Source organism: Xenopus tropicalis, chromosome 3, assembly GCF_000004195.4.
Source record: "Xenopus tropicalis strain Nigerian chromosome 3, UCB_Xtro_10.0, whole genome shotgun sequence".
NCBI classification, from domain to species: Eukaryota; Metazoa; Chordata; class Amphibia; order Anura; family Pipidae; genus Xenopus; species Xenopus tropicalis.
Genome location: NC_030679.2, coordinates 33601956 through 34713406, shown reverse-complemented (window position 1 = coordinate 34713406; position 1111451 = coordinate 33601956). Strand labels below are relative to the sequence as shown.

Here is a 1111451-nt window from a genome sequence, read left to right as displayed (position 1 = left end):
TATTGTACAGGTATAGGGTCTGTTATCCAGAATGCTCGGGACTTGGTGTTTTCCAGATAAAGGATCTATCCTTAATTTGGATTACCAGACCTTAGTTAAACATTAAATAAACCACATAGAGATATGTTGCCACCAACATGGATTTTTGCAGCTTAGTTGGGATCATATATAACGTACTGTTTTATCATTACAGAGAAAAAGGAAATTACTTTTAAAAACTAAAATTATTTGCCAAATTACAAGCCTTCCTGTAATTTGGAGCTTTCTGGATAAAAGGTTTCCAGATAACAGATCCTATACCTGTATTATATTATTTATGTCCAATGCTGCTGCACTATATGTTAGCAAAACATAACACTTCATTCCTTTACAACTGCATTGAATTTTAGGTTGCAGAAAAATCCTTTGCCTGTGTAATACAAGTGTATTAATAAATGCAAGGAAATGCAGCTAGGGCAGAGACAGGGAATCTCTCTAGCTGAGCAGTAAAACTCTGTATTTTGCCCTGTGTTTCTGTCAACTTAATCAGTCAGATTTTTTTAAGCATAAAGAACATTTGTACTTTATACTCCCTATTGATTTCACCCATAAAAAAAGTTTATTCTGAAAGGAAATTCTTCTTTGTGCAAAAAGCTCCTTTTCCTGTTCATCCCCTTTGTACATATGTTCAATGTAGATGAATCAATATTGTGTGTGCGAGAAACAAAAGGGTCACGGCTTCTGTTTGTTATTACGGTGTGTCTCAGGTTAGCCAAACAGAAGGATATTGTTTTAACAAAGAGATCATTCTGGCGGTTGGCGGAACTACCTGCGGTTATAGCAGCAGGCCACTGAGTTTTGTAAACTGAAATATTGTTTCTCACTTTCTCTGTTTTTAAGAAAATTACATTCTGATGAAGGGAATAAAACAAAGGGGAGACAATCTAAGCAGTCACAAGGGCCCGTTTATGACCGCAACTGCAGTTGCAGTCGCACAGCATGCAGTAAAGCAGCCATAGCATGCATTAATGCTATTCATTTAAGGTGCAGGTGTGGGATCCATTATGCAGAATATACCTGTATTTGCTCTAAAGATACTCTTTGCACTTCCTTAGAGATGCATTTGGTAGCAGTGCATCTATCGAGCCTCCTTTTACAAGTTTTGGGCAAGGGCACCCATTATATTTATTGTATTTATGTGAGTTTATAGTATGCTATGTAGAATATTTTAGTTTTTAAGATATAGACTGTTGTTATCACACATTCCATTACTATAAATTGTTTACAAGCTTGCCTGATTGACAAGCATACAATACTAGTCAGGTATGTAAATATATTAATATTTAGGGTATTTAAACTTATATCTGTTGCATCTAAGTGTGCAGAAGAACGGGCTATAGTTATACACTTATACTTATCACAAAAGTACTAAAAAACATTTTTTCCTCTAGTATTGCCTAGAGCATTAAACTGCTGCTTTAGAAACATATATTTTTCTTGCCCCATGTTCACTTCTGCTACTTTTGTAGGAGAGGGAACAGCAGGAACATGCGTAAGCCTGTGACTTGTGCATTCTGCTGCCTTTCAGAGCATTATATCCATTTTCTGTTATTAGTGGGCTTGGCACTAAATAAAACAAAAATAAAACAAAAAAAAAGAAAAGCAACTCACTGCCACCTTCACTCTTTTCTTTCCCTTGTGCATAGTGTAGGTAGTGCTACCAGAGTATATAACTAACAACACAAAAAGGGAAAGCACTCGAGCACTCAAATAAAGCACTACACTATAATAATATTATCTAGTAAAACAAGACAGGATTAAGGGAATGTGTATTTCAGATAAATACAGTTATATAATTATATATATATAGGAATGGAGTGATAAAACAATACAAGGTGAAAAGCTTATAAAGTATTTTTTATATCTCCAATCAGATTATTTTTAATTCTCAGACAATGAAGAAAAAGGCTAGTGTATAGTAAATTCTGTTCTAGTTTGCTGTCATTTAGAATATATTGCCTACATTACTTGGGGGTATAGTTTTTGTTATCATCTTTTTAATTAGTTGGTATGTTGAAGAATAAGCAATTGATCATTTATCAACATTAAAGTATTAGATGAGTGACAGCAAATTTAATCTAGAAAAAGGGGGAAACAAACATTTTTAGCTATCAATTATGTTATTGGCAATTTGGCAAGACTAAAATAATACAGATGTAGACCCTATTATTTTGCCATATGACACTAAAAAGCATGCCAGAACAGATTTGATATGCCTTCATTTGCTGCTCTTCCTTTTTTATATGAATACAAAGCCAGTGTTATTCGACTTTCATTAAAAAGTACAAACACACATTGTAAATCAGATTTGTTTTTTAATTTATGAGGAGTCAAACTCTGTATTTACAAGAACATATTTCAGTGCTTCAAAGTATATAGTACAATGTACTAAAATGAATAATCGCAGACCACATTATTCAAAATAATGATCTGGTATTCCGTTTTCTCCATTACACCTATAAATTGTTTTAAATGTGTGTTTTCCGGGTAGCTTTCCCCTTATTTCAATAAACTAAGGCACAATAAGGCATTAAATATAGAACATGGTATCATTATGCCACACTTAAGCAGGGTAACATAGTAACATAGTAACATAGTAACATAGTAAGTTGGGTTGAAAAAAGACATACGTCCATCAAGTTCAACCATAATGCCTATATATAACCTGCCTAACTACTAGTTGATCCAGAGGAAGGCAAAAAACCCCATCTGAAGCCTCTCTAATTTGCCACAGAGGGGAAAAAATTCCTTCCTGACTCCAAGATGGCAATCGGACCAGTCCCTGGATCAACTTGTACTAAGAGCTATCTCCCATAACCCTGTATTCCCTCACTTGTACTGAGAGCTATCTCCCCTACCCCTGTATTCCCTCACTTGTACTGAGAGCTATCTCCCATACCCCTGTATTCCCTCACTTGTACTGAGAGCTATCTCCCATAACCCTGTATTCCCTCACTTGTACTGAGAGCTATCTCCCATACCCCTGTATTCCCTCACTTGCTAAGAATCCATCCAGCCCCTTCTTAAAGTTATATAATGTATCAGCCAGCACGACTGATTCGGGGAGGGAATTCCAGAACCTCACAGCTCTCACTGTAAAAAATCCTTTCCGAATGTTTAAATGGAACCTCCCTTCTTCTAAACGGAGTGGGTGCCCTCGTGTCCGTTGGAAGGACCTACTGGTAAATAAAACATTAGAAAGGTTATTATATGATCCCTTTATATATTTATACATAGTTATCATGTCACCTCTTAAGCGCCTCTTCTCCAGTGTAAACAGACCCAACTTGGCCAGTCTTTCTTCATAACTGAAACTTTCCATACCCTTTACCAGCTTAGTTGCCCTTCTCTGGACCCTCTCTAACTCAGTAATGTCCCGTTTGAGCACTGGAGACCAAAACTGAACAGCATATTCTAGATGGGGCCTTACCAGCGCTCTGTAAAGGGGAAGAATAACCCCCTCCTCCCGTGAATCTATACCCCTTTTAATACAGCTCAAAACCTTTTTTGCCCTTGCAGCTGCTGCCTGGCATTGCTTGCTACAGCCAAGTTTATTATCTACAAGGACTCCAAGGTCCTTCTCCATTATGGATTTGCCTAGTGCAGTCCCATTAAGGGTATACAGGGCTTGCATATTTTTACATCCCAGGTGCATGACCTTACATTTATCCACATTGAATCTCATCTGCCACTTAGCTGCCCAGATTGCCAGTTGGTCAAGATCCTGCTGCAGGGATGTCACATCCTGGATAGAATTGACTGGTCTGCAGAGTTTTGTGTCATCTGCAAACACTGATACATTACTCATAATACCCTCCCCTAAGTCATTTATGAACAAATTAAACAAAAGTGGACCCAGTACAGAACCCTGAGGGACCCCACTGAGGACCTTATTCCAAGTAGAGAATGTACCATTAACAACCACCCTCTGTACCCGATCCTGTAGCCAGTTTTCTATCCATGTGCAAACGGCTTCACTAAGACCAATATACCTTAGCTTAGAAAGCAGTCGTTTGTGGGGAACGGTATCAAATGCTTTTGCAAAATCCAAATAGATAATATCTACTGCATCCCCACTGTCCAGCTTCTTACTTACCTCATCATAAAAAGCAATTAAATTGGTCTGACATGACCTGTCCTTCATAAAGCCATGCTGATTACTGCTCATAATGGCATTATCCACTACATAATTTTGAATGTGATCCCTTAACAAGCCTTCAAATAACTTGCCCACCACGGATGTCAAACTTACAGGCCTATAATTGCCAGGCTGAGATCTTACTCCCTTTTTAAATATGGGAATGACATTCGCTTTCTTCCAATCCCTAGGTACCATACCTGATGAAAGAGAGTCTGAGAATATCAGAAACAAGGGCCACTGCAATTCTGCCCCTAGCTCTCTCAGTACCCGAGGGTGTATTCCATCTGGCCCAGGTGCCTTGTTTACATTTATCGTGTGTAACCCTTTAAGCACCATATCCTGTGCCAACCACTGTGTAGTTGGAGCTGAGGCAACAGTGCGGCTATTGGGTGGGACTTGTCCCACTGGCTCCTCTACTGTATACACAGAAGAAAAGAACTGGTTAAGCACATCTGCCTTTTCTGTATCCGCTGTAACCATATTGTTATTATAACTCAATGGGGCCACACCCTCAACCTGCATCTTTTTACTATTGGGTATATACAGGGCCAGATTGGTCACCCTGCAATCTGCATATCAGGTGTTTATAGGGCAGATTTTTTAATCTTCTGCTTTTTGTGGTTTTAAAAGTATTTAAAACTAGTGATGACCGAATCTGTTCTGTTTCACTTCGCCGAAAAATTCACGAATCTTTCAAAAGATCAGCGAAACGGCGATAAATTCCTGAAACAGCGAAAAATTTTTGCGACAAAAAAAATTGTCGCCCGCAACAATTTATTTGTCACCCACGGCTATTATTTTGTCGCACGGCTATTGTTTCGTTGCCCGCGGCTATTATTTTGTCGCGCAGCTATTATTTCGTCACCCGCGGCTATTGTTTAGTCGCCTGCGGCTATTATTTTGTTGCACGGCTATTGTTTCGTCGCCCGCGGCTATTGTTTCGTCGCCCGTGGCTATTATTTAGTCGGGCGCAGCTATTATTTAGTCGCATAGCTATTCTTTTGTCGCCCGCGGCTATTATTACGTTGCGCGGCTATTCTTTTGACGCTCGCGACTATTCTTTTTGGAATCCGGCGACAATTTTTGGACGTTCGGTGAATTTATGCCTGGCAAAACATTTCGCCCATCACTATTTAAAACCATGAATTAAGGTGGCCATACACGGGCCGATCCTAGCTGCCGATATCGGTCCCTTAGACCGATTCTAAGGGACGACAGGCCTGTCCGACCGATATCTGGCCTGAAATCGGTCAGATATGGATCGGGCAGGTTAAAAAATGTAGTCGAATCGGGGACCGCAACGGCTCATTGATGTGGTCCCCGATCCGATTTCGGCTATACCTGTTGTTTTAATTTGATCATTTGGCCCCAGGGCCAAACGACCGAATTAGCCTGGATTCACCTGATATCGCCCCCCCCCCCCCCCCCGTAGGATATGAAGGTGAGCGAGCAGATCTGAAGGTGTATGGCCACCTTAAACCTATTTCCACTAAAACTACGAATGTCTAGTCATGTATTAAAAAAAACATGAACAAATAAACATGAGTAAAAAACATGAAAAAAGTAAATTGTTCGTTTTGTTGCACAAATGCAAGTTCTAAAAAATAGAACCATTACTACATGTGCCCCTAAGTGTGGAACATGTCTTTATGATTTTTATTACAAATTTTTCTTTATATATTAAGCAATTCATTGGATAGTTTCCTCACACTAAGTTCTTTTTTCTGGCTACAAGCAACACCCTCAGCCAATTATAGCAGGTAAATGCAGTATGTGATTTACAACATGGAGTGTTATTTGCCACTAGAATAAATTGTTGGGTTGACAATTTAATAAATAAATAAATTCAAATATAAACAGCTGTAAGAAAAAAATAATAAAAGGGTTGTTAAACAGAACACTTTAATAGATTAACGTGAATACTTCATAGTAACGCAATTCATACTGTAATCAACAAAAGCAGTAAAGAAGGTTGATTAGGGGTAAAGATAAGGGATAAAAGGATTAGGAAACAGAGAGGAAGGGTAGTGGGGGAAGGTCAGGAGAGGAGGTTGGAATCATCTTTCTCATCACAATATAGACAGTTGTTTTAACCAACAGGTTCAAAGGCTAGTCATACCTTGTAAATGTTCCCTTTTGTTTCAGAGAGCTGATACAGTTTTGTCAGATATACACTAATTGTTTATATGAATTTTTCCCTTTAGAAACGTATTTTATGGTTCATGTTACTGTTCAGATTTTGGTGGGTTGTGATCAAACTTAGACCATATTTAGCTTTGGCTCTGTGTTCACTTCAGCTAGATTAGCCCTTATTTTCAATAAATACATATTGGCTACATTTATCTATTACTTTTCTCCCCTATTACTAACTCTTTTAACCCAAGTTAAGGCCTTTAGTGCACACCAAATAGCTTATAATGATATCCCCTGAAAATGTCCCCTGTGATTGTGACACTGAAAAGGAATATTTACCATTGTTTTAACAGAAATTTAGCATACTGGTATCAGACCCCTTATCCAGAAACCTGTTATCCAGAAAGTTCCGAATTATGGAAAGGCCATCTCCCATAGACTACATTTTAATCAAATAATTTACATTTTTAAAAATGATTTTCTTTTTTCTGTAATAATAAAATAGTACCTTGTACTTGATCCCAACTAAGATATAAATTAAAATATATATATATATATATATATATATTAAAAAAACAATACTACTAGGTTTAAACACCGTTTAAATTATTTTTTTTACTAGATTTAGGGGCACATTTACTAATCCACGAACGTCCGAAAAGTGTCCGAATGCGTTTTTTCATAATGATCGGTATTTTGCGATTTTTTCGTAAATTGTCGCGACTTTTTCGTAGCCATTCCGACTGTTTCGCAAAATGTCATGACTTTTTCGTAGCATTACGACTTGCGCGAATTGTCGCAACTTTTTCGTAGCCTTCGCGCCGAGTACGAAAGTTTCGGATTCATTCAAGCTTCAGTATCGTGACTTTTCTTGGGCCAGATTGAAGCTGCAGAGTGCCATTGAGTCCTATGGGAGGCTTTCCTTGGGCCGGGTTGGAGCTGCAGAGTGCCATTGAGCCCTATGGGAGACTTTCCTTGGTCCGGGTTGGAGCTGTAGAGTGCCATTGAGTCCTATGGGAGACTTTCCTTGGGCCGGGTTGGAGCTGCAGAGTGCCATTGAGCCCTATGGGAGACTTTCCTTGGGCCGGGTTGGAGCTGCAGAGTGCCATTGAGCCCTATGGGAGACTTTCCTTGGGCCAGGTTGGAGCTGCAGAGTGCCATTGAGCCCTATGGGAGACTTTCCTTGGGCCGGGTTGGAGCTGCAGAGTGCCATTGAGTCCTATGGGAGACTTTCCTTGGGCCGGGTTGGGGCTGCAGAGTGCCATTGAGCCCTATGGGAGACTTTCCTTGGGCCAGGTTGGAGCTGCAGAGTGCCATTGAGCCCTATGGGAGACTTTCCTTGGGCCAGGTTGGAGCTGCAGAGTGCCATTGAGCCCTATGGGAGACTTTTCTTGGGCCAGGTTGGAGCTGCAGAGTGCCATTGAGCCCTATGGGAGACTTTCCTTGGGCCGGGTTGGAGCTGCAGGGTGCCATTGAGTCCTATGGGAGACTTTCCTTGGGCCGGGTTGGAGCTGCAGAGTGCCATTGAGCCCTATGGGAGACTTTCCTTGGGCCGGGTTGGAGCTGCAGAGTGCCATTGAGCCCTATGGGAGACTTTCCTTGGGCCGGGTTGGAGCTGAAGAGTGCCATTGAGCCCTATGGGAGACTTTCCTTGGGCCAGGTTGGAGCTGCAGAGTGCCATTGAGTCCTATGGGAGGCTTCCAAAATCATGCTAAGTCTGAAAGTTCTGCCCACAGTTTACGAGCGCTCAATACGAAAAAGTTGCGACAAGATACAAGCAAATCGTAATGGCTACGAAAAAGTCGCGACTTTACACGCAAGTCGTAATGGTTACGAAAAGTCGTAAAGCCGACGAAAAAATCACAAAAAATACGAAAAAGTCGCAAAATGTTCGTTTTCCAATCGGAATTTTTCCAATTCGGATTCGTGGGTTAGTAAATCAGCCCCCTAGGGTAGGAAATTTAAATTGCCAAAAGACCCCTTATCCAGAAAACCACAGGTCCCCAGCATTCTGGATAATGGGTCCTATACCTGTACTACTAGCCTCCCAAATTGAATGGTATTGAGGATATTTTTGTGGCTGCTTTTTGTTCAGACTTTTAACCCTTTAACTTCTAAAACAACACTTTTCCTTATTCATTTGAATGGGATGAGAAAACAGGGAATCTATGATGTTGCTACTCTTAACCTTTTCCCCAGCAAAATATATATTCTATGCTGCTGGAAGTTGAAGGGTTAATTAAAAAATGTGTAGGCACTGATCCAGGCCTTTTAGGGGCAGCTCTGTTTTACCCCATGTACAATCCGAATACTGAAAGGTGAAGGGGAGAGAAGTTGTTTGGTGTGCACCTCAGCATTGCAGATGTACTTTACGTATATGAAAATCAGTTCTTTCAATAGCTACCTGGATTGTCACTGATATAAAGGAAAGAAAATATCTGAATTTTTTTTTGATTGTTTTTCAGCAATGGAATAATAATTATAGTCAGGCACTTTAACCTAACAATGTTAAATCAAGCCGTGTGGTTTAAATGCCAATCTCTACCGAGTACAGTTTTGAAGACAAATCATTTCCAGCCCTCAATTTACAACTGATTTTATTTTTTCCCTCCACAAGTGCCTTCCAGTTATAAGAAATGCAACAATTTGCAGTCCATAGAAAAGTGCAACAATGTGCTGAATTCAATACGCGTTGCATCGCTCTGTTGTAATTCTCCTATATATGCCTAGGGCACAAAAGTGATTCAAAATAGGGAAATTGCTTCAAACCAATAAATGAGATACATTAACTCCGTCAGATCGCCCTACCTGCTTTATGGGAAATCTCAGGGCGCGTTTTACATGTTCTAATAATACTTTATTTCCTTTGCATAAACGAATTGTTCATTTGCAAATACCAAACACCAGGCACACTCTCTAAAAACCTATTTGAAGTTCAGGAAAACTTCACTGCTTCTTGCTGCTGGACTCTCATAGGAGCGAAACATACATGACAAACCCCTCGGAAATATCTGTTCAAAAGACTTGATGTAGAAATGAAATCCAAGAAATTCTCGATCAAAAGAAAAAGCGACTTTTAAAAACCTTTAACTTGAGCAAGTGATAAAATATTCTGGAGGTATTAAGAAGATGTGCAGAGCTTCATGCGGGAATTGACGAAGAAACTTGGCAGTCATTTTGAAATTATTGTAGGCACAGAGGCAGTGTGTGGAGGTTTATTAGCAAGTTTCAAAAGCAACAATTGACCTGTCAGACAAAGAAAAAGCTACAACAATTTAAAGGGATACTGTCTTCATTTTTATGGTGTAATTTTTTTTTTCTAAATTACTCTTCACATAGCAAATAATTCACTCTACCATTCAAAATTTTATTCTTGGACCAATAGATGTATTTTTTTTAGCTGTAATATTGGTGCGTAGACACAATCTCAGTGCATTGTGCCTGAGTCTGAGCTTTCAGAAGGAGCCAGCGCTGCACATTAGAACTGCTTACAGGTAACCTTTTGTTTCTCTTACTTCCATGTAACTAGGAGAGTCCCAAGCCAGACTTGGATTTCTTACTATTGAGTGCTATTCTGATATCTACTGGGAGCTGCTATCTTGCTACGTTCCGATTTTTCTGCTCATCAGCTGCTGCGAGAGGGGATATCATGCCAGTTTGCAGCTCAGCAGTAAAGTGTGACTGAAGTTTATCAGAGCACAGGTCACATGACTGTAGCACCCTGGGAAATGAAGAATATGGCTAGCCCCATTTGAAAGTTCAAAATTAAAAATCTGTTTCTGTTTTTGAAAAACATATTTCAATGCAGGATTCTGCCAGAGAAGCTCTATAGAAACATGTTTTCCCATTACAGTATTTCTTTAATCTCCCCGTTTGTATTTATTTAAAACCGGTTTCTTTTTTTATTGAAATTTGGATTGTTTGGGTGGTTTGGGATTTTTTGCATTTTAAATGCTCTATTGTTTTTCTTCCAGAAAATATAATGCAACATGTCTTTGAATTTTTATAGCAGCGTAGATAATTATACACCAATGGCAAAACATTTTTCTGTAGCTTTAGGGTTTACAAGCAAACTAAACAGAAGCTGGTTATGTGCCATTGGTAAGGTATAGTAGGCTGTGGGGCAAGGCAATGTGTTGATAACCTCTTGATTTTGAAATGACACTGACATATTTCTGTAAAACTTTGGAACAGGCAAATATCACAATAAAAGATCACTAAAACTGGCTCCGCTTTCAGAATCATGGGAGTGTGGTGGATTTAAGCATAAGTAAAGTCAAATTAAAGAGATATGTGATAACATTTCCTGTCCAGAGAGTGTTAGGATGGGTTCTTTGTTTTTGTCCAGATCATTTTTGTGAAATATAATTATTCAATCCTACCTTGTTTATACTGAGTATATATGCCATCTTCTTCACCTCCTTTTGCAGCCGCCCAAATGGCTTAGATTTAATTTCTTCAAGTGATTTATTTCCTTAATTGAGAGACCATATTAATGCAACATTCACTTTAAAGTTCATTTGCTTTATAGTTTAATATACTGTCTAATAATTTGCAACTATATTCCGGCAGTACTCAATTCATAAGGACCATTGCCAAGCTACAATGATTTATAGACGCATCCAGGAATTTTATACCATATTATGTTTAGGTTAAGAAAATAATTCAGACAATCTTACCGAAGAAATTGTGGCTCCCCAAATGTGTGAGTGTACAACATGTGTATATATATATATATAGCGACACACATTAATTAAAATGTGTATATATATAAAAAAGGGAAAGTTGTGCTCAGCACTAAATTCAAACCATTAGGCAGGGGTGCAATATATACAATATTGCATAAATTATTTTGTACACCCACCTAATAGATAATTTAGTGGCGGCACAACTTTCCCTTGTTTGCTATAGTACACACAGAAGCAGTGGCCAGCTACATGTTGTAGCTTCTACCCTTCCGAGCTACAGTCACATATATAGTGATTAACAGAACCGGATTTGTGGGTAGGCCACAAAGGCCCAGGCCTAGGGGTTGATAATTTTTAAATCTGGTAAATAACGTACCCCCTATTGTGAAATGTAAGGATATTATAAGTCACCAGGTGCTCAGTGTGAGCAGCAATGTATTATGTTTATGCTAGTACAGTTTATCATCTTATGCTTGAAGAATAAACTTTAATTTTATTTTCAACCCTTGTGTCACCCTGTGAGCTGAAGTGCGGTATGCAATAGAAGACACTTACTGTAAGTGTTTAGTTACAGGTAAAAAATATGTGTTAATATTTTTTATCCTAGAAAATCCAGAGTCCTTGAAAGTTTTGATACTTCTTTTTTAACAAGCATAAACATGTATTGAAGTTGTTGTATGTGAGCTTTCAGCGGCACTTATGTGCTTTCTGTAGCTGTAAAGGTCATGTGATTATTGGAACTTTCACATCTAAAAATGGTTCCCTTAGGTCTTAAAAACTGACAAAGAGCAGTATCTATGGCTCACATAAAATACATTGCAATTTTCAAAGAAAGCAGGCGTTCTGAAAATGTTTATGGGTTGTAACCAGAATGCAAGTCATTTCATCCTTTGCAGATAAAACTATGACTTAAAACATGTCTTTTTTTCTCAAAGCCAATCCTAAATAAACCTGAGATTGTTGCTGGCTTAATATTAGTGTGATGTATCTAAGAACCTTAAAATGTTAAGTAGCTGTCAGGGCTTATCAGTTCAACAGACAAATGATCTCCCAAAATTGAGGCACTGAGATATGATTTTATAGCTGACTTGAAGGACTTGGATGTGTTTGATTGTTACCCTTGTTACCTGTATTATATAGCATACCATATTCATATACGTCCTTTACAGTCTAATAAGTGAAATTTCATCTTTCATATACTGTGTAAAAAATGAAGACTGGGCAGCTGTGAACATAGTAAGGAGAAGTAGTAGAATGTTGAATTTCCTTGAGAGACTGTTGAGAACCCTTAGAACAGGAGGTGTGTGTTCTTCAAGAAACTCCTTTGCTCTACTCCCAGGCCATTTGGTTAACACAAATCTGTGGTTTCTTTTAACTTGCTAAGCCAGCATTATGCAGGGTTTGGGTCAGCAAGTCAGCCATTCCCCTTTTCTTTGTTCAGAGGGGGGATAAGGATAGAAAAGAAAAATATATTTCTGATGTACTTGCCACAGCACGAAAGTAATAATGATGTTTGAATGTAGCCTCTTATAGAGCATCAAACTCTGGCACAGAAAAAGTCCAACTTAACTTGCAGCTAACTGGCATGTGTTTTAGCACCTTAGTATTTGAATGAAAAAAAACAGCATTAAAAAAAATCAAAGTATCTACTTGCAATATACTATGCTACTACTGTACAATTACTGTTTATCGACTACATTGTTCTTAAGTTGGATAATAACAAGTCTCGATCTGTGGTGATGATAGAGGCATAACCTATCTTTGGTAATTAGTACTCAATGCAATTATCAAGTCATCAAGTATAAACGTGTCTGAATTATTGTTTATATACTGAAAAAGATATGCTTGCAGTATGACATTTGCATTGGAAAATGCCATATGGTCATATGGTAGGAAATGTGAAATTAAAAAAATGTCCGGGAATATGCAGACTACCTCTTTATTGATAACTATGCATCCAAAGTGCTGGTGCAGATGCAGTCTTATAGGGTCATAAATCTAAACTTGCAGACAGTCAGTTTCAATCTTTTCAGATCTCATCAATGCAAGATATTGGAACATGGCTTCTGAGGGGTAGGACCTCAAGAGCAACCTAATGAAAAACCATCAAGGTTAGGGTGATAAGGTCCAGTGATTTCATGTCTATATATATATATATATGTGTGTTGCACAAGGAATTTGAATATCTTTTATGTTTTGAAGGCTTTTTATCACCTCTAGAGAAATAGCAAAGTAGTACATGCTGATACATTTTGCAATTTTCAACCAGAAACACACAGATAAACAAGACTGCATCTCTGCAGCAGAGAAACAGAGACAGGTCAGAGGTGGAGAAGCAAAGAGAGAAAATGAGGAAACAATAAGGAGAGATGCATTTGACAGTTCTTTCTATGTACCATAATACAGTGTACCATCCAATGAACTCACATAAAGAGTCAAATAGTATTGAACTGAGAACCTAACAACATAACCTAATAGAAAGGACAACACAGACTCATCATGTGATAGTGTAGTAAAAACTTGGGTCTCAAATTGCAGTAGCTCTGTGCAGTTCAACAGCACAAATCAAACCCAGGGCTTTATTGTAGAAAATATTTAGGAAAATATCATAGTTGTGAGCTCAGTGGTCCATCTATTTTATAAACACAGTAAAACTTTAGTGTTGCTTCAGAAAGACTACTATAAGGGCAGCCATTCAAACTGAAAAAGGAAAAAGGCACAGGCTACAGAGCAGATAACATATAAGCTCTGTAGAATACAATGGGATTGGTTTGTCGTTTGTAAATGTATTTATTTGTAGATTCTGAATCAACAAAGACAACATTTACATGTAAAAAAAAGATATGTCTAAGAAGATTCACATTCTTCGAGGTCATGTACAGTGCAATTCTCACTCCAGAGCCACCCTAAAGTGGCTCCTGTGATTCTGCCTCCCCCCAGTGCTTACCTACTGTATAAGAGGAGGTCTAGGGGGGGCTGTATCACTAATGCAGAGAACACAATTGTACTTTCTGCATTAACAGAGACAAATTCCTGTTTAAAACAGGAGGTACTTTTTGCAAGCGTTGCCGCCTCTGGCGAGTTTCTCAGCTCACCTCGTGGCAGCGGCACCCTCGACAGTGTCAAATTAAGTCTAAAGCAATTGGACTGCGTTTTCACATCCAATGGTTGTCTTCATTTCAACTGAGTGGTAGAGAATTTCCCAGCATTTAAACCCTTAAGGGTAATACAGTCACCAGTATCCAATCGCAATGGTTCCACAGGGGTGTGAAAGTGTCATCCTGTCAAAATGGTACTATGATTCTCATTGAGGCAGGTGTTAATTTTTTAATACACATGACTGTAAGTATGTTTTCAAGAAAACTCAAAGTTCATTAGAGTTAGACTTGATTCTTCTAAATGCTGCAAAATGTTTTTACTTTTTGATGTTTTGGTCCTGTAACCACAGTACAGGCTGTAACCAATTGGAGCTACAGTTTTGTAACTATCTCCAGCCATATTGTCTGATGTTCTTCCCATGTTATAGACAAATAACATATTGTAATTGTACATATGCTCATAGGAATAGATCTCACCCGTAGTATAGGTGGGCCCAGGTGCTCATGCCCCAGACCTTCAGCCAAAGGGAGCCATCATGGATACATCTCTGATATAGTACGCGTTTCGTACCTCCTGGTACTTAATCATAGGCTATGATTAAGTACCAGGAGGTACGAAACGCGTAAGGCTCTCTGTATCATGTGTTAAATAAAAGGTTTTTGATTTTACTTTTACCTCTCATGAACAATTGCTATTCATTTTTTAATTATACCGGAGTGCCTGCCTTCGTTCTATATCCGAGATGTATCCATGATGGCTCTTCCCATGTTAGCTGTATTTTCATGACCCTATAAATTGGCTCTTTATTAGAATATGTTAATGTAAATTTTTGTTTAGTGATGAGTAAATCTGTCTATTTTGCTTTGACGAATAAAGTTTGCAAAACGCAAGTCAATGGGTATTTTTTCGCGGCTACCACAGAGCCACCACTTTTTTTTTTAACCACATGACTTTTTTTTTCAACCATTGGAGTCTATAGTACTCTGGAAAAAGATTTTTCTCATCACTACTTGCTGTTATTGTGTCCTGTGGAGGACAGATTTGGATTTTACTCCAATTGCAAACTTAATTGCATACAGACTTTCCCTTGTATTAATCTGACTATAACTGATTGGCCAGAAGTGCTAGATAGGTTCTCTGGGTTATAAATCTGGAGCCAATTAACATCAAATGTGTGTCCTTTTAATCATTTACGAATAGTGCTTTTACAAATAAAACAGCATTTCAAATTGCTAAACCAAAATAATACGTTATTTAAAAAGAGAGATACATTGACGCAAATAGCCATTTTTTTGTGCTGATATTCCATCAGTTGCTTTATAAAAGCATTTTCGTTCTAGAGATGGACATTTTTTTCAAGCCAGAATTGCCTTTTTTATTATAAATATTAACCACAAAGTCAACTTTTGCTTTTTAAGTGTGTTTCAAATTCATAAAGAAAAAGAGAAGGTATTTTCGAATGTGCTTTTAGCTTTTAAGGGGTAAGATGAGATGCAGCCTGAAGTTAAAGCAGGTAACAGTCCTACTGCGGTGATGACATTTTTGCTAATGAATGAAATGCTTTACCGACATGTTTAAGGATGTGCAAATAGGATGCGAAGAGAAATGAAGCAGAAGTAATCTTTCTTAGGCACAGGGAATTACTGGAGAATATGATGATGATTTCCATTGCAATAATTACGACAAGGAAAGTTGTTGATTTCATGAAAATGTAAAGGAGCAGTTCCATTTGCATAAATGTTTCGTACACAGCAGCATTATCACAAAAAGACATTGAACTTATTCTTTCTGAATTACGTGATTTCTTCCAGGCTATGGTGCAGAGGCGCATACTATATCAAACTCCCACTATTTGCTTTATACATGAAAACAATGTTGGAGGATTCAATGTAGCGTTGAACCGAAAACTATACCTGCACATATCTATAGCATTATATTATTTTTAAAGGAGGTCTAAACCCTAAAAACAAATACAGGTATGGGATGCCTTATCCGGAAACCCATTATCCAGAAAGCTCCGAATTATGGAAAACCTGTCTCCCATAGACTACATTTGAATCAAATAATTCAAAATTTTAAAAGTGATTTCCTTTTTCTCTGTAATAATAAAACAGTACCTGTACTTGATCCCAACTAAGATATAAATAATTCTTATTGGATGCAAAACAATCCTATTGGGTTTAATTAATGGTTTATTGATTTTTTAGTAGACTTAAGGTATGGAGATCCAAATTACGGAAAGACGTATCTGGAATACCCTTGATCCGGAGCATTCTGGATAATGGTTCCTATACCTGTATCTTTATAAATAACATATTTTGTGTACTGAGATAACTGCACCAATCTAAAGGTTCAGCATCTCTATATTAACAATGATCCAGGCCTTCAAAGTTGTAACAGGAGCTTTCCATCTCGGATTTTGTTAGGAGTGTCAGTTACACTGCACATGCTCAGGGTGCTCTGGGCAGCTTTTCAGAAGCTAAGCTTAGGGGTCATCATGAATTGTTAAGCAATGAGGTTTGTCTGTTATATAAGCTGATTATTCAATTCTGGCACTGGTTTCAGAGCTGTGAAAATGTGAATTAATTACTAAGCCTTCTATTGTGACATTTATATTTTGTACATATTGCATATATTACTGTATATTAGTCCCTAAGCTCAGTAATTGACAGCATCTACAGAAAAGATCAAGGGGCTACTAAGACTTCTTCAGAGGAACAGATCTTCCCTACTATAGGTTTGCGGTGGCCTTGGGCTGTAAAAAAACCCAAAACATAATCAGCCTACACTTTGTAAGCTTTAGTTCTCCTTAAAAATCTTTGGCTTGTACTTTGTATTTATGTAGCAATGCCAGTTTGATATACATTTTAGTTCTATATATTGAGGTATTATGTAGCTGTATGGAGAAGGTTGCTTGAGTTCAGTACCCAATTAAGCATATAAGCCAATATCTATCTTTTTTTAAGCTTAGTGTTAATTTGCTAATCTTCCCTTTTTATCAAATCCTATCCAGAGAGGCAATACGTGTGTAGCTAAGATTTGAACAAAAACTTGTTACAAGCTCCTACAAGCTTGAATTCTAAGTTGTGGTAAGAGCATACTCAACAGTAGAGGTAATAACTTCTGGTTCAATAAATATAAAGATGCATTTCATGATGGGATTATATGCTTTTTATGTATGGATATTTTTAATTACATAGTATTTCATATGTGTGTAGCACTGTACAGTAGAACAATAACTACAATAAAACAAATAATAGATACAAAAGGAAGGACATCCCTGTCACATAAAGCTTTCAATCTATAGCATGTGAAGTTCCTCTTAGACAGTATGTTGCTCTGGTAGACTGGTTTGCTGGCCATTAACTAGATGGTTGTGGGGCTTGCATATCTGGTTTTTAAAAATATATTCTGAATATATAAGTTGTTCTTGACTTCATCGTATATACAGAATTGCCTGGCAGGATTGCTAGTTTCTTTAACTGCTTTTGTGATATGGCATGCATAATAGAATCATAATAGAGCAATTACTTCTTATTGTTTTTGATAATGTTGTTAATTTTTGGATTAATTATTTTATCACAGAAAAAACACTGCCTGGTATCTTAGTTAAAGAAAGTGCTATCAAAAACAAGTTTCTTCCCACCATAGAGACAGATGGCCTGTCTGTTTGACAGAAAATATCCCAAATTCTTTATCTTTCATAATAGGACAGCCTGAATCAACTTGGAAAGCAAACCTATGAGCCATATGCTCATTACTCTTTCTTCTAAAAAATTAGAAATGTAATTTGCACATTTTCATTTCTAGTGTGCAACATAAACATATAGGGGATCTGTTATCCAGAAAGTCATAAATACAGCTATGCCATTTCCCTTAGCATCCTACTTAATGAAACAATTCAATTTTTACTCTGTAATATTCAAAAGACATGGCTTATTTGTGACCAATAAACAGTTAGTATACCACCACTTAAAAATGATTGATTGTTTGCTATTGGCAATTGCAGTAATGCAAATTAGCCCCCTATTTATAAATCTGCCCCAATACTAATGTTAATTACATAGGATAAATTCATGTTGATGGCATGAAAAGATTTTTTAATTTTAAAATTTTCATAAGCCTTAAAATAGTAGTTAACCTTTACAATTACTATAAGTATGTAAGTCCTATTCTATTCAACTTTTCAATTGGCTTTCTTTTTTTTTTTGCCACAACTTTCTGCCTTTTTCCAGATGAGGACATGATCCTTGCAGCCATAAAAGAAAAATACTTATCATTCCTAATTATCCAGTATCTATTAGAAACTACTGTCTGGTTGGATGGCTAAAGTGGACCCTAAAAACTGCTGAATTCCAATTTGGACTTTTACACTGCATATGTTTTGAAGCTTTATTATCTTTTTCTATTACATACATAGTTACATGCATAGTTATATAGGGTTGAAAAAAGACCAAAGTCCATCAAGTTCAACCCTTCCAAGTAAACCCAGCACATACAGACCCATACTGACCTATCTATACACTCACATACAGACCCATACTTACCTATCTATATACTCACATACAGACCCATACTGACCTATATATCCCCTCACATACAGACCCATACTGACCCTATCTATATACTCACATACAGACCCATACTGACCTATATATCCCCTCACATACAGACCCATACTGACCTATCTATACACTCACATACAGACCCATACTGACCTATCTATACACTCACATACAGACCCATACTGATCTATCTATACACTCACATACAGACCCATACTGACCTATCTATACACTCACATACAGACCCATACTGACCTATCTATACACTCACATACAGACCCATACTGACCTATCTATCCACTCACATACAGACCCATACTGACCTATCTATCCACTCACATACAGACCCATACTGACCTATCTATCCACTCACATACAGACCCATACTGACCTATCTATGCACTCACATACAGACCCATACTGACCTATCTATATACTCACATACAGACCCATACTGACCTATATATACACTCACATACAGACCCATACTGACCTATATATACACTCACATACAGACCCATACTGACCTATCTATACACTCACATACAGACCCATACTGACCTATCCATACACTCACATACAGACCCATACTGACCTATTTATCCACTCACATGCAGACCCATACTGACCTATCTATCCACTCACATACAGACCCATACTGACCTATCTATGCACTCACATACATAAACCCATACTGACCTATCTATACACTCACATACAGACCTATACCGACCTATCTATACACTCACATACAGACCCATACCGACCTATCTATACACTCGCATACAGACCCATACCGATCTATCTATACACTCACATACAGACCCATACCGACCTATTTATACACTCACATACAGACCCACACTGACCTATCTATACACTCACATACAGACCCATACTGACCTATCTATCCACTCACATACAGACCCACACTGACCTATCTATCCACTCACATACAGACCCATACTGACCTATACACTCACATACAGACCCACACTGACCTATCTATACACTCACATACAGACCCATACTGACCTATCTATAGACTCACATACATAAACCATATATACCAACATCAATACTAACTGTAGATTTTAGTATCACAATAGCCTTGGATATTCTGATTGTTCAAGAAATAATCCAGGCCCCTCTTAAAGACAGAATCTGCCATCACAACATCACTAGGAAACACATTCCCCAACCTCACTGCCCCCAGTGTGAAAAACCACCTACGCTGCTTCAAATGGAAGCTATGTTCCTCTAATCTAAAGGGGGGGGGGCCTCTGGTGCGCTGATTGTTTTTATGGGAAAAAAGAACATCCCCTATCTGCCTATAATCCCCTCTAATGTAATGTACCAAAAAAAAAAAAACCCAACCTTGACAGTCTAACCTCATAGTTTAACCCTTCCACCTCCTTTACCAGTTTATTTGCACGTCTGTGCACTCTCTCCAGCTCATTAATATCCTTCTTAAGGACTGGAGCCCAAAACTGCACTGCATACTCAAGGTGAGGCCTTACCAGGGACCTATAAAGGGACAAAATTATGTTTTCATCAATGTCAATTCCCTTTTTTTATACAAGACAGCAGTTTATTTGCTTTAGTAGCCACAGAATGACATTGTCTAGAATTAGACAACTTGTTATCTACAAAAATCCCCAGATCCTTCTTCATTATGGATCTCCCAACACACTACCATTTTGTGTATAACTTGCATTTATATTATTCCTACCAAAGTGCATAACTTTGTCAACATTGAACCTCATTTTCCAATTTGCTTCTCAGTTTTCAAATGTTCTCAACTCTCTCTGCAAAGTGGCAGCATCTTGCATGGAACTTATAGTTTTGTATAATTATAATCATCAGCAAATATAGAAGCAGTACTTTCTATGCCCACCTCCAGGTCATAAATCAACAAGTTAGTATAGAAAATAAAACAAAATAGACCCTGGAATTTCAAGTAAGCAGAGGCCCAAACAACCCCCCACCAATCCAATAAATAATAACTGTCTATCGTATCTTGCATTTGCCAGAATCCACCTGCTACCCATAATACATAAAATGAAAAATATATTGATTTCTATACGTATGAAATACATTTAGGTAATTTCCATGCCAGATCCATAAGGTTAGTAGTCTCTGCATGCTTTCATTTAAATTTTTAACATGCATTAGTCATTTTGCACCTGTACTGTACTCTACATGTGAATATTAAATGTGTTGCTCCTCAAATCTTTTAACCACCAACTGTTTCATCTCCCAAAGGGCAATGAAAATAAAAATGTAAAGCATATGTTAGGCATAGTGCAAAATGGTATGATTTGCCATCATTTAAAATCATAAAACTTTCATTACTTGCCTAATATATAACCATCAAAATAAGAGCGTGCAATTCTAAATTTACGAGGCTCAGCTTAACACTGCATATGAAATAAGATCCAATTGATCTCTGCATTGGATGGTTTAAAAACACATTAGGTGGCATAACTTCTGGATAGTACATTGATTTAAACATAAACTCCTCAGTATTCAATACTTTGCCACCCAACATCTCTTAATAATGAACAAAGCAGTTGTTTATTGATGAAGGTAAAATATTTTCTGCATTATATCTCAGTGTTTGAAAAGAGTTGAGATTTATAATCTGGAACCAGCATCTAAGAGATCCTGTTTTATTTAACAGTTTATTTTAGCGCTGCTAGATATTTGCATTAAAGGTAAGATTCATGATCTCATTTTTAAGGAGAATAGCTTATCATTATTTATAATATTCTTGTTTGTGAAAATTTGCAAAACAAAAGGGAAAATATCAAGGGCGAACCTTTGAAGAATGGCATTTTTATTATAACGAAAGCAGGAGCTTGTCTCCGGACCTTTAAAAGATATTAATGTTGTCAATTTTAGCTACCATGTATTTATACTTTAGTTTTGGGGATCATCTTTGAATATAAAAAATATGTTGAAATATTAAAAAATGTACCACTTAATTATTACTTGTTGCATGCTGCAAGTGTAAAATACTTAAGATTTAACGTTTACAACATTTCCAAAATACCAAATACATTTATGACTTTTTTAAATACTGTTGTTTTATTGTATGTGTCTTGTAATGTAACATAATAGTGATCTTGTCGTCCTTAGTCACTTTGAGAGAGTAAAGCAAAAGGGATCAATTGATTATACAGTATATGAAAAATAGTGATGAGCACATTTTTTCGCCAGACATGGATTCACAGTGAATTTAGGCATTTCGCCATTGGCTGCAGAAAAATTCAGTGTATATAAAAAAAAGTTGCGTCAAATTGGACATGGGCAAGTCAAAATAGGCATGGTTGTGGCAAAATAGACATGATTGCATCAAAATGGGTGCAGTTGCATAAAAATGGGCACAATTGCAGCAAAAAAAGTCCCATGATAAACACGTTTCGCAGATTTTCCGCCTTTTCACGAATTTTTTGCCTTTTCGCAAATTTTCCTGTCATTTTGTGAATTTTCCAGCAAAGCAAAACGGAGCAGATTCGCTCATCACTAATGAAAAATCCTGTATCCCTTTATATGTCAATAGCTTTTTTTTTGCTTCCTATTTTTACTTGTGATTAATTAGCTCTTTGTAGTTAGAATTCTCATCATTTCCATTATTTTGGATATTTTTCTTTCAATTGCAGGCAAATTACTTTAAACCAAATTATAGGCCATACTAATTCCAACAAATTATTTTTTTACTAAGCACCTCTTATTTTAGGAGTACCGTGGAACAAAAAACAATTTCCTTATGAAGAATCATTTGCAGTCTGCAAATAGAACATCTGCTGTATTGTCGAAAATGTGAGATAAACATTAGACAATCTGGTGCAGGTTTCTAACTTTTTTTTTTTTTAAGATCCTAAAACATATTATATTTAAGAACTCCAGTAATAATGATTAGTGTTGAGGCTTTGTTTTTAATTATGCACTGTTCCAAATTTGAGTGCCCACAAACTAAGTCACAAACAAATCTTGATTTGTCTCAGCTGCAGCCCACATTTTGTTATGTTCTCTAAAATAATTATACAGAGCCAAATATAAGTTCCCCCATTGTCTTGGAACTTTGTGCTTAAAGGAGAAGGAAAGTCATTTTGGCATTTTACTGCCAATAGATTTGCCACATTAGTGCCACCATACCTGAGTAAAGAGCCCTAGAAACTTTCTCTCTGTTTTCAACTGCCATTTGGTCTTGGTAGCTTCCTACTGTATAGCTCTAGCTGTTATAGCTCAGATCACACTTTCCTAAGGGAGGGGGGAGTGAGTTTTATGAATTATATGGGAGGGGGGGGGCAGGAGAGGGGAGAGAGGAGAGAACTTCACAGACTCTGGCCCCAGGAATGAAGGATTTTTCTGAGAGAGGAAGTCAGGTACCCTAAGAACATGTTTACAAAAAAGGGGACAAGAAATCCTGTGTTTCTTTTGATAGAGGACTTAGCGCAGCATTACTGTAAATGCTTATGGCTGTATTTACATAGACCTTTCTGTTAAAGCTTTCTTGGTTTTTACCTTTCCTTCTTCTTTAATATTCTTAAAAGGGAAATATTTGTGGATTCACTTTTTTCACATCTGTGTTACTTATACATGTTACTTATCTCTCAGGCTTTTGCCAAAAGAGTGAGGGTGCATTTCTCAAGAAGCCTTAATTGACTGAATTAGTAGAAAAATATTTAAAGCCCTAGTTTTAAAAGAATAAAGAAAATAATTACTAATTATACCTCAGGTAAGGCCTAACCTTCAGGTTGCACTGAGGTTTTAGAGAAGCAGGAATGATTGTCAAGGACTCACATTTGTGTTGTTTTTGGAAGAAACTTTTCAGCTGAAACAATATTATTTTTGCTTGAATATTCCAGCATAGCTTGTATTATTGCCACACAATTTAACTAACATTTAAAACATATACAAGAAATCAAAATATCTGAAAAATGTTTTAGTAAACAAAGAGACTTCTCATATCCTTGACAACAGACAGTACCTGGCAACATAATAGAATTAAAAATGTCAAACTTCAAATTTTAGAATGTAAAAATTCAGGGTGACACACACACACACACAACATTTTTGTGATATAATAATGACTATTAGAACTCTATGGTCTGTGCAATTGCTAGATCTATTATAGGTTTTTGACTGTTTGCTGGTTGCAGAGTGTAACTGAAGAGAAGAATGATGAATCTAGACAGCACTCACCACAAACCAAGGTAAGCCATGTGTAAGTCAAGGAGGTGCTCATGTCAGACCACCTTTACCAGAGAGAGATTGCCAAACTTTTACCATTTTTAGTTGGGATTAATGATGAGCAAATCTGTCACTTTTAACTTTGCTAAAAATTTCATGAATCTTTTAAAAGATGCACAAAAACGGGAAAAATATTGGGCCTAAAAAAAAATAATTGTTGCATGCGTCATTTTTTTTTTTTTTTTTTGCTGACTTTATTGTTTATGTGCATAATTTGTTTTACGCATGAGACAATTTTTTTGTTTTGACGCAGAAGAAAACTTTTTTATGCAGCGAATCCATGCCTAGCGAATTATTTCGCCCATCAATAGTTGGGTTAAATTTTGATACCATAATTTACAGAAGTATCATGCAGCTATCATCATTCTATAATATTCAGTAAACATTCAGTAAATATCTATTCAGTAAACTCAGCAATTGCTACATTTAGGCTTGTTTTTTCAAATATTTGGCATTGTTTTGGCAGATCCCAAGAGATATAGTTTGTAATTTATTACAGCTGTTATAGATATGACTTATTAATGTATTTAAGTTTTCATACATGGATTTTAAGTTCTGAGAGAATGTTCTTCTAACGTTTCTTTTGTATGTGTCCATATACTAAAAATTAGCATTGCATGTGATATTTTCATTACAACTGTATTTTCTATTTGGTATCGATTACCTGCAGAAGACAATATGGATTTCTTGGAAAAACCAGAGTAGCTTTTAAAGGAAAAGTAAAGTTATTTTTGCATTTTACTGGCAATAGATTCATCTCATTAATGCCACTTACAAACATTATATTTATTCTGCAGAAAGCTATATTATACCTGAGTAATGAGCCCTAGAAGCTTACGCTGTTTGTTTAAGATAGCAGCTGCCATTTTAGCTTGATTTTCCTAGCTTCCTGCTGTAGGCTGGTAGCTCTTGTATATCTTGCACGACAATTTCTTAGCTTTCCCAAAAATTTTGTACCGTGCGTCAAAATTTGTGGGACAAAATCGGATTGTTGCGCCGAGTACAAAAGATTCAGATTCATTCAAGCTTCATTATCATGACTTTCCTTGGGCCAGGTTGGAGCTGCAGAGTGCCATTGAGCCCTATGGGAGACTTTCCTTGGGCCAGGTTGGAGCTGCAGAGTGCCATTGAGCCCTATGGGAGACTTTCCTTGGGCCGGGTTGGAGCTGCAGAGTGCCATTGAGCCCTATGGGAGACTTTCCTTGGGCCGGGTTGGAGCTGCAGAGTGCCATTGAGCCCTATGGGAGACTTTCCTTGGGCCGGGTTGGAGTTGCAGAGTGCCATTGAGCCCTATGGGAGACTTTCCTTGGGCCAGGTTGGAGCTGCAGAGTGCCATTGAGCCCTATGGGAGACTTTCCTTGGGCCAGGTTGGAGCTGCAGAGTGCCATTGAGTCCTATGGGAGGTTTCCAAAATCGTGCACAGAAGGATCAGTTGGAAAGGTTTTCCCGCTGTTTACAATCGTTCGGTACGAACATTTCGGATCGCCAATATAATATTATCGTGACTAATACGATTTTCTCATAAGCAGTTTCGTGATATTTGCGATCATTAGAAATTATCGTATCCAATCCAGATTTTTCCCATTCGGAATTCGAACTCGTGATTTCATGAATGAAGCCCTTAATGTATCATAACCTGATAAACAGATATGCTGATATACAAGGTGCATCATAATAATTTCCAGTATATTTAAATATTAAGCAATAAATAAAATCTAATAGAAATTAGCATCTTTTTAAAAATGTTTTTGAAAACTCTTGGACATGAACAACATGTTTTTCTTTTTACTTTATAAAACAAAATAACTGTAACTGCCAGTCAGCTGTAGGTGTCCTGGATACATGTGAAGCACAATTTTAAGATTAGAAAACACCATACAGAGACCTGTGATAACACAACTCTGCGTTTCACTCCTTGCAAGCTTCTTTTTGCAAATGGACATGCATGTACTTGAATCAGTGTAAACAAATCTAATCCTCCATACCAGCAGGAAACAAGAAAAAAAGTTCTCAGAAACAAAAGATCTAGGTGAGTTGAATGAGGTTTACGTTTACTATTACTCAAAAGGACAGTGCACTTTGTGGCTAGAAATTACATTTAAATTAGTAAGCAATGTAATGCCCCTTTTAAAAGTGCACCAAAATCTATCCATGGTATGTTGATTACTTTCCTGGTATTTGCTTCTAAAAGCAATTATCAGGGAAATAAAAATTAACCGAAACAGCACAGAAGTCTTTGCCTGGGTTGTAAAATGGATTATCTAAATCTCAGCCAGCTTAAAAAAAAGGGGGTAGAGGGAGGGAATAGAGGGTTGTAGGATTTTTGTATAGGTGTAGATACTATAAATAAAAAAAACAAAAAAACACAACACAGAATGTTTTCTTACCAGCAAGCTACTTTGCAGTGTTGATTCATTTTTAATCTCCCTGATAACTGCTCTTAAATGCAATTACTAGGAAACTGGTTAGCATTACAAATTTAAATGATGCATACTTATTTCAAGTGTAAATCAAAGCAAAGGGGAGCACTCACCAGGATAGCTAACTGTACAAAGCTTGTCCGTGCTACCACGCTTCGTGCCACCCCCGATAAGGCCAAAAACTTCCAGCAAAAATTGTAAATAGAAAGCGGAGCACAGGAAAACTTGTTAATAAGAACATGTATTTATTTCCATCATCTAAAAACAGATCAAAGCATCCTCACCTTCTGCCTTTACGCGTTTCGTGGCTATATGTCATTTCCTCAGAAGCCAAATCAGTGACCCCCCCCCCTTGGATATTTAAATAGATACAGCACACACACCTAACCAATTGGCAATCAACCATTAACCCCATAAATGAAACCAAAAAATGTGTATATAAATACATGAAAGGAACCATATAGACATACAAATTCATATAGAAACCTAAATCCCCCATAGCCATAACTATGGTTAAGTCATCAAGGAGAGGATCCAAAACAGGAACAGAAAACATAAAATAAGTCAATTGTTACAACAATAATCATACTGATACAAAACCATTTGACACAACATATTATAAAAATGAATCATTCAGAATTGTTCCAAAGTTACAAATATGGCCATCATACCGTAGTGCCCAGCCAGAACCTAAATGCACATAAGCTCAAACTGGAAACATTCCATCGATATCAACAGTAACATGATACCTCCCACTCTCTGTTAAAGGTACAGTAACACTAAAAAATGAAAGAGCTTTAAAGTAATACAAATATAATGTACTGTTGCCCTGCACTGGTAAAACTGGTGTGTTTGCTACAGACACTCTACTATAATTTATATAATAAGCTGCTGTGTAGCCATGGGGGCAGCCATTCAAGCTGGAAAAAAGGAGAAAAGGCACAGGTTACATAGCAGGTAACAGATAACCTCTGTGGAATACAATAGTGTTTTATCTGTTATCTGCTATGTGCCTGTGCCTTTTCTCCTTTAAATGGCTGCCTCCATGGCTACATAGCAGCTTATTTATATCAATTATAGTAGACTTTTTAAAGTAAACACACAACTTTTAACAGTGCAGGGCAGCAGCACATTATATTTAAGTTACTTTAATACACTTTCATTTTTTGGTGTTACTGTTCCTTTAAGACCCCCATGTTGCTCGGTTGTCTTCAACTGGTAAATCTCTCTGAGAGCCTTTTGTCTATGTCACCTCCCCTGATACTTATTTCAAGTGTTAGGTATTGATGAGCAAATCTGTCCCGTTTCGCTTTGCAGAAAAATTTGTGAAACTACTGACAAATTCACGAAATGGCAAAAAAATCTGTGAATCGTGCATGACTATTTTGACTCGACTTTTTTTTTTTATGAGTGACAAATTTTTGCACAGCTATTTTTCGTAGAAGTTTCGCAAAACATTTCACCAATGCCAAAATGCAGAAATTCGCTGCGAATCTATGGTTGGGAAAAGATTCTCTCATCACTAGTGTTGGGGTCAAATTTAACCTAATATCTACAAAAGTGATTTTTAAAATGTTCTTATTAGAATCATATAAAAGCCTAATGTTGAAAACATGACTGGAGGAGATCTATAAAACTATTAAATATACACCAAAGTTATCATCATTGCATTGGTAGGATACCTGATGCTGTGCTGTTCCTTTCAATTCTACTATTAAATGTAAACATCCGCTATATTTAAGTAGAGTTTTCTTGGATTAGTGTATCATTACTCCTGTTAATTATAATGCAAAGCAATTTCAGACAACTGGTATTTTTTCTTGGGGAAAACCCTAAAGACAAAACAGCATCAGTTTCATTGCATGAACATTTCTTTAGTGTCATTCTACATATCTTTAAAAACGCATTAGCAAAAGATTGGTGTTCACAATCTTGTTAAGTTTTAAATTCATTTATTCTGTATTTCTCTGAGAAAATATACTGCAATTAGATGCAAGCAAATAGATTTGTACAAACCATGGCAATTTAAAATTCATCTGCTCTGATTTATTGATACAAGACAACATATATCAGCCCAAATTCATGGGAATTGTACATCACAAATTGAATAGAAAATTCAATTAACAATTTGCTCATGTCATACCACAACATTTTTCAAAGCTTTTATGAATTAGTGGGAAGTTGTAAAAAAAAGATATGAAGCCAAAAGAAAGACGGTTATTTATATCTAGACAACAGTACATTTTAAACCAGTGCATATGGTCTTAAAAACACAATACTTAGAACATCACAGTCAGGTTGGTGTGAATGTTTCTCTAACATAAAAACCCTTGCATTCCTTCGAGTACATGAAGGAGAATAATTTGCTAATACCTTTATTCCATTGACTTTGTCTGTAGCAACCATCCATTCCTTCCCCCACTCTTCAAGATGGTGATTTGGCTGGATGTTTTAGAAAACTCATTTAGACCTTGTTACACTATTACTTCAATTTTATCAGGGATTTTAAATGGTTTCACTTGAAAAAAAAGTCAACATGCAATTGCAATGGATGTCTATAAACTGCAGAAGTATGTCTTGGTATGCTATGACATAGATATGTTATTTGCCCAAACTGTAAATATGCTTAGGTATGTGAGTATATCTTTAGCTTTCCCTATGGCCAGTGGTTCCCAAACTATGTTACTTTTGCTTTTGGGAACCCAAAGCGGTGGCTGGAGGGATCTCAGTCTGAAAGCTAAAAAGGGTGAATTTGGGGGAAATACATATTCCCTGGAAATCCAGCATGAGTGGTTGGTTGGAGAAACCAACAATAAAAAGAAAATGCTAGGCTATGTTCTGAGAGTATATGTATGGAAAAGGGACCCTGTAAATGAGGATAAAATGAGTAGTCGATCAAGACACTGGTTAATTTGCCATCTGGAAATCAGGAAGGATTTTATGCTTTTGAGATTTGAGATTATTCTAGATGGTTTCTCTGAATCAACTAGCATTTAGGAAAGTTTCATTTAGACAAAGCAGTTTGGCAGCTCTTATTTAGATGGTTGTCTTTTTCAAGCCTAAATGACTGTTACTGTGTTGCTAGATTTAATAGCTGTCTCTATGTCTTTTTTTGCCCTGCAACGTTCACCTTAATATGTATGTAGGGTGCTGAGGAAATAGTACATTAATTAATTGTCTTTACCTTTATCTGTATTTTGGGGGATTTACCGGCATATGATTAGTGATGAGCAAATTTTTTCACCAGGCATGGATTTGCAGCGAAGCTCCGCATTTCACTTTTGGTGAATTGTTTCACAAAACTTCAGCAAAAATCCGCCGTGGCAAAATTTGCTGCGCGGACGCGGCAAGAAAAAAATAAAACATGCGCGACAAAAATTTAGCACGGCAAATGTATATCACAGATTTTTTTGCTGTTTCGTATATTTTCATAGCATTTAGCTAATTTTTTTCGTCAAAGCAAAAAGGGACAGATTTGGTCATCACTACATATGAGCAAATTACGTAATATGCAGGTCACATTTGGTACTACTATTTGTGCAAGCACCTATGTAAATTAACCCAAATATATTATACATATTTTTTAATTGCATAAATTCTGGATTTTAGAAAGTCACAAAGATCTAAGCACTAATGTGAATTTGAAAACCAAACTATTTGTTATGCATCACAGCATTATTACAGATAAAATGAAATACAGGACATTATTCAATACACAGTATGAGACACATTTTTTATTAGTAAATCATAAGAGCAAATTAATTGTAGCTTCTTAATGAACAACAACACACAGATGTTATTTGTGTTCTGATGTATTTTCTGTAAGTGATATATGTGGAGGTTACATATGTACATGTTGTAGTAAGTAGAAGTACTGGCTTCAGTGCTCTGCGGCTCTACTGATATAATTTGCAATGTGAGAGCCTCTTGCATCTATTCCTGAATCTATTATTAGTTGATTAAATTAACTTGTTGGATGAGTACAGTGAGAAGAGACGCAGTAATGATATTATAGAATTAGTAAGCTATGATGAATTGTCAAGAAAAGTAACACTGACAGCCCTGTGGCTATATGCACTTAGCTGTGCAATTTACAGTCATTTGAAAAGCCAAGGACTTTTCAGTTTTGGTTAGGAAATGTATTTCTGCTTTTTGACAGAAGTTGAGGGATATGGAGCGATATGAGGAAAATCGGTTTATATTGCCAGTGTGAAAAGAAATCAAAAGATTCTGTCTTTGAACTTTGTTATCTAGGTGAGTTTCTGTGAACTTCCAGCACAAAGAACGCCTTTATTGTAGTTGTGCCATTGCATGATAGCACATCAGAATTCCTCTATGGCCTGAGCCGATAATGTTACTCTGGATAAGATAAAAGTAAATGTAATCTTGTATCTCAATTTTCTTCCTTACAGAGCTCTGCATTTTGCAGCATTGTCTGTCTGTGTTGTTCAAGCATAACACAAAACAGAAAAAAGGCATTTGTGTGGAGTTTATTTTTATTGCTCTTTTGCTTGGTTGGCTGCATACCATTTCATAGTCATTTTAATGGAAAACAGAAAAGCAGTGTGCGTGTGTGCATGTGTATGCGCGTGTGTGTAGTTGAAAAAAAACACAAGTCCATTAGGTATAACTATGTTAAAAAAAATCCTATATAGCTTTAAGCTGATCCAGGAGAAGAAAAAACATCATCTGAACCTGTCTTAAAAAAGGGAAAACAATGCCTTCTCGAGTTCAAATGAATGATAATGTCTCTTAACCAAACTGCTTTTTTAGTGGAACTACTTACCTGGCTCTACATATGCTGCTCAGAAAGCCCTGCATTGCACTGAAGTGTGAAACTGGTCTGCATTTGGACATTGAAATGTACTTCCCTGGCTATGCTTTAAAATACAGTAGGTGAGGCTTAGTCTGTAGGGTATTCCATGTAGATGGAAATTTTAGAAGCTATCCTGGGTTTCCTTGATAGAATTCCTTCTGCTTCTAAATAAGCAATCAGGCTATTGATGTCCTTTTATAATAAAATCAGTAAGAAAATTATTATTAGTAACCTTGTATTTTCTTGTTTCCTGCTAAAAAGCATAAACAACAAAAACAAATAAAACCCAACCTTTTCTTGAAGGCTCATGTCAATTCTACTCCAAGGAAATAATTTGCAGCTTTCAGTGCCATAAAACTTTTGAAACCTGAAGATCAAACCTTTCTTTTAATCTCAAGGCATGCCCTTGTGTCCTCAGATCTACCCATGATTAAGGCAGAAGGCTTTTTCATCTTTCACCCCTTATACATTTAATCATAGAAACCATAATCCCCCTTAGGCCGCTCTCCTCCAATGTAGGCAATACCAACTTGACCAATCTTCATCTTCAAAACTAATATCTTCTATTCTCTTATCAATTATCAAAATAATTGTTCTTCTCTAGACACCTTTCTAACATAAGGCATTACTTTTATTTAGAAAAATGTGTAACTTTTCACCCCAATGCAATTTATATGTTGTGCTCTTAGATGCTCCTTATTTTCTTCTAGAATGGAGGGGCTGGAAGTAGGCATTAAATGGGCATGGGGATTACCCCTAACTCATGCATTGTTCAGAACACACACAAGCTGGTGATACTGGAGGGATTCAAGGTGCTGGAAAGCCTTGTAGTTATAGCTTATACAGTAGTAAGCATTACAAAAAGATCCCTTGTTCCTAAAAGTTCTACATTTAATGGGGTTTGTATACCCCATTGTTCAACATTAGTTCATTAATTAGGGCTTGTGCCTAACTGTGCCTTACTGTTTTAATCAAGGTCCATGTTTTTGTCATTTATTGAGCTAATTGGGAATTTAAATCACTCCAATTTGGTATTTGTGAGGTAGATAATTAGATTGCAATATGCAACTCTGTCCCTTCCTTCTTTATTTTTACTCTTTTGTTATCAGGAGTCCATTGTGCAGGGGGCTTATTTATGCACTGTAAATCTAATTATCTGCACTGCAAGGACCAAACATAAAGTAGCTTCAATTGATATATTTATCTACAGTATATATCTAATCTAAGTATATTATAGTATATATGAAAAATAGTAAACTCTTTCTCTGGACATTTTTTTAAATGATCAGATTTACTAATCCACGAACGGACCGAAAGCGTCCGAACGCGTTTTTTCGTAACAATCGGTATTTTTGCGACTTTTTCATCGTCGCCGCAACGTTTTCGTATGTCCCGCAATTTTTTAGCCGCCGTCGTGACTTTTTCATATATTTGCCGCGACTTTTTCATCGAAATAATCACGCAAAATACGATAAAGTCGTGACGGCGCCAAAAAAGTTGCGACAAATACGTAAAATCGCGAGGCCGACGAAAAAGTCGCAAAATTTTCGTTTCCAATACGATTTTTTCCCTTTCGGGATTCGGATTCGTGGATTAGTAAATCTGCCCCTTAGAGTAGTTAGTGAGTCAATAGTTAGTCAATATGTGTGTGTGTGTGTGAAGAGATTAGTGAAATTTTTAACAATGTTTGTATTTGTTGCAATATTACACATTTCATCATCAGCTCATATTAAAAAAAAATATTAGAAAAATATGGCAACAAAATGCCCATGTTAAATGTAAACAAATATCACAGCCCACTGACTTCAATGCAATTTGCTCTTCACTGCTTGTGTGAAAATCCCTTACATTGCTTCAACAAAATGCTGATCACTTTTCAAACTGCACTTGTGGTTTAATACTTACAACAATACTAATGATCTTAGGAATACAGTATTTCTGTGTGTATTTTCTCTGAAGAAAGAAAAACCCCACAGATGCAAAAAATTGGTGTGGATGCCTTTATACTATAATAGGTTCTCTGAGAATAACACCATATTTCAAAAGTAGCACACACATATCCATGCACCCTTTCCCCAGTGAAATATAGGTTTATTCATATTTTTAACATATTTTTAACATAGTTTGCACTGTGTGAGCCAGATGCAAAAATAGTTTGGATCCATCTATGTTTTTTTTAACAACAATCAAATTTATCTAAACACTACATACTGTATGCTGTTGGATTGGTGAAAATTGCTAAAATTACGGTGTTAAACAGACAAAAAGAAGTAGGTCCCTGCCCTATAGAGCTTACAATATAAATTGTAGTTCTAAAGCAGGGGTGTCAAACTCAATCACATAAAGGGGCAGAAATCTTAAACACAGGCTAAGTCGGGGACCAAATTTTTTTTAAGATACTTAGGGGCCAATTCACAAAAGGTTGTTAACACTTAACGCATAGGGGCTGATTTACTAAGACACGAATTCCGACCGAATTGGAAAAATTCCGATTGGAAAACGAACATTTTGCGACTTTTTCGTATTTTTTGCGATTTTTTCGGCGCCTTTACGATTTTTCGGAAATTATCGCGACTTTTTTGTTACCAATACGATTTGCGCGAAAAAGCGCGAGTTTTTCGTAGCCATTCCGAAAGTTGCGATTTTTTCGTAGCGTTAAAACTTAAAAGGCGCGACGTTTTGCGCTAGTTTTAACGCTACGAAAAAATCGCAACTTTCGGAATGGCTACGAAAAACTCGCGTTTTTCAGCAAAAATCGTATTGGTAACGAAAAAGTTGCAATAATTTTCCGAAAAAATCGCAAAATACCGATCATTACGAAAAAAACGCAATCGGACGCATTCGGCCCGTTCGTGAGTAAGTAAATGGGCCCCATAGTTTTATGAATGATTGTTAATTAAGTAACGATTCACCAAAGTCATTCCGCATGTGTTACTACTCACATCGCATGTAAAAATCTCAATTATCGTAAAGCGCTATGTCCATCGCATTGTGGTAATTATGTAATAGAAATAATACTAACGCATACTTCACAGACATATTTTAAGTGCTAAAAGCATGAAATATTGCGATCATTTGTGCTAATATTAACACCTACTAGGAGTGGGCGTTGCTAAAAAAAAATTGCGGTTTGTGAGCATTTATGAAGAGAAGATGGAGTTTGCAGTCTGATTTTTGTTAGATTGTGAAGAAGAGAATCAAATATTTGATCGTCCTAGAGTGATGCATGCTCAAGTTTTCAGGGAACCTGTCATTTTTGGTTACGTTACGTGCGTAATAGCAAGTGCTAATATCGCGTGCTATGAAATAACTCATAAATATGTTGCATGCTTTAAAATATCACTTCAAAATATGTCATTGCAAGATAAATAATGACAATAAAATCGCTTTTTAATTCAGACAAGTGTCCTTTTTGTGAATCAACCGTTAATTAAAAGTGATAATATTTTTAACGCATGCTAAAACTAACACTTGTTTTTTCGACCTTTTGTGAATCAGCCCCTTAGTTTTAGTTACTTTGTGAAGAAAATGGAAATAAATTACGCTGGACGGTCAACCACACTCACCAAGGGCCACATAAAACAGCCAGGTGGGCCTGATTCAGCCCATGGGCCTTGTGTTTGACATATGAGTTCTAAAGCTTTGCAATAAATGTTGGCATAAGTGTAGTTTTGTGAAAAATTCCAGCATAAATGAGCTGTAAGCTTGGAAAATGCTGTGCTGGGGTGATTATCATTTCTTTTTTGCCAGTATTTACATGTTAATTTCTAAGTGAAATTGTTCTATTGATTAAATTTGTTATGCTAGGTCTAAAGTTTAAAATAATGGCTTATAAGAAAATAATCAGCCTCGTAAATATCTTAATTAACATTTGTATTAGATTAATTCATTCTGAAATTGTGATGCATGTAGTTAAATTTAACATTAAAAATGGACATGTTTTTTTTAAATATGCTGTTTGACACTATTTAATTTTTCAAGGGAAAATCATTTTTATATATAAATGCCACCAACATTACTCCAACTAAATATTAGTATCAGGAACGCCCACTAAAAGATAACAAGAAAATGTCTTTGGTAACACAACACTTGTGTGGTAATTTTGTAGGGAAAAGAATGCTATTATTTTAACACAACAATCTACATAGATCACACCTTACTTGTACTGGACTTGATGGCAGGTTACATTTTGCCATGAATTCAGCAGAATGGAACTCCTGAGTAGAGATGAGTTTTAATTCCAAAATTGCATGAAACTGAAAAAAATGTAACACACTACCTGCCAATGTATTGTACAATTGACTCTATTGACTAGTACCAAATATTAAGTAAATAAAATACTGGTGTGAATCATGTGATTTCAATACCATATGAAAAAGGAATTGCTTCGGTGTGAATCAAATCCATTGCCGTGCATTCATATAATTTGTAGATTGTAATGTTTAGCAATTCTCAAATTCTATGCTTAAAGCCAATTCTAATATGTAATATGTCATTTATGATCTCATGTATTATTTCCAATTGTTTTTAAATGCATACAATGATTATTTCATCTGTGTGTCCTATGATTGTATTTCTTTTATTATGTTTTTTTACAGTAAATACAAAATATTATTTTACTAAACTGATTTACTTTTGCAATGTATATATACATATGTATATATATATATACATATACATTTTTGTTATATTAAAATTTGATTTGTAATAGCTCAAATCTTGGTCCCTGTTAAAATAAATCAAACATTTTTCAACAGCTATTTACTGTCCTTTACTCACTTCATACTCCTACCTCCCTCCATCACTCTCCATCACTCACCAACATTAAGCTAATTACTAAGAAAACAAATACATTTCACAAATGATTTCAGTAAACTATAAAATCAACTTCCCAGTATCAACAATAAATCTTATAAGTAATCTTCATAATTTAACCCATAACACTAAAACATCTACATCTTCATAACAGTTAAGACATTTAATTACACATTTGCAGCATGTCATCATTCCATTGTTTACTTTAACATTTGGTTTCACATTTTTACCTGCATATGTGCAACGTCATTAAATATTGCAATGAAACTGATTTATTTCCATATTATAGACAATGCATGCACTCAGCTTGCTCATTTACTAGCTCTCATAGAGGTTATAACATTTTATTTGTTTATGCTTCTCTTTCACGTTCTGCTTTAAACTCCATTATGAAATACATAATATGCAACTTGCTTGTCAACCATCAGATGGCCACAAATATGGTAAAATGAAATTTTAAAAATTTGGAGAAAAAAATATAGTATATAAAATGTGTAAAATAGTATTCCCATTTATTTTGATTATATGAAAAAAATAATCAACTGAATTATGAGACTTTCTTAAAGACTGAAATATGAATACATTTACCACAATGTTACATTCTTGTATGGTATTTCATCTTGGTTGACTATGGGGCAGATTTACTAATCCACGAACGGACCGAAAGGGTCCGAATGCGTAATGATCGGTATTTTTGCAACATTTTTGTCGCCGTCGCGACTTGTTCGTATGTCCCGTGATTTTTCGTCGCCGTTACGACTTTATCGTATTTTTTTTCGCGACTTTTTCGTCGCTGTCGCGAAAAAATCTGATTGGTTTTTCCGCCGTTTACAATTGCTCAATACGAAAAAATCGCAACGGCGACGAAAAAGTCGCGCAAAATACGATAAAGTCATGACGGTGACAAAAAATTTGCGCAAAATACGAAAAAAAAGCAACGGGGACGAAAAAGTCGCAAAATTTTCGTTTCCATTCTAATCTTTTCCCATTCGGGATTCGGATTCGTGGATTAGTAAATGTGCCCCTATGACTTGGAAGTTTTGGGCCCATGTGATAAGATGGTTTTCACATGCACAAACCTGGATAATACGTTTCAGTATACTGGTAAAAAAAAAATTAAAATTCAAAAAGATTTTTAGGATTCAGCTATATTTTTCCAGTTGATAAGATTTTGAGGGATTCAAAAAAAGTCACGAGTGTGTTTTGCAAATTTTTTGCTGTTTTGTGAATCTTTTTAAAGATTCACAAATTTTTCAGCAAAGCCAAACTAGACAAATTTGCTCATCACTATGTTACAAGAAATGGTCTCTAGATGCAGAGCACTTTATGTCTTCTTTAATGCAAAAACCCGCAAAAACCCTAATAAAAATGATTGATTATTCCATAGGAAGCACTATTTTGAACATGAATATTGCATTTTGCAAGGTACTCAGACCTCAGATGTACAATACGCCTATGGAAAACAAATGAAAGCATATTATGTACACCCCACTTATTGCAGCAAGCAAAATTATCTGGCAAAATGTCATTGTTTATTCTGTCATGGGTGTTGGGGGGGGTGTTATTTATACCAACTAAATTCTAAACACCAACTCAGTGCAACTTAGTGCAACTCAGTAAAATAATCTCCCAAACATATAAATTATAAAAATAGACTATATTAACTTCTATAAAAGGTTATCACCCATTCTTTTAATTATCCTGATACTTAAGCACTGCCTATAGCAGATCCAAATCTTTTTTTTTTATTATTAAAATAAATGAAAAAAATATCAACTTTAGCTTTATTATAGTGACACTGTGAGCATTCATATTTTACATAAAATTTCTGTACACCATCGTTTGCATAAAATAATTTAGAATTTGCCTACAGAAACTCAGTTGAGACCTTGGAACTAATGAGATCGGTTTTCTATTTATTTTACAAATTTATTTCAGCACCATGGAGAGCAGATTATATAGTTTCTGTTTCTAAGAAATATATTTCTTGTCTGACTCAATCATTATGCAGGTTTAATTTATGTTGTCTTCTTATATTGTATCTTAGGATATGTCTTCAGGTTTTATTCATCTGTAAAGCAAAGGACGCGCATTTCTATGTATTAAAATACCCAAGGTGATCATGGATTATTTATCATTCTGGAAGCCCTTTTCCAAAATGCCAAGCATTTTCATCAAATAATTAGAAAGTTTCCGTGAAGGCAAATCAGTATACTAATGAGATTAGCTAGTTAGATTAGTAAAACAAGCAAACAAAGGCTTAATATTAGCAATTCAACACAGACAGTAAATAATTTATGCTCACAAGTTTTTAGATGCATCTCTATATGATCAGGAACTTTCCAAAATGTATTTAATTGTTAAAGATTCCCACGCTGATTAAATAATATGTTTGATATTGTCTAGTTTTTTAATCACTCTGGCAAAAAAGTATTTAAACTTTTTATGATGTCGACAATAACTTTAAAAAAAAAGTTATAGTCACCTTTATGATCACATGGGTAATCATTATTCTCAAAAGTCCCAATTTAAAATGGAGTGGATAGACTAGCAGTAGCCAAGGTAGGATGAAAGATTCTCTTTTTCTTAGCAAAGTTAAAGAAGAATATTTAGAAAGTTAAAGAAGAATATTTAGTGGAATTAAGTCAGTCAGTCTTCGCCAAGAGGTTAGGTAATAAGCATCTTAACTAAATGGTCTTCTATTTTCACATCATTTAAATAATGTTAATATTAACTATAATTATTGTTGCTTTCTTTAGATTGTTTTGATAAGGGAGTTAGTGATGAGTGAATTTTTCGCCAGGCATCGATTCGCAGCAAATTTACGCATTTGCCATTGGCAAATAGTTTCGCAAAACTTTGGCAAAAATTCACAGTGAAAAAAGAACTGTTGTGTCAAAATGGACGCTGTCGCGGCAAAAAAAAAGATGTGGGCAACAAAAAAAAAGATGCGGGCAGCATTTTTTGGCGGATTTTACACTGTTTTGTGAATTTTCTTGTCTTTCTGTGAATTTTTCATGACAGATTCACTCATTCACTTATGGGAATTCATTTTTTACCAACTGTTTATCTTGAACACAGTAGTAGACAGGACAAAGCCTTGCTTTTCGTTTGTTTTTTTTTCCCTGCAGTGACTTTTATTCGTGATTTACTTTTTTATATACAATTCAGCACTCTGAGGAGGTTATGTTGTATCCCTGATCCATGAATTTGGTAATGTATCAAAAGAATGAATACTTAAGACCTCTATTTCAAGTTCACCTATGATATACTGTCAAGGTTTTGAAGCATTTCTTAGAATTGCTCGTAAGAGACCCAGGGAGCTCAGTAAATCAGTGAAGGTTGTTAGTTAAAAGAGGATCTGAATTGGAAGAGTAAAAAAAAAAATCCCAGTGTCTTGTGAGAAACGGGTGGAAAGCTCCAGTACTTATCCTTACAACATTCACATAAATTATACCTTTTTGTTGGTTATCCAATAATTACAGCCTTACTTATCCTCTTTACTTTCCTGATCAAACACTTCTATTCACTCAAAAAGCAATGCTTACCAGAAAGTATTGATGTTCCTTAAGGAGAAGGTGATCTCTGTGCCATTCATTTTATCCTTTAACCATAGAAAGACATGAATGTTAACATTACAACCTAACATCAGTTTTGCTCTAGAATCAACACCAAAATGTAGCTTACATAAAATGCCTTTAATATATGCTCTAGTTGGAGCATATTTTAATGTAAATATTAAAATATGACAACATCTCTGCATGTTACTGTTGTCTAGTTTGTTTACACATGTACACGTCATATATTTTATAAATTAGAATCATTGACCCTTACTAGTTATGTCTGATATGAGTGCTTTTGTGTGTTTAAAATAAAGGTTTAGTAACATGTTAAGAAAATGAGTGCTTTTGGTTTTTTATTTGCACATGAATATTACTTGCATGAATACTTCAAAACAACAACAGTTTTATTAAAAAATACACTTCGAACTGTTCATCTTCATAAGCCCTCTAGCAGCTTTTAGTGAAGAGCGAATCTGTCCCATTTCACTTCGCCGGAAAATTTGCAAATCTTTTTTTGATGCTCGTCAACAGTTTTACTTGATGTGGGAGGCAGTTTTCCCGGCAGTTTTGCGAAATAATCCACCAATGGCCAAATGCAGAAATTTGAAATCCGTGAATACCAAATTATTTCTCCCATCACTAGTAGTATTTTTTGTACGTGCAGCGTTTTTTTGACACCCGCAACCATTTTTTTGTGTGGGCGTCAATTTTTGGTCGCAAAGTGACCCTTTGCGCAAAAAAATCCAGCAATTGCGAAATGCAGAAAATCGCCACAAATCCATGCCTGCCAACAAAATTTCACCAATCACTAGTAGCAACCTGATCATTTCAAACATTTAACTTTTTTTCCATAAATGGTATGGAACTACCTTCTGTATTATGTAAACTATGTTTAAAATTAAATACCTATAAATAAAAGTAAGAGTCTCACCCCTAAACCAGTGAGTCATGAGCCGCCTTCTTTGTTGTGGTCAGTTTGGATGCAGGTTAGGTAACAATAACTGACTCATTCAAGGACTCGTAACTGTCCTCCTTCAGTGGGGTATAGGCTTAACGTTTTGTATTGTTAAAGTCTTTAGGCACTTTAGGTACTTACAGAGGAAGAAACACAAGGAACAAGGCTTAGATCATTAATCCACTGTATGGAGAATCATCACCTTCAAATTTTCTTTTCTTTTTTCTTTTTATAGTTTTTTAATTATTTGCCTTCTTCTTCCAACTCTTTCCAGCTTTGTTTTTAAAAACAAACAGAAAACCTATTGCTCTGTGAGGCAAAACTAAATGATTCAAAAACCACACAATATAAAGTGATACTGACATGAAATGACTTTTCAAATTATGAATCTACATAAAAAGTTACCTACAGGTCACGTTGATCTTTTTTCACTTTTAGAGCTGGTTTTGTATGTAATTGTTACTTGAAGTTCCTAAACCTGACTGTTTTGCCAACCTGACTGTCTCTTCTCAACCTGTCAGTTATAGCTTCTAATGCTAACGGCCTACTGCTGCACAAAAATGGCCGCCCCCTCATAGAAGAACATGGGGGATCAGATAAGGAATGGAAAAGCATCAGGAAATACTTTTTTGGCAAAATTCTAAAACTCATGCAAAGACAATGTTATGATAGATGTAAAAAAGGTTTCATTTCTGGTGTCAGTATCTCTTAAAATATGAAGACTAATTACGCATTTTCTTAGAAATCTACATCATACTAAAAGTTAATTTAAAGGTGAACAACCCCTTTTAAGCAGCCGGTAATAGCAAACAAGACAATTGTAATAATTATGGCATGTCTGGTTCCTAGGCTTACTGCACATGTGCAGCCACTGCAAATAACCATGTGTAATTCATTTGTTGCTGTGATCTAGTTATCCATAGTAGTATTTAGCATTGATCAGTATATTAACAAGTAGTGATGGGTGAAATAATTCATCCGGCATGGATTCATGGCGAATTTCTGCGTTTCGCCATTGGCTGATTATTTCGTGAAACGGGCAACAAAATTTGTCACATAAAAATTTCCTGCGTTATAATTTCTTTTTTTGACATGCAACATTTTCACCGTTTTGTGGATTTTTCACCATTTCCCAAATCTTCGGCAAATCGAGACGGGACAGATTTGCTGATCACTACTAACAACAATAAAATTTAACATCCAGCCAGTTACAAGGGGTACTGTCCTTCAAAATAATTTGCCATGTTACTATATAGCTTTATCTATCAAAATGATACACATATATATGGCAATTGCGTTCTTTTCATAAAACAGTAAACATGAACAAGTTTAAAACTAATGCAACAGCTTGATACTTCTGGAAATACCACATCTACCACCAGCTCCTATCAGAAATGCCAAAAAAATAAAAATGTTAGGTTATGTGAAATGGAATGTGGTGTTCAATTACATTCAGTCAAACCTGAAACGTCTCATACAACTAAACATTAAAATAATTTACTCCCATAGAAAATATGTCAGGAGTACATGTTTTTCTAATTGTTCAAGTCTTTTCTCTGTTTCTCTTTCACCTTTCTCTATTTAAACAAAATATTATTCTCTAAAAATATTTAGAAGAAAATGTGTGTTCTTACTTCAATAAGTATTTATATAAATGCCTTCATAGTGCATTGGGCTACAACTTTCTGTCAGAGGAAGAGCTTTCTTGTTTTTTTCCAGTCTTGATCCAGAATGTGACATATGTTTTCGACTTGGTTGAGCTCATGAGTGGAATAGCTGTGGCATATATGGTTACATCATTTTAATGGGCATTAGAACATTGTTTTGTCTTGTGTACGGTACCCTTTATTGCTTTCCTTCCTTCAGGATACAAATGCTCCCGCATAGGGAGGTAATCATTCAGTTGTGTGTAATGGATTTTACTTTGTCCTCTAAAGTGGCAAGGTGATTTAAAAATAAAGCCTACATTGGGATAACTGGAAAAATGCTTCAATGTATAACTTGAGACTGTAATCTTCTTAAGCAACCTGTAAACTTCTCTGCTAGTTGAATGTTGTACAGTAGTGTTTTTCAGTCATCTACACGAGTGCTATTTTACACCTAAAAAATATATATGCAGATATCCCTGCACTCTTGTAACACCCCCATGGGTTACCTGACTAGTTTATCAGTACCCTATGCCAACAACACTATGGGGCTGATTTACTAATCCACGAATGTCCAAAAAGCGTCCAAATGCGTTTTTTCGTAATGATCGGTATTTTGCAATTTCGCTAAAAAATCGGAAAGGTTTGCCCGCTGTTTACTAGCGGTCAATACGAAAAAGTCGCGACAATTCGCGCAAGTCGTAACAGCTACGAAAAAGTCACGACAATTCGCACAAGTCGTAACGGCTACGAAAAAGTCGCGACGGCAACGAAAAAAATCGCAAAAAATACAAAAAAGTCGCAAAATGTTCGTTTCCAACTCGATTTTTTCCCATTCGGAATTCGGATTCGTGGATTAGTAAATCAGCCCCTAAGAATGCTAAATAAGCCTTTGCATCTTCATGTTAGCTCTGTATCATGCACCAGAGGAAGAATAGAGAAGAAAGGGTACAGTATAGGGCTATACTAAGATTAGTTAAAACATTGTTATATTAAAAATATTATTTTTTATTCAATAATATTCTATAAGACAATAATATAAAACAAAACATTGCATATATTTCTATTGAAAATATTTTCCCCAGATAACAGTGCCTTTTTAAAACAACACCAAAGATATGTAGCAATAAACATACTGTATGTAACTAATACTATGAAGCAAAACCTTAATAATGCGTATCATTATGATGAAATACATTTTGTGTGTTTAGAAGACTAAGAAGGCCATTTACTAACCATCAGATTTTTTTCTTCTGATCTTGATTTTTATATCTAAAGAAAAAAAAGTTGCAACTTTTCCAAGATTTACTATGTGTCCAAACGGCTAAAATTTCTAATCCAACAATTAGCTGGCTAAAACTTGCCGAGATTATGTAGATGGCCCTTTTCTTCTCTGGAGATCCTTCTCAAAACTTTAGAGGTTTTAGATTTTTGACGCTGGGTTGTATTTGTACGACAATTAGAAAAAGTCACAGCTTTTATGTGACTAGTCAGAAGATTTTGAATTTTTGTGACTTTTCTGGGATTTTTCCCACATGAAATTTTCCATTTTGGATTTTTTAGTACATGTAAGACATTGAGAAATGACTTTATTTGAATTTTAAAATTAAAATATGAGAAATGTTAAAGTTTTAGAAAATCTGCCTCTACATATTAAAATGATTTGTATTAGCATATGCATTTATGTATATTGGGAAATAATGGAATTTGTGTTCCGATAGCTATAGTATATTTAAGCCTTTGATGTCTCATCTTTGACAATAAATGTAGTTAGTGGTTAAATGTTGATATGTTCTGCCACTGAGCAATCAAAATGATTTCATGTTCATCTTTCTACTTCCTCCGTAAGGTTTTCACACTAAGAGCAATGGAAAAGGAATGCCTTACTCAACAGGGAGCCAGATAGATTTGTTCAACTGAAATGAGCTTATAATAAGGCTTTCATCCAAAGATAAGTAAGAACAACATCTTGCAGATCTCTGCGGTCTAAATATGAAATGAGACCATTTTTGCAGGGCTTTATTGTAGATAAAAAATTAGCAAAAGGTTTATCAAAAATATATTTTTTTTTATCAAACATTGGAAGTAAATTATATGTAGTTCATCAATTTATTTTACACTGATGTGGATTGATCACACCATAATTATTAAAGGAAACCCTAGAAACAGTACAGTGTTTTATTTTTTTTGTATCAAACCTTTTCTTTCTAAATTTTTTTAGATACTTATACTATGGGGCCGAGTTCGAATCCCGAATGGGAAAAATCCAGATTGGATACGATAATTTCTGAAGATCGCAAATATCCCGAAAATGCTTCAGAAAAAATCGTATTAGTCACGATAATATCGTATTGGCGATCCGAAAGTCACAAAATTTTCGGACCGAACGATTGTAAACAGTGGCAGTACCTTTCTGAATTTTTTGCGCAAGCGTATGAAAAAGTCACGCGGACATACGAAAAAGTTGCGTAAGTGCGAAAAAAACTGTGAAAATGCGCTTGGACCGTTCATGTCTTAATAAATCTCCCCCTATGGCTAATTTTATGATAGTATTGCTGAATAATGTTGATTTGTTGATGTTCTGAGCTATTACTTAAGTATTGTTCACATTGTCATCTGGATTGTTTCACATTTCTTCCATACAGCCAGTAAGCTTGTGAATATTTACGGAGTTGTCAATAAGAAGGTCACAATTAGAAGCTCCATAATAATGTAGGTAAGGAGATGTAAAGAAAATAATTTGCCCAATTTTTGTAGTTACTTTGTCAATATATTATTATATATTAATTATTACATACAGCATGCGTGTATAGAACTCCATATGATGCAGGCTAGTGGCTAGATATGGGATTTTGACTCTTTTTCCCATCCAGATGAATGACCCTACTTAAAGCTACATCATAAGAAATATGTTCAAATGGATCGGATTCATGTAATGTTAGTTTTGGGGGCCGGAGAAAATCAATTTGTCCGAAGCTATAGTATAATCAGTGTCTCCAGACTATGATATTAATTTTCCAACACCCCAAACAAAAATTACTAAATTATTAAAACCGAAACTGAGGAATTCCCAGCAGAATTTTTTTACAGTTAAAACAGTAATAAAAATTCTCATTCTTATATCCGGCTTTACATTTTAATGTCTGCATTTAACTTTAACACCCAATTAATTTTGTACGTCTCTAAAAGAGAATGAGAACTGTATTAATTTTAACACAGTGCTCATCGATAGAAACTTATTTTATTGTTATAAATAGTTTTATGTGTTAGTAATTAATGAAGCAACGTAGTAAAGTACTGGCAATAGAGGTGGAAAATAATTGTAAAGCATAACCAGTTTGCATTTTCTTATTATTGCTTGAAAAACAATTAAAACAGACAGTGGTAATTAATATCCCTAGAATTACCAATTCCTCTCGCAAATCTGTACTACTTGAACAGCACATTATATTGCTGTCCCTTGCTTGGACTAACTGGTGTTTCTTGCTACAGCTAAGTTTACTTTCTACACATACCTCTAGAAAATTCTGCATGATGCAATTTCCTATATCAGCTAGTTATTTACTTATATACATATAATCCCACCAACGTCAAAAGACCTCAGTTTAGAAACATTTAAGTAGCAGTGTTTGTGAACTATAATTGGAAGTAGTAGGACTGAAGGTCTTGTACCAAGTACCACATTGATAAATAATATTGAGAAGAGCCTCTGGTATTTTTGAGACTATGGGGCACATTTACTTACTCACGAACGGGCCAAATGCGTCCGATTGCGTTTTTTTTCGTAATGATCGGTTTTTGGCGATTTTTCAGGAAATTGTCGCAACTTTTTTGTTGCCATTCCGAATGTTGCGCAAAATCTGGCGATTTTTTCGTAGCGTTACTACTTGCGCGAAAAGTCGCGACTTTTTCGTAGCCTTTGCGCCGAGTACGAAAGATTCGGATTCATTCAAGCTTCAGTATGGTGACTTTTCTTGGGCCAGGTTGGAGCTGCAGGGTGCCATTGAGTCCTATGGGAGGCTTCCAAGATCATGCTAAGTCTGAAAGTTTCGCCCGCCGCTTACAAGCGCTCAATACGAAAAAGTCGCGACAAGATACGAGCGCATCGTAATGGCTACGAAAAACTTGCGTTTTTTCGTGCAAATCGTATTGGTAACGAAAAAGTCGCGACAATTTCCGAAAAGTCGTAAAGGCGCCGAAAAAAACGCAAAAAATATGAAAAAGTCGCAAAATGTTCGTTTTCCAATCGGAATTTTTCCAATTCGGATTCGGATTCGTGGGTTAGTAAATGTGCCCCTATGTATTAATGAAAGCAGTGACAAGACAGAAAATTTAAACATTTTTCTTTAAAACAGTGGATAAAGCATTTAGTGAAGCCTTCCTTTTCATAGACCCGACTAAAGTAAATTATGTATTGATGGCTGTTAACTCAGGACGAAGTTCAGAGGCTTGAACTTGTCAAAGTAAACAAAGGTCTTGGATCTGATGGTTTTCACCCCAGGGTCTTAAAAGAGCTGAGCTTGTGACTGACAAACCACTTCACTTAATCTTTCATTCTTTGTTGTCTAGCATGGTGCTGAAAGATGGTGAATTGCTAATGTGGCATCATTATTTTAAAAAAGATCCTGTATTCAGCCTTAGAACTATAGACCTGTTCACTTGAAATCTGCGAAGAGAAAGATTATGCAGTGAGATACTGGAATAAATTACAGATTACTATATTATTCATTATTAAGTCTGTGCTAGCATGATTTTACATTCAATACATTTTGTCAGTCACATGCCATAAATTACCATTTATGAAGAGGTGAGCAGAAACCTAGATGTCATTGGGATGGCAGTGGATGTGGTCTACTTAGACTTTGGTAAAACAAATTACAATGTACTACGCACAAGGTTAATAACTAAATTAAGGATGAGTGGCATTGAACATATTTGTAGTTGGATAGAGAACCAGAAAATAGATTACAAAGAGTGGTGGTAAATAGTACATCTTCTAGCTGAGCCAGTGTTATTAGTGCAATTAGTACAAAGAACCAAGGATACACCCTTGCAGTACACTGCTAATAAATAATCTTGATTTTGGGATGGTAAGTGTTGTATCCATTTTTTGATGATTACACTTCATTCAAAACTATAACTTCTCTGCTGGATGTTGCCACTACACAGAGAGAATTGCCTAAACTGAAGAGCCTGGCAGCAAATTGACAAATTCAGTTGAAATAGATTAAACATTTGTGGTGACAATATTTTCTGGCTTAGGGCATATGAAATAGAATCATGCAAAAATAAAGATAAAAGGTTCACAGCTTAGTGTAATTTTTATTGGGAAATATCTGACAAAAATACATTGAAAATGACCCAATACTGCTTGATAAATTGCCAGAGTATATCCGCTGCAGTCAGTTTTCAAGGTCATTTTGCCTTGTCCATCTGTAGCGCAAAGTCATGTTATTTATCAATAAAAATATTTAAAAAACAACCAATTGCAAAAATAGCCAGTTGTAAAATAGTAAAATATTCAGGCAAGATCTTCTGTTGTTTGTACTAGTGGGAGAAATTACTTGATTAAATAACTGTACCAACCACAAATCAGCTGTTTAAGTGTATGGAATGCATGCTGTGGTTTAACCAGGTGGAAACCAGAACTATACACACACATGTTGTGATCAGACAATTGAAAAAACACTTGTGTATCAAATGGTTGGAGAGGTGACACATTGGCAAACAAGTCATTGATCCTATAATTTTGTTTTGATACAAAGTGACACCTCTGTAAATGTGCACACGAGTTACTTTTTTGTGGTTCGTTTTTGCTTTATCAAGTTTAGAGGCATATTAAATCTAGACATGAGCAATCCAAAGAAATTTCCAGCATTTCAAAATGTTTCCCAGTTAAAACTTTCCTAAGGGATGTTAGAACTCAGAAGCAGCCCTACAAAATGTTAATCCCTGATGTGAATTGCATATAGGAATTGTTATGATTTGGGTAATGTCGGCGTTGCAGTGTTTAATATTCTTTACCCAGTTGTAATGATGGTAACTGCTTAGTAAAAAAAAAACAATTCAAATGTCTGAATATTGGGCTCTTAATCTTTTTTTGTATTTGTTAAATATTTGTCAGGGTATAACTGTATCGGAATAGTTAAAGCTTTCTATGTTCTAACTTTGTCAGCCATAGCAGAATCCTCCTGTAAATAAAGAGTCTGTTTCTATTGTCTTCTGTGACTGTGATCTGGTGAAAGGTCTTCTTAAATACCTTGTTTACAGTTTTCCAGCAACTGCGATTTAAATGATGGATAGTTTTGCATATAGATGTCACCCAGTAAAAGGATTTACACAAGTAAATACAACTTGCATGAGATTCTGACAAGAAAATTACTGTTATTATGCTTTGAAAGTTCATATATCAAAGCGATCCAAACTTCTGTCAGCAAAGGCAAAGACAATGTGAAATAACCCTTTGCCCTAAAGTTTTCTTCCGTGAATGACACGTAGGAGATCATTTTTAGTAAGAGAAGTATTTTATTTTGCATGTTATCCCACTGTTCTTTGCCTGAGGCTCCGTTCTATAGGCTGTATGATTGCCACCTATGTGGGCCTTGCACTCTCTTAGATTAAAGTAACTGGGAAAACTGAAAGGTAGAAATTGTAATAAAAGCAGTAGTTTTCTGATTACACAGCCCATTATTATTTAATTATATGTCTGCTCCACTGCTGCTTCTAAGGTTTGTTGCCTGTATATATGTAATTGCTTGGCATGTTTATTCCAAAAAACAGGTACTTATAGATTTTCAATGAACATATAAACTGTCATTGTCATAAAGAACAGGGTCATAATTACATTTTATAGCATTAAATCAACTGTTGATTGCTTGGGAGGATAATATAAAAAGTGTACATGCCTAAGATATATGGGAAGGCTTAAAATGAAGAATGAAGAAGAATGAAGAAAATGCAATTCTACAAATAAACTCATTGCAACTAACAGCAGGTTATTATATTTACTATTGTTTCCTGAAATGATAATTATGGATGACAACTGCTGATGCAAACAGAATGCATACATCATAACATGCAGCACGTCTTTTAATTCCGTTAATCAGTGTTGATAGTAAGTGTGTTATACATTGTTCAGCTGCCGATATCAGGCCCGTAAGAGCAGCCCGTGCCAGCAATTCACAATCAGAACTGACATAATCAACAATCTATATAAATTCATCGATCGACAGAGTGAATGCAGCCATCTCAATTCTGCAGCACAGACAACATCAGCAATAATGTCTAAGCTAGTATACAAACACAGCATGATGTGTCTTGTAATTAGATCTTTGGGTTCTTCTGCATCCTGAATATATATTTTTTGATACTAGGGGCTTATTATACACTGTGTGCTCTGATTCCTTTGTACATTATCTACCTTGTATTTGCTGTGTGCATTTGTGTTTTTTTTTTTTTTTATTTATTTTACTTTGTGTCTGTATTATAATGTATACCTTTTGGAGCACATTTGGTACCTAAATGGCAATCCAAAGGATAGGACAGCAACGCTAACTTCAAGTAAGTAATGCCCTGTGTTTTATTCACAACAGAGTTTTTTTTCTCACAAATTCATTTTCAGTGGCACATAACATATGTTCACAAAATTTTCTCTGAAACCAGAACAGATTGGTTCACTGGAAATCTGCATGTATAGGAAACATGCATCTTAATCAGTCACTATTATGTCAAAGTAAGCCATGAAAATAATATATCTTTACTGACACTTGTTTTTTCTTGGTTCTTCCAATCAATGCACAATCTCCTTTACTTTATTGACAGAGCTCACTTCTTGCCCCACCCCCTTTACACAGCTTTTGATTTTTCAAAGCCAACACTATTCCTGGCTTTTCCAGTCCCAGTAAACAGTGCCCCTTTCTGCACATTTGCTCTGTCAAAGTCAAAGAAAGTCCACAGCCTCTTCTCTAGAGGAAGAAACCCTACGTTGCTTTAGGGTAAGCACTGATTTAAATCATTATTCAAATTAAAAGAATCAATGTTTGCTCCATAAATGTATACATTTTTTTTCATATACTGTATGAATTATGAACCAGAACTATATTTTTTTTAATGCTGGACCTGATGTCTTCTCCTGGGAAAAAACCCTGAGGCATGCTCGTTTCTGGGAATTTGCTTGCTTTTATTCATAGGCAAATAATATCTCTAACAAGGTCCAGACTCATCTCATGCCTGCTTAATTATGCCACAAGCCAGTGCAGATATTGTGTTCTTTTAGGCCGTACATCGAACATAAAGTAAATGCTATTTATTTTACTTGTGGTTTGTCTGAAACTTCTCAGTTGTTGCTGTATTCCTCCCAGGAAAGTGGGCCCTATTAATCTTTTACCAGCATAGCAGCCAGATATCAGTTTAAATATCAAGAGGTCCACATGAACAAAAAAATTAAATAAAAATTAAAGACTAATTGCAAACATTTTTTTTATACCCAGGCCTGTTATAGCAGAATAAACATCCAAGCATCGCCCTTTGAAAGCATCAACTAGACATTGTCTGCACAAGTGGCAATGGACATTACTGTTGCAGAGTTAACCCTAGCTAGCCCAGGATGCACTTTAAAAGGACCCTTACATCTCCAATTATGCTAACGGTCATCATCATTTCTTTATTATTATAGTTATATTATACATATTGTAAACTAGCGGGATCCAGGACAGACACTTTCTTGGCTTTAAGGCAGTTTATTTTCACAGGGGTGCCCATTTCAGCATACAAAACAAATCATAAAAATAAATCCTGCCCTCTGGCGCTACCTTCACACATTAGATTAGTCCCCTCACTAACGTGGGCCCCTTGTGGACTACCAGTGGGAAAACACAAATGTTGGGGTCACCCCTGTACTCACAACACTTCTGGGGGATTAGCTCAGCCTCCTGGCTTTCCTTTTTAGCTCAGCCTCCCGGCTTTCTCCAGTCTGGTCTCCCTCTGCTTCTGGCAGTGGCAGGCAGCCCCCCAGCCCCTCTGGGAGTCCTAACACAGAGAGGTATCCTTCCTGCTCTGAGAGACTGTCTCACACCTTTCTCTACCATTAAATACCTTTCCACAGGACAGCCTTCCTGTGGAAAGTAAGCTCCAATAGGTGAGCTGGACTACTGGAATGGATCACCTGATCCGCTTGTTCCTTCCAGAACCCTATAGCTTTCAGGGCCAGACAGCACAACCTTTTAAACAGAGCAAACCTTCTCTGTTTATCAACCTCTCCCAAAAAGGTTACATCTCCCACTATGGAGAACTTGAAGGGAAAGCTCACCCTTTCTCTCATTTGTTGGGCCCTTCTACCACAATATATATACAGTATATATATATATATATATATATATATATATATATATATATATGTTATACATATAGTTATGTTATAGTTATTATAGTTACATATGTTTTACCTTTAAATATTTGTCTAGACAGGGGCGGGCCCAGCCGACCGGGCGCCCTAGGCAACCCAGTCGGCTACCTCGCCCCTGCACCTACATCGCGCACACCCCGGCCCCCAACTCCTGTGTGTTTTGACGCGCATGCGCAGTCCAGACGGGGGGGGGTGCGGTGCGTGGTGCGGTGTGCGCTGCAAAGCGGCGCAACGCATTACTGATCGCATACTAGGGGTAGGCAGGAGAGGCTCCTGCCTGGCGCCCCCCAATCATTGTGCCCTAGGCAGCTGCCTCTTCTGCCTACCCCTAGTTCCGGCCCTGTGTCTAGAGCCTTACATTTATTTTACTATGTACTTCACACCTATCCGTAAGAACAAAATAATTACATAAATATATGCTACTTTTTTTTGAAGTTTGAATGCCTTTTTGTTGACAATTAAACTATTTATACCCCCCACCCCAGGGTAAAAATGATGCCTCTTTTCCATTGCAATAAATCCTTATTTCTCAGATGACCAGAAGCAGCAGGATGCTCATATATTTTCCTGCAGCAGTTGATTTCCAAACTTACTGCATAATGAGTGCTGCTGCTTTTCCTAAGTAAAACAGATTTTTCTCCTTCGTGTTCGGTTAACATTAAAACACATTTTTTGTGATGTTTCCAACAAATGCAATAAAAACCTTGACAAGAAACTACATCAGTGGAAAGTAAATAAGAAAGCAACAGAAAATTGTGTAGCCTAGTGTCATTCCAGATTATACCCGTACATATTTCATCGCTTTTATCTCTGTTTTGCATATACATCATTTTGTGTTAACGCCTTAATCTATTACATTTAATTTTCCCATCTTAAATATATAATCAGTTGGTTTAAAGGTTCCCTGTCAGAAAATGTACCACAATTTGTCATTGCCACAGTGTAAACCTTTTTTGTCCATAATTAAAAAACCATTTCAGATGCACATATTTACATCTACAATGCAGCTCGCACAAGTGTTTTCTAAGATATTTTCTAAGTAGTGATGAGCAAAATGGCGAAACACATTTGCTGTGCAATTTTTTTGTCACCCGCATCTTTTTGGTCGCCCGCAGCTATTGATTTGTCGCCCGCATCTATTTTTTGTCACTGTGGCTAATTTTTTGTCGCCCACGCTTTTTTTGCCGTAACTGCGCCCTTATTTTGACACGACCGCGCCCAAATTTACGTGCAACAAAAAAATTCCGCTTGACAAGTTTTTTCACAGCGAATTTTCACGGAAGTTTTGCGAAACAATTCACCAATGGCAACATGCGGAAATTCGCTGAGAATCCATGCCTCGCGAAAAAATTCGCTCATCACTATTTATAAGACAAACTATTGCAGGGAGGTAGTGCTGTGCAGCAGTGCCATATAGTGGAGTAGGAACTAAGCCTGTGTCTTCTTGGGGAAGCCAACGTGTCTGTTGTCAGCAGCTGCCTAGCAACCAGCTGAATAGCAATCTCAGGGCTGCATAAAGTTGCAAAGTAGCCTGGGAGCAATCAGAAGGAAGAGGATTGGAGTGTGGCAGAGGAAGCCAAGAGGAGGAGAAAGAAGGTTCCAGAGATAAGGGAGCTTCATGTTGGCCCAGAGCTTGAAGGCCCCACCAGAAGCAATCCTTTGGAACATGCTTGTATAGGGAAGACATATTCTGTGCATGGAAAGATACTGTTAGAAGTCCTGACTGGAGAAGCAACCACCTACATGGGGATCCCCATCTAAGAGTCTAAAGGGGCTTGTAGTAGCATTGCATATCTCCCCTGAAGATTCAATGAGTGTGTATTACCTTTTAAAATGACAATGTATTAAATGAGTGTTTGAAGACTTTGTTAAAGGACTTTTCACTTTTAGTTTAGTGCTTTTACTGACAAAGTTAGATGGTGAGGCCCTTATAGCCATTTTGCTAGGAGCATTTCATGCATCAGTTTCCCCTTTCATTTTAGATAAAAAGTTTATCAAATACTGTATGTTATTATTGTTCCTATTGGGGACAGCATTTGGTGCACTGCCAGATCCCACTAAGTGGAGGAAATGTGCCCCGTCTCATTACCATTGCAGAGTTATTCAGGTTTGCTTTGTACCATTAGGTAAGCACCACACATGGGGGCACATTAACTAATCCACGAACGTCCGAAAAGCATCCGAATGCGGTTTTTCCGTAATGATCGGTATTTTTGCATTTTTTTCGTCGCCGTCGCGACTTTTCACGAATTGTTGCGACTTTTCCGTCGCCGTCATGAAAAAATCGGATTGGTTTTTCCGCCGTTTACAATTGCTCAATACAAAAAAATCGCGACGGCGATGAAAAAGTTGCGCAAAATACGATAAAGTCATGACGGCGATGAAAAAATCGTGCAAAATATGAAAAAAATGCTACGCCGAGAAAAAAGTCGCAACATTTTCGTTTCCAATCTGATTTTTTCCCATTCGGGATTCGGATTCGTGGATTAGTAAATGTGCCCCATAGAGTGTAATACTCTCAGAAGTGCCAGAAGTGGTGTAGCTAGAGTTACACACTTTACACAACACATGAATGTAAAATATTGTATTGATTCTTTCTCTATGGCTTTTTGTACTGCACGTGATTATGAAAGAAAGTTCATATAGGATACAGGCAACATTAGACATTTCTATTGCTAGAGCCAGTGCAACATAACGATTTGTAGAAATGTTACAGTATTGTAGATGCTACTCATGAGATGCAAAAAAGATCTTATAACAACAAGTATTCCTTTTACCACAATTGATGTAAAGGCAGTATCTTTAATAACTGCCTGCCGTGATAAACAAATTGACAAAGGAACTGGAATGTTTTGAATACTCATAGTTATCATCTTACTGAGCTAATAATGACACTTGACGCCGGGGAGCCTTGACAAAGCTAAGAATGCTAGCGGAGTGCAGCATGAAGGTGAACCCTTCTTTTAATCTGCATTCCATCTTAATAGAAACATAATATGAAATTAAAATACCATGCTTAAAAAAACACAAAAACATAACATAATATTTGGTATTCTAATCAGCATTATTATATTAACTTGCAATATACTTCTCTACAAATTAAGCTTAAGAATTTTCTCAAAAACAACACAATTTTCACCGGATACTAACTTTTTAACCTCATTAAAGGAGAAGGAAAGTCATTATGGCATTTTACTGGCAATATATTTGCTGCATTATTGCCATCTAGAATGCTATATTTATTCTGCAGAAAGCTTTATCATACCTGAGTAAAGAGCCCTAGAAACTTCTTCTGTTTGTTTAAGATTGCAGCTGCCATCATAGCTTCCTGCTTGCAGTCTAGCTGTTATAGTTTAGATTACACATTCCTAAGGGTGGGGGAGTGAGTTTTATAAATTCATATGGGAGGGGGGAGCAGGAGAGGGGAAAGAGGAGAGAACTGCGCAGACTCTGTCTTCTGAATTGAAGGATTTTTCTGAGAGAGGGAGTCAGATAGCCTAAGAAGATGTTTACAAAAAAGGAGACAAGAAATCCTGTGTTTCTTTTGATAGAGGACTCAATTAAGCTTTTCTGTGAGTGCTTATGGCTGTATTTACATAGATCTTTCTGATAAAGCTTACTTAGTTTTTACCTTTGCTTCTCCTTTAAACCGAGAGCCCCATTTTGTGGGTAGGGCTTTAAGGACAATTCATAAATGTGTATTAAACTCCACTCTGGATGAGAGCTGAGTATAGCAAAGTTTATACCAACCACTTCAACTTAGAAGACAAGATTCTATGTAAAAGATCTTTCTCTACTAATACTAACATTTGTTCTTTGCATCTCAATATACAGTACACCAACCATACTGTATGTTTTATGGGGTTATACAAATGTTTTCCTTATGTTCTTATTTCTGTTTTATTAGATATTAAAAAAAACTATTTTATGTTATAAACATTTTTCTACATTTTCGAAATACAAATGTTGCACTTAATAAAAAATATATTTATTCACATACAGGTATGGGACCTGTCATCTGGAATGCTTGGGACATGGGGTTTTCCAGATAGGAGATCTTTCTATAATTTGGATCTCCACACCTTAAAGGAACAGTAACACCAAAAAATGAAAGTGTATACAACTAACTAAAATATAATGTGCTGCTGCCCTGCACTCAGGCCCGGATTTGTGGCGAGGCCACAAAGGCCCGGGCCTAGGGCGGCAAATACACAGGGGCGGCATGCCGCAAGCAAATGTTAACATTTTGCTCCCATACGGAGCAATGGGGACATCTCCCACTGCTCCGTATGGGAGTTCTAAGTTAGGCGCTTGCGCATGCGCATTAGCGATAGGGGTTGTTCGCGCATGCGCAAGTTAGGCGCATGCGCATTCGCGTTTACGCGGCGGGGGTGGGGGGGCGCCGAATGGGGGCGGCCTTGGGGCGCCCCAAGTAGAAATCCGGCCCTGCCTGCACTGGTAAAAGTTGGGTGTTTACTTCAGAAAGTCTACTATAATTTATATAAATAAGCTGCTATATAGCCATGGGGGCAGCCATTCAAAGGAGAAAAGGCACAGGCACATAGCAGATAACAGATAAAACACTATTGTATTCTACAGAACTTATCTGTTATCTGCTATGTAACCTGTGCCTTTTCTCCTTTTTTCCAGCTTGCATGGCTGCCCCTGTGGCTACACAGCAGCTTATTATATAAATTATAGTAGTGTTACTGTAGCAAACACACCAGTTTTACCAGTGCAGGGCAACAGTGCATTATATTTTTATTACTTTAAAGCTCTTTCATTTTTTGGTGTTACTGTTCCTTTAAGCCTGTTAAAAGAAGAATGTTTTGCCACCAATATGGATTCATGCAGCTTACTTGGGATTGCACAAGCTACTATTTTATTATTACAGAGAAAAAAGAAATGTATATAAAAAGTGTAATTACTTGCTTTAGATGGCCTTCCCATAATTCAAAACCTTCTGGATATCAGGTTATAGATAAAATGTGCCATACCTGTGCAAGATAAAGAAAATTGCATGCAGAATTAAATGAATAATACATTTTCATTGTTCATGTGACTGGTCTTTTAAGTGTAAAATGTGATAATGTTATCGCCATTAGGTTGTATCATAATACTACTGTTTCAATAACATGGAGGTTTAGTTATGGCATTAGTCTAATTAAGACTTCTCTAAAGTTGCATATTTTCATTTTGAAAATAAATGTAAAGTCACAATTATTTCAGCTGCCAGAAAAATGCCATTTGTTATTGTTTCATTTCTCTCAGGATTAATTGAATTTTTGTAATAAAACACAGAAAAGGAATTCTGAGTAAAAGTCAGACAACCCTTCTACAAGAACAATAAAAAAAAATAAAAAAAAAATAGAATCCATTAACAGCAGGTAACTCTTCACGTTTGCCAGCAGAGTGGATTTATGAGATATTGATTGGCTACCAAGTCAATTTTAATACAGATTAAATATTGTGGCTTTATTCCAGAGCCCCTGCCAAGTCTTCTTATAATATTGAAACTTTACTAATTGGTTCAATTAATTTTGGAGCTTTGAAAGCAACAAAGCCAGCATCGCTGGATGGAGATTATTTGTCTCTGTGTTACGCTGCAAGTGTCTCAGATAGGCAATTTTGTTTTGCTCTCTAATCTCATGGTTGATTCCTTACAAACAAAACAAAAACAATTCTCTGAGAATTGTATCTTCAAAGCTATGCAATTGGAATAAGTAAGGATTATCCACAGGGAATTTCCATCTCAGTCATCAAACATAAGCCTTGTCAAAACCGAGTTCTGTATCATTTCTAAAGCTTGTGGGTTTGTAAAGCACACCCACCGCATAAGTTCTACAGGTGAGCATGTTCAAAGCTTAACTTGAAAAAGTATAAGAGTTATAGACGAAAGCTATTGCTCTCTCTTTCTCTTTATTTCCCAAGAGAGGAAAACTTGGCAATGCCAAATATAGTAATAGGAGTCTTTAGTGCTGGGAACAAATATTCAACATCCGAAACACAGCTTTTCAAAAGTGATCCTTTTAAACTCTGTTTTAGTTATCTCTGTCTGTCAAAGGCTAACCCGCATATCTAAGTCTGGAAAAAAGAGTTTCTTGGCCATAAAAGTGTCAGTAAATGGCTTATATGCCACAAAATACAAGGCCAATGAAAACACCCTAGAAATTACTACTGCCCTAAAGGGGTTGTTCAACCATAAAACTTCTACTTTGATGTAGAGATAGCTACTTCAATTGGTCTTCATTTTTTAAATTGTGTTTTTGGATTATGTATCTTTTTGTTCAGCAGCTATCTGGTTGCGTGGTCCACTTTATCCTGTGGTTTGAATTAGAGACTGGTAGTGATGAGCAATTTTTTAAGCAAGCATTAATGTGTTAAAATTCCTCGTTTCACCATTGGCCAATCTTTTAGCAAAACTGCAGTATTCGCCCATTCATTTCAATACATTTGGAGTGAGAAAAAGCTTGAGAAAAAACTTTACTTTACTTTAATGCATTTGGAGTGAGAGAAAAAAACTCTTAATGACTTCAATGCATTTTGTGAATTTTTTTTACGGAGTTGAAAAGGGACAGTCCAGTCTCACTAGAGACTGGAATATAAATAGCAGAGGGTCTGAATATTTAATACAAAGTAACAATACCAATAAAAAAGGAGCATCCCAGAGCAATAGTTGTTTTTCTTTTCAGAATAGGAAAGCCATAGGAATATATAAAACCCTGCTTCATCTAAATAAACAATTTTCATAAAAATGTACTTTTTTAGTACAGATATGGGATCTGTTTTCCAGAATGCTGGGGACCTGGGGTCTTCCGGATAAGGGATCTTTACATAGTTTGGATCTTTGACTTTACTGATCATTTAAACATTAAATAAACCTAATAGGATTGTTTTCTATCCAATAAGGATTAATTATATCTTAGCTGGGATCAAGTACAAGGTACTGTTTTATTATTACTGAGAAAAAGGAAATTATTTCTAAAAGTTAGAATCATTTGTTTAAAATGGAGTCTATGGGATATGGCCTATAATGGATTTCCGGATAAGGGATCCCATATATATAGTATGTAAATTGCAATTTAAACAATTAAGGGCTGCCTCCTGGGATTATAGGAGCACACAGCCCATCACTAAATGGCAGCTCAAGGGAAAGGATTTAAAATGGCAATATTTACTGATATATATATTCCAGTTTGGCGAGATTCTTTATAGGTCACTTAACATATCATAAACTATCTGTTGGTTAAGTATTTATTTTGGGGGTATAGTTTTCTTTTGACACACTGGGGATGGACCAGATCATGTGACAGTATTCACAGGTGGGATAAATATTCTCCCCTGATGTATTCTATGATATCCTTCTTATTATTCCTTTAACCTTTAGCTAGCCAGAAATATTTCGTAAAGATTAGTGATGAGATAATCGAAATGGCAAAAAATTCACGAAACGCATTTGCCGCCCTCGTCTTTTTTTGTCGCCCGCGTCTTTTTTTTTTGTTGCCCGCACATATTTCGGTTGCACCCAAACTTTGACAAGACAGCGCCCGATTTGCCCTTTTTTGACGTGCAGCAAATTTTCACTGAAGTTTCGCAAAACTAATGGCGAATTGCGGAAATTCGCTGCGAATCCATGCCTGGCGAAAAAAATCCACTCATCACTAGTAAAGATTCAAATGCAAAAATTTATACAAGTAAATAGTCTGCTATTTTCTTTGATTTATCTTCCAAAATGTATTCTAATTACAAGGTTGTATAGGTAGCTTTGTCTATTTCTCAAATATTTCCCATGGGCTATATGGGCACTGATGGTTTTAGTCTTTAACTATACAAAATTCAATCAGAATTCATTTAGAGCTATGAATTTTTAACAAATGCTACCTTGTTTTTCCCTCAATAAGCTGACACTCCCAAAATTAAAATGATACAAAACTATAGATATATTTAGAAACTGAGGATGAGATATTTAGCAGGACAAATTCATGCCCTTTGTCTTTAAAGGACAGCTCAGACAAAACAAGCTGTATGACCTCAACACTCGTGGTAATGCAAATAACTAAAGGGATAAAAAATTGCATGTTCATGCATTTTAAGAGCAAGTCTCAACCCCTGCATTTTCTTGTCTTATACATTTATCTCTCCATCATTTTACAAAGTTTTGCCTCAACAGTGAAAATCAGGTAAAGTTTCTAAATTAAAATCTTTATAAATAGAAATCTAGATACAATAAGATTAAAGTACTCACTAGCCCATAAATAAAGCAATCACTGCCAGCTGTGTTCATTTTAGAAAAGGGACAAAAGTCCTATTCCAGGGGAGACAATCTAATAGATGTTACCGGTACATTCATACTTGAAATAAATAATATTTTTTATTATTCCATTTGAAATCAACATTTCAGTCTCCTTGAAAATATTCTAATGTCTCCAATGCCTTCAAAAACTGTCCAAGGAGAATGATATGTAAATGCCACAGTGTTGTGCATTATAATAATTCGATTTTCTAGCAATACGTGGAGGTGAATCAGCCTACACAAGGGCTAGGGCATTTTGGTTTAAAGGCTCGAACAAAAATGATCTGAACCAAGAAGTATATACCTTTCATTAAAGTGTAAATGTGTTATTGTCCTAAAATATTCCTAAATTGTAAAATTTTAGCTTACTATATGATATAGCGATTTAGGATCTGATTCCATCGATTTCATTTTGTAGCCCAAATAATATAATAAAGAAAGTGTGCAAAGAAACATTGGCAGGTAGTGAATATCAAAATAGAAACAATAATTATTTTATTATTATTTTATTATTTTAATATTGATATAATATAACTATGGGATTTTGGACTGATTAGTTTATTAACAGGTCAGGGAGGGGCCCTCTTCCTTATAGGTGTCTGTTCTGTTTTTAAATTATTGTAATCTTTTTCATTTTTCTTGCATGGTGGTAAATAAATATTGTAAACCACATATAGCAGCTGGAACAGACGGGAGGAGGGGCAGCATGACCCAGGTCCAACCGTACGATGGAGCCCATTAAATGTATGGTTAAGGGGAGGGGGCTATAGCTGTGGGAGAGGAGGAGCAGATGCCATTTTAGGCTCAGGTTAGGCATTGAGAGCCACCATTTTAGAAATATAGCAGGAAAGGAATGGTTTTGTACTATCTGTAATTCTTCAATAAAGCTGGGCCATTATCGTCCAATGATATTGCCACCCATTTCATTGAGTAATTAGGCAAGCGTGAGATTGTAGTGGGGGGTGCCGGGGTCATGCCTTTTATTGATATATCTGTAAGATTGATTCTGGTTTGAATCTCTTTATAGGTTTTTGCGTGTTTATTTAGCTTATAGGAAAAAGGACACCCCTGATCATACAGTGTTGGTATTTCACTGTAGGTTTACTCAGTGCCCAGTAGGCAGGGAGTGGGCATCCCCAGCACACTGTTCTCATAATTTAGAACATTCAGGAACAGTTCATAAAAAGAGGATTGAACATAAAGGGTTACTCTTCACCTGTCTTAGCCATGTTATCTACCTTGTAAATGATTTATTTTAATTCAGCAGAAGTCACAAAGAGATATTTTCAGGTGCCATTGGTACAAAAGCAGGCAAGTATTCTGTGTAGAACAATCACAATTATTTGCTTAAAATGGGAGATGTCCTTGTCATAATTCAAAGCTTTCTGGATAAGGGATACCTGCACTGCTAAACTGTCCTAATACTGAAAATCCTACTGCACAACTGTTATAATAATAACTGAGGGAAATATCATTCATTTGATTTGAAATCTATCTTTCATTCATCAAAATCATACAATTTGTGTAGACCTAGGTCAGGGGTCTGCAACCTGCGGCTCGCGAGCCACATGTGGCTCTTTGGATGTGAAGCTGCGGCTCTTTAGTTCCATACATAAATATTATTTATTTTATAAAAAAAAAACATTTAAAAATCGTTCTGAATTGATTAACGAGGATTAGGCACCGACTCTCTTTCTCAGCCACTTGTACTCGCTTTTCACCACACCCCTCCCCCGTGACACGCGTCGTCACTGTCGTCAGTCCATCGGAAGATTCGTAGCTTCCGACGCCGTTGGCTGGCCAATTTAAGGGAGCGCTCAGGCTCTGCACACGGAATGCAAGTGAGGGGGTGGGTGTTGGTACGGACCATGCACAGTTGGTAGTGGCGGCGCGGTATTAGGAGCGCTGATTTGTGAGTAAGCGCCTCTATAGTAATATTGACACACTTGATGTATGGTATATACTTGATGTTAAGAGTGCCGCTGAGGACGCTGTGACCAGATCGCTACACGTAACCCTCGATTTACCTTGCTAAAATGATTAATTGATTTTGCCTGGTTTGCAATATTATTGGCAGAGAACACAGGATAATTTGAGAGCTTAAGTCAGTGTATTTATCATAAATAATACACAGGGCATCCACACTAAGGAATTTGATTCCCATGAATGACCGAATAAAGGTGATAGTTGGATTATTGATGTATGGTCATTAATAGTCCTTGTTCCCCTGATTGCTGTTCTCTCTCCTTCCCCCTCTCTCCCCTCTACATGTCCACCAATTTTACTATTTTTTACGCTGTCTCTTTGAATTGAGACATGTGTAATGATTGGTTCCACTATGCCCGTGTGTGGACAAGTGGTTTTTAAGTAATATATTGATCATTGATGAAGAAAAAATTTGTGGCTCTTTAAAAATTTGAAATTTAGTAAAATGTAATTTTTGGCTCTTCCGACCCAAAAGGTTGCAGACCCCTGACCTAGGTAAAATCCTTCTTGAAGGTTTTATGTGAAATGCAAAATAATATATACATAACAACTACTAGAGATGCTCTTTTGCAAGATACTCTTCATGACAGGCTCACAATTAAAGAGGTCCATGGCAATTTAGCTTTTCGAGCAGGAGTGTTAACATACACAAATTGGAATGACATATGTTTTTCCATATGGAGATTTATTCTTGTGCTAGCCAGTTTGAATTTACTTATGTCTGCAGTACATTACTCATCAGAAAGCAAAATAAAATGACTCAGCGTGCAGTTAATATTTTCAGCAGTTCAGCTGAGGAAATAAAACTCTTTTCAACGCTAATAAAAGATTATATGTTTATGTTTCTTTAAATTAAAATATATATATCAAACAAAAACAACTGGATGTTTTGCTGTTAATTCTCAAATGGAAATAGGAAATATTATATATTGTTGACTAGATAATGCATCCGTTTTATTTGTTAACTAAACAAGTATTAACTTGAAATTACTCTTATTGTTTTCTTTTATATAAGCGTAATACCCTTTCCACAGTGAGAAAACAAAATTAAAATTGTTTCACTTTTAATCACCGGGCAAAAAAAAAGTTTTATACATTGGCCCATTGGTTATAACACTTTTATGGGGTTATGTAATAAAATGGGACTACATTAGCCCAGAAGCAGTAACCCATAGCAACCAATCAGCAGGTATTATTTACTGGCCACCTGTTTACAAGCAAATATCTTATTGGTTGCTATGGGTTACTGCTCTTGGGCAAACTAAGTGCTTTTATTACATATGGGGGTAGTCATTAAAATCAGTGGGCGAAGTACCTTTAGAATAATATAACAATTGTTGACAAAAACGCAATGTCTTAATAATTTTGCCAAGGAGAATCGACACACCCTAATAAATATGGCCCATATGATTTGTGGTTTTGACGCAATGGTCTACAAAATGGCATCAACACAGTTTTGGAATATTTGTAAACTGAAAGCATAAATTGGTACAGCACGCCTCTTAGTGGTGAAAAGTTTTTTTGTGTTGTGGTAATGCAGTGTAATTCTAAGCAAAGAACACCCAATGACTGAGGGGAGGGAGAGCGCAGGGTTTAGGGGTGGGTTAGTAGCCCCCCAAACTTGATAATAACTAATGTAAAAGCTCTTGAATAATTGTTTGGTAATAAATGTGTTTTTGTTCTTTTTTTGTTTTTGCTTTTCCTTTAATCATTCTTTCATTCTGAACTTCACTGACGAACTGTAAGTTATTCTTCTGATTAATAGATGATAGAGGAGTTGCTTGGGAGACCAAACTTGAACTTGCAACTAACACTTTTTTTCTGTCCCTAGTACAGTAATAAAAACAAATACATTTAAAAAGATTGTTAAAGAAATTCTTTAGGGACAACTACAGGTATGTCTGTGAATGTGATAATAACAAATTGACATATATCTAGATAGTCATGTATCTAGGCTAATTTACTAATATACATATAATTTGCACCAGTGTGTTTGCCTCTAGCAACATAAAAGACATTTGTTTTAATCGCTCATCTACAAGCGAAAATGAAAGCAGAGATCTGATTGGCTGCTAGGGGTGCAGTGGGCTCATTGTGCACTTTATAAATTAGCCCTATAAAGTGTAATTGGTTTGGCTTCAAAAAAAAGAAGGCAGAAATGTCAAAGCACTGCTATATCTGTTACCTTCCTTAGAGCTGGCTTTTCCTGTTCTATTGTGCAACTAATTCTCAAGGGCCAAGAACTACTATTTTTGACATTGTAAAAGGGTAAATAGAGGTCTATCCAGAATAGGCATACCAAAGCAGCTATTATTTCTTGAAATCGATTTCCATGTTATAATAATAAAGAACCCTTTACTGTGTGCCGGAGTAACCGCATTCTCGCAAGTTGATGTCACTCTTTAATATAGGGAAATTTTATATTTGATATCAAGGGTCCCCAACCTTTTTTACCCGTGAGCAACATTTAAATATAAATAAGTTGGGGAGCAATGCAAGCATAAAAAAAGTTCCTAGGGGTGATTATTGAGGACTGTGAGTGGTTATTTGGTAGCCCCATGTGGAACAACAGCCTATAGGAAGCTCTGTTTGGCAATCCACATGATCTTTATGTCTCCAAAACTTGCCTCCAAGTTAGAAATTCAAAAATAATCACCTGCTTTGAGGCCACTGAAAGCAACATCCAAGGGGTTGGTGAGCAGCATATTGCTCACGAGCCATTGATTGGGGATCACTGTTTTATATATATTATGACCAAGAAAAACAAATAAGAACAACAAACAAATGTATTTCTGATATGAAATAAACTACATCTGCTTAGAACTTTTTTTAAACATTTTTTTCCCTGCTGTAGCAGTACTGTATGAAGCAAAACAGTGCTCCAAACAATAATACAGAATAAGAACATGATCTTATATGAAGAAGCTCAGTCATGAGCCAATAATGACTGCACAGCACTTGCTGCATGGTTTCAATTACAGCTTTATATGAGGAGACAGCATGGGGCCAGTAGAGAACAATTGTAACAGTTCAAATGGTTCTCTTCTTCATGGTTCAGGTACCCAAGAATTTGCTTTGTGATTCCCTATTAATGTTTGTTTTATTTTGTTCTTGGTCTTGTGTTTGAAGGTAAGCAATTTAGCATTTGAATCCAGGAAAAAGAAAACCCTTTAAAGCATGTCCTGTAATAACCTGACATTTTCCAGTCATAAACCATATTAAAATTCATTTTCTTTCTTGTAATCTAAACTAAAGTGAAAGTTGTTTTGGAAAGTGGAATAATTCACCCCTTTGAAAGGAAAGGGAAGAGACAAACTCAAGGAGACAAAATCACATTTGCTGCTTTTGAAAAGTTTAGATGAAAGCTGAAAACCAGGGGGAAAGGCAAAATGATTGAATTATCTGTTCTTCAAAGAAACCAGGATCACCTCTCCCCAGATGTAAAACACACGACTAGCAGTTGTGTTCATTCTCTCTATAAAACCTACTAATGACAAAGTAGGCCATAACCCTTAGTTATGGAAAAGGATAAGGGAGGTTTTTGGGATTCCATGTTATGGGTGTTAGGGCATATTCATTAAGAAGTGGAAAGTTTCCCTTTAGAAAAATATGCTCCTTTATCAGTGTTAAGTTGCAAACGAGAGAATGTTGCTGCAGACGGTTTTGCTTCTCTTCTCTGAAATAAACGAAAGCAACCCTAAAACAAATGACATTGCTAAAATGTTTACATTATTCTTTAGGATGCTTATCTACTGGAGCTTGCTGAAAAAATGTAAATCCGAATGGGACATGTAAATCTGAAATTCTACCCATTTGTACCAGATGAATATAAATAAAACCAATGTCCCAGGGTAGCTTTAAATGATTTATCATACTATCCAGAGAATGAGGGTGAAACCCATTAAAAGGTTTTGATGTCTATGGGTAAGGTAATATATGGTGGGTTAATCTTTGCTACTCGTAGTAGTCTGTACCAACTATTGCCTAGGTGCAAGTACGCTATGCTTGAGCACAGAAACTCACATATGCAATATTACAAAATGAATGGCTTCAACAGAACAGAGCCAGACGATTGGGGGATGCCAGACAGGAGCCTCTCCTGCCTACCCCTAGTCCGCGCTTCTAAAAAAAACGCTTACCTTTACACCAATCGGCGACGGGTCCTGCGCTGCCCTTTCTTTGCTTCAGTGCGTGATGACGTCATCACTCACACGTCGGTTCTCAGGAACAGAGACAGTCGGGTTTGTCTCAGTCGTGTCCAGGATCTTAAGAAGCGATTATTTAGAAAACAAGTGCTTTCTGGAGAAAACGGTCAACATGAGTAATAGGTGTTTTTGGAGGTAGAATCATATAATCAAAAGTAATATTTTGCTGTCAGTATCACTTTAAAGTTTTGATTTATTAATATCATCTTCCTCCTTACTCGCTCACTCATTGATTTTCTGCTTGGTTGCACAAAGTCCTGTTTTATACCCTGTTACCCCCTTTATGCCTTGTTCTTTTACTGGAAACCACACTTTAAAATTTTACTCTATTTTTAGAATTGCTGATGGCAATGCAATTTACTTTTCTGATGCTCATGTCTCCCAGGAAACCCTATATTTAATGGTATATCTCAAGGTTAAGTCAGTTATATGTGTAGTTGATGATTAATAAAAGGGCTGTATTTACTCTTTTTAATTACTGCATTTATTCTTTATAGACTGAAGTGAACTGTGCTGTAATTATGCTGTTCAGGGGTAGGCCCCACAATATATGCAAGGACAAAATGCATTGGGCCCTTTTTAAATGTACTTTAATTTTTTTTTATAAATTTCATTCTAATATGTAATTTCCATATTTGGCTATTGGTGGTCAGTATTATTACACCACCCCCCAGTCATCCGGCTATTTTATTTTTCCTTAATGTAACTGCTAGTAAAAAAAAAGAACCTTGTTGATGTGATGCTGGGTATACTTGACAACAAGTGCCCATGGTGTACCAGCAGAAGTAGATGGCGTTGTGAAGATGAATGCATTCAAGAAACAAGCAAGCATTAAGGCTCCAGGAGAGGAGGATCAGAGCAAGGGCCAGGAGAGTGCAGTGACAAGTGGCAGTGGCAAGAGAGCCCAGACTATAGGGGTAGGCAGAGGAGGTACCTGCTCAGCACCCCAAGTGCTGCGCCGTAGACGGTACCTCTTCTGCCTACCCCTAGTTCCAGCCCTGGATCAGAGAGATTAAAAGCAAGCTGTTTATTACTTACACTACCCCTGTCAGTAGTCATTTGGCTTTTTAAAAATTAAAAAAAAAATAAGATGCACACTATACTTTATACACACTATTATGCCCTTTTCCTTTGAGGTGTACAACAAAGTTTGGGAGATAGCTTTACTAACAGATATGTGATAGAGTGAAAAAACTAACCATGAGAAGAATTTTAAAAGGGGAAGAAAATGACTCTACTCCAGAGGTCTTGATACATTAAAGGTAGGAAAAAAATCTGATGTACTCTGAAGATTGCCATAAACTGTGCACTGAACCTTTGTGTCAGAATATAGTTTAGAAGGTAGAGGGCTGGTTTTGGCAAATGTAAGCTGCACAGTTAGACATTTAGAAACGTTATGACAGAAAAAATTGCGAAACGGCAAAATCCAGCAAAAATTTTTGCTTCTCACTATTAGACATTATTAGCTGGCCGTGAGCATTTGTGCAAGTCTGTTTAATTTTCCTTCATTATGCAGCCACCACTCATAGCTCTGTGCTTTATGTTGGACCATTGGCCAGTTATTGGGATAAACCATAAGTAGCTCTCTGTGCATTGTGCTAATTTATAGGATTTTGCTTTGTAAAAAGCACAGTGTGCAACAAATGGAGTAAGTTGTTACAAATCTATTTTGAGATAGCCAATGAAAAGGTTACTTTGACATTTAATCAACATTTAACATCTTTATCATGTGCGGTGCACTTAATTGCCTGTCTGAATAATTAAAAGACCTTGGGAAAGGCCTTTGGTTAATCACATAAAGCTTATAATAGATCATTTTTGTTTTTACCAGGGAAATTGCTCACTTTCTGTTTTGTACTCATGGTTTGTACATTTTGTACTCATTGCCATTTCTCAAAATGTTGCATATTTTTGCAACTTTATCCTTTTGGATATTGGTGATGTGATCTTATTACTACTATTGTGCAAAGATAATTCCTTTACAAAAGAAAAGTGTTAATATCATATTAATTAGCCATTTTAAATTATAGTAAACATTGCAATGCTGTATGTATCCACATCAAACAGTGCCTTATTCATTTTACAGTTTTGACATTTAATGTTTTGAAGCAATTATTTATGCTAATAAATGATTAGTCACAAGCAAAATTTTTCGGCAGGCATGAATTTTCAGTGAATCTCTTGCCATTGGCCATTTTTTTAATGAAAAGGGAACAAATATTGGGGTCATCATACACTCTGTAGCAGGATGTTGTTTCATTTTGGAAATGATGCATATTGGTTAGCTATGATGCCTCGCAGCCCTGCAGTCTATTCAGTTCCTATTTGCAAGGAATTTGCATTATCTCCCCATACTTGCAAAGGTTTCTTCCTGGTACTCCGGTTGCCTCCCATACTACAAATTATACAAATGATATGGGCAGGTTATAAGGCACAGATGACATTTGCCCTAATGTGTGTAATGTGATAGGGACCTTAGACTGTAAGTAGTGATGGGCGAAATGTTTCGCCAGGCATGGATTTGCAGCAAATTTCCACGTTTCACCATTGGCGGATTGTTTCGCGAAACGGATGAAAAAATTAGAAGTGGAAAAATTTGCCGCGTGTCTCCCGCATCAAAAGAATAGCCGCGGGCGACAAAAGAATAGCCGCGGGTGACAAAAGAATAGCCATGCGGCAAAAGAATAGCCACAGGTGACAAAAGAATAGCCGCGGGCAACAAAAAAATAGCTGGGCGACAAAAGAATAGTTGCGGGCAACATTTTTCGCGAATTTTTTGCTGTTTCGCGAACCTTTTAGAAGATTTGCAAATTTTACGGCGAAGCGAAACGGGACAGATTTGCTCATCACTAATTGTAAGCTCCACTGGCCCAGGGGCGGATGTTAATGATAAATAATCTCTGTAAAAGTGATGCCGAATATGTAAGATTTATATAAATAAAGGTTAATACAATATATCACAAAGTGGTCACTATTACAAAGATGATATTGTAGCCCAAATGATTAAGTTTCCATGTGAGTCAGGGGACTGAAAAAAAGGTAAAAACGGAAGTAGAAACAGAAAAATCAACAAGAATGATTAAATATATATGATTTCAAATGAGTTAAGGGCAGTGCCATAGCTTTAATTAGAGTTGAGAATATCTAGGAGGTGTGGGTGACCTCAAGTGACAAAAGCTGTAAAGAGATGGGAAAAAATGAGTAGGGTAACTTTTTAGTGTTGCTAAGAAAAGATTAATAAACATTTTTAAAAAATAGATTTAATGGGGGGATGCTGTATACACAGGCTTTAGACAGTACTTTAAGCAGAAAGGCAAAAAGAAGAGGTACCTTCATTAGTAGACCTGGGAAAACAAGGTAGGGTTTTTGACCAAAGGATGAATTCTTTTGAAAGAGAATAATACAATTCTGGAAGGAAAGGTTGAATAGCTGAGTAAGAGCAGGGTCAAGGGAGCAGTCTATGGGGTTAGAGTAGAGAAAAAAGGTGCTTCCTACATAGGAAAGATGAAGAGCAGATGCAGTATATATGGGCTGATTGGTACACTGAATGTAATGTTGTGTAATGCAATAGTGAGTAATATTGTCTCAAGAGGAATTATGTTTGCAGCAGAGAAAGTGCCTGATGGGGAAGCACTTGAGACAAAGTAAAAAATACATGCTTGGGATCAGAAGACAAAAAGAAAATAAGAAAGATACAGTTGTAAAACCTGTTTTCTGTTGTAGCAGAAAAGCATTAATTTGAAATGTAGGACCTCAGAATCACTCCATGACTTCCTCCACTGGTGTTCAGCTATTTGGAAACAACTTTGGAGGTCCAGCATACATTTTTATATCCAGAAACGTAGGATAAAGGTGTCATTCTAAACAAAAATAAAAATGTATCAAACTAAACAAAAAGTGTGAATGAATTCTTAAAGTAGGAAGCACAGTTCATTTCTGATGGCAATCATTGTCCTAATTGTCTAATTTTAATATGTACAGAAGAATAAAGCAACCAAGAGGCCCTAGTGCTAATGTATATATTAAAAAAAAAGAAATATATCATTGAGGGACAAAATAATGAAGGCAAAGTCTTACAAAATGGCAGTTCACCAGATACCAGATGGGCTTATAATTTTCTAAAGATCACAAGAGCAAAGTTATATATAGAAGCCATGGGTGCAGCTCACTATAGATAACACATGGTCAGCAGGACTAACACACTTGCATGGTGAATAAAAATGTTTATTTATTCATATATTGTTTGTGTTGAAGATCAAGGATCTTGATAAGATTGTGAGAGTCATATTGGTTGCTATGTACTGCACCTGAGTTTGTATTTTGTATTTTGTGAGTAAAAAAAACACACAAAAGCTCCTGCTCTGAGTTTCAACTGCGGGTCCCAATTAAATACACTTTAATTTGTCTTTAAAGTAATTCATCGCTAGTCATCGAAAATAACTAGCGATGGGCGAAAAATTTTGCCAGGATGCCATAGATTCACAACAAATTTCTGCAATTTGCCATTGGCAGATTTTTTCTAGCCAAACAGGTGACAAAATTTGTGGCTGAAAAATTTGCTGCACATCCAAAAATTGTCACCTGCTTCAAAAGAATTGTCTCACTTGTCAAAAGAATTGGCGCGTGTCAAAAAGAATTGTCTCTCGTCAAAAAGAATTGTCTCGTGTGTCAAAAGAATTGTCTTTCGAGTAAAAAAAAATTGTCTTGCCTGACTTTTTTTTTATTATGTGTGACATTTTCACAAATTTTTCACTTTTGAAAGATTAGGACATTTTTCTCCAAAGCTAATCATTAAAAATAACTTGTCAGTATCACAATAATAATTCATTTAGACAAAATGTAAATAAAGTTATTATAGGCATTTATGGGTTTCAGTGTGGGTATGTATGCAAAGAAGCAAGTCATGCTTTGAACACTATCTAGGAATCTGCTGCTAGATAAATGATTGTGATTGTATATTAACAACATTTTAGTGCAAATATAATGAAATGAAATCTGCTTACAATGTGCCAGAAAGTACTGAAGCATTATTCATGTGAAACAAATGGAACAGAAGGCGCTAAGGCCCAATGGTACCAGCACTGACTCCAGTTTTGGCCTTGATTAATTGAGGATTGTCATTCATAGCAAGTAATCCTATTCCCTTGCTATTCTGTGAAACCTAGTTAACAGTCTAAAAATGTCTCACCCGATAACATAAAAAACCTTTTAGAAATATCCCCTTTTCTGGTTGGAATTTCTTTTTAACCATGTGATACATTTATTCTGAACAATGGAAGTTTGATTCATATGTAATTTAATTGTGACCTCGGGCAAGCAACTTCATCTCTCAGTGCCTCAAGCACCGAAACCAAAATTGCAAGTGCCACAGGGCAAGAATGCGTTTATAAGAACAAGTTCAGATGTAGCCATCATTTTCTTGTACCTACCTTTGTTGATTGTGACAAAACAACAGCCAGGTGAGCCGAGTAATCCCATGTAAGTACTATAGACAGAGGTTACAGTGTGCAGTGTCAGTTCTAGCCAAAGAGATATTTAACCGAAGGGATGGAACACTATCTTTATAATACAAAAGTGAAACACATTTCAGTGTTTTTATTATAGTAGCTCCTTAAAACAGTAATTGATGATCCTAGCAATATACCTAATTAGCACTCATTAAACCCACTCCGACTAACCTAATAGTCAATGCACATACAGTATAAAGAAGAGTCTTTTTGAATGGTATGAAATGTATGCTGTAGAATCCTAATTGACTGCCTGGACTCACACCACTGTTTATCAGGCAAGATTATATCATCCTAATGGAGGAAAAATCTATTCATTTAATAGACATAGTTCTACCTTCATTGAAAAAAAAAGAAAGGTATTTTGTGAACATCCTTTTTTAAACCATCTTCATAAAGTACTTGCTGACTGGCTAAAAAGTGTTGCATTTGACCTTAGCCTTCAGTGTACAACCCATTCAACCTAATGGCTAAACAGGCTGATCATTGCAAGTTTTACAGTTACACAAATGTTTTGATTAGATGGGTGACTCCAAAGGCAGGTTAATCAACATTTGAATTTGACTTGTTTCGTGGCAAAAGTCACAAATATGAATTTTAGTTTGTGAAACTCAAGTTTTTGATATTTACCAAGCACAAAAAATGCAAACTCAAAAATAGGCATCTATATGTCACTGAGAGTTGTATTAGCATAATTCAAGTCATTTTTTCAGTTGGAGTGTTTGAAATTTTGCAAATGAAGTGGAAACAATGGATAGAATGTAATTTTACAGTGTTTGAGCTATTTTTTCAAGTTTTTAAGCAATCAATAGTAAAGAGTGAATCTGTCCCACTTTGCTTCACTGAAAAATTCACAAAACAGGAAAATTAGCAAAATGGTGAAAATCTGTGAAAGCGTTTGTCACGCACGCATCTTTTTTACATGACCACATTTTTTGATGCGTGACAAATTTTTCCACAGCAAATTTTCACAAAGCAATTTGCCAGTGGAGACATACATAAATGTGCTGCAAATCCATGTCTGTCGAAAAATCTCATCACTAGCAATCAAGTTTATGAAATTCAATTTTTTTTTTATTGGGAAAAACTCAATTTTAATTTTTTTCATACTTACCCTCTTTTAGTCATTGGTCTTACATACATACCAATACAGATCTATGAGTAAAATAGCTCATTCCTTCTAAATGGCATTTGAGGAGGTTGGTGCCATATTGGCCAGGTTGGAAAGCATGTTTGCGTATCTTTAGCCAGCTCTATTGTTTGTCCTTCCTTTCAGATCTTTTTTTTATTGCCAAAAAGGTTTGCTACACAGTGAAATGCATTTTAGTATAAGGTATACGTAAAGTAATAGGCAATATCACACATAATGATTTATTTAATCTGTTACAGTATTGATTACAATTCTAAACTTGCCAAACATTGCAGGAAGGCCCTGGAGAAATGTCAAGCTCCCTGTCTGCAGTGCTGAAAATAGGAGTAGACAAGTGTTTGGTGGTGCATATTTAGTCTCTAGGCTAAAGTATTGATCCTCCCCCATATTGTACTTAACTACTCAGTGGAGTCAGAGAGGGTTACTTCAGGAGTGTTTCTGAATAAAGCAAGGTTTCAGTAAATAAATAAATTAACCTTTCTAGTTCTTATCAGAAAGGACTAATAAGCCTTAATAGGCCTTAATATATAATATACAATATCTAATATTATATCATTCTTGCCCATAAAACAAATTGTAATGAATTAGTCATGGGCATTAAATAAGGCATAGTTTTATTTACAGTACAATATCTTCATCCATTCTGCTTTTAAATGGTGTTAGATTCCTCCATTTAAAACCATAGATCCTTTTCACATATGACATCTCTGCAGACCTGATTTAAAGGCAATATAAGGATTAGCAAGAATAGAAAGTAAGCAACATTTTATAATGTATTTCATTAACACTTCTGCATATTACACAGCAGTGTAATACTTCCTGGTAGTGATGAGCGAATCTGTCACGAAACGGCGAAAATTATCGCTCGCGACTATTCTTTTGACGCACTACTATTCTTTTGACGCCTGCGACTATTGTTTTGACGCCTACAACTATTCTTGCGTCAATTTGGCCCCCGCGACTATTCTTTTGACACCTACGACTATTTTTGCTACAATTTTTGGATGTGCGACTATTCTTGCAACAATTTTTGGACACACGGCAAATTTTTCGCCGCAAATCCATGCCTGGTGAAACATTTCGCCCATCACTACTTCCTGGTGAAGCAAGTATCTGTGCCACATGATGCAAAGGTATCTACTTCAAAAAATGTATGTAAAACTAGATTATTCCCATTCTAAAGCAAATAAAATACAGCCTCAGAGGGAGTCTTGCAACTTCCTTCAATCGGCTTATGTATTGAGTTGTATTGTATATGTATTAAGGTATGCATTGAGTATTGTGTAAAAGGTTGAAGAAAAATAAATGGATACATTCTTTTAAACCTCGGATCTTACATAATTATATATTATCTACAAAAAAATGTATTATTAAACTTGATGACAGTTATGTTTTAATCACTAGAATATTAATAAAATGATGATATTGCATTAAGTCCGTATTAAGTCCACAATCCAATGAAATCTTTATGATGGCCATTGGGGACCAACAAGGGGGTTATAGCGCAGGTTTTGTTGGTATTTTTTCTAACCCAACATGCCTTATTGCAAAACAAGACTCTGAGAGAAAGTTCTCTCAGAAAGACTGAGTTATTTATTAGTCCAACAAAATACAATTCATGTGGAAGCAGTCTCTGTAGCACACCAACCGAAGCAACAGCATGTGATACGAGAGACTTAAAACAATACAATAATGGACTCTCCTTTTATAAGCTTTCATACATGACGGTTTCCATCAGAAGCACAATATTCTAACAGTTATTTCCATATAAGACAAATAATAGGCAAACTTGTTAGTTACAAAAACACATCTGTTATTATGAGCATACAACCATGTTCCTGTAAAAAAAGAACTAGATGCATGGTTTATTATCACTAAGGGGTGCAGGGCTGTTTGCTCGACATCGCATAGCCTCAAATCTTCCAACTATGACCTTAAAATATGTATTAACCCATTACTGCCTTTTGCCATTCCTCTGTCTTCACCGTGCCTTAGGCCCATCTATATTGGGGACACAAACTGGGTCCATCTTTGGGGTGAAAGTCTTTTTAATTATCAACAGTCTATGGCTACTAGTCAGAGAAGGATGACATTGAAATGCCAGTGTCTTTTTTGCCTGCTGGATAAAGGTCAGATACAGTGTCAATGTCTGGCTGATTTTTAGGAGGCCCACATGCACCAGGCCAATAAGCTTCCAATTTAGTCTGGAGGGGCTGAATTGGCAGATTGTATAGGTCCAAGTATGGTCAGCTTAAGAAATGGTCAGTTTTTTTGGTGAATTCATTTTAACAGAAGTGGTTAACTTTTTTCTTCTATAAATAATGAGAAGTACTTAGTAGTTTACTACATAAGATAATTATTTGTTTTGTTTATTGTGTGTGTCTGTTTATTGCCTTTCTGTGTGTGTACATGCTGCAATTAAGATACGTTGTCAGTTTAGCTAATATTTTTTTTAAGTTCCATTAGATTTGATTTCAGGTTCATGATTTTAAATGTCTACATTTGAAAAAATGAGATGCACTGAAAACGATTTTTTCCTTTGCTACTGGATACATCTTATCTTGAATGCTATTCAGGACTTGACTTCTACTTTGAGAACATTATATGCAAATAAGGGCTGCAAAAACCTGCATTGAAAGCACTGCTTGATAGCTTACTTATCCATGTTTGCCCTGGGCATAGTATCATAATCCAACCGTACTTTACATGGCGAGTTTAGAATAGTGTTTGCATGGTAATAATAATATTGCACCAACAAGCAGTTGAATCAAGAAACTAAGTTGTAAACCTTTAATGTGAACTGTTTTACTGGCATTGCAATTTGTATGAACTTACTGATAGGTCATTTTTATGTTAAAAAAAAAAAAAAACTTATGTCTACGCATTTCATTATGGCACTGTGAAAAACTGCCAAGAACTGCTGGACCCTCACAAAGTCAATATCCCAGTTTTATACACCAGCCACAATAATTAAACAAGCAAAATGGATGATATTTTCAAAAAAGGGGAGCTCAGTCCAGGTTTCAAGAATATAATTGTATTTTCACACTCAAAATGGCATCGTGTCATTGATTCTGCACAAAGCTGTAGTAAATTGCAGGTGGACACATTTCCCACCTTGTTCTAAACAATTCAACTGAGTTTCAGATTAGAAGAAATGCTTTTAAAATACGTGTCTGTGATATTTATAGTTTTTTTAATATTCCTTCATATTGTATGTCTTAAACATGAATGTCTATATCCCATCCCAGTATATTAAATGTCTATATTACATCCCAATACATTAAATGTAACTGTCTATCACATGAGAACAGTTTCAAACCAATTTCTGTCTATCCCCAACATCAAATAGCTTTTTAAAATTTTGTGTTTAACTATTTTTCATTTCTAGCTTTAGGCTATTTTATACAATACGATGTATATTCTGTGTTTTCAAGATGATATTGATTTTTTTTTTATCTTGGAAACCTGTGTAAGACATCTAAAGCCATTCTTTACCTGGCAGACTTTTTTACACTGAATATTTAATACACAGGTTTCCACCAAAGCATTCAATTATTTGCTTGAAGCAATAAAAGGAAATTAAACAAACCTTTTCTTACTTTATATTCCAGAGCTGGCAGCCCATACATAAACCAGGATTCTCATTTAGTCATTTGTATCCTAACTGGATGATCACTAATCAATGCGTAGCGTCTAGCGATGAGCAAATTTTTTCGCCAGGTGAAATTACCCATTTCGTCAAAAAATTGTTGCGGTTGCATCAAAAAAGTCTTGCAGTAGCCGCATTTCGCAAATTTCTAGTTCTTTCATGAAAGCTTCAGCAGTTTTGCAAATTTTTTGGAAATGGGTAATAAGACAGATGACACATGTTCAAAACAGAAACACTTGTTGGACAATGACCCTCCTGGATCACTGCTTTAAGCGTGACCTAGTGGTAAGGTTAGACAAGGAGACATGGCTTGAAGACACCGAGTGAGTGGTTAGTTAAAAGTTGATCAAAGAGATTAAAATCAGAAAAAGGTAATATAATTCCCTTTATCAATCACAACCCGGTAAGAAAATGTCTTTAAATACCAAGATGCTGCAATTTGATATGTTATTTTTCTTTTCAGTATGTTCTCTAGAACTGTATAAAGATGGAGAAATATGTTGAAGCCATTCGTCATAGTGTTTCCTATAAATGGACTAAGAGAGAATAAATAAATGATCGAAGGTGAATAAAAAAGAAGCAGTAAAATTATTTTATGATAGCGAAGCTTTGAGGGATTGAACTTGCGATTTGATGAAAGAACCAGCCTGCTGTGAAATACTAAAACTTTTAGATGTGTAAATGTCAGTATGTGATGTGGTTTAGAGGCAGCGGACAACTAGTTACTGGCCATGTTTTGCTCTGATGTTTGTGAACACTGTATACAGGAGTCTGTAAATGTTTTAAGACAGTGGAATAAACACTTGATAGAAACACAGAATTAAGGTCTTATCTATCCCATTTAGGATTTTGGCAACTGGTAAATTCCAATCCATGTTTGACATAATGAAATTTCCCAACTATTAAATCACCTTTCCTTCACAACTCTCTTAATTGCTTCACTAATACATTTAGTTATTTTTTTTTCCTGTCCTGCATCCAATACAATCAAACTCATGGTTTCTGTACTATTATATACTCAGGGGCAGATTTTTCAAAGTCCATAGCCTCCAGGGATTTCTTATGTCAAAACGTATTTTCTAAGGCTAATGTTACACCTGGTATTTCTTCTACTGGCAAAGAAAATACTCAATTGCATTTCTGCAGCAGGGACAGTCCGTTTGTTTGGACATTTTCTCAACCATTATTTTCCCAGTGTGACATGAGCCTAAGATTTCAATTTCTATTAAAGGCTATGGAAAAATGTTTTTGTTTTATCTTTTTCCAGTGCATTCGACCAGTATCAGTATATCTCCGTCTCAGTATGACTCAATCGTACTTTCCTTGATAATCAATTAGAATTAGATAAAGACATTTGGTTTTACTCATTCTGAATCAAATCCAGCAACTCTTGCTCTTGTCCTTAGTATCCTATCTTACTGTTGCTATAATAAAGTGAGGCAGGACAAAACTCCTTTACAACCTTGTCTTTTCTGAATAATGAATAAGCAGGGATAGCGATACCCCAAGTATAAGTTGCATTGCACAATAAATCCATAGCACCTTAATGCAATTCTTCTTAGACATGGCTGAGGAACCTTATCTGTAATTTGTATTGCTTTTGTTAAGAAAGTACCTTAAAGGAGAAGGAAAGGTAAAAACTAAGTAAGCTTTATCTGAAAGGTCTGTATGTAAATACAACCATAAGCACTCACAGAAACACTGCAGTGAGTACTCTGTCAAGAGATTTGTTGTCTCTTTGTTTTCCTGGCCAGAGACATGCAGCTCTCTCCCCTCTCCTGCTCCCCCCTTCAGGGCAGCTGCTGGCCAAATGGGTGCCCTAAGCAGAAATTTACTTTTGTGCCCCCTCCCCCAAATATTACGGAAGCAAAAATAAAATAAAAAAAAAACACCTACTATAGGGGCCCCACACACAGTGCCCCTAATTGCCCCCATAGACAATGCCCCCAATAGCCCCCATAGATTGATTGAACTATCCGGGACAGTGGGATTCACTATAAAAACCGGTGGGACAGTGTTGGGGGGTATGTTATTATATAGGAAAAAAAATTTTTTTTGGAGCAGCTGGGATGGTGCCCCCCTGGGAGTTGGTGCCCTATGCAGACTGAGTACTCTGCTTATAGGGAGCGGCGGCCTTGCCCCCCTTCCTCAAGAATTCTAAGAACTCACTCCCCCCCTTAGGACTGTGGATCTGAGCCAATCAGCAGGAAGCTTCCTCATAGTCTTACACACTGAGCATGTACAGCGTACTTGGTGCAGGAGCGAGGCATTATGGGAACTTTCTTTACAGAGCTTAGCTTCTGCTAATCTGAACGGGAGAAATATGGGGAGACTTAAGGGCACTATTGAGACAACTGAAGGTATGCCTGCATTTTGAGATTAACTCTTTACTAGCCTTTCCTTCTCCTTTCAACCTTTCTAATACAATGTGTTTATATAACAAAAATGATAAACTGTTTGGCTTATGGGCATCCATCATTACAGAGGCATTAATGACTGCCTCAAAGAATATTTAATGTATTAACATCGAAATATTGTAACTTTTATATTGGGTGACAAATGCTGCCTTAGTATTTTGGGGTGGTATTCAAAAATAAATGTTAGTTTTAATTATGGTACCACACACATAAAAGTGCTCCTATATTTTTACTGGTAAATCTATAACACATGCAGTCATGCAAAGCCAATGTAACTTTACATTAAATTATGTTTCCTCTATTTATTAAACAAAATATGTACATTTTACAAGCTTGGGGTAAAACTAATGTTTTTAATTAAGTAATATGTTGCCCTTTAATATGAGTTAAGTTTCAAAATAACATTGCCATACAACACTGGGGAAAAGTGTTAATGGGACAAGTTGGATGTAGTATGGAGATTATAAAAGGATTATTATAAAAAAAAAACAAATGGGATAAGGGATTATGAGAAATGACAACTGGCAACTAGAAATAAACATGTTTATCTGAAATCTCTGTAACAAAACAGATGGCAGTAAGTGGACATTTCCTTAATGGCCTGATCGGCAGTCAACAGGATGACATAAGAGATCTTCTCAGTCAGTCTGGCCGTTCTCAGATGCATATTTTAATTGAAGCAATAAGGTTCCTAATTCCACTTGGTTTCTTACTAAACGATAAAGCTGGTAAATATTCTCTAGTCAAATGTACTTTAATTAGAGCTGAAAAACGAAACATCACATTCACAGGTTATTACGCTGTCATGTGATTAGCAAAATCCTTGTGAGTGTATTTTATGTGACAAAGGAATCTATAAATGTAGAGCAAATGAAGCAGAAAAGGCTATGGCTTTGATGTAAACATAAACCTTATTGTGAGCAAATTAAATTATTGTAACATCCAAATTATCCCTGGTAACGCAGTATTGATAATGTGAATGGCCAGATTCTATTATCAGAGGCAGCAAGTATGCCAGAGTAAGTATGTTTACTTATTAAGGTAAGTTTTATTATGATTTTCCTTGAACGTAATCAATATTTTAACAACAGTACTGTTAGGAGTATTTGCACAGTGGATGCTCACATAAAAGACTTTCAATTATCTCATTCTCCCTACAATGAGAGGGAAAACAATAGCAACATCTCATTTTCCCTGCATAACTACTGTTATAAAACATGGCCCTTTTCCAAGCACACTTTAAAAAAGACCATTGCCTATATAAACATGCATACTGTATTTAGTCTCTTTATCACAAATATATTTAGTTTATAAGTCACTGGGACAGCAAGTTGCATGTATAGGTATAATAGCTCTGCAACATGATTGGGGCAAGAGAAAAAATGAGGGGGTCACACTGTTTAAGTTTGTTTCACAATAAAGACCAGAGGGCTGAAATGTATCAAATGTGCTGCTCTTGAAATTAGGATCTATTTTCTATCATACCCCTATCATACCCACTTCTAATGATCCTTAGCAGTAAAGTCCACTGGAGGAACCCTTTGTAAATCAGAAAAAAACATAGTAACATAGTAAGTTAGGTTGAAGAAGACGTACGTCCATCATGTTCAACTACAGTATAATGCCTATATATAACCTGCCTAACTTCTAGTTGATCCAGAGGAAGGCAAAAAACCCCACCTGAAGCCTCTCTAATTTGCTGCAGAGGGGAAAATTCCTTCCTGACTCCAAGATGGCAATCGGACCAGTCCCTGGATCAACTTGTACTAAGAGCTATCTCCCATAACCCTGTATTCCCTCACTTGTACTGAGAGCTATCTCCCATACCCCTGTATTCCCTCACTTGTACTGAGAGCTATCTCCCATAACCCTGTATTCCCTCACTTGTACTGAGAGCTATCTCCCATACCCCTGTATTCCCTCACTTGTACTAAGAACTATCTCCCATAACCCTGTATTCGCTCACTTGTACTGAGAGCTATCTCCCATACCCCTGTATTCCCTCACTTGTACTGAGAGCTATCTCCCATAACCCTGTATTCCCTCACTTGTACTAAGAACTATCTCCCATATCCCTGTATTCCCTCACTTGTACTAAGAACTATCTCCCATAACTCTGTATTCCCTCACTTGTACTGAGAGCTATCTCCCCTACCCCTGTATTCCCTCACTTGTACTGAGAGCTATCTCCCCTACCCCTGTATTCCCTCACTTGTACTGAGAGCTATCTCCCCTACCCCTGTATTCCCTCGCTTGTACTGAGAGCTATCTCCCATAACCCTGTATTCCCTCACTTGTACTGAGAGCTATCTCCCATAACCCTGTATTCCCTCACTTGTACTGAGAGCTATCTCCCATAACCCTGTATTCCCTCACTTGTACTGAGAGCTATCTCCCATAACCCTGTATTCCCTCACTTGTACTGAGAGCTATCTCCCATAACCCTGTATTCCCTCGCTTGTACTAAGAGCTATCTCCCATAACCCTGTATTCCCTCGCTTGTACTGAGAGCTATCTCCCATAACCCTGTATTCCCTCACTTGCTAAGAATCCATCCAGCCCCTTCTAAAAGCTATATAATGTATCAGCCAGTACGACTGATTCGGGGAGGGAATTTCACAACATAAATCTAAAGGCTCAAAACACTGGACTAGCTGTTCATAAATAGCAATTATTAAATACACAGTGGTCAAAAGTAGCAAATGTAATACCATGTTTATTCAGTAAGTACAACTGTCAAATGCACAGGTAAATATTTCTTTTCGGTAACAATGAATGAACTTCTATTAGGTTGCAAAATGAAGTTACACTATAACTGCACTATTAATAAGAATTGGGTGCTTAGGAACAATTCATTCTCTGAAGAGGAAGGTTGTCCCTTTTCAAATTTAGGTTCCTTAATTTCTCTAAAGAAATGGTCACCAGGCCCGGATTTGTGGCGAGGCCACAAAGGCCCGGGCCTAGGGCGGCATGCCGCACCGACGTTCTGCTCCCATACGGAGCAGCGGGGACCTCTCCCCGCTGCTCCGTATGTGTTCATATCGGTGCCCGCACAAATGCGCATACGTGTGCTGGGGGGGGTGTTAGGTGGTGAGTTGCGCATGCGTGCGCTGGGTGAGTTGCAAACGCGCATGCGCAGGGGGCGGCTGAGCGGGGCTGAAACAGATTTCCAGTCTGTAAATAATTTAAATGGATAATTTACCTTTAACCTTTATCACTGTAGGTAGTGATATTCCAATACTGGTATAGGACCCATTATCCAGAATCCAAGGGTATTTTGGATAAAGGGGTTTTCCGTCATTTTCCGATTAATTAAAAAAATCAATAAAATATTAATTTAACCCAATAGGATTGTTTTGGCTCCAATAAGGATTATTTATATCTTAGTTGGTTGGGATCAATTACAAGGTACTGTTTTATTATTACAGAGAAAAAGGAAATTGGTTTTTAAATTCTGAATTATTTGATTAAAATGGAGTCTATGGGAGACGGGCTTTCCGTAATTCGGAGCTTTCAGGATAATGGGTTTCCGGATAAGGGATCCTATACTTGTATTGGTCTCATTTTTTTTTTTTTTTTTTGTGGTTTGGTTATTTCAGTTTTTGTTCAGCAGCTCTCCAGTTTTGGATTTCAGCAGCTATCCCCAGCTATGGTTCCTAGGGTCCAGTTTACAATAGCAACTATGCAGTGGTTTGAATGAGAGACTTGTAAGATGAATAGGAGGGACCTGAATAGTAAGATATAAAAAATAACTAACAGTAAAACTGTAGCCTCATGGAGCAATAGCTTTTTGGCTTCTGAAAGTTGGAAAGAAGTAGAAAAGAAAGGCAAATAAGAAAAAAAAACTATAAGAAATAATAAATGAAGACCAATTTAAAAGTTGCTGGGAATAGTCCATTCTACAACATACTAAAGGGCAGGTAAACTCTTCATATTTTTTGTGAAGCAGTTTAATGATTAGGCAGTGTACATACCTGACTGCTGAAGACCTGGAAAAGAAATGCAAGGCTCTTTAAAACCAGAATTTATTAAGGGGCAAGGATCTTATCCAGGTATAGGACCCGTTATCCAGAATGCTCAGGACCAAGGGCATTCCGGATAAGGAGTCTTTCTGTAATTTGGATCTCAATACCTTAAGTCTACTAAAAAATCAATAAAACATTAATTAAACCCAATAGGATACCGATACCTACCTCACTATTGTGCCTTTATATGAAAACTTTTTTTCAGAACTGCATTGATTGCAACCTATGTACAGTATATAAATCATTGATACAATATAGTATTTCAACTTGTACCAGGTTACACATATTGGCATTTTACCCATATTAATGCTGTATACTTTAAGCCCTACTTGTTGCGCATATAGTACATAGAAAGTTTTTTCTAAAAATAAGAAAATTCTAAGTCCACTTCAGCTCCCATCCCAAAAACTTGAGCTGCATACAAATGTCTCTTTATTTCCATTTGGTGACAAAAAAGAAAATTCTACTTCAGTAAATCCATGTTGACGTTACAAAAGTCTGAAAAGAATGAAATTGCCAGTGACATTAGAGAAATGAAAGGTCGTCCTATATATTAAAATATAATGTGCTGTAACTGTGGTTGTAAAAACAAAATTCATATGATTCAGCAGCACTAATAACATTTATAAAGTATGCTCCTTTGTAGGAGTAAAGGCAGCCTTTAAGGTTTCGGTAGGGCAGACTTTTCATTGCAGATAACATAAAAGCTATTTGTAAAACAAAAAATCAAACCAATTTACTCAATAAACTGTAAAATGGAAATTAAATATACAGGATTAAATTAAATATACAGGATGCAGGATTTGGTTCTGGATTCAGCCTTTTTCAGCAGGATTCAGATTCGCCCGAATCCAAGCATCTAACCGAATCCGAATCCTTACAATCACATGACTTTTGGTTACAGGAACACGGAATTAAAAAAAAATGTAAGCTTCTATTTAACCCTTCCATAGCCTTATTTTCATATGCGGGTTCGTTGGTTCGGCCAAACCCAAAAATAATGGATTTGATGCATCCCTAAAAAACAAAGATGTCTTTTATTCATAAGTCCAGTATTTATTTTTTCAGCCAGAATTATGAACAGTTCACTTGGATGATAAACAATTTGGTAGAAACTATACAGAAGGGATTTAAATAAATATACCCTTTTGGGTTTTTTTGAGAAACGGAAGAAATAAAGCTAATTTTATCAGTAAGATTAAAAAATGTCTCATAATATTATATTCTGCACTTCAAGCAATGCGCTAGTGAGGTTACCGGGTCATATGGAAAAATCAGGGCCACGTCTATGTAGAAGTGCTGTATAACAAGTTGCATTTATTAGAGGTGTCTGATTTTTCAACTAATAGAATAACCTTAGTTCCCAAAGTTCATAAGAGAAATGTGGCTAATGAAAGGAAAATGCAGCACAATGCTGTTTTTATTGCTTCTATGCCATAAAGAAACTTAATCTGTAAGCAATGAATACATTTTTGCACTTGCACTAAATTCTCAGATTTTGCCGGGTATAGTCATTGCTTCCTTGATTTCCCATATAAATTGGATATTATTGCTATAAAGATGACACTAAGGGGCTGATTTACTAACCCACGAATCCGACCCGAATTGGAAAAGTTCCGACTTGAAAACGAACATTTTGCGACTTTTTCGTATGTTTTGCGATTTTTTCGGATTCTGTACGAATTTTTCGTTACCAATACGATTTTTGCGTAAAAACGCGAGTTTTTCGTATCCATTACGAAAGTTGCGTAAAAAGTTGCGCATTTTGCGTAGCGTTAAAACTTACGCGAAAAGTTGCGCATTTTTCGTAGCGTTAAAACTTAACGCTACGAAAAATGCGCAACTTTTCGCGTAAGTTTTAACGCTACGCAAAATGCGCAACTTTTTACGCAACTTTCGTAAAGGATAGGAAAACTCGCGTTTTTACGCAAAAATCGTATTGGATCCGAAAAATTCGTAAAGAATCCGAAAAAATCGCAAAACATACGAAAAAATCGCAAAGTACCGATCATTACGAAAAAAACGCAATCGGACTCCATTCGACCCGTTCGTGGGTAAGTAAATCAGCCCCTAAAACTGGACAGTAGGGGTTGCATTTTTAATTATTCCAAATTAAGTATGTTGCAATGTCCTGTAACTGAAATTCATTGCTCTAACTGTATTTCCTCAGCACATAATGCGGTTCACTTAAATTATAATCTTGGTTTTAAGCGCAACCAATACTGCAGGCAAGTTTTAAAATTACAACCATTTAGACATATTATTAGCTTTATTGTATGCTTTCACAAAGTAATAAGAAAGGAAAGCCAAATAATGTGAGCACTACTGAGAACTTGAACTCATCGAATCCGTGACCTACAGCATCCTATATCATGAAGTGCTTGCAAAAACAGTCATCTGTTCTTTATTCTGTTCTATAAAAACCCTGCACTACTCAGGGTCGGACTGGGCCACCGGGAAAAAACCCAGTGGGCCCTTGCAGCCAAGACCTAACCCCTGTCGGCGCTCGCCCTTCAGCAGGTGTCCCTCCCCTGACGTGTTTCACTTACCCGTGATCAGGGGAGGACGTCAGGCAGTGGCTGGGGCTCCTGTTTGGGGTGAGGGTTAGGGGTCGGGGCCCTCTGCGGTACACGCGGCCGGCGGCTGCACCTTGGGGGGTGCGGAGCCCCTCGGGCAGCAGCCCTGGTGGGTCCTTCACCCCCCAGTCCAACCCTGCCTCTACTAAGATAAATTGGGGGGAAGATTGCCATTTTGACTAGTGATGGCCGAAATAATTCACCAGGCATGGATTCGCAACGAATTTCTGCATTTTGGCATTGGCGGATTTTTTTTCGCTAAAATGGGTGAAAAATAATGGTCGCTCACGTCAAAAAAATTGTCGGTCGTGTCAAAATAAAAGTTGTGCGCGACAATTGTTTTTTGATGCGCGACATTTTAGCAGGTTTTCAAAGATTTGCATTTTTTTGGCGTAGTGAAAAAAATAACTAATTTTGACGTATGGATTCCATTCCCGGTGGAAATATGGAGCTTGGTGTTATTTATTAGCAGATCATAAAGTACATTAATTTAATAAATATATTGATACTTACAGAACATAGGCATTGCCGTAATACTCATATGAATAAAAACAAATATAATATAGCTGTTCATATACATAACCAAAATATTCTTATTTTCCATATTCTTATATTTTCTCTGGCCAAAATCCACTAAGCCAACAGGTGGCCCTTTAGGTGGATCTAAGCTCTACTATGCATTTTTATAATGATTTGCCACTATAGAAAGGTTTAGCCATGAAATTTCCTGCGATGGAGCAACTGCGCAAACTGCATTTTTTTAGAAATGCCGCTGACGTTTCTCCCAGGTGATCTAGTAACCTCATTGTATAAAGATAACAATCTATGTGGGATGATGGATGACTTGTGACATCTGTCTCATGCTTGGCTGCAGCATCCGGTATAAAAATATAAAAAATGTGCTCTTGTATATTACTTGTAATTACTGTCAGTACACATCTTGACTGTCCACCTAAATGTTTTTTTTAGTGTTTAGCAAGTGATTTAGTTTTTAAATATATTCAATACATAAAAGAGAGCATCCATGTTAGGTAAAGATGCTGCTGAACAGATGACCTTTGAAATATTTTCTCTTTTGGATCAAGTTTACAAAGGCAGTAGCAGCAACATTGCTTCTAAACTTTTAATCCCCACTTGGTTGGTTTTTGTGGGTACATGCTGTGTCACCTCTTTGCATCCTTGAACATGGAGAGGATCCTGCTGTGTCCTTTGTCTAGCTTTCCAAAGACAGTGGTATGTCTTCTTGTGCTAAAATAATATCAACATGAGCAGGGAATAAAATAATCTATAGGGAGCAAAGTAAGATTCATGAAATTATGAACTATGAGAGAGGAGAGGTACCATAGGGCACAGTTATGACCACAAATGCAATATGCAAAGTGTAGTTTTTTTCTCCCACAATGCAGAGTTATTACTACAATAGAGGTACCTCCAGAGTTCTCCTGTGTCAATGGGTTGTGCCTATCTATCTATCTGATCCACCATCACTGAATGGTACAAGTCAGACACCAAGTAACTTTCTAATAGGGGCCCTGTGACAAAATCTATTCAACTACAATTGCTATCCCGTCTGACCAGAATGAAGGGAAGCTGCCTGCTCCATCTTTATTTAGGTAACACGACTGCAAGGAACCTCTACTTACCCTATTAGTAAGAGCCAATGCCTCTTTTAAGAGAAACACTACTTCTAAACTACAAGCCCCATAACTCTCAAACATAGTCCCCAGTGCCCCGCGATTATGCCTAGGCTTTCCCTATTCAATATGTATTGTTTCCTATGATACTAGGTGTAGGGACCCATGGGGTTAAGCTCCCTATGGTGTTATTCCCTATCCTTATCTAATCTGTGCTGTTATAGGGCAGAGCCCTCTACACTCAGATTACAGTTCTTAGGCTACCCCCTATAGGTTTAGCCAGGTTGACCACTCCCCTTGGCAGACTACATAGTGTCTTGCACAAGGAAGTGTCTTCCTCTTTGGCTGCTGTTGTCTCAAGGCTTCACGTCACTGAGCCTGAGGCATTCGGCCCCAGTAAGGAGAACCTGCCATTTTGTAAGTCGAGGACAGGGCCCCGTGAATGAGATCAAGCCAGCACAGTCAGTTATATATAATAGCACCCTCTAGGAGAGGTGAGCATAGTCAGCTTATTTAGTAAGGGCAGCACTAGCCCCATCAAAGGAGACTGTAAGGGTTTAGTATAACCCAGGCTTTGTATGCCTTGCTGTAGGGACCACAGTTAAGACGCAGGATTCAGGCAGTTCCTTACCCTGAACCATAGTTGGCTGGAGGGGATCCGTTCCAGTAAAGGGCATCCATTCCTGGGCTCACAACTAATACTCTGCATATCCTTCAAGTGGGTTATACGGTTCCTTAAGTGTCACATCTGCTGTTATTCTCTGTGAACATTACATCTGCTGTGTCTGTGAGTATAATCCCTGCTGCACTATTAAGTTGTGCCTTGTCCAATAAGCTTGTACTATAGTTCGAGAGCAAGAACCTTTCTGGCGTCCATTATTCTATCTGCACCACACAAGCTTATCTAGTTGTAGTTCAACTACACCCTCGGCTCCATTATTACCTCCCATATAGCGGAGGCCCACTCCTGTGTATTAAGGTCGCATGTAACACATGCTCTATACCTATCACTAGCCTGGGTTTTGGCCATATCCTAGCCAAACAAGTGTTACATAGGGTTAGCAGATCATTTAAACATTTAGAGACACATCTAATACATGCATGTTGCAAGGCTACAGTGATTAAATTCAAGATATTGCAGCCCTTCTAGGTGAAATTTCTAGATGTGTTCCTGATTGTTTTAAAAAAATCTAGTAACCCTATATATACCCTTTAACGATTAATATTACAGTTATGGATGTATTTCGGAAAGGGGGCTTGCTGTAATTTGGACATTTGTACCTTGTCTACTACATTTTAACATTAAATTAACCAAGTAAAGGACCAGTTACAAAAGCTTTTTCGATTAACATAATCTACATATATACTGCTTTAATAATACATCAAGCTGTCCCTTCATGTTTTCAATCTCTTTGCCAAAATGACACTTACAAAGGAAGTTTCTAACTCTGGCACCATGTTGTCTGAACACATCTGCATTCTCACCCCTGCTGTAATCTGTAAGAACTGAATGTAGGACCCCAGCTCCGCCAGGCAGCAATGCTAACCACTGCGCCGCCCACAGCGAGTATCTTACTTGTGGAAATGCAAAGCATTAGAAACACTGCCAGAATTATAAAGGAAGCAATCGAATCCACATCGGACAAAAATACACATTGGTCTGTATAATTGTCATTCGAGCAAACCTACTGATCTAAAAATCATTATTGGCATTGCTCTGTCTAGAATTTTGACAAAAAACAATTTGCTTAATTAATAGAAACCTTTGCGCTGACTTCATTTATTTATATTCCGACTGTGTCCATTAAAAGCATATTGATGCAGAAAATGTCCACAGCTAAGCCACGCTGTGAAATAATTCCGAACACTTAGGAGGAGATAAGCTGGCAATTGTAGAATGGTTCTGTTTGGGGAACTTCTGGGAAGCTGTTTAATTTGCTCAATAAAATATCCTTGTTTCTCTCTGCCTTGCTGCTTGTTATTTAAACTGTTTTAAATGAATTGTAAAAAAAAAAATAAACACTATTATAAAGTTTAATATTGCAAAGATGAATACTGACATAATAAAGCTTTATGCCTAATGCTCACTAAGATCATGCTTAATATAAATTGCTTTTTAATGAAGGTGCACACTTTCAGAAATGTACATTGTTCATGAAAAATCATACTGCTCCGTGTCTTTTCTACCTTTTCATACAGGCCCCACCAGAGTTGCGGAAAATATATTTATTTTCAGTGACTTGCCTCTCTTAACTGCTTTTTGTTTCCCGGGAACAAATCTGAAAACAAAATTGGTGAGGCAGACCAAAGAGTAAATTGCAGTAATTTGTGAATACAGCTCTTGTGCAGAAATGTAGAAATATGAAATGCTATGAGTGCTTGAATCCTTTGCTGCACACTCTGATTTCTTCTTGCAGAAAATCTATGGTAGCCATGGAAAGCCAGGAAGCAACAGGGTGGAGACGATGTCTTTATTGGCTGACCGAGAGGCTTTATAATGCACAGTAAGCTTTCAACGCCACTTAGGCCTCTTCCCCAGGCATGTTAGAAAATAAAAGTTGAAGTATCTCATACATTTATAAAGACATCTGTTCAGACAAGCTGTACTCCCTTCTCTTGCTCAGCATCTTTGTATAATTATTATGATAAATAAAATGTAATTGTAGAGGCCATCATATTTTACAGAATGAGGCGGTTATAAGTAGGGCACATACAAACAGGATATACAGCATAAAAAAATAAGAAAAGGATTGCAGCTCTAGAAGGATAAATAGAAACATAAAAAGTGCAGTGTTTGTGATATTAAGGTAAAATAAGTATTGTATATTTTTGCTTCAAAAGATACATTTAGTGAATTAAAGACAAGCATTTTTTAAGGGGTCAGTTCAGTGTAAAAATAAAATGGGCAAATAGAGAGGATGTACAAAATAAAAAATGATTCTAATATAGTAAGTTAGTAAAAAATGTAATCTATAAAGGGTGGAGTGAGCAGATGTCTAACATAATGGCCAGAACACTACTTTCTCCTTTCAGCTCTCTAACAACATAATTAGTAAGCAACTTAAGGGGGGGGGTGGGGGCACATAACTGTTCAGTTACTTTGCTTTTGATCCTTAGAATGCAGGTCAGATTCAAAAGCAAACTAACTAAACAGCTATGTCCCATATGGCCCCCCTCAAATCACTGATTGGTTACTGACAGCTAGAAGTTTAGAGAGATGCAAAGAAGGAATTAATGTTCTGGCTATTATGTGAGACATCCATTCACACCAGCCTTTATAAATTACATTTTTGTCTAACTAACTATATTGTTTATTTTGCCAAGCCTACCTATTACCTAGTCTCATTTTTTTTCATGAAACAATTCCATCATGTACAATTCTGTTGTGGTTTAGTTATCCTACTAGGTCCTTTGCTTTCTAGAAAAATGGGCATTATACCCTGCCCACTACTCTCCCTTTAGAACTACCTTTCTAAAAGAAATTTCCATTAAGCTGTAGACATACTGCCTAATAGAAACAGTGCACCAGTGCACTTGCCCATTGCAACACATTGAAATCAGCATTGAGACCCAAGAGTTGGTTATTCCCCCTTATTTTTTTCATTTCTAGTTAAGCTGGAACTTTATTAAGGTGACTCATGGAGACCCACAAGGAACAGCATAGGGATTCAGTTGTCGATACAGACATATAGATTAAGAATCAGTGGTATTAGTAAAGCAGTCCAAGAGTGCCATAAAAAATAAAAAATAATGAATACTGCATTCTTATTTGATAGAATAATCTTGTATTTATGGTGCTGATGTGTAGGTGCTGTAACAAAAATAGCTTTCACGTCACAAGGCTTTACTAAAATAAATGACATCTCAGAACTAATATACTGCATTGAACCAATATAAGGAAAAATAGCATATGCTATCAACTGCAGTTCTTTTAGCTCACTGGTTTGATTGTTGTGACTCCTCTAAATAGGATTAATCCAATTGAGGATCTGTTTATAGTATGAAATGTACCAAACATCATAATTTTGAGACTACAGAAAATCATGCCTTAAAATGCTGGGTAGTAGAGATACAAGGAGCCAAACACCAGGGTAAAGAAGTCTCATTATATGAGAGTAGCAAGGAGCTACATATATGGCAAAGAGATATTCAGGAATGGTGCTAGCAAGAAACCTTTTCCTTTCCCAAAATTTAAAACTTTTTACAGGAAGCCAGCAGAAGAAAGCATCCCAACCTCCTCTCCCTGATCTTGTTTTTTTTTATTGTCAAATATTAACACATTTTAAGGCAGGGGTGCAACTGCCAGCGCCTGAAAAGTTATCAAGGGTGGAAACAAGCCACTCCTGGTAACTTTAAGAGCTAGAATTTTAAATTTTTCAATAAAAATTTCAGCTCTTCTAGTAAAGACGCTGTTATTGCACTCTCTGCACTTGCAATGTGTCCCCCCAATGCAAAAAAACAGAGTGAAGGGGTGAGGGATTCAGCATTCCCTAGTTTGTAGCTTAGTTATAGATTAAGACTTCTAAATAGAGTCTACGAAATGTTTTTGGTTTTTTTACAATTTATATTTAGTTATGAGCAAATCTGTCCCGTTTCACTTCGCCTTGAAATTTCGTGACAAAATTTTCCGCTGCAAATTTTCACAGAAGTTTCGCAAAACAATTCACTGCAATGCGGAAATTCGCTGCAAATCCATGCCTGCTGAAAAAACTCTCTCATCACTATTTATATTCTATTTTGTAATAGTTAAATGTGTTTGTGTATAACCAAACTTATTGGGTTATATATATGTTCATATATATATATATATCTTAATAATCTTGTTATATGATTCATAATAAAGCATAAACCCTTTGCTATGACAATCTGGTGGTCCTTTTTTACTCGACTATAGGAAGAGTATGAATAAGCCATTTATAGCATGCCCAAGAATGGTCTTTTTAGAAATACTTCATATCTAATTTTGAGAAGTTGACAGGGGTGCAGCTAACATACATGCACAGGGTTATTAGTTAAACATAAATGTCTATCAATTCATTAAAAGCTAGAATATTGAGTTTAAGTGTCTGCTGCTCCATGGAGATCAGTAGCCTCTTAAAGGTACTCCTCTCTAACTTGGTGCTAAAATGATGACTCTGACAGTTACTCAGCTAGTCTGACATATTTACTAGTTTCAAATGGAAGGATTTGCATTCAGTTTTACAGATAATAGTAGGGGTATAGATTTGTCACTCTGACAGTTCCTTTTTTTTTTTAGCTGAGTTATTTTCAGTACCGTTTGTATACCTAAGTCTCAGGGATGAGAAATGGGAAAAGCAATGTTTAAAACTCTGCAAACTGGGGCAAACATTTCACTTGGTCTTAAAAAAAATGCAGAATTTAAACAATATTTGTATACAGTAACCTTCCACTTCATAAAAATAAACTTGATATTGCTATTTAACTGTTATGAGTTTCCTTTGAATGATGGCATTAATATTTGGAGAGCCAGTAATATCTTAAATAAAAAATGTATATACATTAATACATGATAAAGTTTTGGAGCATATTTATATGTTTAAAAGGCAATTAAATACAAATAATACTCCCAATATAATACGGTATGCGATCCATTATCTGCAAACCCATTATCCAGAACTCATAAAGGCCATCTCCCATTGACTACATTTTAATCAAATAAATCAAATTGTAAAAAATGTCCTTCTCTGTACAGGTATGGGACCCATTATCCAGAATGCTCGGGACCTGGGGTTTTCTGGATAAGGTGGTCTTTCCGTAATTTGGATCCCTTACCTTAAGTCTGCTAATAAAATTATTTAAACAGTAATAAAACTCAATAGGATTGTTTTGCCTCCAATAAGGATTAAATATATCTAAGTTGGAATAAAGTACAAGATACTGTTTTATTATTAAAGAGAAAAAGGGAATCATTTTTAAAAATTTGAATTGTTTGGTTAAAATGGAGTCTATGGGAGATGGCCTTTCCGTAATTCGGAACTTTCTGGATAATGGATTTCCGGAAAAGGGGTCCGATACCTGTAATAATAAAAAAGTAGCTTGTATTTGATCCCAACCAAGGTACAGTTTATCCTTAATGGATTCAAACCAATCCTATTGGGTTTAAATAATGTTTAACTAATTTTTAGTAGACTTAAGTGATCCAATTTACAGAAAGATCCCATTATACGGAAACTCCAGGTCCCAGCATTTTGGATAACAAGTTCCTTGCCTGTACTAATTCTATATATATTATATTTGCTGTATATTTGATTTCACAACAATTGCAAAGCAGTTATAACATGTGTACAGCTAATTCCCTTGTACAGGTATAGGATCCAGTATCTAAAAACCCACTACCCCATAAGCTCAGATTTTACAGGATAGCCATCTCCTATAGACTCTTGCTTTTGCTCTTTAATAGTAAAACAGTACCTTTACTTGATACCAACTAAGATATAATGAATCCTTATGGGAGGCAAAACGATCTGGCTCCTAAACCAAAATTTGAGAACCCCAAACACAGAAACCTAATATACCTATTATAATCTGTTCCATCAAACAGTATGAATAAATACCACTTTTATATGCCGAAATCTAGCTGCAAAACAGTTCTTCTCTTTTTGCATCATTTGAAATCCTGGTGGGAAGGAGGGACTAAAACATTGATGTTACAAATTCTAACAACTTCTCCGCAGTTTACGGACAGCATGCAGAAACTCACAGTGCATTGCGCTGTGATGTTCCTTTCCTTACTGACATCACGTGTGCAGGGAATTGTGGGATTGGGAGGATACAGGCTGAAGGCAGGCTGAGGACAGTCGACTACTGTTATATTTTTGTCAGTCTCAAAGTAGTCAGCCAGATCAGCATGAGAACAGGGGGCTGGGCTTAGGGTAACTGTTCCAAACCCTATTATTACATTACAAATCTTGAAAAGGCTGCATATTTTTTAATTGATGTATGAGGCAAAATTGCTTGAAATTATGTTTACTTTTCAAAAAGCTTCAGTTGTGTTTGGGTGGCATTCCCATTTAATGTTTAAATGATTTTTAGTAGACTTAAGGTATGGAGATCAAGATTATGAGATTATGATATCTGAAAAACTTCAGGTCCCAAGCATTATGGATAACAGGTACCACACCTTTATGAGGTTTTGAAGTATCGAAGTAGCGATTTACCATGAACTCAGTTTGCTTACTTATTTACAAAAGAAAAAGCATGTTTCTGTTATTTCCCTCCAGATGGCAATACAGTATTGGAGATTCCTCCTGTTTATTCAAATAACCCTGCATCTGCTGAGAAACAGGTAGATATCAGCAGCATAAAACCTCTATTATCTTTAAACCATTAAAATAGAATGAGAACATCAATATCTATGAGTACTATTCAGTGGACATTAATTGCTCACTCCAAAAAAACAAACTTTATATTTCCTTTGGACTTATTGTACAGCGCTGCGGAATATTTGGCGCTTTATAAATAAATGTTAATAATAATAATAATAATAAGAAAGATTCCTGCTATAATGTTACTTTAAACCAACTATATTCTTGTAAATCTGGAAAACAGGGCGTTAAAATCACAGCAATCACCGGCAGTCATTTCTGTTCTTTTGAATAGACAATGCAGGGTTCGGTGGCCACAGGATTGTCATTTACTTTTCAGTTTTTATTTAGTTTTACTTCTAACCCTGTCAACATATAATCATATTGCTCTTTAAATTCAGTAAGTTTTCTATAAGTGCAGCTTTGTAGTTCAGCAAGCTTCAGAATCCCACAAATTGGTGGTTATTTGCTCCTGGCAGACAACTAGCACAAACAGGGCCCAAAGCCTCACATTTCAATTGATTTAATAGATTTCAGTTTCTGTATCATTGCCATGATATGGCTGTGAATGTATTGTGATAAATTACTAAGCATTTTATGTTGATTCCAGCAAGAATTATAAAGCCCTGACTGTGTAATCTCCAGCTGGCAGATACACTCACTTAAAATGGGAAGCAGTGTCCTTACCTCAGCCATTTTAGTATCTTGAGGATGCCCATTGCACAGACTTTTATTACCAGACAATAAAATAAAAAGTTAGTAACTGAAGTAACAGTTAACGTATATGCACTAATAAAACTGCAACTTCAAACCAACATGAATATTATATGCATACATTTGCTTTAAAATGCTCGCCAACTTAAAATCATTAGACAGCTTCCTGCCATGACAGCCATGGAGATGCAGGTATGGGATCCGTTATCTGCAAGGCTGTTCTCCAGTAAGTTCTGAATTGCGGGAGGGCCATCTCCCATAGACTCCCATTGGTTCTAAATCAACATTTTAAACAGATTTCTTTTTTCTCTGTAATAATAAAACAGTACCTTGTACTTGATCCCATCTAAGATATAATGAATCCCCTGGATTATTTAATGTTTAAATGATTTCTTAGTAGACCTACAGTAAGGTATGGAGATCCAGATTATTAAGACACCTTATCCGGAAAACCCCAGGTGCTCTGGATAACAGGTCCCATACCTGTACCACCCACCATTGGCACCCATGTGAAAAAACTGGAATCTAATACTGGTACCCCTGTTTGGGTTTATGCCTTGTAAAGTTCTGCTTACACCTGTGGTGCTATATTTGTAAGGTTTCTTATGGGAAATACTCACATTTTGGCACCTCAACCAAGAAGCATTTAATTCATCTCTCTGTTATAATTTACATAGGATTCCCCATAAGTCTGCCAAAGACTTGCACTATTAATAAAAACCAAAAAAACTACAGGGGTTTCATATTTTATTTTTCTTCACAATTCATATTTCTTTGCCTAAAATACAATTTTTCACATAAAAAAAGTTTTGTTTCCACCATTATTATGTGTCAAAACTGTGACAAATAGCGATGAGCAAATTTTTTGGCCAGCCATGGATTTGCAGTGAATTTCCACATTTTGCCATTGGCGAATTGCCTTGCAAAACTTTAGCAAAAATCAGGTGCAAAAAAATTTGCGTGTCAAAAAAAGTCATGGTTGCGTCAAAATGGGCATGGTTGTGGCAACAAGAAATCATGATCGGATCCGACGCCATTTCGCAAATTTTCCTGCCATTTCGTTCATTTTTCCCCAAAGCAAAATGGGACAAATTTGCTCATCATTAGTGACAAATAAAGTAAAAATAGACCATCTTAAAGCTTTCGATGTCATGTAGAAGTCAATAGCGACTGGAAGATCTTTATTTGATTTATGGTTTTTGAGATTTTCAGGGTTTTTTGATGCTTTCATTTGTGCAACCAAACGAAAAATTTGATTGTTGATAAAATGGGCCTCTATATCAGTAGTTTTTCATTTTCTTTCAAACTGAGTTATAAATGGGTATTCTCCATTTTCTTTTTTCATTTGTGTGTTTTTGTATCAGTTTGCTGTTGATATCTATTTTAACTGACAGCAATACCAATGCCTATATCAGTAGGGTTCTAATATAACAATTTTGCACTAATTCACAGCTGTAATTTTAGATCACTAGTAGAAATACAGATTAAATCCATTTCTTTAATTACATTTCTCCTAACCCGAGTCATTAGGTACATTTTGTTCCCAGTGACATTTTTCAGTGTACAGTATATGATTGTGCATACTGTGAGTTGAAAACCAAAAGCAATTTATACTGTTCAGAATTTGTACGTTTCTAGATCTTCTGTTTTTGCTAAGTAACTGTCACAAAATATAACATCCTTCCTAAGTACTTTTAAGAAAAGAACCAAAATATATGATCGTTTTTAGATAAAAGATTTTTTTTTTTTCTTTCTTGAGCGTTCCATTTCAGGATCTTGACAGTTCAGTGTATTGTGATGAGTTATCCTCGGAAAGCGTTCAGCCACAGGTGTGTCCCCTTGATCATTTCACTGTCCTTTCATTTTTTTTTGTCTGTGAAGATTGATTTTTGTTCTTCGTTTGTCGCACCAACACAGCATTTATCTTTGCATCTCTTGTACTGTATGATATGTACTTTGTTGGGGGGGAAAAAAAAGAATCTTGGATGGAACATTTTTCTTGGATGAGTGACAGTTGACGCTGGAAACAGTTTGCAGCATTAAGATAAAAACATCACTGACATTATTGAAGTTTAGTATTGGAGGATCCTAAGTAATAATAGAGAAAAGGCAGGGGTAGAAAAAAAGGTTAAATTCAAGAGGATGATTCAGATAAAACAGAATTCATTTGAAGAACATAATGGTTGTACTGTTGCGGCCAGTACCATGTAGGTTCTGACACTGTTACCCATTACATGTGCCTTCGTATAAATCATTGGCTGCCAGTGGTATGGGTTGAGGATAATATCTGCCAGTTAGTGATGAGACAAAATTTGCGTAAAGGCGAAAATGTTGTGCATCAAAAAAAATTGTTGTGCGACAATTCTTTTGACGCAAGAGAATTCTTTTGACGAGAGAGACAATTCATTTGACGAGAGAAAATTCGTTTGATGAGAGACAATTCTTTTTGGCGTGATACAATTCTTTTGATGCTCACGACAATCCTTTTGATGTAGGCGTAAATTTTTGGACGCATGGTGAGTTTTTCTGCTCAGAATTTTGTTGCCTGTTTCGCGAAAAAATCCACCAATGTCAAAATGTGGAAATTCGCTGTGAATCCATGCCTGGTGAATTTTTTTGCTCATCCCTACTGCTAGTTCCTAAAGCACAGTGTGTGCAGCATGGGCCTGTGAATACATTTCACGTGTTTCATGTCATAGTAACATAATACTCTTACATGTCTAGCAGTCTTACATTTTGATTGTATAGCAAGTGTCTGCCATTAACACCTTTTCTCCTAAAGAGAGAATGATAATTTTTTGTGTAGTTTTCCTAAAAACACGGAAGCCATCAAAGTTCTTCTATTTCATGTTGTTTATTAAACATTTATTTCTTTGTATAAAGCTCCATGTACTATCTTATATCAATCACTGTATGTTTACATTTCTAATAACTAATAAACTAATAAAATTGAATAAAATAGAAAAAAAAATACCTGGTATTGTCCCATAATGCCTTTCTGATAGACAGCTGTTACTAGTGAAATGCTGGTGCAGTTATACTAAGGACTGAAGGATGAATCTCTCTCTTGGGGTCTCGATTTGCCTTTCATTTTTAAGATGTTGTAAGGCTATTTCCCTGTAATCATACACATCATATTTTTGTGGACCCATCATTTCAACATGCTATTTGCCTCTCAAACTTGGCATGACCCATATTTCCCCAAATCTATGAAGAAAGCACTGACCTCCCCTTTATGGTAGGTTGAGATAAAAAAAAACTTGTAACAAATAAGAAAGTTTAACAGTTTCCCAGGGGCACTTTTCTGCAAAACATATGTGGGGAATGAGGATATTCTATTTGTTGGATCATTTTTATCTACATAGATAAAAGGAGGAGACTCATCCTATAGACTATTACTTTTGACCTCACTCATTCCAAAATTATTTTAATGGTCAACACAAACATCTTTTTTAATTTTCATTTTTATACTACTATACATAAAATTGTTATTTAAATATATAATATTTTATTTACTCATGAAATATTGTTTCAAAGAGAGGAAATAAATTGCCTGATTCTAAGATTGTAAAATTTATATAATATATTGCCTGATTCTAAGGGGCACATTTACTGATCCACGAACTTCCGAAAAGCGTAATGATCTGTATTTTGTGACTTTTTCGTAGCCGTTACGACTTTTTCGGAAATTGTCGCGACTTTTTTGTAGCGTTACGGCTTGCGCGAATTGTCGCGACTTTTTCGTAGCCGTCACGCAGAGTACGAAAGTTTCGGATTCATTCAAGCTTCAGTATTGTGACTTTCCTTGGGCCAGGTTGGAGCTGCCATTGAGTCCTATGGGAGACTTCCAAAATCATGCAAAGTCTGAAATTTTTGCCCACCGTTTCCGAGCACTTAATCCGAAAAAGTAGCGGCAATATACGAGCAAATCGTAACGACTACGAAAAAGTTGCGACAATTCGCGCAAGTCGTAACGGCTACGAAAAAGTCGCAACAATTTACGAAGAAGTCGTAACGGCGACGAAAAAAATCGCAAAAAATACGAAAAAGACGCAAAATGTTCGTTTCCAATCTGAATTTTTCTTATTCAGATTCGTGGATTAGTAAATGGATTGTAAAAGCAGTTGGTTTGAGAAATGATGATGATTATAATTCTTAGGACACATAATGCTTAGCACTGATAGCAGATAGTAATGAATGAGCTTCTGTCTCAAAGTGGCTTAACAAAATTACTATTTCCATTAGTAATGTTAATATAAAAACTTTCATCAAAACCATTACAGCACAGGTATGGGATCTGTTATCTGGAAACCAATGATCCAGAAAGTTACAAACTATGGGAGGGCCATCTTCTATAGATTCCATTTTAGTCAAATTATTAACATTTAAAATGCTCTTTTTCTCTTTAATAATTAAACACTGCCTTGCACTCAATCCCAATTAACATATAATTAAACTTTATGGGTGGCAACACAGTCCCATTGGGTTTAATTAATATTTGAATAATGTTTTAGTAGTCTTAAGATATGGCGATCCAACTTTTGGAAAGATCCAGAAATCCCCAGGTCCCAATCATTCTGGATTACAGGTCCCATACCTGTAGAACAAATTTAGCCCACTTTCTACCCTTTATTCTTGCAGACCTCTAGCTCATTTGGTAAAAACTATGCATACATATTTCATATTAATTGCTGTCCATTATGGGAATCAGCTTTCAGAACTAATAGGAAAATCGTCTAATTGCAAGTGCAACATGTTTAATGTAGGATACATTAGCATTATATTCTCTCTTTCTGGTTTCTAATACAGGCTAAACTCTTACTGGCTCATAAAATGCTGGCTCTCTGTACGTATAAGAAAAAAAAAAGATTTATATTTGTTGTGCTAATGAACTCACATTAATTCTTAATAGACAACATTGTAGCATGTACCACTTGTGAAAATATATAAGACATTTTAGGAAAAGTATAACATGGAAAAAAAATAAAGAACTGATGCCATCGTGCAAAATTATTGAATTTCTGGGGTTCACGCAATGACAGTAAAAAAAATATATGGTTACAAATAAAACCGATATTTTAAGTCATACTGTTATTGTCTGACAACATGAGAGTTTTCCAAAGTGATTTAATTTATGAATGCACCAATTTCTTAATGCTTGGGCATCTCTGAATACTATTTTCTCTAAAATGTTTAAAGTGATGTCTATCTTTAGGCTCAGTTAAATATTAATATGTTTGTAAGAGATGGGGCTAAAATTTCAGCAATGTTTTACATTGTTCAGATCCCATTGGTGAATATTTAAGACCTAATAAACCGAATCTTAATACATTTTGTTATTTGACCCAATCTATTTTTAGAAACAGATTGTGGTCTACCCTATTAGTTGTTTTTTTGAGACGGCCACCCATGAATTTTTGGTGGTGGTTCAGATTGAAAAGAATCTCCACTACTGAAGGTTTCTGCCGATTGTCCTTAATCCACCTTAACCTCTGTATTTGTTTTGCTTGGTTGATGTCCAAGTCCTATTCCTCAGAAGCCACATCTTAAGATCTTGCACTGATGAAATCTAAAGAGATAGAAAGACTGTCTGCAAGTTTGGATTTATGGCTCTAAATTTTAAGGATGCACCTGTGCTAGAAAACCAGTGATTTTGGATTCACAGTTGGCTAAAGGGACATAAAGGAATACTTAGCATGTCTCCTGCCATTATTCCTTAGGTTAGGGCTTTTATTTCTGGTTTTAAGGCAGCACTATGGATATTGCATGAGGCACATGAATATCTCCCATTTTCCGAAGGCTTTCTTTTGTATTGCTTACCTTAGTAGGGACTTTTCAGCTCCTTTTGGCCCTTCTCACTATCCTTGTTTAATGGGTGAATTACAAAAATATTCATTGCTTGATTAGTTTTCTCTTAAGATCCCCTACTGCATTTTGTCTTCTTCCAGTCTACACCTCAAGGCACATAGGAATCCCATCCCCTGACTTGCACATCCACATCAATTGCATATTCAGACTTAGAGCGTGGCAGAGAACACAGGCCACAATGGGACAATGTACTTACCACCTACATTTTTTTCATCTGTGCTTTTTCTCCTTACTCTTTACACTTACTCTTACATTATACTTTCCAATTTGTGCAATGACTGCACCATCACGCCAACTCACTAGCCCCTGGTAAAAAGGGCAAACAGACAGGTGGTTAGCTGACTCTCTACAGATTTGGTTCCCAAGGGGAGATGGATTATTGGTTGTCTGCTCTACGTGCTTATCCAATGGAGCCGAGTAGTGTGGCTGGCACTGCAGGTAGCCTATAGCTACCAAGCATTTCTGGGGTGTGTTGGGTAATTTTTAAGTTAATTAGTTAGTTTAAATGTTTGTTACAAATCAAGTTAATATTTACGTAAATTATTTGTACACTTGAGTGTGACAGGGAACCGGACTCCTTGATGATGGACCAGTTAGGGGAAATGACAACCCTTGCTAAGCTCAAGATGAAATTCTTAGTGTACTTGTGTGTCTGTTTTTTTTTTTTTTTTAAGTTTAACAGTAAGTGCTAGAAAAACTAAAATCTTCTGTATGTTTGTGTCAAGATGTTTTGATAACCGATTAAGTGTGTTTTTGTTTCATCAAGACATGCATTATCCAATGGAGAGTTAAAAGCAACTATAAAAGTGACTCATACCAAGCATTTAAGCCATATTTTCAAAACACTCTTCTTTACTTGCTGTAGAGCTATAGAAGTCAAGGTTTACTAAATCTTTTGCAGTGTAATGGAGCCCTTCACCTCTAAAAGCTATTGGTATATGCTCATAATACTGACAGCCATATTTACTTCACAGAGATGTTCTACATGCTCAGATTTAGTTTATTAAATAGCCCACTTTATGTACTGTTCAAGGGAATGATCTGGGTGTCCTCTGCCAGGGTGTCTTAGAGAAACAAGCTGCTTAGAAGTGATAGCTCTGTACGTCCCATTAACTTTATGGAGGGCTGAATATGTTTTCTGACATGGAAGATGTATCATGGTGAAACCCTCTTAATACGCATGGCCTTACATTTCAATAATATAATGTATAAAGTCTGAAATTGTTAAACAATTAAGAATTCTAAAAACTGTTATAAGAGGGAAGTAATACGTTACAGTTACAAAGAAAGAGTCCAATGATAAAACAAATATATTAGCACTATTTATTGTTAAGCATTTTATAATAAAAATATTTTTTTACTAACCATATTTGTTAATTGTGCAGTACATCTTATCTACACCAAGAGGTCTTTCAAAACATAAATAAATGAATAAATAAATACATAAAGATAGATAGATAGTAAGGCAAAATATGTCCTAAAAAAATTAAATTTCATGGCTAGTAAATACCAACCATGTCAAAATACTGTATAGGGTTCATTTATGTTCCACAAAAGCAGTGTGCAAAGGGCAATAGTTTTATCTACAATGTTGCATTTTTCCCATAATGCCAGTGTTATTGTAGTCTCTGGGGTTGGGTTGTGTAACGCAGTTGTGGCCAATGTGTCCTAATTTATACATTTGCACTCATACTTTATTAGAAATTGGACACAATTACATTACAAGTTTTTAAAGTCAAGTTGCCATCGCTTTTGCTGCTCGCCATCAAAATGATTTGGGTGCCTGATTCTTTAGGGCAGTATAACTCAATTGCAACTCTATATGAACTATGCTTAATTGACAGCAGTCTAGCTGGGTGCTATCTGGATCCTGATTGGCCAGTTTTGACCCAGCAATGTAACCCATAGTACAGTAACTAAACAGGCATTTTGTGTCATTATTCAGACCTTTGGTACAACTGGCTGATTGGGGTCCAGAATTAGAAATCCACTTTTTTCTTAAAATGGAATTATTTACTAATCTTCTAGAAACTTTTAGAAAAACTAATGTTAACTAGGCATTTATTGGTCTTGTATTTCTTGTATAACTTACCAAATGGCTACCGAACATTAATCCAGGGAAATACATCATTCTATTAGTTAATCCCATCCAGTACCTCTTATCGGAAAGTTAAAATTATTTTACAGTCTGTATAGGACTATCTCCCACACTTTGGGGATTTTTTGAACACAGCAGCATAATAATATTGTGCATCAATCAGAAACCATACTGAGTCTTATACACAACTGGGGTTGTTTTCTATTTTTATACTCCTCTGCACTTTTATTATTATGGAGTTCAGCTGTCTTTCCCTGTAGCCTGCACTTTAATTAAACAACGTTGTACATTGAAATTCCATCTACATGTTTCATAGTATTTAAAACAGGAGAGGGTAACTTATTTTAAACATAAACCACTCTGCGTTTTATCCACCCAAGGTACAAGATAGCGTTTTATTGTAGATATATACTGTAGCATGGCACTTGAGCTATTATTCAGATAAATCAGAGGACAAGAACCAGCAAGAGCTACAACACAAAGCAGATTCAGCAATATAAAAATCGTTTGAATTACATCCGATTCGGAGGTAGCGCGGAATATTTTACGTTTCTTCAAACATATCATTTAAACAGCGAGTACTTTCTCTATATGTCCACAGTAACTTAACCCTCATTATCCTTGAGCAGATAGACTATTTTTCTATCGAGGCATCTTAGATTTAACAGTGTTATGATCGGTGTGTAGTTTATTTGTACTTAAAACACCATCTGTGGCCTTGTCCCATTAAGTTAATTGCAAATGTGAAGCAACCATGATTTTTGCAATCATCCCGATCTTGGATCATGAAAACTGTAAGTGGGACATCTTGAAATTTATATGAGATCTGATTATAATTTCTTTTTGTTCCACTGCTAACATTGCTATAAATAAAAGTGAACTTCATATTCATGAACACCATCAATCTGGGAATTTGCATATTTTTAAAGGTGGAAGCTCAGGCAAAAAATATGACTTTTGCATGTTAGTGAACAAAATGTGAGGGAAAGAAGGGAAAGGAAACTAGCAAAGCAAATATGATAGGTGCTAGTGAAAATGTTCAGTGGAACAAAGCATCTTTACACACAGAGGGTTTTATGAAATTAAAAAAAATTATTGTTTTTATTTTAGAATTTGATATTGAGAGATAAGATTTCAAAGAAATGAGAATAATGAGAAATAACAAATCATGGTCAGGGGATGGTGAAGTAATAGGAGCTGGCTATGGCAGAGTGAGTTAATTTGATTAGAAGTCTAAAGGAAGATATAAAAAGACGTTTAAGTGGTGACGGAGTGGGAGAAGGAGGGATAGCCAGGTAACAAAGAAAGAGGGAAGGGAAGGTGAAAAGTTTTTCAGGGTGAGGGGGGATAGAACGCAGTGGGAAGAAAGGGGATTGCAGTAAAGAAGAATGAAAAAGGTGTTTCTCAGGCGGGCTGGGGGAAGGGGAGTTACATGTTCATTAATTATAATAATTAACTATTCAGACATTTACCTACTGGCAGGTATAATGCAATTTATAATTTCTTTTAATTTTGCACACTGCCTTTTATCCTTGTTGAATTACGACAGATGTCTCAGCTCTCTCTCTCTCCAGCTACCCCCATGAATAGAGTACTGCCTACATCCGGCTTTTAGGAGTCACAACCCTTAGCTGTTGCCTTGTTTGTCATTGAGACAGGTAAGTTAGGGAGTGACAGTGAATGCAGGCCACAATAGAGCTCTGTACTGAGCCCTGCCCTATGGCAGACAATAAGGACAAGGTTGGTTTGTGTCTGCAAACACTGCATTCGGCATCTTATACCAGTTTTTTATCCAGCACTAGTGATGAGAGAATCTGTCCCGTTTTGCCGAAAAATTCGCAAATCTTTCAAAAGATTTGCAAAACGGTGAAAATTTTGCACATAAAAAAAATTGCCGCCCGCGACTATTTTTTTGTCGCCCATGGCTATTTTTTTTGTCACAAGGCTATTCTTTTGTTGTGCGCAGCTATTCTTTTGTTGTGCGCAGCTATTCTTTTGTTGTGCGCAGCTATTCTTTTGTTGTGCGCAGCTATTCTTTTGTTGTGCGCAGCTATTCTTTTGTTGTGCGCAGCTATTCTTTTGTCGCAGGCGACAATTTTTGGACGCTGTGAATTTTTTCATCTGTTTCACGAAACAATCCGCCAATGGCGAAGCACGGAAATTCGCCACGAATCCATGCCTGGCGAAACATTTCACCCATCACTATCCAGCACTACTTGTAGGGTACATCCAGTGCTTTGGGCAGAAGCGCTCTGTGCATGAGTACTGAGAGGCACCTTTTAGTGTGTTTTAACTTGTATAGCAAGTAGTGTGATAGCTTGATGTGCAGGGATGGGCTTTTAAAAGTACAATTTGCTTGGTTAGGCTTCTGTTACTTTTTCAGCGCATCAATGACTGATAACATATTTAAAGGGACAGAACACAAAGCATGCTGCCTCCCTCCTGGTCCAAAGTGTACTTCACAAATGTACTGTCACTTTTGAATTAGGTGGTATCAGAAGAATCATGCACACACCTCACCCTCCTACCAACTGACCCTAATAAATATTTTTACACAAATATTTGCTATGGCCACCTATCTATTCCCTCATGATCCATGAGGGGTCTCAGATTTATGGGGTTATATAGTTTCAGGAGCAAGGTTTGCTACACTTTTCCCCCTATAGCAACCAATCAGCAGGCAGCATTTACTAGTAACCTGTTTTAATGTAAGCATCCTATTGGTTGCGCTCCTAGGCAAACTTTTGCCTTTTATTACATTATTATGGGGGTCAGTCTCTTACATAAGTGGTGACTCAGGTCTGGGGACATCACATTAATGAGTTTAAATAATACAGTCTTTTAAAGTAAAGTAAAATGCTGATAATAAAAAATATCATATGTTAAAAAATACTGCAAAATGCAGAAATGCAAAAGAGATAATACAAAGGTGCAATTACATGGTGCTTAAGGCGTGTGTAGCTCTGCAATAGCATATACATTGCCATGTTGCTTTTATCTTCCGAACATGGGACCTGGCCAGCTCCATAGATAGACAGGGGAAAGGCTGGGGGGGTCTCCATGACATCTGCCTTTTTTTCTGCTCATCACTATTGATCACCCACAGAAATAAGGACTGTTTTCATTCACTACTATTATCTTCTTATCTCCTCATAGGATTATCCCCAACTGCCCTGGGGGTACTTGAAATTACATTACAACCTGGGTATTCATTTTTTCTGAGTTTTACACTCTATATTTTACCTTATTTTATTTAACTTTATATTTTTGAAAATATTCTGTGAGTGCGTTTGATTGCTGCTGTATTGACTGCATGGGGCTAAATTCCTTCTTTTGAGAAGAACAGCTGGTCTATATACTTGTTGAGTTTAAGGCTTTGCTCTAAAAGTGTCTGTTATTTTTATGACGTAGCATCTTATTTTTAGTTAATATTGTTTTATAAATGGATTAGGCAATTTTGGAAAGAGACCAGGTAGCACTGATAAATGTGTAATAAATGGAGGCTTTCATATTCTGAGGGATTTTCCAAGCAGAACTGGGCATGGAGCCTTAGGTGACTAAAAAGGACACTTGATAACAACTACTGCATATTAAGAGAGCAAATTCATTTCATTTAATCTGTGAGTTCAACAAAAGGTGCTTCAATCTATTAGCCTCACCAGCCCCTCTATTTCAGTGCTGCGCATATTTACAGGTCTGAGAAGTTTTAATCTTAGGTTTTAAGACTGTATGAGCTGCTTCACCTGGTGTGAAAGTAAATAAAAAAATCTGATTAAATGGTCTGTATAAGGCTAGAGGCACACTAGGCCTATAGGCACACTGCCTGTCACCACTTATACGGATAGATTTTGGGCCAAAAAAGTGCACTCGAGTATTTTTAGGCTTAAATCTGCCAGCACAAGCGGTGACAGCAGGCTGTTTTTCAAGACAATAGCAGTCAGCATTGGTGGTTTCAGACATATCTCTGCCAGCGGAGACAGAGCCTCGTGTGCCATTAGTCAAAGCAGCTGATTTATTAAATATCAGCACATGTTCCAGACACTTCAGGATTTAACAATTAATTTTCCATGCTGGAACAAAAATAATCGTCCGATTCTTTTCTCCCTGCATCACTATATTGCCTACTTTGCTTTATTTAGATCTACGTATCAACTGTTTACTAGTAAAAACTAAATGCCGGGTGTGTGTGTAAAACAGGCCCAATAGCTTGCAACCTGACTTCATTTAACATGATTAAATCACTTGTAGAACAAGTAGGAATGCTTATTGCGATTATCCTACATCCTTTTTTGACTTTCAGCAGCTCTTCTCTGGGCATTTTCCTTCGGAGGCAAGACTGCAGGAACTGTCAGAAGGCTAACTTTTAATCACTGACAGTTACGAGTTTACAACCTGAGAGCTATGACTTCTACTCAGTAATTAGAGGCGAGCTTGTGTTCGTCTATGGTAAATGTGTGTAATTAGATTTCTTCTGCCAGCTTTCCATTGCCAATATCTTAAAACCACCCACCAATACACTGTAGGATACAAGGTTTTCTCTCATTTGATAATAATGGGATAGCTATTTTTAAATAAAAGTACCTTGTTTTTTCTTTTTTTTTTGTAGGACCTTGTAATGCTTAAATGAGACACTTTGCTTATTGAATTATAAATGTTCATTTACATTTGCTATATTTTCACAATTTATGTCTGTCTAAGGACAACATTAGGCAGGTTATTATATTCCTCTAAATGTACAGTGGCAGCTTATGTCACATGAAAGTCATTATAGTGCAAAAAACACTTTTTTTGCATAATAGTCTAATTCATATGCCATAAGCTAGGGGCCTACTATTGATGACTAGGGAAGTCTTTTTTTTATAATTATATGTCAAGCAAATGTGAATACATATTTAGAAGCACCTGAGCTCACTGTTTAATTTCCTGTATGCTAGGGTCAACCAAGTGTGTGTGGAAAACTTGTGAACAGAAAAAGGGACTTGTTGTTATGTTATGCTGCCTACTAATTGATTGTCAGGGTTAACTAGAACTGGAGAAAATAGTGCTTTACAGCAGTTCCACTAAAAAACATTGTAAAGCAGTAGCATATCACTACTAGCAGTGCTTAACAACATACGATGATTAAATAAAATAATTTCCATTGAATTGTCTATGAAGATTCCCATTAATCCAGGTCTACAGCAGGGATCCCCAACCTTTTATACTCGTGAGCCCCATTTAAATGAAAAAAGTGTTGGGGAGCAACACAAGCATGAAAAATGTTCCTGGAGGTGCCAATAAGAGCTGTAATTGGGTATTTGATAGCCCCAATGTTGACTGGCAGCCTACAGGAGGATCTGTTTGGCAATTACACTGGGTTTTTATGCAATTAAATTTGCCTACTAACTAGAAATTAAAAAATAAGCCCCTGCTTTGAGGCCATGGGGTGCAACATTGAAAGGGTTGGCGAGCAACATGTTGTTCACAAGCCACTGGTTGGGGAACACTGATCTACAGTATCTATTAAAATTAAGTCTAAATCAACTGGATTTTTTTTGAGTTTTTTCCTTGAAAACGTTTCACCACTCATCCGAGTGGCTTCTTCAGTTCTAATGACTGGTAGGGAATTCTCCAGGATTTAAATACTTGAGGGTAGTGCATCAATGAGAATCATGGTACCATTGTGACTGGATCATACCTTCTTACCCCTGTCAGTTTCAGCTAACACCTAACTGAATAAACTCAATGGAACCACTATGATTGGATGTCTGTGACTGTACTACCCTCAAGGGTTTAAATGCCGGGGAATTCCCTACCAGTCATTTGAACTGAAGAAGCCACTCGGATGAGTGGTAAAACATTTTCAAGAAAAAACTCCAGTTGTTTTAGACTTAATTCTACTAGATACTTTCTATTGAATACTTTACTACTGGAAGCAGTCAAGTGTAACCACATAGCATCTCTTAAAATAGGTTAATGAACAGCTGGAAGTATCTCATCAGTTTATGATATCCATCACTTTACTGCGAGGGCTGTAAACTTTGTTTATTATTACAAGTATGGGATCTGTTATCCGGAAACCCATTATCCAGAAAGATCCGAATAACTGAAAGCCTGTCTCCCTGTCTGACTTCATTTTAATCAAATAATTCAGAATTTTAAAATGGATTTCCTTTTTCTCTGTAATAATAAAACAGAACATTGTATTTGATCCCAACTGAGATATAATTAATCCTTATTGGATGCAAATAATCCTATTGGGTTTAATTAATGTTTTATTGAGTTTTTAGTAGACTTAAGGTATGGAGATACAAATTATGGAAAGACCCCTTATCCGGAATACCCCTGGTCCCGAGCATTCTGGATAACAGGTCCTATACCTGTAGTACTAACCATTTCTAGTGATAAGCAAATTTTTTTGCCAGGCATATTTTCGCAGCGAATTTCCACATTTCGCCAAACTTCAGTGAAAATTTGGCGCAGAAAAATTTGTCACTCAGAATTTGTTTTTTGTGTGCATCAAATTGGGCGCAGTCAGGTCAAATCAGGCGCAGTCTCATAAAAAAGGTGCAGTCGCATCAAAGAAGCACGGGCGGTAAAAAAATAGATGCGGGCGACAAAAAAGACGTGGGCGACAAAAAAAAATGGATTTTGAGAATTTTTCAGGACAGATTCGCTCATTGCTAACCATTTCTATAAGCAGGACTTAAAACGAAATATTCTTATGTATTAATATCAACACCCCTGTGTGGAAAAAACGGTAGTAATGGCATCTGAGCCATTAGTCTATGTACTAAAAGATTAGAGACCCATAAAGTTTAGAATTTAGACCTCCATATGCTCAATGACAACACTGAAATTTACTGAAAATACTGGGAAACAAAAAAATGAGTCAGTTCCTGGAAACCATAAAATCCAGGGATATAAAATTAAGGTTCTCTTATTAGTGATGAGCGGAATTTTTTTTTTGGCAGGTATGGATTTGCTGCAAAATCCCACATTTTCGCAAGACTGTTGCAAAAATGTGGTGCAAAAAAAAATTCCCTGAGTGAGAAGTTGCGGTTGCATCACATAAGTCGCGGTCACATCAAAAAAGTTGCACGGGTCTGAGAAGTCGCACAGTAGCTGCATTTCCCAAAATTTTCGCTGAAGCAAAACGGGGCAGATCATCACTATCTCTTATACATTACATAAAGAAGGAAACAAATATATTAGGAATTAGCCTATTCTAAAACACCCAGGCAGTGCTTATATCATTATTGACAAGGCTTAAACCCATTATAGATGTTCAGCCTCAAGCTTATGAATTACTATACTGACTTTTGAATTGTATCTATTGCCTTAAAGGAACAGTAACATCAAAAAAATAAAGTGTTTTAAAGTAATTAAAATATAATGTGCTGTTGCTCTGCAAAAAACCTGGTGTTTTTGCTACAGAAAAGCTACTATATAAATAAGCTGCTGTGTAGCCATGGGGGCAGCCATTCAATCTGGAAAAAAGGAGAAAAGGCACAGGTTACATAGCAGATAACTAGCAGATAAGCCCCATATAATGGGGGTTTATCTGTTATCTGCTAAGTAACCTGTGCTTTTTCTCCTTTGAATGACTGCCCCCATGGCTACACAGCAGCTTACTTATATAAACTATAGTAGTCTTTCTGAGGCAAACACACCAGTTTCAATGCAGGGCAACAGTACATTATATTGTTATTACTTTTATACACTTTCATTTTTTGGTGTTACTGTTCCTTTAAATAGGCAAAATAATAATGATGTAAATAATGCCATTCATTGAACATAACGGAGAAATATATATATATATATATATATATATATATATATATATATATATATATATATATATATATATATATACGACTAGTGGATGATTTTAGGGAATACGCTGTGTCAAGCACAAGGATAATTTCAATACACTGCTTATAAATATGTCACTTATATTTCACTGCTGTCTTTGCCATTTATTTCCAGTGTAAATCATTTTAAAAAGCCCATATTTGTCAGTATGTTAATCATTGTAAGAGTTTCTGTGGGCCGCTATGATAATCAGCCTGTGTATGTGTCGGTATGGAAATCAGCATGAATGTGTCTTTGGGCCAGTATGCTAATGTGTCCGTATTCTAATCTGTGTAATTCCCCATGTGTCAGTGTACTAATCTCTATAAGTATCTTTGTGTATTGGAACGTTGACCTGCATCTGTGGGAATTTCTGTGTTTTATAATGCTTGCAGTTTCAGTAAGACGGTATGTATATATATTTATATTTTCTTCATAAAATTATCAAATGTATACTTCAAAACCAATTCAATATTCAAAGTCTTTAGTATGTTCTTTGGAGAATTGACGTCTGCTCTTACTGCCTCCTTCACTGTATTTATCAGTAATATGTGTGGATTTGTCTGTATTCATCTGGGTGAGTTTGTGGGAGCATTACTTTGTATCTGTGAGTCAGTGTGTGGATAATGTGCCTCGTGAGCTGTCTGACTTTGTCTAATAACCTGCGCGAGTCAGTAAAGTAACAGTATAGGTATCACTATACAGATTATGCAAGTCTACATTTCAGTAGCATCTGTATCTATCAACCCACCGTGCAGTCACAGGAGAGAACCTCCTTTCTCCCTCTGCTAAAATTACTTGTGCAGTACAGGGAAGGTCCTACCGCTGCTGTGACAAATAAAACTTAAAATCCGTTATCATATATCCACTGTTTTGATCCAGAGGAAGGCAAAAAACCCAACCTAAAGCCAGTGCCAATTATGCCTCAAGAGGGAAAAAAATTCTTCCTGACCCCCATGGCAATCAGAAACATTCCCTGGATCAAGCAATCGTAGTTAACATGAATTAAAAACAATGCTGGCTCTCAAATTTATACCGTATAAAGATACAAAAGCATAATATAACAATACATTCAACAAAACATCCACATTCCGTTAGTAATAGATAATATGAGAACATATAAAAGAAAACTCCTGACATTTTTTCAAAGTATGCAAAAAGGGGGAGTGTGGGATGTTTCTACCTGCTTAGAAGATAAGGAAGTGGGTGCTTCTTTTCCTGACATCACATCCCACTTTTTCTCTGCCCCCAAGCCCAGCTTACTCCTGCCTTAATTCTTTCCTTCTCCTTGAATTTTTTTGTTCCAATTCAGATATTTAGCAGAAAATTCACAGAAAAAAAGTTGTGACTTTTCCAAGATGAACTATATGTGAAAATGGCTAAAAATCCAAATCCAGCAGTCCACTAGCTCAAAATTACCGAGATCATGTAGAAGTCAATGCTGATGTCCTTTCCTTAGAGGATCCTTCTTTCACTTCAAAACTTTAGAGGTTCTGGATTTCTGATGCTGTTTTTGTTTGACAAGTTGAAATATTAAAAACGTTCATGATTTTTTCCCAGGTGGACTTTCCTGTTCAGAATTTTTAATAAATATAAGACTTTAGTGGAAATGAGTTTATTTCAATTTTAAAATACAGAAAAAAAATAAGAAATGTTAGAGTTTTAGTAAAGTCTTTCAAGTAAAGACTTGGAAATGAGAGGATTGGCTTGATTATCATCCAAAAAAACCTGACTGCAATTTGGTGCTGATTTCTATATATATATATATATATATATATATATATATTATATAAAAAGAAAAAAGAACAAGCCGGCACTCACGTTTCAATAGGGTCACAGATGCCTGGGTGCAGTATGCAAAATACAAAATAGAGCAAGAGGAAGAATGGATGCCGCACTCACAGGTCTTAGTAAAAATAAAGAAAATTTTATTGTGTCAGACTAACGTTTCGGCTGAGTCCACAGCCTTTCTCAAAGTGAATGAAACAATACAACAAACCTACTTTAAACCTAAAATGGCGCCAAAATTCTGTAAATGACGTCATGTGCAGTGTAATTCGTGATTCCCCACCCCCTAAGTGCAAAAAATAAAAGTAACCTTAAACTTAAATCAACTATTAATTTAGACCTCGTATTAGCAACACAAGAACCAAGGTGTACAGTGAGAAGTAGAAATCTAAGCCTAGAATTAATAGAAAAGGAGAAAGAGAGAGAAAACCACCTGTCAACGCTGAACTGCAACTCTCACTCGCACGCCGTATGGATGTACATAAAGTAACTATTAACCGTCTATGGCAAGTCATGTTTATGTTTGATCAATAAAAGTGGTACTGGGGTCAAGTTGCAAGACCGTATGTAGTCCATTCCTCTGCCTCAAACTCAATGACAATGTGCGCGATCATACGGTGGAGTTCAAGGATCAGAGTATGCGCGTTGTCATGGTAACCGCAGCGTGCTTAGCGACTACACGAATTTAGTGAGGTAGGGAGAAGTAAAGTAGTGTGCGCCCAACCTGGGGAACTAAGGGAGTGTGTTGGGGGCACATATCACTAAAACTAGCGCTATATGCAGGTAAGTAGCTTAGCGCTAATGGCAATAGAGCACAAGTGTGGTTCCCCAATGAGGAGAGGTATATTAAAGAATAAAGGTTATAAAAATGCATATAGTCAATGTGTGGCTCTATGTCAAGAGGGTCTTGTGGCACAAGCTAGACAAAATGGAGGGGCCGTGGTGCATGATATTACCACGCTCGGTGGCTCAGCATATAGCTTATCATGTGTCCCGCATTAGGGATAGACGTGCCAGGGTGTACAAGTGGAGGTACTTCTGCATCACTATATCTGCCATTATCCATAGCAGTATATAATATACAGGGTATGATTATCAACATAACGGGCAGCACTGCCATTTATCATAGCAGTCTGCCTGAAGTCGACATTCGCCTCAATCTCCTGGAGTTTGTTAACCACGGCCCTTCTAGTACCAGCACCCTCACACGGAGTCAGATTGTCTGTTTAGAGGATATTGGGTATGGAGACGGATACTAAGGAACATATTACAGATATGAATGGACAAAAGCTTGGGGACAGAGATATTCGTGACTATAGTAGTTCTCCCAAACAGGCGGTTGTGTCTGTTGCCTACAGCTCAGGTGGATTAGAATAGCAAAGAGACATAGACAAACGATAAGGATAAGAAAAGGTGGACACATAGTATCATATTAATACATGCTATCCCAGAAGGTGTGCAATGTAACGAAAAATTAAAGTTTATCTTCAAACAATTAGGCACTGTGTCAATTCATATGAAAAGAGATAGTGTTACTCAATTTCTACCATGTTGGCTCACTGGGCCAAATTCAATAAATAACTGAAAAAAATCTCAGTATGTTCATATCCACGATATCACACACTATTGACAATAGAGGTGTCCTGGTGCTTGATGTATGGAATTTCCCTGGGGATATTGACAGAAACGCAGGTAAGTGTATTGAACAATATCAGACCAACCCTATCACACACATGATGGAAAAAATTTTTTATAAATAAAAGGCTGAATAGGAAACAAGTTCATTGAGTCCATTCGGGCTGATTGTATTTAGTCTATGCATCCACCTCAATTCCTTCTGTAGAAGTAGTTTTTCACGATTTCCTCCCCGGACCAAGGGGGGTATGTGATCAATGATCATACACCTCAAACTTGCTAGAGAGTGTTTGTGTGTCAAGAAGTGTGCCGCCACTGGGGTGTTTGCTTCCCCTGTTGTTAGTGCCGCACGTATTGCGGATCTGTGATTTGCCATGCGATCCCTAAATGTGGTGATGGTTTTACCTATGTATAATAGGCCGCATGGACACTTGATAAAGTAGATAATAAATTTAGATGTACAGGTAAGTCTGTGCTGTATATAAATCAATCGTCCTGTGTGAGGATGGTTAAACGATGCTCCCGATATCAATGCACTACATGTGGTGCAGCTCGGACACTTGTAGCACCCCAGTTTTGTGGAGGATAGCCAGGTGGAGGGGTTGGCAGATTGGTAGCAGTGACTCGGGTCAGTTTTTACAAGGATATCCCTTAGGCTACGTCCCCTCCTGTAGGCAATCCGTGGAGGACGTCGAAAGGCTGATGGTAGTGTCCTGTCCTTCGCTAGGACTGACCAATGATAAGACACTGCATTGATTAGGGGTTGCTTATCCGGAGTAAAAGTCGTGATGAATGTCAGTCTTTCATTGGTAGTTGCTGTAGGTTGAGTCTGTTTTGCTTGCAAGGCAATGGATTGTGTTAAAGATGCTGTTTTCAGTCTAGAAGATTCAAGTAGTCGTGGTGTGTAACCTCTCTGTTTGAAGCGTATTTCAAGTTCATCAAGTTGGTTTTGAAGCTTGGTGGGATCTGAGTTATTTCTGATGGTACGTACCATTTGTGAGTAAGGGATACTTTGTAGCGTGTGTGGGGGATGACATGATGAGTAATGTAACAAAGTATTACGGTCAGTAGCTTTTCTAAATGTCGTTGTCTCCAAGGTTGATCCTGTTATTGTTAAGGACAGGTCTAAGAAAGGAATTGAAGTCTTGTCAAGATGGGCCGTGAATCTAATCGTGGTTGGTAGTGCATTGAGTTCATTCACCATTGTCCAGAATTGGTCCATGGTCCCCGTCCACAGTAAAAGCAGATCGTCGATGAAACGAAACATCTTATAAATGTATTTACCATATATGGGAAAAATATATGAATGTTCATAGTAAGCCATGTATAAGTTGGCAAATGATGGAGCAACGTTAGATCCCATACTGGTCCCACTCGTCTGTAAATAGTATGCGTGTTCAAATTTAAAATAGTTCAATGTTAAGCAGTGAGTAAGAAGTTCAATCAAAAATTCTGTGGGAGGTCTGCTCTTGTCAGGGTGTATAACAAGATGTTCCTTAACATTTCTTATGCCTTCATTGGTTGGAATCACTGTGTAAAGTGATGACACATCTAGTGTTGCAAGTAAAGTCCCTGGTGGCAGAGGGTAAAGAGCTTGTAGTTTTAATAAGAGATCCCCTGTGTCTCTAATGTATGTTTGTGTTCCTTTAACTAAGGGTTGAAGAAAAAAATCTACGTATACAGACAAAGGTTGTAATAGGGAATCCCTTGCACTCACAATCGGTCGCCCAGGAGGGCATGTCGGGTTTTTATGGATTTTGGGTAGGGTATACAGTATGGGGCAAACCGGATATTCCTTCGTGAGAAAATTGAACACATCTGTGTCAATAAAGCCATTCGCTAATCCCAAGAGTAAAGAGGAATCAATCTGTTTCTTAAACGTATATGTAGGGTCCTTGTCAAGTTTTCTATAGGTGGTCATGTCAGAGAGTTGGTTTAGAATCTCCTGTCTGTAGTCAGAATAGTTAAGTATGACTACTCCACCCCCCTTGTCTGCCGGTCTGATGATTATGTTTGGATTTTGTGCCAAACTTTTCATTGCCTCCCTTTCAGGTCTGGTGAGGTTAGGGTAACCCTGGGGTTGTGTGTGTTTCTGGGTTTCATCTATCAACAGTCTGGTGTAGGCTTCTATAGATTTTGGCGTATTAGGTGGTTCGAATTTACTTGGGGGTTTAAATGTGCTTGGTTTTGTAAGTGGGGTTCTAAAGTGATCTTTAAGTTTCATTGTACGTTGGAATCGGTGCAGATCAATCATGATGTCTAGGGCTCGTGTTCTGGTGGTGGGGACAAATGACAAGCCTTTAGCTAGTAGGTTGCTTTCTGGAATAGTGAGTGTATGGGAGCTTAGATTGAAGACTACCTGTTCCACTGTTTTTTGCTTCTTGTGGAACGGGTGTTTACACCCCCCCCTTCTCTTGTTGGGGCGCCGCCTGCGCGGGGTCCTAAAAAAAGTGGAGGTGTGGACCCAGAAGAAAGTGTAGTGGGGGTGCTATTAGTGGTGTGGAAAGGTCTCCCTCTTCTGTAGCCCCGTCCTCTGGTTGGGGTGTCAGAGTCAGTGGAGGAGGTGTAGGGTGAGGAATCGATGCGGTCAGATCTGAATCTGGAAGAAAAGTGCACACTTCTACCCCCCGTCCTAGTTTCACCCCCCGTCAACCACCTGTAGACCCTCCTATTCTGATAGTCACCAGTCACTGTGTTGACTTTTAGTTTTTTAAATTTATGTAGTTCTGTGGTGTATTGAGTCAGTTGTTCTTGCAATTTTTCTACCCACTTATGTTCTTTATCACGGGTCAGTGTTTGTAAGTGTGCAGTCTCAAAAGCTGAAATATCAGTGTGTATCACTTTTAGATTTTTGCTCACCTCCTCTATTACCAACAGCATCAAGTCCATTGAACACTTGTTGAGGATTTGGCACCACTTTTTACAGAAATCGATATTATTACGGCCAATGGTGGGGATGTTTCGTATCCTGAAACCTCTGGGGATATGTTGTCTTTTGTAGAAATCCGATAAGTATATACCATGCAGTTTAAGGTCGACCTCACGTTCCTTTAGTCTCAGTAGGTGTTGATATAGATCCGTATTAGAAGATATTGGGATAACATCATCTGCTGTTTCTTCAAAAAGAATATCCGCAGCTTCCGCATCAGAGAATTGAAGTCCGGTTAGTGGAATCTCAATCACATCATGAGTAGCAGTAGATGCCATATTCAGGTTTCTTATGTAGGTGGTTACATCAGGAATATGCAAAGAGTCAAAAAAATGCTCGGGTGCACTGCTTATAAAGTGTAATAGATCAAAAGAAAAAAGAACAAGCCGGCACTCACGTTTCAATAGGGTCACAGATGCCTGGGTGCAGTATGCAAAATACAAAATAGAGCAAGAGGAAGAATGGATGCCGCACTCACAGGTCTTAGTAAAAATAAAGAAAATTTTATTGTGTCAGACTAACGTTTCGGCTGAGTCCACAGCCTTTCTCAAAGTGAATGAAACAATACAACAAACCTACTTTAAACCTAAAATGGCGCCAAAATTCTGTAAATGACGTCATGTGCAGTGTTATCCCAATATCTTCTAATACGGATCTATATCAACACCTACTGAGACTAAAGGAACGTGAGGTCGACCTTAAACTGCATGGTATATACTTATCGGATTTCTACAAAAGACAACATATCCCCAGAGGTTTCAGGATACGAAACATCCCCACCATTGGCCGTAATAATATCGATTTCTGTAAAAAGTGGTGCCAAATCCTCAACAAGTGTTCAATGGACTTGATGCTGTTGGTAATAGAGGAGGTGAGCAAAAATCTAAAAGTGATACACACTGATATTTCAGCTTTTGAGACTGCACACTTACAAACACTGACCCGTGATAAAGAACATAAGTGGGTAGAAAAATTGCAAGAACAACTGACTCAATACACCACAGAACTACATAAATTTAAAAAACTAAAAGTCAACACAGTGACTGGTGACTATCAGAATAGGAGGGTCTACAGGTGGTTGACGGGGGGTGAAACTAGGACGGGGGGTAGAAGTGTGCACTTTTCTTCCAGATTCAGATCTGACCGCATCGATTCCTCACCCTACACCTCCTCCACTGACTCTGACACCCCAACCAGAGGACGGGGCTACAGAAGAGGGAGACCTTTCCACACCACTAATAGCACCCCCACTACACTTTCTTCTGGGTCCACACCTCCACTTTTTTTAGGACCCCGCGCAGGCGGCGCCCCAACAAGAGAAGGGGGGGGTGTAAACACCCGTTCCACAAGAAGCAAAAAACAGTGGAACAGGTAGTCTTCAATCTAAGCTCCCATACACTCACTATTCCAGAAAGCAACCTACTAGCTAAAGGCTTGTCATTTGTCCCCACCACCAGAACACGAGCCCTAGACATCATGATTGATCTGCACCGATTCCAACGTACAATGAAACTTAAAGATCACTTTAGAACCCCACTTACAAAACCAAGCACATTTAAACCCCCAAGTAAATTCGAACCACCTAATACGCCAAAATCTATAGAAGCCTACACCAGACTGTTGATAGATGAAACCCAGAAACACACACAACCCCAGGGTTACCCTAACCTCACCAGACCTGAAAGGGAGGCAATGAAAAGTTTGGCACAAAATCCAAACATAATCATCAGACCGGCAGACAAGGGGGGTGGAGTAGTCATACTTAACTATTCTGACTACAGACAGGAGATTCTAAACCAACTCTCTGACATGACCACCTATAGAAAACTTGACAAGGACCCTACATATACGTTTAAGAAACAGATTGATTCCTCTTTACTCTTGGGATTAGCGAATGGCTTTATTGACACAGATGTGTTCAATTTTCTCACGAAGGAATATCCGGTTTGCCCCATACTGTATACCCTACCCAAAATCCATAAAAACCCGACATGCCCTCCTGGGCGACCGATTGTGAGTGCAAGGGATTCCCTATTACAACCTTTGTCTGTATACGTAGATTTTTTTCTTCAACCCTTAGTTAAAGGAACACAAACATACATTAGAGACACAGGGGATCTCTTATTAAAACTACAAGCTCTTTACCCTCTGCCACCAGGGACTTTACTTGCAACACTAGATGTGTCATCACTTTACACAGTGATTCCAACCAATGAAGGCATAAGAAATGTTAAGGAACATCTTGTTATACACCCTGACAAGAGCAGACCTCCCACAGAATTTTTGATTGAACTTCTTACTCACTGCTTAACATTGAACTATTTTAAATTTGAACACGCATACTATTTACAGACGAGTGGGACCAGTATGGGATCTAACGTTGCTCCATCATTTGCCAACTTATACATGGCTTACTATGAACATTCATATATTTTTCCCATATATGGTAAATACATTTATAAGATGTTTCGTTTCATCGACGATCTGCTTTTACTGTGGACGGGGACCATGGACCAATTCTGGACAATGGTGAATGAACTCAATGCACTACCAACCACGATTAGATTCACGGCCCATCTTGACAAGACTTCAATTCCTTTCTTAGACCTGTCCTTAACAATAACAGGATCAACCTTGGAGACAACGACATTTAGAAAAGCTACTGACCGTAATACTTTGTTACATTACTCATCATGTCATCCCCCACACACGCTACAAAGTATCCCTTACTCACAAATGGTACGTACCATCAGAAATAACTCAGATCCCACCAAGCTTCAAAACCAACTTGATGAACTTGAAATACGCTTCAAACAGAGAGGTTACACACCACGACTACTTGAATCTTCTAGACTGAAAACAGCATCTTTAACACAATCCATTGCCTTGCAAGCAAAACAGACTCAACCTACAGCAACTACCAATGAAAGACTGACATTCATCACGACTTTTACTCCGGATAAGCAACCCCTAATCAATGCAGTGTCTTATCATTGGTCAGTCCTAGCGAAGGACAGGACACTACCATCAGCCTTTCGACGTCCTCCACGGATTGCCTACAGGAGGGGACGTAGCCTAAGGGATATCCTTGTAAAAACTGACCCGAGTCACTGCTACCAATCTGCCAACCCCTCCACCTGGCTATCCTCCACAAAACTGGGGTGCTACAAGTGTCCGAGCTGCACCACATGTAGTGCATTGATATCGGGAGCATCGTTTAACCATCCTCACACAGGACGATTGATTTATATACAGCACAGACTTACCTGTACATCTAAATTTATTATCTACTTTATCAAGTGTCCATGCGGCCTATTATACATAGGTAAAACCATCACCACATTTAGGGATCGCATGGCAAATCACAGATCCGCAATACGTGCGGCACTAACAACAGGGGAAGCAAACACCCCAGTGGCGGCACACTTCTTGACACACAAACACTCTCTAGCAAGTTTGAGGTGTATGATCATTGATCACATACCCCCCTTGGTCCGGGGAGGAAATCGTGAAAAACTACTTCTACAGAAGGAATTGAGGTGGATGCATAGACTAAATACAATCAGCCCGAATGGACTCAATGAACTTGTTTCCTATTCAGCCTTTTATTTATAAAAAATTTTTTCCATCATGTGTGTGATAGGGTTGGTCTGATATTGTTCAATACACTTACCTGCGTTTCTGTCAATATCCCCAGGGAAATTCCATACATCAAGCACCAGGACACCTCTATTGTCAATAGTGTGTGATATCGTGGATATGAACATACTGAGATTTTTTTCAGTTATTTATTGAATTTGGCCCAGTGAGCCAACATGGTAGAAATTGAGTAACACTATCTCTTTTCATATGAATTGACACAGTGCCTAATTGTTTGAAGATAAACTTTAATTTTTCGTTACATTGCACACCTTCTGGGATAGCATGTATTAATATGATACTATGTGTCCACCTTTTCTTATCCTTATCGTTTGTCTATGTCTCTTTGCTATTCTAATCCACCTGAGCTGTAGGCAACAGACACAACCGCCTGTTTGGGAGAACTACTATAGTCACGAATATCTCTGTCCCCAAGCTTTTGTCCATTCATATCTGTAATATGTTCCTTAGTATCCGTCTCCATACCCAATATCCTCTAAACAGACAATCTGACTCCGTGTGAGGGTGCTGGTACTAGAAGGGCCGTGGTTAACAAACTCCAGGAGATTGAGGCGAATGTCGACTTCAGGCAGACTGCTATGATAAATGGCAGTGCTGCCCGTTATGTTGATAATCATACCCTGTATATTATATACTGCTATGGATAATGGCAGATATAGTGATGCAGAAGTACCTCCACTTGTACACCCTGGCACGTCTATCCCTAATGCGGGACACATGATAAGCTATATGCTGAGCCACCGAGCGTGGTAATATCATGCACCACGGCCCCTCCATTTTGTCTAGCTTGTGCCACAAGACCCTCTTGACATAGAGCCACACATTGACTATATGCATTTTTATAACCTTTATTCTTTAATATACCTCTCCTCATTGGGGAACCACACTTGTGCTCTATTGCCATTAGCGCTAAGCTACTTACCTGCATATAGCGCTAGTTTTAGTGATATGTGCCCCCAACACACTCCCTTAGTTCCCCAGGTTGGGCGCACACTACTTTACTTCTCCCTACCTCACTAAATTCGTGTAGTCGCTAAGCACGCTGCGGTTACCATGACAACGCGCATACTCTGATCCTTGAACTCCACCGTATGATCGCGCACATTGTCATTGAGTTTGAGGCAGAGGAATGGACTACATACGGTCTTGCAACTTGACCCCAGTACCACTTTTATTGATCAAACATAAACATGACTTGCCATAGACGGTTAATAGTTACTTTATGTACATCCATACGGCGTGCGAGTGAGAGTTGCAGTTCAGCGTTGACAGGTGGTTTTCTCTCTCTTTCTCCTTTTCTATTAATTCTAGGCTTAGATTTCTACTTCTCACTGTACACCTTGGTTCTTGTGTTGCTAATACGAGGTCTAAATTAATAGTTGATTTAAGTTTAAGGTTACTTTTATTTTTTGCACTTAGGGGGTGGGGAATCACGAATTACACTGCACATGACGTCATTTACAGAATTTTGGCGCCATTTTAGGTTTAAAGTAGGTTTGTTGTATTGTTTCATTCACTTTGAGAAAGGCTGTGGACTCAGCCGAAACGTTAGTCTGACACAATAAAATTTTCTTTATTTTTACTAAGACCTGTGAGTGCGGCATCCATTCTTCCTCTTGCTCTATATATATATATATATATATATATATATATATATATATATATATATACACACACACACACAAGAGCAAACGGAGCACACCCTTTAGAGAATCAAATGCCCTGGTTTGCTGGCAAGTGATGAGCGAATTTTTTCGCCAGGCATGGATTCACAGCAAATTTCCACATTTTGCCATTGGCGAATTGTTTCGTGAAACTTCTGTGAAAATTCACAAATTCACAAATTAGTCACAGGGATTTTTCTGTTGCGCGTCAAATTTGGCACGGTCACGGCAAAAAAAGGGCATGGGCGTGTCAAATTGGTTGTGGTCACATGAAAAAAGGACGCGGTAGCGTCAAAAAAGCGTGGGCGACAAAAAAATAAACGCAGGTGAAAAAACAGATGTGGGTGACAAAAAAAATCTTGTGACAAATGCGTTTCGCAAATTTTTTGCCGTTTCACGAATTTTCTTGCCGTTTCGCAAATGTTATGGCAAAGCATAATGGGACAGATTCACTCATCACTAGTGCTGGCCAAAAATAACAATAAAGAAACAGTATTGCACACAGTATATATTGAAAAAGATCCAACGTTTCGAGCACTAACGGTGCTCTTCCTCACGGGACAAACCAACACAAAATCGTTGGATGTCTTTCAATAAATATTTTTTATATTTCCCAAAGTTCCTGTGTGTGTGGTACTCTGTTTCTAATATATATATATGTATATTCAAGCAAAACTCTAGGCTGCTACACACACTTCCAATGTAGACATGTGCCTAGGTTCTACTAGGATATCATTAATACAAATAAACAGAAGCTGGTCACAATGGGACGTTTCAGTTGTCACTTACAAACAACATTTTTAGAGTACATCACATCCAGTCCCACCTCCAAAAACATTATGGAAGGATAGGAAAAAAGTGAGAAATAAAAGAAATCAAAAAGTAGAAAATCTTTTTCAGAGAATAATCCAACGTTAAAATGCAAGTTTGTAAATATGTCACAAAAAATGGATAGCACTTTTAGATCTAGAAATGGCACAAATGAACAGTATTCATTTAAATCACGTTGGTCTATTGAATCCAAAGTTCTAATCCAAAATGTCTGCATGAACATATGGCCCAATCACCCTCTCTCCATGCCTCATGCACAAGATCGATTCTCCTAAATCTTTAGTTTGGTAATCTGTGTCCCATAAAAAAAATAGATTAAAAAAAAAGTTTGCCTATTGGTGAATCTAATTTAATTGTGTAAAAAACTTTCTTTAGAGAGGATTTAGGTTACTCATTTGCTTAAGCAGTGTGTTCTGAGTTTTACAAAGTGCATGAAACAACATGGACAGGTGATCATATAAATAACACGTGTAGATGTACAGTAATGCAGTGTTCAATAGTACTGGTCTGTATGGGGATAATTGGATGCAGTGCCTATTATCATATGACAAGTGGTGCAACCTGCACGCTTAAAACAACCTTTCTTAAGGGTGGTCATGACCCTACGAATACTCTATTAATATATATCTATCTACAGTATCTATCTAAATCTATCTATCAATCTATCTATCTATCTATCAATCTATCTATCTATCTATCATCTATCTATCTATCATCTATCTATCTATCTATCATCTATCTATCTATCTATCTATCTATCTATCATCTATCTATCTATCATCTATCTATCTATCTATCATCTATCTATCTATCATCTATCTATCTATCATCTATCTATCTATCTATCATCTATCTATCATCTATCTATCATCTATCTATCATCTATCTATCATCTATCTATCATCTATCTATCATCTATCTATCATCTATCTATCATCTATCTATCATCTATCTATCATCTATCTATCATCTATCTATCTATCATCTATCTATCTATCATCTATCTATCTATCTATCATCTATCTATCTATCTATCATCTATCTATCTATCTATCTATCATCTATCTATCTATCTATCTATCTATCATCTATCTATCTATCTATCTATCATCTATCTATCATCTATCTATCATCTATCTATCATCTATCTATCATCTATCTATCATCTATCTATCATCTATCTATCATCTATCTATCATCTATCTATCATCTATCTATCATCTATCTATCATCTATCTATCATCTATCTATCATCTATCTATCATCTATCTATCATCTATCTATCATCTATCTATCTATCATCTATCTATCATCTATCTATCATCTATCTATCTATCATCTATCTATCATCTATCTATCATCTATCTATCATCTATCTATCATCTATCTATCATCTATCTATCATCTATCTATCATCTATCTATCTATCTATCTATCTATCATCTATCTATCATCTATCTATCATCTATCTATCATCTATCTATCATCTATCTATCTATCATCTATCTATCATCTATCTATCTATCATCTATCTATCTATCTATCTATCATCTATCTATCATCTATCTATCATCTATCTATCATCTATCTATCATCTATCTATCATCTATCTATCTATCTATCTATCATCTATCTATCTATCTATCTATCTATCTATCTATCTATCTATCATCTATCTATCATCTATCTATCATCTATCTATCATCTATCTATCATCTATCTATCATCTATCTATCATCTATCTATCATCTATCTATCTATCTATCTATCTATCTATCATCTATCTATCTATCTATCTATCTATCTATCTATCTATCTATCTATCATCTATCTATCATCTATCTATCATCTATCTATCATCTATCTATCATCTATCTATCTATCTATCATCTATCTATCATCTATCTATCATCTATCTATCATCTATCTATCATCTATCTATCATCTATCTATCATCTATCTATCTATCAATAATAGGAGCACTCATGCGGTGCAAAATTATTTGAGCTGTCTCCTTTTTCTGCCCTAACACTGGGTTGGTACCAAAGAATTATGCTGGCCATACACGGGCAGATTTAGGCTGCTGCTAAGGCCACTTTAGAGTCGGCAGTCTGCCTGTGTCAATTGCCTGAGCCAATTTCTACCCTCATTTACTTTTTCATTATTATTTAACTAAACATATTACAAGTAAAGTCTTAATCGAAAAACTATATAGTCAAATCCTTATTCGTAGTGTCTCTTCTATCTTTTTCACTTCCTATAATAACATAAGCTACAAATTTAACTGCAATGTCATTGCTACCGTCATTTACATTTCTGGTCTTTAGAACATTGTGCATCTGCCTGAATCGACCAATTTGGTGATAATTATAGGAAAGCTTGAGTGTTACTTTTATGTAAGTTAAGTTGCACAAACAATTCTTATCAAGAATTTTTATTAATGCTTGAATTTATACATTGATGAGATTTTCAATATGGTTGGTATTACCTCAGGCAAACCTTCCAAGTATATAGGAAAGCCGTGGAGCTATAAATGCAGGGACTGCATGACAAGGGATCTGAATGACCAGCAGCCATTCAGAATCAGATGCAGCTATGATTGGGTGAGAAGCAATGAGTCAAGGTGGGGGAAAGTTGGGCTGGGGTGGAGAAAGATAGGGATGTGATGTCACAAGAGAAGCCGTTTACCTCCTATCTTCTGAGCAGGTAGAAGCATCCCATCCTCTCACCCCTCTTTTTTACATATTTTGTAAAATGCTAGGAGATTCTCTTCTTAATGCTCTCATATTTATTAACAACAACATTTGGATGTTGTCTTGTATGCACTGTTATATTGTGGTTGTTTTAGAAGAAGGAGGTTCTCTCCTGTGGCTGCACTGTGGGTTGATTGATACAGACCCTACTACTGCTTGTGCTAGGTGACAGCCTGCTTGGATTTCCTATCATAGAGACACTGCAGAGCTGCTGAACTTTTCTCATGGTGGGAGATGCAGCTCCTGCTGGTAGCAGAGTTTGGGGCCATCCTATCTGTAGGTAGAGGCAGTCTAATACTCAGTGGCAAATATAATGACAGTGCTGATCTCAAGTGCTGTAAGGAACAGCAGAGCATATGGAATTCTGCCTTTGAATATTGCCTTGGGTTAGGCTGGCAAGGTCCTATTTATTTGATAAATGTGTCCCTTTTACCCATTTATGGTTCCTAGTGTTTCATTAAGGTATGTAACAATGGGGTTCAGAGGGATAGGTGAAAGTGAAGGGTCAATTGAGGAGTCCCCTTGTCATGTGTTTATGGTACACCTCAGCTGCTACTTGGGGGTTAACAAATGAACCTGTATATAATGTGTGATGGGTATATTGGTACTGAGCAAAGCTCACTGACCTAAGCTACTGTATATGTCTCTTTCGACTTGAGTAGTTGTCTTACACAAGGGCAAAAATAATCTTTGTTTTTGTATGCTCTCTGTATCTATATAATAATGAAAATGTTAAAAAATCTAAGAGAAAGTGTTTTTGAGAAAATTTTTAGCCTAAACATTCTAATTTTAGTTGTGTACATACTCAGTCTACACATATACTGTATGTATGTGTGTGGCATGTGTATATATATTTATATATAATACACAAGAGCTAGCTCAGTGTAGTCTGTAAATTATTTCCTTATAAACAGTGCTAAAGGATGTTATCATATATAAAAATAACGTACTCCCTGTTGTACAATATGAGGATATATAGTTCCATAACCTGTATAAAAGCACTTGGCCTTCTGCCTTTCTATGGTCATAGAGCATCTCTGTGACTTATAACATCCTTATACTTTACAATAGGGTGTACATATATTTATATGTATATATATATATATATATGCACACACAGTTCCAATACAGACTAGTCAGTTTAAAGTTGAAAAAAACATTGTTGTTCAAATCAAACAATATATTCATTTTAGCCAATTTATCTTTAAATGCCAGCTGATTAAGTACTATGCCTATCGGCTTTTGTGCTGTGATTTCTATTTGTAATTGTAGGCAAGGGAAAGAAATATATAAATATTTTTTTGGCATTAAGTGCTTCATATCATGCTGTCTTATGTATAAAATTGTAAAGTAATTTACAGATATAATTGCAAATTTCTGTGCCATTTGTAGTTTGCAAAATGCACCTCATAACAAGCATGGGAAGCTTAGCAGGATTTTTTCTGGTCAACGGAATGATCTTTTGTTTGATATTATAATGGGTTACATTTCTAAATGCAGATCAAACTCTGAAATTTAAAGTGTGTTTTATTCCCGTCCATTGTTAAAAGAGTAGCTACCGACTGCCCAGTTTTTGTATATCTTCCTGGGAGATGGTGGTGAATATCTCCTACCTAAATCAAAAGAAAAGTGAGCTTTATGAGTCATTATTCTAGGAAGAAAAGAATGCTGGCATTCTTACAAATTGTACATTAATTAACAGTGGGGATTCCTATATCTTATTCTAAACACAAATATTTGGATTATCTTGCTAAAATGAACCATGTATATTGAGAATATTTTCCATCTTATTAGCATTTATGCATCCTGAGTCCTGCCAGGTGTATAAAAGCAAGGATGGCTAAATTGCATCTATAGGGAAAAAATATATATCATATCAGTATTCTATTTATGTGAGCACTTCCATTCTTTAGGCATATCTGGAGCCGAGTGTTGAGATAAAAACTGCTTAAAGAAATGCTATTTCTTATTACTGGCTCCCACAATCTAATACATATATTAAGCTACTAAAAGAGCAGAGTCACCAAGCACAGTTCCTTGTTTCTATATGGAAAATCAGAATAACTTGGTATCTATCTGTATACAGTCTTACTAGGTTTTAGGTAAAATAAACAGGCACTATTGTTTTTAAGTGTGGATGGTATGCTTTAATGGGTCTGGGAGTAAAATACAGAACTTTGCCCATTAACGGACTGATGTGGCCTAATATATATGTGGGCCCTTGGTTTGTTTGTGTGCATTGTAAATCATATGATCATTAGTATTTAAAATGACAATTTTATATTTAAGATTATCCAATGGCACAGACTACTAAAAAAGTTTTTTTTAATGAGCACAGTTTATTTGTATGAAGTACTATTTCACATGTGAACTGTTTTATGTAATATAGTATTAAAGAGACCTACAGTATGTTGTTCAGGGGTAAAGGTTCCTTTTTTAATATACAGTATTACAATACATTTGTATACAGGTACAATAGAAGGACAATTTCAGCTTGCCCCAAAAGTTGCTTAAACTGTTGCTTTTAATATAAAGATAGACTGAGATAATGTCTTCAAATTGAACCAGACACCCAAAAGAGTGTGGACTATAAGTTGCTTTTAACTCAGTAGATCTTTCGGCATTAACTGTAAGAATTTAGCTTATTCAATGAGACTTGTATTCATGGGTTTGCAAATTATAAAGGCCCACACAGCTTGCCTCATTTGCAGCCCTATCACCAAACCATGTGAAATAAGTCAAATAATATACTATTAATAAGAGGAAAAAAATACATAATCACAAAATCAAAACCACTATGTGCAACACTAACACATTATCCTAATTTATCAGCAATGACCATAGCCCACTGACCATGTGCGTAATTGTAAGTAAATAATTATTATGTGCATCCAGCATAGCCCACATAGCATTACACATACTGCCTGTGAAGGAGTGAATTAAGCTAAAACATTTTTGTTTGTTTGTTTGTCTTTAAATGTTAATTTTACTGGCCAGTAATTCATTAATTCAGTAATTTATTATTTGTGTAAATAACTATGTGTATAATCTGTATATATATGTGGTATATATGTGTGAAAAGTACAAACTGTGCAACAGCATTAGCTTTGGGTTACAAACTGAGGCCTACTTTGTTTGGAACATGTGCCTCAGCTGTGCTGGAAGTATGTTTTAAATGGTGCTGAAACTACTGCTTATAGAAAGCTAGGTTTACCATAAGTGTATATAAAAGTGAGCGCATAAAACTACTTTGTTTCTATACATAACATTGCAATTGCATGTATAAAGTAAAGTTAAATAAAGCACTTACCTGGAGCTCTCAGAGAAGCCACTTCCTAAAGGGGTGGGCAGCCTCTCTGAATGAATATTTATAGAGTAGATGCTGACCACCGGGGGCAGCATAGAGCAGTTTGGAGGCTATAAAAGCTGCAGACTGGTTTCTTTTGGGAGTCTGTGTTAAGCCTTTGTAAGAGGTAGTTATAGAGCGCCAGGAGTGTGCTTGACCCCCTGCTGGTACAAGTTGGTATTGCACCATTGAAAAAACTGTTTTTTTTCTGCATGTGATAAAAAAATAAAGCACAATTTCCACTCTAGATCTGTCTGGCTACTGAACCTGCACACGCCCAGTGACACTGCCCATGTTCTGTAATGACAGTCTGTGTATCGTGACATTACATGTCTGGTTGCCAACTCCTTTGGAGTTCGCCAATATCCTTAAAACTTCTGTAGGCTAAACGAAATGTAGTTCCCATCCATATAATTAATACTAAACAAATTAATAATTATAATATATTTTTCACAAACACATCCTCAGATCTGGTGCAATATTTTACGTGTTCTACCATCTTTGTGTCCATTATGGGTTCTGTTTTACATGATTATTTAGCAGGGTCTAATATCACCTAATTGCTCAAGAATGCCCAGTCTAAATTCACACCATTCTTCATTGTCCATTTATATAACATTACATATATTATTTCAGATGTTTTATAATTATTGTACTTTTTGTTTTCAAATAATGTTAATTTAGCCTGTTCTTTTTATATAGAACAGGATACACATCTAAACCATTCTTTCTTTACACTATAACTATATTGTCTGATACTTACACTCTCTAGTGTAAAGGGTATTTTTCCTGAACTAGTCCACTTTGAGGAGGTATGAGTTACATGTTCTTCCTCCTTTGGGCATTTTCAGACACTTTTGATATTTTTTTATATTTATTGTTACAGAAGAAAAGTCCAAAAGAGCAACAATGCTGATAAAAATATATTGAGGGTCCTAATAGAGAAAAATGATTGGCTAAGTTGATAAACAGTAGCTTGGGTGGAAATATGGTCTATATGTATAAATATATAAAGAAAAGATAAACTTTGGTGTCTGTTGCATTTCTTTCGAGTAGACATTTCGCACTAGGAAAATCATATGGAATATGTATAAAATTGAAGTGTAGTCCCATCTTAATAACCTTGACATTAAAAATAGAATGATGTACATGGATGACCAGATGGAATTAGTGATTATTATAGATAGATCAGTCACTAAATGAAGGACTGCCTAATGCACATGCTTTGTGCCATCTGTGCCAATGGAAATAAATTAGGCAGGGGCAGTAGACAGCTCTTTGCCTGGATTTCTAGGCAAAGGAGAAGGAAGGCTCAGTATAATTACGGGGGGGGGGGGGTGGCGCTTCATGTTAGATAAGGAGATGACTAGTGGTGAGCGAATCTGTCCTGTTTCACTTCATCGAAAAATTTGTGAATCTTTCAAAAGATTTGCGAAACAACAAAAGATTTGCAAAACGGCAAAATTGTTGCACGTCAAAAAAAATTATTTTGACGCAAGACAATTCTTTTGACGTGGGCAACAATTCTTTTGAAGTGGTTGACAATTTTTGGATGTGCAGTGAATATTTTATCTGTTTTACAAAAAAAATCCGCCAATGGCGAAACGCCATTCCGTCCATCACTAGAGATTACTCATTTCTGCAGCATGGTTCAGTTTCTGTATAGAAAAGCACATCAAACTCAATCTTAGAAGAGAGGTACAATGCATTTTGGGGGCTGTTTAGAGTTGTTTTAGGGATTTTAAAATAAAAAGTCTTGCATATCCTTTGAGGCAATGCAGAGTTCCCTTGCAGATTTATGCCCCCCCCACTTCAGTGGTCAGTGCAGTTCTAATGCAGTTTCAAGTTGCCCGTGAAGGACTTTATGAAATGGTTTTAAAGTTACCCTTCATTCCTGCAGCACTGGTGCGGTTCTTTTCAATTACTATGTATTGTTCTATTGCTGTGGAGCCATATCTGAGTGTTTTCCCCCCAAAGGTAGCTCCTTGTCCTTTCTCAAGGCATTGTGTGTACTCCTACATTTCACTCTCTATACTCCCTTTTACATAGCTTTGGTATAACGTGCTTTTGTAGAAGGGTATAAAAACCCTCCCAATCCTTTGTTCTGGGTTCTGACTAATTGAGTGCAGAACTCACGCAGTTTATGCAAAATAAACTTTATCTTTCTACCTCAAGTGATCTCTTGTTCCTGAATTTCCACAACAAATGAGACATGTGAATACCTTCTGATTCCAGCTTTACACTGCAATACACCTTTATTTAATGCTAACACACGTATGGGATCTATTATCTCAAAACCTGTTATCCAGAAAGCTCTGACATACAGTAATGCTTTTTCCCATAATGTCTTTTGGAAATATCCATTACTTGAATGTAATTAATAATATAATATAATAATAATATAATATAACAAAGCAAATATATGCAGATATATTCTATTAAGGTTTAATTTTCATAGCACATTAAATCATTTTTTAGACCCATTTTTAAAATTCCGTGTTATCTGGAAAATAATTGAATCGTATTTGTACAAGTAAAAAAATAGATGTTGCACTGCAAGCATTTTTCTTTGCCACCCAACGAAATCATTTCCATTGATTTTACTTGTGAAGCAGGTATTTCTAACGGTTCCCTTGCCAAACAGCAGCAATACTGGCATTCCACTAATTTCATGAAAAAATATAATTTAAACTTACAATTTTCTAATGGAAGACCAATGGCAAATAATTTGTCTCGGTGTATAATACAAGAAACAGCAAGTGAATACTTTTTATTCTTTTCCTCAAATTTGTGTTTAGTCATAATGAACTTATATATAACAGAATAAAAAATGTTCTTCAGTAGAAATACCCCATTCAATATTGCATGTCATTAGTTTTATTTTCCAATATGGCACACAAGGATGCCTCTAGCAATAAATGCAATTATAAATATATTCACTAATAGCTCTGTATTTCTTTTCCTTGTGGTTTAGATTTGCATGATTGCTATATTTTATACAGTTATATTATTACCACTTATAAATTAGATTCTTCACATTTGTCACTACTGGCTGACATGCTGATTCAGAAAGGCTTCAAACTGAAGATAATATTGTGAAGAAAATTCTCCATTTTGTCTTTGGCTGCTAAACTACTATGAGATTTCCCCACCCTATACTAAACTTGATGTAACCAAAAATTGTCACAAGAATAGTCACAGGCGTCAAAAGAATAGTCGCACGTCCAAAAATTGTCACAAGAATAGTCGCAGGCGTCAAAAGAATAGTTGCGCTTCCAAAAATTGTCACAAGAATAGTCGCAGGCGTCAAAAGAATAGTTGCGCTTCCAAAAATTGTCGCAAGAATAGTCGCAGGCGTCAAAAGAATAGTTGCGCTTCCAAAAATTGTCGCAAGAATAGTCGCAGGCGTCAAAAGAATAGTTGCGCTTCCAAAAATTGTCGCAAGAATAGTCGCAGGCGTCAAAAGAATAGTTGCGCTTCCAAAAATTGTCGCAAGAATAGTCGCAGGCGTCAAAAGAATAGTTGCGCTTCCAAAAATTGTCGCAAGAATAGTCGCAGGCGTCAAAAGAATAGTTGCGCTTCCAAAAATTGTCGCAAGAATAGTCGCAGGCGTCAAAAGAATAGTTGCGCTTCCAAAAATTGTCACAAGAATAGTCACAGGCATCAAAAGAATAGTTGCACTTCCAAAAATTGTCACAAGAATAGTCGCAGGCGTCAAAAGAATAGTCACGAGTCAAAAGAATAATCGCAGCTGACAATTTTTTTGCTGCGCAACAATTTTTGCAGTTTCGCAAATTCTTCGCCGTTTCGGCAAAGCGAAATGGGACAGATAATGTTATCACTAATTATGATAGGTAGGCTCATCGAAATACAATGAATTCCATACACAATTGCCAAACTTATTAAGATATTCCTGAGACTAGTCATAATTAAATTCCATGATACAATCTTTGTAGCACGAACATTCTCCTGTGGGACTTGAAGAGCTTTATGACAATGAGAAGCAATATACACTAACAATAAATAAGAGGTAATAAGTTTTTTTGTTTTCCTTATAATTACCCTACAGGGTACAAATAAAGCGCTGTGCCCATACCCATTCAGTTGCAACAGTTATAGCTATGTGTATTTTTTTATTATTTATTCATTGTTACTAGTCTGTGGCTGATGTAACACATGGCATTTTCTCTAAAGGGGGAAATCTGCTGTGGGCATCTAATCTTCTCAAAATGCTCCACATTAATGTAATTTGCCAGTGAGAAAACCTGTATTGTAGGCCAATGTTGCCTTGCGAAGCACAGGCGACGTGTATGTTTTCCCACCAGCGACTTATATTAATGCCAGTGGGAAAGCATTTTCAGATAATTATTCACCTGCAGTAGACATTTACTGTGGCCAACTAATGTGTGAAATGTTTCACCAGGCATGGATTTGCTGTGAACCTACCTTTTTCGCCATTGGTGGATTTTTTTGCAAAACGGGCACAAAAATGCAGCTCAGTAAAAACCGACAAAAATATGTGGCAAAAAAAATGACGCACATTAAAAATAATTTTCCAAAAATTGCAGCGCGTGTCAAAAATATTTTTTTTGACAGGTGCGACAATTTTTTTTTTGACGTGCGTCATTTCAAACATACACAAATTTTTGGATGAAACGGGACAGATTCATTCTTCACTAAATTCCATGTTTAATATAAACAGATAATGCTGTGTGTGGTGGATGCCGACAATCCACTCCTACACTTCAATCAATGTTCTTCTGTGTCTGCACCCAGATCCACTGCCCCACCTGGGTGCAGGATATAGAGGGGATTTCAGCACAAAATGTACCCACAGGCTGAGAATTCTCCACGTGTGTAATAAGCCTAAGGTCTGCTACTTCCGTATGAAGTATAAATCAGAATTGCCTGGCACTGTGCACAAAGGGTGGATTTCAGTCGGAATATGCACACCCATCACCTGCGAGGAAAATTCTATCAGAAAAACATTGAGCGTTACATTAGTCTGCAAGGTTTCTGGCTGAAATCTGCCCCATGTGTGCAGTGACAGGCAGATCCCATTCCCTATTACATAACCCAAAAGACTGTTGCAAGTGGCATATATATGAAAGGCAAAACACTTAAATCTTTAAGGTGCTTATAGCCCACTAAAAGCTATAGATACAACAATTAAACAAATCTATCCATGAATTATTTTTGAAGACATTTGAGATTACTTTTAATTAATGTCTTTATTTTGAGAATATTTTAATCTCACTCCTTTTTTAATTAACTATTAAAATGAAACACACAATTCTATATAAATGTTTGGACCAGTTAATTTGGGAACTAGAAATTAGACTGGTGTTGGGACTGAATTGTTTATCCAGTTATTCTGACTAATGAATCCTGTGAATACATTCTATTTTCAGAAGGCTTTCACCGCATGTCATGCATTGTGAAGTGCTCTTTGGCTCCTTCTAGAACCTTCTCATCCTAAACTTGATGGCTTATTTAACTTGGTTGTGTGCCAAACACCACCCCTTAGAACCATTAGATATTGTCATCCCGTTTTCTAAAAAAAAAAAAAAATAGGCCAACTGCATTTTTTTTACACTTTCATTACTTACTAAAAAGATACAGGGATTCTGGCATTCCCACATTCCTATTTTTGAATGTTTTTGTTTTATTTGTGTTTAGTCCAATTTAAAGAAGAACTAAAGCTTAACAAAAAATGATAGAAATGTTGCACATTATGGTTAAGGCTTCTGTTCCAGCCCAAGGCAACCACAGCCCTTTAGCAGGGAAGATCTATTCCCCCAAAGATGCCCCAGTAGCTCCCCATCTTCTTTCTGCTGATTCCCGGCACATGTTTTGTGCTGCTGTCAGTTACTGAGCCTAGGAACCCACTCACAATATACTGTGCATATAGAATATAAATGTCAAAATATAAGGCTGATTTCTAATTAATTCAGATTCTCATTACACGGCAGATAAATTAACAGCCCTGTAGTTTCAGATTCTATGCCAGACGAACGTAATTTTCTGCTTGGTGATTTGCGGCGACCCCTAAGCTCAGCTTCTCAACAGCTGCTCGGAGCTCACTGAGCATGTGCATGTCACTGACACTCCTAACAAAATCCAAGATGGGGAGCTCCTGTGACAAGTGTGAAGGCCTGAATCATTACTACTATAGAGATGCTGAACCTTTAGGCTGGTGCATGAAGCTCAGTATATAAAATATGCCATTTCTAGCCATATTTGTTTTTAAGGTTTAGTTCGCTTTTAATGCTGAATATTTCTCAGGAATAAAATAAATGCAAGTTAAAACTTTCTTACCTCCATCACTCTGATAATACTGTCTAATTTCACAATGGATTGCAGGCAAAAGATATGCTTTCTGCCTCGAGTTGTGTTCCACTGACATCCTGTACAGACCAAAATCTCATTAATCCAAGGTTAAGGGCATATAGAAGTAACAAAATACCTAATTTGATATAAGCCTAAAGGACTACTAATGCAGAAGAGTCACAGTGAGTTCTAATTTAGAAGGGTGAAAAGGTGATAAAGTTTGATATTTTAGACATAATTGTAACTAACTAGTGTTAATTTTGGTTGCCCAGTAAGTGCATTGGTGCGTGCCACCAGGCCTTGGTCCTCCACATTCACAGTCCAGCTTTAAATGCTGTTTTTCAGCAGGATATGGGATCTTTGTACTCTACTTTACTCACCTTCTTCTTACTATTAGGGGGAAATTTATCAACATTCGAGTTGATAAATTCAAATTTCTTTTTTATTTTCACGATTCAAGTATTTGTGCCAAAAAAAATCAAATTATGGTTCAAAAACTTGTATGTCTGGTATTTATTAAGTGCAAAAAACCCCCAACACTCGAATGTAAAACTTCTATAGAAGTCAATCCTAGGCAAAGTCAAGACATATTTTCAATTCGAGATATTCAAGTTTGCAAGTTTTTTTTTGAGTTTGTAAAGGTATTTTTATTCGGACATGTTTTCCTTTTTAATAAATAAGCAAGCATTCAATATGCAAATTTTGTTGACTTAGAAAAACAAACTCAAATTCACAAACTCAAAAATTGACAAATAAGCCCATTAGTGTTACTGCCTCTTTATAATGTGCTGTATTCCATTAAGGAACATTTCTAACAGTTAAATGATTGAATCCATATACCATTAACCTGCATTCCAAGATGAAATGCTGTGTGCTTAAAGGTTACATTGACTCTTGGAAATGTGGTTACTATATTTTGGCTATATATTTCCTAGGTGATCCAACTCTCCGCATCCTCCGACTGATTAGATATGCCGGTAGTTGTATTCAGTAAGGAATGGAAGGTAGTAGGCTTCATACTATTGCCCAGAGCCTTTATCTGAAGCTTAATTGTACTCTGTAGGAGGTTGGTGTAGCTAACCGTATTATTTTTGCCACAGGGGATGGGTAATACAATGCATTAGTTAATTGCTTTTCATGATAGAACTTGCTGTTATACTCTTACAATAAATAAGTACAAAAAATAAAGACCTTTCTTTATCAGTTGTCCTTAAAGAAGTCTAATATGAATGTTTCAGCTTTATGTGAACAAAGCTAGTCATCCTTTTGTGTTGGCACCTTCGTTAATATTCTGTGCTACACATCATCTGACTCACACTTGATAATCTATCAGAACACCTGTTTTCTTTACAATGGCCACAAGGCAGCTCAAAACACTGTGGTATTTAGCATTTAATAATGAGCACAAGATATACAATTTTGACACTTCAAAATTTCTTTACAAAAGCAAACGGGAAAGCCACATTTGAATATGTTTCATAAACTTTAACATTTACATTCCGCACCTTGAAAGTTGAATTTCTCAGATTTCACCGGCGCTCTGTGTAACACGAATCAATAGCTTCGCTGACCCAAAAAGTCGGGTTAAAAAACATCTTAAATATTCAAAGAAGAGCTTAGCAGAGATATTGCGCACTAGCGGTATTTGAAAAACCACAAAGGCTTGAATTTTTTATGGCCGTGTTTGACTTGCCTCCTAAAAAATATAATAAAATATTATGTAATGCAGAACTTAATGTAACCGGATAGTTATTTCCGGAATGCTAAACTGAAATGTTTAAAGTTATGGTTTGTGCTTAATACTGAAAGCAGCTATTTATTCTATCCTTTCACAGTTTAAAAAAAGAACGAAAACGAAAAAGCAAAGCACCATGGGAAAAATAAAGCACCATTGGAAAATGTTGATTTCTCCAAAGGTTTTGGAAACAGTTGATAGCATAACAAAATTTTTTGTAAAGGTACATTTATATAACAGGGATAAACGGGGAGATTGAAAATTGCACAGATATGTTCCCAATTTATATAGCAAGAAGCTATCAATATATATTCTTATATACAGGTATACTGTTATCCAGAATGGTCAGGGCCTGGGGTTTTCCAGATAAAGGGTATTTCCTTAATTAGGGCAAACTTGTATACCTGTATGTGTAAACATATATGTTTGTATATCAAATTGCCAACTGATCCTCATAACTCGTATCAGTAACAAGTGGTACTTAAACCCTGATTGTCATGTGAACTACTTGAAAATCTTTTAAAATATTTATAAGATCAATATAAGCTTGCTCCAGCCATTGGGTGATGAACCCTTAATCTGTTAGCTGTCTACCAGAAGTAGTAATCAATAATAATCACCTCGGACTTTAAAACATAACCTGGTGGTCCTGTTGCATGACCACCACACAAGTGCAAGTGTTGAAAAGGCATTTAACACATATTGAAATCAATCAGTATACAGGTATAGGATCCATTATCTGGAAACCCATTATCCAGAAAGCTCTGAATTACTGGAAGGCCATCTCCCATAGACTCCATTTTAATCAAATAATGCAATTTTTTTAACATTAGTTCCCTTTTCTCTGTAATAATAAAACAGTACCTTGTACAAGTATGGGATCCCTTATCAGGAAACCTGTTATCCTGAAAGTTCCGAATTACAGAAAGGCCATCTCCCATAGACTCCGTTACAAGCTAATAATTCTAATTTTTAAAAATGGTTCCCTTTTTCTCTGTAATAATAAAACAGTACCTTGTACTTGATCCCAACTAAGATATAATTAATTCTTATTGAAGGCAAAACAATCCTATTGGGTTTATTCAATATTGATTTCAAAATCAATGATTTTTAGAAGACTTATGGTATGGAGATCCAAATTACGGAAATATCCCTTATCTTGAATCCCCAGGTCCCGAGCATTCTTGATAACAGGTCCCATACCTGTACTTCATCCCAACTAAGATATAATTATTCCTTATTGGAGGCAAAACAATCCTATTGGGTTTATTTAATTGAAATGATTTTAGAAGACAAAGTAAAGTGATCCAAATTAGAGAAAGATCCCTTATCTGGAAAACCCCAGGTCCAGAGCATTCTAGATAACAGGTCCTACGCCTATACTGTCGTTTGGATACTGTAGGGCACAGGACTAGTTGCTGGAAGTGCTTTAAATTGTACTGTAAAACCACTCCCATGCAGATCAGTACAAGAGCCATAGTCAGTGTACAGATCACTTCAGACTCATAAATGCACATGAAAATTTATCTCTATATAACCCACAGCATAAGGTGCCAAACTTTTCCATACAAGTGTATTTCCACACCTTGCTGTGAGTTTTATGGCTAAACAGAAAATGGTTCTGAGACAGAAATGTTTGATCCTGCAGTTTTGAACATAATACTATGAATGCTTTTATGACTGTTTGTTATCGCCCCATTTAACTCAAATGTCAGATACTAACTATTACTTGTAATTTTCTCAAGATACCACTTGATTTCCTTTGCTTCAACGTCTCTCAGATCAGTGAAGTGGGTTTAATAATTTACCTTATGCTTTGCCACCCTTTAGTGAATAGGCTTCTCAGTGGTTTCTTGACTAGATCCTCAGGCATTTTAATTGACAGGGAAGGGAAACCATACTGTAGAATTTGTGATGCCATTTGAGAAACAAGTGTCCTCTAAAGCTTTAGACCAGCAAAGCCTAGCATACAGTAAAGCCTGCATTATTCATTCCCCTGGCAGGAGAGTTCCTGAGGATTCTGCTGGCATTTCAGCATAATGCAAAGTACATATGGATCACCAGGCGATCCATAAATAGACAAGCAATGCACCTGGTAGCAAAACAGATTTTTGCCACTGTTTGCTCCTCCTTTAAAGGGATACTGTCACCGATGTTTAGTTTTAACGTTGTAGTTCTGTATATGCTTTAAGTGTTCCTGGCACTTTAACTCCTGCATGGGAATATCTATTACTGGTATCTACCTGACTAATTCTATTGCCTTTCTGGTAAACAGCAGAAGCCTAACTTGCTTTATGGCTTGGACTTTAGAAACAATCCTAGGATCAGAACCACTGTCCCTCAAGACAAAGCATATTCAATTACCTTTTATCTGACTGGCTCATAAACATTTACTACACTGCTGCTTGGAATGCCTGGACTAGATTAAAGGAATACTGTCAAGGGGAAACATGTTTTTTTTCAAAACACATTAGCTAAAAGTGCTCCTCCAGTAGAATTCTGAATTGAAATCTGTTTTTTAAAAGCACAAACATATCTTTTAATATCTAATTTAAAAATGTCACATGGGTTGAGCCATATTCTGCATTTCCCAGGGTGCTACAGCCATGTGACTTGTGCTCTGATAAACTTCAGTTACTCTTTACTGCTGTGCTGCAAGTTGGAGTGATATCATCCCCTCCCTTTCCCCCCCGCAGCCGATCAGCAGAACAACTGGAAGACAGCAAGATAGCAACTGAAGATAGCACTCAATAGTAAGAAATCTAAAGGTGGCCATACACCTTCAGATCCGCTCCGCCACCTACGGGTGGGTGATATCAGACGAATCCAGGCTAATTTGGTTGTTTGGCCCTGGGGCCAAAAGATCAAATTTTAATGACGGGTATAGGGAAAGTCGGTTCGGGACCACATCAATAAGCCGATGTGGTCCCCGATCCGACTAAGGGACCGATATCGGCAGCTAGAATCGGCCTGTGTATGGCCACCTTAAGTCTGGCTTGGGACTCCTCCAGTTACATGGAAGTAGGAGAAACAATAGGTTACCTTAAAGCAGTTCTAATGTGTAGCGCTGTCTCCTTCTGAAAGCTCAGACTCAGGCACAATGCACTGAGATGGCGACTACACCCCAATATTACAACTAAAATAAAATAGGTAGGGTTAAGAACAACATATTAAATGGTAGAGTGAATTATTTGCTATGTAAACAGTGTAATTAAGAAATACAAATTACACCATAAAAATCATGACAAAATCCCTTTACCAATTAGGGTGAAAGATATAAGCAGGCTTATAAACAGCAGCGTTGCATTTATAAAAGATATAGACACATGAGATCTGGACTGCTCATATAACAAAAGTAACAAAATAATAAAGTGAAAGTCAAAAAGAAAATGGTATTAATATAAAGGGGGAAGTTATGTGATGACAGTATTATTCTAAAGATTAGTAAAACCAAGAAATGGGTAGGGGCAGAGGAAGGATGTCTACGGACCTCGCCCAACCAGTCCCTCCTGGATTGAGGCTGCCTAATGCAGACAGTACTTTATTCAGACTGCAGAGACTTATTTCGTCCCTTCCTACCTTGCCCCAATCGATACACTCGACTAACAAAGAAACACATGGAAACCGTTAAGTGGGGTGGAGTTCGGCCACAGCTTTATTATATGATATATCATTGATAGTCCTTGCCATGTATTTCACCTTTACCAAACATTTAACAAACTGCATAGTGGTTTTATAACTCCAATGCCAGTCACTGCGAATGCAGTTGGCATGTAGAAGACATCAAATAACACCACTGATTAAATGGCCATTGGCTGTGTCAAATATTTCCACTTTTTTTTAATTTTTTTATTTTATACTATAAGAAAAAATAGTACTTTACTGAACTTCATATATTTACCTAACTGAACCTAAATGTTGTAAGACAAGAGTGTCTGAAACAGGGAGGGAGGGAGGGAGATGCAGCTCTGGACACGCCAGGCAGAAGGAGGGTGAGCGCAGCGCGGGGAATGCCGGGAAGAGGAAGGGTGAACAAGGTGGCTGTTTACGTGGGAAAATGAGCTGGGTGAGTAAACCCTATTGTGCATGCAGGGAATTAGGCAGTTAGTTGGCTCCACAGTCCCTCCGCACTTTAATTAAGCATTTCAGCACTTCTAAGGGGAAGGTCTCTGTGCTCCAAAATGCAATGCAGAGGCCTGCGGCAAATTGGCCAATTGCAGCCTTTGTTTTGCACTGTGCATGGTAGGTAAATGCCCTCTACAGTGCTTTGGCTTCTGAGGCTCAAACATAGCTTAGATAAATAAGCTGCTGTTTAGCACATGTTCAGATAGCAAACAGATAAGCTTTGCAGCATGCAGTGGTTTTATGACTTATCTAGAGGAATACATAATAATAATAACATATTTGTAGGTGCTGGATTAGCAAATAAAAGTATTTATACAAATAATTTCATGTATTGGTGTAACTGGCCCTTTATGCAATTTCAATCCTTCGCTTTTTATGCTGTTGAAGCAGTTTAGGATCATTTTCTGAGGTCTCGATTACACTATTTTCCTCGCACCTTATTCCCCTGCTTTAATTCATGCATAGCAATTATTGCTGTATTGGGATAATGAGATTAGCTTCATTGGTTTATAATCCTATCTTCAGTACTAATACAGTACATCAGCGTTATTATTGTTCCGTTTTCTGTATTTGCGCTGCTATGCAGATGACGTACCACAGCTTGTTTCTCCTCTCCTTGGCTTTCATCGATAAGCAAATGGCATTTATCTTGGAGCAGCTATTTCCTTTTTGCCTTGTACCGACACACCATTGTACATGGTGCTTATAAAAAGTAAAGGGGACGTGTACTTTAAAATGTACCTTTTATTATGATGTAGAAAGTAATATTTTGAAATAATGTTAAATATGATGACTCTTCATTTTTATTGTTTTATTCTTTCTTTAAATGATAACCTCAGATCTTTAAGAGTAAATCTGAGGCAAGAAGCAACATTCTAAAAATTGACAGAAATAATTTTGTATGTTGCCCTATTGAGATAAGCTGGTTGTGCCCTGAGGCTCAACTGTTTGTGCTAGTGCTACTTAGAAAAGGTGTATAGCACTTGTGTGTCAATGAAAGAAATACAGTTACAAGAGACCACTTGAGAGGTCGGGCTGATAAGCATCTATTGATCATGAGTTGTATGGATCCTATATACAGAAGGAGTTAGAGCCCAGAACAAAGAAACCAAAAGGCTTATAAAGTGTGCTTACAGTTAAGAGAATATACAGAATGGTGCTATCATTTCTCAGCTACTCCCTTGTTTTGTTATCAAGGTCAAGAAGTAATTTTATTAAAAGAAAATCTAACTTCCCTACAATATTAGTCTTTAGTGAAGCACCCTTCATGGGCTTCATGTTATATTGAAAGATTGGTACTTGTTACTTGTGTTATTGAAACCGATTTCTAACTGTCTATAACCAGCGCCATTTTACTCCGTTTCTCTTGCTTTCAGTATTAAACATTGATCATTGTCATATTTCTTTAAAAATTCCTCCAGTATAGAAGGCACCCGTCAGCCCAATCACACTCCTCTTGTTGTTCCCCTTGAGTCAAAGGCTTGAGTAGTCCATTTATTTCATACTAAGTTCATCAGTTTGACTTCCCCAGCCTAAGAATTTAAAGGCTGTAAATCCCATTTCTATTGCACAGAGAAAAGATATTCTTGCAGTTTAATCCTTACAAAATCTTTCAATTCTCTTGCTAAGATCACTAATGAAAGGCAACTTTTTCTGCATTCTCAGCTCTAGTATTTTTTTTATTGCAGTTCTGCTTAGCTTTATTTTTAACTCTTTATCAGCCCTCTGCTGCCATTTAGTCCATACGTTAAAACACTGACTATGGAAGTGCTATTCACAAAGTGGTCTGTTTCTATGCACATTCCTTGCAGTTTGTGCCTAGTGTGCTCATTCTCTGCATCATCCTCCTTAAATGGAGAACTATAACCTAACTAAAGAAGTAGGCTATCCTGTAAATGTTGCACATTATGTTTTGGGCTTCTGTACCAGCCCAAGGCACCCACAGCCCTTTAGCAGGGAAGATCTGTGCCCCCAAATATGCCCCAGTAGCCCCCCATCTTTTCTGCTGATTCCCTGCCCATGCTCTGTGCCGCTGTCACTTATCTGAGCTTAGGGACTAACATATACAATATATATGGCACTGCCTTAACCTGGTTTTCATCTTATCTCTCAGATCGATCCTTCAGCGTCTCTTACAATGGAGCATCGTCTTCTCCCCTGCCTCTTTCTGTCGGGGTTCCTCAAGGCTCTGTGCTGGGCCCCTTACTATTTTCTCTCTATACCTCCTCACTTGGCAAATTAATCAATTCTTTTGGCTTTCAGTACCACCTCTATGCTGATGATACTCAGATCTATCTTTCCTGTCCTGATCTCAACCCAGAGCTTCTAACTCGTGTCTCTTCCTGCCTGTCCGCTAACTCCACTTGGATATCCCAACTTTACCTTAAATTAAACCTCTCTAAGACTGAACTGGTTCTCTGTCCCCCATCCAACGCCCACATTGTTCCCGAGGTATCTATACAGGTTAACAATTCTACCATCCCCCCATCTTCCCCGCCCGGTGCCTTTGGGTTATCCTTGATTCTGCCCTGTCCTTCGCTCATCATATCCAAAAATATCTCCAAAACACAATCATTTATCACCCAAGATGATGCCAAAATTCTTATTTACTCTCGCCTGGACTACTGTAACGCCCTTTATTTGGCCTTTCCCTCCAAAGACTCTCCCCTCTCCAGTACATAAAGAATACTGCTGCCAGGCTCATACACCTCTCCAACCGCTCCTCCTCTTCCTTGCCACTCTGCCAATACCTGCACTGGCTTCCCCTACCATCCAGGATAAAATTCAAACTAATGACTCTCACATTCAAAGCAGTTCATAACTCTGCCCCACCCTACATCTCTGAACTCATCTCTAGGTACCATCCAACCCGCTTGTTACGCTCCTCTACTGACCTGCTCCTCAACTCCTCTCTCATTCCCTCCTCACACACACGCCTTCAAGATTTTGCAAGGGCTGCCCCCCTTCTCTGGAATTTGCTCCCACAATCTGTCAGACTTTCTCCCAATCTTTCTGCCTTAAAGCAATAACCTGTGCCACACCTTTCACAACTCTGGTCAAGCCCATTCCCATACTTTGTGTCTCAAGCGTTTCTCCTTGTAGATTGTAAGCTCTTTTGGGCAGGGCTCTCTTCACCTCTTGTATCGGTTATTGATTGCTTTATTGTTACTCTGTATGTCCAATATATGTAACCCACCTATTGTACAGCACTGTGGAATATGTTGGCGCTTTATAAATAAATGTTAATAATATATATATATTATAAATTTCAAAATATATGGAATTGCATGCAGTAGCACCTAGGCCACAAAATAATGGGCACATGGATGCAGAGGAATCACAGAAGAAATCTCTCCCTTGAGATGGTGTTACTTGCAGGGAACCTTTTGAGTGTTGTACCTTTACACATACAGTACATACAGTAGTGTCTTTTAGGAGAAAGGAATATTATATAGACTAACATATTAACTGGTGACTAACAATTTAATTAAACCATTAATTGGTGTTCTTCACTTTCTGTTCCACAGACAAAGTGGCAATGACAAGCGAGGGTCCAGACAAAAATTAAACAAGCCCTATCAGCATTCCCAGTGTTTCAAAATATGCAACAATATCATAAAGTAGATTAGCACTATATACATCTTTGTCAGGACTAGCCGGGCGCGTCACTGGAAGAACTCGTAGAGGAAGGACCTCTCCTACACCTCCCACTAAGGATCACAGCAACTGAGGATGAAACAGGACTTGAACCAATTGAAGGAGTGGCAGGAGTGCCGAACCGGAACGTCAGAGCAAAATCGGCAGGCAAAAGCGAGGTCGGACAGGCGGGAAGTCGGTACAGGCAGCAGGTTTCAAGATCGAGAGTCAGGCCGGGTCAGAGAATCAAATAGGCAATCACAGGAAACAAGCTTGGCGTCTTTCACAAGGAAACGATCACTTCGCAATGCTGGTAGGCCTTTGGCGTCCTTTTGAGCGCAATGCGCATGCGCCGGCGTCAATACGTGCGCGAGCGACGGGGCGCGCGTGGCCGTCGGAACGTGCGCTGGCGATCAGGCGCGCGCCTACCTTAGGCGAACGACCAGGTACCTGACAATCTTAGGGTCACTGTATAACCTGAGGAAGTCTATGCAAGGACTATGTAGATAAAAGAGACTTAGATTTTGTGTCAGCTAGGCTTCAGCCTAGGCAAATGCACCCCTTGAGGTTATAGATCAGAATGACTAACATATTGCTTTGGTGAGTAGGTAGAGCGCACTTCCAAAATAAAAGATGTTACTTATTTGGAGATTGTTCATCACTGGACATTTTTACAAGGTTCTATAGGAGGTTCATAAGAGGTAATGTATGTATTAGGTTGCTTTGGATCTTCTGTTCAAAGAGAGAGAAAGAGAGAGTAAAGTTCGTGAAAATAAGTAAGTCTTATGTTATGGTCTATGTTGCTAAAAATGATCTGGCTACAGATGGCATTACAACACTACAGAGTACATTTTGTAAGATACGAGATCTTGGGCTAGTAACATCATCTGTTTCACCTTCAAAGGCTTTTCCTGGATATAGTAATGACAATGATTGACTATATTGTACAACTGAATTTAGCAAAGGTTTAAAGCAAACCAATATACTCATTGTTTCAACTAGGGCTTAACTATAATACTACTTTCAACCAAACAGCCAAACCATCCTTGTGTGTGAGCACCTTGGAAGGCAGTTGTTTGACAGACTCATACTGCCCAGCTGGAACGTAACAGTTATAACCAGACTGAAAATCTTATATTGTGATCAGTCCAATCAATGCACATGGGAACCTCCTACCTCTTTTCATCGTAATTCAGTTGATCAGTCCCAATAAAATGTCACTGCAAATTGGTTATTTCCCTTTCAAAGCTTGTCATTAAGGAGACAACTAGCACTAACAAAAATATTACAGGCTGCTTAACATTTCCAACCCCTCTCTCTGTTATAATACAAGATATATGTTTACTTAGGGGGTTTTATTGACAGAATGACTATACTATACAGATAATTAAATAAACAAAAGAAAATATGTTGTCCAGGCATATTTATGGACACTTAATTTGTAGAAAAGCACCACCTACACACCCTGCTTCCACCTACTCACTAAATCCTGATTCCTGGCCTTCATACACAGCCACAAATGCAGTCTGCCTAAAACATATAACAGGCACTGTGTGTCTCAGTAGATTATTATAATGCAATTAACGATTTCTAATTTAATTAAATCAATGTAAATATTTTTTCTAAAGCACAGAGAATATTTAATGGACACTATTATACTATTATATTCACTGATCATGTCTCTATATGCTAGAGATGTTTATTCATTTATATATTCTTAATACAGCCCATGCCCTATAAATATTAACCCATTTGCACGGGTGAGCAAGAAGAGAGCACTTCTAAAATAAAAGACATTACTTCTTCAAGTGTGGTTGGTCACAGGTAACTTATAGGAGGATCTATTGCAAGAGGGGGGATGATTTATGGATTGGAGAAAGATGAAACATTAGGTTCCTTCTTGGATCTATTACTCAAAGAGATACAAGAAATAGTAAATAATAAATAAAAACATGGTAAGTTCCATGTTGCTAATGGCTACTGAGGACATTCTAAATCTGTAGAGAGAATTGTGTAAGTTCAGAGATATTGGGTTTGTAGCATCATCTAGTTCATGTTTAAAGTGGTTGCCTGTATATAGTATTAAAAAAGGTTGAATGTATGGAAAGGGATGGTGCATTTTGCTAGGGTAGGTTGGAGCAATAGGTTATTGATTTGCAAAATGTTTGAGATGGATTGCATCTATGTTATATATAACCAAGGTGATAAAAAATATAAGATGCCACATAATTAAATATTTAAACAACTCCCAAAGGTAGTAAAATACATCAACTACTGCCCCAAAGCCATAGGGTGTGAGTAAAACAAATAAAAAAGTCTAAAGGAACAGCAAATGTAGTAGTAAGTATTTATAAAATAATGGACTGGCACTGTGCACTGGTAAAAATGTTGTGTTTGCTTCAGTTTGCTTTTATATAAATTAGCTGCTGTGTACTTTGTTCTGTATAACTAGAGACCACATATCTGGGTCTTTAGTGGCCTTTCATCAAAATGGGAAAATCTATGCACGTGTAGTTGGCTTTAGGTTTTTAATCTTCATGGGGCAGGATTTTCTTTTCCTAAAATGATGGCAACATTTTGCTAATAATTAATGGTGCTGTTAAAGATAAAAACCATGGTAAAATAAACTCATTAAACAATGTCAGTAGGCAATGTACAAAGTCAAAAGCTAATAATAATTAATGGCATGTATAACTGAAATGTCAACACAACTCTTTTTAGATTGCAAGCTCAGGGCCCTTTTGTATCAGTTAAGTATTTTTGTAGGTATGTGTTTTCATATGTAATATATCCGATCGCTGTATACACAGTTCAGTTGTACAGTGTTGGGGAATATGTTGGAGCTTTGTAAAGGTTTAAATAATGATAATAATAATAACACCCCACAGTACATTGACAGAAGGATGTGTTTGCAGCGTATTGTGTAAATCAGTTTTACAAAATCACTGTTAAATAAAATGATGCTGTCATAGCTGAGTGCTTAGCATGTATGTATATTAAAGAAACCCAATCCATCACTTTAGTGTTTCAGATTTATTCTTATGCCTTGACTTAGAACAAATATACAATGTCTAATAGGAATTTTCTAGATGACATGGAAGGGAGCACTTCTCCTGATTAGAATTATACATTTAAATACCTATGTATTTTCATTTTACAATAAGTGATTACTTTTATTAGATCGTGATAAGTACATATCTTCCATCATTTTGTAAACTGGGTGTACAGTTCGTAACAAGTTCCAAAGGCTATTTAGAATCCTTGAGGAGTAACCATTAGGATAACCAATGAATAATCCATTCAGTGTTACTTTTGCTGATAGACGTGAAACTTGAAAAATCTTGTGCTCACAGACTTAGGAGACTAACCATAATCATTGCTTTTGCACAGGCAGAGTGACAAATAAAAGTTTGTTGTCATTGGGGTGTTTTGCTGATTTCTATGCAGAATACCACCATTTTGAAACTATCATTCCTAATTCTGTGGAGGCCTAGTTGTATAAAAAAAAAAAACACAGCAGGACTGCGGTCTACATACGTCTGTGTCCAAATCCCAAACTAAGTTGTGTGTCATAGTAGCCGGTAGAATCATTAGTAGAAACATTTCAGTATTGGGATCTCTGATGGAAATAGTAAGGCTCTGTTTATCTTTGTTATTGCACATCTCTGTTGGCTTCATATAGGGCAGAATTATATCCACTACATTTCACCAACATTGTCTCTTATAGAGCCTGATGGTCCCCAGTAGATGGACCTGGTAATAAGAGATATATAGGCATACTGAGGCAAAATAGGAAAGTCATTGTAAGGTCATTCTCTGTCATAGATCACACTAGACGTGATAGATAGTTTGTGAGCAGCCTAAGCTCCATCATGGAGATTTATACAGGTGCACTATCCAAGAGTAGGAATCTGAATGTACAGACCTCAGGGTAAAAGTTGTCCTGCCTAAGTTCCACCTCAGAAGCCTTAAAGCTTGGGGGTGACTATTGCAAGTCAATTATCTATTGTGTTGTTTGTGACCCCCTAAGGGACATTTACTCCTCAGAAGTGTTTGCCAGTATGTAATAGGTAAATATTGTGCTACTTCATTTGTGTGACCTGCCAAAGAGTTACCCCCATATGTAATAAAAGGTACTAGGTTTGGCCAAGTGCAGTAACCCAGAGCAACTAATTAGCAGGTAACATTTCTTAGTGCAATTTTTAAAAGCAAACATCTTATTGGTTGCTATGGGTTACTACCACTGGGCAAACTTAGTGCCTTTTATTGCATATGGGGGTTATATTTTTACTGTCTCTACCAAAGAGATTTAGTTCCTCAACCCCCTGCCTAAAATATACACAAGGGCCTGCTCCTGATGATAAAGAGTCACGTGCATAAATTACTGGTAAAGCTGATAGTCCCTGGAGCAGTAAGTACCTCCAATTAAATACTGCCTTAAAACTTTAAAAAAAATGACCTATTTATTGGAGCCCTCCCCCCCATGCTGTTATGGTCCTTGTCTGTGTTTCAAATAGGATGTAGGTATGGTCTAATAGTCCCTGCCAGAAACACAGTAGGAGGGGGATAGCCAATCATGGCTCCCATGCACAGCCTAGGAAGGAGGCAGCAGGAAGTGGAACAGATGGGTGGGTCTAGTAGCGTGGCTTGATCAATAGTGTTTTATCTGTTATCTGCTATGTGCCTGTGCCTTTTCTCCTTTGAATGGCTGCCTCCATGGCTACATAGCAGCTTATTTATATAAATTATAGTAGTGTTACTGTAGCAAACACACCAGTTTTACCAGTGCAGGGCAACAGTGCATTATATTTTAGTTACTTTTATACACTTTAATTTTTTGGTGTTACTATTCCTTTAAAGAATAAGTAAACCTTTTTTTTTGAGTAAAATTGCTCTAAACAGCCTCCAGAATTACCAACCTTTGTCCCAGAATTCTCTCTTACCTGGTTCCTCAGTCAGAAGGTGTTTGTTTTTCTTTGCTCCTTGTGCAGAGTGAAGCCCCGCCCCCACTTCCTGTTCAGGTCTCTCATCCAAAAAAAAAACCCCTGCTAATGTACAGATTGCTCCTGCTGCCTCCAGGCATGTGCAGAAGGCTCTCCACTACCACAACAGGGAACTGAACAGGAAGTGGGGGTGGGAAAAGAAAAAGAACACTTTCTGACTGAGGAACCAGGTCAGAGGGAATGCTGGGACAAAGGTAGGTAATTCTGGAGGCTGTTTAGAGTAATTTTACTCATAGAAAAAAAAAAAGGTTTACTTATTCTTCAAGCAGTGAAAAGTTAGAGCCCAAACATGGCTTAGTTTGTTGCCAGAAAAGTGAAACAGATTAAATCATAACAGATACCATTTAAATGGTGCAGACATAATAAAAAAAAAATAACCAGGGACATAGCCCCTCTGTAGTAGCAACTAAAGTGTTTTGCTTTTCTACCCCCCTCCACCAAAGATGATATTATGAAACCATGTTTAAATGCACTTCTAAAATGTATTTATTTATGAATTACGGTGTAACCCTTCCATTCATCTGGGGCCGGGAGAAAGATTTATTATATTTAAAAAATCTGAATGGTATAATAATCACATAAACCTTAATTAAAGTAAAGAGAAAGAGAATGCTAAGCCAAACACTAGAAGGTAATAAAGAAAATATTTTCAGTGAGAATTAGTAGCGTTTGAATTGAAATGATCAGCTGCAAATCACTTTCATACTCGCTTGGGTAATATCATTATACAAAGTTTATTATATTATATAGCATTTGGAATGGTGAAACAAGCAGAGAGACGTTTGACTAACAAGGGTGCTAAATATTATTCTTCACTTGCAAAAATTGCTTGAATGAAAATGCAAGATGGGAAATTTTACACCAAAAATTGTTATTTAGTCCCAAATTAATAACATAATTATGAAGTTTAGACATTGGAAATGTTACACTTCAACAGATGTAGCTTAATTTGTTAATGAGTAACAAAGCCAGGTAAGTCTTGTAAATATCTGTAGAAAATGGCCTAGTTAGTTAAATTGTTGCAATTTGTCCAATTTTGCTAACTACACTAACTCCTATACAAATAGTGAGATGTGTGGTAGTGAAGAGCGAATCTGTTCCGTTTTGCTTCGGTGGAAGATTCAATAAACGCGCTTTTCGCAAGATTTTTTGACTTTTTTTGTACATGGTAAGGTCACCAAATGAGTGGATGTTTAATTGATATGGCCACCTTGAGGTAGGCACTATCAAGTTATCCCAATTAACTCCATGCATTTAAAGTGGCATTAGCATCCAATTAGCTAGAAGCAAGTTAGCTAAGAAACTGTGGGAACTCTGGACTTAGCACCACGTCCAGAGATGCGGTAGCTCCAGTGTTTTCTAGAGTCAATAGTAAAAGTAGGTAAAGTTGTGCTCACCGCTAAATTTTGAACCATAAGGCAATGGTGCAATTCCTACAAATCAAAACAAAACAAGAGGTCCTCTGCACTCGCCCATTATCAGTATAGGACATTATGACATTCTGTGCATTAAAGGGCAAGGAAAGGCAAAGTCACTTGGGGGTGCCAAAATGTTAGGCACCCCCAAGTGACTTTAATCGCTTACCCAGTCCGGGGTACCTGGAGCGTAGCAATTCCTCCTTCCGCCTGCATTTTGGAATGACTAAAGACAGGCGCATGCGCAGTAGAGTGAAAAGCCGACTTTTCTGTTAAAGTTCGGCTTTTCACTCTACTGCGCATGCGTGTGCGACCCAAGACGGAAGAAGTAAGGAAGTCGCTTGGGGGTGCCTAACATTTTGGCACCCCCAAGGGACTTTGCCTTTCCTTCTCCTTTAAGCTACCAAGAAATGCCCTCCCCTTTAGGCAAAACAGGGATTGTTTGTCCATATATTGCAATGTATTCAAGCTGGCCAACTACGTCAAAGTCATTTCTGGTCTGGCCAGTCCTTCACTCTCTTTCATCTGAATCATTAAGAATTCTACTGCTTCAATATACAGTTTTCACAGGAAAGTTTTACCTGTAACTTGCTTGCTTTCCCAAATGGTTACCCTTTTTTTTTTAATTGGCCACAACCAGGATCCCCTGACTGTATAGTCAATAGGAGCACTTGTGGATGATTTATCAGTAGGGGAATAATTGTAGCACTGGTGCTCAGAGCAACTATGTGGACGTACACAGAGCAAGTTTGGCCTCAATACCTTGAACTTATAGCTTTAACATGGGTATCCATTTTAGGGCTGCACACTCATTTCCATTCATAAATGACACTTTAGATGTGCCTTGTTTCCATGACCTCTATTTGGACATGGTCCAGAGATTCTTATTATGCTGGAGCTTCAGCTTGGCTACAGCATTAAGGGGAACAGAAGCATGTCCATTACTCCAAAGACTTGCACCTAGGGACTGGCTGTACTTTGCACCACTGAAAATCTGGTGCTAAGTGCAGAGCTCAGTGTATGCTTAACTCTAGCCTTACTGCCTGCCATAGTTAAACTAGAGGATGGATAGGAAGCAGGAAGGGGACAGCTACATGTATAACCTGTCCCACCCCTCATGAATACAGTGCTGCACAGTGGGGCACACACACATCTCTGTGCTTTATTTTAAGAACTCAGAAAAATGCATCCGGAGCTGCACTTTGTTAATGACCTGTCTTGTGTTTAGATAGACATGAATGATTAACTTAAAGCAATAATGAAGTAGCATGTCTCTTTTCTATAGGCCAGGTAATGCAGGCTTTTTGACATCCATCTCACAGGGTGCTGATCTTTAATGTCACTGGGAACATTGCATGACAGTTCATGCCAAATGTCAAAAAAAATTCAACTCCATATCCTTTTCTATAAATCTAAATTGAATTATAACTACATTAGGTATAATTGCAACTAGTTGGATTATTCTGACCATAGAAATAAGTGCAAGAAATATGGCTGTAATGTTTTGTGGTCCATTTCTAAATGAGCCCCTTATTCATTTCTGTAATGCAATACTGTATATGAGATATAATATAAAGTTCATGCTCAATAAGCTTTAGAAGACCGTGGGAGTACATAATAATGACAAAAGATCCCTTCTAGGAAAATGCAAATACATAAGCCGATGCTTCTAAATGCATGTCTGTTCTAATACTGTTTAATCTCACGGGAGTATAATACTGTATTTTGTTGTCTTTCAACATTAATAGATTGTGTTTAGGATAGAGTAAAATATGGAAATGATGTCTGCAGAAAAATGTGTAGAGCAGACATTGAGACTTCTGCGCAAGCTGTTTACAGAGAAGATAGAAGTACTGTTCAGCTAGCAAGGGGGCAGCATTATATAAAGAAAGAAAGAACTGATGATGTATAAAATCTGATTAGAAGTGTGATTTACTTCACTGGCATTAAGCAATACAGGAGCACTGCTGTGTTTTACCAGTGGGTTACGGCTGGGAAGATTTAATGAGGCAACATCAGTGAATTGTGGCAGGAAGAACCTGGTCAAAAGCAGATAATAGGCAGCTATTATGTGGGGAAGCCACTAGGTCTGGGCCCATGGTCGGCACACTGAGGAAGGAAATAAGGGTAGTACATGTCTGAGAATTTGCAAACGCTGATAAGAGAATGTATGTACTGTATGTCCGTATGTACATAGGTGTATGGATGGATTTAGTTCTGTAGTAGAGACAACCTTTTGTTTCATTACTGCAACCAATAAAATACATTAAAGGCCACTTTAACTGTTGTGTTGTATATAGGGGTACACAGTGTGTTTTCACTGATTAACTTATATCATGTAATACCTTCAAAAAGTAACCCTGGGAAATGTAGTTTGTACATAGATGTGCCAGAGCTGGTAGAGTTGGTGAAATAAATAGTTTCTGGTTTACTGCTACCAACTTCACAGATATATATATCGATTTCTTGAAAGCTTTATAGGGCATTCCTCTCCGCTCTCTGCTGACTTATAAATGAATTTCAATATCATGCATTGCAACTTTAGCAGATGATTTTAGAGGGATTAGCAAGCATAGTAATAATAAATAATTTTGTTGTTACTATGATATGGATAAAAATTTCTATATTCAATAGCTTAATGTATGTTATGCAAAATGAGCACAAAGTGGTCATTTACTTTTGGGAAGGCAGATTGCCCAGTGTTTGTACTTTGAACATTGCCTTACTTTGTCCCTCAATTTAGCAGCTTTATATTCATAAATGTTGGGGGTGGGGGGGCACACATCGAGATTTAGGGATCAGTAGATAATGAGATGAAGGCTGCAATGGGGTCATGGACTTTCCATCTGCCCTAGATGAATTTTTAGTGAATTCAGTTTTGATACATCATAGTATGTCTGTAGGAACTTATTCAAAGCTATCTGATGAAATGATTTGGCTTTTCTATTTTTTTGTGCTATATGACTTATTCATTATTCCAACTGGGAATCCCTTATATTACCGAACTGAAGGCAGAACAGAGTGGATTAATATTCAGGGTAGCTGGGTCACTTTTTGGGGTATATGTTGCTGGTTATAGCAAATACTGGGAGTTTTATTAGTTATAACTATTTAACTATTGCTAATAAACTCAAGTGACTGTTTCTCTACCCAAAATATGTTAATGAAAAAAAATATAATTCTGAGAACCTTTCCATTCTGTTGCCTGGTTCTGACTCTAATGTAATGTAACAAATGTCAGTCTCCTCCAGGTCTGTTAATCAACTGTTTTTGATACATTTTTTCAGGAGCAAGAGGGGCAAAAAATCTAATAAAAATGCTAAAAACGTTTAAATTCTAATTGCATTCTAAACACCTTACATCCATTGGTGCTCCCAAATTTGTGCATCTGAATTACAATAGGGGGCATCTAAGGGGTTGCCCACTGACTGTCCACAGTCCTGCTGAAAACAGGGTATTCATTTGGGAGGCACAGGTTTTTGCTTTCCGTTCCGCAGTATAGAGACCTAAAGGAACATAATATTTGCAAAGGCAGGCAAACTAATGTGGTTAATGTGGTGCAATATGATGTGGTGGTGCATCAGCATAACTAAACAGCTACAAGGAGAACCTACACTTTAAGGTACCAGTGGGCCGAGCAGGGCCGGATTTAACTTCTGGGTGCCCTGAGGCCGCCCCCGCCCCCCACGAGTGTGCATGCGCAATCGCACATTTAAACTCCCATATGGAGCAGTGGGGAGAGGTCCCGACTGCTCCGTATGGGAGCCAAATTTAAAAATTCTGTTGCGGCGGGGTGGCATGCCGCCCCTAAACTTGTGCCACCCTAGGCCCGGGCCTTTGTGGCCTTTCCACAAATCCGGGCCTGGGGCCGAGGGCAAATAATTTATTGGTGGGCCCCAACTGCTGCCCCAAGATATTTCTAAAAGGACTACCCTTAAGCAGGAGGGTAGAAAGGAAAAAAAATAGTCTATACTTAGTGAAGTAAACATTATATCCAATCATGCTGCCCAGGACCAACAGCATTGTAATAGATACCAGCCTTTTATTTAAAAAAAAAATCCCTTTGGAAAGTTAAATGGTTATGTTGGGCTCTTCTGCCTAATTAAAATGTGTGGGTCTGCCATTTCTAGGGGATGTTTCAGTCAAAACTTCTAGCAGGTTTGAGGGTGGACCCCCTGGCCTGGTGAGCCCTGGGTAATTGCCATGGGCAATCCGTTTGGGTTTTTGAAAAATAGATTTCAATGCAGAAAAATAAACATGTTTTCCCATGACAGTATTCCATTAACTCAAGTGTAATGAGCAAAGTGCAACTGTGGATGCTAGTCGCCATGTTTGTAAGACAGAATGTGGTTTGACTCTCAGGATTGCATAATTTCCAGGATTTGGCATCAAAATTACATTTGCACATAATTCTTTAGGGCAGTGTTCCTCAACCAGTGGCTCATGAGCAACATGTTGCTCCCCAAGCCCTTGGATGTTGCTCCCAGTAGCCTCAAAGCAGGGGCTTATTTTTCAATTTCTGGTACGGAGACAAGTTTTAGTTGCATAAAAAACAAATATAATGCCAAATAGAACCTTCTGTAGGCTGCCAATCCACATAGGGGCTATTAAGTAGCCAATTAAAGCTCTTATTGGCACCCCCAGGAACATTTTTCATGCTTGTGTAGTTTTCCAACACTTTTTCAATTTAAATGTGGCTCACTGATATAAAAGGTTGGGGATCCCTGCTTTAGGGGAAAGTCTGTTGCACCTATTGACGCTGTCAAATTAGTGTCAGTTTAATGGTGACGGCAGATACAGGGTTCCCCAGGGTCTGTGGGGGCAATAGTGTGTGAACCAGAAGAGGACAGACTCAATGGGGCTGAGCGAAACTAGGCAGGGATAGATAGATTCTTTATCATTCGGAAATATGTAGCTGAAATTCACCTCTTTAAATCTAAAATCTTAAATCTAATATTTTACTCCCAAACCAATAAGAGACAGCATTAAATGTGGAAATGTTCCTTTTCACCGTTGCGCGGCGAATATGCAAAACCTGTAATACATTTTCCCTTCTTAATTTTTAGAAATCTTGAGGGGGATGAGAGCGCACAATGAAACCAAGATTGCTGTTGCTTTTCATGCAAATGTCCGCGCGTGTGTGTGCATTTTATTCGATTTGATTGCATCTTTACACGGTTTGACAAATAAGAGATTGCCTGCGTCCATGTTATGCAAATGAAGGTAGATTTTCCGTGTTAATGCTGTTTCTTTAATACTCTAATAGAGGACATACTGCAACTTGATTATTGTAATCCTACTGAGTTATCTCATCACTGAGTGGATTAAGGGAGTTCTTTCTGCTTGAGGGGTCTGAATAAACATTTCCATTTACTCCCGCTGTGTCATTGACAAATAGAGCCTTTATCAGTGGATGTTTAGGCAGAAAGTAAACAAACTATGGAATTTCACCAGTCTTGACTCTCTTTGCCATCAGTCAGGTTATAATGTACGTGCACTTTTGAGACATTTCGATTTCAATTGAACTTTATCGCCATTAATAACTGGGCAAAAATAATGGGCAAAATGAGGAATAGCACACCCGTTTCTGTATGTCTGTATTATTATTGTTGTAACTGGTATGCCAAGTTCAGAATTATCGAAAGGCCATCTCACATAGACTCCATTTTAATAAAATAATTCACATTTTTAAAAATGATTCCCTTTTTCTCTGTGATAATAAAACAGTACCTTGTACTTGAGCCCAACTAAGATATAATGAATCCTTATTGGCACACACAGACAGCATAGAGCAGGCAGAGTATAGCACACACTGACAGCATAGGGCAGGCAGAGTATGGCACACACACAGGCAGCATAGAGCAGGCAGAGTATAACACACACTGGCAGCATAGGACAGGCAGAGTATGGCACAAACAGGCAGCATAGGGCAGGCAGAGTATGGAACACACAGGCAGCATAGAGCAGGCAGAGTAAGGCACATACAGGCAGAATAGGGCAGGCAGAGTATGGAACACACAGGCAGCATAGGTTAGGCAGAGCATGGCACACACAGGCAGGATAGGTCAGGCAGAGTATGGCACACACAGGCAGCATAGGGCAGGCAGAGTATGGCACACACAGGCAGCATAGTTCAGGCAGAGTATGGCACACACTAGCAGCATAGGGCAGGCAGAGCATGGCACACACAGGCAGCATAGGGCAAGCAGAGTAGGGCACACACAGGCAGCATAGAGCAGGAAGAGTATGGCACACACAGGCAGGGGGCTGTGGGCCACCAGTTGGACAGCACTGTCCTAGCACATTCTCCTCAGTCCCCATAAACAGAGTACTTAAATTCATTCCACTGACAGATGCAAGCTGTTTTATACCATGAACTGAATTCAAAATTAAGATCTAATGTGCTTTTCCACTTCCAGCTTCTAATGTAGATTAGAGAAGTAGGCTTAGAGAAATAAATGGTAAATAACAAAAAAGTGACTAACAATAATACTCATTGCCCAAGTTTTAGAACAACCTCTTTTTTTCTCCTGTGGTTATATACGGTTCATGTAACACAATTATGTACCCTCTATAGCAAGCATGCCATTCCCTAATTGTATCTTAGATCCAAAATGAAACTTCCATTATGTCACCTTGGTAAAGTATGTTTCCATGTGTAATATCAATTAGCTTAATCCTATTGATTTGTAAAGCGTCCCTATACCATTGTCTTGGTATTCATGATTAATGAGACTCCCATTATGGAAAAGAATGTTATTCAACACAAGCCACTGCACATTTTATATTTCTGGTGCAGGGAGATTTTGTGAAATATATAGCCTATGGCAGAAATTATTTATTCTTTTATCAAGGTCTTAATTAGAAAAAGTTTTTATTAAAAAAAATATATAATTGGTGCACAAAATACAAAGTACAGTAATTGAGGAGCTATAAGAAACCTATGGCCTTGTAATCTAAGTAAATCAATGTTAACATTACAAATTGGAAATGTACGTTTGTATTAAGAGCTACTTACATTATGATGCTTTGAATGCACAGTTTGCTGTGCACAGATAAATGAATGTATACAATATCAGATTTTGATTTGGTATCTTGGTAAATCGATGCAGTCAAAAATCTTTTATATTGCAACATTGTCTGTCAAAGGGTGCAAGACCAGATCTGGGGCTTAAATAAACAATGAAGTTCACTGCATGTATGGCCAGCCATAGGCCATTTGGTCCTTGCCTATAAGGGCCCCATACCATATTTGAAAGAACCAGTTGAGAGCAACAGAAAGATGGTAACATATTTGTAGATTGTAAGCTCTTTTGGGCAGGGCCCTCTTCACCTTTTGTATCAGTTATTGATTGCTTTATATGTTACTCTGTATGTCCAATGTATGTAACCCACTTATTGTACAGCACTGCGGAATATGTTGGTGCTTTATAAATAAATGTTAATAATAATAATAATAATAATAATACTTCAAGTGTAAGAACGAAGCATGTCTTACACTCTGCTTTGAAAGGACTGAGGGACTAAAGGTTAAGGCAATGGAGCATGGAAAGAGTATCAGAGATGGTAAGAATGGCACATAGGAATTGGGACTGGCACATTTTTTCCTCCTATTCTTGTTGCAAGGGGCTGTGTTGTCACAAAATGCTTGGGGGTCAGTATGCCATAAATGCTTAGGGGTCACAGTGTGCTATAAAAGGGGGGGGGGGGGGTCACACTGTGCCACAAAGTGCTTGGGGGTCATGTTGTGCCATAAAGAGGCAGGCATCATTTGCCCACCCAGGCCCCACAGCTGTTGTGCCATAGAGAGGCAGGCATCATTTGCCCATCCAGGCCCCACAGCTGTTGTGCCATAGAGAGGCAGGCATCATTTGCCCATCCAGGCCCCACAGCTGTTGTGCCATAGAGAGGCAGGCATCATTTGTCCACCCAGGCCCCACAGCTGTTGTGCCATAGAGAGGCAGGCATCATTTGTCCACCCAGGCCCCACAGCTGTTGTGCCATAGAGAGGCAGGCATCATTTGTCCACCCAGGCCCCACAGCTGTTGTTTAAGTTTTTCTAAGCCTTTTACCAACCATGTATCAGTGACACCAATTTCACTTTTATATTTGATAAAAATAATTATCTTACGTTCAGAAAAATATTAACATTTCCCCTGAAAGTAAATGAAAGGTCAGTTTAAAGTAACTGTTTTATTACGTTACATTTAAACACTGTATAAAACTGATGTATTACCATATCCCTTTAAGGCAAAATGTAAGTTAGGGGCTATTACCCAATTTAAGTTTAATTCATTTTTAATTAGGTGTAGGACATTTCACTGGAAATATTAATTCTGTCCAATATAATTTTACCATTTCACTGGGCGATTTGTGATTTAAGCTGCTTCGCTTGTGTCAGCTATGGATCGGAGTACAATTAAGCGGCTATGGCTAACATTTCTCCTAGGGAAAAATCATCAATGCAGATTGTAGCGCATCGAAGATGAGAAATATCACTGCTGCTGCTGCTGTTAGTTTGGAAAGGTTTAGGTCAGGAAATAGGAAATAAGACTGGCTAGTTATGTCATTCACGTATTTCTAATTTGAACCAAAATTAATTCAATTAGATCATATGTTTTTGAACAGCTTTAACATCTATGAAGGCAGTCTTATCTCTCTTTTCTCTACAACTTTACATGATGCCAGTACGTGCAGGGCCGGATTTGAGAACAGGGTGCCCCGAGGCCGCTCCCTTTCACCGCCCACCTACTTCATACCGGTCCAACCTCCCCCCCCCCCCCAGAATGTGCGCTGCTTCAGTCACATACAGAACAGTGGGGCCCCTAAATTTCTGCCGCCCTGGGCCCGGGCCTTTGTGGCCTTGCCACAAATATGGGTATGTCTACTTGGAAAAATCTACTGACTCCCAGTTTCTTAAAACCTTATAAACGAAGAAGTAGGGAGCAGAAATTCCTTAGGGCATGGCTGGGTCTTTGTTTTTAATAAACATGTTTCAGTAGCATAGAGTATGATGCTTGCTATCTTTACATACATTTATCTAACATTTATTCTCATATTTGTTTTTGGGGTAACTTATTTATAGTGCAGCCATGCACATTTTTCTTCAGACGGATTGCATCAATAGATCTCTCTAAAGTTGGGTTCATAGAGGTCAGTCTGTCCATTCAGCCTGGCAAAATCATATATTTATTCATTCATTGCCTTACTGATGCACTTACTAGCAGCCTTTACCTGCAACTAGCTATTTCTGTCTTATATTCCCATATTGATATAAATATAAATCCACACTAGGGCTGCTGCTCTAAACACACAGATGGATTTTTTTTTAACTTACATCAGCAAATTTTCAGCCTGTCTTGATGTTAGAGCAACGGTCTTAGATGCCCTTGGGTATCCTAATCTGTCTTCACCTTACATCTATAGATTTGCTAACATTTATTGTATTTTGTAAACTTCTTATTTTGTTAATATTTAAACACTTAAATGAAGGGAAACAATATAGAGCTATGCCTCCTTTTCTGACTGCTGCTTTATAAACTGTATATTCAAAGAAGAAGAAACGGCACCAAATTGAAACTTTGTTTTAGGCAAAAATAAGTAAAATAAGGTATGATGTACAGTATATAAGTATAATTACAGTTATGTCAAAGATAAGCCATTGAAGTTCTCTATCTTCTGGATCAAAAGTAGACTTTGGGAAGGGTCTCTTGGTATTTTATTTTAGTGATGTGCAGATTAGGAAAAACTCAACCCACACAGATCTTAACCTGCAAAAACCTTAACCCACACCTGTCCCAAACTTGCAAAATGTTGCTACAGTAGGGCCCACACTAAATTCATATGCTACTTCTACATGCCCTCCAAGAGAGGGAATCTTTGAAGGTTATTGTGATACTATAACTTTGGGCTACTTTGCAAAGAGATATGTATGTTTCCCCACTGGTGATTCCCATTATTGCTGGTGGGAAAACATACCCAAGAGATTAGTTGCCCGTGGTAGAGGATAGGTGACTAATCACCTACGTGTGTCATTACACTAAATGGCACAATGTGGCGATAGTATGCAGGGCATCCACCCAGCACACCCTTACCTCCTCCAACAATTCTTACTTGGTGCACAGCACAGGGAGTCAGCACTCCCAGCACAGTCCAGCAAAAAATAGTTGACAACGAGTGTAATGCAAGTGGGGCTTAGCCCCTGCGTGTTTATTAAAAAAAATAGCAACAACGTTGTGGGGGCTTACCCCTTCATCAGGCATGCCGAAGGAATGCCTGACTAAGGGGTACGCCCCTGAAACATTGCTGCTATTTGCTATTTTTTGAATAAACACGTGGGGGCTAAGCCCCACTTGCATTATACTTGTTGTGCCGGTCAACTATTTTTTGCTGGACTGTGCTGGGAGTGCCGACCGAGTGCACCGAGTAAGAATTGTTGGAGGATGTGCTGGGTGAACTTTCTTTGCTGCATACAATTGCCTCATTGTGCCGATAATTTCTTTGTAAGCAAAGAATCGGCAAGGGTGCCCTCCCCCATAATAACTGAGCACTGGGTGGAAATAGGAGAGGTCTGGCTGTGCATGTGAGGAAATTTCTACTATTACCCTAAATGGCACATGTGGCATAGCAGATGACAGATAAGTTCTGTTATATATCATTGTTTTCTACAGAGCTTATCTGTTATCTGTTGTGTAGCCTTTTTCTTTCTTTTTACCATTATTATTGGGCAATTTTAATACATCTTCATAGAACATGTCAGTTTACCAATGATTTAGGGCCCTAAATTGAATTTACTGTGGGGGCCAGTAACAAGTTATGCCACTGCAGAGCAGCTTTTTTTTTTATATAAACTATAGTAGTGTTTCTGAATAATACACCAAACTTTTACTAGTGAAAGGCATCAGTACATTGTATTTTAGTTAGTTTAAAACGCTTTAATTTTTTTGGTGTTACTGTTCCTTTAAAAATATGTCATCTTATGTTCCAGAAAGCATTTCCTAGTGAAGTTATTACCAGACTTGAGCGTCTTACACTTGCTTTGTATACAAAATTAAATCTTATTGAATAGGAACACACACAAAGATTTCTTAATAACACTAATGCAAATTACACATCTGGAGTCCTTTGTTATTTTAACAATTACAACACAATGGGGTGATTTAAAATGTTTATTCTGTAAATGTCTTCATGTAACCATTAAACGGAAAATGCACGGCCGTTAATTTCACAGCGCTGGGTGAAATTCCAGGCAATATGGCACTGTTTGCAAACGGCATGACATTTTAAATGGGATATATGGCTAAAATATATGAAACCCCATTTAAAAAAATGTCAGCAGTGATCTGAAACATGCATTTGCCATTACAGAAATACGACGCATAGGATACAGGGACATGAAACACATTAAATGGAACGGGTTCCCAGGGTTGAAAACAGGTTGGGTAAAGGGATACTTTATATAATTTTTTTTTTTTTTTTTGTTTTTTTAAATAATTTAATAATCAAATATTTACATATCTTGGACTGAAGTACTGCATCCATCTTTAAGCACTAGGACCCTAGTGATAATATTGATATTATGACAATTAATCTTTAGATACTATAAGGGCGAGGCCAGACAAAGCATAAATCTGCTTCTCTCAGGCCTGCGCTTTTCTGCCTGGCTGAGAGAAGCGGATCTGCTTCTGTACGCCGCTCTGTGCTCCCCTGTATTGTTCACAATTGTAAGCCCCTGCATTGTTCATACAGGTATCGGACCCCTTATCCAGTAACCCATTATCCAGAAAGTTCCTAATTACAGAAAGGCCATCTCCCATAGACTCCATTTTAATCAAATAATTCACATTTTTAAAAATGATTTCCTTTTTCTCTGTAATAATAAAACAGTACCTTGTACTTGATCCCAACTAAGATATAATTACCCCTTATTGGGGGCAGAACAGCCCTATTGGGTTTATTTAATGGTTAAATGATTCCCTTTTCTCTGTAATAATAAAACAGTACCTGTACTTGATCCCAACTAAGATATAATTACCCCTTATTGGGGGCAGAACTATCCTATTGGGTTTATTTAATGGTTAAGTGATTCCCTTTTCTCTGTAATAATAAAACAGTACCTGTACTTGATCCCAACTAAGATATAATTACCCCTTATTGGGGCAGAACAGTCCTATTGGGTTTATTTAATGGTTAAATGATTCCCTTTTCTCTGTAATAATAAAACAGTACCTGTACTTGATCCCAACTAAGATATAATTACCCCTTATTGGGGCAGAACAGCCCTATTGGGTTTATTTAATGGTTAAATGATTCCTTTTTCTCTGTAATAATAAAACAGTACCTTGTACTTGATCCCAACTAAGATATAATCGATCCTTATTGGAGGCAAAGCAATCCTGTTGGGTTTCATTACTATTTAAATAATGTTTTTAGAAAACGTTAGGTAGGAGATCTGAATTACAGAAAGACCCCTTATGCGGAAAACCCCAGATCCTGAGCATTCTGGATAATGGTTCCCATACCTGTACAGATATGGGACCTGTTATCCAGAATGCTCGGGACCAAGGGTATTCCGGATAAGGGGACTTTCCGTAATTTGGATCTCCATACCTTAAGTCTTCTAAGAAATCAATAAAACATTAATAAAACCCAATAGGATTATTTTACATCCAGTAAGGATTAATTATATCTTAGTTGGAATCAAATACAAAGCACTGTTTTATTTTTACAGAGAATAAGGAAATCAATTTTAAAGATCTGAGTTATTTGATTAAAATGGGGTCTATGGAAGACAGACTTTCTGTAATTCGGAGCTTTCTGGATATCGGGCTTCCGGATAAGGGATCCCATACCTTTACCTGTAAACTCTGTTCTGGGAGTTTGTTAGCATTTGGAAATAGTTGTTAGGGGGTCCCTAAGGTGTGTAATTATGTTGCTGGGGGTTGCTGTGCTATCCACAGGGGAGGAGGAGCCATATGGATTTAAGGGTATGTCTTAATATGACATAATAAACTTCTTTCCCATATAAGTGATGAGTGATATCCTTGCAGTGAGCACCAATTATTTTATGTTTTTGGTATGCTACCGCCATTAATTATGGTCTAAAAAAATCTTGTGATTACATGGGTGGGGTTTAAAAAAGGGAGAGGTCAAAACTGGCTTCCATTATCAGCCCTCTACCATATAGTCAGAACAGTTGGACAGCACTGCACTGGATGAAATGGATCTGCCCATTCATGTGGCCAATGTGTCAAATAGAAAAAGAAAAAATATCCAGTGTTTGATTGATTTATGGTGTTGGAAATATTTTGCTGGTTAATTATAATGGAGCAAAAAATGACAACAAACATTATTCAATATGCAGTTGGCAATTAATATATCTTCACAATAAGACTGCAAACAACAAGTTCTTCATTTGATATAAAACATTATGTTATGTTTTCATGGTTCTACAAATCTTGTGATTGTTTTACAATGGTGCCAACATTTCTGGACATAGGGGAAACAGTTTGGGGTTCTTTTAGTAACAGCTTTTGCCTTAGTTATTGCGTGAATCTGCCCCATTCAAGGCAACCATATAGTTGCATTTGACAGCATTGTCTCTGTTCAGCTTCTTGTCCTGAACTGAGTACCACATTTGTTGTGGGGCAGATTCACACAATCACTGTAGCAAAAGTGGCAGTAGCTCCAGGCTTTACACAAAGGCCTACACCAATAGACCCAGCATATTTTTGTCTTAAGAATTGGACAATACTGATGAGTGAATCTGTCCCATTCACCGAATTATTTGAGAAACACATTGAAGCCAATGGGCATATTTTTGTGTTGAAATTTGGTGAAAATTTTCACTCATCACTATTGGATGCACCTTTCATCTTGAACTTTTCACACTGAATAGCAATTGTGTCAGGCACAATGCCACCTTGAAGCCACAATTAGCTGGAATTATGAGAAAAACACTGTATTATGGGGAAAAAAACATGGTGACACACTCTAAATTGTATTTTGTACATTGCACTTATGTTCAAAATTAGAAGGGGTCCTGGGGGATACACCCTATATTTCAGTGCTTTTCACTTCATTCCCAGTGTTTGCTGCTGCAGGCAGTCAGCCAATAAAATAACATTTTTCATTACATTCCATTTAATTGATTATTATTGCCCTTGTCAGGCAGAACTGAATTGTGTTTTGGTGTTTGGAAGAAATTAGAAAATGCACAACGTTTCCAACATAGTGTTATTTCTTTATGGTTTGTATGTTCTCCCAGATTTAGCTCTAAACAGTCCCTGATTATATTTTTGTGTCAGTGATATCATGTCCAGCTGTAGTGATGAGCGAATCTGTCCGTTATGCTTTTCTAAAAAATTTGCAAAACACATTGCAGTCAATGGACGTTTTTTCCCTGCAACTTTTTTTTGCAACCATTGGAATCTATGGGTATTTTTCATGGTAAAACCTGGCAAAAAAAAATCACTAATCACTATCCAGCTCACTAGAAACTTATTTTTGAGTAGCCTGTACTATAGGTATATTATCTAACTATTACCCCAGAAGCCAAACATGAAAGAAGGGAAAATAACAACTATCTAAAGTTATTAATGAATAATTTGTCAGGTTAATCTGTTTTGTTTAACCTTTTTTTGTTTTATCTCTAAATTTTTCATCAGTTTGGCTTATGCTACATTACTTATGCATGACCATTAAACCCTTGTGAGCCATTCAACCCCCGTCACATCCATGTGTTTGCCCATGTTTAGCAAGAAACCCTTCACTAAACAATAACAGTTAAAGCTAGAAATATTGTCTATTTCTACACCTTTATCATCTTTATCTTATTTATTAGTAGCACCGACATCATCTTAAATAAAACTTACACATTTGTATAGAATAAATTAGTATAGAGAATTATTTGATGCAAAACAATATAGAAAAATAGTTCTTGCTTTTCCAAATGCATCAAAAGCACCCAGATATATGTCTGATATCCTTTACTATATGCGCTCTAGTAACATATACTTGTGACAGCCAATTTCAGCTGCAGATAGAAAATGGAGGGTGTTGAACCCTAGGGAAGCCAAATGATTGACGAGACAGCTACGACTTCTGAAATTAAAGCAGTTACCCCCTACTGCTGGTTGTATATCTGTATGTATGTTTTATGCATGGAAAAGATCCACATATTGAATAGGCCATCTTCTTGTGTCTTCTGTCATACTATTTTTGGTTTCAGCAGCTTTTTTTCTCCTCAAAAAAAGTCGAATCATTGTCAGTGTTGAGATGCGTTTAGACTTGAGATTGTTATAGAGGATTGAAATTTGAACAGAGAGAAAAGGAATGAGAGAGGAAGGGGGTAGGAAGAACATTTCTAAGCTATTCATCTAATATGGTCACACATATGAAATGCAAATAGCATTTTAGTGCCAACGTAATAAGAAGAGTAGCCCACTAAATTCTGTTCCGTTGCTGCCTTTCGAAAAATCATGTATCCTTACTAGATGTCTCTTTCAATAAGTCAAGTGCATAAAGATCTGGGACTATCCCTCATGATATTCCTGTTGGGGGTTCTAGCAGGTGATTTTGATGCAGCACTGTGTAGCTTTAAGTAATATATGTCAGTCAGTTGACAGGGCCTGGCACTGATTCCCATTGACTTTGAAAGGGGACGATATCAAGAGCTTTGTCCACCTTCCATGGAGCTTCAAAACATGCAGACAACAACACAATGGGGCACATTTATCAAAGTACGACAGGTCCGAAATACAAACATTTTTTATTTTTTTTTTAAAGGTTACAACTTTTGCATTTTTTCTGCGACTTTTTCGTACTTTGCGACAAAAAGCGTGACCAAATCATATTTGTCGCAACAAGTACGAAAGTTTCGGATTCATTCAAGCTTCGGTATAGTGACTTTCCTTGGGCCAGGTTGGAGCTGCAGAGTGCCATTGAGCCCTATGGGAGACTTTCCTTGGGCCGGGTTGGAGCTGCAGAGTGCCATTGAGTCCTATGGGAGACTTTCCTTGGGCCGGGTTGGAGCTGCAGAGTGCCATTGAGCCCTATGGGAGACTTTCCTTGGGCCGGGTTGGAGCTGCAGAGTGCCATTGAGCCCTATGGGAGACTTTCCTTTGGCCAGGTTGGAGCTGCAGAGTGCCATTGAGCCCTATGGGAGACTTTCCTTGGGCCGGGTTGGAGCTGCAGAGTTCCATTGAGCCCTGTGGGAGACTTTCCTTGGGCCAGGTTGGAGCTGCAGAGTGCCATTGAGCCCTATGGGTGACTTTCCTTGGGCCGGGTTGGAGCTGCAGAGTGCCATTGAGCCCTATGGGAGACTTTCCTTGGGCCGGGTTGGAGCTGCAGAGTGCCATTGAGCCCTATGGGAGACTTTCCTTGGGCCAGGTTGGAGCTGCAGAGTTCCATTGAGCCCTATGGGAGGCTTTCCTTGGGCCAGGTTGGAGCTACAGAGTGCCATTGAGCCCTATGGGAGACTTTCCTTGGGCCGGGTTGGAGCTGCAGAGTGCCATTGAGCCCTATGGGAGACTTTCCTTGGGCCAGGTTGGAGCTACAGAGTGCCATTGAGCCCTATGGGAGACTTTCCTTGGGCCGGGTTGGAGCTGCAGAGTGCCATTGATTCCTATGGGAGGCTTCCAAAATCATGCACAGAAGGATCAAAGTCAGAAAGGTTTTCACTGCGTTTACGATCGTTCGGATAGGAAAATTTTGTGACTTTCGGATCGCCAATATGATATTATCGTGACTAATACAATTTTTTGTAAGCATTTTCGTGATATTTGCGATCAACGGAAATTATCGTATATGCCCCAATGTGTCCATGATTTATCTCTTCCAGTGCAGGTCACAAAACATCAGAAAATACATTTCCATTGGTGCCTTGAAAACATTTGAATGATGAAAGTATCAGAAATTGCCTTCCCCTGCAGTTATTGTAGTCACTTACCTGATACCCCAGGCTGGTGTTCCTGTTAGCAGAAAGCTATTACTCTTAGCAAGCACCACAGTAGCAATCCACTCCTTCCACTCTGTTTTTCCTCGCTACCCTGGATTTGCACCCGTGCAAAGAAAGAAGAAGAAAGAAAAGGATTCCGACCATGGTGCTCTTTAAAGTACCCCAGGCCAGGGCAGTTTTCTAACAAGAGCACCAGCCTGGGGTATCAGGTAAGTGAATACATCCACTGGGGAGTGCCTAACCTTTGATTCCCCCCCAAGAGATTTCAAGCTTTTCTTTAAGAAATTCAAATGGTCAGCAATTTTCCAATATGTAAATTGCTAGATACCTAAAATAAACTAGAACTGCCTTTGTCGGATGCTCATAAAGTTTCATAAAGTTTCCTATTTTGTGTTTGTTAAACCTGATGAAGTTGCCAATATTACTGTGAGTTCTACTTGTTACCATCCTTTCCTTTCCAACATTGATCAAATCTATAACAAATGTATCCGGCAGTTCCAGGTCTATAATTCACTTCTCATTTTCTCTATTAAACCAATATTAAAAAAACCCTCATCAATACTACTTGATGTTTTTCAGGAATTTTTACCGCTGTCAGTAGAAAGGCAAGTTTGAGATGCTATTTCCTAAGGGATATAAAAAAAAAAGTCTTTTAGACAAAACTGACAAAACAGTCAAACAAGTGAAGGAGAGAGATTTAATTTTCTATCTCGGATTTGCATCAAGAGAAAAAAAAAATCTTGAAAATGATATTACTTTCTTTACATGCATAAATGATGCATATATTATTTATGCTATTCAATTTGTGTATATTATGGAAATTGACGGCACTGGGGTTTCGTTTCCAGCGCACAGTGAAGAGCGTCTGAATGCTTGGCATTCGTCAAGTAGAACATTAGCGCGCTATAGCATCACTTTCCTTTGTGTTGACACTAACGTTCTCATATAAGAAGCAGTCAAGTAAATATTGTCACAAATCAAAGCACCGTATTCCACAAAAGCAGCAGCATAATGCGGAGATTCATTTGCAAGGATTTAGCTTACATTCATAAATACAGAAAACAATTTATGAAATGCGCGGTATATACAGAGCATGAAGCCATATATAATAATAAAATAGATGTAGTGTATAGTGATAACAATTAAACATGTCTTAAGACTCATCCTCTTATTTCCACTGATTTTCATGCAGTGATGGAGACACACAGAAACACAAGCTTTTCCCTAAATGCATTTGCACTGCTCACAATCTTAAGTCTCCGGCTAGCTTTATGCCCTCTACTCATAAAACTCATTTCTGAATGTAATTACTGCCTCTGCAAGGTCATGCATACATACAAACATACCATGGAAATGATTATCTTGCTTGTAATCAAGTAATTGCCCACACTTAATTGACAAATTTAAATGACGAGTCTCAAGAGTCAACAAAAAATGACCAGAAATATTCTTTTTATGCCATAGTTATTGCCAAATCATTGCAGCTTTATGTTCTGGAAAAATGGAAGCTATGTAGATGTTATTTTATACTGCTACTTAAAAGCATCAAAATTCTTATAAATATGAAAGGAGAAACATGCTTCTTATTTTGTATTTATGTAGGTTCTGTGTTTGAAGCAGGTCTGTTCCCACAAACTGAAACACAACACAATGAAGCAAATATTTTAAACATCAATAGTTTCTTTCCCTTCTAGAAATCAGTTTCCACCAGGAAAGCAAGTTTAATTGAGTGATAATTTGCCGCACCACCTAGTGGTTCCTTTGCTAATAGGAAGGTTTTAACGCTGAAGCCAAAATGACAAAAAAAAAAAAAAAAAAAAAAGGACGAACTAGTATTTGTAACATCCTGCCTGGAATTGAAACAATGACCTGCAAATTGCTGTGCGGTATCTTTTACCACCACTCTATTTGAGCAGACAGTTAGGGTCCTGGTTCCATGCTATGTTACCCTTGTATATACATGTAGGTATGGTTAGTTTCACCTGTTGTTAATCTGGTCACAGGTGCTGTGTGTTAACAATCAACCTGCCTATATAAGGCTAAGGCTGATGCCACACGAGGCGTAGGGCTGAAATTTTATATCGGCTACATGTGCTTGCACCCGAGCGTATTCCATTCATTCGGGTGCAGGCACAAGTACCAGGCGTAGGGCTGAATTTTCGGCAAGCGTTTTTCCGCTTGCCGAAAATTTCAGCCCTACGCCTCGTGTGGTATTAGCCTAATGCCAGATGAGGCGTAGGGCGGATATTTTCGGCAAGCGGAAAAGTGCTTGCTGAAAATACCACCCTACGCCGCACCTGAATGAATGAGATATGCTCGGGTGCAGGCAATGCTAAGACTCGCAGTGTATTCCATTCATTTAGGTGCAGGCACATGTAGGAGGCCTAGGGCGGTATTTTCAGCAAGTGCTTTTTCTGGTGCAGGAACAGGTAGGAGGCGGTATTTTGGGCAAGCGTTTTTCCTCTTGCCGAAAATATACGCCATATGCCACATCTGACATCAGCCTAGCCCTCTGCACTCAGTCATGGCCTGTTATAGGTCTTTCTAGCAAAGTTCCTGGGTGTGCCGTGATTTTGTGTATTTGGTTCTGATCCTTGCCTGTATCCCGACTTTGAGTGAACTCTGCCTGGACTGACCCCTTGCCTGTTTGACTTCTCTTTTGGATCCTGATTCTGTACTGCGCTTCTGTTCTGGTTTTGACCTGGCCTGCCTGACTTTGACTCTAGTAAGCTCCTTCAGTCCTCTTAAAATGATCTGGTTCCCTTTGCCTTGGTCCTCTCACTGTAAGACCTGGCAGCATCTGAGTGCTCCACCCGAAGCAAAACGTGGCTGTTATAGGCTGTGACCAGGACCATGGCAGTTTCTGCTTCTTTACTGTATGGAGACTTCTAAGAGAAATATTTACGCATAAATATAGCATGTATTCACAGAATTTGTTTGGTTTTAGAGTTTTTTTGAAACCACGACTAAACTCATTTCCACCAAAACGTCTAAAAATGTTGTCATTTATCAAAAGATCCAAATTGAAGTCTGAATTAAAAAAAGATAAAGAAAAAAATGTGAAAACTGGGACTTTTTCGTAGGCGCACAAATTGAAAACCTCTAAAACCATGAAGCAAAGAAAGATCTTCCAGTTGTAAAAAGGACACCTGTTATTGTCTACAATCTACATGATCTCAACAGCTTTTGCATATTGCGTATTTTTTCTTTAAAAAATTGCAAATTTTTTTTTTTTTTTTCCATGACTAAATTGTTTTTTTGGCACAGGAACAAAAAAGGAAAAAAGGGGGCCACTCTGAAAATCCAAAAGACAGGCCATTTGTTTTTTGGCGCAAGAAAAATACAAATCATGAAAAAAAACTGAATATAATTTTAAGAGTTGCATTTCTGTCTTTTACAATGGAAATTCAGCTCTTATAGTGCAGCGTATGCAATAGTACTCTCTGCATCAATAATGCAGTTCCCCCATGACCACCTCCAATGCCAAAGAGATAAGCACAGAGTGGGTGGGTGAAATGCAAATGGCTGTGCTATATAGAGGGCAGCATGTTGGCAGCTTATGCGGATCTACAGGCACACCTATTAGTAGGGAACCAATCCAAACTATGCTATGACACAGCCTGTATCTCCCAAAAGTCTCCTATGTTACCCTGTGTTTTTTTGTCTGCCAAGACAAAATACAGCAACATTTTAGTGTGGATACACAACATTTTCGCAGCTGGTAAAAACACTAATTTCACTGCAAAACTGTATGAAAACATTCTCTCATCCCTATTCATGCACAGTCTATCAGAAACTGAAATGATATATATGCTAATTGGCAGGTATATTACTATTTATTACATTGCACTTGGGGGTACTGGATAATAAGCAAATTCAGGACATTTCTCATCAGATTTGCTCTGCCTGTGAGTGTGTGAGATGGCAAATTCTTTTGTTATTTCTTTTGACAGCCAGGGCAAGCAGGAGATACAATCCAACTGTGTCATCTGCTTACCTTGTCTGTCATTTTAGTGGGCACTAAAAATTCCCAGAGATAAAACACCCATTGACTTTATAGTATTTGGTGTGAGAAAAAAGTTGCTTCCGTAAAAATTATCACAAGGACATAAAAAAGGTAGTGATGAGCGAACTTTTTCGGCAGGCATGGATTCACGGCATTCTGCATTTTGCCATTTGCGAATTGTTTCGCAAAACTTCTGCGAAAATTTGCAGTGAAAAAATTTGTTGTGCGTCAAAATAAGTCACAGCTGTGTCAAAAAGACGCGGGTGGAAAAAAAGTTGCGAGACAACTGCATTTCGTGGATTTCTCGCTGTTCTGCAAATTTTCTTGAAATTTACAGCGAAATGGGACAGATTTGCTCATCACTTACAAATTTTTTGCCATTTTGAGAATTTTTCAGCAGTTTCACAAATTTTCGGCAAAGCGAAACGGGACAGATCAGGGTCGAACTGGGGGGTTCAGAGCTCACCGGGGCTGCTGCCCCAGGGGCCCCGCACTCCCCAAGGTGCCTCCTCCAGCCACGTACCCCACAGGGGCTCCTGCCGTGCACCCCTAAACCCCCCAGCAGGGGCCCCTGTCCAATGTCCTCCCCTGAACGCGTATGTGAAATGCATCAGGGGAGGACATCGGAGGCCAGAGGAAGTAGCAATAGGGTTGGGTCTGGCCTGGGGCCCACCGTGTATTTTCCCGGGGTTCCGGCTGCCTAGTCTGACTCTGGGACAGATTTACTCTGCACTACCCACAGAGTTTGATCTCGACTCCTGCTTCCGCTGGCTGTCATTTCTGTCTGCAATGCCTATACAGAGCAGGAGATCACACTGCCCAAGCATTGCTGCTATTTTTGACCTCAATACCTGTGCCAAGCAGTAGCACAGGCTTTAGGGACAGAAATGGCAGTCAGTGCAAGCATGAGATGTGATCCTAATTGCTTCTCCTGGTTGCACTCCCTAGGCGAATACTTGCAAATTCGCAAAAAGACCTTTTTGACAGGCGAATTAACAAATTTAGCTGCAAATTTGCCAGTAGTGAAGTTTCTTGCTTTTCTAAAGACATTTCATAAGAACCTGAACAGAAATTTTCATTAGATAATTCTTTATGGCATTCATGGTCCAGTCTGGTGTATTCCATGAGCAAATCTCTTCTATTAAATAGAATTTGTTATACCCTGGTAAATGCTGTACTTAAAGGCCCACTTATCAACGTTCTCATTTTCGTAGTTTTTGAGACCAAGAATAAACTCTTTTTCACAAATGTCAGTCATTTATCAAAAGATGCAAATTGAAAAAGCAGAAATGAAAAAACATGCAGAAAATGCGAAAACTGCAAGTTTTTCATATTGTCGCACAAAAGCATGAAGCAAAGGAAGTTGTACAGGACAGTTGTAGAAGACATCTGACTTCTAAATGATCTCAACAGGTTTAAGATGGTGTTTGCTATCAGAATTCTATAATATCTAGGCTGCTTGTTATTTGCTTATACAGGTATGGGATCCCTTATCCGGAAACCCGTTATCCAGAAAGTTCCGAATTATGAAAGTCCGTCTCCCATAGACTCCATTTTAAACAAATACTATAGAATTTTAAAACTGATTTCCTTTTCCTGTAGTAATAAAACAGTACCTTGTAATTGATCCCAACTAAGATATAAATAATCCTTATTGGATGGAAAACAATCCTATGGGGTTTAATTAATGTTTTATTGATTTTTTAATAGACTTAAGGTATGGAGATCCAAATTATGGAAAGACCCCTTATCCGGAATACCCTTGGTCCCGAGCATTCTGGATAACGGGTCCTATACCTGTACTGAAGACAAGCGAACTTTAGTTTTGCCTGTATGATGGCACACTGTGAATAAAACACATGCACATTAAAAGTGGAACTTTGGTCCCTGTCTTTTGTCTATGGCAAAGGCGAGACTTTAACTACTAACAGAGTGATTCCCCCACCATATATATGTAAGGACCCTCAAATTTAGTTCCCCTTTAGACAGTTTATTGGAATCTTGGCCAGCTAAGTGGACCTTAATTTAGAGTAGACACCTAAGGTGGTCCTAAACCCTACAGGTGAGAAACACTTCTTAATTCTTTGCAAAACTAATTGATTGGTAGTCTTAGAAATGCCCACTACGTGGCAGTATGTTAGTGTATGAAAGCTTGTTTGTGCTCAGGGTCTTCCCTAGGACTTCATCTCACTGAGAGGTGGCTACAGGATGTATCATAGGATAGTTAGCTGCGGTTAGCATTTGTTATAGCCACACTAGGAGCGGGTAGTAAGATAGGGTTATCTAGACAGGCAGTACTAGACCCCACCAATGGAATTTGACCGCAGTCTTCAGGGACCTCAGAGTGAAAGCTTAGGGTAGATAGGAAGCAGCAGGAAGGAGTCACCCTGGGTAAAGGAGTACAGACATCTGAGACCTGAGATCTATTTTGAGATTATTCACCAATGTGGATGAATGACAATTGTTTAGAGTTCAATAAATTAAGTTCATATTTGCAAGAGCTCCACGTGATCCCAATTATTTTTTACCACAACTGCTAGTGACTAATGCCCAATTGCTGATTCCCTCTTACTGTCAAACTGGAGCCTGCGAGGCACAGGAGTAAAGGTAACGCATGTGTAGAGAGATAGGAAGTTGCACACTTACTTTGCTCCTTCAGGGGCCTACACAATCTATATACAGCTCAAATACACACACACACTCATCTCGCAAAATGCTTACATTTATTTATATCATTTGCAACAAACATTTAGCTGTCCATCTGTTATATTAATCTAAGCAATAGCAGCAGGTAGTCTGAATAGAATAGAGGTGCCTTCCTCAAGATAATGTCCATGCAGGTGTGGGAACATTCTAGTTTTTTTAGGACTTCTGGTTTATGAGCAATAGTGTGTAAAAATCTAAATATATATCCAACAGTAGTTAGTGAAGTATTAATATCCCATCTGAGTCTGTGTGAAACCACCCCTGTATCTGGGTTGAGGTTATGCCGATGCCTGATTTCCCAGAAGGCTCCCAGGTAAAAATCCTAAAGGGTTCCCAATGCATTCTTGTGAGGCTGCTATCCATGATGTTACATAAGTGACCTAATTTATATTACATGTAAGGGAATGTGGCATTGTACCTACGATGTAGACTAAAATCATAAATGCAAATCTCGCAATACAAGCACACATATAAATGTAGCAAAAAACAGAATGCAGAATGTGCTTTTTATTATGCCTAACAAATGCTTAATATAGCAAATCAAACTCCCATACTGTATGAGAGACAAGAATATTGTCTGAGAAAAATGTAAGTCTATTTATAACCAGATTTTCTGCCCAATAGATATAAAATTCCTTTACTTACCTTTAAAGTCCTCTACTTCCCGTCATCTAGGTATGTAGTAAGCCTATCACACCCTATGAGATCAATAGTCATGTAAGGGGCTCCTTTTTCTTCAAAAAATGTTACATCCTTATCTCTGGAACCCCACTCTTTAAATAACGTATTGTAATCTGAAAGTACAGCTAATTCGGTTTCTGCATAAAGGTGCCTTTGAATAATACTGCAAACTACTTTCCCGCCAGTGTATCCATATATGCTTATACTCCCAGTGACTTTTGTTCAGCCATACTACACATTAGTCTATAAAATATTTTTGGAATGGATATCCTTTTTTCTTTATGGTATATTTCTTATTCGGTAACTGTGCATTTCATATATTCTATAGGGGTCAGTTACTAACACCCTGGGCAAGATAACTAAGGGGAGCATGAGTCCCAGGTCCATTCAGAATAAAAGGGAGTACACCTATATATCACCCTTCATGACTGCCACACTGCCAAACCCAGACAGTGTGGCTGCAGGTCTCTGCACTCAGAAATGGCTAGTAGGCAGGGTGCAAAGTGCAAAATATGGCAGACTAAATCTAGTATAAGGCACTTGAGGGCGCTGGCTAGGGCGGCAGCGCATGTAGTTTCTTTTTTCAAGTGTAGCCTGCCCTGCTGGCTTTATAGGTAAAAATGGTGGCAGACCGGGGGAGGTGGTGGAGTTTGCGCAAGCAAAATTCTATTCCCCGATTTATTTAATTATTTATTTATTTTTTTAGTATTATTTGTTTCACAGTGCTGGAATGTCAAATAAAAAACGTCAGGGGATCGCAGCATTAGTGGTTAGATGGGCAGCTTTGGGCAGTAAATTCTTACCTGTTGTTTCTCTCTCCTGGCAAAGGCCTGAGCTACAGGACATCTGTCCCTCGTCTCCTGTAAAAGACAGAGAAGGACGTACAGGTGTACACAGGCATGTAGCACCAGTCTGAGCCGGGAGAAGGAAGCAATCACCCACTGAGCCACTGATGCTGCACCAAAGTTAAGCTGCTAAGCTGTATATTTTTTAAAGGGAGAAACTGACACAACTGCAGTAAATTGAAATTTATGGTGTGGGAGGTCTGTCTGATCTTTGAACTTTCTAGGAATGTTACAGGACAGGAGAGGCTGCCAAATTAATGGAGGTGATTAGTTCAGAGCTGGGGTAAGGGTATCATAACCATTATAAATCTGGGGCAGACAGGAGAGAAGAGAATATAAGTGTCAGGACAGAAAGAATAAGGGAAGAGATAGAGAGAGGCACAGCAATTATTGCCACTGTGTCATCCTGCTATGCGTTCTGGGGGTATTATACATAAAATTGCCACTGCGTTCATTTATATATTTGAAGTATTATTGGGGGCATGTCTCTCAAGTGCCGCGGTGCGCTTCACCACAGTTCTTTTCCCCAACAATCCCCAGTTTTCACTCTGGTGACCTTACTGTAGGTTCATAGCAAATAACAATGTCAAACCTGAGAGGCTGGGGGCGTAGGGCAGCACAAACTGTAAATACAGCCCTGCCTTCCATTTGTAAATGACCTCTTGTGGTTTAAAATGTGCTTATGAACAGTAAAATATGTTTTTTTTTTTTAAAATAATGTCACTCTTGTTACAGCTTTTATTTTGAAGTCTCTGTTTTTTACAGAGAAATGATGTTTGGTTCTTCTGATGAGATCAGCTTTATGCCTAAATAAAACTTCTCAGTGAATATTGTGGTGCAAACCAGAGGCTTATGGAATCACACGTGAATCAGAAAGCTTTTTTAAAGCCATATTTACATTTATCTGTATAATCAGGAGGAGCCATAATGGTGCTCTGACATAAATAAGCAGAAACTCTATATGGGATTGTTTTTCTTTCCAATACATGGCTGCTTTTAAAAAGCATGTAATTTTTAGTTCTATAACTTCATATTTTCTTCACTTTTCTTTATTAGCTGTACAGTGATTTATTTTTCCTGAAAATGTAGTTTTTATCATTTTTTGCTTAGTCGACTGATAGGTGGAATTCCATCAGTGTCTAAAGTACTATGCATGAACCAAAAACTATACAGCATATAGAAATAGTGAAATTTTTTTCTTAATTTTTGAAAAGTTATTATTTTAATATGCTGGGAAACCCAACCTTAAGTTAGATGAGAAATAATTCAAATAATCATTGATCCAAGTTAACTTAAAGTGGACCTGTCACCTAGGCATAAAAAGCTCTATAATAAAAGCCCATTTTAAATTAAATATGTAACCCAAACTCATTTTTTTATTAACACATCCATACCCATTATAAACACATTTAAAAAATCCCAGCTGTCAATCATATATTGCCTGCCCTATGCCTTAGGTAAATTCCAAGACTGAAGAACATAAGATTAAACTAATTTATATGGAGAAGTGAAGTTTATTTTGCTTGACAAACACAATTGAAAACAATCTGGAATTATTTCTTAGGGTAACAGGTCCCCTTTAAAGTATAGGTGCAAAGCTATTAAGCAAAAGTAGCTGATGACAGGGTGGAGTAGAGCAGGCAGAAAAAGGGTTGAGCAACAAGGGAAAGCATCAGAGGTGGAGCATAAGAGGACTTTAGCATGAGGAAGGTAGCCATTTTGAAGAGAAGAGCAGTAACACCCGCCCAGTGCTGTCAAGAGTATGGCCTGAGGGTTGAGGGATATGGTTCAGGGGGATCTGGGTTCTTGGGGTTGGCATGTCACAGTGAATATGAGTCCCTGGCAGTGGATTTGATGGAAAAGATGTTGTTTTGGTAGGACCAAAGTGGGACCTTTTGCTGAGACCTCACTAAGTTTAGGCAGTCACTGGGAGGTAATGGTTTAATTTTAGTTAGTGGGCAGCCCAGCGAATCCCCTAGCCGATTATTTGTCGGCTAGTGGTATTTTGTACAGTCATACTGCAATTTAAAATAATTTTGGGTCACTGCCAGGGACTTGGTTGTACTTTTCAGGTTAGAAATAATGTCAAATGTAAATTGAGAGTAAATTGTATTTAAATAAAGCTGTGGCCAAACATTTTCATTGCTTCCTGATATGATTGTATTGAGTGCAGTTATCTGAAGAGGGTGTATGAGGGGGCTGCTTCCATTCTTGCCCAGTAAGTTGATTTCAGCATAGTTTGAGATTTGTTCTCCAATGAATGATGGACTATAAAAAACATAAAACTATAAACTATACAATATACATCAACATTTGTCTGATGTCTTTATTAAAATCCCAACGTATAATGAGAGAAGGTTTCATATTTATTTAATGGAGTGGGTGCATATTAATAAATACATATAGAGTGATATAAATAAAGAGAAATAGCAATAGATTCAGAGGTAAATATATTTGTTCGTATTAGTTCTCATTTAAGACTAGCTGGATGCAACTTTTCTAATTTGAGCAGAAGGCTAGAAACTGGAGTAATTCCCAAACTTCCTAGTGTCTGGAGGCCAGCCAGCCAAGTGCAGCTGCGGTAGCGAACAATTTGCTTGAAACTCCTCCGCAATGTTACTGCTAAGCAGAACTAAACTATTTGTAAGAATAGACCAACTCCATATGTAGACCAATTAGTGCCACCAAGTCTATTTAGGATGATGAAAGGGTTGTTGTCTCATTTTTTTGTTTCAAAAGAAAGCGGTAGAATATAATGTCACAGTGAAGAAGATGTTCAGGACATTTAGGGCAGGGATTCTTAAATATGTCCTTGAGGGCAGAGAACTGCAAAGACTTAATCATATATCTTTTTAAAAATAGGTCAGTGAATTAGAAGATGCTCTCACCAGATTGTCTGACCTAAGACCAGGCATTCTAGGCATAGCCAGCTGCAGCTCCCAGCATCCTCAAGCAGCAGTTGCTCAGTACAGTATCTTTTAATCTAAAGAAAGTTTCAGTTTGCATTGGATTCATTCTTGTGTTGTGTGATTGGTATAGCCAACATGAAAATATTGGGTGGGAAGAAGAAAGAAACAGAGAGAGGGAAGCAATAGAGTTCCATTTTTCCAGGCCCTTCTGGCTTTAAAGACTACACCTATATGTGCTCACTATGATACATTTTTTGTAAAAGAAACAGGGTAATTTGTCTATGAAGATTTTCATTCATCCAGGTCATGGTATATCTAGTATAAATAAATCTAAAGCAACTGGACTTGTTAAGAAATCATTGAAGACGTTTCACTACTCATCCGAGCAGCTTCTTCAGTTGAACTGAAGAAGCTGCTCGGATGAGTAGTGAAACGTCTTCAATGATTTCTTAACAAGTCCAGTTGTTTTAGATTTATTTATACTAGATAAACAGGGTAATTGGTAATTTATAATGTTAAAAATATATCACCAGCAACAGATTATCACCTCACAGAAAATAATACCTAGACATCAAAGCCAGTGAACACATTACATTGCTAAATGCTTTCAGGACTGCAATTTACAAAGATCTCTGAGCTCCCAACCCAATACATTAAAATATGCAGCACAACAATTCAGTCTCCCAAATAAGAGCCCTGTTTTACAGGACCCTGAGTGAAAATTTGGTTCCTCAAAGTACACTTCATAGTATGGACTATGGAGACAATATTTGGGCAAGCATAAAATAACTGACTGTCCTGTTGCATATTAAAGGAGAAGGCGAGGTAAAAACTAAGTAAGCTTTATCAGAAAGGTCTATGTAAATACAGCTATAAGCACTCACAGAAAAGCTGCACTGAGTCCTCTATCAAAAGAAACACAGGATTTATTTTCTCCTTTTTTGTAAACATGTTCTTAGGGTATCTGACTTCCAAGAGTCTGCGCAGTTCTCTTCCCTCTCCAGCTCCCCCCTCACATAAGAATTCATAAAACTCACTCCCCCCACCCTAAGGAATGTGTAATCTGAGCTATAAGGGCTAGAGCTGCAAGCAGGAAGCTATGGTGATCAAGCTAAAATGGCAGCTGCAATCTTAAACAAACAAAGAAAGCTTCTAGGGCTCTTTATTCAGGTATGGTAAAGCTTCTCTCTGCAGAATAAATGTTCTAGGTGGCACAAATGTGGCAAATCTATTGGCAGTAAAATGCCAAAATGACTTTCCTTCTCCTTTAATATAGGTAATTAGCAGGGATTTATTATTTGAATGCAGACAGAGGGGCCATATTGTTGCAGCACATTTATTGCATTTTAAAAATGTTTAGTGGTGAATATGAAATTCCCCATGCTATTTACACCATTACAAAGACTCAGAGGGCAGTTCAGAGAATGTTATTCACACCATAAATATACTGTAAAACAAAAAAGTTATAATGATGAAACAATTAAAAGCAAGTTGAATACTGTCTAGGCCAAGGATGACTTATTATGTTAACTTAATATAGTTTTATGTCCTATAGCCATCACTGTTTTGTATAAAGTGGGGGATACTTGTAGTGTGTTTTTGCACAAAATGTATTTGTTCTCACATAAATTAATTTAAATGAGTGTGGAGCATCAGGCATACCTTTGAAAAAGGTCAAACAAGGTATTTGTGTGCCTTTGTGAGATCATTTGTCTTGTCAGGTACAGCCTTCCTTGGTGGCAACACAATATATGAATGTTATAGTGCCGCTGCCACCATCAGATATCCTCCACCTACTGCTGTCCTCTATTTTGCTTTTGTTTGTCCTCTTCTGTACCTGTTCTTTCTCTTCCCCTCCCAAATTCTATTCTTTCCCCCAAATTCCTTTTTTCAGTTTTGCAAGCTTGGTGTTTCCCCCCCCCATTCTACTTTTCCGTGTGTTTCTCCATTGTGTTAAAAGCGTACTCCACTCAAAAACTGATTTTCCACAATGAAAGATGTAACTCTAAGGAACATATAAATGTTTTTAAAGTTATTTGTAAATCTAATTGCTATTGAAAGCAGCATCTGTCTGGCTGCATTCTCTGCACTCCCAGCTCTGAATTCTAAATCAATGTTCCAAGCCAAGATGAATACTATATCTAAAGGAGATCTGACACCTATTACATTGTTTTAAGAATCTACAGGTGGCCATACATTGCAGATCCAAATCACTTACCCTCGAGCCAACAACTGGAAGGGCTATGGTGGCCTGTCAGATGATAACCACATAAATGCATTAATGTATTCCTTGTTCAATTGGATTTTAAAACCTTTCCAATTGGTATCTGACAAATTTTTGGTTAAATATCCACTGGGAAGGCACGTCAGTGGGCCCCATACATGGGCCAATAAGTTGCCAACCTGGCCCTTCCTTGACCTGTGTATGGCCACTTTTACAGAGGGAAGAAAAAATGGATAAACAAATACTGTTATCAGTTTTGCATTAACAAATAAGATGAAGGTTACTGGAACTTTGTAATTAATGTATATTGGAAAATTGCTTAGAATTATACTTTATACAGTCCCTGTTCTCCTCCGTTTAATATGTACAGCTTATGTATTTTCAGCTTTTCCTGTAATTAACCTTATCCTTTGCTCTCCACCTTCCCATTTGATTTCATCCTTCATTTGTCTCTTTCCCATTCTACACAGCAATACTCCATTCTTATTTTTAACCCTCTTTGTATCTGGTTCTGTTTGGCACTGCCACATATTAGTGTTGGTCCCCTTTCCACTAACACCTCCTCAACCTTGTTATTTCCCTCTTCCTTAGCAAAAGCGTATTTTTTAACCGGACTATAGACAGAGGTGTATGGCAGCTATTTAAAACTAAACATGACAGTTACCCCCAGAACTACTTATTTTATTTATTTATTTTTAATTATTATTTTTGGTTTTGCCAAGGACATTTAGTAGTAGAGCAAAAGAATATCACGTATGAGTTCAAGTTGCATTCTTCCTTTTCATATTACCAGTGATCTGTTTTAGCTGTTATAAACCTTTAAAATGCTCTTCATAAAATGGTCTGAGCTTTATCTTTCTGCAAATGAGCCATAATTTTGTGCAATTTCATTGTATTGGTTTATGCCATCATCATTAATACAGTTCTTTTGTACTTTGGTATTGATTAGCAATGCAGAGAGTTTTATTACAAATAATGTGTGCACAAGCGCTAAAAAATGATCATGCAAACACATTATGATTAAGACTGCAGCCCTGAACATAGTCAAACATTTAAATCAGAATTGCAGTCTGTTTTTATTTCCTAATCAATCATGATAAAAGCTTTCTACTTTCAGGTCAGCGCTTTCCTTTTTTTTTTTCTTTCCTTTATTCTCTAGGGCTGTAGTAAACTCAGCAGTATTACATCCTTGGGGTAGTGAAATACATATCATAAAAAGCTGGAAGTCCTCTGGTTGTGTCATTAAAGTCATCAGTATATAATGAGGTGCATTCTAGAAACAAAGCATTAAAGGGGACATATTGGATAAATGGGAAAACCCTAATTTTGTAGGCAATTATGAATAATATACGGTGCTGGTTTCACTTTGTGCTAAAAATTAATCCTATCTGTAAAAAAGCTCCCTTTAGATCCTCTCACTTCTCTGTACAAGTTTGAAGTGGAGAGTGGGCGTGTCCTAACGGTTTCTGCCAGAAGCACAGTAGGAGGGGGATAGCCAATCACAGCCCTGCACTCCCACAAGCAAAAACAGGCTTCAGTTCCCTATAAGGTCAGCCTAGCTGCTGATTGGTTCCTATCCTACAGTGCAGTGTATGGAGGGCCACCGGCTCCCCAGCTCATCCAGAGAATTCAGCCAGCAGGAAATGTAACTGATGGGCGGGACTAGTGGAGTTTTGGTGGAATTTCTCAATAAATCAGTCTGAAATACAACTTTTTTAAGCACATTCCTTCTATATCTAGAGGAGTATAATTCTCTGGTAAATTCTTAATTTTTTTAGGATACGTCTCCTTTAAGCATTTTTTTTGGCAGGCATGGATTCGCAGCGAATTTCCGCATTTCGCCATTGGCGAATTGTTTAGCGAAACTTATGTGAAAATTCAGTGCGGAAAAATTTGTTGTGCGGAAATTTTTTTGTTGCGCGTCAAAGAAGGGCACGGACGCATCAAAAAAAGCGCGGTCCCGTAAAAAAAACACGTGACTGCATCAAAAAAAACGCAGGTGACAAAAAATAGACGTGGGTGACAAAAAAAATAGACGCGGGCAACAAAAAAATGGATGCGGGCGACAAAAAAATAGAAGCGAGCAACAAAAAAATTGCACGACAAATGCGTTTCGCTAAATTTTTGCCATTTTGCAAATTTTCTTGCCGTTTTGCAAATTTTATGGCGAAGCAAAATGGGACAGATTTGCTCATCACTAGTTTTTATATATACATACAGGTCCTTTTCAAAAAATTAGCATATTGTGATAAAGTTCATTATTTTCTGTAATGTACTGATAAACATTAGACTTTCATATATTTTAGATTCATTACACACAACTGAAGTAGTCCAAGCCTTTTCTTGTTTTAATATTGATGATTGTGGCATACAGCTCATGAAAACCCAAAATTCCTATCTCAAAAAATTAGCATATTTCATCCGACCAATAAAAGAAAAGTGTTTTTAATACAAAAAAAGTCAACCTTCAAATAATTATGTTCAGTTATGCACTCAATACTTGGTCGGGAATCCTTTTGCAGAAATGACTGCTTCAATGTGGCGTGGCATGGAGGCAATCAGCCTGTGGCACTGCTCAGGTGTTATGGAGGCCCAGGATGCTTCAATAGCGGCCTTAAACTCATCCAGAGTGTTGGGTCTTGTGTCTCTCAACTTTCTCTTCACAATATCCCACAGATTCTCTATGGGGTTCAGGTCAGGAGAGTTGGCAGGCCAATTGAGCACAGTAATACCATGGTCAGTAAACCATTTACCAGTGGTTTTGGCACTGTGAGCAGGTGCCAGGTTGTGCTGAAAAATGAAATCTTCATCTCCATAAAGCTTTTCAGCAGATGGAAGCATGAAGTGCTCCAAAATCTCCTGATAGCTAGCTGCATTGACCCTGCCCTTGATAAAACACAGTGGACCAACACCAGCAGCTGACATGGCACCCCAGACCATCACTGACTGTGGGTACTTGACACTGGACTTCAGGCATTTTGGTATTTCCCTCTCCCCAGTCTTCCTCCAGACTCTGGCACCTTGATTTCCGAATGACATACTTTGGACCACTGAGCAACAGTCCAGTGCTGCTTCTCTGTAGCCCAGGTCAGGCACTTCTGCCGCTCTTTCTGGTTCAAAAGTGGCTTGACCTGGGGAATGCAGCACCTGTAGCCCATTTCCTGCACACGCCTGTACACGGTGGCTCTGGATGTTTCTACTCCAGACTCAGTCCACTGCTTCCGCAGGTCCCCCAAGGTCAGGAATCGGTCCTTCTCCACAATCTTCCTCAGGGCCCGGTCACCTCTTCTCGTTGTGCAGCGTTTTCTGCCACACTTTTTCCTTCCCACAGACTTCCCACTGAGGTGCCTTGATACAGCACTCTGGGAACAGCCTATTCGTTCAGAAATTTCTTTCTGTGTCTTACCCTCTTGCTTGAGGGTGTCAATGATGGCCTTCTGGACAGCAGTCAGGTTGGCAGTCTTACCCATGATTGCGGTTTTGAGTAATGAACCAGGCTGGGAGTTTCTAAATACCTCAGGAATCTTTTTAAGGTTTTTAGAGTTAATTAGTTGATTCAGATGATTAGGTTAATAGCTCGTTTGGAGAACCTTTTCATGATATGCTAATTTTTTGAGATAGGAATTTTGGGTTTTCATGAGCTGTATGCCACAATCATCAATATTAAAACAAGAAAAGGCTTGGACTACTTCAGTTGTGTGTAATGAATCTAAAATATATGAAAGTCTAATGTTTATCAGTACATTACAGAAAATAATGAACTTTATCACAATATGCTAATTTTTTGAAAAGGACCTGTATATATATATATATATATTCCTTTTTTTCTAACTAGACCACTTCACATAAAGTATTGCTTTCAAAAACAAATAAAATGTGTTCCAAATTATCCTTGAAAGCAAGCAAAGCAAAAGAAGGGCAGGATGGAACATTCTCTGAATGCAGTTTATATTTTTATTTTATGTAGGGCTGGGGGTCCTAGAGCAATTACACCTCAGCTGGAGAGCCACAAATGGGGGCAGTTTGAAAGTGAACTTTGCAAAGGCTCTGAAACCATTGGTTGAAGTAATGACTAAATGCCAAGCTGTTGTAACCATGTCATTAGTAGTCTGGGGTTAAATATTTTTTTCAAGTTTTGTTGACACGGAGTGACATGCTGCATCTTTAATGTCATGTCAATATGTGACATTCATATTTTGCAATTTTCTCAAAGCAGAATTCAGGATCATGCCAAGTGAGACTATTTGACAACACGGCATGCTCTGCAATCTGTAGCACGGTGTTAATTGTGTCAGCTTGCAAATGGCAAATGCTTTCTTGATTCTAACATTTATCAGTAGCGTTTGACTTTACATTTAGTTTGAAACAAGCCAGTCAAATTCACACAACTATGCCTGGTTTTTTAACTTCTCAAACTGGTTCAATACTCGGTGGCCATATTTTGACAAATTGCTCTCATTGCAATCAGTTATAGCACAATATTTTCTTATTCTTGAATACAATGTGTAAGAGAACATATGGCAAGAATAATAGCACCAAGAGGATGAAAGGACAAAGTCATTTATTAAGCATACAGTCACAAAGTCACAGATTGATGACTCTCTCTAGTCTTGATGCATGGTTCCTATGAACAACTACATTGGTGCAGTTTGCCTCCTATATTATTAAATCAGCCACACAGAGTATGAATAACTTAGTATGATTTTATCCATTTAAAATAAAGGAAAAATATTGTGGGGGGGGGTGGTCAAAAAATTGCCAACTTGCCCAGCAGGTAATGAAATTGCCGCATGTCTCTGTTTCAAAATGGAGCAAAGAGACCTGCATTCACCCAATTAGTGCTGCCTGTGTTTGCCAGTACTGTATTAATGAGGGATGAGCTGGAGAAAACATGCCCCCCTCCCTTACTTTCTTATTATTGCAATGGCACTGGATTTTCTATTCAGTGCAAGGTACAGAGGTGGCTTATCCTCCCCTTAATGCTCTTTAACTTGTGTCTGGACTCTCAGTAAATAATCACCAGTATGTTTCCATTATATTGGAGTATATTCCAAAACTAGATATTCTGCATAAATGAAATGCTTCCTCGATAGCGGATCTGGCAAGGAAAAAAAGTAATAAATTGGATCAGGAAGCTAGAACTTGTACTTACAGGCAGGCCACCATCAGGGCGAAGAGGGGGTACAGTTGTGCCAGGCCCTGTGAAATCTTGTTTCGTAAATGGGGCCAGGTTGCATCACAAAAGTTCCGCAAATTGCATAAGTTATACATAAAGTTACTCCAAAACATATTTGCTCTTTTAGGTACTCCTGGAAACCCACATTTGAAAGTCTATTAGGGCTAGACTTGGGGTAACCACTTAAACTAAAAATAAAAAGATAAGAATATAAGAGTCAGTTTCTAAAGTTCTCATGTCCAGGGGCGGGCCCAGCCGACCAGGCGCCCTAGGCAACCCAGTCGGCTACCTCGCCCCTGCACCTACATCGCGCACACCCCGGCCCCCAACCCCTGTGTGTTTTGACGCGCATGCGCAGTCTGAACGGGGGGGGGGGGTGCGTGGTGCGGTGTACGCTGCAAAGCGGCGCAGCGCATTACTGATCGCGTACTAGGGGTAGGCAGGAGAGGCTCCTGCCTGGTGCCCCCCAATCGTTGCGCCCTAGGCAGCTGCCTCTTCTGCCTACCCCTAGTTCCGGCCCTGCTCATGTCTTTTTTGTAAGGTCTTAATTTTCAAAAGGTAAAGATATTTATAATTAGATAACTAAACATAACTAAACATGCTTGCATGTCCTCATACCTCCCTTAATTTAAAGGAGAATGAAAGTCATTTTGGCCCTAGAAAGAGCCCTAGAAGCTTCCTCTGTTTGTTTAAGAATACAGCTGCCATTTTAGCTTGGTCTTCATAGCTTCCTGCTGTAGGCTGGGGGAGCAAGAGAAGGGACAGAGGTGAGAACTGCGCAGACTCTGGCCCCGGGAATGAATGATTCTTCTGAGAGAGGAAGTCAGATACCCAAGATCATGTTTATAAAAAAGGAGACAAGAAATCTTGTGTTTCTTTTGATAGAGGACTCAGTGCAGATATTCTGTGAGTGCTTATGGCTGTATTTACATAGACCTTTCTGATAAAGCTTACTTAGCTTTTACCTTTCCTTCTCCTTTAACTTAAGACACTCTCCAAAGACCAAAAAGTAAAAGACTATGGGTCACATTTACTAATCCACGAACGCTCCGAATGCGTCCGAACACGTTTTTTTCGTAATGAGCATATTTTCCACAACTTTTTCGTACCTTGCACGTCTTTTTCGACATTTGCGCGACTTTTTCGACGCTTGCACGACTTTTTCATATTTTAACAGGAAAAATCGGATCAGTTTTGCCACTGTTTACAATCGTTTGCTACGAAATTTTTTTGACTTTCGGATCGCCAATACAATATTATCATGACTAATATTATTTTTTCGGAAGCATTTTCGTGATATTTGCGATCTTCAGAAATTTTCGTTTCCAATCCGAATTTTTCCCATTCAGGATTTGAACTCATGTTTTGATAAATCTGCCCCTATATATAAGACTATATAGATTTGGTTATTGCTTTGCAGTTTGTTGAGACAAACATGGTAGTTCATACATTTCCTATTAGCCCATCAGGTTATAGCATGGAGTATAAAGTGTAACACCTGCCTATGGAAGTTTGTTACGTTCATGTTAGGCAATTCCTTCTTATAAATGTGTATTTTCTCTTTAAAATGGTTCTGTATACAGCAGCATAAACTCAGCCACACTTTGCTATTGTCTTCTTGACAATTACACTAGATTCAGTAATTGCAGCTAATGCATTCCCTCCATATCAGACCCTATTAAACTTTTTCCTGTACTGTTTTATTTTTTAGCGTGTACTTTACCTTCTACAATGGTTTAATTATTTTGATCAGCGTTATTATAATCATGAAATGCCATCTTGAGAAAATGATAATCTAATCATTATTATATTCAATGTCACCTTTGTCAACTCATGCTTAACTTTCATTAAACGCACTTTCATCATTTCAGTAATTGGACATAATTTGTGATATGACCAGCAATTCTCTGTAAGTAGTTTGCCCAAAAGGCTTGAGTGTTGTTTTCCAGACAGATTATTTTCAAAGCTACTAACCCACTGGTAAATTGCTATAAATTTACTGTACAGATTGTGGGCTTAAACAGGCATGTGTCTTGCATATGCCATTCATATAAGAAAAAGTTGAAACTATTAAAATTCAATTAAATTACATTTAAATAAAATCCATCCATCTTCCTAGGAAGGCATGTATTTTATCTTCTGTTCAAAAGCTTTTTTTGGTCTTGCTATGCAAGTAGAGCCTACTTAATTGCATTATACCAGAACCTACAGGAAAGTACCTACAAAAAACAATGTGCAGAAAATGCTTTGGATCAACACATGCACTTTGTAGCAGTGCAAACGAGGAAGATTTGTGGTATCCTATTCATCCTTTTATTTAAACATGGATTTTCTCTATCAGTGGTTTTTTTCATTAATTCATTAGTGAAGCCCCTCTTTGAGGTCAAACATTGGGTCAGGACCCTTCTTAACTCATAACAAGGTGAAAGATATGTCCACCCTTTTTTTACTTGAGCATTTGTTTAATGAATATCTTTGGCAGTGATCCCCAACCAGCGGCTCATGAACAACATGTTGCTCACCAACCCCTTGGCTATTGCTCCCAATATCCCCAAAGTTGGTGTTTATTTTTGAACTCCTGACTTGGGTCAAGTTTTGGTTGCATAAAAAACAGTTGCACCATCAAACAGAGCCTCCTGTAGGCTGCCAGTCCACACAGAAGCTACCAAATAGCCAATTGCAGCCCTTATTTGGCACCTCTATTATTTTTTTATGCATGTGTGCATGCTCCCTAACTCTTTTTAGATTTGGAAGTGGCTCATGGGTGTTAGGGACCACCAGGTAAGTGTTCACCCCAAATCTTACCATAACTTTATGAGTAAAGTTCTACAGTTTAAGAAACTCTGCTGCTATTATTAATAGTGATGAGCAAATCTGGCTCATTTTGCTTCGCTGAAAAATTCACAAAACAGTGGAAAAATTCTGGACACGGCGAAAAATGCGGGTACCGTGCCCTTTTTTACATGACTGTGGCAGGCCCGTGAATTTTTCGTTTTTTGCCAAAGTTTCGCAAAACATTTTGCCAATGCCAAAATGCAGAATTTTGCTTCAAATCCATCCCTGTTAAAATATTTGCTCATCAATTGTAAATGCATACGGTGAAATTTTATTCTCACCAAATGAAACGTAAAATTGCTTACTTTTCAACCCTCAGTACTGTCAATCAAGTTTTACATCTAAATCTCTATCACCACCCAGTGTATCCCAAAGTAGTGATGAACAGACAAAACCAGAAATGGCACAAAGCACGTGGTGAATTCTCATTGTAAAAGGACACCAATCCTAAGCCACGGAAGCTACAAGATATATGGTCAGAATCAGCATTTAATTCAGAGCTCAACACGTTTCGCAAAAAAAGATTTGTGCTTCCTCAGGCTAAAATCAGTTAAAGTAAATTACACTTAAAAAGTGCATACATCTACCAAGAAAGCCATATATTTAATCTGTTTATGGTTTTCCGGTGGGTATTTATTATATGCTTTTTACATAGTGAGTCTACATTTGCTGCATTTTAATTCATGACTAAATGCTAGTTTAATAATTAAAATCTATTTCTTTATCCTTACTTTTTATAGAATGTTTGGTTGTAAAATAGTTCGCTGTGCATATACTGAGGTCAGCTTTGTATCAGGTGGTTCAGGCTGCATTGGTGCAAGTGATATGTGGAAACTTTTAGGATGCTAGTATCATTTATTTTCAAATTGTGAACATTTGTCACAAGCTTAACCTTTATTAGGGCTAAACTATACAGGAGGTTTTCATCCGACAACTGCATTTGTGCACCTTATTTGTAAATCATTCACAATATCTTTATATGCTGTTTCTTAACTTAACAATTTTACCAGTAGTGACATCTTTTTCCTTTTATTCTTACACATTAAACATTCGCACTTGAGAGATGTTATACTTTTGCCTCCCTTTTTAGAGTGCTCCAAAAGAGCATTACAATTTATTGTGTAAAGATTGTATTAATAAGTAAGAGGCAGTAAAGGGGAGTGTCTCCAAATGAAGAAGATAAATACAGAAGAGGATTTTAAAATACATGGCTGATTTAAACTTGAGAATAGTTTAAACTTCAGCTTTCATTATTTTTGTATTATATTATCATTCCGTGTTATCAAAGACTAAAATGGCTACTACAACCCGTAATTATATGCATTTTATCCCAAATGTTTTATTTATGTGTAATCCACAACGATTCCATTAAGTCTTTTACTTGCCATGCAAATTACATTTAAGTCGAGATCCGTTTAATCAAAAGAAAAACAGAAATAACTAAGGATGTTGATTTGATACTGCATTCTCATTTCCAAAATGATACACAATAATTACAAAGTGGCGCGGTATAGGCGGCGAAGAAATGATGCAAGAATCCTGACAGCCCACTAGAATTTTTTCTTTTAGACCGTCTTGAAAGAAAGTCAAAATGTTGACAATGTTTTATCATCAGACAAAAGGCCCAGCCGGAATGGATAGATTCAAAGAGCCGGTGATATAATGTGACCTTATTAATATTTATTCAATATGATAATATGACAAGAAGTGGGATACATTTTGTGTGTTTGTAAACCTGATTCACTTCAGCACTAAAATGTTTTTCAATCTGCACATCATACTCTAATTAGCAAATATCTAATTAGTGTGAGAAGATTAATTGCTCAGGGGGTTATTGAGGCTTTGAGTTTTCATTGCAATGACGAATTGTGGCCTTTTAGTTAAATTTACCAAGTTACGATAATTTCCCCCCCCCCCAAAAAAAAAAAAAATCCTTAATTGATTTGTTCTTAGGACATTATTTTTTAGGACTGTTTTATTGTTTTTACTGCAAAAATGTACAGCAATATGTTTGAGTGATTTGATGTAGCTGTTTCAGGTTAGGAGCTAGCTGGTTGGGTGGAGGAAGTGAAAAAAATGGTGAGTTCTATTGATGTTATTGCAAATATCTCAGTAATGCTGAAAGCAATTGGATCCAACACAAAGCACTATGGGAAAATGCTCCTGTGATATCTCTGCGGTAATAGCCAGGCCAGCATTGTACATCTAGAGCAGGGATCCCCAACCTTTTTTATTTGTGAGCCACACTCAGATGTAAAAAGTGTTGGTGGGCCAAGATGAATGAAGTTCTTTGGTGAAGCCAAATAAAGACTGTGATTAATTATGTGGTAGCCCCACGTTTACTGCTGGCCTGTGGGAGGCTCTGCTTGGAGAAAAATGTGTCTCTGTTTCCCAAACTTGCCTCCAAGACAATTAAAAAATGGGCACCTACTTTGAGGCCATTGGGAGCAACATCATAGGGGGTGGTGAGCAACATTACTCATACGCCACTGGTTGGGGATCACTGATCTAGAGTATTTCTAAGGGAACTAGTGGAAGCTGAAACCTGTGATTACATTTGCCCATCAGAAAGGGCAGGTTAAGAAAAACCCAATGCTTAAGCACTATATAAACTATTTCAGGGTAGCTACAAGTCATCAACCACTAATCTCCTGCTGTGTCATAGGACTTACAGGCAAATTAAAGATTGCATTAATGTTACCATCACCACAGAGAGAACATGTCAGCAGTCCATCAGCTCTTTTTTGAAGACAGACATTTTCATCTTTCATCAGCAGCTGAAGACTATCAAAAGAAGCTGTCTTTACATGAGCCTAATGCAAATGAATCATTTTTTTTCCACTTATAACTGTTCTTAAGAAAATACAGCAGATTACTACTTGTGATCCTGTCCACTACTATGGTTTATAATGAATCCTCATTAGAAGATAATCACTTGGCCAATGTATACCATCACTCACTGACAATGCAGTACTATTACACTTAGTTTCATCCAACGATTAATGTGTACTGGTGTTTGATGTAAGCCTTAGCTGAAGCAGGTAGTTTTCATCTATAATACAAGTATTGATAAATTATCAAACAACAAAGGGAAAGGTTATGTTCTTGCTTGTATATACTATTATATATGTTCCCATAGAGGTCATAATTCAGCCTTGGTACAGGAATGTGGTTCCAGATTGATTGGGCAAAGTTTTTTGTAGGCATCTGTTTGCACAATAATGCTCAGTTTCTTGAGAAAAGACAGTTAATTGGAAAATAACCAATCTTACTTTTATTATGACTTCAACGGAAGCAAGAGTTAAAACATTTCTGTAAACAGTCCATTGCCTATTTTTAGCTATTGAAAACAAAATAAACCATGAATTGATTTTTTTACTTTGCAATATGCATATATTTGTGTATAAGAGAGGTTTTGTTTAAAAATGATTTGATCGGGTCCAGATAGAGGGAAAACGTGTGGATGGAATTGTGGCTGTTGGCGTGCAGCCCCTGAACCTTCCAACTCATGTAATGTGTCATTTTGTGCAGTGTAAAACAGTAGGCACTTGGTCACAGTGGGCCACCTGGCACCAGCAGTACTGTGCTAGATTAGTTTGCTTTTAAAAGTAACTAACCATCAGCAATGAAGCAGGAAGAGGCAATGGTGGACTGGCTGACCCAGACCCCCTCTTCTGCTGCAGGCAGGTTCGCAGATAGGTGGCAGTAGAGACAGCAAAAGCAGAGATGGCCCGGGTAACTTAAGTTTTGGAGGTCCCTGCTACTTTTTGAGCAGAAGTCGATGCAAGCCTCGAAGATCTGGAACATGAGGTGGACCTGGGACCAGGTACTCAGGATCTTCTTTAGGAGCAGACATGGGGGCATTGCGGCCTGAGAAAGAGGAGAATGTGGCATGCCCCAGCACAAACAGTAGGTGCTGGGCATGCCCCAGCAGTAGGTGATGTCCTTTAGGGTCCTTTAATGGAAGGGCAGAAGGCTACTGGTCTAGAGATGTAGGAAAGCATACTGGGTATAGGCACCACTTGTGATGTAGGCTCTGATTTAGGGGAGGAGGAAGATAATAATGATGATGATGATGATGATGATTATGACGACAGCAGGGCACACTTCAGCAGTGGCAATTTTCCCATGGCAGTCAGAAGACTCAAAATTCAGAATATCCTCTTTCCACTGATATATATATGGTATCTTGGTAGATCTGCGCTGTCAAAATGTTTTGATCATGTTTGTTGTGTTTTTAACCTCCAAAAACCATGTCATATACTGTACAAATAAATGAAAAGTATTTGCTAAACTTCTAAAGACTAGCTCAAAACAGCTGAGCATGAACTACCAGAATTAAATGCATTTTTTTTTTGAATATTACAATAGAAAATATGAAAAACAATAATGATGGGAAGGGGAATGTTTAAATGCATATTAACATTCTATCCATCTAGCTTTCTAATGGTTTAGGAGATAATGAAGAAGGCCTAAATACCACCAAAGCTCCCAAACTCATCCACAAATGATTACATTTTGATCAGTGTTGAAAGGTAATAGAAGAAAGTCAGCTCCTGTTTCAAAATCATCTGAAGATATAAGGGATTATTTATGAAGTGTAGCCATGCTAAGATGGACACAAATGTTGCGCTTATTGATGCCATTCTTTCTCAATTCTCCTCCTTGCACTTCAATATACAGTATTTGTACAAACACCATTGTATCCATCATGCCTCTTCTGCTAGATCATCCCGGCGCAAAACGGGACAGATTCGCTCATCACTTATAATTACAAATACCAGCCTTTTATTACAAAATTAAAAGTTAAAGTGTTATGTTGAGCTCCTCAGCTGCCATTTCTAAGGGGATGCTTCAGTCAAAAGTTATAGCAGTTGAAAGGTTTGATGGTGGGCCCCTACTTCTGGTGGGCCCTGGGCAATTGCCCCATTTTTGCCCACTTATTATTACAGCCCTGTACACTTATCTAAAAGGCATAGCTCTTTGTGCTCTGACCTAGGAGAGCAGAAAGCTACACTACAGATGAAGATGTGGGGCATATGCAAAGGGAAAAAACAGAAGTACAAATAGTGCTTTGAGAGAATGACAAGAATGACATCGTTTAAAAAAATAGATAAATATTTTCTGGTGATTCTGACTATTGAAAAAGCCATAATTTATAAATATAGATATTTAAGAGAGCAGGGGGCCATTTACTAATCAGGTTTGAAGGAATATCTAAAGTAATATTCATTGGTTCAGCAGCAGTTCTTGTTAGATATTTCCCATGCCAAATAGTTTTGTTTCCCAACCTCCCCGAGTAGGATTTTCTCTACTTGGTGTAACAATAATGAGAGTTCTGAAGGATCCTACTGTGTCTACACATCAAAACAAAGATCTTGCATGGGCAAGTATACCGTGTAGGTTAAATATCTTGCATATTTCCTGTTAAAAGACAATGTTCATTACCATGCAGCTTATGAATTGAGTTCTTTGATTTCTGAACTCCACAGGTTGCTAGGAAATAGGCTGACAAATCTTAAACTGCACCCCTTGTGGTTATTTCGACTGAAGAGGCCTTTATTGCTTTTCAAGGGAGCAGGAAAATCATGGCTATCTCTGTTCTTCCCCATTAGGGAATACTGTATTTTATATCGTTAAGCAGTGTGCATACAACCCAGCATGAATAAGGATAAAGCAATATAATCATTTGTAATTTATAAGCCTTTAGCAACTCCCACAGACAACCATGTCAGAATATGACACATACAGTCACTTGCTTCAACCTGCGCTAGAGAAGATGCTAAATTATTGAATCGTTGTATGCCCTATGAAATATAAAACTGTTCTAATACACAGTCATTGAAAAACACATTGCATACATAGTTTACAAATTACTGTTTTTCGGAGGGAATTATTGAATAGTGTACCCATGGATACATTCTAATTATGCCTTTTCAAGGTGCAATTGTGCAAATTTGGCTCCTGTGATAGCAGAGTCTGCAACTGAGCTAGATATCGAAACATGTTGCGTAAATGACTAGCAAACTGACTGTGTACTTATCAGATCATATATATTGCCTCCAGTTAAATCAGACACACCATGGAGGTTTTGAACAGCTGGGCCGCCTTTTACAGTACCCAAGTCTCACATCTTCAACCATTAGGCAGGGAAGAAAGGCAGCTAGATACATTCCTCTTCAGGAGCACCATGGATGAAGTAATTATATTAGCCGTCTGCTGTGAGATTCACTTCAATATTGCATGCTTTTTGTCTTTGTGCGAATACACTGTAACATCCTTCTTGCTCAGTGTGGATAAAAGTTCCCCACCTCCTATTTCATGATGACCATAAAAAAAGGATGAAAATTAAGCAAGAGATTAAAAAAAATATCTAACTTTAGGCTATTATGATATTGTTAATACCATGCAAGTATCGGTGTCAGTGGAGCACTGATGAAGGAGGCTGAATAGTTATAAGATGAATGAGTACACTGGATCAAGCCTCATTTGCACTGCATTAAACCTAAACCAAAAGCAGTGAGATTTCTTATACACAATACAGGATTGATTCAAATACATTATCAACAATTACTTAAAGACATATTTGCCCCTTTAAATTGAATAACTCAAAAGAAAGCTGCTGGCAGGATAACAGGAAAAATGAACATGCCCATAATGATTTTATAAACTGAACTTATTGCACTGGCTGAAAAGTTCAGCATCTCTATAGTAGTAATGACCCAGGCCTTCAAAATTGTCACAGGAACTCCCCATCTTGGGTTTTGTTAGGAGTGTCAGTGACACTGCACATGCTCAGTGGGCTCTGGGCAGCTGGTGAGAAGCTGAGCTTAGGGGTCATAGCAAATTATCAAGTGAGGTTGGCCTCTCATAGAAGCTGATGCTACAGGGTTGATTATTACATTTTGATGCTAATTGCACTGGCTTTAGAGTTGCCATGTACTTAATCTGTATTTCTTACTAATCAGCCTTATTTTGTGACATTTATAGTGATGGGCGAAAATGTTCGCCAGGCATGGATTCGCGGCGAATTTCCGCATTTCGCCATTGGCGGATTGTTTCGCGAAACGGATGAAAAAATTCGCCGCACGTCCAAAAATTGTCGCCGGCGTCAAAAAAAAGAATAGTCGCGGGCGACAAAATAATAGCCGCGGGCGACGAAACAATAGCGCGCGACAAAATAATAGCCGCGGGCGACAAAACAAGAGCCGCGCGACGAAACAAGAGCCGCGCGACGAAACAAGAGCCGCAGGCGACGAAACAAGAGCCGCGCGCGACGAAACAATAGCCGTGCGACAAAATAATAGCTGCGGGCGACGAAATAATAGCCGCGCGACAAAACAATAGCCGCGGGCGACGAAACAAGAGCCGCGCGCGACGAAACAAGAGCCGCGCGCGACGAAATAATAGCCGCGCAACGAAACAATAGCCGCGGGAGAAAAAACAATAGCCGCGCGACAAAATAATAGCCGTGGGCGACAATTTTTTTTGTCGCACAACATTTTCGCCTGTTTCGCGAATTTTTCGCCGTTTCGCGGATCTTTTCAAAGATTCGCGAATTTTTCGGCGAAGTGAAACGGAACAGATTCGCTCATCACTAGACATTTATATTGTATGTATACCATAAATATGACAGCAGCACAGAGCATGTGCTGAGGGCATCTTTGGAGGCACAGATCAAAAGGGCTGGTACAGAAGCCCAAAACATAATATGCAACATTTCTGCCCAGCTTCTTTAGTTAAGCTTTACTTCTCCTTTAAATACAACTGCACACACATAAATATCCTGTAGCTTCTTTGGCAGATGCAAACTTGACATATAACAACATTTCAGCTGTTAGCGAATGGCAGAAAGACCAGTTATGACTACGGATGAGCAGATGTTTTCTGATGCAGATTTATAACCAAATGTGTGGTTTTTGTGATTATGTGGTGAAAATGTTTTAAATCTGTGCAAGAATTTTCAATGCGTTATGTTTTTTGGAAAAAAAAAATCACAATTTTTTTTTCATGCAGGGAAAAAAAAAGTGAGGAAAAATTTGTAGATGCCAATGCATTTGGTGTGAGAAACCCCCCTGGTTTACCCCAATGCATTTGGTGCAAGAAAAATGTAGGAAAAAAAATACTCTGTATGAAAAATTTCTGTGGTTGACAAATTAAATTGGCTATAGATTAGACTAAACATGTTCTAAATGTTCAAAATAAGCTTCCATTACATTTTATTGGAACCAATAGTATTGGAAAGAGCATGTATTTGGATTTTTTGTTTGTTTTTGGAAGGGTGAACTTATAATGGGAAGTCATCATCCTGCTATCATTTACCCAACAAGGAAGAAAGCATTAAACCCACTATCCAGAAAGTTCCAAATTACAGAAAGGCCATCTCTCATAGACTCCATTTTAATCAAATAATTCACATTTTTAAAAAGGGTCTCCTTTTTCTCTGTAATACAGGGATCCCCAACCTTTTTTACCTGTGAGCCACATTCAAGTGGAAAAAGTGTTGGGGAGCAACATAAGCATAAAAAAACTTACTGGGGGTGCAAATAACTGGCTATTTGGTAGCCCCCTATGTGGACTGGCAGCCTATAGGAGGCTCTGTTTGGCTTTACACTGGGTTTTATGCAACCAAAACTTGCCTCCAAGCCAGAAATTCATAAATGGGCACCTACTTTGAGGCCACTGGGAGCAACATTCAAGGGGTTGGGGATCACTGCTGTAATAATAAAACAGTACCTTGTACTAGATCCCAACTAAGATATAATTAATGCTTATTGGAACAATCCTATTGGGGTTAATTACTGTTTAAATATTTTTTTTTAGCAAACTTAAGGTAGGAGATCAGAATTACGGAAAGACCACTTATCCAGGATCCAAGCATTCTGGATAATGGGTCCCATACCTGTAATTTATTTCTATATACTATTCTGTAATTAATAAGTAATAAAGAATGAAAAGAGCCCCTGAACCCCTGCATGCATACAGTGGGAGCCAAACATGTATGTTACACAAGCTTAAAGGCCAAGTTATTCTTGAAGACAGAATTAAGTCATTTAATGCAATTTCCAAACCAATCTTTAAGCCTGAGCAGAAAAGTAAAGATGAGCAGACCTTTCAAAGAGCAATTCTAACATCAGGACCTTTAAATCTTGATAAAGCTGAGAGGGGATCTCGAGTCAGAACTTCACCATTGTAAAAACAAAATTCAGTTGTTACGCTTGTCAAAAAACAGGACATTTTGCAACAGTGTCAAAATAAATCCTCACAAAATTATCCGGAAATAGAATCCCCAGATAAAGTCACAGTTAATAATATGACAGCATTACAGGTGATCCTTCTGATCATTTTTCAATTTCCCCGCTTAATGCAGTGGCACCGGCCTTAAAAATTGGGAATTTATACTTGAAACAAGAACTGTCATTGCTATAAACGTCAACCAAAATTCAACTGGATAGTTTTAAAAAAATATTTTTCAGAATTGTTTATTTTTTTTATTATTATTATGTTTACTTCATCGTTATGGTTTGTTTGTCTTCTCCAATTAACATTTTTGCCGCTTGACACCCAGGCATTCCAAAACCCTAAAATGAGCTCAAATCAGCTCGTTAGACCTGGTGAAATCTGTCAGTGATACACAGCATGGGTGAGGAAAAATATTATCTTGTAGGGACTCATTAAAGGACCCCCCCCCCCCTTTTTGCAGAATCATTGGCATCATATCCCTCTTCTGAACCTCTATATTTTTTTTCTTTGTATGACTTATTTTAATTTCAATTAGGCATTTGGCATTTGAAAAGATTCCACGTTGAGTAGCTTCTGGTTGGCTGGTTGTTTCTCTATGTGTCATCGATGTCGTCACTAATCTAGTTTTACACATACAGTATGTCTCTGTCTCCCAATCACTAATGATGAGTGTGCTGCCCACGTGATGTACGGATCACAATTCTATCCGGCAGTGCTGATATAACTTGGGACATTACTTCTGTGCATGTGTTTAGCCTTGGTCTGAAGCTTTGGAACTGGAGTTATGAGGACATGATGTATCTCAAGCTCTTGGAATCAGCTTCTTGCTTATTGAGCTTCTGCTGAGCATACAATTTGTGAGAGCCTTTACTGCCATTTACCATTACTTTTAATATACCCTTTTATGTGAACATTATTTATTTTTGGTATTTCCTTGTCCTTTATCATTTAATATCTAAATAACTGTTAAAAAAATATTTATGAAACCAAAGTTCTCCCTCTTACCTTCTTTTCTCCAGGGAAAGTGCAAAGTAAAGTCATTTCGTTTGAGGGTCAATTCCAGTTGCTACAACACCGAAACAGGAGGATGAGTTGATGGAGAGGCAGCACTTGGTTGCTCCACATGTCTGCTGATGAGTGGATCCTCCCCCCATGCTTTTTGTAGATGCAAAAAGTGGATGGGGATCTCCAGTACCTCTGCACCTGGAAGTGCTTTATATCCAGTGTCGGACTGGCCCACCAGGATACCAGGAAAACTCCTGGTGGGCCCAAGTGTAAGTGGGCCCTCCTGCTCCTGCCCATTTGGCCTGTTTCATGGTCATTTCCCATTTCTGAATGGGAAGAATGAATAGAAGAATAGATGTTAGAGACTAGAAGAATAAAGATATTGGGTTAGGAAAGGAGGAAAAATAGTTTGGAAAGCGGGCCTAAGGTTTTCTAGTGGACCCCTGGGTTCCCAGTCTGACACTGTTTATATCATATAATCTATGATCTGTTGCACTTCATTCTCTTCATCACAAATGAATCAAACATAAATACTAGAGTTAAACATTAATTTAAATGTAAAATTATTACTGGAAGGCCTTCTCCTATTTTAAGCAAATAATTCTAATTTTTAATAATTTGTAATAATAAAACTTGTTCTTGAGCTGCATGAATCCATATTGGTGGCAAAACAATCATATAGGGTTCATTTATTGTTTCATTGTTTCAATGTTTTTTAGCAGAATAAACCCTCATATGTAATAAGGCACTATGTTTACCCTGGAGCAGTAACGCATAACAACCAATAAGATAGTTGCTTTCCAACAGGTGACCATTAAATGCTACCTGCTGATAGGTTGCTATGGGTTATTGCTCCAGGTCAAATTTAATGCCTTATTACATAACCCTATTAAGGTATGGTGATCCAAATTAAATAAGGACCCTTATCTGGAACACCCCAGGTCCCAAGCATTCCTGATAATAGATTCTAAAACTGTACATAGCCTCAAGTCAGATTTAACTCCAGGTGACTACATTGATGGTATTATAGTAAGATCCCTTATCTGGAAAACCCAGGTCCTAGTGATGGGAGAATTTGTCCCATTTCATTTGACTTAAGAATTTGTGAAATGAACTGAAGGCAATAGTTGCTTTTTCACTGTGCAACTTTTTTTTTACAATACATTGGAGTCTATGGGCAAACAATTTTGCTAATCACTAATTCTTTCTGGTAATTTGTGCAGTATATCAGTAAAAACTGTCGATTCAGCAACTCATTACTACCTGGAAAAATGGCTGTAAAGTGCCCTGGAAGATAGGAGCGCAGGTTAACCCTTGTCTGTACTATGTTGAGACCTAACACTGTATCCAGGTTCCCCCTGGTGGTCTGAAGAAGAAAGTTCTGGGTATCCAAAAGGGCATTGGTGAAGACCGGTTTTGGCAGGGCACTCCTGTTTACTAAAGAGTAAGATCTTTCAGCAGTGCCCAGGGTTCCTGCCACACAAATCATGACAATGGCACAAATTCTGAAACCAAAATTAGGCTGGATATGGGTTTTGTGAAGGCTTTCAGTAAAAACTGTTTACAGGTGAATATCTTTTTGTGAGGTGCATCAAAAAGGCAGCAACAAGAATTTGATGTGCATGGACTGATGTGTAAGAATTCAATAAACTATCCTTCTCCTCAATTTCTTATTATTCTATTGGATGTTAGGGAGGGGGTCAAAGAGTTTTTTTAAATTTTAGGAATAGGGCAAAACACAGATGGTGGGCTAAGTAGCATAGAAGAGAGAAGATTTCAGCAACTCATATTCTTCATAATCTAAGCTACACGTTTGGAAGGAAACAAGGAGTATATCATATCTTTATCAAATAATTACAGTTGTAACCAGTAGCAATTACTAAACAATGATAAGTACAGTCCATTGTTATTGCAAAGTTCTAGAATCAGCCAGTTAGAGCAGCCGAAATGTCTCAGGGACTCGCAGCGACATTGTCTTGGTGGCAGTCAGAAGGAAATCTCATATACATTCCTATATATAAACAACAATATTTGTGAAGTAGATTTATTGAATATCCACTAAAGTTTAGCAATTTTGTTTTCAGTTGTGTTGTTCCCTTTTAACTGGTGCTCCAATTTTATGAAGAAGATATATATATTTTTTTAACATTACAGTGCAAGGGCTCTTTATTTGTATAATTTACAGCCCCATACTTGGATCGCTTTTGTATACTTTATTGATATAGGCCTTTTTCCAGAAGGCTAAGTATTTGGTTAAATTTAGTAAACCAATTATTTTCTCCATAAAACATAAAGCACACTTGTTAAATATTTCACATTTTAATAGGATGTTTTAATGTCTTAAATAAATGGGGTTTTCATCGATGCATTGATTTTTAATGCTTTATAGTTAGTTTGCCTTTGAGCTGATATATATATACTATATATATAATATTCTGTTTTGGGGTGAACCAATTAACATCAGTGAAGCTGTATAACTGGGTAATCATCATATTTCTGACACTTTCACATCTACCTGCCTTATTCTAGCTCACAGGCAGCGGCACAAATGCTCTACAATAATTGTAAAACTCTCTGAAAGCAAAATGTATTATACCGTTACAAGAAAGTATCATTATTTTCCCAATCTTTTTCTTTTTTTTTCCAGACACTGCTCTGCCTTCTAAAGCACCAATAAGCGTAAATCAGATTACAGTTTTGCCTGATCATAAAAATAGCACATTTTAGTTAAGGCAGAAGTATTTTTCTTAAATCACTAGATATTGTAGCAAGGATCAAGAACACATCCTTTAAGTAACAATGCCACAGTGTAATTGGATATTAGTGTACAGAGAGGAGTTGTTACTGTCGCTCTTGTTTTTGTAGCCATGCAACACGTTACCTTGAAACTTTCTTAGATAAAAGCAAATGTATTTTTTCATCGTCACTTGTGATTTTAATAGTCTAAAGCCTATTTCTTTTATGCTGCCCTATAACATCAACTACAATGCTGCGCATTATTCTTCCCTTGAAAGATCTGCTGCACAGTTTAGAATAATGCAGGTCTACTAAATGCCTGATGAGAGTTTCAATGACACATGAGAAAGCTATCCAACAGAAGGAAAAAATTAAACTGCCCTTAAACCACCACTGATTCAGGAATCATGGGATTCTTACCATATCCAAACCAGAGATGGGGAAAAAAAAGATGCAAGACTTGGAACTGAAGAATAAAAAAAAGCTATGATAAGATCAGCAGGTGTCTTTTTGATGGAAATTCAGCTTATGTTGGTTTTTCTATAAAGCCTTTGCCCCTCTCTGTGATTTTTATCTTTCATTTCCTTGCATGGGACTCCGTATTTTCAAACATAGCCTTCTCTAATACACTGAGCTTCACTTAACAAGTTCATTCATGTCCCTCCTAGCTTGCGTGTATGCATGTGTATTCATAAAAAAAATCACAGGGGGGATAGATTTTGTTGGGGGCCTTGTGAGTTCAGAAGTGAGAGAACTGTGGATTATTGGTTTATTGATCACTTCCACTTCCTTTCTTTGCTTTTCTCTTCAAAAGTTAATGCCGTACTTATGTGCTATGGATACGATTAGATCACACAATCAAGAGTCCATAGAGTGATCAGGCTTGCATTACAGTTACCTTCTGTTAAATTATATCCACTCATGTCATCAGTGGTTTTGGGTTGCATTTGCACTTGAAGAAGCATTATGTAGGAGCAAACAGGCCCAAGGCTAAAACATATTGATATTTACCGACCAACGGCTAAATAGATCAGATATTTGATTTGTGGAGGAAAAGAGTTATTTTCATTACAGTACCCTGCAGTTAACTTTTTAATGTGTGTATATACACCAGCAACAGGCTTTAAAAACTACTTCCCTGGGTAAATCAATATGGATTTTGCTGTTAGAGGTGATTGATAGATACCACCACTACCCGCTTTTGCTGGAATCCGCAACATGTGTTCGCTTGATTTAGGAATCACTATAGTAAAATAAAATCACTCATTTTTCAGCTTTATGGGCTGTTGACTCGTTCCTTTATATGATCATGGAACTCTTCTGTACCTTCTAATAACTTGGGATATATTACAGTAAGGGCTACATATATACATAAAGAAATGTTAATAAGCATCAGCTGTAATTGAAGACCACTAGGAACCAATAATGACATTACATTTTTTCAGGTTATTCATGTGTATTGTAAAAACATGATCCCAGAATAACATGAGCTGAGCAATGGTCCGGTCTAATGTGTACATGTATGCTTACTATGTATATAGATATAAATATGTATGAGTGTTTCACAGCCAACTCAGATTATTGGTTTGTTGTAAACATCAACCAAAGAGATTTCTCTGCAAGATTCAAGATTTTTTTTTTTTTTCTGTAAAACATTACCAAAATGATTGTTTTACAAGTCAATTTTCCACCCTTTGCATATGTGACATGAACAAATTATCTTCCATTTGTACAACAAGCAGTACTTTCACAATCTATTCATTTATCAAGGAAGTAGACCAAAGTCTACCAAAGTAGACTCTAAATGGTAGATATATCTCTCCCAGAATGCTCGGCGTAAATGTTGAGAATAATGGGTCGTGTTGATATACTTTTTTATTGTTTTAGAAAAATCTATGGTTATTGCTAATTAATTAACAAGTTAATCGGTGAAACAAACAACCATTTATTGGCTCAATTTAGGAGGGCGGAGTAAGGGTACCATGAGGCACTGGGAGATACCTGTTTGTCGTTTGGTATAGTATGTTTGTAATTTTTTTTAAATGTCTTATTATAAATTGAGCCAATAAATGGTTGTTTGTTTCACTGATTAACTTGTTAATTAATTATATATATATATATATATATATATTCAGGACCTATCAGTGGGATATAACTTTAGATTCTCTTTCTCTGTCTAACAATAATTTTGGTTATTTCTAGAGCTAATCAGGACAAACAGAGAAACAGAAGCTACTCCATGCTTGGTCCTTGTAAGGCAGATAATGAGATTAACATTATTCAGGTATCGGACCTATTATCCAGAATGCTCGGGACCAGGGGTTTTCCGGATAAGGGGTCTTTCTGTAATTTGGACAGTAATTAAACCCAATCGGCTTGTTTTGTCTCCAATAAGGATGAATTATATCTTAGTTGGGATCAAGTACAAGCTACTGTCTTAATATAAAAGAGAAAAAGGAAATCATTTTTAAAAATGTGAATTATTTAATTAAAATGGAGTCTATGGAGCATGGCCTTTCCGTAATTGGGTACTTTCTGGATAATGGGTTTCCGGATAACGGGTCCCATGCCTGTACAATTCCCCCTTTGTTGTTAGCAGGACTCCATTATATAGTAGCATCATCTGTGCTAAGTATGCAAGGACCAAACATGGAGTAGGGTTAATCTCCCTGTTTACCCTTTTTTTCAAGGACTACTGTAATTATTAATTGGTTAAGGCTATGTGCAAAAAAAAAAACAAATTGAGAGATCCATCTATATAATGTATTGGCTATAATGGCTATGGTTTTGTTTGGGGCAGTAGCCAAAAAGGAGCAGATTGGGAATAACTGTGAGAAAATACAGTGATTCCGCTTACTCATATTTCATAGTGGTAAAAAGAATTTGAGTTTCTTTTATTTTGGCCTTTTTTCCTTTTATATTTTCCTCATTTTTTTAACTTTGCTGCGTTTTACCGCTTTATTAAATAACTGTAACTATAACTATACAGCACCTGCACATTGTTCTGTCATTACAATTCTCTTCTGATAACAAGTGTGGATGTAAAATGGGAATAAAATGTAAAACCATTGATGTCTGCAAGAGGAAATACTGTGGACAGGTACAATAGTTTAACTGATCATTACAGTAATAGGAGGACATGCTGAAAGAGCTATTGTGAGGAATCTAAAGAGCAGTACAACTACTGAAGCACAGGCACACATTTGGCTATTTTGACTTCCTGCAAACATATTCAGAGAAGTATCATGTAGAATAATAGGCAGAAATTTGAGCTGGGGGGGATTTAAACTAGGAGAAATGCTTAATTCAGGTGTATTATGTATTTCTGCAACATGCCCTCCCTATGGGATTCTAATTGATCTCAGAAGATACATAGCTATTGTCTGTTCTGTAGTCCCAAGATACTTCTTTTGCTGCCATGTTTAAATAGACAAACATTAATAAGCCAACAGAATTGCACACAAACAGATCTATTCTTCATATGCGCTGCATGGTTCACCTGTGTTATTGATTCCAGTGACAAATATTGGCAGTGAACAGGGCTAGAAGGATAATGTTAGGTATCAGATAAGATTATTATATGAATGATATTTTATTTTCAAATCCCTATTATTTCTTTTAGGAAGAAAAATACTTCCATTCAGCTATGCAACTGATTTCTCTTGGTTTCCATATTTTGTAAATCTTGAATGTCTCTTTGGAGTTCTTAATAATGACCTTGAGTGTAAAAAGTATATGCTTATACATAGGCCACATTGTTGGACTCTAAAACATGAAAGAACCGATAAAAAACATTGCAATTCATGACACCTCTTCGTATTGATTGACATTGAATTTATGACCAAACTTCATCAGTTTATTACAAGCAGTGCAATTAACTACTTTGTTAGTAACACACTTTGCTTTGCGTTCATTATTCTTTCTGCTCTGGACAACCGTTCACTATTTTGTTTATTTATTTGCTTATTTTATGGGATCAAAAAGATTAACCTAAAGCATACCATATACGGTGTGTGTGTATACATACATGTAAATATCAATGTGTTTTTATGATTGTGTATGAGTGTTCCCCATATGAGTGTACATGCAATCACTTAAGTGTTATTGGTTTTCATTTGTTCTGTCTGCCCTGAATACAAAACTGTTGCTATAATAAATCATGATAAACATATCAGTTAGGTAGGCAGTGTTGCATGTGTGCCAGTTTTTTACACTTTGCATACTGCCTTGGAGGTCATAAATGACCTCTATAAAGTTAAAGGTGCCCATACATGCAATCTGTCAAATCCATCAAATTATTGTAAGGTTAGTGAGCACTGAACGATCCTACATCTAGCGATCTTCTTGTAAATCGCACTGATTTCTCCACACTCAAATTTGTAATGTTTTTTCCACACAATTTAAAATACTTTCTTCTCAGTTTGTGAAAAATCACAAGGAACAACACAAAGATTAGAGCAGAAAGTAATTTTTTATCTTATGTTGTCTCTTTCTCAGACTGGTACCCACAATTTGAAGGCATGCATTAACCTGTATTTTATAGAGATGCAATGAAATAACTAATTTCCACATTAGCCGGTGCACTCATTTAATGTGTACATTACCCAAAACCATAATAAGAGCAGTGCGTTAGACATTAAAAAAAGATTACTAATTATGAAAAAATGTAATTTGAAAAAATCTCCTGAATAAATCATGCTCAGTAATATTTAGTTCACCATTTCATGTTTGGGGCTCCAAGATAATCTAGATAAACAGTTCTCCCAAACTTATTAATCACAAATGCCAATTGAATATGCCCTAAAGAAGGTGTTTTGGCATTTTTAAGCAGTGTGGAGAATTTCCATGGCAGCTCTATTTGGGTGATGGAAAACGAGCAGGACAGCTTTTGACCCTGGTAGACCAGGTGATGCTATATGTCCACCAAGATAAGTAATGATAATATATGAGTGGACGATACTTTGGGCATGGTGCTTAGAGAACATTCAGTAGCCTAAAAACACAACAAGAATTTAAGATTGTATTCTAGGCACAGGTCAGTTCAGGCAGAAAAACAGCAGGGTCAGAAACAAACCAAAGGGTCAGGAAACAGCAAAGCAGTCAAAATAAGGAATTTTACAGTGCACCAAGGAGTTTACAAAGAAATCCTTTGTTCAGACATTGAACCCGGGTCTTTATTTATAGTGGTTGTATTTATAGTTTATGTATGTGAGTGTATAGATTGGTAGGTGTGGGTTAGGTGTGCTGTGTTTACGTGGATGGGTTGAACTTGATGGACACTGGTCTTTTTTCAACCCTATGTAACTATGTAACTTTAGTATCTATTTATTTTAAATTTTCACACCAAGACAAGATGACGTTATGGGGCATAATGCGTAAACATGTGAATGAAGTGGTGTGCTCCTGACAATCAGCTTGTCCAGCCAGAATCACATGTGTGAAGGAAGAAGGCCCACAAGTGTGTTACACTGGCTGAAAGTGAAGTCAGCAGATCTGGGTTAGGGCAGGCAGTAGAGTATCAGGGTGTCACGGCCAGGAAGACAAGTCGATGTAAGCAAGCCCACAAATGTCCCACACTACTGGAGGCTTGCCTGAGGATGGGAACAGGAAGCACGGAAGTGGAGAGAGGCCGGAGAGCCAAGCGAGGTACAACAGGATCAGGTGAGAGAATAGTCAGTCAGGTCCAGGTTGAGGCGGGCAGAACAGGTTCAGAAGCGAAGGTTCAAAAATGAAAAAACAGGTTCAGGATAAACGCCAGGCACAAAAGTAAACTTGATAACCAAGCAAAGATGGTGAGTTCTAGGCGACTATTTAAACTATCTAAAACAGGATGGCACTAATACACGAGGACCCACGCTGAACTGCGTCACTTGCGTGCGGACGCACGTTGCCGAACTTTCATTGCACAACAAACGTTCTTTTGTGCGCAAGTGTGCTGATCGAGCCTATGCGGATGGCGAACACCCTTACTTACATTCAGGTAGAAGTTATGACCAGGAGTCAAGGTAGCAGGAATCAGAGCCAGGAGACCAAAGGAACTTGATAACCAAGCAGCGAATGGTTATTCACAATGTCCTTTTAAAGGCCAGAAGCAGAGGAGTGCATGCAACAAGAGTGGTGCTCCGGCATCTAAACCCACGTTTAGATGCAGGTGTCCTTTTTAGAGTTAGATCTTTCTTTGCGTCGTGATTTTAGAGGTTTTCCCCACTTGTTCTTTCATTCATGCGTACACCATTCAGAGTGTTCTCCATTCCGTATACAAGAAAGAACATCTTCTCATTGTTATAAGGTTCTCAGAAATAGGTATAATGAAACTAACCATATAAAAAAATTAAATCTTCTATCCATGTTGTTGCACAGTTCTCATGTTGGCGGTATAGCACATGGAAGGGTGCACTATGTCACTGTCTGATGTTTGTCTTGTACCTCACCTCCTGCTTCACTTTCTTAGCAGTTTTTCTTCACTCTTATTGAGAAAGTTATTGATTGGTAGCATACGAAATTGCTTATTGGGCTTGTTCATAGGTTAAGACAAGGATTGATTTTGCGACTAAATAATTCACCATTTTAAGTATGTTACGTTACATGGGCAATATCCGTCTTCATCATACAAGGAGAGGTTCTGTGCTCAGCAGATTTAGTCAGAGGTGGCACTCTTTCACTTAACATTGATTGAACTGTCTTCTCGGCTTTCATTACTCAACCTGTTAGGAACGTTAATCGGAAAATAAGTCAGTTCACTTTTTTCCATAGTTGGAAATAGTACGGCACACATGCACTTTTTTTTAAGAGGTATTTATAGATACAAATTTTTATATTTGTACAGGCAGCATTCTGATAGTGTCAATTGCTTCTTCTCTTTTCAATATCCCTTCCATACAGCAACATTTCGTAATGATGGGCAGCCTGGTGTGTTTCTTTTTGAAGAAAGAGCTGTGACAGCACAGAAAGTTAGAAAATGCATTTCCCATGAGTAATAGGAGGCTATGAATTATCCTTCAGACACAACATACTTATTCTCCTGGGAAACAAATAAAATGTTACTCAAATAGAACTGTATCCTTCGGAGATTTCTAAAGTCTCAACATCATTTTAATTTTTTTTTTTAAGGAAGAACAATTCCAGCGTTTTTCAATTTTATTTATAAGGGATTCCTTTATATTTTGCTGCTTAAATACTAAGAATGATTATGCCAACTTTTTTTTTTCCACTTTGAATGAATAATGCATCTTTGAAACTGGCTAGGGAATATCAGCGTATTATATAAGATGTTGCATTTTCATTCATATTTGACTAACTAAGACTAAAGATTCCAGCTTTCAGTATATTTGCATTCAAGCATTGCTGGTGACCTGCTTAGAAGAGAGGTTGCTATGCAATAACTCCATCCAATTGAATTTTTAATGGCTACATTTAACACACAGCCAGTTTTATGTGTATGTGCTTTGAAATATAATAATTGCATATATTAATTGTAATAAAAAATCATGCATCATGCTATGTATGTTAATACCCTTCATATTCCAATCAAAAGCAGAAATACTTTGCAGATACAGCATTCACATTGGTGCAACAGTTGTGGTAGCACCTCTGTTATGTATTTATTGTAAGTTAGGTATTTCCCCAATACACATCATGTTATTCTTATCTGTTATATAAGGATGTTCCATTACATGTTGCCATTTTTTACATGTTGTATTACAGTTGAATGATATCTGTTTTGTGGTTTCCCTTTTTTATAATATTACTGTGATAATTACAAGCAATTCTGTGTATAATATACATATACTGCATATAGTGAAAAAGACGCCTCTATCATGAAAGATTTTCTTAACTATATAATGCACAAGGCTGCAGACTGTGTGTGTACACTCTGAATATCAAATGCCCTAATATATTCTTATGGGGTTACTTAAGACATGTTTTACGTCATGTGACACAAGTGGCATCCCTAAGAAGTATCTATAACTAATTACATCACTAAACCCTGTAAGTATATATTTTATGAAGTATATTTCTCTATACTAGCATGTTTGAATCTAGGCAAGAATAGATATAAAGGTTGAAAAATTGCTTTCGCTGCCCTAAAACCAAAACGTGATTTTCTGACCAAAAGGTGAGATGTCCCTTCTAGATCATGGAATGTCCCTTTTCATTCCACCCTTTTCAGTTCCACATATTTAAATAATTTGCACTATACCTTGTATACCATGCATATAAAAATTCAGAACTGATAATATCATGCCCATATTCATGTAATGATGACTTTGTCGCCACTCTGAATGGAACAGGTTGATACAAATGTCACAAAACATACTATGATACTATAATGTCATGCAGATTTACTTAACTTAATTTAAGTAAAACAGATTTTACTTAACTTAATAGTTATAGCATGAAACAGTACTCATATTGTAGTTACAGCCAAAGCATACCAGGCTCTTTCAGTGGAATTGTTGAGTTTACATGCTTGAGTAGAGATGTAGCGAACTGTTCGCCGGCGAACAAATTCGCGCGAACATCGGGTGTTCGCGAATGCGTATTTTCGTGAACTTTCAGCGTATGTTCGCAGTTTGGGTTCGCGCGGCGTTTTCCGCTGCGTTTTTTATTGGCGCAAAAGTATTATACAATACGCCGCACAAGTCACACATGGCGTTTTTCCGCAAAAGTTCGCGAATATTCGCGGGTTTTGGCGTAATTTCTTGAACATGTTCGCGAACTTTTTTTTTTAGGTTCGCTACATCCCTATGCTTGAGTTCCAAAACTGGCACATAGTTTTCCCCCAGGGCTCTCTCTTGACTGGTGCCATCCCTACAGCAGACACTCTGCACCATCACCTATACTTAATAATGGAACCACACATAAACTAATGTGCTAACTACCCTATCTTAGAAACTAGTACTGTACCAGTGGGAACCTCTCTACTACCCATTCCCAGGACATTCTTACACCTAAAAGGTTTTATTCCTCTCCATATCCATGCTTAAATTGACCAGTACTACATCTAAGGCCATTAAAGTGACACAATGCCCCTTTGTTTAACACAGGTTCCATGAATATACAGGGAAATTGAAGATACTCCATGTTTGGTCCTTGCAAAGCAGTTGATTAAATTACCAGTGAACAGGGAATCTGGACTCCTGTTTATCTGTGTTCTGGTAAGATAATTATCTACCTCACTGTAACCAAACATGCAGTAGCCTCAATTTCCCAGTTTGGCTTGTTTAGCACAAGAAATAATGGAAACCATAGATTTTATGTAACTAAAACAATAAGCAAAAACAGTGATACACATAACTGCAACCAGATGCCACCAACATGCCCACTGTTCCTAAAACAAAAAGAGAGTGAAACTGGAAAACACGACAGAACACATGCAATAGAAGAACAACAAACTCCAGGGGATAAATATAAAAAAACAAACTAAGGAGACATTCTCACGGATGAGTGCACAATCCTATAACACTGTATAATCTACTTCATAATTGTAACCCCCAACCTATGTGACTATACACGCCGTTTCCAAAGTACTACCCCAACAACCAGCTCTTTTTCCATACTACCTACCCCTATCACCTTTCTATATCCTATCTGCCCCCAACCTATCAGTTTCTTCTTTTAATACCTATCTGTCCTTTACCGTTACAACTTAATTTTGATTTCATGAACATGTAACTGAAACATCAATAAAAAGCATATTTAGTACAAGTACTTTGAATAGATCTCTTGTGGCCATTAGCTTGATGTAAGCCCAAGATTCAAGGATACATGTTTCACATAGGTACAGGATGTATGCATTGTGCACTGTACAGGGGCTTATTTATGATTACTGGGCAAATTTACACCCGGACAGCAACTCATGGCAACCGATTTAATGTTTGATTTTATTGTTCTACTTTCAGCTGGTTGAAAAAGGCTTATTGCTGATTGGCTGCTATGGGTTACTGCCCAGGTGCAAATTTGCCCGGTGTGTTTATAAATGAGCTCCAAGTATAATCTTCAAACACAAACTGTACCCTCACAGTGCAAGTTGTGACTAGCATTTTCAGAATTAGAATTGCATGATTTCCAGGCACAGCACTAAAACAACATCATGTTATTCTTTTGGAATAAATCTGCTGTACCTATTGATGCAACCAGCTGTGGGAACCCTGCAATAAAAGCCATGTTCCAGGTTCTGATAGCTCCAGGTGCTCCACCACCATTAGGCACAATAAGGCAAGCCCGAAAAACTGCACTTAGTGCAACTATGTGACAGGGCAAGGATCCTGTATAGACACAAGAACTTTTAATGAATGTTGATAAAATGTTGATAAATGTCAATAAGTGCAGCATTTGCATCCATTTTAGCACAACCTTAGTTTGTAAATGCCCCTTTGTTTCTTAGCTGAAACTGTGCAGTAGCAAAAATAAAAGGAGAGCAGAGAGAGACTGATAGAAAATAGTGTGAGAATAAATTCAGGGTCATTTTCTGAGCTCCACAGAATTTTTATGGGAACCCAAGGTTGCATTATGCTACACTTATATCTTGTTCCTCGTTAAAACGAGAGCTATTAGCATCCCTTCAATTCCTATAAAAATGAATTGCAAAATTAGCTATATTTGCAAGAATGGTTCCATCGATTATTAGTTCCATCTATTTCTATTAACCATTTCATTTTTATAAATTGTCATATTCATGGTTTTCAATTACGGCATACAAGAGGACCTTGACTGCGAGAAATTGAAAGAATTATATACAGAATAGGAAACATAGTTTCCTGCTTAACATCTAGTTAAACCATTCGTAATTGGTATCTGTGCTTGTGGAATATTTCAGAATCCTTATCTCCCGACGCCCCTTTTTCTTACCTTCTTAGACTGATCTCGTACAACAAATGGCTTAAATTGATTTAACATTGAACAAGACTCGGAGGAGGGTGCTATTTGTCAATGTATGATTTAAACCGAGAGAAGAACATGTCGTGTAGCTTTCCTGTCTCTGATTGCTGCAAACCCATGCTGAGAGCCAGAGGGTACCTGAAGAAAGGCCTGAGGGCCTGAAACGCTGTAATTGAGGTCAGCATGCTGCACTTTGTTGCATAACATTAGGCCTTTCTTTTGACCACATAGTGTGTTTTTTATTATCTTCTCTTTGTACCATTCCCATGTACCAAAGTGGCACATAAATTGCCAACACACATATCGCCAAATCTTAACAATAAGTACAATATTATATAAAGACAAGTCTGTACCATGTTCATGGAATTAAATGTGCAATATTTTTCATTGAAAGTGCTTATCCTAATTCTTTTTTTAAAGGTTTTTTTTTCCTTTGAAGCAGAGCACTGAACCTTGTAGCATATTAATGAAACATTTTTAGAAAACTGCAACTTATAGTACAGTAGACTAAAAAGTACATAAAACTCAGACCCTAGACTTATCATGCCCAGATAGTTTTCCACCGAAAAGGGCATTTCATATTTTCATATTTAAAATCCTCAGTGCATGCAATTTGCAGTTTTGATTGCCAGCTTAAAGGGGTCGAGTGCTGCCATTGCTGAGCTTCAATACCCCTTTGAGCAGAATGGAGTTTGGCTGCTCAAAACAACTGACAGTTAGTCTGGGTTATCTCACTTGTCTCCAGTCTCCAGGGATCTGTGTCCCCACCTGTCTCAGTAATCTGGAGTGTCCCGTTGCTATTCCAACCAGGCCTTTTCCTACTGGTAGACTTCTGGCCCAAAGCCAGTCAACCCCTCTCACTAGCCTATCTTGTCCACTTGGGTACTTATCTAGTGTATGATTCAGTGGGAAACTGTCCCCACTACTAAGTAGCCAGTGCTAAATAACTTATCTTAGTGATGATTGAATTTTTTCGCCAGGCATGGATTCGCAGCGGAAGCATTTCGCCATTGGCAAATTGTTTTCTGTGGAATTCGCTGCTGAAAAATTTGTTGCGCAGATTTTTTTGTTGTGCGTCAAATTGGGCGCGGTCGCATCAAAATTGGGCGGGTGACAAAAAATAGATGTGGGTGACAAAAAAGACGCAGGCAACAAAAAAAACGCGGGACAAATGCGTTTCGCAAATTTTTAGTCGTTTCGCAAATTTAGGACAGATTCGGACAGATTCGCTCACCACTACTTATCTTACCTATCCTAGCCTACTTCTACACCATATCATGTGGTCTTCTTCTCCTTCTCCAAACTGGTCCATGGTTGTCCCCTCCTATAAAGACCCTGAGCTTGGGTGTGGCTCCCCTTTTTATATCCTTTTTAGACCCAGTGACTGAAGTTCAGTATGACATCTAACCTATTTACTAACTACACTGCCACCCATTGGTTAAATGGGAAAAAAAGCTTTCCTAACATGGGTTCTACTGCCACCTTTTGGCCATTTAAAGAAAAACATTAGATATTAACAGAACATACAATTATCATTTTTCACAGGACAGGCTTAGGTAACTGTTCCAAACCATCTTATTAGTTTACTTTTCCAAAAGATTAAGTTGTGTTTGAGTGGCATTCCCCTTTAAAGAAGTCATATATTGCTTAATGTGTTTTGCTGCTATTAAAAGGTATTAAGAGAATACATTTTGTCCAGTGTTTCTTTGTATTGTTGTCAGCGCTCAGTGGTATATGGAGTTATGATTCTCTTAATATTTGGAACAGACAGAATCTTTTGTGCTAAGCAAGTAGCTATGACCTATTAGCACAGCCTGAATATTCCTTAAATCAGGTATCGTTCCTCCTCCCCATCTCTGGGGAGAACTTCTACTTTCCCGCAACAGAATACAAATCCTCCATTTGGTAGGGTCAGACGGCAATCGCTTTTCTGCATCAGCAAATGGAATGTCAGCTATGAACATTTATTTCAAAACCAATATGTCTGTTTCCTTTAGCGACTTTGAAATTCATGCATCTCATATTCTGTTGTGGCACCCAAAAAACCTGAAGGTCGCAATGAAGAAATTACATGTGCAACTTGGTCTATGGAATAATAAATTGCTATAAGGAGCCAAGCGCTTGGGTATCGTTTGATACCATTTATTTAGTACTTTGCAGGAATATCTAATGATTCAGGGAGGTGATAGCTATTGTTGGTAAGGTTAAAAGCGTGCTTTCATTAGAGAAGAAAAATCACAGAAAAAGAAATGGAAAATGCTATTTTAACATGCCGAAGCTTAAAAAGTTCTCTAACTTCTTGCTGAAATGGTAAATGTTTAGCTCTGGTAATAATGACAGGAACTTTTTTGCCACATTAGAAGGGATACTATCAAAACTGTGTTTTTTATGGTTTTCAAGAATGAAGCATCGGAGACAGCAGGCCCAGAAATAGAGAGACTGCAGTGGGGATCCTGACTGTATAGTAAACTAAATATACAGGTACCAGACCCCTTATGCGGAAACCCGTTATCCAGAAAGTTCCAAATTACAGAAAGGCCATCTCCCATAGACTCCATTTTAATCAAATAATTAGCATTTTTAAAACTGATTTCCTTTTTCTCTGTAATAATAAAACAGTGCCTGTACTTGATCCCAACTAAGATATAATTAATCCTTATTGGGGCAGAAAAGTCCTATTGGGTTTATTTCATGTTTAAATTATTCCCTTTTCTCTGTAATAATAAAACAGTTCCTGGACTTAATCCCAACTAAGATATAATTAGTAGGGATTGGTGAAATGATTTGCGCGCCGAAAAAATTCGCCGTGACACATGCATAGTTTTTTTACCCATCCATCATTCCATTAACACGCGCGCTAAAAGCTGAAATGCGTGTCATAGAAAGCGACTGCCACATCAAATTACGCGATGCGCTGCAAATTTTTTTACCCATCCCTAATAATTAGTCCTTACAGGAGCAAAACATTAGGGATGTAGCGAACATCACCAAAAATGTTCGCGGACCCGTTCGCGGACTTTCGGCAAAACTCGCGAATATTCGCGAACTTTGGGAACCCCATAGACTTCAATGGGAAGGCGAACTTTAAAACCTAGAAAAGCCATTTCTGGCCAGAAAACTGATTTTAAAGTTGTTTAAAGGGTGCCACGACCTGGACAGTGACATGCAGGAGGGGGATCAAGCAAAAATTTCTCTGAAAAATACTTTGTAAAAAAAACGCCAAAAAAAAAAATCGCAAAAAAAAAACGCCAAAAAATAACGCCAAAAAAACCCGCAAGCTATTCCTATGTATATGCATAGGCGATAAAACGCAGCGGAAAAACGCGGCAGAAAAACCAAGGCGAAAAAACGCGGCGCCAAAAAAAAACGCGGCGAACCCAAAGTGGCGAACATCGACAAAAGTCAGCGAATTTGCGCGAACGCGAACACCCGATGTTCGCGCGAATTAGTTCGCCGGCGAACAGTTCGCTACATCTCTACAAAACATTCCTATTTTAATTTTAATTTTTAATTTAATTACTGTTTAAATCATTTTTAGCAGACTTAAGGTAGGAGATCCCAATTACGGAAAGACTCCTTTCCCGTAAAACCCCAGGTCCCAAGCTTTCTAGGTAACAGGTGCCATACCTGTATAGGCACAATACAGAAGCTCTCCCCCAGGCATTGGGGACCCTAAAACAAATTTGTTGTGAGGCCCTCTGAGGGGTTTGATTTGAAACAAATGTATTTGCTATAAAGCTAGATTGACATTAGACCACTCTTTGGATTTCAAATTAGAAGACTAATGCTAATGTATCGTGCATAATTGATAACATATATTGTATTTCAGAAACTGTGTATGCGCTGCAGCTCAGCAGAGCACTGTAATGCAGTACTGTGTAATGTCAGTCAATACCGTCACACTACAATAGCTGGGAGAGGATTATAAGGTTTAGAGGTCCGTAACAGCTATAGATCCAAAGGTTTATCTAGTTAAAAGCTATTTAATAGTGAGATACAATTGTGCTGTGTAACACTTACCAACCTTTTCTGCAATGGTCATTCCAAACTAGGCTTAATATACAGCTTTTGGTTTTAAGGGGGCAGGGCTGGGGGGGGTAATAAAAACTGATTAAGGGTGAAGGCACACAGGGCTACTAGTAGCAGCTGCTTGTTATGGCTACTAAAATAGACAATGCTGACAAAGTAGGTGGAGACCTATGAGTGTTTTAGCAGAGGCAATTATCAGTAAATGGCAGAGTATTTGACAGTGCAGTGTCAATTCCGCAGGCTTCCTTACCTTAGCTCCTTCCCCCACCCCCGGTACCTCAGAGAAAATGATGATGTTTAGAATGGGATATAAAAGGCCACAGCTTTATTAAACATAGAATATGTATATAGATAAATACAAAAGTAATTTATAAAATGATCAACATTTTATCAATAACAATAACCATCCATGTTATGCCCATTGGAATGCTTGCCAACTCCAAACCACCAACCATGGCTGCCTGCTGTGCCAGCCAACTTCTGCAGATGGGCAAGTGAGAGCAGGCAACCAGAACCCACTACTCTCCTGGGACCCTTGTCCGAGGAAGTTACCCTCCACCTTCTGGCACCCATGTGCCAACGCTGGGGCTTAGCCCCTACCTTCCAGCAAGCATTCCTACCGCAAGCTGTAACAGCATAAACAAACCCCTCCCCAGCATAAGGCAAAAGCGTAGTCGGGCAGGCGAGAGGGTCAGTCCAGGCAGCAGGAAAACAGGATCAGAAATCAGGCTAGGTCAGGTACATGGAAAATCAGACAGGAAAACAATGCTCAGTGTCAGTTGCAGGCGACAGTGACTAGGCCACAGCATCCTTTAATTCCCAATGCGCATGCATGCAGCGTCATTCCGCAATGCATCTGTGCATGGCACAAATTTGGACAGGCTTCCGTGTTGGCGCATTCGATGCATCAACATTGATGTGCCTCCAAATGGACGCATGCACGCCATGACGCTGATCGCCACGCCAACGTGGGCCGCGGAGCAAGCAAGCCTGACAGTGTATGTGTATGTCTGTGTCTCTCTCTGTCATTATACACACAACATTTTTTGTGTACTCTTGGAACTGATAGATGATAGATAGATAGATAGATAGATAGATAGATAGATGATAGATGATAGATAGATAGATAGATAGATGATAGATAGATAGATAGATAGATAGATAGATAGATAGATAGATAGATGATAGATAGATAGATAGATAGATAGATAGATAGATAGATAGATAGATAGATAAAGAGGGAGGGGATGTTTTGAGTTACTTAAAGATCTACATTTTATAAACAAGCCACAGGTGCATACATGGGTGGCCACTAATATTTAACCCCAGTCTGAATTTAAAAAGCCCATGTCAGAAAAAAAAACTTTTTTGTAAATTATCTTTATAATTTAAAATATTTAGTTTTGAAGCTTCAGACCAGGATCAGAATGTTTTTTTTGTGACAGGGGCTCTTCAAATTCAGACTGTCTGTATTGTCTGAAGGAACACATCCCCTTTACATCCTGGGTTTCTATCCATCTGTGGCCCTGTATTCTGCATCTTTTTTTTGTGCAACAGCATACATAGAATAAAAGCAGGCTGACCCCATAGAGTAATTGTTCTACTGTATAAGCTTTGGGTATAGCCACAAGTACCTTTGTTAATATTAGTTAGATATTAGTGATGAGTGAATTTTTTCGCCAGGCATGGATTTGCAGCGAATTTCCGCATTTCACCATTGGCGAATTGTTTCGCAAAATTCAGTGAAAATTTGGCGCGGAAAAATTCGGCGCGGAAAAATTCATTGCGCAGATTCTTTTTTGTCACGCATCAAATTGGGCGCAGTCGCTGCGAAAAGGGCGCGGTCATGGGACAAGGGGCGTGGGCAACAAAAAAATAGCCACGGGTGGCCAAAAATGGACGGGGGCGACAAAAAAAAAATCACGCGACAAATGCATTTTGCAAATTTTTTGCCGTTTAGCAAATTTTCTTGCCGTTTTGCGAATTTTATGGTGAAGCGAAACGGGACAAATTCTCTCATCACTAGTTAATATTATTTAATCTTGCACAAATTTGTTTGTGATTTGTGCTTGCATTTTGGAAATAAGCCCCCTGGTCTTCATATACTGATGATTATTCATAATGGGGCAGGCTGTGTAGAAACCTGTACTGTATGAATCATAAATCTCCTGATTACTAATTACATGTGCAGCTTATAAATGTTATCTATAAATGGTATTAAAGTGATGAGGTGGTAACCCTATAAAGAACATGCGACAGAGAAAATGTTGAGCTTTCAAGCTTATCCGATAATCTAACAGTTGGTATTCAGGGCCCAAATGGATTTTAAATTTTTTTCCTGAGGTCATCTCTTTAATTATTCTCTAATCAGTAGATGAAATTTTAGTTAGCTGTATGTAACTAAGAATATCTGTCCTGGCAATAGACTGTGCTGTTTAATCCTTTTTACTATATATGAGATAAAGCGGCTCCCACAAGCATATATATTATCAGAACAGTACAGTAATGTTCACAATAGGCTTCATCCTTAACAGTAATGGTCTTTGAAATAACTCATAAGAGAACTATTTTGTTGAAACAGTAATTGGCAATGCTTGCCTAATGGTTATTTTATCAACTTGACCTTTAGCAGGTCACCTGGGAATAACTGCAATGATGGAAGCAGGCAAGAGATCACTGAGAGAAACATGTAAGTAAACACTTCAGCGGGGTAAGCCAGTCTAAAAGTCCAATCAACCAGTTGGGGAATCGGTAATTTGATATTAAACATTATTCTGGCAGTCTGTTGAGAATTTGTTTCCTGTTCATTAGAAAACAAACCTTCTAATTACATAGTATGTAATGCAAAAGTGAAGCATAGTATTCTAAAACTGCAAAAATGTCAAAACATGAGGATTGTTATTTAATCTGAGTGCTCTCTTATTATCTGAATGGAAGTTATTAATAAATAATAGCTTGGTGGGCTATGCAATAAGTTATATTTGGAATTTAGATTCAATGCTTCACTAGGGTAACAAAGTTTTCCTTATATCCTCTTTATAAGATATTAGCGAAGGAATATTTGTACCATTTGTACCCATTACTGTTGATTCTGAATTTCTTTCATCTACCTGGAGCTAAAGAACATAAGCAAAGAGTATTTAGTATCAGAACTCTAATAAAAAGTCATTGCCTCAGTTCAGTAAAGTTGAGGAAATTCAGTTGAAAATTCTATGGCCAAAAATCAAGTCTCCTGCAGCTAAATGATCCTTCTCCCCAACATCCCTCTCAAGGTAGCCACCTTAATAACATTAGTTTGCATTACTTTCTTGGACCCAGTCTTGGACCCTCTCAGGGCCGTGGCAGAGTGGGAGATTAGTCGCCCACGACAAATCTCCCTTTTCACGGGCGACTAATCTCCCCGATATGCCATCCCACCGGTGGAAGTTGCCTTGAGAGGTAACTTCCACGATTTCGGGAAATCACAGCACCGCATATGCCATCCCACCGGCAATTTACATTCAAGCCGGTGGGATGGCATATCGGGGAGATTTGCTGCCCACAACAAGGGAGATTTGTCGCGGGCAACTAATCTCCCTGTCTGCCACAGCCCTCAAGATAGCCGTCTTATTAACATTAGTTTGCATTACTATCTTGGACCCGGTCTTGGACCCTCTCATGGTAGCCACCTTATTAACATTAGTTTGCATTACTATCTTGGACCCTCTCAATTTAGGCAAAATTGATAATCATGGGGCAGCAGATTCAAACTTTTTCCACCCATATAGCTATATTAACTATTTATGTTGGGTTGAAAAACTCAACATACTGTTCTTATTCTTCCGCTTTTTCTTATTAATTTTCTTAGCGTCCCCCATTTTCTAAACGCTACTCTTCCTACAGTTTTAGGGGTACAACACCCAAACTCCCCACACATCTTCGCCCTAGCAGGTTGATTGTGCTTTTCTAAGTGATCCCACCCCCCGTCTTTTTGTAGCGCCGCTCCGAACTCCCCAATTTTCCCATTGACTTTGACAGGGAAGATATTCAAACTGCTGCCACACTTACAGCTTTGAAGCTACACCCCCCAAACTTGAATAACATAATCATGGGGTCACCCCGAATGAAACAGCGACATTTCTTGCATGACACAAAGTGGGAGGGACCAACAATAGCCAATCAAATTTCACCCATTGACTTAAATGGGGAAATTGAAACTGCTGCCAGTCTTACAGCTTTGAGGCTACACTCCCCAAACTTGAATCACATAGTCATGGGGTCAGCCTGAATGAAAATATGATGATTGTTGGATGCCCAAAAGGAGGTAGAGATGTGAACAGCCAATCAGATTTTAAATCCAACCTGCTGCCTTTCTCACAGTAATAACACCAGGGTCCTCAAACTTTGCAGATTTAGGCACCAGGTAACTGCGGTTCACGGTTAGAAAGTGGGCAGAACCACCAACAGCCAATCAGATTTTACCTATTGAAATTCTTACAGTATTAACACCAGGGTCCCCAAACTTTGCACAGTCAGTAACTGGCTGACTACGTATTCAGAGTTAGAAAAAGTGAGCAGAGCCACCAACAGCCAATCCATTTCCACCCATTAAATTTCATTGGTTTATATTTAAACCAATGCCATTATTTAAATATTAATTCCAGGGTTGGTAAACTTTCCAAAGTTCATCACTGGGTATTTGCTGCTCAAAGTTAGAAAGAGTGGGCCGAGCCACCAACAGCCAATCACATTTCACCTATTTACTTTCAATGGTGAAGTATAAAATCCTGTTAGTTCCACAATTTTTTTGCCTAAGTCCCCAAACTTTGCCAAGTTGGTCACTGGGGAACTGCAGTTCAAAAATAGGAAAAGTGGGTTGGGCCACTAAAAGCCAATCAGATTTCATCCATTGAATTTTATTGGTTTAAATTTAAAATGCAGTTATTCTCACACTATTTATGCCAGGGTGCCCACTGTTTGTCACTGGGTGACTTTGACTCAAGCTTAGAAAAAGTGGGCACACCCACCAACCACCAATCACAATTTACCTATTGACTTTTATTGGTTTGAAATAAACTGCTGCTGTTCTTTAATTATTAACGTTAGGGTCCCTAAACTTTGCAGAGTTAGTCACTGGGTAACTGCAGTTCCAGGTTAGAAAAAGTGGCCGGAGCCACCAACCGCCAGTCAGATGTCACTAGTTGACTTTCATTCAGGAAATTTAAATTGCTGCCATTCAGACACTATTAAAACCAGGGTCCCCAAACTTTGCACAGTGGTTTTTACTGTATATCTGTGGTTCAAGGTTAGAAAAAGTGCACGGAGTAAAAAAAGCTTCACTCATCACTAGTAATAGTCTTTTGTTGGTTCTTTTATTGCAGATATTAATTGTGCACTTGAAGGTGGTGTATGTTTTTTTTTAGTATAAGGTCAGTAAGGCAGCTATCAGTATAATACAGGTATCCGAGTCAGTAAGAATTGCTTTGCACAATATAAAAATACTGCCCCCTAATAAACAGGGTATATTTTGAACTGGGATTTCTCTTTCTGTTTTCCAGCATTTATGCAACAGTTTGTGGGATTCTGTAATGAAGAGGCTGGTAATCAAAATGTTAGTGTGTCTATAGTACAGGTTATTCACACTGTTGCCTTCCAGTACCAGCCATAATCGAGTACCAAAAGCCTAAGCTGAATAAGAGAGAGGAGCTTTGGGAAATCAGTCAGAGAGTAGAAGCAGGTGACAGCAGTTACATACAGTAATGTCTTATTTCTCTCCTCACTGCCCACAAATTATTGAGACCTGGCTGCATTGTAAAAGAGAGAGAGAGAAAAAAAAATCAGGATGTGATATTTCTCTTTTAAACACAATGTCTGTCCTGCACCTACAGTAAGCTGCTAGCATATTTGTTAAACCTTCAGCACTACTATTAATCACTAGTGGGCCTTGTGCAGGAAATAGCAGCTCCTCTTAATGCTGATTTCTTTAAAAGGTATCATTGAAATGCATGTAAACCTAGGAACAAACGTTTTGCACAATTCTGCATCATTTTAAGTATCTATCTATCTATGCCACAAACTTACAAAAAACATGAAAAAATGTATAAAGCAAATTTTTACGCAAAATGCATTGGCCAGTTGGCTTTTTTTCTAGTACAGTCTATTAAAATCAATGGGAATTTTTTTCTCACTGCAAATTTTTTTCCTTGGTCCATGCCTGTCTGTCTATCTATCATATTTCTGGCTGTTTATCTCTCCATCATCTGTCTGTCTATCTTTCTTTCTTCATTCCTAATAACAGCAGGATCTATCTATTTATTTATCTATCTATCTATCATCATCATCTATCATCTATCTATCATCTATCTATCTATCATCTATCTATCTATCTCTGTCTATATCTATCTATCCATCTATCTATCATCTATCTATCTATCATCTATCTATCTATCATCTATCTGTCTATCTATCTATCTATCTATCTATCTATCTATCTATCTATCTATCTATCTATCTATCTATTTATCGATCATCTGTCTGTTTGTCTATCTCTCCATCATCTGCCTGTCTATCTTTCTTCATTCCTAATAACAGCAGTATATATCTATCTATCTATCTATCTATTTATCTATCTATTATCTATTATTTTAGATTCCTAAAGACAACAGTCTCTGTCTGTTCCTTGCTCCTATGGTTTATCCCCCTTGCCTATTAAGGAAGGGTATTGGTTGAGATTTTTCTTTTGGTAACCAAATAGGGTTGTTTTCACACTTGTTTTTTTTGTATTAGTCTAAAAGAAATACAAAAACATGAAGCTGTATTGATATTTTTCTACTCAGAACATTCCCTTGCTTTCTATAAAGGTAATGGCATACGGGATGTTAGTTAACTGTCATTGTTTCAAGGAAACATTATGACACCCAAAACACCTGCAGTACCTTTATGGTATAAACACTGTTTTGCACTATTTAAAGAGCATTTATTTGAAGACATTCATTCCTTTTAATCATAGTACTCAAAGTTGTATACACAGTGATGTAAAAAACCACACAAGTGCAATATTCTACAAGCAGTGTAGTTGCATGTATTGTTAGTCCAAGGATCTGGGCACCTGTTATCCTTTTAATCATAAGATGTTTCTTTTTACGATATAAGCCATTATATAAAGCAAAAGCAAGCTTCAATAGCAAACAGTATTCTCTCCTCTTGTATCGCAGTGTAACAATGGAAGCTGTAGGCGAGCGCGTGGATGTGTTTGATCATAATATTGTTCTGAAGATTAAACAATTGAGTTGCTTAAAATCGATGTTACTAATATCTGAAGAGCAGAGGTGTCAAAAAGTTCCCTGGTTGCTTTAGTACATCAGATTGCTTAACTGACTGGAAAAAATAAAACACATCTCAATAAATCTCATTTCAATATGCCTCGGTTATTTCTCTGGATAAAACAGAGAAAATCTATAGTCGGTATGAATTTATGGAACAAAAACACAAAACAAAATATCTATTTGTTTCCGTTTTCTCAGCCTACTCATATATTAATAATATGCTATAGCTCAGAATGCTTCTAGCCAGCTGTATGAGTGTGCAGTCTTGCTCTGAATAGAACAGGCTTCAAAGGACAAGAAAAATCATGTTCACTGGGGGGGAAGTACATTTCTTAAAGTCCCCATACACGGGCCGACTATAGCTGCCGATATCGGTCCCTTGGACCGATTCGGCAACTAATCGGCCCGTGTATGGGCAGAACAGAGCGGCCTGGCCGACCGATAATTGGCCAGAAATTGGCCAGATCTCGATCGGCCAGGTTAGAAAATCCGGTCGGATCGGGGACCGCATCGGCTCGTTGATGCGGTCCCCGAACCGACTGCCCCATGGCCGCAAATGTAATCCGATCGTTTGGCCCCAGGGCCAAACGATCTGATTATTTTTTTTTTAAGGTACTTGCTGCCCGATATCGCCCACCCGTAGGTGGGGATATTGGGTGAAGATCCGCTCACTTGGCGACATCGCCAAGCGAGCGGATCTTATAGTGTATGGGCACCTTTAGACAACCATCAAGGAATAGAATTGCTAACTTGGGACCATGGGCTGGTGCTTCTGGCCCTGGTTATCTTCTATAGGTGCTTCTGCGCCAATATATTTAACCAATTTACGAATAGTTCTTGCCTGAGCAGGTCTGGGTGAAGCCTCTCATAAGAATTCTGCACACAACAGAATATATAAGTAATCATAAAAACAAAACATTGAAAACTTAATACATTTGCTGTTTATTTGATTCAAGAAACTCTTTTATATGCTTGGAGGAAAAAAAGATCTTATCAATAAGTATTTATTGGAGAATGTGCTAAGAGCCGGGCTCCTCCACAAATAAAATCTTTAGGGCTTCGAAACCCCCACCCACTTAACCAATCACCTCCCCTCACCTGCCCAGTCGCATTCCCCTGTCTACCTGGTTGCTTTCATGGAGGAGATAGGACAGGGAGGAGGGATGTCTCTAGAGCTAGAGAGGAACTGACTAAGGGCGAAGACACATGGGGCAACATGTGGCACACCACAAATTGACTAATTGCCCCATATGTATTCACCCAAAGGTAAAACAATACTGAGAATTGCCTCTGCTAAACCACATGTAGAGACAATTATCAGTAAACAATCAGCATTGCCCATTTTAGTAGCCATGACAAGTAGCTGCTACTAGTAGCTCTGTGTGTCTTCACCCTAAGGGCAGTGACACAAGGGGAGATTATACATGCCGTGACAAATCTCCGTGATTGTGGGCGACTAATCTCCCTGTGATTCCATCCCACCAGCTAAAATGTAAATGTACGCGCCACAATTTGCCATAGTTGCCGAAGTTTCCTCTCACGGCAACTTCGCCAAATCACGGCACCGCGTATGCCATCCCACCAGCAATTTACATTCTAGCCAGTGGGATGGCATCCCGGGGAGATTAGTCGCCCGCAACTACAGAGATTTGTCGCGGCGCGACTGCCTGGGTCACTGCCCTCAGAGTTTAATAAACTTATAAACAACAGCACAAGATACAGAATCAATGAAATGCTTTTGAAAATAATGACTCAGTCAAAGAATTATAGGATTATGGGAAATAAAAGCGTACTGCACTTTCCACTGTCCCATAAGTAAAATTAGCTGGTGCAAAAATTAATATGAACAGTTGATTATATACAAGCATTTATGGGACTGGAACCAAATAGTTGTTATTAATGCTAGCCCATGTCTTATTAGTTTCCCTCGTAGTCACACTTGCACACTGTGCATAAAACCCAGATGTCTAGACAAAGCTCATTATAATTGCTAACTCAAGGACTACCGAGAAGATGTTTTTGGAACAGAATTCGAAATCAAGTCCAAAAAGGTTTCTCACTATTGTAGGTTTGACTTTTTTTCCTAATTTATTTTTAAATAACACATACACTGTCCAACAAAATGTGCTTCCAGGTTTCCTCATCAACCAGCAGAATCATTGTTACTAATTATGATGGCTAAATCTTGGACCACATATTAAGCTTGAATCTATATGTGGGTAAAGTGCTAAATTTGCTACTTGTCTAATCACCTATAGCAGCCAATCAGTAGGTTGCATTTACTGGTCACCAATTTTATTGGTTGGCATGGGTTACAAGATCAGGGCAAACTTTTGTTTATTTTTAAGCTTTTTTTTTACATAAACATTTCTTATTACATATGGTTAAAAGTGTTTTAAAACTCAAATGTTTTTATATCTGTATTTTATATACATATATAGATATGCATGTATAAAGGAAAAAGATGTTAAACTTGGTGACTGCGGTGTATGCAGATTTACTTATATTGCTTCTCCACTATCAATTTGATATTTCTCCTCTATACTGTATGGTCTTAATTAGAGACTTTAGTACAAACTATGTTTTAAGATGGATTCATACACCCATCTGATAGATCAGTGAAGTAAAGCAATGTAACTAAATCTAATCTAAGACCAGAAATATCAGTTTGTGCCCATTTTTGCACTTTGCCCCTTTTTGTAAATTTACTTTATACCTGTTATTTGACTTCTAAAACCTAGACCACAATGACCTGTGAGAAATATTAATCCAAGATACAATACTTGTACCCGACAAAATAGAATATGCTAATACATAATAGTACTGAGGGAGAGGTAGTTGCATTTATAGGATGAACTGATCTGAGCACATGGGACATGATTATAACATGTACAATATAGTGTTTTTTTCACAAATCTATTATGATAAAACATGGTATCATCAATGTACATATAATTAACCTTTTGTTTTCACACCAGCTTATATTCTTTTGACATCATAAAGTATCATAAATCAGCAAGAGCAACCTTTGGCATTTTGAGTAATTGCCATAAAACAGCAGTAATCATCTTACCCAGATGCAAATGCAAGCCTAAAGACAGATCTAATACATATCTAGCAATGACCTTCATGCCAAGGTGATCTTCTCGGGAGAATATTCAAGAGCATCCTCTAAATAATAAACAACGAAGGGTCTCTTGATAATGCTGTCAGCTATTCTGACCAGTGGGTTTTATTTTCCACCTACAAATGTTCTTTACGTAAGACTATGTTTCTATATAGGACAATACAATGTAATTTACTTAGCATATTGTTATGAATGGGCTCAAAGTGGAATGCATCAGGCAGATAAGCATCTCATAGAACACTGAATTGGTTCAAGTGCTATCACCTAATAACCCATATGGGGTGCTCCATCACCAACAGCATATATGAGATGGATTTGGGTACCTTTGTATTGCAAGCCTGTCCAGGAAATCATATTATCAGTCTAACAAACAAGCTGTTAAAGGGGGTAGGGAACTCCCTTGATAAACTCAGGTTCAGCGAATAGGGCTTGTGTTGAACATATTTACTGCCTGTTGATTTTATTAAAATTTTTTTTTTTGCATATCTTGCACTAAATTGTGGAACATATATGTATACAGGTATGGGAGTATGCTTAGGCCTGGGATTTTACAAATAAGGGGTCTTTCCGTAATTCGGATCTCTTACCTTAAGGCTGCTAAAAAAAAATTATTTAAACAGTATTTAAACCCAATAGGATTGTTTTACCTCCAATAAGGATTAATTATATCTTAGTTGGGATCAAGTACAGGTACTGTGTAATTATTACAGAGAAAAAGGGAATCATTTCAATGGTAAAATCTATGGTAAATGGCCTTTCTGTAATTCGGAACTTATCGGATAATGGGTTTCCAGATATATATATATATAGTTAGTCACATTGCCAGTTTACAGTTAAGCCAACATCTCCTTATCTGAAAACAGCAGACACAGACTGCAGTTGGCAGGGTTTGTTTATACAAAGTTCATTATCTGTATTTAAACAATCTGTACACAAAAGTATAGACAGAATACTGCACAAGTTCTATTTAGGGGTGGCCTTACTTATACATAACAGGGTCTATATAGTATGGAATGGAACATGTGATTTCATACATGCAGGAAAACGTAAGTCATACTAACCTGGTACTTATATCTCAAAGTTGACAATACAGTTACAACATTATATAAATACAGTTATTTCAGATGTGGTCTGATACATTCTCCACTTCCTACTGTAGTACATAAAAAGACAATTAAGAAGTTGACTCCCGTCTCCCACATTCATTCAGTCATTTGAGCTGTTTAAGTATAGAGTCTGCAGTGGATAATAACTAGTTATGGGTAGGCTTTCTAAAAGAATAATTACTGATAGAACGTGCTTTGGACTTTGATGGTCTACCATATGCCACTGCCCAACTGCTATACTTCTGCATGTGTACAGTGTAATTCCTGATGCCGAGATTGCTTTTTGGCTTGAAGAAGAACTACACAAAGATTCACACACATGCACACATATGAATGCCCTAAGCAATGAATGTTCAGCTGCAAAGCAGATATAGAAATATGCATTGTGCATGTCACATGGCCTTTGAAATAGGAGACATAATTGGAGAATTTATTCTTTGTTTGTTGTCTGGCAAGAACTGTGTCAGGGATGTAACTTCTGTACTGTTCATGCCACCTAATTTGCACTCACTATAAACAGCACAGCAAACTTCTCCATGAAGCATGGCCAAATGTTTCACTTGAAGTACTTTTATATCCTAGCTTAGAATGCCATCAAACACAACACTCTGAGGTTGAAGATATACAATTAGATTTTATAGATTTAATTAAGTATGGCTGCCATTGTGAATTTTATCCAAGAGGTGCCCTGTATTAGTTTACTGCATTGCAGAATTTTTCCTGAGCACCTAATTACCCTCCTTGGAAAGCCATGTGCAGTATATTTTATGCATTATTTGTTGCTGTGCTGTACAGATTACTTTATCTCCTTATTCCTGCTCTAGCTGAGGCATCATTCTATACATTTTATTTTATTGGGCTACTTTTCCCCCACAAGAGATTTATCACAATATATATATATTAAGATTTTTTTTAAAAACAAATTTTACACACAGTGACCTCTTCGGCTTTTACCTTTATCCCAATGGAGTGGAAAAAATGCATAAATGCATCTCAAGTCATCACAATATAGTTTTCAGTGTGCCAGATCCATTCATTTTCTCTGTCTTGTTCTGATCCCTATCTCACCTGAATTTTATTTAAAAAAAATGAATAAAACACGTGAACATTCTGTTGCAATATAGATAATATTCAAGGAAGTACGTAGTTCCTTGTTTCTATCAAGGTCACAATATTTTGATATGACTTCTATTAGACTTTTACTATGGTGTATCTTACCTTTTATTATCTGAAGGGTTAATTTACTATTGGAGGTAGGGTATCTCTTATCCAGATTCCCATTATTCAGAAAGATCCAAATTACAGAAAGGCTATCTCATATAGAGTCCATTTTAAGCAAATAAGCAAATAAATAAATAGCAGTGCCTTGTACTTGACCCTAACTAAGATATAAATATTCTGCATTGATGGCAAAACAATCCTATTTGGTTTACTTAATGTTAAAATTGTTTTTTTTTGTAGAAAGTCCCCTTATCTAGGTCCCAAGCATTCCAGATAATACAGTAAGTCTATAAAGGGATGCAAAAGCATCAGCAGGCACAGGCCAGCCTTGTCTAAATAATATGCAAGGAGACTGTTAGGAGGAGGGAGGCCTGTATTTGGTGGGGTGGCCCACAAATAAACCCCATCTCTGGCCAGTTCCAATATGACTTCTGATAAGTTCCTTCCTCTACAGTCCCTTAATTCCCAGCATCAAGGTCCCAGAGTACACCCTGGACATTAAACAAGTCTTCCCAGTCATCACCTTCTAACGTACAATTCCCAGTATGAGCCTCTATCCCCTGCTTCACTATAAGTTTAACTGCTGCTTTTGCAGCCCCCCTTCATCAGTAACACCTGATTAACTTCTTCTTTAACCGTCTTTAATATATTTGACAACACCTAGCTACTTTGCCAGCCTCGCCCAAGGCAATATTCAAAGCCAGAATTCCGTAAGAGATCACTACTATGCTCTGCCATTCCTTAGTGAAGACTTGAGATCAGCACTATGTCATTATATCCACCACTGAGTATTAGGCTGCTTCTACCTACAGAGAGGATGGCCCCAAACTCTGCTACCAGCAGGAGCTGCATCTCCCACCATGAGAGAAGTTCTGAATCTTCAGTGTCTCGATGATAGGAAATCCAAGCAGGCTGTCACCTAGCACAAGCAGTAGTAGCATCTGTATATAACAACCCACCGTGCAGTCACAGGAGAGAACCACCTTTCTCCCTCTGCTTAAATTTCTTGTGCAGTACTCTAGCAAGGTCCTACCACTGCTGTGGCAAATAAACTTAAAGTACATTATAATATATCGACTGTCTTGATCCAGATGAGTGCAAAAAACACAGCCTAAAGCCAGTGCCAATTATGCCTCAAGAGGGAAAACATTCCTTCCTGACCCCAATGGCAATCAGAAACATTTCCAGGATCAAGCATTTGAAATTCATTTAACATGAATGATACCATTTAGGCTCTCACATTTATGCTGTATAATGTTACCAAAACCACAGTATAACAGTGCATACAGGAAAACATCCACTTTCGGTTATTAATAACTAATATGAGAACATAAAAGAGAGAAACTCGTGACATTTCACAAACTATGCAAAAATAGGGGACGGTGCATGGGATGTTTCTACCTGCTCAGAACATAAGGAAGTGAGTCTGCTTCCCCTGACATCACATGCCTCTTTTTCTCCACCCCAGCCCAGCTTTCCCCCACATTAACAAATTGCTTCTCACCCAATCACAGCTACATCTGATTCAGCCAATCTTTAAACATAAACCAGTGTAATGTAGCTGCTGGTCATTTGGATCCCTTGCCATACAGCCCCTGCACTTATTCAGTAGCTCCAGGGCTTTCCATTCATCATGTCAACACCTCCTCTAATGCTTCTTACTAACCAACCCATTTTTACTTCCATTGCCTGCTCCACTTCCTAGCCCAGCCAAGGCTCCTTCCCCCAGCCTTGCATGTCTAGTTGAAGTCCATTATAAAACTCAGTGAAAAACAATTATTTTTTGGTGGCATAAAACTTGTGCATACTTTGATAAACATAATTTGCAAGCCAGTAACACTTGCATACAAAGTTGGAATGTTATACATTATATCTACTTTATATACTTTAAAGCCCTGCAGGTAACACATTTCCATATTAAAGGGCAATTCAACCCAAACACAACTATACCATACACGGGCCGATTGTAGCTGCCGATATCGGTCCCTTAGACCGATTCAGCAGCTTATTGGCCCATGTAGGGGCAGGAACGAGGGGCCTGCCCGACCGACATCTGGCCTGAAATTGGCCAGATATCAATCCGGCAGGTTAAAAGATTTAGTCGGATCGGGGTCCACATTGGCTTGTTGATGCGGTTCCCGAACTGATTGCCCCATTGCCACCATTATAATTCGATTGTTTGGCCTTAGAGCCAAATGATCAAATTAGCCTACATTTTCCCCAATATCACTCACCCGTAGGTGGGGATATCGGGAGAAGATCCACCCGCTTGGCGACCTCGCCAAGCGAGCGGATCTTCACGTCTATGGCCACCTTTAGATGTGGATAAGTTGTTACAATTTGTAACAATGGTGTTTTAGTCCCTCCTCCCCTGCCAGAATTTCAAATAATGCCAAAAGAGAAGAACTTTTGCAGCTGGATTTCAGCAAATAAAAATGGCATTTATTCATATTTTTTTGAATTAATAGATTACAGGGATAGGTATATTAGGGGTTTCTGTGTTGTGTTGGTGTCTGCCTATGAAACATTAGAAAGAATTGTTTTGCAAATGGATAGCTTTAGACCAGCACTGATAGTTACCTGTTTTTAGATAAGCTATTATAAGTTTATATATCCTGTGTCAATTAAAAATAAATGCATTCCACTCACTGAGTCCCACTGATCTACCCTACTCACAAATGAATCTTCTCCTGACAGCAAATTCCTTAATGTCATTGATGGGAGTACTAAAACTAGTTTCTTGCATTTAAACTTTATTTGCAGTTAAGTCACTGCTATTATTAGTCATGAAACTTGTTTTTATTGTTTGTAATTTTAAGTGATCGTATACCCCATGACTCCCTGGAGCAGCCTAGCTTCATGGCGATTGGACCCAGTAGACTTCAATGTGATGTGTGTGCGCCCATTAAAAAATGCATACGACAGGTCTACATTAGGAAGTGCAGACCTGCAAGTGAGTATTTTTATATGCATCCTGTGCTAAAAGCTGATCTGGTCATTTTTCCCATCTTAAAGCTTCTGCAATATTTATGAATATTGTCTGTAAAAAAAAAAAGTACTTTAGCAATATAACTTCATTGTAAACCAAGAAAATGCATCGGGATGCAGAAACAAAACTATTGTTTTTTTTTTTTATATTTTACATAAAATACAAATGTGAGGGAGGGAAAAAGCATTCACCAAACAGCAAGCAGTGCTAGGGAGCCACGGGCTTCACACATTTCATTTTAAATGTAATTAAAAGAAGTAACAAGCAAAGCAGCAGCCTTTTTAGGTGTGAACTAAAATCCTTAGCCTGCGGCACATATCTCAATGTGGAGATTGTCTCACCAATATAATACTCATCAATCATTTTTAAGCAGTGATATCACTAGATTGATAGTAATCATGTACTGCCCCCCCCCCCACCTTTGTTACTCTAATGCTAGATAAAGCTACCCATAATTAGCCCTTTAGCACAAAAATTGCCTGATTAGCAGAGAATTAAATGTATAACTGAAGTACAATTCCCAGAACTCTGTGCTGTGCAAAGGACAGGGGGCATGTATACAAGGAGAAGGTGGTACTTCCAACGTCTCCTTAGCACACTCCATGTGACCAGTAAATGCTACCTGCTGATTGGTTGCTATGGGTTAGTGCTCATGGGCAAACGTAGTGCCTTTTATTACATACCCCCACATATACATAGATGTTAGGTAGATCTTAATGATCAGTAACAAATACATACAATACTTCCATTGAGTGGTGCAGGTGTAGACCATTTCATTAGGAATTTTCAACAGCAATACTGTGAGTTTCCCCCTTCTCTGTAATAAAAACAATGCATTTTTTATGCATGTGTTTTTTTAATCCAATACTGCAGCAAAAAGCTCATCATGAAATGTAAAATAATAAGACATAAGCTGACTTTATGTCAGGGACCATTCAAAGACAGGTGCTGTTCAGTGTAAACCAAGAAAGTCAGCATCCAATCAGTAGTTTTTGCATTGTCAACATTTTCTCTCACTGGAGAAAGACACAGAGGATCAGTTTGGGATTAATTCAGCCATATCATTTTCTTGATATACACATGGGGGCTAATTTAGCAATGTACGAATTTAGATTGTTTGAAAGTAAGATTTTCGAAAATTCGTATGCAGGTATAGGACACATTATCCAAAATGCTCGGGACCAAGGGTTTTCTGGATAAGTGGTCTTTCTCTAATTCGGATCTTTATACCTTAAGTCTATTAAAAAAATCATTAAAATATTAATTAAACCCAATAGGATTATTTTGCCTCCAATTAGGATTAATTATATCTTAGTTGGAATCAAATACATGGCACTGTTTTATTATTACAGAGAAAAAGGAAATCAATTTTAAAAATCTGAACTGTTTGATTAAAATGGAGTCTATGGAAGACAGGCTTTCCGTAATTCAGAGCTTTCTGGATAATGGATTTCTGGATAACGGATCCCATACCTGTAGCTAACAATAATTTCCGATGTGCGGAAATGTTACGATCCGAAAATTACGAAATTTTCGCAACCAAATGACATGAAAAACTTTCAAGGTTCAAAGGAACTTTGAACCTTCTGTGCATGATTTTGGAAGCCTCCCATAGGACTCAATGGCACTCTGCAGCTCCAACCTGGCCCAATGAAAGTCTCCCATAGGGCTCAATGGCACTCTGCAGCTCCAACCTGGCCCAAGGAAAGTCTCCCATAGGGCTCAATGGCACTCTGCAGCTCCAACCTGGCCCAAGGAAAGTCTCCCATAGGGCTCAATGGCACTCTGCAGCTCCAACCTGGCCCAAGGAAAGTCTCCCATAGGGCTCAATGGCACTCTGCAGCTCCAACCTGGCCCAAGGAAAGTCTCCCATAGGGCTCAATGGCACTCTGCAGCTCCAACCTGGCCCAAGGAAAGTCTCCCATAGGGCTCAATGGCACTCTGCAGCTCCAACCTGGCCCAAGGAAAGTCTTCCATAGGACTCAATGGCACTCTGCAGCTCCAACCTGGCCCAAGGAAAGTCTCCCATAGGGCTCAATGGCACTCTGCAGCTCCAACCCGGCCCAAGGAAAGCCTCCCATAGGGCTCAATGGCACTCTGCAGCTCCAACCTGGCCCAAGGAAAGCCTCCCATAGGACTCAATGGCACTATGCAGCTCCAACCTGGCCCAAGGAAAGTCTCCCATAGGACTCAATGGCACTCTGCAGCTCCAACCTGGCCCAAGGAAAGTCTCCCATAGGGCTCAATGGCACTCTGCAGCTCCAACCTGGCCCAAGGAAAGTCTCCCATAGGGCTCAATGGCACTCTGCAGCTCCAACCTGGCCCAAGGAAAGTCTCCCATAGGGCTCAATGGAACTCTGCAGCTCCAACCTGGCCCAAGGAAAGTCTCCCATAGGGCTCAATGGCACTCTGCAGCTCCAACCCGGCCCAAGGAAAGTTTCCCATAGGACTCAATGGCACTCTGCAGCTCCAACCCGGCCCAAGGAAAGTCTCCCATAAGACTCAATAGCACTTTGCAGCTCCAACCTGGTCCAAGGAAAGTCACAATAGCGAAGCCTGAATGAATTACGAAACTTTCGTACTTGTTGCGACAAATACGATTTTGTTGCACAAATTATCGCAAAGTATGAAAAAGTTGTGCAAATTAACGAAAATATCGGAGAAAATACGCAAAAGTTCTAAACTTCAGAAAAAAATACAAATTTTTAGTAATCAAATCTGTCATACTTTAATGAATGTGCCCCTTGGTGTGAAAGAGCCCCTGATCACCCTCTGATGGTGTTTATGAAATCCATATCAAAATGCTAGTACAACCATTTTTAGGTAATTTCCTGATAAAAGCAACAAAGCACCCACAGTCACCCTATGTGCAGTTCCATACACTTTGCATATGAAACAGTTTGGAAATTAAGGAAATACAATGAATGAAAACATTATTCAAACAGCAGTGCCTGTCATTTTGGTTAAGTGACCTGCTAGAAGCATTTGGCTTGCTTGGAACTGACAAAATGCATTTGCCATGCAAAAGCCTCAAAACTCAATGTAGGTGCTGAAAGCTTGGCAGGCTGTATAATGCTGAAACCCATCAATCTTATTATGGGGTCTATATGTTATGTCTATATATTATGTCTATATTATTGGGCACTTAAATATCTACATGTCTAAATGTTACACTCTGTACCAAAATCCAATAATAAAGCTCGGTCTTAAAAAGTAATAGCTGCAGCATTTAGTCTGTAGCTCCCTTCATACACAGTTAAAAAACAAATGTCCATGGGTTCTATATCCAGCTTTGCCTTCTCAATAAGTTGGTCACACTCACAAATAAATAAAATAAAAGGGCCAGACACCCATTGTGTAAAATTCAAAAAACAAATGTATTTAAAATGAAAGTATTGCACTTGAAGCCCAACAGATATACAGCCCAACATGTTTCATCAAGTTGCAGACTTTCTTCTTGTTTCATTGGGTGTATTGTTAATGGGGGGGGGGAGAGAATGGTTATATAACCCTATATATATATTTATGCAAACATAATAAGAGACTGCACAGTGTAAAGGCTGAGTCATTTCTCTTGGCTCTAGTTAGAATGGCACAACACCTACACTCTCCACAGTGCTGAGACTGCCTTGGAACAAGAGCACAAATCTCTAGTGTTTTTATTGAGCAATAACTGGAGGATGTTTGTAATTTTTCCTAGTGTGCATTGTAGTATAGAAGTATCTACTTGGGTTTTATACATATATATTGAATGATTGTTATGAAATAATGGGATGTGGAGGTTGTCGAGCTCTTTAAACTTTGCAGGCCTACATCAATAGACACATGTGCTACTGACACCAGTGCTTGAGTAAAGAGCTAGGAAGATTATTTAGATAATTTATATCAATGTTTTTTTCCATGTTACATGGAGATGTGCTAATGAATTTAGTTGCATAATATGTGTTTATGTGATATTTTTTCTCCCCACCTCATTTTATAGTTGCTAATAGTGTTTAATAAGCTGCACTGAAAAAAATGATCAGCAAAATATGTACAGGTATGGGATCCTTTATCCGGAAACCCGTTATCCAGAAAGCTCTGAATTACGGAAAGCCTGTCTCCCATAGACTCCATTTTAATCAAATAATTAAGAATATTTTAAATTGATTTCCTTTTTCTCTGTAATAGTAAAACTGTACCTTGTACTTGATCCCAACTAAAATATAATCAATCCTTATTGGATGCAAAACAATCCTATTGGGTTTAATTAATGTTTTATCGATTTTTTTAGTAGACTTAAAGACTGGAGATCCAAATTACAGAAAGACCCCTTATCCTGAATAACCCGAGCATTCTGGATAATGGGTCCTATACCTGTATTGTATATTAGAAGATGCTGAATCACACCAGGAATTCAACAAAAATGTACTTACTTATTGCATCAGGATTTTGGTCCTTACCTGGGACCCAGGTGAGGTATTTCCCATTTAAACTACCCCTTAGTATGTTATAGAATATTCTATTCCTCGCGATTTTTAATTGGTCTTTATTATTTTTTATTTCTAATAGTTTTGATGTATTTGCTTTTTCTTCTCCTTCTTTCATGCTTTTAGGTGATTATTAGCGCCGGCAGTCAATAAACTATTGCTTTTTTAAATCTTCAATGTTATTGTTACTTTTTATGACTTATCTTTCTATTCAGCCCCACCCCTATTTATATGCCAGTCTCTAATATAAACCTCTGCTTTGTGGCTATGTTAAATGGGCCTCTGGCAACCAGATAGTTGTTGAAATTCAAATCCAGGAGTGCTGAACATAAATATAATATATTTAACATAAATATAATTAATTATTATTTCCTTTCCTTTTATCAAACAAAGACCAGTTGTGAATCGTTACTGTTACTGAGACAATTTATTATCTATTAAGTCAATCCAGAGAACACAGTATTATTTTGCATTGCTGCCCATGCCATTTGATTCCTTGGTTGTAATGTAAATTGTCCTGTTTATTACAATAAACCTCAGCTTAATTCATGACTATGCATAAATTGTATAGATCAGTGCTGTCCAACAGCTGGCATGCGGCCCGCGACCCCCCTCTGTGTGGCCCCCCACCTGTCTGGCTGCTTTGATGGCTTACTCTTGTGTAAGTTTTAAATGGTATCAGTACTGTGATTAACTGCCCCCCCTGCATGGTTCTCACCTCAGATTCAGGCTGTAATCAGGCTGTATTGTTTAAATATGTAATCCCCTGTGTTGTTCACACCTGTTAATCTCTGCATTGTTCACCCCCTGCAGTGTTCACACCTCAGGCTCAGGCTGTAATCATCCACATTGTTCCCCTGTTCACACCTCAGGAGCAGTAGAAACCCACAAATAATCCCTGCATACTACAAAAAGAACATATACTGAGGTGGTACTGCAATTAAAAAGTTTTTTAATATATAGTTATTGTGCAGACTGTAGGAGCAGTGCCAGCATTGTGTCACTGTAGGCTGCCTGTGTGTGCCATACACACAGGCATCATAGGGCAAGCAGAGTATGGCACACACAGGCAGGGTAGAGAAGGCAGAGTATGGCACACACAGGCAGAGTATGGCACACACAGGCAGAGTATGGCACACACAGGCCAAGTATGGCACAAACCATCCAAGAATGGCAAACACAGTGAAAGTATGGCACACCCAGGCAGGGTAGGGAAGGCAGAGTATGGCACACACAGGCAGGGTAGGGCAGGCAGAGTATGGCACACACAGGCAGGGTAGGGTAGGGCAGGCAGAGTATGGCACACACAGGCCAAGTATGGCACAAACTAGCCAAGTATGACACACAGGCAGGGTAGGGAAGGCAGAGTATGGCACACACAGGCAGGGTAGGGAAGGCAGAGTCTGGCACACGCAGGCAGGGTAGGGCAGGCAGAGTATGGCAGGTTTTTGCTGTACTACAACCATTAATATGGGTATGGTCATGTGATAACATGGGTGTGGTTTCAAGTGGGTGCGGTTTCAAAAAGGGGAGTGGTCAAAACTGGCTTCCATTATCGGCCCTCCACCACGTAGGTCGGAAAAATTCCGGCCCTCGGTACAACAGAAGTTGGACAGCACTGGTATAGATCTATTAACCAGGTAGCATTTACTTATCAGCATGAATCTGTTTGGTTGTACCTACCTACAGTAGGTATAACTATAAATAGGGGTACCTCCAACCAGGGTAAGAATAGACTATGCTGTAATACCCCTCCCTGGGAACCTCTCAGAATCACAACTTTTAGCAGAAGGTAAAGAGGTTTATCTGCAAGAAATTTGTAAACATTTTACATAGAGCCAGCCAGCAAATTGAGTGTTTGGAGACATTAGTGAGGAATTGTCCTTTTGCCTTTTTGATATATACCCCAAGGGCAATGGTTGGTGCAGTAAGTGGTAACATTATCATCCGTGGTAACACTAACAATCCGTTCTTTGAAGACAGGCTAGAGGTAGGGAACTCAGTGGCATATAGTTTTGATAGTAAAGCTTGTGAGTAATACTGGATAGAAAAGTACCACACTCACAGGAACTTCTCAAACAGAAAAGTGTTTTTATAAAAATTCCAATGTTTCGAGCACCAGCTGTGCTCTTCCACAGGGACAAACCAGGAAGAGCACAGCTGGTGCTCAAAATGTTAGGATTTTTGTAAATAAACTTTGAGAAGTTACCTTCACCTTGGCCAGTTGGCCTTACAATTAAGAGTAGATGTCCAGGTTCTTATTTTATATAGCCATTTAATTTATGAGCCATTGCTTGTACATTTTACCTCATATGACTTTTGTTGCTCTTAGGAGTCTCCTGCTTAGATGCTCAAATCATGGTGCAATAAGTGGCTAGATTTGGCCTGGCAGTTTTTTCACCATTTTGACCATAATTCTGGTTACACATGGCACCTTTGTAGGGATTCACATTGGACAGACTGCCCTGCTATCCTTTCAGATTAACGTCAGTCCACCAAACTAAATGTTTAACCTGCAGGGTGGGTAAATATATGACAGGAATTGGATGAGGCTCCTACTCGCTGTCTGCTGCTAATGACAATATTTGACCTCTGCCAAGTAACTAAACAAACTTAGATCTTTATTCTAGGCACTGCTGAGCAGACTTTCTTGGGATGTGGCCATAACTACCCCAGTTCACTTTGCTGAAAAATTAGCAAAATGGCCTTGGAGTCAATGGACACTTTTACTCCACATTTTTCTTGTGCCAAATGTATTGTCAGTGGGTGTCTTTTCCTGCCCCAAAGGCATTAGAGTAGGTGAGCAGTTTTTTTTTACCAAACCATGTAAAACAAAATGCATGTCAAAATTCTAAGGCAGATTTTTAAAAATTATTAATCGGTATAAATATATAAGTTTTATTGAATATATTTAAGTAAGGAGACTAATAATGGATTAAAGAATTTGCAGTCAAACAAAGCAGGTGATGTATCAATGATCAATTGTTTTTATCAATCAGTAGTAATAACGAATTGTCAATAATTAATAAATACATGTAAGCATTCAGACACTTTCATTTTCAGAGGCATGTTAGTGCTCAATGCTGCTGCTGATCTGCACTGAATATTAACACCCCGTTACAAATGAATGTGTTCTGATTAAACCGCTCAGTGCAGCTGAACAGATTCAGATGACTGGACACAAGTATCAGCTTTGATAAATGTGTCAGCACATTACCAATTCTATTGACAGGTGGGGATAAAAACATGACTCTAACATTGGAGTGCTGTTGTATAGCGAATATTACCTTTGCTGTTAGTAAATATTAAACTCTTGCATATGAAGCCAAGTGTATTTTTATGCTAGTGTGATTTATGAAATAGTTCCAGAGCACTTTATTAAATAGACAGCAGGATTTTTTTTTCCCCTCTGTGTTTTAATTCCCTTTGCGCAGTTTGATTTTCAACCGATTAACATACCTGGAAAAGAGAAACCTCATTTGACCTGAAATATACATTGCAAAATGCAGAAGGCAGGATTTGGAGCCAGTAGGGTTTTTAAACTGTGCAAGCATTAATGTTGTATTGAAAACCAGTAGCAATGATTTGAAAACTCTAGCTATATTCAGTGGCCTTAATGCTTAAACAGCTGTAAGCTACTTGCTAAGATGGACTGTTACAAACAACCCTGTGTCTCTTCTAGGGACACTGGTATAAGTATGTATCAGCTAACCTGTTTGTTTAGAAACCTACCTTCCTGCCCAGAATGATGGCTATTGGAAAAATAAGTGGTCATTTGCAGTGAGCAAAGTGCAATTTCAAGTCAAGTTAGGGTTGCCATCTTTTTAAAAGAAAGTTACCGACCAGTAACAAAGAGGGATGGTCTGTGATGTCAAAGGGGGTGGGTTGATGACAAAAGGGCAGAGCTATGATGTCACATTTGACTCCAAGTAGGTATTTGCCAGATTCTGGGTGGATCAAGTGCTTAAAGGGGGGAGGGCAAGGTGCTGAACTTAAGCATATTACAAATTTACTAGATATTATATTGCTGGTAAATTTGTAATACCGGTGCCAGCCTTCGCAGGTATTTTACCAGCTAGGTCAGTAACATACTGGCTGGGTGGCAACCCTAAGCACAATCACCAAGTTTTGCAGTGTTTTTTCACAGTCAGCAGAGACTGATGAAGGATGCTCAGTAGAACTGCCACCAAGCAGAACTGTAAGGATGTGCAAGAGGTTCTTTTTGAAGCAACTTCCTTTAATTATTATTATTTTTTTTTTACACTGAGGGGAAATTTGTACTACCACAACTGCATTAGCAATCATATATAGGCTATAGCCCTATAGGCTGTAAAAGTTCCTCCCCTCTCCCCCAGGGAGATCTACTCCTGGGACCCCAGCAAAGTTATCATCTTCTGCTTGGTTTTATATTGATAGATAATACTGGGAGAGCTTCAGAACTACTCCATCTAATGTCACCGGTCAATTAAAGGACAAGGTAAACCCCACACTCTAAGATGTAATCAGTGAACAGTCTCTTTCAGTACCTGCCACTCTTGTTGTCCAGAGGTTAATAGTAAGGCTGCAGCATCCTCACTATATAATCATATATATATAATCACTTATATTTCCTTCTCCTCCTGTAACCCTCTCAGCCCCCTCCCTCAGGATTTTACTTGGCTGTTGGCTCCTGGGCATGCTCAGTTTTTCTCAGTTCAGATTACAAAAAAACACACCCTCCATTATAGCAGTCAATGAAGAATGCAATTAGTGGTTCCCATAGACACTGCTCCTATTTTTTTCTCCTAACCTCCCCTCCTGAGCTCAGCTTAACCATAACAGTGCTCTAACAAAGCAGAACTTTTTGTCAAAGAGAGTTCTGCCTGTGTAAGCCTGCATTCTTGATTACTTGTTTAAGGAAAATGTGATGGTGCTAGCAAAGAGTGGAGATATATGCAGTACACATAATGCAATTTGGGGGGGAGATGTGCCCAACTGATATACGTTGTAGGAAAATGTAGGCTTAAACAGAGCAAGATCTATTACAAGTAATACAGTCTACAGAACAAAAGAAGAAAGGCGGAAGAGGGAATATACTAAAGGAGGCAGAACTGGGATGAATTAAGCATCTGTTCTGACTTTATTCAGCTAAAAAATATTCATACAAAACGTCTTTCATTTTAAGCTTCAGTTCAGTATTGTGGGTTCAGTGTGCCTTCCCATTCTCTCCTGCTGACATAAACAATTTATTTCAAAATTCAATAAAAACAACAACATTTGCATCAGGTATTGATTGTTTCCAAAGAGCTTGCAATCTAAACTCCCCTAGGATGCAGCCTGCTTATTGCTGCAATGAGTTGCAGTTATGGGTAACAAGATATCATGTCCTGGAACTAGAAAAAGAAGAACAGGAAGAAAAAGAGGTGGGTAGCAGCCATGACAAAAAAAAGGGCAAATGCCCACACTGTGCTGCCACCTACAGGAAGATGTTGGAAAGATAGAATACATAATAATAGGATACATAATAATATCCAAATAATATCCTTCAAAATCATAAATAAGAATATTTATGATAAATTAGAGTATTTTGCAATACAATCACAATAATTATGTTTATTTACCAATGAATGGCCATACAGAGTTTCTAGAGTTTAGTGGCTAACTTGCTATTATTTCCATTATCCTCCTACAGCCAATGATGTAAAACCTTGAACATTTTGGACTGCCATGAAGCAACAGCAAATGACCTGATGTTGCTATTCTACTTGTATTATTAATATTATTATATATTTATAAAGCACCAAACATATTATGCAGCACGGTACAACAGAAGAGTGTCTACATTAAGCATACTTATACTGATTGACAGGAGAAAAAGAGGGCCCTGCATATTTTATTTTACCAGACCAGAAAGAAATAACTATTCATCAGTCTTTTTCATCTTTAGTCTTCTTGCAGAACATGTAAAATGCGTGTATTAACATTGTTGACGGAAAGACATACATTATTTCCCTTTAGATAAGTGATTTACCCCCATATGTAATAAAAGGCTCTAAGTTTGCCCAGGAGCAGTAACCAATAGCAACCAATAAGATTTGGGTTTGCTTTTAAACAGGTGACCAGTAAATGCTTTCTGCTGATTGGTTGCTATGGGTTGCTGTTACTGGGCAAACTTAGTGTCTCTTATTACATAACCCCAATAGTATCATGGCTCAAATTGTTTGCCTAATTATTGTTATAAATGGGAATGAGCAAACTTTGTTTTGTCTGATTCAGATTTGAGGTGAGATTCACATTATCGCAAATGGGGAAACGGTTTCCAAATCTGCACTAGAATTTTACCATGTGCTTTGTTTTACTAAAAAGAAAATCAAGAAAAAATGTCCTTTGGTTCCAGTGTATTTGGCACAACAGAAAATGCAGAGGAAAAAAATCCCATTTCCAATGCATTTGACTAGTGATGATTGAATTTTTTTGCCAGGCATGGATTCACAGCGAATTTCCGCATTTCGCCATTGGCGAATTGTTTCGCAAAACTGCTGTGGAAATTTGCCGCGAAAAATTTGGTGCATCAAAAAAAGGTCACAAATTGGGCACGGCCGCATCAAAAAAGGACGTGGGTGACAAAAAAGTTGTGCGACAAATGCGTTTGTGGAATTTTAACCGTTTTCGCAAATTTTATTGTTGTTTCTCAAATTTTATAGCGAAGTGAAATGGGACAGATTTGCTCATCACTACATTTGACACAAGAAGAACAGTTTCACAAATATTCCTCATTAGTTATAAATTGAGGAATTGCAAAAATACAGTGCTTTGGCAGAGATTAGTTTCAACATCCCATGTAGAGAGGTAGAAAAGACTTGCAATCTGGATATAAGAAGTTTAATACTTTTATCATTTTGAAGAAACGAAGCCTCTGCTGACAAAAGCAACATGGCAGTTCCAGCCCATAGCGTTTATACTAATGTAATATGCAGCAAAGGCATTTCATGTGTAAATATCAATCTATGGGTATGAGCTAACATAACCCCTTAAGTCATGCACTTGTCTATGCCCATAGAAGTGCAGATGCCAGCGCACACAATAAACCAATAAACTGTGTTACTAACTGTTTAGACCCACTGACCCTCTCTTCTTTATACAGTGTTTTCAAAGGCTCTCAATAGACATTATTTTATACACACAGCCAGAAGGAATCTAGAAGGAATTTCCATTGTTTCTGAAGGGATCCATAGTCCTTGAAATAAAAAACATTTTGTTGCATTCAGTACCTTAAAGGAGAATGCTAGTCAAAATTTAAAAAGCATACTGCCCAATAGTCCTCCTATTGTTTAGTAAAAACGCCACACTTTTGGCTCACCTAATCAAATATTTACTCAGTCACACTTACTTCACATTTTCTAGAACAGGCAGCCATCTCTAAAAAGGTATTCTCCCTTCCTTTCCCTCCTTGCTTCATACTGCACAGTGTTTCATTTCCTCCCCCCCCCTCCCCTCTGGCAGATCCGCTTCTGATTGGCTGGTGGGCATGTGTAGCTCAGAACAGGAGACAGGATCAAGTTACACACATGCTCAGAGAATAGGAAGGCTGCCGCTGGCACCTACAGGAAGGGGAGAGAGATTTCAGTGATGTCACTGTAGGCTTCACACTGCTGTAGGCTGCCAGCACCATATCTCAGAGAAGCAAGCAGGGATCTGGGAATTTAGATATGCAGTAAGTACTTAAAAAGAATGCCTTCAGACTTACTTTTAATTTATATTAACCTTTCATTGTCCTTTAACTGAAAGGACCATGTTAGTCCCTTTCCAGGGCACAGCAGATGCACCCATGAGCATGTACATAAATCGGTATATTACAAGTACACAAATGGGTATATTACAAAGGTGTGTAAAATGTTCTAAATTAATTGCACCAATATTTTACCCTGCACTACATCTGGAATAACCTATTGAAGTCACTGGGAGAAATTCAAGAAAAAACCCACATTTCTGGCATCAAAATTAGATTGAAATATATCAAAGCCTTTTCCTATTTCCCTTGACTTTGTTTGTAAGCCAACATTTTACAATTTTACACTCGGCTACACGCTCCCATAAAATCATTACACAGCTCTGTAAAGTAGCTTGGCTTTTTTATGGGCTACCATTGAAGCGCTGATGTAAATTGTATTCTAATGCTACTTTTTTTACACCGTTTCATAAATATACCCCTATGTATTCTGTACCCTAAGGCAGTGTGCTGCACAATCTATCAGCCCAAGATATGGAGGAGGAGGAGGGCTGTTCTACTTGCCAACAAAGGAGGGATATCATCTATAGCACAGGACTGCTGGCATTGAATGGTGGCACATATGAGGAATTCAGATTTGTGTGTGTTTTATTTAGTAACATTATGGCATTATTCCAGGTGTTCTCCTATTTTTTTTTCCCTTATGTCAAACAAATGCCTGTATGTAAACCTAGCAGGATCTGCTGATCAAAAACGATTAAATGTCTACACAATTCTATGAATTTATTGCAATATCATCTTCACCTTTAAAGTCTACCAGGTAGTGTTGCAACTGTGTGTTATTGGATGTCTCCATTCTCCAAGAACTGAGTACAACATGTAAACATTTGTAGTGGAGAATGACAGCTTTGAATGTGACCTGAAAAAAGGTCACTTCAGGCTCCCTTGCTTATTGCCCATCATGCTCAGCTTTCTACTGAGGGTATACACTGAAGTTTCAAAAATGGAACAGCTACCTGACCCATTTCTGTCTCCCCCAAAAGAGTTGAGGAATGTTCTCTTGACCAAATGCAGGTCAACGCAGGACTACTGCCATGAGTTCTGCGAGTTCTGCAATATGATCATCAGGTTGGCATTTGGTTGGGTTCTTCCAACTGCCTCTGATAAAATGACACATCTCCTTTCCTCTAAAACTGTGCTAATGCTGTGCTGTGCTGTGCTGTGCATTTGGGAAAATAAAAAAAAGAGCAGAAGCCTTTCTGATCCCTCATTTCATTTTGCACACTTGACAGGCTTGGATTTCCAAAGACAAACCTCATAATGAATATGTTTTACATAAAATAATTTAATCCGATGGTACACCATTGTGATTTTGCTTCAAAGCCAAACTGAAATATGCATGCAGCTTTTATACCACGTCTGACAGGCATTGGGTGCTGCGCATCCCTGCCCATTCTCTTTTTTTTTCCCCATGTCTTGGGTTTTTAATGAGTCTCTGACAATCTTGAGTGCCGTTAAGTGAATGTTTGACTAAATAGATACAAATCAGATGGAAAGAAAGACAAAAAACTATATGGTTAAATGAGTCAGGAGTAACAACTTATCAGTAGTCACCAAAACATAACATTGGTGGAGAGTGTTACTGCCTGAGCTGGCAAAGGCTCTTTTGTCTTGCAAGAGATATCTTGGGAACATGCTGGCATCATGGGCACTGTGCCACACAGCGTATAGGAATTATATTTACTGATTATAATACACACATATTGCAGTGCAGTAATACAATATACCAACACAATTATAAATCTTTAGCATTCACTTATTCATGATTTATTCTACTCTTTAATTAATATGCTTAAATGAAAACATCCCAAGACAATTAGAATAAAAAAAAAGCACAAGCCTCCAATATTCTGATTGTCAACATAAAACCCTGATTTCTTTCCCATTTTATTCCCAACAACTTTCTGTCACTCCGATTACACTGACTGCCCAGACTGGCAAACGTATTGATATATTTTGTCTGTCTGAATGAAAATGTGATCTCGATTGCAGATAAACACATCCCAAAACAACCACTGATACTCTCTGCTGCACATTAAAATGTCAGTCAAGAAAAAAAAAACAGAAAAGGGGGGGGGGGAGGAAAAATGATATTATGATTATCTGTCTTTTAAAACACTGAGCACTTAAGACTGGTTTGCAAGATTAGAGAAAAAAAATCAAGGGTAATTGTGAGCTAGGGGAATGAACAGTTATGGAATAAAAGAACCAGCTTTTGTTCTTTTGCTGTAAATCTATTCTCTCTTTCTGTATTGGTGTTTTTTTTTTCTCCCTCCTCCATTCTCCACCTCTTCTGTGCTTGTGTGACTTTCCTTTCTGTACCTATCTCTGGCGTTGCATTCTGTCTTTTGATTCACATATGTTGTCACATTCCATTGACTCGTCCCTCTCCTCTTCTCTTGTACTCACGCCTAGTAGTGCTGTAGCCAAGAGATTGCAGCCTCTCCGGCGAGTTTTAATCATGTGTGAAGCTCAGTTGGATTCAGAGCCTCTCCGCTGCCTTTTCACTCTTGCACAAGATTGAGCTGGTGTCACATCGCTCCCCTTCACCCTCCCGTAGAGGGGACTAAAAAAGGAAAAAGAACCTTTAAAAAAAAAAAAAAAAAAATAGAAAGGAAAGAAAAGGCACTTTCGTTTCTTGCAAGCATAAGGACTTACAGTAGCTGTGCTGAGCCTAACGGATAGTGGATAGAGGGATAGCCCGAGATGCTTCAGTCTGCTAACAAGGGTAGGAAGCCTACAGCTGAGACAGGTGAGTGTTTCTATCTAAGCTATACGCCGTATGAAGTGCTTGCCTCCTTTTCTCTACATTTCTCCACACCGATCGTTGTCTTTTTTTTTTCCCACTGAAAAATCTAGCCTGCAGCCAAGGGGAAAGCCACAATATTTATTTAAGATATGATAGGATAATTCTTTCAAATCTGCCTCACATCTATCCGGCAGCCTATTTCATGCTTATCTGCTTCTCGCCTAGTTGCACAAGCTACAGCAGGCATTTGTATTGGGAGATAATACTAAAGCTGCATATTTTGTATACTTGGCAAACAGTTGCCTAGGAAGCACTGCAAAAAAAATATACATTCTGGCTTCCCTGCCTGCAGATATGCAACGTTATTATTTTGATTGAATGCCTTGCCACACTGGAATTTCTCATTTACTTAAGCCACATAGCAATATTTGGTATGTATATGTGTGTATGTGTGTGTGTATGTGTATGTATATATGTATGGTGTGTGCTCATACAAATATATATATAATGATAGAAGAAGCAGGCGTGTAAATGGAAAGCACCACATTAACATCTTAACCGTGTGTTATGGCAGTATAATGGGGGCAGCAGGTTAATGTTGATTGTACAATGAAGTTTACTCTGGAAGTGGCATTTGGGCATACCGAGGTCTTTTTAATGATTGCATGTGTTCTGTAATGGAAATTAAAAAGTTGATCGAATAAACTTAGACTGGCGCATAACAGGTGCCATAGGAATTTGGCTGGGGAGCCAATGATCTTTGCAAGGGATGTCATTTTTTTTTTATTGAGTAAAGGTTGCCAACACTGAAATTTCCATACCAAAAAAGTAAGGGGGAAAAAAGGCTAGCTTTATTCTGTATGCACAGGACATAAGAGGCAGCTGGATATACATAGCAAGCTTGGCGCATGGAAGAATGTGATGATAAATTAGTTGACCTAGTGTAGCACTATGCACAAAAAGTATCTTGATTACCACGATCTCAAGGCATCCATTGATTTTTTATTTCGGTGCTCCCTGAATATCCAGCATTGTCCTTTTCATCCCATCAGCCTTTAGAAAAACTTGTGATATGATTAGACTCTCATTATGTCCCACTGTGTGCAAGTCACTTCATAAATGCGTGCCCTTCTGCAAGTTTTAAATAGATGGTTTTTAAAATGCTGCAAAGATTTATTGTCCTGTTTGTGCTGTTGTAATATCCAGTCAACATTTTTTTTTTTAAACAAGCCCACTCAGCTTTTTTTTAAGAGGCCTACAATAAAAAAAAGCAGTAGGTTGCCGGACACTTCGGCACTGAATGTTTATAGACAATCCAGTTCCTGATTATTAGATTTTCTTATAGCTCTCGTGCCAAATGGCATCCCAGATGGTCGGAAGCGAAACTGCGTTTCTGTGGTTTGCTTTCCATGAAACACCAAGGTGCTTTATTTTCTGATGGAACAGGTAAAAGCCCGCGAGGGTAAACACATTGAAGTAAACTGGTGCACTGGGATTCCTTTTAATGTTAAAAAAAGGGATTTTTTTGGAGCTAAACTGGATGATGAAAAAAATATACAGCTCTCTGCCAACCTGGGGTTTAAAATGTGTTATAGCCCAGTCACCTAATCAGCAATGTGTATTACTGTCCTCTTGTCTAATTACATGTCATGTTTACATGTTTGTGTATATGTTAATTGGATAGATACTGTAAGTGGATAAATGAATGGATGGATAGAAGGAACATTACTTATATTTAGCCATGGTATATACTGTATTTCTGTATATATATATATATACACACGTGCACACTTATTGTTTGTGATCACTATATTTTTCACATGTTCATCCTTTGATTTTGTCATTGCTTGTTCCCGGGGAGACTTAGGATGCAACATTATAATACTTTTAGCAAGTGTATACATTTATAGGATTTGTTAGTAAGGGTTTCTCATTTTTGAATTCCTAAAAAGTTCAGCATTGTATTGTCCTGGATACAGTTAACACGATATCTATGGCTAGAGAAGATTTTATCTGTTGGAATTATCATTACAGTGCTACATATTTACATATTAATACTCCAGCATTGGATATGTTGTCTGTGATGGAACACCTGCCCGTGTGTAGAAGCTTTTTATAGGTTTTCCAGTAGATGATGCTAGAGTGCAAAGAAAGGCATAGCAATGCAGGAATGCCGGTGTTTGGCACTGGAAAGGGAAAAGCAAAACCGAACAGGACTTGCTGTTTTCTTCTAAACTGAGTAGGATTCATAGACTGGAATGTGACAAACTCTCTAGTTTGTGTAAATGAGAAGGAAAGTTGTAAGCCCGTCTTCTTCCTATAGCGTTGGCTCTGGCTAAAAACGGTAAACGGGACTATAGACCACTCAGGAAAGCCCTACAAATCCTGCAAAATCTGGTCAAGTCTAACAGACTTTGGGATTAATTGAAATGTAATGTACTTAAAATATAATCGGTCTTAACTAAGCAAAGTCTATAAGAAGTGAATGAGCTTAAAATGGCGAGGAAGTGATTTGCATCAGATCCCAAATTAATAGGCTTATCAGGAGCAGTACGATTCAAAATATTAATCGGAAAGGCCTACAATATTCTCATCCAGCTTAAAGCTAAGTTATATATTGCCCCTATATGCAGCAATCTATGCTCCAAAGACTTCTGGCAGATACGAAGAAGGCTTTTGTAAGTCCAAAGGGAAGGTTAAAAATAGAGGAAAGTAAATGTGAATTCTGCCAGTAACCTGAAAACCAGAAGCACTTCTTGATATGAAGCAGTTATGATAGGAGTCTTTGTGGTAAAATGAGAAATTTGTCCCAGGGGGCTTGAATCGCAGCGCATAGATGGATATTTTAGTGATGCAATTTCAAGTAAGAGCTGACCTCTGTCTACACAAGTGTTTATTTATTGGGCTATAGCATTAACTGACTTATATTGTGCATATACCTATATTGTGCATCCCCCCCAATATAGGTACTCTCCATCAGCAATACCTGGGAATCATTGCATTATTCATGTGTTTGTTTTTGTCTATGTTTCATCATAAACACAGTCTTTGGATATGCTATAAAAATGCACCTTAGGCCTTATATCTTGTCATATATATTTTTCTCTACACAGCAACTGCTCTACAATGTTTGAATAGTTGCTTGTAATTCTGTTGACCCATCTACCAGTCCATCTCTCTATCTCCAAAGCTAGGGATGATTGACCTATGGGTGCATATAAAGTGAGTTTACCAAGATAATGAAATAAAAATAAACCTGATTACTTCTGTGGCTGCATTAAAAACCATATCTGCAATGTAGTGTAGCTTTTATTTGAAGCCTTATGGAGCCAAGCAACTTTAAAATAAACAACAAACATTTGTGATGAGTGTGTGTGTGGGTGTCTAACTATGTGTGTGTGTATTTCAGCATGCAATATGTGCACTATCTTTTTACCTTGAATTCAGTATGGGAAAAGCTGAAGGTCATTGTTATTGCATATAAATGAAGCACGTCGGTCAGAACTTATTGTGCAAGATATTAGTATCACAATATCACAAGCATTACCACAATATATTGATAGCTGAATGTATGGTATATAATTGTAAAGCATATATAATTGTGTGTATGTGTATACAGTATGTTTGGGTGTAGTTAGATTTACTGCTTGGAGATCTATTAAAAAAAAAAAAACTATAGATTGTAGTTTCCTATAGCATCCTATTGCAATAAATAGTGTCTGCAATAATAAAGTGATAGATAGATGATAGATAGATAGATAATAAATAGATATAGATCGATAGATAGATAGATAATATATAGATAGATAGATAGATAGATAGAGACAGAGAGAAAGATAAATAAGCCCGTCAAGTATGAAAGTTTACGTAGTGGAAGAGTTTAATTAGGAACATAACACACATGAACAAAGCTTATCTGATCATCTGTTGGGGAAATGAGTAAATGTGTAATTTTGACATATGTACAGGTTTAGGATACGTTAGCCAGAAACCCGTTAAACAGAGAGCTCCGAATTACGGGAATAACATTACATTTTACTTGATCCCAACTAAAATATTATTAACCCTTATTGGAGACAAAATAATCCTATTGGGTGTATTTAATGTTTAAATTAATTTTTTTTAGACTCAAAGTATGGTGGTTCAAATTACAGAAAGAGGTCTTATTCAGAAAACCCCTGTTCCCGAGTATTCTGGATAACAAGTCCCATACCTGTGGTAGCAATCATTTGGTAAAATGAACAAATGTTTAAATAGAATGGTTGCACATGAAAACTTAAGAAACCCTTTAGGCGAGAGTATTTACTAAATAATGACAGTATTTGATGCATTCAAGCACGTCTTAAATGTACAATAAAGCACTTTTTTTAAAGGATAACTTGGAAAGTTAGTCCAGTCGTGAAGTTATTTAGTAACATAAGAATGGGTCTACATGGTCTAATGGCATCAAGAGCCCTAACAGGGTCACTGGGTTAGACCCTTAAGAAAAGGGAAGAGTATAGAACTGTGCATTAACAATATTGTCTAATCTTCACGTGTATGCCAGAACGTTGTAGATAATTGAGATGGTATTTGACTAGAAGGCATACCATTAACTGTCCTTTTTGTATCCATTCCCAAATAAATGGATGTCTTTTAAAATATATGGGAAATGTTTACACTCTATTAAATGAAAGTGCTTGATCAGAGAGTAATTCTCAAATCAGGATATTATTGTCATTATTCTTAACCAAATAATGACTGCACTATCTAATCGTATTTTTGCAATAAAGTAGATGGGATTTATAAAACCGAGATACCCTGTAAAAATGTGTGTGTTCTCCCCATGTCTGTGTAGGTTCCCTCTGCTTTCCTCCCACACTCCAAAAACATACAGGCAGGTTTCTATCCATCCTGGGCAGGGATTAATGTGAATGATATATAATCTCTGTAAAGCACTGTGGAATAGAAACAAAGTATATATAATACTGTAATGCTAATGTTGTATCAGGCAACTCTGTCCTTCAGTTATTGTAAGGAGTTATATTTCCAAAACAACTAGAGAACCACAGATTTGACATACATAGTTAAGAAAAAAGCCCTACAACATATGCATTTCAAAACGCACAAAACTGGAAAAGGCAGCAGTCTGCACCCAGTCCTCTAAAGGCTTCCTCAGTAAAGGCAGTTGCCTGTTGGGAAGGGTAGCTGAATAAGACTTGGGTACAAAGCAACGTGTGTTATGCTGGTATCACTTTCTCATCCTGTATATTCAGACTGGTCTCTCAGTGCCTCAGCATTGAGCAGCCTCATTTACATTTACAATTTACAGTGTCTCAGAGCAGGTGTAAATGACAACAATCAGAAATTACAGATACCAAAAAAATGTGTTGGATTAGAGAAATGCTTTTTTTTTTTTTATGGATTTTTCACAGTTGTTAAGTGATGAAATAAAAAAAAATTGTGTTTAATAACAATAACTTGAGGTTTCAGGAGATGTGAGGTGAAATTGCCGAATGTGGAAAAAAGGAAAAGTATGGGTTATAACATGGAATTGTTGGCACTAAGGCTAGGAACCTCTAGCAACCAATCAGATATTATCGTTCACACAAATGACCAGTAAATTCTGCATGCTGACTGGTTGCTATGGGTTACTAGACCTAAAGCAACTTAAATTTTGTGATTTATTAGCTGCAATGCATTTTCCCATAGATATTATCTACTAGTGACCCTTTGGGTTGCTTGTTATTCTTGTGAATAGAAGATGTTTGGGTTTCCCCTCAATAAGTAATATAATTTTTTCACAGCCACGTGCCCGTACTCTTCCCCAGACCTACCTTCTTATGAGGCATTTTTCAAGATGGCAAGACTAAAAGTGGCATATATATTTAATATTTCAGCACTTTGCCATTCCATAATACCTAACTTTTAAATGCTATCTAGGATTAGTGTCCCTGTAATTATTATTGTTGTTATATTTTTTATCTTTCTAATCAGACCTCTTATATTTATCCTTTACAATAACCATTAACTTGTTGAATGACCCTATCAATGGCAACTGGAGAGATACATGGGAAACTGCAGATTTAACTCTCTGTACCCTCATTTCTCAGTTGAATGGGTCAATGGATAAAATGATAGTTATCGCGAAGGACTTCATATAGTTTCCTTTTATCCATCTGAAACAAATTAACCCCTAGGAATGGAGCTTAAAATATCCCAGTATCTCAAGACATCATCTAGGAGAGCCAGTGCTTCATATGTAGATGGTAATAAAAAGGGAACAGTAGTTGTACTGTAAGGAATTCAGCCACCATGAAAATGAACATAAAATATTGGTTTGTATTACCATCTTTAGGAAGTAAATCTGGTATTGGCCATAAATATCTGGATTAATGTATTTATAGTGAATGAAAAAAAGGGTTGAATGATATTAAGGGTTTACTTCTCGTCACCCATTGGTGCTTCTCTTTGCATTTTCAGAATGGAACTCAAAAAGTTGAGGTTCTCAGTAATAGAGTTGTCTGTCTCTGATATAGAAGGAGAGCATCTTTAACTTGCATGTCTTTTGAATTGAACAAATCAGGCACAAGGAAACCATTTAGACCTCCTTTTTGTGGATTTACAGTGGAGTGCAAGGTGCAAAATCATAAAATAAAACAAATTGAGTAACCTGCTCAAATGTGGCATATTTTAGGTGCAAAAATAATAACTGATTCAGCAAGTAGTTTTATTACATACACTGTACATTGATATAGACTAGAAATGTGCAGTCTTTTCTCCAGCAGTGCATGGGTTGATAAATACTTCAGCGGGTTAGCAAAAGCTCTATTACATTCAAAGGGAAATCTGTTTGCATTACCCCTAATATTTACCATGAAGTCATTTTAAGGCATTGTACCTTAAGAGTGCTTTGTCATATTTCCCTTTACTCACTTATGCACGTCACTGAACGCTGCTCATATATAAAATGAGAGTGTCAATACATATGTATTATCTAAAGTTTCCTTGTGAGTTATGGATCCAAGCCTGAACAAGAATGTGTTTAGACCACACTAACAAGCCGTTAAGCAAACACAGTGAACAGAAGTAACTACAGGTATGGGATCCGTTACCTGGAAACCCTTTATCCAGAGAGCCCTGAATTATGGGAAGGCCATCTCCCATAGACTCCATTTTAATCAAATAATTCACATTTTTTAAAATGATTTCCTTTTTCTCTGTAATAATAAAACAGTACCTTGTATTCGATCCCAACTAAATATAATTAATCCTTATTGGAGGCAAAACAGTCCTATTGGGTTTATTTAACGTTAACCCTTATCCTGAAAGCATTCTAGACAACAGATCCCATACATGTAGTATATACATTAAAGTCATTTAATATCCTCAGGTGAGCTATTGTTTAACCAAGGCATAAGAGCCATATGTGCATTTATAGTGAATTCATAAATATGGAAAAATGCTTGTAATGAAAAGCACTGGGGTCATTTAATAACACAGGGCAAATATAACCTAGTACAGTAACCCATAGCAAACAACCATATATGTGCTTACATTAGCCTGCTGTAGAGCTTTGTTGCTATGGGTCACTACGCCTGTAGTTAGATTTTCTAAAGCTGATTATTAGTTGTAAGCATATAACCTCCTTAATAGAAATGTATCTCCTTTTCGTCAGTATTACATCATAGAAATGGTATATTATTTAATATATTTATTTTTTAGCGTTTTTGAGGGGTGGTAAGTGTGCTATATCACTATAATCTGGCCATCAAACAGAAAACACCGGCACAAATATGAGTCAATAATGGTAAAAATCAAAGTGCTAAGTAAAGTGATTTGTCACTGCCATTCATCTTAAATGTATGGCTTAGGATTTTTTTTTTTATTATTATAGCTTTAATTCCTCCAATAAACACATTCATCTCATCGCACACTGGCACAGAACCTCTCCAGTAAATATATGTTGTGTGGTTCCGTAAGGCTCAATCTATTCTTTTCCCAGCTAAAGTGCTTCTAGTGTTCTGTGCAAATGTATGTCTCCCAGCAGTACCCATAACAACCTGGCTAGTTTCTTTTTTAAGGTGCCCACCTCTTTTTAATACATTTTTGTTGTCGCAGTCATTTTATTCGAAATTCATTGTTAGAAATAGGTGCCATTTTTGAAAAAGCAGATCTTCCCATAAAGCCTCTTTTAATGCGAATAAAACGCAAAATGTGGAGGTAATTTCCCGAGTATTTTAACAGATGTAGGTAGTAAAACAGCAAGTAAATGAGATTTTTTTTCAGCAATGAATGTGAGAGCATCATGGCGGTTCTTTTAGATTCATTTTGCCTTTGTGACCTGTCTTTGAAAGCAAGGAACATCTGTTTATAAAATTCCAAATAAAACATAAAGGGCTCATTTACCACTCAGAATGCAAAGGACAACTGTGAGAGCCTCAAGGTTCAATTTAAGCCTGTAACACAGTATAGGTATGGGATCTGTTATCTGGAAACCCTTTATCCAGAAGGCTCCGATTAATGGGAAGGCCATCTCTCATAGACTCCATTTTAATTAACTAATTCTAATTTTAAAAAAAAATGATTGCCTTTTTCTCTGTAATAATTAAATAGTACTTTGTCCTTGAACTCAACTAAGATATACATAATCTTTATTAGAGGCAAAACAGTCTTAAGTAATAATTTTAAATCTCTATAATTATAGCCCCCTAAATAATAAATCATTCTCCCTGCATTCAGATTTATTCTATTTCTCTATTACAGCCAGTTCAACTACAGCTCTTTTACTGACTTCCTTGTCTAGCATGAAGCTCCTTTTACCTTCTGGGCCCTCCTTCTCTCTTCAACTATGATGACCTCAAAGAGGTGCCTACTGCGCATGCATGATTGATTGGAGCAGAGGCTGTAGGCACCTCATTGAGGCCTTCATAGGGAAAGAAACGGAGGGCTTAGAAATCAAAGGGGGCGAAGCTTCATGCTTGTATGTTATTGTATGTTATTCTGGGGGCCAGGGCCGGAACTAGGGATAGGCAGAAGAGGCAGTGGCCTAGGGCGCAACCATTGGGGGGTTGCCATGCAGGAGCCTCTCCTGCCTACCCCTAGTCCGCGTTCCTTTGTCATTGCCCCCACCGCTTGTCATGAGGGGTACTTAATAAGATAAGTAAGCCTTTTATAATAAGTCTACTTAAGACTGTTAAGGAATATAACAACAACAATAATAATAATAATACAGGGAGACTAACCACAGATGATATGGAAGGTAGAAGGTAAGGAAATACAAATTACAGAAAGATTCCTTATCCAGAAATCCGCATGTTCCAGTCCAATACCTGTATTTTTTTTTACTTTGTACCTTGTTGTCACAGATTAGCACCAGAATGGAATATACAAGTTGCACCTTTCAGGAGGGTTAGGACATGGGAGGCACACTGACATGCTCTGGCAGGATTGTAGCTTCTGTGCCATTCCAGATGTTCAAGTCATGAGTCCCAGAGGGACAAAGGCGCAAGGGCATTTTGTGCTTAATTTCTGTAAGGAGTGAGCACTGAGCCTTATACCTAATAGTGTAATCTGAAAGGCCTTTGTGCTTTGCGTATGGAGTCTTGGGGCACTTATATTTAAGTTATTGTTAAGTTATTTTTTAGTAGACAGAAAGAACCCTTATCTGGAAAACATCAGGTCCTGAGTATTCTGGATAATACCTGTACTAGAGTTTTGATTTTCCTCCTCTGCAGCCTTTATCCTTCATCTCTGCCATTGCAGCGCAGCTTCTGTCTGCTCGGTTTGTTAAGGACTTTTTGGCATACCACTTTAGTTCCTCCAATTTGCTCATGGTAGGGGCAGACACATAGCCTGTACTGCTGATTCTTCTACACATGGACACACCCCATAAAAATATTTTCTTTCTTGATTCATTTTTGACAATAACAATTATTTATTTTTTTGCTTTTCAACCTTTACACAGAACGCAATGCCAAGACAGACATGAAATTGTTCTCTGCATCTCTCTTATGCTACATGCTGGCTTCATATGCGTACGTGGCTGTCACAAAGCATTACGGCGAGGCAGAAAGCAGAGCCTTGTCTTCTCTTTCGTCCCCATGAAGCTGTGTGTCAGTTGTGTACAGCGGTCTCACACAAAGCTGGGAAACAATCATGGTGTGTGTGTGGGGGGGGGGGTGTTGAGAGTGCATTGCTCTCTATTTCTATAGCTAAAGTGGGGGTGTGGGAGTGTCTAGAGTGGCTGCAGAAAGGACAGGGACTGCACTATTGACACTGGCTTGGCACACACAATGCTGCTGCCGCCAGAGCCATACTGTCTCTTTCCCTGACCCCCCTTCCTTCATCTTCATAGCCAGTGAGTAAATGAATCCACCCCTGAGAAGGATATTATCAGGCAAGAAGGAGGTTGAGAGCCTAAAGCAATTTGTAAATTTGCTAGCATATAGAGAACAGTAAGGGCCAAATGAGGCAAAAAAATTAAAACATGTTTTGAAGACTCAATCATATGTTCTTTTGGAAAAATGATAGACTATGACAAATATGGATTTGCATTCTGCTACTAATAAGCAAAACTCTTGGTGGGCCAGTCACCACCAGATGCTTCCTGGTGAAATGTAATGGCGGAGCTGGGGGGGGGGTTGAAGGTTCCCACGACTACGTGCGCATGTTACCGAAAGCATGTGCCTATGGCAAAACTATGGGGGGGGGGGCACTTTCTTCACTTACCCCTAGTCTGAGCCCTCATTCCCCCACTGCCACTTGTCAGCACTGCACCAGTGTGCACTCCTGCCGCCCCCCTTCAGCATCACCACGCATTCACTGGGAGGCCGGCTGGGTTGCCTAGGGCACCTGGCTGGCTAGGACCGGTTCCAGTAGAGGAATTGACATCATGCGCAACCAAGTGCATGATGTCACATCCACAACCTAGAGGTGTAGTTAGGTCCAGTGCCTAGGATACAGCCCTGTCCCCATTTTTATATGAGAAAAAGAGAAGAAAAAAAAAAAGAAAGGATGGATGATAATGTGAAAGGAGAAGTGATTAAGAGAAGAAAGAAACTAAGTGAAAAGAAAAAATAGTTTACAGAGTGGTCTGTGAAGTTTTCTGGTGGTCCACTGGCACCCCAGTCTGACACCCGTCATGAACAAATAGTTTTCCAGCTCTATTGTTGGTAAAAGCATGGATCGCGAATTACAGTTGTACCCAAGCCTTTTTTTCTGCTAAAAAAGTGTTTTGAGAGTTTTCTGTAGACTGCAATGGATAGCTCAGCAAATATACATCTGTCTTCCTCATCCTCAGCAAGCATCCTGCTGAATCATTATGCAGTTCTTTATGTTATTACACCCACTGGACTTTAGTAAGAGGGTGTGCCAGCTTTTAGATGGCGCAGTGTAAATTTTATAGTACACTTGGTTTACATAAAAGATTACGCTAGTGTAGTGTTTAGCCCTGGTGCAGTCTTGTTTGGAACACCTATGGGAAAAGCTTATATGCAGAAGAGCTTTATAGAAATGTATTTCTTATATGTAAAATACTAATATTTAGAATCAGTTTCTTGAAATGTACATATATATAATATATATAATGTATATAAATGGCTGAAGAGATGCCATCTCAAATCAGAAACCATCCTATTTGCTATGATCGGGCAAATTTATTAACTAGGAGAAGACCATTAAATGTTAAGACCCCAACCCACCCTTTTTTGCTCCAGTTAAGCTTGCTTTCTCTGTACCACTGTTTTTAATGGTTTTAATAAAGGCCATTTTCATCCCTTCTCTGTAAAAAAACAAAACAAGTTTTTCTAATATCTTAGCCCCATAAAAAATCCATTTATTCTCACAAAATAACTATTTTCTTGATAGTGCAGAATAAATCAAAGGACCAAACTACTAGCACAGGGAACCGATGGTGAATAACCTAAAATGGGTGGAAAAAACACACCCATAAATTTTGTTTTCCTTTGTGTCTAGGTACTCACTAGACATCATCATCATTATCAACAACAATGGAGATTGTTGTATGAAGATGCTCTCTTGTAGTACAGGTATAGGGTCCCTGATCCAGAAACCCATTATCCAGAAAGCTCCCATAGAATCAATTTTAAGCAGAATTTTCTGTTTGTAATTATTTTCTTTTTGCTCTATATTAATGAAACACTACCTTGTACTTGATGGTAACTAAGCTGCATGAAGCCATATTGGTTGCAAAACTTTTATAACCACACCACACACACAGTCAACACCATCATGCACTGGGAAGTGAGCTTTTTCAGATCACTTGCCTTACCCTTGCTGGGGGATTAACACCCTATTGCATTCTTTATTATATTAAAGCATAACTCAATTAGTTGTTTTCCTTTTACTTAGCGTTTTATGCAAATCTTTGAGGGCGATATATCTGGACAAAAAAGTAGAAGTGTCTTTTTCTTCCAGAACTGGATTTCTAAGACCATTTATGCTGTTTATCACTTGGCTGTATCCCCATGATACCTGCCCAGTATGCCTACTCAAGGTCTCTTAATCACCCCAAATTCCCTGTATCCCCTGTGACCTATTGCAAAGTCAATTTAAGACTTCTGCATATCACTGTGTTTCTATCTTGCAAAACTCATCCTTGACCAACTATTCTATTGTAACTATAGAAGGGAGAGAAATGGCACAGATTCACTTATCACTAATATTCTGTAACTTTTAGCCAGCTCAAGCCCACTGATCTGTAGATCTTAACCAACTCAAGTCCTCTGTATCACCTGTAGCTTACTGAAATATCACTTACGGCTTATTCCTTTATTTTGTGTCCCTAGAATATCACTGTGTCCTCATCTTTCAAAGCACATTCTAAACCAATTATTGTATTGTACCTATAGATCTGTAGATCTTAACCAGCTCAAGTCCCCTGTATCCCTTGTGGCCTATTGCAAAGCCAATTTAAGGCTTCTGCATATCACTGTGTTCCCATCTTCCAAAACATATCCTTGACCAACTATTCTATTGTACCTATAGATGAGAAGGGAAACAGCACAGATTCACTTATCATTCATATTCTGAAGCTTTTAACCAGCCCAAGCCCACTGATATGTAGATCTTAACCAGCTCAAGCCCCCTATATCACTTGTGACCTACTCTAAAATCCCTTCAGACTTCTTCCTTTTCTTTGTATCCCCAAAATATTACTGTGTCCTCACCTTTCAAAACACATCCTAGACAAACTATTGTATTTTACCTATAGATCTGTTGATGTAAAACTGTGCATACAATATGGCTCTGTGTGTATAACCTGTTATACAGCTAATGCTGATCTGTATTTTAAATAGCTGGCAACATCAGATCACAAAGATCACAATCACTTTCAGTCCTAGTGTGCCTACACACACATATATATATATATATATATATATATATATATATATATATAAATACAGAATAAAAAATAAAATATATATACAATATATGTCATTGCTACTCTATATTTTAGTTTCCAAAGGGCCCAAATCAGGTGACCAGAAAGAGTTGCCCAATCTTGGGACTGTATTGTTGGAATTTCACAGATAAGTTGATATCTTTATGCAAGAGATTCCAGTATGTGATAGCTTTAAAAGAAAATTATTTTTTCATAAACGTCAGCCCCGGTTTTACAGTTCTTTTGCTAGGGGATTAACATTTCAATTACTTACCAGCTGAGTAAGCGTATTACTTCCACAGCTGCATGCAAGTGGCAATCCAGTATCTGTGACCAGATGTCTGTTTCCTCCTGTTGTGCTCTGTACAGAAAAGAGGTGTTCAGCCATTGAAAACCATATCACCAAATCGCCAAGAAACACACATACCATCTGCATTGCACAAAACATTTACAGCTCTATTTCTCACTGAATAATAATGTGTCTGTATATTATGTATTGCTGCTAGCAAGGGCTGAATAAGGGGGAAAGAAGGCAGGCAGCATGCAAATCCTTCAAGGGAAATAAAAAATACAAGCAGCAACAATATTACAGGATTGCTGTAACATTTGCCAACATTTGATTAAAAATGCCTTTATTCTGCCTAAAATTCAAGGGATAGTGCTTTGTTTTAAAAGTTTGTTTTCTTTTAAAATGACAGTGAACTAAGGGGTACGACTGTCAGCGCCTACGGGCATGTATTACATAGCATATTGTGTGCACATAGTATTCCTTTTCTACGGGACTCCACAGTCAGTGTAGATTATATCAAATGTGCCATAATGCCCCTTGCATGGCAAGGCACTTGCTGGCTAAATGAATGAACGCTCTCGGCAATTGCCTGTCAAAGAGAATCTCCCACTGGTGTAAATGCTGGTTATTAATCAAAAAGTTTAATTAACAAACCCAACTGCCTAGGTACATATTGGGAACTATTTATCAAAATTTGAATTTGAAGATTTTTGCAAACTCGAATCTCAAAACTCAATTGCTTAAATACGTGGAAGAAAAAATTGAACGCAGCACAATAGCATTCTGCTCCTCAGCAGTCAACTTTCGAAAACACTCAAACGACTCTAATGGAAAAAATCACTTGAATTATGCTAGGACAGCTCTTATTATTCTATATAAACACCCATCTTTTAGAAGGTACATTTTTACATTCAAGTTTTCTCAAAGTTTCAGAAACTTCAATTTGTGAGTAGTGTTGGGCAAAATAATTTGACAGGCACGGATTTGCTGCAAATTTCCGTGTTTCGCCATTGGCGCATTATTTTGCAAAACGGCAACACAATTCACAGCGGAAAAATTTGCCATGCGTCAAAAAAAATTTCGTTTGTGTAAAAGAATTGTCGCCCGTGCTAAAAAATTTGTTGCTGTGCAAAAAAAAAAGTCACTTGCGTAATTTTTTTGACATCTGTACATTTTGCGGTTTCACAAATCTTTTCAAAGATTCGCAAATTTTTGGGCCATTGGTGCATTTTTTTTGCAAAATGGGCAACAAAATTCACAGCTGAAAAATTTGCCGTGCGTTAAAAAATTGTCGCCCGCATCAAAAAAAAAATTGTCAACTGTATAAAAGAATTGTTGCCCACGTCAAAAAATTTGTCCCATGTCCAAAAAAAAGTCACGTTTCACCGTTTCACAAATATTTTCAAGGATTCACAAATTTCTGGGCGAAGCAAAATGGGACAGATTCGCTTATCACTATTTGTGAGTTGTAATGCAAAAACAAAACTTGAATAAACAATAAATCGTATATATATAAACTAAAAAATAAATCTTTTTTTGCGCTGATCTGAGGGACACAGCTCAGTTGATGGTGTCAATGTGACCACACAGGAGAATCCCATACTCATTACTGACATCAAATTTAGTGACTACATTATTTCTCATTGATGGCACTATAGGAATGAATGATAGTGATTATATTTGATTACTTGATCAAATATAATTGATTACCATGGTAGATGAAACACATTTCAGAATCCAGCACAGGTGATTAAAAGGGGTCTGAGAAAACAAGGAAACTGTCAGTAAGGACTGTGTAAGTGTCAGTGGATCCAACTTTAAAATAAATCCCAGTAAAAATGTAATTTACAAAATGTAATCTAAACATGTTCATAAGAATTAATATGAAGTATGATTTGAGAGATCTGTGGTTTAAAAAACAGTATCCATCCTGCCTTTTGTTCAAGCAAAATTGATTAGTTATATAATAAATCTTGGCACGCCCCCATTTGGTTCCAAATATACAAGCTGAGTTGAGGCAGCAGTATTTTTTGTGCTGTATATGTTATGGCTGTTGAAGACATCATGGGTCAGCAGAATGTGATGTGTAGAAGTGTTAAGGGAAGTGATGACATATGTGGAAGCTTCACAAAGATGGAAACGTTTATAACTCTGCAGGATAGAAGAGTATCTGATATTGGGACCTACACAAAAGCGGAGGTTTAAAATAATAAGTATATATACTAAGCCCTGTGAATGGAACCAATGGGCAGGTCAGGAGACAATTATCCCAACAAATGCAGCCATGCAAGGAGGCGCAAAGCTATGGAAAATAGGCAAATAGATACACAATATGGAGTTTACCATGACATGGTGAGGTGGCTTGTCAATTTTCTGATCATAACTTTGTAACTAAAAAACCCCTGTTGTTGAAAGTATATGGACTTGTATAGATACAAAATTACTAGTAAACAGGGAACCAGGGAATGCAAATTAATCCATCAACCTCTCTTTCTCTCTTTTGTATGCTTAATGTTGTGAAGTAATGAATTTCACAGGGAAGGAGCTGCTCTGGTGGAGTTCTGTAGGCATGCACATGGAGGTTACTAAGGCAGAAGAAAGCTAAGTTGCAAAGGAATTGAATAAAGAGGGCAGATGGTTGGGTGTGAGGTAGAGAGAAGTGACTCTATCTCTTCCTCTTTGACCGGTTAGATGTGTGACAGTGTGGCATGGAGCTGGTAGTTTTGGTGTGACAAATATTATATTAGGTGCTGGCCTATGTGTGACTGGGGCGATGTTTGCTGCAGGCATCTCATTCTTAATAGGGTCTGTTTTATCTTGAAAGTATATGACAAGATCCTAGCTATTCAATAATATGCTAGCTAAATCCTAGCTATAAGATGAGGAGGATCAGGCAGAGGTGGGCCAAGGAGGGAGTCAAAAATTGGCTAGTACAGTTTTGCAGTGATTTAGAAAATCCATGCTAAAAGTTTCCCATGTGTTCTGTTCCACCAGAACAAAAAAAAATTACAGTCTGTTGCATTAAGTTAGGACAATGTATATGCTATTGCTGAGCTAAAAATGCTGTGAATTCAATTTAATTTGGCCCTTCCATTGACTCCAATGTGTTTCAGCAGAATTTGGCCACTACAGTATATCACTAACTGTGAAGATATTAGTACGGTAAAATATATTTGTTGGACTAGAGTGAGGGCAGTATTGCAAGATAAAAACATGAATCTGTAATGTAGGAAGTCTACCTTTGTGTGTGATATTCTACAGTGAAACCCTGCAGTGCGGGAACACCTCTGGAGATATAGAAGCTGGCGTGTTCCAGGGCTATTTTGCTTGGTGCTATTTAGTCAAGTGTGTTGGATAGTGTTGTGTTATAATGTTTCTTATTTATGCAGGAATGGGAGACATTGTGATGAAGATAGAGAAGCACTGAGATTAAGATTGTAGTTATGTCTTACACTTAATTTAAAATAACCCATCCCTACTTGTACATCCTTTAATACAAAGGACTCCCACATGCATATGATACTGCTGCCAAACGCTTCCCACAACCATAATATGAACATTATGACTGATTTGTACAAACTCTCATTTATTCAGGATGTTATAGCTGAAAAGTCATTTTTCCTACATTGTTGGCATATTGAACTTAAATCATTTCTTAAGCAAGCAGAAAATAATCCTACATTGTCTGACATGTATGTATAGTTATCTGTTGGCAAGGGTTTAATTAGGGATTGCTGCTTGGTTGCTGTACAAAAGTCCTTTTGGCTGCAAATAAAAAGAAACAGATCAAATTCCTCTTTCAAATTTAAGGAACCCTGTTAAGCAGTTTAAAAAGACAATTGAGCCTAATTAACATAGAAACTTTTACCATTACCATAATGTTTTTTATTTATTTATTAATGTATGAGTAGATAATAGAATTGAATATTGTATTTTAATGACATTAGTGGTCATTTATAACTGCAAGTGCTGTGAACAAGTGCAATTTTGAGTGCAATTGTCATGTTATATTTACAGACAATGCAGCATTTTTACACAATTCCAGCATTACTGTGGTTGCTTGGGAGATGCGCTTGATACAGTTGTGGTTGATGCATTAAAATCGATGCAGTTGTGCTTGCACTTTGGACACGATTAAGCTAAAAGTCTTGTTTGCATAAGTTCTAGTGTTACACCAAAAAAGGTAGGACACACGTCACTCTCATGTGGAACTGCAGTGTCGGACTGTCCCACCAGGATACTAGGAAAACTCCCGATGGGCCCAGGTGTCTATGGGCCCTCCTGCTCACCCAGCCATTTTCCTTGTATGCTTTTATTATGGTCATTCCTAAATCCTATATGAGAACAAAGAAAATAAATAGTAGGAAGAATAAATAATAATATGTATGGGGAAGTGATTAAGAGAATAAATAATGTGAGTGAAGTTTTCTGGTGGGCCCCTGGCATCCGAGTCCGACACTATGCTACTGAGATGGAACCCTTGAGCTACTGCCTGGTTTGGTTAGTTGCAACTGCCCCAAACTAAAAACAGAAATCAGGAGGATCCATTAAATTTTTCATGACTGACTGTGGCCAATTTAGTGACCCAAAAACAGCAATGGCAGTTGTAAATGACCCCTCTTTACTTAAACCTTCAGCCATACTTGTGTATATATATTCACTTTTGAATATGGGCTTATGGATGCACTAACATTATAGTAACAAAGGCACACAGCTCACAGGTGGAACATTCTTCTGCACTAATGGATAAATCACTGCCCCCAATAGTTTGCCAATCACAAGGGCAAATGTGTGTAACATACACAGGGAACCCTGGAAAAACTGTGCAAATGGTGGAATGTAATAAAAGTAATTAAATCCAGAACTGTTTCTGTCAAGTATCTCGACCCTAAAAGAAAGAAACGCTCATTTACTAAATTTGGTATCTTGCTAGTGATAAGCTAATCTGTCCCGTTTTTCACTTCGCTGAAAAATTTGTGAATCTTGTGAAAATATTCGCAAAACGACAAAAATGAGGGGCGTCAAAAAATTGAATTTTTTTTGACACACTGCATTTTCGCAATTTCACAGATTTTTCGCTGTTTGAAGCGAATCTACGCCTGGAAAAAAATTTTGCCCTCAAAAAAAATTTTGCACAAATCTTGACTTTTTCCAAAAATAGAACCAACTAGCTGGGTATTGAGGTTAATTTTTAACTTATGTATTTTGTCAAAGTGAGTTAGACCAGCAGGAGTGGATTACATTTAGTTATTCTTCAGTCAATATCACACATCAGCGTCTTGGCGATCTAAATAGCTCAAGCAAATGGCAAACCGTATGGCAATTAATCACATTTATGCATTTCTGCTGATACTGGTAACGTGTGTCATCGTGTACTGACTCACTTGGAGAAACCAACTTGAGAACCTTCTAATGAGGATTTGTTGACCTTGTCTTAGTTTCTGATTGCACTTTTTCAAGTAATGAGGGGAACGCTTCCAGTAATAATCTGCAATATCTGTTATTTGATGCACGAAACTGTCAGTACAGACTTTAACAACATGACATTACTGGTTGCCTCTGAGTTATAAATCAGTCTTGAGTAAAATCATTCTTACATTTACCTGTATATTACATTATCCCTACTAGTGCAGTCAACTCATGTACTGTACAACACTTGATTTTCTGCTATTTAGAGAAATAGACTCTTTTGTTGTTTATATTTTTTTCCTAATGAGAGTTGAGATGAGCTTATACATGCATATCAGGACCAAGTGAAAAAAAAAATAGACCTGAACGAATGCTTGTTTCACTGTTACCTAGATGCAAACCTTTATTGATTGCTTGATGGTAACATTTAGCTTAAATGTATGTTGATATGCTAAAAATATACTAAAGAAATGAAAGAAAATAATGTTGTTAGTTGTATGCGAGATGAAGAGGCGGCTAATAAATCGAAACTGTAAATAAATGTGCCTTGAGTCTCAAACATTTTTACAGGAACTTAATGTACAGGTATTGGACCCCTTATCCGGAAACCCATTATCCAAACAGTTCCGAATTACGGAAAGGCCATCTCCCATAGCCTCCATTTTAATAATAAATAAATCAATCATTCACATTTTTAAAACTGATTTCCTTTTTCTCTGTAATAATAAAACAGTACCTTGTACCTGATCCCAATTAAGATATAATTAATCCTTATTGGAGGCAAAACAATCCAACTGGGTTTAATTACTGTTTAAATAATGTTTTTAGCAGACTTTAAGTAGGAGATCCAAATTACGGAAAGACCCCTTATCTAAAAAAAAACCCAGGTTCCGAGCATTCTGGATAATGGGTCCCATACCTGTACTAAAAATAGAAATGTAGAAATGTAATGTATTTGGGTTTGCTCTAAGTCAAGGCTCCCCAACCTTTCTCAGTCATGAGCCACAGTCAAATGTAAAAAGACTTGAGGAGCAACACAAGCACCATAAAAGTTCATGGAGGTGCCAAATAAGGGCTGTGATTGGCTATTAGGCAGCCTCTATGCACACTATCAGCTTACAGGAGGCTTTATTTGGTAGGAAATCTTGTTTTTATTCAACCAAAACTTGCCCCCAAGTCAGGAATTCAAAAATAACTACCTGGTTTGGGGGCAAAAATTGCCAAAGAGCCACTGGTTGGGGATCACAGCCCTGAATGCTGGTGTGGTACATCTGTAAATACCATGCTACAGATTTATAGTTCTAGGGGGCATGGAATGGTATCATTTCTATGCCATGTGATGAGAAGACAAACTTTTTTAACAATAAAATATACCCTGCTGAGTTGGAATCCTTTATAGCTGCATAGAATTGTAGCCTTTGTCTGATTATTCTTAATAAGAACAAGTAACCTCATTTTTATTTTACAGTTCTAAACCAAGAACAGTTGTCTACACCGAGCTAACCTTGCTTGTCCAAATATTTGTCAGACTTGTGTTAATAAACGCAGTCTTTTAAAAGCACATTTTGAAATTGCCATTGTTACGGCACAGTCACTTATCTCCACAATATGTAAGCATTTGTTGATACATCCTGTGTGACATTTGAAATGCTTTTTGATGCTCAAGATTAGATACACTTGGCTTTGTAGAACGTGTTACACAGCGTGCTCTTGCATAATTTTCCTTGAAACTATTCATATTATGCCAATACTAATGAAAACGAAAAAATAAAAATGCCAGTCTTTAAATGCTATAAATAAAATTGATTGTCTGATGAGAATTTGGCAATTTGAGAAAGAATGCAGAATCTTAAGCAAGACCTTATTAAACTGTTAAATATGGATTGCTTTTACCCTAATGGCCTCTGAATCTTATTACCATCCCATTAGACAATGTGAGATTTTAGTAATTCTGTTGTTGTTTCTACTGGGCAGTGATTATAATAAAAAAGAGCAGAGGTTAATGTAATTCATCTGCTGTAACACTTGTAACTCACAATATCTTATCTGTAGTCACTGGATCGTGTACTGTTTGGACAAGCCTCTTGGGAAGGTTTAACATATGTTCAGGATAGATATTTTTGATATAGTGGCTGAATATTAAGTAGATAGTATAGCAAATATATGATTATAGTATATAGTATGAACAACTTATATCACCTAGCAAAGCAGAACGCTTGATAGCCTCTGTTCTTTGGGGCTGTCACATAAGGACTGTGATTGGCTATTTGGAAGCCCTACATGGACTGCTGGCTGCTAGAAGTTCTGCTTGGAGTAATACTGTGTCTCTGTGCTCCAAAACCTGCCAGAGATTTACAAATGGGCACCTACTTTGAGGCCACTGGGAGCAACTTCAGCAGTGGTGGTGAGCAACATGTTGCCTACAAGCCAGTGGTTAGGGATTTCTGCTCTAGTCCAATTGGAAATATTTCAAAATATGTAGTAATATCAACAGCACACAAGCTAATGAAATGCCAACTTCCATTCCATCTAGAATTTCAGCATTATTTGAGGAGAAACTATTATCTAAAGTGTCATACATGTCATCTGGATGATGAAAGAAATTTGATTAGACCTATATATTAGAGAATTAGGCATTCTTGTAAATGGATATTGCTTGTGGTATTTGTTGAAGGGCAACAAATAGAGTTGGGTTATCAAAACAATGCAGAATGAATTGGCTGTTTCAACGGTATAGAAAATCTTGTAAAGAGAGCTGTGCATGCATTTCCTCTGGCCAGTCATCCAGATACTTTATTTATTCATACTGATAACTTCCTCTCACCTTCCCATTGTCTAGAATAACTGCTCAGTCATGAACAACCTGAAGTCTAGATAGGGGCTTTTCTCATACCCAGATTCAGATTTACAATACACCCCAGTAATTTAAACATTAAGGTCAAAACAGCTGTTGGCAGTGGTGATCTATATTAGCCTAGGCAGCAGTCTGCAAATACTTAGGGGTATTATGACAATAGGTGCAAGATGCCAAAATTTTAGAAATGCCTAATTAATAAAGCACAAACTGCTGAGAACATTTGAATATTTTTCTATTGTCCTTTGTTTTATTGCCAGAAATTGCAATTAATGATGCATTATCTGTTAGTTGTATTCAGTACTGGCATTTGTTCTTTGTTTCAAAAATGATGTCCGAGAACAAGAACGCTTCCAAACTTTTAAATTTGTGGTTCTTTGTTCTGCAAAATGAAAAAAAATAAATAAAATAGTTTCAGATATAAAAATATTTTTTTTATACAGAAGAGCTTACTTATTTTTTTTGTATTACAAATAGGCTCAATAGAACAATATTATTGGTAATTAAGTTGCACTTAAACTGTTCACTTACTTTGAAGAAATCCCTACCCCATTGTGAACATTAAAGGAGAATAGTAGGTAATAAACATAAATATTAAGACAAATACACTTATAAAGAGGGGGGGTAAAGTTGGCAAAGGAAGTCTACATGGGAGGACCAGAGCATTGTTGTTAACAGCAACTAGGGCTGGAAGTAGGGGTAGGCAGAATAGGAATGTGCCTAGGGTGCAACAGGTGGTTGGGACTACACTTTAGACATATGACTCTGCTGCCTTTTCTCCTGCACTGTTAAACTGCATACCCGGTGCATTCTGTATCTGAACAGGTGATCAAGGACAGCAAGGGGTAAGAGAGGAGGACGAGTGACTGTGCGTCATCAATTGTGTCGGCTTTTTCTTTTAACCTGAAAGGGTTCCCAATCTACCTTTGCCAACCAACCCCCCCCCCCCCAGGAGGAAATAAGGACAACCAGGTTGGGATATAAACAGCCCACAACTTTATTAACAAATTACTGTTAAGATTTTACAATAAGAATCAACATTGTATCAACATTATATGAACATTATATCCCCACCCAGAATGCTTGCCCACCGGAAGACCACCCCCAACTGGGCTACCTGCCATGCCAGCCACCTGTCACAGGAGCAACAGGTGGGCAAGTGGGAGCAGGTAACCATAAAACCACCGTCCTGGGACCCTTTTCCGAGAAAACCACATCCACCTTGGCACACTTGTGCCTAAAACTGGGGCATAAGCCCCCACCCCTGGCAAGCATTCCTCTGCAGCTGTGACAATAAGGCATACGTATTCAATTACAATGCCCCTACCTGTAAACTTACCACAAAAAACCCCCATTGTCTCCTCCTTCTGCCTGCTAACTTCCTATTGCCATCCAGCAGTTAACCCTATACTGCCCTTCCCCCATCTCTATCCCTTGCACGTGCCTGACCTTCCTCACCCAGTCAAGGCCCTTCCTTTTAATAAGTCTGAATCCCAGGAAAGTGAGTGGTTTACTGGTGAGCAGGTCACGGCAGGGGGTTGCATAGTAGTGTTGTTGTCAAGCACACACAGGCAGAATAGGGCAGGCAGAGTATGGCCCACACAGGCAGCATAGGGCAGGGAGAGTATAGCACGCACAGGAAGCATAGGGCAGGCAGAATATGGCACACACAGGCTGGGTAGGGCAGGCAGTTGATTAAAGGATAATTACAATGATCAGGAAAGTAAAGCCAGATGGATATATTGCTTTATGATTATTAAAATGTGTAGACTAAAAGGGTTAAGATGCTTGGGACTGACAGGGTAGAAGCTGTAACATGGAATGCTTACATAGTGTGAAAGAGGTGAGTTAGAGAATGAAATGTTTACAAATGGAAAGCTAAATAGGCATGGGAAGTCCCTTTACAGAATACCGTATATACTCGAGTATAAGCCGATCCGAGTATAAGCCGAGGTACCTAATTTTACCTAAAAAAACTGGAAAAACTTATTGACTCGAGTATAAGCCTAGGGTGGGAAATGCAGCCGCTACTGCTAAGTTTCAATAATCAAAATAAATACCAATAAAATTACATTAATTGAGGCATCAGTGGGGTATATGTTTTTAAATATTTATTTCAAAGAAAAACAGTAAACTAGCTCTGTAAGAGGAGAAGAGAGTCAACAAAAACAATAGGCACTGGAGGGTTTGGTTGCGGGGGGCCTAATTTGTACACAAAGGACAGAGGGTGCAAGTCTGAGGGGACCCATGGCACCCAACTCGAGTATAAGCTGAGGGTGACTTTTTCAGCGCATTTTGGGTGCTGAAAAACTAGGCTTATACTCGAGTAAATACAGTATATGGTATCAAGCACAATTTAAGCAGTGCCATCTGAGCAGTTCCTGTAATTTTCACTGACTAGCCAATGAGAACTAATTATAAAATAAATATTGAGAAAACCTATACACAGATTTTCTTGCATTAGATAATTTTAGATGCAGTCAGATTTATATGTGTTTGGGTACGTAAATACATTTGTTTTCCTATACTCACGCAGTAAAGCAAATGAATAAAACAGGGAATACTTTATAACAGACCCATTTCCCCTGTGTAGAATTCTGCGGGGATCTAAAAACGATGCAATGCCAAACAGAGCTGGCACATTTTTCTTATTTCCATGGCAATCTTCAGTTTTCCTGAAATCCCATTGGGCTTCCTTGATAGTTTCAGTCCATGCAGAATGTCAGTAATTGCTAAAGTTTGATAGACTAATCCTTGCAAGTTTTGCCAGCGATGAAAAATAATAGCTGAAAAAGGAAAAAAAAATGGAATTGTGTTTTATTGCAAATCATGTTTAGATGTTAAATTCATGGCCAGTTAGATCAGTATAATGCTGATTATACACAGACTATTACCCGTATAGGACAAAACATCAAAGTCTTTGACTGATCTGTTGAGGGATTGGCCAGATATCAATCAGTTTTGGAAATGCTGTCATATACAGACTGCTTCAGGCAATGATGTAACTCTTCCCAGCATGCATGCAGTGGCCTCTATTGTGATCCCATAGTTGGCCAGGGTGGGGTCCTAATTGGACAAAGATCTGCTCATTTGGCAAACTTATCTAGTCTGAAGCAGCCTATCACATGAATCCACATAACACAGATGCCAGTAAATATCTAAGATAATCTCTAAGTCTTTGTTCAGCACAATGCCGAAAGGATGTATGGGAAATAATTGCAAATGATACAATCAACTGTTTATGTAGAAACTTTCAGTACTGCATCAAATATCTAAAGGGGAAATATAGTGTACTTTTATTAAATAATCATATTAAGTACCTAAAATTGCATTAACGTAATGTTTTAAAATAGCTTAAACCTTTTTTGCTGCTGCCTTATTGTATTTACAGTAGTAGTATTACCTCTCCCACTCTGCTAAATTGCTCAAGTAATGTGCTTCCCTTCCAATGTTAATTTATACAATAGTAGGTTGGTGCTTTCTTATAAATATCCATTGACTGTCTCTCTGTGGGAGAATCTCTGCCATAAAACACAATAGCGGTGCTATTTTTGTACAGCAGTAGTCGATTAGCAGAAAGTAAGCGCCAAGAGAAAGGCAACAGGAAATTATTTAATAGCTCCAACATATTATGCATTTTTATCACTGAAATGAGTTCCTCCCCCTAACATCCTTGCTAGTGACACATCTAAACACACTAGGATCAGTATTATAGTAGTAGGTTCAGTTAATTCAATACTGAGCAAAGGATAATGATTGAGCCAGGCGCCGACTGGCAAATGCCAGAGGGGCTGCTCTAAAATGCCATGGACTGTCACTATTTATTGGGCCTGTGGGGGGGAAGGTGCCGTTTGTGACTCGTTGTACTCGAAATTCCAGCCTATTTTGTTTCCCATACAGGTTTCTAAATAAACAAAGCCACAAACATTAGTGCTCATATAGGAAGCAAGTAGGGTTGCTGGGTCCCCCTGCGATACTCACTTATTTGCACTCAGAACTGCTATTCATAAGCAGCGCCTCTCCTCCCAACTTTGATCCGCCTATACCCTGCCCCAATCTGCCCATACCCTGCCCCCAATCTACATATGTCCCACCCCTAATTGGCCCATCCCCGCTTCTATTATGACCGCTGGCCTCCCTGGACTCAAGAAACAAGGTGGCAACCCTAGAAGCAACTACTAAGTGCAACATTCTGCCACATAATTATTTATAAAGCAATAGGCACTGGTAATTCCGGTGGTTCCTGAATTATTCAGGAGGTGTACTGATCCCAAAAATATTTCTAAATAATAGTTCAAAATATAGATACTAAAGTGGGAACATATCAGGCACACAAATACCAATGTATTTTATAGGAAAATGTCTATTTATTTATGCAATAGGCTTGGCAAATATCTCCCACTATATTGCATATGCACCCAATATCATACAGAACATTGTTAAAAACCACAGGAGTGTCCTCCCCATAACGACATCTACAATAAAAATAAACACAAAAAGAAGTAAAAAAAAAAAGGAGGGTAAAAACTGGTAAACAGGCAAGGATGCTTGCACACAAAAACAGTTTAACAAAGCAAAAATAGAATGAACAAAGCAGAGCAAATTGTAGGCACAGGTAAAGGTAGGGTAAACAAAAATCAGCAGGCTTACTGGCTTGGCAGGAATAAATATAAGGGTAAACATAGTCCAGAGTCAGGCAAGGGTTTGCAGAGCTCAAGGCAGACAGGTACGGGAATCAGGTTTAGGAGACAGGTTCAGGTCCAAAGGGTTGACCAGCAGGTCAGTAGACCTAAAAACTGGCAACTGCTAATGCAAGAACAGGGCATATATAAAGGGTCTCTGTTGGGAGGTATCTAGGGATTGGCTGCAATGGTCATTTCACACAAAGCAGGTGCGAGTGATTGACAGAACTAAAGATACAGATTGACAAAGGAACCTCAGTACAGGAAAAGCCCATACCACTAGTCTGCCTGAATAGAGTAGGGGCAAAGGAAATGGCCAGAAATGGGACAATTTATCACACAGTACCTTGAGGAATAGTGTCAAAATGTCCACAATAGCATCAATCTGAGCACTTGCTTTTGTAAAAAGTTCTCTTTAAAAGCCTTATATTGCATGCCCAATGATAACTAAAGCCCAGTAGCAGTAATATTAGTAGTACTATATCCTGCTTTAAAATAAAGATTTAGTTGTCACTAAGGGGCACATTTACTAACCCACGAACGGACCGAATGCGTCCGATTGCGTTTTTTTTGTAATGATCGGTATTTTGCGATTTTTTCGTATTTTTTTCGATTTTTTCGGCGTCTTTACGATTTTTGCGAAAAAACTCGAGTTTTTCGTAGCCATTACGAAAGTTGCGCAAAGTCGCGATTTTTTCATAGCGTTAAAACTTGCGCGAAACGTCGCACCGTTTAAGTTTTAACGCTACGAAAAAGGCGCGACTTTGCGCGCAAGTGTTAACGCTACGAAAAAATCGCGACTTTGTGCAACTTTCGTAATGGCTACGAAAAACTCGCGTTTTTTCGCAAAAATCCTAAAGACGCCGAAAAAAATCGCAAAAATACGAAAAAGTTGCAAAATGTTCGTTTCCAATCGGAATTTTTCCAATTCGGATTCGAAATCGTGTCTTAGTAAATCAGCCCCTAAGTAGTCTTATATCATAAATCCACTGTAACTTCTAGTATCCTTTTATTTTATAATATGGGGTACACTATTCTTATATTTCCACTTTAACCAATTACATATTACACAGAGGCACTAACAGATAATTACCAGTTTCTGTCCAATTACTGCACTGAATGAACATAGATTTAAACCAAATCATCACACAAAGCAAGATTAAAGCTTGGTGTCTTTGCAGGCTCCAGCTTTCCTGTAAAACTGATTTCCAGTTTCATCTAAACGAAAGACATCTTGAATTAAAGCTGACAGAGGGAGTCTTTGAGGCGCCCTTAGCAGAAGTAGAGTGCTAGCTTGCTGCTGTACATGAAATATTTTTTTTTTTCACAATATGATGCCAACAGAATCATCAGAGGAGTCAACTGAAGCAGACAGCACAAAGGCAAGAACAGGGTGGTATTACAGGTGCCAGAAACCCTTTGACTATCCTTTGGTTTATAGGCTTTGCTTTTATCATTTACAGAAAATATTGAACATTTTGTGAAAAAACGATGTGTACTTCCCCACTTTTAAATATTGTTTGCTTCTTACTGTAGCAGACATTTTTAAGATTCAGGCCTTGTGAAAGAACAAATGAGATTTTACTCACATTGTGATTATGCCAAGCTGTCTTAAATATTGGAATTGTTTTGCCACATTATTCTGGCAAATGTAGTTTATAAATAGACATAGGCTTTTATCTATACCTATAGGCCTTATTCTGTGCCTTTTAGAGGCTTTACCTGTGGATAATGCATTATATTATATTATATTATATTATATATATATATATATATATATATATATAGACTGCTGCACACACATCAAAAGCGAAACAGCCCTGGTGCCAACAGAAAATGTATATACAAATGTAAAGAAAGAGCTGTTGCACTCAGTTACTCAATACTATATAACATCATATGAGTCTGCACTCACAGGTCTTGCAAAGTGAAAAAAATGGCAGTTTATAGAACTGATGTTTTGGTCTCAGCAGAGACCTTTCTCAAGGTTATAGGACAGGAACAAAAGCAGACATAAATAACCCCCCACCAAGAACTGCCACAAAAAAGTCTGTGTTGGTTGCCATAGCATTGGCAACCAAGTCAGGGGTAAACAAAGATACACTCTATGCAAGGTCAATGGCTTGCTTTTTTGGTGTTAAAAGTGTATGGAAAATATCAAGTGGTGCCTTACTCACAGTCTCAGAAGGTTCAAGAGCTTCAAATAGGAGCTTGTCAATGTCTTCAGTTGGGGATTGGTATTCTAGGTATCAATGGTGGCAGGAATTCCTGTTTGGGATTCTTTCATTCTCTCTCATATGCCAGTCTAAAGGGAAGCAGAGGTACAGGAATATTGATGGTAGAGGATGAATAAAAGCCAAAATTGATGATCAGAAAGGGTGCAAGCTAGAATCCTCTAAGACTTTACTCCACTTATACACAGCATGATAAATATACCCCTAAGTGTCTTATATTAACCCCTGTTCCATGGAGAACAAACAAGCTTAAAAATACCCTTGCTATTAAGACTCCAGTTTGGTTCCCTTAAAGCGGACCTGTCACCCTAAGAAATAAGTCCAAATTATTTTCTATATTGCAAAATAAACTTTACTTACTCTATATAAATAATATAAATCTTGTTTCCTTCCGTCTTGGAATTACTCAATCACAGCAAGCAGGCAGGCGCCATTTTGTGGGCACTGTTATTAAAGCAAGCTTTGTATCATGCCAAAATCTTGTTTATGTGATAGAATGGGGGGACCTGATGCCCAGGCCCATGTACTGGCTGCACAGTTAGATGAGGAGGAGGGGGGGGGGAAGTGAGATGTGCAGTGACATCTACGTAGTGCTGAATGGAAAGCTAAAGTTACTGTCTGCCCCGGCTCTATGCCTAAGGCATAGAGGCGGGAAAAGCAATATATGATTGACAGCTGTGATTTTAAAATGCCTTTATAATGGGTTTGGGTGTGTTAATATAAAAATGAATTTGGGTTTCATGTTTAATTTGAACAGGACTTTTATTATACAGATCTTCATGTCTGGGTGACAGGTCCACTTTAATGTATTTTTTGTCTATTCTTGATCTTAATAGACACTGAGACTTTTACTTTCCTTTTGTGCTGTATCTCTTACGATCTGTCCTATCTATGCCAGTATAATTTTGCATAATGCATATGGCTTTTTGATCTATGCTGTGTTTTTAAACTGTGACTATCACACTTTATGTAACCTTTTTCTATAGTAAATATCTATATTTTCACATTATTACACTCACAGTTTTCCGATATGCTAACAACAGCAAACTGATTACTTGCTCGCATATGGTTTCTTAGCAACTAATGACACACTTTTTGGCCCCATTTTCTGGGGGAGGGTAAAAGGTTTGGAGGTTTTCACTCTGTGGTTAACATGACAGAGGTCTCAAGAAAGACCGAAACGTTGGAATAATAAATAAACTTTATTTCTTTTAAGTTCTGTAAGTGCCCTGCTTTATATGACATCTATATTTACTCCTTTGTGGTGTGCATCCAGGCTATTTTTGCAATATATATATATATATATATATATATATATATATATATATATATAAATACATATAAATAAACCAAAATGTTGGATTCAGCATAATATGCAATAACCCAGAGTAAAAAAAAATATATCTATACAGCACATGATTGAAGTGCTGGTCCTTCCTATGCATTTAATAAATCAATTGTGACCCTGCATCGATCAGTTAATTTTGTTTAAGTGCGAACAATTGGACATACACTGTTATAGTGTACATACATTTGAAAACCTATGTAAAAAGTCGACAATTTATAAACATGGGATCTCTCTCTTTCTCTATGTACAGTATAAATACCATAATATTATGTATATGTATAATATATATAAAATTACCTTAACGGTTAAAAAATTTAATAGGAATCTTTAGCCTAGATATGATCTGATGTACGAGAGGTTGCTTTTTAAAAGGAGCAGCTTTATAATAACACGATAATTACATAGCATTTACCTAGTCCTTTTTATTGCATCTTAAAATATGGGTTAAAGTACTTATGTGTGTCATTCATCAGCAGCCTGATGATTTTATTCTAATTATCATAATGAGATGAGAACATTGTGGGGTAAAATAAAGTCTCTGGGGACTGTTATATGAAATGTGATTCTTCCAACATGAAGACATCTGTAGTATAAGCAACACGCAACATCAGATGCTGTACATCCATGAATGATTTGCATGCTTTCAATTAAACATGTTTTTTGTATCGGGCCAGCCTAACATAGATCTTTACAGACTGCCTCTGGAAGGAAGAGGAAATACATTGAGTGTGAAATAATTCAATGATGGGCTTGTATTATTCCCTATTAACAGTATTTTGACACCAATGCCCCTGACAGTATTGTAATGTAATTCAAATCCCACTGAACGTGAGCAAATATTGCATAATCTGTATAGGTCATTAAAATACCAAATAGAGAGCTCCATGTTGAGCATTAAGGCAGTCCTGGCTGCAGTCAGCCATTCATTGTATTGTTTTACTCTTTAATGTAGGACAGTTTGTACAAAGTTTTCCCCCTGTGTTTACAAAGCTGAAGGAGAAACCTACAACCTATCACAAAGAATTTTACAGGCTAGGAGCAACTACAATGTTAAAGGAACAGTAACACCAAAAAATGAAAGTGTATAAACGTAACTAAAATATAATGCGCTGCCGCCCTGCACTGGTAAAAGTTGTGTGTTTACTTCAGAAAGTCTACTATAATTTATATAAATAAGCTGCTATGTAGCCATGGAGGCAGCCATTCAAAGTAGAAAAGGCACAGGCACCTAGCAGATAACAGATAAAACACTATTGTATTCTACAGAACTTATCTGTTATCTGCTATGTAACCTGTGCCTTTTCTCCTTTTTTCCAGCTTGAATGGCTGCCCCCATGGCTACACAGCAGCTTATTATATAAATTATAGTAGTGTTACTGTAGCAAACACACCAGTTTTACCAGTGCAGGGCAACTTTATTACTTTAAAGCTCTTTCATTTTTTGGAGTTACTGTTCCTTTAACTAACTTCTTATAAAAGCACTATTATCTGGGACATGCTCATTTTTTACAAAGCTTCATGGATTTATTATACTCAACACCTAGGGGTGTATTTATTATGCTGTGTAAAACTAACTCGCCCAAAAAAAGGTGTAAAAAGCTGTGTAAAATAAATGGGAAAGATCCCCATCTGAATGCCGGATATTACGCCGTTATTTTCCGTAAAATATGTGTAAAAAATTACGCTGCCAAAGTGTGCCGAATTTTCTTGGCGTTTTTTACACAGCATAATAAATATGCCCCTTAGACACTATCTGTTGTCCGGAAAACTGTTACCCAGAAAGCTCCAAATTATGGGTAGGGCATCTTCTATAGACTCCAGGTAAATCAAGTACAGGTATGGGACCTGTTATCCAGAATGCTCGGGACCTGTGGTCCTTCAGATAAGGGATCTTTCCATAATTTGAATCTCCATAACTTAAGTCTGTTAAAAATAATTTTAATATTGAATAAACCCAATAGGCTTGTTTTGCCTCCAATAAGGTTTAACTATATCTTAGTTGGGATCAAGTACAGGGTAATGTTTTATTATTACAGAGAAAAAGGAAATCATTTGTAAAAATTAGAATTATTTGCTTAGAATGGAGTCTATGGGAGATGGCCTTTCCGTAATTCAGAACTTTCTGGATAACAGGTTTCCGGATAAGGGATTGCACACCTGTAATTGAAATTTTTAAACTTGATTTTTTCTCTGTAATAATAGAATAGTACTTTGTCCCACCTAGGATATCAAAAAAGTGAAACAAACTGCATTAGTTGTTTTTTTTCCCCTGTGTATTATTGTGTGTAATTTAAAGATTCTTTAGGATAATTTTATGGCTGATTGAATGTTTCACATTAATTTTAAATACTTAAAAAATAGTAATTTACAATTGGATTTGTAAGTAGTGCCATTACGATAACACAATAAATGCGAATTCTGTAATAAATACACAGTTTACTAGGTTGTTAGGCATTAATTCAATTTTCTTTGGGGTTTTACAGGAACTGTAATGAACTTAACTACTGATGAATAGTGATGGCGTCTAGTATGGGAACGCTAAGACACAATCTTAAGTCGTAAAATAACCATTAAATACATGCAATGTAAATTAAGTTGATAAAGAAAATCTAACTTACTGTAGGGCTGTGTGGAAACTATCTTAAAGGGGAACTGTCATTGAAGAAAAACTTCATCAATGTAAGGCCCTATATATAATATGGCACATCAAAACACAGGTTTATTATTATTATTATTATTATTAACATTTATTTATAAAGCGCCAACATATTCCGCAGCGCTGTACAATAAGTGGGTTTCATACATTGGACATACAGAGTAACATATAAAGCAATCAATAATCGATACAAGAGGTGAAGAGGGCCCTGCCCAAAAGAGCTTACAATCTACAAGGAGCAAGGGTTGAGACACAAGGTGTGGAAATGGGCATGACCAGAGTTGTGAGAGGTGTGGCACAGGGTATTGCTAACAGGTTTGGGATCTATTATCCAGCAACATGTTATCCAGAAGCCTCTAAATTATGGGAATATTGCAACAAAGGGCAAGTTGTGCTTACCACTAAATTTGAAACCATTGGGGGGTGCAATGAGGCTGTGACCACAAAATTCACATAGACTGAGACAAGCACTTCCAATTTTTTGCTATATTATACAGGAACAGTGGCCAAATCTTTGTTGTAGCTCCCACCGTTCCCAGCTACAGTCAGGTGATCCCAATGGGGCCAATAAATGGGCAACCATATGGGGGTTTTAGCCTTGACAGCAAGTAAGTTGCAGATAAAACTCAGTCCCTGTGTAAATGCATAATGAAGCAGTAGAAATCTTAATGAATCAAGTGAGTGTAGGACTGGCCAGACTGGGGATGTCTTTGACGTAGTCATATCTTGGTAGCTTAATGCACAGAATGTCTTAATGTCCTATATATATATTGGTAATGGGTGAGTGCAGAGGACTTCTTGTTGCTGTCTATATGAATTATGAGAATGGCTACCTCCCATAGAGCCCTTTATAAGCAAAACATTCTGATTATTTTAAACTGATTTCCATTTTCTCTGTAATAATAAAACATTAGCTTGTATTGATGCTAACTAAGCTGAATGAATTCATGTTGGTGGCAAAACAATACTATTGGGTTTATTTAATGTATAAATTATATTTAGCAGACTTTAGGTATGGTATTTAAATTAGGGAAGGACCCTTTGTCTGGAAAGCCCCAGTTCCCAAGCATTCCAGATAATAGATCCAATGCCTAATAGCAGACTTCATACCTTGCTGTGCTTTACAAGCAATGTTTCCCCATGCAAAATGCTTATCTTATGAATCCCATGGGCGCTGTAGCAGCTCACTTCCCCTCCCTTCTGTGCTATGTGATCAGCGATAAGTAGCAATAGTTATAAGTAGCAGGAGTTGGAAAAGCTGTGCATGCTGGAAGGAAAGGTTTCGAAATGTGTGCACACACAGCAGGTTAAGATGAGGAGAGCTGTAAAGGGCAAGTATCACTACTAGAAGTACAGAGTTGCAAAATGGAAACTGGGCAGATCATGCCAGGAGCTGGATTTTTTAAATTTCATTTTCTAATAATTTTTTCTATTACAATGTATCATATTTTTCTTTAGTTTTTAGAGATATGGATGGTTCGTTAGAGTGTTTTCTCAACCTGGAATTTTTTTTTTCTACTGGCAACAGTTAAACCATGCTTGTTGTCATTAATGCATTGCAGATTGCAGACTCACACTGGAATTAAGCTGTTCCAATATTATCAGATGTATAGGCTGATGATATCATCATCCATAGAAATAACTTGAAAAGACTCGAAGGAAACCACACTATGCGTAAATACGCTAGAAAACGCCTTACCAGGGATTTTTCAAGCGTTTGCTGAAATACGCCGTTATTTGCACAGCAAGCTATTCCTATGTATACACAAAGGCAGCTGCCAGACCTTGCGGAAATACGCTGCGTTTTTACTATTTCGCACTATTAGCACCATGGAAACGGGATTTCTACGTCACCAGTACTAGGCTGAAAAACGCCATAGTCAGGGGCTGTGTGGCTTGTGCGGTGTTTTTAGGCTAAGAAAATGCGCAGCGTAAAAATGCCACATGTGGCATTAGCCATAAGAGAGAATTTTCGTAAAGAATACAGGCTAGGCATTATTGTACTTACAGCTCTCCCAAAATTGGGATCTTTTCTTTATATATGTACTTTTATTATCAATGCAGTAATGGTTTCAACTTACTTATTTATAAAGTGTGCAGCTGCATTTGCGCATTACTGTCCTTTACTGCGAATGAAGCTATAGGATGGGTTGAGTTTCATTAAGATTAATCTCTGTGTTCTTGGCCATTACAGTATAAAATATTGTGTTGCCGGACTTAATAAAATCATTTTAGATAACAAAAGCCTTGGGTAGAAACAACTATTAATCATTGTATGGACAGATAGGTAATAAGAGTGCATCACAGCCACAAAAAAAGGGAAAAGATTAGTATCAAAATGTATTTTAGTCTATCACAATGAATCAACTATTTTCTATATTGTTTGAGAGTAATGCTTGCACACACCATCACAATATATCATAGCAACAAAGTCAGCGATACAGGTCACATCTGTCTCTTGATTGGTTCGTTGTGTTTCAGAACCTTGGAATTGAGTCACGCTTGAATGATTCAGAAAAAAGACACTCATATAAAGAAAGCTTTCATACGGCGAAAGCAATGGTAATTGCTTCAGTCCAGCGAATCTGAACCAAAGGTATCAACAATCTGACATTTTGGGGAGGTTTAGGCAAGATGTTTGTTTAAGCAATAACAATTATATTTTCTAAATATATTTTGCAATCAGTGTTATATAAAATATTGTATTAACATCCATCCGCTCCTTGAGGAGCCTTAATAACCCTATGACTGGTAATGATATGTTTGCAAAAAATCTTGTTGAAACCTTCGGCACTTAAAAAGTAAATTACTACTATCAATTACTGCTGTAACAATACAGTACAGAGGCATATTATTTTAGAACTAGAACTTAAAATACAGGCTTGGGCCTAGGTTAAGGTTTTTATCAGCCCAATGTATGCATGACAAATGATACTTGTTGATGGCAGTTACATCCTAGCATGCAGTGCACAAGAAGGATGGCATAAAACATTAACAAAATCAAGCTTTTAATTACATAGACCCCCCCCCCCCATTAGAAATAAAGGTTAGACATATGACAAACCTGCTTACAACTTGATTTCAGAGAGAGGCACTTTTCCACATTTCCTTTTTGTCCATTATGAACATAATAAGATTTATTGGTTAATCCCGATTTGTGATATTCCACATCACTTATCCACCTAGCTGTTAAGGAGACCAAAATAATTGACACCCCTGTGAAAGCACGGAGCTTTGCAGATCAAAGTAATCATAGCAACAGCATTTTCTAGGGTCAGTGACCCTGGGAAGCAGATGGATTAATTGCAAGTGATTACAACTCATCTTTACATTTAGGCCCTCCATTTTCATTATGACATTTAGGAATCAGCTGGGTCATTAAGGCCAGCAAGCTTGACATCTAGATAGCGGTTTAGATTCCAAACTGAAGCTCTACAGAATAAAACATTAAATCATTAAAAAAAATAAAATGAACAGTTCCACACGTTATGAATTCTATAGCAAACATCTGATGTTTGGAGTGGAATAAAGTGCCATTGAAGCATTTCCTAGAAATCTTAGTCTTCATAGTTAAGTATATTTTGATTTTTTAGCAAGAATGGATGTGATAGCCTATACTGTATGTGCTGTTGCTGAGTAGTTATGCAAAACTGGCTTCTAAAAATTGGGCTCTTTTTGCAAATAGAAAGAAAAAACGAGTGCTGTTGAGTTCTGCAGGCTTTTATCTCTTTGATGTCCTAATGAGCTGGGCATGTTAGCAATGTAAATGAATCTGCAGTTGTTTAAAGTTTCAGTGCACATTCAAGCCTTAACAGCTATTGAAAATCACTAGATTAATAAGTAGATTCTGAAACATAATATTTTCATCTTCAAACTCTATAGGGTATACATATCAAGGAACAAGAGAAGCAACAGGACATGCATCTTAAGCAACCGGCACTATCATAACTGGAATTCATCCATTCCTTGCACCAACCAATATCAATAAATAGGTGTTATATATTGCACGCTTCATGCAACCTACTGTTTTATTTATATCCATTTAGGAGGGGAGCAAATATATAAAATTCACATTACTTTTGAATAAATGCTCTGTACAGTCATTTTGAATTTTATTTTCCTTTCATAAGATTCACATGCAAATTCTGATCTGCATGTAAACCTTTATTCGGTGACCCTCTGGTTTTTAGTCATAGTGAATCAGTTCAGAAAGAAAAAAAAATAAAATGGCAGGCTAGCTTGACATATGGGAACATAGGGGCTCATTTACTAAATGAGCAAAATTGGTTCAGTGCAGTTACCCATAAGCAACCAGTCCAATGTTACTTTCAGACTGATCAAAGCTTACTGCTGACTGGTTGCTATGGCTTATGAAAATGTTGACCTGAATTAGTTAATGAGTTACACTAGGTGGAATTTACTCTTTAGAGCAGTTATGTTTACCAACCATTTTTTATCCATGTAAGTACATAAACCCATTTAAACTCACCCATTGGATGCATCGGATTACTTGTAAGGATAAATATATTCCAACCATTTATTTATTCCATGTATTCTTTCTTACTTGGACAAAAACTATCTACAGTAAATGAGGATAAAGTTTATTGTGTGCATATAAATTGAATCTCAATATGTGCATGTGTGTACATATGAATGGAAGCTGCTATGTTTAATGCCTTGGCTGTACAAACTGCTACAAAACAGCAACTCTATATCTATATAACCAACTCTGATACTATAGTCATATATAGGACAGTTGCAAGCTTCCCTCCACCAAAGCAAGAATCATGACAGCTTTTACTTAATCTTTATAAAGTAAATCCAGAAAGAAATATTATGTGTATAATAACCTATGCTTTCATGTTACTCAATATTTTAAAGAATTAAATAAAAAAATGTGGCCTTTTTTTGTAACATATTTTTATTGTAGAATTAACAAGAACAAAGTAGCAATCAATTTAAAGGCTCTCAAGGTGGTATTGCTTACAAAGATTCAACATCATATAAGTAAAATGGGTACCAAGATCGGTCACCGAGTCAGTTTGCCATTTCTATATAAATTTAGTTTGAAGTGTTTCTAACATATGTGAGGGTAAACTCAGTTTTGGTTATAAGTTTGTATCCCGACAAAATGGAGTACTGGCTGAGAAGTCCGTGCAGGGGTGGGTGGAAGACCAGGGGATTACTTAATGTCAGCAGCACATTGTCTGCGAACAATGCTATTTTGAAGCATTTTATAGAATGTGGTCATTTTTTATATGAAGGGTATATTTCATTCAAATTTTATATCTAATGTATGATGGCCCCTACACACTGGGGCTTTTACCTTCAACAAGTCCATGCTCATAAGGCTACTCTAAAATCTTTAAAATGTGTTGCTTTATATTTGTTTAAGGAGGATGGAGAGTTTTGTTTCACCCTATGTTAGTGGCAGTTTCAACTTCGCAGGGCACTTAATAATTTGCTGGCTTTTTTGTCTACATGAAGAACTGTGTGCAGTCTAAACACTCTTCCCAGACTGCAACAGTCCCTGTACAAATAAATAGAATACACCTGCCAATTAACTGGGGACACCTGATTTTATGTTACCAAACAATCCCAGATGGCATCGAACACTGCTGTCGGCAGATAATTCCATTGATTGGTGAGGACTGCAAGCAGGCATGGGACCAAGACCTGATATAGGTCTGGAGTAAATAGATAAAATGATCAGTAGTGGAAAGCTCCAGGCATAGCAACAGCAAGGCCCTCTGTTTATAAAAACAATACTGTAAAAAAATATTAAACCATTCCCTGTATCCAACTCAGCAAGAAAATGTTATATACGTCCCTAAAAGTTTGTGAAGATTCTCATTCATCCAGGCCATGGTATAACTGTAGTAATACGCCAAATAAACTGGACTTGCTGTGTTTTTTCTTGAAGATGTTTCGCCAATCATCCAACTGGCTTTCTCAATTCAGGATGAGAAAATTGAGAAAGCCATTTGGATGACTTGATTTGACTTATTATTACAGGTAAGTCCCTAAAACACTATTTTCAATGCTTTTTTTTCCAATTGCTCGGAAACATTTTTTTACAATTCCATTTCTACATATTCTCATCTCCTCTAACAATCAGAATCCTGATAATGATGGTCTTTCTCTGATGCACAATGTTGAGAACCTTAGTGGAAAGTTTAACTTTATAATACTTTGTGTTACTATATGGATATTATAAAATGACATGCAATGGGATTTCTTTATGTTGTAAAAATGGTGGTCAGGGTAGCAAATTTGCTCTTTGTTGTTTTTCATGTTGCTACACTTAACCCCGACATGCAGTTTTGCAGCATCTTTACCACCTGTGGAAGAAATTATTCTTTTTCTAAGAAACCAAAACATACATTGGAAAATGGTTTCCACTCAACTGTAAAATCGTTACAACAACAGTAATCTTGTGCACAAGACTATACTAATTACTGTATAGCTTGACTCCTTAGTTCTGTATATATACCAGTGGCTTCACTTTGGAACAGTACCGCTATAGTCGTAATTTTATTGTCACTGTCTCACATGCTGAGTTTATCTATGCTGTTAAGCAATTTTACTTTGTTGTTTTATTTCTACAAATGCAGTGATCATGCTGATCAGATGGTAAAGCTTTTTTTTCTGATGCTGTTGTTTTCATCTTCAACTGACGCATATTAATACTATTCCATTTTACTCCTGTGCAGGATCAGTGGGTATCGTTTTTTTTCTAAATGCTACATTTTTAAACTTTTGCTGTTTTTTCGCATTCCCAACTTGAAACTTGCTTTTCAACTTCCAGTTTGTGCCCAACCTGACCAGCTGCAGTAAAAACTGAATAGCTTCCTTGAACAGCTATAATTTGTGTATGTCAGTCCCCTGGAGTGTTTGCTCACTGTGCTGCCAGCCCTCTTTGTTTTTATTGATGATGAGAAAACAAAAGAAAAAGAGTCCAGTTAATAGGATTTTTCGAAAGGGCCAAACTCTTAGATGTGTCACTTGAAGGTGAAAAACTGCTTTGCAACATAAAGCAAAAAGTTTGCCTTGCATTTAATCCCCATACTGTTAAAAGAAAACACAGATGTGACTAAGACACAATTCTTTGTGTTGATTAGAAGTTTCCAAATGTGGAAATGACTCTTGCAAAATATAACCATTTGTTTTAATGGGATTTTTACTGCCAAATTATATTTATACAGTATATTTGTGCACACCCCTCCTACCGCAAAAGTCTAGTTGTAGATGAACATTATCTTGAATCCTCTGTTATAAAGTTGAGTCAATTGTAAACATTAATTCCTAGTCAATAAAGAAATTTTATTTGCATTATATAGCTATATAGTTTACTTACCAATAAATAGCAATAATTAACTACTGGACAATATTTCTTTTACTTTTAGGCAATATTGTTAATTGCCATAAATATTGCAGAAACAGGACTAAATCAATTAATGCATGTAGGGGTATGGGATTTGTTTTCGGAAACCCGTTATCCAGAAAGTTCCGAATAAGGGGAAGGCCATCTCCCATAGACTCCATTATAAGCAAATAATTTAAATTTTTAAATATGATTTCCTTTTACTCTGTAATAATAAAACAGTACCTTGTATTTGATTCCAACTAAGATATAATTAATCCTTATTGGAGGCAAAATAATCCTATTGGGTTTAATTAACCTTTAAATTATTTTTAGTAGACTTAAGGTATGGAGATCCAAATTGCAAAAAGATCCCTTATCTGGAAAACCCCAGGTCCCAAGCAGTCTGAATAACAGATCCCATACGTGTATATACCTGAGCAACTGTCCATAGCAGGTTGAATATTCTTATACTGAAGTCCTTTTTTTCAAAAATAGTCACTCTGACCTTTATGATTACATGACTTGGTTTAGGTAATAGCCCCAAATTTAAAGTTATGTTATATACTTAAATATGACATCCAGAACAAAATCTGCTCATTAATACACTTAAAATATTTATTTTAGAACTTTGGTGTATCAAGTTCTGCTTGAATAGCAATAATGGACAATAAAAATAATGCTTTTATTCTCCGGTATCTGATCACAGATTAGTCATATATTGATCAGGCCATACAAAAAAATCTTATAGAATGAGAACCACATGAATGCAGTCCTTGGCTAAACATGTTTGCAGGGTTCCCCTGTGCGATTTGATTATTGGTCCAGGGGCTGATTAGAGTGACCAAATATCTTTATACATCTATATTCTGAATGCAGCAGCTTCAGCAGTGTTCTAGCCTTACAATTTCAGGCAAATTAAGTTTAAATATCTTCAGCTACTGTTGGATGGGAGACATATAACAAAATATTTATGCTCAAATCCTTCCTCAAATATTGGCTAGTGTATATGGTATGTGTTTGCACATGGTTCTTCATGTAGAAATATGCAATAAATGCTGGCAATGCAATCCAATGCCACAAACTCTTGCTTATTTTACTATAACTATGGTGATGGCCAAACAATACCTGCAACACCTAAATAAAGAACACAGAAATAAAGCAGATGATAAAAGTTGATGCCTAAGGGCAACACGGGGCGATTCAGTTATAAATCAGGACAGGAACTTATTCATACAAATGCTACTAATACTACAATGATAGTATCTAATATCTCAATAACTAAATGTATCCAGGTTCTTCCTGGTACCTATCTTGCACACCCATGATTACAGTTTTTAATGGAATCTAATATAACTTAAGAGAAGCCACATGATATGCCTAGCTTAGCATGTAATAGATTGATTAAAAAGATTTTTAAGTCTTTCAGACTGCTCATTAATCAGTAGCCTGTGCTAGAGCAGTTCTTACATAGAACATATGACCAGATATCTAAAATGTACCTACGTGTTGGAGTTAATTGTATACCTACATTATTATTATTACATATACATTGCATGTGTATAATAATAATAATAATAATAATAATAATAATAATAATAGGGTTTTCTTGTGTTTGTGTATATCATAATAAGCTATATATATTTCGGTGCAAAAATGAAGCAAACAAAAAGTCAATATATTAAAGGGCATAGCTATGAATAATCTACTAATTATCCAGGAAAATACAAAATCAACATGTGCGCTACCCTATGGTCAATTCTTATTATTCACCACTGAGTTATATTTTAAAACCAAATGGCTTCCTGCAGATGGTTACTTAACCAGTTAATTTGGAATAGTTTAATATAGTTGGTGATTGTTCTCATTTTCCCCCCCTTGATTCATAATAGTTATTTAGGTTCAGCAATTGCCGGTGACTAATAATTCTAATTATCACATATCAATATTCAAATGCCCATATATTAACATAAATAATACAATTAAGCATTTGGGAAAATATAAATAGATCACATCTGCTGTGTGCCTGGAAAAAGCTCTACAGCCGAATTGATACTTGGAATTGAATGTAATAAACGTATGACGAAAGATTGGGAACATATATCAGATTTACTTATTCCTGGCTACTATTAGACATGCAAACTATCCATTTGATTCATTTAGGGGGGATTTACTAAAATTTTATTTTTTTTAACTGAGAAAAAGCACGAACGTAAAAAGTTGTGGGGAAAAGTTGCAAAATGGTGACTTTTCAACTTTCTGCATGATTAGCGCAACTTTTTCATATTATCGCACAAAAGTCAGCATTAACCCCCCCCCCCGAAAACCTCTACAAAGCAAAGAAAGATCTTTCTGTCATTGACTACATGATCTTGACAGATTTTACATGGCATATTTTCACACTGGTTTCAGTTTTGTCAAATAATAAATCGTAGAAAAGTCACAGGCTTTTTTTCCACGACAAAGTCAGGTTTTCTGTGTCAAAAACCTGAACCGAGAAAAAACAAGCTTTAGCAAATCCCCCCCTTATTATATGTACTACAGAGTAGTATAAAATACATCAGGAAACACTAAGGGGCACACTTACTAATCCACGAACGTCCTAAAAGTGTCCGAATGTGTTTTTTTCGTAACGATCGGTATTTTGCGACTTTTTCGCGAATTGTCGCAAATTTTTCAAGCACAATACGAAAAAGTCACGTCAATTCTCGAAAGTCGTAATGGCTATGAAAAAGTCGTGACAATTCACGAAAGTCATAATGGCTATGAAAAAGTCTCGACAATTCACAAAAGTCATAATGGCTATGAAAAAGTCGCGACAATTCACGAAATTTGTAATGGCTATGAAAAAGTCGCGACAATTCGCGCAAGTTGTAATGGCTACGAAAAAGTTGCGATGGTGACGAAAAAAATCGCAAAAAAATACGAAAAAGTCGCAAAATGTTCGTTTCCAATCCGATTTTTTTCCATTCGGGATTCGGATTCGTGGATTAGTAAATCAGCCCCTAAGGGGCAGATTTATTAAGACACGACGCCCGCGCAACTTTTCCGTACGCTTGCCCGGAAAAATCGGAAAGATTTTCCCGCTTTTTACAATCATTTGGTAAGAAAATTTTGTGACTTTCGGATCTCCAATACAATATTATCGTGACTAATACGATTTTTTTTCGTAAGCATTTTCGTGATATTTGCGATCTTCAGAAATTTTTGTATCCAATCCGAATTTGTCCCATTCGGGATTCAAACTTGCGTTTTCATGAATGTGCCCCTAACTGTTATATTATTTCCATACTTTAAAAACAATGTTATATTTCAATTTCTTCATTAAATGTAATGCCTAATGTATAAGACGTTCTCATGATTAATGCTGGATTCATTAAGTGTACATTTTTATCACTTTATTTGTTATAAAGTCATGTTAGGTCAGGCAAGAAATGCGTGGGGTCAATAGGAATTTAAGGCACTGTAGCTTAATAAATAATGTCTCAGAAGCAGAGAGGGCAACACCCACAAACTAGAAGCGCTGAGATGGGAATTGTGTTGGTAAAACACCCAGGAGATTTACTGTACAATGCAGCTTCTAACAACTGATACATTCTGGATCCATACAAGCAGAACAGTTTTTATATTCTTTTTAGATGTATTAAGGGACATTTACCAAGTTACATTTTCCAGAACAAATCACCCAATGTTATCAGTAAGTCAAAATGAACCCTGTAGTGCATGAGCATTTTTGTTAATCAGGTGCAATTTGTAGTGAACATTTTTTAGAGTAGTTTTTGTGTTACTTTTGGTGTGCACGTGGTATTAATTAAAGCATTAATTTATGATTCTTTGGCACTTACTCAACACACTGTAGGAACCCTGGAACTTTCACCACGCCAGGTAAATGTATGGAGCATTTTTGGGAGCAAGTACCAAAGAATACTTTCAATGATCGCATAACTTGGCATCCATTTAGTAAGCCACCCTTCAGTTGTGTTCATAAAAACCCATTTGGTGATTGTGTTACAAGACAAAAAATCTCAGATAGTAAGATGCTTATTAACTTTTGCAGCTAACTGGTAGTTTTACAGGATTTTATTAGGGCTGTGTATGAAAAGAGGGGTACTGAGTGAAGGTGACTAAAGTTTATTGGTTAAGTTATACTTGTACTTGAATAGTTTAAAAGGATAAAGAGGATTTCACATGCACGCACACACGTGATAGGTGTGTATGTGCTCAATGCATACACTAATTAGTACAATGATAAAGAATGGAAGAGTGAAACATGCAATATTTACATTTAGAAGTAATGGTTCCCATTTTGATTATTTTGAACAATCAGTAGCTTTTTAACAAACACAGGTATAGGATCTATTATCCAGGATATTTGGAAACTGTGGATTTCCAGGGATTTCCAGATATGGGATCTTTTGTGCAATTTGATGACCATAACTTGATGAAATAACCCCAACAGGATTATTTTACCACCAATATGGATTCATGCAGCTTAGTTACTATCAAGTAATATGTTTGGTTTTCTTACAGGGAAAAGGAAATCATTTTTAAAAATAAGAATTACTTGTTAGTTGTCTCTATAGGAGATGGCCTTCCCATGATTTGATGCTTTCTGGATAACGGGATTCCATACCTGTATAGTATTTTGATTATACACCATCATGCTTTTGGCCTACAGAGTATGAAAGTTATACATTTGTGTGTAAAATTAACATCAATTAATTTCACATCTTTATAAATATATAGGGCAAATGCCAAGCTTGCTGGTGTTCTTGCCTTTTTCCTTACAGTAGTGTGGGCAATCCAGAGAGATTTCTATATTCCTATATACGTTATATGCAATAACAATGAGGTGTCATAGGGGCGAATGTGGGTGCTTTTTGGCGCATTGCTACTGGAACATTTTCCTCATCAATCTTATTCATCTAACGAGTTACTGTTATAGTCTTGGTAGATGTTCTATATTTTATGTGCAAGTTTCTATGCTGAACCATTCATTTAATAACTACTTATCGTGCTTTATAAGAGGTTCTGTGAGGATACAATATTTTGCATGTAATGCACGTTTAAGATTTCTCCTCAAAAGCAGTTTATTTTTAGATATGTTTTTTTTTTCATAACTGGCTGCTAAGAGAAAGCAGATGAATTCCACAACCAGACCACTCACATTAGCAATAAACAGGAACATTTCAAAGGAGATTCCTCTTCTACCTGCCAAAGTGACCTTGGAAGGTGGGGAAATGACAGAGTGTTTTCCATGTTCTGCCTGACAGCACTGCGATCGCAGCACATTTGACAAATCGCTCGCATTAAATCGGGGGGCACTTTCGGCAGCATTGCCATCCCTATCTATCAGTCCTGATTACTACACAAACGTCAGCTATGGCACAGAGCACATTTGTCAGAGACAGTAAAAAGCAGTTGTTAGGAAGAAAACTGCCTGTCATACTAATGGACTAAAGTATGTTGCTTTATGTCTTGCAGGAGCAAATAGATTTGCAAATGCTTATTATGAGCAGCCATGCCTCAAAAGCTGCTGTTTTATTTGAAGCTATGTTGGATAGTTCAAGGTACAAATGTGAAATTCCACTGGCAGCCAGCATTGCATTCAAGGCTATTTAACCATTTCCTACAAAACATTCAAGGTTTGCCTGGAGGGAGTGTTATTGCCTGTGCCTTCCGTAACAGCAGGGTCCACATACGCAAAAACAGTAACAGTAATCACAGTAAAAAAAATAAATTTACATCAGAGCATACAAACTCTGCAGACCATAGCCTTATGCGTTTTATCCCTTAACAGCACTTATTTATAAGCACAAAAACATTAAAACCCTCCCAATAATCAACATAAAACCAATTTCATATCATTTCATCATTATTTAGATCCAGGCGCCTTATATAAACATTATATAATAAATGAATATGTAGAATAATGGTCAATGCAGATCTATGCTGTAAAAATATAGGGGCACATTTATGAATGCTCAAGCCTTCGTATCAGAAAACCACGTTTCCAAAATCTTGCATGGTTTTTTCATCCAAATAGCCTGATAACTGCGAATTGGGTTTTTCTTTTCCCCAACCAAAAAATAAAAAGCTTGGCAACTAAAACCTGCCCAGCATTTTAGTTTTTGGTCAGGGAATAGAAAAACCCAATTCACACAAATTGGCCTATTCGGAAGAAGAAACGACATGAGAGATAGGGAACTCTTGTCACACTCTCGTGTGAATTTTTCGGCAAAGTGGGACAGATTCACTCATCACTACCTTAAACTAAAAAATACATTACATCGCTCCCATTACACTCGACTTTAGGACTTCTAATCTGTCTTTAATGCTCTGTCATTCTTTCTTTTAAGATTTCATAGCCCATAAACCACTTCTGTACTGTTGCAGTTAACATATTCCTTAATCTGGCAGTTCTTGCCTGTAATAGTGGAATTCTCAAGAGATGCTTACAAGTACTTCATTTGTGACTACCACACCTCATCCATGGGTTGCTGCGGTTGTATTTCCTTTTTACTATGCAATGTACTAGACCCTAATTTACTCACTTCTATATTATCTTAGATAAGACCCCATAACCACACACATGCTTTCTTGCCATAATAGCAGACAGATAAGTATATAAAAGTACCCACAAATGTAATATGTTTCTGTTTCTGGCCAGTTATTCTGTCTTCTGAAGTGTGATAGGTCCTTTCCAGGACAGAGGGCGAATGAGGTCCATACAAGTCATATTATTGGGTCTTAGCTCTTAAATGTTAGTGCCTGGCTGCAATAGAGATGAAATACTGAATAGGACATACTTATGTTATTTTTAGTTTGCTATATATTCATTTTTATCCTCTTTTTATTTGATTGAAAACGTGTTATGATATGCATAGAGCGAATCAAATATTTTTTCTTCTGGTATAATAAAATACATGTCTTCCTGTATAGTATGCACAATTATAACCAGCATGAGAGCCGGTGAGCTTCTTTTTCTAATGATGGATGTGACAAACTGCCACCAGGGGAAGGATAAATAGCCCTCTATGTTATTATTGTTTAACGCGCTTAGGAATAAGTAGCCCACGCTTGAGTTAGCTCCTTCTCACTTCCAATTACTTTACTTTTGTGCTACTTTTTAAAAGTAAGTTCTGTCTCCATCAAACCAAAACTGCAGTGCTGTCCATTGTTTATCTGTACCCTTGGGCTTGCAACAGATATTTAGCACAACCTATTTTTTCTATCCTTTCATCAATGCAGTGCCTCTAGGTACATAGCTAGAACGTAGAGACTGTACAGAGATTAAATACTATGCAGGAAATAAGGAGACGATTAACAATAAAGGTGAATAAATACAAAATGGAAAGAACATGTCTTTCTTTACTTTAGACTTCACAGACAGCTACCATCTAGTTAAGGGAATAGAGAAGTAAAAGAAATAGCAATAGTGTGTTTTTATGCTCTAAAAAGACTGTTCTGGACCAAAAGAAAGTTTTCAGATGATATTTAAAGTAACTTTTAAAGCATTTCTCTACACAAAGGAGCTCAAGGTACAGTGAAAAGCTCAAAACTGCACCCCTTAAATGACGTACTTTTATATATATATACACTTTTCTCTAAATAAGTACATATGTACTTTGCACTAAAATGCCAGTTCTGCCTGCTTTGCTGCATAAGGTGCAAGGTACAAAATACAGAAGATACAAGGGAGTCATTGCATTAACATCTGCCTTGAGGAGATGCTACCTCCAGGGCCCCCTTTGTATGTTCCACCTACACAAGCACTTGGCTTGCACATAATATACATCCACAAATGCAATTGTGGTCCCTGCAATATCCATGCAGTCAGTTGCTCCTTGCACTTCCATATATTTGTGCTTGGCACCACTCAGTCCTTCCAGCCTTCTGTTCTGAATTGTGCACTGCTGTGTTTCTATTGACACAAGGGAACCCTTAAACCCGGTGCTACCGCCACTTCCTGGCCAAATGGTAGCTCCAGGGTTCCCTTTGCTCCCAGTGTCTATAGGTGCAGCATATATATGGGTTGCAAAAGTCACTTGCACACCAAAAAGACACCATATGGACTTCCATGCAATTGTATCTGATTTTCAACAAAATGCGCATGCAGTTGCTGTATTTTTGCTGAATCAGACACAATTGTAGTAGACACAGCACAAGTATTGCCCCTTTGCAACCTAAATGAGGCCGGAATTCTGGGGCATTGTAGGTAAACAATATGACGTCCGTCCTCACTTGTGGACATGCAAGCCCTAGTAGCACACCAATATCATTTTTGTCATTATGTATTCATTGCATGCCAGTAATTATGTCGTTTACTCCTACATTATTTCAGCTAAGCACAAAAAAATGAATCTGACGCAATCTGATGCAAGTGCAGTTGACAATAGCAAACAATTATCAGTTAGTTTTTTACTACTACTAAAAGCTACTTGATTGGTTACTAGTGACAATTCCACTTGTACAATTTAGCACCTATGTTATATAAACACTGTTGTGTTGCAGAGAGTAGATAAAATCTTGTGCTGCTTCCAAAACAGAGCTGCAACCTGCATCCATATTGGTAAATAGTGCACAAGTCATGATATACTATAATGTGGTGTCTATTATTATTACTTTATGGGTAAAAAAACATATATTTAAAAAGATGTATTAACAAGCTGTAATTTTCTTCTTAATGAGACCTCAAATGTTTTTTGTAGCTACATTTACCCCATATAGAATGACTACACACAGCTTTGCTTGTATATAAACACAACATTATAAACATCATCTTCTAAGAAGCCTTTTTATAAAACCAATGAGGTATTTGGTTATGATGATAAAGATTTGTTATCTGAACTAGCATAGTGGCTTTCGTTTTTCTAAGAACTTTGGCTTGGCAATGCTTCTTTTCCCCACACGAACAGTTGTTTGTGGGTAATGGAGCGTTCTTTTCCTTTGGTTGCTAGAATGTACAATGTCTGGGGAACTTTTATTGCACTGGACTAACCTAAAATCATGGACTACACAAATTTGCTGGACCATTAGGCAACCTCATTGTACAAAAGGGAAGATAGCCGATGCAGATGACAGGACAGCTAGTGTTAGATGGTTGGATCCTTGTCAAGTTTCCAGCCTTTTGGGTGTAGTGTCTGCTTTCTATTTCCTCTGATTAGTTATACCTGTGTTCACAGCTACTACAGCCGTAATGTTCAGCCAGACTTATCACTTAACTATTTTTAAAGAAAATCACCATAACAAAAATCCAATCATTCTGTTTACAAATGTAACAAATAGACAAATTTCACTACTAGATATATATATAGATATATATTTGAAATAACACCAACAATTAGGGGGACATTTATTAATCCATGAACGCTCCAAGTGTTCGTTCAAATGCTGCGTGTGTATTTTCTGTGACAATTTCGTAGCTTGTGCGAAAATTTCGTACCTTGCAACAAAATTTGTGCCGAGTACGAAAGTTTCGGATTCATTCAAGCTTTGTTATCGTGACTTTCCTTGGGCTAGGTTGGAGCTGCAGAGTGCCATTGAGTCCTATGGGAGACTTTCCTTGGGCCAGGTTGGAGCTGCAGAGTGCCATTGAGTCCTATGGGAGACTTTCCTTGGGCCAGGTTGGAGCTGCAGAGTGCCATTGAGCCCTATGGGAGACTTTCCTTGGGCCAGGTTGGAACTGCAGAGTGCCATTGAGCCCTATGGGAGACTTTCCTTGGGCCAGGTTGGAGCTGCAGAGTGCCATTGAGTCCTATGGGAGACTTTCCTTGGGCCAGGTTGGAACTGCAGAGTGCCATTGAGCCCTATGGGAGACTTTCCTTGGGCCGGATTGGAGCTGCAGAGTGCCATTGAGCCCTATGGGAGACTTTCCTTGGGCCAGGTTGGAGCTGCAGAGTGCCATTGAGCCCTATGGGAGACTTTCCTTGGGCCGGGTTGGAGCTGCAGAGTGCCATTGAGCCCTATGGGAGACTTTCCTTGGGCCAGGTTGGAGCTGCAGAGTGCCATTGAGTTCTATGGGAGACTTTCCTTGGGCCGGGTTGGAGCTGCAGAATGCCATTGAGCCCTATGGGAGACTTTCCTTGGGCCAGGTTGGAGCTGCAGAGTGCCATTGAGCCCTATGGGAGACTTTCCTTGGGCCAGGTTGGAGCTGCAGAGTGCCATTGAGCCCTATGGGAGACTTTCCTTGGGCCAGGTTGGAGCTGCAGAGTGCCATTAAGCCCTATGGGAGACTTTCCTTGGGCCGGGTTGGAGCTGCAGAGTGCCATTGAGCCCTATGGGAGACTTTCCTTGGGCCGGGTTGGAGCTGCAGAGTGCCATTGAGCCCTATGGGAGACTTTCCTTGGGCCGGTCGGAAAGGTTTTCCCGCTGTTTACAATCGCTCGGTACGAAAATTTCTGATCGCGAATACGATATTATCGTGACTAATACAATTTTTTTCGGAAGCATTTTCGTGATATTTGCAGTCATTAGAAATTATCGTATCCAATCCGAATTTTTCCCATTCGGAATTCGAACTTGTGATTGAACTCATGAATGAAGCCCTTAGTCTAGACATAACAGCATTTAAATGGACAATAGATTTAATACACAACATTGTATACAGCACATTTTCCCCTTATAATTCATTCATTATACTTTTAGGCTACTAAAAAATAATTTACGGATTAATTATATCTTAGTTGGGATCAAGTACAAGTTACTGTTTTATCATTACAGAAGAAAAGGAAATATTTTTTTAAAATTTGAATGATAAGATTAATATGGAGTCTATGGGAGATGGCCTTCCTGTAATTCTGAACTTTCTGTATAATGGGTTTCCAGATAACAGATCCTATACCTATTATTGTTATTATCATATGCATTTTATAAAGTGACAATATACTAGATTTTCCCTGTATCCTAACTTTTTAGAATACCTCCTTCACACAAAAATGTATTTATTCTGTAAGGAGCATTTAGCACTTTGAATCTGGTGCAATAGACCTCTGGGTTGAAACACGGATCTAGGGGGGGTGGGATGTGAGACCATTACTATCCTACTCCCCTAAAACCTGGCCCAACCATGGGCACAAATGTTGTTGGGATGTATTTGTAAGGCCATTGTTTTATCCTGACCCTTTGATAAATCTTCTGACTGGAGTTGGGATCAAGTAATTATAGATAAAAAGGAAATTATTTTTAAAAATGTAAATTAATGGCTTTAAATGGCATCTATGGGAAAAGGCTCCATTGGGTGCAGTCCCTTTGGCTTGTCTGCTTCCATGTGTGAAGCGACATATATTTAGATTTTCAAAATGTAATATATTTTCATTTCAACGTTTAAGTTCTTTACAGCCAAGTTAGCTAGAATTTTTGACATATATTTATAGATGTAGAAATGATGTCAAGATCACTTTTATATGTTTCTCCTATGCACTCTACAGTTGTTGCCATAGAAATAAATATAAACTGTAAGAGAGTAGCCATCTCTCTACAAAGCGACTGAAAGCCCCCTAAGGACTACTTGAAGTTAAGATAAAGTGCTGAGACTATGGTGATCACAAAAAAAATGTAAATACAATTGCGTCGGCATTGATCTATGGAGGAAAATAACTAACGAAATTAGCCTGCAAATAGACACGTATAATTTTGCTCCTATCCCAGGGTCAAACAAAGGAAACTGCTATTTATCAATGGACCAGTACTACAGCACTTATTGAAATGTAATGTTTTAGGGGATAGATTTCCGTGTCTAGTTTGTCCATAATGTCCCTAGCAATTAAGAAGGTGTATAGCAGAATTTTAGTTGTTTACTAAAGTAATTTTTCAATCCATTATACGCTGAAAGGGTTTGTAGCCATTCACATGAGAGAACAGAACAAAGGCTTCTGAGACTATAGGCACAAGCACCAATTTTTCTTTTGTTATAAATTGCAGGTAAATACAAAAGAATAGATGCAACATTACTCTTGTGCCTGATCCCCGATGACCTCGCAGTTTAATAGCTTCTTCACATTCACAGAGGGAAAAAAAAAAAAAAGACAAACCTTTTCAGTGGATCCTCGGCAGGCCTTTGAATATCAAAAGGTTTTCTTACCATTAGAAATAGATAAGTGCATTAATTACAAGACAATTAGATGGAGTTTTTGTTTAGTTATACAATAAAGGTTGGTATGCTAAAAGCTAAAATTAAATTACAGTTCTCTCTGGAAGTCCGAATGTCTTTTGGCACATGGCATTAGACAAGATAATTACTCCAAATATTAAATGAACACGTAATAGCCCCATTGATTGGCAGCCAAAATCATTTTTATAACCTCCTCATATTCATGCCTCAAAATTACTTTAGAACTACACCCCACTCATGAAATTACCTTACGTATCTACCTTCAGCTGTCAAACTTCTAAAGTTCTTGAGAAGCCTCATAAAACGACTATATAAAAGTATGTGCAGCATGCATACTGTACCCGGGAACTTAGGATTTATGTTTGAAAACCTGTTTGCATTGAGTATTATTAACTGCTATTGATATGTGAAGAAATTACTTGATGCCCACAACTAACACTCTTAACCCCATATGTAATAAAATGCACTAAGTTTGCCCAGGAGCAGTAACCCATAGCAACCAATAAGATTATTGCTTTTAAACAGGTAACCAGTACATTCTTCCTGCTCATTGGTTGCTATGGGTTACTGATCCTGGGCAAACTTGTGCTTTTTATTACATAACCCGATTAAAGTAAATTGTCCCCTTTGTCTGGCATATTCCATGCCCCAGTGATCCTAGATCACCAATGTTCCAAGTCACATTGCACTGCAGGAATTGGTGTATTAATTGGTGTATTATCTTAATTCGGTCCAATCTGGTGCCACAATTTAAAGCCTGAGTGATAAAAATGTACTATATGCATGTACTGCTTTAGTACACGTATAGGATCCATTATATGGAAACCTGATATCCAGAAAGCTCCGAAATTACAGGAAGACCATCTCCCATAGACTCCATTTTAATCAAATATGAATTAACAAAAAATATTTTCCTTTTCCCTGTAATAATAAAACAATACCTTGTACTTGATCCCAACTAAGGTATAATTATTCCTTATTGGAGGCAAAACAACCCTATTGGGTAATGTGTAAATTATTGTTGGTAGACTGAAGGTATGGTAATCCAAAATACAGAAAGATCCCTTATCTGGAAAGCCCCAGTTCTGGAGCATTCTGGATAACAGGTCCCACACCTGTTTATAGTGCAGAATGAATAACCCACACTGCATGCTAATCTGGAATCCTGTCAGGGAAAAAGATTTAGAAAAACAAATTAAAAAATATCTTTGTATAGTATAAATTGTTAAAGTTGTTGCTTTGTTGTAATAAAATATGAACGTAGAATGAAAAGATGTATATATGAAAGTATGGGTGATAAGTAGTGTGCAGTATTGCAGACTACAGTATTTAGCACCAGTAGTAAATCAGATGAAGGTGTTTCTGTGTATTTCATGGCCAGGTCTATATGTTAGGATTCAGCAGTGCAGCATTAATTACCATACACTGTAGTCTTAGGTTTGTCTTCGCACTCTATTGGCACAAACAGCAGCTGAGAAAGAGCCACAGTAGCTAACAATGAGCTAACCTCCCCAGGGAAACTTGTGCTGGATTGGAAGATAAATTGCAATAACTTGCACTCCATCTGTAACAGTCATATTTGCATAAAATGTCTGAAGAGCCAAATTGTGAGAGCATATTAAGACATATCATTTTAAGAGGGTCAGTTACGCGAGAATCCACACAAAAACAATTTGGAAATGCCCAGTTCCACTATCCAGTGCCTGTCTATGAACAGTACTGGGCATGAAAAGGGTCATTTATGACTGCAAGTGCAAATTTGAATCCAGCGCCGCTGCTTTCACCATGGGCAGTTGTGCCCAATGCAAACTGGGAAATTAATTTTATAAACAGCTCTTTAAATACCTGCCACTCCGGTTGTTCAAAGTTTAAGGGCTCTGGTACAAATCTCCCTTGTTGCAGGCGACTAATCTCCCCGATATGACATCCTACCGGCGAAAATGTAAATCGCGGGTGACTAATCTCCCCTTGTACCAGAGCCCTAATAGTAAGGCTGTAGTATCCCCTTAATCACTTAGGATTTGTTCTCCTCCCCTAACCTACTTGGCCCCCTCCCTTGCAAATTTACTTTGGATATTGAGCATGCTCAGTTCTTCTCAGCTCAGATTAATAAACACTCCCTCCAGTCTAGCAGCCAATAAAGATAGCATTGATGGTTCCCATTGAAACTCTGCTCTAGCTGTTTGCTCCTATTTTTTTCTCCAAACCTCGTCTCCTGTGCACAACAGAACCATTACAGTGCTCAATCCAAGCTGAACTTTATGTAAGTTCTGCCTGTGTAAGCTTGCATTTTTCATTGCATGAACTTTACAGCACACACTTTATGTTTACAGATGTAAATGTCACTAATGATGTGTCACAGGGAAATTGGCCACCGGGCGAAAGCTGCTATTTGTTCTAGGAAATGTGATGGTACTGGCAAATGAAGGGGATACATGCGGCAAAAATGATGCAATGTGGGTGGGGGAGATTAGTCCAACCTATATACAATGTAGAAAAATGTAGGCTATTCATGTCTTTTAAGTCGCAAGTATGCTGATTTGGAGGTGGTGGTAGCTCCAAAGTTTCCCTGTGTTTACTGAAGCTGAAGCACTGGATTTGCAACAGGAAACAGGAGGAAGGCAGTAGCTATGAAGTGCACAAAGTGCATTTTGACACAAGTACCTTTAATAAATTGGTTTTACACACAAGTGACAGAAGGGAAATTTGCCCTAATGCAATACACTGGTGATTGTGAATGACCCCAAAAGTGTTATAGCACAGCAATTGACTCTTCAGCAAATAACTCAAAACCCACAAGGTATTTCCTCTACTACCTCAGTGCCCAGACATAGTTGTCATATACTGTACCTCCTAACCAGAGACTGCTGCATAAAATAGGGCCACTACATGCAGGCCTAGATTAAAATGAAGACTATCAGTCAAGGAAAAGAATGCCATTTTTTAATGAGGCAAAGTTTTAGCATTTATCTATTTATCTCACCCCAAGCAAAAGCATTACACCAAAAATGCTAGGGCATGAAAATATTTATTGTGTGTTCATTGTGAGGGGCATTACAAAGATAGCAGTGACCTTAATTTAATAGAAGGTTAATGAAATTCTAATGAATATAAGATTAAAATCAAATCATTCATAATTACACATTAATAACATGAATAACATTTCGTAAACGTATAGTCCTACATATGATGTTCTGTCTTGTTGTCTATTAAAGTCATTGTTTCTTATGGCAAACGTCTTTTTTTTTGCCTTTTCCCACCTTAAACTTTGAATCTGTTGGTGTTTCATGTTACCAGTTGCATCAAGTAGTTTGGCAGGTAGTTTTCAATTCTGATTCTGTGCCCACAGGTTATATTTTCAATATCGACAAATTCAGATAATCTCCCTGTAGATACGTATTATTTGCAAAATGACGGCTTATTTAACGTCTGCAGTGGATAGCAGATTGTCATGTGTGTGCCGGATAGACTACAATTTTGTCTTTAAAGGCTTTGAATGTATTAATGCCTAAGCATCATATAATTTGATACCAGCAAGCAGATATTAGATTCCAAGATGCAGCTAAAAGTACATGCTTTCAGAACCCGAACAACCTCTCCCAGAGCCGTTAAAATTACCCATCTCCAGTGTTTTTGCCATGCTTGTAAACGTATTTCCTAGTATTATGTTTCCATTTTCTAAAACTCACTTGTTGTTAGGCTTGATCAAGCAATCACAAACTATCTACACAATAAAAACTCCCAGCAATTAACTCATCCTTCTGCTTTGTTTTTCCTGTGGGATTCATCCCAGCAAACACAAGCACGCTGAAATAGTTCATAGTATTATTACTATATTAGCTAATTAGAGCATCGTCATCTATTATTAGCACCTTAAAAAAAGCAGACTTAAATTAGATATCACTCATTTAGAAACAATTGAAATGGCTTTTGAAATTGCAAAGAGATGGATATTGCTTTTTGCATTTAAAAAATGAAGTGTATTCCGTCTGAACATCAATCTCCACATAAATGTTTTAGTATGGTCCCGAGCTAATATCTTTCTTTTTTTCACTTCATTTGTTTGAGAGCCTCGTTTACTCTGTTTGTGTATGCGTGTGTGTTTGGTACTCGGGCCTAAAAGAACACAATAAAAAAAAATACTATTTGGAATTTCAGTTTTTTCAAGCAAAAGTTCTTTGTTTTCTTTATGTGTTTGCATAAATAAATATGTATTATTATTATTATTATTAACATTTATTTATAAAGCGCCAACATATTCCGCAGCGCTGTACAATAAGTGGGTTTCATACATTGGATATACAGAGTAACATATAAAGCAATCAATAACCGATACAAGAGGTGAAGAGAGCATGTATGTATGTATATATATATATAGTCCCTGCTATGAAAGATACTTATATGCTAAGACTAATGTTACATTGGCAACAGTCTAGTAGCAATAATATTTAAGTAAGATCATAATATTGTACATTGGGTTCTAAAGTACAAAGGTCTAGAGTGTCAGCCATAGCAGGGATATGTTTAAGCTGTTGTTACGTATCTTCCTGACTGCACTCACATATCTCCAATAAAATTGCCTATGAAATCTGCCTTGCAGAAAACAGTCTTAGATGAACACATTAGTTATTCACTAAGGATGAAAAATCTTGCTCAATGAGCCAGACAAAGCGTCATAAGTTACATCTTTAAGTCCAACAGATGAGACTTCAGGATGATACGACTGAAGCAGTGTTTGTTTTCCCTTTACCTGAAAGCTTTCTACAGGGCTGAAAGCCAAGCACCAATTTGTGCCTAACCAGAATAAATCAGTGCTGTAAACCAAACAAAATTTAACTCACAGCATTCAGTATATACATATCATAGGGTGTATTTTCTAAAAATCCATTATTCAAAAAGCTCCAAAATAAATCAATATTATTTCCTACTGAATCCTATTTAAACAAACTTAATGGTGTACTCATTTGCATGGTCTGTGATAATAAGACACTGTCTTAAGGAAATAAAAGTTCTTCTTATTGTAAAAGGGACATCTGCCATTGTCTTCTACATGATTTTGAAGGGTTTTAGCTGGTTTATTTTATGATTCAGAAATTGTTGTGGTTTTTGCGCATAAGAAAGCTTGGAAAAGTCGGGTTTTTGGGGGGTTTTGGCAACAAAAAGCCTGACCTAAAAAAGTTAGTTTAGTATATGTTTCTGTAGGACTTTTTTAGTGACCACGTGGGTTTTCTTGTAGCCCTCTCCAATAAACATGTCAATTGTTTCCTGCTAAAATTGGTTATGTGTATGTTGGGGAGGAGGTGAGAAACACAGTAATGCAATGTGTAATATATTGTTATAAATATACTATATGCAATGCAAACTATATTTATCCTTGTAAAATGTAATAAGCTGAAATATATATTTGAAAAAACGTCTCTTTATAAACATTCCTTCAGGTATGAAAAAAAGATCAAGGCAATAGAATACAGTTTTGACCTCTATTACAGCTATTAAACACCCACTGAAAATCCAGTGTACAAGTTGATTCCAGAACAACTCCCCCTGGAGAAGACTTATTTTTAGCATTTTCCTTTTAAGCTGGAATAATTTATATATGAGAATTCAACAGACTTGAGTAATTACAGTCAATAATTGATGAGGGTAATTATGGGTGTCAGTACTTCACAGCAACATTCTGCTCTGGTCTCCGTTACATTCTTGATCTTTATTTGCCTATCTACACTTAATTCAAGCAGCTGACATCGTATAGGCATACATTAGATGCTTTGTTGATAATACACTAATTATATCTAGAGAATATTGTTCTCTCTCTTTATAAGCTACACCTTAGAATTTTTAAAGATTTTTTTTTAAAAGGTATTTTTAAAGATGATCACACGTCGATAGATTTGATTAGGTCATGACTATTTTTTATTGTATTGCCCAACTATGTATGGTCAACTATGGAGGTAATTTTGGAGTGATCAGAGTGGGGGGCAGATGAAAAAAAGAAGCTAGTCTTCTCAATTACAATTTCAGATTGTTGACCTCCTGGCTTGGAAAGGGAGTAAGAGAAATCTACAGTTATTTGATCATCTATAGGCATAGATATATTGGACTATATTTGAATGTTCAGTCCAAGAGATACAAATAGTTAAGTGACTCCAAAGACAGCCTGTTTATACCTTGCATACATGTCTTTACACAGCCTGCATACCTGTGTTCGCAAAAGCATATAGTCAGTCAAGTAATTGGCAGCTTGATATCATGTTGTAGCAGCTACAAGTACTCCTTCTACGTTTGCCAGGAGTGTCAGAAGTAAGACACCTCGGCATTTTATGGGACCATATCTCACATTATAGAATAATATGTGATTACTTGTTCCTAGTCAGTGATATATCCTATAACAATTTGGAGTTGTGTTACATTAGACAAGCTGTGACTAGGTCATGAAGTTTGTACATGATTATAAAGGCATACATTTGACTTTCCTATAAACAAAAAGTTGCAGTGGTCTACCTTCAGTTGTTTAAACGCAACTCTTTATAACTTGTGACTTTGTTAATCCAATATTATCCCGTAATTAATTGTGTACAACAAATCCACTTTTTTCCTTAGTCTATCAGGTTTCAGTTTAGGGAACCAAATGCCTGTTGACAGACAGTTTTATACACAATCCCATTTTTATAGACATGCTTAAAATCAGATTTACTCTATATCAGCACATATTATATTACTACCATTAGTACTTGAGTGAGTCAGCGCGGCAGAAGTATCACTTTATACTATTCGTGTTTGTGCAGTAGCTGAAACATAAATCAAATAGTGCGAAGGACATTCAAACTTGCTGATTATAGTCCCTCTATAAAATGGCACTTTGTTCATTATTTATCTTGCTCGTAAACTTTCTGCAGAAAACTCATATTAAGAACTCTACTTTGCATTCCACTTACTGAAACATCGTTTGTGTTCTTCTATATTCAGAAATAGTTAGTCTTTATATTTGCAAATCCATTGAATAACAAGAAGAGTTCTGTAGTTACATGTTAATATTAATTGTAAAATTTACAAAAACACTACACAAACACCCCTGTGGAAGGGATAAGAAACTAGAGAACCTTTGGATGCTTTCTGTTCAGTTTTTTACCCTATGCTATCTGTCATGATCTCTGTGATATGCGTGATCTCTAACATGTATCAGCCTTAAGTTATTAAGAGAATAATGGAAAATTATAAGGACACAATGGAGATAGACTTGTTCCAACCTTATTTAGTGTTATAATAATACTCTGTTAGTCTGTTGACCACTTTATTCAATTATCAGTAAGAGCCACACAAGGGTATGCACTGTATAAAGCAAGAACAAATGTCCATGGTGTCCATAGTATTTTAAGAATAAACCTTTTTTAAGGATAAACCTGAATGGAGGTGTCTAGTCATGAGCTTGCATACAAATATACTGGAAAAGTGTAGTTTACAAGTAACTTGTAGTATGATGTAGAGAGCGCTATTCTGAGGCAATTTGTAATTGGTCTTAATTTTGTATTGTTTGCAGTTTTTTTAGTTATTTATTCTTTTGTTCAGCAGCTATCTGGTTGCTAGGCTGCAATTTATCCTAGCAACGTGGCAGTGATTTGAAAGAGAGACAGGAATTTGAATAGAGGAAGGCCTGAATAAAAAGATAGGTAATAAAAGGAACAATAACAATAAGATTGTAGCCCCACGGAGCAGTCGTTTTTGGCTTCTGGGATCAGTGGCCCCACCTGAAATCTGGAGAGAATCATAAGAAGAAGGAAAATAATTTAAAAAGCATAAAAAATGAAGACCAACTGAAAAGAGTAGGACATTCTATAATATACTAAAAGTTAAGCTGAAGGTGAACGACCCCTTTAATATATAGCCAATGTTGTCCGTATTATTTCAAATAATTGCTAACACCCTAGACTGGTTCAGACATAACCATTAAAGGTATTTATTTATTACCCCAGTTGCCATCTGTGTATGTCATCATCATGCCATCATTTTGTTACACTACACATTCAAGAGCTGAATTATAATATAAAGTGTGCCCACTACACAAAAGTTGTGCAGAACTATCATATACTGATTAATAAAAGCAACTGCTTCAGAGTTGAATATGTTTTGAGCACTCCTCTACATGTGCTGATAAATCACCCCTTTCAATAGGCTCTATTCTCCTAAATGCAGCTGGCAAAATAAGTTATGGCAGCACGTTTTCTTAATGTCTAAACATTTCTAGGATGTTAGTAGCTTAATTAATTTAGGAATCACATTAGTGCTGGGGGGGGGGGGGGGTATCATGTATCCAGTATGTTTTGTATCCCTTGGGATCTTCTGTTTACTTTATTTTGATTGCTACTATTATTATGGTATGGAAAACTGTCTTTATACTCCATTCAGTATTCTATACTCCTGCAAGTATAATGTTGCTACTTTTATACTTCTGCAAGTTTAGTGTTGCTACTTTTGCTACAGTACTTGTATGCATTTTACCCTCAGGAAAAAAAAGATGGCAACCAATATGCACTCTCCTGATCCTGGCTTTCACCTTCACAAGTCAGCTAGCTTGAGAACCCTACAGGGCATCACAGAACAGCCATAAATACAATTTGTTTGCATGGAGTTTGGTTTTGATCACAACCATTCTCCCTTAGAACACCAAAGTAATCCAAATATTCCATCTGGTTACCCATAACCTTACTTTGGTTATTTTTAAGAGATGTATGGCTTCTTTGCAACTGTATAGTAAACGTTATAGAGGGTATATATAACGACCCCAAGCAAAAGTGCAAGAGCACACCCCCTAGTGCTCATGCAGAAAGTCTTGGGTCTGGCTGTGCAATGCTCTTTGCACTGGATAGAAAATATGCACTGCAACATGCAGGGGGCCTCATTTATAAACACTGGGCAAATTTGCACCTGGGCAGTATCCCATAGCAACCAATCAGTGATTATTTTTTTTTTCAGTCAGCTGCTGTTAGAACAGTGAAAGCAAACATCTGGTTGGTTACCATACGATATTGCTCAGATGAAAATTTGCCCAAGCTTTATAAATGACCCCAGCACTCACCTACATAGGCGCTATTAAAATGGAGGTGGATAATTGAGAAACTAATTATCAAATGTGAGCAATTTTTTTTCAAACCTGTTTAGAAAATGTGACAGCTTGCTCATCATTATTTAAGCAAGATTTCTGTAATGACAGCCATGTGGTGGGTCTGATGCAAGGTTAGACCAGACTGGTACAGAATACATATTAGAAAGAATTTGAGAAAAAGACTTACAAGACCCAATTATACTTATACCCAGATGTACCTAGAGAGTTGGTTGGTGCATCTGGAATACTACAGATTTCTCATCAACTTACATGTCAGTGGTAATCCTGGCTAATTCCCAAGTATCCTTATTAGACCAGTTTGTCATATTTCAACCATATATTTGCAGAGGAAATTACAGGTGTATAAACCCTGCAGAATATTCGATGTGCCTTTTTTTGACCTGCTAGTAATCAACTGTCAAAATAAAAAGAACAATGGTGTAGCTTTAAGATGCTTTCACGGACATATGTGTATTTATAAATTAGCCCTGGGATATTTTGTTTAACAAATCTCAGATGGATATTAACAGTTTCAGTGAGTCCAAAGTTCCAGGGAACTTAAATGCAGTTTAATGAATGAGTCTCAATGACACAATGTTATTAAAGGGTGTATTTTATTTAATACAGGTATGGGACCTGTTATCCAGAATGCTCGGGACCTGGGGTTTTCCGGATAAGGGATCTTTCTGTAGTTTGGATCTCCACAATTTAAGTCTGATAAAAATCATTTAAATACGGAATGAACCCAATAGGATTGTTTTGCTTCCAATAAGGATTAATTATATCTTAGTTGGGATCAAGTACAAGGTTCTATTTTATTATTACAGAAAAAAGGAAATCATTTTTAAAAATTAGAATTATTTGATTATAATGGGGTCTATGGGAGATGTCCTTTCCGTAATTCGGAACTTTCTGGATAACGGGTTTCTGGATAAGGGATCCCATACCTGTACCAAAATCAAGTTAAAAAGAAGTGTACTTTTTGGTTTAATGGAACCTACTGTACATCAATTTCTGAGTGCGTTTTACTAGACTTGTCTTGAATTCTACACTTTTTTTTCATAACACATTAGAACTTTGCCGACAAACTGTAGAGCAGTTATATATGATACAGAAAATAGAAGCATACATGCAAGAGTCTGTTTCATCTCAAGGAACCTGAAAGTATTTCCATGACAACTGTTGCTAGGGTATGTCTAATTGCAATAGGTTTCATTTTAATTACACTGATATTTCGTTCTACTTTCTTTCTTTTTTTTTTTTTTTATATTAAGGCAATTGGGAATTTGTCAGGAAATACCAGGAGAGAATGAGAAAAATAGCTTTTTGCACTGCTGAAAATACAGTAGGTCCCCTGGTCCCCCAGCATTTTTAGTGTTGATAATCACAGCTAAGAAAGACAAAATCCTTTAAATACTAATCTCTGGGTGATAATATTACATAAATGTTGTTCTTTTTATTTTTTATATCAAATCATCTATTTAATAAAACATACAGGTTGGTATTTTCATTTATCTATTTGTAGAGATAAAAACAAATTATAGAAATATATTTCTTTATTGCTGGTTAGTTTCCCTCTAACCAGTACATCTAAGGGATCATTTACTACCTGCCGGGTGGTGTGCAAAGGGCAAAAAATGGCCACACTTTGGATTTGTCACACCTTTGTGTGTATTATGAACATAGACAAGTTCCATTGCCCTGCTTTGCAATTTTTTATAATGTAATATGATTTATATGGTAATTATTTATTGTTCTGTGCTACTGTATTTCTAATTTGTTACCCCAGCAAGATCGCTCCATCCAGGACATATTCAAAGCAACCACTTCTTCTGATTATTCCTGGAGCCTAATGTATATATGGAATACAAAATACGGCATCCTCAGCACACCAATAAACAGAATCAGAAAGCATTCATCCTTTATTCAAGCAGAAGTAAAATCATAAGCCCATGATTAAGGACCGGATTGAACTGAAAGGCATTTCCCTATGCCCTGTGCCATGACATAACTTTGATAGACTCGACTACTAACCCCCTCCCCCAACCCTTCCAAATCCTCTCAGTTACTATCACATAGATCAAATTGGGTGGAAAGGTTGCTGCTTGATTTATGTTACGTTAACATAACATAAATGCACTTAAATAAGATAGAATCAGTATGTTCCCAACACTGGTATTATATAAATAATTATCAGTTAGCTGCTGAAGTTTGGCCACAGTAGATTAAATCCACATAACATAAAAAATGAACATCCTTATCTGAAACACCCTTTGCCAAGCCTTAGAATAATTCTCCATCTTCCAGATCTTTTCAGTGCACTGAAATACTGAGACTCCCTGCTAATCCTAGCCTTGGTATTCTCCCTTTTCTGGCTACTGCCATGGCAGCCCCAGCATACCAACCATTGTGGCTAAACTTGCTACCTCCCCACAACACCTGCAAGTCTGTCCCTAAGGGTGGGTGGGAGGGAAGGTGTTCTCACTGCACTGGGATGGCAACTGTACACTGACTGTAACCCCTCCTTAAAAAAACCTCTAATACCGTGCCCTATGCAACATCTCCAATATACAATGCCCATAATAACTGGCCTATTGTCCACTAAAAGTGTCCTAATTCATCCTCAATTCATGGCCCCTGTGCCTCCTCCTGTATGTCCTGGCATACTCTATAAGGACTCCTTGACTTTACTTCTGCTTAAATAAAATATATGTTATGGTTTTAAGTTTTGTAAAAGCAAACAAAAGGAATTCTGGGAATGAAGTAGTCTCCTCAACCTAATTTATAAGTTTTGTAAAAGCAACTTCATTTTGTCTATGAAGATTTTCATTCATCCAGGTCATGGTATATCTAGTATAAATAAATTTGAAGCAACTGGACTTGTTTAGTAATCAGTAATCAAACGTCTTCAATGATTACTAAACAAGTCCAGTTGCTTCACATTTATTTATACTAGATACAACTTCATTTTCTTTCATTTCTGTAGTTAGTAGTGCAGACTTAGGAGCCCATTCATGAAAGCACTTTTTTCCCCCCAAAAAAATGTATTTTTTCTAATTTATAGAACTTTTTGTAATGACCACAATAATATTGTTAAAAAACACAATTTATTCAAGGTTTTCGCCAACTTCACGAAAAAGTCGTATTTCTCGCAAAGACTACGACCATTTCAGAATTCATTCAAGCTTTGGTATCGTGACTATCATTTGGCCAAGTTGGATCTGTAGAGTGCCATTGGAAGGCTTCAAAAATCATATATTTAAGTTTCAAAGCCAGAAATGTTTTTGCGCTGTTTACGATAGTTTGGATCTGAAAATTTCATGACATTCAGATCGCAACCACAATATTTTCGTACGACCAAGAAAATAAATTTTGTGACATTTTCGCACATCAGAAATTATTGTGGTTACTCTGAATTTTTTCCAGTCATGATTTTAACCACACAAAATTTGTGCTTTCATGAATAGGCCCCTTAGGGGCTGATTTACTAAGACACGAATTTGAAACCGAATTGGAAAAATTCCGATTGGAAAACGAACATTTTGCGACTTTTTCGTATTTTTTGCGATTTTTTCGGCGCCTTTACGACTTTTCGGAAATTGTCGCGACTTTTTCGTTACCAATACGATTTGCGCGAAAAAACGCGACTTTTTCATAGCCATTACGATTCGCTCGTATCTTGTCGCGACTTTTTCGTATTGAGCGCTCATAAGCGGCGGGCAAAACTTTCAGACTTAGCATGATTTTGGAAGCCTCCCATAGGACTCAATGGCACCCTGCAGCTCCAACCTGGCCCAAGAAAAGTCACCATACTGAAGCTTGAATGAATCCGAACGCTACGAAAAAATCGCAACATTTTGCGCAACTTTCGGAATGGCTACGAAAAAGGCGCGACTTTTCGCGCAAGTTTTAACGCTGCGAAAAAATCGCCAGATTTTGCGCAACTTTCGGTATGACTACGAAAAAGTCGTGACAATTTTCTGAAAAATCGCAAAATATTGATCATTACGAAAAAAACGCAATCAGTTCGTGGGTTAGTAAATGTGCCCCCTAGTATATGCAGTTCATGCCTTTCATGCATATAAACTCTAACAGTCACAAAGGGGCTTTTCAGTAATGTCCAATGAGGCCAATTTGCACTGAGTGTGTGTAATAATCAATCTTTACTACTTTGTGTTATTTTGCTAGCACGCACTAAAAGGTCCCTGTAAGAAACCAAAAGAATAAATAGAAATGATGTAACAAAAACAAGTGCTGCCCCTATTTAAATTACTTGTTCAGTCCAACTGATGTATTTGAGCACTAAAAAGGTGCTTAGCTCAGTTCTTATGACAAACTTGTAGCTCCATTGTCTACTTTTATCAGAAACTGATACCAAGCAAAGAGAAAGGATGTACAGGTTAGCTAACCCAATGCGGAGAAAGTGAAAGGAAGCTTTATGTGTGCCATACGTGGGTTGTAAGGGAAATTTGTTCTCTAGTGTTTTATTGGGGCAGTGATTGGAATGACTGTAATGATGTAGATATTTTTGATAAGGTCCATTTGAAAGATCAATTAAGAATTGTTTATGGTGCTTGAAAGAGAACTGGTAAAGCAACATAAATGTTCAGAGGGAAGTGTGGGTTTCCAAAAACAATAAAAAGAAGATTAAAAACAGATTAGTTAGCAATAAATTAAGCAGCAAAAGACTTAACAGACTTTCATACGCTATAGATTGTCTTTGTAATGAAGAACTTTAAATAATGTATTTCAACTTGAATTTGAAGGTGCAGAAAGTTATTAATGAGCTCATAGAGAAATCTCGCATTCTCTTCCATCACCTGTAATACTAGAAACATCTTTATCTTTTACATTTTGAAACTAATATCTGGATCTCTTAAAATCTGTCATTTGCTTATATTTCCTTTTTAAAAATAATGCAAAGGTGTAAAGCAGAAAGATCAGTCTTGTTCTGTGCGATTATTGAACCACAACTCTCAGAAATCCTGAAGAATGCCAACATTTTTAGAAACATGTGGACAGTACAGTTCATAAATAGTGAAGAGCGAATCTGTCCTGTTTCGGGTTCGGCTAAAAATGAGCAAAACGACAGAAAAATCCACAAACAGCGACAAATTTGCACCGGTGACTTTTTTTGACACGCGCTAATTTTTCCGTTGCAAATCTTCGCGGAAGGTATGCAAAACAATTCACCAATGGCGAAATTCAATGGGAAATTTGTTGCAAAACCATGCCTGGCAAAAAATTTGACCATTACTATTCATAACCCTGCAGGTTCGTAGTTGTTGTATATATTTATGTAGCACTGGTTTATTTACTATATTTTTTGCAGCATTGTACATTTCTAAAATACAAAGAAGGGAAGACAAACATTGCAATAAATACATATAAAAAATGCATTGTTACGTGGCCAAGAGGATGTAGGTCCCTGCCTCATAAAGCTTACAATTTAAGTGGGAGGGTAACTTACAGACACAAATAGGTGGATCACTATTGCTGCTATTAACAGTGGTTTAGGGCATTGGCCCATAAATACCAAGATTATCACTCAAGAGAACTTCAAAGCGCAGGACCTTAGGACCAGGAGGTAGGTTTTGAAAAAATTGAGAAAGGGTTCCTTAAGGAAGAATTAATTCCTTTTCCCAAATGTGAATTTATTGTGTGCTGTATTAATTGCCAACATCTCGGTTCTGGTCTTTGCCATATTCCAAAGGTCCTCAATCTTTCCTTAAGAGCTCTCCAGTCAGCATTGTTGCTTTCAAGTTTAAGTTAAGCTTCATTCTATATGTAACACAGATTTTTCAGTAATTGACTTTGTGAGAATGGAAGAAACAAGAACAGAACACATACATTATATTCTCGCAGTGCCTTTTTTTTAAGAATGTATCAACACCATCACATGTAAAGTTCTTTGCCCTATTTATGGATTACAAGGGTACTTAAAAGGACAGTGATTGGAATGACTGGAACGATGCAGATATTTCTGGCAAGACCCATTTTAAAGATCAATAATGGATTGTTTACGGTGCTTGAAAGAGAACTAATAAATCAACGTAAATGTTCCAAGAAAGGTATAGATTTCCAAAAACAATAAAAAGATGAAAAGCAGTTTAATTTGCAGTAGAAGACTCATGCTTTAAAAATGCACTCTCAAGGAACATGGCAGCTTCACTTCACAATTGAAAATAAATAGAGGTTTTGGGCTCTCACTTGTCACATGAATGTACTTGACATGACCTCAACTTAACCCACTGCTGTATTTCTGGGATTCTACAGTAAACCATAAGCTACAAGCTAGTCCTTTGGCGTTATTGTCATTTGAATACCTTATTATACTATGTCTAATTCATCTTAGCATTTTCTGTTCTTTGGCTAATTTAGTGTGTGTTTTTACAATACTTAACTGGAAAGATGTCAATATTTATAGCAACAATTATTCCATTCCATATATCAAACTACACATTAAAAAAATATAAAAGAACAGTCTCTGTGTGCGAGATGAAAGTTTATAGGTTGCAGAGATATATTTTGTATATATCTGATGGGACGAAGTATTCACAGCTTGAAAGGAGCCTCTTTCTGCTTGTTGGATATTCAATTATTCATAAAGCTCCTGCACACATAGTGTTCTGTGTTAAAAAAATGATGTTGGTACAAGGCATCCTACTACTAAGAGCATAGGACATCAGTCAGTATTTGCAGTATAGAGGAAAAACTAAAGACATACTGCAGGAGAAGGGCTTTGTTGGTGAAACTATGTTATAGCACTGGCTACTGGATGCAAAAAGCTTGGATTTAAGTAGTCTGTCAGTGACTTATTAAGTTTGATTGAAGATGAGGCACTAGATTGTAATACAAGTCTGTCAAAACTCTGTGTCTGTTGCATAGTTCGACTCCCAGCATTTAGAAATGGTGAGGAGTCATGGGATCTGCAGCCCATTAAGAGTTTGCAGAAGGAATTCACTGGGTTGGTTTCAGTGTGAAACTGAATTACCCAGTGAGGCTCAATCTTAACTTAATCTAGTAAGAGGGAAACCTTAAGGGTGAAGACACATGGAGCTACTAAGTAGCAGCTACTTGTCATGGCTACTAAACACCAGAAAATACCCTGCCATAGGCAATAGGGAGAATTGCCTCTGCTAAAACACACACACAGAGACGATTATCAGTAAATGATCAGCATTGTCTATTTTAGTAGCCATGACAAGTAGCTGCTACTAGTAGCTCCGTGTGTCTTCACCCTAAGCGCTTGCGTTGCTCAGGCTATGTTTGGGTGTTGCAAAATAGCAGAGAGTCAGTCAGCACACCAGCAGTAATTCACCCTGCCAATATTTAATTAGTAGGTAAAGGATCTTGAGAAAGGCAGTGGACCAAAACATTCATGGGTGCAGAGTGCTTCAAATTTGATAAGTCCCTTTTTTTTTTTTTTTTTCAAATTTGAAAAAATTCTAAACTTTAAAATCTCAAATGGGTGCGGACTTGTTAAAAAAAAAAACTTGGAAACTTGATCACTATAAAACATTAAAATACAACTGGAATGCAGTGAAATCACATGCAATTTTCAAGCTAATCTCGACTATTCAGATTCAGATTTATGCCATTAAAAACTGGAGTCATGCTAAACCATGAGTTTCTTTCGCCCTTAAGGCTGGTCACTTCTATCCACTGTAACCCCTAAAGTGTCCACTTTAATTTCCGTAACTACAGAAGAAGCATTACACCCATGAAAATTTTGTCAGGTACAACTCCTGCAACATGGCCAGTTCTTTTAAGGTAGAAGAAATGCCATGTGTCTCATATTGGTGGAATGGGATGAATGTAAATTGTAGATACATGTTACTCATGTTAGTGCACATTCACCTTTAATTATGTAGAATTGTTTAAATGTGGATCAAGAATCTCTTAAACATAGGAATATGCACTTTAGGTCATTATAATGGATCTTACATCTCTTTGTGTTCAGAGTTATTTCAGGACTTGGAACTAACATCTCATAAATAAGAAGAAAGCTAATTATTATGGTATGAATGAGACCTTATGACCATACATTGAAATGAGTGAATGGCTTCTGAATAATTCTGACAAAACATTCTCTGATCCCGTGGGGATTATTTGTGGCTATTTTGCAGTTTAACCTTTTCATTAAAAATGGCTGTTACACTGGTAGGACAAATCTTTAATCTTTAACTCAAAAGTGAACAGGAATACAGCCTTAAGTTTAACCAAATATTATACAGTTTCTCAATTTAATAGGATATATGCTGAACTGCTGCAGAAAATAGAAAATATTTATTATGTATTTAATATTTAATTGTGTTTACCTATCACAATTTGTATATTGCATAGTTGAAATGAAAGCACAATAATTGATGTATAATTCAATGGTTCCTTTCCCATAGACAACTAGCCTTGTGTTTCACTCTATAATTATCATTAAAATCTAAGAACATGGTATAAGTCCCTACATTCTGTATTTTTTATTGCAATTTGCAGAGCCTTTTTCTCCATAACAGTGATGTCACTCACCTCTCTTTGCTAAATATATGTGACAACTCTTCTCCAAATTTTCCCAAAAAAATTGTTGTATTTTCACATTTTCACCCATGTAATGCCCAAAGTATGTAATTAAATATGTTAGTATACTCCCTTACTTCCCATCATCTACCTAAAGGTTCTGATCCTCAGCTATGTTACTAAATTCAACTCATGAAGCCTTAGGTGGAATGACTTCACAGCTAACAGATCTTTTCCCTTACTTCCCATTTGTAAATTGTGCAATGGGTATATAGAGAAGTTAAATAGTATTGTCTTAATATTGTGATGTGTTAATAAGACTGGCTGATATGGTAACAGAGATTGCATTAGTGGTTTTTCTAAGTATTTTATTTTAGTTCTATATCACCTATCTAATATTACTTGGGTATTTTTTTTGTTCGGAGGTGTTAGATTTTTATCCAGTGGTCGCCTAATCTCAGAGACACAACATTTTTAAGGCAAGCTGCAAAAAATCAGAAAGAAAAAGGATAGCTGACACATTTATCAGAAAGAAATAAGAGATTATTTGTTAACTATTCAATAGTGAGAAACTGATAAGATGGTGTATACCAGCTCAGCTTAGTTTTATTGTATCTGAGTCAGCAGAAGCCATTTAATAGTTTGTTTGGTTTACAATGCAGCCAAAGAGTAAGCAGTTGGAATATATAAATACCAATAACAGGAACGCCAATTGCATATGAGTGCAATTAGACATATATCAAACAGCATCTAAATGACAGTTATGACACCTCATTTATTCTCAAGGCACTGCCTCGCTCATTTATCCTCAAGTGCCTAGCAACTAATAAATCTGTGTTAGCTTTTGGAATGTTGTGCGTAAACACTGCAAAATCCATTATTTATTAACACATTAGGCACTGAGGTGAGTGTTGATTTTACACGGTCATCTTAGGTTGCATAAGTAGAACCTACAAAGGGCATATTACTGAGAATTTCAAAATAATACATTTGTGTTATGGTTTTCTTACTGTGTGAAAAAAAGGTTTTATCATGTGTGATAGATGCTTTAGATTGATTGAAATGAATTAAGCAAAAATGATTACTGCTATAGGCTGCCCTGAGGGACAGCCTTTGGTACTGCTGCCTTGCATTTCTACTACCAAAGGCACTATGTACAGTATGTGTTGGCCTCCTACCAATCCCCTACTCTTCTTTTTCCCCATTGCTTATATGGTCTTCCTCTGAAGTTTAAAAACACTGGTTGGCTTCTGAGATTCTGTTGAGCTGCCCAGATTAACTTGCGTGGGAAATAAGATTTTTGTCTCTGTTGGGCCCAGTATTGACGTAAATGACTAAAGCATTCTCTTTAATGTCCTGCGTGCTATGCTGGTATCATATAAATAAAGGATAGGAATTCTACATTTTTACTGATGATTCTGCCACAGGGGCACAATATTTTCTTGTACCCCATGAAATAATGTGAAATGGCAGATTCTATAAAATATTTGTTTATAAATATGAACAGCCAATTAGAATGGTGTAAAGGTGGCCACTGAAAGATAAAGGTCGCTGCTGAGTGGATCTTGATCCCTGATATGCCTATCTTGAGGTGGGTGATATTGTATTGATCAGATAGTTTGGCCCTGGGGCCAAATGATTGGATCACATTGCCAGAATTGAGGCCGTCAGGATGAGAACTGTCTCAACATGCTGATGTGCTCCTCATCCTGATGGGATTTTTGAACCTGCCCAATAGACATATGCATGATTTCTGCCAGATATTGGTAGGTTACATCTGTCTGAGGGCCCCATACACAGGCCTGCTGACTCAAACTGTTAGCAGATATTTTGACCCATGTGTGGCCACCTTAAATTGTGTTTATTGGGTATACAGTAGTTTCCAAATATGTATACACAAGTAGATAACTGTCTGCTCAGGACTGGAGTCTCCCTGAATGGGCTAAACACATAGATCTATAATAGAATTTCAAGATTCAATTTCCATGTTCACTTTCTTATCAGTAGGCCCCCTACCTGTGCCTGCACCGGAATGAATGGAATACGCTCGGGTGCAGGCACATGTAGCTGAAATACGCATAAAAACGCAAGACTTTTTTTTGCATTCTCTCGCGTTTTTATGCGTATCTCAGCTTCATGTGCCTGCACCCGAGTGTATTCTATTCTTTCCGGTGCATGCACAGGTAGGGGGCATAATTTTGCTTATGGCACATATTTTCGGCAAGTGTATATGCCATACACCTGGTGTGGCATCAGCCTAAGGCCAGTCCAGACTGACAGCAGAGGGCTGCTTTATGAGGCCACAGACAGTTCCTATTTATTAGACAGGTGTAGGATATTTGTGACACTGTAGATTTATAATACTAAGGCCCATTTTGAATATTTTGAATTAGTCCTGACCTGGACTCAAGTGTTCCTTTCAGTTCTTACCCATCGTCAGTGAGTGTCCCCAACATGAACCTTGCATTTAATATCTAAATGTTAAGAAAGTGAACATGGAAATATAATCTTGAAATTCTATTATAGAGCTACGTGTTTTGCATTGAGGTGCCTTGAAAATTGGAGAATTAATGTAAGCAATGCTGCACATAAATGAAACAACTGTTTGTTGAAATGTATTTAAATGAAAATTATCCATCAAGGTATCTGAGAACACTGTAAATGACTATTTGGTATTGTTCCATTAGTGTGCAGTTACAGTTCATACACACTGAGGTTGCATGTCAGCCTGCTATAGCCCGCAGTCTTAAATAGAGTCTTGAAAACTCTTTGGTGTAAGGTTTATTTTAATTGGATAGTTTAAAAGTGTCCTCACATTGCTTTAAGCATGGACTTTATACAGCACGAGGAAACTTATAGCTCTTCTTTAGAACAGAAGTTTACAAAGGGTATATCTATTTTTTTTTTTCTAAATTCTAGCTCTCCAGGCTTGTCTTCGGCAATAATGGGAATTTTTATAGGTGTGCCCTTTCGGCTTTGACATGTCTAGTAATGCACAAATCTACACTTGTGGCTTCAGACAAGAGGAAGGTCAGTATACTTGTCAGACAACCCCTTCAGTCTTGAATCCCAATCACACAGGCAGTGAAACATGATTTTTTTTTTTTCTTTTTGTGCTACGGGCTGGCATACCGTGTGTATCCCGCTTAAGTTGAAATTGAATTCAATTTGAGGGTTAGAAGGAGCAATAGCCTTCAAAACAGGGCATCTTTGTCAGCTCCGTTATTATAACAGGGATCACTTAGACTTGGAACAAAGGAAGTTACTAAATGCATGTTTTTAATTGTAAGGACAGTTCTTTAGCCATGAATGAATGATAGAAAGCCCAAAGTTTTTTTGTTAAGGAAGCAGCATCTGATATTCTTGGCGGTTTAATAAGGTCCATAGTCACTATCCCTGCCCTAGTAGGTAAATGTTTGTGTGATGATACTGAGTACATAACTGAGAAAAACATCTGGGAGCCTGCACAGAAAATCATTTGCCATCTTGCTGAGAAACCAATTTTATCCAAGGCTTCTTTGAATTTTTCCTTTAAACAATGATTACTGCTGACTGCTACACAAATCCCCTCACAGTGTGCCTGTTATGATTGATTCTAAATGCATGTTTGAATATGCCATCAGCCTTTGCTTATCTCAGTTAAATATTCTCATAATCTGAGCCAGAGTCCCACAATGAAACTCTCCAGAGACTATATGATTTTAGCAGGACAAAATGTTAATGTCATACAGCTTCAAACAAAACATTAGCAAGAGGAAACAAATATACCATTACATCCATTCTAATTTCTAAATTTTCTCTAGAAACAGGGAAGCTCGGTATTTTCCTTTGGCAGAACTTGTAACTGTGGCAAGTTATTTGAAAATCTGTTTGATGTGTGTCTCTAGTGGTTAACTGCATGTGACTGCTCACTCTCTGAAGTCAGATAGATGGCTATCCTAGAAAGACGGAGGGAAAAAAAAAAACAGCACATCATCAGCTTTGATCTGTGTATTCACTCCCCTTGGGACTATCCACCTTTTCAAGTTGGGGATCAGTTAATTATTAGATGAAATTGGTTTGGGGACCTGAAATCATTTTGAAGACTTGCACTAGTTCTCCCGGTGATGCCGTATGCTCTTTGATCTACAGAGCTGCGTTTTTTGAAGACAGTAAAAGCAGCGTAACCCGTAGGTTGAAGATCCCGGAAATGTAAATGGGTAGCATTCTTCACAAGCTATTTCTGTTTCATCCCTTTTTCTTACATGTCAGCTCTCTCCACCGAGTTCATTTCCCTCGTGGCTTATTTAGGTCCTGCAGAAAAGTCTGACATTGCTCCCTTACATAGCGACCTACAGTTCCTTTCAAAGGTGATTTTAACTTCAGTTAGATAGCACAGATGTGAAGGAAGACTGTGCAGGTAGTGGCTCTGACAACTGAAATTAAGAGAAGGTACTTTGATCTTCTTCCAGTATGTTTAATAAGGGTCAACTTAAAGAGCAATCCCTCTTGGCAACATGATTCGAATTTGCAATAAATTAAAAGCAGTTGACTCCATATAAAAATGCTCTTTCTCCTATAACTTTCTCCCATAGTCGCTTAAATTATATTTTCAAGAAACTTTAATGTGAACAGAAGTGTTAAACATGGCTTGAAGTTAAATTTAGGGAGGGCGGGATGTCTGAAAATTCCCAGTTAGCATTTTGTAATTATAGAGGAATCACTCCAGCAGACATGTTTCCCATAATCTTTCATTCCTATTTAGCATTGTCACTTGAGACTCCCAATTAAGGTTTAACTGGGAAAAAAAGGGAATTTGCATTTTCCGAATCATGTGATTCTGTTGAATTGTGCATGTTAAAGGAACAGTTCACCTTGAAATAAACTTGTAGTATACTGAAGACAGTGGCATTCTAAAACAATGCGTGGTTGGTCTTTATTATATAATCTTGAGTGTGTTTTTTTGTTTTTTTTTGTTAAATAATTAGATTTTCTTTTCTTCTGCAGCTCTCAAGTTTAAAAATCAAACTATTTGGTTGCTGCTGTCTTATTTACCATTAGATCCAGGTTTGAATAGGAGGCTGGGGATTAAGGGAGAGGGTCCTTATATAAATATAAGTGTTGTTAAATCACTCAAAGCAAGACAAATATATTGTAGTTGAAAAGTCACAGAATAAAGAAGACTAATTTAAAATATGTGGCGCCTTGCAAAAGTATTCAGAAACTTGACCAGTTTTGTCAATGAATTCCACGAAAAGCAATGACACTAAAATATGATAATTCTTTGATTTTATAAAGTATATACCAGATTTGTACACTGTGTACATTGTGATTTATCAACATTGGAATGTCATTTTTTTGTAAGTTATGGTTCAAAAACTTGAATGTCTGTTACGGTATTTATTAAGTGCAAAAACCCTGATAACTCAAATGTAACAATTTGGCATCTAAAAGCTTGTGAGTTCATGTAGAAGTTAATGGGAGTTGTCCAAGTCAAGCTATTCAAGACATTCAAGTTTGTTTTATTTGAACAAGATTACTATATTAATAAATAAGCAAGTATTTGATTGATAAATAAGCCCATTAGAGTGTGATTTTGTTCCATTTTTCTAGGTAGACATGTTGTTCTGTTTAGACAGAAGCCACTTGCTTCAACTAGTCCCACAGAGTTTAAACTGGATAGAGATTAGGTTTTGCATGGGGCCATTGTTTGGCATTTACATTTTTGTAATGGAGTCACTGCAATTTTTACTTTTGCCACTGGATCCCAAACAGTGGGTACAGTTGGTACATATTTACCCCAAATATATTAAAGCTGTCAGTAGTGCAAAGGGTTACTCTATAACCATGTCCATAACTACAATATTTTACAAATGGTGGGAGATTGCTTAGACAACACTAGCATCTTAAGACTACTTTGTTACAAAGCGTTATGTATTCTGTTTAAATGAAGGCATGTGTACACATACAAAATATACCCTCCCTACCCTCCTTCCAGTTTTCTTTCCTTTATGTTGTCATCTGGCTCATCTTGTTGCCATAAAAAGTCAACAAAACAATAAAATAAAATAAAAAAAACAATAAAAAACAGCAAATTTTGGTTCTATTCTAAAAAACAAACTGAGAAAAAGGTTTTGAGTGTTTTGTTCAAAGGCAGTCTTTTAAATGGTTAATTTAGCAGGAAAACTACAATCCCTAGGGGGTGAATAATGTTAGACACCCCAATACATGTAATTTATCTGATGCCCTGGCGAAAAACTGCACCAGTCAGGGTTTTTTTTTTGGAGAGCGATCCTTTTCCTGCTTCTTTCTTCTTCACTTGGGTGTGCATGCTCAGTAAAGTGAAAATTTAAACTTAAAAAAAAAAAGCTGTTTTCTTCATTCTAATGCACTTGTGCTGGCCCTGGGATTTTGAAGAAAAAAGAAGAAGAAGAAGACGACTGCTTTGTGGTCATAGGCGGAGGGTGACTTTTTTTGTTTGGGGAGGCTAAAGATGGGCCATACATAGACTGACCTAAAACTAATGTGAGACTTAGTGGATTCACTGCTGGTGTAAAAAATGAACATCCCAACTACCTCTTGCAGTTCCCACTGACTTCCATGGATACTGCGCAAAAGTGCAGGTGGGAGTTATTTTTTTTTCCCCTAAAATGCTTAGGATGTAAAAGTATTTATACATGCACTTCTGTGAGGGGTTCTCCATCCATTTGTGTTTGTGATCAGTTATCTTAAAGGGGTAGTTCACCTTTATATTAACTTTTAATATGATGTAGACATTTTAGAGACGATTTGCAATTGGTCCTCTTTTACTTTTAATAGTTTTTCAGTTATTTAGCTTTTTGTTCAGTGGCTCTCCATTTAGTAGTTCAGTAACTATCTGGTTGCTAGGGTCTTATTTACCATAGCAACCAGGTAGTAGTTTAAACAAGAGATGGGAATATGAATAGTTAAGGGGCCCTGCGTAGAAAAATAAGAAAATAATAAAAATTACAATAATAATAAAATTGTAGCCTTGCAGAGCAATACTTTTTGGCTGCCTTGGTCAGTGACCCCCCATTTGAAAGCTGGAAAGAGGCAGAAGAGAAAGGCAAATTATTCAAGAACTATTAGGAAAATCAATTGCAAAGTTTCTAGGAATAGGCCATCCTATAACATACTAAAAGTTAACTTAAAAGTGAACCACCCCTTTAGATGTGTTTAATTTAGTTTTATAGAGAGAGAGGCAGTGGGTACTGACACCCCTGACACATTATATACAGTGAGGCACAGTCTGTAGTCACAAAGCCAGCACATTATATGCAGTGAGAAGCAGTGGGTACAGACGACAGATATTCAGGCCCTGGCACTATAACACTGGCACTGATACACAGCACTGGCTCCATTGTAACTAGAAATGAACAAAACAATGACAACAGTAAAAAAACAAAGTGCAAAAAACAACAACAACAAATATATAAAAGCACAATGAGCTTTTTCAGGGGGAAAGAGTTTACTTACTATCCATATGTTAGGGTAGGTGATAGGGATATTATAGATGTGCACCATCCCAGGGTAAGTGATTATTATTATTTGGCTCCCCCAGTGATCAAAGTTTTCCTTTTCCTTTAATATATATATAGTAATGTACAAATTGTAAGGAATTTGGGAGGATATGTATCAAACATACACAAACTTTCTGCTGCGTTGAAAGTGCGAAGACACACAAAGCTACATAGTAGCAGCTACTTGTCACGGCTACTAAACGCCAGAAAATACCCTGCCATAGACAATACTGAGAATTTCCTCTGCTAAAACACATGTAGAGACAATTATCAGTAAATGATCAGCCTTGTCTGTTTCTACAGCCGTGACAAGGAGCTGCTACTAGTAGCTCCATGTGTCTTCACCCTAGCTCTTTAGAGTTCCTGTAAATGGTGTAGGTGTTACTATGTAACTCCAAATCTCTTACCTTATATGTATTGTAACAGATAAGCACATTATTTTTACTTATACAGCTTTTGTTTTTACTTCCTAAAAGTCCAATTGCAATAGTATATTTTTTTATCATCACCCATAAATGCATGGAGATAATAATAAGCACTATTAAAAAATATATATTTTACTCTTTCTGAACTCTCTTGCTGTATTTATTGTGTTTTACTCCTCTCACACTAGTGACAGTTTATGTGCTTATTACCATATCTGAGTTGACACAGAATAATTGTATACTATAATGAGCATCTGGTATATCCTGCCAGAGTGACATGACTTCCTTCTATTATCATTAGAAAAGAAAACTATATATTTTATCAAGAGATAGTAGATGCTACTAACAATATCCAACTTATGTCTCATTTAAGCAGGTCAGGTAATTTTTAAAAATCTGATCTGTGACTAAAGGCTCTACAGTATACATAGGCAGTAAATTTGATTGCTGGAGATAAAAATTAAATATAAAAAAACAGTATAAAAAACTAGAACAGAAAAAGAACAAAACAGAAAAAGGACAGCCTTTGTATGGTTCGGCTTAATGAGCTATTCAGCACACAAGGATTTTATGAGCGTACTCCACATTGTAGTAAGATATTCAATACAATTTTCCTGATCTGGAATTAGATTATTAAACACATATGCTTGCTTATGCTGCAAGATCTCTAGGTAACAGAAATGAAATTTCCTTTTATTATAGGCATTATTTTATTTGTACATTTCTTACTTGATTTTATTACAAGACATGTCAACAGTTCTTCTGCGTTAGTTTAGTTCATTAGCTGTTGTTCTCTTTTAATTTAGCTTGAGCTGGCCATTCTGCATATTTGTATGTGTAGGGATGTTTAGACAGTCCCGTTTTAGATTTTTTTTCAACACTAGGAAATGTTCATGCTGCTAAAGTGAGGGGGAATGGCTTATGTTCTCTTTAACGTATTTATTTCTTTTTCATTTCTGAATACCACCCTTTTATCCAACATTTTCTCATTTTTCCTTTTGTTCAAGAATTTTATGTTAGGAAACAGGTCATCCTGCTGGCATGATTGTGGCCAATGTTCTTTCCCAGTATCAAATATGGAACTATGGTAGCACCAACATCATTAAAAATTATGGAATAGTGATAATACAGCAAATTTAAAAGACTGATTTACTGATCTCTTCCCTTTACTTAAAGGAGAAGGAAATACATTTTGGCATTTTAATGCCAATAGATTCGCCACATTAGTGGCACTTAGAATGCTATATTTATTCTGCAGAAAGCATTACCATACCTGCGTAAAGAAACCTAGAATCTTTCTCTGTTTGTTTAACATTGCAGCTGCCATTTTAGCTTGGTCTTCATAGCTTCCTGCTTGCAGCTCTAGCCATTATAGCTCAGTACACATTCCTAAGGGTGGCGGGAGTGAGTTTTATGAATTATTAAGGGGGAGCAGGAGAGGGGAGAGAGGAGAGAGCTGCACAGATTCTGGCGCTGGGAATGAAGACTTTTTCTGAGAAAGGAAGTCAGATACCCTAAGAACACGTTCCCAAAAAAGGAGACAAAAAATCCTGTGTTTCTTTTGATAGAGGATGTTTCTGTGAGTGCTTATGGCTGTATTTACATAGACCATTCTGATAAAGCTTACTTAGTTTTTACTTTTCCTTCTCCTTTAATTTTACACTTTGATAAATATGCCCTATAATATGCAGAGGAGTAGGAACCTATTTATTGGATGGAGGCAAATTTGCAGACCTGTTGCATTTAAATGCATTTAAATATTTTTGCTATCAACTTAATGTGTGCTATTTTATTGTTGTTTAATCACCTTGTTGAAATTTCTACCACTGTATAATTGTATTACAGGTATAGACCTGTTATCCAGAATGGTCGGGGCCAAGGGTATTCCAGATAAGGGGTCCTTCCATAATTTGGATCTCCATACTAAAAAATCAATAAAACATTAATTAAACCCAATAGGATTGTTTTGCATCCAGTAAGAATAATTGATATCTTAGTTGGGATCAATTACAAGGTACTGTTTTATTATTACAGAGAAAAAGGAAATCAGTTTTAAAATTCTGAATTATCTGATTAAAATGAGGTCTATGGGAGACAGGCTTTCCGTAATTCTGAGCTTTCTGGATAACGGGTTTCCGGATAGGGGGTCCAATGCCTGTACTATCCTAGTATCCTGTACTATATTATTCTGCATAAGAATAATAATTTATCATGTCATGCTTTATGATATAAATGGCAATAAACTTGACTGGACTAGTTAAAATAAGTCTAAAAATTAGAAAGCCAGAATGTATGTAACATCTATTCTGAACATAAACAAATGTATTTGTTTTTGAAGGGTTAATGAAATAAAAAAAAAAACATAAACAAAATCTGCCTTACTCTGAATATCGATCCACAGAAATATAGATTTCTTGGCTGATCAATACTTGGCTCCAAATGCCCAGTTTCAGATTGATTAGCATTTGTTCGTTTGGATTGATGCTGCTTGCAGCACTTTCGCACCCACATTTGTCAAATTCTTGATCAACATTGTGTTAATCCTCCACTGATTCAATAAGAAATGTGACTTGCAGTGCTAAAGCTCTGTAGTTTAACTTGCTAAAGCCACAGCTACTGGAATGAAGGGAAAAGCAGCCTTTTCTGTGGATCAGGATACACAGCAAGCTCGTGTTTTTTGGGGAAACATGAACATTATCTAATATAACTGTACTTTATGAAGATATTTTGCAATGGCATTATGTCCCAGTTTTACCACTGTTACACGATGAATAGAAGAATATGTTATTAATGATGAGCAAATCTGTCCTTTTTTACTTTGCCACAAAATTAGCAAAACTGCTGGAAATTTTGCAAAAAAACCCAAAACATTGCGAAATGCGTTTGTTGCAGTTACCACGCAACTTTATATTTTACACCTGTGCAACTTTTTTACGCCTGTGTGACTTTTTTCTAACTCCTAATACATTAAAGTCAATAGGCAGTAAACTTTTGCTGCAGTTACGCAAAAAAATCGCCAATGGTGAAATGCAAAATTTTTGTGTCGATCTATGCCTGCCGAAAAAATTTGCTCATCACTGTATGTTATATTTCTAGAAAAAATAAGTGTGGGTACAAATCCATTAGGGAACATAGATATTGCTTGGCATACATACTGCTGGAGGCCTGGCATACTGCTTGTACATACATATCCACTTTTGGAGAGGGGAACAGGGATATTGCTTGGCATACATACTGCTGGAGGGCTGGCATACTGCCTGTACATGCATATCCACTTTTGGAGAAGGGAATATATTAGTGGAAACAATTGCAGAAATACTAAGTGCCATGTTAACCAGCCTCCCAAGCAATAAACATGAATCCTGCACTTTATCCAAAGCACTTAAATTAAGTACAGTAGGGTATACAGGTATGGGACCTATTATCCAGAATGCTCAGGACCTGGGGTTTTACGGATAAAGGATCTTTCCATAATTTGGATCTCCAAACCTTACGTCTGCTAAAAAATCATTTAAATATTGAATAAACCTAATAAGGCCTCCAATAATTTGCTTTTAATGGAGTTTATGGGAGATGGCCATTCCGTAAGTTGGAACAGGTTTCCAGATAACGGATCCCATACCTGTACTACACTCCTAGAGGACGAGCCTTCTCTCTGTGCATTGCACCAGCAACAAGAGATTCTAATAGTAAAATAAGTCCCTAAGCTTCTCTGCTGGCCATGGGAATGTGCATTTGCACCCAGTGTGTGCATTTGCTTTTTGCTAGGCAAGCACATCATTTTAAAACCAGAATCTTGTTATTAGGAAAAGACTCACTGCTGATTTTTACCAAATGTGTTGGTTTATCCCTTGCTCAGGGACTTACATTTCCCATTTTTCCTGAATGATGTCCTTGTGGCAAACATACTCTGTTTGAGTACATTTTCTGTCTGACTGCAGCTTAAAGGCTAGTGATAATCAGGGATCTACGTACAAAAATGAAGCTCCCCTTTTTTTCCCTTAAAAGCACTTTTTTGAGTGTTTAAAAGACGAAGATATATGTTTAATTGCCTTGCTCATTTCTACATACCAATTGATTTACCATTGAGGTGTCAGATGTGACAAATTACCAACCCTGTAAAGGGCCTTGTCTCCTCAGTATGCACTCAGGGCATTGATGATATGATACCTTGGACAGAATATGTGGCAAAGGTTTCAGTTACACAAGCTTTCAAAGCTGCATGGATTTTTCATTTGCATTAGAGTGCTCAGTAACTGCCCATCAGCAAGAGTGGCAGATTGTCTTTCTAACTAGTTACAATACATTTTCTCCACAATTATGGAAATAACTGAGTGTGTTCGGGCAATTCTATCTGTAGTTTTATATTCAAATGCCTTGTATCAAAAGAGCGTCTCACCATGGCTCTTATATTAAAGAAAATAATGAAAAGAAAAGGAGCAAATATTGTTACTGAAGATTAGAGATGTAGCGAACTGTTCGTGGCCGCGTTTTTTCACCTTGGTTTTTCCACCGCGTTTTTCCGCCGCGTTTTATCGCCTATGCATATACATAGGAATAGCTTGCGGTTTTTTTTTGGCGTTATTTTTTGGCGGGTTTTTTGGCGGGTTTTTTTTTTTGGTGTTATTTTTTGGCGGTTTTTTTTTGCGGTTTTTTTACAAAGTATTTTTCAGAGAAATTTTTGCTCGATCCCCCTCCTGCATGCCACTGTCCAGGTCGTGGCACCCTTTAAACAACTTTAAAATCAGTTTTCTGGCCAGAAATGGCTTTTCTAGGTTTTAAAGTTCGCCTTCCCATTGAAGTCTATGGGGTTCGCAAAGTTCGCGAATATTCGCGAGTTTTGGCGAAAGTCCGCAAACGGGTTCGCAAACATTTTCGGCGATGTTCGCTACATCACTACTGAAGATTGCTTACTAAACAATTATTGTGATACTAAAATCTACAGTTAGTATCAATGTAGTATGTGAGTATACAGATAGGTCAGTATAGGTTTGTGCATTTTGGGTTTACTTGGAAGGGTTAAACTTAATGGACAATTTTTTATTTTTCAACCCAATGTAACTATGTAACATTTTAAATGGCAGAGTGAATTATTTGCAATGTACAGTGTAATTTAGTAATACAAACGACACCATAAAAACCATGACAGAATCCCTTTAAGCAAACATGCAGCACTGCAACCAATAAGCAGTTAATTTAGATCTATGGTTTATTGGCAGGCCACCCCCTTCCCACTCCTATGCCAACACCAAGGGGCACATTTACTAATCCACGAATCCGAATCCGAATTGGAAAAATTCCGATTGGAAAACGAACATTTTGCGACTTTTTCGTATTTTTTGCGTTTTTTTCGGCGCCTTTACAACTTTTCGGAAATTGACGCGACTTTTTCGTTACCAATACGATTTGCGTGAAAAAACGAGAGTTTTTCGTAGCCATTACGATGCGCTCGTATCTTGTCGCGACTTTTTCGTATTGAGCGCTCGTAAGCGGCGGGCGAAACTTTCAGACTTAGCATGATTTTGGAAACCTCCCATAGGACTCAATGGCACCCTGCAGCTCCAACCTGGCCCAAGGAAAGTCTCCCATAGGGCTCAATGGCACTCTGCAGCTCCAACCTGGCCCAAGGAAAGTCTCCCATAGGGCTCAATGGCACTCTGCAGCTCCAACCCGGCACATGGAAAGTCTCCCATAGGGCTCAATGGCACTCTGCAGCTCCAACCTGGCCCAAGGAAAGTCTCCCATAGGGCTCAATGGCACTCTGCAGCTCCAACCTGGCCCAAGGAAAGTCTCCCATAGGGCTCAATGGCACTCTGCAGCTCCAACCCGGCCCAAGGAAAGTCTCCCATAGGGCTCAATGGCACTCTGCAGCTCCAACCTGGCCCAAGGAAAGTCTCCCATAGGGCTCAATGGCACTCTGCAGCTCCAACCTGGCCCAAGGAAAGTCTCCCATAGGGCTCAATGGCACTCTGCAGCTCCAACCTGGCCCAAGGAAAGTCTCCCATAGGGCTCAATGGCACTCTGCAGCTCCAACCCGGCCCAAGGAAAGCCTCCCATAGGGCTCAATGGCACTCTGCAGCTCCAACCGGGCCCAAGGAAAGTCTCCCATAGGGCTCAATGGCACTCTGCAGCTCCAACCCGGCCCAAGGAAAGTCTCCCATAGGGCTGAATGGCACTCTGCAGCTCCAACCTGGCCCAAGGAAAGCCTCCCATAGGGCTCAATGGCACTCTGCAGCTCCAACCTGGCCCAAGGAAAGTCTCCCATAGGGCTCAATGGCACTCTGCAGCTCCAACCCGGCCCAAGGAAAGTCTCCCATAGGGCTCAATGGCACTCTGCAGCTCCAACCCAGCCCAAGGAAAGTCTCCCATAGGGCTCAATGGCACTCTGCAGCTCCAACCTGGCCCAAGGAAAGTCTCCCATAGGACTCAATGGCACCCTGCAGCTCCAACCTGGCCCAAGAAAAGTCACCATACTGAAGCTTGAATGAATCCGAATCTTTCGTACTCGGCGCGAAGGCTACGAAAAAGTCGCGCAAGTAGTAACGCTACGAAAAAATCGCCAGATTTTGTGCAACATTCGAAATGGCAACGAAAAAGTTGCGACAATTTTCCGAAAAATCGCCAAATACCGATCATTATGAAAAAAACGCAATCGGACGCATTCGGCCCGTTCGTGAGTAAGTAAATGTGCCCCCAAATGATGGTTGCTCCTTACATAACTCATGTAAAAAAGTTTTTGAGAGTTTTGATGCATTGATGATTTGGTTGCTAAGTATCATTTTTTCATGTTATATGCATTTACATTTTATGAAAGGAGAAAAATATTGTTTTTAGTTACATCCTATGAACATGATTATAATGTTATCTAAGAAAAAGATTTCTATCCTTCACTAATAATATTAATAATGCACTGGTAAGTAGAAATAAGAGAATGTCTTTTAATTCAATAGACACAAAGCAATTTTTTTAGCAGCAGAAAATTCTGAAGATTTGGGTGTAAAAAAATAGCTGGTTCCTTGTCTAAATTTTCCATTTCGGATGTGATATCCTTTAGTAGGAAAAGAGAAGAGTAACATGATTAATTACTTCCTTTTATTGTGGCACTTATTGGAAAACAGGAAATTAATAGCATGCAGCAAAATGTAGGATAAAAGATCCTATACCTTTAATAGCAGAGTTAATAGCTGATAACCACTTGATGTTATAATATGAAATGCTTGATATTTTGGCTGCTGAGGCTGATTGATGGATAATTATACATTGTAATTGGGAGGTATTGTAACCAGTAATTCTGCTGTTCTTGCCATTATGATCCAGGTCACCCATGACACAGAGTTCAGTTCAGCTCAGAGACTTTTATGCAGTTATATAAAACTTGATTGACTGCGGAAAAATGATCTACTTAATTGGAAAGTTTCAGTTTTATTCCACTAATGCTATTAATTTATGTTACAAAGTTGGAAAGCGGACATTTTGAGTGGTTTAGTTGGTGAAAACCATTAGAGGCAGACAGGAAATTATAAAAGAAAAAAAAAATCATTATAAGAAGTTTGAGAATTGTTTTGAGCATATTTAAACTGTGAGTCTTGAATGTTGGGAGCAAGGAGGGATATATTTGTAATAACAACCTTACACTTGAACCCTTGTTGATATTGGACTATATTTCCTATCATGGTTTAATGCTTGATTGTATATTAACCCCATTAAATAAGGGGACTGTTATAGTGCTTCAGTATTTCTGCAAATGTTGCAGTGTCGGAGGGTTCCTGTCCTTTATTTTAGACTCTTGTTTTCTTTTGTGGGGTATTAAACTTCCAACTCTCCAGCCATTGCAGAGCACAACTATCTTCATTCTGAAGTGCCCTGTGGTTAAAATAGTCATTAACCATTATAGTCGTTGACTATGTGACATTCTACTCGAACAGTTCTTGCACTGTATATTAGTTTTAAAGTTACATTGGCCTCAGTGTCAATGCCATCTTTGTTAATGACAATGGTGATTTTGTCTAACAGGATTATTGTGTTCTATCCAAGGCAACACATGTATTAAACAACATCACACCATTGTATTATTCAGGGTTTACAGTGTTCCTTTAGCCTATACCGAACATGACATTACTGTATATTGAAAAAGCCATTGTTCTTGTCCTTATGCTTGCAGTTCATTCAGGAAATCCTTTCACATCTCCAGGTAAAGCATAAGGATATATTTTAAAGGTTATAAACAACTTCCGCAGTGTATATATACAGTATTGTTGTATCTCAAGGCGTATATAGGTACCCTGGTGTTGACATGGAAGCCCATCTATAAAACCAAGACCCACTCTTTGATATTTTACTTTCCTATTACATTTTATCCTAGGGCTTTATTACCCGCTCCAGTTTTAGACACAAGTGATTTGTTTTATTAAAAAAAAAACACACACACACAAGCCCTTCTTTTAACATTGACTGTATTTTCGTATAATAAAAAAGTTAAACCCTGCTCTTTGTTAATTGTTTTGCCCTGTAGTCATTAATTATAAGTCAGCCAGTGAAAAGCAAGTTTGATAAAAGCTAACAGAATAAAAGCTGAATAACTGGGAACTGTTTGGTATCTCTCTTAATTAGGAATGTTTTACTGCGCTGTCAAAAAAATTCCATAATTGTACGGTGCTGGTATAATGTTTCGGAATGTGGCATACTCATCATGTTCAAAATCAATATTATAGGCTGCCATTATATATATAAACTACATTGTAATTATGGAAAAAGGTTGCCTTGACTGACATGTATTTTCCCAGTTAACCCAGTCATAGGCAGGTTGTTTTGGTACACACACTTGGCCAATACAGTCCTCTAATGTGACTGGCTGGCAATTGCCCAAATAATTAGTTCAGACAGAAAGCTATTAACTCTTTGATTGCCATTAAAAAACAGAACCTGTGGTAACCACATAGAAAGACCATAGTGCCAGCCCTGTATATTTTATGATTTCTTTTGGCTCGTATATCTATACAGCATTTTAACCTTCATGGTAGACTTGCTAGCTGAGCTCAGGTATGTCCATATTATGATGATTTAGAGTGGAACTCATGTTATGTGGACCCACATTTTTGGAAAAACTGCTGCATTGTGGGAACAAATGGTAATTGCCTTTGAAATTTATTTACTGCACTTACAGACATACATGAGATGTATTTCTACCAGCACGCAATACAGTGATTTGGGCAGCTTCTGTCCCATGTGTATTAGTAGCTGTCTTGAGTAAGATGTGCCCTCAAACAGGGTGAATTTTAGTAAAAAAAACCCAAAAATCTTTTCCATGTGTGCAGATCACATTCAAACCAGATACTGCACCCATGGCACAGAAGCTGCCCGAATCAACATGTGTAGCAGTGCCTAAGGCCTGTTCGTTTAGAACACAGTATAGTTATAGGAACTTAATCATTACAAAATAGTTGATTGGAAATATACAGAGACCAGGAGCAAAACACATTAAGGGAAGTGAACAATTTAAATGGAAGGCTGTGAACAACTAACTTTAGTTCTTTCTTTTATCTTGTTGGCATTTAGTACATCAAACATCAAAAACTATTTCATGCAACAAGTATATATATATATATATATATATATATATATATATATTACTGGTAACTAAGGCATTATGTAAATATATGAATACAATTGTTACTGGAAAGGTTAATTTTTATCCTTCAACAATAAAACGTTATTGGGTTTTTTTTACACTGTTAGTTCAGCTGCCATTCACTTCCTTTTGAATCATTTTTCTAACACAATAAAAATATTTTATAACTGTGAGTTTTTATTAAACAGAACTTAGTACTATGAATACCTTTTGGCTAATTTACATTTCAACTGAGAATTTTGGTCTGTCAACAGAGAAGTCACTTATGTTGACCAATCCACTATACTGAAACAGGCAAGAATAAATTATACAGTATTTGTCTTTCTTCCCCTGTAGTAAAAGCAATTTCAGACAAAGTTAACAGCCTGCTCTATATCACTTCAGTGGATCAGTTCTGTGTGCTTTGTCGAATTTTTGCTACAACAATTATGATAAGAGAAGCAAACATGAATGAGCTCCAGATGCTGCTCTTGTTGCTGGGAGCTGGTCTATCAAGAGTCTGGCAGCAGTACGCTACAAAGTCTTCCCTTTTTTAGAGATAGATTGTGTTTCCACATCTGATGCGTGTCATTTAAACAATACAGAGATAAAATGGACATTGGTTTGGGAAGTGTGAACAGTTATGTATTATGTATACCCTGTGTTATGTTTTATAAAGTTAGATGTTTTAAAGGATGTCAGAATGTTGCAGCCTTGGGAAATAGTGGGAGGAGACTGGGAAGTAGTGATGAGCGAATCAGTAAACTGTTCATATGTAAAACTCTGCTTCATCATAAATAAGCTATTTTTTTTATAAAAATATACTTCTTAGTAGTTCTTGGCTACTCGTAAGTAGAAAATTACCATTTTAAGTACTAATGTCCACCCCCTGGGATTTTATGATTCACAGTGCACACAAACTAAGGGCACACATATTAATGTTAGATCACATGAGCAATTACTAAATACCAATTAATAGAATAAATTATGTCTTTTACTCCCACACTTCTTCCAGTTACAGCTAGAGCTGCATTATTTTCTGCCAAGGGAGTACACAGATCTTCCCCTAAAAAATGGTGGCTCAAGGTTAAAGATATAAATGGGCAATATATACTAGTGTATATATATATATATATATATATATATATATATACACACAAAGGATGGCACACCGCTACATAACATACCTTCGGGTGCTCGGTAAAGGGTTCCAATAGTATAAAAAAGACCAGCAACTCCAGGATTTCTTGTGAAAAATCAAAACATATATTCAAAGTAGCATAAACAGCCGACGTAACGTTTCGGTCCCCATCGGGACCTTTCTCCCGATGGGGACCGAAACGTTACGTCGGCTGTTTATGCTACTTTGAATATATGTTTTAAGGTTTTCAGTTTTTTTCTGAAGTTTGCATTTGTGCAATAATATGAAAAACTTGAAGTATTCATGTTTTTTCAACTTTTTTTTATTCATTCTTTTTTAGTTCAGATCTTTTAATAAATGGTTAGAAGGTGGTTTAAAAAAAAACTCTAAAACCACAAATATCAAAATGTTGGTAAATGTCCCTTTAAATGTCAGGCAGCCTCATAGGACTTCATGAATACACTCCAAAAATGCTTTGAAACTGATAATATTTTTTTTTTGCTAAACTTTTATGTGTTTAATTAATAACATCAAGAATGTAAATGGATACAAGTAAACCTGAGGTTGGAATTCATGCAATTTCCCAAAGCACTAGAAAGGGGGCTGCTTGTAATGTGAAATGAAATTATACAATAACAAATGAGGCCGATGTAAAATGACCTTTTAGCAGAAGTGCCGTTTTCTACCGATCTCGTAATCTAGTGAAACATGAATTAGTCATAAACATTACGTTCTTCTACTGGTAATGTAAGCTTAGTGTCAGCACTTGTGTGTCTTTTCGTAGAGAAACTAATGTGTTTAATATTACTAGCAGCAAAAGACTTGGGAAGCCCTTTAAAAAGAGAACTTTAACCTAAGTTTTTTTTTTTTTGCATAATCAAAGAAGATTTAATTTCAAGCTATCTTTCTAATATACACTAATTAAAAATCTTCTGTGGTTTTACATTTGTGTGCCAATTTAATTGCTGTCTCTGACTCTTAAAACAATCAGAAGCCAGATCTCCTCTAGCCAAGATGACACTTACCTCAATGCCAAGCAATACTTTTTTTCCCACAGCTCTTTTGATCAGCTGACTACTGCTACATTATTTCAAGAGTCAGAGCAAACAGCTTATAAGTAAAAAAGCTGACAATCTTAACTGTTTTCTTTTTAACAGCTGTTCTATAAAAATCAGCAGTAGTAATGAGCGAATTTTTTTGCCAGGCATGGATTTGTAGCAAATTTTGTTCGCAATTGTTTTGCGAAAATTCCGTAAAAATTTGCAGTGGAAAAATTTGTTGCGCAGAAATTTTTTTTTGTTTTGCGACCCACATTGCCCGTGCTCGCATCAAATTGGGCGCGTTTGCGTCAAAAAAAGCGCGGGCGACAAAAATAGACATGGGCGACAAAAAAATAGATGCAGGCGACAAAAAAGACACGGGAGGCAAATGCATTTCATGAATTTTCTTGCCGTTTCGCAAATTTTATGGCGAAGCGAAACGGGACAGATTCGTTCATCACTACTCAGCAGCAGCTTTAATAACCATGGAAAAGTACACAGGACTCTGTATTTTTTAGGCTAATGTCCCTCGGGGAGACATAAGCGATTTGAAGTAGTTTTGTCGGTTTAGGTACTGCCGATTTAAATTCTTCTCTATGTAGAGACAAAATAAGCGACTTGTCGCTGGAACACGCTTTTTAAAAATCGCAGAAATTAAATCTCCTGGTGGGACATCAGCCTTATTCTGAAGATGAACACATTGCTCATTTCTGAGATCTTTAACTAAAAAATGGAAAAGCATTTCAATTGTTCCCCCCCACACACTATTACACATTTGTCACTGATCTCTCATGTGCATCAGCAGCCCACCTGATTTTCTTTTTTGGTTGATTTATTCTTCTCTGTCATTCTGTGGCCATACAGAAATTTGTCAAATGGTTTAGCCTGATCCTACTGTCGGCTTGACAAGCTTAACTACATTATACAGATCCTAATTATGTATTTTAGATTTCATTTTATTCCTTATGGCCTCATTTGCACCATGTTAGTGTATGATTTCCAGTCTGGCATTATTTAATTGTCCCTATGTCTCCATAATGGATTTAATTTTTGTGGTTCCATGAACATCTCTTTCATATAAACAAAGTTATTTTTGTTTAGAGACTAGGCATTATTTAATTTGTGGGGTGCCTCCCCCCAAAAAAAGGCACAATAAAGCCACATCATATATTTAATTATCATTCAAGAGCAGGATGAGTTACCGCCTGCATTTCTATATCTATTGACTCACAAACAAATCATTAGGGTTGAGAAGACTGCTTCATACAGATACAAATATACAAAAGAAATTCTGGAGATGAATTCCAAAGAGCTCCAAGAAAATACCATTTACATACTATAGGTTTATCCTATAGACTAAAGTTCACCCACTGGGTTGTTAAAGCAGAAATCAGGATAATAGCTGATCAGATTCCCAACTAGAGACCGGTTTCGCACTTCTTGGGGCTCATCAGTGTGGTGCAGGATTTTCTGATCAGCTTATTTTGTAAAATAGGCAATCAGCTCATACCATCTTTGAAAGGCTTATTTATCAGTTTTCCAATCTGTAAATTTTAGAGTTCTTTCAAATCAAATAAACATGAACTTTTACAAAATTCAAACGTTTGCTTATTTATTAAAAATCTTGAGTATAAAAAAAAAATAAATTCAATTAAACTGTTAACAAAAAGTAACTGGAATGCATCAAATTCATATTCTACCCATAATTTTCAATCAAAAAATATCAAACTCTCATTGACTTCAACATGAACTTTTGCAGATGTTGTGTGCTTAATAAATATCAAACATTCGAGTTTCTGAAGCCATAATTTGAATTTATTAATTTTAGCACCAAAAAAATTTGAATCCTGGCAAACATTTGTGTGTTGATAAATTATCCCCTATGGGTCAGTGTTGCTCATCCCATCTATAAGAATCCGTGATGCTTTGATGATGTTGCATCCAATGAATAAAATAGGATGGTTGGAAAAACTTGTTTGTGAAAATATTAATATCGCAATCATTTTTAATGAAACCCTCTAACCAATATCTCAGATAACTAGTGGCTTATAGAGCCCTAGTAGTCTTAATTATAAAACTTATTCTTTGATTTGAAAATAACTTCCCTTGTTGCCAGTTTGCTATTAATTAGATGAACATCCAAGCTTCATTATCTGGAAACGGAAAGAGATGTTTGTAATGAGAATGCTATTGCGCGAGTTTGTAAATTACTGACAGAAGTGGTGCATGATTGCAGGACCGAAATAAATATGGTTAACTAAAATATAGCTAAAATATATATAGATTATATACATTATAAGTGTCCACACTCAATCTGCTATTATGCTAGGTCAAATTATTGTAAAAATGTTCGCATAGACGAGCACTCTATTTCTTGTGAATAAGTACTTGTTATTCAGCATACTTGTGTATCTAATGTTACAATAATAAAGTATTGTATTTCAGCCCATCTGGCCAATGAGAATGAACATCTATTATTATTTTCCTTTGTAAATCTTGTAAAGCTGTGTTTTTAAGGGCTAGTAATATACCCTAAAATATTTTAGCCAAATTGTGCTTAGTACAGTGGAAAACATATGTTAACAAAGACTTAAGGGTGTTTAATTTATTAAGATTAGGGAGAAACATCACAGTGATGTTGCCCATATCAACCTATCAGCAGTTAGATTTAAATGGTCACCTACAAGTTAGAAATGAATAGAAAAAATCTGATTGGTTGCTCTGGGCAACATCAACTGTGATGTTTGTCCGTAATCTTAATAAATACTTCCCTAGAGTTTGTTTTAGTACATGATGTAAGGACCTAAAGCAGTTTCATGTTTTGTCTTGTTTGGCTGTACATACTGTTGATGCCTCCATACAAGGTCTCTTAACTGTCATGCCAATAACCTTATACCTTGCTCCCTTCACACCACACCCTATTCATGACTTGGTTAAGGCTGGTGGCATACGGGGAGATTAGTTGCCTGTGATAAATCTTTGCTACCCCGGGTGACTAATATCCCCAAAACGCCTCCCCACTGGCAAGAATGTGAATTGCCTTTGGGATAGCATATGCATTGATGGAAAGGCATACACCTTGTGAGGCAACTTTGGAAAACTAAAGCAACACATATGCCATCCCACTGGCCACTCACATTCATACTGGTGGGAAGTCATTTTGGAGAAATTAGTCTTTATCACAAGTAACTAATCCCCCATATTCCACCGGCCCTAAGGGAACCATGAGTATAATCAGAGCTCTTTGACAGTCTGCATTGAGACAATAGCTGCTGAGATAATAGTAAACCTGCATAATAAGACAATAATATTCTCACAGAATCTTGGGAGAAACAAAGCAAATACAAAAAAAAAAAATATTTATTTATAGAATAAATAATATTTTAAGGAGCAGAAATAAGTATATTTTTTTTAATTTGACGTCTATGTTAACAATGGTATCCTATTAGTCACCAAATTACCAACAGAATATACAGACAACATGTCAATAAAATGTGCTGAATAGAAGGTGTTAACATATTCAGGAATTGCCTTTAACATGTGATTAGACAGTATTTTATGCCTAATGATAGCAGTGGGAGCAAGAAAGCAATATGTTATGGAATACTAATAGCAGAAGTGATAATTGAAGCAGTGTTACATTTGATTATGGACTGTGTGTGGTCCAAAGGTAGTTAACGTGCTTTCTAATTATTGGACATATGTGAAATGACATTTAAGTTATTGATTTCTTATGAATGGGAGCATATTTTAATGTAACAGCACAATTCATCAATTACGCCTAGAAATCTTTAGTGTTCTTTTAATTCCCATATTATACAGGTATAGGACCCATTATCCAGAATGCTCGGGACCAAGAGTATTCCGGATAAGGGGTTTTTCTGTAATTTGGATCTCCATACCTTTAGGGGCTGATTTACTAACCCACGAATCCGACCCGAATTGGAAAAGTTCCGACTTGAAAACGAACATTTTGCGACTTTTTCGTATTTGTTGCGATTTTTTCGGCTTCTTTACGAATTTTTCGTTACCAATACTATTTTTGCGTAAAAACGCAAGTTTTTCGTAGCCATTACGAAAGTTGCGTAAAAAGTTGCGCTTTTTTCGTAGCGTTAAAACTTACGCGAAAAGTTGCGCATTTTTCGTAGCGTTAAAACTTAAAAGGTGCAAAGTTTCGCGTAAGTTTTAACGCTACGAAAAAAGCGCAACTTTTTGCGCAAGTTTTAACGCTACGAAAAATCGCCAGATTTTACGCAACTTTCGTAATGGCTACGAAAAACTCGCGTTTTTACGCAAAAATCGTATTGGTAACGAAAAATTCGTAAAGAAGCCGAAAAAATTGCAAAAAATACGAAAAAATCGCAAAATACCGATCATTACGAAAAAAACGCAATCGGACTCATTTCGACCCGTTCGTGGGTAAGTAAATCAGCCCCTAAGTCTACTAAAAAATCAATAAAACATTAATTAAACCCAATAGGATTGTTTTGCATCCAATACGGAGTATTTGTATCTTAGTTGGGATCAAGTACAAGGTACTGTTTTATTACTACAGAGAAAAAGGGAATCATTTTTAAAAATCTGAATTATTTGATTAAAATGGAGTCTATGGGAAACGGGCTTTCCGTAATTCGGAGCTTTCTGGATAACGGGTTTCCAGATAAGGGATCCCATACCTGTAGTTAATAATTCCAGTTTATTATTAATGGCTATTATAAAATGTAGGATTTTTTAGAATATAAAAATAAAAACACATGTTTTTTTTTTGAAGAATGGCTTAAATGACAATATAGAGATTCTAAACCGTAACCCCCCACAAGGGGAAACACACATGCAGGATCTGTACCTAATCTGGTAACAGAACACTAGCAAATGAAATTACAAATGATTGAGGTCGCACTGTGCCTGGGATGACCATTTAGGGTATGGATGGGAATTAGAAGTGCCAGCATTTTTATGACTGTAACACTGATGAGCAAGTTTGCTGTTAATCCTTGTCTGATGAATATGTAGGATCAGCACACAAAAGGAGTGAAAGGCCAAGCCCGTCTTATAATGAGAAAGCTCATAATACTCCGTACTCTGGCAAAATATTATTGATGAACCTTTTTAAATTAACCTCAGATTTATTTCGCTTTCCTCTCCAAAAAAAAATGCACTGGGCTATGATGGTATATAGACACAGACGAAAGCTTGCATTTAAATAATTTAATTGAAGGTACCTTAAAATATGATTAAATTAGGCAACGTGGGATGCTCAGACTTATCATATGAAATATAATAGGGCAGAAAGGAGAGATAGAAGAAGCAAAGGACTGAAGTGAGTGAAGATTCCAGTGCAATGGAATTGCTGCAGGGCACAGGAATATCCGCTCCTATGAAATTCTGGCCCCATGCACAAAGATCCAGCAATTTGACCTTATTGCTGAACAGCATTCAGACAAATGACTAAATTACCTAAGGGTACTACCAGCTGATGGCAAGTTCAATAAAAGGTCTTCTCACCCCTAATGAATTTAGATAAAATATTGCCTTATATTTGGCATGCAGTATGATCCATGTGGAGCCACATTGGTCAAAAAATGACCAAATTGGCAAACATAATTGTTCTACCTTCATCTATAAATATTACAGCAGTTACTAAGTTTATTTTCTCTGCCTGACAGATATATATATATATATATATATATATATTGAATACAGATAGAATATATCCATTATGGGAGAGTGGCTGTTGTGCCACAGTTACTGGAATTGCACATTGGGAGGGGGGGGGGTGCATTGGGAATGGTACAAAATGGATAGCTGTAATAGTGCACCATGTATGCCTTTTTGTTATGTACACAACAGCCCTGTACTTAAAGCTAGGTATACTATTACAGGGCACTGCTAAGGTCACTGAATCTCATATAATCCCAGAGTATTGTCATATTAAGCTTATATATAGGTATATAGTGTTGGTCTACAGTAACATGGATATGTTTTCCTCAATTTGTTATCTCGTCACTACCTATAATGCAGTGACTTTTCTCATAATCCCAGGGCCATTTTTATGTCCAGCATTCTGTGTTAAAATGCTGTTAGAATGTGATTCTTCTGGCTTAAGTCTGCTGCACCTATTGATGCAACCTGCTGTGGGGACCCTGGCATTATCACCATGTTTCAGGCAGCAGTAGCTCCAAGGTTGCATAGCATTAATAGGAAGATTTGCACACAATTTCCAAGAAGAGGCAGAATGGATACAATGCCAGTTGATGCAACCATGCAAAGTGCAAGGAGCACGTAGGGATGTCTGTCCCTTTGGTCCATGTTAGCATGGCTGCACTTGTGTAAAGTCCTTAAGCATTAGTAACACTCTGTGTAACCCAGACATCCATATGTACTGTAACATATCATTCCAATTTCCTAGTTTTTATCCGAAAGGTACCATTTGCATCACAATGTCCCAACAGAGTGCATTTTTGCTATAGAGAGCCGATTTCTGCATTAAAACGGCAATTGTTTGTATTTTATTTATATTTTTGAATTATGTGCTGTTGACTTGGCAACATTCTGTAGGGAAAAACAGTCTAAACATTTAAATGATTGAGCAGAAAATGTAATATATCTGAAATTAGTAATTATTAATAATTCATGTTCAGCTATTAGCAGCACACATTTTATCAAAGTAGTGCTCTACTAAATTGAATTTGGCTGCAGTTCTAAGAGGATAGCAGATAAAATTTGAATGCTGGGGTTTATTTTCCCAACTTTAAATTTTAAACCGGCTTCTCAAGCACTCACTAGCACATTTGTACTGTGTCTGTATTTTCCATTATGTGACCATGAAGGGATAGATTTGATGGGATACATATATCTGATATAATCCGACACAACCATTACACCATATATTGATTGGTTAGGGCACTTGCTTAAGGGTGTTTGGATTGCCAACAATTGCAAATTGTTCTTTCCCTGTGTAAATTGCATTTCTAGTTTTTATCATTAATAAATCACAACTATTATTATATTTAGGCTAATTTTTTTCTCTACCTTAAGGGATATAAAAAGTCACAGAGAACATATGAGACATAAAAAAGGCTCAAGGCCAAATGTTTTGACTCTATGGTCATGGTACTGAAAGGTGACATCTAATATCCTATATTTCATTAGGACAATATCCATTATAAAATAGTAGCGAACGCAGTAAACACTCTTGTTGGACTTATGTCCTATGTATAAAGGCACTTTGAAGGCAGCACTATATGTTTCTACAGATCATCTTTTATTTATCAGGGTTTTCCAGTTTATGGCTCTCCAGCAACACTACAGGGGACAGTAATTATAAGAAGCTTTGTTTTCAGTGGTATAATAACAGGGGAAGCAGACTCAGCGGCTGCTGGGGGCCCAGGAGTATAACATGCACTGTGAGAGGTCCTAACTACTGCATTATGTTTTTGAGAAAGTGGTTGTTTTTCTCAAGGTCAAGGAACGCCCTTTTTATATTTTTGCCTGGAGCCCAGGTACCTCTAGCTATTCTTCATTTATGTGGTCAAAGTTAGCCGGAGCTCCCTAACCTTTAGACAACAATGACTGGATACAGTGGCATTAGAATCATTGATACAAGCATCTGATTTTTGTTGTTGTGGATTACAGGAGCAGGGCATGCATTGACCGTGCTTGTGCATAATCCAGTGCCTCAGTCTAACAGATATATTATAGAGATGTATGACCGCCTCGATTTCTATTTCCTCACAGCAGTGTTTTTCTTATTTTCAAACACGCAGTCCATTTCTCTAGTCTACATCAAACTGCACGGTAACTGCAAGATATTTGTGCCTGAAAGGGTAAAACGAAAATAAAGTAATTTAGCTCTTCTAATAGCTAAAAGTGATTTTCTCTCTGCATAGCTCAGAAACACTTGAAACCAGCATGCAGCTATTAAAAATTCAGAGGCATTGACCATAAATATAATTAACGACTAGCTTTTAGTAGACAATGCGATCGTTTTGATCCCTCAGCATTGAAAAATCCAGGGACGTCAAGTTAAATAACACCTTCTTGGATAAAGATAATTTGTTGTTAGATTCCTGTATTTTGAAGGACAAAAGTGATATTTCAGTCACCTGTGCAAGTCAGTTTCCGCATAGTGGTGCTGTGAAAATAAATGGATAGAGAATATTTTATGTATGTTTCATAAAAAGTAACTATTAAAATTGATCTTTATCCCATTTACATTGTATCCATAATTGATCATGCAGTCTATTATCTATACAGTATGCATGCAGGAATAGCTTTGTGCATATAGAGCTACTTCTATGAGCAATGCTGTACATCCTATTATACATTAATAGAACTGATGAAAAAAAATAGAATAATAAAACATAAATCTATTTGAGATATATATATATATATATATATATATATATATATATATATATTGTGGGGGTTCACTCGCTGGTAGGCTGCAAATGAGGCAACTTCACACACCAAGACCGGTGTAAGGGCTTCCTGCCCGCGTTTATTTTTCAGTGGCTGCAGAAGTTTCCCCTCGCAGGGGGTATAAAACAACAGTTCAAACAGAAATATCAAGCCTCCTGGCTAACACAAAAATAAATGCTTCTCTTTCTCCTGAAGCTGAGCAAAATCCAGCAGCGTGTCTCTCTCTCACACACACACTGAGAACTTAAAATTCTGAAGAGATAAGAACCACCTGGTGACCCTGGCATTCTTTTCCCTATTTTGGGCCATCCATTTAAGTGGGGCATGGTCGGTGATAAGTTTGAACTGCCTCCCTAAGAGATAATATCTCAGGCTCTCCAATGCCCACTTGATGGCCAGACACTCCCTCTCAACAATGGCATACCTGCATTCAGCGGGGGTTAGTTTCCTACTTAGGTATGCCACCGGGTGTTCTTCCCCATTCACCACTTGTGACAGAACAGCCCCTAACCCAACCTCAGAGGCATCAGTCTGTACAAGGAACTCTTTTTTGAAATTAGGAGCTATTAGCACCGGGTATCTGCACAAGGATGCCTTCAGGTTTAGAAAGGCTTCCTCTGCCTCTGGGGTCCATGTAACTGCTCCAGTTTTACTCCCTTTTGTGAGGTCAGTAAGTGGGGATGCTAGGGAGGCAAAATTGGGGACAAATCTCCTGTAATACCCCACTATCCCAAGAAAAGCCCTCACTTGCTTCTTGGAATTGGGCCGGGGCCACTGCTGAATTCCCTCAATTTTGGACACCTGGGGCTTGACTACCCCTCTTCCAATAACATACCCCAAATAGCGGGCCTCTTCTAACCCCATGGCACACTTTTTGGGGTTTGCTGTCAGACCAGCCTTCCAGATAGAGTCAAGGACCGCTTGTACCCGAGGCAAATGACTTTCCCAGTCCGGGCTAAAGATAACCACATCATCCAGGTAGGCTGAAGCATACCCTCTGTGTGGTTTGAGAATGCGATCCATCATTCTCTGAAACGTAGCTGGGGCCCCATGTAAGCCAAACGGTAAGCGTTTATATTGCCACTGCCCCTCAGGAGTGGAAAAGACCGTCTTCTCTTTCGCCCCTTCGGTGAGGGGTACCTGCCAATACCCCTTGGTAAGATCTAGAGTGGTGATGTATCGGGCCTGTCCTAGCCTTTCAATCAATTCATCTACCCGGGGCATAGGATATGCATCAAACTTGCTGACCTCATTTAACTTTCTGAAGTCATTGCAAAATCGGATGCTACCATCCGGTTTTGGGACAAGGACAATGGGGCTGGACCATTCACTATGGGACTCCTCAATTACGTCCAGCTCCAACATCCTTTTAATCTCCCCTGCAACTGCCTGGCGTCGGGCCTCGGGTATCCTATAAGGTCTGACATTGACTTTAACCCCAGGTCCAGTTATAATGTCATGTTTTATCATCTCAGTAAGCCCAGGCTGGTCTGAGAATATTTGTCTATTCCTGATCAGGAATTCTCTCATTTCCTGCTTCTGACTGTTAGTGAGGGTCTCAGCCACTTTTACCTCAGGCACATGAGGGATTTCTACCTCTACAGCTGTAGAATAGGCTGACAGGGTTTCCCTATCTTTCCAGGGCTTAATTAGGTTCACATGATAGAGCTGCTCCTTCTTACGCCTGTCTGGTTGGGACACCTTATAATTAACTTCCCCTATACGCTCTATAATCTCGTAAGGGCCCTGCCACTTGGCCAGGAACTTACTTTCTACTGTAGGAACCAAGACTAACACCCTGTCCCCAGGCTGGAAAGTTCGGACACGGGCCGATCTATTATATATCCGGCTTTGAGCTTCCTGGGCCTGAAGCATATGCTCTTTCACAAGGGGCATGACCATTGCAAGACGGTCTTGCATGTCTGCAATATGCTCTACCACACTTTTGTATGGGGTGGATTCAGATTCCCATGTCTCCTTTGCCACGTCCAACAGCCCTCGTGGGTGGCGCCCATATAACAACTCGAAGGGAGAAAACCCCGTAGAGGCCTGTGGGACTTCTCTAATGGCAAACATAAGATAGGGAAGTAAACAATCCCAATTCCTCCCATCTTTATCAACCACTTTTTTTAACATCCCCTTGAGGGTCTTGTTGAACCTTTCTACCAACCCGTCAGTTTGGGGATGATAAACAGATGTGCGTAACTGTTTGATTTGGAGAAACTTGCACAACTCCTTCATTACTCTAGACATGAAGGGAGTCCCCTGATCTGTAAGTATCTCTTTTGGAATTCCCGTACGGGTGAACATGTGGAACAGCTCTCGGGCAATGGTTTTTGAGGAGGTGTTCCTTAAGGGAACAGCCTCTGGATACCGAGTGGCATAGTCCATGACTACCAAAATGTACTGATGCCCCCTAGCAGATTTTATTAGTGGCCCTACCAAGTCCATTGCAATACGCTCAAATGGAATTTCAATTACTGGCAATGGGACTAACGGGCTGCGAAAATGGGGCATTGGAGCAGATTTCTGACACTCTGGGCAGGATTCACAATGGCTCTTTATATCTGCATATACCCCCGGCCAAAAGAACCGCTGTAACACTCGGTCTTTGGTTTTCTCATATGCTAGGTGGCCACCTAGTGGATGAGAATGGGCCAGATTGAGAACCGTTCTCCTATATGGCTGGGGAACCACTAGCTGTTCCACAATCTCCTCTCGAATCTTATCCACATAGTAAAGCAAGTCATTTTGTACAACAAGGTGAGGAAATACACAATCTACACCAGGATTTTCTGTGTTCTCATTATTAATGGTGACATTTTCCCAAGCTTTAGTAAGTGTTGGGTCCCTTAGCTGGGCGGTTCCAAAGTTATCGCGGGAGACCTCTAGCTCAGGCATGCTAGGTTCCTCAACAGTCTCCGCAGTTGCTTCAGATTCGCCAACTAATACAGCTAAGGGAAACAACTCATTTTCTTCTGACCCCTCATCAGTACCATTTACAATAACATCTGAGACGAGTGGTCCCACTTTCTCTCCCCCAGACATTGTACTGTCCTTAACAGTCCCTGTAGAAGGATCCAGTTCAATTGGGTGGAGTCTCCCCTCCCCATGCTCAGTCTCCGGAACCTGTTCCTGGCACAGTTCTCGAAATAAGGGGAAGTCTCTGCCCAAAATTACACTGTGCAGGAGTATGGGAGACACTGCCACTTCATGGCACACAGTCCCTGCGGGGGTCACAAAAGTCACTAGGGCCGTGGGGTATTTCTTACAGTCCCCATGTACACACACCACTCCCACTTGACGCTGGGTTAAAGGACAGTCTTTCAGGAGCTGTGTGTTTACCAGTGTGACTAAGCTACCTGTGTCTAACAGTGCATTCACAGTGCGCTTACCAATCTGGACGACACAAGTAGGTACCTCAGGATCTGCAACAAGACCTGGTCGAGCGAACAGAGACAACTTCCTCTCTGTTCCACACTCCATGGGTTCTGGATCAGCTGGGCAGTTGGGGGCAATATGTCCCCACTCTCGGCACCTCCAGCACTGGGGAGCTCTGCGGGTCTGGCGTGGGCTGTCTCCGCGAGATCTTCCTCTTGTTGACTCTGAACCTGGGTTCCCGGGGTCCTCTGCGCTGGGCTTCTCCACTGTAGCCGACTTCTTGGGTAGGACAACTGCAGACAGCCTCTTCGGGGTGGACACCGCCCGGGTAGTGAAGTCCTCAGCAGCGAGGTATCGCTCCACCAGTTCCACCAACTGGTCTGCTGTATTTGGGTCAGATTGGCTCACCCACCGCCGTAATTCTGTGGGAAGGGCTCTCAGGTATCGGTCCATTGTGACCCTTTCCACTACCTGAGGTCCGGAAAGCAAGTCTGGCTGCAGCCAACGTTTCACTAGGTTAATGAGATCATACATCTGGGAACGCGGTGAACCCTTAACCTTAAAGTCCCAACTGTGGACCCGCTGGGCCCTCACAGAGGTGGTTACCCCCAGTCTCCGCAGGATTTCAGACTTCAACTTGTCATAGTCCTTAGCGTCCTCGGAGGACAGATCATAAAAAGCTTTCTGGGCATCCCCCACTAGTAGTGGTGCAACAATCATCGCCCACTGCTCCCTCGACCAGGCTTGCTGCTCTGCCGTCCTCTCAAAGGTACAGAGGAAAGCCTCCACATCATCCTGCCCAGTCATTCTCTGCAGGAGGTTGCTGCCTGGGATGGAGCGATGTACTCCAGGGGCCACAGCAGCATCCCCAGAGACCTTGGCTGTCAGCTGTTTTACCAGCTCACTTTGCAACTGCCGATCTTTCTCTGCAGCCTGTGCCAGTGCTGTAATCTGGGCTTCCAACAAACGATTTGCCTCCTGCTGGTTGGCGTTAGACTGCTGCTGTAGCACCAGGCTCTCCTGGTGGGCCCTCTGTAAGGTAGCCGTGCTCTCCTGGTGGGCCCTTTGTAAGGTAGCCGTGCTCTCCTGGTGGGCCCTTTGTAAGGCAACCGTGGATTGCAGCAAGGCCTTGAGGACATCCTCCATATTATAACTTTTATGTGCAGTGTCCCTTTAAATATCACTTATACGATATACAGTCCACACAATACCCACAGGAGACTTACTGTGGTCAGGCGACTCCCGCGTGTGGCAATCGTTGCCCGCATCCGAAACACCAATTGTGGGGGTTCACTCGCTGGTAGGCTGCAAATGAGGCAACTTCACACACCAAGACCGGTGTAAGGGCTTCCTGCCCGCGTTTATTTTTCAGTGGCTGCAGAAGTTTCCCCTCGCAGGGGGTATAAAACAACAGTTCAAACAGAAATATCAAGCCTCCTGGCTAACACAAAAATAAATGCTTCTCTTTCTCCTGAAGCTGAGCAAAATCCAGCAGCGTGTCTCTCTCTCACACACACACAGGCTCATCAGCCCCCTGCACAGCTTCAGGTGTACTACAAATAGGCCTAGGGCCTCCTGAAAACCTGGCCTATGGATTTGGGAATCCACCCACCCTGCTCTTGCGGATTCCCAGTAAGACCAGCCCCGGATCAACAATTTAAAAAACTGCAGAGAAACAAAGTGTTTCTATGCCCCAAAACACTGCTGGTCTCACCTCAGTAAAAATGTCTGAGAATCCGTGGCCCAACATACCTGTTGTCAATCACTTTTCCCCAGGAAACCTGGGACCTTTTTGTCACCATACCACAATATATATATATATATATATATATATATATATATATATATATTCTAAGGGGCAGATTGATCAAAATGTGAGTTTAAAAATCCTATAGTAATAAATAGAATGTGGGTGAATTAAGCTCTAAACTCACATTTTGATAAATCTGCCCCGCTTAGGGGTATATTTATCAAAATGTAAGTTTAGATCTTAATGCATAAAAACTCACCCATGTTCTATTCATTCTTATTGGATTTTTACAAGTGATTTATCAATGAGTTCACCAATTGATAAATACGTTTCTAAAAATCCCATAGGAATAAATAGAACATGGGTGAGTTTTTATGCATTAAGCTGTAAACTCACATTTCGATTAATCTGCCACTTAGGGATATATGCTTATAGAAAAAAAACTGTTCTGTGTACACTAATATGTGCCCTGCATTTTAAAGGGAAAATAATTGTTTATTTTCCTTGGTCAGCCTGTATGTTATTGATCCAAATCAACAGTTGATGCACTCTAATTAACATGATGCAGGAGGCAAACTGTGTTGTTATTTGAAGCTAGTATCATCAAATGAGGAGCTAATCAGCTACACTCTGGTTGCTACTGATTGTTGTAGCCTCAATGGAAAGAGGAATCAAAATAGCCTAGTGTGACAAAGCAGTGTTATTATTAACAGATATTTATAACATATTCCTACTGGCTCATATACATTATGAGACAAACATTAACACATTTAGTCTAAAAGGAGCAGGGGGTAGGAGACACAAGGCTTGCAGTATAGATAGAAGCCAGCCAGATAAGAGATGTTGCATTACACTTTTTGCACTTAACAGGTGGATAGGACTTATAGTTTATGCTGGAGAAAGAAATCCTAAGGTGGGTAATGAGGGTAAGGATGAGCTAAAGGAATGTTTTGTAAGAGATTGGACAAAAAAAGTCCTGAACGTGGGAAGGAACTCCAGAGAGAGCTCCAGTGATGTCTTCAAAACATTATAAGAAGAGGCAATGAATATAATGATGTAATGAAGCATTGACAATATATTGATCTGATCAAACTTTGCAAACCTAAACCCCTGCACTTACACTGTAGTTCACAGCAGGTGAAAGACCCTAAATAAGATTGTGTATAGTCAAGGATCTTCATTGTTTTAGCTGTTCATTCCCTGTCCCTTTAATAAAGCTGTTGCGGGTCCTATATTCTGTGACAGGAGGCAGAAGGGTTAAATCATTAAGGATCAAAGTAACATAAACTGCAATTTGTTAAAAAGATCCCTTTCTGTGCCTTCTCAATAATATGACATGCCTGTAATTAATTTCAACGAGTTCCATTGAGATATTGGCTGTGCTTGAACTTACAGAAGCATTCTTTCATGTCAAGCCTGTCTTAGTTATTTCAATATTTTTGCAACGCTCTTTAAAAAATGTTTATGTGCTTAAGAAAGTAGTTTCTTTGAATTAAAGAGAAATAAAAAATGTAATTATGAATTCTGTGCAGGAAAGTAATGTATCCTAAGTACTGCTGTAACAGAGAGCATCAAGAACAAGCAGCAAGCCTTTTCTTGAGTTTAATTGGCATGGAAAAAATAGTTTAGAGAAATAGAAAGGAATAAGTGTCTGTCATCCTCATTCTAAACATTACAGATGATCAAAGAATAAATTACATTAAAAACAGGGCGAAAACAGAGTTCAGTAAGTAATGGCGTTTTTTCAAAGAAAATGGAGACAGCCATATGGATAGACTTCTTTATTAGACAATCTGATTAAATGAAAAGTTTGTGCTGTTTTTTTAGGTGGGGAGGAAGGAAGGGGAAGCAAGATGAGCAGCTGTTATCAATAAAAGAAATGTCTGTGTATTGCTGCTGAACTGGGATTATTCCATCTCTCTAATAGCTGGAAGGTTATGTATATGGATTCTTTAGTTGTTCTCCTAGTATGTGTTATGATTCTGTTGGGGATAAAACCCAATATGGATGGCTAGCTGGAGGCCAGAGTTATAGGTAGGCAGCAGAAGCAGCACTATACGACATGAAGTGGGTCAGCAAAGGAGAGGTTCTGGTTTGCAAACAATTAGGTGTCCTTGTCATAGGTACCTGTACCTCTTGTCTTGGCCTAGAAATAAATGGAATTGGTGTATTCTTACTATTTCCACTAAACAGGGAAACCCCTGCAAACATTTGTCTTTAATTATGCCCTTTTCAGGCTCAGAAGGTCTACAGTGGTGTAAACAGAGAACCACTTAAATATCAAACAGAAGAAAGAATGTAGATAACAAGGGTCAGGCAAAACTGGGCTTACATTTAGGTTAAATGACAAAACCAGAGGAACCCTATTTTGGCTGATACTAGGCAATGTCCAGCTAGATGGTACAGAGCATGGGGTACATGTGACTCTAAAACACAGGTTGGGCCTTTGCTATAGGGAAAAGCATAAATTAGAGTTGTTGCGGAAATACACTTCTCCACTGTCAGAGGTAGTAAAAATAAGAATAGGATGCCGGAGGTTCTTTGCAAACAGCTGGATCTTGAATTATTTGTCCAAGACAAAGCAAATGCAGGATGAATACTCACAGCAATAAGGGAGTGCAGGAAATAGTGCCATTGAGTCCTATGGGAGGCTTCCAAAATCATGCTAAGTCTGAAAGTTTTGCCCGCAGTTTACGAGCGCTCAATACGAAAAAGTCGCGACAAGATACGAGCAAATCGTAACAGCTACGAAAAAGTCGCGACAATTCGCACAAGTCGTAATGGTTACGAAAAAGTTGCGACAATTTACGAAAAAGTCGTAACAGCGACAAAAAAATCACAAAAAATACAAAAAAGTCGCAAAATGTTCATTTTCCAATCGGAATTTTTCCCATTCGGATTCGGATTCGTGGGTTAGTAAATCAGCCCCAAAGAGTAATGCAATTTTACCTCCAAAACAATATTGATACATAGAGTCATAACACATGCCCCATGGCATTAAAACATACGGTGCACTTGAATACATGTGTGCATTTGAATACATGTGTGCACTTGAGTTGACTTGCATTGGACAGGCATGTCTGACAGAAGAAAAAAACGTGTTGGCCTAAGTGCTTAATGGTCCAAGATATTCCTCCCATGATAATAAAATAGTTTCTATGCCATAACAGCTAGGTAAACTAAGGATTGCCTTTAGTCAGACTATGGCCTTTTTTGCACTTTTCGCACTGGGTTCTGCATTGTGAATGAACCCTTATGTCTAAGTAGATTGGATTCAGTCTGTAGTGTGTCTATAAAAACAATGGGCCTGATTCACTAAAGGGCGATAAAAATTATCGCACGCTTTTTCGCGTTAAAAAACGCAAAATAACTTGCGCGCGATTCACCATAGTATTATCGCGTGCGAAAAATCGCCATTTTCGCATGGGGTATTTCTCGCACTAGTTTTACCGTTTTGCGTTAATTTCCGCGCTGAAAAGAATACGATCGCATGATTCACTATAACTTTTGCGCGCTAAATATCGCATTCGGCTATACGAAAATTAACACCTACTACAGGCAGGCGAAAAATTATACAAAAGTACAGTAAATGATTTTTTGCAATAAAATATGGACTTACAGTGTTATTTATTCAAGTATGTGTTTCCCCCAGAGTGACGCAGCCGCCAGTTTGCAGCGAAATGTTCATTTTTAATACAGTAATTTTCCGCAAGTATTGGCGTGTATGGCTAACATGGCGTGCGTTCATTTGCGCAACTATTTCTATTTGGCTACAAGTGATGAAATGTTTTGCCAGGCATGGATTCGCAGCGAATTTTTGGACGTGCGTTGAATTTTTTCGCGGTGTATTTTTTCATGCGTTTCGCAAAACAATCCGCCAATGGCAAAACGCATGAAAAAATTCGCCACGCAAAAATTCACCGCACATCCAAAAATTGATACAAGTGTCAAAAAATAATAGTCACGGGCAACAATTTTTTTGCCCGCACAACATTTTTGCCGTTTCGGGGATCTTTCGAAAGATTTGCTAATTTTTCACTAAAGAAACCAGAACACATTTGCTCATCACTAGTGGCTACTATTTATAAGCATCTACTATTTATATGTGGCTAATATTTATATACACCATTTATATGCTTCGACAATTTTTATACACTATTTCTATGCTACCATTCATATTCGGCGATTATTCGCGTAATTTAGCGCATGTACAGGCAAATACCGCATTGAAATAGTCTTTCGCGAGTTAAATAACGCTTGCAATATCGCGCGTAAAAAAGCGCGAGTATGCTTATAGTGAATCGTGCGAAAAATAGCCAAAATTAAGCGGCGGTAAAAATTTTAGCGCACAATAAGAATAGCGCACGTTTTATCGCCCTTTAGTGAATCAGGCCCAATGAATTTTAAGTTTTGTTGCTTTAAACAAAAAAAAGTAAACAGCATTTCAGTGTCAGTTGTATTATAAAGTAATATAAGAGATGTGGTCAAGAGTCTGAATCCTTTTGCAAGGTGCTGTGTATACCATAAATGTTCCTTGTTAAATAGACACATTAAGTAATGTAAAAAATCCATTTTCTCTGTTTATTCACTCATTATGGTAATAGAAAAATCTGCATTTGTCTATTTATTTATGCTAGTGGCAGCCTGATTATCTGTAGCATGTAGATTTGTTTATTTTGTTAATTTATGCTCGCTTCAACAGATTTTTTATGCATTAATTTATTACTACATTGCCCTTCATTGAGGAGTATGCAGAAGTGAGGTTTCATGCTAACAAGAGAGGTGAGGAATTATGGACTGAGATGCTATGCCAAGAAAAGAGTTAATACTTCTCCAGAGTTACAGTTCCTTAGTGCAGAATAAGGACAGACTGCGGGGCTGTGCTATACCAAAGGCTGGTGTGTTGTTCTGATAACAGAGGCTTTGTAGGTTGTAGTATGGGATTTTTCCATACTAAACTAAGGCACTGTAAAAAGAATGCAGAGACTTTGCTACAGACTCTACGTTTAAGTTCTATAATAAGGGCATATTTTCTAGATTGACAGATAGATGATAGATAGAAGATAGATAGATAGATAGATAGATGATAGATAGATAGATAGATAGATAGATAGATAGATAGATAGTTAGATAGATAGATAGATAGATAGATAGATAGATAGATAGATAGATAGATAGATATACCTACTGCAGTTCTGGCTATGTACATCTGGAGCCAAACTGCCCAAAATATGAGTTCAGATATTGAGAGCAAGCTAGCTAGCTATATAACTAAGTTTTCTTTGACAGCTTTGTTTATAAAATACCTAGTATTTCAAATCATTATGTGAAGGATTTTTACTCTAATATCAAACTGAAGAAAGTTTTGCTCTCTGCTGGGTATACTATAACCTTGTTGGCAAGTCTCAAATCAGGAATCATTAAGCAGTTTCAGGAACAAACGATGGTGAATTTAATCCTCAGGCCTTTTTTTGCACTAAGGAAAAGGGCATTGCTAAATCTTCAAAGTGTCCATCCAATTAGCTGTGAACCCAAGATTAGATCTTTCAGTACATTTCATTTTCTTCATGCTACAAGCTAAATCATTTGCCTTCTGTCCTTGTTAGTGATTTTTGTTAGCAATTTAATCCGTAATCACTGTAAATGAATGTATACAAATTAAATATTTTGGGGAATGTTAAATCAATAAATTGCTGCTGCTAATTCCATATGCCCCCTTCATCCTAGTTTATTTAGAGATGAATTAGGTTTGGTTATTTAAAGGAGACATTTTATATAAAGTTCATAGTCAGTTATAATATTTATCCTCCCTCAAAATGTGAAATGATGCAGAAAGATGTTTTGAAAGCATTTTACCTCCTAAAACTGCCATTATATGAGAGCTGCAGAGACAACCACTCAAGTCTAAAGCCAGAGCAAAATGAGACATGGGAGTGTCCTTCAGTCTCCCACAGGAAGTGTTCACAACATGACTGACAGCTTTACTCAGCAGCAGCAGCAGGGAAACCCCTCCCTCCTTCTGTGTCTCTGCTTGTGCTGCTGCCAGGGGAGGGGAGGAGCAAGAGCAGGAACAGACTGTCTATGAGCTCGATAAGCCCCGCCCACTCTATGAATATTCACTTCACTTTAAGTAGGTGAGGAGGGAGTCATAGAAGTCTATGAGGGCCCAGGCTCTGAGCTGTTATACTGAAGAGTCTAAACCGGAAGCTGGCATAAGGTCTGGGTAGAACACAGTTTTCAAGCACTTCCTTCTATTTTACAATTTTTTACATGGCTTAGTGCATTGTAAAAATTTATGCTATATATCCCCTTTAACAACTGCTCATTGCCTTTAAGAACTATCATATAAAAGACAGTAGAGCCAATAAAGCTGTCGACCTCTGGGTCATAGGTTCTAAGCAAAAAATACCAAGGTATAAAAAATGGTCTAAAAATAAATAGCATATTTGTCCTTATTCTTACATTAAGGATGTGCATTGCAATCCCAGAAATCATCCATTTCAAGAGCTCACTATCTATAAGGAGCCATTTTTGACTCGAGACTATAAAGACATTTGTATATATACCATTTTTTCTATTGTACCATCTCTTTTTAGAGCAGAATTTGAAACTCAGCTATCATTAGATAGTATTATACCTGATACATGATGTATCTTGGCAAATGTTGGTGTATACTGCCCTACTTTTACACACTTTCTTTTTAAAAATGCCATTTTGTGTTGTACGGTATAGAAAATACCGTCAATATTCTGGACCGGACCAATGATGATTAGGTTGTCAATAAATAAAATTTAGGAATACCTAAATCATAGTAAATAAAGTCATAGTGTATAAACTAGGGATATATCGAATCCAGGATTCAGGCTTTTTCAGCAGGATTTGGATTTGAATACGAATACACACTCTTGACTGAACCGAATCCTAATCCTTAAAATCACATGAATTTTGGCACATAAACGTGGAAGTTGAAAGTTGCCTTGCGCGTAGCATTATTTAACCCTTCCATATCCTAATTTGCCATATGCAATGTGCACATGCATTTCTTATTCATATTCCATTCTCACAAAACACTGCCCAGTTGTTAGAGCAGTTTGGATCCTAGCAACCAGATAGCTGCCAAAATTCCGAACTGCAAACCCGCTGACCAAAAAGCTAAATAGTTTAAAAATCCACAAAAAATGAAGATCAATTGCAAATTTTCTGAGAATATTAATCTCTACATCACACTAAAAATTAATTTTAAGATCAACAATCCATTTAATTAAAAAAAAAAAAAAGATCTTGCTTGAAGAAAAACAAATCACTCCGTGCCAGAAAATGACAACTGTTTTCTGGCATCATTCGTCCTAAACCTGAAAGTCAGTAGAATTCAAAATGGGGTTGAGCTACAGTTTCTTAATTGTACCATATGCCTTAAATGGTACCCAAATGCCATTTTTTTTTGCAAATAAAATTATTTTAGGTTTCCAAACTTTGTATTGTATATTTATAAAGGGGAACACTGGCTTCCAAACCAAACTTTGCCCCACACGACACAGAAATCGCTACTATACCTATCACTGTAATCTGTTCTTTCAAAAAAATATGGATAAATACCATTTTATATGATGAAATCCAGCTGCAAAACAGTTCTTCTCTTTCTGCATCATTTAAAGTCCTGGCAGAGGAGGAGGGACTAAAACATTGATATCTGTTTCAGCTTACAGACAGCATGCAGGAACTACATAACCTACAATGCATTGCACTGTGATGTTCCTTTTCTTATTGACATCAAATGTACAGGGGATTGTGGGATTTGAAGGATGCAGGCTGATTGGCGGTCCAAAGACAGTCCACTCTTATTCTATTAAGTCTTAGCCAGATCAGCAGGAAAACAGGGGTCCAATTAGGTAACTGTTGCAAACCATATTATTACATTAAAATCATGAAAAGGCTGTATATTTCAAAGTTGCTTGAAATTATGTTTACTTTTTAAGATACTCAAGTTGTGTTTGGGTGGAGTTCCCCTTTAACTAATAATACATTTTGTATTTAAAAGCAAGCAATCGATAATGTTAACGGTTTAATTCAAACTGTAATGTTCTCCCATACAATGGAAAAGACTTGTATTTGGATGCTGAAATGTGCAAATTTTAAGAGGAATGAAGCATTGTGTTGATAAGGATGGCTGACCACAGAAGCATTTAAGAGATTTGAGAAACCAATTTCTGTTTCTGTTATGTGAAATGTGTTAGTTGAAGTTGATGATTTTTTTTTTCCCAAGCCATGTAGATTTTGTTATTCTGAATCACTGGTCCAAATCTAAAATCAGCACAAACGGCTTGGCTGCAGTTGGATTGAAAGCATGTTTATGCCGATTAAAAAGAAAAATATATCTGATTATTGCAATAGATGCATTATCCTGGAATTTGAAAGGCAAAGCCTCTAGGATAAGCTTTCTTTTCTCTTTTATTCCATATGACTGCGTCTGCTGTTCTTAAACTGAGAGCTTTTATAGGGCTTATTTCTGTGGTGATGGGTCATTTAGACCCATGGAGATGGCACAAAATGCACTGGCAAGACTAAAAGGCCACAAATCACTACATGAAACCTGGTATACACCATTGCTATCAACTCATGCAGCGAAGAAATTCTCCTGTTAATGGTACTATAAAGAGGTTTGTAATAGGTGTCAGTGCTAAATGCCAATCATCTAAATACTGTAGCTACACTCAAATGCAGTTACATCCTGCTGAAACAGTTTAGTAACCAATGATTTAGAGGGTCAATACTCCCCGGGAATGTTTGCCTACTCCTCTGGTGTGAACAGGCCCACCTGCCATGCTGGCCAAACTTCTACCTCCCGGGACTACAGTATTACCCAAGGAGGTTAAACCAAACACCATTACACCAGGGGGTATAAGCCCGTTCCCACTCTGGCAATCCTTTCTCTGCCAACCCCCAAGCTGTGACTTACCCAAAACCCTACCAGGACAAGCCAAACTCCCAAACACCACACAATTCCCTTTCAATCATGCCGAACCATTTTAGGGTGGGTGGCGTGCCGTTCTCCACACTGACAATCGTGCACTGACCCGATCCTGCTGTGGTCTCCTTGCAACCCAATGTACTTATTCCTCCTCCTCCCTACCATGACCTTAGTCTGATCCTTCTGCCTTCCTAGCCCTTCTTTAAACCCTTCGGGACTAGACCACATAGCAGACTGAAAAAGATGATAATGTGAAGTAGAAAATTGGAAAAGGGGAATGGAGTAGAAAAAAGTGAAGGGATAAAGTATGAGGGGAATATCAACATGTTTTTCTTTTCTTCCTTTAAATTAACAAGATGGTATTGGAAAGGTTGACCTTGCTGGTCAGTGCCTGAGCAAACAGGAACTGCTGAGTGCAAAGGTTCAACTGGCAGCATTCGAGAAGGAAAATGGGCTATTACGTCCGCTTACAAAAATTTGAACATTTCCCATTTACAAGAAAATAACCGCATTACTGTATAAATGTTCCCTTTCAATAAATTCTTGAGCATCAAAATATGGTGAATCCTTTTTACTTCTAGTTAAACTGACAATATTAGCTAAAGGCAACACTGGATTCCTGACAGAATAATACCTCAAGGTTTTGCATTTAGTTTTTATTGAGCTGACACATCTGTATGTAGAGTCTGTTTTGGTTCTGTAGTGTTTCAGGGGTGTGGGACTTCCTCTGTTGCACAGGCTGTGGTTTTGACAGATAGCAGGAGGTGCCTGCAGGTCAAATACTTATCATAGCAGTGTCGGACTGGCCCACAGGGATGCCAGGAAAATTCCCGTTGGGCCCAGGTGTCAGTGGGCCCTCCTGCTTCTAGCCATTTGGCCTAATTAGCGGTCATTACTTATTTTTCTATGGGAACAAAGTAACTAAATGTATAGAAGAATAGATTATAGTATGTAAAGATAAAAAAAAGATGAAAATATAGAGAATGAGTAAGAAATGGATGACAAATTGTTTGGAGAGTGGGCCCATGGTTTAAGGTATTCTGGTGGGCCCCTGGCACCCAGTCCGACGCTGTATCATAGTAATGTATGCACATGACAATGGTTTATTTAGATGAAGCAGGGTTTTACATATGACCTGGTTTATGCAATATATTTTTTACCAATATTGTTCGGTGGTACGGTTTGCCTTTAAGAACTTTCAAATGAAATAATTTCCAACTTTTTATTTATGGATTCTATTGAGTGGAAATCATTAATCCGTATAATAATATACACACAAACTTTAATCAGCGCCTACATGTTGCTTCTCCTTTCCCAGACAGATATCATTTAGTCCATTCATTGAATGTGTCCACTTACATTAGCTCTGGCTCTGACTGAAAAGGTTTTAATCTGTTCCTATTAATTTCCCGTGGGTATTTACAGCTCTAAACTCTTGCCCTCTAAGCTGACAGTTGCACATCACATTTAACTTAGATGAAAGATAATTCCATCCTGTCTGGCACTGCAGCAGGTGACATGACTGACCACTTTATTCCACATCTCGCAGGAGGTGTTGCATATTTTGCTCTTTTCAAAGCAATTTAGAGTTTATATTAATAAATCCACTTGCCTATTTCTAGCATTTAGTATCTGATAAACTGCAACCGTAAATACAGTAGATGTTTAGAGTAGATGCTCTATAGTAATAGTCATTTATTGTTATTATTATGAGTTTTTTTTAGCAACACATGCTGACATTTCTACTGGATATAGCTTTCTGTATTCTCCCTTGCTTAAAACACATCCAAACCTTTCTTGTATCTATAAGTACAGCTGTTTAATGAAGAGAATTAAAAATATTCACAGTTCTTTCTGTAAAAACCCTAAGCGAATGTGAACACATGAACCATGTTATCTGATAATTTCAAGTGATCCTTTGAAATGTTTTACTGATGAATAAAAGACCTAAGAGTTTTAGGTGTGATCTCTTTATATATTTAAACATAGTGGTCATATCACCCTTAATCCCTTCTTCTCTTAATGTACTCAACTTGGCCAGTCTTTCTTTAAAATGGATATCTTCCTTGTCTTTGGACTTGCTGTGCTTTGAGTATGGGAGACCTAACTGCATTGTGTATTTCAGTTGGGACCCTATCAGTTTTGTAAAGAGGAAGAGTTAACTACTTTTTTTCTATAGATAAGTATACCCTTTATAGGAATAAGATGATTTTCTTGATGGAGTCAGACCTTGTAGATTATAAACTAATCTGTAGCAAGCGGGCCAAGGGCTCTACAAATTCTATATATATATATATAACAAGTAAATGTACCTGTAGATATCTACCAATAGAACAGTTAACATGGACCTTATTTTAATTAATAGAAGCTTCAGTGGTGGGTTTCAGAAGGCAATTACACAATGCACTATGAGCATTGCAAGTAGTGGTATGACCCACAACAAGTTTTAAAAGAAAAAGGTGTAATAATGATCTATTTCAATGAATACCAATAGCAAGACATGTTTATCAACCTGAGCCCAATGGCTCAAATTTTGCTCCATTTCTAAATTCTCCTTTCATTTTGAACTTACTGGGCCTCATTGGGCAAATTTAAACACGGCAGTAATCCATAGCAACCAATCAATGATTAATTGTTTTCAGCCAGCTGCAGGTTCAACAACTAAAGCAAATATTTGATTGGTTGCCATGGGTTACAGTTCCAGGGCAAATTTGTGTTTACAAAAGTGACTGTTCTTATTAAATGAGGTTGCCTGTAGCTGAAAAAAGACATAGATCCTAAAGATGAGAATACAAACATTAAATATGCCCATATGGAAAGGAGAGCAACATTGGGCACAGTTAAATCGTTATCAATTAATTAAGATGCTTGGTGAAAACAAGACTATAAAATAACAAGGGGCATACATTTAAAATGTTTTCTTTGAACCATATTTGGTGCCATAGAGGTTACCAGTGCATGGAAATGTTCTGAATATGGGGCCATGGGATTAGTACGGGATGAGCTATGGCTGCCTGTTTGTAGAAAGGGATCCCATTCAATTCTAGTAATACTAGTAATGCTGAACTCTACTTATTGCCCTAACTGTTCATTTTAAAGTTACAGAAACACACTAATTGATAAATTCTACTAAATAATGCTCATTAAAGAATAGAAAATGTTACAGTGTTAACAGATATATCCCATATTTATTACATGTATGCAAGAGGGCAATTTCTCATCTTCTGCAAATTATAGTAAATTAAATTAAAAGCAATTATCTTTTCTGTTACTATGTAGATTACATTTCACAAGTATAATTATTTTAGTTTGCTAGGTGGTTTAGATGGTTAGACTTTAGTGGGATTATTTTTGCAGGTCCTTAGATTTTATTTTTTTTTTTTTGTCGGAGAATGGACAAACAAATCCATATTAGAAATTCTATCTAAAAAGATATAGATCACATTACCTGATAGTATCAAATGGTGTAGCGTCTATTGATGGCTAGATATGAGTGATATGACTTGTCAGGTTTCAACATTTCCAGAATTCTAGCATATCAGAGCTTCTCAATCAATTTATGACTTACCTGTGTTATTCTACCTGTCACCACACTAGAACTCCCACAATCCTCATTATATTACATAAATTACATTAATAATGTTTCATATATTTATATTTTGTGATATGAAAGGCAGTCAGGTGATTTATTGGTAGCTTTCACTTTCATTGGACACATATTGGTTTACACAGAAAAGCTGTCTGTCTTTTTACTTCATTATATATTTTTTCCCAAATTGTTTATCTTTTTTTCGCCATTGGTAATATGAGACAAAACACAAATCAATACACGTATAAGTGCATATCAAATTGATTTTGCCATTATGTGAATATTATTGTGTTATATGTTAGATTAATGAGTATGTGTTACTTGGTGTGCTGGTTCAGTAGGGCGTTTAGAAAAATAGGGGTATTTTAAAGTTCAATATATTGGTATATACTATATATATATTGGTACTTTTTAAACATTTTATTTTCATTTGTTTATAAGTTAAAGGCTTGGTTGATTGACTCCAGGTGATTTGCCCAGTGCCCTGGTTGTCACCAACCAATGTGCAAGAATGCAAGAATGCAACAATTCACCCTGAGAACTGAAGATAATGCAGACAGGTGCTTTCTTTGAGGCCCGGACTGGGATTCAAAATAGACCCTGGCATTTCAAGTATACAGAGGTCCAAAGAGCCCCTCAACAGCCCAATAAATAGTGACTGTCTATGGCATCTTACCATGACATCCCTTCTGCCATTGTTTTAAATAGCCATGGAATTATGACTGCATATTTGTATAATAATAATAATAATAATAATAAGAAGAAGAAGAAGAAGAAGAAGAAGAAGAAGTTGAATAACAGCATGATTATTATTATTATTATTATTATTATTAGTATCCATCGTTTTATTATTTCTATACTCTATGGGCTAATTTATATGTATATTTTTTATTTGCTTACTTTATCAAGCTTCTGCAAAAGTATTACTGCTTGAGACTTCAGATTCAGCCATGTTCTTTTTTGTGTGAATATTATTATTATTATTATTATTATTATTATTATTATTATTATTATTATTATTATTATTATTATTATTATTATTATTATTATTATTATTATTATTATTATTATTATTATTATTATTATTATTAATAATAATAATAATAATAATAATAATAATAATAATAATAATACAGCTTATATTATAAACTTATTATTATTATTATTATTATTATTATTATTATTATTATTATTATTATTATTATTATTATTAATAATAATAATAATAATAATAATAATAATAATAATAATAATAATAATAATAATAATAATAATAATAATAATAATAAATATTCACACAAACAAGAACATGCCTGAATCTGAAGTCTCAACCAGTAATACTTTTGCAGAAGCTTGATAAAGTAAGCAAATAAAAAATATACATATAAATTAGCCCATAGAGTATAGAAATAATAAAACGATGGAATATTAACCCATTAGATACAGTACGCTAACTGCTGATATGAGAGGAACAGGGGTTTGATTATTAGTCCTGCTGCCTTCTACCACTGAAGTCCTGAGGTTGATTCCAACCAGGATACAATTTACAAGGCTTTTGTATGTTCCCTTCATGTCTGCATGGGATTCCTCTGAGTACCCAGTTTCCTTCGATGCAGGTTAGGCAGCTCATGATAAAAACTTTGAATGCAAACTCCGCTGGTGCAGAGACTGATGTGACTGATAAACAATCACTGTATAGTGCAGTATAAACAAGTTAGTACTACATAAAGTATAATAAATAATAATAAAGAATGTCAAAAGAACCACTGTGAGACACTTCCAATTCCTTGTGAATGGGAAAAACCACTGTCTACGAGAAACACCGCAGGCCCCACTCAGGAACACATCAGTCAGCATTCCGAAGCAATCCCCCTTGCCGGCAGTAGAGTCTGCTGGAGACATTGCATTTCCCATTCACATGAATATGAAGCAGCTGTCAGCAGGCAGGGGTGTTCTGATCACAACAGTTTTGCCAGGGAGGGCCATGCTGATGTAAAATGCTGTAGGCCTAAGGGTAATCCCTTATGTTGCATTAGAGGATATGATTTTTAATACACGCAGCAATAAACAGGAAATTCCTTCTAATCTAGTTCAAACATCATCTTTGAATTGTAAAATGGGCATTGAATAGATTCATTAAAGCTGCAATCTGAAATGGGGCATATTACATTCAGTTTCATTAACACTGCATGCTACGTACCAATTAAATACAACGTTACTTGTTGTATTGAATCAACAGTTGTAATTGGTATCCAGAGAACCTCATGAGTTACTGTTTGCATAAGAATATGACTTCCTCCCCTAACGAAGCTTGTCCTGTTCCTTCTTTTGCATTATAAAGGCATTTCTTGCAGTTTAGCTGTTAAGCAAATGTCTTTAGAAATTAGTTCGCCGTGTGATATTTCCATTCTGATTCCAATCACTTTCTCTCCTTGGCCTAGCAGAGCACAAAGGACATTTTTTATTAAGCAATTTTACATCCTGGTCTCTAGCATTGATTTGCAGGATGCAGATTTTCATTGGCGGCAAGTCACTTGACTCAAAGGACTGCAAAACCGCTATATGTTAATTAGAAAAAACAAATATTCCTTAGATACCAAAAGGATTATTAAATACTCTGTAGGAGGCAATGCCAAATGTGCTTTGATTTGTTAAAATGCTGCTGAACGTTTGTAATCTAGAGCATCCAGGAATTCATCATTAATAAAAAGAAACAACTGAAAGTATATTAGAGAGGAAAAACTTTAAACATTATGTTGACATTAGCTTAATTTTTCAGGAAGAATCTTGGGGGGGCACTCAGTTTAACTCTATTCTCAGCTAACTGGCGACATAATCCTGGTCACACTGGGGACTTCCATAAGGGCCCATTCACAGGCTATTTTCATTTACCCACAAGAGAAGCAGAGTGTAGGTACCCAAGTCTTCAACCCTTGGCCCAACTGGTAATGTATGGGAGAGAGATGTTCATCTGTATATACCTTCTTGGCCTCCTAGTTGGTTTATGTTAGTGCTCTGTCATGGGCCCTTTGCAATGACTATTTTTCATCCAATTAGTGCATCAAATCCTTGTGAGATCACCAGCAGGACATGATAGTGGCAAACATTACCAGTTAAGTTGCCCATGGCAACCAATCAAGTTAGAAAAGAAAGGCAAAGATCTGATTGGTTGCTATGGGCAAAATCACCAGTGTTGTTTGCCACCAATGTTAATAAATACACTCCATAGAGTACATTGTTACAGAGTGGCATCATTTGAAGAGCTTTCTAGTAAATATATAGATGGTAAGAATTTCTTATTTGTATTGCTGACCTTATTAAGGTCAGTAATACTTCTAGCACTGGATCCTGTGCTAGAACTTCTAGCACTGGATCCTGTGACATTAGACTGGTTATCTTTGTTGCCTTGCAGGCCTGGGTTCAGTTCTGTGTAAGGCGATATATATATCTTGTTCATCATGTACTAATTCTCCTTGTACCCTGCTTTGCTCCAGTGGGACAAAAAAACAAGCTGTGTGGTAGGGGCCTTAATTCCAGTGGGGTAGGTCAAATGCAAATAATAAATAATCTTTAAACAAATTAGTCCCATTTTTTCAGTCTTGCTTAAAAAAAACCATAATGCAATAGTGCAGATGAACACTGCACTGTTAAGAAGAGGCTTTGGTCAATACCCTGTGGCATTTGTAGTAATTGAAATAGAGAAAACTGCATATTTCCCCTTTGCTTGCATACTGGACTTTCTGAATGTTTACATTTTTTTTTAGAAATAGTTCTACAAATCGCAGTCGACTTATATGGACAACCCCAGGTCTCAAGCATTCCAGATAATAGATGCCATGCCTGTTGTAGAAACAAAAATACCAGGCAATAAAACAAAGCTGTTATACGGTATATCAGTACACCTAGAAAACAGAATAATTGATGAAAGCACCATGCGTCTCCTGTTTTTCAATATACATTGTATTACACCCACAAAAGCTTAAAAACTAAAGAAATAACTGTTCCCGTTTAGCATAATAGTGGCAATTGATCAAGTAAATTGTTGATTTCAATAGCAGTCTTTAAATAATGCTTTCCAAACCTTAGTGAGGTGGTAGGAATTTTATAACACAAATAGTGACAAAATAAACACTGTCTGTTAAATCGACTTCTGCCACATTCTTGTGCCAATTGATTTTTCCAAGTGTTTTCTGCAGAAAAATAAGAAAGGCACAGCTGTTGAGTGTAGGTGCATTTTGGCAAATAAAAGTTTAGACAATACGCTCCAGAAAGCACTTTACTTGCTAAACATATCAAGGAGCTGCTGAGACACCTAATGGAATGGTTTGATTTTTTAAATATGAGACAGTAATTTGTATATTTAAAGACTTGTTCTTGCAGGGCTATTTATCAGACCAGCTGCAAAAATGATGCAAGAATTACTGGGGGAAAAATACAGCTTCAAATTCGGCTGTAGAACAAAACATTACAAGTGATCTATAATTTTCGTTTATTTCATGGAGGCAGCAATGCATATAATTAATTCCATTGTGACACATAGTGCAATACTGTTCTGAAATGTACCGTAAAGAGATCAGGTTATCTTACCTAGCTTTTTTGAGTTTCTTCATTTTTCTGTTTAGTCACTTCAAGTTAAATAGAGATAGATGCATATTTACCTTTTAAGTCATCATTTTGTGCTTTAGGATTTATGGGTTTGCCATATAATACATGCTCTTGGATTCCATAAATTAAAAGGACTTGCTAAGTTTAGACTCTCTTCCACAGAATATATATAGCAAATAACCTCAGCCTTTACAGACTATGACTAATAGTATAGTTCCATTATACCAATTCCATTATATGCAATTATTATTTTTAGGAGCAGCCTCTGGTTTTTAGAATTATCCCAAAGTGGCCACTGCTACTTGGCTATGATTGATATTTATGCCTTCCTTGGATTCAAGATTGCAGATTTCAGGCGTACACTGTAATAATATACCAGCAGGTCCATCAATTTTATTGCAGGCTATTGCTGCTATAATTCTGCAGTTGTGATCATCACTACACTATATACAGTATTTTGATATCTGTCCACAAAATAGTACAAAATAGTAATTTTGTATAATGTCATTCTGGAACTATTGGTGCGAGATGTATCAGTAAAGTCTACTCTATTCTATATCTTATGTGTGCTTGTAGCTAATTTGGCTAGCTCAGTTGCATTTCTGTTCTTATATAATTTTACTTAGACTTGGAATGCTCCCACATTCCCCCTTTTTGTGCAATTTAGTATTTTTAGCCCGTGTTATTTTTGCACAAATAATGCCCAAAATTCCATGTGGTTGTAGCTTTCCCATGACTTTTATTGTGCCCATATGCCTTTGAAATGGGGGTAGTTCTTGGCAGTTTTGGCAGCAAATTGTACCTTGTGTGGAGACAATGGGAAGTTCAGAAGACATTTTCCCCAATAAATGCTACCATGCAGGTTCCAAAGAAAATACATTGGGGCGGGGAAGGGGTATGCCCCGAAATGTTACACTTGCACTTAATAAACACGCAGGTTTCCCCCACTTTGAATTGCCCAACGCATTTTTTTTGGAACTGCATTTGCGTACTGAGCACTGGGCTACAACTTTCTAGAAAGGCCAGGGTGTGCGGGTGAGTATTCTTCTATAAACCATTTATCTTGCTACATTGAAATTTGAGCCTTTTCATGTCAGAGGAAATATTGTTATATTTACGGTCTGACTGCGACCAAATTTCCAACCTTCAAAAATGTTAAAAAAAAAAAAAAAATAAACACATTTTTATTGGAAAAAAATTGTTTCTCGTAAGGCGCAATCAAATTTAAAGCATGTTGCAATAATCAACAACAATTAATTTGGTTCTTTAATGTGTAAATACCTTCCAATTGCCTGATTAATGGGAGATAAAGCTTTAATAAGAACACAATGTAAAGATAGCACAAATTAAACAACACATCTGTTTGCCCCTCTGGTATATCATCCATGATGTGTGAAAACAAGTTCAGTGCTGAAGTGTGAATCCTCAAGTGAAAATCACTCTACGTTTGTAAGATAATACAAAAAAATATTTATACTTGGTTTATTTTTAACATCTTGAAATTACACTGTACAGTACACCATACAGTGAATTTTCTTTGTAGTAGGTTATTTTTGCAGAGACATGCAAAACTCAATATCTGACAGCACTGCAGTAGTACAATATTTTATACCTTTAGTGTGGATACACAAGGCACTTATGTCAGCTTGTTAATTGCATTCAGCCCATGTGTAGTTAAACGTATTTTGAGCAATAACCAAGTGCAGCTATACCTATAATGAAAAACAGATATTGGTTCAATTTAAGACTGAATCACAATTCCGCACCAGTGTCAGATGCATATGGGCACATCTAGTAATATCCACGTCTGTTTATTGCAGGGTTATGCCTGGGTCTACACCAAGCATGACCTCTTCTCTACATTGTGCGGATATACAGAAGCACCACATTCAGGGTGCACTCAAGAGTGTATGCATTAAGTTCGCCAGTCAGTGGTTAATCAGGAAACTGGATATTGTAGTTCAGCAACAACTAAAGAACTGTAGTACATGAAACAGTGGTGCAGCTATTGGGCAAATCCACTAGACACCCCTAGTAATTTATATTTGAGATGAATGTGTATTCCTTTCTAAGGTCTATCCACTTCTTTTTCTACTGAACATTTACCTTGCCCTAGAGAGCAATATTGCATAACGTATTTGCTTTATGATCCTTTTTATCCTCTCCTAAAATCTTTCTGTCAGTCTTTGTTTGACTTCCCAGGAGTCAACTGGTTTTGGTGCATTGCTGATGAACAGGGGCCAAGGCCTGGTATTAACGGAGATACAGGCCAATAAAAACAGCACCCAGCAGAAAGGCAGATACATCCCTTTATAATTTTTAAATCATTTAGAGCAGTGCTGTCCCTTCTGTGGTACCGAGGGACAGAATTTTTGTGGCCTACATGGTGGAGCGGCGATAATGGAAGTCACTTTTGGACACTCTGTTTTTTGAAATTGGTGTTTACTCATATGTAAAAAGGTTTAAGTCATATTAAGCCATGCCATTAAATCTATGTGACTCCTCCTCTCCTGTGGGTAGCACAGCAGCCCCCGACACATAATTACAAACCTTAGGGACCCCCTAACAACTATTTTCATATACAGGTATGGGATCCCTTATCCGGAAACCCGTTATCCAGAAAGTTTTGAATTACGGGAAGGCCATCTCCCATAGACTCCATTATAAGCAAATAATTCTAATTTTTAAAAATGATTTCCTTTTTCTCTGTAATAATAAAACAGTACCTTGTACTTGATCCCAACTAAGGTATAATTATTCCTTATTGGAGCCATAACAATCCTATTGGGTTTATTCAATATTTAAATGATTTTTAGCAGACTTAAGTTATGGAGATCCAAATTACAGAAAGATCCCTTATCTGGAAAACCCCAGGTCCCGAGCATTCTGGATAACAGGTCCCAGAACAACCCCCTGCCAGTTTTACCTCCTAAAAAAAAACAAGAATAACACTGCAAAGATGGTGGGTTATGTCCAAAGGGGGAGGCTTATGGTTTTCTGAACACATAACTCAAGGGGCCAGTCTCTACGTATGGTACTGCCTCTACTTTTTAACTAATTCTTTGTTACCTATTTGTTTTCCTCTATGGCACTATCTCACTTTTATCTCTTAAACCTGAGGCTCATGTGGCACTGTACATATTTCAGCTGCCATTAATCTCCTATGAGTATCCCTATATAAATTAAATTAGATACGCTTTACATTTGATGGACATCACAGTAACTGGTAGTTCTTGGCCCAAAAATGCTTTAAAGTATGGTTTTAGGTAAAACCAGTACTTTCACTAGACAGTATAGGAGGTAATAGTATGTTGGGATTACAGTTCAGGATCTGAATCAGAGGCAGAGCCAGGCTGGGCCATAACCAGTGAAACAGATTGAAAGCCAGGTCAGGGAGAAGCCGAGTCCTATACAGGAGTTCATAAAAGCAACAAGGGGATATTCAGATTCTTAGTCAAACAGGCAGGCCGAGGTCATACACAGAGAACTTGATCATTTTAACACAAACTACTACACAGAATTTTCACATGAACACCAAGAAAACCGTTGTCTCAGGCAACCAGACTGAGGGGGGGGGCAGGGTCAATAAAAGGCTTCTGCCTTCCTGTGATTGGCTGGTTGGATTACAAGCATTAACCTCTATCAGTGCTGGATAAAAACCCTAACAGAGTAGCATTGTGGGATGCTTCTCTGCCATGTAGGTACGAGTTAATAACAAACTAATGGATGTACTTAACCAACAGATGTTGCATGGCTTTTGATTGTATTTTCTTTAATGGCAGAAATTAGGGGGTAATATAAAAACAGACTTAAAGTTGACTCCACTTCTAGTAACCTAGAGCAGCCATTGTTATTGCTTTCCAATATTGTTATTAGAATTAGAATTACTATGGTTACTAGAACTTGAGCAAATTGGTGCAAATTGGTAGATAAGCAGATTATATAATGCTGAACACTGACTATCCCTGTATTAAATACACTATACATACAATACTGCATCCAAGCAACTGCTACAATGTTTCATTTTTGCATACAATTTAGGCTTATTTACTTAAAGTGCAAAAAAGAACCTAGCTTTTTTCCTGGCACCCACCTTTATATGCTCCTACTTTCAAAGGCACAAAAAGTTGTTCTTGGTGATAAAGTGCAAGCACATGTTAGTGCTGCATTGTAAAGGGGGCACAAGGGCATAAGGCTCAGTGGCAGTGTCCTAGTTAAGTACATGGCTCCGCTGAAGCCAAGACTATTGCACTGTGATGGGTCTACTGATGGGCACTATTTTGCCCCCATTACCATTACTGTTGTTCCTAACCCTATATAAATAAGTCCCAATGTATTTTTGTTGCCCAGCACTTTCTTTTAATCTGTTATACTAAAACCACTGAGCAAACTCCAATCTTAAGTAATTATACTTCAATATATTCCTAATAATTAAGCTGACTTACATTTATAAAGCAAAGGTCACCATAAAAATGCAGTGCAAACTTAGCTGGGAGACATATTTTTAATGAAGGAATGTAAGCATAATAGTTATTTTGATTTAATAGAAAGCACCGCACACATTAAAATTGTCTTTTAATGAAAAGATTTTCAGGAAGGTTAATTACTGACTGAGAGAGAGGGAAAGGGAGGAGGAAATATATCTGAGTTTTTTAAAAATTGATTTCAATGGCTCTCTTAGGAAGTTTTCCCCAGTACGAAAAGGTTAGATAAGCAAAAATAGCTTCCAATGCAGCTGAAATGTAAGAAGTATTTTGCTGACTTGGAACACCAGATCGTGAGCTTATTCCACTGCTGTGACATTTGCAAAACTGTTAAAGTTCATTAACTCATGGTGAATGACGTCACAATACTGGAGAGATATGTATAAGGTAACCAAGTATGCATTAGCACGGTGCTTTTTAAAGAAACAGCCACAATAAAATATAAGTTGTCACTCAAATTACATCATAGCTGAATTTCAAACATAGTTAACTTTTTAATATTCCCGAGAAAGGGGGAAACAACCCTCTGAAAATGTGTATGTTTTGCTATAGTTGATTCTCTAGGCACAAGGGTGCTGCGCCTATTGACGCTGGGTGTGAAGGGAACCCTGGAGCTGCAGCCTGGTCAGAAGATGGCAGTAGTTCCAGGGTTCCCCTGCAATGGGTGCAGCAGCGCTCAATTGTGTTGGACAGAATTGCATCAGGTGCTTCTTTTCTTTGTATAGGGAAAAATATGGCATTGTGGGTAAAAACATAGTGACTCACATCCAAATGCACTTTAAAATGCACTTGTGGTCATAAATGAGCTGCAGGCACATTGATTAAAGGAGACGGAAAGGCTAGTAAAGAGTTAAAGGAACAGTAACACCAAAAAATGAAAGTGTTTTAAAGTAATTAAAATATAATGTACAGTTGCCCTGCGCTGGTAAAACTGGTAAGTTTGCAACAAAAACGCTACTATAGTTTATATAAATGAGCTGCTATGTCAACACGGGGGGCAGCCATTGAAGCTGGGAAAAAGGAGAAAAGGCACAGGCACATAGCAGATAACAGATAAGCTTTGTAGAATATAATGGGGCTTTATCTGTTATCTGCTAATTAACCTGTGCCTTTTCTCCTGCAAATGGCTGCCCCCATGGCTACACAGAAGCTTTATTTATATAAACTATAGTAGTCTATCTAAGGAAAACACACCAGTTGTACCAGTACAGGGCAGCATTACATTATATAGTAATTACTTTTATACACTTTCATTTTTTGGTGTTACTGTCCCTTTAATCTCAAAATGCAGGCATGCCTTCAGTTGTCTCAATAGTGCCCTTAAGTCTCCCCATATTTCAATCGTTCAGATGATCAGAAGCCAAACAGGAAAAAAAAACGCTGAGCTGGGTAGAGAAAATTCCCATAATGCAACGCTCCTGCACAGACCCTGTGACCAGTTCCTTAGTAAGCACATGCGCAGTAGCAGGAGCGCTCCCCATAGTGTCTGGTTGCGATGGTGACGCCTTCATAAGCAGTGGCGAGCTGAGGCCATAAAAAGAGGACGCCGGCTGGGGGGGGCGGAGCGGCCGGGGGGGTTGGGCACCTTGTCACTGCAGGAAGAGGTGCCCCAGGTTCTGGGGGGGAGCGGAGCGGCCGGTGGGGGGTGGTGGTGGTGATCGGTTGCAGCACCTTGTCACTGCATGAAGAGGCGCCCCAGGTGCTGGGGGGGAGTGGAGCGGCCGGGGGGGGGGGTGATCGGGTGCAGCACCTGCATGAAGAGGCGCCACATCATTAGCCTAGTTCTCATACAGATCTGCTAGCTCTGGCTATGAGTGGCAGTAAAACTTTGTTTCCACAGTCATCCCTCTGTTATTTCTCCTATCCGGCAATGTTGCCTCAGTGCCATTATGCCAATATTATTTGACAACAGTGTTTTCAACTACTTGATCTTTTAAAGGAGAAGGAAAAGCTAATAAAGAGTTAATCCCAAGCTGCAGGCATGCCGTCAGTTCTCTCAATAGTGCCCTTAAGTAACCCCATATTTCCCCTGTTCAGATGATCAGAAGCATCATAGGAAAAAACCCCACTGAGCTCTGTAAAGAAAATTCCCATAATGCCTCACTCCTGCACCAAGTTCCTGCTGATTGGCTCAGATTCACATTTCTAAGGGGGCGAAGGGAGTACTTAGCATTCTTGAGGGAGGGGGGAGCAGGAGAGAGGAGAGAGCTGCGCAAACCAGGGTTGCCAGGTTGGCGTTTTTTCCGCCAAATTTCCCATGTTTTCCCATATATACTTTTATTTTTTTAGAATTTTTTTTTGTGGCTATTTTTGAACTTTTACAGTGGCTTTTGGCTTGTTTTGGGATGGTTTTTGAACTGACTTTGGCTGGCACACTCTGGCACAGGAAGACAAGAGACAAGAAATCCTGTGTTTCTTTTGACAGAGAACTCAGTGCAGCGTTTCTGTGAGTGCTTATGGCTGTATTTACATAGACCTTTCTGACAAAGCTTACTTATTTTTTACCTTTCCTTCTCCTTTAAAGAGGCCGTGATACCCCCTTCTTCAACAGGAGTGCAGTAAATAGTGCTTGTGATGAACATTTTTTAGCCATTTTTTTAATCCCAAAAATCAATGTGTTTTTGTTCTTGTGAGGTAGATAATTATATTCCCAGACAGGGTTGCCACCTGGCCAGTATTTAACTGGCTTAGCTTGTAAATCACCAGCTAGGGCCAGCACAGGTATTATAAGTTTACTGGCAATGTACTTGCCGGTAAATTTGAAATGGCTTATAAAACCATTCCTTTCCTGACCGTCTCTCTACTGCTGATCATCCTTTATAACTATGGGCCCACCTCTGCTCCACCTAGAACCCTGTCCAGTCTGCCTATTTACTGGCCCCATCCACCTTTCCCCCGGCCAGACCACCAATTTTCTTACAATATACTGTAGCCTTGCCCCAGTTGACGTTACATCCCACCCCATCCTACCCCCCAACCAAAAGGGTGGTAGTAGTCACAGAATAGAGTACAAATAATCCCCCTGCAGAATGGACTTCTTATCTGTAAGCCAAAGAGTTACAGTGCAGGGTAAAATAGATGTGGGGGTGTACTGTCAATCTAATTATCTATCTCACAAGAGGAGGAGTTTCAGTTTCTCTGTTTGCCTTGTTTCTCTCAAGCAATAACAACAACAATAGATTTTTTGGTGAATTAAATCAATAGGTAAAGAGAGTGAAATCATTTAAATTATGTTCAACAAGAGGTATACTGCCCCTTTAAGTGCTGTAGCTCATAAAATGAAAGTTGTTGGCTCTAATGTACCATAGTGCTAGCACAGATTTTACATTTCTGGTTTGCAAAAGGGTTAGACGATGAAATATACTGATAGTGTCAGTGATGCCATTTTCATGAAAGCCAATAGCAATGGGCATGCCTATCTTTAGGACATCTCTGAATTAATCAAGCAGCAGCTTCTCTTTTCTATGTGCACAAATCATCCCTTACATTCAAATTGACATTAATTAGTATCCTATAAATTTAACAATTAAAACTGCATTAGAATGAAAGAAGGCACACCAGACCTAGATATGAATAGTGTATTCTGTGTCAACTCTGAATAAATCTTGGCTACTGACATTCTATTGTGTTTTATAGGTTTATGCCAAAGTTATAACTAAAATGTGACATATCTGAGGGTACTAAAAGGTGGGAATGCCCAGTGGCAATGATAAACACATTTATCATTGTTATAATGTAATACTGTGACTAGTAAAGGAGGAATAGCAATAAGGAAAGTTGGTAATTGTAATTCACAACATCCTAAATAAAGCAAGAAGAACAAAAACTTGGATGATCATTGTTAATATCACTGCGCATCTCACAAGCCCAAACGTGGACTGAACCATACATTAAGGGACACATTCATTAAAGTATGACAAGTCCGATTAGAAAAACTTCTTATTTTTTCTAAAGTTCACAACTTTTGCATATTTTCTGCGATATTTTCGTTTATTTGCGTAGCTTTTTTGTACTTTGTGACAATTTGTGCGACAAAATCGTATTTGATGTATAAAAGTTTCAGATTCATTCAAGCTTCTGTATCGTGACTTTCCTTGGGCCAGGTTGGAGCTGCAGAGTGCCATTGAGCCCTATGGTAGACTTTCCTTGGGCCAGGTTGGAGCTGCAGAGTGCCATTGAGCCCTATGGGAGACTTTCCTTGGGCCGGGTTGGAGCTGCAGAGTGCCATTGAGCCCTATGGGAGACTTTCCTTGGGCCGGGTTGGAGCTGCAGAGTGCCATTGAGCCCTATGGGAGACTTTCCTTGGGCCAGGTTGGAGCTGCAGAGTGCCATTGAGCCCTATGGGAGACTTTCCTTGGGCCGGGTTGGAGCTGCAGAGTGCCATTTAGCCCTATGGGAGACATTTCTTGGGCCGGGTTGGAGCTGCAGAGTGCCATTGAGCCCTATGGGAGACATTCCTTGGGCCGGGTTGGAGCTGCAGAGTGCCATTGAGCCCTATGGGAGACATTCCTTGGGCCGGGTTGGAGCTGCAGAGTGCCATTGAGCCCTATGGGAGACATTTCTTGGGCCGGGTTGGAGCTGCAGAGTGCCATTGAGCCCTATGGGAGACATTCCTTGGGCCGGGTTGGAGCTGCAGAGTGCCATTGAGCCCTATGGGAGACTTTCCTTGGGCCGGGTTGGAGCTGCAGAGTGCCATTGAGCCCTATGGGAGACTTTCCTTGGGCCGGGTTGGAGCTGCAGAGTGCCATTGAGTCCTATGGGAGACTTTCCTTGGGCCAGGTTGGAGCTGCAGAGTGCCATTGAGCCCTATGGGAGACTTTCCTTGGGCCAGGTTGGAGCTGCAGAGTGCCATTGAGCCCTATGGGAGACTTTCCTTGGGCCGGGTTGGAGCTGCAGAGTGCCATTGAGCCCTATGGGAGACTTTCCTTGGGCCGGGTTGGAGCTGCAGAGTGCCATTGAGCCCTATGGGAGACTTTCATTGGGCCGGGTTGGAGCTGCAGAGTGCCATTGAGCCCTATGGGAGACTTTCCTTGGGCCGGGTTGGAGATGCAGAGTGCCATTGAGCCCTATGGGAGACTTTCCTTGGGCCAGGTTGGAGCTGCAGAGTGCCATTGAGCCCTATGGGAGACTTTCCTTGGGCCAGGTTGGAACTGCAAAGTGCCAGTGAGTCCTATGGGAGGCTTCCAAAATCATGCACAGAAGGATCAAAGTCAGAAACGTTTTCATTGCATTTATGATCGTTCAGATGAGAAAATTTTGTAACTTTCAGATCGTACCACAATATTTTTGTCCAAACACGACAGAACTTTTCACAAACTTAAGGCACATCAGAAATATTCGTATTTAATGCAAATTTGTTACAAATTGTACTCGTAATTCGTACATTAATGAATCTATGTATTTGATGTTTGCTCTGGCCATTAATGGCAGATGCGGTACCCTAGTTAAAGTTAAACAGCCCAAAGACCCCACTTTGGGTTCCTGCTTTTATTTATTGCTTGTCTCTTTTCTGAACTCTCTCTTTTTTCGTATCATAACAAGAAAATAATTTTTTTTTAAATTGCCTAACCTTAAAAAAGGCAGGATCACAAAAACGTGGCTTTTAGTTATGCCACTTGAAAATTTCTTGTTTAAAGAAAATCTCTGTTGATCAATGGCAATATCATGCTGCACATCAGAAGCTTAATAAACAACTCCAAGCAAATGTTCTGAAAGTGGGGCCGCCAAACATTAAATTACCTACTTGATGTCTCTTGTTGCCATGTAAACATCTTGATGGAACAACAGCCATGCCATCTAAAGCAGATTGCACAGGATATGATGTTCCACATGAAGTAATAAAGAAGAAGAAGAAATAAATATGTTTACATCAATTGACTGATACAAATCTAATAAAATCTATATAAAATTCTATATATCTATATAAAAATTGTGAAATAACGTATATATATATATATATATATATATATATATATATATATATACACACTTTAAAGTGTGTGCTGTCCATTCTTGAACTTATTTCATATTTATATACTGGAACAAGGGCAGGACTCCTAGGATTTAAAGAATTGTGAGCAAAATGTAAATGTAAAAATAGAAAGGTTTATTGCTTGACCTTTCGGTCTCACACAGAAACCTTCACTGGAGTGATAAACAAACTCCAGATGAAGGTTTCTGTGTGAGACCGAAACGTAGAGTAATAAACCTTTCTATTTTTACATTTACATTTTGCTCACAATTCTTTAAATCTTACTAGCACCCAGGGTTTGTTGCTGCAAATGGTGTGAACCCTATGGACTATTTTATATATATATATATATATATATATATATATATATATATATATATATATATATATATATATATATATATATATATATATATATATATATATATAGCCTGAAAAGTTCAAGCACACCAAACAAAAAAGCAAGAAAGCATTAAACCTGGGTGCTATCCAAACTCAGCAATACACAAAATCAAAAATATAGATGCACACCAGGTATTTTTAGTAAGAAAAAAACGTAACTTTTAATTAGCATCATTAAAAAGAAAACAAGCCAACGTTTCGGTCCCCATCTCGGACCTTTCTCAAGAAATATATGTATGTATATATATATATATATATATATATATATATATATATATATATTCATTAGCAACACTTGGCCATGTACTGCACTGTTCAGATTTATATATGTGTTAATCTGCTTGTGTTACAAGGCAGGCCACACTGAAAAACATGCTACCCTAGAGTGAAGCGTTTGTGGCCTTCAAACAACTCTAGGCTTGCTTGGTCTTTAACCTAATGCACATGCATTTTCCCGTGGTAAGTGGGACATTTTACAAATGTGCTGTAATTTATACTAGGTTCAAAGTAGAGTATAGAGGGGAGAATCTCAGACATGCAGGTGACCGAGGATGCTCAGCAGTGCAGTAAGTTTGAAAAGTGTATTTTAATGAGACCTTTTAGCTATGGGTATGTTATGTTTTACCATTCCTTGTCCTTTAAATAAATGTGTGTTTTTAATCTGAGCAGATGCAAAGGACAATAGAAGTATATACAGAGTTTGTTCAGGCATTTCAGGGATATAGAAGTATCCGCAATGCTCAGGATTTGGAGTTTTCCGGAAAAGGGAAAACTCCGTAATATGGATCCATACTTTAAGTCTACTAACAAAATGATTAAACATAAAGTAATAGGAATGTGTGGCATCCAGTAAGAATTACCGTATATACTCGAGTATAAGCCGATCCGAATATAAGCTGAGGTACCTAATTTTACCTAAGAAAACTGGAAAAACTTATTGACTCGAGTATAAGCCTAGGGTGGGAAATGCAGCAGCTACTGATAAGTTTTAACAATCAAAATAAATACCAATAAAATTACATTAATTGAGGCATCAGTGGGGTATATGTTTTTCAATATTTATTTCAAAGAAAAACAGTAAACTAGCTCTGTAAGCGGAGAAGAGGGTCAATAAACACAATATGAGTACTACCCCACGCTCATTGCACATTTGCAAACTGGCAGCAGACCAAGTCCCGGAGGAGATGTAAGGGGAAATAAGTATTGCTAGTGGGAGCCTAGGCGAGGGCACTGGAGGGTCTGGTTGCAGGTGGCCTAATTTGCACACAAAGGAGAGAGGGTGCTAGTCTGGAGGGACCCATGGCACCCGACTCGAGTTTAAGCCGAGTGACTTTTTCAGCACATTTTGGGTGCTGAAAAACTAGGCTTATACTCGAGTATATACAGTAATTATATCTTAGTACAAGGTTCTGTTTTATTTTTACAGAGAAAAAGGAAATCATATTTAGAAATTTGAATTATATAATGAAAATAGGGCCTACGGGTAATGACCTTTCCATAATGTTTCCGGATAATGGATCCCATACGTGGAATTGCAAGAATAACAATCTGCTACTTCTGTGCTTTGTTAGTGAGAATCTCATGGTGCATTCTAGAGATTCTTTTCTTTTGTGTTCTTTGCATCAGTCTGTATAAGCATGTAATGTTGTGCTTGCAAAGCAAATACAAATTTACGCATTGATTGATGGAAAAGAAAATTATATTTTAGTGTTACTTTTTACCACCTTTATAAATACAGGCCTCTATGTTGTGGATATTAAGCAGAGAAACCACTGAGCATTTTGTATGTTTGAATTTCAGCAGTTAAAAAATTCATAACTTGCTCTTTACACTACTTGATATAAAGCTGGCAAGAAGGACATTTCAGAAATCCAAATTCCAAAAGACATTGTTCCCTTCTAGTTAAATACAAGGTTTTTTTTTTTACGAGGAAGCCATTTTCGATTTGGATTGCATGAAGAAATAAAACCGCTTTAGTGTTGTATAAATAATTTAGTTCTGGAGTGCAGACATTATGCATTGTAAACAAAATGAAAATGAATTGTACAAGGGTTTAATACCCTTTTCCGAAATAAAACTTTTCAAAGACATATACATTGCCCACAGTACAATAAAGGTGCCATTGTAATGGCACATTTTCTATAACAGCAGGAAAGGAGATTTGCCAAGGATTTATGCACTCTCAGTGTTTTCTTCTCTCTAGCACAAATCCAAGGATCAGTCTTAGAAGATGGTATTATATCTCTTTGCAGATGAATGGTTTTCTGACACTGGATATATTTTTCATGCATGTTTCAAGTACAAATGCCTGTTGTGAAGAAATTCTGTCTTAGCAATTTATAGATTCTCTGTTGTCTTAGTAAAGGTACAGAAAGAAAACTAAAAAGTTGCCCAGTTCAGATAAAATTGTTGGCGCTGTAATGTATAGTTACTTTTTATAAAAGAAGATATTTGTTCTTTATTTAGAATATTCATATATATCTTATAGTAACTTCAAAATAACCTACTGTATGTTGGTCTGGCTTTCTACTCAGAAGCTACTTGTAAATAGTCTTCTATAATCTAGAAATGTCATCAGCAGTAGATGGTCAGTTGCAAGATTTCAGTATTTCTGCATAGGGTGTACACAGAGAATGAATGTGCTATAAATCAAATAGTTGATGCTATCTTAGGTAAATAACTAAAATACTGCTTAGTATTAACTTAAGGTTTGCTTCTCATTGTCTGATGTGACCCACCAGTTACTGCTTGCTGTTTAGGGATACTCAGAATTATAGTTTAATATGTTTCCCTGTTACTGAAGAATTTTGCAAATTATTTAGGGTTCATGAAGGTGGCTGAATAAGTAGAGGTGTAACATTCTAGAAAATTTACTGGCATAATCTGTAAATTTCCAAGAATCAATGCAATAAAGTAAAAAGAATAATAATGTTGTTGCCTCAGGTCATTTTTATAATTATATATCTACACTTTGATGTGCAGAGGGGTACAGTGGTTATGAATGCCACCTTATATTACAGGTGTGGGACCTGTTATTCATCATCTTTCCGTAATTTGGATCTCCAATATTTAGACATGAAATAAACCCAATAGGATTGTTTTGCCTCCAATAAGGATTAATTATATCTTAGTTGGGATCAAGTACAAGGTACTGTTTTATTATTACAGAGAAAAAGGAAATATTTTTGAAAACTGTGAATTATTGTCTTGGTGTCTATGGGCAATGGCCTTTACGTAATTCGGAACTTTCTGGATAACGGGTCTGATACTGTACTAGGGAGATGGAGATTGATTCTAATTAGGGCACTATATAGAAGGAGTTTGTATGTTCTGCACTATTAATGTGGATTTACTATAGGTACTTTACCTGCCCCCCCTCATTCTAATTAACATACCGGCAGATTGATTTGCTCTCTGACAATGATCGGAGAGAGACTCTAATAGGGACACTAAATTGCAGATTGTGGGGGCAGACATGGATTATGAGCAGTCACAGTTTAACAGGTTATTAATTAAGGAACAAAGGATAGAATCACAGTAATAACAAATGGGAAAATCTAACCCTTGCAAAATCACAATGTTAAATGAATACTTTGCCTCCACCAAACCAAAAAACAATGACTTTTTTATATTCATTCTATTTTGTATGTTTTTAGCATTTTTCTAAAATGTATGTTTTTAAAATTGTAGGAGCTCAGCATTGATGAAAAATACCAGCATTCTACCAATATTATATTGAATTGTAATTGGTGTTTGCCAACTATGTTGTTAAATGTCATTGTTAAATGGCATGAAAAGGGCAAGGGAAATTGTAAAAAGAGTACCAAAATTTTATTTCTGTGCAAATCCAAATAATAAAAAATAAAATAAAATATATTTATACAGGTACAGGACCCATTATCCAGAATGCTCGGGACCAAGGGTATTCCAGATAAGGGGTCTTTCTGTAATTTGGATCTCCATACCTTAAGTCTACTAAAAAATCAATAAAACATTAATTAAACCCAATAGGATTGTTTTGCATCCAATAAGGATCAATTATACCTTAGTTGGTAAGAAATACAATGTACAGTTTTATTATTACAGAGAAAAAGGTAATACATTTTAAAAATCTGAATTATTTGATTAAATTGGAGTCTATGGGAGTCAGGCTTTCTGTAATTTGGAGCTTTCTGGATAACGGGTTTCCGGATAAAATATCTATATATATATATAACCCTTGCACCCTACCATTGTGTTTAGAACAGTTGCTGAATTATGTCATAACTTTACATATTTATAAAAAAATATATAGATAAAGGATATGGATGAAAAACAAGTGAAGTGTGAGCCCTAAGACTATATGCTTGTACTTAAAGTGTTGGGACAGTCTGTCCATGTCTAAATGTTCTTCTAGTGTAGCATAATATTCTGCTGCATAACCTTACAGAAAGATCTGGGGAACTGACATCTGCAGTCTCTGTATGATTCATGGCGGAACACATTTTAGATTGTTAGGTTGATCCATTAAAAGTATCTCCTTCTGTAAATAGCGTTACTTAAGCCTGAACCAGGCCACCTCTACTTAAATTGATTAAGATATAGTGTACATGAGGTTGTTTGTATTGTAGGAAACTGGTATTCATCTCTATGTAGAGCAAGTTGTGTCAGTCTGGAAATAAATGTCAGAGTAGATGCTATCACACATTTAATAATTTATTTTTCCAGACCTCTGTCAATGCCTGCTACTTTTATTATAAAATATTGAAGCAAAGCAATCTACTGAATAAGCAAAGCGCAGGAAGAGCTACAGAAATCCCATAATTTGAAAGATAATGACTTTCAAATCTCTCAGTTTAAAGAGCAATAATATATTACTTTTAGTAATTAAAAATTGTTTACTATTCGCTGTGGTGCAACCTTCAGTGAATGCGTTGAGTTATGGTGCTGTGAGGCTGTTTGGACAATAATTATTCATGTTTTTTCATGCTAATAAAATAACAGAAACTTTATTTTATTTATCTTGCTACGTTATATGAACAATGTCATCCCTGCATGTTAATTTGTTTATGGAGACGTAAACATGTACTGTGAAATATATTGCATTTTGTATTTTGCATTTTCATGTGCATTGATGAGTGATCTTTCATTCTGGCACTATATTGTAGCTCATTTTATGCTTAAATTCTCATATTGGACTGCTGTATTTGATAGGATGCACCACAAAAGGCACTGAATACATCCCTAATTGTGTAGAATCAGTCTGACACCTGTCTACCACCTTAAACATTAGCTCCTTTTATATACCAACCACCCCCCTTGTACCTGTAGCCCCACCCAGGAGACACTGAGGATATTCAGGTTGGAATGAAATAGGCCATGACTTTTAATTATAAACAAGAAATCATATATAAAACAAGTAAACATAACATAAATTATATATCCAATCTTTGGAATGCTTGCCAATCCACAATAGGCTACTCAACATGCTGCCATCTTCTGCAACAGCATTAGATGGGCAAGTGAAAGTGCCAACCATAATAGCTCCCTAAAGGCATAAGCCCCCCCCCCAAACCATGGCAAGCATTCCTCCAAGCTGTGACATTAAAAAAGAAGCCCCAAACAAGCCTATGCTCACCAATCCAATTAAAGGGTTGCCCTGCTTCCTAGCCCAGTTAAGGCTCCTTCCTTTCACTCTGTTATTCCTGTCCTAGCGCCATTCCACATGCACTCACAGTTCCCATATCCATTTCCTTTCTATGATGTGCCCTTTGCTTTCCTACATTTCAAAAACTCTGCAAATGCAATACTGGCTTCAGTTGCCAGAAGTTAATACAAAGTGTGCACAAAAAACAGGTTGTAATGTCCACCTACTGTGTTTGATAAGATGTGCCCTGGGCAATGAAACCCCACTTCCACATACATTTACAGTTCGCATATCAGTTCCCATTTTGTGCCATGGTCTTTGGTTTCTTGCTCTTAGCTAAGGCCTGTGGTGGTTACACATGGAGGGAACTCTGCATAAGCAATATTGGCTGCATCTGCTAAGAGTTAAAACCAAGCAGGCACAAAATAAAGTTGTAATGTCCTGCTAAGTAGGGAAAATGTAAATTAATATATTCTGTTTTGAAGAGCTAGATGCATTAGGACATTTAAAAAATTCAAATTAATGAATCTTATCTTGATTTTGCTTATACTTTCCTGTGATTTAGACAAATCAGTAATTCTTGGGAAGGGAGCCCTGCAGAGCAAATGATATAGGGCGATTTTACAGTAAAAATCGTTTGCCTGTTTAATCCTGCATAAAATGGATCAACTGGAAAATACTTTGTTTAGGAAGCCTATAATCTATTTACACTCAGTAGGTTTCTGTGGGAATGGAGTAAAATGATATCACAATGGGTCTCTGGTCACCACATTAAACCATAAACAGAAATGAACTCTCCATGAAGAGTGTGTTATTCCAATAAAATATTAACAGATGGATTGTGTTTCGGGCACCAAAGGCAATGATGTAAAATAATATCATGGAGCTCCACTTGGATTTCTAAGAAGGAACATTAAGTAATATAATAATAATAATACTAATACTACTACTAATAATAATAATAATAACCACAATAATAATATATTATTATTAGTAGTAGTATTATTATTAGTATTAGTAGTAGTATTAGTATTAGTAGTATTATTAGTATTATTAGTAGTATTATTATTATTATTATTATTATTATTATTATTATTATTTCATAGCACGTTAAATAGATTTAAAATAATTCACATCAGTCCCTGCCCCAGTAAAGCTTACAATCTAAGGTCCCTGTCACATTCACATACACTATGGTCAATCTTATTAGGAACCAATTAACCTAATATTTTATCTATCTATCTATCTATCATCTATCTATCTATCTATCTATCTATCTATCTATCTATCTATCTATCTATCTGTCTATCTGTATATCAATCATATATCTCCATCATCTTTCTTTCTTCATTCCTAATAACAGCATTATCTATCATCTATCAATCAATCATCAATATCTATCTATTTATCTATCAATCAATCAATCAATCAATCATATTTTTGTCTGTCTGTCTGTCTATCTCTCCATCATCTGTCTGTCTATCTTTCTTTCTTCATTCCTAATAACAGCAGTATCTATCTATCTATCTATCTATCTATCTATCTATCTATCTATCTATCTATCTATCAATCATATTTTTGTCTGTCTGTCTATCTCTCCATCATCTGTCTGTCTATCTTTCTTTTTTTTATTCCTAATAACAGCAGGTTCTATCTATCTATTATCTATCTATCTGTCTATATCTATCTATCTGTGTGTCTGTCTGTCTGTCTGTTGTCTAGGTTTCATTTTCTGGATATTTCTAGGGGCATTAGGGGTGTGAGTTTTTTTAAATGGGGAAAGAGTATCATTCCAAAAAAGTTAGTATGAATGCTTGCATGGTCACAATACAGAGAGAGCAAATACTCTACTACCTCCAGCATGCTGTCAGTATAAAATCTCATAAATACAGTACACCTTCCTAAGTTAGTGCTGCCATAAGGAAACAGCATGTGATATGCATGCTAATGTGTGAGGCAGACATGTGTCCAACTGAGTACCATCTGGATGACTTTTTTTTCCCAAGCACCAAGACCTACATTCCCCCAGACACCTTGCAGTGCCATGACATATAATTGGTCTTCTTATCTGAATTGGCTAAGTATTTATGCCATCCTTCTTATGCGTATATCAAGGTTGTAAGAACATTATTTCAAGGAGATAAATAGTTTGCAGAGGACAGCCATAATGAAGCAATGAGCTCTAGGGCTGAGATTTATTGATGTTTTAGTCAGATTTGTGTTAGACGTTATCGACATGTGCTGTTTTGATTGTGACTGTACTATTTTAAATGTTAAACGGTGACATATGTCAGGTTTCAAAGACTCTGTTCTTATTAGCAGTATGAACAGAATTTGCTTCATCTAAAAGATATCAGAGATGCAAAGAAATCTGTTCATCCAGTCACACGTATAAGTTTATGGCATCATATCATTGGGGAATTATTTAGTATAATGTAGGCATGTACTTTTGTTTTTGTTCTGATTCTTACATTATTGGAGATATTTTAATTATTCAACTTTCTGTTCTACTTTTTTATCTAGTTACCTTGGTTATTGACTTCTGTTAGTCCAAAAGTGAATTCATGCTATATTTTTTCCTCTCTGTATGATAAAGCTAAATAAAACCTAAAACAATCTAACAATTTAGTTTCTGCCTGCAATAATCATTCCAGGATGGAAAATATTGTCTAAATATTTTCATCTCACATGCAGTTGGCATTGAGGAGTTAGGATACAGGTGATAGTGCTAAGCTCAGTATAGAGAACTACAACTCCATAGGGCAGAATGGCATTCAACTTCTCTAATCAGTCAAACACACTGACAAACTGACATGAGATGAGTATCAGGTTTGAAAAATGTGGCAGATCATTAAAAAGTGTTCTTGATAGTCAGGATTTTTTTTTTTGCCCATTTGATAAAAATAGTATTGTCTCCAGTTGCATTGATAACAAATTGGCATGTAATTAAAACCATTTAAGGGGTATGTACCTTTAAATCATTGGGACTCATTTATAAACTTTGCGCAGTGCAGAATGATTTACACATTAAATATATTTGCCCTGCCCATGTTTATATTTATAAAGCTGGGCTAGATTAGTGTATTTCATGTGCAAACATAATTGCAAATGTTGTATTCACACGATGGTATTTCTTTAAGAACTTTTTAAATATGGCATAACAGCAAATTGCAACTATTTATGCACATGCTCTTCCATGTGACTTTGGTAAAAATATTTGCTAAAGGGTTTTCCTTTTAATTGCATATTTATTTTTGCAATATGAAAATTGGTGCTATATTCACGCACAACGAACATGCACAAAAGCCATGCTTACCCAAATAACAATCTCATTTGGAAGCCATTTGTGCATATTTGTGCACAATGCACATTTTACTGCAATTTGCAAGAAAAGGAAATTTGCAGTGTAATATTTAAGCATTTGGGGAAAATGTGAGCAAAACAACCATATGCAAAAAAAATTGCATTGATAGAAATAGAGACATAATTAGGGTGACGAACAGGGCTTCTGTAAGGGTATGGGTTTTGAATTATGGGCATTGTAGTTTGCATGGAAGGTAAATAAGAAGTGGGGCAAGAGAGGTTCAAAAAGAATTGACAGCAGCATTTTACCTTGGCATCTAGCCAAGGTAAAGGAGCAGACAGTTTCTAGTAAAGGAGCAGACAGTTTCTCTCCATCCTGCCTGTGGGTTACAATGTAGGTTGAGGTTTTAGGACATAGGCTTTCTGGCCATTTTGTTGCAGGAGAGGCCTGGTGGGCTTCCAAAAGTCAGGGGAAAGACATTGTAGGTACTAGGAAGGGATGTGTGTAAGTAAGTGTGTAGAATAAGCCTAGGACTAGGTTCTAGTTAGATTCCCACAGTATGTGGGTGTATTAGGAAGGTTATGTGGCAAAGGCCTGACTTCAGGTTTAAGAAAATCTGGTGAAGTTGTTATATATGGCTATATGCAGCTGGCACAGCTTATGTACATGTTTATTATTCTATTAACCTAAAGTTAAAAAAATTATCATTGTGGGTTGTTAATAATATGTTTGTTGGTTGTTGTTATTTACAGTAAATAATAAATCAAGCTGCAGCCTTTCCACCCAAAGTAATTGGAAGTCAGGGCAAAGGCGAAAGGTGGGATGGGCAGCGTGGGGAGAGGTCCCCATTGCTCTGTATGGGAGCAAAATATCAAAATTTTGTTGCGGTGGGGCGGCATGCCGCACCCTAAATTTGCACCGCCCTAGGTTTGGGCTTTTGTGGGCTCTCCACAAATCCGGGCCTGGGGATGGGGGTCCATATATTGAAGCTCCACAAGTAAATTTAAACATTTACACATTTTAATAAAATAGAATGTAATTTTATTGTTTTAAGAATATTTTAAACATGTCTGAAGATCTTCTGTAGTCTTGCATGGAACTTCTGCAGATCTGTAGGCTTGCATAGAACTTCTAAAGATCTTCTATAGGCTTGCAAAAAACTTTTTAAGAACTTCTCTAGGCTTGCATAGAACGTCTGAAGATCTTCTGCTCTCTTGCATGGAACTTCTGCAGATCTGTAGGCTTGCATAGAACTTCTAAAGATCTTCTATAGGCTTGCAAAAAACTTTTTAAGAACTTTTCTAGGCTTGCATAGAACGTCTGAAGATCTTCTGTTCTCTTGCATGGAACTTCTGCAGATCTGTAGGCTTGCATAGAACTTCTAAAGATCTTCTATAGGCTTGCAAAAAACTTTTTAAGAACTTCTCTAGGCTTGCATAGAACGTCTGAAGATCTTCTGCTCTCTTGCATGGAACTTCTGCAGATCTGTAGGCTTGCATAGAACTTCTAAAGATCTTCTATAGGCTTGCAAAAAACTTTTTAAGAACTTTTCTAGGCTTGCATAGAACGTCTGAAGATCTTCTGTTCTCTTGCATGGAACTTCTGCAGATCTGTAGGCTTGCATAGAACTTCTAAAGATCTTCTATAGGCTTGCAAAAAACTTTTTAAGAACTTCTCTAGGCTTGCATAGAACGTCTGAAGATCTTCTGCTCTCTTGCATGGAACTTCTGCAGATCTGTAGGCTTGCATAGAACTTCTAAAGATCTTCTATAGGCTTGCAAAAAACTTTTTAAGAACTTTTCTAGGCTTGCATAGAACGTCTGAAGATCTTCTGTTCTCTTGCATGGAACTTCTGCAGATCTGTAGGCTTGCATAGAACTTCTAAAGATCTTCTATAGGCTTGCAAAAAACTTTTTAAGAACTTCTCTAGGCTTGCATAGAACGTCTGAAGATCTTCTGCTCTCTTGCATGGAACTTCTGCAGATCTGTAGGCTTGCATAGAACTTCTAAAGATCTTCTATAGGCTTGCAAAAAACTTTTTAAGAACTTCTCTAGGCTTGCATAGAACGTCTGAAGATCTTCTGCTCTCTTGCATGGAACTTCTGCAGATCTGTAGGCTTGCATAGAACTTCTAAAGATCTTCTATAGGCTTGCAAAAAAAACTTTTGAAGATCTTCTGTAGGCTTGCAAAGAAGTCATTTGGCTTGAAAAGCACTTCTGACCAAACGTCAAAAGTCACTGCTTGACCTATTTCCAATAAAGTGTAGCATCAATAAAAGTCCAGCAGCATCCACAAGTCCACCTTAATTCAATAAATGTCCTCCAAAGGTACACGGCTACTTCTGAGTTTGCTTTATCAAGCTAGCTTTTTTGGAAATGTTCTGGTTGTGGATATTTTGTAGTAGGTTTGGTAGGACGTTTACGCAGTTTCATAGTGAATCCTTGTTGTTTTTCTACACTGCTGCTTTTGTCTCTTTTTTGCCTTTTCCTTGGTTCCTCACTCACACACTCATCATCGGTGGTATTGGGCAATGGTCGTTTTAAGCTCTTTTTAGGTGTATCCTTTATCTCTTCATTTCTGTCTGATTTCTTCTGTTTCTTTTGTTTTCAGGGAAAAAAAGGTGTTAGTAGCATATACACTGTATTTATTATCATATTTAGCAAACACCCAGTTATAACCAATCACTCTTATTATTATTATTATTATTATTATTATTATTATTGGCCTTGCCCCTTTTCCACATCTATGCCGTGAAAATAGGGCCAGATATTGAGGTTACAGTAAAGGCAAATGATATATGTTCTAGGCCCATGCAACAGCATTATAATATGGCTAATAATTACATTTTTATGCATTCAGACTTTAATAAGGACATTCATTTTTGTTTTCTGTACTAGTGCAACTGTACAATGACACACATCATATCATATAACACTGACTAGGAATATTAGGCTTATTTGCGTAGAATTTAAATTGTACTCCTTACTTTGCATGGTGGCTGGACTGGTGGCAAAGTCTCGCTTCTTGATCTCTTGGTCCTAGCAGATGGACTGGGATCATTGATGCTACAGGATTCTGTTCTGCTCTCAGTTCTAAATATGAAGCAAAAACCTATTAATATACCTTAAATCACCAAAACAGCATTTACTATATGTACTGAAGTTTTTATTTTATTTTTTTGCAATCAAAGACTGTGTACAGCAACCCTTTATACTTGTGCATAGTGCAATAGTAGTTTTAACTTAAAACTACGGCACAAAACTGCATGGATAATGTAAAGATGTCTCTGTGGCTTTTCCCATAGTGAGAATCTAGACAGAATAGCAAACCATACCTGATGTAGAACAGCAGGTAGGCCTGCTGATCCAGCACTGTCTTCATATTTACTTTAGTCACAGTATCGTCATTCATTTTATACCACTCCCCATTGGGAGCCTAAAATAAAGGAAGAAAAGTCATGAGCTTACATAGAAAAAGCAGGTAGTATGTTTCTCTTTAGTTGATATGAAGCATCTGGATACATACCTTAACATAGCAATAATAATGTCCGCAGTTACATGATTTCCCGACATGGACAAGCACTGCATAGAGTGAATAAGTAGCTGGATTTCCATTTGGATTTGAGGTGTAAGGTTGGACATTTATAAAGTCAGGATACTGTATTTTCTACATAATTGGAAAAAATACAAAGAAAAATGTTAAAACCGCAATACTTAATAATGAAATATGTATCAGACTACAATTAATTAAAAATAAATGTGTATACAAAAAAACAATTACTCTTTCCTATAAACATACATTACCATAAAAGATCCACACATGCATGTTAAGTTTACAGTATGTTTGTCTGCTGACATGCATTTTACATAAAGCCTATAACTTGGCCAAGTACTCACCTTAGAAATCTTGTTAGTGCTGAAAATGTCAAATCTCTTAAGGGACAAGGTCAGCACATTAGGCATCTGATGAATGGAGTATGCCTTAACAGCAGATGACATTTGATTGCAGCTATAAAAATAAACAATGAGCAATTAATTTATGGGTTTAAATCACACCATCTCTATGTATAAACAGAACTGGGCCCAATATTAGGGCAAGATATTGGGGTTACATAGATTTTGATAGCACTGACAAAAAATCAGACTGTAGCCAGAAACATAAAGGTTTTGGCAAATCTTACCTGCTGCATTTGTAGCAATTTTCTCCTCCTAAATCTTCAGGCTCTATAAATTGTTTCAGGGACTGGTCAATACTCTTGGCTTTCTGAAGTAAAGAAAACAAAAAAAACATTCTAACAACTGATAGAACAATTTACTGGAGCTTAAACTATATTTAGCAGATAGAGTTGCCTTACCTTAATCTCTAGCTGAATGCACATACACTGTTCATATGTGTCAGACACAGCATTGCAATTCAGACATTTGACTGCAATAGAACACAGACAGAAACTGAATCACTCCTTGAGCCATTTTTAATAAAACAGTAACCAAATGGTCACCATTAAAAAAGTTGAATTGATATGCTAAAATTCTGTATACGTACCACTAGAACGAAGGCATCCACCAAAGATCTGATGGACAATGTTATTGGACTCTCTGGATGCGCTGAAGTTAAAAGGAAAATAAACAAATGAATAAATATTATTCATTTCATATAGACTTACCAGTCTATTGAACCAGTATTTCCAGTAAACTGGTCTTACCTGCATGAGCTTTGCATCCCTTCTAATACATACAGGAGAAATTCTTGGGCATCCTCTTGGGTACCCTTATTGAAGTGGCTCACAATCCCTAAAAATATTGGTAAATAAATTATAGGGCTGTCTATTTTGCAGTAACTCTTTAATATTACATAAAACTTGATTGCAAACTGGAATTCCATCCAGCAATCGTTAACCCTTTGTTTTACTACTCTGTTATAGGCTGAATATACTGGCTATGAGGGAAATGTATTAAGATACAGTAGTTGCTATATTATAGGAGCCCAGCTCTTGTTTTTTTATTTCATTAGACTATTTTAATCACAATAAAATAAAGTAGTTTTGCACCATATATAAGCATTTATCCAACTGTACTACAGTATTTTGTAAGCTACAATGCTTAACATTGTTCTATCATATATGATTAAGACACGGAAATCTACTCACTCTTTAGGTTAGAAACAAAAGCTTTTGGAGCAACAACTTCATTTCTGATGTCCAGTACCGCAGATACATGTTTTTTCATAAGGCACATCAAGCAAAATTTATTACGGGTGCCTAAAAGAAAAGTGGTAAATGTTATATCCTGCTTGGGTGTGCCTCCTAGTAACATTTAAACTATTATTAGCTGTTAGTACAGGTCTCTGTGCGGCTTATTAATTAACATTGGGCATATGTGCTCCTAGGCAGTAAATAAGCCCCAGTACGTTTTTAACTATTGCTGACTGACACCTACCAGTAATAAAACACACAGTATAATAAGTATAAATGGTGCTATACTTACATGTTAAATTGTGCTCCTCGGTTTCAAGATAATTAGTAAGTGGCGCAGTATAAGTTAAACACTGTAACACTGAGTTCATGTAACAGGTGTTAGTCAAATTTTGTAGACCAGCTCCAATTTTCTGCTGCCGCTTCCAATTCAGGTAAATTTTTTTAGTAGGAATATTTGGTTTATTGTTTGAATTAGTCATGATGTAATACTGCAAAAAAATCAGAACTACAATATTAACAGAAATATCAGCAGTATCAATACTATAACCAAACACCTAGGGGCACATTTACTAATCCACGAATCCGAATAGGAAAAATTCGGATTGGAAATGAACATTTTGCGACTTTTTTGTATTTTTTGCGATTTTTTCGTCGCCGTTGCAACTTTTTCGTAAATTGTCGCAACTTTTTCATAGCCGTTACGACTTGCTCGTATATTGTCGCGACTTTTTCGTATTGAGCGCTCGTAAACGGCGGGCAAACTTTTCAGACTTTGCATGATTTTGGAAGCCTCCCATAGGACTCAATGGCACTCTGCAGCTCCAACCTGGCCCAAGGAAAGTCTCCCATAGGGCTCAATGGCACTCTGCAGCTCCAACCTGGCCCAAGGAAAGTCTCCCCTAGGGCTCAATGGCACTCTGCAGCTCCAACCCGGCCCAAGGAAAGTCTCCCATAGGGCTCAATGGCACTCTGCAGCTCCAACCCGGCCCAAGGAAAGTCTCCCATAGGACTCAATGGCACTCTGCAGCTCCAACCCGGCCCAAGGAAAGTCTCCCATAGGGCTCAATGGCACTCTGCAGCTCCAACCCGGCCCAAGGAAAGTCTCCTATAGGACTCAATGGCACTCTGCAGCTCCAACCCGGCCCAAGGAAAGTCTCCCATAGGACTCAATGGCACTCTGCAGCTCCAACCTGGCCCAAGGAAAGTCTCCCATAGGGCTCAATGGCACTCTGCAGCTCCAACCTGGCCCAAGGAAAGTCACGATACTGAAGCTTGAATGAATCCGAAACTTTCATACTCGGCACGACGGCTACGAAAAAGTCGCATCAATTTACGAAAAAAACGCAAAATACAGATCATTACGAAAAAAACGCATTCGGACGCTTTCGGACGTTCGTTGATTAGTAAATGTGCCCCCTAAACTTTAAAGAGATACACAAAGCTAAGATATATTTCTTAAATTAGTACACAAGGCAGATAAACTCAAAAGACCTGTTTATTTTAGCTATGACTACTTCTTGCCGTGAACCCCTCAAAAGGTCTTAAAATTAGTCAAAGGAAAGACTAGACACCCATTACGGTTCATTTAACCTTTAGGGTTGCTCATAATTACGCCAAAAGCCTGGCATTAGCAGTCTAAACTGCAAATATCTCAAAAACCATTAGAAAATACATTTAAATTGCAGAAGTATTTGAGTAAGATTACATCAGTTCCTTTGAGTGCACTCCCTTTAAGATAGGAGCAGTCCAAGGAATGACCGGAACCACTAACCATATTTACTAGGTTGGTCACAGCCTCTCATTTACATGGATTTGCAACATACCTTTGTATTTTTTCGAAAAAGTATTGGAGTTTCTTCTGCAATCCTTCTCCAAGGAATGCTAGAAGAAAGTGTTAAGCAATGATGATTGCCTTAATTAAACCTGGTATCTGGTATCCATAGAAACCAGTCCAGGGCATTGTGATCATAGCAAGAGGATTGCTACATCACAGAACTTTGCCCTCCTCATCTACTACTTGCTGTCCAACCAAAATGTCTGAGCTATTAGCTATTATTGAATTGAATTTTGGGGTTTTATTCATTATGTGTAATTATTTGCTTTTGAAATTGAACTATTCAAAAGGTAACACAAAGACCTGAACCTCACACATATGCACACAGAAATATATAATTTTATAATTGGTACCGAAAGTAAATAGGCCTGTTATAAAGATTTAGCAAACTACACTACTGTCCTCTGTGCACTCTTTTTCTAGAAATTATCAAATATTTTAGGTCTTAATATAGAAGTCCAAGGAACAACTGGAAACCACTAACCATATTTACTAGCTTGTTCCCACCCTTTCCTTATACATAGAATCTCAACATACCTTTGTATTCTTTGAAAAAGAATTGGTGTTTCTTCTACACTCCTTCTCCAAAGAATGATAAGAGAAACTGTTAACCAGTGACAAGTTCAAACTGGTCTCTACGGAAACCAGTCAAGGGCATTGTGACATCATAGCATAGCAGTGACTTTAAAGCCAGGCAAGAGCATTATAACATCACAGAACTTGGCCATCCTTATCTACTCCTAAAGTCTTTAAATATATGGTTGAAATCCGTTTCAGCAATATAAGCCCAGCTTGTATGGGGCTTCACTAACTATTTGCAAATATGAATTATTACTTTCAGACTCACCCAAATAACTGAAGGTCACACACAAGCATAAATAAATATGTTATAAATTCAAATGACACTAATGTTTTGTTGTTTAGTCAAGTACAAAACAAGTTTTCTTTCAATTGTTGTCTAACATAGCATAATTCTTGTATTTGCAGCTTTATCATACATACATGGTAAATACATAAAAACCAGGTAAGAGCACTGTTAGCAGTTAGAGATGTAGCGAACTGTTCGCCGGCGAACTAATTCGCGCGAACATCGGGTGTTCGCAAAAATTCGCGGACTTTTGCCGATGTTCGCCACTTAAGGTTCGCCGCGGTTTTTTTTGGTGCCGCGTTTTTTCGCCTTGGTTTTTCCGCCGCGTTTTTCCACCGCGTTTTATCGCCTATGCATATACATAGGAATAGCTTGCGGTTTTTTTTTTGGCGTTATTTTTTCGCGTGAGCAAGTCGCGAACATTTTCGGCAATGTTCGCTACATCTCTATTAGCAGTCACTTTCAGAACTGGTAGGCCGCAACCCTAAATTTTGCTTTTGTACTTCATATTATTATCCTTGTGCAGGTTAATATTACACTGCGCTATAATAATAAAATAAAATAGTCCAGCAGCACCAGCAAAATGTGGATCCACTCCTCCACTTAAACTCAGTACAAATCCTACAAAGGTGCGCTTATAGAAAAAATCAATCCTCGTTGCAATACTTATAATAAATGGCTGCACACGCTCAGATCCTACTTACAAGGTGTATGTGCATGTCACAGTTAGTTTGCAGCAGCGTGCCTTCCCTCTCCACACTCCAGCACCTAAACAGTTAAACGCTGATATTGGATTCTCTTTCTCCTCAAGGTTTAAATGAGAGTTTTAGCTAGAGATGTTTTTTTTTATAGATTTTGTAACTGTGTTCTCTGTTGGATACTTTGTGTAGTTGCTTTTTTAGTGTGATACTTTGTATTTATTGTTACATTTTTTACAGATTATGAATTGTAAAGACTGCTGTCATTTCACATATAATTGATTGGTGAGATGGCTGCTTGGGACTTTTGATATTATGCAGCTGAGATGGGGTTAATGGGTCACATGGTAGTAAAAAAAGGCGCTTGCGAGGGACATGATTGTACAAGTACATTAGAGGGGATTGTAGGCAGATAGGGGGTGTTCTTTTTTCCCATTAAAACAATCAGCGCACCAGAGGCCCCCTCTTTAGATTAGAGGAGCAGAACTTTAATTTGAAGCAGTGTAGGTGGTTTTTCACGGTGAGGGCTGTGAGGTTGGGGAATGCCCTTCCTAGTGATGTGGTAATGGCAGATTCTGTTAATGCCTTTAAGAGGGGCCTGGATGAGTTCTTGAACAAGCATAGTATCCAAGGCTATTGTGATACTAATATCTACAGTTAGTATTGATGTTTTGTATATATACTGTGTTAGTGTATATATTGGTAAGTATAGGTTTGTGTGTGCTGGGTTTACATGGAAGGGTTGAACTTCATGGTCTTTTTTCAACCCAATGTAACTAGGTATGGGACCTGTTATCCTGTATATTGGGACCTGGGGTTTTCCGGATAAGGTGTCTTTCTGTAGTTCGGATCTCCTAGCTTATGTCTGCTACTAAAATTATTTAAACAGTAATTAAACCCAATAGGATTGCTTTGGCTCAACTATGGATTAATTATATCTTAGTCGGGATCAAGGACAAGGTACTGTTTAATTCCGGATATGGGGTCCGATACCTGTAATAGCAAAAAATCAAATCAGTTTAAAAATAAGGATTGTGTGCTGAAACAAAAATTTATGGAAAATGGCCTCCTGATATTTCAGAGCATTCTGCATATTGTGTTTCTAGATAATAGATCTGTTGCCTATACCATTTGCTTCTTAGCAACTAAACTAGATGTGAACTGCCCAAACAAGGCCACATTCTTTTACCTTATATTTCACATAGAATAGCAATTATACATGTGGTTCTGACAAAAAAAAAATCATTCTGCTTTTATATCTAAAGGGTATTTTAATGGAATACAGGTTTGGGACTTGTTATTCAGAATGATCAGGACCTGGGTTTTTCCGGATATGGGATCTCTCTTGGGTCACCACTTAAATCTACAAAAAAAATAATAATTTGAACATTAATTAAACCCAGTAGGATTGTTTGCCTCCAATAAGGGTCCATTATACCTTAGCTGGGATCAAATGCAAAGTACTTAAAATGAGAATTATTTGCTTATAATGGAGTTTATGGGAGATGGCCTTTCTGTAATTAGGAGCTTTCTGGATAACAGGTTCCCAGACAACAGATCCCATACCTGTATAATATTTGAATATATTTAATAACTGAATATATTCTATCTTGTACAGTGGTCCCAAGATCCTTGATACTGAATTGAGATAATTCTGAAAAAAACTGCACTTTATTTATATCTATTATTTATATCTGTATATGTGATCCCTGTATTTTAGTGTTTGTGCCCTACTAAGAGCATTAAACAAATATAATTTATTTTTAATGCACAGAGAAAAAAAAAGAAAGGAATAGAGTAGCATAAACAGCATATCAATTTATGAACATTTCATGTCTGAAAACAAAAGCCAAGCTTGTAGATTGGACGTAGAGTTTGCTTTAGGTAAGGTTGCTGTATTTGGTCTGCAGAGAAAGAGGGAGAGAGAGCTTTCCTTAACCTCAGGTGATACATTTGGCACAACAAATCGTCCAAAAAAACTTTGATAAGAGAAAAGTTGTTAAAATAAATACCTTTTCTAGACTTATCTTATTACCTAACGGCAATTGTTACCCGCCATTTCAATGAATCGAGGTCAGCATTGTGCTAGATTCCGTTTCTTTTTTCCACAGGCGGATTCTTATTTTATGTGTAGGAAAAAATGTAAATAGGAGGATGTGATTGTAAGAAACTGATGCATTTTTTATACCCTCCACGAGAACATCACTTAAATCACCCCAAGGTAACAACCAAACAGACACTTTAATGCAAATGTTCAGCATTAAGTTTGGCAAGTATATTCATAGTTTTAATAATGCTTGCTCGATGAAAGGCTTCTATGTAACATTAAATGAGATCATTCTACAGCAAAAATATGCTGATTCCTGATAAATGGTGATGCAGCAAAATCTAATGTTGGAAGGGAAAAAAAGGATAGTATCAAAAAAAATAAAAATAAATAAAACACTTCAAAGATAAAAACACAGGTATGGCAGCTAAAAAGTTTGGAAAGAGGATACTGAGTTGCCATTTTTTATAGGAGGAAAGTGTTAGATTTATAAACTCATTAGTAAGAAGACATAGGAGAGAGAAGAAAACAGAGAAGCTTGTGAGAAAGATATAAAGTTCATGCAGAGAAATCTGTAATTAGAGCTCATTTCTAACCAAGGAAGTGATTTAATGAATGCAATACCAAAAGTTCTTCTGCAGGGTAGATCTAAAGGGAAAAAGTTGCCCAAAATAACAGAAGTTAGAGTTGCAAATAATTTGCTGCTGTGCGAATGTGGCATGTGCATATTGTTGCGGTGTATGTTATCCAGTATAATGGCAGGCTGCAAAATCTCATTGCAGATCAAGCTTGTGGTCATCAAGGAGCACACAAGGAATGGTTGGCAAATGCAAGCTTAGATTCAGGGACACTATAGCCAACTTAACGGAAACATTTGGCACATTACAGCCACACCCTTTACTCAATGTATGTATTTGTCTTAGTTAAATGTATGGTGTGTATCAATAAAGTTTCTGTGTTTTCAAAGTGCTTCGGACAACCTATAATATGGATTTCTGGTAGCACAGGCAAAAGTTCTTGTGTGTAATTTACAGTGAAACTGGTAGTCATTTGTAAAATATTTCCAGATCTACTGATCTATTCATACCCAACAAAAAATAATAACAGCCACAGGATATCTAACATACTGTACATCAAACAAAATAATGTCGCAAATAAAGTGTTTTCCCACTCCAGGACAGATCAAAGTCTCATCAACTCCAAAGTCCAAACAAATATATGTCTCTGGAATGTTTTAAGCTTGGAGGTTGTTGTTGTTCACACACACATTTTGGGTTGCATGTGTGTTAAGAATTACTACATTATTATTATTTTTTTCCCTTGCTCTGGCTTGGAGCATTCCAGCGGCATGTATTTATTTGTACCTTAAATTGGGTATCAGTACCACTAAGGGCTGCAATTCCTGTTGGTAGGTAGTAACCCTCAGATCAAGGAGTCTGTTATGCAAAATTCTGGGAACCTGAAAACTCCAGATAAGGGGTCTTTCCAAAACATGGAACTCCATGTCTCAAGCTGCTTAAAAAATGTTTGTACTTACTGTATAATATAAACCATGAACAAATGGTTTATGTTTGCTTAGTTAGCATCAGACACCAGACACTGCTTATTTCACAAAGAGTAATGAAGAAATGATTGTTTTTATAAACACACTATGTCAAATCTAATTATCCCATACCTGTAAAAGGAAGCTGATTCAAATCTTAATTTTCTCATTGTTAGTTGTCATACTGTATACTGTCACTGGCATCATTATGTTGTTGCCTGTTACCACTGGATAAAAATTAGAATGAGCATAGATGCCCTCAGAACCTGCCTGGGACATCTAGGAGAGAACCATCGCATCTGCAGTCAGTTTAACAAAGGCATTTCAGCTGTAATAGGCATCACTCTGTTAACATTATGCTGTTAGCAAGGCACCTGTCATTATGATATAATATAGCAATTATTTACGAATAGGTATATAGGTAATGAGGCTTTGTCTCTGTTGCTGTACATACCTAGGCTGGCATTTATCAAACTTTCCAGTCTGAAGTGCCTTAATGATTTCTTTTCACCTATTAGATGATAACTAGCAGCTCTGTTTTTCCTTGATCAAACCGAAAGAAATATTTTATGGCCTCAAATCTCTAGCATTTCTGTTGATGACACCTGATTGTTGAGATCAAATGTTTTTCAGCTGAAGCACATACAGAGATTTCATTTGTGTCACTTGAGGCTTGCCGTCACATAGGCAAAAGACACATACCCTTAGTCCTTCTATTTTTCAGACAAATTGGCAATTTTCTGCATATGTCCAAAAGATTACTCTGAACAAACAGAGGTTATAACAGGTTATGCTACAATGATAGACATTGCCAATCTGCATGTGCTAGCGGTGGCACAGATAAATAATGCACTCTTCTAAAGAACATTGATCAATGTCACCTCCATATTTTTCTTCATACCACTGCATCTTTTGCCAACACTATAATAAAAATGATTTCAGGAATAAATTGTAATATAAATGACAAATTTGATGGTATTGGGATTGCAATGTCAATCTTCCATTCCTAAATATCTGTGTGGTTTAAGTAAATGTTAAAAATAAGGTTAATACATTAAGTATTTTTATACCCCCTACCCAATCAACTATATTACTGAATTTACTGGACATCCTCTTTATCAGGTAGTATGGAGAGCAATTATTTTTTAAAACCATGCCAGAATCAGATAGCCATTGTACTTGCCAGGGGTAATGTAGATGGAGAGGAAGGAGATCAAACACATTAGGCAAAAATAAAAAGCAGTTTTAGACTACCAATTAGAATTTACTAAGGGGCACATTTACTAAAATGTGTGGACTTCATTTACTAAAATGTGTTTATTTTTCTGGCCTTGAAACTCAATACGGTATAAATTCGAAGTAACCATGATAATTTCTGTAGTTCTAAAATGTCTCGACAATGTTTTTATCGTTCCTACGAAAATATTGCAATTGCATTCCAAAACAATTTTTAACCATAAAGTTCGTAAATGCCACGAAAACAGTTCTGGCTTTGAAGCCTGCCACTGCTGGCTTTTGAAGCCTTCCATAGGACTCAATGGCACTCGACAGATTAAACCTGGCAAAATTATAGTCCAGATGAAAGTGTAACCAAAGCGTAAATGAATTCCGAAATGTTTGTATTCTTTGTGAAAAATACAATTTTTTTGATGAAATTCACCAAAAACCACAAAAAACATGTGGAATTTTACCGAAATTTTCACTTACATTCTGAGCTGTTCTATAATTTAGAAAAAATACAAATCTAACTCAAAATTGTTTAGTAAATAGGGCCCTTTGTGTTGGTTTGATCCTGGATCTCACTCTACTGCCCAATAGGAAACCACTTCCTTCCTTTAATGATGGCTCATTTACATTGTGGTGTGCTAGTACATCTCTGGCTGGTAGCTTGACTATCAATAGAGAATTGTCCATTGACAGTTTAATTTTTAGCCTATTAATTATTTAGTTTTTTTCATAAATCATCTTATTGCAATGTGGTTGTGTAGCAAAGGGTGATAAACATTGCATTTAGTAATATAAAACTTACAATGTTATGGTTATATATTATATTTACTAGAGAAGACTATTAGATTTTTCTTTTTCTAAAGGTTGTTCCTCAACCTTTACCTGAAGGTTACTGCAGTAAGTCCTTTATACGGTTTGTGTCCCATCATTTGGCTGTGTTAAGTAGATTTAACTTGATTGCAAGAATGAGAATGGTGATTGCATCTTATATTGTGTAACTTGGGATTTGCTCAGACAGGCGACCGTCGCGCAAGACATAGATTATGTAGAGGAACCATTGGGGAAAAAGTCATTTTATATTAAGTACAATAAATCCCTCCTTAATAGCTCCTTGATTGCTTAATTTTCTGGGAAATCATTTGCAGCCAATTCCTTTATTCAACTTACCATAATAAATAGAAACTTAATGGTCATTAATGTTCATCAATCATCCATTACGTACACAGTGAAACTTTCCAAGTTTTCATTATCTGGCTGGTCAATGCTAATTCTGCTTTCCCTCCACTCCTTTTGCGGTCTTAATGGAACAGATGATTTCACACACTGTCTGGTTTTGCTTGTTCCTCTTCTTTCTGAATGTGATTCCCTGATCTTGAGAGAAATGTTAATGAAAATGGTCACTCTAATTTTATGGAAGTGTTCCAAAGCCATGTGCATTATAATTCAATGTTTCTATAAACAGGATTCTTAGTTTAGTTTGTTTGGTCCTTTTCATCTATATAATGGCTATTAAGTGATCTTACAACATTTGGTTGTGACTAGCATCTTTCCCTTATTTTATCCGTCCAGTATAGTCATTTGGGTACTTTAGCTTTAGTCATACTATAAATGAATAGTAAACCACTGGATGTCTGAGTGAGGGAGGTAAAAGTGAGTTTTGCACCACCTAGACTTGGGTGCGTTTCATGAGTTTTGTAGACCGAAAAATATATTGCATTATTTAGTAGAAGTTTAGGACAAATAATTAGCAACCTTTCTTAAACATAGCAACTAGGGATGTAGCGAACATCGACAAAAATGTTCGCGGACCCGTTTGCGGACTTTCGGCAAAACTTGCGAATATTCGCGAACTTTGCGAACCCCATAGACTTCAATGGGAAGGCGAACTTTAAAACCTAGAAAAGCCATTTCTGGCCAGAAAACTGATTTTAAAGTTGTTTAAAGGGTGCCACGACCTGGACAGTGGCATGCAGGAGGGGGATCAAGCAAAAATTTCTCTGAAAAATACTTTGTTAAAAAAACACAAAAAAAAAACACCAAAAAAAAAAACGCCAAAAAAAACCGCAAGCTATTCCTATGTATACGCAAAGGCGAAAAACCCGAAACGAAAAAACGGGGCTGAAAAAACCGAGGCGAAAAAACGCGGCGCAAAAAAAAACGCGGCGAACCCAAAGTGGCGAACATCGCCAAAAGTTCGCTAATTTCCGCGTTCGCGAACACCCGATGTTCGCGCGAATTAGTTCACCGGCGAACAGTTCGCTACATCTCTAATAGCAACATAAATGTGTCAGTTAATTACTGTGTGCAATATACCTGTCTAAACCTAGCCATCATATGTGCTAATTACCTGTGCCAAAAGCAATTGCAGTAATATCCACATTATATGCATCTCAAGCCCTTTCAAAGGAACTGTATCTTAACAACAACCTTATTTAGACAACACAAGCCAATTAAATAACTGTGAATTATTGACCCATCTTTGAGCAAAGCTGTTCCTCTGGAGCTTATTTATAAAAATATAATGTTAATTTACTGCAGAGAAAGTGCAAAAATTGTTGTAACATGGATAAGAGAGTTGTAAAATGGCAATATTTCAAATACAACAGAGTTCCCCCTTGGGTGTTAATTCTCTACATAAAAGAGTGCCTATACCAGATACACCACATTTAGAAAATTTGCTGAAAGATTTACACCTGACAGAAGTGGGGCAAATGTGGGAAAGCAAGGGGTATCAGGGGTAATACATGGTATTTATGTTTTAGCACTTTACATCTTGCCCATTGCACCTTTATTAAAAAATGAACCAGCATTCATCTGTCTAAATACATTAAGACTCCATCTTTGGTACAAAATCCTAGTAACTGTTGTAAAAGAGAAAGAAAGATAGTGGGGGTGCCTAATGTTTGGTCACCAACAATTCTAAATTAAGCTGTATTTTAATGATTGTAACATGGTTGAACCAGAAATCATTATTAATCAACATCGTTAGATGAATCCCACCCCAGTGGTTCTAGTAACTTGCCTTATACTCCAGGACAACACTTCAACAAAAAATGCACCATCCCAGGGTACTTTACTTGTGTCCCATCCCAGATATTCCCTGCAACTATTGAAACTAATCACATATACAATAAGGAATAGTGATGAGCAAATCTGTCCCATTTCGCCTTGATGAAAAATTAGCAAATCTTTCAAAAGATTTGTGAAACAGTGAAAAAATTTGCAAAGCAGCGGAAATGTAAAAAAAATGACGCGCATGACAATTCTTTTTGAAGTGCGTGGTAATTCTATTAACGCCCGATCATTCTTTTGACTTGTGCAACAATTATTTTAGCAGGGCGAACTTTGTCACCCATTTCGCAAAAAAATTTGCCAATGGTGAAACGCAGAAATTCGGGGCAAATCCATACCTGCCAAATTTTTTCGCCCATCACTAATAAGGAAATTAGTTCTCTTTAGAGGCAAAGGGAAAAAGTCTACTGAGTGGTAAAATAAGTCTGGCCTTTCTGAACATGCTTGCAAAATAAATAAACACATTTAAATATTGACAAAATGGTTCCCGATTCTGGTAATGCTATTATGTTATCGTTGTTTTTTTTTCTATATAATGTTGATTTCTAGTTCAAGCAGAGATCTTTAAATCATAAACATTAAGCTTGGTTTAAAGTCAAAGACTGCATATAGAGACAAAATTACCAAAATGTAGAGGGCTGGAGCAAAATAGTGACTAGCTTGTGGTAATATAGCCTGTAAAATATCATGTAAGTGCCTCAGATTTCCTTGCTGGACCTCCCTTTGTATTGCTCTTCTTTACAGGCATTGAGTACCCAAACAAGACAATCCACAGGAAAGCAAAAACAACAGAAAATCTGTCACGCCACTATATTTACGTGAACGTTTATTCACAATGTTGTGCTTGTAGTGCAATCACTTTCTTTATGTCTCAAAATAAGGAGATAATGGTGAGAATGTCAGTTGATTAGACCTTACGTGAGAGAAACCATGCTAGCACTTTCCTTGACTGCTTTTAGCGAGGGAGTAATGTGCTCTTTGGGTTTGTAATGATTTTAATACATGTTTTTCCAACAGTCTGAGGAAACCATCAAACACACACATGTTTCCTTTGCACATTGTTTCTTTTACCCCTAAAATATAAAAGATGAAATATGCTCTGTGATGGGTAATCAATGCTGACACATAAAGGTTATGTGGCCTGGGAGATTCTCATTTGAAGTACTTACTTGTCCTGTTGAATGTAATCTCTGCGGTATCCCTGCTGGAACCTCCATAAGCTATAATAATAGAAACATTTCAGCTACTGAGAAAATGTGTCGCTGGACACTTAAAGGGAAGAGCAATAGCGGAAAAAGAGAGTCTGACACATACGGGTAGCGAAGCATTTAACATTGGCTGCTGGGCACTGCTTCCCATACAAACAGATATTATAATTAGAGCTATATACAACATATCACTTTGAACAGATCACAGTGCTAAATGACATATTGGCTAATGGGATGTTCATAAATAAATAAATAAACAAACAAATAAATAAACTAAAAATTAATTGAAGTGCCACTATCATCATTTCATTCCAGGTTGGAGGAACAGAGAATGGAGAGGAATTTATTTAAAAACCATGAAAACTGTAGACCAAATATAGGTATCCGGGTTCATTTGCTGCATAGAATATAAGTAAAGTAACTGTTTTGTTATTACGGTATGGGATCTGATAACCAGAACACCTGGGACCTGGGGATAAGGGATCTTCCATAGTTTGGATCTTCATTCTTTAAGTCTACTAAAAATCATTTAAACATTAAAAAAAAAAACAATAAGATTGTTTTGCATCCAATAAGGATTAATTATATTTTAGGAAATGATTTCAAAATGGAGTCTACGAGAGATGGCCTTCCTGGATAACGGGTTTATAGAATTGTAGTGATGAGCGAAGCTGTCCTGTTTCGCTTTACCAAAAAATTTGCGAAATGGAAAAAATTCGTAAAACGGAGAAAAAATGGAAATGAGTGCAAAAAATTTCCACAAAAAAATTCAGCGCGCAACATTTTTTTACGCGTGCCAAAACATTTTGACGTGCGTGACAATTTTTTTGCCGCGCAGCATTTTTTTGTTGTGGGACAGATTTTTTCCTATTTTTGTGAAAAAATCCGCCAATGGCAAAATGTGGAAATTTGTCGCAAATCCATGTCTGATGAAAAAAATTGCTTGTCACTAATTATTTGTTTGCCTCCATACTTATGGGATCTGTTATCCGGAAACCTGTTATCCAGAAAGCTCCGAATTACGGAAAGCCCTTCTCCCATAGACTCCATTTTAATCAAATAATTCAGATTTTAAAATTGATTTCCTTTTTTTCTGTAATAATAAAACAGTACCTTGTAACCAACTAAGATATAATTAATCCTTATTGGGGGCAAAACAATCCTATTGGGTTTAATTAATGTTTTATTGATTTTTTAGTAGACTTAAGGTATGGAGATTCGAATTACGGAAAGACCCCTTAAACGGAATAGCCTTGGTCGTGAGCATTCTGGATAATGGGTCCTATACCTGTACATAGAGAAGACCTATGTACAGGATAAAAAGGCTAAATATTATTAAAGCACCTTTAAGTTGACTAAAAAATTGGGACGTTCTGGGTAACGGGTTTCCGTATAACAGATACCTGTACTGGATCCTTTCTTCTGTATATAATATATGCCATATTTACTGAAACTGCACACAATCTTATTCTCACTGGTTATCATACCATTTTTTAGCAATGCACAGGATGTGAATCCATATACTGCAATATTCATACAATTGCCAGCATTTTAAAGACCAACACAATATTGAGTAAATGGGATTTTCTTTGTAAATTATACATACTCATCGATTCAGAATATCATTGTTACCTTTTTGTATTTTAGATGTGTTCTTTTGAAAAAGAATTTAATAAAACCCCGCACAATGTGTATATTATTTGTTTTCGCTATTTTACATATTTATGCTTGTTTTAATCAGGAGCTGTTACCTTTAACAATATTCTTTGTGCACTATTTAACTGAATAGGATGATAAAATAATAGGATGACTGAAAACAAAATCTGTTTTAAATGTATAAAAGCAAAGTAGGATTCATTTTAGGTTCAATTTCCAACTAATTTGTCAGATAAGTAGCTTGTGTGTGTGTGTAACATTATGGTTAGTCCCTTTGTTACTCTGCTAAAATACTAATCCAATAAAGCCCTGAGTGCAGATTCAGACTGCTTGATGAATAAGGGTGAAGACACACAGGGCTACTAGTAGCAGCTACTTGTTGTGGCTACTAAAATAGACAATGCTGATCATTTACTGATAATTGTCTCTACATGTGTTTTAGCAGAGGCAATTCTCAGTATTGTCTATGGGAGGGGATTTTCTGGAGTTTGAAAAAGTAGCTGCTACTAGCCTGGTGTCTTCACCCTTACAGTTACAGGGCAGGGCAAAGCTTAAAACCAGGAGAAATCCACCATGTTTTTGCATTTGCACCCTGCCCTACACAAGAAAAAAAACAGGTCTCTGTACTCCAAAACAGAGTGCAGACACCTAGTGAATACAGTGCTGCCTGCATTCAGCAGCACAATCATTACGAGGGGGAACACCAAACCTCTTCTAAGAGGCTCAAACTGCTGTAGTGATGGGCACTCACTAGATCCATATCTACGGTAAACTACATAAATCACATTGCATTTGCTAATTTAAAGTGATAAATTAGGTTGAGGAGACTGCCTCATACAGACAAAAGAAAACAAAAGGAATTCTGGGAGTGAATTCCAAACTCTTAAAAAAATCCCATTTACATGGGTTTATCCTATAGGCTACAGCTCACCCACTGGGTTTGAAGCTGAAGCCAGGACAATAGCTGATCAGATTCCCAACTACAGACCGGTTTCGCCCTTCTTGGGGGTGAGCTGTAGCCTATAGGATAAACCCATGTAAATGGGATTTTTTTAAGAGTTTGGAATTCACTCCCAGAATTCCTTTTGTTTGCTAATTTAAAGTGGAAATTTTTGATAGTAATCAACCCCATCTGTCCTTGGAGTAGGATCTCATAGTATATTAAATTAATACTTGAAGAAGCATCTCATAGTACAATTTGACCATCAGTGTGTGGCCAAACTAAATGTAATTAAAGCTGTGTGGAGGTAGCTTTAGGGCTATGCCACATCATTTTGTGAAAAGTGTTACTTCCAGTTCATTATATGAATTCCTTTGATGTCTAAGGCCTGCAGGCCTAGGACCACTTTTCAAATCAGCTTTAGAAGCAACAGGGTTAACCTGGGGAGTCCCGTTACAATAAAAATCCTTTTGATTAAGAGTAAATAGGTTAATCCCAAGGTTAAAAGGTTAGAGACAATCTGTGACTGTATTATTCCAAAGGAAAATGTACCTCATGCATTATTAATACTATTTTGGCATATAATGGAACCGAGTATTGCTACCTTCAGGGTATGTAATGCATATTACTGGTGTTAGTCAGAAACAGGCAAAGGTTGCTTTGAATAGCAGCTATGTGCCCGGAAAATAAATAAATAAACTGTCAATCACAGATAAAGGACCAAGAAATAAACAATATCTGTCCTTTTGGAAGCATTATCTTTTGATTTATAAAACAAACTATAGCACCATACAGTATGTGCTCCACTGTTGTGGTTTGACAAGTCTGTTTTACCCAAGGTAATCAGTATGGCAGCTCTACTATTACACATAAAGATATATATATATATCATCTCACAGGCTTCTGGTTTATGGGTTTACAAAACCAACTCAAGACCTATCGGTCCCACTGCTTTATCAGTGGAGGTATCCTGTGTAGATTAGAAAATTCACCAACTTTCTATTTATTTCTATGAGAGTGTATTTATCAATGTGTGAAGGTTGGGGTAGTTCATTATTTGATAAATACACTGGATTATTAATCTGCCCCTATATGTCAGGCTAGTACATGGTAGTATAATATCAATTTAAAGATGAACAGAGAGAATGCCGTAGGCAAAAAACATTTTAATGTATTTTCCATTGAAGTAACCTTAATTGCAGTTACTCTAATTTCAAGTCTATGTGTGGATTTCTGTATTTTAAATCATGGTTTTGTGAATTAGAGAGTTAATACTTTCAGAGCTTAGAGATGAGTTCCACATCAAAGCACCACAGCCTAAAGCGAAAGATAACACGCATTCACATTAATGGATGTTAATTATCAGTTATAGTCATCATAACATAGTCAATAATCCGTACAGTTTCAATCCTCTCCTACCTGGAATAAGGTATCTGGCTTATACTTAATGAGGCTTGATACAGGTATCGTTCTCATGAGAAGTTCTGCTTTTAGAAATGAGTTTGGGATTTTGTACGTGTGTGTTGGTTTTGGCTATGTACGTCTCTTGCTATAAACGTTTGTATAATATCCCACCCCTGCCAACACAGAGATTTCTTACAGGCAGACAATTACTGGTGTCAGCAAACATGTTTCTGTGGTTCAATGGGTGAGGAGCACTTGATGTTTTGTTAGAGAAATAATTTGCGCCTATCACTACAAATGAGCAGACTAGTCAGATTTGTAAGCAATCTTTGCTACTGTAATGCTATGTCTTCCAGTAGAGCATAGCCTATATGCAACTATTTCACTATGGCGTCAGTGGTTCTTAACTGCTTTGTTGCTAAAATTTAATAGCTTTTTTCATCAAGAGATTCCCTCAATATATTTCACAGATGTTACTTTAGGATGGTACACACATATTATTTTCTACATTATATTCCTACAGTCACTTCACTGATAGCCACAAGCATGATAGTTATTGATGAGCGGATCTGTCCTGTTTCGCTTTGCAGAAAAATTCACACAACTTGGCTACTGCATGACTTTTTTGACACGTGTGACTTTTTTTGACCCCACCGCAACTTTTTTTGATGCAGCCGCGGACTTGATTTCTTAGACTCTACCTCAAATTTTTTCCACAGCAAATTTTTGCCACTGGCGAAATGCAGAATTTCACAGCAAATCAATGCCTGCAAAAAATGTTGCTCATCACTAATGGTAGTAATTACAGCAAACTATAATATTTACTTACATGTGTCCAGTCTGAGAGTGCAAGACTCCACAGTAATGATCTTGGTATCTCTCTATCCCAGAGCTTTAGGCCCTACATTGGCCGGTAATGCCTAAGATATTAACCCTTCTGCTCTCTTTAGTGAAAACTCCGAATGATCAACTAATGAGGCTATGCCCAACTCTCCTAGAGCAAGCGATTGTAGATGCTAGATCATAGTTCTTTCTACCTTGGGTTCTTCATCAACTTACTAACTCAGGTTGTTCTGCAAGTGGAGTTCACTTGGAATACCCTCCCTATTATGGACTATGGAAACTCAAACTCTAACAGACCCAGTCAATATCTAGAGTTACCCTTACTGGAGAAGGACACACTTCCTACTACCATACAATGCAGTCAAATATATAAAGAAACAAATAAATATATGTTACACACATAAATGCATTGCACTCTTTAAATACTACCATCTGTCAAATTTATAAAGGGGTTGTTCAACACAAATGTTGACAATTGATTACAATTTAAATTTCTATTTAGGTTAACTTTGTTTTAATTCCTACTCCTTGTACAGTGCAATATCAGTTCAGTAAAACTTGTCACCTACTCTCTAATCCCTTAAGATTCAATACAGCTCAGAGCTGTCCATCTGTTGGAAAGTCAACAGATTATTACATATGGAAAAACTATATGGCATGCAGTATCACATTTTCCAGTTTCCCTAGAAGAGATGGCAGAATCTAAGAAAGTGTCAAAACATGAATTCAAAGAACTGGAAATGATGCAATTAGTCATTTTCTCTCTTTTCAGGTGTTGATGCAACATGCCATGGTTCTTTGACACATCTGCCCTGTAGATGTGGATTTGCCCAAAGCAACATACTGTTTTTCTACAATGCATTGGTCTGTAATTTCTATAATGTGACTTGTTACAACAAAAGAGAGATATGCAGTTTGGCAAGTGCTCTTAGAAAATTTTTAAATAGGTTTATCTGTATAAGATGTCAATATATATACAATATATATATATTGAAATACATTTTTACTATAATGTGCAGGACAGAAAATATACATAAATTACTCCATCTACTCCTGGACGTATCCCTGATTTTGTAAATCTATAGTGTATTAGTCGGCACATAGCAGAGCTTTTTGTTGTAATTTCCTAAATAGCTTTTAAAGAATATAAATGATTTTCTGTATGCAGCATTGCAGTAATAAGGAAAAATGTCAAGCTGAAACTTTCAAGGTTTCACAAATACCTTTTAGCGTGTGAATTAGCATTTTTCATAACCTTGTTGATTAAGGCCCACAATCCTCACAGGAAGAGATGCAGTAATCAAAATACCATTCTTCACGAAATCACTTGCAGGGCAGAACAGTAAAGTAAGAGGGACAAGCAAGGGCCAAGTCAGAACATGCAGGAGAGCAAATGAGGAGAAGGAGTTAAAGGTAGGTAGGTACAAAGCCACAAATTCAATATGCTATAGGTGATAATATAAATAAATAATTATAAATAATATAATAATTAAATTAATATAATAAAATATCATACACTTGTATAAGTCAAAATGGAACAAACCCCACTATATTATAATGTCTACACTGAAATACTGGAGCCAGATATATGTAAATACATTTTGCTGTTATGTAGCATTCTACATCTCTGTGCCAGATGCAAGATTTTAGGAAAGGGGATGTAGCCTGGACAGTCTAAGAAACTAGCTTCACAACCTCTACCATTTTGTTTCTTTGTTGATTTTGGAAAATGAGACTTGCCTTGTTGAAATATATACAGCATCTCTCTGTCTCTCCCTCTAGATTTTATATATAATTTTTTTTTCTGGCACACTAATTTTGTAAGGCCCTATAGGGCAGTTATGTTTGTCCTGAAATGTTGTATGAGACACAGCAGAGAAGGTTTGTAACACTGATGTGTTCAACCCATTAAGTTAGTTTTGGCTTAATGGCTTGAAAAAGACTGATGGAAAAACTTGTGCATACATTTTTATATTGTTAATAGTGTTAAATAACATTCAGAGTAGCTGAGGCTTGCAAAAGCTAGTAATGAAGGTATACAGTTAGTCAATGAACCAGCCTGTTTTGGTGTTGTTAAAATTAACTTTACCTTCTGTTAACTGCTTATGTTGCCTAAAAAACTCTACTATGCTGTTGACAACCCAGCTGTGAATAAAACACAGGCACTATCTGCATAAAACTGCATTGGGTGTGTGTATGTATGTATGTATGTATGTATGTATGTACTATACAAACACACACTGCGGTAAATGCTGCACACCTAGTTCTTGTTAGCATTAAAACAAAGTAGTCAATGTATCAATTAAGTTCTAGGATTATTTATATATTAATCTATGGTCTTAGAACTTGACCAAAATGGAAGCTTATGTTTTCCACACAGTTGCAGGCATTATAGGGACATCTTGTAGATAATGGCTAATTGTTTTTTTGGGTTTTTTTGGAGGCCAATAGGTATATATTTCTGTCTACAATTTTACAATGTCACTCTGTCATGGCCAACTTTGTTGTAAGAAAAGCCGTTCTAATTAAAATGTATATAGGCATGCCAGATACAGTAATATGCGGCAGTATTTAGAAGACCAGAAAGCCACTTTTATTTATTAAGTTTCATAGGAATGTTTTAAAATAGCAATATCTGAGTTTAAATTAGTTAACTAGATTCTTGTACAATATTAATTTGTTATACTGCAAGTCTGATGTTTCAGAGAGACTCACCTTTAATCTCTCTTGCAATGTAATTTCTGAAATGGAACTATCATGTGTATCTCTAAATTGCATCAATGTTCTGTCACATTACATACCATATAATTAATTCCTAGTGAAGTGTATCAACACCTGTTGCCAAATGTGACATATGGTGACATATGTGCTTAATTGGCTGTTTAATTGGAGTTAGGTGTTGCTATGCACTTCATATTGATTTCATATTGATATGCTTTTATTCATTATGATTTATATATGTATAATATGTACAGATTTCCATTTTCCTTTCTATTTTGTGCAAGGAATGATGGTACATTTTACTTTTCTTTTACCCATAGCAGATATGGCCACAAATTCAAATTATTTTCCTAAATGTTACTAGTTCTTTCTTTTAATGTAAGATATCATATGATAATGATTAATGTGTACAATTGAGGCTTTATTGTGGCTTAGGGATTAGCTTTTTTACAGTACTGTACAATAATGTAATAATTTCAAAACTGTTGACTTTTACTTGTAATTAGTGATGAGCAAATCTGTCCCGTTTGGCTTTGCCATAAAATTTGTGAAACAGCAAGAAAATTTGCGAAATGGCGAAAAATTTGCGAAACGCATTGTTTTTTTTGGCGCCCTCATCTTTTTTTGTCGTGCACGTCTATTTTTGCCGCCCGCGTCTATTTTGACTCGACCACGCCCAATTTGACGCGCAACAACAAAAAAAAAAAATCTGCGCAACAAATTTTTCCGCAGTGAATTTTCAGGGAAGTTTCGCAAAACAATTCGCCAATGGCGAAATGCGGAAATTTGCTGTGAATCCATCCCTGGCGAAAAATTCACTCATCACTACTTGGAATATAACATTACCCTGGTATGCAGAGCCTTCCAGTACAGTGTAAATTATAAATGTTCCAGAATTGTGGGGCTAGGTGCCGATCCTAAAAACTTTTTATCTATAGATAGATGTTATGGGTTATAGGGTATGTTTTGGGGAGTTTTGAATAATTTGTAATGGGCCCCCTAACCAGAGGAAGAAAGTTGTTGATGTTAGAAATGTCCACTGATGCATAATATTCGAATTTCTTGAATACAGAAATAATGCTTTAAGGTGAAATGAATAGAGGGAGCAGTGTAATTAAGATGTAGGGATAGCAAGATAGAACAATACATAGAAAAATACAAAAGGGCAACATAAAAATACAATAGACTATAGTGAAAATTAGCATCTTAAGATGTTTCCCCTCTATAAAAGATTCCTGGTATTATGCTCTTACCTGGAGGGGTCTTTGATATAGAATCGTCAGTGTCTCCACGTTTCTCTGATTTTATGTGATCATCCTTGAGCCATAGCAAATTGCTTTTCAAAGTTTCCATGGGATCAGATCTCAGAGATAATTTGTTTACCTTCTAAATTTTAGCCATTTTCCAGTTCCCTGCCAAGGCTTGTCTAAATACAGCTAGGTTATAAAAGACGTTTGCAATTTGCTGTGGAACAGCAATATGGCAGTTTCCTCATATGAAGATGAAGATGGATTGGGGTTCCGTTTGATTCTTGAAACATTTCATATGACTTGGAAGGCTTGCTACCAATATTTAGAATAGGGAAATACCGCCTTACAGTATGTGTAGTGATATTCCTGGGTGGCCACAGATAAACAAAAGTTTAAGTCTTTATTATATATTTTGTTAGTCTTATAGGAGCTAGGTACCATCTATAATGTAGTTTCCTAATGTTTTCTATAATTTTGAGATTTCCAGAAGCCTTTTCTAAGTTTATTAAGGAGTTTTCCCTTGTTGACTGCTGAAAAATGCACATTAATCCCTTTCCCATTTAATTAATGGAGAAGATTTGGTAAAACCATGAGGGATTTAGTATTTTGTATAATATTAGAATTGTTTTAGGTTTGCCTACTTTATAATGCACCTTTTTATGATAAAGCCTATAAAGAAAATAGATCATTAGAAAATATGCAGCGTAATGTAATGTATTCATTATTTGTTTTCTTGTAATTTTAGGGAAAGAAAGTCCAAATTCAAAATGCTGTTATTCTGAAAGTGGTGGGGTCACAAAATTAGGAAGCCAAACAAATAGCAGATATCCGAAAACACCGTGCCATCTGGATCTTTATTCTGAAGGTAAAAAAAAACAACAAAAATCTATGTTAGATGTTTTTAAAATGTTTTTCAATATATTTTCATAATTTGTTTTTCAACATTCACACATTGTGCTTATTTTTCCCCATTATTACCTTGTATTTCTTAAGCACACATAATATGAGGCTTATAGGATCAACCCAACACAGACATAGATTTCTTTAGACATGACAAAATGGCGTTGTTGATATTTGTCTCCTGCCTTAACACAAGGTATATTTACAATTTCAGTTAAATGTTTTAAACTCCCAGACACTTGTCTGTGAAATTATTTGAGTTTGACCTAGATTGTGAAAATTGGGTACTCCTAAATAGAAAATTGCCATTTTAAAGGAGAAGGAAAGGCTAAGTCACTTGGGGGTGTCAAAATGTTAGGCACCCCCAAGTGACTTTAATCGCATACCTTTTACCCCGGGCTGGTACCCCTGTTAGGAGAAAATTGCACAAGCCCGGGGTACCTGTAGCGATGCGTTTCCTCCTTCCGCGTTTCGTCTTCCGGCAAGTCGACAAGTCCCTGGGCCGGCTCATGCGCATTAGAGTGAAAAGCCAACTTTGTTGTTAAAGTTCGGCTTTTCACTCTTATGTGCAAGCGTGCCAACGCAGAAGAAGGAAGCGCATCGCTGCAGGTACTCCAGGCTGGTGCGGTTCTTTCTTAACAGGGGCACCAGCCCGGGGTACAAGGTAAGCGATTAAAGTCGCTTGGGGGTGCCTAATGTTTTAGCACCCCCAAGTGACTTAGCCTTTCCTTCTCCTTGCACACAAACAAGCCAAGGCACACATACTGCTAGGCCCCATCAGCCAATTAATGGACAGAGTTCTGCCTTTTGCTTCCATACTACTTCCAGTTACAGTTAGAGCTGCATTATTTCTTTTCATGTGATCTCCCCTAAGTGACTTCAATCGCTTACCTTGTACTCCGAGCTGGTGCCCCTGTTAGGAGAAAACAGCACCAGCCTGGGGTACCTGAAGCGATGCACTTCCTCCTTCCGGCTTCGTTTCGCATCGACTACACAATAGGCGCATGCACGGTAGAGTGAAAAGCCGACTTCTCTGTTAAAGTTCCACTATTCACTCTACTGCGCATGGGGACGCAGCGATACAGGAAGGAGGAAGCGCAACAGCTACCCTGGGCTGGTGCTGTTCTCTCTGAACAGGGGTAGGCGATTCAAGTCACTTGGGGGAGCCTAACATGTTGGCACCCCCAAGTGACTTTTCCTTTCCTTCTCCTTTAACATAAAATCTGTTGGTTAAGTATTTATTTTGGGAGTATATTTTTCCTATAAAAGTACTAAAACAACAGAATTGTTTAAGCTTTGTGCCAGAAGCCTTAGTCCTTTTATTGTTGATGTACCACAATTACCAGTAGCCTCTCTAAGCCAGAAGTTGGCTGCAACTGAAGGCAGTTTTAGTTCAATAACAATCTCACAAATACAAAAGTATAATTTGATTGCCTTATTATGTACAGCAGATATCACAAGCAAAAAAGGCCCTTAAATAGCTTAATTAATAAAACATCCAAAACCAAAAAAACAGTGTATAACATGTAGCACATGCACTTACCCGTGAGTTAGTGAAAATATGCTTACAAGCATTTTTTAAAGGTTTATTAATAGAAACCGCCCCGTTAACATAACGATGAGATTTGTTCTCCTTTCCTTTTTTTCATTTTATTTTATTCCACTTCTCCACTTGAACAGTTGATGAACAACATCACTCAATAAAGACAGGATCCAGTTGGCTGTATGCATGGTAATACATTTGGGCTAGAAAGGTGACATGTTAAATCTAAGAAAAATTGTATACAATTACATGCATAACACTTGAGACAGGTTGATAAATGTTTATGTATTTTATTTTTCCACCTTTTTTCCTTACCATTGCACAAGTTAATGCATTTTTATGGCTAAAACTATTAGCAGCTACATTTTTTTTAAAAAAAGTTTAACAAAATATAAGCATGAATTTGTATCTTGTGATTAGTTTTGATGTGGACATTTCTTGGCAGGGCAAGTTCGGGTTGGCTTGTTCTCCAGAAATGAACGTGGTTCCTAAAGTCAGCTTGTTATTCAAGCTATTTCTATTTGCATTGTTTCAGACCAGTTATTTTGCAGTTTTATCTGTCAAAATGAAATACTAGCTTTTCAATCTATCTATGTATGTATGTATATGTGTGTTTTCATAGAAAAAAACACGCCTTTCATTCTTAATTTTCTCCTTATATGTAGCAAAATTTTAAACACACAGATGCAGTTATGCCAAAAGAGTCATTATTTTTATTTAAACATTTTCTTCAGTGAAAAGTATTAGAAAACATACAAAGCAAATTCTTATAATGCAAACTTTTTTTGCTATTTAACAAAAACATTTCTCTGCTTCAAAGCTGCTAAATATGTATTTTTGCTCATAAAAAATTGTCCTGGGTGATATATTCAGAGAACAGTAAATCATTTCCATGAATTCAGTCCTTAAACTGTCCATACTGTACATGGACTTCCATTGGCTGCCATCTCTATTCCTGACTGCAGCCGTAGTTTATTGACCTCTTTATGGGGCAGTGATGACCTCCCTTACCAAACGATTTGATTGAGGCTAGATATCATAAATCACAAAAGTTGGAAATTACCATCATAGGTAAAAATTGGATGGTCCTGATTTACAGTTTGTTTCCTTCCCATTCAAGAATTTCTCTTCTAAATGAGCTGCATATCACGGATTCATTGTAGCACAATAGCTAACCTAAGCTGTTGCAGAGAAACTACTTCTAACAACCCCTCCAGACTGGGGAGTGTAGTTCTGTAATAGCTGTAACTCGGAAGATTGTAAATGCTTTTTTAACTGGAGAAAAGGCATGAATTCATTGGTCTTGAATAAAATGATTTTCAGAATTGGCATGGGTTTTCTCTGGAAGTGAAGGGGATAAAGTGGAATCCAAACTTTACTTTTCAGTTTTGCTTTGATTAAAAAAAAAGTATGAGACCCCCAAATCTTTTGCATTAAACCTGACGCCATTGCAGAATAGTTGTACAAATAGCTACAAAACCATAGGGCAGTACATCTAGTCATTTCTTCTCCTATTTGAAGCTGGACAAAGAGCAGGTAGATGCCTTTGAGGAAACTGAAATAGGTTTCTTAAATGGCTGTTCAAAGAAATGAATTGATTCATTCCTTAGTCCTTGGATTGTAATTTAAAAAGGTTAGAAGCTCCATTTTTGAAGCTGTTTAAGTTTAAAGAGACAAACGTCTAATTTAAGTTGTCAGTTGACTTTCTTTACACTTTAAAGGCATATAGATTGTTCCATCACCCTAATTAAATGCAGGAGTCAGTTAAAAATGTCCCTCACTGCATTGTTATTTATCGTAAAGTTGGTCAACTGTGTCAAACACTTGCTTGTACTATTAGCAAGTACATTAGCAGGAATGGAGACTATATATCCAAAAGTGACTTTTCATACTTGCAATAAGATGTTATTTTTACCCTAGGCAGATATTAGATTAATATCAGATTATAATTTTCCTATAGCTGTAGGTGTCTTTTGTCAGCTAGAAAAAAAGGATATATTGCAAATCACTAAACATGGATTCTACTGTTGGTTTTAGACTTGAAATTTGCAGTAAAGGGATTATCTATTATATAAAACATTAAAGGAAGCTCCAAAAATAGCAAACCCATTTTACCATAAAGTCCTGTTTAAACAAATAAATATTTGTTCATATATGGGACCTGTTATCCAGACTGTATAGGACCTGGGGATTTCTGCATAAGGGGTCCATCTACTAAAGTCTACTAAAACATTATGGTGCAAGCACAGGCAGCATAGGGCAGACAGAGTATAGCACACACAGGTAGTACTCTGCCTGCCCTATGCTGCCTGTGTGTGCCATACTCTGCCTGCCCTATGCTGCCTGTGTGTGCCATACTCTGCCTGCCCTATGCTGCCTGTATGTGCAATACACAGTACATACAGTGACACAATGCTGAGGTGTGAAGAAGTGATGTGGAAGCAATGTGGGTGATTACAGCCTGAGCCTGGGGTGTGAACAATTCAGGGGGAGAACAATGCAGGGATTAAAAGGTGTGAACAGTACAGGGGATTACATGTTTAAACAATACAGGGTAATTACAGCCTGAATCTGAGGTGTGAACCATGCAGGGGGCCAGTTAATCTCAGTACTGATACTATTTAAAGCTTACACAAAGGTAAGCATTAAAGCAGCCAGACAGGTGGGGGGCCATACAGAGGGGGGTCGCGGGCTGCCAGTTGCACAGCACTGGTCTATCTAGTTAAATAAAATCCCATGGCATAAATCTGTTGACACAGAAGATTTGCTTTATCTTTTCCTTTTCTAAAATATCATTAGAGCTTTCTGGGCCATTGGTTTGTTACGCTGTTTTGTATTCTAATCACAGCAGGTCTGGAGGTGTTGTTATGTAGATGTAAGAGAACATCTATGAAAATCATGAAATATACAAAAAGCTGTTGCTAATCACCACTAATAGCCATTTAGCTAATCCAGAGTTGTAGAACTGGTGAATAACCCTCACTGTGTTTTGTGAATACATACAAGGCAATGAACTGAATGATCAAAGCAAAATCAGGCATATTACATTACGCTAATATTCCAGATGGCGTGAATGGTGAGCTTGCAGACTGACCATGTAGTATCAAATGCTTTATTTAATCTCCCATTTTGCTAATGATAGAACATTCAAGTGGATACACTCGAAATCAGGTGTTTAATTGTGCTCTAGCTTTAGTTAAAAAGAAAATATTGTGCAGGTGTTTGGTTAATTACATATTCTTTACATTTCATTTTATAATACACATCAAAGAATGGAATGTGATATCATAATTGTGAAGATTATTTTAGTCATTACAAGATAATGGATAGTGTAGATAAGAAGCATGTAAGGTGATTCTACAAACTGCTTTCTGCATATGCTATAGTTATTGAGAAATATATTCTTAATGGTTTTTTATGATTTGGACTATTAATCTTTCATTAAATATGAAAGAGAAAGATATATAATTGTAAGGGCCTGCAAGAGATAAAAGAAATTGGTGTAAAATTGCACCTGGTACAATGGCATTCACCTACTATAAGTGCTTATGCTTACTTGTGCTTGACTAATACTGTACTTGTACTATTTGGCAAACTGTACCTAATTGCCAGTTGTGTCTCATTCAGAAAATTGGGTGCAATTATGCCCTGCATTTTGTACCTGCCTCAACCAGGCAAGAACACCAATTGATTTGCATGTAAATCACACACCATGACTGATGATGCATGCTCTGAAACACCCAATTAGTGCAAGATTTACCAAATGGCCAGGACTCTTGCATTGATGTTGCTAAATCTTGTGCAATCTTGCATCAGCTAGTATTTTGCATTACTACATTTGTGCTGGAATAAAAAATATTTTGTAGGGAAACAATGGTGTTTTGCACTTACATTTAGCACTTTGATCATATTGCTAGTACAGGTATAGGACCCGTTATCCAGAATGCTCGGGACCAAGGGTATTCCGGATAAGGGGTCTTTCCATGATTTGGATCTCCATACCTTAAGTCTACTAAAAAATCAATAAAACATTAATTAAACCCAATAGGATTGTTTTGCACCCAATAAGGATTATTTATATCTTAGTTGGGATCAATTACAGGGTACTGTTTTATTTTTACAGAGAAAAAGGAAATCAGTTTTAAAATTCTGAATTATTTGATTAAAATGGAGTCTATGGGAGATGAGCTTTCCGTAATTCGGAGCTTTCTGGATAATGGGTTTCCGGATAAGGGATCCCATACCTGTATTCTAAATGAGCCATAAAGTCTAGTAAATGTGCCAATGTGCAAAGGGCAGATTTTTCACAAAACAGCCACAAAGGCTTTGGCACAACAAGTGAGGAAAAAAAGTCACGTTGGTTGCATCAAAAAAGTTGTAGTCACATATTGAAAAAAAAAGTCAATTTTTTGTTGCCGTTTTGCAATTTTTTCTGATTTGTTCATCACTATATAAGAGACGTCAGAACTTTGTTCAGTAATTAATGGGGCCTACTTATGGTAAGTAGGTAAGTAGTACATCAAAGTAAGCTAAGCAGTCACTGAACATGTGCAAAGCTTCTATCTGACCCAAAAAAGAGGCTGAGCAGAACACCTCTTTAACATTTTCATGATAGGACAGATGAGTGGGCTTTCTTAAATAAGAAAGGCTTGAGCAATAATAAATCTGTCCCTTTGTGGTGCTGCCGAATAGTGTGAGTCTCCACCAGTGGGCAACACTAGAAGACCTAATTCGAGGAGTGACCCAGTGTTTAAGGCTATATGGCTGTACTGTTACCACAATATCACCAAAGATATGAAAAGTGGATTTTATTTTTTTTTAGGTTGCCATTCATATTAACTAGGATATAAATGTGAATGAAATAAGCACTAAATCACAATGCATACTTCCACTTTTAACATCTTTATGGATTATTTTATATGCTAGATAACATGAATCCAAATTAGGCTAAAAAAAACCTTTATAGCAAGGACATTCTACCTAATGGTTTCTGGAAGCTTTAGTTCTGCAGCAGCTGGAGATTCACGGGCTAAAGTCCCCAAGAGAGAAAGTTACATTTATAAAAGGTTAATTACTATGTTTAAAACAAACTTTGGTAGTTCCTACTAATAAAGGTATAGAAAATATAGATAAATATTTATTCTTATTGCATAAACAAGTCATAAAGTCATTACTCTATAAAACAGAGATTTAGGAACTTATATTTTTTTCAGTGGGGGTATATACATATATATGAAACCAGGTAAATACTGGCCTACATTAGCTTGAATGCTTCATTTAACTTCTGGTTTATCAAATTATTGTCAGAACTGCTCGTCAGTGGGAGTGACTACATGTTAAACTGAAGAAATATCCCTCCTGTATTGAGCACAGTAGCTCTTCTCCTCCAGTGCTAAGTAACCAGAATTCCGTCCATTCTCTGGTCTTCTGACAATATAAAAACCTAGGTAGATGAACTGGTCCAACATTTTTGTACTAATCCAGATCATTTATATACAGTTGAAAAGTTAATGAACAGTTATGTTAAGATTACAATAGAAAAATAAATAAAAAAGCAAGAGCAGTTATTATTTTGCACATGTAATGTGAGTCAGTAATGGAAAAATATTGACAATGTGAAAATGTATGCCTTTGCATGAACAGATTTTCCTTTGAATTTATCACTTTTGTGAACCTGGAAACTGTTTAGCGAACAGTAAAGGAAAGATTTGCGCTTTTTTGCAGTGTGTGTAACAAAACGTCTAATTTCATATTCTGTGTATCAAACTGCATATGTTAAATTGTTTGGATTTAGGACAGCAAGATATTACCATGAAATACATTTAGATCGTACAAAATATTGAAATATATATTTTTCTATTCTGTGAGATAAAAAGTATTAGACAAATGACCTTTGTTGTTTTGAATCTCTGCCCTTCCTCTGTGATGAAAGCACCAGGTAATGACTGCCATTCTGTATGAGATGACAGGGCTTTGAGTAAGAGCAGGTGATAGTGCCATTCACATTTGACCCTAACCATAAGATATTTGTCATCTACTCAAGAGATTTCTCCTTCACGTGCCCGATCATTAGTTTACTATGATGATGCAGGTATCATACCGAAGGGCAGGAGCACAAAATAAAAATATGCATTTCTGACAGCATTTAAAAGAAATTTGGCAAGAATAAAAAAGAAAAAGCTTAATTTGTTTCTACTTTTTCTTTTCTTCGAAATTTGTTAAAGATTACCCTATATTTTACGTTGGGTTTGATATCTACCGACTCGCAAAATGTAGATTATTAATGGCAATCAGTCAACGAGGCCACGGTAGATTATAATATTCACATGGGAAAATGTAATAAAAGTTATAAACGGAAAAAAATGAGCACAAATAAGAATAAAAAATCACATTTTACGATGTAATATTGTTCATTAGACTGTTATTGCATCGCAAATTTTAATTGCGCATTGCAAACTTTTGTGGCATGCTTGAAGGTGGCGTAATCTTTTGGAGCAATTGTAACAACTTTTTTCTGTAAGACATTTTATTTCATACACTATGCACTGTTGCAAACAATAAAATTCACAAACTTTCTTCCACTGTCGTTATTAAATTCACGTAAAAGCAAATTGGTTCGCACAGAGGCATACATACCAACTTCTATTGCATTCCCCCTTAGAATGATATCTGTGCACCCTTTCAAAATGTAAAATATAATGTTAAATGAATCAGGTAAAAACATTTCTGTCTGTGCCTTTTCCCCATTACTATTTAGATATATTTTTGGCTGCTCATACTGAGCCTTTATTGATAGGGAAAAAAAAATATGACCCTTCTCATTAATGACACATGGTGACAGGATTCTTTATTGTATACTGATGGCTGGCTGACAGGTGTAGATGGCAAACTTGGATTTTTCTGGAAAATATTTTTTAATCATGGATGGTGGAGCTTTTATATAGTCTTCCAGATGTACCATACCTGTCAGGCTTGCTGGGGTTACATTAAACTTCATAGTATTGTCACAAGGTTATAAAAAGAAATTCTAGATGAAAACAAAGAAGAATCATTCAGATTGACTGAATTTCTTTTTAAGAATCAGAATGAATGAAAGAACACACAAAATGTATTTTATAAATATGCCCAACAGAGTGCATTTTATTTATCCATGTATAGAAAATGATACACAGACAGACACATGCCTGCAAATATACATATACAGTATAAGTATCATATATACATACATACATAAACAAATACAATTAAATAGTCCTATGCAATAGAGACAAAATTGTAGGACACCGGGGAAGGAAGTCCAGTTTTCCTCCATTTCCTCCAGTTTTCCTCCATTTCCTCCAGTTTTCCTCCATTCTTCCATAATACCTTCATAAGCACTTTGTTTTATCAGTCATTGTCCCAAGGATATCTAGAATAGATATTTAGAATGTAAATTTGTTCTTAACTGACCTTTATTTCTGTTTATGAGGAGGGATTGCAGTAAAAATCTCAAACAGTGTGTAAAATTGCATTTTTGCGAATATTTAGCGCTGCTCGTAATGTAATACTGTTCGCTAAACATTTATTACATTGCGAATGTTTAATACCTGCTTGAAGATGGCATAAATCTCAATGAGAAAATAAGTTAAGAAGATTTATTACATACACTGCACACTTGCGCAAATAAAAAAAATTGCAACTGCAAACCTACTGTCGCGAGACATGCAAAGGGTTTGCTTATGTGTTTTTTTGGTTGCGCAATTTTGCGCCATTTTGGTCCCATTGCGACCTTTCCGTCTTTTCCATTAACGATACATATTACATTCCACCAAAAGTGATAAACAACACAGGAAAATCACAGAAAACTGTATGGATTAGTCTACGTTTTTTAGATAGAAAAAAAAAACCACATGGACTGGAGCAGTGGTTGTGCTCTAATCTATGGAAACTGGTGTTGCATGGGTCACAATCAACAATTAGAGGAGTATTAATTAATATTGGAGATGATGATGTTGCCCATAGCAACCAATCAGTAATTAGATTTAAAGAGTCACCTAGTTAGAAAACAAAAGCAATGATCTTATTGCTATGGGCAAAATCACCTGTGATATTTGTCTTTAATGCTAATAAATGAGCCCCTCGGGGTACTGAAAGATGGGATGTTTTGTTACCCACGCTGACTCATTTCCAGCAGGCCAGCCAAAATATCCAGTGTTACCTTCCTACCAGGATTAATCATTCATTAATCTTAAATCTTGCCCATTTTCAAGCAACCATACACCACTGCCCCCTATCTTCCATTATATAAATTCCATTAGAATAATTTTTTAAACCTTTCACTTTTTTCCTATTCACTTTCATCATCTGACATGATAAAGCCATGTATATGTGTCTGTAGCTTTATATTGTCACTCATCATTTTTATTATCATTATATCAGAGGGTGTTATTATTTTTTTTTTACTCAGTATGACACAAGCTGGTGTCATTGTAAATTTATGCAAGCACCAATATGCACTATGTGACAATAAGTAATTACATCCTCTGAAATCAAACAGTAATTGAAGGTATTTTTGCAGTCTTTGTTTTCAGTGTACATCTTATACTATCAAACAGATAAGTTTATAGCCGTAGTGCAGAAATTATTACAAGATACGAGGCTGGGAGTGAAAAGCAGTTGAGTTTCCAAGATTCGCAATACAGCCTGGACACAGCACATTGGTTTTAACATGCTACTAAAGGAGTCATTTGCAATAACACATCAAAGGAAATTGAAATAAACTCTCTTCACAGCATCCTGGGGGGGGGGAAATTGAATGTAAAAACAAACATGCAATTCAAATTCAAGTGCAAAAACAGTGCCTAGTTTAAAATGTAATCTCGTTTTGGAAGGAAATCTGCTACTGCCGAAACAATTAGAACAAAAGATGGCAAACTAATGATGCTGCGGACAAACCTGAGCTCTAGGGGAGAGCTGTATAATGCATTTTAAGCTTTATTAGTGGTGTTCTGTTTAAAATAAATTCAAATCATCATTATCAAGATGCTTACCATTGGTAGACATGAGCAAATTTTTATTGTAGTTTCTAGTGGCTTCCAAAACATGCTGCCAAACCAATCACATAATAGCTCCTGTTACAAAGCTGCTTAATGGAACAACTTTGGTAAAATCCTCTACCTTCAGGGGCCAAATAAGAATTTTCCAGGTATTATGAATTATATAAATATGTTGTATATAGAAGGCTATACTGTGTAACTCACAGTTGACTTTAGCTACAGAGCTGCATCTGTCTTTTATGAACTAGAGCATTATAATTTTGAAATGCTGTGTACCCTGGTTTTAATTGCTTCCCCTTGTAGTACACATGCTAGTTATGAATTCAGTTTTTTGACCTAGAGCACTAAGGCACACACGTAAATACAGTAAATCTATTATTGAAGTAATAATAGTAATAATAATACACATAGGGGCAGATTTATCAAAATGTGAATTTAGAGCTTATTACATAAAAACTCACCCAAGTTCTATTCATTCCTATGGGATTTTTAGAAGTGTATTTATTAATGGGTGAAAATTAAAACTATTTGATAAATACCCTTCTAAAAACCCATAGGAATGAATAGAACGTGGGTGAATTAAGCTCTGAACCCACATTTTGATAAATCTGCCACACAGTATAAGCATACCTTGATATTTTTAAAAAGAGCAAGTACACTTGCTAATTCTTCATTCTATACAGAGGTGAACAGAACTATTTCCAATAACTTTAGCTAGGCTTATTTTTGTATCTCTATTTTCGGTAAGCCAGTACTTATTTATGTTTAGATGATAGATTATGACATATTGTGTCATTTCCCTTCCCCACTAATAGCTATGGATACCCTTGATATTTATTTGAAGGAAACCCTAGAGAAATCCTGCTCCTATCTGAGTTTCTGTAATTGACAGGAGCCACAGTATAATATTCTTTTAATTGATGAATTATGGGTCAAAATCTGTCCCTTTTATTAAGATGGGTTATCGCTGCCAGGATTAGGTTTTATTGTGTTACGCTTACTGATCTTTAGTGTTTCTGACTGGAAGTATTTGTTTTATCTTAACAGTTTTATTTTGCTTTATTGAAAAACAATATATACACAAACCCATTATCTAGAAAGTTTTGAATTATGGGAAGACCATTTCCCATAATCACCTAATTCTAATAATTTAAAATCATTTCCTTTTTCTCTGTTAAACTAGTATAGTACCTTGTACTTGATGCTTGTTGGAGGTAAACAATACCATCCCTGTATGTATATATCTTTTCAAATTCTATTGTTTTTATAATATATCTTACTGTGACATTCTCTTCTTTGTGATACTTTTATTAAAAAAAAAACAATATAAGATAAAGATAAAACTAAAGACATAAAGGGTTTCTTTGCTACTTGGTACATTTGATCCAGGCACAAGTGCAGTAGCCCAAAAAAGAGCATTAGTCAGTCCATTATTCAGTCCAATTTCACTCCATATAGTTTTCTATAATGGTGCCATGTTACATTTATGTTTATCTGCTCTGCACACAATTTTGCCCTTTTTGGAAACCTTCTTTATAAGACAACAGTTACACATATTAGACAACACTGGCATACCAGTCATCTTGCCAAAAAGGACAGCAAATATGTGTTCAGTCCAAACCTGACCTTAGGAGAGTAAATAGACATTCTCCCCAAAATATTGCCATAATTGACCTTTATGCTGTTTTCTATAATGCACTTCTTCTCCAGATCAGGAAAGCCATAGTAAGGCATAATAATAAGCAACAATGATATACAAAGAGGTCAGCGGAGTCCTATATTCTCATGTACAGGGTAATTTAACTATGTGTCTCAGTTTATGCACCTTTCATAGTTTGTAATCATTGTGTATCTCTCAGACTATTTGTGTTTTCTAGAACACAAAATAGAATTCTCTAGAATTCATTTTAATGCTATGGAATATGTTGCTACTAAGCTATTATAATGGAGCTCCTAATCAGGCTTGGACAAACGAAATTCTCTTGATAAAACTCACCCCATTGCCTCCAGATAAAAAGTCCTGCAACCAGTGTGTGGAATGGTAATTAAATAAAATGTGATATTGAGGGGCATTACACCATTTATTGTGGTTCTTTATACCATTAAACACACAGATAAATGAACTTATTTTGGAAAGCAATTTAAAGTCCATTGGGGTAGCTTTTATGTAATTCCTCAATCTTTTTTTCATTTAAATCCTGTTCTGACATACAGTGTATGTATGTGTACTTTAAGACCTTTATCATCCAAACATCTAGGCAAACAGGAGTTGCTGAGAGCCTTTAGAGTTTACTAATGTTTTAGCAAAAGGTTGTAAGGGAATTTTAAGGTAATTAAAATGCCCTGTTTTTCTTAAAAATGTGTATTCTGAATATTTTACTACCCAAGATGCATAGAATTTCCCAGTTAAATTATTATTTAACAAAAAAAGAGTGGCGAGCACAATAGTATAGACTATAAAGACATTAAAAAAATATTTTATTCTTTAAAGTACGTAGCCTTTTCCCAGTGTGCAGGTAACAGTCTGTTGAATCAGGTTACATAGCACATGAACGTTAGTGTTCATCTTGAGTCCTGCTATTGTAGCCAATGTATAAGTCCTTCTCCTCCACTTAGCACCAGTATTTTTCAGCTTTTGCAGTCCCCCCTGGCTGAAGGAATCACAGTTTTCTCTAATGTCCTCAGCAAGCAGTGAAGAAGTGTAGGTCAGCTTGTTCCTGCTCAATGGGAAAATCTGTCTGGCAGCTCCCTACGCTTTTAGGGGTCCCTACGCTGCTACCTGAATTCCCCTTCCTTTTTAAATGCACAGTGGCACAATTTAACTCCATTAATATCCAAGACAAATACACGCCATATGTGATTAAGCAAATAAATAGAAATTCAACACATCAAATATTACATATATAACATATTACACTTTCTGACCCCTGATTTATACCAGCCATTAACATACCTTATTCCAAATTTTAAAACACAAAGGTCTCCAATCTGTCATTTAACCCATTAGATATTAGTGTGTCCAAAAAGAAAATCTGATATTTTCCCTTTGACCCAATGCTCTCTTTCTATCACCTATATTATAACTATCTGGGATTTGTTCAAGCATTTCTATGCAAATGTATTTATGGGAGTATGGGAGAATTATTTTTTATGGCCCGATAAGGACTTTATGGGGGCACTCTGCACCTATGGCCGCTTCATAGATGACCTGTTTATAATTTGGGAAAGAGATATAAAAGGAGTGGAAAGGTTATTAGGAAAAATCAGTTTGATTGATATGGGATTACAATTTACATACCATATCTGTTGTGGTTTTGTTGCATAATGAAAAATGTTTGCTCATCACTAAAAGCAACTTTTGATCATTCCACACTAAAGGGCACATTTAGTAAAACTCTAGCATTTCTCATATCTTTATTTTTAAAAATTCGACTCATTTCCACAAATGTGCCGGAAAAAGTTGCAGAAACTTCAAATTTTTCACATAAAAACCAGTGTCAAAAATACAAAACCTCTAAAGTTTCAAAGCAAAAGAAGGATCTTCCAGGGAAGGGATCTCTGCCATTGATGTCTACATGATCTTGGTAAGTTTTAGCTTGTGAAATGTCTGATTTTTAGACGTTTGGACACATAGTAAATTTTAAAAAAAGTGGCAACTTTTTTTAACCGCAACTTTTAGAGCTAAAAATCCAAATTGGGGGGAAAAAAAATCTGACCTGACGGTTAGTAAATGGCCCCCTAAATTTCAAGCATTAACTAAATATTGTTGTACTTCTGTGTTCTTCTTATTGTATTTATATCTGTACTCATTTGTACTCTATACAGGGTGTTATGGTAGTTACAAACTAAACACTATTTAGTTGATTTAATGCACAAACACACACGCATACACGATTACTGTAAATGTTGCTTAGAAACCAGGCAAATTAGAAAGCATAGCTTAGCATTGCCCAAGAAATGTTAACCCACGTTTGATTCAGAAATGTCAGATGTACTACACGTACTAGGCATGTGGCTGGCATTTTGATGACAGCAGGAGTTCTCCCACCACTCGAATTCTCTTTGTTGAGGCTGCCAAATATAAAAAAGAAAAAAGAAAATTGCTGTTCTTATTATTTTTACTGATAGATGAGGGATAAAACGTGTGTGCCAATAATATTCTGCAGCTAGAAACCAATTTAGGGAGGACATAACATAATATCATATCCAGAAGAATGTAAAATTAATTCATTAGCGAGAGCTGGTACACATTACTCACCAATACAAAGTTGTCGCAAATACAATGAAATTAAGAGCCATCCTTTTCTTGTGTTTTATTTATTTAGAACTGGTGGAGTCGCACTTGGCAGTAGAATTATGTTTTTCTCGTGAGTTTGTTAACATCGGATTAAAATATAAGTGTGAAGAGCTAACAATATTATAATGCTCTTGCTTTTAACCTTTACCACACATTTTATAATCACTAAGAAATAATAAGCGTACGAAAGCTGTTAAATTTGCAGTAAATGTACCTTAGGACTATTTTATTTACTAATTTACTTTATTCACAATGCATGAATTTTTTTTTCTCCTATAATTAAACTTTTGCTCCATTTTCAGTTTTGGAGTCAACCATACTGTGATAGGTTAATTACAGCCCATAGAACATTTTCACAGATATAAGATCACAGAAAATGAGGATGAATATTACTGGCGGTAGTCATTTCTGAGTAATGCAATATAAAATGCAATGCTCCTGTTATTGAATTGTTAATAAACATACACTTACTGATATTTTTCAAATAACTCATTTTCTAGAGTCATCTATTGTACTCTATATAAAATATGATTCTTGTACGAAGATCACAGCAGTAAATAAGGGACTGTGTTTCTGCCATCTTTGTGTGGATTGGTTGGACCTTATTCCACAAGGGATTTGTATTTTCTCTGCATTCTACTTGTTTACCAGGCTGCCATTACAGGTATTGGCCATCAAAGTGCAGAAGCTGTAATAAAGGAATCTGATATTGAGCATCAATAAAACATTAGTCCTGTAATCATACTTGCATCCCTTTATTCATTGTTTGTATGAATCCTAAGTTGAAAACTTTAGAGAAGGAGAAACAGAGACCCAACTGCTTGCACCAGCATTGCTTTCTATAGGTTGTGCATTTGATATTATGTGGATGAAGCCAATTTGTCATCCCATGACCTTGTAGATTAAAGATGTAGATTTTAATTTTTTTTCCAAATATAAAAAAAACCTGAAAATTATCTAGATTCCTCGCTTATTTATGAATAAACTTGAACATAAACTTGATCGTGAAATATAATTATACTCAACATTTTAAAGAGTGCAAAACTGAAACTCAATTTTAGATTTGTGTTTTTTTGCCACAAAAAAACATTAAATTTGGTTAAAACACAAATTAGAATGTTGAGATATGTGGCCTTTATGGGCTTATCAATCAGTTTTCGAGTTTGTGAATTTGAGTATGTTTTTATGAATCAAATAAACTTGCATATGAAATGCTCACTTATTAATAAGGAGAATTTGTCTGAATAAAAAACACTCAAATATCTTGAATACCTCAAATTTTTTGAGTTTACGAACTCTAAAACCTCAAAAGATTATGGCTTGACATATTGCCTATGCCTGTGACAACTCCCATTGCCTTCTATAGAAACTCGCAAGCTTTTACATGCCAAATTTTCTCAGTTTTTGGGGTTTTTTTGCACTAAATACCAGACATTTGAGTTTTCAAACCATAACTCAAAAACACTTGAATCGAGGAAAAAAAATCAAACTTGACCATTGATAAATCACCCCCTAAGTGTTTACTCTAGCCTCCTGCTTTAACTATAATTGTAAAAGAAGTAAAGTACACTTAGTACACAAAGATTACCCCAACATAGAACAATCACTAAACTTGGTCATTGTTCCTAAAGTTTGTGTTATTACAGTATGTAGAAAACTGGTTGTTCTTTATGTGATATAATTTGAAAAAAGCTTAAAGATTTTTACAAAGGTTTAAGAATAGATAGGGAAGAAAGGGCCAATACCAGTGAGTAACTTGCTCCACTGAGTTACCAGGCTAAAGTGTGGATAATAATAAGTCTTCAGTTGACTATGCAAAGGTAAAACCTTAATAAACATTAGCAACGTTGGTCTAGGACCCCACAGTTGTGGTGCAAATATAGCATTTAATGACAGGTGTACTTATTTAATAGCTATTTATTTACCAGCTGATTTTGGCAATTAATGAACACATTTGTATCCCCACTAGAAACATATTTTTACTGACATGTATTTTTATCTGCTAGTTAATTGATTGTGGTATTCTACTCTTTTTGAAGTGGGTGGGGATAAAACCAACAAATATCAAATTGGACCAAAATTGTGAATCATTTAATAAAGGATGAAGGTGTAACTTACATAGCTATTATAAATATTTTTCAAGTAAATGACCTTACATAGTGTCATATACAATGTATAGCTTAGATATCACCCATGATCACCATGGAGAATTATGCAGCAAAACATTATGCAGAATTCCTTGCCCTTAAATGTTTTGTTATGTAACTAACCAAGCCAGGTAATCTTAGTTGATATGCCCTTATTCGTTTTTTCCATCTTCGTACACATCAAATTGTAATCTTATTAAGCCTTTCCAACAATATACTTTTAGGTTCACAGTCTGTCGCTACTATAAAAAAGCTATCCGTTCTACTCATACAAAAGTAATTAACACTGCCAGACATAGGTAATGAATGCAGCTGATGTGCTATTGTAAAAGTAATTTAGACAAGAAGAAAAACTTATTAACAAAAGTTGTAAACATCTCCCACAGCCTGATAACATGAAAAAAGGTAAACTTAAATCATTCTTTTTTTTCCCTTCTCACCATTTGAAAGTCCATTAATATCACCTTAATATGTTTCTGCTGCTCTACAGACACAATGAACAGTGTCTAGCAGTGTGGAAAGCTGATGCTCACTAATGAGAGTAAATTATTGACTTTAACCTTCTTTCGACCCCCTGTGTTTCGACATTTCAAAAATAAATGGAATGCAGGGGCTGGGTGCAAGTGAATAATTATTGAGACCTGACTTACATTAAAATGCATTTCCCCCATTAGCTTTGCATTTCATAGATGGTGCTAGAGCTGTAATGTAATGCAGCATAGAAAATTGCAATTCGTTATGTACTTATTGGGGTCATTTTGCACTTCTGAATGTAATGGTATTTGCAAAAAAAGGCTGAAGAGAACAATAAAAAAGCATTAAATTTTTGTAGTGTATCCAAGAAAAGTTCATTTTAGCATAAGTTATTTTTACAGAAGTTCACCTTTTAGGTTTTGAAAATTAGAGTTTTTTCCTACTTCTGGCCCTGTATCATGTAATGGAAAGTTCTATTGACAGTAGGGCTGCCACCTGGCCGGTAAAAATGATGCTTGAGGCAAATGTTAGCAAATGATTTTGGAAGGATTTTTTTTTTCTAGAAAGGGTGACAATCAGTAATGTTTGGTGCACAGAATTAAGATAATCATCCAGTAAAGCCCTCTAATGGGGCGGGTTAAAGTAATAAAAAGGGTACGGTTTGCTGAAGACTAGAAACCAATGCAAACTGGTTTTGTAAGTGCTGTCCGGGTCAAAACTACCCACTCAGTTTTCAAAATAAGGGAATCAGGACAGGACTCCCATTGAATGAAGTGGCGATTGGCCAATCACCGATCGCTGCATAATAGTCCCACCCATCCCAACATCATCCACTTAGCCCCCTGCCTGGACTGCAGGAAACTAAAAGGTGGCAACCCTAATATACATATATATACATACATACATATATGGATAGATAGATATAAAATGACTAATATATGTATATATGTTTTTAGAATTGCCTTTACTTCAAACTGAGCCCTACTACTCGAGCTTTCAATCAGAAGTGGATTAATAAACAACATTCCTTCAGCAGAACAAATGCACGTATTAGTTATTTTGTTGACCCTAGAAAAATTGAGTTTTCTTTTAAAAGGGACAGCTTTGTTATTCATTAAGCACATCTGCTATGCTGATTATTGCTCACATAACCCATTCTGTTTTGCTATGGTGTCAAGTCAGAATGCTTTTTGATTCATTACAAAGCATTCTCTTTTTCATTATGGTATGTTCATGAATCATACTATCATGTTTTTTTCCCCAAACTAAATTAATATGAAATTAAATTGTGCAGCAGTTCCTCCAAGGCATCAACAGCATATTCACTTAAATGTCAAATCTGGATATATTGCATAATTTTTGCATTTTTTTGTATAAATTCCAGCTTCTAGTTTACTTCTGCTAGCTGCCTTGACCTTCACTAATATTTGGAATGCTTAATGCAGCTAGCAGGCAAAATATGTGATAGGGAATACATTAACAATGCTACTCGTGTTGTAGAACTCTTTAAAAAATAATCATATTGTATATCAATATAATGATAGGTGGCCCTATATCATACACCCATCATCATATTCTAAATGCATAATCCTTTTTGTTAATGAGATCAGGTTTTCTCCGACAACCAAGGACAACGGCCTTACTTATCCATGCCTCATAGCAAAATAGTTTCATAATAAAGGCAATCCTGTAATTATGTAGTAAGAAGACTATCCTTAGGGCCGTTACTCATTATTCACACTAGAAAACATGTGTAACAGCAAGGAATTTTTTTTACATGTATTGGGTACTAATGAGCAAATGAGAAATAGGTGCCTGGTAAAAAATGTGCAAATCAAACAGGATGTTGGCTTCTATATTATTTTGCTTCCTTAATATATATATTTTTTTAAAAATAGAAGGACGGGCATATAACTATTAAATACAGTAGTCAAAACTAGTCCAGAATAGCAAATACATGCACAAATACAGTATATGACCTTCTTCTTTGTAGAACCAAAGGTGAGAATAGTTAGTTTGATAGGTAGCAGTGATGAGCGAATCTTTCCCATTTTGCTTTGCCGGGAAATTTGCAAAACAGCAGAAAAATGCACAAAACGGTGGAAAATCCACAAAATGCGTTTGTGGCAGAACTTTTTTTTGTCACCCACGTCTTTTTTTCTGCGCCAAATTTTCACGGAAGTTTCGAGAAACTATTCGCCAATGGCCAAATGTGGAAAATTCTGAAAAAATGTGCTCATCACTAATAGGTAGTGATTTCAAGTTGGGGAGTATAAGTACAGGCCCAAAAGCATGGAGCTAAGCAGATCACCAATCCTGTGGAACATATTTAAGGTATTTTCTTTAGGTTGGACCTTTGAAGATATACACAAGTCTTGTAGGGGGTTATGTAATAAAAGGCACTAAGTTTGTCCAAGGGCGGTAATCTATAGCAACCAATCATAAGGTAAAATATACTGGTCACTGGAATATACTGGTTACCTGTTTTAAAGCAAACATCATATTGGTTATGGTTACTGCTACTGGGCAAATTTACAGTAGTGCCTTTTATTACATATGGGGGACAGCATGTAATCGCCCTAAGGAACTGATCATTTCAGTGCATCAATATATCATTTTGCTGCAAAGATATTTTACAAAGGATTAACATGTGTGTTATAACAAAACAAAAAAAGGTTCATTTACAAGCGGTAGGAACCTGCATAAGCACCTATGGCTACCGACAGATGCACTTTTCTTGTGAAATAATTCTTATACCATCATTCCATTCTTTAGAAGAACATTAGTTATTTATAGGTGAAATACACTCCATTTTTAAAAGTAAAAAAAAACTGCAATGTCTGATTCTATATAGCATATTACAGCATCTAAGAGCTTGAGTCTGTGAACTTCTTGAGTAGCTGATTATCTGTTATAAACCCTATACCCTGGACCTAACTTCATTGCAATCCATCCACTAATGGGTTTATTTATCATTTCTCAAGTTTATGAACTGGAGAGCTTTTTTTCTGATTCAAATCAACTTGCATTAAAAAAAAAACTTGAATGCTTGTTTATTTAATAATATGGAAAACTTGTTTTAATAAAAAAAAACAAACTCAAATACCTTGAATTTGTGAGTTTACAAACTCAACAAAAATTGAAAATATGGCTTGACTTTGCCTAGGACACCTCCCATTGACTTCTGCATACACGGACAAGCTTTGAGGTTTTTACATTTTAGTTTTTCGGGGTTTTTTTTTCACCTAATAAATTTTGGGCATTCAAGTTTTTGAACCATAATTCAAATTTTAAGAGTTTTACCTGGACAGTGACAGCACATTTGCGGTTTCACATTTTCTTTATAGAAATTACTATTTAGGAGACAGATATGTTACACTTGGCAGGATAACACAAAGTAGTTCATAATGTATTCTTCCTAGCATGGCTAGGTGCAGGGATTATTCCCACACTTGCAGCAAAAGCTGGTTTAATTGGTGTGACTTCAATCTAGTTCTTTCGGATTAAAGTTTTCTAATAATCTGTTTATGGCCTATAAAAAGAGTGCCAAAACACAGACACACACATTTATATATATATATATATATATATATATATATATATATATATATATATATACAGTATATATATATATATATATATATATATTTATATATATATATAGATTTAAAGGTCACAGTTAGTTATCGAAACATCAGGTTTGTAAATTAAATAAAAGAAGGATATTTTTGTTTACATAAGACCTGTTGAGTGCTGTACTTCGTGGGACTATAACATTATTTGTTATTAGCACCCAGGCAGATGATATATGGTATATGGTACAAATTATCTGATAGGTTACTATAAAAATACTATAAGAGTCTTCAGCTGTTTGGCAATACTGGACATTGTTATTAAGAACATTTTGGTTGCCTGTGAATATTTACATTGAGATATTCCAAAAAAACTGACATATTCCTCATAGCAAAAATATAACAAAAATCAATACAGTTGGAGAGTAAAGTAAATTATAAAAACACTTTACTGGATTGATTTGATAGTGGTTGATGCACTTTCCTAAGGCTTCAGACTACCAGTGGATTAGTCTACTTTATGCATGTTATATAGAATTGAAAAGTGCCCTGTCCTCTGGAAAACCCTGCTGTAACTTAAACACAGACACAGACCTGTTCGGAGTCACACTTGGCGTCACTGTCTATTACCTGAAAAAAGCATTGTGGCTTCTTGAAAACACAACCCCACATAATTAAACAATCTTTAGTGCATAAGGAGAGGACATTTAAAACTTTTTGAACAAGAAGGAACATCTGCTAACATAAATAAAAAATAGGGAGTCCACTCTAGCCTCACCAGAATTGCAAAAAAGCATGCAGTGTATAAAGTTATATAGAGTGTTTAGCTTTTCGACTCTCCGGCATGTGATTTTTTTTCTTACAGTGCTTCCTAGTTATAGAGTTAAGCTGAATGATGGAAGGACATGTAAGTAATGACTTTATATAAAACTGCAGAAACTTTAATTGATATAGCTATAATTACTACTGCCCATTCTATTTAATAGGCAAACATCTCATAATAAGCACAATAAGCATAATAAGTTTTCCTTTAAATCTTAGAAAGCTGTAACAGAAACCCCAATTAAGGCCAACTTCCAAGCACACAAGGAATATTTTTTGTGTGGGTTGTTTACTATAATACCAGCACAGTGACTCCCTGATGCTTTAACTCACTATATTATACAGCTTCTGCTGGTTAGCTTAAGAAATGAAGTGCAAAGCTAAAGGAACAATCGATCAGCTGCTGTTTTGTCCTTTAGGGCTTATCTGTATGGCTTAGGTCTGTGTCATTAAATAACACTGGCAGTTGATTAAGTTAAAGGTTACGATTGAGTGGCAGATCCTATGCTGATCACAACTACAGGCTTCACGGGTTGTAATTTATTATTTAGTCTTACACAATATCATGTACATTGTGGGTATCTCTCTATAACTAAAGAAGCAAACCTGTATTTTTACAATGCATATAAATCATTTACAAACAAACGGATTAAAAAAAGAACTACACCTTGGTTCTAAATATGTTCTTGTGTCAATATATTCTCCCTTACACTTGCTGTGAACACTGCCGTGCTCCTTCAGCTTGCTCTTATGTACTGTGTACACACAATGATCATGGGAACCCTGGAATGACCCTTACCCATTGGCACTAGCAGAACCGCCTTGGTCATTAGCACAGCTTTATCTCAGTAGAAATAATTCACTTGCTGTAGGATATCCCATAGAGTATTCTTACGAGTTGAATGTGGTGACTGGGCTGACCATGTCATACAGTATTTTTTAGTTTTGCTTTCATACTAGTTACACCATTCAGCAAACACTCTCCCTCTATGACAGCTACTTAGAACATTCCATTCTCTTCAGAAGAGGATACAAGTCAGTTCTTAGAATGGGTTTGTTTTTATTAGCATTTACCTTGCAGTCTAAGATAACTTGGTTGACATAAAAATGCAGAATCAGAATAAGCATGTCCATAGCTTTGCTTATGGCACACAGGCATACTCACAACAAGTTACATTGGAAAGCAGCAGTTTTTTCTATCTTTGCATGGGATCAAACACAATGGAAAAAAGTCAGTGTAAGTCACTTATGTCCACAGAGCAGCAGGCAAGAATCTTACTTTGCATGTGTATATACAGGTATGTATACATACTTAATTGGTAACTAATATCATTAGCACATGCAAAGTGCTCTGTTCTTGGGTTTAGGTTACTTGGAACAAGGAACATGTGCGCTGGTACCCTGCACCCCAGCTTGTTGAGTAGTAATGAGCGAATCTGTTCCACTTTTTTTTTTAACACACTCAACTTTTTTGATGCAACCATGACTTTTTTTGATGTGACCACAACTTTTTTTTACATGAAAGAATTAGCTTATCACTATTGTTGATCATTATTGTTGAGGTTAGCCATTACCATATAGGGATGGGCGAAATGATTTGTGCGGCGAAAAATTTTGCTATGTGACAATATGATTCAACGCGCATCACTTTCTTTGACTCGGGTGTCGCTTTCTTTGACACGGGCGTCACTTTTTTGCATTCATCTTTCTTTTGACGCACATGTGCAAAAAACGACATGCACATTAAAAAAAAACTATGCATGCGTCAGAAGCTGACACGTGCGTCAGAGAAAGTGATACCTGCGTTAAAGAACGTGATGCGAAATTCATTCCGCCCTTCCCTAATTACCAGCCTAGCCAGTAAAATGCCAGTAAAGGCCAAGGCTGCTATTACAAATTTACCAGCAAGTAAAGTCCTCCAACCCTGGCATGCCTTTGATCTACCTAAAATCCTCTCCTACTCTGCCTCAAAAGCTAAAAGAACAACCAACTCACATATATTTTGCTCTGATCCACCCAAGCACCTAATTCCCCCTTTACCTGCTCAACTCACATATTTTGACCCAACCCCACCCCAGCCAGCTAAAGTATTGTAAAAAAGGTGTCAATCCTACTAGCTACTGGCTGGATCTGCAATGCTAGTTAAAGCATTAGTAATGTCATAAAGTGTTTATATTGGTCTCTGTATTAACCATTATATCACCATGCAATGTGTTTCTGAGGGAATATGGGTTATTTTACAAATAATGCTGCTTTTTTTCACAGAATGCCAGAATAGCATAGTTGCTGCCATTCTCTGTATTGTGTCTGGCTCAATTGTAAATGTAATTACATATGCATTTTTCCACGAATCAGCTGCAAGTTACAGCTAACATTTTTAGTGTGGGTATTGCATTGCTGTTTCTGGAGTATTATGCATGTACTTGCTAGAAAATGAACTAGTAATTAGTTTCTTCTAGTAGCCACTGTAATATTTTGCTTTTTTTGGGGGGGGGTTTAATGTCTTATTTTCGTGCTTTCCGTGTGCTTTTTCCCATCTTTGCACTGCCTGTTCTAAGCTTGGGTGGGGATATAACCTTTATTACAGCAGCAAAGAAATCATTGGTTACAGATATATGCCCTGGAATTTTAAAGGCCTTGATAAAATTCCAAGAGGAAATGTAGTTTTGTATTTAAGCATTGCCTCCTTTCTTATTAAGTTCAAAGCCATTCTCTGAAGTCGAATAAAATCTATAGCCGCTTTATAAGCCCCACTTCAACCGTCATCTACATTTTTTTTTTCTTTTTTCAGACTTTTTTCTTTGAAGCTAAACAGATGATGGATTAGCCCACTGCTAAAGAATATACCCTCTCTTATGTGTGAAAGCTTGGTAATTGGTACAAAAAGATGCTTAGTGTCTCCTAATATTCATATAATTAGATTATCTATGACTTCTACTTCGTTTGAAAAAGCAAGAGTAATATAATTCAAGGCTGTTTACTCTGGCTGTTTTTCTGCTTTTTATTTATTTTTGCTTTCTGATTGCATCAAAGGTTGCTGGCAACAAAACAACATCAGCATATTTGTTAACAGGGCAGGTATTTGGACACAATGCAGACTAATCCTGTTGTTTTTAGGATACAGCACTTAAAGTCTAAAGCCTGACTGGGCAGCTAAACTATGGTTCAGATACAGTAACTGGATAATAGGAAATCCTCTCCCTGAGCTTTAACGACATGGCTGTCTGTGATCCTTAATTGATTCCGAAATGCCAGGCATTTAATAGAAAAGCAGAAAAATATTATGTAACTGAACTACACACACAGGTTTGGAAAATATACAAAGATGGGCACATGAGTATGTATTTTGAGGCTCAAGCTTCTGATCTCATAACCATAATTAACCCATTTAACAAACAAGTACAAAAACATGACCTTCTTTTCTTTTAGAAGACACAAAAGACAGTGCTTGAAAAGTGGATTTTAGAATCCCATGTATAAAGCTCTTATCATAAATTTATATAGTTTATTTATTGTGTAAAATTCCACATGTTTGTCAAGTTGTTAAATGACTTTATACAAATGTGATGCCAAGTTTACCAATATGTCATAAAAAAGGTTGTAACAATTTAGCAAACTAATTTGTGTAAAAACTGGCATAGCTTTTTATACAGGGTTTGACACTTATATTTATGCTAAAATTCTTCCCTATTGGAATTTGTCCCATTGACTTTATTGGGTTATGCCAAGTCTAGAAGTGTGTAGAATACTGGTGTAATTTTTAGGAATTAGCTTGGAATTAAAGGAAATACATCTTTAAAAATATGCCAATTAGCTTTTGTAAAGGATTATTTACATAATCAGTATGCAAGTCTAAATTACATGAGACACCCACTGTTCACCTAATAGTTTTCGATATGCATGTCCAGTGTTTTTCGGCGTATGCATTTCTTTTTGATTTGACGCAGGTTTTGACACACTCCATTGTGACGTCATTGTGCTCGTGAAATTCAATAATTTAAAGGCTCTGCAACCTTTTTACCATTGCCCAATGTGGCCTTTCATGTATAGTTCATGTATAGTTCCTGGGTGTGCTTCCTGCCCAATCTTGTGTTCTTGCCTTTACCTATTCATTGACCATTGCTGTTATGCTGCCTGTACCAACCTATTGACCATGTTTCTGGATTCCGTTTATGTATTGCGCTAAAAGTTTGGTTATTGACCTTGGTCTGTTTACTAGACTGTGTTCTGCTTTTCCCTGTGACTCCTGCAACGCGCACTGTTTCCCTTGCCTGCCCAAAACTTCTGCCTTGGTCCTTTCACTTTAAGACCTGGCAGCATCCAAGTAGAAGAGCAGGGCCGGAACTAGGGGTAGGCAGAAGAGGCAGCTGCCTAGGGCGCAACGATTGGGGGGCGCCAGGCAGGAGCCTCTACTTCCTACCCCTAGTCCTCTCTCTTTAGTCATTGACCCCACCGCTTGTCATTTTGCGGTGGGGGCAATGATCCATCGCATCCCATCGCGACACTACCCCGCCCCCCAACCCACACCCAGTCAGCTTGGCCCACCCCTCTAGCAGAGGGCTCCTCCTGAAGTGAAAGTTAGCTGTTATAGGGAGAAGCATGAGCTCTAACTGGGACCTCGGCATTAGTTCTAATTTTTTCCATTATTAAAATTTCATTGACCATGCTGTGCCATTCCACAAAGTAGGAAGAGTTTTCAGTGCATTGGGTTAAATGCATGTTTGCAATTTTCAACTCAGTGCTTTGACTTCATTACAAATATTCAATATTATGACCAAAATGGTTGGAGAAGGGGACAGGTTAGCCATACAGTATGTGTTATACTATACCTTTTTCTGATAAACATCTCCAGCATTCCTTATGTTCAATTAGTCTCATTCTGTGGTGTGCTTCTGGTGTTCTATACCAATGGGTGAGAAATGTATAACCGTATTTTCTGGTATTTATTGCCAGTGGAGCACTGCGCTGTAATGTAGAATAGCTGTCCCCATTATTTTTTCCCTTATGAGACATTACGTTTCTGTTGATATGCTATAGTGTAGGCAGGTAGTGATTCCTCTAGCTTCTTTCTAAGTATAGCATAAACCTTGCAGAATGTTTAAGACTGCTGAACTTTATACATGGTTGACTAATGCAGTAGACAATGGAACCATAAACTGTGCAGATTAACATAATTTAATCTAATTTAGTTAAATTGGTAATGTATTTCCTATATGATTTTCATGCGATATTGCAGCTTCATTAATGATGCTGGTTACATGCATAATGTAATGTTCAAGATGTACTTGGTAGGAAGATCTAGATCAGTTTTGGGAAAATCACTATGTTTATATTTGTTTTCTTTTACTTTCTTTTATGTATTTTTATTTTTTTTTATTCTTGTTTTGGAATAAACATTTAATAACTGTCGCAAAACTAGGAAATTTGCCAAAATGTCCAGTGTTAGCAATTTAGTTTGAATTCCTGACTGTCAGGTTACAAGTTAAGCATATATGTAATCATGGGCAAGAAAACAAAACAAGATTTTATTAACAGTTGTTGTCCTTTTTTGAAAGAAAATGTGCTTTTCTTCCTTGAAAATAAAGCTGTTTGTTTTCTATTATTTTTATTGCAGTTTGTTCATTAGGTGTATTTTTTGTGAACATTATTCTATTCTAACAACTGGTTTTACCCAGCTGTAGAATAATTACACGTTCACTTGGTAAACTAATTATTTTTTTTTTGTGCATTGCAGGGTGAGTTTTTATATATTTTTTTTCAGAGTGAACTCATCTTACTTCCTGTTATTGCAGTTTTAACCAAAATTATTTTTTTAAAATATGTAAGTAGTAAAAATAAAATAAGCAAGACGGGGTGGGACCCTTTTTATCACAGGAGGGTCCGTTGGTTGATGGAAACAGGGCAAAAGCAGAAATTCTGAACTTTCATTTCTCATCTGTCTACACAACTGAGGAGCCAGCTAGGTTTCTGGTGTTTTAATAGAGCCAATTCTAGTAATATAACTACTGATGCATGGGTCGCTCAGGAGGAAATTCAAAAGAGACTTGAACATGTGAAGGTAAACAAAGATCCAGGATCAGATCATATTCATTCCAGGGTATTAAATGAGCTTAACTCCGTGATTGCCAGCATGGTGTTATGCATTTTGCCAGAGTAATTAGGTTGCCTTTTATGAGGAGGTGAGCAGGAACCTTGATGCTGGAATGGCAGTAGATGTCATCTACTTGGACTTTTCTAAAGCATTTGATACAGTACCTCACAGAAAGTTAATGATAAAATTGAGAAATATTGGGCTAGAACATAATATTTGTAATTTGATAGAATACTGACTAAAGGATAGATTACAAAGGGTGGTGGCAAATTTTCTAATTGGGCCAGTGTTGTTAGTGGAGTACCGCAGGGGTCAGTCCTTGGTCCTTTGCTTTTTAACTTGTTTATTAATGATCTGGAGGTGGGCATAGTGAGTACTGTTTCTATATTTGCTGATAATACTAAAGAGTGCAAAACTATAAGTTCCATGCAGTATGCTGCCACTCTGGGCAGCAAAATGGAAAATGAGGTTCAATGTTGAAAAGTTAGAAGTTATGCACCTTGGTAGAAATAATATAAATGCAAGTAATACACTAAATGGTAGTGTGCTGGGGGTTTCCTTAATTGAGAAAGATCTTTTAGATTTTTGTTGATAAGAAGTTGTCTAATGCCAGGCAGTATCATTCAGTGGCTACTAAAGCAAATAAAGTGCTGACTTGCATAAAAAAGGGCATTGACTCAAGGGATGAGAACATAATTTTGCCTCTTTATAGGTCCCTGGTAAGGCCTCACCTTGAGTATGCAGTGCAGTTTTGGGTAAAGGAAATGGAAGATTTAAACTATGAGGTAAGGTTGTGGTTGTTTTCTCCGGAAAAAAAGGTGCTTTCAAGGGGACATGATTACTCTGTACATTAGAGGGGATTATAGATAGGGGATGTTTTTCCCATTAAAACAATCAGTGCACCAGAGGCCCTTTTAAATTGGAGAAACAGAACTTTAATTTGAAGCAGCATAGGTGGGTTTTCATGGTGAGGGCAGTGAGGTTGGGGAATGCCCTTCCTAGTGATGTTGTGATGGCAGATTCTGTTAATGCCTATAAGAGGGGCCTGGATGAGTTGTTGAACAAGCATTGTATCCAAGGCTATTGTGATACTAATATCTACAGTTAGTATTGATGTTAGTATATATGGTGTGAGAGAAATGCTGGATTAGAGGTAGAAGGTGTTTATATTTCTCCCAGAATTCTCTCTTATATATACTAAGCTCCAGGGAAAGTATGTCAGCAGTGAAAGAGTGTTCTTTCACTGCATTAGGCTTCTGGAAAAGCCGGTAAAAAGGGCCCTGGAGTGAATGGAAGTGAGCGGGTGGGACTTCCATTCAACAGGCTATCCAGGTTTTGGTGAAGCCTGGCTAATTAGTGGCCTTGTTAGGCTTCAGGGAAAACCCCTTTAAACATGGTGTCTGCAGAGTGACTCACTCTCTCCTTTTCCTGGGGAACTGCCTGCATGCAGTATGGAGAGAGCCGGACACAGTGAGTAACCAAACTACTTTTGTTTTTGTAGAGTTGGATGCTAGATCCTCTCTATTGCATAGAGAGGGAGCTGCTGTATGTTAGTTAGAGCCGGACAGGCTAGGATTTATTTTTATGTTTTGTTTTCCAAAATACTCCTGTGTGCCGGTTATTTGTGAATAAAGCTGATTGAGGTCAGCTTAAAACTAAATGCTGGGTGTGAACTGTTGTTTTCTGAGACCAATCTGATCCCTGCAATCTACCTAAACCCCCAGAGACTGCACTGTTTGGACGAGTTGCCTTACAATGGTTTATGTATGTGAGTTATAGATAGGTCAGAATAGGTTTGTTTGTGCTGGGTTCACTTGAAAGGGTTGAACTTCATAGACTCTAGGTCTTTTTTAACCCTATGTAATTATGTAACTATGCAACCTGGTTAACTCAGCCCCCTACTGAAGTGCATATGTGGCCAAGCTTTACATGTTTTAAATCATACCACAAGTGACCATCCAAATTAAATTCTGATTAAAATATAAAATGAAATATATTATTCAATTTATAATATGTTTTAAAGGTGGGTTTAACACACTTACACAGTTTTCTTGGTAAATGTTGCTAATATACTTTTGTCTTTTTTACCAGTGTTTTCATGCACTGGGATTCCAAAACAGAAGGACTATTTTTTATGTCCCAAACACAAGATACACTTACATTCAAAGTTACATTGTTTATTTGGGTTAAAAATAAACTAACAAAGTCCTTCAAGTTTAACCCTTTAAGTGCCAGCCGAATTCGTCATTTCGGTTCCCCCCAGTGCCAGACGTTTTTTAAGCATTTTGTACTCATTCACTTTAACAATGTTTTTTGGTAGGAAAACCTCCACGAAACTAGGGAAATTATATATCGTTTTTTTCGTCACTAATTGGGCTTCGACATACATACCAAATTTTATAACTTTTCTGGAGATATGATGTGTATTTTGGGTGAAATATGTAAAAAAAAAATAAAATTATGAAAAATTTCTGTATATTTTGAGGTTTTTTTCCATAGAAAAGTTAATTTTACTTACTTTTTTTTATTGTTTGTAAAAGCCCTGATACTCCCAATTCCAACGATACCAAATATGTGGTGGTACCCCACAGTTCCTGTCCAGAAGTAACCCCCAAACTAAAGCAATACTTAGTACAATATCACACCAGAACAAAGCAGAAAAGCGCTTGTAACAGTTAATGCAGCATAACTTATATGTAAATCTAAAATATCCCCTCATGTTTGGTATCTTTAGAAACTACAGACCTTCAGGTTTCTAGGTGCAATGTAGTTTTCACTCAAAAGCCAAATACCTTTTGTCAGTGCATTGTGAAATTTGGAACTTTTTATGACATTTTTTTTTTTTTCTAAAACGTAAACTTGGACGCATGATCAAATGTGGATTTGACAAAAAAAAATCTCATAAAAATTTTCTAACAAAGGCATATTTGAAAGACAAACTTCTCCTGAATAAAATGATGCCCCATATGTATGGGTGCACATAAAGACATGGGCACCAAACACTCCAAAGCAGGGGCAATGCACAAGGGCAATTACAGCTAAAAATGTGGGGGCTGCGCTCTATGTGCACTTCCTGCAGTTTTTCAGTGTTAACCCCCCCTACCTGTGAGATAACCCCCACAATCTATATATTTCCGAAAAGTGCACACCTTCAGCTATTCAGAGACACCACTCTTCTCTTTCTACATGGAAAATTGTGGCCGCAGTCCCTTGCAGAAGTTAGCGCTTTGGTCAGAAATCAAGGAAAAACTAGATACAAACCTAGATTTCTCCCCAAAATCTCCATGGCAACTACCAAAAACTTACTAACCATCAATCTGCAAGTTCCCCTGAATAAAACGATACCCCATATGTATGGGTGCACATAAAGACGTGGCCACCAAATGCCCCAAAACAGGGGCAATGCATAAGGGCAATTTCTGTTGAAATTTTGGGGGCTGCGCTCTATGTGCACTACCTGCAGTTTTTCAGTGTTAACCCCCCCTACCTGTGAGATAACCCCCACAATCTATATATTTCCGAAAAGTGCACACCTTCAGCTATTCAGAGACACCACTCTTCTCTTTCTACATGGAAAATTGTGGCCGCAGTCCCTTGCAGAAGTTAGCGCTTTGGTCAGAAATCAAGGAAAAACTAGATACAAACCTAGATTTCTCCCCAAAATCTCCATGGCAACTACCAAAAACTTACTAACCATCAATCTGCAAGTTCCCCTGAATAAAACGATACCCCATATGTATGGGTGCACATAAAGACGTGGCCACCAAATGCCCCAAAACAGGGGCAATGCATAAGGGCAATTTCAGTTGAAATTTTGGAGGCTGCGCTCTATGTGCACTACCTGCAGTTTTTCAGTGATAACCCCCCCTACCTGTGAGATAACCCCCACAATCTATATATTTACGAAAAGTGCACACCTTCAGCTATTCAGAGACACCATTCTTCTCTTTCTACATGGAAAATTGTGGCCGCAGTCCCTTGCAGAAGTCAGCGCTTTGGTCAGAAATCAAGGAAAAACCAGATACAACCCTAGATTTTGGTCAGAAATCAAGGAAAAACCAGATAAAAACCTAGGATTTCTCCCCAAAATCTCCATGGCAACTACCAAAAACTTACTAAACCTCAATCTGCAAGTTCCCCTGAATAAAACGATACCCCATATGTATGGGTGCACATAAAGACGTGGCCACCAAATGCCCCAAAACAGGGGCAATGCATAAGGGCAATTTCAGTTGAAATTTTGGGGGCTGCGCTCTATGTGCACTACCTGCAGTTTTTCAGTGTTAACCCCCCCTACCTGTGAGATAACCCCCACAATCTATATATTTCCGAAAAGTGCACACCTTCAGCTATTCAGAGACACCACTCTTCTCTTTCTACATGGACAATTGTGGCCGCAGTCCCTTGCAGAAGTTAGCGCTTTGGTCAGAAATCAAGGAAAAACCAGATAAAAACCTAGATTTCTCCCCAAAATCTCCATGGCAACTACCAAAAACTTACTAAACATCAATCTGCAAGTTCCCCTGAATAAAACGATACCCCATATGTATGGGTGCACATAAAGACGTGGCCACCAAATGCCCCAAAACAGGGGCAATGCATAAGGGCAATTTCAGTTGAAATTTTGGGGGCTGCGCTCTATGTGCACTACCTGCAGTTTTTCAGTGTTAACCCCCCCTACCTGTGAGATAACCCCCACAATCTATATATTTACGAAATGTGCACACCTTCAGCTATTCAGAGACACCACTCTCCTCTTTCTACATGGAAAATTGTGGCCGCAGTCCCTTGCAGAAGTTAGCGCTTTGGTCAGAAATCAAGGAAAAACCAGATACAAACCTAGATTTCTCCCCAAAATCTCCATGGCAACTACCAAAAACTTACTAAACCTCAATCTGCAAGTTCCCCTGAATAAAACGATACCCCATATGTATGGGTACACATAAAGACGTGGCCACCAAATGCCCCCAAACAGGGGCAATGCATAAGGGGGGGCTGTGCTCTACCTGCAGTTATTTAGTCTAAACACCCCCATACCTGTGAAATAACCCCCACAAACTATATATTTCTGAAAAGTGCACACCTTCAGCTATTCAGAGACGCCACTCTCCTCTTTCTACATGGAAAATTGTGGCCGCAGTGCCTTGCAGAAGGCAGCGCTTTGGTCAGAAATCAAGGAAAAACCAGATACAACCCTAGATTTTGGTCAGAAATCAAGGAAAAACCAGATAAAAACCTAGATTTCTCCCCAAAATCTCCATGGCAACTACCAAAAACTTACTAAACCTCAATCTGCAAGTTCCCCTGAATAAAACGATACCCCATATGTATGGGTACACATAAAGACGTGGCCACCAAATGCCCCCAAACAGGGGCAATGCATAAGGGGGGGCTGTGCTCTATCATTCTAACATTTGTGTGGGTGAGCATTTGGGGAACAGTGATCACAACATGGTCTCCTTTGAGATAATGCTGCAGAGACAGCGCTATAAGGGAGTAACTAAAACACTCAATTTTAGACGTGCAGACTTTGCCAGTATAAGGGCATCTCTGCAATGTGTCAACTGGGAAAGGCTTTTCATGGGGTTAGACACAGAAGGAAAATGGAACATCTTTAAAACATTGCTTTGTAGGTATACGCAACAGTATATCCCCCTAGTAAGCAAGGAGAGGCATCGCAAAGCAAAACCTTTATGGCTGAATAAAAGTGTTATTGTCGAGGTTGGTAAGAAAAAATGTGCTTTTAGGGCATTCAAGTTAGCTGGGACAGCAGAAACTTTCATCAGGTACAAGGAAGCAAATAAAGCATGCAAAAAAGCTATCAGGCAAGCTAAAATAGAGATGGAAAGGGATATTGCTGCTAGGAGTAAAAAGAATCCAAAATTATTTTTTAATTATGTGAATAGTAAAAAAATGAAGCAAGAAGGGGTGGGAACTTTATTATCACGGGGGGGTACGTTGGTTGATGAAAACGGGGAAAAAGCTGAAATTTTGAACTCTTATTTTTCATCTGTCTATACATCTGAGGAGCCAGATAATGAAGGCTTCCCTTGTAATATGCCCAGTTCTAGTAATTTAGCTACTGACGCATGGGTCACTCGGGAGGAAATTCAAAAGAGACTTGAACATGTAAAGGTAAACAAAGGTCCAGGGCCGGATGGGATTCATCCCAGGGTATTAAATGAGCTGAGCGCTGTGATTGCCAAACCTCTTCACTTAATTTTTCAGGATTCATTGAGGTCTGGCATGGTGCCAAGAGACTGGCGGATTGCTAATGTGGTGCCGTTATTTAAAAAGGGATCCCGTTCTCAGCCTGAAAACTATAGGCCTGTTAGTCTGACATCAGTAGTAGGAAAACTTTTGGAAGGGGTAATAAGGGATAGGGTACTTGAATACATTGCAGTTCACAATACTATTAGTTTGTGCCAGCATGGTTTTATGCGTAACAGATCTTGCCAGACTAATTTAGTTGCCTTTTATGAGGAGGTGAGTAGGAACCTTGATGCTGGAATGGCAGTTGATGTCATCTACTTGGACTTTGCTAAAGCGTTTGATACAGTACCTCACAGAAGGTTAATGATCAAATTAAGGAATATTGGCCTAGAACATAATATTTGTAATTGGATAGAGAACTGGCTGAAGGATAGAGTACAAAGAGTGGTTGTAAATGGAACATTTTCTAATTGGACCAGTGTGGTTAGTGGAGTACCGCAGGGGTCAGTCCTTGGGCCTTTGCTGTTTAACTTGTTTATTAATGACCTGGAGGTGGGCATAGACAGTATTGTTTCTATTTTTGCTGATGACACTAAATTGTGCAAAACTATAAGTTCCATGCAGGATGCTGCCGCTTTGCAGAGCGATTTGACAAAATTAGATAACTGGGCAGCAAACTGGAAAATGAGGTTCAATGTTGATAAGTGCAAAGTTATGCACTTTGGTAGAAATAATATAAACGCAAACTATCTACTGAATGGTAGTGTGTTGGGGGTTTCCTTAATGGAGAAGGATCTAGGGGTTTTTGTTGATAACAAGTTGTCTAATTCCAGGCAGTGTCATTCTGTGGCTACTAAAGCAAATAAAGTGCTGTCTTGTATAAAAAAGGGCATTGACTCAAGGGATGAGAACATAATTTTGCCCCTTTATAGGTCCCTGGTAAGGCCTCACCTTGAGTATGCAGTGCAGTTTTGGGCTCCAGTCCTTAAGAAGGATATTAATGAGCTGGAGAGAGTGCAGAGACGTGCAACTAAACTGGTTAAGGGGATGGAAGATTTAAACTATGAGGTTAGACTGTCGAGGTTGGGGTTGTTTTCTCTGGAAAAGAGGCGCTTGCGAGGGGACATGATTACTCTGTACAAGTACATTAGAGGGGATTATAGGCAGTTGGGGGATGTTCTTTTTTCCCATAAAAACAATCAACGCACCAGAGGTCACCCCTTTAGATTAGAGGAACGGAGCTTCCATTTGAAGCAGCGTAGGTGGTTTTTCACGGTGAGGGCAGTGAGGTTATGGAATGCCCTTCCTAGTGATGTGGTAATGGCAGATTCTGTTAATGCCTTTAAGAGGGGCCTGGATGAGTTCTTGATCAATCAGAATATCCAAGGCTATTGTGATACTAATATCTACAGTTAGTACTAGTGGTTGTATTTATAGTTTATGTATGTGAGTATAGATTGGTAGGTGTGGGTTAGGTGTGCTGGGTTTACTTGGATGGGTTGAACTTGATGGACACAGGTCTTTTTTCAACCCTATGTAACTATGTAACTATGTAACTATGTAACTATGTGCTCTACCTGCAGTTATTTAGTCTAAACACCCCCATACCTGTGAAATAACCCCCGCAAACTATATATTTCTGAAAAGTGCACACCTTCAGCTATTCAGAGACGCCACTCTCCTCTTTCTACATGGAAAATTGTGGCCGCAGTGCCTTGCAGAAGTCAGCGCTTTAGTCAGAAATCAAGGAAAAACCAGATACAAACCTAGATTTCTCCCCAAAATCTCCATGGCAACTACCAAAAACTTACTAAACCTCAATCTGCAAGTTCCCCTGAATAAAACGATACCCCATATGCATGGGTACACATAAAGACGTGGCCACCAAATGCCCCCAAACCGGGGCAATGCATAAGGGGGGGCTGTGCTCTGTGCTCTACCTGCAGTTATTTAGTCTAAACACCCCCATACCTGTGAAATAACCCCCGCAAACTATATATTTCTGAAAAGTGCACACCTTCAGCTATTCAGAGACGCCACTCTCCTCTTTCTACATGAAAAATTGTGGCCGCAGTCCCTTGCAGAAGTCAGCGCTTTGGTCAGAAATCAAGGAAAAACCAGATAAAAAAACCTAGATTTCTCCCCAAAATCTCCATGGCAACTACCAAAAACTTACTAAACCTCAATTTGCAAGTTCCCCTGAATAAAACGATACCCCATATGTATGGGTGCACGTAAAGACGTGACCACCAAATGCCCCAAAACAGGGGCAATGCATAAGGGCAATTTCAGTTGAAATTTTGGGGGCTGCGCTCTATGTGCACTACCTGCAGTTTTTCAGTGTTAACCACCCCTACCTGTGAGATAACCCCCACAATCTATATATTTACGAAAAGTGCACACCTTCAGCTATTCAGAGACACCACTCTTCTCTTTCTACATGGAAAATTGTGGCCGCAGTCCCTTGCAGAAGTCAGCGCTTTGGTCAGAAATCAAGGAAAAACCAGATACAACCCTAGATTTTGGTCAGAAATCAAGGAAAAACCAGATAAAAACCTAGATTTCTCCCCAAAATCTCCATGGCAACTACCAAAAACTTACTAAACCTCAATCTGCAAGTTCCCCTGAATAAAACGATACCCCATATGTATGGGTACACATAAAGACGTGGCCACCAAATGCCCCCAAACAGGGGCAATGCATAAGGGGGGGCTGTGCTCTATGTGCTCTACCTGCAGTTATTTAGTCTAAACACCCCCATACCTGTGAAATAACCCCCGCAAACTATATATTTCTGAAAAGTGCACACCTTCAGCTATTCAGAGACGCCACTCTCCTCTTTCTACATGGAAAATTGTGGCCGCAGTCCCTTGCAGAAGTCAGCGCTTTGGTCAGAAATCAAGGAAAAACCAGATACAACCCTAGATTTTGGTCAGAAATCAAGGAAAAACCAGATAAAAAACCTAGATTTCTCCCCAAAATCTCCATGGCAACTACCAAAAACTTACTAACCATCAATCTGCAAGTTCCCCTGAATAAAACGATACCTATGTCTGGTTGCGCATAAGTACATGGCCACCAAACCTGAAAATGCATAATATTGGGGCTGCACTCTATGCACCCCTTTTTTTTTGCCTGCACCCGAATGAATGGAATACGCTCGGGTGCAGGCACATGTAGCCGATATACGCATGAAAACGCGTGAGAATGCAAAGTCTCGCGTTTTCATGCGTATATCGGCTACATGTGCCTGCACCCGAGCGTATCCCATTCATTCGGGTGCAGGCACAAGTAGCAAGCGTAGGGCTGAATTTTCGGCAATCGTTTTTCCACTTGCTGAAAAAATCAGCCCTACGCCATGTGTGGCATCAGCCTAACCCTTGGCAATAGAAACTACCAGAACAATCTTAGCACCTCTGGACCTTTCTAGAACAACTGAAATCAAATGAAGTTAAAATGGAATAAAACCACTAAAAGCAATCAAAGAACAATAGTTGCAATGAAATCGGTGGTCAGAGCCCTGGATCCACCAATGTCACTGCAAAAGCAACCTTTTAGGGGCACTAAACACACAAAGAACAATGCAAAGATAAAACACCATAAAATCAGTAAAATCCAATAAAACCACCTAAACCAACAGAAGAACAATAATTGCAATGAAATCGGTGGTCAGAGCCCTGGATCCACCAACGTCACTGCAAATTCAGCACCCAATAGCAATAAAAAAGTTACAGTGCAATAGAATAATTCAAAAACAGAAATCAATTACGAAAATGCCAAAAAAACACTAAAATGCAACCAAATAAATCAGATAATTATAGAGCAAGATCAGAAATAAAGTTTTAGTAAAAAAAAAGACTGCCAAAGAAAGCAAAGAAAGAAAGAAAAGAAAAGAAAGAAAGAAAAAAAAAAAAAAAAATTTTTAGACAGTTGAGATAGAAATAAGCAAAATAAACAGTGGTAGAGAGTTGTAGTTCAGCTTACCCAAGGCAGGCAGGCGATCAGAGGCGATCAGGGTCGATAAATCCAGCAGGCAGGCAGCAGGGGAGCTCCATCCGGTCCAACGTGCGCAGCAGGAGTGAGGGAGCCGACAGTAGGCGGCGCTATTTAAAGGGACAGCAGTGGACACGTCATCAATGCGTGTCCACTGCTGTCATTGGCTGGAGCGACGATCGGTGCGGCTGGGCGACCGGATCGGTGAGTATGTCCTTATTCGCTCGTTGCCTAGGGGGTTGTGAAGGCTTTACAAGCGCTGCGCTGCTTTAAAAGCGAGCGCAGCGCTTGTAAACCCGACAGTGCCATTGGACGTAGATTCTACGTCCCATGGCACTTTGGTCCCTTGGTACCTGGGACGTAGAATCTACGTCCCTTGGCACTTAAAGGGTTAAATGCACCAAATGAACCCCAGTGCTCATATATACCATACTAATACAGATCTATCTATATATTCACATATAAAAACAAGAGTATATATATCCATTCCTAAACTAACTAATTGTAGATCATAATGGACCTTGAGTTATTTTTATGATGTATGTCATTGTGCTTTCAGTACTTAAACACCAATCCTTGTGTTTAAGACACATGGTCAATGTGGAGCCAAGACGATTTTCACTTTCACATTCTTCAAAATAACTCTGAAGCACCAAGGTACAGCAATGTGTCAAATTTTGAAACTTTAAACCATTTCACTCCTTGAAAACAAAATAGAAATTGAGGAAGGGGATGGAGTTTAAACAAAGACAAATTGCAGACGTTCCATCACAGGACTCTTATTCAGGAACATATGGGTATAGTTTCAAGTAACGATTCCATTCTTGATAAAGTCTATAATCACATTTTGTGCCACAGAACTTAGATTTTAAGTTCCACAAGGATAATAAATATAAAATAACAAACTGCTGACAAAACTAATGTACAATTAATGCTCAAAACTTACTTAGAATGAGTTATATCATAATAATACTAGGGAGGGTTTATTTCCATTTCATATACTGACCCGTATTTGTGTTAGTTGAGATTTCTGTTTAAATATGTTAATCACACCTCCCTTTCTTGATTACAGTGCTTTATACTAGTCATAAAAAAGTTTATTGATTGTTTCTCTGCATTTCCTCTTTCTGCTCAATTTTATTTTAAAATTATGCTGTGCTGGGCCTCAAGAACATTAACTTGTCTTAGAGCCTACATCAGCTTGATAGCATAACACCGTTATTTTAATGAAGCCAGAAAGAGAGCGTAATTTGCCTGGTAATAAAGCTTAACGTTAATGTTAGTCCCACGCTGCTGTTGCATATTACAAAACAGCATGAAGTGTGGCACAGATGTTGTTGCAGCCATGTTTTCCACCCTCCAAAAGGTCACATATTATTACATTGTGAATCAATACTAGGTCAGGGGATCACATTTCATCTAAGATCTTTTGCGGTGTCCAAAATAATTTACTTGATGTATGTTAATCTATTTACTCACCTTTTGCTCTATGTATCAAAATATCCTTAGGTAAGGCTCTCATAATGTTCTTGTTCATTGCAACCTGCAGCTCTCAGTTTCTTCTGCAATAGGGATGTAGCGAACATCGCCAAAAATGTTCGCGAACCCGTTCACGGACTTTCGCCAAAACTCGCGAATATTCGCAAACTTTGCGAACCCCATAGACTTCAATGGGAAGGCGAACTTTAAAACCTAGAAAAGCCATTTCTGGCCAGAAAACTGATTTTAAAGTTGTTTAAAGGGTGCCACGACCTGGACAGTGGCATGCAGGAGGGGGATCAAGGGCAAAAATTTATCTGAAAAATACTTTGTAAAAAAAAACGCAAAAAAAAAAATGCCAAAAAATAACGCCAAAAAAACCCCGCAAGCTATTCCTATGTATACGCAAAGGCGAAAAATCGAAGCGGAAAAAACCGAGGCGAAAAAACGCGGCGCAAAAAAAAATGCGGCGAACCCAAAATGGCGAACATCGCCAAAAGTTCGCGAATTTGCGGACTTGCGAACACCCAATGTTCGCGCGAATTAGTTCGCCAGCGAACAGTTCGCTACATCTCTATTCTGCAAGCTATACTTTGCAACATTCATAAGATGTTTGACTTCCCATCTCATTCCAAATAAACCATCGTAGGCTATTTCTCACCTTAAATCAGCCCCCTGGTGGAATTTTATTCAATATTTTCATATTATGAGCTATGCACAAGCACTTTTCTCAATATCCGCCCAATTCCCAATATATTAATATCCAAATGTCAAAAATTGTTATAGCATTATTTAAGTAATTAGCAGCTTTTCCTATTTTTATTTGGAATGTAAATAATTCAATCGCAAAATGAAAGTTCGCTGACATTATATAAACTAAACATGGGGAGGACCATTTATCAACGTTCCGATTTGAGTGGTTTTAGTGGTTTTTGAAACCACAAATAAACTCATTTCCACGACTGTCGATCATTTATCAAAAGATCTGAATTGAAAAAGTATGAACGAAAAAAAAGATCATATTTCCACACAAATGACAGCATCAGAGACCTAGGAAAATCTTGAAAACCTCTAAAACCACGAAGCAAAGAAAAATCTTCCAGTTGTAAAAGGGACCTCTCCCATCATCATCATCATTTATTTACATAGCACCAGCAAATTACGCAGCGCTTCACAATAAATTTAAACAAACAGGGATCTTAAAAGTTTAACAAACAAAGGTATTCAGGGTAACAATAGGATCAGAGGGCCCTACTCGCAAGAGTTTACAATCTACAGTGCCATTGACTTCTATGGGATCTCAACAGGTTTTAGATGGTTTTTGCCTTCAAATTTGTTGTGGTTTTGTTGCATAATAAAATAAGAAAAAAAAAATTTTTTTTGCGACAAATTCATATTTGGTGGAAAAACAGAAATCATAATTAGTAATCGTAAAATAGTAAATGCCCCAATGTTCAAAGTGCAGATAACTCAATTGTTGGTAGCTTTAGCAATAACACTCATTTATATAAGTAGTTAGTCATGCTGTTGTATTTACAGCATATTTAACTAGAATACACGTGCAATATTAAAAATAATATATTTGAAAATAATTTACAACAGTATCAACTATTTCCACATGTGAAACTAATACGAAATGACAGGGCTTAGTCCAGTTAGCACTTTAGACAGCAGCGTGCAGGTTCACACATGAAGGGTCTTCACTACAATAAATGTTTGTGCAGTTAATAAGACCTGTGAATGTGAACCCCCATACTGCTATTAACAAATTATTTTAAAATTTACTCACTGCTATTGTATTGTAAACTGATTTTTTTTTTTTCTTTTAGTTTTGATAATTTTCTTTACACTTTTTTGACTCAGCATCTGAAATTTCTTTTATAGATCCAAAAGCAAGATTAGAGTCATTTGAGAGTTACATGGAAGATAAGACTGGATGTGACATAAATGCCCTTGGAGTATAGAAGCAGCTATTGTTATGTTTGATGGTAATGTGACACCAATGCTCTGATGCACAAAGCAGACTGAATACACCGCAGTCAATACGCAAGTCATTTTCTTGACAGGAATAAATAAATTGACCCTAGACAGTCCTATACTGATCTGAAGTGAATTGCTATGCAAAACACCTTTGTTTTATCAGGAGAATTCTAACTGATCCACTGGCTGATCAACCATTTGTTTTTGTTTTCAGTTTGAAGGAAAGGAAAAATTCAGTGATCTTGTAAGCATATCCATACAATGTTAAATGGGGGCTATTGTAAGATTTATTTGACAAATATACACTAGAAGACCTATGCTGAATTATGCTACAGTATGTCTACTGTCCCAAGAATAAGGATTTCTTAAAATAACATACAAACAAAGAAATGTTAGAGTTCCTTGTCCCTTTCCCTCAGTCCAGATAATTTGAGATGCAGGAGCATTAATAACAGAATAACTGTATGGTGCCTGCCATTTCGGAGACTGCATCAATGAGCCGATGAGGTCCTGATCTGACGAAAAATCAAACCAGTCCAAATGAGATCTCGTCAATTTCAGGCAAGATGTCGGTCAGGCAGGCCCACCCCATTAGAATCTAAGGGACTGATATCGACAGCTAGAATCGGCCTGTGTATGGCCACCTTTAGGCATGCTTTATCATACTGTGTTACAGTTAATGTGATTAATCCAATTTGAAACATACATTCTGTTTTCATTTCTGTTTTATTTTAGTGTGTGTAACCCGCAATGGGCAAAATATTTCACCAGGCATGGATTCGCACACAAAAACTTGGCGCCCGCAGCAAAAAAAAATTGTCGTCCACGTAACAAAAATGAGACACGCATCAAAGAAATGATGTGTGCAACAATTTTTTTTGATGCGCAACATTTTTGCCATTTCGTGGATTATTGATTGTTTCACGAATCTTTTCGAAGATTTGCTAATTTTCCGGTGAAGTGAAACGGGACAGATTCGCTCATCACTATGGAGCACATTTATCAAAGTACGATTGATTCCGAATACAAAAAAATTGTATTTTTTCTGATTTATATATTGTGCGTATTTTCTGCGGTTTTTTTTGTTAATTTGCGTAACTTTTTCGTACTTTGCAACAAATTTTATGAAAGTATGAAAGTTTCGGATTGGGCCAGGTTGGAGCTGCAGAGTGCCATTGAGTCCTATGGGAGACTTTCCTTGGGCCAGGTTGGAGCTGCAGAGTGCCATTGAGCCCTATGGGAGACTTTCCTTGGGCCGGGTTGGAGCTGCAGAGTGCCATTGAGCCCTATGGGAGACTTTCCTTGTGCCGGGTTGGAGCTGCAGAGTGCCATTGAGCCCTATGGGAGACTTTCCTTGGGCCGGGTTGGAGCTGCAGAGTGCCATTGAGCCCTATGGGAGACTTTCCTTGGGCCAGGTTGGAGCTGCAAAGTGCCATTGAGCCCTATGAGAGACTTTCCTTGGGCCAGGTTGGAGCTGCAGAGTGCCATTGAGCCCTATGGGAGACTTTCCTTGGGCCGGGTTGGAGCTGCAGAGTGCCATTGATTCCTATGGGAGGCCTCCAAAATCATGCACAGAAGGATCAAAGTCAGAAAGTCAGAAAGGTTTTCCCCCATTTACGATCGTTCGGATAGAAACATTTTGTGTTATTTTCGGATCGCAAATACGATATTATCGTGACTATTCCTGACATTTCCGATCATCAGAAATTATCATATCTAATGCGAATTTTACCCATTATGGGATTTGAACTCGTACTTTGATGAATCTGCCCCTATGTGTAACATAAAATAAAAAAATATGACAGTCAATAAAACATCAAGATTCAACATGGCAAAGTATATGTCAGTGCAGTAAATCATACCATCTATAGCACATAAAGGGTATAAAAGTATTATTTATGTATTGTGAATTATAGAAATGATGAATTGTGGCAAGCTTGACTCCAAAAAGCACCGAAAAGATTGCAAGCTCTATAGCAATAGGCATGTTAATATGCTGTTAGCATGCCAATAATGCCATAATATATATTCCCTATGCAACTTAATGCATATTTATTATGCAAGCTGCTAAATATAAAATCCTGCAAACACAGCAGTTTAAGGGAAAATTGCCTACTGCACAAAAATACAGATCTCTGCAATCCAAGATCACACATAAAATAGCAATGAAAAGCCAAGATCTGACCAGCTTGGTAACACTAATCTCAACACTTTCCAAAGCTGCTGGCCTTTTAGGAAACTGTTCTAATGAAAAGTGAAGCCTACCCGAATTATTTAAGTATAAGTATATTCTTTTATTTTACATTTGAATCAATCCCGTTTGTATATAATCAGTCTTTTTATGGTATTCCTTTCAATCAGAGAGCAAAAGAAATTATATATATTTTTTAATTTATTTATTTGTATTGTTTATTATTTTTAGAGTGACAGCAGACCCAATAATAAAAGAGATAGAAAAGAAAGATGCCAAACTCTTACAATCTACTATTGTGTTATTATTGAATGTGCCTTCTAGCATATCTGCATATTGCTTGCTTTCCTGAATAGGTTTCTTTTGGCTGCAATATAACTGCACCCATGGTAGCCATACAGTAAGCACTGTAAATACTATTGCTGCACTTTATACAGAATATCTATGCCAATCGATATGAGAACTCCCATAAGGGCATTCATACTTCTATCTTCTATCCTGTTGTAGTGATAGTTGGATAATAGGTGGAAAACAGAATCAATCTAAATTTTAAACCAGAATATCAGTCAAAAGAAACCTACAGTACAATCACAGTCCAAAAAACTGTATTAGACAAACTGGTGTCTTATTTAGTTACATAGTTACATCGCCTTTTTTCAGGAAAGAACAACCCCAACCTCGACAGTCTAACCTCATAGTTTAAATCTTCCATCCCCTTTACCAGTTTAGTTGCAGTCTCTGCACTCTCTCCAGCTCATTAATATCCTTCTTAAGGACTGGAGCCCAAAACTGCACTGCATACTCAAGGTGAGGCCTTACCAGGGACCTATAAAGAGGCAAAAATATGTTTTCATCCCTTGAGTCAATGCCCTTTTTTATACAAGACAGCACTTTATTTGCTTTAGTAGCCACTGAATGACACTGCCTGGAATTAGACAACTTCTTATCAACACATATCCAGAGATTTCTCAGTTAAGGATACCCCCAACACACTACCATTTAGTGTGTAACTTGCATTTATATTATTCCTACCAAAGTGCATAAGTTTGCACTTGTCAATAGTGATGAGCGAATCGACAGAAAAATTCGCAAAACAGTGAAAAATCCGCAAAATGCATTTTGTTGCCCATGTCTTTTTTGTCGCCCATGTGGTTTTTTGCTGCCCACATCTTATTTTTGCTGGGAAACAATTCGCCAATGGTGAAATGCAGAAATTCGCTGCAAATCCATGCCTGCCGAAAAAATTCGCTCATCTCTACTTGTCAACATTCAACCTCATTTTCCATTTTGCTGCCCAGTTTTCCAATTTTATCAAATTGCTCTGCAAAGTCGCAGGATCCTTCATGGAACTTATAGGTTTGCACAATTCGTCAGCAAAAATAGAAACAGTCTAGTTCATAATTCTCGGTCAGTTTACAAGGGTGAAATACTTTGCCATTCTGGAAGCTTTTAAAGCAATTTTTAACTTCTCTCACATTTGCATGTTCTAGCTTTGTGCTTAGCATTAATGATGGACTCTGTCCTTGGAAACTAATGGAATAAAAACAAAAAGTACAAGAGAGCATTCAAACAGAAATGAAAGCAATTAAAGAGACAAAAATTCCCCTCAGCAGCCTTTTGGGTAGCTATTTGATCTTCTCACCGAGGAATATAAGCTTTTAATTTCCCCTACCTTTGCTTAAATGAACAGCTAAATTGTGTTAATTTAAATCCCCCATAGAAACGTTTGTTGTTGGGGAAAAAAAAAATATTTTTGAATTGAAAGAAAGATTAATTAAAGCTTGTTGGTTTCCAGATGACGTTTGTTTTAAATATAATATAACGATAAATAGCTATATAAATAAAAGGAATGCAAGAAAACAGGAATGGAAGAATTCTTATATCCTGTAGTAAGTCCTTTAGCAAATCACCAAATGAGATTTAGACTTTTCTATTAATGGATCATGATTCAATCTTATTAACAATGTCTTTTTTTTTTTTTTTGCTTTTTTCTTTTTAAAGATATGATTACTATATGATTACTAGTACAAGGTCATTGTTAGCCTTCTCAAGGTTGAAATAGTTGTGGCTACATAGTTTAAAGTCAGGAATATATTTCAGCACAAAAGAATTATAGTGTTATATCCTGTTGTAAAAATGCATGCTCCCCAATATTAATACAGAGCATGTGAAAGCTATTACTTTAAACAGAGGTATTTCATGTCTGAATAGAAAATAAAACATAAGTAAAATATACATCAGATACATATTTAAAAACTGCATGTAGTCCTGAGCAGGCCCGGATTTGTGGCGAAATTTGCTGCCATACGGAGCAATGAGGACCTTTTCCCACTGCTGCATATGTGAGTATAAATAGACGCCCATGCGCCCTGCGAGCGGCGGGGCAGGGTGGTCGCGAAGGTGTGTAATGGGGAAGGGGCGGGCTTGGGGCACCCGGATTACAAATCTGGCGCTGGTCCTGGGTGAATATTTGTACTACTTCCACTCTAATTCTACTTTATTTATTAATTATTATCAAGAGATTTGCAGGCCCTTATTTATATATAGGCACCTGAGAGCCTGTGCCTTGAGTGGCAGCTTTTGGTAATGGCTCTTCGGTATCTATATAATGATTAAAAAAAAAATGTATATGCGTACATCATTTTTTTTACACATGCAAAAAGTTCTTTTTACATGGGCACCAAATTTTTGTCCCATTGTGAATTTTTCCGCTGCAATTTTTGTCATCCATTTTGCAAAAAAATACACCAATAACGAAACATGGAATTTTGCCGTAAATCCAGCTAAATCCATCACTAGACTAGACTTATATGTGACACAGGTGAGCACAGCAATTAGCAGTGAAGATCTGTGCCTCAGAAGATGCCTACAGCAGCTCTCCATATTTTCTTCTAATTTACTGCACATGTTCTGAACTTCAAGACCAACTCAAAATATAATGTACAGTATAAATACCTAGCCATCAGTATCAGAATTCAATAATTAATCCAACACAATGAGTTTTCTATCATTTTCTGCTTGATGATTATCAACAACCCCTAAGCTTAGCAGCCCAGAGTGCACTTAGGAATTGAGTATCTCTAATGGCCTAATGAGATCCAAGATGGCAAACTCCTGTGGGCAACTTGATAAGGGAGCAAAAAAAGCATAAATCATAAAACCTCTATCAGCAAATTGCATGGTTTCTACAGGAGAAGCTGACTCAATCTAACCAGTAGAACTTTTCTATTATATAGAATATAAAATTAAAATGTATTTTTTCTTAATTCTGTGTCGTTTTGCAATGAAAATGCACAACATAATTTACGTAGCTATTAAAAAACCATACATGACTAAAAAAATAAGAGATAAGCAAGTGTTAAATTAAAAGAACTGCCTAAACGAATGAATGTATAGAGAATAAACTCCCAGTCCTTTTTGACAAGTTTGAAGAAATAAAAAAAAAAAAAACTTTTAAATGTTTTTAATGTTTTATGCATGGGTCATATAGAATATTAATATGGAGCAAATCTCAGCATGGTCAGAACTAATTGAACTGATAAATTAAGTTGCAGTGGCAAATAAGGTCAATTACAGCAGACGTGGTTGGCTTTTATGATCCCAGAACAGAAAGCTCACAATCCAGAAAACAGAAATGTAACATCCGGCCATTTGTCTTTGTGTTTGCTCAATAGGTAACACATTTAAAAGCAAGATGAGTTTGCTTTCTCATAGTTTGAACTTTTCAATGCGTTAATTGAACTATCTAAATATATGAGCCATGTAAATACATCTAGGCTTACATTTAGCTAAATAGATGACTCTTAAAGGCTACCTCTCACTCCCCATCAGAGGTGCTGGGTAATAGAGCCCACACTCCGGTTGGGAGAAACAATAGTCTTTTTTTTTTTTTTTTTAAATAGCCCCCTACAGTGCTAGGCTGCCTGCAGTAGAAGAGAGCTTCCAGTTTGGGCAGGCCTGGATTTGTGGTGAGGCCACAAAGGCCTGGGCCTAGGGTGACACAAATGCTGCACAGCAATTTTGCTCACATACGAAACAATGGGGACCTCCCCACTGCTCCGTATGTGAGTCTAAATGGAGATGCTAATGTGCATGCACAGGGGGAAGGTTGGGAATGCACGTGCACGGGGGTGCGAATTGGGGCGGCCCCGGGTTCCCCAACAACAAATCCGGCTCTGGGTTCAGGCAACCATGTTGTGACATTTGTATGAGCATAACGAGTGCCACAACTCCCAGTGCTTCCTCCCACTGTGGCCAGCTTAGGGGACTTTAATAAAACCCAAAACTATTGTTTCTCCCAACTGGAGGGCGGGCTGTATTAGCCTGCACCTCTGGTGGGGTAAGCAATTCTAATGTAATAAGTGCCCTTTAAATACAGAGAGATATTTAGACCCATAGCCCATTTGAGGGAATGGTCTAACTGTTATGGAACAGTGTAGCTTTCTCTTACCTAAATAAATGATAAAAGCAATTTCTTTGACACTTATATCCTACATACCTGGGTTATCCTTGGTCTAATTCAATAAGCACTTTCTCCTATTATCGAATTTGTGTAAAGGGATCTGAATAAAAAGTATGTAAGATTAGCTTTAACATACTGTATGTACCATTAAATTTCAGTTTACTCTGTGACATTTATGAAGATGGGTCAGAAATACAAAACATGAACATGACACAAAACTGGAATAATGTTTCTTGACGTGCAATACAAATATATAAATGCCTGGCTCCTATTCTTGCAGTTTAGATTGGAAATATATCATGTTGCATATCTAGCATCTGAAATGTGCAGTGTTAACCCTACATCTCCTGTTACAGAGCAGATTTAAAGATGCCTCAGAGTCTGACAGTCTTATTTATTGATACACAAAACCTTCAAGCAGGGATATATTTCCAAACTGGCCCATGAGCAGCCTTAGTCTTCCTCTGAGTCTTAAAAAAGTATATTGTTTTGTTGTCCTGCTATAGGAGCTGGCACTAAATAGCACATACGAAATAGCAGTTTGGGAATATAATATGAGGCAGATGAGAAAGAGGATCACAATGTCTCTACAAGAAGCCATTTGCTTTTCCAACATAATCACACCCCAGGCAGCCAACAGTAACAGAGCACAAGGTGCTGAATCATTTCTGTTTTGCAGAGGGACTATCCATACTCCATATTGCTGATCTGATTACATTTTTGTGCCTCAGGGTCTTTTCACTCTATTGTGACTGTAGTTTTGGTGCCTAGATTTCTCTCCCGTGATGTTTTGTCCTCATACTGTATGCCAGGAAAATGCTGAGGTACTTTAATCCCTTGCTTGGGCATAAAAAGACACAATAATGAAGGTCTCTTGTAGATCTGCTTAATTACAGACTGTGGTTTAATACTGCAAACATTCCCAGAAAAACTCCAAAACTTGTCCTATTCCATTATCTACAAGTAATAACGTCATAGGTTATTTCTGAAAAGAATATACTTCTTAAATGATGATATAAACATGTAGATTTTATCTGGAATACTAATTAAGTTACTTTACTAATGTTTTTTGTAATACATAAAAAGGGGGTTACGTTAAGGATTTTGTGTAAAAATAACCAGGCCAATTATCCAGTTTACCCATAGTTCTTTATAGGAATTTCAATGCCTTGTTTTGCCCCATAGCTGAATCTTGTCTTGATAAGTGGGTGCTCCTATAACACACACCTGGCTGACAGTTTCTAAAGCCACCTAAAGATATATATATATATATAGTGTTGTCTTCCTCATATATAACTCCCCCCCTTAGATATACAATTATTTATGCAGCTGGCATTATTTAGGCCCCATGTTGTTTCCATCTTTCTAAGGTTCTAGAAGACTTATTAACCAATCCCATTTCTATGTCCTTTTCTCTTGTATAATTAGAGGAAGATTAAGTATACTGTGATAAAGCTGCTGTCTCATCAAACTAAGGATGATGGATGAATGTATAGTGTCTTTTGTTATATTCATCCAGGAGATTACCTAAGCTATAATTACTGCAAAACTGTTGGATATTTAAGATGTAAATATTTCCTGTTCTTGATAACTCAGCCTTAATAAATCTCTACTTTAAGACAATTTTTTAAAAAATAGAATAAAGTATGAATGACTTTGACGTGAACATGTCCTTAAGGAACTGGCAGACAAAGGCTGCACCTGCATAGCTGGGTAATTGTAAAGATTCTGAACAATGATGCTCTTCCCGAGTCTAACAATACATCTGTAAGGGGAGCTTCAGGTCTCATGGGTGAATGTGCAACTTCATCTATAAAAGTCTATAATGCTGGTTCATTAAAAAGATATCAATATCACAACTTACAACAAGCAAAAGCCTATAACGGACCAAAGATGTACGTTTGACGTGAATGCCTTCAGCCTGTACAGATGGCCTTATCAAAGATTTGCTCAGGATGAAATGACTCTCGTATATATCAATACTTGTCTCTATTGCAATATATTTTCGCACAAAGGGTGATCATGGCGGAAAGTGGTTAGCCATTTAAAAAAGAAATGTAATTATCATGTTAGCCAGAGGAAATTCTATGGTTTGGAGAGAGCATATGAACTTGTCAGAAACAGACTAGATGTTCATGGTGAATTTAAGGTTGAACAAGGCTCTTTCCAGACAGAATAAAATACCTATTATATTTTCTACAGAAAGCCTACAATTTGCAACATCCCATTAAGAATCAAGGCTATAGATTAATATTAATATAGATAAAAATACCATACACTGGAATTGTTAAGTTAAAGTGGACCTGTCACCCAGACATAAAAAGCTGTATAATAAAAGTCCTTTTCAAATTAAACATGAAACCCAAATTCATTTTTATATTAACACATCCAAACCCATAATAAAGGCATTTAAAAATCCCAGCTGTCAATCATATATTGCCTGCCCCGCCTCTATGCCTTAGGCATAGAGGCGGGGCAGACAATAACTTTAGCTTTCCGTTCAGCACTACCTAGATGTCACTGCACATCTCACTTTTCCCCTCCCTCCTCATCATCTAATTGTGTAGCCAGTACAAGGGCATAGGCATCTGGTCCGCCATTCTGGCACATAAACAGGATTTTGGCATGATAAAAAGTTTGCCTTCATAACCATGTCCACAAAATGGTGCCTGCCTGCTTGAGTAATTCCAAAACAGAAGGAAACAAGATTTATATTATTTATATAGCGTAAGTAACGCTTATTTTGCTTAACTAACAATATAGAAAATAATTTGGAGTTATGTCTTGGGGTGACAGGTCCCCTTTAAAGTTAAATAAAAGCATGCCATGCCATGATTGCCAGGCACTGCCAAGTAAGACAACATCCAAGGGGTTGGTGAGCATCATGTTGCTCACGAGCCACTGGTTGGGGATCACTGCCATGCAGTTAATGCATTTAGATAACCCTGTTAATAAATTAATCTATAGTTACAGTACATTTCACTTCTACATTTGATGGTAAGAAAAAAAAATCCCTCACATTATTGCAATTAATAAATCTATTTTAGGGTAGTAATGCATCAGGTTTCTGAAAATGCGAGTTTAGAGCTCAATACATAAAACCTCTCTTCCTATTCATTGCTATGGGATGAATGCGCTTTTATAAATCCCATAGGAATGAATAAAAAATGTGTGAGTTTTTATGTATTAAGCTCTAATCTCACATTTTCAGAAATCTTCCCCTGTGTTATAGAATGGCCTATTCTTAGACACTTTTCAATTGGTCTTCACTTTTTTTTTATAAATATTTTTTGATATATTTGCCTTCTTCTTCTTCTAGCTTTCCCAGCAGCCAAAAAGCTATTGCTCTGTGAGGCTACAGTTTTCTCATTATAACTTATCTTTCTATTTAGGCCCTCAGCTGTCCACATTCCTTTTAGTGATGAGCGAATCTGTGTCGTTTCGCTTCGCCATAAAATTTGCAAAACAGCAAGAAAATTCACAAAATGGTGAAAAATCTGTGAAATATATTTGTTGCTCAACTTTTTTTTTCACCAGTGTCTTTTTTTGACGCGACAGCGCCCATTTTGGCATGACTGTCTCCAATTTTTACGCAATCGTGGCCAATTTTGATGCGACTGCGCCCAATTTGACATGACCGCAACTTTTTTTATGCCAATGGCGAAATGCAAAAATTCTCTGCTAATCCATGCCTGCCTCATCACTAATTCCTATCTCTTTTTCAAACTGCAAAAATTCCAAACTAGAGAATTTCTGAACAAAAAGCTGAAATAAACGCTAATAAAAAATGACGACCAATTGCAGATTGTCACAGAATAGCACTCTACTCTGAAATAATGTGCCAAAAAAACACGAACCAGAATATACTCGAGAATATTCTTAAGAATAAAAAGAAAAAAATCTGGGAAAAAGTCACCAGAAAAACCCAAGTAAAAACTGTCGAGGTTCATTAGAAGTTAATAGTTGTCTCGAAAAACTTTATTTATTTTCCAAGATTGCGGGGTACTGTAATCATGGATCTCTGATTCATGAGTTTAATTTTTTTTCCTCTGAATATTTAAACATATAAATGGTTGCACTGTGCTTCCTCTGAACTAAAAATATCAAATTATACATATTTGTGTTTTACGTCACTTGGCACTCCGCTTTTATTGTTTTCCCTGTTGCTATATAAAAGCACAGCCTTTATATTATAGGTACTGTATAAGACCCATGAATTACATGGTGACACATGCAGAACTTAGACGTGTATGAAGCTTATTCTCTGCATTTACACTTAATACTCTGTACTTTTTAATGGTATTAAAGAAGAAAAAGGACACGCAACTTGGGAGCTTTCCCCAAATATATCAGCATTGTCCAGTGCCGAATGGTGTGGCTACACTGGGTTCTTTGCTCACCATCTGTCATGCTGACATGAACTTATTTTTCTGGGATTTATCCCTTCATTTTTCTACATGGGTGTCAGTGGACCTATTGAACTTTATACACCTGACAAATAAAAGTTTTCACAATTTTTATGAATTATTTCAGGCTGTGATAAAAATAGTTTTAGTGGCTGTAACATTGTAGGAAGCCTTTATCTGGAACTGTTCATTTATAACATAATAAAAGAAAGAGAGACCAATTGATCTTATAGAAGTTGTTGGCATCAGGGGCTATTAATAATTTTTGTGGACTTCTTCTTTCTGTTGTCGTGCCTGGGCAGGGTCTTTCTCTTTCCATGAAAAACGAATATGTAACTATTTTCAATAAGGAATTCAATTAAAATCAGATTAAGTTTTGCTATAAACCTTCACCTATTGCTTATGGTAAACTATCAGTTATAAAAGTGAATTTCAAACCCACCTTCTGGGTCTGCTTGATCTGATCTGCCCAGAAACGTTAGTTTAAGGTAAAATGAAAGTGTAGTCTAGGTGGGTTACTACTAGTGTCGGACTGGGACCCAGAGGCCCACCAGAAAATCTTTGATCCTCGGCCTGCTTTCCAAACTATTTTTCCTCCTTTCCTCACCCAATCTCTTTATTCTCCTAGTCTCTTTTATTTACATGCTAGCATCTATCCTTCCATCTATCTCTCCTCTTTCTCCCCATTCAGAAATAGGGCATAACCATAAAACAGGCCAAATGGTCAGGAGCAGTAGGGCCCACTGACACCTGGGTCTACCAGAAGTTTTCCTGGTATGCTGGCGGGCCAGTCGGACACTGGTTACTACCAATACCACCAGATGAACACAAAAGTGTAGAACATTGTTTGCCTTGCTGATGTACCTTGGAAATCATACAGAAGCTGTATGTATAATGTATAAGGACAAAGTAAGACATGAAGCATCTAACAAATCATTCATACAGATTTAAATATGTCTGCATATCATCTACTTAAATTCAGTATTTGTTGAATGAAAAACAACCAAGTCATTCTATGAACCCCATGGAAACTTTAAATTCTGTGCTCTCTTGTTTATTCTCATTCTGTTGATCTGCCAATTTCTAATAGTTTATTTAACCCTTTAAGACCATAGACCATAGAATGTATGAAGCTGGCAATCATTTGCAGGAGCACCAGTATCGTAGGTTGTACTTTTCCTGTTTTATGTATCCTATAGATTACATACTTTTTTTAACCAAAGCAAGGTCCTGCTTACAATGACAGTGGTTGGTATTTGAATGGTTAAATCTATGTCAGCTCCTTATGTTCATATCCTTAACACACCTATCCTATTTCCATGTGCCCTAGTTCTTTTACTCATACCCAGCTAACATTTCTGTGTTCTTTTTTTCTACTTACAAATTGCCCTCTACCCTACCTCAAGCACATTTAACAAAATACACCTGCTTTTCCTGTCTTCTATTATTCCTTAGTACTTCCACATTTTTCATCTGTCTTTATCTGTCCCATATAATGTATAGTTTGCTGGTTTGTTGTTATGGCCTAGATGTATAACCTTACATGAATCAATCATTTGTTTTTGCCTGCTGAATGTATAATAATGTACTGTTATTTCTGTAGCGGGAAACAGACATCTCTAATTCAAGCATTATAGTTTAGACATGTCCTTTATTCATACCTGCATGCCCTCACTATGTCCACAGAACAGTGCTACCGTTTTTATGTACAAAAGGTAAGTTATGATCAATTTAGTGAGTAGATTCAATATCATTGTATTCAAATGGTATACAAAGACAATTTATATCTGATCTTTACTCTTACTTTCTGGGTTTTTTAAATTATTTAATATCTTTTCTGCTGCTCTTTATTTTGGAATTTTAAATGATTTTTTTGCTAGGGCCCAGCTACTAAGTTACTGAGAATAACACAATCTAAAATGAACAAAAAAATGAATTCAAAGGTAAACCTCATTACTAGAGTTTTAAAATTGTCTCCCCCACCAGAGATGTGGGCTCCTCTAGTTGGGAAATTTTATTATTAAAGTTCCCACCCCCAGCGGTAGGCAGGGAGCACCTTTTTGTTGTGGCTCAGAGTTTGGGCCACAACTTTCGCTCCTGCACATGTATGTGCCAGAAGTAATCATTATGCACATGTATGTGCCAGGAGTAATCATTATGCACATGTATGTGCCAGAAGTAATCATTATGCACATGCATTCCACTAACCATGGACACCTACTATTTCCCCCAACCCAGGGATGCCTCAGGCGGCAGAACCCTCAAAGTTACCAGGGATGGCAAAAAGCCGCTCCTGGTAACTTTAAGAGCTGAATTTCCGTTTTTTAAAATGGAAATTCGGCTCTGCTAGTGCAAAGCGCAATTGTGCTCTTTATACTAGCCATGCGGTGCCCCCTAGACCACCTCCGGTGATGTAAAGGTAGGTTCAGGGGGGCCAAGGTGTGACGGCCCAGGGGCCAAAAATGGCCCTGCCCCTGCCAGTATTAGCCTGCACCTCTGGTGGGAGAAAAAAAATTTAGGGCAACAGGTGCCTTTGATGCAATTGGTGCTGGGGCCCAAAATGTTGTGGGTCCAGCAAGCTGGACAGATGGAAATTTTAAGAGTTCTTCCTGTAAGTCTAGCATGGGAGACCTCCGCTGTCTTATTCTGTTTGGGATTCAACATGTTTGATCCCTAGGGACCATGAAAGTGACTATATTATATCTATATGGTATATTCCCAAAATAATTGTATCAGTGCTCTTAGCAGCATCCATATTAGATTTTGATGTGGGAGCAAAGCCTTTGAATTTAATGTTTGTTATTTTTAAAGTTGTTTACCTGTTTTTAACGGTCATCTCAGAACAAAAAGTGTTACTGTCACCTGGATAATACAGCAGAAGTGTCAGAATTTCCAGAATGCTCAGGCACGTTACTTTGGATAACTGTAAATGCATTGTAGTGCAACTAATCTGCTCTGAACAGGGTTCCTAGCTGTCAAGTTTCATTTTATGACAATGAGAATGACAGTTCTCTCTTCCAAAAGAATAGAAAAAAGGAATGCCTAAGATAAAGTCTAAATAAAGTTAGAGATGAAGATTTATTTGCAGGTATGACATCCTTGGGGAAATAATATTGTGCATGTCAGGGGAATGCACTGAACTCTTATCTAGAGCAAGCTAAAAGTTTTAAATCTTGTCAAATCTATGGGAAAAAAATGAACACGATCAATTCATTTTAATCACCAGATACATTTCACTTGGATTCAGTGTGCATCTGCCTAAGGTCCTCTGTATCACCAAGAAACAAGAACAACATTTCAATCCCAATATGACTACATTTTGCTACCATGTATAAAGGTTAGGCACAGCTCGCCCACCCAAACTTGCATCATTTTTACTGCATAAATCCCTTCCTTTCACCAGCACCATCACAATAGCAGCATCAAATAGCAGTTTTCACATGGCAGCCATATTCCCTCTGACACATAAACATGTTTTTCCAGCAGAGTGCACAGATGGAGCAGAGTTTCTATGAAAACGAGCTGTGCCATCTCTTCATTGGCTGATAGACTGGAGGGCGTGTTTAGTAACCTAAGTTGAGAAGACTTGAGCATGCTCAGTAGCCAAAAGCCAAATTAAATTCATAAGGGAGGGGGCAGAGTGGGTTAGGAGGAGAAGGAATAATAACTGATTAAAAGGATGCTGCATCCTTGCTATTAACCCTTTAACACCCAGGTATTTAAATATTTCAAAGAGCCTGTTCACTAATTAAATTTTTTGTGTGGGGTTTACATGTGCTTAATGTCCTCTGAAATAGAGCTACCCTTTGAATAACAGAAGACAGATAAGAGAGAATTACAGAACTAGAGATACAGGCAAGTCCAAGTAGCACTTTGGAGAGACTGGCTCAGGCAGAATGCAGATCATGTGACCTTCATCATTGCATCTAACACACTTTTTTTTTTTTTTTTTAATAATGAGAGAACTATGCTTTTTGAATATAAAAATATAAGGTCAAGGAGAAAGCTGGGTAAGTTATATTTTTGCATGACAGTTTGGTGACAAGACAAAGGAAACCAGTAGATAGAGGACTTGTGATGCAGCGTGACAGCAAGGGCAATGATATATACTAAAAGAACAACAGAGAGGTTTTTAAGATAATGCACTGTCTGGAAAAGAACTGCTGACGTTCTCTTCCAGATCTGAGCCACTGAGATTTTATTTAGTTCAACATAGCAAAGCCAAAAAAAAATGGGCCGAGAGGTAATATGTCCCTTAAGACATTTTGCTGCCGTTGCTTAAAGTAGCACGCTCAATCTTCATTTAACTGCAATCTGTATATTGTCTGGTTAGAAGCAATAGCATGGTATTTACATTAGAAAGGCTTCAATACATGGCGATGCCATAAACCTAACAAAAATAAGAGCACAATAAACTGGATTTTTTCTTAAAAGTCTACGCAAACGGCTTATACTGCATTTTTTAAGGAAAACTGGCCTAAATGCTAAGAAAATAAATCCCTCTCTGAAAAGGTAATAGGGACGGTACAGTCTGAAATCATCAATCTTTTTGTACTCTGTGAATTACTCTGATCTGCTGGCAATGTCAACTTGTAATCTATTTTTTTTAATAAATATATGCTTGTAGTACATTACTATTCTTCAGTGATTACATTTCATTTAAAGTTTAACCTTCTCCCCAGAGAATCCTTAGAGTTGCATGGGAAAGCAAGCACAGTACTCAAGGGCGTTAGGATAGGGTAGAGCAGGCAACAAGGGACATCAGAGTCTGACCTAATGATTTACTTACCTTTACCTGCCACTTGTATGGCCCTGAAGCACTCTTTTTGCCTGCTCAGGTCATTCCCAGCTATCTGCCCAGCAGCATATTTCAATTTATAGAGTGATTTCTGCTGATGCTGAATTATTTGCCGACAGTATAAATGAAGAGATCATTTGTGTAGGAAATTAGAATATTTGGGGGGGGGGGGGATGAAGCTTCACATTCCTTGTAATAATATGTGCTGAGGGTAATAACTGGCATCATGCTTGAAACCTGAAAGACAGACTTGCTGGTATGAATGAGACATTTGTGTTTTTTACTAATGCAAACAACATCTGGTGGAGTCAAAGTTTGATGTAACCTTAAAATGTATTTAAATTAAATTTATTAGTATTTGTGTAATGTAAATGAATATACAAACATAGGTATATTTTTTTGCCCAGTGGCCATATTCCTACTGATATCTTCAGTGACATTTACATCTACAAACAGCTTAAAGAATGCAGGCTTACACAGGCAGAACTTAATGTGATAAAATGTTCTGCTTGGAGCACTCTGGTGGTTAAGCAGAGCTCAGGACAGGAGGTTAGCAGAGTGCACAGCTAGAGCAGAGTTTTTATGGAAAGTTTATTGGCTGCTAGACTGGAAGGTGTGTTTAGTAAACTGAGCTGAGAAGAACTATGCAATCTTAGTAGCCAAGAACCAAAGTAAATTCCTAAGAGAGGGGGCCATTTGTGCCCAGTAAATAAAGCACAAATTTTTATATTAACGTCAAGGGTTGAAAATGAAGGTAGCAATTTGGACAAGCAATTGCATCTAATTTATCAAAACAAGCCCACAATGGCATTCATTTTGACACATCTGATGCAATTACATTGAACTCAGCGTTTCTCTTGACTGCAGTGATGCTGCGATTGTGGGGAAAATGCTTTATTGTGGGTAAAAAAATGGTTTGCATCTGAAATTACACTTTGAGCACTGCAGTTGCAGTTGTAAATGAGTTCAGTTGAATGAGTTTTGGGATCTCTGTCAGGGCCGGTGGCCCTTACAGGGTTAGAAGTTAAGACCAATAGAAGTTAGGATCAATTCGCAGTATATGAAGGGTTGAGAAACTCATAGTCATATCCAGACAAAAGATCAGGGCAGGCTTCAGTAAGTGTAGTCATAATTCTGGCAAGAAGTTAAAAACCAAAGGATCAGTCAGAAACAGCAATTTAGGAGCACCCAGAAACTTCAGTGAGAAAGACCTATACTCGGGCATTTAAAATGTAGTCTTATTGTCTTTTTATTTTGAATTTGGTGCTAAACCACGTCACATGCCAGCGTGAAGATGTTACAGCGCTAGCGTCGTAACCCACATGTAGACCATGGGTGCCGCCATCTTGAGGGAGACAGAGCACTGACATGCACTCCTGACTATTTCTTATTTGAATTGAGTTTTTCCTATCGTTTCCAGATATGGGGTCTTTCTGAAATGAAGAACACTGTGCCTTAAAGCTAATGTTTGACCAAATGTATTGGCTATTTATACTAGCTTAGTTATAAAGTACAAGGTACTAGTTGATTAAGGGAAAAGAAAAAGATTAAAAATGGAGACACTATAGGAAATGGTGTCATATTTTAGAAAGTTTTGGATGAAGGTTTTCCAGAGAATAAATTCCATATTAGTATTTGAAAATTAAAGAAAATGGTGTTAAAATTTTGCTCAGAGTCTGCCTTGGCGGTATATTAAATATAATTGCTTTCTTATCGCTATTATAGTACACATGACTAATTCTTTTAACTTTTGTAGATTTATGATAATATGGAAATATTTAATATGTTGGTTAGAATGAGCTGAACAGTTTACAAGATGAGCAAAGTTATCATTTCCTTTCCCTTGGCTTTGGCATTCTGAATATATTACCAGCTCCCTGACACCCAAGAATGGATGAAAGTATGCTTTTAAGAACACACAGTAAAAACTACTATAAAATATCTGCACCAATCTAAAAGGACAGATTTTTAATCCATTTAATGCATGTTCAATCCATAAAGACGATTTTTCTCAGTCCCACAGGCAATTTTTAAGAAGCATTTTTTATTTTCTTGATGCCACCAGTCGGTGGATGATAGGAAAATAAATACCAAATGATCCATTGAAGGCACCTTATCAAAACAGCCTCATCAGGGATAAACATGAACCTTAGGTTTTCTTTGATTTAGCAGAGTATGACCTATTTGTGAATGTGCAGAATTACAGACTGTGTCATGCTAAATCTGTTATGTGCTGAAATAATTCTGATTACAATAACCGAATAGTCATTTATATTTTAGGAATTGCATTCAGCTACTGGGGACTATATTCATGTTTGTATGATTTTCATTTACATCCACAAGTACAAGTTAAGCCATATTAATAAGAATATCATTTAAATATTTGATTTAGTAATGATTAAAGCTCTAAAAAATGCCAAGTCTTGTTTCATTAGAAGTGCTCCAAACTTTGTGAGCTTCGAAAAAAGTATTTTTCTATTTTTTGTCATTTATTTCAAATCAGCATTGAAGGACAATGAAATTTAAAAACAGTGAGGGTGCCAATTTGCTAGACACCCCAGTAACTCAAATCACTCTTCACTGACCTCAGGCCAGCGTGCATCTTCTTTATAAAACTAACTGTTCTGGAATACTTTCCTGCAGACTGCCGTGGTGCCATGTTTTCCTTGCTCCCAGGTATCCCTTGCAGTGCACACTAACAGGGACCCCACTCACTGTGGCAGCCATTGATCTGAGCTGCTGGAAGTTTTTCTTTATAATGAAAATGTATTTTCCATGAAATTGCCAGAAAATATATTTTTTTTCGCAGTCAAACAAGAAGTCTAGACATTTAAAGAATCCTTGTATTGCATTTAAAGAATCACTGCCACTTGTTTGACTGTGCAGAAAGCCAGTTTGGGCCAGGCAGGGCAGAATAAGAATGATTTTTGACTGGAAAACAAATGGTAGCCGTCATGTTCAGGTAAAGGACCTGTTATTCAGAATGCTCGGGACCTGGGGTTTTCCAGATAAGGGGTCTTTCTGTAATTTGGATCTTCATACCTAAAGTTTTCTAAAAAGTCAATAAAACATTAATTAAACCCAATAGGATTGTTTTGCCTCCAATAAAGATTCATTCTATCTTAGTTGGGATCAAATACAAGATACTGTTTTATTTTTACAGAGAAAAAGGAAATCAATTTTAAAAATCTAAACTATTTGTTTAAAATGGAGTCTATGGGAGACAATCTTTCCATAATTTGGAGCTTTCTGGATAATGGGTTTCTGGATAACAGACCATATACCTGTACTATAAAAATGGAAGAAAAAAAATCAGATGGAAGTAACTGCAAGGATGATCATGCATTTTCTACAGTGATAATATTTGTATGTCTGGAACTGAATACATTTTCATATAATTTACCAGTAAACAACACAAGTAAAAGCAAGTCTCTAGCATTTTTCAAGGTGCCCCCTGTACTCCTGTACAATTTTTCAAGGTGCACCCTGTACCCCTGTACAATCATAATTCAAAGGCATAAAGAGACTCAAACAATAGTATTGTCCTATGATAGACACCAGGACTGAAGTTGATGAGACCTTGGCCTAAAATAAGGTGAAACTCATGAGTAGTGTTGAGCAAATTTTTTTGCCAGGCATGGATTTGCAGCGAAATTCCGCATTTCACCATCAGCAACAAAAATTTGCAGTCACGTAAAAAAAAAAAAAGCAGTCACATCAAAAAAAGGTGCAGTGGCGTCAAATTGGGCGTGGTCACATCAAAATAGGTGTGGTTGCTTTTTGTACATTTTTTATCGTTTCACAAATTTTTCTGAAGTTTCGAGACTTTTTCCGGCAAAGCGAAACAGGACAGAGTCGCTAATCAATATTCATGCGATGTTGGCCTAAAATAACATGGTGATAAGCAATAGTGATGTGCGGGTTGACAAAAAGTCAACCCTAACCCGCTGCCCCACCACCTGCATCCTCCCCTAAGCCTCCAGAAGCGGAAGTGGGCACAGTAAGGTTGCGGGCGGGTAGGGCGGAAAAAACACCCACTGACTTCAATGCAATTGGTGTGAGAAAAAAAACCACAAGGTGTATTTGGCATAAGAAAAAAAAAATCCACTGACTCCAAGGGCAGTTTCATGGGATGTGTTATCCAGAATGCTTAGGGATAAGGGGCCTTTCCGTAATTTGGATCTCCGTACCTTAAATCTAACAAGAAAAATCAACATTAAATAAACCCAATAGGATTGTTTTGCCTCCAATGAGGATTAATTATATCTTAGTTGGGATCAAATACAAGGTACTTTTTTATTATTATAGAGAAAAGGAAAATCATTTTTAAAATGTTGAATTATTTGATTAAAATTGCGTCTATGGGAGATATCCTTTCTATAATTCAGAACTTTGTGGATAAAGGGTTTCCAGATAACGGATCCCATACCTGTATTAAAATATTAGTACTACAGGTTAGTAATTCTTCATTGGAATTGATATAAATGTGTATATTATATATCTATCCACACACAGAGACCAGCCAGCATTTTCTTTTATTATGAGTTAATCTATTCCTAGTGACAGGGTGGGCCATCTGAGCCACTTCTACATAAAGTTTGCAACATCTATAAAGTTTTTTATTTTAAAAGAAGAATCATGTTTTCCTTTTATGTGTCCGCTGCACAGCTCTGTCCCATATTGTCATGTTGCTAGTTGGCAGATGTTTAGTGCTTTGTTTTCTCTTTTAATTTGTGGTAATTAACTTTTGCATTTTACCATATTATGGATAGATTGTGCTACATCTGTTTGTTCACATGCCAATTATTTAATTCATTACTTTGCACCGGGAAAAAAATATGGCACTTTATAAACTAATATGATAATGCATGATAAATTAGTTGCTCACTGATTTATTTTAATATTATGTATGACTTTAACTTGTCAATAAACTTACCCCATAGGGTTTTTATGGTGATCTTAGAAGCCTTTTATATAAGTTAGAATGAGAACATTAAATAATAGTGAGTCACATATCTGTAGGTAAGAGGTGAATACAATCTGAATCAAGGCAGAGCTAGAAGAATACATACAGTAAGATGTTTCTGTGAAGAATTGTTAGTTGCTAGTGATAGTCGAAATAATTCCCCAGGCATGGATTTGCGACGAATTTCGGTGCCCCGCCATTGTATTTTGTGAAACGGGCGGCAAAATTCAGTGGGTAAAATTCACCGCGTGTAATAAAAAAAATTCCGCCCACATAAAAAAAATATTCTTGCGCATAAAAAAAATATTACATGCGTTAAAAAAAATTGTCACTTGCAATGTTCATTTGACGTACGCATCATTTTTTTACTAGAGCATCAAAATAATAATAATAATGTGTGGGTCAATTTTTTTGAGACGCAATATTTCCACTGTTTTTTGGATTGTTTTACATTTCGTGAATCTTTCAAAAATTCTCGAATTGTAGACAAATATAGACTCATTTGGATAAATAGTAATGTGCACTATTAGTTGCCTTCTATTGCCTATAAAACAGCCCTGTTTTACATTAAACTATTAGACCCATTAGCTACCCCCTGTTTCTGGTCACCATACTGGCAAAATGTAATTGCCCACTTATTATGTTCTTATCTGCCACTTTGATAAATCGTTATTGCTGATTTTTTTTCACTTTCTAGCTGACATTTACTATAATTAGTAAAATACAAACTCACCTTTTTATGGACAATCATAGTTCCCATATATTAATTTAGTAATTTGTCATTTTTTGTTTTAGGACATTTTCTATTTTTTTAATAAAACATTTCAGTGTTCTTAATTTTTTTTCATTTCTAAAGCAATGCTTGAATGTGGCTAGGTCTGGAAGTAGAGGTTAGCAACAGAGGTGGCTGCCTAGGATGTAATGGGGTGGTGCAAATATTAGTGGGGAACATTGAGCTGGTAATCGGCAGGGGAGTGTAAGTAAATGACCAGCATGGGATGGCAGGGATGGCTGGTTGCAGGTCCCCAAAAAACCATGGTCCGACATTGATTGGTGCCCATATTAACCACTTTGATTTCCTCTACCTATGTATTAGCTCCATACTTTGCTCAAGGGAAGACACTAATGCTTGTGGCTTTAGACTTCTACAGCATATGGTCATAGAACTCCTTAGAAATGTCTCCCATCCTTATAAACTAAATCCAGCATATAAACCAGGATATATATTATATTTATTCGCACTATAAAGTGATTATTCAGGCATCATGACTAGAGTACATGCAACAGGACTAAAGCTCACCATTTGAATGTTTGCCTTTTAAGAGGGTAGCATTAATCTTCCCAAGGCCACAAGTAACTGATACATAAATAAAGCTATTATTCACTAAACTACTTCTGACCTGATCTGAAAGAGCTAAAATAAAACTTTCCACTAATATAGATAAACATTAATGTGCAAAGAATGACTGTTCTCCATAATAATGATCCCTAAAATTCTACTTTTAAATTTCTGTTTCAGGCTTAAATTTAGCTCCCTGACAACAGGCAGCTCTCTTTCCCAGAACATGGCTTTCTGCCTTCAAGCTGTTTCCAATTTGTAAAAATTAAAAAGAAAAAGAAAATAAAACAGCTAAGAAATTGATAAGCAAAGCTTCTTGTCATAACTGAATAAATTTGATCCCACAGGACTTTTATCATTTTTATGAGTACTTTACTTCAAATCCCAATTCCGTTTTATTAGTCGAAAGCCAAAGAATTGGCTTTCTGCGCCAAAAGTTAATTTCTAATTAATACATAAACCCTGATTTATTTATGCACAAATTTAATACATTCAAAATGTGGGGTTTTTTTTTTCGACAGTCATCCACTGCTGATAATAAATACAGAACATATTTACTTTTTCTATTAAAGAACATAAGGATGATCCTTGTTGAGTAAGCATACATCATGCGTGAAGTAGGAAAGAGCAATGTTTATGTATATTAATTTCGTACAAAGAATGTAGGAAAATAAATGGCAACTCATTCAAGCAGAGAAAACTATTAACTGAATTCATTAAAAAGTGATTAAATTGGAGTTGTGCAATAAAAGAACACATGACCAAGCTACAACTTTATTTGACAAAAGTAATAAAAGTTAGGAAGACGCGTCTGGGTTGTTTTTTTTTTCTATTTTAAGCTGGGCTAAATTTATACTGTAATGTCCCAGAATTTGCACAATATAGAGGCCCTCAATAAGAAATGTTTGAAATCGTGTGTGCTGTGTTTTCAGACAGTAGGAGATGCAATTTTTTTTCCTTTAAAAGCACTTTTAATGCATTTGATCTGCTCACAAAATACTCAGGATATGTTCCAAATGTTGAGTGTAGGAAGGAAAATTGCTTCGCTAGCCACTTAAAACCAGCGCATACTTTGAAATAGCTGTTTTTTTTCAAGGTATTGAAACTTTTACATATGTATCTGGAAATATAATACAGTGCTCTTTCATATTGGAAAAAATTGTATTTAGTATCTGCCAGTCTTTTTGTGTGGCTATTTCTTTTTTCTACTACCAGTTTCTCTTCAGATCGTATTCTTGCAGGTAGGCAATAAAACTACATGACACAAATATTGTGTACTGCATGTATCAAAATATACTCACACTTTTATACAGAGTGCTTGTTCAGATACTTTAGTTATACTAAGCCTGCCAGGAGTAATGGGGCACAATTATTGTAACACAATGCAGGGAAGCTGGCAATGGACTAACTAGATGTTAATGGGCCTCACAGCAAATGTAATTTTGGGCCCCAAAGCATTGTTAAGTTAGCAAGTTCTCCCACAATATATCAAAATTGCTCATTAATTAGGGCTTTACTACACCCTCTGCACTCCTGGGCCTCCATGCAACCACCGGTTTTGTTTCCTTTGTAGTTACGCCCTTGGAATTGGGACATGACAGGGTTAGTTGTAAATGTCTCATAAATGTGCTTACTTTTTCCATTTATTTAAGGAAGTGGGAGAACCTACAGCTCCCAGCATCCCACTCTCCCTCTTCATGAGGTGTGGTTGTGTTTTTCTGTTGCAGAAGGCAGGGGGGTACTTGACTGAGACCAAGGGTAGGCCTGGGGTCAGTTTTAGTTGGGAATTAAGATCAGGGTTAGTCCTCTTGGAGGCAAGTTGGTATTAAATGCTACTGTTTCTACAAACAATTATGATACAAAGATTAGTTAACATCACACATATTATTTATTACTCTTAAGAACCACATCCTTGCTCTTTCCAATGATGAATGTCTTGTAGTATTAATTGTGATGAACGGGTAGCGGCTTGACGGGGGGTGTAGATTTGGAAAGGGGTTGCAATTTCAACTCTGCAACTGTCCTAGACATTCATCTGCTGACTTGCTCTCTTCCAGTTATGTCACTAGATATACTTATACTTTTAATACATGCATTCAAAATAGCAAGCCTAAAGAGACAGAAATCAGTAAAACATATTAAGTGTATCTAGAATATTCTAAACAGGCATCAAAAACAGAAATCTACTGATGAGATTTAGGGGGGCATTTAGTATTGCTTTTTCAGATCGGGTTTTTGACATGGTTTATTATGCAATGAAACCGCAACAAATCAGAATGGAAAAATTACACCATCGAACATCTATTGAGATCATGTAGAAGTCAATGGTAGATGTTTACAGATGAGCAAACCTGTCCTATTTCCCTTCGCTGGAAAATGTACAAATTGTGCAAGAGATTCACGAAATGGTAAAAAAGCAAAAAAATTTCGAGGCACGTCAAAAAGAAAATGTTGCACATGTCAAAAAAATGATGTGTCAACATTTTTTTTAATGCACCTCCACAATTTTTTTTTTGCCAAGGGTGACAATTTTTTGTTGCTTTGTAGATTTTTATGCATCAAATTTTGTTGCCTGTGTCGCAAACCAATCCGCCAAAGGTGAAACGTGAAAATTCGCCACAAATCCATGTGACATTGTCCAATCCATGTGACATTCTTCAATAGAGAGAAAATGAAACAATAGATTTAATTTTTAGGTTGATAGAAACTCACAAATCGTGAAACTGAAAAGAACATATTACTAGAATTCTTTAGTTGAAGTAACGTTCCTGCGTTACTTTAATTTCACAGTAGGTTGCAATTAAGAGACCAACTAAGAATAGTTTGATTATATTATTGCAAAGCTATCCCCAACACTGACATCCCATATCTTCCCGCTTGAAAAAAACGTCTGTGATTTTATATTTGCCATTTAAAACTTTTTCCTGGAGCAAAGCACTCCCAAAATATTAAGTCAATTGCTTTCTAAAAAATATGGCACATGTTCAAATCGAAGTGCACTTTCTCGATAGTGATTGTAGGCTTGAACACAAGGAGATCTAACATAACTAAAGGCCTGAGAAAGCTGAAATTCAAAGTCCACGGCTATTCTGCTACACAGGATGGGCATTCAATCAAAAGCTCTTTCTTATCTATGGTTTCAATCCATTTGGAAGGAAAAAAAGCAGCACACTCCGTCAGGGTCAGTAATAATTTGCTTTCTATTTTAAGTTAGACATACATCTCCTGTGACTGAAAAGAAGTAGTTGAACTGAAACGTAATAAGGGCTCTCTAGAGACTGAATTAGAACAACAGATCTATAGAAATTGTTTGGAATAGTTGTATACAAAATGCACTTCAAATTTCCTTGCACTCAAAATTCTTTCTACCTTTCCAAATGCAACTGTGTTTCAATCCTCTCATAAGGCTGCTTATTAAGTCCAGGGACTTAAAGACCTCTGCGGAGGGTCTGCAAATGGGTTTCCGGCATTTGAGTCTCAGTCAGCTGAATATTTCTTTTAGGAAAACTTCTTGAGCTTTAAAGACACTCAAAATGGCAAACTTCTAATGCTAGATTATTATAGTTGCAATCTGCCAGATACTTATGGCTGCATCCGGGCACGGCCAATGCTTATTCACTTCAATTAGCTTGAGCTAATATGGGCTGATATTTTTTTTCTCAAACCATACATCATTTTCCATAACAAGCCCACAGCTTAATCAATGTTAATATGTGTGAAGATGACAATACAGAGCAAAGGGTGAGTGTTTTTCGAGAGTTATTACACAATAATGCTGGTTTTTCTTGCTAACAAATGAGTCAGCTTGTCCTTGCTTTATCCATCAATAAATACATTTTTACAGAATGCTGAAGGTGTTGTAGGTCTCAGTTCAAAGACAATTTCTGAAGGCTAAAGTTACAATAAAAATGCCTTACTGTACTGGTATTGAGGTACTTTCATAAATGTGTCTTAGATTTTTACTTGATAATATTTGATGCTAATATTGAATGCTAATATTTGATGCAAATTGATTAGGTTTATTGCGTCATTTAAGTAGAATACATGTGTTGCTGCCATATTACATTATGTAAGCATGAGCACGAATGGCCAAAGTAAATAAGTTGCACATATTTAACCCTATCTTGGCTAGAAAAGGCCCTTTCCTGCTAGATGAGAGAGAACCTTGGTTACACTGGACTCTAACACAGACAGGATGGGCCTTTGCTAAGTGGAAGGGTGAAGTGAGGTAGTATTGGGCAACTACACATCTCCACTGACAAAGGTAATAAAAGTATATAAATATATAAATATGGAACTTATTTACGAGCACAGGAGTTAAGCTAGTCCAGTCATTCATTAGAGAACTCTAATATAAGTGAAATAATAGTTCTGATAGCTGTTATAGTAACTCTAATGTTGCAATTTCTTGACTATATCAGTTAGGTTTTTGTTTTGTTAATTATTGGAAATATTATCTCAACAATAATCTTGCAACATGTATTGAATATTTTCTCAAAAGCAGTATGTGAATTGAAGTTAAAAGGAAAGTTAACTTTGAGTGACCTCCTTCTTACTGTCATTACAAAATTTACCAAAAAAAAAAAAAATTCTTCAAATTTGCCAAGTAAGCACTAACTGTATCACAGGCTCCAAAAGCAGTGCACTGTATACAGATGCAGAAAATGAGAGGAGATAGAACAACATGGCTTCTAGTGCTAAATTGGCAGCCAATGAGATTATTGCTATGTAAATAAGCAAGAGATGGGACTTGCACTTGAAGGCAGCAGTCACTTTTTCATGCATATAATCTTATTGCATGTTTGTCATTCTTACCCTACAATCACTAAGGGACAGTTTTACAAAATGTCAAGGTTATTTCTGTGATTTGAGAAAATCGCAGCACAAAATTTGCAAATTTTCCAAAAGAAACTGGTCAAAATGTATTACAGGTATAGGACCCATTATCCAGAATGCTCGGGACCAAGGGTTTTCCGGATAAGGGGTCTTTCCGTAATTTGGGTCTCCATAACATAAGCCTACTAAAAAATCAATGAACCATTAATTAAACCCAATAGGATTATTTTCCATCCAATAAGGATTATTTATATCGTAGTTGGGATCAATTACAAGATACTGTTTTATTATTACAGAGAAAAAGAAAATCAGTTTTAAAATTCTGAATTATTTGATTAAAATGGAGTCTATGGGAGACAGGCTTTCCGTAATTCGGAGCTTTCTGGATAATGGGTTTCCGGATAAGGGATCCCATACCTGTATTAGCAAGTAAATTCTGACGAGCATCTATTGAAGTCAGTGAGAGTTGTGTGTATTTTTAACATTCAAGCTTTTTAATTACATTTTTTTTAAATAACTAAATATTTAAGTAACTGGAACAATATGATTTTTGTAACAATCTGTGTTATTGTTCATGAATTAACAGGATTAGTTTTTCTGATTGAAGTTTTAGTAAACATACTGTAATAGTGATTAAGAATAAAAGTAAAAAAAAAAAATAGTTAAGTGGCCTTTTAAATGCACTCTGTCATGATTTTTATTGTGTACTCTTTGTTTTACATAGCAAATAATTAACTCTAATATTTAAAATGTTATTCTTGAACCAACAAAAGTATTTTTTGTAGGCGCCGTCTCAGTGCATTGTGCCTGAGTCTGAGCTTTCAGAAGGAGCCAGCGCTACACATTAGAACTGCTTTCAGGAAACCTATTTTTTCTCCTACCCTCCTCCTAACTGGAGGAGTCCCAAACCGGACTTGGATTTTCTATTATTGAGTGCTATTCTGATATCTACTGGGAGCTGCCATCTTGCTCCCTTCCCATTGTTCTGCTGATCAGCTGCTGGGAGGGGGGTGATATCACTCCAACTTGCAGCGCAGCAGTAAAGTGTGACTGAAGTTAATCAGAGCACAAGTCACATGCATGACTGTGGTACCCTGAAAAATTAAGAACTTTTACGTATTTCAGTGCAGGATTCTGCTGGCGAAGCTATAGTAACTGATGCATTTTGAAGAAAACATGTTTTCCCATGACAGTATTCCTTTAAAGTTAATTGGCATGTATATAGTGTATGTTTAATTTATATTTACTTTGACTATTTGTATATAATCTAATCAGAGACATCCAGCCTGTGGAGCTTCAATACATTTTTTTCCACATCTTTGGGTGGAAAAGAGGACAACTTTTTTTTCTACTTAAAATCTTAACATCCTTGCATTGCTCACTTGTTTATTCCTTGTATCAAACTCTAAAAGCTTGGTAAAAACTAAATGCTATTGACAACATACAATCTGTTCTATCAAAGACAAAAAAGCATTTCTCTGACCTTTCTAAAATTCTTTCTTCATGGTACATGTTGGATTTTTATCAGCTTACTCCAGGCAAAATATTAAAGTGAATAGAGAGGTCTAAAATATCGAGGTAAGCTTATATGTTACATGCACTAATGGACAAGATAGAAAGAAGCCATTTCAAGTGAAGCCCATACTCTATAAAAAAAAATAATGTAATGTTCAACTATAGCATCACAAAAAGGATTTAAGCTCACCTTTGATAAAATATTAAGGGACTCAGATGGTGAATTCCATTTAAACATTGAACCATGGTCCAGTGTGAATTGGGCATTATTAATTGGGTAGAGGCAGCATGGTGGCACATAGGTTAGAACAGCAAGAAGTTTATATGTTCTTCATGTGCTAGTGTGGGCTTCCTCTATGTACTTTCTCACACTCCACAAACATACAGGCAGGTTAATTGTCTTCTGATGAAACGGTCCGTAGTTTATGTGAACAGATCCTTTGATTGTAAACTCCATGGGGGCAGGGACAGATGTGAATTATATACAATCTCTGTAAAGTACTGTGGAATATTTTAGTACTATGTAATAGAAGGAAAATAATCAATTAAAACCAAAGCAAAGTTTGTAGTGAATAGTGATGAGGGAATCTGTCCTGTTTTGCTTCAGCAAAAGTTTAGTAAATCTTTCAGAAGATTCGCGAAACGTCAAAAATATCAGGCACGCTAATTTTCACAACCAATTTTGCCCATCACTAGTAGTGAAGGAAATCATTTATGTTTTGTTCTATTCACATATTTGTCTTTCTAACCTGTGGTACTCCTTCATTACCTTCATAATCAGTGATCCATATTATTGTGGTCAATGCATGATACTGTCTATAAGTCATTAATTGGCTCAAACACCATGAAAAAAGGAAAAGGACTGGATAGAAAAGGCTGATGTCTCCACCTTACCTGACACTGAAAATATTTGCATGGTAAAGGGATGCAACACACAGAGGACTCCAGTAAGCAATGAATGAAGTTATAGCAGATGGCACTGAAGGTAATATCAGAGCTCATTAGCTATCCTTGAACATAATGTATATGGGGAATGTGTGTTTACCATAAGTAAATTCAGACTGGGATTTTATGTATTTGAAAAACGGTTTTAGTCAGCTGATTAGACAAGTAAAAATACATCAATTAAGTTGGTTCACAATCATTTCTAGCAATGCAGCAACTTATATTTAACAGGCAGTAAAATTTGCAAACATTCCCTGAACAAGAAATGCTTTTTTGTGGAGGATCAACACAATTCAGTGACATGCAGTAGCGAAACTCTCTTGTGAAAATCTTTGTGTAACTTAAGGTACTGAAACCAATAAGTCTCTAAATCATGATTAAATTAACCAAAATGTGTAGTTGGAAATTTGAAAAAAATAGCTAGAACTCTTTTTAATGCAAGAACTATTGATTATAACATACATTTGTAGAGATAAATACACAAGTAGTGATAATACCTGACATCATCAAGGTAAAGTTTCTGCTACCCATGACGGAAGAGACATATGTACATAAATACCATATCTGGTATCTAGTAGAATTAAGTCTAAAACAACTGGACTTTTCTGAGTTTTTCTTGAAAACGTTTCACCACTCATCCGAGTGGCTTCTTCAGTTGAAGAAGCCACTCGGATGAGTGGTGAAACGTTTTCAAGAAAAACTCAGAAAAGTCCAGTTGTTTTAGACTTAATTCTACTAGATACTGCATATCATGACCTGGATGAATGAGAATCTTCATAGACATGCATCCATAGAATATAACACTGCAAAAATATATATATATTCATTTACAAGGCAGGGATCAAAGGGTTTTATGGATGAGATGCTTTCATCTCGACAGTAACTAGAGTTGCAGGTAAAATTCTGCCAGAGCTATGTAACCAGTGACCCCTAGACATATAATTGAATGAGTGATTAGCTACTTACTTTTAGTTTGCTAGCATGAAATTGCTGTGAGCCTATCTTGAATAAGAGAATTCCTCACATTTCATTCTTTTCTTTACACCAAGCAATGAACAACAGGAATATATATCATTTAGTTTGTCTTAAATTCAACAGTTTTTAAAGAAATAAGACCAATGACTTTGTATTGGCATCTAAGGGCTCTGGCACACGGGGAGATTAGTCGCCCACGGCAAATCTCCCTGTTCGCGGGCGACTAATCTCCCCGAGTTGCCATCAGTTGCGATCCCACCAGTGACAATGGAAGTCGCCGGTGGGATGGCACACGCGGCGGCGCGATTTTGGCAAATCGCTGAAAATGCCTCGCGAGGCAACTTCGCCGATTTGCCAAAATCGTCTGCGCAGCGTGTTCCATCCCACCGGCAACTTACATTGTCACCGGTTGGATGGCAATTCGGGGAGATTAGTCGCCCGTGAACAGGGAGATTTGTCACGGGCGACTAATCTCCCCGTGTGCCAGAGCCCTAAAGTGGTAATATAAAAAGGATGAAAATAATCTAATAAGCCATAGCAGCCAATCAGCAGTTAGCACTTTTTGTCAGTTCTGTAAAAAAACACGTTTCACTGGTAGTGATAAGAGAATTTCACAAAACTGCTGAAAATATTGCGAAATGCACCCACCGCACAACTTTATTGACTGCAACTTTTTTTATGTGACTGCAACTGTTTCCTCACTCTGTGATCTTTTGTCGTAGCAAATTTGCCAATGGCGAAAAGTGGAATTTTGCATCGAATCCATCCCTGCCAAAAACATTTTGCTCATCACTGTTCATTGGTTGTTATTAGCAACTAAACTTGGAATAACTCTGCCTTTTTACTTTTATTTTTGTCAATCTGTTAATTTGTTTTTAAATAGCATTTTATATAAACAACATTTTCACATTTACATTGCAAAAGCACAGTGACGCATATCCTGTAATACACCACCATCTCAATGTTTCAGTGCAAATTTCTCATCATTTAATCCAAATTTCCAATGAGTCAATCATATCCCGAGTAGTATGTTCTGAATCACAGCAAGGTCTGCAATCAAGCAACGTGCCTCATTGTGATTTACATTGATCATTTTGACTAGGCTGTAAGGGTTAAAAATAACATTCTCTAATTGGAGATTTATGCATAAATATATTTATTATATGTAAAGATTCCTTTCATTTTCATATCTGCAACACAAAGAATTGGCCCGGAGACTAATTTCCTTTATATAGAATATAACATATTAAACCATAACAATGGCAATATCTGAGAAAAGGACTCACAAATATTAAAAAGAGAAGAGATGAATGAAATAAAACTCAATAGACGCTTTTACTTCAGGTTATCATGGAAATCAGCAGTGCAGACTACTGGAAAATACCGTGCTCTGAATAGATGTTCAGTGCAAATTTAGATCTAAGGCCAATGAGAATCCATACTATTTGTTTTTATCTCTGCCTAATGCAAGGCTTTTCGGTTTACCTGCAGGTAAATGGCTTTGGAATTTTTCATTTTTTAGGTCTGGACACTTTTTTTCCCCTCACCTTGTCTCAGTATTGCTTTGGTATTTTTTATTTTATCATGTCTTGATAGTCTTCCTTTCACCTTGTCTAACTCTTGTTTATTTCTGATCACCACCCAGAGAGACAGCAGGTATTTTGATTGACAATGATGTTTTTGTGATGAGGTTCAGCTTACTATGATTTAGCTGAGTGATTCCGTACTACATCTATTTCAGTGATCAGATCTTTTCTGTCAGATTTTGTGCTGGGAGTGAGAGGCTGGTAGCATCTCATGAAGAATGCTCAAGGTCTATCACCACATGTTTTAAAAATATCCTCTGTCAGGTTGAATTTTCTATACATATAGCAAGAGGCACTAGGTAGTGTTTCAAAAAGAAAAAGAAACATCCAATTTCCATTGTTGTTCCTTATATCATTTTTTATTACACCTATATTCACTGGTCAATAGTGATGACGAAATTTTTCACCACGCATGGATTCACTGCAAAATTCCACATTTTGCCATTGGCTAATTCTTTCATGGAATGGCGATAAAAAAATTGAGTGAGGAAATATTTGCGGTCGCATCAAAAAAACTTGCGGTTGCGTCAAAAACATTGTGGTCACATCAAAAAAGTTATGGCCGTGTCAAATACATTGCGGTTGCATTAAAAAAGTAAAAAATGTCTCTGAAAAATACGTTGTTGACACAGCGTTGCATTTTGTGCTGTAAAGGGCAGAAATCACACTACATTTCTAAACTTGTGTAATAAACTGCTTTAAAACGTCCGGCGTCTACATGCCAATCAAGTCGTGTAAAGGTTACAGCCAGTTCACACGCAAAGACAAAACGCCGCAGTAGTGGATACGGAATATATTATTGCTGGTGGAAAAACATCACTCAGGTGATTTTATTGCAATGCAATGTCACTACTATGTGTAACTATTTGGTGCACTACTATGAATAACAGCAAACAGCACTGGACACGTTAAAGAACAGTAACTTAAATTAAAAAAAAAAAAATTAATCTCTGGTTGGTGCTGGGGGTGAACTACTAGGAGCAGCACACCAGTCCCCAACACAGCTAGACTAATAGCACTCGGCTCTATAAATTACAGTAGCAAAGTAAAAAAACACAAATAAAAAAAAATGATGTGAATGTGTGGTTGGTGCTGGTGCACTACTATGAGCAGCACACCTGTCTCCAACACACACAGACGGAGCTGCAGTACACAATGAAAAGAAGAGTAACAGTAATCAGAAAATAAAAGAAGTCCTTACAAGGACTATTGGGTTACAGCAGATGACATCAGCAGGACAGCTGCCCACAGCAGCTACATACAGAGCAGTAGAAAGTATATTACTAGTCTGTAAAGCTACCTAAACTGTCCCTCAAACCCCTGCACAGCTCTCTCCCTATGTGCTAATACAGAGCAGTAGAAAGTAGATTACTAGTCAGCAAAGCTACCTAAACTGTCCCTCAAACCCCTGCACAGCTCTCTCCCTATGCTAACTCATCAAGCACACACAGGCAGAATGTAAAATGGCTGCTGGGCTTCTGTTTATATATGGAAGGGAGTGGTCCGGGGGTGGTCCAGGAGGGAGAGCTGCCTGATTGGCTGCCATGTATCTGCTGGCTCTGGGGTGAGAGGTCAAAATTTGGCTCCAGCTAAGGCGAACCCAAAATTGCGAACTTCGCTAAAAGTTTGCGAACTTGTGAACTTGCAAACACCCGATTTTCGTACGAATTAGTTCGCCGGCGAACAGTTCGCTACATCTCTATTTACTGGTCAAAATTTTTTTGTGGATTGGCTCATCATTACTGATCAATACTATCCATACAGATTTACTCATTGAAGACTAGATAGTCTAATAATAATAAACCAACGGCTAATGTTTTTTTGTTAGAAAGGAAGAGAAAACAAATATTTGTTGACAGTGAAACAATTTCCCATTTATTTTAAATTTAATGATGGTTGAAAAGGCAGCAACACAGTATGTGACCAGAATTTCAAGAGAGGAGCATAGATGAATCAGTAAGCTGATGTATAATTCAAACTGACCCGCTTGTGCTTATTATTGATCTACCATTGCTGGTGTGGATGAAAAAAATAGGAGTTGTTGTTGCACTCTTGGAAATAAATGGGGGGTTGCTATGAATTTGATACTTCTGACTAGTTTTATTATATTATGATGGACTAGGAATGTTTGCAAATGCAGTTTACAAAAGTTGTTTGCATGGGGACAAAAAGTTATTCCTGCTATTTGTGCTTATTAAAGCATAGGACTAGTGATGAGCAATTTTTTTTGCCAGGCATGGATTTGCAGCAAATTTCCACATTTTGCCGCAAATTCATGAAAATGCTGCACAACAAATGCGTTTTGCTGATTTTTTGCCGTTTTGTGAGTTTTCCTGTCATTTTGAGAATTTTGCTGTTTCGCAAATCTTTTCAAAGCTTTGCAATGGGACAGATTCGCTCAAGACAGATGCTATAGCAATAAAAATAAAGGGTGATATCTAGTGATGAGTGAATCTGTCCCGTTTTGCTTCGCCAATAAATTTGCAAATCTTTCAAAAGATTCGCAAACAGCGAAAAAATTTGTGAAACGGCGAAAATATCGAGCAAAAAAAATATTGTCGCCCGCGAATATTCTTTTGAGGTGTGACTATTTTTTTGACACCTGCGACTATTCTTGTGACAATTTTGGACGTGCAACTATTCTTTTGATGCCTGCGACTATTCTTGTGACAAATTTTTGAACATGCAGGGAATTTTTCTGTGCCAAATTTCATTCATCTGATTCGCGAAACAATCCGCCAATGGCAAAACGCGGAAATTCACCACATATCCATGCCTGCCGAAACATTTCACCCATTGCTAGTGATATCAAAGTCTTAGAATTTACTGCATATTTTTAAATAAACAGATCTCCTAGTAAATGAAGGCAATACTGTAAAAAGTGTAAAGTAAAAGCATTTTACTTTGTATTATAAATTAATCTGGTGTATATCCCACCAGCTCTGTTTGTTTCCATGTTCAAAAGTTCAATTTTAGGTACTGTAGATATGGCAACTAATTAAGAATTTCTACCATTTCAGCTCTTGCTAACTGTTTAGAAAGTGTTGAAAAATTATTTGGCTAAACATTAGAAGCATAAAAAGCAACCAAAAGTTGTGTCATTGAAGCCCAGTGTACATTGTAATTCAGATATTAAACAAATGAGGTGGTACTTCAATCTTTGAAGCAAACTGCTAGTAGTATTTTCCTGTTTGCTATAAGTAGTTATTCAGGGAATAAAGGCTATAAGGAAGGATTATAGCAAAGTTATGGAAAGGCTTTTTGCAACTACAAATAAAGTATATAAGGGTAGGTTCTGTTTGCACAGAATTGTTTTAAAGTTACATATTGATTGTCAAAGGTATTGGCCTTTTCAGAATATTACTTAATTTGTTAATATTAAAACAAACCAAAGGTTGCGGGTTTTGATGTTGCGTCTTTGCCTTTGGCATGAAAGACAAAATGTTCCCTTTAGAAATACAAGCTCATGTGAAGAATTAATTATGTTTCGGCAAAGGTGCATAAAAATGTTTAAATATTTAATAACTTTTTTTTTTTAATGTAGAAAACAAATATTTTTGCAGAATAGAAATCATGCTGTGACTATGAAAATGTCAAAAATATATCTCCGGCTAAAAAGGAAGATGTGTTCTTCTACACATATTTATTATAAATTATGATTATCAAATGTTTATCAAATGTGAATTGCTCTTTTGTGTGGTGCAGATTTTATTTATGCAGTTAAATTAACCTTATGGTCTATTCTTCCTTGATGTCTGCTCCCCCTGTCCGCAAACACATTTGATTCTAATCTAATAGTTTCAAGAGTAACATGAAAAGGAAAATTGCACACAAAGGGAATGAACCATAAAACATGAGGGTATAGGGATATATTCCCATTTGGGTTTAGTATGATAGCTTTCTGGCAAGGAAGGTTATGCTAAAATATAATGTTAAATATACTTTTATTGTAGTATGAACTACTGGATAAATCAATATAGAAAAACTGCCATTTCAATTACTAAAGACTGCCCCCTGGGATCATGTGATTCCCTGTGCTCACATACAAACCAAGGTCACACATACATGCAAGTTTACATCAGCCAATGAATGGACAGAGCTTTGATTTTATTCCCACACTTCTTCCTGTTACTGTTAGAGCTGCATTATTTCCTGTCATGTGATCTCTGAGGGCGCACACAGCCCATCACAAAATGGTGGCTTAAGGTAAAACATATAGAAGGGCAATTTTTTGTTTTTGTTGTAACATTTTTTTGACGCTGCACCCTGCACCCAGACACCTATTTATTTTACACGTGAGTGCCAGCAACCTTCTCTGCTTTGTGTGTATATATAAAAGGAGCTGTTTAAGACACCAGCCTTCTCCCTGTTCTCTTCTTCTTGTAATTGAAATCAAGGGTCCCAATCCATCCTGCTTTGTCTTTCTTATTATTTAAACATTTAAAATTTTAATTTATTTTAATCTTCTCAGCAATGCCCTTTCCAATTTCAGTTTTTGTTTGCCTAATTGTATTTTTGCAAGCCTTTTGTTGAAACAACCAAGCTAAATACCCTTAATCAGTGACCCCCAACCAGTGGCTCATGAGGAACATGTTGCTCACCATCCCCTTGGATGGTGCTCTCAAGTGTCCCAAAAGCAGGTAGTTATTTTTTAATTCCTGGCTTGGTGGAAAGTTTTGGTTGAATAAAAACAGGATGTACTACCAAATAAAGCCCCCTGTAACCTGATAGTGTGCATAGAGGCTACCAAATAGCTAATAACAGCCCTTATTTGGCACCTCCATAATCTTTTATGATGCTTGCGTTGCTCCCCAAGTCTTTTTACATTTGACTGTGGTTCACAAGTACGAAAGGTTGGAGACCACTGCCCTAAATGATGTGTGTATTGTAGAATATACATAGAACCGGAATTGTTTTTTTTAGAAAGGTTTTCAATTTTTCTGTGAAAAAACGGCTAACCTAATTTACTACAGAGAAATTATTATTCTAATTATTCTGCTAACATTTGCATGACATCAATTTTAGTTTTTCTCTTACAACCTTTTTGATACGACTGTGACTTTTTCTTCAATCGCCAAATTTCTTGTTGCTTCAAATTTTTGCAGTGGTTTCACAAAAAAATTCACCAATGATGAAATTGCACTGTGAATTACATGCCTGGTGAAAAAATTAGCTCATCACTATTCACAACTTTTACTTTATAACCCTTGGGTTAATCTATTTGCCTTGTCTTTTGATCTAAATGTGAAAGAATAGTCTAAAGGGTATATTTATTATGCTGTGTAAGTGGAGTGAAGCATTACCGGTGATGTTGCCCAGGGCAACCAATCAGCAATTAAATTTCAACAGTGAGAAAAAAAGCAAAGCATACGGTTGGCTGCTATGACCAACATCACCTCTAATGTTTTACTCCACTTTTTACACAGCACGATAAATATGCCAGGAATTTCCCTTTCAGGTTGTTAGTATAATATTTCCGCCTAAAGACTTTTTTGCAAATTGTAATTAAAATTAATCGCAATCATTTCATACAAGTGTAAGGAATAAAAAGTAGGTGACCATTATGGTGAACAACCTAGTGAGGGGGTATTTCACTTCAATTCACTTTCCAATGTACTTTAATCTCTCATAACAACATTGGGTACCTTTCGGCATGTATTTAGAAACGACATTTTGCTATAAATCTTCAATTTTAATTAAGGAGAAGGTTAGCAAACTTTAACATTAGCCTACAGTATGTAAGCAGGAATTTGAAACATTAGTAATTAAAGGAGAAAGAAAGGTAAAAGCTTTATCAGAAAGGTCTATGTAAATACAGCCATAAGCACTCACAGAAAACCTGCACAGAGTCCTCTATCAAAAGAAACACAGGATTTCTTGTCTCCTTTTTTGTAAACATGTTCTTGGGTATGGGATTTCCTCTCTCAGAAAAATCCTTCATTCCCGGGGCCAGAGTCTGCGCAGCTCTCTCCTCTCTCCCCCCCCCCTCCCATAAGAATTCATAAAACTCACTCCCCCTACTCTTAGAAATGTGTAATCTGAGCTAGCAGGCTACAACAGGAAGCTGTGAAGACCAAGCTAAAATGGCAGCTGTTATCTTAAAAAAAACAGAGAAAGCTTCTAGGGCTCATTCTATAGTAATAAATTCTGCAGAATAAATATATTGTTCTAGGTGGCACTAATGTGGTGAATCTATTGGCAGTAAAATACCAAAATGACTTTCCTTCTCCTTTAAAAGTAGTTCAGTTCTGAAGCAAGCCAAAATGTAAAACTTATCAACAGAGTTTTTTGCAAGCAATATAAAAAGAACATGAGTTAATTTCCCCTTTAAGGCTAGGTGCAACTTATACATTGACATTTCAGAAACTACAGGGAATAATTAGATCACTCACACCTTTAAGTGCACTCTACATTAACATGCACTGTAACCATAATCTGGAGCATTAGGATGTCAGTTTTTTGAAGTTGTTTTCTATTTAATGACAGGAGAAAAGGTTATTAATGCCTATGTGACATTCTGTGAACCTTGCCGATACTTATGAGCCTTAAAATGAGGCTTTCCTTTGTAATGAAGTTGTTCTTTGATAAATCTGTTAAAGGCATTTGTTTGGTTTTCTCCTTTTTCGCTCTTTTTTTGCTTATATATATACTTTTGCATAATGTAACATCTTGTTATTAACAATGAACGGTTCTCTGCCAGATAATCTTTGACCTACCGTCTGTGTTTAGCAGATGTAACTGTCAAATGATAAGAGGAGAAAAAAAAAGTTGTATATTAGATTTCTTCTACTCGGTTGCCAAATAAATATGAAATATCCAACCTGGCTGCCTAGCATAGTCTTAATTTGTGTTATAAAAACATGTTTTTATTTTGAAGAATATATACAATTTTTTTTAATAATAAATGTTGTAAAACACCTCACTTTCCCCAGCATTCTGAAACTTTTTACACCATTCTGAAACTTTCCTTCAAATAAAAAAAAAAGGGGGGGGGTCTGCCATCAAAATAATTTTCTACTTCACCTATTTCCTTCAGAAAGTGTTTTCCATTTTCAAACAATGGACAATCTTTTTTATCCCGTATGCCAACAATGTGTTCTGCATTTTATTAATCAACTGAGGTTAATAGTTGGGTATAACTGTGAAAACCTTTCCGCAGTGATGAAATGTTATCACAGTCACTATGAAAACTGTTAGAAAAAATGATAAAAAAGAGACAATTTTCTAACAAATGAAAATTTGCTCATTGATGATAAAATAATTCTTTTTGGCAACTTTGGCAACTGGACTTCAATAGACAGGGTCGGACTGGGCAGCCAGGATACCAGGAAAAACCTAGTGGGCCTGGACTGATGGGCCCTGGCGGCCCAGATCCGATCCCTGTGACCTCTCCCCCAGCAGCTGGTGTCCTCCCTGACGCATTTCACTTATACGCGTTCAGCGGAGGATGTCAGGCAGGTGGCAGAGGCCCCTAAGGGGGCTTGGCAGGGGACCCTGCTGGGGACATGGCCGGCGGGGCACCTTTGGGGTTATGGGGCCCCTGGGGTTGCAGTACCGTGTACCCCCCAGTCCGACCCTGCTAATAGATTATTTAATATTATATATCTGATAAACAGCATATGATATTCCATTGAAAGTGTCTGTTAAAAACGATACTAATAAACTGAAATAATTGACTAATTTCTACTAGTAAAGAGCAATTTTTTTCAGCAGGCATGGATTTGCAGCGAATTTCCACATATCGCCATTGGGCGTTAAAAAAACCCGTTGCGTGCCAAAAAAGGTTGCGGTTGTGTTAAAATGGGCATGGTCGTGTACAAAAAAGTCATGCGCCACCTGCGTTTCCCGATTCTTTTTCCATTTTGCGAAATTTTTTTGTAGTTACGGGGAATTTTTCAGCGTGCAAAATGGGACAGATTTGCTCATCAATAATTTCTATATCTACATTTTTTATGTACACTGTCACTGGTGAGGGATTTAAAGGAGTTGTTCACTAGTAATGATGGACAATAATTTCCACATTTTGCCATTGGCAAATCAGTCACCAAAATTCACCACATATAAATTTGCTGTGTGCCAAAAAATTTGTGCACAATCATTTTTTTTTGACGGGTGACACTTTCACCGATATTTCATTGTTTCGTGAATCTTTTCCAAGATTTGCAAATTTTTTGCAAAAAATTTGCGAAACAACAGGAAAATTCACAAAACGGTGAAAAATCCACAAAATGCATTTGTCATGCAACTCTTTTGTTGCCCTCGCCTTTTTTTTGTCACGCGTGTCTTTCTTTGTCTTGACCATGGCCATTTTAAAGCGGCAGCGACTTTTGACACGACCGCACCTATTTTGACGTGACTGTGCCCAATTTGCCATGACCACGACTTTTTTTTTTATGTGCGTCAAATTTTTTGGCCACAAATTTTTGCTGTAGTTTCACAAAACAATTTGCTAATGGCGAAATTTGCTGCAAATCCATGCCTGCCAAAAAAAAATCACTCATCACTACAGAGTACACATGACTAGAGACTACACGTTCGAACATGAGAAATTTCGAATTAGTTCTGACTTCATATATATGCATGAATATCTAAATACAGTTTTTTGTACATGTTTATTAAATGTATTTTCTCCTTCATGCGAATGATCATATAATTAGGCTTGCCATTTATTATATGAATCACATGATTCTTTTTTTGTGCTGCTCTTTAAGCAGTTTACAGTGTGAACAAACCCCTAACTGTATTTTGTTTTTTTCAAAATGTACTGTGTGATGATCAGATAAAATAGAATGGTTAGCCTACATTTGCATGTCAGTGCTAAACATGTCCTATATCGTGTCTTTGCATTTATAAGCATTTATGCCACTTTTCACATGGCCCTTTCATCATGTCTGAACGTTGGTTAAGAAGACTGAACAGCAAAGTGTGTTGTTCTATAACGCAGACTGACATATTGATGTGCTCCCGGCCAGGAGTGGCCTTATTCCTTGTGTTGGCTTTGAACTCTGTTTACTTACTGACTGGTTGGCAACAAAGTTCTTTCAGGCTCACTTTGATATGGAAATATGCTTGCTAGTTCACTGATGGCTCTGACTGCAATATAATAAAGTGTCTTAAGCTGAGTGATCTACTTTTTTAATGAGTCAGTTCTGTTTACTTCTAAAAATTATATGTTTTGTGAGAGTACAATATATTTTCAGGTTTTATGATCTAGAAAAAACATTGATAGTTCTACCATTTAGTAAATATTTAACAAGTAGGGACTTTAATACCAACAATAATATGTACAGTGGTGTGAAAAACTATTTGCCCCCTTCCTGATTTCTTATTCTTTTGCATGTTTGTCACACTTAAATGTTTCAGCTCATCAAAAACCGTTAACTATTAGTCAAAGATAACATAATTGAACACAAAATGCAGTTTTTAAATGAAGGTTTACGTTATTAAGGGAGAAAAAAAACTCCAAATCTACATGGCCCTGTGTGAAAAAGTGATTGCCCCCCTTGTTAAAAAATAACTTAACTGTGGTTTATCACATCTGAGTTCAATTTCTGTGGTCACCCCCAGGCCTGATTACTGCCACACCTGTTTCAATCAAGAAATCACTTAAATAGGAGCTACCTGACACAGAGAAGTAGACCAAAAGCACCTCAAAAGCTAGACATCATGCCAAGATCCAAAGAAATTCAGGAACAAATGAGAACAAAAGTAATTGAGATCTATCAGTCTGGTAAAGGTTATAAAGCCATTTCTAAAGCTTTGGGACTCCAGCGAACCACAGTGAGAGCCATTATCCACTAATGGCAAAAACATGGAACAGTGGTGAACCTTCCCAGGAGTGGCCGGCCGACCAAAATTACCCCAAGAGCGCAGAGACAACTCATCCGAGAGGCCACAAAAGACCCCAGGACAACATCTAAAGAACTGCAGGCCTCACTTGCCTCAATTAAGGTCAGTGTTCACGACTCCACCATAAGAAAGAGACTGGGCAAAACGGCCTGCATGGCAGATTTCCAAGGCGCAAACCACTTTTAAGCAAAAAGAACATTATGGCTCGTCTCAATTTTGCTAAAAAACATCTCAATGATTGCCAAGACTTTTGGAAAAATACCTTGTGGACCGACGAGACAAAAGTTGAACTTTTTGGAAGGTGCGTGTCCCGTTACATCTGGCGTAAAAGTAACACAGCATTTCAGAAAAAGAACATCATACCAACAGTAAAATATGGTGGTGGTAGTGTGATGGTCTGGGGTTGTTTTGCTGCTTCAGGACCTGGAAGGCTTGCTGTGATAGATGGAACCATGAATTCTACTGTCTACCAAAAAATCCTGAAGGAGAATGTCCGGCCATCTGTTCGTCAACTCAAGCTGAAGCGATCTTGGGTGCTGCAGCAGGACAATGACCCAAAACACACCAGCAAATCCACCTCTGAATGGCTGAAGAAAAACAAAATGAAGACTTTGGAGTGGCCTAGTCAAAGTCCTGACCTGAATCCTATTGAGATGTTGTGGCATGACCTTAAAAAGGCGGTTCATGCTAGAAAACCCTCAAATAAAGCTGAATTACAACAATTCTGCAAAGATAAGTGGGCCAAAATTCCTCCAGAGCGCTGTAAAAGACTCGTTGCAAGTTATCGCAAATGCTTGATTGCAGTTATTGCTGCTTAGGGTGGCCCAACCAGTTATTAGGTTCAGGGGGCAATTACTTTTTCACACAGGGCCATGTAGGTTTGGATTTTTTTTCTCCCTAAATAATAAAAACCCTCATTTAAAAACTGCATTTTGTGTTTACTTGTGTTATCTTTGACTAATAGTTAAATGTGTTTGATGATCAGAAACATTTTGTGTGACAAACATGCAAAAGAATAAGAAATCAGGAAGGGGGCAAATAGTTTTTCACACCACTGTATATAGGGCCAGTTCTGTTACACATAACATACATACTATTACATAGAATAGATACTTTTACTTTTGCTGGTGAGATTTAAATTTTTCCCATTTTTTTTTTCCAATGAGGTTAAAAAATATCCCATGCTGTGTTGTTTGTCCATCTATTGCAGTTTGATTTATAATAGGATTTGTGTTTTATATCTGTTCCTTTAGTCCTACTAAACTAGTAAAATAAGATGATGATGATAGATAGATAGATAGATAGATAGATAGATGATAGATAGATAGATAGATAGATAGATAGATAGAAAGATAGATGATAGATAGATAGATGATAGTTAGTTAGATAGATAGATAGATAGATAGATAGATAGATGATAGATAGATAGATAGATAGATAGATAGATAGATAGATAGATAGATAGATAGGAACAGACACCTACTTTCCAACACTAAGCTCAAGGACTTGTGTATAGCTGAGATCCAATATCAAAACAACTTTATTTTTCATCTCATACCTTTATATGTGTTCAAGAAGAGTGGTTATGTTGGTCCTTTGGGAAAGATTGAATGCTTCCAGTTACAGTAACCTGGGAGCTATTTGACCCTGAACACAAACATTTGCAGAGGTAGTTAGGGAATACCCTCTTATGTGTCATTGACCCCTAAAACAGCAGATGACTCCTGGCTTCACTGTTAGATTGTTATTAGGTTTTATTAACTTTTGGATGCTGTTGCAGAGGAAAGCTGTTATTTGCAGGATGAAAAGAGTCCTGGGGGAGTGTTTGTACCTTCGAGGGGTGTTGTAAAAGAACCTCACTAAAAAAAATAAGCATGAAGAGATTTGTATAAGGGTGATGTAAAAATGATGATTATATCTGTACTCTAATTACTTATTGCAAACTCCTGTATGCAACTGTTTCTTTGTCGTATATAGTAATTGTGCACACAAATACTCTTCTCTGTGGTCTTCTTTGCAGAATTTTTAAACCAATTGTGAAGACTTTTATCAGTGAGTTGTCGACTGTAACCCATTAGAATCCCTTACTCTGTTCATCTGCCAGTCAGACATTGTGCACAACTGAAATAGGGGGATGCCTCAGCAATTGGACAAACCCTTTGTCTCATATTTTTCTCATTCATGTGAATTTCCGCGTTTTGCCCAAGGCCAAAAATGGTCACGCACGTAAGAAAAATGCTGCACGTCAAAAATAAGTTGGTTGCTCAAAAAAAAATTACGCAAAGAACAATTTTTTTTTATGCACGCCATATTCACCATTTTGAGAATTTCAATTTATTTTATTTTTTGCAAAGCTAAATGGGACAGATTTGCTCATCACTACTTAGAATCAATCTGAGGCCCCCCAGAGCAGCAATCATCATTACTGAGCTGCATGTTTGTTGGCCTTTATTCAAAATGGCTAATCAAAATCAAAATATTCTTTAGATGTTAGAAAACAGATATTAAAAGTATTACCAAATGCCTTTGCAAGAGTAAACAATATGATCATTTAACAAGGCCAGTCATGAGTATAATAACAAATATGGAATATAAAATACTACAGGATAGAGCTGGGCGGTATGACCAAAAATTTATATCACGGTATTTTTCAAAATTATATCGGTATCACGGTATTTGACGGTATATAAATAAAAAATAAATAATAAATATTGGTGGCCCCCCCCACCCCCCCAACAACCCCAACCCCAGCCCCCCAGCCACAACCCCCCCAGCCACAACCCCCCCAGCCCCCCCAACCCCAGCCCCAACCCCCCCAGCCCCAGCCACAACCCCCCCAGCCACAACCCCCCCAACCCCAGCCCCAGCCACAACTCCAGCACCAGCCACAACCCCCCCAACCCCAGCCACAACCCCCCCAACCCCAGCACCAGCCACAACCCCCCCAGCCCCAGCCCCACTTACCCAACTTGTGGTTCCTCCAGCTCCAGCGATGCATCCTAGCGACGTCGCGTGCGCGCCGACGTCACATGCGCGCCGACGTCACATGCGCACGGGCGCAACCCGGATGTAATTGGAGGAAAAACTGCAGGAGGCGCGCATACCGGTATAGCGGTATGTTCAAAAATCATATCGTTTTTTTTTCAAAAACCGGTATACCGGTTAAACCGGTATACCGCCCAGCACTACTACAAGACATCACCAATTTTACATTTTTCAGGGAACCAGGAAAAAATAGCATAAAATCTGGGAAAATGTAACATTAGGTAAATGCTGTATGCTTTATATATTGGCGGGACTTTAACAAATGTTATACAATGAGGAAACCAGGGAATGTAAACTTGAGGTTTCACTGTATATTCTACTGTATTCTCTAGAATGGAGGAAACAAACATGCATAAGCATTTTCTGTTTATCTGCCTGTTTGCTGCTATGCCAATATTATTATCTTCCTTAGTGTTCAATTGCAGTAATGCTGTCAATGATTGCGGTATTCTTGAAACTGGTACATTTTCCCATGTCAACAAAACAGATATTCATAAATCATAAACTGGATGTGTAAATGGGTATCTGTTTAATGCAACATTGCAGGTACTCTAGAAAAATCAGTCTTATCCTGATGATTAACATCCACTTCAAACTCAAGATGCAATAGGTGTTATGAAATTACCCTAGGAATTAATGTAATCTTTTTAAAAGGGCTTAAAATATGGTAATAAACAGACAACCTCCTAACACCTGCAGCTCAAGGTACCAGAGTTATTAGAGATGGATATAATTATATTTTTTTCCCATTTAGGATCTAGAAAACAAATTGTCATGAATATGGATGAGATCATTCTTCATTTACGAGCCTATTAACTAGAGAAACTTTTGGCTAATGTTTCACTAAAATTTAAGTTGTTTCTATCTATTTTTAATACACCTTATTCAGCATTGCATCAACATAAAACACTTGGGGTCTGGGGGGGAGGAGAAAGGAATTCGATATTGCCTACTTTATTAATTTCAGTTTGGTCATCAATGAAGAACGTAATCAAGTTAACACAAGTCAAGTCGCACAACTTATAAATATTTCATGATGTTGAATTTCATCAAAAGGTATAGTTTATACCTGATTTCCAGCTTTAGATTAGTTGTGTAATCATATGCTTGTCTCCCATAGAGCATAAACAAAGACTCCGCCATGCAGAGATGTTTTAGAGAATATATGTTTTCATTTGGAATCCAGGCAAATGCAATAGCGTATTTTTTTCGACAAGGTGTAATATCCATGAAATAAAAACATGAAATGGGCCCTTCTAGTCAAGCCGTACTTAGTGTTTCCTTTGGCCAACTTTATTACTTTCCTGCATCAGAAGATGAATATTTTGATCTATGCTGCCATTGTCCCTCACCTTCTAAATGCAATTTTATCATAATACAACCATATTCCTTCCTGAATGATAAAACACCTTGAGGTGTCCTTATGCTTTGCTGGCTTTTCAACTATTCAATTTCTAAAGTAGAATTATTTTCATGTTTGCTTCAAGGTAGCAATATGTTATGTGCTACACAGGCCTTACTGTTACACAAATCTGTGGCAAACAGGAAGTGATGTTACATTTTTACTATTGCTGTTTTACTGAAACAAGAATCCCAATGCCTTCAGCACTCTAGGTAACATTTTATTCTGTGTTGAATGTGATATTAACACCCATTTTTTCAAAGCATTTGACTGTTATTTATACAAGAGATCAACTTACATATTGCTTCTTGTTCTATAAAGATCTCCGACATGGTTACATAGTTAATTTGGGTTACAAAAAGACTAAAGCCCATCAAGTTCAACCCCTGATGGTAGTATCTTAGGTATGCAGCCCCTTAAATCCACTTATATGGCAGTAGTGATGAGTGAAACATTTGGTGGGACAAAAGTCACCAGTGAGAAAAGCAAATTGGGACAGATTTGCTCATCACTAATGGGCAGCTGTTGCACCCCAAATATATAATTGTCGATGTAGTGCATGGGGATTATTGCAGGAGTCAACTGGAAACCAAATGGTGCACACTTAACAAAAATGACACACACAAAGAAAAGGTTAAAGTGATACTAATGCTAAAAATCTACCCTTCAAAATATTATGGACTTTTAAATTAAATAAAGATACTTAGCTCTTTATATTCAAGGCCACATGTTGAATTTTCTAAGCGTCGCCCATACTTTCTTATTTATAGTAATCCACTTTGCCTGGCCTTAGTTAAGGGGTTTGGTGCCCAAACAGAACATTTCTACTGGTGATTGTTCACCATGCAGCACTCCTGGGGTTTGTTCTTCTTGTAAGCGCATCAGTTTTTTAGGGTCTTTGCACACAGGGGGATTTGTCTCCTGTGATAAGGCAACTTTTGGTGACTTTGGATAAACAAAGCAACAAGTATGTTTTCCCACGCATGCAACTCCAATGCATTAAAGTCAATGGGGCATTTTTTTCTCACTGCTACAGCACAGCTTTTTAGGGACATACTTTTACGTGTGGAAATTTTTGATGCAATGCAGAATTCGACAGTGAATCCATCCCTGGCGAAAACAATTGCTCATAAGTAGTCATCCAGAGGCATTTTATACCACATAAAGAAACTTTTCCACTGAGCTATGTTTACCTTCAGTGGATATGATACATCCATTTGTTAAATATAGAGAGGATCCTCTTTATCCACACCACTGAGACAATTTGCACAAGTGCAGTAACTGCATAACAACCAGTCTGACCAGTGATTAAGTTTGTTTCAACAAGCTGCATATAGAACAATGTAAAACCAAATGTAATTGGTTGACATGGTTACTACCCAAGTGGAAATTTGCCAAGCATTATTTTATATTAAAGGGTCCAGGATATGTTCATTAACTGGTCCTTGTGGTGCTTGTAGAGACTCTGTACTTTCTGTTCACTCCCACCACAATTATTGTAATGTATACTTCAACACTGAGTACTGTATATTTGTCTAATACCTACATGTTGTTATAATATAGATTTATAAATGAGTTATACCCTAGACTTATTTTTGTGCCTGTCCCAACATAATTTTATATACATACGGTATGTATGTTTTAGTATTTATTATTCTTTTATTTCTGAGATGGCTTTTATTTGATACAAGAGTTTCAACGATAAAAATCTGACAAGTATAGAATCATTATACTGATTTTATTTCTTTATTTATTACAAGTCTTTTTATACTGTACAACATTTCCTCCAACTCTTACAGAGCTTGTCATTTTACAAAAGACAAAAGCAAAATATATTTCAGGTTCTTCTTAATAACAAATTGTTAGAGCAAGAATAAAATCATTAGGTTTTACCAGGAGTGAAAGTAGTCTATTAGAATCCCATATCCTAGTTCCTCAGCTGAGTTATAACTGTACAGGAGAAACATCCTAATTAGCTACAAATTCAATATTTTGATGAGGCTTCAGGTATAAAGAGTCTGAAATGAGCACATTTTATTTTCAGTTTCTCTCAGATGGCAGAAATGGAGATGATGGTCTTAATTCAGTGCAAATGAGCTTGCAATCTCCAATACAATTGTACCACTGATAGCGTAACCTAATTATGGATTGGCATTAAGATACATTTTGATCTTGCAGTATGTATGATCAGTAATGCTTATTAATGATGAGATAAATATAGATTGGATGATGAGGGTTTAACAAGTAAAAAACTTAAAAGTAAATCAAACTTGTGGCTGCTTTGTGAAATCTAGGATACATTACAGAGGTAGCATAAGTAGTGGTCTGAATTACTGCAGCCCTAATCTCCTAATAAAATGGGTATGGAATTCATTATCCTGAAGCCTGTTTTCCAGAAAGCTCAAAATTACAGGAAGGCCATCTCTCATAGACTGCATTTTAATCAAATAATTATATTTTTTTTAAAAATAATTTCCCTTTTCTCTGTAATAATAAAACAGTAGCTTGTACTTGATCCCAACTAATGATTTTTTAGTAGAAAAGGTATGGAGATTGAAATAATGGAAAGACCCCTGAAACCCCAGGTCCCAAGAATACTGGATAACAGGTCCCATACCTATATTAAGGGCTATGATATGTCACATTCTCTAAAGGTGAACTGCAATAGTCAGAATGCTTACATTAGTGTTAATGGGCAGCATGGTGGCTCAGTGAGTAGCTCTTCTGTCTTGCAGTGCTGGGGTCCTACATTCAATCCCAGCTAGGGAACTATCTGCAATAAGTTTGTATATTCTCCCCCTGTCTGCATGGGTTGGTTTCCTCTGGGTACTCTGGTTTCCTCCTACATCACTCCAAAAACATACAGGCAGGTGAACTGGCTTCTGACTAAATTGATCACAGTGTGTGTGACTGTAACCTTAGATCACAAGCTCCTCTGGGGCAGGGATGAATAATTTCTGTAAATCACTGAGGAAATGTGTAGGTGCTATATAACTAACAGGAAATAAATTAACTGCCCAATTCTCAATGCCAATTTCCACCACAGGAGGAATGTTTCTCATAAGTTCAGTGATAGGCATAGATGTGTGTTTTGACCTTCATGGTTCTCCCTGAAAACCTTGCTACAGTCAAAATGCCACGTATTCCATAGTCCCAAGGGGTTGGTAGATGCAAGTTTATATGGTAATTAATATTGGCAAGGCAATGGTTAAATCAGAAAAACTGGAACAGAGTGGGGAAATCATAAGAAGGTGACTAAATGCACTGCAGGATGTTTATTATGCTTTTTTTACTTCATTCCCACCAGAGTATTATTTCATACCTTCAACATTGTTTTTATTTCTTGTAATGTTACACAGGTAGGCTTTATTCTGCAATGGAATGTTGAGGTTTCTGCTTTTTCTGTTTCTAATTATAAAAAAGAAAAAGATGTTTGATAACTTTGACTGACAGGAAGGACAGATTTAGACTCACGCTTTAATCTGCACAGTTTGTTCATTTTCATATTTATGCTTTCTCTACTTAATACCCGAGATGTGCAGTGAAGCAACAAGAAATGTGAAACATGAATGATAATCGTGACCAGTTTATCTGCATACGGTAAAGATTGCCTTAGAAATCAGGTCTAGTAAGGCCGCCCTGCTTAGCTCTTGCTTATACAAGTTGTCACTTAAAGAGCATTTAGAAGGTCTGAAACTGTTAGTGTGGAATTAATCCCCGTAGTTTTCTCCAAACATCTGCTTAAATAAATGCAGGGATGGCTAAAATCCCCTGCTTAGCTTTTCTTAGCTGTGAACAAAATAAAACAAAACCAGGATTAATGTAACTCCAATCTAAAAGTCATCCAGTGGGGTGGATGCGTGCAATTTATTGATAAAAGAGCTTTTCCCGTGTTGGCACATTGTGCAAGTTATTACCCAGCAGAAAACATTTGCACAGTTTTTGCCATTTAAAAAAAAGGACAATTCTGTCATGGAGCAACAAAGAACTACTAATGTCTAAATTAGGAATTTCTCATGCATGGTTCTTCCCTACCCCAACCTGTAACAGGTATCTGTAACAGCCCTCAAGCCTCAACACTTAGCACTGCTTCTCCTTGTAAAGAAAAGAATAGGAATGTATTGAATCCATTCGGTGTAGTATTCAGCCAGGGTTTGACCTTTTTCGCCAGGGTTCGGATTCGGCTGAATCCATGGTCCTGGCCGAACCAAATCCGAATCCTAAGTAGCATATGCTAATTAGGATTTGGGTGGGTTAAATGTTGGCACATGAACACGGATTCAGTATTCGGCCGAATCCATTACGATGGGTTCATTGCCTCTGACCACTCATGTGTTCCACTTTTAAAATAACGTTCAAATTAGGTTCCACTATTCTCTCTTTCAGTTGTTTCCATATTATTTGGGTGCAAGTGCTCTTTCAAATCCTATATTTGTCCCCCTTAGCTCAAACCAAAATGACAAAGTACGTAAACGGCGGGAAAACCTTTCTGACTTTGATCCTTCTGTGCATGATTTTGGAAGCCTCCCATAGAACTCAATGGCACTCTGCAGCTCCAACCCGGCCCAAGGAAAGCCTCCCATAGGACTCAATGGCACTCTGCAGCTCCAACCCGGCCCAAGGAAAGTCTCCCATAGGGCTCAATGGCACTCTGCAGCTCCAACCCGGCCCAAGGAAAGTCTCCCATAGGGCTCAATGGCACTCTGCAGCTCCAACCCGGCCCAAGGAAAGTCTCCCATAGGGCTCAATGGCACTCTGCAGCTCCAACCTGGCCCAAGGAAAGTCTCCCATAGGGCTCAATGGCACTCTGCAGCTCCAACCCGGCCCAAGGAAAGTCTCCCATAGGGCTCAATGGTACTCTGCAGCTCCAACCTGGCCCAAGGAAATTCTCCCATAGGGCTCAATGGCACTCTGCAGCTCCAACCTGGCCCAAGGAAAGTCTCCCATAGGGCTCAATGGTACTCTGCAGCTCCAACCCTGCCCAAGGAAAGTCTCCCATAGGGCTCAATGGCACTCTGTAGCTCCAACCCGGCCCAAGGAAAGTCTCCCATAGGGCTCAATGGCACTCTGCAGCTCCAACCTGGCCCAAGGAAAGTCTCCCATAGGGCTCAATGGCACTCTGCAGCTCCAACCCGGCCCAAGGAAGCCTCCCATAGGGCTCAATGGCACTGTGCAGCTCCAACCCGGCCCAAGGAAAGCCTCCCATAGGACTCAATGGCACTCTGCAGCTCCAACCCAGCCCAAGGAAAGTCTCCCATAGGGCTCAATGGCACTCTGCAGCTCCAACCCGGCCCAAGGAAAGTCTCCCATAGGGCTCAATGGCACTCTGCAGCTCCAACCCGGCCCAAGGAAAGTCTCCCATAGGACTCAATGGCACTGTGCAGCTCCAACCCGGCCCAAGGAAAGTCTCCCATAGGGCTCAATGGCACTCTGCAGCTCCAACCCGGCCCAAGGAAAGTCTCCCATAGGACTCAATGGCACTCTGCAGCTCCAACCTGGCCCAAGGAAAGTCTCCCATAGGGCTCAATGGCACTCTGCAACTCCAACCCGGCCCAAGGAAAGTCTCCCATAGGACTCAATGGCACTCTGCAGCTCCAACCTGGCCCAAGGAAAGTCTCCCATAGGGCTCAATGGCACTCTGCAGCTCCAACCTGGCCCAAGGAAAGTCTCCCATAGGGCTCAATGGCACTCTGCAGCTCCAACCCGGCCCAAGGAAAGTCTCCCATAGGGCTCAATGGCACTCTGCAGCTCCAACCTGGCCCAAGGAAAGTCTCCCATAGGGCTCAATGGCACTCTGCAGCTCCAACCTGGCCCAAGGAAAGTCACAATACCGAAGCTTGAATGAATCCGAAACTTTCGTACTCGTTGCGACAAATATGATTTTGTTGCATAAATTGTCTTGCAAATTATCACAAAGTACAAAAAAGTCGCAAAAAATACACACAGTACGAAAACTTTTTTTTGTATTTGGAAACAATCGCACTTTGATAAATGTGCCTCTTAATATTGTTTTCCTCTGTTAGGGTTACTTAGACCATTGTTTTCATTTCTTTTTGAGTTTTAAAAGGGCAACATTAAAGAAGTTTTTCTTTTTAAAACCCCTTTTTTTTTATTCCTGGTGTGCTTTATATGGACTATAGTTGACATATACTTTATAGGGGCAGGGTGAAATTAGAGCTCATCAGAGTAAAATTGCACTTTTTCATTAGACACCTCTAAAAATCCCGTAGAAAGGAATAGAGAGTGGCTGAACTTTACTGTGGTGAGCTCTAATTTCCCAGTTTGATAAATTAGCCCCTAAGTGATAATCTGCTGTATATGGTTTTAAGGATTTAAGAACTAAAATATATATATACAGTGGTGTGAAAAACTATTTGCCCCCTTCCTGATTTCTTATTCTTTTGCATGTTTGTCACACTTAAATGTTTCTGCTCATCAAAAACCGTTAACTATTAGTCAAAGATAACATAATTGAACACAAAATGCAGTTTTTAAATGAAGGTTTACGTTATTAAGGGAGAAAAAAAACTCCAAATCTACATGGCCCTGTGTGAAAAAGTGATTGCCCCCCTTGTTAAAAAATAACTTAACTGTGGTTTATCAATTTCAATTTTCAATTTCAATATCAATTTCTGTAGTCACCCCCAGGCCTGATTACTGCCACACCTGTTTCAATCAAGAAATCACTTAAATAGGAGCTACCTGACACAGAGAAGTAGCCCAAAAGCACCTCAAAAGCTAGACATCATGCCAAGATCCAAAGAAATTCAGGAACAAATGAGAACAAAAGTAATTGAGATCTATCAGTCTGGTAAAGGTTATAAAGCCATTTCTAAAGCTTTGGGACTCCAGCGAACCACAGTGAGAGCCACAAATGGCAAAAACATGGAACAGTGGTGAACCTTCCCAGGAGTGGCCGGCCGACCAAAATTACCCCAAGAGCGCAGAGACAACTCATCCGAGAGGCCACAAAAGACCCCAGGACAACATCTAAAGAACCGCAGGCCTCACTTGCCTCAATTAAGGTTAGTGTTCACGACTCCACCATAAGAAAGAGACTGGGCAAAAACGGCCTGCATGGCAGATTTCCAAGGCGCAAACCACTTTTAAGCAAAAAGAACATTAAGGCTCGTCTCAATTTTGCTATAAAACATCTCAATGATTGCCAAGACTTTTGAGAAAATACCTTGTGGACCGACGAGACAAAAGTTGAACCTTTTGGAAGGTGCGTGTCCCGTTACATCTGGCGTAAAAGTAACACAGCATTTCAGAAAAAGAACATCATACCAACAGTAAAATATGGTGGTGGTAGTGTGATGGTCTGGGGTTGTTTTGCTGCTTCAGGACCTGGAAGGCTTGCTGTGATAGATGGAACCATGAATTCTACTGTCTACCAAAAAATCCTGAAGGAGAATGTCCGGCCATCTGTTCGTCAACTCAAGCTGAAGCGATCTTGGGTGCTGCAGCAGGACAATGACCCAAAACACACCAGCAAATCCACCTCTGAATGGCTGAAGAAAAACAAAATGAAGACTTTGGAGTGGCCTAGTCAAAGTCCTCACCTGAATCCTATTGAGATGTTGTGGCATGACCTTAAAAAGGCGGTTCATGCTAGAAAACCCTCAAATAAAGCTGAATTACAACAATTCTGCAAAGATGAGTGGGCCAAAATTCCTCCAGAGCGCTGTAAAAGACTCTTTGCAAGTTATCGCAAACGCTTGATTGCAGTTATTGCTGCTAAGGGTGGCCCAACCAGTTATTAGGTTCAGGGGGCAATTACTTTTTCACACAGGGCCATGTAGGTTTGGATTTTTTTTCTCCCTAAATAATAAAAACCCTCATTTAAAAACTGCATTTTGTGTTTACTTGTGTTATCTTTGACTAATAGTTAAATGTGTTTGATGATCAGAAACATTTTGGGGCTGATTTACTAACCCACGAATCCGACCCGAATTGGAAAAGTTCCGACTTGAAAACGAACATTTTGCGATTTTTTCGTATGTTTTGCGATTTTTTCGGATTCTGTACGAATTTTTCGTTACCAATACGAAAGTTGCGTAAAAAGTTGCGCATTTTTCGTAGCGTTAAAACTTACGCGAAAAGTTGCGCATTTTTCGTAGCGTTAAGAAAAATGCGCAACTTTTCGCGTAAGTTTTAACGCTACGCAAAATGCGCAACTTTTTACGCAACTTTCGTAATGGATAGGAAAACTCGCGTTTTTACGCAAAAATCGTATTGGTAACGAAAAATTCGTAAAGAATCCGAAAAAATCGCAAAACATACGAAAAAATCGCAAAATACCGATCATTACGAAAAAAACGCAATCGGACTCCATTCGACCCGTTCGTGGGTAAGTAAATCAGCCCCTTTGTGTGAAAAACATGCAAAAGAATAAGAAATCAGGAAGGGGGCAAATAGTTTTTCACACCACTGTATATATATATATTTTTTTTTTTTAGGGATGCGCCAAATCCAGGATTTATTTCAGTATTCCGCTAGGATTCTGCCTTTTTCGACAGGATTCGGATCCTGTGTGCTTTTCGGCTGAATCTCAAAACCTGGGTTCGGTGCATCCCTAATATTTTTTATGATCAAAACAAATTTAACCCTAAACAGCTTTCAAATATCCATTCATTTCAAATATTCAATGAAACTAAAATGTGAGTGCTAATGCTAAGCATTTTCTGTCTGCCCTTTGATATTTACTACACTGCTTGTTCAGGCTATACATTACAGAATCATACAGTATTCAGCTCTGTTAATTACAGAACATGTATGATATTGTGGAGCTTGAACAGTACTCTACTGCTTTATTGTTTTAATGGTACATAGAGTTAGAATCAGCAATGCAAGGAATAACAAAAGACAGATAATGGAATTGTGTAATTAATCTATATGGCTAAATTGTTTGCTATTGTTATGCAAACTTTATATTTGGGAATATACCTCCTTTAACCTCCAAAGAAGCTGGTAAATGGTTTCTGCCTTCAACATAAGATCCTTAGTTACTATCTCGGCAGTAGTAACTGAAACCATATTAATGTCAACTTTGTTTCTTGCAACTAAACAGTTTGTCTCAATGTTGTCCAGGAATATGATGCCAAATATGTCATGTAACCTGCACCTCAATATAAACTAAAACCACGTTTTTGCCACATAAGTAATCTGGTATTTTTTATACATTTACAGGTCACCATAAGCCACTAGATATAAAACATATTTTTCTAAAAGTGCTGAAAGCAAGTTGACATTATCTTGCTCACCCTTCAATATGAGTACTTTCTGAGTTTTAAAATAATATCCTTCTCACTCCTGGGAGTATTTTCATACACCGAGTCAGAAACTTCAAGCTAGCAGGGTTTGGATCACTTCTTGGCGGCTATGACTTGCAGACTCTTCCAATTATTCTTTTGACTCTTGGCTGGAAATGCCATGACATACACATTTTGCCGAGAACAAATTGCATTTAATGCCCGGAAGTGGCAAAGTAAACATATGCAGCTGTAATAGTGGCGTTTAAGCTGTCAAATCACAAAGTAAAATGTCAATCATCTTTATATTAACATGCAAGAAATTTGTCCTTGGGAAATATTTCAACAATTTCCATTACATTTCCCCCTTAGTAGGCATTTTATCTTAAGCCTGTTTGTGTCATAGTTATAGCAAGACACGTTATCTGTATTTTCTTCAATAATTCTGCTTATGATAAAGATGTATAAAAACTAGCCATGCATTTAATAGAAATGACAGTATATTCTCATTGGTAGTGAAATCTGCATACACTGTATGTATGTTGAGCTTTAAATTTGAGTATTTTTCCATATACAATATTCTAACCTAGATCCATAGATGTTATCAGAGGGGATCTAAATACACTAATCACTCCAGACCTGTAACTTTCTTAACCTCATTGATATTTAAAATGTTTGCTTTACCTGTATAATGACTAACAGCCATCTCAGTAGAAAAGAAAGGTCCAGGCAATTGACTGGAAGTTAGGGGTGCATGCTTACATCCTAGGGGTTCATGCAGTAATGGCCCCTGTCAATTATTAACATCTGAGTCTGAAGTGGTTGGGTCACAGGGTAATAAATGAAAATGAATTACCTCCTTTGCTGATGCTGCAAGAGGTGTGATTTAAGTTTACTTTTGAAGGGGATGAAGGATGGTTTCTTATGTAAAAATTGGCAAATGAAATTCCAGATGTAAATATCAGCAACACGTAAAGGTTAAGATGGAAGGCAGCAGTGGTAATGAGTTATGTGCAACTCATGTGGGGGCTTTGTGAGTATAGGGACTCATGGGGTTAACAGCCCCTATGGATGTAAATCCACTACAAGTGCTATTCCTCTAGCTGCTAGGTAAAAGCCTGTGTATCACAGTGACCTTATTTACACACACAAACACACACACACACACACACACACACTATATCACCTTTGGTAGAGTGATTGGAAAGGGGTGTTTTTTTTCCTCTTCTCTCTTTTAGCCTTCCATCTTCTGTCCCAAGTAGATGTGGATGAACTCAGTAAAGAGTTCTACCCTAGAGGGATAACCTTTCTAGAGAAAGGTGGGGAACAGGGATCCTGTGAACAAGGTTTAGTCAGATTACAGGACAAGCTTTGTAAGGAATTTGTTCTAGGAACAGAAGATAGTAAGGTATAGAGAATATATAGAAAGAGCAGCCTTGTGCTCCACCTAAAGATTTATAGCTGAAAGTAGCTCTCCTTAGGCATTACTAACCTAAAGTGAAGGGACCACAATGCTGAAGGGATTCAGACTTAGCATTTTGCTCCCTGAACAGTTTCTAATAGAGGGACCACTAGCTGTTAGCCTTCAAGTTAAGGTCTTACTACTGGACTCCCTCAAGGACATTAGTATCCAGGACAACCTACCAAGCCTACGAAGCCTCTCCACATTGGTGTCACAGAAACCCTGCACGAACTATGATTGGATTGATCACATATAATACTACTTCATTCATCTTCCTTCATCCTCCACAGCGAGGGCCCATCTGGGTAAAAGAGTCCAATGGGACCCATGTTCTACCCTCACTAGTTGGACAATGTATACTGTATGAAGACACAAGTGAAAACATGCACAATACTGAGATGCATATTCTTTGTTAAGTTTGGAGCCATTGCTGAAATTTCCACAGTGAAGGATTCAGTTTTCTATTAGATTCTGTTTTGACTAAAGAAGGAGAAACAAATCAGAACTAACTTCCAAGGAGCCTTCTGAATCAGGTTTCTGTGCATTATAACTACCAGGATTGTGAGTTAAACTCAATTTCTATCAAAGTATATTAAACTATGAATTTCAACAATACTTAAACAATAAGGTAGATGGCATAAATTACATTTCCCTAGCAACAACATGTCTTGAGTTTTTTTAAATCTAGTTAAACACATCCCCATAGCACACCTAGTACAGCATGATCATTACTGCTCTAACATATAAAGCAATTATTGCTATCCTACTTAGTTTGAAAAGCAGTGTTAAAGCAGAAATGCTAAATGGGTACTTTACTCTTCATGAAGTAGTAATAATAATGCACAAAGGAAAAGATACATGGTTTCATAGCTGCCTATAGAACAAACCCAGGCAAATAATATGTGGGTAAAATATGAGCACAAATAAATGTCAGCTTACGCCCACAGCATGCCCTTCCATGGAAGATAATGCAAACTACAGATATCAATTTCTTGCTTATCAAATGGCAAATAGTTGTGCATTATTAGCCCATGTCTAGTATAAAATAGAAGGTGGTATATTAAGCATTAATGAGTAGAATAAAAAGCAATGCAAAAGGTTTGGCAATAGCAGATACAAAAATATTTTTTTACACTCATCATATACACTTTACCTTAAGTATATTTGCCTAATTAGCATCTACATCCTTTTGAATAGCCAATATACTTAGATTGTAAGCTCTATGGACAGAGACCTTCCTACTGTGTCTCAACTACAGGGCACTCTCTGTATTTATACTTTTTTATTGTATCTATTATAACACTTGTATAACACTCCCTGTGTGTAATTAAATATATTATAAGATTGTGCAGTGCTGCGTATCCTTGTAGCACTTTATAAATAAAGCTATACATACTGTACATACCTATACAGCTCACCCTATAGTTACACATACAGTAACTGACTTACACCTAGTTTTAAACAGTGTCATGACAACAGAAAACCTAAAATAGCAATACAATTCCTTTTCCTCTTTGCAGATTTTGAGATATCTCACAATATATTTTGTTCTTAATATTTTCCTTGACTCTATTTTTCCTTAGACGGTGCCAAAACGAGTGTTTTTCTATGATGTATTTGAATTGCAGAAAGTGAAAGCACAAAATATACCCTATGGTCTAATTCTGATCTATGTGAACCAGTAATTGGCACAGAATCCTGCAGTCATTTTTCTCTAGCCAATTAACATAATTTAGAATTTTTAATTGCACTTCATAATCACTTGTTGGCATTCACAAAGAACCCCATTTATTGAAGTGTTTACAGACAAAAACCCAAATGTAACAAATAGTAATTTAGTATTTATTGATCACGTTGAAAGACTTTTAAATGGGATTATGTCTGAATCATCCAATCTACAATATATTAAAGTTGCTGCATAAATTTGTAAATGTAATTCTATGTCCCATAAACCATAAGCTACACAGTCCTGTGTAGCCCCTTTGAAATAGGGACATAAAAAACCTGCTGCTTTCTAGGTAGAGCATTGCTAGGGTTAATTGGTCAAAACTCCCAACCACATTCAGTATATACCGTACTATTGGATTTAACTGTGTTTCCTGAGGGCGATACCCTAAATAAAGTGCAATAGAGTACCATGATCTGAAATCTGCCAAAATCATTGTTTATTGCTAGCATGTGTATGGGAAATGGGCAAAATTCTGTTTATTAGTGTTATCAGATGAGCAGATGCAGTGAATGTTTCAGGTATTGCTCCTGTGAATGTTTATGCTCAACCATCTGGAGACTAATATCTTTCCATAAAAACACCCTTGCATGTTACCATGACAGCAGTCATTCCTTTTTTTTTTTATGAGTCCTGCAATATGCATTTCATTATAATTAACGTGATTGCCTTTAAAACCTATAGAATATGCACAATTGTATTAACTCTTGCTACATCTGTATGTGGCAGTCATCTTGTCAGTTGGTTCTAAACCTTATCTTGATGATTACTGTTACTGTTATGTTTCCAAACCCATGTAGAAGGTGACTGGGCTGAAATAGTATACAACTTTAATCAGCTTTCCGTTCTAAGATGCAGCAGAAGAACCCTACATACAGGAGGGCTTTTATTGTAATTTCTGTAGCTTTAAGGGTGAAGACACAATGAGCTATTAGTAGCAGCTACTTGTGGCTACTAAAATAGACAATGCTGGTCATTTACTGCGAATTGTCTCTACGTGTGTTTTAGCAGGGGCAATTCTCAGTAATGTCTATGGCAAGGTATTTTCTGGAGTTTAGTTGCCCTGAAAAAGTAGCTGCTACTAGTAGCTCATTGTGTCTTCACCCTAAGGGCTGTGAGAGACGGGGAGATTAGTCGCCGTGTGACAAATCTCCCTTGTCGTGGGTGACTAATTCACCCAAACTGCCATCCCACCGGCGAGAATGTAAATCGCCTGTGGGATGACATACGCGGCATGGCGATTTGCCCAAGTCGCGGAAGTTTCCTCTCAAGGCAACTTCTGCGACTTCGGCAAATCGCGGCGCAATGTATGCCATCCCCCCAGCGATTTACATTCTCACCGGTGGGATGACAGTTTGGGGAGGTTAGGGACTAACCCCTGTCTTTCACAGCCCTAAATATTAAAAAATGTATTTATAAAGCACCAAGACATCCCACAATTCTGTACAACAGAGGAATGTATATAATGATTTTACCTGCTTGTTGTATCTACATATCTTTTGCTTGAATTACTTATTAATAAGTTCAAATAAATCCAATCTACAGTCTTACATTGTCCTGCTCTTCTATAGATAAAATGTATAGGGTAGATAGAAAGCTTTCACTCAACAAGGGTCCAGCACGGGTATTCCCAGGGTTGATGTCCTGAAAAGAAAAATGAAAGGCCTAATCACTAAGGAGGAATACATTTGTTAGGTACCCCCGGTGTTATCATCACTAACCTCAGATTGCATGAACATAAAGAGTGGAATTTAGTAATTTAGTAGAATAAAATCTAAACTTTTATCCTACTGCAGATGCACACTGCCCAGGGCAGCCACAAGGGAACCCTGAACGAGAGATAAGATGGTGGCACAGTGCTCCATACAATAGTACCCAGGGCTCGTGTATTTTTCTTCAAAGAAGAGTGCCAGCAAGAGGTCTGTGGTTAGTGATTATAATTACTTGGGGGGAGGGGGGCTAACAAGTTGGAACTCCTCAGTGATTAACCCTTTCTTAAATAAGAAAGTCACCCAACATGTATGATACTACCAAGAATTCCCAACTGGTACCTCTCTTTGTGAGCAGTATCCAACTTGTATTGTGTGGAGGATGGAAAAACTGTGCAGTGAATAACTATAATGTTTTTTATATTTTGTTTGGTGTACACATCTCATCATAACTGAGGATTGCATTTAACCCAACAATAACTACATTCATGTATTGAGATGGACGTGGTAAGAATGTGTAAATAAGCCACTCTTTATGGATAGGTAACATATGCAGATGACAAGCTAATGAGAATGAGTTCTATCATATACATGCTGTGCGTTTATAAGATCCCTTTTCACTAATTGTAAGCTCTGTAGATGATTCCTTTTGCATCCTTACAGAGAGCCAGAAAGAGAAACTTTTAGTAAGGCCTCAAGCTGTCATTTGGTGGCCATTTGTTTAGTCAGAATAATGAAAAAGCATATTAGAACAACCTAAAAAATACTATAGTCTGTAAATGACTTCAAATTGTATGTGAATTCACATGCATATAGTCTGATTATTGTTAAGTAGAAATCTATTAGCATATGTATTATTGTGAATGTATAAATATCACAGCAGCATATAAATAAAGTTTAACAGATGTCCTGTTCGACAGTTTAAACCACACATTTCAGGGACTGAATTGCCCACATGTATGAAATGAAGAACTGTGGACATCTGTCCTGTCAGAACTGACAATGAGATAAAGTAGTCCACATAACATGCCCAATGACATGATTTGATTGGGTGTTTGTGTTTCTATGGAACAATCACTACCAGAATATTTATAAATACTTTGTCACTTATATTAATTTAAAGTCATAACAGGTGTTTGTCTTAACAGCATTGAGAGGTGCATTAATAGTGATGGGGAAAAATACAAGGGTTAGTAAGCTATTGAAATATGCAGTCATAAATGTGCACTGTTTTGTGTGTATGGAGGTGCCTGTATACCTCCTCCAGCCTGTTCTCCCATAAATGTGGGACCATATGTCGATGAGGAAGAGGTCAGTAGCTACCATACTCCCAGTGATCATCTTTGTAACTGCAATTTTCCAAAACCAGAAAAAGGAATATAATGATTATTGACTAAAGCAGTGCTGTCCAACTGGCGGCCCGCGACCCCCCTCTGTGTGGCCCCCCACCTGTCTGGCTGTTTTGATGGCTTACTCTTGTGTAAGCTTTAAATGGTATCAGTACTGAGATTAACTGCCCCCCTGCATGGTTCTCACCTCAGATTCAGGCTGTAATCAGGCTGTATTGTTTAAATATGTAATCCCCTGTGTTGTTCACACCTTTTAATCCCTGCATTGTTCCCCCCTGCAGTGTTCACACCTCAGGCTCAGGCTGTAATCACCCCCATTGTTCCCCTGTTCACACCTCAGACAAGACTGTAGGAGCAGTAGAAACCCACAAATAATCCCTGCATACTACAAAAAGAACATATACTGAGGTGGTACTGCAATTAAAAAGTTTTTTAATATATAGTTATTGTACAGACTGTAGGAGCAGTGCGAGCATTGTGTCACTATATGCTGCCTGTGCCAGGGCAAGCAGAGTATGGCGCACACACAGGCAGCATAGGGCAGGCAGAGTATGGCACACACAGGCAGGGTAAGGCAGGCAGAGTATGGCACACACAGGCAGGGTAGGGCAGGCAGAGTATGGCACACACAGGCAGGGTAGGGAAGGCAGAGTATGATACACACAGGCAGGGTAGGGCAGGCAGAGTAAGGCACACACAGGCAGGGTAGGGCAGGCAGAGTATGGCACACACAGGCCAAGTATGGCACAAACTAGCCAAGAATGGCACACACAGTCAAAGTATGGCACATTCAGGCAGGGTAGGGAAGGCAGAGTATGGCACACACAGGCAGGGTGGGGAGGCAGAGTATGGCACACACAGGCAGGGTAGGGAAGGCAGAGTATGGCACACACAGGCACTCAGGCAGGGTAGGGAAGGCAGAGTATGGCACACACAGGCACTCAGGCAGGGTAGGGCAGGCAGAGTATGGCACACACAGGCAGGGTAGGGAAGGCAGATTATGGCACACACAGGCAGGGTAGGGAAGGCAGAGTATGGCACACACAGGCAGGGTAGGGCAGGCAGAGAATGGCAGGTTTTTGCTGTACTACAACCATTAATATGGGTATGGTCATGTGATAACATGGGTGTGGTTTCAAAAAGGGGAGTGGTCAAAACTGGCTTCCATTATCGGCCCTCCACCACGTAGGTCGGAAAAATTCTGGCCCTCGGTACCACAGAAGTTGGACAGCACTGGACTAAAGGGCTCATTTATCACTTAAGGGGCAAGGTGTACAATGCTCCATGTTTTTTCACTGTGCACCCAGCCTTTGGGGGAGTATTTACAGGTGAGAAGGGCTTTGCTCTTTAAAGAGGAGCTCAACACCTTCCTCTATGAATATAGGGCTGCTGGCATTCAGCAGTGCTGTATTAATGGGAGAACAGGTTGGAGGAGGTTTACAGGCACCTCCATACGTCCACTTACCTGCCCTGTAACTTGGCAACAGGCATTGGGAACAAAGGAGTTCTGTCCTTATACATAACCTTGGTATGGACAGGGCTGCCTTGTGTCCACCAAGACTGTCCTCTGCCCCTACAGATATTTAAATGTTAAGCATGAGGAGCAGAGCTCAGATATGGAGTTGGGAAGGAAAATAATCTGAACAAACCTGCAGTCGTGGGCAAACTAGACTGTTTGTGTAAACATCTGGTTCAACTTATAATGGAAAAAAGAACAAAGAAGAAGTTTTAAGGAACAGGAGAAAAGACAAGAGTATATCTCTAGTACAGTGCCTGATTCCTTTCTGCAGATGCTTCCAAGCTTCGTAGCAGGGTTGTTAGCCAGAACAAGTTACATCTATTATTGGCTAACTTTACTTATTATTAAATTCAAGTTTTTAGACAACATAGGCAAGCCATGCCTGAGGAACAGAAGAAGTTGTCCTAAAAGCTTGCAACACTCTATTCTTATCTAAGTAGCCTACAGTATTTATTGTGCTGCGTAAAATGAAAATTGACGAACAAATTGTGTAAAAATCTGTTTAAAATAAATGGAGAAGTTTGCCGTCCGAACGCCAGGTTTTATGCAGTTATTTTATGCAAGTTCCAACAGAAGAAAAAACATGTAAAAAATTGCCATGATTTAACGCCATTTTTTTACATCTTGAAGCCTGGTGATGTGTGGCACATTTTGTTGCCGTTTCTTAGACTGCATTTAAAATTAGCCCCCTAAGAGTAGAAGGAATCAGGCACTGTGATTTACTACAGATATATGCTACAGTGAAGACAAGTAGCACTAAAAAATCAGTGAGTCAAAGTACAAGGTCAGATAGTATTTAAAGGCGAATGCAAGTCAAAATGTAAAAAGCATACTGCCCAATAGTCCTCCTATTGTTTAGTAAAAACGCCACACTTTGGCTCACCTAATCAAATATTTACTCAGTCACACTTACTTCACATTTTCTAGAACAGGCAGCCATCTCTAAAAAGGTATTCTCCCTTCCTTTCCCTCCTTGCTTCATACTGCACATGTGTTTCGTTAGTTGTAGCATAAACAATAACTTAAAAGTCTACTTAGAATATGTGACATTTTCTAAAGTTAGATACCAGAATGCTCCATTTATAAGGAAGTTTATTCCTTATGTATTAGAGTATTGTTCCCTTGAGTAATAAAATAATGTATTGAAGCTGTGGGTTTAATACAGCTTCATTTTATCAACAGCCTAGATGGCATCCAAGTCTGAGAAGCAGAAAAATGGTCATACAAGCCCCTAGAAAATGAGCCCACATTTATCCAATAAAACAAATTCAAAAAAAGAGTATTAAACAGATGTTGAGGATTTGGTGCACACTAAGCATTTAAACTTCAGTAATAAGATATATTTCAGCTTGGCATGTTATATACAGTGTTAAATTCATATTTGTTTATACAGTGCTTTTGTTGAGAAGCTGATTTTTAGAATTTAGAAGTTTTTTGTGACTCAAGCCCACTGAAATTGAGAATAATGAATTTCATTAAAATATTATGTACCTTTAAACAAGAGGTGCTGATATCCTAGCTGGCAAGAACAAATCCTGGATTTGATGGGAGCTATACTTTTAGCGCTGTCCTTTGTTATCCCAGTTGGAAAATCACTTTACCTCTTTTTATCTTAGACAACCTATTTGTAGTTGAAGTATTGTTCATCAGCCGTCAAAGAAACAGCCAAGCAAATCTCTTGGTTCTTTGTTAGATGCTTTCTTCAAATAAGGTGAAAGCTATTCTGTGAATTGTATTGTGACTTTTTTGAAAGGCCAGTGCCTAACCCTATGAACTCTTTCTCCATCCAGTTATTAATGACATCACCGAAAGGTATAATGTGTTAGCTAAGTGCTCACGGCATACTGGAAAGCACTTCTTATTTTGAAAAGTGCCAAAAAAAATAGGATGATAATAGTAACTTAATACATTATTATAAAGTATATCTTAATTTCAAGATTAATTCACATTTTTAAAGAGATGAACATTTACAGCATAACAATAGTCTGTGACAGACAGACCATAGGGCTCATTTACCTTTGTTCTAGCCAAACAAGAGCACTACCTCTTAGGGCATATGCACCGGGTAGTTGGATCTGTGCTTGCTGTGCTCTGCACCTTGCACCCTTAGGTGCTCCCTAGCTTGCACAGCAGAATGATGTCCCACTAGCCTCCCACCATATATATATATATATATATATATATATATATATATATATATACAAGGCTTGCAGCTGCCCAGTATAAATACAATTATCATCCATAAGTTATTTATTGGGTCATCTTAGCTTTCCGTTTCCCCCTGAAATGATCTTGAGATTTTGTGATCTATGCAACTTGTCATATCATTGAAAATGTCTATTGTGCCACATGCATAAAATGTAATATTTCAGATATGGGTATGAGTTATTTTCATCATGCGTGCATCAGTGTCATATGCAAACCAAGCATGTTATTCTAATTCACACATATGTGTATGTCCATACAATAGCATCATAGCCATCATTTTTACTGCATACAGTATGATAGAATCTTTGCTGCTAATTCTTAAATGAAAGTGGTCTGGTGTTGTATAAATGTATACTTTCTTGATTTGAACCAAGGCCCAAAGTTTTTTCAATAACAATAGTGCAAGCACTCTACCTGTTTTGATGGCAAATAACATGTGACAATGGTTAGTCTCAACATATATATTAATGAATGTTGAGGCAGCTGTTGTTGCCTGAATTCCACCTACAGTGAATACTGTCCTGACAGGCCAATGTGGAAGGAGAGAGACCTGGGTTATGTTTGCTTTTCAGTGTTTCTGGTAGTTAATGGTAATTCATTTCTGAATTTCTGAATGTTGTTAATAGAATCAATTGCACCAACCATGTTCCAAACTGATGAACAGCTGTGCCTTGGTTTAGTTGTTTCCACTCAGGCTGAAGGGTGCCATTGTTTCTAATAAAGGAGAATGCAAGCCTGAAAAGAACCCCAGCCCCCATTCACAGGCCCCCTGATCCCTTCCCAATTGACACCACTTGGGCTCACCAAACAGCAGCTTTAAGTTTTCTTGGCTGTTTGTAACTTAGGGAGAAGCCATGTATGGCTTATGTGCAAGTTATCTGACTGACTGGCTCATAGGTTAAGCTGTCAGATATTGTTTGTTTACTAATGGATCTGATAAATGGATCAGAAGGAAATTAGCATGGCTGTGCAGACCTTGTGGCTGCATTGGTCTAGTGATGTCATAAATTGAATGAATCAGCAAATCAAATATCTTTTTAGGAAGACTAACTATACTGAGCTTATTTTGTCAAATTTACTTCCCCATGCACTCGCTTCTCTTCTGGCAGTAATTGCCCAAAGCGTCCAACAATATGAGTGCAAGTATGGCCAGCTTATACCCATGAGTTCAGATTTTTGAGCAATTTACGCGCTAGATGAATTCTCAGTATTGTAGTACAGTTATGGGATCTCTTATCCGGATACCCATTACTCAAAGGCTCTAAATTATGGGCAAGCCATCTCCAATATAAAGAAAACTATTAGCATTTTTTTAAAACTTCTTTTTTCTCTATAATAAAACAGTAGCTTGCACTTGAGAGTAACTAAGATGCATGAATCTATTTTTTTCTTTATTGTTTAAATGATATCGGGTTTGGTGACCCAAATTATGACCCAAGCATTCCTGATAGTAGATCCCATGCCCTATATTATGGTTTGTGTGTATACAGTTTTAATTTTATTTCTTTAAATAAACCCCCAAAATCACAGGGAGGTGTGCCAGTTTGTTGGAAACACCCCCAAATGACTCTAATTACTAACCTTCTTTCCCAGACCATGTCCCCTTTGATTTAAAGTGTGCCATCACAGTCTTGCCTGCTGTCTGCTCCCAGATAATAAAACAGATAGCAGAATAAAGCTCAGCACATTTGGAAATCTTTGGTCCTGCTACTGATTCTATGTCATGCTCATATCTATTTGTTCAGACTAGTGGGTTAGTGATGGTCGTGACCTCCTCCCAGATAAGTAGATGAGCCCTAAAAAGTTTTGTTGCATTATGGGTCCAAATAACAAAAATTAATATGGTAGGATGGAGCACGCCAGGACTACTGTGATAGTAAAAATAAAATGTTTATCCTTTATTTGTCACTTCCATTAAAAACATATTGCAAAATTGAAGAACTGAAACTCCCCAGCTTGACGCGTTTCGTGGCTCAAGGCCACTTCATCAGAAGCTATAACCGGAGTCTCCCACCCATCTATTCTTTAAATACCCTTCAGTAGTGCACACCCTACACCTCTTTAACCCCATGTGTGCCCTGTACACATCCTTAGGTTAGACACACCCAAGACATCCTTAACCCTATAAGTGCCATATAAAATCATCACATCGACTTTTGTTAATTGTACCCAATGTGATAAGGGTATCGTTCAGGCATATCCCAATAAGTAAAAAAGTATAAAATGTAATGCTGAGATATTACACACACACAATGAGAAATATATATAAAACAATACATATAAACCCACATATACCCGTGAATTAACCACATGGAAATTATTAATAATATTTGTGAAGATATTACTAGCAGGTAAACATAATCCACACTGTCTTCACTCACGGAGATGGTATAACTTAAAATCTACAATTACCGTGTATAGTAAGTGGGCTCAAGATGTAATAACACCTGTAACTCACAAATGGACAGCAGATCCCAAAAAATGTTTTAGAAAGTTAATCCCCACTAACCACATACTGTAAGCCCATATCAAAGAGTTTAGGTAATTCAATACGGTGACCATAAAATTCTTTAAGAACATATACTAAAAACCCATACGGATACAAAAACAAAATCACGTAACACTTCAAACCAGAAATTTCAGTCTACAATAGATAGTAAACAGTAATATCATAGTACAATCATTATTTAAATATATGTTTCATACAGAACCATAATGTATGTTACTGGTGAGCTAACAGTAACAGGAAACCTCCCATTCCCTGTTCAAGCCACCATAACATTCTATCGTTTTCAAGTGATAGATCCAATACACCTCTCTCTCTAAAAGTTTCTTATCCAATTCTCCCTTTCTCATGTTCCGTTTAGGCTTATCTATAATTTGAAAGGTGATATTGCACTTCTTGCTATGTACCTCTATTGCATGTTTAGCTATGGCTGACCCAAGGTCGTTTCTCCCAATGGCTGATATATGTTCAAGGCACCTAGTACCCACTCCCCGTATAGTCTTGCCCACATATTGGGCTCCACAGTCACATGTGGCCAAATAAATAACACCTCTCGATAAACAGTTAAAATACTGGGGAATATTGTAGGAGCATCCTGTGTTGGTACTAACAAATACTTTTGATACCCTCATTAACCTACAAGCCTTACATCTGTTTCTACCACATTTATAAGTACCCTTATAACGTAACCAAGTCGTACCCTGTTTATTGACTTTGGTGGAATAAAGGCTTTTAGAAACCCATGAGGCAATATGTCTAGCCCTTCTAAAGACAAATTGTGGTTTTTCATCCAAGATCTTTGATAAGTCTGGATCCTGTAGTAAAATATCCCAGTGTCGGTTGACACTCCTTTGGATGGCAGGGACTCCTTTACCATATGTCATACAGAACCTTGGGGTGAAACTAGATTTGTACTTTGCGCCCTCTTTGTGGCCTCGCTGTCACTGCCGTGTATCATATAATAAATCCGACCTATAAGTGGCTACTGCTCTCTCATATGCCATCTTGATAGTTTGGGTATCATAGCCCCTTTGTACAAACCGATCCCATAATAACATAGCCTGATTATGGAAGGAATCCCAGGAGGAACATATACGTCTCAACCGTAGAAATTGTCCCACTGGGATGCCTCTCTTACAACTCACAGGGTGTCCGCTATCCGAATGTAAAAGTGTATTCCGCGTAATTGGTTTACGATACAGATCTGTCATTATTCGGGAATCCTACCCTCACTGGTTTCATAAGTGAATTCAATGCCTTCCAAAGTTGTATTACAATAGTCAACAAAAAGTTGTAAAGAGGACTCGTCTCCTTCCCACACAATACAATCGTCTATGTAGCGATAAAAACAAACAATATGGTTACGAAAAGGGTTCTTATCCCCAAAGACGTGGAGCCTCTCCCACCAGCCCATGAAGAGGTTGGCATAAGTGGGAGCAAAGGAAGCACCCATAGCGGCACCACGTCTCTGGAGATAATACCGGCCATTAAACAAAAAATAATTGGTATGTAGTAACCAATAGATGGCCTGCGCAATAAACTCTTTTTGGTCGGTGTGGAAAAGGCCTCCCTGTTGAAGCCAAAACAAAACGGATTGTAGTCCTACCTTATGATCTATAGAGGAATATAGTGCTTTAACATCCATTGTGAACCAACGGTATGTTGATCTCCATTCTAAACAAAGACATTTATTTATGCACATAGTGGTATCCCATAAATATGTTGGTAAACTTAAAACTAAGGGTTATTAGGGTCCAAATGAAAGATATTTATGACATATAACATATACAGGGCCAGTGCATTTGGGGCCCAATGTACTAGTTGACCTTTTTGTTGATGAGATGTTCTGTTACAAACTAACTTACTAACTATATATTTATATATATATATATATATATATATATATATATATATATATATATATATATATATATATATATATATATATATATATAAAATATCATATTATCTTGTTGCCAAGTTCTTATAGTAAAACAAATGAAAATGCACAATGCTATCAATGCAGTCACATGTTACCATGGTTGCAGTGATCCTGTGTTTGCAAAGAAAAATGAATAAATAATTGCAGAGATGCAGAAACTGCTTCTCTGTCATATCACATTTGTCTTGGGCATAATACTACATTCAGAATAGAACAGAGTAGATAAAACATACATTGTAAGTCTAATCATCTGACATACAAAAAGAAAATTTCATATCAACAATGACTTTCTTTATAATGTAGATAGACAGACAGACAGATAATATAAAACCTTAATACCCAATATTCCATCATTTTTCCATAATCTAGTTCTATATTTTAAATATAATTTCACTGCCAAAGTAATTTATTGAATCTGAATAGTTAGTATGAAAGGTGCCACATTCAAACTTGACCCCTGGGGCACGTGCAATAAATGATTCCCATTTAAAACCGGCCAAGGGTTAGACTTTTTTTTTTCTTTTACCAAATCTACAATTCCACATAAGCTGCAACTGGCATATGTATAATATGCAATACGCAGAAAATAAATATGTACAGATTTGTGCACGCGTCTTTCCTTGCCCAATCTGACATTGAATTAATTAAGATAAATTATGCTCTTGCTTTTAATAGCAATTAAATAGGCTGACTGTAATAAGAACAATTACACTGGCAGCACTGATCTAAAATTTACACAAATGGATTTTGTCACTTTAGTATTCTCTGTGATATTTTAAAATTCTCAAAGCAGACACTATTACTGTCTTATGGTGAACAGAGATCTAAGTCATGCTGAGAAAAGGAATTTAGCCTTAGTCATTTTCTAATTGTTAGCGAAAGATGTTTAAATTAATCAATTTGTCTCCATTGCCTGCTTCTGGATTTATCAGCCATGCGTTAGACATTTGTATGAAGCCTGAACGCATTCGCTAAGTTCACTTTAAAATACGTGACTCGCAGTTCGGCATTTAAGAGAACAAAATAACCTCGGTCACACCCTAATGTCAACTGTAGAAATGTATAATTGCTAAGTATAAATCAGGAAAGGCACTGACAGTGTGATACATATGTTTCAATACCTCAGGCTAGGAGCCAGCTGAGAATTGCATTTTAATTAGAGTGCTCTACTGGGTTGCCAGCGCCAACCCAGTGCAAATAGAAGGCGGAGGTGTAAAATCATTAACACATGGTTGTGCACATATACCTTCAAACACAAAACCATAGCTGCCAATAAACAGCTCTAATAAATAATGAAAGCAAACATCCGATATAGATACTGTAAATTAGAAGGCATGGAAAGACCTTGCCCATTTGTGTGCATAAAACTGAAATATCATTTTGGGAATATTACTTTACTACCTGTGTAGGAGTACACTTTTTGTTTTTAACCTTTTTCTCATTAGTTCTCATTATAATAATGTAAAGGTTAAAGAATTGCTGAAGCAGTTGAAATGCACCCCACGGCCATTGATCTCAAGTGGCTGCAGTGTAGGATAACCAACCTGATATTATCATTACTCAATGATTATTTTATCTGCTCGAAAGAAACAATGAGTTAAATGGCTGACTTAATAATAAATGGAACAATGTATCCAGAGTTTTATACATTTTTTCTACCCAAAAATGCATATAACTTTGGGTGTTTCTTTGCCAGTTTTGGCCTCATGAAATATGTTCAGAGTTCCCCTAACTTTCTCATAGTGCTCCCTTTGGCTACATGCATAGACAAATATCAGCGTATGCATTTCCTTGTATTAAATGGGATGTTTACCTTCAGACAATAGTCTAATTTGAGAAGCCCCTGTGAGAAAAAGCACTTAAATTCTACACATTTTAAATAATAAAAATTCTTTACAGAATTTTTTTTCCCACAGGACTATTGTCTGAAGGTGAACATCCCCTTTAAAGGAACAGTAACATTAAAAAATAAGTGTTTAAATAAATAAAATATAATGTACTGTTGCCCTGCACTGGTAAAAGTTGAGTTTTTGCTTACGAAACTATAGCTTATATAGTTTGCTTTAGTTTATATAAATAAGCTGCTGTGTAGCCATGGGGGCAGCCATACAAGCTGGAAAAAAGGAGAAAAGGCACAGGTTACATAGCAGATAACAGATAAGATCTATAGATTCCTATTTAATTATACAGAATGGATCTGGTATCTGCTATGTAAGCCGTACCACTTACCTAATTCAACTTAAATGGCTGCCTCCATGATGGTGCTTCAGAAGCAAACACACCATTGTTACCAGGGGAGGGCATTATATTTTAGTTACTTAAACCACTGTTATTATTTGGTGTTATTGTGCATTAAAGGAGAATACAAGTCAAAATTTAAAAAGCATACTGCCCAATAGCCCTCCTATTGTTTAGTAAAAACGCCACACTTTTGGCTCACCTAATCAAATATTTACTCACTCACACTTACTTCACATTTTCTAGAACAGGCAGCCATCTCTAAAAAGGCATTCTCCCTTCCTTTCCCTCCTTGCTTCATACTGCGCATGTGTTTCATTCCCCTCCCCCCCTCCCCTCTTCCAGATCCGCTTCTGATTGGCTGGTGGGCATGTGTAGCTCAGAACAGGAGACAGGATCAAGTTACACACATGCTCAGAGAATAGGAAGGCTGCCGCTGGCACCTACAGGAAGGGGAGAGAGATTTCAGTGATGTCACTGTAGTCTTCACACTGCTGTAGGCTGCCAGCACCATATCTCAGAGAAGCAAGCAGGGATCTGGGAATTTAGATATGCAGTAAGTTCTTAAAAAGAATTCCTTTAGAGTTACTTTTAATTTATATTAACCTTTCATTGTCCTTTAAGTACAGTTTTGTAAGTAAAATTATGAGATGTATATTGATGGGTGAGCTGACTGGGCACAGTAAGTAATTTCTATAGGTGACAACATACAGTTATCCTCAGTTATATCCTTATCCAGAAACTCATTGTCCAGAAAGCTCCGAATTTTGGGAAGGCCATGTCCCACAGTCTCCATTTTACCCAAATAAATGAAATGTTTTAAAAATGTTTTATTTTCCACGGTAATAATAAAACAGTAGCTTGTACTTGATGGTAATTAATATTGGTGGCAAAACAATCCTATTGGGTTTATTTCATGTTTATACTATTTGTAGCAGAATTTAGATATAGTGATGCAAACTACGGAAGGACACCTTATCTAGAAAACCCCAGGTCCCAAGCATTCTGGATAACTGATCCCATACCTGTACTGCATTATGTAACCACAAGGAAACCAATCATAGGTAATAGAGGACAGGGTACCATAGGTAATGGAGGATTTGGTAAGTTTTGGTTGAGCTCAATCCCTGTAATAGCTAGTCTCTCCTCACATATTCCAATGCTCATAGTTGTTGTCAAGACATAATTATATTGTCTCACACCATTTAAACAAATCAATGAATCTCCTTCAGCAACAAACTCATGATTCTTTGGGGACATATCGCTTAAATTGAGAAAGACCAACATGCCAGAGTTCTAAGAAAAGGTCCTTGATAGATCTTGCCATGCTTTCTGTTAACTCATTCAGTTGCATCTAGATAACAGCCCTATCCCACACACACACACACACACAGTACATGATGTCAGATCAATCCTTAACCAATTAACACCAAAGTATAGAATTTTTCTTTTTAATTCCCACTACTTGTTACATATAATTGCTACCTCACACATTTAAAGTGTTGGTGCATTGCTTTCCATTTCTCATAGTGGTAGGATTCCAGCTGTGACAAGGCAGCATTTGTTTGACAGCTCTGTATGATGCAAACCCCCTGTCACAGTATCATCCTTTGTAATTCCCTTCAGACTGATTTCCCCAAACATTCAGACTGACTTACCAAAGCATTTACCTGAGCTAAACCACTCACATATTTCATTACTGGGATCCATATATAGGCAACGAAATCCTGAAATTCTAAGCAAATAATACAATTTTGTAAGAGCTCTCAAACTATAGTCAAATAATTTATAACAAGAGTCTTTCTTCTGAATATTATGAAATAACAGCAGATGTGATTTGCTATGAATGCTCTCCTTCTACCCTTTGTAAATGCTATTCGACAGGTATTGGATCATGTTATCCAGCATGCTTTGGACGTGAGGTTTCCCAGATAAGGTATCTTTCTGCAATTTGGATCCACATAATTTAATTCTGCTAAAAGTCATCTATATAACCCCGATAGGATTGTTTTGCCAAGAATATGGGCTCAGGCAGCTTAGTTCCCATCAAGTACAAGGGACTGAGCTACTTTTACAGAGAAAAAGAAAATCATTATTTAAAATTATAATTATTAGGCTTAAAATGTACTCTGTGGAAGTTGGCCCACTATAATTTAAAACCTTCTGAAAAACATGTTTTAATGTGTTATTGTCATAATTCTTATTTTGTTTTACGTGTTATTGTCATAATTCTTTCCCTATTTAAATACCAGCTTATTTTTATTTATTATCCACTTTTCTGTTAATATAGGGACCAAATACAGGAAAGACATCTCCTATAGAGTGTATTTTAGTCAAATTATTTTAAAAATGATTTCCTTTATCTGTGTAATAATAAAACTGTACCTTGTACCTGATCCCAACTAAACTATAATAAATCCATACTGGAGGCCAAAAAATCCTATTGGGTTACTTAGTGTTTATTTATTTATTTTTTTTACTACACTATATTTATCATGCTGTGTAAAAAGTGGAGTAAAACATAAGCAGTGATGTTGTTCAGAGCAGCCAATCAGATACTTTGCTTTGGTTTTCTAACTGTTGAAATCTAATTGCTGATTGGTTGCCATGGGCAACATCACCGGTAATGCTTCACTCCACTTTTTACACAGCATGATAAATATACCTTAAGGTATAGAGATACAAATAACAGAAAGACCCTTTATCCAGAAAACCCCTGGTCCTAAGCATTCGTGATAACAGGTCCCATACCTGTACTATCCTCTTTATCATTATAATTTATTAATATAGTACAGGTATAGGACCCATTATCCAGAATGCTCGGGACCAAGGGTTTTCTGGATAAGGGGTCTTTCCATAATTTGGATCTCCATAGCTTATGTCTACTAAAAAAATCAATAAAACGTTAATTAAACCCAACAGGATTGTTTTGTAACCAATAAGGATTAATTATATCTTAGTTGGGATCAAGTACAAGGCACTGTTTTATTTTTACAGTGAAAAAGGAAATCAGTTTTAAAATTCTGAATTATTTGATTAAAATGGAGTCTATAGGAGATGGGCTTTCCATAATTCGGAGCTTTCTGGATAACGGGTTTCCGGATAAGGGATCCTATACCTGTACTGATATAGCTCTTTTGACATCATTGGTATTAGCCCCTACTACAATGGAGCTTACAATCTAACATCCCTATCATATTCATACCTACTATGGTCAGTTTTAACAAGAGCCAAATAACCTTACTTTATGTTTTTGGAGTGTGGGAGGAAACTGGAATAACAGGAGGAAACCTATCAAGTGTAGAGCTAAAATACACAAAGAGCTCCCAAAGTCACAGCATAGTCAATGTTAATAAACCAGTAAAACTGATCATGATCCTTCCTTATAAATACAATAATCTTCCTAAAATATAAGTGTGGGTTCATTGTTATTGTTAAAAAAATAATCTATACAGTACAAATAAAAAACCCTGGAACTATATTTAACAATACACATCTGTAGATCTTTAAGTCTTGAGTGTGTATACTGCGTATCATAAAATAGGAAAGAAGAAATGTTAGCAAGTGCTACTGAATAATCAATATTTACAACAAAGATTATTGTGATCCATAAAGTACAAATCCATTCGTTGTGATGAAATCACAGCAGCACTTCCCACAAGACATGGCGCTGCATTGTCTCCATACGCTGCCATTCTTTTCCATGGCAGTTTCAGAAGACTGATATGAAATATAATAGAACTCTGTCAACAAAACTCATTATAACAAGACAAAATACCGTGCCGTCCCACAGCTATGCAGCGTGCAGGTCCCATTGAAAGTGACTAGCACTTGAAATTGTTTACCTGGGTTATCAAGGTCAGATAGTTTGGGGCATGCCGCTTCTTTCATGCTGCCCTCCCTCAAATTACGAATGAAGAATAGTGGAAAAAGCAATCCCATACTTGAGCACTCTTTCAATGTTAGACATATCTGCAGACTGATTGAATTTTTGACAGTGGAAATGTATACAGCTCCTTTCATTCCACCTTTGCAGGCTGTTTTTTGTTGTCTAAATCTCTAGGTGGCTTTATTTTTGACTTATAACTTTTACTGCCTTTTATTGCAACAACAACGACAAAAAAAAAAAAAAAATATGGAAAAGTACTTTAAATGTAAATGTAAAAATATACAACATTTTCTATCTCTTGGAAATTGTTGGTGTGAAAGAACCCAATAGTGCTTTATTTAAACAAGGTCTGCTTCAGCCTTGATTGACTTGCAGAAAATTGCCTGGTATGAGAGGCAAAAGGAAGTGAATGGGAAAATGGCAATCAGCAGCGTATGTTTCACTTGTATGATTGGCAGGTACCAGAGATACAACAGAGTAAGATAAATTGGCCAGCGTAGTCCATCCTGACAGCATTTGAAATGGCAAATTGTTCTTGTTAATTTGCTGTTAAGTCCCTGTCATTTATGGTCGAGAATCAACTAATTGTGTAAACAAAATTAAGATTCCTTCCTGACTTTTTGATACGTCTGTTGTCAGGCATAATTATTATAATAAAATAAGGGTTTAGGAGATTTCTTATTATGGATGCAAATTGAAATCAGGTTTCGCTAAGACTCTATTTTATATCATTGTACATGAGCAACCTATTCATTTCAAAACAATATTCTCTCCGTGGCTGCAAGTTCTGCTTCATTAGCGTATGTTTCCTATCTTATATTGATTTTATCTTTGCATGTGCTTGATATGTGGACTTGCCACCAATGTGGGCACCGGCTTTCTTTCCTTTTGCTAATCCATATACAGAGGCTTATTTATCAACGTTCAAATTTGTGAATTTTGAAGGTTTTTTTTCCAATCGGAATAAACTTGAAATGTTACCAAATGCAAAGGTTTGCCTATTTATTAAACAAATCGAATCTGAAAATCCTTGTCGAAAGATATTATGAAAAAAATCCCCTCAAATGTATGAAATTTGTATCATATTCTATTCATATTTATTATGGGTCTACAAACGTCCAATAGAATTTTCAAAACTCAAAAAAAAAAATGAAAAATTGACTTCTACATGGACTTGCAAGTTTTTGAGTGCCAAAGCTTTACATTTGAGAGATTTTAATTAAAGCACTTAATAAATATCATTCAAAAACATTCAAGTATAGGAAGCAGTCTTTCACATTTTTGAGTTTTAGTACATCAAAAATGTTGAATTAGGACAAAAATTCAAATCTGAATGTTGATAAATCAGCCCCCTAAATTGTTTTTGGGGAATTTAATGTATCTGGTGCTAGAAAAGGGCTGCCAGGTTCTCTTGATACTCGGAATGTCTATATCCACCATGGGCAGTCAGTCTTTCTTAGCAGCTGTGTTGGCGCAAGCTTGACATTTTAGGTCAGCTCTTGTCTCTATACAATTCTCTTTCAGTTTATCATACAAAAAAGCATTGTGTTGCATAGATTTAAAGACTTAACCTAAAAATACACCAATTTGATGTTTGAAGCCTGGTAAAATAGTGTTTTTTCTTAAGAAAAAAAACAAAATTTGGCAGGCATGGATTTGTGGCAAAGTTCTACGTTTCACCATTGGCGGATTATTTCAAGAAACGGGTGTGAAAATTCACAGCATGCGAAAAAAAATTACGCACGTCAAAGAAACATTGTCTTTTTTTGCGACGAGTGTAAAAAAATTGTTGCAAGCGTCAAAAAAATGCTGCACGTGACATTTTTTTGGGGCGTGTAACAGTTTCGCTGTTTCACAAATTTTTTGCCGAAACGAAACGGGACAGATTCACTCATCACTACTTAAGAGTCCTCTACTTTAAGAGTTTATGTCCAAGCATAAACTTCAATGGTATTGATCAATACTGTATTTGGTCAGGTGCTACTCTAGGTACCAGATCTCAGTGTGCCCCACCGGCGCGCCCCACCTGCCTCCTGCAGGGCAGTCAGGGAGCCTTTGCCCCTTACCCCTCTCCTCTAGGAATTTTTTTCTAAAGAAAAATGTGTATTTCCCATATAGGCACCCAAGGGTCACCCCCCTAATGCTGCCACCCTATGCACAGGCCCCTCAGATGCCTATATGGTAAATATGGCCCTGGATATTGGACATACACCCAGATTTATCCACCTCTTTAATCCTGATTATAGGGTAGCTAAATCTTAGGTGGGGGAAAAGGTTTCTAATACACATGGTGAGTCTGCAGACCCTTTTTCCTAAAACTCAACATTAGACACCAGTGTTGATTCCTTGAAATCTGTGGTTTTTCCTTAACAGATTTCTGCATGCATGGAAATGCTTGAAGTACAGTACACATTGGGGTATGATATCACTTAAAAGAGAAAGATTCTGAATGTGCAAGTCTATTTTTCATGTAACTGTTTAATGTGTGATTTTTACCACCTACAGATACCCACTGCATGTTATTTTATTCCACTAATTGTTACCTATTTTGTAGCAAGTGCCACTATTAAATGTCAGAGAGAACCGAAAGCAAAAATCAAATGCTCAGAACACATTTGTGGAGAAATGTATAGTTCCCAGTGGAGATTTTTATTTCGCTACTTAGAAATGAGGTTGACTGGAGTAGGTCAAACCTTTACTTGGGAATATTTGTCAGGGCTCGAGACACTGTGCTTTAATCAGGAAATAGAAAATAGAAACAAACCTTGATATGTTAAGCAGAGGAAATAATTAAATGGTTGGGACTTTCAAATAAAAACAAAAAACTTTTGCTTTATAATAGCAAACTATTATGTAATATTTTGAGAGTAGGAAAATGATGTTAACCTTCATCCTGTCTATCTGACAGGGTGGAGTAGACATGAGCAAGTCATACCAAAATGGTCTCCCCCCAACTCCCCCCCAATAGCTTTTACTAGCTATCACACACCTGGCTCATTCTCCTAAAACATGCTACAATAGGAGTTAGTCCCTCATTCACTGCCCCTCTTCCTGGACTTCCCCAGAGGTCAGCGTTGGGCCACCAGGAAAAACTGTGGGCCCCGGTGGCCCCGACCCAATCCCTGCAGTGCTCTCCACTGTTCTGCCGGTCTCCCTCCCCTAATGCGCTTCAGGTAAGTTTACTTAGACGCACTTGAGGGAGGGGGTCGAACGGGAGGGAGGGGGTCGAACGGGTGTTTAGGGCCACTGCAGGGAAGGGGGGGGGTGAAGGTGTGAAGCCCCAGTGTGCCCTGCATTCCCCAGTCCAACCCTGACTTAGGTAGTTTCCTTTCCTTATCTCAGAGGATGCCTTCTTATATCTCAGATGCCCTAGTAATTTGCAACCTCCTTGAGTAGCGTCAAAACAAAACATGCCTTAAATAGAAAAGAACAAAAACAAGACGCCACCTGTTTAGATTTAAGGAACAGAACATTAACTTAAACATTTACCTAGGGGCCAATTTATTATGCTGTGTAAAAAATAGCCAAATTTGCCACACATCACCAGGCAAATTTTTTTTACAAATTTTCTCTGCCCCTGGAACATAAGTTAAATAATGACATTCAGATACCAAAATCTGCCATTTATTTTTCACAGCTTTTTACACTGTTCTTTTGGTGAAAGCAGTCATCCATTTTGTAGGGCAGCAGCTACATGAGTTCCCCACCCTGCCTTCCTGCTTCATATTGTATGGCAAAAAGCTGGTATCTTGGGGTAGCACCAGGGGTTAAGCAGTGAGGAAGGTGGGACCCCATTTTTGTAAGTTAGGTAGGCTATGCAGCTTAATTAGCAGTCACAGCTTTGGTGGGTCCTTTGTCAGTCTGCTGGGCATGGTGGTATGGTACTGGACAGTACTGGATCATTGTGGCAATCCCTAAGGAGGTGGGTACCCACGGTAATGTTGGATATGGTCAGTTACTTCCCCCGGGGCTTGGTCCCTTGTGGATTGTTTGTTTAAGAACAGTGGTGTGGATATTACAATACTATGGGGTAGATTTATCAAAATGTGAGTTCAGAGCTGAATACATAAAAACTCACCTACATTCTATTCATTCAAGTTATAACTCACTTTTTGATAAATACGCTTCTAAAAAACCCCTTGGAATAAATAGAACGTGGGTGAGTTTTTATATAATAAAAGCTCTGAACTCACATTTTGATAAATCTGCCCCTATATGTACTCGCTGAGCTACGTGCAAGCGGCTAGTAGGTATTGCTGGCATATATATATATATATATATATATATATACAATGTTCAATGTTTTACATATGACTGATATAAGGAATAAAGCTTTGGCCATATCATCCAATTAAAAGTGATGTCACGTGTGTTATTTAGCAATGGGTAGAGGAAGCAAGCAATGGGCCGTGCCCCTAGTCATGTCCAAGGTTACAGACATCTAGTTAGTTTATTATAGGTACTGTATCTGTATATATTGTATAAGCTTTGGGTCTAGAAAAAAGTACAATGATCCTGTGGGATTTTTTTTTTGTTTGTTTATTTTGTTACAACCGTAAATCCCAGTAGGGGACCGGTCATAGTAAACAACTTAAATCTTAAATGGCAACTTTTTCAGGTCGGGCTTTTTGTTGCTGAAAACCCAAATTTTTCCGAGATTTATAATATGACAAAACGCACCTTTTCTGCAACTTTTTTCCGTTTGAGCTCTTTAAGTTTAGATCTTTTGTGGAATGACATTTGTGGAAATTAGTTTATTTGTGGTGTCAAACAAATTTGGGGGGGAAAAGAAGAATTTTAGTATACCCCACCACCCCAAGTTAACACTTTACTCCTTTAAACTTATATTTTTAAAATGTTTGAAACAGGGATGTGTACATGTGACCCTATCTCCTCGTGAACAAGTTGGGAGTTGTAGTTTGATACTCAGACATGTAAGATGAGCATCTCTGAAGCACATTAAAGTGCAAATGTACTATTATTTGTGTTTTTTTATTTTCCAGCGTAACTGTGAGTTGTTACCAAGCATTGCCGTTAGCTGTACACAACAGTATGCAAAGCAATTTGATTTTGAAATTCCATAATAACTTTCTGTTTTCACAGACACATCTTATTTTTAGTTCTCAATTCACTTTAAGCTGACACCGGTGACATTAAGCAATTCAGTTATTCATAACAGCTGAAAAAAGTAGCATTTCCCGTAAATTGACAAAAATTATTAAATTGTGGCAAAAAGCCCATCTGTGATGAATGTGCAAATGGCCAGCGCTGATGGTTAAAGAATCATTTTATCATCAGGATAAAACGGGTGCCACGTTCTACTGAAGAGTAATGGGGAGATACTACATGATAATATGGTGGTTTTCATTTCCAGAACAAATGCTGTTTCTACTGAAAAGCTTTGCTACAAGCATAGTTACAATAAGTACCTCCAAAAATGCAGCTGGACTCATTAAGCATCACAGTAATATTCCCCTTTACTCCTGTACAGCAAGATGTGTATCTTTTACCCCAGAATGAATAACCAAGGATAATTTATATCCTAAAAAGTGACCTGTGTGAATTTTACCAAGTTGCAATATACAGTGTATATATATATATATATATATATATATATATATACAGTTTTATTTTTATTTTTGCTTTATTATTTGTGCACAATCTATTGTTTACATTTGGTTACTAAGCAACACCTTTTGTTGGCGCCAATTCATGCTTTAAAATGATGTAGTGTACGCTGACTCATAATCCCTGCCGAAAGTCCCTGTATAGGACTGAAACGTTGGAATCAATAAATTTCACCGCTTGATTTTTCACGTTTTTGCCTTTTTTGCTTGACATCCTATGTTGTATCTTGATCTCTTGCTCTGGCACCTAGGTATTGCAATATTTGTGTGTGCTTCTCTTTCTGGTATCTATATATATATATATATATATATATATATATATATATATATATTGCCCTTTTACATAGCTTACCTTGAGCCACTATTTAGTGATGGGCTTTGTGCTCCCTCAGAGATCACTTGACAGGAAATAATAATAAAGGAAGTAGTGTGGGAGTAGAAGACAATCCCAGGGGGCGGGCCTTACTACTCTATTTAAGTTTAACCAGCAGCAAATACTACTAGAACAGTATATTTTTATGAAAACAGTTTATTTTATGCAATATATTTTTGTAGAGAATGAGGAATAAGGAATGAAAAGTAACAATAATGATCCAATTGCAAAGTTGCTTGGAATAGGGCATTCGATAACATACTAAAAGTTAACTGAAAGGTGAGCCACTATTTAAGGGCTCCCTTGTGTAGATGTGTGCAATTGCGTCAGTTCATAAGAGCAGGTATGAATGGGTGCATAGGTGTACTCTACAAGGACTGTAGTTGGACTCAAGTACCTTTGTGAATAGCATCAAATTAGCACTAGGTATTTGTGCTAGCAGACGAGATTTTCATTAACCAAAAAATGACCACATTGTGCTCCGCTTACCAACAAAGTTGTTTCTAACATGAGTGCCGGTCCAGTGGCACAAAAGTGTGTATTCAGTGTTACACTCCTTTGTATGTGTGAATGATGAGAAAGTTAGTGAATGGATAGGCGGTAGGATACCTACATGCTCCCCAATCAATACCGCATACAAGCGCCATTTTAGCACTTGCATGTGGGGAATTAACAAATGAAGCCTGTGTGCTCATAAAACTGTTTCGATAACCCCATTTTACATACGTGGATTAGTAAAATGCAAAGGGTAAAAGTAGAAATGTTGGCAGTGCATAAACTCATGGACCCACAAGGGCTTTTTCTTTGATTTCCTAAAAACTATATCAAATACAAAAATTGACTTTTAACATGTTATGAAAGTATTGTAAACAGCTTCACAGATCACTAATGCAGTATCAGTCTCACAAGCAACCAAATAACAGCTTTTATAATTGTCTTGCCCCTATATTGGTTCATTTATTTTTATTTATAAGTGGCATTAAAATTACAAACTAGATAGCTAGGAAAAAAATAAATATTTAACCACCCTTACAAATTAGTACACTGTCCTAGAATAACTCTCTACATTATACTTACTTCATATTCTGAACTTTCTTTTTAATAGATGAGGGAACCTATTTACCTCTAGTGCTGTAGCCCATGTCATGAAATCTACTTTTTCCTTTCATTATTCTTCCTGCAACAGCTGAATAAAGCTTATCACTGGTTGGTTACTGCCAGGCTTTCCCCCCAAAACACCATACTTCTCCCCAAAATTACAACACCATGCTTCATACTAGATTACATGAAATACTTTGGGTGAAAAAAGGCACAGCTTGTTTACTAACACATTTACAGAAACAACAACAATATATAATATAATGTTAACAGCAGTAAAGTCTAAGGCCATTGTAAATGCTACATCCAATATTTAACAATTTAAATCCCAGTAACCTCCGATAGTCGCTGAAGGCTGCAAACAAACTATAAACAAAATTGAGGGGTCTGCCGGTTGTCATTCCTGGACACGGCTTTCCTCCATAACACACACCCCTTCCACCGGGCCCCTTCCATAATTTTGGCCCCAGGTCTGACCCCTCCTACGCCCTATACTTCATACCCCTATCAGCAGCTCCCAGTTTGAGTTATCTGATTTGCCTGTACACAGCACTGACTGCAATACAATGACCTTGGCATATTCAGAGACCATTCTACTTATAAAGAATGTTCCACGTTCTTTAGAATTTGAGTGAAACACATTTCATCAGTATATAGTGGAATAACTCAATTCAGAGAATAAAAGAACCTAAGAAGAAAAAAAGGATCAGCTTGGAAATAAATGTTCATATCGTATGTTTGCGTGTCAGAGATGAACACATATTCATTTACTGCGGGAATAATCAGAAATGTATCATCAATTGTTTTCTGTGTTAGTGAATTGTATGCTCAGGCATATACAAAATGGTTATTGAATACTTTGCTTATCCACTGAATTCAGCCATACAACAGAACAGTCCTTTTGTCTATTTAGAAGATACACAAAGTACACAGAGTGGGAGACATTGCTTCTGGCCAGCCTTGTGTCATTTTACTTCCGATTATATCAGGTACAGAGGAAACAAGGAGACCTCGGATAAAACAGGCTACAGAGCGATTCTAAGAAAAGTCTTCTCTCCCCTGCCATGCTGGCATTATCTGTGCATAAGTGCAGAATACATAATCAAGGACTTATATAGTAACTGAATAACCCTGCATGGTGACTTTCTGCTTTCTTTCTCCACTCATAAAGGGTAGTTAGATTTAATGGTTTATAAGTCCCTTTGATGTGTTGCTAAGGGCATTATCAGAGTGAGCACAGAGATCTACTGCATAAAAATGAAATTAGGTTACTTTAAGCTTATTAGGTGTTTGAAGCTCACACAGATTTTTAATTAAAAAAGTAGAGTTGGAATAAACAAAATGGTGTTATTTTAGCCCTAAAACATTCAGGGGGGTGTAAAACAAACGTGGATGTGTTTTATTACCTTGCAGTGCAATTCAGGCAAATGCTACACAAGCTAACTGACCCCAGTATCTTCCCAGTCTTTGATGTAATTTTTATTAATATATAACGAATTGCGCTCTGCACTATATGTCGAAGCACAGCTAGACCCTAGACACCAGTGTTTTAAGAAGAAGCATCAGAGAACACTTTTGGATCTTTTAATGCCTTAGTACTTATATCCAAGGTCACTTCTTTGTTCATTTTTGTTCCCCCTCCAGACCAGTGAAAGCTATTGATTAGTTAGTATAGGTTATCAAGCGAGGGTTAACAGTGCCAATGTAACTGTGTCACCCGTTACTCTATCACTGTACAATAATCATGTAACTATAGCTCCTATAGAGATGATATAGAGACACATAAAGAGATGATATATAGAGACACATAGAGGCATTCTCAATGCCCCACACAATTGGCCATTCTTTGGGCACTTTGCCCACCACATAGGGCATTAGTCACAGGACTCTGCACTTTGTTCATAGGGCAGAGACCTGCATTCTGCACCTAAAGTGAAGTGCAACCCTCAATTCTAAAGGGACTGCTGGGGGGAGGCACATAAGGTCCATAGTGCCCCTATGTAGCTCATTGAGATGTGAGTTAGGGAGCGGAAGGATGTGCGGATGGCAACGAGGCCCTGTACTTATGGCCTGCCTATGATTGATGTTAAGGATAGGGCTGGGATGCCTCTCCAGATGCTGCTCTCTGCACAGAGCATCAGATTGGGGGGCCCAAGTGCTATTAAAAGAGAACATCCCCCCCCTAACTTTGCCCAGGAGCAGTAAACTATAGCAACCAATAAGATGTTTGGTATAAAATAGGTGACCAGTAAATTCTGCCTGCTGATTGGTTGCTATGGGTTAACTGCTCCTGGGTAAATGTTATGCCTATTATTATATAACCCCCTAAGAGCACTCTTGCACTTGCACCCCCAGGGAGTGACCTCAACAATCTTCTATATGCAATACTGCACTGTACGTGTTATTCATGTACAGTTAGATATGTTTCAGTTTAACAGTAACCTAAATAGTAATTAGTATGTATGTTCACCTGCAAACTTTCACAAGCACATTTGAGCATTTACAGCTGATTTTAAACATTGCACTTAGCATTTCTTGCATGGAAAAATAGGGCCAAATGCTTTTGTGCCTTAGACCAGAGGGACTGATTTTCAAAGCTACACAAATCCACTTTGCCGACCTTCATTTATTGTATAAAGGTAACTAACAGAGGTAAGGGAAATTATAGGAAATGAATTAGGCCCAAGTCAGTTATTTACACGCTTCAGAATTGTTTTTTAATTGTGACCAAAAAGTAGATTTCGCTCCACATCGGAAATAAAAGAATGAAAATGGACAAAGCTGCAAAGTCATATATCGTTTAACATGAATCCTTTCACATTGTAAAAATATACTTTTCAAATTAAATTTGGCTACATAGATTCCATTTTAGTTAATGTTTTCATTATTCATTATTAGTTTTTATTCTCTTATACTACCTCTAAATAGGTTTTGACTTAAATGCACTGCATTTTTTGACATGAGCTCATTCACTCTGGCTTATGTAGAAAAGGGAATAAACACTATCTGGACATCCATGAATAAATATAAATGTATTTTTTACACAGACATATGTGATTTCTCAGATAGAAAGGAAACCATAATATTCTACAGTGACCAGTTCCCTACCCACCTTAGGCTCACAGTGTAATTCTACCCGCCTTTGTTCAATTGAGAAGTGATGGATTCCAGATCTTGAAGTCTCTCTGCTTTTTGTAGTGGGTGCTGCCTAGATTCCTTGTGTATCTACTACTTTACAATAAAACAAATTGAGGGTGGGCATTACACTGTGAGCCTAAACTGGGTGGAGAACTTGTCCCAAAAGGACTTTCAATCTGTGATAGCAGGTAGTGTTTAATTAATCAATTACTGCAGGGTCAGACAGAGTTGGGTGTGCAAGACCAGGGCCCACTCAACAGGCTCCCTAACCCCTATCTCGGGCCCACCTGCTCACTCACCGTCAATTCTTCCCCTGTGCACAGACTTTATACTTAATGCAATGCTGCAATTGAGGGAGGGAGGGCAGCAGGGGAATGACAGGGGGGGGCAGGCAGGGATCAGGTCTGAGTTAATGGAGCCGGTACCCACCAAGTTTTTTCCCGGTGTCCTGCTGGCCCAGTCCGACCCTGTGATTGTATTTCAAGGAATACAATATAATTTTGGTTATACATTGCAAGTATAGAGCTTTATTGATTTTTTTCTTCTTCCTATAAAAAATATCAAGGATATTCATTTTATTGGTGGGGTTTTAGGATATGATCTAAGAGAAGATATATTGTGTTTCACTCCTGTTTGTTATCAATTCATTTAATAACAGCCACTAGTAATGATGGGAGTTGTAGCCTTAAACAACCTGAGCTCAGTGAGATTGGAGGTCTCTGGGGCACAGTAAATCTATGTATAGAAATGTAGAAAAGTGTGCTTGTTTGGCTTTAGCTTTAATTCAAGCCCAGTTTATGTTTCTAAGGGATCTTAAACATTAATGGATCAGTAAAGTTGCTCACTTTAGCACATTTCCCGACCAAGGACTGCTGACTTGTACATTCTGTAGGTCAAAAACTCTGGCTATTTATCACCCAAACTGCATCTGTTTTATATTGTCTGGAGGACAATGACCCGCAAATGGCAAAATATACAATAAAGTCTCAAATGTAAATATACATTCTTTTATTTATAGCTGAAAGAGTTGTTCTTTTTTGTCACTTATTTTTGGTGAGATACCTACTATAGAATTTATGTTTTCTTTTTATAGTATGTATGTACAAAGGCTATAATGCTGAAGAAGCAATGCTGATAGATCCATTTTAATATATGAATATAGTCTCCTTAAATAATGAATATGTTAATGTACACCTACATTCCACTGACTTTCACTGCTAGTGTAGGGCAATTAAAGACAAATGTACATTCAGTCATATAGATGTATACTTGTGTGTATAGACATAGGTTCACAGTAGAATTGAAATAACTGAACCTCTTGTTACCCATTGCTGATGTATTATATACTATATGGGCTTCACAAAATATATTTATATATATATATATATATAGCATTTTTCTCCAAATCCAGTGGCAGCACTTGTACTATTGCATTCATAATTTCTTAGAAAGATCTAAGGATCATTACATTGCTGTCACAATTAGACATTTAGGTCCTTTATACAAACTTGAGATTGCTCACTGTATAAGAGCCAGTGAAATAAGGGGCTAAGAAACACGTAAAAATACATATACATAATATGCTCATTAATGATTAGACCCTTTTGGGCATGCAGTAGGTGCATTGTTATATTGTTATGAGGCCAAGAACCATTTTCATAAAATAGAAGAACAGTATGTTATGCAAGGCCAGCTAATAAAATGGTGACTTGGGCTAATAATGACCTACAATGTATGCTTCAGTTGTCTATACATAATTATGTATTGTTTGCCTGATTACATCTTTATTATTGATCTTGAATCCCTCTTCCTCTTTCTTAGGTCGTCCCATTCCATCTACATCATCGTCCAGCCTTCTGCCATCTGCACAACTGCCCAGTTCCCATAATCCCCCACCTGTTAGTTGCCAGATGCCTTTGCTAGACAGCAATACATCTCATCAGATTATGGACACCAACCCTGATGAGGAGTTCTCCCCTAATTCCTACCTGCTCAGAGCATGTTCAGGCGTACAGCAAGCATCCAGCAGTGGTAAGATCATTTCATCACTTGGTTCGTATTCTCCCCCACCCACATGTATGTTTAGAGCAGGGGTGAGCAAACTACGGCCTGCGGGTCTTTTTAATCTGGCCCACCGAGGATTGGTGTGTCCGCAATATTCTTTCTTTCAGAAAATCCCGACTCCGCAAGTCTCATCACGTGAGACTTGGCGTCAAGACTGCATGTAAGCTCAGCAACGCAAAGCCTAGGGGACTGATGAGCGGAGATGGTGCTGGCCCGGCCGGCCTGTCAAATTTTAAAAGTTAATGTGGCCCCTGAGCCTAAAAGTTTGCCCGCCCCTGGTTTAGAGCCTTTAGCCTTTGACAAATGTAAACCTTTTTAAGGACCTTTTGGTTCTGTTAAATGACCATCTTGGTTCCATTATACAGATGGTTAGTAAACTTTCACAAGTCATTTGTGTTCTTGTGTAACAATAAATTCATGGAAAACAATATAACTGTGTGAGCAGAAGAAAAACAAAGCCGCTAGTGTAGGGAATCAGGAAACACAGTGCTACTTCCAAGGTAGATTGCCGCTAGTCAACAAATACAAAGTATCTTGAAGAAGGCACAAAAAAAAACCATGGTACCATTGTACTCCAAAACAGAAAGTATACTGTTGTCATGACGATTCCATTTGAACTTTAATTTTATTTTAATTATATTTGTTATTGTCAGTAGTGGGATGTTTTATTCCCTTTTAAATGGCTATTTTACATTCATTTACACACCTGAAGTAGCTAATGGGGCTGTAGTATTTGTTGCCAGCCTTATTATGTTATAGGTAAAATGACATCAGATATTAACGCTGTCCAGCTCGGGTTGCCAACTCGCCCCATTAATACGGCCACATTTTAAATCCACATACTACAAAGATTTTAGTAATCAATATACATTTAGATGAATGTACTGTTTCTGTGAAGCCATGAGCGTGCATCTAAAGTAACTGCTAATTAGCCATGCAAGATGTATGACTATGAAGATTTTAATTCATCCAGGTCATGGTGTATTTAGTATAGGAATCTAAAGAAACTGGACTTGCTAAGTAATTGTAAACATCTTCAATGATTACTTAGCAAGTCCAGTTGCTTTATATTTACCTATATAGGTATGGGATCCCTTATCCAGAAACCCATTATCCAGAAAGCTCTGAATTTCGGAATGCCCGTCTCCCATAGGCTCCATTTTAATAAAATAATTCAGAATTTTAAAACTTATTTCCTTTATCTCTGTAATAATAAAACAGTACCTTGTAATTGATCCCAACTTAGATATATGGGGCCTGATTCACTAAAGTCCGAAATAAGGAGTGCTATTTATAGCATGCGTTAAAAATCTTATCACTTCTTATTTTTCGCTCGATTCACTAAAAGGACACTTGTCATAATTAAGAAGCGATGTTCTTGGCGTTATTTATCTTGCAACGACATATTTTCAAGCAATATATTACGCAGCGCACAACATATTACGCAGCACGTTGCTTGAAAATATGTCGTTGCAAGATAAATAACGCCAAGAACATTGCTTCTTAATTATGACAAGTGTCCTTTTAGTGAATCGAGCGAAAAATAAGAAGTGATAAGATTTTTAACGCATGCTATAAATAGCACTCCTTATTTCGGACTTTAGTGAATCGGGCCCATATAATCCTTATTGGATGCAAAACAATCCAATAGGGTTTAATTAATGTTTTATTGATTTTTTAGTAGACTTAAGGTATGGAGATCCAAATTACAGAAAGACCCTTGGTCCCGAGCATTCTGGATAATGGATCCTATACCTGTACTAGATACTTGCAAGATGTAGAGTCAGTATGTGTCTATGTGACCTTGTTTTGCCCATAATGCCATGCTCTATATGTCAAATGTTCTGTTTGGCCCCGAAGCGGGTATCTTTAAAGCAAGAATGTTATTTGAATACATTTATGACTTCTGTGAATAACCAGCTGTTGGCTAACCAAGGTTTTGTGGATCTGTAATTCACAACAGCTGCAGGACTGCTGTAGCTCTTCTCTGCTGTGTATCTTATTGCATAAATTGCATTTGACAAAGTAGACATTATAATATCAGTGAGCATTGTGAGATTTCTTTTGTCGATTAATGAGTTCACAAAACATTACAAAAGATACTGAACAAAAACTCCTCAGCTAGCGAGAACACGTACTTGTTCTCTAACTACCTTTCCTGGCAATACCGAGGCTAATACTCCTGTACAGCCTAATGCACGTGCTTCCAAATCTCTAATTCTGTGACTGTTCTCTGCAAGTGTTAATTATCATGCAAATTGTTGAAATCTGGGATGCGTTAGGGAAGAAGGATGACGAAAATGAGGAAATGAAATGTCTTTTCTAATTGTATGCCATTTGAGTTTCTAGACATACTCAACAAATCACATTTTTCTTAGTTCATTTCACTCTCGAGTATCTTTTTTTATATTAACTGTGATTTAAGGCAGGCAAAACTATTAGTGAATCTCCATTACCAAAAAGAATTACTTACAAATTCTAAGTAGGCACAGTGCATCATTGGAGCTTTTTTATTTCTAAAGATCTGCCCTTAAGGAATTGAGGATGGTAGCAGTTTGCATACTCATAAAATAAAACAATGCTTGCGATGTTACATTAGCATGACTAGAGGATAACAGATTAGGAAGAAAGCAACCACGTTACCTTCGTTACATATCTATCTTATAATATTTTCAAATATGACAAAGCTGCACTTATGGGGTTACAGTTTAAGTTATAGAAAATATAGCTGTTAAAGGGCAATTGAAGATAATCCCATTTCATTAGTTTATTAGTTAAAGATCATAGAGTTTTCCCATTTCCCCACTTCATTCGGAAATAATGCGCATATAGTGGATTAGTGAATATCAGTAGCACTGAAATCTGAAGCACTGAAACTGAAATTTATTTTAATGCTGTTAAGATTATAACCATTTTTTTCCTTGTAAAGTTGTGACTTTTTAGAAATTTACTATGGGGCCCATTTATTAAAATCCATTTTTTTTTTATGGTAAAAGTGCGGAGTAACCACGATAATTCCTGAAGTTATAAAATGTCCCGAAAATGCTTTTAACATTAGTATGAAAATATTGCAATTGCGTTCCGAAAGTCACGATATTTTCGTGCCGAAAAGCCACAAAAACCTTTCTGGCTTTGATGCCTTCCATATCTATCTTAGGAAGCCTTCCATAGGACTCAATGGCACTCAACAGATCAAACCTGGCGAAAACATAGTCCCGAGGAAAGTGTAACCAAAGCGTTAACGAATTCTGAAATGCTCATATTCTTCGATTTTTTCATGGCAATTTAACGAAAACCATGAAAAAAAAATGTAACAAACTTTTCACATACATTCTGAAATGTTCTAGAAGTTAAAAAAGTTCGAAAAAATGTATGTAAAAAAAATGATGTCAAAATTGTTTAGTAAATGGGCCCCTATGTGTTCAAATGCTACAAATTTGAATTCCCCAGCTAAAACTTGCCGAGATCATGTAGAAGTCAATGGCAGATGTCTTCCCTTTCCTCTTCCCTTTCCTAAAAGATCCTTATTTTGCCTCAAAAATTTAAAGGTTTCGGAGTTTCGACGATGGTTTCTATACGACAATTCGATTTTTTGGGGAGACAATTCTAAAAAGTTGTAGTTTCACTTCGGATTTTTTAGTGAATGCCTACTTGAGTTTAGTCAAATTTTCAAAAATAAAAGTATGAGAAGGGGCAGATTTGTCAATAAGTGAGTTTAGAGCTTCATACATAAAAACTCACCCATGTTCTACTCATTCCTATGGGATTTTTAGAAGTGTATTTATCAAATAGCGAGTTCTAACTTTCACCCATTGATAAATATGCTTCTAAAAATATAATAGGAATAAATAGAATGTAGATGAGTTTTTATATATTGTCAGTGGCCGGCACAGGAGGGGTCATTTACCAATGCCCAAATGTAAGAACTAGAGCACTATGGAGTACAAAACTGAGGTGATCATCCCAACTCAACCATGGTCGGTAAGTGTTTGGCAAGTTTAAAGGACATGCTTTGAGCTGAGTAAGGATGATCTACATAGGAAGCCCAATTAATTAATGAAAGCAATCAAAATAAACAAAGCTAATACTTTTAAGAAGATATTAAAATTTAAAAAAGGTTTTAAAATAGAGCTTGCTCTTTGTTTGCACCCTTACCCTCCCCATTGCTTCCACACACCCCCAACCATTCACTCCCACCTTCCTGTTGACACTTGCCCACTCCCTCCCCTTTAGTAGCTCATTTTGGAACAATGTGCCTTAGCCAAAAGCCTATCCTGCCCGCCATCAGCCATCAGGGTCGGACTGGGCCACCAGAACACCAGGAAAAAACCCGGTGGGCCCCAGCGGCCCAGACCTGATCCTTGTTGCCTCTTCCCTGGCTGCCAACATCCTCCCTGATGTGTTTCACTTATGCGTGCTCAGGGTAGGACATCAGGCAGGGGCTCCTGCAGAGGGTTGGGGAGACGTGGCCAGAGGGGGCACTTTGGGCACCCCCGGTCTGACCCTGCCAGTCCTAGTTCTGGCCCTGTTTTGAAGCAACATTGACTCTTGGAATATAATTATTAGAAATAACCTGTCTCAGGCTTCTATAAATAAAATCCAAAGACACTTATTTAAATCTTAAATATTAATTTGAATTGCTCATGCTTTAGATTTGCCCCATTTCAGAATCCAGGATATAATTAATTAGACCCCAAAAGTCAGCCTTAACCTAGGCCCTGTAAATTAATACCAAGATCTGTTTTTTATCTCACTGGGCTGTAGTCTCCCCGTCATGAGGTATGTCAGCAATTAGAATTCCCATCTCTTTGCATTGGTGCCTCATGCAGAGAAGCTGTTATGAAGTGTGATGCACTTGACAAATTGTCCCATATAAATCAACCCAAATATTGTCTACTGACACAAGGAACGAAAGATTGACAATACTATAGTGACATTAGAAGCTACACACTCAAGATGACAACATTACCATAATTCTATAGACAGCATTTCTCCATCTTGAAGTATTGCGTTACTTGACTTCCTCAATATAAATTGTTCTCAAAGTTCTTTCCTTCTCTGCAGACACATTCAAGTATTTTCAGCCCATGGATGGATAACATGCAGTGTAATATTTCTTTTAATGTTGAGCATATTTGCACAAATTAGGTTGATATGCTCAATTACTGAAAATATTATATTTGCAGTTATTAATATTGGTGTTTCTGCTAATAATGTCAACTAATATGACACAATCTTGAATGAACTCTTTAAGTGACAAGTAGAATCTAGTAGATTGCTATAAAAATACCAGTGATTTATGCTGGCAACATGGTGGGCTGCTAAAGAAACATCCCTTTAGACAAATTTGAAAAATGCTTGTTTCGGTGTGAGTTGATTCCCAAATATACACTCACACACAACTGCATAGAATTAAACCAAGAGTTATACTGTACTATAATACTATTACAGTATAACTAAATAGGAAAAAACGGTAGGTAATAATAGGAATAGGGTTAGTTGACCAAAGATGTACCTCTACAGAGAAATTAGGGCTCAGACACAGCCATGCTTTCTTCAACATTTGCAGTTTTATTCTCGATGAATCAGCACATCCACTTAAAAATGTAGTATTTTAGCCCATCGCGCACCAACAGCGCTCACTATAATAATCAATATCAAGGGGGAATTCCATTGCTGGTATTATGTAGACTATTAAAGCACCATAAATCTTTATTAGACATCATCAGTGCTCCCCTGCTTAAGATAAATCTGATTATAAGATTCTTAAAATGGCATTACATCACTGGTGTAATTGGTTTATCATTTGGAAAAAACAACATCAATCATAACTAGTAAACCACACAGTAAATGAGCTCAACCTTTACACTGAGGAAGTCTGATAGCGTAACGATATCAAGCCAAGTTCAGTTTAAATATATTTGCTTTTATTCATATCCTAATGTAAAAAATAATAAGAATAATAGTAATAATAATAACTTGAGCTATGTTGTTTTTTCCTGCTGCCATGTAACTTTCCTTTCAGTAGACAGCTACTGTCTTAAGATACACCCCAAATTACAACATTAATTTTATGTATTTATAAAAGCATATATATATAAAAAATCCTTGATTTTAAAAATCACGCCACTTATGTTTTGGCCTTTTGTATGAGCCCAAGGCCACCACAGCAGCAAAAAACATTTGTTTTTGGGCATCCCAATGGCTTCCCTTCTTTTTTACTGCTGATTCTTAGGTTAAATTCACTTGCCAGACATTTATCAAATAAAGTGAAAAGGCATGTGTGGGAAAAAGTTGCAAAAAGCCAAAGTTTTTTGACTTGTTGCACGCTAACCGTAACTTTCTTGAGTTGTTTCACAAAAGCAGTGTCAAAAATTCAAAAAACTCAAAAAGTTCAAAGCAAGGAGAGACTTTCCAGGGAAGGGATATCTGCTGTGGACTTTTACATCACCTGGACAGGTTTTAGGTGGAGAATTGTCACAGAAAAAAATGCATAATAAATCTAGATAAAGTCGCAACTTTTTTCCCCGCAAATTTTGCGGGATTGCCAACTTTTTCAGCATCAAAAACCCTAACTCCAAAAAGTTGTGGGTTAGTAAATGCCCCCCAAGGAGTATGCACAAATAACAATATATATATATATATATATATATATATATATATATATCTATTTCAATCCAGATAGTGTCAGCACTCCAAGGCTCAATATTCCACGGGATGCACAGCCAAAATATCAGTATACAGAAAATAATAATCGTCCGTAGCCGGCACACCCTTCAATACTTTGTTAAAAATTTATTGAAAACATATTGTTTTTAAAACTGACGTTTCGGTCCTCATTAGGACCTTTCTCCTTGAAAGGTTTTTAAAAACAATATGTTTTCAATAAATTTTTGACAAAGTATTGAAGGGTGTGCCGGCTACGGACGATTATTATTTTCTATATATCTATCTATGTATATATACTTATAAGAAGGACCAGCACACCAGGTCACATCAATATCTTCTTTTTATTCACCGTGCAATCCAAATTTTGGTCCCTTTTGGGACCTTTATCAAGGACAAAAGAGGGACTGAAACGTTGGATTGCACGGTGAATAAAAAGAAGATATTGATGGGACCTGGTGTGCTGGTCCTTCTTATAGGTATTTACTAGTGATGGGCGAAATGTTTAGCCAGGCATGGATTCGCGGCAAATTTTCAAAAAGAATAGCCGCAGGCAACAAAAGAATAGCGGCGGGGGACAAAAGAATAGCCACGGGCGACAAAAGAATAGCCGTGATCAACAAAAGAATAGCCGCACGACAAAAGAATAGCCACGGGCGACAAAAGAATAAACGCGGGCGACAAAAGAGTAGCCATGCGACAAAAGAATAGCCATGGGCGACAATTTTTTTTTGTTTTTAGACGCGCAACATTTTCGCCGTTTCGTGAATCTTTTGAAAGATTTGCAAATTTTTCGGCGAAGCAAAACGGGACAGATTCGCTCGTCACTAGTATTTACATGTTTTGATCTAGCACCTGCTGGACTGGTTTAGAGTGCAGACACACAACTTGACTCATATTTTATATAAGTGAGCATTCCCAATCATCTGAGCCTCATCAACTTCAACAGACAATATATTTCCTACTCAAACAGCAAGCAGGTACAGATAAGCAAGGGCATTCTGATCATTGTAGTGGGTTTTAAAGAGAAGCATAGTAGTCAGATCACTAGTTGTGCCAGGAGCATAAAAATTACCCGCAAAGCCCCAAATACAATATCATTGTATTCAACATAGCCGTAGGACCTGGGAGCAATCCACTTTTCTACTGCTTTGTTTCTAACACATGGTTTTTTAGACAAAGTTACAAAACTTAAGCAGAAATTCACACTATTTTCCTTTAAAGGGCAGCCAATTGTGGTGCAAAGCAGAGGTTTTTAGAATGCAGCTGTTACATATTGTAAGGCATTTATAGTTCATTTTTTCCCATTAATAATGTACAGTGTATCTGTTTACAATTAGAGCTAAATTAAAATTATTGCAATTCTCTTTAGCTAAGAAGGTTTCATGTGATGACACCTGTCACTAAATGAATGCATTGTGGGATTTCTCTGATGAAGTGCCTTTAAACTTGATGAATGTTTATACATGACAGTTTTGTTTAGAACTGTGTTAACAATGTCAACACAAATAAGTGTTTGGTTACTAAATATTTTTCAATACTGTATCGTAATAACTATGGGGGCACAATATTTATAAATCAAGCCAAAGTAAATAGGCAAAATAAAATAGCTGCTGCAAAAACCAATTATACAATATTAAATAAAAGGCAGATTTATTCCCAGCAGTTTGTTTTGAACCCCTAGTTTCTTAACACTTAACACATAAATTGACACATTAATCAAAGCAGAAATAGTCAGAGCTGACTCTTTTGGGCATTTCAACATAATTCTAGTTTTTTGAGTGTTAGATCTCAGACAGCACTGCACTTTAAACCCTAAAGAATCACTTGTTCAGGTATCAGACCCCTTATCTGGAAACCCATGATACAGAAAGTTACGAATTACATAAAGGCCATCTTCTATAGAGTCAATTATAAGCAAATAATTCTAATTTTTAAGATTAAGATTTCCTTTTTCTCTGTAATAATAAAACAGTAATTTGTACCCAATCCCAACTAATATATAATTAATCCTTATTGGAGGCAAAACAATCCTATTGGGTTTATTTAACATTTATATGATTTTTAGTAGACAAGGTATTTAGATCTAAATTACAGAAAGATCCCTTATCCGGAAGACCCCAGGTCCCAAGCATTCTGGATAACAGGTCCCATATGGATAATTTACCAGTTTGGAAAGCTCCTTTCTGAACTAGATCAGATCATTCCAAAATGAAAAAGAGTTTGCTATACTAGTATGGGATCCCTTGCCTGGAAACCCGTTATCCAGAAAGCTGCAAATTACGGTGAGCCTGTCTCCTATAGACTCCATTTTAATAAAATAATTCAGAATTTTAAAACTGATTTCCTTTTTCTCTGTAATAATAAAACAGTACCTGTACTTGATCCCAACTAACATAAAAATAATCCTTATTGGAGGCAAAACAATCCTATTAGGTTTAATTATTGTTTTATTGACAGAAAGACCCCTTATCCAGAATACCCTTGGTCCCGAGCATTCTGCATAACGGGTCCTATACCTGTACAAAAATAGTTTTGCAATAACAATAGGGGGTATATTATACATGTATAAATGGCATTCTGAAAGTGGATAAAAAAATACTAGTTTACTGGTTTATTATCAATATTTGTATCCCTCTTTTCTGTTTTAATTGTGAGTTTGATTAGTCAGGAATTTTATTTCCTCATCTGGAGTTGATTAACTTTTTTATCTTGTTTATAATTCATACAGATTTTTTTTTTCTTCATTTTTGCTAGAAGTATTTGTAATGCTTTACAAATTAAGGTTATAATTTTTATGGTTTTAATCCCATCCTTGCTCTAGAATTTCTCTAAGCTTGAATTAAAAAAATTGAAAAAAAAGACATTAAAAGCATCTACCGGTTACTGTATGGTAAGTTTATTTTGCTTTTCAATTAATGCAAATTTTAATGGAGAATGCCTAAAAGCTTCGAACAAACAGAAGCTTGAAAAATGAGGTTGCAAAATATTAAGTAAATGTTTTCTTTCATTTTGTCACTTATTATAAATCACTTTCATTCCTCCTAGTTAACTACTCTCCAGTAGCATTTCCTTATTCATGATTCAGTGTTTTCTGCAGTGTGGATATGGTTTTAATAAAGAATAGGGGAAATATTTGTAATGTTTAGTGAGAATTGTATAACCTTATAAGAGTTACACACATCTCTAAAGTAGCCCATTTACTAGTACATGTATAGGACCCATTATCCAGAATGCTTGGGATCAAGGGTATTCCGGATAAGGGGTCTTTCTGTCATTTGGATCTCCATAGCTTAAGTCAACTAAAAAAATCAATAAAACATTAATTAAACCCAATAGAATTGTCTTGCATCCAATAAGGATTATTTATATCTTAGTTGGGATCAATTACAAGGTTCTGTTTTATTACTACAGAGAAAAAGGTAATCAGTTTTAAAATTCTGAATTATTTTATTAAAATGGAGTCTATGGGAGACGGGCTTTCCGTAATTCAGAGCTTTCTGGATAACAGGTTTCCAGATAAGGGATCCCATACCTGTAGCAGCTTATTGTTTAACTTGATTCCAGAGATAAAACCAATGTATTATGTGTGTATGTGTATATATATATATATATATATATATATATATCAATCCAAATGGTGTCCGCACTCCAAGGCTCAATATTCTGCGGGGTGCTAGCCAAAATAATGTCTGTATAGAAAATAATCATCTGTGGCCAGCACACCCTTCAATGTTTGTAACATTGAAGGGTGTGCTGGCCACAGATGATTATTTTTATATATATATATACAACCGAATGTAAACTTAGTAACAAAGTTCACACAATAGACAAATATAATGAAAATGAAAAACGTATTTATTACACTGGCATTTTGGGGATTTTTATACAGTTTGAGAGAAAAGCCCAACTATCATGTTCAAAAATACAAAAGGAAGTAGTTTATTATGCATGGGCAAGATGCGAAATGCAAAAAAACAGCCCATCTTGCTTCTAATGGTTGAGCATTAGGGATGAGCTTATGTTTTCACCTGATATCAATTCACAAATTCACTCAAAAACTTGAGAAAAAGACATTCTTTGACTCCAACACTTTTGGTGCAATAAAAAACATGCAAAGACACCCACTGACTTCAACGCATTTAGCTTGAGAAAAAGATGGAAAAGATGCTGCAGCTTATATTGATTGTCAGAACTGGGTTATGTGTACTACAAATGCACCAAGAAGAAGCCTTTGTATTTATTTTTAAAGAGACAGATGGACGGATTCTCCCCAGAGGAATTTAGGGATGGCATTCTAAATGTAAGGAGCAGCAAGGGAGAAAGGTTTGAGGTGGGAAACAGTAGGGGTAGTGGAGGGTGCAAACAAGTCGTTGCTATGAGGGGAGCAGAGAAGGAGAAACATTGAGGGGTTTGATGTTTTATGGGTTGCTTTACTTTGTTATAAAATGACATAAAAAGTAATAACTACACACTTTTGCTTTTACTATTTACCAGCTTTAATTGTGTGGATTTTCACATTCTGAAAAATAGCATATATACTTAAATAATCATTTAGATTTTACTTTAATAAACCTCAAATATGCTACAGTTTTTCTTCTTTCTCCAGGCTTAGTTTAAGAAAAAAAGACTAGATGTAGTTCACAGATATAATGAGTAAGTTAATTAAATGAGCTGCCACTGCATAAAGAAAAGAAATAAATTAAATGACATAAAAATGGACACATTGATAAACTGGCCTTTAGGTGGCTTGCGTTTATATTTCATTGTTTATTATTTATGCATTGCACTAGCTGGAAATATGATCATTCTTAGTGTCATTCAAGACATCCTATTTGTTTTCTTAATCTAGAACATATTTCAGTATCTATGCAAATAAATACATATATCAGCATGGTAGGACATAAAGCTTTCTAATCTACATGATTTTTGGTGCATAAGCTGAATATATATATAAATGGTTGAGCGGCACCTTCTGATATCAGCAAGACTGCTACAGTTTGGGTCACTACCCTTCTATGTCCTCTCATTTTCTATCTTATTTGGGGTCTTAACACTTGGGGGCAGATTTATTAATAATCCATTTCCAGTTTCTGCTCCAAGTCATGGTTTTTTCCCAGGAATATCAATCTGAGTTTCTGAAACTCGACAGCTATTCGAAAACTATTAATCACGAAAAACTTGGATCTTAAAATTTGCCATCTAAAGCTAACAAGCTCATTCAGCTGTCAAAGGAAGTTGTATTAAAACATAATTTAAGCTATTTTTCAATTCAAGACTTATTCAAGATTTGGCAGACTAATGGGTAGAATGTGATTTTGCTGTGTTGTTTTTTAATGTTTTCTATGAACTTAACCTGAAAAAATGCACCCATGTAACCTACTCTGATCAATTTCAGTATGGACTCACAGGACCCTTGTGGCGAGTAAATCAGTTTATTAGATTGTTAATGCCACATGCAGCATATAAAGCTATTCATACACAAATACAAAAAAAGGAAAAATGTGCCCTGCAACATTCACATTATTTGCCAGAATGGAGACAAATCTATGTCTTTATCAGTGCACTATGAAGTTGTTATGGACAGTACTAAGCAGGTATACTGGAATTCTGGGAAAAAGACTGGATTGCATGATTTCATCATCTTCTGTAGTGATGAGGGAATCTGTCCCGGTGAAAAAAACACGCATAAAAAAAAACCCTTCATGTGCATAATTCTTTTGATGTGCCAATTTTTTTGGACGCACGTCATTTTTTTTGCAGAATTTTGTCATCCGTTGCACAAAAAACACAGAGATTTGTCGTGAATCCATGCCTGGTGAATTATTTAGCCCATCACTAATAATCTGACCATTTACTAGAAGGAGAAATCTATGATGGGTTTTATTCATCCAGTTAAAAATATATCTGGTACTGATAAGTCTAAGGTGCTGATTTATTAAAATCTGAGCCACATTTGTGTTTAATGAGTTTTCAGATCTACTGATGAAAAAAACCCTCAAAAAATTCAATATTTGATAAACCAGCCTACCCATGACCATTTTATCAATGATTGATTAGTAGAGAAGTAGCGAACTGTTCGCCGGCGAACTAATTCGCGCGAACATCGGGTGTTCGCAAGTCCGCAAATTCGCGAACTTTTCGTGATGTTCGCAATTTGGGTTCGCCGGCACCGAAAAAATCGCAAAACTTACGATAACGGTACGAATGCTCCGAAAAAGTCGCAAAACTTACGATAATTTTACGAATGCTCTGAAAAAGTCGCAAAACTTACGATAACGTTACGAATGCTCCGAAAAAGTCGCAAAACTTACGATAACGTTACGAATGATCTGAAAAAGTCGCAAAACTTACGATAACGTTACGAATGCTCCGAAAAAGTCGCAAAACTTACGATAACGTTACGAATGATCCGAAAAAGTCGCAAAACTTACGATAACGTTACGAATGATCCGAAAAAGTCGCAAAACTTACGATAACGTTACGAAAGCTCCGAAAAAGTCGCAAAACTTACGATAACTTTACGAAAGCGCCGGAAAATACGAAAAAGTCGCAAAATTACCGATCATTTCGAAAAACGGCGTGTGTCAATTTTTCAGAGGTTTTTGCCCTTGATCCCCCTCCTGCATGCCCCTGTCCAGGTCGTGGCACCCTTTAAACAACTTTAAAATCAGTTTTCTGGGCAGAAATTGCTTTTCTAGGTTTTAAAGTTCGCCTTCCCATTGAAGTCTATGGGGTTCGCAAAGTTCGCGAATATTCGCAATTTTCGGCGGAAGTTCTCGAACAGGTTCGCGAACTTTTTTTTTGAGGTTCGCTACATCCCTATTGATTAGTCATGACTGGACATTTGTGCAGATTTCAAGTCATTTGTCATATTGTGGTAAACACATTTCTAATAAATTCCAATAAATTGTGGAATTACAATTACACAATTACATTTTGCATGATTCCACAATTTCTTGGAATTTATTAGAAATGTTTTTGCCACAATATGACAAATGACTTGAAATTTGCACAAATGTCCAGTCAAGACTAATCAACCATTGATAAAATGGTCATGGGTAGGCTGGTTTATCAAATATCGAATTTTTGAGGGTTTTTTCTCATTGAAATTGCATAAAGCCATACTTGACACAGTTTCTATAAATATGTGAAAAATTGTGTTAAAAGTTGTAATGATGCTTATTTCTGATTATGCCCGATTGTACATTTCAGTCCAATAGATTTGCTAAGTAATCTGGAAATGTTTCCCCAGCAAAACTGTAGCTGGTAGCTCTTTAATCTATGTGGCCCTGTTGTTATTGGGCAACAGGTTAAAAAAAAGTCCAGGCCAGGAAGAGAGACTTAAACAATGAAGCTATCCTATTATAAGTTTCATATTATATCAGTGCAATAGCCACATCTCGTTGTCAGAAGCTTAAACTGCGTTAGCTAGTCAGAACAACTGCATATGGCCCTTTCCATAGATGTGAGTGTTTGTCCAAGTTTCAAATTATCAGCTCTTTGCAAATGACTACTCGTGGAAATGGTCTGATTTCAAAGTTAGGAAACGAGTCGTATTCCTGTGTGCCAGATCTCCAAATATTTCCAAAATGCATTCTGTGGCATTCACACATGACTGCAGTTGCATTTCAATCTGTTCTATTTGATTGAACTCCTTGTTTCCTTCCAGTCTTTAGTAATGGTGCATTTGTTTGCAGATCCCTAGGTTATTTTCATTGCCGTGACCTTTTCTTTTTACCTGGACTGCTATTCCATTCTGTTCCCTTCCCCAGATGCATTAGAAATGGCTTCACACGTTGCTGTCCTTGTTGCAGTGGCTGCCAGCCTGTTTGATGTATTTGTACCAAGTATCATGTGGCTATGAAAGAGCGGTGATCTCTGCTCAGAGTTCTGCTCACATATCCATCGGGTTCTTCTGATTTTTAATTTAAAGAGAAAAGAATTCCATTAACACATATCCAGAGAAAGGAAAAATCAATTACTGTTTGTGTTGCTCATTATACATGAAGTCCAATAAATAGTAATTGCGTATAATACATATTTTAATGAAATACATTTAGTTTTGTGAAAAATCTGCCAATTCACTGTAATGCAAAAAAAAAATTTGTATCAGTTTTCTAAATCCCCCATAGACGAGCATTACATTAACTTCCAGCAGTGCCTCTGAAGTCTTACACACAATAGAAAGGAATTACATTCAAGCTCAAAGAAGTCGAATCGACTCTGACAGATCGGTACATTTAAAAATCTAAACGGCTTTGACAAACGCACCAATTTGTAAAAACGCTTTCCTATTAAGAATCGTTTCCTGACATTGAGGAAAGTGTTAATAAAATTTGAAATTGTGGGAATGCTTTAGGGATTCCTCAGTTTGAATTCTCATCAATCTGTTCCCTTGACGCAGCGTACTTTTCTCAATCCAAATGCATTGGGCCTTTTTTACTCATACGAAATGCATTGGAGCTAATAGGTATTTTTTTCCTGTCTAAAAACACTCCATTTTTTTCCCATGAAACAAAACACACAGTGAAATTCTAGCGCTGATTCGCAAACAATTTTGTCACTCAGGAATATGTATCATTTTGTCACTAATCTGTATTAGTCAAAAACATATGCTCATCCCTAATTCCAAATGCAATCAACATGTTTTTACCCACAATACAGTGATTTTTCCCAGAATTCCAGAATTGGGAGTTGAGCCTGACACAATTGTACAGGTATGGGACCTGTTATCCAGAATGCTCGGGAACTGGAGTATTCCGGATAAGGGATCTTTCCGTAATTTGGATCTCCATAACCTAAGTCTGCTAAAAATCATTAAAAAAATTCAATAAATCCAATAGGCTTGTTTTGCTACCAATTATTATTATTACAGAGGAAAAGGAAATCATTTTTAAAAATTAGAATTATTTGTTATAATGGAGTCTATGGGAGATGGCCTGTCTGTTATTCAGAACTTTCTGGATAACGGGTTTCCGGATAAGGGATCCTATACCTGTACTAGTTCTGGCCCATATATTTATCACCTATTGAAGTACTGTGGGTACCCTGGAGTTGTTGCTTGGCCCTCTTATGTCTTGTGCAGGAAGAACATTAAAAACTTGAGTAATGTGTTGTTTATTACATTGCTAATTCCTGAACTGAATTCATTTTGAAAAATACTCTTAGCAAATACTCCGCTATGGGTTTTATTAAAGAGAACATGTTTCAAGGACTTCCTGCACAGCCTTGAACTGATATTGAATTCCGCTAAGTACAGAATAAAACATATCTTTAGATATGTGGGAGCTTTTAAAAGAGAAGGAAATGAATACAAGTTTAAGCATGCATGAGTGTTATTAAATGAATGTTGGTTTGTGCAGGTGTTCATGCCTAATGAATACATATACAACTGTACTTTTGTGCCATAGGCACGGATTTCATGTGAATTTCAATAAACGGCTTGAAAAAAGGTTCAAAAAAATATTTTCTTTACTTCTACAAATGAAACATTTGTTTGCATTGTAATTTCAGCCATAACATATTGTGAATTAGTAGCTGGGAATCTTTTTACACTAAGATACCTAATGAAAAGGAAGCAGGCTTGTTTGTGAAATCCGTTATCCAGCAAGTTCCAAAGTGCAGAAAGACTATACGTAGGTCAGTGGTTCTGAACCTGTGGGTCGGAGCCCCTTTGGGGGTCAAACGACTCTTTCACAGGGGTCACCATTGGGAAACACATATTTCCGATGGTCTTAGGGATCATTTTATGGTTGGGGTCACCACAACATGAGGAACTCTATTAAAGGGTCGCGGCCTTAGGAAGGTTGAGAACTACTGCCATAGGTCATATAGTAATTTTTCAGCAAATATTTTTTTAAAGATTTTCTTATTTTTCCCCCTATTTTAACAGGTCAGTAAAAGTCCTTAATAAAGAAGTCCCAAAGATGTTAGCTTATCTTGGTCCCTTAGATGTTTCATTAGTTTGCAATCTATATTTATAATCAGGGGCAGATTCCAATTTCATACTCCTTGTCCCTCCCCGGCTCCCTCACCTGCTCACACTCACAGCCTGTGCAGACACAGGAGTGGCTTTGCAGAAGATTAAAATATCTATGTGGCTCCCATCTTCAATTGCTAGTGGACTGTGGGTTCCAGGTTACATCAGCTGTGTGGCCAACGGGTGTCATGCCCAAGGACACTGGGGAAAAAACCAGATGGGCCCCGGCGGCCCAGATCCGACCCTTGCCGGCGCTCTCCCAGCCTACAATGTTCCTCCGCTGATGCTCAGGGGAGAACATTGGTCGGGGCACCTGCAGGGGGTTAGGGAGGCTCAGCGGGGGCCCCCTTGGGGGGTTAGGGGGTGCGGGGAATGTGGCCAGCGGGGGCACCTGCAGGGCTACTGGGTCGGCAGCCCCCAGTCCAAACCTGGTCATACCCCCCAAACTTGCCACCTTAGGCCTTTGTGACCTTCCCATAAATGTGCCCTTATTTATAATCAATAATTAGAATTAACAGTTCACAGAACAATTATGACTAAAATATTTATTTTTTATCATCTTTTCTATAGTGCTTTACCTTTATCTTACACTGTCAGGGTAATGACACATCAGGCAAATCTGCATGTTGTGACCCCCCCCTCCCCCCCTCCCCCACAATCCAGCACAGATCACCTGCACCCATGGGTGCACTCACAGATTAAGCTATTACCACTCAAACAGGCATTAGCCAGAGTTATCAAGTAATCATTGGTGCAGCATTACCTTGTGCGCTATAACCTCTACTGTTTATGCCTCTTAATCTTTAACAGGGTTATTTTTTTTCTGTCTCCTCTTGCTATTTAACCCTTTGCTTTTTCATTTCCACTAAATGCACATTGATATACAACAGAACAGTAAATTAATAGAACAAGCAGTAGCCATAACAATAATAAATACAAAGTGCAGTTACATTAACAGTTAACACTCTGCCTTCTTCTGCACAATGATCTGTTTTTTATTTTTGTTTTTTTTTTTTACAGTCTACCATTCTATATATGTATATGTAATAAAATAATCATATGTAATGTACTTTATAGTGAACTAAAGGTAATTTGTAAGTGGAAATTCTACATTACTTACTGTCATTTATCTCTTACCAGTGCACTTCAAAACCTGCAATTGTCAATAACTGTTGATCCTCACATCTAATTCAAGGCTGTACAAGATAATGGTAGCTATAATGCCTTAACTAGAGATGAGCAAATGTTTTTTGCAAGGCATGGATTCGCAGCGAATTTCTGCCATTGGAAAATTGTTTGGCACAAAATAGGTGTAGTTGCATCAAATTGGGTGCACTTACATCAAAATAGGTGCGGTCGTGTCAAAATAGGCGCGATCGTATCAACAAAACATCGCAGTCGCGCCAACAAAAAGTCACGCGCAACAAAAAAGTTGCACAATAAACTTTCTGCCATTCCTAAAATTTTTCAGCAAAGCTAAACCGGACAGATTCCCTAGTCACTAACCTCTATAACACCAAAATCATAACCTCTGCTGATGATTAACCTTCACTAGACATAGACTAAGGGGCCAATTTACTAATCCACGAACGGATCTGCCCGTGTATGGCCAGCTTTAGTCTAGGTACTCCAGTCTTCTTCTACATGCAGGAGAGTTGATGAAAGTTCCCTTAGACTCACTAGGATATGAACAATCTCTGTAGAATGCTACATAAAATGTCTTCACTATATAAATAAAGACAAGTAATATAAGACAATGCTCTTCCATATGGGTATCTATATTACCCCTATTGCATTCTTCTTCAGAACAGTAATCTCCATCATTGTTCTACCATATGTTCTCATACATTTTCATTTGTGTTATTGTATCCCATGAAATCAGATATTGCAATGCATTATGCTAGTCTCTTTTTTGAGCCTGGTTCCACTTCTTATTTTAATCATCCATCTTAAAATAATAATTCTCAAAGAATCAAAGCCATTTCTATAGATGAAACCCCCACAACCAGCATCCTAAGCAAATGGTTTTGTTGAAATAAATATATCGAAGCAGTTGCTTCTGAAACAAGCAATCTCTCTAATGGAAACTTCCCTTTGAACTATATCATATGTCTGAAAGCATATTTCACCATAATTGTTTTTATTTCTTAACATTAGAAAGTATGTATGTTTGTGTGTATTTATATAGATGATATACTACTTTAAAGCCAGGTGGTGCCTTTCTCTAAGTAAAATGCGCTTATGCCCCCTGTTAATATCAGTGAATAGTATTTAATAAGAGCAAACTGAGTTTATTCATTTTTATGGAATGTTGTTAGTGCTCCAGACAGAACTGCTGAAGCTCTGATTATTATCTGATTGTAAATGGTGGTGTTTTCTTATTATATATGGATATTCTGCTCTTTGAAAAAAAAATAAATCACTTTGTAAAACTGCAAGGAAACCATTTATAAAGGCCATACACTATTCTTACGTAAATGCTATAAATGGAGAAAAAATGCTGTATTGGATAAAAGTAAATATGTTGTAAATGACTTTTTAATAAAAAAGGTGTTTTTACAAGTAGCTCGGGATTGGGCACTTAAATGTAGGTTACCAGTAATCAGTAAGCATATGGAAGAGCATTTATGTTTTTTAGTGGTTACCATCATCTCAAAATTAGGCGGATATAAAAATGTCTACAACACAGTAAAAGACATAGAATCTCTATGGCTATAATTAATCAACAAGCTACAAATGCTTGTGCCGCATTTAAACTAATTTTTCTTCACAGTTGTGACTGCATCCTTATAATTAATCCTTCTCCAGGGATTGGAAATACATAGCAGAACGCCAAGTGTGTGCCTTATGAAAATGTGGTGCAAGTCAGGAATTTCGGTATAACAAAAAATACGACATGGCATGGCTGTTTATATCTTTAGTCTCTTGTTTTTGTTCTGGGAGACTTTAGCCCTTGCCTGCTAGTGCAGGTTTCAATATGCCATCATACCAGGACCACCAAAAGACTGATGTTCTATCCTACAGCATCTTCAATGACAGCTGTTGTCATTAAGTCATTTATCTGAGGGCTTAGATCACCCCTAATGTGACCCATCAACTAGTGACAAACGAGTAAACACTAAGGTACAATAAATTAAACAAATTTTACCTTTTTTGACAGAATGATTTTTCCAGATGAATCTAAGATGGATACATTATCCATGGTTATACATCTTTAAGTGTGCACCCAGATACTTTAGTATCCACACAAAGAAACCGTACCTTCAGCACACCATTTACCTTGCTTTATCGGGTGCATTCCCAAGCTGCTTCCAAGCTCAGCCATCCAGTAGAAATTGTAAATATGGAAAAAGCACACCTTCATGCCTGAGGAAGGGGTTGGTACCTGAAAGCTTGTGCTTCACATTTCTGCAAATAAATGTGTTAAAGGCATTTACCAGCATGAAGGTGCACTTCTTCCCTATTTAGAAATTCACCCACATACTTTACAATAGCTACCAAATTACATCATTCCTGTTATCCTGTTAGCCACTGCTCATGTTTCCGGCACTAAAATTTCTGCTCATACAAGCACTTTGCAGAAAATGCCAAAAAGAGGTAATAGCTTATGTTAAAAGTAAAACTTGATATCTAGAGAGCTTAAAATTACAGGAAGGCTACTGGATCTCCATTTTAAATAAATATTTTTCATTTTCTAAAATGATTTCCTTTTTCTTTGTAAAGGTATTGGACCCATTATCCAGAATACTCAAGACCAAGGGTATTCTGAATGAGGGGTCTTTCATTAATTTTGATCTCCATATCTAAAGTCTACTAAAAAAATCAATAAAACATTAATTAAATCCAATAGGATTGTTTTGCCTTCAATTAGTAATAATTATATCTTAGTTGGGATCAAGTACAAGGTACTGTTTTATTATTACAGAGAAAAAGAATATCAATTTTAAAATTCTGAATTATTTGATTAAAAGGGTCTATGGGAGATGGCTTTTCGTAATTCGGACCTTTCTGGATAATGGTTTTCTGGATAACGGATCCCATACCTGTAATAATAAAACTGTACTATATACTACATGGTAATTAGGCTTCATGAATCCCCATTGGTGGCAAAACCATCCTATTGGGTTTATTTGTTTATTTTTAGTTAGTAGACTTATGGCATGGTTATCTAAACTGCAGAAAAAATGTTTACATGGGAAAACTCAGTTCCTGAGCATTATTGATAATAGATCCCATACCTATATTAAATTCGACCTAGCCAGTCAGGCTCTCCTGTTGTGATTCAGTCAGTTAATTCAACTTTTTCTCTCTCTATTATATTTCTGTACCAGTGTGGAACAGGGTATGGCAGTGTTTACTAGGTTCTTTAATAGCCATCTGTATTTGAAAAGATAAAAGGCAATAATTTGGGGTTTAAACAGCCATTAAATAGAGGGCTTTTATGTCTTCCCAGGATTCTAAACCTATGCTGAATTGATGCAGTATGCTAAAAGTTGAGGTTTAACAAAGTAATAGATTTTTCCCCCCCTAGCAATCAAAGTTTGTTATAGTGGTAGCAGGAAATGACTGAGTTATGTCACAGATTAGTGCCATGAGATGTGTTGCTTGTCTCTGATTTGTAAATGAGATGAAGTGCTCTTATATCTGTAACTGGAGAAACAGGTGTGCTTGGCAACCTCGCTGCCAACGTAGAGAAATCTGTAATATGCAATCATTATTATGAGTTGGAAATATATACATCTACAGACTTTATTCATGTGGATGGAAATGAGAAGATTTGAAAGTAATGTCAAGATACCAAGTATGTCTATAATTTTTGAGTTTTATTACCTGCAACATTTTCCAGAACTTAGATCTTATGCATAATTCAAATGTCATTTGACTTACTATTCCATGCATGTTGCATATTTGTACACAGGATAAAATGAGATCTTAGTGGGACATTGATACTTAATTATGGGCCCAATGACTTCCTCATCAAGTGCTTGGAAATTGATAAGAGACATATTAATGTGTATTTGGGTAAAGGCAAAGCAAAGGGTTAAATAGCAAGAGGAGCCAAGATAGGGAGCCAACAGTAAGGGCTAACAAAACTGTATGAAATGCTCCACATATACGTATCTGTTATTAAATGCTGATACAATTAGGTATACCAGGAATCTATATACAGGTATAGTATCTATTATTTGGAATGCTAGGGGTTTGAGGATTTTTACTAACTTGGAGCACCACATCTTAAACGTACAAAACATAAAAAAAAAGGTTCCCAAACCTCTAATACGTTTTGGTTTCCAGTGCTCAAAGGGGATAGTATTTAGATAGCTCTCCATTTTAAAGAACGGCAGGCCCAGTTAAGGGTTGTTTAAACTGGAGAAGAGTCACTGAAGGAGGCACTATGGAAACTGTAAAAATACATAAGCACAACACAAAATAAACTCAGAAGCTTAAATAACCAGCAGGCCATTCTAGCAGACATAACGGCACCCATTGAAATTAGAAGAAAGGAGAGTTCATTTTATTATGCAAGAAAAATATATTTTTCATTGAAAGCTGTGAAGTTGCAGAACACTCTCACTCTAAAGCAGTTGTACTTTAGTTACTTCTTTAGTTACAGGGCTAAAGGGTTAGATGGCTTTTTAACAAGGGAGAAAATATAGGTTATTAAATTAAGCACAACGTTGATCCAGAAAACAGTCCTTTTCTCCTTCTACAGTCAGAAAGATTCCCCCCCCCCCCAACGTTACAGATGGGGTATATTGCCTTCCTCTGGCCCAACTAATTTGATATATGTGTGTTGTTTTTACACAAAATGGCTTCAAATATAACAATGTTCAAATCTGCTGATTAAAAAGTTAAGGCAGGCCGTAAAAATGGGGCTCAAAACCTTCTTACTGCAAAGTGATAGATAACTTCCCTTGGAACTGATTCATTATAAAACTCCTCAGTAACTGAGGCATCTTCTGTGTTATTTTAGGAACATTTAGCCTTTTTTCCCAGATGATGACTGGCAGACAGAGCACAGAATAATGAGGGAGTTGAACTGTTTGTATTCATTTAGGTTTTTCTCCTAAGTATGTTTTGGGGGAAAGACTTGCTCCTACACATAGGAATACAGGCAAAAATGACTTTTATAATGTAATTTGCCAGGAGACAGAGTTACTTGGTGCAAGTTATCTACACTTTTCTTGATAATGGGAACCTCAGGCAGTATTTTACACTGGGCTACTTTTATAGGTTAGACCAGTGTTTACCCTTAGCTTCTTTTTAATTCCCTTTCTGGATGAGCTTTTGCCACCTCTGCTGGCTATTCCATTAATCCACCATTTCAGTAAGATATTACTTCCTAATATCATCACATAACTTGCCACCCCGCAGCTTCAGATCACGACCCCTTCTATGTGAACACGTCTCAACTGTACTTTATTAAATGTATAACTATATATCACTAAATTTATATCCGACCCCTTCGCTACTCTCAAATGCAAGCTGTAGATGAGTTCTCTGAGCACTTCGAGTAGAAACACCATGTCAACTGGCAAATTTGCCAACAGTGCATTGCAAAATATAGTCTTAATAAGACCAGACAAATTAAATTCTCTCCATCTGCCATCACCTGAGAAATACTGTATTCATTTCAATACTGTATTGCAGTGTTCACATACACAGCCATCCCTGCAGCTTTTGAAAGGGGTTGTAATATTAATTTTCCATGTAGCTGCTATGTAAATATGTTTACAAACTTAAGCTGAAACATATTGCTCAAGGCTTCACAGGAATACTATACATACAGATGACGTCAAAATATGTTAACTATTGAAATATTAAATTAAAAATGTTTATTACAGCAACATCGGGATACCGAACAGGGCTGGATAAAGAAATGGCAGCTTATCCAGTGTACTGGAGATGAATGCAAAGTTTTACCATTGAACCGTTATAAGCAAGCTGATTACAAATTAAATTGAGTTAGTAAGAGCTAAAAAGAAAGAGACTGAATAATATAAAGGGGATGATTTACCAACTTTCAAATTCAATTTTTTTTCGCAAATTGGAATTTTTTTGTGCTAAATCTCCCAAAATTTGAATTACGGTTCAAAAACTTACATTTTGCGATATTTATTAAGTTCAAAAAGCCCCAAAAATTTGAATGTAAAACTTCAGCATCCAAAAGCCTGCGAGTTTACGTAGAAGTTAATGGAAGCTGTACAAGGCAAAATTAAGCCATATTTTCTAGTTGAGATTTTAAAGGGTTTTCTTTTATTTTGTAAACTGTAAATTTATAAGTTTTTCATGTAAATAAATACAGCACGTGAGCAATGAATTTTTTTTTAAAATACGAGTTCATTCAAATTAGAAAAAATACTCTTCAATTCACAAACTTGAAAATTAAGATTCAGAATTTCATGGTTTTCTCATTTTCTTAAACCATGACTAAACTCATTTCCACAAAAGTCTGTCATTTATCAAAAGATCTAAAATGAAAAAAGCACAAACAACAAAAAAAACCCAGAAAAATATGAAAACTGCAAATTTTTCATCTTAATGCACAAAAAGCATGACTCTTTCATATTGTTGCACAATATGAGTATCAAAAAACCATGAAAACCTCTAAAACAATGAAGCAAAGAAAGATCTTCCAGTCGTAAAAGAGACACCTGCCATTGACTTCTACATCATCTCGAAAGGTTTTAGATAGCGTATTTTTGCACTTGGATTTGTCGTGGTTCTGTTGCATATTAAATCATAACAAAATCATGTTTTTTTGGTGACAAAGTCGGATTTTGGCATCAAACCTGAACCAAAAAAGTCAAGCATTTAATAAACGTCCCCCCAGATCTAAGGATTTTTTAAATTTTAAACTAAACTTTGGTTGGATTTGCAGTTCATGATTTTCTGTCTGGGTTGCCTACTTTTTACTAACAGTTATTACTATTTTCAAATATGAATGTATTTTGTATGAATCTTATTTATGTATCTTAAGACTATGTACTGCTTTGTTGAAAACATTAAATAGCGTGATCAAATTATTCCTATGAAACGGAGCAGATTATTGCAGGCCATTGTTGTTGAAGAAGTCAAGTGCATGTTAACATGGGTTTTCATCCTCTTAAGCAATCGCAATCTTTGACTGCCAAAGTCATGTTTATCTATAGTTACTAAACCAAACTAAAGAAGCATTATCCACTTGAGCAGCAGGGATTCATCATCACATGCACGTGTAACATACAAACATTAGCAGAAGAATGACTTTTATCTTTATTTGCTATGGATGACTGGAGAAAGCATAATTTACAAGAATCACGGTTTATGTGTTCTTTTGCCCCTGGCCCCAAATGAAAAAAAAAGTTTATGGATAAAAATGATGTTTCTTACAGAATTATGAAAATTGTACTCGAATAATACAAATAGTGTGGAAAGGCAGGGAACACTGTTTGCAAAATTGAACAGATGTCAAAGAAAGTGCACAGTAGGCTTTATATATTAGAAATTGAAATCCATCCTCTTTTTATGGCATTTTGTGATTGTTAACGTAGACACATTTTGTCAAACTTTGTCAATTTTATCTGTGGTTTTTTGAAGCATTTCACTATCTGCATGTCAATTAGTTTTGATTTTCTGCAAGTCTTTTGCTATAAGTCTCATTGACTTGCTGCAGAATTATTGAAGATAGAACTGGGGAATCTAATCTAGAAGGATTCCCAGAAGTTTGATCTAACTTCCTATTTAACCACACTTAGCTGTCAGGAAAACAGACACACATGTTCAGTACAGATAGATGTGTCCGTTTGTCATAAAGTTTTTTTGACTGCTTTGAGCAGGCTATCACATTAATTTTTAATGGTTGTCAGTACTCAGCAACACTCAGCAGCAGCACTGGGTTCTAACTCCTGTCCATATTCTTGCACCCGGTTCAACAGGAGAAAGAATTTTAGAGTTGATCTTTGCTGGGATAAATGGTTTGAGGGCAAATTCTCCTATACTCCTATACAGAGGATGTAGCATAAGCTACTGAATATAACACTCCCAGGGATTAAACTCCTTAGCCAGGGGCTGTCTCAGTAAGTATGACAAAATATGGCACCCCTGAATCGACATTGAAGGAAAGATCCTCTCTGATGAATACAATGCAATGTCCATGTAAAATGTGAACAATGTAATATGCTTTGACTGTGATCCAACCAGCAGCACCAATATGGAACTCCCAGGCAGAACCACCTCCCCTACTTTTTTCCCTGTATTACTTAAAAACCAATAAAAATCATTAGAATAAAAAAAAGCTACTAAATAGGGGAAATGTACCTTTTTTACTGTCTAGTATAGGTAGGGGGTATAATAGAAACCTATTGGTTCTTGATAAAAACATAGTTCATAGGTTTAGGCTAAACCAGTATTCTAAATATCGTACTTAGATGAAGAAACGCTTTCTCAAATAATGTTAGCTTGTGAAACTATAATGTAAAGCAGGGGTACTTGTGAGCCACAGTCAAATGTGAAAAGACTTGGAGAGCAACACAAGCACCATAAAAGTTCATGGAGGTGCCAAACAAGGACTGTGATTGGCTATTAGGCAGCCTCTATGCACCCTATCAGCTTACAGGGGCTTTATTTGGTAGTAAATCTTGCTTTTAATCAACTAAAACTTGCCCCCAAGTCAGGAATTCAAAAATAACTACCTGGTTTGGGGGCACTGGGAGCAACATCCAAGGGGTTGGGGAGCAACATGTTGCCCCGAGCCACTGGTTGGGAATCACTGATGTAAAGTTAGTATAGCTATTTGTATATATTGTTTATATATGTGAGTGTATAGATAGGTCTGTGTAAGTGCATGTATACTGTATGAGCACTGAGGGGTTGAACATGATGGTCTTTTTCCAACCCATTTTGACTATGTAACTAAGGATGTAATAGCCCAACTAAAACTATATGCAGATTTTTCCACAGAACACGTCAATGAGCATAAGGATCAAAAATAAATACAGGTGTCGGATGAAATAATGAATCACGTTGTAGTAGTGCCACTAATGTTTTTCTCAATATCAAGATTTCAAAAATGGAAGGCTAGGATGAGTGTATGCAAAAGGCACCCAGTATAGCATAGTGTCCGAAGAAGATAAGCAGGTAGTTGACTGTCTGACCAATTCTAGAGGCTGGGCTTACAAAACAGTGGTTTTGATGTAGCACCCTGACCTAATCGAGTGTTTCAGTGCCCCCCTTTTTTTCTTGCCCAATACCAAGCAAACGTTACAGAACTTGTTCTTTCCTACTTAGCCAGCTACAATCTTTTCTTCTCTAAATCTTTCCCTGTGAGGTCCCTAACCTACTGTGTGTTTGTATATGCTATTTTGCAGTACATCAAGTAAGGAACCGTGTAACAGTTTCACTATAATATATTTTATTGATACACATTTTAATGAAGAGTGTATAAGATTTTATTCTGTCTGTGTACAGCAAAACAACATCTCTCTGGGGCTAAAAGAGTTTTAAGTTTCAAGAAAGCTTTTCATAAAGAATGTACTTGGCTGTATGTGATCTGGTTGCCTCTGGCTATCATTTTCTACTTCTGCTGTACTCTGTTCAACTTAGATCAATGGAAGTCATCCTCATCCCTCAGTTTAGGGACAAAGATAGGAATGGTGTCTTCAAAATGAAGTTACTGAAAACATCACATTACTTTGTTGGGGCACTGAAATAAGCCACAATAGTACAAAATGTAACATAATATTTTCAGAGTGGAAAAAAGATGCTGTACTCTGTCCACTTTAGCTTTCTTTCTACCATTAGCTATACAGAGGTTTAGGAATAGGAACAGACAATATTTTTTATTTGCTATAAATCATTGTTCATCGTATCTGATGTACTTTCAGTGAATTTACTTCTGCCATCATTTTTTATCACTGTAAAAACCTTTGTATGTCAGTAGGCATTTTTGGCTTATTTTTCCAGAGGGCACACTAATTGAACGGCATAGGTTTGCACTCAATACACTATTTTATTAGAACATTTTTTTACTGTTTTACTTATTCAGACTAGAATTTATAGTCCACTTATTTCAAGATGGGGTGAAAACATAGCTTGCTATTTCTGCATATTGGCTATGGTATTCTATGTGGACTTGTAAAAGTGAAGCATTTCTTTTCATAGCTCCTTCTGTATTCCCAATAATGCACACAAGCAGTCTGTTATATATATATATATATATATATATATATATATACTGTAAATGTCTATACTAAAAAACAGAATGGGTCATTTACAGCTGAAAGTGCGGTGAGCATAGTGCATTTCCAAGCACAATTTCCATGTTTTTTCCTCACAATGCAAAGTTTCTTCCCCTAATTCCAGTATCATTGTGCTCTCCTAGTGGAGTTGCTCCTGACCCAATGCAGCCAATGCATAAAAATGAATGCAAACGCACTTGCATTTCGATGTAAATGGGATGCAATTTTAGTTGGAGCACAACTATAGGGAAGTGCAAAAAGCACATTTTGATACAAGTACCTATAACAAATGGGGTTTTACATGCAACTGATTGTGTGGGAATTTGCACCAACTGCGCTTGTGGTAATAACATGACCCCCTGGGGTCTTTGTAGAATATTCTAGTGGTTTTGATTGTACATTTATTTAACCCTCTTCAAGGATTTGGGGTATCTACAAGGTTTGTTTAGGCTGCATATTCTGTGCTATAAATTGAGAAATGTTAGTGAGTTCATTAGATGTACTTTTATAGTAGATTCAAAGGAAAGAGCTAAGAGTGTCCAAGACAGAGAGAAATACCAATGCCCTAGAAATGATAATCTTTATTCCTTGTTTGTATGACTGAATGGAAGCAGATTCATTAAATTTTTATATATACTATTAAGTCAACTTCAAGCAAAATGAGACACTACATTAATTATTATGTAGTCTGGATACAGAACAGTGTCTCTATTATGCTTCATGAATAGATGAACAAGACTCATTTACTAGAGGTTGCCAAAGATGCAGGCACAGAGCTGTAGGATCTTCAAGGCAGGCGCACCAAGGAATGTAAGGAGAAAAGGAGCAATGTACAGCTGCTTCCTTTCTAGGAGATAACAAGGTAACAGATAGTGATGGGCGAAATGTTTCGTCAAGCATGGATTCGTGGCGCATTTCTGTGTTTCGCCATTGGCGGATTGTTTCGCGAAACAGATGAAGAAAGTTGCAGCGCGTCCAAAAATTTTGCCCGTGTCAAAAAAGAATAGCCGCGGGCGACAAAAGAATAGCCGCGGGCGACAAAAGAATAGCCGAGGGCGACAAAAGAATAGCTGCGGGTGCCAAAAGAATAGCCGCGGGCGACAAAAGAATAGCCGAGGGCGACAAAAGAATAGCCGCGGGCGACAAAAGAATAGCCGTGGGAGACAAAAGAATAGCCGCAGGCGACAAATTTTTTTGAGGCACGCCATTTTTACCGTTTCGCGAATTTTTGCAAACCTTTTGAAAGATTCATGAATTTTTGCGGTGAAGCGAAACGGGACACATTCGCTCATTACTAGTAACAGATATATGTCTTTTTTAAAGATACAATGTATGTATGTACGTACGTATGTATGTATGTATGTACTGTATCTATCTATTGCTCATTTATCCTCATCCATAGGCTCTAATGTACAGCACCTTCCAGGAATGAAATTATTGGTAGAGTCATTGCTCAGATTTACCAAAAAATGATTTTTTTAAAAGTGTATCTCACACCCCAGTTTTGCAGAGGAAAAAGTTGTATAAGGCGTGCTTAAGCATAAGGATATTATATTGTTGCTATAAGCAAACAAACATTATGTGAATATTTTGAGATCAGGTTACTATTAACAGTGTTTAAAAATAAGATGATTATATTCTTGTATTGCGCTAGGGGAGCCCTTGGGCTATTAACCATGAAAGCAATGTTTTAGTTCCAATTTCTTCTACGCTGCTCTAGGAGAAGTGTGCTTTGTATAAGTGCAGAGCGTAAAATAAAAGAAAATATCTGTTTAAAATAAGAACTCAGAGTTATTTCTAATAATTGTTCATAGGCGAGGATCACATGTTTAAAGCTCCTCCCGCTAATTAAAAATACTAAGCCATTTTAACTTACTGTACAGAAACGGAAACAGGTGCAATTTTGCCCCAAGACAATTAGTTCTTTTAAAAATGATGTATTTCCCAATAACAACTGATCAAGTGAAAAATGAGTTATTATAAGTTTGATTACTTTAATCTGGGTGCCACACAAGGGAATTCGGTGTAAGATAAGGATAGTGATCTTGCAATGTCACAACTACGACACTGAATGTATATATCTCAGGAATTCCCGTAGCAACAGAATGGCAAATGACATCAAGTGTAATTATCAATAATAATGGGTAATTGGTTCAGTTGCCTTATTTCTACAGCTCTAATTTAGAGGAACAATATGATCGTTATGCCACCACTTTTGCCACCACTTTTCAGGAGAGATGTCACAATGAAAAATAATTGTAATATTCCACAATATTAACTGCACCCTAATTGCAAAAGTTTTGAAATGTAATTACCGTGAAAACGAATGCGACAGGGAACATTAAGTGTAATTAGTATAAAGAAAGAAAAGAAAAACTGTTAGGTGCTTGTTATTGTCTCGTAAGGTAGCTTCAAATTAGCTGGATGCAGAACACTTTCATCCAGCTTTACTATAATTTTCATTATTAACACAGACTGTAATAAATTTATTTGACATTGCCCACACCTGCCAACACTGCAGGAGATCACTTGTAATATGCACTGCTTTAGTGTTTCCCATAGAAACCATTATGATGTTCTGGAGAGTCTTGTTCAGGAAGAAATTAGGAGTGTACGCTTGATATTTAATCATCTGCTTGATCTTTTCTGTTATAATGATGCTCCTAGCAATACATTTATATGTTGATGTTTAGGATTTTCTCCAATTACTATCTCATGTTTAGAAAAAAGAAACAAAATCAAATAGTATATGTAGGTTTGGTGTTAGACATCCATTTAAGGGAACATTTACTAATCCTCGAATCTGAATCCCGAATGGGAAAAAAACGGATTGGAAACAAAAATTTTGCATTTTTTTTTTAGTCACCGGCGCGATTGTTTCATATTTTGCGCAACTTTTTCGTTGCCGTCGCGATTTTTTTCCTATTGAGCAATTGTAAACGGCGGAAAACCCAATCCGAATTTTTTCGCGACGGCGACGAAAAAGTCGTGGAAAATATACAATAAAGTTGTAACGGCAATGAAAAAGTTGCGCAAAATATGAAACAAAAAAAAAATCGCAAAAATACTGATCATTACGAAAAAACGCATTCGGACACTTTCGGACGTTCGTGGATTAGTAAATGTGCCCCTTAGTGTACAGCACTGTGAAATACAAGGGCTTTTTATATATACATGATAATGATCACGGCTAAGGGGCCTATTTCTTAAAATCTGGATATGAGTTTTTTCCCACGATTCGATTTGTTTGCACTAAAACTCACAAATCTGAAGTTGCGTTTCCGAAATGAAAATGTCTGAGATTTATTAAGCATGTAAAAATTTGAGTTTGAGTTCATGCATAATTCAATAGGAGCTTCAACGATCACGTTTTCAAGATTCAAGTATTTTTAGTAAATAAGTTCACATTCCAATTTGAGTTTTTGTGATTTCAAAAAATCTCAAGAATTCCCAAACTCCACTTTTGATAAATATGCCTCCCGAATATAAATGGCAAAGCTCTTCAACAAAATTTGGCCTAACCACGTCAACAAACTGAATACAGGAAGTGCATAGAAAGAGTCTGCTACTGGCTGTCCAAAACGGCTAATCTCAGAAATCATTAAAAATAGAACCTGAAATGTAAATTACAAGTGCTAAGAAGACCACTCTGAATAGGTTTACACCAATTAATTTTTGGGGGGTTTAAATGCATGTTTATAGATCACTAAGGTTTTCCTTGGGCCTGTGCTTCTGTTAGAAGAAAAAGCTTACTAAGCGCTGCACAGCGTAGCAATTACACTTGGGGTTTGCCTAATATTTTGGCAAACCCCCCCCAGAGAAATACACTTTACATGTCTTTAATTAATTTCTCATGAATAACTTGGTGTAGAATTTCTGCAGTGTCATTTATCAAGTGCATTGTTTAAACACAATATTTAAATCAGCTATGACTTAAAAGTCCCAAGGACTTGGGGGAAATGTCAAGTCTGGCAGCGAGAAAGAAAACTTTTACAAAGTTGTTACATAATTTAGCATGAAAGAACAAACGTGAACCTTTTGAAATGGTGAGTTGGATGAATATTGGATCTAACTCATCATTTGAAAAGGTTAATTTTAGTTCTTTTATGCTGTGCAGCCTAATGGTCTTTCGTAAATTCAGCTGCTGGATTAACTTGCTCACATCAGGATACAAAATATTGAGACTTGTCAGAAGGTTTTTGCAAATGTTTAAAGAATGTTCATTATATTCACTACATCCTGACAGAAATCTTGACAAAACCCAACAATACCTCTTTTTCCTTCATCAAATATTTCCACCTTTTAGATGAATAGGACTGCTGCATCCTGTCAATGACAAATATATTTGTAAAGGTAACCAAGGAGAATACTGATCCTACTCAACCACACCTTTAGCTACTGTATACGCTAACCATTGAACTGAGAAAGAAATTCAAATCTGAATAGATTAGAAATAAAAATCATAAGAAAAAATAAAAAAGTAAGATGCAGGTTTTAGAAAGCATTTATAAAGAACACTGGGGCAATTCCAAATGTTTATTCCTTCAAACAAACTTTCCATTCACCCATTGTTTTCTTTGGTTTTCATGACTGTAAATAATTATGCCAGTGTGGATAATATTTTTAAAAAAGGATGCATTAACTCACAAATTATTATTATTGTTATTGTTGTTATAATTATTATTATTATTATTACTACTAATAATAATAATAATTTGAAAATGCTGCCAGTGGGCCCAGAGCAAAGATTTGATTGGTGGGGTCTCAAAGACAACCACACTAAGGAATATAGGCCAGTACTATTTCAAGTAGGTGAACTTAAATATAATAAGGCAGGCTATAAACAAATAGTCTGTGTTTTCCAAGGCAGAAGTAGGATCAAGATGCACCAACAGCCATGGGAACAGATAAACAATTATAAAAATGGAAAAAAAAATAAAAAGTGAAAAGTTCAGTCTTTTATAAAGAGATGTGTTGTAGACCATTCCCTGGACATGGGGGTGATATCTCATAGTTTCCCCAAATGAAATACAAATTACTAAGTATAATGGAAAAAAATTATATTCCTGATGCAGTCTCTATCCTGACTATGTTGCCATAGTCAACTTTGGGTCAGGAGCTGAAAGAATAGGCTGTCCTGGACAGCAATCATGACACTAAGGGGCTGATTTACTAACCCACGAATCCGACCCGAATTGGAAAAGTTCCGACTTGAAAACGAACATTTTGCGATTTTTTCGTATGTTTTGCGATTTTTTCGGCTTCTTTACGAATTTTTCGTTACCAATACGATTTTTGCGTAAAAACGCGAGTTTTTCGTATCCATTACGAAAGTTGCGTAAAAAGTTGCGCTTTTTTCGTAGCGTTAAAACTTACGCGAAAAGTTGCGCATTTTTCGTAGCGTTAAAACTTAAAAGGTGCAAAGTTTCGTGTAAGTTTTAACGCTACGAAAAATGCGCAACTTTTCGCGAAAATCGCAAAATACCGATCATTACGAAAAAAACGCAATCGGACTCATTTCGACCCGTTCGTGGGTAAGTAAATCAGCCCCTAACTGTAATGCGTCTTATTGTGATTAGCGAATTTTTTTGTCAGGAATGGATTCGCAGCGAATCTCCGCATTTTGCCACTGGCGAACTGTTTCACGAAACTTCTGTGACAATTTGCTACGGAAAACTAGTCGCGCAGAATTTTTGTTTTGTCACGCGTCAAATTGGGCGCAGTCACAGCAAAATTGGGAGAAAATTCGGTGACAAAAAAAAAATACGAGGACGACAAAAAATAGACGCGGGTGACAAAAAAAATTGCGCGACAAATGTGTTTCGCAAATTTTTCACCGTTTCATGAATTTTCTTGCCTCTTCGCGAATTTTTTTGGCAAAGCGAAACGGGACAGATTCGCTCATCACTAGCCTCTTAGTCTTAATTGTTCTAAGTAACTGTCCTTTCCTTGTACTTTATGAAAATCTTTAGGTTATAAAATGTGCTTATCTTGATATACAGGTATATAGTGTCACCAATACCGAGTGACCAACATTAGTTCGCAACACCAGTCTCTAGAGCAGTGTTTTTCAACCTTTTTTGGGCAAAGGCACACTTGTTTCATGAAAAAAATCACGAGGCACACCACCATTAGAAAATGTTAAAAAATTTAACTCTGTGCCCAGCAGCAGTGCCCCCCTAGTACACTGGTGCCCAGCAGCAGTGCCCCCCTAGTACATTGGTGCCAAGAGCAGTGCCCCCCTAGTACATTGGTGCCCAGCAGCAGTGCCCCCCTAGTACATTGGTGCCAAGAGCAGTGCCCCCCTAGTACATTGGTGCCCAGCAGCAGTGCCCCCCAGTACATTGGTGCCAAGAGCCAGCCCCCCTAGTACATTGGTGCCCAGCAGCAGTGCCCCCATAAGTCAGTGTGCCACGTGGCCCCCCCTAATACATTGGTGCCCAGCAGCATTTTACTCTTCGGTGGCTTCAGCAGCATCTTCCCCTCACGCGCGCCGCCTCTGCACTTCTGCCTACACGCGACCGCACACAGGCCCTTTTATAACGTTGCGCCCCGTGCGTACTGACGTCACCCGTACACACGGGGCGCAACCAATGACAGGGCCCGGATTTTTTTTTGAAAGTAAAAATTGCGGCCCTGCCTACGGCACACCAGGCAACATCTCGCGGCACACTAGTGTGCCGCGGAACAGCGGTTGAAAAACGCTGCTCTAGAGCACACACTGAGTACACGGATTTCTTCTGACCACTTTACGTACAGAGATTGTTGCTTTTTGCTTCTGAGAAATGCTGAGAGGTTTTCAGAGAAAGTTCTTATTAATAAAATAATGTAATTTTAATGACAATATAAAATGGAATCTTTGGATAATATTATGCTGGTACTTAATAGCCAGCACAGTAGATTTTATGGTCTAGGCAGGTGAGTAGTTAAATGCATGTATTTTATACCTTTCTTATACATTATGGGCTCACCCCTGTCAATCCACAGTGTAAGAAAAGCACTGAAAGAAGCTTTTATACCAGGGTCTGAACAGTCTAACTTAATTTGCCAAGAGATTCTCATTTAGTATATTGATGTGGACAGGAGTAAGATGCCGGCTGCTGACCCTCAATAATTCTGCATCTGTTACACTTTCTCCCTTAATTTTATAGCCAGACAGATGAGAAAAGTCAGATCCCGGCAGACGATTTCTGTTGCATCTAGTGAAAACTAATTCTATTTTCTCCACCAACTGAGAAGCAGTCGCATTAAAATTAGATTTTTCCATTAGGTTTGTGTGTCCCTCCAAATAGACCTAAAATATATGCTCTACTTTGGCAAAATAATTGTATTGTTCTAGATACAGTGCATACATGTAATATGTGTAAAAAAAACACAGCGTAATTGTCTTATAAATGTAAACACTATTAAAAAGAAATTTTAAATTTCTCTAATTTCCCTTTAATCAGACAGTGCATGAATGAAAACAAAGTACAGAACAATGTTCATATACAAGTAAATCCTACTTGGGGGTATTGTTATTTAAGTCTATGAAGATGTCTCTGCTAAACAAATTTATATTCTAGCTTCCACATATGTATATAAAATATGGAAATGCATGTACATAGTATATGCAGCAATGGATTGACCCATATATAGGATAAGCGAAACCCTTATAATTCACTGTCTAGTTCAAAGAGAATAAAAGATAACCACAATTGTAAAAAAAGGTACATATTTTCCCAACAAAATTATCTAAAACTACATCCACAACATGAACATCCACAACATGAATACCGACTATTCATTGGGTTTTATATTTTTTTCACACCAAATATGAACAGCTAGATATATTCAATTCTATATATGATAGTATGGTTCTAATCTTCTTGAATGAAATAACATAATGACTATCATTATCATATCATATTATTCCCCTTTGACATTAGTTGATAATAGACCTCAGCCAAATGGGTGAATTTCTACAGTTCTCTTATTAAAAATGCACATCAATTATTTCTTCCACGATACAGACTTTTCTCAGTTCTGCTTATTTAATGTTAAAGAATTTCAGACATTTTGATTGTTTCTACATCTCAAAAAAAAAAAAAAAGAAATAATTTGCAATTTCAGAAGGGTCTCCTCCTTCAAGCTGGATAACTGTTTCCTTACATGTGGAACCATTTCTTTTATATTTTTGAAGTTTTATAATGTGTACCACCTTTGCATTTTTTTCCATACCATGCCACATTGTCTAATGCTGTGTTCCCCAACTAGTGACTCGTGAGCAACATGTTGTTCCCCAACTCCTTGGATGTTGCTTCCCTTGGCCTCAAAGCAGGTGTTCATTTTAGAATTTCTGGCAAGGCAAGTTTTGGTTGAATAAAAATCAAATATAATGCTAAACAGAGCCTTCTGTAGGCTACCAGTCCACATAGGGCTTATTAAGTAACCAATTATAGCTCTTAGTGGCTCCCCCAGGAACCTTTTTCATGCTTGTGTTGCTCCCCAACACATTTAAATGTGGCTCACGTTTACAAAAGGTTGGGGATCCCTGGTCTAAAGTAAAGGGTAAACCTTCAGTTACTTAAATTTGCAGTGCTTTGAAGTGATTATAGGCCATTCCCTAGCCTCCTCCTTGGTCTCATTTTAGTTGGCACAGAAAGTTTCAAGAATTGGCCCATTCTAGGCTTTATGTCTCCCAGCAAATGGTCAACAGTAGGGCTACGAATGGCCTTAAGTCTACTGCTGACTATTGATGCTAACTATGATTACGAATAACCCCATAATCACCTGTATTCTCTGTTACCAACACTTCATCCTTCCTTAAGCTTATAAAGTTCTTTATCTACTTCCAAGGCTATCCTGCCAATCTGATCATTGTAACAAGGTAGGTTGCATTATAATAACAGCCATAAAAGTACTGCTTAATGTCATTTGGGTTGAGTTCAGATAATACTGTCCAGCTGTGACAAAGACCAAGCAAAGTTGCAACTTAAATATTCTCTTTCGTTTTCAAGTATATCAAATAAAGTTTATATAGTAGTGGTTTTCCACTTCTTAAAAAAAAAAGTATGTGTCAAATGTATGTGTCCCTTGTGTACATGGAGCTGTAACATTATTATTAAATAATATTCTATATTTTCTTTTAGAATATTCAGTAAGTGATCCACTGCTAAGGGAATAAAATAAATAAATATGTTTAATGTCTTTAAAACTGTCCACCAAACAATTATTCTGCTAATTTTCTAGTGGCTTCAAATGTAAATAATAGTCTAATGAAGTTTCACAGCTTTGATGTAAGTCATTTAAACAAAATGCTGTGGGTTAATGCCATCTCAAACATGGCAGTTTAATTATTTCACAAGAGGAGGAAAAAAAAAAAAGATTGCTAGACAAACTAATATTGATACACTGGATTCCCTTTTGTGAAACTGCGGGAACTTCTCCTACTGTTCATAACAACCGCTTAGAAATGCAAAGTGCATTAAAGAGTGACTTAGACACATTTACAGACACAACCTAAGTGATTCCTCAAATGAAAATTCTAATCACTTGTGTGGAAAGGCTGCACAATAGATTTCATCATATACACATTTATAGGTTTCTCAAATGAAATGTCGTAATCAGATCTAAAGGAACAATTTTACTTGATATTTTAGAATTCTTAAGTAGTGGGGTACAATCATATGTGATTGTATTCAGTATTGATGGGCGAAATAATTCGGCAGGCAGTGATTTGAATATGGATGTCCAAATTCACTGTGGAAAAATTTGTCACACGACAAAACAAAGATGCATGCACAACATTTTTATTTTAATCGGTAACATTTTGCCTTTTTGGAAGTTTTTCGCTGTTTCACAAATCTTTTAAAAAATGCGCAAATTTCATGGCAAAGTGAAACGGGACAGATTTGCCAATTTCACGAGAAAGCGAAATGGGACAGATTCGCTCATCACTACTTTTGAGCATAAAAATCACATTATTGATGTATTATATTTTTCAAACACAAGGTACTTTTTATTACTACAGAGAAAAGGGAAATCATTTTTAAAAACTGCAATTGTTCCATTAAAATGTGCTCTATGGGAGATGGCCTTCCTGTAATTCAGAGCTTTCTGGATAATGGGTTTCCAAATAACTTCATATTAGATATAGGAATTGGTAGAACTTTATAACCCAGGGCCTTCAGTCATTCTGTTCCTGCTTTTTTGTTTTCCTGTTGATATTGTTACATTAGTGCATCCATGCTGTTAGCTGGCTGGGTATGTAAGCTTGATTCCTGTACCCCTGCAGTTCTTTGATGTCCCTTTGGAGTTAAGGTGGCCATACACGGGCCGACTATAGCTGCCGATATCGGTCCCTTGGACCGATTCAGCAGCTAATCGGCCCGTGTATGGGGAGAGCAGAGCGGCCTGGCCGACCGATATCTGGCCTGAAATTGGCCAGATCTCGATCGGCCAGGTTAGAAAATCTGGTCGGATCGGGGACCGCATCGGCTCGTTGATGCGGTCCCCGATCCGACTGCCCCATTGCCGCCCACATAATTGTTATTTTTTTTTACCTAAATGGTCCCCGATATGGCCCACCCATAGGTGGGGATATCGGGGGAAGATCCGCTCGCTTGGCGACATCGCCAAGCGAGCGGATCTGCTCGTGTATGGCCACCTTTAGCCTACAGGTTAATAGATAAAACTTTTGATGTGGGATTTCATGTCAGAGACCCTTGTTTGATTCCCTGTGGCAACTCCTTGTGACCCTGGCAAATCACTTCTCAAATCTCCTGATGTCCCAGCATGCCTAGTGTGCCTCTAATGGCTGCTGTAAAGCACTTTGAGTCCAACAGGAAAACATTTTACATGACTATGGCCAGGTGCCTAGGGTGCAATGGTGGGGGTCACTGGGAACATACCTATTCTGATTGTGCTCCCTTAGTTCAGGGTCTCTGTTTCAGCGATTAGACCTTGGCATAAAATATTATAGCTTGGGATTTTACCAGTTGCACCCTATTGAGCTGACAAGAACTCCGTTTACCAAAAGGTGTTTGGGATATAGAAATGAAAACAAACCATTATAGATCATGTTTATTATGATATACAGTATTAACCAAGTACAGTGTATACACAGAGGAATGCTACTTTTAAAGAACAAGATTGTATATGCTGAGGCTTTGACATAATATACTAGATACATTTTCTGATCATTTCACCATTAATGCTGTAATGGTGCTTGATGTTTAGGGAATGCAAGGGGTCTAGATATTAAGCACTTTTAATGAGAGCTGTGTATGATTTCGTTGCAGTTCAGTAAGTAAATTGCATTCTGATTTCCTCTATTTAACATAGGGCATAAGGCACCTCGCAATAACAGAATTACCATAAACATAGTATGCAGATTTTCTTTCTACAGTTTGATCATGTTCACAAACATTGTATTGGTTCTATATACTCACTATTCATATATGAACCACTTTCCTCTTTTTTTGCCTGCAGTATGGCACCAGATTTAAGAGAGGGATGGTCTGCCCTTATTTAACCACCATCATATCAGCATATTTATAAATAGCCTAAGCAAAAAAGAATAAAAAGGGAGAGAGAAATTAATGGTATAAAATGAATTACATATTATATATAGGTATATGTTTTGGGGCACCGACATTCACTAGACTCTCAATAATTTTATACACAATGGACTTCTAGTTTAGGGTAATAACTTTAGAAATCTTCATATTTGGATGTCTTTGCTTGAAGGGTATAATCTTGCCTTTTAGGTGTCTGTAAGCACAGCAGTTATTTACCTTTTATTTGCATTCATGTGTAGACTTCTTGGAATTATATTTTATCTAGCGATACAGGCAGAATGTGTGGAGCCTTTAAAGCTGTTCATATACAATCATTTTGCTGGAAAGTTTTTCCTGCTGTTTTTCATGTATGTCAGAATACATTAGTGAACAATAATAACAATCATTTTGAGAGTGTTGACCTATTGAGTAGCTCAGTAGAAGCACGTCTGGTAGAGAGGGGAGCTGCAGGTAGAAGCACAAAGAAAGATCAGAGCTGTATATACAAGCAGGCCTATAAGTGCAAATGCTTGCTTCAAGGGAAAGTAAAACTCTCCCTCTGCCTATTACAGGATGCCAAACTATAAAGAGCCCTCTTTTTTAAAGCTGATCAAAGCATGAGCTTTCCATTCCATGGAATGTCACCTGAGTAGGGTGGAGTGAAAGGGATCTGTGGTGGGAACCTCTGTTTTTATGACCTCAATATATAGTGATAATAATGTTACATGTACTATAGTGCTGGAGAAGGAAAGGCTAAGTCACTTGGGGGTGCCAAAATGTTAGGCACCCCCAAGTGACTTAGATCTCTTACCTTTTACCCCGGGCTGGTGCCCCTGTACGAAGAGAACAGCACCAGCCCGGGGTAGCAGCGAGCGCCTACTTCCTATTCGCATGCGCCGGCCCACGGATTTCGCCGGCAGAAGAAAAAGGAAGAAGGAAGCGCTCACTACAGGTACCCCGGGCTGGTGCTTTTTTCTCCGAACAGGGGCACCAGCCCAGGGTACAAGGTAAGCGATCTAAGTCACCTGGGGGTGCCTAACATTTTGGCACCCCCAAGTGACTTAGCCTTTCCTTCTCCTTCAAGATGGCACTAAGTAACAACAATCTAGGGTTTTTTTATATGTTCTTTCTTACCTCTTTCCATCAGATAATCTACAAACTGAATGCAGAAATAGAGAAGTCAATTTGTTTTAAGATACAGCAGATCATTTTATATATGTCACATATGACTGACAAACTAAACTGATGACTACATTCAAAATGATCTATTTAACTTTCCACAGATTAATAACAATTTATCAGGCACACAAATTCAAGATGGAAATTAGCCAGTGTGCAAATAAAACTTCATCTAAGTCTAAGCTGCAAGCAACTTCTGTTTTCCTTATCAAGACTTCTAAAACAGATGCAAACGCTACTGCTGATAACTGGGATTCTTTCCGTATTCTTGCTATGATGCCCATAGTCCTCCAGCATTAATTACAGTCACCTATATTTAAAGTCATGGATAAATAAATTGACTCACTTATATTTTGCCTTCTGGCCACAGACTAGCGGAAGGGTAAAGCTAAAATACGTGTGATATCTTGATTCAGAGAATACTGAAATTATGACAGTGCATTTGACATATCTGTCTTGTAAGAGCCTGTGAGCCAGAGGCTTTGTGTTCCAGACATCATATTTTTGAAAAAATGGTTAAACGTGTCAAAAATATGCTATGCATTCAGTTAAGGGTTGGCTTTATAAATAGTTTCAGTGTTTTGGATGATAACAGCCGGATATTTTCCTTGTACTTTGCTGACTAAATAAAAAACAATTTAGGCATGGTTAAAGAATGTGGTTATTGCTTTTCTTCCTTGTGGCTTCTTACATATAAGGGACTCATTTATGTAACTGGTACTGTATTTGTAACAGTTAAACTATCTTTACAGCCTCCCATTTCCATGTTGTCGGGTTTATAAACTCATCTTATCATATATTTCTCAACTTGGGATATATGATTCTTCCCACAGTGAAATACTTACTCAGATTTGCCTGACCCTAAAGTTCCCACTGGACCTGACTAGAAACATTCAGATTCATCAGGACATTAAGCAGACAGCTTGATTAGAGGTATACATTAATACAGAGCATTACAATACAGAGTACAGGTATGGCATCTTTTACCTGGAAACCTGTTATAGGAAGGCTATCTCCCACAGAGTCCATTTTATTCAAATAATTTTCAAAAAGGATTTCTTTTTTCTCTGTAATAATAAAACAGTACCTTGTACTAGATCCTAACTAATATAGAACTGATTGAAGGCAAAACAATCCTACTGGGTTTACTTCATTTTTAAATTATTTTATTTTTGGAAGACAATGTATGGCGATCCAAATTATGAAAACACCATAAATTAAAAAGGTTACCTCCTGGCAAACACCAATCCCCTTTAATTCATGCCATTTGATTAGTATCTCTTGATATTAAACATCTGGCAGGCTAATTTTAGGTAGTAATGGGGTTACTGCATTACAAAGGTAGATGCACCCCAAGATGAATCTATGCTATCAACTAACACAAGGCACACATGCATATTATATATAATGCATTCCTTAAAAATAAATGAGTTCTATCTATATGTATATGTAATTCCAGTAATACATGCAGTATGGTGTGTATATATATCATTAAACATGTTTGCTGATCTTATGTTTCTTATCCCAGAAGTGTTAAGGAGCCCTGCATGTGTGCATGATTACTTGCCCCCAGTTTATCTCACAGAAACCTTTCAGTAAATATCTTGACAGAGTTTCATTACAACCAATTAATTTACTTTGTACAGTTTAATGAGGCATCATATGCAGTATAGAGAAGAATGTCATTAAACGTAGCCTAACATTACCATTTTTATTAGTGAATTTGTTTGGTGTTTTCCAAACTGCCAATGGTTATTATTAGGTAAAAGCTAATGGTACCTTGACATAAGATGTTGCTGAACTACAGTTTCCAAGAGCTGTCTTTTGTAGTTCAGCAAGGACTGTAGTGCAACAGGTTAACAACAACTGATTTGAACAAAGAATGTAAACTAACAAGGATAGTTTATAATGTGATTACATTTTAAACCAAAGGGTTAACATATGACAAATCCACTGGACTTCTTTAAAACAGGCTGGAAGGGCAGATAGATGAGAGGACTAGCATTTGCCACTGTATGTAACTGAATGCAAACCAACAGAACACATGGCCCGTGGATACTAGAGGAACACTACTGATGATGCCAAAGATATGAAGAAACATTGCCAGTAGATCTGTGCTTCCCCAAGGTTAAAAATGACTGCAAGTGGAGCAAAGTCAGGGGTCAGGGCTATACCAGATACTAGGTAAATGCCTGCCTGACCGATATCTGGGTGAAAATCAGCAGAGAAGAAAGATAGGAAGCTACTGGAAACATTTAGAGGCACAGATCTAAATATGGAGAGTTGCTGACATATTTGTGGGTTCCTGCTATGAAGCACTCTAGTGCCGGCGATAAATAAAGTAAAGCATTTTTAGACATTATCAAAAAACACCAATTTTCCAGCAACACATTTTGCAAGAAATGTTTAAAAACCTATTTTTTTCTTCTTGCAATTTTAACTCCATCTTTCTGAATTTGATGTTAAAAAATTCTAGCAAAAAGGGGTAAATAACTGCCAAAAACTTACACCAACTTCATATTGGTGTTTAATACTGCAGATTTGTATAGAGAAATTTAGTACTCCATATTCACCAAAGCATTCTGGAATAAAACTTTACTTCCGAATTGTATAAAACTTCCTGATTTACAAAACGGCATAAGGCTTTTGTGAACTTCAATTTCTTATAACTCCAGTTTACTCTACATTTGTGAAGTCCCATGGTGCATGTGTGTGGGGGTGGGGGGTTATCGCACTTTAGTGAATCAACCCTTATGTCTTATGTTCAGGACAGTAGATCCATGCCTGGCCCATATGTTTGGGGCAATACTTCCCATGTTCATCCTCTTGTTCAGGGCAATATGTCCTATGTCTGCCCTGTATGTTGAGAACAATACTTCCCATGTTTGTCCCCTTTGCTAAAGGTGGCCACACACGTGGCGATCTGAAGATCTTTTGTGTGACCATCGGTCGCATGAAAGATCGTCAGACCCACCCCTAACCTTCAGGGCTGAAACAGGCAGATAAGGAGGTAGAAACAATAGGATTTCTACCTCCTTCTGCTGATTCAGCGCTGAAGGCAGATTTTGGTCAGGCGCCTTCTATGGCGCCCGATCAAAATCTTTTAACTGGCCCGATCGGCAAGTCGACTAATATCAGCAGCTTCCTGCGATATTGGTCGACTCGCCAACTTGCCATACACACACCGAATATTGTACGAAGCGAGGTTTCATACGATATTATCGGTGTGTGTATGGCCAGCTTTATGGCAGTAAGTCCCATGCCTGCCCTGTATATTGAGAACAATATTTCCCTTGTTTGTTCTGTATGTTCAGGACAATAGGTCTGTACAGTATGTTGAGGATATACATCTCAATGTTCTAATAATATAGAAACTTCGTTATTCATGCCCCACATGATGAATCTGTTAATATTCCCACAGGAAATTAAGAAAATACATTTGCCAATAGTAGTGAGTATGTTGAGTCTCCATTATCTTATCTATGTGATGGATTACCATTCTAAACAATGGCAAACTGTGCGGTGAGTTTAAATATGTGGTATTCTTTCGGCAATTGCTAAAATTATGACAGAACATAAATCAGGTGTAAATGAAATGATCAGATCAAGCTTTTGCATTGTTTATGTCGAAATGCGATAGGTGATGAATTTATAATCTTACATAGCTACATGTTCTAAACTAATTACTGTATAATCAGACCACTGAGACGTTGGCTCTTGTCATCATGATACATTCTTACACACTTTAATGACTGAGCGCATATCTTATGACAAATGCACACGCATAAATCATAATATGAAGATCTCGACAGATAGGTAAAAAATGGTCAAACTTATCTGAAAATGTTTCCTTTATTAATTACCATTTGAAGCATAACTGCAATGTTATGACACATCTTCTGTTATACACAATGAATTCCCCGAGTTAACATAAAAAGCAATAACCGAATTGGCATTTGTCACCTCTTTCGTTGTTCTCCTCTGATACCATGGCATCTCAATATACCGTAAACAAATTAACAGTATCTTCTCAGCCACAAACCTAATGTTCCTGATTTCATTGAGTTTGACATCATGTGACATGCGAAGTCAAAAATTGATTTAAAGTGAGATTTCAGTTCTTAACTTATCAGACAGAGAGTCATGAAGTGAAGATCCACTGGGGAGGAGAAGATTCTAGAGGATGAAATTAAATGACCTTGTAGCAATGACCTTGCTTCTTTGCCTGGATAAATACTCAGCATTTGTCAATGTTCCACTACCACGGAGAAATGTTAGATATCCTTGGGGTTCTGAAGCTGCAGAGATAATATAACAAAAGACAATGAGATGGAATTAGAAACAATATTTACACTGGTGCAGATAGGATGCACTAATCAAGATGCTGCCACAGACTCATAAAAAATAACTGAATGTGTGATTTTGTAACGCTGATTCTCACAATATAAAATAATTAGAATAATTTTACTATGTTCGGTTTTTACGTTCAGGTTTATTTATCACTTTTATTCCCCTATAATGTGCAATTCTCTGTTCTTTCCTTTTTGTCTGGGGGCCTCTCATATTACATTTAGATTGTATCCTTTATCATCCCAAATTGACATTTATGCTTTCAGTTCCATTGTTTCCGAGCTTCTCTTTGCTATGGATCAACAATCTGTTTTAATCTGTGTCACTTTCTTATCTCCCTTGACACCGAGATGTAGTTGTCTTACACTAGCAAACGCCTACACTAGTTGTGTTAGGAAACAATATACTATTGCTGGATATTTTTTGAAACAACTTTTAATTTTTACATTCTTTCCGATTCTTTACAGTTGGGACTGTAATCCAACCAGTTTAGAAAATAAAATAATGGAAAGCAAATTTCCACCAATACATTGACTTAATTTGTATATAAAGAATTGCCGCTCTTGGTCCCCTACTCTCAAAGGATCCCACATCCTTCTGTTTTGAATAACTAAGCAGACGTTACTTACTACAGCTGAATCCCTGTTTGCTCAGTACCAAGATGATTCATGATGAGTTCCATAACAATATTATTGCTTAATGTAGATTGGCCCTTAAACATATGCTGGGAACTGCATACAGAACATTCTACTAATGACATTAGTTCTTGGGTCTTTTAGCTTCAAATATATTGCACAGCCCAGAGATAGTTTTGGAGATGACCCCTTGTTCGAGCAAGCCTAAGTTTTATTCTGTCAGATTCTTGAGATTTTGTACAAGCCACTTTATCTCACTTCACTTTAGAGCAAACTCTTTGGGACAGGCATTCATTATGCTGGAACGTTTTGAATCTAGAATGAACCACATTAACAGTTCTATAGAGTAGTTATTTATGTTTTAGTCTTGTTGAACTGTTAATGTTAAAACTTCTTCTGTGTCAGGCCCCATTTCTACCTGTAAAAGGGGTTTCCACCAGTTCTTGCTGCGTATCATTTGATTGGCTACCATTTCTGCCTATCAAGGTAAAAGATTATCAATGAAATACATAACATTAAGAAAGGGAATTTATTAAGGGACACTGACAAGTTAAACACATGAATGACATACATAAATAAGCACCTTTTATATTTATGTAGGGTTCCTGTTTCTACAGCAGTTCACATGTACCAGTTATAAACACGGATTGACACACACCTATCCACTAGATAAGCAGTTCTTAAACATTTTTGCAACCAATACCTAAACTTACTTGTCATGTTAATATGAAAATTACAGATATCTGCATCTGAGCTCATGGGTGATCTCACATGCTTTCCTCTCATCTTCTCACTGAGGCCAATAAGATTAATTGGAATGTAGTAACCCACTAATAATTTTTTTTCAAAGGTGGTTGTGTCTTTAGAATAGGGACTAGCAAAGGTAGTTCCAGGACCATGAGAATATCAGCTACTGATCTAGGTGTCAGCAGCCACCTAAGCCTAAGCTCCACAAAAGGGGTTAGTGTTGTAGTTTCTTGACTGAGGGAAAAATAATAATCTAGGATAGGTATGGAATCTCTCATCTGGAAACCCATTATTCAGAAAGCTCTAAATTACAGACAGGACTTCTCCCATATATTCCATTTCAAGAAAATTATTCTATTTTTAAAAATGGTTTCTTTTTTTTTATGCAGTAATAAAACAGTATTTAAAGATCAAGTCTACAAAAAAGTCAAAACTCCCATATAGATTGTAAGCTCTACGGGGCAGGGACCTCCATCCTCTTGTGTCTTTGACTCTTAACTTGTTGCTACTGTATTTATCTGTATTTATTGTTATACTTTGTATTTATCTATTATCTTATTAACCCCCTGTTTGTATTAATGTATTCTACTGTACAGCTCTGCTTACATAAGTAGTGCTTTATAAATAAAGATATACACACATACGAAACTTAAAAATACGAATCTTTATTATAAATCCATTAAAAAATCATACCCCATGTATGCAGCCTGCATACATGGGGTATGATTTGTTGATGGATTTATGATAAAGGTTCGTATTTTTAAGTTTTGACTCTTTTGCGGACTTGATCTTTAAATATTATATTTTTTCCCTCTTTTGGCCACTAGAGGGTTGAATCTGCAACACTAAATTAATTTACTCTGATGTATTTTCCTAGTTTTTCCTAGTTTGGCTATTTTCGTAATGTAGTAATAAAAAAGTGCTTTTTACTAGATGGTAACTAAGCTGCATAACTCTGTATTGGTGGCAAAACAATCTTATTGGGTTTATCATGGACCAATCCCTTATCCATAAAACCCCAGGTCGTAAGCATACCTGAATACATTGATCTAGACTACTCTGCTGGTGGAAGCAAAGGATGGCAGAAAGTATTCTGTAGGTGCTGTATTTAAATGAATTCATGCAAAAGTGCAAGAACTGAAGCATTGTGTAAGGGGTTAGGTAGCTGAAACCAGGTTTTCTCATGGAAATGCAGCCCACAGCACAATCACAATACAAATCTTTGCCTTTTAATTGGCTTCTAATGAACACAATTCAGTCTTCCTGACTAACAAGGAGTAGGTCTACTGTTTGTCTCCCAGACAGAGTATAAAAGCAAAGATTCAAACCTTGTTGTATTTCAACCCAAGTTGGACTAACAGTCCTGCAAGTTTCTATAAGGAACCCAAGAGATGTGTAATCTTTGTCCTGGACTTTCTCAGGTACCCTGACCTTGCCACAGTTGTCACTTATGTTTTACCTATGCAGTTCTGTGTTCTATGTCTCAGATTTATTGCTTATATATACTTGCTGTACTGTAAGAATTTGTGTAGTGAGTTGTACAGAAAGAATGCATTTTTTGTTAGCGAAATCAAATAAGCTCTAACACCAAAAGTCAGGTGGAATAATAAGAAGTGTTCTACCTATAATAGATTAAAGTTGTTTCAAAGCAGTCGGAATTCAATCAGATAAAGTTAATTCTGGGCCCTCACACTATTCAGTGTCATAAAACATTTGCCAAAAATGATGGAATGGTAACAATATTGCCCAGGCACAGTGTTCCCTTTATACATTTCCATCCCATTATTTTCTGGTTATATTTAGTCGGGCAGTTTGTCAAAGAGAATTTCCCATGTAGAGCACATAACAAATGATATCCAGAATGCTTCTGTGCACAGCTTCCAGCAGGGAGAGGAGAAGTTAATGCTTTTCTGTCACTGTGTACTGTGCAAACTAGGAGAATCAAAATGGCTGGAGTCATCCAAGGTAAACAGGGATCTTAAATAAACATGAAGCAGAAATACACAGAAAGGGGAAAAAGTGCATTCCAGAGTCACGCGGGACACTTAAAAATAGGTGAATGGCTTATTTCCATTTTATACACATGTAAAAAAATGTGTGTATTTACATAAGCTTAGCAAGATATAAATTACATACATTAGATATGAATACCTTAAAGGAAAAATATACCCCCCTCATTAAGATGATTTAATTGGGCTTTTGTAGGCTAGGTGCATAAACACTATTTGGACTTCCAAAAATAAAAATCATTTTTTTTTTTAACTCAGACATAACTGATTTTACAATTTGAAAGCAAATACTGTTCTCTGTATTAGAAGAGCCAAAATTTCAATTTAATAATTTAAATTTCGGCTCTTACAGTTACCAGGAGCGGCTTCGTGCTGTCCCTTGTAACTTCAGGAGCACTGTTGCCCGAGGTGAATTTCTAAACTTAAAGGAGAAGGAAAGGTAAAAACTAAGTAAGCTTTATCAGAAAGGTCTATGTAAATTCAGCCAGAAGCACTTACAGTAATGCGGCACAATAGAGTCCTCTATCAAAAGAAACACAGGATTGCTTGTCTCTTTTTTTGTAAACATGATGTTCCAGTGTCTGACTTCCTCTCTCAGAAACAGCCTTAATTCCTTAACATAATTTGGAGCTTTCTGGATGACAGGTTTCTGGATGAGAGATCCTATATCTGTATATTTAGACAGCAATCCCAAATGAGCCCTTAAGTAACGGCAAATAGTTAAATAATTAAGAATTGCTCTTTTAAATAGAGTTTTATGTGAAATAGCATCCCTGTATTTCAGAGTTCTCTGGATAAAAGGTTTCCAGATCCACAAAAAGCATGTTTAAAGGGGAAGGAAAGGCTAAGTCACCTGGGGGTGCCAAAATGTTAGGCAGCCCCAAATAACTTAGATCACTTACATTGTACCCTGGGCTGGTGCCCCTGTTAGGAGAAATCAGCACCAGCCCGGGGTACCTGTAGGAAGCGCTTCCTCCTTCCTTTTTCTTCTGCCGGTGAAATCCGTGGGCCGGCACATGCGCAGTAGAGTGAAAAGCCGACTTTCTTGTTTAAGTTCGGATTTTCACTCTACTGCGCATGCGCGCGCAAGTGATTAGGAAGGAGGAAGCACTCGCTACAGCTACCCCGGGCTGGTGCTGTTCTCTCCGTATAGGGGCACCAGCCCGGGGTAAAAGGTAAGTGATCTAAGTCACTTAGGGGTGCCTAACATTTTGGCACCCCCAAGTGACTTAGCCTTTCCTTCTCCTTTAATAAAGATAATGGACAACATATATAAATAAATCCTTGATAAAGGCCCTAATGTCGGCTGAAACGTTGGATGTACAGATGTAATAATTAAAGATTTTTTCATTCGCTCCAATCGGAGTGCGGGTCCTTCAGAATTATTATATACCATGAGCTGACCCAGCACCCTCAGTAATTAAAGACTGGTTCTGAGTGTGGCTGCATTGACAGTATAATATAATGTTATACACACACACACACGCACATATATATATATATATATATATATATATATATATATATAAACATATTTTCCCCATTACAAGTAGGCAACATTCCCTAGTCTTTTGTCTCATGTATCTCGATTTATGCTTCATTGCCTATAAATGTACTGTATGCATGAAAGCTAAAGTTCATCTGTATTAACTGGTCACCACTTTTAAGCATTTTGATAATTATGCAGGCGGTAAAACCCAAAATGATATTTACATATATATAAATATAGAGAATGTCCATGGGAACCCTGCACATTTATTAGCCAGGGAAAGCACATTATCGGCAGGGGGCATTTAATGTAAGGTGGGTTTGGTGACAAGTTTCATTGATCAGGTAGTTTATAACACTTAACACTATTAAGACTGTGCTGCTGTTATTAACATAGCAGGGGATCGACAAAGCTACATTAATGAGAGTGATAGTGATAAGTGCAATGGGACCTTTTTGGCTCTGCGGAGAATTCTGCAGATTGAGAAATGCTTGCCAGTGGGCAGAGTAATCCTGCTGTTTGATAAAGCTAGTTCATGGTTCATGATACTGCTTACTAAAGCATATAATGTTACTGGAGCTATTAAGCTGAATAATTTCCTGGAGATACTGCGTTGTAATCATTTATATTCTAATGGTCAAAAAAACCTCACTAAAAAAGCACAAAGGCAAATTTTAGTATTTTTAATATTATGAAAGCAGACCAACACGTGGGGGCAAATTTATTAAAATGTGATTTTAGAGCTTAATACATAAAAACTCTTTCTAGTCATTCCTATGGGATGTTAAGAAGCATATTTATCAATTGGTGAACACTAAGGGGCAGATTTATCATAATGTGAGTTTAGAGCTTAATACATAAGAACTCACCCATGTTCTATTCATTCCTATGGGATTTGGGATAGAAGCTTATTTATCAAATTGTGAGTTCTAAATTCACCCATTGATAAATACCCTTCTAAAAGTCCCATAGGAATGAATAGAACATGGGTGTGTTCTCATGTATTAAGCTCTAAACTCACATTATGATAAATCTGCCCCTAATTTTCACCCATTGATAAATACACTTGTAAATATCCCATAGGAATAAAATGTGGGTGAATTTATGGATTAAGCTCTAAACTCACATTTTGATAAATCTGCCCCCAAGTTTAGGAAACCTAAAATCACTTCAGAGACGTTTTGCTAAATATTTGCACTGAATCGCAGGGTATTTTTCTCTAAGGCAAAGTCTTTTTTAATCCAACTGATTGTCAGTGTCTGTCTACCAAGGACTCATAATAGTTAATAAAGACAGCGTAATAGATATTATTAAAGGACAATGAAAGGTTAATATAAATTAAAAGTAAGTCTAAAGGCATTCTTTTTAAGTACTTACTGCATATCTAAATTCCCAGATCCCTGCTTGCTTCTCTGAGATATGGTGCTGGCAGCCTACAGCAGTGTGAAGACTACAGGGACATCACTGAAATCTCTCTCCCCTTCCTGTAGGTGCCAGCGGCAGCCTTCCTATTCTCTGAGCATGTGTGTAACTTGATCCTGTCTCCTGTTCTGAGCTACACATGCCCACCAGCCAATCAGAAGCGGATCTGGCAGAGGGGAGGGGGGGAGGGAATGAAACACATGTGCAGTATGAAGCAAGGAGGGAAAGGAAGGGAGAATACCTTTTTAGAGATGGCTGCCTGTTCTAGAAAATGTGAAGTAAGTGTGACTGAGTAAATATTTGATTAGGTGAGCCAAAAGTGTGACGTTTTTACTAAACAATAGGAGGACTATTGGGCAGTATGCTTTTTAAATTTTGACTTGCATTCTTCTTTAAAGGAGAAATAAACCTAAAAAATGAATATGACTAGAACTGCCAAATTTAATATATTGAACTTATTGAACCAACCTAAAGGTTCAGCATCTCTATAGTAGTAAGGATCCAGGCCTTCAAAGTTGTCAAAGGGGATCCCCATACTGGAATATGTTGGAAGTGTCTGCTCTGTTGAGAAGTTAAACATAGGGGTTGTCACTAATTATGAAGCTGAAAATGAGACTGGCCTGTAATGGCATGTAATGCTACAGAGCTGATTATTATTTTTCTTTTTTTTACTTATTGCACTGGTTTCAGAGATGCCATGGACTAATAATATTATTTACTAACCAGCCTTATATTGTGCCATTTATTATTGTGTACATATCAGGGAGTCAGGTGTCAGGATTGGCATTATTTATCTAATAGAATGTATATCTCTATATTATCCTTCTTATCCTGTGTTAAAAGCTCATTGTTTCTGGCTTAGAGCAAGGCCTCCAGACATGGCTGTGTGATATTTCTGATTCAATGAAGAGCTCAGTTTAATACCTAAAACATCAAAATCAAGGGTGCTAATTCCAGCGTTGTTCATATTAGCTTGCCAGAATGAATGCTTGTGATCATCTATACATAAAGGAACCAACAGGGTAACGAAAATATGTTATGCTTGGTCATTTTGCATTCCCTTTAGCAGTTAGCCTGTAGCCATTATGTCAGCTAAGTTTTAAACGGCGAGTGTATTGATATGCTGAGCCAGTATCTACAGGAATATAAAACCTGACCTGCAATCTAAGCTATTGTTGAATTTGTTACTGAAAAAGGAAAGAGTTTGGCCAACTTATCAGGCTCCTGTACAAGCCGAGCTTGTCATTTTTCACTTGACAGGACTATTAATACAGTCTGACAGTATATTTAACAAAGGTCAAAAGTAAAATGTTTAAGTAGGAGTTACTCTCACAGAATACAGAGGGCAGTTCCACCTCCAGTGCCCTAATCAGAAACCTCCCATCTAACCCTGTGCATATCAACAACCAGGACGTTCCTTGCAACAAATGGGTCACAAGCCTGTTTATAACAATATTGATCATGGGATCAGAAAAGATATTCAAAATCCAGAGCAGCCAATGTAGAATCAGAATAATCTCTGATTCCAGGCAATGTCATGCAGTTTCATGTGGGGGCTTTACTACAGCACATACAAAATGCAGCTATAGATGCAAAGGAACATACATTAATGCCTAGAATTAGTCCAGAAGCAATTCACAACTGACAAACACTACAACTGAAAGAGTTAAAGTTGGGTATCGATTTCTGCAATAACATATCCATATTTACTGTAATCGTTGTGATCCAGAAAGAAAGGGTTACATTTTACAGTATGTTGTGTTTTTGTTTTTTAACAGTCTGGGTGGGAAAACATTTTCCTGCTCCATTTTAACTTTGAGACCTTTCAAGATAATATCCCGCTTTGTAAATTCCTACAAGAAGAGGCCCCGGGCAGCTTTCTGTTCAAGTTAACGGGAAGAGATACACAAACAAAGAACATTTGCTTCCCTTATAAATACTGTTGCCATCTCCCTAGAAACACCTTCAAATAACTTTTTAAGTTACTGTCAAATACAAGCCTAGTATTGCAGCACAATTGTTTTTTTCCCACCCTCTACTCTTCGGAGCTCCCTTCCAGACATAGTAACTCACAACAACCTATAAGCTTAGAAGAAAATTAAACATTTGGATTGCTTGCCATTGGTTCTTGCACTGGGTTTGAATACAGAGGCTCTTAACTTGGTAAATATCATATTTTCTTACAGGGATATTTGGGATACCTAACACAAAAATGGCAGCTCTTTGTATCTATAAAAAGTTTAAAATATATTTAACTATCACTAGGGTTGCATTTTGGGGAAAGGAGGGGTTTGTTTTTATTGAGAACTTCTATGCGGACTGCTGATTTGTTTTTTTGTATATGCATGTTCTCTAATTAAAGGACAAGAAAAGTTCCCAAACATAGATATAACATAATGATTGCCCCACGTCCTCCCTGCCCAAATGCTAAATTTATTCTTGCCAAAAACAAAAAGACTTTCAGAGACCCAGATCCTTGACAGGAGCATTGTTGCCCTGCCCCTTGCCAACCAAAACACCAACCCTCCTATACTTCAAATCCCCAAAAATACACCAACACCAGTTTTTGGATGAAAAAGGGCCGCAGAACATTTATTATCAGCTGAAGTTTTAATTCAAAACATACCATAAAGAACAAATGGCATATCATAAACATAGCCCAACATAACAAGCATTTAACTTTTGAACAACCTTGTACCGTAACAACCCAATAACTGCCCAATGCATTACCGCCGCCAGCTGCCATCCTAGCCCGGAACCACTTATTCCGCAACAAAAATCACTTCCTGATACTCCTCCATACCCCTGAGGTGCCAGGCGTGCCAGCCACCAATTAACCGTGCAACTCCCTTCCTAAGATAACCATTTCTTCCCGGACTCAACTTCCCTGCCATCAAAACTTCAATACAAACACACCTGTATAGAGAGGGAGGGAGGGTGGGTGTTTTCCTGTACAGCCTAAGATGGAATAGGAAGCAGGAAACTCCAAAATCACCTTTTATACCCCAACTGCCTGCAACTTCTAAAACCACCAATCCTCTGCTAACTGGGAGTGGCTTTACAACCCCTACGGCTCTGTCATGCCCCTGCTTCCCTACACTTTGCTACGGGTCATCCGTCACTTTCCAGGCAGGTTTTTCAGATGCCCCACGTCTTAGTTTCACACCTGGAGAAAATCAAGGAGTGATGATGTCCTTCTACTCACAGAAACAACATGGATTAAACATGATAGTACACATGATCTTTCTCTCTTGGCTGCATATACAGCTCTGATACAGTGGAATGTAACTTGAATTTGTTCAAGTTAAAAACCTGCTTTGAATAAAAATAAAATGATACAATCACAAACTTAACATCCAGAATGCAGGTAACATTTGAATTTTGTACAATTTAATAGTTCTGTCAACATTTGAGTGGATACCTGCTGTAACCTGGTTCTTTATACATGATTTTCATTAAAAGTATGAAAAATGGAAACATTTATACAATGAGCTTCTACAAAGGGACTGTGACACTCCGAGTGCTTTAGTGGAATGGTTGCAAACATCTTCTGATGGAGTAAACATACTGGGACCATGGGAGATTGACAGGATACTATCACTGCTGAAATAAAGCTTTTTTTTTTTTTTTCATATAAAGCAGAAATAACGATTAGGATGAGGTTGCAGCTGCAGAAAATGAAGTTATCTATGAAATTTAAGGAAGTTTGTAATGTCGTCTGGCTGGCACATATCCTTCCCCTCCATTTAATCAAAGCGTTTGTGTTTCACACGACCCACATGCACTTAGAGACTGAAGAGAGATATATAAGCAAGAACTTGTTGTAACTTTTGCCAATGCAGTATCATACCAGTCTACATAGCAAATAATTAATTATACATTAATATTTACTTCTTGAACCAACAAATGTATTTTTTTAGCTGTAATACTGGAGTGTAGGCCATCTCAGTGCCTGAGTCTGAGCTTTCAGAAGGAGCCAGCGCTACACATTAGAACTGCTTTCAGGTAACCTATTGTTTCTCCTACTCCCATGTAACTGGAGGAGTCCCAAGCCAGACTTGGATTACTTACTCTTTAGTGCTATTCTGCTATCTACTGGGAGCTGCTATCTTGCTCTCTTCCCATTGTTCTGCTGATCGGCTGTTGGGAGGGGGGTGATATCACTCCAACTTGCAGCTCAGCAGTAAAGTGTGACTGAAGTTTATTAGAGAACAAGTCACAAGGCTGTAGCACCCTGGGAAATGAAGAATATGTCTAGCCCCATGTGAGATTTTAAAATATAAAAAATCTGTTTGCGCTTTTAAAAAATGGAGAATCTCTATTAACTGATGTATCTGAAAAAAACATGTTTTCCCATGACAGTATTCCTTTATAGATTGGGATACAAACTATGATATCTGACTTGTGAACCAGTGTCATAGAACATTTGGGGTTTTTTTTGGTGTTCTGTTTCCTAATTCAGATAAATTTTACAATGCAGTAAATTGACGGAACTCAATCAATCATCATCTCTGCATTCCGTAATCCAGAGCCAAGCAACATCGTTAGAAATGAACATTAATCTCGAAGGAATATTGATATCAGATAATGAAAAAGCTTTGTGTTCATGATGGAAGGCAGAACCGGGAAAGCTGTATCAGCTTTAGAAAACATGGTACTTTCACTTTGCTTTAATAGGTTTCTTGCTTGTAACAAATCTGTGCTACCTGCAGGAGGCAAATCTCCTAAAAAGAACTGATGTCCATGTGAATCGCTGGAAGTAAAACATATGAATGGGGCAACTGCCGAAAAATGCAGTCAGTTTCCAGTGGATACTTGATATTGCTGTTGTTGATTATTACCACCAATGCTAAGTTATTTACAGGAGATTTGTCACTCACAGGTAGCACAGATTTCCCATGGGGGCCAAATCTCCCCACGATCTTTCACACTTAAAAGCATTTAATGATTGCAGAAGCAAACACAAATAAAGACCTGAGGGTTCACCAACTATTGCCGTGAGCACACGTGCTACAGAACTGAGGGACACAAATTTGAACCCATTGGGACCCATACACAGAGCACTTCAGCTTGTTCCAGTGGTTGTTGTAGACAAGGGGTCCCAAACCTTTTTGACCCATGAGCCACATTCATGTGTAAAAAGACTTGGGAAGCAACACAACCATACAAAAGTTCCTGGGGGGTGCAACAAAAGGGCTGTTATTGGCAACATTTGGTAGCCCCTATGTTGACAGGCAGCCTACAGGAGGCTCTGTTTGGTAGTACACCTGGTTTTTATGCAACCAATGCTATCATCCAAGCCAGGAATTCAAAAATAAACACAGGAGCAACACCCATGGGGTTGATGAGCAACATGTTGGTCCTGACCCACTTATTGGGGATCACTGTTGTAGACTGTAGCCCCCTGCATGCTCTAGCTGGTACCTCTGAATGTTTTGCATGGAAGAACCATTGTGCCATCCAGCTACAGCTTAACTTTGTGTTCTGCATTGCCAAAAGGAGAAAGTGGTGCATGGCAAGTAAGGTGTAACTCTTTGCACAAAATTCTAGGCAGAGTTGCCATAACAGAGCCACCAACTCACTCATATTTTATAAGACTTTTATAAGATTTATACAAGTATGTATAAATTGGGCATGGCATTTCCAAAAACCAGACATGTTCCCAAGAGGTTGGTGTCTTTGATAAAACCTGGTGATACTAACATGTTCCCATGAAATCTAAATGGACGAATCAGTATTACTAGGCGCAAACAACCGTCATCATCATTTTCCACTAACCTGTATCACTTTAAGGCACACACATACAGTCACAGAGCAGGATAAGTGTGCCAATAATAAATAGCCTTATCTAATAATGTGTTTTTGAATAGGTACAGATCAAAACATATTTTCATGTAGGGTAATTTTCAAGGGTAATTTTTACTGAGAGATGGATAAAGAAAACAAAGGTCTCTTAGGGTTCTTTTATGTAGCTCTAGTTATGTAAATATATGTACGTATGTACAGTATACCTTTATTTATAAAGCTCTACAAAGGATATGCAGTACTGTACAAATGTACAAAATGACACACACGAAGGACAAGTGTTATGATAAATGCAATAAATAAGTATAAATACAATACATATTCATACCTACCTGCATATTGACAGTAATAATAAACATGCACATTTACTCTTGAAATATTTGAAGTGGTCTTTCATTTTTTATGGGTTTTTTTTTAAACTGGTATGCTTTATTTTAATATGACTCAAACATTCTTCTGCACTTAACAGATATTATATAGGCCAGCCTACGATTAAATGATTACGTTTTGAAAACATTTTTTACTACTTTATTGATGGCTTTGTGGATTGTGCTCCCTTGGGTTTAGGGTTTGGGGCTGGAGCACCTAGACCACTTTATTACATTGGTGAGTTTTTAACTATTTATATTCCAATTATGTAGGTCAGCCCCTGCCTGCATGTATATTATAAACTAAGGTCCCTTTTGCTTATCAGTCATTCTGATGTCCATGTTACTCAGTCAGGAAACCACTGTGGCAGCACCTATAACTTTGCTAATTTTGTCTGATACATATGCCTCCATTTACATTTATTGCATTATTCCCATATGGTTATGGCAGGTATGTGATCTATTATCAAGAATGTTTGGGACCTGCGGTTTTCCAGATAAGGGGTCTTACCATAATTAGGATCTCCATAGCTTAAGTCTACAAAAAAATCATATAAATATTAAATAAACCCAATAGGATTGTTTTGCCTCCAATAAGGATTACTTATATCATAATTGGGATCAAATATAATAATGTTTTATTATTATTACAGAGAAAAATAATTAAAATAACGGAAAATGCTAGTTATTTGAATAAAATGGGAAAATGAGAAAGTCACATCCTGAGCTTTCTGGATAACAGGTTTCCAAATAACAGATCCCATATCAGTATTAATATTGCAATTAATATTACTACTATTAATAAGGAGTGCTATATACATAGAGATACAGTATATACAGTTTTTCCAATTTAAGTAAAATGTCATATTGTATCTTTGGACCATAACACACATGGATCATAAGATCCTCCTCTAGAGTCCACATTAAAGGCCAAGCAAATGTCACATATTTAGTCCCACACTGGTACATTAACAAGAGCAAATAATTTTCTCCCATTTTAGAGAACCTAAATCAAAACTTGGTATGCTGCTGAAAATCACAATTTTGTAGTCTGCTTCCTGCTAGTTAATAATTAACATTCCTGTCAATTTTCATTGTGCAGTGAAGTGCAGTTGAAACGGGAGGCTGGTAACATATTTTTGAGACAGACAGACACACACACATATACCTGTACATGACAAGACTGTAAATTAGTCAGTTTGGAAAAAGCCAAGCATAAAATGTTCTCATTGCAAAGATTCATAATGTAGATAAATGAGTATTCTTCTGACTGGGTTTTTCTTGTTATAATACACTCCACTCTAGAGGAGAGGGTCAATGAGCTTTGACAAGACTTTTTGTTTCCAAGGTACCTTTCCAAATGAAAATGAGACAGGCCAATAAAAAGTAGCCAGGAAAAACTCAGCAAGTAATTAAAGCTGTTTGCTGACTTGAACTCTGTACATGTATTTCCAGATTTCATTCCCTTTTATTCTATTGTATTATTTATATACTGCAGAAAATGAGGTAAAAGTATATATATTTTATCACAGCATTTTAGACAATGTCAAAAATATCCATTTCTGATGATGGGGAAATCTCATAAATAATAGCCAAGGAAATGTGACCAAATCTTGAATAACAGAAACAGCATAGCCTTGATTATCTGACTTAATGGTACAATGTAAAGCAAAAACAGTCTTGCTTTTAGCCAGTCTTGTAAAACTACCTGTCATTATATTCCTAAATGACAAATATTAATATATAATTTTTTTGTATAACTTTCTCTAGCTCTCTACTTCTTACTGGGCATGTACAGTCTAGCACAGTGATACCCAACAAGTGGCTCGTGAGCAATATGTTGCTTCCCAGCCCTGTGGATTTTGCTCCCAGCGACCTCAAAGCAGGTGCTTATTTGTAAAATTCCTGGCTTGGAGGCAGGTTTTGGTTGGATAAAAACCAGGTGTACTGCCAAACAGAACCTCCTGAAGGCTGCCAGTCCATATAGGGGGCTACCAAATAGCCAACCACACCCCTTATTTGGCACCCCTGGAACTATATTCATGCTTCTGTTGGTTTGCAACACTTTATACATCCGAATGTGGCTCAGGGGTAAAAACCATTGGGGACCCCCGCTAGCACACAATTAGAGATGATTGTACTTACGAGGGAAGCACTGGAATTAGCCCCTGCCCTAAGCAACTCTTACCTCCATGGTCCCATTAGCATGTTGGACCTACACATGCAACTGCCTTGCACCTACTGAATCATGTGCTGACACTGTTATTGACAAAAGTTCAGGGGTGTTTCAGGGCTCAGGGATGCCCTGAGGCAGCCAAGTTGATGCCACCCCCGCACTTAGCTTTTCTTTCTTGTTGGAGCTGGTCGATGGGGGGCCACATTGCCAGTGCAGAGAGTGCAATATCGCAATTCAAAAGTTGGAATTTCAGCTCTAAGTTACCAGGAACACCTTTTGTGCTACCTGAGGTAAGTTGGAAGTTAGCAGGAAGTAATTTTTAGGGATAAGCAAACATTTTTGCCTGCTATAGGTTTGTAATAAAGTATTTGCTAGTGGCAAATATTTTTGTAAAACCGGCACTAGAATTTCTGAATTTTCTTTTTCTGCCCAAAAAAATCCCATTGGTTTTCACATGAGGAAAATATGGGATGAAATGCCAATGGCATTATTAAAATTTCCCCATACATTTTGATCAGGCAGGAAAAAAATGTGTTTTTGTAACTGGAAAAGCCACAGGAAAAATAGAAATGACATTGTTAGAATTTCCATTTTGTTCTAATTAAAAAAAAAAGGGGTTCTTGTAAAAAAACACTGAAAAATCACCCATCTTTTGCTCAGTTTGGTAAAATTTTCAGATAAGCAAAATGGGACAGTTGTTCCCATAATTTGTAACTTCATATGTACAGTATACAAGTTTTCTTAGAAAACCATGGTGCAATCACCATAGTGATTTGCATTATTTACCATTTTGCACATACTGTATGTACCACGTCTTTGATAAATCACAGTAAATGTTAAATCTCTAAACAGATTGCTCATACCATAAGTAATGTATGAAACATAGAATGAGTCAAAGCAGGACATTACACAAAGAATATTAAAATTGAATGCATCAATTAAATAACCTCTTTGTTCTACACTGTTCATCTGCCTTAAGTCAACTCTTTAGCAGTAACAGAAGAAAAGAAATACTGCTTTCAAGGGTGGTGAATGTCCTTCCTTACTTGTACTGGAAACAGGCAATTTAGCATAACTGTCTATGAAGAGGCACCTTGTTCTATACCTAAACAAAGCTCCTGTGCTTGTTTTCAAGGTTGTCCTTTCAACAATGAAGAACATGAAGCTATAATAATAGCATTATTAAAGGGATGCTGTCGTCAGAATTAGAAATGTTTACTTTTATCTGAAAAGAAAGCATAATATTGTGTAAAGTAGTGTGGTTACCAGCCGACATTAGCTATCTAGGCCACTCCAGAATAAAAATCCTTCCATAATGCAAATTAGACCAGTTTTTTAGATAAAAGATTGTTAATTTCAGTAGGTATCCTTCCCCAATATAATCGAATGTATGTAGCTAGCAAAAGGAAGGGAATTTCACAACTTCATATGACTTAAAACCTAAAGGGATGCTTTTGGGTCCTCTGGAATGCTCTACTGGGGAATGAGATCATTGGGACTACTATATGGTCTCTTGATATATTTGTACATAGGGAACCTACTCTACAACCCCCCAAACTAAAAGACAAGAGGCTTAACTGTACCAGATGCTATTTTTGTTGCCATAAGTAAAAATGGCTTGAGGAGAATTCACAAAAATGTTGTATTCCAGATTTATAAACCATAGCTACTTATCGGATCTTCCTTGTGAGTAATTTGGCCAGCAAGCTTATTTATGGTTGATTTATTCACAAGTATAGGCACACATTAAGCTCATCTAGTCATTTGGCCTTCAAGCCAATTTTTAGATCATATAGGGAGCTTGTGCAGACTTCTTGTGAGAGAACCATATTCTGACAGAATTGTTCAGCCAACCTGGCCAATATCCCTCTAATCCAAGTAGATATTGCCAGCAGTGGAATGATGTTGGCCCTTCAGTATGTATTATGATTTAACGTTCTATTAAGTATAGTAGCCAAATAGTATATTAGGCTCCCCTGGGATTTGAGCCAGGAACCTCCAGGTCCTCCCTCCTTAACAACTAGGCCAGGAGAGTTGTTGTCCCACTTATCTTAGCCAAGTTATTAGTCAGCCAGTCAAAACCAACTCCACCCTATATAAACCCAGCTCCAAAGTCCCATTCTAGCCTGAGCTTCTGCTTAAGCACTGTGGCTAGTCCTTAGCTCTTGTTTCTGTGCTCTCACCCCTTCCTTAGACTCTTTTTCAGCACCTGTTGTACAACTGCTTCTTGCCTTAAGGATTCTTTACTTCCCCTTCAGAATTCCTATCATAGTAGCAGTAAAATTCCATTATTTATTAAGACGTGCTTCCCATAAAATATATATATTTGAGACTTATTTCAGTAGACAGGGCTTCAAGTATACAAATTAGTTCTTTAAAAAAGAGCCCTTGGATACCTAGCTTTGATTTCATTATACATAATCATATTTGAAGAACTATTCATATTTTTGTCAACTCTGTGAGCATAATTCAGAATGCTGTATTTTCACCTGTTGATTCCAATATATTTCAGAGGAAAGCGATTAGTAAATACTGCCACCTCTTGTTTTTTTCATTTATCCTTTGCATATTGTTGTGTTTTCTAAAACATTTAAAACACAAGCCACACAGCAAATTAATGCTGACTACAGTCAAGAACCGATCAGGTTTAAGCTCTGGAGATGTGTCAGAAATGCTTAGTTTCTTCAAGGTTTTAACATTCACTAAAACAACATTAGTCGGCTTTAGGATAATTAGAACAATTTTAGTATTATTCAGGTATGGTAGAATAAATCAAGGTCAAATATATAAACTTTTTCTTCAGAGTAAAATCTCTTGCTGTGTGAATCAGAGAATCTCAAAAGATATTTGCTTTATTTTCAGTTATGCCACATGTTGTTCTTAAATAATGGCCACAATAAGTCCAATTTATCATTTTATTCTACTGTTTCAAAGTTTTTAAAGTTAATCAGCTCTGTAAAAAGCTTTTTTATGAACAGGTAAGAGCTTTGATAATTACATATAGGTTGTTATCTAGATATTGAGGTTATTTACAGATGCACCCTACATTATTGGAAGAGTTTGTGCAGTAATAGCTTTGCATAGAATTCTGCATAATAATAACATAATGTGACAGTAAAACAGAAATATGAATCCAATATCCAAAAATCAAACTGGCAGGACACTGCTGTGTGGTATTGATTTCCCATCCATAACATCATAAAATAATTGTAAGTCGAGGCTAATGTTGCCAAGCTGCTATGATACTTTCATTTTAAGTATGGGATCTACTATCCAGAATGCTTGGAGTTTGGGGTATTTCAGACACTCCCCCCCCCCCCCTTAATTTCAGACACCATGCTTTTAAGCTACTTTTGAATATTAAAAAATCTCAGGAATAATTTGTAATCAGTGGGGTTGCCACCTGTCCAGCTTTTTATTTTCATTCTTTTTTATGCTATTTTTCCCATTTGTACCTTTTATCACATTTTCCCCATAGCCCTACAGAGTCATTTGACCCCTTGTTCCATTCAAAAATGATGGACTATGGGGCTTAAAGTCCTTCTGCTTTCTAGAGAATCAGTGCACCACCCACTATGGAAAGCAGAGAGACTTTACTACCCAGAATCCATCACTTCACAATGGAACAAGATGGGGAAGGGGTTGCCTGACACTAAGGGGCATATTAATTATGCTGTGTAAAACGAATTTGCCAAAAAAAACGGCTTTAAAAGCTGTGTAAAATAAACAAAAAATATCGCCTTCTGAATGCCAGATTTTACGCCGTTATTTTCTGGAATTTCCGGCGGATTTTACACCATTTTTTACACAGCAAAGCCTGCCGATGTGTGGTAAATTTTCTCGTTGTTTTTTACACAGGAAAATAAATATGCCCCTAAGTCTAAGGGGGGTTGGACTCTAAGGGGAGTTGGAGAATGAGTTTCATGGTTTTGGCAGTTCAGATAGTGTTTATGGATTTTGTTTATATAACCAATTAACTTATGTATAAGGAAGATTGGTAAATGTAAATTGTGGAACGAATATAAGGACTTCAGATAAAAGGGTAGAAAGACAATGTTCTTTACATTTCATCGATAAAGCGTTAAATCTAATTAGTTCTTGTTAAGACTTTTTATAGGGAGGTAAATTCTAAAGGCAACTGTCACTTTAAGTGTAATTTCAGTAGTGATGAGTCTGATGTAATGACTACTAGAATAGCTTATGGAGCCTATAATGGAACAAGCATATGTGAGCAAAGTGCTATCTTTGTATTGCAATATACATGTGTTTCTGATTTTGCCGGGAAAAGGAAAAGCTCATGACCTTTATATAAGGAATGGTTAATTCGATTAAACATGCAGGTTAAACCATACCTTGATAAAGCGGATTGAGAAAAAACATGACCCTGATTTAATGCCGCAGAAGACATTTATAGCAAACGCCTTTTTCCCTTAACAACCAGTATTTTCTCTCTTAAGTGTAGATTAGCTTTCTAAATCTTCTTTGTTTTGGAGACTTTGAAAAGCATGGGTGCCCTTGGGTCAAGTATTTCTTTTCTTGTATTGCCTTGGTATAAGAATGTAAGGATAAACCCATTGTGTCAGTATAAATAGTCTTTGATTTCTCCATCTGGAATAGCAATCTGAAAAGCAAGATTAATCATTGCAGCGCGTACTTATTCCACATAAATTATAGGAGGTCACTCAAAGACAAATAAATTTCCCACCTCCAAAAAAATACATAAACCAAAATTCAATGTTCTATTAAAAATTACTGGAGGCCATTTATAAAGTTGGTGCAGCACATATTTTATCACATTTTTCTTTTCTTGCAAAGCGCAAAGAAATGTGCATTGTGCTGCATCTTTTGAAACTTTATTTATAATAGATATAAGGGCTGTTTGAAAGTGCAGTGTGAAAAAGGTAATTTTGGGCTCAAATCGCCATGTCTTGTTTTCCAAAACTCTAGTATAATTGAGGCTACAGGCTGACAATGTGCTTGACACAATGACATCCAATAATTCACAGTGAACATGATTGGGCAAACATTCGTGAAAAACTATGCAGAAGTACAAGGAGCAGCTCTACATGCACACAGCTTTAATGATAGGGATTGGCTTGATTTGTGCAACCGGAATTGCACTTAACATATCTGAGCTCCATAGTGTTTAAAATTCTAGAAATCCCTGGAGAGGATCCAACATAACCCAGGGTTAGTCTGGGGACCTAAGGGTAAGAAACAGTGGAATTCTCTAGGTACAAGGTTGGATTTCTGGGACATTCCAAATAGTATGTGGCTCACTGTAAAGGACTGGGCATATCAGTAGAGAAAGTCAGATATTTAGGACTTTATTTGCCCTGACATATTGAACAACTGTTACTCTTTCTATATATTGTATAATAATGACTTGTTTCTTCAATGCTTCTAAAACCAAAGGGGTGTAATAATAAACTAATTCTGTCTAATCAACATACTGTATGGTTATTGTAGCCAATCCAAGACATATTGTAGTACAGAAGGCTGCACAACATCATTCAATAAGCCAAGCAGTTGGGGCTTTGTATTTCTGCTGGAAGGTCAAAGACTGGCAATACCTGGTGTAACCAGTTCATGCAATAAACTCCCACACACATACATTTCCTCTTTAAATAACCGGTAAGAAATATTCATCAAATATAAGCAAATATCAAGTCTTCAAACTTCTGTACCTTGTTTAAATAAGTATGTCTAATCCTCCATTCTCAATGCAATAGTTTTCTTAGCATCAGATCCCTGCTGGTAATAAATAGCAAGAGGTCTGCTTGTAAAGCTTCCTGATTGGCACCAAACTGTTAACATTTATTTGTGCCCACGCATATATCAGTAGCAGTGGGTTTTTTTTCACCAGATGTTCAATATCCCACTAATGTGAAGGGAACTCTCACCTACTCACTTAACAGTTTTTCTCCTAATTTTCATACACATCAAACATTTCTACGTTCCAACCGATCCAACTAGTCATCACGCAGCATCAAGCAATAAGGAACATGCCAATCTTTTATTGGCTGCAGTGCTAACATATTTATACAACCAGTGATTGTTTTCCATCTTGATGCTTAAAATATGCAAAAAAAAAGTAGAATTCATTGAACTAATCCTCACAGCTAGAATACCTTCTCCACAGGTAGAGAAGCACTAATCTCAGGCCTCAAGCCAGTTCTAGAATAATATAAGTGCTTGCTTTTAAAAAGAGTGTAGGGAAGTATTACTACATTTCTATTTGAATTATTTTTGAAAGTATTACAAATTCAACTTTTTAGTGCAGAGTTTATCGATTGATTTTGTTCTTTATCTGACCAAACTCTTGCTTCACTGCAAAATAATAAAAAAATAAAACCAATAGATTGTATGGAAAAGTATGTAGGGATTTTGGGGAAATGCAACAATTACAAGTCATATTCTTTTAGAACAATAACCAAAACTAAAGGAAAACTAGAGAAATTAGGTAACCACCAGATGTAACATACAGCATATCTCTGTACCATATAGGCCATTCAGGAACCACAGGGAATTCTGTTTTCTGTGCACCGGATTTGGAGTGACAAACTGTTTTAGTAAAACCCTACAATATATGTGTAATGTGTATGTGATATAAAAGGGTCACTTGCAGTCACAACTGTAAGTGCAAAGCGTGATTTTGGGAGCAAGTAGCCATGTTTTTACCCTCAGTGAAGGATTCTTTTACATTATTCCAGTTTTATTTTGGCCACAAAGGGGAGATTCTTTGAAACACATGCAATTGTGTTTGTGTTTTGAAGCAAATGGGAGACAATTGCCCTGAAAAACATTGGTGTCAGGATATGGTGATTTCTGGCGCTCAGTGTCAAAATGATGTCTGCTTCTGATAATATGGGTGCATGTACATTGTGTCTATTAACCCAAGCCACTGTGGGAACCCAGGAGCTGCCACAGCATTACCGGTACTTGTGCCCCAACACCATGCTTGCACCTTTGGCCTGAGCACCATTACATCTATCCTCTTCAGATGAATTATGCACAAGTGTGCCTACTGACATTTAAGATACTTCCACCCTAAACTATAGGGAACCAGGCAATGCAATAATCTGTATTCTGAAAATATTAGCCACAGCTTGCACCCAATTTGTGAAAAAAAACACATGAACCCTGTATTCCTTTGACCACCACAAAAACCTTGTTAGTTGTCAATAGCCATTGGTGATTTTGGTCCAAAACTGCACTTTACACAATACTTCTGGCAATTAAATGTCTCTTTTAATCAGGATGCAAGCAGGTAAACCTATTGGCCATAAACAGAATTTAAAAAGACTCAGTAAAGACTAACTTTTCTTTATCTCCCCATAATGATTTGTGCTTTATCTAACGGTGCCATTTATATTTCAAAAGAATTGTTGCACTATATATATACATATATATATATATATATATATATAATTATACATAGATATTCACAAATAGAATAAATGACATTTGTGGAGAACTCTTTGAGCTGTAGTTAAGCATGAATTAAAAACCTAAAGGAATACAGTGCCTTACCAGAATGCTTTTTATTGATGCCTGGCTTTAATTTTATGTAAGGATTTACTTCTCCTAGACAGATAAGTGCATGAGTTATCATTGGATCAGAACATTAGGTCCCTGCATATGTGCATTTGTAGGAAAGATATATGGTAGCTGCCAGTCTGCTTGACCTAGCTGATACATTATCCACAGACACTACTGGAAAGGTGCAATCTATTTATGGCCATTAGAAGTGTTACATAGGTTTGGAAAAAGGCAATAGTCCATCAAGTTTAACACCTCCTAATGATCTCCAGCATATATATATACTGTACATATACAGGCCTAACGATACACTCACATATATAAATACAGTATATACAGGTACATATATTGAATTAATTGTTAATCTTGAGAATACTGTAGTCTTGGATATTATGCTTTATATGGCGCTATTAAAATGCCTCTGGCAAAAAGGCAAAAATAGTATACTTTTTGTGAAATATTACAGTTAGTGAATGTCCATGTTTGAGACGTTATCCTTTCTATTTAGCATGCCACTTCTTCTAAGTAATGTAGAATAATGTAACTTTTCAAAATAGTAAATACTTTAAAAGAACAATGTTAATCCTACACAAAAAGGAAAAAAAATCATACCCCATCTAGTAACAAAACAGCATTAAATATTTGAATCCATCAGTCACAACCAGCAGCCGCAATGTACCTCATTTTTCAGCAACATTCTGTGACACTTAGAGACACAATATTTCATAATACAATACTTAATTTGCATTGTTTTCCCATCAAGAGACGCATGTTAGCATTTCTTGGCTAAGAGCAGCACACAGAACGTGAAAACTGGTAATAAATATAATCTGATTTTACAAACGTTCTACACATTAAGTATTAGAATGTCCTAATCATCCGCAAACACAGCAATATGTCAGCACAGCCTGAGGCATCTGATATTTCTGTAGAAATGGGAAAATGTTGGGACAGTGGAACAAATATCTTAGAAGCCCATATAATGTTTTTTGTTTTATGGTTTCTCTCCTGTCATAAATTCCACTTATGTATTATTTACCCTTTTACAGCTTGGGGGGTTTGCAATGCATTTTGGAGCAATGAGTTGTGCCCTTTATGTCACTAAAGCTGGGAATGGAGGCAATCAGACCTAGGAAAAACACAGTGAAATAGATTTGGTTTGATTGATGCTAAATAAACAGCGAGAGAGTGACCGGAGGGGAAGATATTGGGAAAACAACTGGGAACTGTCATCTTTCACCTCACAGATCCCTAATTGCAGGAAAAGCTTTGGATATTGTTGAATTATTAAAAAAAATACCTTACAACAAATAAGTTGAAATGAACACATTGAAAATCAATCAAAAGAAATTATGTGAACTGTAATGATGTTTCCCCATGAGGTTTATAGAGCTTTATTAATGAAGATGAAGGTCATCACCAAAGTCGGGAGAGTAAAATATTTCAATGCTTTGATTAGTATTCTGCTGCGTGTGTGTGTGTGTGTGTGTGTGTGCCCCTCTGTTCTCCACATCCAGCATTCTCCAACTTCAGTACAGAAAAGGTGTAGGCGGATTTGACTGTAGGATTATGAGATTCTTTGTGCATTGCTTTAATGTATTTCAAGGCAAATGTTAGAGGAACATTTGTGGCCAACATGCTACAAGCTCTTCCTATCCAGTAATTCTTGAACAAAGTGGAAGAGGTATGAATTTAGGTCTTAAAAAACATTTAAAAAATTGTATTCTGATTTGTAAAAATAAAAAAAACTGAGGTTTTTGAAGATGAGTTATAAATGCACCACCCAAGCAAGGGTAAGGTGGCCAACATTTTTGTAATGATCTGTTTAACTTGCCTGTTGGGTAAAGCCATCCCATCTATGTATCCAGCCAATTAGCCCTAGGGTAAAGCCCTGGTAGTTTGCTGTGCTAATGTAGTTGCTGTGTAGAGCAGAAAACAAAAATATACATTTAATATTATTTTTTTTATTAATCCTGCTTAAGTTAGTTTTTAAAGAAATTAAAGCTTTAGATGTTTAGCTGCATCTGAACTATAACTATCATCACTTCTGTGTGTTAATGGGGAATGCCAATTCCGTTTGCACTTTCTTAAGTTCACTATTGCCCATTATGATATGACATGTGAATGGTGGTCTCAAACAATGCAGAGGTGGTTAGGTAACAGGGGTTACTATAAGCTGTAGACTATACTGGTACCTGTGGAACCTCATCCAGTAGTTCTGCATAGAAATATGTATCCTTTGTAAGGTGAGTTGTGTGGATAGGAAAAGGTGGCACTTATTGGCATTGGTAATATTTTGGTTAATCTTTGTATATTTGAGAGACCATCTGTCAGAAGGAATTAATTATTCACAATTATTATACATAGTTATTTATATTGGCTGTTAATGTTAGTATAATGCTAATGTGATTGAGAATGTTAATTTACACATTATAAAGCAATTCATGTTTATTTATTTTGTGACCTTTTGAAAAGCCACTATTAGGGGCAGATTTATGAAGATTCGCCGGTCCGTGTTAGGGCAATCGATTTCAGAAAAAACAAGTGTGTTCAGGAACAGACTCATTTTTTTCCCTGCAATTGCTTGCCCAAACACCGATGGGAGAATCTTCATTCTGTAAACTGCCCTTTAGTATTTCATAGTTTTATTTTGCTGACTGGTAAGGTAATCTCCTAGTTATCTGATGCTATATTGACTTTATAAAGGCTAAGACCATAGATTTTGAATAGACAATTATAATATTGCTTTTTATTTGGATAAGTAATTTATATGTAATATTATTTAAGCAAATTGCCACTGCAATGATGTTAAGTGGCTTCTGGGTTGAGTTGGTAGTTATTCAAGTGTGTATCAGTACAGCTTAAAAGACCTTTATCATTACTGGCTTGCTTCCCAGAATTTCATTTTGGCCTATTCTTAACCGAAATTATATTTATTTTAGTAATTTATTACTTAGTGTATTTTATTATTACTGGCTGAGGAGCAGTTGGTTAAAAAAAAGAGTTCTCCGTTTTCATAATTTTATTTGTAATTATTTGTTCCAATTTTTACTAGATTTTGAATTGAAGAAAAGGTCTATGTTTGTAACACCTACTCTTCAGTTTGATTCACTAACCTTGGTAAATATGGGTGGCAGTGCCATGAAAGAACAAGTAAATATTTCTTAAATAAAAAGACTTGGGTGTGACATGCTGATTCTAGAAATATGTAACACTGGCACGCACTAGTCCAGGATTATGAAGGAAGCTGCGTCTCTGTTCAATGTACTTGAGGTAAAATAGTTTCTGATTGCCTGTTTCTTTATCTCTTTATCTCGCTCTCTGGCTTGAAAATCTGGTTTAGAATTGGGTGTAGGGGTTAAGAGATAAAGATATGACAATGCCTTCATGTCAATGAGTGATACATATAAGGACATGTTTCCTCTGGATATTGTGCTGTCTTGTGTATTATATGGATATGTCTTCATGTACACTTAGATTGTAAGCTCTACGGGGCAGGGACCTCCATCCTACTGTGTCTCATACCACATGGCACTTATTCCCTATGCATTTTTATATATTTATTGTATTTATTATAACCCTTGTCCTCCCAGTGTGTAATTTTGTATATTGTAAGATTGTACAGCGCTGCGTACCCTTGTGGCGCTTTATAAATAAAGTTATACATACATACATACATACATACATACATACATACAAACTTGCAACCTTTGTGGGGTTCACTGCAATGTCCCTTGTTGACCCTGGGGTTTTTAATTTTCACTTCCGTCCTGGCAGCCCTGGTAATTGAGGAACAGGATATGCTGGTGGCATTGTCCAAATGTAACCCACCTGTATATTCAATCCCCATATTATCCAGTCATAAATAAAGCAGTGCCACTTGTAACTGGAATATTTTGTTTTCAAGGGGAAAATATGCAACAAGGGAAAGAAGGCATTGGAGGAGAAAGGGTGGGAAAACAAGTAGGGTTTTACAAGAAGAACGGAAACTTGTGCTCGGTTTTTTTTTTCTTTTGCAGCTTACATGCGACAATTTTATCATTTAAGACATATATAATGACATTCAAACACTACTTTTATTTTAACATTATCTTTCTATTTGTTTTCCAGGCCCAACAAACCATCACAGCCAATCAACATTGAGGCCTCCTCTTCCACCACCACATAATCACACACTGTCTCACACACTGTCGCACCACCATTCGTCGGCTAACTCCCTAAATAAGAACTCTCTGACTAACAGAAGAAATCAGATTCATGCACCAGCTCCAGCTCCAAATGATCTGGCCACAACTCCAGAATCTGTTCAGCTTCAGGACAGCTGGGTACTTAACAGCAATGTGCCACTGGAAACCAGGTACTGTTAGCATTTATTTAAAGCAAGAGTAAAGTTAGATTCTACTTTTGGTAACTTTATAAGGTGCTTTTATCCCTGTTTAGATACAGGAAAAAGGCAAAGAAAGTCATTTTGTTAGCTTTAAACACAATATTAGTTATCAGAATGTTGTGGAATTTCTGTATTATGCTTCCATATAACTGTATAGCTTACAGAACTGATGTAAGAAGGGTATAACCTACAAAATCCAAGTATTATAATTAGTATTGTTATTATTTCATTTGGATAACATTGTTGGACAGATGTATATAAGCTACAGTATGCCTGTGTGGGCTTGTCAAGGAAAGCTTGATGTCTTTTGTGTTTTTTTGTGCCAAATGCATTCAAGTAAATATGTGTTTTTTGCACAATTGTTTTGAAACTTTATGTTATGAAACTGATTTTGACCTCACATACAGACAGAATTACTATGGCAAACCTTTTTTGCCCTATAAAACTAAAACCCTAAAAACAAAAATGGCTAAAATCGTCATAGTTTATATACTAAAATAGGAAGAACTAAAGGAAACTAAAGGCGAAGGAAAGGTACAGTCACTGGGAGGTGCCAAATGTAGGCACCCCCCAGTGATTGTAATTGCTTACCTGATACCCTGGGCTGCTGCTCCTGTTAGGAAAAAAACTGCACTGGCCTGGGGTACCTGTGAAAGAGTGATCCTCCTGCTAACAGGAGCTCTGGCCAAGGGTATCAAGAAAGTGATTACAATCACTTGGAGGTGCCTAACATTTTGGCACCCCCCTGGTGATAGTAACTTTCCTTCAGCATCTTTATAGTAGTAATAATATAAGCCTTCACAAGAGCCCCTATCTTGGATTCTGTTAGAAGTCAGTGACACTGCACATGCTCAGTGAGCTCTGAAGCTAAGCTTAGGGCTGTCACAAATCATCAAGCAAAAACTAAGTCTTACCTGTAAAGCTGATGCTACAGGGCTGATTATTAAATTCTGATGCTAAATATACTGGTTTAGGAGGTGCCATGTAATCAGAATTCCAAATTAACATTGTATTGAAATTTATTTTCTATATTTATTGTACAATCACTCCCTAAACTCAGTAACTAACAACAGCCCAGAGGATCAGCGGAAAAGAATATAAGAAGCTACTAGGAGCATCTTTGGAGGCACAGATCTTTACATCCATAGAACTGTGGTTGCCTTGGGCTGATACACAACCTCAAAACATAATGTTTTCAAATTCTTTAGCCTACTTCTTTGTTATGCTTTAGTTCTCCCTTAAGTTTTCTAATGTTACTATAAGGTGCATACTGGTTATGCCAAGAAAGCTCTCTCATGTTGCATTCCCCTCAGTTGTTACTTATTTGCTGTTGATACAGCTGGAGCACAAAACCTAGAATTTGTTTTACATGCATAACCATGTTCCACTATTTCTCTTAATTTAAATAAATGATTATTGCTTATTTTCTGTTGAAATGAATGTTTGATGTGTTCATCATGGTGTACAATCTGAGTTGTCATATCAAGGCAAACATTCTTCCTTGTGTAAAATAAAAACTCTAAAATCAGTTTACCTTAAGGATCTAAATCAATACAAGTAATTATACATTTTTGATAGCTACTAACTGTACACTTCCTTTATCATACTTGTTAAGAAGACGTACCTTAACAAAATGTAACCTGTTTAACCTGCCTAACTTCCAGCTTACCCAGCTGAAGGCAAAGAAAAATCCTTACTGACACCTAAAAGACCTCTAAACTAGTCCCTGGATCAACCTTCTATAAAGAGATAATTGAAAGTATATCTTTAATTGTTTAAAACGCATCAAGACCTTTCTTGCACTTTTGAATGTATCAGCTTTCACTGTAAAAAAAACCACCATAAAACGAAACTGCTGTTGTTTCTAATTATTGTGTTCTCTAGAAAGATCTACTGATGAATAAGGCATCAGAAAGTTAATTATGATGGTGATATTGACAGAAAGTTTAATATACATCGTAATCATCCCCAACTTATCCTAAGAGCCCCTTCTTCTTTGTAAATAATCCTATTTGATCACATTTTTTAATAGTTGAGACCTTCTAAACTCTTTATCAGCTTTGTCGCTCTTCCCTTTCTTTCATTAATATCCCTTTTAAGTACTAGAGACTTAAGTACAGGTATCGGACCCCTTATCCGGAAACCCGTTATCCAGAAAGCTCTGAATTACGGAATGCCCGTCTCCCATAGACTCCATTTTAATCAAATAATTCAGAATTTTAAAACTGATTTCCTTTTTCTATGTAGAAATAAAACAGAACCTTGTATTTGATTCCAATTAAGATATAATGAATCCTTATTGGATGCAAAACAATCCTATTGGGTTTAATTAATGTTTTATTGATTTTTTAGTAGACTTAAGTTATTGAGATCCAAATTACGGAAAGACCCCTTATCCGTAATACCCTTGGTCCCGAGCATTCTGGATAATGGGTCCTATACCTGTACTAGAATGCATCATGTATTCTAGTTGAGACTTTACAAGTGCATTAGAAAGGGGAAGATACACCTTCTCATCCAGGTCAAAACTTGCCTGGGCTTTGGGTATGGAATAACAAGCTTACTTAGGGTTTTTGAAATGTGCTGTCTATATTTTTCCCATATTTTACACTTTTTTCTGTAACTGTGTAAGACAATTCCATGACCTTGATTTACAGATTTGGATTACATTAATCCCCAGGTTAATAAGAATACATATTCAATGTTAGAAGGAGAAGGTACATATAATAAATCTAAGCTTCTCCAAACTAATGACGCTGTCAAAATAAATGTTTTTAAAAAATCATTGTTTAGAAGCTATATTTAAAGAAAGAAACCAACACACATATCTGACACACAAATCAATAAATCCAGTTACAATACATGTGTGCATTTAGTACCTGGATAATTGCAGCTTATTGTTCCCATAGCAAATTCCATCTTAGGAAGGAATGTAGGGAAAAGAAGAGTAATTAACTGGTCCTCCAGAAGACAGATAGTTTAACGCTAGGTGCTCTATAAAGCTCCAAATATGTACCTAGCAAAAAAAAAAAGTGTATGTGTGTACTGAAAACCTTTCAATCTTATTATAAATAAATAAATAAAATCATAGAGGCAGTAAATAACCTGAGGTTCCCATATAATGTTTCACTAGTACATTGATTTTTTTATGGCTTGTAATTTATTATGCCACAAATCTTGCATTGCATGTGTTTTTAAGCACAAAGTGAAGCGTGCTGCTTTGTACAATAGTCTCAACACAAAATAGCCATGGCAAGGCAATTGAAGAGATCTTTACAAGCTTGCTTATCATGTAGTTGGGGCTCAGGAAGCAAGAGTAAAATCAATGGTAAAATTAAGAAGGATAAATAAAGGCTGGCTTTATTTCAATATATAATTAAGCATTAGGCTGTTCATGGATCTAGGACCATTTTTATTAAAATCATTGACTCTGAATCATGTTATTGGTAATAACTATTGATAACATATTCTCTTATGCTAACTGTAAAAACATGGCTGCTCATAAATGTGATATATAGTTATATACATACATACATACATACATACGTCACAATTATAAGAGACTCTCCACACAAAAACTGGGTGAGAATATCATCAAATTCTCAATTTACATATGTTCCTTTCCTATTACAGTTTCAAAAATCTGTAAAACCATTGAATATGTTTAATTAATGTATCCTGGAGAGTTGCTTAGAAATATATTTTGTTACAACTGTGCAAAGACAAACATGTGGGAATTCTCTTTTGTAGAACAGAGACAACTGGAGGGGATTTTATATATTTTTTTTTAATTGTAAGTGCCTTCATATCTTTTCATAAGTTATTCTTATGAAGAATTTCCCTGTAGGAGAACCCCCTTAAGTTTTAAATGTTTATTAATGAATTGCAGGAATGACGCCATTTTTATAAACATTATGCAATCAAAGCAAGAATGCAACTTAAACATAATGTCCCACTCTGGATACAATTATGTGGAACTTCTGGGAAATTACACTGTGTTTGGAGTTAAATATGTTACTTGCATTGCATTGCGAAACTTCAGTGAAAATTCGCAGTGGAAAAATGTGAAAAAACTCATGGGCGTGACCAATTGGGCGTGGTCATGTTAACTTAACTTGGGTGTGGTTATGTCAAAATGGGTGCGGTCACGTAAAAAAAAGGACATGGATGACAAAAAAAAAAAGAAGTGGGTGTCAAAAAAAGACATTGGTGACAAAAAAGTAGCGTGACAAATGCATTTCACTGATTTTTTGCCATTTCACAAATTTTCCTGTTGTTTTGCAAATTTTTTGCCTAAGCAAAATGGAACAGATTCACTCATAACTAGTGTTTGTTTTTAATTTAATCTTAAAGGAGTTCTCCACCTGAGCATTCTTTTTTCATAGTGAATGAAAATGTAATTCTAAGCAACATTCCAATATACATTCATTACACATTTTCAGTGGTTTTGTATAAGCCATTGCTATTAAAGCCAGTATTTGACTTACTCTTTACATTATCTGCACTCTGCTTAAAAATGCTACAAGCCAGCTGATTAACAGCCCTGGAGAAGAACTGACTCTTGCTATTTTGTTTTAGAAGGAAAATATAACTCCCTTTTTGACAGGAGTTCAATTCAGTTCAGTAAGTAGCTGGGCTTATGTAGAAAAGGTGCATAAACACTATTTGAACTTCTATTTATAAACAAAAGTTTATCCAAACCCTTCCTCATCTTTTCTATTATTAAGTGATAGACTGTGGAAATGAAAGCCCCTCTGCTTTCTAGAGATTCTGTGCATCACCTTCTACAGAAAACAGAGAGACTTCAAATTCCAGAATCCATCGTTTCACAATAGAGCAAGGTGGAGGGTGGGATTGCATTACAATGTGGGCCTGTAATGCTCCCAGAATGAATCCTTAACCAACAGATAGTTTATATCATATTAAGTGGCCTATTGAAGAATCTCATCAAACTGGAAATATTAAATATTGCCCATTTACATCCTTTCCCTTGATCCACCATTTAGTGATGGGCTGTGTGCTCCCTCAGAGATCACTTTACCAAAAATAATGCAGCTCTGTTACAGAAAGAAGTGTGGAATTAAGGTTGCCACCTGTCCGGTTTTGACCTTGACAGCCCGGTTTTCAAAAGGGCTGCCCAGGTCAAAACCTCCTGCCCGACTTCCCTAATTTGGAAAACTGGGCAGTAACACTGGCACGGTGATCAGCCAATCGCCGAATCATAGCCCCGACATCACAATCCTGTCTCAACCTCGCCCCGCGATGCCACAGCTCCGCCTGCCCCGCCCCCATGAGCTGATGTCCAAAAAGGAGGTATATTTTCCCTGCAAGAGTCAGACCCAGAGAATAGAAAGGGGTAAACAAACACTCCCTGTGTTTTACATTTATGTAAAAACTATTTAAATGTAGTAATTAATGTATATTAGAAAGTTGCTTAGAATTATATTTCCTTTACTTATGCAATAAGTAGTTCACAGCAAATGCAAAATACTCCATTAGCAATATGTTGTTTTGTTTTTCTAGTGAAAAAAAAAAAGAATTCAACAATGATGCATTTATTGTAAATGTTAATGAGATGAAGTTGGTCAAATTTACAGAACTGCCAGAGGAACGATCTAAAAATAATAGTTTCACTCCTGTAAATGGAATAATATTGTTTTATCAGTAAAAGATGAAAGAGAGAAGTTGATTTTTATTTTAAATATGCATAAGTAATAAATGTCTTAAGACATTATATTAATTCAGAAAACTTGAACTCTCATATTAAAATTCTCACTAAAAATAGTCCACTTTAAGTAAGGGGTCTATTTATCAAGCTTAGCTCAGCTTGTGATTTCCTATTGATTTAGTCATATTTCACCATGTTTTGACATGGAGGCCCATTTATCAACATTCTGATATTCATGGCTTTGGAGTTTTTTGAAACCATAACTAAACTCATTCCCATTAAAACCATGAATGTCTGGTCATTTATTAAAATATCCAAATTAAACAGTTACTGGGTTACTGCTACTGGGCAAACTTGGTGGTCTATGAATCTTTACTAGTGATGATTTACTAGTGATTTACTAGGCATGAATTCGCAGCGAATTTCCGGATTTTGTCGAATTTTTGCGAAACTTCAGTCAAAATTCGCAGTGGAAAAATTTGTTGCGCGGATCTTTTGTGTCGCACATCAAATCGGGCGCAGTTGCGTTAAAAAGGGGCGCGGTCGCGTCAAAATTGGCACGGTCGCTACAAAAAAAGGCGCGGTCGCGTAAAAAACCGGGGGCAACAAAAAAATAGCGGCAGACAACAAAAAATAGATGCAGGTGATAAAAAAGACGTGGGGCGACCAAGAAACGCACAACAAATGCGTTTCACAAATTTTTCCCCGTTTCACAAATTTTCTTGCCGTTTTGCGAATTTTAAGGCGAAGCGAATCGCTCATTACTAATCTTTACTTTCCAATGTGTAGCACTTGTAGAGATAAATTGCATGAATTATTCTTTTATGCTGCAATGAAACAACTAGGGATGCAACAATCCACTTTTTCGGATTCAGCCGAACTCCCAAGTCCTTCGTAAAGGATTTGCCTGAATACCTAGCCAAATCCGAATCCTAATTAGCATATCCTTATTAGGTTTCGGAAGGGAAACATTTTCAACTTCCGTGTTTACGTGGCAAAAAGTCAAATGATTTTTCAGATCCGGTTCAGCCAGGAGAATGGATTCGGCCGAACCCTGCAAAAAGGCATAATCTTTACTGAATCCCCAACCAAATCCTAAATTCAGTGCATCCCTAGAAACAACGGAACCCAAAAAATAAATTGTTAAATCTTAAATGTCTGATATTTTTTTTTATCAATCAGTAACCATTATTACCACTCCATAAAATTAGGCACTGATAAATGAGCAGCATAGACTGTCAACCAGATCTGGTGCTTTGGACTTCTTGAGGTGAGGTGGGAGGGGGGGAGGGGTTTGAACAACTACAGTAAAATATAGTCAAAGTCAGTCACAGCTAAGAATCTGTTGACTAAATGGACCAGTTAAAGGTGGCAAAAATCAGATTGTTCTTATAGTTTTGTCCAATCTAATTTTGATACAATTGACTAGATCCCCATCACCTCACATATCTTCCTAGTGATCTGTCTCACACACACCTGCCTCTGTTAACCTGCTTTTACAAGACACCATAAACTATAATGCCTAAAAGTGCAGTACTCTAGAGAACCCCTTATGTCCACAAATGAAAGGAATTATATATTGTCCCCAATTGAACAGCAGATAATGTGGGCTGTGACCCCTTGGTCCTTCAATAAAAACCCTAATTGAACATACATAACTTATAGAAAAACCTAAAAAATATGGGGACACTTATCTCTTTGCTGACACTGATGATTATTTCAGTGTAACAGAGATTTATACTTTGCACCAATGCACTGTGTATGTAATAAAAAGTTTTATTAGAAACACTGTTCGCAACAACAACAAAAAAAAAATACACTTCAAGCCAAGCAGGTCCTAAAAAAGAGATACTGGCAATTAAAAACTGCAATACAATAACTCCCAAACCAACAATAATACAGTGTGACATGCTAATTTATATTCTTAATTTTTTTGAATGTTTATTCTGTTTATGACTTTTAATACATTCTGCCATTAGTGCATAATTTGGCACTACTCATGCGATGCTGCCGTAAGCTCTTCCTGGTATGTAGATGCCTACATTTAGCTCTCATCTGCACTGAACTGTTGTTTTGGCTGTTATCCTGTGTGCTTTCCAGTTTTTACTTAACATATGTATCCTCAGATAATCATTTTTCTGGTGTTCTATAATGTCAGATAAAATTTTGGCTCAAAATAACACAAGCCCACATTGCCTGCCTTGTCACCACCAGTGTTTGTACTTTAACAAATGAACAAATCAGATAATGAGGAGCTGTGAGTTTAATCAATTTATAGTGTATACCAGGCATTCCCAACCTTTGTTCACCTGTGAACTCCCTTCAAATTTAAAAAATTTAAAAGGCAACACAAGCATGCAAAAAAAGCAAAGAGTTCCTGGGGTGACAAATAAGGACTATAAATGGCCATTTGTAACCCCTATGTGGACTGCAGCCTACATAAGGCCCTGTTTGCCAGTATACCTGGTTTTAATACAACCAAAACTTGAGTTCAAGTCAGGAACTAAAAAATAAGCACTGCTTTGAGGCCGCTGGGAACAACATTAAAGGGGGTAGTGAGCAACATGTTGCTCCAGAGCCACTGGCTGGGTATCCCTAATGGAGACCCTAGCACTTGAATGTGGTACCTTCATATTGCTGTGAAATTTGAGAATTGCATACACAGCTGCCCCCTGTAGAAAATATATTTTCAGTTACATTTGTACATAAAGTTTATTCATACCCATGAACAATAATGTTGTTTTTTGACTGAAGGTTAAATACTTGGTGCAACAAATGCTTGTTAAACAGCAATTATCATTTCTCACACATTTAATCCCTTAACTGTAATACATTCCTTTCCTATGGAGGTTGCCTTTAGCTAAAAAATCAACAGGTATAAATGTGATGCTATTTTGGAGCAGTTTTACCCTCCCACATAAAGATGGTTCTAGTCGTGTTTTGACACCATGTGGTTTACCCAGTGCACCATAGTATGGTACAGGACAACATGTTACCACCTTCTTTTCAGTATAAAAGTGCTTGATACTGATCTATGTAAAAAAAGTTAAAAGGCGGACAATGGTTAACCATCTGATACAAATACCTGAATAAAGTTTGCTCCATCTGCTCCACAGTCCCCTAACTTCAGCCCTCTTTATAATGGTCCTGATAGAGGCAAAAAGAAAACAAAGGAGGCATTCAACCAATTAAGGCACAGAAAGAAGGAAAACATATATACTCTCTAGCCTTGGGATCTTGAAACAGGCATATGATGCAATAAACCTCAGGGGCCTTGGGCATGTATTTTCAGCATTTTCTGTGTATCAATCCCCCACTAACACCCAGCACCCAACAGGCTTAGCTTGAGAGACTAGGAGTGACTGAAACAATTTTACATTCATCCCATCCCTTCCTGACCCAAATGATTTCCAGTTACCACCATGGTAGGTCTAATAATTTTGAAAACTTTAGAAGACATTTCAGTCCTACTTTGATAGAAAATTTATGAGCAAAGAATGTTTCCTGTGGCAAATTTTCAAGGAAGTTTAGCCAAACAATTTGCCAATGGCGAAATGCAGAAATTCGCTGCGAATCCATGCCTGGTGAAAAAATTCACTCATCACTATTAATAAGGTAAAATCCTTGTTGTATCTTCTGTTGTCAAGCATTATTTATAAATAGACAATGATTAATTTACTTATACTCTCTGAATGCTGGCTGTATATAAATGTATGTATATATACTTAGTGCTATTATCATTATTATTATTGCACCTGTTAAGTAACATCCTAGTCCCCAGAATCCTGCAACTATCTCATAATTATATGTTTTTGTCCATGAGCAGTGGGGTTTCTCAACATTTCTACATGGTTCATCCTTGGAGTCTGGTTAATTACTGAAATGTGTAATTACCACAATTGAAATATGTCTGTTATCTAGCAAAGCAGTATTCATGTCAAACTACAGTATGAGCTAGCGACAGAGTGGAAACCTATAACTTTCCCAAATATTTTTCAGCTGGGCTCTCTTAGAAGGAATTTGAAACACAATCATTTAAGTAGGAATTGAAACCAGCAGGGCAGGCAATACAACACAGAATGGGCTCTGAAATAATTGATTTGCTAATCAATGCCGCAACCTGATGAGAATTTCAAATTTGAAATGGGCATAGCTTGATATCCACAAACATGCAATATTGCCCAGCTAATAGTACTGTAAAATTGATTTTGTTGTTTTTACTGAACTTTTAATCCATCGTTCCCATTTTTCATACTAACAAACTTTGCTAAATGTCAGATTAAACTATAATATGGTAAATCAAAAAAGTCAGTGCATATGTATTACTTATGTGTCTAAGTATAATTAATTAAGAAGTATGTAAATGTGAAGCTATTGGTAAATAACAATATTTTATAAATCAGTCCCTGCGTCCATTTGGGTCTACAATTTAAAATTGTCCATCAAGGAGGATTCACCCACAACTCTAGTAGCAAGGAATGCATTGACTTTTATACAAGGTCCATTGTAACAAGGAATATAAATGTAAATGATCATTTTAGTAAGACTCTGATAACTAGTGATGGGCAAAATTATTCGCCTGGCATGGATTGACACAAATTTCTGCCTTTCGCAATTGGCGGATTGTTTGACGAAAAGGTCAACAAAATTTGCCACGTAAAAATTCTCCCCACGACCAAAAATTGTCATAGCGTAAAAAAAAATTGCCGTGCAATGGTGCAACAATTTTTTTTTACGCGCAACATTTTCGCAGTTTAGCAAATCTTTTAAACGATTTGCAAATTTTGCGGCAAAGCCAAATGTGACAGATCACTAGTGATAACCTGTTGTGATGGCATATTCTATTAATGCCTTTAGTGTGTCTTGGGTAACTACTAGTGATGGGCGAAATAAATCACCAGGCACGGATTTGCAGTGAATTTCCACGTTTTCTCATTGGTGGATAAAACAACTGTCACCTGCGTCAAAAAAAAATAGTTGTGTGTGGAAAAAAAATGACATGCGTCTAATTTCTTTTAACGCGTCCATTTTTTTTTGATAAGCGACCGTTTCGCGAATCTTTTGAAAGATTTGCACATTTTTCAGCAAAGTGAAACGGGACAGATTCACTCATCACTAGTAACTACTTGAACGAGCACAATATCCTTAAGATCTATAGTTAGTATTGGTATATTGAGTTTTTATATATGAGGGTATAGATGGTTCTGTATATGTACAGTATGTGAATAAAGGGGATATAAAGTTTATTTATAAATCAATAGAAAAATGAAGTTATATCTGAAACCATTTGTTGAAGCACTCACAGCTTCAAATTGTAGCTCAAAAAATCTAATGACATATAAGCAAAACAATACTTCACTGTACACACAAAAGTGGCGTAAATATAGCTCCTCTCGAACAACTGATTCAATTGCTAACAGAAGTGGAAATACCTTAACAGTCTATATTTCCTTTTCCTTGGTCTGCAATGGAACGTGAAGAGCTTGCGAGAACGAATTATAGTGCATAAATCATGAAATCACAATGCACCACATATCCTTGGAGATGATATGAAATATGCCGTACTTCTTTTTCTGTGTCTTGTCTCTATAGCATTGCCAGAACTCGGAAACACATTTGCTCTGTTTAAAATGTTCTGTAGCCACATCCTCAGCACCTCGTCATTTAATAATGATGATGATGTAAAAAAAAAATTATTTTTCATCCCCACCACTGCCCCTTCACTAGTGTTTTGTAATTACTCCATAACAAAAAAAAAAATAAAGTCCATAGTTACAATTATTTTTTAGCATTTCTATTATCCAGAGGTAGGCAAAAATTCCAAAACAAAAAATCCATACAATTCAAAATATTCAGTGTAATTATTATTATATTATAGCTAACATATGACTTTACACTGTCCATTACCATCAGAGAAATCAGCCACCGAAATCAATTACAAACTACAAAATGGCATATCATTTATCAATGTGTTTATCTTATTTTGCTCCACCTAATTATCTTAATATACACCCTTATCTTACACTGCCTCAGACCTGGTGTAACCGATGCAAGTCAATGGGACATGGGGTAGTTCAAGTTTAAGTAAACATAAAGTACTGCCCTATTCCTAGCAACTTTGCAACTGATCTTAATTCTTTTTGTTTCTTTGTTTTTGAATTATTTGCCTTCCTTTTCAACATGTTACCAGCGATATGTTTTTGTGTAGGCAAAAACTTCATCTTCAGCTTCATCTTAAAAAAGGAAGGTTTTTCTAACAACAATGGTTAACAGTAGTGATGAGCCAATCTGTCCCATTTCTTTTCGCCCTAAAATTTGCAAAACGGCAAGAAAATGCGCGAAACGGCGAAAAATGAGTGAAATGCATTTATCGCCTTCGTCTGTTTTGTTGCACGCATCTTTTTTTAGTCGCCTGCGCTTTTGTGACACAAACAATTTTTCCGCTCCGAATTTTCACAGAAGTTTCGCCATTCCTGCAAAAAAATTTGCTCATCACTAGTTAACAGATTCAGCTTAGTAGGAGATGTATTGTCCCACCAGAGGCACCTCATTGTTTGTATTATGTCTGTTATGAAATCTAAACACTTTTCAACACCAACTGGACCCACGACAATGTTGATTTTCTCAACAACTGCTATGATCACTTCCATTTATGTATTAAGGGAAGTAATCATTCTTGCTGTAGAGGTAAACTGAAGAATATAACATGAACAACACAGACTGGAAGCAGCTGATATTTTTGTCCTATAAAATTTTCTGAGCTTGGAAAAAAAATTAATTTTCCTAGTGGATAGTTAAAGAGGTACAGCACAATGTATCAATAATAACTAGAAAAATGCAAAGACTTTTTAAAAAAAAACTCTATTTTGGCTTTATAATAGCCAGACATAGCACTTTTTCTATGTATGCTCATATAATTCCGGCACTTGAAGAACAATACAGTATTGTATTGCAAGAGCGCAGAATGTAGCTAATCCAATGGGCAATTCATGTTGCTTCTTTTCAAAACAGAACAGCTTGCAGTGGGAAAAAAGGAATTGGTCTTTGTTCAAAGCAAAATATACTACGAAAGCAATTTAAAGTAAAATAAAATTAAAAACAACATTATTATAAAAGGAACAACACCTTTAAAGGTAACATGGAGAACATAAAGAGAGAAAAAAATAGATTACCTGTAAATAGATTATGCTGCATGTATACATATTAGTTTATCATCTGATAGTTTGGTTGGTATCTATGATGTGTTGAATTGACAACCTGGAAGGTATAAACTGCATTTTATACAAACAATAATAAGGTAAATTGTATGATTATCCTTGATTATTGCATTTCCTCTATATCTCTGTATCTTTTCATTGGCCATGGGAATGCACCTTCCACAGGGGTTGAACCTGAGCCTTTCTCTAGGGCAGGGATCGCCAACCTTTTTTTTACTCATGAGCCACACAAGCATGAAAAAAGTTCTTTGGGTATGCCAAATAAGGGCTGTGATTGCCTGTTTGGTATCCCCATGTGGACTGCTGGCCTGCAGGAGGCTCTACTTGGAGTAAAACTGTGTCTCTGTGCTTCCAAAACTTGTCTCCAAGCCAAAAATGTAAAAATAAGCATCTGCTTTGAGGTCACTGGGAGCAACATCAAAGGGGGGGTAAGCAACATGTTGCTCGCGAGCCACTGGTTGGGGGTCACTGCTCTAGGGCATGGATCCCTAACCTTTTTTTTCCTGTAAGCTGCACTCAAATGTAAAAAGGTTGGGGAGCAACAAAAGCATGACAAATGTTCATGAGGGTGCCAAATAAGGTCTGTGATTGGCTATTTGGTAGGCCCTTTCTGGACTGGCAGCCTAAATGAGGCTCTGTTTGACAGTACACATGTTTTTTATGCAACCAAAACTTTTCCCCAAGCCAGGAATTCAAAGATAAAACCTCCTTTAAGGCCACTGAGAGCAACATCCACGGGATTGGTGTGCACTACATATGAAATTAATATATAGTGTGTGCGAGCTTTAATATAAATCACCGTTTAATGTGAAGTGAAATTATTAGGAGTCATCTACATAGACCCCAGACAGAAGTGCTAGAGCACAGGAAGTCCCTTACTGCTCATTCAAAAAACATGTCTGGTGTACAACTGCACTCTGCACCCCTCACTGAATGGCCTACAGAAATTCTCCTTTGTGCAGGACAGGGTGTAAAGTGCAAAAACATGGCAGATTACACCTGTGTTTTTTTTTTTACCTTGCCCTGTACATAGTAAATTACCCCTATGGGGTAATTTAAAGATTAAATACACGCCTTAGAAAATTACACAACTTGATAAATCCCATCACTTTTTCGACTTTTTCTCCTTAGTCCCGTTGACTTGAATGGATTTCATAAGCTTTAGGTGGTATAAAATATAGTGAATAATGCACCCCCTACTTTAAAATATAACAATATTGAAAGTCAAGGAGCAGATCCATGGTAATATAAAAGCACAGGGGCGATGGCTTACGAGGTGACTTCTGATATCCTCACACTGTATGTTACAACAGGGGATGCGTTATTTATTAGAAAACACAAGTTTCAGTAAATTATGTGACAGAGTATATCACTAAGCACTGAATATAAGTGATTACATCACTTTACCCCATTAATAAGTACAGGTATGGGATCCCTTATCCAGAAACCCAATATCCAGAAAGCTCCAAATTACGGAAAACATGTCTCCCATAGACCCCATTTTAATGAAATAATTCAGATTTTTAAAATTGATTTCCTTTTTCTCTGTAAAAATAAAACAGTGCTTTGTATTTGATCCCAAACAAGATATAATTAATCCTTACTGGATGTAAAATAATCCATATTAATGTTTTATTGAATTCATAGTAGATTTAAGGTATGAAGATCCAAATTACGGAAAGAGCCTTTATCTGGAATACCCTTGGTCCAGAGCATACTGGTCCTATACCTGTATATAATTTACATGATATTTTTTGCTCTTCTGTATTATAATGCTATACATTTCTGTAGTAAATACATATACACAGAATAAGGTAGTATCATTTTCCTCTGAAGTCAAAATAAGGGCTGTGATTGGATATTTGGTAGCCGCTATGTGATCTGGCTCTGTTTGGCAGTACATCTGGTTTTCATGCCCCCCGTCTTGCCTCCAAGCCAAGAGTTCAAAAGTAAGCACCGGTTTTGAGGCCACTGAGAGCAACATGAAAGGGGTGGGTGAGCAACTGATTGGGGACCACTGTAGTAGCTGGGCCAACATACCAGAAATTATCTCTGATTGGTCAGCCTAAAGCTGATGCTTGTTTTACTGACTAGCATCATGCTGTACCAGAAAGCTCTGTGTGCTTCTACACATTGTGCCCATGGTCAGTTATGAATTATATATTGCTAACACAACAAGAACAGGTTTATTTGATACTTAATGCATTTCTGCCTAGTGTTAAAGTTTAAAATTTAAACGTGGAAAAATCATTTATCAAGAGAAACAACCTCTACAGCGGAGAATGCGCCTTTCCTTTATTATTTCCAGTGGCATATTATGTGCTCTTTAATTGCCGGACTTTGAGGTCATTTTTCCATTTTAAAGAAAGCAGCACAAAGACTTAATTTCCATTTTTACACAAATAAATGAAACCTTTAGGGTGTCCTTTTGATTTGGTATTATTTTATAGGCTATTTTGCTCTACCAGCAGCTTTTTCCACCTTGTCGCAATCTTCCCTATACAATTTATTTTAATTCTGCTATTTTCCTTGTCATCACTTGCTGCTGGCAGTGTATTAATCACCGCAGTGGAGTTGCTTTAAAGGCAAATCCATAATAGAAGAATATCTTCTTATCCTGTTTTGATCTTGTTCCCCATGTGCTCTGTTTCTGAGATGCTTACATCAATAAAGCCGAACAAACCATCCAGTTACCCATGAATAGTGAAAGAATACAATGGGCTATTTTTTTAGCCTAAAAACCTTGTGCATTAAGACCAGTAAATATACATATTATATTAAGTCCCAGTGTGTGTGCGGTACTCTGTCTCTATATTCAGTTTATTTTGACCAGCACCCAGGCAGTTAACTACACTTTTAGGGTTGTGCTCCTTTCTGCACCCGTATATAAATATATATATATATATATATATATATACATATATGCATAAACACACACACACATATGTAATATACAAGAAGTTATAAGCCCTGCTGTAATGTATCTAGCCACACACAGACCAGTGTATGGTGTATTCAAGTGTATGGGTTCTGAAGATATAAAGATAATAGTGCAGTTAGGTTAGACATCTGACATCTATGCTCCTGGTGTTTCTGCCTGCACTTGGCGGTGTTCTCCTGCATTCTACCACAGGGGGGTGCAGAAAAAGATGGATCTAATCCTTCCCTATGGGGCTGTACTAGAAAAGGCACATGTAAGTGCCAAATGCAGGTGGAACACCACTGCAGGGGAGCACAGAAAAAGATGTTCCTGAGTATGAGAACTAATAGTAAAAATGATCTAATGTCTATGTGCCAATTGGTCTATCCAGTAGAAGAAGCTGTTGGGTACACTGTCATGTGAAGCTGGTCCTTTAGTTTAAGTGTCCCAGATGATACACTGACAAAACTGTTGTTTTGGGGGCCTTTACCAGCATAATGAGTTTTACTCTTTAATTTTAATTTTTAGCTAACTCAGTGGGTAACCAGTGACCAGTTGTTATGCATAGACTATTACAGCAAGTCATCTCTGGATATTAAAAATGTTATTATAGGTTTTCATCAGATAGAATGCCCCTCCACCCAGCTTTAGTTAGCTGGTCTCATTTAGCTTGTTTTTCATTGAAGATACATCAGGCAAGGCACCAGACAAATTAGTTAATGGTTAGCACTGGCCTATGGAAATTCACTTTGTCGGAAGCAAAATCAATGTTAGTTAAGCTGGAAAACAATATAATTGGCTCAACAGGTCATTTCAGTATTACACTGGATACAAATTCCAGCTATCAGTTCTGTTGCTTGGCACTTTCAGCCACTGTTATAAGTCCACAAACCTTAAACAATATGTATTATTTTTGTTTTTATGCCAGAAATACATTGTAAAATTGCTGGTCTGAAGATTGTAAAGCAAAATAAATATCACAATAATGCTATGGATTTTTGTTCAATTTCACATTTAGTACTAATTTACGTAAGAATCTTCCTAAAAAAAAAAAAATTAATTACCTGCCAATGGGATGTATATTAGTTTGAAATTAATTTTGCTTTCTGGGTTAATTAGAATTGTACAAAAGTCAGCATGCTGTTGACTTGCTGTAATAGGAAGATGAATTATACCTTTCCTTCTAAAATATTGCTCACCTCTTCTAGATTATGTTAACATGCAGTAAATGGTTCTCAACAGCTTTTCATCAGTACCTTCCAAGTACACGTCACTCGATTGCCACATCCATCCACTTATCCGAAATCCACTTAAAGGAACAGTAAAACCAAAAAATTAAAGTGTATAAAAATAATTAATATACTATGTACTATTGCCCTGCACTGGTAAAAGTTGTGTGTTTGCTTCATAGACACTACTGCAGTTTATATAAATACCCTGTTGTGTAGCCATGGGGGCAGCCATTTAAATTGAAAAAAGGAGAAAAGGCACAGGTTACTAAGCAGATAACAGATAAGTAGCAGATTCCCATTGTATTCTACACAGTTATCTGTTATCTTCTTATGTAACCTGTGCCTTTTCTACTTTTTTCAATTTAAATGGCTGCCCCCATGGCTACACAACAGCTATTTCTATTAACTACAGTAGTCTTTCTGAAGCAAACACACAACTTTTACCAGTGCAGGGCAACAGTACATTATATTTTAATTATTTTAAAACATTTTTATTTTTTAGTGTTACTGTTCCTTTAATCAACAGCACCACAATAAGCAATATCTTCTCTAAAAGCCTTTATTATGGGTTCTGACCTGGGCACTAGCAACTTTTCAGACCAGCATTGGTCTTTTTTCATGCTACTAGTTAGTAGTTTACATTTTAATTTTTTTTATATTTGATAAATCTCAAAAAGTTGGGTTTGGATTTTCCTTGAATCATGAAAAAAGTAATCTTGATTTTAATAAATTTCTCCCAAGTGTGTAAATTGTTAGCCCTGTTTATTGCGACTTAAGTTGTATTATTACTGAGGCCCCAAACCCTCCATGACTGGTTCCAATGCTACAAAATGTATCTATTAGTGATGGGCGAAATGTTTCGCCAGGCATGGATTCGCGGCGAATTTCAGTGTTTCATTCATCATCAGTCGCGGGCGACAAAATAATAGCCGCGGGCGACAAAATAATAGCCATGGGTGACAAAATAATAGCCGCGGGCGACAAAAGAATAGCCGCACGACGAAAGAATAGCCGCGGGCGACAATTTTTTTTGCCGTGCGACATTTTCGCCATTTCGCTAAATCTATCTTTTGAAAGATTCGCTAATTTTTCGCCGAAGCGAAACGGGACAGATTCGCTCATCAGTAGTATGTATATATCTAGTATATGTTTATATTTCCAGTAGAATCTTTTGAAAAAAAAAAAAAAAAACGTAGTCAGTCTACTTGAAAATTCATTCACATTTGCAAATGCAAACTTATTTTACCAGTCATATCCATGTAATTCTTTGTAGTCTATCTTTGTAGATAATTGACAGGTATATGTATTATTGATGTGCTGGCTAAGCATGTATTACTTCCTCTTCAGCTATCTTAATTCTAATAGCTGTAATCTAGGGTAATAGCCATGCATAGCAAAACAAAGATGAAAAGACATCGGAAACACCAACTGTTTAATAAAAATGACAACAATAATGAATATTTTTAGTTAAAAGTTAATTTTGGTAAACCATAATTATGTGTTCTCATGATTAAATTTTATTCTTTCAATTTTTTTCTCACAAGATATTTAGAATTTTACTTTCCCTTCTGGAAGAAATTTGTCTGTTTGAGTTGAGTAAGACTTTGCTCTGTACATGTTTCTTTTCGGGTATGCAGTAGGGTATTATGGTATCCTATAAAGAATACCATAATTATTTTAATACAAAACATATCCTTATGAAATGTATTGTTGAATGTATTGTTGAAGCAGAGTAATGCTTTCAGTCTACAACCTAGGTCTGTTTCACTGGTTATCAGAGAAGTCAGAAAAGTTCCTGCGTAACTTTAGTAGCATAGCACAATCTAACTTAGCACAGTACATGAGGGAAATACTCTTACATGCCCTTTATAGGTAATTTAGCATTCTTCACAAATGTACATATTCTGTTAAAGAACAGAAGCAGTTTTAGCCATAGCAGACACAAGAGACTTCCATTTTCTGTGCTGCATTGGAATGAATACTTCACCCATAACTTCCAAATAGAATGTTACTCACAGGGATGCTTACAGGGGGTTTCCCAGAGAGATGTAGCGAACTGTTCGCCGGTGAACTAATTCGCGCAAACATCGGGTGTTCGCGAACGCTCAAGTTCACAAACTTTCTGCGTATGTTCGCAATTTGGGTTCGCGTGTCGTTTTTCCGCTGCGTTTTTTCTCGCCCTAAAAACGCAGTGCAAGCCATACATGGCGTTTTTCAGCAAATCCAGTTTCCATGGTGGTAATAGTGCGAAATAGCAAAAAACGCTAGGTCTGCCAGCTGCCAAAGTATTTTTCAGCGAAATTTTTGCCCTTGATCTCCCTCCTTTGAGCAACAAAGTCTTGCTGTTTTTACAAGGCAGGAATCCGTAGCTTGTGACATGACTCAGTGACGTGGATTTGAGCAATAAGTGTGCAGATACCACCAGAAGACCACTTATGAGCAGGCCATTAGAACTTACTGTCATTATCAGTGACCCTTGTCCAATTTTTCTGCATACAAAACTGCATGTATTTTTGGAATGGCCATATTTTGTTTGTAAGTTTTACATCTACTGTACATTTTTCTGGAATATTTGTCTATTGTGTCATTAAAACACAACTAGAGTAGGTGCAAATCCAATTAGAACCATTTTTTATTTTTTTTACTCTTGAAATCATATATGCTATCTGAAATCTTGCACTTACATATTCCATCAAGACATGTCTGTAGGTGTAGGTAGGATGTAATTATCACCCACCATATATGTGTTTTACATGCCTAGTGGGTACTGTAAGCATATGCTGATTTCTTTCCCTGGGTGCTTGCTGGGTGCTTGCTTCTGTTGATTCTAGGTAATTTACTCATTATTTAGTCTATACTAGTGCATGAAGCTATGTGTCAGGTGTTTTGATACAGATCATAAAAGGAAAAAGCGACATGTCATATGCTTATATTTTTGGGGTACATTGACATGTGACTTACAACTCTAGGTACTGTTTATAACTGATGATACATTAAGCAAAATCTCTAATTATATATGTTAACATTGTATAGAGTGGGTAAATGCTTCCCAATTAACATTACCTGCTGGTCTCTGCTGCTTCCCCTTAGTAGCACTTCAGTATAACCACAGTGCCATGGCTTCAGTTGAGTAAGAATGCACTCCCAAAACTTGACAAGCATTTTGCAAAACAAGAGAGCAGTAACTATTGTAATATGGAGTAGCTGGCAGCTGTGCAACATAAATCTTGCCACCTTATCAATATATGTATCATGGCAGGAGCCTTTACCTCCTAGGGCTAAACATCAGCAGTGCAATCCTAAATGGCCTTGTAACTCTTTTTCCTATTTGGTGTTTAAATTAAAAAGGTCCAAATGCCTGCACTAAGCTTTTTTTTTTTTTTTTTTTAATTCCATGTCCTCAGCTTAACAGGGAGCCTAAGTTTTTGGCTGTGGGGGGGAAGAGTTTGTTAGTATTAGCTTGACCCCCTCTATTATCTAAATACATGGTAAGCCAAAAATAGATTTAGTTTTACCTTACCTGACAATAAGTAAATTACAATGATATCAAAGATGTCAGAAACTGATTCTTCAGGGCAGGCAAGACATTGCTGCTCACATGTTAAACCATGTTCAATGTTTCTCGGTCTCTGCCACCCCCTCCCATTTATGCACGTGCAGGTGCGTGCATGCCCACACTTCTGTAGTTGGGTCCTGAGCACCGAGGATCAGCGTGTGGGGCATTAAAAATTATTCACTCGCACTTCCCCAGTGCTTCTGACCCAATTTATAAGGATCAGCTCCGTGGCATGCAACTCCTAAAGTCCTGCTGCCCTATGCCCGGGCCTTTGTGGCCTTGCCATTTATCCAGGCCTGCACCCAAGTCTGTGCTCTTGTCCCCCCATGGCCCATTCCTCAGTTCATACACACCCTTGTCACCACACATGTGCAATTACCCATGCTAGCACTTGTGTGGGTGGGGGGCAAGGCAGCCGGCCGGATTGTCTAGGACGCCCGTCCGGCTTGGACCGACATTGTAAAAAATAGTCAAACTCTGTACTCTGTTGTACCCACTCTTCTTTCTCCCTACTAAATCAAGCTTAAAGGGAGGGTGTCTAAGGGGAAGGCTGTGCCTAGATGAAAAACATAATGATACTGAAGCGATGTATGTATCAGTGTCATAATAGCAGTGGGAAAAACATAGCAGATTTCACAGATTTTTTTTTTTTTTTGCTTGGTGTTAGTAATTGAAGTCCATTAAGTTGGTATTCCCCAAAGTATGAATACATTATTCTTAAACTATGTATAAAGGAGCTATGGTTGAAAGAAGATTGAGTGGTGTTAGTTACTGGACCAGGACAAAGATTGCCCATGATGCTATATAACCCCACAGGACACTACAAGGACGACAGCAACTGTATTGATTATACACAGTAAGTGCTGAAAGAAACATTGTATTCCAGTGGGGGACAACGCTAATCATTCCATTTGCTGCAGAACTTGGTGCCAATAGCTTTTCACAACAAGTCAGCAACATCTAATTAGAAAGCTTAAAAAATATGTGCACCCCATCTGACTCTTTCAGGTCTACATACAAATCAAGCAAAAATAGTTATATTCAAAAATCAGGTATTTTAAAACACAGCAATACACTGTGGTATAATTCATACAGCCCTCAGGCAAATCATTGTTATTATGAAGTATTTATACATTACCAATATATATTGCAGCCCTGTATAATAGGATTGCACGAATGCACAACAATAAATAAAATTACTAATGCAAATATGCACCAAAGGGGTCAAGGGGGACCTTGCTTATGGCAATATACAAGAATAAGAAAATTGCAAACACAGGATAAAGCTTGCTGGGAAATTTCTGAGCATGAACGTCATTGTTCATGTGTAAACTGCATTATACCTTCTGTACCAGTCATCGTTAGGGATTCTGACCCTAATACCATTATGCACCCTCCTGCATTATACAAAGTTGTGCAATTACACAGATATCACTCCTATTTTGATACTTGTATTCAAAAATACATGGAATAAAATATACTCAGCCTAGTGTACTTGTTGTATTAGTCCTTTAAACTTTTGTAGAACGTTGCTGACTAATGAGGATACCAAAAATTCTTTCTTTCTGTTGTAAGCATATTGGTGTTGATAGAATATTACAGCGGTCTGATTGTGGCCAGCAGGCATGTTTTATATTCCCACGGCAATATTTCCATGAATAATAGTTTATTTGTTTCGCAAGACATTCATACAGAAATGCTTTTATCCCAGTGACATCATTCATAATGAAACAGTAGGAATTGCATTATATAGATGTGGCATTCAATCAGTGCAGGTGTCAATCAATGGCATAATGGGGCCTTAATGAAAGGAACCAGGAGCCAAGGCTGATGTTCTCTATATGATTTCTATATTTATTAGTCATTGCTTCAATGTCTTGATGTTATTTCTGAGGCTATGGGCAAGCTGTTTGTAATTAATGAGAACTTGAAAAATAATATTTGAGTAAGTGGAAAAGTAGTACGTACTGTACAACTCAATGCTAAATTGCTCAAAAATTGAATTTGTAAAACTTTTTACCATTATTTTTTTTTTTAAAGCTAAAAGTGATAGAATGGCTGCTGAACAGGAAACTCCTGATAATGTCCCAACAAACTCAGTCTGATTGACTTCTTATTGAATAAATGTCAAACTGCAGATCTGTAGTGCAGTTATTTGGTTTGTGGGTCCACAAGCAAAGAATGCACAGGTCAATAACGTTATATTGCTGCAAGCGCTGCCTTATGTGCATGTTCCCATGGGGACTTTACAGGCATTTGCCCTTGGCCATAAAGCAATACAAGGGCTTAATCATTAAATAACTGAATCGAATTAATTGAATAAATTCAATAAAGCAAAGATTTGTGCAATTGCGAAGGGACCAATAAGCTGGAAAGCTAGGAAACAAAGGTATGAACATGGCAGTTTGAGCTAGACTGGTCGATTACAATCTGGGCAAAATGGTTCACTTCGTATATAACATTTTGTAAATTCTTTATTGGCCTAGTCTGAGCATCTTTTCAAATGGTCTTAATCTTTATATTTTCTGTTTATTTTTATTAGTTGCCTTCAAATACTGCCTTGCTACTCAAAATACTATGTAGTTATCAAGCTTGGAATCTACACCCCCACTTCATCCTGGTTGCTACAGTAAATAGGATTCTAGCTACTAGTGATGAGCCGCGAAACGGCGAAAAATTCACAAAACGGCGAAAATGTCGTGCAACAAAAAAAATTGTTGCCCGCGGCTATTATTTTGTCGCGCGGCTATTGTTTCGTCGCCCGTGGCTATTATTTTGTCACGCGGCTATTATTTTGTCGCACGGCTATTGTTTCATCGCCCACGGCTATTATTTTGTTGCGCGGCTATTGTTTCGTCGCCCGCTGCTATTATTTTGTCGCCCGCGACTATTCTTTTTTGACGCAACAATTTTTGGACGTGTGCCGAATTTTTCCGCAGCAAATTTTTTCATCCGTTTCGCGAAACAATCCGCCAATGGGGAAACACGGAAATTCGCCGCGAATCCATGCCTGGCAAAACATTTCACCCATCACTACTAGCTACGCTTTGAAATTTTAAGCAAGAAAGATAGGCAGAAAAGAAACTTTGACAATTCAAACACCACATCAAGTTAAGACCAATTGCAAACTGTCTTGCAGTTGTCTGTGATACTAAACATTATTTAATAATAGGTATGTAGCGAACCTAAAAAAAAAAGTTTGCGAACCCCATAGACTTCAATGGGAAGGCGAACTTTAAAACCTAGAAAAGCCATTTCTGGCCAGAAAACTGATTTTAAAGTTGTTTAAAGGGTGCCACGACCTGGAAAGTGGCATGCAGGAGGGGGATCAAGGACAAAAACTTCTCTGAAAAATACTTTGTTGGCACAGCGTTGCGCAAAAAACGCAAGCTATTCTAGCGAAAATACGTGGCTTTTTTGCTATGTCGCGCTAAACGCCATGAAAACGGGATTTGTGGAAAAACGCCATGTGTGACTTGTGCGGCGTATTGTACAATACTTTTGCGACGATAAAAAACGCGGCGGAAAACGCCGCGCGAACCCAAACTGCAAACATACGCGTTCGCGAACACCCGATGTTCGCGCGAATTTGTTCGACGCCGAACAGTTCGCTACATCTCTATTTAATAATGGTCTGCAGGATGCAAGAACTTGAGATTCCTCTAGAAAACATGACTTCTTTATAGTGTTTTCACGTACTCTATTATATAGAATCAAAGTCACAAATTTCTGCTGAACCTGCATATGCAAATCAGCAGTCAGAATTGAATTAAATGAGACTGTAAAGTGAATGTCATTGAACTGAGAATGTAGTCCGTATGTTTCACAACTGGCTCAATCAGTCTTCTTCGTAGCAGAAACCATAGATTTTGGACGTGCCTTCATCCTCTATTCATGCATTCCGTGCCTGCATGTGATTACTGCAACCTTATCAGTTCCTTATAAATGATTTCCATTCCATTCCCACATCACTCGTTACTTCTGTTTGTGACCATTTTAATGTGTAAATGAAACATTTTTCTTAAATATGCTGTCAGTTCTATTGTCAGTTCAAGGCAATGTTAACCTGACCATGTGTAATCAGGATCATCGTTCCTGCACCATTCTATACAGTATGAGAAAAAGTAATTAAAATTCTTTAAATTTATTTTTAGCTCAGTTTATTTTTTTGTTAGAAATAACAATAATACTTTTGTTTTCTGTATCCAACCCCTGCGATAAAAAATATGAATATTTTTGTGGAGCCATATTTTCCAGAATATATTTAAGATTTGAGGTCTTGATACCAGATCTGCACAGAGTTTAAGATCAGGGTTTTGATTTTTCATCTTTTTGTTGTTAAGTAGTGATGAGCGTATCTGTCCCATTTCGCTTTGCTGAGAAATTGTCACCCGCGGCTATTCTTTTGTCGCCCGCAGCTATTCTTTTGTCGCCCGCGGCTATTCTTTTGTCACGCGGCTATTATTTCGTCGCCCGTGGCAATTTTTTTGTCGCACAGCTATTATTTATTCGCCCGCGGCTATTTTTTTGTTGCGTGGCTATTATTTCGTCGCCTGCGGCTATGATTTCGTCACCCATGGCTATTCTTTTGTCGCGCGGCTATTGTTTTGACGCCCGCAACAATTTTTGGATGCACAGCAAATTTTTTCATCTGTCTCGCGAAACAATCTGCCAATGGTGAGACGCAGAGATTCGCCGTGAATCCATGCCTGGTGAAACATTTTGCCCATCCCTATTGTTAAGCCTTCATAGTTGTGTTTTACAGAATTATCCTTCAGACTGATAATACTTTTACCCAAGCTTCAGTTTCAGCAGAGTAAAAAAAAGTTCTCTTGTAGCTTTTTGGTTCACTCTTTTTGTCCCTTCTATTTTAAAAAGATGCTCAGTCCCTACTGATGAAACTTAAATCCATAGAAAGCTGCTGGCACCATACTTAACTGTAGGCATGGGTCAATTACCAAAAGTTTTGCAAGACTTTTGGTAATAGTAATTCAGTTGTGAAGTTAAAAAAGGTTTTGGGAAGATATAAGACCAAAATGTGTTTATGGGTAAATATTAAAAAAAAAATAATAATATTAAATATTTTTTGCACTAAAGAGGTTCTTATCAACACATTCAAAACAAATTACTAGTCTATTGAGAAGCCCTTTTAATGAACAAGCTGGTCCTTCTTTTAGCTGAGGCCTGTGTTAGGCTTTGTAATAAAGAAATCATAGCAACTAACTTATATCTAATTATAAGTGAATGGCAGAGATTTTGTTCTGTTTATTATTTCCTAACAATAGGCAAAAAGTATGTTCAGCATAAGCCCTATTCTTTGAACTAGTGCTGAAAAATCCTGTTCCTATTATATGGGGTACCTAAAAAACATAATCATCATGTTATAATTCTGCTTTTTACCAGCAGGGTCTCAATAATAGAATATTGCATAATGGCACTGTTTGAAATCACAGTGCAAATATACCAGCCAAATAAAATGATTTACTAAAAGAGAGGGACAAACTGCAACAGTTGGCTCTGCAAAATGTTAAAGTTTAAGGATAGAATACTTAGGCAACCAGCATTTTTACTTTTTTCCCCACAAGATTTTTCACAAAATTTGGATTTTAAAATAACGATTTGTTATACAAAAATTGAGAGCAGTGCACAAGGGTCTAAATGCTTTCTGAAGGAACTATAGTGACTGTTCCCTGTCTCTTCCATGTACATTTGTCTGTAACCTCAGACCTGGCAAACTTACCTGGTAATCCATTTTAAAGTTACCATTCAACTTTCTTAACAACTTTAGTGGGTGGTTTTTATCCCAGTTCAAAGGTCCCATTTGTAGCAGCATTATGTGATTGATATAAAGTGTCAAGCAGAAGCAATATAGCGAACATTTATTATGCTTAAGGTGAAAAAAAAGGGAATGGGTATTTTTTTGAGCTCATCTTCTACTGTTACTGAAATTCGCAGACTGTAATAGTCTGAGATTAAAAGACAAAAACCTTATACTGAGGTATGTGAATTGTATTTTAGTAATTTTCATAACGGTTTTGTGACCATTAACATGAAGGGTGTACCTTGTTCAGAAAGAATTTTCTTTTGGATATCAGTAGGTGCAAACATCAGGAATAATGCATTTGCAATGCTTTTTGGGTAAACGTTCCTTAGTGGAACTACCTCTTTTGGAGCATATTTCCACCCCTTAGTGGAGCCAAACAGTGCAGTAAAGTTATTGGCTTTATTTGAGATGCATGTCACATATAAAATGAATACATTCAATAAATAAATAAATAAAGCAAAAACTTTACTGCACTGTTTGGCTCTCATGTGGTTCATTTAACCCTTATATGATAACTTTTAGTAGAAGTGCTGAACATACCACCCTGTATGGGTAGCAAAACTACTAAGCCTTAAAGGAAATCAGAGATACCTATTGCTTTCTGACTCTTAGCACTACCACTTTAAGCAAAGAACTTTAAAGAAAGTGCTCTGGGGTAAGGTAGTGCTCAACCTGGGCCACCCATTGGATCAGTTTGGCTTGCAAAGTCTTGCCACTGAATTGGTAAGGCATGCAGAAACTGGTCAATGGCCACTTCTTCAACAAACTGTGCAGGGGTTGACTCCTCTGAAGTCATTTTGTATAAAGATGTATTTAGGTCAAGGCATCTGAGATCTTACAGGTTTGACCACATCAACTGCCCAGTCAACATTATAGCCATGGTCATTCTCAAATGGCCCGATATTTCCACTTTTAGCTTTGGGAACTGTTTTGCTTCATAACCATTTATATCAAAATATACCTTTTGGAGCTCACCAGAAAAGCAATCACCCTGACCCACTGGTCACTTGGTAGATAATCCTGCTCTGTTACTCAAACATACCTCCATATTATCCTCTAGTGATGAGCAAATTTTTTCGCCAGGCATGGATTCACAGTGAATATCCGTATTTCGCCATTGGCGGATTGTTTCGCGAAACTTCCGTTAAAATTTGCAAGGGGAAAATTCGCGGCATGGAAATTATTTTTGTCGCGTGTCAAATTGAACGCGGTCATGTCAAAAAGAGCGGGTGACAAAAAAATAGACGCGGGCGACAAAAAATTCACGTGACAAATGTATTTCGCAAATTTTTTGCTGTTACCCAAATTTTCTTGCCATTTCATGAATTTTAGGAGAAGCGAAACGGGACAGATTCGCTCATCACTATTATCCACTGATATTATCTTTTTTTGTAAGGAGGCTTGCACACATAGATGAGCTCTCCCAGTAAAGTGATCTCTTCATAGACTGAATTCATCTCAGAAGCTGTTGGTTTATCTTCTATTGCTCCTGTCGCAATATCATTAGAGCCTGTAGGTCATACAACACATTTGTTGCATTTAGAACTAACAGCTAATTATCAATGTCCACCTCAGGGATGAGACATAAGGATAGTTTGAACTTATTATAGTAATAACAATTTACTTTATCAGGAATATCAGACTTTACAATCACCCCTATATGTATATATATATATATATATATATATATATATATATATATATATATATATAAATGAATCTTTCAAAATCATTGATTACTAATGGATGCAGCTGTACTCTAACTGAGAAATCACTAGAACAAGCAGTATAATTTATAGAGCTGAAGGCACGTCCTATTACTTCATGGCAAAGCTAACATGCTATTAAATATAAAAAGGCTTTTATATTGAATATTCATTGTTTTTTGAGGTCTTCATCTAGACCTGTAAAACCATTTAGGAGAAATTCTGATTTATCTGCAATGTCCACTTGTAATTAAAAAAACGGCATATTATTTTTTAAAATTTCATCCTGCATTAATACATCGTAACTTTGCTTTGTCAGGCACAAAATCACTGTATCCCTTAGGCTGAACGTGCCTGCGTGGGTGTGCATAAACACTTCTATACAACGTGAGGCGATAATTTAATTAACGGTATTTCTAATCAGCCACACAGCTTCCAGTACATTTTGCCACAAGTGATTAGTGAAATATGAAACTGCAACTATTGGGTTTTTAACGCTTTGTCCTTTACAGAAGGCATTTTGTTTTTTGCATTATTTATTTATTTAGCTGCTGCCTGCACATATCTCCTTTCAATTCTATTTAAAGCTGTGACAGAACAAGTTGCCTAAAGGCTGGCACCTGCCTTTTAGTCTAACATGCTACCTTTCTGTCAGGCAGCTTTCAATTATTGTGCTTCTGCGCATCCAACTGAATCTTCGTCAAGAGATGCAAGATGGCTGTGACAAGGCTTTCTGGTACTTAAGGCTATATGGATGACAGTCTACCTCTAACACTTGCTTAAAACGCTTTGCCTGAAGGACATATGGCAGCTTGTGCTGTAGAAAACCAGGACTTTGCACTGGACAATGTGCCTTTGTCTTTCATTCAGTGTTTGTATGGTTTTATTTGTAATACTTTAAACTGGTGGAAATACTGGCTTGCATTCAGTTTTGGGGAAAGCCTTAACAGAAAATGGGCAAAACATATGGAGTAATAACCCATAAAAGGTCTTTTTGAATAAAAGGTCCTTTGACCTTAATTGTTATCTTAAAAGGTTGTAGTCTGCAAGTCTCAGAATGCTAGGGTCAAGTATACCATTCAGCTGGGTACACACAGAGGTTCTATATGTTTGCAAAAAATATCTGGCCAGGTATCTCTATTTCATTGGATATCATGCGGATAACTATACGTTGCCTAAACAATATTAGTATTTGTGATCCATGGTCGTTTGTTCAAAAGGTTTTAAAAGATGATCACTCAAATGGGATTTTAAAATTGTAGCTTGCGATGTATGTATGTATGTATGTATATCTTTATTTATAAAGCGCTACTTATGTACGCAGCGCTGTACAGTAGAATACATTAATACAAACAGGGTGTTAATAAGATAATAGATAAATACAAAGTATAACAATAAATACAGATAAATGTATTGCGGTGAGCAAAATGTTTCACCAGGCATGGATGGAGCGTTTCACCATTGTTGGATTGTTTAGCAAAACAGACGCAAAAAATTGCTGTGTGACAAAAAAAAATGACGTATGCACCAAACATTTTTTTGCCGCTCACAATTTTTTTGAGGCCCATGACAATTTTTTTGACATTCACAAATTTTTCCACGGCGAATTTTTGCACTTGTTTTGTGAAACAATCCGCCAATGGTGAAACATGGAAATCCGCTGCAAATCCATGCCTGGCGAAAAATTTCGCTCATCACTAGCTGCGATTTTAAAATCTTATTTGAGTAATTTTGCTACTGATTTCAGGTCATGACACTAACTACTGTAACTTCATCTTCTCTTAGGCATTTGAGTATTGTGTGCATGAATTACATAGTTAGACTAGCAAGTTAGACCAGGTGAAATCTGTTATTGAGTCTCAGTATGAATATACTGGCTATAGCCAGTACATTAGGTAGATGATTGAGGTACAGATATGGAATCTGTTATCCGGAAACCCATTATCCAGAAAGCGCTGAATTACGGAAAGACCATCTCCCATAGGCTCTATTTGAATCAAATATTTAAACTTTTTTTTAAAAAATGGTTTCCTTTTTCTCTGTAATAATAAAACAGTACCTTGTATTTGATCCAAACTAATATTTAATTTATCCATACTGATTGGAAAACAATCCTGTTGGGTTTAATTAATGTTTAATTATTTATTTAGCAGACTTATGGTATGAAGATCCAAGTTAAGGAAAGACCCCTTATATGGAAAACCTGGCTCCTTCACATCCTGGATAACTGGTCCCATACCTGTACTGGCAAATGTATAAATAGGGACAAATTTATTCATTTCCGAGTTTGAGTATGATTTTGCCATAATACACGGCTTAATATCAGCTGTGCCTTTTTTGTGATCCAAAATGTTCTTTTAGATCTTTCTTATTTAAAATAAACACAAGCAAGATCTTGAAGCAATTTGTGAAAACTATGGAAAAATTATAATACATTTATCTTCAAACCAGTAAGCTGAATGATGTGCCATGTGTCCCTGCAGATGAAAATCCCAAAGAATAATAATTGTGTTTGATCCCAGCAGTATTCTTACCATTTACACATTCCTACATTGGGGGAAAGGTATTGTTTTTACATAACTCTCCAAAGAATCAACACATATTAGCAATTTTTGCCAAAGGCTTTTTAAAGCACAATAGGATTGTTATCAGTTTAAGAAGTACAGAGATGGCTGTTATCTTCTGAAAGTCTGATTCCAGCAAGGTTATATATTATAGAGTTATTAAAAGGCAGGATTAACCTTGAATTCATCCTCTATTGCAAATCAATAAAATATTTTCATACCGTGTATCACCTAATTCCACCCATTGTGTACAGAATCTTAACACATGGCTACAAATGGTTTTGTAACAACAAGAATTGGAATGAAAACAGTAAAGGAGAATGTGTTTGTTTAACCTATTACAGCCATCTTAATCTTATAGGATTTGGTAAATGATACATTTCAGAACTGACTCAAAAATACTAAAATATATCCAAGAAGATACTGGAATAAAGGAAATACTGGAAATATAGCAATTACAGAAATTATTATTTTATTATATGAGATAAGCGGGGTTATTTACAAGAGCGTGCCCCTTAGCCCTGTCCTTAGTACCCAATGCAGACTGCATGTCCTGCCACTCTCTACCTTGTGGGTTTGAATGACATGCAAGATAGAGGAGGGCAAAGTGATACCTACGATCCTCCCCCCTGCCTCTCTTGGATCATGTGCTAACACAGTCATTGCTTTATCCAAAGGTCTTTGAGTTCTGTAACAGAGTGCAGAGGGCCGTGGCCATTTGCAGATGGCCAAACACAGCATGCAAAGAGCAAAAAAAAAGTCTGATTGCAGCTTCTTTGCACTTTGCATGCTGTGTTTGGCTTCCCAAATGAGGCCTATGGTCTGTAATCCCATTTAAACATTTTAGAATCACTCAACATCTTGTACATGTCATGTCGTAGCTGATCTTATTGGCAGTTGTTACCGTTTTAGTGCCTGATATTATTCCAGTATATCAAACAATAATCCAAAATTTTATAGTATAATTGCACATTAAGAAAATTTATATTCTTTGTGACATTTTATATTTCCAGCCATGAAACATACATCCCTTTTGTACTACTCACTTTTATAGAAAGGTAATGGACAGTTTTTTTTATGGACACAGAAATATTTTATTTGCCAAAAAATATTCAGAAATCCATTAAATTGCATGCCCCTAGTTGGGAAACTAACAGAGTTATAAAATTAGGCTTTGCCATCTGTTATGTGTTGGGTAAGTCTGTTGTTTTTGGCAGATGCTGAAAGAATACTACTGGCCTTAATACATGAAGCCCACTGTAAGGATTGGCAAAGGGACAATAAAACAATAATGGTCTGGGGCTCTTATTCATGCTTTATTCTATGGCCTTTCTAAAAGCAAATCTTCACATTACAAAGTAATATTGTTTTTCCTATGTCACTTTGTGGAAAGCCATTTTCAGCACATTACAGTAGTATTGATGAGAGAATCTGTCCCGTTTCGCTTCGCTGAAAAATTTGCAAATCTTTCAAAAGATTGTCGAAACGCAGAAAAATTCGCGAAACACCGAAAATGTCTCATGGCAACAAAAAATTGTCACCCGCAACACGCGACTATTCTTTTGACGCGCAACTATTGTTTTGACACCCGCGACTATTCTTGCGACAATTTTTGGAAGTGCGGCTATTCTTGTGACAATCCATGCCTGGCAAAACCTTTCGCCCATAACTACACATTAGTGCTCCCATGTAAAAAGTGAGGTCTTGCTGTGAAAAGAGTAGAAGAACTTATCTGATCTGCACAATGCTTTAACTTCAACCAACCTGACACATAACATCAAGCCAGGCTTGGTTGCCCACTCTAATGCTCTTGTGGCAAATCCTACCAATATCTTCCAATCTCATTCCAATATCTAGAGGAAAGAGGTTTTTATAGAAAACAAAGGAAAATCCAACTTAATACCCATGGTTTTGTGATTAGATGTGGACATGAATATATCCGAATACTTTTGATAATATATAATATTTTGGTAATTTGGCCAGTTTAGCTTCCTGTATTAGAAATTCCTCTATTTCTGAATGTAGTGGGATTTGTGTGACATATTGTTTAGTGCAACTTCAAGGTTTTGGATCTACCTTCTTATTCCTCTGTCTTCTGTGAATTATAAATAGGAAACAGATTTTATCAACCTTTCCAAGGGCTAAGACTGCTCTGGGGATATCAATGTTAACAGACCCAGCTACTTAGAAAAGGTCTCCTTCTTTTAAGCCAAATGTTTTCTTGGCAGTAGTGAAATATCTCACATACTGTACTTAATGCAGGCACGGCAGCAGAAACATATTGTCAGTAAAATTGCTGTAGATTAGTTTAAGCTCTATTATTTACTTGGCTTAGCAAAGTAAACATGCTTAGAATATTTTACATTTTAAAATACGATAGCTATAGGCACTATGCTTTTTCATATGTAAGTATAGGCGCCAGGGTAATCATTTACAATGCTGTTATAAGAGAACACTTTCTAGAAGCTGTTGTGTTCTAGTTGAAAGTGGTTATTATTTAAGGTACAGCATAACTTAAGTTGTTTAATGATTATTGGGAAAAGTATCAGATACACATTTTTTATTTATTTATTTTTGGAAGTTCTCCCAAACAATTAGGCAAGGAGAGCAGGTGGTGAGTTCTCTCATCTCTAATTTATGCTCATCCCATCAGCATTATTGGCCAACCAATAACTGGCAGAGCCCTATTTAAACCCTTCCTTGAACTCACTTGTTTGCCTGAGCATTGGCCTCTGATAGCTTGAACACTGTGGCTTGTGTCTGGTTCTTGCTCCTCTTGCTTTAACTCCAGTTCCTGCTTCAGTCCTGTTCCTGAGTCTATGCTGCCTAATCATGTTCACTCCTCATCGCTCCTGCCTTTTCCTGTCACTTCACCCAATTTGACCTGCTCCTACCTGTTTTGTTCATGAATGGCCACTATTGCTAATCCTTACGTTAAGGACTCACCACCCATCTTACATTTCCTATGCCTAGGCTTAGTGTGGCCTCCATGAATGCCACATCTCAGGAAACTGCTAATGTCCCCTCAAAGATTATTTTACAAGATTCATTTGTTAAATCAGCCCAACCTTATCTACCAAGTTCAAAAATCTCCTAGTTGTTTATAAACTGTCATGGGTGGTTTTCATGCCTGGATTACAACTACTGGTCCCCTCACAGAGCAGTTTTACAACCTGTAAAAGCTCTAAAATGTGAAAATATTTAAAAGCCATGATCTAAAGACTTCCCAAAATATCTGGCAGTATCTAGCAACTTAACTAATGACCATGACCAGGCCTGGACAGGGCTTTAACACAGCCCCTGGTGTCACAACCTCAGGGCCGTGAGTTCACAGACATAGGGCAGGACCCAATCCAATGGGTCAGCGTAGAATCCAGGTGGGGTGCTCATGGTGCCAGTTGGGTCCTGGGATCCTATGCCACCGCTTGCCACCAAATTATGTCACAACCTCAGGGCCGTGAGTTCACAGACATAGGGCAGGACCCAAAGAGCAAACGGTTGGTATTATAGGAAAGGCGTTTATTGGAGAAATGGCAAGTAGCCATCAGCAGGTTCCCATAAGCCAGTAGGTGGTAGCAGCCTGCACTCTTGTTCCTTAGGGAATAGGGAAATACACACAGTTGGGGGGGAATCTTCTTGCTGCAGCTAAGGTAGATTCCAGGGGACCACAGGGGAGGGTGTCCTGCCGTAGCTAAGGTTACACCCCAGACAAAAAGCTCCTTTGGAACTCTTGGCAGCCACCTTTGTAGCCAGAAAGGGAGCAGCCCCTGTCGTAAATGGGGTTTGATTCCTTCTGCCAACCCAAAGGCAGCTTCCAGAGGGTCCAATAATAGCTAATCCCACTGGGCCTATGGGAAGCCACCTAGTGAGCATGCCCAGTTCAGTCCATTGTATCCACCAAACAGAGCACTGCTCTCACAAGGGGCAACCATGTGTATTGTGTTACAGGGTGTGGCTTTGTGTGCCCTCACAATAGGGGCAATCACATGGGGAGGGCCAGACAGAGCCGGCTGGCTACACACAATACACACCTAGATGAGATTAACCTACACAATGCATTTGCTACAACAGGCAGGATGGGGCAGGGGGTACATTTCATCTTAACCACAATATTTCATGTTTTCCCTCAAACGTATATAACTGGTTATGTCACACCTGGCATTTCAAGTACACAAAGGCCCAAAAAACCCGCACCAGCCCAATAAATAGTGACTGCCTATGACCAGTATTACGTACTGTGATACTTGGCAGTGTTCAGCAGTAATGTCACCAGTTATATCATTAGTGGGACTCACCAATCCACAAAAATCCCTTTCCAGTTCTGGGGCTGTTGTATCTTTCCCATTGCTGACATAAAGGCCAGATGTGATCCTAAAACTTGAAGGGTGGAGTATATTCAACAATGGTTCAATAAAAAGTTATTTACTTGTCTGTATATGTTTGTATAAGCACAAAACAAATCAGCAGCTGACTGAGAATCCCTCTGTGTATTGAGGTGGTCCTTATGTAAAAGCCTGATGAAGTTTGTGGCTTAAGGAAGAGACTAGTTTGTTTATACAGATGACTTCTCATTGGACTGGTGATTTGTTTTGATTGTGCTCATACAAACAGTAGAATGTGACTTTTGGGTTCAGATTTTGCTCTGTTTAGTGCAATATATGACATATACTGTATTTCTTAATTGAAACAACAGCAAAAATATGTTTAGCAGTAGCCCTGTTCATTAAATAATTAAATATTATAGCTTATTTTTATGGATACCTGGAGGCTAAGCCAAAGACTAGGAGAAGGTAATAATTAAGATAACAGCCTCAGGGAAGCCAAACAGAATTATCTTCTGCAGAAGAACTACAGTGGCAACATTTGAAAAATAAAGCATCTTTTCTCATTTACTGCCATTGGTAAAGTTAATAGCTGATAGCTGGCATTGGTCTGGTACAGTTAAAATAACGAAAACTAGTATCCACTTGCCTATTTTATCCAACACTCACTTCAGCTCAGGGCAGAGCTCTTGGACCCTGGCTTATTGTACTGGTGAGCTCAATATTTACTATTCTGCTTTAAAAATGTGGAATTATTTTAGAAAGAGATATCTCTCCTAAAACAAACAAAGATTCTCACATATTTGAATCTAAAATGAATCTAAAATGATCAATAACAACAGCATTACATTTGATTTGTGTCTTAATTTAGATCTGTTGTATTGTCATGGATACAATAATCCCAGCGAGAATTGGGTTACAATACAAACACTAAATTGATTTCCACGGTGAATATTTCAAAGCTCACCTACATAATTATATATAAAAAAAGGAATCATAAATGTTTATTTCAAAACACTTCCCACTGCACTTCTTCACAACATGAATGATAGGCTTTGGAGATTACTTTGTTGTACCTGCTTTACATATATTTTTCCAAGGTATTTGAAACTGAAATTGTCTCAAATGATTTTAGAAATTGAATATATATATTATGAAATAATTTGAGACAATTTTCAGTTTTTCAATATACATACATATATATATATGTATGTAGGTTATACATGCAATACACTTGAGATTGTTTGAACTATAAGACCCTTGGTGCTGGTTGTGTTTTATTTTATATTTATATATATATATATACTGTATATATATATATATATGCACGGTGAATGAATAAATAGAATTGCTGTGAAATGGTGTGCTGGTCCTGTATTTACATATTTTGATTTCAGCACCCATCTGTTAACCTGGTTTAGAGTGCGGACAAACAGCTTGACTTTATATATATATATATATATATATATATATATATATATATACAAAAAAAGACCATTTTTTTTGAGAAAGGTCTCAATGGGGACCGAAATGTAACGTTGGCTGTTCATGCGTTTCTAATACACGATTGATCTTTTTGGAATATAACTCGGTGTTGCTGGTCTCTTTTTGGATATTTAAATCATTTACCTTGCACCCGAGGTAAGAGCTGAAGCACAGAGCCACCCTGGGTTCGCTATATATATATATATATATATATATATATATATATATATTTATACAGTGTATATATATATATATATATATATATATATATATATATATATATATATATATATATATATATATATATATATATATATATATATATATATATATTACTTTGCTAGTACAAGCTGTACCAACCAGGAACTTTTCAAATGTTACTCTATTACAAACCCAAGTGTTATAGTTTAGCTCCTAAGGATCACTATAAAGATTCTTGTTGAAATTTGCATTGATTTGGTGAATACTTGCGCTGATGAAGTTTTATTTCCAGCCATGTTCAGCTAGCTTTGCTCTCCTAGACACTGGACAATACTTTTTATAGAGGGATTGTCATACTACAAGAGGGTATGGGAGCTTATAGGAGACAATAAAGTCTAACATAAGGCTGAAGCTACAAATAAACTCAGTAGTACCCTTATGGAAGCTATGGCAAATTAAAAAAATAGTTTTTTTCTTAGTGTAACAGCTTTCATTCAGTTGTAGCATCTTTACAATCAAAGGGGTTCCCTTTTGATATTGAAGCATTAAAAGCTCCCATAGGTTGCAACCCTTGTTTGCCTTTAAATTAACTTCTAGTATATTGTATAAAGTGCATTGCGAAACAATTTGCAATTGGTCTTAACTATTTATTCTTTGTGGGTTTTTGAATTATATTTTTATATTCAGCAACTCTCCTGTTTGGAATTTTACTCTAGCAACCAAGCAGTGGTTTTATTAAGAAGATGGACTATAATTAGGGTCTGAGAGGGTCTGAATAAAAAGATAAGTAATAAAAAGTAACTAGTGATGGACGAAATAATTTGTCAGGCATGGACAATTTTTTTTTTGCAGCATGTTAATTCGTTCTCTAAAAGTAACAATAACAATGAAATTTTGTAGCCTTTTTTAGACCCCCCCCCATTTGAAGCTGGAAAGAGTAAGAAGAATATTCAAATAATTTAAAAAGTAGAAAAATATATAATAAAGACCAAATAAAACTTTGCTAAGAACATATTAAAAGTTAACTTATAAAGGTGTACCACCCCTTTAACAAATTTCAAGACTCCAAACACTCTAGAAAAAGACCAGCAAATTAGCCATGATTATTGTAATTAAATTTTGTGATATTTCTCATTTAAGGCACTATCCTACAGCTATGTATAGAACATCCCGTACGTGGTACAGCCAGAAAATTCTAATAATACTAGTTCTGCACAGAGCGACCCAAAAACAGTTAACTGCCTTATAGGACTTAACAAGTTTAACTTTTACAAAAGCAATAGTGTAATTTATAGAATGCTTATTAAAACCCACATTATAAACCATGATATTTTTGCTCTGGACAGCACAATTATTTGCACAGAACTGCACATTTCTGCATCTCAATTGCTGTAGGATGTGTTAGATATATTCTGATTTGGCCTTAGGGATAAAGAAAAACAGTTCATTAGGACCTTGTGGCTCAACCTCAGAGTTCCTACTCTTGTCCCAAGGGCTTATATGGAAGAACATTGTTAGTGGGAGAAAAGATGTTGAATTGATGTGGTAACAGTTTGTTGTCAATCATTTAAGTTTATCTCAGTTGTTATTGTTTAATATATCATTACAATAGCATTGCAGTGGCTGTAATGATATGAGTTTCGCAAAAAAATATATATATTTTTTATGCAAACTTATGAATTTCATCATATGATTTTTCTTTTCCGAAAAGCAGAATTGACACCTGCCAGCTTCGATGTATTTTTCTAGTTGTAAGCTGTCACATACAGCCTAAAGTTAATGGGATACTGAGAAGCCCAATGAGCCTAGGCAACTTTGAGAGTTCATCGGCTGGTGAAGATAAAAATATATATATATTTTTTTAATGGTAGTTTGTGGGTAGAGCATATAGCATCTTAGCACCAGGTTCTGCTACCATTAAACAAACAGTGATCAAACTAAATGACTTTTTAAGTCTTGGGAAGTACTACTATTCCTGGAGCAGCTAGGAGATGTCATTCATAACAAACAGAAAGGAAATATTTGACTTGCCTGGGACAGGCACAATTGTATTTATTATTGGCTGGCAGCAATTGTTTTCAAATAAATAGAAAATGGCCTTATTGAATAATCACTCAAGTGGTCTTATGTGTTTGAAAGTTTTGCATTTTACCTTTTGTTTTTATTATAGTGTTACATTAAAATATGATCCTGAGCTCTTTAGGTATTTAATTTACCATCAAAAAAATCAAATGAAATGCCCAGTGAGTTCATGAATCAAGCTAATAGGCTGACCCGCTTTTTTAAACACTTGCCCACAGTCAGAGACAATCAGGGTCAGACTGGGCTGGCCTCCACCCCACACTCATTCCCCTCCGGGCTCCCCCTACGCTGAAAGTAAATTTAATTTATGTGTGCTTGGAGGAGGGGGTCAGACGGGGATCCCTGCAGGTAGTGTGGAGGCCATGATGGGTACAGGGGCCCCTGTAGGGGCAGCCCGGGTGGGCCCTGCACCCCCCTGTCCCTGGAGACAATAAGAACAACCAGGATGGGATATAACAGCTTTAATTAACAAAATTGTTAATTAATTAATAAAACATTACATTTTACTCAGAACATAACATATAGAATAACAATAATCTAACACACATAAATATTATACCCCTCCACATGGAATGGGTCCTGGGACCCTTGTCTCAGGAGACCATCAACCTTGGCACACTTGAGCATAAAACTGAGGCATAAGCCCCACCACCCCAGGCACGCATTCCTCCGCATCTGTGCCAAACAAATTAACTGACCTCCTTCCCTCTATATTGAATTAACCTGAGGAAAAACAGGACAGTCCTAGTCCCTGCACCACCGGAAAAAAGGCAGGTACTTTGCTTTCCTGGTCTCCCTAAACCTTACTATCAGCTCCTCCAGCTCAATGCCTTCATGTCTAACCCTTTGTTGTTCACACATCTCTTCCGCAGCCTTCCGTACATAGGCAGGGCCCTTTCCTTATAATAGTTTTGAGCCCCGTTCCATTGTAGCACAGTAATATGCATTGTATTATGCGGGCATGCGATTGGGTGAGAGCTACAGGTTTTATCTATTTATTCGCTGATTTTAATAGTATATATGGTCTTGATAAAGGTCTTAGGTGGAGACCAAAACGCCTGTTTTATCAGCATAATGTAATAAAAGTAATGTTTTATTTTTAAAGGATCCTGGTGTGCATCTTATATTTTTGGATTTTTGGATAACTGCATACATAAAGGTAGCACCCAGGCACTGTGATTTGTAAGCGTGCTGAAAGAGTTTTGGACTGTATATATATACTGTATATATATATATATATATATATATGCAATTGAATATTACTGTTGTTTGGTTGGATAGTAAAGTTCAGCATTTATGCCCAAGAAATTCTCCCATAGGCCACCTTTTTTATTTCAGTGTTTCAGGAACATATAACTTTTGTGTGTCATCTTCAGCATGGTATAATTGCTTGTGGGGGAGTGTATGTTTGCATTTCCTTTTCTGTATCTGTTGATAATTGGATTATTTGCAGAGAATGTACTGAAGTGAAGTCTGTTTGCCTGTGTATAGTATAATACACCATCAGACATGGGGACATTTCCATTATCACATATTTACTTTTCCGTAAATATAGAGGAAGGCAAATAGCTGTGTTGGACATTGCGGAGATCTTGGTGACAATCTGCATGCAAAGCTGTTTTATTTTGCAGATAAAACACCAGTCAGCTTTATTTTCTCTGGGAATGAGTTTTCATGCTTATAGTACAGATATAAGTAAACAGAAGAAAATCAATGGTAAGGCTGCAACATTTTTGTGCCTAAGTGGCACAATTTCTTTAGATTCCAAAAACATATAATTGGATAAAATATTGTGTTCGCTATTAACATGTCAAATACTGCCTTGAAACACAGAAATAAGAGATCAAGCCCTCCTTAGAGATATGAGGCATTTCTGTTTTTCTTCGAAGATGACAATCTTGGCCTAAATTAGAATAACAAATCTGCTTTTACTAGCGGTTCCACGTGAAGTATGATCATGTTTTATTTTCTTTGCCTTGTGCCATTTGCTCGTGTTCATTTCTGTGTTTTTAGATAATTATTATTATTTACTGTTCATGGAGACATTTGAAAAATATTTGGGCCCTGAACTGTTTATTTTATTTAATCTGAATATACATTTCTTAACATATTATTTAGCACTACAGTGTTCTGTATCACTTGGGAGACAAGTGAAGAGTAAAATAATGCAGTCCCAGTCAGTCCACCCCCATAAATAAATAACAGTTCATTACCTCAACTGTGTCACCACTTGTAAATCCCCAGATATTGCTGGATTACAAGTCTATGCAATTGTTCAACATACATGCTGCAGTCCTCCTATTTGGGGACCCAAACTTTTATTGAACAATCTATTGACTTGGTAGTAGCTTGAACATGGGCCCAGTTAAGTAAACATCTGACTAATTTTCAGGCATTTGTTGTTAGGACTTAACACTAAGGGGACTTAACAGTTCGGAAAAAAAACGTTTTTGGCACAAGGAAAAAACTGGGTTTTTTGTTGAGTTGTTATGTGACAAAACCGCAACACAACGGAATTTAAAAAAAATACGCTATCTAAAACCCATTGAGAAGTCAAGGGCAGGTGTCTCTTTTACACCTGGAAGATCTTTCTTTGCTTTGTGGTTTTAGAGGTGTTCAGTTTTTTTGTTTTTTTTTTGTGCTACAATACAAAAAAGCCCTGGTTTTCATGGAGTTTATTTAGCTAATCTAATAAAAATAAATGAAAGGTGCAAAATGTGATATTCTCCTGGCTTCGTCAGAAGTAGGGCATTTGAAATGCTCTTGGATTAAAACAATGAATTGTGTTTCAAGGGGAAAATCTGAACCAATGTCTCTCTAACTAAGGCACAACGTCCACAAAATAAGACAGAGAAGGCACAGAGAATATTTAGTGTCTTAGTGCACTGTGCCTGCATCATCTGTGTACAAACTGGATATGTAGGCCAATGTTTCTCCAACCGACATCAGGCAGTTTCTAAATATAAGCAGCAGGACAGGGGCATTTATAGCTTATAACGTTAAAAATCTTAACACAAATCCCAATCAGTTATTATATTATTTCCTATTGTTGTTCTCTGTAGGCACTTCTTGTTTAAAACATCATCTGGGACAACGCCTTTGTTCAGCAGCTCTTCTCCTGGATATCCTCTAACTTCAGGAACAGTTTACACTCCTCCTCCTAGACTTCTACCCAGAAACACTTTCTCTCGAAATGCCTTCAAGCTAAAGAAGCCGTCCAAATATTGTAGCTGGAAATGCGCTGCCTTATCTGCAATCGCTGCTGCAATCCTCCTTGCAATCTTGCTGGCCTACTTCATTGGTAAGTTATGCTTGTTTTTATTGGCACCTTTTTTTTATTGTACACAGAGTTTGAAAATAAGAGGTAAATGGACAATTTTGTACTGTACTTTGTGTTGATGAGAGACTCTCTATCACACCTCTTTGATGAATGCAGAGGTGTGGGACCTGTTATCCAGAATGCTTGGGACCTGTGGTTTTCCGGATAAGGGATCTTTCCGCAATTTGGATCTCCATAACTTAAGTCTGCTAAAAATTATTGAAATACAGTATTGAATGAACCCAATAGGCTTGTTTTGCCTCCAATAAGCATTCATTATATCTTAGTTGGGATCAAGTACAATGTACTGGTTTATAATTACAGAGAAAAAGGAAATCATTTTATAAAATGAAAATGATTTGCTTATAATGGAGTCTATGGGAGATCGCCTTTCCGTAATTCGGAACTTTCTGGATAATGGGTTTCCACATACGGGATCCCATACCTGTATTGTTGTAATCCATACCACAATTTAAATAACAGTGGGAAACGATCAAGTTTATATTTTTGATAAAGGTCTTTATGTGGGCTAAATCGTTGGATGCACAGACAGGAAAACCTCCTTCCCCTTGCAAGTCTTGTCACTCTTTGCTAGTCAGTTGCAGAGTCATTGTCCCTAACTTTTTGCTACTGGGGCTGCAGCTTAGCAAGTTCATGTACAAAATACCAAACGGATGCAGGTTTACTAGCCTTCCATATTTGTTTCTGCTCGATAACAGTTGTGTTAATAACTCAGATAACAGCACAGAAAGTTTAAGATTTGCAAAGCTGTTTTTGACAATGTAACAATTTGCTACAGTGCAGAAAAGAGCTTTTCCAAAATGTTAGTGGAAAGCAAAACCTTAGATCTCCTCCAAAGGTCTCCCTCCTGGTCTGCACCACTGCAGACCACAAATACTGGCCCATTTGTACTGTACCTCATTATAGAAAGCAATTCAGTGCAGTGGGGTTGGCAACTGTGTTCTTGGACCATTTGATTTTCCAAAGAATTTGGAGTTGAAGCCAATCTGGACCTGGCTGCACATGCTCCTGGTTGGCGACTGCTGAGAAGAAGACTTTAGTCATTGTTAGATGGTTTCTGCCAACTCCACTGCAATAATCTGCTTTTTATAAAGAGGTAAGGCAAACAGGTCATTATTTGGCACCTGCAGTGGTGTGTTTGAGAGTTGGGAGGGAAGCTTCTATGACATGTTAAAAGTTGTATTAAAAGTGAAGTATGGCTTTAAGCAAAATGACTTTATATTCAACCAAAACACGTATTATTAATATCTGCTTTATTTGTCCTCAACTATGATGCATTTATATATGTCAGTATAGATATTCTGCTTAAATTTTGCATCTTAACATGATGAGGATTTCATATGCTTCGGATCCCATTCTGAGCATGTTAGCAGTGGTTAGCTTTGCAAGGAAATGCTTTTTGGCAATACATGTCATGTTATTGCTTATAGATATTCTGCTCTTTCTTAGTCATAAAGCATCTGCTTCTTGATTAAATGAAGAAATGAAAGCAGAGCAGCTACATTTTACTGCCTTTATTGCGGGTTATCTTGCTTGTTAAGCAGCGGAGATGAATTTAGAGAGGTAAATGAAAATGCTTACATTTAAAACAAAATCTAGATGAGCTGAGTTGCAAAGGGGAGTAGTGCCACTTTGTGCCTATGTACAAGATAGGAATAGTGAAAACCATTTGTTCTATTCCTGCATCAAAGCAAATAGAGTGTCCAAATGTTGTATTTTGTTTCCATTTTCTTTCTCCAGTTTACAGTTTATTTCGATTAGTTGCCTCATATCTTATGCACTGCATCCCCCTTCTCTATTTTTCTTACCTTTGTGTCAATCTTATTTCCCTTTCTTTTCCCTTTTCTTCATTTTTCTGTCTTATAAATAGTATCTCTGTGCTTTCGTTAGTTCTCATTTTATTTTTCCTCTCTTTTTTCCTCACATTTTTCAAAAATGTTTCAAAACAAACAGATGGAAAATGTCTGCATAGGATAAATTGGAAATCTGAGGAGTATTTATCTTCCTTACTTTCTTTTCTCTAATATATTTTCCCTTTCCATATGCTACCCTGCATCACCTTTCACATATATATATTCCAGTTTGGCGAGATTCTTTAACATAAAATCTGTCTGTTGGTTAAGTATTCATTCTGGTGGTATAGTTTTCCTTTAAAGGAATACTGTCATGGGAAAACGTTTTTTCAAAATGCATCAGTTATTAGAGCTTCTCCAGCAGAATCCTGCATAGAAGGTCTTTGTTTAAAAAAACAAACAGATGTTTTTCTATTTCATTTTGAAATTTCACATGGGGCTAGACATATTCTTCATTTCCCAGGGTGCCACAACCATGTGACTATGATAAACTTCAGTCACACTTTACTGCTGCGCTGCAAGTTAGAGTGATATCACCCCCCTACCTTTCCCTCCCCAGCAGCCAATCAGCAGAACATTGGGAAGGTAGCAAGATAGCAGCTTCCAGTAGATATCAGAATAGAACTAAATAGTAAAAAATCAAAGTCCAGGTTTGGACTCCTCCAGTTACATGGGAGTAGGAGAAACAATAGGCAATCTGAAAGCAGTTCTAATGTGTAGTGCTGGCTCCTTCTGAAAACTCAGACTCAGACACAATGCACTAAGGCTGCCTACACACCAATATCACAACTACAAAAATACATTTGTTGGTTTAACATAACATTTTAAATGGCAGAGTGAATTATTTGCTATATTTAAGTGTTACCACATTGATGTTTAACGATCAGTGACATACTATTAAATCCCTTTGAAGTGAGAAGACATGAAATACAATTTTCCCATTTCCACTAAAAGACAATTCCATTTTACATTTTACAGAGGTCCAAGCTGCATTACTTAGAATGTGTTATTGTTTCTATTCCCTATTGAGATGAGAAATACATTTAACTTATTAAAGGAGAACAGTGCATGTGTATGTACCCATTATGTTTCTTGCAGACTTGTATGTTGGGGAACTCTATTTATTTTTCAATTACTAACTGCTAAAGGGATACTGTCATCACTGTCTCTTTCATGTGAAACAAAGGCATGGGTAGCCATATGGGCTGTGGTATACCCCAAACAGTTGCAAACAGGGAAACAACAATCAATATATCTTAAATGGCTGAGTAAGCATTGTGTTGAGTAACAGTGAGAGCTAGCCCTTTACTTGCCTTGTACCTGTTCTCTGTTTATTGACAAACTAAAAAGAAACAGCTTGGATACATTTAATTGTCCCCAGTCTCTAACTGGGGAGAGGCAAACACTGAGTCAATTGGAGAGTGTAGTTATAATTCACCAGACTTTGGCCAACCAAAAACTGCTTCTACAAGAATACCTGCATAAAACCAGAGATATTTCCCTTTACCATATATTGTAGAGTTCATTCAAGGTGGTAGCTGTGGGAGGGTGGCGGAGCTTCTGAGGCTGGGAAACCGCCAGACTCTGAAGGAGTGGCTGGCATCTAGAAGAGTAAGGCATCCAGGACTTGCCCTATGCAAACCTGCTGAGCTTCATAAGTCTCCATGTGGGTCGTCATGTTACGTAAGGCTTTTTCCAAATCAGGGTATCCCTCCTCAATAGGGTCCATGGCTCGAGTATACTGTTGCCGCACCACAATCAACATGGTGGTCATGGGCACTGTAATCTTGAATGCGGTGCGGGGGAATAGAGCACCATTGGGTGCTCTTCACAGTAACATTGCAGTACTTGCTTGTTTTCACTAATTTTATTCCTCATTCCTTATTCCTCATTCATCTTAGAACAAAAAAGGAAAATTCTTAGCCAGTCTTAACCAAAACAATGTTCATTTCAAAATTATTTGCAGAGGAACATTAACAATGTAGGAACATTCATTTAGCTGAAAAGTAAAATCCCCATCCTTGAAGCTAGGGGAAAATTTTTAAATCGTGGTTCACTACTTTTCAAACTTGCATTGCTATTAATTCTAGATTAGACTGCCTTTTGTTCATAAAAATAAAAAAATAAAGCAGCACAAACAGAATAGAGTAGAAAGCAGTGACTATGCCTCCCTTTCCTTAAAAGTCCTGCACTCAAAACCATATAGAAATGTGCAAACAACCAAGATTAGAAAAGTATAATAAAAACTCGCTGAATACTGTAGTATGAAGCTTGAGCCTTCTTTGCAGATTAAGTCCCAAAGGATTCTTAATTATTTGGAACAAAACAGAGCACAATAAAGTAACGGTTGTGGAAGCTGAATGAATTTATAATCACCAATGAGTCGGGCATTAAAGTAGCAAAGCAAGCTGTTAGACTCGCACAAGAACCTCTGTAACTGATGGAAGAGCATGGCTTTTTTGCTCCAACCCAATTTAAATTCTGTTCGTGGCACATTGCATAATAGAGATAACAAATGGTCTAGCAATGGTGGTTTGGAAAGGTTAGTCATAAAGCCACAGAATATAAAAGGAAGACTATCTATGCCTTTCTTTGGAAGCGTTTCAAAGCCATAAATGGACAATAAAAGGGGGGAAAACTTACTGAAAGTTTGGCAGACAGAACATCATTGCATATATCAATAGACTTGTAATGAAATGTCTAACTTTTCACATGTAAACGGACTCATTGATTTTATCCTATAATATTATAGGATATTTATCAATGTCTGTAAATATAAATATTTATCCATATTATCCTATCATATTCACCTATCTTTGCTTCCAATAATTTGGTATCTAACATACATTTAATGGATAACATTTAAATAGACGCAGTGCAGATCAAGTCTTCAAGCAAATGATATTGGAATTAGTAACTAAAACTTCACACAACAATCAAAAGCATTGTCTAGTCTGAAAACTCTAACCCCCTTATGAAATAAAAAAAAACATTATATTTGCCCAGGAGCAGTTACCAATAGCAACCCATAAGATCTTTGCTTTTAAATAGGTGACCAGTAAATTCTACCTGCTGATTGGTTGCTATGGGTTGTTGCTTCAGGGCAAACTTAGTGCATTTTATTACATAGCCCCCTAAATATTTTTATTATTATCTCTTTGGACTTGTGTGCAATTTTTACTAATTTCCTTCAATTAAAATGTAGTTTTAAGCATCTGCCTAATGTTATAATGGAAATGCCAACTTTTCTGTCAGTATTTCTAAGTATTTTCAACACACAGCTCAGGTTGACATGGTTACTCAAAGGATCACGAATTGTCTTTTTGATTCTAGAAGTTTCCATGGTAATCCCTGTTACATGATTACATCCCTGCTGTATAATAATGGAGGTAAATGAATGGAATTGTCACTAAATCCTAGTAGTCATGTGAGCAGCCAAGTAAAGGGGACATTTAGTCCTTATCATAATCTATATGAAAAACACAACTCTTGTGGCTAACTCTTTCAGTGCTGATTAGGCAACTAAGCCATGGAAATCTTGAAATTGTGTCTTTTGCTTGTCCATAATTGATGGTATGTGCAGCTCCCTTATTGCTATCCTTGAATTTAAAGATTATTTTTGAAATTTCCATCCCTCACAAAGTTTTTTTTTATTTTTACCTAGAGGGGAATATACAAATGTGGCTAGATGTTTGCTTCACTTGATTTACTGAAAAATAAATTGTAGTTGTGGTGTTATGTGAATCTGCCGGAAGTCATACCTTCAGGTGCACAGTTAAGTGTAAGTGCTTCTAACTGTATTATGTACAAGAAGATTAACTCAAACTCCACTGTACCAGTGTTTGCAGAGCTCCACCACAAAGGTGAGGATGCATAAACTGCATAAATATGAGCAAGCCAGAGAATTTTCTCTGCTAAGGGCTGCAGACAGTGCCCAACGCGGTCCTCAGCTGATGCCATTTTCTTTGCATCCAGTAGAAGCTAGTATCATCATCACTTGGCACTTGGGGAGAATGCCTTATGATCAACTTATGAGTTGGCTCAAGTGTGCCCATGGAAGCAATCAGTGGTGTAACTACTCACCTATACCTGGGTTTTCAGAGCTCCACCACAAAGGTGAGGATGCATAAACTGTCTAAATATGAGCCAGCCAGAGAATCTTCTCTGCTGAGGACTGCAGATCCTCAGCTGATGCCATTTTGTTTGCTTTCAGTGGAAGCTAGTATCACCATCACTTGGCACTTGGGGAGATTGCCTTATGATCAGCTTTTGAGCTGCCCATAGAAGCAATCAGTGGTGTAACTTAAGAAAAATTTGCAAAGCGTTTTTTGCCACGGGCAATTTTTTAAACCTTTTTTGACGGAACCGCAACTTTTTTTGACACGACCATGAATTTTCTGTGGTGAAATAAGGGGCTAGGAATATAATATTTAATTTCAGTTTCTAAATAAAAGTGTGCAGGGGGTGTGTAAAAGCTGTCACTTAATGATTCTACACATGACTGTGAGTAATGACCGGGGGTTTACGAAGGACATGAGCAGATGGACAAGCCTTCTGATGCCAGAGACTAAAAGAACATGCTAAAATGTGTCCAGCATGATACAAAGAGCATGAAAGAGCCTTACAATGACTCCCGCAGTGCACACAGTACAGATTTAGTTTCAGTAGGAGAAGTCTATCAGTGTGGGACAGTTGTATAAATATGGTGTGCTTTCCCCCCTGTAGATGTAAGGAACACTGAGGTTAGGTTACATTCACATTCTCATGCAATGTGTCTTAATACTAACAGGCTCTGTACTTTCTATTCTAAAGCCTTAGGGATGTCCAGATTTATTCTGATATGCCAGGTTTAATTTTTTAAAGGTAATATGCATAATGCATAACAGTGCTGCCGTTAATTCAATTTCAGAGTTTTTTTTAATTTGCTGGTTCAGTGCTCTGCTGTTTTTTGTTTTTTTTTTCAAGATTTTTTTTCTCTGTGTTCTTAGGAAATTAGCTGCAAAAATACTTAGAGGTACTGTAACAATGCTGTAGTATTTCCTTTATACTGATATAAATGCAGGCAATGATTTCTTGTTATTTTATTTTCCCTAACAAAATTAACTCAAATCAGACAAGACTTTTTTCAAAAGGTCAATTGGCCCTTTGCTAATATACTTGTATGCTAATGGCTTGTTTGATGTGAGCGGTGAGCAAGAGAGAACGGTCATAACTGAAATACTTTGCATTAAATCAAATTTAACTTGAATAGGAAAAAATTGCTTATAATGAGCTTTGTCGATGACTGAGGGCCCATTTATACAATTCGATCGCTGATTACAAAATGTATCTCTGATGCGTATTGTGCTGTCATATTTGTTGGTCTTTGACCTGTATAATATTATTTTTTCCTGTCTTTGCTACTTTTGGAGAGGAAATCTGGTGGCAACTTGACACACCATTATTAATGTGGACCTGTCTGTTGTAAACACATGAATGGTAAGTTGCAAATGCAAAGATTGGTGGTTTGGAAGGGTCTCTTGCTCTAGAGGTTAGCATACTTTTCTTTCAATAATGCTATATTCAAAATGATGGTGTTCAAAAACACTGAAATCAATGGGATTTCCTCCACCTTCAAACCTTGATAGAAATGTTTTTCTATTTTATTGTAGTAGAAGATTATATGCCATTCTGACAGAGTTGGATGATTGTATTGCATTAGTGTGGCAAGCAATGAAAAACCCATTTGAACATCATTCTTTAAATTATATATATATATATATATATAATAGTCTATGAAGGGATTTTTTAGACAATGGCACACACTAGATACAGCTTTACAGAGATTGATATGTTCCCGTTGTTCCAGAAAACAGCACTGTTCTGCCTTTGACAATAAAGAGTAATATGATTACTTTCAAACTTCTCCCATTGGCATGGCAAACTGGTAAATCGGTGCCATATCAAAATATTAGATAACTAACTCCATTCTCTTTTTTTCCAGCTCCCTGATAGCCCCTTGGTTTTTTTAACTACAGCAGCCATTAAACTCTACTTACTCTCCCTAATCCTAAATTGAGAGTACAGTTGAATTCCAGTTCATCTTCTCCTCCACTCAGCAATACCCACTATCTCCATGTTCTTCCCTGTCGTCCCATTTTCTTCCCCATCAATCTAATAAACCTTCATTCGTCAAAATGGTCAGACAATGCCAAATCACAGTCGGCAAACTTGACAAGGCTTATATGAGTCCTTAGTTTGAATTTTCATAACTATGCCCCTAATAAAGGTGGTAAATAAGCATTTTCCCCACAGTGACCAGTCAAATCACTTAAATAGTGGTGCAATAGTGTTTCAAAGTAATTAAAATATAATATACCCTGCATTGGTAAATCTTTGCTTTAGAACAAACTGATATGTAGTCACAGTATTTCAAACTGGAAGAAAGCAGAAAAGGCACAGGTTACACTGCAGTAAACAGAAAAGCTCTGTAGAATGCAATGTTGTTTTACAGAGCTTATTGGTTATCTTTTCTGTAAACTGTGCCATTGATCCCTATTTCATTTGCAATGCAACCTTTGGAGCTAAGTTAGTTTGTTTCCTAGTTTATGGTCTTGGCAGGGGGCAGCTCTGCTCTAGGTACATTTTCTAGAAAGCTGTAAGCTAAAAAAACAAAACAAAAACGTAAGTGTTAGAAATAAGTATCAATGAATTCATATGTAACCCACCAGAGAGGGTGGGCTATTTGACATATCCTTGCTTGTAGTAGTCAGAACCTAAGGCAATTTAGTCAAGCTTCTTTCTGAAACAAGCTTTGTCATAGATTTCCTCCACATGGCACTAGGCCTTAAGGTCCCTCACTGTTACCCCGAGGCCAATCACAGCCATACAGATAAAACTTTGTATCTACTTCAGGAAAGAACACAGGATTTAGTACACACAGAATATACAGTATTTGCTAGTATAACAGTTCCCATTTATCCCAGTGGTAAGCACGTTTTGGGGAATAATTTTAATTACAATTAATATCTGATTGGCTGGTGTGAATATAATTCTTTTTGTGCGGTGGTGGTGTTCTGTAGAGGAAAAAGTGTGGTAAAAACAAACACATTAATAGCAGAAACATTAAAAGGAATAAATAGAAATGTAGAAGCTGTGGCTCTTGAATTTGGCTGCTTAATAGTTAAGGAAAACATATGTTTGCACTTCATTAAAACATATGCAGTGTATTAACACTATTTAAACTTCTTTTAGTGTACATTTCTATTTACATACATCAGAATCCCATAGGGAGAGCAATTTTAGCAGTTGCTACCATCAACTGCTGCGTTTTTCATTCTTTAATAATCCCGAAATAAGGGTTATTAAAAATCGTTTCTGCTTTTGCAAAATCAAATAACAGTGTTCCGCACTTAAGGTGAGCAGCACGAACACAGAAGGTCATGTTGCAATAAGCTGCCGTATGACTTCATGAATAATTTCAGATGTAATTGCACATTAATCTCGGAATTAACGCCGAATCTAGCGGGACACATATCTGTAAATAGCAGTTTGCTTTATTTCAGATAGGGAGACGCGGTGATGTTTTAATAATTAAGGAGCCCATTCAGTTGTGCTTTATTCTATTCCTACAGAAGGATTCCTTAGCGGTTAGTTTCAATAAGAGCTACAAAACAGTAGTATTAATTTCGCTTCCAAATCACTACAAGTGCACTTCATGTCACGCGAATAATAAGCACAGTTGTTTAACACTACCGAAGACAATATGGGGCATATTTATCCAGGTGAATAAAGGAAGGTCTTATTTACATGGTCAAATTAGCTACGTTTTTCCAAGTGATTAGCTTTCTTTGTATTTGCATTTATTTATTTATATAGCGCCACAAGTTTACAATGCGTAAACATAAAGAGGGGGACAGTTTCTAAGACAGAATAGATATTTAAGGGCTATATGTAGTTGGAATGAGAGTTTACAAACTATAAGGAATAGGAGACAGGAGAACAAATGCATAAAGAATATAACCATTCTTCTTTTAAATGTAGCCATACTTTATATTACCATAGATTATGCTGGGTAATTATTGCCTTTTATCACAGTAAGAGACAACCCTTCTCGTGGATTTCAATAAGGTCAAAGTGCAAGGGTGGTTCATCTTTAAATAAACCTTTAGTATGTTATAGAATGGCAAGTTCTAAGCAACTTTTCATTTGGTCTTCATTATTAATTGTTTTAATACATTTTTGAATTGTTTGCCTTTTTGCTCACACTCTTTCCAATTCATTGATCTAAAGTGATCAAAAAAGTGATGAGTGCTTGGGGAGAGTGCAAGAAAGAGTTTAATGTTATCCAAATAAATATAAAATCCCTTGATGAAAAACATATAATTAGCATCATAAAAATGAAGTTGATAGGAGGGTGGAGGTATCCCTAAGGGATTATTATACCACCACTATACCATGATACCAAGTAGCAGGAGGGGGGAACCCAAGGGCTATGGTCTCCATTTAGCCAGTGGCTTTCTCAAAAGGCAAAAGGATTGTTCCTGTAATCAAGTGCATCGTTCAAGACCGACCGACCATTATAAAATACATGCCTTCAGGCTTGCACTGCTGGTTAAAGCTATGTCAATCAAAAGCATCACTCCTTAGACTTGCTGTCATGTGATATTTCATGGACTATGCTAGGCTGCAACTAACAGTTTTGGGGATATCTCCACCCTGGGAGGGGTGTGTTCCCAAGGGACACATTTACTATTTACATTTACATTTTATTTTGAGAAAAAGTAGATTTTTTTAATTTTTCCAGTTTTAATGATACTTTCGGCTCAACAAATGTGGGATTTTCTAATGTAAACTTGAAATTTTCAAATGAACAAGCATTCAAGAATTCAAGCATTATCGCAACATTGTATAAATACAACAATGATCTAGTAATTTAAATTTATACAACGTCGAGTTTATACGACTTTCACGACCAGAAAAAAATGCCCCCAAGTAGTGATGGGCGAAATAATTGGCAGGCATGAATTTTTTTCACGAAATGGGTGACAACAATTCGCTGCGACGCGCGTAAAAAAAAATGATGCATGCATTTGCCATTTTCAATATTTTGCTGAAGCGAAATGGGACAGATTCGCTCATCACTACCCCCAAGTATTCATCACTTTATAAATCATTAATGAGTTTAAATCCAATGAATTCTATATACTGAGCACTTGCACTGTCTGTTTCTTACTGTGAAACTTCTTTTTCTTCAAAGTCGTGACCGCAACAATTCTTTCTAAATATTTTTTTTTCTAGCGCTTGAGAATAAAATCTCAGTCCCTGAAAAAAGTGACCTGAATTTTAAATTTTTCTTCTGCCTTGAACTCAAAATTAAATTTGCCTTCATGCGGTATGTGTGTCTTCCATTTAAGCACAAAGTTGCTTTAATAGTGGGATTAGGTTGGTTCTTTGATAACGCTGCTTCACTTTAGGCTAAGTTTTTATAAAGACTGCAGGGAAAACAAACACATTAGTTTTAAGCACTCTGTGGGGGAAGGAAGCTGTATAACATTTTTACTACAGCAAATACAAACAGAAAAATGTTTGCCTGGAAGACATTGGAGCAGGGGAAGAATGAAGCTTCCTGATTGTTTGACCTGTATGAATAACAATTAGGGGATTTCAATAGCATCAAAAAAAGCAGGGCTAAGGACAAGAGGGGGATTGAAATATATGGACAGGAATTGTAGGAAAAAGCAAAACAACATTTCTCAGCCGTTTTCTACAAGCAAAACAGAACAGATTTGCTCATTATTACTCCTGGACATTATGGGTCACATTTACTAAGCAATTTTGAGAAAAAGTCGATTTTTTCTTTTAAGTCTAGATATTTTATGAATGGGTTTTTGCATGTACACAATTTTTCAGATTTTTTTTTTCCAAAAAGTTCAAGTTTTTCGGAAAATTTTCTCTGAAAAATTCTAGTTTTTCTAAAATAACTCCCATAATTTGTGATTTATTAATGTTTTGATATTTTCAAGGGGAACTTAATCCCATCATTGCTTTCTATTTCAAACACGCTCAAGGGAAAGTTAATCCCATCATTGTTTCTATTTCACACACTTTCAAAAGGAAGTTAATCACATAATTGCTTTCTATTTCACCCAGTTTCAAGGGGAAATTAATACCGTAATTGTTTTCTATTTCACCTATTTTCAAGGGGAAGTAAATCCTATCATTGTTTTCTATTTCACCTATTTTCAAGGGGAAGTAAATCCTATCATTGTTTTCTATTTCACCCGGTTTTAAGTGAACTTAACAATCCCTGTTTGGAAAAAATAGAGAGGATTCATGGAAATGAACCTCCATTTAAAGTAACATTTTTCGATACTTTCAGCTCGAAAAATTTGTGATTTTAGTACAACTGATTACAGAGTTATCGTGACATTTTATAAATTCAACAAGGATCGAGTTTAATTTGATTTTATATCATATCTAGTTTATATGACTTTGTAAATCAGTCACCTATATGTTACCTTATATATAAGGTGCCAAAAATGGCTGGGCCCTTCCTTTTCTAACCTTAGTTTTGTATACAATAATATGTACAGGTATAGTTGTTGTTTTTGTTTTTTTAAGGGGGGGGGGGGGTCGGATTACTGGTTGTTGGCATTTTTCTGGTGCAAAAAACAGCATAGCAAAGCTCTAATACAGCCACTATGTATTTTTCTCACCTTTCTCACAATTTGTAAACATGTTGGTTTCTAGTAAAAATGCTAAATTTGCTGCAAAACTTACCAGCCAAACACATTTGCTTATCCAAAATGCAGTGCAATAATGATACCCTATTTTTTGTAAGTATAATGTTAAGGTGAAGCTCACTTTTAAATCCTCTTTCAATATATTATAGATGGATCAGTCCTTAGAAACATTTCAGTAGTTGTTCTTCACTTTTTTACTTTACACAGCCTTCAAATTATGACCCTTTTCTGCATCATCCAAAAGTTATCTACTGTAGTTACTGTGGTCTCAGCACAAACATTTAATTGTTCTTATTATAAATATTACTTATCTATCATTTTACATGCATATCTCCTATTCTAACTAACGTTCTGCTGCCTATTTGTCATTCATCATTGTCTACCAGGAAAGTTATTAGAAGATAAATGTGTACAATTACACATATTGCATACTTTTTAATATGTAAAATCAAGATCTATTCACTTAATACACTCTGTATTATTCAAGTGTATTGCCTCTGTCCTTTGAGTAATAAGTTGGATGTCCTTGCTACTTTGCAAAAGCCCCCAAGCAACACATTTTAGTATCAGATCGTATATTTTCCAACTGAGTTGCCAAAGGTTATGTTCAGACAACTACTAACCCCCCCACAGCTGTTGTGCATATCAAGCTGCTGACTTCACAAAATTATGCAAGTTAATAAGGTCTTTGCTGGATGTTTTATCCTACAGAGACATTCAGGCAAAATGGGTGACTGGACAATTTAATGGCAGATAGAGTCCAGTATGACTAGATGTGAGTTTGTGCATGCAGAAAACAAATGATGTATGTTGTTATATATTAATGGGGATCTATTAGACAATGCTTTCAAAGATATGAGATTCATTCTACATGAACGGTATGCAATGGCGGCATTTGCAAAAGCTAACAATATATATTATCTGGTTCAAAGAAGTAGCACAAAAACAATCATGACAAACATTCTACATTATTTGAATTTATTATTTATCATCAAAACCATAAATTAAGCATTCTGTAAGTTTCATAATGTCATAGAAAAAAACTTCAGATTATGCTGATTCAACCCAGCAAGTCTTGCAGGTCTTGCTGAATCTTACTATGTTGTTAAGCTTGCCATAAAATTAAAGCAGTTAACACAACATTTCTAAAAGAATGCTACGCCATGATCAAAGAAGATTCCAGAATAAGTGAGGAAAAAAGTTGTTGATTTATAAAATTAGCTTAGCAAAGCTATTGCTAAGGCTCTGGGACTCCATCATAAAACAGCGAATTCACTAAATGATTTGGAACTTGGAAGAATGAAGACACTTTGTAGGAGAGTAGCTAGCCGACCTGCCAAAATTACTCCAAAAGAAGAACTTCAGTCTGTTATAGTCCCAGCTAAGGTCAGTGTTTATGATTTCACAGTAAGAAAGAGACTGGGAAAAATAGGATAAATTGAAGTAGCAATGCCAGAACCACTGCTGACTATGAGTACCATCAATTCTCATCTTAACATTTAAAAGAAAAAAAAACGCCCTGGTGATCTTTAAACCATTTGGGACAATATTATATGGACAGACAAGTCAACAGAAGGCAGCTCTTTGGACAACACAGGCATCATTATGTGTGGTGTAAAGCAGATAACGAATTCAATAGTAAGAACATCACAACATTTTGGTGGTTTTGTGGTGATGTGGGGATGCTTTAGGATTGATTTTGAGTTTCAACCTTGAACGCAAGCAAGTTTCAGGTCAAACTTAGTCCCTGTGAAAAATGAATCAGATGAAAGTGAGTGTAGGACTGGCCAGACCAGGGATGACTTTGATGTAGCTGAATATATTACAATATATAAGCCATGTTTTGTTTAAAGGTAAAGACATTTTAGTAACTTAATGAACACATGTTTTGGTGTTCTTTATATGTTCATAATGGGTGTAGAGGACCTCTTGTCTTTGTCTGTTGAATTTGGTGGTCATAGCCTAATTGTACCTATCCTAATGCTTTAAAATGTAATGGTGAGCACAACTGTGTTTGTTTTTTCTTTTTTTGCATTTTGGTCAACCACAGTCCTTATTTATATGTGATACTGCTCAATAGCCACAGGTAGTAATAGATAAATGTATTACAGTTTGATTAAGAGTGGCAGAAGAATTGGGGTACAGGTATATTACACAATTTATTGAAAGCAACAAAATGTTGTATATTTTGCCTTCAATAAATTGGGTAATTTATCTCCATTCACTTTCCACAGTTGTGTATTTACATACACCTACCATAATGAATTGCATTGTCATCTATTAATGTGTCATTTCCTGAAGTTGCTTAATTCTAGCACTGAAGTGAAAAAGAGAAATTATTAAAGCAATCAAATCAATTAAACAGTGGCAGTGTAAATTATAGCATTACAAGTACTGGAAGAGTTACGAATTTAAAGAGAGTTTTACAGACACTTTTCAGTTTTCAAGTTAATTCAGAGGTAACAATGAATAGGTAAAATGATTCTTTTGTAGAATAAGTGATCCATTATGATTAGCAAATTGCTTTGTTATTAACGCCCCAGTTCACTGAGTGTTTGAATTAAAAAAAAAAAAAAAAATCTGTAACTACCATGATTCACCTCATTGTCATGTAGACTTCTCTGCTGATACTGTCAAGATGCATTTTTAGAAAGCTCACTATCCTGGTGCTGTTTTAGTTCTCTTTGAGAAACTCTGAATATGGACACTGGAACAGTAGTTCCATGCTGGCAATGGTTCTAGTCATTTGGAAACCCCTGTAATTTGAAGGATAATAGGAACAACCTACTAGTGACCATCCTGATGGGCAGTGAGCAATGGGGAGTAGAAGACAGTCTTTTCATATTTGTAGGTAGTGATGAGTGAATTTTTTTTACCAGGCATGGATTCCACGAATTTCCACATTTCGCCATTGGCGAATTGTTTTGTGAAACTTCAGTCAAAATGCGCTGCGGAAAAATATGTTGCACATCCCAAAAATTGTGGTTGTGTCAAATTAGGCATCAAAATGCACAGTGGTCACGTCAAAAATAGGCATGGTCGCAGGGAAAAAAGGCGTGTGCGACAAAAAAAGATGCACGCCACAAACGTGTTTTTTTAACGTTTCACAAATTTTTCGGTGATGCAAAATGGGACAGAGTCGCTCATTACTACTTGTAGATCCTTTTTTTTTTGAGGAAAATAAATAAATGTCTTAGTTTATAATAAAGTTTATTCCATTTTGATTTCCACCCTAAAATACCACCTTGCCAATGGCTCTCTCTGGAGACATTATTTTAGACAGATTTGACCTGACACTGCTTGTTTAAGTGTGGGCAACAAGTGTGTACCATAAAGATGTGGTAATGGGGTAAAATGTATCTGCGCGGGTGCAAATAATTATGAAATACAATAATAAACATCTAACAAAAGGTCTGCACTTTTCTTTATATTTTTTAATTTAATTCATTTGTCGGCCTCAGGTCTCAGATATAAAAGTATCCCCCATACACAACATCACAGTAGTACTACTGTGAGCTTCATCATTACATGTTAAAATATCAGAGGTCATCCTTATCACTTTACCATCCTTGAATTTTGCATGAGATGTGCAAAGGTCGCTTGAAGGAAGAACTGTGTGTATATTATACATTACTTATAATCATGACAACAGCTCAAGCAGAAGCAAGGGTTTTCATCCATATCGAAAAATCACACAGCCCCTTCATAATAAAGCTTTCAGTGACTGGAAGCAGTGGACCAGCTATACACCAAGTTGCAAAAATGGGGAAGGGATTAATCAAGCGTTTCCTACTTAAGGCTATGGCTTTGATCTTTTACCCTTAGCAAATTTAAAAAGGTGTAAGTATCATGGAAGTGCTACTCATTTGGTTTGTTATATTAGGTACCATGGTAAAGATTAGTAAGGAAGATAACAATGTATGAAGTTAGTATGAACAGAGACCAGAGAAGATCTTTAGCACAGATATTTTTTTTTTCAAAAATAAGCATACCCTGCTTATTTATCTTTATCCTGTAACCCAGTGCCATCTAACTGGCAGCCCCCCTCTGTGTGGCCCCCTACCTGTCTGGTTGCTGTGACTGCTTACCTTTGTGTAAACTTTTAATGGTATCAATACTGAGATTAAGTAGCCCCCTGCATAGTTCACATCTCAGATTCAGGCTGTAAACCCCTGTATTGTATATAGATGTAATCCCCTGTGCTGTTTACACCTTTTAATTCCTGCACTATTCACCCTCTGCATTGTTCACACCACAGGGCAGGCAGAGTAGGGCAGGGAGAGCATGGCACACACAGGCAGCATAGGGCAGGCAGAGTATAGCACATGCAGGCAGCATAGGGCAGGCAGAGTATGGCACATGCAGGCAGCATAGGGCAGGCAGAGTATGGCACACACATGCAGGGTAGGGCAGACAGAGCATGGCAAACTCAGGCAGCATAGGGCAGGTAGAGTATGGCACACACATGCAGGGTAGGGCAGGCAGAGTATGGCACACAGGCAGAATAGGGCAGGCAGAGTATTGCACACACAGGCAGCATAGGGCAGGTAGAGTATGGCACACACAGGCAGGGTATGTCAGACAGAGTATGGCACACACAGGCAGGGTATGTCAGACAGAGTATGGCACACAGGCAGAATAGGGCAGGCAGAGTATGGCACACACAGGCAGCATAGGGCAGGTAGAGTATGGTACACACAGGCAGGGTATGTCAGACAGAGTATGGCACACAGGCAGAATAGGGCAGGCAGAGTATGGCACACACAGGCAGCATAGGGCAGGTAGAGTATGACACACACATGCAGGGTAGGGCAGGCAGAGTATGGAACACACAGGCAGGGTATGTCAGACAGAGTATGGCACACAGGCAGAATAGGGCAGGCAGAGTATGGCACACACAGGCAGCATAGGGCAGGTAGAGTATGACACACACATGCAGGGTAGGGCAGGCAGAGTATGGCACACACAGGCAGGGTATGTCAGACAGAGTATGGCACACAGGCAGAATAGGGCAGGCAGAGTATGGCACACACAGGCAGCATAGGGCAGGTAGAGTATGGCACACACAGGCAGCATAGGGCAGGTAGAGTATGGCACACACAGACAGCCTAGGGCAGGCAGAGTACGGCACACACAGGCAGTACTCTGCTTGTCCTATGCTGCCTATGTGCTATACTCTGCCTGCCCTAGGCTGTCTGTGTGTGCCATACTCTGCCTGGCCTATGTTGCCTGTGTGTGCCATGCACTGCCTGCTCTATGCTGCCTGTGTGTGCCATGCACTGCCTGCTCTATGCTGCCTGTGTGTGCCATACTCTGCCTGCCCTATGCTGTCTGTGTGTGCCATACTCTGCCTGCCCTATGCTGCCTGTGTGTGTCATACACTGCCTGCCCTATACTACCTGTGGGAAGTGAACCTGGCAGGGGGTTTTTCTGAGAGTTTTGTTAGCATTTTTGGAAGTCATTATATGGTCCCTAAAGTATGTTTATATGCTGGAGGTTGATGTGCTATCCACAGGGGAGGAGGAGGCATATGGATTTAAGGATGTCTTAATATGAGCTAATAATTATTTCACATATAAATGAAGGGTAATATCCCTACAGTGGGCACCAACGATTTGGGTTTTTGCTGTGCTAGCACCATTAATGTGGGTATGGTTTTAAAAGCTCTTGTTACAACATGGATGGGGTTTAAAGTGGGTGTTGTTTAAAAAAGAGTAGTGGTCAAAACTGACTTCCATTATTGGCCCTCCACCTTGTAGGCCAGAAAAATTTTGGCATCTGTGGCATGTTTTTAAAAATCAGAACAGAGAACAGAAAGTGGTAAAAAGTATTGCCTTAAAACCACTGAAAATGTTTGCTGTGTCCTGTTCAGGTGGTGAAATATTTTCAGATGAATGCAATGTTCTGTTTTTTTCTCCAGACACATGTTAGAGTTTCAGAGAGAGCAGCCACGGATTTGTTTCTGTGTTGTTTATTCTGTGCTGCCTTTTCAATGGTTGCAATTAAAGCAACTTTGGGTTGGTCAAAGTAAATATCCTTTTCTTTGTGGGCAGTAAATATCCTTTTCTTTGTGGGCATGAAAGTCATAGACTAAATCTTGGGCTGATCTTTACGACTACTAAGCCACTGTCACAGTATGTGACATAAAATATATGCATAGCATAATAATAAACTCCACTGTGGAAATCACTGTCATTGCAACATGATATACTTCTATTGATAAAAGCTTTGCCATGCAGGCCAAAAAAGGTTTATGGTTTTAAAATGTAACTTGCTCTTTGGACCACGTTAATTTGTGTTCCGCATTATTCACAGGCACAAATAGAAATAAGTCAGCTTATGACTAAGCATCTTATATTCCTGCAAATAAGGAAGGAGTATGAATATATGGGAAAGTACTTTGGCTATTAGGCTATAAATACTCTCTCCGCTAACTGAATAGAATGCTTGTGTATATCAAGCCGCTATTTCGACAACCATCAAAAAAGCAGCGTGCCAGCAGCCTTGTTTTGCCAATGTAATATTTCTGTAAATCCAGAAATAAATAAGGAACAAATGAGAGACAAATTGCATTCTAATATATAATTTCCTTACACTTACTGTGTGTGGTTGACTAGAAGAGTAATAAAGTACAACAAATGGGAGACAAGACACCAGCCTTTTCAGCGCAAAGAGCAGTGAGGCTGCAAAAATAGAAATAGGTTTTTCATTACTCAGGGGGATTATGTTCAGTCTTCGTGCTATGCAGCCTGTTAGCCAACAGCAGCTGCACATTTACCTGCAGCTCCATCAAGAAACAACATAAACATGAAGAAAAGGGAACATATGCATTTATTATCTTCAGGGCTTTGGGATTTTAGCTTTTCCTGGCTGCTGATTTGAATGCGTTAATAATAAGTATGTTGGAGGAGATTCTTTGCTTGTATCACTTGCTTTAATATACTTAAGTTTATGTATTGGATAATATTTGGGGATTATGTTGGATCCATTTTGGCTCTACAGTGTGTTCTGAAATACTAAAACTATTTTGTCATTTTTATAACCCTGAACAGTTTCTAGGGCAATCCCCGCAGTCAACCTAATGTTTCCATACATCACAACTCATTAAAGTTGGCAAAGATACAAATTGTACAATGTGACCTCAACAGTGGATGGCCCCAATCTATTGGCCCATGGGCTGATCAGGCCATACATGAAGGGAAAGGGAGCTATGCCCTATTGTGACTTTCAAATGGACAATGACTTCTCATGCCGACTGATAACAGGATGCTCTGTCCTTGAATGCCATTTGAAATCCTATATGAACTCATGGTTGTCTTCAAAACTGCCACTTACAGTACAACTAATACTGTATCTCCACCATACAGTCCCAAGTATAAAAAGCTTTACACTAATCATTTACAAGGCAAACACAAGTAACATATCTTAGAAGAAAATCTAATACAGGTACTGGCAACGTGCCTATGATACATAAAACATCAATGATAATGGGAAAAAAGCCATTTATCATGTGTGGAAATTACTGCCAAGGTCTTAAATACAAAAAGTCAAATAACCATATAACATACTTCATATGAAGCACCCAATGACACTGAATTTGTTAGGAGTGAGGAGCCTAGGAACTATGTGGCATTAGGATATAATATCAAATATTATTTGAAATTGTTTGTATCTATTAATTCTGAAACTGCCATTTTTGGCTATTTAACTTGCTTACACCCACATAAGCACCAATATCTAGAAGAGATTTTTTTTTTCACTTTAGTATTAATTATTATATACATATTCTCGAGTTTTATATACTGACTATAGAAAGAGGTAAATTGCCATGTACTGTATGTAACAGTTATACAATTATAACATATATCTTTATGCCAGTATAAAGGTTTTTGTGTGTTTTATGATCCTAGTAGGAAATCACCTAGGCTGTAAACAGAATGTTAAGTAGTGGATTAAATAGACCTTTAATAGACAATATCTGATACTGCATAGACATAGCTGGGGTTCATTTAATTTAATGGGAGGATGGGTATGAATTAACTATAAGCCAGTAATGAATATTTAATAAGGAGCAAAGCTTGTATTTAGTTTAAGGGGGATCAGTGCAAGTAACATATTTTACTTGAAGGTAAGCATCTGCAATCCCCCTCTCTCTGCACCTATGGCAGCTGTCACTTTCAATGTTCATACAAAACCAGCAGAAATGGAGTCAAGGGTAATGCATTATCCATAAGATAAACACTTAACTCCAAATTCCACTGGAAGTAGACATGTCTTCTCCAATGTTAAATTACATGTACTTTAGGCTTACACATATAAATCTTCTATCCACATATGATCTATTCACAAAAAGATGGCCTTGTAATATGAAATCACCATTAACAGACCAAATAGATGTTACAATTGTTGACATTTGTACCTTTAATATAATGTGCATATCTCTATAAATAATTAATCCAATGTATGACTGCTGCTAACTATCTCCTCACTGACAGGTAATTTGTTGCTAAGTTCAGGGCAGCTAAGCACATAATTCCAAGATAGTGACCTCAACCTTTTTTTGTCCTTAAAAAATGATTTGTCTTAGGTTAAATGGTGTGTTAATGGTGGGTTCAAAGGTTCTGCTTTAATTTAAACACGCAAATGCCCTCATTATTTTTGTATATATTGATTCGAATAATATAAAAGGCCACATTTGCATTTTAAAAGCTGCTTTTTCTCTCTATCTCCATAGAAAGAGATAGAGGGAAAAAAAGAAAAAACACACTGGTTATTTGTAGCCTATGGAATAAATTTACCATTGGTCAAAACTGGTGAGAAATAGCAATGCAATTCAATGAAAGTCACAAGTTGTCAAGGATAGTTTTAACTGCAATAATGAGCATATCCTAGAAATCATATACCCTTTGTTTAATCTACCAGAACTGTACAACAAATCCAAACTGAAATCTTGAGTAAATGTTTTTTTTTTTTTTAATTGGGATTTTTTTAACGTGCCCTTGGACTTGGGCTTCATTGACCTACTGATCTGTAGACGCCCATCCATCTGTAAAAGCTTTCTCTGAAAACTGAACTAGACTTTTGTCCTCAATGTTAACCTTCAACCTGAATGTTCAAGCATTATTTGGCTTATTGGTGGTTAAATTCCTTTACTTGTGATTGCTGCATAGCCTATATGCTTTGTACTGCAGGTACACTTGAGGCTGCTCTTATAATAAAAGGAGGACCATATATTACAGCCAGGACCGGAACTAGGGGTAGGCAGATGAGGCACATGCCTAGGGCACAAAGGTGGGGGTCACCAGGCATGTACCTCTTCTGCCTGGCAACCCCTAGTTCCAGCTCCTGGAGAATCTTCCCATGGTTCATGCCCCTGACTTAGTCTGGCCTTGATTACTGCCCTTTTTTAAAGTGCATCAGAAAGTCATTGGTTCACTACTAACACAACTAAGATGCTTTCAGGGGATTGAAGGGTCTCAAAGATGTGCAGTCCATGTTCAAATCAGCAGGTTGTTACACAACTTTCCCTGTAACTTAAAGCACTGCCCATCATGCCATCTGCAAGCTCACGATTTGTGAACTGACCTGAATATGAGAAATGAGTAACAGTCAAGGAAAATGATCACTTAAATAGAAATTGTAATTGATACAAACATGCACCTGTATGTCTGTATGTTGAAGAAGCAAGTTATTTATCAAATGTTTTTGCTATTTCTGGAATCATTTAAAAGCATAAGTCAAAATCAGGTGTTCTGCTGTTACTGCCCTATGAGAAGTGGTAGATGCATAATGTTTTGCCTTATCTTTAGCACAAATGAGACTTGTTCTGTCGCTGACCACTTCCAGTAAAAAAAGAAAAAAAAATGACAGAACAATATTAACTGCAACTAATAATCTATAAGGAATAACTCCCCCTTTTTAATATCATTTAAGCATAGTCATTGCTCCTTATTTGGTGATTTTTGCTGATACCGAGAAAAATGTAATATTATAGTTCTCTTTTACACCATTACTTTCCTTGATCAGTACAGATTTTTTAACAGTCCCAAATCACTCCCCATGACTTTATTCACTGCTGCAGTTTCTTTATTCCTTTTATTAAATATTAAAATATCTGTAATAAAAACCTCTTCCTTAAAAAAAGGAAATTATTTTTTCTCAACTGGAAGCTGCTTTGATAGAAATTAAACATGCAGCCATGCTGTGCTGGGGAAAGCCCAAATCATAACAGTAAGAAGGTCACCCACAATGACAAACACACGCTGGCTAATAAATCTAGAAAGAGCGTGCAAGGCGCTCGCGAGGAAAAAGGAATGGCACAATGAGCAAAATAAAGAACTCCAGAAGCGATGGACCATTTCTTGGCATTAATCGCCTGTGATCGTAGGCACAATTTATTAATTTCCAAACCAAATAGCTTGCACTATTTCTATCTTTTCGCTGTCGACAATTTGAAATGAAACTGTTATGCTGGAAATATCTCAATCAGTAACATTTATTCTGTTTTGTTGGATCCCACAGACTTCATCAGAACTTGTAAAGTTTAATGGAAAGATATATGGATGTCAATTTTCACTGCATTGGTGCTTTTGCATAAAGTGTATTGAAACACTATGCTACCGGTGCATTGCACACATATTTATCCCTGTAATGAGCATTGCAGTGTTGGAGCTCCTGCACAACTAATGCCAGTCATTACTATTATTAATAAATTAAATACAGACACACACAATATCTTACAATTCTCCATACTGTACATAGGTAAGAGAAACTCCAGCAGTATGGTGGCTCAGTGGTTAGCATATAAGCTTTGCATGACTTGGATCCTCAGTTCAATTCCTGCCTGGATCCTAACTGCCAGAGGTTTGTATATTCTACCTGTGTTTGGGTGGGATTTCTACAGCTAATCTTGTTTCTCCCACACTTTCAAAAAAATATACAAGCAGCTTAATTGGCTCCTGATAAAACCGATCCTATGTGGACTGTAAGATCATTTGGGGCAGGAACTGATGTGAATGATGTATAAACTATGTAAAGTGCTGCATAAATGTGTTTGTGCTTTATAAATACATGAATAATAAAGCAAATTGCCAAGATGTAAGTATGTAAGTATGTTCAAATGAAAGCAGTATTAAGAGGTGTATAGTTTATACAAGATATTAATTTCTTTTCAGACTTTTCTGTCAGACAGTTTCTGCTCAAATTTTAATAACGCCTTTTGGAGAAATTCCTCAATGTTTCAAATGTAAGGGCCAATTTGCTTCATTACATCTGATTTAGTGGAGAAACTTCTGTTTCTGTTTGTGGTTTCATCCAGGACAGCTTGGTTGTGTAGATGATTATCAAGAGTGAGGGTATGTATATACATGATTGGAAAGAAGGCCTTACTGTTTGGTCAGTAGATACTTTGTGAAGGGATCGAGATCAATTTATTTATATTATGTGCTAAACATAAATTGTATATGATCATATTTCTATATACATACTAACAACCACTAATGCTCCTCCCTTCTCTAAAGCAAGTGTTGACATTTTGCTACATGGATTTAACATTCTATTTTAAATTAGAAGTAAATACAGTATATCCCAAGGACCTTTTGTGCATTCATTTTGAGAGCAAATAGGAATCAGAATCAGTAATATGAGTTATATGAATAAAAGTGAGTCCATTCACTTGAACACAAGCAAGTATTACTGAGAATTAAATGCAAAGGGTGGAATTGGGATGTGCCTCATAAGGTGTAATGATAAAGACTATGGACAAGAACTGGGGTGGAGTGAAGCTGTAAGGATGGAATATTATAGTGATGGATGAAGGAGCTGGATGTCTGGGGAAAGAAGGACATGAGTTCTGAGGAATGAGTATCAAAGTGTGAAACAATGATCTTGGTTCGGAGGGAAGGAATATAGTAGGGACTAAAAAGAAATTCAATTTTTTTAAGGGAAGAAATGATGTGAAGTGTGGAGTACCTGAAAAAAAAAACTGACTAGTGGGAATGACAGCTAGTCCAGTTAAAAAAGAAATAGCCAGAGATAAGGAAGAGTATATTATACCTTTATTTATAAAGTGCAAATGGTAGAGCAATAAATTCATACAACAAACAGGGGGTTATTACAATAATAGGTAATGAAAGGAATTTGAAGGGATGTAAAGTATAACATAGGTAGTTTGTAAATGATTCTTGTTTTTATCGAAAGCCATGATAAGGACAAGGAAATATATGAGGGAATAGGTGGAGAAAGATAAGGAAAAGTGAAATATATTATGGAATAGGTGGAGATTAGGTATTGAGAAGTGTTATATGTTTGATGGAAAAAATAATGTAAATAATAAAGCTGGGTATCAAGTTTGGGACAGAGGTTAGGGTTGAAGAGCGGTACCTCTGAGGGAAGGAGATACAGTAGATAAAGAATATTTAAAGGAACATTGTCATGGAAAAACATGTTTGTTTTTTTTAAAAACACATCAGTTAATAGAGCTTCTCCAGCAGAATCCTGTTTTTTTTTATATTTAATTTTGAAAAGTTAGAGTGATATCATCCCCTTCCAGCGGCCAATCAGCAGAACAATGAGAAGAGAGCAAGATAACAGCTCCCAGTAGATATCAGAATAGCACTCAATAGTAAGAAATCCAAGTCCAGCTTGGGACTCCTCCAGTTACATGGGAGTAGGAGAAACAATAGGTTACCTGAAAGCAGTTCTAATGTGTAGCGCTGGCTCCTTCTGAAAGCTCAGACTCAGGCACAATGCACTGAGATGGCGACTACACCCCAATATTACAGCTAAAAAATACATTTGTTGGTTTATGAATAATATTTTAAATGGCAGAGTGAATTCTTTGCTATGTAAACAGTATAATTTAGAAATAAAAAGTACACCATAAAAATCATGACAGTATCCCTTTAAGCACCTATAAAGTAAAGTATGCCATACATGGGCAGATTTATGCTGCTAATTTGGCCCATTCAGATAAAAAATCATGCCAAACAAATCAGATCAGGCTGATATCAGCCACCTCAAGGTGGACATATTAGGCAAAGATCCACTCATTTGGCAACCTCCCCAAATGAGATGATCTTTCAGTGTATGGCCAGCTGAAGGGACCAACTTTTATACTACTACTATTTTAGATTGATGTAGTATGGATGTTAGGATAGGATAGAACCAATACACTGGAGATTTTATGAACATAAGACATTATTTTGAGTTCACTTTTTAACCCTATTTAATATACAGTTCTATCATTGTTAAAGTTTTCTTTTTTATTTAGTGGGATTTAAAAAGCATTTTGAAAAGAAATGACAGAAATAAAAGAGACTTGTTACTACAGCAATGAAATTAATGATCAGGATTAAACCATAAGGGTGCCTGCGCCTAATCTCTTTCCTTCTCTCTCTTCCCATGTTTTGACCAAAACTATATTAGCTAATGTACCACCTTTTGTCAGTCAGGGTATTAAACTTTTTTCCTTACTCTAATGAAAATACCACATGTATAATTAACAAAGAAAATCCTCTTTATGCTGCCTAATCAGTGTTCTGCATGCATTAATTACCAAGCAGTAATTAAATGTAATATAAAAATCAGGTTATGTCTGCTTAACATTTCTATTATGACTTTAGCTTTGTGTCCAGAACACATTAGTATAATGTATGAATGGCTTTGCAAATGAACCCATGGACGCTTAACTTCACTTGCATATTTACGTTCAGATGTTTTAAAGAGCTTATCAGTTGCTAAGATACAGACTTTTAACATGGCAATAGGTGAGTGGTAATTTTTTATTTAGTTTTTTTTTTTTTTCCATTTTAATTTGTTTTTCTGCCAGTTTATGTAGAATGGTTTCTGTGCTCAGATGCTTAATTCTTCCAGATTAGTTGTTGACATTTACAGAAATAATAACACAAATCACGTTCTTATCCACCTCTGATGAAAGACTACGATAAATAGAGAGGCCGCCAAGCGATAGATCTTTTGTGATTTAGGGTTTAGGTATTCCCTAGGGAAATAACACCTCTTGATTTACAATTTTCTGTGTGTTAACTAAACACCTCTCTTACCCTTAAATAGAAAAGGTGGAAATTAAGAAATGGAAAACATAAAATGCGAATGTATCGATAGTAATGTCTCCAAGGAACTGGGACTAGTTGTATTCCCAGCAAAACTTGCCTACACTTGCCTGTTGTCTAAATTCCATGTATTCCAATGAATAGGAGATACCTCAGACAGTGAAGTTAATAATGAAATATAGTGTGTGTGGATGGTAGAGGGAGACAATATTTTGGCCATTTCTTTACCAAGAGACAATCATTATAGCAAAAGAAAAGGAGCCCTTAAGCCATTGGCATAGCTAAGCTTAAAGGGGAAACAAGGTTCTGGTTTATCTTCCATTTATTTTCCCTTAATCAGAACAGAGACTCAAGGATCCATAGGCCCTGGTGCAGCATGTCACTGTGTCTTAATGACAAGCAGTCCCATTATACCAATTAGGTTTACAGGTTTTCAGCATCTAGTCTATTTAGACAAGGAAAAGATAGGGTAAAGTCAGCAGAGAGCAATATTGTCAGAGTAAGGGAGGCAGTTCAAGGCTCCTGGGTGTTTAGACAACTGTATCATCTCAGCTTCCTATCTATATTTATGAAACTCTATAACCTTTTAAAAATCGGATAGAATGCTGAGATGCTAACATTGAAAGCCTAAGAGATGCTAACATTGAAAGCCTAAGAGATGCTAACATTGAAAGCCTAAGAAAGGGCCTTTTTATAAAATTTCCTGTTTCCATATCTTCACAGTCTGACTGGATGTACATTGCTTTATTTTAACGCATTTTATTTATTCATAAAGGATTACTTCTTATTGGAAAACCAGGATATTTGCCTTTACAGTATATAGAAGGAACAGGTTTAAAGTGTCAGTGATTAGTAATAAGTGAATCTGTCCCGTTTGCCTCCCTGGAAAATTAGCGAAACTTTGCAAAATGGCAAAATGCAAAAAATAGCGTGTTAAAAAAAATGGCGTTAATAATTTTTTTTGTTACGTGTGACTTTTTTTGCACCCGATTCACAAAACAATCTGCCAATGGCGAAAGGCGGAAATTCTCCGTGAACCAATGCCTGGCAACAAAATTTTGCTCATCCCTATTACTGACACCTTAGAGTCTACTTAATACTAAAGCCATTGGATTTCAAACAGTTTTGGGGGAATGTAATAAAAGTTGTAAAAGGAAAAGAAAATGTGCACAAATAAGAATAAAAAATTGCATTTCACAATCTATTATTGTTTATTTGACTGCTAGTGCATTGCGAATTTTAATTGCACATTGTGAACTTTTTAAGGCATGCTTGAAGGTGGCGGAATCTTTTGGAGCATAGTTTTTCATTTAGAAGTTTTATTACATACACTGCGCACTGTCGCAATTTCTTCCACTGTCGGAAGTGGTCAATAAACAGTTTCCACATTTGCAAAGCCCATATAAAGTTCACACAAAGGCAAATTTGTTCACATAGAGGCATACATTTTTGCATTGTGAATAATTTTTCCATTACCGACTTTTATTACATTCCCCCTTTATCTGTTATTTACTATTCTGATAAAACATACAGCCTTTTTGGAATTTGAATGGCAGCTCTACAGCTATACAGTAGCTTATTTATATAAACAGTCTCCTGAAGCAAACCTAATTTTATAAGTGCAGGGAAACAGTACATTATATTTAAATGCATATGAAGCATCCATTCAGATAAAGATGCGCATTGCCCCAGATGCATCAATTGAATCTGCTCTATCTGTGCATATTTTTCTCAAATGCTAAGAAACTGATCATACATCTTAATGCAACAACCTAAAATTAACATGCCAATTCTAATTGTAGGATTACATTTTGAAAAAACAAACAAATCGGATGATATACTGGGCATTAATTGACATAAAACAATTGTACGAAAGTTACCGGTATGTCCTGAAATGAATAGAAATACCAATAGGTTTAACCCCGAAATGAGTAGTGACTAGTGATGAGCAAATTTTTTTTACCAAGCATGGATTCACAGCGAATTACCACATTTCAGCATTGGTGAATTGTTTCGTGAAACGTCCGCAGAAATTTGCAGCGGAAAAATTTGTCATGCACCAAAAAAAGTTGCAGTCCCGTGAAAATAGGCGTGGTCATGTCAAATTGGGCATGGATGCACAGCATAAAAAGCCGTGGAAAACAAAAAGCTGCGCGACAAGCGCGTTTCGCAGATTTTCTGCCATTTCGTAAATTTTCCTGTTGTTTTTTTACAAATTTTCGGTGAAACGTGACGGATTTGCTCATCACTAGTAGTGACGTATGGAAACTTTCATCCTGGGAGTGACGTTCTTGCTTAAACCTATAGTACATGTTTTTATGAATAAACGTGCTATGATAGATCAGATGCACGAAGCTTCTTCAGTTTCTGTTTTAAAAAAACAGATCTTTTTTTTGTGTTTAAAAATGAGTCCAGTATATATGAATGCCAAATACAAAGCAGTAGAGAGGAGGTCTGCAGAGAAAATTCAGCCAGAAAAAATGCCAATTGACTTTTGTGTATTTGGAGTGAAAAAAAAGTTGGGCACATAAGAAACAGTTGTCGCGTGGTAGAAGTGAGAAAAAACACCCATTGACTTTAATGCAGTAGGAGTGAGAATTGTCACACATAAGAAAAAACTGCTGCAAAAAAAGAAAAAATCGTCTTTGTTGCTTATTAACTACAGTAAATTTCACACATTTTTTGCCATTTCGGAAATTTTTCACAATTTTTTTGGCAAAGCAAAGTGGGGCAGATTCACTTGCAATAATTCTGGCAACAGCACATTGGGAATAGAAGAAGAGAAAGCGTCTTGTTGGAGTAATTAATGGCTTTTACGTACATATCGTTTCTCTGTGGGTGTGTGCATTTTGTTTATATGTCATAGATCACCCATGCATATCGTCATATAGGCAATAGAGCAAAGATATTATTATCTGGCAGACATTTTCTAACCTGTCCAATTGACTAAACAACCGATTGCCATGGTATGAAAATTGTGAAATAACTTCAATTGTTATTTGAAGGCCACACATGGTCTGAAAATCATACCAAACTTTGTTTCATATGAAACATATATCGGCATGTGTATGACCAGCTTTGATCTTCAGTTACATTTCCAAAATACTAAGTACCCTATTTATTTTAAAAGCAGTCAACTGTGAAAAAAAAAATGCACACAAACTTTCATACATGTTTTTTCACCTATTTATGCACATAATATATTGAACAGAATTTTATAATATAATATATTGAACAGGTTAATCACAGCAAAAAATGCAAATCACATTTTTTCATTCATTTTCAAACTTCTGTACCTCCCAGTGTAGAACTAGAAACCTTGTTTCCATGGATCACTGCTTCTTGTGGTTAAGACACAGGACATTGTGTGTCTTTAGTCTTGAATCCATTAGTAATTAATGGTGATGGCTTTGATCTGTGCCTTTAAATTGGGGGATAGTTATAGCGGATGAAACTCTGATGATTGACCCCCAATCCTGGTGGCCCTGGGCAATTGCCACTTTTTCCCATTTATTAATATGGCCCCGATGCTGAAATAGATGATGACGATAGATAGATAAAAACAATTAAAAAAAGACTCATTTTATGTGTTGCGTAAGTTATAATGAGCAAAGAAAGGGAACACAAAGAAAGAAGTCCTGATATTATCACCACCCTTGAAGAGGTGTTACCTAAATATGTAACCCCGACTCAATAAAAATATACACACAACTTGCACAAAATATACCAGTTTTAGGGGCTGATTTACTAAGACACGAATTCGAATCTGAATTGGAAAAATTCCGATTGGAAAACGAACATTTTGCGACTTTTTCGTATTTTTTGCGATTTTTTCGGCGCCTTTACGACTTTTCGGAAATTATCGTGATTTTTCGTTACCAATACGATTTGCGCGAAAAAACGTGAGTTTTTCGTAGCCATTCTGAAAGTTGCGCAAAATCTGGCGATTTTTTCGTAGCGTTAAAACTTGCGCGAAAAGTCGTGCCTTTTTCGTAGCGTTAAAACTTAAAAGGCCCGACGTTTCGTGCAAGTTTTAACCCTACGAAAAAATCGCGACTTTTCGCGCAAGTTTTAACGCTACGAAAAAATCGCCAGATTTTGCGCAACTTTCGGAATGGCTACGAAAAACTCGCGTTTTTTCGCACAAATCGTATTGGTAACGAAAAAGTCGCGATAATTTCCGAAAAAATCGCAAAATACCGATCATGACGAAATCGGACGCATTCGGCCCGTTCGTGGGTTAGTAAATGTGCCCCTAAGTGTATATTTGTGGCACATCCTACTTTGAATGAGTTCATCATCTTGCTTAATTTCTCGGCATTAATTCTGCATTGCATGCAAACATATGGCATATTGCAAGTGAATATTGCCCCTTAGTAAATGATCCCTATTTTGTGTCAGTGATATACGGCGCATCTGTGCCCAGCACATTTGACAGGTTAAGCTATTTATTAGGAACTGCTGGCTCAGTATTAATCTGGAGATTTGGCATTACAGTTTTATGTTTAGTGTGCTGAACAGCAGGCCTGCCTTATATATTCAAGCAGAACTATTTCTAGTCACCTCCCGCAGAGCGTGGAATTATTCCTTACATTAAATGGAAATCTGTCTTCAAACTAGCACCGAACATGGGATAAAAAGGAAAGAAATGGGGCATTTAGATGCTGTATAGGGCTTAGTGTGTAATCTCTCCGCTGAACTTCTGTGGCCTTTGGATTCGAACAGATGAAGGAAGTAAGCTAAGGGTGAAGGTGATGCTAACCTCCAAATCCTGCTTATCTGTTCAATCAGACTTGCAAAATATTATGTCTATGGAGGGAAAGTGAATAAAACCTCCGAACCAATAGTGGCGGTTTATCTTCCACCTTAATAATAAATCATATTTGTACTGCAGAATGCATGTGGGAAATCATGCAACTGATACATTCCGCTATTTTTCTACATACAAAGCAGACGCCTTTCCCATTGGTGCAAATGTGTTTCATTATATAGAAACCTACAGCTCCCTCTGCAAATAAACAAAATAATGCAAGGTATTCAAGGATTCCGTAAAAATAAAAGCATTTTCCTCCAGTAAATCGATCATTTTTCAGCCCCATCATGCAATGACCTCCTCCACCCCATTCTTCCACTCACTTTGAGCACCCTAACCCTATTTCTGGAAAATATGCAAACAGCATGCAAACACAAGAAATGCAATTTTATTGTGAATTCTGTATATTTCCACTGAAACACTGCAGCAGCTGAAAATAAATTGAAGTCAAATTCCTATTAGTAAGCAGCGATATGAACTGCGGATAGGTTACAAGAAAACTAATTTAAGGTGGACCTGTGGTCCTCCCCCCTGAACAACAAATATAGCGAGTACGGTGTTAAAGCCAGGTGCGCCTGTAGGCTGATTTATGCATTCCCATCGATCGGCGCAGGATTGATGGCTTTGACTGACTTGACCTCTCTGAGATTGAAGTCATCACGATTGACTATCCGATATCAAGTAGGGAAGATTTCAGTGAAGGTTAAATTGAAATGATTGAGTGAAAGGAAACCATAAAACTGAATGTGCCACAATCAATCCAGCTAGCATATGGCTTTTCTACATATTTTGATTGCTTCCAACCCCCCCCCCCCCACAAAAAAATGATAAAACCCACAGAGCTAGGCCCAAGGTAAGCCGCACAGTGCTGGATTGGGAAAGAAATAACTCAGCCTTAGGCAAACACCCTGTTTTGCTCATGAGCACAGATGAAATTTGCATGGTGATTTGCTCGCTAAAAGTAATGGTAGTCATCAAATTATGAATCAGTCCCTGGGTGCTATCAGCCTACTCGAGTACACACAAACTGACTTTTTATTACTTTAAAAATTGACTACTGAGTTCTCATATTCCTTCCATTACATTTTGCAAATAACCTCGTTTTACAGTACTTCACACTTTTTTTCCCCTTTTTAATAGCTCCCTTATCTAGCAATAATGTGATTTAACGGTGGAACAGATTATTAACCCAGTAAGTGCTACGCACAGTGTCCAGCAATTAGAAGAATTATGGTAATCCATACCTGCCGTATTTCTAACAGCTGGTCTATTTATCCCCAGGGGCACACAGAGGTCCTGGACATGTTTAATTGAGAAACTCAATGTAGAAGATGGACTTCCAATCAGTAATAGCATTTCCCCGGACTCAGCTGTCCTGAGCAAAAAATATAAATCTCATAGTGGGGAGTTTTAAAGCATGAGGTATTAACGCAGATTCTTTTAAAGTGCTAGCAAAATGTCATTTGCATATATATTTTTTTTTAATTTCAATATATTTTTATTTCAAAATATGTCAAGAGTTGTACAGGCTACTATACAGATATCATAGTGTATACAAGATATCAGTACCATGACTGCGGAGACTTGTTCCCTCCCTTCCAACCATCTCCCCCCCCCCCCCATATAAACACAAGACACAAGAAAACACGCTGAATACCAATTTCTTTATGGGTGGGGTTCGGCCACAGCTGTATTAAAGAATACGACTTCCGAAAAATAGTCCTTGCCATGTATACCAACTTTCCCAACTTCACAACAAACTTTTATGTTATATAACGGATGCCGGCCACTGCGAACGCAGTGGGCATGTGGAAACCACCAAATAAACCGTAATTAAATGGCCAAGGACTCTCCCCGCCTCAATGCTGTGACATAACACGATTTATAAGCATATCTCAGATATATTTTCTCTTTTTTTTTTTTTAAAGAATCAGAACCTGAAAGAAGAACATAGACATGTTAGTTAAGCGAAACTTGTTGGCCTAATAGTTTTCTAGCTAGACGCGCTTGCACAGGGAGGGGTGGGAGGGGGATGACGCTCCGTGCTGCACAAGAGTGAGGAGCTGCAAGGTGAGCTGACAGGCAAAGGGGAGGGGGTGTTGGGCAGTGCTCTTTCCCGCCCGGTAACCTGATCCATTGACCCTTTGTACCCTGGAAGGAAATTGTCCCTGGTTGCCTCCACAGTCCCTCAGCGCTCTCCTTATTTAGTTCAGCGCTGTCCAGGTATAACGGGGCATTATGGTAAATCAAAGTAAGCGACTGTCAATATAATGTGTAGTCTGCAAGTATGCATTAGGGGACCCTTAAGGGGTCACTCCAGGACCCTTTGTTTTGTTATATTATATCTCACACAGGCTCATAGAGCCTTAGCTACTGTAGTGTAACAGGAGAATAATGAACCATATACCATTAAACTAAAATAAACAGAATAACCATAACTATAAACAGTGAACAGGTCTTAGATTGTAAGCTCTACAGGGCAGGGACCTCCTTCCTAATGTGTCTCATACCACATGGCACTTATATATATATACATATATATATATATATATATATATATATATATTTATTGTATTTATTTATTATATCACTAGTCCTCCCTGTGTGTAATTTTGTATTCTGTAAGACTGCACAGCGCTGCGTACCCTTGTGGCGCTTTATAAATAAAGTTATACATACATACATACATGTTGCTTTAAGTTATATTAGGGAGATGCCTGGGGTTCTTATGCTTTATTGCTTTTCTGCATTTGATGTCCACGGTGGTTTTTTGTTTTATAGTTGAAATTACAACGAGAAGAGAGAAGTTGGGTAATCTGCCCTGTGTCTGTAGTGTCCTTTCCATATTTAACTAATTTAAGTTTTTAATTAGCTGCTTGTAAAAAAAAAAAAAAGAGGGTTGGTGCTGAGCTGAGCCCTCAGCGAATGCACTTGGTCCCATGCTCGCCTCTCAGGGCAATTAAACAGAAAAAGAGTTGTTGCAACACTGAACAAGATCATGCGCGGATTGCCCGTGCCTTAGCGATGTCTGCGGACAGCGAGTCGGTGACACTGCTGATAAAAGGAAGATTCATTTAGAAGGAGAGCTGAGCGAGAGGTCAGCAGAAATAAACACTTGCAATGAATACAGGCTGGGAAAGTGCTGCGCGATTGTCTGCCGCTCGGCTGAATCACTGTCAGTGCTACCATCACCGCTTGTGTTTGCTGCAATTCAGATGCACTCAGACATTGCAGAATATACAATTGAAGCTGACATTTGGATTGCAAAAAACCCAAGTTACACACTGCAGCCTTCACATAAACAATACGGCTTATTTCTCCCGCAGAAAGTGATTCAGTCACTGCACCCATCTGGTTTAGTGGGACTGAACGTGGGCTCCAAGGTACCGCGGCCAAAAAGTGCAGCATCCAACATCTCCTGAATATCTGCATCCTAGCCAGGCCCGATTAATGCAATTACAAGCAAAAAATGTGTGTTTTGGCCTTCAACTTCTGCCATGTGATCTCTTCTTGGACAGATTTATGCTGGAATGGAGCTTGGTGTCTCACACTGCAGAGTCAGTCAAGTCAAGCAGATATTCTGAAGTTCTGTACCTAATATAAAATGAAAAAAATATGTACATTAGTTTTAAAGGACACTATACCATATATTCAGGTATGGGATTCATTATCCAGAAACCTGTTATCCAAAAAGTTGCAAATTATGGGTAGGGGGGGGCTATTTCCCATAGCACTCCATTCCAAGCAAATAATTTAAATTTACACATTTAAAAAAATGTATTTCCCTTTTCTTGTTAATTATAAAACAGTACCTTGCACTTGATTCCAACTAAGATATAATTAATCCATATTGGAGGCAAAACCATCCTGTTGGGTTTAATCAACTTTTAAATTATTTTTATTAGGGATGCACCAAATGCAAGATTTGGTTTGGTATTCGACCAGGATTTGGCCTTTTTCGGCAGGATTCGGATTCGGCAGTCCTGGGCAAACCGAATCCGAATCCTCAAATCACGTGCCTATTTGTTAAGTAAATACAGAAGTGAAAACATTTTCTGCCAAGATTTAGGATTCGGATTCGGTTCTGTATTTGGCCGAATCCTTTATGAAGGATTCAGGGGGGAGGGGTTCGGCCAAATCCAAAAAAGTGGATATGGTGCATCCCTATTTTTAGCACAATTAAGGTTTGGAGATCCAAAGATCCCTTATCCGGAATACCTCAGGTCTCAAGCATTCTGGCTAACAGGTCGCATACCTGTACCATGTATATATACAGTATATATATATATATATACAGGTATGGGATCCCTTATCCGGAAACCCATTATCCAGAAAACTCCGAATTACGGAAAGCCTGTCTCCCATAGACTCCATTTTAATCAAATAATTCAGAATTTTAAAACTGATTTCCTTTTTCTCTGTAGTAATTAAACAGTACCTTGTACTTGATCCCAACTAAGATATAATTAATCTTTATTGGATGCAAAACAATCCTATTGGATTTAATTAATGTTATATTGATTTTTTAGTAGACTTGAGGTATGGAGATCCAAATTATGGAAAGACCCCTTATCCGGAATACCCTTGGTCCCGGGCATTCTGGATAATGGGTCCTATACCTGTATATATATATATATATATTTATCATTTCTGTTTTGCTATTCTACAATGTGTATATATATCGCTCCATTTAGCAAGCAATATAGCAGCTCCAAATCGTTTTTTAAATACATTTAAAAATGTATAGCTACTGAGTGGTGATATCTACTCACAACGTATGCCTATATATAAAGCTGGAAGAAAAAAAGTATTAGAAACTGTTTGTAAAGAAGAAAACAATAGGATTAGGAAAATGCATAAGATGCATAAAATGTAAGAGTAAAACAAAAAAGCCATTACACATATTAAAGTGGTCTTTTAGTCCCTTATGTAGGATGTAGGCCAACATAATTGCTTTAAAACTGTACTGCTCAAAGGTGTAAGCCAATCACAATCTCACTGTCAGTTTGCCCTTGCATGAGTCAAACTTTTTTTTTCTGAATCCTTAAATGATTATATTGATACATACATAGATGATTTGTCAACATTGCACTATATTTAAAGATGTAGGAGTCACCTATCTGGCCTCATTATTTTCTCCTCCTATGAACACATTTATATAGGTATGTCAAAATAGCATTAAAAACATTTTAACATCATAGTGCACGGTGTAAAATCCAATTTATTTATTAAATAGATTTGCATGGAATGCTCTGCCATGGCCATTCCTAAAGAAAGACATCCATTATAAATCACTTATGGCATAAACTTTATTTGTAGCCAAAGCATCTGTTTTCATATAATGCGTCAAATTTACTGTAATGTGTGTTTGAGGGCTAGATATGAAACCATGATATCACTAAAAGAGGGCAATAAAATTCATGAGCAGTCTGGAGGCCAAATCCCTTGGAGGGCAATATCCGGCCCTTGGGTCTCCAGCTGGAAAGGCCTGATTTATATTATCTAGAATATGTCTTGCCATTCAGATGCTGTGAAAGCTGCCATTTTACTGGACATGTAACTTTTTAATATAAAAGGAAACATTATATATATATATATTATTATCAGAGCAAATTTGGTTGTTGTATGGGAAATAATAGAGCTTATAGTATAGGGATTTCTGTAGGCTTTGCAGTTTTGCTGCTCCTCTTAACTGCAGCAATATTTCCTAATGGCAATATTGGGAATAACAATCCACACAAAAGCACTGGTGTAAGTTTCTCAATGTCCATCAGAGGTTGCTAAAGCTCCTTTAAAAACAAAATACTTAACCATTCTTCACCTCATTTACTGAATATGTCCATGATCTGTTTTATATGAATCATGTGCATAAATATACCCGACCAAATGGGTTTCTATTACATTTCTGCAATCAGCATATATGACAAAATGACATTTAACTGTGAAGAGAACAGACCTGTTGACTGTAGGGGGGAAAAAATGACCATGAAATGTCAGAGAAAATGTACCGTTTGATGTCTAAATCAATAGATGTCTATGGAGATCATATCAGCAACTTGCATTAGATTGACCTAAGGCCAAAGCTGAGTAATATTGCTTTTGTTAGACAATCCCCTATCCTTGCATTAGCACCATAACATCTTGTTAGACTTAACCCCTTCTGCAGGATATCACACTGTAATATATAAGTGATCGAAGCTATGACAGCTGTGGGCATCATTTTTTTTTTCCAGTCCTGCAGAGATTATGTGTGATTTCTATGGAAAATGGGTTTACTGTCATCTGAAGCTTTCTGAATACTGATTTTCCAGATAAGAGATCCCATATCTGTAGTAGCCTTTCTAAGGAACATTCAACAATAGGTTTTGATATTTTAGATCAGTACATAAAATAATTTAGCTTGTAAGAAATTTATTCTGCTGTACAGTATGTGGTTAAGGACAAGGAAACACTTATTCTCTGGGGGGAAGGGGGGCCATACCAATATCTAAAGCAAAAATGTACCACCTTTTTACTTACCTTTCCCAGGTGTCCTTTGGGTGACTTGCATCTACGCAGTAATATCAAATTTTCTGATTTTACTGTAATGTCTTTACATGGACACTTGGGAAAGATGGTGGAATGGTGCTACTCTAGAAACTTTCCTGGTGTGGTACATTTTATTCCATAGAAGAGCACCGGACCAGGTAAAAAATCTACACTTTGTGATTACTGTGGGTTCCTACATATGGACACCCACCATAAATAAGAGTAAATTTCAACCATTTTTTGTTGAATAAGGCTCAAAGTACAATATTATCTGATAGAGTCACAGGGGAACATTTATAAACACGGGGCAAATTTGCACCTGGGCAGTAACTATAGCAACCAATCAGTGATTAGCTTTTTTTCCCCGTCAGCTGCAGGTAGAACCACAAAAGCAAACATATTATTGGTTGCTATGTGTTACCGCGCAGGTGCTAATTTGCCCAGTATTTATAAATGAGCCCCACAGACCCTACTTACACTTCATTCAACCAACTAATCCTCAATTTTACCTTAGACCCACAAATTAGTCAGTTTTCTCTCATTCAATATGTTTTGTAAAATGAAAAACCTTTCCTCTGCTTAAATTAAACTATTTACCTGGGTTTCCCACAATAGAAAAATAGGACAGTACTATTTTCTCCTAATTGATGAACCAGCTAAAACTACTGACACACTCAGCAAACAGTGGAAAACAGATCTTCACTTGTCTTATAAAATGGAATCTTGCATCCTCCCCCATACTGTGTAAGCTGTATATGGGCTGTAAATGTACAATGTATAGGAGTGCATGCATGAGAAAAAGTATAGATTGATCTCCCTTGAGAGTTATTTGGGTTTCCTAAGGTAGCACTACTCAATTAAAACAAACAACACACATATATAGTGATGAGCAAACCTGCCTCATGTCACTTTACCAAACATTTTGTGAAACTACTGCAAAAGTTCTGAAATTTCCTCAAAATTTTGGCAAATGCATTGGAGTCCATGATAGTTTTTTCTCACGCCAAATAAAAAGAAGACATTGGCCATTTTTCTTGCTCCAAATGTATATTTTATATTATGGTCCTACTTTGGTTTAGGTGATATAAAACTGTTTATTTACAGTTAGTGACGAGAGAATCCCAAGAGTCCCGTTTAGCTTTGCAGAAAATTTTTTAAAACTTTTTTGACGGGACCACGTCTTTTTTTAAAGCGTTCTTCACAGGTTTTATTACAAAGAAGATTTGTTTTCTAATTCAACTTAGTGCCATTTTATTAGAATGACATCTATAATTAATTTTAAAGCTACAACATGCTAGATGAATTAAGTATATGCGTGACTTCCAGGTTCCACAAATAAACAAAGCTATGGATACAATGTCCTGGAATATTAATTGGATGACTATTAATAAATATGCAATATAACCAGCACAAGTGTAATAGTTGTCCTTTAGTTATTATTATTAACATTTATTTATAAAGCGCCAACATATCCCGCAGCGCTGTACAATAAGTGGGTTTCATACACTGGACATACAGAGTAACATATAAAGCAATCAATAACCAATACAAGATTGTATTAGTTTTTTCTTTACAACCAGTTTGTACACCATTTATACTTTTATTTAACCATCCTCTCTTCCGTGTGTTTTCTTGCTTTCTTTCTCTTCTTTTCAACTATGTCCATATTCTGCTCCTCCTTTTTCCATCCTAATGTTTTATTTGTCGCATTTCTTTTTATTATTTTATTTCTGTCCCTTGGCCTTTTTTTCAAAAATGTTTCTGCCATTTCTCCACGTTTCATTGATCTTGTGGTTTCCCTCTTAATAACTCCATCTGCTTCAAATTATCCATCTCCATACTTTCCTTTTCAAGAATAAACCTATTTGATACCCTATTTCTTTTCCAAGTAGTCTGAGTTACTGGTACTAAAACTCAATGCATCTGCACCTTCCAACTTTGTCTTGCTGAATTAAGGGCAAATTTAGGACTAGTTATTCCAACATGATGCATTTTAAATACAGGTATACTATTAGTATATAAAAATTCTATAGAATAAAGGTTAATTAATTCAAACACCTTGCCAAGCACAGCAATTGGTGGCTTATAAGACATTTTGGAGTAAGTGTATGGTGTTTATGTGATGTTTAAAAAAGTCAAGTGGAACTTAAGGGTTCACTTCTGCCTTTTCATATCTGTAAACTTCATATAAAGTTTTACATTAGTTAAATCTTTGTTTTTATTGTAATAATCTGGAAATGATTTCCTTGAAAATAGTTATTTTGGTTACATTGGTAGATTCAAGTGGCAGTTCAGTTGAAATAAATCCTTGCTCCCCAACAAAAATTGCATTTTTATATTAAGACAATATTTTTTTGCATTGGAACAAATTGTTCCAGCTTGGAAAATGTAATGATACAAACAGTACAAACTGGAACTACACTTTAAAAGTAAATAGATGGAAGAACAATATTTAAATGTTTTTGCCCTTTAGCACTCATGTTTATCATTGAAACTACGAGCGTCACTGACCCTAGCAACCTGTCAGTGGTCTGAAACTGGAAGATCAATGGTCATGGTCCAAAGTAGAGAGAAAAGGAATGGGAAAAATAATATAAAAAAAACCCACTGTCAACAGTGTCAACAGTTGCTAGGGACACACACAGCTCTATACATTTCAGACAATTTCAAACAATGAAAAAGCCTTACAGAATAATACAAGTTTATTAGAGTTCTTCTGTCTAGAAAATATTAAAATTTCATTGTTAGGTGACGCTTCCCTTCAACAAGATATAGTTACATGGATATAAATGGATTTATGCACATTTAGGAAAATATCCATTGGTAAATATGTAAAAAGCGCCATAAATTATTTGTGCAATATCTTATAAAATATGAATTCAAATTATAAGTTGATGAAATGAATCATACTGTAGTAAACAAAGTACTTCAGTAGTTATCCTGCTATAAATATTGCAATGCAACAACACAGCAGACAGGAGTTTGGGAGAATACTAACAAAACCCATATGTAATATTACAGAACAACCCTTTCAGATTTTTTTCTTTATATATACAGTGATGTTAAAAAGAATCTGCCTCCTTCTTGGTTTCCCCAGTTATTGAATTTTTGTCTCATTTGATGGTTTCTGATCTTTAAACAAAATGTAATATTACACCAAGGGAACCTCGATAAACACGCACTAAATTTTTAAAATATTATTACTGCATTGATTTAAGGAACAAACTTGAACATGTAGCTGCTCCCTTAGGTTTACAAACAACAATTTGACTAACCCGAATTAATAATAAGATTCAAATGATTGAACACTGCCTAGCTTGATTGCAGCCACCGCTAAATCTTACTATAGAGTTGACTTTACCATCAATAAGTTGCTGCAAAAAGGCAAAAAAGTTGTTAATATATAAAAGTCTGGGAAGAGTTCCAAACCACAAAGAGATGCCTTTTCATTTTTTTCAATTTGGACACAACTGTAACTTGCTTATAATATTTTACAGTGGCACAGCTATACAATGAGCTAGTATGATGAGCCCTCTTTAACTAGTGGTTCTTTTCTCACAGCCTTGGGGCTTGTCTACCTTCCATGTTCATTATAGCTTTTCTGCCCTTCCCTTTATCCACCCCCACATAAGAAAAATATATGTATGCAACTTTTTTTTTTTCCAAAGCACAAGTTATAGGGCTGAAAATATAACCTGTGTCATCCTAACCTATCTTTCCAGAGTATTTTGGGATTTTTTTTCCCTCTACACTTTATGAAATTCTGCATTACTGATGTAGAAGAAAATGTGGACTTGTATTTTATTAACTACCTAGATATGCTTTATTAAAATGTGTTACTGTGTACTGCCGGTTAAACAACAATATCAATTCACCAGGCCATCAAATATTATGTTTGAAAGTCCTTGTCATTTTGCTATATTGAGCTTAAAAGGAACAGAGTAGGGAAAATTATGCTCGGATAGCAGAAATATTGTGTTTGTTTCTCATATCATCTCTTCTGCTAGTACTTGTTCTTCAATATTGCTTTTTCAGTTCAACTTTTTCCAGATTTAATAATGAAAAAAAAAAAGAATAAATTGCTTTCTGTGTCATGACAGCAAATGATTCAGATTTTTAAAATGCAAGCGGTAAATGAGATCTGACTTTATTGCCGAACATTAAACTTATTTGTCACATGACCTGTTTTGAATTAGAATTGCTTTTACTGTATTGTATTCCCTTTTGAAGAATAGGAACAGATTACATATAACAGACCACAGTGTGTCTTGAAAGGCATCCCGCAAAGTTAATAGCTCGGCTGCTGGGCTTATCTACATGTGGATATTTTTGCTTTCTGGACAATGGACCAGGCATCCATAATCACATAATCGAATACATTGCTGGCAAAAGCACACAAAGGCATAATGAAAGTGGATGTGCAATCTGCACTTTCCTGTGTATAGAAATAAGAAAGTCTCCCATACCTCAGTGATAATCAAGAAGAGAAGAAAAAAAAATCATAATTCCTCCTACCCAGGATCAAAACACAAGGAAAGAAAAAAGATTGCAATCTTAAGATTGTCACTGAGAGTTCATATTATGCAGTCACAAGCACTGATTAATGTATCTGCCATTTTGTGCTCTCTGTCTAATCTTAGGACTGTCATGAGAATGGATTAATGCAGTGCCGTTCTTCGTTCTTGTTAAAATGTAAGCCACCAAAAGTAACTCCCTTAGACTTTGAGTGGTGTGATTCCACCTCTGTTGTCCACAACATATTAGTGCTCCAATGATGTATAGAAAATAGACTAACCAATAGCCATTGAGAGAAATATAAAAAAATGAAACCACAGAAGCTTATCATAAAGTGTTAACTTAGCTACAAATATTAAGAATAAATTGTTCAATTTATTTACGAAATACAGGTGATTTTTTTTCTTTATATAATATGTACTTTGCGATATATCCATCAAGTTATAGAAGTATAGATTTTTAGCAAAGTCATTTTCCATTTCCAATAATGGGATTCCTCGAATATGACAAAATGCAAGTGCAGAATGCCAATGTGTTTCCAATGGACTTCATCTTAAAGTTATATTAAGGCACTTGGCAATTGCACAGTACTTCTCTTCAGCACAATACCTCTAATAGCAATAAGGTAGCAGAACCACATTTAAGCTTAACTTTTAACACAGGTATGGGACTTATTATCCAAAATGCTCCGAACCTGGGGTTTTCCAGATAATGGATCTTTGCTTAATTTGGGTCACCATACTTTATGTCTACTAAAAAAATAATTTAAACATCAATTTAACCCTGTAGGATTGTTTTGCTTCCAATACGAATTCATTATATCTTACTTGGGATCAAGTACAGGTATAGGACCCATTATCCAGAATGCTCGGGACCAAGGGTATTCCGGATAAGGGATCTTTCCGTAATTTGGATCTCAATACCTTAAGTCTACTAAAAAATCAATAAAACATTAATTAAACTCAATAGGATTGTTCTGCATCCACTAAGGATTAATTATATCTTAGTTGGATTCAAATAAAAGGTTCTGTTTTATTTCTACATAGAAAAAGGAAATCAGTTTTAAAATTGTGAATTATTTGATTAAAATGGAGTCTATGGGAGACGAGCATTCCGTAATTCGGAGCTTTCTGGATAACGGGTTTCCGGATAAGGGGTCCGATACCTGTACAAGGTATTGTTTTATTATTACAGAGAAAAAGGAAATCATTTTTAAAAAATATGAATTATTTGATTAAAATGGAGTCTATGGAAAATGAGCATATTGTAGTATCTAGTAGAATTAAGTCTAAAACAACTGGACTTTTCTGAGTTTTTCTTGAAAACGTTTCACCACTCATCTGAGTGGCTTCTTCAGTTCAAATGACTGGTAGGGAATTCCCCGGTATTTAAACTCTTGATGGTAGTAGAGTCACAGACATCCAATCACAATGGAGCATATTGTAATTTAGAGCTTTCTGGATAACGTGTTTCTGGATAAGGGATCCATTACTTGTTTAGATAAAACATAAAGATAAAAATAATTACAATAAAAACACCCTAGCATCTCAACTAGCCAATGAATGGACACAGGTGGCTTGTAGAAATTATTATCTTTTATTAGTTTTTTGATATATATGTTGATGTTATGTGAAAAAATATTTGACCAGTAATCCTATATTATATCTTTGTGAATACTAGTGATGAGTGAATCTGTCCTGTTTCGCCCAAAAAAAGCAAATTTCAAACAATCTTTTGACGCTCATGACAATTCTTTTTTGACGCGCAGCAAATTGTGACACCCATTTAGCCAATGCGAAAATGCGGAAATTCACCGCAAATCCATGCCTGGCGAATGTTTTCACCCATCACTAGTAAATACATTTTAGTTTTAAATGTCATGCCTTTTTTTGCTCTAAGTCTAGTTTGTGCCTCCATGGATGAGCAAATCTGTCCCGAACAACAAGACTCGGGCGTCAAAAAAAAAATTGTGCAACAATTGTGTTTCGCAAACTTCGAAAAATTTGCGAAACACATTTGTGGCACAATTTTTCTTGGTTGCCCAAGTCTTGTTTGTCGGCCACATTTTTTTTTTGTTTTCGCCCGTGCTTTTTTGACGCAACCACATCCTTTTTTTACACGACCCTGCCTTTTTTGATGTGACCGCACCCCTTTTGACGTGACCGTGCCCTTTTTTACATGACCGCATCCAATTTGACGTGCAACTAAATGTTTTTACGGGTGACAAATTTTTCCGTGGAGCATTTTCACATAATGCGGGAATTCAAAACGCGAATCCATGCCTGGTGAAAAAATTTGCTCATTACTAGTGCCTACATCTTCTCTATAGCTAGCTACGCTTACATTGCTGAAGGTTATGGGCACATGGGCATAACATATAAAGAAGGGAGTCTTTACATCTTCTTTTTACCTGGTTGGAATTTTTGGTGAAGACTGTGGGTATGTATAAAACAAGTATGACATTTGCTGTGTCTATACACTCTCTAATATACTATATGTGGTTGCACTTGACTCTTCAAGGAATTCCTTTAGAAACATTCAAAACATCTTTTAGAAAGTCTGACGGCTATAAAAGCACCCAGTAAATGTACAGAGGCAGCAGTGGGTTATGATTCTGACCCTGCTCCACGTCTGTATTTATAGATTAAATGCAAGTATGAAAGAGGCCGACACACAGGCAATAAAAAGATGGAACACACGACCTACTGGGGATACTGGGGTTTTGACAACAAGCCAATATATTGATATTTTTGTTGTCATTGTCAAGTTATGTGATTTATTAAGCTCTCTTTGAGACACCTCTTTTGTGTCATATGGCTTCTTTTTGTTGTTGTTTTATTTTTTTAGTTTTGTAGACGCAAGTTTAACATTTTAATATTTCACCATTGCCTTTAACTTTGCTGTTTGACTAAATAGGCAATACAATCTAATATTAATTTAAAAATATGACCTGGCAACACAATTGTATTAGTGCCAGCAAAGATGAATAGATTTAATAAAGACTAAAAGAAATAAGTTTATTACTTCATCCTACTGAGCATAAGTGTAAGCATTCACTGGTGTTGCCCATATGTGCCAGGTACATGTTATAGACATGGACATGTATGTAGACATGGAGTAAAAGTATAGGATTTGTTTAAAGTATATTATGTTTTGTTTTTTTTATTAAAAACTTCATAAGAAAAGATTAACATAACTCAGACCAATATGCTGTCCAGCCATTTCAATTTACATTATTCAACCAAAAATCCCTCCCCCCAGTCCACTGGCCAAGTTTAGGCAAAAGGGAGCAGGATATAAGCACAATAAGTGGCCCCATATAAAGAAAAGTAGGCAATATAATATGAAATCATTAGTATTTCATATTACATAATTTCAATAATAATTATTTTTGGTTCTGCTGTAAAAATAAATGTATCATCAATACTAAGGGGCACATTTACTAAAAAATGTTTTTGTCTGGAATTAAAAGTCATAGAAAATCGACATGGTATAAATTCGAATTGAAATCGATCAAAATGCCACGATAATGCTTGAACCGTTCATACAAAAATCTCGAGTTTACATTCGTAAATAGTTATGAGCAAGTCTGTCCCGTTTCACTTTACCATAAAATTCCCGAAAGAAAATTTGTGTAACAGAGAAAAATTGTTGTGTGATTTTTTTTTTTTTTGCCTACGTCTTTTTTGTCGCCAGAGTCTTTTTTGTCATCTGCATCTATTTTTTTTTTGTCGCCCGCATCTTTTTTGTCGGCGCGACAAATTTTCATGGAAGTTTCTCAAAACAATTTGCCTAAGGCGAAATGCGTAAATTCGCTGCAAATCCATGCCTGGCGAAAAAATTTGCTCATCACTGTTCATAAATCCCACATTTTTCGAGTTGCATTGTTAAAACACACAAAAATCCATTTTAGGAGCATTGGCACACTTTCTTGGAAAACAATATGTTAATTTTTCACTGAAACTGGGTGAAACTAAAATCAATGAGGGGATTAAGTTCCCCTTGAAGCTGGGTGAAACTAAAAACAATGAGGGGATTAACTTGTCCTTGAAAATGTGTCAAGGACAGGGTGTCACTGACCCAGGCCTGGATTTGTGGCGAGGCCACAAAGGCCCGGGCCTAGGGCAGCAACAATTTAGGGGCGGCATGCCGCCCCGCTGCAATAAAATGTGTAAGTTTGGCTCCCTTATGGAGCAATGGGGACCTCTCCCCACTGCTCCGTATCGGACTTTAAATGCTTGCGCATGCGTGCCGGGGGTGGTTCAGAGTTCGCGCATGTGCACACGGGGGCGGTGGTTCCGCATTCACGCATGCGCACACGGGGGGGTGGCTTAGGGGCGACCAACGGGGGTGGCCTAGGGGCGCCGGAAGGACAAATCCGGCACTGCACTGACCGTTCTATTCCTCTACTATTCAAAGCCTCCATAGGACTCAATGGTACTCAACAGATCAAACCTGCTGAATTTTTATTTTACAAAAAAGTTAAGTAAACATTAATAAATCACGAATTGTGGGAGTTATTCTCGGAAAACTTCAACTTTTCTGGGAATAATAACGAAAAAATTGATTTCTGGTGAAACCCCACTTGTAAATCTCGAAATGATCTAGAAGTAAAAATCCGACTTTATCTCTTAATTGTTTAGTAAATGTGCCCCTAAGTTTCTTACCCAGATGATAAAATAACTGAATCATTGTTACCCAAACTGCAACAGTTTCAAAGTGTTGGAAAAATACAGTTGGGGAGAAATGTTTAAATACAAATAATTTTGGAGTGTTAGAGCTCAATGGTGGGGTTGAGAAATGAGAACACTCGCTGATGAGCATTGCATTAAAATCAACAAAATACAAGTTAAAAAGTCAATTCAGAAAAGTGTTTCACTTGCTGCAACAAATTATTGATGAGTGAAAGAGAGCTCTGCAATTTTAAAGGTATCAGCGTTTTTTTAACGTCAGAAGATTTTTTACCTTAATGGACTGCCATTACCATTGCCATCTCCTTTAATGATAAATGTTTTAGATGCATGTAGAACCGGTTCTCCTAATGATAGTATGATGTGCATTTCTTTGTGTTAATTAGCCTGCGTCTACAATTAGAGGCTGCACAATGAATGACTGCTAAAAGGACATTAATTATGGAGTAGCTGTTCAAGCTGCAAACACAAATAGAATCTAAAGTTGTACTTATACAAACAGAGGTATTTTGCTTCGGGTAATATGCACCCATGAGCACAACAGGTAGGAGAAATGTAGTATTTGTCATTTATTGCACTAAACTGTGCAGAACAGTGAAACTGAAATTTCATTTTCATTTTATTCCAACTTGTTATTCTGCAGCACAATTGCTAGAGGAGGAGGACGTTTAAGCCTAATGTAAAATGAACACTTTACTATCTGGAAGCAATGGTTCATTTTTGATTTATTACAGGCAAAATAAAGGACTTTGGCAAAGAATGTAAAAAACACCTGACCTAAAAGTGCTTTTGTCCTTGTTAAATCTACAGTCAGGTTGTTGAAACATTATTTTCTTATCCCATCCTGGCCATCAAGTTTTCCTTAGGTATCATAGGTAGTGATGAGCGAATTTTTTTCGCCAGGATTCGCAGCGAATTTCCGCATTTCACCATTGGCAAAGTATTTTGCAAAACTTCTGTGAAAATTCGCCATGGAAAAATTTGTTGCGAATTTCCGCATTTCACCATTGGCAAAGTGTTTCGCAAAACTTCTGTGAAATTTCGCCATGGAAAAATTTGTTGCGCGTCACAAAAGGGCGCAGTCTCGTCAAAAAAAGGCTCGGCCGCGTCAACAGAAGTGAGGGCCAACAAAAATTAGCCGTGGGCAACAAAAAATAGACACGGGAGACAAAAAAGACGCAAGCGACAAAAAAAATGGGCGACAAATGCGTTCCATGAATTTTAAGGCAAAGCAAAATGGGACAGATTCACTCATCACTAGTGATAAGCGAATGGATTCGCCAGGCATTGATTCACAGCTAATTTCCATATTTTGCCATTGGTGAATTGTTTTGTGAAACTTCAGTGAAAATTTGCCACAAAAAAATGCATTGCGCATCAAAAAAAGTTGTTGGTACACAAAATGGGTGCGTCAAAATAAGCATAGTTGCGTCAAAAATAGGCGCAGTAGAGCCCAAAAAAATATACACATGACATAAAAAGACGTGTGCGCCAAAAACATTCACGCGACAAACACCTTTCGTGGATTTTTCACTGACAGATTCGCTCATCACTAATCATATGGCATTAGTTCCATAACCGTTAACCATTTTTCTGTTTTAAATTATACATCCCTCTATTTTAGGCATACAGCGAGTGAAATAAATGTTTTACATTTTAGAAAGAAAATGTGCATTGCCTAGCTATTACCTATTCTAATTCCTGTAAAATCAGTGCAAGGGTTTAGTTATGACAGATTCAAATATCGTGACCATTGGTCACTACTCAGCAAATTGCTTAGGACTTCTTAAGGGGTGTCTGTTATGGGAATACATGTTTTTCCCCCCCAAAATGCATCAGTTAATAATTCTACAAAATCTTGCATTGAAATGTATTTCAAAAGAGCAAATAGATTTTTTAAACAATTAATTTGGAATTTTGTCATGGGGGTAGACGTTCTTAGTGTTCCTGGTGCCCTCAGCCATGTATCTTGAGCTCTGATAAATTTCAGTGTCTCTCTTTACTGCTGCGCTGCAAAGTGGAGTGATATCACCCCCCCCCACCCCCAGCAGCTGATCAGCAGAAGAATGGGCAGGTTACAAGATAGCAGATCCCTGACACCTGTATTGCTAAAAATGCTCCCATGCCCCACCTAGTGGTAGATCGGAATAGCACTCAATAATATAAATCCAAGTCTGGCTCATCACTCCTCCAGCTTAATGGAGAAGGAGAAACAATAGCTTATCTGAAAGCAGTTCTAATGTGTAGTGCTGGCTCCTTCTGAAAGCTCAGAATTAGGCAAATGGCGCCTACACTTCAATATTACAGCTAAAAAAATACATTTGTTGGTTCAAGAATAACATTTTAAATGGTAGAATGAAATATTTGCAGTGTGAACAGTGCAATATACTAATAAAAACTATTCCATAAAAATTATGACAGAATCAGAAGTGCATTTCCTTACTGCCTACTGAAGGGGTAAAGCTCTTACTTGCAATTTGTTACTTCAAGAATTATATAACTAGTTATTTACAGGGGGTAGAATACTTAAAACCAAAAGGTAAGTCATACTACATCTACCAATAAAACAAATGCAAAAACATTGAACATGGTTACATCTTATACTACAGGTATAGCATATGTTATCTGAAAACCAGTTCTCTAGAAACCCCAAATATGGGATTACCTTCTCTGACAGACTCTATTTTAAGCAATGTATTCTCATTTTTGAAAATAATTCCTTTTTCTCTGTAATAACAAAACAGTACCTTGTACTTTATCCCAACTAAGATATAATTACCCCTTATTGGAAGCAAAACAGTCCTACTGGGTTTATTTAATGGTTCAATATTTTTCTAGTAGACTAGTAGGGTATGGAGTTCCAAATTGCAGAAAGACCCCTTAACCAGAAAACCCCAGGTCTGGATAACATAATTTATATTTCTTCTACATGTTGTTGATAGATAGATTAGACAGAGAGATAGATAGATAGATAGATAGATAGATAGATAGATATGTAACATGGTTGTAATCCAGTTCACGTAGGTTAAATAAGACTAAGTAAGTGAGAAAGATGAATAAGCTGCAGTATTTAGCAATAGTGACCTACTGATACTTATTATTGAGAGATAGCATAGTTAGGCACTGAAAACCTTAAATGATGATTAGCCCTTTTCTCCATTAGCTTTACTTATTCCAAATGTGACTTAATGGTGGATACTAATATGAGACCACATTTTTATTCATTATAGCATACTATTGCCAGAGACTGGTATCATTATGAATTAGGTGCTGTAATGCATGAAAAGTTACTTCCCTGTATTTAGTGAAACCTCTGATTGTATCTCACTGTTTCATAGCTATTCCATACCTCTCGCTCCTAGATGAAAGCCAATGGACCCAGTCATCTGTGAAACTACCGGATATGTCTCTTTTCCATTTTTTTTTACTAATAGGGTTAGTGATTTACTGTATGTAGATCTATATAATGGAAACCAATGGAAAGCTTTGCATACAGGCTACAGGGTATTTAGTTTGACGGTGCATGGGAGACACTGGAGCCCAAACTGGCCAGATATGTCATAATAGTAAAATAGCGCTAGATGATATTATTTTAGGCATGAATAATGCATTTATGGGTTATTTTGAAACTAGAATCAGATGATGATGTAACACATGCCTCCTATCTAGTCACTGGAAAAACTGTAAAACAGCGACAATTCCCGAAATGCATTGAAATAAATGGGCGTTTTTTCCACCACATTTTTTTTAAATTCCACTGTGAGTTGTTTTTTTTTGCATCCATTGGAGTCTAGGGGGAAAAACTTCTGGTTACCAGTACCTTTTTATATTGTAAAGTACTGTATGTGTATGCAACTATTATTATGGAATTACTTGCAATTTGAATTGCTTGCAACTTTATCTGTCTTATTTACCTGCTGTGTTTAAACTTGTGTGTGTGTGTATATATATATATATATATATAAATATATACACACACACACACACTGTTTGTACTTTGTCTCAGTGGGGTTTTTTTTTATTTGGATAATTTAAAGCACTGCAGTAGAGGATAAAATGATCTAAAAGGCAAATGAAGTATATCTTTTTCTTTCACTGACACATACTTGAAACAGGGGAACATTTATAATGAAAAGTAGAAATATATATACATAGCCTATAAAAAAGTAAAATACGGTTTCTTTCAAAAAAGCCATGGTGATGAATAGGATATCAACCGAAAAAAAGTATTTTGCATTGTATATATGTATATTTTATTTTCCCGTAATAATTTATTGCATATATTTTAAGATAAAACATGAAGTTGCGCATACAAGACAGATACAGCAAAAAAAAAAAACTCCAGACAGACTGACAATTTGATTTGAATACATTTCCATGGTGTGCTGAGGAATTAGCCAATCAGCCTTTCAGGTTTTTTTTGTACTCAATCAATGAAAACCTATATTATCAATACCCAGAGGTATAACAGTGAGAGAGAAATAATATAATCCCATAACCAATAGTTAGCATTCAGCATCTCCAGCTATTCACAGAAATGGATAGTATTGTGTTTCTCTCTGTGGCCCTGCTTACTAAAGCTAAAAACGCGTTTCTGTGGAACTGATGCAAGCCTGTTCTCTATGGCTACAACTACACTGAGCATACAGTAGCGGTGGGGCGTTCCAGATACTGTTCACATTATAGTTACCCTTTTAATGACAAGAAAAAAAAATACTTATATCACAGCCTTCACATCAGAGCCAGCACTCTCTGGGAAGCACTACTTGACTCCACAAGGCAGTGCAACTGTTTCAGTGCTGAAATATTCTATGGGCTTCAAAAGTACTTTCAACATGGCAGCTGTAATGATACCAAGCCCAGCATTATAAGGGGGCATTCAGTTACAGCTAGTGATGAGCGAATCTGTCCCGTTTCGCCGAAAAATTCGCGAAACGGCAAGAAAATTCGGTAAACTCAGAAAGATTTGGGAAACTCATTTGTTGCACGATTCTTTTTGTCGCTCATGTCTTTTTTGTCGCTCAAGTCTTTTTTGTTGCCCGCATCTATTTTTTTGTCGCCCACAGTTTTTCAATGCGACCGTGCCAAATTTTGATGCGACTGTGCCTTTTTCTGACTCGACCATGCCCAATTTGAGGCGGTCTTGCCCTATTTTTTGATGCGACTGCGCCCAATTGGAGCGCAACAAAAAAAAATTCTTTGTGCCAAATATTTCCGCAGCGAATTTTCACTGAAGTTTTACAAAACAATTTGCCAATGGCGAAATGCATTAATTCGCTGTGAATCCATGCCTGGCGAAAAAAATTTGCTCATCACTAGTTACAGCACTTTACTTTGTGTATCCAAATATTCATATATACAGTATGTATGTATACATTCATATGCATATAGGGAGTTACAAACATAAGTGCCAAATTGCAGCAGCGTGTTTACCAGTAGCATCCATTAAGGTTTTTCATTTTCCATCTTGCAGCAGACCATGCACAACTAACAGATTACTTATTGCTATAGGCATTTGCAATTTAGAACCCATGTTTGTAAATTAGTCCCACTATTTATAAGTAGGAATCCCTGTGATTTTCAATCTCCTAAAAAAAATGGTGGCCGAAGTATTATGAATACTGTCACAGCCTTGTTAGGCATGGCTGTCCTAGTGTTTGACCTAGTCTATTTTATGGGACTTTTGTTTTATGGAGCACAGTGCCTGTGCTCTTACATTGTAAAAAAGCTAAATAGTTTATTAGATATTTGCAAATTAAAATATTTAATAGTTAAGTTCATTATTAGTGACCTAATTCTATCAGATATTTGTTGCTGGTTCTATTGATAAATGCTAAAACCAGGCGCTCAGGCACAACTCAGGACTCAAAAGCATGAATTTATTGGTAGAAGTGTTGGCAGGTGGCATCTATATTTTTGACCCATTTTACATACCTGGTCTTTATTTTTCCAAGCTGTTACAACCTTAGGTAAGATCACTTCTGGTTAACCTCACATTGTTTGGTTTGCTTAATAAATCCTTCTCTATCCACCCCCTCCGTGACTTTGAGTATTGACCTCTAACAGATTTGATTTCCTCTGGCAACATCCTGTCTGTCCTGCAAAACATACACAGTGAGAGCCTCTCCATCTTCCATTGCAGCTTTTATCGTTTTATCATGTCAGATCCCTTTGCTGACAAACGTATTTCTCTATAGCAATCGTTTGTTAACATGATACGATTAAAGGGCAATTGAAGCCCCCATCTGAAATTTGACCTTAGCTTTAATCCATAGGTACAGCAGTATTATGATAATAAACAATTCTTCCTGACGCTGCTTTCCTATATATCATTTCAGGATTTCTATTTTGCTTAGCACCACTATGCCTTCGTGCCTTCTGTGACATTGCAGAGTGTTGTGTTTGACAAGTGCTGAGCAGCCAACTGGCATATTTAGCTAACGCATAGCAGCAGAACAGCCGGACTGGAGGAGTCACATATAATTCTCAGGTGCCGTGGTCAGCACTGGCATACAACACATAGCTGTGTTCAGTATTTTCTATCCTTTATTGGTAATATCTTTATAAAAAATGGCTTTTGTATTAAAGGAAAACTTAGTAAACTTAATAATTCTGGATATAACCAAAATATGAATATGAGTAGCCAATACAGTCTATATGAATATTACAATATTAGACAGAGTAGGTTGTTAACAGTTGCAAATTCATTATAAAGTCTCTAGAGCCTAGGCCACAGACTCATACCAGGACAGATAACGTTAGCTTAGCCTAATGATGGGAGATATATTATTACTGTAACCAAGCTGGTTAACTTAAAGGAAAAGGAAAGGTAAAAAATAAATAAGCTTTATCAGAAAGGTCTATGTAAATACAGCCATAAGCATGAACAGAAAAGCTGCCTCTATCAAAAGAATTTCTTGTCTCCTTTTTTGTAAACATGTTCTTTGGTATTAGACTTCCACTCTCAGAAAAATCCTTCATTCCGGGGGCCAGAGTCTGCACAGCTCTCTTCTCTTTCTCCCTTTTCCCATAAGAGTTAATCAAATTCACTCCCCCCTCCCTTAGGAATATGTGATCTGAACTACCAACAGCTAGAGCAGCAGCAGGAAGCTAGGAAGACCAAACTAAAATGGCAGCAGCTATATTAAACGAATAAGGGAGATTATAGGGGTATGGTAAAGCTTTCTGCAGAATAAATATAGCATTCTAGGTGGCACTAATGTGGTGAATCTATTGGCAGTACAATGCCATGTCTTTCCTTCTCCTTTAAAGCAGGCCTGGACTGGGATTCAGGCCGTGGCATTTCAAGTAAACAGAGGCCCAAACAGCCCCCCACCAGCCCAATATATAGCAACTGTCGATGGCAACTTACAGTAGCCCCTCTTGCATGTGCCATAATCCACAGATTGCTAGTCTGGGCCTGACTTAAATGGACACTTCACCTGTAAATACAGTATACTGTCCTCCTGCCCTACCAACGAGGCAGTGGTTAGTTGGCAGTCTGACAAATCAAAAGTAAAGGACTGTTTGTGATAGCTTTACAGTTATCTTTCTAAATTGTCATACATTATTACTGGGTACATTAGAATAAAGGTTTTTTTTTGTATATTCTTTATTTTCAGTTTTATATGCAAACAGTACATGGCAATGGTTTGCTACTATTAAAAATCAGCAGGGTTTATCCCGTTTAAATTTAGTCCTGTTGTGCCGGTATTTTTGTGCTGTTTGGATCATGCTGGAGAGTGCCGAAGTCTCTCCTAATACTGTGCACCAGGCGGAACAGAGTGGAAAGGCCAGGGTGTGCTGGTGAGTGTGGATTCGCATGTGAAGTATGGGGTAAACCTTAGACACAAGACAATAGGCAGAATGTTGGACTAAATGCATAAGAACATGGTATTAAGAAGGCTTTCTTCATTTCCTCAATTATTACCAACATATTTCTAGCAAGTATTGTGGTCATTTAGTTTAGTAAGTGAAACCTATGCAGTAATAGACTTGGACTTATCAAAGAACTAACAACCAACTCTCGAACCTATGCAGTACTAGACTTGGAGTTAATTTAAACTCCATGATGATGGAAACTAATGATGGGATGGTGATTCCAACACTGGGGCCCAATAAGACATGGTCCCAGCAGTAGATCTGCCAGTACTTTGACAAGCAACTCCAGGCCTGAAAACCTGGCTCACATTGCATATATTGATTACATTCTTCTATGAAACAGCTTTATTTGGTAAATCTACATCTTATTATTCCTCTTCATTAGTGTCATCCTTAGAACAACAATAATTATTTAGTAAATAGTGATGAGCAAATTTTTTGCCAAGTATAAATTCTCTGTGAAATTTTGCATTACGTGATTTGCAATTTTTTCACAAAACTGCCACAAAAATTTAGTCTCTAGTTGTAGAACAGAATACTTTCAGATCTAAAAAGCCAACTTGTAATGTCAAAACAATTTGAATGTTATTTTTCACGGCGGGCAAAGTGCTTGATACTTTCTGTTATAAGCTGGCATTGCCTGTTATGTCTTTGCATTGTCCTTTTTACAATTCTACTGCAGAAATGAAATATGATAAAACATTAATATGTAAACATGGCCGTATTGTAATAGAATTTAGGATTTCTTTGATAGGTTTCAACAGATATAAAGATGTGGGGGGTTTGTTTGCTTGTTTTAATCTCCAGTCTGTAGTCCTTGGACTTTTATTTGTTACTTACAGTGTTTTCTATTCACTCCTAAGGGCATAACTTAGCAGAAAAAGTTGCCACAAAAAATATCCATAGACTATGGGGCTGATTTACTTACCCACGAACGGGTCGAAATGAGTCCGATTGCGTTTTTTTCGTAATGATCGGTATTTTGCGACTTTTTTGTATGTTTTGCGATTTTTTCGGATTCTTTACGAATTTTTCGTTACCAATACGATTTTTGCGTAAAAACGCGAGTTTTTCGTAGCCATTACGAAAGTTGCGTAAAATCTGGCGATTTTTCGTAGCGTTAAAACTTGCGCAAAAAGTTGCGCTTTTTTCGTAGCGTTAAAACTTACGCGAAACTTTGCACCTTTTAAGTTTTAACGCTACGAAAAATGCGCAACTTTTCGCGTAAGTTTTAACGCTACGAAAAATGCGCAACTTTTTACGCAACTTTCGTAATGGATACGAAAAACTCGCGTTTTTACGCAAAAATCGTATTGGTAACGAAAAATTCGTAAAGAATCCGAAAAAATCGCAAAACATACGAAAAAGTCGCAAAATGTTCGTTTTCAAGTCGGAACTTTTCCAATTCGGGTCGGATTCGTGGGTTAGTAAATCAGCCCCTATGTATTTTGTGTGTAAAAAGTTGCAGTGAAAAAAAAATAGCTGTAGAAAAAAGGCCATTAACTTTTTGGGACAGATTTTATGATCCCTACTTCTGACTTCAGTCTGACTATGGTTTAGTAACATGTGAGTTTTGTCTTTAATGTTATAGTTTAGCACAAGGGGATTTTTACCTTGCATGGGTCCTATGAATCAGCCTACTGGTCAACTTTAAGGGTATGACACACAAAGTTTTCTCCATTGGTTCAAAAAAACTGGCTATTAAAACAGCTATTTGCCAGATATTTGCCTGTCAGTGCATACATGGGGTGAATTGGCACAAAAACACAAAATGATGAAATATGCAAAATCAGAGCAACCAATGATCCATTAAATATGCTGATCAGTTAATTGGTTAATACAATTTTTGGCCGATCAGCTTTACTGAGATTGCACAAGTACAGATAAATATACAATTGAGATGTAAATTACCAAGAACAAAAAAGCTGGAGTGCTTTCTGACTTGTTGTCCAAGTTGTTATCTGAGGATACCAAGTAATCACAAGGTCCTCTTTAAAAGAATCACTTTTTAAATTAATAATTGTTTGGGGTGATAGATCTTTGATTCTCATGGATTTTGGATGCTTAAATTAAATAAATTCAGAAAGATACTAGGGCTGCATGCAGATTGTATGTTGCCTGGAGGAGGCACATTTAGATTCTAATTTAAAGCTACAAGAGGATAGGTTACAGGTCAAACCCTCACTATATTAGCAAGGATACCTTGGTATGCTGGTAATTTGAAAAGTAATCAAATGAAATCCTTTTAATTTTGTAGGTTCAACTTAAATCCTCAAATTCTAATCCTGGAACACCCCCTAAAGAAAAAAAAAAGGGGGACGAGGATAATAAGTTCAAGTCCAACTCAAATGTAACAAATGTGTAGACAAATTATAACTCTGCATTAATTATTAATGAAATTAAATGAACTTTATATAAAGTATCCACACAGTACCAAATAAGTAAATTAAAAGAAGGAAATTAACCTCTTAATTGCCATGAAACATAAGAGCCTTCAAAAAGAAGGACCATAGTGCTGTGTGTGCTGTGAGTGTTATATATTTGCTTGCACGGCATAGATCAAATAGCCAACTTTGGCACAGAAAATGTTAAAACTAAGGGGCAGATTTATCAAAATGTGCGATTAGAGATCAACACTGAAAAGATCACCCACTTTCTACTCATTCCTATGGGATTTTTAGAAGCCTGTTTATCAAATATAGAACTGTTTTTAGAAGCCTGTTTATCAAATATAGAACTGTTTTTAGAAGCCTGTTTATCAAATATAGAACTGTTTATCAAATATAGAACTCAAAAACTAAAAATCCCATAGGAATGGATAGAGAGTTGGTAAATATTTCTGTGACAAGCTCTATTCTCACATTTTGATAAATCTGTCCCTAAAGGTGGCCATACATGGGTCGATTCTAGCTGCGATATCGGCCCCTTAGACCCATTTGGCAGCTTATCAGCCCGTATATGGACACTAATGACGGACCTTCCCGACCGAAATTTGCCCCGAAATCAGCCTGATCTTTATCTGGCAGGTTTGATTTTTAGTAGGATTGGGGACCGCATTGGCTCGTTGATGTGGTCGTCAAAGCGACTGATGCTTATACCTGTCGTTCTAGGTGGAGATATCTGGAGAAGAGCCGCTCATTCACCAAGTGAGTGGATCTGAGTGTGTATGGCCACCTTAAGTGCTTAAACTTTATTTAATAAAAAAATGGATTTTAGAATGGATGCTTAAATTAAATAAATTCAGAAAGATACTAGGGCTGCATCCAGATGTATGTTGCCTGGAGGAGGCACATTTAGATTCTAATTTAAAGCTAGAAAAGAATAGGTTATAGGTCAAATCCTCACTATTTTCTTAGTCAATTCAACTTAAACCATTATTCTTCCTATTATCCCATTTTGAAGTCACATGGCACCCAATTATTCTTATCTGAATATTTACATTTTCTGTATTATGAAAAGCCTTTATTCATATTTCTATATATTCCTGACCAACCCATCCATTTCTTTCAGAGCCCCCACCTGGTCACATGATACACTTTCATTGTTGTTCCCTATCATAAAATGTTTCTTTTACTGCTCCTTATCTTTGGAACTTCTTACCCAAATTCCTCTGTATATCCAAAACTAAGCTTAAAGGCTACCTCTGAAGGTATAATATCACTATGTTTTAGCACATATGAGGCAAAGCCTAAGCATTGTAACTTGCAGCATTTTTCACCTGCCTATTTGTGTCTGTAAGATAGTCACCCACTAGGACTGGAAGCTCTAGGGTATGAAGGATGGAACTGCTTCATCTTGTCTCAATACTTTGAACTTAAACTTGAATTCAAATGCAATTTTGTATTCATTTATATTCTATTATTTTATTCTTCCCTGTGGTCAATAAGCTCTTTTAAGGGATTCCCTAAAGGGACAAAAGAGAATCTCAAAGGAATGTTACTCAAATTCAATATAGACAGTGCTGTGTGCCATCTCTGTAGCCATGCAATACATATATTCCCCACTGAGTATCTGAGTATAGTTGAGGTTTCATTAACCCCGAGAGAGTGAATATATTTTAAGAGAGTTATTCTTTGTAGCCATAGAAAGGAAAACTACGGCTTGAAGTGCACAAAATTCAATCTGATATAAAAATATATTGTATGTTTAGTGGGCTAATCGCCTGAATATTTTCAGAATCTATTTTATGAGGAAAAACACCACAACAAATAAAATAAATGATTTATTTTTCTGGTTCTCTTTGTAAAAATAAAATTTCAGCCTTGGATACAAAGTAATTATGGGCTCATATTTAAGGTGTATTTTCTATTTAATAAGGTGTAATTTCTATTTAATATATGCTAGTCTCCTGGCTATGTAGGTACATTCTCACATTATCATTAAGGCATATGCAGAAGCCAGACAACCAAATATTATCTTGGTATAAAACTGCTAATAGTTTAATATTATAGTATATAATATTATAGTATATAATTTAATAGTTCGTTAAGCTTTAATATGGTGAAGACAAGTGTGAAATTAGTGCTCACCACAGAAACAAATCCCCCACTTTCTATTCATTCCTATGGGATTATTAGAAGCATATTTATCAAATTCTGAACTCTGACTTTCACCCATTGATAAATACACTTTAAAAATCCCTTTAGAATAAATAAGAAGACTGTAGTTGTCTCTAATTTTACACATTGATAAATCTGTTAAAATTAGTGTCCATGCAATATGCATATATCTGTATATAATAACTAATGTATTCCCTAATTTACAATATACTGTGAGAATACCAGCAGTCACCTTGAAGACCTATGATCATTTAAATTGTATTTGGCCATAAGCTTGAAGAGTGTAGTAGTTACTAGTTTAGTCTATAAATCACGTGTACTGTAAGTAACTTGATATCAGCTAAATTTACTTTTACAAAGATATAGAGGCCTATTTATCAACATTTAGATTTTTATGGTTTTTGAAACAATAGATAAACTTATTTCCACTAAACCATGAATGTCTAGTCATTTATTAAAAGATCTTAATAGAAAAAGCACCAATGAATTAAAATGCCAAATGATGATAATAAATACATCAAGGCTACAGCTTTATTACTGCTAACTTCAGAAATGTAATTAAATAGGAAGAATAGCAGACAATATACAGGTATAGAACTCGGTATCCAGAATGCTTTGGGGACCTGGGGCTTTCCAGATAAGGGGTCTTTCCGTAATTTGGATTTGGATGATGGCTTTCTAAATAATGGATTCCACAGAAGTGCCACACATTTTTAAAAGTGAGAATGCATTGGAACAATTTTTCAGTGAAGTGAAATGAAACAGATTCACTCATTACTACTCCCCAGGTGTGACAGTAATAGCACCTTTCCCAACCATACCGCCTCTCACCACCACAGATCCCAGTAACTCTTTGGCTGGGAAGCCAGAAAGCTGTCTTTGCACTGGCACTATGAGAATGGGGGTTTGACTTCCTGCTTCCTTTCCTAAATACTCTGCAGTCTCCTCCCTATTTTCTTCTCCCAATCATTCCATGTCCTGCTCTTCTACCTCCTAATACAGTCAAAGACTTTTCTCCATAACTGTTTCAAGTCAGAGACCTATTATTTCTGAGCAAAGTTTCTGTTTTAAATTCCTTTTACATTCTTAAATTGATAAGAACTTGGGCAAAACTGTGAACTAGTTTAAAATAAAATCACCTTAGAGTTAGTAAAATAGAAGATTACTTCCTGACAAAGTAAAGCAGAATATTTTACTTTTGAGCTTGTAAGAACAGAATCTGGTCTGTAAGAACAGTCTCTTCGCTCCTCTGAAGCCAATGTGTCTCTCAGCTTAAGTAAATTCATGTGCTTTATATCAATGAAAATCAGTCTGTCTCAAACATCCTAATTCTTCAAAGTAAAGTGCAGATTTGTTTTGTTCTGTTTCATACTTGTTTAAATAAAGCCTGCTTACAAAAAACATTGAAACTGCCTGCTTTTAAGATTTGTGGTCTTCAAGATGAACATTTAAGTCCTCCGATTCCTCTAGCTCTAGAAATACAAGTCAAAAATAGCAATTACCTTCTTTAAAAAAAGATGTTACAGGTATGTTTAATTATGAACAGATACAGAAACTAGAAATAAAAATGGAAATGCAGACAGAAGTTGCTCTGATACATGCTCAAATGCAACACAGAAGTAGCCTACAAATCCAAGCAGAGCTTGCACATAAGCAGGCAGAAACTAATTCTGCGGAAGCCAAAGGGAAAGGCAGGAGGATTTTGACAGTAGAATCCTCTCTCTCCTCAGAGAATCTAATAAAGCATACTAAAGACTATGCTTGAGTCTGAACAGAAGATACGAGTGCAGCAGAGGATAACAAGTGTAAACACAAAGCTCAGATGATCGCATGAAGCCATCATTTTATGAAGCAAAAATATCAAATGACTGTTTATTGTGCTCTTTATGGGAAAAGCCTTCTCTGTATTTAACCACAGATGGAAGCCCTACAACAGTCCAGTATAAATATAACAGTCCATTTATAAATATAAAAATGGCCACACAGCCTTATTATTGGAGACAAATGCTTCTAAACAAGCCCCCAAGATAAAATGGTGCATTCACTTACCCATATGTAATTGCCATGTCTTTTTCACCCACAGTTTTTCCCAGAATTCATGTAATTGCGGATGCAATGTAGACACTGATTAGAATGAAAATATTATGTGTCTGACTCAACTGTACTGGACAAAATGGATACAACTGCATCTTTATTTCTTGGCAAATCAAATGTAGTGTTGAATAGTTTCACAGTCTGTCTGGGGTCAGTTCTGGTGCATATGATATCTGCACCTAATTCTTTAGCCACAAGTGTGCAACTATTGATGCAGGATGCTGAGGAAACTCTGGAGCTACAGCCTGGTCAAAAGGTGATGGTAGCTCCAGGGTTTGCACAGTACCATGCATCATGCCCTAAAATGTCCCAGGCAACTGCTTAATGTATTAGACTCTTGTCCTACACATATTCGAATAGTAATATAATATAGTATATAGAGATGAGCGGATCTGTCCCGTTTTGCTTTGCCAGAAAATTGCGAATCTTTTAAATACGGTGGTAATGTTGGGTGTCAAAAAAATAGCCGCGTGTTACATTTTTGATGCCTGTGACAATTGTTTTTGACACGGGCAACAATTTTTTTGTGAATTTTTCTGCGAATCCATGCTTGCCAGAAAATTTCACCCATCACTAATAGTATATATTAATATAGAAATATTTGTGCACATACAAAATCATTGTGTAATAAATAACATACATTAAATAGCACACACTGGAATTTTATCAAAGAGATTAATATCTGGGATTGCTGAGGATATAATGAGACTAGGGAGCACACTCCTGTGCCCTTAAGTTTGCTTTCACGTATGTTCTTTTAGATTCCTATAAATAACCTAGGTGAACTGAGGCATACGCTATTTTATTTTAATATCCTCTGGGAATTCTGGTTTAAAAATAATTCCTTGGCTAAATTTATCCACTAATTAATAAATCAGCAACTTTAATTCTCCTAAAGAGTTCCCTCTTGGTTCTAATTTCCAGCTCTTTGCGAAAGTTTGGGAAAACGCTGGCCTTTCTCAGTGCACCTACAGTTGTACGCCGTGACCTAGATTTGTAGCAAAGCCTGGGAGAGGAAATTAGGTGCTATGCTGTGGGCCGAAAAACTTGCACCAAACACGGAATGGAAACTACTTCCTAACAAGACAATTATTCTAAGGATTCTCAGCCATCATACCAAGCTGTTAAACTCCGAGCAGCATCATACATTCCGAATGTCATTGTGTACGAGAGATTTATGAAATAGGTGTAATTGCAGTCTGTAGCATTCACGCTTCTTCAATCTCTGTCATAACATCTAACCTTTTTTTTTCCTTCCCAGAACAAAATAATCTGTATTCCTCAAAAATAGAATACATTGCAGATGCTCCAAGACACCGTTTGCCTCTAATTATGTTATGTTTACCTTGTGTTTAAGAAATCCAGTATGTTACAGTTTGACTTGAAAGGCCTTTTTGTGGATGTACTAGTGAAGCAGTTTCTCTGTTGCCTTAAAAACAGCACATATTCAGTGTTGAATGTGGGAGTTTTCTGTACGGCAGAGTACAATACAAAGTGTGCTTGATTAGCTGATAAAGTTACATATTTCTCCTTGAGACTTTGCAAAACTGCTTGCCACAAATGTATTTTTGGCCTCAATAGAAAACTAAATAGCAGCTTTTTTTTTCTGTAAGAGCTGCTTTGCCTTTTGATATGTAGCCAGGTCTGACACTTTCAGAAGACTCCCTACAAATTGGATGCAGGGATGTTCTTATAAATGATTTAAATACTGCTGCATTGTCTATTATCTATACACTAGATGTGGCTCAGACATAAGATAACTTGTAATGGACTTTTCAGCTTTCCCATTTAATGCTATTTTATATACATTTTATATCTAATTTGTATCACCCGGTTGTTGTTTTTTCTGCAGCAATGCACCTACTTGGGCTTAACTGGCAGCTTCAGCCAGCAGACGGACATACCTTTAACAATGGCATAAGGACAGGAACCGAGGATGTTGCAACAATGCCATCTGGAGGCAAAGGTGAGCCTGTTTTTACTATGTATCTGTAAGTAATCCAATGTACCTGGCATTTATGTAAGTATTTATTATGCAAGTAATCTATTATACCGACAATTGATAAAGGGGTGTATATTTTGGTTTTTTTTACCCCCACAAAGCTGAAAATGACATACAGTATAACCCCCATTTTACCTTTTTTTAGGGACCACAATAAAATTGTGTAAAATATGCTAAAATGTAAAAGCAGGGGAAATACATTATGCATTACATATTGGTGGGACCTCAAAAAAATTGTAAACTGAGAGATGGGGGTAAGAGTTTATATCAGTATGTGTTAGACTTTCAAGTCAAGTAAATTCTGCTGGTGTTCACTGTTAACATTTTTGTACAACATTTTGAAGTGGCCACTGTTTTGTTTCTTTGGCTGTTTTATACACAGATTGATAAATACACCTTTTTTAAAGGCAATGTCTGTCTATCAGATGGTGACGTGTGTTTGTAACATATTTACTTAATTGGGACTAATTCAGGGACCAAAGAATTTCTGGCAAAATGTTTTTTACGTGTTTTCCCAATGTAGATCCCTTTTTATACCAAAATGCTATGCTTGGCTATATATTCACATAAAATTCTGCATTTCACATAGTGTACTAGGGGGGAGCTAGAGGGAGCCGCAGGGGAACCTGAGGAAGTCGCGGGGGTGGAGCTGAAGGGAGCCGCAGGGGAACCGGAGGAAGTCGCTGGGGGAGGGGAGCCACAGGGGGGGGAAGCTGGAGGGAGCCACAGGGGGGGAGCTGGAGGGAGCTGCAGGGGAACCGGAGGAAGTCACTAGGGGGGAGGGAGCCGCAGGGAGGGGAGCTGGAGGGAGCCGCAGGGAGGGGAGCTGGAGGGAGCCGCAGGGGAACTGGAGGAAGTCGCTGGGGGGGAGCTGGAGGGAGCCGCAGGGGAAACGCACGCCCGTCCCTGAGGGGGGCGGTGCACAACAAGTTCGTTCCATCTTCGAATCCATATTGCTTCATGGTGGATGCACAGTACCTGGCGAATGCAAGTAAGTATTGGCATTCTTCCTTAATCAAATTATTGCTTGCTCTTTTGGTGCTGTTGGTAGTCCGTGGGTAACCTGTGCAGAGACGGATACCCAATTAGTCAGTTAATGTAAAATAAGTTGTCCTCTTTGGTGGCAACTTTTCTGTTCTCCATGCTGTTCCATGCCCAGTCAAGTTCTTCTATAGATTGACAGAAATCTGATACCATCCTTCACTCTTGGCCTTCAGCCGCCCTCTTGTCCTTCATCTTGGCTTTTCCTGTCTGTTTTTTTACATTTGATATGAGCTTTGGTAGGCTGTGCTGCAAACCAGGTCCTTATCCTTGTACTAAAACAAATATACGTGTCCTTGTTTCTTTGCAATAGATGCTAGTGTTGTATCTAGTAAACAGGATCCATGCATCACATAAAATTGGTTGCATTCTTGGGTGCTGGTTGTAGTTTCAAAATATATGCTCCTGCATTTCCCACCCTAGGCTTATACTCGAGTCAATACGTTTTTACAGTTTTCTTAGGTAAAATTAGGTACCTCGGCTTATATTCGGATCGGCTTATACTCGAGTATATACGGTAACAACTTTTCATTAAGAAGTTTTATTACATACACTGCGCACTGTTGCAAACTTTCTTCCACTGTTGGAAATGGTCACTAAACAGTTTCCATGTTCGCAAAGCCTATATTAAATGTACGCAAAGGTTAATTCTTTCACACGAAGGCATACATTTTCGCATTGCTAATAATTTTTCCATTACCGAATTTTATTACATTCCCCTCTTAGTGTGTAACTCGTATTTATATTATTTCTACCAAAGTGTAACTCTGCACTGTTTAACATTGAACCTCATTTTCCATTTTGCTTCCCAGTTTTGTCAAGTTGCTCTGCATTGTGGCAGCATCCTGCATGGAATTGATAGATTTGCACAATTTTAAAACAGGGTTCGTAACTTATATTTGAGAACCTGGAAGGCCATAGTTTTCACACTTTTATACTGTTCATTCTGATACTGCTAATGTCATTTTTATGGCTTCAGTATTATTTTTAGTAATTGCTAAGTACAAATACCCCTTTGTTTCAGCCAATATTGTTCTTAAATACACAAAAAGAGGTTGTGGGAGCACTCCAAGGCTAAAAAAAGTATACAAATACAATGGAAGTGCAACTGATCTGGCCAAATTAACTACAAACATACAAAAAGAAAAAAGGATTGATCAATGCACATTCCCTGGTCCCCTGTTTCATAAGTAAATTGTCTGTTAGTTTCATGCTAGTGCATACAGTATATTGACAAAAAACAGGGGTTTTTAGTTACAAAATTATGATCATAAGATTGGTAAGCCACCATACCACGTCAAGGTAAACCCCGTATGGTGGTCCTATCTATTTACCTCTGGTCATATTTTTCAAAGGCTGGCACTCCCGTGCACTATTGCCATTCTTGACCTGGGGGCTGGTTTGAATCAGAGGGCTTAGTCACTATATTGTTCTTAAAAGCCATTATTATATAGTTAGAGGCAATCTGTTGCACTTTTTTCGGCTTATGTTTGGCACAGAGTACATGCATATAGTTCAGTACATTATACAATTCTCTCCTGGTCTCTGCCCTCCCACCTACACTAAATGCCACACTCACACCATTCAAGGACAAGAATGACAAGCTCAAGTATTTAACCTTCCTTCAAAAACTCTTCTGTTCTGATTACTTTTAGACACATGTTGGATGAAGTGTCTAATGCTTTCACTCGCTTTGTTACAGTCTCATTATGTCTTGCACTTTAACTTCTAAAGGATTCCCAACCTTAGTAACCCATTTCACACTTTTGGTTGTACTAATGTAACATTTCATACATTTTCACACACCCACTCTCTCTTGGTCTCTGTTAATGTCCCTTAACCTATAAGTAAGTTATACTTTTAATATACAGTTGCCTTGATAGTGTGCATCTTATTTTCACGGCTTACTGATAAAAAGATTTCCTTTATCCCGCAACTTTCTTTTGTTTAATCTTCTATTGGAACAAAGTGCTATGCATACAAAATCTCCTACACACATCCTTACATAGTTTTAAAATGCTGTGTTATCTCTTTTTTAACTCTAAATTCTACACAAAATTTTGTAAAAGCCACTCCAAGTTGCAGTTGTGTTGATAGAAACTATGAACCTTTTAGAAAGCCTATAAATATACCTTTACATTCCAGCTATACAGTATGTGCTATGGAATAATCAGACCAATAGAAAGAGCATCTGTTTTGGATGTCAAATGCACTTTGCCATATTATATTTGGTTAATGATAGCAGCATCTCTTTAATTAGGTAATAAATCTTTACACCAACCTACAAAAAGTAGCAGTCTCACTGCCCAGTTAGTCTTCAGAGCATAAGAATCAGTAAGTAACCTTAGATCTATTAAGTGGGTGGTTTCATAATGGGAATTCCAAGTCCCAAAGAATACTATTAACCCAAGCAGAAATAAGCAAGTGGATTGAAGTGAGTTTCTGCAAACTTGAGTATTGTATGATTAAAGGGTTGGCAAGTGGTTGGAGGGCATGGAATACATGTGATTGTGACAGGTCAGATGGAGCTATCACTCAAATACTATAAACTCTATGGATTTTTATAGCTCACTTGCTCAGCTTGTGCCAATCATTTTAATAGGTTGTCCAGTGTACTTTAATGATCAATATGCTGTATTAGCGCTAGATTTATTTAATGTAAAATACCTGCCTCAGTAAAATAACTGCTTAATTCCTGGGACCTGTTTTGTCTGATGTGAAAAATTCCCAGTCCAGCTATCTGCAAGTTCACAGATGTACAAATTCATTGCATTAAAGGCTGCCTAAATGTCACCAGATCTTTTTTTTACTCATTTTATCTGCCACACATTTTAGTAATAAGGAAAATGTTAACTTTATTGAACATTTAGGAAATTTCACCAAAAATTGTTTTAAACAACCCTAGGAAAGTGTGTAGCAAACTAATTATTGGTTACAGCAAGTCCTCTCTCATCTCTTTGCTTTTAAAGACAATTTCATGGCCAAAAAGATATACAGGCTTTTCTGATCAGTAGGCTATGAGTAAAACTACATTTCACTGCTGTCAGATACAGAAAGGGACTTGTTATATTTGGATTGATGTCTCTGGGATTATAGCCCTCAAAGGCATGAAATGCTAGGTTCAGGGGAGTGAGCTTGTAATGTGCACTAAATACTTTTGGGAGTCGTTGTATTCTGCCACAGGCACCAAAGCTCAGATTTTTACTTCTAATGGGCATTGTGTCTCAGAAATCACAAACTACAGATATTGTGCAAATAAATGTAGGTAGTTGACTCGAGCTTTATATAAAAAAACAAAGCTATGCGTCTACAGAACAAGTTGCATAAAAAAATAAATTATATATATATATATACTGTATATATTGCATACAGTTATTCTATTATCATTCCATTTCACAATTTAAACACTCCAAAACCTAGACTGATAGAGTTTTCACGACAGAAGAGCCAAATATATTCACCTTATTGGTTGCTATGGGATACTGCACATGGGCAAACTATGTGCCTTTTATTACATATGGGGCTAGAGAAGAGTTTTCACTAGACTATGGTTTTTCTTCTCTAATGTGCAGATACTTGGCTGGCAAGCCAGATATTGGTTATTTTTCAGAAAGGCCTATGACTGCGTGTGTTATCTTATTGTATAAGATATATAATTTACTTTAAGGACAAGGAAAGTCTTTACTACAAGTTTTAAACATATAATTAAATGCCCCCTACTGTACCAGATTTTTTTGCTTAAAAAACTATTATTTTGACCACAGTTACATTTCAATAGTTACTATTAGACAGCTCCAGAGCAGCTCCCATGACATCATTAAGATGGCCGCCGCATATCTACTGCGCATGTGTGAACGTCTCTCAGCCTGCTCACTTTAGTGCTGCCGTTCATGCTCGCTCCCGATCGTGGGTAATGCACATGCGCCAATGTTATACACAAGCTACTGCGCAAGCGCCCGGTTTTGGTCTTGGTGCAGGAGAGATGCACTTTGGGTATTTTTTTTAAGTAGTCGTCAGTTTTTTTCTGAACTACAGGGTTTACACCGCTGAATGGATTGGCATTTAACAGATTGTACAGTGCTGCAGAACACATTACAGGTATGCCTGTATTATAACTTAATATCTTCAACAGCCTTTCCTTGTCCTTTAAGGATTGCAAGCAATATTTTTTATAAACAGTGAGAGAGAGAAATAGATAAAGAGAGGAATATTTAATTAAGCACTAATTTTGCCCAGGAGCAGTAACCCATATCAATTAATCAGCAGGAAGCATTTACTAGTCACCTGTTTAAAAGCAAACACCTTAGTGGTTGCTTTGGGTTACTGCTCATGGGCAAACTTAGTTCCTTTTATTAAATATGAAGGAAGTGTTTAACCATCTTTTTGGGCAAAGACCATAGGGTGGGCATCTATGGTCCTGCAGCTCTCCCTTATGCTTACCATCATTCCATATTTCTTTTTACTTGTAATGAACGAATCTGCCCCGAAAAATTTTGTAAAATGCATTCTCAAAGTCTTCTTCAAAGTCTACAGGCGACTTTTTTATGTGCAACAATTTTCATGCTCAACAATTTTTACTCGCAACTTTTTTTCTTACTCCAAATGCATTAAAGTCAATGGGAGAATTTATGTGACAACTTTTTTGTCTTGGCGCCTTGTTTGTCTCTGCAACTTTTTTTGTCAGTTTTGCAAAAAAATTTCCAACTGTGAAATGCGGACTTTTGCTGCAAATCCATGTCTGGTGAAAAAATTCCCTCATGCCTATTTTTAATGTGATTTTATAGATTTTAGGAAAAGTGCTTGAAATAAGAACCCTTTAGGCCGGATATAATCCAGTGAGAAAAAGTTATCTCATGTTCTATGATGTGATGATGTGAAAACTTATAGACATGATTGAATTTGGGGAGAAAAAACTTTTGTCCTAATTCAGTTCAAGTTTTTTCTCATGGACTTTAAAAGACTTTTCATGTGATAAACCGCAAGATATGTTTATCTGAATTGCATCTCAAATTGAATCTGGTCCATCAGTTTTTCACGTGATAAATCTTTTTCTTACGGAATTGAATCTGGCCCTTTATTTGGAAAATAAAGCACTTAAGCCAAGCTAAGTAGTTACTATCCTCCAAACGATATTGCATTCATGCATATGTAATGGCCATTGGAAATGTGTCCATACACAGGCTGACTGATATGATATGGGGCTCTGTATGGAGCCTCCCTACTGCCCGCCTGCCTGATAGCTGTACAAAAATCAGCCATAAATGTATTATGCAGGTTTGAAAATCACTTTGATATGGGTCCACCTGGGTGTATTGATGTGGCCCTCATCTCTGTAAGACTATAGTATAATCCTATTGTTAGCCCAAGTGGATTGCTGGCTAGTGATGAGCGAATCTGTCCCGATTCGCTTCAAGGGATTGACAAGGGATTGAGTGGTTGCAAGCGAGTGTTGGAATGAAAGCAGGAGGTAATTTTACTTATATTAACTTGAGAAAACGAATGGTAATTTCATCAAACTTATTGTCACACGACAATTGTTTTGATGAGAGACCATTCTTTTAGACGCACAACAATTCTTTTGAAGAGCGAAACATTCAGCGAATTTTTGTTGCCCGTTTCGTGCAAATATCCACCAATGGCGAAACACGGAAATTTTGCCGCAAATCCATGCCTGGCCCATCACTATTGCTGTGCATGGATAGCTTTAGTTATTTTACGCAGAGTCCCTGGGAATTTATTATTGTTTTATTGAATATAAAGAATTGCTATTGCAGCAACAGAAACTGATAAACTCAAGAAAATGCATAAGTCAGAGAAATGCAGAATAAGACACCCTGTCCTAAAGAGCTTACATTAAGCCTGCCGTTAACAAAAACATATTGACAAGGGATTGAGTGGTTGAAAGCGAGTGTTGAGATGACTGGAATCAAAGCAGGAAGTAATTTTACTTTTATTACCCTGATAAAATGAATGGTAATTTCATATTTAAAAATGTGCCAAATTGCCAATCTACAACTGGACTTGGCACCATTTAGCAGAGATTAGCAGAGATTTTGTAGATTAATCAATAATTGTATCTGTCATTTTTACCATGTTAAAGCCAGTTTGCGTTTCCTGGAAATCAAATCAAATGATAGAGAGTGCTGATCCATCACTACATATACTTTTTTTGATCCTGCAGGTTGCATATTAATTGGATTGAATGTTGGCACCCTGAGACTTTATATATATTTTCCCTTTAATGGGTTATTTGCCCTGTTTCATCTTCAGTGATGTAGTGTACAGAGAACATTTTGTGCATAACTATGGCCCCATGGCTTATTTTTCTAACCTGTAGCTAATCTACTCATGCACACATAATTAAGATGTATGACTTCATTATGTCTAGCCAAGAAGAGCAATACGTTAGGAACTGTTTCAGCCCAGTGACACTTGCCTTGCCATTACACTGGCCATTATGCTAAGAACAAACCTTGTTTATCACTTAGCAAGTAAGTTGATGTAGCTATATTTTTGTAAATTCTACATAATAACTAATGCATCTCTAGAGAAAGGTAAAATATGTTATAAATACAAAATCTTTGAGGTAAAATTAAAAAAAAAATAAACTTGTTGATATGCAATAGTGTTAAGCAAAACTGAGACTGCTTTATAATTACAGGTGGTATTAAAAGTTATATACATACAGCACAGGACTTCTGTCTCTAAAAATGCACAGTGATGGAAAAGGATTGGATTTTATAAGACTAACACTGACGTAAAGGATGAGTTTCTTCATCAGTTTCCTAGGAAACTTGGTTTTGTGGCAAATGTAATATGTAATTGAAATCACAATAACATTTTTTCCCAATTATCTTCATTACCTTTTTGAAGTTGAAGTAAGGTTGAAAGCATAAACAGCTGGAATTCCTTCACAACATGAAGGTCAAGCGTAATGAGGTTCAGTGTTGATAAAAGAAAGGTTATGCACTTAGGCAAAAATAACATATATGTTAGTTATACAATAAATAGTATTGTGTTGGGGCCACCTCAATTGAGAAGGATTGGGGGGGAGGGAGGTTATGGATAACAAACTGTGTAACTCTAGGCAGTGGCAGGCAGACTGGTGAAAAGGATGGAATTATGAACCATGAAGAAAGCTTGGGATTGTTTCTTGGGAGAAAATGTGCTTGCAAGTACTGTAGACTTGATTGCTCAAGGTACATCAAAGGACATTAAAAACAGAAAACAATTACATAATGTCCAGGGCTATAATCTCAAGTTGTACCATTAGTTATATAATTATATGCAAACATACATATCTAGAAAAGCAAAAGACAGGTATGGAAGCATTAAGGAATTCAACAATGATGAATATATCCCAGGAACAGTCTCGTAGCAAAAGACACTGGAATGCATAGAACAACATGAAATTAAGTTAAGCACATTTCAGTAATTAAACAAAACACAATTTGCCCAGGTACAGTAACCCATAACAAACAATAAAATGTTTGTTTTTAAACAGGTGATCGATAAATTCTTCCTGCTGATTGGTTGCTATGAATGACTAGGCTTGTAGCAAACTTTGCACCTTCATAACACATAACCTAAATCTTATGTAACTGCCTTAATTGCATTAAGCCAACCTGTCCCACATTCTGTTTATTCCTTTTGTCCTATAAATATGGGTTTCATACACAATATACTTGGTGTGTCGCTGCACAGTACAGCTCTTTATTTCCAAACATTCATATTCTATTTATAGGGAATAGTGGAAAGCATGTTATAATCTATGCATTAAAAAACTTTTTTTCTAATAGTTGCTAAATCACATTATCTCTCTTAAATATGTGATCCATCTTGATTACAACATTGTAGAACTAAATTACTTAATAAAGCAGTATAAAGGGGGATGGTTGGTATTTAATTACCTAATTGCCAATATATCCCAACTGGCTCTCTGGTATGGCTGACAAGCAATCAATAGTCATTGATTTGTACTATCTAGATGCACAGTGATTTAATTTAGGTAAATGTTGTCAAATGAATAATCTTCAATTTTGGTGAGATAAACATTTTTAATTAAGAAAAAAAAAGAACAACAATAAAACATAAGTGAACAAAAATTGGCTTGGTTTTGCTCTGTAAATAGAATGATGTTCCGCCTCAGTGAGTTATGGTCGCCCAACAGGCTGCATTTTCAGTTCAGGACACCACGGAACAAATGTCTATTGTCAAATGTATTTTTTGTTTGTTTGTTTATTTTTTACTTTGTTAACTAATGTGGGTAAATGATATATTTGTCTGTACTAAGCATAGTAAAGCACTATGTTTCAATTTTAGTGCCCTAGAATTGCTTAAGGTTTTTTGTGCTGTGAATGTATTTGGGAAAGTAAAACACATGTAGTTGCTGATTGTGTCTTTGGTAAATTATTTTATTAACTTTTGTAGTTTTAGTAAGAAATTGCAAGATAGAAAGCAAGACATTTGTTTCAGCGAGTACAATACAAACAATTGTATCCAGTGCTTGAGTGCTGAGGTTTAAGTGTGTAATGGACACAACAAGTTATCCATTATAGTTAGAAGAGTACTGATAAATAAAAAGAAGGGAAAGCATTAAAAGAAAAGAAATAAAAAGTTTTGAAAGATGTTAATAGGTGTATTAGTTAGAGTTATTGGGAATGTACTTATTTAGGTTTCATTGAGGGGGTCGTGCAGAGGGCTTCAAAAGCATCTGTGGTGATCAAAGGCTTATTAAATGGTTATTTCAGAACCATTGCTATCTGTGCCAAAGATTTTAGAGCTCATTTACATCCACTATTGCAGTGGGCAACTCGCACTTTTCTCTACAGTCAATTCATTTTGGCGACCTGACACAACAGCAATATATCCAGTGCAAATGCACCAAGAAAATCAACCGAATGCATAGAATTCTGGGAAAATTGCTGCATTGTGTGGAAAAAATATAGAAATTGTACTTTTGCATTTTGCACACTGTGTCATGGTAAGTAAATGTATCTTATTATTGGCATTCACTCAACTGAGGGGGCCCTGGATGCTTCCAGTGGGCCGTGTTGGTCAATCTTGTTGTTGCAATGACTTGGTTAACTAGTGCCTGATCGTATTACGATAATATTAATATGCCAGTACCACTACTTCAGAGTGAGAAGCCCACAATTTTATTTGCTCTTCTCTGGGCTTATATTATTTCAATAATATTCCCCTTTGATCACTGATCAGTTTATTAAATTTAGTTCATCACTATTGAAAATTCTTCTATAGTATTTATCACTTGTTCTTAAATGCTTCCCTCTCCTTACCACTCTGTCAGGCCAACAGCTTAACAAATGCATACCAGATTTTGACCAGTGTGAAGTATTTTTTTTGAATCCCAGATGTTTACATACACTACATCCCTACAAGAAGTACCTGTTTATTGTTTTCAATTTCATTTTACACAGTTTCATTCAAAATTAAGTTTGGTTGATTGAGTCTGACATGTAGTTTCACGTACCTTCATCCTATAGTACTGTACAGTACCTTAACTTATACACCGATATTTGCAGGAGATAAATATATTTAAGCTGCACTACCTCTACTCTGGTCTGCATTAAGTGCAGAAGTGCCTAACTAAATGTATTGACGCCTAGGGGGAGATTTACTATGACTCTCAATTTGAAATTTATTTCCACGAATGTCTGACATTTACTAAAATGTCTGAGCTGAAACATTCTGCAGAAAGGTTGCAAAACTGACCTTTTCGAATTGTCACACCAAAACCTCTACTTTGTGTCGCGCAAAAAACTAACAACCAAAAAACTAACAAATCCAAAAAACCTCTAAAGAAGGGTCATGCAGGGAAGGCAAGAGACATTGTCAAGTGCCATTGACTTCTACATGATCTCAACAAGTTTTAGATGGCGAATTGTAGCATTTAGATTTTTCGCCATTTTGACACAGTAAATCTCCAAAAGAATGTTTAGAGAACTTTTTAGATATTGCAGTACTTATTTCTTTAACAATCCTTTCATATGAAATGGTTTTGAGCATTTTAAGTAGAATGGCTTTTGAATTATGCTTACAAACGCTGTATTCTCAGTAAGCCATTAGATACAGATAGATGGCAGTTGGTCTCAAATAAGAAGGGCAGGTTTTTGAGATTCTACACATAAGCCAAGTGTGTCAGATTGTGTCCCTAAAGTGCACAGAATTACAGTGTGAATTATATGGCCACCATTGCTATGTCTTGGAGAGAAAAATGAATTAGACAGTAATGCAACACCTGTTCAGAGCTGGAATATTCCTAAAATCAATAATTTTTTTAATGACATCAGAGTACACAGAGTGACACTTCTGGGCCTTTTTCTGATAATATTACAAACATTCCACACTATACACTATAACTCACAGTCATTAAAGGCAATAACATGTTTTTACAGATCTATTTGGTTTTAATAATAACCGGAAACACCATGTTCACATACTTTGGTGACTGCTCCGAGGCTTTTTTATACAGCCATTTGTCTATTAAAATAATGTAATTTACAGTATAATTAGTACAACTGCTGTCCATAGCAACTCTTTAAGTCTGCTTTGAACCTGAACTGGTATCCAGAATGCTCTGAAATACAGGGTAGTCATCTCCCATAGACTCCATTTTAATCAAGTAGTTCATTTTTTTTAAAATTCATTTCCTTTTTCTCTGTTATAACGAAACAGTACCTTGTACTTGATCCCAACTAAGATATAATTTATCCTCATTGGAGGCAAAACAATCCTATTGGGTTCAAAACTTTAGAGGTTTCAGATTTTTGATGCTGGTTTTTGTGTGACAATTCCGAAAGTCAAAAAATTGGGGATTTTTTTCCTGTGCTAACTTTTTCAGTTCAGACTTAATAGTAAATGTAAGACATTTGTGGAAATGGCTTTATGTGAATTTTACACAAAAATGAGAAATGTGCCCCTTAAAATATGGAGATCCAAATTAGAAAAAGACTCATTATTCAGAAGACATCAGGCCCTAAGCATTCTGCATAACAGGCCCCATACCTGTACATTCTCTTGTATCATAACAAACATTCCCTTGTCCATACTGAGATAAGGGTAATTCCTCTCCATGTTATATCATTTTGGTTACTGGAAACATGTATTTTAAAGCTGGCCATACATACACCGATATTATCGTACAAAACCTTGTTTTATACGATATTCAGTGCGTGTATGGAGGCTTGACGAGACGACCAATATCACAAAGGCTTTGGATATCGGTTGACTCGCCGATCAGTCAGGTTAAAAGATTTTGATTGGGCACCATTGAAGGCACTCAAGCAAAATCTATGTTTAGGGCTGAATCGACAGGTGGAGGTAGAATTCCTTTTGTTTCCACCTCCATATCTGATGATTCAGCCCTGAACATCAGTGGAGGAAGTAACCGATCTTCCCTGAGACCAATGGTCACAGGAAAGATCATAATTGCTACGTGTATGGCCAGCTTAACATTGTAAATTGGTTGAAATAATGTATATTGTTGCCTTATCTTACTGGCATTGTGCACTCCTCATCACTTTGTTTTCTTTTATAAATTGCTGCAGACAGAATATTTGAATTATAACTCAAAACAAGGTATTAAAAAGGAAAGGTTTTTAATTATTAAGCACTCACTCATACTCATAAGGACAAATCTCACTGTAACAAAAACATGTATTATGACATGCTGTAAAACATATTCCTTATTCCTATGCTAAATACAGTAGAACCCCCATAATATATTTTCCAAGTGACCAGAAAAAAATAGTGTAAAATCCAGAAAATGTAAAATCTAGGAAATGCATGATAAATTGATAGGACCCTAAAAAACATTGTAAAATGTTAAAATCAGGGGTTTTCGGATTGCCTAAAAAGCTTTTGTGGGAGCGAGGCCCTCCCAACAAATGCAATGATGTTTATTTAAGGCATTCCAAGATGTTTATTATATTGCATTTGCACTTACTGGAAATGTACTGTGAATATTGTTGCACCTGTAGCAGCAGGGTTTCTTTTGTTCTAGCACATCTACTAATTGTATTCAAGTAAATGAATATAGTTCAGTTTTCTTTGTGGGCTTTGTGTACAAAAGCTATTTTTAGGGCACAATTACAATAATCATTTATTAGTATTTAGACCTCTAGGGTCAGATTACTCAAACTGACTAAGGAACCTAAAGGAAAAAAAATCAATATTTATCAGAGATCAATCACACTTGGCTTTAAAAGTAAAATTGATTCAAGTGGCCAAATTGATCTTTTGGAACAATATTGATATTTACCATTGTCTGACCATTCAGGAATATGTTATACCACTGGCCTGAGATATCGAGTCCCATAGCACAAAATTCATTCAGTCAATACTGATATCAGTCATACACACTTTGCTATACTTGATCTTTCTGTCATTCTGTAAAATTTCAATCCAATTCTAACAGATTTGTTCTTTGCTTTAAAATTAGCTAGGTTGTTACCGATTAATCGAACAGATAGATCTGCCTCCCAATTACTATTTTAATGTACAATTTTTGAATTCATGGTTTCCCTGTTGTTTCAGTAATCTCATATTTGTTGGATTACTCTAAACTGGACTGCTCCATTTTTGGCAACAAGGTCAATACCATAAAAAGTTTGATAAACACAACCATAAAATAAAAAAGGTAAACTAAGGGGTAGATTTATCAAAATGTGAGTTTAGGCCTTAATACATAAAAACTCGGCCACGTTCTGGTCATTCCTATGAGATTTTTAAAAGCATTTTTATCAAATGGTGAACTTTCATCCACTGATACATACACTTCCCATAGGAATGAATAGAATGTGGGGACTTTTTATGTATTAAGAACTAAACTTGATAATTGTTTTAAAGTACAAAATAATGCTAAGTATTTAGTAAATTGAGGTAATAGTAAACCATGTAAATGTTGGCTAGTCCTTGATCTGCTGTGCCTTGTGCTTCCACATAAACACTGGTGCAACATAGACCAAAGGGCCAACTGGAAACCTATGATCTAAGGTGCTGGCATTATGGTCTTTAGATTCTCTTCATTTTACACCTATAAAGTCCATGGAACATCATATCTCTGGCACTGGTTCTAAAGTCCCTGTTACATTAACACACAATGTGGTCAATTTCATCAGGAGCCAATTATCCTGCCTGAATGTTTTTGAAGAATAGGAGCTGACCAGATAACACCCACTCAAGCAAGGGTCTACAAACTCTATAAATTCCCTGTAGAGAATGCTTTGACTAGAATTGAACCCATGATCCCATTACTGCAAGGCATCAGAGCTAACCACTGTGCTACCATTCTGCCCCTGTCTATTCAATAGCCATTGTACATGGAATTAAAGAGACTGTAGCCTCGTAGCTGTTGTTCAAATATAACATTTAACAAAAAAGCAGCCTAAATACAACAGCATTTTGTTGGTTAATAGCAAATGGTCAAAAGTTCAGTTCTGCCCCAGTAGCTCCACATTTCCCAGTAGTTGTTTCGAGCATTCAGCAATTAGCAAAGCCGAATTAAAATCGCATTTATTACTGCTGAAGGTCAAATTGAGATATTAGGTGGCACACACTCTTACCTGCCATCTGTCTCATCATCTGCATGCAGAGTACGGATTTACTGAAGAAGGCATACAAAACTACCAGTTTTTAATTACTACGTATGGAGGATAAGCTACCTATAAAAGCCGCTATACACTACATCTGCAACTACGAAGTGCTTCAGAAATGACATTGATATTACTGAGATTGTTTTAAAAATAAAACTCTGTTAAAGAAAGATAACCAGAGGGAGTGAATGATGTTGATGCCACCCATATTGTTCTGTGAGCCAGGTTAAGAATGTACATGGTAAAATAGCTCCCCACTCAGTGGCTGTTGCACAGGGGCCCTTATTTCTAAGGCAGCTCAGTTGCAGGAAATGGGGTGGGAGCAGAGCAGATCAGGCGAGGGGTGGGCTGGAGTAAATCAAGTGCCTATACCTATAGGATCTTGTTTCCAAAAATTTTTTTGAGTGCAATCGACATTTTCCGCCACAATGTCACAGTTTTTCCCAGAATGCACACCTCATTGCAGCCACAAGCAGATATTGTGGCTGACAAAGTTGTGCTGCATCTGGCATAATTTAGTCTGAAGAACCCTTTCCATTCCAGAATTAATACACACTATATGACCAAAGTTTTGTTTATAGGTTATTTCGTAGATTGCAGTGCAACAGAATGCATAGATTTACAAGTATGCCACATATTTTAAACCAGTTTTTCTACTGGTGTAAACCCTTTTACCATGCTTGCTTTTAGACTCTGGCTGTCTGCGCATCAGCCCCCCCAGCTTTGGATTCTGGGGTTTGTAGTCCAACAACAACAACAACGGATGAACCACTCTGTTCTAGAACCTGAAGCTTCATTGGTTGAAAGCAGAGAAAAAAAGTTGATAGATATCCGCATGTTGCCTCTGCAGTGACAGATCCTTATTAACCTTTGCAAATATTCCGCTACACTCCTAACAATTCCAGCACAAAATAAATTACTGCTGTAAGAAAGACACACAGGGGGCTCTTAGTATAAATGTTTACAGGCAAATAAATGTCAGCTCAACCTTACAATAGCATTTCATTGCGTTTTCCACTTGCCTGTGCAGCGTACACCTGTGATTTTCTGGAAATCTTGCATGCAGAACGGAGAGCGCTTGAATGATTCATAGACTATCGGTGTTACACCTGTTCTTTATATATTTGTTGTCTTAGCGTTTTTTTTTAATGTTTCATTATTCAGTACAATAGTGGGGAAAAAAAAGTATCAAACGTAATATCTAAATAAAACAATACTACAGATTAGAATGAAAGGAAATCAAATCAGTTTGCCAAATATTTTTTCAGCTACTTCATTTTGCTGCTATTCTTCCCATAAAATCTCTTCTCATAGACCTGTTTTTTTTTTTGTTTTCATTTACTTTGATCATTTGGTCTGTGTAATTAAATAGATTTCTTAGAAATACCAGGGTTGCGCAGTGAGGTTCCATCAGTATTCAACCAAATTTATTAACTATTTTACATCTAATTTTAGCCAGAAATAACACTTTAGGGAGATTTATTATGCCTTTTAATGAGGGTACCTACCATTAATAATACTATAACGTTATTGGCTGGTAATTGGCTACAGGTGTAATGAGAAATCCTTTACTTATGTCCCACTTTTATCTTTTACACTTAATCCAGTGAGATCCTGCAAAGAACCTGGGCAAATAGGACCTTAGTTTGAATGCTTCCTGTCAGTCTCTGCATTAACCCTTAGGCTAGTGCAGGGGTCCCCAACCCCAAATATAAAAAGACTTGGAGAGCAACACTCTACAGTTAGTATTACTGGTTGTATATATATAGTTTATGTATGTGAGTGTATAGATTGGTTAGTATAGGTTGTGTGTGCTGGGTTTACTCGGATGGGTTGAACTTGATGGACAATGGTCTTTTTTCAACCCTATGTAACTATGTAACTATGTAACTATGTAACACAAGCATCATAAAAGTTCATGGAGGTGCCAAATAAGGGCTGTGAATGGCTATTAGGTAGCCTCTATGCACACTATCAGCTTACAGGAGGCTTTATTTGGTAGTAAATCTTGTTTTTATTCAACGAAAACTTGCCACCAAGTCAGGAATTCAAAAATAACTACTTGGTTTGGGGGCACTGAGAGCAACATCCAAGGGGTTGGGGAGCAACATGTTGCCCCTGAGCCACTGGTTGGGGATCACTGGGCTAGTGTAACCAGTTCTCAGTTACTAGATGGTTAATACAATTATCCATAATGAATGAATGTATTATTTGTATGTAGTGCTTTGCTTACCAAGTTCTTCCAGTGCTATTTTTCTTCTATAGAGAACCCAGCACATTTCTGAGGCCCTTTAGTTGAAACGCTGCCACTCATATTGTACTCGCAACTGTCAAGTGGGAACATTTATCAAAGCCCGTATCACGGCTAGGACAAAGGCAAATGCATACATAGCTTCAAAGTAAAAATGGAGACCAAACTTTTTAACCCAGCATGACTTGTACTGAACTGCCATGAAAACAATTTAAATTGTAAGTTGTCGCTGTCTCACAGAACACACTACAAAATACACATAAACAGGTAAAAATGTTCCATTTTATTTGAAGCTGTTAATGCGTACAACCATAAGCTTTTCCGGGAACGAATCAGTTGATCAATTATGTTAGATGCAATTATATTACACATTCTAAAAATCCCAGTTCTACTGTTTGGTCAGTCTCTCTTAATCTCAGAGATGCCACATGTAAATTGCACTAAATCGTGTTACAGGATATGCTAAAGTATGTCCTAACTTACCCAGGACAAATTAGATAGTTTTAAGGGGTGGTTCACCTTTAAAGGGGACCTGTCACCATAAGAAATTATTTCAAATCCTTTTGTATCATGTTAGTAGAGCAAAATAATCTTTACTTACACAATAGGAATGATTGAATTTCTTTTTCCTTTAGTCTTGGAATTTACAGTCACAGCCAGCAGGCCGGCGCCATTTTGTCTACACCGTTATTAAGGCAAGCTGTGTATCACCCAGAAATCTTATACATTTGCCATCTAGGTGATATCTAGGAAGTGCTAAATGGAAAGTTAAAGTAATAGTAATTAAAAATCTGAGCTGTCAACCATATATTGCCTGCCCCACCTCTATGCCTCAAGGCAATATATGATTGACAGCTCAGATTTTTAAATACATTTATAACAGGTATTGATGATTTAATTGAAAAAAGAATATGGGTTTCATGTTTAATTTTTAAAGAACTTTTATTATCCAGCTTTTTATGTCTGGGTGAGAGGTCCCCTTTAAGTTAACATTTAGTATGTCCTATATGTCCTATTCCTAGCAACTTCTGACACTTGAGAAAGGGCACATGTCGCGTGCAGTGGTTTGAAATAAATACTTTAAAGCAGCGAATCTGCATGAAGGTGCTCTTCTCTTGCTTTACAACTTTTTTACTGGTCTTCAATTTTTATAGTTTTAGTTATAGTTATAGTTTTTAAAGAATTTGTAAACTTTTTTTTTCTATCAGTATAATTACTCTAAATAGCCTCCAGAATTACCTACCTTTGTCCCAGCATTCTCTCTGACCTGGTTCCTCAGAAGTCAATCGTTTTTCTTTGCTTCCTTGTGCAGAATGAAGCCCCGCCCCCACTTCCTGTTCAGTTCTCTCTTCAATTCGACTACCTGTAGTCAACCTGGAGAGCCTTCTGGGCATGCCTGGAGGCAGCAGGAGCCAGTCTGTGCATTAGCAGGGTTTTTTTTTATGAGAGACCTGAACAGGAAGTGGGGGCGGGGCTTCACTCTGCACAAGGAAGCAAAGAAAAACAATTAACTTCTAACTGAGGAACCAGGTCAGAGAGAATGCTGGGACAAAGGTAGGTAATTCTAGAGGCTGTTTAGAGTAATTTTACTGATAGAAAAAAAAAAGGTTTACTTATTCTTTAAAGTGGGTCTAGAACTAATGAGCTGCATTTTTCAGCAGCCTTAGTAATGTAGAATTCAAAATAGACCCTGGCATTTCAAGAACACAGAGGTTTAAGCTCTCTACCAGCCCAATAAATAGTGACTGTCTATTGCATCTTAAAGCAGCCCCTCTGGCATTTGCTAGAATCTACAGACTGCCAGCCTGGGCCTGCTAGAAGCTCTGTGCGTTGATTACAAACTCCATAACTTAAGTGGTTTAAATACAACTGGGGACCAAAACAAAGCTATCATTAGTTGTCCACCTTTAGTAACTATAAATTCCAGCATTTTAGCCTGCAACGCCATGTCTGGACTGAAATTACAGAAGTACCTTTGGGTAATAATAAAATGATCATTTTTGCTTTAACCTAAGGTTTTATGAGGTAGTCTTCTGCATTAATATTCTTTTCCTTTGTTACTTTGTGAAAACAGTGAAGGTTATTCTTATTTACTGCTTTTTTTTCGTTAGAAGTTTACACAGCTGAAAAGAATTTATGGTATATTATATATAACCAAAGCCATTATCTGTGCTTGTATGGTATGTTGCATATTTCTCCTTATAATGGTTGACTTGATATTGATTTTAGGCTGACCCGAGGGAAGAATGATTGGTATACAATGAAGATTACTTGAGTTCTCTGAGAGATGTTACAATGTTGCCGACAAGGACATTTTCATAATGTACTTGCCATGATAATGTTTACTCTTTAAGACAGAATTAAGTAATGCATCTTTGGGTGTTTTTATTTCACTGATTAATACCCTGAACTAAAACTAGATGATGATAGTTAGACCATGCAATTTTTTCACAAAATATATAAATATTTCTTTGTGAGATTCATCTGATGCATTCGGCACCTAGTACCGGTGGGCCCCCGACACCCCAGTTCGACACTGAACCTGTGACCCCCCTTAAACATGTGTAGAAGGTTACTGATTATAAAGAAATGGCAGGGACTTACAGTAGCTGCCCTCCCTTATTCTTATGTGAATACCATGCCATAACCATCAAGAACAAGGTACTGAAGCTAGTGATGAGCAAAAAGTTGTTGTAGGAAAATTCATCGCATGACAAAAATAATTTGTGCGCGGCAAAAAAATTTAACACAACAAAATTTTTTTGACGAGCGTCAGTTTCGTGAATCTTTTAAAAAATTCGAAAAATTTTCAGGCAAAGCAAATGGGACAGATTTGTTTATCATCAGCTAAAGCACATAAAAGAACAAAGTGCAATTTCAAGCACAATCTAGCGCAATTCTGTCCAATTTGCCAAAACTGAGATCAAATGCAGAGAATATTTTGGATGACTGGTGTCATTTCGGGTGTTATGGCGTTCGAGGGACATGTGCACCCTATTCTTTCAGCATAACTGAACTACAGCAAATTGACAAGGGGCTCTGAGGGGAACCTTTAGTTACTGCCTGGTCTGGAGGTGGCAGCAGTTCTAGGGTTCCCCTGCATCAGTAGGTACAGCAGTGTTCAGTTCAGGAAGGCAGGAAGAACTGAGTAATGCAAAGCGCAACTGTAGAGAAGTGCAAGGAGCACATTTAGATGCAAGTACTTTTTATGGATGTGGTTTTACTTGCAGCTGACTGGGGGAACCCTTGGGGACATGATCTGCATTTGCAGACATACACAAGCCCTCTCGAGTACAGTGTGATCTGGATGTAATAGTGTGAGACATGCAAGGTATATACAAAGGATTAAAAATGCCTTACTGGATACAGAAGCCTTGCTAACATGAGAATTTAGCATCAGTTTTATAAACATCTTAGTAGTATGCCACACAACAGGGTGCCCAATGTGATACACATAGAGGAAGAGATTTTAGAAATCATAAAGCTAAAACATAGAAACGTTAATAGATATATTCATATTTCTCACATTTTAGCAAGATGATTATGAACTACTGTCCCTTTATCAAACACAAGATTACTCATGACTGTGTACCGGACAGTTACTCATGGTAGGCAGTATCACACATGAAGCGTTTATTTGGTGCGCAAAATCCAGAATTAAAAATAAAAACCAACCATACAGTGGTACCTTACTGCTCCATGGTCCCTGAATTCCTCCTTTCTAAGGACTTCATGTCATTGGACACTTCATCAGCTTCTAGGTGAAGCATATAATAAAACACCCAGTGACGTGAAACGTGTTAAGAGGGAGGAACTCAGGAACAATGGAGCACTGAGGTACCTCTGTCCTTTTGGTACAGTTAATTTTTTATAATGGCTTTGTGCACCAAAACTATATTATTTATTAAGGGTCTAGGGCAGTATCCAGATGTATATCAGGAAGGTTGCAATAAAAACCCATGATCCAAAATCCTCACTTTCTACCCTCAAAATTGTTAAATATTGTTAACCAAACTGACCTAATTGCAAACTGTATTAGAACTAGCATCTACACCCATGTAATACATGATTATTAACAAATTACCATTAATGATATTATTCCTAGAATTCTGCTCCACTGGGGATTCAAAACCCTGCCTTAACCAAAACAGCATTCATTATAATCATAAATCATTCCTTTGAGTTCCAAAGCTATATGTATATATATACTGTATATATATATATATATATATATATATATATATATATATATATATATATATGGAAGTCTGTCATATCTTGAGCTTATTCAAGAAGAAGCGACAAATACTCTGTTTATTGGTTCTGGTTCTTGGATTAACAAAAAAAAAAAAAAAGGTACCTTCAAAAGAATGAAGGCTTTACACTTAAAAAGCAAAGCAAAGTCACTGATAACAAAAGCTGTAGTCACTGCTTTCATTTTTCGTTTTCTCTTAGTTATGCAAATCGACCTTTGCATTGGTATTTGTTTGAAAAGGGAGGTTTTAAATTGGTGCTATTGACCTTCACTTAAATGACATTCGAACGTCAAGCCGAGTGTTGCAGGGGAAATGCGGCTGTTGACTGCAGGTGGCAATTGATGAAGAGATTGACTGACACTTTACTAGGCAACTCATTTTACACTTAATTTGAATGGGGGAAAGGTTTATGCTCTTAAAAGATTTGAAAGAAAGTAGAGAGCAAAACCGATAAATAATCTCTTATCAAAACAATTTCACTTCCATTTTAAACTTGAAATGACTTGGATCCCACAAAGAGAGGGGAAAATGTGTCTCATTTTATCAATTTTCAAGAAATGTAATGTAAGCCTCTCTGTTTCTCTACAATAGATTCATATTCATATTCCCTAATAAATGCAGTTGCATTGCATAACTATTATATTTCAAGTAGTAATATCATTTGGCGATTCTGAGAAATGATAAATGCAAAGCTCATTAACTGACACTGAAGAATTTGCCCCAACAGTCGTTTATAACAAGCAGTGAAGTTTTATTTCATTATTCCAGGGGCAGATTTGCCGAGATTCAACTAGACATATGTAAATATTTCCCTACCCACATAAAAATATATATTTTAGATATAATTTATTGAATGAAGGAGCATTTTTACTCCAAAACTCCAAGTCTTAATTCAAAAAGTTCTGTTGGTCAAAATCTAAAGGGATGTACCAAGCACGCATTATCAAAGATTGTGTACTTTAATATGTCCAGAATTATACAGATTATATTCACATACATACATGGGTACAAATGTGATACATTGGTTTTGGTAATGTTTTGACCAGTATACCATCTGAATAGGGTTTGTATGTTCTTCTGGTTTTTGCCATACATTATAGGATCTACTCATTTGGTGGACAAATTAACAGATTTTTCCTCTATATGCCCACCAAAGGGGTACAGTATAGGGCTAATCTAATTATTTGGCCCTAGGGATACAGGCCATCAGAGGGAGGAACTCATCAACAAGCCAATGTGGTCCTCAATGCAACAGGAAGATCAAACTTGCCTGATCAACATCTGCCACATTGGATATATGCCCAGATAAACTGCTCTTCTGAAGGGGCCGAATTGGCAGCATAAATCTGCCCCTGTATGGCAACCTTTACACAGTCTAATGGTGTTATTTGACATATATTGTAATCCCTTGCACTCCACCCAGCCCTATTTTTCTGACTGCAGTGCTAGGCATGCAGCATATAGTCATACTGGTGAAGTAATAAAATAAACTAGTTGGCAGGAGCACCAATGTAAACAGTGTCATTAGTTTATCTGGTCCTAGCATCATTTCCATTGTTGCATGATGACTGCAGACAGCGACCAATATTCTCAAGGTCCCCATACACGGGCTGACTATAGCTGCCGATTCGGCAGCTAATCGGCCCATGTATGGGGAGAGCAGAGCGGCCTGGCCGACCGATATCTGGCCTGAAATTGGCCAGATCTCGATCGGCCAGGTTAGAAAATCTGGTCGGATCGGGGACCGCATCGGCTCGTTGATGCGGTCCCCGATCCGACTGCCCCATTGCCGCCCACATAATCCGATTCGGATTATTATTTTTTTTACCTAAATGCTCCCTGATATCGCCCACCCATAGGTGGGGATATCGGGGGAAGATCTGCTCGCTTGGCGACATCGCCAAGCGAGCGGATCTGCTCGTGTATGGCCACCTTCAGACAAAGAAGAAAGTAGTGGGAGGATGGAAGGAGGAAATCAATGCAACTTTAGAAAAAACATGGCGTTAAAAATATATACCTAGGCATTCACAAACATGTAACAAAAACTGTGTTTTTCAACTTACGGTAGCAGTGGTGCCTTTAAAAACAAATTTTAAATTCTGAGTACCTGTTCTGATAACTGAAAGGTATTCTGCCTATACTTTTAATGAATAAAAAGCATGTTACCTTAATATTTTTAAACAAAACAAATCCCTTTTTTTACCATAACTTTTGCCTGTGTCTCAGGTTAACAGAAGTAGTTAATTATCTAACAGTCACTGCCTTTTTCCCCCTTCTGCAACAGTTTTGAAGGCCAAAATATTTTGAAAATAATCTACTTTCAATGTCACTGCAAAATCATTCCAAGCTCACAACAGAAATAACCAAATCTATTAATATTTTTTTACATAAAAAAGGCATAAAGGTATAAAGTGTGTCCATTCTTCAAACTTACATTTAACATAGTTGTATCTTTCCCCTTTAAACTACTCTTCCATAGGATTTAATAGTAGAAAAAAAACCACAGCTAGTGGAACGTTTACCTTGGGAATAGATGGCCCTGTGACATTTACATCTACAGTGGCATTTATTGCTTAGGAATGTAGATCTTTTGTCATTAATTCTTATAGTGTTATCTTAACAGCACTGCAGATTATCAAAGAATGCCTTGCAAATCCTATTTCAGACACTTCTGGATTTTCAGATCCTTGGAAGCCAAGGAAATTAATCCAATGACTTTTCAGCAATATATTATTAGTCTGAATTACCTATAATATTGCCCAAGAAGGACAGCATTTACTGTGTGCAACAGTGGAGTAATACGTTTGCCCTTCTTTAATGCGAAGCTTTTGAAAGGGATAATCAGACTGAAATACAAGCTCTTACTCAACATTTAAACTTTTTTCTGCAGTAGTGACTTAAAGTAAGTAGATAAGATATACAGTGCCTGATTACCAGGACTTTCCCTAAACACAGAGGTCTGTCCCAGGATTTATTTGGTCCCCAATGATCTCCCTGGTTTACCTCTAAGTCCCTGGGAAAAGTGTTGCCTTATGTCAGTGATACCCAACCAGTGGCTCAGGGCAACATGTTGCTCCCCAACCCCTTGGATGTTGCACTCAGTGCCCCCAAACTAGGTAGTTATTTTTGAATTCTTGACTTGGGGGCAAGTTTTGGTTGAATAAAAACAAGATTTACTACCAAATAAAGTCTCCCATAAGCTGATAGTGTGCATGGAGGCTGCCTTATTGCCAATCTTAGCCCTTATTTGGCACCTCCATGAACTTTTATGATGCTTGTGTTGCTCTCCAAGTAGTGATGAGCAAATCTGTCCCATTTTGCTTCGCCAATAAATTCGCGAATCTTTTCAAAATGTCACACGGAAAAAAAAATATTTTGACACCGCCGACTATTCTTGCGACAATTTTGGACGTGTGACTATTCTTTTGACACCCTGCGACTATTCTTGCAACAATTTTTGGACGCATGGCAAATTTTTTCATCTGTTTCGTGAAACAATCCGCCATGACGAAACGCGGAAATTCGCAGCAAATCCATGCCTGGCAAAACATTTCGCCCATCACTATCTCCAAGTCTTTTTACATTTGACAGTAGTCCATGAGCAAGAAAGGTTGGGGACCCCTGCCTTACATAATGGAGACAAGTTAAATATTCGATAGTGGAGGGGGAGTGAAAAATGTCTGATGTAAACTGGACTGCCATTGTTTTCAGCACAATCTGGCAACGGGGCACAAGCTAACCCTCTTACATTCCCCTTTATTTCATTTTAAAATGTGGTCATAATTCCACGTTGCAATGTTGCACATACTCAGTGCAAAGGAGGGCTTGTATTTGGAAAGTCAAGGAGCAATAAATCTATTCGGAATCCAAGCAAACACTTTCCATTAAATACACTGTGGTCTTTAAATCAATTTATTTAGGTGAAATCTCAGAAGACACCTTGAGGGGGTGAGCAAGAGAACTTGAGGAGTGGGGGACTTCTCCAAAACATTTGCACAGAATTCACTTAAATAAAATGCTTTTAAAGACCTTAACATTGCATTTCATGGAGAGCATGGCTTGGGGTCAACATAATTTGATCCAAAATGTTGTCACCTTAATTTACAGGTATATAAGCAGCCTAGATGAGCTGCATGGCATCAGCTATGTAAAAATCTTCACTCTAGTCTTTTTGACTGAATTTAACCCCACTTCTGACAGTCAATTGCAAACCTATGTAATGAACGTATAGAAGCTGCCCAATGTGACAGAAGTCTTCCTCCGTTCTTTCATGGTGATGTATATTTAATTAAAGAAGAGCAGTTGCATGAATAGAACAAGAGCTGATTCCTTCGGATGTAAAGCTAGCTTGGCAGAAATGCTCCATAAAGCAGATTTTTCCTCTCTTCTTCTGGGCTTTGTTTTGGATGCAAAAAAAATGTGTTGCTGTACTTCCTCTATGACAGGTTTGTTAGCCAGAAAAAAAGCTTTTCACCACCCTCAATTTATTTTATTCGTAGTCAGCATACGGCAATTTCTATCTGAGCCCTTATTATTTTCCTCAAGTATCTTTATCTACTAAATAACTGAAACAAACAACAGAGCAATATATTTAAAACAGCTTGGTGAGCCTAATACATTTAATATCCTTTCACAGAAAATGGATTGTAAATGTCAGATTACCGGAAAAGCTTCACCAATGAAAAGTTTCTTTAAGTGCCTGGATTTTTCCCCCCCTCTTTATTGCATGTACTATCCAATGTAAAAACCTCATAAATGTGATGCATTTTTTATGTTTGCTCTAATGAGAAGTAGGACAAATGCCACACTCTCGTGGCATCTGCTGTCATTTTTTGGTATCATTGTAATCTCTGTGCTCCAGTCTTGAACAAATGCCACCATCTACATTATTCATAATGTCCTCATCAACCTTGTCATCAATTCCTGCGCATCCCATTGCTTGCTCAAGAATAACTAGTTCTTGCTGCACTGTGTCCTCTTCAGCCCACTTTGGCTCCAATCTACTTTCAATTATCATCCAGGCATGACCATCTGTTAGAGCCACAGATTCTGAATGTGTGTGAATAAATGTTAGAGCAGGTATGAATGCACAGCCAAATTGTTCATTGCTTGCATTATAGTAAGGGAAGAATATAAAAAAAATAATTGTAATGCAGGAATATATTATTTCAGTAAATTTAGAAAGATTTTTTTTAAAGCAATCAGGACTTTCCTTAGCTTGGCTAGATCAATTATTAAAGTACACTCAATGAGCTAATTGTATCCAATAATTCAGCTACGGAGCTATTGAATACTATTATAAAGCAAAACTTGAGTATATTTGGTGGGGGTTATAAAGGAATATGGACATATTATATATAGTATAATTATCCATAAAATCACCATTGAGTCTTGCTTGGTCTGTTAGTAGAATAATGAAAATGTCTAATTGGTTGATTTATGGGATTTCTGCCCAATGATGTTGCCTGCTCCTATATGTGTGATATTATTTCTGTTGTAGATGGAGAGCAAACTTACAAGTATTCAGTGCAGTATAATTTTACACAGTTATGGTGCTTTGCCTGCCATAAAAGTGGGACATTGGGGTTATGTAATAAAAAACACTAAGTTTGCCCAGGAGCAGTAACCCATAGCAACCAATCAGCAGGTAGAATTTACTGGTCACCTGTTTAAAAGCAAAAATCTTACTGGTTGCCATGGGTTGCTGCTCCTGGGCAAACTTAATGCCGTTTATTACATATGGGGGTTTGAATGCATTCCATCTGGGTTGCCTATTATTTGGTGCTAGGGTAAAGTAAGTTCAAACCTCTTTTACAAGTTGCTACTAGTAGCAATGATTTATTTTGACATACTGTATGTCCCCTTTATAAAGGTGTTAATCCTGGTGTATGGCTTTTCATTCATTTATAAATTACACTGGAGTAGTTAATCAAAGCATATTTGCTGATGCACTCATAGTTTTAGTTAATTGTTTATTTGTTACTATTATCAGACTGGGAGAAGGAATTATTCTTTGTATTTCTCAGCTCCTAATGATGAGAGTAAGATATTCAAAGCACACTGCTTCCCTTCCTAAGCTACAAACCAATATTATGAATTCACACATCTCTGGTTTCTGTCTTTACATAGCGACATAATTATCTCTGTGTGGTACAACTTGCTAAATATACCAAGAATTAGCTTTGGAGATAGAGATGAGAGGGCCCTTGGCAACTCAGGAAGGCTGGGCCCTCATCTTTGGTTAAAAATGTTGCGGAAACTAGGAATATTCATATTTCAGCTTATTATTAGGAAGCTGCAGCAACATGTGAAGAATCGGAGATTGGACATCCCTGTTACATATTATAAAAGTACATACCACCATATAATATGTCCTTTAATCAAGATATACCTAAAACTGGTTCCTCAGATACTGGGGGTCCAAAGTGAATGTCCTCCCTGCCCAGAAAACTAATTTTGCTAACAACATTTTTTTAACAAGTTCTATTTAAACAAGAGAGCTCATTTTTTTTTTATCAGAATGCCCTTTACAGACAAAGAAAAGAGCCATATATTTTTTTTACTGCTATTTCTAATTCTTCCCAGAATGCACTGTGCTTATATAAACATTCCCAAATTCCCATCTAAAAATTTACATTCAGCAACCTGATAATGTATTTAACTACTTGGTATCTGAAATCTTGACAGTGGAGCATTATTTTTTTTCTATGAAATAAAAAAAAAAACATCATATTATCAGTGATTACAACATAGTAGTAGTCCATCTCTTCAAGGTCGGTAGCCCAATGTATGCAAAAGAATAATCCAGTGAGAATCCGGCCTGCTCTGTCTGTACACCCAGCTTACTATTTTTCTTTTCTTTTTTTTTCTGAAATAGTTACTGACAGGATCAAGTATTTTATTGCTACCACTGAACAACTAAATTGCATTTTGGATTTGATTACAATGCAATTCTGACTAGGCAGAAACTGCACAGTAGTCACACTATATTGAATAATATTGGGATGACTAATGTTACACTAGTAGGACTGATAGTGAATCTTCTTGTATCTTTAATTAAGCTTTTGGGAGCTAGAAGTTTAAATGACAGAGTTGCATGAAAGCTGTATAATTCTATTGTGCACATAAACTTTAATAGTATTCAGCTACATAGTTAAGTTGGGTTGAAAAAAGACCACATTCCATCATGTCCACCCCCTCCAAAAGAACCCCAGTGCGCGCGCACACACACACATATTCACAATCTTACTGATCTATCTATACACTCATACATAAAAACTATATATATACTGTATATATAAAGCTTTTAGATGACAGTTTTACAAGGTTTTTTTGCACTTAATAAATACCAGACATTTGAGTTTTCAAACCATAATTCAAATTCTTTTAAGCGCAAAAAAACTTCAAAAAAATCAAACTGGACCGTTGATAATCCACCCCCTAAGTATATGTTATATATGTTATACTGATAAAAGCATTTAGGTTTGCCTCTTTATTTTTCTAATAAATTTTGCTTTCTGGTCAAAGATATGAGCTTGACAAATGCTATATAGCATCAACTACGAAAAATGTACTATTTTCCTTAAATGGAATTCACTTTAACTATAAAACAATTTATTCATTCCAGAAAACAATATTATTTTATATTTTTTTTAATATTTCTTATAAAACATAAAAACAGAATAGCAGAATATCCACATATTAGCAATATTCCTGAGGGTCTCAGTTATGTAGCCTTCTTGTGATTGTCTCATTTATAATTACCCTCAGCATGTATGTAAGCAAATTACTTTTCCCTTCCTAAAAGCATCTGTTGTACTTTAGCACTAATCTGTACCTCTGCCCGCAGGTTTTTAAATAGCCCATTAAAAGAGCATCTCCAACAGAAACAGGCTGTCCTCTTGGACCTAGAAAACAGATGCTGGGAAATACCAGAGTTCACTAATGTTGTTTGGATGCGGCTTTTCAAAGTGATTATCTGCACAAAATGGTTGTTTGCTGGGTATAATTTAAAGCCCAAATCACATCCATAGCTTCCAAAGTCTAAAGCAACTACTTAAATATCTTTCATTATAGGCCCCGTGAAAGTATTTTTTCATGTGAGCAAGGAGAACATATCACAGAAGGACACAGTGTCCTTCTACAACCATTGCAATAAAAAAAGCAGTCTCCAGCATTGGTATGGGGTAGTTAAGGCATTTTCAAAATTTAGTGATGTTGGAATGTCCACAAAATGTTGGGAAAGCTTCCAGTCTCACAATAGGCCTCCCCATCATCACTAATTGGATAGTGCTACCTGCCTAGCCAAAGCTGTCTAGAATACAGGGAAGGGGGGGGAGTCATGTACAAAGAAACCAATGCATTTATTCAGGACAACAAAATGAAATAATAATTAAAGAAAAACACTTTTTCCATAGTACATACGGTTACATTAATATTATAGTAACTCTATAGAACTCCACCTGTATTATGCCATTATTCTTTCTCATTCAGGTTTAACTGATACCCCGTGTCTGTTGCATTAATAACTTTCGTTACAAATAAGGAAATCTTTGAGCAATGCAAACATAGATCAATCACAACTCTCAGGAAGACAGGGGAAATATGTAGAATACGTTTACAATAGAAAATAAGACGATAACACCTGTAAAGTACACTTTGCGGTTCATAGAATGCATATTTGAGCAGAAATCAAGTGACACACAGGGGCCGATTCACTAAGGTACGTATCCGAATCACGAAATCCGATGATCACAAGTGTCACGAAAATTCTTTTTGTTTGAATATGAAAATTTTGTACTTGCGATTCAAAAGTTCTGGCATTTTTCGCATTGAAACTATCGTTTGCGAATGGCAATCCGATATTTTCATATCAATCCAAAATTTTCATATCTGAACGATCGTAAATGGTGGGAAAACCTTTCTGACTTTGAATTTTCAGTGCATGAGTTTGGAAGCCTCCCATAGGACTCAATGGCACTCTGCAGCTCCAACCCGGCCCAAGGAAAGTCTCCCATAGGGCTCAATGGCACTCTGCAGCTCCAACCTGGCCCAAGGAAAGTCTCCCATAGGGCTCAATGGCACTCTGCAGCTCCAACCCGGCCCAAGGAAAGTCTCCCATAGGGCTCAATGGCACTCTGCAGCTCCAACCTGGCCCAAGGAAAGTCTCCCATAGGGCTCAATGGCACCCTGCAGCTCCAACCCGGCCCAAGGAAAGTCTCCCATAGGGCTCAATGGCACTCTGCAGCTCCAACCCGGCCCAAGGAAAGTCTCCCATAGGGCTCAATGGCACTCTGCAGCTCCAACCCGGCCCAAGGAAAGTCTCCCATAGGGCTCAATGGCACTCAGCAGCTCCAACCTGGCCCAAGGAAAGTCCCATAGGGCTCAATGGCACTCTGCAGCTCCAACCTGGCCCAAGGAAAGTCTCCCATAGGGCTCAATGGCACTCTGCAGCTCCAACCCGGCCCAAGGAAAGTCTCCCATAGGGCTCAATGGCACTCTGCAGCTCCAACCCGGCCCAAGGAAAGTCTCCCATAGGGCTCAATGGCACTCAGCAGCTCCAACCTGGCCCAAGGAAAGTCCCATAGGACTCAATGGCACTCTGCAGCTCCAACCTGGCCCAAGGAAAGTCTCCCATAGGGCTCAATGGCACTCTGCAGCTCCAACCTGGCCCAAGGAAAGTCTCCCATAGGGCTCAATGGCACTCTGCAGCTCCAACCCGGCCCAAGGAAAGTCTCCCATAGGGCTCTATGGCACTCTGCAGCTCCAACATGGCCAAAGGAAAGTCACAATACAGAAGCTTGAATGAATCCGAAACTTTCTTACTTGTTGCGACAAATACGATTTTGTTGCAAAAATTGTTGTGCAAATTTTCGCAAAGTACGAAAAAGTCACACAAATTAACAAAAAATTGCAGAAAATACGCACAGTTCTAAAACTGTAAAAAATACGAGTTTTTAGTATTCGGACTCAACTGTACATTGATAAAGTACTGTAATAGAATGATATTAAGAAAGAGATGGTTTTTATGAATAGGAGTAGTGATGAGTGAATCTGTCCTGTTCCGCTTGGCAGAAAACAGTGAAAATGTTGCACGTCCAAAAACAATTGTTGTGCACATAGAAAAAATGGACAGTCTTTTTTGACATACGTATTTTTTTTATGTGCGTGACAATTTTTCCACAACAAATTTTGTTGCCTATTTTGCTAAAATATCCGCCAATGCCAAAATGCGGAAATGGAGTTCCAACTGGTAATGTAGCAAAGAATGAAAGAGTCTTGACTGGACAAGAAAAGACAGTCTAAGAAAAAAGAGACAAGACATAGGGGCTGATTTACTAAGACACGATTTTGAATCCGAATTGGAAAAATTCCGATTGGAAACAAACATTTTGCGACTTTTTCGTATTTTTTGCGATTTTTTTCGGCGTCTTTACGATTTTTGTGTAAAAACGCGAGTTTTTCGGCGTCTTTACAATTTTTGCGTAAAAACGCGAGTTTTTTGGCGTCTTTATGAAAGTTGCGCAAAGTCGCGATTTTTTCGTAGCGTTAACACTTGCGCGCAAAGTCGCGCCTTTTTCGTAGCGTTAAAACGTAAAAGGCGCGACATTTCGCGCAAGTTTTAACGCTACGAAAAAAATCGCGACTTTGAGCAACTTTTGTAATGGCTACGAAAAACTCGCGTTTTTACGCAAAAATCGTAAAGACGCCGAAAAAATCGCGTTTTTACGCAAAAATCGTAAAGACGCCGAAAAAAATCGCAAAATTACCGATCATTACGAAAAAAACGCAATCGGACGCATTCGGCCCATTCGTGGGTTAGTAAATGTGCCCCATAGACTTATAGCTCTGGAACATGGCACATAGAGGTTAAAGGAAGTGAGCTACTGGATTACAATAGGCAAGGTAGGCAAGGGAGATAAGGGTGTTGCAGAAATAAGCAGCATCTTGTTGACCTTGGTCTCTTTGGGGTCACTGTCATGGTAGTTAGTGCCTTTTTGGCTATGGGAGTTTAGTATATGGCATCGCCATGGTCTACCAGATCTGGTAGTGTCTTGTGACACTTTAGATAAATGCATCTTCTCTTTTCTTCCCAGTGCATTATGCAGCATAGAGATTGTTTTGTTGTGTCTCCAATACTGTAGAAACTGTAGAAGGACTTTGTGATTGCAATGATGAAGAGAACAGTGAGGAAATGCATGTGGATAAATCTGAGGGTGCAATAGGACTTAATCAATACTTAAAAACGAATAACTTACAAAAAGCTATAGGTGAATCAATCTTTATTCCAAGTTGGGGAGATAGTCTTCCTGGTGATGGTGCAATTACTGTCTATGGGTTTTCTAGACCTGCCGCAAAGAACAACTATATAGTTAACTTTTAACTGCATTGCTGACATACCCTTTATCACTACATTTTAATCTAGAGGTAAAACACATTTTATATTCTCATTTAGCTATTATAACACATGGCACAGCATGATTTTTTTCTAGGAAAACATGTGTGGGAGTATGCCTGTTGTATTAGTTTAGCCATATGTAGAATTACTAGCCTTGCACCCAGCAACACACTGTGTATAATATTTCCCATCTTACTGTGCATTTATTTTCAAACCCACGCCCATTTTAGGACCTGCAGTCAATTCCTCAGTGTTACAATTGGTAGAGGGAATAGGGCAGCATTCATAGTGGATTTGGTAGACCAGTATATTGACACTATGATTTTAGGACTTGGCCACAATACACATTGCCTCTGCCCTGTGTGACCTTTAAGCACATTTATGAAGTCAGAGGCCATGTGCAAAATAGAAAAAAAAATTAGGAGCTAGGATTCCTTTTAGCACCCTTCACATTGCCCTATGGGTTGTGCTCCAAGATTCAACTCCTTATGTTCCTAGAATTTAGTGCATAGAGGTGCACATTGCATTTTTGCATTAAGAGGGGGCCGATGATGGTATATGGAGTCTCCTGTAATGCCCTCTAGCTTACACTAATGAGACATGCAGGCAAAGCAGCCCCAAGAGCTGAAAGAAGCAATGACAGGTGTTAAGTACATGGCTGCTTTGTGCCCAACAGTCCTGCACTTGCGTCTTGTTTATAGGGCACAAGATGCAAAGCCATTGCTCAGAAAACAAATGCTTAGGGGAGCAATTTTAAACACCCTAGTGATCTTGCATTTGCTTCCAAGTCAATAGTAAATGAGCCCTATTATCTGAACATAGCAGTGCATTCAATCTCATGCAACCCTTTAACAGCCTCCATATAATATATATTTAGGGGCTGATTTATTAATGCTCAAGCCTCCCAGCTTGCTGAAACTGCACTTGAGTTCTTCAACTCACCTATGGTTTCTATATCTGATAACCTTGGCCTGCTGCCAATCAGGCAACCTATGAGTGGTTTCAGTAACTGATTACTTGAACCGGGAGGCTCAAACATTAATTAATCACCCCCCTCCCTCCAGTTTTATTCCAGGGACACATAACATTGTAACCCTTCAGGTTTGAGTGTTTAACATAATGAAAGTTATTTCAAAATATTATTGAGAGAACAATTTATTAAGTTTTTTTTATAAATAGTATTGATTAGGAATGAGCTACACTTTTGGACACGTATTGGTTCTCAGTGAAATTCGGCATTTCATCATTGGCGAATAATTTCGTGAAATAAGCACAAACTTTTGCTGTAACAAAACTCCCGTAGACTTCAATGTATCCATAGGCCCCAATGTATTTTGCACAAAAAAAAAAGCCGCTGTGAAAAACGCCCATAGATTCCAATGTATTCAGCATGGAAAAAGTTACTGCAAAAAAAGCCTCCACAAAAAAACCACCAAAACATTGACTTCAACATGTTTCATAAATTTTTGACATTTAACAAATTTTGTAGCAGCTTTGCAAATTTTCCGGCAATGCTAATTGGGAAAGATTCTCTCCACTATTACTTATGTATAAAATAAGCTTGTAAAAAAAAAAGTTGACAATAGTTTTATATTAAACTATTTATTTTCTGTGGGGGAGTGAATTGTTCAATCTTTCATAAATCTGCCCCTAAGTCACTTATTACCTGAGTTAATCTAAAAATGAGCAATGTATCATCCCCTGCCAGTAACTGCCACTGAGTGCTGGAGCTGGGAATATATTACTTGTACAGTGTTTGTTATGCAACATTTGTTTTATAGGACACAGTATCTAAAAACATCTTTCATAATTTAAAAATAGATTTAAAAAGTAAAGAATAAATATGCAATATTACAATGGTAATTGTGTTAAATGGCAAGTTGCCCGCTAATAAATCCCTTAACAGAACAGCTAAATATCTATTAGGCGGAAAGCTAGCAACATGGCCTCATTACTGTTACTTTTCACAGCGCTGTTAGAACTTGAATATAGCCAACCTCAATTTTGTGAATCAACAAAAGTCAACAGCTGTGCCTTCTATATAGACTACTATACAGACATATTACAATAACAGTCACCTTGGGTATTTTTATCTCTCACTGTGTATTTGTGCCTCTCAGACCAAAACGATATATAAACAATCTGTGAGCTGTTCATTCACTGAATTCAATTACAGCTGCTGTGGCCAAGCCCCAATGTAGTTAGAATGGAAACTCAGGTCTAGCTAGAAATAGCACGCTACCAAAAAATGCTGCGAAAAAATCTGCTTTGCTTTAGGAGGGTTTGAAATATTTCTGGTTTTCAAATAGGTTTTTCTTAAAGGTGCAGCCCACCTTGAAATGTAACTTTTAAAGGCTTGTTTTTTGGGCACAATTGCAAAATGCTATGCAGACACACAGGTCCAAAACTGAATGTGCATTGATGTTATGTAAAAAGGTACTTGCATCCCTAAATACTGCTTTGCAACACCAATGTACCCCCATAGGCTGAGGACCCAGAATAACACATCAGCCAGGGTTCCCTGGGTGGGTGGTGTCAGTAGCCACAATTGGCTTGTGCCGTAGGCATAGGATGCTAATGGTGTTAGAAACACTATGCACTGAAAGTGATTCCTGCAGGAATGCTGGGAGAACTGTATGCCACAACTAGTGTGGGATTCACAGAAATAGATGTATACTTGCATCATATTGGTACATTGTGGAAAGATTGCAATGGACACAACTTAGCAAGCACCTGCTATAATGTTGAAATTTTAAGGAAATTTGGAGTAAAAGCATGGCAACATCCATCCATAAATGAGTCTTCTACTACACCCCCAGAATGAATACTGAACCAACAGATAGTTTATATCATATTAAGTGCCCTATTAAAGAATCTTAGCAAACTGGAATATATATACAGTATATTAGTAAATATTGCCCTTCTACATCTTTTCCCAACAGTTTTACACAGTTGGTGGGTAATGACATGTAATTACATTGTGTGAAGTCACTGACTGCACTTTGGCGCCAATTTGGGTTTAAATGTGGGTTTGCTGTCATGTTTGTTCACTTTGAGAAAAGCCGAAATGTTAGCCTGACACAATAAATGTTCCAGTTCTTTTGACTAAGACCTGTTCTATTTTTGCATTATACCATTTTGTATACTGCACCCAGGCATTCTTCATCACAACATTACGTGAGTGCCTGCTTTTCCATTGCCTTCTCCCTCGGAGATCACCTGACAGGAAATAATGCAGCTCTAACTGTAAAAAGAAGGAATGTGGGCGCAAAACACAGAACTTTGTCCAGTAATTGGCTGATCTAACATGTATGTGTGTCCTTGGTTTGTTAGCGTGCACTGTGAATTGTACGATCCCAGGAGGTGGCCCTTAGTACTTAAAATGGCAGTTTTCTATTTAGGAGTACCCAAAAAAGTATATTTTTATGAAAAGGCTTATTTAGATGAAGCAGGGTTTAACATATGAGCTGTTTTACGCAATATTTTATTTTACCCCCAATACCTTATTGCATATTGCATAAGAAGTGTAGTGTTTGCCACTGCTCTGGCAGCCTTTACTGGTCACCAGTTTAAAAGTAAACATATTATTGGTTCCTATGGTTGACTGCACATGGGCAAACATTGTGCCTTTTTTTTTTTTACACACCCCAATGAAACTTTTATTCTATTCCTCATGAAAAAATGTAAAATAACACTAGTGAGTTAGATTCGAATCCAACATACAGCACTTGTACAAATTGTTTATTATCTATGGAACATAATAGCTATTTAAGTATCTTGATTGGCGTTGCTAAGTAGGATTTTTTTTTAATTGCTCATTTTTTAGTTATAATGTTCTACTCATAAAACTAATTGTAATCACTATAGAGGCACTTTAACATTTTAATTGTTCCTGATACAACTGCTAATTTTTAACACGTGTGATACTTTCTTTACTCTCATACTGAAAGAATGACAGTAACCATTGTTAAATGGGACTCCTGAAGTGGTGATAGTCTATGAGAGCCTCTTGTCTGCTTGCCAGAGATTGCAGCTCATTGATGGGGAAAATTCATTCCCTGTGATTGAGTTTGCCACTGATACAGATATATACCTTTTTTTTAAAGTCTGTGTTTGAGAACAATTAGATTCTGGTTTAGTAACACAGGATTGAAAATAAAAATAAAGAAAGCCACAGTATAATTAAATCCCCCCCAGCCTTGTTCTATGTAGTTAAACTCCTGCTAGCTTTAATTAGCAAATTCATATGTGTTTTGCAGAAGCCTCAGGGATAACATCTGAGTTAGTGATAGATGAGGTTTAGTACATACACATTAAAGATGACCCTTAAAGCATCTATTTTATTTTAAACATGAATCAAGATATGGATGATAGAAGAGGCATTAAGACAACCAATCATAGAACTCCATAGACCGGAAGGTGGCCTTAAGCCTGTGGAAACGTATTCCCTCCCATCATAACCTTTAACCGATGTACCAAACTGATAGAAAGAACACAGGGACACCATTGTGTTGGTGAAGGTCGGCCCCAGCTTTATTTAGAAAATACCTCATCAATAGTCCTGTTGTACCTGTACCAAAAACATCAACCTAGATAGCAAAATTTATAGCTGTTTCATAGCCGAATGCCGGCCATTTCGAGCACAGAGGGCATGTGAATTACGTCAAATAACCCAGAAATGAAATGGCCAAGGACTATCACCTGCCAGTTGCCGTGACAATTGTTTCACAATAAACATAGATAAACAGTGCTTGAAAATGAAACATACATGTGAAGCTGTCAGAACATACATTTCATAAGATAAATGTGCATATACAATTATTTTTATTTATTTTAATTAATTTCAGAGGAGAGGCCAAGATAGAAGAGGGAGGGAGGGAGGGAGAGGAATGCAGTTTCAGATGAAGAAACAGCAGAGGGGAGAATGCTGCATGGGAAACACAGGGATCAAGAGGAGGGGTGAGCGAGGAGGCACAGGGGTCCCCTTACTATTGGCTACTGAGTTAACACTTTTCTGCATGGAGGGAATTGTGCATGGTAGCTTAGCTCCACAGTCTCTCCAGGCTTTCATGAATTGCAGCGCTCTAAAGGTGCCACACTTGCATTGTACATTATTTTAAATTAGTTTGTTTATGCCATTTCTTTACTTGCTTTAAGGCATAAAAATGTGTCATTGATGAGTTACTTTGGCCAATGTTTCACATTTGAAAACTTTGTGGTCCAGTGAGTATATCACCTTAAATAGGTAAATAGATAAAATATACCAAAGTTTTTGCAAGAAAATATACTTTTGCTCCTACCTCCAAAGCACTGGTGCAGCCTGTTAGGCGCAACATCCACTTTGAATTGAAGATGACACCAACCCTTAAGGTTGGCCTGTAGGGGGATTCTCCTACAAGAGTTAATATAAGGAAGTCCAGGAGCCAAGAACTTTCTCTTTGGCCTAATAACATCAGCAGGCTGGACTGAAGACTACATTGGAGGGAGACTGTACCTTGTCAGGGCTAGAAGGTGATTTAGGAGATTGGTGTCAGGAGTGAGAGATAGCCTGGCTACCCAGCAAGGATAGCCTCTTGTCCCGACAAGGATTCAGTGTTTGGGTTAGACCCCTAGGCGATTGTGCACCAGTTAGGAATAAGAGCATTTAGGAGAAGGTAAGTGGGAATCTATGGGAGCTGTAGCAAGACAGTTTGGGAGAAGCTTGTGCATTTTATGCTGAAAATGAAAGAGAATCAGGGGGGAAAAAAGCTGCTAAGTAAAGTTTGCGCCTTTGGTCATCACATTATATGGTCATGGACAGATACAAATAACTCTTTTCCCTGAAACATGCCTGCTTTAATGATTTGTGTGTAAGCTGCAACATTTAGGGCTCAAATGCAATAGAACCCTGGAGTTAACACTTACCTTGAAGAGGTGTCACATCATGGGTAACCTTTGCATTTTCTTCCTAAACTTGCAACACACTTGCACCTACTAATACTGCACTTGGTGTATTTGTACATGTCCCCTATTATTCTTTCAAGCTTTTAATAGTGCAATTCTGGGAAAATGCTGCATTGTGGGGAAAAAATGGCATTAGCCTACATTATAGCACATTACGCTTGCATTAGTAAATCATCCCTCACACGTTCATATCAAGAGAATGACAGTTACAACCAATACTAAACCTATGGGTTTATGGTCAAAAAGTAATACTACAGTATTAGCACCATTGTAATTGCTATAATATGAAACTACATACAAGTTATATGAAAATCTTTTATGAAATCATTTCTGTGTACGGAAAATGAAATGGATTCAAAGAAATTACAGGGGCTTCCGAAATCATTGCATTAAAATTCATTTATTTTTATTTTGGATGCTAAATATAAAATGCTGCTTTAACCTAATTACCAAGGTGACAGAGAAAATCAGCGCCAAAAGCAGCACCGAACGTTTTTCCCTGTACATCATGTCATTAAATGTAGACATATCTCAATTCAATCTTCATAGAGAGTTACTTTCGCTAATTGCAGTGTGGGTTTGATGGTTAAAGGAAAATAGAAATGATTAGCGCTGAAACCAAAAGAAGACAGGCTGATTAAAAATGTTTTAATGTAGAGTAAATTAAAGAAAAAAAAAAAAATCTGCACTAATTTTACAATGGTTCTAGCAAATGCCATCAGCACATTTTAGGAAAAAAACAAATAAGCAGAGAAGAGATCACTTTGGTTTATAGGGTAGAATATACTGTATATCCTTCTCAGCGTAAAGTACAAAAGACCTTTATTAAAGTGGCGTACTTTATGCATTTATGCAAATGTGATACTTGAAACATTTTCCCCACGCTGCAATAAAAATTCCCCATAATCATTTGCATTGACATAGGCACCACCTCGTTACCAGCTTGCAAATTACAGAGGGATTCATACAGGCTGCATTTAAATGGAGGCATAAAAGGAGCAGTCAGGGTCATGCATATGGTAATAACCAGTGATCTGAACATCAGTTTATGCTTCTGCACAGTCCATATTGCACAGCAAAATACTTCTGCAGCTGACATTTGTGAAAAGGACACCGGTGGTATATAATGCTGTGTTAAATTAAATCGGCCGAAAAAAAAACCCAGTGTAAAAAGCTGTGTAAAATAATCCAAACGCCCTATGTAGAATAGCAATAGAGAGTAAACAATAGTGCTAAGACTATTTCTACCCATATAGAATGGCACTAAAGGTCCCCATACACGGGCTGACTATAGCTGCCAATATCGGTCCCTCTGTTCTGCCCATATCGGCCTGTGTATGGGCAGAACAGAGCAGCCTGGCCGACCGATATCTGGCCTGAAATTGGGCAGATCTCGATCGGCCAGGTTAGAAAATCCAGTCGGATCGGGGACCGCATCGGCTGGTTGATGCGGTCCCCGAACCGACTGCCCCATAACCACAAATGTAATCCGATCGTTTGGCCCCAGGGCCAAAGATCGGATTATTTTTTTTTTAAGTTTCTTGCTACCCGATATCGCCCACCCGTAGGTGGGGATATTGGGTGAAGATCCGCTCGCTTGGCGACATCGCCAATCGAGGGGATCTTATAGTGTATGGGCACCTTAAGCAAACATGATGGTTATACACATACATGCTACATACACCTATACACAGTACCTTTAGACATACAGACTAGCTGAATAACAAGTACTACTCACGCAGACTAGCACAGGCTATGTAGTTTACCATACAAACAGGAACTGCCTACACCGTCTAAGGGGCACATTTACTAATCCACGAACGTCCGAAAATTGTCTGAATGCGTTTTTTTCGTAATGATCGGTATTTTGCGATTTTTCCGTAAATTGTCGCGACTTTTTCGTAGCCATTACGACTTTTTCGGAAATTGTCGCAACTTTTTCATAGCGTTACGACTTGCGCGAATTGTTGCGACTTTTTCGTAGCCATTGCGCCGAGTACGAAAGTTTCGGATTCATTCAAGCTTCAGTATCGTGACTTTCCTTGGGCCAGGTTGGAGCTGCAGAGTGCCATTGAGCCCTATGGGAGACTTTCCTTGGGCCAGGTTGGAGCTGCAGAGTGCCATTGAGCCCTATGGGAGACTTTCCTTGGGCCAGGTTGGAGCTGCAGAGTGCCATTGAGCCCTATGGGAGACTTTCCTTGGGCCGGGTTGGAGCTGCAGAGTGCCATTGAGCCCTATGGGAGACTTTCCTTGGGCCAGGTTGGAGCTGCAGAGTGCCATTGAGCCCTATGGGAGACTTTCCTTGGGCCGGGTTGGAGCTACAGAGTGCCATTGAGCCCTATGGGAGACTTTCCTTGGGCCAGGTTGGAGCTACAGAGTGCCATTGAGCCCTATGGGAGACTTTCCTTGGGCCAGGTCGGAGCTGCAGAGTGCCATTGAGTCCTATGGGAGGCTTCCAAAATCATGCAAAGTCTGAAAGTTTTGCCCGCCGTTTACGAGCACTCAATACGAAAAAGTCGTGACAATATACGAGCAAATTGTAACGGCTACGAAAAAGTCATAACGGCGACGAAAAAAATCGCAAAAAAAATATGAAAAAGTCGCAAAATGTTCGTTTCCAAATGTTCGCTCGAATTTTTCCCATTCGGATTTGTGGATCAGCCCCTCAATGTATCCATGCATGCCAATAAACAGACGCAATACCCATCTATACTAGACAGTGACACTACTCATACAAACTAGCATTATCCATAAATATCTAATATATACTGTACATAAAGACTAGAATCAACAATACAAACAAGTATTGTGCATCTAGATGAATGAATGAATGTCCAAACATTAAAGTTTATAAAACTAGCTCTTTACATTCCAACAATTATTGTTCTTCCATATCACCTTAATCCACGCAGACAAGCACTTAATGTACATGTGTAGGGACCCATAGGGTTAAGCTCCCTATGGTGTTATCCCTTATCTAATCTTATCTGTACTGTTATAGGGCAGAGCCCTCTGTACTCAGGTTACAGCTGAAACACTATCCCTCATAGGTTTAGTGCAGGTTGACCACTCCCCTTGGCAGACTATATAGTGTCTTGCACAAGGAAGTGTCTTCCTCTTTGGCTGCTGTTGTCTCAAGGCTTCACGTCACTGAGCCTGAGGCATTAGGCCCCAGTAAAGAGAACCAGCCATTTCTAAAGTCGGGGACAGGGCCCCGTGAATGAGAACAAGCCAGCACAGTTAGTTGTATTAATAGCACCCTCTAGAAGTGGTGAGAACAGTCAGCTTATTTAGCAAGGGCAGTTAATAGCCCCAACCAGGAGTTGTAAAAGGGTTTAGCCTACCCCGGCTCTGTAGTCGTTCTTTAGGGACCGGTTTATTAGACCAGTGTTAGGAGCTCTCCCCTGGACCACAGTCGGCCGGGACACTCCCTTCTGAAAGGTCTATATCTCGGGTATCAGCTAATCATCTGTGCATCCTCCAATTGGGGTATTCTGTGCCTAAAGTGTTACATCTGCTGTAATCCATTGACATAATCCTATACTGCTGTGTCTGTGAGTATAATCCCTGCTGCACTATCAAGTTGTGCCTTGTCCAATAAACTTGTACTATAGTTCAATATCAAGAACCTCTCTGGCGTCCATTATTCTATTTGCACCACAAAAGCTCTATCTAGTTGTAGTTCAACTACACCCTCAGCTCCATTAATACCTCCCATATAGCGGAGGCCCACTCCTGTGTATTAAGGTCACATGTAAAACATGCTCTATACCAATCACTAGCCTGGGTTTGCCATATCTAAGCCAAACGAGTGTTACACATGTTAATATTATCCATACCAACAGTAGTACACAAATGTGGTCAAATGTTATTCATGAAAACAAGCAATATCTATGCAAACTGAAACCTTTACAGATTAGTGTTGCCTGTACATAATAAAATAGATCAGTGGATTTATTTGTGCATTATTCTCCTGCAGGACCTTGGATTACTACAAAAAACAGCAGTATAGACACTGGAGAAATTGAGATTGGACGCAGGATTACGCAAGAAGTACTAGCAGGAGTCTTCTGGAGATCTCATATCCACATCACTCAGCCCCAGTTCCTCAAATTTAATATCTCATTAGGGAAAGATGCTCTTTTTGGAGTTTACATGAGAAGAGGACTTGCACCATCACATGCTCAGGTAAAATGCTTTTTCATAATACAGCAATAAGATAGTCATGCAAATGTATCCAGTGATATACAGGTATAGGATCTGTTATTCTTAATGCTGGGGACCTTGGGTTTTCCAGATAAGGGGTATTTCCTTAACTTCAATCTCCATACCATAAGTCTACCAAAAATATTAAAACATTACTTAAACCCAATAGGATTGTTTTGCCTCAATTAAGGATTATCTTGGGATCAAGTACAAACCACTGTTTTATTATTACAGAGAATTTATTATTATTACAGTTTCCTTGTGAGGCAACTTTGAGTAACTTTGGAAAACCGAAGTGACACGTATGCCATCCCACCAACAATTCACATTCTTTCCAGTGGAAAGCCATTTCAGGGGGGGGCAACGATTTATTGTAGGCGATTAATCTTCCTCTGTGCCAGTGCCCTAAGGGGTGATGGTAATGTAAATGAAGCAGAGGAGGAAAACATGGTTTAAAGAGGAGATTGAAGTGGGCAGTAAAAAATACATAATAGAGACAGTTTATTTTGAGTAGGAGCTGGTTTAATAGGTATGTTTGTGTTTGACCTTTGCACTAGGTGTTACTTTATACAAGCAGCGGCTATGAGGCAATCATTTCCCTTGTCGTTGCATACAACAAGGAATTCTGGCATTCTGTTTTTTTAAAAAACTGGCCATGAATAGAGAGAATGTAGTAGTCAGCACCCAAACTGCCAATAATTTTCACTGGTGCCCGTCTCATGATGATCACTCTCCATCAGGACACTACATGGAAAGATGATGGACAGCACTTCAGTATCTTCAATACAAAGGTGATTTTATTGAAGATTCCAGCCTGCTGTCTATCATCTTGATGTATAGTTAGACACTTCCCCTAAGTCTTGGACTGAATCAGTAGCTACCATTCATTGATGTATAAGAGTTAGAGCAATAAAACTTACTTTGTCTCTGGGGATTACAGGGTCAAGGCAAAATGACTCCATGTTTCTACATAACCTTGTCTTTGTTGGTTGTATTAAAATGGGATATATTTAAAAGAAATCATTTTAAATGCTGTTAGTGTTCCAATAAGTTGGTTTTATTTTTACATTTAGTTTACTTACAAAACACCACTACATGGAAGTTAGATTTCCGAAAGATCAACAGAGAAGACCTGTGTCAACTTGTTACTCTGTACTCTAGTTACCTTTAGTTTGCTGATCACTGATGTATATTCACAAAGGAATAAACTTTGTCTTCTCCTATCAAATAAAATCATATCTCTTGGGAGTATCCACTTACCATGTTAAGGTGGCCAAACACATTACTATTCCGATGGTCGTGGGAAAGATTGTTTGTCCACTATACTAAAATTAAGAGCTAAATCATCAGATTTTTTTACACATATCTGATGATTCAACATCAACATTACTATGTCCATTCAAAATATATATATAGCTATAATTCAGATGCTTCTCCAGCTTAGTTTGTAGTCTTTTAGATCCCTGCCACCTCCCTTAATGTAATGTGAGCTCCTATAAGCAGGTAGAATTCTATCCTGATATCATCAATTTTGTAAATGCTTCATGATGGCTAAGTATAACTGTATGACTAAGATGATAGTAGAAACAGTTTAGAAACAGGGCTGTGAAAATATATTTATCTTAACATTTCTACCAACCCCCTCAACATACACAATATACCAACATTCAATAAAAGGCCAGAGACATGGAATATTGTTCCCCTAGAGCCCATAAACCAAGCATAGCACCTAGAGGCTCAAGAAAGTTCTGCACTTAATGCTACCCCTAAAAGGGCATTAAATACATGGTTCTATTGCATCTCCAGACACTTCTGTCTAAATTATAATTTAAATGATCTTTCAATGATCATCAGGTAGGGGCATGCCCGAGGATGGCCATGTCCATTATTCCATAATGCAGTGCAGTACAGAGAGAGACTCAACTCTTTGTGCTTCATTTTGGGAGTGCATGGAATTGCACCAGATGCTTAGTGACAGTGTGTTGTGAGTACTCTGATCCTTACCACTTCTTAGATGAAAGAAATTCCTGTTGATAAGTAATTATAATCAGTGTAAATATAGGAATGTAATGTTATATTGTGGAGGGGTAGCAGCAGAGAAAGGAGTCTCTTATTCAATTTCATATTCTGAATTTGTCATTCTGATGTACAAAATATGTTAACGTATTTTAGAATTCAATATACTATCCCAGGGAAACCAAAAAATGAGATAGAAATCACATTCCTTATCTGTGAAAAATTGTTTAGACTGATGCTTTGTTATATTTTTAGGGAAACTATAGTTGAAACCAATTGTATCATAAAGAATATTTAAATAAATAGAGGAAAACAGAATGAAGGCTTGCCAAGCTGGTATTGGATGAGACATTTGCCAGGTTTCCTGAAAGTGAGCATGAAAATATAATATATACAAACCTTAAAAAGTTGTAAAAGTTGTGAAAGCTGATGAAGTTTTATAGAAGTCAATGGTAATATTTTTGAATAAGGTTAATAATATATTTATTTCCAAGACTATTCAAAAATGAGTATTTTACCTTTATTGAATACTACCCAAGAATATTCTGTCACTGTATTTCTTAAATAAAGTACTACATGAGGAGAAAAAAAAAATATATATATATATATATATATATATATAGCAAGACAATGAGCCGCACACACAGGGACTTTGTTAGAAAACAAAAAAATATTTAATGAAAAAGATCTTGAAAATATATATAGTATATATGCTATAGTATTGTTTTTTATCCTTGAGAAAGGTCCTAATGAGGACCGAAACGTTGGTTTTAACAATTTATCTACAATAAAAAAATTTTTGATAAAACATTGAAGGGCGTGCTGGCCACAGATGATTATTTTCTATACATACATAATTTTGGCTAGCACCCTGCAGAATATTGAGCCTTGGAGTGCAGACACCATTTGGATTGATATATATATATATATATATATACCATTTAGTGATGGGCTGTGTGCTCCCTGAGAGATCACCTGATAGGAAATAATGCAGCTCTAACTGTAACAGGAAATAGTGTGGGAGTAAAAGACAGAACTTTGCCCATTAATTGGCTGATGTGACCTAACATGTATGTGTGCCTTGGCTTGTTTGTGTGCTGAAACATAGTTTAGCATTGGTAGTTGTGGCATTTTAGCCCCACACATATGACTTATTTTGAAAGGAGAAGGAAAGGCTAATAAAGAGTTAATCTCAAGCTGCAGGCATACCTTCAGTTCTCTCAATAGTGCCCTTAAGTCTCCCCATATTTCACCTGTTCAGATGATCAGAAGCCAAACAGAAAGAAAAAACACTGAGCTGTGTAAAGAAAGTTCCCATAATGCCTCACTCCTACACCGAGACCGAGACCAAGTGTACATGCCCAGTTTGTAAGACTATGAGTCAGCTTCCTCCTGATTGGCTCAGATCCATATTCCTAAGGGGTGGAGTGAGTTATTAGCATTCTTGAGGGAGCAGATAGGAGGAGAGAGCAGAGAGCTGTGGCACATGAATTACAGACACAACAAATCTTTTGATAGAGGACTCAGTGCAGCATTACTGTAAGTGCTTATGGCTGTTTTTACATAGACCTTTCTGATAAAGATTACTTAATTTTTACCTTTCTTTCTCCTTTAACTCGGGTAGCAGTTTCCAAGTTCTATTTGGTTGGCTGCACCTATTTAACAAGACAATCGTATTTGGGTTTTGTCTCAAACATGGTTTTAATGTCCGCTTCTTTCCAGTGAGGCATATTTAGACTTGTAGGGCAAGAGAGCATCGGAAAAGTCTGCACATCTGTTACCATAATAACTGTAAATTCTAGGCCCCCTCCAGATTTGACCATAAGTCAACATGGTGCACTTGGAGAGGACTGAAGCAAAAAGTTTTCCCTGTAGTTTGCAGTTATCCTTCGATTAGACCAACCGCTGAGCCTGCCCTGCCATCTGAGGTAAAATTGACAGCACGCGTTGGGGAGTCAGCAAGTGCTGCCATAGCCAGCTGAGTAGAACAGCATGTAGCCAGCAAGAAATGTCAGCTTTTTATTGCTGCTGTCTTCAGTGTCGACCCCTCTGAAATGGAATACTTATTCAAACAGCATTTTTTTTTAAGGTTTTCCTCTCCCATGTTGAGTGTCAATGTTTTGAAAAAAAAAAAAAAAATAATAATAATTCATTGTAAGACTTAAAATTAGTGAATAAGTTAAGGGTGTAAGTGCTTTTACAACAACTTAATGCGGCAATTGCAAAGTGTATTAGGGTAGGTATTTAGTTTTAAGTACCATTGGCGAGAACTTTTCCAGAAGAGACATTTAATCAAATTGACAGCAGATATTGCATGACTGGCCATGTAGTACTTTTTCGTGGTTAGGTTTCTCTTTAAGTGGATTATGAACATCACCTCGACAAAGGCAAATTATCCACTCGAAACAATATCTTTACCATATGTTGTCTTTGCACACGCAGCAAAAAGTTTGCAAGTGGTAAAGCGTAATCACTAAAGCTCAACTTGTGCCGATTTTGTGGGCCGCTGATTTTACATTCCTAGAATGTTCAACATGCTTTGCATACATTATTTTAACTACTAATTATTCTTTTAAGTAATCTTCTTGACAAACGCTTAGCGAAACAGTAATTTCCCCAGGCAGGCAATGTCAGTCTAAAATTGCTTTAAAAACATGTTTGTGAAGACTGTAATATACCAGTGTGATTGTCAAAACATCAAGCTTGTTATTTATCTGTTACTTTAAAGGAAACAGTGGCAACCTATTGATATCCCAAATAAATTAAGCATGGGTCTGCTGTTTTGTTTTGAGGGGTTTTGTCCGGGGTATGTAAATATTTAAAGAAAGTAATTAGGCTGTAGGCACAGTTTTACTGTTCTGTCATATTTCAACTAGCGAAGAAATGCCCGTAACCGCCCCTGCCACCTCCAGTTGACTCTAGAGCAAAGTGACTAAAAGCATCTGTATTGGTAGTTTTTATACTAATTGCTAAAGCATTTTCAGGCTAAGAATTGCCAGTACTGGAACTATCTATCTATCTATCTGTCTGTCTGTCTGTCTGTCTGTCTGTCTGTCTGTCTATCTATCTATCTATCTATCTATCTATCTATCTATCATCTATCCAATTGTCTATCTTTCTTTCTATCTATCTATCTATCTCTATCTATCTATCTATCTATCTATCTATCTATCTATCTATCTATCTATCTATCTAGCTATCATCTATCCAACTGTCTATCTTTCTATCTATCTATCTATCTATCTATCTATCTATCTATCTATCTATCTATCTATCTATCTATCTATCTATCTATCTATCTACTGTATCTATCTATCTATCTATCTATACATACATCTATCATCTATCTATCTATACATCTATCTATCTATCTATCTATCTATCTATCTATCATCTATCTATCATCTATCTATCTATCTATCTATCATCTATCTATCATCTATCTATCTATCTATCTATCTATCTATCTATCTATCTATACATACATCTTCTATCTATCTAGCTATCTATCTATACATCTATCTATCTATCATCTATCTATGATGATCTATGATGAATATAGCTTTAAGCTTGAGCAGCTGTACAATATTTAATGATATGTGAATCAATGATTAATTTCAGTTGCTTCTGAACTTTCTAAACTTTATTGTGTGTGTGGGTTTCCAACAAACTATTTAACTAATCAAACTCAAAACAGTACATTGATCAACTCAAGACAAGTATGGAGTCATAGGATAACCTAGGAAATGAATAGTTTCCAGTTTCCAAACATGGAAAGGTTTAACGTAATGTGACACAAATGGGCTGATCTGACACGTAAACTGAAAATATTTTGTATGTGGCCAGTTTAAAGCACAGGTAGCACAGCATCAGGTAGATTTCACTTCATGCTTCTGCTTCTAGTATACCGAGCAAAGCTGATTTTTAATTGGCCAATGGCAGATTTGGCAGATACTTGTAAATTCCTCATGAATGGTTTTGTTACAGACTATGCTGCCTTTATTGCTTTAAACTGCCTTTTTAAGGGTCAGTAACACCAGAAAATGCCCTAAATGGATTAGGGCTAAGCCGATGGATAAGCTTAGCCTTGTCCTCACTTCAGAACATGGTGCTGCCTAATACGCAATAAGAAACTCTGTTTGTAATTAAAGCTTCCTTTTGAGTATGTTGGAGACGCTCATCTATGATGGGTTAAAGTCTGTATACAGGGACATATAAAGACTACTCAAGACAGATGACAGAAAGGAGTTTTCTACTATGTCATCTTAGTAGGGCTGCAAGGATCAGATATTGCTGACTTGTTTAAATCCCACATGGAACTTTGTCCACTAGCATATGCTGTTACCTTTTAGTCATCGGAAAATCTACTCTGAAGTTAAAGAAAAATAACATTCAAGGTTGTATGTATGTATGTATGTATGTATAACTTTATTTATAAAGCGCCACAAGGGTACGCAGCGCTGTAAAATCTTACAGAATACACAATTACACACAGGGAGGACAAGTGTTATAATAAATACAATAAATATATATAAATGCACAGGGAATAAGTGCCATGTGGTATGAGACACAGTAGGAAGGCGGTCCCTGCCCCATAGAGCTTACAATCTAAGTGACAAATGTTGATACTTTTTTGGAATACTACTATTGATCTAGGGGTGTTCCTTATCTACCTTTGAAGCTCATAAATTATTCAATCAAAATTCCTTAAGTTTTGGAAACTAGAATTTGATTTGCATTATTTATATTTTCCATAGAGTTTGATACTAGATAATAACTATTTAGAAAACCAATAGCATTCAAATTTATAATGTTTTGTCTTCGAACCCAAGAACATGTATGAGATAAGGTGCTAAAAATCTTTCCAAATTTTTTATGAAACCTTCAGCAAATATTAACAATTTGGTAGTTATAAATTGGAGTTATAATTTGGAGTATAAAGGCATGTTAACCAATTCTGAATTCTTCAGATATTTTTTTCCCACATCAACTGTTTTGTACCATCACCACCACCAGGGAAGCGTGTTCTATTTTGCAGGGCTCAAAAGTGTCAGCCATGAAAATTTGTATGCACTATTTACATTTTGCTAGATTTTTTTTAAAACAGGCTACGTATTTGGGTAACCCTAAAATATGCTATATTTGACAAAAACATGACAACTGAACTTCTAAAAATCATGTTTCTATGGTGCAGTGCTTCGAAAATCCTCCTTTGCACTCCCCTGTGTTTTGGGTTTCCATAAAAATATACATATCTGCAAATAGCAACCTTGGCACACAAAATGTTAAGCCTTTGTTTGGCTGACAGTAAAAAGATTCAAGCATGTATTATTTTCCTATGCAAAATTCCTTACAATTCAATAATTTGTATAAACAACTTTACTATCTCTACAATAATTTAATAGTTGATTCAGTGGTGGACCATCCATTCTCTAGACTGATAAGTATTCATTGATGATGCTCAAGAACCTAGTTTGTGATGCTGAGGTGTTGAGGTTGATGTTGATATACAGGTATGAGGCCTATTATCCAGCATGAAACCCAATAGGATTGTTTTGCCTTCAATAAGGATTAATTATATCTTAGTTGGGTTAAGGAAAACATTATTGTTTGATTAAAATAAAGTCTATGGGGGATGTCCTTCCTGTAATTCCAAGCTTTCTGGATAACAGATACCATACCTGTACTATGGTTTGAAGTCCATTAAAATATATAATTGGGCACATTATTACATCATGATCCCCATGAATATGCACTTAGATAATCATCCCAACAAAGACATCCATACCAATAAGTTTTCCCAGTTTGAGAGTGTGCTCTGTGTAACAGTTCTTCATCTAATACTCCAGAACATTGGAAAGTTAAGCAGCAGGTTTCACTCACAAAAGACTTTTTTTAAAATAAATAATTCTGTTATGTTCTGTTTAAAAATAAAAGATGAAACTTAGGTGTTTCTCATTACTTCCTTTTTATACATATGTTTTCACATAAATACCTTGGAGTTCTGCTTTGAAAACTCTGGGTTTCCAGAATAATTTGTTTTTTTAACAACAATAACAGTGCGATACATTTTCAGAAGTACTCAAACTGTTTAGCACTTTCTTCACCTATTTATTTTTCTGCCACCAGTAAAATGCTAATAGGCTCATTATAGCTGAATTAGTAATAACCATGAAAAAGGACATAAAGTTACTTATTGAATTTCTTAACTCACGCCACCGTTATCTTAACGCAGTAGTACTAATGCAATCTTGCAAGTAATAAATGTTAGTAGGAATGGAAATTGAAAATTATTCCACTGACTTTACTAAAAATTCTGCTTGGCTCTCTTGCTTATTATAGGAAAATACAGGCACTGCATATGTGGTTATAATATTATATATCACTGATTTTAATAAAATTCAAAAAAGTGGCGTTTGGAGTAGCAGATGAACAATTGTATGAGAATGGCAGGTCGGTGTTGTATTTTCATATTTGATATCACAGGATAGTACCTAACCCTTGTAAGGTTGCTCTAGACCTGTGTAAAAAAAAAGTTTCAGAACTTTTTCAATGTAAAATTCAACACTGAAATGCTTTAAGAACTGAAACAAAATATGTAAATTAGAACTATTCATTTGTGTATGCTATGTGTGGTATCTTGTTGTGTAGCCCTGCTGTATTGTTATCATCCAAAGAAGTTCAACTAATTGGAAATCTCATAAACTCCTGGGGTCTGCTCATCTACTCTTTCACCATGACCCTTTTCTCATTTTTTGTAGCTTAAATGGCTGCCCCCATGGTTACACAGTAGCTTATTTATAGAAACTATAGTAGGGTTTCTGTAGCAAACACACAACTTTTACCAGTGCAGAGCTACAGTACATTATTTTAATGAATTTTTCATTTCTTGGTGTTACTGTTCCTTTAAGAAGCTTAAAAGGGTTTATTTCTTTAAATCACATTGCAACTTTTTTATTGTAGACTCTGGCTCTAGAGTGTCTTGGGATTTAGGTGTGCTTTTGTCAGCCATCATCTTAGTTTAAGCTGGCCATACAGGCACCGATAATATTGTACGAAAAACCGTTTCGTACGATATTCGGTGCGAGTATGGCAAGTCGGTGAGTCAACCGATATCGCAGGAGGCTGCTGATATCGGTTGACTCGCAGATTGGGCCGGTTTAAAGATTTTGATCGGGCGCCATAGAAGGTGCCTGAGCAAAATCTGTCTTCAGGGCTGAATCGGCAGAAGGAGGTAGAAATCCTATTGTTTCTACCTCCTTATCTGCCGTTTCAGCCCTGAACGGTTAGTGGCGGGTTGTACAATCTTTCGCCATGTGTGTGGCCACCTTTAGGCCTGTATCAGGCAAGTTTCCAAATTTAAAAAGCCTTTATTGGTATCTCATGGCTCAGATCTCTGACAACAAACAACATGTCAGGCCTGAATGTGGCCCTTTTCAAAAATGTTGTTTGTTTTCAAAGATCTGAGCCATGAGATACAGGTATAGGACCCATTATCCAGAATGCCTGGGACCAAGGGTATTCCGGATAAGGGGTCTTTTCGTAATTTGGATCTCCATACCTTAAGGGGCACATTTACTAATCCACGAATCCGAATCACGAATGGGAAAAAAACGTATTGGAAACGAAAATTTCGGAAGATCGCAAATATCCCGAAAATGCTTACGAAACAATCGTATTAGTCACGATAATATCGTATTGGCGATCCGAAAGTCACGAAATTTTCGTACTGAACAATTGTAAACAGGAGTAAAACCTTTCCGATTTTTTCGTGCAAACGTCCGAAAAAGTCGTGCGCCGTACGAAAAAGTAGTGCGGACGCCCGAAAAAATCGGCGAAAATATGCTCGGAGTGTTTGCATGAACGCTCGAGCGTTCGTGCTTTTTTGTAAATGTGCCCCTAAGTCTGCTAAAAAATCAATAAAACATTAATTAACCCCAATAGGATTGTTTTGCATCCAATAAGGATTAATTATATCTAGTTGGGATCAATTACAAGGTAAAGTTTTATTACTACAGAGAAAAAAGATTAAAAGGAAATCAGTTTTAAAATTCTGAATTATTTGATTAAAATGGAGTCTATGGGAGACGGGCTTTCCGTAATTTGGAGCTTTCTGGATAACGGGTTTCCGGATAAGGGGTCCGCTACCTGTACCAATTAAGGATTTTTAAATTTGGAAACTTGAATGGAGCTGTTGCTTCAACTATTACTTTAAGGCAATTGAAGAATGGACAATGTGTAACGGGCACCTATTTGCTAAAAAGGAAGATTAGTGAGCGCTGAGCAAATGCATAGTTGTAGGCCTGTGTCAGGGACTAGGCCCAGCTTACCATGGAAGGCAGTCAGTTTTAATGGTAAAGTTTTTTTTTTATTCCCCTCCATGGTCTGTAGAGGGGATGTATAATGATGTTCAAGTTTTCTGCTCTGGCTGCTCAGACTGACTGCTTTAATTATTTATACCAACATCATCCCCCCAAGCACACACAGCTATTATCTTACATGAATGTCTGTATGCATTATGATTTAGATTGGTCTCATTGCACATATTATAAATTTGACATCCAGTACATGCTTTAACTAAAAAAAATCATTAGTGCACTGGTCAGTTTCTTCCATTTTAGAAGCTGGATGCGGGCATATTTTCATAAGGTTGTAAAATAAGCGACTTGTGATTGTAAAACGATTTCACTGTACTGTGTTTTTATGCTTCAGTTATTCAAACTTGATTGTAAGCTCCTGGGGCTGTGATTCATTGTTTGACCTTGAGAAGCTACTTCAAAAACTCACCGGTAAAACTAGTCATATTGCTGCAGTAATGAGCTATAAATCCGCAAAAATTTCAGTGGGACCATTGCAAAGTCAGAGGGTAATTAGGAATTTCTTATGAGTCAGTCATTGGCACTTCCTGCAAAACTTTTAACAAAGCTCTCAGTTGTGAAATTAATTTTATGATGTATTGAAACTACAGGCATATTTCACTGGGTTTTACACGATAGTTATCCTTCTATTCTATGGCCCTTTTTCCCCATTAAATGGTGAGTCTAGTAGTTATAATTGGTTTTTAGTGAAATGTGGCACCTTCCATTCTTTGGAAGGCACTCTATACTTAATTATGTGTAGTGTGATTTTCTATTAAATTATACATAAAATTCATACTATTCATGATTTGCCTTAAAAAGGGAGTGCACATATTTCGGTAGTTCAATAATAATGGCATATTGTAAGCCGTAAGAAAGGCCATTGATTACCCAAATAAAAATAGTGGGTTGAAGTTGATTGGAAATATATACAATGTAGATACATGACTGTTATAGTTGCTACGGTGTTTACAGGGTAACCCTTTTGAAATAAAAAATAACAAAAGTGGTATAAGTGGTATAAAGGTGATACCTTTATTGGCTAACTAAGATAACCATAGCAAGCTTTCAGAACATTCTAGTTCCTTTTTCAAGCTTATTACAAAGAAGCTGTGTTGCTACGGTGTAATGGGATTGTTTGGCAAGATGTGTGTGAGGATGACTTGTTGGGTTTCTGGTGGTTTTACACTATTGTTGTGGGAAGATTTATGTTTATTCAGCTATTTTCCTGTTCATTAAGTCAGTGTTATCCAACGTTTTTAATATACTGGGAAATTTGTTTCTCATACCACATGTTCAAAGTGCATTATATTAAAATGATGAAAGAGGTTTAGGGAAAGTTTGAGAAGTCTGGAGGCAGTAATAATTCCCTGGAGAGCTGCATCGGTTCTCAAGTTGGATAGCTTTGCCATAGAGGGCACAGTTTATCATGCACATTGATTATTCAGTCTCTGTGTATTTGTTTTTTGATATATGAGTAGGAATATTTTTAACATCAACTATGTCTTCCTATGCAACAAAACACCATGCTTATTGGCAGTAATTAGATAACGGACTTGAATGTGTAATCAACAGATATGGGACTTATTATCCAGAATGCTCAGGCCCTGGGGCTTTCTGGATAAGGGATTTCCATTCCTTAAGTCTACTAAAAAATCATTTTAACATAAAAGGGGACCCGTCACTGTAAGAAATAATTACAAATTCTTTTTTGTTGTTTTCTTAAGCAAAATAAATTGACTTACCCTATTTAAATGATATCAATCTTTATTCCTTCAGTCTTGGAATTACACAATCACAGCAAGCAGGCAGGCACCATTTTGTGGACACTGCTATTAAGGCAAGCTTTGTATTACCCCAACATTTTGTGTATGTGCCAGCATGGGGGACCTAATGCACATGCATTGGCTACACAATTAGATGGTGAGGAGGGAGGGGCAAAGTGAGTGCTAAATGGCAAGTGAAAGTAATTAAGCAATAGAGGTGGGGCAGGCAATATATGATTGGCAGCTGGGATTTTTAAATGCCTTTATAATGGATAATGGGTATGGATGTGTTAATAAAAAAATGAATTTGGGTTTCATTTTTAATTTGAAATTTATTATACAACTTTTTATGTCTGAGTGACAGATCCCCTTTAATTAAACCCAACAGGGTTATTTTATTCTTATAATATAGTTTAAATGAAAGGAAATCATTTTAGTTCCATTAAAATGGAGTCCATGGAAGATAACCTTCCTGTAATTCAAAGTTTTCTGGATAACAGGCTTTCAGATAATAGATCCCATACTGTACCTGTGCTTTGCATCAACCAAAGCTGCTAATATAGCAACAAAAAAAAACAGTATTTACAATGAGCAATGCCACGTATCTACTAGTGATAGGTCTCAAGTAACTGGTAATAATTGAAAATGTTTCACCACTTACTAAATTCCTTTTTCTGTTTAAAAATACATTGTAGATAAACTGTGCTTATTAACAGGTTTTACTTCACCTTTAAATGTCAGGGTAAACAAAAGCGAAAACACTTTGTGAATGTTTCTGAGAGACAAGGTAACATTGATGCTAATCTAGAAGCTGCTTCTTAATAATTCTGACACTTGTGTAAAAAAAAAATCAGGTAACTGAAAATTATTGTAGATCCCAGAGCTTCCAGAAAAAGACATTTGTTTTATGAGGTCTGACAACTGCTCGTGTGTATAGACTCTTCATAACTTTATTGAAAATGCAATATTACTTTGTACAAGGCATTCCAAATCTGTTTAATTCATTGTCGGGCACACTGCAACGTTTGGTAACAAAGCTAATGTGTTAGAAAGAGTACATTACCCTGTTTATTTGAAAGTGAATAAAGAACTAGGACAATGCTGTAATGTGAATGCATTCTCTCGCAGTTCTTCAAATCATTCACACAAGGCTGCTTTAGTCTATCTTATATCTCACAGAAAAAGTAATACATATATTTTAATCCCTAGAAGAGTGCTTTATTATTCACTTATATGATATTTATTTTAATGCATATGGATACAAATTCAAACAGAATAAGAGAGACAAATAGCCGAATTGAAATACATCATAGATGAGAAAATACAACTAGAAACAGCAATACCATTTATTATAGAGCTACCAGTGCTTCTACAGTACTGCACCACTGCACTGCAAAGTATTTTTGGGGGGTCAGAGTCCAAGATAGATAAGAAAAAAAAAAGCTTAAGGATCTGATACAGGTGTTAATCCCATATTTCACAATTCTGATAAAGATAAAGCAACCTAAGCTCTGTAGACATTCTCACAACCCATCACCATCTTAAATATACTCTTATTGCATCCTTGTTTGGGTTTTTCCATTTTGTTTTATTAAAGGAGAACTCCGGCTTCCAATCCAAAATCTGTTAAAAAGCTCCACAAAACACAGAAATCCCCAATATACCTATCACTGTAATCTGTTCCTTCGAAAGTATGAATAAATATCATTCTTATATGCTGAAATCCAGCTGCAAATCACTTCTTCTGCTTCTGCATCATTTCAAATCTTGCCGAGGGAGGAGGGACTAAAACATTAATATTACAAATTGTAACAACTTCTGCACAGCTTACAGACCGCATGCAGGGACTACATGAACCACAATGCATTGTACTGTGATGTTCCTTTCCTTATTGACATCTCATGTGCTGGGAATAGTGGGATTGGGGGGATGCAGGCTGAAGGCAGGCTGAGGACAGTCAACTACTGCTACATTTTATTTGAGCTTGATAAAGATTCAATTAGGCTTGAAACATTGCTGTTGCCAATGTTGTGATAATAAAGGCATTTTAATGATAATATGGAGTGCTGCCTTTAACCATTAGAGTCAGCCAGATCAGCAGGGGGCAGGGCTTTGGCAACTGTTCCAAACCATATTATTACATTAAAAATCATGAAAACTCTTTACTTTTCAAAAAACTTAAATTGTTTTTGGGTGGAGTTCCCCCTTAAAGACAGTGGGTTTGTAACCTACTTTTTCCTGAACCTTCAGGCCTCACCAATGGCAGACAACATGACTAAACTAACATGATCAACTCATCTCATGTCCTCACTTGCTGCCATTTTGTTAGAATTAACCAGTTTATACTTATGGTAAAGTGGCTGAAATTCTGTGTAGAAATGCCTAGATGTTACAGCATTACATAAACAGCCCTATACCAGTAAAAATGTTAGTGTTATATGCACAGTATCATTATCTAGAAAATATTCCAAAGAGGTCTTCATGGATAAGCAATATTAAGAATGTATGGAGTATCTGTATGGAGGGAATGTTCAAAGGGCTAAGCTAGCCAGTGTTTGTGAGCTGTGTTACCATATGCATATTAATAGCTGATGCTGGCAATAACAGGGCTATCCTTCTGTTTGCTATTGCAGTCCCTCCTGCTGTGAAATGCCACTGTTGTGCTTCTGTACAAAGGCTGTTTCTGGCAGCAAAACAAGGACAGTTGGCTACAGATATCTATACAGTGTTGCAGTTCTTCACTAGATGGAAAAGGGCACCCTGGAAACATTTTGATGCCTTTTTTTGTTCTCCAGCAAATGGCAGATATAAAATTGACTCTGGCACCTTTCATGCCCCTCCGAAATCTTTTTGAGCTGAATATGTCAAAGTTAATTCTGGGTCTGGGTTTGACTCCAAATTCCCCCATTTCTTTTTCTAAGATTCATGGCATGTCGTGACTTTTTCCCTTTAAACCAGACAACAAAGCAGTTCTCTTTTCATGCTGCAATTACATTATTTGAAGCAAAAGAGCAGAGTTTCATCCTGCATTGTTAGCACTAAAAATAAATCTGTAAGGCTAGGAAAAAGGGAACAAAAGCAGGGGTGTAACTACCGAGGAAGCAGACCCTGCGGTTGCAGGGGGGCTCAGGAGTGTAGGGGGGCCCTAATTATAGAGCAATTTCAATATATCTTGATAGAATTGGTCAGCTATAGGGGCCCCATATTGAATTGGCTGTGGGGACAAGTCACATCTAGTATCATGAACAGGGCAGTTTTAACAGCTTTAAAAACAGCAGCCATATTAAAGGATCCGTGTACAATTACGAATTTCTTCATTATAAGTTCCTCTGGAGCGATCCTTATGGAAGGATTTCTTTAACAGTCATAAATACAGGTATGAGACCTATTATTCACAATGCTCGGGGCCTGGGGATTTTGGGCAAGGGGTCTTTCTACATTTTGGATGTCTGTACCTTGTTTCCTAAAAAACATTACTTAAACCCAATAGGATTGTTTTGGCTCCAATAATGATTAATTATATCTTAGATGGGATCAAGTACAGGTACTGTTTTATTATTACAGAGAGAAAGGAAATATGTTTAAACATTGGAGTTATTTGCCTAAAATGGAGTTTTAAAATGGGAGACGGCCTTCTGGAAAATGTGTTTCCGGGTAAATATTAAAACATTAGTTGTCCAAAGATGCAAAGATAGTATGTTTCCCTAAAATTGCTGGATTTTCCTAAGAAATCAGATGTCTTAATTTTCATGTATAGTTAAATATGCATTTGTGAGTGGTGTTAAATACTTTTTGATGTAAGACTATACAGTTAGCATTGCCCTAAACCTGTCATCAGAGCTTCTCATTCTGATCCACATCTATTTAATTTTGCCCTGTTATTAGAGTCTATGCAAAGATAAAATTCCTTTATGACCTCCTCTCATACTAAACTGCACAATTATCATGAATTCATCTTTCTTCATTCCTGTCTTCAATTATGGTTAAGACTAAAAATGCACAGAATATATGTATATCTTTGAAATGTCTCCCATTGTATAACTATGCCACAGTATAAAACTGAACTTGTTTCTACTGTTTTATTACACCAATGAACTGGCTGTACATACTTGCTGAGCTGGAATGTAACAATGTTCCTGCTTTCATTCTATTTGCAGTACGATTTTATGGAGCGCCTGGACGGCAAGGAGAAATGGAGTGTTGTGGAGTCTCCAAGAGAACGTCGAAGTATCCAGACCTTGGTGCAAAATGAAGCGGTGTTTGTCCAGTATTTGGATGTTGGGTTCTGGCACTTGGCATTTTACAATGATGGCAAAGACAAGGAGATTGTATCATTCAGTACAGTTGTTTTAGGTATGATTATCATTTTTCTTGTTTAAGCAGCCTTCACCTCATTCCACATTGGTTTACAGTATGTCTACTAATGATCAGGGTGAACTCTCCTCAGTGAAACAAACACAAAATATATCTATATATCTATATATACTTTTCTTTCCTCTTGTATCAGCTGTATTTTTTGTATGAAAGCTGTATGTTTAATATATATATACACTCAGTTATAGCATAGTGCTGTGGAATGTGTTGGCGCCTTATAAATCATGATTATTATTATATTATTATTATATATACAGATATAAAATCTATTATCCAGAAAGTGTGGGACATGGGATTTTCTGGATAAGGGTCTTTCCATAATTTGGATTATTGTACAAGCTATTTGTTTTATTATTACAGAGAGAAAGGAAATCATTAAAAAAACAATAGTATTATTTGCTGAAAATAGACTATATGTAAGATTGCCTTCCTGTCATTTGGGCCTTTCTGGATTCTGCATGCAGAGATGCACTCAGGGACTTCATAATAAGAGTGAAAAAAATCAAAGGTTAATTGTCAATGTTTCGGTCCCACTAGGAGACCTTGCTGAAGACATACAAACAGAATACCCCCCACTAGCTTTGTTTAAATACCCCACAGTGTGGAAATTGGAGCCAATGTTCACACTGTGGAGTATTTGAATGATGCTATATGTATGAATGAAGGACCAGCACACTATTCTTAAATCAACCTTGTGAAAACTTTTTTACACCATATCACTGTGAAATTTGTTTGGTCATTTGGACATTGGGATTATATATAATGTCTGTGTGTGTATATTTATACACACAGGCATTATATATATATATATATATATATATATATATATATATATATATATATATATATATATATATAACAGTCCACACGACAGCACCACACTCCAAAATCCGCTGCTCTGCAGCTGCCCCTGTGCACGGGATATCATATAAATATCAAAATAAAACAGCCAGCACCAAGGGTCTTTGTGTTTCAAAAAGTCTCTTGTGTATTATAATTGCATGTACAACCGACGTTTCGGTCCCTTTTGGGACCTTTTTCAAGGTCCCAAAAGGGACCGAAACGTCGGTTGTACATGCAATTATAATACACAAGAGACTTTTTGAAACACAAAGACCCTTGGTGCTGGCTGTTTTATTTTTATATATATATATATATATATATAAAATGCCTGTGTGTAAAAATATACACACACACCTCTAGGTTCATGCCAAGATGCATAAGGTACATTTGTATTCCTCTGCTCTTTATGCTCAGTGTTCTGGAAAAAGCAAATTTGGTACGGGCATGCCTTGTTCCACAAATACTTTGTAATTCATTATCCAATTCACTTTTTCATTCTAATGCCTATGTTTGTATAACAAGAGAAGAGTTTCCCTGATTTGTTTATCCACAGAGGAACACATCTAGATCTCGTTTTATGCAGTCACTTTATTGCAACCCACCATTATGATAATTTTTATTACTCTAATACATCAGGAAACAGTGTTTATTAACTAGCTGTTATAGCAAAAACCCGCAATGTGTTACTGGGTCTTCTGTCAGCAAATGTGGCAAAGGATTCACAAAAAAATATTGTGTTTGTCTGCTTAATTAGCCAATGTATAGAGCTATACTTTCATCAATCAGTGCACATGAAAAATAACGTTTATACTTGTGGAACACGGACATCTCTATAAACTGCATCTGCAAATGAACTACAGGTATAGGACCTGTTATCCAGAATGCTCTGGACCAAGGTTATTCCGGATAAGGGATCTTTCTGTAATTTGGATCTCCATAACTTAAGTCTACTAAAAATCAATAAAACATTAATTAAAACCAATAGGATTGTTTTGCATCCAATAAGGATTATTTATATCTTAGTTGGCATCAATTATAAGGTACTGTTTTATTACTACAGACAAAAAGTAAATCAGATTAAAATGGAGTCTATGGGAGATGGGCTTTCCATAATTCGGAGCTTTCTGGATAACGGGTTTCCGGATAAGGGATAACCTGTATATGCATTCCATATATTTATTTTGTTTAATGAGTACTAAACATGGCGACATTGGCAGTACAATACTGGTAAATTTATACTCGTGTCAGCACATTGTAGCCAACATACAGGGGTAATAAGAGGTGCAACAAGTGTATTAACCCATTACAATGCACAGCATTTACATGTAGTATTTACTGGTCACATGTTTGAAAGCAAGCATCTGGTTGGGTGCCATGATGCACTAGACACGGGTATAATTTTTGTTTTTTATTATATTTATTTTATTTTCATTTAGGGCCAGAAACAATAAATGTGTGGTGACAGTAGTATCCATGTATATGAATGACAGAGAGAAGTATTCATTTATTTAACATACAGGGGTATAATAATAATTTAATAATTTAACAAACAGGGGTTACAAAATAAAAGTAGGATAAGAGGGCCCTACTCACAAGAGCTAGCAATCTATAGGGTTTAGGGGACATCTGAAACATAAGGAAGATGAAATCAGTTGATTTATGATGGTACCTTTGCTATAGGCCTTGAAGTAAAGGGAAAGTACAATAACTGACATGATTTATTTCTCTAGTAAATTATAGTCCCAGAGATTTTTCACCATGAAATGTATTCAGCGCAATTTTAAGGTATTTATTATAGTTCTTTTATGTTTACTTTCCATGCACTATTTGAATGTAATATACAGTATATATCCCTGTGGTGCAATTTAAACATATTCATGGTAATTACAGTGCATGTGCTACTGAATAGCAACACACCACCTGCACTCATGTGTATGGGATTTAGAAAAGTCCTTTCTTAAACTGTATAACTTTCTCTTTCATGTTGCTGAATTATCTGATGCACTATGGGGCTGATTAACAGATTCAAAGTCCCCCCCCCCCCCCCATAGGAACTGGCATTTTTTTCAGTAATTGCTAATTTTTTTGTTCTGATAAAACATCTGTGGGATGAAATATTCATTCTTCATTTTTTTCCCCCATGCACGCAACTGTTTTGTGAGTTTCCTAAAATTTGCTGAAGCATTTAAATATCCGCTATGGGAAAAAGGGTTTTCAAAAGTGTAATTTCTCAGCGTTCAACAGGTTATTGGAAGTTTGAGCTGATATTTTCTTGAGTTTGAGGTTCAAGTTCAGCCATTTTGTGAAGTGAAACCTGCCTAAATGCTAGTTGATCCTGAGGAAGGTATAATGATTTCTAGACATGGTGGGAAGTTTCTTCCATGAATCATAGAACTAAGAGTTAATATCAGTAACTTTGTATTTTATCACTTTCCATAAAGGCATCTAATCCATTCTTGTAAAGAAAAATTATAACCCTCTCCTAAAATTAATCTATACCCTTTTTCATATAGGACAATCTTTTGTTTTCTACATTGTTACCCACAAACCCAATTTGTCCTCAAGGATTCGCTTAACTTTGTCCTATTAAATTAATACATATGTTTGTAAAATGCATAACTTTCCATTTCTCAGAAATGAATCAGGCAACTGCTAGATTGCCAGTTTTTTTCAGATTATCCTGAAAGAATTCTACATCCAGGATGGAATTAATTGCTCTGCATAGTTTGTGCAATTATCAAACACACACATATTTTTTACAGTGCCCACCCATAAGTCATTAATAATTACATATATATAATTCTCAACCCAAGACAGAACCCTGAGAAAGTCTGTCTCTCTCTCTCTCTTTCTCTCTCTCTCTCTCTCTCTCTCTTTCTCTCTCTCTCTCTCTCTCTCTCTCTCGGGAACATATTTTTCATGTATTTGCAAAAAGTGCCTCCGTTAATAAATAGTAATAGTAAATGGCTGGGGAAAAAGTTGAGTTTTTGGAAAACAATTTTTTTAAATGTCTGCCCCAAATATTCACATTTCAGACAGAATTACTGTATGTAGTCCCTTGTTTGGAAAGTAAATGGCTGGTCTCACTGCATGGCCCCCCTTCATCAAATCTGTTTTAACTGACCCACAATATCTGAAGCCAAAGTGGCTACCTATCCAGTTTATTAAGGCCTGAAGGTAAAAAAAAAGACCTGACCCGCTGATGTGCCTGGACATAGAAGTGTGCACAGTAGTAGTTCTTATTGTTGTAGGTCAGTCGTGGGCCTGGAAAGGGAAAATAGTGGCAATTTGTGGTTCCTATGTCGTTTAAGGATGTGTTAGGAGTGAAAGAATGTTTTCAAGTTACTGTACTTTTTTGTTATAATTTGTCTGAAGAGTTTCATTTATCATACTGATTCATCTTGCCAGTTTATTCAGATCTTCTGTACCTTTTCTGATATAAGTGCAGTAGATTCAACCATGATGGGGATGTGATTGAAATAGCCTAGAGTTAAGAAAATAAATAGCTTAGACCCAATTGGGGGCATTTTTGATTCATGCTACTCTTACAAATGTGGCTTTAAATCAGCAAATAGGAAAATGTACTTGTAAGATACAGATGCCCAGTCTCCTAATTGATCCCCAAAGCATATGCCCCCAGGAGAAGTACAATCTCTGCTTTCCTCTGTTAATTTATTTCTACTTGTTTTTTCCATTTTCCCTTAGTGTGTTGTTCAACGCTGCTGAAAATATTGGCACTTAGAAATTAACTATGTTAATAATGACTTATTTTTCACATGTAATATAAACAAGATTAATGACCAGAGACTTTATTAAGAAGAAACTATAAGACTATATTTATAATGAGGCAGAGTGTTCGCATCCATAACGAATCCACATAAAGATTCCACTACCTGTATTGGCTGCAGTTCTTGTAAGAGATATGGAAATCAGCCCACAAGAGGCCGACTCTCTCATGCATGCACAAAATGTAGATACAAGAAGTGTGACAGGCTACTAGTGTGAAATGCATTCTGCATGAGTTTGGACAGGCCACAATTGAAGAGTCAGAGGTAATAGGTCTAATAGCCAGGTAGACATCTAGATAAGGCAATGACAGTAATTGGACAGATATCAAGAGAAAGCAACAGCATTTCATTCAGTTCAGAGACTCTTGCCCATATGCCTATTATCAGAACTTTTTCCTATCGCACATGATGTAAAAGCTGAAAGCCTCTGCACTCTGTGATCAGTAATAAGAGAGGGAGCAGCAGACACATGTCAACCCAAGATCATGCTAAGTACACCTTTGGATAGAGAAAAAAAATACAGTCTTGTGCTTTCAAGCAAAGGAATGGAGAGCGTGGTTAGATGAAATTCACCCTGAGCAAATAGTGTGACATTTCTTGAAAACAAGTTGTGTCATATTTTTTGTATTAACACATCTCAGAATCTGTTTTGCTAAAAGCCTTGTTATATTAAACATTCAGTTTCCATTGCTGTGGGATGTAGTAGTGACCGCAAGTGTGTGTGCTGATATTTAACTTTTTTTTGGTATTGAAATGGGAAAATGTTTAAAGTGGGGGTTAGAATTTCACTTATAATGGCTGTAGATGAACTTGTCTCTCTTCAAGCCATATTTTTTTAAAATGACTCTTATTAAAGTGCCACAGACCATTTATACAAAAAATATAGAAAATTCTATAGCTCTTTTTATTTGTAAATGGTTTTTAGAGTTCTCCTTTGGCAAACTGTGGTGAACTGGTATAAGACTGTGGTGAACTGGTATAAGCATTCACAGCACTTCCTAAATTTACAGTTAATAAAAGTTTTTATTGTACAATGACTGTTGAACCACTGATATTGTATTATGGCACTTTATGATTAGATACAGGGCATAAAAAGTATGTAACATCCACCACCACACTTCCACAGAGCTATTCTTCAGCAATTCACAGAAGATACTTGGTAAGCTGTAATGTCATTTGGTACATGCTTAGATAAAGTGAAAAATAGCAAAAAAAGAAAATGTAGTAAAACAAATAGTAAATATAAATATATTTTTTCACACCATAGCCAGTGTTCACAAGTTTATTTTAAAATAATATTCTAGATATAAAACTACTTTATTATTAAAGCCTTCAGGAATGGGATAGTTACATAGTTACATAGGGTTGAAAAAAGACCAGTGTCCATCAAGTTCAACCCATCCAAGTAAACCCAGCACACCTAACCCACACCTACCAATCTATACACTCACATACATAAACTATAAATACAACCACTAATACTAACTGTAGATATTAGTATCACAATAGCCTTGGATATTCTGATTGTTCAAGAACTCATCTAGGCCCCTCTTAAAGGCATTAACAGAATCTGCCATTACCACATCACTAGGAAGGGCATTCCACAACCTCACTGCCCTCACCGTGAAAATCCACCTACGCTGCTTCAAATGGAAGCTCCGTTCCTCTAATCTAAAGGGGTGACCTCTGGTGCGTTGATTGTTTTTATGGGAAAAAAGAACATCCCCCATCTGCCTATAATCCCCTCTAATGTACTTGTACAGAGTAATCATGTCCCCTCGCAAGCACCTCTTTTCCAGAGAAAACAACCCCAACCTCGACAGTCTAACCTCATAGCTTAAATCTTCCATCCCCTTTACCAGTTTAGTTGCACGTCTCTGCACTCTCTCCAGCTCATTAATATCTCTCTTAAGGACTGGAGCCCAAAACTGCACTGCATACTCAAGGTGAGGCCTTACCAGGGACCTATAATCAGGCAAAAATATGTTTTCATCCCTTGAGTCAATGCCCTTTTTTATACAAGACAGTACTTTATTTGCTTTAGTAGCCACAGAATGACACTGCCTGGAATTAGACAAGTTGTTATCTACAAAAACCCCTAGATCCTTCTCCATTAAGGATGCCCCCAACACACTACCATTCAGATAGATAGGATCCAGTGTAGAATGAAAATGTTTATATAATTACTTTTCCAAAGAAAAGTAGGCTTCAGTGTAAGGGGTAAGTGCTTGAGTTGTGCACTGGGCCCCTCCAAAGATTTTTTTTGCAGGGGGCTTGTTGCAGTTTACATAGTTACATAGTTACATAGTTACATAGGGTTGAAAAAAGACCATTGTCCATCAAGTTCAACCCATCCGAGTAAACCCAGCACACAACCTATACTAACCAATCTATACACTCACATACATAAACTATATATACAACCAGTAATACTAACTGTAGATATTAGTATCACAATAGCCTTGGATATTCTGCTTGTTCAAAAACTCATCCAGGCCCCTCTTAAAGGCATTAACAGAGTCTGCCATTACCACATCACTAGGAAGGGCATTCCACAGCCTCACTGCTCTCACCGTGAAAAACCACCTACGCTGCTTCAAATGGAAGCTCTGTTCCTCTAATCTATAGGGGTGACCTCTGGTGCGCTGATTGTTTTTATGGGAAAAAAGAACATCCCCCATCTGCCTATAATCCCCTCTAATGTACTTGTACAGAGTAATCATGTCCCCTCGCAAGCGCCTCTTTTCCAGAGAAAACAACCCCAACCTCGACAGTCTAACCTCATAGCTTAAATCTTCCATCCCCTTTACCAGTTTAGTTGCACGTCTCTGCACTCTCTCCAGCTCATTAATATCTCTCTTAAGGACTGGAGCCCAAAACTGCACTGCATACTCAAGGTGAGGCCTTACCAGGGACCTATAATCAGGCAAAAACATGTTTTCATCCCTTGAGTCAATGCCCTTTTTTATACAAGACAGCACTTTATTTGCTTTAGTAGCCACAGAATGACACTGCCTGGAATTGGACAACTTGTGATCTACAAAAACCCCTAGATCCTTCTCCATTAAGGATACCCCCAACACACTACCATTCAGTAGATAGTTTGCGTTTATATTATTTCTACCAAAGTGCATAACTTTGCACTTGTCAACATTGAACCTCATTTTCCAGTTTGCTGCCCAGTTTTCCAATTTTGTCAAATCGCTCTGCAAAGCAGCAGCATCCTGCATGGAACTTATAGTTTTGCACAATTTAGTGTCATCAGCAAAAATAGAAACATTACTCTCTATGCCCACCTCCAGGTCCACCACTGCTTACATTTACTAAATGGCAGATATCATTAATATACAAAATGTTTTCCAAAATATATGTGCTTGTACCTGCCTATTTGCATCTCTAGATAGGAGGTGAGCCTATTAAATAAAGGAGGTCTGAGCTGAAAACTATTAAGGTTGCTTACAATGGTAGATGCTATTTTTTCCAAAAGTTCCAATAGGTGAACCTGTAGGAAAATGTATATGATGAATGAGATGGAAATCATAGTCATTAAATACGCTCATGTCATCATAGATGAAGGTGAAACAACACACACACAAAAAAGAAAACACAGTTTGGAAATGCTAACTCATAAACTTTTGAATACGCACCAACACACACGCACTGGCATAAAAATATACAGTGTATTTAACTGTATCTAACTTTGAAATCAAGGATTTAGAATAAGAGGGCTACCAGCCAGGTTTTGGTTAAACCTGGCATTCGACTCCAAGTTTAACTGAATACCAAAATATTTTGTAAGAAGCAGAAATAGCCAAATCTTTTAGATTCAGATTTAATTAAGCTCTGGACTAATAAAAGTGGACATATTTGTTACCCTATGGTGCAATTCTATTTATTTTCCTAAAATTGTGATTATGCACATTAATGTTCTGAATTTTTTCCTAAACTTATGAATTTGGTGCACCCTAGTTTAAATGAATCAAATCCATCTTATTCATGTAGTTTACCTTTCTCCAGGTTAGTACATTCCTGGAACTCTTTTAACAGTATGCTTTTCAGAGTGCTTTTCCAGCTGTTTGTTTTCAGATGCTTATAAAAATGACAAGATATGGGAGCCCAATGACCCGAATAAAATGAAAGGGAAGAAGGGCATGACTAAGCTAGGTGGACATACCCATGGATTCAATAGTCACAGTGCGGGGGGGGTGGGGCCAACTTTTAGCCCCAGGGGAAATTATAAAAGGTGCAGTTGGTAAAGTGAGTGGGTAACTGGGTAGGCCTGGGGTCCCCAGGGAGATGGAAAATCCTAGAATGGGACTTGGATAGTATGCAGGACACAGGCTCTGGGCCTGGGCTCAGGGTTGGACCTCTTTGGAGGATTTGAAGTCATTTGACTGCTGTTTAATGTTTGGATTTACAAACTGTTTAATACAAGTTATGGTTATTTACATATACATATATATAATTGCTGATTTATATTAAATTATTTTTCCGTTGTTATTATCATGGTAACAGGGGGATGGTAAGAGGCTCGACGCTTCATTGGTCATGAATACTGCTTCCACACTATCCCTTCACCGTCACGCTTCACCCATCGTACCAAAAATCCTGCAGAAGTTTTATTCATATGCTTTTATATCTAATCCCCATCTCTGTGATGCTGGATGAGCTGTTATTTTACTTGATCCCTGACTCTGAGTGTACACTTGATTTTGACAAAATTAAACCACAACATGCTAAAGTTCATTGTAAGGGAAACATTCCAGTGCAACACCATCTACAACTACTCACATGATTTTCTTTTATTAACCCTATTTGTGCAGTCTCCTAGTTCATAGACAACCTTCAGGTGGGTCCCATTGAGAACGCACAAAATGCCTTTTTATTCAGCACTAAAATAAAAAATATATTTTCATAACTTGGGCATTGAGTGCTTCTTTCCCAAGCTGTGGAAAAAAAATATTGACTATAAAGGACTAAATAAAACTGTATTACAACATGAAATTGATTTTGTAAGAACGAGACACATTTATTGTTTTTATTAATCCATTTAAGATCGCTCCCTGGTTTTTGAGGTTATTATTTTTTCTGAATCCTCATAGAATCCTTTTTACAGACTTTAGAGAGTTTGACTGTGTTTCTAGAATTAGTTTTTCTCAAAGAAGAGTAAAGAAGAGTTTCAAATACTGACAGAGTTGTTATTTCTCGGATATCAGCATTTACATTCATTATATGGTATGCAGATGCCTCCATTCTACTCTAAATCTGAAAAGGTTTAAATGTATATATATATATTTATAAATGAAGGAAACAGTATTTTCCGTTGTTTCTCTGCTTTCATGCATAATTAATCAGGTCAGTCATGCTACGTGTGCATCACTTCTGCCTCATTTTTAATTGTCAAGATATTGAAACTTTTCATGTAAAAGAAAGCTTGAATTGCCCCAAAGGTTATGTCAGAGAAACCAGTTGAATACTAACAGAATAATCGTAATGCATACACTTGCTGCATAGTCAACTACTTTTCCTCCGTATTCTCTACTGTCTAATTAATTCAAAGTATTTTTCCAAGATTAATAAGATGTTCACTGCGCTGCTCACAAGAGTGCTCACTTTCAAACAGAAAAAAACTCATTGTATTTCCATAAAACTGAAAATAAATGGTAATATACATCTTTTTAAGTTACTTGCTGGTTCTTGCAGATAGCCATATGAGCCAACCCTTTATTAACATATTCTGGTGCTTCAGTAGGTAAATAATAAACAAGCTTCTCAACTGCTAATGAATTCTGCCTGTCCCAAATAGACAAAAGATTGTATAATATGTTTTTTTTTAATCACGTCAACTTTGACTTCTAATCTTCCTCAAGATGATTGGTAACTGACCAATTTACAATCATTAAGTTTCCCTTGGGGGGCAGAGATAATTCTAAGCTACATTCATACATAGCTATACGATTACAATAACCACTTGAAAAGCTAAATTCAGAATTTACCTTTACTGCAGAATTGCATTAAGTAAATGTAAGCTTATTTGTGAGCAAATCAAAGCTTATTTTTTGACCTAAATAAGATCCCAAGAGAGGATACATCCCCGACTGTCCTGTGAATTTCAGTGAATGTTTCTTTAGCAGGGCCTGGCAGACCTTCATGGTTAATGAAGTCTGCAAATGTAAAAAAAAACCTTTATAAAGAATGTAATATATTTTTAGTATTACTATCAAAGCAGTATCATCAGTAGTTTAGACTAAAGTAATTTCCAAAAAAAAGGATGCATCAAACAAAATTGGATTAGAAAACTTGGAAATGATTGACGGGCTGTTAAAAAGAGAGTAGCAATTGTTTAAAAGAAAGAAAAGGAGGCATTTATGACAGGGTTGACATGTACATACCTTGTTTCCTGTTGCCTATGTTTTTTGTGTCACAATAATAAGATCTCTATCACATTCACACAAACAATAGGGTCAATGGCACCAAGATTGAGTTAACCTTCCTGTAGTTTTCTGAGGTAAGGGAGGATACCAGAATACCCAGGAGAAAACCACAAGCAGGCAAGGAAAGCATTAGGGGCACCAAGCCACCATTTCAAATATGTCAGACAGTAATTGCAAGTTTCATATGTACACATGATACCCCTCTTGCACAGGCCACCCTGCCCCATAATTACTGCATCGAGCCACTGTTACTCCATTCCTGGTGCCAAATCCCAACAGAATTTTCTAAGATCAGGAATTCCAACCTCCAACAATAGGACACTAAGGGAAAAAATGTTTTCTATCATGTTTGGCATCAAAGTACGAGCTCTCGCCAGTTTAGGGTGGCCAGGCCTCACATAAAATTGACCACAGATATGAAAAAGACATCCAGCAGAATAGCAGTGATTCAGTGTAACAGTGATTTAAACAGCCATGCATAATACATTCATGTAGCATGGAGGTAAGAGACTGTAAGTATTAACCTGTTTATAATCAGATATTGATCCTTCATTAACCAGAAGATTAGATGAAGTTGGCCAGACAGTTTCTTTAGGGCTATGGCATTCGTGGCTTTTGATTGCCTTGGGTCTCCCAGCTGTGCTTCCCTTTTCAAGAAAAAAATTGAACATATTCCATATACATCAAGAAACCATTCCCTCAATGGCCAGAAGATCATGTACTATTCGTGTTCAGTGTTTTCTAATTATCTTTAATATTTTAATACCCTTCTAAAATCCAAAAGGAGCCTTTCAATTACTGCTCTCAACAGTTTTCCTCTGAAAGGTCAAGTCTGCTTAAGTACAGTAGTACTCAGATGATTGCATTAAATTTGTCTCCATTGCAAATGTAGGCTAGAGTCCTGTGCGAGATGTGCTTGCCAGCGGATTATTCCATTTGGATATGTTAGCTGAACAAAAAACAATTATATTTTGAAATATCCCAGAAAATGGGCTATGCAACAAACATTGCTAGTATTTTGTTGTACTCAATAATATTGTTATATTTTGTCATGTATAAAAAATGTATTTTATGCAAAAAAATGATGTCACTATAGAATAGGTAAAATCCATTATCTGCAAAGGCAGTGCCTCCAGCCTACTGTACTACCCTCCTACACTCATTTCTCTAATGCAATCACAAAACTAACATTTCCTCTGTTAGAAATATTTCTAAAAAAAAGTATACCAATTTCACAGGAAAAAAATACCTCGTAAAATGTTGAAAAATATCTCTAATTCTAGATGAAACAAACAGAAAAACATACAAGAAGATATCTCCAAAAAATTAATGACCACCTCTATGGACATGGGCATTCTGAAATATAACTCATTTGTTTGTTTCTATCCTTGGGACTTTTGTACTGGAATTCATACTAGCAAAAATAAAATGTGCCCAAAAAAATGTACCTGGCATTATATGGCAAAATTACACTTTTCCACTTTTATCATAAATGTGTTACTATCCCTTTAATAAATCCTCCACTGCCTCCCCACTGACCTCCATGCCATCCCGCCTCTCCGTAGAGCCCAGTTTTGAACCTGTGCTGAAGTCCAACTCATTTTCTTTCCCTGGTGTCCCAATAGACAATTCTTCCCATTGAGGGCATGCCAAGCTCCCAAAAAGCTGGAGTATTGTTTACCTTTCTCCTCAGCCTTTTGGAACTTTTGCCCGCCTCTCAAGGCCTGACATGAAATACTGGGGTATCAGGAAGAGGAGCTGCTGTCAAATCAGTAACAAGGGTCTGCAAGGAAGCATGGAGGTAAAGGGTACTGGTAAGTTTGTCTTTAAAATGGTCATAGTGACACATTCCTGATAAATGTGGTAGGTGTCACCATCATGGCAAAGGCATGTGAATATTTCAGGATAAGGGAATTAATATGGTTCGGAGATGAGTAAGTAAAGTTCAATGTCAGACTGGGATGCTAAAGACCCTCCAGAAACCATTGGACCATAGGCCCACTCTCTGTTTTTCCCCAGCTCCTTATTCAACCTTGTTATTGTCCTGATGCTATTTCTTTGCATACTGGTCTCTACCCTTCCATTTATTTCTCTTGTTCGTTCCCTTAAGAAATAGAGAATGACAATAATAAAGGCTTAGGAGTTAGGAACAGAAGGACCCACTGACACCTGAAACCACCTAGTGATTCTTTTGGTTTGTTAGTCCAACTAACACACCAGAAAAGTGAATTGCATTTGTTGAGCTGGATGCAGAGCCAGATTGAAATAATTCATACAATTATTCCATGCACAGGCTCCTAAGCTTTAATCTCATATTTTCTTTTTTTTTGCAAGATATATACAATTGATGTCCATGACCCTTAGAACTGTACCTTCTTTGCAAATGAATTGAAGCATTCATTTCTTCATTCTACTGTCTGTTATCGAGAACATATTTTCAATGTTAAAAGCATTTGAACACTTTTTTTTTATATGTTGTTAATAAGAGCTCTGGTATTTTTATTTTCTTTGCTTTGAAAACCAATTTGCCCTTTTTATTTGCATGTTAATGATGTGTTCTAGTCAAACCTAGCTATGTTTTCCTTAAGGAAGGACATTGTCCTTGTACTGTACAAAAAGAAAAAAAAACAAACAAAAAAAAACACATTTCTTTATTTTTCCTCTCAGATTCTGTTCAGGATTGTCCTCGAAATTGTCATGGTAACGGTGAATGTGTGTCAGGGGTCTGCCACTGTTTCCCAGGATTCCATGGAGCAGACTGTGCAAAAGGTATTGTTCAACTTGTGTTTCAAACATAATGCTTACCAGCTAGTACCGGTTTTATCAGATAAATTCGGAGACTGCCAAGGCAGTCCTGATCATTAAGTTAGCAATATCTACAAAAACTATATTATTTCCTGCAATTAGTCGGCAGAAAAAAAAAGGATATAGGGTGACGCAGCCTAAAAAAATGGTGTAAATTGTTTTGTTAGTTAATTTGCAATTTATTTCATTAGTAAGATGTGACAGGAACCTAATCTAGTAGGTACTTGGGTTCAGGGTTGGACTGGGCCGCCGGGACACCGGGAAAAATCTCGGTGGCCCAGACCGGACCCTTGCCCACGCCCCTCTGCCCGACCGCTCCTGCCCCGACGCGTTAAATTTACGCGCTCGGGGGAGGATGTCGGGTGGGGGGCCCTGCTTGGGACCCCCCAGCCGGACCCTGCTTGGGTTTGGCATACATTGCTTTTCTTTTGCCACAAGCTCTCCAGCATTCGTTCCTTTAAAGTAAGGTTCTCGGGTGATGCAGAAGAAAAGATGAAGCAAAAAAATTGAGGAGATAAAATGGACAGACTAAATTGCAACACACAGAAAATAAGATTTAATAAAAAACAGGTAATATTTTGAGACCAATACGCAGAGAGACAACTAGCAGTGAGATGAAGCCAGTAAGTGTTGGCAATAATGAACATGAACAAGCAAACCTGGCAAGTACCATTACGACAGGTATGAGACCTGTTATCCAGAATGGGACTTTCTAGATAAGGGATCTTTCTTTATTTTCAATCTCCATACCTTAAGTTTGCTAAAAAAAAATCATTTAAACATCAATTAAACCCAATAAGATTGTTTTGCCTCCAATAAATATTAATTATATCTTAGTTGGGATCAGCAAGCTACTGTCATATTGTTACAGAGAAAACCAAAATCATTTTTAAAAACTTGAATTATTTGATTAAAATGGACTTCCCCTAATTTGGAGCTTTCTGGATAATGGGTTTCCAGATAACAGATCCCATACCTGTATTACAGATTGAAAACAGAGAAGTCTGATATATATATGTAATTTCATCCATTCATTCACACAGAATTTACTTTACTTGAGTCTGCAATATCAGCTTTTGAATGGTGTCAGTGGTGTAACTTTGCAAATGTTTTTTTTCTGGATCCCCCTGCACTAAATTGCAAGACCTGTGATGCACACTAAATTGGCTGTCATCTTCTTTTTCCAGAAATAACCTACACATGTTGAAGTGCACTGTAATACAACAATACACTAAGGGGCACATTTACTAATCCACGAATCCGAATCACGAATGGGAAAAAATCGTATTGGAAATGAAAATTTCATAAGATCGCAAATATCACGAAAATGCTTACGAAAAAATCGTATTAGTCACGATAATATCATATTGGCGATCCGAAAGTCGCAAAATTTTCGTACCGAACAATTGTTAACAGTGGTAAAACCTTTCCGATTATTTCGTGCGCCATCCGAAATAGTTGTGCGGACGCCCGAAAAAATCGGCGAAAATACACTCCCCATATTATATGCACCTGTATGAAAAAGAATCCAATAGAAATCAGAAAGACACAAGGGATAAGGCAAAGTAATGCACAGGCAATAGTAAGACAAGCTACTAGAACTTGCAGTATAACAAAGTGAAGCAATGGAATACCACAAGGCTTTCTGAGAACAGAATGTAGGGAAGCATAATTATGTGCAGCAAGCAGAACACATGCCACAGTCACACATGGATTTGATGCTAACCGTCTAGTAAATTAATTAGTTGACAACCTAGTTAGGGGTAAGTTCAGGCACTGAAGCAGTGACAAATGAGAGCTCAACATGTTATATCTTAATTAATAATACATATCATTCCCCTGTAACACCTTTTCCATGTATCTGCTCGGGTCACAATGTAAGTGGAACCCAGGGTATCACACCTTTTCCTATTTAGCAATATGGTTTCCATTGCATGATACAAGGTTTAAGATCTTAGTACAATAAGATCATAATTTGTGACTTTGTACAACTGAAGCAGGGCATGCATCACTAGTAAATGTAAATACACTGTACTGGATCTGTGTGGTCTACTAGATACTCTCAATGTTGCTCTGCTCAAAAACATAATAGTAGATAAGGCAGAATTATTGTTCTCCCACTTGGTCAAGTGCAAAAAGATAAAACATGCCATACCATCCTGCATACCGCACTGCTCTCCTCTCATTTGACTTTGTGTAGGAAAGAGACTCTATTAATACACTAGCACAAACAATTCACTCCTATTTCTGTCGGCAATATGTGTTCTAAACATATCAAATAAATGCTTATACGTATTATAGGAGTGCAAATCAACTATAAGTAATGTGCATGCTGTAGAGTTTAGAAGATGGATCTGTTAGAGACCTATCACTTTTTCCACCATAAAAGTCAAAGTCTGTGCTGCCTGAAGCTGATTTAGAAAAACTTGAGGTCATTGCCTACCTAGGCTTTTTATCTTAATTGTGTTTCTATGTCTTGGAGTGCTATCATCACAGACACACAAATTCAGATACGCTTGTCCCTTTCTCCTCTTTTTGTTAGAGTAGAGAATAACAGTTGTGATTAGATTTACAGTCTGACCCACGGTTAACGAGAATCTCCGTGGCAGCTTCTCTGTGAGAGACATAGAATGGAGTGTGTTATGAAAAAAATACAGAAATATTTGCATGATAGCAGTGAGCTTTACTTTAAGGCAATCCTTCTGCACAAGTCTACCTAAAGACTTTATAGGTCATATAGTACATTATAGCTTTAAATATTATATTATAGTGAAATATTGTAGGGCAACTCAATAATAACAGATGGATATAGTTTGTTTCTACAAGTATTGGACACCAGGGTTGCCAGATAAGGGAATGCCCCTGAATTTGGAGAGCTACCTGATCAGACAGGAGGGGTATGTCAGGGTAGAACTGTAGTTGAGACTGAGGGCAGTAACCTCACCTGTACCTCTCACAAGTAGTAATGAGCCTGTCCCATTTTGCTTCACCGTAAAATTCACAAAATCTGCAAAACATGTTTGTCGCTCAACTTTTTTGTTGCCTGCATCTTTTTTTTGTCGCCCGTGTCTTTTTTTTGTCACCTGTGTCTTTTTTTGTCGCCCGCATCTTTTTTTTTTCAGCCGCATCTTTTTTTTTCAGCCGCATCTTTTTTCAGCAACCGCGCCTATTTAATGAGACCATGGCAATTTTGCCATGTCTACGCACATTTTTACAGCCGACTTGGATTTCTTGAGTGCTATTCTGATATCTACTGGGAGCTGCTATCTTGCTCCCTTCCCATTGTTCTGCAGATCGTCTTCTGGGGGGGGGAAAGGGAGGGGGTGATATCACTCCAACTTGCAGCTCAGCAGTAAAGTGTTTATCATAGCACAGGTCACATGGCTGTGGCACCCTGGGAAATGAAGAATATGGCTAGCCCCATGTGAAATTTTCAAAATTAATTATAAAAACATCTGTTTGCGTTTTTGAAAAATGAATTTCAATGCAGGATTCTGCTGGAGAAGCGCTATTAACTGATGGGTTTTAAAAAAAGACATGTTTTCCCATGACAGTATTCCTTTAAGATCTATCTTGGTGAAGTGGAATAAAAGGGAAGAGGGGTGCAGCCACCCTGTGGACTGAGTTTTTTAAGAATACTTAAACATCATGCCAGTTGTTGCTTCAGAAATCTCTTGTCAATATGTCTGTGTAAGTTAGCTACATCTGTCCATGCATATGTAACCACATGTCGGTGTATGCCTCATTTCCCTGTACTTAACCATTCTCTTAACAGAAATGAGAATCTAAACCTGCCAGTGCTAATGTGTAGGTTAGAAGTGTACGGTAATTTAGCATTCTATCCAAGTCATCTGGTTTGTGCATAAGTCATCACAAAATGTTGTCTCTGTCAGATACAGAAGCAATTAAGGCTGTGCATTGCAAACATTTTTTTTTTTCTTATATTAACTACAGATTAGAAATAAACAAAGAAATAGCATTTGCTCAGAAAGTATAAAAAAGGTGAACCTTTGGGGCATGGGCACACATGAGTCTCTATAGTTAAGGTGCAGAACTATTTGGCAAACAGGTCACACTTGGACAAACTGTGGCTTAATGCCTGTACTTGAGTAGACAAATATCAGAGCATTCTTTATCCATCTGACACCATGTATTCAATGTTGAGCAAAACCTGTATGATGTGTGCAACGTACACAAAGCCATGTTCTGTAGCATAATTATGGCTTAGTGCAGGGCTAGGTGCTGTGAAGCTTCTTAGGGTAAGTTTATCAAAATTCAAACATTATTCCTGATTTTTCTTGCCGAAATTTACTCATGAGAAATGCCACAAATGCTTTTAACTTGTTCTGTTCAGGGTAAATTAATCATGTATAGGACCAGATTCAATTTTATTTGATTTGAGAAAAGCCTATCTCCTAATTCGATTCCAGATATTCCCATAGAGCCAGATGCAATTCAATGAGAAAAATGTATTTCACTTTTTATCATATGAAATCTCTATTGAACTGGGAAAAATGGATCTGATTTAGGAGAAACGTTATTTATTATTGTTATTTTTACCATTACATTTTTAAAAAATTGTGCAAGGTTCTTATATTCTCCACAGCTCTTAAAGGGGTGATTCAGCTTTCAGTTAACTTAGTAAGTTATAGAATGGGCAATTCTAATCAACTTTTCAATTGGTCTTCAGTAATTTTTTTTATAGTCTTGAAATTATTTCCCTTTTTCTTCTAACTCATTGTAGCTTCCAAATGGGGGTCACTGACCCCAGTAGCCAAGAAACAATTGCTAAGTGAGGCTACAATTTTATTATTATTGTAAATAATAATAATGGGCGCAGTCATGGCAAAATAGGTGTGGGTGACAAAAATAAAAAACAGGCGACAAAAAAGTTGCGCGACAAACATGTTTTGCATATTTTTCACTGTTTTACAAATTTAATTGATGTGATATATAAATCTAGGTGCTAGCGTTTCAAAAATCCCCCCATAAGAGGATTATATATATTCATTCTCTGTCTCTCATCTAAACCATTACCCTGTTGCTAAGGTAATTTGGCAACTAGTGATGAGCGAATCTGTTCCGTTTCGCTTCGCCGAAAAATTCGCGAATCTTTAAAAAGATTATTTTGTCGCGCGGCTATTCTTTTGACGCCTGTGACAATTCTTTTTTTATGCCGGCGACAATTTTTGGACGTGCAGCGAATTTTTCCGCGGCAAATTTTTTCATCCGTTTCGCGAAACAATCCGCCAATGGCGAAACGCGTAAATTCGCCGCGAATCCATGCCTGGCGAAACATTTCGCCCATCACTATTGGCTACCAAATACCAGCTGAACCCCAAACTACAGAAAATTGAAACAAAAATTTAAATAATTACAAACATGCAAATAATAAAATATTAAGACCAATTGCAAATTGTCTCAGAATATACACCATGCTAAAAGTTAACTCGAAGGTGAAAACCTTTAATAATTCTTGAGTAAGTGGAGTGCTACCAAGATTTCTATCATACAAACAATGATGTGCCCATTGGCTTGAAGGCATCTTGTCAGCAATGTGCAAAATTTTGAAAAATAAGAAAAAAACTTCTTTCTGCAGGATAAAAACAAAACTACATTATCTTCTTGACCTTTGGTAAATGATCCTTTAGTGATTTGTTCTATGGCAACAAACCACTAAAGTAGAATAAAAAGTAGAATATAAAGGGTTACAGCTGTGTTAATGGTTATCTGGATTGATTGACAAAATAAAAGAGATATGAAGGAAAACTTCAACAGGCAACAAGAATGTGTCTGGGCATCTGAACTACTGTTGTATTTCTCAATATTCTGCTCATCAACTTCTAGAAAGGGACATGCTAGCCATGAAAGTGATGGGATAGAAGGAAATATAGAAGGAATATTGGCAACATGGAGCCATCCAGCTGTTGCTGCAAATCTTTGTAGTTCCCACATTTCTATAAATTATCAAAAGTAACATTTTTCATGTCAGACTACCTATAGGTATGGGACCTGTTACCCAGTATGCTCGGGACCTGGGGATTTCTGGATAAGGGATCTTTCCCTAATTTGGATCTCGATAACTTAAGTCTGCAAAAAATCATTTACATATTGAATAAACCCAATAGGCTTGTATGGCCTCCAATAAGGATTAATCATATCTTAGTTGGGATCAAGTACAAGGTACTGTTTTATTATTACAGAGAAAAAGGAAATCATTTTTAAAAATTAGAATTATTTGCTTATAATGGAGTCTATGGAAGATGGCCTTTACGTAATTCTGGATAATGGGGTTTTGGATAAGAGATCCCATACCTGTACCAGAGTAGTAGTCCCTCTAATTTATTAACTTCAAACTGCAAGTCAGAGGAGATCAATTTCTATGGCAAGATTCTATGTTAAGAGACTTTAATAAGAATTACAAATAACCATTTTTACAAAGAGCGAGGCTGCCATTCATTGACAAACCTTTGAAAACCAGTGAAAGATTGACTCCAGCCATAGTGAAAAGATAAAGAATCCCATTGCAACCCAACTCCATAATACCTATATGAGAATAAATGCCTAGTATAGACACTGACTTATGACTTATAGCTTAGTCACATATTGGTGCAATTGATATCATTTGATAACAAGAAAATTGAACACAATATATCCCGGCATGTAGGATAACTAGATAGTGTGCTCAAGGTGGCACCTCAAGCATTGCAGATGTATACTTTTTGGTATTACACCATTTGAGTTACATGGACCCTTACGAGTTCGTTATCCTACCAAATTAAGCATTTACATGCTTGCCTACAAATGTTAGGCTGAGCTACCTGTACAAATTCCATCCTTATATGCAACTATATGTTCACAGAATGTTCTTTCAATTTGCATTTATATAAGTAAGAGGTACTATACTGTTCACCTATTCAAAAGATATGGTACTGAGTTGTTTATTATTGTTATTTTTGCCCATTACTTAAATTATGTATGCTCACAATAGATCTGACTAATCTCCACACATCATATCTTCCACATCTGATTCATGTGATATTTAAATCTTAAACATACTCTATCCAGTTAAAGGGAGATTACCTCCTATATCTGTGTTCTGTAATTACAAAGGAAATAAAGAAGAAGCAAGGCAACAGTCCTGGTTTCAAAGGTGAAAATCATCTCCCTTTGTTCCTTTTTCAAAGAATATATATTTTAGACATTTAAACACGTTATGGTGTTTTAAAAATGAAATGTGATTTATATACAGTAAAATGAGCAAAACCATTACATTTCTTAGTATGCTATTAATCACAGTCTGATACATGTTACTGCAAGAAGGTTTAAAGCTTAGTTTAATGCCATTAAGACACAGCTCATTCCTGTAATTTTAAGTTAAAAAGTACACATGCAGAGCTAATGGTCAACTAAATTGGAATCAATACCAATAAAAAGTGCAGTATTTCCACTCCCTGTTACTTGTCATAACTTAGGGGCACATTTATTACTGCACGATCTGTCCGATTCTGATTTTTTCCTACTGAGCATATTTTCTGTGACAATTTCGTACCTTGCGCGACTTTTTCGTACAAAATTGTATTGTCGGATTCATTCAAGCTTCATTATCGCGACTTTCCTTGGGCCAGGTTGGAGCTGCAGAGTGCCATTGAGCCCTATGGGAGACTTTCCTTGGGCCGGGTTGGAGCTGCAGAGTGCTATTGAGCCCTATGGGAGACTTTCCTTGGGCCAGGTTGGAGCTGCAGAGTGCCATTGAGCCCTATGGGAGACTTTCCTTGGGCCAGGTTGGAGCTGCAGAGTGCCATTGAGCCCTATGGGAGACTTTCCTTGGGCCAGGTTGCAGCTGCAGAGTGCCATTGAGCCATATGGGTGACTTTCCTTGGGCCAGGTTGGAGCTGCAGAGTGCCATTGAGCCCTATGGGAGACTTTCCTTGGGCCAGGTTTGAGCTGCAGAGTGCCATTGAGCCCTATGGGAGACTTTCATTGGGCCAGGTTGGAGCTGCAGAGTGCCATTGAGCCCTATGGGAGACTTTCCTTGGGCCAGGTTGGAGCTGCAGAGTGCCATTGAGCCCTATGGGAGACTTTCCTTGGGCCAGGTTGGAGCTGCAGAGTGCCATTGAGCCCTATGGGAGACTTTCCTTGGGCCGGGTTGGAGCTGCAGAGTGCCATTGAGCCCTATGGGAGACTTTCCTTGGGCCAGGTTGGAGCTGCAGAGTGCCATTGAGCCCTATGGGAGACATTCCTTGGGCCAGGTTGGAGCTGCAGAGTGCCATTGAGCCCTAAGGGAGACTTTCCTTGGGCCAGGTTGGAGCTGCAGAGTGCCATTGAGCCCTATGGGAGACTTTCCTTGGGCCAGGTTGGAGCTGCAGAGTGCCATTGAGCCCTATGGGAGACTTTCCTTGGGCCAGGTTGGAGCTGCAGAGTGCCATTGAGCCCTATGGGAGACTTTCCTTGGGCCAGGTTGGAGCTGCAGAGTGCCATTGAGCCCTATGGGAGACTTTCCTTGGGCCGGGTTGGAGCTGCAGAGTGCCATTGAGCCCTATGGGAGACTTTCCTTGGGGTGACTTTCGGAGCGCCAATACGATATTATCGTGACTATTGTGATTTTTTCGTAAGCATTTTCGTGATATTTGTGATCATCAGAAATTATCGTATCCAATCCGAATTTTACCCATTTCGGGAATTCGGACTTGTGATTTGATGAATGTGGCCCTTAGTGTTTATCCCTTCTTTATCACATAAGAATGTCCTGGCAATTTATAAAAGATTCCCAACAGATCTCGATTAACTTTTTGTCATCCTTGGTAGCTATGTATGGAATATGGGGAGAATGTAGTAGCATTATATCAGGTATGCATCATTAGTAGTGATGAGCGAATCTGTTCCGTTTCGCTTCGCTGAAAAATTCGCGAATCTTTGAAAAGATCCGCGAAACGGCGAAAAATTCGCGAAGCGGCGAAAATGTCGTGCGACAAAAAAAATTGTCGCCCGCGGCTATTATTTTGTCGCGCACGGCTCTTGTTTTGTCGCACGGCTCTTGTTTCGTCGCCCGCGGCTCTTGTTTCGTCGCGCGGCTCTTGTTTCGTCGCCCGCGGCTCTTGTTTCGTCGCGCGGCTCTTGTTTTGTCGCGCGCGGCTCTTGTTTCGTCGCGCGGCTCTTGTTTCGTCGCCCGCGACTATTCTTTTTTGACGCCGCGACAATTTTTGGACGTGCGGCTAATTTTTCCGCGGCTAAATTTTTTATCCGTTTCGCGAAACAATCCGCCAATGGCGAAACGCGGAAATTCGCCGCGAATCCATGCCTGGCGAAACTTTTCGCCCATCACTAATCATTAGTACAAGGAATCTTTTTACAAAACATAATAGAAAATCAATGGTGGTACAGGTATATGACCTGTTTTCCTCGGGACCTTTCCGCAATGGGTCTTTCTGTAATTTGGATCTCAAAAACTGACTTAAAAGACAACTTTCTTTCACTAAAGCTATTCAAAAATTCCCAATAATTTTCTTAGTGAATTTGTAATAAAAAAAAAATTGAATGAATATAGACTGTTTCCCCCTTATATGATCTCTGCAGTCATTACAGATTATTAACACATTAGAAAGGCACAACACTTCACAGCTGGCTCTCGCCACCTCCCATTGTAAAGACACACATACATAAATAATACAAAACTGAGCTCCCAGTCTCACTTACTTCAGTGAATACATTCTAATGTCCTTCAAAAGTGAGAGTCCCCCGTGTAAAAGCAGCGAGCAGGAACAAATTATATTTATGTACTGTTCATCACACCATGAGGCATCCTTGAGTGCTTTAAAATGAGAGAACAACACAGTTTAAACATTTCCATAATGATATACTTTAAAGGATATGCTTTGTGTCTCAGGAGCCATTTGATTGATATATTCTCTTTTGTGGAGACAATGTTTATAGCTGATAAGGATTATACTGTGCTTCTCTCTGCAGTAGGTTGCTGTGTTGTATGTCTGTCATACTGTCATTTAGAAACCAAAGCACTATACACAAGCATTCCATCATACGGTATTAGTTCATTTAAGAACTTCAGTTTTACTGTCTGCAATCCTGCGCAGAGTAAATCCATATACTTTGTGATGCTGTATGGGCACTTTATAACAAGAGGAAATATTTCTTTTGCAGATTGGGTGTATTTCTATACATATGTGTGATAAAACTTGTAACATGTATAGAATAGACTTCTTTAGATGTTGAAGTTTGTAGACGATTGGGAAGTTGCCATAAAGCTTCCATCACTCAAAAGGAAAAGGATAATGAACTGTTATATATTATAATTAACTATGATATGTGAACTCTAATGATAAAATAATTACATTGCAGGACCATGTTCCTCCCTGTATCAGTGTTTGCTGTATATTGCAAATCATTGTATGTTACCTAGTCTACCTGTGCAATATACTGTATGCCTACAGTGTGTCTCCTGCATGGGGGTTTTCTAATATGTAATCTAAGAACTTGCCTTTTACCCCCTTCTTTCTGTACATTGTGATACACAGCATCATTCATTGTTCCAACTAACTTTTATTAGCATAAATGTATTTATTTATTCTACCATAGGAGGCTATAGAAACTAACTCACCAGAATAGGAGGCTAATACATTTGCTATATGCCAGAGAGCATTATAAATTTGGCATGACTTCATGTGTTAATCTTTGTTATTCTGCTGTCTGTGTGTACCCAATAACAAATATTTGATTCTGCAGCCATTATTTTTAAGCATTCTTAGATAATAGTAATTGTTGACTAGTAATAAATGCAATGTTTTGCAGTATAGCTCGAAGCTCACATAAAAGAGGGTCTAGCAGCTTACTAGTTGTGTTTATTGTAGCACTTAGCAGTTAAGCTATATTGATTTTACATTATAATAAGCAGTCTGTTTCAGTTAATATCTGATGTGCAAATTATCTTTTTTTCCCTTTAGAGGAATTTGTAATATGTTCAATCATTCATGCTTCCTGACCTCCATAATAGTTGTTACTAATGCACTTTAGGGATCATTTATTATTTCTAGGCACCCATTAGCCTGCAAATCACACAGTGTTTTTGTTCCGGGTCCTCTGAGCGTCTATGTCAGGATGGGAACAAAGTACAGCTTTCAGGAGTGCAAGAGACCTGGACTGGAGTCCACCTGACGGGAGTAGTTTTATGCCTAAAACCATTTGTTGTAAATACAATGAGGATGTATAGGATTGAGTGACACTGTGCCATTTAGATTTGCTGAAGATGTTGCAAAATGGGAAATTCCACCAAAATTTTGCCGAATGCATTGCCAAAATTGCAGTTAAGTCCTGCAATACAATATACATTACCCTACCCTGTTAGATGAGCTTTTTTCCACTATGCTACCACTGTTCTTAATAGGAAATAACTGGCCCCAATATTGCCAATTTCTGCCGAACACACCACATCGATAGCTTATAAAACAGACAGGGGGAGAGCTCTAATCTGATTGGTTGACGTGGAAGGCAAAGGGCCCAAAATAATGACATCTGCATTTTTTCAGTTTTTTTGTGAAAATGCACAATATCTGCCACAAAAGTGTATGAGGTGAAAATTCACTCACACCTACCCTTTTGCACTCTGTGTGGGAAAAGTGCAAATTCTGCCTGCTATTCAATGCAATCAGGAAATCTTTATACCTAATTCAGGGAGTAAAGTGCATCTTGCCCCCTTTTGTAAATAAGTTTTTTTTTATCTTTCAAGTTTAGTGTTATCGCTTTTCCAACATGGCAAGCAATGGTTGCAGTTTTATTAGTGGCAAACCTTGAGCTTACAGTTGTATTTCAGGTCCATACATCTAGCCATTTGCACAAGTCTTTATATTATATAATACAATGATGTTTCTTCTAGCAGTCATTAATGATGCATGGCATGGGGGTTGAGGGCATATTCATTTTATAAGCTTTTTATATCTCTCAGACATAAATAACTTATTGTTTCAGCTATGATATCACTTTGAGTAGACATAAATGCCAGCCAAATTTATCACAATCTTCATTTTAATAATGATTTTGTAAATGTCAATGTAAATGTGAATGTTGACAAAGTTAAAAAAAAATCAGATTCACCTGGAAGTAACAGCTGGGTAACAACTGATATTTATTTCAAAACGTTTAATAGTTGAACCTTTTTGTTGTTTGTAGCCTTATTTAAATGTTGCATTTTGTCAAACCTAATCATTTTGGCATATGTGTGTGCTTATTTTTTTGTCATGAAGCATAACTGTGGAATACCAAATAATACACTGCCTTTTCCTACATAACAGTTCCAATTTCTGCAAGCTGAACCTTACTTCAGTTCCACCACCAATACTTTAAACAGGACACCAATTAAAGAGGTGTCTAAAGGGGGCCACACACATGGCGATTTGCGACCATCAGTCGCACGAAAGATCGTTAAATCTGCCACTAAACTTCAGGGCTGAAACGGCAGATAAGGAGGTAGAAACAATAGGATTTCTACCTCCTTCTGCCGGTTCAGCGATGAAAGCAGATTTTGCTCAGGTGCCTTCTATGGCGCCCGATCAAAATCTTTTAACCTGGCCGATCGGCGAGTCGGCCGTTATCAGCAGCCTCCTGCGATATTGGTCGACTTGCCGACTTGCCATACACGTACCGAACGAGGTTTCGTACGATATTATCGGTGCGTGTATGGCCAGCTTTATGCACATGCCTGCTGCCTCCTGCTCCAGTGGACATGTGCAGTAGACAGCTCTTTGACTTCCTATTCAAAGGAAACAGGAGGGGAGGAGCTTCCCACTAGATGAGAAAGTTACTGAGTTTACTCTAGGTTTCAGTTTCTATCTTAGAAAGGAAATCAGACTCAGTGTTGGGAGAGCTGTATGTCATTTTGTGGGCTGTTTTGTTAGGGATTTTAAAATAAAAATTTTACTTAATCTTTAAAACACATCCCTTTGTTCCAAGTTCATCCCTTAGTCACAGTCATCTGCAAATTACTTGTTGTCTGAATATATTAATTACATAGTTGCCTTACAGCAGGAATCCCCAACCTTTTTTACTTGTGAGCCACAATCAGATGTAAATAGTGTTTGTGAGCAACACAAGCATAAAAAACGTTCTTTGGTGGTACCAAATAAGGGCTGTGAATGGCTATTTGGTAGCCCAATGTGGACTGCTGGCCTGCAGGAGGCTCTGCTTGGAATAAAACTCCTGTGTCTCTGTGCTTCCAAAACTTGCCTCCAAACCAGAAATGTAAAAATGCGCACCTACATTGATGCCAATAGGAGCAACATGAGTTGCAATTATTTTATAAGCATCCTCAACAATGCAGGAATTCCGAGGAAAAAAAACACTATATTATTGGAAAAATATATGGTAGTTGAGCTTGAAATTGCACTTTGTTCCACTGCACTTGTCATAAATAATGACCAATAATGTTGTAACCTCTACAGATATGTATATATATATATATATATATATATATATATATACACACCCACTCCTGGATTCCAGGTACCTCTTCTAGGCAGGTTTCTGTCTGTTAAGGTATCAAATCATTACCTGGTGTTTTTCGGATAAGAGTTTATACCATAATTTACATCACCCTAGCTTAAGTCTCCTAAAAATCATTTAAACATGAAATAAACCCAATAGGATTGTTTTATTTGTGCAGCTTATTTACCATCAAATGCAAGGTATTGTTTAATTATTATTACAGAGAAAAATGAAATTGAAAAAAAATATATAGTTATTTACTAATAATTGGTTTTATGGGTGATGGCCTTCCCTTCATAAACAATAATGGGTTTCTGGATAAGGGATCCCTACCTGTACAACAAGGATGGGTGCAGGTATTTATGCAGGTATTTTTATTATATATATATTTTATTCCTAATCTTGCATATACATTGTACAGCAAATGTCCTAACGTTTGCCCAAAAAGAAAGTTTAAAGAAAAACAGCATGAATAAAAGCCTAAAGTGATTTTTCAGATAAAAACCCAATTAAATGATCTGTTGCCAAACACCTGCATTTGTTTTGTTCTCTTCTGGATAATGCATTTACTTCAAAACAAAATGTAATGTCCCAATATGATCTTTAAGCCTAAAAGGGGTAGCACTTTATTATTTATTTACAAAAATAACACATAACACTGCTAGTATCTTATAAGCCAACAAATCATAGCCTTTTTATTTTCATTAGCAACATTTAAAGAGATACCAGTGATTTATATACAAGAGGCCACAGTTGCCAAATGAATCTTTCTGACAGTTTTCTAAACTACTTTCATAATCAACATCATTCTTAATCGTAATGTTTATCTCTGTAGCACCAGCAAGTTGAATAGTGATGGATACTTGTGGTGAAAACGTTAGTAAGAATTATACACTCATACATATTCATATGTTCATAAAGAGAATACAGTTGTGTAATGTAAGAGCATTACAGTTTTTCCCTTTGCATCTGTTATTGATGATTCAGCAGTGTGGAGCTCCATCCCTTTGTTTTATTGCTGTAAAGTTAAAAGCATAAACATCATTTATGGCTGCCAAATAATTCGCTTTATACTCTTTATCCCAAAAACAGTTGTTCTACTTACCATATAAAATCACTTTTGAAGCTCTTCTCCCCATATGTAATAAAAGGCACTAAGTTTGCCCACAAGCAGTAACCCATAGCAACCAATAAGATGTTTGCTTTTAAACAGGTGACCAGTAAATGCTACCTGCTGCTATGAGTTACTGCTCCTGGGCAAACTTAGTCCCTTTTATTACATAACCCCATTAAAGTGCAAATCTTTTTTTTATTTAATCTCTAAAATTACTCTGTACAGCCACCCCCCCCCCAAAAAAAACATCTGAACGCAGCTGAACTCAAACTCTTTTACTGACTTCCTTGTCTAATGTGAAACCCCGCCCCCTTTTTCCTTTTTGATCTTTTTTCTCTGAGCAAAATGGGGCGGAGCTTCATGCTAGACAAGGAAGTCTGTAGATGAGATGCAATTCAGCTGTTTCTAATAGAAAAACAAAATAAATCTGCATGCAGGGAAAATGTTATGTTATTCCGGGAGCTGTACAGAGTAAATTTAGGGAATATTAAAATAAAAAGCTTACTTATCCTTTACATTCTTTCCTTTTTTAATAAAATAATTTAATGGTGGTCTCTCAGAGGAATTCCAGCCAACAGATGGGTCTTTTGTAATAGGCACCTTATTAGTGATGAGCGAATCTGTCCCGTTTCGCCGAAAAATTTGTGAATCTTTCAAAAGATTTCTGAAACAGTGAAAATGTTGCACGTCAAAAAACATGGGCGGCAATTTTTGGTCACGTAGCAAATTTTTCAGTAGCGAATTTTGTTGGCCATTCCATGAAATGCGGAAATTCGCCACAAATCCATGCCTGGCAAAACGCTTCGCCCATCACTACATCTTATACAGTATGTGAAGACTTAGGGTCTATGCATAGGATAATTATTACTGGTTGGCCCTTTTTTTACTTTATTTTTTACAGGTTCTACTTGTGTTTCATTTATTCCCAGCTGTAAAAAAGATAGGAAACAGTTAATTTAGAAGTCTGTGATGGGCTCAGGCAAATGAAGGAGGGCAAATTTATTGCCACACCAGGAGAATCCATAAAGCTGTTAATTATATAGAATTAGCAGGGGGAGTTTCAGAGAAAGAGTTAATAGATTTCTTATAACAACCATATAGTCTAATCTGTAAACAGCATGTGAATAGAGATGTGCCAGTATACTGCCTGTCTGTACTGTCCTCTGCAGTCTGCCTGTATCCACTGTATTGCTCTATGCTCTCACACAGCTTACATTAGCAATAATGCAACAAACAGAACACTCAGCAGAGCACAGCTGCCCACATAGAATAATTCCTGAATGTGTCTTCGGAAGCAGCCACTCTGGTCGCTGTGATATCTCAATGTATAAAATGTTTCCCATAGACTTCAGTGAACTGGAATCTAGTGGGTCAAACCTGTTCAACTGTGTTCATTTGCACAATTAACTTCTCAAACATGGGGATACCAAAGTTTTTCTCAATAAGATAGAATAGGTTTTAGGGTTTCCTTTGGTTGGGCCCTTGGTGTCCCAGTCCGACATTGGTCTTTAATGTTCAGGGATTATTTTCTGTTGTTTCCTGATTGAGAAGCATTGTCTAATGTAAAACACATACAGTGTCAATCCTAACATATTATGTTTATCATACACTTATAGTTTCATGGATCAGACCAAAAACCATGGCAGCAAACATTTAGCATTTTCCATTAAGCTGATGAAATAACTTTTTCCTCCATAAACTTTAATTACATTTTCAAGTTGGATTTTTGTGTGTTTGTCAAAGAGCTTATATACTTATCTACTAAAACTTTTATAACTCACAAAACAGAGGCATCCTCTCTCGCTCTCTCTCTACAGGTATTTTAAATTAATTGAATTAATCATAGGCTTAAAAGTCTCGAGTGATCTTGGTTAACTTCCCTGGGTTTAATTAAAACATCTGTGCACTTTTAATTTATCGATTGCTCCAACTCATATGTCATGTTTTTTAACACACCTCAGCATGCACTGCATCATTTTTAACCCGATTTCCACTTAACTGAAGCAATTAAATTCACTCCGGATTAATTAAGGCATCCATACTTTAGTGCTTAAGTCAGCGTGTGTGGTTTTCCTCTCATGGATTTTGAATGTCAGAGATCTGACACACCTGATGAGTTTTTTGTCCTTTTGAAAATCTTGGATTAATCTCTTCCTTTCATCTGAATAATATAACCCATCAGGGGTTCTTTTGTGAAATGATGTGAATGCCATTGCTTAATTCTAAAGTGTGGCTGACAGCAACTGAACTCATTTAATCTAGCACGAGAGCAAGATATATTATGGTATTTAGCACCCCCTTATACACAGGGCCCACATTCCTTTCAGCTCTCAATGCCTGAGTCAATTGTTTAGAAAAGATCATAATAAGCTACTTTTCTTATCCTAAAGGAGATCTGTGAGTATTTTAAAAGGGTTAATGTTCCCTGTGGCTTGGGTAGAGGTGCAGTGCCATTTCTGATTGGAGACATAAGATTCTTCCGTTAAAAAAAATACTTACAGCCAGAAACTGGGTAAAGATATATGGTACAGGTATGGGATCCGTTATCCGGAAACCCATTATCCAGAAAATTCTGAATTCTGTAAAGGCCCATAGACTCTATTATAAGCAAATAATTCTAATTTTTGAAAATGATTTCCTTTTTCTCTGTAATAATAAAATAATAAAACAGTACAGTATTTAATCCCAACTAAGATATAATCTATCCTTATTGGAGGCAAAACAATCCTATTGAGTTTATTCAATATTTAAATGATTTTTAGAAGACTTAAGGTATGGAGATCCAAATTATGGAAAGATCCCTTATCTGAAAAACCCCAGGTCCTGACCATTCTGGATAACAGGTCCCATATCTGTATTACAGATTTATTCAACCAGTGCGCAATGTAAAAGAGTTAGTGTAAAAGTTAAGACAGTAACACAGGGGGATGATTTATTATCTACCTAAAGAAGCTGGCCAGAGCAGCTACATCTCTAGAACATTGCATAAACGTTTGCTATATTATAGAATGGCCAATGCAGTCTTCATGGCCAATTCTATGCAGTCGATCAGTCTTCATAATTTATTTTTTATAGTTTTTGAATTATTTTCCTTCTTCTTCTGACTCTTTCCACTTTCACTGACCACGGTAGCCAAAAGGCTATTGCTCTGTGAGACTACAACTTTATTATTTTTGTTTGTATATTTGCTTTGTATTTTTCTACTCAGGTACTCTCCCATTCATATTTCTGCTCCTCATTCAAACCACTCCCTGGCTGCTAAAGTAACCTGGACTTTAGCAACCAGATAACTGCTGACGGAAGAGATGCTAAACAAAAAGTGAAATCATTTAAAAACCACATATAATAAAAAATGAAGATCCATTGCAAATAGTCTCAGAATGTTGCTTTTGGCATTATACTAAGTACTTTAACCTTGCTGTAAGTCTTGTTATGATGGTTCAGTCTGGGGGCCATGATAATCTACACTCAAATGGCTCTCTGTCCTGATACGTTGCTGTTGCAAACACATTGACAAAATGGAATTTTTTTCCTCCAAAGGTCATGACTGCCCAGTTCAGAAGTTTCTAAGGGGTTTATAACACTTCCTCCCTCTTTGTAATAAAGAAAATAATACAGCTCTATCTTAGCCACTGTCAAAAATGTACAAATACATGTGGAAAATGGCTGAGCTAAATCTCAGAGTAACCTTCCTAGAACGATATGTCTTAAATTGGTCAGTAATCATTACCGTTGGTTCCCCTTTGCCTTCCTGTACATCCTTATTTTATTGGGCATAAAAACGAAAACAATGTTCGGTACTGTAATGTGCATGATTATGCATTCAATATTCCAATTGCAGTAGACCAGTAAATGCTAGCTGCTCTTTGGTTGCTTTGACTATTCTGCACCCCCATATTTGTATATGTGTAAAAAAAAAACACAGACATCACTATTTAATGCCATTAATACTGTTGTGTAGTGTTTTTGTAAAGGTGTATGCATCTTAAAATTGTGTGTGGAAAAAAATTAGTTTTTTATGCAGTGTTTTTCCGTTGTTCACAGCATTTGGCTTAAAAACAAAATCCAGTCAGTTTAATAAGGTAATATGTAAGATTGTTATATCATTAATTTAAAATGTAAGGATAACAACGGAACTTAATAAACATGCCATTTATTTGACAAAAATATTTACACCATTTTTGTGGGCCCAAAATATTTGACACCCCTTGGAGCTGCAGCATATTTATATCAAATTTGATTTATTCAGGCAGGTTTTGTTACAATTTTTTATTTAACAGCATCTGTTCAGTATGAGTTGACAAAATGGAACTGAATTTCATTTTATAACACCCAGATTTAATGCACGTTTAAATATGTCACAGATCAGAAAGATGAATCAATGTTTTGTCTATCTAAAGCCCTAAGCATATTGATTGATTAACTTCCACTACAAACTTTATGCATGCAATATGTGCAGCTATATATTAATACAATTGTGGTTTTATGTTTCAGCTGCTTGTCCAGTTTTGTGCAGTGGCAATGGACAATATTCCAAAGGTACCTGCATATGCTACAGTGGATGGAAGGGAGCTGAATGTGACATACCCATCAGTCAATGCATTGACCCCTCATGTGGTGGTCATGGTTCTTGCATAGAAGGGAATTGCATCTGCGCTGTGGGATTCAAAGGAGACAACTGCGATGAAGGTATATTTTATGTCTACAACTCATTTGTCATATTCATAGAATGTAACTGGATTTCTGTGAAGAAACACAGCATGGACAAAGAACATGATTTTAGAAATTGATGGGCATTCCTTTGTAAGTGCAACTAAAAACTAGAAAAGTATTACTTAAATGCTAATGCTACAGATAAGCTTAAAAGCAATGCAATACTTTATCAGAGAATAGAAGTTCTTGTATTTTAGGTGAGAAGCACATTTTACCGACTGCAGTTAAAAATATGTTTTATACAGTTTGTGGCACTACAGAACACCTTAGCATTAAAAGGAATTTTTTCTATTTTACATTTCTTTTCTGAATCAGTCAATCATCATAACTTAATCTCTCGAGCAAATAATTAGATCACATGGAGGACACAAGGCCATGGATAGCAAGACATCATAATGTGGTCCTCAACCAAGTAGATTTTCACAGAGTTTATAGAGCAAATAACTTGATGAAGCAGTCCAAAAGCCTGCAGTGTGTTTATTTTATCTATCAGGTTTGATAATTATTCTTAATAGGACTCATTGTATGGCACAAAAACATTTTGCTGCTGTCCAAATGTAATTTAATCAATTGTTTGACAATACTAGGGGGTATATTTATCATTCTGTTATAAAAAGTGGAGTATGTATGTATGTATATCTTTATTTATAAAACGCTACTTACCTGTATGTACGCAGCACTGTACAGTATAATACATTAATACAAACAGGGTGTTAATAAGATAATAATGGATAAATGCAAAGTATAACAATAAATACAAATAAATACAAGATACAGTTGCAATAAGTTAAGAGTCAAAGACACAAGAGGATGGAGGTCCCTGCCCCATAGAGCTTACAATCTATATGGAAGGGTAACTTACAGACACAAATAGGCAAATATAAGTGCTGTAGGTCACAGCAGGTGACATTACAATATAAGTGATAGTTCCCAGATCAGGTGCAGTGTGAGTGCTCCTAAAGTTAGTCTTTAAGTAGTAGTAATGCATTAATTACCAGCAATTAAATTTCAACAGTAAGAAAACCAAATCAAAACATCTAATAGGCTGCTATGAGCAACATCACTGGTAATATTTTACTCTACTTTTTACACAGCATGATAAATATACCCCTAAGAATCCTAAAAAATAACTGCAAAAATGTGTCCAAAGCCCAAGTTTTCAATGATAGCATAGTATGTTTTTCTACCAAATATCTCACTAAAAGAAGCTGCTTTTAAGCTTGAACTCCAGAAAGTATTTTACACTAAATATGAAATTCACAGACACAACTCTATGGAAGATAACTAAATTTGAATCAAACATCAGGATAAAAGCATTTCACAGAATGCGCTAATGATAGTATATGAGGTTTGAAGACCAAAAGATGGGTTGCATTTAACAGTGAAACATGTGGTAAATGGTAAAATCCCCTTATGTTTAGTGGAACATTTGAATACATTATACACCAACAAATGGATGAAAACATTGCATCGGCATCAGTAATCTAAAACACACTAGTACTTTTCTGCCAAATCTTCTTCAGAGGATAATAGATCGAAATGATAGATAGTTTATGTGCCCGCAGACAATCTATATCAATATAATCATTTGTAGAATATTCTATAGCAACGTAACATTGCCAGCAACATTTCTATATTCCTCATACATTATAGTGTTGTAGGAATCCTAGTGAGGGATGAAACCATTCTAAGAAACATCATTTCTTTCTTAAGGGAAAGATAGGTCAAAGGTGAGACCGAAACGTCGGATTAGATGCTGTATCACCACGTGAAATAAAAAGTCATGATTGTTCCACCGAATGAAAGTGCTGATCCATCAAATTCAGTTTTCTTTGGTTTGAGTGCTGTCACCTCGGGACTTTACACATATATATATATATATATACAGTGAAGCCTCAATTTTACATCCCCTGATTTTAAGTTTTCCTGCATTTTACACCATTGTTTTGTGGTCCCAATAATATATAACACATAATAAACTTCCCTAATTTTACTGTTTCCCGGATTTTGTTTGCACCATTTTTTTCTGGTCCCCTGAAAAACATAATATATATATATGTTCAAGGTGAAGTCTGCACTCATGCACTCAGGCCACTCTCCAATCTTATGTGCTCGGTCAATTATTAATTATACAAGGACCAGCACTCAATATTCAGTAAATTTCTATGAAAAGAAATCACCCCACTGTCTGTCTATTATGTCTTCTTATGTACTTGTAAATAGTAATCATGTCCTCTTTAAAGCAAAAAGATAACCCCCCAGCATTCATAAGTCATAGTTTGTTGTTAAATTTCAGTAATCTCTGGAGACTGGGTCCCAAAGCTGTACTGCATACGCAAGGTCAATGCTCTTTTTTATGCATAAGAGTATTTTATTCACTTTAGAAAGCAAGGTCTAGAGTTCCAAAGTCGTTGATCCACAAATAACCCCCAATTCTTTTCAATTAAGGACACTCCCAAATAAAACTTAATTTAGTGTATAACTGGCATGTATGTAATAATCTTGCATTTATTAAATTTAGTTAAACTATCTGCAAAGTAGTATGGTTACATTTGATAAGTTATAATAGACTCTTTTTGTTTATTTTTTATTTTGAAGTAAAGAGGAAACATTGAAAGAAGTTGATAGTAGGATACAATGAAGCTTATAGTATAGTATGTCAACATGCTCTACACGAACTGTAAAAGGCATCCATAATAGAGTAGTTGTAAAATGGTGAAGGCAAAAATATAGAGAAGTTTGGAATTGCATTTTAGCTCTTTAGGATGATGTCACTCCATGCAAGTTCTCTGCCTGTGTATTTATGATGGAAGAAGCCAGCTGAAGCCACCTGTTCCACCACCATAGTATTTAAAGGAAACATGCCACAAAGTGGCACAAACATTTGCAGGCATTCTCTGCTGGTTGAAATATGCCTGTAGAAAATCTACCTGTTGTGACAATAGCCTAATTGTCTAAGAGGAATAAGTCAAACAAGTTACAGGATAATTGCTTGGCAAAGCTACGTCAAAAAAAACATACATAACACACCAATGTTTTATCTATCACTGAGGATATTACATGTTCTTTATTCATTGAGAAGCCATTTATATTTGACATCAGTTATCCTTTATCAAAACCAACAGATCAAGTAATGAACTCAATGTCAGTCCAGACTACATAGCACACAGCTGGTTAAAAAAAATATTTAGCTTAAAACGCATAGGCATTTTTATCCGTCACTATAAAATGATGCAATTTATTTAATTGATTAGTCCTCCAAAAAATAATGAAGCTGTGTCATTCATATGCCCTTATCAAAGTCGAATGGAATTGGAAACTCTGATTCAGCAGTATTTTTTATTTAAGTTAGCTTTTTAGTTTGGATATTCATCATAGCTACGTCGTTCAAACAATTTACCTGAAATAGCAGTGGCACTGAAATCAATATGATCCATATTTTCTGCTGCATAAACACTGTTGCTCTATTAACAGATTTGCGAAGGAAAATGAAATGGAACATTTGTCAGATTTTGCACTGTTTTGTGGTAGGGACGTAAGTGAAATTGACAAATTAGGTTAACTTACTACGGTTGTAGTTGCCAGTTTCGTACCGGAGTCATTTTTCAATGACATTTAACTTCATAAATGTAATTCTTGGTTCATCAGGGGCCTACAATACATATTGCTGTGAGAATACTTTGACCTCTTAGGGGCTGATTTACTAACCCACGAATCCGACCCGAATTGGAAAAGTTCCGACTTGAAAACGAACATTTTGCGACTTTTTCGTATGTTTTGCGATTTTTTCGGATTCTGTACGAATTTTTCGTTACCAATACGATTTTTGCGTAAAAACGCGAGTTTTTCGTATCCATTACGAAAGTTGCGTAAAAAGTTGCGCATTTTTCGTAGCGTTAAAACTTACGCGAAAAGTTGCGCATTTTTCGCGTAAGTTTTAACGCTACGCAAAATGCGCAACTTTTTACGCAACTTTCGTAATGGATAGGAAAACTCGCGTTTTTACGCAAAAATCGTATTGGATCCGAAAAATTCGTAAAGAATCCGAAAAAATCGCAAAACATACGAAAAAATCGCAAAGTACCGATCATTACGAAAAAAACGCAATCGGACTCCATTCGACCCGTTCGTGGGTAAGTAAATCAGCCCCCAAGTGTGTGTTTTTATACTTGCCTGAAGGTTAGAGTTATGCTTTCATAACTTTTCCTTTTTCTGTCCCCCTCTTTATAGAAAATCTGTTAGAAGCTTAATAACTAAATGGGTTCTAGAGATTTCGATTGGCTAAAAGGCCTTATGGTTTTCTGCAGTAATAAGAACCACTGTCCTTGGCTCATAAATTTCGATTTTTACAATACATTAATAGTAAAGACAAAAAATGTAAATGTAAAGACAATCTTTCTGTTCTGCCACAAATTGTAATAACAACACGGATAATATGTTGTCTTCATGTCTCCAATAGGGGTGGGATTATTTTTTATGCAACTTTTTTTCACAATAATAATATTGTGGTGTTATAGTGATCTCAAACACGATTGCTTCAAGTACAGAATTTTACATAAACATTCACCAACAGATGTAGCAACAACGGGAATTAGGGTTGATTCACTAAAGTGCGATAAACTCATATCTCATGCTTTTTTGCGTTAAAATTGATACGAAAAGAAAACGTGTGATTCGCTAAAGTATTATCGCGTGCGTTAAGTCGCATATCTCATGCGTTAAATTTCGCGCTACTGCATGCATTAATTTTAACGCTATGTGTTAATTAGCGCGCAGAAATAATACTAACGCATGATTCACAAATACTTAGACGCGCTAAATATCGCATTAGAAAAATAACACCTACTTGGGGCAGGCGGTAATTATAGAAAAGTACAGTTCATGAGCTTTTGGCAATAAAATATGGACTTTGCAGTGTGATTTATTCAAGTCTGTGTTGGCCCTAGAGTGATGCAGCCGCCAGTTTGCAGGGAAATGGTCATTTTCATAAAAGTAGTTTTACAAAAGTAATGGTTTGTAGGGCTAATATGGCGTGCACGTGGTGACTATTTGTGCGCAATGCATTGATTAGCGTGCGTGCCATCGAATAACGCACGAAAATAGTCTTCGCGACTTAAATTACGCAAACAGCATTGCGTCTAAATTAACGCAAATATACTCTTAGCGAATTGTAAAACGCGAAAAATTAGACGCGATAAAATTTTTAGTGCATGCTATAAATAGCACACGTTTTAACACACCTTAGTGAATCAACCCTATTATGTTTTAACCTTCTTACTCATGTATGCTACAGAAACTATATTTTATTTTACAGCCATGTTGTAGTTATTTGCCTGTTCTCCATCTGCACTTTTAGTTGATTGTATGGACCCAACTTGCTCCAACCATGGCGTTTGTGTGAATGGAGAATGCCTCTGCAGTCCAGGTTGGGGTGGCCAGAATTGTGAACTTCCAAGAACACAATGTCCAGATCAGTGCAGTGGACATGGGACGTACCTCACTGACACAGGTCTGTGTAGCTGTGATCCTAACTGGATGGGTCCTGATTGCTCTGTTGGTAAGAAAAATATTTGTAACTGGTTTTCAAATTATTTCCAGCCCATTCACTAACGACATGCCTGCACCATTAGAAAATTGAGAAACGCCATATTTATTGTCATCTCATTTTTTAATTTTTTGATGTTTGAAATAAAGATAAAGTTTCTAAAACATGTTCTTGAAGATAGTTACCTTTTCAGCACATTATGTGCAAAGCTAATGTAGTGTTTATCATTTACGGTGCTTAAGGGAGCAGTTGTTAGGTAAAAGGTCAAAAACCTCAGTCTGAAATCCAATAAGTCAGTCAAAATGAGCAGGCCTTGATTTTACGCTTTACTCTCAAGCAAGGGAAGTCCTGAAAACTTAAACTGGAAAATTGAAGTTGAGATCCAATTTTTTTTGCAAAAATATGGAAATTGGAAATAATTTTACGATTATTATTCACATCATTTTTGGTTGATTGACTAAAATGACTATATTTGTTTTGGTGGGTTATGTATTGGGTGTGTTTAGTGCAAGCTCTCTGTGTATTCTCTGTATTTCTCTATGTATTTCACACTATAAAAAAAATATTGATACAAAAATACATAGCTATAGTATCATGGTTTTGACAGATCATGCCTGTTTTTGGTTTAAAAACTAATTTTAAACCTTATTTTATAAATGTAATAAAGCCATTTTTGTTCAAAAGGACTTTTTTAAGGGAAGAAAGAAAGGGAAACCAGGTACTAGTATAGCATACCATATATAATTATGACTTAGTTGATTACTTGACAACAGTGTCTATAATGAAAAGTACTAATTTTTTTTTAAAAAAAATTGTAATATTAATTAAATTTAGTCCCACTTTTTACTCAAGCTCTGCAATTCCTATACAGGTTGCTAAAGTGGCTAAATCTGGGTACTTTTTCTATTTATATTCATATTCTAGTTTTATTGGTTTCTAAGATATTTGCAGTTTTAGCTTTCTAATACCAGAATGTTGGCTCAACTTCTAAGTTCACTTAACTTTACTGAATCCAGGAAGCCTGTCTATCAGTATAAAATTGGCTAAAGCCACTAAAAAACACTAGAATATTAACCTAAATTACACAATTGCTAAGACTAAGGGGCTGATTCATTAAAACATAAGTTTGAATCCCGAATGGGAAAAATTCGGATTGGATACAATAATTTCTGAAGATCGCAAATATCACGAAAATGCTTACAAAAAAATTGTAATAGTCACGATAATATCATATTGGCTATCTGAAAGTCACAAAATGTTATTACCAAACGATTGTAAACAGCGGTAGAACCTTTCCGAATTTTTCGTGCAAGAGTGCATTCGAATGAACGCTCCGAGCATTCCTGTCTCAATAAATCTGCCCCTAAGAGTAACACCCTGACTAAGTTCTTCAATTCTTTTTTTATTTTAGATTTCCTATAACTTGTGCTTTCACTAAACACTGAAGTGGGTAGAAATTTATGTATAAATATTTCATGCTTCATGAGCATAGCATATGGGCATAAGGCAAAGGTTAACTCTCTCAGGAAACAGCAACTCTACTACAGAACAATTTGCTACTTACAAATGCCATAAATAATAGTGTAACCTCTTGGTTCCCTCTACTAGAAAATTGCTATCTTATGGAAGCAATAATGTCCCAGGGATAGTATGTATTCCATAGGGATGTTTGGATGAAACAATATAATAAACAGAGTGTTCCAAGTCCTTAATAAGAAAAAAATATTAGTAAAAAATATCAGTAAAAAAAGGGTGTTCAGATTATTAATGTAATTTTGTGAAGGCCATTTAAATAGCTATTCTAAAAGGCAATACTTTACAAAATAAATAATGAAGTCCATAATTGACATTTAATTGGAACAGGAATAATATCAACAAAAGAAGTCATATCATAATTTGTCTAATTTTTCTAAAGTATTTGCATATATTTGTTTAATGTCGGGAAGTGTGATCCATTTTTAATTAAACAAAAATCTAAACTCTAATTTAATTAAGAATAGATGGTGATCTAATAAAATCTCTGGAGGAGCCAGAGGCAAGCAGTATGGCACTGTTACTTGAGTGTAAGTTAAGCTAATATTTGTATACAGTAATCTATTAAAATGCCTCACATATGGTTGAATTGAGGCAAGATAAGTCCAATTTTCAAACAGGGCATATCTTTCCTTTACAGAACGTATCCCTGTACTATATGCTCAGCTTGCTCTTTTATAAAAAAAAAAAAAAAAAAGAAAGCAAATGATTTACAGATAAAAATCAAACACGGGTACTTTATCAATTGTAAAACTACACAGGCCATTTATCTCATAAATTGCATCTGTAGAAAGCAGTACATGGGGAACACTGTAAGAGAATACCATGAAAAGCCTCTCCAACATGTTGAAGATGTCTGGTGATAAATGCACACAATGGGAACTCTAGTCTGATTGAGTTCATGAGTACTAAAGACAAAAAGGGCGAATAATTGAACTTTCAGATAACACATCCAATGGATCTGTGACTGAGAACTAAATACTAATGTAATCTCCTATACCGAATTGTGGAAAACAGCTACCTCTTAAAGTTTAAAAAAAAATGGAACATCGATTCTCAAAGGAAACATTGCACATTTTTTTTCTTTTGGCTTACATTATTTACTAAGACTATTGAGTTGTTCTGCTGTGGTTTTAATATGACTGTGGCCCAGGTGAGCACATTGCCAGCAGTAACTAACATTGTATCATCATTATCTCTTTCACAGTTCTCAAATTATTGTATTACATTGTAATAACCAATAGTGTTGGATAAAAAAGATTTTTATTTTTAATAGCCACTCACAACATTCTTATTGGTGTCGTCATTAGTGATGAGCGAATTTTTTCGCCAGGCATGGATTCGCAGCGAATTTCCGCATTTTGCCATTGGCAAATTGTTTTGCGAAACTTCAGTGAAAATTCGCTGTGGGGCGGCAGTGTCAAAAAAGGCATGGTCGCTGCAAAATTGGGTGCAGTCGCATTGAAAAGCAGGGGTGACAAAAAAAATTTACACAGGCGACAAAAAAATTGCGCGACAAATGCGTTTCGCAAATTTTTTGCCGTTTCACGAATTTTATGGCGAAGCAAAATGGGACAGATTCGCTCATTACTAATTGTCATTTAAAGTTGACAGTTCAACAGAAGTTGCAGGGCATAGTATAATGACAATGGTAATAAGATGTTCATTTCCACAATGGAAGACACATCTAGTTGAATTCATTGTGAAAAATGGTGGGTGTGGGTAGATGAACACTTTGTCCATGACTTTTATCAACACCACTGGCTGCAATGTGAAAATATCCTGGTTCTCGCCCTATGGGGTACATTTACCAAATATCCTGGTTAAAATCAGGATCGGGATTTTAAAGCACTCTGCAAGTTTCCCTAAGGTCACACACTTTGTTTTGTGATTTTGAGCATTTTCATGAAAAATCTGAGATCGCATAGATTTACCACAACAAATTGTGGGGAAAGTCACCAATCACATTTTTCCATTCATTTTCAAGCAAGTTTTGCTTGATTGGTGGTGAAATCACTACCACATTTGTGTGTTGCTTTGGCAATATTCAAACAGGATGTTTGGTTTTTCCACCAATATCATTATCTCTTTTAACACACATTGGCATGGCTGAAGGCTAATGCTTACCAAAGGGGTCTACAGAAAGCGAAGAAAGCATTTTAGCTCCTTTTTATCATTATCATGCCCTAGCCTAAAACTTATGTAACCTGCAGGTCCCTAGACCATAATAAACTTTTGCCCATAATTAATAAAAACACTAATATCTCCCCACCCAAAAAAATCTGTCGTGCCCATCTGTACAACAAGAATGGTTACATTTTCATACTAAAAAAAAGCTTATTATTCAGCCCCTTCTTTATTGCCAGCAGCTGCTCTAATTCTTTAAATAGAATACAGAAACCTACTTTCTACATTATTGCCATTCTGAGAACTCCATTGCCAAGACTGCAGAATCTGTGATGATCCAACAGGACAACTTGCTGCAAGTCTTTTTCTACTGTGAAAGATCTTGCCTAAGGCTCCTGTGAGTGATTATCAGAATGCAAACTTTCACATTTAGGAGATAGGGTTTTATGTGATGGTGATGGCCTTCTTATAGCCTCATGTTTTCTGAAAACCTTTGCCTTCCCACTCATTTTTATACCTTGTTCATTAAGCTTAGACTTTCATGAAACTCTTATACTAATATCTCTTTCTTTCTTATACTGTACAATATTGTTTCTAAAGTATTCCCATTCACAAAATAAAGTGAAGGAATTCAGTGCAATTAGCTTTTCCCTTTTTTGCAAAAATTATTATTTTTTAAGTAAGGTGTAAAGTATGTTATCTATCTTTTTTGCTTTTTTTTCTTTTAGTCAGGCATGAAAAGATTCTATTTCTGTAATACTCATTTATATTTTCCATGTTACAGAGGTATGCTCTGTGGACTGTGGCACTCACGGTGTTTGCATTGGTGGAGCGTGCCGCTGTGAGGAAGGGTGGACTGGGGTGGCATGTGACCAACGCGTTTGCCACCCTCGCTGCACGGAACACGGAACATGCAAAGATGGAAAATGTGATTGCAAAGAGGGCTGGAATGGGGAGCACTGCACCATTGGTAGGCAAACGACGGGCATCGAAAGAGGCACATATTGCTTTATTCTCATACAACATATTGTCAAAATTGTAATTGTGTTCTGCTCCATAAAGGGCGCCCAATTCCAAAACTGTTAAATCACACAGTTTGCTAAAAGAAAATTAAAACTGTAAATTTATATAAAAAGATATTTTTATTCTATTAGGCATTTTAATAAAAATTATATATTTTTTTCCTGCATATATGTTTAAAATTCAAGGAATTTTATTTTCAACTGTAAAAAAAATAAATCTGTTGTTGAGTTATCTCCTGGGCCCAATTTCCAACACAATATATAAGTAAAGCACATTATAAGGCAGACCTTTATGGAGTATTACTTTTGACAACCTTCATTAAGTCAAGTATAGAATTGATCAAATGCATGATTGGAAATTCTGAATTTTGATTTTGGCTTATGACATATCTCAGTGCTTTTTTTCAAGAATTTGATTTGTTGGAATGTTTTAAGCCAACCAAATCCACACCATAAATCTCACATGACTTTCAATGTTAGCAGACTTGGTCTAGATTTTATCATAGACAAAATCAAGTTGAACCATTTCAAAACATTCAAGGCAATCATGAAGTTTAACAAAAAATCAACACACATCGCTCGCTCTCTATCATTATTATTATTATAAATAAGTTGTTTGAAAGTTTTTTTTTAACTAAAAAAAGATGAAAGTTTATTTACAATGGTGGCAAGAGCACAATCACATACCTGCTACTCAAAGGAGCAATTCGGTTTAGTTATGTCATTATAAGTTTTGTGTCATTTATTATATGTGATATGGGCAATATGGTGCGCCTTTTAGGTTAGTTACCCTTTGTCTTTAGGCTCTGATCACTATTTATATGCTATGCAGAAAGTAATACAGTCCTATAGTTTGCTTTTATAGTTTCTTTATCTAGATAAAGTGGTTTATATAGCAAGAACCTTTATTATTTTTTCTGCTGTACTATCTTCCCAGTATCTACTAATTTATCTTTTTACTTGTCAGTGCATTGGTAAAATGCCAAAGCCAATGAAGCACAGTCTTTTCTCAGCTCCTGCTTGCCTTGTAAATGGCAACATTGTTCTTGCCAATATTCTCATTCTGAATCGCACACACATAGAGGGACTAAATAATAGGACTGGCACGACTGATAAAACTTTTTCAATGCTGTAAAGAGGAATGAAAAGACTGTAAATGGCAAGGGGTACAGTGTAGCATGGGGCTACTGAATGATGTGTACTGTATGAATATTAACAAGAGCTTGTGAAAAGGCAAGTAGATTTCAGGCAAAACTTCCGCTTCAGAAATTTATCAAACTGGAATTGAATACAATGACCTCACTCCTGACAACTCTTTTAACCCAAATGTTGTTGCATTAGTACATGGTATCAACAGTACCACCTCCTGGCTTATTTGAGCTTTTTTATAATATAGTATAATACATTAAGAAGGAGGCATGCCAGTGCTTTAATGTCATTTTACATCCATATTGTTCAAGGTAGCCTAAACACCAGACCAGGAAATGCTTACATTACCCTCCACAAGTTTATGTCGGTTGGTTATCAAAATCATATTTTAACTCTGATGCAAGTGGAGGAGGTAATTACTAGGATCCTTTTCAGAGTTCACTTACATCTTCATTCCATCAGGACATCATTGACGCATTACCACATTAATCAGAGGAAAGTTGCCTTATGCACAGTATGCTAAATTCTCAATAGAATATTGTCAGAATCAAGGACTTCTTTGTCATATGATTAATTCATAGACCACTGACAATGCTGGTGAAATAAAGAGGCCAACAGGAAGCATTGCAGATTTCTGCTTCACCCAGAGATGCATAATACATAGAGATATAGATTCAGTTTTGCCTTAGAATTCCCATTAAATATGACTATGAAGGTCGCTTGCCTTTTCTTTGTGAGCAACAACCAGAATGCTTACTTCCTAGATAAAAATTTGTTTGGACATTTCTGTCAATCCAGCGTCAGCAGGGTTACAGACTTCATTTAACAAATCTGCAATGTGAAATAGGAATACAATCATTTCCAGGACATATCCTAAGGTATTTTTTTCATAATTCACATTTTATCAACAATCTTAATTGAAGCCATATATACAGGAAGACAAGATTAATAACTTTGCCCTACAAGTAACTTTCTGTGCTCATTTGCATGCATATACCCAGAATCCTTGCCTGTATCACACTGTATGAGTCAGGTATTTGAACAAAATGTACTGTGTGAAAGGTTCCTAGAAATGCAGAAGAGATAACTAAATACTGTTATTATGCATAATGGAAATAAGGATAACTATTTCTAGAAATATACTGTATAGTGGTGAAATAGATATAGTAGCTTGATTAACATGCACACATAGAATACATTTCTCATTTTCTCAGCTTATGCTATACATATATACATTTTGGGGATGCACCAAATTTAGGATTTGGTTCAGGGTTCATCTGACTCCCTGCACTTGGTGGTCAACTGAATCTAAAGCCTTCAAATCAAGTAAAATTATAGGAGAAGGAAAGGTTAAATCACTTGGGGGCGATTGGGGTTAATATATAGAATTACCTTATAATCAACCTTTCCTTCTTTTTTATAAGGCTCTGAATGTAACAATTTTTGTTCATAGTTGATATCTTTTTATATTTGACTCAGATTTTAATGTGCCAATTAGGGTTTGGCTTCAGTTTGGTGTTCAACCAAATCTTTTGTGAAGGACTGGATATTTGTCTGAATTAAAAAACATATGTATACCCACACACACACACCATATAAAGCAGGTTCAGTCTACTGTGGATAAAGCATAATGTAATTGTATACCCCATATACTATAGTTGTAGTTGTAGTCTAAACCTCTGCAAACACAATGGGTCATTTATAAAATTTGCACAAAGAACATTTTGGGCATGATTTCCCCCTAAACGGTGAAATCATGCGCTGCTGTGCCCGTCTTTCCTTTTTTTTTTGCAATTTGCAGTCAAATGCGAATTGCGCACAAAAATTGGCAAATGAGATTGTGGTTTGCTAGAGCAGGCCACATGGTTATTGTGAGCGAATTTGGCGGCAATTTTCACTTTGAGAATATAATTATGCAATTTGCAAAATCAGTTTAGTGGACATTTTTTTTCAGCCACCAAAGTTGGTGTGTAATTCAGACACAGAGTGTGCGCATAAATATTTGTAATTTGCTAATTTACAATATTTAAAAAGCTTTCACACTGTGAATATAAAATTTGCAATTAAGTTTGCACATTAAATGTCTTGTCCAGCTTTATACGTATATAAACATGGGCAGGGCGAATATGTTTACTGTGCAAATAATCCTTTGCTGTGTGAATTTTTTAAATGACCCCCAGTGTGATTTAGTCCGCACAGATCGCCATTGCTTTGCAATGAATGCATCATCACCAGAGGCTTCAAAGAAAACTGTACCACCAGTTTGAAAACTTTGACTATTGTATATTTTTAGTAAATATATATTTATAAATATATAAATTTGGTTCATTTAGCGAGGACACCAACAACAGATCTTTCTCTGATAAGCCCAACTGAGGTAGGTGATATGGGACTGATTCATTTGTTTGGCCCTTGGTCCAAACGATCAGATCACAACACTGGCAGGGGCACTGCTGCCATGGGGCGAGTTGAGAAACTTTCCTGAGGTAGCAGCAGCCTGCGGGTTACCAGGGGGAGCAAAAAGCTACCCCTAGTAACTTTAAGAGCCAAGATTCAGATTTTTAAATCGGAATTACGGCTCTGCACTAGCAATATGGCCCCCCTCGCACCTCTTTGATGCTCAGAAAGCATCAGGTGTGTGTGTGGGGGGACATCCGAAAGGCCATCTTAGGGTGGCATTGACCCCAGAAACGCCACTGAAAACAGGGATACAGGCCATCAGAGAGAGGGCTACAACAATGAGACTTTTTTAAATATGTCCGAACGATTTAGGCCAAATATCAGTCAGGTAGGCCCATTGGAGTGCCCCATACATGTGCAGATAAGCTGCTGACCAGCAGGTGACTATGTTGGTTCATATTTATTACATCAGCAGTTTAAAAGTGTCTGATATCTAAAAAAATAAAGAAAAAATAATGTACATTGTAATAATGCTTCTGAGCAATGTTACATTCATTTGTTTTGAGGAATTACTTCTTTAAATAATAAAGTTAAGGTTGTTATAAAAAATCCTTTTGTGAATACAATCTAGTGTTAAATATATATTTTCCTCCCCCCTTGTATGTGTTCCTAACAAAAAAAAAACTACAGGATACAGTTTATAAAAGTCCATTCCTAACTTATATAATTGTAAAATGTGAATTGAAGAACATGGTTAATGCACAGTAATAATAATCATACGCCTGCAAAAGCTTTGAGAGCCTGACACACCGCTGCCTTTTCTAGAAAAGCAGACACATTTTGAAATTGCGGTTGGCCAGTTAAGTCAATATGATTGGAAATCTGTAGAGAATCCCTCATCAGAGTGTGTGCAGTGAAGCAAAGGTCTTTGCATACAGTAAGCTATATCCTCATATTATTGCACATGTTTTCCTGAAGCAGCTAACAAATATAAACAGTTCTACTTATAAACAGAGCAGAGTACCAATTTTAGCCGTACTGATTCTGTAGGACACCTGCCACATATTAGGGATTTATCTAGAAATATATACAGGAACAAATAATTAGACCTTTGTCTACAAGATTTCCCAGTGTAACTTTAACGGAAGGATTCTGGGATGATCATTAAACAATCAGTCGTTTCTTAAAAAAAAATTCTAGCATAGTAGAGATCAGCATGTTCCCTATAAATAACATTGCTTGCCAATTGTGGTAACTGTATACAGGCACAAAAACTGCATAAGGCTGTAGCAATTAGTACTGGCAGAGCATGCAGTACTAGTTATAAATAAGAGCATAAATACAGTATACAAAGCAAATGATTACAAGGATAGGTTCCGTTATCTGGAAGACCATCTCCCATAGAGTTTATTTTAATAAAATAATAAAAATTTTTATAAATTTTTCAATTTTTCTCTTCAATAATAAACAGTACCTTGTTCATGATGGTAACTAAGCTCCATGAATCCTTATTGGAGGCAAAACAATCCTATTGGGTTTATTCAAGGTTTAAATTATTTTTTAGTAGGTAAAAAATGGAGAGCCAAATTACAGAAAGGTCCCATAACTGGTAATCTCCATGTCCCAAGAATTCTGAATAACAGGTACATACAAAAGAATACTTTTTGCAGGGTAGAAATTTCTAGCTCCTTGGTTATTGTTTTGTATTCTATTATTACGGGCAATTTTCCTCCTGTTTTTTTTCATGTGATGCTTCAAAAGTTGAATCAATAATACCCCAATATGTAATAAAAGCTGCAAAGTTTTACCCAGGTGCAGCAACCCATAACAACCAACAGGTGACCAGTAAATGCTCCAATAAACCATAATTTAAATGGTACTCACACAGACAGCTACATGCAGTGGTTTTGATGCTATTTATTCAGCTCTCAGCAGCTCTTTGGGGGGGTCCCCCAAAACGTCTGCTGAGATCTGATTAATAATGGTTTATTGGAGTTATGCATTCCTTTTATGAGTTGCAGGAGTGCCAAATAGTGCACCATGTACAGGTATATGTATATATAGGTATATGGCCACATACATAGACTTGTTGAGTTGCCACCTGGCCCTTATTTAACCGGCCTAGCCAGTAAATCACCAGCTAAGGTCACCACTGGTATTACAAAATTATTTTGTTAATAGATCTATATGATATATATGATAAATCTGTTTTACATTTTTGATAATTTGTCTGCTCAAAATTTGAAACATTTTATACACGTATATATTTAAAATTCACCTTTCAGATGCTTTCATTATTTATGTTGTTGCTGATGTTCTTCTCCACCAGTCTGGTCTCTTTCTTTTTTTTTTTTTTGTAAAATCTGCCTTGTGTGAAGACATATTATTCAATTGAATTGCCCCCTTACTTACTCTAATAAAATTGAAATTGTATTCATTGTTCCCCTTTGCAATCTGCTTGTTCTACAGAGCGTTACCCACATTTTACAACTGGGATTATAGTGAGTCCTGTTGTGTTGTCTCATTGGTTACTACAAAGCTTTATGGGAATCCCAGATGTTTGATTGAGAGACAAAGTCTGCATTTTTCAAGCATTGTTTGGTTAATGGCAACTCTACCCCCTTCCCTCGCCACTCCAAACATACTGCTCCTCTTCTATTTTATAACTGAGTGCATATTAAAAGGCTCTGGGTTTACTAACTTTTGTAAATAGGGAGCTATAATTCTGAGAAACTGCCAATCAATGTCATGGCTTATTGCTTTTCTGCTAATCCCTCTGTATATTCAGTTCTTATACACAATCTTTAACAGTCTAAAGCAGTGAAAGTCAATCAACTGGCAAAAGCACACAGGCTTGCTTTTTTTATAGCAAGGAAAGTCAGATACAATTAAAATTGCAGCTTTAGAAATTGCTTCGGTGCTAGTTCTCAGTTTGGTAGAACTAATAAACTTTGAACAAACACTTGAAGGTATCAGTTACATTTGTGTTTTTACATGAAATTCATCTTTTTTGTTTCTTTGTAACTTCTTTTGTTGAAGTATTTTGAATTGACAAGAAAGTGAGAAAAGGACAAAAGTCAAAGAATCTTAAGTAGTTAAGGTATAGGAACTTCTATTCAGAATGCAATAGGATTGTTCTGCCTCCAATAAGGATTAATTATGTCTTGGTTGGGATCAAGTGCAAAGTACGGTTTTATTATAACAGAGAAAAAGGAATTTTTTTAAGGATTAATTATGTCTTAGTTGGGATCAAGTGCAAGGTACTGTTTTATTATTATTTATTGTTATTTATAACAGAGAAAAAGGAATTTAAAAAAATTTGAATTGTTTGTTTAAAATGGAATCTGTAAGAGATGGCCTTCTTGTAATTCTGGATTTCCTGAATAATGGGTTTTTCGGATAACAGATCCCATACCTGTGGCAGCAAAGTAAGGCAAGATATGTATGAAAAGTATGGATAAAGTATATGCCAAGCTACAAAAATATAAAGAAGAGTCCTCTCTAATTTGTGTTAAATTGTGTGAATTTGCATCTGCCTTTTCATGCTATTGTGGGCGAATAAGGGATTTACACCTGCATGTACAGTCACAATAACCTTGGACATTATGCTTGTCCAAGAAGTCATCCAAGCCCCTGCCAAACCACATCGCCCAGCAGGGCATTCCCCAACTTCACTGCCCTCACCATGAAGAGCCATGAAAGGAACCAAGTGTTCATAAAGCACTTGCATGTCTTAAAGAACCATGCAACTACAGTAAGCAGATAAAACAGAGAGGAAAAGTACAAACATAGACTAATAATGAGGCAAAAGAAGAACAAAGAAGCGAGACACTGAACTTGCTGTTAAATACAACTGCAGGTTAATTAAACTAATCATTCTCTAGTGTCTTGTCACCTTGCTACAACCTTGCACTATTATGTCCATTTGGAAGTGTCATCTTAATATTCAGAGATTGTGGAGCAAAATACTTTGCAAATAAGACTATTCCCAATGTGCTCAACCCAAACAAAGGAAAAAGCAAAGGACCTTTCTTTTTTTTACTCTTTTATCAGTACATGAAAGAGTGGCATGACAATCATTGCTATAAGAATAGAAATCTAATAGATGATCTCTTTGATATTTGATTTGTGAAGATAGGGTGGTTTGCAGTAATACTTTAGAGAATAACTTTGGAGCTGTGGAGCCAAACGGTGGAATTTTGTAGCAGTGATGAGGCAAAAAGGCAGAGCAATGAACCAAGCACATGTTTAATGCATAAGTAAAGCAAAGAGTTGTTTTAGGGCATAATATGAATGGAGCAAAGTGCCTAGGTGCTAGGCATGTCGCTTACTCCTACTCCACCTACCTTATTTTCTCCACCACCGCAGTGCAAAAACCTTTTTGGAGTAAAAGAGAATTCATTTTCTCTCTGATAAGAGTTAGTTGACTTTTCTACAATCTTCATGCCCAGGTCATTCTTGTCTTTGATAATGTTCTCATCCTTGGCACTTTACTATTTACTCCCTTTGCTCCATATTTTTTTTTTCATTCTTCAGAAAAGCATTGAAAATAAGGAATGAATAACATAATCCTTTGTATTCCAAGATGGGACAACCTGACAATGCATCAATGCATGCATATAATCATCTCCTATTAGTATTTTAGTATTTGACCCAATGTAAACATTTTTTTACAACTGAACAATTGACATAGGGCACAGTGCAAATATAACATATAACCCTAAACATTTATCCCATCAATTGACCTCTGGTCAATTGTGGGGACCAGAGGTGATTAGAGCTCTTTTGGGCAGGGCCCTCTTCACCTCTTGTATCGGTTATTGATTGCTTTATATGTTACTCTGTATGTCCAATGTATGTAACCCACTTATTGTACAGCACTGCGGAATATGTTGGCGCTTTATAAATAAATGTTAATGTAATGTAATGTAATTAGAGGACGAATTTGTGGGGACCAAAGGTGATGCTATGCTCCAGTGGTTGCTGTCTCTTTTCTGTTTCCTCCTCAGCAGTTTGAATTCTTTCTTATTTTACTAAATGGAAATAAATGCCAAACCGATGTCAATGTTATAATACTGTCTCAAGCACAAATGTAATTGTTAAGCCAATTGGGCATTTGAGTTATTGTTTTATTTGTGTAGCCGGCACTGCTCCAGCTGATTCTATTGAATATTTCCTCTTCGTCCTGAGAATGCATCATAAGAATGGCAGATAACTTACTGCAAAATATAAAAGAATCCCTCCAGTAAACAGGCAGTGCTTTGTGCTGCCTCACATTGATTGCTTCCTGCATCTAAAATGTATACACACAAGACACTTTTTCTTTTAAGTAGTAAACAACTCATAATTAAATGGGGGAAAAGTATTAAATTAAATATAGCTGCTAGAAAGCATATCTTGGTTTAAGACAAAGTCTCTTCAAATAATTATAGTTATGGGGTTTTTTTTTGGTGAAATTATCAAAAAAGACTATGTTGGAGAACAGCTATGCTTGCCTAAGGAACATTATAGTCCTTTATTACAGAGATATATTACTTAATTCCTGTAGGGACCTAATTTACCTTTATGTCGCCAGGAGGACATGTAAGAAGTGCTAAATAATATTTCTCAGCAGACAATAATGGCTGTATTCACTACTCACTTCCACTGCTCTCTTACATGATAACCTAGGTACATATACCACTACATTTTTAAACTAGCCAGCTTGGCACCATACAGGATATTCTCCATCATTATACACCAATTAGTTGAAGCTTCAGGAAGTCATTATCAGGGATTCGTGTGGAAGACTCTTCATTGATTACATATTTGTTTTTGAATCTAATTTAAACATATAATGGTTTAAAATACATATCCATTCCCACTGTAATGTTTTTTACAGTGTCAGATCAGATTTAGATCAGCTAGTCCTGCTAGTCACATTGACTAGTCAGGAATACTAGACAGAAGTCATAGCTTTCTTTAAAAACTTATGGTTCTTTTCACATTGTACAATCCAGTTTCACAGCTGGATTGTATGCAAATATAAGACCAATTAAATTGTTGGGAATTTCGTTTATCTAACTAGAAGGACTGAAGACAAAGTTGTCTAAAAGTGTGCAGTGAGACTGATGCCATGGACTGTCTAAGTATTAAGCTTTTCTTCAAGTGTGCACCGTAACCTGCCAGTGAGATCAAAATGGAATTAATTAGCTGTTTGTTTCTGATTACTTTAGTCTATGGAATGACTGGTAGATCAATCAGCAGCTAACTTGCTGACCTATGGCTCAAAAGCTCTCTCCCAGGGCTGATGATCCAGCAGTTCAGGGATTAACTGATTATTGAGTTGACATCTTCAATGAGAAATGGAACTGCATAGACCTCCCTTTGTCTTCCCTTCTACCCAGCAGAGATTAAACAATATCCTATTCAGTAGGTATAGGGTCCTGCTAGCGACGTGACATGAACTCAATAGATTTTCCCCAGGTATTGCAAGAGAGTGACTGCTTCAGGTTTATGTCAGATCACTAACAGGACTCAGTATTTAGAAACCTGTGCTTTACTCTGTCAGCACAACTTTAAATCTAAAGAGGGATGATAGTTGTATAGCAGCATTTCATTGGAGATGTTGCCCTTTATATTCAGTTAACTCCGCGACCACCAGCTCAGCAGCCAAGAGTACTCGATTTTAAAACCATAGTCCTCGTTTTCAAATAGAATTCTGGTAATAATTTAAAACGGTTTAAAAGAAAAAAAGTAAAGGAAACTGCATAAGTGCTCAGAAAAGCACTCTGAGCAAGTTTACTTTAATTTTCCATTTGACTCCCCATCTCCTTCAAGGAGTCTTTAGAAAGGAAGACCTTAGGTAATGTCCATCTGTTCACTCATGCTACATGACCAGACTCCACTGTTAGACTGTTATGATGCCTCCAGTATTTTGCAAAGTAGTTCCCAGACACAGAATCTATTTATTCTGGGGATGATTTTCTCTTTCTCTTGCCAATTTTTAGAGTTTCGAACATGCCTCCTGTGGGAACTGAAAGGTGAAAAACTCCCCCAAATGATTCTTTGTGATGCTGCAGACTTGTTCTCTACCTTTCACCATGAAGTCTAACAATTTATGTTTGAAAATGTCACGGCAGGTCAAGTAGGAAACAGAAAATAGAGTGCTAGCAGAACACGTTTGTGTTGTCCCTTTGCCTCCCAGGAGTACGTTAGTCTAAACCCAGAAGTGTCTTTTTAACTTGCTATATTAGGCAGCAACTGAATAGATGATGGGAACATGCTGCAGCAACAGACTTTCCAAGCTACATTCTACTATTCCCAGTAGAAGGAAAGACAAGGTCCTTAATCTGTGCTGTTTCCTTGGTTTCCGATGAATTGCAATGATCTTCAATATTTTATTTCTTTCGTGTGCTCTAAATATATGAAGCATTATGTGGTAATATGTGTTTGTCACTGTTGTACTAAATGATGTGATTATAGATAATTTGCACCATACCAATGCAATCAAAATCAAATAATTATAATGTATCACATTATGCAATATATATACATTTAAATTCAATGAAATAGGCCTACATGGAGAGCTGTTGTGGCAAATGAACTAAATGCATACTGCGAGAAGACATAGATTTAAAAACAGACTGTTCGTTTACACATTACTCTAGGTGACTGTAACAAGGTATAAATAAATTACTTAAGGGTAAACATCCCTAGATATAACACCAGCAGCTCCTACAAGCTACATGGGTGAGTTTAGAATTTAACAACTGTTATTTAGATGGCCAAAATGTATTGAGCACTTAAGCTATATTATAGTTTTTATAAGGCTATTTGTTAATATTTTATAGCTATTTTGTAAAGCAGTGCTTTCTGGTAAATAGTGTGCAAAGAGTCTTTAATATCAAGGAATGCCTTTAAGACTAAGAACAAATGGGTCATTTCCATGCTGTGTTAAATGTCTGCAATAGGTGGAATTATGTCCTATGCAAGTTGTCAAACTTGTGCCAATCAAAAACCTTTTTCAAAATACTGCTGTTATTTTTCAGTAACACTAGGGGGCAGATTTAGTCATTACTAAATGGGAAATCCTGAGATATGTTTAACCATTTGAGACCAATGTGATCAAATAAGCCTGTTAATATGTTTAAGCTGATAGGGCTATTCAGTCAATCCATTTAAGTGCAATATTTAACATTGCCTGAGCCTTCCTGAGATTGGTTACTTCAAACCCAGCCTTGACAAATGACTTTTCTGAGGGATCAAATCCTTTAGTAGGGCATGAGCAATGTATTTTTTTCCCTGCAGATAAGATAATTGATTCAGTAAAAATATTGATCAAATGCACTTTCAAAAATCGCAAACATTTACTCAATCCACAATAAATCAGTCCAATTCATTATAAATTCATTGTTGCATTAAAGGAAAACTATACCCACAGAATAAATACTTAACCAACAGTTAATATTATGTTAAGTGACCTATTAAAGAATATATATATCATTACATATTGCCCTTTTATATCCTTTTCCTTGAGCCACCATTTAGTGATGGGCTGGGTGCTTCCTCAGAGATCACCTGACAGGAAATAATGCAGCTCTAACTGTAACAGGAAGTAGTGTGGGAGTAAAAGGCAGAACTCTGTCCATTCATTGGCTGATGGGGCCTAGCATGTATGCATGCCTTGGCTTGTTTGTGTGCACTGTGAATCCTATGATCCCGGGAAGCAGCCCTTAATTCTTAAAATTGTAATTTTCTATTTAGGATTACCGAATAGCAAATACTGCTAAAAAAGTATGAAAATTGTTTATTTAGCTAAAGCAGGGTTTTATATATGAGCTTGTTTATGCAATATATTTTTATAGAGACCTACGATGTTTGGGGGTATAGTTCTCCTTTAATAAGTACTCATATCCTTATATCCTTATAGATTGAACAGAATAGATTGTTGCATAATGCTGGTTAGGAAGTAAACTCCTAGCTATTTTCAGTTTGAGAAATGGCTTCTATATTTATTCTACATGCAACAAACTAAATATGAATGTAGTTAAGCAAACTGTACTGTGTTGACCTTATTCTATATTTGTCTCCTCTTTAAAAGAAAACAATCTGAGAGACAATGACTATACATTTTTTGGGGGGTGGCATTTATTAGGGTTATGGCATACATGGCGCTCTGAAAAGAGGGGTTGAATGATTCTCACCTCTCACAGAGATATGGGATCATATTCCTCTTCCAGCAGTACAACTGCATTTAAGAGACAACTGCGAGACAGAGCAATTTCTTTTGCGTATATAAGACCTCTATGAAAAGAAAATGTCAATTTTGTGCTTTCTGGCTGCAGTATTTGCCTCTGCTAGCACTGGGAACGTATTCCAAACTGCTTCGGTTACTATTGTTAGATGCTTTTATCGTTCTAAGCAACTAAATATTTCAAGGCAGAAATAAAATGTGTGAAGGCTGTTGATTTTAAAGAATTGTGTCCCCCATTAACCCTATTCAGCACCAAATGGCCCAGCTTGTTTGGAAAGGAACAGTGCTAAGTTTGAAGACCATTATATCTGAACAGCGCAAATTTTTATTTAGGAAAATAAGTGCACAACACACAAACACACTACAGCTCTCAAAAGCTAAATGTATGAATTAAATTTAGAGAAAAGCCCAGGCACCAAGAATGAATAGAGACCTTACAGAATATGTAGCTCAGCAGTGCCATATTGAAGGAAAACTATACCCCCGGAATAAATACTTAACCAACAGATAGTTTATATCATATTAGGAGGGTTATTAAAAAAATCTTACAGAACTGAAATATATACTTATCAGTAAATAATGTTCTTTTACATCTTTTCTCTTGAGCCACCATTTTACCATACCTTACTACAGGTACGGGACCTGTTATCCAGAATGCTTGGATTTTCTTTCCGTAATTTCCTTGAATTACTTTTTGTAATTTGGATCCCCATACTTTGTTTACTAAATAATCTTTTAAACATTAAATAACCCCAATAGGATTGTTTTGCCTCCCATAAGGATTAATTATATCTTAATTGGGATCAAGTACAAGGTACTGTTTTACAGAGAGATTACGGAGAAAAAGGAAATAATTTTTTGAAATTTTTATTATTTGATTCAAATGGAGTCTGGGATGGCTTTCCTGTAATTTGGATCTTTCTGCATAACAGGTTTCTAGATAACGGATCTTTATGGATAATGGGTTTCTGGATAACAGATCCAATATACACAGAAAAGTGAACTAGACCACTCTCAAACAGAGAAAACATTGTTAGTTCAGGGATAGCAAAACACAGATTTATACAGAAAGGTTGATAAAACCTACTTGTTTTTGCTCCTTTGAGGTCTAAGTCTATCAGTCGCAAACAAGGTGCTAACAAAGAAAAGTAGTCAACATTCACTAACTGTCTAGATGACTCATTTTGTTTCAAGCTTAAGTCATTTGCTTACATTATGTAGCAAAGGACTAGAATAATGAATCAGAAATCCTGGGAACGCAAGTTAATCATGCAGTCCCAATGTAATCAAAATGACTGCTGCATGGCAAATCCCATGGCTCTGTTCCTCTCTCCTAAAGATGCATATCATATTTAATGTATGGTGAGAAAAACTAACGTACCATTAATTGGGATTTATTTATAACAGCCATGCATATTTGTGTGCCGTAGCCGAAGACTAGAAAGCACACTGCAATTTTTTAAATGATTTTTTCAAGAGGCTTTTAAGTATTGAAGTCAGTTACCTTAGCTAACCTCAAAAAATATACTGTACCTATTAAACAAAATGTATCCAACCTATGAACTGCTCTGAAGCCTTTGAAATCCTAAGTTCCAGTTGTAGCTGTATTTAATACAGAACCGAACACGTCCAGAAGGCTTATAAGTTAAAGCCTTTGATCATACCTTTCCTTTTCAGCTTTTCTTTTTTGCTTCTTTCATTTAGAAAAAAAAAAAGGCTGTAGACTCCATTTTAGTTGCCCCACTCAGCAACTGGAATATTATCATGTGTCCTTTCTGCTATGTTTTTATGCATTCTGAAACACTGAAATGTAAACATAAACTTAAATTAATTACTCGTAAATGTTAGCGCCTTCTTTTTCGGCAAAATGAAACCTTGTTCAATTAAATGAAGACGCGCGCTCATAATAGCTTGATTTCTTATTGCATCTCTCTTCATACCTTAATCCTTCAAGGGTAGGAAGCTTGTTGAGTTAAATTCCAATCATCAATTAAGTCCTGTTTCATTCCAGTTCTGCCTTTATTTTAAAACGTAGGGAAGCATTTTGATTTTTACAACTTAATTGAAAGAGATTACTTTATTGCACAGACCGAGTCATTTTAATTTTAAAAATGAAAAACGTCTCAGCCACTGAGCGTAAAGTATTCCTGAAAGATTATTTGCCACGGTCGCTGCTATGCGTGTAGCATTATAGAGTTTATGTGCCTTCTGCCACTTGCAGCTTCTAATAAATTCAACTTTTGCTACACTTACTGGAAAAATATATTTGGATGTGTATGTCTAGGAAATGGTTATATATAATAACCCCATGGATGAATGGCCTTTAGATTTTGCAAGTTATTTCCAAGTGGCTCAAATAATACATGGATAGCTCGCAAAAGCACCAGCATAAAACACTCCCAAACCCTTAGAAATTAGTTCTGAAAATATAATTCAATTAAAATCTGAAAATATACAAGCAAGCATGCAAATAAATTGTGTAAATCTATGCAATGTATTATTTTAATATCACAATGCACTGGCCTAGGTTGCTATTAGGGTGTAAATAATGTAAGGCACCGTGTCATGCAGATACAGAAAGTATTGATTACACTGCCGGTGAGAGCTTATTGTTATTGTTTATTTGGCTTTTTATGCAATGTGGTTTGCAGAAGGATTTTCATTAAATGAAAGGTATTGGAAGTTTAGAAAAAAAAATGAAGATTTTATATTGCGGATTTATCTAGGGAAAAATGATAGAAATCTGAAGATCTAGAACTGCAGCATTCCTTCAAATACAGGAAGGGTTCTGTTATCCAGAAACCCGTTATTGAGAAAGCTCTAAATTATAGGAAGGCCATCTCCCTTAGACTGCATTTTAATTAAATAATTAACATATCTTGATCCTAAGATTCAATTAATCCTTATTGGATAACATGTGCCATACTTTATTAGTATAGCTTATTGAGTATAATTCCCCTTAGAGACATATTTTTCAAAAATCGAGTTTGCTAATTTTGTTTTATTTTGTTTTGGATTTGAACAAACGAGAAAATGTGCCAAACTCGAATACATGTTTATTTATGCAAAACTTAGTTTTCATTTTAAAGAAAAATAGCAGTTTTTTTAACACTTACCTCATTAGGTAAGTGTTAAAAAACTGCTATTTTTCTTTATTATGATAATTAAATGGTAATTTTCATTCATTTATGACTACTTTAAATCTTAGGCAAAAAACATGCCCTTTATGTTCATACTTTACTTTCTGTGTAAATAGGAATAAATATGCTATTAGTAGCATATACTAATAGATATGCTTGTTTGGCAAGGTAACTAATCGAGTGGCTCTCTACCCCAATAGTCCGCTACATGAGACTGATCTGATCTTGGCCCATGGGTTTTGGCTTGAGTATGGAGGGAAACATAGAGGCCCATTTATCAACATAGTTTTAGAGTTTAGAAATCCCACATTTTTAATTTTTGTATGAATTTTCATGTTCTTACAAACAAGAAAACCCTGAAAGCCTCTAAAACCACAAATACAAATTGTTACAATATGCCTTGGTCAGCTCCCATTAATTCTAAATGACCTCAACAGCTGTTAGATGCCATAGTTTTCTCTTTTTTCCACTTAATAAATTACACATTTTTTGCATTTTCATGTAACTAATACAGTCCATGATTGTAATGGCTAAAAACCACGAACGGTAGTAAATGAGCCCCATAATGTGGATAGGGAGCATTATTCTTGCATTCATTTTCTAAGTAACTTGTTGTGTCCATTAAGCCCTCTTATGTACAGGAATGAAATTTTAATTGTGTCATGGATTATCAATAGGGATGTAGCGAACCTCAAAAAAAAAAAGTTCGCGAACCTGTTCGCGAACTTCCGCCGAAAATTGCGAATATTCGCGAACTTTGCGAACCCCATAGACTTCAATGGGAAGGCGAACTTTAAAACCTAGAAAAGCCATTTCTGGCCAGAAAACTGATTTTAAAGTTATTTAAAGGGTGCCACGACCTGGACAGTGGCATGCAGGAGGGGGATCAAGGGCAAAAACTTCTCTGAAAAATTGACACACGCCGTTTTTCGAAATGATCGGTAATTTTGCGACTTTTTCGTAATTTCCGGCGCTTTCGTAAAGTTATCGTAAGTTTTGCGACTTTTTCGGAGCATTCGTAACGTTATCGTAAGTTTTGCGACTTTTTCTGAGCATTTGTAATGTTAACGTAAGTTTTGCGACTTTTTCGGAGCATTCGTAACGTTATCGTAAGTTTTGCGACTTTTTCGGAGCAGTCGTAACGTTATCGTAAGTTTTGCGACTTTTTCGGAGCAATCGTAACGTTATCGTAAGTTTTGCAACTTTTTCGGAGCATTCGTAACGTTATCGTAAGTTTTGCGACTTTTTCGGAGCAGTCGTAACGTTATCGTAAGTTTTGCGATTTTTTCGGTGCCGGCGAACCCAAATTGCGAACATCACGAAAAGTTCGCGAATTTGCGGACTTGCGAACACCCGATGTTCGTGCGAATTAGTTCGCCGGCGAACAGTTCGCTACATCTCTAATTATCAACTCACATTCAGCTACTTTACTCACCTACCCATGAACACCAATACAGCAACACACACTGTTGTGGTAATGTTCCTTATCTTTACTTCATTTCTGGCATCTTACATATGTTATGTATGTATGTATGTATGTATGTATGTGCAACCGAGAAGCTAGCTATCCACCATTATTTATCAGGGTGTCCTAGACTACATTTTCTAAGTTGTATTCATTTGTAGGACCCAACTCAACCCAACTGAACAGTCATAGCTCATTGTGCCTTCATCTTGGATTTGCTCTGGCCTTTTGTGTGTAACAAATATAACTATTTCAACTCTCCTTTTGATCTGGAGGAATGCTTTGTTTATATGTTTATATTTCCGTGTTTTCTATAATACATTTACAAAATAGGTATTTAGGGCCCATGTATGCTTAGGGGATTATGCTGGGTTTAACTCCTATTTTGGGAATTCTATTGAAATAATTGACTCAATGCTTTTTAAGTTTCTAAAAATCTCAACTTGCTAATTAGAAAAAAATCTTAATAAGTCATTAAGGAAAAAGCATTTGCTAGTGTTTTACATATGCAAATCAATGCTAAAATAGCCCCATTATACGGGCCCTTGGCAATGCTAGAGTCCTTTGTGGAACAAGGAGACACAGTACTGGAAGCTGCATAATCCTGAAAGAGAACTCTGCTTCAGCTTTTAAAGTCTTAAAATATGCAGCAGGTATTTTGTTTTTCTTTTGCAAGAAACATCTTCACGACACTGTGGGTCACTTTTTTCTTCAGTCATATTTTGTGTTATTAGATAACAAGTAATGTTCCTGGGAGACTAGCTGCTAAAATTGAGGATTGTAGTTGTCTTTAGATCCTACAGGATTTTAAATTCTACCCTTGTGTCTGAAATAATGAATTCTCAGAAGAGTGCCATGTTTCCTGTAATTAAGAATCCAGCAAGATTTGAAAAGAACCATGAATTCAGCCGGGCCCCCACTGTACAGTCAAATGGTTTTCTATGAATTATTAACAAGCCAGGCTATCGATAAGTGTCAGCTATTCCCAAACAAGGATGCATCATGCCATTTCTTTTTATAGAGCATTGGATCTCTGTATGAGCTACATCCTTGCTCAAAACATTAATCATGGACGAGCAGAAAAGCTGTAGAAGCAGAATACTGGCTTGCTATACCCACAGCAATCTACACTGCTTCATGGCCTTATCTGCTATAAAAGATGCCCGCTGTATAAACTAAAAATGCAGGCTGGATTTGTATTATTTTTCTAATAGATTATTAGAACTTGCTCCTGCTGTATATGAAAAGGGCTTTATGTAAATATTCTGCAGCATAAAATTAACATTATAAAGAAATCTAAATATTGAGACCTGAAAGTGCTGATTTTTAAAAGCTGCTGTAAATATTGTTTTCTGTGCTCGCTCTGGCTCTTTATCTGCCTGAACAGAAATCAGTTATAAAAATGGAACTTGCAAGATGAGGAGGAGAGAGGGCATTGCATTTTAAACACTGAATAGGGATTCTGGGAAAACTTCATGTTTTCACTTGCATTTCTGCCATGATGCCAAGAGCATTCCATACAGAATTGGGCAGCACATTGGCTAACAGGGTAGCCCTTCTGCCTTGCAGCGGTGGGGTGCTGAGTTTGATTACAGCTTGGGTACTATCTAAATCAGTGACCCCCAACCAGTGGCTCGTGAGCAACATGTTGATAACCAACCCCTTGGATGTTGCTCCCAGTGGCCTCAAAGCAGGTAGTTATTTTGGGATTTCTTGTTAGGAGGCAAGTTTTGATTGTATAAAAACCCAATGTAATTGCCAAACAGAGCCTTCCGGGGTCAACATAGGGGCTACCAAATAGCCAATAATAGCTCTCATTGGCACCTCCAGAAACGTCTTCCATGCTTGTGTTGCTCCCCAACACTTTCCATTTGAATATGGCTCACGGGTATAAAAGGTTGGGGTTCCTGATCTAAATGGAGTTCTTCCTGTGTCTAAGTGGGTTTCCTCTGGGTACTTTGGTTTCCTTTTACTTCTTAAAGACATACAACCAGGTGAATTGGATCCTTATTTAATGAACCTTACTGTGTGTTTATATGATAGGGACCTAAGATTGTAATATCCACTGGCGCAGGTACTGATGTGAATGATGTATATTCTGCCTGTAAAGCATCACTTAAATAAATACCTGATAATTTCAGCTCAGAGGGTGATCTTGACACTATTGATCTGGCAGCCCCAATTACTTATCCTAGTGATCCTGATAATCCTACCTTCTCATCCTATTTCAGGTGGCTGGTTTGGGTTCTGTCCCAGAAGAGCCCCTGGGATTCAAAGCTTTCCTTTTTTTCACATGATGCTTATCCACTGGGTTATGAAACACAGCTCATGTTAAGTGCTGATTGGATCCAAGCTAGAGATTGTTCTTTCTCTCATTGGTGTAGTTTAGTGTTTCAGATCAGCGTATAGTTTCACACAAACAATGCATTTGTAGTGTGGAAAGATCGAACTCTAACCAAAACCTTTATTTCTATGCACAATTTCTCACCATTCAACCTAATTATTTTAGTGCTCCTTCTTTAGAGACTCTCTGATTCTGAAATGTCATATTGTATATTACGTATTGCATATTTAGGACAGTTGCACAGTGGAGGTGCAGGAGGGAAGTGAGTTTGCGAATGACTGGCACTGAGTGTTGAGCCTTCTGCACAAAATGAACAGCCCAGCACTACCCCAAAATGTCAATTAATATGCACATTATATTTTCATTTGAAAATACCTTTCATTTTCAATGATGATGTCCTAAGATAACTAGTCACTGTGCACTCCAGTGACTAATTCTTGTGTATGTGTTACTGGTCCTTTAAGACAGAAATATAGGGCATGGGAAGGAAAAGATGCTTATTGCTGTAACTAGGGATGTTTGGGATATTTTCTAATCCCTTCTGAAGTTTACAGCCCTTATATAAGAGCAACTATCTGCTGTACATTTACCTCTCTTATTGAGAAAATCTGTCAGCTCCCTTGTCCTGTGGGGATAACTGTCCTGAGATGTTTAAAACTAGATTTACAGGATGGGGAAGCAATTTATAAACTGCCACTGCAGGCAACAATTTATGCTCAGGGATTTGTACCACCCTCTGCAAATCAAGCTGCTTTTGAGCATAAAATAACACTATGTGTAGCTATCATACACATTTGTACATGCCGTGGTATATTTCCTATGCAAGGAAGGGTGTGCTGTCACACACATTAGCTGCATATCTGCAGTACCAATGTTAAATAAAAGTGTCCTGGTAATGCTGGCTTGTGGAGAAACTTTATTCAATCACGCTTGTGTTCATCATATAGCTACATATAAAAAGCACAAGTAACACTTTCATTGTGTAGTATTACTGAATATTTTTAAAGGACAAGGAATGTCATTTTTTCTTGGGGGATGCCAATTTGGTAGGCACCCCCCCCCCTCCAGTGAATCTAACTGTTAACCTGGGACCTCTTCATTTCTCCAAGGTGCTAAGTAAAATATACTGCTTTAAAAGAACTTGTTTAACCAAAGAGATGTAATAAAGAAAAACTTGGACAGTCAGATGAACGACAATTAGCCTGAGCAGGCAGCAGGTAAATAGGGATGTAGCGAACATCGCCAAAAATGTTCGCGAACCCGTTCGCGGACTTTCGCCAAAACTCGCGAATATTCGCGAACTTTGCGAACCCCATAGACTTCAATGGGAAGGCGAACTTTAAAACCTAGAAAAGCCATTTCTGGCCAGAAAACTGATTTTAAAGTTGTTTAAAGGGTGCCACGACCTGGACAGTGGCATGCAGGAGGGGGATCAAGGGCAAAAATTATTCATTTGAATTGTCTCCATTATCAAGTAGGTTTACTGTTAGTTTTGCTGCCTGCTGCAGTTGTAGATGATTGGATGCCTTGCTGATAAGGAATATCAAATTAAAAATTTAAATAGTACTGTATTAGTCATGTAGAAATGGACATGAATATCCCAGTTCTGCTAAGTAATGCTGTCTCCTATACACTTCTGCTTCAGATTAATGAGACACTAAAAAAAAATATAATCTGCCTCAGGGTTCCATCAGGCCTTTCCTATGTATCCATATTTAAAAGGTAATTCTAAAAAATGATTCAACCTGGCGTAGATAATAACATTGCATAAAACAAACATTTCAAATGATCAAAGCATTCGGTTGCCATAGCAGCCAATGAGTCATTTGCAGCATATCAAGGATTACTAACTACGTTGTAAGATATAATAAGTTGGATGAAATGAGTTTCAATATTTAATGTTCATGTCACATGGACCAAACACGTCTTAGAAAGCAGTATTTTTTTACAGTATACAAATGTTAACCCATACATAGGCCAAAGGCAGCTCTTTCAGATACATAAATCAAGCAAGTGAGAGAATGCAAGGGCACCATTTTTCTTTCCTAATGTGGGATCACTCAGAAAGTGTTGAACATGATGGACAGTTGTCTTCTTTCAACCCAAATTAACTCAAAAGTGTAGGTGTTTAAACTCCTACTACAAAGCTGATTCAGCAGACAGTCTGTAAAAATACTGGAGCAAGAAATAATTTTCCCTCCTTTCCTACATTGCTGTTCCCCCCCTTGGGGGAATGTTGTTATATACAGAAGTCGGCAAAGTAACCACAGATTATATAGAGGGCAGCCAAATAAAACCCTGCATAATATGGTGACTGTGAATTTAGCCAATACCATAACCTCATTCCATATTAAGACTACAAAGCTGTATTGTAGTGACTGTCAACCTTTTTAGCTCAGGCCACACTTCAAAGTCTGTTTTTTTGGCCAGGACCCCTTTTGAAGGTCCAGCCTTTTGTGAGTATCACCTTTAGCTTATGGAATTTGCACAAAAATAGAAAAATATCAATATATCAAACATTCAGATCAAGAATATCTAGAACAGCATTCCTTTGAGCTGGGCTTTCAGGTGTATCCAGGAGAACTAATTGTTGTTCTCCCCAATTGTTACCCTGACTGAGCCATTGTCTCCAAGAAAACTATATCTCCAGAATGAATACTTAACCAACAGATAATTTATATCATATTAAGTGTCCTATGAAAGAATCTTACCAAGCTGGGATATATATTAGTAAATATTTCCCTTTTCGTATTGTTCCTTGAGCCACCATTTTGTGATGGTCTGTATGCTCCCTCAGAGATCACCTTGTCCGTTGATTGGCTGATGTGACCTAACATGTATGTGTGCCCTTGGTTTGTTTATGTGCACCAATGGTGTAAACCAATCAGCAGGTAGAATTTAGTGACGGGCGAAATAATTCACCAGGCATGGATTTGTGACGAATTTCCATGTTTCGCCATTGGTGGTTTTTATGTCGACCACATAAAAACAATGACGCACAGGCAAAAAATATGATGCATGTCTTTTTTTGACATGCATTATTTTTTGTTGACGCACGGCAAAAAATTGTTGCACGCGTAAAAAAAATGATGCACGCCAAAAGAATTGTCGCACGCGTCAAAAAATTGTCGCGCGTGTCAACAAAAATGGCACGTGCAACTATTTTTTTTTTGCATGTGACATTTTTGCTGTTTTGCAAATCTTTTCAAAGAAAATTTTTCAGAAAAGCAAACCGCCCCAGATTCGCTCATCACTAGTAGAAATTACTGCACGCAATTTTCGGCAGTCCGCAGAGTTTTCGTATTTTTCGGAGGAACGATATGGGCTAGATTCACTCATCACTAGTAGAATTTACTGTGTTCTTAAGCAAGCATCTTATTGGTCGCTATGGGTTACTACACATGGACAAACTTTGTGTCTTTTATTACATTTGAGGGGATTAGTTCTATAATTTGTCAAAATGAAAAGGGAATGGCAAAGGACACACAAAAACAGCTTTCAATTGCGTTGCAATTTCATTTACAAATATTTAAAATCATTGAAACTGAGAGTACATGTGTCCATGGGTAATAATTATGAGAGTGTATCTATGGGCTGTAATTAGAGCTGCCACCTCCACATTAAATGTATCTTCTTTCCCATCATTTTAACATCACACGCAAATCAACATCGCAGAAGCAGATAAATACTTCAAAATTAATTAATTACATATACAGCAGTTGCCAAGTTAACGAAAACACCTAATGAAAAAGTAAACCTTTCAAAGTAATATTTCAATTAGATTGGTTGTTGCTATGTATTTTTGCACTAAACCATATCTGAAAATCAACATTTTCTAATATCTGCATGCAAGTTTCTTGACTAAGAAGCCAACAATATAATCTGATGCACCAGTAACAGGAATGGGAAAAACATATAAATATTTTTTAAATTTAAATGGGAATATAATGCCAAATCATAACAGCCTACACAAATGAAGAAAAATTGGAATCATATAAGAGAGTCAGGGCTGAATTTATAATGGAGTGATTGGAGGTGTCGCCCCTGGCCTGTTGGCAAGCATTAGTTGTCAGTACCAAAGTTGCATTTGTGCGGGGAATTTCATGTGTGCTACAGCATGCAACGGTCAGGGGCCTGGTTATCTGGTGACAATGTTGTTTCAGCTTTGTATTATAAGATGTCCCTAGTTGTCTTGAGACTTCAGGCGACTGCAGGACATCTCAGCGACGCGTATGCCATCCCACCGGGGATTTACATTCTAGCCGGTGGGATGGCATTGTGGGGAGATTAGTCGCCCGTGACAAAGATTTGTCGTAGGGCGACTAATCTCCCCGTGTACCACTGCATTTAGGAAGGCTCAGCCACCCCAAAAATAGACCAACTGCTTTTTTTTACTAAGTATACTGTATATCTCGCCGATCTGAAGCCAACAGTTGGTAGCCTCCTCACCCTCTAGCAATGTATGATGACTTTTCCATTGTAACCTTTAAGTTGGACACAATTAATACAATTTACAATTGTGCTCCATTGAAGTTACCCAAAGCAACCAATCAGATTAACTTTCAATGTGCCACCTGCAGTAATCTTTAGGCTAAACAGATCTATGTGTTGATTTATTGCTATGGTTCCTTTACTGGTGCAAACAGACCAGCAGTTACAGGGCACAGTCTCATGAAGACTGCTGGAAATGTACCCTCAGTCTAAAAGTTTCCTAAATTGGGGGTACTAACACTTTGGTACAAACCCCTCACACACTTCTTAGTGGAGCTCTGTGCTCCTTACTAAATAACCATAACTATGTTCTCCTCCAAATGTATAGGATCTAGCTTTACCCGAGCTGGCAAAACTTTACAATGTCCCTCAATCCAAACGCAGGCTTTACTAAAGCCTTAAGACTGTTTACATATATCTTCATTTTTTCTCTAAGAGGTTCCAATGAACTGAATTTGACTTAAACACTTTTTTACACAAAGGGGAAAGCTGACTCTTTAGCTAATGGAGCTGTTCTAAATTTAAGAAGCATTTGCTAGGTGGGTTTCCTATCACTTAAACTGATATTTTGGGGGAATTTATGGAACATGTGTGGCCGGCTGTCAAGCCAAATAGCCATGTATTGTGGATATTGGACAGTTTGTGGATTTCTTTATAGGGGGAAAAAGTACACGAAGATATCTACTAGATGTTTGCACAGCATTAAAATGAATGGCATTGGCATGCTTGTGCTGGAATTGTGTGAGTATATGAAAAAACAATGTGAAAACCCAGTGCAGAAATGTGTGTTGTAGATGAATTACTGCTGCACCACTGTGGCCGATGATCGATGTTGCAGCTGAACACACTAAGCAGAGATTAACAGGGATTATTTACACATATAAGAAGGCAGAAGTTTAGAAACAGAAAAATAATTCTAACAGAAGAGGAATAAAGCATTTCAACTACATCGTATAGCTTTGCTGAACTTTTTCATTAAATTGCAAACCCATATCTGACCTGGAATCCTGTTTTCTTCTCACCTACCCTTCATATTCTGCGTTCCCTCTTCCTCTATTCCACTTGAAGTTCTCTGTGTAAATTATGTATGAGGTGCGTTCATCCCCAGGTAAAGCAAAAATCTAATACTTCAGAAAGAAAATAACTGTACATCTTGAATCTAGTCTGTAAAAATATTATTTGCAATATTTGCATTTTTCCTACCTTTTTTTTCTTGATCTTTCAGATTTTAGATAAACCATCACCATCATATTCTTAAAAAAAGTTCAACTAAGTTACCGTAATAATTCAGCACTAGGGGAAGAAAATCGAAATCTCTCAAACTTTAGCATGTTCACAGGCTTAAGCTGACCGGCAGCAATTTAAGGATATGACTTTAATTTTGTTGTTAAGTTCTAATGGTAATGTTTAGTAACCAGCAGTTAAAAATATGAATATAAACATATTAATAGAGTGACAAATGTAAGGATATATTTCAGTAGTAACATTGTCTCCCTCTAGAGCAGTGATCCCCAACCAGTGGCTCAGGGGCAACATGTTGCTCCCCAACCCCTTGGATGTTGCTCTCAGTGCCCCCAGACCAGGTAGTTATTTTTGAATTCCTGACTTGGGGGCAAGTTTTGGTTAAATAAAAACAAGATTTACTACCAAATAAAGCCCCCTGTAAGCTGATAGTGTGCATAGAGGCTGCCTAATAGCCAATCTTAGCCCTTATTTGGCACCTCCATGAACTTATATGCTGCTTGTGTTGCTCTTTTTACATTTGACTGTGGCTCACAAGTAAGAAAGGTTGGGGACCCCTGCTTTAGAGTTAATGAGTAGTGATGAGTAGTGATGGGCAAAATGTTTTGCCAGGCATGGATTTGTGGCGAATTTCCGCGTTTCGTCATTAGTGGATTGTTTCGCGAAACGAATGAAAAACTTTGCCACGGAAAAATTCGCTGCGCGACAAAAGAATAGCCCCCGGCGACAAAACAATAGCAGAGCGCGACAATTTTTTTTTGACGCGCAACATTTTCACCGTTTCGTGAATTTTTCAGCGTTTCGCGAATCTTTTGAAAGATTCACTTATTTCTCAGCGAAGCGAAACGGGACAGATTCGCTCATCACTAGTGAATCTTTTGTCGCCCGCGGCTATACTTTTGTCGCGGGCGACAATTTTAGGACACGTGGCAAATTTTTTCATCCGTTTCGTGAAACAATCCGCCAATGGCGAAACGCGGAAATTCGCCGCGAATCCATGCCTGCCGAAACATTTTGCTCATCACTATTAATGAGATGTTGCCATCATCTGTACTACAAGTTGTGTGGAGATTGTAATATCCAACTATAAGGTCTCATTATGTTTGCTACCATACAGCATCAGCATATGTTTATAGAATCTCACCATTTAACTGTAGGTCAGTGTCACAAAGGGGATTGTAGTAGCCAAAACCCATCTCTTTATTGTCGACTTTATTGTCACTACTTCCCATAGTAATTTATGAAAAACATACCTAAAGTACAAGTAGATGTGACAGGTGGACCACGACAAATGCGCACAGTTACCTACAGTTCCCCAAAACTATTTCAAATAGTGAAACATTTATCATCAGATGTTATTAGTAAGTAAAGCACGCTATCAAAAATTCCACAGAATTTAGTCCTTCTAGAATCTTCATAATTGTGTGAAAAAGATTCAGATTCAGAATTAGCCTGAGAAGTAGGTTTCTCAAATCCTTCATCAGCTTTGCAGAAAATCTTACTTATTATAATAACAATACAATCAGCTATAATCAGCTCCAGCTTACAAGTACAAGAACTTTTCCTGTGTGAGCTTAATGGGATTCCAGAAGCATTTCAAGTTTCTTTGTTGCGGAGATTACTTTTTATAGTTTTTGCCTTAACTGTAGTGTTGTCAGTCTAGTAAACTTGCCTTTTCTGCCTAGTGTTAACTACTGTATTTTGCCAACTGAACTCCGTACTCAGTGACTGATGCTGCTTTAGTAGTGCATTTTTATTGGTTCATGTAGGATACCAAGCTAAAAACATCTGTGCTTAGCCATTGGGAGAAAATGTCCAACTTGCAGCTATTGTTGATGTAAATGATTGATGAAAGTGCCAACACAAAGATTACAGGTAGCTTGCATTGTATACTTAAGCTGGCCATACACGCACCGATAATATCGTACAATATTCGGTGCGTGTATGGCAAGTCGGCGAGTCGACCGGTATCGCAGGAGGCTGCTGATATTGGTCGACTCGCTGATCGGCCAAGTCAAAAGATTTTGATTGGGTGCCATAGAAGGCGCCTGAGCAAAATCTGCCGTCACGGCTAAATCGGCAGAAGGAGGTAGAAATCCTATTGTTTCTACCTCCTTATCTGCTATTTCAGCCCTGAAGGTTAGTGGCGGGTCTGACGAAGATCACAGATCGCCATGTGTGTGGCCACCTTTACGTGTTGCTTTGTATCATTCCTCAAACCCCTCATAACCCCTGACTCTAAATTCTTAAGTGGGCATTGTTGGCATTTGATTTGGAAGTGTTTTAGTTCACAGTAGATTGTATGCAGAATAGATGTACACACATGTACATTTGGAAGATGAAAAATTTAGTCAGGAATGGGGAGCTGGGTACTAATGGGCACCCTCATCTTCATCACATATAGTGAAGACAAGATAGGCAGTACTTTACATTACAGACATATTTATAATAAACGGACATTAACAGATAAAGGGATGCGCTCACAAGAGCGTACATTATAATGGCACCTTTTAGGCTCCCTACACTCTTTTACATATACATAATATTATATGTCCCTTCCATAATGATCCCACTTATCCAATGTCAGAATGGACTACTTAGGGCCCACCAGAGAACCTGATCTCAAGGGTGGCTCTGGTGCTCAGTGATGATAATTATGCCCTGCCAATTCCACCGCTAAACACCCTGGACAATACCCCTCAACCTGTGGTGCCGCAGGCTGATAAGACTAATGGCAAGTAGAGAGCTGCAGGGTTCGCTGGTAGGACAGTCCAACCGTGCACTTGTCCATTTTAAACCCATGCACAGGTCCGAATTTTACAAATAAAAAAGTATTTTTTATACGGAAAACTATTATATTTTGTGGTGTGTGTTTGGTTTTTTTTACAAACAAGAGTTGCTTTGGCAATAAGTTTCACTAAACATTTAATCTTAAATGCATAAACCTATTTATGTTATCCAGTAGCTATGCTTTTTTAGTATTTACTGACCAAAATATGAAATGTGAAATGGTGAATGTTGGTAGTCCACCTAAATTATACATAAGGTAGCAGTATGATTTAGTGATGTTAGCATAGTAATGAGGAACTGGTAAATTAGACCATCCATAATTACTTGTAACTATAAATCTTCTGCCCCAAATTAAGATGGCCTTTTGAACCCTATGCTGTACAATTTTGTCCTATGTAAGCAGATTTGTTCTCCTGTAGCATTCTTCTGTTTCATGTTTTGGTAGCATATTTATTGGTACAAAGCATCCTCATAATTTTATGCAATATTCACATTTTTACTGCACAGCACCATACACTCATTTGTCTCTATCTGCAAACTGCAGGCACCAGCATAGCATCATTATAATTATTTATAATTATCTAGCCCGGCTCCTACGATGCTACAAATACATGTGACATTACACATAAAAAGCCAGAAGGTTCCAGTGTCTGCAAAAATAGAAATATCCTCTAAGGTGTTAAAGCAACAGCATCACCTTGCAGCCTTAGAAATCCGTCTGCTTTCTGTTCTTGCCAGGCTGTGCAAATTTGCCCACTCAGTTATCACATTAAAAAATGCTAATTCCATATTTCCAAGTGAAAACATATACAGTATATTGTTAAGTGAATGTCTATGATGGAGGCTTTTCTTGTGGAATCATTAAGGAATTTGAATACATAGGATCTATATTAACTATTTAAATCTAAGCAGAGTACTACTGTATATATTGGGTTCATGGCATTGTTACAACAGATATGGCCTAGACTTGATTTAAGATCCAACCAGCGAGCATGGCGTTTGCTGATGGATGATCAATTTTCAGGCATGGTTTCATTTTATCATCTACGCAGACCACAGTCATCCCATCCAGATCGCTATCTTTTATACTTATCTCCTTCCTTTTCTTCAACCAGATGGCTGCCCTGATCTGTGCAATGGCAATGGGAGATGCACACTCGGTCAGAACAGCTGGCAGTGTATCTGCCAGACTGGCTGGAGAGGGTCTGGATGCAATGTTGCCATGGAAACTTCTTGTGCTGATAACAAGGATAATGAGGGAGGTGAGCAAAAGTCTTCCATTTCTAAATCCCTAAAGAACACAAGGTTATATGTGCACTTTAGTTTGGACTGATTTACGGACAAAATTCTGTTTGATTTAAAATAAAATGTAAAAAATGAGAGTGATAACGTGTCAAATAAAGATACAACAGTGATAAATAAATGTGGTTAACTGTCTGAGTGCAGAAAAAACTGTAAATATTTTGCTGACCATAGCAACTAAACATAGTTTGAAATAAATTAGCTGGCGGATTATCTCTTTCTTAGCATGTCTTCAAATCCTAAATTGCTTTGGAAAACAGGACAACACTGGGTATCTGTGCAATGCAGAATAGGAAAAGGATGATTATATACAGGCAAGTTGAGCCAGAGTCCCTCCAGCTGCTGCTGAACAAAAGCATCCAGCATCTATCATAGTTGTTTTTCTTTTAACATTGAAACCTTTATTAGATATAAAGTACAATATAATGTGCATGACGGTGCAGGGTATAGAGTGTCTGTAATGGCCTTAATATAAATACAGTCATGGGGTACATAGCACCAATACAAAAATCTAATTACACACTAGAATTACTTGGGACTTAATATATTATAGAAAAGGTGGCCTGTTGTGCGTGGTGTTTATCATACGTATATTTATGTCTTAATGTTTTGGTCATGCTGTAGTATGTATTGTCATGCAACAATATAAACATCTTATTATTGGGGGAGCAGCCCAGGTCAACCCAAGGTAGGAGCTGGTAGACAGAGTAATAGATACTGTATATTGAAATACATGGAGGCATGATGGAATTCTCTGTTTCCCTCTATATTCTTACTAATCATATTAAAGTGTTTTTTAACCTAAAATTAACGTTTTTGATTATTTAACTTTATATTCAGCAACTCATCAGTTTCAGTGTGGAATTTAAGCAGCTATATGGCTGCTAGGATCCAAATTACCCTAGCAACCAGACAGTGCTTTAAATGAGAAAACTGGAATAGGAGCAGGTCTGAATAGAATGATTAGTAATAAAAAGTAACTACAGGTATAGGACCCATTATCCAGAATGCTCGGGACCAAGGGTATTCCGGATAAGGGGTCTTTCCGTAATTTGGATTTCAGTACCTTAAGTATACTAAAAAATAAATAAAACATGAATTAAACCCAATAGGATTGTTTTGCATCCAATAAGGATTAATTATATCTTAGTTGGGATCAATTACAAGGTTCTGTTTTATTTCTACATAGAAAAAGGAAATCAGTTTTAAAATTCTGAATTATTTGATTAAAATGGAGTCTATGGGAGACAGGCTTTCCGTAATTCGGAGCTTTCTGGATAACGGGTTTCCAGATAAGGGGTCCGATACCTGTATAACAATGAAATTGTAGCTTCACACAGCAATAGTTTTTTTGGCTGCTGGGGTCAGTGACCCCCTTTTGAAAAAGCCAGAAGAGAACAGCAAATAATTAAGAAATGTTAAAAAAATGAAAAAATGATTGAAAAAATGAAAATTTCTATGAACTGGTCATTCTAAAACATACTAAAAGTTAACTTGAAGGTGAACTACCCCTTTAACAACCTACTGCTTGTACAGCCGCTATAGACTAATAAAGTCAAGTTTTCAAAAACATTTCACATAAAATAGAACAGACATAGAACAGGGTGTGCCTTTTGTACATTAGTTTTGCCTTAATATCTATTCCATGTGAATGTCCCCTTTGAGAAGCCTACGGCTTTGTGCTTCTCCTCAAAGAGTGACAAATAACTACTTCCCTGTATAAACATTATGTACTTGAGTGTGTTGTACAAAGGCAAGACTACCTTGCATTTGTGACATTAGGGGCCAAATATACTCCATCATTTCTCTCTCTTTTTTAAAAAAAATTATTAATTTATTGACTAAATTTGTTTTCCCGAATGTCTGATATTTACAAAAAAAAAGTTGAAAGGAAATGTTACTCCGAGAAAAGTAGTAAAAACTCAACTTTTTTAAATTGTTGATGCTAAAATCTTGACTTTATCAAAATGAGAGAATTCGGAAAAGTCCCAAATTTCAGACAAAACCCAGTGAAATCTCTAAAGTTTCAATACAAAAGAAAGAACTTCAAGGAAAGGGAAGGGACCTCTGCCTCTGCTACATGAACTCGGCAAGCTTAATTTGGCGAATTGTCAGTAATAGTAAATAGTTAATCTCAGCAGCATTTTTTCTCTGCAACTTTTTAAAAAATAATTTGAATCGAGTTTAAAATTAAAAGTCGATGGTTAGTAAATGAGCCTCCTTGTGTTTCCATTTGAGCTGCAATTAGCATCCAAGCAAGGTTTGTATATGATGTTCCTGTTATTAGGAAGTTATTTTAGGGACATTTCTGAGAAGGAGTTCCCCACAGCGTATTGATTGGGAAGAGGAAGACACATTTCCTATGGTGTTAGCCACACTGCAGAGCATTTCTTAGTAAAGCATAGCGGGAAATTGAGTCCATAAAATATTGTTTCACTCAGGCAGCAACGTGATACCATCTCTTACCTACAAATACATATTATATTTGTCAATGAACAAACAAAGGAACAAACTGTATCTGTGTGTACTTGTTCCTTATAGCAAGCTACCAGTACCAGTATGCAACATAAAACATCGTTCTTAGTGACCCTACTATTAGGCTAATGAAGATCATTTTTGCTACTTAATGCACTGACCCTTAGGATTGTGGCAATGGCTACCACAAGGCTTTTTTTTTAACTTAAAAAACAGCTTTCCGCTAAATGTGCATATTGGATCCAAGTGGTTGCCTGCTGTGAAAAGTGTATCTTGTAGTATATAATTGAATTGAATTCTTATGAATAGACTGAATTTAGAATGACTGAATTTAAACTCAAATCAAAGTTGTGATATAATGTACATTTTTATTATGAAGAGAAGTATCTGTCTGTTTGCAAGTTGCTTCAATGGGTTAACTGATAGTTTCTTCATAGAATGTTTAAAGGCATTGCTTCTTTAGTTAAAGGAAAACTATACCCCATTAGTGATGAGCAAATCTGTCCCGTTTCACTTCGCCAATAAATTCACCAATAAACAGCGAAAATGTAGAGCGGAAAAAATTGTCTCCCGCGACTATTCTTTTGACGCCTGCGACTATATTTTTGGATGTGCGCCGAATTTTTCTGCGGCAAATTTTTTCATCCATTTCGCGAAACAATCCACCAGTGGCGAAACGCAGAAATTCGCGCAAATCCATGCCTGGCAAAACGTTTCGCCCATCACTAATGGTCATTGTGCATAGACACAAAGAAGAACTTCTGTTGCAATTTTTGTGCAGTGTACTAAAGTAGATGTTAAGCACATTGGTAAACTGTGTGCAAAATCTGGTGCAGGTTAGTTAGTGGACACTTGCCATTATATTGCAATTCCTGGAAAACCACTGCATTGTGGGAAAAAATGGAAAAGATATTGCACAATATAGAGCGGCTGTGAGCGCTAATTGTTAATAATTTCTATTAGATACATTAAATGAGCTGTTTAATGTAGGGACTAAATGAACAATATTCTGTAGGATTACTAGGGAATTGTGCAATTTAATGCCCTGCTGCACCACCACCAGTACAGCTGCACTTCCCAACATCCTTCAAGTATCCAACAATTGCAAGCCCTTGCAAGGCCATCTTCCTTGTCTTTGAATTTAAGTGCACAGTTTGTTTCAACAATATTTTAAAGCACATTTTAAAGCAACTTCCTTGTGCTATGTAAATAAATTATTTCGAATATCTTTTTTTTTTAATTTTGAATTAAAATAACTACCGCATATGACAGTTCAGCCATTCAAAGTACATCCTGAAATAATTCACACAGAAATTATTTCCGCGCTGCGTTGAAAATTGATATTCAGGTGTTCTCATATTTCTTCTTTATGGGAATCAAGCTACTGTTATGATACAATATAATTCACACAGGAGAGTAAGAGTTCTTTGTAATGTATAATAAGAGCGTTTTAGTAATACTATCAAATGACAGCAAATAGAATGCTCTAGTATAGTTGTATTTTTGAAAAAAAACAAAACGTTCATTATATTGGTTATTGTTGCACTACATGCAGATAAAGCTATTCAACAGCAATATCTTCTAATTCTCCAACTTGGAGGCTTTTAAAGGAGAACTAAAGCTTAACTGACCATAACTAAATTAGTGTGTGATTCATGATGTAAGTCAGTTGCCTTTGTCAGGGCAACATCCCAAGGGATCCCTACAAGCAATATCTTTTATAAATCAGGTGTGAATACTGTGCACTTTTTGTGCTGATTGGCACAAGTTTTGTGTGTCTGGGCATCTAATCCAAGCAATAGTAAAGTGGCAAGATCTGAAGCAGCCCAGTATTTTTGTGTGAAAAGAATCTGGCTAGTGCTATACAATGCGACTAGTTTCCCTATATGCCATTACCCAAAAGTTGTATCTGTTACATAACCAGGTTTATTTAGCCATTAGGTTCTGACTGAAGCTCCTTTGGAGCTCAGTGCTATAGCTAGGCCCCAGCACAGAAGTTATTCAGGGTGAGATTTGAAGAGAATGCTTATTTGTTCTCCTAAATTCCCCTGGAACCTAGAGTGAGGCTGTCACTAAACACTTCCCTGGTCTAGATAATGTTTAGACCAGGGAAGTTAAATGGCTTGTTGGCTGGCTGACCATGTTTTACATATTGTATCTTTAGTCTGGTTATTATGGGGGCCAGAACGTTAAACAACTAAGCTTAAAAAAAAACCTACTTAATTAGGGTGGCAACTTTATCAGATATCTCTACACATTCCGCTGGTATTTTGGTTTTTCTCCATCTGATTATCAGAAGAACCTGTATTGGATCCTTTTTGATATAAACTGACATCCCCAGAAACTGAATTTTGTTGGGACTGAGATGAAGATATTTGAACGTATCATTATGGTGTCCCACTGATATCATAGTACAGGCAATAGATTTTAGTGTACTCTCATTTTTTTATTGGAGGATGGGATTCAAAACGTTGTACTGTTTCTAGTCTCTCCATGCAACTATTTTAACTTTATAAAGTAGGATTGTGCCAAATTAATCTTTTTGAGTCCTCTAATTTTTAGCAGAGGTCAAGTAGTATTACATTTTAAATAAGAATGATGAATGCATTCTAAAGCAGTGCCTCCATTATTCATTTTCCCATACTGACACATCTATTTCAAATAAAAGAAGCTTGACATATATAAACCATTATTAACAGCAGGCAAGCAGTATTGAAAATGTAGAAAATGCATCCAATGTTTAATCTCTCCAAGGAACATTTTTATAAAGAAGAAACTGCCTCTCTGTCCATAACATATATGGTGCAGAACTAAAGCATTTGACTGATCCCTGGTCTCCAAAAGAGGGAATCAAACTTCATTCAATCCCAGAGGTGAGCTCCCCAAGATATGTACATAATGAATACACAGACATACATCAAATGTGCTAAAAATAATTAGCCCAGGAACTGGTTTTGTGAAAATACCAGGAACTGCTTTAAACTTATAACAGCAGCAGCAAATGCAGAAAAATAGAGGTGGCACTGAAGAGAACAATAGAAAGTGTCTATCCAGGCCATGGGTAGGTTCTACAAAAAACAGCAATTGGTTTGATAAGAGAGAGCATTGTTATCATCTGAGGCTTCATCACCTGTTGACAGTTCACCTGTAGCATCTGAACAGGATGTCCTAATAGATGGACTATCTGATTGATCTACCATACCTAGGAATATAAAAGTGGTCAGTGTATGCATTTCCTTTTGAGCAAAGATATACAGTGAAGATCAGATGCATGAGAGATTAGACAAAGAAATCAATGGCAGGGAATTTGATATAAAACATTAAGGTGGTGACCAAATTAGGATATAGGATGGACTAGTTAGTTTAATAAGTAGGAATTCTTTCCTATATATATTATTCTTTTGTTAAATAAAACTAATAACTACAATGTTTTCCATATTTTTTGTAGATAGACTATAGACATTGGTTTGCTTTTAAACTACTCCCCAACTGGTACAAACTTTAAACTAGGAGGAGAAGTGTAAATTAAGCTCCTGTGTCTCTTCTGCTGATTCAATGTTCTTAATATTCTCTGTTGTCTTTGTCTTGAGTTATGATGAATAAAGAGATGTTCCTCTAGACAACTTAAAAGTTAGCAGGATTTGGACACATATTGAAATATGCATGCAGGGTCGGACTAGGAAGTGGACCCCGCCATGGCCCCACACCTCCCGCCAAATGCTCGATCCCCTCCCCCGAGTGTGTCAGGGAATGGAGACCGGCAGCCTTGGGGGAACGCCCAGTGGGGTCTTTTTCCGACACTATATGCATGTATCGTAAGTGGACAATTTTACACAGGCTAAGGGGCACATTTACTAATCCACGAATCCAAATCCCGAATGGGAAAAAATCCGATTGGAAAAGAAAATTTTGCGACTTTTTCATATTTTGCGCAATTTTTCTGTCGCCGCCGCGACTTTATTGTATTTTGCGCGACTTTTTCGTCACCGCCGCAATTTTTTCATATTAAGCAATTCTAAACAGCGGAAAAACCAATCCGATTATTTCGCGACTGCAACAAAAAAGTCACGCAAAATATGAAAAGTGACGACGGGGACGAAAAAGTCGCAAAATACTGATCATTACGAAAAACGCATTCGGATGCTTTCGGTCCGTTCATGGATTAGTAAATGTGCCCCAATGTGTTAGACCGTGTATGCTACCTGACTTCTTGACAGGGACATTTTCAGGGACAGCAGCATTTACTTTTTTTTAATATTCAAGTTGATAATAGTTTATATAAGCATAGATTGGGGGGCTTATTAATTATCCTGAAACAGACCACAAATTTGACAGATCTAAAGCAAATTCCTCCTGACATTCTATCTTCCTAACAAGAAGGCTCACAGATTGAAGTTACAGTTTTAAGCATAGGATAGTTCACAGTTTTCTGCTTATTTATTCCTTATGGCCCGATGGTGGCATGGTCCCAGTATGAATGTGCCAGTGATGAATAGCACCTCAGTATTTTGTCCAGAAAAAGAAAGCCCCCTTTTTGCAATGAGGTGGTCGACTTTGGTGGGTAATAGAGGGCATTGCTGGAAACTGTAATCTAACTAATAGGGGTGGGAAATACTTATGTCAGCCTGTGAGAGCAGAAGTAAATAAAATTGGAAGAAACAGCCAAGTGGGAGACTGAAATCCATTTATTAAGAATGCACAGTGAAAATGTGATAGATGCGGTACAAGCAACACCAAATAAATTGTAGGGAAAGAACCCTTTTGATTACGGTTTCCACAAGCGACAGAAATGTCCTCTTTGTAGTTGTAAAAAATATAACATGTAAATCAGGTTGGTGATGGCGTTTCCCTTACAAACTAGTGTACTGTTATGGCAATATGTACGAGACTTCCACTACCAGTAAATAGTAAATAGTTCAGTTGTAAAAATAACAAAAATTATGTTTACTAATGCACTACGGAATGAAGTTAGAGTCCATTTCCATGCTTGAATCGATATCACTTTACCTCACAATAAGTAATTAACAGCCATCCTAAACCTTTTACTAATGATATAAAGTGACTCCACTATGTGAATACTGAGATTATAGACAATTTAGCTCCCTTCCTATACTTGCTTTAATTGACTGGCTTCATGATTGCTTGATGACAGTATGGGAAGTGTACAGTATTTTTCATATTCATAATTAATTATTTACAATTAAAAAAAATCCCAGACCAATCTATTAAAGGTTTTGCTCCTCAGTTTTCCGATTTCCAGCTAAGTGTGCCAGAGTAAATTCATTATTGACCAAGAGGGTCGTAGGTTTTTTTTGCTGATGAAGATTCTAGGTTGGCAAAAAAAGTGAAATTGTGATAAAACCTTTCCTTTTTCACTTAGGGTGGTGCTATGAAAGTGCTTGGGAATTGACTGGGAATGATAGATTATATATATATATATATATATATATATATATATATACAAGTATACAGACATGCGATCCGTTAACCAGAAACTGTTTACCCAGAAAGCTCCAAATTATGGGAAGACCAATTCCCATAGACTCTATTTTAATCATATAATTCCCATTTTTTAAAAATGATTTCAATTTTTTTCCCGCAAGCATTTTGGCCCCAAAGTCGAATTTGTGTTTACTTCCACTTGAAAAAATGAAATACATCTCATATGTGTCTACACCTACAATAACCTGTACTTCTCAAAATATTACAGATAATATTTTTATACATGGATTCCGCTACACACAATTTATAAAAAAAATACAAGTTCACTATCAATTATATTTTCCAAAGACATTTTATTAGGTGAAGAATGGAAAACATGTGAATAGAGGCCACCACTTTATCTAGGGCTCATGAATCATTTAATTGCAGCTAATGGGTAACACTGATCCTCAAAATAATGTGGATCACCATAGGCTGCTATGCACTGCCATCAAACAAAACAACAATGCTGATCCTCAGTATTTTGATTGCTACTATTTTGTAGCCACAGTCAAACCGTTGAATGTTTCAATGCCCAAATGCTGACCATACAATACTAGATTAATTTTGTATGTTACTCAAGTGGTGGGCCAAATTAGTCTTATCCTATTTGTCAACTCTTGGCCCAACAATGAGATTACATGGGGACCTGTGCAGACAGTTCAAAGCAGTCTTGGGATGATGAGATTGTCTGCCTCACACAATCAATATCATTCTGACAGAGGCTATTACTGTAGCATACACTATGATTTACACACAGTGGCTAAAGGTACCTGGTATGATTTGCTTATTTGTTGTGGCCCCCGATATGCCCACCTTGGGTGGGGGATATCATGCTAATGCAATTATCTGGCCCTAAGCCAAATGATCACAGCATCAATGAGCCAATGCGGTCCTTGACCCGACAGAAAAATCAAGCCTGCCCAATCAACATCTGGCTGATTTTTGGGCAGATATGGGTTGGGGAGGCCTGTTAGGGGGCTCCATACACCGGCAGATAAGCTGCCAAATTGGTCCGCAGGACCTGAATTGGCAGTTTAAAGCTGCCCCTGTATGGCCACCTTTAGGGAATCTTAAGGAATCAGGTTCAAGATCATAATATGAGTACCTATTATATGCATTTGTCTTTCAGGAGATCAGCCTTATGCCAAATAGCTTCCCACTTTCCAGGTCCATTATATCTTAAATTAGTAGGACTAATAATCGCAGTACTGACATGTTACTGTAATAAAATATTTAAAATAAATATATATTAATATATTAGTGATGAGCGAATCTGTCCCATTTGCTTCTTGGAAAACAAGCAAAACTTGAAATGCTGAAAATTTTCAGAAAATGATGAGCATAAAAAAACGTGTGCGTCAAAAAAAGGATGCATACACATTTTTGCCGCTGAAATTTCACGAAAAAAAATCCACAAATCCATGCCTGCCATAAAATTTCGTTCATTCATTTTTTATTTATTTTTTATAAAAAGGTTGAGTGTGAAGGTGTCATTTGGGGTACTGCCTGGAGCTGACCATTCCAGTTTTCAGTAAATTGGAAAACTTTCTAAAATAAGCATATACACAAGCTCCAATCACACAGAGATTTTTTTTTCTTTTTTTGGGACTGCAAAAGCTCTGTGACATTTACAATAATACACATTTTTCACAGTACAAAAGAAAATCATGTCATTTACTTTCCCTCAACAAGCTTGGACTCAGCAGGGGGGTTTAATTCAAAGCTGACAAAAGATTTTTATCAAGTTGGAAACATAAAGGCCCACAATCTTTTGGGACTACTGTTGCATAATAGATGGACATGCGCCTGATAACAATCGTTACACGAACTCAAGCAATTAGAAGATTCGGACTATACAGCAGTTGACAATAACTTTCCTAACTGTCCCCTACATTTTCTTTTGTCATATTTACAGCAGACAGTATCGATTTCAGCATTACAATATATTTTTTTCTTTTTTGTTTTCTGAAGGAATTATTTGTTTCCTACTATTTTTCACGGCATGTAACCCTCATTGGTTCTCAAAGGATAGCGTGATTTCTGTGATGAGATCATGTTTGAATAAGATAAAACCATGTATTTTTCTCATCTTAGAAATAAGTCTCATGTAGAAAGTGCTTTGCCGGAACAGTAAGGATAATGTCCCACGGGGAGATTTAGTCGCGTCTTCCAGCGATAAGTCACTCGTTTTGTCTCTACATAGAGAAGAATATAAATCGCCAGTACCTAAACCAAGGATACTACTTCAAATCGATTATCCCTCTGTATCGCTAAGAGATTTTGCAAAGAAAGCAATGTTATTCAAAACTATTGGAATCGCTGAAAGTAAAACCCACTGAGCAGGAAGTCGCTGAGATATCCCAATTGCACTGAATGTCATTTCTAATTGTGGGAGGTCAATAATGAATTTGTGGGAAACAGAATCGCTCCCTTGTGGAAAGCTCTAGTAATCACTTGTTAGGAAAAGACGAGTCTAGTAAAAAATGATTTAAACATTAAATAAACCCAATAGGATTGTTTTGTTTCCAACAAAGATCAAGTACAGGTATGGGATCCCTTATCCGGAAACCCATTATCCAGAAAGCTCCGAATTATGGGAAGGCCCTCTCCCATAGACTACAAGCTTTTACCCTCTCCAAGTTCTTTTATAGAAGCCAGTTGTTCTGGTGTTAGGAGTCAAACATAGGGTTATAAATGTATTACTGCCAGAGGTTAAAGAGCCCATAAATGAGCAAACAAAACCCCAAACCAGAGAGACCAATTAATTGATTTTCACATTTAAAGGGTTTTTTTTTCAAAATCCAAAAATAAATAACAAAGCACAATCAAGTTTTTTCACAATCAAATTTTTTTCCCAATTGCAAGCCTATTTACAAAAGAAAACTTGAATCCTAATAAGCTTTTCAAAAAGTCACATAGTTCCATTCATTCTTACAAATTCATAAGCCAGCAGACACAACCCCAACAACAAGAGACTGATTTATTGATTTTCATTTTTTCATCAGAAAATAAATCAATACATTCAGTCGAGTTTATATTTCCAATTGCTAGCACATTTACAAAGAAAATTGAATCAAAATCAGAAAATCACCGGTTAAAAAAGCTTTATAGAAAATAATAGCTTCAATTTGAAAAATACACCTTGCATTGACATATATAAAAGGATTTTAGCTGCAGAATTCTCATTTTGATTCAATTTTGTGAGCTTCACAAGAGCTCAGTTTATAAATCTTAAAAATTCAAAACGAATTCAGAAAAAATTGAGATTGGTTATTTTCATCACTACTTTTTTTGAATTGGTAAAATAGCAATCAAATGTTAATACATTGGTGTAGAAGCTAAAGTAGCAGGCAGCACTTGTTCTAAATGGGGAGTCCTACGTATGAGATGGGTAATGTACTATGCAAACACCTTATTACCAGTATCAGAAGAAGTGCTGAGCACGACTTTTTTGTCGCCTGTGTCTTTTTTTTGTCACCCGTGTCTCTTTTTTTTAAAAAAAATACTGTGCCTATTTGTCGCGACTGCACTTATTTTGACATGACTTCGACTTTGTGACGTGCAAAAATGCAGCAATTCGCTACGAATCCATGCCTGGTGAAAAAATTTGCTCATCACTAATCAGAAGAGCGTCCTTAAGGCCTCCGTCTGTCTTTCATTCATATTCTGCTCATTATATACAATTACCAGCTGTATCTGCTGTGTTTCTAGCTCCAGTCCGTAATTATATGCTGTCATTGATACTGAAACAACTTTAGCTTCTATATCTTTCTCTAGTTCTGCACACATGTTCACAAGAGTTAAAGGCTCTATCATATGGATATATTCATCCCAGTTCAATTCAAGAGCCCCTAGTGCTCTACAGCCTTTGCATTCCCATCTATGCATATTACTTCTGGTGTTATACTTCCCTAATTAATTGCCTTAATCTGCGCTTATTTAATGAAGTTATTACTGATAGTCGCTGAAATTCCATCAAGACAAAAATATCTGTAAAATGCTAATTAGTTATTTAATAAAGACTGGTAGGTCTTGAAATATAAATATAGTACATGTTTCTCTCTAAATTACATTTATATATTTTTTATAATGGCAACAAATGTATGTGTTTGTGCGTGTGTGTGTATATATATATATAAACACTTAACACAAAGGTGTGTGGTTTTCTCTGTGAATACCTGATATTATATTCCTGCTTTCTTTACTTGGATAAGAACATGATGCATCTTGTCTGAAAATGGTCCATCTTGACAAATAACATGTTATAATCAGAGAATTTTCACACTTAGGTAAGCTAGCTCTCTCTTTTTGTATATGACACAATCAAAAGATCCCTTAAGGAACCCAAGAGGAGAAAGCAACAGCCTGATATCCTTGATGCACCACCACATTTAGAAACACTATTCAACCCTATAATATAGCTTGCATATATTATTAGAAATACTAATTAATATCAGTAACCTCTTTCCACCAGTATATGGCTTAGGGGACATAATAATGTGGCCATTTACTCTAGTCAGCACGTATTTAATCTTATCAATTAATCTTAAAACACACGTGACTGCATTCCTGATCAATTTTAGCACATGGACTTGGAAAGTGTTCACCAGAAGTGTCATTTTTAGTGATGAGTAAATCTGTTCCATTTTGCTTTGCTGAAAAATTTGCAAAACCCTAGAAAAATTCAGGAAACTTTTTTTTCCCCGGCAACTTCTGCACACAATTAAGTGCCATTATTTCTCATGAACTCTTTTTCGTGCAAATTGTATTGCGGTCTATGGCCATTTTTTTCACTGTGACTTTTTTTGTGCAAAATACATTGGGGTCATTTCATAGTGAAAATATTCTTCAGTGGCAAAATGCAAAATGTTGCTGCAAATCCAATAAAGGGAAGGTCTACTATTTTATGGCACAAAGTTAGAATTGGAGGGTTATTGTGATTATATTAGTTTACTCATAACATTATAAGGAAAAGATACGTGTTTCTAGTGCTATAAATAGTGAGGAGGGCACTATGGCAGTCAAAAGAGTGCACATCATTTCTCCTGCCCTAAGCAGACAATAAAATAGCACATAAGGCTAAGTCATCCCATGTGACTAATTCAATATTTGAATTAATTTTTTAGTTTAGAAGGTCAGACAATGGAATAACATTGTTTTTTAAGGATATGCCTGTTTATTTAATGCCACTGTGGACTTACAAAAGAATAAAAAGCATGGTATAAAAGCCATAGCTGCCTTATGTATCCCTGGTATTTCTTGTGGCCCAAATATTAAAACTAATTATGTTGACCAGATGGCGCTAAATATATGTGGTGAGTCAGCAGAGCTTGACAGCAAGTCATTATTCTATTACTTACTTCATGTATCCAAGAATAGTCTATTCTAGGGGGAAACAGCCAAAAGCGAAGGATCACTGAAATAATGATTGACATGTGGTCTATCTCCTGGAGGGAAGCCTACAGCCTACACAGTTCTGTGTAATTGCATTCTTTGTAGCTAAGACATTAACCCATTTCCTTTGGAGGTGGCCTGTCCAGAAACATCACAACATAATTTTATTTGTTAAAAAAGGGTTAAATGTCCTTTTGTGAACGTCTCAGGTGAACTTGGTTGTCTGTCGGACTATTGAGTTGTTGCAGTAAACCTCTTGCAGTAATTACTTTGGATTATCCTTGAACATTCTTCAAAGTCTTTTTTACCTTTCCAACAATTTGAGATTTATTTCTGCAACTTAAATTGAGTACTGCCTGATATAATTTGATGTTATTTTTTGAGTTATGATCATTTCATAACTTTTTATGCAATAGTGAGTTATTTTTTCTTAGGCATACCATGCCAATATAGTTGTACATCAAACTGCACTAAATGTATATTACAATGTATTTTATTCTAATAAGATGAGGGTGTATTTGTCTTTGTGCCACAATTCTTTAATGCTCAAGACATGTGATATATTTTGACCATCAGAGGCCCCTTAGAAAGAACCACAACTGTCAGATCACTCTCACCTTCCTGCCGCAGGAAGAAATTCTCTATGGATACAGAACAGCAGCAGTAATGATTTGAATAATCTGAATATTTTAAAATTAAGTCTAAGGGAGATGGCCTTCCCATAGTTTGGACCTTTTAAGGCAACTGGTTTCCAGATAATGGATCCCATACCAAGTCTATGGAGCACATTTACTAATCCACGAACGTCGGAAAAGCGTCGGAACGTCCGTTTTTTTCGTAATGATCGGTACTTTGCAACTTTTCGCGAAAGTCGTAATGGCTATGAAAAAGTCGCGACAATTCACGAAAGTCATAATAGCTATGAAAAAGTCGCGTCAATTCACGAAATTTGTAATACCTATGAAAAAGTCGTGACAATTCGCGCAAGTCGTAAAGGTTACGAAAAAGTCGCAAAATGTTTGTTTTCCAATCCGAATTTTTCTCATTCGGATTCGGATTTGTGGATTAGTAAATCAGCCCCTATGATTCTCCATGTAAGGACCATTGCATAGCCTTCAGCACCAGAATTAGGCCAAATCATATCAAATTTCAAACCATTCATACCAAGGCGCAAAAACTGATTTTATTTTATTTTTTTTTGATTGCCAGAAGAATCAATTTATTATTTTTTACAACAACAACTGCCAGTCTCATATTAATTTTTGTAATGTGATAATAAACAGCTCTTTTCATCTTTATAACATTTGAACATATGTGGCCCTCCACAAAAGCCTCGCCTTAACCTCTCTTGAGGTTGTGCAAACAGATTAACTTAATGGACCTAAGTCTTCTTCAGCTTAAATAACTCAGTACTGTATATATTATTGCTTCTGCTGTATATCATTGTTAATTTACGCAGAGCTCCGCACAGTGTTTTTCATACAACACTAGACTTGATTGGAGTCTTTTAAATATACAAGAATATATTCAGTATTCCAGGGTACTGACACTGCAAGACAAGATATCCTTGTTTTACAGTAAAGAACTCATAGGGGCTGATTTACTAACCCACGAATCCGACCCGAATTGGAAAAGTTCCGACTTGAAAACGAACATTTTGCGACTTTTTCGTATTTGTTGCGATTTTTTCGGCTTCTTTACGAATTTTTCGTTACCAATACGATTTTTGCGTAAAAAAGCGAGTTTTTCGTAGCCATTACGAAAGTTGCGTAAAATCTGGCGATTTTTCGTAGCGTTAAAACTTGCGCAAAAAGTTGCACCTTTTAAGTTTTAACGCTATGAAAAAGGCGCAACTTTTCGCGTAAGTTTTAACGCTACGAAAAAAGCGCAACTTTTTACGCAACTTTCGTAATGGCTACGAAAAACTCGCTTTTTTACGCAAAAATCGTATTGGTAACGAAAAATTCGTAAAGAAGCCGAAAAAATCGCAAAAAATACGAAAAAATCGCAAAATACCGATCATTACGAAAAAAATGCAATCGGACTCATTTCAACCCGTTCGTGGGTTAGTAAATGTGCCCCTTAGTTTCTTAAGTAAGGAGTTTCTTAGCCTTAGTTTCTTAAGTAAGAGGCAAAGTGTTTCCCTAAGAACAATGACAATAATGAAAATAAACTATTCCACAAGCCACTGCATGCTGCTTCTACACACCACAACAGCAGGCCTGGACTACCAATCTATAGATTCTAGCAAATGACAGAGGGGCTGCTGTAAGATGCCACAGGCAGTCACTATTTAGTGGATCCTTGGGGTTTGTTTGGGCCTCTGTGGGCCTCAAATGCCAGGAGGATGTTGACTCCCAGTCCAGACCTGCACAACATATACTGTACTGCAAAAATTCAGGCATTTTAAGTACACAAAGGCCCAAACAGCTCTCCCAGCCCAATAAATAGTGATGACAGCAGCCCCTCTGTCATTTGCCAGAATCCACAGATTTCTCTCCATGGGAGCTGGCCATGCATAAATAAATATATATATATATATTTTTTTTTTTTTCTTTTCTGTGCTGTATTTGAATTTTTCATGGCTGACATAATACATGGCCCTCAAAGAGTTACTTTTATTAGTGTCCAGAAAGCTTTCTGTGTACCTGTGTTCATGCTTGGTAAACAGCAGTGCATTAATAGGTTCCATGCAACGCATCTATCTTTGGAAGTGGGAGGAAAGCTTTTGTAGTTCAGTAGATATGGAAATCAATCTTAGCACTAAGCAAAATCTATTATTCCACAGCAATTCATTTATATTCTCAGACTACTTTATGAAAATTACAACAGCTATACTAATATATGGGTTAAAATTAGACTTGTTAGATTTGTCTTGATTTGAGATTTCATTGGATAGGGAAAAAAATTGAACATTTAGATGGACTTTCAGCTTTTCAAATGCAACAGCCTAATTAAATATCACTTAACAGAAGATTACATTACTGCTACATTTATTAACAAATGTAGGGGGCTTTTAAATGAACATTCTGTCAGAGGATTCAACAACTTGCATAAATCAAGACTTTGAAAGACTGTAATAGAAAACTGGTTATGCATCACTGGCTTATATCATTTATGTTGTGTAGTGTTGAAAACGTGATCGGGATCTGAAATATACATTTATTCAGTGTAAGTTTGAAACCAAGAACCAAATTACAGCCCTGAAATACCTTGTTCTTGAAAGAATAAATTGACAGCAGCTTGAACCTTTGTAATATGTTAGACCCCAGGCACTTATATTGAGCTTTTATAAAATATAACCATATTGATTTTAAATGTTTTAGCTTATTTTAAAATAGCTTAAGAGCAGTTGAGTGTGCTGGGACACACTGCTAAGAGCCAAGACAAGGCTGGCCATAGGGCAGCAGCCGTCACATTATTCAAATAAAAGACTGCACTATACTTTATATAAAAGTCATCTTCTTGGTCACATCTGGAAATAGTACAAGTGAGCGAAAAATGTCATGTTAGAATACAGTTGCAAGTGTGGTCATGCTAACATGGAAGAAAATGTTGCAATAATTGACATTATTCATCAAAGTTACTTGCAACCAAACATGTTCAATGAACTTCTATATAGTGGATCCAAGAGACATGGACCCCTGGAGCTTCTGCCATCCTGAATCTGTTGGTAATTACAGGGTTTCCGCAGCAGGTTGAGGCAATAGGCGTAGCAGACTTGCACCAAAAGAATCATATTTTAACATCAGCTTAATACAGCTGGAAGTAAATCAAGCTAACTTTGAAATTGTTAAGTGCAACTTGCATCCTATCAGCTACCATACATGTACAATTGTGTATGTGAATACTTTAGGCACAACTGGGCACAGCTCCCAGAATGGCTGCTATTACACTGAAACTATGGAAAGACAAACATTGCATTATGGGTAAAAACCATGGCTGCTTGCTAGAAAATGGGCAATAGGCACTCCATTAACTTCACACGTGCCAGTCAGATCTGTGAAAAATGAACAATAAGCACTCCATTAACTCCACACATGCCGGTAAGATTGCACTTTGCACACTACACTTGTGGTGGTAAGTGACACTTCATGGGGGGGTCAAATGAAGGCTCTTCCTTCTGTATATACTCTTTCAATATACAGCCGTTACAGAAAACAGTATCATGAAATATTAACCAATAGGCTTATATAGCATAAAATGAAGCGGCACAATTCCAAATGCTTGCCTTGAAGCGAGGAAAGGTGGAAAAGAAGGAAAGCAAATTCTATAGGAAATGGTCTGATACAGAAATATGGCCCTTTCCCAGCAAGACCTCCTTTCAGGTCAGACTGCACTTATACCTTATTTGCACTCAACCTATTAATTGCAAACCATTTTTCTAAATCTGCCCTTACACAGATATAAAGTGCTAAATGAAAATGTTCATGTAATTATTGATACAGCAGAGCCGCACTTCAGAACATGTACATATGAAAGATACTTGAGCAATCCACAAACATCAGTAGCAAGAAATCTTCAGCAGGCGAGAAAGACAAATAGGCAGGATTTGCATAACCACATATAATTAACATCACACTGACCCAGATACTATTCCAGGTGCCAACATGACGAATTAGAAAATAGAAATAAAAAAAAGCACAAGAATACCAGCAGCCTGTACTTAATACCTATACAATTGCTCTTGGGGGAATCTTGGCATCTGTGAATTTCAAGACATGAAATATTGGCACTGAAGTAGGTTTGTAACATCTAAAACAATACAAAATATTGACATAGAAGAAAGTTGGCTTCCATTCATTTGCTTTTATGAGGACAGAACACTGAGAAATAATATACTTACCTTTTGGACAAAATAACAAAGTCAGTTTTAAGCTATGCTAGGAATAATGCGCAGCAATGTAGATCTATTCACCATGCTGAAAAGCATAAAAGAATTCCTAGAAATATATGCTACATGTGCTGTGTGCATTTATGGTTGCTCTATACTTTGCTCTATATATTGCAATACTGAATCTTCAGCAATAGACAGGGGACATGGGCTAAATTGTGGGCTCTACATATGTCACAGGCTTCTGCAGTGGCCCCCTTCAACTGTTACAAAAGCTTTTGCACCTTCATAGGCTTAGAGATAAGGAAAGCTCTTCCACCATATTTTGCAAAAATTATCAATTTGAATATTTCAGATTTCATGAACCCTTACTAATTCAGCAATTTAAGTTCATAACTAGACCTTTCAAAACAAACTGAGGAAATTGCAAACACAGGTATAGATTTCCTCTTCAATTTATCATCAGTTGTGTTCAGCTAACAATAAAACAGCAGGGTGCCATCCCACCTCTCAAGTTGCCTTGAGAGGAAATTTCCGCAATTTCTGTGATTTACATTCTCGCCGGTGGGATGGCATTTAGGGGAGATTAGTTGCCCACGACAAGGGAGATTTGTTGCAGGCGACAAATCTCCCCGTGTGCCACAGCCTTAATACATGCCTTTACTGATGCCATACACACTGGTGCAGTCCAGTACAGTCCTGACACCTGTGAACAGCATAGTTACATAGTTACACAGGGTTGAAAAAAGAGTCCATCAAGTTCAACCCTTTCAAGTAAACCCAGCACACACAACCTATACTTACCAATCTATACACTCACATACATAAACTATATATAAAACCACTAATACTAACTGTAGATATTAGTATCACAATAGCCTTGGATACTATGCTTGTTCAAGAACTCATCAAGGCCCCTCTTAAAGACATTAACAGAATCTGCCATCACAACATCATTGCCCTCACCATGAAAACCACCTACGCTGCTTCATATGGAAGCTCCGTTCCTCTAATCTAAAGGGGTGGCCTCTGGTGTGTTGATCGCTTTTATAGGAAAACACAACCCCCCCTATCTGCCTATAATCCCCTCTAATGTACTTGTACAGAGTAATCATGTCCCCTTCGCAAGCGCCTCTTTTCCAGAGAAAACAACTCCAACCCTGACAGTCTAACCTCATAGCTTAAATCTTCCATCCCCTTTACCAGTTTAGTTGCACGTCTCTGCACTCTCTCCAGCTCATTAATATCCTTCTTAGGGACTGGAGCCCAAAACTGCACCGCATACTCAAGGTGAGGCCTTACCAGGGACATATAAAGAGGCAAAATTATTTTTTCATCCCATGAGTCAATGCCCTTTTTTTGTACAAGACAGCACTTTATTTGCTTTAGTAGCCACAGAATGACACTGCCTGGAATTAGACAACTTGTGATCTACAAAAACCCCTAGATCCTTCTCCATTAAGGAAACCCCCAACAAACTACCATTCAGTAGATAGTTTGGGTTTATATTATTTCTACTTGTCCACATTGAACCTCATTTTCCAGTTTGCTACCCAGTTTTCCAATTTTGTCAAATCGCTCTGCAAAGCGGCAGCATCCTGCATGGAACTTATAGTTTTGCACAATTTAGTGTTGTCAGCAAAAATAAAAACAGTACTGTCTATGCCCTCCTCCAGGTCATTAATAAACAAGTTAAAAAGCAAAGGACCAAGGACTGACCCCTGCGGTACTCCACTAACCACACTGGCCCAATTAGAAAATGTTCCATTTACCACCACCCTTTGTAATCTATCCTTCAGCCAGTTCTCTGTCCAATTACAAATATTATGTTCTGGGCCAATATTTCACAATTTGATCATTAACCTTCTTTAGCAAAGTCCAAGTAGATCAAGTGCCATTCCAGCATCAAGGTTCCTACTCACCTCCTCTTAAAAGGCGACTAAATTAGTCTGGCAAGATCTGTTACACATAAAACCATGCTGGCACAAACTAATAGTATTGTGAACTGCAATGTATTCAACTATCCTATCCCTTATTACCCCTTCCAACTAGTACCCTGTTCTTTGTTAATACCTGAACTGATCAACTTGTTATGTAACCTCCATGCACCAGAGACCTCTTTCTTCTTGTCTTTCAACAACTGGCATTTAAATTGCTGTCACAGATAGATAGATAGATAGATAGATAGATAGATGATAGATAGATAGATAGATAGATAGATAGATAGATAAATGATAGATGATAGATGATAGATAGATAGATAGATAGATAGATAGATAGATAGATATATTGATAGATAGATAGAATAGATGTAACCTGTGCCTTTTTAAGAAAACATGAATTTGAATAACTACCCCCTTGTTTCTATAAATTCTAGTAGGGTTTCTGAAGCAAACTTACAACTTTTACCAGTTCTGGGGTGATAGAACTTTAATTGTTTTGATACACTTCCATTTTTTATGTTCCTGTGCTTTAATGTAGGACATATGCAGTGCTGTGTACACCAATGAAAATATGTATATACAAATTTACATCCTTCCATTGATTTCTGTGCATAGGTGCAATCAGTTTTGAGACATATTACTTGACATCTGTTAGATATAAATGCTGCTAGTTTCGGTAAGGCATGAGGATCTCTTACATATAAAACAGTTAAGATGGAATTGCTACATAATATTTATGTATGTTGTAGTAATTTACAGAACAAAGTGCCTATTGTTTTTGTTGTTTTTCCTTTTTTTTCCAGCGATCCTTTTACTTGCTTCGCACCTGTCAATTTGCTCTATTCCCCCCACTGAACCACAAATGTAATTGCTTTCCTCCTGATTTCAGTAAAGAATAGAAAACCCAAGCTTTACTAATCTTATATTACAAAAGCAGAGAGTAAACCTGCATTTACACTCTGCCTACACTACATGTTTCTCAGGGACTGCAATAAAATCTATAAGAATTAAATAGAAGCTGGCAAACACTCGACTTAAAATAAAATCAAGTGTTATAACCCAATCATTTTATTACGGCAAATCTTGTTATCTAAATACTACCGCCATCATATTGTTAACCTCATCAGTAAAGGACTTGACAACAGTACATATAGTTTCCAGCAATTAAATTGACTCATAATCAGTTTTTGGAGGATGGAAGCCTTGTACTTGGATGCGCACTGGGAACAGCTGTTAAGATGGGCTGAGCTCGCACCTGCCGTGCAGTGTGTCAGTCTTTCTCACAATCATATGTACTGTTAAGTATATGTGCCCATACATTCAGCATAAGGGACTGTAATGACTATGTTGCTGAAGAGCTCGCTACATTGGTGGATAATCAGGAAAATTATTAGTTAGATGGTCTGTCCCCACTCCCCACATCTGAATTTTTAATTACTGGGTGTTATCATTATGTGGCTCTACAAATTATAATCAGAGCTGTATGCTCATTATTCAGGCACAATGGTCCCGGATTCACAGAAACTTATTGGAAACTTAATGGAATCATTGATGAATTACTGTACATGACAGTTGCTGGTATGGTGAACTATGGAAAGTGAAATGTTAAAAGAATAAAGACGGTTACTAGAAGTACATTAGTTACATGGAACAAAAAAGGTCATTTGTAGTTAAGAACATCAGTAGAACAGCACCCCTTTGTGTCTGACCATTAAATAGCGATGTTCATTTGGTGGTTATGGTTTATCTTCCATGTTACTTCATGATATGACTGCTGGCTCAGCTGACCATTCCAACCTAAAGGCAAACGTAGTTCTGCAATCCAATACTGATTTGGCACAAGGGAAAAAGTGCAACATCTGTATGTATAAAGCTTAAAGCAGAACTTTAAGCTTTATTCAAGAATGTTCTGTCTTCAAAGAGTTAAGAAAAACTTTCTGCTTTTTCCAGCAGCCTACGCGTGTATAAATTGATTGCAGCCAATACAGCCTAGCAAATTGACAAGCTGCTAAAAAAGATTCATTCTTCTATTGTTATAGATCGTTTACAGATTATTCACCCTTGAATATTCAATATTGTTCCCTTGAGTTAAGCCATGGATGCTTAAGCACACTTTTTCTTTTGCTAGTGATAATTTAGAGCAGTGATTCTCAAATTCATCCTTAGGGAAACTTAACCTAACTAGGTTTTAGCAACAATATCAGCAAATTAGTAAAGATGCATGAATGCTGATAGCTTGCACGGTAATGGGATGCTGGTAGGGTATACTCTAAACAAGCTGCGGTTGAACTGCAAATTCTAAGCGCTGCGGCACTAACCACCCTCAGGATGCTTCAGGATAAGTTCATAGGTGGAGAAAAAAACGCTGTCTGGGGTTCCTAGCTTGAATCAATTAAAGACTCGAGCAAAGCTTGTTTAAGTAAATTGTATCATCATCATTCATTTATTTCTTTTATTTATTTACCGTATATACTCAAGTATAAGCCAATCCGAATATAAGCCGAGGTACCTAATTTTACCTAAGAAAGCTGAAAAAACGTATTGACTCGAGTATAAGCCTATAGGGTGGGAAATGCAGCAACTATTGCTAAGTTTCAATAATCCAAATAAATACCAATACAATTACATTAAATGCGGCATCAGTGGGGTATATGTTTTTAAATATTTATTTAAAAGAAAAACAGTAAATTAGCTCTGTAAGTGGAGAAGAGGGTCAACAAAAACAATATGGTATCAATAATGATACCTTAAGAGTACTACCCCATTAGCTCAATCAGCAGCCCAGCTAAGACACAAAGATTTAAAATCATTCAAAACTATATATAGATTATATAGAATATAAAGTGCAATGTCTAGTGCAGAATGGGACAGGTGAGGATGGTAGATGAAGATGAATTTGGGAGTGGGCCAGGGCACTGGAGGGTCTGGTTGCGGGGGGCCTAATTTGCACACAAAAGACAGAGAGTGCTAGTCTGGAGGGACCCATGGCACCCAACTTGAGTATAAGCCGAGGGTAACTTTTTCAGCACATTTTGGGTGCTGAAAAACTAGGCTTATACTCGAGTATATACAGTTTTACTTATTTAGACAGATGTGCCTAACATAATTAATTTCTAGATAATTCATAGGAAATATGTTTATGTGAGTGGTTACTTGAAAGGCAATATTATTGACTGTGAGTGAAACCTGAGGTACAGGGGAAGATGTTGGAGGAAATCTCATGAATTCTAGAGAGATTCAGTATCAGCTGAGGTTTCAGGAGATAGCAGGCAGGCAGTCTGTAACTTGGCAAAGGACAGAAGGAAAGAGGTCAGAAGTAGTGATGGGCAAATAATTCGCCATTGGCGGATTTTTTTGCAAAATGAAAAACGTAAAAAAAATTTTGCTTGCTTAAAAAAAAATTACACACACAACTTTTTTTTGATGGCCGGCATTTCCACCGTTTCATGAATTTTTTGACCATTTCGCAAATCTTTTAAAAGATTTACGACAGATTTACGGGACAGATTCGCTCATCACTAGTCAGGAGTAGACAGGTAGATTTGGGTGTCATCAGCATAAAGGTGATACTAAAGTGTAAATGACTGAATACCTTAGAGAAGAAGTATAGTCTGGGAATAGCACCTAAAGACCTAAGAGAGAGACTTAAGGAACTCCAACAAAGAAAGAGAATGAGGCAGACCATAGCAAAGTATAAGGTACGCACGCAGGGAACTGGCAGTGGGTAAACGGGTGGTCAGGGGACCCTGAGGGGGTGTGGGCCCCAGGTAGCAGCCCCAGTTGGCTTGGCACACCCCACTCTAATCCTGCAAGGAAGCCTTGATTTCAATATAGAACACTCAGACACTTGCGTTTTCCTTTATTTTTTATATAGCTGCCATGTTTGTGATTTCTTTATTAGCAATTTTTTATATATATACTTCAAAAAGCTATTACAATTTTGACATTTTTTTTAATTAACTCCTATATTACATAAAAAATATTTGATGGGCAGTATTTTAAAAGTCCATCAAGCATTTGAGATTTTTTTTAAAATGCTAGTTTATTTGAATTAGGAAAAAAAAACTCTCAAATCCACAAACTTGAAAATTGCTAAATAAGCCTACAGGTCTGTCATTTAAACACTTCTTGGTTGCTAGGGTAGGGGCTAATCGGATAGCAGTTTATTCCCAACTCAAAAGCTACAGAGCTAATAAGTCCAAATACAAATTGTCTTAGAATTCCATTGTCTGAAAGCTGGTTTTAAAGAGGACACCCCCTAAAAATAGAAATGCAAGCACAATAATATATAATAATGCTTTTATTTTTCTTTTTGTTACGTTATTAAGTAATTAAGGGATAGTATTGTGGAACACTATTTTAATGACATATTCTCCCCTTTTTATAAGAATATTTCTACTTCATTATCTTCATTTTTTCATGTACAGTGTACAATGTAGGTGAAATGTACTGGCAAGGTATTATTCCAGCAAGTATATTCTTTATATCATATGTTCTAGAATAATACGAGTTTCTCCCGTGTAGCGTACAATGTAATCACAGGTGTGAAATAGTAGTAATTTACAAGTCTGTTTGGTAACCTGAACCAGGCTTTTGATGATAGCACCATATAAAGGCACCTAGATAATATTGCCGAAGGGAACAGCTGTTTTCCACTGTAGCATAAATTTATTCACTATGTAATTTATTTAAATTTTTACCAAGTGCAATTCTTATCCCTGTCAAATCTATTTATTTCCCTGATGCGTATGGAAATAGAAAGATTGTTATGCACATTTTTAAATTACCCCTCGCTGAATTTCTCCTGATTTGGTATTTGGGCTTAATTGTGTAACCGACCAAATTCGTAGTAGTATGCGGCTAAGGCTATAATTATCCGGAGATTCTTTATGCACTTTTTCACTGACCGCCGAGTGTCATGAATTATTTAATCTCTTTTACAAAGCTGAATGGCACTTTCTAAGAATACTTTAACAAGTTGCATATGCCTTGCTGAAACTATTGTTCATTGTCCTTAAATTAATAGCAGAGGATAGACACGTGGTATTAAATGTGCTTAATTCACTATTTTAACTGCTCAGAATGAATAGAAGACAAAAAAATCAACTGTACTTATATGACTTGTATTATATTCAGAGGTATGTCTGATACTGACTGACTCATTAGTCATTTAGCAAAATGAACAACCATTTTTGAATCCTTGTTTCTAAAATAACATGCTGTCCAATCGGGGTCCTTAGGCCAGATGTGGTCCTCAAAGGTATCTTTATGGCCCCGTCTGCATATGAGTTGCATAGATTGCTGTGTATGACATTATTTTGATGTACTCTAGATCACAAATACTTAGTATGGTAGCTAATTAGCCACTACTTAGTAATGATTTAAACGTAATGACTTAAAGAACACAGCATAGCCCTAAGCTAAGACCGTAAGATCCAACAGATGAAACCTAAAAGGTAGAAAGTCATTAAAATAGGATGGAAAGATTTTATACTGTTAAAGAGACAGCTAAAAACAGAAAATATAAATATATATATTCCTCTATAGAAAAGATTTCTAACTTCCGGGTTCAGCTCCCCCATGTGCATCAGGCAACCACATACACACATATAAATACCATAGCTATTAATATCATGATAGATAGAACATTATTGTAGCTGTCACTATTCTATAACTACAAATAAGAATTTACCATAATACCAACCCTGAGTCTCCCATTTGGGAGGACACAGCACCACTATCCTATCCCTATTATGGGATAGAAAGCTATGCGACTGGCCATTGGATAAAATTATAGTGCCTTGCAAGATATTATATTGATTAACAAATTTTATGCTGAGATTGTATCCTCTGTGTTCTTTTTATTTCAAAGCACTAAAACATAACATAAATGTTTTGAAAATCCATTATTTTATATGAGAAACATTGTACATTAAAAATTCAGTAGTCACCCTTAATATTTTGTAACACCACAGTTCATATTTTAGCAGAACAAGGATTCCACACACAGGACCTTGGAGTGGTCTAAGAACAAACCTGCAAATGTCGTACAATAGTTAGTAAAATAAAAAATCTCAATCTCATTGCTTTTCATAAAAATAATACTGCTGCATAATTACATATTTACATTCTCACAGTTGGGTTAAAAAAAAGTCCATCAAGTTCAACCCTTCCACGCAAACTTCAGCGCATTTATATAGACTAATGGCGACCTATCTATACTCTCACATACATAAACTTTATACACTAATATCTATACTAATTGTAGATTTTAGGGGTCCATTCATTAAAGTACGAGTTTTCATTAGTTAAAAGTACGATTGGAAAAAATTTGGAGTAACCACGATAATTTCTGACGTTTGAAAATGTTAAGAAAATGTGTTTCTTGGATGTACAAAAATATTGTGGTTATGCTCCAAAAGTTACAAAATGTTCATATCCGAACTATCGTAAACAGCGTGAAAACCTTTCTGACTTTGAAACTTCAATGCATGATTTTGGAAGCCTCCCATAGGACTCAATAGCACTCTGCAGCTCCAACCTGGCCAAAAGATATTAATGACACCAAAGCTTGAATGGTACGTTTGGAAGAACAAACGTACCATAAAAAAGTTGTACTATTTTAACGATATTATCTTGGTCAGTACAAAAAGTCATAAACATTAGAAAAAATACTATTTCTTCGCAATCGTGGTCATCGTGCTTTAATGAATGGACCCCTTAGTGTCCTAGTATATATTATGCTTGTTTAAGAAATCATTCAAGTTACTCTTAAAGGCTTTTATATGAACTGACATCACAACATCACCCAAGCAGGGCATTCCACGACCTCACTGCTGCTTGAAATGAAAGGTCTGTTCCTCAAGTCTAAAGGGTTGGCCTCTGATGTGTTGATCATTTATATGGGAAAAACCTAGAAAGAAGGGCACAAATTAGAATATCATGAAGGAAGACAAAAAGCACCAAACTCAATTTAAACCTCCAGCTGAGTTCAGCTGTAGTCACAATCAGTCCCAATTGAACGGAGAAGTTTAGACTTTCACGACTTGAAACAAGTGCATATAAAATTATGACAATGTTTGTGTGAACAAGATCATGTGTCCAGGAGAAGCTGCCCTGCATTCTATGGGCCTCCAAACAACAGCAGGTCTAGCCAGGATCCATGCATTCCTATAGCATCAACATATTTGTTTTTTGGGAGGGTATCACTTTTATTTTACAGATTGGTTAATTATCAACATGCTAAGCAGACAATATACTTTATTTATCATATCATTAGGTATTTTGGCACTCAGACACCAACCAGACATTATAAGCAAAAATGTCCGCCAAAAGAAAATAACATGATACCCTTTGTAAGGGTAAAAATAAGAAGCCAAAGCTTTCATTGAATGTTGAAAGAATGATATGCTTTATTTACTGCTATTGAATGTAGACATTCTAACCTTCCAGGCCCTGAACTGGCAGTTCTGAAGAGTTTGATTGCCTGCTTGATTGTTTGCAAGATAACTGTAAGATTGGCAGTGACAGGGTAATTTAGTGGAGATTGCAATGTCAGACTATTTCCAAGGGGTCTCACTGGCACAAAGATGTGATTCTCCTGACTGACAGGCCACTGGGAGATTGGTGTGCCAATTTATAGTTCAGTGTGTCGGCACAAAGTGCTCACCTCTAGAAGCCTATTATCATTTCTGGTGATGAGGTCATTACAAAAATAATAGTTTCACACATATTAAGAGACGAAGGAGAGTGGAACAGGACATGTACGGTATGGTTTTAAAAAAGGAGATAATAAAATAGTCTATAACACGGACACTGGGACTTGTTACATGCAGTTGGCACCATAAGATATTAAAGAAAGGAGAAAACGAGACATTTTCTTTTTGGGTGTAACCCATATTATGATATCATATATATTTGTTTCACTTTGTTTCTCAAGGCTGTTACAAAGTAGGGCAAAGCAATTTAAGTCAAAATAGAACATAAACAGTTAACTGTACATCTGCACCTTCTTTAAATGTACTGAACAAAATTTTGGGGTACACGAAGTTTAACGCTACAAAAGCTATTGCTTAACAAAACTGTTTGTGCTCAACATGCTCAACATGGAGATATATATATATACTGTATATATATATTTATAAAAATGAAATGTAATCAATTCAATTCATTTTCAAATGAGTGTGTCTGCAGTAGTTACTCATTTACTCATTTTCTTCTTCACAGATGGGCTTGTGGATTGCTTGGATCCAGACTGCTGTCTCCAGTCAACATGTCAATCAAGTCTGCTTTGCCGCGGATCACGTGACCCACTCGATATCATACAGCAAAGCCAGACAGACTCGCCAACAGTCAAATCTTTCTATGACAGAATTAAACTTTTAGTGGGCAAGGACAGCACACACATAATTCCTGGTGAAAATCCCTTTAACAGCAGGTAAAAAATCAGAATCATTCACAGTTATTTAAAAGATCATATGAAGCATACAAGTTCTTGAAAAATGTGCTTATATTTCCATTTACTGTATATTTACTGTATGTACAGTTACTGATCTATTGGGCTTATTTAACACACATTTGGTAGCTCTAGGGTTCCCTCAGCACCATGCGTCAATAGGTACAGTGCATTTGAGAGTAAAGAGTCAGGTGTCAGTGTTGTGCCAAACACCAAAATAACGTCAACCAGACTCAGAAAACTTTCAGTGCAAATGCCTCTGATATACAGTATGGGGAAGTGCAAGTATTGATGCCTTAATATTGATGCATAGGCCACAACTGTGTCAGGCACAATGCCCCCTGCAATGGTAATGGCACTGGTATTCTGGGAAAGAATTCTGCAGTATGGGGGAAAAACCATAACAGTTGTGGATTCGTGGTTGTAAATGACCACTTATGTCTTCACTGGTTAATATTAGTTAACATCAATTACATGTAACAATGTAACAATATTACATACCTATAAATCTAAAATTTCTGTTTAATTGGTTTCAACACAATATGTTCCTTAGTCCTCACATGTATAGCAAATTATTCAAGATATGTCAATTTTTCTTAGGATATCTCAAAATGCTTTCACATGATGTCCCAAGACTATACTGGATATTTGCCAGTGATTGTCCATCAAGTTACTTTTGATAGATGTAGATTTTTATTATAGGAACTTATTAAGCCCAGTGTCACTGGCTCTCCAAAGGTGGACTAAAAGATTCAAAATGGCAAACTCCTGCCTACAGCTTTGAAACTCTGGATATTAACTGTTATAGGGTGGCTGGTACAGTAATTTTGCTATATAAAATACAGCATGTCTAGTAATATTAACATTTAGGCTTTGATTCTCCTAATTCTCTCTTCAAAAGAAACATGCTACTTTTACTTGGCGAGAGAAATGACTAAAATATAGATTACAAAGAGTGGTGATAAATTGAATGCCAGTGTTAGTGGAATACCTCAGGGGTTGTCTTTGGTCCATTGCCTTTTAATTTATTCATATATCACCTCAAGTTAAGCAGTGTAAGCACTGTCTCTGTGATGGCTGATGGTACTAAATTTGGCAAGACAATGAGTTCCATGCAAGGTACAATATTTCTACTTTGCAGAGAAATATGAATCTGGGAACTGGGCGGCAAATTGGCAAATAAGACTCAACACAAATGCAAGGTTATGTCCTTAGGCAAAAAGAACATGAATACTCATGCTGCTCTAAATAGAAAAATGTGCAGGGCTCCTTACCAGTTGGTGACTACTAAACCTAATATAGTATTTTCTTCTTTAAAAAAAGGACATAATTACTTGAGGGATAAAATCATAACTTTACATCTGTAAAGGTCACTGGTAAGACCTGTATGCAGTACAGTTTTAGGTATCAGTCTACAGCAATAATATTAATGAGCTGGAAAATATACAGAGTCATGCAACTTAACTGGTAAGATAGATGGAATTAATGAGCAACAATTATGAGCAAAAGGTTTGTTTTTTTCTGAGTAAAGGTTCTGTGAGGGGGGAGACATAATAATGCTTTATAAATATATTAGAGGGCATTCTAGACAGATACTGAGAAATAAACAAAGGACAGGTAGCCATCTCTTTAGGCTGGAGGAGACAAATGGTTTTGCTAGGGTTGTGAACCTGTAGAATGCTCCACCTTGTATATGTGTGTGTACGTGTCTATGTGTATGTGTGTATGTATATATATATATATATATATATGTGTAAATAAATTACCTTTTTTGTTTCTCGTGAAAAAGGTCACAAATAAATGAAGGGTATATGCATTTAGAATGAGATACATTTAGTTACATCATTTGTACAGAGCATGTGTAAGCTGACTTGGCCTGTCAAGGCATATACATTGGGCCTAGACAGTGAAACTAAATATTATCCTTAGGGGAGAAAGACCCTACCTGTATCAGTCTTTAAAAAAAACATTCAGCTTTTAAGCAACTTAACTTAAAAGGACAGGGGTTGGAAGAACTAACATCAAATTGGAGAGGAGCCACCCTTCCTTAATGCATATACAAAACAAAAGTGTCACAGTTAAAATCAAATTGCTGATTGACTTTAGGTAACTGAAGTGGTACTACAGGTATGTGATCCATTATCTGGAAACCTATTATGGAGAAAGTTCAGAATTATAGGAAGGCTCCATTTTAATCAATTCAAATTTATAAAATGCTTTCTCTTTTCTCTGTAATAATAAAGCAGTGATTTGTTCTTGATTCCAACTGAGATATAATTAATAATTATTGGTGGCAAAACAATTCTATTGGGTTTAATAAATAATTAAATGGAAGGGGTTTTTTTTCACTTAACAAATGGAGATCTAAATTATGGAAAGATCCCTTATTTGGAAAACCCCAGGTCCCAAGCATTCTGGATAACAGGTCCCATACCTAAATTTAGCATGTATGCTAGGAAATAGTAAATCAGCCCTCAAAACTCTAAGGGCAGGGGTACATGAAGGAGCTTGTCAGCTTTCTTCTGCCTGCGTTTTTTACCCAGATGGAGGAAAGCAGATGCTCATTCTTGCACTACTTTCTGTAACTCGTTCAAAGGCATGGCCAGTAGGTCATACTACTGTGGGCCAATGACATGCCCGTGAATAGAATGGATCCACTTTTCTCCACCTGGGTTAAAAAAACACGGGCGGAGAACGCCATGTACCCCTGCCCTAACTCTGTCAATCTTACCCCATCCCATTAAATGGCCATCTCAGCTCTATGAAATGGGAGATTATTTAATTTAATACAGAGGTAAGACAACATTACACTCTAGGCTTACTCTATGTGACACAAAGTGCTTGGACCTGCCCCCATTCACGAAACTTCCCTTAGATTATAATGGGGCATCAATTGCCATTGTTTTTTGTTGCTGATGAGGGAATTAATGTAAGTCTAATGTAACTATTGAATTTGGAAATAGTCAGGAGTATTTTCACACATACATTTCAGCATGCTGCTTTCATTAGCCTTACTGCAGCTCATAGATCAGAGATAATTGTCGACTGACATATATGAGCTACACTCACCCAGTTTTTGTGAATCCCTTGTTTGAATTTAAGTAGTAAAGGGATTTTATCATAGACTGTATTGTCACAGCGCAACCTGCTGCTGATTTCAATTTGCCAGGCGTCAGGGGACACTTTTGTGCTGCTGTTTTAGGCACTTCTTGGATTTGCAAATGCACCCACCATGCTACCATTAAATTCCTATGTTTCCCAATGAAGCAGTTGTTCTCTTATAGCAATGCACCTTTTGCTTAAAAAATATCTATCTTTCTGTTTAAACTGACGAAACTCCAACTGATATTTTAAAAAGTTTGCACAAGCATGGGAATATTAAAGAATAACATATTTAAGCTAATTTTGATATGATACAATTCCCCCTTTTAAAAGAACTGGGGTTGCTCAAAAGTAGACAATGTCAAAGTGTAGTGTTGCAAAAGATATTGCCCCCGTTGCCCTACCCTGTCCATTGTTGAGAGCTGTTTATCACTGCTACCAAAAGGAATCAGCGCTCAAGACAATGAGGGTCTTTATATTACTGCAGCAAATGCTTTAGATCGACTTTATCGTAGCTATGAGACATCCTGCAGGGCCCTTTGAATCTGTCGAGCTGCTGATCAAGGTCAATTGAGATCAGCTGAACCTCTAGAGACCATTAAGACCTGTTAAAGCTGGTAATAGCCTAGCGAGACACTTTCCTCCACCATCAACTTCTACTTAACTTGTGGAAGAAAGTAACAGAAATTGATAGTTTTCATTTCTAAGGAGAGAACGGCATGGCCTTCCTAGAATATTCTGCGAGAAGACAGAAAGGAAGAAAAATAAAATGCCGATTTTCTTTAACAGTGAATATTTTATGTTAGTCCTTACTCACCGTGAACTGCAACCTTGTTAGTGCTCAATGTAGCCACTAAGAGGGAATTAAAGGAATATCTATGCTTACAATTAAGATAGATGTGCTAAGATTACACTATTATTTCAGCTATAGTATTGATTGATGGTGAAGAAGTGAAGGCATAACCGAGTAAGAAGCTAAATGCAGGGGATTGATTTCCAGGCGCTGGCAGGGATTCTATTATCCTTGGTGAGATGGAGGTAATTTTGATCCTTTCGTTTTTTAAAGCTGGGAGCCAGTCCAGGAATTTGCAGTGTCAAGAATCTCCTTGTCTACCAAATTATCTCAGGACTGTTAAAATCCAGAGAGGAGGCAGCAGTATACCTGCCAATTTTCTAGCTCTGCAAGAAACAATACTGTCATTTATCTGCTTTACATTGGCACATACAAATACAGCCATTCCTAAACCCCCCTAAAAAAAGAGCCATTGGTGATCAGTGAAGCTTATAAATGAGACAAATTAGATGGACAAAGCTTTTTGCTACCCCTGGTAACTTGCTGGATGCTGCCCACTCAACTCACGTCATGGCAGCAGCAAACCAATGGGGATTGTAAAACATCAAAGCTACCAAACCCAATGTCTCTTTTCCTGTGAGGAATGGTTTTTCCAGGGAATTGTGCATATAAAGATCAACATTTTTGTAATTAGTGGTAGATGTTAAGAGAAAGTATCTAACATCCATCTGTGCTGTCCCCCCGTGCTTTTAAGCACAATGCTGCTATTCCATTCACTGTATTGGTCAGCTATGCTGTACCTTGTTCACTGAACACAGCAGTAATATACTTTTTGTATAAAATATTAAAAGCCTGAAGATTATTATCAAACCCCTAGACACACAAGTAAGCGGCACTTGTATTACAGGTATGGGACCTGTTATCCAGAATGCTCAGGACCCGGGGATTTCTGGATAAGGGTTTTTTTTTTATTATTTGGATCTTTATACTTTGTCTACCAAAAAAAACATTTGAACATTCTATAAATCCAATAGAATTGTTTTGCCTCCAGTAAGGATTAATTATATAATGGTTGGGACCAAGTACAAGGTACTGTTTTATTATTTTGCTGAAAAATGAAATAATTTATAAAATTTGAGTTTTTTAATTAAAATAGAGTCTAAGGAAAATGGCCTTCCCGTAATTCAGAGCTTTCTGAATAACAGGTTTACGGATAACTGATCCTATGCCTGTATTATACTGCTAAATCTGAAAGCATTACCATTTTTTGACACTGAATACTCCTTAACAGGGTCGGACCGGGAACCGAGATACCTGGAAAAAACCTGGTGGGCCCAGACCCGACCCTTGCCAGCGCTCCTGCCACACATTAAAATTACGCACGCTTGGGGGGGGGGGCGTAGGCCGAGGACCCCTGTGGGGGGTTAGGGAGGATCAGGGGGGCCCCTGCAGGGAGGGTTAGGGAGTGCACCGGGGGCCCCTATGGGGTGTGGTTGACGCGGCCAGTGGGGGCACTGGTAGGGCCCCTGGGGCGGCAGCCCCGGTGTGCCCTGCACCCCCAAGTCCAACCCTACTCCTTAATAATGTTCAACAGGAAGTTGTCATTAAACCTCTATGATAAATTTAGCCAAAAGCATATACAACCTACAGTCAATGTCTTTGATTATGCCTCGTGGCATAATTGCCTAAGACCCTATACATGTAATAGTGTCATCCTTCTGACTGATCATCATGCAACCAAATGAAATGTGGATCTTCCACACTCTCCATTATCAACTAAATTATTATTGGCCAATTTGAACTAAAAGAACATACTGACTAACCAAGTATTAAGTTGATGGAAGACAAAATATATTTTTAGCAGTAGTAGCCAACAAAAATACAAAAAGTATTAACAGAAGAGCTAAGCTGTTTTGTTGACTTGTACAATGGCACGCTAACCAGTTCCTGCCATAGAGCCATAGCTGAGGCATACATATAAACCACTGTTTATCATCAGCTGTATGAACAATCTTTGTTTTAAAAGTGGGCTCAGCCAACCTTGTTTTGGCCATTTAAGTTGTGTTATATTGTTACTATAGGCAAGCAGATCTATGGAAAAGCAGATCTTTTACAGTATGGAATTAACTTGAGAACCAATGCCACCAACAGGATGACTTCAAAATAATTTGCATGTGGCTACCATTAGCCATGCAAGATAGAGCCACAACAATATAATGTGCTTACCCTATCATGAAGGTATTCTTAACCTACAGATTATGGTGTTTAGTGTGGGTCTCCATGACGCCTACCAGTAGAAGAATATAGTAAGTAAAAGGTGCATAAATAATTTAAAATAAATTTTTGGGTCACAGAGCAGATTCTGCAAATTAATTTGGGCCCCCTGATAAAAGATTTAAAAAAAGCTGTTTTCATGGATGGTTGTATCAAATGATCTTTGCGGATGCATTCTATGTTTCCCAATTATAGAGGGAGGAAAGTAATTTAATATTGTAATACAAGTAAATACTGCACTTGTAATTATCTAGTTGCTAAACATTAGCATGCGTTAATGGATCCAGGTATCCAGTACATGTATTTCTTTCATAAAAGGAGGAAATAGTGGCAAGTCTTTGCTGAACAGAAGGTAATGTTTCGAGAGGCATTTCCTTCCTGTCAGATAGTAACTGATATTGACTGTCTTAATGGACAGTGCTAATTTGAATCCATACAAAAATGTGTTCATGTGTTAAAAACAAAATGGAATAGAAAATAGATATTGGTGCACTGGGCCATTGAGTCTTAGAGAGGAGGCGAATGTTAACCTTATATAAAGTTTTAAATAGCTGGAACTGAGTTGTTTTTTCCATTTGATGTTCTTGTAATGTTAAGCCCACAATTGTGTCAATTGATGACTGTGGACTAAAAATTTCAAAGACTCATGAACTACCCATCAGAATGTGTGGGAGGTCATCAGCTGACAGTTGTCATACATAGTCATTGTGCCCCCAGCACCAACCTATTCTTGTCCCTGACTTTCCCTAACTCTAAACCAGGCTGCTCAGGCACACCCCTTCTGAAGGTACCTCACCCCTTTCACAGTAGTCCAGGCTGTCTACTTTCATGGGCCCCTGACGGCAGTACTGCCTTTATCCTGCTGATGCCAATATGCAAGACCATTGATGGTTGGTTAATTGCATTACATAGCATTTCCTATGAGCCCAATTTGTAGATAAAGTACTATGCCTGGTATGGCAAGGGAATATTTACCAACAAAGATCATGTACATTACTTATTCTTTTAATTAAATAAAAATATTAATGTTTGTGAACATTATTTTATAATGTAATATATTTTTTCCACAGTCTTGTGTCCCTAATAAGAGGCCAAGTGGTAACCATAGATGGAACTCCTCTAGTGGGTGTCAACGTATCGTTTGTAAAATATCCCAAGTATGGATATACCATAACACGCCAGGATGGAACGTATGTATACATTATTCTTAAAACTCTATGTATGTGCTTTCTGAGATACTGTCTATCCTTGAGTGTGTGTGTGCTGGGTTATACGGAAAAGATGTGAATTCAATGTCCGATCACTACTTTTGTTTTGGCTGCATAATTTGGATGTAACCATAATGCTTGACTCATACTTATAAATGTATTGTTTAGATTATATAGGGTGGTTGATTATTACTAAACAAGTTGTGTGGTAAAAAGGAAGAGCCATGAAGGTCAATGCTACAACTGGGGTTTAAAGTATTAGAAATTTATTCACATGGGCATTTGACTATGAACTGGAGCAATCCGTATGTGATCATTTACCTATAAATGTTTAATGCTGAAACGTCATAATTACATTTATTAGGTAATTTCCAGCCATGAAAAAATGCCAATTTTCTTCCGAATCCCCTTCTACTTGCTCTTCATGAAAACCTTCCTGGTTATAAAGTCAAATATTTACAATATGCCCAAAATTGCTCTATGAAATCCTCAAAATCAAGGGGCCTCTTCGTAAACCCTACACTTCAGAAAAACTACATAGTATATAAATGAAAGTTATATTTTAAGCCATTTGTGAGCCACTGTTTTGTAGGCCCTTAAACACAAACATTTCCCTTTATTTCATTTACCAACACCTCTCACATACATGCAGCTGTATGTAGGTATGTATACCTTGAATGTATAACTTTATTTATAAAGCACTACAAGGATACACAGTGTTACAATGTACAACAGTACACACAGGGAGGACAATTATTACATTGTAGTAATGTAATAAGTATAAATACACACAGTTTAGGTGCTATGTGATATGAAACACAGTAGGAAGTAGGTTTCTTACCCATAGAGCTTACAATCAAAGTGGGTGGGTAACATACATGCACAAATTGGAGGGTAAAAGTACACATGGTTTGGGGGTTGGCCCTAACAGGAACAGTTCAATGTAAAATTAAAACTGGGTAAAATGGATAGACTGCACAAAATAAAAAATATTTCTAATATAGTTAGTTAGGCAAAAATGTAATCTATAAAGGCTGGAGTGAGCAGATGTCTAACATAATAGCCAGAGCACTACTTCCTGCTTTCAGCTCTCTAAGCCCTGTTAGTCAGGGGGGGCACATGGGACATGAATGTTCAGTTAATTTGTGAGCACACAGGTCAGATTCAAATACAAACAAACTGAACAGCTATGTCCCGTATGGCCCCCTCTCAAGACACTGATACGGCAGTGGATGTGGATGGTGTAAAAAGACAGTGGCTCTGAGAGGAGCGGAGGAGATGGCCAGGAACATACAGTAAGACAAGTGAAGAAATGTAGTGAGGAGCAGAGGAGTGAAGGCTTTAGCAAAAGTATTTTGTAATGCACAATCATTCTAAAAATTAAATTTTCCGCATCAGATTTATAGAAAGATATTTTCTAAGGATTCCATTTTTTTCTGTCAGTTGCCTTCTGTACAGCTACTCATCCAGTTAATGGGCGGGGCTTCTGTCTGAGCTCAGAACAATGCAACTGATAATATATTTAAAGTATAGATTGCATTAAATCAACTTACTGAAATAACTGCAGTTTCTTTTGTGGCGAGCCGATGTTATTAGAAATTAAGCTGAAACATAGCAATTGGAAGAGGATAATGATTACTCCCTTTGACGATTCCATTCATTCCAATTGAGCCAGCAAAATAATTATTGAAGTGGAACCAAAAGCTGAAATAAAAGAGAGTAGATTGATTTTGCATCATTAAGTAATAGTTGTTAGAGAGAAGTGATAATGGCCATATGTTGATCAACACAATAAACAGCACATTCCTTTCAGATTTGTTGGAATAATAGCAGCAGTGCAATGGTGGGAATTGCACTAGATAATCTGTGGCACTTTCAGTCTCTTACAGAAACAAACATAATGGCTAACTGGGCAGAAGCTGACCTGTCCCTTTCATCATTAAAAAGTATAACACAAATATTTTCTAGGCATTTTAGTTCAACCAAGTTTTAGCGCAGTGATAAACGCCCCAATATTACAGCTAGATTTCTTAAACTATCTATACCTAAACCAAAATAGCTGAAAGCCCCCTAATACTGCTTCTTCAGATTTCTTTGGAGAACTTCCACATTTGGCCATTGGTGGATTTTTTCTTGAAATGCGCTAAAAAATTTGCTGTACAATTTTTTTGACCTGCATGTCAATTTTCACCGACCCACATTTTGCATTTTTTTCAACAGTGATTTTTATAAAGTATTCTGACATGTTTTGACAGTCTCTGACCAAGGGGAGACTAAAGTGTTTGCCATGCACACATATATACATACTAGGTTTATTTTAACCCTAGCCCAGTCATCCTAAACTGTTTTTCATTGGACGTGAGAAAAAATCATAAAACCCTTACAGGGAGAACATAATATCCATATGGATTAGTTCTGTATTTATGATGCATAACCATAACAAGGACCTTCTGTCCATGCCACTCACTTTGATGATCTTCCATGCCCAAAGATATAACAAGAGTTACAATCATGTTTGTTTTATTGTCTCTATAGAACCAACTATAGGTGTATTTATGAACACAAGTTCTTGCATCTCTACAGCACCCAATATTTTGGTGCCTAGTTTCCGAATAAGGTGCAAAGGAACCCTGTAATTAACACTGGTCTTAAGGATTTGTTAACTTCCTTCCTGATGCATTTTTTATGCATAGCTGAGTTGCACTTAATAACTCACATGCAACAACACCTTTTTGGTCCAGCCTGTGTTGGCTTACTTAAAATCATGCGATTCACACCCCAATGATGGCAGCTAATTGTCTTCAGCATTTTTATATTGTGCACAAGTTTTGAAATGTGCTATTGGCTTAAATTCTGCAACGCTGCATTGTGGGTAAGGAACAAACTCAATGTGAATGCATTTTAGCCCTTCCTTCAAATTATACTTTCTACTGTCTCTTTATTCTTACTTCAACATTCTCAACATTCTCTCATTTGCTACATTTCTAAATTATTATCCTAATTATTCTAAACTATTATCCCCTTCTTCTCTAATTAGGGCTGTCTATTCTGTATGTCAGCTGTTCAAAAATGATGAGACTTTTACATACAAACATGTATTTAATAATGTTAAGGTTGCAAACTAAAAAAAGCTCTTGTTTTCAGGTTTGATTTAATTGCCAATGGTGGAGCTTCCCTAACACTACACTTTGAGCGAGCACCATTTATGAGCCAAGAAAGGACAGTGTGGCTACCATGGAACAGTTTTTATGCACTGGACACGTTAGCAATGAAGACAGAAGAGAATAGCATTCCAAGTTGTGACTTGAGTGGTTTTGTGAGGCCCGATCCTGTCATTATCTCTTCTCCACTATCAACATTTTTCAGTTCTTCTCCAAGTCGCAACCCAATTGTACCAGAAACACAGGTATTCAGTTGTCATTAAAACAGTTGTGAGACCAAGTGCATATAGAGAAGGAACTTCCTTGTGATAATCTCCTCTGGAATAACTAAGCAAGTTATCCATTTTGAGAAGTTTCCAGTCTGTTTCGAATGGATTGCAAGGCCATGTTGCAGTTTATTTCAGGTGAAATGCAGCACATCTACTAGAGGTTGCAATGCAGAGTACTCTGAATTACTGTATGTTTTTCGAAGTATTGTTGTGTTCTTGAATGCCAAGGGGTAGTACAAAACCACATGCAAATAAAAACAAGAATATTTTCTTTGGAAATGTTTAATTCTCATATATAATTCCAATAGGAACTGTACCTGAAGTTATAAACACAGAGTTTTCTGTAAGGGCAAGTAGTAAGACTAATGACAAGATTTAAAAATTAGGCAAATATATACAATTTAAAATAAAATAGCTTTGGTTAGCTCAGTCCTGCCACTAGGTGTCCAACATTAGTACAAGAAATGTAAGCAATCAACAGCTGCTTGGTGGTCCTTTACCTTGACAATGCAATACAAATATTTAGCAACATTTACCAAGATGGTATGGGGCTAGGTAGGTAATGTATGGCATTAAATTTGTGTTTTGCCATTTAATGTCTGTCAAGTTGTATCTTAATGATAAAATAACCAACAATTGGGGCCTTTAACCCTCTTTATGTGTATAATAGGAAAATGGAAAGATATCTATGACCAGATTTTACACATTACTATCAGAGATAACATGAAACAAATGTAGAGTAACTGTATGGATGTTGGGTGAGACACTACATCAGTAAATTACAGATGAGCAACTTTAGGTCAATCGATTTCAGATAATTTTGTCCTACACTAACACCAATGGAAAGAAAATATTCTACAATAAATGCAAGACAACCTTTTTGCCATCTGTATTTAAGGAATAAATTGTGGGCATGATACAAAATGTCTAGAAAATTATGAAAGGGGATCACTGTGGCCATATGGATATGATAATCAGTAGATTCCTTTATTAATAAACCTGAAGTGGGGCAACTACTAGGGGAGAAGCAGGTGCAACAGCAACCCAGTCCTACCCCCACCCCCCCAAGTAGGGCCTGCCAGAGTTACCACATACACTGCAAGGAGGCCTGAAGGTAAGGGCAGAGGGGCAGATGAGGGGGGCCAGGGCCACTGTAAACCTGACTGAAAGTGTAAACGTTAGATTGGATGTGGATTCTAATTAACTGGCCCTACGATTTTGAGCCATACATTATGGGAAACCAGACTTTTTTTTTGGTTTGCTGTTGGCAACATCTACTTCTTTTTCAGTTCTTAACTAACTTTTAAATAAGTCTTGATACAGACAAATATGGCATCTAACATGGCTATACACTTATACACTAATATACACAAGTTATACACTTGTTTGAGAAGTATACCAAAGAGTTAGTGATAACATAATGCTTGCTTACAGATTACTGGGATCACCATAGCTAAATATAGGCACTATCTATATATATATATATATATATATTTTTTTTTTTTTTTGTAATTCAAAACTTCCCTTTTGCAAGGTCCTCCATGAAGAAATAGAGCTGCCAGGCTACAGTATGAAACTCTGCTACTTAAGTTCTCGCACATCTGGATACAAATCTTTGTTGAAGATTACTATGACACAATCGATGGTGCCGCTAAATCTTCTCAAAGTTCACCTCATGGTAGCAGTGGAAGGACATTTGTTCCAAAAGACTTTTCAGGCTTCACCTAATTTAGCCTACACCTTTGTCTGGGATAAAAATGATGCATATGGCCAGAGGGTATACGGACTTTCGGATGCTGTAGGTATGCAGCCTTTTCATTATTGAGTGTTTGCAGTGTGATCATTGTTTGTGCTTTAGTTATTGTTTGTTTGTTGTACAGGAAAAATAGTGTGGGTCCTGCAGAATACTGAAGGTAATGCAATGAAACTCTTGGTATTTTATTTATTTTTTAACTTGCATAATAATGTGTTATAACAGTAGACATATGTTATTTCAGCCAAATACTATTCGCATTTCACTGCAGATGGGGACAGCAGTGCAAAATTTTAGTGTTTAGTGGAAAATGTGTGCAAAAAAAACATTTGTTGAAAAAAATACGCGTTGCGTGAACTTTATAAATTACCCGCGTTGTGTTACTTTTAGATCAGTGACTTTAAATCAAACTCTTTGGAGTAGACAATCCAGCTCTAGTTTCTCTTTTCATCTGTTTAGATGTATTTTTAGTACAAAAATACGGACCATAAGAAGTGATTGCTGACTTATGTTTCTTATAATAAGACATCATACACCAGCTATTAAATATACAGAATTTAGTATGATGCAGGGAATGCTATGTGGGCTACAGTTACACTACACTGTAAAACATCACATTTCAAATGCCATCTTTTTTATACCAGGTTAGTGCATTTTTAAAGTGCAGGTAAATCTAGCAATAATGTTTATGCCGTAAAGATTTCTGTTCTTAAATTTAATCTCGTTAAACGTTATCTTTCAAATACCATCTGAGCTTTCCCTAAGTCCTTATTTTTGAATGCTGAACCACCTATACAGTAAAAATGTAAATAGCTAATTCATTTCTAGATGGGGATATATAAAAGATAGATATGTTCATATTTATGCATACCAGCACATATGCTAGCTACTCTTTCTGGACAATTGATATATGTGGGATATTTGTATTCCAAATCATACACCGACTCATGAATACACTAAAATATTTCAGGCTTGTTGTCTGCTTCAAGCACTCATCCCACTCTTATCTTTTTTCCCTTTTCTGTTTCCTTCCTTCCTTCTTTCCTTCCTTCTTTCCTTCCTTCCTTCCTTCCTTCCTTCCTTCCTTCCTTCCTTCCTTCCTTCTTTCCTTCCTTCCTTCCTTCCTTCCTTTCCTTTTCCCTCTTAAAATCTCAAGAAATACATTTTCTTGAACTCTTAACAAGCAAAATGGAAAGCATATGGCAATACTTCTTTGCTTGACCAGTAGAGCATGAATTATTGATAAAAGTGTGGTTAACATTTTGAGTCTAATACTTGGTATAGATTGTGTTGTCTTTTTAATAGGTTGGTAGGATCACATTTACTTACATAGACTGTGACTTTCATTATTCAAACTGTATTTTATTACGGTACGGTAAAGCCTTATGTAGCCACAAGCCATTTATTAGTGCTTTCTAAATTTGCTTGGTTTATCCCTGTCTCTCTGTCACCTTTCCAACTTTTGTATAAATAAAAATTGCCTTGCAAGTATGAAACGGATACTTGATTAACCTAGTTTATACAATTCATTAGTTCCACAAGATTAATCATGTTTAAATGGTCATCCAATTTAGGTATCATTACCTCCTGATTTATAATTTACATGTGAAAAGGATGCCATAGGGTATAATCACATCTGAAATGTCTGACTAATTGCATGAACTTTGGGCAAACCCATCCTAATGGTTAAACACTAATTTAAGTTTCTGAAGGGAGTTTTTATACCTTCATTTTTTAATTATGCCTTTCACCATTTACCATTTCACAAATAGGCACCCCCAGTGACCTTCTCTTCTCTTGTTCTTTAACAATAACTCATCAATTATTGAGGGGGTACGTTCCATTTCTGTGATAGTATGGATTTCATTCTGAAGTTTCTTGATTTAGAATGTGCCCAAATTATTTTTTTAATGAAGGGTAAAAAATAGCTGTGGGTCAGTTACACGAGTGCAACGTGTAAAACCACAAATTGGCATGTTTTTTTATGCACAATGCAGTGTTTTTATGTAATAGTTGGCAACACCATAATAGTTTACTCTTACTTTTAACACAGTTTGCCAATGCAGATACCAAATAACTATCCACTTGGGTCCATATTTTCTTAGTGTGAGTTTTATCAGCAAAGCACAGAATATCAATCAATTATTAGTATTAGCATGTGATTCATTAAAGGAGAAGGGAAGTCATTTTGGCATTTTACTGCCAATATATTAGTGCCACATATAACACTATATTTATTCTGCAGAAAACATTACCATAGCTGAGTAAACAGCTTAAAAAGCTTTATCTGATTGCAGGTGCCATTTTAGCTTGATGTTCATAGCTTCCTGCTACAGCTCTAGCGGTTATAGCTCATTTGAATTCTTATGAAAGGGGGGAGCAGGAGAGGTGAGAAAGGAAAGAACTGCTCAGACTCTGGCCCCGGGAATGAAAGAATGAACACGTTTACAAAAAAGGAGACAAGAAATCCTGTATTTCTTTTGATAGAGGACTCAGAATCTTTATGGCTGTATATAGATAGACTTAGTTTTTGCCTTTCCTTCTCCTAGTACTAACACCACTAGGCAGATTTGAATTCCTGGGCCTCCCATCTGTCCACGGACCTTGTATTTTGCACCTTACAAGTGTGTACAGTTCATCAGAGTTCATGGGAGCCTTGCATTGGCACTATACTCAGGTTGTAAGGACAATGTACAGGCATTAGAACCTTTGCTAAAAACCTTTGTGTGCCATGATTGCGCTCAATTTTTCACTTGTTGACTTTGGGAATACAAGTTACAAAAGAGGAATTTTAAAATAGAAGTGAAAGTTTGTCTTGACATTTGTACTACACTGAGAATTAAGTGATTTTTTCTTGTCAATCAATCTCAATTTTATTCATTCTGGTAATTTACTGGTAGGGTAACCACAACCTTCAGGTTACTATCTAAAAGGGAAAAAAGGCTATTCATTTAGTTTAATCATTTTTATTTTTCTAAGTCCTCTCTCTACAGTCAGAGGTAAATGGCAATTTGTTGTCCTGTTAAGGGTCTAATCACAAACTATTCATCTTTCATCAGGATTTCTACATATTCATTATACACTTAAAAATCAGGGAGAAAAGAGCTGGATTATCATTTTTTCTTGATAAAATGCTGAAATGCTAAACTTGCTTTGAAAAGTTAATAGAATTTGCATTCTGCACCTAGCCAGTGCCCCTTCTGTCCTCCTTTCCAGGCAACATCATGCTGTGTCTGTCTCCTTGTAAATTATACCAACTGAATTCTTGCATCTACACACTATACCTAATGCCAGGCTGCAAAATCATGCAGCACAAATGAATATATAATAATACTGCACATATTACTTTACATCAAAAGGGCAATCTAATTTAACAAAAAAATTGTAGTGATAATTAGGCAAAAAGATAAAATTGCTTATTTTACTCCATAAAAATCGAATATGGTAAAGTACAATGCCAGTTGATGAGGTAAGTAATCATTTTGCTTTATAACAATATAACATTTTGGATAAATAATCATCAGGATTTCAAAAAATAAGAGAGGAGCAGGGCACATCCAGATAATATAAAAATTATAATCTTTATTTTACATATCAAAAACCCAACGCGTTTCGACCCCCATTCAAAAAAAGAGGGTTTTTCGTCAGGGGCACATATAAAAAAGCAGGCATAAAATGTTTTTTTTTTGGGGGGGGGGGATCTTACAGGGGACCCCTACAGTGAGCACCCACCATATTGAATTGATTTTGAAGGTGTGCAGCACTACATATTAGAATTATAAGGATTTTAACCAAAATGTTTTACATATAAAGACTTTAATGATATCGGGCTTATTTACTTTTCCTTGGGGCACAGGACCACAAGTGCTCATCTCATTCTGCCTCTGGTACCATTTAAATATGGCACAAGAAGCAGAACATAACAACAGGAGGCCAGGGGTGGGCCAAGTCGACCAGGCACCCTAGCCAACCCCGTTGACCACCTTGCCCCTGCCCCCCCCCCTCGCATGTGCTTTGGCACTCTTGCACAGTTCTGGGGGGATGCAATGCGATGGGTCATTGCCCCCACCGCTAATGACAAGCAGCGGGGGCAATGCCTGGTGCCCCCCAATTGCGACCTAGCTGCCTCTTCTGCCTACCCCTAGTTCCGGCCCTGCAGGAGGCCCAGGCCAACCCTGTCCTTACCCCCTGCCCTATGGTAGGGCACTTTTGTAGCCTGCGTCTTCTGCTGCTTCCTAATTTGTGCATCTGAATGATGCAAAAGGGGATGTGTAGGGGGTAGGAGAAGGATGCCTATGTGCCTTTCCCCTCCCACCCTTCACCAATACAGCACTGACAAACGCAGTCAACGTTGTATTCATGGGGGTAGCTGAAGGTCTTTGTTTATAGTGATCTATAGTGATCTGGGGCAAGGAACTCAGAAGACATAATAACAGCAAACTTAGAGAAAAGCCAACAGAAGGGTTTCTTTTTACTACTTTTAGACTGTATAAGTATATACCATATGTAAAACCAGACATAATTATATTGTATTTTCTATTTAATTGCCAGAATGTAAATGGTAAACCAGCTAACCCCCATGTAGTGGCATCCTAAACCTCAACACAGGCAAAGACTTTAAAAGACATGTACAGCACTTACAGATCTGATATCTCTGGCAAATTATTACTGTGGAATTCTACTTAAGGCCTTTTGGGAATGAACATCTCTAAATTATTGCTTTGCAAATTAATTGGAAATAAAAATGAATTAAGATAAATATTTATGATGTTAAAATGTCTGAAATTGCCATCAGATGTCCAATTTAAATGTTAGATTCTGTGAAACACCAGTAAGGAACACAAAAGTACAAAGAGAAGATAGCGTCATTTATCACTGCATTGCAAATGTTCTAGGCAATTGAAAGAAGATGAACTATTAAACTGTAATCCTAATAAAGAATAAGAAAAGGACCGCGAGTCCTAGATTATTCAAGATGTTCTGATTTATATATTATCTACAATTCTATTATTCAAAGTGTTCCAGATTATACATTAGAGGCCTTTGCTGTAAAGCTTTTGAAGTAGTCTATATTTCTATTTTAATGAAATAAAAAATGTTAGGGGTTTACAATGCCATACATTTCTTGGTGTTAATGTATTTACAGTGGAGCTCTATTGCCACGCAGTTTCAGTCTTGTGGATAGGATTTAATGCTTTAACTGCTTTATCTTCTAGTTTCTGTTGGATTTGAATATGAAACTTGTCTGGGTCTAATTCTGTGGGAAAAGAGAACGGCGATATTGCAAGGTTTTGAACTGGATCCTTCAAATCTTGGTGGTTGGTCTTTGGATAAACACCATGTTCTAAACATCAGGAGTGGTAAGTGCTATTGCAGTAAGTCTTGCCTCTCTAAAGCAGGAATGTACTACAAGATTTGTAATTGCTTTCCAGTGTAGGGTTAATGGGAAATGTACTAACAAGCAAGAAACTACCTGCCCCCTCTATTGCTATCCGGATCATAGTCAGTTCTCTTCCTGATGAGGGCTGTAATGAAAATAGTCAGTATACCCTGGGATTCAACCTCTTCAAATGAACTCCAATGCTTATATATACACATACATATACCAACCTATCTGTACACTCACATATATTTACCATATATACCAATACCTATAATAACTTATATCCTTGCAAATCATCCAAGCCACTCTTAAGGACATTAATAAAATCTGCCATCACAACATCACCCGGCTGGGCATTCCACAACCTCACTGCCCTCACCTCAAAAAACCACCTACGCTGCTTCAAATAAAAGTTCTGTTCCTCTAATCTAAAGGGGGGGCCTCTGGTGCGCTGAATTTTCCTATGGAAAAAAAGATACCCCACTATCTGTCTACAGTTCCCTCTAGTGTACTTGTACAGAGTAATCATGTCCCCTGACAAGCATTTGTTCTCCGGGGAAAACACCCCCAACCCTGACAGTCTAACCTCGTAGTTTAAATCTTCCATCCCCTTTACCAGTTTAGTTGCAGTCTCTGCACTCTCTCCAGCTCATTAATATCCTATTTGCTTTTAATTCCTGCTTAATGAACAGACACACTCCTCCTCCTTTTCTATTGCCCCTGTCCCTCCGAACCAATGTATACCCCCCAATATTAACAGCCCAGTCATGAGACTCATTCAACCAAGTTTCAGCAACACCAATCACATCATATTTCCGCTCCAACGCCAGTACCTCCAGCTCTCTCATTTTACCAGTCAGACTCCTTGCATTGGTAAACATACATTTAATACTGGTTCCGGCGTGAGAATGACGTGTAAACAACTTATGGGCCTCCCTGCCATTATCAGTATCCCGAAGCAAGTCTCCTCCCCCATTTTCCCTTACTATGCCCACTACCTCATCTATCCTGTCTACCACCGAATTTCCCGCTGCACCCTCCCCCCCCCACTCCTAGTTTAAAATCTCCTCCAACCCGCTAGCCATCTTTTCCCCCAAAGCAGCTGCCCCATCATCATTGAGGTGCAGCCCATCTCTGGCAAAGAGCTTGTAGCCGATTGAGAAATCAGCCCAGTTCTGGAGAAACCCAAAGCCCTCCTCCCTGCACCAACCTCTCAGCCACGCATTAATCTCCCTAAGCTCCCACTGCCTTCTTAATGTTGCTCGTGGCACAGGTAATATCTCTGAGAAAATTACCTTGGAAGTCCTCGCCCTCAACTTCGCACCTAGCTTTTTAAAATCGTTCTTGAGGACTTCCCCCCCTCCTCTAACTTTGTCATTGGTACCTATGTGTACCAAGACCGCCGGGTCTTCCCCAGCCCCTCCCAACAATTTGTCCACTCGTTCCACCACATGCTGAACCCTAGCACCCTAGTTTTAAATATAAAACCCATATCAAATACTTTATTTACAGTCAGGGAAGAGTTATTAACTTGGTGACCATATCAAACGTCTGGGAATACCTCTAGATTTCCCAATAGTTACTATATTTGCCTCTATATAATTTATTTATGTGGTGTTTTCCAGCAGGCTGTGCGAAAATGCATCTTCTTTGCACTTCTTATCTTCTCATAAAGAACAGGGAGTTGCAGTCAGTTGTTTGAGTGATAGCTTGTATATACATTTCATGCTAGAAGATACAGTGAAATAACCTCCATGCTTCCTTTAACCTTTCTACTCAAAGAAGACAATTTGGCTAATCTTATGTTGCATTGTTAAGTCAGATACTTTTGTGCTCATTTTGACATTCTAATGCAATGGTGTCAAAGATAATTGTGACTTTATGGATTTTTGAGGAGTGATTAATGAATATAACTATATTTATTGGATTTCTAGTGACATTTAGGTGTTATTCTACTACCCTACTGTTTTGACTATGGACTTTATTTTTCCAAGAGCTTTTAATCCCATTATACATGGTACAAATCATTTAACTGAATTGTCGATTTCTGTTGTTTCAATATATTTTTTCCCTCATCCTAAACTCTTTAATTCCCTAGTTACAGGAATATCAAATAATTCTCAGATGTCCCTTTGTAAACTATTTGTCATTGGGATGCTGAAATGTAAAGGATGCTTCGGCATTAAAAACCAATTAAATTTGTCTCAATTCACCATTTCTGTCATTACTGTTTATCTTGTTAGGAATACTGCACAAAGGAAGTGGAGAAAATCAGTTCCTTTCACAGCAGCCAGCTGTGATCACCAGCATAATGGGGAATGGACGTAGAAGGAGCATCTCCTGTCCAAGCTGCAATGGTCTCGCTGAAGGAAACAAGCTATTGGCTCCTGTCGCTCTGGCAGTTAGTATCGACGGAAGCCTCTTTGTGGGAGATGTTAATTTCATAAGACGCATCTTTCCCTCCAGAAATGTCACCAGTATTTTGGAGCTTCGGTAAGATTTTAATTTTGACGTGAAATTTAGCTGGAATGTCATATAGCATTCTTCTATTAATGTGAATTTTATAGCTGACCTGGCACAGCTCAGAACCACTAAGGGTGTTTTTCTGTCCTGGAATAAATAGACTTAGACACTGAGGTATTGCAAATGTTTCTTTTCTCAAACCATTTGTGTAAGTGATATTGAGCAACATCTGGAATCAGCTATCCTAGTTGCAGTTCTAGTGTTAAATCGTAAACACAATTCCTATCTTATGGAATTTGAAGAACTCTTCTAAAATATTCAACTTATTTATGCTGAATAAATCACTAAGGGTATTTCCACAGATGGGAAAGGCCTTCCGCGTTGATAAAAGAGCAATGTGTTGCTGGCCTCTTCATCAGTGAAGGAGAAAGTGACACTCTGAACAGATGTTTTGAGCTTTGCTAATGTCCTGTGGACTAACAGTGACATTTATCTCTGTCAGAAGATGATCCATTAAGCACACATCAGCACATTTCTGTCTTCTAACAATCACACCGGTGATTTATTCTGCATTGCCCTCTATCGGAATCACTGTTGGCACAGACATAGGCAACCGAAGCACTGTATTTTCAGTACTGCTTCTACAGAGAAAACAGCAGGACAAGAAAGAGATGGCATTATTATATGTGGCTAGGGGCCTACTGCAGAGGAGGCCCTGTGGCAATAAGAACAAATGAATCTCCATTGCAGCTTTAGAAGGACTGACACAACAATGCCATTTATTCTACTTAAATCTATAGCCCTCAGTGACATCCTATATACTCAGAGTGCATCAAAACCAAACCTTTCTGAAACAAGTCCTGCTAATGGTTTTGTCCCCAAGAAACTACAATCAACCAGAAAGATCAGCCTTAAGTTTTTATTTAACAGTTTCTTTCCTTGTGTTGCATTATTTCCGTATCACAAACTTGCAACTGAAAAAATGATATGTAATAATGTATTTTGCTTTGTTAACTAGACGTATAGCTAATTATCCAACAGGCTCACAGCATTACTGCAGATATTAGCTTTAATTCTACTATCTAAAAAAAAATGCAATTTGCTTTTACTTGGCTATCTAACCATCTTTTCCTTCTCTTTCTCTCTTTGCTTCCCATCTTTTCTCTAAAGAAACAAAGAATTTAAACATAGGTAAGGCAATGGTTTAGAAAATGGCAATGGCTTGTCTTTCTCATTTTTCTTTCTGGGCATCTTTTTTTTTTATAAATCATCACTGCTAATTATACTTAATGTGCAAAGAGCATCCATTGCTGTGTATAATTTAACTTTTTATATTACATTTTTATATTATTACCATTGCTCATTCATTTTTATTTGAAAGAACTTCTAATTGTGAAACTTTGTTATTTCCTAGACAGATTTACTTATTTCCATAGTTACTTAGACTTCCTGGTTTCAAAAAGCTTTGCAAGCTAAAGTTAGCTTCCTTTTTGAATGATAGAGATAACTGCAGAGAGCAGAATAAAATAAGGTTTATTTTAAGTTGTCTATTAAAGTATTTGCATAAAAATGTTATATGCCCAGTATATCTCACAGATTTACTGTAGCTGCCTCCTGTTTATTTTTTTAAGCAATTGCCTAAGATGAACTTTCTCTGTGGTTTGCTGGAAACAACAGTTTGTTTACTTCCTCTTGTGAATGTCTTTTTGCTAATTTACTAATATGGGGAAATGGTCCCAGTAAAGTAACCCATAGCAACCAATCAGACATTTGTTTTTAGCATTATACCTGATCAAAGCTAATTTTTGATTTGACACTGAGGAAATTTTACCCCGTGTTAGTAAGTGAGTGCCATTCTAGAAGCCAGAGGAAGGTGTCATCTGCAAGTGGTTGATAAGGACAGTACACACAGGGCAGCTTAAAAAAAACATTATTAATCCTTTGAAGCCGAGAAATCATAATAGAAATCTAGGATAATAACATTATGTGACATTTGTGGTTCTGCTTACAACCAAATTGAAGAAATTAACATATATGCCGGATTGCCACATTAACTCTAACCCAAAATATATACTATTTTTAAGCAGAACCAAATGGTATAATGCAACCATTTGTGTTTTTGTTTTACTGCATGTCTTTGAATGTTTGATGTTTATTATGTATAGAACATAGATTGTACATGTTGGCCCACTTGTATTTCATTAAATTATTATATCTGCCTTGGAAATTAATTCTGCTACATGGTTGTTTGTGAAAACATGATTAGCCCTTGTTGTTTCTAAGTACCCACCTTCCATGGCATGTTTTGCTTGCTGACTCCACCCTTATAGTCACCATGACTAGTGACTTCCATGCCTGACATCCTATATACTTAAATACTAAAAGCTGTCTGCATGATTATGTGTATGGATTTCTGTAGCAGGTAATACTATGGGGCACATTTACTAATCCACGAATCCGAATCACGAATGGGAAAAAATCGTATTAGTCTCGTAACGAACAATTGTAAACAGCGGTAAAACCTTTCCGATTTTTTCGTGCAAACGTCCGAAAAAGTCGTGCGCTGTACGAAAAAGTCGTGCGCCGTACGAAAAAGTCGTGCGGACGCCCGAAAAAAATCGGCGAAAATACGCTCGGAGCGTTCGCATGAACGCTCAAGCGTTTGTGCTTTTGTAAATGTGCCCCTATGTGTAGGAGTATTTATGAGCCATAATGATTGAGCAATGTCACCTAATTGGCATTCTTCATAGCAGGGAAAACCCTTTATCCTTAAAAAAGAGTGACTTCTATATAACATATCTTCTAATATTTTAAAAAAGAGGGACAATTTAGGCCAAGCCCCGATCTACACTGTCACATCCATTTTTTTTCTAGAAACACAAATAAATATCACATAAAACCCCAGGTCACTCTTCGGTAAGCTCCACATTGAAATTACATTTCAGTTAATTCATGACTAATGGAAAATTATTATTACGAGGAGATATGATACTAGCATAGGTGTGTCTCTGTAGTAAGATCACTTCTGATGGTATGTTAGTCATGTAATGGAAATAAATTACCCCTTATCTTAATTTACTTTCTTCCCTTATCTTGATAAAAATGTATTTATATTCCGTACCAAATTTGAAAGCAAGCTTACTTGGGGAAAAACTTTGAATTTAATAATATACTATAATACTGAAGTGCCATGAATATCCTGTATATGATATCCTTTTCAATGGTGCTGAGTGATGTCATCAGTTATAATCTGTGCTTAATGATGTCATTTCTGTCACATGACTCATTGAAACTAGTGAACTATAATAAATAATGTATTTATAATAAATAATGTAAATAATTAATCTCATGTTTTTATATGGTCAAGGATTTATTATACCCTTATATTTTGCAATAGGGAGCACATTACTCACTCTATAATTTTGTTTCAGAAAATTGCCATACAAAAACAATCTGTTAAGTCAGCAAAATAATAATAATAATGTCAAATATATAACAATTGTTCACAAAACCTAGATTTTTTTTTGTAAATAAATGTTCTATACAGTTCTAAAATCTTCTTTTCTTAGGCTGCATTGTGCTGTTTTAATAAAGGCCCCTCTGACATATAGTTTAACTGATCAAAACAATGTTCGATTAAACATATGTTCCTTGGGTTATAATTAAAAAAAACTGACCAGCAAGGCTAAAAAATAGTTCAAGTTGAATCAATTATAATTCACAATTGATGTTGAGCTACAAGCCCAGATGTCATGTTAAGTTTCGGAAGAAATTTGATGAGGGATTGAGATTGGATTTCACACAAGTTTTGGATTAACAGATGGTTTTTGAAAATAGCTGTCACTTTTTTTTTTTACAAGAAATAAATTAGCAGATTGGTCTCAAACCTTTAAATTGCTGACCAGTTTTTAGGTTTCAGTTTTCATTAATCTACAGATGTTTTTATAGTAATTATAATGGGAATGTATTCATATTCTTTCACTAAGTTTTTTCCAATTTATTTTCCCTTTATATATCTTACCATGTTTCTCTAACACTGGTTCACACTGTTTCACTTCATTGCCTATAATCCCTGTTATCTCCTCCTAATTCCCTTTAGATATAGTCATGTAGTGTATTCTATTGGGTGGTGTGGCCATAGCATGGGCTGATATTAATAAGGGGTTGGTCATGACTAAAGGAACTGGTACTTACAGACAGTGGCCAATAGAAAGACAGGCAATCTGCAGTACATGCAGCTAGTGATGAGCAAATTTTTTCGACAGGCATGGATTTCAGCAAATTTCTGCATTTCGCCATTGGCATCAAATAAAGTTGCGGCAGCGGCGAAATGGGCGCTGCCACGTCAAAATGGGTGCAGTCATGTCACAATAGGCGCAGTCGCTGCACAAATAGGTGCAGCAAAAAAAGACACACAACGCACATTTTCCTGTTTCGCTCATCACTACATGCAGCTATTTTGAGTCAGAGTGCATAAAGTTTTCCTATTGACACAGTAAAAATGGATCCTTCCCCTGGAAACAGTAGAGTTAGTTAATGGAGAGGCAACAAGCTCTATACAATGAACACTTGTTTTCCCTGGATTATTGAAAAATAATTTGTACCATGCAATCTATTTGGATAAACAGAAACCTTAAAAGGGAAGTGCAACAGAAGTAAATAAAAAAAACTTTTTCCAGTAGGTCTGTACAAAATACAAGTAGATGCAGCAGATTAGAAATTTTAAATAATGAAAGAGGGTGAGTAGTGGATGCTGTAAGGCAATACAATCTTTAGACTGAGATTGCTCAAGTAAAATACTGTTTTTGACTTTTTGGATGGTCTCTCTAACTAAATACCATACTTGTTAAAGGAACAGTAACATCAAAATATTAAAGTGTTTTAAAATATAATGTGCTGTTGCTCTGCAAAAAACTGGTGTTTTTGCTACGGAAAAGGTACTATATAAATAAGCTGCTGTGTAACCATGGGGGCAGCCATTCAAGCTGGGAAAAAGGAGAAAAGGCACAGGTTACATAGCAGATAACTAGTAGATAAGCCCCATATAATGGGCGTTTGTCTGTTATCTGCTAAGCAACCTGTGCCTTTTCTCCTTTGAATGACTGCCCCCATGGCTACACGGCAGATTACTTATATAAACTATAGTAGTCTTTCTGAGGCAAACACACCAGTCGTAGCAATGCAGGGCAACAGTACATTGTATTGTAATTACTTTTATACACTTTCATTTTTTGGTGTTACTGTTCCTTTAAGATGAATTCATCCGGGAACCTCTTTTGCCAATATGCCCACCTTAAGCTAGGCAAATGATCGGATCACAATGCAGTACAAGTAGGCCATCAGGGCAAGGACTGTATCAACAAGCCAATGCATTCCTCATCCCGATTCAATCCTGAGTATTTTTAAACCTGCCCAAATGACATCTGTCCAGTTTTCAGCCAGATATTGGCCAAAGGGCCCCATACATGGGCTAGTCTGGTCACCTTTACTCCCCTTGCACACCAAGGACCAACCTTTTTGGCACAGGTTTTTAGCTATTAATTGTCCCTTTCATAAAGGCAGTGCTAAGGCTGATGCCACACGCGGCGTAGGGCTGCTACTTGTGCCTGCACCAGAATGAATGGGATACGCTCGGGTGCAGGCACATGTAGCCGATATACACATGAAAACGCGAGAGAATGCAAAGTCTCGCGTTGTATATCGGCTACATGTGCCTGCACCCGAGCGTATCGCATTCATTCGGGTGCAGGCACAAGTAGCAGGCGTAGGGCTGATTTTTTGGCAAGCGTTTTTCTGCTTGCCGAAAAAATCAGCCCTACGCCGTGTGTGGCATCAGCCTTAAAGGCAGCACACTATTTGTGTATGGACTTGTATTATACCAGTGAACAGTATTATTTTTTTGTAAATATCTTTAAACTGAAGAAGTACTGATGCTTAAATTGCTCACATCTGGTATAATTGTATTGCTTACTGCATACCATGGCAGCCACAAAAACAATATCTGTGACACTGGTAAAAATACTCGATTTTTATCAAGTTAAAGACCAGTTCCAATCTTTGACCCATGTTTTCCCTATACTTGTGTGTACACACAATCCTGTAATAAAGCTCCACATCACTGCCACTACAGATCAAAAGCAGTTGTAATCTTGTTCGCTGTTTGAGATTACTGATAGAAAAGATATCCAACAAGCTGTGATAGAAGTTCCTTGTGATTTCTCAGAGTCGTGTGTATAGTTATAATAAGCATTTAATTAATAACATGTTAATTAAGTTGACAGAACTAATTACCTATTTCTGTGTTTTTCTTTTAAGCAACAACATAGCGCATAAGTATTATCTGGCTGTAGACCCTGTGTCAGGTTCTTTATATCTGTCAGATACCAACAGTCGGAGAATATACAAGATCAAATCTCTCACAGGAGCCAAAGAGCTTGCAACAAACTTAGAAGTCATAGCCGGCAATGGAGAGCAATGCATGCCCTTTGATGAAGCCAGATGTGGTAATGGAGGGAAGGCTGTGGATGCAATCCTCACTAATCCTCGAGGTAAGGAAAGAAAATATCATGGGGACATTATGGTGTCTGCCTTGGGACAGATGATCAGCTAGGGTAGCTCACCTGTAGCTTGGACATATATTCTTGTTAAATCTCATGGTTAGAAAGATCGAAATGTTTATAAATGTGAACTCAACATGACTCGTGTGGTTGCCATTAGTATTATTTATTAACATGTTTTTATAAAGCACCGATATATTCTGCAACCAAGTGATTTTTTTGTGGTTTTAGTTCTATTTTAACTTACTTTAGATGTGCTCATACTGTAGATGGACTATTGGTTTTCATAAAATGAAAATCTATTTTGTTTAAACACATTATCCCCTCTGTTCTTGCAGTTTTATCAATAGACTTTTGGTTCAGTTTATTTTTAAGTACAGGTATGGGATCCCTTATCCGGAAACCCGTTATCCAGAAAGTTCCGAATTACGGAAAGGCCATCTGCCATAGACTCCATTATAAGCAAATAATTTTAATTTTTTAAAATCATTTTCTTTTTCTCTGTAATAATAAAACTGTACCTTGTACTTGATCCCAACTAAGATATAATTACCCCTTATTGGAGGCAAAACAATCCTATTGGGTTTATTTAATGTTTAAATGATTTTTAGCAGACTTAAGTTATGGAGATCCAAAGTACAGAAAAGATCCCTTATCCAGAAAACCCCAAGCATTCTGGATAACAGGTCCCATACCTGTAGTAGCAGTAGTTTACTTGTACAATGTACTATGCTAGTACTGCACAGCCCTAGTTCATTGTGGACAGGCTCATATAATCATTTCATAGAGCTCGCAGTCTATATTTAAGCCAATATGAGAGTCCAGTAATGAGGCTTGCCCAAGCAGGTAAGGCTAATAACTAATTACACTTTTTGTGTTGTACAACCTATATTTAGTTTTTCAGATTTCAAATGTTGTGGTGGCAAAAAGTTTAATGGAAATTGCACATAGGATGAATTTTAGTAGCTGGGTGGCTGACAAAACCCTCAAAATCGAAACGCCATTTATTCAAATGGATATCATCTTTAATAAGCAATTTCATTACAGATGATCACTCGAAAATATGCCAGTATGCATTATGGAGTGATAATCTGCAGCAATAACAGATTGAATTAAAGCGGTCCCAATATAGACTAGACCCCTGCAGCACACCATTTAATTACCCCTAGTGCAATGTGAAATTGTACCCCTGACAACCATTTTCTGTCTGCAACTTTTCAGTTTTCTATTAATGTACAATTATTACCACCAAAAACAACACTTCTGTTTAGAAAACACACTCTCAAAAATGCCACTTTTACCAATAAAATATTTACTGACAATTGCAAAGACAATTTCTCACAAAAAAATGTAATTACATATGAACAACACCTTTGGAGTGAGGAGACACCTCCTTAATTGTATTTTTCACTTCTATAATTTCCACTTTAATGGAATACCCTATAGGCTTTAGCTCATCCACTGTGTTTTAGAGCACAGTCAGGGTTCCTGCTAATTAAATCCTTACTATAGACAAGTTTTAACCCTTATTGGGGCACACTATTCTTCTCATCAGGTTTAAAGGGGACCTGTCACACTAAGAAATAATTCCAAATTATTTTCTATTGTGCTTGTCAGGCAAAACAAAATTTACTTATGCTGTATAAGTTATATAAATCTGTTTTCCTTCAGTCTTGGAATTCACTATCACAACAAGCAGGCAGCTGCCATTTTGTGGGCACTGTTATTAAAGTAAGCTTTGTATCACCCCTTTGTGTAAGTGCCAGAATGGGGGACAGTGAGTAGGAGGGGAGGGGCGAGAGGAGTACAGTGACATCTAGGAAGTGCTTAATGGAAAATGAAAGTAATCCTGCCCCTCCTCTATGTCTGAGGCAATATTTGATTGACAGCTGAAATTTTTGAATACCTTTATAACAAGCATTGATGAGTATATAAAAAAAAAAAGAATTTGGTTTTCATGGTTCATTTGAAAAGGACATTCATTATACAGCTTTTTATGTCAGGGTGACAGGTCCCCTTTAAGACTGACTGGAAAAGGCTAAGATTGTTATTTATAATTGTTATAATTGTTATTCTGAAATTGCACTACGTTGTAATATGTATTTGTCCTGAATGATGTGCTGTACCCTCTGCCTTATTTTAAATGCTATTAAATTCCTTCAATCAGCATTAAGCCGAATAGGTTAATCTTTAAGGCTTTTACAGTTCTTTCCTTAGGGGATACATTTAGTTTGGTAATAGTGTGTTTTTAGCTGAGAAAGTATTGTTCCAGTCTATGCACTGAAGTAGTGATCTTAAAGTTCTAACATTTGCCTTCTTAAAGTTTAGGGGCAGATATATTAAATTTTTAAGTGGGAAGTCCTAAAAAATTCCCAGTGATGTAAAGTTATTAACACTTTTCTTGTGTTGTTGCTTTATGAATGCCAGATACACTTGTAACTTTGCTCTATAGGATGCTAGCCAATACCCATCTGGATTAGCCGGCTGCCAGGGTGGACCTTACAGAAACTGCAATTGTTCCCTTGTGAAGGCAGAGCTGTATCTGGCTACCGGCATCCTATTGTGTTTCTGGGTAAAAAGCAGGAAATGGAATGTAAACAACGCTATTATTTACCTTCATTACTACAACATTTTCACAGTTGTTATCAGGAAAGTTTCTAAACTTACTCTATTCTCAAAGCTCCTAAAAAATTACTTTTTGTAGGAAGCACTTGACTCCCTCTGCAGCAACACACTCATGACCTGTGTCCCTACCAGTGCTGGGCCAGGCCAGCAGCGCACCCTAGAAAACCTGTCCGGCTACCTAGCTCCATGACTTACCCCCATTGTGAGCAAGCATGCATGCACACAGTAATGACAAGGGGGGTAGAGAGATGAACGAGCATTGGGGAGTGGTGGAGAATGAGGAACCGGCAGGATGAGGAGGACTCAAGGGCCTTGACTAAGGGTAGGCATACAAGAGGTTCATGCCTATTGCCCCCCAATGTTGCACCCTAGGCATGTGCCTGCTCTGCCTACCCCTAGTTCCGGCCCTGGTCACTTCCCTTTGCATTATCGTAACTATGTTGTCCTTATCGTAACTATGTATTTGAAGCTCCTAACACTACCTAGTACCTACTACTAACAAGTATTTAATCTCACTGTCTAATGTATATTCCTTGATACACTGCATACTGTGGTGCTAAATAAATAATTACAATTTCAGATGAAGACATGGTGTGACGTTAAAAAATGTTTGAATGCAAAATAAAACTCTAGATATTTCATGTTTTTGTTCAAATTACCAAGCACAACTAAACTAAAGCAAGCAAAATTTAGAAATACAGAAATAGAAACATCCATTGCTTAAATAAATAAAAACTGAATTCATATTCTGCACCACAGGCAGAAGCTCATGGACCATCACAGGTCAGGCATCTGTTATCTAGAGGAAGTTCAAGGTCCAAGTAGTTTTGAATGAATCCAATTTTATTATTATATATTTATTATTAAGTACACTTAATAACTAACAGTAACAAATCATTTTCTTTTGTCCTCTAGGTATTGCAGTTGATAAGTATGGGCTAATTTACTTTGTTGATGCAACTATGATCCGTAAGGTCGACCAGAATGGAATCATTTCTACTCTGCTAGGTTCCAATGACCTTGCAGCAGGTAGACCATTAAGTTGCGACTCAAGTATGGATATTACTCAGGTAGATATTTTGTTTCATGTATCAGCTAAACGTATTATACGGCTCAGTTACATTTCATAGAATATTTTAATATGTGTGAATGTTTTATTTTTTTGTGCCTGCGTTTGCATAATGCAGTGGCTGATTTATGCACACATGACTGTGGGGGAACTTGCGAAACTGCTGAGAATCCTTTAGGATTCCCCAGTTTGATATTTTATATTTTAGCCCCTTGTTGTTCTACTGTTGCTGCCAAAGAAAAAAAGAGTCTATGAGAAATTATTATTTTTTAAAAAATTGTTAATGCTTTATGGCAAAAAAGAACCCAAAATAATTGGGGGGTTGTAAAGAGGCAAATGCATATTCCTACCAAGTAAATAGCTTTATTGTTGCTGCACAGGCCTAAAAATAAAATGATTGCCACAGTATATATCTTATCGGGGAAATATATTGATGTGACTGAGAGCAAAATCCGGCCCCATCATAGACCTGTGTTATCTGATAATTGGTGCAAATGGCAGATAATAGGATCCCACCTATCCAGCCTGCCAATTAATCCATGTTCAAGGAAATCGAGAACTGCTTAAACTAACGAACATAATACCTGAAATTTTGACCACAATGCAAGTTTTTCCAAACATTTTCTTGGCGCCATTCCGCTGCGCCTACAGCAGTTGCATACAATTTTCCAAACTGGACCCAACTGTGTGTGCTTTTCATCCAAAATAGGTGCAGTTGCACTACTAAATATTTTTAGTCACACTGGCATCATTTCCATTGTTCGGCATGTGCCATTATTCTTTCAGTTCGGAAGTATGCTGCACCTATTGACACGGGGTGCTGAGGGAACCCTGGAGCTACCGCCTGGACCAGAGGTGGAGGTAGCTTGAGGGTTCCCCAGCAGCAGCGCCCAATTTGAAATGAAAGGCAGGAAGGACTGAGCAGCACTGAGCTCAGCTCTACAGAAGAGCAAGGAGCACATTTTGACACAAGTACCTTTAATGAAAGTGGTTTAACATGCAACCAACTGCAGGGGAAATGTGCATATTCCCCTTGCAGATGTAAATGAGCCCTTATATTTATTATTGCATGGTCATGGAAACCAACTTAAATGCTAAAATGGGACATGATATCTACTAAAAACATAAAGTGACAGTAAAAAGCAATAATCACTTGTTTTACTAAGCAAGGCAAAATAAATATGATTGGAATATTTTACAGGTGCGCATGGAATGGCCAACAGACCTAGCTGTGAATCCAATGGATAACTCTCTCTATGTGCTGGAAAACAATGTCATATTACGTATTACAGAAAATCACCAAGTCAGCATCATAGCCGGACGTCCAATGCATTGCCAGGTACCCGGTATAGACTATTCTCTTAGCAAACTGGCTATTCATTCTGCACTTGAGTCTGCAAGTGCTATAGCTGTATCACACACTGGGATACTTTACATTGCAGAGACGAATGAAAAGAAAATTAATCGCATACGCCAAGTAACAACCAATGGTGAAATATCCCTTTTAGCCGGAGCTCCTTCTGACTGCAACTGCAAAGATGATGTCAACTGTAATTGTTATGCTGGAGATGATGGCTATGCCACGGATGCCTTTCTGAACTCACCATCATCATTAGCAGTGGCACCCGATGGCACTGTGTACATTGCTGATCTTGGGAATATACGTATTAGAGCTGTTCTACAAAACAAACCTGTGCTTACTTCATTTAACCAGTATGAAGTGGCATCCCCTGGAGAGCAGGAGTTGTATATCTTTAATGCCAATGGAATTCATCAGTATACACAAAGCCTTGTTACAGGAGAATACTTATACAATTTCACCTACAGTGCTGAGAATGATGTCACAGAAGTGATTGACAACAGTGGAAACTCCTTAAAAGTTCGGAGAGACACTAATGGCACTCCACGTCACATTTTAATGCCAGACAATCAGATTATAACTTTGACTCTTACTGCCAATGGTGGGCTAAAGTCAGTTTCAACACAAAGTCTAGAGCTGGCCTTGATGACATATGATGGAACCAATGGCCTTTTGACCACAAAAAGTGATGAGACTGGATGGACAACATTTTATGAGTAAGTACTAAGTGGTCTTATGAGATGCTGTTCATAGGGTTGGCCAAAACATTTATACAGTTGCTGTAACATTCCTCCAGTTGTTCAGAGATTTTGCTCTTGGTTCATGGTTGATAAGGAAAAGCCTCATATAATAATCATGAGAAAATAACAGCATACAGTATGGAAAGCCATTTAATATTCCTGAAAGCATATTCCTGAAAGTGAGAAATGAAAATACTGGTTCCTAAAATGTCAAAATGGCCTCTTGCCTGTCTTGAATTATGCTATCCTGCTCAAATCCTGTTCATTATTACTCTTAGTAATAATCATTATTTAATATATATATATATACTGATGGAACCAAGTGCCTTCACTTTGTTGTTGTGTTATGACTCTTTCCAGTGGGAAAAAATAACAACATTTGCCTCCAGTTGGCGCATGGTCTAGGCATTTTCTAGTGTTTTATGCTGGCAAGGTTTTGCACTCTGGCACCAGCTAGAGGCAGGATTTAACACGCAAAACGGTGTCTGGACATGGGGTGACAAAATATGGATATATACAGTATATATATAAATACTACCCATATACTGAGTTACAGTGCACAGAGGGGCAGATTTCCACACATAATCAGGCTTTGCGGTGTAAAAAACGTGATCATTTTTTTTACACATTTTTTCTTCTGCCGGAACTTACGTAAAATGCATGAAATATGACTAGTATATTTATATACTGCCCAGAGTCCAAATCCAATCCAGTCTGTTATCTCAGACTATTTAACATAGTAACATAGTAAGTTGAGTTGAAAAAAGACGTACGTCCATCACGCTCAACCATTATGCCTATATATCACCTGCCTAACTGAGGAAGGCAAATATCTTGATGAGTTCATATTATCATAAACACAAAACCTATATATTATGGAGCTACTCATTTTGCTTACTTATTATATACTCATCTTAATCTGCTGAGTAGAGCCATGAGCAGTGCCTCACAAAAGCCAACCCTTCTTCTTGGCCCACTGGAAATTCTCAATATATGTACAAAGATCTATACATTTTAGTGGAAAAGGCTCTTTTTTTATTAGTTGGGGGGGTTACCAAATCAACCCCCCTACTATGGCAATCACCTAAAGTGCTTGCACAGAAGACTGACATTATGGGCAATAGCAGAAAATGTAGGCAATTTGGAAGCCCAGTGTGCAATCACCTTAACGTGGTACTGTACTGTGTCCAAAACCTTGCAGGATTTAGCAGTATCAGTGTTACTGATTTATATAAATTGATTTTTCACCTGCATAACAGTTTTTTTTTCCTTTCTATAAATTAATTATTCATCTGCATAGCAGTTTTTTTCCATTTTCCCTTATTCTTGCCACAAGAAATGACAATTTTGTCACTAAAGCTATTTAGACACATTCTTAGCTCTTTGAGCCTTCAGTACATGACAGAATCCCAGACCATTAGTGTAAAGATTATTTTAACCTATCACTGGGGACACAAAATACACGCCTTTAGAGAATCCCTAAAGCTAAATTCAGCCATAATGTCATATTTGTAAGCAGCTATAAAAAGCACATAAAATAGCCTTTAAAGGAATAGAAATAAGGTGCCGTTCAATAGGAGCTTCAATATCTTTATTTTTACATGGCAGTAATATTTTAGCCAATTTCTCACCTCTCATTTCATTCACTAGCACCAGGGGTTACTATGACAACCTCTGTGCAGAGAATTTGTATTTTAATGCTAGCAGTCATTTAAGTATCCCAAGGAGATATATTGCAAATGCAAATAGAGGGGAAAAAATCTCCCGGAAGGCAAAAAAAAAAAAAATAGATCAACACCCAAACAATCCTAATGCTAGCTCAGCTTACGTTAAATATAAATATGGGATTTTTAAGAACACGTTTAGATACAACACAGCTTATTGTTTAATTGCTCAGACATTCTGGATTTTGGAAAAAGTCATGTAAAAACCTAGCAGCAGGCGTTCTGTTAAAATGAAGAAAGCAACAGGAGCGTATCTGCATATGTGCTGTTACTGTAGAAGGGATTATGGGTAATGACATGCAAATCAGTGCCTGCGCCATGTGACGTGTTTACCTGTTTACAGGGATACATATACTGCACACAGACTCATCAGATTCTTTTATCCTGCTCCCATTACTATTAAGTCAATGGGATACCCATTCCCAAGGCAGGTAACAACTGACGTTCCTGTACTTAATCACCATATTAAATGTTTTTTTTTTCCTGCTAGTTGATAGTTTTACATTCATTTGAAATTACAAAAGTGTGATTATTGTCACTTTCTGCGTAAGTTATTTTTGTCCTCTCCTTAGTTGTTCCGATTTACAAAATTACTTTTTTATCTTATGTGCATTATTTATTTTTAAACATATAGTAAAAGATTGTCTGTGCATACAGTTTGATTTTCTAGTCAGAAATCATATCAGTTCATTCATCCATCTGATTAAAGTACTCCCTTTAGGGCTGTGACACACGGGGAGATTAGTCGCCGCGATTTGCCAAAGTCGTCGAAGTTGCCGCTTATGCCTTCCCAACGGCGATTTACATTCTAGTCGGTGGGATGGCATTCCGAGGAGATTAGTCACCTGCGACAAGGAAGATTTGTCCCGAGGCGACTAATCTCCCCGTGTGTCACAGCCCTTAGGCTAATGTTCCACGGAGAGATTTAGTCGTCTGCAATAGATCTCTTCTAAGTTTCCACTGGCAACAAATCGAATCCCCGGTAGAAAGGCCTATGTACCGCTCCAGTTTTCCGAAGTTCGCACAACTTCAGAAAGCAAAATAGGCCTTTTTCACCAGCAATTCCCTTTGTTGCCGGTAGAAGACATAAATTGCCCGCAGTAGCAGAGATCAATCATGGGTGACTGAATCTCTCTGTGGGACATTAGCCTAAGGTGGCCATACACAAGCAGGTCCTTTAGACTGATTCAGCAGCTTTTCTGCCCATGTATAGGGCCCTCCATCATGTCTTCCTGACTGATATCTGTCCAAAAAACTTTCAGATGTCACCCAGACAGGCTTGATTTTCCTGTTGGATCGAAGACCACATTGGATCATTCATGTTGTCCTCACTTCGACTTCTTATGTCTCCTTCATTGCAATGTGATAACCCAAGGGGAGCATATGAAAGAGTCGCTCATTTTTAGACCTCACCAAACAAGCGAATCTTACCATGTATGGCCACTTTTAGTCCAAACACTGTCCTACTGCTTAAAGGCTTGTAGTTTTGATTGCACATTAATTAAAAATATATGTACTCATCAAACTGGCATTGCTTGAGGTTAAGTGGTGGTCATGATTACTGACCATTGTTTAAAGCACCAACATATTATGTGGTACTGTGCAATATAAACACATCTAGAGCTTTTGTTAGGACTAGTAGTAGATTTGGCACTGGTCTATAGCAACATTGCTACATTCTGCACCCTAGCAGGAAAATCAGTGTGAATGCCACCAGAAAGCTAGAAATGTCCAAGTAGTAAAAGAACAAGGAAGTCCCACACAAGAATATTTGCCATATTAAAGGTCACATTAAAAACAGTGCATACCCACTTACTAATATTTCCATCTAGTTTTTCCTACTTGTTGGACATCACATCCTGATAATGTGAGCACTCCTGATGCACGTGCATGTCAGGTGTCTAAAATGCTGCACCCAGTGCACATCTTCTCCTCTTTTTTTTGTTTTTGCATTTTATTAAGAAAGAGCCATTCTTCCAGGGGCATTGGTAGGACACAAAGGGACCTCAACCATACCTTCCACCATACACTAAGTGCTCTCTTTTTCTTTATGATCCATCTGTTTTTATCCCCTTTTTTGGGATCCAGCTGAAACCCAAATCCTTTCGGCTGAATACCGAACTGAAGCCTAGTTTGCATATGCAAATTAGACCAGGGGGGTTGGGCATGGTAAAAATTTTCAACCTCTGTGTTAATGTGACAAAAAGCCACAAGATTTTAAGGATTCAGTTTAGTCAGTCACATGGATTTGTCCAGATCCAAATCTTGTTGAAAAAGGACAAATCTTGTCTGAGTGCCGAACCAAATTCTGGATGCAGTGCATCCCTACTTATTTCATTCTCCCATTCTTTCTTTCAACTACCTTTCGGTTTCTCATCTTTCATAGTGGTTTTCTCCTCTCTTATTTTCTTTTTCTTTTCATCTAAAGGTGGCCATACACGCTACAATTACGATCTCTCCACAACAATTGGTAGGAAATAGTGGTACAATAATATTGGTGCATGTATGGCCACTTTTAGATGTTTTCTTCTTTTTTACTCCTCTCTGCTTCTTCCATAGTTCCATCTACTTTTCTACTGTTTTACACCTAAACGGACCCTCTACTTATTTTCACTTTCTCTTCTTTAACCCTTTCTCTGGACCACTTGCCATCTTGGGACACAAGCACTAGATGCCTATAGCTAGCGACATCAATTAAGAAGGTTTTGCAATGGTGTACATGACACCAGTGATGTTACCAGGCCTACCATGAAGCAAAAGCAATAGACCTTGGCTAAAAAAACAAACATACTTTAGTATTTAATATCAGAGATTGAGTATTACAGACATTTTAAATGCATTCCTGGCAAAATAATTAAAAACTTTAATCCACAAAACAGATTGGCAAATGGCAACAGATATGTCTTAAAAACTTTTGGTAATATACGAAAGTGTTCTTATGTAGAAACCCACTTATGACTGGCAGCCAATCCCAAAGGACTTCCAAAAGGCTTAATTTACAGCCCTTTCTCTCCTATATACTGTACATAGAGCAGTTTTCTATAGAAACCAAAAAATAACAGTAAATAGCCTACCTGGGGAAAACCTCTTTGTGAATCTTTACTCTTGAGATCCCCGGTCAGATATCAGTGTTTATGTGTGAATTGAAAATGGAAATATATTTTATATAATTTTATATATATCTTTTCCCTTGAGCCACCATTTTGTGATGGTCTTTGTGCTCACTAAAATAATGCAGCTCTAACTGTAACAGGAAGAAATGTTGGAGTAAAAGGCAGAACTTTGTCATTAATTGGCTCATGTGGCCTAGCATGTATGTGTGCCCTTGGTTTATTTGTGTGCACTGTGAATCTTATGATCCCAGGGGTCATTGGCATGGCGTGCATAAGCCAAAGATATGGCCAGTACAAATTTTGTTTATTATAGTTAAAATGAATGCTAAATATATCAAAATGAATGGCCGCTCTACCTGACTGCATCATCCAAGCAGTTTATGCTGATTGCATTTGGTCAAAGGATGGATGAAACCTTTGTCATCATCTGGTTCCATCCTCTTCTGTTGCTCAAATATGTGGCTTTATGTACTGACCTCTTGGTTCAGCCTGAACATCTGAACCAAAGAAGATTTCTGCAACTCTGTGAGTTCTGTGACCAGTAGTTTGACTTTTCCCCACATCTCTGAAATATTAGACTCAAACTGGATCCTATTCCTGTATGGATCTAGGCACAGGACAACTCTCAGTGCATATAGATTGGTCTTTACCATTGGACTTGTGGCTTATGAGCTGTGATAGCCAGACAAAGCCCTGAAATTAGCAGTAGTTATAGAAACCCAGTGCACTCTACTCTGTGCTCACTTGGTGTATAATGTTAGAAATCCCATGCCAAAGCCACAATGGTGCTACTGCTGTCCAGCAAGTGGCACAGTTATAAATCAGACCCCATTTCAGGAATCAATAAAAGGTCATTGATTTGGGTTATATTACAAAGAAAAACAATCAAAGGGAAACAAATCACTGGTTTCTGCAGAACAGGAATCTGCCAGTGGTTATCAGAAACATATATACTTGAAAGCTGCTTTTGTAGCTATATGGTTCTAAAATATCATTCTGCTGTGAGATATGTAACACTTGCACATGACAGAGGAAAATCAATGCTCCAGTCCATACATGCCAGTGTGGTATTTGTAACGAGAAAAGAAGTCGAGGTTGCTGTGACTTTTGACACCGTTTGAACATTTGCCGCATTTTGGATAATGGCTGCTGACTAAAAGCGCATCTCGCATCACTTCAATTGTCAGGCTGCATCTTGTATGTCTTTTTGTAAATAACCTTTAGAGGAAAGATGTTCAAAGGAACCATTCTTTCTGTGTTTTTTTGTGGCTTTTCTTGTTTGGGAATAATGCTCTCCACTCCGGCTGCAGCACACACTTATTTTTTTTTTTTTTATTGATCATGACCTTTTCGGCACCCATCAGTGACATAAATTCTGTGATAATTTGCAATGGGCTTTGCTCACAAAACTAGAGACCACAGGCTCCATTGCTATTTAAGGGCAAAATGCTATGTACCAAGACGTGCACAAACGTTTGTGTATTAAAGGGCCATATATAAAGTGCTTGGGCCTCTTTTTACTTGCACTAATGCCCTTGTACTGTGACTGAGGTACAAAATGTTGCATGAAGAGTATTAAGCCCTGCAATTAACCCGGTGTAAGGTACTTGGTCTGCTCACTAAATCTTTAAAAAAAAAAAAGGCATGCAAGTGAAGTGTGTGAAAGTACACATCTGTCTCCTACTTGCACCCTCACCCTTTTGTTAGACACAATGATGAGGGATGAGGGATGAGATGGGATGAGTTCTTGAACAAGCATAATATCCAAGGCTATTGTGATACAGGTATAGGACCCATTATCCAGAAACCCATTATCAGAAAAGTTTCCCATTATACAGAAAGTTTCAATTTACGGAAAGGCCATCTCCCATAGACTCCATTTTAATCAAGTAATTCACATTTTTAAAAATGATTTCCTTTTTCTCTGTAATAATAAAGCAGTACCTTGAACTTGATTCCAAAGAAGATAAAATTAATCTTTGTCAGAGCCAAAACAATTTTATTGGGTTTAATTACTGTTTAAATAATTTTATTAGCAGACTTAAGGCAGGAGATCCGAATTACAGAAAGACCCCTTATCCGGAAAACCCCAGGTCCCGAGCATTCTGGATAACAGGTCCCATACCTGTAGTAAACTCTACAGTTAGCATTGATGTTGGTACAGGTATAGGACCTGTTATCAAGAGTGCTTGGGACCCAGGCCTTTCCAGATAAGGGATCTTTCCATAATTTGGATCTCCATACCTTAAGTCTGCTAAAAAATGATTTAAACATAATTTAAACCCAATAGGATCGTTTAATGAGGGTTAATTATATCTTAGTTGGGATCAAGTACAAGGTACTGTTTTATTATTACAGAGAAAAAGGAAATCATTTTTAAAAATTAGAATTATTTTCTTATAATGGAGTCTATGGGAGAGGGCCTTTCTGTAATTCGGAACTTTCTGGATAATGGGTTTCCGGATAACAGATTCCATACCTGTATATATGGTTTATGCATGTGAGTGTATAGATAGGTCAATATAGGTTTGTGTGTGCTGGGAAGGGTTGAACTTGATGGACTCTGGTCTTTTTTCAACCCAATGTAACTATGTAACTACAGTATGTAACTATGAACAGTCACTTTGAACAGTCCCTGTGCAGGACAAATTTTGGAGCTCCTATTATCTAGCACAAAATTCTACACTGGTTAGCAGTAATAATGCTGGGGACATATTACCTTGTGGATAAAAAACATTATAGATTGCACCAATTTTTTGAATGCAGCACATTTGTGAATGAGGCCAGTATTCTGTTAGTTAACGAGGCATGGAGATTATACACACTAGTCTAGTGTTTGATTATAAAATATAAACAAAGAAAACAAAGCTGGGATAGTGTGCATGCTTATACTAAGTATTTACTGGCTAACTAGTAGAAGAGATATATGAAGTAAAGGTGGCCATACACGTGGCGATCTGACGATGTTTCGTACGACCATCGGTCGCACGAAACATCGTAAGATCCGCCACACACCATTCAGGGCTGAATCGGCAGGTAAGGAGGTAGAAACAATAGGATTTCTACCTCCTTCTGCCGATTCAGCTCTGAAGGGAGAATTTTGGTCAGGCGCCTTCTATGGCGCCCAATCAAAATTTTCAAACTGGTCCGATCGGCGAGTCGTCCGATATCAGCAGCTTCCTGCGATATCGGTCGACTCGCTGACATGCCATACACGCACCGATTATCGTACGAAACGAGGTTTCGTACGATAATATCGGTGCGTGTATGGCCACCTTAATAAGTAAATCGGTCTCCAAAAACCCCTATTCCTATGGCCTGTCTATAAGATTCATTGATAGGTACATGCTATAGCGTGAAATGATTCCACAATGTATTTAACAAATATTCCTGGGAATGTATTCGCTTTATTTCAATAGCACATTGCAGGTGTTGTGTTATGGGGTTTCATTGCTTATACTGACATCTAATGGTGGATTGTGGGTTTAACAGCCCAGCTATTAAATCTTTTCTTTTTATTCTGCATGAAACAAGTTTGCTGAATGATGCTCATTCCCTATGGTGCCGTTTAACATGACATGTATATAAATACAGCATAGGGAATTAACTATTTAGATGTAAATAACACAGACAATATATTCTCTCTTTTAACAGAAAATGCCACATTAGTGCCAGTCTCATATAAGCATACACGCATGGAAGTTAGTGAACATCCATATAAATGTTCTATACAAAGACGTGTTTACTTGCAGGGAGGTGTTTATATGGTAATAAGATTGAGCTATTTTTACTCAGCCTACTAACCAATCAGACATTTGATTTCATATGATCCATTATCTATCATTAAACCACACACCCCTCGTTATGGCAATAGGTGGGATCTTTATAGGGTCTTTGAAAGTCTGTGTTGGAGAGATAGCAGTAGCATCAATATTTCAAGACGATAAAGGCGTGCACATTCTCTGGGACCAGTTGCTATTCCGTCATTGAGTAACCTATGTCCCTAGGATTAAACAGAAAGAAAAATGCTGTAGGAGGCTGTAGATACAACTTATTCTATTGTATAAATACCTTGTTTTTTTACCCTGAACTATAGTGTTGTAGTATCACTCTTTATATGGCGATATGGGTACATCCTGTTGGTATGGACACTCAGTACCTAACCTCAAGGGATGAATTGATTAAGGTGTGCTACACAATGGACAAACCAGCTAGTTGTAGCCCCAGGTGCAAGCTGAACCCTCAGCCAGGGTAAAACAATATCCAGGATAAAATGAAAAAACAGCAGCACTCTGGAAATGTTGTAGAAAAAAGTGACTTTACTCAAGTGCACACAGCAACGTTTCAGGCTTAAACCAGCCCTTTATCAAGCCTTATATTAACCTCAAGGGATGAGCCCTGCCGAGTGTGAGGAGGAAACCGTATCGAACAAAAAGAGGCAGGGAATGGTGTTATTATTGCAAGCATTCCTAGGGGGTTTTATTCACATTGAAGTTTGTGATGTAACGTTATATTCACTTTCAAATGTTTAATTTTGTGTTAACATATTACTTTATTTTGTAACAAAGCTGTGGCCTTCCCATTGCAAAAAGCCAAAGGGGGTTATGTAATAAAAGGCACTAAGTTTGTCCAGGAGCAGTAACCCATAGTAACCAATCAGCTGGTAGAATTTACTGGTCACCTGTTTAAAAGCAAACATCTTATTGGTTGCTAAGGGTTATTGCTATTGGGCAAACTTAGTGCCTTTTATTACATATGGGGGTAAGGGTTGCAGAAGGGAAGGGAGTGAATATGATGAGGAGGTTGGAGTGTTTATAGGGGCCCCTGGCCTGACATTACACTGGGCATTACACTGGAAGTTTCTTGAGACAAATGGTTGATTCTCGTGCACTCATGCATGATATAAATTATGAACAGTTACTTGGGTTTTTCACTATTAATGTTTTCTAATCCTAGTGTGCGTGTATAACTGTGAAATAAATCTGCCGGAAGTTTTCACCCATACACGCAGGCATATTTACAGCTGCCACCTGTTGTGCAAAGGAGTTTTGTACATTGTGCTAATTCCTCCCAGTGGAAGGCATCTTGTCCTAGCTCTTTATTATTTTTATGCAAAGCCCCTTTATGAAATGCTAGTAGTAAGCGTATGGTTTAATTGCTTAAAGAGTTTTTCATTAATATTTGCTGTTTTCCCTAGTTCTGGTGCCGATAGTAATGAAACATTCTGCTTTTGCCATTTAGAAGTAAAGGAGCAATAGGAGAGCTGATAATTGGTTTCTGTTGGTTCCTGGACTAGTGAAAACATTCATGAAATCATGCAGGCTTTTAGTTAACATACTTTTTTGCTTGTTCATGTCTCAGCCAAAGCCAGTTACGTGGGCTATGTACAACTTCACTCTACTTAATCCTTATGCCCAGACATTCACATTTACCTGAGCCCCATTTGGGCACTAAAAATCAGGATTATTCTGGGTTTAATAATAAGGTAGTGGTTTATTAGTGACAACTCCTAACTTAGTAGATATGAAAACTAATCTCCAACTATTTTGTCACTACACAGGCCTACTCTGCTAAATATTCTGCCCAGGAGCACTTATTAAGCCCAGCCGTTAAAGTGCATTATGTACTTTGTTACAAATATCATTTGCCTGTATTAATAATAATTGGCTAATAATTGGTTGCATTAAACATGACAACACTTATTCACTCCGTTAAAGGAAAACTGTCAAGGGAAAACATGGGGTTTTTTTTGGTTTTTTTTTAGCACATCAGTTAATAGAGCTTCTCCAGCAGAATCCTGCATTCAAATCCATTTTTCAAAAACACAAAGAGATTTTTTTATATTTAATTTTGAAATCTCACATGGGACTAGCCATATTCTTCATTTCCCAGGGTGCCACAGCCATGTGACCTGTGCTCTGATAAACTTTAGTCACACTTTACTGCTGAGCTGCAAGTTGGAGTGATATCACTCCCTGCCTGCCCCCCTAAGACATAGAGAAGGGGCAGGCAATATATGATTGGCAGCTGAGTTAAAAACAATTATAACCATATATAGGTATGGATGTCTAAATGAAAAAAAAATGGATTTTGGACTTATTTATTATAAAGATTTTTATGTCTAGGTGATGCGGTTAAAATACGGTGATCCAAAGTACATACAAAGTAAAAACACATAAAAAATGGCGCCATTATTTTATGTGGTGAAGCCTGGTATGTGTGGCGAATTTTAATAATAAATATGCCCCATAGTCTCATGTTCATAATTTTAGATATGTGGTTGCTAAATACAGCATCAGAAATTTTTTTACAGCAACAGGTTTTGGCTTCAAACAAAAATTGTATAGAAAATAAAATGTGCAAGTCACTTGAATTCAGAAAATTGCTATACAGTATTGTTTACTAGCCTATTGTGTTGTCAGGAAGAATCTATGGTTTTGTTATTTCTTGAGCTATTCAGGGCAGGGAAACTGAAGTTACTCCGTGTTACTTCATGTTTGGCTCTTGTGAGGTAGACAATTTAGGCTATAAAACTATGTTTAGCACAAGCCCTATTCATTGACCTAATTTTAAATAAGTGAGTATATTGCCCCCTTAAGCATAGTCTGGGATAACAATGATATAAGAATCAGATAACCAGTTGATATTTGCTATTAAATAACCTTATGCTTAGTTTGAATCTAGACCCCCCCCCCCCCCCCCCCCTTACAGAAGAACTTCAACAAACAGGTTTTTCCAGGTTTGTACTGAAATGTCAGGGAATGAGTGATATATCTAATAGTCGTAGGCATTAAACTAATTGGTACCAAGGTTGTAAAAAGATATCAAATCTTGCTTTTGCGTTAGCTCCTTAATCTTCTATCAATCTGCGAAAAAAATCCGCCAGATCTGACTATCGCTTTAAAGGCATTACATTTTTACCACTGATATTTCCCATTTATAATTCATAAATATCTGTCTGTCACACGCTCTCTCTTTCAAACATTTTGCTGCCCAATTATTTTACATTTGCATTGGTAAAAAAAAGCAAAAAAAAAAAATCCCTTAAGCATATCCGAAGAAATTTGCTGATTTTTATATTGCCGAACTTTTCTTTGGTCTTTAATATGGGATTCCTATACTAAAGGAAGTTTACTATAAGAGGCTCATGAAATCCTGTATAATTCAACTACGTTTTTGAAATGTATTCTTGAATTCCATACCGCCAACCCTAACAAAAACAGCAAGTGGTGCTTTATGGGGAATTAAAAAAATGCTACTAACTCTTCATTTACATCTTTTGTACAATTTACATTTTTTTTAAAAAAGACATCCAATGCTAGCCAGTGTTTATGGTATTCCACTGAATAGTCTATAAGCAAACCTATTAGATGTTTCTTGTGCCCAGTGTTTCTCGTGTTTTTAGGTACTGACTCTACAGGCATTGAGCTACAGAGCTAATAGGCTAAACTCCATGCAGGCTTAATTCAATGGAGTTATCCTACTGCAGTTAGGCTATGAGTGGAGATAAATAAGGTAAAATAAGGTAAAACTAAGTAAGCTTTATCAGAAAGGTCTATGTAAATACAGCCATAAACACTTACAGTAATGCTGCTGATAGAGTCCTCTATCAAAAGAAACAAGATTTCTTGTCTCCTTTTTTGTAAACATGTTCTTAGGGTATCGATATTCCTCTCTCAGAAAAATCCTTCATTGCTGGGGCCAGAGTCTGCACAGTTCTCTCCTCTATCCCTTCTCCTGCTCCCCCCCCCCCGCCCACAGGAATTAAAAATGAACTCCCCCCCCCCCTTAGAATGTGTGATCTGAGCTAGCAATGGCTAGAGTTGTAACAGGAAGTTAGGAGACCAAGCTAAAATGACAGTTGCAATCTTAAACAAACAGAGAAAGCTTCTAGGGCTGTTTACTCAGGTATGGTAAAGCTTCCTTTGTGTTCTTGGTGGCACTAATGTGGCTAATCTATTGGCAGTAAAATGCCAAAATGACTTTCCTTCTCCTTTAAGGAGCTAGGGATATAATTTGTATGCATTCATGTTTAAATATTCCCATAAAAAAATTGAAATTGAAATTCCAAAACCTTGAAATGGAAGAATATGCTAAAATCCACATTGGAACATGGTGCTTTTTGTCAGTTGATTAAAGGAAACAATAATACAACAGAATGATAATAGAATTAAATACAGAGCTATTTTTGCTTAGTAGCCATATATATATGTGACTCTCTTTGAATGCCCTTACCACTTTTCTCTTGGGTAATGTAAATGAATTTCATTTCAGCTACGACAATGAAGGTCGCTTAACCAATGTAACACGTCCAACTGGAGTTGTTACAAGTCTTCACCGGGAAATGGAAAAATCCATTACAATTGACATAGAGAATTCGAACCGTGATGATGATGTCACTGTCATAACCAACCTGTCTTCAGTTGAGGCATCGTATACTGTTGTTCAAGGTAATGTTTTCCATTAATTAAATCATTTACAGACTATTAAGAAGACATATAATATTCCTTCCTCACACGGTATTTCACATCCATTTACCATGTTCCATATAGCCATACATGACAGAGACAATCAGTTTTGCAATAAGTGTTTTCAAGGCCATACCTGTCAGAGCACAGAGACGTGTATTTCCTTCAGATTTCACCATTATGTTCCATGCAAAGCTTACTTATTAACATGGAATTCCAGGCTTAAATATATAATAATACAACTACAGGAACACTGACCCATGCACCATTTCTTTCTTAATAAGATTTAGGGGCTGATTTATTAATGTTTGAATTGAAATTTTTGCCGCAATTCTAATTTTTTTGCCTTAAAACTCCAATAAGGGCTTTCAGAATGGGAATGTTTGATGTTGATTAAGTGGAAAAAAGTGCGAAAAGTTTAAACCTTGGCATCTGAAAACATGCAAGTTCTTTTAAAGACAATGGGAGTTGTCTTACACGAAATCTAAGCAATTTTTTAAATCTGAACTTTGTACACCCATTGAGAAAGATGAGAAGAATTTGAATTCTAGGTTTCTATTTTCATGGTTTTATTTGAGATTTTTAGGTTCAAATGTTTTAAATAAATAAGAAAACATTTTGAAACTTTCAGGTTCATTCGAATTGAAAAACAGAGACTCTACATTCGCAAGTATGAATTTTGATAAATAAGCCACCCAATATAACACAGCTGAAATTCATTATTTTTAAGGGTCTTTGATGGTTGTCTGAACCACTGGGTAATAAGCCTTGCTGAGAACAACATGGTAAAACTCCAAATACTATGTAAGACTGTTCCCATGATTTACTTTTGTAATACTATCTTCATGATCAGAAGCTAAGTAAGAATAGTTTGAGCAAAATGTGTACTCAACTGCTATATTATCATGTAATTCAGGTAGCCTTAATCCTATATACAGTATGACAGGGGAGTTTTTTCACTGAACGTCTTATCTTCCTCAAAAAAATTGAAGCACAGAATAATGGTCACTTGTTTGGATATTTAGTTATCAACTGAGGTGTCAAAGGTTAAACCCTGACTCTCTAAGCCAGTGATCCCCAACCAGTGGCTCAGGGGCAACATGTTGCTCACCAACCCCTTGGATGTTGCTCTCAGTGCCCCCAAACCAGGTAGTTATTTTTGAATTCCTGACTTGGGGGCAAGTTTTGGTTGAATAAAAACAAGATTTACTACCAAATAAAGCCCCCTGTAAGCTGATAGTGTGCATAGAGGCTGCCTAATAGCCAATCACAGCCCTTATTTGGCACCTCTGTGAACGCTTATGATGCTTGTGTTGCTCACCAGGTCTTTTTACATTTGACTGTGGCTCACGAGTAAGAAAGGTTGGGGACCCCTGGTTTAAACTTTAGAATTTATAGTATGCTCTTATGGCTATATTTAAAAATAAGCATTTTTTTCCTTTTCCATCCCACAAACTGTAAATATTCAATTTGGCCTTTTTGTTATAAATAGGGGCCATGAACCCTGTTAACAATAAAAGTGTCCAAAATGCTGTTTTTTGTGCTTTTGCCATGCATGCTGCCTATTCACTATAACTTTGTGCATTCTGTTCAAAGGTAACATATTTTCTCTTGTTAAAAAGAATATAATTCCAAAGTTTTATGTTTTGTACACAAAAATGTGCAATTATTTTTTAAAAATCAATAAACCCAAATATTCTTTAACTATATGAAAATCTTACAAAAATGCTGTACACTTTTCCAAGTCTAATACCATGTTTACCTGTATAAGTGATAAGAAAAGAGAAACAAGGTGGTCAGAGACATTGAAATCAGATAAAAATACATTCCTGCAGAAGCTGCTATTGTACTATCAGTTTATTTTCTCCATAATTAAATATTCCGACGCTGTGATTCATATACAAAAGTTATTTTTTCTTGCAGAAAGATTGTATTTGGGGATTTTGGTTTTTATTTACATCTCTAGAGATGGCGTTACCAAAGACTATAAAACTATATTTCTGGAGAGATAAATTTCATTTAACTGATTAATAATAAATCACATTTTATTGGGGAAAATGAACGTCAGAAGTTACCAGAGGAGTTTAAACTTTATGGAATATTCTACAAGATATTAAAAATGTTGCATTTACAAATAATATTTCAATTTTTCAAAATTCTATTTATTAGACATTAATTTTATACGGTAAAGGATTTACCGCTGCTATCGTATTTTAGACCTGAAGCCTGTTTTAGCACCTTACTTAAATCTGAAACAAGTAACTGGGATGAAAACCTAGAAAGATAATGGTTTTTAAAATTAAAAACAATATATCTTCCATAAAGCTTTGATTTTACAGCAGCTCGTTTTTACTACCAGGAGTCACTCGCAGTATCATATGGTACTTTAGTTAAAAAATAATAACTTTCTTTTGCGGCAGTTAAAAAAGAAAGCTAAAAAACAAGCTTCGAATTAGCAATGTATGTTATTGGGAAATAGAAAAAAAACAAACTATGTTTTATGTATAGTTTTCTAATAAGTAATATAGTTTTCTAATAAGTACAATAGGTATTTATTCAGACTAAACAGCTTACCTTTTAGAGAACCATTTAGTACCCAGGACCAATTTCTAATTTCCTTACTCTCTTCCCTCTGGCCTGGTTACTGTTCTACATCTGTACCCCATCATCTGTATTATTTCCCCTCTAACTAATGTGTCTGCACTTGTGTCATTTTGCTTATCCAGTTTTTTCCCCCAGTATCTCAGTAGCATTCAAACTCCCAGAATTACCCATCACCTCTTCATATAGTATGCGTCCCAGTAATAATGTTCCATGCACTATAAGCCTAAATAAAAGATTATGGGACCAAAGTTCATGATATCTAACTGTTCTGTCTAGCCCATGTGCAACCCTATTACCTCCTTCCACCCCACCTCCAACTGCTGTTGGGCTAAATGTCCAGTGCATGGATGTGGTTGTCATAATCAAATGATTCAGTCTACACCTATACACCAATATTAATAGTCCTAAATAGTTGTTTTAAGGGCCTCACACATAGAGCAAAATTTACCAAAATGTCAATGCTAGAATGCTAGAATTCTATCCCAGAATGGATTGGTTACTCAAGAACCGACTTCCTTTTGATGTGTGCTGTGTGTATTTGAGACCATGGGCAATTCATTTTTTAACCAATATATTGGAGTCACCAATAAGATTTACCATACATTCTGAGCTAGAAACTCTTATCCACTGTCTTATTTTGAACTATGGCACATACTGCATGGAGCTTATTGTCTTAAAAATCTTTTAAAAATGGTCACATTTTAGATAATGCATTTTGAATGTTCACATTCCTTTCTTATGTCAAAATCTTCCTGAAATAGTGAATGACAGTTATTCAGCCATAATCTGCATTGCATGCACAACAACACAACAGCTTGTATTATTCCAAGGTCACTGTACGGCATGGTAACAGCCAGCAGCTACGTGAAACAATAGGAATCCTCCCAGCTGCTACATTATGCATTTGCCGATGAGCATGGACACAGCTGGAGTTCTCTTATAGTTGCATCTAGTGTGGCGCTGCATTTGGTCTTTTCAGCCTGAGCAAGATCATCAATCTGTCTACAATTAGCATTTTCATTTACTAAAGAGAGAGAGATTTTGTTGTTAAAGCATCACACTGTATCTTGTCTCCTTTTAGAAAAGGTGGCTAAATATTTCTTCTCCATATGTTACCAATCGTATAGGATTGATGTTTAGTGCTGGTTGTGGCTTTTACACTGTTGTTTATTAGTCTTAGTGCCTGCATCAGTTGCCTTTATAATTAGTGATGAGCAAAATTTTCCGGCAGACATAGATTTGCGGCATATTTCCATGTTTCGCTATAGGCAGATTTTTGGCATGAAACAGGTGCAAAAATTCACTGCAGGAAAAATGTGCTGCGCATCAAAAAAAGTCACGTGTGTCAAAAAAATTTCAAAACAAATCACATTTCGCTAATTTTTTCAGTTTCACAAATTTTTCAGGGACGAGAAATGGAACAGATTCGCTTATCACTATTGATAATTACACATGTTAAAAAATTCCCAAAGGCACTTTATGGGGAATATTTATAAAGCTGCGAATAGGCTTTGGAATGCAATGCAGTGTTGTAACTTTACCTTCTCTCCCTGACATGACCTGCCAACACTGTAGGTGCCACAGTATTTAGTCACCTAGGAACTGTACCTAGTTTTTGCGTTTCAAACCGTAGTGAACACATGCTGCCTAGCAACACAAATAAAATGAGCTTACCAAGGCTGCATGAAAATGAAACTTAAATACCAGACTTTTTATAATGCTGTGTAAAACAAATTGTACCAAAAAAACAGTGTAAATATCTGTGTAAAATAAATGGTTAATCTTGCCGTCCAAACACAAAATTTTACGCCATTATTTTATGTTCTGGCGGAAGAAAAAACGTGCAAAAAATGATGTCCTTTTTACGCAGCAAAGCCTGCCGATGTGTGGCAAATTTTGTTATCGTTTTTAAAACACAGTGTAAGGTGGTTAGGGTTGCACTAGAAAGAGCAGTTCTAATCTCCAACCTAGGAGTGGCAGTTTTGGAGGTATCTCTCCCAGGCTATATTGCCTGTAGTGTAGGGATCCCAGTGGATAGGGAATCAGAGGGATTCCCTGAGGTGATCCAGGCCACTATAGGGTGTTGCAGAGGTGAGATTCCTGCCAAGTCTGTCCTCAGGGGAGTGTCAGTATTGCACTCTGCATGCAATGTTGCTTGTACCACTGTGCTGTGAGTAAACCCTGTGGGTGTTCAATAAACTCTTTCTCTCTAAACTCATTTTGTTGTTTGCAAGAACCTCTGGCATCTTTTTTTTCTATATAAGAGCAAGAGAGGCATAGGTGCACAACACCCTCACCTTCCTCTTCCACTTAGCGAAGGCCCATTCTGGGTGAGAGAGTCCAGTGTAACCCATGTTCTACTGGAACTAGGCCAGGAAGGCGGTTATTAAGCCAAAATTGGAGTTACCCTGGTTTTATAAAAAACACATTTATTTTACACACCACCTCTTATGGTATTTCTCCAGTTTATATCCTTTTACACAGCTTTATAAATTGACCTATTTGCCTACTGCAGGAAAGATTCCAATGATAGCCGGGCCAATTTCACAGACTGTAGATGATGTCCCAATACACCCAAGAAATGCTATTTTCTTATCAGTAATGATTATCGTTATCATATAATGCAATTGTTTATTTGTTGATGATCCCTAACTAGTGATGAGTTACATTTTTATCCAAAAAAAAGTTGCAGGCGCATCAGAAAATTTGCAGTCACGGCAATAAGTAGCCCCATTTTACAAATTATTCACCGTTTCATGATTGTTTTGGCGAAGCAAAACTTGGCTGACTCACTCATCACAATCCCTAACTTATCTGCTCTGACCATAAATGTAAACTTAAAAGGAGGTAAAAACCAGGTGTACTGCCAAACAGAACCTCCTATACACTGCCAGTCAACATGGGGCTACCAAATAGCCAATCAGGGCCCTTATTTAGTGTCCCCAGGAATGTTTTGAATGCTTGTTTTGCTTTCAAACTCAATTTACATTTAAAAGTGGATCACTGGTCAAAAAGGTTGGGGACTCCTGCTCTACAAAATGAGCAAAAGGTGCCCAAAAATAGCATCTCAGATTCTCCCAGACAGGCATTTGATAGAAACATATAAGAACAAAATGCAAACTCTTCCCCTGCATTCCTTAACACTTATTCTGGTGTCTTCTAAGAGTAAAATAATCAATTAAAACGAACACAATATATCTCAGCCTGCAAGTCTGCAAGCCAGCTAATTGCTTTTCTTCGCCCGTTCTTATGAAAGCATGGGATATTCAATACAGTAAAACATTTTATAATGTGCCATGAATATTAATGGCCGCTAATAAGAAAAATACAATATTCAGTGTATCTGGTATATCTATTTCAAATGCAAACAGTCTTTTAGTGAGCCGACTGCGGTAAATTAAATATTATGCCCTTTGCAGGGATTTACGAGAGGCTGAAGCTGCAGAAATGCTATTAGCTAAGATTGTCTTCCCGTGGCCTTAGTAGGTGTCTGCTTTGTAGAAATAATTCTTTAGAAGGGCATGTCAGTTTTATTCAGCGACTGAACAGATGACCACAAACTTCAAATACACAATGAGATCATCACCGAGCTAATAAAGAATTCATGCTGGTGTACGATATTTGGTCTGTGTGGAGCAGTGGCAGATAGCATTGTCTGGGAGCTTTAGGAACAGCACAGAAGATCCCTTCTTCAAATGTTACGTCCTCTATCATCGTCCTCAGGGCACATATCTAAATGTTTAAGAACAAAGGAAACATAAGCAATTGATCTTCTAAAACAAATCTGTTTTGTTCTGCTGATCTCAGCTCTCAAACACCAGCAAAAGGCAGATTCTTTTCTTTTTTCCCCCCCCCTTTAATTCTATTTCGAATTGAAAGGCAAGAGGAAATCTATAAAACACGCATGCCCGAAATAGTGTTACACCAGCTAAACTGACAGTTGCAAATCCGCAGTAAGCAGTCAGTGTAAGGCCCTGTATAGGAAATAGAAAGTAGAAATAATCGAAAAAATAATCTAGAAATAATCTTAATAGAAAATCTACATTAAAAATGGCATTCTAGTTACAATTATGAATGTACTATACAGGTATGGGATCTGTTATCTGGAAACCCACTATCCAGACAGCTCTGAATTATGTGAAGGCCATCTCCCATAGACTCCATTCTAAACAGAGAATTCAAGTTTTTACAAGTGATTTCCCTTTTCACTGTAATAATAAAACAGTACAGGTATGAGATCCCTTATCTAGAAACCCGTTATCCAGGAACTTCCGAATTACAGAAAGGCCATCTCCCATAGACTCCATTATAAGCAAATAATTTAAATTTTTAAAAATTATTTCCTTTTTCTCTGTGATAATAAAACAGTACCTTGTACTTGATTCCAACTAAGATATAATTAATCCTTATCAGAGGCAAAACAAGCCTATAGGGTTTATTCAATATTTGAATGATTTTTAGCAGACTTAAGTTATGGAGATCCAAATTACGGAAAGACCCCTTATCCAGAAAACCCCAGGTCGCGAGCATTCTGGATAACAGGTCCAATACCTGTACCTTGTACTTGATCCCAATCAATATATCATAATCTTTATTTGAGGCAAAAAAATCCTCTTGGGTTTATCTACAAACCCCCAGATCCCAAGCATTCAGGATAACAGGTCCCATACCTGTACTTGATCACAACTTAGATATTATGAATCCTTACTGGAGGCAAAACAATCCTATTGGGTTTATATAATGTCTTAATGATTTTTTAGTAGACTTAAGGTATAGAGTTCCAAATTACAGAAAGATCCCTTCTCTGGAAAACCTCAGGTCCCGATCATTCTGGAAGACAATGTCCCATACCGTATTAGCATCATTACTAATCGCCACCCTAACTTTAAAATAGTAAACACTGCAAGAAATAAAAACAAGTATATCATATATATAGTTATTATTTACAGGGCCTTTAGAAACTTGTATATATATACTGTATATTTATATATATATATATATATATATATATATATATATATATATATATATATGTAATATTAAAGAATGACTATACCAGGCTGTAATTATTCTACTGCTCCATGCCAAAAGCTGCTAACTATAGCTGTCCTAGATATGGTAAAACTGGAAAATGGTGGATCCCTTTCAGGAGTCAATTTATTAAAATTAAAATTCATGTTGTTGCTGGGATTTGAGAATAAATGTGAATGCAAAAATGTTTTTGGATTCAGCTTTCACAATTTTCAAATCTATCAATCGAAAAATTCTTGTTTCTAGATCAAGTGAGAAACAGCTACCAGCTATGCAGTAACGGAACGCTGAGAGTGATGTATGCTAATGGAATGGGGATTAGTTTCCACAGTGAACCCCATATCTTGGCTGGCACAGTAACCCCCACCATTGGAAGGCGTAATATTTCACTGCCCATGGAAAATGGACTGAACTCAATTGAATGGCGACTTCGAAAAGAACAGACCAAGGGCAAAGTGACTGTGTTTGGAAGGAAGCTTCGGGTAAGTATTTTCTATATCGTCTCTGCTATGTTACAGAAATAGTATTGCTTCCATGGAGAACACTTGATACTGTCCTTGTTATTAACAGAATTTGGACGTATATCTGACAGATACTTATTGACCAGGAACAAGTGAAAAATGTTCTGCTATACGCACAGAGCTTTGTGTATTTCATTTTTTACATTTAGCATAAATCACAAAAATGAATTGAACAAATACAGAAAGACAAGGAGGCAATATATTCCAGTAATGAGAAAACCAATATAAATGACAATGACATGGGGATATTAATATAGGATCACACTGTGCTACCTTCATGGGATGAAATGTAGTTTTCAAGTCATTTTATGTTATTGAATTTTAGGATTTGCTTTGTGTCTTCACAGCATATGAAAGGTAGTAGCTGGCAAGGGATTGTGATATTATGAACAGAGTTTGTGCAAGAGAATGGGCCAATGGTAGATGTCTCTTCTAGCTCTACTGTTTAGCGCACATCCCATACATATTTATCTGTTGCTTTTTCTGGCCAATATAGTGTAGTGGGAAAGAACAAACAAAGGGAAACATGGGACAAAAGTTCAATAAGGTCAGTGAGTGAGTATACTATCACTTGATATGGATGTGCCAGAATGTTATTTATTAAATAAAGCCCACAGGTTTAGACATAATGACTGTTGGATATATTTAACTTTCTTGAAAAAATGTTTGTTCTTGAGAATGAATCAAATGCCCACTGTGTTTAGAAGAATTGAGGAGAATAACATGTTCAAGGTTATAACTGTTATTTGCAAATGGAAAAGAAATAATGGCACAAGTTAGGAAGCAATACATAAGAGAGTTAAGTACAACATATCTATAACTAGTATAAATAAATCTAAAGCAACTAAACAGTAATCTTTGAAGAAGTTTTGCTGCTCGGATGAGTAGTGAAACGTCTTCAATGATTATTTAAGTCCAGTTGCTTTAGATTTATTTATACTAGATATACCATGACCTGGATGAATGAAAATCTTCATAGTCATATATAGTTATATATCTATAAGCTTCTAGAGAGTGGGTTGATTATTTTCAAGTAAGTACAGAAATGAAACTCTTCCATAAGAGAAATGCTAGTGATAAATATCAGAAAACCTAAAAGAATTATTCTAGTATGAGATTTCTCAGTTCTCTATACTAATAGTGAAAAGGGGGAGGAACATGAATGAAAAAAAATGGAAAAATATAAAGCGGTGGTTTACCTTTGAGTCAACATATAATATATTTCAGATTGTCCAGTTTTTAGCAACTTTTCACTTATCGTATTTTCAATTATCATTTTTGAATTATTTGCCTTCCTCTTCTGACTCTTTCCAACTTTCAAATGGGAGGGCAACCAAAAAACTATTGCTCTGTTAAGGCTACAGTTACATTGTTATTGTTACTTTTTATTGCTTATCTTCCTATTGCTATAATAATAATTAAAAATCCATAAATAATGAAAAACAAGGGCCAATTGCTAATTGTTTCAGAATAGCACTCTCTAAACTTAATAAATGTTAATATTAAGGGGATCAACCCCTTTAAGAATGAAGCTGTGCACCATTGTAAGTGGTGAAATGATGCCAAAGAACCCTCCATGTATATATAGGCCTTTACTAACTTTTGTCTAAGTTGTTTTTAATTTCAGTACTCATGGTCCAAATCACTGCTGCATGCACTGAACTGAGGCTGACCACCCTCTGCATGATTACATTTAATAAAACTTGTATTTTAAGTCAGCTCCAAGTAAATCTGAAATCCATTATGTGACAAATTTTCGCTCAGGTCATTATTTTTATCTGGATGTAAATTATTCATTGGAGTTTCCAAAAAAGCAATACAATTTATTAGCTGCCTGTGGCGCGTACAAAAAAAAAACCCGGCACCTATTTCCGATTCTGCATTACTCAAAGGAGCGAAATTAAACAAGTAAAATAAAAGTCATTGTAATAAACGTTGGTCTTAAAATATTTAGCTTGTGTCCTTTGTTTTAAACTCTCCACAGTTTATTGGGATTATTCAGCAAAGCTAGGGTCAGAGTATAGAGTAGCACTAAAATCCTTTGGATCTCGTGCTGTCACTCAACTCGTTGCCATATGCAGTCCAAGATCTTGTTTTTAAAAGCAGACTCAATACCTATCTGTTCGTCCAGATACAATAAGTAGCATCTCTTTAATCTATAATGTATTAAGTGCTTTGAGTCCCACGGGAGAAAAGCGCTATAAAATATAAAAATGTTATTATTAGTATAGTGTCATATAATACAGAAGATACAGTTTAATACAGGTATGGGACCCGTTGTCCAGAATGCTCGGGACCGAGGGTATTCCGGATAAGGTGTCTTTCCATAATTTGGATCTCCATACCTTAATTCTACTAAAAATACAATAAAACATTAATTAAACCCAATAGGATTGTTTTACATCCAATAAGGATTATTTATATCTTAGTTGGGATCAATTACAAGGTACTGTTTTATTACTACAGAGAAAAAGGAAATCAGTTTTAAAATTCTGAATTATTTGATTAAAATGGAGTCTATGGGAGAAAGGCTTTCCGTAATTCGGAGCTTTCTGGATAACGGGTTTCCAGATAAGGGATCCCATACCTGTACAGCATGTACCTACAGTATATGTCAAATCATTCGGTTTTCATGAAACCTATTTATATGAACATTTCTGAGGATTTGTTACCTTTTTCATGTAAACAAATTATTATACAAAGAAAAAGGAGCACTATTAAGGTGATCCTTTAGTCAGACTCCCATATACTGCACCATTTCCAAGTTAAGTTTTACGTTTCTTTCTCTGGCCTATTTACTTACCTGATTGTTGATTGGTGGGAATAGTGCAGTATATGGGAGTCTGACTAAAGGATCACCTTAATGGTGCTCCTTTTCCTTTGTATATATATATTTACCTAATACTCCCCATGCACATTTACCCCTATCCTCACTTGATCGGATACACTCAAAGGAGTTAATTTTATATTGTGGAAGGTGCTACCATCTCCTCTTCTTAAATGTTCTGTAAACAAATTGTTAGCCTACAAGCTTATATTATATGCAACTAGGGATTCCAGGCCAGTGAGCAGACATTTGTCGACTTGCCACCAGGGGCACCGCTGCCAGGAGGTGAGCTGGGAAACTTGTCTCAGGCAGGAGTTGCCCAGCAAGTTCAAGGGGCTGCAAAAAGTCGCTCCTGGTACGTTTAGGAGCTGACATTTTGATTTTTAAATTGGAATTTTCTAGTTTCAGAAGTTTCTCTCTGCATTAGTGAAGCGACTTTCCCTCAACCCCCTCCGATGCTTAACAAATAAGCACACAGGAATGGGCAGTCAGCATCGGCTACACTGCTTTAGAGCGGCCAAAGGTGCCCTGCTTGCCACTTATTCAACCGATTAGATTGGAGTCCAAAAGTACAAAAACACTCCAAAAGTCTAAAATATTCTACAATATGGCCATCGCACAGACTAGCTTTGTTTTTAGCTAGTTCTGTTTGTTTTTAGCTAGTTTTGCTTGTGTGCTTGAATGTGCTTGGCTGAGGCAAAGTGAGACAGTATAAAAGAAGGTCAAAAACTGCACACACCCTAAAATTATATAGCAGGGTGGCAATTTACTGAGGTAGATCTATTTGACAAATAGCAGTGGTTTATCATATCATGAAAATTCCATGATATGTTTCTTTTGTGCTCGGCAGGATCTTTGTCAAGGTAAAAAATATTTAATACAGCAAGAAAGGCTAAATACAAAGAAACTTTTTCAGAGCTCCCCAGAGCAGCCCAGCACTAGAACTGGCATCTGACCTCACTATCACTTCTATCTTCCAAGCATGAAAACTGCACGTGTCTCTAGAATGCAAAAGGCATCCCAGAGTATTTGTAAGACCAATAGGACATACCAAATCAACACAAGCAAACCAGATATACTCCCATAATGACATATAAGAGCAAAATTGAAGCTACCGTTTCACTAAAGGGGTTCATCACCTTATTTGTATGTGTATTTATATGCATAAATAGTGAACAATGTAATGTAATATATCCATTCTGCAGGGGCCAGGGGCAGGGATAGTTACACCACTGTGCATATCATGCAGCTCCAGAACATCCCTGTACTGATCATAAAACATAACTATTCTACCTCTATATCTGCCAGTTTCATATTTTTGACAAAATCATTGCCAATCTCAGCGACTTATCAGTAATTTTAAGTCCAATAAGATGAATATCTGCGATACATGTTTTGCTGTTTCTCACTTCATATTGTTAAAAAGGGAATTTAAAGGAACTTATTTTATTTCATTTTATTTCATTTGTTTGACTTTAAGTGCAACATTGTTGGTTACTGCATGCAATATGGTTGCTGGAAATATCCTTAGTCCCTGGCCCGCCCACCTAAGCCCTCGACCCAGCCCAATCTTACCTTTTCCCTTCCCTCCATCCACTCTCCAGCTGTTGGTTTTGTCATAGCTCCACCCATTTTGACACCGCCACTACCCCAATGCCACACCCCTATTTACATCATGGCCTTCCCCCTTTTGTCAATGCTCTCAGCCAGCCAGTAAGAAGAATTTTAATAGGTGGCAACCCTACCAATGGATTGAGATGTATTTCCTTTCAGCTCTTATACCAAACTGGGACTAGTTCACAGATGGGAGATGCAAGAAGGTTTAGAACATTGAGAATTAATGAACATATTTTTGTTTTACTTACATGTGATGGTTTATGAAAGATAGAAAAATAGATACCAAGCCACAATCCAATCTTAAGCAATGGGATTCTGGCAGAGAATAATTGATTTTTGTCTTAGCGGTTGATTATTTGTAATAATTAATCTATTTCCCTGACAAGTAAACTCAGCATTTTAACTTGACTTTTTTACTTTTTTCTCTTGAAAACAAAAAGGCAGCCTGAAGCCAAACCTTGACACTGATTATTAAAAAGTTAATAGAGGTACTTGTGGTAATTAACCAAAGTTAAACGCTCAAGTCTTCCAAGTGAAACCTTGCTACGGGTTAGATTTCCTAGTGCTGCGTTTATGCAAATGAAAACATCGCTTTATCTATCAACACCTCAAAATTTAATTGTCTGGTGTTAGTTTCTGTAGAAGTAATCACATCTCTGTTTAGCTCTTTTTAAATGAAAATCACTATGAGATTATGGAAGGATGAGTTGACTGAAAATGTAATTTGAAATGAATTAGAAAGTGTAGAATGCATTTGCATTTCATTTTTTTGAAATCCATTTTATATACCTACACAAGATGGAATAGAGTTTGCTCTAAACTGTCTCAGTGGTGTGAATTAACGGTACTTATACTATGGAAGGCTTGCGCAGAGTGCTTGGATAATTACGGCTGTGGAGTGTGGGAACATAAAGCAACAGCCCACTTCAAAGTGCACCGCGCGGCTGTAGATTTAAATTGCAGTGACACCTTTTTTTTTTCCATTGCCCCCTTTTCTGCTTTTATGAATCCCAAAGATGAATTGGCCCTTGATGTATTTCCCAAGCTTGACATCACGGGTTTCTATGACAACCTCTGTGGGCTTTTAAGCCATCCACTGAATCCGATTTTCCACAATAAATATTTGCGCAGGAAATAGGAGGAAAAAAAAAATAAAATCCTTCAACATAAACTTGGAAAATGTGGTTTTAATAGTATAATATCTGCTATAAAGTTGCACAAAAACTTATATATATATTATTCATGTGTGTAAAGGTATATAGCAATGTCCATATAGATTTGTTTTTAATGCCATTGTAAACAGTAGTGACCTATATATAGTTGACCCTAAGTTATTGCAGATTTTGTCTTGTTTATATTATTGTTTATTTATTTATTTATTTTTTACAGTTATTTTTATGAGGCTGTAGCTTGTATAAATGCTAAATAAATGTAGCAAGATGATCATAACAACTTAAGTAACTCATGGTTATGGTAACGCTTTATCTGATGGAACATTGTTCTTTAAATTTCCTGTTCCTTATCAATGGGGTGGATGGGAGACAAGTAACTCCAGACATTATTTTCCCCGCCACCTCTCCTCTGATTCTTCAGGGCGGCAAGTCTCTATTAGGAATTCATTTCCTTTCTAGTCTAGAGGTCATCTAGTTACTTGGAGTTCCAGTTGCCTGGTGGTTCCCACTGTTTTTGTCTCTGCCTTCATTAGGTGCTATTCAACATCATTTACCCTTTTGCCCAATATGTTTCATAAAATGAAGGGAGGTTAAGTTTTGTGTAGACTATCATGGTTTTTCAGCAAACATACTTTCAAGTATCAGTAGCTCCTTTATCTTAATCAGAGCTGTTTTACCATTTTAATAGGATCAAGAGCTTCTCCCACTTCTGGACTTCTGGATACATATTTTTGCTGTTTGGACTCTGTAATGTACCACATGTCTTCCAAGGCATCATATTTGATGCACTTTAAGAATTCTTCAGTTCTTAGTTGTTATTTAGACAATATGCTGATCTAGCTAGAGTTTTTGACCCATGATTGTCCTTAGATTTTAATTTTAGTCAACTACACCTTCTGCTCTCTGCGTTGTTATTGTATGGTTGCCCACCCTTCTGGTTTTGTGGTGTTCTGCTGTTCCACACATATGATTGCCTGAAGTCCTATCACTGTGTAAGAGCAAAAACCTAGGTGTCCCAAAATAGCACTGATGAACGTTGGCACATGAGGAGCTCTGTGTCTTTTCTGAAGGCATCAGACTACAGCCTCAACTCTGGGCCTATCAATACAAGTGTGTTATATAAATAAATGCACACAAAGCTAAATCCAGGCAAAAAAATAAATCAAGTCAAATATGTGAGACATACATTTCCTCCATTCTATCACACAACTAGAAATTATTAATGTACAACACATGGAAATAACCACACAACATTCTGTGATTTTTTTTAGCCATAATATGGCTATTAATGCCCTGAATGAAAGTAGGAGTCTTTTTGTTTTCATTCTCCATGTAATTAATATGACATAGTAATTATGCTCTGTAGCAGTACTTACTTTACAGATCACAATGAAATGGTTCAATTAAGTAAGCACAACCTATCATAAGCTTTCATTCCCTTAATAATGTGTACGCATGCATTTAGAAAATGGTTAAAGGAAGCTGTATTTATATCTATTGAAAGACAACTATTTAAACCTACAGAATTGGCTTTCAAACTGTACTGCATGAAAACAAGGAAATGTAATAGCTGCAAAGACATAATTTAAAAGCACTGTACCCAATAGGATGTAACATAAAACTTAGTCATACACACCCCTGTTTGTGCCTTGGTTGTTACAAATCACAATGTGCAACCAACTTTTTTTTTTGTCACATATTTCCAGCAAGTAAACATAAAAATCGTATAAAGGAAATAGTGCTTCTGATAATATATGCACTTTTAATATAAGTATAAATACTCATACATAAAAGCATTAAAATCAATATTTTATATATATATATATGTATATATATAATACAGGTATAGGATCCCCTATCCGGAAACCCGTTTTCCAGAAAGTTCCGAATTACGGAAAGGCCATCTCCCATAGACTCCATTATAAGCAAATACTTCTAATTTTTAAAAATGATTTTCTATTTCTCTGTAATAATAAAACAGTACCTTCTACTTGATCCCAACTAAGATATAATTAAACCTTATTGGAGGCAAAACAATCCTATTGGGTTTATTCAATATTTAAATTATTTTTTAGCAGACTTATGGTATGGAGATCCAAATTATGGAAAGATTCCTTATCCGGAAAACCCCAGGTCCCGAGCATTCTGGATACCAGGTCCCATACCTGTAGTAAGTCAGCACGCACAAACCTTCCTGCACTTTGCTTTTGTTATAAATCTAATGGTACCAAAACAAACAGTTCTGCTGCCAAGGGTCCCTACCCATTTCAGGATCTCTGTTATCCTAATGAGATGGGTAAGAGCACTACTGAACCTTATAATCATGGCAATAGGAACAGTATGAGGGGAAGATAGGAAAGTGTGAACTACCTTTTTAAGCACCTTATCAACCTAGTTTTCTCTGGACTTTTTTTCCCATTTTTAGTAGTGAAGACAAACAATTGCAATGCATGTGCTAGATGGAGCCTTTGTAAAGGTGAACAATTATCCTCTTCTGTGAATCTATACCCCTTTAAACTTTAACACAATTTTGCTAGCTCTCCAATTACTCCTAGTCCCTTCTCTATCATAACTTACTACCACTAAAGTTAAAAGTATGTAGATAGTGCTGTATTCATGCAGTACACGGGGTCTATGTGCTCAATATTGGAGTGCAGAGACCTCAGACAATTGAAGAAAGGACAGGGCACAAGTGAGCAATAAAACAATATACACAATATGTAAATGATCCTTAAAATCCCAGCATAATACTGTATATATGTTCATTATGCTACTTTACCATAGTAGAGATAGAATGTACAGGCTAGTGTTGTGTAGAGAAGTGGGAGTATTTGACTGACCCCACCAGTGAACTCCTAGCTTATATAAGGAGGGGGCTTGAGTCTTCCTTCTTATGGAACCTCTTAGTGAGAAAGGATTTGACATACAATGTGGGATAGAAGGGCCCTACTGGGCATGAAGACCCTACGAATTAAGACTAGATAAAGCTAAGGTTAGAATCTTACAGGTGTTCAAAAGCACAAGATAGGCATTTTATTAACTGTCCTATAGCTCCATCTGTTGACTGGGATTACTGTTTGAGGTGAGTAATCCTATAGGTTAGGGACCTAAATGCAAAGACTAAGGATAGAAATTTCCCCTGGCAGTCTGCTACGGGGTTCCCTGTAAAGGCTGAACTCAAAGTCAATCTACTATGGGAAATTAATTTGTCTTGTTAATGTTAAAGGGGAACTATCATGAAAACAATGTTTTTATGTTATATATCATTTAATTTTAATTACATTTCAGTACATTTCAGTATATATATACATTTTGTTGTTTTTCAAAAATTTACCAGCCCAGGGTAATACATTACAAAGAACTTTACTGCCATGTTTTGTCTTCTTCCCAGATATCTTTGCACCACTCTGGGTGGGGGAGCAGGCACTGTATAGTTTTTCTGATGAGTCTACTGTACTGAGCTTTAACCCAGGTGTAAGTGGAGTCCCGTGGAAAAATTTAAAATATATAGTGCAGCACAATACAGTAACAAAGTAAAGGTACCCCAGGGCAGTGCACCTCTTTCATAAAAAAATCATCCTAGGATTATATATATGTATGTATTCCAAAAAAAAAAAACAGTTTTTTGCAATTTGGCCCATTGCTTCCTTTCAAGGCTACTTTTGGCTGATGCAAGTAGTAGCTGATAATCTTCCAATGTGACAAAAGCCTTAGTATCTATGTCATTCCCATTCTTAAATGCTATCAGTTGTAATTTAGATTTGCAAAAGCAGCAATACATCAGAAAAATGAATACCCACTCAGTATTCTATGCAGCTGCAATTTTCTCGTGTAAGAGTCGCTTGAACTGGTTCCTTAATATAATAATATATAGTTTCTCTGCCTCCCAAAAATGATCTTGTATAAACTATACTTTGCAGTGTTCTTGCTAGGAAACAATAAAAATCTATTTCCATCAAATGGGTTAGAAACATGCCGATACTTTGGTTTTGTCGTTAATCTATCACAGTATTGAATATTACAGCTTCCCAACTCATTACCGCTCTGAAGAATTGTCTATTTTCGTTCTGTAATTGGATTAGATCCATTATATGTAACACGCTTTCATACAAGTGAATGGAGATAAGTAGCTTCTCAGAAATATAACCATGTAGAGGCTTTGTATGAAGCAAAAGGGGGTTAAATTTCATGTTCAAGCTCCTTGAATCAGAATAAAAAAGAAACTTTTGTGGACTGTGTAGCTAATTTGGTGCTGAAGGCACATAAGGGCCTATAGGGTGATATTATCAAGAGGCTCAAAAAGAGCATGTCTAACCTGATCATACATCAGTCTATTCTTTCATTTCAATTCCTTTCCACTGGTTTACATAAATTGCCAGAACAAAATTATTTTACACCTGTAAGCACAGTGAAGTGTCCATATGCATTTAGCAACATGACTGACTACAATCTATTTTTGAGTACAAAATCAGTTTATAATAGGGATGCACTAAATTCAGGATTTGGTTCAGGATTCAGTCAAGATTTTGCCTTTTTCAGCCGGATTCGGATTAGTCAGAATCCATGCTACTGTCCAAACTGGATCCGGTATTCGGGCAAAACTTTTACAAAGGATTAGGGGTTGGGTCATTTCTGAAAATAGTGGATTTGATACATCCCTATTTTATAATAAATGCAGAATTACAACAAAGTTCCTTATTACTTAGCAGGCACAGTGTAAGTGGCAATAGTGCAGGAAAATGCTATGCAGAAAGCCACAGGCTTAGTAGAAGGAATAGGGATCATTTAGATTCATACAGTATATATCTTCACATATATTACATGGGCAGTAAATTTCAGAAGGAAACATTGACATTTTAATCAAGTACCAACATAGACGTCAAATCTATTTTTAAAACAGACACCTTCAATGGGGATTGCTGATTTGAAGTCATTTTCTATGTCCTAGGTTCACGGGAGAAACTTGTTGTCCATTGATTTCGATCGCAACTCTCACACGGAAAAAATATACGATGACCACCGGAAATTCACTTTAAGGATTGTCTACGATCAGCTAGGAAGGCCACTTCTGTGGCTTCCTAGCAGTGGACTTGCTCCTGTCAATGTGTCATACTTTTTCAATGGAAGACTTGCTGGTCTTCAGCGTGGGGCTATGAGTGAGAGGACTGAAATGGACAAGCAAGGAAGGATTATTTCGCGTTCCTTTGCCGATGGAAAAGTATGGAGTTATACATACCTAGAAAAGGTTAGTATGTAGAGATGCACAAAAAAAGTTTCATGAACATTTCAAGTTGTTTTTTGTACACCTCAAGAAAAAGGATTTCTTTTAAATACAGATTATCATACAATTATGTGATTCTGAAACACTGAGATGTGCTTCCAAAGCCCATGCCCGCCACTTTCTGTTGACATCAAAAGGAAGCAATAAAGGCTGGTATAAATCTTTTATAATTGCTAGAGCACAAGTCTATTTCCTATGACATTTTCCACTGATGTCAATAGAAAGTGACCGCAGTAAATAGCTGGTATTTTTAATTCCATTACAAGGAGACAAAATGTGCTATAGCATTTAAAATGAGCTTTCAAGGGAAAAAGGAAATTCCCATAGAGCCTAGAGTGTCTGTAATTTGTTCCACAACCTGCCACCCTAATTCTGACTATAACCAATTAGTAGAAAAACAATGGGTGGCTTGGTAGATATTATTCTTTGTTGGTTAGTCTTTTATAATTTATTCATATAAAAATGTAATTATTTCTTCTTTTTTAGTCCATGGTGCTTCTTCTTCAAAGTCAGAGGCAGTATATCTTTGAATATGATCCATCGGACCGTCTTTATGCTGTCACCATGCCCAGCGTTGCCCGGCACAGTATGTCAACTCATACTTCAATAGGTTACATACGAAACATTTACAACCCTCCAGAAAGCAATGCATCAATAATGTTTGATTACAGCGAAGATGGTAGGATTTTGAAAACATCATTTCTTGGTACTGGTCGACAAGTATTCTATAGATATGGCAAGCTTTCAAAGTTGTCTGAGATCATTTATGACAGCACTGCAGTCACTTTTGGTTATGATGAAACTACAGGAGTTTTAAAAATGGTCAACCTCCAAAGTGGCGGTTTTTCCTGTACAATTCGTTACAGAAAAATTGGACCTCTGGTTGACAAACAAATCTATAGGTTCTCTGAAGAAGGCATGGTAAATGCCCGATTTGACTATACGTATCATGACAACAGTTTTCGAGTGGCTAGCATTAAGCCTATAATAAGTGAAACGCCACTTCCAGTTGAACTGTATCGCTACGATGATATTTCGGGAAAAATTGAGCATTTTGGAAAATTTGGGGTAATTTATTACGACGTGAATCAGATTATTACTACAGCTGTCATGACACTTACTAAACATTTTGACACTCATGGACGAATCAAAGAAGTCCAGTATGAAATATTTAGATCTCTTATGTACTGGATGACTGTCCAGTATGACAGCATGGGCCGTGTTACAAAGAGGGAGCTTAAACTTGGTCCATATGCCAACACAACAAAGTATACCTATGAATATGATGGAGATGGGCAACTGCAAAGTGTATCTGTAAATGACCGACCTACGTGGCGTTACAGTTATGACTTAAATGGGAACCTGCATCTTTTAAATCCTGGAAATAGTGCCCGCTTGATGCCACTGCGCTATGATCTTCGAGACAGGATAACACGCCTCGGGGATGTACAGTACAAAATTGACGATGATGGATTTTTGTGCCAAAGAGGCGCTGATATTTATGAGTATAACTCCAAAGGTCTTCTTACAAGAGCATATAATAAGGTCAATGGGTGGAATATACAGTATCGATATGACGGATTAGGACGCAGAGCATCAATCAAAACAAATTTAGGGCTCCATCTTCAGTTCTTTTATGCAGATTTGCACAATCCAACAAGAGTCACCCATGTTTATAATCACTCTAACTCTGAGATAACTTCTCTATATTATGACTTGCAAGGACATCTCTTTGCAATGGAAAGCAGTAGTGGAGAGGAGTACTACATTGCTTCAGATAATACAGGAACTCCCTTGGCAGCATTCAGTATTAATGGAGTCATGATTAAACAACTACAATATACAGCATATGGAGAAATCTACTTTGATTCAAATCCAAATTTCCAGCTAGTCATTGGGTTTCATGGAGGTCTTTATGACCCATTAACAAAACTTGTCCATTTTACACAAAGAGATTATGATGTTCTGGCTGGGCGTTGGATATCTCCTGATTACACAATGTGGAAAAAAATTGGGCGTGATCCTGCTCCTTTTAATTTATATATGTTTAAGAACAACAACCCTCTGAGTACTGAAATGGATCTGAAAAACTATGTAACTGGTAAGCAATCCCACATTCTTCTATGTTTATTCTGTTACTTTTGCTTTACTGACAAAGGTTGGTCTCGAAATGTGTTAGCAATATGCATGTCTTTGCGTGTGATGTGACCACTATGACTATGTAAAGATAACTAAAATTTCCCTTCTAAGTACAGATCTTATTGCATAATTGACATTGGAAATATATTAAGGCTATATTAAGGCTAAAAGATTGCTTTAATTAAGGAAAATAGACTGATATGCATACTGATAGCCTTATATACTTCAAAAGCCAAAGCAGAACTTACAGTTGTAAGGTACCGTTAAAAATGGATCTTACTTTAAAAAAATCACCTATTACAAAATAAGGACATTTGCTAATAGGCCAATCATAGTAACTGAATAAGACTACCTGATTAGCGATGGTTTTCTGTACAACATAATATGCCATTTAGTGGCAATTTGTACTCTGAGTTGCACTAATCTAGCATTATGAAATGCGAGGTAAGACGAGAACAAGAACGTTTCTTCTATGATTGCATCGTTCAAACCAGAAATAGAATTCTTTAGAAAAAAGTTGAATAAGATTTCAGCGATGGGAGACTTTTTTTTCTTGAAAGAAAGCCATGCAATTGGGGTCACATGCATTTTGAAATGCTTTAGATATAATGCTCCAATCTAGCCAGTGGATTGTTAGCTACACTTTATTAAAAAAGGCTTTTACAATGGATAAGTGTTCGTATACGGGTTACCACTCAAATATGAATTTTAAAAAAAGTTTTTCTGTTTGACTATGTTCCCATTCTTCTTCTTTAAAATGTTCATATGGCAGTGTACAGCATTATAAAGATCCATTTTTTAATATGTTTACTTATCAATTCCATATGTTTGGAATGAAGCACAACAGTATATAAAACAAAAGTCTTAAAATAATCCTAATTAGTGATGAGTGAATCTGTCCCGTTTTGCTTTGGCAAAAAATTCGGCGTGCATCAATAAATTAAATTTTTTTCATTGCGCGTAATTTTTTTGACACTCGCTGAATTTTTGTGCCTGTTTCACAAAAAAATCTGCCAATGGCGAAATGCGGAAATTTCCCACAAATCCATGCCTGGCAAAATATTTCTCACATCACAAATCGTAATTCTTGTAGGGAAGCACAAGAAACAAACTTGGTGCAGTAACTGATAAAGTGCCCCAGTGCAGTTTGCAATAATTGCTCAGTGTCTTTTTTGAATAGCAGATGTGCCATTCATCTTCTCCAGGAAGTGGTAAAATAACCTACTTACCGGACATTAAATAATTTGAAGCCATAAATATGAAGGAGGGTAAAGGTTGGCCAACCTTTAGGTCCTTTTTTCCCCTGGGAATATTTTAGGCTGGGTCTTGAAATACCATTGGGAGAGGGAGCAAGTGCGAGGATAGCTTTTTGTAATAGTCACTCTTTGAGTGAGAGACTGGATGAGAGTAGTTAGAAGAGCTCCAGCGAGGAGGCTAGTAAGGATAAGTACCCTGGAGTGCCAATGCTGCCAAGTGTCAAGGGACCCAAACAGTTAGTCTCACGAATAAAGAGGTTCTTGGAATAATGTGCCACTGTGGGTTTGCCTAGTGATGGAGATTGTTCACCAAGGCAGGCAATGCTACCTCTCGGTGCTGTGAACACTATGCTTGATATTGTGTGAGTATCGACTGATTTGCTGAGTGATTAAGTCAGCACCCACCTGAGAGAGATTATTTGTGAAATCCATCAATATAGTGTTTATCTGTTTTTAAAGAATCACTGGCTCCTAACTAATGTAAGAGATCAGTGTGGTTAACTTTTGCTTCACAGTCAGTGAGGGCTCAATGGGAGAAGAGTTGTATGCCCTGGAAGTTGTGACCTGAACCCAAAGTATATCAGTAGATGTAACTGTGATTTTGAGGTACCCCTACCATAAATACCTGTTACACATAAAAGGTCTACTGGTTGTCCATGTTATTCTTAGACTATATCCCTCCAACCATGAAATAAAGAAGAATACCAATATTGTAATAGTTCACAAGTATAGGCCCAACAGGAGAAGATACAAAATTAAGAACTAGTCAACATTGTGTAACATCCAAAACACAGTCCACATTACAGTGGTTAACCAGCATGCATTTCACATGGATCACCACATTTCCTCATTCCTCATAAAGAAGTACGGCAATGCACATGAAACACATAGAGGTTGACTACTGCAACAGGAACTCTGTTTTGGATGTTACACAACACTCACTTTTATGGGCCCTATACTTTTTAATTATACTGTATTACACTATTGTCATATTGTTTCATTTTTTATAAGTTACTGCACCAAGTTTGGACCAGTGCAGTTTTCTGTTAACAGGAGCACTGGTTCAGGTTACCAAGTAAGTGATTACAATTATTTGAGAGTGCCTAACATTTAGCACCCCAAGTGATTTGTGCTTTCTTTCTCCTTTAATGGTAGAGAATAGAACAGGTACTTATGCAGGTACTACTATTTTTTAATGGTAGAAAATAGAAAATGCATAAGGCTATTTTTATAGATATTTATAGGGAGGAGAAACATGTATTGGTTAAAAAGACTGCCATTGTTGATTTCATTACTTCATAATCATATTTTATGTTTTTTCACAAGTACATTCTATATATGTTTGTCATATAAGATGTTGTTGATAAAATAAGTGTCAAATGAAACACTTGCTCAGAAGTCTATAACAGTATTTCATTTTTTGCCAGTAAGATTGTTCCAAATATGTATTGCCGGCAATCAAATAAAGACATGTGAGGCAGTTCACATGCAATCATAATGTCCAATGGACTCATCTTCTTGCTCATCATCCATGCCATTACTCATTTGTACAGCTTGTTTCTACTGCAGTCAATCAATGGAAAAATGCAGTCCCTTTATAAGAAAAAGACACCCATGTAACCCTAGCCAATAATCTTCAACCTAATGTATTTCTCAGTGCCTACAAGTAGGCTTTATCTTATAGCTCAAACTCTTCCTCTAGTATTCGCCTTTCAGATTCAGATGGTAACTGCTTTAGTCAAGCGGAACAACTGTTCTACAACACAGTGAAAAGAGTTTGACAGTAATGTCAATGCCCAACCTATATATGCATTTATATTGGTATATGTTCAGATTTATAGGATACTAACTAATATAATCCATAATATGTTTTCATTCTACAGATGTGCAGAGCTGGTTGGTGATGTTTGGATTTCAGCTAAGCAACATCATTCCTGGCTTCCCGCGATCAAGAATGTACTTTGTGCCTGCTCCGTATGAGCTCACGGAAAGTCAAGAGTGTGAGAATGGACAGGTAAAGTAGATTTTATTTTGGGGAATACAAATTCCACTTTTATGCATGTGACAAAGGGATTTTCTCATAATGCTTTTCCATACACCGTGCATTTCTCCTGCTTAGATCATTATGTTAATTACAGCATCATTAGCTCTTTGTGTATATACCCTTGAGTTGTTTTTTGATTAACACTGGCACAGGGAAATCTAAAGTTAGTTGGCCATCTGTTCTATCTACAGTATAATAACACACCCCTTTGGGATTTTACTGCTACACATAAAAAATATAGCTTAAAGCCACTGTATTGCATATATGCTATAAAAAAACACGGTATGGTTTATCAGAAAAGCAAGAAGGTTTGTTTTGTGTAGAGTTTTCCATTTGTTGCTTCACTAACTTCTTTTATCTGTAAGGACATTAAATAAACTGCAATCTGGCAGCTTAACAAAGGTTCAACAAACAACTTTAAGTAAAAGAAGTGGGTTCAAATAAAACCACATTGGTATTTCAATGTTATTTAGCATATAGAATAAATTGTATGTTAGGGCACAGTCACCTTCCAAATGGAATGTAAAGGCCCAACGCTAAGGGGCACATTTACTAATGCACGAACTGGGCGAATGCGTCCGAATGCGTTTTTTTCGTAATGAACAGTATTTTTGCGATTTTTCGGAAAATTGTCGCGACTTTTTCATAGCCGTTACGACTGTTTCGCAAAATGTCATGACTTTTTCGTAGCGTTACGACTTGCGCGAAAAGTTGCGACTTTTTCGCAGCTTTCGCGCCAAGTACGAAAAATTCGGATTCATTCAAGCTTCAGTATGGTGACTTTTCTTGGGCCAGGTTGGAGCTGCAGAGTGCCATTGAGCCCTATGGGAGACTTTCCTTGGGCCAGGTTGGAGCTGCAGAGTGCCATTGAGCCCTATGGGAGACTTTCCTTGGGCCAGGTTGGAGCTGCAGAGTGCCATTGAGCCCTATGGGAGACTTTCCTTGGGCCAGATTGGAGCTGCAGAGTGCCATTGAGCCCTATGGGAGACTTTCCTTGGGCCAGGTTGGAGCTGCAGAGTGCCATTGAGCCCTATGGGAGACTTTCCTTGGGCCGGGTTGGAGCTGCAGAGTGCCATTGAGTCCTATGGGAGGCTTTCCTTGGGCCGGGTTGGAGCTGCATAGTGCCATTGAGTCCTATGGGAGGCTTCCAAAATCATGCTAAGTCTGAAAGTTTTGCCCACAGTTTACGAGCGCTCAATACGAAAAAGTCGCGACAAGATCCGAGCATATCGTAACGGCTACGAAAAAATCGCAAAAAATATGAAAAAGTCGCAAAATGTTCATTTTCCAATCGGAATTTTTCCAATTCTGATTCAAATTCGTGTCTTAGTAAATCAGCCCCTATGTATACTTAGGTCTTAGATCCGAGATTTAAAAAATGATGATTAACGATATCTTTCACTAGTTACATAATATAATCATGTGAGTTATATTAATTGCCAATACTTGTTCTAAAGGTCAAAACCTGAGTTAATACTCAGTTTTCATTCCTACTGACATCAATGGAAAGTGATGTCTCCTGTCTCCTACCACTAAGAAATGTGCATTAACATGTTTTGGTCAATAATCGTGGGTCATCGTAATGCTCATCCTCATAAATAGCTAAAAACCAATACCTTTTTTCATAAGGTTCCTTGGCTGTAGATAGGCCAAAAAACACTCGTTTCCTGATATATATTTAGTAGATATTTAAGGAGGGGATCCCAAAAAAAGAAGGGGTTGGGATAGAGAGATAATTTTAAGTTGAGCAAAATAACTGGTAACTAGCAAATGTGAAATTGTGAGCAGGTTGAACTGGCTTCTCAATGCCAAGTAATGAGAATCTGAATCAACTACTAAGTTTTGTATTGTGACATTTATATCCTTTATATAATATTTGTGTGTTGGCCCCTAAGCTCAGTAATTAAACAGCATTTGTACCCTACTTCTTTGTTAAATTTTAGTTCTCCTTTATTTATTAACCTACCAGGCAGAAAATCACACAAGAACACTGGGTAGCGGAAGCAGCCCATGGCTTGACTGAATCAGCAGTTATGTATATTCAGCTTTAAACTCACAGTGAGTGGCCATAGCAAGTAGGAAGAATACGCCACTGGTGCATATCTACATTCATACAGCTGAGAAAAAAAGTTGCCAGCAATGCAATTACTAATATTGCAGCTTTTAATTATATATTTTAGCCCAACATTTGGAAAAGAGCGTTAAGCTGTCAGGCAAACAGTACCCTTTCCGCTACTCCAGCTATACCTGGTCTTCACTGCTAGGACTTTTTTCCCTGACATAGGGGAGAGTACTCCGCTTATTTTGTTATCATTGAAGCAAATCATGTCATTAAGCTCCACCCCCTTATGTCTCACTAGAATACGAATGTATAATTTTGTATTGTAGTATTAAAAAATGATATAGTAATATGTTATTATATTTAGTAGTTCGCCTTAAAATTAACTTTTAGTATTATGTAAACAACAATATTCAAAGCCAATTTGTTTCTTTTTTTATTGTTTGGGGGTTTTTTGCTGTTTTTGTACTATTTTTTTTTTTTGTCGCTTTCAGGTTTAAATTCTTCTATTCTTAAATTCTTTATTCTTAAGTGAATAACTGTAAGAGCCAAAGTAATAACCTCAATTGTCAGCCAAATCCTGTCCAGGCCCTTTATAAAAATGTACCGCTAATTATTTCCTTTGAGAAATTAGTGAAGAGGTGAAAAGAATTTGTGAAAAAAACAATGTACAGGATTTTCTCAAAGCATTTTCAATAATTAGCAAGTTTGCCACATAAAAAAAAAAAATTAGATTTTTGTTCTAAGGCTAATGTCAGTGCTCAGGTCTGCTCAAATGAGCAGTTCTGTTTTTGTCCAGTGAAAAAACATCAGCAAAGAGAACTTCTTGTGACATCAGACTAAGTGGAGGAACGCTCCATCTGACAGTAGCCCAAAAACATCTTGAGACTAATTGCTTATAGTGATGAGCGAATGTAATGATGAGCGTAAAATAAGCGAAACACGCCTATTTTGATGCGCAAAACAATTCACCAATGGCAAAATGCAGAACTTCGCCTGGCGAATAAATTCACTCATCACTAATTGCTTAGTCTTCTGTAGTTCTTTAATTACATTTTTTTTAAATTTTAAACTCTCTGGTTGCCTGAGCTGGATTACCTTAATAATCATGCAGCAGATAGGGATTAAGAATAAAAAAAAATCAATAAAAAAAATAACATTAAAGTCAAAGGTTTCTAGTCAATGTGTTTTTTTAACTGGCCGCCAGGGTCAGCGGTGCAGACAACTGCAGAGCATTTTTATTTGCATGCTGGAACGATAAATAATACATTGAACAATTTGATAATATAGCAGTGGGGTGAGTAATAACCTTTCTTATTTCAAGTGAATTACTTTGGCACTAAATTAATGTGAAAATGTAATTACGCCACCACAATTGCATGACCTTCAAAAACCTGCACCATCTCCTTTGCATGGTTCACTGCGCTACTTTAGAAGACCTCACAATGCATTCATTTTTATGTCTTACAGCTAATTACGGGTGTGCAGCAGACCACTGAAAGACACAATCAAGCATTTATGGCGCTGGAGGGTCAAACCATAGTGAAACGACTCCACTCAAGCATAAGGGAGAAGCCAGGACATTGGTTTGCAACTACAGTTCCTATCATTGGAAAGGGAATAATGTTCGCTATCAAAGAAGGAAAAGTCACAACAGCAATCTCCAGCATCTCTAACGAAGACAGCCGAAAAATTGCTCTGGTACTTAACAGTGCACACTATCTTGAAAAAATGTACTACAACATAGAAGGGAAAGACACACATTACTTTGTCAAAATTGGCTCATCCGACAGTGACCTGGTCACCTTAGGGGTGTCAACCGGTCGTAAAACCCTAGACAATGGAGTGAATGTTACAGTCTCTCAACCAACTCTTCTTATAAATGGAAGGACTCGCAGGTTTACAAATATTGAATTCCAGCATTCTTCATTGCTGCTTAATGTTCGCTACGGTTTAACCATAGACACTCTTGATGAAGAAAGGGCAAGAGTTCTTGACCAAGCCCGTCAGAGAGCCTTAGCTGCAGCATGGGCCAAAGAGCAACAGAAAGCAAGGGATGGAAGAGAAGGTAGTCGTTTATGGACTGAGGGAGAAAAACAGCAACTTTTGAGTACAGGAAGAGTTCAAGGATACGAAGGATACTACGTGCTCCCTGTGGAGCAGTATCCAGAGTTAGCAGACAGTAGCAGTAACATCCAGTTTTTGAGACAGAATGAAATGGGAAAGAGGTAACAAATTAATCTACTGGCATCCTTTTCTTGGATGAATCAGTAGTCACAACTGTTATCTCCTCTCCTAAGGAGATGAAGACCTATTGGGGCACTAAGCTGAAATGTTTGGAGACAGTTAAGTAGCAGGAAAGCTCACATTTTTTGAGTTAACTTCTGCTGCAAAAAAACCACAAAATCACAAAATGACGTGGATTTAACCCTGACTGAAATCGTAACACAACTAAACACAAAAGTACCCCTGTAATATTACCCACTTCTTCTGGGTATCTGTTACAATAAAGACGGCCTTTGATAATATCACTTCTTTGATGTGAGTAAAATTTAACATACTCAAGATGGCCAACTTTCTAAGACCCTTTGCTGAAATTTACTCAGACTGCTTCTTTAATAGGAATTCCAAGATTTTGATTTAAGAAGAATACATTCTGCAATTAAATACTTGACTTTGGATTGATTTCTAGAAATGACTCTAACACAAAAGAGCACTGGGCAGACTCTAACAGTAAACAAACCATTGCACTCTGATCCCAAAATGCTCTGACTTAATTTATTCATGAAATGGGTAGAGTGTCATGTTTGGTTGAAAATGGAGGCTTTCACTACAGTTAAATTCATCCTCTTGTTTGTATTTGAAAATTCCATTGTGGACAATATAACACAGTTACAGGGTGTAGTCTGTGTAGATTCAGTAGTTTGTTGGTAACAGTTACAGTAGAGGTGTGGGCATTGTGACACTATCTCAAATGGGCACCACTTCAGATCACCCTGTTCATACAAACGCCAAAAGGCACAATCACTGTTTCAGATTAAACTAGAAATGTGTTTGTTTGGTCAGAACAATAAACTGAGACAATCACCTTACAGTCACAAAAAAAAATTGATTATGAACTTTGGTATAAACTTTTTTTTTTTTTTGTAATATACATGTATGAACTGGTCATTGAGTTTTTATATGATTTTAATTTGCTGCTAAATGAAGATTAGAGACAGGCAAAGATAATTTATGGCAAAGTGTTTAAATTGTTTATACATAAATAAAGTCTCTAAAATGCCTGTGGCCATCTCTTTGCGAAAAATAGATTGTTCAACCAGATGCAGAGGTACATGAATGAAAATATTCGTACTGATGTTACACACTTGTTGCATAACAATTTAGGGTGAAAAAAGACACACATCCAAGTTTTTGCCTAAATAAAACCTGCCTAAATGCTACTTGATCCAGAGAAAGGTGAATACAGTTCCAACTTGCCTCAGTGATGAAAAAATTCTTCCAGAATCCAATATGGCAATCAGCCAGTCCCTGGGTCAACGGTTAAAGTTGAAGACATTCAACCTTTATCTGAAGCTATGTAAAGTATCTGCCAGTACAAAAGCATTTCCAAACTTACATCCTTATATCTTTTATTAACAGTTTTACGGTTAGAGCTGTAGCCATTAAGGAAAAAGAAGAGCATAGGATAGTATGGGGAAACATACTTATGATAGATGGAGTTTGGGGCTATGGGGCAAAATGAGGGCTGCTAGGATATTGTCTAATTTAGCTTTACATTTAATTAGTGAGATTGTGTTGGACAGAGAGGTAGACAGGCATATTGATAGAGTTAGGGGGGCAGGATGGGCATAGGGATATGGGGAATACGTTAGACATGAGGACAGGAGTGATATGGATGGGATAAGGGTGGCAGGGAAGGTTAATAGAGAAAGTAGAGGGAAATGTTTGTGGCTCATACAGAAAAGAAGGACTAAAAGGACAATATTTTAACATCAATTATGTGCATTTTAGGTGATGCAGCATTTAAAGTTTTATAGAAAGTTTTTCCTTAAATCAATTTACTATCTTAGGTAACTAAAGGGTATAAATACTTATAGGGCAACATATTATCCCTAAAACAGAACTTTTATGTTTATGGGTATTTTTTCCACATTGATCATTTGGTGTCGTTATATCAGCACAGAAACACACAACCAGGATACCACTGCCTTGGACAGTAACATCCCCTGAGAAGGTGTGACCCTTGTCTAGATGAGGATATAATGGGATTGTCAGATTACTGAAAAGTTTGGTTTGAAATATCTTAAAGAACAATTGACTCTGGATAATGGATTCTTCTGCTTCATTTTATTTTTATTGAATTCAGACACTTCTACACAATTTCTTGTTGATAATCCTCTAGATATACAGTCAAAATGTTTCTAGAACATTTTGGTGAATTATCCTAAAGTACTCATGCTGTATTATCTCAAAGTTAATTTCCTAAAATATGTTTTTTTAATCTGTTTTTGGCCTACACTAGACACTTGAAACACTTCATTTTAAAGAATGAAACCTTAAAAATTAATATGTCTATAATGCCATGTTTTATACACTTACTGCATCATTAAAGGTGTAGAGGTTCAGCATCACTATTGAAGCAATTATCCAGGCCTTCAAAGTTGGATTTTATTTTAAGTGTCAGTGACACTGCACATGCTCAGTGAGCTCTGGGCAGCTGATGAGAAGCTAAGCTTAGGGGTCACCGCAAATCATCAAGCAGAAAATAAGGTTTGTCTGTCATATAAGCTGATACTACAAGGCTGATCATTAAATTGTGTTGCTAATTGCACTGGTTTCTGAACTGTCGAGTAGTAATTATTTGTATTAATTGTTAGCCTTGTATTGTGACATTTTTATTTTATATATATTATATATATATATATATATATATATATATACAGTATATTGTGAGTGGGTCCCTAAGCTCAGGTAAGTGACGGCACAGAGTGTGCGCATTGAATCAGCAGAAAAGAAGATGGGGAGCTACTGGGGGCATTTTTGGGGGAACAGATCTTCCCTGCTAAAGGGCTGGGGTTGCCTTGGGCTGGTAACAAAGCCCAAAGTATAATGTACAATATTTCCCTATATTGCCCTACTTCTTTAGTTAAGGTTTAGTTCTCCTCCTATATTATTTAGATAGTATTGCTAATATACACAGCACCATTATTTTTGTCATCTGTTAAAGGAAAACTATACCCCAAACAATATAAAAAATATATTGCATAAACAGCTCATATGTAAAACCCTGCTTCATCTAAATAAATCATTTTCATATAAATATACTTTTTTAGTAGTATGTGCCATTGGGTAATCCTAAATAGAATATTGCATTTTAATAATTAAGGGCCGCCTCCTGGGATCATAGGATTCACAGTGCACACAAACAAGCCAAGGCACACATACATGCTAGGCCCCATCAGCCAATGAACAGACACAGTTCTGCCTTTTGATTCAGCACTATTTCCCATTACAGTTGGAGCTGCATCACTTCCTGTCAGGTGATCTCTGAGGGGGCACACAGCCCATCACTAAATGGCAAAGGATGTAAAAGGGCAATATTTACTGATATATTTATTCCAGTTTGGTGAGATTCTTTAATAGGTCACTTAACATAATATAAACTCTCTGTTGGTTAAGTATTCATTTTGAGGGTATAGTTTTCCTTTAATAGTTGTTTAGTAAAAGTAATATAAAAAGCATACAATTATTATTTATTAGGAAAAAGTCAATAGTCAAGGTTATAACATGGTTCCAAATATTTGAAAATATGAAAGTATTAGTAATGTTACTATTCCAACAATATCCGAGGCAGCACAAAAATAGTTATTTTCCATTTAGTTCAATGGAATTATAGCAGGTCTGATCAGAAAACCTATTTTAAAAAAAATGTTAACTTTTTAATATATTATGCAATAAAGAATGCAACAGAAGACATTCATCTTTGATCAATTAAACTTTGAAAAAATATGTAAACAAACAGAGACAAATTGTTGCTAAGACAGAACCCTGAAAACCATTTCTTTTCTTCCTTTAACATAATTAATCACAAAGCTTCTGTAAAACTGTATCCATTTCACAACCTTTAAGCCTAAACTGCACAATTTTGGGAAAGTGCAATCAGAATAGAAATTTTTAACTGCTCAACTTTTGGCCACCACTTTGGTTACCCAGTCAGCAGCGATCCACCTTAATCACAGGAAAACACAAATGGAAGGCAATCTCCCGTGATTAAGCTGGACTTCAGTGAATAATATGTTCTACTTGCAACAATACAAATGTTAGGCAAAGGGAAGGCATTTTTGGCATATTTGTCCCCCACGGTAGCACTGATTTACAGTCAGAGACACAAATCTCACCATGTGCCATCGCCCAAAAAAACTCAGTGTGGCATGAATAGACTTCCCTATGACAGGGCTCCTGTACTTCTCCTGTTACACAACTTGCATTGAAGTTAATTATGTCAAAAATGCACTCCTTGCTCTTCTGTATAGTAGTGCTCGATCAGTCTTTTCTGCCTTCAGTTCTGAATCAAGTGCCTATTGACATAGAGGAACCCTGGAGCTACTGCCACCCCCACACCAGGTGGTAGCTTCAGGGTTTCCCCAGCAGCCTATGTCAATCACCACAGTTCAGCTGTGCCAAAAGAATAGGCTGCATATGTCCCTTGCATGCTGAATGCCGGAAATGATGTCAGACAGACTCGGAAAAAATTTGGCGCAATTGCACCTAATTTTCAATGAAGCTTAGTTGCGTTAAGTTTGGTAAATTGGATGCAATTGCATCAGACACAGCACAACTGCGGCAAGCACATTGCTATCTTGCAAAACCTTGCTAGAGTTATGAGGAAAAAGAGCTGCACTATGGGTAAAAAAACACGATGATTGCGCTCAAAATTGTACTTGTGGACTTAAATGTGCCCTCACAGCAGTGATCCCCAACCAGTGGCTCCTTAGTTGCTCACCAACCCCTTAGATGTTGCTCCCAGTGCCCTCAAATCAGGTGCTCATTTTTTAATTTCTAACTTAGAGGCAGATTTTGGAGGTATAAAGGCCAAACAGAGGCTCCTGTAGTCTGCCAGTCAACATTGGGCTACCAAATAACCAATCACAGCTGTGCTTAACTGTGCTTAACACTTTGCACCAGATTTTCCATCTGGTAGAGGGCCCAGAAGAAGTGACAGCAGGGCTAAGCACAAGAACCAACATTTAAGCTCTAAGGGCTGCAATTTATTGGCCACTGGCATTCTACTCTTACGTCCAGCCCTTCATTACTGAACTTGGTATTTGCATTTCTTCACTACCTTGCTATATTAAACAGATTAATTGAATAACACTCTAATGAAAACTGTGATAATAGTCATTCCAAAAAGGCAGTGTGAAAATTTCTATTTGCTTTTTCCCATTTTAAGACGATGGAAAATAGGAATATAGCCTCTGCCTGAACCATAACTACATTGAGAGAATAAGAAAAATCTATCATCTATATGTAACTGGCATTAATCTTTTTGAGATGAATATGACTGTGATTAATAATAGCTATTAAGATGTTTCACACCTGTGACACAAACAGGTCATGTTTCACATTGCTTTCTGGATGAGTGAAAGAAGCCGCAGCTGCAACAATGTTGTACCTTGGGGACATTTACGGCGCTTTTTTCTTCCTTTGGTGTTTTGTTTTAATTCATCTTCTATCATTTCATTTTAGCAAGTAAGGAAGCCCACTTTGCTGATCCATGCAAGAATTACCAAAGCAAAAGATTAATAAAAGCTATTGTATGTAAATTAAAGGGAATGTAAAGCCAAAAATGATAATCCTTGGGTGTGTTATTTAGACCAAATGAAAAAAATCTGCACTATAAACCCATTCAAAATCATCTACTGTTTTTTAATTAGAATTTGTATTTAATTTGGATTTTGCATCTTATGCTGTTCCCCTGAAATGGGCTCAGATCACAGCTCTTGGAAACCTACAGAGCCAGTGGTGGTCCTAATGTGGATAAAGTAGGGGAGTGCTCTGTACCAGACAAAAGCAGGAACTGTCCTATACAAGACTTGAAAAGAACTGGATTGTCATTGGTCAGTTGCTGCAAGTCCGGCGCAGATAAGGAAGTGAGAGTGAGACACGACTACTCCTTATTCTGCTGCAGACACTGATGAGTGAAGAGCTCCAATAAGCTGTTTTAATTGCTTTGCCATCTGACATTTTAGAACAACATATCTTATAGTGCTTTCCTGTCTTACATCTATATATAAACACTAAGTTAAGATTTTGACTTTTCATCCCCTTTAAAATACACTGGATTTCTATTTATTAAGTTGGATGTGCCAGTTTTTAAAAATTTGGCAGATTTGCCTCTTGTGTTCCCCAATTTCATTATTCATAGACATAGAAAACTTTGACAGACATCGAATTATATACAGTACATGAAAGATAAATATATAAGTTACAGGTGAGCTTCAGGATATACACTTCATTCATATGGTTGAAAACAGCCTCTGATACCATAGACTTAAGTTTTTGGATGTACATTCTTAAACCAACACCCAGTACTCCATGTATACACAGATGTGTTTCAGTTGTCATTACCCTAACATAACCCAAACCCTAACACAAAGTGGATCTTTGTGTATGACCAGCTTTATTTTGTAAAAAAAAAATTCCTGACTGCTGTGACTTACCATTAGCTAAAAAAAATCCCTAACGTACAAGCATATTGACAGTACAATCTTTTTGGAAACTTATAACTATTAGGGGCACATTCATCAAGTACAACTGGTCTGAATACAAAAAAATTGTATTTCTTTGAAAGATTAAAACTTTTGTGTATTTTCTGCGACTTTTTCATACATTTGTCCGACTTTTCCGTTCATTTGCCCGACTTTTTCGTACTTTGTGACAAAAAGCGCAACAAAAAAGCACGACAAAATCATATTGTCGTGCCGAGTACGAAAGTTTCGGATTCATTCAAGCTTCGGTATCGTGACTTTCCTTGGGCCAGGTTGGAGCTGCAAGTGCCATTGAGCCCTATGGGAGACTTTCCTTGGGCCAGGTTGGAGCTGCAGAGTGCCATTGAGCCCTATGGGAGACTTTCCTTGGGCCGGGTTGGAGCTGCAGAGTGCCATTGAGCCCTATGGGAGACTTTCCTTGGGCCGGGTTGGAGCTGCAGAGTGCCATTGAGCCCTATGCGAGACTTTCCTTGGGCCAGGTTGGAGCTGCAGAGTGCCATTGAGCCCTATGCGAGACTTTCCTTGGGCCGGGTTGGAGCTGCAGAGTGCCATTGAGCCCTATGGGAGACTTTCCTTGGGCCAGGTTGGAGCTGCAGAGTGCCATTGAGTCCTATGGGAGACTTTCCTTGGGCCAGGTTGAAGCTGCAGAGTGCCATTGAGCCCTATGGGAGACTTTCCTTGGGCCGGGTTGAAGCTGCAGAGTGCCATTGAGCCCTATGGGAGACTTTCCTTGGGCCGGTTGGAGCTGCAGAGTGCCATTGAGCCCTATGGGAGACTTTCCCTGGGCCAGGTTGGAGCTGCAGAGTGCCATTGAGCCCTATGGGAGACTTTCCTTGGGCCAGGTTGGAGCTGCAGAGTGCCATTGAGCCCTATGGGAGACTTTCCTTGGGCCAGGTTGGAGCTGCAGAGTGCCATTGAGCCCTATGGGAGACTTTCCTTGGGCCAGGTTGGAGCTGCAGAGTGCCATTGAGCCCTATGGGAGACTTTCCTTGGGCCAGGTTGGAGCTGCAGAGTGCCATTGAGCCCTATGGGAGACTTTCCTTGGGCCGGGTTAGAGCTGCAGAGTGCCATTGAGCCCTATGGGAGACTTTCCTTGGGCCGGGTTGGAGCTGCAGAGTGCCATTGAGTCCTATGGGAGACTTTCCTTGGGCCAGGTTGGAGCTGCAGAGTGCCATTGAGCCCTATGGGAGACTTTCCTTGGGCCGGGTTGGAGCTGCAGAGTGCCATTGAGCCCTATGCGAGACTTTCCTTGGGCCAGGTTGGAGCTGCAGAGTGCCATTGAGCCCTATGGGAGACTTTCCTTGGGCCGGGTTGGAGCTGCAGAGTGCCATTGAGCCCTATGGGAGGCTTCCAAAAACTTGCACAGAAGGATCAAAGTCAGAAAGGTTTTCCTGCATTTTACGATCGTTCAAATATGAAAAAATCATACTTTTCGGCCATTATAAGATCAGATACGATTTTTTCATATATTACTTCAAAAAGCACAATACAAAATAACGTAATTGATACGATTTTTTTGTATCATGCTTTTTAAACGTATGGAAATCGTACTTTGAAAAATCTGCCCCTTAGTATAGCAGATGTGCACTGCCTGCTCTTGTATGGCAGTATATTGCACATTAGCACCTCCTTCTGTGGGTTTTGGAGATGGATGTGCAGCAGGGTGCTGGTCTATTACTCTATCTGATCCATCTTTTTTAGAGAACCTATTTAAAAGCACAATGCAGAGAGTTAGGATCAGGGTTCATGATAAGTTTTGCAAATAACAGCTAATAGGGTGGTGCACTTGTTTGGGTCACTGAGCTAAGAATGGACTCTTATTGGGATGTACTGTTCTAATGTTGGATGCTGTGTGCAAAACAGTTCAAACCAATGGGGGAAATATCGACAATGATAAAGCAGTTATTAGTTCATCATTCATTACTGTTCTTGTCAACACTCACTAAACACTAAAACTGTGGGTTCCTTCAGATTCAACATTTAGTTTTATTTGACTTTAAATGTGTACTTGACCACACAAAGAAATATAAAAATGCCAATGTCTTGGTCTCAGGTGTGGAGCTGAGGTGTTTGTTGCACAGCAGTAATAGAACGGCCTAAATAATACCAGGGTTTGTATTGCTGTTCTCCGGGCTTTCTAGTGAATGTAAGAGATTCCAATCTAGAGTGAATTTCTCGTTCGTTCCCAGTGTATTTAGGTGAACTCTCAAAGGAAATCATCATGTGCTGTAAGTAGATATAAAATGTTATGTTATATTCGGGATAAATCAGCAGTGACTCTAACTAAGCTGCTGTTCCACATAACAGAGGAGAAATTGAGGCCAGCAGCCAATAAGGGCAAGAGGAAGAACTGATGTGAAAGACGTCAGCTCATTGCTGGGAGCAATCCATGGAAGAAAACATAGCACAGCGCTTGTTAAAAATTGTCAGAGACAGGGATGTCATTAAGAGTCTGCAAACAATGTTACCAAAGGTAAGAAAAAGGAAAGTTTAGACAAGATTTAACCCTTTAAGTGCCAGCCGAATTCGTCATTTCGGTTCCCCCCAGTGCCAGACGTTTTTTAAGCATTTTGTACTCATTCACTTTAACAATGTTTTTTGGTAGGAAAACCTCCACGAAACTAGGGAAATTATATATCGTTTTTTTCGTCACTAATTGGGCTTCGACATACATACCAAATTTTATAACTTTTCTGGAGATATGATGTGTATTTTGGGTGAAATATGTAAAAAAAAAATAAAATTATGAAAAATTTCTGTATATTTTGAGGTTTTTTTCCATAGAAAAGTTAATTTTACTCACTTTTTTTTATTGTTTGTAAAAGCCCTGATACTCCCAATTCCAACGATACCAAATATGTGGTGGTACCCCACAGTTCCTGTCCAGAAGTAACCCCCAAACTAAAGCAATACTTAGTACAATATCACACCAGAACAAAGCAGAAAAGCGCTTGTAACAGTTAATGCAGCATAACTTATATGTAAATCTAAAATATCCCCTCATGTTTGGTATCTTTAGAAACTACAGACCTTCAGGTTTCTAGGTGCAATGTAGTTTTCACTCAAAAGCCAAATACCTTTTGTCAGTGCATTGTGAAATTTGGAACTTTTTATGACATTTTTTTTTTTTTCTAAAACGTAAACTTGGACGCATGATCAAATGTGGATTTGAAAAAAAAAAATCTCATAAAAATTTTCTAACAAAGGCATATTTGAAAGACAAACTTCTCCTGAATAAAATGATGCCCCATATGTATGGGTGCACATAAAGACATGGGCACCAAACACTCCAAAGCAGGGGCAATGCACAAGGGCAATTACAGCTAAAAATGTGGGGGCTGCGCTCTATGTGCACTTCCTGCAGTTTTTCAGTGTTAACCCCCCCTACCTGTGAAATAACCCCCACAAACTATATATTTCTGAAAAGTGCACACCTTCAGCTATTCAGAGACACCACTCTTCTCTTTCTACATGGAAAATTGTGGCCGCAGTCCCTTGCAGAAGTAAGCGCTTTGGTCAGAAATCAAGGAAAAACCAGATAAAAAACCTAGATTTCTCCCCAAAATCTCCATGGCAACTACCAAAAACTTACTAAACATCGATCTGCAAGTTCCCCTGAATAAAACGATACCCCATATGTATGGGTGCACATAAAGACGTGGCCACCAAATGCCCCAAAACAGGGGCAATGCATAAGGGCAATTTCTGTTGAAATTTTGGGGGCTGCGCTCTATGTGCACTACCTGCAGTTTTTCAGTGTTAACCCCCCCTACCTGTGAGATAACCCCCACAATCTATATATTTCCGAAAAGTGCACACCTTCAGCTATTCAGAGACACCACTCTTCTCTTTCTACATGGAAAATTGTGGCCGCAGTCCCTTGCAGAAGTTAGCGCTTTGGTCAGAAATCAAGGAAAAACTAGATACAAACCTAGATTTCTCCCCAAAATCTCCATGGCAACTACCAAAAACTTACTAACCATCAATCTGCAAGTTCCCCTGAATAAAACGATACCCCATATGTATGGGTGCACATAAAGACGTGGCCACCAAATGCCCCAAAACAGGGGCAATGCATAAGGGCAATTTCAGTTGAAATTTTGGAGGCTGCGCTCTATGTGCACTACCTGAAGTTTTTCAGTGATAACCCCCCCTACCTGTGAGATAACCCCCACAATCTATATATTTACGAAAAGTGCACACCTTCAGCTATTCAGAGACACCATTCTTCTCTTTCTACATGGAAAATTGTGGCCGCAGTCCCTTGCAGAAGTCAGCGCTTTGGTCAGAAATCAAGGAAAAACCAGATACAACCCTAGATTTTGGTCAGAAATCAAGGAAAAACCAGATAAAAACCTAGGATTTCTCCCCAAAATCTCCATGGCAACTACCAAAAACTTACTAAACCTCAATCTGCAAGTTCCCCTGAATAAAACGATACCCCATATGTATGGGTGCACATAAAGACGTGGCCACCAAATGCCCCAAAACAGGGGCAATGCATAAGGGCAATTTCAGTTGAAATTTTGGGGGCTGCGCTCTATGTGCACTACCTGCAGTTTTTCAGTGTTAACCCCCCCTACCTGTGAGATAACCCCCACAATCTATATATTTCCGAAAAGTGCACACCTTCAGCTATTCAGAGACACCACTCTTCTCTTTCTACATGGACAATTGTGGCCGCAGTCCCTTGCAGAAGTTAGCGCTTTGGTCAGAAATCAAGGAAAAACCAGATAAAAACCTAGATTTCTCCCCAAAATCTCCATGGCAACTACCAAAAACTTACTAAACATCAATCTGCAAGTTCCCCTGAATAAAACGATACCCCATATGTATGGGTGCACATAAAGACGTGGCCACCAAATGCCCCAAAACAGGGGCAATGCATAAGGGCAATTTCAGTTGAAATTTTGGGGGCTGCGCTCTATGTGCACTACCTGCAGTTTTTCAGTGTTAACCCCCCCTACCTGTGAGATAACCCCCACAATCTATATATTTACGAAAAGTGCACACCTTCAGCTATTCAGAGACACCACTCTTCTCTTTCTACATGGAAAATTGTGGCCGCAGTCCCTTGCAGAAGTTAGCGCTTTGGTCAGAAATCAAGGAAAAACTAGATACAAACCTAGATTTCTCCCCAAAATCTCCATGGCAACTACCAAAAACTTACTAACCATCAATCTGCAAGTTCCCCTGAATAAAACGATACCCCATATGTATGGGTGCACATAAAGACGTGGCCACCAAATGCCCCAAAACAGGGGCAATGCATAAGGGCAATTTCAGTTGAAATTTTGGAGGCTGCGCTCTATGTGCACTACCTGCAGTTTTTCAGTGATAACCCCCCCTACCTGTGAGATAACCCCCACAATCTATATATTTACGAAAAGTGCACACCTTCAGCTATTCAGAGACACCATTCTTCTCTTTCTACATGGAAAATTGTGGCCGCAGTCCCTTGCAGAAGTCAGCGCTTTGGTCAGAAATCAAGGAAAAACCAGATACAACCCTAGATTTTGGTCAGAAATCAAGGAAAAACCAGATAAAAATCTAGATTTCTCCCCAAAATCTCCATGGCAACTACCAAAAACTTACTAAACCTCAATCTGTAAGTTCCCCTGAATAAAACGATACCCCATATGTATGGGTGCACATAAAGACGTGGCCACCAAATGCCCCAAAACAGGGGCAATGCATAAGGGCAATTTCAGTTGAAATTTTGGGGGCTGCGCTCTATGTGCACTACCTGCAGTTTTTCATTGATAACCCCCCCTACCTGTGAGATAACCCCCACAATCTATATATTTCCGAAAAGTGCACACCTTCAGCTATTCAGAGACACCACTCTTCTCTTTCTACATGGACAATTGTGGCCGCAGTCCCTTGCAGAAGTCAGCGCTTTGGTCAGAAATCAAGGAAAAACCAGATAAAAACCTAGATTTCTCCCCAAAATCTCCATGGCAACTACCAAAAACTTACTAAACCTCAATCTGCAAGTTCCCCTGAATAAAACGATACCCCATATGTATGGGTACACATAAAGACGTGGCCACCAAATGCCCCCAAACAGGGGCAATGCATAAGGGGGGGCTGTGCTCTACCTGCAGTTATTTAGTCTAAACACCCCCATACCTGTGAAATAACCCCCACAAACTATATATTTCTGAAAAGTGCACACCTTCAGCTATTCAGAGACGCCACTCTCCTCTTTCTACATGGAAAATTGTGGCCGCAGTGCCTTGCAGAAGGCAGCGCTTTGGTCAGAAATCAAGGAAAAACCAGATACAACCCTAGATTTTGGTCAGAAATCAAGGAAAAACCAGATAAAAACCTAGATTTCTCCCCAAAATCTCCATGGCAACTACCAAAAACTTACTAAACCTCAATCTGCAAGTTCCCCTGAATAAAACGATACCCCATATGTATGGGTACACATAAAGACGTGGCCACCAAATGCCCCCAAACAGGGGCAATGCATAAGGGGGGGCTGTGCTCTATGTGCTCTACCTGCAGTTATTTAGTCTAAACACCCCCATACCTGTGAAATAACCCCCGCAAACTATATATTTCTGAAAAGTGCACACCTTCAGCTATTCAGAGACGCCACTCTCCTCTTTCTACATGGAAAATTGTGGCCGCAGTGCCTTGCAGAAGTCAGCGCTTTAGTCAGAAATCAAGGAAAAACCAGATACAAACCTAGATTTCTCCCCAAAATCTCCATGGCAACTACCAAAAACTTACTAAACCTCAATCTGCAAGTTCCCCTGAATAAAACGATACCCCATATGCATGGGTACACATAAAGACGTGGCCACCAAATGCCCCCAAACCGGGGCAATGCATAAGGGGGGGCTGTGCTCTATGTGCTCTACCTGCAGTTATTTAGTCTAAACACCCCCATACCTGTGAAATAACCCCCGCAAACTATATATTTCTGAAAAGTGCACACCTTCAGCTATTCAGAGACGCCACTCTCCTCTTTCTACATGAAAAATTGTGGCCGCAGTCCCTTGCAGAAGTCAGCGCTTTGGTCAGAAATCAAGGAAAAACCAGATAAAAAAACCTAGATTTCTCCCCAAAATCTCCATGGCAACTACCAAAAACTTACTAAACCTCAATTTGCAAGTTCCCCTGAATAAAACGATACCCCATATGTATGGGTGCACGTAAAGACGTGGCCACCAAATGCCCCAAAACAGGGGCAATGCATAAGGGCAATTTCAGTTGAAATTTTGGGGGCTGCGCTCTATGTGCACTACCTGCAGTTTTTCAGTGTTAACCACCCCTACCTGTGAGATAACCCCCACAATCTATATATTTACGAAAAGTGCATACCTTCAGCTATTCAGAGACACCACTCTTCTCTTTCTACATGGAAAATTGTGGCCGCAGTCCCTTGCAGAAGTCAGCGCTTTGGTCAGAAATCAAGGAAAAACCAGATAAAAACCTAGATTTCTCCCCAAAATCTCCATGGCAACTACCAAAAACTTACTAAACCTCAATCTGCAAGTTCCCCTGAATAAAACGATACCCCATATGTATGGGTACACATAAAGACGTGGCCACCAAATGCCCCCAAACAGGGGCAATGCATAAGGGGGGGCTGTGCTCTATGTGCTCTACCTGCAGTTATTTAGTCTAAACACCCCCATACCTGTGAAATAACCCCCGCAAACTATATATTTCTGAAAAGTGCACACCTTCAGCTATTCAGAGACGCCACTCTCCTCTTTCTACATGGAAAATTGTGGCCGCAGTCCCTTGCAGAAGTCAGCGCTTTGGTCAGAAATCAAGGAAAAACCAGATACAACCCTAGATTTTGGTCAGAAATCAAGGAAAAACCAGATACAAACCTAGATTTCTCCCCAAAATCTCCATGGCAACTACCAAAAACTTACTAAACCTCAATCTGCAAGTTCCCCTGAATAAAACGATACCCCATATGTATGGGTACACACAAAGACGTGGCCACCAAATGCCCCCAAACCGGGGCAATGCATAAGGGGGGGCTGTGCTCTATCTGCAGTTATTTAGTCTAAACACCCCCATACCTGTGAAATAACCCCCGCAAACTATATATTTCTGAAAAGTGCACACCTTCAGCTATTCAGAGACGCCACTCTCCTCTTTCTACATGAAAAATTGTGGCCGCAGTCCCTTGCAGAAGTCAGCGCTTTGGTCAGAAATCAAGGAAAAACCAGATAAAAAACCTAGATTTCTCCCCAAAATCTCCATGGCAACTACCAAAAACTTACTAAACCTCAATTTGCAAGTTCCCCTGAATAAAACGATACCCCATATGTATGGGTGCACATAAAGACGTGGCCACCAAATGCCCCAAAACAGGGGCAATGCATAAGGGCAATTTCAGTTGAAATTTTGGGGGCTGCGCTCTATGTGCACTACCTGCAGTTTTTCAGTGTTAACCCCCCCTACCTGTGAGATAACCCCCACAATCTATATATTTACGAAAAGTGCACACCTTCAGCTATTCAGAGACACCATTCTTCTCTTTCTACATGGAAAATTGTGGCCGCAGTCCCTTGCAGAAGTCAGCGCTTTGGTCAGAAATCAAGGAAAAACCAGATAAAAAACCTAGATTTCTCCCCAAAATCTCCATGGCAACTACCAAAAACTTACTAACCATCAATCTGCAAGTTCCCCTGAATAAAACGATACCTATGTCTGGTTGCGCATAAGTACATGGCCACCAAACCTGAAAATGCATAATATTGGGGCTGCACTCTATGCACCCCTTTTTTTTTGCCTGCACCCGAATGAATGGAATACGCTCGGGTGCAGGCACATGTAGCCGATATACGCATGAAAACGCGTGAGAATGCAAAGTCTCGCGTTTTCATGCGTATATCGGCTACATGTGCCTGCACCCGAGCGTATCCCATTCATTCGGGTGCAGGCACAAGTAGCAAGCGTAGGGCTGAATTTTCGGCAATCGTTTTTCCACTTGCTGAAAAAATCAGCCCTACGCCATGTGTGGCATCAGCCTAACCCTTGGCAATAGAAACTACCAGAACAATCTTAGCACCTCTGGACCTTTCTAGAACAACTGAAATCAAATGAAGTTAAAATGGAATAAAACCACTAAAAGCAATCAAAGAACAATAGTTGCAATGAAATCGGTGGTCAGAGCCCTGGATCCACCAATGTCACTGCAAAAGCAACCTTTTAGGGGCACTAAACACACAAAGAACAATGCAAAGATAAAACACCATAAAATCAGTAAAATCCAATAAAACCACCTAAACCAACAGAAGAACAATAATTGCAATGAAATCGGTGGTCAGAGCCCTGGATCCACCAACGTCACTGCAAATTCAGCACCCAATAGCAATAAAAAAGTTACAGTGCAATAGAATAATTCAAAAACAGAAATCAATTATGAAAATGCCAAAAAAACACTAAAATGCAACCAAATAAATCAGATAATTATAGAGCAAGATCAGAAATAAAGTTTTAGTAAAAAAAAAAGACTGCCAAAGAAAGCAAAGAAAGAAAGAAAAGAAAAGAAAGAAAGAAAAAAAAAAAAAAAAAAAAAAAAAAAGTGTAAGTGTAAGTGTGTGTGTAAGTGTCTGTGTGTGCTTGGGAAAGTTGTAAATAAGTGTGTATGTGTACAAAAGTGTAATAATGACAAAGATAGAAGAAAAAATTGAAAAAAAAAAAAAAAAAATTTTTAGACAGTTGAGATAGAAATAAGCAAAATAAACAGTGGTAGAGAGTTGTAGTTCAGCTTACCCAAGGCAGGCAGGCGATCAGAGGCGATCAGGGTCGATAAATCCAGCAGGCAGGCAGCAGGGGAGCTCCATCCGGTCCAACGTGCGCAGCAGGAGTGAGGGAGCCGACAGTAGGCGGCGCTATTTAAAGGGACAGCAGTGGACACGTCATCAATGCGTGTCCACTGCTGTCATTGGCTGGAGCGACGATCGGTGCGGCTGGGCGACCGGATCGGTGAGTATGTCCTTATTCGCTCGTTGCCTAGGGGGTTGTGAAGGCTTTACAAGCGCTGCGCTGCTTTAAAAGCGAGCGCAGCGCTTGTAAACCCGACAGTGCCATTGGACGTAGATTCTACGTCCCATGGCACTTTGGTCCCTTGGTACCTGGGACGTAGAATCTACGTCCCTTGGCACTTAAAGGGTTAAGCCGAGAAAATCACTGATAATTAATGTAACAATATCTCAAAATGTGTGTCAAGTTAACAAATGTCAAAAAAGGAGAGTACAGGGCCAGTGACTGATCATAACAATAATAATTGTAAATAAAAAACTAATATTTTTATACTTTCTGACACGGTGTTTGCCTTAGTCTAGTCCTGGGCTAACAACCCATTGTAGCGACAAGCTGAGCTGGTAAGGCTCCTAATTAAACCTGTGTGATAATACTCAATATATAACAACACATTAATGTCACTGTATGATCTGTTATTTTTCGATTATTTTGGAATAAATCTGAATCGTTATACATAAGTACTTTGAACTATGCAATGGCTTGCTTTCCATTATTGCAAAGCATATATTTTATGAATTTCAAACATTTTGTAGCATCTGTTTGTTAGATTTTAAATATTTCCAACAGCTTTATAAACATGTCTCTTAGAGCAGAGACCCGGAAATGCCCCCCACACAATTTAGGGTGGGTGTCCACAGTGTCAGTAACTCCAACAACAAAAATAACCATTTATATATTGGACCCCTGAGAAGACCTTTGTATAATGAGCTTAATTTTATTTTAAGCCTAACAAAGGATTTAGGTAGCAAAAGAGGTGGGGGTTGGTTATACAGAGGGCTATTCATTGGACTGACAATTTGTTTTGCGTGTGCTCGAACAAATAGGTATCAGAATTCACCCCATTAATGCAAGAATTTACAAAGACTGTACACATTTTTTATCTTCTAAAAACAAGCCCTACGTATTCGGCCATATTTATTAGCGTTCATATTTTTTACTTTTCACGAATCAAACTTTTTAGAGTGAAAAATTGTGTAAAACCGCTCTGTGGGCCATTAGCCAGGGTTTCAGTAGTTTCTGTGCTGCAGCTCTAGCTGTTGGTAGCTCAGATTACACAGCACAGTTGGGAGGGGGAGATAGTTGAGATGGGAGGGGGAGGAGGAAAAGTGAGAGGGAGAGAGGAGCAAACTGAGCAGATGCGTGCCATGCCTTGAAGGATTTTTCTGACACATAGAACATACATGTTCAGAAAGGAGACAAGAAATCCTGTGTTACTTTTGATAGAGGACTCAGTGCAGCTTTTCTTACCTAGATTTTTCTGATAAAGCTTACTTACTTTTTACCTTTCCTTCTCCTTTAATAAACAAAGATGTTGAGGATTTCATTTTTGTATTTGTTACAAAACTTTTTTAATTCGTGCTTTTTTAATTCCAAGGATTTTCCACACTGTGAGGTCGGTAGCAGCTGACCTGCAAAGATATTTGTCTTTTTGACTTTTTCTGTGGATGAGTTTATGTGATGGTGTAGGGCTGCTGAATTAGTCTTGTTTCAGGTTAAAGGTGAAACACAGGCTGATACTAACTGCCAACTTGGTCTTACAGACTGAGCCAGCAGTTTATTAGCTATTAGACCAACCAATATGTGGCTGGAGCTCAGCTAGATATCTACTAGGTAGGTTTGAAAAACTTGAAGATTTGTAACTTATGGGATGCCAACTGATGTATGTCATTACTAGTGATGAGCAAATCTGTGCCGTTTCACATTGCTGAAAAATTTGCAAATCTTTTAAAAGATTTGCAAAACGGCAAAACAGTTTTGCGTCAAAAAAAAAATTGCATGGGGCGACAATTCTTTTGATGAGAAAGACAATTCTTTTTGCCGCAAGACAATTCTTTTGACAAGCGGCAATTCTTTTCGACGCGAGAGACAATTCTTATTGGTGAGAGACAATTCTTTTGATGCGAGACAATTCTTTTTGACACGTGACAATTCCTTTGACGTGGGCATCAATTTTTGGACATACAGCAAGTTTTTACATGGTGAATTTTGTCACCCGTTTCATGAAAAAATCTGCCAATGGCAAAATGTGTAAATTCACTACAAATCCATGCCTGCCGAATTTTTTCGCCCATCACTAGTCATTACAGAAATCGCTGTATTTCAAGTACAAAACTTGCACTTGGCAATATTACCCTTGCATAGGGATCAAACAAGACACACATTGGGTGGTTACACAAAACAGTGAAAATTGTATTGAAAATATATTAGCTCCTGCTGAACAAATGGCCCCCAGTGTGTAGTGGCATTAGAAATCTGCTCAAATGCTTTTTTGGATCTTTAACCATAGCAGAGCAAAAATGAATAAAAGGTCTCAGCCTGTATGGTTTGTAAACATCCCCATAAAAATCTTGCACAGTCTAGCTATTATTTCCTATAAATAATATATTATTTTTTTCCGATTCGGATGACAGGAATAAAGAAAAAAAATCCAACAGATCAATAACAATTTATGGACTTTGAAAAAAAAAAAAGCTTTTTTTTGTTTTGAAGAACAAAGTGGACTATATCACATTTTTGTTTACTTTGTTATTACCAGGTAATTTAACACTGCATGAAAAAGGCAGCACTGTGAACTGCACCATTTTGCCCAGCATAAAAACAAATTGTACCTAAGAACAGACATTTGTAGGGCATACAAAAACACAGTGGGAACCTTGCACCATGCGTACCATTAATGCTTGAAACATATGTAAACATGGCATCAAATGGATTTCCTAGCTTCTCAGTAATGTAGAAGAAATGATTGCTGTTTCATAGCCAAGTAACATGAATTCTAATTAAATAGTGTAACCCTATCTTGGCTAGTATTTGCCAATGTCCAGCTAGTGGGTATGAGCACAGTCACATGTGACTCAAACATGCAGGATAGGCCTTCGCAAATGGGAAGAAATGCGCTTATGAGATCTTGCTGAACTGAAACTCTCCACTGCCAAAGGTGTATGTGATGGAATTATGGACGCCAGAGGTTCTTTTGCATTGAACTAGAACTTAACCTATTGATGAAATTGAGGTTTAGTTGTACAGTTGTTAGATGCAGTTGCAAGATTAGCAGAACAGTATAACACCACAGTGGAGACAGATGTGGGATAATAGTTAGGAGTCCCAAGGGTGTCTACCTTTACCGGCCTAGATCCCTACAGCCAACAGTGGTTCAGGGTTTAGAGGTAACCTTTAGAGGAAACCTATGTCTGAACTGTGGTCCCTACAATAAGACGGCAGAGCCTTGGGTGTACTAAACCCACTAAATTCTCCTTTGTTGGAGCCACAGCTGCTCTTACTAAATAACCCTGAGCTAATGCACACTCCTAGAGCGTGCTATTACAGAGGTCTAACCCGCAAATGACTTCACCTCACTCACGGGGTACCTGTCCCCGACTTAGGATCTCTACATGGATGGCTTCCTCTAGGGCACAGGCTTCTGGGCCTCGGTGGGTCCCAGGCTTAATGGGCACCACCTCCTGCTGGTGAGAGGAAGGCCAAAGAGGAAGTCCCCACACCCTGCATAACACTCTATTACAGTGTGCAGGAAGTGGTCATCCTATCTAAGGGCCAATAATTGCACAGTAGGGATGTAGCTAACTGTTCGCCGGCGAACTAATTCGCGCGAACATCGGGTGTTCGCAAGTTCGCGAACTTTCAGCGATGTTCGCAATTTGGGTTCGCCTTAGCTGGCGCCAAATTTTGACCTCTCACCCCAGACCAGCAGATACATGGCAGCCAATCAGGCAGCTCTCCCTCCTGGACCACCCCCCCCCTTGGACCACTCCCTTCCATATATAAACCGAAGCCCAGCAGCCATTTTACATTCTGCCTGTGTGTGCTTGAAGAGATAGTGTGGGAAGAGGAGCTGTGCATTGATTTGAGGGAGAGTTTAAGTAGGTTTTCTGGCTAGTAATCTACTTTCTACTGCTCTGTATTTGTGTGGGGAGAGGAGCTGTGCATTGATTTGAGGGAGAGTTTAATTAGGTTTTCTGGCTAGTAATCTACTTTCTACTGCTCTGTATTTGTGTGGGGAGAGGAGCTGTGCATTGATTTGACGGAGAGTTTAAGTAGGTTTTCTGGCTAGTAATCTACTTTCTACTGCTCTGTATGTAGCTGCTGTGGGCAGCTGTCCTGCTGATCTCATCTGCTGACTGCTGCAGCTCCGTCTGTGTGTGTTGGAGACAGGCGTGCTGCTCATAGTAGTGCACCAAACACGTTACCTATAGTAGTGACATTGCAATAAAATCACCTGAGTGACGTTTTTCCACCAGCAATAATATATTCCGTATCCACTACTGTATACGTTGTCCTTGCAGGCCTTGTTGCCCGGTGTCTGCAACCAAGTGCCACCTAGCTGTGTGAGCTTTTTCACAATTTGTCTAAATAACAATAATAATTCCGTGTCCAGAAACATCACCCAAGATGTTGTTGTTTTGTAAAAATAAAAAAAATGCCAGGCAAAGGCAGGCCGCCACGCAGAGGCCCTAGGGGCCGTGCTGCTATGATATCCTGTGGCCCTAGGAAATTGCCCAGTGTTCCGAAGGCACTTACCCTGAACTCCCAAAATGCTGAAGAGGTAGTTGACTGGCTTACACAGCACACCCCATCCTCTACCATTTCTAACTTTGCCACAACATCCTCATCCTCCTCTGCTATGGACACCCCACCTACCACTTCCTCCACCACCGCCGCCCCTTCTTCACTGGAGTCAGAGGAGTTATTTACTCATGAGTTTGTTGAACTGAGTGATGCGCAACCATTATTGCCAGAAGAAGATGAAGGAGATGAGGACGTTACACCAGATATAACTCAGGCAGGCAACACAACAGAGATGGACATAAGGTGTAATGAGGTCCCCGCTGCTGCTGTCTTCTGTGAGCTGTCAGAAGAAATTGATGCATCTGAGGAGAATGATGATGAGGAGATTAATGTTTTGTGGGTGCCCACAAGAAGAGAGCAAGAGGAGGATAGTTCAGATGGAGAGATGGAGAGTCAGAGAGGCAGGAGGAGAAGCAGGGACAGCTCGCAGGGAACAGTAGGGCAACAACATGAATCGGCACCTGTGGTCAGCCAGCCAATGCACCCGCCAGCTTCTACTGTTACTGCTAGAAAGCCCGCATCAAAAGGCTCAGAAGTGTGGCATTTTTTTAATGTTTGTGCCTTTGACAAAAGCGCTGTAATTTGCAATGAGTGCAGTCAGAAACTGAGTCTTGGGAAGCCCATCACCCACATAGGTACAACTGCTATGCGAAGGCACATGAACGCCAAACACAAAGCACCATGGGAGCAACACCTCAAAGGCAGCAGCCAAACTCAAAGCCACCCTCCTTCTGGTCCAGCATCTTACTGCTCTACCTCTGCTGTCCTTGACCCATCTCAACCACCCTCCACTCCGCCTTCCACCTTGACCACCAGTTCCTGCTCATCTGCCCCAGCCAAGTTTCTTTGAGGGCCATGTTTGAGCGTAAAAAGCCAATGCTTCCGTGTCACCCCCTTGCCCGGCGTCTGACAGCTGGCTTGTCTGCGCTCTTAGCCCGCCAGCTTTTACCATACCAGCTGGTGGACTCTGAGGCCTTCCACAAATTTGTAGCAATTGGGACACCGCAGTAGAAGGTACCCAGCTGCAATTTTTTTTCCCAGAAGGGAATACCACACCTGTACCAGCATGTGCAGAGCCAAGTCACCGAATCTCTCATTTAGTGTTGGGGCAAAGGTCCATATGACTACTGACACATGGTCCTCCAAGCATGGTCAGGGCAGGTATGTCACCTACACTGCCCACTGGGTGAATCTGGTTATGGCTGGGAAGCAGGGAATGCGTGGTTCAACAACAGTGGAGTTGGTGTCACCGCCACGGGTTGCATGCGGGTCTGCCACCACCTCTACTCCTCCTTTGCTCTCTAACTCGTCTTCTAAGTCATCTTCTAACTCGTCTTCTAACTTGGCTTCTTCCTCGGCTTCTTCCTCCTCTGCTGCTGTGTCCTCCTCCACACCTGTGCACCCCCAGCTCCCCATAGGCTATTCGACGTGCCAGGTACGCCGTTCTCATGCTGTCTTGGGCATGACGTGCCTGGAAAGCAAAAATCATACTGGATCTGCACTCCTGTCATCTCTGCACTCACAGGCCGATCGGTGGCTGACCCCACACCAACTGAAAATTGGAAAAGTGGTGTGTGACAACGGAAGCAATCTGTTGGCAGCACTTAGACTGGGCAATTTAACACATGTGCCCTGCATGGCACATGTTCTAAATTTAATAGTCCAACGGTTTGTCTCGAAGTACCCAGGATTGCAGGACATTCTCAGGCAGTCCAGGAAGGTGTCTGGCCATTTCAGACGTTCCTACACAGCCATGGCATGCCTTGCTGACATTCAGTGGCGGCACAACTTGCCAGTCAGGCGTTTAATTTGTGACAGCCAGACTCGCTGGAATTCAGCGCTCCTCATGTTTGAACGTCTGCTGCAACAACAAAGAGCCATTAACGAATACCTATTTGAACTGGGTGGTAGGACTGGATCTGCAGAGCTGGGGATTTTTTTCCCCCGTTACTGGGTGCTTATGCGCGATGCCTGAAGGCTCATGCGCCCTTTTGACGAGGTCACAAATATGGTTAGTCGCACCGAAGGCACCATCAGCGACCTAGTACCCTTTGTGTTCTTCCTGGAGCGTGCCGTGCGATGAGTGACAGATGAGGCCGTAGACCAGCGTGACCAGGAGCAGGAAAAGTACAATTTGTGGGCGGAATCACCAGAACAAGCCCAGGCACCTGCTGCAATGCAGGGAGAGGTGTCAGAAGTGGAGTCAGAGGAGGAAGGTGGCTTTGTGGAGGAGGAAGACCAACAGGAGCAGGCTTCCCAGGGGGCTTGTGGTCACCTTTTGGGGACCCCTGGTCTTGTACGTGGCTGGGGGGAGGAGACCGTGGTGGATGAGGACGTAGTCCTTGATAACGAGGAAGGGGAGATGGATACCTCTGCATCCAACCTTGTGAGAATGGGGTCTTTCATGCTGTCATGCCTGTTGAAGGACCCCCGTATCAAGAGGCTTAAGGAGAAGGACCTGTACTGGGTCGCAACGCTACTAGACCCTCGTTACAAGCATAAAGTGGCAGAAACGTACCACAAGTCCGAAAGGATGCTGCATTTCCAAACCAGCCTGCAAAACATGTTGTACAATGCTTTTAAGGGTGATGTCACTCCACATTACAGGGGCAGAGCTGCCAGTAATCCTCCCACGAGCACACCTGCAAGGACAATGCACTTTGGCCACTCTGTAACATCAGACATGCAAAGTTTTTTCAGTCCAAGGCAGTGCCAGAACCCTTCTGGATCCACCCTCAGAGAACGCCTCGACCGGCAGGTAGCGGACTACCTGGCATTAACTGCAGATATCGACACTCTGAGGAGCGATGAACCCCTGGACTACTGGGTGCGCAGGCTTGATCTGTGGCCAGAGCTGTCACAATTTGCCATAAACCTCTTGTCTTGCCCCGCCTCAAGTGTCCTCTCAGAAAGGACCTTCAATGCAGCAGGAGGGATTGTAACTGAGAAGAGAACTCGCCTAGGTCACAAAAGTGTTGATTACCTGACCTTTATTAAAATGAATGAGGCATGGATCTCGGAGGTTTACTGCACGCCGGAAGACTTGTTCTGACTCCCCATGCAGCTGTCCTTCTCTGCACGCCGCATGACTCCACACACAGCTGTCCTTTAGTGTCCTCCTTTTTGAACAGGTAAATCCTGAGTTTTTCTGGCCTCTGTGCTTCAGTGGCTGCAACAAAAAACAAATATTTTCAACATTTATCTAACATATATTTGTCCAAGCTTTTACATTCCCTATCTGATCCCCCATGTCCCTCTATGAGGGGGTGGCCATATTTGTGCAGTAGATGTCTGTTAGCAATAAAAAACGGTAACTGACAGGCTGAGAAGGTACAGTCAGGCTGGCGTTGGAGTTTTCCAATGTGCAGCTATCGAAATTCGAGTCGCTGTTAAAACATGGTTGATCAGTGCTTGGTACGCTATCTTAGTTTATTTTAAAGGTTCTGCCTGTGGTATGGTTGTGATACCATGTATCTAACATATTTTTTCTGTCCTCTGTGCTTCAGTGCCTGCGACAAAAAAACGATTATTTTCAGCATTTATATGCCATATTTTTTCTGGCCTCTGTGCTTCAGTGGCTGCGACAAAAAAAACATAATTTTTCAGGAATGTACACATGCCTGATTTTTCAGGGTTCTGCAACAGCGGCAAAATTGTATCTTTTATGGTCACCGCAGGTGATCAATAAAGTAGTCCAAAACTGGGCCCACGCTGCAGAATCAGTGTTTTTTGGTTCACTTCACTGACATTGAATTACCTCTGCCTGACCGTGCACGTGACTGCTAAACACACCACTACAGAAATATTCCCACCGACAGGACGAACGTCCTGGAGGTGACAAGCAACTAGTAAAAACTATTATTCGCTCACTTGACGGTATCATTAAAGCTTTTTGCGTTTTTTTTCGTTGCAGTAAACGCGGCGTTTTGCCTTTGCGTGTGAACCGGCCGTAACCTTTACACGACTTGATTGGCATGTAGACGCCGGACGTTTTAAAGCAGTTTATTATACAAGTTTAGGAATGTAGTGTGATTTGTGCCCTTTACAGCACAAAACGCAATGCTGTGTCAACAACGTATTTTTCAGAGACATTTTTGCCCTTGATCCCCCTCCGGCATGTCACTGTCCAGGTCGTTGCACCCTTTAAACAACTTTAAAATCAGTTTTCTGGGCAGAAATGGCTTTTCTAGGTTTTAAAGTTCGCCTTCCCATTGAAGTCTATGGGGTTCGCAAAGTTCGGAAACGTTCGCACTTTTTGGCGGAAGTTCGCGAACGGGTTCGCGAACTTTTTTGCGAGGTTTGCTACATCTCTATTGCACAGATGCAAATTGCATAAGTTTAAACACAAAATTCTGCTCACCAACAGCAGGAATTAGGAAGTGTAGGGCTAAGACCATAGGGAGTGTTTACCCTATGGGTCCCTACATTAGTTTGCAGAAATGCAGTCCTACTGCTGAGTGTAACTAGTGGTAAGTATCTAACAATGATTATCTGATTTCAATAGGGGATTTCTGCCATTAAATTGTAGGGTGGGTAGCAATTTATATTTCCATGAATCCTGTTAGTTTGTCATGAAAAAGCTTTCTGATAGGGTAATAAGGTTCAGTGACTTATTGGCCAGATATTGTACAGGGTCATGCAGATCTTTCTTGGCCCCTTGCTTAATAATTTATGAATTACCTTAAGGTGGGCATTAAATGTTGCTACTAAATTGTGCAAAACAGTTTTCATGAAGGATGTTTCCACTGGGCAGCAAACTGGCAACTGGGGAGAAATCCTGACAAAGGCAATTGAATTGGTGGCCTCCTTATTTAAAAAAGTATTGGGTAGTTATTGAAGATTATAGGCCTTGCAACCCTAGGCTATGTCAGTCAGTGTTGATATAGTAAATAAAGTACCCCCTATTGTAAAATATATGGGTATTATAAGTTTTAAGTATCTTATAAATGTCATGGAACTCCAAGGTGACTTACAATAGCCTCAACAGGGGGTTCTTTAGTTATTATAATACAAAAGTTTAAGTGAGTCAGGAAATTGTTCAATTTTTTATTGAACCTACTGGGGCTTCTGCTTCAGGGGCCCCCCAATAGTCCCTGCCACCTACACCCCCCTCCTGTCGAGGCCCCCACTTACCTGCGGCATGTCGGGGAAGGGAGATGGCGGATTGCGTGAGCGCCCCGGGGGTGATCGGATCTGGGCTGCCAGGGCCCAGTCCGACGCTGTGTGGTAGTAAAAGACAGACTTTGTCTGATGGGGCCTAGCATGTATGTGTGCCTTGGTTGGTTTGGGAGGTGACCCTTAGTACTTAAAATGACAATTTTCTAGGATTACCCAATGGCGCATACTACTAAAAAAGTCTATTTTTATGAAAATGGTTTATTTAGATAAAGCAGGGATTTACATATGAGCTGTTTATTCAATATATTTTATAGAGACCCACATTGTTTGTTTGTGTCTGTGCTCCACATGCAAATGGACGGATGGGCCCAATGGCACACCAACAGCATATGCTGAATAGCTCCTTCTTAGTTACAAGCTAAAATACTTTACTTTTGTGAATAGCAGTAAGTGGGATGAGAGAGCTGTGCAGGAACGTGTGAACAGACTCTCTTTCATAACAAAGCTCAGGAAATAGCTGTTACTACCTAGAATGCAAATGCAAAAGATAAGTGTCTTAATTAGATTTTTCCACCTCCCTTCCCCATTTTTCATTATACCGCAAAGCTACTTTGTAAAGCATTTTCATGCTTCATACATTCTTTGTTTTTCTGTGGACAAGCAGGCTACTCGATAATGAAGAAATTATCACTGGAACCTAACATTTTTTAATGGCTGCTACGCAGTGAATGAATTCTTCTAGCGAATTTTCCTCTGAATGGAAGGAAACCTTCCGAAAGAGCCTTTTAAAAGGCCACCTACATTCATGCATTAATGGCCTCTTGAAAATTAAGTTAAAATATGTTTAAGGTAATAACGGAGATGAAATCACCATCTGGCCTAAATTAGCCAAAACATTTTAATGGCTCAGGCCATGCCTCAGGACTCCAAGGCACAACATTTAAAGCAATTACAAAATATTTAATTCATTTCTCAGTAGAAATTTAAGGAGCGATTATAGTCCTTTTCATTTCTTTTTTGAGAGATCTTAATTACAGCGGCAGCCTTGACCAGGCATGCTGTGTGAAAGCCAAGATAGCAGAAGCCGCTCGTAGTTCAAAAACTTTTTTTCAGTTCACTGGGCTGTGCATAAAACGGGCCATTTTTGTGACATGAAAATATGCCGTGTAAGTAAACACTTCACATTGTTTATCAGGCATGAATTTGAAAGGATGTAATAGATTGGTAATTATTTCATACGGTCAGAAAAATAAATATTCAGGCTTGGTTTGTGCATTTCTAACTAACTTTTAAAGTTCAAAGTGTTACACTGAAGGATCACAGTTAGAGCATGCTTGAAGTGAAAGTCTTACCCTTCCTTTAGGTGGGTCTGGGTGCTCATGCCCCAGGCCTTCAGCTTAAGGAGCCATTAGGGAAATCACAAGAGAATTATTGCTGGCAGGCATATGCTAATTAGGGTTCGGATTCGGTTCAGTATTTAGCAGAATCCTTTACACAGGATTCGGGGGTTCGGCCGAATCCAAAAAAGTGGATTCAGTGCATCCCTAATGATTACATCTGTATATGCATACTGATCCTCAAAAAGAATACGTTTATCAGAATGTCTCATAAAATCTTCCCAATAGCTTGCAGATTCTGATTGGAAATCAAATAATTTGCACATTATCCAGTTTGGCTGAACATTGGCCAAATTTCTCTTTGCCTAAAACCTTTGCCTACATAAGAGTTGGCCATTTGCCCACAAAGCAATGGTTTTTAAATTATAATGATGCTACTCTGGAGGTACAAGCAGAGGATGGGTGGCCCTGACTGAACAGCGACAAAGATGGATGGATGCAGCTATCACTGTGTAATGCAGAGTGTAGTTAGGGCCAACATGAAGTCATCTTGAGATTATCCCTTGAAAAAACATATTGCTCTGTTGGATTGGAACCTCAGGGGCCCACCAGAAAACCTTAGACCACAGGCCCACTCTCTAAACTATTTTTCCTCCTTTCTTCGCCCAACCTCTTTATTCTCCTAGTGTCTTTCATGTACATGCTAACATCTATTCTTCCATCTATTTCTTCTCTTTGTTCCCATTCAGAAATAGGGAATAACCATGAAGCAAGCTGAATGGTCAGGAGCAGGAGGGCCCACTGACACCTGGGCCCACCGGGAGTTTTCCTGGTATCCTGGTGGGCCAGTCCGACACTGACTCAAGGTCTGGGGTTTTCTGGGTGAGGGGTCTTTCTATAATTTGGATATGGTTACTAAAAATTTGCACGGAGCCACCATGCTGCTAAAGGAATGAAGAATGAATTCTAAGTGATTTTGAGGATTAGAAAAAGTATATAAAAATGTCTGGCTGGAAGAAAAAGGCAGAGAATGCAGGACACAGGGGCTGTTACCAGCAACATTACAGTAATTGCAACACCACTGTCAGCAAAATATAGTAGTGGTAGAAATGGGCAGAATAAAATCACCATGCATTTGTCTTGGCATAGTGTCATGTGGCACAATCCACTGTAGAGAGCTAAAGAAAAATTGCTTGATTGGAACAAGGTAAAACAGAAGAAATGACTGCACTGCAATTCCACGCAGCAACCTTGCCTCGGGCAGAACTTTTCAGTGGAGAAAAATAAGACACATCTTAAGTATTTAGTGCAGAAAGCATAATTGTTCCAGCTCAATAGAGGTAAACACATGGGGGTAAGGGGGCATCAACAAGTCTACTGCTTCAGGTGGCAACAGAGCCATGATTGCCCCTGAATTAGATGTATGATCTGCATACTATAAATACATATATATATATATATATATATATATACACATATCTGCATACTATATCTAAGATGCTATAAGATTGAAGTTTAGGTGACACCTGTAACATGGTTATGTGTAACATTGACAAAAATGTTGAATAAAATTATAGTATTCTCCCCCCAGTAGCTAGCGATAGGCCAGATGTCTATCAAGAAGGTGCGAATTTACCTTCAGGTAAGGGCCCCACTGTTCAGTTGATACACTCCTTTCCCAGTAGGTCTGCTAGACGACTCTATTATGAGATGACCATATGCCTAGGTCCAAACAATCAGATTAGCAAGATTTGATTCACCACTCAGGAGGCAGGATTGGGCAAAGAAACACTTGTTTGGCTTAGTCACCAGAGAGCATCGTTCCACCTATTACTAGTTTAACCTTTGCCAATTTAGGGGAGTTGCAACAATGACAATGTACAATTAACTATGCTATGCAATGGATCATGTGGCCATGTCAACCTTACCTTGTTTCTATTTAATCCCTAATCATATTAAGTTCAGAAATTCACTAACTGATCCAATCGTGTTGAACCACAGAAAGGTCAAATCCATTATGAAACCATTCCAATTTCCCTCCACATATTGGAAAGGTCCTTCTAATAATTATCTAACAAACAAAACAAATCATTATTTATTTCAGAAGAATACAAAGATAAGTATTGTTGTATTCTTCCAAAATAAAAAATGATTTGTTATGTTGAACTACATATAACAATGTAACATATAAACAAAGGAGCTCAACTGTACAGTCTGGATAAATACTGTGGAGAGCACTGAAAGGCGGCTTTGCCAATTATGCATCGTTTTTCTGTCAGCCTCCAAAGCCTCTTAGGCTTTCTTAAATATAAAGCCGTGGGTTTTATTTTCTCTGTATTTAGAAATGATAATTAATTTATGAGAGCATAAGGCAACAGCATATTTAATCATGGTACACTAATAATTGCAGGGGTAGGAAAATGCAGACCAAAAAAAAAGCAGCAATCATATGTTTTATACTTATGTATTATTTATCCCTGACTGCAACAAGAACCAACTTTAATTACCAGCTAATTGCATTATCAGCCATTAAGCTATGTTAAACTGCATCTTTTTAAATAGGCTGCTGAGCATTTAACATTGTCAGTGGAAATGTACATTTAACAACAGATGGGGGGGAAATATGATTCAGATGCTGGTGAGCCAGCAGGATACCTGCTGAAGTCCAGCTGCCATGGATATAAAAAAAGGAACAAATAAAGGCAAATTAAAGGAAATATATCACTGAATAACTACCCTTTCCACCTGGCTATCTTTTTAGAGTCCATACAATGAAAAGGACAGTCAGTGGGAGTACTAGGATGGACAAAGACATACATTGGTACTGTACATGTTCGGCTCGGAGCTGCACCAGCGTAACCTAGCAACAGGGCTTATGTTGCCTTGACTGCTACTACTAATTGTAAAATGCAGAGAAAATATGTTTCCTTTGGAAATATTTCTTGTAATGTTAATGCTTTAATGCCAGCACCTCTGTTCATAAAATAAGACAAGGATATGCGACGCTATTCAGCATTACATTGTTCATTTATTCTAAAGCCAATGGCTGTGGGCACCAGTGGGCCCAGTGGGAGACTGCATTCTACAAGATTGCCTGTTTCACTAAGAAAAAATAAGGATGCCTTTCAGCCCTGGATTAGGACCATGGTTCCAGGGCCGCCTCTGCTGTGAGAACCATGCCTCAAGTGGCAGCATCCCTCAAGTTACCAGAGGAGCAAAAATCTGCTCCTGGTAAATTTAAACACTGAATTTCTGGTCATTAAACTGGAAATTTGGCTCTTCTAGTGCAGAGAAAGCATGGTGCAGGACAATTAAGTGCTTGGGGAGTGGGGGCAGCATCGCAATAGTCATCTCAGGCTGGCCCAGGGACTAGAATTGCCCCGAATGTGAGCCTCACTGTGGCTGGCTCAGTGCAACTCTTCCTCATTAGCAGCTCTGGGTTCCTGAGTTTGATTCCAATAACGGAACTCTCTGCATAGAGTTGTTTGTTCTCCCCATGTCTTAGTGTTTTATCCTTATTGGATAATAGAAAGCCTGTGAAGATTAGGCATTTCAATCAATATTGAAAATATACAGAGAACTCTTCTTTATTCACCACACACTGATAAAATTGGCAACATAAAAACCATTAGCATTAAGAAAGCATAGCACGTAGCCCAAAGGCATTTCTTGCTCTGTAGAACAAGTGCCCATAGTGCAAACCTGTTTATTTCAATACATATGTAGCAAAGTATTGCAGTAGTACAATACTTCCAGGTGACAACTGATGGGACGCATCAGTGTAATACATGAACGAAGGGAGACGCCGGCAATGCCATTACTTCCCAAACAAGAACTTTAAAGATATTCCACGCCGCATCACTTTTGATATAAGTGACTAAACAAGAGCTTATTTCTCAATTTATGTAAGTGCAATACTTTCTTGTATTGTGCAAATTACAGTGTAATATGGTAACAGAACCATAAAAATAAATAAATAAATAAAGGTGAAAACTCATCTATCTTTCGGCAGTGCAATGATCCGAAACACAAGAGCAAAGTAACATCGGAGTGCAAGCAAGAAATCCAGCGGCACTACAGCGGCTGGATTTCTTGGTTGTAACATATTTGATCCCAGACCCAGGTCAAGGTCTTCCAGATACAGGCACCAGATACCTACACAGATGTTTGGAAAGTGGGTTGAGCAGTCTAGATTGTGTAAAGTCACACTGGACAAGGATCTGAATACTTTAGTTGGTAACTTTATATGCTCTTCATAGGGAATAAAGAATGAGTGAAGATTATTATGGATGGAATATCTTCAATACTGTTCTAAATTGTTGTCTTGTATAAAAAAGGGCATTGACTCAAGGGATGAGAACATAATTTTGCCTCTTTATAGGTCTCTGGTAAGGCCTCACCTTGAGTATGCAGTGCAGTTTTGGGCTCCAGTCCTTAAGAGGGATATTAATGAGCTGGAGAGAGTGCAGAGACGTGCAACTAAACTGGTAAAGGGGATGGAAGGTTTAAGCTATGAGGTTAGACTGTCGAGTTTGGGGTTGTTTTCTCTGGAAAAGAGGCGCTTGCGAGGGGACATGATTACTCTGTACAAGTACATTAGAGGGGATTATAGGCAGTTGGGGGATGTTCTTTTCTCCCATAAAAACAATCAACGCACCAGAGGTCACCCCTTTAGATTAGAGGAACGGAGCTTCCATTTGAAGCAGCGTAGGTGGTTTTTCATGGTGAGGGCAGTGAGGCTGTGAAATGCCCTTCCTAGAGATGTGGTAATGGCAGATTTTGTTAATGCCTTTAAAAGGGGCCTGGATGAGTTCTTGAACAAGCATAGTATCCAAGGCTATTGTGATACTAATATCTACAGTTAGTATTACTGGTTGTATACTGTATATAGTTTATGTATGTGAGTGTATAGATTGGTAGGTGTGGGTTAGGTGTGCTGGGTTTACTTGGATGGGTTGAAGTTGATGGACACTGGTCTTTTTTCAACCCTATGTAACTATGTAACTATGTAACTACCATACTACTGCCAATGAGTGCTGTCATTCATGGAAGATTAATTCCATGTTGCTAATTTATACTCGCTTACTGACTCAATGGTTCGCAAGACGTCATTAACATAATGGTATGTGCAAGAAAGGAAATATTCTTTAATCCCCTCAGTTCTCCTTGAAAGGGTCTAGCCAATAAAATTGCTTTGTGTGCCTATACAAACAAAAGATATTCCATCCTCCGACACCTAAGGTCTACCTCCCAGCCAGCAGCTGCAGGAACAAAACCGGTTCAAAATTATACAAATAAATAGTACATATTTACATGCCAGCCACCTATGTTTGGTCTGCCCCTTGTATTAAAATAAACTATGCTTATAAGGGGAATTCTGTTGTGAAATATTTCATACCCTATCCTCAGCATTTGGACCTTCCTGAGGGACTTTGGGCCTTTTTTCTCTACCATATTCAGTGCAATGTGTACATAAAGCAATACTCATACACATTCATCACAGTGAGCAATGTACTTATGGATGTATGAAATGCACGTAGTCCTGGAAGAACTATACCCTAACACCTTTACTTACAAATACACAGTTCTTCCACACTCACCCCCTCTTCCATCATATGTACAACCCCAGGGTGTTCTAGAAATAGAAAAAGCAAGCACCTATATCACTGTATACCAATTATTCAGATTTATGGGGCTTAGATCATTAAATCTCATCTTAATGAATAATAGTGTGAGCAATAATACCCAATCTGTATTGTCAAATCCTGCCCAGTTCTTCCTTAAACACGTACTGCTATTTATTTCCTTGGAGAAATTAGTGAAAAGGTGAAAATAATTTGTGAAAAACAATTTACAGGGTTTTCTCAAAGAATTTGAAATGAGCATAATTTTATTTTCATGTAAATGTATAATTATCGCGTTTACCACATTTTTCAGAAAAAAGTCAATATTCTTCTTCTAAATATGAGACCAATCGTCTTGATGTTTGTTACAAATAAAACTTAAGAGACATCCACAATGCATTGGAGAGACAGTCAAGGGATCAGTTCACTTTAAGATTAACTATGGTGGTAACTTTTAATTTAATAATCCTAATGATCAGGCAGTAGTATTAATCTAGTAGTAGTAATTAACACCATTAAGTCAAAATGGGTGGGTATATCCATATTTAAGCTGGTCATACAACGGGCAGTATAAGCTGCTGTAAATTCCTCGTTAATTCAGCGAGGATGGTTTTTGCTTTTTTGCTTTTCACAAAGGAAGACACCTGAGCTGAAGTGGACTGGTATCCATCAAGTTTAGTGTTAATATAATAAAAGTCATTAAAGAAAATAAAAACTGAGACACATAAGAAGCATTTATCAGTGTAATATATGATTGGTAGACATTGCATTGCACATTTTAGTAGTGGTATAAATACACAAGAGGGATGCACTCCTATAGCGTAAAACCATTTAAGTGATTTATTAATAACACATAAATGCACAATGTATCAATTGATCATTCAGTTCATCAGTGCAAAAACAGAATCCCCAGCTTAACGGCTCACAGATGCTTCTTCCCAACGGGTTTCATCCTAATGACTTCCTCAGGGGCACTCAAAGTGCTTTTGGGCACTCTTGTAGTTTTTGCCCTATCTCTTGATAATGCCTTTTACAGGGGGCAGTTTAATTATAGGAAATGTTTTTTTGAGCACCAACTTTAGGGTATTTAAACTAACCTGTAGGTGCAAGACAGCATATGTGATTTTGACCCTGAGGAAGTCATTTGGCCGAAATGCAAAAGGCGGATAGACCTGTGAGACATTGAGCTGTGGATTCTGTTTTTGCACTGATGAACTGAATGATCAACTGATACATCATTTTTCCAGTTTTGCCCTTGGGAGAGTGAAAGACACCAGCCAAGGAAGATTTTTCATCACATAATTGATTACTATTGAAACTCTCTAGACATTTTAATTAAATAGAATATGTTCTTATAGATTTACCTAATTATAGATTTCTCTGCTTTAGCGCCCCTTAGCTTTATTTCTGTGTTTTACATGTTAGTAACACTTAAATGAACAGTTCAGGGTAAAAATGAAAATATAGTTAGTTAGGCAGAAAATGTAATCTATAAAGGCTGGAGTGGGCAGATGTCTAACATAATAGCCAAAACACCATTTCCTGCTTCACAGTTCTCTAAACTGTTAGCAGTCAGTGACTTGAGGGGGGCCATATGGGACATAGCTGTTCAGTTAGTTTGCTTTTGAATCTGACCTGTGTGCTCACAATCTGAACATTTATGTCCCATGTGGCCCTCCCTGAAGTCGCTGACTAACTAAGAGGTTAGAGAGCTGTAAGCAGGAAGTAGTGTTCTGGCTATTATGTTAGACATCTGCCTACCCCAGCCTTTGTAGATTTCATTTTGGCCTAACTAACTTGATCACTGTTAAATTAAGTTTTAATATGATACTGAGCTATTTTTAAGCAGATTGGAATTTCAGCAGCTAGGGCTCAATTTAACCTAGCAACCAGGCAGTGGTTTGAAAGAGAGTCAGGAATATGCATAGAGTAGGACCTAAACAGAAAGATAAGTAATACAAAGTAACAATAACAATAAAATTGTAGTCTCACAGAGCAATCGTTTTCTGATTGCTGGGGTCATTGACCCCCATGTGAAAGCTGGAAAGAAACAGAAGAAGAAGACAAATAGTTCTAAAACTATAAAAAATAAATACTAAAGACCAGTTGAAAAGTTAGGCCATTCTATAACATTCTAAAAGTAAGGTATACCACCCCTTTAAGTTTTTATTAAGAAATGTTATTACTTGCACCATGCATAGGTTCAAATTACTAACTGTCAACTTCTTTTTCCAGCAGCACACAACCCAATAAATACTGCATTATACAGTACATAAGCAAACAAGTCAACATCTTTCATATTGCAAATCCTTTTCCCACTGTCAACCATTACAGGAATACTGCCATATGTGAGTTAATGGCTGCCAAGGTCCAGACGTGCCCACCAACACCTGCAACAGTGAGGTCACAAAGTGACACTTCAACTCGACTTCCTTCTGCTCTGTCTCACAGCAGCGATCAGTGATAAAAGGGCTCCGAGTCTTTGATGCCGCTGTGTGAGCTGCTGTATTCCAGTGTAACCATTACAGACAGACGGATATTTGAACTACATCTATCAATTCATCATTTTGATCTCCTCCTGTACAGAAGTGCTCACAGTAAGAACAGCTCCAAGACAGATGCTGGTAATGGCATGCATGGCATTTTGATTGCGGAGATTTTATGGGGGAAATGCGAGAAAAGTGAAATCACAAACTACAAATTATAAAAAGATGAGTGCAGAATGTGATTCAAAGCTCCACCGGGCTGGCAATCCTCTTAATTAAAAAATGGAGCTTGATAGTTTATGGAGAGAGCCACGCCGCCAATTTAGTCATTCTCCCCAATCATCTTCTGCACCCCCTGGATCTTGGCAAGTACAGGACAGGTAGGGGACCTGTTATCCAGAAGGCTCAGGACCTGGGGTTTTCCGGATATGGGATCTTTCTGTAATTTGGATCCCCATACCTTAAGTCTGCTAAAAATCATTTAAATATTGAATAAACCCAACAGGACTGTTTTGCTCCCAATAAGGATTAATTATATCTTAGTTGGGATCAAGTACAAGGTTCTGTTTTATTATTACAGAGAAAAAGGAAATCATTTTTAAAACTTAGAATTATTTGCCTATAATGGAGTCTATGGAAGATGGCCGTTCCGTAATTCAGAACTTTCTGGATAATGGGTTTACGAATAAGGGATCCCATACCTGTGTTTATATTCTTAAGAGATTTCTGTACAGACATCTGTACACCCCTTCATTCACTGAAGATGATTATTGGGAAGAAGAATTAAAAGGGCACCATCCCTGGGTTCTAGGTTAGCAATCAGAATCACACCCATTGATTTGGGGTTCTCTGTACTTTAGCGAGCACATTTACTTAGCAATTTTGAGATAAAGTCGGATTTTCTTACTTCTATATAATTTTGAGTTTTCCGAATGGACTTTTGCCAGAACACAATTTTTTAATTATTTTTCCCTGAAAAAATTGAGTTTTTTGAAAATAAATGCCATAATTTCATCTGTCGAGTACCATTGAGTCCTATAGAGGCTTAGAATAGTAGAGGAATAGAAAGCTTCAAGGTGAAATTAATCTACTCATTGTTTTCAGTTTCCCCAGGTTTCAAGGGTAAATTAATCCCCTCATTGTTTTCAGTTTCACCCAGCTTCAAGGGGAAGATAATCCCATCATTGTCTTCTATTTCACCCAGTTTCAAGTGAATTTTAAAAACATTATTGTTTTCCAAGAATGAGTCAATGTCAATGCTCCTAAAATGGCTGCTGGAGCAATTCCTGCTTGGGAAAAATAAAGAGGATTCATGGAAACGAACGTCCGTTTAAACTCTTGAGTTTTAACAATACTTTCAATTTTGTGATTTTCGAATGTAAACTTGAAATTTCCATATGAACGATTCAAGCATTATTGTGACAGTTTATAAATACAGCAATGATCGGATTTAATTCGAATTTATACCATGTCAAATTTATATGACTTTCAAGGCCAGAAAATACTAATTTTAGTAAAGTATGCAGTTTTTATGTGGTGTAAATCTGTTAATGTAAATTGTCTTTTTTTCATGTAATTGTAGAAATACATCCCCAAGTGACAGAAGGCCAATTATAGAATACTGAGTGGCAGTTTTTGGCTCAGTTGTCAGTCAGGAAGGCTTATTTATCAGGGTTTCAATTTGTGAATTTTACATTTTACTAAACCCGAATGTTTGCTTATTTATTATAAATTTTTGGGAATTGTCTTAGGATACGTCTTTCTAGGTCACATTATTCATGAACTTTTAAAATAAACCTAGTTTGTGCCAAGTGAATTTAGCAAACCAGCCCCAACTTACTCAGTAATAAAGGAAAGTAACTTCTATTATAGTTTGCTCCTCGACATTAGACAAGGGTTTTCAGGCTGAAGTAAAACTTTTGTTGCTGTTGCTGCTATATATCTTTTCATTGTCTCAAAAACCCTCCAAGTCAAATGGAAGGCTTGTTATTTATTATCCAGTGAGAGCTTTTATCTGCTGTCCCTGTCAACATGGCAGCCAAGGGGTCAGTTCTGTTTGGATCATTCCCTAATATCCTCTGCCAAGTATAAGTCACTGAAGAACTATGTTTTTGGCATAATCCCGAATTCTGCATTATATAATGTAAAGGTATTAGGTAGCACATCCTGTAGCTCCAGGTTACTGTGGGCATTGATAAATATACACTCATTCAGCTAAACAAGAAACAATAGCCTTTCAGGTAAACGGTAAAGCCGAAAATACAGTCCATGATGACCTATAAAATGTTACTAGAGGCATTTAATTTGTTTGACCTTTTTTTTGTCAAAAAAAAATACCAGACACCAGAAATGCTCCAAAAACATATTCTTTGATTTAATGCGTATTTCTTCAGTGACACAGCCCCTAGCAATAGAGGAGCATTTTTATACACTATAGTTAACTCTATATAACCATTCAGCAACATAAGTGTGATCCTTCAGAATCCATGAGTTCTAAATGCATTAAATGATTACTTTTATTTATTTTTGGTTCCAACAAGGTAGTGATTGGCTGCAGCAGCAAGTTTCAGTTTTCCTACAGAGTAGGTTCTCCAAAATCAGTAATTTTGAAGTGCAAAGTGTTGATTGAGGAGGTGAATAACGCTACATGTTTTGAACTAGGCCATTTATCAAGTGTGTAGGAGTGTAGGAGGAGTTATCTCAGCTATAAGGGCTAGGCTGCAAGCAGGAAGCTGCAGAGACCAAGCTAAAATGGCAGCTGCAATCTTAAAGGAGAAGGAAAGGCTAATGAAGAGTTCATTTCAAGCTGCAGGCATACCTTCAGTTCTCTCAGTAGTGCCCTTAAGTCTCCCCATATTTCTCTCGTTCAGATGATCAGAAGCCTCATAGGAAAAAAAACCACTGACCTCTATGAAGAAAATTCCCATAATGCCACGCTCCTGCACCAAGACCAAGACCGCTGTACATGCTCAGTTTGCAAGGCTATGAGGAAGCTTCCTGCTGATTGGCTCAGATCCACATTCCTAAGGGGGGGGGGGTGAGTTCTTAGCATTCTTGGGGGAGGGGGAAGCAGGAGAGGAGAGAGAGGAGAGAGCTGCATGTCTCTGACACAGGAAAACAAAGACAACAAATCTTTTGACAAAAAATGTCTAGGTACTGGGATGGCAGTGTAGGTTTTGGCTTTAAAGTTAACAAGTGTTATTTTTGTCTTCCTTAATTCTGGTATTCTGGGATGCAAAGGCATTTCAGAACTTTCAGCATTGATATCTTGTTTTTGGGTCTGTAAACCAAGAACTTTCTCACTGTGAGCAAGCACAAAACCTTAATCGGAAGCATGCCAGGCCCAGAGGTATCCATGACTACAAAAAAGCAAGGCTGTGAAAGAAAAATATTAAAGTAAATAAAATACTGCTAGGTGGCATAGGATAAGACCATACACAAACACATCTGTTCCATGGGAATGAATACAAAATAAAAAAGACAATAAAACATCAAAAAATAAGTCCTGACCAGTTGTAGTTGTGGATACAATTAATAGTGCCAAGAAAGGATTGAAAGCCTCTTTTTAGCAAGTCGGTAAATTTAAAAATTAATAATTAGATCTTCATGTTTCCTAGTTGCCCAAACATGGACGTTTCAGAATGTTTAGGCCAGAATTTCATGACAAATGCAAGGACAAATGCATATGCTTTCAAGCATTTTTCAAAGGGCCTTTTGGGGCAAGTAAAAATACAGTGGGCAAAAACACCTAATTTCTTCCCCAAGTGCCAAAGCTTAGTGTAGCTGGTGTTTCCATATATAATGGAGAGCTAGAAAATGTCACAGGTCCGAAGCTTAAATACAGATAAAAAAAAGCAAAGAAATATGTCCAAAATGAGCATATTCGGAAAGAAAATCCTTATTTCTGGAATTGTGGCGTTATTTCTGAAAGTAACATCCCCTAAAACAATGGTCTGCAGAATGCAATTAGCACCAGCTAACAGCTGCTAAATGACATAATTGCTTATCCTCACCATCCACTCAAACACTAATGCTAATTGTTCTCAATTTGCTCCTAATCAGAAGTACACACCCCGAACAAGTAATATTAGGCAAATTATACCTGTTTATTTATTTATAAACAAGTCCTTGAAAGTTGTTCAATAGCCGAGTCCAATTAAAAATAAAAAAATAGACATAAATAATGCTGAAACGTCTAAAGAAATGGTTCCTGGAGACAGACACTGTGGGTGGGTTCCAATCAACAATAAACAACTATGCAGTCTATAAACATTTAGATTTTAATTGAAAGAGACATTTGTTTTGCTGCCTAACAAAGTCTTTTAGACAGAATAAGCATTTCTGACTTGCACAAATATACCGCAAGGAATTATTGTACTTTGCCAATAACTCATTTATATGTCCTGAGAGATGAAAAATTCCTCCATCATCCCACAAGACACTTGTAAATTGTCCTACTAGGAAGGAAATGTTTATAGTTTTGCAAGAATTAAGCATATTTATCATAGACTGAACTAGGGAATCAAGACACATCCAGTTAAATGTGCCATGTTGACCTGCGTAATGGTCTACAGTGGTCAATGTCTTCTTCACAGTTTGTAAAACCATCTGAAGTTGCCTTCGTTGGTTCAAGGCAAAAGGTAAGAAGGATACCTTTCTGCTGAGGCCGAAAAAATAAAATAACCCTTTCCCATAGCAGGGGAAAAAAATCAATTTCTATGGGGAACTAATATTTTGAAACCAGTAACAATAGCATTACCTAACAGTAAGGAGAATTCCTAATTGATACCTCACCAAGAGAAACACCAGTAAAAAAGAGATTATAGATAGATAGATAGATAGATAGATAGATAGATAGATAGATAAAGATTTTTTTCCAGAGACAGATATATATATATGTAAGTACTGCAGTCAAAGTAATCTTTTAGTAACCATGTACTTCATATACCCAATAGTTGGGCCAATGGACTAGCCAAAATATGCAAATAAATATGGCTTTCTGGAATTAATAAAATATACATTTATGTTTAACTCGAAACTTACGATATATTTTTGTATACAAGACAAATTTTTCTTTTAGTTCCAACATCGTTAGTCCTGCTAAACTTGGCATGAGTTTAGCTATGCGAGCTGTTAGCAGGGTAGAGTCAGCCCTAATTGGGCTAATTTGTGGGGTCAGATTGTGTGTGAAATGTTTGTGCAAAGCTGATAATGTGTTAAGTTGGTTTGTCAATTTTTACAATGCTTACATTAATTTTTTAGTGTTTAATTATCATAATTAGCAGTGGCTTGTGGTTGCTTTGCTCTTAGGCTTTACTAATTAAATCAAAGAAACAATGAACATTTCTGTCTTTCTGTTAAAAGGAATATGCTAATTAATTTAAAAGCATCTTGCAAAAAAGCAGGAAAGTAATCTTTCAGCCAGTTAGCCCTTCAGTCCTTCTTTGTTTAACAGCCTAAATAACACTAAAGGTGGCCATTTGCTATGGCAAGGTCACCAAACAAGCAGATCTTTCCCCCAATATTCCCACCTAAAGTGGGCAATATTGTTCTAATCTGAACGCTTGACCCTAGGGGATAGGGGGCATCAAAGCGAGGACCACATAAAGGAGCCGATGGGGTACTCATTCCGAAGGGTGAATCAAGCTTGCCAATTGACTTCTGCCTAATATTCACCATGATATTGGTTGGTGAGGCCTGTTGGGCAGATAAGATGCTGAATCAGTCTGAAGGACCCAAATCGGCAGTTATAATCTTCATGTGTATGGCCACCTTTAGTTCAGTCCCAGCTGGGATACAATCCTGAATTACAAATGTGGTATACTGTTTGGTGCACAGCACACTTTCAGAAGCAAAGTAAACACATTAAGTAGCAGCCATCTCATTCAACTTGCACTCGATCTAAAGTTGGCACAATTTCCACTGCATTTGTGTCAGAATGGGCTCACTTCAGCGGGTGGTGCTAATAAGGGTATTGGCATGCATTTGCCACAAGGTAGTAGCACCTATTTACACCAGCCGCTAGTGGAACCCTGGAACTACCACCACATGAGTGGATCTGTCCCATTTTCTCTTGAAATTCCCAAAATGGCAAAACACGGGTACCACTTGACTTTTTTGACGCTGGTAACTTTTTTTTATGCTACCACGCGCTTTTTTGATGCGACCATGTCTTTTTGATGCAACCAAACCTTTTTTGATGTGACCACATCAAAAAAAGGCTTGTCATGTAAAAAAATGTGGTTCTGTCAAAGAGGGCATGGTCACGTCAAAGCGGGCGCATCAAAAAAGGACGTGGTCACATGGCGAAGCGAAACGGGACAAATTCGCTCATCACTAGTGCACGTGCATTTATACATGCCCATAACAACTTGTGGAAATTTTGCTGAAATTTCCCAAAACAATTCAACAACAGCTAAATGCAGAATTTTACTGTGAATTCATGCCTGAAGAAAAAATCCGTTCATCACTAGGGATGTAGCGAACCTCAAAAAAAAAGTTCGCAAATGCGAACTTACGCCAAAAAGCGCAAATATTCGCGAACTTTGCGAACCCCATAGACTTCAATGGGAAGGCGAACTTTAAAACCTAGAAAAGTCATTTCTGGCCAGAAAAATGATTTTAAAGTTGTTTAAAGGGTGCCACGACCTGGACAGTGACATGCAGGAGGGGGATCAAGGGCAAAAATTTCTCTGAAAAATACTTTGTTGACACAGCGTTGCGTAAAACCGCAAAGGCAGCTGGCAGACCTAGCGGAAATACGCGGCATTTTTTGCTATTTCGCACTATTAGCACCATGGAAACAGGATTTGCTTACACCAGTACTAGGCTGAAAAACGCCATGTGTGGCTTGTGCGGCGTTTTTAGGCCGAGAAAAAAACGCAGCAAAAAAAAAAAACGCAGCGAACCCAAATTGTGAACATACGCGAAAAGTTTGCGAACTTCCGAACACCCGATATTCGCGCAAATTAGTTCGCCAGCGAACAGTTCGCTACATCTCTATTTATCACTAACGTTCACTCAATTTTGTGATTTGCACTCAATTATGCTTCTGTAGAAAATGCTTTCCCTGGAGTTAATGCTTTTCATCTCTAATACAAAACATCATCGTCATGTAGAAGTCAATGAGCAGCTGTCCTATTTCAATTGGAAGATCTTTTTGCTTCATGGTATTAGAGGTTTTTGGATTTGTCAGACGCTCCATTAATTTAAAAATGCAAAAAAATTGTGGGTTTGTGGGGTTTTTTTTCGTTTGTACTTTTTTTTTGTAAAGGCTGTTTAAATAAATCACTTGTCATTTGTGGTTTTAGAGAAAGTGAGTTAAGTTGCAGTCTTAAAAACCACTAAAACCACCAAAAGGAGAATGTATTTGTATTTAATTTCCTAGCATTACTAATTTTTTGACACTGATATAAATGGGTATATTTATTTCTATATAGATGTAATGGTGCATGTACATGTTCATTGATCTTCACATACTGTATTTAATATTCCCAAAGCAATGGAAGTAGAGAAACAGCAATTCAAACATCAACAAAAGAAATGCAAGTTTCCTTGCCGATGATAATAACCAGATTTCTAGATAAATATATATATTTTATTTTAGCTTATAAGGAATTCCAAGCTTATTGATTTTGAAAAAAATCATCAAGGTACAAAAATGTAGCAGTTTCAATGGAACGTGCTTGCTAGGTTGAAATGTTCTTTCAGGTACTGTTCAGGTGCCATCTTGCCTGCCAACATTCAACTTGGCACCCTCAGCTCAGTACATATGCATGCTACATTCTGCTACTGGCTCAGGATGTAATGCTGAGGCACTGGGGGAACACTGGGAGACATGACAAGACTTGGCCTTATATAGCACCTTCTGTGACCCACAACTTGGGAGAAAGTACTTACACTTAAATACAAAATAATAAAAGGCGGCAAGTGCACAAAATCCTTAAGGGTAGAGTGTGTTATGGGTTACACCTGAGCAAATATTTAAGCAGTACCAAAAAGCCTCAAGCTATTTTTAAAACAGCAGAGTGTATTTTGAATTTATGTCTTATCCCTCCACCAAAGATAGCTTGGTGATATAAAGCCCAGCTAAATTTTACTTCTTACTGCTTAAGTCCATGCCACGAGGCATATTCTGACTCCAATTGCTGTGATAATGAGTTTCCCCTGAGACCCTTCTCCTTGGTCCTGTATGGAGCTTGAGGGAATACAGGGTTATGGGAGATAGCTCTCAGTACAAGTGAGGGAATACAGGGTTATGGGAGATAGCTCTCAGTACAAGTGAGGGAATACAGGGTTATGGGAGATAGCTCTCAGTACAAGTGAGGGAATACAGGGGTAGGGGAGATAGCTCTCAGTACAAGTGAGGGAATACAGGGTTATGGGAGATAGCTCTCAGTACAAGTGAGGGAATACAGGGGTATGGGAGATAGCTCTCAGTACAAGTGAGGGAATACAGGGTTATGGGAGATAGCTCTCAGTACAAGTGAGGGAATACAGGGATATGGGAGATAGCTCTAAGTACAAGTTGATCCAGGGACTGGTCCGATTGCCATCTTGGAGTCAGGAAGAAATTTTTTTTTGCCTTCCTCTGGATCAGCTAGCAGTTTGGCAGGTTATATATAGGCATTATGTTTCAACATGATGGATGTGTGTCTTTTTTCAACCTAACTTACTTATGGTGCAACCACTGTGGGCAATCCTTGCCGGATAGTAGAACTCACCAGACACTTGGAATCCACAAGGGTTGTTTATTTAGGGTGGGTGAACAAATGCTGGAGTGGATATACAAAAGTTGGAGGTCAAAAAGAATATTGCTTTCCTGACCTCTGAAGTAGCTCCTCATGCATGGAAAGCAGGAACAGGAAAGGGATGATGGGAGGAACTGACCTCACATATAAGGAAGGGGAATGGGAGGGTCTACAGACTTGGAAATAAATACCTTGCAATATGACCTTGATCACTAGGTGGCAGTGTAACAATGTATGTGCATAAAAACCATTAACTTTTAAATCTAATACACAACTATTAACTGCTGGGGCAGCACAAGGCAAAAGGAAACCAGGACATGCTACTTGAGTAAATAATAATGCATTTGTCATAAGATAAACAACAATGCATTTGCCAGTAAGTATTAGAGATACACCAAATAAAGGACTTCCTTTATGCATGATTCTGATTTGTCTGAATCCCTGGTCGTCACCTGAGCAGAATCCGAACCATAAAAGTCAAAAGAACTTTTTCCTTTGCAAATTAGGTTTTGGATTAGGTTTGGTATAAAGCCAAATATTTTTTTGTTGGAATCGGCATTTATCAAATTATGGATTCTGGGAATCACTTGTGAAAAACTTCATTATGTGAAAAACTTCTTGGAGTCAGGAAGGAATTTTTTCCCCTCTGCGGCAAATTAGAGAGGCTTCAGATGGGGGTTTTTTGCCTTCCTCTGGATCAGCTAGAAGTTAGGCAGGTTATATAAAGGCATTATGGTTGAACGTGATGGACGCATGTCTTTTTTCAACCCAACTTACTATGTTACTATGTTACTATTATTTTAGGTAGACTTGACTGAAGCTGCCAGATTCAGCAAACTATACAATGATTCTTCCTCACCTCTAACATATATTCCCTACATATTTGGCTTAATGCTGTCAGTGAAGTGCAGCCACTGCCTCTTGGTATATGCTAGGAATTGAGCTTTTAACTGCAACACCTATCAGATAAAAGCATCCAGAAGCTTTAGCTAGGCTTAATGCCTAAAAGGCCATTAAGGTGGCACTGTAGCACAACAATGTCTAATAGGATAAATTACTATCTATATCCATTTAACATCTTATGGGTCATTAATGTTTCAAGAAAAGTAACATTTGGAAGCTCTTAACGACCAATCATTTCTCGAGACAGACTTGTTAGTAATTCGAATTTCTTTTGCACTGCTCTGGCGCAGTTGATGTGAGCAATGAGGGCACTTAATTTGGGTATGAAAGGTAACATTACTGCATTCCTACAGAAAGTTGTGAAAAAAGTCTATGGTCTAGAGATTTTGTGCCTCTAGACATCAAGGCTTGATTCACAAACTAGAGGGAGCAAATCTGACTTTTAATGCATGTATTGTTTGATAAAATGGTAATGAATATAGATTTTCTAATGCCATTTCTATATTAGGAATTTGTTGGAGAATATATTTAGCAAAATACATGCTAAAATGCATTACAGACAGATAGTGGAGGTTCTTTTTTCCTATAGTTAGCACACAGTGGGGTCTTCATTTGGTTTGGGTAGGATCATGATGTGAACTTCTTTTGCTCATTATGGAAATGGTCTTCATTGACATAGTGACAATATTTTGTGAGATAATGGCTTGGTTGCTCTTTAAATGCCTATAATACATTGCCCCTATCTGGACCTGGTCATCTATTGTTTGTTGAACTTCTTGTATTGATAGTGCATCTAATAGCTGTTTTGGGCTCTTAGTCAATCTGGAAGGTTTTCACTATTCCTTGCTCAGCTGTGATGTAGTTATCAATCTGCTATTTCTTTTGGTTAAATATCTTTTATTACTGGAATATGTATTTTATCTTGTAGCTAATTCCGTTTAAATGGTACAGATATATATGGTATACCACTTTTCTTAGAGAGAAGGAAGTGTTCCACTTTTGAGACGATTTTATTTAGCTAGCAGAACATTTTGTGTTGATAGTAGCAACCAGTGATGAACTGTTATGGCCAGTAACTTAACCTTCCTCTCTTTATGTTTTTTTTATGAGGGAATGTATATATATATATATATACCACTTGAGCCGCCAGTGATATTGTTTATTCTCAAGTGAGAAAACAATATTAGTTTAATGGTTTGACCCAAGAATATAGGCATAAAAATGTTTTTACACTTGGGAGTTCATTTACTAACCATCGTTTTTTAATTTTAAACTTGATTCAAATTTTTTTTCGAAAAAAGTTGCAGAGAAAAAATGTTGTGACTTTTCCGAGATTATTATGCGCTTAAATGGCTAAAAATCCGACAATTTGCCAGATTAAATTTGCCGAGCTCATGTACAAGTCAATGGCAAAGGTCGCTTCCCTTTCCTTGAAGTTCTTTGTTTTGTCTGGTAATTTTAGAGATTTCCCTGGGTTTGTCATGATTTTCACGGCAACGATTCGAGTCGAGTTTTCTTGCGGGGACTTTCCTTGCAACTTTTTTTTAGTAAATATTAGACATTCGAGATTAGTCAAATTTGCAAATAAAAAGAAATTAGAAATTATGGAGTTTTAGTAAATGTGCTCCTTATGCCTCTCTCATCCTTCTAGGTATAATGCAATAGTATTTCAAGAGTCTATTTTTTGTATTCTTTGGGTTCTTTTGTGTGTTAGCTTCTATTCACAGATGTTCCAGAGTGGGCAGAAGTTACTATGGAGTAGTAGAGTAACAATAGAGCAAGCTTCATTCATTTTACATGTAAATCTCCACTCCATGCCGGCCTCCCTGATAGGAGAGCAAGTAGGGATTAGGGATTTATACATGAGTGGGTGGGGTGATTCAGGGCAATAGGGGGCCCTGTCAAATGATAGCAAAATGCAAATGATAGTAGATTGATAATGCTGTATATGAGAGGGATACCATGTTCCAAGAGGGACATGCTTAGTTATAAAAGGCCAATCTGATGCTGAATAGTTGTGCCTTTTATTAACCATTCCTGTACCAGACAAGAATGATTTTTTTTAACTTCTGTAGCACCAAAAGCTGTTTAATCCATCTCAGAAGTTCACTATAAACAGTTATTGATTCACAACTTTTCCCTAGTCAAGGTGCATCCAGATGGAGGACAGACTAAATTTCCCTTTCTTGAATCATTTTCTACATCTGGCAGCTGACTTGAAACCAGAGACGTTACTGTAGCCAAGGAAAAAGAGAAAGCCATGTTTAAAAAAAACCCAACAGCATACAGGCAGGTTTAATTGAGCTACAGTCTACTTATTCACAGACATAAGAGCCTCTTCAGCCCACATTGTTATTTATACTAACTACTGTATGTGCATCTTTTCTTCAGGTAATCAATTCCAGTCCTTAATTCTTAGTAAGAGCAGGTTATATATATATTTTTTTCCTTTACAGATTTAGATCCCATCATTCCATGTATTTTATTTGATCTTCCAATGTAAAAGTACTGTTTTCTAGGAAAGGTTGCCCATAATGTGTCAAGACAGCATTGCAAGGTTTAATATTTAATCTGCTGCTTTCAAAAAATCATCCTCTGTAAAACATAATAGCTCTCCTGGCAGAAAGTAGCTGGTTGATGTGTCTACATAGAATCCGGGGTGATAAGAACCATTCAGCTGCCTGGGGCATCATTTTCCTGCTCCCATCACTGCGCTGATCAAACTTCTCCAAGTCACAGGTTTTACAAGAAGAGCTAAAACATCTAATTGAAAATCTCGAGTGCAACTGTTATATGCTGTTAAAAGGAGCACATTTAACATTATTTGTTGCTTTGGACAGCAGTGTTCTGCCCTACAGTAGCACCATGCCTACAGAGGCTAGGTACTCACCTTGTTTCAAGGCAGGACACTTGAGAGTGTATAAGTCATATTTCAGTTGTGTTCTAAGAGAAGAAGTGTAGCTATTTTTCTTTATGCTCCACAGGTAAAGGTGGCCATACACAGGCCGATTCTAGCTGCTGATATTGGCCCCTTAGACCAATTCGCCAGCTTATCGGCCCGTGTATGGGCACTAACGACAGGCCTGCCCGACTGACATTTGGTCTGAAATGGGCCAGATCTTGATCGGGCAGGTTTGAAACTTAAGGTGGCAAGGTCGCCAAGCGAGCGGATCTTCTCCCGATATCCCCACCTACGGGTGGGCGATATCGGGCCCTGGGGCCAAATGATCAAATTAGAACGACGGTTATAGGCTGTTATGTATTATCTGTTATGTGTTATGTTTTATAAAGTTATATGCTTTTGAAGGATGTCAGAATGTTGCAGCCTTGGGAAATAGTGGGAGGATAGTAGGAAGCTAGTCTCTGTGCGTAAGAAATAAAAATGTTCAACTGTTAAAAACCTGCCTGCATTACTGTCCTGAATCACTGATATAACAAAGACGCCCGTCATTCGGGGACCTCATTAACGAGTTGGACGCGGTCCCCAATCCAACTTAATTTTTAAACCTGCCCAATCGAGACCTTTAGTTAGCTTGTATAGGCTCCTGCAGGGACAGACAGTAGAGTGTTTTTTTTCCCAACAACAATCACCTATGGCAAATAAGTATGTTCTGGCTTATTTATACTAATATAGACAGGATCAAGTAAAGAGAATAAGTCACGATAATATCGTATTGGCGATCCGAAATTTTCGTACTGAACGATTGTAAACAGCGGGAAAACCTTTCCAACTTTGATCCGTCAGTGCATGATTTTGGAAGCCTCCCATAGGAATCAATGGCACTCTGCAGCTTCAACCTGGCCCAAGGAAAGTCTCCCATAGGGCTCAATGGCACTCTGCAGCTCCAACCTGGCCCAAGGAAAGTCTCCCATAGGGCTCAATGGCACTCTGCAGCTCCAACCTGGCCCAAGGAAAGTCTCCCATAGGGCTCAATGGCACTCTGCAGCTCCAACCCGGCCCAAGGAAAGCCTCCCATAGGGCTCAAGGGCACTCTGCAGCTCCAACCCGGCCCAAGGAAAGCCTCCCATAGGGCTCAATGGCACTCTGCAGCTCCAACCCGGCCCAAGGAAAGTCTCCCATAGGGCTCAATGGCACTCTGCAGCTCCAACCCGGCCCAAGGAAAGTCTCCCATAGGGCTCAATGGCACTCTGCAGCTCCAACCCGGCCCAAGGAAAGCCTCCCATAGGGCTCAATGGCACTCTGCAGCTCCGACCCGGCCTAAGGAAAGTCTCCCATAGGGCTCAATGGCACTCTGCAGCTCCAACCTGGCCAAAGGAAAGTCTCCCATAGGGCTCAATGGCACTCTGCAGCTCCAACCCGGCCCAAGGAAAGTCTCTCATAGGGCTCAATGGCACTCTGCAGCTCCAACCCGGCCCAAGGAAAGTCTCCCATAGGGCTCAATGGCACTCTGCAGCTCCAACCCGGCCCAAGGAAAGTCTCTCATAGGGCTCAATGGCACTCTGCAGCTCCAACCCGGCCCAAGGAAAGTCTCCCATAGGGCTCAATGGCACTCTGCAGCTCCAACCCGGCCCAAGGAAAGTCTCCCATAGGACTCAATGGCACTCTGCAGCTCCAACCTGGCCCAAGGAAAGTCTCCCATAGGACTCAATGGCACTCTGCAGCTCCAACCTGGCCCAAGGAAAGTCTCTCATAGGGCTCAATGGCACTCTGCAGCTCCAACCTGGCCCAAGGAAAGTCTCCCATAGGACTCAATGGCACTCTGCAGCTCCAACCCGGCCCAAGGAAAGTCTCCCATAGGGCTCAATGGCACTCTGCAGCTCCAACCCGGCCCAAGGAAAGTCTCCCATAGGGCGCAATGGCACTCTGCAGCTCCAACCCGGCCCAAGGAAAGTCTCCCATAGGGCTCAATGGCACTCTGCAGCTCCAACCTGGCCCAAGGAAAGCCTCCCATAGGGCTCAATGGCACTCTGCAGCTCCAACCGGGTCCATGGAAAGTCACGATAACTAAGCTTGAATGAATCCGAAACCTTCGTACTCTTCGCGACAATATGATTTTGTCGCACAAGTTTTGTCGCAAAGTATGAAAAAGTCGCGCAAGGTACAAAAAAGTTGCAGAAAATACGCTCGGAGCATTTGTGTATTAGTAAATGTCCCCCTAAGTCTTCATTATTTATATCTATTCTGCTTGTTTCCAACCTGTAACTGAATATGCCACCTGGGATCAGTGTTACTGACCCAGCAACCAAGACACATAGATAACTGTAAAGCTTTAACTTTATTTCTATTTTGTTTTCAGTTTCCAGCAGATCCCGGGGATAGAAAACAAGTTGACGGCACAGTGCTCACCATTATCTTGGGGTCTGAGCTAAGCAATAATAATCTCTGGTGGTCCCTCTGGTGATTTAGCCTTACCTTGGCCATTAAATATGAAAATTGCAGCAAAGGACTCGATTACCAAGCTGCTGGAATTCTGAAGATACATTTCCCATTAAGTTCTATGGTATTTGGGCAGGATTCATTGATTTTCACGATCACATGAATAAATCTGCACCTTAATGTGTCATCTGGAATCAAAAGTAATTAAAAAAGCCTGATAAGGCATTCACCACTTACCACCTCAAACCAAATTTTTATTTATAAAGTGCATCTAAAGCGCAGTAGCTCACAATGATAAAACTAGGATAATGGTTTTAGAACTGTGATTTGCTGCCCTTGTTTGAGATGAATTCAGTGAATGAACTTACTTTTTTGCCAATTATTTTAATCATGAAAAACCTATGGTTTTATTTATTGAGCTTCACAGGGCCAACAGAGAAACTGAAGCTACTCCATGTTTGGTCCTTGCAAGGTAGTTAATTAGAATATCATCGTATAGTTAATCCCCCTAAATAATTGACTTTTACTGTGTGCAAGCCAACACAGTCACAACAGATGGGTGAAGGGAGGGGTTTGTTTATTGCTAATCTAATTATCTAACATACAAGGACCAAACATGGGTCTTAATCTGTATGGATTATTTCGTCACACTCTCAATATTTTGGCATTTTAAAGTGGGGCAATAATATGTGGTGTATATAACTTTCTTTTTGTAATTAGCTTACACAGGATGAATGGGCAGTTGCTGTAGTGCCTATCATTCCCAACTATAGTCAGGTGGTGTCCCTGTTCTATCTAAACAAATGGGAATTCGAGGTCTTGAGAAGCAGCTTGGCCCTATAAAAATGAATTGTAAGCTCTTTTGGGCAAGGCTCTCTTTACCTCTTGTATTGGTAATTGGTTGCTTTATTTGTTACTTTGTATGTATGAAACCCACTTATTGTTCAGCGCTGCTGAATATGTTGGCGCTTTATAAATAAATGTTAATAATAATAATAATAGTGAAATACTGTAATAATGAGTCCCTCCCTGAATTTGCTCTAATGAAGCATATGTGTTCTACAGGGTCAGACTAGGGTGTCCGATGGCCACCGGGACTGCCAATTGGGAGGTCCCACCCCAGTTGTGCCAGTACCAATGGTGTAACAATAGAGGAAGCTTCCCCCATTTTGCCTGTAATTCTGTGCTTCATGCTGGCTTCCATGTAGGAGAGCGGGTGTGGAGCAGGGGTTCATGGACGGGGGAATGCGTCAGGGTGGAGGGAGGACACATGAGGATGGGAGGCCAGGTCGGTTTGCTACTGTACCTGCAGTTGGTGAAGGTAGTGGGACTGGGTCCGAGGTGTCCACCAGGTTTCTTCCAAGTACCCCACCAGCCCAGTCTAACCCTGGTGTTCTAAACAGGTCCCCTTACTAGCTTGTAACAACACTGATGGTAGATCTAGGGCAACCATAGTGCACACCAACTGTTGCCCCTAAGAGCCAGAGATTAGCTATTAAAGAGTTATCTGCCAAACATATACTTTTCATGCCATCATTTTGCACCTACATTCTTGTCAGTGAAATAGGTGTACAGCACAAGTTTTAGTTACTGAATTTAATGAACACAGATGTATATTTAAGGGTGAAAAGGAATGGCTGCTATTACAGTCATTACAAGAGATGCAATTATATATCTGGGGGGGGGCAAGCATTTGGAATTCTGCACGGCAGCTCACCTGGACTTTGAAGTTGGCTTGAATGCAGATATTGATTTTTATGTTGACTACGGGGTTTGAAATAAAGTTCTATGTTGGCATCAAAGCCCACTTGGCTTGGCATGAAGTTATTCTCCTCACTGTGTGAATACCACGTGCAGAATGAAACTGGAAATAACTTACAATATGCACAGGCTATTATCCCTAGGAGCCTGCCTCTATAGTGTGAGCATTCCTATGAAGCTGTGCCAAGAACAGTCAGGTAGTATTTACAACACAGAATGTCAATATACTTTTTATCATAAGGATCGGTGATGGCAGAAGAAAGTGAGTTTTACATATTCTTTTAACCATTTCAGTCTCATAACACTGCCATTCTGTAACTACAAACTGGAATTCCTTGATGATCGGATAGCTCCTCTTTATAAATTCCTTGCCACCCATTATTTACAAAATAAATACTACTGTTTTAGAAGGCACTGCCCTGTATACAATGTAACTCAAGCCAACCAATAAATATACCCAGTGTGTGTGTGTGTGTGTTGGATGTTTTGCTTCTGCTTTTTTTATAACAGCTTCACTAAATGAAATTCTATCCATAGCGTAATTTATAGTGCTCAGAAAGTGTTAATGGAGCCATTATGGCATCACAGTTATGACTCCAATTGACTTAAATGGGATCTGTGCCCAGAACAAGCTCATTATCAGGCAAGCAGAGTTTGATTTACCATCCATGGTTCTGTGAATATTTATGCTATATGTGACATTATTACAGAGATCCACAAGATGGCAGTCACGTCTAGGAGTTTTCAGCCAAATGCTTTCCACCCACCTGGCAGAATAAGATAGAAAGATGTGTTTAATATGGTAGATATAAATACATTACCAAACCATAAATTCATTACAATGACAAACTTCTAACATGCCAGTTTCATTAAGTCTGTTTTTCAAGTAGACTTTTTAACAACACAGTTATATGAGGATTTTTTAGCGCTGCTTAAACCAAACTACCCTGTCACTTTTCTGGCATTTGTAGGCCTTTAAAAAGGTAGGCATAAACACAGGTAAACCTACATATCATTGACGTAATCATAGTGGAAGCAGACCCTGAGGCTGTGGGGGGGGGGGCAGACTGCAGGGTCTGCTTCCCAAGGCCACATTTATATATAGGCCTGCGCCTAGGATGGCCGCCTTAGAGGTGCAGCCCTTGGGTGCCTATATAATCAATGTTTTTAAAAAAAATAGAAACCATCCCCAGGGGCCAGATGTACCTGGCCAAATCAGGGGTCTGCCCGAGATCACTGGCACATATGACATAATGCACAGAAGAAGTGACATCACGTGTAAATGTAGGTGTAAAGTCACTTCTGTAGCTTAGGGGCACATCTAGGTCTTATGCCTATGAATTTTGTGGTCACAGCCTCATTGCACCCCCTCCTAATGGTTTGAAATTTAGCAGTGAGCACAATTTTTTTGCTATAGTTTATACAGGAGCAGTGGCCAGCTCCATTTTGTAGCTCCCACCCTTCCCAACTACAGTAAGGTGATCTCAATGGGTCAATAAAAGTACAACCATTTGGGGGTTTTAAGCTTGAAAACAAAGCACATTCAGGGCCGGAACAATGGGTAGGCAGAAGAGGCATCTGCCTAGGGCGCCAAGCAGGTACCTCTTCTTTCATTTACCCCTATTTCCATGCCCTTTACTCCCACCGCATTGATAACGAAGCCATAGAATTCTCAATAAATCAGATAAAAGTGAGTAGGACTAGCCAGACCAAGGATGAATTAGTTGGCCGCTTGAATATATTGCAATATATGGACAAACAATCCCTGGGAGGGCATTTCTTGGTAGCTTAATGCACAGAATGTCTTAATATCCTATATATATTTATAATGGTTGAGTGCATAGGATCTCTTGTTGTTGTTGACTATATGTATTTTGTGGTCACAAACTCATTGCACCCCACCAAATGGTTTATAATTTAGTGGTGAACACAACTTTTGCCTTTTTGCTGGTGTCTAGGGTGGCACCAGACCATATACAGTGCTGCTGCTTCCTATAGTTGGATATGGATATCCCCCTTCTCCAGCTGTTTGCTTACCTACCCCCAAGCAAGCAGGCAGGTGTGCCGGTTGGAGGGAGGGCCCGGATTGGCCCCTCTGAAAATTTTTTGCATTGTAATCACACCACTGATACATATTTTAAAAGCTGTTAAGGTGAAAACATTAACAGCTTTTACAATTATTTAACATCGCAGATGGAAAAAATAAATTCCTTTCCGATTCTTTTATAATCAATAACGATTGATCATAATTATAATAATTGTAATAAGAACAGACATAAATGACTTATCTTTTTAAGTAGATATCCCAGGCAGTTTATGAGCCCAATGAGTCACACAATGCAATTGGTGTTACCCTAGTTGCTGTTAGCACATTCAATGGGATATGTCTGTGAGGAATCTTTGAAATAATATTTCTAATTGAGATTACTTTAATGTGTCATATTTATCCTTGCATGTGAAATCAGTGAGTTAATCATAGAATCATTCTTGGTCTTCCATGAGTTCTGCTATCTGAATGTGAAACAACAAGAAGGATTAGTCTTTAACTAAGAGTGGAGCTTGTATTGTATGTGATGATTACCTAACAATGCTACTGAAGAATGAAAAATAAGCCAAGTAGGGCTACAACTATACATGAGCAGTACAGATACTTGCTTAAGGGCCAGTTGTCACTCAATGTAAGCCACTATGTAAAGACCCCAATGAGCCTGGGCAAAGCCATGTTTATTGACACCAAGATGGCATATTACTAATAGGTAGAACTCTGCTCAGGATCTGTGTTAAGGGCATATCTGCTAATCCAATAGGTAATGTTACAGTAAGTTCATTTGAAACTTTGGCCAGTTAAGCAGTTGCTTCCTAACAAAACCAGAGCTAGGGCACGTGTCATCTCTGAATGTGTCTGAATGTACAGTATCTAGTAGAATTAAGTCTAAAACAACTGGACTTTTCTGAGTTTTTCTTGAAAACGTTTCACCACTCATCCGAGTGGCTTCTTCAGTTCAAATGACTGGTAGGGAATTCCCCGGTATTTAAACTCTTGATGGTAGTAGAGTCACAGACATCCAATCACAATGGTTCCATTGAACTTGTTCAGTTAGGTGTTAGCTGAAACTGACAGGTGTAAGAAGGTATGATCCAATCACAATGGTACCAAGATTCTCATTGATGAAGGTGTTAATCCTTCAAAGTACATGACTGGAAGTGTGAACTGTTGTGAAACTGCCGGGGTAAGGATGTCAACGCGCCATTGTATGTTGGTGACAAGCGGTGTCTCAGGCCCCTCCTCTGTTCAGGGATGGTTTTTCCAGGTTGGCATAAATGGCCTCTTTCACACCTCTTTCAAACCATCTGTCCTCTCGGTCCAAAATATGCACGTTACTGTCCTCAAAAGAGTGACCTTTTTCTTTGAGGTGTAGCAGCATTAACTGTGTGACATATAACATTGCTAAATACGTGGCCAACATCTTAGCCCCCTTAGTTGGAAACACAGTACACCACATTCAGAACTCCATGGACTTTGTCAAAAAAGTGAAGGAGTTAAAGCTGGAGATCGATGATACAATGGTGTCCTATGACGTAACATCTCTGTTCACATGCATACCCACTGCCGAGGCAATTGATACAGTGAGGAAACGGCTGAAACAAGACACCACCCTCAGCAGCAGAACAAAGCTGACCCCAGAACAAGTTTGTTCCTTACTGGACCTATGTCTCAATACCACTTACTTCAAGCACAAGGACGTTTTCTATAGACAAAAACATGGCTGTGCCATGGGTTCGCCTGTGTCTCCAATTGTAGCGAACCTTTACATGGAAGAAGTGGAAAAGAAAGCCCTGGACACCTTCAAGGGAACAACACCAAGTCATTGGTTCAGATATGTGGATGACACCTGGGTCAAAATTAAAGAACGCGAGGTTCCAGCCTTCACCAAACACATAAACTCGGTGGACAAAAACATCACGTTCACAAGGGAAGATGTGAAAGACAGCAAACTGGCTTTTTGGACTGTGCTATAGTTATCAAAGAGGGGAGGGACCTGGATATTGAAGTATACAGGAAACCCACCCACACAGACCAGTACTTGCTGTTTGATTCCCACCACCCTTTGGAACATAAACTGGGTGTAATTAGGACTCTACATCATCGGGCTGAAACTGTGGCATCCAATGCAGAGGCCAAGGAGAAAGAATATAAACATCTAAAAGGAGCTCTGAAAACTTGTGGGTACCCAGACTGGGCCTTCATCAAAACCAAATCAAAGACCAACAGAAAGACCAGACCTACAAACAGAAGGGAGGAACACAGCAGGCGAAACAACATAGTCATTCCATATGTTGCTGGAACATCAGAAAAACTTAGGAGAATTTTCAACAAACATCGCATTCCTGTGTTTTTCAAACCCAGCAACACCCTGAGACAGAAGCTGGTGCACCCGAAAGACCCAACACCCAAGCACATGAAAAGTAATGTGGTCTATGCTGTCCAGTGTAGTGAAGAGTGCTCAGACTTATACATTGGGGAGACAAAACAACCTCTCTGTAAGAGAATGGCCCAACATAGGCGGGCAAACTCCTCAGGACAAGACTCAGCGGTCTATCTACACCTCAAAGAAAAAGGTCACTCTTTTGAGGACAGTAACGTGCATATTTTGGACCGAGAGGACAGATGGTTTGAAAGAGGTGTGAAAGAGGCCATTTATGCCAACCTGGAAAAACCATCCCTGAACAGAGGAGGGGGCCTGAGACACCGCTTGTCACCAACATACAATGGCGCGTTGACATCCTTACCCCGGCAGTTTCACAACAGTTCACACTTCCAGTCATGTACTTTGAAGGATTAACACCTTCATCAATGAGAATCTTGGTACCATTGTGATTGGATCATACCTTCTTACACCTGTCAGTTTCAGCTAACACCTAACTGAACAAGTTCAATGGAACCATTGTGATTGGATGTCTGTGACTCTACTACCATCAAGAGTTTAAATACCGGGGAATTCCCTACCAGTCATTTGAACTGAAGAAGCCACTCGGATGAGTGGTGAAACGTTTTCAAGAAAAACTCAGAAAAGTCCAGTTGTTTTAGACTTAATTCTACTAGATACTGTATATCATGACCTGGATGAATGAGAATCTTCATAGACATATGTCTGAATGTAGGAACCCATAAGCAGGAGAGGAGAAGGTTGTCATAGATTCACCTTTCCCTGTTATTTGTACGTTGTATATCTGGAAGGCCAACTTTGGGACATCTAACAGCGACGTGGTCTGCATGCCCATCATTGAGACACTGAAGAACCTCCTTACATGTCTTGATGAATTGAGTAGAGGATTTTTCTATAATTAAAGCTGCCTGGGGAAATTATGAAATAAATCTCCTTTTTTTACTATTATCTCTTAAATCAGTGAAGGTCCTTCTCTTCTCTTGCAGAGTTTGCAAGGAGTCTCTGGTGTTTTCTTCTTAGATTTCATGCTTGGTTCTTGCCACCGTTAATGACTCTGCTGTCTCTCTAAAGTTTAATAACTTTATGAGGAAAGGGCTCAAAGAAAAAGCCAGTGGTGGGGTGGAGGTTTGGGGTTTGATGAGTTTGTTGGGAAATCCAGTTTTGTCTCAAAAATAAGCCTTTAAGCATTGCTAAAGAAAATATAATTTTAAGAAACTTTCCAAAACATTTATCCAAAATGTTAATATTAGTTGCTTGTAACTGTAATTGCAATAGCAACTGAAAGCAGTGTGTGGCTCTTTTATAATCCCCTCTTCTTCTTTCCCTCACTATTCATAACTTAGTAGACAACTCTCCTCCAACCAAGGCCAGGGTAGGACTGGGGGAAAAAACCTGGTGGGCCCCGCTGATCCAGAACTGATTCCCAGCTGCCCTCCCTCCCCCGATTGTGGCAGAAGTAAGTATAAAGTGCATGAATGGGGAGGAACGGGCTGGTGGTGGGTGAGCAGGCAAGTGGCATGGGCCCATAAGGGGTGTGGAGGCCCCTGGGGTAGCAGCACCAGTGGGCATCAAACACCCCAGTCCGACCCAGACCAAGGATTCTTCTCCTTCTTTGTCCCACCATTTGGTCTTTTACTATCCAGATTATATTTTCTATTTCATACCTATGTCTTTGACAAAATACAGGAATGAAAAAGATTATCAGGCAACATTCCAACATGTTATCTAATATGGTGCAATTTAATCAAAGCTCTAATAAACTTACTGGGTAATCTTGCGAGACTCAAATTCCTTTGGTCAAAGTTCAACTGTGTGTCTCATCTAAAAGGAACTTGTCTCTCAGTTAACATTGTAAATGTCATAAGAAGACAGATGGCAACATCATTATGTTCTATTTATTACTGTAGGCATACTATTACAATCTATGTTATAATCACTAATAAAAGCATAAAATGAAATTTCTAAATAATAGAGCCTGCAAATACCAAAAATTGTTTTACATGATTTAATATTTGTTAAATAAAAAAGTTAAATATATGAACTGGCAAAGCATAAGTGAAAATAGAATATAAGTGCCATAAAGTATCAAAGGCTTAGGACCAAAAAGGTGAGCCCCCTGGTGTGGGTTCGGGCAGGTGGCAGGTAAACCTTCAAGCAGGGCCCCTCCCCTTGGCTGATGTAATAGGGCTGACCCCTCCCTTATGATGACTGAACTGACCCTACTTATACATGAGTAGAGATGTAGCGAATTGTTCGCCGGCGAACATCGGGTGTTTGCGAACGTGCAAGTTTGCGAACTTTCCGCGTATGTTCGCAATTTGGGTTCGCTGCGTTTTTTCTCTGCGTTTTTTTCTCAGCCACACAACCACACATAGCGTTTTTCAGCCTAGTACTGGTGTAAGCAAATCCCGTTTCCATGGTGCCAATAGCGCGAAATAGCAAAAAACGCCGCGTATTTCCACTAGGTCTGCCTGTTTTTACGCAACGCTGTTTCAACAAAGTATTTTTTAGAGAAATTTTTGCCCTTGATCCCACTCCTGCATGCCCCTGTCCAGGTCGTGGCACCCTTTAAACAAATTTAAAATCAGTTTTCTGGCCAGAAATGGCTTTTCTAGGTTTTAAAGTTCGCCTTCCCATTGAAGTCTATGGGGTTCGCAAAGTTCACGAATATTCGCGCTTTTTGGCGTAAGTTCGCGAACGCGTTCGCGAACTTTTTTTTTTTTAGGTTCGCTACATCCCTATACATGAGTCATCAGATGGGAGTCGGTCAGGTGTAGGTCATTAAGTAGAGGAAGACTTCAGGCTGTGTTGGGAACTAGCAGGTTGGGTTCTGGCTTAAAGAATTGTGACCGGCTCATCACTGTTATACTGTGCTTTACAGAGATTGTTCCTGGTTTACATCAGTTCCTGGACCAGTGCAACATCCAAAATAATTTCCAATCATATGTATACAACCCCCACACACACTAGGGTCAGTTTTATCAAGAGCCGATGAACTGTTTTTGGAATGAAAGAGCCTACATGAGGGGTGCCCAGACTTCGTCACCCTGTGATCTACTCTTGCCACCTGGGCTTCATCGTGAAATCTGCCACAGTTAAAATTGTGTGATGTCTCTCATTTGGCACAATAAGCAAGAAAGGATTGTAGTAGGTTTTACTTCCCTTCTTCATGGCCCACTTTATATTCTGCACACAGAAACATATGTGAACTAGGAACAAATATATACAGAGGCCCGGTGGGGACAATCTTCTATACTGAGATGAAACTACAAAGAGGGATGGCTTGAGCAGCTGCACTCAAAAGCTCCAGTATGCTGGGATGGAAAAAATGAAGTGGCGGGATGTCATCCCACTGCATTCCATCGAAAGGTCTACCAGAAACTTTAAAATGATCTACTGGTAGACCGCGATCTACCTTTTGGGCACCCCTGGTATACATAGACAATGGAACAACACACACACTCCTTGTAGAAAGTACCACAATAATATTCAAACGGGGACCTCAGCACTGTTAACCACTGAGCCACCATGCCACTCAGTGGCATAACTATAAGCCATGCCCCCCCCCACAAAAAAATCTTTGAAGGGGCCATGCACGCACAGCCGACTGTCCTCAGCCTACCTTCATTCTGCAACCTCCGAATCCCACAATTCCCTGCACACGTGATGTTAATAACGAAAGGAACATTATAGTGCAATGCATTGTGGGTAATATAGTTCCTGCATGCTGTCTGTAAGCTGTGGTGAAGTTATTTCAATTTGTAACATCAATGTTTCAGTCCCTCCTCTCCTGCCTGGATTTCGAATGATGCAGAAGAGAAAAACTGTTTTGCAGCTCGATCAGCATCTGGAATCAGATCACAGTGATTCGACTTTAACTATAGAGGATGCAGGCCCTGCTCTCCTGGTTCCCCGCAACTGTGGGGTCTGCTTCCTCTATAGTTACATCTGTTATGCCACCCACTATCAATGTGTTATGTCATAGTTGGTTTTAAAAGACCTTATCACCACTGCAATGTCACAAAAGATTTGACATACCACAATGGCACTAAAACATAATTATATATCATGCTACTTTCCAATCCCAAGGATTAGGAATGATGACAAGGAGAAAGGTGCATTTTGTTCATCTGCTGTTTAGATGCCCCATGTTACATAAGCCTTAGGATCAAATTATATCACTTTTGTGAAACAAAATCTGACAGAAAACTATAGAGAGAGAAAGCGCATTGTCCCTTACAACAAAAGTTTCTGCTTGAATTCACCAATGAAGAAAGTTGCATATTTCTGTTACAGTTTTGTTTGGTGTATCTATTTTATGGGAATGTTTCCATCCTTGTAACACTTGGTGAACTTTTCATTGTATGGCCTGTAAACATTCATTTTACAATGGAAAAAAAATACTTGCCAAAGAATCTGAGGAACTTACTTAAATGATATTGTCACCCTGACCTTGTTAATCCAGTTAGTCAAGTAACCAACTGGAACTACATTCAGCGAACTGCTTGCATTTTGTGTATTCCTAGCCGAGAGCAGCGGCAGAGAACATATTGTAACATTCTTTTACTCACAAAGAGACTTTTCCTATAGAAAAACCAGTGAGAGAATATACCAAGGGCAGCAATTATTTCAATTATTGAAATGCTGAAAGTAATATATGTTCTTTGGTGAGTGGTGAGGCTGAAAATGTGCATAAACAGCAATTGTGGGAGCTGGGAACACTACAGGTCCGTAGATGATTTCCTAATAAATTATCTGAATGCAAATAAAGAAAATGTTCTCTGGCAATCTAGTTGGAGAAATGATTCTCACCTAATTCAGATCATATGCAGTTTAGCAATGCTCACAGTAGTTTCCAAGAAACCAGAGGGGCCACACTCCTTCAACTGCAAGTAGGCCAGTCCACACTGGTTGTTGCTGCTGTGATTGAATAGGTACCACAGAAAAGTTAGCCTCTGCCCCATACAGTCCTGCTCAGTCACATTCCACCCCCTAATCAGCATACCAAGCCCACCACTAACCATCAAACCATGGACCACCCCTAATCTAGCACCCTGCGCAACTAAACCTGCCCCTAACATTACTGCTTAATTACAGCACAGGCTCACCGCCCCTAACCTGAACCCAGGTAGGCTGTGTGAACACAAGCCCACCCATACCTTTACTGTCCAATTAGATAGATAGATAGATAGATAGATAGATAGATAGATAGACAGACAGAGATAGATAAATAGATAGATAGATAGATAGATAATAGATAGATAGATAGATGGACATATGATTGTAGGGCTCAATTTGCAATCACTCTGGACACTTTTCCTCCTTTACTCTGCATTGAGTTTCACCTAAAACTACTTTCCTTATGGTTACTTATGTCAAACCTCTCTGAACCCTCATGTAACCCTCTCTGATGCTTTCACATTCCTCATCTGTATAACACTTCTCCATATTTTCTTTACCGTACTCCCAGCAGTCTTTTCTTCTTATTTAGGAGCAAGAGGGCCCACTGACACCTGGGCCCACCAGGAGTTTTTCTGGTATCTTGGTGGGTCAGTCCGACGCTGGTCTGACACCTTCTTTAAAGTGTCAGGGTTACATTCACTTTGAGGTAAAAATGAGACAGAGACGGTTAGCATAGGGAGCACCCAGTGTTTGCTTTGAAGCTGTACAGTATAAGCAGAATAAAGAAAAAGCACTCTTCCATTTTACTTGTGCCTCTAGCCTATAAAAATAGGGTAATTTTGCACAATACAGTATGTGTGCAGTAACAGTGCAGTAAAACAAAAATACAGTACAAAATACTGTACAAGTGTTGAAACTTATTTCTAGGTGAAGCTTTGCAGTATTTAAGTCACTTCTGTAAATGGTATACAATTTTACTATAAAGACACAAAAGTAATTTTGCCCTCCAGCACTTTTCCAAAATAGGAAAAATTTATTTTGTATATAGAGAATATAGGGAAATTCCAGAAAAGGAAAGTCAGTAATTGGATATACAAAAACAGGACCAGCACACAGAAGTACTTGCCTGGCGATGTTGTCGAAACACCTGACAAAGGGATATGCCCCCAAAATGTTTTGTTTCCACTCTTTACTAATAAATCACAGGGAAACATTCACAGGCAAGTGTTTTTGTGAGCCGGACCTGTTTTCATATAGACATTGAGGAGGGTGTCGATTTCTCCCAGTACTGTAGCACCGGGTAGCCAAGACAGGGTGTGTCTGCAAACTTTGTATAGTAAAGTCAGTAGGTGGACCCCTGAGTATGCAGAGCTCTAGAAAAGCTTGCTTGGTTATATAATATTGTAATATTGCAAGGTGCCTGTTTACTAGACAGGATTGCCATATAATACCTGCCTTCACAATAAAATAATCAGCTTAGGTTTGAACACCAAGTAAACACCTTATGAATACAGCATTGCCAAACACAGGCAGATCTGCATTCAAAGTGAGGCCCAGTTCTCTAGGAAAACAAAAAGTTGTGCCTCAGGGTGGAACCTGCAAGGCAAGGTGCAAAGTGCAAATAAAGGAGGGTGATTTGGGCCTGTTCTTGCACTTTGCTGCAACCTCCTGAATGAAGAACCCTGTCTCCAAGAATATTCGACAGCATAAATTCTACAGCACATGTTGCTAACCACCCCCTTTGATGTTGCTCCCAGCAGGGGAGCTGCTACTATCAGCGGCGGATTTCAACCCAAAGCTACCCCCATTCTGCGCCCCCAGTGAATTCTGCTTTAAGTTAAGTGTTAGTCCCACTATATTGAGGCTGCTGTGAATATGGCAGGTATGCTTGACTGCCACACACATTGATTACACAGACAAACGGCATACTCTTGCTATAATGGTAAAAAAAGGTGTGAGTGTTCCTGTTGTTGCTTTCTAATATTAAATATAAGTCAGCCTGCAGATAAGTGGATACGTGCCTGCACCCAGAAGCATTGATTCCGGGTGGGTGCAGGCACACATAGGCGATGTCTGCCAACTAACACGAGACTTGGCGTTTGTTGGAGAATATCAACTGTGTGGGCCTGCGGCTGGGTAGATTCAATGCTTCTGGGTACAAGCACGGGAAGATTTTCTAAGCGTACAGGCATAGTGTCAGTCTGTGCTTATCTGCACGCTGACAATATCCCTTGTGTGACCTTGCCCCAAGGCTAGGGCCCCAATTACCAGTTTACTTTGTGAGCTGCCCAGTGATGTAATCTGCCACATTTATGGTGCTATGCTGGAGGAGCTTATCCCCATGGGTGGTTTTAATGAACTATGGAAAAATAAACCTAGTCAGTTACATGGCTTTAAATACTTTATCTAGTTTGGGGACATCAATTTACTCTCAAACACTGTTTGTAATGTTCCCTTAAAAAGAGTATAAAAGAGTCCCTATATCTTGCTGGATCCAGAGAACAACACCATGCTAGGGGTAGGGGGATCTGTTATCCAGAATGCTCGGGAACTGGGGACTTCCGTATAAGGGGTCTTTCTGTAGTTTAGATCTCCATGCTTTAAGTTTACTAAAAAAAATAATTTAAACATTAAATAAACCCAATAGGATTGCTTTGTTCCAATAAATATTAATTATATCTTAGTTGGGATCAAGTACAAGGTACTGTTTGAATATTATAGAGAAAAATTAGGATCATTTGTTTAAAATGGAGTCCATGGGTGATGGCCTTTCCGTAATTCTGAACTTTCTGGATAACGGATCCTGTACCTGTAGTACATAAATAGATGTGTTGGTGAAATAATCTAAATTATTAGAATTTAAAATGCAGCCAAAAAATTTGTGAAATCAGTAAAGCAGTCCTATCTCATGACAGTTTCCCAGATTCACTTTTATGGTAGCTTATCTCCTAACAGCAGGTATGTTTATTCAGGTGCTAACAGGTCCCACCTGCCCCATTATCCTCATTAAAAACAAAAGGATCTCTTTGATAGCACTCAGTTTTTACAGGGATCACTACATTACATTTAAATGCATTTAAAAAAGGAGGATAATATTGAGGGCAGGTGGTAGAACAGCCAGGACCTGGCTAAAGGTGGCCATACTTGGCGAGCGGATCTTCTGCCGATATCCCCACCTACGGGTGGCCGCTATCAGGTGAATTTAGGCTAATTATAACGTCTGTAATGAGCACATCGGCTCGTTTATGCGGTCCCCGATCCAAGTAAATTTTTTAACCAGCCCGATCAATATCTGGCCGATTTCATCGTTGCTGCCCCTACAGGGGCCGATAAGCTGCCGAATTGGTCTAAGGGACCAATATCGGCAGCTACAATGGACCCACGTATGGCCACCTTAAGTTAAAATGTATATGAAGCAGAGAATTACATATAGCTGAAAGCGCAAGACTGACTTCTGTATGTAAAGCTAATATGATATGTAGCAGGACTGAGGCTATAGACTCGTACGGTAGATATGGACAGAGGATAAAGAATGACTTATGAAAGAGAGTGAACGTAGGAGCCTTGGCCATGATGTCGCAAGGGGGAGCTCTGTGGTATGAGAGAGCTGATCTCTGAGGGAGCACACAGCCCAGCACTAAATGGTGGATTAAGGGAAAGGATGTAAAAGGGCAATATTTACTGATATATATTCCAGTTTGGTAAAATTCTTTAATAAGAATTAAAGAATAATAATGCACTTTTGCACAGTAAGTGGGAAGTGAGAGGGGTGGTTGGGGAGGTTCATTTTACTCTAGGGGTTCATCCAAGTCTCACAGCTGTAGGTCAGTCTATGTATCTCCCCAAACAAAAAAGTCACCTTCAGCCTATGATTTTAGGTAATAATTCAAATAAACAGAAGGTAAATAGTTTATTTTTGTTTCATTTTAAACCAGTTATCTTAAGGGATATTGCTATAGGAGTACCTTGTGGCCATAAAATAAATAAAACACAAAACAAAAATGATGTAATACATATTTTTTATTAAAAAAAAACCACACACACAGAAATATGGAGCATGCTGCAAAATCACAGCTAAGCATAGCAATAATTATCTCAAAGAATGACATAACGTGGATGGTATAGTGTATGGCCAAAAGGATCATTTTCCTGAAAGCAAATAATTCTGCCGGTGTATGGCCAGGTTAAATCTGAAGCCCATAAGAATGATGGAGGAAGGCTGAGGCGTGACGCCACCCGGGGGCGGGGCCAGGGCATTTGCTTGAGGAGGGATGAAGGATGACATCACAGGTAGGAGGATGAATGGGGGAGCTGGGACCTGTCAGGAAAAAGTAGGAGAAGTTCGCATGATTGACATCGCAGGTAAGAAGGAGGAGGGATGAAGATGAATGGGCAGGCGGGACCTGCCAGCACGAAGTAAGAGGACTAACAGTCCTGGACTGTTACCAGCAGTGGGGCAGATTGTGAAAAGGCTTTCTTAGCAATAAGGGGCTTTTAAAGAGGCTGCACTTTGGGTTTCCAGTAAGCGTGTGAGCGCTGCATCCCGCAATCTTCAGCTCTCAGGGAAAAGGTGGGCTGGGCACCGCCGCGTCACGTGTCCCACTCCTGCTGCTCTCTCCGGAGTGCACGTCTATTACCTGGAATACAGTAATCACCTGGATGACGTTATTACTGTAGTTTCAGAAGCATCAGAGACCGAAAGCCAAGAAGCTGCCGGGGCAGCGACAAGCGAGAACAAGGGACGGGACGCTGTCTGTGGCCCCTTTGAGGAGCAGCCCGAATTGGAACACAGTTCATGGTTTGGAATCAGCCCGACTACCTGCTCGGAACTATTGCAGCACGTAGTGAGCCCCTGGATGAGCCGGACCCTGGCAAGGGATGAATTTCTGGCAGCTCATGCAGGAACCCGGAGCGTTTCGGCAAACATCGTCAGATGGTGGTGTGTGAAATCCTGAGCTGGTGGGGGATCAGTACATCGAGGGGAATCCGCCGGTGCAGTGCAGCTCTGGCTTGGCTGCAGGCTGCTATCACTAAGCCGGGAGTGGGGGGATCACCCCCTGGGTAGGAGAAACATAAGTGGCCCCAATGATCAACACTCAGGATTTTCCCTGGGGTACCCACCCCATTTATCCCTACTGATTGGAAAACTTAGGGATTCCACTGGAAATATTCATTTTGTGCCAGTACTTGGGATGCCCCTGGATTGCTTTGGCACAGGTGTTCTTCTTTTATACCCCTGTTTAGCAACTGGACTTTAGCATTCCTGCTTATTGCCCCTTAGGTAAAAAGCACCAATTCTGTTTTTATACTCCCTGACGGATTTAGAACCCCCTTTGGGCAAATTTATGGGGGACAGTGCCCTTTCTGGAGATGATAAGGAAGGAGCTCCCTCTGCCAGAAGGCTGGGAAGAAGCACGAGATGTGGATGGCAAAGTGTACTACATTGACCACACCAGCAAGACTACCAGCTGGATAGATCCTAGAGACAGGTATGGCCAAAATCCGACAATGTTTGCTAATGATGGGGTCACATAGAAGTTGCTAAATAGCACCACAAATTATGTTTATTGCAACTTAGCTACTACATCCAATCAGATGAGGCCACAAGGTCATGGCCTAGGCCTTTGTTCTACTATTCGTCCTAAGCATATGCATATTAAAGGGGATTTTAAAGCTACAATGCCGCCAAATGAAATTAAAAAAGTAATGCAAGCCAACTTTCCACTAAAGAGTCACAAAATATTTTTAGTGGTTTTCAGTTATTTGCAAATGCATTTGCTATTGAAAGCAGTTCTGTACTATTCTGCACTGCTGGTTCTGTCTCTTGAAAGAATGTAGCAGAAGCCAGCCTTGCAGGCTTCCTCATAGGCTCTGTTAGTCAGATAGCTTCTGCTACATTGTTTCAAGAGACAGAACCAGCAGTGCAGAATAGAACAGAATTGCTAAGGAGGAGAATAGAAAGGCACAGGCTGATAGTGATTTTAATAACAATTGAAATCCACTGAACATTTGCAATGACTGTATATTGGAAAGCTGCTTTGAACTACAACTTGTTTCATAAGTCAAAATATTATTGACATCCTCTTAAAGTACAGACTTGCAGCAGTACCAGCACAAACTCGTTGCACACACAATTAAATTGTATGTAGCTTAATCCCCCCTGAGAAAACCTACTAATGACTAGACTTTTAGCCCCTAATTCATTAAGCCTATGCATAGGCATAGTATAGTGATGGGCACCACAGTTATATAACCTTGGTTTCTCACCCAAATTGTGGCATCAGTCATTATTATGTTGTGCGCACATGTCGGCGCTATCTTAATAAAGGAAAATAATAATTCTTTATAAACAACGATTGGGTTGACAAGTTGTAGCTATTGTTCAACTACAACTTCCTACTATAAGTAAATACTATCCCATAACAGATGTAGTGAAGCATATTGGATGTTCCAGATATACTATGTATAATCTTAGGTCCCTGTTGCCTACACACACACTATTGTCCATTTTATTAGGAGCCAGGTAACTTCCCTGTATGTTTTTGGAGTGAGGAAGGAAACCCATGCATGCACGGGGAGAACATACAAAGATTTTACTGAGTGCCAGTGACCTGGCTGGTATCAAACCTATGATCTCAACATTGTAACTATAAACTAACCCCCACATGTGCTATAAAGACGCAAAAAGTTCCTCTAGGTGTAGTAACCGTACAGCAACCAATAAGATGTTCACAGGTGACCAGTAAATGCTTCCTCCTGATTGGTTGCTATAGGTGACTAGACCCATAGAAAACTTTGCACCTTTTGTTACATAACACTGTATGGGGCAGATTTACTAATGCACGAACGGACCGAAAGCGTCCGAATGCGTTTTTTTCGTAATGATCGGTATTTTGCAATTTTTTTGTCGCTGTCGCGACTTTTTCGTAAATTGTCGCGACTTTTTCGTAGCCGTTACAACTTGCGTGAATTGTCGCCGTCGCAAAAAAAATCGTATTTTCGCGCCGAGTACGAAAGTTTCGGATTCATTCAAGCTTCAGTATCGTGACTTTCCTTGGGCCAGGTTGGAGCTGCAGAGTGCCATTGAGCCCTATGGGAGACTTTCCTTGGGCCGGGTTGGAGCTGCAGAGTGCCATTGAGCCCTATGGGAGACTTTCCTTGGGCCGGGTTGGAGCTGCAGAGTGCCATTGAGCCCTATGGGAGACTTTCCTTGGGCCGGGTTGGAGCTGCAGAGTGCCATTGAGCCCTATGGGAGACTTTCCTTGGGCCGGGTTGGAGCTGCAGAGTGCCATTGAGCCCTATGGGAGACTTTCCTTGGGCCAGGTTGGAGCTGCAGAGTGCCATTGAGCCCTATGGGAGACTTTCCCTGGGCTGGGTTGGAGCTGCAGAGTGCCATTGAGCGCTATGGGAGATTTTTCTTGGGCCGGGTTGGAGCTGCAGAGTGCCATTGAGTCCTATGGGAGGCTTCCAAAAACATGCGGAAAAAAAATCAAGTCAGAAAGGTTTGCCCGCCGTTTACGAGCGCTCAAGTCGCGACAAGTCGTAACGGCTACGCAAAAGTCGCGACAATTCACGAAAAAGTTGTGACGGTGACGAAAAAATCGCAAAAAATACGGAAAAGTAGCAAAATGTTCATTTCCAATCCTATTTTTTCCCATTCGGATTCGTGGATTAGTAAATCAGCCCCTATGTGTTAAGACTTGGGCTAAATCAGTATCAATACTGTTCCATTTAACACCAGGAAAATGTAAGCCTTAGCCTTGGGTCCAATCCCAGTGCATACTGAATAGTTTATGCGTGTGTATTTCACAGGGTATGTTCCATAAAATATTCTCTCACACACAGATCTTTGCCGCCAACTAACCACATAGAAATTCTGCTACACATGGCCAATTGTAAATGAAAAAAAGAAATGCAACAGGTGCTTTTATTGCACTTTGTTACTATGGTTGTTATTAAATTTTATAAGTCGCCAACATATGCAGCAGTGTTTTACAATAAATGGGCGTTTATCAAACATACGTATTACATACAAATACTTATACAATAAGGAGGGTCAAACTGCCCTTTTGGGACACTGGGAGAAATCCCTGTGGCCCCTGCCCACCCCGGGAAGCACTTAAGTGGCAACCAGAGTTTTGCAGCTGCGGGTGGTGACTGAGGTTTTACAAGGGTAGGATTATGGGTGGCTGAAGGAAGGAGGGACCTGCTCAGTAGAACTTAGATCTGAAAGGAGGTGGGAGTAGGAGACACACGATTTACATATACTTTTAAAAAGCAGCAAGTAAGATTGGTAGCTGGGCAGCATTTTAGGGCAATAGTCAGAATAATTGCATATCTAATTGTTGATCTTTGTAATGTCAAGTTTAGTGGACGCTTATTTCTTTTCTGTAGAGGCCCAGCTGGTGTTTCTTATTACAGAACTTTGTATGAAATCATCTATAGTTACACACTATTATCTTACTAAACTAGTTTGCTGATTTTCTAAACTGTTCACATTTGATACATTAGTATTTGTAGCCAGCAATTTCTTTGCCCCCCTGCACTGATGGTTCTGACTATTGAAACAATGTAGCAGAAACTAGATAACAAACCCATGAAGAACTTGTGCTGTAAATACAGGAGAAGTTCTTCATGGGTTTGTTATCCGGTTTCTGCTACATTGTTTCAATAGTCAGAACCATCAGTGCAGAGGGCAAAGAAATCAGCAGTATACAAAGTGCGAAATGCCTCACTTAACTCTGGTTACAATTAATTTATAACAAAAAAAATGTATTTTAATTATAGGGGTTGCCTGCCAAAAAAATTTTTAAAAAGAAAATCTTTACAGTGGAAGAAAATATATCATTCTATTATACAATTTCAGTGATTTTTAAAATTATCTAGAAATGTATTTTCCTGTGAAATTAGTTTCTCTCTTTCCTATTCCATTCTCTGCACTTCTTCTGACTGATGAAACAATGTTGCAAAAACCAACTTGATAACAGCCCTGTGAAGAAGAAGAAGAGTTTTGGCTGGAGTAACTTTGTTTCAAGAATCAGAGCAGCAGTTCAGAAAGGGGACAGAAAGAAACTGCTTTCAGTATTAATTATATTTACAAATAACTTTTAAATTCACTTTAAAGTCAGGGTTGAATGTACTGTACACTCGCATCAATCCAGCCTTCACAATTTACTGGAAAGAATGACTGGGCTAATACCGACAGGGCTAATGGAATTCTGGGCTATGGTCCGATAGAGCAGCGGTTCTCAACCTAGGGGTCGAACCCTTTCACAGGGGTCGCCTAAGACCATTGGAAAACACATATTTCCAATGGTCTTAGGAATAATTTTATGGTTGGGGGTCACCACCACATGAGGAACTGTATTAAAGGGTCGCGGCATCAGGGAGGTTGAGAACCACTGCTCTAGAGGGAGGCTCTTCATCACCCTTCCACTATGTTCTGTGGCTAGCCACGAATAATGGTCATGCCACACTCTATTGTGGATACTCTGCCCTAAGTGTTGTACAAGTAGAGGTAACTGCTATATATTAAATGTGTCTCCATAACTATTACTTTTGGTGTTTATCTGGACAGAGGTAGGAACAGCCCCTTTATAAGTGCGCCATGTTGGCACGAATAGTGTCAAGTTGCATGCCTTCGATTTCAGTACAGGTATGGGACCCATTATCCAGAATGTTCGGAACCTAGGGTTTTCTGCCTCCAATAAGAATGAATTGTATCTTAGTTGGGATCAAGTACAAGGTACTGTTTTATTATTACAGAGAAAAAGGATATCATTTTAAAAAATGTGAATTTTTTAATGTAAAATGGAATCTATGGGAGATGGCCTTTCCATAATTCAGAACTTTCTGGATAATGGGTTTTCCGGATAAGGGGTCTGATACCTGTATTATACAAAAAAGTAACTAATTTGGTTTTCTAGGTGATATACATGCTCCTAGGTGCCATTGCAAGTGAGATTTTGAAACAATTTAGGTTATTATCAGAGTAGTGTGTTTGACCCTATATAGAACAATGGCATATGCCCAGGACATTCGCATACAGAGTATTCAAATAACCTACAATATATATATATATATATATGCCATGTTGATATCAAAATTGAAATTGCTGCTAGATATGACTCCTCTTATGATAAATTCGATGCTGAGATTAGACATATCTATGACTATGGTAGTGAAGGCTTTTACTATTGTGTAATTATTATGGTGCTCATATAAGGTCTTTATCAAATGTGTTTTTATGTTTTTAATCCGGTATAAAAGGTTTACGTTTACACATGTACACTTCTTACTTTTTAAGGGAAAAGAGTGCACAGAGAGCATATCTGTTGTCAGTAGGGGAATGCAATATTTACCCCCCCCCCATAAAGATAATTTTGCACAGCTCAACCAGATTTTCTTTAAATATTACCCCGTATAAAAATCAATATACAGAGCAACAAGGAGAAAGTGGCACATGTTATGAGATACAGGAGGGCAGAGTTCCCTGCCTCATAGAGCTTGCAATCTAAATGTGACTGTGAAATTAATCACACCTTCTTAAGCTATAGAATAAACAATGTGCATTTAGTCCAGAGCTATGATCAGTTTGTGGCTTAATAAAGCAGCTGTTATCTTTCTGTGTTTGCAGCACGATTACTCAATTAGCTGATTGCTATGTACGTGTAAAACGTGGTTGTTAGAGGAATTTCAGCATACATTCTGTTACAGTTGCCACAGGAGCCAATTAAACTGCAGCAGTTTCTCTGTCTCTGGAAAGACGGGTATATATTTTGTTTGGTATTTGACCTTGTTTTCATGCATTTTCAGAAGATGGAAAAAAAGGTGTTCAGTTTTTAGCGGAAAATACTGCAGTATTGGAGGTAATCTTAAATACGTAGGACCTGGAGTTTTCTGGAAAGGGATCTTTCTGTAATTCGGGGCACCATGCCTTAAAGAAGTCATTCCACTTTAACTTTGAATATAATGTAGCCAGTGATATACTGAGACATTTTTATTTTTTTGTGTTTTTTTCTATTATTTAGCTTTTTGTCAAGCAGCTCTCCAGTTTGGAATTTCAGCAGCTATATAGTTGCTTGGGTTTTGTTTACCTTAGCAACCAGGTAGTGGTTGGAGTAAGAGACTGGAATATGAGTAGAAGAGGCACTGAATAGAAGGATACAGTATAAAAAGTAACAATAATAATAAAATTGTAAGCTGCCATAGTTTTGGTTCTCCAGGGTCAGTGACCCCCATTTGAAAGTTGGAAAGAGTTTAAGACGACAAAGGCAAATAATTCGAAAACTATAAATAATGAAGATCAAAAAGCAAAGTTGTTAGGAATAGGACATTCTGTAATATACTAAAAGTTAACGTAAATTGGAACAACCCTTTTCAGATTAAAAAAAATCATGGTTAGGCTAGCTTAGTTATCAAGTCCTGTGGGAATTGTTATTCTTGTATTTCTGGATTAATGTTTTATAGATGGCTTTTAAGAGCAATCTAAAGCCTGGCAACCTGATCTTCAGTGTAACTTAGCATAGAGCTTGTGTACTATTCCACAGTTACACCAGCTCTGCAATGTAGATACAGGCCCATCCATCTGTATACACACAGTTTGCTCCCCTTGAGTTTCCCTGCACCCCTAGTGATGGCTGCTAGCTAAGTACCTGCACTGTGACAGATGCTGCCTGCAGTGCTGCCCAGAGATTAAAGCCCATGGAAAATGCCAGCTTTGTCTTATCACATGCTGCCATACACAGCGAGAGACAGTTATACATTGAGGGCAGGAAGCCATTAAACTTCATGTATGACTAGAAGTTTGCACAAGCTCTATGTGTGGTTTAAAATCCATTATCAAGGGGATATCTGTTTATCTATTGGGTCTTTGGATCTGCAGTGGTCTAATCAAGGTACAGAAAGTCCTCCACAACAAAGAAAAGATTAAAGGTGGCAATACATGGGCAGATTTTAGAAGCTGATTCGGCCCCTTCAGTCCAAGTCGGCAGCTTATCTGCTTGTATGGGGCACTCTGATTGACCTACCTGACCAATATCTAGCCAAAAATCTGCCATATATTGATCAGGCAAGTTTAAAATCACCATAATGAGGACCACATTGGCTTGTTGATGCGGTCTTGGCCCCGATTGCTGTATCCCCACAGTAGTGATATTGCCCACCTCATATCAGTGAAAGATCTTCTTGTTTTGACCTCCCTAATAAGAGCAGATCTTTTAATGTATGGCCTTAAAGCACTGCACCACACCATCTGACAATTACTGTATATACTTGAGTATAAGCCTAGTTTTTCAGCACCCAAAATGTGCTGAAAAAGTCACCCTCGGCTTATACTCGAGTCGGGTGCCATGGGTCCCTCCAGACTAGCACCCTCTGTCTTTTGTGTGCAAATTAGGCCACCCACAACCAGACCCTCCAGTGCCCTGGCCCGCTCCCAAATTCATCTTCATCTACCGTTCTCACCTGTCCCATTCTGCACTAGACATTGCACTTTATATTCTATATAATCTATATATAGTTTTGAATGATTTTAACTCTTTGTGTTTTAGCTGGGTTGCTGATTGAACTAAGGGGGTAGTACTCTTAAGGTATCATTATTGATACCATATTGTTTTTGTTGACCCTCTTCTCCACTTACAGAATTAATTTACTGTTTTCCTTTTAAATAAATATTTAAAAACATATACCCCACTGATGCCTCATTTAATGTAATTGTATTGGTATTTATTTTGATTATTGAAACTTTTTTTTGCATTGCATTTCCCACCCTATAGGCTTATACTCGAGTCGATAAGTTTTTCCAGTTTTCTTAGGTAAAATTAGGTACCTCGGCTTATACTCGAGTATATACGGTATGTATAATGTTTAGAGGAAAAGCTGTACTCAGAATAGACTATAAATTCTTTAGCAGCTATACTTCAGCTCAGATGCACATTACTGCAGTACCCCTTCAGCAAAGTAGCCAGAGACCCTGTCTAAGATGCTAGCTTTAGGGGTGTAAGTACACCATTAACACAATTTTATTTTTTGAATTATGTATATATAATGATCTACAAACCCAAGCAATAAATAGGTATGCAAGTATATGGTGGCTCATGATGGTATCTAACTAAAAGTAAGAGGTTGTGTAGGTAGCATATAGGTGTGTGAGGTAGAGCAGGACCTATGCCAAAATTCAGGTCACCTAAGGGTCCAGATAATAAAACAAGGGGTTGTGACACTCACCCTATATATAATTATAAACTGTCTATACAGTGCATCAAGAGAAATTATAAACAGTCTTAGCTGCTAGCTGATTTTTCCTCCTCATCGCTAGAGCAGTACCCAGTACAGCTAGAGCAAGCAACTTACTCCTCCGGAAACAGACACACAATCTATATTATGAATGGCTTTAATTCATTTAAATGCATTGTGCATAGCTTTACAAAAACTGTTACAGTCTGCGGAATTCATTTAGCTGCTAACTGGTAATACAGCATATGGTCTAATAGCCACGTGGTTCAAAGGTAGGAGGAGGTTGAAACTGTTTCCATTTCCCTCATATGGTGGGAGAAGCTTGCGACTATTTAGAAAGGGTGTATTCTCTTTAAATCATATGACCCATATCAATTTCAGCATGCCTCTGTGCTGTCATGGAGTGAAAGCAGAAGCACATCGTATTGTATAGGTACTGCCAACTACTGCACTCTTCGTGGTGACACCTTGGCATTTTTGCTTTTGTCGGCAAAACTATACAATGGCTCCTGCTTAATGTTGCCAGAAAATCAATTATCTTAAAGAAATTGTGCTGTTGCGCACTAAACATTGTGCATAGCAGTGCCAAAAATCCATTGTAACGTATACCACTTATTCTCTGTTATCAGATACAACATGTTAATGGTTTGGCCCTAAAACTGTTGCTTTACTAAAATGCCCAGCAAATGCCCTCACTTAAAGAAATGCAGGGCCACAGATGGCAAATCTCTCCACTAACAGAATAGAATACAGGGCCTAAAGAGCATTCATTTCAGCTTGTTTGCTACATTGCTTTTCATGCTTGGGATCACTTTAAATGGCCGTATAGTTATTAGCCTGGGCTTCGGAGTTGTTTTATATCATTGCAACCTAATGTGCAAGGAATGTGTGCGGCTGAATGGTTAACCGTGGTTTCTTTTTATGGCCCAGATAAATGATTAGTCGGGCTTCTAGTCTTTGCTAAAGGATTTGTGCATTCTTGGCATAGCCTAGCGTGGTATGTGAGCTGCATTGAGCTCAGTGTTAGTTTGCTGGGGGTATGGGACTGAATTCATTGCTGCACTCCCAGCAATATGGTTAAAAGGAGGCAGAAGCACTAAGTCATGTCAGCGCTTTCTCTAGCTGGGGATTTTGTGCAAACGCACGCACCCCTTCATTACTGGGCAGCAGTGTCCTAAATAAATTCAATGTAGAGATGGGTGCAGGATCTATTTCATGGGTCATTTGACAGCTCGCCTTAAAAGTCATAAAATCTTAGGAATGGCTTGGAAACTGTGTCTGGAAGAGGTTCTCAGGCCCCCAACAATGCCAGTTTTGAGGATACCCTCCCAGGGGCACAGCACGGTCTGCCAAAATAACTGAGCTATTGAGCGATTGTTCTGTGTTTTAGAGAGGAGCTCGGAGGGAGTGTCAGGCTGCATTGCCTCGCTGTGTTAGAAGGTTCAGGGGGACCCAGACATCTAACTTGTGCCAGGGGGCAGCCATTTATATTATGAACTGATAAGGGAAATGTTTGTATTATGCCAAGAGCAAAACTGGGAATCTATAACCCTGTCAGGGAGTCAAAAGGCAATCACAAGCTCTCTGACCCAGATTGCATAATATTGTTAGGGGCATTTCTTATTAGTGACATATTTTCCTTTAAAAGAAAAAGTATAAGTGGCAAATTGAGTTGTTAGTTATTAGTGTAGCAGTATTGGGTCAACTTTAAAGAGATAGCAGTCAGTGTTTTCTGCACTGCCTGTTTTATACTGATAATGTATAGGAATTTCTGCCCTAATTTACAAGAATCGGCATGTTGCCCACCTGTGAGACACCCATTTGTGAGCTATGAGCCTACCTAAGTTTAATTCAGCTGCTGAGTATTATCAAGTAGGTTAACAACAGTTTGCCTTAACAGTTTCCTTGTTGAGGCAACTTCGGGCGACTTCGCAAAGCCAAAGTGACGCATATGCCATTCCATCGGCGATTCACATTCATGCCGGTTGGAAGGTATTTCAGAGAGATTAATTGCCCGTGGTAGCAATCAATCAGAGCTAAGATTTGCAGTCAATTGTCACTGAATTATGATATCAGTGATGCAGATGCCTGAACTGATCAACCAGCTTTTGCTTAAAATGAATCACCATTTTGCTATATACACAATGTGAGTGACAAGGTTTGAGTAGTAGGACTGCTCAAATATGTTTATATAGAGTCTGCATTGCTATAGGGTGCCCACACACTGCCAGTGCCAAACAATCAGATCTAGGGCTGATTTGGGCGCCCATGCACTGTGATATATGGAGGCCCGATGGATGAGAACCAAGTCAATGTGCTGATGCGCTCCTTAAGTTACAGAATATTCAAACTTGTCCAATTGACATCTGCCCAATTTTAGGCTATATAATGGACTGGCAAGTCCATTGGGGGTCCCATTACTTAAGGTGAAAAAAATAAGTAGCTACTATACTTGAGATTTTGGCACTCCACACATCCGTTGGTAATTCCAAAGGGCAGGTGTTTTATCACCCTCCTCATATTGCATACAATATACTGGAGTGAATGGAAACTTAAAATGGACTGTTTAGGGATCAGACAGCACATAGTTGCATCCATTGACTCTGTTTTGTTCTTAGAATACTGTAATTCATTTACTGACATTTACATGGCTGTACTGTTTCCACACTATAAAATTTACACTAGGAATTCCCCAAGTTCAACAGGTTTCAGTAGGTAGGAAAAAACTTGTTTGCAGTTCAGAAAAGGTTGACTAAGTGCCTTATCTTTGGAAAAGTACCTTAGCTGGTATTTTTATTCCCATTCAGTGCCCTTTGATATGTATGTCCCTGAAGATACCGTACAGGTGAATAGAGAGTGGTGGAATTTCACTGTGGTGAAGGTGTGGAATTCTGTCCCTGAATTGGTTGTACTGGAAGGTAGATTAGATTTAAAAAAGTATTGGAACTCTTCTTACTCTACTTACTAATGGGATCACGTTTGGTCACAGGCATTGGATCACGTTTTTGAGTCCGGGAGGGAATTATGTGTTTTTGAGGCAAAACTGAGACAGATTGGATGGGGTTTTTTTTTTAACTTCGTTTGCATCAATCTAGGCAACAGATAAAGGTTGGGCATTAGTCAGCCCTATCTATTATACTGCTATCCCTGTTATGTAACTATTATCCCTTGGGATAAAAAAAAAAAAAGTCAAAGCTGATCTTTCTCAGCTATATATATACGGGTATGGACTGGTTAACCAGAATGCTCGGGACTTGGGGTTTTCCGGATATAGAATCTTTCCCTAATTGGATCTTCATGTCTACTAAAAAATAATTTCACTGTTAAATAAACCCAATAGGATTGTTTTGCCGTCAATAAGGATTAATTATATCTTAGTTGGGATCAAGTACAAGGTACTGTTTTATCTTGTACTTGATCCCATTGAATTATTTGATTAAAATTGAGTCTATTCTCAATTTTAGTCTATGCTAATACTTATAGGGATACCGTGCAACTGGGATGGCTTTGTGGCATGTGTTGCAAAAAAGGAAAGAGCTAACCAAAAAAACCAGCACAGAGTATGTAATAAGAAACTCTCTGGTAATCAGCTCCAGATCATCAGAACGTGACATTTACTACTGGAACTGAGAAAAAGATGAAAAAAGCTTTATGCAACAAGAAAATCTCACATTGCCTTGTACTTTATTTCTCCTGAAGGCCTAGCTATCCATTATTTAAAACAGATTGGAATAAAACAAATATGGAGAGAGTTTTTTGTTTAGTTATTCCACTATGGGGGAAACATATCTGTATGAAAATAGTGTCCAAGCAGGAGTTTTGTAGTTGTAAATACTTATGTTTTTAATATTAATAATACTAATATTGTTTTTCTCATTTTTGAGCTGAATAATATGTTTCCTATCTGTTATACATATCCATGCCCTGCTAAAGTTCAGGTCTACCTGGCAGTTTTAAATTGCATATTTGCCAGTTAATAAGTTGCCTTCTCATTTGAATTCTGCTTCATTCCATGTTTCTAACTATACTTTACAACACAGAGTGAGTAGAGCATGGTTTGTTTCTAATCTTCCAACTTTCCATTCCCTCCACCTGGAATTTGCAGAGCGCAAGCAGCTCAAGGAGGTATAATTATATATTAGCCAAGCCTTTCCCGCTTGTATTGCCACTGGTCCTACATATAAGAATTGGTGAGTGTTTTAGTAACAAAAATTAATAATGATTAACTGGAGAGAACTTTGGTCTAAATAACATCCTCCCATTCCTCATTGACTCTAAAGAATCTGATATGCAAATACAAAATTGAAATAATCAATCACTATTTTTTAGATTCTTTAACTTGAATTCACATTTAGAAACCCTGTCTGTGCTGGTACTTAAAGTGATAGTGACACATGCCTGTAAATGATGTGTAGTAAGGTATTAATAGTAAAAGGGCACCTCAGTATGTCTTTTCTTGAACCTCCAAACCACTCACCAGCCCTTCCTTACAGGTCTTGATTATCCAACCAGGCTTAAGGTGAGTTTGGAAAGCCAATTCTGTCACTCATAAATGGGGAATGGTAAAATCCTTCTGTAGGCTGTAAAACAGTTTACTTTTGTGCTCAAGCCTATTAAAGGATTGTTCTACTCACAGTCCAACGTGCTTGACGGAATTGACTCCTTTCCCAGCTGCAGATTTCCTATTCTCACCTCTCCCACACTATGTAATAAATTGGTATACCACATACCAATCATTTTTTATTTAAGCAATGCAATGACCTCAAACCTACCCTATAAAACATATAAAAAAGCACAATGTTTTTGGATAGCATAGGCTATACATGACACTGACATAGGCTATACATGACACTGACATAGGCTATACATGACATGACACTTCATCGGCTTTCTATCACTTCTCATAAGCAAAGGCTTTAGCTAAGATATATGTAAGCATGTTCTTTCCACAACCTTGGTGATCCATTGCTGGAAATTACAGTGGTATACATTTTAAAAGTACCATGGTTTTGTTTCAGATATTATAAGATGAATGCATAGAAGTTAAATGATTGTCCTTTATTTAGATAGAGCAGACATATACATCATTTACATTAATTCCTTCTCCAGTGGAGCAAACAGACTAAGGTATAGGGTAGTTTCTTCTGATCAAATAATAAATGAATATACAGGTATGGGACCCATTAGCCAGAATGCTTGGGACCTGGGGTTTTCTGGACAAGGGATCTTTCTGTAATTTGGATCTCCATACCTTAAGTCTATTAAAAAAATATTTAAACATTAAATAAGCCAAATAGGAGTGTTCTGCATCCAATAAGGATTAATTGTATTATTTTATTATTACAGGGAAAAAAGAAATCATTTTTAAAAATTAGAATTATTTTCTTATAATGGAGACAATGGGAGATGGCCTTCCCATAATACAGAACTTTCTGGATAACGGGTTTCCAGATAACGGATCCCATACCTGTACTATAGCCTTTATTTTTTAAATGTCATAATTAAATACATGTTATTATGTTTTAGGTGTAGGATCAAGGTATCTTGATTTTTTTATTTTGTAACTTTAACAAATGCTTGGCAAGTGAATCATAGCCATTACTTGAATTATGCCTAGGTCACAGTGAACATTTATTTGCACACCTAACATTATCCTGATGACTTACACTAATGATGTCATAGCCTGGAAATACCTAGCACCACATTTACAATTTGGGAGAAAAGTGGGTTCCAGAGGAAGCAGGGATAACATTAAAACAACCTGCAGCTATTTCCCAGGTTGGAATTGAAATCTTGACCCCCAGTGTTTAAAGGCAAAATTGAACCACTGTGTAATGCAAAATAATGCAGTAATGCTTTACAAGGAAATGTTGTACTTGCTGTACTTGCAGCAGAAAAAGCCAGTATGGTGTATGTGTATATATATATACCAGCAGAGAGTGCTTGGTGAACTTTTATTAAACCAAACCTACAGTATTACCTTCAATTCTGGAGGGCATGTCTCAGAATGAAAGTTGACAAGTAGTAAAGACATTTTTAAAAATGACTACAAAATGGTAGTAATTAAAAAAAAAACATGTAAAAAGACTCGGGGATGATGTTTTTGCCACTTTAAATACACGAAAGAGCTTAGCAATGTCCAGAGGCAATTTCTTGGGAGGCAAAATAAAAAGAACTAGAACCTGCAGTGAAGCTCTAGAACTGGGATTTCCTCCATTTTTTTTTTACCTGTGTGCCACTGTCAAATGTCAAAAGAAATGGGGAGCAAAACAAGCATGGAAAATGTTCATGAAGGTGCCAAATAAGGGCTGTTATTGGCTATTAGGTAGCGATGACTGCGTCGAATAAGTGTGCGCGAGAATATCATCCCACCAGTGCATGTACGTTCATGCATGTGAACACAGTATTGTGGTCCACAAATAGGAGAGTTTGGAGAGGTTTTTAGTTGGAAGGAAGGGGATGTTTGTGCATTTAAAGGCAGTGGCACCTAGAAACAGTATATCCTTCTGAGGAACAGTAGGGGAATTTGGGACACCCAATTGGGATTTTATTCTATATTAAAAAGACATACTTCACTATCCAGTATTCCTGTTTTATCCTGAAGGTTATAAAGGCTTTATGTACAGTATTTGTTTGGCACATATACCTTCTACATCTAGTGAGTAGATAAGTGTTTTTATTGCACTGCACTTTCACTAATTGGTTTTACACGAGGCAATTGGTTATTTGCACGGGAAAAAAGATTCAGTATTTTAGAAATTCTGCACCAGGAAGATTATTTTGCTCTGTCCCACAGAGTTTGTTCTGAAAGTTACGAAATTTTTGTATCCGAACGATCGTAAACGGCGCAAAAACCTCTCTGACTTTGAGCCTTCAGTGCATGATTTTGGAAGCCTCCACAGGACTCAATGGCACTCTGCAGCTCCAACCTGGCCAAAAGACAGCCACAATACCAAAGCTTGAATGAATAACAAAACTTTCGTAGTCGTTGCGACAAATACAATTTTGTCACACAATTTGACACAAAGCTCGAAAAAGTCAAGAAAATTAACGAAAATATTGTGGAAAATACGCAAAGTCCTATAAATTAGAAAAAATACAATTTTTTTCCATTCGGACCCAATCGTACTTTAATGAATGTGCCCCTTAATGCGATATATAATTTAATCAGACTGTAAAGCCCACACTAACATATGAAATGACTGCTACTCTAAGGGGCTGATTTACTTACCCACGAACGGGTCGAAATGAGTCCGATTGCGTTTTTTTCGTAATGATCGGTATTTTGCGATTTTTTCGTATTTTTTGCGATTTTTTCGGATTCTTTACGAATTTTTCGTTACCAATACGATTTTTGCGTAAAAACGCGAGTTTTTCGTATCCATTACGAAAGTTGCGTAAAAAGTTGCGCTTTTTTCGTAGCGTTAAAACTTACGCGAAAAGTTGCGCATTTTTCGTAGCGTTAAAACTTAAAAGGTGCAAAGTTTCGCGTAAGTTTTAACGCTACGAAAAAAGCGCAACTTTTTGCGCAAGTTTTAACGCTACGAAAAATCGCCAGATTTTAAGCAACTTTCGTAATGGCTACGAAAAACTCGCGTTTTTACGCAAAAATCGTATTGGTAACGAAAAATTCGTAAAGAATCCGAAAAAATCGCAAAACATACGAAAAAGTCGCAAAATGTTCGTTTTCAAGTCGGAACTTTTCCAATTCGGGTCGGATTCGTGGGTTAGTAAATCAGCCCCTAAGACTGAGAACCTGTTTCCCACGCAAGGCTTAGCTCTCACACGTCTTTTACAGGGCTACTCCCTCTGCAGCCATTATAGGAAAGGCAAGCAAGGTGGAGCTTAAACCTTGCATTTTTAATATAGCTTATGCCTGCTTCATAAAAGTATTATTCTACATTGAGTGTGCAGTGATTTCCAGTAGAAGTGGCTAAAACTGCAGCAGAATTTCAACATTCTTATGGTAATTATAAGGACTTTGTACAAAGCCGCATACATGAACAACACAAGTAAGTAATTAGGAAGACCAAATGGGCCTGTTGTTCTTATTACATTGCTATGTTTCAAGTGAGTACCTCCCAGAAAGAACATACAGGTGCGTGCTGTTTGTCAAAGGCTGAAAAGGGTTGGTTGTTTTTCCACATTCTGCCAGATTTATTTAAATGGAAAGCAAAACAAATTATAATGCGCACTTGACCAAGTGGCTACTTAGTTGTCTAAGCTATGTATTTGAGTGTTCACTTCAGAAATCTAAATCTTTCCTCCCAGCAGAATTTTTTTGTTAATGGGAACTTTTTTTGTCTCAAGCGTTACAGATTATGGATCCCACACCTGTAACCATGCTATAAGGCTAAAACTGTTTCCATCACTCCACTTTCTCAAGTATTCTCAACAGTTGTCCAACAATTTCTCTTTGCTTTACCATTAAAGTCTACTTGTCATTATTTTACAGTTTTAAAATTATGTTTTTGTTAAGCATAACTGTTCTTTATTGGGGCAGTGTATTATGTGAATTATGGAAATAACTGGTATGACAGCTGACATGAGTAATGCTCCTGGTCCTTTAAATCTTTAGCATTTGTTGACTGATGAATGGAGATGATGTACTGCAATGCCTACTTTTCCAATATTACACCTGTTTGTTGTGCACACTGTTTCTGTGATCAAATTACACCAGTTAATAGTGTTGATAGTGTTCTTTGTATGAATTCTGAACTTGAATGATAGTTTACATAAAAATGCTTGTTTATTATGTACCTAGTCTGCTGTCTGTATAAATGTGTGTGTGTGTGTGTGGACCAAGAATTTTCCATGACACCATTAAAGGCTGTATAGTAGATGATCCCTTTAGCTGTCAGATAGTTAAAGGAAAAGATTACTTTTAAGTGTTAAGGAGGTCGTTTACAAATGGTCGGATTTTTTTTTTTTTATTCAATTCAGATTTTTTTGCTCTAGAAGTTGTAGGAAAAAAGGTCTTACATTTTTCAAGATTTACTAGAATGGCTAAAAATCCCAATCCGACAATTTGCCAGCTAAAACTTACCAAGTCGTGTAGAAGTAAATGGCTCCTTCTTTTGCTTAAAAACTTCGGAGCTTTCTGATTATCAATGCTGTTTTTTGTCCAACAGTTTGAAAAAGTAGAGGTTTTGGTGGGATGATTTGAAGAATTTCAGTTTCCCGACTTTTTATTCTGCCTCTTTATGGCCTTTAGGTAAAAATGCTATCTTTATGCACCCAATAACTTGTTGAATATGTGACTTTAACTTTGTTATTATTCTTATTGCTAAGGTTGCCACCTGGTCAGTGTTTGACTGGCCTAGCCATTGAATCAAATGCCTATAAATTTGTAATGCCTTATAAGTTTCTTGCTTCCCTGAGTCTCTCTGCTCCCAACCACCCCTTATAACCACAGGCCCACCTCTGCTCTGTCTATTTCCCCACCCCATCCACCTTCTTCCGCCCAACCCACCCATTTTCCTGCCCCATACATAATAGCCCTGCCTCCAAGTGGCGAAATAACCTGCCCATGATCCAAAGGCAGGTATTAGAAAAGAAAAAAGGTGGCAACCCCAATTTATTGCTTATCTTTCTATCAGGGGTGTATAGTGAAACAACTGTGCAACAAAAATGTATCATTCAAAGACCACAACAAATAGCAGGGTCAGTTGAAAAGTTTTTAGAATAACATGTCTGCATCTTAGGAAAACATACAATGCATTAGTCAACACTTAATAAAGTCAGGAGGGCTTTGAATGGAGCCTGCCAGCCATCCACTCTGAGGGTAATTTGAAGCATGACATGCATACAACTTGTTCTGTGACCATCTGGACATTGTTTACAATTTGACCTTGTTCTGGTTGAAGAGCTCAAAAGAATGAAGTGCTTGAGATTATGGTTCAAGCATTATTGCAGTTTCAGTAACACGCTGTCAGTATCAGGCACACAGTATGATCTATTCATGAGATGACCATATTTTATTTAGAAACATGGCTAGTATAGATAGAATTGACTGAATTCCCCTTTCTCTCTATAAAAGCTGGAAAAGGAGAGTCTAGAAAATGAACCTTGGTTGAAATAATAGAATTTCCGTAAAAAATGTCAATAATAACATAGCAAATGTGTACATGTTTAGAATTTCCTTTGGCATTAATAGGGTCATAGAACTTCTTGGTGATTTATAAGTTCCTTATATTTTACAGTAGGGGTACATTATTCACTATATATATTTTTAATTTATATTATATACAGTATGTGTGTGTATATATAATATAAAATGCAGAACAGTGTGAAATTAATTAATTCATGTGTTTAAAATTTTCAGTATTATGACATTGTTCAATAATCACGAATGCCAGAGACTGCAAGCAGTGCTTGTCTTGCTTATTGCAGCAAAGGATAAAAATAGTTTTCATGCTGGGAGTTATTACGTCAAGAGAATTCCTTTTGGTTACTATGTTGTTGATTATATTCTCGGTACTTTTGGGGATACAGTGTGCATGCTGGCAGGTAGCAGATATTTATACCAGATCCAATGTTTGGCTGTTTCTACAGCAGCCTTAGGCTTTCAAGCTGGGGCTATGCAGTAACTCATAGCTTTTGCTCACTAGTCAGGTTTCTTAAAGGGATATTAACCCATACTTTGTGTTTGAATCTATATGTGAATAAGTGAGGTAACTGCACTAGTTAATCATATCTGGTTGCGGCCAAGAAAGAATTTTCTCTTCTGCCCAAGGAAATGTTTGCCCCAATTGCTGTTTAAGGCTTGAGAGATTGCATTTAGTCAGAATAGATGCAAACAATGTAAAGTGCTATTGGTTATATTTTGTTCAATTGAACTAAGATTATACTTTTTCATGAACCCTACTAGAAAAAGTCCATATGTTATTGAATAAAAGTATAATTCTTTTTAACAATTGCACAGAATTAGAAATACTGCAGAAACTTTTAACATTATCACATTTTTTAACCATAGTTCCTGGTGTTACTGGCCCATAATTTGGGAAGGAATTTGGTGTTATTGTGGATAATAGACTTTGCAGCACTAGGCAGTGCCTGTTAAATGTAAGAACTTCTTTCATGTTTATAATGAGACATTGACTTAAAGGATGAAATAACAAGATTATCTCTATAAATCCCTGGTAAAACCTCTCCTTAAGTATTCAGTGATTTGTGGCAGCCCATAGAAAGGACATTAAGGAAACAGAAAGGGCGCAGAGATGTGCAACCAAACAGCTAAAAGAAATGGAACAATCTGAGAAGATCAGCTTGGTGTTATTTGCCTTCACCGAATGGTGCAGAGGTTTTTATAAGCAGGCAGTGCTCGGGATGCACAAGATCAAGAAATATATAATTATTTGCATAAAATGGCCTTCCTCTGGATTTGTAGCTTACTAGGTAAGAGATCCTTTACCTGTATTACCATGTCTCATACATCTACTAACAAATAGCTGTAAAACTTTAACCAAAGACACAGTCCCAGGTTAAATCAGCAGCCCTAATGTCTTACAACTGCTTGAAAACATAGTAAATATTAACACTGAAGATAATGTTTTACAGTATGTGACTGTTCTTATAATATCAAACATTGTAGTCATATAAAGTTATATTTCAGTGTTTGACATGGTAGGGCAAGACATTTGTAAAATGAGGCAGAAAATTTACACGGGCATAATCTTGGCTTGGCATAACATGATTCATGATCCATTTTTCAGTACAGCGATTAAGGCTGCTTGATGCACTAATAACTGCCTTATTAGTGTTAATGTAGGTCATACTAGCCTTAAATAGTCCTTGGAAACATATTCAGAATTGTTCCTGTGGGATTAATCAGCCTATTTTACTGCACAGTGTGGTCTTTCTAACATTGATCTTTCTTTCCAGAGACCTCCGTGGTATGATTTCCTGTTATTTTTTTTTTTGTCCAGGGAGTATGTATTCTTTCTAAGCTAATGTCATGGGCACAGATGGGCTTGCTGCTTTTCAAAGTAGTTTGTTATGCCCTGTATACTTGTGCTGAATCACTTAGCATTGACCTGAATTTCCCACCTGAAGCTTTTACATACCTCCCAACATTTGAAAAATGAAAAAAGGGATAAAAAATTTGGTGCGCGCCAAATGTTTTTTGTCCACGCCCACTTTTGTGGCCACGCCCCAATTACCACACCCCATTTTTTTTTCTTCAAAAAATACTCCTTTTATATAGTTGAAATGGTGGGATCAGACGCAAAATGTGCTATATCCTCATACTGTACTACCTAAGGAAAACAATATAGCAACTCCTACATATAAAATACAAATATAGAGAGAAGGCAGTCAGTTATAAGTGAGTTATAACTATGTACCAGTTTTGCCCCCCCATACACAGTGCCCCCAATTGCCCAATACACAGTACCCCCCATACACAGTGCCCCCATAGACAGTACCCCCCATACACAGTGCCCCCATTGCCCACATAGACAGTACCCCCCACAGAAAGTACCCCCCATACACAGTGCCCCCCATACACAACGCCCCCATAGTAAGTGCCCCCAATTGAGACAGTACCCCCATTGAGACAGTAGCCCCCATACACGCTTCATCTTCTTCAGCAGCTCCTCTCCTTATGTGGCTCCTTATACAATGGGAACAGGCCCTTTTATAAGGTTGCGCCCCGTGCGTACGTGTGACGTCAATACTCACGGGGCGCAACCTTATAAAAGTACCACCGCCGCGCAAGGAGCCGCATACAGAGAGGAACCGCTGAAGAAGAAGGAGCGTCCGGTTCCAGCCAGCGACTCCCACTGTCCCGGATACTTCAATGAATGTCACACATTTCCGTAATCTATTACTACATATAAAATAAAAATAAACTTATAGAACTTTTCGTAATGTCCATGATAATTTAATTTAAAATTGCACTACTCTTTCGTGTCACATTTTTCACAGAGACTACAACCATTTTGGAATTCATTCAAGCTTTGGTATCGGGACTATCTTTTGGCCAGGTTGGAACTGTAGAGTGCCACTGAGTCCTATGGAAGGCTTCCAAAATCAAACATTGAAGTTTTCAAGGCCAGAAAGGTTTTCACACCGTATACCAGTGCTGTCCAACTTCTGTTGTACCGAGGGCCGCAATTTTTCCGACCTACGTGGTGGAGGGCCGATAATGGAAGCCAGTTTTGACCACTCCCATTTTTGAAACCACACCCACTTGAAACCACACCCATGTTATCACATGACCATACCCATATTAATGGTTGTAGTACAGCAAAAACCTGCCATACTCTGCCTGCCCTACCCTGCCTGTGTGTGCCATACTCTGCCTTCCCTACCCTGCCTGTGTGTGCCATACTCTGCCTTCCCTGCCCTGCCTGTGTGTGCCATACTCTGCCTTCCCTACCCTGCCTGTGTGCCATACTTTCCCTGTGTTTGCCATTCTTGGCTGGTTTGTGCCATACTTGGCCTGTGTGTGCCATACTCTGCCTTCCCTACCCTGCCTGTGTGTGCCATACTCTGCTTGCCCTATGATGCCTGTGTGTATAGCACACAGGCAGCCTACAGTGACACAATGCTGGCACGGCTCCTACAGTCTGCACAATAACTATATATTAAAAAAATTTTTAATTGAAGTACCACCTCAGTATGTCTATGTCAGTATATGTTCTTTTTGTAGTGTGCAGGGATTAGTTGTGGGTTTCTACTGCTCCTGAGGTGTGAACAGGGGAACAATATGGGTGATTACAGCCTGAGCCTGAGGTGTGAACACTGCAGGGGGTGAACAATGCAGAGATTAAAAGGTGTGAACAACACAGGGGATTACATATTTAAACAATACAGCCTGATTACAGCCTGAATCTGAGGTGAGAACCATGCAGGGGGGCAGTTAATCACAGTACTGATACCATTTAAAGCTTACACAAGAGTAAACTATCAAAGCAGCCAGACAGGTGGGGGGCCACACAGAGGGGGGTCGCGGGCCGCCAGTTGGACAGCACTGCCGTATACGAATGTTCGGATCTGAAAGTTTTTTGATTTTCTAAACGCAATCACAATATTTTCGTTCAACCGATAAAAGAATTTTCATGACATTTTTGAACATCAGAAATTATCGTGGTTACCCCAAATTTTTTGCATATCGTGATTTTAACCACAAAAAAATCATGGTTTAATGAATGGGCCCCTAGGTATAATGTTACCCAAGGCCACAGGTACAGAATAAGATGTTTAGGCAATGCTGGCTTCCAGTCTTCCAATCTTTGCATTTTGCTGCCTAATACTTTTTCAAGTAAGGCAGCTTTTGCCGGCTAAAGTTATAGCTGAGATATAGCCAACCTTCAGCTTCCGTCAGTCATGATGACATCCAGCATTCATACAGCACATTTCTGTCAGTTGGAGGTCTGCTGCAGTTTTCAGAAGCATTAATGTTTTGCTTTTATTGGTTACAGTCCTCCTTCTGGATTTACCTGCCTTCTTTATGGTACCCCGCCCCAACCCATACATATAACCAGTTTGGCCTTCTGGTGCCTCCATTTCTTGCTAATGCTGTGCCCATGCTCAGTGCTGCAAATACATACCTCCCAACATTTGGAAAATGGAAACGGGCAAAAAGAAATGCCGCGTGTAGCGCAACGGAAATTGTTTGACCACACCTGTTTTTGCACCACTATACTCCCTAAATACCACTCCCATTTTACACAATTTGGCAGGTTATTTAAAGTGTGAACACATTTATGGGGGTTTTGGGGTCTTGTTTTATGTGTTATTACGGTTTTGCTAATGAAGGTGAAATTGCCCTTTAAGCTGCATTCCCCCAAGAGACCTGTTTAGCTTATTAGTTACAATTGTATCTAAGTGCAGGTGTGGCTTATTAACTTTCTGAGCTCTCTGCCAAAAGCCCACTTATTTAATTAAGTCTGAGAAACATTGTATCTAAGTGCAGGTTAAGCTTGGTAAGATTTCTGTGCTCTCTGCCAAAAGCTACTTTTTAATTAAGTTTGTATCTTTTTTATCGTTCAGTGCAGGAGATCAAAGGGAAATGAGGGACTTTTCAGTAAGAATCCAGGACTTTTTGGGCTGTTAAAAGAGGGAATGCAAAGGTATGAAAATGTGCGTAGCCAGCCAAAAGGAGCGTGTCCCTAAAGGCATTGCAGAGCTAAAACTTTGTTTGCATCAGGCATCTGTACATGGAAAAATGTGCACTATTGCTTTTTCCAAACTTTAGCTCCCCCTTAAAGACAGTAATGTATATATTTGTACTACCACTCTTCACATAGGGATATTCACTGGTCAAAGGGTAAGAGTGTAGATTTATTTTATCATTTTTTGTTTGAAGTCATATCACCATGATCTGTTGGCTGAATTGCCAGTTTTGGGGTGTCCTTGCCAGCAACACTAACATGTCTGTCGTATTTAAAAGCCCAGCGTCGAACTGGGACCCCAGGGGCCCACCAGAGAACCTTAGACCTTGGGCCCACTCTCCAAACAATTTTTCCTCCTTTTCTCACTCAGCAACTTTATTCCCCCAGTCTCTTTTATTTGCATGCTAGCATCAATTTCTCCTCTTTGTTCCCATTCATAAATAGGGAATGACCATGAAACTGGCCAAATAGTAAGGAGCAGGAGGGTCCACTAACCTCTGGGCCCACCGGGAGTTTTCCTTGTATCCTGGTTGGCCAGTCCGACACTGTAAAAGCCCTGCCATTTACTTGCATTAGCCTTCCTGGAAACGAACTTCAGAGAAAGGTTTTCATCTGTGTCACCTGAGTGCTAGTCTGAATGGTCTTGTATTATTTAAAAAGGAGGAATCTACATGTATATAATATATAAATTAGGAATATGATTTCTGTTTTGTTTTGTTTTTTTTTACCAGGGACATAAAGAGAAGTCAAAAGCACAGTGCACATATTTAGTTATTTTATCACAAAAAGAACAGCAAATATGCCTCTATAACAGTAAACTATCATAATATTCATGAACTGAATAAAGCTATGCTTTTTATAGTTCTTGTAGAAAATGAAAAACATGTGCAAAAATATTAGCTTTGTAAAAAACAAACAAAAAAGAACTGTTTATTTCCCATAATAGTTATTTATTCCCAGCAGCGGCTGTCAGACTTGTGGTGCAGCAGCAGCAGCAGCAGCAGAAGCAGCAAAGGAATATTTGCTAACACACTGCATATGCTTCCACGTTATCTATGGGGAATTAACCCTCTTTTTTATACTTCAACGACCTGAAGTGTTGTGCAGCAACAACTCCTGGAGGGCCTCTATCCACTTAGTTCTTCCTTGCTAGGCTTGTACATTTTCAGCAGAAACCCAGAGAATGTCTTTATATTCCCTAGTGTTCATTTGTTAAACAGGCACATTGCTAATATCCATACAAAATATGTACATTAGTGCAATTGGTCATGTTTATTACCCTGTACCTAGTTTTCCTCTTCCAACATAGGGGCTTAATGGGCAGTTTATGTACTTGCATGTCCCAAAGTCCTGACTACTTTTTTTTCTAAGTTACCTAGCTACTGGTGCCTAGGTCCACACTTCTTGCCATTGCCCGATTTTCATCACATGGGTGCATTACAAAAAATCAGCCATAAGCAGCTGCTTACAATTTCTTTGGGACCAACCACTTGGCCCCAGGTTGTGTTAGGATATATAGTGGTGGGTAGGGTTATCAGGGTTGAATTCCAAGTTTGTGAGCTCCTAGACCCCTCTCCCATGATTGATTCAAATGCCAAAATCTGCTACCCAGTCCTTGGTGGTGATGCCGCACCCTCTCTTTAGAAAAAAATACTGGCCTTCCTATAATTTTATCTTTCTACCCTATTAATTACATTGGCAACCAGCATAATTTTTACTGCCCAGGCTGGTAAAATACTGGCCGGTAGCAACCCAAGTGTGGGTGCTTTTTGCAGTAGGTGCAGAAACACTGTACTTTACACAATATAAAGTTAGCATACACAGTGCTAAAGTAATGCACGTGTGCTCCTGACTCATTTTTTTAAATACATTTACCTGCACTGTATTGTAGTATGGATAGGTATATAGTCTATAGTGTCCATTATATCAAAGGCGAATTACCATCTTCAGGTTCTGATGTCATGTCCTCTTTAAAGCCAAGCAGAAACGATAAATATATATTTTTTTAATGGTTCTACTCTAATTGCAGTAATGCTAAATGGAAACGTTCCACTATAAACTTTACACTTGGTTCTTGCTGCTGAAAAGCTTGCTGCTGAAAAGCTAGCTGCTTGTGGAATACAAGGAACCATTCAGTTGCAAATAAGGCGCAGCCTGCACACAGCATGCAAATATATACAGTGTGGCTGGAGATCCCACAGATAATGCAGAATGACTCAAGGAAAAGGGCTACAGCATACGGTAACAACATCAGAAGGAAGAAGGAGGAAATTAGAAAAGGGAAAGATGATCAAAAGACGATCTGTATCTGGATACATCTGTATGAAGAAGAGATTAAAAAGAGGCTGATAATGTGGCAAGATACTACTGTATATTGCATTTGAATATATTTATAATATCAGCTTATTATTCCACTCTTATATACAAACGTAGGACATTTTTATGCCATGCCCTCAGTCCAAAATTTGTCACACCTAGATTGCCTCAACCTGAGGGATAACGTGCCACTTTCTGACTAGTGGGTTCTTCTACACGGCAAGCTGTAGCTATTGGTATATCTGTTCATAAAATAGTGCTGTGCAAAATGATGAATATTTATTAATATTTGTAAGGGCTCTAGCACAAAGCAACAGAGTAATCACCCAAAATGCTAACGCAATTTATATCTTTAAAGAAGATACCCAGGGCCAGTGCTCCTGCACCAGTCTGGGGTACATGCAAGCACCCAATCCTCTTCCTTCTGTCTTCTTTCTTCAAGATCCCAGGGCTGGGGCCGACATTACAAATTTACCAGTAATGTATTCCAGGCATGTATTTTCCTTTCTAGGGGCCACTGGGTTAAACAGAGAGGTATACAGGTGAACAAAAAGCATTAGTTAGACCTCTTCTTTGGCAAACTGTTGACCATGTCCATTTGTTTTGTAGCTTTCATTAATAAAAACTATTATACAGTAATACAATAGGTCTCATTTTTGAAGGGTAATTTTAGCAAGTGGAGTCAAAAGAGGGCAGTAATCAAGGTTACGCTTATCTGCAGCTCTCAATAAAAAAATGTCTTGCTGCTCCGCAGGTTTGGAAGGTGTATGAACAGTGGGTCTCATTTATAAAACTGGGCAATAACGCATTGCTATCAACCATCTGATTGGTTGCTATGGGTAACTACCCAAATGCAGATTTGCCCATGGTGAGTGAGCTTCAGCGTTGCAGTTGCCAGGTCTGTACTGTAATAGTTTGGATTATGTCAAGCTGGATCTGTAAAAGCAATAGGGCAGGTGTGCCATGCCTCTCATACTAATTGATGGCTCACAATAGCACTGATTTTCAACTCTCATTTCTTGGCACAATAGCAAATATAATTTACAGTAGACATTTAACCTTTGTTATTTCTCTTTAATTCAGCAACTATTCTTTTTCTTTCATTTGAATCCGAAGCATTGAACAAGACTAAAAAAAAAAATTACAATTAATTATTTTTTGTTTTAGCTATAATGCCTTTACTGTTGTTAAAAAAATATTTAGCTTTTTTTGCTTTCTTAGTTTATTAAAATAAATGTCAAATGCATTGTTTTGTGTGCTAGCCATGAATGAGTTTGCTAGAGCGCATGGATGCTTCTATTCATGCTTGAATGAGGCTCGGGCATTTCATGAGTCAGGACCTGCCAGTGAGGTTGCTGAGAGATTTCTTAAAGTCGTTACTGTGAGCTCATACAATCTCCAAGCCACACCGTTGCTGCACAATGACCCGGGTAACTGATGATCATTGTTAACTCTGCTAGAAATATATTCTGCTGTTTTTCAAAGTCAAAAGGTTATTAAATACAATTGTGTAAGAAAGTCAAGCACTGAATGAATTCTAGTAAAGTATTTTCATTTGTTAATGCCACGCTAAATTGAGTTTAGAAAAAAAAAATGGATAATGCAGGAATTATATTGTGCTCACTTTTTGAGCATAAAATATAGTAGTATTGTTGTTACCTGTCCGTTTTGACAGCCCAGTTTTTCAAAATTGTAAAAACCAGGCAAGACTCCTAGTTTGATGTGACCTTCAGCCAATCAGTGACCACTAAATCATAGCCCCACACTTACAATGGCACCGCCCTGCCTAGTGATGTCACTACATTGCCCCATGATATCATGGCCCACCCCCCTGCCCTGCTTCTAGGACAGGAAAAGGAGGCAACCCTATATAGGATCTTTCTTATATCTCCAGTTTTCTGCTAGAGTAACTGTCAGGCAATTTCTCTCTTCTCTTGTATCTTTTATTAAGGCATTAAATTTAGGAGAGTGACAGGAGGGCTTCAAGATGACATAAAGCTGATTATGGCCAAAAAAGTGAAACAAGGTGTTTGGGCAAGGTAAAATCTTAAGAATGATCTGAAAAAGCTTGTTTAGGGGACTCGAAGGGTTAATATCCCCTTCTGTAACATATGCCCTGTAGGAGGGTTTCCAGTTGACCCAGAGTTAGCACATGTCTTCTCCTCTTTAATCTCAACCTCACTTGGACAAAAGATTGAACTTGATGGATTTGTGCTGTTTTTCAACTTCACTTTGCTCATATGTTCCTTTAATACAAATGAAAAAACACACCAACAAGTCCCTCATATAATGATGGGTTATGGCATACATAGTATTCAGAGGACCTGGCTTGCTGAATGCTGTTACCATGACATTGGCTTATAGTTACGTGTACCCTAATGTAAACTGACACAGCCCTTTTTCTTTACACGCACTCGAAACATGATCCAAATGTTGCTCTTAGAAGCTGACCGGCAAACACTCGTAAGCTATGACAATAACCCTTAACCATGCTCGTTAGATAGTGTATACATAAAGAGCCTGGATATGAAATCTAAAGTCAATCTTTTTATTGTAATACAGGTATGGGATCTGTTATCCAGAATCTTTGTCACACGGTGTCCATATAAGGGATCTTTAAATAAAGGGATATTTATATAATGCAGAACGCCATTCCTTAAAGGGGTTGTTCATTCATATTCTAAGGGGCAAATTTACTAATCCATGAATCCGAATCCCGAAAGGGAAAAAATCGTATTGGAAACGAAAATTTTGCGACTTTTTCGTCGCCGGAGCAATTTTCCATATTTGTCGCGACTTTTTTGTCGCCGGTGTGACTGTATCATATTTTGCGTGACTATTTAGTCGCCGTAGCGATTTTTTCGTATTGAGCGATAATAAACGGCAGAAAACCCAATCCAATTTTATCGCGACGGCGACAAAAAAGTCACGGATAATATACGAAAAAGTCACGATGGCGACGAAAAAATTGCGTGACATACGAAAAAGTCGCGATGGCGAAGGAAAAGTCGCAAAAATACCGATCATTACGAGAAAACGCATTCGGATGCCTTCGGACCGTTTGTGGATTAGTAAATCTCCCCCTAAGAGTATCTGTTTTTTTCCATCTCTCCAGTGTGAAATTTCCAGAGCTATATGGTTTCTAGGGTCCATTTTACCCTAGCAACATGGCAGTAGTTTAAATGAGAGACTGGAAGATAAATAGGAGATGAACTTAGTAGAATGTAAAGTAATAAAACGCAACAATAACAATAAAAACAGAGCAACAGTTTTTGTGGCTGCTGGAGTCAGTGCTCCGCCCCAGATGGAAAGAGGCAGAATAACACTAAACAAAAAAAAAAATGAAATTTGCTTAGAATAGGAAATGTTATTACATAAACATTAACTAACAGGTGAACAACCCCATTAGGGCTACTAAGCATTAAAAAAAACAGTGCAGTTTTGCCACCAACATGAATTTATGGTAACTTGGTAAACATCAAATTCATGAAACTGTATTATTATTATTATTATTACTTTATTATTATTATTGTTGTTGTTGTTGAGAAAAAGCATAATTTTATGTTCACAACCTGATAATTGAGTAGCGAGCATAACTTTCCCTTTTTTACTATAGTGGCCAGCTCCATGTTGTAGCTCCAACCTATCCCAGCTACAGACAAAAAAGGGCAACGATTAGGGGGTTTTAACGTTGAAAGCAAGCAAGTAAGCTGCAGGTAAAACTCAGTCCCTTTTGTAAAATGTAAAATAAATCAGTAGAATTCTTAATGAATCGGAGTGTAGGTGAGTGTAGGACTGGCCAGACTGGGGATGTCTGGTGCAGTTGGCCAGCTTGAAAATATTGCAATATAGGGACAAACAAGCTTAAAAGGGAGGACATTTCTTTGTAGTTAAATACACAGAATGCCTTAATGTCATATATATATATATATATATATATATATATATATATTGATAATAGGTGAGTGCAAAGGGACCTTTTGTTTCTGCTTTTCGAAATGAACCACACCTTTAACTGTCATGGCGGATTTCTTGTGTTCCTTTCATGTGTTTACAGTAATGCAAGTCACAAATACATGTAGTTTTGGTAATTAATCAAGATAGAGCTGATATGTGTGTCTTATCAGAATTAGCCTTTGAGTCATCTGCAGTTTTCTCTTCTCTTGGGGCAAGGAGAAATTCCAAGAATGTAGCTTAATAATTCACTTGTTTACATTTTCGCCCAGTTGTATCCAAGATACCAGAGCAACCTGCTACATTCCTGCAAGCCAATTAACCTCAGCCGTGTTATTTACACTACCGGGACTGCCTGTGATACAAGCACTTTCCTAGTGTAAAGAATAGACACAGATACATACAGAGCACTGAGTAGTAGAAAACGCAGGAACCCCATCCCTATTGCCTTGGCCTGGTCTTCTTCTCAGCAAGCACCACCGCAAAGACTTGGCCAAAAGTTCGGCACCCCCAGTGGTTTCAAACTTCTCCTTTAATGGCTGTCTTAACACTGCGTCCTCTGTTTTGAACCTGGTGAAATTACCTCTTCTCCTTTAAAGAAAAAGGAAAGGTAAATCACTAAGCGTGAAAACTTGTTAGACACACCCCAGTAATTTTAGTGATGTGCCTGTTACCCTGGGCTGGCTCTCCTCATCTTCAAAAAATGGCCAAGCCTGGCACCATTTTCTTTTGTTCTCCTACCTTGTCCCTCTGCCAATTCTGGGTCTTGGAAAAAAGTTCCTGCGACCTGCAAGTGATATGCTGAGGTCGGGCCGAACCCACCTGACATGTGGGTTAACCCACGGGGCCCACAGGTATCGCAGGGTGTTATTGCCCGCACATCACTACTATTTTCATCCTAAAAAAATGAAATCCTAAAAAAAAAAATTTAAAAACATTTGAAAAAGTAATATTTCTTATATAAGATGTCAGCTACATATGCAGAAAAAATTATATATATTTAGAAATATGTGCTTTTAAGAATATTTGTTTTATTCTTTTCACGGATATGAGCTGCTCTACAGATCAGTGAATTTCATGGCCTTTATAAGTGCTAAGTAAATTCTCTTTGAACCTCTCAGTGGTGTCAGCCAACACTGTCAGTTCAAACAGTCATCTATAAATAATTGATTCAGCCTGCCTGGATATGCCAACCGTCTCTATGCAGAGATTGGGATATTATCATCCTAATATATAATATTGGCTAAATCTGAATCTGCAGTCTGTGTGTATGCCTGTGCATTTGTGTGTGTAGACAGACACAGACAGATATTCACATTTATACCTACTTCTAAATACTCTTCTGTTTTGGTCAGGTTCTTTTCCGATTTATTTTGAAATTGGAATTTATAAATACTACATGGAGTATACACAGATATTTAGCTCAAAACATTAGTAGAAAAGACAATATGGTGGTAAAACTAGGGTAAAAAGGGCTCATTTACATTCGCAGAGGCAGTGAGATAAGTGTAATTTCCAGAGCTGCCAACTTTGGAAGCTTACTATTTGGGGGTCTCGCAAAGCCGCAAAATTCCAAAACCCAGAAAATTCTCCTAAGCACATGTGCGGTGACATCACATCCGGTGATGTAACTTCCAGGTTTTGGAATTTTGTGGCCGTACCCCATTGCACATTTTACTTCTGTGCATGCAGAAGATTTTTTTTGCAGGGCAGCTGGAAAATCGGGGGGGAAAGATAGGAAACAGGAGAAAAAAAGGAAGAGTAATGGGAGACCAGGGGAGGGGGCTGGAAATTGGAAAAATAGGGGGGGGGGTTGACAGGTCTGGGTTTCAAGCACGTTCGCCAAGTTTTTTCCCACAATGCAGCATTATTCCCAGAATACAAGCATCATTGTGTTTGTTGTACCTGATGCAGTTGCACCTATTGACGCAGGGTGCGAGAGGGAACCTTGGAGTCTATTACCTGCTTATGAGGTGGCGGTAGCTCTTGGCCCTACTATATGGAAGTGCAAGAAGTGCATTTTGATGCAAGAACCTTTATTGAATGGGGTTTCATGGGCAGTAGAGACATTTATAGGACCACAACGGCAATTACTGTTATAAATAGTTCCTACTGTTTTGCTATTACATAGAGGAAATAATAGAAACATTTTTGGAAGGAGACTGATTTTCCAGGACCACCAGAGGGCCCCCTGCATGGGACAATAAGCTGCCAACTCTGTCTGGCGGGGTGGAGTAAGCAGAGATGAGTGTCCCATGGATGCCCAACTTTTGTAAATAGGCCCAAATGAGTAAGCTTTTAAGGGTGGAACAATTTCCATGCCATTTTTATGTGTCAGAGTTATTTGTTGAGCACAGGGATTTACCTTTAGTAATACAATACACACTACAAAAGGAAGTTGATATATTTGATACATTTGACTTGTATACAAGACAGCCCTTTTTAAGGAAGAAAACTGCAATATAGCTGAAGTATAAAATGCCTGCATAATAGATTTATATCAGCTACTTGCTCTGCCTTTCTATTCATTGCCTGTAAATAACGGCAACCGCAAGAAGGGAATTGTATGTGCTTTGAGTCGCGATTGAGCTGTGTTTGTTGATGATGAATTCTGACATCAGCATTTGTTGCATAACACTGATTACACAATGTTATGTGAATTAATTAAGGTTATGTCCCTTCTGCAATTATCCATGCATTTTGAAATCCATTTCAACTCAATTTATCCTCTTTCTGCTTCGTGCCAGGCGTTTGTTATCGCTTACACGACAATAAATGTCCCTGACAGAACTGGGCATTTTATATCTTAACTCTGATGGAGCTACACATTAGATATGCATTGTCTTTCATTGCTTCTCATGTGTTCTATTGCTTACCTTTTGTGGCATTGCTTCTGTTCTGTAATTGCATTCATGAAGGGTTTGTGACAAATGTGCAGTTGAAGAATTATGAAATAAGCAAGGGATTTAGTGTAAGGGCTCTAATTATTGCTTCTTTTTCAGTACCAGGGCATCATGACCTGATGCAAACAATGCTGTTTATTTCTTATGTGCACAAGGTTCCTACAGAGCGTGGTAACAGTTCGTAAAGCCTCTGTACTGCAGAAGGAAATATGGAAAGGCTTTCTCTGGATAAATATTTACTGTTGTTGGTGCTTTATAAACATGTGATAATGATAAATATGTAGGTATAGGGTCTAGTATCTGGAATGCTTGGGGCCTGGGGTTTCACCATACTAAAAAATCATTTTTGATTATGTATGATTATCAGCTCAGCCAACATATGGGTTACAGAAGACTATGCACCTTCTGAGTCTAAGTATATTGGTCGGTCGCAGAAAAATGGCACAGGCTAATTTGTTACTTTCTGCAGAAATTGTAGTGCCCCATTATAAGAGGTCTTGCAATATTACTCCTGGCACAAATGGGCTGAGAAAGCCCCGGTACACCATATGGAGTATAAGAAATATAGTAAGAATATCACATCATGATGGTCTGTATAAGTACTAAAGGTAATATCATCCCTGGCCCAGACAGGGTTAGGAAGCCCCGGCACAGTATGTAGGGAAAGAAACTTACATTTGAAACACCCCTGGCCCAGGCAGGCCAAACACCCTGGCACAGTATGTAGGGAAAGAAAATTATATTCGAAACACCCCTGGCCCAGGCAGGCTAAACACCCTGGCACAGTATGTAGGGGAAGTAAATTATATTTGTAACACCCTTGGCCCAGGCAGGCTAAACACCCTGGCACAGTATGTAGGGAAAGTAAATTATATTTAAAATAAACACCCCTGGCACAATATATGGAGTGAATCGATATAAAGTTATAGCACCCATTTAAAGTGCTGCAACAAAAGGTTTGAGTCATAATAACCTGAACAGGGTTGAGAGAAGTAGTTTAGACACCAGCCTGGGGTCAGAGATAAAAAGCAAAGGAAAGAAAAAAGGGAGTGGAAAGGAATAAAAAGAGAAGGTGTGAATGGAGGGGGGGTCAGGGGAAAAGGGGAAAAGGAGTATAGGGGAAAGTATGGCTATGCAAGCAGTAAAAAGTACTGAAAGCAGCATGAAATAAACAATGTAGTGTGGAAAAAAATATTAGAATATCATATTACAAGATGGCGAAAATAACAAAAAAATCAAGCTGGTGGCAAATATATACATGAAAGAATTATGTATATAAGCTTCCAAAGAAGATACAAAGAAGAACCTTTGTAATATGACCGTGCCAAACCTGCTGAGCGATAAATGTATACATGTGAAATAGTGTCATTAACAGCAAATAGATGATATTTTTTCTATTTACCGGTAATTGCCTTAGGTTTCAGGTTTCTTTACAGTCAAATTACCTTCAGCTGTTTATTACTTTAAGGTCGTGTAAAATGGATTTATACAGTGTAGGTCATTAAATAAATTAGTAAAGTTGTCAGAATGTGAAAAGCCATAAAGAATCCGTGTTTTTCCTAATAACATCACTCCAAGCGAGTGGTATAATTCTGTGGACAGGAAAACACATAGGAAAAAACCTTGCTACCCTCCTGTTGGAAATGAAATGATTGCCTGTTGGTTTGGAAGGTCTCCTTTATGCTGGGTAACTGAGGGCTCTGCAGGAGGAAGTGATGGGCCTTCTGATCTGTCAGTCTTCTCTGCCAGCTGATAACTTGAGGTCACAGAGAACAGCCAAAATAACAAGTTTAAGTTGTATTTGCAATTCTAGTTCATTACATTTAAAGGAGAAGGAAAGTCATTTTGGCATTTTGCTGCCAACAGATTACATAGTTAGTTACATAGTTACATAGGGTTGAAAAAGACCATCAAGTCTATGAAGTCCATCAGTTTAACCCTTCCAAGTAAACCCAGCACACACAAACCTATACTGACCTATCTAAACACTCACATCCAGACCCATACTGACCTATCTATCCACTCACATACAGACCCATACTGACCTATCTATACACTCACATACAGACCCATACTGACCTATCTATCCACTCACATACAGACCCATACTGACCTATCTATCCACTCACATACAGACCCATACTGACCTATCTATCCACTCACATACAGACCCATACTGACCTATCTATACACTCACATACAGACCTATACTGACCTATCTATACACTCACATACAGACCCATACTGACCTATCTATCCACTCACATACAGACCCATACTGACCTATCTATCCACTCACATACAGACCCATACTGACCTATCTATCCACTCACATACAGACCCATACTGACCTATCTATCCACTCACATACAGACCCATACTGACCTATCTATACACTCACATACAGACCCATACTGACCTATCTATACACTCACATACAGACCCATACTGACCTATCTATACACTCACATACAGACCCATACTGACCTATCTATCCACTCACATACAGACCCATACTGACCTATCCACTCACATACAGACCCATACTGACCTATCCACTCACATACAGACCCATACTGACCTATCTATCCACTCACATACAGACCCATACTGACCTATCCACTCACATACAGACCCATACTGACCTATCTATACACTCACATACAGACCCATACTGACCTATCTATCCACTCACATACAGACCCATACTGACCTATCTATCCACTCACATACAGACCCATACTGACCTATCCACTCACATACAGACCCATACTGACCTATCCTAGCCTTGGATGCAATGCTTGTTCAAGAACTCATCTAAGCCCCTCTTATAGGCATTAACAGAATCTGCAATCACAAAATCACTAGGAAGGGCATTCCCCAACCTCACTGCCCCCAGTGTGAAAAAACCACCTACACTGCTTCAAATTAAAGTTCTGCTCCTCTAATCTGTAGGGGGGGGGCCTCTGGTGCGCTGATCATTTTTATGGGAAAAAAAAGATCACACCCTGTTTGCCTATAATCCCCTCTAATGAACTTGTACAGAGTAATCATGTCCCCTTGCAAGCTACATTTTTCTAGAGAAAACAACCCCAACCTTGACAGGCTAACCTTATAGTTTAGATCTTCCATCCCCTTGCACATTAGTGCAAGCTAGAACACTATATTTATTCTGCAGAAAGCTTTACCATACCTGAGTAAAGAGCCGTAGAAGCTCCCTTTGTTTGTTTAAGATAGCAATTACCATTTTAGCTTGGTCTCTGTAGCTTCCTGCTGCAGCTCTAACCACTGGTAGCATAGATCACACAGTCTGATGGGAGGGGGAGTAAATTCTTATGGGAGGAGGGGCAGGAGAAGGGAGAGAGGAGAGAGCTGGGCAGACTCTGGCCCCGGGAATGAAGAATTTTTCTGAGACAGGAAGTCTGATACCAAAGTATATGTGTACACAAAAAAAGACAAGACATCCTGTGTTTCTGTGCAACTTTTCTGTGAGTGCTTATGGCTGTATTTACATAGACCTTTCTGATAAAAACTTACTTAGTTTTTACCTTTCCTTCTCCTTTAACAATTAAATAAACTGTATGTGTTTTGATATAGCACAAAAACTGTTGTCAACCAGTATTTCAAAGGCCTTCTCTCTAGCAGAAACGTTTTCAAAGTTAGCATTTCTAGATTAGATTTTGAAATAGGTGGAGCAACAAAAGCTAGACAGCTAAAAGCAAATAATGCAAATCAAGCTGGGTTTTGCTAGGGTGCAAGGTACCTGTGTGCTCCTTAACATGGCTCCTACCCGCTGGTATCGGTGCTGCTGCGCTCCATTTCCTCTCCTACATATGACTCCACCCTCTCAATTTCACATCCTGTCCCTTCCTTAACTTGTCATTAGCCTCCTCCCCATACACTGTGCTGCTGGCATGTAGCCCTCTAATAATATTATAAAAAGTTCAACTTTTATTTCATTTGTAGTCCTTTACATTTGTAGCAGATACAAAGACTTATTCTTGAGATTTTTTCATTAAAAAATAACCAGTTTATATATAATTGTAGATAAACATTCCATGCAAAAAAGGCACTGCTATTATCTGATGATGATAAAAGCACAAAAATGTATTTAACCTCTGCAATTAGCAGAGAAACGGAAAAGGATTGGAACGATACAATGGCCTGACAGCCTGACAGAATACACCCACGTGTACTTAGCGATTCGTTTCAGCTACTTCATTATTTTAGAACCTTCTCAGACTCCTACTTATCTGGTATGGTGCCAAATGGATTAGACAATATCTTTATAAATCCAGTATTCAAAAAGCAGTTTATGGTATTAGCCTGGTAATTAGAGACCTGGAGGATGGTCGTCTGGAGTGAAAAATATACTTGAGGGTTTGTCGAGAGATTACAGTCAAGAATATGTCTTGTAAAAATTGCACCATAAGTAGCAGCCAGCATGGTTTATGAAGGTCAGATTATGTAACACTGGTTTCCTGCTGTTTTATGATGTCGTTAGTCAGAATTTGGAAAGTGGCTACAAGCAGATGTTGCCTGGTTAGCTTTTGCCAAGGATTTTGATACAGTGCCACATCATGATGCCTTTTTATTACGTCTGTCTGAACTGTGCCCGAACAATGAAAAATTTGACCTCATAGTATTTATATTGGGTTCATGTAAAAATGGCTTCTTTGTAGTAGATGTATGCTTTATCTGTTACCAAAACAATGTGCCACATGGGTCTTCTATGGTTAAAAGAGCTATGTATAATTCACATTATATATAATTCTCTATAGCATTAGCGGTACATCCACTACAGGTATGGCACCTGTTATGCGGAATGCTCGGGACCTGAGGTTTTTCCGGATTATGGGCATTTCTGTAATTTTGATCATTATGCCTTATGTCTACTTAAAAATAATTTAAACATTAAATAAACCCAATATGATTGTTTTGCCTACAGTAAGGATTACTCATATCTTAGTTGGGATCATGTACAAGGTACTGTTTATTATTAAAGGAAAAAAAGGAAATAATTTAATTTGTAGTTCTGTAGCATTCTGGATGATGGATTTCTGGATAAAAGGTCCCATACCTGTATTTTCTGATAAAATATATCACCATCTTATTAAAATGGTGCAAACCAGTGAATATGTTTTTTATGAATTTATATTTTACATCCTATGCATTATGCCAAGTTTTGCAGGCTCACTTGAGTCTATGTGGTCTGCTCTCTGCTACCTTTGTTGGTCTAATTGCTTGTGTCTGTGACTGGTTGTGTTTTGCTCTGCAGGAATGTTGTCTCTAAAAAGAATTGTGATTCCCCCCCCCCTGAAAAAGTTGTTCTTCGCCATGGAATCTCTCATTCAGTTGAATTATATAAGTAAATGCTTAGAGGGCAGGGGTATTTGGGGTGAAAAGCAGTGGGGCCCACTGTGTGACTTCAAAATACGAAGCAATGTGTGTGCCTTTCCACCAGAAATTCCCTTTATTGGAGTTGGAAAGACTTTTCAGGGAGTTCATTCACCCATGGTAGCAGATATTTATCGCAGGTGACCAGGGCTGTAACTAGGGGTAGGCAGAGGCGCCTGCCTACAATTGGGGGCGCCAGGCAGGAACCTTCTCTTGCCTACCCCTAGCCCACACTCCCTTCTCATTGTGCCTGCCGGTTGCCATTACACGGTAGGGGCAATGACTCCCCCACCCCTGCCCCCTGCTTGATGGAACTGCACATGCGTGCACACGTGGGTGGGGGGGAAAGAGGAGAGGTGGCTGACTAGGCTGTCTAGGGCGCCGGGTCAGCTTGGCCGTCCCTGCAGGTGACTAATCTCTTTGTGGGACATTACCCAAAAGGCAAACCTAATAAAGGAACTAACTTTATCATAGGTCATTATCACCCACATTTCTAATGAAATGAATGATGGGACAGGTTGTTCTACGGCACACTGGGTAAATCATTTGTTTTCAAAACAAAGTTTGCATCATCGGGCTTTATTTCCCATTAATTGTCTCTTTAACAATAACACATGAGAGCATGGCTTATTTTGTGCAACAAATATTAAATCTTAGGATATGTTTATACATATACATGCACCTGCCAACTACCTGGGCTCTGGGCAGATTTAATTTGCTGAAGTATAAGCAAAGCTGTAATTTCTAATTATGCCCTCAATTATCACTGTGTGTTAAAGGGCAAACGGAAGAAGGAAAAACATTTATAATGATGTAAATATCAGTAATATTATCTCTTTGGCATGACCACTACACACTTCAGGCCGGACTATCAATCTGTGGTTTCTGGCAAATGCCAGATTGGCTGCTGTAAGATGCCATAGACAGTCACTATTTAATGGGCCTGGTGGGGGGCTGTTTGGGCCTCTTTGTACTTGAAATGCCAGGGCCTATTTTGACTTCCATTCCAGACCTGATGACTCCAGTTAGGAGTGCAGATTGTCTGCAGTGGCTTGCAGTGGCAAGCAGAGCAAGGTGGTGGCATAACATGCTACGCAGCCCCACAGTGATTGGGTACTGAGGTGGCATTGCCTACTGTTATGTCTATGATTCCAAGACGATAAATATTTGCTCTTAAAAGGATTATTATTTTGAAATTTAATATTGAATTATATTAAATGTAATATTGACCTAAGAGATAAACAAATTCTGTATTATTATTGGTGTTTTATCTTGACCTGGCTGAGCTAGGTGGAGGCTAAACACCTGTTCTGCTAAATGGCAGCCAAAATGAAACTAGAGAGTGCAGTGTTGTCTGGCTGCTTTACTTACTTGCCTTCCCATAGTAGAGCTCAGCTGTATTTGCAGGATCTATTTAATTACTGTATAATGTCTGGGCGGGACAGGGACATTCCTTTCTAAGTGTAAACACAAAGCTCCCTCCTTGTACTCTTGGTATGTGTGTAAACAAATAATGGAACGGGCTCATTTCATAATGGGCAGGAAATTCTGTCATCATTTCATGTTTAGTATAGTCATTAAGGCTTGCTTTTTCATGCCAGCAATTATGATTTTGGCCAGAGCGCTCTAACACCTTTCATTATTTCTTTAGGTTTACAAAGCCATTAACCTTTGCCGACTGTATTGGCGATGAATTGCCATTGGGTTGGGAAGAATCTTATGACACCCAAGTGGGTGTGTATTACATTGACCATAACAGCCGTAAGTATTCTGCAGTTTCTGTAAGTATCTCTGCTAAACAGTTAATTTTTGAAGGTTTTAGTTATGCGTTTAACCAAAAAAGTGCAGTGAAAGAGACTTTCAGAGTAATGCACATCAATCTGTTAGCCCATAGACTAGAGTTAATCTCCCCAAGTCTTACCAAAATAGCCAACTACATGTAATATAATATTCTGTAATGTTCCCCTTTAAAATAAGAACAGTTCTCTGTGAAAAAAGAATCGTAACATGTGATTAAGTGAAGGCTTCAAGGGTGTTATAAATTGCTGTTGGACTTGACTAGAAGTCATCAGCGTTGTATGCAGTCAGGATACCTAGCATGTATATTGGCAGCATGGGATTTGCTCAAGATTCCAGGTAATCACTTTCTTAGCCTTAAAGAGGACATAAACCCACCCACACAAATTGATGTCAGGTAGCCAGACTGAAAAGTTACTGATGCAGAAAGGGTCTCCTGATGTTTTTCTGCTTGCTTCTGACACATGAAATGCCAATTTCTCCATTACATTTTTTAATTAAGAAATTACATAACTTGTGAAATCAGACAATGCCAGGGAAAAGCATTCCCCTCTGATCAGCATTTGAGGGCCCCTGAGACTCTCTAGAACAGTGATCCCCAACCAGTGTCTTGTGAGCAACATGTTGCTCTCCAACCCCTTTAATGTTGCTCCCAGTGGCCTTAAAGCAGGTGCTTATTTTTAAATGCTTGGCTTGGAGGCAAGTTTTGGTTGCATACAACCAGATATGTACTGCTAAACAGAGTCTCCTGTATGCTGCCGGTCCACATAGAGGCTACCACATAGCCAATAACAGTCCTTATTTGGCACCCACAGGAACATATTTTATGTTTGTGTTGCTCCCCAAGTCTTTTTACATTTGAATGTGGCTCATGGGTAAAAAAGGTTGGGGATCCCTGCTCTAGAACAACCTACCGGTATAATTATTTTCATAACAGACTTGCATTTCCTAAAGACAAGAGAAAACCAGATGCAAGAACAACTAATGTACGGGCCTCACTTGCATGTGGTATTCCACGACAAATATTTTTTTTCCCAGTCGCTGTGTGAGATAGACTGCACCCTTAATGTGACAGGATACTCATACAGATAATAATAGAAAAATTTGCAAGGGCTACAGTTCCTCTATATAGTGCCATGGATTGTAAAATCAGTGTGGACTTTAACACAATAGAGCCTGTGTTTCCAGTTGGCTATAACCTATGCCATACTAATGTTAACACGACCAACATGTGGCACGGCACAGGAAAGAGCTGTGGACAATAAAAGGATTAAAGGAAAGGTAAAAACCAAGTAAGCTTTATGGGAAAGGTATTTGTAAATACAACCATAACTCACAGAAAAGCTGCAGTCCTTTATCAAAAGAAACTCAGGATGTCTTGTCTTTTTTTGTGTATACATGTATTTTGGTATCTGACTTCCTCTCTCAGAAAAATCCTTCATTCCCGGGGTGGAGTCTGCACAGCTCTCTCCCTTCTCCTCCTCCTCCTATAAGAATTCATAAGAATTCACTCCCCCTCCCATCAGAATGTGTTATCTGAGCTACCAGCCCCTAGAGCTACAGCAGCTAGGGAGACCAAGCTAAAATGGCAGCTGCTATCTTAAACAAACAGAGGGAGCTTCTGGGGCTCTTTACTCAGGTATGCTGATGCTTTCTACAGAATAAATATAGCTTAATGATCTTTTTTATTGTTTGCATGTGTTGGCATGCCTTACATTTGTACGTCGTTACTCCTTACGATGGTGCCTATTTCTAATTGACAGAGGAATGCCCCACTTGACTATACAGTGCTTAATGATGCTGATATGGTTTTGGACCAAAATTTAACTAAGAATGAATCACGGCCTCTTGATGAGTCTCCTTTTTGCTTTAACCCTGCCTATTCCTGGTTATAATTAGTTGTGCGGGATGTTGCCAACAGCCTGATGGAGGGCATCACTGCCAAGGAAATGTTCAGAGAATTGGCAGAGTAAAGTTAGACAGAGGGCACAAAAAACTGATTAACATGTATAATTGCAAAACTAAATACACGATACAGACATGCTATCCTCATTAATCAAGAAATGTTAGTGCCTGTTGTTTTGTTCTGACTCCTCGCTAACTTGCAGAAATCATTCATAATCAGATTGTTCCATACACATTGCTAACCCATTAAAATACCAGCGTGAATAATTTAGGCCCCATTCTTTCCCAGCTGCTACAGATTTTTCTCATGTTGGTGCAGACTGAGTTCCAGTGTATTGTTTTGCACAGGCCACATTAGGTATTTATTAGTTGCAAGCTGGGTTTCAGGTTTTGCCTGTCTAATGAAGGTACAAATTCTGAAACCTCTCATGTATGTGTATGCTTATTTCCTTTGTTCTACCCATAGATCACCAGTTTAAGTTAGTAAATAGATATATATATATATAGCATATAGAAATTCATTTACAGTAAGCTGCTGTTCAGTTGTGATGGCATTACCTTGCATGTTCTTGTACCAGAAACAAACAGAACATGAACTTGCAGAGTTTATGTTTTCTTTCAGGAAATTGGGATATTGGAGATATCCACAATTTGTGGGTTATTACTGTGCTGTTTATCTCCTATATTCTTCATTATCTCTCTTTACCACCACTGCTCTTGGGCAGGGGTATAACTACAGAAGAAGCAGACCTTGCAATTTGGGGTAAACACTTATTTGCTGACTTGGATATTCTTGGAACTATGGTTAGCTGACAACAATGCTACCTGATTATTAGGAAGTGAATCCTAAACAAATGGGAAGTACAGGTATGGATCCCTTATCCAGAAAGTTCCGAATTACAGAAGGGCCATCTCCCATAGACTACATTGGAATGGTTAAGAGGTTGGAGGAGTGTTTAAAAAAGACAAGGGGGGGGGGGGTGAGCTAGAATTCTATGGGAAAATTAGTGTAGACGGGGTAGGGGGACTAGCAAAGAGTTGTGGGGGAGGAGTGAGGGGGGCATATAGTTTATCAGATAAGGAGCTTCCGTTACAAGGAAAGCAGTCTCATAATTGCCTTAGCTCTAACTCTCCCTTAGCTAATGTAAACATCAGAGGGAGAAGTAGTAATCTCCGCTGCATGCTGGCTAATGCGCGTAGCTTGTCGGGTAAATTAGGGGAGCTGCAAGCTATTGCATGTATTGAAAATTATGATTTAATAGGTATCACTGAGACCTGGTGGGATGATAAATGCGACTGGGCTGCGAATTTAAATGGTTATACACTTTTCAGGAGGGACAGAGAGATTAAAAAGGGTGGAGGGGTTTGTCTTTATGTAAAGTCAGATTTAAAGCCATGTAATAAAGACATTACCAATGAAAACGTCGAATCTCTTTGGGTAGAAATTTCAGTAGGGCTGAAGGTCACAAAGAAAATGATCATTGGTGTATGCTATAAACCACCCCGTATAGATGAGGGGGATGAGGCCCAGCTATTGTTGCAAATGGAGGAGGCTTCAAAACTGGGTCAAGTTGTTATTATGGGGGACTTTAATTATCCGGACATTAACTGGAGTAATGGGGTGGCTAAGTCAGAAAAAGCTAGTAGGTTTGTAAATATGCTAAATGACAACTTTTTATTTCAGGCGGTTCAAGAACCCACTAGGAATGACTCTATTTTGGACCTGGTGATTTCTAATAATAATGAACTCATCTCTAACATTTGTGTGGGTGAGCATTTGGGGAACAGTGATCACAACATGGTCTCCTTTGAGATAATGCTGCCGAGACAGCGCTATAAGGGAGTAACTAAAACGCTCAATTTTAGACGTGCAGACTTTGCCAGTATAAGGGCATCTCTGCAATGTGTCAACTGGGAAAGGCTTTTCATGGGGTTAGACACAGAAGGAAAATGGAACATCTTTAAAACATTGCTTTGTAGGTATGCACAGCAGTATATCCCTCTTGTAAGCAAGGAGAGGCATCGCAAAGCAAAACCTTTATGGCTGAATAAAAGTGTTATTGTCGAGGTTGGTAAGAAAAAACGTGCTTTTAGGGCATTCAAGTTAGCTGGGACAGCGGAAACTTTCATCAGGTACAATCCCTCATAATTTTGCCCCTTTATAGGTCCCTGGTAAGGCCTCACCTTGAGTATGCAGTGCAGTTTTGGGCTCCAGTCCTTAAGAAGGATATTAATGAGCAGGAGAGAGTGCAGAGACGTGCAACTAAACTGGTTAAGGGGATGGAAGATTTAAACTATGAGGTGAGACTGTCGAGGTTGAGGTTGTTTTCTCTGGAAAAGAGGCGCTTGTGAGGGGACATGATTACTCTGTACAAGTACATTAGAGGGGATTATAGGCAGTTGGGGGATGTACTTTTTTCCCATAAAAACAATCAACGCACCAGAGGTCACCCCTTTAGATTAGAGGAACAGAGCTTCCATTTGAAGCAGCGTAGGTGGTTTTTCACGGTGAGGGCAGTGAGGTTGTGGAATTCCCTTCCTAGAGATGTGGTAATGGCAGATTCTGTTAATGCCTTTAAGAGGGGCCTGGATGAGTTCTTGATCTATCAGAATATCCAAGGCTATTGTGATACTAATATCTACAGTTAGTACTAGTGGTTGTATTTATAGTTTATGTATGCGAGTGTATAGATTGGTAAGTGTGGGTTGTGGGTGCTGGGTTTACTTGGATGGGTTGAACTTGATGGACACTGGTCTTTTTTCAACCCTATGTAACTATGTAACTATTACATTAACATTTATTTATAAAGCGCCAACATATTCCGCAGCGCTGTACAATAAGTATGTAACATTATAAGTAAATACTTCTAATTTTTAAAAATGATTTCCTTTTTCTCTGTAATAACAAAACAGTACCTTGTACTTGATCAAAACTAAGGTGTAATTAATCCTTATTGGAGGCAAAACAATCCTATTGGGTTTATTCAATATTTAAATTATTTTTTAATAAACTTAAGTTATGGAGATGCAAATAACAGAAAGATCCTTTATCTGGAAACCCCAGGTCCTGAGCTTTCTGGATAGCAGGTCCCATACCTGTACAATGGTTCTTCTTATTTATTTATATTGTACTGACATATTCAGCAGTGCTTTAAAGAAATACATCTTTCATATCAGTCTATGGGGCAGGGCCCAGTGGAGCTTACAGTCTAAGATCTCTGCAAGTTGAGTTTTGCATTTTCTTCATATCTGTATGAGTTTCTTTCAGATACTGTCCTTCCTTGCAGGGCTTCCTAGTTGGTTTCTGAATTTGAACATAATGTGTGAATGTGCAATTAGATCGGAAGCTCCGTTGTGGCAAGGATTCAAGAGAATGATAAACAATCTTTGCAAAGCATTGAGTAATATGACAAGTCTATATGAATAAAGGTTTATAAGTAGAATAATGTTTAACCATAAATGTGGACTTCAAGCCAACAAGTCTGAAAAACACTTCTGTAAAATCAGTCAACTGTTCCCAAGAAGCAATAACCACTGACCCATGTGTGTTCTTGTCCAATTAAACCTTAAATGTTTTCTAGAAACCACACAGATAGAGGACCCAAGGGTGCAATGGAGGAGAGAGCAAGAGCGCATGCTGAAGGATTATCTGGTGCTGGCCCAAGAGGCTTTACTCGCACAGAAAGAAATTTACCAAGTCAAACAGCAGAGGCTCGAATTAGCACAGAAAGAATACAGGACCCTGAATGATGTCTGGAAGCATAAAGTGGGATCTCAGACAAGCTGTGAGTACTGGAGCCTGACGCACATTTCACTGCAGAGAAGCATTGTCATTCTAGGCATTGAAAAAAGCACAAAGCACCACAAGGTCATGTATAGCCAACCTTTAGCCCTACTTCACATACTGTGTATTTATGTGTGCAAGTGCTCACTTTGCGACAGGTGTTTGTGGCATTTGGTAACATAGGAAACAAGGTGTTTGGAATTCAGAATAAAGTAGGCTGATTATCAGATACCGTGAATACTAAAAAAATAAATCTCGGTACTAAGAAAGCAAATAACTAGAAATCTATGTAAACAGATAAAAATAATAGTTACATAGTTACTGTTATGCGTAGCTGTTTGCATGTTAAAAAATGTGTAAAATTATTCAAGAGATTAATTTTCAACAGTAATATTTACTTGTCATACAGTTTATTACATATGTGTTTAAAGGAATACTGTCATGGGAAAACATGTTTTTATTTTAAACCCATCAGTTAATAAAGCTTCTCCAGCAGAATCCTGCATTGAAATCCTTTTTCAAAAACACAAACAGATTTTTTATATTTAATTTTGAAATTTCACATGGGGCTAGCCATATTCTACATTTCCCAGGGTGCTGCAGCCATCTGGCCTGTGCTCTGATAAACTTCACACTTTACTGCTGAGCTGCAAGTTGGAGTGATATCCTCCCCCTCCCAGCAGCCGATCAGCAGAACAATGGGAAGAGAGCAAGATAGCAGCTCCCAGTAGGTATCAGAATAGCACTCAATAGTAAGGAATCAAGTCCAAGTCCTCCAGTTACATGGGAGTAGGAGAAACAATAGGTTACCTGAAAACAGTTCTAATGTGTAGCGCTGGCTCCTTCAGAAAGCTCAGGCACAATGCACTGATATGGCGCCTACACACTAATGTTACAGCTAAAAAATTACCTTTGTTGGTTCAAGAATAACATTTTAATTGGTAAAGTGAATTATTTGCTATGTAAACAGTGTAATTTAGAAATAAAAAGTTCAACACAAAAATCACGATATCAGCTATTGTTTTCATGAATGAAAGTAACATTTTATTTGTTTTAGTGGTATCTGGCTCCTCCTCAAGTTCCAAATATGATCCTGATATTCTAAAAGCTGAAATTGCAACAACAAAATCCAGGGTATGTTAAATATTCTATCTTCTGTTTTAATGGATTTTGATTGACATGTTTTTATTTTTGGGGGGTTTTGCTACTTGTTTACCCTAAAGGGGATTAGGTGGGGGGTTCCAGCTGCACAGCCTGTACATGGGCCCTGGCCCTTATACTGTAGTTACATTATTGAAGGGAATCTGTTATGGCCTGCTTATATGTAATTTTGAATACATCAGTTTTTGCAAATAATGAATTGTACTTTATTTAATCCATTTGTAGGAAGTACGGCCATATTTTAAAATCCATGTCATGGGGGTTGGGGGCAACCAATTATATTCCTTGCAAGGAATAAACATGTTCAGTTTAGGTTCTTGTTATCTCAAAAAATAAAAAAACCCAAAGATTTTTTGCAGTTAAAACCATGTGTGCACTGGTGGGACCTAATATGGAGTGGCTTCAGTTACCCTGTTTGTCCTGATTCATGATTAAAACAATAGGCAGATAGAATATTCAGCACAAAGATTTATACATTGAACTTGAAAAAAGGGATATACAGCCCGTTTAACATTCCTGCAAAAACAGTTGCATCAAGTAAAAAAAAAATATGAAAATGATTAAGATAAGACTCATCAGCAGCACAATGGCCAGGTAGCAAGATAACAGCTCCCTGACATCTGCATTGCTAAAAATGCTTCAGCGCGCCATCAAGTGGTAGATATTAGAATAGCACTCAATAGTAAAATCTAAGTCCAGTTTAGCCAAGTCATGACAATGAGTAGGATAAACAATAGGTTACCTAAAAGCAGTTCTATTGTTTAGTGCTGGCTCTTTCTAAAAGCTCAGAATCAGGCACAAAGCACTGAGATGTCTGCCTACCAATAACAATTGAAAAAAATACATAAGAATAAAACTTTAAATATATATAAATATATATAAGTATAGTTGGTGCCTATGGAACCACTGCCTAATAGGTACTTTGTCTTACAGGTGAACAAACTAAAAAGAGAAATGGTCTTTCTGCGACAAGAACTCCAGTATAAAGAAAATGGCTACCAAACTCTCAAAGAGTAGGAATTATTTTTTATCTTACCTGTGTTTTATGGAAGATAACCCATCTTAACTTGCCTTATATTTCATAAAGTATTTCTATAGTGCGTATATCTTGCCCAAGATCTCGGTCACTGGGAGTAACTGATGGAAGTTGTTGTAAGAGAGTAGGGTTATTTATGAAACCTCTGGCACAATTCCAGCACTTGTGCCAATGGTTACATCAATGACCCTACACTTCTTACAACATCTTCCATCAATTACCTAAAGGATACAAAAACAGGCTCTTTAGGAAGCCATTCACTTGGCATATGCACCATTTAGTTATGCAACACTAATCTCACTCTGCACCTTTGATGGCATATCCCAAACAAGCACAGAGAGTGGTGCAAGGGAGACTTTGCCAAACATTGGGCAAGTACAGGGCTGTGAAAAGCCTTGTTCCTGCTGGGGCTACTGTCAAATACATGGCACATGTAGGGGGATCAGACAAGGGCATTGATTGTCTTTTCAAAATGCCACTTGGACTAAGCGACAAAGGTGCACACCCCCCTGATTAGTGATATATTCAGACATTTAGGTCAGATTTAAAAATTATTTAAAAATAGTGATATTCTGAAAATATGAAGAAAAACATCCTCAACAAATTAAATTAGTGTTTTTTTCAGTAGCCTACAGAAGACGTTTTCCCAAACAAATCCTGCATGGAAATCTTTTTCACTGTTTTCCCTTGCCGGATTTTCTTTGACATCACACTTTCAAAACAAAAGAAAATAAATCTGCGAGTGAGATATTTCAGCAAGTAGCTAGGATGTGACATTTTAGAGGAGATCAAGCTGAAAGAAAGGATTAGCAGGGCTTGTTTTGATCTTAAGGCAGCTGACATTTCTGTGCTTAACAAGGTCTTGTAGCACTAGCAACCCTTTCATTTCTCACTATTAGAATTTCTGGTGCGGCTCCCATATAAATACTATTTTTTTTTTTTTTATTAGCAAGTTGCCATCTAACATTACAGAAGTATGTCCCAGATGGGTATAGGAAGAATGTACTTGACTGTTCATAATCGCCTGCTAAACCTGTTCCACAGCTCTGCTGAGCTCTCTTAGCATTTACGCCTTTCGTTTGGCTGCAGGAATGTGTGTTGAAACAGTGGAATAACAATTCTGGCAATTTAAATCTTAGGCTAACCTGATTATATAACAAAGGTGGCCAGTGTGGGGATTATCAAACTGGCAATTAGAATGAGAGTACAAGTCACCACTTACTCTACTCACCATATCATAGAGCTGTTTTATCTTAAGATCTTAAAGATGGATAAATCCAAGCTGTTTTTTCTGTAGCATTATATAGGGTTTCAGTACATTTTCCATTACTTGGTAGAACTAAAACTACACTATGATTTAGGTGATTTTTTTTTTCCTGCTTTACTTTTTTGCCATTTAACTTGTAATGTTGAATAGACACCCACTCGGCCTCCTCTCTTAGGAACTGATTTTGACTGTTGACTACTGAGCATGCTCAGTTCTTCTTAGCTCAGGTTACTAAACACACTTCCAGTCTAGCAGCCAATAAAGAGATGGCATCACTTTACACTCTGCTGGAGAAACATGTTTATGTATCACAGGGAAAATGGCCGCCAGGTGAAAGCTGCTATTTGTTTTAGAAATATGTGATGGTGCTGGTGACCAGTGGGAATAAATGCAGTGCAAATAATGCAGATTGGGTGGGGGAGATGTGCCCAACCTTTATATATGGTAGGAAAATGTAGTGTTTACGTATCCTTTAAAATGGTATATTCTACTCATTTATGTGTCAGGTAGTAGATATAGCATTCATGGAACACCATGAATGCACCGAATCCTGGATTTAGTTCGGTATTCGGTCAGATCCAGGCTTAAGGTAGTGGTGGTGCAATTTTTCAATAATTCCTTATCCAGAAAACCTCAGGTCCTAAGCATGCTGGATAATATATCCTATGCCTCTAATACAATGATAAGGAGCTTCAGCTGGGGTTTGTGACCAGTGCTGGGCCTAGCTGGCCAGGCGCCCTAGGTGACCCACCTCTCTCCCTCCCCTCACTGTCGTGCACGCATATGACAGTGAGAGAAGGGGGAGCGCAATGCACCAGGACAAGTGCTATGAGCAAGGACAGTAATGGGCCAGCAGTGAGACAAGGGCATGGAGTAGGGGAGTAAAAGAGATACATGCCTAGCCTTCCCCCCAGCATTGTTCCCTAGGATGTGCCTCTTCTGCTTACCCCTAGTTCTGGCCTTGTTTGTGACTTCTAATATACCTGCAGTTTGATACCTTGAATAAGTGTTGGTTGGGCTTACGTTATTCTCTGTAAAAGCTGAGGCCAAGGTGACATGTTATATGGTTTTAAATAATTACAGCCCTGATATGACAACTCTGTTTCCAAGGACATGACGACTGTGGCCACACCTGGACTATCTGCATATCCTCTCTCTTCCCATCTTATATATAGCACAAGGGCAATGATGCATCATTAGAAGAATTCTTCACAGGCTAACTTAGTAACATCTGTTATTGATAGTTCTTTGCAGAAGCCAGTACAACAAACGCATGAGCCAATGATATGGGGATACCAGGCTTACCAGTTTTCTAAAAGAATCTTACTGGCTGGTGGGGAAGTGGGTACGAAAGGGGGCAGGGTAATGACTTAAAAGGGCATGGCGGGGACACATAGACAGTAGGAGAGCTGGCTAGATTGGGGAAAGAAATAAGTAGGATTAGGGCAGATCAAGGGCAGACCAGGGGCTAAAATTAAGGATATTACAAATTTACAGACTACAAACTACAATAGTAGTAATTTTGTAATACCAGCCTCATCCTTGCCAGGTGTTTTACCAGCTTGGCCCTATGTCATTGTGTTAGTTTGTAAATTAAAATGTATTGGGCTGCTCTACCTATGGCCATGAAAAGCAGCCTTGAGAAGATGAAATTTGCTTTCCCCTTAACCCGTGGCTCCTAGATACCTTATAAACTGCCAATGCGTGGCCAGGTAGAACTACAATTATGCAATCTTACTATCTGTTTAAGAAGAAAGTAGTCGAATACGAGCCATATTTAAAAAAAAAAAGGAATATTTAAAATTTTTTATTTCATTTCAGCTTCATAGTCATAATATTTATGCGCATTTTTTTGTGGAGGGCCTACTCAGTTTTCTATATATATTAGGGATAGAGAGACACAAAAAATACAGTTCTTGCAATGTATAATATTGAAATTTACAGCTCACAAAGAAAATACAAAAATGCATAATTATATGAATATTTGTATGTTTCCAACTGTATATCTGTGTATACAAATGAAAGCTGATGCATTCTGTACAGACACCAGTACTGCAATCTGTAACAGATGGGGTTGTTATTCAGTTCACTTAGAAAGAATTCTTCAAATGGTGCTGCTACTGTTCATTTGGATGTATGCTAGTTGTACATAGAGTAAATTTGTAAAACTTGCTCTTATATTTTACTGTCTGTTAAGGTAAAACAAATGGAAGATTAACACTAGTTATGCATAGGGACATTTTACCTTAAGGTTGGTAAACTGTGCATTTGGTTGACACTTGGGTTTGGAGTATGCTCCCATTTGGCACATATTCTGTTTATGTGGTCTTTATCTGTTTTTATAGTACAATGGGCTTGTTAGCTTGGAATCTTTGTATTTCAGGTATTGCGTTAGAGTAAAAGGTTGTTCTTTTTATACCATTCCTGAGCCAAAAAGCATGTCACACCTTGGCCTTAGTTCCTTTATATTTCTTATAACATTAAGGACACACAAATTGCTCTAAATATTTACAGTTTTAATCAAGGATAGACCTCATTAATATGTTTCTTTTAAACAGGATTGACTTAAAAATGTCTAAAAATCATTGCGCTTATAAACTTGATGAAGCCCAAGCTATCCTGAATGAGATGAAAACTATCAAAAAGGCAATTACTTCTGGCGAACGAGAGAAACTAGACCTAATTCAGGTAATTTATTAAAAAGAACCAAACACTATAATATTGACTGGATATCAATTACGACATTATTATAAACCATTACAGATATAATCAAAGCAAGGTATAATAATATGCACCTGCATGTATGTTTAATGACTGTCAGTAAACCGTGGCCTTGGTTTCTTTTCTTAGAGTCTTGCTGAATTAAAAAATGGATTCCTCGTTGACAAAGGATCACAATCAGACCTCTGGGCCAGCAATACTTCTTTAGCATCTTCAGCTAATTCTCTGTCCAGGCAGTATCTCAATGTCAGCTCTCAAACAGATATTTCAGGAAATGTAAGTGCTAAATTTCTTTTCTGATTTTTCTCTCTTTATACCTTAGAAATGTCCCTTTTTTACTTCCAAAATAAAGCAATTAACATTCACAGCTAGACTGCACTTTAAGGTTGGGACAGTCTGCACAACCATTCAACACCAAATACATCTAGTTATAGTGCATACTGTTAATATACAAAAGAGCTTTTTGCAGCATTCCATATTTAAAAGATATTGAAATCATTTCTAAATCTGAGCTATTTTAAGTCTAAGAGCTGTATATTTTTACACAGTAAGGATATAGAAATACAAGACATAACAGATTACATATACAGACAAGCATATTGTTAGTACACAGTCAAGGGGGCCTGCTCATGAGGGCTTACAATCTAAGAGGGCTAGGAAGTGACACAAACAGAGTGGTTGTAAAGGTCATGTTGGTTAAGATAGCAGTGGTAAGAACATAGTAAAAAAAATTAAAACCAGTAGTTTCAGTGGAAGTGACGAGAAAAGGGGGTTTAAGGAAGGTTTAGGTTGCTGAGGCCCTTAGGTTATAGTCTTGAATGAATATGTGGGTTTTAATTGATAGTTTGATGGTATAGAGGTTTTGGGAAAGTCTACTGAGAAGGGGTGGAACTCACAGAGGATGGGTACAGCATGTGAAAATTCCTACATGGTTATCATGGAGTTGATGTATGATGGTGTGAAATTATTGAGTTCTTTATAAATGAGTACAAGTAAATTCTATGTATAATGAGTATCCAGTGCAGGAACTGGCAGAGGACAGTGGGAGGAGAAGCATATAAGTCAGGCAGAATTGTTCATAATGGATTGGAGGGAGTCAGTTTAGATAGGAGGTGTCAACTAAAATTACCCCCTTGGCAATTCTGTGTTGCCTACTTTGCTGCAAAACTTTGGGGTAGACTCTTTCCTGTTTTAGCAGGATAATAGCCCCCTGAGGTCTGTACATAATTTTGAATACTTGGGTGGTTTCAACCCAACTGAAGACCTTTGGGATGAATAGGAGTGCTGATGTGAGCCAGGTCAGCAACGTTCCAACATCTAGAAAAAAGCCTTCTCAGAACAGTAGTGGGAAATGGCTTTAACAGACTAGTAGGACTGCTAATACCTTGGGTTTTGTAATGTGAATTTGAATGGGTAGATTATTATACTTTTTAACTATGTAGTGTATTTATACTGATCAACAACCTCTGAAGTTCCTCTTTCTTGAAGGCAAAATCCAAAATTTTTTAAGTTAGATCATCTCTTCCTTTAAAAATCAGTGAAAGTGAGGGAAATCTGCTTACATTTTGTGCATTTTTACTTATTTTAATCGTTATTTCACCTCTGCTTGTTATTTTGCATGGCAACGGCACGGGGCTATTTGTAACTGTAATATTTTCTATTATCTTTTTTAATCTTTGTCACTTAGTTTTTTGTGCCATTCAGCTGACGACCTGTTCTCTTGTTTCCCCAGCTTTCTGTGGTCAGTAATAACCATTTGGCCGAGAAGGTCAGGCTACAACTGAGATATGAAGAAGCAAAGAGAAGGTATTTGCTTTTTTTTTGCATATGTTTTTTGCAAAGTATGTACTTTTTTCTGTTTAATAGATCTATGGTTTAATAATAAGGTGGGAAAGGACTATATAAGACATTTTTTTTTTTTACAGATTAAGTCTCTAACTCTTTTGCATTGTTACAGACCTTTGTCATTTTAAATTATTATTATTTTATTATTATTATACCCTCAAAAAGGGGAATGGGCTCCATGATCTACAAAATAAGACTGAATCTTATAAATGTAGGAGAAGTGGGACAGGCAGTCTGCGTCCAGTGGCTGCTTTAAAAAGAAGATAGGGCTCTTTACATCCCCAGGTGCAGTTGGGGCCCCTGCACTTTCCTGTAGTCAGTTGCACGTAAAACCACCTTTATTAAAGTTACTTGTGTCAAAATGTACTCATGCTTCTGTTAAGTTGTGCTGGGCATCACTCCTTCCTTGTGTTCCAAATCGAGAATTGCTGCACCTATCGATGCAGGGGAACCCTGGAGCTGCTGCCACCTCCTGGTCAGGCAATTGAGCCAGGGTTCCCTTCACGCCCGGCGTCAATAGGCACAGGACATTTCCACCTAAAAAATCAGGCACGAACATCACTTGCACTTGGAACACAGCCTATTTGGAAGCAGCCTATTTGCCACTAAATGCATGCTCAGTTGCAGTAATTTGCCATATAGTAAGCAACTGCAGTAGGCACAGTGCAATTGTGCCAAGCGAATCTCCCCCTTGTGACCACAATGACACTGGAATTCCAGGAAAAAACACTGAATTGTGTGAAAAAATATGGGAACTGAACTTGTATTTGCACTTGCACCCTGATATCTGCAATATGTTATAACTTAGGCATGAATGTGCTGGATCTACAGTATATTGTGCTGCCTTCTCTATAGTGGTACTGAAGTTGTATAAGTATAAGGGAGTTTTGGTTCTTATTGATTAGAAAAAAGCTATTTTGAGACCAAGCTGTATGTTTGTTTCCCCTTGCATCTGTTGTTAACAGACTCCATACCTATGAACCGGCTGCATGGCACCAGCGAGCTCAAACACCTACTGAGTTCTTTGTCATGCAAATCAAACTTTATGCGTGAATGACACAGTTTAAACTTGGCCTGGAGACTGTGAAGACTGAAGAGTCTAGTCTGGTGCCAAGTATTTTACTGTGTTGCAACACACTGATAGGCTATTACTTGCTTCTTTTGCTATGGAAATGAGATAGTTATTTGCAATTCATCTGAATCTTCATGGTCCTCTTTATAGCTCCATCTGTATCTGAGGCCTAAAATGACAGGCCAGCCAGTAGCTGCTTTGAGCAGTAGGCAGGTATTTATGCTGTGAAATATCACATTACAACACTACCCAAATATGCATTCATCTGCTGTCCAACCCCTCCACTCTCCTCGCTGTAACTATGCGTAGTGCTGTAAATAATTAGAAATGCTATATAAAAAATCCTTTTTATACCATTTTGAAAAGAAAATTGCAAAATGACACCTATGTAGAATAATAAAAGTGACTCTTTATCAGCTGAATTAGCACAAGCTTTGTCTTTTAAATAACTAATGGGGAGCAGACCCCACAAAGAAGGGGAGCTTGTCAAGAATCAATGTTGATCCATGACTTCACAAACACAATCGTCATTTTCCAGCGTTTACACAGATCATAGGGGGCAGCAGAGACACAGCACCCTCTGGTGTGGTCATTGGGGGTTTCCAGAGCTGGAACTAATTTAATGGTAGGCAGAAGATGTACGTGACTAGGGCACAACAAAGGATAGTATAGATTGGTAGGTGTGGGTTGTGTGGGTTGGGTTTACTTGGAAGGGTTGAACTTGATGGACTTTTTTCAGTCCTATGAAACTATGTAACTATGGGCAGGTGTCTTTTCACCTACCCCTAGTTTAACTTTTTGAATCTGCCTGGCGATGCAAGCTGGATGTGAGCTGCTCAACTCCACAGTCTACTTCAATGATGCTGGAGAAGGGGCGCAATAAAGGGCGGGGGGGATGCTCAACTGGTGGGCCAAGCGCTGGGGGATTCTGTGGTATACCATTGGTCTAGTATTTCTGGAAATCACAGCAAAAATATTGTTTCAGTCAGCGGACTAGGCCATCACTTTTTACCCCAGCAAGGTGCCAGCTGGCAGTTTTGTCCAATGCACGGTCACTTCTCTTCAGACGGTTGTCTACCTCATACTAAAAGTTATTTTTAAGGTGAACTACCCATTTGAACGTCATACCTCCAAAAAATTTATTGAGGCCACATGATTAAACACTGTGAGTTATTGTGTTGAGGTAGAAAGGCGCATGAGAAAATAGGAAGCATGTGTGTTTTACCAAAGAGCACCATTTCTTACCTTTATTTATATAAACCTGCAGTGTCAAGTGAGCATTTGGAATCTGTTTATTACTGTGTTTTAGGTCAGATAACTAGGCCAGACTCTGCTTGTGTGAATGTTAACCATTGCCTGTATTAGAAGCTATTTTCTCCTAGCGTGCACCTCTCACCTACCGTAGCAGCGCTTATTTGTTAGCCTTATCAAGAACGGAATGTCTGTACGCTCTTATGGCATCTTATATGCTTTATGTTATGGGGCTGGAAATAGGATTTCTCTGGCACAGAGACAGTCAGGCCTGGGAGTCAAGGAGATAGGGCTGTGCTTTTTATGGGATGCAATCCATACAAAGGATATGTGCCAGTTACCAGCATGACTGGCATGTATTTATTCGGTTTTCAAACTGAAGAAAACTTTCAAATGTGTTACTCACCATACCCAATATTAATTAATGTGATATTTCGGTAATACGGTATACCTGTCTGCTTCTGTGCTTTTTCACTTTACAGGGGTATCTCAAACCTGATACAGCATCTTAGTACTTAGCACTGAGAGGCTACTGCTAGCCATGCAGAATAATGCATCAAGCCATATATATATATATACATATTTAAAGGAATTCTGTTACAGGAAAACATGATTTTTACTAAATGTATCAGTTAATAGTGTTCCACCAGCATCAGAATCCTGAATTGAAATGCATTTTTGAAAAAAGCAAACTTTTTTTTTTAATATTTATTTGAAATTTAACATAGTGTTAGACATATTGTTAGTTTCCCAGGTGCCTTCAGCCATGTGACCTGTGTTCTGGTAAACTTCACTCACTCTTAACCGCAGCGCTGCAAGTTGGAGTGGTATCACTCCCCCCCATTCCCCCAGCAACCGATCAGCAGAACAATGGGCAGGTAGCAAGATAACAACATTTTAATAGCGTATTTTATTAAAATAGCAAACTGATTTTGTTACATTTAATTGGTAGGTAACAAGATAACAGCTCCCTTATAGCTGTATTGCTAAATATGCTCCCATGTGGTTCCATCTAGTGGTAGATATCAGAATAGCACTCAATAGTAAAAATCCAAGTCCCACTTGGGACTCAGTTACATGGAGTAGGAAAAACAATAGACTCAGGCACAATGCACAAAGATGGCTGCCTACGCACCAATATTACAGCTATAAAAAAAAAATTGTTGATTCAAGAATAACGTTTTAAATGGCAGAATGATTTTTTTGCAATGTACATAGTATAATTTAGTAATAAAAATTACACCATAAAAGTCATGACAGAATCCCTTTAATTTTTGTAGGATAGCAAACATAAAGATCCAGTTAGCTAAAATCGACAGCGACGCATGGCCAGGAGTTCTCGACTCTGAAAGAGACCGGCTCATACTAATCAGTGAGAAGGAAGAACTGCTGAAAGAGATGCGCTTTATCAGCCCGCGGAAGTGGAGTCAGAGCGAGGTGGAGCGCTTAGAAAGTGAGAAGAAGCAGCTAGAGGAAGACTTACAGGCTGCCAGGGACACACAAAGCAAGGCACTCACAGAAAGGTATGGGTCCTATAAATGCCTTATTATCAACAACATCAGTGCCAGGGATTTGCAATGAGGGTGCAGGCAGAAGTGCAGGCACATAAGTTATTGTATGCAAATCCTTTTCTGTATACATATTTTTACAATGTTTCATATCTGACATTTTTATATTTCTTACCTCAGCTGGAGAAATAATAGAAAATCACCCACAGAGAACATTGGATACACTAGTCACTGTGTATTACCATAGTGGGGTTTTTACAGGTGCAGTAATGTACAGAGAATATCACTGCCAACATAATAGGCCCTGGCATTTCAAGTACACAGAGGCCCAAACAGCCCCCACCAGCCCAATAAATAGTGACTGTCTATGGCATTTTACAGCAGCCCCTCTGGCATTGGCCAGAACCCACAGATAATGATTAATCACATTAATAAGTGATGATGCTTTGAGCATTATAATAATCTATCAAGAATTTGAACTGATCTTGTCCATCAGAGGTAACTGGAGAAGCATCTCTTGGGCCCCCGATTTATGCCCCAAGGCCGCCCCCATTCGCATGCACATGCACAAACAGAACAAACCCCCCCCCCCCCCCCCGAAGCGGAAGTTTTAACTTCCGTATGGAGCAGTGGGGAGAAGTCCCCATTGCTCTGTATGGGAGCAAAATTTTAACATTTTTGTGTGGCGGAGTGGCATGTCACTCCCAAATTTGTGCCGCCCTAGGCCCGGGCTTTTGTGGCCCCTCTACAAATCCGGGCCTGATTCCACTATATATGCTGCTGGCAAGTTCACAACTTATTACAAAAAGGTAAAAAATAATGCCTTGACATCATGGGTGAATCTTATTCTATTTAATTTAACTAACAGATTAATAACCATTTGGGTGAATGGCATTCTCTTGGTAGCACCCAAGCTGCCTGCTTTTGACTTGAATGGCTATGGGACAGGAATGCCCTGCAAGCCAATGGCAGACACGGGCAGTGTTTCAGAGGTAGAAAAATGTTTAAAGAACCCAGGCTGACATAGAAAAGTTTGTTCTGTTTGAATTTCTATAAAGGTGAACTAGTAAAGGTAAAAAAAATCAAAGGCTATTCAAGCAGAATATTTACCTTTGTCTTGAGATCTACAGTAAAATATATTTTTCCCTGAGTTTCACCTATAAATAGTACCTTTGCCCCAAGCGGTGATTAGTGAATGTAGGTACACATCAAACAGAATCCCATTATTAAGTACATGACAGCACTCAGATCCTGGGATTCTATTTTCTCCTTTTATAAACAGACAGTAAAGTATTTAGTTGTGAAGCACACCAGGCTCGCTAGAAAGGGCAGAAAGAATAAAAATAGCATCGTACAAAGCAGTGCCAATCTGGTAGGGTTGTCAGGCCCTCTCGCCCTCAGCTTTCTGTCAGCATAGATATATATGCGGTGTTTAACCCCTTTGTGACTGGAGCACAGTGCCCATTTTTAACTCGCTTCCTTAGAGTAAGTTTTGGAAGCACATAAAGTTAGATACAGATACAGTTTTACTCCAAGCAAAGCCTCCTGTAAGTCAGTAGTCCACATGAGCTACCAAATAGCCAATTTTTCATGCTTGTGTGGCTTCCCAACACTTTTTACATTTGAGTGTAGCTTACAAGTAAAAAAGGTTGAGGATCCCTGACCTAGAGAAAACTTGCACAGACACAACTAACAATCTCCTTGCATTTGGTGCTCTGGCTGGTGTTGAAAATAGGGCTCATCGGTAAGGGTCTGCAGGGGTTTGTACCCAGGACCTTCTGGCTGTTGGCTGCTCTCCCTAACCATTGAGCCAGGAGAGCAGCCTTCGAGAGGTGATTTCCTTATGTTGCCTTTCACCTGTGTCCTGGGCTTGGTAACATCACCCCAGCAGCCTTATTGGCTAGGTGGAGTCAGCCAATCAGGGCTAACTCTGCCCTATATAAGCCCAGCCCTCCTCACACTCAGTGCCTGAACATTTGGTTTACATTAAGCACTTTGGCCTGCCCCTAGCTTGTGTTTCCCGTTCTGGCTCCTTTGTCTTGTTTCTTCTCTTCTTTGCTCCTTAGCCTTGCTTCCTTGCCCCTTTGTCTTGTTCCTGTTCTCGCTCCTTGCTCCTCACTCCTGATCTTTGCCTTGCCTTGCCTGCTCTGCTCTGTCCTGTCCTGTCTGGTCCCGCCTGATCTTGCCTTTGTCTGCTCTGTCCTTTCCTGTCTGGTCCCGTCTGGACTACGCCCACTCCGTCCTGTTCTGTCTAGTCTCGCCTGGTCTACGCCCACTCCGTCCTGTCCCGTCTGGTCTACGCCCGTTCCGTCCTGTTCTATCTAGTCCTGCTTGGTCTACGCCCACTCCGTCCTGTCCCGTCTGGTCTACGCTGCTCTGTCCTGTTCTGTCTAGTCCTGCTTGGTCTACGCCTGCTCCGTCCTGTTCTGTCTTGTCCCGTCTGGACTACGCCCGCTTCGTCCTGTTCTATCCTGTCCTGTCCCATCTTCTCTACGCCCCCTATGTCCTGTCCACGCCTCCTCCATCCTGTAACAGCCCCTGCCTGAAGGACTCACCTTCCCTTCTCATAACAGAATGACTCTTGACACCACCACTGCAAGGCTTAACAAATCCCATCACCTATGCTTAACAACCAAAGGATGCTCAGCTATACTAATGTCTGTGCATGCTCATGTGAGCACCATGCCAGTTCCCTTTAGTGGTGTAAAACTCACACAAACCAAGATTGTGGAATCCTGCAATCAGGACCATTGGTAAAGGGAAAATACAAGATTCTCCTAATATATTTTTTTTTAAGGATCTATGAATAAACCTTTTTTTTTTTAAATGAATAAATACAGTTTCTTGAAAGGTACAATACATTGGGTTTTTTTTCTCTATTTTATGTGCAAGAGAACTTTAACAGTGAAATGCAAGTTCATTCATTATTCTAAATAGAAAATGTATATTTGGTTTTAAACAAAGGATCCACGCTATCTCTAGAAAAACACATTGAGCCCCCTTGCATTACTACTAGTGTTATTCTGTCTCTGATATGATGTTGGTTTCTTCAAATGAGGCCTGGCTCCTTTGTTATTTAAGCAGATAGATTTCATGTTGGATATTATCTCGGTCTCCCATGTGTACATGTTTAATGAGTTTAACATAGTCAATTGCCTTGGCACTTTCCCATAGTAATCAAATCTCCATTCGCTGTGCCATCCTTCTGCAGCCTCGCAAAAAGTGCAAGTGGAACATGTGCATTTCACGTAACAATCAAATATTCTCTTTCCCTGTGCTTTGCATAAAAGGGATAACATTTATTAGTCAGCAGAGGGCACATTCTTGGATTATTTAGCCATGTTTTGGTTACATAAATCCATGGGCCTAGAGGGGGTACCAGGTCAGCTGATGGGGATGCACACTACTTTGTTTATTGTGTGCTAAGTGTGGGTAACTATAAAGAACAGTGCACCACAACTTACAAAGTTCTGAATAAAAACTATCCCCCATATGTAATAAAAGGGACTAAGTTTGCCCAGGAGCAGTAACCTATAGCAACCAATAAGATGTTTGACTTGAAACAGGTGACTAGAAAAGGCTACCTGCTGATTGGTTGCTCTGGGTTACTGCTCCTGGTCTTTTATTATATTACCCCTAATTAATATAAGTTTCTGTGTATCTTTTCCATCATTAAAAGTGTGTTTTTGTTTTTTTAGGCTGAAAATGAGTAGTAAAAGGAACCAACTGGTCAAAGAGTTAGAAGAGACAACCAGGTTAATTGCATCACTGCAGGCACAACTAAAGTGGTACGTATTGTAGAAGTTGCAGAGCATTCTTATATATGTGGAATTTAGTGCATTGCTTTTCCAGCTTGGGTGTGGCCACAAACAGCTACTTTGTAGGGGATCCTAAAGAAAATTGATTTTTGAATGGGAACACCACCCAAACACAACTTGAGCTTTTTGGAAAACTAAACAGAACAACTTTGCAATATACCTCAATTAAAAAATATGCAGCCTTTTCATGATTTTTAATGTAATAATATGGTTTGCAATAGTTCCCTAAGCCCAGCCCCCTGTTCCCCTGCTGACCTGACTGATTCATTTGAGACTCAAAGAAAATGTAACAGTAGTCGACTGTCCTCAGCCTGCCTTCACCCTGCATCCTCCCAATCCCACATCTTCACAAATTCCCCGTACACATGATGTTAATAAGGAAAGGACATCAATGTTTTAGTCCCTCCTTCCCTGCCAGGATTTCAAATGATGCAGAAGGAGAATAACTGTCTTGCAGCTGGATTTCAGCATATAAAATGGTATTTATTCATACTTTTTGAAGGAACAGATTAAAGTGAAGCTGAAGTTCCCCTTTAATATCAAAATCACACAAGATGTAATTGCCATTTACAAACATACCTGTATGAAATGTGCATGTAATTAACCTGTGACATCATATGTTAAGGTCATCTGAACAAAGTTAACATCATTTAAGGTGGCCATACATGTTACCATTACGACCGCTCCATTGACATTCAGGGCTGAATCGGCAGATATAGTGGTAGAAACAATAGGTAATTCTACCCTTATCTGATGATTCAGCCCTGAACGCTTGCCTTCAACGGCACCCAATCTAAATTTTCTGTCCCGCCCAATCGACGAGACGACCAATATCCAAGGCTTTTGTGATATTGGTCGCCTTATCAATCCATCATATACGCACCAAATATCGTACAAAATCTCATTTTGTACAATAATATCGGGGTGTGTATGGCCAGCTTTACTGTGTGTATATTTGATTTTCTCTTTAGTACCACATGCTTTTGAGCTGTGTGTGAGTAGGCATCTTGTTATTTGCTTTAATCTTGGAGTCCTATAATTTGATTATTACAAAAATTAAAAGCCTAAATAAATATTAATGTATGGGTTTAAGGCAGTATTTTAAAATATAGTGGGTTCCCGTGAAATGTGTAATCAACATGTGACAAGAAAATGACCCTATTATTTTTACCATTGTGCTTAGCAATGACAGCAGTGCCTGTGTTTATGTGCTGTGGATATGCTTTAATTCAGAATATGACTTTATTTAAAGTTAAGATGAATGATTGCAGGGCACAATTATAGTGTAATAGTCTAGACTAACCTTGCTTTCTGACCTTTCAGACATAATTTAGGTGAACATTTGTGTGATCTGTTGTCTAGAAAGGCATGCATTCTGTTTAATGAGTATCATTATTTACTCTTCTAGAAAAGATTTATTAGAGTGATAACTGCATTTATTTAAAGCATTGTAACAGCCTGTGGCATTTCAATGAATCTTCCATTAAAAAAGGGCCTGCTTTCTCACTGATCTCAACCTTTGTGAACTTCGGGCATGTAGCTTGTATGTCTATAAAGCAAGTATTTTAGTTATGTGCTTTCGTATGTTTATACTGTATGTTGCACTGGTGGAACTATAGAGCTTTCTATATAGTTGTTCAAAATCCCCCCTTCCCAGCCATTCTCCTACCTACTGTGACACAAGTGGGCAGGGAACTGGAGGCGTGGGTAGGGCTAGCTGTGTGCTGGGCCCCTGCAAAGGGGTGTAGGGCTGGCGTATTGTTATTACTCTACTGGTATATTGGTTAATAGGTCTGTAACAGAGTGTTTTTATAAGATATGTTTAACACAGAGGTATTCAGCTCGTATTGCTCACGAGTCCCTTGGATATTGCTCCCATTGGCCTCAAAGCAGGTGTTTTTTTTCTTTTGAATTCCTGGCTTTTGGGCAAGTTTTGTTTGCTTAAAACCAGGATTACTCATGTAGGCTGCCAGTCCACATAGGGGCTGCCAAATCGCCAAAAAGAAACCCTATGTGTTACCCCAAAAACATTTTTCATGCTCGTGTTGCTCCCCAACTCTTCTTACATTTAAACGTGGCTCACAGGTAAAAAAGGTTGGGTATCCCTGGTCTATGAACACCTTAACTGTGTGGCAGTAGATTTAGCCATTCAGCTTAACTGGGTTATATTTTAGTAATATTTTAAATTGTTTTGATTACATATAGACCAGATATTAGTAAGCATTATTCTTGTCCATGCAAGTTGCAAGTTCTAAACAGTGTATATTCATTTAAATGGGCATTTCCCGTTCTTCAATGATGTGAAATATTCAGAAATATAAACGAATGATGTTATATTTTGTCTTTTCAGTCTTTCAACCAGCATGCAGTCCCTTTCGTCGGGCAGCAGCCCTGGATCTTTAGCTTCCAGCAGAGGTTCTTTGGTAACATCCAGTCAGGACTCCTCAACATCTGCGAGTGTTTCTGATCTTTACTACGAGCAACTGGATCATTTGGATTCAGAATACCAGAACAAAGTAGACTTCTTAATTCAGGAAGGAGCAATGGGTTATAGACCATCTGGGTGCATCACAACCATTCATGAAAATGAGGTTGTGAGGTCTCAGAAGACTGATCCAGCAAATCGTGTGAAAGCACTGAGGTCTTTATCTGGAACCCCTAAGTCAATGACATCATTATCACCGAGGTCATCTCTGTCCTCTCCATCTCCTCCTTGTTCACCGCTTGTAACTGATCCACTGTTAACAGTAGATGCTTTTCTGAGTCAAATCGATTTTGAAGATATTGACCTACCACTGAGCTTTACTGAACTTAATGTAAATGCTGGCGGAGATAGCTACCAACATGAAACAGATGAAGAACCTTCAGGACAAGGTAAGTAACATAAAGAAAATGGTAATATATAAGAAACATACGTGTTCTACTTTATTAACATCCTTAAAGCTTGATACAGGTATTTAAAATATATATTTATATGATAGTTTGGCTCATTGATGTCTTTAAGAGATACAATATTTGGTATTATTATTTTTAGCATCAGCTAAGGGTGCCCACAAATAGAGTAAGCTGGTGTCTATAGAAGCCTCCCTTAAAGGAGAACTAAACCCTTAAAATGAATTAATAAGCCTAAGTTTCAGTATCTCAATAGCAGCAATGATCCAGGACTTCCAACTTGTCACAGGGGCTCCCCATCTTGGAAAGTGTCAATGACACTCTCATATACAGTGGGCTCTGGGCAGCTGTTGAGAAACTAAGCTTGGGGGTCGTTGCAAATTCTCAGGCAGAAAATGACCATGGCCTGTCAAATAAGCTGATGCTGATTATTAAATTCTAATGCTAATTACACTGGTTTTTGAGGTCCCTAAGCTCAGGTAAGTGACAGCAGCACAGAGTATGTGCAGGGAATCAGCAGAAAGAAAGATGGGGGGCTACTGGGGCATCTTTGGAGGTACAGACCTTCCCTGCTAAAGGGCTGTGGTTGCCTTGGGCCAGTACAGAAGCCCAAAACATAATGTACACCATTTCTGCCCTACTTATTTAGTTAGGCTTTAGTTCTACTTTAAAGTTTATTTACAAAATGCATAATTTAATACTGTTACAGAATCCCTCATTAAAAATATTTAAAAAAAAAAGCAAACTGATTTTATGTTTAATTTTAAAATGTTCTTAGTACCCTCAACCTTTTGACTAGAGCTCTGATAAACTCTTATTACTGCTGCTCTGCCCCCCCCCTCCCACCACTACCCCTCCATCAGCTGATCAGCAGAACAATGAGAGGATAACAGCTACTTGACACCTGTTGCTAAAAATGCTCCCATGCCCCACCTAGTGGTAGATATAAGAACAGCATTCAATAGTAAAAATTCAAGTCCTGCACATCCAAGTTTCAGTTACAATGATTAAGAGAAACCATAGCTTATATGAACACAGTTGCACTGTGTAGTACTGGCTCTTTCTGAAAGCTCAGAATCAGGCACAGTCACCAGAGATGGCGCATACACACCAACATTACAATTAAAAAATACATTTGTTGGTTTAAGAAAAACATTTTTAAATGGCAGAGTGAATTATTTGCAATTTATACAGTGTAAATTAGTAATAAAAACTACATTATAACAATGATGGCAGAACAATTGACTGCAAGCAGTAATTTTTGCATCATTAGCAATGATACATGCTTACTGCCGCTTACAGGGTTAGTTACCAGAACTCAATCATAGAGCCTGCCTTGCTCTGGGACTATTCAGCTGGCTTCAGGTTTTTAAAATAAAAATGTATTTTCCTGTCAGTATTGTAAACAGTATGTACAATAAGGTGTTGATTACAAAATGCATTTTCTTTAAATTATATTTTATAAATAGAAAATTGCCATTTTAAGAATTAAGGGATAAGGGATGCCTCCTGGGATCATAGGATTCACATTGCACAGAAACAAGCCAAGGCACACATACATGCTAGGCCCCATCAGCCAATGAATGGACAGAGTCCATTCTGTCTTTTACTCCCACACTACTTCCTGTTACAGTTAGAGCTGCATTATTTCTGGCCATGTGATCTCTGAGGGAGCACCCAGCCCATCACTAAATGGGTGAGATTCTTTAATAGGTCATTTAACATAATATAAACTATCTGTTGGTTAAGGATTCATTCTGGAAGTGTAGTTTTGCTTCAACTTGCCACTTCGTTGCAGTTCTGTGCTCCTTATCACTAGACACTAGCTACTATTTATTTTGGTGGGAGAATGGAGGGTTATATTTATTTGTATGGAATATTGGTTATCACTGTAAGCACCAACTTGTGGTCAAATGCAAGAATAAATGTAGATTTCTGGATACCAGGTTATCAGATAAGGGATCCTATGAATAATTTTAAAAAAGTGTTCAGTGACTAAGATTAGTGATGAGCGAATCTGTCTTGTTTCGCTTCGCCATAAAATTTGTGAACAGCAAAAAAACGTGCGAAACGTCGAAAACTTTGCGAAACGCATTTGTCGCGTCTCTTTTGGACACAGCGTCTTTTATTTGTCAACCGTGTTTTTTTTTCCGTGACCGCACCCTTTTTTGACGTGACTGCGTGCAATTTAACATGACTGCGCCCTTTTTTGACGTCCAATTTGACGTGTGACAAAATTTTTTTATGCGCTGGAAATTTTTCCAGGGCGAATTTTCACAGAAGTTTCACAAGACAATTCGCCAGTGCCGAAATGCAGAAATTCGCTGCAAATCCATGCCTGGCGAAAAAATTCGCTCATCACTACCTAAGATCTGAACATTGTGTGCATTTTGAAATTGTTTGCTCCAATGTATAATGTACATGTATGTTACAGGTTTAAGCTGCTTGGGGGTGTCCAGTCTGAGTGTGGCCGGAGTGTCGGCTGCAGTGTCAGATGAATCTGTAACTGGGGACAGTGGAGTCTACGAGGCAACGAATCAGAGGTACTAGGTCACATAGTTTCAACTTTATCATTTCAATGGCAATTTAACCTTAGCAGCTGCTAGAAACAGACTTTACTTTTAAATAGTGTATTTCTTCCATTGCCTTGTAGTCTATTATGCAGTCTGTTATTTAGTGTAGACTTTTCTTCATAGCATTAAGAAACACTGCAACATCCTCATACTGTTTATTTAAAGGCACTTTGTATGTATGTATGTATGTATATCTTTATTTATAAAGCGCTACTTATGTACGCAGCGCTGTACAGTAGAATTCAACATTTTTTTATGTTAACAAAAAAAGGAAATTAAGTATTTATTATTATTGTGTGTTTAATGGGCCATGAGAGGGGAAAGTCTCAAGGAGTTGGGGTGATAAAAACACAAGTGTAATCCTACTGGTAATAAATGCCATGAAATGGTTGAAATGGCTTTAACCTTACTTCAGTTACTAGTCAGTCCGTATTTGAAGTGGTAATGTGATGTGCTAATGCCACAATAAATGTATAGAGGTATAGGACCCGTTATCAAAAATGCTTGGGACCAAGGGTGTTCCGGATTAGGGGTCTTTCCGTAATGGCTCTCTATACCTTAAATCTACTAAAAAAATCAATAAAACGTTAATTAAACCCAGTAGGATTGTTTTGCATCCAATAAGGATTATTTATATCTTAGTTGGGATCAATTACAAGGTCTTGCTTTATTACTAGAGAGAAAAAGGAAATCAGTTTTAAAATTCTAAATTATTTGATTAAAATGGAGTCTATGGGAGGCGGGCTTTTTGTAATTCGGAGCTTTATGGATAACGGGTTTCCTGATAAGGGATCCCATACCTGTACTTGCAAGGAATGAATACCCGTAGAGTTTAATGCTGGTAATAAACTCTGAAAGTAACTGTAGACATGAGTGTAAGCACATTAGGGCTGCAAATATAAGCTCCTTTACAGCTTCTCCGTGATAGTTATTGTTTTTACACACTATAACATGTTCCATCAACGTGGCAAAGTTATTTTTTAGTAAAGTGCCAAAACCCACCCCAAACGTTTGCCAATAATACTTTGTGTATTGACTGATTTCCACCTTTTTTGTCCTTATTTCTCTTTTAGAACATTGATGGAAAATGCAGTGTTTGATGGTGAAGACTCAGAGATGATGGACACCGCCAAGATCAAAATAGGGATGAAGTAAGGGTGACATGTAGACATTGCTCAGGCTACAAATCCTTATAATGTGTCCTGTTCAGGGATGGACTTGGCACCCTTTGGATTCTTGCAAATGCCAGAGAGGCTGCTGTAAGATGCCATAGACAGTCACAGGAGATAATAGATGCTAGAAGGCTAACAGCTGGTCATTATTGCCACTGAAATTGGTAGTAAAGTCAGCATTTTGCTTCACGCTGCCGCCCTATCAGGTGCCCCAAACAGCTGCTATCAGGAAATATACCTCCTTACTGTCACGATTTTCATGGGACAGTCCTGATTTTAACAGCTCAGCCAGCTGTTATGGATTCCTATTGAAAAGTCCTTAATTTCCTTTTGATCTCCTGCACTAAATGCCAAAAAAGATACAAAGTTTCTCAAACTTAATTAGATATGTAGCTTTTGGCAGAGAGCCCAGAATACTCAACGCCTGCACTTACAATTGTAACTAATACGATTAACAGGTCTCTTGGGGGAACTGAGACTTGTATCTTAATGGACAATTTCATCTTCATTAGTAACACTGTGATATCAATAAAAAAGAGCCCAAACCCCCCAGAAATGTGTTCAAACTTTACATATAACCTGCCAAATTTTGTAAAATAAGAGTAGTATTTGGAGGTGTGGCCACAAATGGGCATAGTCAAAAAGATGTATGTGCAGCATTTATTTTTGTCTTTCTTCACAATTTTCAAATGTTGGGAGGTATGAGGTTTAGAGTGTGAGCAGAGAGGGCACTTTGCTAACACCCTGTATCCCCTTCTACTTTCTAAGGGAGGCTTACGTGACTGTGGTTATTAGGGGGTATGCAGGGCAGACAGTGTGATTATTTTTAAAAAACTTAAGAGCAATGGAATAAAACGTTATTATTCAAAAACTCCAATTTACAGTTGTTTTTACATGGCCCACAGTGTAAGACAAACTTATAGTACTTCTTCCTCCGGATTTCTTATAGTGTAATTCATTTCAGTATTGTCATAACTTTTGTCATGGGCTTAATTTTTTTTCTGTTTTAATTTTTCTCATAGGTATGATGAGAAAAACAAGCACTTTGCTGTATTTGTCATTCAGCTGGATAATTTGGCAGCTTTGTTACTGCATCAGAATGAAAAACTGTAAGTCGGATGGGTAATGAAATTGATTTCTGTTGTGGGGGAGCATTGCACTAATGATTCTGTTTCTTTAAGGATGAGCTTTAGCATTTTTCATCTAAACTGGAAATATGCACATTTTTTAAAAAGAGTTTGCTTTTACAAAACATTCTGTATTTATATGTAATGAAAGGTTGGAAAACGCCTTACTGCTTGACACTGCTCAGCTACTCTGCATAGACCTCTGCAGTAATAATGATGACCATTAGAATCTCAGTACATAATACAACTAGTGGGGACAGTAACATATATAGTGTATAAAGTACCCCTTACTGTAATTAATAAAATAAAAATAAAGTTAACGACTATATAAAAGTACAAGCTCGCTGGCCAAGTGCTTTTATACAAGTCACATAAGGCGACTTCAGATATCTTCATGTACTGTATATACTTGAGTATAAGCCTAGTTTTTCAGCACCCAAAATGTGCTGAAAAAGTCACCCTCGGCTTATACTCGGGTGCCATGGGTCCCTCTAGACTAGCACCCTCTCTCCTTTGTGTGCAAATTAGGCCACCTGCAACCAGACCCTCCAGAAAAAATTCCTTCCTGACTCCAAGATGGCAATCGGACCAGTCCCTGGATCAACTAGTACTAAGAGCTATCTCCCATAACCCTGTATTCCCTCACTTGCTAAGAATCCATCCAGCCCCTTCTTAAAGTTATATAATGTATCAGCCAGCACGACTGATTCGGGGAGGGAATTCCAGAACCTCACAGCTCTCACTGTAAAAAATCCTTTCCGAATATTTAAATGGAACCTCCCTTCTTCTAAACGAAGTGGGTGCCCTTGTGTCCGTTGGAAGGACCTACTGGTAAATAAAACATTAGAAAGGTTATTATATGATCCCTTTATATATTTATACATAGTTATCATGTCACCTCTTAAGCGCCTCTTCTCCAGTGTAAACAGACCCAACTTGGCCAGTCTTTCTTCATAACTGAAACTTTCCATACCCTTTACCAGCTTAGTTGCCCTTCTCTGGACCCTCTCTAACTCAATAATGTCCCGTTTGAGCACTGGAGACCAAAACTGAACAGCATATTCTAGATGGGGCCTTACCAGCGCTCTGTAAAGGGGAAGAATAACCCCCTCCTCCCGTGAATCTATACCCCTTTTAATACAGCTCAAAACCTTGTTTGCCCTTGCAGCTGCTGCCTGGCATTGCTTGCTACAGCCAAGTTTATTATCTACAAGGACTCCAAGGTCGTTCTCCATTATGGATTTGCCTAGTGCAGTTCCATTAAGGGTATACGGGGCTTGCATATTTTTACATCCCAGGTGCATGACCTTACATTTATCCACATTAAATCTCATCTGCCACTTAGCTGCCCAGATTGCCAGTTGGTCAAGATCCTGCTGCAGGGATGTCACATCCTGGATAGAATTGACTGGTCTGCAGAGTTTTGTGTCATCTGCAAACACTGATACATTACTCATAACACCCTCCCCTAAGTCATTTATGAACAAATTAAACAAAAGCTTTACAATTAATGTGTTTTTTGTTTTCTGTGCTTAATAAGCCCAGCAGGCAGACCTTAATTTAAGCTTCATGTTCCCCTTTAATACAGTGTTATTTATACATATACATGTTTCAGTTATCTGTTTGTCTCTATGATTTTTACTCTTATTATTTATACTAGGATGCATAATTTAGTTCCTTTAGATTTTCCTGCTTATATTGTAATATCCACAACAGAATTGTGGCAATTGTGTATTTTAAAAGGGAATTATGGAAACAAATTGTTTACTTTATATACTACTTATACTCCCATTACTGAAAGAGGAGCCTGCTGTGCCTTAAGGGTAGTTCTTTTCTTTTGAGTGAGTTCCTGCATTGCCCTTGCCTGGTAAGACTGATTCTGAGGTTTTTTGTTGAATAAATGTAGACACATCTTTTTTCCCAAAGGTACATCCGCGTTGCAGTTCTCCCGTGTTCTGAAAGCACGAGTTGTTTGTTCCGGACAAGAACCTTGGAGCAGTCTGACACTCTTCTCTATAATGAGATGTTTCTGGTTTCTACATCCCATTCTGCTTTACGCCAGAAGACCTTAAGGGTTGATGTGTGCACAAGACAAAGCAATCATCATGAAGAATGCCTGGTACTGACATTTATTTGCATGGCAAAAGAATGTTACAGTGAAACACAACTGATTTAAAGGGATAATAAGAGATAATATACACCTCTGTTTTAAAGGTTCTTCCTTATGCTTAAGAATACTGGCAGGTTATAGGGTAGATAGAGGCTCATTATGTCATATAGAGCTTAAAGGAACAGTATACACCAAATAAGCAAATTAAATAGGACTTGTGTAGATATTGCATTGTGCCTATTGTTTTAATTAAAAAAAATCAATATTTCCTTTACTTTTCCAATTATAAATCAGTAATTTGAAAGTTGGGCCATGTTCACTCAACTTACCTCCCCCTTTATTTATAAACAGGGCAGTTTGTTTAGAGGTTACTGCAAACCTCTCTTATCTAAGCAGAAGGTTTAGAGTAGTATATTCTCAGGGGCTTCTTAGTGGACTGGTAATTAGTTTTAACAGCTCTTCTGAAGTTCTTTGAGACCAGTAGTGACAGGCAGTTCTAAAGTGAATCTGGCCTCATATACTTGTTTATGCCAGTGTGGTTCCACCTTTTTCACAATAAAATTTCAGCCTGCAGGTGGAGGTTGAGACAGTAATGTTATTGGGGGTGAAGCGTTGATGTAATCTGGTGTAATTTTTTAAACAGGTGACCAGTAAATTCTACCTGTTGATTGGCTGCTATGAGTAACTGCTTCTGGGCAAATGTAGTGCCTTTTATTGCGTAACCCCTTTAGACTTCAGACTAGATGTGCAGTTAAGTAGAATTCTCAGATTTTACTCTACTGTGCATGCACAAGTCCAAGTCTGCACTAAGGACAAAGACTAATTGTGCATTTTTTCCTAAAGGATAATTGCATTATGATTTCAAATATTAGACTAAATCAGTGGCCTTTGTTTTTTAAACATCGTTATTGCTTGCAACTCTCCCACTGATACCTACTGTTGAACACTTTCCACCATTCTCTTGGCAAAAGGATTTTCTACAGGCAACTCTGGAACTGAGCTTGTCCATTTCAAATGTTGCTGTATTTCATGAATGGAAGTTTCTCTACATGAGGTGGTAATGTAGGAAAGGTTCTCAAGTCTTTTTATTTATCACCTTGTACTTATGGTTGCCACCTCTTGGCTCATTTCATAGCGATCAGGCAGAGGGGTGTGTTTTTGAGGCGGTGGGTCTGTGATGTCAGGGGCAAAGTCATTGCACAATTGGGGCAGAGCTAGACATTATCAAGGCCATGGCGGCCTAGAGGGGAGGCTGTTGGAGCTGGGAAAGGGAATGTGATGTGGGTAGGAGGTGGACTGGAAGTGGCCTAGAGGTGGTGGAATAGGTGTTACAAATATACCAGCAAGTACATTGCCCCAGCCTTAGCTGCTATTTTACCAGCCGGACCACTGGCAACCCTTCTTGTACTATATTGGAATTTATTCTGGGGTAGTGTTTTGATAACTTTAGCCATGCTATGTGCATTGCCTTAATTATTGTATTGCACATAATAAGCCAGCCAGTTGCTCAATGAATGTTTCCACATGGAATTCTCTTACTGTTAGATAAATGAGAAATACATGATTGTCTCACAGATATGGAATGCCAGCCTTGAGTATTTTCTGACCCTCAATCAATAATGAATTCTGTAGAAAGTTATCAATAATGAAAGGAGACCCTTCCTAAGCACCAGGAAATGCAGCTGCGTTGTAAATTCTGACAAGGTTTTTAGTGGTTTCCAATTGGGAAGTTCAAAGAAGCAATTTGCTATTTATAGTCAATTGCATATTTCCATGTAATTCATTGTCCTTTTTATCTCAGGAACAGACGTACATATTGGCGTGCTTGTTGCCATGGCGGCAGCTTGATGGCTGATCATGCTGGTCACATTCTGTATACAGCAGCACAATAACACAGTGTCTCTTTGAGCACTTTCCTTCAAAGATTTGCACATTGTGCTTGTCAGCATTGCTTGATCTCTGATTTTGGGAGGAAATAGATACCTTTTCTTAATTGGAATGAATGCTTAGAAGCAATATAACTCGTTAATGCCCCCTCCTACTTAATTTGATGTAAAACTATTTATGCTTGTGACCCCATACACCTAAAAAGGACTCATTTAACTGCTTTTATACACATTTTTAAAATGAGAAAGATGAGTTATAAAACTGATCCTAGCAGGGGTGTTGCTGCCATGAAGGTGAGTTAAGAAACGCACCACAGGCGGCAGTATCCCAGTTAAAAAGGTGTTTCTGGCAAGTTCAAGAGCCGAAATACCAAAGTTTAAATCAGAATTTCAGCCATTCTAGTGCTATTGCACTAGTAATATGCCCCCAATAGGGGCTAGGGGCTGAAATGTCCCTGGGTTATAGGTATAAGATATATTGTCTGGAAATCCAGTATCCATAAAGCTCCAAATTACGGAAAGGCGATGCCCCCCAGACTCCATTTTAACTAAATAATTACAGTTTTTAAAAGTTATTTCCTTTTTTCTACAATACTAAAACAGTACTTGTACTTGATCCTGGGACAGAAATAATCCTTATTGGGCTGTTATTTAATGTTTAAATGATTATTTAGTAAACAAACTGTGTATGGGTGTAAGGATACGTATATCAAAATGACGTAAATACCCCTTCCAGAAATACCAGATTCTGAATTTTCCAGATAACAGCTCCTATACCTGTATTTATATTCCCTTTACCTAAATGAAATAAATTTACATGCCTTGCCTAATAGTATAATGAATGCACTGAAATTCCTGTATTTTTCCCATAAAATCAGATTGAGTAGTCAGAAGGTAGGCATTATCCATGGAAAAGACAAAAGGACACTTTTGCAATGTCCCATCCATCATGAAAAAAAAATCCCCTGCTGGCCTTATTTTACACTTTAACCATTGCGTGTTGCTTTATGCAAACAGCCGCAGGCCTCTGCACTATATTTACAGAGTACAGAAACCTGTGGACTGTGCTTAGAATGCATATTTTATTCTGGTGAAAAATATGTTTGCTGGATAACCCACAACATGTACACAACTATTCATGTTGTAACAGAGAATTCATTTATTGCAAAGCTGTATGTTACATAAAACACTCTTTCCTTCTCGCAACACCTTTCCCTTTTGTAGATTTATATATATATATATATATATATATATATATATATATATATATATATATATATAACATACGTAGATTCAGCACTCCTAAGCAAAACAAAACACTCTTTCCTTCTCGCAACACCTTTCCCTTTTGTAGATTTATATATATATATATATATATATATATATATATAACATACGTAGATTCAGCACTCCTAAGCATGGTCAAAAGACCCAGGTGCTACCAATTAAGCATTAAAAATAAAAAATCTAGTTAATATTGATGCACACCGGGAATCGTTTAAAAAATAGCTTTTATTGTAGTAAATACATTACAGGACAGGCCAACGTTTCGGTCTGTATCTAAGACCTTTATCAAGACCATGAAAAGTCTTAGATAGAGCCTGAAACGTTGGCCTGTCTTGTAATGTATTTACTACAATAAAAGCTATTTTTTAAACGATTCCCGGTGTGCATCAATATTAACTAGATTTTTTATTTTTAATGCTTAATTGGTAGCACCTGGGTCTTTTGACCATGCTTAGGAGTGCTGAATCTACGTATGTTATATATATATATATATATATATATATATATATATATATATATATATATATATATATATATAAATCTACAAAAGGGAAAGGTGTTGCGAGAAGGAAAGAGTGTTTTGTTTTGCTTAGGAGTGCTGAATCTACGTATGTTATATATATATATATATATATATATATATATATATATATATAAATCTACAAAAGGGATATATATATATAAACATACGTAGATTCAGCACTCCTAAGCAAAACAAAACACTCTTTCCTTCTCGCAACACCTTTCCCTTTTGTAGATTTATATATATATATATATATATATATATATATATATATATATATAACATACGTAGATTCAGCACTCCTAAGCATGGTCAAAAGACCCAGGTGCTACCAATTAAGCATTAAAAATAAAAAATCTAGTTAATATTGATGCACACCGGGAATCGTTTAAAAAATAGCTTTTATTGTAGTAAATACATTACAAGACAGGCCAACGTTTCAGGCTCTATCTAAGACTTTTCATGGTCTTGATAAAGGTCTTAGATACAGACCGAAACGTTGGCCTGTCCTGTAATGTATTTACTACAATAAAAGCTATTTTTTAAACGATTCCCGGTGTGCACCAATATTCACTAGATTATATATATATATATATATAACTTTGCTATTTCAGCTCTTGAACTTGCCACTCTGAAGAAACACTTTTTTTTACTGGGGTGCTGCCGCCTGTGGTGCGTTTCTTAAGGGTTTGGCAACTGTGCCCTACGGATTCCTGTGCCTCATTTAATGACATTTTCTTCTCCTGCAGGGAGGATCACAAATAAGCTTGGCCGATGTCTGCCATTCAGAAGAACAAGAAGCCCATTGGTACAACCTTTTAAGTTACCGATATCTGAAGAGGCAATCCAAAACAAGCAAGCAGAAAATCAGTTGCTGTGAAGAAAGTGGTATTGAAAATCCAGTAAGCATTATAAAAATGGTCATGTACATCCTTAAATGTACTGAACCTTAGCTTTAGTCTTGATGACTTGGGTGTCTTACACCCAGGGGTGTTCCAGAATGCTTCGGAGTTGCTGTGCATGGTGTTTTCAAACATGGCAGTTGCACAGAGAATGAATTTTATACATAGCACTGAGTATGGCTTGTGGCCATACCGTGAATAAAGTACATGTCTGGTGGGAAAAAACTGAACATGTTGCTTTGCTTATTACTGATTCTATTAGGTATTCACTATTCCGGGGGGGGGGGGGGGAGAATAACTGAAGAATAACTTATTGAAGTACAGGCAGGGCTAACAAGGCAGTCGGGACAGGGTCAGATAACAGGCAGGAAAATGGCAGATACAGGACCAAAGCACAGCAGTGTCAGGGTCCTGAACCAAGGAGTCAAGAGCAGGCAGTTGTCAGGGACAGCCCAAAGCTTTTACCGGGAATGAGGATCGGCAGGAGGGTTTGACCAATGATGGGTCCACTTGAGGCACACTTTATCATATCTGGAATCCCTCTTCACACCATACATTACATTATCATTATTTCCCATATATCTGCCATTTAGCTAATCTTTGTATCTGAACCTATAACAAAAGAATTAAAAGATCATTGTGAGCTTGTCCTTAATGGCTCCTGTGTCACTGGTGTAGGACCAAACATACTGTATTGTTGCATAAAATCTATTTCTTCTGTGATCCAGGATTCAGTGAGTGCCCTCCTTAAACAGACTGCTGCTGAATTAGAGGCTGTAAGGAAGCAGATTGGGGAAAGCACAGATCCACCTGAATATATCTGGTAAGCAGCAAATGCTTTTGCTAATCATTCCATGTACTGTTTTTGTTATTGTTAACAGGGGTGCCAGCAGCACACATTTACCACCTTTTGCTACACCATACTATTCTTTTTACCCAAGGTTTGAAATCTATTTTCCCACCACACAAGGCCTGAGCATATATAGTTAGGGTCTCATATCAGGGACAGCCGTGGTCAAAGTGGTCTAAATGCCCTTCCTTGACTGCAATTCATTTCTATTCTTTTAAATGGAAAATACACTTCCAGATGCTGCCACCATCCCAGATGCTCAGGGTTGCTCTTTGGCATTCCAAAGAAATTCCTAACTAATGATGCTTATGGTCTGATATTCTGTTTTCTCTGTAATTGTAAAGCAGTGACATGTACTTGATCCCAACTAATCCTTATTGGAGGCAAAATAATCCTATTGGGTTTAATTACTGTTTAAAGGATTTTATAGTAGACCTATATTAAGATATGGAGATCTAAATTACAGGAAAACCCCTCCCAGGGTCCCGAGCATACTAGATTACAGGTCCCATACCTGTATAAATTTAGATGCTTGTGGAACAGTGGCCTTCAAGATGAAGTTACTGCTGTGCTGTTGGGGTGTATTTTTAACTACATACAGTTTCTTACCCACATAATTATCTGTTTTTATTTTGTAAAAGGAGAAGGAAAGGTAAAAATTAAGTAAACTTTATCAGAAAGGATTATTTAAATACAGCCATAAGCACTCACAAAAACCCTGCATGGGGTCCTCTATCAAAAGAATTTCTTCTTTTGTGTACATATGTTCTTCAGTGTCAGACTTCCTTCATTTAGAAGTCTGTGAATCTCTCTCCTCTCTCCCTCCTTTCTCCTGCTCCCCCTTCCATCAGTATTTGCTCCCCCCACCAACTCTGTGTAATCTTAGCTACCAAGGGAGCTACTGAGACCAAGCAAAAATGGGAGCTGCTAGCTTAAACAAACAGAGGGAGCTTCTAGGGCTTTTTTTCTCAGGTATGGTAAAGCTGTCTGCAGAATAAACATAGCATTTTAGGTTACACTAATGTGGCTAATCTATTGGCAGTTAAATGCCAAAATGCCTTTCCTTCTCCTTTAAGGTTTTGCTAATAGTGTTTGTGTATTACAGGCCAGAAAAGAAGGATAATGTCCCGGATGAAGATGGCATTAGTGAGAATGAAGGAGAGGAAGAATTTGATGGAGATGTACAGTGTGAAACAGAAGAATCAGACATGCAGGCGGCTACAGATTCAGCCTCGGTAAAGGTGAGCGCATTGTATATGGTGTAAGAGCACAGGCTGAGCAGGCAGAAATAGTGGATAGTGAGCACAGACTATGTTTAAAGAACCAATTGTAACATTTGAAAAATGCTTTGGTATCTAGGTCAATAATAGGGGTCATTTTTTACCCCTGGGGGCGCAAGTGCAAGAGCCACTGCCACAAGGTCCTGATAGAGGCTGCGCTTTTTGCCGCTTCAGACATCTCTGTAGTATGATATTATATCTGTATGCACACAAACATTTATGTGTTCTCTGTACTGAGGAAACTGAGACATATTTTCTCAAACGTATTCTTTTTTCCAACTTTTTTGCAGTTGTACGTGTATTGCCTGTATTCATTTGTAATTCATTCTTCACAGGTGGACAAGGAGACAAACACAGAAGGCCTTGCAATGTCCTTATCTTCTGTTCGCCCAAAAGATAAAAGAGCAGCCACTCCTATGCAGGCGCCATTCATAAGAGGAAACACCATTATACGCTCTAAAACATTCTCTCCAGGACCACAAAGCCAGTATATTTGTCGTGTAAGAAACAACAAGATTGTTATCAATGGCTTCATGTTTATTAACAAGCAAGTTGCATACTATCATTTTCAGTAAAAAATTGTTAGAAGTAGGCACATATTTTCACTTCTTATAGATCCCTCTGATTATCAGATGGCCAAATAGTGCAAAGATGGCCAAATAGTGCAAAGATGGCCAAATAGTGTCATAAATTGATAGGCAGATTTAATTATGGTAGTGCATACACACTACTACACACTGCTTTAATGAAATCTGCCTTTCCGTTTATTACACAGCACTTGATTTTGAGAAGAAGAGAACCGCAATCTATCAAGATGTACCTACGTTGTACTCACTTAAGGATTAAAGAGTCAGTACCATTTGGGACAAATACACTAGAATATAATAAGAACAATTATCAAAAATACATTTAATTCAGACCACTGTCATGAATGAAGAACTCTGGCCATGCTTGGGAATAAGCTTAGTATATTAAAGCTACTAAGAAGTGCGCCGCTTTGGGAACAGCATATTGCTAGGCAATGCGATTTTTCCAAAAACAATACAGAAAGGTAGATTCTATTTTGTTGGAAGGTTGTTACCCACCCTTGCTAACAGTGTAGGATCTATATGGTTGCCAGGTAAATGATTACATGTTATTAAACCAAGAGGGTATTTTAGCAGTAGCATGAATATATACCAGTATTTTATGCTGATTGTTTACTGTAGATGCATCTATAGAATCACTTTACTGTTGGAATGAAAATATTGAAAATTTTTCCATTTTTAGCTGAATCGTAGTGATAGTGAAAGTTCAACTCTATCTAAAAAGCCACCTTTTGTCAGGAACGCAATGGAGAGACGCAGCGTGAGAGTAAAACGGGTAAGTGGGTAACATGGCTTACTCTTTTTCTTCTTCTTCCCTTTGTTACTTCTTATCCTCCAATTTATCCTACAGTGATAGAGGGAAAAAGAAATTATCAGATATGATGGATGTGTAACAGGGGTTATAGATGAACTCATCTTGCCACTCTGTGTGCTGCAAGTAAACATGTGACGTGGCACACATCTGCAGGAAACCTGGAAAAGTATAATCTATGGGGCTGGCGACTGGCGCGATGGTACTTTTAACATCACAGGCCTTTCTCAGTGGGGGCATCTTTAGTGAAATGTTTTAACAGAACACAATATAATGCTGTAGGAAAGAGCACAAGCATATAAGGCAGAAGCCAAGGCAAGGTGTTCCATATAGGGCTGTGATCCCTAACCAGTGGCTCAGGGGCAACATGTTGCCCCCCAACCCCTTGGATGTTGCTCTCAGTGCCCCCAAACCAGGTAGTTATTTTTGAATTCCTGACTTGGGGGCAAGTTTTGGTTGAATAAAAACTAGATTTACTACCAAATAAAGCCCTGTAAGCTGATAGTGTGCATAGAGGCTGCCTAATAGCCAATCACAGCCCTTATTTGGCACCTCCATGAACTTTTATGATGCTTGTGTTGCTCTCCAAGGCTTTTTATGCCCCACTATCTTCCTCTTTTCTCATGTTTTACCCTACTCGGACATCTTTCAGACCAGTGAATATTTATTTATACACTCAGCTGCCCATGACTTTTTGCTGGTTCATGTGTGGAGAAGCCATAGAATGTATCTTTAACAATCCAGCAACTTGAAAATCGTGTTTTTTGGAAGGCAATTTTGTTGCAGTTTTGATCTATAAAATTGCTTAAAAACTCCTACTTCCCGTATTTTTCTCAGAACCTTTTGTGATTAACATGTGATTCATAAGATAATTTTCTATTGTTCCAGCCATCTGTGAAGTCCACTGGCTCAGAGCGTCTCATTCGCACATCTCTGGACCTTGAATTAGATCTACAAGCTTCAAGGACATGGCACCATCAGCTCACTCAAGAGATCTCTGTACTTAGGGAATTAAAAGAACAGTTAGAGCAAGCAAAGCGCCTGGGTGAGAATGAGCTACCTCAGCGGGTGAAGGATGACGAGACATTTAAGGTTCTGCTCAGACAAGTGGAGAAACAGGTAAGGAAGGAAAGGCGCTCTCTCACTCTATCCGTGTCCTTGTGACTGTCACATTCATATAACCGCTCTGCTGAAAGAAGAGATAAAAGTCTCCTTATTAGTGCTCAGTTGCACTGCTGTATGAAGGCTGCGATGCTTCTGTCCAGCCGCTGCTACATTACGGGGAGTAGTCAGTAACTGCTATGTGTAATAGGCATTAATAGCTTCTTCCTTCATACTTTGGCAGCTGCCTTTTACACTCTTGGGCATCCTTCTTTTGCACTGGTAGGGAAGCCACACAAACTATTATAAAGCATGAAAGTAGTGACATTCACTACTATGACATATTTTAATGCATATTTATCAAGCTACAAAAGCTTTCTGCTGAAGGGATGCTAAAGAATACTGGGCACACTATATGATCAAAAGTTTCCTGGCACCTCTAAAGTCACATGTCCTCAGTCAGCTGCACACAAGCCCAATCTCCATATTAATTCCAGGCATCAGCTGAAGTGCCATTTGGGCAGTGGAAGCACAATCTCTGAAGCAGAAGTCTGTGTTTGGCAGATGCCAAACCTGAGTGTAAAATGTCAACTGTAAAGTTTGCTGGAGGAGGAATAATGATCTAGGTCTTTTTTTAAAAAAAGAAAGAAAGAAAGAAAGACAACACTGCCTGGTTGCTAGGGTGATTTGGGCCCTGGCAACCATATAGCTGTTAAAATTCCAAACTGGAGAGTTGCTGCATATAGAGCAGCTAATAATTAAAAAATCTAAAAAAAAAATGTGAAGACCAATTGTAAGTTGTTTCACAATAGCACTCTTTACAACATACTAAATGTTAATTTAAAGGTTAACAACCCTTTTAATAGTTTGAGCTACCTGGTTCCAGTGAAAGCTGACCCCAAGGCTATTTTTGCGGAAAATACTTTTTCGCCAATGCACAAAGCACGGGCTGTACAGAATAGTATTGCTGATGTGGAAATGTAGGAACAGCACTGGCCTGCACAGGGCCCTGACCTGAACCCAAGTGGTACCTCTCTGGCTCATGTTACAGGGAAGTACAGGGAAAGCCAATGGGAGCAGAGATTGTAAAGGCTTTATCCTATACGATAGGCTCATTTCTGTGGCTCTGATGGGCTCGCTGCTGCCTCAGGGTGCTGTGCATGCTGTTTGGGGTTGAAAAGCCGGACGGCATATTGATTGCAGATGGCTGACAGCACCCTATAATAGGACACAAATAAATCTAAATAATTATATTTTACTTGTCAAACTCTGTGCTGTTAACATGCAGCTTGTAGCAAGCCTAGAAAAGCAAGTAAGTCATGACACTATGACTTTAAGTGATCAAATTCCATAAGTGGCCTAAATAATAGGTTTTAGAAACTGAATAACCAGTTGATAAAATGTTTTCCTTGCTAAAATGTCAAATATTATTACCTATTTTCTAAACCATTTTGGATATTTTAGTAGTCAGTTGTGACACTTGGAACTGACATCTAGGTGATACCCTATAATGCTTTCATGACACTGGGGGCCCGATTCACTAAAGTCCGAAATAAGGAGTGCTATTTATAGCATGCGTTAAAAATCTTATCACTTCTTATTTTTCGCTCGATTCACTAAAAGGACACTTGTCATAATTAAGAAGCGATGTTCTTGGCGTTATTTATCTTGCGACGACATATTTTCAAGCAATATATTACGCAGTGCACAACATATTACGCAGCACGTTGCTTGAAAATATGTCGTCGCAAGATAAATAACGCCAAGAACAGCGCTTCTTAATTATGACAAGTGTCCTTTTAGTGAATCGAGCGAAAAATAAGAAGTGATAAGATTTTTAACGCATGCTATAAATAGCACTCCTTATTTCGGACTTTAGTGAATCGGGCCCTGGATATCAATATTAAACAGCTTGCTGTTATTGTAGTCGCAACTGATGTATACATATGTTTTACCAGTAGATGGAGCTATTGTAATACAAGCTGAATGTAGTTTTAGCACATAGAACTCTATACCCGAAACAAACATTTACCATTTACACAGGTTTGGCTTAGTAAATCTGGGTTACTAATCCTACAAAGTCTTGATTTGCTGTTTTCTGTTTCCTCATTGCATTAATGCCTATGTATCAACTAAACAAACCAGGTACAGAAGATTGAGCAGAAGTATGAGATGCAAGCAGATAAGATGATGAGAGCAGCAGCAAAAGATGTGCACAGGTTACGAGGGCAGAGCAGCAAGGAGCCATTGGAGGTGCAGTCATTCAGGTGAGTCTTGAAATCCACCAATAATAGGGGGAACCCAGAAAGTGAGAGCTGTGGCACTGCTGTGCTGGAAGAGCCTAAAGTTTGGCCCTGATAAGACTGGGGCTGTGTGGACCTCCTTATGCCACTAGACCACGTAAAATTGAAAACTGGAAAAATGCAAAATAGGGAGGCTAAATAAAGTTGAGATTCCTCTTTACATGTTCCTGGCAGGATTCTTTTAAGACTTGTTTTTATTATTTTAAAAGTCTGTGGTGTGGTATATCCCTTCCCTAGATTATTGCAGAATATGTAATCTTCTGACCAGGGATGTATTTCGGTCCCGTGCCACCCTAGGCACCAGACCCAGTGTGCAGAAGCCATCACTTTAGGCTGGCAACCCCCCAGATTCATAAGGCAAGTCTCCGGCAGCAGCTGGGAAGCCCCCCAGGCACAGGCCCCCGGGTGCTATGTATAAATATGACCCTGCTTCTCATGCCCGGGGGTCTCCTGAGGCACCAGCCTCTATAGATGCCCCAGTAGCTCCCCACCTTCTGATTCCCAGCACATGCTCTTTGCTGCTGTCAGTTCCCTGAGCTTAGGGACCCACTCACAATGTACAATATGTACAATATACAATCCACAGCACAAAAAGCTAATTAGTAATTATTGCAGATTTGCATTACACTGGCAGCTCAGAACCAGTTCATTCTGCATTAGAATTTAATTATCAGCCCTGTAGCATCATTGTCTGTGACAGGCAAACCTGTCAGATAGGGGATGTTCTTTTTTTTCATAAAAATGATCAACACACCAGAGGCCCCCCCTTTAGATTAGAGGAACGGAGCTTCCATTTGAAGCAGCGTAGGTGGTTTTTCACAGTGAGGGCAGTGAGGTTGGGGAATGCCCTTCCTAGTGATGTGGTAATGGCAGATTCTGTTAATGCCTATAAGAGGGGCCTGGATGAGTTATTGACCAAGGCTATTGTAATACAAAAATCTACAGTAAATATGTTGGTATATATAGTTTATGAATGCAAGTGTATAGATAGGTCAGTATAGGTTTGTGGGTGCTGGGTTTACTTGATGGACTCTGGTCTTATTTCAACCCTATGTAACTATGTAACTTTATTTTCTGCTTAATGCACACTGACACTCAAGAAATGGCCTGACAAAATCCAAGATGGGGCAACTGTAGGCAACTTTAAAGCCCTTGATCATAACTGTCATGGGGCTGATAAACTTTTGGGCAGTTTCAGAGGCAACTCCCCTAACAAAATGCTGTCTGAGGCATGGTTTACACCTTGCCCAATCAGAGAAATGGCAGTGGCAAAACCTGTTCTAAGTGCAGCTGTGTACATGCTTAAAATCGTGCATTTATTTTGTTTTTCAGAGAGAAGATGGCATTTTTCACTCGACCAAGAATGAACCTACCTACACTCACAGCAGATGATGTTTAATAATCACCATAAAGTATTTTTTGTTTTTCTGTTCTGAGCGCCACTGCAATGCAAAGTGCAGCCCGGTGCCTCGGAAATGTCATTGTGTGGTGTAATGAAGGTACAGAGTTTCATGTCCTTTTTTATTTTGGGTTGCAATAACCAGCACAGTAACACTGGCTTCAGGTACCACAACATCAGCGAACATTTTGTTTTTTTAGTCATTATTACAAAACCAGCATTCCTTTTCCAACTTTGTATAGCGTGTATATTTAGGGCTGTATTATCAGATAAACTGTTTGAAAGAGAATCAGATGTTGTTGTGTTTGCAAAGTATCATTTTGTACAGTCCGCTGCAGAGATTTAAAATGCAATAAAATTAAATTAAAAGAGACTTCTACTAAAAAAAAAAAAAACCACAGGAATCCTTAGTACATATATTGTGCGCTTTATTAGATTCACACCACTTTGTGGCCATTAACTATTTTGTATCAGATGTTTTAGCAAACGCATTGGAGATCATACGTGTTGTATAGACATTTTTATGATATAATACAGTTTGAAATATATTTTGAAATGCACTTACCACATTGTGGTTTCGATGGAAAGATACATGGAAAAAAAAATCGATTAAAGTTACCAGTTTCTTATATTGGTCTAAAATATTAATGTGAAGAACGTTTAGTGGTGCATAGTTACGGTCAAATGGAATTTTCGTAATAAAAGCTTATTTTCAACCTCTGTTTTAATGTCAATGTTAGTTCTACTGGCTGCTGATAAGTTGACCACTAGTGGATTCCAGGGGGAGTCAAAAGGTTTAGCAACAGGAATAAGTGAGCGGCACAGAGCGCAACTATATAGAAGTGCAAAGAGTGCATTTTGAAGCAAGTACTTTTTATAAAAGTGGTGTCATGCACAACTAACTGTGGGGAAAAGTGCAAGTTGCCCACTGCACTTCTGGATGTAAATGAGTCCTCTATGTGCTCGGTTTTAAAGAATAAAAATGCCCAAATGAATCGCAGGGAACCGTAGTGAGAGCAAGATTCCACACAGAAAATGTCTTGGAAATGTACTTAGGAACTCATACACAGCTCAAAAGCTACTGAAGGCATGATGGGTAAGAGCGCAACAGAGAATAAAATGGGATGAGCTGCAGGTGTCCCACAGAAATCATTTTATAATACCAAGTGGCAAAGGCCACAAAAAAAAAGGCAAAAGCATCATTTTTAAAATTTCTTTTGCAAATTCACGCAACTGCAGCTCCAGTATGAGGCACATAAGTTTGCACCTCACTGTGAATGGCACACTGGCTGGCACAAATCCGTTCAGCATGTAGAACAGGTGGGCACCCCTTGGATGCCTTTTTTATGGATATTATTTATGCAGTTCATATGTGTGTGTGCAAGGTGCCTCCAAAGCAGCACAGGGCGCTGCTGAGCTGCAAGCAACTTTGTGCCGGGGGTGCCGACAAACACTTTGCACTATTCATTAAAG

General features: G+C 37.6%; 2 protein-coding genes across 3 annotated transcripts; both read left to right on the top strand.

Annotated features, from left to right (window-relative positions):
- Window positions 1–248241: 248241 nt before the first annotated feature.
- tenm2 (teneurin transmembrane protein 2) lies at window positions 248242–960327 on the top strand. 2 transcript variants are annotated; one of them, XM_012959675.3, is made up of 29 exons: window positions 248242–248644; window positions 416072–416191; window positions 546044–546253; window positions 617526–617772; window positions 659642–659880; window positions 723499–723612; window positions 766133–766341; window positions 782656–782851; window positions 796605–796706; window positions 815842–816036; window positions 821417–821617; window positions 826050–826235; window positions 855659–855805; window positions 884202–884412; window positions 891670–891789; window positions 894952–895213; window positions 896772–897039; window positions 902207–902350; window positions 904617–904866; window positions 906007–906027; window positions 911152–911384; window positions 914934–915088; window positions 916289–917163; window positions 930299–930474; window positions 938374–938609; window positions 949213–949509; window positions 950032–951646; window positions 954824–954954; window positions 958514–960327. In XM_012959675.3, the coding sequence occupies exons 1-29, from the start codon at window positions 248599–248601 to the stop codon at window positions 959273–959275; spliced, it is 7968 nt and encodes a 2655-aa protein (XP_012815129.1). In that variant the 5' UTR covers window positions 248242–248598; the 3' UTR covers window positions 959276–960327. The 2 variants fall into 2 exon arrangements, with proteins under 2 accessions (XP_012815129.1, XP_031754651.1); XM_031898791.1 differs by lacking the exon at window positions 906007–906027.
- A 65947-nt stretch (window positions 960328–1026274) lies between these two features.
- wwc1 (WW and C2 domain containing 1) lies at window positions 1026275–1110373 on the top strand. Its single transcript, NM_001102742.1, is given in 23 exon segments — window positions 1026275–1026574; window positions 1065662–1065771; window positions 1071294–1071497; window positions 1072554–1072630; window positions 1073591–1073670; window positions 1077519–1077648; window positions 1077811–1077957; window positions 1079414–1079487; window positions 1083130–1083372; window positions 1087056–1087145; window positions 1089526–1090049; window positions 1092502–1092610; window positions 1093714–1093791; window positions 1094835–1094921; window positions 1096866–1097058; window positions 1101495–1101647; window positions 1102376–1102470; window positions 1103603–1103738; window positions 1104113–1104277; window positions 1105047–1105139; window positions 1106064–1106294; window positions 1108422–1108543; window positions 1109912–1110373. Coding segments are annotated over 23 exon segments (3327 nt in total). The 5' UTR covers window positions 1026275–1026455; the 3' UTR covers window positions 1109979–1110373.
- Window positions 1110374–1111451: the final 1078 nt, after the last annotated feature.

What these genes read in the sequence shown, in the direction of transcription:
- tenm2 (XM_012959675.3), top strand. Translation starts at nt 248,599, where the DNA reads ATGCTTCAGTCTGCTAACAAGGGTAGGAAGCCTACAGCTGAGACAG. An exon ending in AATGCCATCTGGAGGCAAAG is followed by an intron (nt 723,613 to 766,132) that starts GTGAGCCTGTTT and finishes ATTCTCCTGCAG; the next exon opens with GACCTTGGATTACTACAAAA. An exon ending in TCTGAAAAACTATGTAACTG is followed by an intron (nt 951,647 to 954,823) that starts GTAAGCAATCCC and finishes TTCATTCTACAG; the next exon opens with ATGTGCAGAGCTGGTTGGTG.